This window comes from Falco biarmicus, chromosome 8 (genome assembly GCF_023638135.1).
Source record: "Falco biarmicus isolate bFalBia1 chromosome 8, bFalBia1.pri, whole genome shotgun sequence".
Lineage (NCBI taxonomy): Eukaryota > Metazoa > Chordata > Aves > Falconiformes > Falconidae > Falco > Falco biarmicus.
Genome location: NC_079295.1, coordinates 38,200,664 through 39,354,096, shown reverse-complemented (window position 1 = coordinate 39,354,096; position 1,153,433 = coordinate 38,200,664). Strand labels below are relative to the sequence as shown.

The 1,153,433-nt window shown below is 38.4% G+C and overlaps 2 protein-coding genes and 1 long non-coding RNA gene across 6 annotated transcripts; 2 read left to right on the top strand and 1 right to left on the bottom strand.

Moving 5' to 3' along the window:
* Positions 1–6,867: 6,867 nt before the first annotated feature.
* On the bottom strand, positions 6,868–66,814 carry KYNU (kynureninase). Of its 4 annotated transcripts, XM_056350337.1 has the most exons (15): positions 66,678–66,808; positions 64,128–64,220; positions 61,821–62,010; positions 56,266–56,386; positions 49,287–49,369; positions 43,427–43,488; positions 41,944–42,015; positions 40,460–40,534; positions 38,966–39,112; positions 32,478–32,576; positions 31,625–31,698; positions 13,841–13,893; positions 12,245–12,330; positions 8,710–8,940; positions 6,868–7,193 (listed from the first exon to the last, which is right to left on the bottom strand). In XM_056350337.1, exons 3-15 carry the CDS (start codon positions 61,987–61,989, stop codon positions 7,041–7,043), a joined length of 1,425 nt encoding a protein of 474 aa, XP_056206312.1. In that variant the 5' UTR covers positions 61,990–62,010; positions 64,128–64,220; positions 66,678–66,808; the 3' UTR covers positions 6,868–7,040. The 4 variants fall into 4 exon arrangements, with proteins under 4 accessions (XP_056206312.1, XP_056206309.1, XP_056206311.1 ...); XM_056350334.1 differs by lacking the exon at positions 64,128–64,220 and having other exon boundaries at positions 66,678–66,814; XM_056350336.1 differs by lacking the exons at positions 64,128–64,220; positions 66,678–66,808 and adding an exon at positions 66,493–66,668.
* A 3,304-nt stretch (positions 66,815–70,118) lies between these two features.
* Positions 70,119–73,039, top strand: LOC130154090 (uncharacterized). The gene is made up of 3 exons (XR_008823604.1): positions 70,119–70,271; positions 71,483–71,780; positions 71,881–73,039. It is a non-coding gene; the product is annotated as an uncharacterized LOC130154090 (long non-coding RNA).
* Positions 73,040–583,586: 510,547 nt separating this feature from the next.
* Positions 583,587–1,054,550, top strand: LRP1B (LDL receptor related protein 1B). The gene is made up of 89 exons (XM_056350419.1): positions 583,587–583,716; positions 674,468–674,587; positions 675,967–676,095; positions 683,583–683,840; positions 706,355–706,517; positions 748,265–748,487; positions 751,406–751,577; positions 753,767–753,910; positions 755,363–755,599; positions 763,676–763,856; positions 766,808–767,027; positions 769,940–770,129; positions 775,897–776,019; positions 777,562–777,702; positions 782,049–782,174; positions 784,061–784,177; positions 789,094–789,174; positions 790,454–790,621; positions 792,516–792,698; positions 799,415–799,615; positions 804,147–804,392; positions 811,728–811,925; positions 813,513–813,717; positions 817,330–817,494; positions 818,378–818,622; positions 831,750–831,881; positions 833,097–833,324; positions 836,717–836,891; positions 837,185–837,279; positions 842,654–842,803; positions 853,784–853,924; positions 856,041–856,166; positions 858,054–858,185; positions 866,058–866,192; positions 866,603–866,732; positions 871,651–871,777; positions 871,933–872,084; positions 872,376–872,500; positions 875,523–875,894; positions 891,822–892,011; positions 893,463–893,667; positions 906,116–906,308; positions 906,782–906,907; positions 912,197–912,325; positions 914,979–915,098; positions 916,123–916,236; positions 916,424–916,573; positions 919,643–919,765; positions 921,484–921,603; positions 923,898–924,026; positions 925,003–925,125; positions 929,892–930,032; positions 931,128–931,315; positions 932,721–932,904; positions 934,937–935,022; positions 938,530–938,652; positions 942,211–942,392; positions 945,725–945,924; positions 958,988–959,176; positions 959,986–960,134; positions 963,309–963,402; positions 965,014–965,130; positions 965,303–965,422; positions 967,806–967,925; positions 974,215–974,331; positions 980,715–980,821; positions 981,484–981,613; positions 982,653–982,759; positions 983,674–983,806; positions 986,965–987,087; positions 987,613–987,735; positions 987,988–988,125; positions 988,590–988,724; positions 989,759–989,878; positions 992,093–992,334; positions 998,242–998,465; positions 998,719–998,825; positions 1,002,070–1,002,186; positions 1,004,615–1,004,788; positions 1,005,364–1,005,489; positions 1,013,885–1,014,049; positions 1,024,608–1,024,769; positions 1,029,267–1,029,441; positions 1,029,982–1,030,086; positions 1,043,569–1,043,645; positions 1,046,380–1,046,470; positions 1,048,888–1,049,032; positions 1,050,039–1,050,137; positions 1,052,709–1,054,550. The coding sequence occupies exons 2-89, from the start codon at positions 674,491–674,493 to the stop codon at positions 1,052,847–1,052,849; spliced, it is 13,431 nt and encodes a 4,476-aa protein (XP_056206394.1). The 5' UTR covers positions 583,587–583,716; positions 674,468–674,490; the 3' UTR covers positions 1,052,850–1,054,550.
* The last annotated feature ends 98,883 nt before the right edge of the window (positions 1,054,551–1,153,433 follow it).

Here is a 1,153,433-nt window from a genome sequence, read left to right as displayed (position 1 = left end):
CTATTTTTTAGCATGCCACTATACATGATGTATGCCATTATCTTCATAAGCCATTTTTGCACAACTGTCTATTAAGCAGGATGAGATCTAGGATGGCAGGAAGCATAACCAGACATTAGACTTTAGAAACCGAGTGTGTGAGGTCTCAAAATGCGCTTCACCACAACTTGGGTGAAGCTGAAACACTGGACACAGCAGGATGGTGGATCGAAAAAATGGAGTTGTGCCATGAGGTGGGGAGGAAGGCAGGCTGCACTGCCAGCGGATGGACCTAGGCTTCAGCAGGGCTTTCCACAAGCCCCACGCTGAGCAGTTACCCTAAATTTGGCTGTGAAAAGTGTCTCTAAACTTCTGGCCGATTCCTGCTGGGCTCAATGGTTCTGGTGCACTTGGCAGCACACATCTACCCTGATGCTCTGTGTTACCTGCCCTTCCTCTCTCACCACAGCTGTACACATTCTACACACTTGCAGCTGTTGGTTAGCATCTATTTAGAAAAACGCAAAAACTATGGATGTAGACTGACAAAGGTGTAATATGTACCCCCCCCGCCCCCAGGGTCATGCTCCTACCAGTGAGCTCTTAGTAAGGTTGATGGCTCCATCACACACCTTCCCACTAATATAACTATCATTGCTTTACTTACTGCTGGGTTTTACCCAGTCAGGATGGGCTAGGAGTGTTTTCTTAGTATTTGCTTTGACTGGGCTCCTCAGAAGACCAAACCACATCTTTGGTCCTGGATCATGAAGGGTCAACTCTTCAATCCCCCACTCTAGTGGGTGAAACCTTTCCCAGGCTGTTGCGCTGAAGATTGCCTCTTGTAAAGAAATGTATGTTATTAACCATTATATTTAACGCTCTAGCTTTCAAAACTCAAACTCTTTAAGTGAAGAAACGCAGTAAAGCTTGTGGGGACATTTGGACCCTACAGAAAGACAAAACAAAAGAATAGTAAAGTTTAATCAGAGCTGTGCTTTTAAAGTTATACAGTTTAATGTGAGCAGCACCTGCTGTGGGCAGAGGCTGGAAGGACACTGCTGCCGTTGCTGCAATCGTACCTGACGCACCAGCTGATACAGACCTTTCCTTTCTTAAGCAAAAGGTTTCCTTTCTCTTTCTCTACACATAACCAAAGAGCTTTGCACTCACTGATTCTAAATTTTATAGCTGTCACAACAAAACCATTTTTACAGTCTCAGTGCTACTGAAACGCAGCTGTGGAATCAGGGAAAACAACCTTTCAGAGGCAATTAAGAGAATTCAGAAGCAGATGAATCTGGACTTTCACTCAATTTCTTTAAGGAGACCATCACCCTATTTTTCCCTGTAGGTAACAGCAGTAGAGGAAAGTCTAGAAGCATCCTTAAAAAGAAATGTCCATATATGCACAGGTTACCCAGTTGTAAGGTTTTGTTCTGACTAAGGAGGTAAAAATTGACACAATCTGTTGCCTCTTGAGCGTGATGGTTTAATTAGGTATTGCAAACAAGAGCATCTGAGCACTTTGCTTAAACTTTCTGCTAAGACCTTAAATCTGCTTCTATGTCCTACCTGAAGGATGAATATTTCTGAACATTTCCTTCCACCTCCCAGGTGGAAATTACAATAAAACACTCATTAAAAAGAAACACAGTGTCAGTATGCTTGACATTACAGGCATGTTTCTGCTGCGATTCATTAATGACATTTTAATAGTTCCCAGTTCTTAATACCTTGTGTTCAAGTATCAACATGAGCTTTGCAGACATCAGCTCCCAATTACCCTTGCAACAGCCACCCCACAGCACGATTTCTCCTGGACAGTAAACTGTGGCACCAGGAAAATTTGCAAAGTAGCAAAGCTGCAAGTCAGACCCACGAGGCTCGATCCATACTCTATTACCACAAACATATGGCAACACCTATCACACTAAAGACAGTTCCTCCAGTAGCGGGGAACATGCCTTGTGTTGCAAGAGGTGAGACCCTGAGCCATTCTACAATCTATATGGGTATCTACACAATCTGTGCTCCGTCGGGCGGGTGGCATCCCAGAAGGCACAATTCCTTTCAAGCTGCAGTGATATCTCTAATGCTCAGATGCTTTTTTTCATTCAGAACATGCTTTGTTACAAAAAGAATTGGAAAAGTTTTCATATACCTTCATATTTATACCTGCTACTGTGGTGATAAATGCCATTTGCTTTTATTTCAAGTGAAGGATTTTCAGTGCTGCTGGCCCCCACGCTTATTTCAGAAGCTTGTGTAAATCTTGCCCCACATGGGAGTCATTTTGAACGTATTAAATAATGATATTTCTATGTCTCGCCCACTTTGATGTAGCCTCCTAGGAAAAGGAACTATCCTGGATATGCAACTTGGTCATGTTTTAACAACTTGATGATCTATTCAAAATCCTTCAATAAAATGTAAGTTTAAAAAAAAAAAAAAACTTCTGCACTTAGCTCAGTTGATAAGAGGCCCCGTCCCCCACAAATTATAATGTCGCAACTTTTTGAACATATACTTTAAATTCACAATCCATTTCTTATTTTTAAAGCTATTTTTTATCATTTGATTAATTGCTTAAAACTGTACACAAAGATAAAGGGAACTTTGAAATTCATACCTTGGAGTATTAACATGTACTCAGGACTAGATGTAAATGTCAGAAAGAAAAAAGATCTAATGAACTCTTTATTGGTGAAATACAGTATTGCAGCTGCCTAGAATTGTAAATGGTTTGTAGCTAGCTCCAAAGGAAAGTAACTACGCAAGTTTACTTACAGCGTGGACTCTCATTCAGTGTTTGCAATGTCTTCTTCCAGGGATGATGGAAGCCATTTGTTTTGCTAGAAGTTGCATTTACTTCATTTCGTTGAAGTTTAGTGGAGCCTTTTAACGTTAACAAAATGTCCAGGAAAAAAAAAAAAGAAAAAAAAAAAGTAAGAAAAATACAGAAAGAAAAAAAGTGCAACTGCAGAAGTATTTTTCTGTCTAGAAAATTACACTACCATAAGTTTTCCTTTTCCCTGATGTCTTCTCTGCCATAATAATGGCTTCAGGATTTAAATCCTTTGCTGCTATTGTGACTTCAAAGACTTAAAACTGCAATTGAATGAAGTAGTTCATCTGTCATTATTCAAATATGAAGCAATTATGATGAAATAAAGATAGAATTCCATTGGGAAATACCCCAATCAATTCTCACTTATATTTAACTAGAAACATAAAATGATGCTTAGAAGAGTAAGTTTAGGTAATAAAAACTTGGAATATAAGAAGTATGAATTACTGATCTATAACTTACTCATTTCTAAATAAGCTTTCTAAATGTATTTCACAAATATTGGTAAAAGTTTAAGCTTACTCTCTCAATTGGTCATTGAGAGTGACTAGCTTTTCAGAAACAGGTTTTCATCAGTTTTGGTGCCCAGAGGCTCCTGCTGAGATTTTCAAGGGTCTCTGAGCAGGTCAGCTCCCTCTGAAACATGCTCCATCACAACATGTTAATTACATCTGGAACAAGGAGGTTTTACAAGTGAGTATATGAAATAACATACCTGCCTCAGCCACGTCTTCATTATATTGCTGTCACTGTTTTGATGCTTATGCATCCTGTAAGGCTTTTCCACGGATGTAGCCCTAGATGCTTATTTTCACCTTTGTGAATGCAACCAAGGCTCATCCCTACCCCTGGGGCTAGAATTTCATGGGGAATTCCCACCTGTACCCAGTTGTATTTGGGAACAGGGTCGTAACATAATGTAACATAGGTTAAAAAGTTAATTATTTTATTATCTTCCATCCTTTCTTCCTCGATCTACCCGTATATAATACTCTGCTGATGAAATGGAAAGAAGGTGGGCTCTCCAGCAGTCAGACCAAGGGCTCCCAATGTTCTGTATCTTCAGCTTTTCAGATGGGTCACGCCCTTCCCATCCTCAAGCATGCAACAAGCTCAGATAAGAAAACAAATGTATATCATACCTCTTCCTTCACTCACAGTATACTGTTCTTTTGGAAAACAAAACATCCTCTTCTGCTTATGAAAGAGGACTTTACGTTCTCTTTAGTCATCCCATGGCAAAACAGGGCAAAAAATGCACAAATGGATCCTATAGTCATTTTTGCTCATGTTTTCAACTGTTGCAGTGAGTTGGGAATCTGTACGGTATTAAATTGTGTTGTGCCGAGAAAGATCACACACAACCAGGGATCTACATATTCACATCTATCTTCTTTCATTGCATAGGCATTTTATCACTCTACCTGGGTATCAATTTTCTGTCATCTACAGACACTCATGTCTTGTCGTTTAATCTGAAAAATGTAATTTCTTCAGACAATCCAAGAACTAAATGTTATCACAATTAGAAAGCAGTAGTACTTAATACTGAATTTTAAATCAGAGATGTAACTAGCAAGAAGCATTTGGGGTATATACAATTAATTATTTCACACATAATTATTCCTGATATTACTCTAACAGTGATAACTTAGAGCATTTGAAAAAGCAGACTGTAATATTCCTTTTTTTTTTTTTTTTTCACAGAAGCCCTTTCATTTGATATTCTCTTGCTAAATAATATGTAAAATACTGACACCTAATGTTAACTTTCAGTATTCATTTTGCAAAACTTTTAATACAAGTAGGGAAAGATCATACGAAACTGGTACTTATGCTGCAATTTTGTTTCAGTATAATGCAATATAGCCTTCCCTCACTTTTTGGAAATAATTTTCTGTATTTATATATATATCTATAAAAGCACAAGAGCTTTCATCTTTATCTTCACAGCTCATAGATAAAAAAGGTAAAGAAGAGTAATTTAGAAAAGTTGAAATAAGTGAGTTTTGACACACTGAATTTAATCAAATCATCAAATGGAACGCAAATGCTTATTTATAAGGTCAATATTTGAACCTGTAGCCTGAATTGTTACTAAAAGACAAAACACTACTAAACATGTATTAATAACTTGTTATCTTTCAAAACCTGGACTGTATAGATTCAGTAAGTACTTTACCAAATTGATTTACTTTCTTCACTCAGAGACACAAGAAATTGTTTTCAGAATTTGTGAATTTAACGCAGATGCCAAACTAAAATTCACCATTTATTTCCCTGTAACTTCCAAAATAGCCAATCCAAACCTGACGTCTAGGTGCTATTTAGGAAGAGATTTTAAGGTTCTTACTTTTCCTGGGTTTGTCACACAGTCAAGGTTCAGCTGATATCAAAATAAAGTATTTTACACTATGACCTAGTGTCATATCTGGATTTATATTAAGCTTGCCTAACTTTATAGGGAAGACATAAGTGACCGTTAGCCAGAGCTGTACGAGCAGCACAAGCGCTTCAAAGGCACTGGCAGTGAATTAAAACCCTTTTCAACACTGTGGACAGTCACAGTTTTATATTCAGGGCTTTTTTTCATCTACAGTCACTTTCTGGGAAATGGTCCTTTTTGACGACCGTGTCACTTGACAGATGAAAGTAGCTGTGCTGCAGATGCAAGGATAAAAATAAAACTGGAGGTCCTGGAGTACAGATACCTGGTCTGCAATACAGTAATACGGTCTCAGCTGTATTAAAGAGCAAATGACGTCAGTGTACTCAAAACCTCTTGAGCGAGCCAGAGCTTTCCAAGTGATTAAGAGTCCTGTTCTATTTTTTTAACAATATTCCAGTTTAAGAAGCTGTTCTTACCCTTCACAAGCACTAAAAATACCAACAAATGCTTCATTTGCAGTTCTTTCATCTTCCTCTTACACATTAAAGCAAATGAAATAGGTATTATTGCAGCAAGGATATTAAAACTACCCATCTTTGGGGAATTTTGGAGCATGGGTAGAGGCTCTGAAAGCTCTGGGTGAAGCAGGAGGTGCCCAACGAGTGTGAAAACTCAACCAGCAAAACTGTCCTTGAGCAAAATAGAGTAGTCCGCACTTCTTCCCCCAAATCCTTCCTCACCCTTGAGGTAGAATCAGAAGAAGTAGTATCAGAAGTAACTTTCTACGTGTTTCATACCACAAACCAGACATTTTAAGGATCATCAGAAAGAAAGCTTTAGTTGATCCTTGAAAAAGGGCATGTGCGGAATAGCTACAGACTTAGGAGCTTAGTTGCCAATTATGCCAAGATGTTATTTCTGGCTTCAAACAATACTAGGTGAAGTGTTACCTAAATGTAAGCAGTTTTTCTTCATTGCTTTTAGCTGCCTAGTACAAATCCCTGCAAAAATTTGCACCGCGCTGTAAGTTAACAATGAGGTATTTTGCTGCTGCTTAAACAGTTCAGAGTTCATTTTGCCTAATACCAAATAAGACTTTTAAAAACTGCAGAAACTGCTCCTACACCCCTTCACACTGGCTTACACGAATTTAAAACTGTTCTTAACTTTCTCAAGCATATCATCTCCAAGATGACTACCTAGACAGATAAAATGTTTTGTTTTAGCCAACTGTATCACGCCAAAGAAGGTATCTGCAACATAAATTCATTCTTCAATTAAATCATTAATTAAGCTAGAATTTCAAAATGTTGGGCCCTTTGAAAAATTCAGTATGCAGCAGTTAACAGTTTTGAAACAACTAATTGTTCAACTTTTACTTTTCAAGTACCCCATGTACTTTAAATAGAATTGCTAAATTAAAAATGTAAATTGGACTGTATCTTTTAACAGTTGGTGATTTGTCTATTTTCCACTTTTTATTATGCATCATTTTTATAATAAAGAAGGGATTTTTTTCATTCCTGTTCTAGTTGATAGCAATTCTTCCATGCTTCTCAAAGCTAATGTAATAAAACTACATACAATGTTTAAGAAAAGCCCCATTAAAATATACAAAGCATACTAATTCATGAAGTCAAAGTCAAAGCAGAGTGGAAATATGAGCTTTAATAAAACTATGCCTGTTGTAAATAACTATTCAAGCACAGTCATTTTTTTGCAAATTGCATGGGATATAGCTCAGTCTACTTGAAGCAAAGAATCACTCAGTGGGATAAATGCATCTTAGTCAGAAATAGATTAAAAGATAGAGCTGAGCCATCAATAAGAACCAGATAGCACAGTATTATTTGCTGTTTGTTTTGAAGATGTAATTGCAGATCCCAGGATTTCAATAAATCTGTGCACATCATGGAAAGAATTGTAGAGAGGAACTGGGGCAACACGAAGAGCATTTGGTTCTCGTATGTCACACTGCAAAAGAGAAAGGGAATGATTAGTAAATTCAGGTCACTTCATATTTATCTGTCCAACTGTATTTTTAAATGCCATCCTTGTCATCAAGGAAGAACGACTGGACTGAGGAGACACCTGTAAAAACTTTGGGGCCCCCAAGAAACCATTGTGAGGAGCATCATTGTGAAGAACATAGCAAGAAGAGTAGTGTGTTGCCTAAAATAGGGTGCAAGGCTCAGAATGGGCAGAACTCTAGCAGTGCCACTGAGGGACTCCAAACCAGCTGTGTAACCCCTTAATTTACCTTAGTGCCTATAGCAGTCCATAGTTGACAAGGCACATGGGTGCCAAAGAAGCCACCACGAAACAGAAACATGCTCTTGTACCACAGGTACAAGTCATGTCACAGGGCTTGCAGAATTTTTTCTCTCCACCCCTGCCCCCCCTTAATTTAAACATTTTGCTGAACAGAATAATCTCTCATAGTTTTTGAAGCACGTTATTGCATTGCAAAGACAAGCCAACAGCGTAAGGCCCCGTGCCCTCTTAAAAGCAGCAGTTCCTGGAATTCCCTGGCAGCACCAAAACAGCAGCATATTTAGCCTAGAAGAGTTGCCCTTTGGGGACATAAGTCACCAGCAGAAATAAAAGCCATATATCATTTCTATGGGATTACACTATCAGCCTCACCTCCCAGCACCTCTAAATCACCGAATGTATAGTCTTAAATTCAGCTTTTATCCTTTCTGAGCAGTGCTCACCGGTAACCGTGCCATTACATGGCACTGCCATTTACTGGACGCTTTTTCTGAGTGCTAAAACACATCTCTAAGGAAATGACAGCTTTTTATTTCCTCCACCTCAATGCCTCACAAAGAGCAAGGGTTTGGCCATTTGCAGATCAGGAAAAGGCCTGGCGGAGGCTCAGGGCTCTTTGTCATGGCCGGTCTGTAGGTGTGCAAGCTGTGGGTGAGGCTGGTGGGCACTGCCTGGGTGCTGCTGAGCACCAGCACCCTGCGTGGCTCCCACCTCCTCTCTGTGCTCTGGCTTCATGCCTGGACCCACACAGGGGACCGGGAAGAGCACACTGAACAGGGGAAGCCTGTGCAGGCAGGACACTGCACTGGACAACTCTGACATCTCCTATTTTTCCAGGGATTTTGTGTTTTGAGGGGGTTTATTTTTTCCTGTCTTTCCCATTCAGACCACCAGCTTCAGATCTGTAACGCCTCCCACTATAACGCCCCCCTAAAGCAGTTCTAACTTTAGTAGTGACTCCTGGGTGCTACTCACAGAACTACTGGAAATAAATCAACAGAGAAAGGACAACATACAGACACACTAATATCTTATAAAACAACTTTTCTTATTTGATTATTTGCACAAGTAAAGATTAAGGCTGCCATGTAAGCAATTTTCATAATCCCCAGTGTTTTTTTAGCATTATAAGAGATGATATTTGAATAAAAGCAAAATTATTACTTTGTTATGATATTCACAAAACGGTGCTTAAGATGAAGTTTGATTTACTCACAGCTACTCCTCTCTTCTCCAGCTCTTGAAACACAGATTTGATTGGAAGGGAAAAAGATAGAGTGAGCTGGCATCCTCTTTCCTCAATCTGCGATGGTGTGACTATTTTTATGAAGGGTTTCTCTGGATTTGTCTTATCCTCACTGTAGTAATGTCTGATCAGGTATTCCAAGTAACCCGTGAGTAGAACAGATTTCCTTCTCAATGCTTTCATTGTAGTTTCACCAAAAACCTATAGTGATTTAAAATCATTAGAATGATAATGTGTTGCTATAGAAAATAAAAAGGAAGTGAAGACAACCAAAAGGGTAGCAGATTTCTCTATACATTACCACTGAATTAAGTGGTAGTGTCAGATAGACATTATACATAAACACGGCAGGATTAGGCTTTTGAAAACACAGTATAATGTTATTACTTTAGATATTGAAAGACATTTCTGTCTCCTGTTAACAAGTTTTACGCACATCCATATCCGCATAAATTAACTTGCACACAAAAAGAGTTCACTAAGAGCATTCATTTGCATATCTGAAGAGGATCCATAAATTCTCTATACCTGCAACAGGGCTGCATGAAACTCTAAATCACTTCCAAGTTTTTCCTTGTATGTACCTCAAGTAAAAAAATCCAAGGGCCAAGACTGAAACCTCATGACTGGTCTGCAAATGCTTGTCTTTGAAAACACAAAATTTATACTGACATATTGACTTTACCGGTTTAAGTCCTGTACAGGCCCTGTCTCTGCTAGTCTGCATGAAGAAAAAACTATTCACTTGGTTCTGGTTTCATAGCTCTGTGCTCTAACACAGCTACAAGGACTGCTGAGATGTGGCAACTCAAAACATCACGAGACACACAGAAGGGATTGTTCGAAAATGGCAGTGCTACTTTGCCAGATAAACAAGAACAAGTAATGGGGCAGAAGAGTCTGGGAGAAGGAGAAGGAGAGACAGCTTCTGCCTGTGCTCTGGAAAGGCTCTGTTACCGGGAATAATGGAATACGTGACCCCGGAAACAATTTACCCCTGCCTTCCTCAAACCCTCCCTTTTCTTCTTTCCCACACAAGTGGCTTGAGGGAAAAAATGACAAGATACAGAGACGCAAGTACCCGACTGTCACTTCAGATCACATTCTGTCACATAAATGCCATATCGCTGCTCCTGGGCAATTATTCCTCCACTGATGGCAGCTGCGCAATCAGAGGCAAGGCGGAGGTCCTGTATGAAAACCCATGACCTTTACTCCCAAGAAATCACTGCTCCGCACATGGAGTAACACTTTCAAGATTACTTATATCGTAACCTGGAAGAGTGTACAAAGTATTAATGGAGAAATCCTACTCAGAGTACCACAAAGCCTGGTTTCCAGCTGCACCTGCTAATCACTCCTCTGTAGAATATCCCAAACATCACTCCATGATGTTAGCACAACCCTAGGATGCTGCACAGAGGCAAAAGCCCCTGCATGTGATTTCTGTTAAACAAAATACAGCTGTTGTAAGACAGACTTTGCATGAAGACGGTGCGGTCACGGCAGTGAATGTGATGGGGACCAGAGCCGTCAGCAGCCAGTACTTGCACAGGTCAACAAAAATCTGGAGGTGCTTCCCTGACAGCGCAGGCAGGCAGAGCATTCAGCACATCGCTGGAGGTAAAATGGAGCCTCGCCTCCAACTCCTCCAGGCTTTGCAGCACTATGAGGGATGGATCTCCTTAGGCTGCATGCAAAAATCTGTTTGCTCGAGTTCTGTGGAAGGAATATTTGGCCTCCTGGGTGAAATTTTTTGAAAAAGATCTTTTAAATGTGGCTGTAGAGCATTCCCCTTTTTTCCATAAAAGGGAGCAGCTACTTCCATAACAGTCACTTTAAGCATTATTGAGGAATAACATCCATTAACACTTGCAGTTTTCATTGTTTCCATTGGAAACACTGCCTTCTGCTTAATGTGTCCCAGTGAAGGTGGCATGCAATTTCACTAGCCATCTCTTGCCAGACATGAAAACTATTTTGTTTCCCACTGTATTAGAGCAATTAGCACTGGGAAATCCTGGCTGTGCCAAAAGGTAATGCAGGCACGGAAAGGGGAGGCGATGGAAACTGCTCAGCCCTCATTGTTTGAGGCTCCCTGCAGTGGGCTAAATGACATCAACCCACACAAACTGGAGCACTGACAATCTGGGTCATAGCAGAATAGCTTTCAGCTTATCTCGAAGGTCACATAAAGTTTAAAAAAATATATTGGATGTTTAAGGGCTAACAAAATAAATTGTCAGGCAGAACAAGAAGCATTGCTGTGCCCTTTGCAGTCCTTCAGCATCGCATGCAAGATGAAGAGAGCGCAACCGGCAATTTTCTGACTTTGGCTGCCTAAGATACTGTTTTTTCAGTAAATAAAGAAGAGGGACTATACAGTGCATGGACATTGCTCTTTGTTCCAGCATCAGCGTTGCCATTACACTAGCAGTAATGGAGTGCTAGCAGAAATAAATTTCTCCCATCTATACTGATTGCAAAACCTTGTTAACCAAGGCTGGCTTGAAAAGCAGCTTAGGAAAAATTTTAATATAGTAATACGTAGTAAGGAAATTATGTAAAACCAGCCTTTTTGGCTATGAAGACCTAGAGTCCTGCATTTCAGGGGTGAACCATCACCCATAAGAGAAATGTTGTTACGTTTCATTATGAAACACGGTGCAATAGAAGGTGTGTGGAGAACAGCCACAGGCTTCCAGACGGGGCTGAACTGTGGTCTCCGAGGAGGTCCATGGGGCTTTCATTTCAGCACATAGGGCACACCTTCCTGCAACAGGAGGGATTAGGTCTGTATGACAGGACTGCCCTTTCCACAGCCGTGCTCTCAGCGGTTCGTATAGAGATAGGTCTGAGGTGGGGCTCTGGTCTGGCCACTAACGAAGAGGTGAAAGAAAAACCAGTCTGGAGCTATACCACACTCATGAATTCCCCTTTTAGGAAGCATTCACAGACAGCTTCTGTATTTTCTGTTTGCAATCACAAAGGACTACAGTGGAGGGTAGATTCCCTGAGGCACTGGTTCAACGTTGACTCCAGGACACCCAGTGGCCACATTCATTTTCTTTCATAAAGGAGCTACATCTGTTTTGCTCAGGGAAATACATGTAGAAGCATCATTGGATGCAACTTTTCTGAGTTAAGAGATTCCTCTGTCGGAAGATCTTGCACTGGGGCAAGCTCCGACTGCCTCGATGGGAAAAGCTGCTGTTCAGATGAAGGAAGGGGTTAAAAGCCAGGACAAACATGGTGGCAGCCGTCAGGCTGGGAGGTGCAAACCTCAAGTATACCAGGTCCAACAGCAACGTTTGTGAGAGCAGTAAAGGGATGAGTATATTTATTAAAGTCGTGGGGCTATTTCGTTTGGTTTTCATTCCCCCACCCTTTTGCTTTTCAACTATTCTGCGATATTTTTTTTAAGGGAGACAGTGATAGTAGGCGTAACATTCATTTAACATTTTTATACTTTTAAATTGAGATTCAAAGTAAAGCAATTACTTACCTCTAAACTGGCTTGCAGAGCACAGACCAGTAAAATTGGAGGATTTGATAACCGAAATCCATTAATTCCTTCACTTAGTTGCAATTCTGGAAAATGAATAACTTATATTAGTGTTTTTGATTTCTTCCTTATAATGGATTGGACCTTATCTTGAAGTCCATCCTCATGCAATAACATTTTTCACTAATGTGGCCTGTAGGATTCAGTCATTAAAAGGAAACCGTAATCTATTCACAGCTAATACTTTTAACTTCGAGAGAAGCCCAATTTTATCCAGCAGACGACCTCATTAACAGTTGCATGGGAACTAGAGAGCCGCAATTAATTTGTTTAAATGGTGTGTGTTAAAGCCACCTTTACACTTGACTCTCTTTTAACACCGGCACCTGCCAGAGAAACTCCAAGTCAGCGGAGGCACGCTCGTGTGGAGCCGTGGCGCACGAGCGGTAAATCATGTTCCTTAACTTTATTAAACTGACGAGACACATGGGAGACCGCACACACGGCTAAGTGTAGCTTCAGGCCATGCAGAGAAGTTGCGTAGACTTTAGGCTGTGAAATTTTACAAAATCTATTAAATAAATCTATAAAGCCTGGCTGTAAGGTCTGTGTCACCGTTTATATTTCATGCTCCAGCACCAGAGCAAGAGGACGCTGCGGAGGAAATGCTTTTCGTGCACAGCAGACTGACTAATTTTATAATGATCATTGCCCAACTTCTCCCCTATAAACTGCCCATGGAAATGCATAAACAACGCTTTTCTTGTTCTAACAGTATTTCAAGGCAATTTTTGCCTCCTGCTGGCTTTCCAAAGTGCCGCTCTTACATTTGGTCAGAAAACAAAGAGCAGACTGAGGCTATTAGAGAGGTGTTCTCCAGCCAAAGTCACATCAATAGGCACTGCCACAGAAAATTAAAAATATATTAAAAAGAAAAGAACCAATCAAACCAGAAAGCTCTTTTCTCATCCTGATCCCTCAGGATATTGTCTCTGCCATACTTTAAAAGGGAGCTGAACAGTCTAGCTGTCAGATTTGGACAGGAGTCCTCATTTCACATCGGGACAGTAAATACTTAGCTGTTTCAGAGCAGGTTTGGGTTTGTCTTATAACCCATCCTGTGTGAGTGCTAGGAATTCAGAGATGCTGAAACATTAGTGGTATTTCATGACTTATGTCAGGTTGCCTTACCTTTATTTATAGGATTTCTCATTAATTCCAGTGGAACTAATCCTAAAGCAAGATATTACCCGAGTAAATGATAGCAGATCCTCGCTCCTCAGAGACTTATGAGTTTAATTCACTGAGATACTTTGAAAGTTTCATCCATATTCTTTATCTGCATTTTGAAGGTATTTCAGCAAAAAGTCTGGAAGCACACAGTCAGACCCATATGCCCAGAGACCAAATTTATTCCAACATTTATTTTGCTAACCCCATTGCATTACATATTCGGGATAAGTTTAGCTTAATACCTTCAACTTAAATGAGAAAATGCAAAGTCTATCCTTTCCGCTCAAGCTACTATAAAAGTGAAACGGGTTATATATATACATATATCAAATAAGGTAAAACTGAAAGTGTGAAAGTACATACTGTTTTCCATGAGGAATCGTGTTTTGAAGTCATGACCCCACCAGCCAATCAGCCTAAGATTTTGTAAAGAAAGTAAATCATAAATTAAAAGCAATCTTAGTATACTATCTTTTAATTTAGATTTGAGAGTTAAGAAATGTATAAGAAACATTAAGAAATATATGCACTTCTCATAATACATTGTATTTCTTACAATGACATAAAAATGCAATAAATTCTATAAATAGCTAGCACTAAAAACATAGTATTTGGGAATTTCTCTTTAACTACGAATGATAAAATGTACCACATCTTTCAATTAACTATTGATTTCTAACAATATCCATTTTGTCTGAATTCATTCCACAAAACAAAAAATGAAACAGAAATATATGCACTCTTTTGTTCCAGGGCATTAAATTCACGCACGCACACACACATCCTTAAACTTAGTTTAATTAATATTGAAAGCTAAAAGGTGTTGTAAAATCTGACTTAGTTGCACCAAGAGTTAGTGATGGCAAGTGGGCAGACAGCAGGACCTCAGAAGAACACTGTCTTTTCGTTGATGTGGGACATCAGGGTGAAACCTGAGGAAACTTTTCTTCTCCTGAACAGAACTTATTATTCAAAAAAAAACTTTCTTTCAAACAAAACCCAAACTAGTTTAATCCAAAAATAAATTTTTAAAGTCATACTCATTAAAAAAAATAATTAAGATCAATTACTTTGAAAATCATTTATCCAGGATTGTACATTAGATGACACTTTAACACAGCTATAAACAGTTTTCCAAAGCAGCTGGATCTGCTGGTTCACTTAGTGCCCAAGGCACTGCAGGTAAAGTCAATACTGCAGAATCAGGGAGTCTCTCCCTACCTCCCTTGGGTTTTCTACTTCTTAGTTCAGTACATGGTAATATTGGTGAGTAATAATGTCAGTACTACTTGAAATGCTCCGTGTATCAACGCCAGTACAATACTAGGAATCTTGATTTTTGATTGAACATCATTCTTCCTGACTTAAGGACTCCAGGACTGGACATATTGGAGACCGTTTCCTCCAAGGTTTTGCTCCGTTTTCTCTATGCCAGGTAGCAGAGTGATTAGGAGTGAAGCCTGGCAAGTGTTGGAAATTTGTAACAGTAAAAAAATCTTTAAGTAAAACTCACATGACATCAACCTTCCTGGAAGTAAACAAGGAAAAAGAAAGTTGTTGCTCCTCTCCAAAGCAGGAGAGCTTCTTCACAGTACACTTAACTTAGCTCTGCATAATTGAGACCATGCTTGAGCTAAAAACTTGTTATATGAATACTGCATACTGTAAAATAAAGTAATTCGTATTTCTGTATAACAACATGGGTTTTAAGTTTACTTCTATGAAAGGCTCTGAGCTGCATCCAAACATAGTGTATGCAGAAAAAGCATGTTTTTTTCTTTATTGCTGCATGATGCTTTTATTATTCTAAGACCCATGAAAATTAATAGTGCAATATACATTCATTTCAAATGAGATATTACATTGCCAAAATGAATATACCCCAAATAAAGTATAATACAGCTTCTGCCCAAGTGACTCAGCTACTGATGCTCTGAATCATAAAAGATATTCCAGCTATTTAGTATGAACTGTATGATATATAGAGACAGAACATTTTACTATAAGCCCTTAATATTGTATGTTACTACAACATACTACTAATGTCAATGTTGCACACATACTATGAATTCCGAAAGTTTTAAAGAGAAAAAAAAAAAATCCATGGGAAATATAACATTTGGACTATTACTCTGTATCAAGGAGAAAACAATACTATGTTCTATTTGGACAACATTCTAAAGTCAAAGACAAAACAAACATCAACCAGAATGTTACCCAGATAAAACCTCATGAAAAACACTCTGGTTGCATTTTGAATGTTCAAAACTTGCTAACTTCAAAGCTGGCTTCAAACCAGATCTCTGCTGCAGCACCACATTTGGAACTTGGAAAATGAAATTTCAGAACTTTTCCAAAATGACAGAATGAAGGATTTTTTTTTTTAAGGCAGTTTTAGCTGTCTTGCCCTTTCCTACCATAACCTTGACAATGTGCTTTTTTTTTTTTTTTCTTCTTTTGCTTTTTGGTTGTTTTTTTTTTTCTTCTTGGCTGTTCTAGAACTTCAGAGATGTCACTCCAGGATGTGCACTTTGAGGCAGCTCTGGTCCTACACTCTCATTGATCTAATGGTCCATATGGATGTCACGTTATTTGACATTTAAGTTGACAGGCTTCAAAGTGTGGAAATTAACAAAATCTTTACAAATTAGCAATTTGCTGTTTACAATTTTCTGTGAAAATTTTGAAATGAAGGTTGCCACTGCTATGCCAAATTTCAACCTGTTATGATGGGAAATATCTAAGGTGTTAAACCCCAAACATAAGGCTTTATAAATGCTCGCTAAAAATAATAGGCAATAAAACTGCACATTAAGATACTGCAGTAAAAGTTCTTATTAAACAGTTGTTACTCCGCATGTAAAATGAGTTATTTTGCAATGCAGTCACATTTTGACTATTGCTGCTTCAAAAACAAAGGCACCAAGATCTAAATTGATTTTGAATTCCAAACTATAATCTTTGCAAAACGCATAATGTGGAAGGCTCTGAAAAGCCTTGCATGATGTGCTTGTGCTTAAAAACACCTTAAACTTGGTAGTGATGGGACTCTAGAGTTACATCCTTTTCATTGCAGGCAAAACCCAGTTTGGGAAGTGTGTTAAAAATCAGTGTCTAGGGAGAAAAGGGTCTAATTTTGTCAATCTTCAACTATAAACCTTTGAGAAGAACACTTTTCTGGTCACTGCCCTTTAGATTTACATACTATAAATGTATCTAAATTAAGCACTCCTCTTGTTTTAACACAGCACTAAACAAAACAGTTATCCCAGTGATGGCCAGCTTGTGGGGTGTGCCCAGATGGCATCCCAGTGCCGGCGCTGGGTACCCATAGCCTCCCAAGGCTGCTCAGCAGAGGTGCTCCTGGAGCACCTCCACAGATAACAGCTCCTCATCCAGCAGCAAAAAAAAAAAAAAAAAGTGGCATGATTACAATGGGTTTCATGTACAAAAAGAGTAAATTAGTGCTGAATCAGCTGTGGGGTTTTCTGTGTTATTACAAACCCACTTCTCTAAGAAAACAACTTCTTAAATCATTAACATAATGATTTCAATGCACGGTTCTATTTTATGCCTCAAATAAAACCCATAGCCTCATGGTTTGATAAGACTGAAACTTTCCCAGGGAATTCTGCAGCTTTCCAGTCTATGTAAAGAACTAATTTTTAAATGTGCTGTATAAAATTTAAAGCAAACTGTTACTAGCTCAATTTCATGAAATAAGAGAACATACAATGAAACATTGCTGAAAGATTTTTCAAATTCCTTATTTTTACCCCAAAATGTTCTCTTATTTTACAAATCAATGAACAACAATTTGTTGGGTTGGAAATTGACTCCAGAAAGGAACAGTATCCTCTCATTCAGTCACACTCCCTTTAGGCACATTTACACCAGGGAACAATGCCTTCAATAAGTATTTTTATTTAGCTCATTTTCCTCCTTCCTATCTGTCTGCATTAGACTGAAGGGCTGGTTGTTCATAACTTGAGTCATCTCATTTGTAGTTGCATTAATGATGCAAGAGTGCAGGATATAATGATCATGATGTATGTGCAGTGTAAACATCAAAGAAGATCCAGTTAAAGAACAGAGAAAAAATAAAAAGAAATTCCTTTGACCTTTGCTTCGAAGTTACAGATGATCATGCTACTCATTTATAATTTACAGCCTGAAGCAACATGGGTCTCATTTCCCTTCTTGGCAAGAAAAGAAAAAAGAAACTCTTGAGTAGTGATACAGAAAACAGGGAAACACCATTAAGGTGGCCCAAAGTTTACAGGCCAGTGCAACGCACTGGAAGCATCTTGTCATTATATTGTGTGAGAAATAGTTTCGTGTCCTTGAGAAACCACATTGAAAAGCTACAACAGGAATGCAGTGCGAAATTAGTAATACTTTCTACTGCACTTGCCAGCTTCACTGAGCATGGCACGGTTTGCCTTCTCTCCATTGTCAGGTCACAACGCTATCTAGAAACTTAGATTATATCTATACTAGGAGCACACCCCAGTAATGCATGCTATGTTTATGAACCATGGATTAAGCTAAATCATAAACAGGCAGTCTGGGGGCAGGCTGTGTCCGCAAAGCGGCTGATGTAGCTGCTGGGTGGCAGCTAAGCTCTTCATTCACACTTTACTTGTTTTTTTGCAAAAGCTTCCAGGGGTTGGCAAAGATTTGTTTGAGTTTTCGTGCTACTCTTCTAGCTATAAGTAAGAATCAGCTTCGAGGAGTTAATGAGACATCTCACTGCTCCGAAAGTTTATTACACAAAACCGAGGCAGATAGTATGCTGTGTCTGGCATAAGGCAGCCTTGTACCCGAAAAGGAACGAAAGGACCAGCAATAAATGTTAAGTTCAGTTTCTTGCAGTCTGTAGGTCCATGATACAAGTGGCTGGTTAAAGAGCACATCCACCTCCTGTGCCTATGTCCCATGAGACCCTTCAGACCTACAGCAGGCAACCAAGAGGCACAGTGCAGCGTGATGCCAGTTTAGGAACAAGAGGTTCTCTGGGTCTCCACTATCACTCTGTCAGCGGGAAACGTGATAAATAACCAACCCGTGAGGACTGCGGAATTAGACCACCAAAGATGACAGAAAGCCTGGAGCCAGGCTGAAGTTAGGAACAAACTACACCTGACCTCAGTCACAGTGACCTGACCATGTCTGATCATCACCCTTCTGCCCAGGAGGACATGGCGGTACCACACCGCTGGTGCCACATCCACACTTCGGCTCTGCTCAGCTTTCATGTTTTAAAAGGCAGGTTAAAAAACCAAAATAACCAAACCCAACAAATGGTACAATTAGCTCCCAAAGACCAAAAATATTCCTTAACATGCCTTATGTTCATATATAAATCTCCAGCTCAACCGGAAGGTCTAATTCCAGACCTTGAGGTACATTCCTCCAATGTCCTGGGCTCCATGTAACGCAATACGGGTCAAAAAAGTAGTGAGGACTCAGGTCTTGAGCAGTAGCATCTCCTAACACTTCTGCACTCAAAGGTCAATCCCAGAAACCAAACTCAAATAGAGAGTTGTGTCACCCCCTCAAAGCCACCTTACTGTCACCCAGATTTACAAACAGCTCTCTGCAAACTCTGAGCACAGACCTGATCCTCAGGCTCAACAGCTGGGGCACAATCTTTGCATCCTACTCTGCATTAATTTTATTGCAGTTTTCTAATTGCAATTTTTTTGTATGTTTTTATTTCCTTTTTATTGCATTAATTTTATTGTTAGAGCATAGGCATGATTGTGCTGCTTTGGATTCAATGCCAAAACTCAGAATAAATAGCATGAATGACACCCCACACCCCACCCCTTCAAGAAAACAGAAGAAAATGCTTATTGCTTTACATAGCATATTTTTGGCTCACTGACTAGAGTTTGAGAAGGAGTTTCAATTTGCTTTGCTATCACAGACTTGTCTGATCATGGATGAGTCATTTAGTCTCTCCACGCCTCAAGCCCTCATCTCTAGAAATGCCGCCCAGTACTGCCCTAACTCTCTGGCGAGTGGTGAGAATATTTGTTAAAATGTTTTCACATGCTCTAGTAATGAGGACCATGTAAGAATGGAGAAAAATATTTCCTCTGAGTATCTTAGACTGGATTTTTCAAATCCAGATAGGGAAAGGGGATATGGGGGTAAGCTGCTGGGTTTTTCCCACCCTCTCAGCTGTTCCCCAAATCGTCCTCTCAGGCTCAAGAGTTGTCCCCAGGGTTAGGGTTCTGTGGAGTTCAAAATTTCATATTTTTCTTGATCCATGTCACCCAACTGACACGTCAAGAAAAAAATAATGTAATCAATATTTCTATTGCTTAATTCCACACGGTGTTTTACAGCTGGGCTGACACCAAACTGAAGCCCAAGTGAATGGACAATGTTATTGCACTGCAACTCCATCCTCACCCTGCCGGGCACCACAGCCAGGTCCTGCCCGGAGCCAGGGCTCCCTGCCGACAGCTTGCTGGGACGGAGAAAAACCCTGCAAGCTGTATCTGGTGGGGCGATGAGGGGTCTGCTTAATCAAAACAAGGAATAATTGAAAAGTGACTCTCAGTTTCATCACTGAAATGCAGAATTCAAGGATTTTAACCCTCCGGTGTAGGTGCAATTCTTCATATGCTGTGAAGCTGTCAGTTACGGAGTGTACTTCATAGCAGAGATATATAAACTAGGATTTGCATGGGGGATTAAGGGAGTTAGCAGCTAGCCCCTGCTAGGCTCTAGCAATATTTGGAAACCAAACCCTCACCGTCTCCTTCAGAAAACCTTGCCAAGATGGCCAGATGCTATATTTAAAGCCTTCCCCCCACCCTTATATCTATTTAGATATCCTTTATCCCAAATGGCGAGATTGGATGTCTTTCATTATTCTTTTCTGTGCGATGTCTGTTGTTAATTTTGAGTAGGAACTGTTGTTAGAATTTGGAAAGCTTTTGAAGCCCAGGTAATTATTAGCCTCAGACTTCAGTAGTTTTGGATTTCAGCGTACTCTGATGCTTTCCTTATCCTTTTCAACTCATTACAAATGTTTCCTAATTATTAAGCATATGTGACTTGTGAGCACTGCCATACATTATTAATGGACCAGTCTCTTAGAACTCAGTGGAAAAAATCAAAACTCTTTATGAAAAGTTGCTACTGTGAAAGTAGTAACATTTCATATTTAATATCAATGAGGTTTTACTTTGTCAAAAGACCAAAGTAACATGATTTTATTAGAGGCTAATAGCATGACATTTTTCTTCTGTTAAGTAGCTTGCATTTTCAGTACCATCCAAAGGAAGAAAATTTTTCTTTTCTATTTTGAGGCTTGTCTCGGTTAAAAAAACAGCTAAATTCTCTTTCTGCCTAGCAGCAAGTTTTAATAGCAAAGACCAAAATCCTGAAAAACAGTTTCATAATCTAAACAATGGCCCTTACTTACCTATGCAACTGCAATGGGTGAAATTAAGAAATCTCTAGAGCTGAGTAACGATCCTTTCTCCAAAAGCAGCTGGGCAGCTCCGAGCTCCCCAGGCTTCACGGCTCTCCGAGGTGGGGAGTTTAATGCGACCATTGCCACAATTAGAGAGACTCTTGGGCGAAAAGCCCTGGCTCTTTGGTCAATCAAGTGCAAGGTGATTTACAGCTGATAAGTATTTGAAGATAAAGGGTACACATGCTTTTCCTGAATTGATTTTTTCCTTGTTAGTCTTTTAGACTCAACACAAGTGGGAATACACCAATTTCAGCATGTCCCTCCATATTACCCCTCCAGGTCAAAACAAAAGGAGATTGAGTTCCCTTTGGTAGCAGGAAACAAGAGGCTGTGATCAGGGCATAAGAAAGAGAAATGGCCACAATGCTGTGAATCCAATCAGGGCCCCTTGGAGTCGCGCAGAGCTCTCCACCAAACCTCTAAGGCGCTTGTGATGAGGGATGATAATTTCATTTGCCATGATCCGGCCAAAGAAAGGTATGATCAAGCGGCAGACAGAACGGGAGCCCAAATTAAATCCCAGGAAAAGATCTCACAAAAAAACAACCCCTCTAAGGCTAATGAAGTTGAATTAAAAACTGTTAAATCAGCTTATGAACAACTATTATCACAAAGTGCTCATATATCACTTTCACTAGCCAAATATCAGATATATGAAAAGGGGGAATACCGCCAACAGTATGTTAGCAGATTTAGTGAGGGGAAATCGAATATTCTGCCTAACACCAGAAATTAAAATTCAAGCAGGGAGGCAATTTACTCAGAGATATTAATAAAGTTCTCAGTGATTTTTATAAAGTATTTAATAGTTCCCAATTATATTATGGTGATTAAAAAAAAAAGATTACATTCTCTAAGAATTCAGTAATTTTTTCTAGGCTGTTTCAAATAGATTAAATTAAACAAGAAGCAAAAGCAACAATCCCTCCTAGAGCTACTTTTAAATGTGAATTCTGACTTAAAGGAGACTTGGATAGTTTTGATTACTATGATGCATTTGCTGAACTATACAGCCTCCTCAATACCTTGAATGACTCTTTGACGGAATGATATCTAGATAGATTTCTAAATAATACATGTATCTGACTGAACTATAGCATAAAAATTTTAAGATCTGGGAAGTTGTGCTTCCTCAGGTCTTTGTTATTTTTGAATACAGTATTCACAGTATTAATGCAAGACCTTTATCATACTAGAATCCTTATTAGCTAAAATGTAAGGGTTATCACCTCCACCCTTTGCCTGAAACAAGAAGAAATCAACATTAAAAAAATAATAATAATGAAATCTCATCTAATGTCAGTGGCTGGAACTAATTGAATTAAAAGATTTAAGTGCCAGCAGAGCTGACACAGAATCCAGTAGCTGTGTTACAAAGCATTTACTAACACTAAGTGATGCTCAAGAAGAAAAACTACTCAAATGGAGTTTATTGAGCTGAAGTCTAAGACATGAAATCATAATGAAAGAACAGAAATGGGCATCTTTCAGAGCTCTTTTAGGGAGTCTCTCCTCAAAAAGTTGAAATGTCATCCATCACTAAAGAACATGGAAGAAATGTGACTTAGGGACTTTACAGGGCTGTAGTTCCCCTGATTTTCAGTAGCGCAAACTACCAGTATTTTGGGCCCCAAAATGGGTTTGACAAGAGGTCAAGTGTTTGACATGAGGTCCAAGACTGGTTTCAGGAGCCCCCAAGCTCTTCTCAGTGCAGAAGCAGGTGAGAAGCCAGCAGATAAGGACACTTACATGGACTTATTCTCACATCACAAACTAACTGTATCTGCAACACTGACCACCAAAACACCACACTGACCAAACCACTCCTCACTTGCTTACAATGCGTTGCTAGAAAGTCAAGTCAGAAAACTGTCATTGAAAACAGAGGGATGCTGAAAAACTAGATTAGGTTAAAAAATTAATAAGTTTTTGCTCAGTGAACTTTACACAACTAAAGAAATTAATAATAATTCCTCACTTTGAGGTGCTGTTTCTCCTGCCATGGGGCAGAAAGAACGTACAAGCCTCTCAAAACAGTTGCACCAGTGTGATTAGGTCCCTGATTTGACGCCATGCCAGCTGAGAAACTGGAAGGAAGGAGAAGAGAGAAGGATACAGTCCCCCTCCCAGCATCTCACTGGAAACTGCTCTTCAGACATCCGAGGGAGCACTATGCTGCTGTAACTGCCCTATAGTTTCCACACAGTAGAAGGCAGCAAGAAGCAACCGCCAGCAAGGACTGCCAACAGCTCCAATGACAAATAAGGAGTAGTGACTGTGATAGCAAGAATTTACTGTCAGCAACAAACAGCTGTGAAAATAAATATTTCACAAGTGGGAAGTGAGAGGAAGGGTGGCTTAAAGGAAGGGAAGAAGAAGCACCATACGTCATGAAGGAGATCTCTGACAAGCGCCTGACTCAAAGATGTGTGGAGATGGGCAAGAAGTAAAGGACAGCAGGCTGTGGGCTCACTTGGCTGGACTTACCAAGAAAGGAGCAGGTGTGGGGGCAAAAGAAATGATCTAGCTTGCCCACAACAATGGTGAAGATAAAATATGTTTGACTAAGGGAGCCCAAGGAAAAAGAAAAATATGAATATGTATGTCACAGCACTCTCAAAACTATCAAGCTGCAACAAGGTCTTTCACAACCTCATACCAGCATACTCTTCATGCAGTCCCTCTGCTGCCTTCTCCTCATCCCGCCTCATGCAGGGCATGTGTTCTCTCTTCTCTTGCTTCTTCCTCTCTCCTCTTCTTCCTGCTCCTTACTCATCTTTCTTCCTCGGCTGCTCTCTCTTCCTTGGCTGCCCAGCCCCTTACAAGAACCAGCCCCAGCTGCACCTGATCTACATCAGCCAACCCGCCGCCCCTGAAGCCAGCCCACAGCTGTGTATTATCAATGCTAATTAACCCAGCTTCATCCCTCTATAGATGTATGCCCTGGTGAGACTATCCTCTCCTGGCTGAGTGCTGGAGGGATGAAGGTTCAGCCAGGAGAAAGAGCGGGTATGAGGACCAGAAACCCCACAAAGAAGTGGAAAGAAATTAGCACACATGGAAAACCAAGGAAAAAAAAAAAAAAAAAAAAAAAAAAAAAAAAAAAAAAAGAAAACCCCCACACAGTCCCCCCAGTGAGCACACACACACAGAGAATACCATCTTGGCAAGAAATAAAGAGGCTGAATTATTTCCTTAACCTGGGCAAAGATCTTCCAATTACTGTTAAAAATGCTTATGGTTTGAATCAGGTGCCAGCTGTGATATGAATCACAATGTGAGCCGCACGCCTGAGCTCAGAGCTGCAGCTAAAGCCAGAGAGGTATTCAGCCAGGACAGGAACACGAGTAGCTCTGGGAGACATGCAGAGCAGGAGACCCCATCTGAACCGGTAACTGACGATTACAGGAATATACTCCAGGGGGCATAAATGGAACAAAAAAACCAAACAAACAAAAAAAGTGTAACTGTATTAATGACACAAAAGCATAATGGCTGTTGCTGTTACTTTCAGCTTAGAGAATTTCAAGGCATACCATGATCTTGAAGCACATTCGGGAAGGAAAAATTAAACAATTCCCCACTGTGGGCTAATGAACTAATACAAAAGCATGAGCCAATCTCATTTTTAAATGACATATGTAGTCTACAGCTTTAATTGAGAATCTTAGGAGGAAAGCTTCATAGAAAGTACCATAAGTGGGAATCTGAAGTAGAAAAAGTGAAATATGATAAAATAGTGGAAGTAAGTCAACATCTAGTAGGAAATCCCAAATGCAAAATTGCATTAGTTCCAGCACATTTCCGCATAGAGGTAAGCGAGCTCTTAGTAGAAATAGCAGAAGATTTTCTTGATGTGTTTTGTTGAAAAATAAACTTTTTATTCCCTAAGAGACAGAGGTTCCGTGAGGTGGATACAGAAACATACAGATTAAGAGATAAGCATAAGAGGGGATATGTTTCTCTCTTTGTGACTTATTACAAAGGCAGGCAAAGAATGTTGTCTGTTTAGTTAGAGGTGTGTGACACCACAGTGAGTGCTGCATCTCTGGATGCTCATTCAACAGGAAGAAAACTAACTCACCGCCTTCTCTTCTTGGGAGAAATCAAGACACAGCAAAGTGCTTTCAAAACTACCTGTCTCAAAGTGGAGAACTGAGGCACAAAGAGCAGGCAGCTAACAATATACATCCTTTGAAACAGGGAAGGAAAAATAAAAAATCACAGCAGCCATACAGACTCGGAGGAGAGCTCTAGGATCTCTTCCTTGCTAGTTAGCAGGGATGCAAGAGTTGCCCCCAGGCTACACTCACCTTTCCATCAGGCTTAGCCTGTTGGGTTCCTTTCATGTGTTCAAGCAGTCGTATCTTACACCATGTGATGAGAAAAGCTAGAGGCAGCAGGTGGAAAACAGCATCCACCAGGAATGCGGCCACCTCCCTCTCATTTCCCAGGCTGAGAGAGCGAAAGGGCCATGGCAGAGCAGACTGAGTGGTGTATGTCCCATCAGTGTGGTCCAGAAGGAGAGATACCTGAGAAACTTGGATCTGCTCAGATCTAATATGTAAAGTCACCAGTTTAGCAAGTGATTACTGAAGAATGAATACCATTAAAGACCTATTGCAAGATTTTGACCAGCCTCAGCCTTAAAATAGTGATGATTTTTTTAAAAGGCTGTGACAAGCATCATGCTGTAAATGTTATTTCTTCATACTGTTGGTGGAGTCCTGGACAAAAGAAAGAGCACGTTGCTGGGCAAAGATTTAAATACACATAAAATCCTCAAATCTGCCCCCAGGATACCTGCAGCCCAACGCACCTATGCTATAAATACTATTTTGGAGAAGATATGAGCCATAGAAGCTAAGGACTTTTGTTATCTTGCTTATCTCTAGTTACCCCAACATTCTGATGCCTTGATAGCAGGCATGAAAGGCAGGAACCAGTCCCAGCACTGTGCTTTTCAAAAATGCTACTTTATATTTTTCAGAAATTTCACAGAGGCCATGTCTCTGCATTTCTACATGCTCCATTTTAAGGTCTGAGTTTTCCAAACTAAAAGTACCCGAGTAGCATGAGAAGAGCACGTTACTTCCACACTTGCTCCAGCTGCCCTATAGGTGATGCAGACCTGACGTACAGCACATTTACTCCTACACAGTCCCGTGAATTCACAAGGAGGCATACCGCCCCTCTCTCAAACACCTTCAAACCTAGCCAGGAAAAAGCTGACAAAACAGAGGGGAAGACTGTCAGGGAGGAAAGAATGAGAAGATTATTTATAATGAGAAAAGCAGCAAGATTTGTTGAAGGTACAGCTTAATAACAAGGGAGGATGTGAAGGAAGATGGAGAGAAAATGCTTGACAGAGAACAAGGAGACAATCATGGGAGTCAAATGAAGAAATGAGAATGGGAATAGATGATGTGAGCGCACATTAACCTCTCTCATTTTGTCTCCCAGAGACTCACTCCAAAGTTTAAAAATGCTGTTGGATATTTGCCATTCAGTTGGTGAGCCTGAGAACACACCCCTGCAGGCCCATCATGGGTCTAGATTGGCCTAATAAATCACTTGTCCCAAGACAATGCAATTAAGCCTAATTAGCTGATGCCTTTATTCCTAAAGAGTCTCTTCCCAAGGGAGGTTTTAACTTTTGGTTTCTAAATTAGCTCAAGGATCTAAATTGCTCTCATCTCCTTGGCAAAGAAACAGTTTGTTCCTCCGGTAGTGCAGGATACTTTCTGCACTTGAGGGACAAGTGGTGTGATCCACAGCTAGTTTATCCATACATCAGTCCAGAATTTTTGTCTGCTAGGACCAGTTACAGACCCTTCTGGAAACAGCAGCATGCACCATCAGTGACCACAGCATCCAGCACAGCTGCTGGAAACCTCTACATTGCTTCTCCAGGTCCTCTCCTTGGCCGGCTCAGGGTGCTCTGTGCTGCTAAAGCTTTCCGTAGTGCTGAGTTATGCAGAGCTGATAGACTCCAAAGGCCAGTGAGAGCTGGACCATCTTAGCTTTTTATTCCTAGGAGCATTTTAATCAAGAGTAGCTTTAGTTCTTTCCAATACAGTAGGTATAAAACAGCCTTCCCGATCCTTTATGACTGTCCTTCACTCCCAACTCACGTTGCTCCAAAGCTACATTATTTTCAGCCATTTCACAGAAGCTTTGGCTGTTTAGCTTGGGGACTGTGTGGCTCTAATTCTAAAAAAAAGAATAACGTGGTATATTCTCAGAGATCAAGAAAATAACTAAAGAAACACTCAGCTGGAGCTACCAGGCCTGGAAGGGGTTGAGCAGCCTCTTGCAGAACATGTACTGGGCAGAGAGGGTCTGCACTGGAGACCCAGAGAGACCCAGAGCACCTGGGAAAACTGGGAATGGGGCTAGAATAGTGTGGGCTTGTTTGTCTCATGCCAGGGTAGAAGTTTACTTACCAAAAAGCTGTGTAGGTCTCCGTGAAGAAGTAGCGTGAAGCCATTTGTGCTCTGGCATTTTCATTGGAAACGACACCAAAAAGGAAAGTGATCCAAGAGAAAGGGATCTCACCTCTGTCTGCACAGAAACCATCTGAAGATATCTTGTGTTTCTCAAAGCTAGTATGAAATAGTTACTTTTTTGTTTCTTGTTCTTTGATACTTTTTTTTTTAATCTTATAGTAAAAGCCAACACGCTCTTTGGGCATCAGCTGCTTCCTGCACACACAGCATTTCTTCACATCACACAAACTTTTTATTTTTAAACTCTACCTGCTGCTAGTGTATGCTAAAGTTAAGTCTTGATAATTCCTTTCATTTTAAACGCCAGACTGTGTACAATTTTCATTTAATCCTCTACCAAGGCTTATCTATTATTCTCCTGGCTGCTTTACATACATTTATTTCCCTTTCATCTTTTTAAATTGTGCCTTACTTTTTCTTACAGGGATTTGACTAGGACTTTTTTCTTCCTCTATCTCAGGACTCTGGGAGTTTGTCCCCTCCCATCCCTTATGCCAGCTGACAGCAGAGCTCAACTCACTGCACATTTACAGCTGCAAATACCCTGCTGCAAATACTCAACTTCTCCTGTATCTTCTGCTCCAGGTGCTCACAAACATTCACCTTTCATTACAGCTGACTTGCTTGGCACATTTTAGTTACCCTGCTTTTTGCAAATGGAGAAATTGAGAAACAGGGGGAGAAGGAGAAAGAAAGGGCTGGAGGGAGAAACTTTTCTGGAGCCTGAAAAGCTAGTCAAGCAAAATGTCATATTAGTAGGTCACCTTAGTGCTCTCAGTGTCTTGGAAAGCCCCCCTCCGCCTCATAACCACACTTATGTAGAAACCTGGTGGCACAGAATGAGCCCTGCACTGACCAAACAGTTTCAGCAATAATTCATAGCTCTACTCTGTCCGAGTCTTTTTTTTTTTTTATTTGAAACCTTCCCATGAAGAAATCACTCTAGCACAATTAGCCAAGAATATATTGCATTGTGATATATAGAGCAGGTATTAAAAAAGCTATTTGAGTGTTAAAAGAGACTTCAAAGGAGGTGAGATCATGAGAGAATAGGGATATATTGTACCCATATATGTCAGATTGATTCAGTTTTACTGCTCTAGGAAGAAAGATAGGAGACCAGCAAAGGACTACCCAACTTACTCGGGTACAGGTGTTAATTAGGATGGTTACAACATGTAACTTTGAGACCCATGGCCCTTGCAGTGAATTAGAGAACCATCCCTAGCTAAGCTGGGGAGTGCAGGATGGTGTTTGCAGCAACACAAACCCAGAATGGGATATCCGAGCCTGTACTGTGCTGAGCCTCTAAAGGCCAGCCAACAGACCTAAGGATGAAACCTTGTTCTTCCCGAGTTAGTGAATAACAACTTTTAAAAGTCTTGCGGGAAGCTTGCACATCCATAAAGAAGAGGAGTGGGATTAGTGTTGCCTTTTGTCTGCTGGGCTGTGCCAAGGGATCACCGACTAACGCTGGTTCTGGTTTGCAGTTAGGCTGCCACAGCTGCGGGCTGCAGATCCCAAGCAGAAAGCAGCTTTGGCATGGCCCCAGGTACTGGTGGTAAGGCTATTAAACAAATTAATAACTCTTTCTCAGGTTGCATTTTTAAAGGAAGCAGCAGCCCATCAGCAGTTTGATGTTCATGGAGCAGGCCCTGGATGGAGCAGCGCCGCGGGGAGCTGCTGGAGTGGACCCAGGTTTTGAAACTGGGCATAGCTACAATGAGCGCGGCTGCTTGCACGCACTGCTCTTATTAGCAAGCCTCTGGGGATGGAAAAAAGCACACTCATGAAACTAAGGCAAGTTAAAACAGAATACCTCAATGGATTTGGCCATGGGCGGTAGCTGGGCTTGGGGTTTAAAATTAAAATTTTGCATTGAGCTGTTTAATTTTCAGTAAGTGCCCACGTCCTTTGTGCCCCAGCCTCAGTCAGTAACAGGCAAAGGCACTTGGCAAACATTCTGGGTCTGTCTCTCTGAATTATGGTCAGAACATATTTCGATATAAAAATAACTACTTTGTCAATAGCTTGCGGAAAATATGAAGGATGAGACAAATCAAAGGAATCTATATAGGCGGGTAAAGTGACACACATAATATTGGTCACAAGCTGAAAAAAAAAAAAAAAAAAAAAAAAAAAAAAGGTATTGCAGACAGTTTAAGCGACACAAGGATACCAGCAGGGTTGGAATTTAATCACCCGCTTAGGTGTGGGCTGGGATGCAAAGAAACAAGTGTTTGGTGCTCCTGGTTTTGAATGAAGTTGTCTGGCCACTGGGTGTCATCCTTGATTCAGATGACAGCCAAAGACTTCCCAGCTACAACATAAAACCTGCAACTTCCAGAGCAGTTAAATTCCACTCTATTTGATTGTACAACATACAGCAAATTGCTCTGCATTTAAATCAGCTATAAAATTGAATACTTTGACATGGACAAATTCTCCTTTGTCTCACAGTCTTATTTGGAGACCTGAAATGGCTGGTTGATGCGGAATAGGAAGAAAAGTAATGCAACTGGGGCATATTAACTACAAACCATTTGATGAGTGCCTATCAAATCTCAGGAAATATGAAATAACTACGATTAAGTAATACAAAAGGTCTATGCAGGAAGTTTGGAATCATATCCTTAATTGGGCCCCAAGCTGAAAAAGCTTATATCATATAGATAATTGTATTTAAGGCATCCACTATCCAGATTCAGAGCACAAGGTAATGACTACTTAAGAAGCAGCTGGTTCAGGAAAAACTAATTTAAGCTGTTACCTCCAATACCAAGCTAGTACCCTTACAGAAGGTTCAAAATTTCATCAAGGAGGAAAAAAAAAATCGAAGTCCTTAAGATTTTATTCATTCTTCCTATTGCTATTCTGTGGTTTCTAGCTGACCCACATTTTTTTCACTGGTCTTCAACATCTTTGTGGTTCCTCACAACCAGGATCCAGAGGTGTGGCCATGGGAGCAACACCTGCACCTGGCTAACAGGGAAGAAAAAAACCCAAAAAACCCCCAAAAACTTCCCAGAAGAAATATTAGGATAGTTGGAATATTTTGCCAGCGTTCACATGTGAAGATCAAATCAGCCCACAACTGGTCGTATGTCACCCTAATGAGTTTTCTGTTATGGGTGACTGAGAAGAACTTATCAGCATTATTTTGTTATCTCCTGGGAGTCTAGACAGTCTGAAACCAGCACATAGTGCAGTGAAGCTGCTTATTATAATATTATTTCTCTCTGAAACCTGATTTAGTTTGTCTTCTTCAAGCTAAAATAAAAGTGCCAGCAATTTCTCCAAGCATTTTAGCCAGAAAGAAATCTAGAAATCCTTACATTTGTCATTGCATTAGAAGTATTAATCCTACTGTTCTTAATATATATACATAGAGTACACTTGTATAACATTTTACATAACAGGTTTGTTGGTTTGTGGTGTTTGTTTGTGGTTATTTTTAATGCAGCTAACCTCAGTTGGTAGCACAGCTTTTCATGGATTATACAGTCTTTGAGAACCCAGATCTCCATGTAATACTTCCTAGCTTTACCGGTGGATATAATTTTAATGAAAACATACCAGTATTAAAGACCTATTAGACACAGAGTTGAAATTGTCTTTGATTTAGTTCACCAGCCAAAGACTTCAATGATTTAAAAACATCCATTTTTAAAGGAAGATGTTAAATATTCTCTTTACATTAAACACTCTCATAGGCATGATTTAAGTTACTTGGTTTTAATATTATAAGCATTCTCTTTTATGATTATATTTAGTTTAGAACTGATAGCAGACTTTAAGGAGGAAACACATTTAAGATGTGAGCATGTACATTAACAATTTCAAAATTTACTAAAATTAACATAAAAGAGCTCATCTGAGGTAACAAAGCCAGATAACCAATTTATCTAAACTTGTACTACCCTTTTCATTGGTGCAGTAAGTCAGTAATAGTTATCAGCCCAATGAGGGGTTTTTGAAGCAAGGAATTTCTTCTGCATCTATACATACATAGGTACACATATCTATAGTCTATGACCAGGAATCCATACATTTCTCACTTCCAGATCTCAGCTCAAAGGGAAGATATTTTCCCATTTAAACCTCACAGCATCTTTTATTTGGGTATTGAAATATACTTACGTAGGTTTAATAGTCTGGGAATGCTTCTCATGAATGTAGGCACCAGCAAGGCCTCCTGCTCCAGAATTTAAATACTGCAAAGAGTAAATCAACATGTACACGTCGTGCTCATTATCTGCAAAGTATAGCTCCCCTCCTCTCACCCCACTCTATAAAACAGACCAGCATTAACATTTCTAGTGGTTTCTGACTAGAGATCTTAGAATTTGTCTCAAAGTGCTGATGTATGTAAAAGCAGATATATTTCTTCAGATTAGTTCTAAAAATACCTTTCTCACCTTACAGACGATATTTGAAGACTAACAGACAAAAGGCTAGAAAATTGAAGTATGGCTGAAAACAGCCCCATATCATAACACACACAGCAAAGTCTTCAAACAATTCATCTGACTACAGCTATCGATTCTTCATCTCAAGCAAAGTCAAAGGAATTAAAGATACCTTGTTCTATGATTTGGAATTATTTACGTTTAGGTAACAATATTCTCTTATTTAGGGAACACTTAAGAAAATCCTATAGCCACAAGCCCTTCTTGGTATGGGAAATAAGAGAAGAGCCTCTGATACTGTGACCACAGAGCAGAGCGTGCTTCAGAGCAGGTGTTTAACTGCCACTAGCATCCGTCTCACATCCGCAAGACCTTACAGGTCAGTGCCGCTATTATCTTTTGGAACCTCTGGTAACAAAGCCACCACCAAAGTCAGCGTCCATCTCCTTGTTGTGGCTGGTTCAAAGATTCAGCCATGTCTTGACTGACAGTTCAGGTGCAGTTCTTATTCACCTGACCTGTTTGCTGACCCATCGTATAAGCAACATTATGGAAAATAGTCTCAAACAATGAATTTATCGTACCTTGTAGGAACACCAGCACGCAAAATCTACTCCCCAGTCATGCAAATGAAGCTCTACATTCCCAACAGCGTGAGCCAGGTCAAATCCAACAAAGCAACCCTGCAGGAAAGAGGTAATTAATATACCACTTATCAAGATAATAATCTCTATAAAATTATTTTGAAAAAGCATCTTTAGAGCTTTACTCGCTTTCTCTATAAGCATGCTATCAAGTCCCATCTGTTTTGAGCTATTACGAGAAACACATTTTCTATGCCACAGATACATGTAAAAATCATGAATTATTTTGTGGGCTTGTCTTCAAGGACGTTTGGATATGGTTTGGATTCCTAAGGTTTTTTCCCATGCAGTAAAGTCAAATCACTTTAAAGAAGTATTCAGAGCAAATGCATAATTTAAAACTTGTATGGCATGACAAGCTCTAGGCACAGACAAAATAGTAATGTACATAATGATGCCAGCTACTCATGAACAATTGTATTCCACTATATTCTTCTACTTAAGGTCTCCCTGATATTTAAACTGTGAGGATCCTGCTCTCTGGGAATCCAAAGGGTGAGAGAGCACCCTATGCAACACATTGATCTCTAAGGACTTGGGGACTTGTCCTTGAAAAGTTACAAAAGTGTTCTGTCATTGCTCTGTGAAAAGCGTTGCATTTGTCAGAGCCACAATTTGCAAAGGGCACTGAGGTGGTGCTGCTGGTAGGAAAAAAATTGCAGCACCACAGGTGTGCAGATCAAAAAGCAGCAGTTTTACACACAGGATAACCACTGGATGGCAGCCTTTTTAAACGAAAAGGTTCTTCCAAGCTTTGCTGTTTATTTAAGCGCAGAGAAATAAAAACTGCCTTTCGCGCCCGGACTACAAATTAAACGCTATTTTGCATTTTCCTTTTAAAACACAAGCAGCCTGCTTGCAAGCAGCATGGTAGGAATGAGAGCAAGAGCACAGGCTTCAGAAAAATCAACGTCCAATAATAAAACGAATGGGGGTGTTAAAGAATCTCTTGCTGTTTCTTACACGAAGGGAGCCTGAGCTAAATTATTTAAACAGTAGCTTGGTATATTTAATCTTTTGTATAAACCAGATAACAGTTTGAGTGAAGCAGCATTTTAAGATTATGTGACACGCTAATTCTAACAGAGGTGTTAAAGAAGTTATCAGCTTGGGGAGTTGCTCAGAAAGAATGGGAAGAAAACTCACTACCATAGTATTTGCGTGATCTAAACATTGGGGCCAAAGTTCAGTAACAGCCTAGCCTTCACACCCTCCATGGCTTCTTTTCACAGGGGCACACAGAAGCGAGCTAAGACAAATCTGAAATGATAAAGCAAGTAGGGAGAGGTCGAAGCACACTGCATGCCCAGCACACTGCATGCCCATGGGAATGCTTTCATTCACAGATAAAATGGCCTTGGTTCAGAGAAATAAGCTACAGCAAGCTAGAGCCAATCTGCCAGTGAATGAGGTCTCCGTCGGATTTTAAGGCATTAACTTCAAAACTTCAGTTGACTGGATTTAAACCTTTACAGGTATCCCATCGTACATACATCCCACAATATTTTTGAAGAACAACTATGACATGCATTGGTTGCAATGGAAACCAGGAGTGATACGATACGCTGACAGTCTTGCAGAATGAATGTGTCTGGCAGTACGTTAACAAGATTAAAACAAATAAACCAAAACATGGTAGGTGCATATATTAAAAAAAAAAAAAAAAAACAACAAAAAAACAACAACAACAAAAAACAAACATGTTTTCAAGCAAAAGATGAAAAATTAGGAAAATACAGTAGATGGGAGGTAGGAGAAGAGTCTTTAGGACACCAGCAGGTTGTATGCCCTTGCTGTCGTGGTAGTATGATGAGAGTCCACAGCCATACCTACGTAACGTCAACACACACAGACTTTCCTGGGCACTGATGCCGGCCAGAACAGCCCAGTTTGCACTCGCACCATGAGCTTGTAGCCCTCAGACAGGGTGCCCCCTGACCTTCCACCCATGGGTCATCTTCCTGAACTGCTTTAACTGCTCCCCAAAGCTTTGAAATTGGTTGGTAAATCCTACTGGGAACTATTAAACTTACTAAGGCAGCATAGCCTGAAAATCCGGGTTCAGTGCTGGCAGGTTTACTGCGTCGTCTCGGAAACACCCACTTGTACTATTTTGTTCAAGTTATCCGCAAGATGGGTCGTGCTGGTTTGCTTTCCCTGGGGAGGTGTCTGGCACTTGAGTCACACAAACAGCAAATGTTTAGCCACACAGATTGCAGGGAAAAAGTAAAACAAACTGAAACAGCTCTCCCTGCACAAGCCACGCAGAACAAAGACTGCGTGGGAATGTCGCTTCCCCAGACTACGGGGAAAACGACTCTCCATCTGCTCTGGGCGAAGAAGAGGACGTGTGCTCTCCCCTGCCTCTTCCGTTTTATTCTAACATCTAAAAGTCATTTCTGCAAACTGTCTGGGTAGCTGCTGATAACCAGCAGGTAACAACTCAGCATGGACAGTGACATTTGGAGAGAGGGAGAGAAATGACAGCTTCACACCAGCAAAGCTGGGACATTTCGAAAGAGAGGCAGGAAAAGAAATTAAGATGAAGGATCTTGAAGCTCTTCCTACTGGGACTCAAGAGATTAAAACACTTTACATACAGCATAGAGTCAGTGGAAAGTACAATATAACTTATGAAATGAAAATTGTAGTTGAAAGGTAGAGTCTCCTAAAAGTCAGCCATTTCTTTGCTTGTAGAAGAATAAAATGACTCAGCCCCCTCCATCCTCCAGAGCAAGCTCAAAAGTATGAAACAAGGAAAACTATTACATCCTCTTCAGCCTGCTGATGAGCCTCTTGCATAATACGTAGTAATTTTGATTTATCTGAGAGACCTAAGATGGAAAAATAGCCTGAGGTAATTTTTCAAGCTTAATTTAGTTCATTTAATATTTAATGACTTAATGAAGCTGTCTATGTGCAGAGCTTTCGCTCTGGGAGAAATCTTAACATACGTAGAGAACTTAGGAAATTGGCTTAAAAAATGTAAAAGGAAATCAGTAACTTAATTCATAAATGATTGACCTCAAGAATCCTAGGACATTTTCCAGACCTCCTGAGCTCACAGCTCAAATCTCTAGCCAAGCCCTGACAGGGCACTACACTGCAGGATTTTATTTCAATGGTACATTGAAAGAATTATTAAGACCATCTGTGTAGGACACTTTTCTGGTATATTGGCTGATAAGTTATTTTTTAACTCTTCTCAAATGACATTTCCACCTTGTGTTTTCCTCTTCCGACTTTCTTGCTTGTCAGCTCTCCTCAACCAATTTTCTCTTCAGGAGCATGGGGTCATTCCACAGCCTTCATCACGAGGAAGGGGAGCCTTGCAGTTTTGCTATGAACATGACTTCTTGGGCTTATCCTCTTTTAATATACATTTTAACAGACATCCAGCCTTTCTGTGATAACACGTCATGTATAAGACAAGCCTGGTTTCATCATGTCCAGCAGCTCTTGCGGGAAATATGGTCTTGAAGTCCTTGTACTTACTGTCCTGAAAGCTAGTCAGCCTGGGGACAGGGACTGGTTGGATGCCACCAAACAGAAATATTAAACCCATACTCATTGCATAGATGCTAACGACTCAGGGTCAGCAGCCGGGTATTTTTGTTCTCCTCTAACCCAAAAGATGCTCCTAACATCAGCTCTGACCTAGGAAAAGAGGAAAGGAGCCAATTGCTTTTGAAGATCCAACATATTGGGCTTTTTTGGTAACCAGAAGCCCTGTGACTAAAAGAAGCAGCAGGATACAGGAATATCTCTTACCAGCATTGAGACTGAAAACTTGTCATGAAACCCTGATTTCATAGCTGTTCAAGTAAATATTTGCCATGTGCAGATGTTTAAGTGCAGTGTAACAGTATGTTACATAGTGGGTTTGTATAAACATATAAACATCACTTAACCGGGGGGCAAAATCCGTAAGGAGACATTGAGCTGAGTGTATCTGACAGTAGGGAAGTACAAACAGGCTGGCTCGTGCTCTTCAAGCCTTATGGGTACTCAAGCAGTTCTTCAGGCTGAATTACTTTTTATTTTCAAATACACTAATGACATTTTAGGTCATGAATCTACCTGGATCCCAGTCCTACATGCTTTAACCACAAAGAGGCTGGCAGGCTGGGAGAGCTGGGGCTGTTCAGCCTGGAGAAGAGCAGGCTCTGGGGGGGCCTTAGAGCAGCTCCCAGCGCCTGAAGGGGCCGGCAGGAAAGCTGGGGGGGGGGGCTTCTTACAGGGGCACGTGTGACAGGGCACGGGGGTGGCTTTGAGCGCAGAGAGGGCAGATGCAGGTCAGAGATCAGGAAGAACCTCTCCCCGTGAGGGCGGCGAGGCGGTGGGCCAGGCTGCCCAGAGCAGCTGTGGGTGCCCCATCCCTGGCAGTGCTCCAGGCCAGGCTGGATGGGGCTGGGAGCAGCCTGGGCTGGGGGGGGGTCCCTGCCCAGGGCAGGGGGTGGAACTAGATGGTCTTTAATGTCCCTTCCAACCCAAACCATATCATGACTCCATGAATCCCTGGGGGTTTTTCCCCTCTTTTGAAAAATCTCTGGAGTAAGTGATTCACTTCTACGTTATGGCATCTCTAACAGGCATGCAGGTGGAGACAGGCCTTTGACATCTCTCTGTGCCTGCTGGAGTACTGAGCTGCTGTCAGAAATTGCTCTCCTCTTTACTAACATGGTACAGTCACTGCATAAAGTGTTCAGTGTCCATGCGAAAGCACATATCCCTGAGTTAATACTATTATTTGCACTGCCTTATAGAAATTTTAAGCTCTCTCCACCAAGTCCTGGTTATCTCCTCAGACAACATAAACACGAAATCCGTTTTGACTCCATATAATAAGCTGTCAGTGACTGTTCTTCCCCAGAACACAGGTTCTCAGTCACTTTGGCGTGGTTTCTAGCTTTCAGTGAAGCTGCATCACTCCCACTCACCCAAGCCTGTGCCCCACAGTGCAGAGAGCATCTTTACAGAGGCAGTAAAGTGATAGACTTTCCCCAGGTTGGTCACATTTATGGTAGAGAAGAAACGTTTCTCTCTCAGACACGTTTCAGACACCACAGAGCAGATTTTGGGGAAGAAGCACTGTAGGCACGTAGCCATCGACTGCTGAATGAAAGCTTTGCTGCCACCCAGAGTGGGAGCAAGTATAGAGCAGTGGGTGGCATCGTCCTGTTAATAACCTATGTTTCCTTTCAAATATTTCAGCATAGTCTTTTAATTATTTGTGGTCAGCAAAGTGCTGGAAGACACCATGAAGGTGTTGCTTTCAGAGCTGCACGGAGCTAAGACACAGACCCATTTCCCCACGCAGCTGACTGCCCCCATTTCTTTTTTCCGAGGTGTTTTACATCCATGTCAGAAGTCAGTCTTGTTTTGTACTGTGTTCAGGACCGATTTTGTTGCCAGGTGCTGCTGTGTGAGTACATTCCCTTTTTATATCCCATGGGACCTGCACTAGCTCTCACACCTGCTCTGCTCTCTCAGGGGAGACTTTACCATCACTTTCCAGCAGTATAAATTACTCCCTGACCTCCAGAAAAATTTCCACTGCCAAACGTACAGCAACAGATGATGTACAGCCTGTTGTGAGCCAGGAACCTCTCCAGAGAGTTGAAACATCAAATATAAATAGTTAGCTGGTTTGCCAAAACCCAGTGATATTAAATAAGTTTATCCTTGAGTGGTTTAATCTTACATGAGATAAGGTACATCCAATAAGAGACTGCCCCTACAGAAAGTCTGGTGACCTCCTGTTGCTAAGACGACTTAATTAAAAACTATTTTCTCCTGGATTCCCAAGGCAGTTGAGATGGTTAAAGAAGTTTTACAGCTATGTCCACAGAGCGCACTGTCTGCAAGCTCCAAAGGCTGTCATCACTAAAATACAGTTGTCTTGTGACGCTGATGTGCTCCACAGTGTGCCTGTCTCCAGAAAACTGATCAGCTGAGTCTGAACACCACTGGCTCCATGGGGAGTTCGCCTCCCAGCTCACTGGGGGCAAAAAGTGACACAGTGTGGCAGTGGGAAAGCAGGAAAGTCATGAAAGTCTGCCCCAAAAAGCAGAAACCTAACACAAAGTCACTTTTAAAGAGATTTGGGCTGTGATTACCACCTTCTCCTCCACTGAGCCTCTTGAAATTCTATCTTTCGAGAAAAGCCCTGTAGAAGTTAATAGCCATGAACTATGTCTCCATATAGTTTAAGTCACACGTCCAGGATTCCTCTCACAGGGCTATTTCTCCACGTAGCACACAGCCCCCAAAAGGTCTGAGCACAGAGTGCTTTTGCTTTTTATCAGAGACTCACAGATTTCCACGTGTGCTCTGTTTTGTTCCACAAAAAAGTAGGAATTAAAAATACTTCACAAGAAAATTTATGCAAAATTGATGTGAAAAGGATGAGTCCGGAGCAATCCTACCTTTTCATGGCCAGCCTTTGTTATTCTAGGGATATCAAACAATTGCCCCGTGTAGTACTGCACCCCACTGAACAGAATGACAGCGATCGAGTCCCCTTCCTTCTCAATTACAGCAAGGATATCTTCAATTCTCAAGGTCTCCTCCCCCTAAAACAAAGTTAAAGCACACATTTTACATCAACTCTGGCAGTAATGGAACTGTCATTTCTTATTTCATAATCTATATTTTACCACGAGCCATGCTGCTTGCATAACGAGATCAAAAGCAAATCCTTAGCATGGTAATGATATACAAAGGTAGTGCTATAAAGTAGTCTATGAGTAAGTTACCTCAGTATAAAAAAAAAAAAAAATCATTAGCAAATGTATCTTGAATGTGTCTGTTATGAAGAGTCTATTCACTTCTTATTCTAGCATGTTCATACTCTTTAATATTTCAGACAGTTTTAATTTACAGTAAAAAAATCCCGGTGCAAACAGCATATATAATGATTTTTATGTGGCATCTGAAATTTGTGACACCCATAAGACTTGAAAGTTGCCTATCAGTTTCACTCTGTACTTCCCTGATAAACTTCATATCCCACAGGAAGCTATTATAAACCTGCCATATTTATATTTCAAAAACAGTAAGTCCCACATCATCAGAAGTACAAAAATCCCCAAAACTGGGGTCATTAAATATAGAGGAATTTCAACCAAAAGGAAAAAAAAATATCCTCATTCTTGATTCTTTATAGGAAAATTACTGCCCCATCCTCCTCCTGCCTTCCTAGCAAGGGATCATGTAAAACATACCACCACCTAGGGATCAATTAGGCAGTGAAAACCTAGAATTAAATTAGACTTGTTACTGAAAAGAGCTTGGGCAAGATTGTTGAATTGCAAGTAACTGTTATTATCTCAACAATCTTTGCAAATCTATCAAGCGCTCAGGAATGGGCTCTTTACTCACAAGATGACTCAGATTTCAGAAGCAAAAGGTCACCATCAGTTTGTAGTTAGGTGGCAAAGTTCTTAATACTGCAAAAGTGAAGCAAGACAGGCTTTCAAATCCATCTGCATCCCATAGTACTCCAAGCAGACCTTTCCCCCTGCGCTGATACAGACACAGTAGTGGTTGTGTTGTAGTGATCTTTTAGCTCAGGACATTAAAAAGACGTTGGGGTTTCTCAATGAGCTACTATACTTTGCAGTTGTCTCGGGATGCCGTCAGTTTTTACAAACAGGAAAAATAGGGAAACTAACCTTGGTTTTGTTCTTCAAGGAAAAATAACTAGCTGAATCGGGCAATTATAAAAATGGGTGCTAAAACCCCAAAATATACACAGAAACTGGCTGCACAACTCATAAATTTTCCCTAGAAGTATTTGCGGAAACAGATTGTAACTTCTGCAGGCAGACACTGGAATATTTGAGAATATATGACTGCTCTCATATGAAATATGCTTCCGCCCTTAGAGACAGCAAGCAGGACCGGTATTTCTCACCAACCTCCCGCGGCTGCACCAAAAGCATGCACTGTTCCACATCCAGCCCGTGAAGGCGAAGCTGGGACTCAACAGCGTACTAGGAGAGATTTCCATGCAGAGCACATTAGCACAATTACAAAATAAAACCACTAAAAGAAAAATGGTCAAACACATCAGAACTTCAGAAAAGGCATGCAGATGCCTTGCCTTTCAGTAAAATTAACGCTTGAAAGCCTAATCCAACTCCACTGCAAAACGTATAGATTTCCTTTGGTTTGGAAAAGATCAGAATTTAATTCACATCATTAGCCAGCAAGGGTAAAGCCAAAGTCTAACTCCTACATATAAGTTCACAGAGCAGAACGAGGGTGGAAATGGGCTGGAAGGTGTGCTTTACCAGATGCCAGCAAGTAAAGCATCGATAACAGCCGAGGAGGAGATTGAACACCACCTCGCCAAGGGCCCTGGGCACCCACTTTGCTCAGTAGCATGTGCTGAATCACAGGCTGTCATGTATGCTCTGCTGTCAACACAGGTGGGCTTTGGCCAACACAGACATGCTGTCCCATGCTGTTCTAACCTCTTCCATTTGCAGCACAGCTGGGAGGAAATGGGAGCTCTCAATTCTCAGGCTATCTTAAAAATCCTACCCCGCTGATTTTATCAATAAATAATGATTCCGGAGATGGCATAAAAATCCTTGAATGATAGTATAAAATAGTTGAAAACTACATAACAGGAACTGAAGTGATGGCAGTTGCCCAGGTTATTACTGAAGTGCTGTAGAAATTTAAGAAGACGGAGTCCAAATGTACAAGTGGGCCTGGAACAAACATGAGATTAGTATGAACATTACTTAGAATAAAGGCAATTTGAGGTTTATACATCTTGCCGCCATCTTCATTACAAATAAACCTCTTAGGAGCTCGAGTCATTTTTATCGCACCTCAGAGATCAAATTTGTTATCAATTTCCATGAGTTTACGGCGCTGATGATAAAGTAGCAGTGGGCCACAAACCCAAAGATTAATTTGCTCTAAGCTGTGATGCACAGGCTATTGTCTTCTATTTTATAGCAGACAAATTATGTTTGAACTAGTAATCTAAAGTGCTAAGAACAAACATTTCCATCTCTGTCTGGGGATATATAAGTGTTAATGTTGTGAGTTTGTATTGATTTGGTTTCATAAAGTAAAACAGCAACAAGAATTAATAAAACATTTACAACTTCAGTTGATTTAGGCCAGCAGTTTGCTCAATGTCTTTAAAAAGACTAATAAATCAATGTACTCATTCAATCTTTTCCTCTTGTAACATTTTTTATTTGAACAAAAGGAATAAAGTTACAACCTGTAAAATATGCTGAGCTCAAAAGCTTCTGACAGATTTTTTTTATTGTAATGTTACTTGGACAAGATGAGCTAATAAATATTCAAATCAGGCTACTGATATTCTTTGGGAAAATATGATTAATAATACAAATACGGTGAAATATTAATTTCTTACATGGTCAGAGGGGAAGGCTTTGGCTTCTAGAAGAATTTTATAGCGTCTTGGAGTAGGCTTAAAGAAAGATAACTGTTAAGAAAAAAAAATAAATGTTGAAATGTATCTAAGCAGAGATGAGAGAGATGCTCCCAACATATAACTTAATAAAGATTGTTTCTCATGCAGACTACAGAGAATGCCCCAGAAATTACAAGTATTTCTTTGTCCGTATAACATTTATCGAAGTAGGAAAGCATTATAAAACTGTATTTCATATATCCATAACAAAGGCTACAAAAATCCAGCGGTGATAAGACTTGCACTTGCAGGAATCAATGGCAAAGCTTCAACTGTGGCCAGGGAAGCTGGGATTTCACCGAGCTCCATCCCGCAAGCAAAAACAGCAGCTGAACTGTTGCAAACAGTGCAAAGGAATTGGATTTCTGTTCCTGCCCTAAAACATCAGTTATCAAATCATCACCTCCTCTGAAACAAGCCTGACCAAAGGAGTAAGCTTTCTGCAAAAAACTCATCTCAGCACCTTTATGTGAACAGTCTTTCCTTCTCTGTTTCTTGCATGGAGACTAGCTGGGCTTGCCACCATGCTGAGGACTAGAAGACCTCAAAGACCTCCTGTTCATGCTAGCAGCAGTTGCACAAAGCTCAGCATGGACAGTGTACCCAAGCAGTTTGGCACAAATCTGCCAGCATTGCACCTATTCCAGGGCAGAGTAGCCAGGTAAATCAGCTTGTGCTTGGCCCCATCCTGCCCTGCTTCAGCTTTCTTACTTTAGCAAAGGCTGGAGACATGGTACAGAGGAGCAGATCTAGGTGATAAACCTTTTTGTGTGAACCACAGAAAGTGAACCTTCACGCCTTCAGTTCAACTAAATCTTTGGGAATACTAGAGAAAAAGAGACAGGCTGTATGTAGCCACAGAGACCTGCACATAAGGAAACCCCATTTATGGCCACTATGTCATAAAAATTAAAATCAGATGCTTCACCACATTTTAGGCATATGTAACATAATTCATAATTATGTGAAACAGCATGATTCAAAATGCCATCTCTTGTGTGCAACTGCATTTTAAGCATTACTGAAAATGCAGCCTTGACTTGCTCACAAGTTAAGCTCTTGTTTCTTAAACTTTGAAATTGGGTGTGAAATTCCCATTTGAGAAGCTATTTGTAAAGGTTTCTTAAATAATAAGGTCTCCTCTCTGAGGACTGGCATGCAGCACATGTGAGAACAACTCACACTTCCCCTGCAGAGTCCTTGAAAATATTTCTTTGCCCAGCTTTTCTGCTTAATATTAAGTGGAGCCAAGTCTTGCACAAGCCAAAGCATCATTCAGGATGCAGCTCCCAAGGCTTAAGAAAAGTTGGGGTATCACCCAGTGCTGCCTTTGTGATATGCTCAGGAAACGTTTTGGTTACATTCACAAAGAAAGCAAAAAAAATACTTAACACGACATCAAATATACATTGTAAATACGTACCAACTGGAGGTGCAAGTTAACAGTTAGCCCATTCATTAAGGCTAGTTCCTGTCTTTGGGCCCCTAGAATAACAAAAGGAAAAAAAAAAAAAAAAAAAAAAAACAAAACGAGTTGGGGGTTTTCTTTGTCATTTCAGAGAAATCTAGTACAGCCTTGAGAAAGCAAAAGTATGTTTTCAGTTAATGTCTCTCTAAAGGCTGGAAAGTAAACAAATGTTTGAGGTGTCATCCCAGTGAAGTAAAAAGATTTCTTGTCTGACTCACTACACCACACTGGCAGGAAAGTATTTATTTTTTCAGGTCAGCCACAGAAAACAAAAAACCCCAATGAAGTATTTCCATTTCCTGGCAAACCAATGGTAGATTTATTACCATTAATACCTCAGACAAAAATCAGGTCAGAAGACTATATGTAAAACAAGGCTTGCAGGCTTATTTTTGTCAGAAGTTTAGATGTAAAGCAAGTCCAAAAACACATTGAGGCAATTATCTATTGTAAGTGGTTGCTGTAATGTCAAGCTAGATCTCATTCCTAATAAAAATTAAAATAATTAAAAAAAAACCCACAAGAAAAACTGGCCTATGGAATATAACAAAACATTATTAATGTAGCAACTTAGCAAGAAGCCATACCCACATAGCTCCAAGGAGGCTCATAACAGATGCCTTTTGGCTATAGCTAATCATGGGCAGAGCTAATGGAGTAACAACTAATTGTTATTACAAAGCATTTAGTAACAAATTCTCAAACTCTTATCAACAACTGGTGAAAGGTTTTAGGCAGGATGAGGGACTGGCATTGGGCGGGGCACCACCGAGATAGGGAGAAAATCAATTCCTGTTTGTTTCCATTTTGCCTGATGTCTGTTGTTGAAAAGCAGCAATTCACCCTTGACATAAATCAGTGTTTTGAGAGTCTTCTTCAGCTGGAAGGTGGGCTCGTGTGCCTTGCCCTACTCATTGCCCCAGCAGCAGAGTTTGCCAAAGGTGGAAAGAGGTTTCAGACAGGGAGGGATGGAGGCACGTGTAAGCAGGCAAGGAGGGCAACAGCCACCCTAAAGATCGATAAAGAGGAAAGAAAAGTATGATGTTGGGGTGAAAAGGGTAAGGGGAGCCACAAAAAATGGAGAAGTAGATCCTGGGTTTCTCCTGTCCCTGCCTTGGAAGGCACACAAAGACCCAACCAAGATGGGGGAATGGCAGCAAGAGTACCGAGCCACTCCGACCATATCCCCCAGAGTTTAGGTTCGTGGAGTTACTACTTTGCCAGCCCAAGAAAGTGAGATAGACATGGGCTGAACTCAATACAGGCAAATATAGCCAAGAACATTGAAACCTATGATCAAGAAGGGTTTATTCATAAATCCCTGCCAAGGAGGTCTCAGCTTGTGCCACCACAGAAAAAGCCATTCTGACCAAACTGTTCAAGGGCCTTTACTTGCATTGCCAAAATCTGCAAGTATTGGACAGAAAGACTTGCAAATAGCTGTGACTCCAGAGACATTGCGCAGGGGACAAGCTGGGGGGGGAAAGATGTCACAAAGAAGTTCCCTCCTTCAGACACCAGGAACACCGTCAAGTTTGTGGGAAGGAATATGGGTAGACCTAGTTCTTCATAGGGAAAAATAAGCTCTTTTCCTCACTTAACTCCTCTGCTTTGCTTTCCTTTCTTCCCTCTGATAGCGTTGCATCAGCAGGCTCCATGCTGCTGGAATAGGTCACCTTGTGGCTGTTCTATTGCAGATACACAAGACAGCTAAAGAGAGTGATTGCAGCTCAAAACAGTATTATTTGCAGTCTTAATATTTCTATGGAACTCTTGAGGCTGAAAAAAGGGATAGCATCAAGAAACGATATTGTTCTTATTTCTCCCTCTGCTCCTTCCATGAAATCTCCAGCTTTCACAGCAAATTCTGCACGAGCAATACTCTGCCTGCTGTACCGTTTCCACATAAAACAAATGGTTAATCTGTAGATCACTTTTAGCTGCATGCTAGCATCCCAAATTAAATATGACACTACATTTGTCATGTAAGTCTTGGTCTTCCATAAATTATATATTTATTAAAAGCTTTCTATTATTGAATTTCATGCCCACAAAACCAAACCTCATCCGTGTCATTGGAAAACTGTTATCCTTTATAACCTGCACTGCATTTCGGAAAACAACCTTTCTATGATCCAATTAACCTATTACAATATTCAAAGACCCAGCACACAGGAGACAAAATTATGTTTGCTTTCTTTATTTCCTAACTTTATACCGTATCTCCAAGACAGGCTAAAACCTGTATGTTCTGCTTGATAAATCTCCTCTTTAATAAAAGGAAGCAGCATTTGCAAAGTACAACTTCAGAGACAATTATGATTGCGTTAGGCAGACGCTGCCATCCTTCTCATCCCTGACTGCAGCGGGAGCCTGCTCCTCACCAGAGTAAGTAAAAAGCATGCTGTAAAATGATTGAAAAAGGCGAAGGGCCCCAATTCCGAAAACATTTTGGTTATTTCAAATAATCCTTATCACTCAAAGTCACTACAAATCTGCTCGGCATTCAGTCTTCCCTCAACAGAGACCTGCCCAAGCGCATTGTGGAGCAGCAGCCACACAGTTAATCTTGTTCCATCAGAAGGTGATCCTGCCAAGGTTGTAATGTTTTAATAAGGTCTGGTAGGAGAAGCAGAGATTACCGTCACCACGTTATGCCACTCAGCGTGAGCATAGGAAAAAAGCTGTGGCCTCCATTGACCTTGACTCTGTATTTCACAATGTATTTACTACTGTAACTTTCATTGAACAAGAAAATGTGACTGCATTTAATAAGCAAGGTGTTACAGCACTATAAACCATTAAATGGACAAAGATATTTTACAGTCTTTAGGCTGCTCCTGAATAAATCTCACCAAATAATTTTTACATACTACTGCTACTTAGAGTGAGAAATTACCATTCTTGCTTCTCCTCCATAATATGTTAAATACTGAATAAAAAAAAAAAAAAGACGTAGAATTCTTTTTATGTTCTTACATTAAATTCACTAAAAAAGGAAATTCAGAATTCACTCAACTCACACTTACTCGGTATTGCACCTTGCTGGAAAACAGTACTCAATCGTAAACACCACATTGGAAGAGAGCATTTTAACACAACATTTTTCATGTGTTTATTCTCTTAGCCCTTTCACTATTACCTACAATTTTAAAAATCAGAATCTATTACGATGCATCCATCATTTGGGAAGCATTAATTCATTTGTATTCTAAAAATCAGTCACCTAGGCCTAGGTCCTGAAAAAAACTATAAGGATGTTGTATAAATAAAACCCTGCTGGCATGCAAATCTGAGGGTCACAGCTGAGCCCACACCACATTTTATACTTCAATTAAAGCCCCAAAAATTCGGGAGAACAAAATCCAAACTGATAACATTGACATGCCCTTTACTTTTGAGGAAAACAACAGGACTATGAAACACTTCTTAGTAAAGGATTTTAAAAACAGGGTGGGTGGTTTTCTTTTTTTAAGAAGTAGGTTAATGGTAGGGTGACCTCAGTCATAATTTTTATAGAAATTTTTATAGAAATATAGTCATATTTTTTATAGAAAACTTGAACATATTCATTTAAAATTAACAAAATTTAATAAGCAGTGTCATGGAGTTTGGAAAATAAAATTTAAAAAAGGAGACTGACAAGCTAGCAATTAGATGAAGTTGAAGCAAAGCTCTCGTTTCCCTCTCCTTACACCCAGAATACATCTCTTAGTTAAACAAATACCATGATACACACTGAGCTGGCAGCCTCTACCAGCCAGATGGCTAAGGGAAAAAAAAGCCCCACCTGATTCCCTGCTTTCTGCTGTGACCCCTACCCTAAAGCCTCAGCCAAGCTGACCCCAGCACTGGCAGGGAGTGAGTGCCCAGACCACCCCCCCCACCCACCCCCCCAGCCTGCAGGGGTCCCGGGGACCCACGTTTTGCAAACAGAGCAGTAGCAGGCATTCACAGAAGGCGATGCAGAGAAGTGTGATAACTCACGTTCTTGAAGCTGCTCTTTGGAGGAATCTTGGCTCTCTCCTGGTTCTGTGAAGAGCATCAACAGTCTTACCTTGTTACTTTACTAATTCAGGTGCCTGCAAGTATGTTGTGTGACTGTTCTCTCATTCTCACAAGACATATTCTCCACCCTCCAATTAATTAAATTCAAGATTTCCAATTTTAAAAGCCTCACTATGTACTGGGCTAGCTGTGCAACAAGTCACATTTCTCCACCTGCCTACAGCTTCCAAGTTATACCCTACTAGGATGAGAACATCCACTTGCCAGGAAAGATCGGTCAAACTAGATAGAGAAATTCCTAAATCAGCTGTGCTCAGCACTTCAGCATCCTCCGCCACTTTATATTTTCATGGGTTTATGTTCTATGATAGTTAACAGATGAATATATCGAGCTTGCCCTTGAACATAATGGAAGCAAGAAAAGCAATTTCTTAGCATCCTGAGCAATACCAGGTGCTACGATAGCTACTTCCAAAATCAGAACAACTAATCGGCATTTTGGTTTTGTTTTCATTCTGCAGATAGGATTGCTCTGCACAGCCCAGTGACACCCAGTGTAGCCACACTCATGCGTATGTTATCGTAGTGCTTACATCATGGGTAGACCAACTACAACAATATTTGCTTATATTTGTTCTGCTCTAATAATAATGTCCATTGTCCTACCTATTCAGAAACTTCATGAAGATGTCAGGAAGTGACTTTATTTATAAATATGTCAATGAACTTGTCATGAAACATTCCTTAATGTCTCTCTTTCCAGTTGTTTGGATCCATTTGCTTCTCTTGAAGGAGAAAACCTGTAACTTCCTCATTGAACACTTGTCTATAGCTGGAGGAGAAATGACAGGACAATAGCTAGTGTACAGTCGGTCAACTTAACCGTAACATTTTTCCTTAGTGATGGCACAAATGAAGACATGATAATTCAGTCAGTATTGACAGTTGCCTTCAACAGCTGAATTGAAATACTGGCCAATTCTCACTAAAATCTGCTAATCTAGCCTTGACGACAGCTGTAAGGGCTGGGGAGAAAAAAGGGTCTGTGAGACACCTTGCCAAGACAATTTCACTTCCCCCTTCCCACAGCAACAACTCCAAAGGAAATCCCAGTGAAAGATTATTTCAACAACTACACACAGGTTAGAGTAAGAGGCGATGGAGGAAATTTGCAATCACGCAGACGACTGCTTTCATGGCTGGCAAACTCACCAGAAGTCTCCAGGGCTCCTTCTCAATCTCTGGAACAACCAGAAGCATTTACTGCTAAGGTCCTGCAGCACTGCAGACTCCTCTAAGGGTACAGCAGGGTAATGGGAACTTACAAATAGCAGGTCCTGCCCCAATTATCTGCTTCATTGACATAAGCAGTTCTCAAATATGAGGCTGGATTTAGCGGCAGGGAAAGGAGGAAAAGCAGAAAATGTCTAGATGGAAATAATTTTTCAAAGGGGGAAAGTTCATTGGTTTACTTCTAGGAGAGAGACTGAGAATCTGTAATGCCAGGTGCCCTTTAAAAGGGCTTCACGTGTTAGACCAAGTGGTTTATGATGCTCCAAGAAACCCTTTGCCGCAATTAGTTTCATGATATGCATATGCTCATATATTATCACACACATTCATCTCTTAAATCACTTGAGGTCTTAAAATTAAATGTTAGTCCATGCACAAAGCACTCAGAAAAACTACTATAAAACAAAAGAATGCAAGGAACTAAATTCTGGTCACATAGTTTTAAGACTTTCAGACTTAAAAGAAACTGCTTTTCGTTTCTAGAGAAGGATGTTTCCCCGCAGTTCACACCTACCAACCAGCTCAGCCATCAGGTCTAGGATGCACTCGTCTGCCAAAGCCCATGGGCGCTGACCATTGAAATGGCCATGAACACCTCTGAAAAGGAAAAGACAAACAATGAAAACATCTGCTGTTCCCTTTGGATCGGTCCTAAGAAACATACCCGATTTGGACATCCTACATTTGGAGGAGGGAGGAGGAGAAGACTCACCTAACTGAGCCCAGCACTTTTACCATGCCATTAAAGCTCATAGCAAGTGCAATGCATTTGTTGGTTTCTCACTGGTTTTCAGTTGCTTGAAAACTATTTATTTTGCCACCCCACCCCCCCCACCCCGAAATTATAGACATTAGCTTTTTCACAACTCACCTGGAAATGGCTGCATGGGTACCAGAATCCTCCGGGAACAGGCACAGTGGTGCCCAGTGCAGGATGGCACCCTACTAAGCCCAACCCACACCAACCACGTGGAGAGCAGAGATCACCCTGCAGAGTTACTCCACCTGCATTTCTAGCTGACTGTTGTATGGTGCAGAGGATGGTAGACTTGAACACTGCTTTGCTCCCAGACCAAAATATTACTTGTCAGAAACAATACCTAGCCTCCTGAATGGCCGGTCTGAGCTCGCCCTTCTGCATAAACCAGCAGGTACTTAACGGAGATGCAGGGGAGCACCTGCCCAAACCAAGCTGCTTGCTAATTTTTATTGCTTCTCTTCTCCCTGCCAAATTGTTCTAGATCTAAGTGCACATAAAGCTTTTTGCTTTGACAAAGGTCATTAAAAAAATTTTATTTTGTGCACTGTTCCTGTCTACAGTGGATCACATGGTCACTTTAAACCTGAATGCGTCAATGCTCTGAAGTGACAGATACATACATTCAGTTCTGAATTAAGTGCTCTGAACTAATTTTTGCTTCAAATGTGACACAGAAGTAAACTTCTAAGGTAGCCACCATGCATATATAAATAAAAAGTTGAAAAGTTTCTTAAACAAGCAGGATGTAGCATACAGATTTAAATGCAAATGAAGGCAGATTGAGAAAAGTAATAACAGTGCTAATCCAGGGGAACATTGCTCTGGGCTACCATCTCACACTGCATGATTTTCATATTTGCAGAGCACCATGGGGTACTTGTGGAGTCAGAAATACCAGGCTGCATGGGGCTGAGGCAAAAATGCTCTTTCAAAACAGGGACAAAGTCATTAGAAACAGTGTAGAAAGCAAAAAAGAGCCCATAAAACTATGGTGAGAGAAAGAGGGGTGGAGGGGGGGGAAGGAAGCAGAAAAAAAAAAAAGAAAAAAAGCCACCCAAGTAATAAACCTTTTAAAGAAGCTAATAGCTCCACAATGTTCACTCAAAATCATGAGAGGACATCTGGCAGATCAAGACAGGAGAGAAGAGGGTGGATGACATGCTACCAGCTAGTCCTCCAGGCTTAAGGCTATGTAAAAGATTGGATTTCCCTATCCACCTTGTACTTTCCCTTCTTAGGCAGAATTTCATTCTGTTTCCCACACAAATTACCTGGATATTTTATAGTCAGACCCCTTCTGATTGACTTGGGTCTACTTCACGCCTCCTAGGGATATTTCCAAAAGAACCAACATCTTAAAGAATAGAAAAAACTGCTGCAAAAAGCATTTAATGCCTCTTATCCTTGCAAAACACCAATTACTTTTGGACTACTTTAGGTCAACAGCTAAAGGAGGGCCCAGGTACAAGTGAACATCACTTGCAAATAAAATAACCTACTTACATTCAACAGGTCCAGCCCCACGCAGGCAACAAGGAGGACCCCAACCCCTGTGTTGGATATGGTTGTGTACACTAGCTGACTGCTTTTCCCTGGTTTAGAATTGCTCTCTGATGAGACCTTGATCGCAGAAAGCGGGCAGTGTGAAATAGCACTCATTTACAAGAACATTTTATAGATGAGAAATAAAGGCAGTAGGTGGGTAGGGGTGAAAATGCAATAAGGGGCAGGATTAGCGCTGAAAGTTGCTGCCTTCTATTAGACCGTAATGCAGCTGCATTCCCTGAAGACAGTGGTATGTGTTTCACAAACAGCAAGACATTTATTGCTAATTTCCCTTCTTATTCTTAACTGTAATATAGTGATCAAGGGACTCTGGGGTAATACAGACTGTTAAAAAAAAAACAAAAAAAAAACCAAAAAAAAAACCCACACAAAGATTTTGAGTGGCTCCCAGCCCGAGGGGATCTGTATTTCTGAAAGAGGATAGTGAACATAATAAGATGGGAAAAAGAAGCCCTAACTACCTATGGGATTCTCTTTCATTAGCTTTCTCTGATTTTATAGCCATTAGTGTCCTTCTAATGGGAATTTACTGATGAAAGCACTTTCTACCAGCACACAGGACTAACAAAATTTCAGAATAAATTTCCAAGTTATCATGAAAACAGATATGAGGTTTTGGGCATAGGAATATTTTATTTTGAGAAAAAAACAGGGAAATTTAAGTATATCAAAAGAGGGGAGAGCCAGCATTTATTATTATTCATATTATTATTATTATTACGGCACAGCTTACAGCTTGCCTCCCTCTTGATGGCGAATATAAATGGCAAGAGACAAAAATTATTGCCGCTAAAATGATAGTTAAAGGCATATTCTTGGACCCTTTTTTTATTTTAATCACATGAAACTCTGTAGCCTTTGCTGATGGCACAATACATCCTATTACACTTAGGTTGTAAAATTCTATGCTCTGCCTCAGAGAATTTATATCTCTGTATATTATGCCACCCCTCTCTCAGCTCTGGTAGGCACTGGGGGTAATAATCTTTAAGGACACAACTGCAGTGCTTCTGGCATTCCCCTCAGACACGGAGAGCCTACATCTCATTTTGTTTCTGCTGCACCCTAGGTAGCAAGAGAAATTTAAATTGAGGTACCCAAATTAATGAATACAAAACGTGGCCCATCAAATCATAAAGCATCATACAAACAGAACTATTTCTTAAACTACTGTGAGAGTTTCTCATTGTGCAAATTATTTTTTTGTCGGTTACCGTTTTATTTTCAATTTGGCACGGAATCACAATGCCACATTTTATTCGCTGAGGTCTGGTTGATTTAGAGCTCACTAGGGGAGCTAGAAACACATTTTCTGATATGATCCCAGGGTTTCAAAGGCGGTGAGAAAAGGGATTTAAATTAATTGCCAGCTTCAGGAATCTTCTGTGCTCATCCAAATCTTGTTCAAGTGGAAATTTCCTACTTGCTTCTTTGCCAAAAATGATGCAAGGTATTTAATGAGCCAATGCAGGCTCTTAAGTTTGACCATGGTTCCAAGCAAAGAAACAGCTAAAAGAAAGGAAGACCTATCCAAAGGAAAAGAACCATATGGGGCAGTAGATCGAAGGCCGAAACTAAAAAACCTGGGACATAAAAGCAGGCATTTACAGCTCTAACATACGACCTGCAGAAAGGCACAAGGCAGAGATGACTCCTGCCGGATGGCAGAGGTGGGTCTGCCAAGCAGAACACGATGGAGCCCCCCCAAGCCACAGTCCCGTTGGTGGGGCTGTTAGATCTTGCAGGGTTAGTTCAGCACATGGAAATGAAGGTTCTTCTGACTCACTGAAAATAATCTTCGCTGCTGCGGGTGTTGTTATAAAGCCTTCCACAGACTTAGAGGGTTTGTTTGTTATGTTCACAGCAGAAGCCTGTTGACAGACCACTTCAACGCTTGGAAGGACATATACATATTTTGTTTCCAGCCCAATATATTAATTTCTAGTTTATATTTACTGTGCCAGCATGTTGCTTCAGGTAAGTGGCTCTTTTTTGCCTTGATGCTTTCCCCTTGGTTTACCCAGAGAACAACCATTTTTCCTTGCAGTCTTCATTTTGCCCAGCTAAACGACTCTAATCCTCCAGGGTTCCATAGGTTCTCCACTCCCCTATCACCCTACCAGCCCTTTGCAAAAGCGTAACAACTGGCTACGGCAGCCTCCCTTCTGTTTTAATAGTTCCACTTTAATGAGTTAGTCGGACGCGAGAGACATTGCCCACTGTACTGAGTATGTTCACATGCATTTATGATTCTATAAAATACATTAATTACTTCAACAGCTCTGGTGGAGGGGAAGGGAAAACAAGACACTGCAAAGCACCTATTGGCTTTTCTCCATCCAAACAAGTCACTTGAACTTTGTTAGATTTCAAAAATAAGTGGATTATTGGTTACTCTAGACTAAGTGTTAAAGAGACAACTGTTCGTCCCTTTTTGGCCCTCATTCAATAAATCATGGATTTAGCTAAAATCAAAGCAGAAATAAAGATGGAGTCTCAAAGGCTCTTTTTTAATCCATACTAAGAACACCAGTGGCTTGGATTTGTAGTCTTTATATATTAACATTAAAAAAAAAAAAAAGGAGGAGTGAGGAATGTCGGAGGGAAAGAATACAGAATCAGAAAAGGTATATGGGGAGCAGATGTAAGAGAAGAAAGCTATAACTCACCATTTAATGTCAGAGGGGATAAAAGGGACAGTGTCACTATAAGAGGGAACACAACAAGAAATGCATGAAAAGGCCTCTTTCTCTCCAGGCCTTACTCTAATGAGTTGCCATCAACACACAGAGCTAAAGCTATGAGCTCTCCTGCCCTTGACCACAGCTACTGGGCAATCTTCCTTTTCACTCTTGCCATTAACTTTAAGTAGTGAAAACCATTTAAACAGACAAGTGTAGCAGCTATTTGAGATGAGCCCCAAGACACAGCAAACAGAAAATGCAATAAACCAATTTATAAGAAAGCCAGAATCTATATCATTGCTGACTTGAAGGATGTGCCTAATTTGCATGCCAGGTCTTAGATTGTAAGGTACTTATTTATCCAACCCACAACGACTAAATTCCACGCTGCCAACACACGAGGCATCAAACAGGCTTTGGATGGCAACAGCTTACTACCTTGGCCCAGATTTTACTAAGTTGACCTTGGTGAGTGGAATAAAAGTACCCATTTCAGCATCTCCAACCACCTAGTCCTTTGCAGCCCTCAGCACCCGATCCCACCTATCAGCTTCTTGAAGCATACTCATTGTAGCAAGAACATTGCTCTGGTCAAATGTAGCTTGACCTTACCCTGAATTTCTCACTTGTTTTAGGTACATCTGTGATCGGCAGGATTTTGTTCTGTGTTTCTGTTGATTTTAGTTTGGGGAGGCTTTGGAGTTTGTTTGGGGTTTTTTTCCTCTGTTTGTTTTTGCTTTTTTCAAACCTTTCTGATTTATTCTGGGTAAGGTAATTGGGGCCAAGCTGTATTTTTGGCAAACAGCCTTTCTAGATGCTCCCTCTCTTCTGATGGCTTGAAATCGCGTTCAGCCATATTTCTCACTTAGATACACCTACTGAAGGCATTTTTGATCTTCTGAAGAAACATGCTGCCTATTCTTTTCTTTCAGGTTTTTATAATCAACAAAAAAAAAAGAAAAACAACAACAAAAACATCCTTCACTGTAGAACAGACAAACATAAAACTGGAAGTAAACCAGTGGAAAGGTACAGTGAAGGAGCTGAAATATGTTTGCACTCGCAGTGCATCACTCTAACAGATAAGAGTGCTATCTGACTTTTACCTTTTGAAAGAGCTCAGCTGTTTCCCTGATAAAGTAGGATAATCATACAGAAATGGACAGGGTTGCAATTTTTTCAAATGACTGGAGAAACTGCAGTGCTGTGCTGAATGAATAACCAGGAGGAACGAGTGGTTCCCAAAGTTCACATTCAGTCCCATTCATTCTCAGCCTTCTTCTCTTATAAGGATACAAGCAATAAATAGGAAACAGTAAAACATTTTTATTAACCCACAGCATTCATATATTAACAAGTGAAAGAGCAGCTACAGGGTTTTCACATTTACATTGTGAAGCCTCCATCCAGACTGTTTCCAGTGAAACAAGGCTGCCCAGTTAGCAGAATTAGTTTTTCCCCTCCTGCCGCCCCATATTTCCTCTGCTCTCTCACCATGAAATCACATCTGTTCCACTCATATCCCGCACCCTATAAAAGTGTTCAGCTCTCTCCCAGCTCACTCACTCATCTGGATGTTATTTTCCTTTCCCGTCATCAGCTCCCTGGTTTTTACTTATCTTTTTCCTTACTTGTCCCTGCTCCAGCTGCTCAGGCAGGTGTTGGACACCTCAAAGCACAGACTCTCCATGGAAACAAAGTGAGTTTATATATATAAATAAAATAAAAAAACAACAGAGATTCTCCCCTATATTAAAGTTTCCCATTTGCTATGATGACAATGCCCCTATCCTGCACTGCTGAAACGCGTCCCTCTTTTGTCCTCCTGTCTCCCTCACACCAGATCTCTTCAGCAGAGCTCATTGCAATCCACTCCCAGCTCCTCACTGGGATGCTACTAAGACAGGAATGCTTCTTTCTAAATAAAATGAACTTGTCAGGCAAAGACCTGGTTTAAGAGGAGCCAAAAACCTGCCAGCGCTGGCAGCAGCACCACCTGCGCTCCGTGCTATTTCAAGGGGAACTGCCCATTGCAAGGCCTGCAGGGTGAATCACATGCAGTTAAAAATGCTAATTAGAAAATCACTGGATCTGAAACTGAATCACGTTTACCAGCAAGGAGCAGTAACTAAACGAGATTGCGCATCTTGCGTATAAACACACATAGCAATTGGATGGGGCTGGTGAAACTGCGGGTTGTCCCGATGAGCCAAAGCAGAGCCACCATGCACAGCACAGGGTAGCACAGCTGGAAGTTTCTCTTTGCTTGTTTCACTGCTCATACCTTTAAAGGAGATATAAATAGTGCTAGGGAAACACGGAACATGTTTTACTCCTGGGCTGTAGTGGTTTTAACACACTGTTCTTCTATTCAAGCATTTCCAAGGCAGATCTTGAAATAAAGCAAAGTGCATAATAATAAAGCAAAGTGCATAATAAAGCATCAAAAATAAAGCATCTCGCATACCCTGTGTCATACTCACGTTCGAGCCCACTTGTCCAGTTCTTCATCCAAGTAAGTTTTAACTTTTCTTGGCTGGAGCCCGAGAGAATTCCCAGCAAAGTATATACAGCTCTCCTCTCCGTTCACCAGGCTCAGATCAGCTGCAGAAGGAAACCACAGACACCGCACACATGGGAGTGAGCACAGGGGGGACAGCACTTGTGTACACACACACACGTGTGCTACCACCCGCAGCTCTGCCCATTCTGCATCTCCCTGGGACATCGTGCTCCCCACATGCCAACAGAAGTAGTGCGCCTTGACTTTCCTCCCGGGACACCCCTCAGGCAACCCTGCAAAGAGATCCAAGGAGGAGGAAAACTGGGCAGTTTGCAAGCAGTTATTTCCCTCACTCTTGTAATTTTTGGCTGAGTCCATCTGTACCTATTCTGGACCTAACATGAGTTCATGCAGCGTTAAATCCCTAGGTCTCTGGGGTGTGTGGGAAGCAGCCGCTGGCAGCAATTTTGTCAGGTCTGTAACCAAGGGTGAGTGAATAGGCAGCGGTTTCCTGACCAGGCTATCTACTTTTCTTCCACCATCAATATATTCCTACCTGAGTCGTGAAACTACTTGAATCATGCATTTAATAAAAGTCAAGACTAGGTAAATCTGTGTCCTTCATGTAAGTTCTCCCCGCATGGTTAAATCGCTATTCAGAAAAATGTAGTCACTGCACAGAATATTTTAAGGCAGTCTCCAAAGTTCTTGTCTTGTCAGTATATATTGTGGGCTGCACTTCATGTTATCATCATCATCATCTGAGGAGGCATTCTATGTTGACAAATCCTTTCGATGATTAGAAGAAAAGCAAGGCGGTAGAAATTTATAAATAGCTCTAGTGAGGTTCTGAACAATCTAATTACCCCATGTCATCATCTATCAATCCAAACACTGCATTTTTCTGTTATTTCTCATGTTAGAGATTCTTGGAGGGACAAGTGATGGTGACCTTCCAGAAGTAGTAAGTAATTTGCATTCATCTATACCTATAATTACAATACCCCAAAAGCTAACATTACATTTATTTTTGGTAAACATAGTCAATAAACCTCAGAAGAAAGACTAAATGAATGAATATGTTAAGATACTTGTTCGAAACAATAAGATTGCTTTTCTGTTCTGAAAATTTTACGTTAGGGCTGTAGTGTAGAAAAACAGATTAGATGCCTAGAAAAGGTCTCTTACTACCTTTTGCACTAACAATTACCAAGTTCATTGAACTTCACCAGAAGCACATTTTTCAGAAGTATAGACAACTTAGGTAATTTCTTAATTAAAGCTTTAGAAGCTTTTTTAAAAAAAGCCTGTCAGAGGGCAATTTCAGCCTAATCTGTTTTACAGATACTAGGTCTGGTTTTTGTCTGTTCTAATTTAAATGAAAACAGAGAGGCATAAATATTATCCAAGCTCCTAAATTGATTCTATTAACAGGTTTTTTTCTTATCAAGAAACACAATAATACTATCTCATTCAGAATAGAGAAGGATCTTTGCTCAAGAATTTGGAGCTCAGTCTCATTAATACTCTTTACACTCCAATCAAACATTAAAAAAGGTAAGGAATCACAAGCAAGTTAGCTTTTCTTGCACACAGCCCTTTCTGAATAGAAACACCTCTTGGGTTGGAGAGAGATAGCATTACCTCTTCAATAAAGTGTATTTTTCTACTTTTAAGCCTGTTACTTTGAATAGTTTTGTTGGTTTGGGGTTTTTTTTTTTGGTCATGTTACCACCTCTATTGGACTGTATTCATTTCCTTTTCACAAAAAGTCATTTACTTCCCCCTCTCTGACATCATTAAAGGATTCATTTTGGACCACTTTTTGCTTCCCAATCTAGGCTTGTTTTTTGCAGCACCTTTTCATTTAACAACTTCTTCTGACTTAACACACCATTGTGCTCCAGCATTTCCTTGATCACTGTGATATTCTTTACAGTAAAACATTTGCTTTCTTAAGACTAGTATATGCCTTTCCACAAATTAATCTACCCTCATTTCTCACAGCGAAGGCCCTTTTTATTTCTGCAGGAGCTGTGGCTGACATACAATACATACTGAAATATTCAAATAAGAAATAAGCACAACTGATGAAATAAAGGCTGATGCAAAAAAATCCCAGAAGTTAATTATTGAAATGTGTCCTTAGAGTAGCCTGGAAAAAAAACCAACACATTAAGATCAATTAGAAACTTTCTAAACTATTCTCAAACCTACTTAGATTCATGCAAACTGGTCAGATCTAACAATGTACATTTTATTTGCATACTAAATATACCCATTCATCTACATTAGAAACATATTCTATACCTTTTAAAGATCAAAAAAAGAGCAAGTTTATTTACAGAAATGTTCAGTTCAAACACGAGGGAAAAACACAGTGACTTTATTAACCAGAAAGGAAAGACTAAATCTGCTTGCACATATCTGAGCCCTACCCCTTGTTGAAGGATGGAAGGTCACCTTTCTTACACCTTCCCACACACGTCTCCCAAGCCCTCTAAACAAAAAGCCAGATTTATATGATTAACCACTACCTTTAAGCATCTCCTCAGGGAATTATAGCTCCACACTTTCTCTCTGGGACATCTTTTTATTCCCAAGAAACCCCAGTGATGCTCTGTTCCTTTATAAGATGAAACACAAGCCTTAAACACAGTCTTAATCAGATTAGTGATCTGGTGCCCGAGGGCCAACTGCAACCCAGCCATCCCAACTGCCTTCCCACAGTGCATGAAAAAGCATTACAGGGACCGCTATCAACTCAGAGAAAAGTCAGGAGATCCAAACATTCCTCTAAATCTCCTGCTGGCATCTTCTCCTATTTGCTCACCTGAGCCTCATCCCTCACGCTTGCACTTGAAAACCTCAAAGATTTGCCAGGGAGTTAATCTGCTAGTGGTTTCCATGTGATTGATATAACAAATAAACAGCTGTGGCATTGATTATAAATTGATAACTAAATTAAACTATTATAATGACTTTCTAAATATTTTTTACGTACATCATCTTACAGTTGTCTCCTATGAATGTTCTCATCTGCTTCTTGTAAGGCTTCCTTTTAAAACCTCATTGTAAAGTTTTATGTAAATATATAAAGACTGTTTGATGACTAATATCTGTAATGACATTTATCTTCAGAAGCATGTTATATAGGATCCACTCCTGTCTCAGATAAATGTCAGGGGAGATCTGTCTCTATGGTATAGGCACACAATGTAAATATATATATATATTTACACCCCTGTTGTTTTTCAGCAGGGAAGCTGTTCCTGATGACAGCTGAAGAACAGAAAAGAGAGATGGGGGAAAAGAAGAGGGGAAAAAACCTCAATTTGGGAACATAGGAATGATGGGTTCTGTGCGCTGTTCAACTGGTACTACTTTGTAGGCTGGTTATCTTCACTAAAACATATATATCCACACTCTCAGGACTACATATTATAGTAACCACAGGGGGTGGGGGGAAGAACAAAAGATAAAAACCAACACACACATCAGCTGCCTCTAGGTCTAAATATTACGGTAAGTGACAAAACAAACAATAATGGAGGTTGGAAAGGAAGCAATGAAAACTGTCACAGGGGTATCAAAACTTTTCTGTCCTTCTCAAAAGATTCTTTAATCTGAAGCTGCTGTGACATTGAACTGAAAAATGACCTTTCATACTCCTGAGACGTCTGACACTGCAGTGGAAGGCACAGCTGCAGCCAGGTGCCCTACTGGAGCTGGATTTCCATAGTACAGCCAGATTAAGGGCAGCAGCGTAATGGCCATGTAAGCTGCCTTCCAGCATCTTTCCAGCTTTAGAGAGACATTTTGCAGCCGCATGGTGGAAGCTGAAGTGGCTTTGAGTACAAAATAGTCATACCCAAACAAACAGGTGGGGCTTAGGGAACCCTCTGAAGCAACCGGGGCTGGGGGAATATTACTTCTTGGCAGATGGGCTAACACCTCCTCCATGTGGAGGAAGCACCCAGTTTAAATATTTGTAAAGTATCCAGTTCTGCTCTGAATAATATAAATAGCAAAGCTCAAAGATTTAAATGTGGGGAGAGATAAGCCAATACCACCAGTGCATAGAGAAAGAAGATTTATCATCCTCGTGTCCTAAGGGCAGGAGCGGAATGCATTCCCAACATTCATCACTGCTCAGCAGGAAGATACTGAACGCAAAGATAGTTGAAAACAAAGATGTCCAGGAATCCAGACAACTGATACCATTTGCTATCACGGATTCCTACTGGACATGATTTGGTGAATGTACCTGTAATTTCTCATGTATCATCAGTACTACTTTTTTTCAGAAAAAAAAATCTGCAGAAAATTTTATTTATTGGAAAGGTAATATATTTTGCAATAAATGTCTATGATTTTTTTTCTCTAATAGATGCTTTCTGCCAGAGCAGAAAAGAAGTGTGACTATACTTATATATGTTCACCATAAGGAATATATAGGCCATTTCTTCAGCTCCCAGCATGTGATGACCAGGGCCCATAGAGCAGGCACAGATTTTGCTCCCTATGCATTTGACACATGAGCTGAAAATAAACCCAGACAGGGCTTGGAAAGCAGGAGAAGAGCCCAGGAGAAAGCAGGAGAAGAGACCACTCTGCTTCCATATGTGGGTGCTCCCACAAGATTTCCCTGCATGATTTTGGCCAGATACAGCAGCAGTGGCGAGTACAAAAAAGTGTCATGGAAATGTTTTGTACTTCCATTGGGCTGGCAGTGCTAACCCAAAGCAAGTATTTCCCTCTCAGCTCACCAGCTTCCCCCTCACATGATTCCAGCCTCTGCAGCACCCTGTCCTCTCCATGCCCAGGCATGCCACAGACTCCTTAAAACAACCCACGGACCAGGAATCAGACACAAAAAAAAAATAAAATTGAGAACCATTTTGCATGGCTACATGGAAGCCATGTGCACTTATCTATTTGTAGGCAATTCATGAGGAAAGTAGGAAAGATCTTCAAATAAAAGGTTTCATTATGAATTATTTGCTCAGATCAATTATTTGTTCTAAAGCACAGTCTTCCATTTGGCCTCAGGAAGAAAATAATCTCTTCCACCAGCAGTAAAGCATAAATGTTAATATAATATATGTACCGTCTCTTTCATTAACTAAAATAATTGTAACTAGATAGATAATACCAAACTATATTATACCAAGGAAGCAACTGCTCTGAACTATTGTAAGCGACATTGCCTTTTCAAACCATTAGATAGAAATGCTTCTGCCTATAATTTTCAATCAGTCACTATATTGTTCAAAGCAGCTGACTGACAGCATAAGCACCGTGTAAGTACTGTATCCTAGCATTTTATTCAGGATGGGAATGAAAGCATAAAGCTTTTGGTGCTAGAATAAGTTGATGGATTGATTTAGCAACACCCGGGACATACTGTGCTCGGATATGACTGCAATTGCTCAATTATCTCATAAGTGACAATGATTTCCAAAGATTTGTGATAAACACATGCAGAAGATCTGAAGCCCCACCTTGCCCCCGCACTATAATTATAATTCTCACTTGGAGGCAGATCCTTGACTTTGGGGATACAGAAACATTCACGAAGATGCTTTAATTCATCTTCTTCATCTAAGCGGAAAGCAAGTTTCTTGTCTGTGGGACTGCAGCCCAGCCGCAAGGCAATTTGCTCTAAAACAGTTGCTGGTAACACAGAAGAACATGGATCCATTTTCAGGTCATGCAGTTTCACCTTAAAATGAAAACACCACAGTTTAGCTTCTGCAGTACGCACATCCACAAGCCGCAATAAACAGCCACTGAAGCTGCAGCATTCAAGACCCAAACTCACTTGATTTAAAGCTTTTTAAAAGTATTTGAATGGAATAGTAAAACTGATCAATTCAAGTATTTCTAAGGCAACATATTGCTGTAGCCCCAAAGGCTTCCCCTCCTCACCCCCATCCAATGCTCTTCCCTTTTTAAGCTCTATCAGCAGCTTCTAAGTTCTCCCACCAGAGCGACAGCAGTTACAGATGCTGAAGTGTCATTCACAATTTTGAGATCTTAGGGCCAGAGGCAGCATTATTGTTTCTGCAGCCTGTGCTCCTAAAAATAGCAGGTGCACAGCTACGCTGGCGTTGTTGCCAGGCTGTGCAATGTTCAGCCTCTTTCCGCTTTCCTGCCTTAAAAATAGGAGGGGGTGTTTGTGCACAGCCACGCTCACAAATGAGGGCAGAGCAGGCGGGGGACAGATGGCAGACAAAGGTATTGTTAGAAATGTAGCTTTCAAGACCAGGACCTTGAATTAATATTTTCATCCTGGTGGTTTAGCTCCATTGGTCCTAGGGAAGGAGAGGAGCTCAAGTCAAGCTGCAGAAGTGGCAGACCATAGTTTCTAACAAAATATCCAAAACTGGAAATGCAAAATTTACAAGCTCATTGATTTTGATAAGAAAAATGGTTCTGTAATGGCAGCGCTCAGAGGCACCCTGACACCATTATGTTCAAGATGGCATTTGTGCGCTTGGCTTTACAGATCTATTGGCAAAGACAATTTATGACATGGACTCTGTACTTCAGGGCAAAACTTTGCCGGTGCTCCCTGCTGCGCTCTGTTGCAGAAGGCAGTTGAGGGGCTCGCTGAGGTGCTTGGTGGTTGCCCCAGTTTAGGGAACTGCAGTGTCAGACCACACAATATTCTCTGACCTTTTAACATCCCCAAGAGTTTTTAGTGCAGCAAAAAAACTCTAGGGGATATGCTGAAATAGGACAGATTAGCACTTAATATGCAACATAAAGCCACCAGAAAATATAGCTTTTTCTCTCTGTTTGAGAAAGAAAATTTTATAAATACATATCCTCCACAAGTACCAGCTCCCTTTCCTTAAAACCAATAATAAACTATTCAGTTATCCGGCTACAAGCTGTGGATAGAAAGAACAACAGACAATGATATGGATTGCAGTCAGCTGAGCATTACATTCACTGTCACTTAACCTAGCTTGGGCTTCTGAGACTCAGTGGGATGGTATATTCAAAATTATAGATTTTTTTTTTTTTAATTAGATCCCCAATGATACATTTCTCTTGATTCTTTTCACTACAAATACATAAATGCATATGAGGTATTTTATCAAATGTTTGTGCCAGCCCCTGAACACCATCCAGAAGAACTTTGTCAACACATATGGGAAGGACAACAGTCAGTGTTTAAATATAAACCCCTAAACAGCACAGCCTCATTAGTGCAAATTAATCCAAACCTGCTTATACTCTAGCCAAATGGCCAGCATGATGCTAGTTACCTGGTTTCATCTGCTATCATTTAGTTTATGATAAGAACATTATCTTTTCCCCCCTCCAGACTTGATACCTTACACAGTAGCAATTTTTCCTCTCCCACCAGCATGCAGAGTTAAAAAAGAAAAAACAAAAACAAAACAAACAAACAAAAAACCCCTAAAACAGCAGAGCTCTTTAAGACAGCAGTTTTCATTTAGCTAACATTCACCCTCTCCTGGGAGGTATTGGAGATACCCAGGTTTTGTGCTGTCTCCACACAGATTGTTCACACCTCCTTATTGTCACCAAATTTATCATTCCCACTCATTCATCCTAATGAACCCTTAGCTGGTAAAAAAGAAAATGGTAAAAATGGCTGAAAAAAAGTTGTTTGATCATCTTGGTTCTCAGAGTCCTTTTCAAGGTTAGGAGGCAGAGGGCTACACCTAGGCAAGGAGCTGCACATGATGCTGAAGTGGCTGAGCTGGCTGGATTCAATACCCCCAACCAGCCACCTCCCGAAGAGCTGCCACCCCACTGAAAGCCCTGCAGAAGGTGAGAGCAGGCTCGCTGTTCCCCAAGAACCACTTCTCAGCACCTCCACAGCTGAAGAGCAGATCAAGAGCTCTTCTTTGCCAGCTCCCCTGCTGCAGTGTTGGTAACAACACATGTGCTCTCCTGCAGGTGAGAAGAGTATTGACCTTCTGGACCTTATTCAGCAGACATGAGGGAGGATGGTCTAGAGATTTCCATTTCCTCCAGTAGATGTTAAACATCCACAAAAACAAGCTAGGTTCATGGACACCATGGCCATCACTAATACAGGCACCTCGTTATAACCTAAAGACACTGGAGGGTAACTTAAATTTCACTTCTCCAAATTACAAAAGTTAAGAACCTGTGGGCTGATTTGGTAAATCAGGGTTTATTTTCAAGCAATACTAGGATCAGCTCTTGGAAAGTAAAACTGCTCTTTGTTTGCAAAGGCTTATTTCATTGATTTATAACACTAGCATGGCTGTCTGGATCCCATACTGTTATCAAAGCACGTCCACTCACAAAAATCTAGTCCTCTGTTTTAAATAATGAGTATTTAAAGCAATTTATGGAAACCATCCTTGGAGAAGGGGCTAGGAATCGGGTCTCCCTGGTGTCTTGATCCAGATAAAGGACTCCACAGTAGTCTGTGTAGTCTTTTCTATAGTCTCCTTGCCACTCAAGTTAATGATTGGATTTAATTATTTTTTTTTTTCTTTTGCTCCCCAATGACATAGATCCTGAATTAAGGGAAAGAGCCTTTTAATCTCTCTAAACATGACCTACTTGAGCTAGGGATATTTTTTCAGTGATGCTCAGCTCCCCAGGTCCCTAGGATGGGGACTGTGCAGGGTTGGTATTGCTGTCACCTACGTCCTCTCCTAGATACAGCCTATGAGGAACGTTTGGGAGCCTCTAGTGTTTATCTCCTGGGACCCACACAGGCAATACCATAAATTAAAGGTGAATTTGCTGATCAGGAGATGGATGATAAGGGTGCTTGAAGAACAGTTTGATTTTATACACCAAATCCCCCTCGTCTGGTCTGTAGGTTCTCTGCTTTACACCACGTGAACACAGCACAGCATCCTACCATTTGTCTTACTAGTCACCATTTTTCAGTAAGGAAACACAGTTATTACAGTGGATTAATGGTTATCATATTCCAGGTCATCTGCTGACCTGTCTGGAAAGCATAGGTGGGTTTTGTTTCCATTTGAGGCCTGACCCAAAACTCACTGAAGTCAATAGGTGTCTCTATTACAGAGAAAGATTTCTGGATCAGCCTTTTGGTTTCCTGTCACTGCTGTACTTTGCTGCATCTGATCAATGACTTGCGTTTATTGTGATTCTTATTTATATTAAATTTTGACAGCAAATATGAGATCAAATAGAAAAATCTAAAAGCTAAAAATGATTAAGTGCTCAGAGGTATCTGATTTAATACAAACATTATGAAATAAGATAGAACTACTAAAATAAAATCAATCAAAATCCTATTGAGGAATGAAATCCCAAAGATCCAAATCTAAGACCAGAATAAGAAAGTACTTTTGTCCTTTGAATGGGAATTAGGTTTCATAGAGAGGAATCCCAGAACTGGTTGAATTATTTTTTTCTTTTTACTCTGAGTGACAGTATTACATTTTCTAATTGCTGCAGAATAAAGTCCCATGCAATCATTTAGAATAGTTCACAAGTCATTTGTTGTTTTCTACATGTAGAGCAAATACATTAGTATAAGAACGACACACATTATTCCATGCAATTAACTTAATTTAACCAAAAACTACATTCTCTATCCTTTTCCTCAAATTAAAATTCAGACACATCAGTGCCAAATGTAATTCCCACTTTGATAAATGTTATTCCTTATCAGTTTTTTTTTTTCATACAACATCGAGTTAAAGTAATCAATATTTGAAGAGAAACAACTTGCCTCCACCACCTACGTAGAAAAAATAATTCAGGTGTTTTCTTCTTCCTTTCCTTGAAACTTTATTACAGTTTTTGACTTAAAACATATAGATGACATGAAGTCAGCATATTATTTATTGAATTTTTTTTACTCTTTGCTCTTCTGACTTTTCAACAGAATTTGCCTGTACTGCATACTGATTCAATTTAAAGAACTCACCAATGACCGTTGGCAATCTTTCATTTTCCAAAAGAGCACATGCAACTTAATTTAAGAAAACAGTCCTTATTACATATTTTATCAGCACAGATATTAGTTCCGCTACTTCATCTCCCATTTTACAACTATAAAAGACAATGGATGAGAATTAGTCAGACACAAGTGACGCGAATGTCTGGGTAATTATTTCTGTTTTGTCCTTTATGCATAATTTACTGACTAAATAGAAAAGAAAAAAAAAGAGTGAATATTAGCAAGACATCTTATCAAACTTACACAGGAAGGTCCATTAGGCTTAATTATAAGAATGATAATTGGTCCTATTTTTAGATCTACCTTATGACACTTTTAGAGATCTACCCTCTGTCTACAACTGTATCTTCATGTCTTTATCAAAAGAACTGTAAAGTCCCCTTGCCCCCCTTAAACATTTTGTTTAAGTATTCCAAGATGTTACTCACAGTCTTTCTACCCAGCATAGTGCTGACAGGCATACAATGAATCCCTACTTAAAAAGTTGTATCGATATCCTCAGAGAAAAAGAGTTTATCATGCAAACAGCATGTCCTGCACTTTCTGCCCTCCAATAGCTGTTTACCAGGTTGCTAAACACAGCTCAGCCCACAGACCTTTGACACTTCCAGGTTAGCACCCAAATGAACCCTTTGGAAGAAAAACTGGGGGTGTGCACACATCTAAGCATGCAGCTGTGCAGTATAGGTCCACGCTGTCAAAATACACCCCCTGAAAGCACCAATGGCACTGCAAATTGAAGTTGTTTTAAACCCCAAAGAAACGCTACAGAAATGCACAGAGCGTAAGAGCTGATTCTCCTTCTCATCTATTACACGAAGGAAATTGCTTTTGTGAATACAGTTTTGCAGAAGGAAGTTCCTAAAAAAGCACAGCCCAGAGCAACACACATTCTAGACTTCTTCAGGTTAAATACACTTCAGTGAATTTGTTTAAATTACAGAACCGCAGAGAAGGAAAAATCTAAATATTCATAGCATACCCGACAACAGACACACAGCAGCACACACAACTGTATAATTAAATATGTTACACAGCACACTGCCACAAGCTGCAGCAAGGGAATGCGACAGAGAGGAATTATAATAAACTCGGTTACTTAGAGTAATTTAGGCACATATTGACCTTCGTGTCAAGAAGTGTTACGGTGTTAAAAGTAATTTTACATATCAGACTCATCTTTTCCCCTCCACAGTGAAACCATGTCACCCGGCAGTTGGCAGCCATTCCTGAAAGAGGATGATGAAATTCTTGTGCAAACGCTCAGCGTTGCATGAAGAAACAGCCACAGTCACATGCTTGCTTCCCCAGACTCTGACCTGCACCGCAGCCAAACACACGACCTCTGAGAGTTAACCAAAAAACAGGTGTATATATATTTTTATTTGTTTATTTATCCCTTGTCAACATGGCAAAAATGTAAAGCTCTGATTAAATTAAGGCAGCACCCTTCTCCTACACAGGCACAAGAGCACACACAATTGTAACAAAAATGGTTTTAAACCAAACTCTTTCACTCCAGTGAAGGAGCAGATCACTAGTGCAACAGTGAGGAGTCAGCAATGCTCGCAGCCACGTGGCAGAAGGAGCGGTGGGAATTTACACAGGCTGTGGATTTGCCATGGTGGAAAACAGACAGAGAATTAGAGGTGAAATTAGAGAAGAACAGAGTTGATACTTCTCTTTACCGTAAACTATCTCAAACCAGCCATGTGTTAGCCCAATCCCCTCCATTCGGGTTGGAATGGCACCCATTCCTAACATAGCTGGAATGTAGTCATCTGGAAGCAACAAAAATAGTTTCCCTCTATTTAGCCACTGAAGTTTTGGGGTGGGGGGAGCACAACAACCAACAACAACAGTGAGAAGAGATACAGGGGCAAAGGGGTCAGGGCTGTGGATTAATAGTGTAATTTAGGGATACAACTCCACCCCAGTGTTCTGCACACAAATGCTTGGTTATTATCTGGATTTCCATTTTCAGTAAGCACCAATAATTTTGACGTTCTTGAGTTGTAATATGTCATGTTCCTTGCTAGAAAAAAAAAACAAAACCAAAACAACCACACAAAGCACTTAATAGTGAACTAAAATAAATCTAACCTCTATCCATCAGTTCCTGCAACATTGTTATCCTGTTTTGCACTGGCAATAATTTTTTGGACTTCCCACCAGCAAGACAATGGGGCTGCTGCTCAAGAAACTTTGTACCACCAGTAACTGGGGCCAAGGGAAGCAGGAGTCTGAAGCATGCGAGATCCAATGTCAAACTCACTCCAAAAGGACATCTATTTCTTGTTTGGTTGGCTATTTAGCTCAAACCAAGCTGAAACACGCTGCAGCTTTTCACTTTGCCCCTGGAAATAAAACTGCATGACCAGCAGAGTGAAAATTTTCCCCCTGCCTTTTCCTTTGAAAAAAAATGTCTTGAATTTTACCCTTGATTGTCAATTGTAGCAGGAAAATATGGCAAAGGCCATAATTTTGTAGGCTTTCATGAGAATTAGGAATATTGAACCCTCCTTCCCAGCTACTGTTTTCAACTCTTCAGATGGAACAAAAGCAAAACAAAGACAAAAGCTTTTGCCCTTAAATTCAAGGCTCAAAAGTCAGCAAACACGTCTCCTTGGTACTTTTTTTAAGCTGCAGAACTAATGTAATGGTTTAGTGGTGGTTTGGTTTTTTTTTCTCTCCTGTGATGCTGCAAAGTAACCAGAGAGCAGGAAGAGAAGAAGCCACAGTGAAACCAACGTGCAAGGGAGCAAGGCCATGTGAGATGCCCAAAATCCCAGCTGGCACCGCTGATGTGGCAGAGAAAAGGCAGAAAATGCAACAGAGGACAGCCCTGACATCACCCTCTTAAAGTAGCTGTTAGGAGGGTGATGGGAAGGGAGTGACATTTGACAGACAGATTAAAGAAGGAAAAAGGGGGGGGGGGGGGGGGGGGGGGGGAGGGGGAAAAGGAACTGCAGCTTTGTGGGAAGACAAGCTCTGCATGTCTGTACCTGAGGGCTGTATGGGGTACACAGGGCAGAGAAGGAATTACAGCATGGACAGGCCAACCTGTTTCTCATACTGACAGCTTCCCATCTCATTCAGAGGTGCTTAACCACCTTAAGCCACGTGGTACCAGACACATCCATGAACATGCTCGTACCACTGCATCTCATCCCTCACCCTAACCATTTGCCATAGCCATTTCCCATCAGTCACCAGCAGCCCCAGTCTCACCAGAGCACGTTTGACCCCTTGTCATGGGAGCCTTGTCCCCTCGACTGAAAGAAACCGGGAGCTTTTCCCCAGCCAATAAAACTTGCCATACATTAATCTGACAAAATATATGTCTTCTTCTCAAGACAGGTGACAACAACAAATAACAAAGGTGCCCCAAAGCACAGCCACCTCATGCCAGATGATATCCCAGGACACTTGGTCCCCCAGGTCATGAAAGCTTGCCTTAGCACTGCTAGCCCAGGGCACTCGTGCTGTCAAGAGGGTGAAATGATCCAGCAAACAAAGGATTGTGTTTAACAGACAAGGGGAGGTCTCACCCAGGATGAGATGGCCTGGAGGACCCTCAGGCAGGAAAACACTGTGGCTTCTACAGTTGTAAAAGGAGCAGCGAGGCCATGATGGCGAGGCAGCACACGTTGCCCTGGCAGCGCCAAGCTCTGCTCAGAGAGGCCAAGCTGGCTGTGCTTACAAGGCCAACCCCACAGCTGGTTTGCTAAAGCATGTCACCTGCACCTTCTGACGGCACGATGCACTTCACCTCAGGCCTGACAGCAATGACTTGGTAAACAACCCCAGAAAACCTTTGCTCTTCTCACTGCTGAGCTCCCTACACTGACTTTCTTACCACTTTTGTTTTCTCTCTGCCCCACCAACACCTCTGCTCTGCCTGCAAAGCACACCTTTTACCTCAGGCCACGTCTGATCAGGATGCCCTACACCTGCTTTCATTTACCTTGTTCTCCTCCCTGACGGACTCTAGATCTGAAGTGGTTTGAAGGGGATATCAGGTATTGAATGCATATTTGGAGTAGTAGATTGCTCTGGTTGTGTGATTCTGACTTTTGGTCTTCTGGTTAAGACTGAAAAAACTCAGTCCATTTAGCTTTACCTGATAGAGAGTTAACTATAACTATGATCTAGGGTGGTTTTAAATCCATTTCTTTTTGGAACAGGGAATTAGTAGCTCCTGCTAAATTCTTGGCTGCCTTTTGGGTGGCCAAAGTGGGCTCCTGAAATTTTCCTGCTTGTCTGAAGCACTTTTCCTGGTTTTCTTTTCCACTTGGACTGTTCAGCATACCTCCTTAAACACATACTGATTGTTCCCTGTTATGTGACCTGCTCCTAGTATTGTTTTTCTTCAGGCTCTTCTTCAGTTACAATTTTCATTTCTTTCTGAGTCTTTAAACATAGTATTTGTCCTTTAAAATCTATTCTTAAAGTAGAGTCTTTATGAAAAAAAAATAATAGAAATAAGACATTATTTACTTTTCTGCAGTAACATTTAGGGAGAAATATTCCACCACTGCACTAATAATAGTAATACCCAGAGAGGGGCAATAAGGAAATCAGAATCAAGTGATTTCCACATAAAGGAAAACATGAAAAGTAGCTCCCACCAGCTTTGATAACTCCGTGGCAGCTGCAACACCAAGAAAACACATTTTGAATAGATAAAACTTCCTTGTCTCTCTCCAGATTAGCTGTTACTAATACAAGATGACTGTTCTTCTGATGCCCTCACCTGCGTTTCCAGGCTGAATGCACATACACATATGGTTTAGAAGCCTCTTGCTATGAGAAATGGTTTATTGTTCTTGTTTATCTTAATATTTTGTGAAGGATAAGACCCCACCCACCCTTCTCTGGTAAATTATTTGGTTTTGATGTTTGTCTTGGACAGCAAGGACATTCAAGTCCTCTTTACCAAATGTAAGGACAGGAGGGGGGATGTGTCATCCCTTCCTGAGGGAGCAGTAGTATGACAGCCAAGGGGGCATTTGAGAGACTGCAAGCAAAATGGGGGACCTGGGATCCACTTTTCTCACGGCATCTGCTTGCTATGTTGCATAACCATCTTAAAAATAAATGTGAGTGCTTTGGGAATCAATTCATGGCAAATCTCCCAACAACTCTTTCTCCAAGGTCCTCTCAAAGACAGGTAAAGGTGTTTGTGTGTCAGGTAGAGCCTCATTCTACATAGCCACCATTTCCTCTGCAGGTGCTCACCCCCCGAATGACGAGCTGTGTGCCCAGACTCTCAAAGGACGGACAATTGTCACCTTCTTCATCTACTTGTAGCACATTTCCTGCCTGTGGTCAAAGAACTTGAGAAAGGGGAAATCAGAATCCAGCTATGGGCCAGATGCCGTGAGATAATAATAACAAGACCTTATGGAGAGGCACCCCACAACACCAGAGTCAGGGGTTTTTCATAAATATTTGCGTACCTTGTCTTTCATGATGCACTTCATACTGTTGCAGGCTGACTAATAGCTGACGACATTAACTGACCTCAGGTAGACAAACAATCCCAGTATATTTTCCCTCTTTCCCCTACCCCCTGTTTGCAGCTCCATAAAAGTGAATGCATTTCACACTTTCATTTTTATTTTTAAGCTCTTGCAGCAGTTACCATCTGGAACAAGACTCAGGGAGGGAAGAAGGAAGAAAAGAAAGGTCAGAAAATAACAAGCTGAGCTTGTACTACACATGTGTTGCATCAAAAAAAAAAAAATTACAAAAGAAGAGTGCCCCACACAGCATAGTACTGATTACTGAGAAGCACAACACAGATCTGGACCCTCCAAAAGCTGTAATTGCAAAGACAGGTTATGTCTGATTTAAATAGCATGCTACTGTTCTGGATGGCCTTCAAGCAGCAGAGGAAGCAGGAGTACATAAAGGATCATGACAGGCAACAAAGTGGTGTGTGACACCCGAGGGGACCACCATAAAGAGCCAGTAGTGGCTTAGGAAAGGGATATATTCATACACATTCTGTTGGTAAAACACTCATTCTGCAGTTTCTATTACAGGGAGGTTAACAGCACACATTCCAGCACTGGTGGATCTTTTTGGCAAAGCTGAAATTCCTGGAAAATATTTGAATACCAAATAACACAAGAAAACCAGCAAGCTCCTGCATTAAGGCCACTGCTGCTTGGCATCACTCTTGCAAGGGATCTGAGGCAAGGAGAAAGCCTCTCTTCGTAAACCCAGCAGGTACCATGGGAACAACAAATAAGTACCAAACTCTTTCTAGAAGAACAAATACAGGTTCTTGTGCCACTCAGAGGAGCCTTTTGATATCCATACACTGACTGCTTCCCTCCCCGGCCCCAGATTTGAACCTCCCAGCCTTCCCGAACCAAAGATTTTATCGTTTGATTCACTAAAACATTTATTATGCAGCAAATCAGACCACAGACTGGCCAAGGTCTAAATGAAGCTTTTGCCAATACCTGACTTCCTACTGATATTTATAATTCCCCAATAACCCTTTGCTTGAACCCCCGGCTGCAGGCAGTGACTCAGCAGTCGCAGGGCTCCCATTAGTATTCTCAAAGCGTTTCCAGAGCATTTTACACTGACTGTCTCACTTGTGCTGTGATCAGACCTATCAGTTTGTGCTGAATTGCTCTGAGGAAGGTTACAGGTCTCCATAGGGACTGCACATGATCTTTGAAAAGTGCATTTCCATCTAGCAAGCCATAAATGCTCAGGAGGGTTGCTAAAGATCACTCAAAATACGCTATTGAATACTTTTCATGCTGTACTCTTGTTCTGTGTTATCATATACTTAAAGTATATTAAAAGGCTCCCTAAATACCAAGAGCATTTGCGTGGTATAGATTTGTGTTTGCGAAAGCCAGAAGAAAATAGCTTTGTATTGTTACAGGATATGTAACACTTTTTCTGCAATTCTGCAGAATGGATTATAAGAATTTGATAGTGGCTTTTATTTTTCCCCTTTTATTAATTTCCCCTCCCCCCCCCCCCAACACCAATGACTATAGTGATAGACTTTAGTTAACTTCTTTGGATTGTTTTTTTCCTTGCTAACAGTCCGCAGTCAAAATGAAAAATAAGAACCTTCTGGATCCTGTCTTGATAAGGTCAGATCGTAGAATTCTTCTTTCCAGCAATTTAGCCAGGCTCTCTCCTTCCAGAATACATTTACTCAGTAATAAACATCTCCAGACAGCCGGGCTGTACAGACTGCAAACAATTAAGCCAAAATTGGTGCAAGCAGCACATGAGTAAGTATTCTACTTTAATGAAATTAGACTGAAAAATTCAAGAGTAAAGGAATAAAAGCATTTTCACATTGTATTAATTAGATGTATTTGTAAAAAACTGTGCTCATGCAAGTACCTCACGCATTTTTTAATACCAAACTACGCAGAAAATGTGCTGGGTAATCACAAGCCTTTGGTGCTGTAAAGCTGTGGTCAAGCACCAGGCACAGACCAACATTTGGGACACATAATTTAACATCTAGTGGGAAAAAGAAGAAGTTTAGCCAACTTTCTGTAAGCTGTATAAAAGGAAGCCTGCCAAGCAACAGGTTAAAAGACTTTGACTCACTAAAGTATTCCAGAAATTAGTTAAATTATGCTATGAAGAAGCCTCATCTCTCAATTAGGTAAGCAATTAAGTAAATATGTTCAGCTGTCCCAGCTTGTCAGACATTCAAATAAAATTCCTCTGTAACACCCCAGAGTTTTTCTATCATCAGGAACATTTCACCAGATCCTAAAATCTATACTTCTCCAGTTTTTGCAAGACATCACGCACTTATTGCAAATCCATCACCTGTTTACTCGCAGTAAAAGAACAAAAAGTACCTGTGCCACTATTTTTAATTAGGCTATCCTCCTACACCTCCTCTGTCCAACATCCTCAAATAGTTTATACATAACTTCTGAAATAATTTAAATTCAATAATTACACATCATGTTTGTGACACCTCCTGGTGTGGTTTTCTGAAGACACTCAAAACTAGTACAAAATTAAACTTGGTTTTATAAAGCACTGTTTCAATTTGGAAAGTTCACAGCATTTTCAAGAGGAATTAATGAATGTTGCTAATAGCTGGATCTGAGTTATAAGGCATTAGGAGGACACAATCATGAGGAAAGGCAATATATAACCTTTAGATGGGACAATTAGAGATCAATTATTAGAGCCAGAGAAGAGCATTTGAAAGCAGCTTCTTCATTAATCAAAGATTATATCAAATTAGAATGTTTAATTATTTGCCAAGGTTCTTTGTATATTCTTCTGTACACACACACACACACCAAAAAAAAAAGAAAAAAAAGGAAAAAAAAGTCAAAAAAAGCCAGGGGCTTTTGGAAAAATGTTAGCTTTTTGAACATCTCATTTTAACACTAAAATACCAAATATTTTAAAGGACACATAACACAGTGAAAGTAGCATAACTCAGACAATGACATTAAAGATGCCACAGCTGCTGGTTTTTAATATACTAAGTCTGGTGAGTATTGATACTTATTTGGATGTCCAGCTACATGGAAAAAATGTTTTAATAGAAATGGCAAGAAAGGAAAAGATGTGAATATCATATGTACTGTAATGACTTTGGGCAAGATCATAAGATCTGATGTTCAATAAATTTAGATCAAACTTGTAGGCACCTGAGTTTCAAGTTCCCAAACAACTGGGCATATCCAAGACCTAGAGTGGGAGGCAGCATCCTGAACAGGCACAGGATGGGTGATTAGACCAACGGGGGGGGGGGGGGGGGGGGGGGGGGCGCGGGGTAGAAGATGCTGGGCACCAGTATGTGCTGCCCTGCCACTGCACGGAGAGCACCATCACCCCTGGCAGGGGTTGTCTTCCAAATGCCAACTGCAAAACATGCTGGGGCTTTGCTCAGCGTTACCTTCCCTGGGCCAGCAGCCATCACTGACCACTGAATCACCAGTCTGTTTGTATATCCTGACAGTTTAGATGATAGCTGGGAGGAGATACACCTGAATTGCAGGAGAGGCCTTATGCAAACAGGATTTTTTGACAAACACAGGGGGGAGGAGAGTTTTGCTGAGGCTCCTTTGTAGTTTAGGTAGGTGCAAAGTACATGGCTCAGGAGGAACCATGACTCCTACTCATCCTTGTAAAGAACTGAAGCACTTGGGCAGGTCCCCTCTAAAACGGCCCTGCAAGCTGCTAGCTTCAAGGAGTGCATCGTCACCTGTGACAGCACACACAGGAGCAGGAGGGGCTGAGCACCATGGTCATCCCAGAGCACACCCTTGGGGAAATGCCATCCGCTGGTTGCTCCTGAAGTAGTCTGCTCAACCTGTGCTTGGCACACTCGCCGTTTATCTCCTATGATGAAGATAAATGCTTGGTGGGCACAACACAAGCTGTCCACGGAGCTGTGGGCACCTGAGTACCTGCTCATGGACCTTCTTAGGAAGCAGGTCCCAGGGCGATGCCTGGGCAGTTATTCTTCAGTGACAGCCAGACACAGGTACAGATGTAAGCTGGGGAACCAAGCTGTTCCCATTCTGAGGTACTTTTCTTACTTTTTTTTTTTTTCTCATGGCCAACCTTATATTTAAGCAACAATGAAACTCTTTTATGTCTTTATTCCCCGGTAAGCTGTATCCTGAAAGTGGATACAGATTTTCTTCTTCTCATAGGTGACCTTCTCTCCTTGCAAGGCCCCATCATTTGTCAGCTAGGTCAGGATGACCCTGCGCACATCCAGAGTTGTTTGAACTAGACTTTTGCATATATTGCAATTACAAACCTTTCTGGTATAACTCTGCTTTTAACAGAAATGCCTCCTGAGTAATAATTAACCCTGACACACTCTGATTAAAACTTGTTGCTGTTTGTAAGAAGGTATATTAGCAGCCTGAGATGGACAAACGGTGCTCAGTCTCTTTCACCAAGTCTCTCCCCTACCTTTTGTTAGTTTGCCTGCTGTTATAATGAAGGTTTGTCAAAAGCGCATGCTTTGATGCAGCGATCTACTTAGTCATCAGTAAAAAACACAGCAGTGATACCTGTGGCCCATGACGACTCCTGCTGCTCTAGCGTACCTTGTGTAGTATACACGTGGCAAGGTGTGAGTTCAGGCAATGCAGAAGGTCTTCCTTCCCACAGAGCGCTTAGCACGAGCTCAGAGGGGAGTTCCTCCGCAGGTGGCCACAAGAGAAGGCAGTATAGGGGATGACAGGGTGATAAAGTCAAGGATGCAGGAAAATCCAAACGATACTTTTAAATGGTCTAGAACTTGTCTTTATGGAGACCGGAGTTTAGGGTACTGCAACACCTGTTGGCAGTATCACCAGAAAAAAGTAAAATGTTTGACCCTTCCCACACCAAATTGTGATGGGTGAGAGTTGCCAAGTGTGCCATCACCTTTTTATTTCATCATTACTTTTTTACCACTTCGAATTCTTGACATTGTGCTAAACATAAGGCAAAATGATGGATAGCTAATTATGTTGTGTACTGTTTGCTGCAATTAAAGTCAATTCTTGAAAGTACTTGGTTTGTTTTTTTCTTAGACTCCAGAGAAAAAGTTGGTTTCACACTTCCCACAGTTTGCTTAAATGCTTTAATTTTTACTGGTGTAAGAACTTAACAAAATGAGGTGCTATTTAGAATTACTCAAATGTTCAGCTAATAATAGTACATGATGTAATTACTATATAAACTTTACCAGAGAGGCTGTAGCCAAAACAGCTGTCTGCGGGAACATCATGCAAACGTACGTGCACATCCAATTTAAGTAGAATATAATACAGTTGTTCCCACATTGTTCCTATTTACTGCAGTAGGAAAAGCATCTAGGTCTGAGGAAACAGGACAGTGGCCATGGCATGTCTTACACCTTATTGATTCCTGGCTGCTTCCTCTGCCTTTTGAATCAGTCCCTAATTGCCTTGGTGAAAGCAGATTTCAGGATGCTCAAGGTCATTGCCACTCAACCCAACTATGCCAGACTCTACTCCATTCGTTAATTATTCATGCCTCTTCACGGCATAAGTCACACACACCATGGTGCCCTGCACTTCCCTCGCCGTTCCATAAAGCTTTAGAGGTAAGATGCATCTCTCAGGTTGAAGAAAGGAGCTAAAAGGTTGCAGTTCCACAATCACTTTAAGCTGGTGCAAAGCTTGGCTATGGCTGACAGGTTTGATCTCTTTCTACCTGAACTATGCATCAGTGCTCCCTCTCTTTTTTGCTAGCACTAGCACTTCTATAACCAAATCATGAGCTGCAGCTATATATATTGAATTGCTAGATTATTTTTCAGCCGTATATCTGCAGGGGTGCTAGAACTCACAGGGGGAAAACAGCAAGAATAAATATCTAGTCCAAAGTAGGGTCGCCCAGACTTCAGTTGTTTGTGGCATCGCAGCCTAAATCAACCACTACACTACCTAAGGGGGCGGCTACTGCATTATTCATCTCCATTTCTTCAATGCACAGGGTTTAGCAATGCAACGCTAAGGCATATGTAAATATCTGGCCCAATAAAGAGCAAGCAGATCAGACTAGGATGTCTGCATTATTTGAAAACTGTTAAAACAAACAACTTCATTTTTTTCAAGAAGTAAATTCATGTGGGTTTAGACTAGGGAAACAAAAGCCCAGGCTCCTTCATGGGTCAATCCTGGGCTGTGGCAACTCAGTGGGAGGAGTCCCAAGTGATGGGCCAGATGTAAGGTACACACTGTCCTTTCTATGTGCTTTGTACAGGCAAACTACATTTGTATATATGTTTGTATACACACACATATATATATATGTACTTTCTCAGCATGCTGGACCTTAAAAAAATTAACTTTCACATATAACATAGGAAGAACTTAACATTAATCTATAGAATACTTACAGATGTAACACTTGGTGGGTTACATATAACCTCAATGGAAAGAATATGGGTATAAATTGAATTATGCAGTTATCTCTCTGAAACCTGAGTTTCTGATAGTAGATATCACTCAGTTCACTCATACAGACCTTTTAATTTGTGGCAGAAGAGACACCTTTTAGAGCTGCCCATTGTCTTCAGCCAGAATTTGAGCCAAAACAGTGAGATCCAGTTGCAAGTTTTCCTGTTATACCAGTGCAGGAAAAATGACTTGTCCCACATTTTAAGAAAGCACACAATTTACTTGTAAATTACAAAAAAGTACACCAATTCTACCGTCTATTGGCATGAAAATTGCTTATTGATTCAAGGAAAATGGTAGAAATATTTTACATAACATCACTGTGCTAAAAGTAGAGTTTATAACACTGAGAACTTTTGTGAGGAGTCATTAAAGGGAGGAAATTAGTTTTATGATACAAAAGGTTAAAATAGGTTTTAAAAATGTTTTGCAAAAAAATTAAATGCAGACCTTTGGGGGGTTTTAAAATGAAGCTATTTCTATTTAAGATATACAAATACAAAAAAAAACCCCAACATATATTGTTTCTCCTAGCTCATTTTAATTCATAACAAACTAGTGTTATCTGTATAGAAATTCAGGGGTTTTTCTTCAGAAAGCAGAAACATTTCTAGCAATGTAGTATATCAAATAAAGTTATTAAAACAAACAATTCAGAGCAAAGCATAGATGCACACACTGTGGCTGTGTTGCCGTACCACAGAGGTAGTTCTCAACCTGTTTAAGTCATCTCCATTGTCTGCACCACAGAAATGTATGAGGGAGGCCAAGAGAGACAGAAGAGAGCTGGTACTTGTGCACCAGCACCAGCTTCCCCTTGTCAGTGCTGAACGGAAGCGAGCCCCCTGCCTTGACTTCACAAAGTTATTCTGTAGGATTCTTCACACACTTAGAATGGAACACCCGCTTAAGTGTGGCTAGATCAAAGCCAGAGGTCCGCTCCCAGTAACAACCCTTCCCTGTTCTGCTGGTGGAAAATTTGTATTTCTAATTCAGCACAGCACTTAAGCATGCAGGTTGATTCATCGAAGTCAGCGTACGTCAACATAAATATACACATGCTTACAGTCAAGTATGTGCTGGAACTAGACCTGTATCGACAAGGCAGCTTCTTGCTGCTCTGTTAACCCTGGTTTATCGCACATGAAGCCTTCAGTGCGAACAGCAAGTCCGAGACAGAGAGCAGGACAGGCATCTGCAGACATTGGGGCTTCTGAGGCCAGCCTGTGCCCCCACACCCGCTGAGGTCTTTCTGTCTCCTCGCACTGCAGGTCTAAAGGCACTGGATTACCCGGGATTGCATCTGCCTTTGAAGGGGAACCCAAGGGACAAACCTTGCCAGGAGGATTTATTGTCTCGGGTATTGCGTTCCCACCCAATCTAGCTACGGTGAAGGCACTGCCCGCCATGCAGGTAAATCCACAAGGGGTGATGAACAGGGGTTGGAGGGTCCTCTGCAAAATCATGAGAGTACGCAAACCCCCTTCATTGCCCCCTAGGTTTTGCATCAGAAAGGTTATTCTATAGTCTTATTTTAATGAAGTAAAGGTATAACGTGCTTCCTACCGGCATAAGCTGAATAAGTTTACACCAGCCAGAGATTCTGAGAGACAGAGCCCATAAAAAATTATGTTACTTGACATATGTGCGCAGGCTGCACATTTCTGCCAGAAAGCAAGTTTCACTTGACCTTGGAGAAAAAGTTCCTAGCAATTTAGAACCAAGAGCTCATCCATGCATGTGTTTCCACTGTTTTATCTGTCTGTGAGCTCACTACCATCCTTCTCCCATACAGAGCTGAAAAAATGAGGCCGTGACTTCACAGACAGTTGCAAAACTCAGTTTAAGATAAACTTTTTGCAGCAGGGCACACCTTTTCATTACGGAAGTCCAGAGCCTGCTATAAAAGGATCCCAGTATCTCCCACAACCACTGTGAGCTTTTGCCAAAAAAAAAAAATAAAAATGATTGCATTAATACAGGTGGTAGAGCTCTGGTCAGCATTTCAAATTGCCCCAGTGCGTTAAACGTATTAACCCATCTTTGAAAATAAAATACCTGCCTGGAGCAATTCTCAATGCATTTCCCATTAAAAAAAAAATCCCAGTTCAGCTACTTGAAAATTGGTTGCATACTTGATGAGGTATTCCTACAGTATGCCAGCCTTAACCCCAAAATGTCCCCAGATATTCCTCTACACTCCATTACAAATGCCTGAAAACATAGTTTATTACTGAAATGCTTGATCAAAGCTTTACAAAAGATAACACCATCATTTTGACGTCTCAGGAGCTGATTGGAAAAACACCTCACTGCAAGTTACCACAAATTCTTATTAGTCAATATCTGATTTTGTTGCGTATCACACACACAAAGTATTAGTGTTTTCAAGCCTCTCGGAGCAGTGCTAAGCTGCAGCATCTGCCAGGTAAGGGCCAGTCCTCCCAGCCAAGCTCTCAGCTTCACTGCAGGCTTTTCCTACAGCTCCTGTAGTGCAAAACCTCTATAAATACTACCAATAAAACCTCTTACACGTCTTTCCAGTAGACATCTTAGGGTTTGCACTGCTGCAGCAGTACCCATCCTGCCCCCTAGGGTTGTCTTTAAGGAAAGAAAAAAATAAAATAAAATATGTACAGCTAGAAAACCTCGGTGCCACAGCAAGCACTGCTCACGAAATCAGTCAGAAACTGCCGAGAGCTACAGCAACACCAATTGTGATGGTGCCGGGGGTGAAGGCGCTGCTCGGCACACAGCATAGCAGAGAGAAAGCCAGGGCTTCTTCTCCAGCAAAAGATGTTGCCCGGCGGAGCAGCAGGTTCCCGTCAGGAATCAGCAGGGACCCCCAGCACAAAGCAATTGCATCATGGGGTCCATAGGAAAAGGAGTCCTGAATAAAAATGGTAGTAATCATTAAGGAAAAGAAAGAAGGCTGAGGGAATATTCACGGTGGGAGCAGCCACATGCATGTGCAGGAAAATGGAAGTTTTGATTTAAAAATCGATGTTTTAACACCATGTCTGTGATAAGGGGTGTTCAGTTTTAAAAGTCAAATATCAGATGCTGGGCTAATTAATGGCATGTTGTGAAAATCACATTCTCTACTCTTTCCTCTGACTTTAGAAGGACAAATGTGATTAGCAGAGTATACACCCACCTGCATAAGAACATTTTCTAATTATTCACGTGACTATAAATGACCTCTGGCAGCTCATAATACTATGAAAACTGAAGATGAACAGTACATGCCATTGGGAAACTAGTGCAAATCCTTCTCCATTTTCCTTGAAATGAAATTTTTGGCCACATTATGGCAAAAAAATAAAATTGAACACACAGTTTTAATAAGATTTAAGATCCTGTTTTCTTGGCCACCTACTTCCAGCACCTGTCTGGTGCCAACATTAATAATCATGTTGCTGAGAAATTATTTTCTTTCTTATCCTTTGTTTTTGATTTTTTTCTAGATCTACCTTAATTTTCAGCCCTGTTGGCTCCTGATCCAGCTCACTAGAAGGTCCATCAAAAGTAGGACTGCTGGCTTAAGTGGGAGACGCCAAGGTGTTTTGCACAGACAGAAGAGGGGGTGAAGGGATGATAGGTTCAATGCTAACACCACTTGGACCTGTTCAAACTAGTTGCAGACTTGCAGCCTGATTCATCCTCGTCTGAGGTAGCATAGATGTCCACATTGCACGAAGAACTGCACAATCTTTCATGTTGCGTTTGTAAGTATTAACTGCAGTGCAAACACCGAACAATATAGTAAAACAAATTGGTTCTGTCTGAAAATGGGAGAGGCAAACTTGTTAGGTAAGATGAAAGTCTCTGCATTTCACTCAGAAACAAGCTTTACAGCTTAGTCATAAATACCCCAAAATCTTATTTTCTAATAGAAATGTGATAGCAGTTAATATATTTCATTTCTGGGTGGCACATATAGCACTAGACAATCCAGTGCGTCCCCATGGCAAACCTGCGACTGGGAGGTGCAAGGTTAGTTTTTCGGTACAGCTTAACTACAGGAGCCAAGTTCCATCCAGCCCCAGACAAGAGTTAACTCGGTCACAGTGTTTATTAAGGCAGCTCACAAAAAAAAAAAAAATTATATCATACTAATACTGCCATTACATTTGGATATATATTTTTGAAGTAGCAATGCTAAATAAATATTTATGAATCTCTTACAGTAGTGATCTTTACTAGTGGCTATTTGGCAATTTACTTTATCCAATAACCAGATTAATTTGCAGATGGAAATATTATTTTTTTTTCCCATTACTTCTGTTTTCATAGAAGAATATCCTTATTGTCTTATTCTATTTCAAATAATGATGCTATATTGAGATAGCTTTAACAATTCAGTAGCCATTTAGAAAAAAAATTGCCAAAAATGTGTGCAGTTATTAAAGTAACATTAAGTGATTTAATAATCATTTTTGGTCGGGGCACACATTCTATAAATAAATTCAAAGACTATATTAACCTTAAATTAAAAAATAGAAAAATTGCAGTCAACAAGAAAATTAGATGTCTTAACTGCATTGCAAATTTTAAAGTCCCTGAGAAGATTTTACTGGAAGTGATACTTAACCTTTATATGTCATGATCTTGGAATGGCAAGGTCTACACTTCCATGGCCAGGCCAATTATCTTCAATTAAGCAATAAACGTGCAAGCCTTTTTCAGTGCCAATATAAATTCCCTATCTTTATAGTATACCTTCAGGAATACACTAAGAGTTAAAAAACAGAATCACCTTCCAGTAACATTTTAATGAAACACACCTTTATGTAACTTCACCATTTAATATCTTTCATTTAGATAGTTTTACAGCAGCCTTAAAGAATAAAATTGCTTGGCTACCCTAATTTGGAATAGAAAGCATATTGCTGTAGCAACTTACAGGGTTGTCTCAACTACGCACCAGGTATATTTCTTCTGGACAATGACCACAGAGAAGATTGACATGTCGAGTGTGTTCATTGTAAAACATGAAATTTATGGGTGCAGTTCATTTTTTAAGAATTTACTATAAAAGATTACAATCCCCTACCCTGCAGGAACAACAGCAATATATCTGCAACGCAGCTTACTCACATGTCTCTTTTGTTTTGGTTATCAAAGAGGTATATGAAATAGATCTCACTGAGACACACGCTGAGAATTTTTTCAAGATGCATCAAAAACATTATTTTTCTCAGCAGTAGTATAGGGTAGTATATTCTACTGAAGTGCTTTCATTAAACAAAGGACATTAATTACAAAGGCATGAAATAGGGGCTATACGGCTATTCTGGCATTACCAAGGCACAACAGAAAAGAACCAAAGGGTGGGAGAAAAGTGAGACACAGCATTCTGCCTGATTCTCACTGAGCGTGTATGGGCCACTTACGTCACATTTTGCTTTCTAACACAATCCCAGTGTGCACAGAAGTTTCTGGATTTACAGAAAGACTGTTATGCGTTCCCTGACCCCAAAAAATATCAGAGAATTTTTAGTGTGTAGGGAGAGAAAGCAATCCAGGAAAAATAAAGCACAAATTATTTTATAAAATGCAGTATGGCATTTACTACCATCTGATGTGCCTTTTAAGCACACTTATTCACTTATTCCTCCAATACATGTTTCCCAAATTGAGTCTTGCAAATAATAATTAAATAAAAGATCACAGTAACCATGTCCTTCCTTACTAACTGGTGACACAATCACTTTTTATAACTCTTTTTATGCATAGCCCCTTTTTTTCACCAGTGCTTTCCTTTACAAAATTGCAGGACTAGATCGGTCCTGCTACATCACTGTCACATCCACCAGGGTTCACCTGGGTGATGCTTTCCAGCTTAAAGACACCAAGCTAGATTGCCAAAGGCTTTCAGAGGAGAAGGCTCTGAGGCAGGACAGGGTACAACAGCACAGAGAAAGACACCAAGGACCCCTAGAGAAGCCCAGAAAAGCCATTGTTAGTAAATGGCAAATCTCTCCAACAGCAAGACTGAGGATATACTTGATACAAAGAGAGAAAAAGGACAAGCAAAGCTCTGGCCATGTCCAGCTTCCAAGAAATGTCACCAGCTGTTGACAAGAGGTAGAGAAGAAATGCAAAGCCATGGTGCAGAGGACAACCCACTGCTGCAGGTCACCGCTGGGATTTACCGGGTCACACTCAGAGCAAACTCCTTGGCTACCTGAATTCACAGGGCTGGTGCACTGGCTGAGTCTCACCAAATCCGTGCTGAGAACTCTGCTCTGCCAGGCTTGCAGGAGCCAAGGTTAAAATACCCAAAACATTTAATGTTACTTCTGCATATAAGTCCTCTATTGTGTCATGCAGTTTTCTGTGTTTTGCATTGCTGTCTGTGTCTGAAATAAGGGCACGCTGACTGGCACTGGGAGATCTGGGTTTAATCACTCAAAAAAGGCAGAAAAGACTCCAAAGTGCCAGGCAGCTGGGCAAGGGATAATACAGATTGCTGGATGGACGGCTCACCACGTGTCCCTGCCCTCCGTCTTCCTGGCACAAGGGAACTCACTGGGCTTAACATTAACCAAAAAGAAAAAAACCCAAAACAATAACACCAGCTGTCAGGCAGCCTCAGAGAAAGTACCTCATTATTTACTGCAGCGAAAAAATATTTAATTTGCCCTTAAATGTTTTCAGCTTTTTGGGGATTCATTCTTTAAAATTTGTTAAATTAAGCAGCTACGTTACAAATCTTTGCTGTTCTGTAAATCTTGGCTGACATTACATATATTTTGCTGTGAGCTTCCGAAGCACGTACGCATATTTCACATGTAGTATATTCGTATAGATAAATTATGACCATCTCACATAATCGGTTTTAACATGACCTTAAAAGAGCTTATGTTTTTAAATTGGATTCCCCAGAGCCCAGAAACTCTTGGTTTTCCTCTCAGTCAGAATCCCATTGGCAAAGTAATATCCAAAAGACTCAAAAATATTCAAAAGACGCTGCTGTCGGATCTCTCCCTTTCGGTTGTCTCCTTGGGTGCTGCGAGGAGAATTCACACGCAGAGATGCGCAGGTCATTCCTCACTGGTGAGATGCATGTATCATGATGCAGCCTTCCCAGCAGGCATTTTTCATGGCGGATAATTGGAAAAGGAAGGGCTAACATCTGTGCAACAGCTTTAACACCCGCACTGCCACTCTACTCCCACCTCCGCTCCTCGCCGCTTCAGATGGGGAACCTGCGAGACTGCTCTCCTTAATGGAAACTTTTTGTAGAGTTTCAAAAGCAGTTATTGAGCGCGTCTAATAACCGTACTCTGCTCAGTGTCTTTGAATCCTTCCAACAAATCGCTTTGCCTGGCTCTCAGTAGAGATAAAAAGGATTCAACGAAAAATCTGTGATGACTCACACCTCCTCTTTCTTGTTACCCTCTCTGCCTGTGGACTTCAAAAATGAAGTTGGTTCTGCAGCGCAGAAATGTGATGGAAACGTGGTCCTTTACTTCCGAACGAAGGAAACTGAGGTGCTTCCCTCAGCATAGTTTAAGATCAATCCCAACGGCTAAAAAAGGAATCCGTTTCTCAGATTTGCCCTTGTTCGGCTCTACCCAAATGAATTTGACAGCAATTTAACCTTATAAGGAGACTAAAGAAACGAACACGCAATATTCATACATTGAAATCAGAGCCTTATACGTACTCTGATATATCAGCGGGACATAGGGAAGCAGCTATATTGTTAGTACAGCCTTAATTTCATAGATGGCATTGCCTGATGGTGAGTTATTTTACAATCCAGTGCTTTTATTGCTGTGGCACTGGTAATTATGATTACATTTGTTACTAACTAAATAAAATGTCAGAAATGTGTCTTTTTGAAACTTTGTTGAAAGCCCAATGATAATGTCAGTGAGCCCATCAGGAAGCGGTTGGAGACTTCCCTACGACCTCTTTCTCTGAAAAAATTATCATGTGTAGTGTGAGCATTTCTATACAGTACATGTAATGTAGAGCACTTTTTCCCTGTGCCTGGCCATGACGTACAGCGTAACCTACAGCTGATTCGCATCTACAAATCACAGCAACAGCACTGCTCCATCAGTGTCACGAGGATTTAAGGTGTTGTGAGCGTTGTGTCTCACATGCTTCTGCTTCCTTTCTTAAACCAACAGTAATGCCCATCTGTTTCCAGGATGAGCCAATGGTGAAGAATTACAAAATGACTCACTAGGCAAGAAGAGCATCTGGCTCAGCTCACAAGAGTGCGGCAGCCGCAAGCCCTGGAGCAAACAAAATGCCTCGAGCCTGCACCCTCTTATGTACCCTAGCACAGCCAGCAGCTTTGCTGGGTACACAACTTTTCAAGAAAACAGTGGTGAAAAAGAAAAAAACCCTGACAATTTTGCCTAATTTAATGTTCTTCCCAGAGCAGAACCTGAGCATCCACAGAAGCGCTATAGATCTCAGCACGGTGTTGCTACCTCCCTCCCAGGACTGAGCATATCCTGAGCAGGGGAATACGAAAGCAGAAAGCTGAAAAATCAGACGTAAGAGTATTTCTAAGGAGACATTACCACCACCACTTGAGATGTCGGGATGAAGAAAAACGCTCAGATTTGAAATGTTATTGAGTATGCCTCCCTTTCTTAATCTGAATTAATTTTGAAACGTTAGCTTTTTCTAACGTAGGTTGCACTTCATCAGAAAATAAACTCCTGGCTGTGCTTAGAAGAGCCTTCATACAACTGCAAAGCCCATTTCTGTGAAGAGTGAGAACAGGGACTGCCAAGAGCCCCAGCAGAGCCACCAGGGTCCCAGGCTGTGCCCATGGCCAGGAGGGCACTGCCACAGCCCACGCATGCGCCCCGGCCACTGCCACCACCCCTGCAGCAGCATCAGGGGAGCTGTTATTGGAGGGAGAGGCAAAAGGACGATGGTAAAATCGCAGCCACAGTTGCGCACCCGGCATTTCTTCATTCTGAAGTGTTCACCTTCACAATTAAAATACTGCTTAGCCAATAGGGTTATTTTGTACGTAGCACAGGCTCGATGAAAATATATGGAGCTGCAGGACTAAAATCAATGCAAATATCTCAAAAATACTTACTTTTTTTTTTATTAAATGAAGCCAGTGGACCTTCTAATCTCTCTGTGTAAATCTATCCATTTCAAGTTAATGCCCCCCCCGGTTATTTTTTATTTCTTCGTCCTGCTTTGATCAGGCTCATGACTGATTCCAAATTCTGAAGACACTCCTCACAAAGTGCCTATGATGTGATTTACCAAGTCTATATGTTTGAGAACGTTAACATTAATAAAGATTTGGAGTTTTTTGCAGATATCCAAGGCAATCAAATTAAGATTATTTTCAGCGACTCGAGAACAAATTTTTATTTCTGTGATGAGTATCTATTTTTCTTTCAAGATGAGATTTCTTACAGAATGCCTCCAAGTGTAACAGTTTTTATAGGAATTTGCCATTGATAATATCTATAAATTTCAAGGACGTTTTAGAACTGTCAGCATGAGGCCGCCAGTATTGTGTCACTCAAACTGAAGTCCTTTTGACAACACAGCATTTTCCCCCAATATTACTGACAGATGTCTCAAGAGCAAGTCACCTGTTACATCCAGTGGTCTGTAGCTGACACTTTTTTTTTTATTTTATATGCTAGAACATTACTCCACAATAATTTAAAATTATTTTTCTCCTCAATGGTTTTGAAACAGATAAAGCCATTTGTAACACAAGCCAGACAATTTTTACACTGTGGCAGCACATCACACATCCCACATTTTTCTCTTCTGTAAGGGTTTCACTCACAGCGGGAACAGGACACCTATTTAATACCAGCCAGGGTAAAACTCACAAATTTTTGTGTTCAATTTACCAAGAAATGCAATGAGGTTCTAAGCATTTAAAGTAAAGGCACCCCACGTGGCTCTGTACCTTGCTGAACAGTTTGCCAATTCAAAGCAATGTCAGGAAGAAGCAACATTTAACTAGCTGCGATGCACATTGATTTTATGAGAGATTAAATGTTGCCAAATTGCAAGAATTAAAACTGAGGCTTCAGAAATTTGCTTGACATAGGGGAATGAATGGTGGAGACTCATTAATCAGAGTCTATAAGGACTTTATTAATAACCTCACCTGTTTGTTATAAAAGAAAACAATGATATTTTAAAACACTCAGAACATTTAGGGCACCTGCAGGAATTACCTTTGCTAGAAACTATGTTCATACTTAAGCTCCGCTAATAAGATGAAAATTGCTGATATCAGTTTGAGGAAAATATAAAAGAGTAATTTGGGCAAAGATGTGCTTGCAAGAATGCATAGTTAATGAAAGCATCTGAGAGCAGTTATTTGGAGCTTTCCCTGGGCTATATCTATTGACACAACAGCATCTCAACATATCAGACCATATTAAAAAGCTGTAAAAGTAAAAAAAGGAAAAGAGCTGATGTTCATCTTGCTTGCTGTCTTGATATAGACAGCTGTTTGGGGTTTAGTACATGGGGTGCAGATCAGTTCTTTAGATCTTGCATAGCAAACCCATTAATTTTTGTAATTAGCCAATGAAATGTATGCAGTTAACCTGTCTATCTCATCTGAGCTGACCTTGATAGTAAACCCAAAAATTCTGGGACAATGCCAGGTTTTGTGGTTAAAGATTAATTCAAGTGTAATTCTTCAAGTACCAAAATGTTACTTGGAAAGTGTTTGAAAAAGGTCAATCCCAGCTATAAAAGGATTCAGGGAGAAAAAATTCCAGAAGCAAATACACAACATTTCTAATTAGGTTATTGGAGAATTGAATTAACCAAAGTTTCTGTAGTGGAAGTCTTATCCTGAACTTTGATGACACTATCTAAAATTATTTTCATGTTAAATAAATAAATACGTAAATGAACACAAATTTTTTTATGACTGTTAAACCAAATAGAAAATATATGCTTTGCCAGTTTACATAATCCTTATTTTTCAGCTGTGCAGTCCTATTCCTTTTAAATTTTACTTTAAATCTTCCTCTTTCTTTGCAAGATTATTCCGCACAGCGTGTGGTGAATACCTCTACAAAGCATATTATTTAAAAATAAATATCCTCTATTTCAGTGCTTTTGTTCTGGTCGATTTGTATAGGTATTGTTAACAAAATTATGACTTTTTTTTTTTGCAAGACCCCAACTCAGAACCACTAAATTATCTTTACTGTATTGTAACACACCTCTACAACAGTATTTGGTAAGAGCAATCAGGCCATATTTTCCACTCATGCTTATGTAAATCAAGAATAAATCATTTGAAGCCAGCAGGCGTGACCTGGGGAGAGCAGGTTCCCAGCTGTTAGGTACGGGCTTAGTCTGGAGAGATTTGTTGGATTCTGTGGTTTATGCTAAATGTGAAAAAAGAGCAGATTTATCTTTGCTCCTGGAACATGCCTGGAATTTGGGCTTTTGTAATACATGTTATCACTTTGTTCTTCCCTGAACGTATATAATGTGTTCATTACTGTGAGGAGAAGGGATCCCATTCAAACTCTGATTCAGAGGGTGATGCTCACTGGCAACCTCCTCTCCTGAACAGCCTCTTCCTTACACACACAATAGAGGCAATTTCCCGACAAACTGCACAGCCAGGGAGAGGAATAACGTGTCCCTATCTTACCATTCTTTTGGATTCATTTCTTCAGGGTTTAAGCTAAAATTCCCAACCCTGAGCAGCTTCAAATACCTGATTTTTTGGTATTTCTTTTTTTCCCCAGTGCGTTCATCCTACCACATGCCTCAGAGCTGCCCTTTGCAGGCTGTCCTGTGAAACGGCAGGGCTCAGAGAAAAGCCACCAGACGCCGTGCGACAGGGTTGAAGGGCAGCATCAAAAAACATTTTCTATTTCTTGACATCGTTTTTATCTATTTGTAAAATATGCTAATCCAAGTCTGTCTGATATAACCCTGCTCGCCTCGTGGCTATTCGGAACATAACATTTTCTATGTCTGAGAAGAGACAAATAAGACTGTCTGGTCTGGATAAGTGTATTGTTTATAGAGTTTCCCCACACAGTGACAGATGAATATACATTCACCCTCCTACAGACGGAGCGCATGCAAACATCAGAATCAAATTTAATTTCTTCTCTATCAAATAAGACAGAGCATACTGTATTCTCCAAGCAATCAGTATTATCTACTCGGGCACTGATATTTCTGATCTTCTAAACTCTGTTAGTGTGGCTTTTGGAAGATCTTTCTCCGTGATTAGATAGTGGATATAATGTGATCAAATGAATGGTTGTATCAGTTGGCATACACAGCCACTGATGTCTAGGCACTGATACTGGGAAAACCAGATCCCTTCTGGTCTGCATCCCAAAATCTGGGGAGAAGGTAGCGGTCTGTTAAATAAAGTAACATCAAATTAGAGGGAACAGACTTTGCTTTCCCAGCTCTATATTTACTAAAATTTGTCTAAAATTACTCAGTACAAAAAGACATGCAATATTGAATCCCACATGTAAAAGAAAAGATTCTCCCCAGAACCTGCTGAATCACTGCTTAATAAAATAGGCTGAGTTTAACTAAAGTATGACTTTTTTTTCCTTAGTATATAACTTTCTGGGGAATAACACACAACAGTTGTTTCAAAAACATATCTTCCAAAACTAATATTTCCATTTAATAAAGCAGATGCATTAAGGGACCAAGGCCTTATTTGATCTAAGCATTTAAATTACTTAATGGAATGTAAAACAGAAGCAAAACATAAAACTGATGGCTGTTGGCAGTCCTGAGCTGCCAGGGGCTTAATCAGGTACTTCCTGAACAATATTCATCAGTCAAACCCAGCTTCCAGGGCTCCACACCTGAGCAGCTGATGGCAAAGGCAACGGCCAGGCAGCGCTGGCGTTCGGAGCTGATGGTCCCACACAGATTCAGAGCTCAGCTCCTGCCCGTTCCATGTCTCTTTATAATCTGCCCAGTGGTGATTACACCCGGTACAACTTCATCCGTCCTCATGCTCCCTGTGCTGGATCCCTGTCTCCACAGACACCCCTGAGCAGAGAGGACCATTGCACCAGCCCTCGTGCAGAGCCAGGGCTGGAGTCTTGCTTCCACCAGCGTCAGCCTTTTCCTTTTACAGGTCTGCCTTACTTTAAAATCCACTTAATTAGGGCCTAGTGTCTTCCTTTATGAACAGATATTAGTATCTGTTTGTTTTTTATTATTAAAGAGTTATATCTTCCAGTAAACCATTAATAACTTTTATAGGCTTCTTTCTATGATTAATTCTATTTTTAAACAGACATAACAGCAGCAAGCAATAGTGAGAGAGTTCAGCTCTTCTTGAGTCCTGGAATCAGGAATCATTCAAGCAAGTAAACTTAAAACAGCTGCAGTAATTGGCTGAAATTGCCACTTTTAATGACACAAATTATACCAGAGTGATGTTTAATGAAAGCTACAATTCCCAGGCTCTATACATAAAATTTAAAACACTCTCCTAAATTGTGTTGACCTCTCTTGTTTAATACCCTGCTAATCTTTGGAAATTGGAAACAAATGCTTCAATTAAGAGACAATTAATTGACAATTAATTCAACAATAAGCAGATGGCCAGAAAGAGCATCCTGCTATTAAATGAATCAAATGTGAGAGGGAACATTTGACCTTTCTTATGTAAAGCCCCCACCCCTGGAGAAAAACACTTTTCTTATTAAAAAAAAAGAGCATGCGGGGGGGGGGGTGTCATGCTGTGCAGAGCTGTAACTGAAAAATGAAAATAAAAAGCTTATTTACATCGGTATTTTGGTCTAGGGGATAGGAATTGTGAATCAGGCTAGGAATAAAGAGAAACAGCATGCACAAGTGCAAGAGGATTTACAGTAGCTCTCACACCCCAAGGCCTCATAGAAGAAAATAAAGCCACCATTATCATCAAAACTGCAGATGATCTCATAAAGGGCTTGTCTACACGGGGAGGTCAGCGCAGAACAAGCTCTGTGCTGCATTTCAAGCGTGGCTGCGGCTTCGCCTCGCTCCCCACGCGGGCACCACAGCTGCCACGGAGGAGGCGCACCCAGAGGCTCAGGGTGGAGGTGCCCGCTCTGATCCCTGCATGCATGAACCACAGCTGGAGAAGGCACTGAAAGCACAAAGCACATGGCAAACCTCTGCCTCCCACAGGGTGGACTTGGGCAGATTACTGACCCATGTCATGTCACCCCCTTCTCAGCTGCTCTGCAGCTGGGAAAGGGCCAGTTTGGTGCTCTGGGAGCAAAAACATTCTTTACCTTCATCTTCCTGCTTCTCCTCCAATAACATCCCCATGCAGACTAGCCTAAAGGTTTATTATTCTTGTTATATCTTAATATATATCTAACCATTTTGCAGGGGGGTAGGAAAAGGAGCCTTGAATTCCACAGCAAAACTCCCTCAGCCAAGCCAGGGCTTTGCTCTACATATTGCAAAAGATCAAAGCCAGATTGTCAGTGGCATGGGGGATACTTTCAGATAACTTCAGAAAATCATCCTTCTTCAGCCTTTTGCTTCTTTGAGAAGATAGGTAAAATCCTAATTTTTCTCAGAAAACTGTCATGTATGTAAATATGAATTTATGTTGAATTTGTAACGCAGTGCATAAAACAGAGAAGACGCTCATCCCATGCACAAAAAATTATGTTTATGAAACACTCAGAAATCAGTTATATTAGCAAAGAAATAATTTACTTTGTCTCAAATGAATTACAAAAGATAAATCGATGAAAAAAAAGAGAGACTTAGCCAAGGTGAGAGTTACTGGCAAAGAACTTGACCTACAGATAAGCCAATGTCACTGCTCTCCAAATTTTTATTTAACCTATATGAAAAAAATAATGTGGTTAATGATTACAACATATAAATAAAACATTTCAGTCATCCTACACACAGTGCTGGGGTAGCGTTTACTATGTTTCATTTGTTAGTGTACTTGATGCAGTCTGGCTATGACTTCATTGGTAATTTATACCGCAGAAACCCTGACACCTGGTGTGGCAGAAGCAGTAAGCCTGGCTTTCTAGGGCTTTGGCATAGGCAGAGCAAGCAGGGTAAGCATTGCTTATACCAGGAGCTGTCTGAGTTTTGTTAATATTCATCAGATACTCCTGCCCTTTATTTCGATGTATGTCTCTTAATCCCACCATGAGAACAACCTAATCCAAAAGCCGGAGCAGCAAGACCATTAAGCAAATTCATGAATACTTTCCTCATAATACTCATCTTTCCTATGTCAACACAATAGTGATGTTTTTTCCTTTAATATTAATAATACATTCGTACTTGAAAAAGGTTTTCTTAAATATTCCAGAAGTTAAACAACCAAATAAAAGTTGCTGCATAGTCAGATGACCTCTATGACTTGTGTTTGGACACTGCAGTGTCTCCTGGAAAGTACTTTCTGAATTTGTGAGACTCTAGATAAAACTTGCATGGTTTAGACAAGAAGCGTGTAGACAGAAATAATTAAGCTGGGTTTCTCCAGGCAGCTTCTGGAAAGTGGAAGACATCGGTGGCGCTAGAAATACACACGAACAACGTCAGGGAAATATGTTTGTATCTGTCAGAGATCTGGGAGCTCCAAGTGCACAGTAACACAAGTACAATATAGTCAGACAGAAGCTTCATTAACTATGACAATAGTGAGAGAACTTTGGGGCAGCATCTCCAACTCTGCTGCCCCGATCTTGTCCAAGTAGTTGCAGAGATCCAGCCTATATGCTGGTTTGCAGAAGGGGAAGAAAGAGGAAAACCAGTAATTTCATTAATTTCATGTTAACAAAGCCAGTAACAAAGGCAGGCTCCTTAAGTGCTAACTGCCACAAATCTAAGAAGGAACCAGACCATAAATAACGTGCGCATGCAAAGAGGTGGCTCTGGATGGAGGATACGGGGGTGGCACAGCCAGCACCTTAGCTCAGAGCTCAGGAGTTGGAAACAATCACAGCTTTTAGTTGCAAGGAATGTTCTTACAGTTAGAATAAGCTTCTCAGCCAGACCTCTCAAATATTAAATATTAATGATTTTACCACCACGTATCTTTAATTCCTGTTCAGTTTCCTTGGGCTCAAGTTTAGGACTTGAGACTGAAATATTAATAACAAATTGTAAATAAATTTATGATGGTCAGAGCCAAAAAGGATTTTTTTTTCCTTTATAAAGACTTTTTTACTGTTGATTAGTGATCATTTGACTACCCAAGCTGATATCTCCGTTAGGTTAGTTTTCAAGAAGAAAGGTCTTGTCACAGATTACTCAATTATCTTGCCTGTTGCCAAATCTAGCCATAAATGTTTAGTCAAAGTTCCTGTGTTAGTAAACTCTACAAACTGCTTTAAAATTGTAGCATGGACTTCAGTTTCATTCTTTAATTAAACTTTAAGAGTGCCCCAGCAGTTTTGTGCCTGTGTCATCACTTGAAATATCTCAATCAATCCCCAGTCGCCATGCTGCATGGTGCTGAGTCTGCACACTTGTTAGCAGGTGACATATGGGGGGGGGGGGGGGGACGGGACGGACACAACAGGGAGGGAATACAGAACATTATTCAAGAAAATTAATACATAAAAATGTGCTGACTTTGTCGTCACAGCTCATTGGCATTTGAAAATATTTTTAATTCTTGTCCCGTATGAAAGATGTAGAAGGAAAAACATCTTTTGAAAAGTCAATTTTTAATTAATATCTTGACATAATTTATTTTTAAACTTGAAATAAGGGGAAAGGTACATATTTTTATTTTTCGCGTTCAGTTTTCTATTTCAAAACGCCTTTTCAAACTCTATGTTTTAACAAGAGTCTAAAAAGTAAGAAAAAAGAAAAAAAAACCAACCAAGAAAAAGAATGAAAGACCAAACCCCCCCAAATAAATCAAAAGCATGAAAATAAAAATTTTAGTTTAGTATGAAGTAAGCTTTCTTGGGAAACTTGTTATTTTAAATTTTCATTCCACTAAAACATTAGGAAAAAAATATAGATCAGCAAGAAAGAATAATCACTCACAGTCCAGCTATACAATGTGAATTATAGGTAAACACTATTTAAAAAAATAAAATAAAATCCAATTTTCTGAAGTTCATGAAAACAACTTTTGTTCTGAGTGCTATTATTTTGTCTAATACTGTTGAAATTAAGATGTCCTTTGATTTTCTGAAAACTATATGTTAATAGTTGTATTCATGTGGTAATCAAGATAATTGGAATAAAAGGGGGCTTTATTAGTTCCATGCTGGAATTTTTAAATGTCTGGCAAAGCAGCTGTCATAATCATTAATATTACTTGTATTTTGTAAGTATTCATTATTGTATTAGTTTAATATAGTATTAGAATAATCCAGGGATACTCCAAATGACCGGAAGGAATCTGGACAAAACCACGTTGTCAATATTTTAAGAGATTGCACAAGAGCATCCATGTAATTGTATTCCTTAGCTTTTGGTTCCAGGCTCAACCTACTTGTCTAATGACACCAAAATTGAGGGTTTAACTAATACAATGCCCCATTACTCCACAGCAACCATTACTGTGACCAAACTGATGTGTGCTCCTCAAACCCACACAGAGATCAAATAATTACCTGTGTACGATATTTAAACTGGCAAAGTCAAGTATGGCAAAATCAAGTTGATTTCCTTCGTTAGTGAAAGTATTTAAAATAGTAAAATACATAAATAATGGCATGTTTACTATCCCATCATTAACAATATCTAAAGGAGGTTTATCTTATTTCACTGCAGCTCTTCGAAGAATTTGTATAAAGCCGGTACAACGCAGGGATCAGGCATGGGACCAGAGATCTAAAGGGACACATGCTCAGTGATGGGTTCAGTTCCCCAAATGAAAAAAAAGAAACAAATTAACAGTTTTTCTAGTCGTTTGCCCTCGTTTTCCTTTGTTGCTACTGGAACATAGGCTTAACCGTTTTTTTGTAGCCCCTCATCAAGCCTTGGCAGCTTATCACCAGCTCCAAGGCAGGATCAGGGTTAGCAGAGTATTAGCTCTGTGTCATCTTCACTTGAGACCAAAAAAACAGTCAGTCAGCTAATGAAAGATACGGTAGACCTGGCAGTTTATTATAAATCCTGTGCTCCCATCAATGGCCCCAACATGCAGGTACACTCCTGCAGCTCTCTGTTCTGCAGTTAGGCATTTCAGGCATGTGCAGAGGATAATGTTCCCTTTAGATCCCACTCTGTCCTCTGCTAATCTCCTGTCAGCCAAATTTTCCTTGCCCTCCTCCATTTTACACTACAACCCATTTTAGAAATCCTTAATTAGACATCCAGGCAGGTTACAAAGGCATGACATCACTGATGAGCCAGCATTTCAGCTAACAATTGCCAAAGTTTGGGGAGGTTGTTGGTTTGGTTTTGGGTTTTTTGTTGGTTTTTTTGGGGGGTGGGGGTGGGGTGTGTGTTCTTTTTTTAAGTCCCAAACTCAAAAGGTATCTGGCTGTGCAGCACACTTTCTGAGTCTTTGAAATGCAAATAAGTAAAGTCCAGTACACTGAAACTCAATCTGAATTACTCAGAAATGTCAGAACAAGAAAGGCTTTGCAAGTGCAATACCCTATTTAATAAACCTTTTCAAAAAGATCATGGTGGAATGTGTTGAGTTTGTCATTTGAAAGTCTTTAAAAAGTAGCCTGCCTAATCACAGTCACCAGACCTTTCCCAGCAAGATTTTAAACATAGAAATATAAAAGTGTCCTTAGCTAAAGGACACAGTTTGCATCCAGTTTACCAGAGACCCTCATACTGTTTATATATTATATATAGTGTGGTGTAATTGTGGTGGTGCAAAGGGCAATGAGCTCAACAAATTAAGGGTTAAATTCTCAAAACCTGCTTTAGTCAGCCATGATTTCTGCAATTCACGTTATGCTTCAGTGGTGCACATCTACAGTGACCTTAGTCCCAGCTAAGCTCCACTTTTATGAGGAGAGGTGAGCAAATTCATGAGTACCCCCCTTGACTAGATGCTTTTCTGACAGGCAGGTACCTCCCGTGCAATCATTAGTAGGAGTTAATTCAACAACAACAAATTCTATTTGCTCTCATGAGGCATGGGCCTTAAAAGCCCACACCAACCAAAAATATCCTATGCAGTCATTAACTGTAGGATTCAGCAGATTTAAATGTTATACAAAACTATTGATGTGGACCCTCTTCCCAGACACGGCATCTGATCTCCTTCCTTTCCAGATGTTTAAATACCCCGGTGGAATACCCTTACTCGTCAGGCTGCTGCCTTGTTCCCTCACATGTATGGGGCCACCTCCCCTTTTGCCAGCTCCTCCTGCTCATTCTCCTTCTCCCACTTTCATACTCTGAAGCCTTCATGCGAGTTGTCAGCTCCATCAGTCTACAAATGAAACACATCACAAGGCAGACCCCTTTCCTCAGGGGAGCAGAATAAAGGGCTATACAAGATGCACAGGCAAGTGCTTATAATTTCCTTGCCTTTTAAAAGGTAAATAGCCCAGAGTGTGCTATGAAGGCTTTTCAGAACAGACATCAAGGTTAACCTCCAGGTGAAAGCTTGGCGATAGGACTGTAAAAGTCCATTCGTTTTCTAACCCACAGAATATTTCTGGAAAGTCGGGGTGTCCAACATGGTGGCCACTGCCATCAGGGCTTGGAAGCTGCTTGCTAGAGCTTGGGATGACAGCCACCTCTCCGCCCTCCTGCTCAACCTGGGGAAAGAGTGGTTTGCCTTTCAAGCACAGCCCCTCTGTATTTCCATGTGGATTTATTCACTCAAGAGCTCTCGGTAAGCACTGCCTGGAGGAGAATGGATGCAATCACAAGACCTACAGCAGCTGCTTGCAGAGCTCAGCTGGTGTTGCCCACCAGGCTCTCCTGCCTTGCCTCGCACATATCAGCAAAGGCTGCTGGGTACCACCTAGTTTCTCACCTAATTGTACCCACTTGGGATCTCTAAACACGAGCATTTTTGCTACTAACGCAGCCAGGAACCTATTTTCAGATGACAAGAGCAACTCACTGCTTTATGCTGAGGTGAGGTCTTAGGTCAGTGTTTTGCTGCTCCAAAACACAGATGAGCTCAGCAAAGGTCTTTAAGCAAACAGACCTTCTCAGACCTAATTTCAGCCACCAGTGAGCAGTTTGTGCCATCATTCTTTCTCACCAGTCAATGCTTGTGAGCTCAGCCATTTTGCCTCACCCAGTAAGTTACTTCAGATCAGTGCTGTCAAGAATATAAATAACTTTTTATTTCAGCCATTGCCATTCTTCCTCCTGCAAAAGATCCAGACACCAAGCATCCTGTTGGAACAGCAGACAGAAATTCATCCCCTTGTTTGAGTCCAAACACCTGTGCACCATGTCACTTGCATGATGATTGCTGCATTCACGGTGCAACCACTGCATCTTCCACATTGTTTGGCAATTTATAAACATAGCTAAGAAACCCACGCATGTAAGCTCTGTGGCTGCCTGCTTTACCTCCAGCTTCTGTTTGGCATCTCCCATATATTTGAAGGAGAGGGAAAAAAAAAAATTAAAAAGCACAACCAAAACCCAACAACAAAACAAAAATTATGGGAATAATGAAAGACTATACTATGAGCTACCTGCTCAGAATGGAGTGATTAATTCAAATTAGCATAGGGACTTTAGTGGGCCTCAGGGATACGATGATTAATGTGAAAAATACTTCATGCTAGAATAACAAACTAGACTTTGTTCCATATATTACAGCAATTGGCGGGTAGGGGGGAACTGGACACATACACATCTGTGCAATATTTCCACAGAGACTAAGCTAAAGGTACATCTATATCAGTCCTTAGTGTGCATGTCTTTAGCCCCAAACCTTACCCTCCATGCTTCCAGGCTCATCCTAGTGGGGCCCTGTCACAGCACTCTCAAAACCATCAAGATGCAACAAGGTCTTTTACCACCTCATACCAGCATACTCTTCATATAGTCCCTCTGCTGCCTTCACCTCATCCCACCTCATGCAGGGCATGTGTTCTCTCTTCTCTCACTTCTTCCCCTCTCCTCTTCTTCCTCAGCTGCTCTCCCTTCATTGGCTCTCAACCCCTTACCAGAACCAGCCCCAGCTGCACCTTATCTACATTGGCCAACCCACCGCCCCTGAAGCCAACCCACAGTTGTATATTATCAATGCTAATTAGCCCAGCTTCATTCCACTACACTTCCCCCCCTTTTTTTTTCTTTTTTTGTGTTTTTAACAATCAAAGCCCCTGCCATATCGAGCCCCCGGTGCCCACCCCCATGCCTGCTCCATCCCAGCAGGCACAAGCTAGCCACCCCTCTCTACAAGCAGTGACTTGGCTCTGTCACACCTTAATAAAGGAATATAAAACAACTGCGGAGAAAGGGCAAACAAACAGGAGCTGCCACATACATGTTCTAGAAGAGCTTATTCCTGTGTGGGAAGTGCTACAGTGTGCTAAAGAACTTTTACATCTGTGTAAGTGGAACACCCTGGGATCCTGCCAGGAGTGCCAAAGATGGGAAATTTCACATTCCTGCTTAACCTGTCTGTGAAAACTTTGTGCAGGACAAAATTAGGTTTTATGACCATGGTTCACTGCTCACAGAGTGTGCCGGTGCATAACACTGAGATAGGATGAAGAATGTCCTGCTTCCATCGCTTACACTTACAAACAACTGCAACAGTCTGTGCGTGTGCAGGTTCCATGCCACACGCTCGGAAGGTGACCTTCATGTGTCACACAGGAGTACTCTGACCTGAGGTGTGAGGCTGCTTAGTATCTGCAAAATGAACTAATATTCCGTGAAAACTTCTACCTGCCCTGTGTCTGGAAAGACTGATTTGAAGTACCATGTGCAATCAGGTTTTTGTTGGTTTGTTTGGTTTTGGTTTTTTTTAACCATTCATTTTTAATGAGTGGGGAAATGTTCTGACTAAAACCTAGAAATTTATATTAATAAGGATCGATCAGTAAATAAAAGCATCCAAACGTGATGTTGTCCCCTATGGCCAAAGACAATACCTTTTATTTGCCTTATCACAGTGGAGTAACTGAACTGATAAATAAATAATAACAGCCGGCACAGAAACTACTGTCGATGTTCTGTGCCAAAAGTAACAACACACTACATTTGCCAAGAACAAAGACAAAACCAATACCTTGCATAATATGGTTTGCAAAGTAACATTTAACTATCCTCTGAAGTAATTAGCAAGTACATGAAACGCGTAAACAGAGAAAAAAGGGACATCTCCTGCTTCTGCCTTGCAGACTGTCAGCCACGGATCAGGAGCGTGAACCCGTTTGACAGTGACAAGGCAGCAGCAGAAAGCGCGGCACCGCTCGCTTGGCAGGATTTCATCAAACCACAGCTCTTTCAGAAGGGCAAATTACCTGCTCTTGTTCTTCTTTCTGCCCCTCCTAAAATATGCTGTCTGCGTCCAAATAGAGACACGGGGACACAAGACAGCTGGGCTGTCAGGGATCCTGCTAACCCAGATCTGTCAAGGTGAGCGCGTGAAAGACTTCCATTTTCCGCAGGCCGGCTGGAGGAGGGAGATGATGTGCTGTCCTTACTCAGCTGCTGCCGTTGGGGAGGCTGCAAGCTTTCGGCAGCACTCGCCGCTGTCTGAAGGCATAACATGTTCGACTTTTTATGCCCGGTGGGAGGAGGCCGCCGCTCGCAGTCCACACGCAAGGTTTGGGGGAAAAGGGAAAAACCCTGCTCTGTTGTGCGGAGGGCAGAGCCAGGGCTGTTTCATACTTCGCCCGTTTTTCTTACCTGTGGCCCAGGCACCCACCCTGGTAGCATCAGACCCCCTGAACTGAAAAGGTAGCAGTCCCAGCAGCACTGACAGTTTTTAAACTCTCTGTGGGGAGAGATTACTTTAAGAAACCACTTTAAGGTTGTGTACTATAGGTGCCGGCATCCTTTGGGGTGAAATGTGAAACGTGTGGAGTCATGGCTGTTCTGCCTGGGCATTTAAGAGCTGGTGGCATTTGGGTTACGAGCTGGAGTTCACCAGCCTTCCTGGCTTCTCCCAGAGGTATGACTTCAAATTCTGACAATATTTTCTAAGGGATATCGCTGCAGTCAAAGTTTTGCACCCTCTTCTAAGATTCATGCACAGCCAGAAGTACAGTGGTACATGCACTACTGTAGAATAGATAAGAATTTTAGTAAAATAACAATTAAGGAACATCAAGTGAAGAAAAGGCTACACTGGTAAGTGATATCCTGATGGAATGCTCAGCAATTTTTTCCAGATAAACCTAGTCAATACTAGGATGAGTTAAGAGAAGACTTAGAGAAGGCAATAAGTGTTTTCAGAATGGATGGGCCATTAACAGCACATAATTGAAATCTTGTGGTTAAAAAGTGCCATTGAATTCAATAGAAGCTGCACATGCCTCTGAAGCCAACACCTGCTTTTGACAGACACCAGATAAGGTGATGAGGGAGCAGCACAATTCCGAGCAACAACAACAAGAAGCATTAGTTTACAATAAAAATTGAAAACACAAACTGAGGCTCAAGTATTTTTAGCATGGCCAAACTTTTTCCCAAAGTAATGAAAAGCTTGAGTGGAAATATGTGATTTACTCCCTTTGGTGCTGCTTCATAAATAGAAAAAGTCTTCCTTCCCCCAGGTCTGGTCTGGGGAAAAACAAAGTGCTAGGCTGTTTCACCAGCGATCTGGGCCTTGCAGTTATGTGGATCTGCCATAAATTTACCAAGGAGCGAGAAAACTGCTTTTGCGTAAGGTTTTCCTGCTTGTTCAAGAGTTTTGACATCCTCCAGACCACTAACTGAGGTCTTGTCAAGGATTTCATACAGCTTAATAATCAGCCATAGGGAAATGAGAGAAGTCACGTGATAGAGCCTGACTAAAGGGTTTGCTGGAACTGACACCTGAGGCACAGCTGGCGGGGAGATGAAGATCCCCCTCCAGCTGTATTCACAGCCAGCCACTGTTAAAGGTCCATTTTTGCTGCTTTGAGATCACCTTATTGCACACGAGCAAACTCCAGACAAAGTCTCAATGATATCTAAAAGGCAGTAATTACCCATCTAGCTGTAATGAACCAGTACAGTGATGCGACAGAGTCAACACAGAGCCTATACCAGCTTCTCATAGATTTAAAGGAAAACGCTCAATCTGGTGGGTGCATGTTTGTCCCTGTAAGATCACAGGCAGTAGATAAAGTCAAAAACAAGATTTCATGGACTTCCTTCATGTTGTGAGACTTGAATTCCCTAATACAGAGGTCCCAGAGCTGACCTGAACCCTTTGACTACTTCTCTTTGACCTTACCCCATCTGTTAGCTCTTTGCTACATTGCTAAATGCGTATTAACATCTTCTTATCCTAGCTTTTTTTCCTTTAACTTCAGCTGCCATATATTTGATTATCTCCCTACTTAACAAAAAAAGGCACTCCAAATATTTTTGTTGCCTCTGCTTTTGCTTTGGAATTAATTATGCCCTGTTCTCATCTTTAATTTGGATTATGGCTGTACATTTGCAAAAATGCTTTGCTGGGAATGCATGCAGCATATTTTGGCAGCAACTGTTCTCAAAATGTCTACTGGAGAAGCTCTCATGCCAGAAAAAAATCACAAAGTTTGAAAGAGTTGCACAGAACTTACAAGACTTTCTCCTAATTAAAACTTTATTATTTGGATTAAGCATTTGAAATATGAGGTGAATTTATGCAGCCTCAGGATATTATTTTCCTATAAATTTTGTCAATCTACAAAGGTATTTCTTTGCTATTTCCCAATATTTCTCCAGTATTTCTACATATCCTTGTAGGCTTCTGTTGATTACAGTTGTAAAACACAAGTTAGCTCACAATTCTATTGAAGACAGTGTTAGGACTAAATCTATAATGCTCTTCCCAATACATTTGAAAAAAACAGAAGTGAAGATTTCAGAGATGTAACGCATGCTAATGTCTGTGCTTTGTGATACTTCACAGACATTTTTTCCAAAATAAAAATGATTAATTTAGTCAAACCTTGATTTTTGAATCTGTAATCACTGACAGACAGATGTTCCCCTGATATAAAATGACATTGTTCCACTGACATCGATGCAGAAAAATCAGAAGGCTTTCTATCTCTTATCTTTAAAGTGTGCTTTAACCACTCAGGTTTAAATAACTGCCTTCAAGAGCTAGAATAATAATAAATTGAAGCTGATTTTCAGTACAATTTTTTTTACAAACAAGGAACCTGACATTTTTTGCTAATTCCACTGGTTATGCGTACGGGCTAGAAGGGCAGTCTCCATTACACAAACTATCTCAGAAATTTTACGACTACTTATTTCAAGGCAATGCCGGGATGATGTATCGGTCTCCCAAAGGTAACTAACGGTCGTGTTTTTGTTTACAGATTATCCCTCTATAAACTCTAGATACTGTTTTATTCCTGGTACTGTTCTTTACAATTGAAGATGTTCTATTTTATCACTTAAGAGGTGTTGAACATAAAATTACAACCTGCATGATTCTGCTTTGTGAGCAGTGTATGAGCACCAAAAAATCTCTTTAGCCTGATTAATATCTGTGGAAGGCTCCATTTGTATCAGAAATTAAATAGGCAATGAGGAACATGACCACTTGAAAATAATTTGTGTCTCCCCCCAAGCTTCCACTTAAGTCTTTTATTAAGAAGTATTTAGCTCTTGTGCAAAAATTCTGCACATTAAAAAAAAAAACCCAAAAAACCCAAAACAACAGATTTTTATCCTTGCAGCTGACGAGGAAGAAATGACTGTGAGAAATTATTGTTCTAGAGAACTGGAAACGCCTTGTGCAAAGGTACTGGTGCCGGTGATGTTGCTGATCCTTTTGGGAAGAGTGACTTTTACGAATAGCGTACAGCACTGTCCTTCCTCACGCAATAGCACTGATCTGCAAAGACAGAGAAGAGATGCCCGGAGTCCATAAGCACCTGGGACTAGCTGCTACACAGGCAGGCCATGAATATGAAAATCCAGAGCACTGGGCAGCTCTCTGGCAGACAACGTCACCAAGAGCTATGACCTGCCAGTACAGAGCATATATGTATTTATTTTTATTTTCTTTTTTTCAGTCCATCAGAATTTGTGCTTGTGCTCTGAGAATTCATCAGCCAGCTAGAAAGGCATAACAATAGCTGGTCAAGGACAAGAGCATACAACGCCTTTTCACAAGGGGCAAAGGCAATCAAGAGATTTCACACATATTTGTGCTGCCTGAGAAACATCCTTAATGTGTGGGGACACAGACAAGGGTAAGAGCAAGAAAGATAAATAGTCTTGCTCCTAGCTACAGTCAGCCTGTGGATAGAAGCAGATTGACACAGTTGAGTACAAGTACCATGAGCCAGAGACTGTAAATACCTGTTAGAGTGCAAGCTGGGCTGAGCAAGGAAAAATACCTCTCTCCTTCTTCCTAACCCTTCTGCTCATCTTTATCTGTCTCTCCTGGTAATTTTATCATCCTTCTCAGAGAGCAGGGAGGGGATGGAAAGGGTAAGTGGCATTTCTAACCCCGACCCTAGATATTAAGGGAGAGGTATTTAAATCTGTAAGATAGCTTTAGGAGTCATCAGCCTCCGGAGACGAGCTCTTAGATTAGCAGCTCTAAAAACTCTTCAGGAATTACAGCTAAAGCAACTCATACAAAGCGTCCCAGTAATCCCATTTTTGCACATTTGCAAAAATGGATTGAGGAGGCTGAGAAATATTCAGTCCTTCTGAAAACTGGTAGCTTAAGTGGCTACTGCTGCAGATTTTGGCTAATTACACTACCAGGTGCGAATCCTGCAGAAAGATTTAGACCTGGGAAGAAATACATGAGAAAATGTTGAAAATTTATTTAAATTATTCCTACCTGCCCTCTTCCTAAATCCTTCTGTATTCTGCATATGTTGTAAAACTGCTTCTGCTTTGCAATGGCTGAGACTTTATAGAGAATATGACATACTGGCACAATATCTCATTTGCTGGATTTAGGTCTGGCATTGCACCCACCATTCCTGAGAAGATTAAGATACCAGAAACTGGCCAGATACAGCCAAGAAAACAAGGGCCAGCCTTTAGGTTTCATTGTATCCTTAGCACACCAGTGTCACATAAGCCTTTGCTTTGGATCTGAGCTAGGACGTAGCCCATCATGCCGCTTTCAGAGGATGGTCCTTGCAGATGTCACCCCTTCACAGAGCACAGACAGCTTTAGCTAATGAAAGAACTAACGAAAGGTCGCTACCAAGCTGACAGGGCCGCTGTGCCCTGGCATACCCAAGGATCTGGCTTTCCTTACCATTTACAAACCAGAACGGGACAGCCTTTTACTCCATTCCAAACCGTGTTTGCCAGTTTTCGTTCATGGAAACTAGGTCGGAGGAGGAAAACTGCTAAGTGCCTAAACCTTGTCCTGTCATCGGAATGACACAATTAGGGCATGGAAACCTGGAAACATTTTCACTAATCTATATGTAACTAGAGGTAGGTACAGCTATAGCTGTAACTAACCTAATTAGGGACTGTGCCTGGGAATATCCCAGAGAATCATTCAAGAGAAAGCCTCAGTTCCACAGGCAGACATGGTCCGGAGCTGACTATAAATGCACATAACGGGCAGGAAAAGTGGGAGTTTTGTTGTAAGAGTTGCCGGTCACTTTGTCTTCTAATATTCCTGCCGTAGAAAAGACATGGGAGATCTCTTTGTACTGGGAAACATATCCTGAATTCCTGCCTGTGTCCAAGAACAGCACAGCAATCATCTGGACACATGACCATATGGCAGGTACACGTGCCAGGAACATGTCCCAGGAGAGGAGTCTTTACCTTCAGAACATTACTGCTAATCACTCTCCTCCAGACTGCGACAGGCAAAATGCAGAGGATCCCATCAGACTCATACAGAGGTCTCCAAAAGAATTAACATATTCTGTATACAGCAAATTTAGTACAATATTGAAATATGAATAAAAATTGAATACATTGGATTAACATTATCAATGCATTTTGAAATACAGCAGCAATTCTATTTGATACTCTGCAACTGAATATTCTTGTTTTGTTTCGCTTCAACTTTTGCATTTGGTTTTCTCACTTTGATTTGGAACTTATTTCAAGCACAAAGGATTTACCAGAAAACAGGAAAAAAGTGTTTCTCATCAAAAGTAAACGCTTTCCGTTTAAGATGGAAACACAACTCCTTAGAACAGCATGAATCCCTTATCAAAAGAGAAACGTTATTGGTTTTCAAAATCAAATATTAGTGATTACTGTAAGGATCACTGCAAATACCTCTTACACGAGTGCTCAAGGAGCTCATTGACCTCAGGATCTAGTCACAAAAGCAGCTAGGCTAATAACCATAAATTATACTAGAGTTTACTGAATATTAAGATTGCTGAATATGAAACAAGAAACTTGTAAATTCCAACACAGCTGATCATCCTCTAGAAGAACCAGTGAAAAAAAATCATCCCTGAAGTGTTCAGATTCATGTACTGTTGAATCATATTTTTCATCTCTGATTGAAAAGCAGAATGGCTTTATGTTATCTCCGTTTTATCTCCATGGAGAGCTAAAGACAGCTACTGTCATCTTGTATGCCAGGTCTGTCACACTCGGGATATCTTGCATCGGGAGCCTAAGAGTATTGCATTTTTTAAGTACAGTTTTCTCAAAAGCAAGATACAAGATCTGAAAAATTCTTACCAGAAGAGGAATTAAGAAAATAATTCCTTAAATTGCAAGTCAGATGGAAAGGGACACTTCTTTGCTTGGTCATTTCCAGAAAGAAGAAAAACAACCACCATAGTCAGATGCAACAGTTTGTGATTAAAACCACAATTAAACCAAAACGTCACAAATAACGTCTGCTTGCTGTAGTTAAAACTCAAGGCACAGAACTGACTGCCTTCAAGGCAGTTCACATGGTCTGCTAGAATCCATATGCTCGCTCAGATACCGTGTTGATAACTGCTTAAGAAATGCATATAAAGTTGAAATATCAGTGGGATAACAGTAAAATAGCAACAAAACTGTTTTATTTATGAAAACAGATAAGTTAATGACAATTTTTGTTCATATATATGAAAATATAAATATATATGCCCCCACACAATTTTCATTATTACAGTGAAGTGTGACCTGGATTCAAGGCCCATAAGTAAGATGAAAGGGAAATTGTGTGGTACCTGAAAATGGATCGCACGCCGCTTCTTGTTCTTTTGCTGATCTCTGTGAAAAGAGAGCCCCAACATTCACATTAGGCTTTGGGTGAACAATGGCATCAACTTAGGCGTAACTCCCCAACAACAGGAGCCTTTACAAATTCTCCCAGGGCCAGAGTTCAGCACAGCTGGAAAAGGGCTGTAAGGTGGCTTTTGTATGCCTGATGCCCCAAAACCCCTGTGCATCACCCAGCTAGCAGCCTTGCACAGAGCAGGCTCAGCGGTACTGGATGAGCCCATAAGCAAAAGGATGTGACTAGCAAGATCTTCAATTTTATGTTGGAGGAAGTGTGTCAAAAACAATGCCTTGGCTATTAAAAATTAATTGTCTTCAGCAGTATATGACATTAAAACATAAATTTACAGCTCACTTTTTCAAGGTGCTGAACCGTATGGCTTTAATCCACGGCGGCATTAATGCATGTACTTAAACTTTGTACGTGTGTAGTTTTATTGATGTAAGCGCTTCGCTAAAAGGGGCCAGATTACAAAGCCTCTTTGAGGATCTAGCCCTCATCAGTGAAAAGAAGAAGTTTAGGCCAAAGACATCAGAGTGGGCTAGAGCCCACACGTGTGATTTGCATTTTGAATGAAAGCACTTTAATAATTTAATCACTTTTGAAAACCATTGTACAGAGACGATCCCTAGTCATTTTGAGCAACTAAGTCCTCTTAAATTCTAATTCTTACCCTTCCGCTTATTCACAAAATAGCTTTAAGAAATATCTTGCCATGCCTCAGCTTTTCCATCTCTACAATACTCATCTCAAAGGGCTATTATGCATGTCATTAAATAATGCTGGTAAAGCACTCTGAAGTTCTGCACTGGTATATATATGCTAAGAGAAATCGTTATTGTAGTGTTAGTACTGTATGAAGTTGGATACAAATCCACGAACTATACCATTGGTTACAATTCTTTAAACACAATCTCCAGTATAAAGATATTAAGTGTAAGAAATAGTTGACTACTTTAGAACATAGTTCTCTAAAACCTTTATTCTTATAGCTATATTATATTCAAATGTCAGAGTATATCCAAACCCCTATTTTTATTTTAAGCTTGGCTGATTTATTGATGGCTATGCTTAATTTTTAAAACATTCTCTTCTTTGGAAATTAGTCTTCTGTCAACCTTTCTAATGTACACAGTCTGGAATCACAGCGTTCATCTTAAGCAGCTTAGCATTAATGTTTAATTCTGCAGTCTTTACCCTGGCTGTGCAGAACAGTTTGATAGTTTATGTCTCTTGCAATCACCAGCTAACGCGTATTCCTGTGTTCTCGACTGTACTGGTAGTAAGTTGCCAATCTCTCCCACTCGATTTCCCCTGGTTTTTTCCCCTGTAATTTCTAACTGGTTTAATATCCATGTAATTTTTCAGTAAGGGATGATTTTGAAAGCCAGCAATGGAAATGCTGAAGTACACAGGCTCTCTGGCCTCCCTTTGGATGCTGGAATTCACAGGATGCTTTTAAATCAGATTGCCCAAGCACAGCTTATTGGCTTCTGGGGACTGTCCCTTTGCCCCCTTCGCTTTAGTCACATCAGTCCTTAATGTTATGAGTAGCTCCTTTCCCACGGAGCAGACCTTCACACAAGCATTACTCTTGTCTTAACAAGCAGAAACATCTTAACCTCCTCTCACACTTCATAGAGCACAAAATAAAAACACGGGGTGCCTTATGCTCCCCAGGGGAATGTAAGTTAGCTTAAATGCACTGCTTTTTATCATATCCTCTGTCTATATTTATACATGCCCTACACACACATTTCTTACACACCCCAGGTTTTGCAATCTGCTAGAGTCTACACCCAAGAAAAAAACCCCTTTTTACTCTACAAGAATTTTAAGGCTGCTACTCTTGGAGATTGGGTAGGTCCTCATTCAACAAAGTATACGCTTAACATTAGTCCATGCTTATCTTCCATTAAACCTAATAGGACTAGGCACTTGTTTAATGTTAATTATACCCTTATGTGTTTTATGGATTGGGGCCTGGATTACTTACTTGATTACAATTAGGCCTGTGATTGCATGTTCACTGAGCTGAGACTATTCAGCAATGAGCCTGACTGCTTGCCTGCTCCCCACCCACCCTCATTTTGAGTAACAGAAATTGCTATGTCTGCGGTGCTGAGGGGTTTCTATTAGCCTGGTGGTAATGATGGATTCTGGTCTTTTTACAGATTCAACTACAAAAATAAAAAATACCATCACATAAAAATACCGTCACTCCTCTTCTCAGCACCTTGTGACCACGAATGGAGGCAAAGTTTTCTCCATGAGTTAGCAAACCATCCCCAAACCATAAACCTTTTACGGCTTTAGTACACGAATATACACATACATTACTTTTATCCAGAGAAGCTGTAAACAAGATGAACTCTTCTAACCTCACTCAAAACTGTCAAACTAAAACCAAGAGAAGAAATGCTCTAGGGAAAAAGAAGAGGTAGAGCAGCGTTTAGCAGAGTGATAGGCAATCTCATCCCTTCCACTGTAAAAGCAGAAACTTCAGGGAAGAAACTCCTGTCCTGTTAAACACTAACAGGCTTAGGGCTTAGTGTGACTGCAGCAATTTAGCAGTTGACCTTGCAGAGTCAAAAACAACTGTCAGCTGGAAACAATATTAATTATAATGGTGCAAGAACGATGCATTTAAAAATCATTTTATAAAGGGTAATGATTACAAAGTTTTTAAAATAGTTCATTTCTTTATGCAAAATGTCTTCTCTAGACAAACACATTAAGAAAAGCTGATATCCTCTTCAGAATGGTCTTGTGGTTAAGGTAACAGATTGGGAATCATTTCAGAGGTCTATGTCCTTTTCGTGTCTTATCTTTGAGAGACAGATTGTGAACCAGTTATTTTCATTGATGAGTAGTACTCGCACTAGATGTCCCATACAAAATAATGATACAGCTCATGCAGGCAGTCATCCATCACTGCAAAAAAGGCATTCTCAATGTAACCTTTAGATTGCATGAGATGTGCAGGGAAGCTACTGTCTCCTCCTGCATTTAGCACAAAGGTCTCCCTGCAGCTGGTGTGTCAAAGCATCTGCAGTACAGGTAAAGAGACCCTTAACTGTAGCCAGGCAAGATCTTTCTATAAATATTTCAGCAAAGCTTATTACAGGCAAATTATTAAAGTCTCCATATTTTCCACTGTAAAAATTATAGTCCACATCCCTACATCTATTTGAGGACCCAAGAACAAATTTGAGGATTCTTAAAAGAAAAGGAATAGTTAAATACTGGTTCATATATAAAAGCTTGGTTTGTTTTATGGGTTGTTGTTGTTTTTTTTTTTCATAAATGACAATCATTCAAACTATCAATCATCTGGAGAGGAAGAATCAGCAGGCAATCTAATTCAAGGAATTAGATTGTAATGCCTGATGCAGATCTACCAGTTAATTTAAATAATGAGTCACCTGGTAGGCAATCAAATCTAGGTCAGGACATTTAGCAGGCTGAAAATAATGAGTCTAACAGCAACAGAGCTAACAAAACAATCCAGATAATAATGACAGCACAGAATGACAGTCCTAACATAATCAGACAGCGTGCACAAACTGTAAATAGACAGAGTAAAGAGAATGAACTTACGTAGGGAGACAAAACATATTCTCCAATGAAACTATTATAGAAGAATTATGTTTGGTTAAAAGGAAGCATAGTGGCAATCACAGTGAGGACATACAATATTTATGTGCTCTTACTGCATCTACGATATCTGTGGAAGCACTCTTTTCCAGCTTGTTTTGTTTTGGTTTGTATGCAAAGCAAACAGTAAAATTTGATTGCTATTGGGTTTAGGAAGGGAGGCAGCAAGGCAAAACTTTTCTTAGTGCCTTTTCCTGGCTGCCGCTTGCATTGATCGGTGATCTTTATTCTAGAAATTGCTTCTTGGTTCAAGAAGGTAGGACTAGCAGGGGAGGAAAGAAAGTAAATATTCAAATTCAGCTCCCCCTGCAAGTCCCCTTTGCCTTGGTGTACAAATGGACAGGTACATTAGAAACACTGCTAATACGGCCAGGCACCAGGGACTGGGAAGTTCAGGACTGCAACCCCCTCACTGAATTGCTGTCGTGGAGCCTGCCACCTCGTGCTCTCTCTTGGGCAAGCCAGGGGCTGGAACCAAATCCAGACATTCCTGCTCCTGAAGAGTACAAGCAGACGATTTGTTTAAGCAGAAAACACTAGATGTCAGCAGTCCTCCTCACTCTCGGAAGCTCCAGGAAGGCAGCACTGGTTTGAAATTAATCCGGCTGCTCCTGGCCAGGAGCACAGTTCCCATTTTATGGGGGTTTTACCTCCAGACAGTCCTGCCTGTGCCTGGCTGCCACCAGCTGTTTCATCTCCTGTTTGTGTTCAGTCTTGTTCATCTGCAGCAGCAGAGCCCAGCTCGCTTGGTTGGTGGCGGGGAGCTGGGGTCTGGACATGCTCTGACATCCAGTGCGCTGGGTGAAGGCTGTCACCTGCACTGAGGGAGGCCACCTATACCTTCCTGCCTTCCCCAGCAGTATGCCTCAGCATTTTCAAATGCTTTTTGGTTTGCTTGTTGTTTGTTGGTTTTGTTTTTTGGTTTTTTTGTGTTTGTTTTTGGTTTTGTTTTTGTTTAATGAAGAACATCTTATCTTTGGCTTACCAACAGCATTACTAAGTTATTTGGATAAAGTGTGGAGCAGCAACTGATTCACCTATTGAGATGAATTTTATAGTTCATTACCCATCTGATGCTCTGGGCAACTGGTGCTCTGTTGGCTTGTTACTAATACTGGTCTGTTGAGTTTACTCAGCTTAAACTAATAGGGAAGCACATAGGACATGACTACCAAATAGATAGTCTTCAACTTTGGCACCTCATTATGTCTTAAAATTAATGATGGCTCTTCTTTTCATAACTTCAGGTAGCTAGCTCATGTTGAACAGCCCATTTTTTCCCCTTTGTGAGCTGTTTTTTTAGTTTATAATTACAATTTCAGTCTTAAAAGCATTGTTGAGTCACATCCACAGATCTTAAAAAGGAGAGGGCTTTGTAGCTCAGCTTCGTGTTTCCAAATGTGTCACCGACTTCTTTGCTCCTTCAAGAGAATCTGTGGGAGCTCTGGTGGCTCCTTGCATCACGCTTTCTTTCTTTGAAAAGTCAAAAGGGAATGATCAGACTTTATTCTTACTTAGATCAGTGCAAATTGTGTTTGCCTGCGGACTGTAGCTACTGTGGTGATAAAGCAGTCTTTAGTAGCTACTTGTGGGAGCTCCATCAGTGATGTAGAACAGGTGACACAGTCTGAAGTGGATTTTATAAAGGTTTAAAAATTTCATCTGCTAAGACAATCTTAATAATTGACTGAAGAGTTGGCCATGATATTTCAATTTTGCTTACCTTTTCACTTACTTTCACACACACACAAAACAGTGAAAGCAATTTTGAAAGCAATCAGTGTCACAAGAGCAACAGCTCTGCATTCCTGCAGCAGCACAAGTTGCATCGCGCCTGGATCGTAATATCCCTTGGCAAGGGAGCATGACGTAGTGCTCATGGCAACAGATGCTGAATCAAGAGATTTCGGCTATTCCTCCAGTTCTGCTAATGATCTTCCATCTTTCCTTGCTGAAATCACTGTATATTTTTGTGCTAATTCCTCCCTTACCCTCTGTTTATATGACAGGCTTCATTTAGGACTTCTGAGCTCTACTGCAACACAAGTGGCAAGAGAAACAAAGGATTGCAGAGCCATATTCCTCCATCTCCCCTACCCTGTGCCAAGGTAGGCTAGTCACAGCATTACGAACTCAGATGTCTTCGTTGCTGTTACTTCATTCCATTTTATGTTAATCTGTTTTCTGTGTTCTCAAAGTTAACAAGAACTTCCTAATACATCAGAGCAGCAGAGTTCATTGCACAAAGTGGCTTGTGGAGTGTTTTGAGACCCACCTAAATGGAGGGAGCCTTGTAAATGAGAAATGAGAACCAAAGAGTAGACTGAACGTTTCAGAACACACGAGAAAGCACCAGCCTGTATGGGTACGATAGAAATCACAACCTTGTGCCTACTCCCTGCATTTAATCTGTACGGTCCTTGTTTTGCAAATACGGGAGCCCGTCACAACTAGAATGTTTTTCACAACTTGAGAGCAGCACATTAAAGTTCTAAGTAGTAAAAACATTTGGCTACCTGGCCTGCTAAAATGATAATACTTGAAAAAGTAATTTTCCTCTTTTTACTTATATTTTACAGTTTATAGACGCCTGAAATGGTAATGCCATATGTAATTCTCTTTCTAGCCAAGCCTACTCAAAATGCTCGTTCAAAAGTAATAAGCGTAATATTTTTTCTAATCAGGTCCCCTTGGAATGAAATCATGGGAAAAATGTTCCTGCCAGTTCATGCTGATTACCTGTGTGTCTCATTATTCTAAACCCTATCTGACAGCCGCACAGTCATAACTGCCTTTCAACAAGAACTACCACTGAGTCTTTTAAAAATAATTTTATTTCAATTTCTAGCTAGTTCTAGCTTAAACAGCACATATAATTGCCTAATAAGCAGTTCATAAGAAGAACATAATTTCAAAGTAAAATGTTGGACCTATCCAGTCTTTGACAGTAGCAGAAATTAGAGATGCCTTTTAAGTTCTCCAGTGGAAGTTATTCTGCAACAGAGGAATCAGCAACCTGGAAACTCATTAGAATACTGATGAAACTTTCAAAGTATGCACAGAATTTTAAAAAAAATAAATAATAGTGTTAATGTTAAATAAGTACTGAACTTAAAAGGTAAAACCTGTTAGCTGTTTCAGAAGCAGTAGTAGGCTCTAAAATAATAAAAATCCCAACAGGTTTGGTATGTGGACAGGGAAAACTTTCCACACCATTGCAAACTGCTGTTGTTTTGTTACCACAGAATCCGTACAAATGAACAATGTACCACATGCAGGGTCTAATTTTATCTGAGCTATGTAACAAAGGCCACAGCACTTAATCCATGTATTTTTTCTTTTAGCCCAATTACGTATGCCTGACAAACTTCTAGTTTCAAAAAAAATCACCTGATCTTGAGGAGCCCCAGGAGACGATGGGCTGGACAAAGTTGTGTTATTTCCTTGGGAAATTTCCTAAGGACTTATTGCAGGTTAACTTCAGCCCTGGTGTCAGAATCTCTCACCTCCGTTGCTTTGTCCACATGTGTCCGAGTCTGTGTGCATGTAATGGATCCTCTTGGTCACCTGCCAGCCCAGGTCTGGCAGAGGACAGCCAGGCTGCAAGGGAAAACAGGCGGGGAAGAGGCCAGGAGGGCTGGAGTCCTCCCACATGGAGCTGGGATGTAACTGTAAAATATTTGGGAGATAATCATATCCAAACAAGGCATGGCCACAGATCTAAAGTCCTAATTCACCAGGTTACAGCATAAGTCCTTTGCTCACCTTCTGGGCTTCTGTCATGTCTTGATTCCTCAAATAAATAAACGTTCGAGTCCAAACAAAGCCTGGAACAGAGGTGGTGGCTCAGGAGGCTACCCCTTGCCTTTCCTTTTTGAACGGCACAGCTGCTGCGTGGTCTAGATAATGTGTTGGCTGCCAGCGTGAGCCAGTCTAGGATGAATAAAAACTTTGGGTAAGTACCAAGAAAATCAAAAGTGGCTGGCAGATCAGGTAAACTACCAGCCTGGGCATCTATTTAATATCTAGGAGTGTTTTCTATATCTTATATGGTAAGACAGTAAAGCCTGTTACTACAAGATATACATTATAGGAAGGCAGTAGAATCAGTTGATATTTTTAATGGGAATTCTTTTCCGTTGGAAAAATATTCAGTTCAGGAAATTGATGCATTTTTCCAGAATGCCTTCACTCTGATGAAACCGTGCAAATAAATAACAAAGAAAAGAATTAAACCACAATGATTTTCATAAGGTCAAATGTACTGGAATATCTCCATCCATTACTTTAAATTACTTTTTCTGGTTTTATGATACCAAATTGGATGACTGTGATGTAAAATATTCCAAAATTTCTATATTCTGCTTTTACCTGAATCAAATGGGAGACTTTTGGCCTCATTTTAAAAGAAAATATTGTGTTATTAAGATGCTGCAAATGTCTCCCGAGATTACTTTTAGTTAAAAAAACTCAAGAAACCGTAGCTGTATAGAACAAATATGATTCAAACTGAAATAAAATTGCATAATCAAAAAACAGAAGACATTAGCTAATACAGGAAATACTTCTGAAGAAAAAAAAAATTTCTTCTCATATCAGCTCAAGACAGAATTGTATGGTTTTACTCCCAGAAAATGAGAAAATAATTTTGTCTATGAGCGTAAAAAAACCCTAATAAACTAAAATTGTAAACTATAAAGTCATAAATCAAATGTAAGACAGATTTCAGAAATGATCAAATAATAATCCATTTTCTGCTATAGATCTGTCTGTAAAACCTGTGAAATACCGCTTTAACCTGCTTTTCCCCATGATTTTTTGAAAGTATGGTATATTCAGCTGCTCAACAAAATTCTTATTAGTAAAAGCATTAATCACTCATTAATTGTAATTACTTAGCCTGTGGAAAATTTGGGAATGGAATTAGACTGTGACTACAAGTCAAATAAAGTTTACCTTTACTATTGATTTAAACATTTTTGAGACAGATGTTCGATATGGTTTGCTTAGCTTTTTTTTTTTGGTAATGCTTGGTCAATGTGCTGAATAATAATTGAAGTCAGTCTTTACACAAATTTTTGTATCACATAGAAGTTACCTTGTAATCATAAATTTTCTTAATAATAGAGGACAGCACAATATATTGCTTTTTCAATACACCTGCACAAAATTACAAACCTAGATGTTTTTGAGCTTCTATACATTTGGTTGTCCAATTGCATGTACCTGACAACGTTAAAAATGATGTAAAGCCTGTAGTATGCACTTTGATAACCTTCTTTAAACACTTCTACACATTTTCAGGGTCACAGTCCAACGCCCTTTCCTTAGTCTTGCAAACTTTTAATTATGCTTAGAAGGCCAGATCCTCAACAAGCTGTCAGTGCTGGGATGGGGCTCTGCCTGCACCTGACACTCGATGTTCTTCGGTCAGTCAGGGCAAGACTGTGAAAGTCAAGGTCAAGGGCTTAATTTTTCCGTCATTGAAGCCAGTGTCTTTTTTTTTTTTCCTTATTTTTTTATCAGCTTTAGTGTTGATGACTGCGGCTATAGTAAAAAAAAAAAAATCCCAATTTTTTCACTGGATTTGTTGGAAACTGGATGAGGTTACTTTCAGAGGCAGTCAACACCTTTCCCTCTGTCATTCCGTCTATACCACAGCCCCTCTGTAACGTGGGGCTCCCAACGCTTCCTCTGCCTTGGTAGGTCGTCTGCAATGCAAGAAGTTCACAAGCACCTGAAGAAACAGGTCTGTGCTGTGCAAGGCATTGGCTTTTTAACCAAATCACATCAGTGGTTCATCTTTTTCTGTGCCTGAGTCTGCAAGGGGAGAGCCATCAGGCTGCCTTACGGACACAAACTGGGGCAAGTCACCAGGGAACGCAGGGGGGTAACTGCATGGTGGAGATGATGTCTAATAAGGGGTTTCACTATGTCTTTCTCACTCGTCCACCTATTTCACAAAACCTGCAAGAAGTACGTACTACCCCTGAGGCTCAAACGCCTCTGTTGAAACTGGATGAAGTCAGACCACCGGTCTGAAAGTCCATCCACTTGGGAAAACAAAGCAGCAAATAAGAATTTCAGAATAACTGTTCCTGTAAATGGTATCACCCCAGTTTGAGAGCTTGAGGTGGGTGGTGCAGATGTAAATTTACTAAATGTACCATGATTTGAGCTGGCAAAATGATACACACTTTCCAGGGGAAACTGGAAGCCCAGAAAGGTTAATTGACTTTTAAATTTAGCAGAAAACTGAAATGTATTGATTTTTGAAAGTGAGAATTTTGAGATACTGGTTCTTCTATTTTCTGTTTTATTCCTTCCCCCCCCCCCCCCCTTTTTTTCTTTTTTTAATTACAAAAGGAGGAGGAATAGAAATCAAACTGAGGAAAGAAGAAACTGAAAAAGGAGAGTTAAATCACTGATCAAAAGATTTCGGCCATCATGGTAAAATTTAAAAAAAAATAATAAATTTGCATGACTCTAAAATGACTGCAAAGAAAACCTTCCCTGTCATATTAAAATGTAATGATATAACAATATTTATTTTTACAGCAAATAAATAATTCATTAATATTTAAAGTTACTTCAGAATTTTTTCATGGGCCTCTGAACCAACCACACATTACCACTTTCAGTGGTAGATTATTTCACTTTCTTAAATTCTAATTTTCTAAACTTAAGTCTGAATAATAACAGTGATATTTTCTCTTTTCCACTCAGATTTAAAACATGAAGTTAATGACATTTTATTATGACATATTACTTATTCATTCAGTTTGAATCTCTTGTAAAATACTTCCTTTTAAAAGAGCACCTGAAAATATTCCCAAATGGAGGAAAAAACATTCATTTAGAATAGAGCTGTTTTATTTTGATTTTAATACTGAATTGATGATGCTAATTCAGTTCCCACCATGACCGACCATAAAATGACTCATCTCAGGTAGCTATGTCTATTATTATGCAGCAAACAGGTAGGAGGTATTATTTTTCTCAAACACTTTTAGCTGACTTTCCCCCCATTTCCAGTGAAGGCTAAGGTAATAATTTATTGCTTAGCAGAAAATTACCAGACTTCCACAGTGACTCATCTGTGTTGGTTGGGCTGTATGTGAAGGCAGACATACAGCTCATCTTTTCCCCACTCCTTTTAACCTGTTTTATTCTTGGGTTTAAGATTTGGATAATTTTTGAATACCAAGATGCGTGACAAAAAGGAGAAGATTTTGACATCAAAACTTTTAAGCTCTCCAGCCCATAGCTGGTGCAGCAAGAGCAGACAAACCAGGCTGGCTTCCCAGCTCCACCCTCGGTCCCAGCTTCTCCAGAAACCCAGGCTGGCCATCAAGCTCAAGCTATATTTGTATTCTTTATGCTGAAGAACCAGCATCTACAGCAAGACCACATGTCTGTAGGCTTTTCCTTCTCTTTCATCTTTCTCTTTCAGCTGAGTTGACACAATAAAACCCATTAATGAGGATGCCAAGTCCTTCTGATACTCACAGGATTCCCCAGTTCACAAGAAGGGGCTCGGATGCAAGTCGTGGGCCAAATTTCATCAAGCTGTGCAGGTTTTTATATGAGAAGAAGAACTTTTGTCATGAATAATAAATCAATCAATAAAAATGTGTTGCCTTTCTCAGAACTATTTCTTCCAATGAAGTGTAGTAATCGTGAGTCTGTTCTTACAGACATTTTTACATACACAAAGACAATGATTCAAAGTAAAAACTTGAAGAGAGGATGAATGTAGAGCAGCAGAAGTCAAGAGTTACAGTATGACTTTAAAGGACAATATCAGCAAAACATTGCATTGGCCTCTCTACATTTGGTCATGATATAATTAATCCAGTCCAAATCCTTTTGTAAAAGAAATAACTAGGAAGATAATTTTAATGAGTTTTAAATTGCATGTTGTACTTCACATTCTCTCTAAATTTAAATATTGGCAATAATTCCTCCACCGAAATATTTTTTGTATTGTAATTTCAATAACTACAGTGTATGTAAGCCAAGTTATGCCTTAGCGAAGAAAAGAAACTTTGAATAATATATCATTAACCTTAGGCCATATTTTAATCTTCATTTCTAAAGGTTTCCCTTTCTGTACAGCTTATTCATTACACACGGCCTGCTTACAACAAGCAAATTCAGCAAACATTATTTATCAGAGTTCCTTTGTAGGCTACTGGCTGCCTGGGTTTCCTGTTGTGTTGTGGAGGGCAAACCAAGGAGGCAGATTCAACCGAAAATAAATGGTCGATGCCCACGTTTGCACTCCATTTCCTTAAACATAGTGGAAATGTCCTTAAAAGCTGCAAGGACACATAGCAAAGTGTCCCAAGAGGAGACTAATTCATGCTCTGACCTTTTATACCAGTTTGCTTATAGCACGTATTCAATTACCCAATTAAAAAAAAAAAAAAAAAAAAAAAGAGAGAGGGGGAGGGAGGAAAGCAAGTATAATCCATAGCAATATCACCCTGATGCCTCTGATTCTTGAGCTGAATCATGTCTTACAGGCTACAATGAGGCCCTTAAAAAACTAATAATCAAAGGACAATAATATATTTTGAGAAAATATTCTAAACGGAATTAAACTTTTTTTCATCAGGAGCTCTGTTTATGAAACTGTCAAATTGTTCTGTTGTATAATATCTGCATTTTCTGCCCACTCCTTACTTTGCTGTCTTCACAAACCTGTAAATAAAAAGTATGTCCTCATTTGAAAGAAGGAGGAGATTCTTTACATCGAAGGGTAAACAGTCCATTTCTATCTCAGTAAATGAGGTCACTTTGTTATTACTCCACTCTGCTTTTTTCTTTCTTTCCCTGGATACTGAAGTCTACAACTAAATTATCTGCACTTCCTTTCCTGAGGAACTGAAAAGGCAACTTTTGTGTATAACATCATTTTTTTAATAACCACAAGGATTTAGATTTTGTTGTTTCTAAGTAAATGTAACACTTTATTTTACTTAAGAGACTATATTGTTCTTTTTCTAGTATTTCATTGTGTTATTTAATTGCATTGTACATTCCATTTCATAGCCATGTAAAAGTTGCAAAGCCACATGAATCATAATAAAATTTAATGAGTTTTTTCATACAGCACTCAAGGGAATACTGTCATAAACTTTGGCTATATACTAAAAACAATATTTTCAAAAATATCTACTTTTTTTGGTATATTTGGTCATTGTATGATTACTATAGATTCTGGATCTGTGGAGGATATCCGCTAGTCTTCCTTAAAATTGTAGTTGTTCATCAATTTTCAGAACCCAAACTCCTATATCAGGCTTTTTTCTTGACGTCACTAATGTCAACCTGAGTTCTACTGATGAGTCAATGGTACCCCATTCAAGTCTGTAAAGTCATGTGACATTGGGAAAAGTTTTTGTTTCATCAATACCACCACTCACCAATGCCATATAATAACAAAAAGAGTTTTCAAGTTTTTCTCCAACAAGATTTTGTTACAAAAGAAACACAAAATCATCTTCATTACATCCAAGACTAATGCTAATCCACATTCAATGAGACACCTTACTAGAGTAAGAATTGCTCATATAACTTAAGGAAGTTTGAAGGACTAGCAGCAACGTTTGTTACAATTGTACAAGTACTTTCATAACCTAGAAAACATTGACCAGTTTTCTTTTAAAAGAAATTACTGTACTTTTTTTCCAAAATTCCATCATCAGTCTTTTTAAAGAATGGCTGAAAACTGAATGGAATTACAATATTCTTCTGTCAGGAAAGAAAGATTAGATTACACTTCATATTTTATGTGAAGAAAATTGTGGCTATTTTGGCCATAAATATAGCCTGTAAGGAAAAAAAATACTGAATTTGGAATGCCAGTGCAATGCTATTATGCCAGAGTAATATAATATCCACACAAATATGATAGGTGCTTTCAAAAAAGTACAGATATGTAACATGATGCAGTGCACTCTGTAGATGAAATGTTCTCCCTTAATATATATCCCGCATAACAATTTTGGTATAATAAACGGTGGGTGGATTTCTTATTATTGATTTTACTGTCTCAGATGGTTGGAGGTCAGCATACATTTACCAGGACAAACTACAAATCCCAGTAGTCATAAGTACACTGTCTCAGCCTTTTTTTTTTCTTTTTTTCATATAGTTGGTACAACAGTAAACACAGAGAATAATAATCCTTAGTGCTTAGCAATTTCTTTTATTGTCCTTTATATTATATACAATCTTTTGGTGTGAAAGCCCTTAAGAGAAACAAAATCAATAGGACACTATGAAACTGTAATAGGAGTCTACAGAAATCACTCTAAGAACCATCAGATATAATAGAAAGTGATAATATCTCCACAGGGTTTTTCTTTCTAGGGCAAAGAATCTAATAATTATAAAAAAAGGTAAAAAGCTTATTTGCTTTTTCCTAGTGGATTGTCTTATATTCTGCAAGGGCTGATGGAGGAAAGGTGTCACTAGCCCTGAACATATCCCTGGTGTGTAAATGCAACGGAATAGTTTCGCTGTCAGAGGAGGGCGTTCCTTCCTGAAGGACTCGTAGAAGAAGACTCTTCCATCATGTCCATCATGCTTCAGAAGGGGAAATGGTATAAAGACAATGGGAAGGACTAGAACGTTGAGTGGTTTATTTCTCCAGGTAGTTGGAGATCATCAGGTGCTAAATTTCCAAAGCAATTTCTGAGATCCTGTGCTCCATCAAGCCCTTTCAAAGAATAAGCAGATGATAGAGCTCCCTCACAGAGCCACCAGTGCTTCTCTATTTATTCCTCCCATTGGAAGGAAATCCCAGAGCAAAGTGGTTTAGGTTTTTGCACAACATTTCCTACAGGTTTCTGGTACCCAACTGCCCAGTTCTATCACAGCGAGCCTGGGCTGCGTCAGGCTCCCTCCTGCAGCGGCACGTTCCGACAAGCTGACGGCTCACAAAATCGACGACAGTAACAACACTAAAAGCACCACAAAGTTCTTCTCGTTTCAGTTCTTAAAACCTTTCAAGAAGTCTGAGTGATGACAACAGTGTAGGCCCTGATCCAAACTTACCTACAGTCAGTAAGAACATAGAATTTGATTTATTTAATCCTGATTTAGCTAGATAATAAAGCCCGTGCTGAATTTTAAGTGTACAAATAGTTCTATCAAATCTGATGAGTTTAACATTATGTATACAAATCCCTTTCCAGGTTGGGGTATATGTTAATCTATAAAACACAGATATAACTTCCCCAGTAAGCTTCCTTTTCACAACTGATACATTCACAATGGGAAGACTCAGAAAGAGTACTTCAAAATTATATTCAGCCATAGGTGAAAGCTGAAGTGATCTGCTGGGTTAGAGACCGGGATATTCCCTGTCAGCTATCATACTTCTGAAACCTGTAACCACAGGCTCTTCGTATGGTTTAACTTCTGGCATTTCATAGGCTTTTCTTCATACGGTTTAACTTCTGGTATCACAGGAGTATTTGGAGTCGCTCTCCGCAGATACCTGTCTCTCCTGCGCAGCCTACTTGGGCTCCTAGTTAAGTTAAATATCAAGGTTAAATGCCTAGAGAATCTGAAATAGGTGGGGAACCCATCCTCAGTCAACAACAAAGATTGTGTCAGACCCTGCCCTCTTCCATGTGAGCAGGAATTCACTGAACTGCGTGGAGTTCAGACCCATTGGCATGATGTACGTATTTGGTTCTGTATTAATCCTCAAATAATTTGTGTAGCTGTACAGTAATTGTGGGGATTTTTTTTTTTTTTTGGGGGGGGGGGGGGGGTAAATAACTAAACTGATCCAGACCAAGGGCTGAACTGATTTGTAGCAGCGTAATACCATGCACATCAGTGTTCTATTTTCCCCTCGATATCCCAGCACAGAAACACCACTCAGCCCATATATTCATCAGAGTGTTTTAGTGTACCTTTTAAATTTTCATCATTTTCTTTGCTCCATCAATAGAACTATTTGCATGAAAGAAAGAACAAATTGTCTTCTAACTGGTCTATTACAAGGTACATTAATGAATATAGGGGAACTTTATTAGTAGTTTCACGGTGTACCCGTGCGCTTCAGATTGTCGCTGGTGTTATAACGGGTTGTTTCACTGATGTCTTAAAGTGCTACTAGATACAACAAACAATGTATTAGAAAACACTGGCACTGTTCTTTTTCCTAATAAAACGAGGATTGTCAAAGCAACATTTACCACCAATCATTTGATGGCAACTGGTATTTGGGCACCCTAAATCTGTTTGCCAAGTTAGCTGCTCCAAGTTTCATATGTCTTTGTCCCTCCAAAGTAACTCCATTTTTATAAATAAAAAACAGTTGTAAAATAAATTTTGAAGAGCAGGGTATCAACTTAATGTTTTATCATATTAACTAAATGATGTCCTGTAAAAAAACTTCACTATAAAATACTGCATTAAAGCTAATGCAAGACTGAATATTATACATGTGCACATTTACTACAACTTAGATCCTCACTAGGAGTAAGCTTCTATGGACACCTTTGAAAAATTGGCATGACTAAACATGGTATAATTAAACCTTACATTAAGGAGGAAAATGATCTTCTAAGTCCATTGGTTATATGTAATTTTTTTTCTTTTTTTTTAAGTCTGGCCATTGAATATTGGAAATGAAAAGGCAAATTAAAATGGCTTGTTACTTGTTACAGTTGTTATCCATGGATCAGCAAAGGCTATGGGCCATCACGGGATGGGCTGGACGTAAGTGACATATCCAGAATATAAAAATGTGCTAACTCCATAGGAAATTCTCACTGTCCCAAATCATATCCATCATGATTTGTTTTTATGTTCATGGTTTTGTTTGTTAGAAATATTTTTAGCCATTTTCTGATAAGGACAGTAAATTGTTTGTTCTTTCAATAAAGTATTACATAGAAGGCAAATATTATAAAAAGACAATATATACTTTGCAAATATAAAGAGAAATCTGTATATTTCCATGTCATCAATATGACATATATCTAAATTATACATATAGGTATATGCTACAAAATGGATAAGATTGCAGCCCTTTCATAAACAGTCCAAAATAATGCCAACTGAAGTCCAAAGCTTAAAATAAACTGGTACTGAAGAGAAATATTTTAAGGAGACTTTTACATGTATATATATATATATATATGCATTCTTTGCATTTCACATTTGTGAAATTTCAGTCATTGAAAACAGCACAGTATAACTTTTTAATTATTTAATTTACATTTTTCATTGCCAAAGTAAGCTGAATTTGGGGGGGATTTTTTCTCATAAATCACCACCTAAAATCTGAAATACTTTGTCCTCCTTTTCATTTCTGGAAGAAATAAAGACTTTTCTTTTGAAAAGTAAGGTAAAAAGCCTTTTGCAAGATCATGTCTTGCTCTTTTATCTGGTTTAAAACAAAGAATTGGAAGGTGGGGGCAGGAAGATCTGGAGCCACCTTCTTCATCAGGAGGTACCAGTGACAGTGATGGGATTTTGATAAATATTTACAAATGTGGATGGTACAGATATCTTTGACATGACCTAATTTCACTCCATAGTCATAATCTGTTAATTCATAATCATTTATCAACTTGTGTGTTTTTTTATCAAGTGCTGTTTGTCAAAAAGGCTTTAAGAATACTTAATCTGGCAAAAGGGTTTAAACATCTCAGAGTAGTACAATGAGGTTGAAGCTAGCATTAACGTTTATATTAATGAGAATCGTTATTGTCTGAGAATTTTTATTCTGGCTTTTTTTCCAAGTTGATAACATAGGCTGACGTACCATGATGCATTTTTTATTAAGCGTTTGGTTATTCAGTTTGATTTCCTGAAAGCTTTAGTGTCTAATTTACTGAGGAGGGAGGGGATCAGCTTAAACTTTGCACAGAAAAATGAGAATGACACAATGACACATCTTACGCAGACCCATTACGGTGTGGCATGATTATAGGAGGCCAATAATCATGAGGCTATAGAAATAATCTCAGTTCATGATAAGCACCAGTGTGGCAAAGCATATCAGGTTACTAGGAATATTTAAAAAGGAATACAAACTTTATGTAAAATCCTCAGAATTTAAGAAGTGGGAAAGAAGATATCCTGCCATCAGATTTAACCCCATTTTGGTGCTGATTTTGAGGCAGCTGCATTGCAAAGATTGAAACACCTCACAGCTGTGAATATGTAATTTTTCATTCCAGAATCCAGTGCTATTCTACTGACCTTTTTCCAATCTAGTCAGAGGACTATTAACTAGTCAAATTTTACAACAGGTGAAAATGACCCAGCCTAAACCTTCTCTGAGGCTAATTTTAAAATTAAAAAAAAAAAAAAAGAAGATAAAAGGATTTTCCACATTCTCAAGGTTTATAAAGAGATAATCTAGTTTAAGTGCTGTGTCTAACATTTTACACACTATTGCAATATACAGCATGGCAGGTTGAATGTAATTCACATGTTCCTTAGCATCATATTAGAATTTATATGCCAAAAATATTAGGACGGAATAATAAATGCATTGAAAGCCTCTTCCAGAGTGTAAGAGAAAGACTGTATGCAAGGAAACAGCAGTATCAAACCTTGAGGTTCTGTGATTAAATCTTAACTAACATTCAGGAATGGCAATATTCACTATCAGAAATACAGAAATATCTTCCAACCAATTTATTTTGTATTGTTCGCAGATTGGGTAAAATCCAGCTTATCCAGCTTTGTGTTTGAGGCTGGTAACAGCCTGGAGGAGATGCAGCTAACTGCAGTGTCATTTCTCCTTTGCTTTTTTCTTTTTTATATATATCTCATGTATACTTGCTTTGATAGATATCCTTCTGTTGTTGTTAGAGGTGCTTAGCGTATCAAAGTGAAATGTACATTTCAAGAAGTATATGTGTAAGAAAAAAGTAATGTGATACAAAAAAAACCATACCTGAGAAGAGTAGTAGGCCGGTGGGGGTCGGTCTCTTCTCCCAGATAACAAGTGGCAGGACAAGAGGAAACGGCCCCGGGTTGCACAGGGCAGGTTTAGATTGGATATTGGGAAACATTTCTTCCCAAAGGGTGGTTAAGCGTTGGAACAGGCTGCCCAGGGAAGTGGTGGAATCATCATCCCTGGAAGCATTTAAAAACCATCTAGATGTGGTGCTTGAAGACATGGTTTAGTGGTGGACTCGGGCAGTCCTGGGTTAACAGTTGAACTTGATGGTCTTAAAGGTCTTGCCCAACCTAAATGGCTCTATGGTTCTATGCGTAAAGTAGCCAGAAATGGAGGTAAATTACATCAACCTAGATTTATCTCTGTATTTAGTTCAGTGCTTTGCAATACTGATAAGAAATACTCGCACAGGTTATTTGAAAAAAAACAAAGAGCAAGATAGAAAGACTCAACCAGTTTTTTTCAGTCATTAAGCCTCTGACATTCATAAATCACCAGGAAGGCTGACCAGATATTGTGAAGCCCATCCAATTTATCATTGCTCTGATAGGTTACGCTTTCTAAACTTGCTTGTTCATTCTGATCATTATACTAATTTGAAATGGCAAGATAAATCATAGAATCATAGAATAGCAGGTTGGAATGGACTTCAAGGGTCACCTGATCCAACTTTTCCTGGCAAAAGCATGGTCTAGACAAGATGGTCCAGCATCATGTCCAGCTGAATCTTAAAAGTGTACAATGTTGGGGAATCCACCACTTCCCTGGGGAGATTATTGCAATGCTTCTGCTGATTTCATTAAGGCAGTAATTTTTGCCATTAGAAGCACTGTTTATTTTTTTTTTCCCTTCAAGTTTAGGCACCAGCTGAGGAAAGCTTCTGTGCATAGAGTTAGACATGGACCTACTTTGAGTTTAAGCATCTACTGAAAGCGTTTAAATAATGCACTGAAATGCCATTTTGCATAGAAACCTCCATGTCAGCATTTTTAATAGAAGGCTATTGATTCCAGCTGGCCTTGCTGTCACCTGCAGCTCTCCACTCCCCGGCGCTGGCAAAGCCCGCTCCCTGCTCCCAGCCAGAGTCCACCCTCGCCAGGGTCATGTTCCCCCTTGCATCATGAAAACATGCATAACTTATCAAAAACGTATTTCATTAGCTTCAACATCTTCCTTCATATTACAAGCTGAGTCTAAAATGCACTTGTAAATCCAAAGCTGTATTTTGCAAACCAGAAAAATAATTGGAAACATCTCAAATGCTATGTCAATCAAATGAACATAACTCGTTGCTTTTGTGAATGCCACAGGTTTGCTGCATTTCACATTAAAACAGTTTGCTGCATTTCACACAAAAAACAGAGCCCCTTCCCCAGGTTTAATGGATGGCGTGTACCTCCAGCTATACATTAAATAAATGATGCCCCAAATGTTCTTTGTCCTAATTATACAACTGTTTAAAGAATATATGGCATTTATAGAGTTGCGACTTGCCAAAAGTTAGAAGTGATGCCTCTTGGCAGGCCAGCACGCTCAGATGACATGTCAACCTACAGCATACACCCATCAAAACATTGCCATAAATAGCAGAGGGAAAGGGGAAAACTTTTCTATTTACTAAGGGGTAAAGTTCATTTAAATAATATTCTTGATTCTTGCTGCTGCCTGTTCTCCTTTCTGAGCTCTGTAACTTTTTTTTTTTTCTTTCTTTCCACCTTTCCTCTGGGATTTACAAAGCTAACTGCACTTCATATGAGAAAATTCTCTGAGGAATTTTCTTAAGTGTTAAGGAAAAGGACTGCTCCAAGAGTTCAGCACTAAATTGGTGATAATCCTCATTTCGATGCACAGCTCTTTCTGCTTTCCCTGACGGAGCTCTTGAGTCAACAAAGTCATCACCATATCTTTGCATTAACGTCTCTTCACAGTTTTTCTTCATAGCTGACTATCACTCTTGTCATTAAAATATTAAGGATGAATGCTTAGCATGCATCCAGTAGCGTTTCTAAAAGCCCTACTGCCTTCCATTAGTAATGAGCAGATTGGAGCAACCCTGACTTTAACCATTTGAAGAAAGAACTATAGGAAATCATGTCATAAAAGTGTTTAAAATTGTTTATTTACAACACAGTAGCACACAGGACTATCAGCCAAGATCCGGATTCCATTGTGCTAGGCATTATGCTGACCCAAAATTAACCTACACAGATGTAATAAATGTTTGGAGTGTCTTTAAAGAGTATTTGAGCATTTTTCTGTCAGCTGATGGTTTTTTACTCATTCTGCTTTCCTAGGAAACTTCTTAAACAAAGCTGAATATTAATATATTTGATTTGATTGGACCTAGGCCTGTACTTAATTACTTGAATTAAGGTCCTATTAAATACCTCTATAAATATCGGTAAAGTGTGTGATCTTTCTATGGAAGAATTGTGATCGTGGAAGACACACCAACAGATGAAAGTCAACATTACACTGAAACAAACACATTGGCTGTCCAGGAATCAGTTACTCTCCAAACAGTGGTCCATCTAAAGGAGTCAGGGTTTGAAAGACAGTGTCACTTATTAAGTAAAGAGACAGTCCAAATACATTAATCTCAAAGGATTACAACCAGTACAAATGGAAACAAACTTTCTAGCTCTTTTCTAAATTAAACAATTAACTCTAATATTCACATCCTCAGAGACATTTCAGTTGAGCTAGCATGTCTAATTTATAATCAATGATTAACAGAAGATGCAACTAATTTGTCTTTGTTATTTGATTTTGCCACAGTCAAATTTACTCAGTAAAATGGATTGAAACAATGTTTGAAGGACTGGTAAGCTTTGAATTAGAAATCTGGTATGTGGCTTCTTTGTAGACTAGCATTAAATAGATGTAATACAGGACAATATCTCTTGCTTTAAGTAGTTTTAACAAATTAATTTTGACCCATGAGCTTAATAAAGTCTGTTAAGTAGGCCCAACATCTCTGTTAAGTTAAACAGAGACTGGATATTTAATTATTTTAATTGTCTGATAAATTTGAAATTGAGAAAGTAACAGCCCTGCAAATCTTAAAATACATTTCCAGCCCGATGTGTCATTAAGTATTACTCTAGTGATTTTACTGCATTCAAGAGGTTACAAAGTCAAGCCCAACCACCCCTGATTGAATGAGAATTGCACATTAGTTCAAGAAAAATAGTTTTCCAGAGGTTAAAATACCAGTCCAGAGAAGCCAAGACTCATTTGCAGGAATATTTAGAGTGGCGATTAGGCAGCAGAAGAACTAACAAAGATGGGCAGCCTTAATAATGATCAAATACATTGCGCTGAAGTCAGTTGCAGACATTCCTATAGTAAAGAACATGACATTTTAGTAGTTTATGTATGAAGAACTATTACTTTCATAGTCATCTTCTATGCTAAATAGAGAGACGCAAACATTAAAAGACAAGATATCTGCAGCAGAACTGTACCGTTAGCCATGGGATGGCTGCACGCACCCTCCCAGCTCTCCCAGTTCCCAGCAATACACAATCTCTGCAGGCAAGCAGCAGTCTGCTCCCAGTTCTTTTCCAGGCTTAATAGCTCTTTTATGCAAACTTACCCTGATGCACATCAGTAAGTCACAGTTTCAGGGAAACCTTTCATGCCTGCAACACTCAGTTTAAGCTGCTGCTGCCGTTGAAAGGACTGTCCCCTGCATTCCCCAGCCTTTGGCATCCAATTTGTGACACCAAGGGGTCTGCTGAACTGGGTCAGCATCATACCTGCATTTTCACAAAGCAAGAAGGTGCAGGAAATGGAGAAATATCAGGGGAAGAGGTAAAGATGCAACTACTCCTTCAGATAGCAGTATCTGATTATTCAGCTACAGCTCAAGTACAAAGATTCTGAGCAACCCAATTTCTGAGCAGCACCACTGAAGTCAGTAATAATTGAGACTGTGACATTTCCTAGAAAGAGCTTTCAAAAAAAAAACCAACCAAAAAGTCTTAACAGGGATCATGAATGAACAGAAAAGTGGCTTTGTTATCGAGAAGTATTCCTTTCCTGGGAAACAGCCCATGCAAAAATGTACTTGTAGAGGGGCAGGTTAACAAGACACCAAAGAGCAGAAATGTTGTGATATGCTGGGAGAGACGTGTGTTCATGTTTTACGTGCACATCGGCATATTTACACATGGCAGGAAGACAAGGGTGACAATGTTGCTAATACAGGATTTAATTCACTGCACATAAATAAAAAATTAAATTACTAATATAATAGAATAACTTAAATATTCTTACTGTGGAGCATGCTAATGCGAAATAATTATTTATTCAGTTCATTGGCTCCAGGTATTAGTTTCACCATCAGACTAGTGGCACATTGCTTCTCTTGCGCATCTTTCTCACTTGAGTATCTATGCCACAAGATGATATTTTCCTGCAAGATTTTTTTTCAGAGCTGTTTGAACTTAAATCACCTACAGTTTATGAGCATGCAGTGCAACAGGCCTCTTAGCAAATTCAGTATATATATATATATCTTTTACTTTTTCATAATAATCCAATAAGAACACACAATGACTCAACTGCCGTTATTAGGTCTAATCTATTCAAGTAATTATTTTACTAAGAAAAAAAAAAGTATTTCTGAAAGTGCTCTCTCCAGAGGATGGTTCTGCACTGGACATAGAAGGACAGATACTAATCAGCTGCAGTAAAATAAAAAGGACAAAAAGCAGCTAAAGTCACTGTGCTAAGTCATCCCTGTTAAAATCAATACTGTGATTAATGCTGAAACACAGGAGATCAGAATCCATCATGCAATATTTTTCCTGCCTGTACTGTTATTTTTATTGCTTTAACTTTACTATGCTGATCTGCTTTACTTCTGAATAATTGCTGGAAACCAGCTTCCACCCTTTCTTGAGAAACAAAGGGAGGCTGAGGTGCCCTCAGTTTTAACCGAGAAGAAAGAGAATGAGAAGGAAAACCAAAGTGAAAGTAAATCTGTGTTATTTATATGAACTTCATAGCATAAAATAAACCATACAACCTGGCAGATAATAGCTGCTGAAATTGCTGCAAAATCACACAAGGTTTTCCGAGGTCTCTCCCTGCTGCAGACACCATCGCTCTGGTGACTCCGGACCTCCCTGGTGAAGGGCTGGTGGGTGCAGTATTACTGCCCCTTCCCTGGTGCTCTTCTTTTCTGGAGTCGTTTTCCACTGCAAGAAGAATTGTGTCCTCAATTTCTATCCCCTGAAAAGCAAACACTGCAAAGTAATCATGACGCATCAATACAAAATTCTAAAAGACAGGATCAGGTTCATATAATTAAAAAGTATCTATTCAGAATATTTCAGTCTTACAATTATTTTTTTTTATTCAAAGTCTTTGATTGCTGCAATAAAGAATGACCTTGATACATAATAAATGTGTTGGTTGTCTGGTAGTTTAACAGATAGATTGCAAAGTGGGGTAGACTGCTTTACAGCAAAGTATAAAATTATATTTTCTTGAATTCTTGAAAGAACTAGCCCTGTACCTGCAAAATTTGGTTATTTACTGTGTGGAAACATATGATTGAGCACACCATGAAATAACACAAGTAACTTGTTCTACTCATAAAGCTACAGTTGAGAAAATAATCATTAATTCCAGCTATTTCCCATCCCCCATCTACCTACAGCACCTTAGCATGCCCTGATGTGCCTTGCCAGCACTGTGCTGGGGAGCAGGCTGGTGAGTACCAGCAACTTGATAAAGAAGGAAAACTAACACTGAAGCATCTTAGTTACAGAGTGTTCACTTCAGAAGTCCTGCCCCATACCTGGTTACTCTAAAGACACTAAAAAGGAGTAACACCCATTATCTCTGACAAAAATACCACAGCAGTGTTCTCTTCTATTCAAAAGCTGTGCACAAGCAATTCCACTAAAGCCTACAGAATTGCACTGATAGTAGGTGAATAGTATAAATGAAATAGGATATCGTATTTAGGAAAAGAAAAAAAATAAGGGAAAAAAGAAAAGGAAAAAAAAACCCAAGTAATGCCCATACTTTCCACTTGGTTGGGCTCTCTGCAAATAGACCCCAGAGATATGGGAGTCTAATGCATTGTGTCCTTAATACTGTCCCTCTTCCATAACAATAATAGCCCATAATATTATTGATTTCTAAAAAATTAATTTGCATTTGCCTTATAACTAACACGGGCTGAAGATGTTTCTAAAACCCTTACTTTTTAGCCTAATAACACTAACATAAAAACTGCAGAAGTATTGTGTGTATTTCACAATTGTCCCAAAGATCATTATTTAACGATTACTAATTATAACAATAAATGATTTAGCATTAATTATAAAGTTGTATAGTACAAAAAAGGTACATATATTTTACACACCTAGCAGATTTTATTAGACAGCTATATCGGGCTTTGCTTTTCATCATGTTGCACAAGTTTTTACATCAAAGATTTTACTTTGACACTTGCTTTTTTTCCTTTCCATTTTATAATATTATTGATGTATAATTTAATGATGGAAGATTTTGAATGCGTTTGTTGATAAATAGACAAGAAGCTTTGTTCTCCATAGGATCATTGCTTTTTATCTTTTCTTCATCGAATTGTCAAGACTGCATACTTAATCACAGCTAGATGTTGGGCTTCATCTTGAATGCCATAAAGTCAACGAGAGTTTTGCAACTGATTTTTATTGGAACGGGACTGAGCACACTATTGGTAATATGCAACTTATAAATGCCATTTGCACACATATCAATTTTATTAACTCCCTTAGTATGGAATTTTCAGAATGTAATAGTTTGGCAGGCATTACTTTAGATTTATAGTGCTCCGAGATGACACTATTAAGCCACATTCACACCTCTGAAAATTGCTATAGCAACAGACTAGGACCAGTTCTTCTTCCACACTGGTGGGTGAGAATTAGTTCACCAACCGAAGCTTCTGCTACCACGGTTTGGGGGGTGTTACTTAAGGAAAAGGTGGCTATGTGAGATATATTAACCAATATATACACACAAAAATAGACACAACTAGTATGAGCAGATGGTCACAATCTCTAAGGTAAACTGGAGATAATATGGGAAGGCATGGGATGTGTGGGACTATCTGATTTCTAACTGAAATGCTATGCGGAGTTCCCTTTCCTATCTTTGAGAAGATGCCTTCTGAATCTTTTGTTTCTTACAGACCTGGAAATTTGAGACAAAAACTGGAACGATGGTTTGAGCACTTCCTTGAAAGTACCAGTAATTCCTACAAAAACAGAGAAGGTGACTGGTTAATCTGGCTCTCAGGGCTGTCTCCAAAATCGTGTACAAGCCACAGCTGACCTTGTCAGAGCCCCCTTTCTGCTGTTGCAGGGGAAATACCCACCTGCAGCACCCCTGAAGACATTGCTGGAGAGAAACCCCCACTTACCTTCATGAAACAAGAGGGATAATCCAGGTAAAGACAGAGCCAAGTCACTGGATTGATGTGTCTTGGAGAAGAAATAGAGATTCTCCTTCCATCTGCAAAACAGCTAACCAAAGAAAATCCGGAGGAAAGGCAATTCCCCCTTGCTCTTCCTTACACGTCGAGGTTAGCCTTTACCCTGGCTGGGAAACTAGGGTCTTAAAATGTGAAATATTAAGGGACCACCACCTGTTTACAAGAACACTTTTAACTCTATCTTCATGCTTCTAACTAAATATTTACATTTCCATTTGCCTGGGGAACAAAATGCAGCTCTAACTCCAGTGACACGTCATGGCATTGTACTTCTAAATGGTATTTCAGAATTAATGTACAGGTCCATCTTCTCTGTAATGTAACACATAGTAGATCCCAACTCACTTTTTGGCAATGGTGACACTCCTGACTAACGCTGAATCATGCTGGCAATGTAATTTAATGATTTTCTAGCTACAAACAGTACTTTCACAAACGGTGAACCGAGACTAATTTTCTGAAAGAAAAAAAAAAATTAAACTCATTAGATACTTGTGAGTTTGAGATGCTCTCTAAAGAGTTACCTAATTCTGAATTATTGCCTTCTAAATCATTTCTGACCAATTGCTTTTTGACAAGATTATAGAGATATAGGTACTTAGCAGATAATCTTTTGAAATAAAGGGATTTAAAATCTGGAGAAGTAATCTTCCCAGTGCCCGGAGATGGAGTGTAACCATCCCAAAAATCTTCACTTTTTGTTCTTTGAGGATCAAATTCATGCAATGCAGAGCTGCTGGCAGAAGGCAGAATAAGGAGGCTGTGGCTTCCTCACAGGTCCAGTATTGGTGGGCAGCAAAGCAGTAGGAGCTTCCTTCTTCCACAATAGCTGGTTGGAGGGCAAACATCTGATCACTTCAAACCAGATGCCTGAGCATGGGTGGCCTGCATTCCCTCTGTTTTCTAACCACCGGGCAACAAACTCTCTCTTTCTGCAGTAATATTAATTAGACAATACTCCAGCAGAAGACTCTTGTCCTCCAAGACATACTGAGACAAGAGCTGACGAGGGCATAAATCATATCATCTTAAATCAGCTGTGCTGAATCTGGCTAAAAAATCTTCTGATTGTGCTTAAATGTTTTTACCCAAATGTCAAACCATTGCCATGGCCACTGCCATCAGCTATGTCACCCTTCTGGCTCCAGTGTGATGTCTGACTAGTCACTCTGCTGTGAGCACAGGGTGATGCCAGCCAACACTTCTTGAAGACGGCTTGAGAGAAAGAAGAAAAAAAAAAACATTTCACAATTAGCAAGTGAAATGGTATTGTCCTTGCAAAATATCTACTGTATCAAACCTGAGATGCAGCTGTGTCATCCCCCCTTCACCTCATGTTCCCTTACACCTGTGCATAATATGAGTTCTTCTCTGTGCACTCGTTTGCTGATACGTGGCTGTGCTTTCGATGAGTGAATTTTGAAAAGATGGTTTAGCTCACCAGCTACGGAACTTATTCCTTCCTTTCAAATTGAGCACTTCCTTATAGAGAATACAGTCACCATGCAACTTGCACATACTTACATATGCCTGAAAAATCCACGACATATTGATAATATGATATAATTAGTTCTTATTTGTTGACAGGTCACTAGTTGTCCTGGAGAAGTAAAAGCCCCCACATTAGAAAGAGAAGAAAAAAAAATAATTACTGAAGTTTAAAGATGGAAACTACTTTTGAAGAGTCTTTAAAAAGAACTGAGAATTAATGGGCCAAGATAGGAATCTACCAACACTTTTTCTATGAAATCAATTTTCGAATGCTTGCCATTTGGGGCAATACCCTCCATGCCGGTGGTAGAGAATACATACTCTTTCCATCAACCTCCAGCTCCTACCAGCTCTGTTCTGCCTACCCATCAACTTGCTTTGAGCTTCCTATGGATCAAGGTCTGGAGTGTTATGTGTCAGCTGCTTAAACCATGTATTATAATATGACAAAATTCTGTCAGTACTTTTTCTCATTTACCATTTTCTTTTCTTCTCAGATAGGTTGTTCAGATACACTTTCCCAAATTTCCCCACTGTTTTAGCTAGTCTCTTAAATCTTCTTTCTGTTTCCTGCAGACTGATCTCTGACAAAGCCTTTCCAAGGATTACCAAACTGCAAATCACTATTGAAGAAAAACTAAAGTCTTTCACGCATAAAACTCTCAGTAAGCTAAACATGATTTATCTTTAAAAAGTGAAAAAACAACAGTCTTATGAAAGACATAGAAAACGTTCAGCAAAAAATGCAATCATTCATTTAGGGCAAAGGTACATCCCAATGCAGGTTACAAGCACCGGATAGTTGTACCTGTGTTCTCCCAGGCTGTACTGTTGGTGTTATTCATGTCATGTCTAAACTTAGTCTCAACTCTTTAATGTGTAGACAGACTTGAAAAAATAAGTATTGTTAAACGCTAGTGTCTTTTTAATGACCTCTACAAAAAAACAAACCAATACAAGCAGGACATTTGTTTATAGCTTGATTTTTTTTCTTCTAACATATATCAGCTGATTTTCTCTCTTAACAGAGTGATTAAAGGCTGAATATATGCTATACTATTTTACTCTAAAGTAAGAACCAGTTTCCTGCTTGCTTTTAATCTATCTGTAAACTGTGAAGTCTGCCATCAAGTAGCTACATAATATAATATATGTGTTATAAACTGTCAGTCATGGAAGATTATTTAAATTAGTAGGTTTCTTAGTGATTTTTTCCCAGATATCAAGCTATTTCCTTCTTAAAAAGGATACGATAACTTCAGATACCTATATGAAAAAGCCACATAAAGCTCATGGAACCTGTAGATTTGTTCCCATGTAATTTTTATTTTTAAATTACACATAAAGCCTTCTTTATATGCGCGATTTTAATCTTGGGTGATTAAAACTTCAGGACTACAGCTACAGATTTTCAGGTAGAGAGAGGGGGGCGGGGAAAGTAAACCACTCTAATTAATCCCCATCAACATGTGGGGTATAATCTCTGATATGGGCAAAATAAATTCCCTACTGGGTGAAGACCCTTGATCGAGCTAGACCAGCTGGGACAGCCTGCATGACTTGCAGTAGTCCGCAGTCTCCTCCAACTTCCACATTTCCTGGATTAGGAATATTAATGCAGACATCTCTGCCTGATTCCTTCCACCAGTATATTTTCATGGATTTATTATCCATGGATTTTTCTAATCCCTTTGTGAACAAGCTGATGCTGTCTGTCTCCACAACCTCCTGAGACAGTTAGTTCCAGAACTTCACTTCCACAGTGGAAGAAAAGTACTTCTCTCTTGTGTGTTTTGAATAGATTTTTTTCTATTTCCAATGAGTTTCAGAAGCAGGAGGGGTTTGATATTAAAATGCTCCTTTGGTCTGTCCAAAGGCCAGACCTCAGAGAGCACAAGACGACACACTTCTCTCTTTTCCCGTGGTTTTCCAGCACGCAACCGTGCCTGAGAAATTCACCATCCTGTGTTAGCGAGCATACAGGCTCTTCCAGTCTTTCAGCACTACCACATCACAGCTTACTGAATCCATAGATCTCCCCTTTCAGTTAGTCACTCCACTTCATTTACCTTCAGCTGTAGGGCAAAAAGTCTCCCCGTTGCATCGCCTGCGCTTACTCCTCACAGGGACATCAATGGTGGCTGTGCAGCCTGAATGTGTGGCAGGGACCCGCAAAGCCACGCGTGGTGCAGATCAGAGGTTGGCACTTTGCCCTTGCTTGGATGGCAGCTGGGGACCCCTTCGGTGGCGAAGCATCACAAAAGCCATGGAAAACACAATTTCTGCAGAGACGGTTCCCTGGAAATGCTGATGCCGTGACATGCTGTGCCAATAAGCTCAATTTAACCATTAAAATTAATCTAAGAATAACCATTGGGAATGTAGGAAGTAAAGAGATTTCTCTGAGCACACTGATTTAGATTAAATACCCTTCTTTTGTGGTTTCTTAATAATACATAACAAGTCCCATTAACTAGTACGCATAAGTGACTATAACGGTGTAAGTAATAACAGGGACTGAAAGAAAAAAGAAATGGCAGGATTTGTTTAGCTTGGTTTTGCAAACTAATTCCCTAAGCCTGTTTCGCTCTCTTTTGAAGTGAAATTTAGATAGGTGCCACTTGGAGGCACTCTTATACTATTCTCACTTGAAGTTTCTTACAAGCATTTAGTGCAGGGAAACAGTAATTTTTTTTGATTTCTTTTTTTCTCCTAATAATCATCTAGAAATGGGTAATTAACAATGGTTTGGGTAGTTAAACTTTGACATTGCTCGTATTTATTACCTTGTAATTTTGTCAGAGGTAAACAGTCCCCTATACTTTCAATAAAACTGACTTAATTCCCTTACGCAACGGATGATAAAGCGCTCTCTGTGATGCAATATTGTTTCAAAGCAGCGTTTAGAAAGGATGAGGAACAGCAAACTTACACAAATTATTAACTTTAAAACTGTGTGGGGTCTTATCACTTCAGAATTGAAATTAAAAACCTAGCTTATCATTACATTCTATATACGTTAGATTATATAAAATTATCTTCAAGAAAAGTATTTCTGTTTTATAGGCACATAGAATCTCTCCATTTTGATTACATGTTAGATAGGGAACTTCGGAATACATTTCATTGTATTTGGAGCACTGGATTTCTTACACAGATGCAAACTCAAGTAATTCTTCTCAGTCTAAGCAGAGATGACACTTCGCAAAGCATTTGTGCAGCATAGCAGTATTTTTAAATTTTAAATGCGTGTACATTAATTTCCCATAGTTCACCAAAGAAAAAGTTAATCAGGTTAAAAGAAAGCTTGCCCATCACTTGCAAGGCAACACATTCATTACACACCTGTGAAAGCCTACAAAGAGAAAAGGGTGCTGTCTTTAGTAAGGTGCGTGTAAACGGAATGGGTCTGCTAATAGGGGAGAAACAAAATCATGATTCCTGAAGTCACGGATCGGGTCCTTTCCACTCTAACCCAGGCTGTGCCACCCCACACCTCGGCACTGGGTCAGCCCACCAGGATTTGTAAGGGAATGATGCAGGATCCAATTTCTTGCTCATCCTGCTGAGGATGTGCCACTAACAACAGCACAGAACTTGTACTGAGATGCTGCTGGTAAATCCCACCAGCATGGCCTTATGGCATCTCAGCATCAAGCAAACAGCAATTTTCCAAGGTCCTCTCACTTCAAATGACTGTTTCACACAGCTAAATTGTGCAGTTCAAAACGCGTTTGAACAACACGTGTAATTTGGAGAGATGTACCTCATGTTCTTCTTCCCAAAGAAAAGCTTGCATAGGCTCTAGATAAATATTAGGACTTCCTCAGACTGAAGGAGATTAGCACGAACTATACTTGAGCACAGCATAAGTCTAAATACTGAGTAGTGAGAGATAATACCTGCCTAGGGAGCCATAAGGACAAAAGTGTACTTAAGGAGAATGATAGGTTTCTGCAATGTCATAAAGGCGGCAGCAAGTGGAAGCCACCTTACCAGGAGGAAAGGAAGCAGCTGAAAGCCACGGAAGTCGAATGCCATGAGAAAAGCAAAGGGAACTGGATATTAACCCTTTGGAAGTATTCTGGCTCTGCTTACGCCCTTTTATTTAGGGTCTATAAACTGTCCTTCGCAGCACACACCGATCACGCTTTTCCACCAGCATTGTTTTCTTCCCTGAGCTAGGAGCAGCCCCACAGGGCCAGATCCCACATCCCATCTCCAACAGTGACAAAAAACCAAAGCCTGCCCCTGCCCACCCCACCGCCAATGGCTCAGCACTCACCAGATGTGCTTTCCAAAAGGCAAGTTACCCACAGGGGATTTCTCTTCAATGATTGTGTCTAGCTTCTACCTCAACTTAGTCTCTTTACTATGTCTTTTTATTTTCTTCTGTCTGCTAAAGACCTCCAAGCTAAACAATAACAGCATATGGAAGTAATATTGACTGCAAAAAAGCAATGGAGACAGAGTACAAATGTTCCCAACACCCTGTGGCAGGAGTTTCAGAGCCTACCTCCACACTTTGTAGCTTGTTTGTTTTGAACCTGCTGCCTCCTACTCATCCCTCTGTCTTCAGCCACTTGAAATATTTTTTTTTTGCCCCTTCCCTTTCCCTTGCTATTTTTTAACTGTTTCTCTTTCTCACTTTATCCCTATTCTTTCCTTCTTGTTCTTCTCCCCTGCCTTTATTTTCCCCTCCAGTTTCTACAGCTCTCTCGCTCATGTCAGGCATATCAGTATAAAAATATTATTTGCAAAATTAAGCAGGAATTAGAAAACCACATCCCCAAAGAGGCAGGATTTCTGATAGGCCTTAAGGTATCTTATAGGCATGTTCATAATACATACAGAAGTGTGTTGAGTAAATAACCAAATACACGGGTGTTTAGTGAGCTGAAGTAGTTGGTTTGCAACACCTTCCTCTGCCCCCTTCTCAGCTAAAGAATTTATACACAACAAAAAGGCCTAAACATAACATCACCTAAGCCAAACATTTATTACATGGAAGTCAAATTTCCTGAGAACAAAGTAATGGAGGCAGGCTAAGGGATCTGATACTTGTTAGACTTAAAGAGCTATGCATACTTGATTATAAGATGCTATTCCCCCACTCCAGTCAGTTCATTTAAACATGCCTTTCTGAACAGCCCTCCATTAAGGATGGTCTGGAGGCAAACTCTCAGCAGCAGCTAGATCCTCGGGACATCAGACCCTGGCACTAAGGGCTCACAGATATCCTTTCTTAGCCCTGCCATGATTTCATGGTAGAGCACTAGGCACCTCCATGACTTCATTGTTGAAGGACACACACCCCACACGAAAGAGGCCAGCTCCAACTGGTCAACCTCTCTGCTTGATAAAGTTATTGGAGCGCAGAAAAGACGTTTCTTCAAGTTAAAAGTTTCCTTTTAGCTAATACTTCATCCACCCTCGGGTCACCAAATGATTTATGCTTGTGGTTTTACACCCAAACTGGTCCCTGATGCTAATTTGACAAGCCAACTGGTGAATCCTTAAAACACTTTCCTGTTAAAGTGACTAGGCAGAGTTGAAACTGTGCATTAGGGCGTCAATCACAGAAACCATCTGTTCTAACAGGGCTTTTTGTGCTTTCCAAATTCAAGCTTTCTGAATGAGACGCTGACTGTTTTATAAAATACTGACAAGAATCAGTATACAAGAAATTACCTATTCAGCATCTCTCAGAGATAATTGACAGTAGTCAGTTAACAAGTAAAGATGTTTTGAATGACTAACATTAGGGAGGATGAGTTATAGAGTCTCTTCATTAATTCTGTATTAAATTAACCTTCCTAACACTTACAGTTTGAGAATTGCTTTGCAAAGCGTTGCATACAAGCCTTAAGCGCAAGGCGTTGTTTCCCATGGCTAGTCACAACTGCCATAAAATAAATCTGGGATCTGGATGAGCTTTGCTGTCTTTCTTCAAGACAATATCCTAAGGTAGTTGTATTTTTGGTCATGAATGATTCGCTCTATCACCATCGTCTTCTCATTTATAACACTAATCTTTCAAAACTAAAGGAAAGTGATTTGGAGCAGTTATGAGGAAAACCTTTTTCCCCATGAGGGCAATCAAGCAGGGGAGCAGCTTGCCCAGATGTGTCACACCATCTCCAACCTCATAGGTTTGCCTGACCCAGGTGGGTCAAGCCCTGAGCCAGTAGGTCAGACCTCAGACCTGAACCTGCCGGGGCAGGAGGTCTGACCAGAGACCTTCTGGGGCCTCTTCCCACCTAAATTACTCTACAACCCTCAGATTATAGGCAATTTACACCCAATATTCCACTGTTACAATTTATAGACATTAAATAAAGCGTTAGGTTGACCCTGCCTTGGCTCAGGTACCCCAGCACTCCTCAATCATCCACAAGTTTAAGGTAGAGTCATTATATTGTTTCAATTCCCACAGTGACTACAAACCTGATCTCTGCTCCGTCCCCTTTGACAGAGCTGATGGTGACCCTGCCACGCCAGGCTTTTCTAAAGAGAGAAAATATTGTTTCTGTAGAATTTCTTCTAGATATTCTACAGATATTTTGATTGATAGCATAGCGTCACATGGAGAAATACAAATACCTTTGATACAATTTTTTCCCCAAGTTTTTGCCCTTCAGTATCTAACATGGCATTGCCATCCCAAATCTCTTACAGCAAACTGCATCCAGTCTCTTTTTTGATACCTGCAGGTGCCTGGGGAAACACATTTGTATTCTGAGGACACAATATATAGAGAGAACCACATAATACTGAGAATTCAAAAAGGAAAGTTCATGGTAACATCAGGCCACTGTTAACCTACAATAAAATTAGTCTTCAGTTTATTCTGAAAGTGACAGGCACTAACTTTCTTCATGCTGTATTTCCTATAGATCTTTATCAAGACTTGTAAGACATCTATATCCTCTCTGATATACTCCTTTAATCTTTCATGGTGCCAGAACACTCTACAAACAATACAGTGTTCGCCTGTTCATATGCAGCTGTAGGAGGTACAATTCCTTCCCAGCACACTGCACACAAAAAAATATATGAGGGCCAAAGCATTTCTAAGAGAAAGCAATATATGAACTTTAGGGAAGAAATGTCCACAGGGAGTGGGAAGAACCTCTCCGTTAAGGTCTTCCTTTTGTATGTGGCTATACAAAACAAGAAAATGAGGGAGTGAATGTGACACTAAAATTTCTTTTTCTAAATTACAAAAAGTCAGAGAGAGAGGAGATATATATATATATTACATTACAGCACAGCATTCCTTTCTATCAGCAGCCTGTGAAGCTCACGATGCTCTAGGTGTTCTCGGAAGGGCTGCTGAACAGACTGTGGTGATAGAACAGACCTTCGCTCCGTGAAATCCTGCTGACAGCTAGGAGCTGAATGCTGCAGTTTCTTGTACCCTTAAGATAACACAATTGCTAGGATGCAGCAACATCTTATGCAGTTTATGAGGTAGTGATCAATCTCTGATTGACAATTCTAATTAGCAGCTCTCTTATGTGCAACATTATGGCATTTTATAGCAACTTTCTGCTGCCTATTAAATCTCCGCAGCCATCTTACATGTAATAGAGTACTTTATAGATCATTTGACACCCAACACTGTCAATTATGTTTGTTTATACTGAAAAGCTTTATTGGTATTGCAACATGCTGGTTTTGATATAAAATCTCATATCTATAATACCTAGTGATACCTTCCAAGACCTCAGCATTTCTTCTCTGAAGAGCTGCTGGCATTTGAGGCTGGCACAGGAGGACCACTGTGTCCTGCTATTACTGTTTCCAGAACACAGTGTATTTCAGGTATAAGATTTTGTACATTTAGAGATGAATTTTTTTCCCCTCCCTTCGACGGAGGTGATTCATAATGGAATACAGTAATCATAAGGAAAATGACATCTGTTTAAAAATATGGTTCTCTGTTACAGTCACGATGACATATCACATTTTGCTTGGTAGAAAACACACTAGAAAATGGTGTTCATTTGAGATGTGTTAGGAAATGTCTAAACAGATTTTTCATGGAATAACATCATACCCCAAAGCCCGCCACACACCAGACAATAATTACACAGCAGGGTACCTTAGCATCCCCGTTAGAATTTGGAACTAGTAGACCAAGGTCCATCAGAAATATAGGAAATAAGCTTGTCTTTTGGTCATTGAGTTTCTCACCTCTGTTGAATATGAGTTTGTCTCAGGGTTTTCTTTCCTTCCTGATATTTCTTCTGGAAAACTAGGCTTTCCATCATACAGAAGATGATAAATTACAGAGAAATAAAACGCATCTTTTCTTGTCATGTGCGAATTGTACCCAAGATCTGTTTTCCCTGGCGTTCATGGAGGAAGACAGTATATAAAATAAAGTTTTCCTCCCCAGAAATCCCAGAACAGCAATTTGAACTTAAATGTTACCTAAAGCATACTTTAAATTAACCACCGAACACTTCCAAAACTAAATTTAAAGATGAGTGATCAGCAAAAATTTTGTAACACTACCAAAAAAGAAAAAAAATGATTGTAAAGTAGAGATAAGGAGGCTGATGATATATGCACTTGAAATACTAGGTATCAGCAGACAGAATGCAAAGCACAGCAGGGCAGTTACAACTCAGTGTAATTCATCTTTTAAATGATAAGGCTTTTCTAATTTTATGAAGTATTTGTCATATCAAATGCTTCCTAGTCCCATGAAAAATTTCTTTGATTTCCATCCCTTCAGATTTTGATGTACAGTATGGTGTTGCCTTCATATAAGGATTAATGTCAGAATTATAAGTAAACCACTCAATATTTAGGACTATTGATGGTGGTGACACCCTGAAAGTTGAATTCCCTCATTGCACAGTAACTTTACAGTATCACACAAGACTAGGAGCTGTTCAGGGAAGGCATCCTCTCTTTTATTCAGAAGGGAGAGGGCCTGAAGATGCATTGATTTCCAACTTGTTTTGCAAGTTACCTTTGAAAAAAACATTATAAATCCTGCCTGTAAATTGAGAATTTTTTTTTTCCTTGGGAAATTAGTCTGGAGGCAATATATATGCATACATCTAATACACGGGCACACATAGATACATATAAAATGTTATGGGAGAGGAGAAATTCTATTACATTGCATTAATAAAAGTAAAGATAAAAAAAATCAAATAGGAGCTTCAGCATAACCACCCTCTCTTAGTCATGGTGAGTGTGCAGGAGGGAGTTCATCCATCCAGACACCCTCTGGCTCTCCCTGCCAGGCCTCCCCCTGCGCCTCGGGCACCTCCCGCTTTCTGGCTCAGGGATTTTCCCTTCCACTGCCAGCCCCAATTGCTATTTGCGCTGCCAGATGCTCTGCATATCCTCTGCTAACGAGGCATTTCTTCTGCTCTGCTGAAAAAATTTACCTTTTGCTATTTTGCCAGGCTTCATTCCCTCCCCAGATCTTGCTTTTCATCCTCCTCCCCCTCCTCTCCCACCACAACGCACCCTCCTTGAACACCACGTTTTCTCCAGGTCACTTCCACGATGCCATGGGGTCAGACTGGACAATTCCTGAATTACCCCGGTCCCCAAACATCAGAGAGGACACCTCTCTGCTATGTGCTCAGGGATGGTATGTTTTAGTTTAAATTGAGTCTTCCCGTGACACAAACCAATGCGATAAATGTTTTCACGCCATCTATTAAAGAATGAGAAAACTTGTTCAAATTTGAACAGGACCCTCTCTCTTACACATTAAAAAAACTAGCCAGAGCTGCTTAGTGTGTTCAGTAGCAATAACCAGAAGTGGCAAGGAATGCTAATAATGAATACCATCTGCACTTGGAGAGAGGCAGGGATCAGCATCACCCTGGGGTGAGGGTGGAGGATGGAATCACCATCCTAACATCACTGTTCGATTTGGCATTGCTAACAGTGCCACAGATAAGGACAAATCTTCTCTCTTACCCACGTTCAAGTGCAGTTTAGATCTCTGCTGTATGGTCCGTACTTCTGCTGTTCTCTACTGATTTTTAGTAGAGAGAGATATAAAATATGCAACAGACCTGTGGTGCAAACTGGAGGATGTAAGTTTATTCCTGCTTTGATGAAAGGAAAATACATTTCTCTCATCTATTCCCCTTGGACCACATAGGCAGGAAAACGGAGTTCCATGGTACACCTTTGGAAAAGAGAGTGTCATTAACCAAAATATCTGAACCCAGTAATAAAGTAAAACCATACAAAATAAATAAATAAAGATCACAGTTCTAATAGTTTACTAGAATTGTGTGCCATTCCCTATGTAGCAGAGATACCTCTACAATTTTTAAGCTGTTGAACTCATGGAGTTAGAGTTTACATTTTAATTGTATAATATAGCTCAGATCTCACCTAAGGATCAAATGTAATAAAAATCTATTGGAAAGCCTTAGGTGTATTTTAAACAACATCCATTGTTTTTATCCAGTATCTTGAGATCTATATCCAAAATGAAACTTAAATAATGCAGCATGTAAGCAACACTCATGCTGAGGGTCTTTTACTTTCTTCTAACTGTAGTTTTTTGTACATATATACACACACACCCCCCACAAATCAACTTTTGTTGTATATCTTCATGTTTTTCAGCTTCTGCTCTTCATTTTCTTCCTATTTTGTTTGGGTGGATACCCAAAATAGAAGGATTTACATATAATGAGCAGTCAACTTAAATATAAAACATTAATTTTGCATTTTAATGTTACTTGTCTCAGCTATTTTATGCCACTTTATAAAAGTTAAAGCTACAAACTTTTAATTTGAAAGCTTAACTTATATTGACTTTTGGAGCTAGTCTTATTTAGAATAAGTTTTCAGTATAGTAGACTTTGTAAATTAAAATGATCAATAAAACACATAGACAAGGCATCTTTTGATACGTGTGTCCCCTGTACCAGGTCATTCTACTGACATGCCCTCAAAAATTGGTTTACCATTGGCAAGGAAATTATTTCAAAATGCTCTTTTATATTTCTTTATCATTGTATAGATAGGAAATAGGTAAACAGAAAATTCATTTGCCCAAGATTATCTAGACAATTACTTAGGAACTCAAAGGTAAAGACAGGGATTGAATATGCATCTTCTAGCTCTTCTAACACCCAGGCCTTCCCAACAGGTCATGTTACCTCCTATACCATACCACTTTAAAAAAAAAATATATATATATATATACCCAGAAGATAAATAGTAGACATGTCAGACAGCAGCCCTGACTGCTACTTTCCCTAGTTAGAAATGCAAACAAGAATTGACCTGTACCACTTGTCCTGATCTCAAACCAGTTATCAGAGTGCATCTCCAGAAGCCAGGCCAAGGGAACTCGAGTCAATGACCGTGGATAAAAGCTTTTCCGATAAACTCTCAATTCATTAAATCAAATGGCGACTTTAAATTAATGAAGATTATAATAAATTATTTCTTAATCCTGCTGTCTCAATCTATCATACACGGTACTACAACACAACGAGCAGTAACACTAAAAGCTTTATGGAAGTCATCTCGCCTTCATTCGGAGCTCTGTGGTGGCCAGGGATGGGAGAGGAGTTGCAGTGGAGGATGCAGAGGAGCAGTGGGTCACAACTTCTGCACAAGCGGGAAGAAGAGCTTCACGTAGGCACTGCACTCACCAACCAACACCAGCACTTGCAGTGGCATGTGCATCTTCGGTATCTGCCACTAGCCTCTCCCATACTCTTCCCCTCCCCCTGCAAGGTTTCCAAGCCTGGTGCTTGTAAGGGGCAGCCCAGTGGCGATATGTAAAGAGACAGCAGGTAGACCAGCTGGTCCAGAAGGAGAACAGCTAGGCCAAGCGAAGGATCTCAGATTCACATTAGGTTACTGAGGCTGACCATGCGATAGACAGAACTGATCCATTCTGGTTGCTTTGAGGAGCGTAAGGAAGAGGATATTTCCTCAAATTTAGGAAATATTTACAGTTGTTAGCTATCCCCGTATTATCATTAGTAACAAGATTGTGAAGCAGAAAGCCCCATTAGTCTGCTGCTGACATGCTAGTTATTTTGAAGTCTGCTAGCTTGTGATTATCATATTAATTTAGGAAATTGCAATACTGTTAATTAACTCTTTTTTGAGCATCCTAACAGATATTTTTTAAACAAAACAATCAAAGTAGCAGCTGTTTTCAAAGCTTTTGGTATTAGTAAAAAGAGGAAGAAATAAAAAAAAATATTTATTTTCAAAGAAAACCAGGCTGATCAAAGAAATATACCTTGAAAACATTCAGATATGGTCTGTGTTGACTTACTAGCCTAGAACTTGGCTATTTTGTTACTATTATACCTTTCTGCCTGATGTATTTCTCACTGGTACTTCTGGATTCAGAAGTTTACCTTCAACACCAACTGCTAAAATACAGTGTTGGTTTTGATCCATTAAACCAGATCCTCATTATCTGCGACTGTTTCTTTACTTCACTGGCACAGTGTGATAATGCATCCCAGGAAGGGCCTGAAGTGAGACAGCACAGGGGCTACACGGATGGCACCGTGCAAGGCTGCGCAGCCTTCCCCTTGCTGCCTTCAGTTGGAAATGCTAACATGTGCTCATCAGGGAGGTGGATGAGCAGGACACTTACACCGTGTTGAATTTCAGTAAGCCAGGGGAACTTCCCAATGTTTTGTATCGCTCTAAGGACATATGGTTTTGCAATAGGACATTGAACGTTAGGTGCTTAAAAAGACCAAATGAGTTTTCCTATGATTCTGCAATTTCTGAGGAGTTTGGTCCAACGCGTGCTCAGATTTTTATTTTATAACTTATGCTTCACAGGTCAGCTGAGCTATCTACCCATCATATCTGCTCCGACCTGTAACATCTGAGAGATCTAAAAACCAAAAATGAACCAAGAAACATTTGACAGAGTTGCATTTCACTGCAGACATTTTCTATGCACCACAGCACACGCACAGAAGGCAAACCTGACGGGAATACTGCATGAAAGGGCGTTGTCATAACTTTTTGAGTCCAGTATTGAAGACTCAAGACTTCAGACAAAACTCCAAATTTTTGAAGTTCTCCCTGTAATAATATTTTATACTTACAGAGCCATACAAGCAACTCCAAACATTTTATATTTCTTATAGAAATAAACCTTGCAACATCCCTGTGAGATAGGAACATAGTACAGCCATTTTACAGATGAGGAAACTTAAGCACAGAGCAAAGTACACGACTATCAAATTGACATTTACTTTCAGTGTCTGAAATGGACTCTTAGGCATCTAAATGATGGCTTAAGTATTCACATTCAGAAATGAGCATCTTACTCCAATTCAAAAACAGGAGTTGTCAAATATAAAATATATAAATTACTAAAAACAACCTAGTCAACATCTTTGGTTAATTAAATGACTTATAAGTAGACAACATCTACCTGGTATATAATCAAACAGTAATCCTAGGGAAAAGCAGAGGTCTAAATATTAATATCATTTCTTTTGCCACTGGACCTAGTATATTACTATAAAAAGAAGCAATTATTTTTGGCTTAAGAGTGTGTGGCTGAGATGTTTATTTATCACATTGGTAAATGAAAAAAATTAAATTCACAAATAGAAGCACAGCAGGACAGTTAGAAACTACTACTGCCAAAAGTTGGTCCATCTCAATGGAAAAAAAATAAAAATATCTGTCTCCAAGCTAAATGCGGCTTTTGTAACTTTTTGCAGCAGGACATTCTTCTAGAATTTTTTCTAGGTGAGGCAGCTTTATGTTCTGCCTGAACTGTGAACCCAGGGCATGCATTTAATTTTGAATTTTTGTGTGCCTTCAGAGTCTGGTCATGCCACCTTCACCCACCTGCCACTTCCTAAAACTTTTCTTCTCCATGTGCGCAGAAGATGGTCCAGACAATGCAGAAATCATTCAGGTCACTCTACATCTCCAGCACCCACTCTTGTGCACACACTGCATCTGCTACAGCTTGCGCTGCTTCTATCCCCTGCAATAAATTTTAATCAGGTACTTTGTACCCGGTTGTACTTTTCTCTGAAACCATCCAAAGCGCTGTTGTTGCTAAGGAAACCACTTCCCCGTTATCCTCACACTCTGCTCTGCTCTCTCCCTCTCTCCGTCGCCCCTCCCTTTCCCTCTCTCCATTTTCCCTTGGCTCCAAGGAGGAAACTCCAGCGCTGCGTTATGAGCGCTGAGCCATGCACCCCCTCTTCCCTTGGGGTGCAAACCCGCTTGGAACACACAAGTCACTGCAACCAGAATGCGCGGTTTTTATTGTAGGACCATCCTTGCATAGGCCCATTATGTTTAATTAGTCCCTAGGCAGCGAGAGACAAGCCAATCCCACCGGGCTGCTGGGGCGAGGAGGAGCTCTAACCCACTGTGAGAAAAGGCAAAAACCCAGCGCTAGGCTCTTCTTGCAGGGGCTGAAAGAAGAAATATATGGAAGGAAACGGAGACAGGATGGATATGCGAGTGCTCGAGCACATTTTTCTTCAGCCATAAAGTTCCAGACCCCTTCCCTCCCTTCTGCTGAGCATTCCCCACCATGCCAGCCCCACTACAGGAAGAGTTGTTTACCTCTTTCAGAGAAATAAAGTCCCCTGAGCCATTTGACTGCAGAATTGATTGCTGACCCTTCGCTTCCTTCCAGTCTCCTAACGTTTAAATTATGCAGTTGACAAGCAGCCCACAGAAGCAGCTCGCAGTTCGGGTTATGTTCTCAAAGCGGTGAGCAGTGCATGCAGAGCACAGCTCCATCACCACAACCACATCGGGGGAAATAAAAAAATAATTAAAAAAAAGCTTTTGCCGTGTCCCTCTTGTATGTCCAGGCCCAGAAGGCAAAAATGTAAGCCAAGCAGTTAACTGAAAAAAGGCACGGAGGAAGCACAGTAAAGAAAGAAAGTCAATAAAATTAGAGTCCTTCCTTCAATAGGGGTTGATAAAACAGCATTTGAATAATAAGTCTAGTTTTATTTTCTAGGGGTGGGTTTTTAAGGGAAAAAAGGGATACATTCAACATACACAACTCCCTAACGAAAGGGCTTCTTTAACTATTCATGGGGCTTGACAGCAACGGTAGTTTAGTTTTGACACGTTTCAGCTTTCTCAAGGGTCATTACTCTTCCCCCCCCGCCCCCCACCCTTGCTTTTGGCTTTCATCACATTCACCTTTGCATAATGGAATTCAGAAGAGGCAAAAGGCAAAAATCAGAACTAAAGGGCAGGTAACCTCTAGTATTATAGAAGCTTCTCTGTGCTTTTGCTTTTCCAGACCAAGCCTGGTTGCCATTAGTATTGAGTGTAAGGATCCTGCTGGGTCTGTTGCAGTTGTCCTATTGACTTTCTCTGGATGAATAAGTTCCTGTCAAGAGCAGCACTAAATATCCACTTTAGAAAAGCACTTTTAGCCATAAAGAGCACATTTTCCCTTCCTTTCTAGAGTCGGAGCCAGCACTGCAAAGCAAAATGAAAATGCAGTCTTTGGAGACAGATATAATTATAAGCAAATACTTCATAGGCATTAATTAGCAACATTTTTTCACCTGTGTTTTGTATAGGGAGTCAAACAGCTCTCAATGGAATTTGCTGGTGCTCCTATACTTGCTACTACCACTTTACAAGTAATAATTACACCAAACACTTGTACTGCACCAAGCTTCAGATGCTTGAATAATATGAATTTAAATTCCTTAGTTGTGGATTTTTTTTTTCTAGTTAAAAAAAGCTAAGATCTGACTCAATAGCAGCTTTTTAATGTTCCTTTGGGGTCAGGAACTGAAGCAGGGATAGGCCCATCACATACCACGTCCACAGAATTCCAGAATGTTTATTTGGAACTTCATTATCTGAAAATAATAGAGAGGAATGAAGCATCAGTATCATCTGCATTCAGCATCAGTACCATGAGATGAACGCTAAGGAAAAAACCGTACAGAAACAGAATAGCAAAAGAGAAAAATAAAGGTCACTGTGCTGCTGCTCTTCAGAGCTGTAGAACAGCACAGCAAATGCTCACCCAGGAACATAACCCGTAGGCCTGCATTTGCTAGCAAAGAGAACAGCCAAATTCTTTAGCCTATTTATGTCCGAAGGCTATGCAGTTTTTAATCAAAGGCTACTGCTGTCACTGACACAGAAAACACATTACCAATATTGCACGGTAAAAAAACATAAAGAATTTCTTGAATTATTTTCCATACAAAAAAAAAAAAATTAAGAATTCTTGATTCATTTGTCAGACTTCAGCCCTTTTCTTTAGGCAGAAAGCATGAAAGATGTCCTTCCTTGCTTTGCTGGGGTGAGATTCCGAGTGAGGGCTCCTACACCGAACGCAGAAGAACAGAGATCCCACAGAGAGGCTCACGCATACGTTGCGAAATATTTGCAAAGGTTTTATCCTGGTGAATATTAGCATCAATAAACCTACATGCTATAGAAAATTCAGAGGCGGGTGGAAGAGAAACATTGATGTATTCGTCTGAAAACAAAAATAAACACTAGCAAGACTGGAATTGTTTTGCAGACGTCTTGAAATGCACGACACCAGTTCGTTCCTATCGCTGCTATAGGAAGTGCTGGCTGTGAAGGCAGACTGGTGGAAAAAACACAGCCACTTATAGCTGTGACTCAGCATCACGACTGCCTTCTGACACACAGTCTACTGCTATCATGTACTCAATGGGGCCCTTAACATCAAGTGGCAGAACCTGTATTTTCATTCCTAAATGCCTTTGGGTTTGCTTAACCTGGGGCTTGTAAATGCCTAGTTCACCTCGTCCCTTAGCTGCGCAGAGGGGAACATCCTTACAACTGTCTGCAGATTTTCATCTCAGATGTAGAGTTCACTGTTTGAACATATGAATATGCAGTTAGGAGTCAGAAGCTGTCCAAAAATCATGCAGCTATTCACTGGAACAAACAAGAGAGGAGAAATGTCTTAATATCAGAGCTGACTTGACATTTCCCAGCATAACCAGATCTGGCTGTGGTCTGCAAGAAATCAGTTGACAGAGAAGCCACAAATATCAGCTAATGCCTTGATTCATAAACTTTTACCCATGCTGGTATGAAAGTCCTATTAAAGTAAATAGGAGTATAGCCTCATATATGAGGCTGCAGGACCAGAGCAGGTAAGAAGTCAAGCAGCCTGCTTGGAAGCTCCCTGCGGGCAAGGGCAGGGGTGGTGTTTGGAAACCAGCCCTAAACTTTTTTCCTTCGTACAGACTCACGTTGTCCTCATTTTACTTACCCCAGACAGTCCGAACTAGTGAGATTGCTTAGTGCCTCCGTTTTGGTGAGGAGTATGTAAATACTGATCACTACTGGAAAGGTTCCAAAAACCTTTTAAACTGACACTTTTGTTTTGCACTAATTATTATTCACAAATTTTGGAAAGTAGAGTTTCTGGTTTCACCTACTTGACAAATGCTTTTATTGAGTATTGTGAATAAGAATCTTTTATAGGACAAGGTAAATCCAAAGATTTTTGTTTTAAGGATTACAGTTCACTCCTTTAGATCTGTTGTTTCTGACAAGAGGGAAGAAAGGTTAAAGTACTGTACAGCATAAATAATTTTCAACTAATGACCTAAAACTTCAGGGTCAAATCTTTTATGGGTTTATTATTAATCTCTTGACTTCAACTGACTTACGGTTTCATTTTGGGGAATTGTTTTTAAAGGAAATGATGGTTTCTTTCGTTACTGAAAAATATTGTACGTTTTAGCTATTTTATCAGTTTTTTGTCGGTGGGTGTCTTGACTATGATTTTCCTGAATGCATGGCATGATTCTGATGAAAAGAGGGATCTCAGAGCTATTTAGTTGGTGACACGTTGTTAAGACTAATTGGGGCTACACTGGGAATTTTTCTAACGGTTATTATTACAATGGAAATAGAAATAGCCGAGAAGACAGACACATTAAATATAACTGTGCTTGCAATAACTAATATTTCAGAAACCTATGGAAGTAAATTGGCAGTAAAGAGACAGAATTGCAGCTTGGATTTCCAAGTCTCTGCTCCGAAACTAAGCAAGGTCAAGGGTGGGATTACAGTCTCAGTGGTTGTTTAAGAATTGCACAACCATAAAAAAAATATGACTGATGCATGAGAAGAGTGGAAGAGTATTGTTTATCCTCCAACCAATAAAAATCAAAACCTATTGGAACTTTCTCCAAGGTTATTGGATGAGGTGCAGGATACTGCATTTCCAGGTACTAAGAACAGTTTAAGTGACAGTCCCACAACCCAGTGATGAGGAATGCAAATATACTGGTTACCTGTTACACACAGGTCATCGTTCAATTAAAAATGCAGCACCAAGTGAGTTATCAACGTCCTGACCCAGGATGGGGGTAACACCAAATCCAGGAGAGGTGCCCTCAGGAAAGCATCATTGCTATCCAATTCCTTCTCTAACGCACTGAACAGGGCAGTTCAGCTCTAAGCTTTGGGGTTTTATTTTCTTTATCAGCAGTTGTATGAGCATGGACTGCAGAACCTTACAGCATGATGTTCAACATGCAACATCTAATCACACGGACAGTATTTCTATATACTAATAAAACATACTACACTGAGAGATGAAGCTTGTTGAAAATATACTTTGTCAGGAAGAGGTCTGATTTTCTATCAGGTGCACTTGTAACCCTACTTAGTAAGGAGCAGCGGTGGCTGAGAACAGCAGCAAAGCCCCGGTGTAGAGACAGGGCTGAATCCCCCAGCTCTTGCAAAAGGAGGAGCCCATCTAAGAGGAAGGGACTGACCATGCTAAAGCAGAACCAGCAGTTCTGCAAGGGAAAAGACAAAGTCTCCCCTTCTGCTAGGAAACTAGAACTGAAAAGTTGCATGCACAGAGCTCCAGCTCTTCTAACATCTCTTCTTATACTACCAGAGTCACGAACTTGTAAAATTAATTCCCATTTAGGTCAAAAGCATAAATATCTGCTTTAAGTACACAGTGGGGAAATGGTTATCTTTTAAAAAAAAAATGCGGAGAAGTTAGGCCATCTATATTCTGAAGTTATCCTCTACAGGTTTTGGGAAAGACGCACTTGTGTGACTGATGAAGCAACCATGTGGCTGGCCAAACCGGCCGGGATGTCTCCACACCACTTCTTGCAATGCGAAAGGAGCTGGTTGAACAAAAACCACCTTGTAGGCAGACTTTGCAGCTGATTAGTCAACGACACACTTAAGTCTATTAATATATAGCTCTATTGCCATGGCAGCAGGTTAAAGTTAGAAGTAACTAGCTTTGAATAATTTAAATATGCTAAAAATACCAACTTCTAGGCTTAAGTGGTTCTATTTGTCACTACACTTTGTCATCCAGCATGACAATTACCACCTATGCTAGAAAGTCTTTTAGAAAACTCAGTGGCAGCATATTCACATACTTCTCCTGTCTATATGTATTTGTACTCCAAAATCTACGTCATCATTCCACTTGCAGACACTGAAACCTATAGTTCTGTTTCTTAAATAGAGTGAATACACCCAGTTTGAGTTCCACCATAAACCAATAACCAGATACTGGAAGGAGGTTGAATAGATTTAATTTGATCCAGTATGGCCCAGCCAAGTCAGCCTGCAGACAAATCTGAGTACAATTTCATAATTTTTTTTTTCCTACATGCTTACAGCTACACAAAGACCACTGAAAGCATTTAATAAATCTAGATTTTTAGAAGTGATTTTGCAATGCAAATATATGATTAAAAACCTACAAAAGATGCAGAGAATACCAAGCCATATAGTCCAATCATCTCAAAGCAGTGACTATGGTTAGAAACCACAAAAATTAACACTGGGTTTCAGATAGGTGGTAGCAAAAGGTAGCTCCCCTACATCAGTTTGCCAAAGAGCAAAACCAATGTAGGTTAAAATTTTTCCTGTTCCTAAGAACTCCTGACTGAGCGCTCCAGAACTGCCAAATTAATCCAGTGCCAATCCCAATCAATATGAACCACTCACCTAAGTAAAATCATTCAGGTGCATTAATGGTTCCAGGACTGCCTGTTTGACAGCAATGGGAAAGGGACATGGCTCACTTAAAAAAATTCAAAGTGTTTCTATCCATATTTAGCCCAGGCACAATATTCAAGGTCTTCTTGGCTTGTTGTATTAATTTCTTAATTAAAAAACTAACAGGGAACATTAAACATCTCCCCATTTCATCTTCCAATATGCAAATTATAGATAGAAACCTACTAGTAGCAGCCTACTGAAAGATGTGGCTGTGTGACATACAGGTGCAAGGAAAAAGAAAAAAAGACAATTTTAACACCAAGTGATTACAGCTACAAATCTGTCTATCAGTAACCGAGTTGGGAAACTAGTCTAATGGACACTGGATTGAAGATTTTGAAAGAGGGAAGGGAATGTATTGCATAATAGAGAAGAATACATGGTTAGTTCTATAATTTAATACAATTTGGGAATGGGCAATCTTTTTCACCTTCTAGGGGATAAAACCCTGCTTTTTTTCTTATTTCTGTGCCAAATCTATAGAGATTAAAACATTTTCATTTGCAATTTACAAGCAATTCCCCCCTCCACATCCTGCTGGTTGAACCATAAAGCTATGGATAGATATACCTGCATTTACTTCAGCTGTAAGAACAAATCCAGCTCTTGCACAGTGATTTTCTCCTTGTGCACCAGTAGAAGTAACTGTGCATTTACTGGGACCACATCGGTTCTCAGTCCATGCACGTGAAGGTGCCCTTACACAAGATGGGAAGAAGCTTAGGTGCGCAGAAGTGTGGCAAAATTGCTTTCATCTGCAGCATCTTCTCTTCCATGAGAGTCCAAAGATGATAACAGCCCAAGGTGACTGAAGGGGAAGGTGTGACTTGGTCCCCGCATCTGGCTCCATGGTCACTGCGCTGACCAACAACAGCCACGCAGCCTCAAAGGAGGCTCCCCTCCTCCCTGCACCTCTGTGGTGCCAGTCGAGAAGTCAATGTTTCGTTGATTTTGTTTTTCTGGAGGGAAAAAAAGGAATGAGGCAGCAGTACAGCTTTGATGGAGCAGAGACACCTTCAGCCAAGGGTCAGTACAGATGCAGATGTGTCTACACATCCCTCCCAGATCCCCAGGGCACAGCAATCCCATTTTGGTGGGATAACAAAAGGGACTGAATGGCCTGGGATGAAATGACTGCTTTGCCTCCTCCAGCTGCCCGCATGGTGGGAGGCAGCAGAACTCTGGTCCTAGCAGGCCAAGGAGGCTGCCTGGGCATGGCAAAAGCAGGGCAGCTCGTTCCCAGAGATGGAACAAAAAGTCCTGAATTTCCCTAAAACGATGTCTCTGCGCACAACAGCAACAGGAGGCTAATTGGCAAATAGGTGTGCAGCAAGGAGCTTCTGAGAGGGATTTTCAGACGAGGAGACAGCTAAGCTTACAGAACAGGCTGATACTGATAGCTCTGTGAGATGCAGATACAGGGAGCCAGAAATATTTTAAATTTGAGCTGCTGTTGCAACCCTGGATTTCCAGCGTTGCTTCATTTGCTGCCCCCACCAGACTGCCACTCTAAATTTCCATTAGATTAAACTGTGCTGGGAGATCCTTCTCCTGGGATCATTAGGCATATCTCAATTTAGTTTTCCAAAGAAAATCTAAGAGTTACAATTCAGTGGCACAGCTGTAGTTATTGAAATAGCTGTGGCTTTGCTGGCAGCGGGCTCCGAGGTGGGGAAGGAAGGAGACAGGAACAGCTGCAGCACAAGGGAGCTGGTTGGGGATGGACATAGGAAGGCATGGGAAGGACAAGGAGGCTTCACATCAACAGAAGCATCCAGGAGAAGGGGAGGTGATGCACATCAGCAGAGACTTTGTCTCATTGTGTTCCTACTTCATACTTTAATGAAATAAGAAATCCTGTTCAGACCAGGGCCAAGGCTGACATTTCCCCTCCCTGTGCCATCCTGCTGTTTGACTCCTTCAGTCCTCCCCACATGTGCTGGCTATTACCTGCACGTAACCAACAGCTTGAGTATCTTATAAAAAAAAGTAAAACCAAGACATCTACTCACTGCACAGAGAAATTACATAGCATAGCACCACAGTGAACAGGACGTCATGCTTGCTGAACTCATAGGACAGATTTTCATAAGTTGTATATGCTGACTCAGGTGTCAGTTGTGTTTCTCATGCAGCCAGTTTAAAACACTTAAAATGATGGGGTTTGGCTTATATCAATGGCGAGGTATGACCAAACTGTAGACGCACTTGCCCATCAAAACAGTTCTTGAAGGACACCATTAGCACTCTCTGCTTCCACACTTTGAATTGGCATCCCTAGACTTTTGGCTATATCTTCTCCCAGAGGCAAGAAAATGAAGGAATGAGAATAAGAATCGTTAGCTGAAAATCTGAAAGCAGAAGATTCAAACAGTCACAGAACAAGGGAAATGTACATTAAAAGGAAATGTCAGCAGATTTGGAGGAATAGTCAAGATAGTCCCTGGGGTTAAACAAACCAACCAAAAAAACTCTACAAGTGCAGGACAGCTGGCATTAAAGGACAGCCTGTTAAGGGCATGATATCCAGTAATCCTGATGCAGGGAAAATGGAAGAAAGACTCAGGACATCTTTAACCATCCAGATAATTTAAAAAACAATGTATTTAAAGTGGAATCATGCTGAAAGTGGAAATATAATTAAGGACAGGTGTAAAAGAATAGCACAAGTACGTAGGCATAGAATTGAAAGGCAGAGGCACAAAGCAAGTTATAACCAGCTACTAAAGTAAATGAAAACAAGAAAAAAGTTCTAGAAATGCATCACCCATAACTGGAGATAAAGAACCATTAAGTTCTCTTATTTTACTCAAACAAATAATGGAATGCAGAAAAGCTCAAGTATCCAAAAGCCAGCCTTTCTTCAGTTTTCACTGAAGCCAGATACTTGAACAATTAACTTTAAGTGGGAGATAAAGTCGTAGGAGAGCAATATGAACAGGAAGGTTTAAGAATATTTAAGTTACACACAGTCAGGTTTTAGGGACAAATGAAATGCACTTTCAAGTATCAAGGAATTAACTTAAGCCATCTAAGAACCATTAGCAACTGTCTTTGAGAACTCGGAGGACAGGGAAATCCTGGGGGACCAGGGAAGGGCAAAGAGAACATCAACTCTTCGAATAGAAGACAGAAGGAAGGTCCAAAGATTTAAAGATCAGTCAACCTTGCTTTTATACTTGGAAGTGTATTAGAACAGTGCTTAAAATTATGAGACAAATGTGAACATAGACTGCATGAATGTCTTGAGAACAAATTCACCCAGTCACCAAAAAAAAGGTATTCCTGACACTGATGAGCACGTGGAAATTTGCAGACATACTGCAGTAAGGTTTTTGATAACTAGATTGGCTCTCATGACTTTCATAAGTAAACGCAGGAAATATGGTCTAAATGAGGTTATTACGAGGTGTATAGACAGTTGGTTTAAAAATAGCACTTAAAGCTATTACCTTTGATCATCCAAAAAAATGGGAAGATGCTTCCAGGGACTTTCCCACAGGAGGCCTTTCCTGGACTTTGCTCTGTTTTGTATTTTCATCTGGGGTTGCAGAACTGACTGCACTTCTTCGTAGGTCTGAGAGATAATGCGTCCTTTAGCAAGAGATGCATGTTTTCACAACTACAGCTGTTTGTGTGGTCCCAAAGTAGTAAACAGATAATAGAGTAGCATTTTGCTAGAGGACTGGGAACAGTTATTTTAAGTTGGAGGCATTTCTGTAAAGGTTGTCTTGCATGAAATGCTGTATGTAGTTACTGTGCTCAGCAAGTCTAAGGTTACCCCCTGCTTCTGAGAGAAATTCAGTAGCAGAATCAAGCACTCAAGTGACAGTGCTGAAGACAGATATAAGGAGATGAGGATTTATCAGCTGAGATAAGGGGCTTTGGCTTCCTCATTAGTTACAGTCAGTGCGGTTGAGCAACAGCATAGCCTCCTCCTCTGGACCAGGGGGAACAAAGCTAGCTACAAATTGCTGGGAATGCTGCATTTATCATCAGCTCCAATTCACTTCCAATCTAAGCACTAGCAATGCAGTTGTATTTATACCTCATTCAGGGAGGGGAAAAAAAATTAAGTCATAAAAAACAGGCGTTTTGCAACAGTTTGATCCAAATCGTATTTCAGACTTTGGGAATGCAAGAAGCTTATAGTTCCCACTGTGACTAACCAAATATTGCAACACTACCCATACAGAAATATTTTTTCTTGAGAACCAGCCAGCCGCAAGGACAAGGTAGCCCAGGTGAGAAGCAGGCCATGCTATCTAGGTGGTATGCTCATGTAGTGCAGCAATATTGCTCTCGGTACTCAAAGCACATCTTGCTCAGGACTACAGAAATCAGAAAATACTTCATCCTTTGTTACATTTTCTTCACTATCCCCTATAGAAAAAGATAAGGAACAGGCTCAGATCTCCCTCATGGAATCAAGGTGCCTTTTCAAAATCTTGAAGAAGTCTGAAAGACTACAACAAGTAACAGAAGACCAACTAATTGCAGTAACAGCAAAGAGTACAGCAGACAAGCTCTATAACAGTTTTTCCTTCAGAAAAACCTCTACAGGATTGGCCCTTTTGTAAAAAGAAATAAAAACCACTGATGAACCTTGAATAGCTCAGTATTAGACACGATCTACTACAGAAAGTTTACTTTACTGTACACCTCTTTACCCTTCCACAGGGCTTATATTTGTATGCATAATACGGCTTGATCCAGAAGGATATTAATTCAAGGAATATATGCCTTGACAGCATAACTGAAGATAAAACTAGGCATGATACAGTAAATTTAAGTTGTTGATAGTTGCATATTAATCAAAACAAAAAAGGTTGCTGAGATCTTGCATATTGTGCTAGATCAGATTCCCGTAGAGGGACATGAGTGGGAGTGTGGAAGGAGTTCCTCCTCACCTGTGCTCTTCCACAGGCTTTGGCTCTAAGCCTGAGGACCAGGAGTGAAGCAACAGCATGAACCACCAAAAGCAGAGAATGGATGAGATTCACTGTCCCATCTGCAGACATCTCAGCAAGCCAGCAGGGGTATGAGCACATGGTATTTGGAAAGAGAACAGTAAAGGAGAAAACGGGCTTGCACTTCTTCGCCAGTATTTTCTGCAAGTTCTTTTCTCATGTGGAATTAAGGTTAGTCTTCCCAAGCCTGGCTGAATGACAAGGATATTTAGCATGAATGCTCTTGTCTTGAAAAGACTGGTGGGTTGAGGGGTCAAACTTTAGCAAGCTGTATTTTCTAGAAACTCCTTGGACCTCTGACTCCATAGAAAAGCAATTAAGTTATTTCCCTAAAATGTTCTGGGTTTATGTCATCAGCATTGCTCCCTGTACCAAGGACTTGGTCACTGCAGGATCATTCAACCGTAATGAGACCAGACTTCTAATGTAAAACAGAGTTCTCCCCTACCTCTTCACAAACGTTGCAACTCTAATACAAAGCAGCAAGACAGGTCACCATCCTTTTTTGTCCAAGTAATAAAGTGTTTGAAAGTCATGTCCCCTAGGCATTGTATACAGACACACGTGCACAGATCCTGCTTGTGCACTGAGACTTGAAAGTACAATACAGCATTAAAAGGTATATTTTTCCTTCAAAGTCCATTTATAATTCCCACCAACACTTATGGGAGCTGTGCAAACCCATTAAGAAAGAGATGAATATACTTCCCTCCTGAGCATAGCCTTGAATTACAAACCAAGAATTGCTACAGAGGTCTGACACCTAAAAGAAAACCCTGAAAATCTATATTTCTAATGGAGATGCATCTGCTTCTCACTCCAGCAGTGCTGCAGTACAGTGTGCTACGCTCACCTCCCCTGCTGTCATCACGCAAATATATTCTCTATGGTAAAAGTTAAGAAGTGCTAATGATATTTAAAATCAGTTTCCAAATCAGCCCTTTATGCATCTCCCTCCCCATCTGTATCTGTTTACTCGGCTGAAAATCTGTCTGCAGTACTCTGATATTTTTTTTTTTCTGTAGAAAAGTCATGTAGACGTTTATCCAAGGACCAGAGATCTTCAGCATGTTTTCAAGCTACTTTGGTATTTGTCATCTCCAAAGTGTTTTCTTGTTTTCCATTGTAAACAAGCCATAATGAAACATACTTTGGAAAACAGGAAAATAAAAACCAGCTAATGGCTACTTATTGTCCCCATACAGCTGCCCAGCAGGAGGACAGGAGCTCTCACCAGTAGCTTTTCATAGACTCAAAGCTGTTCTTAATAGCACCTTGTGGTGGCTTTTCTCACCTCCAAAACTACAGATCTCTCATCAAGGCCAGGTTTTGATCTACCTGAAACCTTTAAAGTCCAGTGATGTCAAAAGCCTGCTGAAGCACAAGGGTGGGCATTCAGCTGGGTTGGTGACTTGTCCTTCACAGGTAATAAGAAACACATTGAAATTACTTTATACAGCAGGAGCATATGATTACATTGGGGTTCAATTACATTTGAGTTCAATTATGTTGGAGTTAATATGTCTGAGAAATTAATTTATCAAAACCAGCTCCCTGTTTGCCTTTAAGGATATAATGGACTAATTCCTACCACTGCCACCTCCTGCACAATTTGATTGCATAGACTGGAACAAGCATAGATTGAGGCAAATGTAGAATTAATTGTAATTTGTCTTATTCAAGGAAAAATTATTTCCTGGACTAGCTCTAGAGAAACCCCAGTTCTTTCCCACCTGCGTTACTTACCCACTGACTGACCTGTTCATGTTATTTTGTCTCTGTACCTTATTTCTTTACTTGTAAAGAGGAGGGTAAGAATTTCCAGTTTGAATATTGCTAGATCAGTTTGACTTAAAAACAGTTGTATATACATAACTGCATCAAAATTACCAAAACACTAAAGGCAATCTGGTGCCAATTTTGCGTTGCCCATCACTGAAGCATCCTACTGTACCACTAAGAATCTTCCCCTTCTAATCTGGACTAACAACTAACGCCTAAGAAATTCCTATCACACAGTAACTCCTTTATTTTCAACACTTCCCTGTCATTTACAGGCGACTTCCAACATTAACCCATTGCACAAAGCATGCTGACTTACAGGCAGAAGATCATTTAAAATGCACCAGGTGGTGGTGATGCTCATGCAGTAACCAGAGAGGCTTGTGCCAGTCAAACGACCCCCGGGAGCCCTTTGTTGTACAGGTGCCACCAGGCTGGTGGCTGTTTCTGCCCTTGTGAAATATAGATTCTTTAGGTTCATGTGAGATGTCCTGACAGGGGTGTCTAGAAATCCTTTCCTTGGTCTCCACCATAGACAAATCAACCCCTCAGCACGTGCTTACGGCCACTGAGGAGTGTCCAGCCTACTGCTTTCCTGCCTTTAAATTTGCCAAGACGTAAAAATCAATTTTACAGCCCCAACAGTATAGGATTTATTACAGATTTACACCACAGATGCATTGGGCACAATGCACACTACTCGCCGCACATCTGAGCCAGTGCTTCTGTCCAGAAACTGGAAGGAAGGTAACAGCTTCACCTTCCCATAAATGCATCCCAAGTGCCAGCAGCGCTGACCTGCCCAGATTTCTACAGCCCTGCTCGTCCGGGGAGTCTGCCTCGCTCTTGCCACCAATGGATGCAGCAGCTGCAGCGCTGGTTCATGAGAGTTTTATATTTCATCCTAAATTAGCCCACTGTTCTCAATTGCTAAAGGAAGAAGTGTTATCACAGGTGACTAGATACAGCAAGTTGAATATAAACAGGTGTTCTTTTCCACTGGAAAAAAACCCAACAAACTTCCAGAAAAGGTGCCGTGGCTGGCATTTCAAGCTTTCTCATCAGAATTCAATACAACACCAACACCTCTAGGTAGAACAAACACCACACAGGAAAGCAAGCCTTGGTGAAGAAATGAGTGAAACAAGGTGTTTTAAACGCTGCACTTGCTTCATCCTCCCTTTCTCCTCCGATTTTCTTGCCTTTCACCACTGCCCCCACTCCAGAGGGACTCCTGCTCTGTGGCTCTTGCAGAAGAGGTTAAGCCAAGCCTGTGCCCAGCTGTGGATGTAGGGCACACAGGTCCCACCCTGTATTTACTGGCTTGCAGTATCACAACAAATGGCTTTTTTAGGGGACAGTGGGAAAGGCTGAAGGGTGCTGGAGCCTCAGGGAATCATTCACAATTATTGCAGAGGAGAAACAAAGAGTTTACTGAAACAAATCCTAGTAGCAACAGCAGACTGCCAACCAGCCTGCATGCAACTCTGCTTGGGTTGATGAACCAGAAAAGCCTGTACGTAATGTCAGGAGGGAGCAGGACCCTGCTTTCTAGCCAGCTCTCTTCTGCAATGCAGGAATTCAACTTTCTGATTATTCCTGCTGGTTTAAGAATGAACTTTGTTCTAAACTATTAATCCATGGCAATAGGCTAAGCAGGTGATCCTTCTCATGGAAAATTGATTACACAGCAAAGTTTGGTACAGAACCAAAATAGTATGGATATTAAATGGCTCTTAAGCAAGGAAAAATGATTAGTTATTGAAAGTTTTAACTAAGTTCTGATTTGAAATAAAAGGTCAATTTTTTTTTAAAAAAAGTTTCAGCTTTATTGAAATACTGTTTTTTTCTAACGTCTTTGAGGGTTTGGGATTTTTTAGAACTTTAAAAAACAGAAAGGGAAAATTAGAAATCAAAAGCTTTTAAAAATAAATTTTAATCAAAGTACTGAAAATATAGCTTTCCTATTTTTTATTAAAATTTGGTTCATAGGAATTATGAAACAATTATGTTGAAACGTGCAGGCTGTCAGATCGGCACTTTGTCAAAGATTCCATGGAGAAACCTCCGCACTCCTGCTTTTAATCACTTCATTGGCTTTTACTGTATTTGAAGGGCTTTTTCACCCACCCCACCCCCTCACCTCCCAAACTGAGCCCAACTTCCCAGCAGCATTCAAGGCCAATGCTGAGGTCTATGTGCCTCTGCTCAGAAGGGCCACATTTCTGCTCTGACTTTTATCTTAGATAATTCCACTTTTCCAGGCTGACTCAGACACCTCTCCTCCATTAGCCCTCGGGTAGTTACCTTAACTAAAGCTGGTACTGCTGCCTGTCAGACTCCCCCGACAGCCATTAGCTCAGTTCAGTGAAACACTGCACTGGCTAGATGGAGTTTCCATCCTGGTCAGAGGTGCACAATAAAATTTAAGTTTGCTTCAGGTGCAGAACCTGCTCCACTTAATGGCTGGACAAGAGGAGCTCAGTTCTCATCCATCTTACATCTCACCTGGCCACTTCCAAAAGTGAAAAGCAAAAAAGCCAATACACCTGCCATCTAAGAAATGGGCTATACGTACTGCAAACTTGCTTTGCCCCCATGTAACCATCCAGATTTGCACACTCGGGACTGCTTAATTCATTAGGCTCTCCAGCAGAGCTCAAAGGCAAAGCACACCGCCTAGGGAAGGTGAGGAGAAATTGAAGAACAGGGGGGTAAAAAAATAAGAATAAATGTTGCTGGGTATAATCTGGAAAATGAACAAAACCGAAAAAGGGCTTCTCTCAAATACTCTTTTCATAAACATGACTATCCCAACACACAAACAACACTTAGGCAGTAGCAAATATTTACATCTAATTTAATAAAGATTCATATTGTCCAATGCAGAGGGAACAGCAGACAAGCTCATGATAAACAGATTTCCGTGCTTTTGCTCAAAGAGGTCATAAAATAATAAAACAATATGTACAAGCACATCCACACTCCAGAAGACAGGAGGTGATGAACAGCATGGTAAGGCAACTTCCTGAGCTCAGACCCAGAAATTCAATGCGTTTCATTTACTACAGGTAGCAGAGACCAGCAATGTTATCCAAAATACCACCTCACATCTGATAGTGGTTCGACACGCTAAAGGTATCTAATATTTATCATTAAATTCATTATCTCAGTGGAAGCCAGCTATGCAACTGTTAATAACGTTTGAAGATTACTGCATATGACAGAAATTAAATGTATTTCTCACTAGGAAACAAAGAAAGGGAAACTAAAGAAATTCTGCAATCTATCAGCAGCCAAAAAGAAATCAGCCTCCAAAACTCTCCTCATTAAAAGGGACAGAGAAAGAAGAGCCAAGAGTGGGGCACACCACCAGTCACTGCAGGAAAGCGAGCAAAATAAGTGAGCAAAATCGGTTCATTTGATTAAGAGGCGCTGAAGAATGAGCAACAGCATCCTTAGGAGGCGGCAGACAGAGCTCCCATTTAATTTGAGGTCTGGTCTGGCCAAAGACGGTAACAGGTTAAATGGCTGCATCTACTTTCCATCTGAATAAAGGTACTCTCAAAGGAGTGTCAGCATCTCAGAGGACAAACACAATCAAGTGAATTGCATGCCAAAGGAGTTGAGTGTAAGGGATTCGGCTAATGGTCTGGTAAGTGTTTGAAATGGTGCTCATTGTTATTTTTTTAGTTTGGGTGCAAGAAGAGCAATCAAACACTTTAGCTGGGGCAATTGAGGGGCAAGTGGAACAAACACACTTCATGAATGCTGCTAAAAAAATAAATCTTTCCCAAACAACTGAAAATCCACAGGTATGCAAGAAGTCCGTCTGAGGTTTTTTGCCTTGTTAAGGTGCCACAAACTCTGGTTTTGTACTGAAAAAACCCTGAAACAGGGCCTAGGGAAAGGAGGATAACATGGCCACCACAGCACAGCTTGCAGGCTTGTTCTTAGGGCTCCAAGGCAGCAGTGACCACACAACTTATTACAGATAAATAGGACCTCTGAGGACATCACTTGTTTCTGCAGCTTCAGAGACACACTGCCTAGTAGCTGGCAACATAGGTGAGAATATAGGTGAGAAGCATAGCCTTCTGGGGATGAGAGACCACCCCTGCCCAAGTGCTTTGGCTCTTCTGCCTGCTCTCCCCATGTAAGACACACGTTCCCCCCTGGATGCTGGCTTTGGGAAACAGCCTGAAACGAACACCTTCCACATCCACTCTTTCACCTGAGCTTACTAAATTGTGACTAATGTCTCCAATACCACACCGCGGATCTTCAGCCATGCACAAAATGAGAAAGCCCTCACTTGCCTTGCCCAGCCAATATATCCGAGCCTGGTGCACAATCAGCACTGTGCCTGGCTGCTGCCCAGGAGCCCTCCCAGAGAGGCTGTACATCTCTGAGATCTCCTCTGCAACCACCACTTCGAGTGGGAAGTCTCAAACCGAGAAACAGCCAGTGTGGGTTTTATGATTTTTTTTTTTTTAAAGCATATTTACCTCTTACCATTAAACAGATAATATCTTGGTAAAAATAGACTCAGATTATGGCCAATACTGTTCTTAAGCTTTCAGGAACCTTGCAAAAGTCAAGGGGAGAAACACTTCGTAAAAGGAGAAAGGGTGAGTAGTCACTTTTACATTCTCCCTTGCATATGGGGAAAAATATTATGTATCTTAATTATTGGCACACATATATTTACATTTCCTACTCAGATCTCAAAGCCGCACTGGAGCAGGGAGTCACTTATTTTGAAGGAGAAAATAGATTCTCCTATATCACTTAAGAGAAATTTTCATATTATACTGTATTGTTAGTACCGTACAGTGAGCATTGTCTGCCGCTCCTGTATTGAGATCATACCTGCCAGACTTTGTTAACGACTTTCCACTGAAGCCTCAATACTAAGTGGTCAAAGAACTAGGTTTTTTTTTTATACCACATGTTAAAGGGTCATCATCTACCACACAATATTGGGACAAAAAGAGTGCTTAAAGAAATTAATTTTGCACTCTAAACACGTCTATCATTTTTACCCAACAATAAAAAGGAATCCTAAAGCTAGTCTACTCTTGCCTGCAATTTCCTGAAAATAATGCGAGACAGATACATGCTGCAATTCAACCGCATATGGAGTTTTGGCACCTCACGTCAGTTCTTCAGTAGTGTTTCTGTGGGTCTTGCTCTGTGATGTAGGACATTAACACAGCTCTCAACGTGAAAACATTTAGCCTTTCATACTATTTCACACATATGTAGATTGCCATGTCATGTTATAGCTTGTGTATTCTCTCATTTGGAGGTTACCAGACACAAACATTCCCTGTGGCTAAGTGCTTCTAATTAAATACAGTGCTGAAGAAGCTAATTAAAAAATGTTTTGATGATAGCTGCATAGTGCTTAATAACCTTCATAGTGGAACAGCTGTGCAGAAAATACTCAATTTGTTAACATTTTTAGGAGTGTTACATTAATAGCATGTTTACATGACCGCAAGCACTAAGGACCAGGGGAGACATGCATTAGCTCGGGTGGCTTTTGGGCTAATGACAGGGGCTGGGTGCCATCTAACCTGCCCCCAGGACCTGGGCACAGGGGAACACCACCCTGCACCGCTGCCTGCTGTTAAGTCCAGGTACCCCTGCTGAGACACCATTACAAATGCGCATATACCCCTATGGTAAGCTCAGGTTTGGACATTTGGGGTGCAGAAGTTCTGGAAAAGCAGATAGGCAGGCAAAAATCTGCTTACTGCATCTTGGGAAGTTTCCCTTTCATGACAGGAGTGTTTTGGGGCTGCATGTGTACTGCTCTCTCTCCCCTTTGCTCCATAGGGGAGCTTGATACAAAGTTCAGGGTCTCTAGATCCTGTTCCAGGAGCAGGAACTAGAAGGCAGAGGATACATGACTATTTTCTACCTCCGACTAGCTTGCCTACCCTAGACTTAGGTATTTTGTACCAAATCATCACCCCGCAACAGTCACTGGGCCTCTGAGCTCACTGAAGTGATGAACGGTCTCATGATAAAAATCACTTTTTCCATGCCTCAACAGCACATTCGGTTCTCAAACCACAGAAGTCACAAACAGATCACTGTAAGGGACAGATTGCAAACAAATATTTCAACTTCCTATGGACACGGAAAAAAGGGGACAAAGAAAAATCAATAGCAATATGCTTACTAATATGTGTCTTAGCCACAGGCTGCAGCATGGAATGCAATATACATAAGGTAAACATTTTCAATGCAACACAGTTCAATAAAATGATAGATATTCTAAAAATAAAGTGTCCCTAAAGAAACAGAAAACATATTTACCCTAAAAAAAAAGAAAATCCTTGTAGCCTCAGCGATCAGTATGCAATGATATATGCCTTCAAGGCTAAATTTGTAACAAACAGGCCTTTTTGAAAAAAGTAGTTTCTCATATATTGCAATCCTGCAGATAGACCAGGCAGCCCAGAGCTGCGCACTAGGACATGGTCATCAGCAATGCCCACCTGGACATGTAATCCTGGAAGTGGGCTGCAGCCAGGGCTATTACAGAAGATCAGCAACCTCCCATGGCCATAAGCCACAGGGAGGAGAGGGCTGATGGGAACAGAGTCCTGTGGGCTCCCACATCCTGGCAATGAGCTTTCAAAGTGGAATAACGTTGTCTTCATAGCACAATATCTTCCATGATAACCATGTGAGTGTAAAGCAAAAATTAATGCTTTAAAAAATGAAATTTCCATTTCCAAGAGCTTTGAGAGATCCTTGTTCCTCCTGCACTTCCCACCCCTCTTCACTATCACCGTGGGACTAATTTCATGCAACATTGCCAAGGTTTCATCTGATTGCCATACAGAAAGACAACACAAATCAATCCTCACTGTCTGTTTGGCAATCATCTGATTTTTAAAGCAGTCCCCCAGTGCACGTGATTTGTCAGGGAGAATCTGAATTTGACAGCCGTGTCTCACAATATCGCACATGAATTAAAAACATACCTTGGAGTTCTCAAACAAAATCTTCTAAACACTTAGCTGGACTTGTTGCACCAGAACAGACCAACTCCTTATCAAGTACCTCCCTATCCAAAACTGATCATCGTTATTCCAGCCAGTTGGCAAGAGGCAGGAACTGGGAGGATGACAAAGTAAGGAAGCACTGGTTTATTTAATTTTTGTTGTTTTTACTCAGGAACCTCAAAACATTGAACTGTAGTCCAGTTAAATGCAGGTGCTAAGGGTTTGGGTGTAATTGCTCCATTTTTCCCCTTGCCAGGTTATTTGCTTCAATCCTGTCACCACAGTGACTTCTACAACCTGATTATACCTTCCAGAAACAAATAAAAAAGCTAAAAAAACACGGCCAGGATTTCTCGACCACTGTTTCAAGTGTTTAATAAAACTGAAAAATCCTTTAGGAAAATATTAGTTCTCTAACAAAAGCTGATTCTTCATATAACTATTTTTCAAGAATAAGTATTTTTGTGGCTAAAAGATTTTTATTGCAAAAGAATGTATTTTTGGATGGCAAAAGTTTCTTGAACCTTGAATGACTGACTACCATTTTTCATTATGTTAATTTAAGCGGTAAAAGGGTTTTCTGACTGACACTAATTGATTGTCCCTCCTGGGGCTTAATTGACATGAGTTTGTCTCTATAAACCTGCACTGTTAATCAGCTCCTTACCCACTTTGAAAAAAATTTGCAGCTGAAGTTTTGGTGGGGGTTACAGACAGACAATATTGATTGTAAGTGAGGGTGCTTTTGAGCACTCTAGTAGTGGCATTTCATTAAACTGATATTTTCCTAGTCTCATTCTAAAATAGAAAGATAATGTCTTGGATTCATTTACTGCTGGAATAATTTTTTGGTTTTGTTTTGTAAGCATTTCATTTAGCTGTTAAGTGTTTCCTTTTATCTATTGCAAATCAGTAGGTTTAGATAACTAGATGTTCAACTCTGTTAGAAAACATACACAAATAGCTAAGATATCAAGGCATCCTATTCTTCAAGGAAAGAGTCATCCTTTGATTGCTACACCCACAGTATTCCTGGTACCATATTTAGGTAATACAAGGAAAAAAATAGTGTTGTGTGTTGTTGATCAGACAAAGTACCACACAGAAGCAGCACTGAGTATTTGCTGATGTTTCTGTCAGCTATTAAACTACACCAGTACCGAATTACCCCAGCACCTCTGCCCCTTCAGCTAAGATCTTGTATTTTGATTTAGAAAGTCCTTTCAAAGAACAATGCTTGCTACCCAGACTGGGTTATAGCCATAGTCCTTTCTCCTATACCAGCTTCCAGCGCCATTTCTAACTTCTTATTTCTAGCACGCTTTACTTGCACCAGTTTCCTGATTTCTCATGAAATCCTGTGTACTCCCAATATAAGCCATTACCTATTAATAATGGTACAGTTATTATAAACACCCAAGACAAATCTGAATATCTGAGTTCCTATCTATCATCCATCACGCATCTAAAGGGGCAACTTCATGGCATTGCTTCTCAATAGAAAATAAGCTGCTCAAGGTACTGCTTTATATTTTATTTACTTTGATGACTGTAGTCTTTGTTTACTAACGGTATCAGAAAACTGTTTAAAAACAGTCTTAAAAAGTAGAAAGGGTGATTTATGAAGCATAAGCAATTATTTTACTATGCACTGCAGGTGGCTGGGATGCTGGGCAGAAATTGGAGCTGCTGAGCAATGGCACTGTAGGTGAGAGGTAGAAAGCCTACTCTACATGTTAGGAGGACTCTTTTCGCAGTTTATTCCTAAAAGACGTTTGTGAAGATAAAGCAAAACAGCTATAAATAACCTTAAATTTAAGTTATGCAGAACTAATCCACAGGACAGTTGGGGGAATGCAACTTTTCCTCTTGCCTTAAGGCCATGCTCCCAGCTCTTCAGCCCCAGGTACAGCACCGTTCTCCTGCAGCCCCAGCAAAAGCAATCCTGCTCTAATGATCTACATTCATAGCAATGATGTAAAGAGCATTTTTAGTAACCCATCATGCTGACTACACTGCTCCACTTTATGCATCCCCTCCCTAAAAGCATCAAGTTGTTTATCTACTTTCATAGCCCTTAGCAAAATAACATCTGCTCTAACATCCCTCCTGCCATATCAAGAGCTCAGCTTTTCCCCATTCACTCCGCAACACTGGCTTCCATCACTCAGGTTTTTCAAACAAGCATCTTCATGCGATCTTTTACAGGTATTTCTAAAGTGTTCCTCCCAAGAGTAAAGGTACTTCATTATTCCCCTTCAAAAGTCTTGATAACACATCTGCTGTGAAGCACTTTGGAACAGTAACTACATTTTGGAGGGGGCTTTGCCCTGTGTTTGTACAATGCTTGCTATAAGGTCACAGAAGCTATATACAAGTTGATAATAATGGTAATATTTGGTAGGTTCACAAAACTGCTGAACTACTTCCGATTTTATAATAGCTACCCAAGTGGGAAACACACAGCAGTAAACATGGCTAAATCTATTTTTATAGGCATGTATATAAATTATTGGGATAAACTCATCAAAAGCACAGCAGGTTAATGGCATACCAAGTGAAAAAAATCTGATGATGTCCTAAAAACAGCAATACAAGCATGGCCTTTAAATTGTTAAATTATTTGGACAGGAAAAATTATGTACATAAAGATAAGCATAGGATGCATACTGAATAATTTATTTCATTTCAAGTTTTTGCTCCCTAAGAAGTCAAAGCTTGTGGGTTGCTTTGTATTTACTAGCCATAATGGGCTGACCTAATTTAAACAAGCATATTGCAAGACTCCAGAACCATTTTTCACATCATTCATTTAACATCTTTTTCTTTGATGGCTGTATTGTTTAGCTGGTCATATGTCAAAAGATACCGTATGCTGTCAGGATATTTTCTTAAAGCTACACCAAGGAAAAGATCGAAAAGATATTAAGATGGGCACATGAAAACTTTCAATCATAAGCTGTTCCACAATTCATAAATCATACAATTGTTCAGATACCAGCACTCAGTGCATGATGGTGTACATCTGTTATGAAATAGCTTTGATAGCTGCTTGCCTGTTTCTTCAGTTCTGCTATAGTTGTCTGCTTGATACTCAGCCCAGGGTTGTTTCTCTCTCCTCTTGCATGAAATGCAGTATATGAAATGCATAGATATGGTTCACTGCTACATCAACTCAAATTTGTGTGTTGAAAAACAGACCACTGAGAAAAATAATTATAAAGTGCTCTTAAGTACAAGAACAATGGTTATAAAGCAAGTTCCAGGCTGGATAGTGAGTGATGTGCTTACTCTAGCAAATTATAGTCATATAGTGGAAGCTGCCATCATAAGGTTCAAGTGCGAGTTATCTATCCTTCTTGCTTACAATCCCCCGACACATTTTACTGTGAACATAAACAAGGGGTGTTTTTTTTCTTTCCAAAGCCTTCTCTGACATACTCTGCTCTTACTGCTGTCTCTGAGGTGCTGAATACCAAGAGAATACTAGCCAACATGCACTGCATCTTACAGTGAGTAAATACATTGATAGGCTTCAGCGTAAGAATCTCTTGAGTAGCTCAGGAGGTGACTAGTCCAGCCTTACAGAGTTATTCCTTGGCTGTGTAACCTGAGGTGGAACAGACATATAAAAATCTTTTCATATAAAAATTTTGTAGCAAGCAGAAATGCCTGCAGCAACTGAGAACACGTTATAGCTGAAAACAAAGCTTTACAGTCAACCCTGACAAATTCCTCAAAAAGCTCTTTCTAAGTAAATTACGCAAATTATTTATGGCATGTGTAGAATGTTTGCCGGGAATTAGCTCAAGAATTGAAGGTTTTTGGAAGGCCCTTGGGAAGCTCAGAGCTCAAGCATTTCCCCCGCTACCCTGATGCTGTTGAGTGAGAATGGCTGTACGCCAGGCACCGGGAAGTGCTCCTTCCACTCCCGTCTGTGATACTGGCTCCTGAAGCACCCCCACATTGTGGAGGAGCTCTTACAAACTGGCCTCAGATAATTTGTTCCTTAATAATTAAAATACCCAAAGACTAAAAAATTTGCTCCTACACTAACAAGGTTTAGCTAAAGGAAGACACACCTCACAAAGTCCAAACGAAATCAGAGGCTTAGAAGGATGCAAGTGGGGAATACAGCAAGTCTCATTTAATACACTTACTCCAGTGTTAAGCATAAGAGACCTTTTCTGTTCTGAACTTAGCAGCTAAGCCTTAGACTCCCGTTTCATCTAAGTAGGCAGAAGCTTGGTTTCAATACGCATCCATATCCCCGGGATTGTTTTCACAGGCACAGATTTTGGGTTGTGGAGTACCGACCTCAGGCAGAACTGCTGTTTGCTTGGGGATTCACTTACATTCACTCACAAGGGGATTCTACCCTGGGGCTCATTCAGAAAGGTACTTTCCCTTCAAAATGTCTCCTATTTGGAAATACAAGTTCCTCTTTGGCAGTCCATTATTTTTTATATTTAAGTGGCTAGAAAACTGGAAACTCATTCAGCCATAAAAGACTTTCTCACCTATTATAACCATGCACAAACCTGAATGCTGAATGCTTACAGTCAGCCAGGGATATAGAACATTTGTATGCAAACAAACAGCCATACTTTAGAAGCCTATAAGCTTCAAACCTCTTCTATATAATGATTCTTGATTAATCACTTGGGGGGGTGGGGGAAATGGCTGATGCATAATCCTTGTCTTTGGATGTCTCCAAACCAAAGAACTTAATTCCTGTAAGAAACTTGACAGAACGGTTGTGTTCACTAGTTTACATGCCATGAGCCACCCCAGCAGGCTCTGGGGTTCTTTTTATGCCTATGCATTTGGGGTAGACCAAAATGGGATTCCAGATAGAAGTACACGTTCAGGTCATAATCTGGTAACTGCCTGTAGTAAACACATCAGGGTTAAAACTACAGAGAAGAGGAAGAAAGCCTTAAGCAAACTCTGAGGTGTTATTAAGGTATTTTATACAAACCATTTTATGCATTTGTATACTCATATCACAGATGTATCATGCAGTACTACAGCCTTCAGGCGTGTATACAAGACATCCACTCTTACACAGAATGGACTTACGTAGTAAGACGAGCTTTCCAAACTCAAGTTATCAAAACCAGAAAAATAAATGGCTTAGACTTTAAGCAAGCCATTTCACCCTGTAGCTCTAACATGAAATGTGTGCTTTACGTCAAGGAGAGCGTGTGCATTTCCATCAGTGATTAGCCAGCTATTGTGAGATACATGGCTCTAGATGCTTTTCTAAACATAATTGTTTCTGCTAGAAGAGTTAGTTTATCAACTGGCTGGTCTAATTAAATCACTCTTCCTGCTCAGGTATGGTAGTTGTCCCAGTAATTAGGTGTATACAAACAGGCTTGTTCTAAGTCAGCGTTTTCTGAATCACAAAGAGTTGGTTTGGCTGTCAGAACTTTTTCAAGACGATCAGCACTCATAGCCAAGTTAGTAGTCCAACATCCAGGCTTGGTTCACCGAGCATACTAGTGGCATGTAATTGTAGCCTTGTGGGGGCATTTCAGGCCTACCTTGACATAATCAATAAACTGTTCTCCACAGAGAACAAGTAGAGTATTGGAAATAACCATTGTGTCACCACGGCAGGTCCATGCTTGCTTTTCCATTTGCTGTGCAGCATACATTTTTACAAAGACTTACTGCCCCTGCAGTTATGCTAACAAGAAGCAGATAAACCCTTACCAATCAGCTAACATTACCAGCATGCTCAGAGAGAACTTTGTTCTTCTGTAAAGGTGAAGCTTTTATTAGTCAGAGACTGATAAAGTCAAGGAATAATTTTCCCTGTGCAGTTCCACAGGTGCTCACTCAGGTTGCCCCTGTATCTTTTCTGCAAATTCATCCTCACTGTATTTTCTTAGAGGCAAACTAGATAATACCACTCCTGATAAACTGTTTGATCTTTCAGAGGTAACACCTATCTTCTTGTGCTTCTTTCTAGGAAACTTTTTTTTTTTTTGAGAGAGAGGGGTGGCAATGATACTGCATTACCTGTTTTGGCCACCCTCCTCCCTCCATGGTTTTATCTGTGTTTACACACAGGTAAAGGAATGGGAAACACTTCAATAGATATTGCATAGTTTCTGGTTCAAAAGAAATCCCTTAAAGTTAAAAACCCACAGAGAAAAACTGAGAGCTGTCATTAAGGGCTCTGCACTAAGCTCTCCATACACAATTACTGTGAAGTGTTGCAGGACAAAAGAGCATCCTTGTCAAACACTGCTTTCAAACTGTCTCACCACATTATTATATTGCAGCTTTTAAAATATAAGGAGTAACTCTTAACCCCTTACATTTTTGCCTTTTTCTTACACTTCTGAAAGTGACAGCCGCAATCAATTGTTTTTTCTGATAATATTAGATGTCCGTATAAAATGTTGCCAAGGAAGACTCATATACCTTATGGATTTTTTTATTTATTTTATTAAGAAAGAGGCCCTCCCTTAAGCCTAAGGGAAGCCAGAAACAGGACAACTACTGCAAATGCACTAATAAAAGAAACCAAACATATTGAGGAGTTCAAATTCTGTCTCAGAGGTGAGTGTTTTCAGCAAGAGTAGCTTATGAATCTTGCAAGTTTAGATCAAAGTGCACAGAGTAATTAAGTCTCAGGAAAAAAAAAAGACAGACACATGGAGAAGGATGCATTTCTGACCGTGCCATTTCATGGCTGTGCATGCTAGTCCAACTCTTCCCACCAGATACATACAGTGGTTTCCTTATTCTGGGTTGCTACATAGACAAGATAAATCAGCCGGAAACCAATCCCACAAAACCCAGGTGATATTTCTTTGTATCAGTGACCTAAGGTAGCCTACAGCAGGTACAAGAAAAGAAAATGGAAAGTGGTGGTGGGAGTGCAGGGACCTTTCAGTGGACACACCAGCTGAGGTCAACCCCAGCTCCTCAAGAAGCCACATGTTGGCAAAACCAGGTACAATCATTTTGCAAAGTGGACATGAATAATGAAGCATTTTTTTATTGTCAGCCAATTGACAACCAAGACAGGAAAAAACACCTCTTGCATCCTGCAAGTTCACACAATATTTTGAAACTAGCACGGAGTAACACGTATTTGAACACTTGGCAAAATATACTGTACATCAGCAATCACTCCTGCCATTACACAGGCAGGAATCTCACTCATTAAAACACCACTTCTCTCACTCCTGGAAAACAGAGTATCCTTTTGCTTAAAATCTCTTGGGTTTATGATTCCTCTATCTAAAAAAGAGCCTGTACAGCCTTTTAATATTCACCTAAAGAAACAGAGAAACCACTTGACAAAACACACCAGGCTCACCATTGCCACAGGAGGAGACCTTGGATGCTCTGTTTCAAGCCTAGAATTGATTACTTCTCACACAAAAGGTGGTCACACTGGGGAAAACTACTTTGCTCTAATATCAAGTTCTTGTTGGGCATCTCTGTAAATCTGTTTTGTCTACAGTGCCTCCAATAAATACACTAGAAAGCAGTAACACACTGCCATGCCACACTGTGCCCTCAGAAATACGAGTGGGGGTGAAAGCACCAGGATCTTGGAAACAGGGAAAGCAATGTAAGAAAAGGGGGGTGGAAAAATCTCAACATCTCTACTTTAAGCATGCCAAGGCAATGAAAGGAAATTGCAGAGAGGAAAAAAAATAAAGCAACGTGGATTTAAGAAATGCAAGTAGTTACTATTAGGGACACCCAGGCTGGATGAAGAAACGTACAATTTAAGTGGCTGTTTTCAGCCCCCCTAAGATGCTCTATATCTGGAAAGATATTGAGGAGTCAGAGGAGCTGAAATTAATCAATTGACTTTTAGTCACAAGCAGCCATTGCAATGATGCTACTAAGGAGACATATGACCTGACTCTCTTAATCAAAGCTGGAAAAGTTACTCCTCATGCTGCAGAGGATTACACGTACTCTTCCCGAGACCAACCAGCCTGTTTTCCCACTTCTTTAGTTTATACTGTATTTGTGTGTGTGCTTACAGAGTGAGATTTTTCAAGGCACTAAGCCACCAACGTTGGAGGGAAGAGTTTCTGCCTGTTCATAAACAGCATGCCATAACTAAATAGGTGTCAGGGTTGCAATTCAACCGAGTGTCAATAGCTGACACTGAATTGTGATAGAGGCAGAACTGCATAAAGGAAGTTCTCCTCACTCTTAAATTAGATTATTTCACCTTTGTCTTATTCAAGGATTCTTCTTTACAAAAAGGAAAAGAAAGCTTCAGAGTTCTGACTCATCTGACAAGTGATGAGGAAAATACGAACATGTTGGACTGAGAGAAAGGCGGCTTGTAAGTCTGGCTCTGTCCCAAAAATCTGTACGATCTGGAGCTGCCTCTGCTTTCCCCTTGTGCTTTTAGGGAGCTGATTCCCCTCGCACATGTCCCAAACCAACCAGCCATTCTGTGGCTCTAGATAAAGTAGTCAAGAAAACTTCAGACTCCAAGTCTGTAAATACAGTGTTTGGCAACACAAGTTATCCCACATCATTATATCAACAATAACATCACAGGGAGAGTATGAAAAATAGCAGCACCTATCCTAAACAGGCACCAAATTTCCCAGAATTCCATCCTTGCTGGTATTTTTAACTTCACAACATAAAACTTCTGTACTTTTAACAGGGTGGTTGGTTTTTTTCAGCGATCAGACTTTGGTTCTGCCAGTAACAGCCACAGTAAACTACAACTTCTGAAAAATAGGGAGAGCTTATAATATTTCCGCCTTTTTTTATAGGGTACCCTTGGAAAACACTGCTCAGTAATTATGCTTGTGCTGTTTCATATTTTCTGTGTTGCTCAGCCTCCTTTGTCTGTGCCAGGTGTGTACATGAAGGGAACAGATCTTCAAAAGCAGTTAATACCTCATAGCTTCACTTGATGAAGGCACTAACATCTCTGGAAATCTGGTCTCCTCAGTCTCATGGTGCATTTAATAAGAAACTAATACAAACATAAATAATGCATGCAGTCACAAGCTACTAACACCTGCAGAAGACCTGCCAGCATGGCCAAGGGCATGCTGGAGACTCTCCATTTCTTCACCCCTGCCCCAGGCAGAGTGTCACAGTTTACAAGAACCAGGCAGAGAACTTGGAAAAAATCCTGTACCAAATGCTTTAAGATGCAGCAGGTCTTTCTAAGTGAAGGAACTGTGACCAAATGGACCAGCAAGAAAGCAAGCTGGAAATATTTATGTTTCAGTTGGCAAGTTCTTGCCTGTACACTAAGCAATAAATGTGGAGCCACTTAAAGGATAAAACCACTTTTTTTAAAGAATTAATTGTGAATTTCAAAGGGCTTTTAAAGGGTTTAAGGATTCTTCTACACCACAGGGAAGCCAATAATTAACTTTTCTCAGCCAACCTGTACTTTTGAGCACTGGAAAATTATGAAGTATGTTCCATATACCTACCTCCACAAAAGAGGCAAACTTCATCCTTATCCTTGTGAACGAAGTCCAAGCTCAGCTAGCCAGGTGCAAGTGGCTGTAGACTTCTGCTAATGTTAAGAAAGGCATAGGCATTCATTTGGGGGGAATTAACTGTACAATCTGCAGTCAAACTAAGCAATTCAAACGTAGATACTGTATGGAACAATTAATTCATTCAAACTGCCCTTATTATATCGATCTAGATAAACCACATTTCATAACAAGCAAGCAGCCATAAACAGCCTCTCCTCTAAATATAAACATAACAGAATATGTAGGTGTAGATTTTGAAAGCTTTTTTTTAAAAGCATCTTTACAGGTAACATCAGGATCAGTGGGAGGCAACACAAAGACCAGTGAAGCAGTATCTGCAGAGGTTTGCTTGGGTGAATTCATTATCACTTGGCAAACTGAGCCCTTTCCTCAGGAAAACTTTTGTCCTTTGGAGTTTTTGATTTAAGCATATTTAGTTGATGCAGTATCTTCATAAGTCTCTTTCTTAAAAGCGCCTCTGGCAAAAGAGTAGAGGATAAAGGCACAGCAGAGGCAAGTAACCAAGGATGTACATGCAGCTGATGCCAGCATACAACAGCCCGCTGAGCCCCAGTTGCACCCCCAGGAGCAAGAGCAGGGTAAAGGCAAAGATAACCTTGTCCTTGGGCAGCCACGGTTTGAAGGAGGGCCTGCCTCACAGCAAGGGCAAAAATCACCAGGAGAGCCACATTACCACTTTCCTAGGGTAAAACCAAAATCAGAGCAGCTATTTCAGGGGGCACCAGCACCCCTAACCCAGCCACACACACATACCTGCCTTAGCTGCCAGCCCCAGGCTCACTGCCATCCCTCCTCCCAGCAATCTCCCCTCATGTGTGCTCCCCTGCTTTGAAATGCTCTTTGCAATTAGACATGTAATTCCTCACACCTGTGCTCCAGGGAACCCTGGCTCACCCTGGCCTCTAAAGGCCAGCATCATGAATATACAGCATGCTGCAGAAAGGTGGCATCTCTCTCAGCTGCCACTGCTTGCACGCTGACTACAGGCTGGAAAGGTAAGACAGAGCACACAGAAGCCCTAAATATTTTCAACCATGAGTATCAAATAAGGAATAGAGTCTTGGATCTCTTCTAAGAATAAAGCTTATAGGACAAGAAACAAAATCTGGAAAGTTCTTAACCGTGTTGCAGCCTACTAACCTGATTGTGCTGCAACAAGGCTTTACCCTTAGTCAGATTCTACTGTCTGTGCTAGATCCCCTTCTCCCAGAGGTCAGACCACGTTGCTCCTCCCCCACCCAACCCCCTCTCCCACACTCCTCGGGGCTATTTAACCACTTAGCAGGAACGAGCTACAGCTGCACATCATCCATGTCAATCAACCCACTGCCGCTGAGGCAAGGCCACAGCTGCATGTTGTCAGTGCTGATACCTCACTGCCTGCGTTCCTCTACATTACCTAAGTTGTGCAAACCCATCTAGGTGAAGGAGACGTTCTAGCCTGGACGTTTAGGAGCCAGGGTAGGTATGGAGACTCCAGTGCCTCAGTGGCAGAGGAGACCTGGTTACCAGAGTGCAGTAACTGGATTTATCCCAGCAGCCACGTTGTGGTGTTCACCCAATGCCCTGCAAATCCGCCCAGACCACAGGGCTCCCTGCTCTTTGCCATGCAGCACCTGAGCCTGTGTAGCTTCCCCAGCGGTGCCCATATAGCAGGGGAAACCACAGTGCTGCCAGTGGAGTGTTAGAACTTGGGCTCCCTATGGTGAAGGTCCTCAGGGCTGTCCCTGCTGCCACCTGCCACAACAGCATCTCACAGGCATCTGGAGGAGCAGCCTGTCACCTCCAGTCTCATCAGGGGTGATTCTGAAGTCAGCTGCAAGTTATCAGTGCTATTTACATTGTCAAATCCTGACAAGAGTCCTGAGCTGGGATGCTCCAGTGTGCTCTTGGAGATGAGATAAAAGTTTGCTCTCTGCCAATAGTCATCTGCAAGAGTACCTTGCAAGTCAGAGTCATGGGAAGTCCCTGCTCCTGGCCACTGCCTCCAGCAACAGAGAGCAGGGAACCTCTGCGGAGGGGCCAGGTACCCCATCAAGCAGGGTCTGGGCAGCGGGCTCCGCAGAGCAGAACCATGCAGATCAGGCTCAACAAATAGCAGAGGCAAGAGCAAAAAGGGACAGAGTTTATGTGGCTGAGCAGAATGTGAACACCAGAGAGGTTGAACCTAAATATCAATATAACCTATTTCCATCCAAGAATGTATTTCTTGGCCACCGACTGATCAGTTAATCCTCTTTTTTATTCTCCTCCCTTCAGTAAAACTCCCAAGTTATTACAGGTGATATCCAGGGACACAATATTCATGGTTTCACTGTAGTATGTTTTACTGCTCCCAATAAAATTCGTACAAAGTTTACAGACTGAACTTGAATTGTGCCCTTACTGGAAGCAGCTTGAACCCCTTGGTTCTGCATTTTCATCCCACAAGATGAAGATTGTCCTCAGAACTATCTGTATGATAAGCGAGCCCCTTGCATCATTTCTCTTCCTTCTCCTTTTAGTAATTTCTCTCTTATTTTTCTTTCTCTGTGTCCCGAGCCTCACTCCTTTATGTCTTTCAAAGTTCAGCATATGCATATACCTCAGTATGGACCTATCTTGAATTGCTAATATCATATGCTATACGTGCTTTCCATCTTGCCGGAGCGAATGCGGTAAAAGAACAGAATGCATTTTTCTGAGATGTCATGTAACATAAGATATGCAAATTGTCTCTGATTGGGAAGAAGAGATTATTTTTCCTGTCAAATACATATGCTTTATGTACACTGCTTGTTAGAACAATGTTCAACAAACATTCAGTTTTTTTAAAGGCTAGACTATTCCGAAAATGAGTTTTGCATGTGGTATCTTCATCTATAAGGAGAGAAATGGAAGTACTACACAGTGTATTCTGTTATCAGGACTAAACACGGGTAACAAGAAGGGTCTGAGGGAAAGCAAGCAATGGAGACTGCCAAGTTTGTCTGTACAATATTGGTTTTGTCCTTTTATTTTTATTTTATTGACCTGCGGAGGGGGGGGGTGGGGGTGGGCGCGGGGGGTGGGGGGTGATGTATGGCACTGCTGCCAGCCCTGGTGCCAGCACTAAGAGGAGGGAGCACCCGTTGTCGGGACGCGGTGGCTCGGTGCAAGCTCTGTGATATCCATAGGATTTAGCCAATCTGTTCCTGCAGATGTCAGTTTTATGCATGATTTACCTGGCTTGACGCAGCTCCTGCTCCCGCGCCAGCGCTGCCAGCTCGCAGGTTGGAAAGCCGTGGTGCCCCGCTGCCGCGGCACTGCCAGCGCTGCACAGAGCATGGATTCACCCCCCTGCTGCCCCAGAAAAGGGAGGATAAGGCCTCTGTGATTTTGGTCTGCTTTGTTTCAGGGTTTAACCTCAGCTTTTCTGTATAGCTCTGAATATTTGCAGCAGATTTTTTCCTTTTTTTTCTTTTCTTTTTTCTTTTTTTTTCCCTCAAGACGGGTTTCTACTAAAGATTACAAGTAAACAAAGGAAAACAGACACCAAAAAATGCTTTTTGAGCCAGACACTGGGACAGCACATACACTTGTCATCCCTCCATGAAGTATTGACTATTACAGATTTAATATTTCCACTATATCTAAATTGTAGTATAACAAGGCTGACTCTGAGTGAGTGTATGCAGCTGACCTTCTGTGAGCATTTTCAATACACTTCAAAATATCATATTATTTACCAGTTGTGGGAAAGTGTTCTTTAGTAAGTAGTACAAAGCAATCACAGTGGCTTTGTAGATTTTAAAGATTTCCTGAGGAGCCACTACTGTCTGTAAGATGCCCTTGGGGCTACTGTGGCTACTGTTTTGCACTGTGATTGTGCAGTGTTTTATTTCTGTCATAAAATGCATACAAAGGGAAAAGGAAAGACGTAATCTTCTGCAGCTGGAAATCAAATTACAGGGCTCTTGTATAATAAGGAGAGATTTTCCCCAAAGTGACACAGTGGGACATTAAGGCTTTGAATTTGATCCTACCTAAATGAAGAGGAAAAAAATCCATTGACTTTAATGGTAGAGGATCAAATTCCAAAGGAGCTATTAAAAATGTTACGTAGGTGATTTATGAGCCTGGGTTTATATATGTTCATTAGGGATCTTTTTATCCCCACCCCCTCTGGAAATACTGTAGAAATATTATCAAATTCTGTGATTACAGGTGTGTAGTTATATGGCCATGGTATCTCTGTGAACATTTCTGTGGAGATACTCAGATGGGCTTTATATTAACATGGATTCACAAATAACGATTTGTTATCTCTACTGTTGTCAGTTGTCAGTACGCACTACAACGCTTACAACATTAATATAATCAGCAACAAAAGTACTGCACCTCAGTGCTGACAATGTGTTGGTACATTCAGCATCCAAGCATTATCAGTAATTTGAGTTCCAAAGAGCTTCCTATCTAACCTACCTTTTAGCAGTACTTCCAGAACAGAAAGAATAAAAACAGTGAGAAAGCAGAGTTTCTGACAAAGGCTCTCTGGCATCTTAAACCCTGGAATTCTCTTTGGATAAAAAAGGTATACATCTGTAAATTTAATGTTACATGCATGCTACTATAGTGATTTACAGCTAGGAAATTTGGCTTCTCTGGCCAATTTTACAGAAATCAGTATTTTTTATTCTGCCACTCCGTAGATACTATGTGGAACACCTAGAACTGAGCTCAACTTGAGAAGCAATAGGAATTTTACAATTATTATTTTAGGTATGAAAATGAGTATAGTTTAATATAATGTAATGACAAAACGATTGTAATCCACCTAACTTTATCTTTTTTATTTGCACTAAACTGTGAAGCTGCTTGCAAGCCATCTGCCTCTGGGTTATACTTAGAAGTATATTGGAGGGAAGGAATTACAGTTTATGAGGTCCAGCATTTCAGCCTCATTCCAGTCAAACTGATGTCCTGAAAGGACTTGGATTTGGCTTGATGTTTCCTTAGCAATAGGATAGTTAATGAATTGCCGAAGTAGAGTTCAGCTCATTGCATTATTTGGAAAAGCCACAACTGTTTCGTTGCAAGGCCTGGTCCACAGACTGCTTGGGTCCATCTTCCCATTCTCTACAACAGACTTTAGAAAATGTTTAAGAGTCAGAAAGTGATATGAAAGCAATCCTACATTTAGCTGCTAACTGTTGAAAGAAGAGAGTTAAAACTGAGCTAATGGCTTGCCTCAAGAGATTCTTACAGAATAAGATCATCCTTAAATACAAACTGTCAGGAATAGGTCTTCTGATGTTGTGATAGTCACTCAAGTCAGCAGAGTAGCTTTGCTTATCCCACAGAAAGAACTTTTAGTTTACAAATCTAGGTTATAAAATAGTAATATGAGATCAGTCAGGCAGATTCAGGACAAGGACTGATGAAGATAACTAACCTTTGAAAGAAAAGAAAAGAAAAAAAAATATTGCCTTTTAAAAGTAGCTCCTTGAACATCCAAAGAGGATCATGATTTTGTAATTCATTTTCTTAACAAAATCCTTGCTAATACTTAGATTCCTGTAAGCTCAGAAGTGCCGTTTTCATACAGGCGAGCAAGCCTGGAGTGCCCAAGGCTGAGCTGAGCCCTCCCAAACCATAAGCTTTTCAGTAAAACCCAACAAGATCCCTAATAAAAGTAGCTGCAGCGGCTGCTTGGCCCCGGCAATTACTTTGTCACTCACCCTAACTTTCTGTCACCGCCTTCACGCAGCTGTGTGTGTATCACTGCCGGTTGGTGCTGGGCTCTCCGGTTTTCCTCTCGCTCACTTCCCAGCCTTCTAGCTCAGTGCTTTGAATCACCATTTACGAGGTCCTCTGTTATTTTGAAAAGAAAGTAAGGGCTGTTGCTGCACACAAGCTAACGTGCTATGGTGCTTTGTTGCTCCCAGGTAGGTCTTGTTTCCTCTGTCTTTCCTGGTCCCTCATCTCTCCTGCCAGCTCTGCCCTCCTCTGGCTTGTCTGTGAGCCCAGTCATCTGTATGACCTAGCAGGAACATATCTGTTTGCTGGGTGCCTTTTCCACCAACTTATGTAGCTGAAGTAACTCACGGAGGGGTCTGATGGGCAGCAAAGCTGTTGCAAAATACGCAGCTGGAGCACGTAACAGGGAGCAGAGGATGGGAAGAGTGGGGTCTCCCCTTTCCAGTGGCTTTAAGCTCTTATGTCCCCCAATGCCTCATGGAAATGCACCCACAGGCATCTAGCTGGTGCTGTACTATCAGCCTACTCCTCTCTAAAGCAATGTTTTGTTCGGGTTGAAAACAGCCTGCACAACAGAGCAGGCAAAAATTGATATGCTTAGACAAAAGCTGCCAAGAGGGAGAAGCAGCACATCCTGAAGCACAGCCACTCAGGGCTGCATTCAGCAAGAGCCCCCTGTTTGGTATCATTAATGTCACACTATTCTGCAGATTCCTGAGCCAGATTCCTCAGGGAACACAGCAAAAGCTCAGATTAATTATTTTCGTTAAAACCACAAACTGAGGCTAGAATGACACATCTTCTTAAAGACAGCTGTGGTTACAGCACTTCCCCAAAATGCAGAAGACACATCCCAGTCCTGATGCCATTCCGTCATTTTAATCACCTGCGCGGCAGCATAGAGCCTGGCCTCCACTTGCTGTTACAGCTCTGTGTCCTAGTTCAGTCTTGAGCATGAATCTTTGCTTCGGGGAAATGATTATACAGTTTATATGAAACTCCACTGCATAAATATCTGGTCTTTGAGGCAAGGACTACACTCCAAGGTCCATTGCTCCTTAGCATCCAAACCACAAGGCTACAAAAGCGACTTTCTTGTTTTTTTATCCTTCTCCCAGTAAAGTACTAGATGCAGAGTGAGGCAGCTTGAGAAAGAGAGATGAAGATAGGTGCCTTCAGCCTGCAGAGTCTGCAGGCTGGCAGGTGGTACCCACTGCACAAAGAGCCAGGTTCAGGTCTTACCAGGCAAAGCTGGGAATTCAGCATGTTGCTTGCACCTCAGGCAAGTGCTCACCGCGATACACAATGAATAAGAAGGGATATAACACCACCTACTCTAACAGAAAACAGGGAATGTAGTCAGGTTTCATATGAAGCTCAGTTTTCCACGGAGCATTGCTGGCAACATAAGGGCATAACGGGCATCAGGGAAGTTATAGCTCAGCTGAGACTAGAGAACTTTCTGCTGCCAGTCCTGGTGTGAAAGGAGAAAGGGGAAAGGCTGTAAAGGTTGTACGTCACCACATGGTACGTGGGGGCAAACACCTTGCTGAAGTGGCTGCAGCAACTTCTGGAAAGCTATTGCATTCAGGTACTTTATCATCAACTTCCAGCTTTGATTGATTGATGTTTTCTGTTCATTAATTTGAAGCTGTAAATCACTGTTTAAACCCCTAAAAATGAAGTGATCTTTAAGTAATTAAGAATATATTATTCTCGGTGATATCCGATCCTCTGAGACATTGGAAAAGTAACTTTCTTACACCACATAACACGTCTTTAACTATCTCTGTGGAGATTCAGGAAGGAGTCGATGATTTTTTTAGGCAGATCTTAGATTCTGAATTCCAGCAGTGCAAACAGGAATACTATGTTCACAAGAAGCATGGTGGCCTGAAATCCAAATAGCCTTTACCCGGTTGTTTTGTTGGGTTTTTTTTTAGGAACACAAGCAGTATCAGTGGGAGTTAGCTGAATGGGACCACTGATATTGCCCACAAATGTTTAAACATGCTGCCATTTGAATACATACAGAACAGAAGTAGGAAGAGTAATCAATCAGTCATTAAAATTGGCCTGGACTAAACAGTAGGTTAACCTTTCTGAAAAAGCATTATTTCAGTTTGAGATCTCACTTCTTATCACAGCAGGCCAGGGCTGATCTAAGGTAGATACTGTAAGAGCTAAGTAAAAAATAAAATAAAATAAATAATTTAACCTGAGAACTGAATTTAAAACTCAAGGCAATCAAAACCAGGAGTTTAGATATCTAAAGCCCCTAAGAATAATCTAGAAAACTTTTGCATTGTGCGGGGCATTACTAGGAACTAGCTATTAGGAAATGCTAAACACAACTGTATTGGAAGTCTCAGTCCTCTCTGGAGGTTAAATGCCAGGCTGAATCAGGCTGGAAAAAAGGCACTCCTGTTCCCTCCAGGCTTCCAGTCTGCAATATATTCCCAAGGGTTTAAATCAAAAGTTTAAAAAGTTTAACATTGCAAAAGTCTCAGCTTCAGTGCAAAAGCCTAGCATAAGTATCATGACTCAATTCCCTGCTCTGGGTAAGCAGATAAACCACACATCTTTCACCTCAGAGAACGTTACAGAGGCAGCGCTGGCACAGCTGTGGGGTCGCTGTACAGCACAGGATGCAGGAGTCAGGAGTCAGAAACAATTAGCAAGATGGGATATAAAAGTCAAGCTGTGGCGGACAGTCTGCCTGTCATGGAGCGGGAAACCTGAGTGCAAGTCCATGCTTAGACTGTAGTATGTGCGTTGCTCTTCATTATGGTAATCGGATGCAGAAAAAACATAATGTTGGGGATCGGAGCACAGGACTCATTATTTCCACTGAGCCTTTCAGCCTCTGAACACCTGTTCAGGTCACGCATCACCCTACTCGCTATGGCATCCTGGACTGGGAGCAAGAAGGTGCTTTGATGCACATCAGCCTATAGGTTCATTCCTAGGTTGGTGCTTCAGACATAAGGCACACCTGGGACATGCATTTTGCCTTCTGGAAGGTCTTCTCCAGCTATGGAAAGGGTCGTACCCAGGTGAGCTATGCCCTGGCCGTACTGGGGCCAGAAGACAAATGGTGCTCAGCAGGTCACAGCAGGCCCAGCTAGAAGGAACCTTGGTGGGTGGCTCACCTGGGGTCACAGGGCAGTGCTACACTGCAGCCCCTTTCCCGATCAACCAAATCTCTTCCTTGGCACATGCAAACCTTTCGTATTGCATTTGATTCTACAAGGAAAAAAGGGCCGGGTGGCAGGGTAGGGGGGGAGCGTGGGATTTTGATATGGAAATTATATAAAAGTATAATGGGATGGGGTCTTTTTTCTTCTTTTTTACTTTAGAATGTCTTATTTAACTATATGGCACTTAAATTTTTTTTTCTTTTTGTGAAAGGAGGAGTTTCAGAACTCAGCTGTGCAGCTTTGAAGATTTATCAGAAACCCGAATATTTAGCTGGAAGCTTGTTTTCAGCTGTCCTTCAAAATTTTTAGTAAGGTTCAATTTCATGTATTCATAACAATTTTGTTTCCTATTGAGTGACAAGCTAAAGATAAAAACATCTTTGAAGAACTGGGGGTTTTATTGGATATGAATGTATGTAATTTTTTTTCTTTGGGTTCCTTAGGTAAAGCCTAAAATTCAGACCATTTTAAGGCAAATTTCTAATGGTAGCATGGTAACATTGTGAAAGAACAGCTATTCTTGAGGTAATTTCTGTTATCAATGGCACAGAGTTTTCCAGCAGAAAATGTTCCTCCACTGTGTGCTGCAATTCCTGTGATAGATCTTGGAGCTGCACAAGTGAAAGGCACTGTTTTCAATACATTGAGCATGGATGGTACAGTATTAGACCCTCATTAGGGAAGAATATTTAAAAAATAATTATCCAATGCTGCAAAAAGTAGAAAATAATCAAAATGTAGTTACATTTTCTGTATCTCCTATTGAATCAAACTCTGGTCATGTTAGGCAAGAGAAAAAAAAGCACCTGTCTGATAAGGTGAAATACTTCACCAGGAACAATTCTTTTGGCTTTTTGGAATTGGCATAAGAAGTTTTTTATGCAATGTGTTGCTTAATTTAATTTCTGGCATGATGATCTGTCTCCTTTGGTAGATTTTCAGCTGCTTCAGGGGAAGAAAGATGATGGATTTGATCTATGTGAGAAAATGTTCCTCAATGAAGCAAACTGGGAATTTCATCCAATTCCAACTAGAATGAATGAACACCATAGAGATGTTAAGCAAAACCAAACAAACAAAAATGCTTCAATGGTATTTGAGTCTTGTGCAACTCTCACGGGGAAATAAAATACTTTACTGAAAATGTATTAGCATCACCAGACAGCTTTGTGCCCAGACTAGGGAGGAAATGCTTAGAAAACATTTTATTAGACTGAACCTTTAAGCTTATCCCTGCATATAATTGGACACTGGATGTACAGATGTATAAGTCCTCCTCATTTATGGCTGAAACAATGCGATAATTTTTCTTACAGCACAGTTCCACTAACACCATAGGGGAACTTTAAAATCTACCTTTGAGCCTATTTTGTATTCCTTTTAGTTTCTGCTCAAATCTCTTGGTCCTTCTCCTTCTTTCCACTAGATTTTATCCATGGTTTTCCTTGCATCTGGAGTCAGCAGGTCTGGGCTAGAAAATTCTATTCCTCTCTATGTCTCACAGCTGGCAAATCTTAGTGACTCTGCAGTCATTAATATGCACATAAAAGTTTTGTAACTTAAGAGGTATATGAATAAGGCTTTTCACCTTTGTCATTGGCACAGAAGCTCTTTGGACAAATGGTCAAGCTCAAGATATCCCCTGTTGTCCAGCAAAGCATTAAATCAAACTTTGGGCTGCAGTGACTTAACTGGCTGAAATTTTTGCCTCTTGTCTATAAAGATATGGAAGATTCTGTACAAAAATTATGAATAACATAACATGGGGAGGCATTTATATCATGGAGTAGGATGTACAACGCAGAACAGCAAGTTTTTTCTTCTGTATCCCATTTTATTCAGGGGCAAAATTGCTGCAGCTTATTACGCTTCATTATGTTTTTAGCAAAATCAGCAAACAAGTCCAGTGACTGAATAACTAAAGAGGATCACACACATGTGAAACTGTACAACAGAAGTCAGAAGCGGAGAATTGCAAGAGAAAAATCTTTGTAGGAAGAAGATGCTCTTTCAAGTTCATCTGTGATTCTTGATCATGCAGACATGGTGACCACCTGAGCGAGGGAACTGCTATTCAGTAGAGTAATTGTTTGAGTAATTATGGTAAGAGTTGCCTAGATCTTATGCATGTTCTGCTAAATATAATTGTGTCTTGATAGATGTGCCTCTTGTGAAGCTGAGAGAGCTGTTTCAGCACAAGGCAGGGAGAGTGGCATCTTAGTAGCCTCAATGGTTCCCTTCTGCTTCAATAAACTTTTCGAAGATCATAAAAAGTATACTGAAAACACTAAATTTTAAGAGCAGCCATCTCCCCTTCTTTCAGGGGAATCTCAGAGATCTGAGATCTCTGTTCTGCCTTACACTGGTGACACAAGTGCTGCCCGCCACCCATACTCATCTCCTGTGAGTGCCTGCAGGGTTTTTTTGCTTTTGTTCAAGTCATCCCTTACACAAAGAACAATTTCTCCCTTTTTACAATTTCAGCTGTATCATATATAATTTTAAACATCAGTGTTTCACTCTTTCAAAGACAATATTTAGACATATTTTCCATGGAAAATACTTTCCAGACAAATGCCAAGGACAGGTAAGAAACATCGAAGTTCAGCAGGCTCATCTTTGCTCTAAACTGATCTTTGTTCTATGCTGAATAAAACTTTAGCCAAAATCAAATGCCAAATTCTTTTCTTCCTTCCTCAGCCCCATTATCTGTACAACTGGAATATTAGTCTGCAACTGATGGCTACACTCCTCTTCTAGACTCTTAGGAAATCTTCCAATGTAAATATTAGAAATGTTTGAACAGTACCAATCTATAACAGTTGATGGAAAGTCTTACTGGCTAAGTTGATTCTGCTCCTTAATGGCACCCCCAAGTGCTATCCATCACTCATGAGGATAGGCTGCGATATCCAACACTCCCACACGTCAGAGGCTGAGGTCACTTCAGGAGTGTCCTGCCTCCCTCTGCGCCGCACTGAGGCAGTGTGCAATGCTCCAGGTATCGTGCAATAGTCGGGTACATGCTCCTTTAGACCCTTCTAGCCTCTCTGCTGAACAGCACCTTTCTGCACAGTGATGAGCTTGCAACCTACATCAGCCCCTCTCCTCAAACGATATGACATCAGTGCTCTCCCTAATATGAGCCTTAGCATTAAATGACATCTCAGTGCACAGAGCCAATGAATCTCTACAGCTTTGGAGAAGGAGACCAGCAAGGGGGCCATGTGTCTTTTCTATAAAGTAGGTAAATGCACCTAAACCTGCAGATGGGGCACTGCTGGAACAGCCACAGCACAACAGATACTGGGCAGGATTGCCCCTGGCCTACCACACCTTGATTTGCCCATTTTGTCAGGTATTTTTCAATCACATGTACAGTATGATTTTTGAGAGGTCCTGCCAGTGGATACATGCTCCGTGCTTTTCCCTGGCATTCCCATCAGCAGCAGGAGCACAAGCCATGGTCAGAGCAGTTGCCGCTTGAGGAGCCCCTGTTGCACCGGCTCAGGTGGAGCTAATGCATGCACACAGTATGGTGGTCAGCGTCTTCTATGCCAGGGATAGCCATGCTAGTTGACATCTGCACCAGGCTTTGGTGGAGGAGAGCCCCCCCCCAGCCAGCAATGCACCCCAGCAGCTGGTGTGCAGGTGGGCTCTCATGGGGCCCCTGGCATGGGAAGAGCCACCCAACCCAACATTTGCCTTGCCAGCTACAGAGGCCACACTCCTTCCTGAACTCCAGTCTGCTCTGTTCTGCTGGAGACATCCAAGGCTGATGTGTCTGGTGTGGCCCGAGCAGGCTATGAGTGGTGTTACCTGGGCAGTAACACAAAAAAAGGGAGCAGGCATTCAACAGCTGGATCTGGGGGAGGCGGCCAGGTACTTGCCAGGGCCTTTTCAGAAGATTTCTTGGGAGGTTATCTGGCTGGAAAAGATGGGTCTAGAAAGCCTTACGTCTCCCATGGTATTTTTTGACTGTCTTGAGACACTTCATATGGAGTATTTTAGGAGAACTCAATTGGTACATCTACTGGTATGCCCTCGTGTCCATTCCAGGGGTGCTTCTCTTGGCTAAAATATTCTGTACCAACACCATGGATAGCCTCACAAGTCAGGATAGATACTTCATCTTATGGGTGTTAAAAATCTGTGGTTGTTTAGGACCTGGAGAGGACACATTTGCCTTAGGAAAACCGGTGTATTAATATGCTTTAAAAATGAAAAGCACAGTTTTCACTAAGAATCCACAATGAATCTGTAGAGAATCTGATAATATTCATTATTGCATTATTCTGGGACTATTGCATTGAAAAAGTGCACCTGTTCCCCTCCAATTTATATGTGGTAAATGCTCCTTAAGTTTTCAGAAAGTAGACAGGAATTTCCCATACTGTCTCTCCATTTTCAATGTACCCTGATCCCAGAGTGTTGAGTGTAAGGTAGAAGACGCTTTTTTCTTTTCTCTGCAATACTTTCTAAATTCTCTAGAACTGCTGTATCTCATCTTGCATAACACAGCAGATGGGAGAGAGAACAAAGTGGGGCAGGATCCAGTAACATCCTTTGGATGGTTGGACTGGCAGATTGCAGGGAACTGTGTTGATGGTACCTGCCAAGTCACCAATCAGTCTGAATCAATTAATTGTCAAACTGGCACACAACTCCTAGCAGGAAGCTCCGTGTCTCATTCCGGTTGGTCGTCTTTGTTTTTCTATTTTTATCAATCCAATGCCACATTTATTAAGAAAATATAGCTTCATTCTTTTGTATGAAGGTTCATCTTTTTGTTTACTGACATCTTGAGTACCCATACTTCTTGTAATTCTGTAGATAATGAATCAAAGTCAGTACAGCCTCATTTTGCTAGTGTTTAATGTTTTCTGGATAAAAAATTGTTTTCAGGAATTGAAAATACTATTCAAGGGAAGATATGTTTAAGTTATCAGAAGTGAAAGCATCAGTGACAGTACTGGAAAAGAGAATATATGTTATTTCTTCATTAGCAACATCCTCTAGTCACTACACTCAAAAGTTCTATTTTTTATTTTTGCATGTTGTCTTTCTTCAGTAGTAATATTGCTGTTGGTTTCACATAAATGACCTTGTTTATGTCTTCATATTTATTCATAGCACCAAGCTATGATATACTATACAAATGTAATATACACATTACTAACACCGTTTAAATTAAATATAGCCGGTAGCAGAGGCGGCTCTTTCCTTGGGGATAGTGAGGTCAGTCCCCACCAACCTTATTCCTGTGGGTAAAATCTTTCTGAACCTTATTTCTTTCAGGGCAGAGGATGTGCCAGCCCCATGCTGGCACTGCAGCAGTAGGCACACACAGAGCAGGAGTCGCCCCGTGCAGCTCTCCTGGGCATCCCCACCACCTAGGAGGAACTACAGCTGCTCTTTGTCTATATATTATTTTCTTCTGCCTTGTTTTCACACCAGATCTAGCTCTACTTCATCTGCCTGCCTGCCTAGATGCCTGTAAAGATACGAGCCCCAGCAGCAGCAACGTTTGATAGCACAGCAGGAGCACCCCATGTCTTCATACCTAATCACTGGCACAAAATCTGGGGTAACTAATTAAAGCCGCTGAGGTACAGACAGAAGCTACCTGCCTGGCTGCACCAGCACTCCCAAATCCACTGTGTCCCCACTAGTTTTTGGGTAAAATGCACTGCTCCTTGTAAGTGGGTTGGGAGCTGCAATGTGAGTTCTCTGCAAAGAACTGCTCTTCAATGGACTCTCTCAGCAAAAAAGTGAATTTTTCACAAGTGTAACTTTTTTTAAGATATTTTTTTGTCACCGTGTGGAAGACGCAATACGCCTGTGGAAGTGGGGGCCTGGCCTATAGGAAGCAGGTGTTCCCTTCCAGTCCTGCGTTGCCATCAACGGTCTCAAGACATATGTCCTTGTGCACAGAAAGGTAGTCTGAGCTGGCGCAAAAACGCATATGTAACTAGCTAAGTTTGTATCAAACGAAAAAGAGTTGCAAACGTTTCAGAAAAGAAATGAATGTTAAATACTGCAGCCTGCACAGCATCTAGGAGAATCTTGTAACATTATATGGTCCCAAAGGTCCAATATTAGCTGGCAAGGGCCAGATACACCCCTCCAGTGATGAAGGATTCCGAGTCCTGCCAGGCATAGGTCATCACTATTAAAACCAGCTCTTTACACCACATTTGACCTGGTGTCTCCATTTCCCTCAAAGTAGCCAGTGCACACATTGTTATGCCACTGAAGGAAGGCAGATATGGGAAGTCTCAGCACCCAGTGATGATGAGCATGGCATCTCCTCATCCAAAAATTCCTGAACACACTTGAATCAGCTGAGTGGGTTCAGACCAGGGTAGTGCTCTGTATCATCTGGCCACAGTGGCTCTAACTCGGTGGCAGAAGGCCCAGCATATGATGACTGAGTGGGGATCGTGGGTAGCCTGTGGTCTGTCGTACCCATGGTCTCAGCCTTCTCCTGGACTGCAGTCATTACTCCCATTCATGTCACAACGGAACTGCACTGGGGCAATATTCACCCTGGAAGTAGCAAGCCCAAGCACTAGGCAGATCAAATGGCCAAAACCCCAAGAAAAAGCAATGACACGATTCTCAGAAGTCCAGATCCTCTGAAGACCAAAGTATAAACGCACAAGTGCACCATGGAGGCGAAATCATTGTCTGTACACACAACCGGAGAATTTGCGTGCACAACTTCTCCCAGAGCCAGTCACGTGCCCAAAGACAGAATTGCATATGAAATTTTAGTAATTTTTAATGTATTTTAATCCAGCCCTTAGGGTTTATTTGGATACTTGCCACTCTGTTCCCACATCAGTGCATTATTGAACAAGTTAAACCTATTAAAAAGTTGCTTTGTGTTGGCTGAAGGATAGAGTTTGAATTGCTGTACAAAGGATATTTCCACTGATGAATCTAGCCCATGGTGACTCTCTCTCTAGACTTGTCCAATTAATTTTCTTTCTGAACTTGGAAAAAAAAACCCCTTGTATCAGGATAGTTCTTGTTATACTTCAATGTGATTTTGATTACATTATACTACAGAAGCAGCACTGACCTTTCTTCAAGTCTAGGTGAGAAGCTAATTGGTTTCAAACTGTTTTAAATATGCTGAAGTTATAGTTGTCAATTATTTTTCTGGAACAATAATAATTTCTCAGATTGAACTCTGCTTTGTAAAGAGCTTTAAAAGCTAAAATAATTAAATAACTGGCATTATTTTCCTTGTTTTCTTCTGCTTTCACATTTAGAATCTTTTGTTTCCTGACCTCCAGATCCTGTTAATTTTGATCAGCTTTCATTCTGAATTTAAAGTGCACTGTGTTCTCTTCCTTTAAATTAATATTGTGTTAATATATTTTACATTGCTTAAAGTTACTGTAGGAGATGGTGCCGAAAGAGATGTGGCAATATCATTTAATAAGCTTGCTATTCATGCTTACTTTTAATGTCTTTTTACTGATCTAATCAATAACTCTAAAGCAGGATTGCACCATCTTTGTAGCCATCTCTCATCAAAACGATTATAAATTCTTTTTAATAGATATTGAAGGCTAATGTGCCATTACACAGTTTAACTATAGAAATGCAATAGGGCCGAAAACACACAGAATTGCCTTCAAAATCTCAGTTGAGAGTGACAAAAAATATTATCCGGTTTCCTCAAAGGGAAATGCTTCTACAAACATTGCATTAGATGCATGTTTGTTACAACACTGCGTCCAGAACACGTCTGGTTACTCACAGATACAGCAGTCTTTTAGCATTCCCTGGGTAATATACTGTTGTCACAAAACATTTATCACTTTTGATACATAATTATCTGTAAAACAGGGATTAGGATTTTGTTGTGTAAGGCCCAGCCGTATGTGAAATCAGAACAAGGGTCATTACCTTTAATGCCTTTTTATCTCTTCAGATGCTGGAACAATTACCGTTTGGAAAGAAGGAGAACCAGGAGTAATAATGGGCAGATTCCAAGGTGTTCAAGACATCTGTTTGCCTGGATCGGCATGCAAGAGAAGAAGGAAAATCAAGAGACTCAACCAAAAATTAGCAGCTAATCCTCCTCCAAGGCACACAGCAAAACCCATGGCAGGGAACAGAGGATGTGCTGGAGAGGTCTGGGATGCTGACGGAGCAGTGACTGGATTTCCTGATGGAAGAGGGAGGATTTCCTTGACTGTGTCTGGCTGGAGCCATTTTTCCAGTTTTAGCACTGTTTTCAAAAGCGATTTAGTGTTTAACCAATGGAAATGAATAGATTTGATATTGAAGCCTGGGGAGTTAATTTTAGTTTTGGAGGGTTTATACATGAAAAGCCAATATACATTTTATGCGTATTAGGAACATAGGATTTACTTTGCCAGATCAGATTAATCTAGCGCAAGATCCATCTATCAACAGTGGCCAATATTGATGTCTGATACTGCTCAAACAGTTCTTGGATATATCTATAAAATCTACTCACCCTGACCCTGAACAACCAGATAACTTCTCTCCCGGTGTATGGGGATTTATGACCCTAATATTTTTCTATTCTCTCAGTGTAATTGCAGTCATTTTATTGCGGTATTTTTGTTTTATTTCAAATATTTTTTTCTAATCATTTGAATTTTACTAAGCTTCCCAGTTATTAGCAGTAAGGCTGGGCTGGTGTCACTGCAGCTCAGCATGTTTACCTAAAAGGATGCATTAAAAAAGATGCTTATAAAGCCAGGTGTACTGCTCTGAAAAGCTGGCGCACAGACATCTGGTTTGCTCCCACTGACATCAGGGGGACTGCTGCCAGTGTCGTACATGGGAAGAAGAGGAAATTCTGCAGGTGTGGATTTTTAGGGCTTTATGCTAAGTGTAATAATTGTGATCAAAGACATGTAGTCTGAGGCGTGCACAGCACCTGTGAGCAAGATCTTGGTGCCTGCTGGAGCCTCTCAGAGGCAGTGGGCTGACACACGGTGGGCACAGATGAGAGGAGGGTTTGCTCCACATATCCTTTAAAGAACTGGTTGCTTCTCCAGCCCGCTTGCATTTGGTGCAACATGCTCACCTTCCCACTTACTTGCTACTTAAAGCAAACTGAACCCTGCTCAGCCTGCAGGAGGAGGCTTTCTGGAGCACACAGAGGGAAAAGGGAGCTTCATTTTCTTGTCCCCTGGTGCCTTTATCCATGTAGAGAGACACATGAAGCCATGAAAATGGACTAGATGATCACTGTAGGCCCCCTCCAACTGAAAATCTATTCGGCTCTATTCTAGTCAAGTCTATTCTAGTCGATTCTAATTATCAAACACCCCCAAAACAATGATCTGACAGAAGGTACCTGCTAACATAAGGTGTGCTGCACTTGGGGGCTGGGGCGAAGATAGGTTTGGAATAACTTTTTTTCTGTTCAATTGAAAATGTACGTAGTGACTTCAGAGATCAGGCTGCAAGATCTAGAAAACAATTCTCTCTCCAGATCGAGAGTACAAGCCGCAGCAGCAGGCTCTGCTTGTTCATTCTGCCAACGCGTCCTCGTCTCGATGAGGAGAGGCCACATATTGAGAAGTGCAAGTCATTCATTTTCCACACCAATTCATTTTTTGGCTCCTTCATGAAGATTAATTCTTCTTTGTATTTAATAGCACCTTTAACTAGCACAACAAAAAGAGCTTCATGAATATCAGCAAGCAAATCTCCAACCAGGTTGCCAGCTACTGTGGTGGGTTTGCAGGAAAGACATCTGTCCGACAGCAATTTGACCAGGACCACCGGCAAAGCAGCAGTCACAGTCCCACGTGTGCTGACTTCAAGCTGCTAACCTCCAAGGACTAAATGAAAAGTTGAGATTTCCCCAGATCTGTTACCAGCGCTCTGAAATTTCCTGTCTGTTTCTAAAAAATGCTTTTTATTTCACACTTGGCATAAGACATGCCCCAGAATGCAGCACAAAGCTTTAAAAGCAAAATAGCCTGCTCTTCCTTCCATGGAGTCTACGCACAGGCTTTTCTCCAAGGCCTCATTTTCATTATCCAAATGATACTCAGACAAATTTCAGCCCCCATCATAGTCACAGCCTAAATAAAATTTAAATTTAATTTTTCTGAATCAAATAAAATTCCAGCTAAGTATATCCTGAAACTGGAACCTAGGGCTGAAGTGTAAATTCCTTGGACCAGAACGCAAACCCACTTCTAAGTCCAGACCCACAATGGACCTATTCCTCAGTTAAGGCATGGTTGCATTCACATGAGAAAAGCTATTTTTGTGAAACTCTGGCTTTTGATGGCAGGAATCTTAGATTTAATTTCTACAATTTGAGGGTGAACAGTTATGAAACATATGTTGTGAAATGCAGAACAGAGTATTTGACCCTCCATTCCAGCACTTCCCAGCCTCCTGCTCCCTAGCATCCTTTCTGAGCCCTCGGGTCCCAGTTTGTGCACAAAGCGCCAGCTTTTTCCTCCTTCCTGTGCCAGCCCCAATCTCATGCCTGTTCTAAATACGGTTTTGGCAGTGTTTTAAGCATTTGGTTGAAGCGTGTGTGTGTGTTTTAACCAGTACGCTTTTTCCGCGCAATTCCTTTACAGGAACATGCCAGACTGATTTGAAAGTGCTTGATACAGGAATGGCTTATTTGCCTTTCCACCCAGGAACTGGAACACTCTTAAAAAGCATGGTTACTCTGGACTAACCGGACCTATGCCAATACAGGTAAAGTGGTGCGACCTCCTGGCACTTGCAGTGCTTTTCTCCAGTTCATAGCATTACTCCTCACCATGACCACTCAGACTCTGCTTTTGTCATGTTTGGCATCTCTCAGTCCCCACTCCAGGGTCTCAGGGCAGGGTAGACAGTCCACCATTCCTCTGCTACAATCTCCAGGTCTTTTTAAATGATATGAGTTGATGGTCCAACTCGGGACTTCCAGCATGCCCTGAAGCTGGCTGAGCATATTCTTCCATCTTCAGTTTCTAATATGCCTATGTTTGTCCTCGTTGTACAAGTCGTTCTTGGCTAGACATGACTGTCAACTTTGCTGGAGACACAGTGTAAATATTTTGCGCTTGTACAGCAGTGTACGTACTGAAGGAAATTGTGCTGCATACCAGTCTGTGCTGGGTTAACAGAAAAAGCAAGTTTTCTCATCTCTTTGGAGCAGCTCAATCTGTAGTGTGGTGCATGATTTAGCAGCATTTGTGATGTTTCCCTGATTAATTCTTAAACAGGTTTCCTAGCAACAGACGAAGGGAGAACACAAGTACTTTGCCATAGGAGAAACATCTTTGTATTTTCACGTGGTGTCAAGTATTAGTATTCTTACTTTCCCGTTTATGAATGTGCACAAAGGTCTCTGGCATGCAGTCACTTCTCCACATATTTATTCCTGAGATAAGGCACTGGGTTAGGGAAGCTTCTGTAGGCATGATAGGAAGAAGAAAAGTAAGTAATTTCTTTAAAATCTAGCAACTGGATTTGAAATTCACAGTGATTACTTGGTTAAAATACTTCTTAAAGGATGCCAGGTTCAATTTTAGAGATTTTTAGGATACGTTCTGTACCCTTCTAGGTAATTCACAGCTGAAAAGAGTGAGAAAAGTAAGGTGAGAATTTATATATATATATATATATTTCACGGAACAACTGTATTTGCAATTAATTTCCTCTGTCACAGAAACCACGTGTAAATGTATGTTTGAGCTCCTGCTATGATACTATCAGAACATTCAATATTAGAATGTGACCGTTATACATTTTTTGTATGTGAAACTGAAATAAGATCACAACAGGATAAACACACAGTTTCCATTACTTCTACCTTCCAGCCGATAAAAGCCTATTCCTAAAAATTAGGCACAGTGCCTACGGAAGAAAGTGTCATTAGCAAAAAAGCAGCATGTTTCGACTGAAACACAAAGTATCACTTGAAATCATCTGCGATTTGAATTAAAATTGTCTCAAAAGGCTACAGCACCCGTGCATCCTTCTGGAAAATAAAGGTGGAGCTTCCATGGCAGGTTTGTGTTTGCCCTCAAGGAGACCTCCCCGCGGGCGTGCGGGAAGGCTGCGTCCTCCGCGGGGCAGCCAGGGAGCTGGCGAACTCGGGGCAGGCAGCTGGACCGCCGTCAGCTGGCGAATCCTTAGTTAAAGGGCGGCACACCGGCGTCTCGGCAGGCATACACGGCAGGTACTCGTCCGCTCCCCAGGTCTCCTGAAATCGCTGCTTCAGGGGATCTATTCCCTGGATTCAGGATTAGCGCCTTCCTCAGCTCCCCGCCCCGGGCCGGTGCTGCGGGGCTGCGGGCGCTGCCCCCGGGCGGGACGGAGCCCGGGCCCGCCGGCTCCCAGCCGGGCCCGCCGCTGGCCGCGGCCGAAGCCCCCGGCACGGCAGGGGACAGCGGGAGAAGCCGGCACCGCCCCGGCGGGACGGGAGAGAGGAGCGAGGCCCCGGCAGCGGAGCGGCCCCGCGGCACCCGGGCCGGGGCGGGCGGCGGCGGGGGGGGCTCCCGGCGCCGGAGCGGAGCCGCCCCCGGGCCCGCGGGCAGCCCCCGGCCGGGCGGGCCGTGCCCCGGGGCCCGCGGAGCCCCGCGGGGGAGCGGCCGTGAGGAGCCCTCCCGGGGCGGGGGCCGGGGGGGGACGAGCCCCCCGGGGGGCCGGGGGTGTTCCTGGCCGCCCCGCCGGGCCGGGCCCGGGGCTGGTGGCGGGCGGTGGCCCCGTGTCGGGACCCGGCGAGCGCTGCCCGCGGCCCGGGAGCCCCCCGTGCCCCCGCTCTGCCCGGCCCGGCGGGGGGCAGCGGCCCGGGGCAGCCCACCACAGTGCGGCTCCATGAGCTCGAAGTAAAACCAGCGTCACACCAGACTGCAGGTTCCAAAGGACGAAGGAGTTGAAGTGGGGGGGAACTGGGAAACAGGGACAAGTGCTCAGCTGAGGGGCCCAACATCCTTAGGAAGCGAAATCTAGCAAAGCAGATCTGTTCCCCTGTAAATGATGTCCGGGCCGGCAGGACTTCATGTGAAATTCATCCCAACTTCGTGGCGAACATTCTGCGAGCGGGGATATCGCTTGTGTGCAGAACTGCAAGGCTGCGCTCTCAGCGTTCCCTCCTGGGCCGTTACCTTTAGGTCCAGCCTGGGGAGCTAAGTCCTGCTCCGCGGCCGGCTCTGAGGGCTCCCGGGCCAGCCTGGGGGCGAGGAGGCCGCCGGGCCGAGGCAGGGCTGGGCTCCCCTGCGCCATCCTGCACCCACAGCTCAGCCTCCCGCCGCGGGTGCCTTCAGAAGTGCGAATCCTCCGCTCTCCCACTGCCCCTTCTCCGCTCACGGCACTGCCAGCAGGCAGTTCCCCATGCCGAGAAACAGCTTGGCGACTTAAAGAGGCATATAAGACTATCCATCATTAATATGAAGCCTTGAAAGTATGTTTAATTTTGTTGTCCTCAGGAAACGAGCAGACTAAAATTCCAGCTGCTCAAAATATGTCAGCGTTAACTGCAGCTGCAAGGCTTTGAGTGTAAATTGCGGAAGCCATGTTGATTTACACATCTGCCTGCTTCGGCCGTGCAGAGTTCGGTCTCTTGTCTTTTATCATTGCTTCATTATTGGCGCATCCCACCAGACTGGTTCCATTTTTACTCTCAAATGTCTCGTTCAAAATGCAGGTCCAGTTCCTGAAGAATCTGCCATCTTCAGAAAGGCTGAACCACATCAGCATGATCCAGTTACGATTTTCTCGTCTCATGCTAGTAGGATACCCCTCCAAAGCCACACCGGGTGCAGCGTGTACAGCCAAGCCTTACGGCATTTAACACCCGTTTCTCTCACAGAAAGGTGTTTCAGAAGATAAAGGGTAGCATGGTTTCCATATCCTTTCAGCAGATGGCATCAATTAATCCGTCTTCTAACTCAAAATGTTAATATTTTATAAGAATGAAAGAACATTCACTTATTTTATTCCCCTTCCCGCAGGCATACACTTAAAAAATGTTTCCTAAGTTATCTTAATTCATATCTCCTATTTCATAATTACCATTTTACTATATTTTCTGCCCCTGTCATAGCTTAGTTGTGTTTTTTGAAATTTAATCAAATAATAATTAAATTCTGAGGGTAACACCTCTGGTTATCTCTTCATAATTAAACTTTTCATTTTTCTCCAGAAATATTTGAAAGGAAAAGGCAACTGCTTGTAAGAATGCATGCATATCATTTGTGTGTGTTTGATGACTGGAGTGACTTTGGCAGGGTATTCAGAGATATACCTAATGCATTCAGATACTGTCTTTTTGAAATTTTCCATTTTTCATTTGTGATTGGTTAACTGTTTTCAAGAAGTCCCAAATACATGCCAAACACAAACCCCAAGAGTTCTGTATGCCTTCTATCTTAAACATTGTTTTTGCTGAGCCAGGTAGGCAATACAAATTGTTCTCTTTTTTACCTTCCCTCACAGGCAGACTAAATTACACCACTGTTTAACGTAGCTCAAAATTCTTCCCTGGATGTGTTCAAGAAGGATCTATCAATATTTGAATAATGGGGCATTGGAGTTTCCCTGAAAATCTAGGGCAAAATCCAAATCTCACTGTGCTGAAGAGAAGTGAGATAAGAGTTAGACCGCTGTTAATATGGTGCGAGCCGTGCCCAGGCTACCATTCTGCTTAGGCACCGATCTTTGATCAAGGCAAGGGTTACTTGGCATCTGAGATTCACCATAACCCTCTCAATATTTCAGAGTTTACATTGCAAAATTGTTCTTAATATTTTATTGGACTGTCTTCTCACCAGATGGCTTGAGGGTATTTTCCTCAAAATAAATAATGGTCAAGAAGATCTAAAATAATAGCTTTTTATTCTATGGTTATTTACAGTCCCGTTATTAAGTTATGAAACTGCAGAATACTCAAAAAGGTGATTATAACATTGTCAGCATCAAGCAAGGTGTCTGACAAGTTAGCTGGGCAAGTACATCCCCAGCTGTGACAGATGTGGCAGCAAGTAGAAAGAACATAGCTTTAGTCTATCAGCAATGGAAAGTGAGATTTGAAATGTGCTGTCAGAGATGAGGAGGGAAAATCATCATGACGAAAGAGAAAGTGATGCAAGTTCCCCCAAAGGTGAACGTAGAGCAGAGCAAGGAAAGGGAACAGTAAATAAGAATCAGTGCATATGTTACAGGCAGAATGATATGTTTGTTTTTGGTTACGTGGAGTAATTCTGGAAGTAAAATGGGTTGTTAAGAATTGCACATCAATGTTTCTTACCTTATTAGATTACACGGTTTTACAGCACTCTCTCAGAACCTGATAACAGTTCAGAGTTCCTCTTCTTACACAAACCTTGACAACTATACAACGTTTTAAATTTAATTACTTTAGCTGAAACTGTTCCTTGTACAAAGGTTGTTTTCAAATTAATTAATCTGCTTCCTCCATATGTCACAATTCTCTTTTGTATTCCTCATGATCTTTCAGACATGAACAACACTCATCCGATATCCATATGTCTATATATTTGCTGTTCTGCATTTGTACCTGATTTTTTTTATTTATTTGAACTTTCATTGAAAAGCTACTTTTGAAAATAATAAAAGGCTTCACATAATTGTAAGATACTTTTTTTTTTTTACTATGTGAGACTGTTATCCCCAATGTGAACACTAATCTCATTCATATAACAACCACCTAAGGAAGCTGAAGGGCATTTGCCTTTTAGCACAACCCAAGAACTGGAATAACTTAAGCTCATAGATAACCAGCAGGAACTGCCTAGTTGTCCACAACAACAATATTCTAGAGCAGTTAGCACCTAATCTAATTAGTTTCTTGGCGGGGGGGGGGGGGGGGGGGGGGGGGGGGGGGGGGGGGGAGGGGGGAGAGGGAATAGAGGAATAGAGAGTACTGTCTCTCTGGGTTTATAATGTCTAGTTTTTAATCTTATAATTAGCATCGTAGAGGCTTATCCTGGTAGCATGAGATAGTCAAAGCTATCAGCTTTGGTACACAAATTGGAACTCCTAGCCTCTTCGAGTTCAAACTAAACAATAATAATAATAACAATAATAATAATAACAACAACAATATCAATAATAAAAATAATGACAACAACAGGAATCTCACAGCTGTCTTGTGTCTTCATACAGTACGTTTGCTGACAAAAGTGAGCACCTCCTTATTTTCCAGTGGTTCTCAGAGGCTGGGATGGCCGAGGACAATCCTCTGGCATCCTCACATTTTTCTGTACAAAATCACAGTAAATGTGCTCTGGGTCTCTCGGAAACCTTTGGGCCTCTGGATCAAGGAAGGCCTGCTGCGACCCAGGGAAAGGCGAGTGCTTGAACAACTGCTGCTGCTCCCAGTTGCAATAGCCTCAGCCATTCTGGGAAGGTGTGAAGGTCAGTGCACCAGAAAAATCTTCACTGATAATCATGAGCATTAGAAAACTATGAATAAGTTCTCCCCAGCTCTTTCTAACTATGGGTTTTTTTATCAGAAACCTGAGAGAAAACAGATTATTTTTCCCTACCTACATTTTGATTCTCCTTAGGATAAAAAAAGGGGGTGGGGGTGGGAAGGGGAAATCCATTGCCTAAGTATCAACCTCTGATCCAGAGCCTTACAGAAATTTTTCATAGTCCAAACTTTGGGGGGGGGGGGGGGGGGGGGGGGGGGGGGGGGGGGAAGAAAAAAAAAAGAAAAAAAAAGGCTGGTAACATCAATAGTTTACTATGATGACTGTCTATCAGCATTGGCCTGCCACAAGAAAGCCATGAAATCTTAAATGTTCTGCTGATCTTGTGTCTTCTGTTCATCAATTTCCTTTATTTTGCAATCAACTGCCATTGAATGCAAAGCTGCACTTTGCTTCACCTAGATTTGTTAATATAATGGTGAAAGTCTGGGAGTCTGCTGCAGTTTGAAAGGCTCTAGTCTACAGGAGAAGTTGGCGAGGTAGATAGAAAGGATCTCTGGTTATGACAGCTTTGTTTGGGATCAGTACATCTTTCTGGATCCTGCTTAATCTTTTCCAGATCTTAGCAAAACAGCAGAGCTCCATCTTCAGAGGACGCACTACAGTATGGAAGGAGCAGAGTATATATTAACAGTAACATACCAGGTCTTGGGTTCAGTTACAGTGTTAGGAATCCACTGATTTAAAAAAATAATAATTATAATTTGGTAGATCATAACAACATAGTAAGTGTTACATAAAAAAGCAAAAAATACAGCCAAGGAGGTTTGGTTTTTTCTTCCCTCCCCCTATTAAGGACAGATAGTGAAAAGTACATGGTTTTCACTTCAGATTTTACCATGTAATTCTGAGTACACCTTAAACCATGAAGGATGAGGTGTGGAATACCAAGAATTATCCATGCTGCAGAAAAAAGCAGACGATACCAGCATAGTTTTGTTCACAGCTCTTCTTTACAAACAACAGCAAACACAGAAGAAGATGGTGAAATGAGAAGAAGATGGTTTATTACTGGCAAAAACTCCAAATCAGGGCAGCCTGACACAAGACTCAGAATGTGACAATTTGAATATATGAAATTTCAGAGGATTAGGAACATTATTCTGAACAGCTTATTGAAACACACTACACAATTGTCTGCCACAAAAGTGGAGCCATTTAATTTTAAGGCAATTTTAAAATCAAAGTGAACATATCTTTCATTCAAAGTGGGCGAGACTTGGCAGGTCCTTTACAGACGAGAAGAGTTAAGCCCTGGTGAAAACTGTGAAGTTCTGGTTCACAGAGGCAGAAACTACAGAAGGGGAAAAAAATATGCTTAACAACATCTATGACTGAAGGGAGAAATGTGGCCCTTAAAATCAGAAGAGAAATCAGAAGAGTCATTGGTGTGGGAATTTTTATCTCCAGATCAAAGAGTTTGGAGCAATACAGGCTGTTTATGTGAGAGAAACGTCTTTAGAACAGGGCAAAGAAAAAAGAGAACAAGCACATGGGAGTATTGGCTCTGAGAAGTCAATGAAAAATAAGTATTCATTACTAGAGAAGAAACATCTGCACAGTTCAGCAAACAGCCAATAACCAACAAAGGAAAAGGCAGAAAGCACAAGTTTTGAGCATGATCCTAAGAAATTAGTTTAATAATCTTAAACTCACATATGATTGAATGGATTTGTAACTCAGTTTGGACCATGGATGTGAATGAGACAAATCATTTGATACACAGAAAAAAAACCCAGGCTAAATTCTGCAAAAGTGCTTAGTGATCAAAGCTATTAAGTTATTCAAGTGACTAAACATGTACAGAAGAATCAAAGTGGATTTTTAGAAGCACCTGGATATTTCCAGAAACCCTTGGCCCCAACTCAACTTTTTGACATGACCTAGGGTCAGATTTGTGGCGTTACTCCACAGCCTAAAATATACACATAAATACTAATGGGACCTACATGATTGCTTAACTAATTCAATTGCTTGACTACTATTAAAAATTTCAATTAATACATTCCACTGGGCTTTGAAAAGAAGTTGTAAATGCTGAGAATTTATTCATTAAGTGTTCATTTTTCATAATCTGGTGTGTTAGAATAACAATGTTAAATGCTCTTTGCTGCCATCAGATGTATCTTTTTGCCACCTAAACGCAAGCAGGCTGAAGTTATCTTCTGTACTCTAGACACTGTTCCCTATGACTTTACTGAAGATGGCAAGGGAATTTCACTGTTATTTCTCCTAGCATAGCATTTAAGTTTCATCTTCAGGTGCATCAATGTGATTTTGGCTCCATCTGGACTTACTAAATAAAATTGATTGGAATCACTTTTACCATGATCAAACTAAAAGTAAATAATATTACTGAACTGGAGACATTTATTTCTTTCTGGTTTAGGTAGAGTTAAATCAGAGATTTTTCCTGTTCTTTCCTGGCTGTGGTACTTTTATTATTCACTCTTAAACCCAAAGAAATAGAAGAAATTCAGCATAATACTCTGCTTTTTCTTTTCTCTATTACCAGTTAAAAACACTACCCATGCAGTCCTTTTCATTTTAAAACCCCAAAAGGAGAATTATAGACTCTTCTATTTCTTAAAAAGGATACAATTTTAAAAACGTACAGAGAAAATGATTAATAAAAACCGGAACACCAGCACAGATGGAACATTAGTGTATGTGCTCAACCACTAAGCTGGTCCGTGTAAGATGTTCTTTATACTCTGAACACTGCACATTCAGAATGAGAAAAAAATGAGAACTTCTGAACTGCAGATTAAGTTCTGTCACCCTCCACAGAAAGGGAGAACAATTGTCATCCACTTGCTGCCAACACAATCCAAGGGGGGAACTCTTTGCCCTCTCTTCTTTATGTACATAGAAATGGCATGCAATTTTAATTTGTTTCTTGGTGAAGATCCTGGGACTGTTTTCCTGTATCAGCTCTAACTGTTCGTGTCCACAGACAGGACAGGAAGAGGAATAAATATTAAGTCAAAAAACCTTAAATATATGTCAACATTTAATCTGCAGATCATCTCTGCCTGGAGTGCTGTTACCTAACCTTTGACATCCAACATTAAATTACACTTCTGATGGTTCTCTCTAACCTTGAGTTAAAGGTACATCTCCACCCCTAGTTCTATTAAGCAAATTTTTCATGCTGAACTCTTAAGACAGAACGTAATAGTATTATTTTCCACTTTGATTTTTAAAAGCATTCAATTTCTGAAATGCTTTCAATTAGTATAACATGGCAAAGGGTGTCTAAAACATCTTTCGTTTCTGAAAAGAACACAAGCTTTCATCACTAACTTGTCAATGCAATTAGCCATATTCTTGATCTGATGCATTTCTCCAAAGCACTGCCTTTCTGTTTACTGTCAAGGACTGCATATCTATCGCAAAACTTTCAACATGTGTGAAAAAATTAAAAACATCTCTGAGTTTGTGTTCAAATGTTCTGCACATTCTCAAACGTCCCCCTCCCCAGCTGATTTTCTGAGGTCATGTTTTTCATTCTTACTCTGGTGCTGTGGTTGCTATTCCTTCAGACATCACGATACCATATGAGAAAACCCTAAATAACAATGTGTTGTGAGTGCTGGCTTAGTAACTAACAAAATGAGAGCTTTACTGAACGACACAAAAGGTCCATGTTTCCTTACATTTAACATACTGCTGAGATACCTGTAATTTAGATAGCAGGAACCAGGAAGTTCTGTGCTCTGAGTAGGGAAGAGATAAAGGGTTATAAGGCAGAGGAAGGGAAAAGATAAAGAGCATCGCTGCCAGATCCATTTTTGATACTATCAATTCCTTTTAGCCATCCCTTTTAGCTAAAAGGTTTGTTTACGCTGTCCTGGGGTTTTATTCCAAATGTCAAAATGACAGGAATGATATGAAGAACATAGATTAGAAAGCAATTGCCCAAGTGCAATGTCCTCTGAGGTAGAGAAGAGAGTTGCTTTATGAAGCCTTGGACAGGGGGAACATGATAGTCCTTTCATACTCCAGATTGCAAGCCAGCTGACTACAATACTGCTGAACCCCAGGATCTCCCTAAGTCCCTACTTGCATTAATCAGCAATCGCTGCCTATACTAACTACGCCAGCTGCACTCATTTCTGGAGTTCCCTTCAGTGGAGGAAAGGGAAGGTTGCTTCTGTCTGTCTTGGTAGACCACGTCAAGGAGAGAGCCTTGACCTTCAGGCCAGGGGATGTGGGCTGAAGTAACCTCATCCCACAGTGTGCAGAGCTATTGCAGGAGCGGGCTGGAAACTAGGACCATGCGTGGCAATCAGTCAGCTGAGGGGAATGGGCTCGAGCTTGTCTAGACAACAATTAACATGATGAGACATGTTTACAGAGCACAGGGGAGCAGCAGACGGATGGCGCCAAGGATGGCGCCAAGGAAAGGTAACACCTTGCTGTTAATTGATGGTAGTTAACCACCAATCAGGGATTGCCTAGTATGCAAGGCTTAGCTTCAAGAACCAATCTGTTTAAAATGCGCAGCTTCTGAAAGTGTATAAAAACTCGTGCTTCTGTACAATAAATTGACGTTTGCTTGCATCAAGCTGCGTCCCGTCTCTTCATTCGCCACAAGCTATTGCTCCGTGGAGCAGACTGGCTAGGTCTAAACTGTGGAACACTTGGTCTGCATTCCCATGGGTAGCACGTGTCTCCTGTGGCTGAGCAGGGATCATGGGAAGAAGCTAGGATGTATGCAATGTGGACTGTCCAGAGAGCAGCGCTTTGGAGGAAAGTGGGAAACAAGCCAGTGTAGGCTGGGATCCTTTTTGGAGGAGGGCAATAAAGTAATTGCATAAGCCTTCCATATTGCTGAAACCACCTTTACACCATGGATCAGTGTAAAACTGGATCTGGTATACGGGATCATTACTTATGCAAGGGAATGGGCACTTGGTTCTTGATGTACAATATGTTATGCTACAAAATAATAATAATAAAAAAACCCCACAACCAAACTTTTACAAATTTGTGGGAATTTTGGAGAAAGCGTTAAAAGTGATACTTTGCCTAGCTATATAACATACTTTAAATGCAGGTAAAAACACCAATCAGTCCTTCACAGCACTGTCTCAGTCCTAGATTTTGCAGCAACTGTACCCACAGAGTCTACGCTTTTGGAAACACCAGACAGTGCTGATTGCTTCTCTTTTAGAGGTGCTTTTTGACAACATTGCATTACAAACAGCTTTCACTGAGCTTCAAAAGGAGTTCATGTGTTACAGCAGGACTGTGTCTATGATCCTTGTTTACTTCAGGGAATGATTAAAGTAACCAAAGAGGTTGCATTCATATGGCATTTTAGCCAAGGCATGCCCATGCAAGCATAGCTACCAGGTTTTATTGTGTTCAAGTCAGTACTTGAGCTCACTGTGTGCATGTCCACACAGTTCAAGAAATAACCTAAGCTCCAGAAGAGATCACAGGAGCAAAGCAGCGTGCATGCAGGCTGGGCAATCAAGTGCCCAGGGCTTCACAGTGGATTAGGAAGCAAACAATTTCTAAGCTATCGCTTGTGTGAAAATGAGGACTTTGGGCTGGATTATCAGGAGGCAGGTAATTCAGCTGCTCTGTATGTTCTTGCACGGAGGGGCTAATGACAGCTCTGAGAGCTGTGTCAGTTGGGGCAGTGCCCTGAACTGATTTTTCTAGCTGCAATGCAATGATTGACGGTGTAAGTTATATTAGTTCAGCTCAGTGCAACGGTGAGCAGAGCAGTTTAAACCATTCTTCAGCAGTCATTTAAACTAAACTGGATTGAATTAGGAGCAGCCCTTTACAGTCATACCACCTACAGCCGAGGAGAGCTTTAAAAAGCTGTCCTTGACACCTCTTAGCTTTTAGTTATTCTTATCTCCTTGTTGCTTTATGACTTTGTTATTCAATCCACCATCTAAGCTGCATCTTGCTCAGGAGCAGCTCAGGCCAATTCCCTGGTTTCCAAGGGAAAAAAATATGATAGCTAAAGAACATAGTGTCTGAGAACAGGACCAGGGGACTTGGCAGCAAGGGAGGAGCAGGACCTTGAAAGAGTGGTAAGGTGGCTGGACGTGACTGCAGCTGCTCTTCTTCCTCCTGTCGCTCTGTATGGGTAGGTGAGGTCTGAGCCTGATTCAGGGGTGAAAAATGCCATCTGTTTGGTCACAGACAGACAGAGTATCTCCTGGAGAGGGATAGCAGCTGTGAATAGTCTGGTGTTATGGTGAAAATTATTCAAAACCCTCTTGGTAACAATTATAAGAATTGGATTGACACTTCTAACTTTTGGCTCTTCATCCATTTTTGTATGAACTAAGCATCACACAATGATCTTTTCTGTAAGAAACATCTACAACATTGTGAGTCTATCTGAAATAGACTTAATAATATTTTGCATATATTCTGCCCCAAATTTAGATTCAGAGTTCGATCTTAAATCTGTCTTTAACCCCATATACCCGTAATTGATTTTTCATGAATCATAAATGCTTTCAAAATATTTCACTGCAAATCACATGTGATTCCTTGTTACTACTGTGGTGGACTATAGAAGGGCTTAATCTGCTGGTCCACATGGTCCACATAACTGCGTTCACAGGAGCCGTGCCCCTGCCTGTGGGTCAGGCTGGGTGCTCTCTGTTTTGCTGGTTGCACCCCCTGCATGTATACACTTCACCACCTCAGTGACCCACTCATTTACTCTGCAGTAACGATAGCTAATACAATCTATATAGGTATAATTTTGCCCCCCCACAATATCATGAATGCGTCAACTTTGATCTGGTCTTGCTTCATCTTGGGCTGGCTTGGGTCAACAAGCGCTGTGGTTGGCACAGAAATAACAGGGGAGCAGGGCCGGTGTGATGCCTGCGTTCTTGCTGTTCTTTCTCAAGCAACAGCAAAGTGCCAGGGCAGCACAAATTAGAGCAAGAATCGATGCTCCCATTGCACCCTCACACTGAAATGTTCAAGAAACCAGAGTGGGATCAGTGAAGGCAATGCTCAAACACCCTTTTTAGTCAGGTGTTCCTCTCTAGCTTTCAAATACTGAATAGGGGAATATGTAGAAGCAGCACAAGAGGCACAGCCCAATGTGTGCATATAATTAAAAAACAGTAGCAGCATAATTAACATGATAACAGAGGCAGAAAGGTAACCAGTCTTCAAAGGTGATTTGAGAAAGCAGCAAGGCGAAATGGGATTTTTGCCATTAACTAACAGGCTTTCCCTGCAAATTTAACACCTTCCTGGGTGTCCGACCTAATTTTTGTACTTACTAGGAACTACACAGGTGAAAATAAACTAGATCATTTTCATTGTGTTATACTTCAAAAAAATTGCAGTGGAAAGTTGTCCCCTAGAAAAATATTTTCATTTTAGAGCGTAATATTTATTTGATAGCTCAGTGCGTTATTTCAGCATTTCCTTTTACATGAAATAATATGCATGCAGTATGGTGATACAAAATGGTATTATAAAAAACATTTCACAAAGTTCAATTGCACGTAATGGCTTATATTGCCTATGCATATGTGCATACATAGTATAAGTTTTATTTCAGAAAGAAAAAAAAAAGAAATGGAAATTTGCAGTATTTGTTACACTTATCAGACTAGAACACCTTTAAAAGGTTTCTTTTGAAAGATGTTTCTGTGTGACCAAAAGCAGTTAATAGTAGTTTCTTGTTGAAGACCTCTAGCTATCTTTCTATAAAAGATGGATACTGTGAAGTCCTGCATATCTGTTTCTGCTATGGTCTATGAAAATCCAGTTGCACCACTGCAGGAGTGCTTGTGCAGCTGGTTTTGTTTGGAAGGGCTGTGCTATGCATCCTGTCCGTGTTTTCACAACAATCCAGTATTGCTTAATAACAATCCATAATGTTCTAAAAATAAGAAGCCTAGATGGTCTGGAAAAACAGAAAATGGAAATCCTGTCACATTGTATCCAGAGGGAATTGATACATTTTGTTTTTGCTCTGTTCCCTAAAGGGTACAGCAGATGTACAGGTGCTAGGATAGAAATTGTTATAATTACAAAACCTGTATTCAGTTCCTCAGAGAGCTTTGAAATTTTCAACATAGAGTAGAAACTTGAGCTTTGAAGAGAAAAAAAATCCATATGCCCGAAGAACAATAGAGTACAGGATGATTTGCTGAATTATTTACTGCAGCAAGTCGATCATTAAGAAATACAGCACAACAAACAAAACTCAGAAGAAGCACTGTAAATCTAAACAACATCAAAACCAAAATTGCTAGCCCACAAAGGCTTTTTTTTTATACATCTATACAACTTTTGGTTTACACTTTCAGCACCTACAGAGTGGCTATAGAATAATCTATACAAACTGACATCACTCTGTCCCTCACCTTGTCTCTGTTGCCTGTGAATTGCAGCTGTTTGTTTTCCGTGAGGGGAAAAGTCTTCATTACTGCTAACAAAGGAAAATGAATTGAATTTTCTATGTTCCCATGCAGCTGGGGTGGGGGAGAAAAAAGAAGAAAAAAAGGAGAAAAAAAGAGATGCTTATTCCTTACTCTATATTTGGAAACAGTCTATCATTTTTGATTGCAATAACTGCAAAAAGGTTTTCAGGTCCTTGCTTACAACTGTGTGGTGCTGTTGGGTACCACGCCATTCTCTTACGTCCAAGAAGCCACAGGTCAATCCTCTGGTTTCTTGGGCAGCTCCAAAAGTTACTGACATGATTATGAGGCTCATAGCCTTTCATCAGTACTGCTGGGATGCTCACATGTCCCTTCTAAATCAAGATATATAATTTATGGGTATCTTCTGGAGACTAGAACATTTTATGTAGATCTTTCCCGATTATTTGACAACCTTCATTGTTCAGATTTCAGCCCTTCCTCATATAATTTGAAATTCATATGGAAATTGAAATGTACTGTAAGATGGTTTCGAATTTCTCCTGGGAGTTTAGCAAAAGTGGAGTTTCCTTCTGTTTAGCATTTTAACCCTCTGTTGTATTTACCTGTAGCCACTTTCCTACAGAGGAACACAGCAGCCATCTCATGGATGAAGAAGGAGAAGCTCAGTGTATTTGATGCCTAGAGCGTTGGGTGACTGGCGTAGCACCAAATTATTAATACTGTGAGAATAGCTTTAAATCAGGTCCTGTGATGTACATCCTTTTCCTTTTAATCGCTGAGTGTTTTTCTGCTAGTCGCTGGCACAGGTCTTGTTTAACCTCTAATGTTTAGGAGGTTGTGCTTGGGTAGCAAGTGAGACAGGGGAAAGAAGGGGCAAGCAGCATCGAGGGAGGAGGATGAGGGCAGAAAGCTCAAGGTAACGGCTCAGAATGATTAACTGAGCCCAGCACAGCCATCGTGATGCCCTGAGTGAAGGCATGAACTCCTGCACCAGTGCCTCCAAACAGAATGAAGCAAAAACTGTGATTGCTCTATTTTTTCATTTTGATTTCTAGTCTGTTTTCAGATCATGCATTACGTGCTACTCTTACTTCATATGGTTTACAAATAATAGCCTAATCCCAATCATTACTAAAATTATTTGATAAGTGATCTGTTATGCTAGCAGAACTTCAGTCCCACTGAAAACCTGAAAGCTATTATACAATGGATTTTTGACAGGCTCACTGGAGCCCACTCTGATAAAATCTATAGGGAATTCACTCCCTGCATTGCTGTTCTCATTAAGCAGCTTTTTAGACAATAGGCTCACTATTGCTAAATAGAAAAGCTTTACTGCTTTTCCTCTGTAGAGAGCAACTTTGTTCTTTGCTGTTTTTCACATAAAGAAAACCCAAACACCAACAAATAAAGGAATTACCATTTAGCTTTTGCTGTCACTTCTGAGGGACCTTACAGAGTAGGAACTTTCCATTCAGTCTCTGCAACTGAGAAGGAAAATTGTTTGTTCTTCTGTTCACCCTAAAGACAACATCATGTTCAAATGGACTTCACAAGCTCAGCTCCATCAGCACACACAGAAGGAATGCAATGTCGCAGTTATTTTTGTGTGTGCTTTGAGTTGGTATAGCTATTTCTGTTATGGAAATGTACCTTTCAAGTCTTCAAGATTTGTATTCTCCGATACAGAATAGCATGAATTTAATAGCATTGTCTGCTTCCTGAGATGTCCCAACTCAAGAAACAAAGCAGGAACGTATCTTTTAGACTTCTACATACAAAACGTATGAAATGGGAAACTGAAAATCTCTGTAAGTAGCATCATTCTGTGAGCTTTATAGCGTTCTTAAGTATGTAGTAAATTGTGTTAGCATGCTGTTAAACAGAAGCATTTAAAAGAAGAGTATTTCAGGTTTAAAAAAAAACAACACAACAACCAAACAACTGAAAAATAACCCTCAGAGAATATGCTGGCACTTACATTTCTCACAATTAAGCTCCAAGCAAGGAATTTTTCTCTACCTTGAAGGAAACTTCTATAGTAACCTCTTCATATTTTGAAAAAAAAAAAAAATTAAAAATAAATAAATAAATAAAAGGACTCACTAGAATTGCATCGCATTGTGTTTCACCTGGCACAGCTTTTCAATCTCTTCAATAATTTCTGGTGCTACAAAATGTCTTCATGTAACATAGCAACAGTTTCAGCAACTGTGCAGATTTAGTATCACCAAAAACACTGTAGTTGTGTCTAAATCGCATGGATCCCTTCCCTGTTCTATACGTTGCGTAATGTGTCGGTATGATATTTACAAATAGCTGTCTCCCTTCCCACAGCAAAAGGGAAGAATAATTAAACGTGAATATATACTGTGTCTGATGCTTGAAATCCCTACGGGGCATCTGAGACATCTGGGAAAGGAAAAAATCTCCTGACTTAAGGGGAAGATACCCGTTTTCTTTCTGAATGCATAATAGCAACACATTAACGATCAAAATAACCGGATAGCATTAAATAAAGTGGAAAAGATAAATCAAAGAAAGATCTATTGCCTGTGGAATTTGTGCTTTCTTATGCATGCGCTGAGCTTCAAAATAGCTTTCAAACAGATACTCAGTGTACAACATTATGTTACAACAGGGTATGGATAAAGTGATTGAGTTCAGAGAACATTGTGAAAAGTGCCAGAGCCTGGGACAGACCGATTCATGGGCAGCAGCTTACATATGAATTGCAGTTTAATCACATCAAATAAACACTATAATAAGACTTTAAGTATACTTCTAAGGCTACATATTTAAATAAGAAAATGTGTAGGATTAACTTGCTAAGGGTTTTTTTGAGGGTTTTTTCCTAAAGCTATATTACAGTGCAGTATACTTTCCAAAAAGGAACACTGGAAGTTGTTTAATGTGAGATTTGTTTGTTTGTTTGTTTGTTTGTTTGTTTGTTTTTTAACAAGATTGAATAAAAACTTAAGTTTCCCAGAAAACCAGGAAAATACAGAGTTCTTCCACCAGTCAACATGAAATGGCCTCCACGGTCTGGTAGGACTTTGCCACTGCATACATGTATTCTAATTATCCTGCAGTTTGTTAAAGGATGCTATCATGAGCTATCTTGAATCTGTGGAGCAGTGGTAGCTGACAGTTGGTGAGGGGAGCTAAGTGCTGTAGATAATCATATGTGCATGTAAACACTTGTGTGTGTGTATAAAATACATGTCGGTGATAATAGCTTGAACAGGGCAACTCTACTCTGAAAGGAAACTTCTTTCTCATCATCTTTCTTTAATATGTGCAAGTAGGCTCCAAAACTATGACCGTAGGGAGTTTTTCTTCCTAGCAGAAACTTCACAATCAGAGCAGGGAAAAGGAGCAGCTACATAGTGGAATGGGCCCCTCAGTGGGATGATGCATTAAATGTCTCTTGATCACACTGAGATAAAATCAAGACTTCTAGAACATGAAATGAAGACCACGCTGGTCTGAAAACACTGAAGAATGTTATTAAAGCACAAAAATCCCTCCTGCAGTTGAGTTTACTGGCCTGAAATTTAGAATGAGCATCCTTGCATCCAGATACATTCAATATACAAATAACCTTGCACGTCTAGGTAGGACACTGCACAGAGGTGCCACCAGGCTCTGGTCCCACCCCAGAGAGATGAGCACTGCCTCTGCCCACCTGCTGAGCCGAGGTGCACACCATGACCTTGCGCTCCCCACTGAGGGGTCGTACACCTTGCCAGGGGAGCAGAAGCAGAGGGAGCTGGTGCACTGCACAACCCAGGCTCTGACAATAGTAGTTTTCTTTCTTCACACAGCTACTCTCTCCCTGGAGAAGAGCTGCAGCTAATATGGAAGGTTCAGGTTTTGCATTTCACTGGCCATCGGGATGTTCAGGGCACGAGCTGCTGGTAAGCAGGTGAGCAATTAGCTCATTCTGAATATGCAGTTTAGGGAAAGATCTAATTTTCCCCCTCAGTGTATCCTAGCAAACAATGGTGAACTCGAAGACGCATATGAACGTTACAAGAGTTACATACTAAAAATTCACTAGTGGTGCCTCAGTTCATCTTTGGCAAATGGCATATTGGAAGAGTAGGGAAAAGTAATCTAAAGAATCTCATTTAAAAACAAAAATATGATATTAGGAGAAATCTTGTCATTAATGAAGTCTGTTAGGTCTTGCAATTAATCTCGTTATAAACAGGATTTCATGCAAATAGTTGCTAGCAATATTAATGCTGATAGTAACACTTGCCACAGCTGGAGGTCATGAGAACTTAAGGGCATTTTCCAGCCCTCTTCCCTGAGCACCACTTTTGCAAGGAATAATTATGCAGAGTGAAAGCTGATGGATTGTTCTGATATCAGTGAAGCCTTCATGTCTTTTCACCAGATGTAAAGTGTAATCAGAATTTTACAGAAGTACTTCTGAATGTCATTTTTACAGTTTTCTTGGCAGCTTTTTAGAATCCATTTCCTGTCATACACAGAGGTACAAAAAGGCAGAATTGTAAAAATGCTGCATTTCTTTTCCTCCTTTTTTGTAAGCAGGGGAAAGCTGATGACAAGAAATAGAGGATCGAATCAATATCAGATGTGTAACACTGTGGGAACTTTGGTAGCCCTGTAAGCTGGCTGTGTTTTTTTTTTTTTTTTCCCGTAGTCAGATAGTGCCAGGTTGCCTATTATCTCAACTTTTGTTTTGTAATTAAAATGTCTTTAGTCAGAAGTATCACTATATTGCTATGCTTACTGACTGAAAATTTCAGATCATCAGCATCCCTTGCCAAACGCCTCGTGCACGCTGCGCCTAGCATCTGGAACGTGTGGTTTACAGCAGCTTCCTATACTGCAAAGAGGAAATATTTGGATTGCAATTTGGAACTCGCAATGGCAAAGCAGAGCTGATACCAGAGTGTGGTGGTGAGCTGCTGTTTCAATGGCAACAGCAGATCAGAGCTGGGGAAAAGCTCAGCAGAAGATTGCTCAATTATTTTTATAGACAATCTACCTACCTGGCCAAACCGTGTTGAAGCCTGTGGCCAGTGACCAACTTTCTATCATTACTGGACCTTCAATTAAAGTCTATCACTTCTGATTGCTGATATTGTGTAGTTAATTTAGTGTTGGTAGATCAAGTGTATGGACTGTTGTCATGGGCATTCGTGAGTCCACAGTGCCAGGGCATAAAAACATTGGCAGCGAGCAGCAGTATTGAGAATCCTACACCTGTAAAGCTGTCAAACCATAGATAATGTATGTATTCATTGTCTTACAAAGCAGATAAAGAGAAAGGTTTATCCACAGGAAAGGGTTGTGCCTGGCTGACTGGTCCAGATTGAAAGAAAGTATCCATGTTGGCAAGATCTTTATCAACTTAAGGCTGTGCTCTGGAATCAGCAAGGGTATTTTTCCTCTTCAGATTTCCTTCTGACAGCTATTCTGGGAGATTCAGCTTAGGTTTTGCTTCTCTTCTCTGTTTTGCTTCTTAGTGAGCATTTATACATTGTAAAATAGACCCTTTCCCTTTAGATTGGACACATGCAACAACTGGCAGTTGTTTCAGATCTGAATGCATAGTGAGGAGACAAAACTCAAAAGCTCTTATTGTCTTATTGTGTTGTACAATAATTTAGACTGTAGCCCATGTTTCTGAAAGATCAAGGGTGGAAGTGTTGCCCATAGAATAAAAAGTGCAGGCAGAAGGTGCGATATGTCATGACCAGCTAGCAAAGGTACCTCTGGAAAACATTTTGGTGAAATAAGCTTTATTTGTGTTTTACTTTGATGACATGACTTCAGGAGAAAGGACTATGTTTAGTTTCGATCTTGTTAGGAATCAAATCAATGGGATGGTGACTGACTGCAGGAGCTGTTCTCCCATGAGGTCTTTTAGACAAGAACAAAAAAAAATGTCATATTAAGCATCACATGAGTAAAACCAGAAGCAATGTGAGTCAACATATCGACATAATTGTTGGGTAGGAACAGTCTAAACAGTTTGCCTTTGGTGTGGTTAATTATCCCACTAATGTCTTGCGAAGTTAGAGACTAAATGATGCTTTGCATTTTTTGCGCAATCATCTGCATTATGCGTTGTGCTGGGATATTACGCTTGAGCCTGGAAACAAATGCAGTCTGAAACAGCGGTCTGCCTGTGCATCCTATACATAATGCAAGCTCCATGAGCTCTTTCACATGACTACTCACTTCTATCTGAGGCTGCTAAACTGCCCTTCTTGTTCTTTCTCTCATTCTTATGGGCCTATTTTAAGACAGATTTGCCATTCCCTGAACCTTCTTATTTACCTTGTTTGGCTTTTCTCTCAAAGGCTTGGCAGCTTTCCACAGATAAGATTGGTACTGAAGATACAGTATTTCAGTGCCAATGTAGTCAGAAATGAATTTAACTAATTATTTTCCAAATATTAGTATCCATGCCAACAATGATACTGTTGCTTTTTTGACACATGAAAATGCATTTTCTAAATCTGCTTTCAGATTTTCTTCAGGATGGTGAGATTTTCCTCCGATATGCTCTGCCTTTGTACCAGACCGCTACAGTGGTGGTATATGGCTGATAGGTGAACAGAGAATGAGTATGAACAAGAAAGGTTAATAATTAAGCATAAATTACCGCAAGTTATATTTAATCTGGGAGATGTTATAATCTCTGAGGTAAAGGACATAAGACAGGGGTCTTGCACCAACTGACAGTCAAGATATGCAATGCTGTTACCAGTGCTGTAAGGTTTATTTCTATTTCTGTAGTTTCAAGTAGATCTTAAGTAGTAAGTATCTCTTACATTTGCTATCTGCACAGCTGTGAATTTCATTGAGCTCCGATGTAGTTCTTACTCATTTAAAGAAAGAGCTTCTAAAACAGCGAAGAGTTGGGATGTATCCAGGAATACAGCAAAAAAAACTTCTTTAAGCACCGTGTCTGCTTCTTATGGCTTGGTGTGGCACAGAGCATCATAACCTTCTCCCATACACCCAAAAGGATATTTTGTTTTAAAGGAAGCTTTTAACTTTTCTTTGCCATCCCCAAGGTGCCTAAATAACACAATCAAGTCATCCAGCCTTAAAGTCAACTTATCCGGCCTTGATTTTTGCAGACCCACACACCGATATGAAAAGAAATACTGTCTTAAAGTCAATAGGTTTATCTATGCGTTCAGGAAGATTTAAGTCTTCGTCAAACACAAGTACTTGCTTTCAGGTTTAGCTGACTACAATCAAAACTCTGGTTAGATATAAGTCTTTAATTAGATTTTTTTTCTCCATGCTATCTCTACAGTAACCTGTGAGAACTGGTAATATCATTCTCCTTGCAGACTATTTACACTCCAACAAGCTCCTGTGTTCATAAATGCACCCAGAGACAGAGCGCATCAGTTGCCACCATCCCACTGCCAAGAGCCAAAACAGAAGAGAAGGGCAAAGTTGTTTGTATATTTTTTCAGCTAACTAAAGAAAAAGAGCCAGTCATGCGAGCAAAATGATTGCCAGTCCATGAGCGAGAAGATTGAACACACACGCGCAAGGTTAATAGAAAGCTAAAAAAAGTTCAGCTGTAAGAAGTTACGCCAGCGGGGCTATTATCTCCTCATGTGCCCATGGATGCATTGTAGCTGTGTCATTGTCTATTGAGGAGTTCCTGAAAGTCTGGAAAAAGAAGGGAAATCCCTGTTAATTAAAGCTGAGAATGGTAGAAATGAATCAGTAAGAAGTAAAGAGAGGGAGGTAATCAATGAGGAAGGAGGATTGAATTGAATTGAATGAAAATAAAAAAAAAAAAGCCCACAAACCACCAGCAAGTATTGAGAATCACAGCATCTTTCCATTAGATATTGGGAAAGAGAGAAAAATGGAATAACAAAACTATTGCACTGATGACGATTTGATCTCAACAATTAACTCCAATACACAGAAATAAAAGCTGAATGGTCTAGGATGATCTTACATAGCAAAACCCAGAATAATTGTAGACAAAAGTTTCTCCTTAGCAAGCCTGGTAGTAGCAGGAACTGTTTTTGATAAAAAGGAAAAGAATGAGTAAATATCTAAAATAAAGAAAATCTGGTAAGGAATGGAAAAACACATGAGATTTCCTTTTCTGCAGAAACCACAAGACAGCCCGTAGCTGTCATGGATGTCTCTCTTTGTGGCTGCTGTGGGTGGAGAGCCTTTGAAATGGGATGGACCACTGTAAAAGTCTAGATGAAACCTTTTTTACCCAGATCTCGTCTTATTATATGAGTTCGCATTTTAATATTGAATTCTATTATGGCTCTGGTGGGAGTCAGGACACCACTTGTGATGATGCCTGTTCATTCTTATTAGATGGGGTGGTCTCAAAAGCTCATAACTAATTATCAGTTTAGTTGTTTATTAGCAACTAATCCAAGCCCTATATTCTTTATAGAAAATTGGATTAATCCCGTTTTCAACTTCCATCAGCTCAGTATACCTTCTGGATTATTCTTCACATAGGCTCTGGATTTTTATTTATTATTTTTTTTAATTTTTTTTTTCAAATCCTTCAACACCATATGACAAATGCCCCCAAAAGACAAACCATCAGGGGCACAGGCTGGACTGGGGCAGGATATTACAGAACATAAATAGAAAGAAGAAGCTGTAAATTCCTAATATGCTGACTACCTTCTTTACCTTCACCGCTGGGGCTCTCAGAATATATTGCTGCCATCGAGGAAGTCACCTCTGAAACCGAAATGGAGAAATGGCAAGTGCTGTGTTCTTCCTGCAAGACGTTTTCTCAGACATTTATTTGTTTTCCTTTCTAGCAGGGAAGCCACAGCAGTTCATTCTGCTTTTCTTCTTCTTGAAATTAATGATGTGGGTAAATGAAAAAAGTCACACCTAAAATAATTCCCCATCTGTAAAAATGGGGATAATAACGCCTTCTTCACAGGGGTGTTGTACATCTCCGTTCAGGGTTTGACACCCTCTGAGCCATCTTCTCTCTGTGTGGCTTGCTCAGCCCCCAGCTCCCTCCCTGTGTGTTCACACAGGAGCTGATGCTCAGCAACACCTTAGTTGTCATGATTTTCTTTAAAGTTAGTGGCCTAAAGCTCATGGCTTATCCTCCAAATTTCTAGTCTCTTAACCCTATAGATCTTGAGGTTTCCTCTGATACAGACTTCAGAAGAATCCAGTAAAATACCATCTGTGTTGGATGCCCATTTAAGAGACTTTTTGTAATAATATGCTCTTAACAATGTATAGTCTTTAGGTACTGCTAGATAGAATCCCAGGGCTGGCCAAGGGGGAGGAGGTGGAACCTGCACCCCTGGGGATGAAGGACCCACACCCCGGCGATGCCCTGCGTACTGTGCTGTCTGCAGTATTGCTTTCATAACACAGCCACCCTTCATGCCACTTTATGGAAATTCTTTGAAATATTTTTTTTTTCATTTCCTTCTACTTCCTCTAAGATTCAAGCTGATGTGAATTTGGGTATGTGTTTTTGCAGGTTGGGTTCTTTCCTACATGAAGTATGACAGCTGTTGACAGCTGGGTGATAATTCTTTGACAGGAAAGATGTTTTTGGAGGGAGGAGGAATCAAATTTGGCTACCATGAAACATTTAACAAATTTGCTTTGGTCTCTCTGAGGATCTTGGGCTGAACAAATTTCATAAAAAGCAGTTAGATTTGTGTTGTACTTTGTAAAAATATCACGACTTTTTAGCGAGCACTACTATTGTGCGAAGGAAGTACATATGGCCAAAATATATTTAATGAAAAGACATTTTAAAACCACTAAACCTAGATTTTTTTAAAAAAAACATTGCTTCTCAGAGCACTCATCTCCTTGAAGAAGAATGCTTTCTTAACAAAACTTTAATGTTAAAATATTCTCCACCATCAAGAGCTAGAGTGACCTGCAGCTCAGGCTGAAGACAGCTGTTTTTCTTAAAAAATTAGTGCAAGAGGGGATGACAAGTGGCATCATTTCTCTCTAGTTCACAAGCTCATTGCAGCCTCTCCAGGGCCCCCACGCTGAAGGACAGGAGTGCTCCCTTCTCTGTCTATGCTTTCTGCCCACTGTTGGAAATGGCACCCAGTGCAAGAGGGTAGAGACACAGGTTTCCTATTTTATAAATGTCCTTCTTACTGAGAGATATTGGCTACTGTATCTACTCCGGTAAGATAGGCAGAGATGCTTTGGTGTGAAACCAGCCTAAGGAAGGGAAGAATTAGACCCCTGTCTCTGAGGAGTTCCTGGTAACATGCTTTTGCCTTTGGCGATGGTTTACTTTTGAGGTCACCTTTCTACAAAACGTACTTTCAACAACTTTATGCTGTTTTCTAAGTATTTGGAATATATTTGTAGCAGTTCAGGTGAGTTGGGACTCTGAAAAAGCAAGTGAGACACCCATACCATCTTTGAACATCACAGTTTATATGGGTGTTTTTCTGCCCAATTGCATACGTGCGTGCATTTTAAATGGGATATATTTATCACTGAACTCATACGTCTTTCAAAATTAGACATCAGACTCAGTTTCACAACACACAGTGTGAGCAGTATGAGTGGCAGTGGCATAAGGGCACTTCTCACCAGCCTGCCTTCCCCTTCCAGAGGGTCCCAGCACTGTGCTGAGACCCAGCTGCAGCCCCCCGCACGGCAGCTGCCCTCCTACCGACCGTCGCTCCTGCCAGCCTGTCCTAATCGCTGCTGCCAGCACCTCTTTGCTGCAGGGTTCCTCCTCCTAACAAATGTGAGTGCCTCGGTGAATGTCAGACCAACCCTGTCGGGATGAAAATCCTCAACAAAAAGATGATGATTACAGACTCATTAGGCAAACCTATAGTGAAAGTGCTGTGACCAAATGTTCGGTACTTACAGTGCCATAAATTTTCCTAAATGGTAAAGCCGTGTTTTAAGCAGGCTTGCACTTATTCTGGGTCAGGGTCATTAGGGAAGGATTCTCTCCTGCTTTAACTCATGTGATAGAAACAGAGGTTGTATATTTTGGGGTTGCTTCATTTTTACTTTTAAGAGATGGTCTCAAGCCAAAAGCCTGGATCTGAACTCCAGCTTTGAAGCCAGGCTTGTGCTATAAAAGCATCCCTCTAACAGGCACGAGCAGTGGAACATGGGAAATGTTTCTTTTGGATTTGAATTTCAAACTTGCAGCTGAAAGATCTGGATGCTTTATTTTTGGTCCAGTAAAGCCATACAGTGTCTGTACACAGAAAAACAGTTTTGGTTTGGTCCTCTTTTATATTTGGGGAGCATAGATTGTTTTATAAAGAAAGAGAAGGCCAGTATTTTCACAGAAGCAATTAATATTAAACATGCTGTATATATAATTGATGGTGATGATGACTGAGTAAATGAATGCTGGGGTTTATTTTTCTTGGAGGGGTTTGTGTGTTTCATCCAAAATTGATTAGTAGCTTTGCCTTGAGTTTATCGCACTGTATTGAACTCACTGGCACTGAACCCGCTGCACCTGTGTCTTTGTGGGAATGAGTAATGCAACCTCCACAAAGTGTCATATGAAGGAAATAGCAATCTGGACAGAGAAACAAGAGTTATTGATGTCTGTCCCGCAGTAAGCTAAAATGATGCTTGCTGCACCGACCACTGGGTCCTCCAGTAGTTGAGCGTTGGACATCACTCAGATATTTTTTTGAAGGAATGTCCAAATGGAAATCTTGGCCTCTTACAAAAAACTTTAGGTAATAAAAAAAGGATTAGTCTTTGGGTACAATTCTGCTATGATTAATAGTAGGAATAGTGAAAATATTTTTTATGATTGCCCACAGGGTTGCTAAGGTTGACACAAGTGTACCTGAATGTTGAATCTAGTCAATTTTTTTCCTGTGTACTTCAGTTTCTTGTCAGCTGTGTCAGGAGTTACTGTTTAGCCCTGGTCACCAGAGGGATAGGCAAAACAAGTTGAGCAATAATAGAGACATTTGTGCAATTTCAACCACTCTCGCGTCTGCTTTTTGAGTGACAAGTGGCAGGAAGCCAACTTTTAAGCTAGCGTTTGGAGAGAAGGGACGAGTTCATTGTACTCCTGTTCAAAGTGTGCCCATGGGTAACCGGATGGAACAATCTGCCTCTGCTGAAAGGCTGAGAGGGGACATGATCTCCTTTCTGAATACAGCATGGAACTTAACACTGTGAAGGAAGAAGAGCTGCTCAAATTAAAGACATTATTGGCACAAGAAGAAAACAAAAAGAACAGTATGTTGATTAATAAAGGGTACTGGAAAATGGAAGGTTTTTAACTGTTACCAGAATCAAGTTATGGAAACATCTTTAGACTTAGGTCCACATATTGGCAGAATCTCATTCCTAGAGATGACCCCGCAGTATTTATCCAAGCTTTTTCATTCCCCTCTTTGAAAAAGAAAATGAAAAAATGGCTCATAATAATGCTCTATTGACACGGTGTCAGTCCCATGAGCCTGCCATGTTCTGCAGAGAACTAACTATAGCTCCACACTTATCCACCTGGATTTTCCTGTTAGATTTGCACATTTACTCTCCTTTTTTTTTTTTTTTTCTTTAGTTATATTCCTGTATGCAATATCTTCCAAAGATTAAATAAATTACTATTCAAAAGGCAACATTACAATTCTATTTATACTCCCAGGTTCTTCACTGAAGCTCAGTACTACAATATAGTTGCTAAAAGTGAAAGAATTTGCTTTTTTGTAAAATATGTTAATATAGAAAGGCTTTTGAAGCAGAAGGAACTTGAAAGACTCCGTAATGCTCCATTATTATCTAGTCCATAAAAAGGGTACCACAGTACCTTGCTGACAGTGCATACAACGCCTTCTTTTTTTTTTCCTTTTTCTTTTTTTTTTTTACTTTAGGACATATAGAGGGGAATGAATTAAGCTATCAGTCATTTCACAAAATGGTTCCAGGGAAAGATTAAGCTTCACCTGTGAATTTCCCTGAAGTACACTCATTTGTGTACATTCATGAAGCAAAATGCACTTTACAATATTGGGTTATTATATAGAACTGTTTTCCACTAAATAAATACTCAGCAACGAGGCATTTTTGTACGTTTACTGGTATTTTTGCTTGAAGGATTATCTTAGTTACTCTTCTTAATACCCTGTGAATTATTACTTGACTGAAGGACTTGGGAGTTTCTGTAGGTATTTCAGCTGTGAACGTTAAAAAGGAGTTCAGTGTCTTGCCACTGCATTGCTGTCGCTACCAAGTCTTTTGGGTCTGGTTCAGTGAGCACAGGAGCCCAGAGCAGGATCTTCCCCCTCAGTGGGTGCTGCTGGATTCGTTAGAGCTGTACCGCTCTAGGTGCTGGGCATCTCGGGGGGCTAGAGGAGTACGAGGGGATTGGACTGCAGAGGGATAGTAGTCATAGCCCTCCCATATACCGCCACTGTATTTCCCTCTACCTCTGCCAACAAACATAATATCTCTTACATACTTTAATCACTGGGGATTTTTTCTTTAATGAACCATCATTAAAAAAAACCCCACAAACTAGACTCACACACATACATACATATATATATATACACTGATATTAATCAGGCAAGATATTGTATATGCTCCAAGCCATGGAAACTTCTTAGTCTCCAAAGACAGTTACAGAAGTTGTAATCATTATTAAAGGAGAAAAAAAAAACCACTACCAAAACCCAAACAAAACCCACAATGAAAAAGAAAACAACAAGAACCTCAAACTGTCAAGCCTTCAGAAAGAAGTTTATGAAGATTTCTGTAGGTCTCTAAAAGGCAATGGGGAGCACTGCTTCCGCAGCCTGCTTATCAGAGGAAACCTACAGCACACGATGCCCCACCAGGCAGGTTACTCTGCGCCAGGCTCACGTGGCAGTGAATAGCACCGAGGGACAATAGCTGGCTACATAAACTGTTATTCCACTGAATTTCAACTACTGTTTTGCTTTGAAACAAAGACTGTAAACATAGGTTTAGAAATCTTTTCCACTGCCTTTTCTCTGAAGGTTATAGCACAATGCAGCTCCAGATGGATCCTCTCTCTAGTCTGGCTTTAGTATAGAAGACTGAAAGAAGGCAGAGCTTTGTGCTGCGGGCAGGTGCCCACAGTGCTCCATCCCGGGGCTCAGGGCAGGGCAGAGGATGCACAGAACAAATTGGGGAAAAAAATCACCCCTTTTCAATCCTCTTAACATGCTTTTATTTTACTGTAAGAAAGCTGCATGCTGCCAGAAATCAAGGCATGAGAAACATCTGTGTTTCCTCCTTTTTGTAGAACAGTCATTCTACGAGTAGTCTGATGCACATCCTACAATTATTTTTTTCACATTTTGCACCTTTTAATAAAAATGTTTCTTCTATCATTTTCTTTTAGAGTGCTGTTTACTATTTCTGCCATTGTAAGGTTGTTGAAATTTAGAGGAGGAAAACCATGAGATCTTGAGATGAGTGGGTGAACTAAACCATGGAAAGAGCCTGTAACAAGGTATTACAACAGGGATAAGCATGGCTGTGTCATCCCCGAGAAGCCAGTGAAAGCAGAGAAATGACAGGACAAATTAGGGTCTATAAATTAAAATGTAAAGAAACTCTGACTAAGCATCTTGAATGTCTCATGAAATAAGAAGCACTAAAAGATGGCTCTTGCTTGTGTCAACGGAATGCCTTCAAAAAACAAACACTGTCTTTACTGGTATGACGATGTAGCTGTCCCTCCATTACTAACTTTTTTTTTGCAATTTTGCATCGCATCTCTGTCAAACACTGAACACAGCATCTTTACTCATTACCGTATAAACCTACTGTAGCAACCTAAAACTCATAAAATTGTCAGCATGTATTTATGGAGCAGGTGGATTTTATCAGGGCTTTTTCTTGCATATCTTTTAGTGGTAGTAGACTAATACCTATTGAAATTCAGAAATATTTTGTATAAATAGGTGTTTATTTTGTTGTTATTTAAATATATGAGACTGTACTATATGTGTGGCTGCTGATACTTACATGCAAATTTCTTTTAAAAAGATGACTAAGCCAATTTAAACTGCATGTAAAGAAAACATTTCTTTATCGAGACTTGCATGGCAAATTTCAGCTAGAGAGAATTTTAATACAGAACCTTAGACTTAAAAACCCCTCAGAAACAATATTTATAATGGAAATTTTGACAGCACCTTCAGTACAGCGGTGAAAATAACACCACCATAATGAAAAAGAAATGATGATAAACAGAATATATTATAAAGTAGGGTCTAACAAATTCATAGCCTTTACTTTTGTCAGCAAGCTGGCGACAGGCAGTGAAATACAAAACAAGCCTTAGCTTTTAAATAAGAACAGCCTGAACAACAAAAGGGCTTCTGTGAAATAGATTAAGAAAATATTATACCATCCTTACCGCATAAAGTACTATTTTCATTATAAACCATAATTCACAAATTAACACTAAGAGCACTTAGAACTGAAGAGGTGAAAAACGTAGCTATCTGTCATTTTGGTAGCATATTTTCTTCAAAAAGACATTCTTATTACACTTCCCAGGCAGGTTTGTTAATGCCTTTTGTTTAAATATTCATTTGTGGGCTTTTGAGTTTGACTGCTGTGAAGAGAGACAGAGCCTGGGAGCTCCTGCTAAAGCTGCTCAGAGATGCCATCCATGGCACAGCGGGGTGACAGCCATGGGTGGCTATACTGCCCTCCTTCCCACAGGGTCCTGGTGGCTGCACCAACTCGGAACATACATACCTACCTACATACCTACAGACTACTTGGGAGGCTGGTCTGCACCAGAATTTGCACAAGAAATACTGGGAACAATCCTTTTCCTGTATTTTCTAAGCAGAGTTATGCATTACTGCTTCCAATGAGAGCAGCAGCAAAGAACCGCTTCCAGCAGAGGTATGTCATGGGGCTGGGGAAGATCTTCCCTTGCCTAAAGTGACAACAAACAGACATCTCCACAGGAGGCAAGATGGAAAAAAACATGACTTTTCATCAATTTTTTTTGGCATGAATACAACTATTAGCTTGCACAATGAGCCGGCCTGGGTAAGAATATGTTAAACATGGTATCAGCCATTCTTCTATTGGTGGAAAAAGTGGTATTTAGTGAAAACATAAATCTACAATAGAATTTAAATTTTGTAAAAAGGTAAAAGTTAAAAAATAGAACCCAGACACTACTTGGTTCCCATATTTGATGTCTGGCCCATTTAAAAATTAAAATGTAAGACAAAAATTTCAGAACAACAATGCCCTACCTCTCTGCTTGTTGTGTTTATGTAAACCAGATATGCCTGAGTTTGCAGTGCATTTCGCTTTCCATTGGAGACGAATATCAAGAGTAAACTGCTAGAAATGTATGTTGCTTCAGCTCCCTCACATAACTTCACTGCAAAACATTGCCTTTTGTTGGCTAATGTGAGCTGGGTTCTTTAAAGCAAAGAAATCAGTAACATCCTATATAATTTTGAAATGATCTTTGCAAGAAATGCGGTTCCTTATGTGGGCGTGCTCAGTTACAGAGATGTCTATTCATGCATATCTATTACTGTCCTCCATTCAATACCCCATTTGAGAGGGCAAGGAGTAATTTATCTGCTCTGTACAGAATATCTTTCTTTTTAAAGGTTAGTATGAGCAGAGAAATTGTCCCTATCTCTTTGTTAGTTTGGCCTTGTGTCTCTGAGTATCACTCCTCTCAGGATCTGACCCAGCAGTTATTCTTTTCATGCTGAACGCAGTTACGTAACACGTTGGGAGCTACTTACTGTGTCACCTCACCTCCTAATGGGCATATGAGGATGACAATTACATGATAAACACTACATTAATCCAATTACTTTATCCTGTGCATTACATGATTTGCCACAGTGTAAAAGATTAAACTAGATGGCAGGTTGTTTTCTTCAAGAACTGTCACAGCTGGGCCTCAAGTCTTGACTGAGGTCTTGGAACACTTCACGACCATAAAAAAGTGACAAATACAAATGGTTAATTAAATCTTGGTTTTCTGCTAAGGAAGGATCCTATTTGATGTTCTTCACTTGGAAAATCTTTTGCACAGGTATCCCATGCACACTAGTTTATTAGAAAACAGGATGTGTAACATGAAGTGAGAAATTTTATCACCCATAATTTTTACTTTGAAGAATAACATTCCCTCTTCACTTGAGGGCAGTCTATCTTGCATCTCAATTTCTATAATGCCTGTCTTTAGTGTGTTGGCAGTATATATATAGTAACCAGAGATGCCATCTTTAATCTCTCTATTAATTTACTCCTGAGGAGTGTCCTCTTTGCATTCTGTACTTCAAATTATCTGAATTTCATACATGCTCCATTCTGTGTGGAATATCTATGCACTTGTCCCCTAGCCTGTAAGTCCTTGTAACTTTGGCAAGGTGCTTCCAGCATTTCAAAGTGCTGCATCATCTGTTCTAGCTGTGGATTTAAATACAATCACCTGTATCGCTATTTTTGGCCAAGACAAGACAGCACAGCAGATGAGGCACGGGGGCAGTGATGCTGGGCCAAGGTCACTTCCAGACTCCTGGAGACCACAGCCAGACAGAGGACAATGATGAGACCCTGCCCCTTGGGTTCAGCCCCTCTGACTGCCTGCACAGAGATGATGCCTCCTCCTCTGCCCATGACACTGGGACCAGGTTGGGCCAAGCAGCAACCTCTGCAGAGATCTTACAACAAACCCAGATGATAAGCAGCAAAAACTGGGCCACTAAATGTCACTTTACATGCTAACCCACTCAGCAGCTGACAAACGCATCATCCGTTTCTTAGGGCATGCCTGGGAAAAAAACCCACGCTCTTCTCATTGTGGTTGCTGACAGTTTCCTTTGGCATTAACCACATTGGCCACACATTATGTCCCATCACTAATTTTCTATTACCATGTAACACTTTCTGGCCTCAAGATGACCTAACCTGGACACATGCTTCATTTCAATAAAAACCTTTCTTCTCCATGAGCACTGTGGACAGCACCATCATGCTGTCATTCCATCAGTTCCTAGCTCTTCTCCTGATAAAATCTTGCAGATATTTTCTGCTCAGCACTTCTAGTATGCATAAGTTTTATAAATATCAAAACAGCTAGAAATTAACCCAGGGTCTCTGCATCATGAAATTTAGCTTCTGCAGTGCTCTTCTCTTTGGCATTATCAATACATGCCTGCCTCAAGCAGAATACTCATCTTAACCCTCTGCCTTGCTCATATTACTCCTCCTGCTTCCTCTGCTGTGTCAAACACAAACTTCTTGTTTCCTCCTCCAAAGTCATGTTGTATCCCCATCTCCAACCAGATCATACGGCTAAACTCCATTTTTAAACTGTTCATTTTTCAAGTTGGCACTTTCATGCTTTCTCCCATACTAGCACTCCCTCTTTGCAGGAGCTCCCCATAAACATAAGAAAAAATAACCACTACTCCTCCAGAATGTCCCTCAAACCTCTCTTTTCTTGAAATGACTTTGTTTTTCATTGACTGTGGGCACACTGAGATGTACTACACACCATGTTAATCGATATTGCCTCCTTGCTTTCTCATATTCACCCATTCTTTTATTTATTTCTACATTCTTGCCTGTCTTACTCTGAGATTAGAAAATCATCTTTTAGTCCTGTATGTTCACTTTATTTAGATAGCTGCCCACCCCTATGATGAGGCCTCATAGGTAATATAGTGACACTAAAAATAAGGAGTTATAGGCATATAAAGATGTCTGTGCATCAGAACCATTGTACTAAAGGGATCAGAGTGGAAATTTACTGGTGAACATTAAATCTCAACTGTTCTTTGATTTTAAAAAGACGATGCACCCATACTTGGATGGAGACATACTGGTGAGCAGCATGTGGTTTCTCATGAAGTACAGAGATATACTTTGAGTTATAGCCATGCCTTGGCTCATTTTTTTACAGAATAAAAGTATAAATCCTCAATAGGATTTACCTTTAGGTAAATCTAGGTAAGGATTTACCTCTGTGAGACCGGCCTTTTGCAGTCTTCCCCCAACAAGGGGTCTTACTTTGGTGCTTATTTCTGGAAGCAGACAAGGAAGCAAATTCTGACAATGCTTTGTTTCCCTCTTCTTCAGGGGAGATGTTTCCTGTTCAGTACTGCACATAACGGCACATGTACTTGAATATGCAGGAACAAGCAGTACAAGACTCCCCACCTTTTAGCAGTCACTTTCTGCAAATATTATGATGAAAAATTGTAGTTGTTTTCCCATCTTACACTGTTCTTCATAATAACTAGCATAGGAGGGGTATAACTGGAGACACAGGATGCATCACTATAATACTTTTTAGAGACAAAACTTTACAATAGATTATTGACTAAAATGCTCTTGTTGAAATGGTGGTGATACCACCTCTTTTTTCTCTTAAGGACAAAAAAGCAGTAAGCTCCAATATTTTTTCATACTTCTTCACATGTACAGATGATGGAATGCCAAAGAAAATCATGCAAACAAAACCTTCATCAGCCTGTCCTGGAGGCCAGCCAGAGACTAGATAATTTGGACAAGACCATGAGGGGCCGTATGAATGAGTGGGAATGAGGTACTGCTTCCAGGCTTTGTAAAACTGCTGTAGACAGTCTGTCCCTTTTTAAAATGCGCTTCACTTTTTTTTTCCAGACCAAAACCAAAGCACAACACTTTTGCTTCGTTCATTTGAAAATAAAGCCTTGAAAAGAAGGAGAGGAACCGTGTCTTGCTGTAATGGTGCTATCCTATGCAGTCATAATCTTATAGCACAAAAAGTACACCACTTAAGAATCTGCTTTTTAAGAGCTGCCAGGATTTCTAACCTCTTTTCAAAATACATGAAAGAGCTCTTAAATGTATTGCCTTAGCACATTGCAGATCTATTCATTTAGCAGTTGTATCAGATATATTTCTTTGTCAGCTACCCATTTAAGAAGGGATCATCTTAAAAGGCACTGACATAAATTGTTGTGGAGAAGATCGATTAGTTTAAAAGGTTTTTCCTTTTAACAGATCAGATAGCTATTATATCTCACCATTTGGTATATGGAATTTTCATTGAACAATTTCAGTTTTTAATCACTTCTTTAAACACATATTCATTTTAAATTATTTCACCCAGATTCCATGATCATGAGTTACTTAAATGAGTTTTTCACTTGTGTGTTGTATTGAATGGATGTGACCGAAGGTCCAGGAAATGCTTCAGAAGAAACCGGTTTAATTAGCTAGGAGAGGCTTTTGGTGCAAAGGTAGGCATTATTCCGCTGAGGCAAGTAAAAGCAGCTTTTATGAGGTAGGCCATAAATTATTAGATTTTGCTAAGGATGTGTAATACTCACCTGTAGGCTCCCTTTGTTAGGGAGCATACATACAGGTGAGTATTTCACATCTCTAGCAGTTGTGGCAGGGGCAGTTTGTCGGATCCCACCCTCCCCAGTGTGAATTGCTGAATTCCTACAGTTGTGCAAAGGAATGTACATGAACTGTTGCTATTTACTGTTCTGAAAAATCACACTTTTTGACAGATATGTAATTGCTATTGTTTCTTGAAATTAGTTCATAAGAAAGATGCTGAAAACAGCAATCTGGTAAATAACTTTAAATGAATTCTAAGGGCAAAATTCTGCCAATCATTACTCCCATTGGGTAACGCTTTTCTCTGCAATTAGTCTATCGATTTTGTTGAGATTACTGTTGAGGTTCACATTAGGTACCACACAAAGAAATGACAGAGCAGAACTCCACCTTAGCACTGAAACATGGCAAAGATGTTTCCTTTCTCAGGGTCTTTCTAGCTTGCTTAGGCTGCTGGTCTCCATCCCCTACCCTGGGCCACCAGTGTTTAGTCTAAATCAGAAATTAGACAAGTCAGATGAGGTAGTGCTGAGCATCTGTGCCAGACATTTAGTTTCATTCCTATCTGGAGAGAGCCCGGCAGCTAGTGCAAGAGTCCTTCTCACATTCAGTGGTCATGATCCACTTGTCTCAAAGACAAGCCTACAATGCCCATATAGTCATCCTGTTTTAATATCAGCTTAGATATTATAAATAGTGTATAACAGAAGCATAAAGTTTCAGTGATAGATTTTGGTTAAGCAGTTCCTTCTGTACGAATCCAAACACTTTTTTTTTCCTTGACCTGATAAAATAAATGTTTGACAGCTCCACAAACTTCAGACTCACTGAGAATTAAATAAAATAACGGTGGTAGAACTATGATCTCATCAGCCTCCCACACATTTACTTTTGTGTTGTACTCATTTATATTGCACGCCTAATTAGTCAGGGGACTTGACAATTACAAAACTAAACTACCAATAGATTTTCTTATGTTCTTAAAGCTTTGGAAAAAGAAACAGAATCAAAAAGAAAGGATTATGACTCAGAGACTTGCTGGAAGTGTTATAACCACAATCCTTCATATTTAGAAATCATTCAGCTATCTTTTCAAGCCTGCCAATGACTTTTCAGGCTAAGTCTTACAGCAAGCCCAGATTTATACCACTGCTGAGATATTTTTTTATTATTTATAGTTTGGGGTTTTTGTGAAAGCCATATAGAGGGGGGGAAATAAAGCATTTCCATCTTTATTCCTTTTTTTAGCATACTTCCATAATCTCAATAGGAACAAGAAGATGTCACATTTCAGATGAGTTAATACAGATTCATAGAGTTTTGGAGGCAAGAATATCTCCATATGAATGGCATTTCAAAACCGAATTCAAACATTATGCTGTAATTCCCTCTGAAGATTCTCTTTCACATACTACACATTGAATAATAACCTGAAAGGACTCCATCTTTCCAAAACTAAATTGTTTTTTTTTATTGTGATAACTATTTACAGAGAAGCTGTGCACACCACATACAATACACTGCCTTTCTGATACACCGAACCTCTTTTCTCTGCTAACCTATACTCTTGCTTAAGCTACTTGCTGGCTGATAAAACTTCCTTTTTAATGTTTGCTGTTTGTATTTCACACAAATGTCTGCTAGGGACAGAAGTTGTAAAATTCAATGAAGGCTCATTTTCTAAAGCCACTGACCTCCCAAGTGACAGAAGGGACACTTGTGCCTAAAATTATTAGTTTCTTCCCTCTTGAAAATTCATTTTGGTATCATGAACCTTTTTCAGGTTGCATCATTATGTGCATACAATTGTGTTTGGACTGAATCCATCTGGAGAGTAGGAAGGAACTGGACTCCTTTCATGCTCTTGCTTCTGTTTGCTGGAGTCTCAGCACAGCCCTTCAGAAGTCAGCAGATGTTCTGCATAGGAGATTTCTTTAAGAATTAAAGGAATTTGTTATTATATCCCTATATTCTATTCCGTTCGCCTTACAGTCAGAATGACACTAACTGTAGCTTGAACTACAAAGGAAACAGAAGTCCTCCAAGCACAGAGCTTCTGCAAGAGCTCCTGGACCCCATAAGCATGCATGCTGAAAGAGGTATCTTGAAAGATGCTGTTAGGTGGCTCCATGACTTGAGAAGATCAATATGTCAGAAGTCACAAAGTGCAAATACATTTTTTCCGCATAGGTCAGACAGTCTGTCCACCAAAACTGATAATGAATAGTCATTTCTGTTTGCTTTTTGTTCAGTGATACTGGATGAGTACAAAACCAGCCTACCCACAAAGCTATCTGGTTTGCAATACATTCAATATATGTATTTTGCCTTGCCTTGTAGGTTTCCAGATCACCTGCTGCTGGATTTTACTAGAATTGGTAGAGGTCTATATTTCAGTTGTGTTTCAAGTTGCTCATGGTAGGCTGCTTCAGAGGGCAGTTTGTTGTGTCCAGGAGCCCCTGCCGTAGGTGTGTACTTTCATCAGGCTCAGCAAAGGGGGGCTTCTCTCCGACACTGAGAACTGTCTGGTGTGTTCAATAAACCCCACACCTTACATTGCCCTATTGCCACAGCGTTGCGTAGACTGCTCTTGTGCACCTACCTCAGGCAGATGCACATTCAGATAAGCAGTATATATTACACTTCTTAGATTTTTCTGGGTAGCCTCAATTTTCTCATTAGTCTCAGAATATTTTTACTCCATATGACTACCATTTGGCCATATTTTTTCACATTAATTCTGGAATTATGTTCTTTCTTACTGTCCAGTACAACTGGAATTAAATGATTTGAGAATAAGTAATTGCAAATACTGCTTCTGAATGTCTAGCAGTGTTTTTTCCTACATTGTGCTTTCTACCGATGCCACTTGTTACATTGTTTTTGTCAGGCATTTTTTTTTGTTTTGTGGTTGTTGTTTTTGGGGTTTTTTTGCCTTTCATGTTACTTTACCGAAGGTATATACTTGATATGAGTATCTGTCAGCGTGTTTAGCTCTTCACTGAATATTCTAGCCATGAGCACAGAAACCAACTTTCTGAAGTATTTTCCAAACATTCCCTTTCTGGTTTTCCCTTGAAGTACTACTTACAAAACATTAGAAAGAACTGAAAGCAATCTGTCAGGAAAACGGACCAAATGCACTTGGACAAAAAAACCCCCACCCATGACTGGAAACATTTGTATCAGACTGTTGGGGCTTTAGTTACGTACCTAGGCAGAGTACACGCCTTAATAAAGCAAATAAGGCAGCGATATTTTGAATTGGTTCATTCAGGTAGCAATTTTTATTGGCATGTGCAATAAGTTATGTGGTATTTCTTAAGTGCTAATGATGAACAGCACTATCATGGGCATAAACAAGGTGCTTTTGCAAAACAGACTCATGACACACATTGGGATTTCAGAATATAGCATTACAGTTTCATTTTTAACCACACTAAACGTACACTGTAGGACACTTTTCCAAAATCCACATTAGTAGTACGCCCTATATCCTCTCTATGTACAAGCCCAAAGTAGGCAATAGCTCCCAATCACGTAGAATGAAGAATCTCTTGCATAATCAAAAGAGATTTGTGCCTACTTAGTATTTCAGAGTTGTTTCTAACCTGGGGAGAGCACTGAAAGCCCCTCAGGAAAAGGTGACACACTGTAATACCCAGTCAAGGTAAAGATTCATACCTGGTTTTAAATACATATAAGAACAACTGCAGATAAAATAAGAATTCAAACATTTCATGTATTATGCTTGAGGCATTCAAGCTCCTAGCAGATAGGTATAACGAGAGACTTCCCATTTAGCTATTATATTGTTGTGCTGTATAGGGTTTTTCCACCTTTCTCTGAAGCATCTGGTATGGGTTATTGTCAAAACCCTACTTCGAGCATTGCTTTGGCTTAACATAATGATTTTTATGCTCCTGAAACTGGGACATTCTAATTATCTTTCAACATTACTGTACTGTGCTACTAAAACTACTTTAATCTATAATAATAACAGAAAAAAATCATAAGCCAAAAGACTGTTTACAAGTTGACACAAATGACCTAATCTTTGCAAAGAACGATAGTGGAAAAAGTGTGAAAAATGTACTTCACAGAAGCATCCTTGGCAGAAGAAGTGAATTCAATGAAAAGGTTTAATACATTTTAACGCAAGTCTGAATTGAATGACAGAGCTATAAGTGTACCTTGTACCAAAAGAGTGACCAGAAATGATCTCAGAAAATATTGCACATATCTGCTAAGTCACTGAACTCAGTTTAAAGTAGCAAATACAATAAACAGGTAAATGGCAAGAAAATGTCTAAACACAACAAAGTAACCTCTGCAAGATTCTTTGCAGCTTTATCCCCTTGTATATGACCTGTGATTTGAATGTATATCAATATTCTTCTAGCAGTTGTATGGGTCCATTAGCCAAAAGCTATTCTTCATAACAAACCCATTATAAATATATGGCCTCAAAGTGCTTTTGGCCTGAGCCCAGCTGATCCCATATTTCAGCAAGCCATTTCAATATAGGGAAGAGAAAGAAGAAAGAAAATCTTTTTTTGAACATGTTGCATCTCCAAATCTAATAATGTGCAGTGGGACAGATTGGGCAGGTTTCTGTATTGTCCAAAAGTTACAAGTTAAGGCTGGGAGAGACTGTTTAATGAAGTATGAGTGCTACCTGGCTTCAGCATGATATGAAATGCATGATGTTAACATCAATGCTGCTGTCTCAACAGCATCTAGTTTTCTTTATGGAAAGAGAAGTGAGATTTGAAATTCCATACTCAAAGAAGAAATGCCCTGTAATATTACAAACTAGAAGACAAACAGAAATAATTATTTTATAAAGCTTTATCAATAATATTATTATTTTATTTTTCCTTTATTTAAGAGACGTGAGAAAGATTGTCACATCACCCTGAAGTAAACTGTGCTTACAACAATGCTTAAAGCAAAGCCAACACAATTCACGAATACTTTGTCTCTGAGAACAGATCTTTCTTACCAAAATAAAAGGAAGGGCTGTCTTAGCATCTGTTATGGTGCAAGCATAACAAGTGCTGGAGGGAGAAAAGCTAATGTGAGTAAAGCAAAAGGCCAAGGCCACATTTTCTTGACTATCATTTCTCAGATTTATTGTTGTGCCCTGGCACAGAGTCCTTAATTTTTACTGTCTCAACTTCCACATCTATAAACTAGGCATAATTTTCCTTAGCTCCTGTTGTGTGTCTAGTCAGTCCAATTTATTTTCACTGAGTACCCAGGGTACACATAGATGAGCACTATCAGCAGAAGCATTCTCTGCCTAGCTGATACTGTTATGTCACTCACTATTAATTTTTTTTTCCTCCTTTCCATTGGAACTGCATACCATTGAGCTGCTGAGCAAGCCTTCTCAGAAGTTGATCTACAAGACATGAGCTTCTGCACACAGCAAGCAGCAGTTGACTGCTTCTGGTGGCCTAACAGCAGCCAGACTGTTGGGTATGAAAATCCTCCGCGACTTTTAACAGAAACCTGACTATGAGATCCAGGCTAGGGAAAATATTTATTTTCACATGTTAGCTAACATATGTTAACATTCTATCATAAGCAGAATGTAATCCTAATTGCAAATTTATTAAAGTAAAATGTATTTATATGGTGTTTTGTTTGTTTGGGTTTTTCTTAGAACACAAGGTACAATGTGAAATCAAGTAATTCCAGTAATGTCAATGGGATGATGAACAATTAGCTGATCAACAGTTGGGATTTTCCTCACCCTGAGGGTGTCAGATGTAGCATAGATTCAGGCAGAAAATTGCTAGCAAGATGCAAAGGTTCATGACACCATATAGACACCATGCAATAGAATGATAAACAGATGTAAACAAGCAATTAAAAATATGGGGAGATTAAAAATGAGGCATCCCAACACTTATGCCACTAAAACAAGACTTGTAAAAATAGAGAACAACTTGGAAAGGTCTTGTCTTTTAAACTGCTTAAAAACTCCCTATTTCCTTTTCTCTTTTCCTAGCTCCTATGATTGGTCTCCCTCCAAGAAAGCTAAAAAGAGACCAATGCACTTACAAAAACCCCACCCCAACACAAAAGCAAACAGCACAGATGAAAAAAATAATTTAAGGGATTGAATTTTATCTCACGTAGTTGGAGCAAAGCACAAATTCCATGATTCAGTTCAGCAACCAAAAGTAGGTATCAGCAAGGGCTTAGCTAGCTCCATCCAAGACAAAGACACTTTAGCCAGAGGTCTCAGAATAATAAGAGATTCCACAAAAGCAATCACTGGAAGGAAACAAATATTCGAGCCTGTAGTAAAAGAGACTTTGCATACAAACATGACAAGAAATCCAACGAATAAACAAAATTACATATAAACACTGCAAAAGCCCTCAGCTTTGCAGAAGTTCTGAAGAAATTTGTGGTTGCAAAAACATTTCGAGAGCAGGAGTGATTCAGGGCCAGGTCACCTTTCCCTGTCCCAGTTTGAAAGGTAGCTTGGCACTGGAGAAATAAAGCTCATAGGGTGTTAATCAACCCTAGAGGCTACATGTCAGCTGTCAGCTTGACCACAGGTCTACACCATGGCAAAGCAAAGCCACATAAGCCCTATCTGGAGTGTCAACACAGCAAGAATTCCCTGACACAGGCCCTCCTCTGGCCCAAATATTATGGCACTGGGCTTTATGTAGCGTAGACCTGCTCTTGTCAAAGCTGCCTTCCAGCAAACCAAGCACTGCGGCAAACAGAAAACCCAGGTGTGCTGGCATAAGGGCTCCAAACTGATGAGCACCAAATCCCCACCACGTGCTGAGAGAAAGGGCCAGGGTTTCAGGTAAAAGCCTGTCTCAGCGATCATGTTAGAGTTATGTTAGTGAGGCCCTAACATATGAGGGAGGTGGGAAAAGACTATGCAATCATTTCAGTTTATGATTTTGCAATTTTTAATTTGGTTTTAAAGATTTTTCATCAACAGCATATTTCCTAATTTTTCCACTGTCTGAACCTGTCAGACAGTTTTGAACCAAAGCCAGACCACAGATACTGTCTCAAATTAATGAAAAAGGTGAAATAAGAAAGTTCTATTTCAAGTAAATAAGAAAGCTCTATCGCAAGTTTGTTACCCCCAAAAAAACCCCAACCCCAAGCAAGCTGAATGCATTCTTAACAGTTCTGAGCATCACATATTTTAAAGAAAAGGGTACAGTTTGCAAAAAACCACATTTCAGTCCTATTAAAAAGAAATAAATATTAATGTTTGGGGCCCAAGTCCCATGCTCCGTTGTGGCATTAGATACACGGGGAAATTGTATTCACAACTGTAAGTCCAGCTACGGTGACTCAGCCGTGTTGCACTGAACAAATTGAGCCTTTACGTCAGCCGAAGATAAGGCTCAGTTCAAGAGACATTTTTTTTTTCCTTTAGAAGCTTGTGAAAACATGATGCTTGGATTGAGACACTCATCTTGAGAAACAGATCTTTCTTTTCAGACCTGTAAAATTTATTTGGGTAGCACGTACTTTCTGGTCCTTCATATTTAGTGGCTGCAATACTTCCATTGTATGGTTGTCATTAAACATAACACAGCTGTCTGACCTTTGATTCACCACTAGAAGCCATGACGAACAATTTATACGCCAATCTTGATTCCCAGAGAAGGCTCAGGCACATTTTTTTTGTAGCCTTTCCTTTTGAAATGCCCAGACATGCTTTGTATCAAAATAGAAAGTAATATCTTTGTGAAGCATTTACCATCGATTTCAAACACCTGTTGCAAAATTAAGTTGGTATAAGGGTCTTTTATGCCTAGAAATGTAAAAGAATTGCCAAAAGCTGAAATACATCAGATATTTTAAGTGGGTTTATAATAGAATATGGTATCTTTGGCTTTAGCATATTTTGAGTATAAAGCTAAATTGACAGAATTAAAGCTATTCATATTGCAAAACCCCACAATGTAGTTATCAGACTCCAGGACTAATATGCATAATGAAAGAAGTCTTATGATCAGAAGGGAATTAAAAGAAAAAAGTTTGACAATGAACTCATTAAAGGACTGATCCTCAATGTTGACATGTTATTAGCAAATGTGAGTGCTATGCACCTTTCCAGACCAAAGCCTAAAAGCATTAGATACTTCACATGCCTTTTGTACACAGATAAGGGTATTCGATAGTTCACTATTTTGTATGAACCATTCACTTTATGCAGGGTTTTGATAGTGGGAAGTGTTACGAATTATTTTTAATAATTAACCTTATTTTTAAAGCCTTTAAAGCTCCTTTTGTACCGTTTGCAAAGGGTTTTGTCTTTTTTTAGCATTTCTCCTCCCACGCACCTACCAAACAACTTTTAATCCATTTATTCTAAAGAACTATGTAGTAATATCTTCTGTTTACATGAACAAGCATGGCTCTCTTAAGCATCTTGAGCTCTTGTGCAGACTCCATCTTGTTCACTGAGTTCCAGAAGTGAGATCAGCATTGCTGCATGTACATTAGGTATTACACACTGCTTGCAGGATCCCTTTCAAATTAGGGGACCATGAGAAGGTCCCCATGGACCCATGCTTTGCGACAGCACTGCATATGAGCATGAGAATGAAGTAGTTAGAAGAGCCAAAATGCCACTGTGCCTTGCATATTTTATGTGGTTTAATTGTATTATATTGATTTGAGTCCATTATAGCCTGGTTTGTTACTCTAATAAATTACATTGTTCTTTGAAACAATGATGGCTTAAGATTGAAATATTATATTAAACCTTACATCTGACTGGCATGCTTAAAACTTGATATTTACCACTGGTAATAATCAAACTCGTATAATCCTTGAAAGTTTTGAATAAAAACCCTGAATAAGAACCTACAAGTTTAAAAATGGTTCTCAAGCACTGGTTAGAGTGGGAGAAGAACAGCAGAGGGAACAGCCATTTTCAGGCAGAGATTTACAAACAGAATATGTAAGCAAGAGAAAAGGAGTAACTTCTCATTTAGATCTGAGAAATGTTTTAGCTTTAGTTTTATTATAATAATTGATATCCAATGCTAATGCCTTTTTGTATAGATCTTAAGTTGGGGCTTTGGAAGAGTTAATTACTGAAAGAAAAACTTTTCAAAAAAGTATCTGTATTAAATGTGTCATTTATTATTGATTGTATGTTCTATGTGGTAATTCATATGAAATCTGAAGCTGGAAGAATTTGCATAAGACAGCATATAAAGATGAATGATTTTTACTACTAGGCTTGATTTTTATTAAAAACACAACCAAAAGCAAACATCTTCCAAGTAACTACCAAGACAAGACTAAGAAATTAATTTAAAAAAACAACTGCTAGGCACCATACATTCCACATATTCTGTGTTTTTCTGGAAGTACAAAGTTTTTTTTAGGTGAAGTAAAAGGGAAACGGGATATTGCTGGAGTGGAAACCCATGTAAACAGGAGCTCAGAGTAATTAAAAAAAGAAGTGACAGCGTACACACTTAGATGGTGATGGTAAGTCATCAACATAATGAATACCTTACCTTTTAAACCCTATGGGTTTCCTCTTTGATGAGCAGCAGCATAGTCACTGCGGGTGGGTGTATGTTGAGAGACAAAGTGCTGCATTGCACTAATTCACTCTGTCAGAAATTCCCACCATTAGCACTGAAGTGATATTCTTGTGGGATTTAGCTCCTGGGGTGCAGCAAGTCTGGTGATGGGACCCTACAGAAGCAGATGTTCAGTGGCAGAAGTGGAAGCTGTTACTGAATAAGGAAAGAGTGTCTGTACAGCCCAGAGAAAACACTGAACACTACCCTCAGGCACACATAATCTTAAACTTTACGTAAACTTATTCACAGAAGTGAACTTCATTTAAAATATTGATACACCTCTTTCAAAAATACCATGAAAAGGTGTAACTAACAAACATGGAATTTTTGTAATTTTGCTTAAACCTGTTCATATTTTGGTGCTTGGTTTGAAATATATATATAATCTACTTCATTGATTGCTTACTTTTCCTTCTGATGAGTGACAAATACATGCATCACCTGACAGCAGGTGTAAAGGCAACACTACGTGCTATCTCTGAGTTGGACAAAGTGGGACTGGATTACTCGCTCCGAGTGTCTCCGTTTTGAACTGAAGCAGGACTGAAGCCGAGGAAGCCCGATGCCCTGCGTTACACAGACAAGAGGACCTGATGCCAGTAGTCCCTCCCGGCCCCTCTCCCCCGCTAGGTTTACAGACAATCCAGGGTTTGCTGGGTTGTGCCATTGTTAGAATTACTACTGGGACTGACATTACAGAATTGGTCATTCATCATGTTTGACACTGGGGCTATTTCAGAAAGTACTGCTTTGGCACATTCAGGAACAATTATATCAAAGTTGGTGCTGTGCATTGCTTCAGAGGGAGGTCATGCAGACAATAATAATGCATCACATTTTTTCTGTATTGTAATGCTACCTACACCTTACATATGTCTTCTGCTATTTCTCTGTAACATTCCGGTGCCATGGGCCTGGGCTGCTTGCCTTCAGAGAGAGACTACATGCTCATATTTTACTACATCAGTAAAATAGCAGAGAAAAGTGGAGAGCAATATGGAAGAAAAAAAGAAGCAGGAAAAAAAAACAACAACCAAACCATTTGGAAAAAAGAATTCTTATACAAAATAATATATGTTAAATATAATCAAAAGATTTCCTAAGAAAAGTCAATGTGACTTCCATAAATCTAAAACTTATAGAACAACATGCAAACCTCCATTACACGTTTAAAACAACGTATTAAATTGCATTTATAAAGGCACAGTCAGAAGAATAGACATTACAAAATTATGCGATTTACACAGAAAATACACAAACCAAATTATAAATATAAACAAAAATATTTTAAATGCAATAAAAAGGCATCTCTCTATACCTTTTGTACCAATAGCAACCTTGTGCTTCCAGGAGGCATAAAACTGACTCATAATGGCCTAATCCCACCAATGTTACTTACCTTGGCATAGTCTGACATCAGCCCTATGAATAATTCTACAGGTGTCAGGAAAGATGCAGCTTTTAAAATGACAAGCCAGGCCTGATCATTAGATTAGCCTGAAAACAGTGACTTTAAAAATGGGAGTTCTTATGATTGACTTCTAATGTTAAACCTTTAGGATCACAGAGATAGCTTTCTCAAGCTTTTCTCCAACAAAACTTAAAATTAGGATTTTTTCCCTTTTCTTTTCTCTTTCTCTTCCCTTTTGAAAAGCTTGATTTTCATCAGTAACCATGGCTCATAAGGGAGATTTAAGGGGAATATCAACAGAGACAATTTTTACAGTAAACGGGCAAGAATCAGCAACATGGAGTTTGCCAGATCTCTTCATTTATCAAGTACTGTCTTAAGGAGACACAAACTATTCAGTACCACACAAATAATAATTGATCTTTTCATATTAGCACAAAGTGAATGTCAAGCTCAAGAAATCACACCCATCTAGTTATATTATGTCCTGTTCACAAAGATTATTTACTCGACAGCCAAACCAGCAGCGAGCTGATTGCAGTCCTTGCCTGGATGCAGTACCTCCGTTTTAACAGTCCGTGTGCATCACAAACAGAACACCTTAAACCACAGTTAACTGTATCTACTGCTGAGTGCCTCAGATGATATAAAAACATACATCTGTTTATTAGGAAAGGCATTAGGACTTTGACCTACTGGCAGTTTACACTGAAAATAAAGGATCAAACAGCTCTCCAAACATTTAAGGACCAGTTTTTCTCACGTCAGGTAACAGCAACATTAAAAATGCTGTTTATTATTTATATTTTTACCTTGTTTATCGTGATGATGAAAACAGAACATAATAATAGTTTCAGAACAAAACCCTAAGAAATATCCTTATGTATTCTATTTTTACAGCTGTAGGTAACATATTGAACATTTCAACATCACTGTCCTTGGTTTCTTATAAGCAAAGTACTCCTATGAGTTAAACTGCACACAAAACCCTAACGACTGTACCTGCTTTCACTGCACTGGCAGGAATGCTTTAAGATTTTGTAAAGGATTTTTTTACCCTACAGAGTTATGGCTGAGCACCCCCCACTGCAACATAAAGTGATGTTTTAACATTTTAACCACAACCAAAATACTTCATTTCTGACAGAAGCCACACAAAACTTCCCTGGAAAACACCAAGCACAGCTGATAATGAGAATAATTTTTTGTTTTAGGTACTAGCAGCTCCAAAATAGGAGTCGGGACGTGGTGGGCATTAATGAAAGCAGCAGGCAGAATGGGGAGCAGGAGGAAAGGTAACATCTGAGGCTGAGGAAGGAGGAGCTGATGTGGGAGTGCAGACAAGAACCAACCCTGCTCCTATATGCATGCTCCTCCGGGACCTTACAGACAAAAGGATAATAATTCTGTTTTAATTAAAGAAAATTGCCAAAAAAAACCCCACACAGAGAAAACACGAAAATCAAAGACCCCGGTGAAACTGAGCACAATTTAGTTTTCCAATCAGAAAATGTAGAAAGTCAGAATGATGACTAAACTTGGAGAAAACCATGAAATTTGAAGATATGAAGTTAAGAACAAAACTATCTCTGTACTAATCTTAATCATTAACTGAAAAACAACTTCATCCTTAAAAAGGCACTTCTTCCCTATTTCTGGTGTCAAGAAGCAATATGCCTAACTTGCTATCTGGCTTCACTGCTTCTGACTGCAGTAGTCCGCCGAAGGTGTGCCTGCACCATTCCTGACACTCTGAAGCCCCTGTGTTTGGTTTGACAAAATGAGAGGGTTTTACTTTTTTTTTAAATTATTTTATTTACTATTTCAGTGCAAAATTTGAGGATAATTATCCTCAGATAAAGGAGAGGTGAAATTCAAATCTGTTCTTGTGTTTTGTGACTTAACATATACTCCTGGTTATTACCTGTGGGATCATCTGCGGGGTGGCCTCCATAAAGTACATGACACAATAACTGTTCAGCATAGCAGTGATGACACTTGGCAGGGATCAGATTTCCAGCTGATGTTACACATTCCATAGCTTGTTAGAACCATATAAAGCCAAATCAAACAAAACTGATTAAAGTATTATGTAAAAACCATCCTAAATACTAAAACCCCTCTTAAAATACTAGAAATTACACTATGTAAAATCTTCCTCTAAAGGAAGGGTGATTATACTTTTTGTCTGACCGTAGCAACAAAGATAACCTAAAGCAAGCCCCAGATTTTCATGTTTGAAAATAAGCCCGTATCTTGAATGGAAACTCTGAGGAAAATGTTAATTAATACTTAGCAAGACGAGGAGTCCATTTTAGGTAAATTCTCTTCTTCCCTATAGCTATTAAGAAATGTAAAGGAAAGGTTTTGGAACATAAAGGATACAACCCCCCGTTGCTTAGACTACATGTTTTCTTGGAACAAAAATGAAAGCTTTATGTTTGAAGAGCACGAGAAGCTTCAATTTCTATGTGGTGTAATTCTTTTCAACTCTCATGTCAAAAAAATAGAAAAGAGTAATTCTGGTATAAAAGTCTCCAATAATTTACAGGAACATTTTTAACTTATTCAAGAGGTACCAGCTAGGGAACCAGTGACTTCATTCAAACTGGAAGAAATTAGTACATATATCGAATAGTAATGCAAGAACTTCATTTGGATGAAATGTTAATACTTTGACTAAACATCATGGTATACAAGAAGGAATTTTTACAGATAGATTTGCTGGCTTGTACATTTGCCCAGAGTTATCATAAAGAACCAGCAAAGTTTCATCTGTAGCCTGGAATTACTCTGTTTTGCCCATGATATGACACTCACAAAATTAGAATATAATTTAAGATTTCTTGCCCTTACACTAATTGAACTGACACAGCTCTATTAAAATGCATACAATCTAATAACAGCATTTCAATGGATGGGAAATACATTTGCTTGTTTTTCTTAAAAGACGAGAAGGGGGAAAAAGATATTTTTGGGTTGGCTAAGCAGCTATTCCCAATCCATAATAAGGTTGTCATCAACCAGAAAAGCCTATTAAGCTAGAAAATGAATACTGAAAGCTTTCTAATTAAACACTTTCCATTTACATGATACTGAAAGAATAGAGTGGAAGATGGTGGTACTGATACTGTATTAGTCATTGTGTCACTCATATCATGATGTTGTAATCAGCTTTCGGGATAGTGTACATGAATAGCCCAGGTGCTCAAGCTATGCTGCAATTTGTAATTGGAAATATATTTTGATAATAGGTGTCTTATGAGTTGTTTTCTCTTCCTGTCATATTTTTTTAATGTTATGTGACTTACAGTTGAGGTTTTTATTAACTGCCATGGAACTGTTTTTTAAAACTTCTAAGTCTGGTCCTGCTCTGTGCAGATTTGTCCTGGGCTATAGTGGAGTATCGCCATGGAAATGGTAGGGTATGGGTCCTGTCCCTCTGAAACAGAGGGCAGGATTAGGGCTACAAGCTGTTCATTCTTTGCAGGAAGGGGGGAATATCTTTTTCACATCTGCCCACAAAGATCCCCACAATGGGTTATAAACCCTGATATTTGTATTAGATTATTCCAACAGCAACAAAGGTAAATGAACAGCAGCATCAGCTTCTGCAGATGGATATCTCATATCACTTCTCACCAAAATTGTATGTAGCAGATGATGCAATGAGTTACAAAGATCTCATTACATTGAAAGAGTAATGCAACATTCTGAAATGTTACTAACACTAAAACCTGCTAATAAGTTCATGATTCTAATTATCTGGTTTCTTTAAAATGTAATGACTTGTTGTTATAAGACTTCCAAGAAAGAGGGAGGATTTGGTGCGAAGCCTGATTTGAAGGAAGTTTGAGGAATGCAGAAATTAAATTAGGTCCAAGTGGCAGATTAAAAATCATGCCATCTCAGCTACATGAAAACTGCTGGTATGTTGTAGATTCAAAACAGAGTCACAGTGAAACCCATAATATTCCAATTTACAAAATTTATTACCTTCATATTTTCAAATAGGTATTTCCATAGATGTGCCACTTACTGTTCATGGGCTTTACCAAGACACAGCATAAGTCTATACATCAAATAGTCTTGATCAAAACACAAAACTCATCATTATCTTTACCGTTCTCAAGCGTAAACTGTTTTTAATATCTTTTTCTATGCAGTCTAGTCAAAGGTTCTTAAACTATGCAATAACTAGGGTACTGCAGCTATGCTGGTAATGGCATGTGTGGCATCCTTCCTCAGAGGTAAAGCAGATTAAAAGGTTGGATATAAATATATAGTCAATCTATTAAATATATGAAGCACAGCTCATTTTAAAGGGCTTAACATTTTGTAAGAGAGCACCCCTACCACAGAAGCACATGGCAGCCTGCACGCAGGAGACCGACCCTCCTGCAGCACTGTGGCCGATAAGGAGAGGGTGATTTAGAGAAGTTCCCATACGTTGAGGTTCTTCCAAATCCCTTTCTGGGCGTGACCGTTCTTCAGTTTTAGGAATGTGACTGTACTCGTTGGCTGCTTGATCTCTTGGCTTTCCCCCATGGCCAGTAGTAATTCTTCAAATACACATAGCAAGGATGAACAATATAGTAGGGGCTCCTTTTTGGACTTTGGACATAGAAGAGGAAGCAGAACTGGTTGTGTTAATATTGGATTATGGTGATTGCTGAATTTTTTTTTTAATTTTAGACAGTGGTTTGTTTTTGACCTAGAAGGAACAGTGGCTGTCTGGCAGTGCTGCCCTGCAGAGAAGGCTGTTTGTGTTACCAGCCTTCCTTGGCTGATTAACTACAGGGTGGTATGTAAAAATGTGGTCCAGGTTTTAATTGCATTCTCGTTTGGAGGAGATGACTGTGGACTGTTGAATCCAGCCTCATGGCTTCCTCTCCTGGTTTTGCTGGCCTGGCTCCTTTGCTTCACTCCCTGCTATGTTTGGTTACACACAGAGATACATCTAATACTGCCTTATGCTGTACAGTGGCAGAGGCTGCCCAAAAAATTATCCTCACTAGCCAAACAATTTCTGTGAGGCAGTGTAACTAATTCTTGTTCTAAATTCTACCATCATGACACCCAAGGTCACTCTCTCCATCCCTGTGAATTATCTACAAGATGTGAACCAAAATACATTGTGGTGGCCCAAAATTTTAGATATAAATTGCAAATGTGCAAGGAAAGTACCAGCTCAGTTCTTTAATTGTTGGTAAAATACAGAAACCTAAAATGTTTCCCTTAGATGCAAATTCTGCAGTTTGACAGTGCAAAAACTTCCTTCCCTGGGAGTTTGGGGACTTAGTTAAGCATGCAACCATGTGGTCATTTATTCTAATTAATGGACATACATTTGCATTTGCAGACCTATCAGCTTTTGCAAGCACAGAAACAGCCCACAGTGGTTTTACATGGTTCACACAGATGTGCCGGTGGAGCGCAGGGCACACTGGTCAGTGCAGAACATTGTAGGTACCTAGTGCTGGAGGCCCCAGACCTCCTCATGCTGACTGCAGATCAGCTCAGCTCCATGCCTTAGGTACTATAAAGACAGACACTTTTGAAATGCGTTGTATGTCATCTGGAGAATGTAAAGGTGTTACACACATGTGGACTGCTCATCTGTCTGGCATACCAAGGAGCCTGGTAAATAGAGCTGAGCTGGGCAGTGGCACCTCATCAAAAAACACTCATTGCAGCAGCAAAACTTGGGCCTTTAGTGACAATGAAACTGCTATGTTTCTTTTAACACTTCTTTATAATTTTATTTTTCTTTTATAATTTCATTAATAAATATATATTTTATTTCTGGTCTGTTAAAGGTGAAAAAAAATAAAATTAAACTGACTTGAAGATGAGCTGGAAGACCAACTGATAGACTAGAAGGGTGGTGGAAGTACAAACCAGGTGGTGGATTTGAAGCGTAGGAATTGATAAGAAAGAAGCATTAGTGGACAGAAGCTGTAGCATCAGAAGTTGAAGAGGAAGAATTTGCACACTGGAGAAGGCTGAAATACCCTGTACAAGCAGCAGACAAGAGCAGCTCTATGAACAGTCAGAACAGCTGGTCACCCTTAAAAATCATAAATGAGGACAAACTGGTAGGAGTGGTGGTATCAATTTGGTACAAAAATTAGATGTACTGTTATAATATAATGGGGCTTCCTATGTACTTTCTACATGTTCTGTTCTCAGTAGATGTTTCCCAAAATCTCTGACCTATGAGACTGACCTTACTGTGTAACAGTAGTGGAAACATTTTGTTCTGAAAGAGAAAAATATCAAAAACTTGACTTAATTCCTCACATTTTAAGAAAATAAAAATCAAGCACTGAGATGAGCCTCCTTGAAACTGCATAAACTAGAGCTGCCCAATTCCTTTGTACTTTGTTCCCAATTACTGTTACTTTCTTCTACAGACAGGATTTTATTTTGGAAGTCACAAGTTCTTAGTTAAAAAAGGTTTAACTATTTAGCATCAGATTCACCCACCTACATAAAACTCTCAACTGTTGAAGTTGTTAAAGGGACACTGTCAATTCTAAAACTGCACGTCTGTTTAAAAATTCTTTTTACCTTCTGTTGTTAGGAGTGAGCCCTAAGGTTGTATGCTTGAAAGGCATTAGAGAGACAGTATCTCCTTTGATAGCATTTTGGGTATCATCTTTTCCACTGGTTTTCTTCCTAACTCACCTGGGCCAGATCCTGCGATGACATGCACTGATGTCTCCATGTTGGACTCGGGCTGCAGTGTAACTGCTCTAGTTTTAAATAGATTTTTTTCCCTATGTGATTGCCTGTCAGGGTGATACTCTTCTGTTAGTTCAAATACCGCATAAATTGTAGTGCAGTGTCTGTTGAAAAGATCTGCAGGAAGCAAAGACTTAACTTCAATATTGCACCTCTTGCCTGACATCACATCCTCTCTCAGCCCCATGGCTTGAACCCTACCCTTGCTCAAGAGCTCGACATCTGCTGCTGCTTACCAAGAATTGATACCTCTGAGGACTGACCAGTACGGAGAGAGCGGATTTCGATGGTTTCAGGGATGTGGAAAAAATAGAGAAAAGTAGGGGTGAAAGAACAGGTAAGAAGATTTAAGGACAGGTGAGATAAGGCAAACAGAGAGTAATACTGTGAAAAAGCGAGGCAGAAGTTATGTGGAAAAAGGTATGAAAACCTGTTATTAAAGACAGTATTATATTTCATATGCAGAAGGAGGCTTCGTCTGAAGTGGCATGAGGTAGCATTGGTTTTTATGGCATTTCTAAGCTTCTAAGTGTTTGATTTTGCTAACTTAACATTATTTTAATATTTTTTAAAATGTAATATAGAGACTTGGGATGTTTTATTTTTTTGTGAATGTAATGTATAATTCTGACTGACTCAGCTCTTAATTTCCTTTTCATAGGTCACATTAGAGGACTTAAATGGTGCTGTACAATATGAGTGAACTTCCTATCCTTTAACTGCAAAGGCATAGGAGATTTTGGTAAATATAGCTTTCATACAGCTTTATCTCTGGCAGAATAACTGGAAAGAAGCAGTGAGAAACACTGAGGAGATGCTGGCAGGCAGTCAAGGAGCACCCCACACCACTAGTGCCTCAAGCTTCCCAGGCAGCACAGAGAGAAGCAGCTGCTGGAGAAGCCAAAAGAAACTCCCAGGATAAACTCACTCAACAGCTCATCTCCATATTTTTGCATATTGATGCATGCTAAAGGGCAGAAAAAGTTTTGTTGCTGCCTTGAGAAGTAGAACTGGCTCCCAATGCATTTTAGATGTTGTGTAAATTACCTACATAAAGTCATGTTGTCCTCATGTGATCCTTTGCAAGTTTCTAAATAAGCAAACCAATGTGTCTTAGCAGTTGCATTTTTGGAATGAAGTCTAAGTGGGCACACATCATTGTGCTCTTAATCTGCAAGAGAAAGTAGGATATGTATTCAGAGAAAGAGGGGAAAAGAGCATTTCATTACTTTCTTGTCTTTCTAGAATATTCTGTCTTTCTACTGTTTTATATGTTTAAGCATTGTAAATTATGATAATGAAGACCAACATCCTCTTCCACTTCCTGGTTTTAACTAAAGAAGGTGTGAGTAAACTAATATTGATTCTGATAGACATATGGATATAATAGCTCTTTCTAGACACAAGAGAGAGAAATAGGCGTAAACACAAACTCATATTTTTATGAAGACCCCACTGACAACAACAGTTCACTCTTTGCCAGTAAAACTGCCTGAATAAATGCAAGCATTTAATGGGACTCCTCTTCTGAGTAGAACTATTTTCTCTGTAAATACCTGCAGAACAGGGATATCAGCCACCTGATATTTCTCTTCAGGACCATAGCAAAGGACACTCATACTGATTTACCTATCCCAGTGTACAACATAGTAGAATTTTTATCAATATCATGATGTTTTTCTTAAAGACCGGATTTCAAAAGTGAATAATGCATACTGGAAATGCGGGGAAAAGGAAGGCTGGGTGTCTGTGAAGGACTTTTTCTCATATTCTGACATGAGCAAGAATATTAATAACTTTTCTGAATAAAGGAAAGAAGTTCTATATTAGATGACATTCATTTTTCCATAAGATATAGCTGCTTTACTTAATGCCTGATCTAAAGCCCTGTGAAATTTTACTTACTTCATTGTACTCCCATCTTCTTCGTGGAAGACATACTTGGTCAAACAGTTAACAATTAATTAAGTAAATTAAGTACTTTGGCCCCAACTTCTTTCCAGTAAGACCTGAGTAATAATAATGATATCAGTGTGTGACATATGTGCAATGAAGTCAGCGTTTGACATAATGCTTCTAAAGAAAATTTCAGTGAAGTATGTACCATTAATGATGACAAAGCTAAGAGAATAGGCTTAAAAATCATATTCTCTTAGCAGATCTGATTCTGATAATCACCAGGAGTCTGTTGGAGGTATGTTTGACTCCAGAACATATGTGCCCCACACTTGCTGAAACGCAATAAAGAATTCTTAATGCCTTTTTTTTTTTCTCATAGTATATTTTCTTAGGACTTAGTGAGAGTGAGACAAGTTTATAGGGATCGGGAAGTAAATGAGTTATTATCACTTAAGTATGCTATGTTTTAGTGCAAAGGGAAAACAGAATCAAACAGAAACAAATTCACAGAAGTCTCCAAGCACAACTGGAGTGACAGACGTCTCAGATGAAAGAGAGAGAAGAGATGGAGAAAAGCATTTTCTGAGCTATAATATGAATGAGCAATATTCTAAATAGTCCAGAGAGATTTGGAAAGAATTGTGTTGCTTTTGTTGCTGTTTTCACTCACAGTAAGATTTGTGTATTTGTAAATTAAAATAGATTAAGTTAATTTGAACATTTTTCCCTATTGTAGCTTTATGATGTTAGCTGCTGTAGTGGTGAAAAATCTGAACCTGCTCTGGAGGTTTGCTTAAGACCCATTAGTGTATACAGTAATTTACAGCTACTCAAAACTATGCATTGAGTTACTAATTGATTGCTAATGTTGATGTACATGATTGGATGTCAAGTTAAGTGTAAAATTTATTGAAAACAATTTTGTTTCTTTCCTCTCTCTACAGCTACAGTCATTAAATTGAGATATGCAAGGTAGTTATATCTGTCTCCTCAGGCCTGATCTTTTATAGAACCTCCCACCAGCTAAGACCTTTTCAGACTATACAATCAGGACATCCTGAAACATATTACTAAAAATAAGCAAAATATAATATTCTTGTGCCCTCTTTTCCCCAACTATTTCTCACAAAGACATGAGAAATGTTGCTAGCACCTAGTGCCAGAGGAATTATTCCAACATTTCAAATTATATTCAGTTTAATAAAAGAATAATGAAAAGTCAACAACATCATGAATCATAGCACGACCATTTCAAATTCATTTTTCTTTTGTTTTTCTTCTTGGATTTTAAGTGAAAATAGAGCAAATGTGCCAGACATTTAATCCAAAGGCCTGATGGGCTGGCAGGGATTAATGAAAGGTGTCTAAGGACTCTGAGACAGGAGTTTCTGCAGTAAAAACCCCAGCAAACAGTACAGCTTTTGATTTTCTAAACTTCCATTGACCTGTCTTCAAGCTGCTTCATTACCTGTATGAGCAGGTTTAACCTACTGTGCTTTAAAATCAGCTGGAACATTAACTGTGATACTTCTCCTTCCTCTGTGAGCTGCTCAAAGTCCCCACGGTCTTTTAAACTGGGAGTTACAGGTGCTGAATTACCTATGTGAGATGGAAGAGTGATAGGTCTGAACTCTGTCATCTGCTCGGGAGGCACAGAGTATGGCACCCCGGGGAAAAAAGCAAACCTGAGAAGCAACAGCACTGCGGATGTCACTGTGCGCTACCAGCAGCGCCGTTCACAAGAGGATCTTGCATGATTTTTTTTCATGGGTTTGTATGTGCTTCAGGACATGCTCAGAATGATCAATGAAGCAAAAAAAAAATAATATTCTAATTCCAAAGGAAATTTCAGCTATTAATGCATATATACATATTGTTCTAACAGCTGGAAAGCTAGCTCAGGATCAAAACATACCAGGGTTTACTTGTTCTCTGACAGGTAGCGGGGGGGTGGAGCAGGGAAAGTTATTTTCAAACATTTTAGAACAGTATTAGTTACAATTATTTTGACCATTGAAATAGCAGTACTACTCCTCTAATAAAAGGAGTACTTTAAAAAAAGGCTAGATTCGGTGCTCTCTGGCATGCGTGTCCAGAGTAGGGCAACAGAGCTGGTGAAGGGTCTAGAGCACAGGTCTTACGAGGAGCGGCTGAGGCACCTGGGGGTGTTTGGCCTGGAGAGGAGGGGGCTCAGGGTGACACCTTATTGCTCCCTACAACTCCCTGCAAGGAGCTTGTAGTGAGGTTGGTGTTGATCTCTCCTCCCAAGGAACAAGTGATAGGACAAGAGGAAACTGCCTCAAGTTGTGCCAGGGGAGGCTGAGATTGGATATTAGGAGAAATTCTTCCCAAAAGGGCTGTCAAGCGCTGGAACAGGCTGCCCAGAGAAGTGATTCACTGTTCTAAAATGTTTGAAAATAACTTTCCCTGCTCCACCCCCCCGCTACCTGTCAGAGAACAAGTAAACCCTGGGATGTTTTGATCCTGAGCTAGCTTTCCAGCTTTCCAGCTGTTAGGACAATATGTATATATGCATTAATAGCTGAAATTTCCTTTGGAATTAGAATATTTTTTTTTTGGCTTCATTGATCATTCTGAGCATGTCCTGAAGCATCATCCCTGGAAGCATTTAAAGGACATGTAGATGTGGTGCTTGGGGACACGGTTTAGTGGTGGACCTGGCAGCGTTAGGTTAACGGTTGGACTCAATGATCCTAAAAGTCCTTTCCAACCGAAACGATTCTGATTCTGTTCTATGAAAAGCAAGGAAGGCTGGAGGGGAGATAGGAGGGACTCTTGACAAAGTCGATGCAGAAGCATCAACAGCATTGTTTGCATTCAAGACCTTAGAAATACTTCTGTGTTTGTATGCCACAGAACAGGGTACTTTTTAATCTAGGTACTAATGCAGAGGTACTAGAAAAATTTGAATGTTTGTAATGCCTTTTTCCTTTCCTCTCCAAAGATGAGCTAGACAAAAGGGAACTCATATGAAAAACAAGTTATGAGGGACAAGAAGAGATTTGATCAAAGTCCATTAAAAAAGTGCCTCATTTTGGAGTAGATGTGGGATGATCTAACTGATACTTTCTTTTTAAAGATTAACTGAAAAAATAAATTCTCAATAGCATTAATATCACTAAGCAAACAACAAAACATTTCTTAAAGTCTATGACGTGAAGGTATTAATATTGCTTTCAGGGACCTTTTAAAATGCCCCTCCTGAGAGAGCACCAGGATTGCAGCACACAGTCCCTGATTTCACACTAACTTTACACTTCTACCTGCTGAAGGCCATGCCACAGAAGCTGTGCAGATCCCTCCACAGCAGTGCAGTGTGGCAGAAACTCCACAGGGGAAACACTGCAACACCAACCTGCTTCCCAGGAGATGTCCCCAAGGGAAAGCCAAACTTTCCTGTGAAGCCCAGTTCAAGACTTTCCATGGGTTTAAAATGTGTTTTATTTAAAGGATAAGTGATACACAACTGTATCATAAAAGAGAGAAACTTCACAGAAGTAGGAGCCATGTCTGAAATTCATTCTTTTAAAATAAATGGCAATATTTTATAAGGATATTTTAAATGAAACATTTTAGCAGTTATTGTTGCAGTATTTTGCTGTCTAGACATTCTATTCTGTACTGTCATCATATTAATTTTTTAGCTTTCAGTGCCAAAGATGTGAATAGCAAAGTAGTGGCGTGTCCAGATTACCTTATATAATCATGAGTAGAACATGGTAAATAATTTATATAGGAACCGGGTATCTAGAAAACCTACCTTCATTTTTTTCTATTAAGAGTACATTTGAAAGAAGTTCAGAATTTACATTAATTAATTCACATTCTGGTTTTGTATGGAGAATTTTTAGCTTGCAGTCTCATCTCGAATACCTTTTCCTTAGGTTTTAATAATCCATGTCTGCAAAGAAGGCTGCGCCAGTGCTCTGTGCTGCTGCATGGGAACTGGGAGAGCAGGATCACATCTGGGAGGGGTGTGACTTAATTACTCTGTGCCTCTAATATCCGCCTGAAAGACGATGAGAATATCACAGGCTTTTTCAGAAGCACAGAGGAAGCTTTTTCCCTTGCAAAACAAGGAAAATCCTGTGAAAGTGACAGTCTATGCTTCATATTCTTGGGTACCACCTAGTGGCACCAACTCGGTTAACGATGGATGTAACTAATTTACAGAGCACTCCAGAGTTCGGTCACTGTGATTCTGAGACGAAGTTTGTGTCCTTCACAACTGACCTTTCCAGTATATATAGAAAGTGACCAAAAATAACTGCAGTAGTCTACTGAAAAGAAATAGGGCAGATATTCACAGACATTATATACCAATATTTATTCCAGTGTAATCACAGTAACCCATGTCCATCACTTCGTTATAATGTTGCTATATTAATCTAAGTCTTTTTCCTTAAATTGCAACTAATTTACTAGCAGTTGAATAACTTTAAAATAGTTTGTATCCGTTTGCTATCGCAAGCATATCATTATTTCCATGGAGAATAGCTTCTAACTAAACAGATGAAGCATACTAGACTCTTTCTGTGGGTTTGATGGTATATCCACCAGCAGTATAAACTATTTGCAGACAATGCAAAATGCCTTTATTTTATAGATTCTTTCCCCAGCATCCTGAAGGAAATGCATATCGCTAACCTATTAAGTACAAATCGCTTAAAGATGTAAATTTTTTATGACTTGCTAAATGTTAATGTATGACTTGTAAAATGTTAAAGTAGTAAATAGCTTCTTTGAGCTCATACACACTAAATTTCATTTTGTAGCCCTAAGCATTTAAGGTAACAGTCACAGGGTATTAGTCAGAAAGATTTCCATAATCCTCATTGACTTTAATTTATTATTGTTTAAAAAAAAAAGATAATTAAGAGTTAATGTCAGTGGAATAGAAAAATAGGCCATTGTCAAAGGATAATGGTCTTCTGTTAACAGGAGACTGTTGAGACATTTCGTGAGAATAAATGTTATGAAATATGAAACACATGATACAATACCACAATGTGTAATTATAGCTATTTTATGTCAGCTGTTCTGAATGACTCTAGAAGACGTTATCAAAAACTGATTAATGTTTCCATTTGATACTTCTTGATTTATTGACGTAATAACCAGCTGAGGACTCCTCACAAAACCAATTTATTTAAAGTTTGTCGTAGAAGCTCATATACACCGTGCTTTCCATCTGCTAGAATATTTCCTATATTTAGAATAATACATGTACATAAATGAAAGCCACCAAGTGGATTTTGTTATGGCTGAAAATATCAGAGGCTGATATGGTTATTTGTTGAGAAGAGAACAAGCCAGTTTCCAGAGAATATTGACGAATGGTCTCCAGATACACAGCAAAGAGCTAAATTCAGAGGTGTGAAATTAATGTGACTGCACCTGTGAAAACTAGCTATGAATTTGATCCGAGATGATATATTATGGATATGTGGAGATAGCAAAGATATCCAGGGCCTTGGAACAAATACTGTAGTAAATCATGAAGATTCTAGCGTTAAAAAAAACCAAATACATTTGCTCTTTATCCTCCCTTTGCTTAGCTATTTCACAGTTATGTAGATAGTTAGTACCAAATTTTGATTCTGACATTCATGGAATATTTTAATTTTCAGGGACCTTTTAGGAATTGGCTCTTGCTATCAGTCCAGGTTCTCCCTTTAGGTCCCAAGTGAGTAGATATGCTAAATACTTTCATCTCCTAGAACAAAGATAATTCTATTTCAATTTTCAATAACATTTTGAGATCTAATCCAAACATGATTCATTTAAATAAAAATCAATAGGTTTAGCTGCTTCTTTTGAATCATTTAAGTCAACATTTTTTCATTGGTTCTTCAGCAGGGGCCAAATTGTGATCTGATTTATGCTCTGATTTACAATGCAACTCATTGACTTCAGAGGATTTGCACATTGTGTAAATTAGCACAGATTTTACTCCAGGGATCTTTGGTAAGTGGCATAAATTAAGAACAGGGAAATTCTGCTCTCTTTTAAAACCCCATAAAGGTCAATACAGAATTGGGAACAAGATACAGCCCCAAGTCTCTTAGTTAAAATGTATTAAAGGTTGCATGAAGTCCTTTTATCCTCCTTCCTGCAATCTGCCCTCATTCTCCTGTCCCGTGGTGTCTCATTTCACACCTACCATGCTGGTATGCTGAGAATAATATGAGTTAGATTTGGTCCTCCAGAGAACCATATCTCGCATATTGCGTTGACTTCTAACTTGGATGATAGCACCTGGAATCAGCTTAAGTAAAGGTGACTGTGGCTGAAACAATCTTGTTAATCGGCTGTGATCCCACAGGCTGAAACTTCTATCTGAGGAAAGAATTTCTGCATTTACTAATCTGAGCATTTCATTACAAGTATTAATATTTGAGGACATCTGAGACTTATTCTGGAAGATAACGACATAAAAAATTTAGCAGTACCAAGGAGCCTTATTTCTCCTGGGTTGTATTTTGCAGAGAAACTCCATTCTGGCAAGAGCACCTTTTCTCTTCTGTACTATGCAACATACAGGGAAACAGATATTTGTGGCTGGTGCCTAATGTTGTGCTCTCTCCGGGTAATTAATCACTTCCCCTTGGTCACCAGAACAGTCAGGGCAGATTGCCCACTGCTGATTGTGCTGACAGGGGCATTTTGGCAGAAGTAGGAAAGACACTAAAGAAGGTGAGATGTCCTTTTGAACTACACAGCATATAAGCAGAATGAAAGCTGTGGAGAGCTATGTTGGAATTATTTAGGTTTTCCTTAACAATCACCAGCGCTGTTTCCTTGTAAGATGTTGGGTCTCCTTTACAAGGATCACCAATGGTCAAAGCAATTCTCAGCTGGTCTATCTGCTATTTTTATGAGAAAGACTGGATAAAAGAATCACTCTGCAGCTGTGATACGCAGTAATCCCACACGGCCTGACTCACAATCTTGTGCTAAGTTTATGTACCCTGTGAAAATATGTCCTAGCAGAGGATTTCACATGAAGCTGTAGGTTGCACATTACTTTCTTGTAAAAGAAGCAGTATCTTTCGCCTCTTCTTTCTGACTATGGAAGCAGTGACTGTGGGGTATATCATGAGATCCCATCAACAGAATTAATGGGATGCAGAAAATATTTTGGAAGTATAAACTACGATTCATATAAAACAAGAACTAGGAAACCAGATGTCAAATCTGAAATTAAAATTCAATTTACTTTCAAGGCTGGAGGGAACTAGACTTTCTAATGTGTGAACAAGCACAGCAAATAGTCCTAATGGACCGGGCTCTTTAAAATATTGTGGACAGAGTTAATCATCATAAGCTGAGGATTTTTATGCATTTGATGAATTCAGAGAGTGATGAATTTTTTTAGGTTTGGTAAGGAGAACTTTTCTACAATGTTGACAGAAGCACAGAGCTTATTATTCACATAAGTGATGCAAATTAATGCAAATATTGTGTGTAGGCCATAATAGAGAGAATTTTACCTTTAAAGAGTAAGATAAATTCCCTTTTAATCCCAGACATGCAGCTATGTTTAAGCATCTAAAGCACTCAGTATATCGACAAGCTCACAAATGCAAGACTCTACAACAGTCCATGAAGTTCTCAAAAGCTGTCTCCAGTCGTCCAAGTAATGAAGGTCAATTTTCAAATGGAATTGAGAATTTTTGTCCCTTCCTGAGTCATGCTTAACACTTCATGCTGCCTGGCTTTGCAGGAATTAGCCTTCAAAAATTGTTTCAGTGGGTGCAGAGATCCAGTGATGGCTTCCAGCATTTGATACATTAAGTGCCTGGTTCTTCTGCAGACAGTAGTCAACAGTAAGAAGTGCAAACATCTTGCTGTAATACTTGAGTAGTGCATCTGTCAAAATTGCATATTACATCCACATGTATACCAAATGCATTTATAATGAGTATTGTCGTTGCAGTGAATAGCAAAACAATGAACTGTGATTAACCTCTTCTTGTGAAGTGTTGCCATTAATTTTGGCATTTACTATGGAAATACTTTTGAAATTTTACAGGAGATTTGAATAATGCGATTGATATTTTCATGGGCTATTTCATTACTGAGAACTGAATTATCTGAACATTTTAAAGTCATGAATATACAAGGGATGAGGAAATGTGACAATATCTTCTTCATTAAAAATGACTTTAAGACACAGGACGTAGGGAATTAAAAAGCTGGTCTAGCTAAACTATTTTTAACTATCTGATATTCTTTCAATCACTTTAGCTAACATTAGGCTATTTTGACAAAGACAAAATAAAATCCTCAACACACTTAAATTCACTTACTTCAAAAGCATCAAGGTTTCAGCTATAGTCTGGTATTTTTAAGGAATAAAAATTGAGTGAAGAGTAAATTAATTAATTCAAGTTCAGCTATTCATTTACACAAATACTCATTTTGTTTCAGAGAGTTTCTTGAGCTTTCCATCTGGGTTAATTTTCTGAGGTGAAACTGGACTCAGAGTGGATTTTAGAGGTTCCTCACTGTGGTGAACTTGACACTTGTAGAAATTGGCCAGTGGATGAATGGGATAAGGGTTGGGGCTCATATGTTTACTAAAGTCTGACAGCATTTCTTACTTGCACTTACAGATGGAATTAGGGCAAGAATTAAGTTGATTGCTTCTAATTTGGATCAGCATGAATTTCTAGAAGTTTATTCCTTAGGGATGTATTTCAGAAAAAAACCCAGTAAAAATAATCTTATCTAGAGTATAATTCAAACAAGACAGGGGATTCCAGTTTCAAAGAAGGATTTATGACAACACATAGCATTTTATTCAATTAAGGAAAATGCAGATTTGTTACGCGTACTTATAATCTACGCCTACAAAGTCAAGGTCCTTTTGGCCTCGTGAGTTCATGAGATGGAGGGATGAGGCCTCTACCCTCCTGAGACAAACCACATAAAAAAGACACAAAATAGATCAACTGGGAAGTAAAGAATCAAAAGCAATGAGCAACACCTCTGCAAAAGAAACAAAAATCAGGGAGAAATGCAAAAAGTTTTCTGAACTAATTGCCAACACATTTTACAGTCAACTTACACTCTTCAGAGGCCCAGTGACTACCATAGGTGAACTGAGGGCATGGAGGGGCCAAAGAGCTGGCAGTGGCAGTGATGGGCCACCAGCCACAGTGCTACTGAGTAGGGAATGGGAGAGAGACCATCTTGACCAGCCTTTCAGGGACTCCAGCTTTTAGAGCAGCTCTGCCTCCAGGTTGATAACCCAGAGCAGATCACCCAGGGTAGTGGAAACAGCAGAGTGGGAGCAGTCAGTTAATCTTCACAGATTAATTTCATTTGAGTGTGAGGGTCAGATTACATTTTTATATAAATTAAATGATAATTTAATAGATTAAAGACTTAGGAAGAAGCAACTCCTGACTTTGTCCTAAAGGTCGCTGAGAAATAGGAAGACTAAGCTGTACTAATGTACTAGCAATTCATTGAATTATAACTCATCCTAAATTTTATGCAGTAGTTTTCAAATTAATATATGACATATGGAAAACGTAGACATAGAAAGTTGAGAAAAGCTTTTAAAATGTTGATAAAAGGGGAAGTCAATGGGGTGAAATACTTGCAGTAGGCTGAAAGCATTTGTTATTTAAAAAAAATACCTTGTTTTTTAATTAAAGCAAACTCTCAGCAAAAATATCTTTAGAAAGGTCAAGAAAAAAAATAATGGGACTTAGTTAAAGAACACTGCACAGGAGATAATGAGAAATAATAAGACATCCTTAAAAGAAGTCAAATCCAAATAAGGGAAATAACAGAAAAGAGTATGAGCTTTGTCAATTTAAATGTGAAAGCACGGTCAGGCAAACCTGAGCAAAATGAATGCCTCTGCAAAGAGTACTGAACAGATTTCACAGTGCTGAGTAACAGAGCAATAAAACAGCTAAAGAAATTATAGGTGTAGAAGTGTTACAAAAGTCAGTACTCACTCAAAGTCAGAAAAGCAAACAAAATGCCAGGACGTGTTAGGAAGGCACAGAAAGTGAAACAGCAAAGTCACACAGTGTTGTGTCACTGCACAAATGCATGATACATGCACATGCTGAACAAATACTGTAAAGGCATAGCAGAACGGAAGAGTTTGAAGAAGACAATTAGAGATTTTTTTTCAAAAATGGGATGGCTTCTATGTGAAGATCAACAAAAAGGGATACCACTTGCGGTCTGTCCAAAAAATCCTTTTATTCTGGTCTTCTACTTATGGCAAAGGATGACAGCATGTGTCCCGTCTCATTTGGAGTGTTGGTATTGTTATTTCATAATTTTTGTGTGTGTGTGATGCTAAAACATTTATAACATATAAAGCAGAGGTGATGCATGGGAATTTTGAATACTTTATACCATAGCCTGAGCTGAATATAAATAACTAATTTGATTCATGAGCCTTTACATTATCAGGCAGCCTCTGTGGTCTAAATTTATGTTTTTTTCACATCTGCATCTCAATAATAAACAGTAAGATGTAGATTTCCAACTTCTCTGCCTTGGTCACTTTGAGATTAGATTCCCACAAAGTGCTTCCCATACAAATGCACCTTCAGTCTACTTGGTAACCAACTGAGTTGCAGAAGGCATGTGTGCTCGTAAGTGATACCAGCATATTGTACAAATTTTTCTAATGGCTTCTGGCTTGGATCTGGGGTGGAATTTTATCATCTATTAATTCCTGGATGCCACATGATCTGCCTCTAGGAAAGGCTGCACCTCCTCCAGAGCAGTATCTTCTGGAGGATAGTAACCTCTTCAAAAGTAATTTTATGTGCTCATATTCAAATAAGAACTTCCTAATAATTTCCATGTTTATGAAAATTTAATGTACCCAGATATTATTCTTCACAGGCAATAAAAAGCATGGTCTAACACTGATCCCCTTGATCAGTTAATATTTGCCAAAGTAAGTAATGTTGATACCAGAAAGACATTTCAGTGATGTTTTATTCTATCCTTCTTTGTAAACCAGGATAGCCATGTCTAATGTAAATTAAAGTCCAGGTTACCCTGAAAAGAAGGTAAATAGTCAATAAACTGAACATTTTATTTAACACCATCTATTCACTGAAAGGATAACTTTTTACAGCTGACCTTTAACCTGTCCTTTGATTACACATCCCTAGGTTCCTGTCACACATTAGTGAGAGTTATGTTGCACCATATTTGACCCTTATACACAATACTGATGCACTGTGATTTCTTGTCATTTCAAACACATGAAAGAAAAAGCTCAGTTTTACTCTACCAGTTATTTAATTTGAAAGCAAAAAATTAGTAAACCCATCACTTTCTAAATGACATTAGGTAATCAAACCAGATACAGAAATATAATTTAGTCAGAGGGGGCAACACTTTGCAAGCCGTAAGTTCTCTCTTTTAATAGCTTCTGTAAGGCTTCACTTTAATTTTGTTTCCAAAAAGCAATAAAGCAGAAGTTGTTTTCACAAAGCAGACAGAAAATTGATTCACTAGATGTTGATCATTTTCCAAGGGTAGTTCAGAATTTCTAAACTCTTGCATATTTAATAGTAGATTCATTTTTATTTTAAATAAAAATCTCAGTAAATAGATTAACGGTTAACCTATTTATGATTTACATATTGATATGTGTCATTGTTTCTGGTACAATTATCCATTATGTTCTTCTGTTTACTCATATTTAAAACTCAAACTTGCAACATTTTTGTCCTTTTTTGCATTGATTGCTCTTTTTGCTCACCCCAAGTAAACTACTGTATAGCTGAAAATAAGAATCTGAATATAATAGCATATTGCAAGCAATTTAGTGCTTGTACTGCTCATTTCAACTTTTTTTCAGGTTTTTGACGGGAATGCAATTTGCATTTTCTTATTAATACTGATAAGAGGCCGGACATTACAGTTATTGGAAACACAAGTCAATTTGGTTTGCCCTTCAAACAAAATACTCCTTTGTTACAAGATTTGGCAGCTCTGTGTTAAAAGATTGATAGGTCTGAACGCTGAATTCTTTGTAACTGTTACCAGCAAAGAATGTTTAGACTAAAGCTGAGACAGAATTTGATGCTACCTGAAGGAAAAAAATAAACCCCCAAAATTATTAATATGTGTATTTTAATTCTAAGAATTTCTGAAACAAATGTGAATTTTAACCAGTACACTCAGCATACAGGAGTGTCATCTCAAAGGAGTTATTAGAGAGATGCTGAAATAGAAAGTACAAATGCATGAGCTACAAGAACAACACATAGAAGCTGTTTAAGGGAGGGGGATTTTTTTATGCAGTCCAGATTATAGTTTTTTTATAGCCAAGGTCACATAATTTTATAGATAAAGAAACTAGTGCCAAGCAGATAATAGCCTGCTATGCTCAGAATGTTTGTTTTTCAGAAAAACTTAGAGCATAGTGGTTCCACTTCTCTTGCCAGGAAACTGGTTATTTTATTTAATACATTTTGACAGGAAAAGGCACTTTTTTTTTTTTCATTGGAAGTCTTCTAGATCCATATCTACAGACATAACTTCATTCAGAAGGCTTCTTATAGGTTTGTGTTTTCTTAAACTGAAACCTTAAAAATAGTATTTTTATGTCTAAAATTTTTTTAGAGGGAAGAGGAAAGAATGAAAGACAGCACAAGAGAGAATAAGAGAAAACTGGATCTGACCATTAAAATACTTTTTCTTTGTCCTCTCCTTTTATTTTCATTATTATGAATTCCTCCACCTTAAATTTAGGTTCCTGAAATATTGGAATAATTATTCACCTCAGAATAGATGTCTCTTTGTCCTTTCAAAACAACCCTCTGCTGCCTCATTCTTACTGCATGCTTTCCCTCTGGCTAAAAACCATACCCATTTTAGGTTGGTTGGTTGTTGGGGTTTTTTTCTGCATATAAAGCTGGAGTAATACAAGCAGTAGTCCAAGCCCATTTCCAATAGTAACACTACAAGTTTTGTGGCTGATTTTTTAGGATTTGTGTTTTGCAAGACTGTATGCATGAGTTGTTTTTATCCCAGTTGGAAGTATCACTCAATGTAAGAGTCAGGTGTGACAACTGAATGACTCAGGCTTTGCACTTGCTTACAACTTATGAATAGGTCATTTATTACAGTTTAGTCTGGGCTGTACATCACCATATGGAGAATGTCTTTATTGATAAAGATACTCTTTTTATTTAGATGCATGACCCTGGCGAATGACAAAACAAAAAGAAGAGATGGCACATAGTCCTTTGGTGCTTAAAATAGAGTTTGCTTCTAACTTTATAGAAACACATCAGGGCTTGGGGATCATAGGACACCAATTTGATTTATATAAACTAGCTCCACTGTTTGCCTTTTTAAGTTGTACTAAACTTCAAGGACAGTTTTCATGTTGGAATGACAGAATGGCAGCATTCAAGTAAACAGAACAGTCAGGTGGGTTTTTTTGTCGTTTTTTTGTTTTTTTGTTCTCCTATTTAATATAATTGCTAGTTTTTTCCTCAGAGCAACCCTGAAAGTCACCTCAGTGGTAATGAAATCGAGCTGCATAAAGAAAGCAGTCTGATTTGAAAAAAAAAACAAGGTCCTAGTTTTTCACAGCTAAGGAGCCCTTCACAGACCAACAATTTGTTTTTAAAGTTACCATCTTCAACTGAATATATGCCTTTATCACAAAAAGAACTACTGTTTTCTTGATTAGTGGTTATAGAAGAGAGAAATATGCCTTGATCCACCAAGTTTAGTTAACTTAATACATGCTCTCCAACTTCACCACTCCCCCTCATCCTCCAAGCCAGGCAAGTCAGGGCTGGTCCTATTCACTGATCAGTATAGTGAAGCTCCCACTCCCTCTGTCCATGAGACTTAAAGGACATGTTGGTAGGATTTGAATCTACCATGCTGTACATCCAACACCTATAAGGAACATTAATTGCACATGTTGGACACAATAGGATTTGCCTAGTTCGCTTTCTAGTATGTGCCCATTGACCTAACAATGCTGGGCCTAAGTTTTATTTAGCATGATGGTGATGGGAAGGTGGCTATAGTCTTGCTGGGGTATTGTCACACTGCTCCTTATTTTAATTTTGCCTTTTGTGAAAGAATAAGAAGGCATCATCGATGTCATGCTCTACCTACGATTGTGAAGCATGGAAGTAAGAAAATAGGCAGCTCAGCTCAGGCACTTAGTGCCATGGGATAATCCTTTCATAATGAGAGAGTTCAGAATTCCCAAACAAGGAACACTTGACGTCACTCCGGAAAAGACCTTAAATAAGAACCAACTTGTATGCTAGGTAGGGGAGTGTGGGACTAAGATGACACGAAAGACGCAAGTCACTAAAGAGACCATTTTGATTCAATATCTGAGCAACTAAGTAAAGCTTAAAGCCACCTCACCAAAAAGCCCGAGGCCACATCCAGCACAGGAGCTCCAGGGACTTCTGTGTTCAGTCAGTCACAAACATTATCTTCTAAGAGTCCTGCTTCTGTCTATTGAAGCTGAAGGAGACAAAGTAATTCAATGGTTACCCCAAGTGCTTAAAGTGGTGTGGGGAGCTGGGATAGTGATTCCTGTTTCCCTAGAGTTGGTGCTGTCAGCCCTCTCTTCAGCACGTTTTTAACATGTCCACACTCTGAAGTTGCTTTCCTCAGTGTGTTCCTAGACTGCTTTGAAACATTAGAACATTTTCATATAGATTAATCTGTCATCTCTGAGGAACTGAGCATGTTGTCAAGAACATGAGTATTCATATAATATACCCTACTAGTTCTATAGGATATAAATGGTATAGGCTACTCATTACACCCAATTTCTCCAGCTGTGGAAAGCAGAACCATGCTTTCCCCCTGCTTTGTCGTTGTTATTTCTTTACAACATTTCTGAACTATTCCATATCTATCCTGTCATTCTCATATTTGAAATGTTAACAAACAGAAAGTTTGATGCTCTTCATACTGAAGCCAAAGGATGCTTCACTGAGATCATAAAAATCATCAGTAGGTAAACTTGGCCAATTATTTCTAGATTTTTGTGCCTTGACTCTCTCCTAGCATTGAGTTTTTATTAAGTTTTCTTAATTAAAAGGAGCCAAGTTTAAGTAACAGTTTGCTTTTGGGTGACTTTTCCAAATCCTGACAGTAGGTGCCACACATGCTGTCTCTTCAACACAACACCATATCCACCAGTTACTTCTGTGCTAAATTTCATCCAGCAATGATTTTTTTCAAATAACAATGAGAACCATAAACCACAATGGATAGCTAGAAGTAGGAGTCAAGATTTTGATTGACAGTGAATAGCAAACAATCTTTCCAGCTCAATAAATATCAGTGAGCTTTTGATAAGCAAGATAAACTATAATAATCTCCAGAGTAGAACATAGTACAAGAATATTAAAAAAATAAAATCTAAAAAATCTCATTTAGGTGAAAGAAACAAACCCAGCTATTTGAAACGTTGTGATCATTTCTGCAAAATGTGGTTCACAATTCTGTATGAACAGATGTATTTGGAAAAAGGAAAGGTAAAGGGCTTGTTTTCATTAATTCTGTAGATATAATGAAATGACCTAAAAGAAAGGCAGCAATATAAAGGGAAAAAAGGATCATTCTCAAAAGGTATGCAGACAAAATACAAATAAAAGAAAGAATAGAAAATATTTCAAAACTGATGAAAATCTCCTTCTGTTTGTTTGGTGCGGTTGATTAAGTTTACAGGTGGTTATATTTGGGATCTCTGGACATTCATTTCCATTGTGCATATATTATATGTCTCCAAAACTTTGTTAGAGTTGAGTATTGTCATGTACATAATTTTTCTTTCCTTTTGGGGCGGGGGAGAGGGGAAACTTAGAGCATTGATTTCTTGTGCTTAGAAGTCATCATGTCATTTTCTCATTAATCAGGGATATGCCCAACCCTAGATGAATACAAATTTTGTAGTTCATCCTTATATTTTTAGTCTCTAGAGATCTTTTCAGGGAGCATGGCAAATCAGCAGTCAATACTTGGACTTAGGTAGACCTAGATTAATAAACAGGATATTTCTTTGCTTTCTGAAACCTGTCATGCTGCTCCATAACTTGCTTCAATAATCCAGCACAAAAAATAGAACCACTTCAAAATTTTAAAGCGATTCTAAATCTTCAACTTCTACAAGATTTCCTAAATTTATTTAGTAAATCCTTGATTTAAGTAGTGGATTCACACCTTATTCTTAGCTGAACAACTGTTTATATTTTTGCCCAACATGCCATAAAAGATTTCAGACAGGAAGGTTTTGGAGAATTTTCTGTGCCTATGAGGAGATAGGAGGTAAGGTGTGTTTGATTGACAACTAGTTTTTGATGTATAGATGTTTTGGGGGTAAGAATACATTATTTATTTATCGATATAATTTTTTGCACAGTGTAAACAATATTATGATTTATCTGCCTGATCAAAGTCTAGTGGACATGAAAATCTATAACGAAACAACGTCAATTAGGCTTCTAATGACATATTATTATTTTGGTGAATTCAGAACTGTGATGGATCTGGATCAAGGCTTACAAGAGTGTTCAGTTGTGGAGGTTTTTTTTTTAATTAAATATTTCTTCTTCTGTAGCAAAATGTCAATACTCAGGAAGGAAATTTTTCTGGGAAACCCAGATTTCAGCTATTTAGGAAGCTGAAAACCTTCTGAATTGTGAATATTCTTCTAAAATCTCAGTGGCTGTACATGCTCTTGACCCACATAAGTTGATAATGTGCCACAGAATCACATCAGAGGCTTCTCTGCAGCCTCAGTTGGAGTGTTGCTTTGGTCTGGGCCTTGTTTGTATTTAATCCTTTCAACATCTGTGTGAAACAAAAGTGCATTGAAGCCTTTGTCGAAAACGAGACTACAAAAGAGAACACCTTCAACATTGCGAAGTGTTCACTGATTCCTAGTGTCTCCCTTTTGGGGGTAAAGGGATATGCACTCATCAGAGACATTTAAAATGTCTTCAGAGATGTAAAAATTACTATAATCACCCTATACTCATAATCAGTTTCAGTGAGTAAGTATTCAACTAATCTAAAATTTGATCTCAAGAGTGTCTCTAGCTGCACGTTCAAGTGGGACTCAAAATGAGTGAGCACCCATGGGACTCGGGGTGCACTGGCTGGCCAGGACTGGCCACAGAGGCTTTGGCAGCACTAGGAATCAACCTCTTCTGGTCCAGCTTCATTCTGCACCAAACCCTCCACCTCAATTCAGATTGATTTACATGTGCACCAACTGCTCCGCTATGACCTGCTCCTAGTCATCACTGCAGGCTAAAGCAGATACAGCCACTAAGTGCATGCATAAATTGGGGGGGGGGGGGGGGGGGGGGGGGCGAAGGGGCTGCATTTACAGCTGGGGTTCTGCGCCCAGCACCAGGGATGTTCTTTTTTGTTTGGAGAGAGTAGAATCAACTAGGTGGTCTTTTCCTATAGCCAGATCAAAAGAGATCATGACAGTCTGACAAAAGCTTGATATATCTTTCCCTCCGCTTGTGGAAATGTTACAGTTTTAAGACACATTTTTTACTAACCTAATTACCCTATTTGGTATCTTATCTATTCACTGTCAACAACTTACCTCAAAATAAAATAGACATTTAACAATCAGGATTCAGTGTCTGGGAATGATGTTTCTTTGACTGAGAGCTCTGGAAATGGCATTGTCATTTTACCACAAAGAACAGTAACAATTTGTTCAGTGACACTGAAAGGCCACCCGAACTCTTTTACCTCTCACAACACTGATTTGATGGGATCCATTTCAAAGAGAGGGAAAGTAATTTTAGCTATGAAATTCTTCCCCCTTTCCCTTTCTGCAAGGCTGGCTACCAGTGATTATTTGGTGCAAACATCTCTCCATCATAACACAGGCTGTGAACATCAGTGGAGAGCGTGGTGGATCAGCTGAGATGGGGTAATAACAGTCTCACCTCAGCAACAGAGGTGACCAGGTTTAAACAAGACCTCAAGTGAATTGTACCTATATAAGACTGAACACAGATATCCATTGTGGGCTGCTATTAAGGAAGGGAAGGGAAGGGAAGGGAAGGGAAGGGAAGGGAAGGGAAGGGAAGGGAAGGGAAGGGAAGGGAAGGGAAGGGAAGGGAAGGGAAGGGAAGGGAAGGGAAGGGAAGGGAAGGGAAGGGAAGGGAAGGGAAGGGAAGGGAAGGGAAGGGAAGGGAAGGGAAGGGAAGGGAAGGGAAGGGAAGGGAAGGGAAGGGAAGGGAAGGGAAGGGAAGGGAAGGGAAGGACAACTGCTGGAGCAACCAGAGTTTTGCCTTTCTTCTTGTAAGTCATTCAACTTGAAATTACCTACAGCCTTCCTCTCAGCTATCGGTTTGGCATATTTTTTACATTTTAGGATATAGTCCATTGTAAATAAAAAGATGGGGACATCTGTTACAGATTAAATACTTTTTATCTTGTTTCCTATCCCCTCAATATTAACTGCCTTCCCAGTTCCCTCACAAGTGTCTTATACTTTCCCCTTACCTACTGAATGACAACCCTGCATTGATGGCAAAAAAACTCTCATAATTTAAATCCCTTTCAAGCCTTTCCTCTGTCGTGACAACTTTGGGAAATCATCCAAAAAACAGGAAACGATTTGGATGAGGAGAGGCATGAAAAAATGTATCTTCAAAGATAAAAAGTGTATGTAAGCCCCATGTTCCTCCTCTTTTCCAACCTTATGCTGGTAAGCCAGCAGCAGAACTGCCTCATTTTCAGAAGCCAGTTAGCTCTCTGGCCCCATCCATTGGGAAAAAGGAAGAAATAGGGCTGTGCGGACAATATCACTTACACAGATTTTCTGTCCAAAGCCAGCACCTCCTGCACTGCAGTGCTGCAGTGGTGGCACCACACGCACCCACTCCCAAGCCAGATGTTGCAACATCTGCAGCTCACCGCTGAGCACCGAGCCACTGCAGGCATGGGGAGCTGAGTTCAGCTCATCAGCTGTCCTTTTCCCATTAACCGTTCCCAGGCTCCTGTCAGTCAAAAAGGGCAAGCCAAAAGGCATGCCCAGCCTGAGAGCCCTGAACAAGGACAGCATGGCTACTGACAGCACTACACCACTGAATCTCAGGAGCTGAATTCAAGATGGTGCATCAATTGGACCGAATTAATAATTTCACAGATGCATTTAATGTCATCATTGAATCAATTTGGAGTTTGCTTACATTTTTAATGACTCCTAAGTAATCGCTGAAGTCATCTGCGGATGAAGATTCATGTAAATAATATGGTGCACATACGCTATGGATGGGGATGGAAAGCTTCGCCTTTTCTGGAGTCTCTCACCATATGGAGCTCTGAGAAAACAAAGGGTTTTTTTTGTTGTGGTATTGTGCTGAAAAAGTTGTTTGGGTTCTGCTTGGAGAAAATCAAGTAAACCAGTTTGGGTTTTCTCTTCTTTCGCCTCCTTCATTCTCCATCCCAGAAGATGCTGGAGGCATAGTCTTTTTAATGGAAATGTTTCAGTTCCTTTGATCATAACATGCTTCTCTTGCTTTGTGTGTTGTTGTTCTTAACTGGACCATTAAGTGCTAATATATTTTTCATTTTTTTATTGCATTTTACCACAGTGACTCAAGGAGGAGTCAGGTTCTAGAGGAATTATTTAAAATCTGACTTTAGAGGACCTTGGAAAGTATCCTGAATTTGAAATACATTGTTCTGCCACCTTAGAAACACATTTTTGCACTCCCTGTTTGAAGACACCATAAACGGCATATAAGATCTTTTATTCATAATCTACTCTTGCAGCTGATACAGTTAGATTTAACTATGTTTTTTTCGTCATAGGTAAATGCTTTCTTTAAATGGCTTTGAACCTTTTTAAAGTATGAATGTACCATGCAATATGTTGTGACAACTGGTTAATTAGACACAATTTCTTTTTTTTTTTCTTTTGTAAGTTTTCCTTTCATGTGCATACTAACCCGGGAATTAAGTTTACTTTCCAGTGTCAGTGGTACCAAAAACAAAAAAGCTATTCACAAAATCAGCTACCAAAAGTTGTTGCTGGGCTTTTTTGTTGTTGGGATTTTTTTGGGGTTTGGTTTGGTTTGGTTTTGTTTTATTGGCTTGGCTACAATTTCTGATACATTAAAGAGAGAAATTTGTCACCATGCATATCAAAGACGTTCAACAAAACAGCTAGACTCATGCTGTCACATGTATTTGATCTTCCACATTTTTTTGATCTTTGTTATGCATTATGCAGGAGGTCATATTTTACAGCTTGGCAACGTTGCAGTCAATGTGACACAGGGCTGAGCTGGTCAGCTCAGTGGCCGGCATAACTGCTTGTTACTCCCTGAATTCACTGGTTTTCATGGTCTTCTCCAGCCCCGCCTGCGCACTCCTGCCCTTCCTCAGAACATTTCTGCTGGTCACTGGAAACCATGATAAAGTCTGAGCTAAATTGCTGATTCTAACTGCAGCCACAATAATGTAGACAGACGCTAAGTTATTATGATAACTGTTAACCTTAAAATTTATGAATCTTTGGGAAAATTATGAGTTGTGAAAGCAGCTGCATACATGAATAAGACAATTCATTTGATCAATCCCAATTTTAGTGCTATTGACTGTATATTTCTTTGGAATAAGAAAATCCATATATCAATAGTCATCATCTCCAAAACCCACCAAATTGAATTAGTGTTAATTCACATTTCATTATAATATTATCTTTATCTATCATCTAGAGCTTGTTATGTAACAAAGCCTACAGTGTACAATAGCGAAAGAGTGCCAGGAAATTAAATCAAGAAAAATTTTCAAAATACATTATCTATATTAAGCCTATGATTCTGCAGATACTTAAATTCAGCATAAAATTGATCCACAATATTCCAGAAGGAAGAAGATTGCATTTTGGTCAGAAAAGTACCCAGACTAGTCTCTTCTGTGTTATCATGCCAGCTTTTATCTTCCCCCCTTTGCAGGTGGGAGGCATGAGGGATGACAGTAGATGTATACTCTCCGTATCTTCCCAAGTACTTTTCAAAAGCAGAAGTGCGTTACCCAAAATAATAAGGAATTTCATACATTTTCAGTAATGATGTATTTTGAATAATAATTATATTTCATTAAATCCTGAAGTTTTGTAAGTTTTTTGTCAGTTTATAGCCACACAAACTCACACTCACATAGCTATCCACCAAGCCCATGAACTAGTAGTTCCAATACCTTGCCTTTGACATACAGATCCTAGAAAGGTCAAGTATAATTTCAATTTAAAAAAACCCCCGATTTTCTTCTATGTACAGTGATTGCTATAGCTCAAATTTACCAATTACAGCTAAAATTAGCTCTCAAGTTTCTGAAATTTTGAAAAATACAACCTTACACACCTTACTTTTCTTAGAGTCTATCAGCTATGAGTCATTTCACCCCTGGTAAAACTGGGGCAGACACGAGCCGTCCCCTGTCTCCTGCTATCTTCCTCGCTTCATGAAAAAACATAGCTTGGTAAGATTTCTGAGGGCATGAATTAGAGAGGTGGGTGTTGAACTCAGCCTGAGCTCTTACCTGGGAGGGAGCAGGGTCCTCCCTTCCATATCCTGCATTTATCTGTGTGGCCAGTTGTACAAATTCATTATGCAATTGTGCTTTTGAACTCTCTTTTTTACAATAAAGTTTTCTGTTGGAACACAAGTTCTGTGAATGCATTAGTGGATCTGGGTGCCTTCATGCACCAAGCACCAGCTCTCAGAGGGGATTGCATGGGCTGCCCCAACCTTGCAGAGATGGGCATGTGGCAACTCCGACTACCCACAAAAAGCACCACAGAGAAGGAGGTTGCAAGGACATTTACAAAGAAATGCCTCCTTCTGTTTTCCCAAATATAACTAAATATTCTCATCTTGCTCAAATTATCTTAAAATTTAATCATTTACAGTGCTTTTGTTTTGTACAATGCCATTCACTCAAACCTCTGCTGCATGCACACAAATGCACATGTCCATTGCAAGTATTTTTGCCAAGAACCCCACCAGCTAAAAAGCATTAGAGCAACCGCTGCTGTGCCCATAATCAAACATGTCTGAGTTACAGCAGTTTAACAGATTACACTTATTAGCTGAGTGACTGCAGCTGACTTTGTACATCATTTGGGCTTTTTTTTACAATGACAAGCGTAACACTGTAGCTTAAACCTCTGTGGAGGTGATTTAAGTAAGGTCTACTGCTTTATGATTTCAGCTTTGAAAGTGCCTTTCTGTGGTCTCGGTCAAATAATTTAATTTTACCCCATGATGTTTCAAACACTTTCTTCTAAAACAGGGAGAACACTTGCTTGACGTGAAGGACCATAAAATAATTGAGGCTCTTTTGTTAACTGTTTGTTTAAGATGCTAAAAAGAGATCAATATGACTCTTTGCATGATTAGATATTTCAGAATGTGAGTAAAGTGTTCATGCTTTTTCCTAACTAATTAATACCTGCAGAACACTTAAAAAAATGTCGAACAGTTCGCTGAATATAGGAGTATTCAAGGCCTGAAATTCCCTTCAGTTTATTCAGGCAATTACTGCCAATTTTTTTTTTTTTAAAGGTATAAAAGCTTCATCATGATGGAGTCAATGCAGTTACCAGCCAGGGCAACCTAAAAATTATTCAATAATGGTACTTTGGGTCCAATTTGAAAAGTAGCGTAAGACAGGAAGTAATTTCCTCATCCCATAAAACATTTTCAGATTACAAAAGTCCTATTCTGAGGTGAGGTATAGCCAGGAGGTTTCAGAATTTTTCACCATAAAGCAAAATTATAAAAATCTCATTGCTGGAGGGATTCACCTAAGGTGTGCCCAAGCCAAGTTCGGCTCTTGCCTTGTCTGGTTCAGGGATTTCAGTCTGGGGCTGCTCCTGCAGACTGGTGCCTGCCAGCCTATTACATATTCCTGTGCTGTCCTCCTGGCTGAGTCTACTTTTCACAGATGAAGAATTAAGTTTTGAAAAAATAGAGGGGTAAGGGTGTGGAAAGAAGGCTGACTTAACTACTTGACTGCAGACAATGACATGATCCTTCTCCCAGGTAAGGACCATAACAGATTGTTCAGAAAAACTTTATCACAGTGGTTCCTCTTTGCATAAATGCTATTTAGGAATAGAAAAAAAAGAATGAGACTATACCCCAAAGGGCATACATGCTCATATGATATTTGGGGAAGGTTGGGTTGAAGTTTTTAGTTTGCATCAGATAAAAATGGACACTTATTTCTAGAGGTAGGTTTCTCTCTACATGATCAGAATCAGAATTTTCACCCTCAATTTGTAAAACATTTCAGGCAAAAGTTTCTTAAACCTGGTAGTTTTCCATGAAACACTTCGCTTTACTACAGTGAGTCAGAATTTCCTCATTAAAACATCCTGTTAAAAAAAATGAAACAAAAAATTCCTGCCTGACTATACTGTAATTTTTTTCTTTCATCAGTAATGCTGTTAGTGAAATTTGGTGCATGCCAGAGTCAAGGTTAGAAGACCATTGCCCATATGTAAAATAAGCCATTAAATATCAAGTCTGCTAGATGCTGAGGTCATGGTGGACTGACCTGACTTATCTTCACTGCAGAGAAGCAACAAACTGTTATTTTTCCCAGCTTCTGCTCAGTCAGCCATCTCAGCTCCCATTGATTTCAACAAGAGATTCACTAGCTTTAAGGATTGGTTTGAAAGTTACACATTTTGCATTTGACCTATTACCAAGATACATTTTCACTTATTTTCTTCATTTCTACTTGGGGGCATTTAAAAAAAAACATAATTTTACAGAGGAATGGAACATCTCATTATATACAAAAAAAATATCCTTCCCTATGAAAGCCAAATTAGAAAATACACAACTTTTAACATGTTCATAAACACCCATAATTTTCCTTGTCATATTCATCTTTGATGCATCATGATCAGAAATAGAATGAAAATAATTACCTTTGCCTTCATGACTGAGAAGCATCTTTACAGAATGGGGTAGACTTCTAGTTTTCATCTTCCACTTGTGGCCTGACTTAGGAAATGACTCAGTGTTACTGTGGACAAGATCTAAAAAATATGCAGGTGCCTCAAATGTGTCTTTTTTGCTCAAAATGTCCTTCTGGCTGCTGGGTACCTCCCTGGGCATGTAGGGTTTGGCCTCCTCTGCTGCCCAAAGCCTCTCCCCTCTCGGCAAGGTGATGACTACTTCACCTGTCAGGCTGATCAGGGCTCAGAAATCAGCCTTCTTTTTCCTAAATCTCTAGAGGAATTTGATCTAATAGCTGTTCACAGATCACAGCCAACAAACATGTGAGGAATACAGATGAAGTCACTTTATTTTTAAAACTTGGCCCTTGAGAGCATGATTGGTAGTAGTGCTTATGTGTTATATATGTTAGCTATTTCTTACAGCGTTTGCCCAAGAAATGAAGAATATATATTTAATTTCACCTTCTGCCAGAGAAAGTTCAAGCCCACATTTCCAGCCCCACAGTATAGTCCCTTAACCATTGCACTACAAGCTACTTGTGGGTTTCTGATCTGAGGACCAGAGGTATTTTCCAAAGACAGTTTAATCTAGCAGCAGAGAGTTTAAGGGCTTCTGACTGGGAAGGGAGCTGCACTGCAGGCTTCTGCATCTGCGCAAACGATCAAACCAACTGCGTGTTTCACAGGTGCTGGATGTGACTGCTGGCCCTTCCTAAAACAAACCATGAACCCTGGTTGGTCTGTGAAGGGGTAGCCACAGGTACTACTCCCAGGCTGAGGGTATCAGTTGGACAATTAGCTGTTGCCTCCCCAGCACACAGCCAAGCCTGGATGTGTGTAGGATGGGAAAGCCTTCTTTGTGCTTAGTGTTTGCTACCACTGGGCACTGCATTGGCCTCACCAGGCTCCTTTCCTGAACAGCCTCTTGGAGACTTTCCACGTGTTGTGTTCACCATCCCAAAGATATTTAATGGAAAACAAGTAGCCCTCAACAAACTGCATTTGTTGAAATACTTCTCTCGGTGTTTGTTTTTTTTTTTTCTTAGTTATTTAAATAGTACATTACTATAGCAACTAGTGCCTCACTATCTGTAATGTATTAAACTTCATTATACCATACGAAGAAAGGGAGCATTATTATTTTACTTTACAAAGGTGGGAGCAAGATACAAATACGAGATGGGTGTTTACATAGAAATGCTGTTAGGATTTCTGTAAAGAAGTACCCAGGTCAACTCTAATTTAGAAGTGACTGCTAGTAACAAGAGCAAAGACAAACAATCTAGTGTGGGCTAGTAACTGGGAGCCCAAAACTCCCAGCTCACACTGAAACCCATGTCATCATCTGCCCCCCGCTCCCCTGCTCCAGATTCATGTGTTGAACAGATAAAAATCAGGGGAAACTTGCATTCAGGCACATTTTGCAGCCACATATTATTTTGCCTGGATGATCATGGGGCAGAATCCGATGGGCATGAGGTTTCCTTTCATGAGTCATAATGCAATATTTTGATCCTTACATTTCTGAGTATAGGAACCCAGTTCTGGACAAAGCTGAAGCATCACTCTGCTAAGAGCTGTAGCTCCGGCACCACGCTCCACCCCACTCCTGGGTCAATTCTGTACGGAGTAGGCAAGCACTATATCTCATGGAGTGTTGTGTGTCTGTGTGTATATCACGTATCATACAGTACTATACAATTTAAGACATGTCATTCCTTGAAGTCAACAGTATTTAACTGAGAAAGCATATGAATTGATCGCACTTTATTAGCATTGCTGGCACATCGCCTCTGTAAAGCAGAGTGGCAAATGAGGTCGCTCCCTCATGTGAAGAAATGTGTTGTATTATTCCAATACTCATTTTGATCTTTAATTTATTTGCTTCATTTAAAATAAAATCACTGACAGATATGTTGATTCAGGATGTCTTCTAACACTAGTGCTCTGAGGCTTATCAAAGAAAGACATGTTTGAAAAGTAAGCTGTATTTTGAAAAAGAAAATCACAAGCCAGCTATAACACAAGAGTATTTTTTCTTAAAACCCTGTCTGAAAATTGTCCTCGAGGTTTTAACACCAGCTGTTGCTTCAAATAGATTTTCAATTCCTTTTTTTTTTTTTTTTTACTCTCTCAATTAAGATGCTAGAAGAACTGAGTTTAGATGTAGATTCAACTTAACCAATGAATCAGTAATTATAAACTACTGCATAAGATCAGGGGATCCAGGACAAACTGAGTGAAGTTGGCCACTCATACAGATAGCTAATGTACACAGGCTTGAGATAGGTGCAAAAATCACCTGGAGTCTCCTTAATGACTTTACCAGACTGCAAACAAAAATATTGAATAGAGTATTACAAAGCCTAACTGTACCCTGCACCAGAATTTACAAGCAATACTATTCTTTACTATGAAATCTTCTGGAATCTTAGGTTATGGTTTTTAAATTCTCTGCTGCTAGTCATCACAGTTACAAAGAAGAGCTTTAAAAAGTTAGATGAAGGTAAGACACTACAAGAACATGTCCCTGAGTTTTTGAAGTCTGAAATAGTGTTTGTAAAAAGCAGGAATGCAGCATTCATCTGAAAGGCTTGTTAAAACTCAGATCCTGGGGTAACAGCAGGCAGAGAATTGAATGTGTGGGGACCTAAAGAAACAGTGAATTTTAAATCAATGTAAAAATATATAACACAATTGTTACTGTAACTGAATGTTATTCTTTTTTTTCATTCAAACTCCACTTTCCCTTTGGCCATATTCCTGTTATTAGTACACTAAGCAGCAGAGATTTCATTAATTTCGCTGCCCCAGTAAGTAATCTATAACCTGAACTACCGCCACAAACAAGATCTGGTGTTTAAATATAGGTGCCTTTTACTGGGTTTACAAAAAAAAAATTATTATAATTTGTGCAAGCATTTCTTTCAGCATTGGAAAGGGAAAAAAAAGAAACAATTAATGAAGGAAAGTCGATGCTGATACTAGGGAAAGCCTCAGGATGTTTCTTGCATTGCAGCATGCCACAACATTCAGGGATGTGCTCTCTTTCTAAGGATGCCTGTGTGTGCCTCCCAGAGAGATAAAACTTCCTCCCTTCACAGGTTTCCTCTGCTGATAGTAAGAACATAGGATGGAGTGGATTGCTGTGAGTTGGAGAAATGCAGGGGAGTGTCCCTGCAGCCCAGCTGGGAGGTGAAACAGATAAACTGCTTGTACTGTTTCTCCTAAGGGTAAAACTCAACACTAGTCAGAGGTTATGTGAAAAGACCTTAATGCTCTTCCAAAGCCTGGGAATAATCTTGTGAGATGTCTAGGGGCACCAGAAAGAAGCCTTGCTTGGAGAACAGGCTCCTGAGGTTGCAAAAATTGTTTCAGCTTCCTTTTTATAATTTTAAAGTGTATAAGGTGAGGAGGTCTTATTGGTATGTTGAGGGATTTTTTTGAGTTTTTAACACATTCAGAAGTTGTCTTGAAAATATCAATGGGGTTGAAAAAAACCAATCCGATTGCCAGGTTTGAAGGGGAATTGATGTTGGGAGCATGTCACAGCACAAGCAGAACCTATGGAGCCACCGTCCTTCTTCCTTTATTCACCTTATGACATAACTCAGCAAAGGCCGAGTGCTCGACACTCCTCTCACACTCCTCTTCCTCCTACTCCACTCTGCTCTGGCCTTTTGAAATAATCTGTTTACCTCTGTACACTGCCTGGGTACTCCTTGCCCACTCTATCCATCTTTTGTTGCTTGATATGGAATGTGAACTCTCATAGTTGCTGGCTGAAAAGCCCCACTTTCGGGAATCATGTGAAAAACATTTCCTTTAAAATGAAAAACGTGAACAAAACTTTTTTTTTTCTTTTTAACCATTAAGGCTATAGATAAGAGCATGGAAATACATGAAAGTAACCAGCTTACTGGTGCTGAAGGTGTCTACTTTGAATGGATTAAAAAATCCATCTTCAAATATTTCAAGACACATTTTATAACAGACATTTGACTATTGAAATAAAAGTAAAAATAATGGATTTTTTTTTTCCATCAGGCTCACTTTTCAATCTATAACAATATTCCAGTTAATGACTTGACCTATTATATAGTTCTGTTATATGCTAATAAACTTAATATAGTCCCATTTCAAAAGTGCTTTCCAAGATTATGATGTCAATTATTCTTACTAAAGTCTTCTGATGGTCCTGTGGGGTGGCTTGTGCAAATTCAAGGTATATTGTTATTTTTCCTCTCTAACCCTTTAAAATGCCACGTTTTGAGTGTTCTTACACTGACATGTTGCTTTTGCGTCTTAGCAAACCCTTTCACAATAACACAGTCAAAGCAAAGTAATGCCATGGTTAGCTGTACATTGAGCAAACTAATGGATCTGAAAGAAATCGCAGTGTGGTAAATAATCTTCTGTCTACTATAATTAAGGATGTAGTTGAGAAGAAGAAGATTACTTATCTGCTAGCATGAAAGGAAAAGACCGTGAATGAAAATAAATTATGTGCAGGCCTCTCCAGCAAAGAGGACTGCCCCTTGGCGCTTGCTCTAGGAGATTTATGCATTTCTGCAGATGTTCCTGCATCTGCCCCCCTCTCCTGTGCGGAGCAGGCAGCTGCTCCGGCAACAGCTCCTGCTGGGCATGAGTCCCACAGAGCTGACAAGAGAAGGAGGGGAAACCTGCAACCCCACGGCTGCCACGGCTCCATTTCCCCCTATGGCAGGAAAAGGTAATGTCAACGTCATTGTGGCACCAGACTCCTCGTGCTGCACCAGCGACCTAACACTTCATTACACAACATTAGGAAATTATTCCCCATTCAGATGTTGCTAGTACTGACACGACATTTCTTTGCCTGACGTGACCTGGTATATACCTGGTATATATATCGTGTCATATTGAACCATGGTAACTAAAAGCTTCTGAAAACTGGGAAATGATTCAATAGCAAGTGCTGTTTAACTACATGAACTATCCTCCTCCTCCCTGCCCTGCCTTTTAGAAGTGTTTACAGGATGTTTATTCCCCAGACCCCTGCTTGCAGCACACATTAGGCTTGACAGCAAAACCAGCAGGTAGATAGAGAATAATTTCACCTGGGGATGATTTCACATGAGATTATTTGCAGGGAATATAGCATGATGTATTTTGGAGAGTAGTGAATGACCCATCTGCTTGTGTGCAAGCCAAAGAGACTGTGTAAATACAGTGCCAAGACCAAACGCAAACAAACATTGCATCTTACCTCCTCTTTATTTGTGTGTTTCCTCCCATCTGCAAAGATAATGTCCTGATGACCTCCAGTGAGAGACAGTGCTAGAGAGGAAAAAAGTTGGAAATTTTGTAACAGAAGAACTGAATTCCATGAAACATGAAATAATTCCTACCCACAGGGGTTCAGTGACCAGTACGTGACTGGCTAATTCCCTAAGTGTGAGCATCTTATGAAGTTGTCGCTGTACATTTGATGGTAGATACTCTTACTATCTATACAAACCCTTATTCTTTAGAATCCCAACAGTGACTAACATTGAGCTCCAGAGGTTAATAGTGTGAGAAGAAGGTGGGAGAGAAGATGTATAATTTTATGTTTTCTTACGTGTTTGAAAGGAAAGAGCTTTCAGTTTTATTGAATGTTTTATCTCTCTTACATTAGAAAAGTTTATATGATCTCAGAGTTTACCTCCTGGTAAGTAATATACAGCACTTAGTATGTTATTTACTGTTTTTTTTTTTATCATTTCTGCACAAGTTAAACCATCTTACTATTTTATATCTATCCACATGTAAAACTAAAATTATCTAAAGGTTTTTCTTTTTTACAGTTTGCATCTTTGCCCAGTATATCCCTTTATTAGTGTTACACATTGTATGAAATAACCAAAATTGAAGACATAATTACAGGTGAGGCCATACCATTGAGAAGATTTGTTGATACTGTAACCTCTCCAGTAGTAAAAACTCCAGCAGAAAAATATCCTACCATTTTGCTTGCCTTTCATTCTACCATTATGGCCAGATATAATATTATACATTCCACTACACAACTCAAAAAATCTGAGAATGGATTAAAATAGATATGTTTACTTCTACCAGCAACTGTAATGCTTTTAAGAGGTACTTTCTGGTTAAAAGGTGCGGACTTGCAGATCTTTTTGTTCTTTTGCAATCATAGCATCACCTAAGCTGATAAGCACCCTGACTCTTCACAGACCTTAGGAGTAGAAATATTGGCTCATAATCATTCTGAAAGCTCCTGTGCACTCCAGAGGCCAAACTATGTTAGTCTGCATTGGTATGATACTGCTTCACAGGAGAACCTGAAGAAATGTGGTAATTTGAATGGCTAGGAGTTCAGATGGAGGCTTTCATTGAATCTACTTTATCTGGACAATCCAGCTGTGTACACTGTAAGTTGTGACTGTGAACCAATCTGGGAAACAAACATCCTCTTTAATTACAAAGGATAAATTCCAGCTCAGTTTTCTCAACATTGCCTTTTCCTTTTCTTCTTACAGGTTTCGAGATGTCCTACAGAGTGCCCCCCTTCATCATTGCTTTCTGGAAAAGCAGTGCAACACTAAGAAAAATGAGGCACAAATCCCTTTTCTGCCTCTAACTTCTCCCATTAGTTTGGCCAAGTTGGCCAAAATTTGGATCTCATTTCTTATTTAAGGCTGTGCCAATATTTTTTTCTATTTTATGGAGTCCCATAAGCTCCACACATATTGAGGCGCGCACACACACATACATCTATCTCTGTATCTCTGTATCTATATACCTAGTACCAGGTCCTCTGGTCATGCAGAAGCTACACAAATAGCCCACAGTTTCCCAGGAAGGTGAGTTCTTATTTTATTTGAAGTACCAAACTAAACTTTTTTGTGTTATTTTTCCTCTCAGTCTAATTTATAATTTTGTCTACTTTCTTGATATGACCACTGACATCTGAGAAGAGACTGTTGACTTTAAATATATTTCTCTTTGCCAGAGTCATCCCTGTAATTTGTGCTGACCATGTGAATATCTAGGCAGTTATTACAGCAAAGGAAGGTTTTATTTTTTCAAAGGAGGGAAAAAAGCTCTCTAATGGTGTTGGGTGAAAATATGGAATCTCCTTGAACAATTCAGTTAGAAAAAATGTTGAGTTCAAGTGAAAAATGCTTATTTTCAGTTACTCCAATGTAGATTTGAAATTACTCTATTGAAGTCAGTGAATTTATTTTTGTGTTACCTTGGGCTAAATGTTCAGAATTTAGCCACACTGTACCAGTATGCATTTTTCCGTACTAAAAAGGCAGAATATCATAACTTGCTTTTTAATGGTGAAGAAGGAGGCATTAGCACTGTATTTGAAGTGAAAGTTTTAGCTCCTGTGTCACACAATTGCCAGGGAAATGTCATATATAACCACAGGACTGCAACCTGCCTACCTCAGACAGTAATTACTTTTCTTACGGTAGTTTGCCTGTGGTGTATTACATTTAAAAGAAGGCCTTTTCCATATACATTTGGAAATATATATATATAATATACATATACATACATATATGCATGTATATATTTTGGCAATGGGCAAAAGCAGTGTAGGAAATATACCGCTTAAATGGCATCCCTCTAGTAAGGCCAAGAATGAGAATGAAGACAAGTCTAAGCACATTGAAAAAAAACCCACCCAACCCTGCAAATCATGAGACTTTCAGTGGATGAGTGAATTAGCCTAAAGTCAGCCCAGTTACTGTCTCTCTAGTGTTGATTCTAATTCCTTCTGGATATTTTTATTCATTTCCTTGAGCTTCCCTCAGGCTGATTTCTGACTTTTTAAGCTAATCTTTAGGTTTGGGGTTATTTGTTTTGGAAACTTCAGGATATTTGTAGTTTTCATGTAGCAGATATCATGGCTTAATGGCCTAAGCCCACAGTTCTCTATTTCACACTAAATGAAGGAAAAATAAAAATCTATTAACCACTTGTTTTATAATAACTTATAAATTATATAGATTATATTTTGGAGTAAAAACAGAAAGGCTTTGAAAATCAAAGCTAAGGAAGCAACCTCCGTGTATTCATAATGACTCATAAATCAACTGATTGGTTTGGGTTTGGATTTTTCTTACTGTTGTTAAAATGTTCAAAGACAACATACGTAAAATAACACAGTATTCCATTTCAAACCTGGTGAATTTTACAGATCACTGGATATTGCAAATAAATTTGATGTAACTCTAAATGTCCATTGCAGTGTGAATACAAAATTATTAGCATAGTGAGTAAGATTATTCAGACTTGGAGTTTCCTCTAAAATCACTACAAACAGAAGTAAAAGAAAATATCCTGAAATCTGTGCTTAATAGACAGGAAAAACAAGAGAGGAAGGGGGAAAGAATGAAGGATAGAGTTGATGGTAGATTAAAAACCCTATTGTCCTAACAGTCAACTTTGAAAAAGTTCAAAGAAACATAAAGCTTTTATAAAGAGAGTTTTAAAGAGAAAGGGAATAAAACCGATCATTCTAAAATTGCTAGCATATTCACTTGTGGCTCTATTACTCCAGCAAGACACCCACAGCTTCTCTTCATGCCAAATGGAGTAGCATACATGCATCAGCAGCCTGACAAGAGAAACTAACAACATTTTATGTAGGGAGCTATATTTGACTCAGCTATATCACTCAGTACAGTCTCCTGTAATTCTGTAAAACTACAGTTGTGGTTTTTCAAAATCACCGTTACCAAACCTATTTTCTCCATTTGTGCATACTCATCCTGTCCAGGAAAGTACTAAAAATATGTGCAATGACTGTGGGTCCCTTTTTCCTACTTCTAAATTTAACATCATTCTACCAACAGAATCCCATAGTTTTGGTCTTGTCCTGAAATTCAGACTTACATGAATTTAATGTTACTATTAATGGGTGACATCTATAAGGTCCATAGTAGCAAGACCTTGCATAAATTTAAAATATGTCAATAAAATTGAATCCATGCTAATGAAGCAATAATTTAATAACATTTCCAGGTTCTCTTAATGGGCAGAAGACGAAGTGTAACTTCAATCATGACTGCGTATCGCTATTGCAACATTATTTCATCTTATTCCTTTAAACAAATTTGAGCTACTTGAATCAAGATGAGATTGCATCAGAAATGGGATGGAAGGAGCAGCAGCAGCTATTTTTCTGCAGCATAATCTCTTACAATATTTTCTTCTTGATAACTTTGGGGTGGGTTCTTTTTGTGACGATGCACAGAGTTTAAACTCTCACCTTGAAGTTAATTTTATACTGCAGTAGGCAGAGCAGCCATTATGTAGGAGCAGAATGACATTCAGATAAAATGGTTTCACATGTGAAGGCCTGCCTTCCTGAGATGGTGAGGGAAGATGGCTCAGCAGGAGGATACCCCTCTATGACCTGCAGAAATGCAAATGCATCTCACTAAACAGCCACAAGTCACTTAAGTCTAGAGTTAAAAATGGTCAGAAATAGCAGGACCCAAAGCTCTGGGTATTAGGAACTTGGACTAAAAGTTGAATGCCTCAGAAGTATGAACCAAATAAGCCAATGCACTGAGCAGGGATGTACTCTGATTTGCAACAAGAAATACTGATGACAGAGCTGAGCCTAAAATCGCATTGCTGTCCTGAGCTCAGTGTCCTTAGCTGAGGCTGAAAGCACGGTACCTATGTTGCCTGCAAGGAAGCCCAGAGTCATCTTGTAAAGGTAGCTGCCCATTGCTGTGCTTCCAGGTAGGGCTTTCTCCTTTTAAAACCTAGATGGATGATGAGGTACTACTAACCCATACACAATGTAAGTTGCTGAAGAAAAGAACCATTTCTAGACCCACTCCAAGGAGATGTGAACTCCTCCCGCCTTGTGCCAGGGTGTGCCTGCCCAGAGGGACAGCCTCCAGGTCTCCTATTTCAACATGCCGGGGGACCAGAAGGGGGGAGAACATGTTTTTCTTAGTTTAGTATCTCGGGCTGTTGGCTGGTAGAAAGGAACTCTGGTTCTATGTCTTGCTCCCATAATTCTTATTCTTTATACTGTAAATAGTTATCAGATATACATGGAAATAACTCTGATTAAGTGTTAACAGACATAACAGGGAAGACTACAACCATGAGAGAAAAAATAAACCCCAAACCAAAAGATGTCATTTTGAGATGTTTAAGAATCTTCATGAACACTTGCATACTGAAAGGTAAGTCTATTACTTCTGCACGAATGGGCTAACTGATACCCAAGCACATTCTGCGGCACAGAATAAACTGGACAGAATTGTGAGCAATTCAGATTTGAACGAACAGTCTTTTTTTTCCCTCCTCTCAACTTTTTTGAGAGAACGGGGAGTATTTACAGGAGAGAAACAAGGCTGTGGTGGCTCTAGTTTTTCACCTGGCATTTCTCAGGTGAGAGATAGATGCTGGGAATTAATGAGAACTCCCATGCCACTTTAGATCTAGTAATTCTTGGATTATCAGGTCCAAAGAAACCTATCAAAGCAGTTTTGACATGTATACAAATGCACTCCAGTAGCAGGGTGTGCATTAAAGCCTTATTTGCAGGATTGAAGCATTGACTGTAGAAGCTGTGAATGGGATGTTCTTGGCATTTGTGATGGGCAGAGTAGAAACCAGTATTTATATACAGGTGCCTCCTGACTGTGTTCCCTACTCACAGCCTTTACATAGTTTACAGCTTTTACTGGTATAGGAGCGGAGCAGTACTATGCTGGGTTGCTGCCAAGCTGAGGATGCTATTAAAACTGCATTTTAAGGTTTAGATTTTGAGTGCTCTTTTACACAACTTTAGATTTTGGCTGAAATGTTGTAATGCCAGGGAAATGTCTAAAAATAATACTTTATAATTCCATCACATAAATCTTACATAATGCTGCCTTTCAGCTGAGACAGGTACATTTGCAATGGGAAAATGAAGCCTTTGGTGCTTCTGGCTACAGCAGAGATTCAAATGGCGAGGAAAAAAAGAAGTCTTGTTCTTCCCTGTAGAGTGTTGTTCATTATTACTGACAGTATTCATATCTATTACTACTGGCACCTCAAGACCTGATGCAAACCACGGCACAAACACAGAGTACAAGAATCTACACAAAATCATGGCACACAGGACTGAGTAAGATGGCAGCAAATTTGTTAGGACTGCAATCTTTTTTCTCTAGGCTTGAGTAACAGTTGGTCTAAGTGAGTAATGGGCACAAGCTGGGACAGCGATAGGAAAGTATGAAAATAGGTGCTAAATTGAAAAGGCTGAAAGAAGCTGGCAGGATCCATCCATATTAGGACAGGATCAACAGAGATTTTGCATATCTGAGCTATAAGTAATCAGTGCAAAGCATTGTGCAAGTGGCAGGCTCAAGTTTGGAACTCAGAATTTCCTTTTTCTCATCTTTCTGTTCATACCTTACATTAATTTCTCTGAAATTTAAAATACCATTGCAGGGAATTACAAGTTAACTAATGATCATTAGACCCAAAGTAAATAAGTTTTGTCTGTAAGAAGCACAAAAATAAACCAAGTATATCTCTGAATATACAAGATATTTCAAAACAGAGCTATTACTTAAGTGTCTTTAGACTTTAAGCAGAAACATCTTTCCTGTTTAATTTAGGTGAGCTGTGAGTTTTTATTCTTCTGGATCCACTTTTTTGCATCCATAATGTTTTAGTTTGGTAAATAAACAGCATATAATTGCCATAGGTATGGCTCTATCTTTGCAATTTAAGGATCAGAACGTGCAAATTCTATCTTGAAATTATTGGACATTTTAATCTTCTCATCTAAGGCCTTCAGTATATGATTGTACAGGTGTGTACTGACTTTCTAACAAAGTCCAAAATACAAATCCCTCTCAATAAAATGCTTTTTATTCAGCAAGGAAGTAAAACTACTAATTAAATCAATTTTTTTTCACCATCATTAGGTGGGAGAGGAGAGAATACCGGGCAAGAATAAAACACCTGCTTATTACATTGTAAGGTATTTTCATAACCCCCAGTTGAGCATGTTATGAATAATGGCTTTTGATATATTTCTCCAGCCTTATTCAAGGAAAAATTGTTGTCTTCATCAGCAGAGGCAAAAGAAATCTTTCTCTCTTTTTCCTTTTGCCCAGATCTCATATTTTTGTGGTTGCTATAGAAAGCTATTACTGGAACTCATATTTAATAAGTTTCTTCTCCATCACCAAATAACTCTCTCGATACCCTTCTTAGGTGCTTGGTTTAGATATTGTTCTCTATGATCTCTTTTTCTTTTTCTAACCTGTAAAAGGGTCAAAGTTTTCTTTTCTTTCCAGACACTTTATAAGTTAAAAATTTCTGAATTTAATGCAATTCCTCCATTGTCAAGCAACACCCATCAATATATACAGCAAACCACTCTTGTTTTGCTTTTGCTCTGTTGTGAAGACAGCATTTCAGGTGAGTGCTGAATAGTTCATGGTTTCTGCTTTAGGTGATGAGGACCAGTTTTGGGTGCCTGACATGTTCAGATGGGCTGATTTATGCGGGGTGGCAAGTCTTCAAATCTTTTTTCCATAATAGCAGGGATGTTGCTGGACTGAGAATAGGAAGTGGGGTGGGAAGAGTTTAGAAAAAAACAAGAAAGAAAAAAGCTGGTAAAGCGCAGAACTAATGTTTATCCCATTTTCAGCCAAAACAGCCACGGTAGCAGCCTTGCGTCTGAAAAGCAGCTATAACTTGGGTGACAGGAAAAGGGTGAACTTTAAAGTCTTGAGAGCAGCTCCTGCAAAACACGCAGCACCCGTTTGTACGGGTGACTGGTAAAGATGGAGTTTTGCCTAGGGCAGCAGAGCCCCTCCAGTCTGACCGTGCAAAGGGATTATTCAGGAAAGCTGCTTTTCAGTCAATGTCAGGTATGTGCAGCAGATGATGCATAACTTCATGATGCATCATTTATGCTATTGTCCTATGAGGGTTATGAATTCCAAAATGCAAGAAGTACTGTATGGCACACATCTACTTTTTTCCACTCCCTTTAGTAAAATACAGGAATAAAGAGGTATTAAAAGCAGAAATGTTAGCTTAATTATGCCCTATCACAGGAGTTTTATATATCAAACAAAAAAAGATTCATACTTTTAATTATGCAGAGTGAAATGCAATAGTAAACTCAAAGACTTTTTTCTAATCTTAATGCTTAAATGTTAAGCTAGATATAAAAAGGATGCATAAATAAATGATATATTGTTGATTACTTTGAAAGCTTATTTGAAATGTGTTGCTGGCAGTGAGTGTCCTGAATTGGTCTAAGGGATGCAACTTAATGTAGAAAACACCACGACAGTATGATAGTGAGATGGCGGTTGGGATGGGATTCAAAGTATTGAAGTGATTCTGTGCACATGAAAATAAAGCCATTACATAATCTGTTGCAAGTTTGTGAGATTTCTAACACAGAACCACGAGGGAGAAAATAACTCAAAATTCAGCCATTAAATCTGGCCTGGACTTGAAGAATGCACACAAAAAGTGTATGACCTTGATTTCCCTGTGTTGAGTATTTCAGCGTAGCATAAAACTATGTTTAGCTAGCTCCCCACTCCCTGCCTTCCTTTCTACCAAACATTGCATTTGTACAGATGCATGCTCACACTTCACCATATGTGCATTTATTCTACAGCATGTTTTAAGGTGCCTGAAATTGGTATAGCAAGTGGCAGAGCACGGGTTTAATAGTCTGACTTCAAAATTACACCTATTCACATATTGTGCATTTACCTACTTCAAAAAGGGAGCTAACACCCTTATTCAGTGCTTTTTTTCAGGTTGTCATCATGTCTTCTTCAATCTGTCCTGGTGTTCCTGCTCAGGTGCTGGCATTTATAGGCTTCTGGCAAGCTCTACAAATCCTCCCAGCAGGATGAGCATTGTCTTCAACAGCTGAGGGCAATGCAGACAGGCAGCACAGCCCTTCTTTCTGCAGCCCGTGGATGGGTCAAGCGTTACTGAGAGTTAACACACCAAGAAGTGTAATGAGAAGCTGGCATCTGAGTCTCTGTTTGCTTTACAACTTTCTGCTGTTTGATTAGAAAATCAGGTTTAGTCACTTCCCTTGGGAAACGTCACTCTCCTCCAAGGAAACTGCTGTGCTCTGGAACTCTATGTGAATATTGGCTTATAATGCCCTTCTGGGGATACAGGTGGAAAAGGCTTTTGTGCATTGCATGGAAAAGCCAGAGGAACATAGCATCACAGCCCTTCCCCTCCACAGCTACTTTACAGAGCCATGCAGGCACTGAAATCAGCTGTTCTTTGAAAAAGCTTGGACAAATGGAGAATATTTCATCCAGCAATGCATGCTTTTTCACTGGTTCCCCTCCCAGAGGAACTGGTAAATGAATGGGGCAACCAAAGGCAATGCCTGACAATTTTAGCGCAAAGCCAGCATCCAGTGGAAGAGCAGGATCTTGCCCTGTAGGCATTGCCCTACCCACATTCCCCCTTGAATGACCTTATTGCTGGCAGTCCAGCTCCATCTGTGCTACAGCCTTAGCGGGTTGCGTGTTTCCTACCAGCACTCTGCAAAATTAGGAAGGCAGTTTTACTTGTCTTGAATTGCCGTAATTAAGATGCTTTTTGCAACTGATGCCTCTCTGCGTGCCGAACACAGATCACGTTTCCTGGATTGTCCCTCCACTTCTTCCCATGCCATCCACCACCCACCTCTGCTTCCGCTGGCTGCCTTCTGCACTGCGCAGGGAAGGGCAACATATGCTCTATAATCAGGAGCATCTCCCCTCCAGAATTTGGGATGGATGGGTGGCCAGCTGCAGTATGACAGGCAACAGAGAGAATGCAGCTCATGAGTAGGACCTAAGGGTAGGGAGAGCAATGCATGCCAAAACCTCCAAGGTCTAGGTGTGCTCCTGGTGGATTTTGATGCTGGGCCAGACCTGCTGCCCCAGCTCCTTGGCTGCTCTGTGTGCTCACTCCTCCAGGGAAAAATGTAACGAGGCTGCATCCTTAAGAAACTCAGATGAGCCCCCAAACTGGGGGTTTCACCTTGTGCTGCCTGCCTCCTTGGAGAGGAGCATACGCTTCTTCCTGAGGTGGTAATGAGGAACGTGGGTCCCAGGAAGTGGGATCACAGTGCTGAATGCCAGGGCTGACATCCCACAGCCCTGGGAAGGAGGCCAGTGCGTCTCTCAAATCTGAATTTAAGGCTCTAGGCTGCCAGGATTTTGTTAAATAGATCTCATTCTCTATGCACCGGACCAGATCTTGCACTTTGAACATATCACTCAAGCTGCTGACAACAGAGTTCAGCAAACTGAACCTGCAGGATCAAACTCTGCCTGGTATGTAAGGTCTGAGCTCAGGCAGCAGGCTGGGCTTTAAAGGAAGGAAATCTCATATTTATTCATGATTTAATTAAGAGGGATCAGGCTTTTCAGCCTGTTTTGAATATACATGAAAACAAATATATAGATAAGGCTATCGTCCCTCCTATCAGCCCTATGCTTCTGAAGAAAATGTAGCTGTTCCAAATATTCTGGATAGAGTGATTCAATCCATCACTGGGGTCAGACCCCTCTTTTCCCATATAGGGATTTAGAGCATGGTACTACAGGTTTGAATCCTGAACACTAAACAAAAGACACATGAAAAGCAAGAATCCCTCACTGAATTTTGTTCAAGCCTTGTTTGAACACAAACCTCCCTGTTGTCTGGATTTTATTCATTAAAATAAAGCACACAAAATAACTCTCACCTACTATTATTAATCATAAGGATTTGCTCAGGAAAACAAATATACTTGGGATTTCAGAACAAATCAATTCAGAGAAAGCGAATATTTTGGCTGCCATGGCAGCCCAGAAGAGGGTAAAAACAAACACCTTTGCTGCTGCTAGTTTGCAGCTGACTCCGCAATGGACTGTTGGTGATGTGTGATGCTATTTTTAAACAGCAGTTGTTTAATCACTTCTGTTCCCCTGGGCTGAGACTAAAAATGATGCCTCCAGAGCACTTTGTCTACAAGCAGGTAGAAATAATTTGATCACATCCTTTATGGCTGCAGAGGAGATAAAGCTGAATGAAGTATTGGCAACACATTTCACAAAGAATCTAAATATTGAGCAGAAGTGAGAGTGTGTTGATCATGACATCTAAGCGGCGTAATGTCACCAAGTGATCTGCCATGAAACATATCATCATCTCCAACAGAAAAGTGAATAACTTGCTTAAAACTGTATAGTCTTTTCTGGCTTGCTTTTTTTGCTGCAGAGTTAACTCTTGGGGCTCATGTACCCACTTGACATGAAAGGCATAGATTATTCTGAATGTACATATGTAATTGTGTAAGCATTTCAAGTGTCAGTATTTCAGAAATTATTGGACTTGCTGTTGGCGCGTAATAGTTGACAGCTCTGTTGTGAGCTTCTACTAAGGTAAACAGAATTAAATACAGATAGACTAGCCAGCAAGACACTGTGACAGTGTCTCACCAACAAGATCTGAACCACAGCCTCCTCACAATTCTTTACAAAGAGCAGCCATACCCCTCTATATCTAGACTTCTACAGCATACCTGCATCTGACTTGTAATGCAGAAACAATTCCTATTATTAATGTTAGAAGCAGTGACTCTTGCAGAAAAGCATTCATTTCAGCAAACTGGAGATATTTCCTCGGTTGAACTGTAATGTAACTCTGTGTAAATCAGCAGCATTATGCAAGCGAGAAACTTGACCTAATAGATAGAGCAAACACTTAAACCTCCAGCACACAGAGTAATAGCCTGGCTTCACAGATGTCAATGGGAATTTTACTATTGACTTCCATAGGGCCAGGATCTCACCCATATCTGCATAGATGATTAATAGCTCCCCTGCCTTTCAATATCCTCTCTGGCTAACAATAAATTATCTCTGCCAGTGATTACTTTTAAGATGTAGCTCATAAAAATGCTTGTGAAAAGCAAATAGTTTTGCCTTTGGGACAGACTATATTAAAGTAAGTGTTGGATATTTTGAAATCTTCCCCAGATGGATTGCCATAGGGCACTACAAGATCTTCCTGCCTTCATTTCAAATAATCTCAACCACTTGTCCTGCTACAGTGGTATCCTGGTAGATTTCTTCAGAAAGAATTAAGCTTTCTATCAAAGTGCATTTAATATGAGTGTTTGTTAAATTGTTTTGCCTCCTTCCTTGTTCATGGGTTTGCAGAGATACTTTTGTTTACTTTCAGAAAACACATAAGTACAGTCCCTGGTGTCTGTTATTTTTGGTTTTGTTGGGGTTTTTTGTGGGTTTGGTTTTGGGTTTTTTTGCATACACATGCACCCCTCCAAAACAGTGCTCAGTAAAAGTTGATGGGGGGGAATCTGTTCTTGTAATTGTATTTTCTTTGTCTTAAAGTATTGCTCAAGTGCCAGTTTCAGGATGTACCTTGCTAGAAAAAAAGAGCCTTACTGATAAAGAAGTAAATAAACTCTGATTTTGAAAACTACAGGACCCCTTCATTCAATAATCTTCCTGTGGCTCAACAACTATTTAACACCTTTTTTTGCTTAGATAAGTGACTCCCATTCCTGCACCACCCTTCTTTTTTTTTTTCAAGTGACTCCCATTCCTGCATCCCATTTCCTTTTTTCTTGGTTTGAATAAGCTTTTAAGATCAGCTGGAGAAGGCTTCCACGAGGACCAGTATTCCCAATTGGTCCCGCTGCCAGCGAGTTTCTCTTCTGTTCATTTCTTGGGTTACCCTTTCTGTCTTTTCTTGCTCCCTGAATCATGTACTCACTCTTCTTCAATCTCCTGCATTCTTATTCAGAGGAAGGGCATGGGGTTACTGGTTTACACAAGGCTTCTGCATGCATTAAGGTAGACAAAGTGTAAACCACAATGTAAGTGATGTCTCCTTGGCTTGTATGTGATATTGCAGAAATATTCAGACTCCCAGGGGACCCCAGTAGTGACTTCCACTTTCTCCACTGAGAAAATAATAACAGTTTACTGCTACCTTTTGTTTCTGATCTGTTAGTTAGCTATCCATGGAAGAACTTCCTCTTTCATCCTGTTGCGATTTTTGTTTAAGACTTCTTTGACAGGAATCCTTGAAAGCTCTTTGAAAATGAATACGCAGATGTTGAACCATCCCTCTTACATGGAGAAGAGCAGCACCGCCCTGTTATTCAACATGTGGGGAGAAAAGTTGTCACATTGTCATCAAGGAAAAAGGGCTGGTGAACAACGGGTCCATATTCATATCCTCATGATTAGACGTGAAGTCTAATTTATCCTCATGAACGTGAAGTCTCAGTATCTCAGGCCAGGTTACTCACAACCACAGACATACACAAGTGTTTTGGTATCACTTGCCCTCTTTTTTGCTGTTTCAGTATTGAACAAAATTTTTTAAGCCCTTGAAGTTATTTTGCACGTGCAACTGGCATTGGATACTACCTAATACTGAATGTCCTTTTATTTCTGTATGAGTACACAGCCTGCTGCTGCTTTCTCTTTAGACATGCATGTAGCACACAGCCATGAAAGAGCTTCTCAGGTTATTGAAGTGAGTACCCATATGAACCAGGATCACTGTAGCAAGGGATCAGTTTATCATAATAAATCTCTTCCATCTCTCTACTCTTTTTCTTTTCCTCCACTGCCGCTGCCTGTATCCTTATCCCAGGTAAAGCACATGGCAGAATTTGTACTACCCAGAGGAGGAGGACACCTGTCCTTGAGAGGAGGAAGGGAGAGGGGAAGAGGAGCAAATCAGCATTTTGATTTAGAATCACATTTTTTCAAGAGGAATCTACCTAAAGCCTCAAGCAGTGATTGTAAAACTATAGTCAGTTAAGACTTACCTAGCAACTTGCTTAAGGAAACTTCTTCCAGATCTACTTGATGTACGCTGCAGAGCTTGGGAAGACAAAGAGGCTTCTGAGTGTCCCACTAGATCAGCCATGTCCAAATGAGCAAAAGTCCTCCCTGCAAGGGAAGGTTGACAACAAATGAGCAGGATGTCAAACAGAGGAGAGTCAAAGTCATTCTATGGGAAGAGTCACTCTGCAGTTTTAGGACAGGAATTAAATGTAATGTACAGAGCCATGCCACTCTCTCATTTCTGCACTTGCATAGAGAGCAGATCTACCTGCTTCTGCTACAAAGAGGAAGTTATATAAAGATGAATGTGATCTTTGTTTAGAAGTTGAATTTGAATTTTCAATACTTCGTTGTTCCACTCAGTATCACTCGCGGTATTTTCTCATTTCTACCTCTCCTTCTCCTCCATGTAGCAATTTCTGAGTTTCATTGTTATTCTGTCTACTGACATGAAAGAGTAAATGCTGTGATTCCCTAACAGCATTAGCCAATAAGCCTGGGGGAATTAACCCCTCTGAAGTTTTCTGTTCCATTGTGAAGCATGTTGTAACATGTTTCACAATGACTGCACCTCTTGATTTTTTTTTTTAATATCACAGTTGATGTTTTTTCCCCAGTACTTTCCTTTGTCCCTTCTGCCACCTTCCTTCTCCATGATCCATAAGTGCATTTATGCAGACATAAGATGCTCCAAAGGTAGGGAGGTATTTGACAAGGAGGTATTTGACACCCCAAGGTTATATGGCTATGAAGTGCAATGTTTACCATAAACTAGCAGATAAAAGGACAATATATTTTCATGTCCTGCCAAAGATAAGTGGAAGACAGTTATAGAAAGAGAGAATATTAACATAACTTTAAAATTCCTACTTTTAAACTATACATCACAATTAACACTTTTTTCTTGTCCAATATATTTTATGAATTTATGTCAATTCTCTTATTTTGAGAACTCTATCATTTCAAGTTACAATATCCTTTTGTGATTTCTATTGCTCTAAACCTTTGTTAACCCTGATGGAAAAGTAACTTCTGCTTTTTTGAATATGTTATATCTACAAGGCAAGAAAATGTACTGATTTAAATGGCCACATTTAGGTAAGTTATATTTAGAATTAACTGAAGCCTTAACCCTATTAAACACACACAGCTCACAAAAAGATAATGTGAATTGTGATTGGCATTAGAGTTACGTCAACTACTGTAATTCTTCCTTTGTGAGCTCTATCTTTATTGGGAGGAGCTGCTTGTTTTTAGGGTTTTAGGCTCCTTTTCCCCAAAATCGAAAGCTTTTCGGTTTTATGCCTGGTTGAAAAAAATTATTTGAGCAGTAGCCCATAGGGGGCACTCAAGTACTGCAAACAGATCCTACTCTTTCCAAACTAGTCAGATTATGCTGCGATGGAATGGGGCAGACCCTGGGGCACATTTTCACATTACCTTTTATATAGAGAACAAAAGTGAGTAAAATAAACTAAAACATTTTTTGTCGCAGCCGTACTATTCCCCGATGAAAGACAAAGTGATATTAAGAGGTGCATTTAAATGACATTCAGAGCCTGATTATGCTAAAAGCGTAAAAGCATTGTGTAGACTGTGGAGCTTGTCTGCATTTTTTTTAAATTCTACACAAGGTACCTTGTACATTATGTTTCAGTGGTAGATACAATTATTATTTGCCTAATGAGTTTTGGGGATTGTTTTAAACTTTAAAGACATTCACATGTTGTTCTTGATTTTATGGAGTGAAACAATTATTTATTGAATTATTTTTTTTTGCCATAAAAGAAATTTTTCCTACTGTTGTAGTCATGGCTGTTTGCCATAGTGGTCATTTGGACTGCTACTGTAAAGCCTTTATCTGATGGCAAAAACCTTGTACCAGATGTTCCTTTATTTGATCTGTTTTATGATTAATCAGATTTAGCCCCAAACCAGAATGAAAATCCTGCTATGGCACCTGGCTGCCATCACACAATAATTTGCTTTGAAGTGGGGGGGAAGGCTCATTTAATCTTTAAAATGCTGTGATGTAGACCCATAAGTTTTGATTCTGATAGATTTTAGAGGAAATACTATAAAAGTGAATATAATAGCTGTTGGCAGGATAATTTTCTAAACATCTAAAACTGGTAAATACTACTAATTTCTCCTAATGGAAATGTTAAAAGAAGTTTGGATAGTAAACAGTTATGCACACAAGCTCTCGTGCCTGGCCAGGCAGCACTGATGCCACCATGATGCAATAGGGCTGGGACAGAGGTTGGTACTATGCACCAGTAGCCATAGGGCTAAACCTTTTCTAAGTAATAAAATTTGGCTTCTCTGTAGAATAAAAAGTTGTGCCAGAAGGAAAGTGTTCATACAGGTTTCTTTAGTAATGCATGTGTCCAACATTTATCAAGAAGGGGAAATTTCATGAGGTTCTAACACTGAAGAATCAAGCAATATGAAGGTATCTTTGCAATGGGAAGGCAGCATTTCCCTTAGTTATAATATAACCCCACATGAGGAAATGTGAAGTGGTATCACTACTTTGCTCAAAACTGAGATATTTTTTGCATGTGACGCTAATATACAACAGATAAGAACACCTTTGCTTTTTTAATAACAAATACATTTATTATAATTGATTTTATTGTTGTAAGGAAAAGTGATTTATGTATTTCCAGCCAATGTTAGATTACCACAGGCTTCCTAGGTTTGTCAGTATAGGCACACCTACTTGTATGGTATAGCACCTGTTTCTTCAGGAGATGCTGCATGACTGTGAATACATGATGGATGTATGTCACAATGGGATCCATTTACAACACTTATGAAATGGCATGAATCCTCTCTGACTTCAGTACTGCCAGATATAAGTCTTTTAAAAATATCTTTTTTTAAAAAATATTACTCCTCATTTCTGCACTTCTGGCAAATGGCAAATATACGCTTCTTGAGAGCAGTAAAATATGGAAACCTAATAGTAGATTGTGGAAATGGATAATGACTTCTATCGAATGAGATTATGCATTATGTATTATTATTATTATTTTAATCATTTGCTATCACTGAAGAAAGATCCCACTAGGTTATTCCTGATGCTGTGTTTAGGAAATAAAAGAGGTAGATAAAGCTGTACACTTTACTTCACAACACTTACATGATGAAATTGGAAATGTCATCAATTAGTTGCATTGAGATCTAATAAAAAAAAGATGAGTTCTCTCCTTAGGCAATTTTCCTGTAGATTTCTGAATAGGTGATGCATGAATGTTCTAAATTATGGAATTAATCCACGGTTACTAATAGTAGGAGTGGTTACCTCTGCAACTCCTTGGTAGTACTGCAGAGGTGCTTAGGTATCCAAATCTCCAATCATTTCAGTAACTGGACCTTCAGGACTAATGATGTAGAATAAATTAGTATTTAACTTTAAGGATGTGCTCGTGGGTGTTTGTGAGATGAACTCAAGGTGTCCACCGTCTTGGAAAATCACATTTTATTAAACAAAGGTAATTTTATCAGAGCTACAAGTATATTTATTTTGGGATAAACTGGAGAAAGAAGTACTTTGAACTGGTTAATATGCCACATGGTCTGGACCCAAATTTTACCATGGGAGTTTGAAGCAGATTTAACCAGGTATTTTTCTCTCTTGCATACTTTCCATACCTTTTTTCAACATTGCCCATAAATGTTACTTTTTTTTTGGACAAGGAGTTTCTACTCCACTTACTGGAAATCAATTTGATCACTCCCTGTACATTGGTGCAGCACCTCTGAGTACAGCGGGACGCCAGGTAAGGAAGTTGGCCTGTGTAATATAAGCAACTGCATTTATTGGGTAATAAAATAATCTGAAAGTTTCTTTTGAAAGTGATTCTTCTTTTTTTTTTCCTCAAAATTGTCCTTTAAACAGACTTCAGAGGTGATGAGTTCTTTTCTGTTCTAATAACCTTTATGAGCCTATTTTTATGAGAAACAAACCTTGCAATCAGCGTTAAGATCTCCCATTTATGTCTTCGCTAAAGCGTATCCAGTTAACTGCAAAATGTCACTTGTCCCGAGCAGATGTCCGGGTACCATAAGCTGGCATGTAGCTGCCTTGTCTTTAGCAGACTCGCATCAGTTCACTGTGCTTCACCTGAACTGGTGTACAGTCCAGTGCCACCTCTCAAGCATTTGCAAGCAAAATGATATAACAAAATTTCTTTACGATAGTCAGAAGGTGGAGATTCGGAACAGATCATGATCATGGTTTCCATGTTTAGGACTCCGGATTTTTCATCTCCCATTTATTATAGCACTTGTGAGGCAAGTCTTCACACTGATCCATTTTCATGTGTTTTTTTAATTCCTCCCAATTTATGTATTAAAGCCATGCCAAAACATCTTGAATGCCAGACAGCAATTTCCAGCCATGGCACTTGGTATGCAAATATACACATTACAGCTCACACATGAAGAACTTTTCCAGCAGCTGTTGAAGATGCATATTTAGAAAGTCTTTAATAATGAAACCACTGTTGCACTGCAGTAATGAAAAATTCCTTTAGGGATGTTTCCTCCATGAGGGACAGCTTGTAATGCAAACCCCTGAATTCAGATAGGGTGGGTTTTTTTCTTTTTTTAATCTTTGGTCTTTCTTCCCTTCTCACTCCTCTCAAATACTTTCTTCCTTCTTTCTGCTCCTGTGTTAGCTGCTGCCTGGCAACTTTTCTCTGTCTGGTGGGACAGGGCAGGGCACCCGACCGCCTTCAGACTGGCTGCCAGCACCATCCCCTAGCAACCCAGCTGGGCACCCGTGATGTTCTCCAAAGGGCCGCACACATCGCCAGCAACCTTCCTACCTACCGCCCTGCATCTGCAGCACCCCTTAAGTCACCCCCTGTCACACTGGGCAGTTGGGGAATCATTGACGCAGCCGTCCCTACCTACCAACACACCTACTCGAAGGCCATGGCTGGTATACAATAAATAAGTAGTGGCGTAGCCAAATTTCCAGTGCTGCAATCGAGGTAGTTTCATAGTGAATAACGTCAGAACTACCTTTGGCTCATAATTAATATCCCTGTGTTGTTTTATACCAGCCAGTACAAATGATTGGTTCTACTTTGTTTAATTTATCTCAATAAGAGATTTCATAATATTCTATAGCTTGATGAATTAATTTATTTAACTTGTCAGTGTTAATAACTCTGATTAGGAGGAAGAAGTTATAAAACACCGCAGAAGCAAACAGATCCCTAACAGCAGTTTTAACTTGGGAGTTTTCTGTTCAGCAAGTACTTCACTCTAGCCTCCGATATAATTAACATTTTTTGGCTGTAACAAGGAAAAGACATTTCTACATGCTCAATTCCTTTTTGTCTCTGTCCTCTCGACCTGCTCTCAGTTCAACTCCCCAGTGCTTCTGGTATGGTTCTTTCAAATGGGAGTGGCTGGAGATTTCCATAAATATTTGACAAACCTATCTGGTTCCTGATCTCTGTACCTGACACTAGTCCTGCCTGTCTCGAAGTTCACCCACCATGCAGAAATCTGAATGAAGTTGCATGCATACAAACAACAGCAGGGAGGCTGGAAGCGCAGGAACTGTATCCAGCTAAAATTTCCATTTCCTTTATTTTTTCTGAGGTCTGAGGTATACGGAAACCATGTTATACAGCAGGTGATCGCTTAAAGCATTTGGATTATAATATACGTATAGATACCGGCTTGGATTCTGCCTCTGGTCACTTCAGCAAACATTTGTAGGTTTATTCGTAGCACATATACCTTAAAATTTTAACACAGCCCTTGTTGCTGCCGTTTTTTTTTTTTTTTTTTGGGTGGAAAGCAGATATAATAAAGTTGGTTATTCCTATGTGCTTTTACTGTATTGTTGAAGTTGTTCCATCCCATCATATAGAGTTATCCCATCATCCCATCACTTCATAGCGAGTGATGTTTAATGGAAATGAAGCCAAGGAGAATGATTTATTAAAGGTCAACTACTATTTGTTCAACAGCCTGTATTTTAAAACCAGGCTTCTGTGATAATTATTGCCCCATAGCGCTATTTTAAAGCAAGCTACATTTTTAGGCAGCAATTTGTCAAATGATTACTTACAGGTAATTGTATTTTTAGTCGCAACTCTGACAGCATAGTCTGTATTGACACGTTATGTCCTGTAAACAAGAAGGCCATTGACTTTTATTATGAATATTATTTTAATATTTTAATACGTTTATGTGCATATGTGATCTGCAGTATTGAAAGCAAGATCAATTAATTCTTCAAAGACTCTCATAAATGTTAATGTTTAAAATGGGCAGTAAATTGCAGCGTATCATTAAAGGAAATTATTCAAGAGTAGTGAGGACTGTTGTTAAATAAGTATGGAATAAGACCCAAAAGGAACAAATTAGAAATAAAACATCAGCTGGTTGAAAAGAAGGATTTTAGTTGAGGTGTTTTTGTGAGATAGCACGAAAGGGCAGCATGCCAATTAACAGATGATGTTTGGGGGGAAAGCATGACGACTTGTAACCTTGCAGACCTTGAGAGTTTTGCAGAAGATGCAGGAACTCGAGATGAAGGAAGACTATTCTTTAAGATGGTTCCGTATCCCAAGAATACAGGAACGGCATGTTCAGTTGCAAATATGTGTTTCTTTATATCATGTGACAGTCTTGGCATGTGGGAAATGTCAATGATTTAAGCAGGAGTTCCTCACAACTCGGAATTCCCTGGTTTTCCTTCACACATTTTCTCATTTGGCTCTAGCATCTACATATTTTCATATTTGAAATGTAAAAGGTTACTCAAATAAAATCATAATTAATGCCTATGAGCCATATAGGTGGCTCTGGTGGTTTACAGAAGGATGCAAAGCAATCTCATCGGTAAATGCAGTAGAATAATGTTTCAGTGTGACATTCAGCATGACTTCATTGTGCTTATAAAAACAACTGATTTCCAAGACCATGAGCACTGCCAGATTTTTTCACCTTAATTCAGATCTGCCCGTTTCTGTATTAGCAAAGGTTTTCTATACTGGGATCTATAATTCTGCTCAGTTATGGCTGTATAAATACTAATTGACTGTAGAGGAATTACACAGGCTTTAAAGACAGTAGATAAATGCAGAGCTTGATCCAACTGGATTTTCCCCCTCAGCTGTAGATGGTTTGCAGTAACAAAGCAACCAGCAAGCCCCTGTGAGTCCCTGCCAGGCCCTGACCTCACAGGAGTCCCCAGGGCTTTTCAGTTCTTGGGCAACTTTATCACAGCATCCTTCTTCCATTGCAACAGAAATATTTAAATATGTCCTGTCTCTCCTAGGTTGTGCATTATTCTGTCCTTCAGCATCGCCCGGTCTTTCTGCCCCTGGAAGCCTCTTGGCTGTACCGCTTTGTATAAAAGGTGTTTAGGTTCTCTGATGGGGCACATAAACATGAAGTGAAGAGAAATAGAAACATGAAGTTTAAAGAACTGAGGCTTTACCCTTGAAATGTAAAGGTCCCCACAGTCAATTTTAGCACTTTGCTGTCTTTGGAGAAAACTAAGATATGAGGCTGATGTAAAAGCTTTATCACCTTTCATCTCTTAAAGAGCCTGTCTGTTTATTTGTTTTAAAAAAGTGAAAGTGCAATAAGCAAACCATATTTGTGCTACATGTCAATTTCAAGGTGATCCACTTCTGGAAAGGAAAAGTTACAACTGAGCTGCCCAAAGCAGGGAACAAATCCAAACCGTGAGCTTGCTGCCTGCTTAGACACTTCCAGAAGCACCATTAACCAAAGTCAAGTTTGCCAGAGCTGCTCTGGACATCAACTTTTTGTTTGTGGTTGCCAGAAGCAGTACGGAGCCTTCTCACGGCCCTTCCACCCCCACCACCTACTGAGGTACGAGGGTTTCCTGGGCCTTTCTTACCTTTGTTTCTTTTTGCTGACTCACCCACGGTGCCACCCCAACCTTTCTGAGGTTTGCCTCCGTGAATTTAAAAAAAATTACCTCAAACCTTTAGAAAACAAAAAAAAAAAAAAAAGCGGGAGAGGCGAGGAGGAGGCGCGCTGCACGCCGGCGCTGGCCGGCCACGGCCGGCGGCTCCCGCGTCCGCCGCGCGTGCGGACCGGCTTCGCGCCTGGCGCTCCGCAGGCGCGGGGCGGGGGCGGGGCGAGGCGGCGGCGGCGCGGGGCGGCGCGGGGCGGGGCGGGGGCGGCCGGAGGCGGAGCGCGGCGCTGTGCCGGCCGCCGGCGCCCCGCGCTGCCCGCTTGCTGCGTGAGGCGAGCCCAGCCGCGCTCCGCGTTGAAAAGTGACGGCGCGGCGGCGGCTCCCGCAGAGGCTTCGTGCGCGCATCGCGGCGCTGCCGCTTCGTGTGTGCGGCCAGCCGGCAGGCAGGCAGGCTCGCTCTTCCCTTCGTTCCTGCATTCCTTCCTTCCGCGGCGCGGTCGCCGCGATGTCCGCGCTTCTCCTGGCCCTGGCGACGCTGTGGGGATTACCGCCTGTCGCCGAGGCGCTGGCAGCGGGAGCCCGCGGAGGTAAGGCGCGTCCGCGGCGGGGCGCGGAGCGGGGTGCCGGGGCTCGCCCGTGCGCGCCGGCCGCTGAACTTTCCGCCGGTGCCGGCTTCTCTCCGAGAAGTTTTTCCCGGCGGCGCTTTGCGCGCTTCCCTGCCCCTCCGCGCTGCGCGGGGCGGCCGCGGAGCGCTCGCTGCAAACTTGGGCGCCGGCAGCGCCGTGCTGGCTCTCGGCGGCGGGAGAGCGGGGCGAGCCCTTCCGCGGCCGGAGCTTACGGGGACGGACGGGAGCGACGTGCTCTCCTTGATCTCCCGGCTCCAGCCCACCGGCACCGAGTCGCCGCTCCGCGGGCGGAACGCGGGGCGGGCGGAACGACGGGGGCCCAGCCCGCCCCGGCGGCGGAGCAGCCCCTGCTGCCCGGCGGCGGGGCCGCCTCCCTCGGAGCGGTGCGGCCGGGGCTGCCCGGGGCTGGCGGCGGTGTGCCGCAGAGACGGCCGCTGCCCTCCGCTTCCCCGAGTACTGCAAAAGTTCCTTCGTTTAATTGTGCTGAGTTGCCGCCTGAAGGTGGCTTTAGGTGCCGGGTGGTGGCTGAGCTCGGCAGAGGCGGCGGGGGAGAAGGAGCTCAGGACCCCTTCGCGGAGGTGTGGGAGGCTCAGAAGTTTCAGCTCCTTTCTGCTCAGAAGTCTCTGAGCTCAGAGGCTGGCAGCCCTCCGGCCGGAGTTCGTCTCAGGGTTTCTTGTCGCGTTCTGTACTGTCACCACGCCTCTCTTATTTTCCTGGGAGAGGTTTAAATGGATTTCTCGAAGCCCAGACCGAGCCCCCCTGCTCCGCTCAGGTGCGGGGATGGCAGCGTGCTGCTCGGACTCGGGGTTTCGTAGCGCCGGAGAAAACGCTGCTGATCAGAAAATAGTCTGTCGGCTTGTTTGTAGCCCTGTAGCTTCAGAACTACGTGGTCTCCTGGATGAGGCTGCTCTGAGTGGTGGTGTACCCAACCTGCGAGGGTTTAGCTAGATTTCGGCAGAAATAGAACTCCCCAAAGCATTGAAATGTCGTTAGGCATCCGGCACCTCTCCATCACATCCGCGCTACCTACCAAATTGTTTACTAACTGCTTACAACTCGTTTGGGTGAGTACGGATGCCTCTAGATAGTCAGTTTAGGGTATAGATTTCTCCTTCAGTCGAACTACCAAACCTCTCCTGTCTCTTTCCCACCTAGTATCAAAATCACATAGGTGATTTGTGCCATAAAAATGAGAAATAACTACCTATCGAAGGGAAAAGTATTCCTGCAGCATGACAAACTTGCATGTTTAAACCACTGCACCATTAGGTGCAAGGCTACTGCAGGGAAATGAAAGTAGTATTTAATAGAATGGCACCTGGAGAGCCAGACAGGAAGGGTTCTTAGAAAATCTTAAACAGTTTTATGAAGGGTACGTATGCTTTTACTTTCATGTGTAAAGATTTGTGGTCATGATAGTGTTTGTTTGATGGAAAATATTTCAAGAACTTTCCATGGTATTCGCAAAACAGTCAGATTACGTTTCAGCAGCTGTAGTGTGCATCTGATCTTATGAATAAAAATCAAACTTCCAAATATTTTGTGGAATTGTTCTGGCAACTGATTTGTCACTGTCTTTCTCGATGGAGATAAGCAGGTGCCAGTTAATCATGAATATTAATTTCTGGTGTTTAAACTGTGCCTCATTTTCCCTTGGTTTTGTTTTCATAGTTACCTTGCTCTGATTTACTGTTTCACACACAAAAAAGTGCTGTCAGCTTACATTAAAATCAATCCCACCTTAAAAGGCAGCACCCTTTAAATCATACCAGCCCAAAAAGTGGGATGAATCAAATTTACTTAGAATCAAGTAACTCATCATATCATAATGTCATGTCTTATCAACACTGAGTGCAGTACAAATTAGTACTTAAAAGGCATTTTGTTTAAAAAATGTCAAGTGGTCTCTACCTAAAAGATTTGGGATGAGGCATCCAGAAAGAGAATTTACATTTGCACATCAGATAAACTTTACGATACACTGCAAAAAATTACTGACCATGCCAAGCTCATTTTCCTTTTCAGGAGGAAATTCTGAGTCACTGGAGCATGCTAAGCTTAATGTATATGAAAGGCACTGAAATTTGGAATGCATTGAGGCTCATCATTGATAATGAAAGAACTGGGAAAATGTCATGGGTTGTGTTAATAGCAGTGTTGTGGTAGCCATGGTAATACAAAATATTAGTGAGGTGCTGTAGAGAGAGGTAACATCTTTTATTAGACCAGTGGATAACATCAGCGATAAAAAAAGAGGTGGCGGAGGGGCAGTCTTTCGAAAGTTTGAATTATCTAAACCTTTTCTCTGGGTTTGAAATACAAGAAAATTCTTAGTCTATCAAGTCTGTCCTCAGCTAGGTTACAACTCCTCTAATTTTGTGTGTGTATATATATAGATATAAATTGGGAAGAGAAAATAGTATAGAGAAGTGTAGCTGGAAATGAGATGGAAAAAGCAAGTGAGAAGTGAATCCAGTAAGGAGGGTGATAGGATAAGGGAGAAGTCCTGCAGTTGAGGTTGTGTCATTTAAGCCATGAAGAGGTATGATTTCCTTCTCTTGTGCTTCGGTTGGTCTCTTCCTGGGGGAGCTCATGGACAAAGATTCCCTTGCAGTTGCCTGGTGAAGGAGTTGCAATGTTGGCAATAAATGGATTTCAGAAGCCTGAGGGAAACATTGCTACGGGCTTAGGAAGCTGAAAAGACTGCATTTGTTACCAGCTCTCCCTGGAGAGGTGCAGGGCAGGTTCACAGGTCCCATCTCCTGAGCACTTCAGCTGAAGGTGCTCTGCAGGTTTGGTGGGCGTATTTCCTCCCCACAGCTCTCTCCGGCCTTGGAGCTTCACCTTGGCTCTTCATGCGCGAGCACCTAGAACCCCCTTTTTTTGTCATACTCTTCGGGTTTTGTGTCTGCTCTGTGGAATGGCATTACATGAATCCACTGTACTAATTGGCATGATTACCTAAAGGTTATCCAAAGTACATAGATGACCCAGATAAGAGTATCCAAATCAAGCTCCTCTTAACAAATGTGTGATGTTGTCAGTAAAATGTGTATCCACAGTAGTATTGAGTGCATCACTTGTTATTATTTCACTTGGTGTCTGTGGTGAAGCTGCAGGTTTATTTGTGTTTGGTTTGGGTGGCAGATAGCTTCTGTCGGCAGTGCTGAAGTGCTGCCTTGCTCAGGACTCTTTCGTATGAGGTTTTGGTGTTTCAGATCTGTCTTTCAAGTGTTGGTGTGATGAAACAGCTTGTTGGCAGTCTTGCAAGAGGCCTTCCTGTAAAGGTAGACTTAGACTGAATGGGAAAATGTTGTCAGGTAACCGAAAACTTAAGTTCCCACAGCAGTGGCATATTACACATTCAATTCTTTCTTTTTTTTGGTAATTTTTAAGCTGTTTTAAAGAAGGAAAAACAAGTTTTCTTGAGCATTACTCCTCTCTAGAGTCACAAACACTTAGAAAACTTCAGTCTTTATTCCACTTAGCAGGGAATTTATTGTTTTCACAGTGTCCTTTGACTATATTTAAGTGAAGGCTGGAGACAAATTACTTCGAAATGGAATTTTCAGGTTTAAGGTTTAGGTGATGTGAGTTTGGATTACTCACCCTAGTAGCAGAAACACAAACCAGGTGAAATAAATCTGTCTCCTTGTGATGACTGCTGATGGCCTTCATTCCCTGGTAAGGTGTCACAGCAGGCAACAGTGACTACATCAGGAGGCTTTACAATGATCTCGTTATTAGTAGCTTAATGTTTGAAACCGGGTGTACCAAGCACTGCTGTACTTCACCAGACTGAGCTCCAGCTTGGCCATCTGTTGGAAAGTATTCTTTTAAGTGTAAAAAAAAAAACAAACAAAAAAAACCCCACAAAAAAACCCAAACCAACCAAAACTGTTTCCATGCTGTATTACAAAGGTGTATGTCTCATACTTAAGTTTTTTGTCTTGAACATATGTAATAATAAGTAGTATCTTACATGCAAAACAGATACTTCCAAGGTCACATTGACATTGCCATTTATTTATTACAAAGTACAATATTTCAGAACTTACCTTTTGTTGGAGAGCCCAAATTACAGAGGAGGGTGAAAATTCAAGGCTGCACCATGAATACTGTGTTCAGTTTTGGGCCCCTCAGGTGCTGCAATGTGTCCAGAGACAGGCAGTGGAGCTGGTGAAGGGGCTGGAGCACAAGTCTGATGAGGAGCAGCTGAGGGAACTGGGAGTGTTTAACCTGGAGGAAGGGAGGACCAGGGGACACCTTATTGCTCTGTACAGCTCCCTGAAAGGAGCTCGTAGTAAGGTTGGTGTTGGTCTCTCCTCCCAAGTAACAAGACAAGAGGAAACTGCCTCAAGTTGTGCCGGGGAGGCTGAGATTGGATATTGGGAGAAATTTCTTCCCCCAGAGGGTTGTCGAACACTGAAGCAGGCAGCCCAGGGAAGTGGTTCAGTCACCATCCCTGGAAGTATTTGAAGGATGTGTAGATGTGGTACTTGGAGACACGGTTTGGGGGTGGACTCGGTAGTACAAGGCCAGCACTTGGACTCGATGATTCTAAAGGTCTTTTCCAACCTAAATGATGCTATGAAAAGTATATTGAGGAAGTTAGAAGGATGTGTGATAAGAAGTAATTAAAAAAAGAAATTGTGGGAGATGTCCACAAGTGCCACTTTGGTTGCTGGTTTTACAGGCAATCAGTGATGTGTGTGTGTCCTCAGTTGAGTACATGATTATACGCACAAAACCTTGACAGCTCTTGAGCCTGAGCAAACCCTGTGTGTGGGTTTCTGTAACTGACATGCCTGTTCTTTCTCACCTGGTTTTTTATTTTAAGTTCAGTTGTTTTGGAAAGCTTTAGTATAACAACAAGTGGTAGAAACACACAAGCTATTTAAAAGGGTGAAATGAATTTTAAAATTCAAAACTAGGTGCTTGATGTGGAAAGACTATATGTAAACTTCTTTTTGCTGCGGAAGTTAGCTAATTTATCATAGTTTCTGCCAATACTCCTGCAGGTTGAAGTAGCTTTCCTCTAAAGACTTAACACTTCAAAAGAACCACCATGTGAAGTAAAAGCTATGTGACTGCTGCTATGTAAATTTGAGCATATGGCATACCTTTAAGGTGCATATGGACACCAGTCTTTCTGCGTTGTAAGAAAGTGGTAAAACTCAACATTAACTTCAGCCTGCAGCTTGGAAGTGTGTGTTCCACTCATGCCTTGTTACAGGTCTTTTTACCTGTTTTTTGCTGTTAAAAGGTTTCTCTTTATTGTGTGGACTATAAAGGATGTGTAATCTTAATTTTTGAGTTTAGAATTATGGGTATCAGTAGAAATGCTAGTAATTTGGACAGTAGAACATTTTTTTTGTTACAGCAGCATACTTTGAATCCTAGGATGTTGTTGCCTTTTCCTGTTTTTTATGCATTAATCTGATGCCTAATAGTCTTATTCCTTCAAGTGCAAGTAAAAAAAATTTGCTTATAGAACTCATTTTAATTGCACTTACCAAAAATGTTCTTAATGATGAACAGTGAAGATGAACATATCAAAACTTGGCTATTTCATGCAAATCATACTGACTATTGAGTCTGTATTTATGTGAGTTTGGGCTAAATGTAGACATTGCAGAAATAGGTCCTAAATTTGTAAGTGCAATTAGGAACTAATTGGATTTTTTTATTATAATTACTCAAATAATGACTATGCACCTTCTGTCCAACCCACTAGTTTGTTTTTTAATTAAACAACTTGATTTTTTTGCCCTTAAATTCCATCTATTGGAGAGATGAAAATATTTGTAAATGTAGTTATATTGCAGCCAGATAGTCAGTTGTTGACTGTAATGTGAAAAAATTACCAAGATGTTTCAAAACTTCCTAGTACTGGAAAGCAGAATCTTCCTTTTTAGGCAGCAGGTAAAGTGAAATAACCAGAACTCGTTACTGTAAAATCAGCCACCAACCCCAGCTGTGATCGTGCTGACAGGGCACCTTATCTTCGTGTATGTGAGGATGCTCCAGAGCCCCTGCAGGCTGGGGAAGGGCTGTTTCCCGTGGTGCTGGGCCATGTGCGAGCAGGATTGGACCTTGGTAATGGAATTCCAATAAAACTCTTGTCAGTGCCTTTTAATTAGATTTAATGGGAGCTGGGAAGGATCATTAGAGACAAACACATGCTTTTGCCAGTAATATGTTCACTGTATTATTAATCTGATTTAATTTGTACGATCCTCATAGCAGGAATAAGGTCTTTCTGTGTACCTGGAAAGTATTATATGGGTCCATTAAATTTTGTTGTTATATATGTTACTGCTTTCCAAGCAGTATGTAAATACAGAATTGGAATTGGACTGTATGTGTGGTGTTCATGAATGCTACCACTCTGAGGACAGAGTTGGATGCTGGAAAGAAGCTGTATGTCTCTTTAGCAATCACATTTTTATTGACCATTTTGTAATAAATTGCAATGGTGTATTAATAACAAAACACTGCAATACGTAGAGTGTGCTACTAAGTAATAGAGCTTTTTAAAGGTGATGTAATGCCAGTGTGGAAGTGAGGTACACTTTATGATTTTTATGTCTATTCTGTTAGAAATACAGTCTAATCCCCTGAGGTGGAAAAATAGATTGCAGTATTAGGAATTCTAGATATGGTCTGCTGAATCCTGAAATGCGCTTTCAACACCCGCCGGATGTTCCTAAATGCCTCATGTGCTGCTTCCTGCTGAATGATGTGGCTTTCCAGAGGAGCCAAACTGTTGAAACTCATCCTCACTTCAGAAATAAAAAACCCCAAATAGCCACGTTCTTAATAATACTAATTTGTTTTGGACTGTCTATTGCTGGACTGTCAAGTAGGATGTCCCTTGGTAACTTTTGTGTGACGCTATTGTATGACTTACAGGGTAAGTGCTGCAAGATAAAAGTTAAGCTTTCAGAATAAGGAGAATTTGTATAATTCCTCAATGCTTTCACTACTGTAGGGGTTTTTTTAATAGCAGTTCATAAACCTCACTGTTGTTCTTCCTCAAATGAGCAAAGAAAATGCGGAGAATGAAAAAGAGCAGTTTTTTTAAAATGATATATTGGAGTGGGGATAGACCTTGTGCAAAGCAAATACTGGTGCAGTGCTTAGTGGACACAGTATTTTGCATGTGACGTGTTCTGTCAAGGAGAAAGACGCTGCTGTTAACACGTACGTACTCTCCCACAAAAAGACCAATGCAACTTTCATATAATGCTATATGCTTTTAATTTACCTACCTGTAAACTAGCAAAAATATTCTTGTCAGTGATTTTTTTTTTTAATAAAACTCTGATAATGACAACTACTTTGGGCTTCTACTTAGACTGTTCTCGGAAGCTGTGATATGATGAAGGGCACTTGGGTTTTCACATCCTTCAACATGCAGGAAAGCATTTTTCCTCGAAGGTAGTTCTGAATAACCCTAAGGAACTGGAAGTACCACAATGCTCCTATTTCTGATACATCTTTGTTCAAATGTATCTTTTTGAGAAATGCTGTTTTGTGGTCCTACAAATACAAGCTAAAAAAGCTACACTAATACAAGAAGATAAAGAAAAATCATGGTAATTTTCTAGTTGATACAGGTTTCCCCAAAACACCTGCCTTTTTTTTTTTTCCCTTGCAAATACCATGGAGATGAAAGAGAGAGCAAAGTAAGATTGTAGCTACTTGGATGCTCTTATGCATATGCAAACACACACTGATTTACCCAAAGTATATTTGTATTTGTGTAAAACTGTGTTTATGAAATGAAAGTATGTCATTTGCCAATGAGACTCTTTTTCTGGAGAAAACCAGTTTTTATTTATGTTTTACTGTGCTAACAAATAGATTGCAGACCTGAATCAGCACCACTGAAGTCAATGGATTCTTTGTGTTGCCCTTGGTGGCTGTAGGATTAAGCTGCATGTAAGTATAGGGGAACTTTGGACTAATTTAATAAAAATTCACTGAAAAGTCTAAGTTAGAGGACCTTTAGTTGTGTATATTGTTCCGTGGCTTTTATGCAAGAAACGATATTCCATGCAATATTTTTATTGTAAAGTTTGATGCAGTTTTGCCTGGGTTCCTTAAACTGAACCCATTTGTGTTTTTCCCACATCTGATTTTGAAATACTTGGCTCAGTCACAATTACTTTGCTCAATTTGTAACAATCCTCTAGAAGATGAGTTGTCACAAGCTATTTATTTTTAATAAATGTTAAATAGATCATTTCTAGCTTAAAAAAATCAGTTTTTGCAAAGAGACAGCCTTCTCATGAGGTAGAAGAAAGATGAAATTGCAGACAGCTCAATACACTGGGATGTGTATGGGCTTCTACTTGGAAGTTTTAGGTTGGTTAAACCTAGTTCTGTGTAATACAGATGAAGCTGCTAGTTTTCTAGATCAAGCACTACACTTCTTGTGGGGAAAAAACCCCCTGTCTCTCTTCCAGTGTGTTTTGGTGATCTGGAAGGAATGTAAAGGTAGTACCTTCTCATGCAGCATGTTGGTTCCTTGCAAATCTTCGCAGACTTACCCAGGGCTGAGCACACTGGGCTTCTTTTGAGACCTGTCTTAAAGTAACCATTTCCCCAGCAATATTTCATAAAGCATAATTAGGGATGGGTCAAGCCTGTGTGTTCTTCAGAGCTGATGCTCATGTACTGCCTGGAGGGAAACTGGCCTGACTCTTCCAAGTTAATCGGAAACACTTGGTTTAAAATAAGCATATTTTGTGTAACTGTATTGAAGCTGTTTTTTGAGGGACATTTGCTGGCAGTGTGAGTTGAGGACTGGAGGCAAGGGGAGAAGGCTGCAAAACTGAATCCATTCATCTTGGGTCACACATTCTAAGCAGAATGGTTTATTCTTATATTCAGATTACAGAAAGAACGGTGAACAGCGAATGGTTTCTTCATAGTAGTGTCTTATAGTAGTCTTAGGCAAAACACTTGAGGCTGCAGTATTAAATCATATGCAAGGGAGGTGAAGCAAGTCAAGACTACAAAAGTGTGAAAACTAAACCACTGTCCCATGCCTGCAGCTTGTCGGGTTGAATTGCTTTTATGCTTTTGATAAGAACAAGGCAAGGCTGAGCTGGAGCAAGAAGGTATTTTGCAAGCTGTGTCTTGAAGGCTAACCTGAGCTGCATCACTTAATGGCATAGGGCTTCTGTAAGCCACTTCCATGGGAATGTATTGCACATAAATACATGTGTATGTAAAACATTGGATACATGGAAAGCACAATGAAAGGTACTATTGACAAGTATGGCAAAGCCTGTGCAAGGGGTGTTTTGAGCAGACAAAATCTTTTGCCCGGACCCAAGTGGCCCATGATCACAGTTCTTCAAATTGGAGCAAGCTCTACAGGTCAGTGTGTATGTATAGACCCATCTGAACAAATTTCTCAGCTTGCACTTGCTATGTTACATTTCTTTCTCCGGGTTTCGAATGGCGGTGACTTGAACAGAGTTGACAGTACACAATATTACCCATTTACTCTGTAGATTATACTGCTCTGGAGAATTGGTGTCAGCTAATCTGCCACTTCTACGTTTTCAGAGACCTGCGAACTGCATCTCCAGTAATATCACAGGAGAGTGTCAAATCTAGGTTTCTGTAATTTTCTTATTTATTTCCCACAGAACTCTAGGCATGTATGTCCAGGTCTCCAGCCTTTGTCACTTTTTCCTGTGAATAGTTCCCTTTCTGTGCAGAAATTCTCTCTGTCAATACCCAATTTTGGCCACTCTTAGGACGGTAAGAAGTTTGGAGCAGATGGTTGTCAACAGATGATGACAAAATTCTGAAATACTGCTGCAGTACAAACTGTGAGGCTCAGTATTTAAAGCACACTCAAGCATGTAAAACCTGCTTATATTTCTAATGTCATTACTTTGCTGTGGGATATTCTTGGTACAATTCATACGTTTCCGTGATAACAAATGGTTTTTTTTACTGAAAACAGCAGAACTCCTCTAACCAATTAGCAGTCTTCAGTGATGAGTAAAACACCATGAACCATGTTATGATTTTGTCAGCTAGAATAGTTAAATGCTCCTCCACGAAACTGCACCGATTTACATTAATTGGTGGCTTGCCTTCTCACAATAGGTTAACTCTGTCAAAAAAAACCCAACCCAACACAACTCTGTAAAAAGTTGCAATACAACTAAACTCTCAGTGATTGTGATTACTGTTATGTTGTTGGCTGGTGCTGTGAAGGTGACCAGTAAAAGACTTCAAAATTCTGGAGAACTGAATATGTGGCTGTGAGTCTTAGGAGTATAACTAAAAGCATTAGCATAAAATGAGTGCTAAAGAGCTAGTAGGTATGACACAACTCGGGTTCTGCTTCTGCATAGCATTTGCTAATCCAGCAGCTCAAAGTAATTTAAGTGCATTATAAAAAGCTGTTTATGTGTCTGCGAAAAGCATGATGCAAATATGCAAATCTAAGAGAGTGTCTTCTACAAGTTTATATATCTTAATGAAAAATGTTAGACCATAATAGATCAACAGTCTGTTTAGCCCCCGGTAGCCTGTTCTTTTCTAAAGATGGCACAGCATGTCCTTGGTGGTCCTAGGAGTAAATAAAAACTGCAGAGTGCTTGCTTTTGAAGCCAGTTGATGACTTTGTTTTTTAGGGAGGAAATACCTGTATGTTGGGGATGGTCATCTTGAAGTGGTCACCACTGCCTGATCATGCATACGTATAAGTAATTTCCCCTGACTAGTTTTGTTTTATTCCATTTGCTGCCCTCTCCTTCACTGAGTGGAAAACTTGCCCCACCTAAGTGGAAATCTTTGAATGTTTGTATTTCACGTGACACCTGAGAAGTATATGCTGGTTGTGGGCTTTGTGTTCATACTGTGGGCAAGAAGAGTGGTAATTCTACTTGTTTGCATCTGATTTCCCAGAGGCACCTCAAGTAGGACTTTTTTTTTTTAATAACAAATTTACAAAATTTCATGCCTGGGAAAATCTCTTAAAACTTCAGGTGACCAGGTGCTGCAGAGCTTATCAGAGAGTAACAGCTTTTAACAATACAGGTGCCTGTTGAATGCCGCTTTCATTTGGGATTGCAGCCTCAGGGAAACATAAAAAGTAGAAGTCGATAATGGAAACAGAGACATGGAGGGTTACTGGTTAAATTACAGGATTATTGTGGTGGTAGGAAGCAAGAAAGGCCGTGTCCAGTACAAAGAAACCGTAACAGCTTCCACAGTGCTTCTGAACCAAAAAGAGATTGTGTTTCTGAATAGGTGAAGAGATAAGCAGCAACATTTGGCATGTGCAAGTATTGTCTCTTATAAGCCATGGGGAAATCAACCTCCTTTCTTTCTTCCCTGAAAATACAAGAGTCGTCTTGAAGCACTTGCTTTTGGGAATGAATGTATTACTGAGGAATTCATGGGTGATCTGGATCTAATTTTTATAGAAATGAGTGCTAACACGCTGTGGGACTTCAGGTCTGCATGGATGTGTTTTACCTTCACCTGCCTTATTCTAGACTTAAAGATTATTTTTTTTCCCCACTGATAAATAGCTGAGGGTTTAAAGCAGTTCATAGCAATAGAAGTTGCTACCACTGTAAAGACAGGAGGGAAAGAAGTATCAGCCTTAGCGCAGTGATGCTTTAATAACGCAAAGCAATCCCCCTGTACTTCAGTAATAAAGTTGCATGGACTACAGTTAGCTTTCTTGTTGGCATCTTTCTATTGACACCTTTCTGTCAAAAAGATGAAGTGGAGAGTAAAACCTAACTCTGTTTTCTCTTATGTTAAATGTATTCTGCAAAGCTTTTGTGAAATACAAAGCATATGGACTTTGCAGATAGTGTTTGCATTTGGGACTTGTGGGGAAATTTATGTGAACTGTGCTGTGGAAGGTGTTGCCCTTTAAAGCTATTGGTTGTATTTAGCATAAGCATATCCCTCAAAACTGTATTTTGTGGAGTACTCTAATCTTTAGAGCCCCTTTGTTTTTAGGGGCAGAAGCATATACTGGTATAAATGCAATCAAACGGGCCAATTTTTAAAACTCCATAGATAGACCTACCATTTTTTCTGTGAAATGTTACTGTTTAAAACCAACAGACAGAAACAGAACCCTGGCAAACTAAGCCAAAATTCTTTGCAGTTGTGGGCTGAAACTGTCTAATAACATAGTCCAAAAGCTCATTAATATTGATCTTAATTCTTTCAATAACCTGAACATTGGTTCTAATTACAAGACTAATAAAAAGCAGACTAGTAATACATTCTTAGATGTCAAAATCTGTTGGACCACAAAACATACAAAAGGATATCCTTCAAAAGAAGTAAGTAGGAGGTATGTGTATGAATTTCATTAACGAGTAACAATATGCATACCCATACTTTGGGGAAAAACACCACTATCAATGTGTACTTTCTGCTAGACCAGCAGGGCTCATATACTTACCAAGGTTAGACCTTCTGCCTTCCCTTTGCAGGCATTTCTGTGGAAGTGGCTGGGGCAAGCCTTTCCAGAACCAGAGAATTAAATATAATTTTTAAAGGAAGATACCTGAACAGCTGGGACTAGGTGAAAGACTGCGGGAAAGACTGGAGTTGGGCTCCTGCTTCGCCTGTGCTGGTGTTGGAGCAGGGTGGCTTATGGGTGCGTTCAAGTTGATTGCATGAGTGAGGCAGGGATCAGTAATAGGGTTAGCTCTTTGAGCACAGTTAAATACATGTTTGAATGTGTTCTGCTTAAGAAAAATGGAAGCATTTATATTTTTCAGGGCAGTGATAAGGGTTACAGAGTAGGGAAGAAAGTCTGTCTCCTTTTTCCTTCCCTCTTGGCCCTTAGGAACCCTTTAATTGCCAGATAAATTGACGGGAGAGACAGAAATGCTTCCAGTGCTGGAGATGCTGTATCTGGAGTGCAGGGTCAGGGGTGCACCTCGCTGACCTGCCTGCCTGGGCTGTATCCCGGCTCTCACCCAGGGGAGGGTGTTCACTCCTCAGACCTCTTTTCCCTGTCAAGGCCAGGTGACAATGTTCAATTTGTGTTGGCTTTGACCCAAATAATGAGTGAAACAGGGAGGGGAGACCTGAGCGGACCCTGGGCATGGCAACATAGCTCTTGGGGCTGAGGTTGCTCTTCTCTGCATGCTCTCTTCAAGTGGGTTATGCTAAAGCTTGAGATTGCTCTTTATGTTCCAGTGGCACAGATTTGGAGAAGACTGAGTAATAATGGTCCAGGGAGGAGAAATGGTGTCCCAGGAAAGGCCAAGGTGCTGCTGAAGATGGAATAACCCAGTGATTTCTTTCTCTGAGCACTCACAGCTGGGCTGTGCCTGGTATGGAGGAGAAAACGAAAGCGCTCCATCAATCTCCCTCTTATTAAATTGTCACAGCTAATATATTGTGCTAAAATGTGTTCATCGTGCTATTTAAAACAACCAGGTTAGAAATCTGCGTACAGTAATTGAAGATTTATTGTTTTCAGTGTCATTGGGACACCTAATACAGGTTTGGAATACTAACTGGAATTTGTGAAAGGAGAAAAAAATGTCCCAGTGCCATTTAATTAACTATCTAGCCAATATTTCTCCCTTTTTATTGAAAAATCTGTAAGTTGCAACTGGCTTCAAGCACACTTGCACAATTATGCCAACAGTTAGCAAATAAACACGTTAAAATATAGAAAGCCTTGTACCAGGTAAAATCTTACCTTGAACTGTGCATTTGGTTTGTTGTAACAAACCAGAATATAATAATTGGATTTTTAATTAAAAACAAATGATTAGAGTAAAACTAGTATTTATTTTTGTAAGTATAGCAGGAATATCTCTTGGTAAGAGTGTGTCTGTGGTATAACTAGGAGATCAGTGCAAATATGGAGTGTTTTCGTTTTAACTTAAGACACAGTGGTAGCTGGATGTAAGTAATTCCCTGTGTTAAGCAAGTCATGCTGCACAGTCACTGTTACTACTTATTCTATTATATTGTTATTCTAAATTATACCATAAGCTGTGATCAAAATACAGGAGCTGCAAGTCTTAACATTTCTACAAGAGTCTGAATAAAGTTTGTGGATTAATGCCTTACACTCTACTATTTTTCCCAATTAAATTTTGTATTGTCTTTTTAGAGAGTTGATTATTTAAATATTCGTATAATCTGTTCAAGCAATCTTGAGTGAAAAAGAACAGTATGAATTGTGAGCCCAAACTATTCCTGGGATACCCTAGAAGTTTTAACTGGAAGTTTCTGTCCTTTGCTGGTTGTAGGCCCTCTTCTGCCTTCTTTGGGAGCGCTACCCCACGGGCTCCTGGGCTGCTGCAGCTCCCTAACCCTTGCAGAGATTGCACCTGCTGTTTGGGGAATTGCTAGCATAAAAAAAAATCTAGATTTGTCACTCAAGGTCAAACCACTGGCATCAAACGAATAGTTTGTGTTTTAGCTTAAAGTGCTGCAGGCAGCGTTTTATGGGCACAGAATATGTAAAGCTCACCTTTTCCTGTAAGCTCTACCAAAGGGGGGGGGGGGGGGAAATCTAAACCTGCCTGGTGACACATTAATGCTGGGTCAAGTGACTATGTTTTGGAGAGATGGAGACCAGGTTTGGAAGAGTTTAAAAGACAACTCAAAGAAATCTAAAACTACTGAATTAACTTTATTGTATCTCTTATGGCTGCTGGACCTATTGCAGTCCCTCTGGTTGGGCTTCCAGCAGTAGCTCTCATGCAGAAAGGTTGATGACTCATTTACTAAGCAATGCAGTTTTTCTTTAATTTTTTCATTTACAGTTATCTCTACTGCTTTAAAAACTGAAAGGCCCTTCCAAAAAAATATTGTACTTATGCATTATTTTTGTCAAAGTTATTAAATTGTAGATCTTTAAGGGTGAAACGCAAATACGTGTGGATAGTCAGTTGCTGTACAGCCACTCCATTATAGAAGTGATGAGTATTGTGTTGAAGCAGCTCTGGACATCAGCAGATTTTTTTTGTAAGCATTAAAATGTGCATTTACGGGAAAGATGGGTGCCGAAGGAAGAGCCTTGAGGTTGGTGGAGTGGGGGAGCAGAACAGATCCAGCTGCATTATTGGCTGTGGGTTGTGACTAGCTTAGTGTAAGACCTGCAGAAAATTAGGGTGAATAGATGAGATGGTGATGCCTTCAGCCACGTCCTGAGCCCTGGTTAGAGGGGTGCAGAGGAGGAAAGAGGAATTGCCATAACTTGCAATTGCAAATTATAGACCTAAAAGACTGAAATACTGGTGGCAATCTCAGGGTATGGAAGGTGATGAGGGCAAAAGCCAATTTTTTTACAGCTGTTTGATATGGTGTTCGTGCTCCTTCGTGAATTCCTTAAATGAGCAACTTCACTTTTCTGCAGGTCTACTGTACTTTGACTCTTGACTGAATTAAGTCCCATTATAAATAACATCTTTCCAACAGTCAGAATACAGGTTAGCACTCCCAAGAGGGATGCTTTAATGAGGTTGTTGCTATGACAGCTCAGCTTCAGGCAGCACACGTGCCACTTCGAAATACCCTCTCAAATGTTACAGCAACTTCTGTGAGCGCGTTTTAAAGCTTCCCTTTTAGTAGAATTTATGACCAGCACTTTGTATTTCTATTCTCGCAATAATGCAGCTGAGGTTTTGACAGTCCACACTACTTGTTTCTGCTTTTATTTCTGAAATGTTAAAAGCAATGCATGATTTGACAGGTTAAGGAAACAAGGTGTTAACTCTATGGTGATTTCAAAGGATGCTCTAAGGACGAAGTCAAAAGATTTACAGAAAGAACAGGTAAATACACCACAGTGTTTACAGTGGAAACGTATGGGCCTGTGATTCTTAAATTCACATCAGAACTTATTTATTATGTACTACAGCAGCTGGTAGGAATACAAGCATTCCCATTACGATGCAGCCATGTAGGTGGGCGCAATGATTAGCCTCTTCAGAAGAACTGGCTGTAGTCTAGAGCTGTGCTGTGTATAGTAGCTCTCAATATCTCAAAAATGTTAAATCATGCAGATAGATTGAAAGACTGTCTGAAAAAATATGAGTCTTAAGAGGTTACTAATACAGAGGCAAAAGCTGGTGTAGAAGCCAGCAGGCAGGGGCTCTTTCTGTTGCCTGCAATGCCTGGACAGGCAGTGAGGTTGTATTTGCTTTGCTGCTGCTGCCTGCCAGAGTGATGGAGGCTCCCTCAGTAGGAGAAAAGGAACCCTGTACCCACAAAGCCAATTTTTCCCATCCCTACTTTTTTCCACTGGCTCTGCTGTGGTTTAATACCAACTTTTGCACAGTTAAATGTGGGTGAGGTGGTGCCAAGGCTTTGAACCTCCGTAGGGTCCAGAATAATGTTGATGACAGTATCTTTAAAAACCCTCAAAGTAAGTAGCAAAAGACTGAACCACTAATCAACAGTGTTATTCCATGACAATGTTGGGCCAGCCTTTAGGAAGGATGGTGACAGAGTAAGTAGTCTGTATTGTGGATACTTCTCAGTTGTTGCTCACCTATGAAATGGCAAAATGTCATGTTTAAACTCAAACGAGCAGCTCTAAAATGTATTTCTGCTGCCTCAGTGTTTTCCAGTTGTTTTGTAGACATGGGTAGCTTCATTGTTCAGTCTCCTCTTCCTTCCAAGCTTTGAAAGTGATTTTTTTTTTTAAATGTGTGACTTTGACACATAGAGAAGAGTCATACTCGAATCTGACATGACCTATATAAATACTGCCTTTAACATTGGCCTGGATGAAAAAAGGCTTACTCTTTCCATAAGTGTTCTGTTTTCTTGTCTGCTTAGCTGTGATTTGTTGTAGTTGCTTATCTGACATATGCCTCTACCCACCAGTGGGTGCTCTGCCACTTTACTACCTGTTGGAAACAAACATCTTTATCATTACTCATCTCAGTGAAATTAAAACCAGGGAGATGCTCAGGAACTATGTATACAACTCCAGAAAGCTTTGCCTTTTTGAAGTTAATTGGGTTAAAGGTTTTTTTTGTTTGCTGCAGCTTTAGAATTGGTGTACTATAAAGATCTGAATTTATTTATTTATTTACAGTATTTTATTGTAAACTAAAATACCTTGGTACTAAAAGAGTAAAAAGGCTGGGTATATAAATCAGTGCTTCATTGTATTTATTATGCTATTTACTAGGCCTCCAAGTATACTACATTTTTATAAATGCAAAATCATTCAGCTGTGTCCAAATTGGCTCAAAAGATGCTGATGAGAACATTGAAGGTTTTTGCAGGTTCTGATAATGCTTTTTGCCGTAAGTGTGCTTGTCCCAGTTTCTATGACTGAACTGAAAGTGCAATTGCTGTATAATTTTAATGTACGGTAAATAGGTTCACATATTCCACACACTACATTCTTTTTGCTGTTCTGTGTTTGGCTTGTTTAGTCATTACGGCCACTTATTCCCTGATCATAATTTTGTCCTCTTTGGAAGGAAGGTGAGATGGAGGTTTGCAGGTGTTATCCCCCCAGTCCTGTCCCTGTCCCCCTGTCTGCCCCCCCCCGCCCCCCCCCCCCCCCAACCAAACCAAACCAAACAACCCACAACCCAAACCCAAACCAAAACAAGCCAGCAATACCCACCCCTCCCCCCAAACCCCCAAATAAACCAACCCAAACACAACAGGAAAAGCAAGCCCAGCACCCAGGATGCCTTGACAAAAGGAGACCAGATGCTGAGTGAAAGGCACGTGGTACGGATTCTAGCTTTTCCCTACAAAGATTGCTACAAGAACAGAAAACACGCTGTGATTTATTCTCGTTGCAAAAAAACTGCAAATGGAACAAGAAGTACAGAAATCTCAATATGTTGTTGCTAATACAATTTACATTTAGAACAGTGTGTCCTCCTTCGCCATTATGCTCTGTTTAAACATAACTACATTAAACTAGTCTATAGGCAGAGCTTATTGAACTGCAGTTAGAACTTTCACTAAATGAACATCTAACAATTTAATGGTAATTATAGAGCTTCTAAAATAATATTTCCCCCATGTATTATATTTGTTCACTAGTTATCTCCATGTATAATAATATCAAATGATTATGTTGTCTCTCAAAGTCGTAAATCATATCATTTTTACACAGACCAGAAAATTATTTGCATTTAAAGATATGTTTATCTATATATATGGTGGATTTAAAATTGAGCAGTTCCAGACATAATTTTCCTAATAATATTGGTTAATCCATCTTTAATTAAAATGTTAATTGCTAATCCCAATACTACACATAGAAAAAACAGCCCACAGTAAACTGTGCCTTATTTGCACAAGGACAAAAAATGTGCAATTACATGGCAATCTGCTCTTTGGAACTGCAGTCTAGTAATCTTTCATCTGCGATAACCAACTAAAAACATACTGCTGAGTTACTGTACTAATTGTTTACCCCCCAAAATGGAAGAGAAGGTGTTGAGAAGTTAATTTAGCACTAGTTAAAATTCCCACTTGGGTCAGAGTAGAGCCTGAAATGCTCTTTTAGGGGAATGGTTGCACAGAGTGGGTTATGCCAGTGCTGCTGCAGCTGAAGTTGCCCCTGACAGTTCCTCGGCTAAAAACCACTGCTGAAATCATGTCTCCTGCATAGTCCAAAACAAAACTCCCTCTGTGCCTGAGCAGTGTATTTCAGAAGTCAGACCCAGTCAATCTTGTTTTCCAGCCAAGGGTTGTGGAAGGTAAAGTTAGCTAGACGAAGGTTGTGCTGGTCATGTGAAAAGTGCATTAAGACTGCTAACTTGCTTCGGAGAGCTGCAGTGAGGAAGACTCGCTTTTGCTTTTTGTTGCTGAGAAAGGCTGCTGATTGTTGTTGTTGTGTGGTTTTTTTTTTTTGTTTAATACTCCATACAGAGCATTAAGCAAGTGGAGTTGCAGCATTTCACACTTAACAAGTAGTAATTCTGTGATTCCCTGTGCAAGCTTGCACATGTAACTGTGACCAGGAAGTCTTGGGAGGGGGGCTTGAATTAAACTATCTTTTTAACAGAAGATAATTACAGTCCTAGTGGCTGAAACCTTGTTGTTATTATTGTGAAATATTATGAAATACTTAATTACTGGATGGAATGGCATACAGTGCTGTCTACCTCTGAAATCAGTTCATTCGGATCTTTTGGCTTGTGCATTTCTTTCACCTGTCATTAGTGGCGTTGTAAGGGACAATACAATTTTAAGGTTTCACACAACTTTGAGTAGTCATTTTCAAATCAAACTCTTCAAATCACACAAGATTTTTCAGTTAAAGCCATATATTAAATGAAGAAAATAGAGACTTGCCCATAGAGTGCCATCTGTGGATTTCTATTTAATTAGAAAATAATTTTCATAAATCTCACTTATACAAAGTATATACTAATACAAGCTTTTTAAAAAAGAAATCCTTGGGTTTTTTTCCTAAAATCTGAAAGGAAAAACATTCCCCCAAAATGCATATTAACTATCACTAAACAAATCTTAACAAAAATGTCTCTTGATTCCAGAAATGTTAACAATCTGTTCCTGTTTGGGGTTTGTCTGAATACCGTTGGAAAGGCTTGAGCTTTTGGGTTCTGGATGTGCTTTTTCTTCGTATTTTTTTAACCTGTTCAGTTTTTTCATCAAAGAAGGTCACCTCTTCACCTTTCTTTTAATCTTTCCTCCCTTTCATTCCCCTTGTTCTAGTGTTCTTTCCAACTTGTGAAAGTCACTTAATCTCTGTTTGAAACTGTACCTGATTTGCTCCAGCAGCACGGCTTCTTTTAGCAAGTTCATACAAATGGATAAAGAGGAAGACGCCTTTGACATTTTTGCTGTACCAGGAGGATGCAGCCTCTCCTTGGCTAAGAGCTACAAAAAAGAGGTTATTTTAGGAATAGTATGGATATGTATGTATCACTGTGGCTTGGTTTACAGTCACTCTGTCTTTAAGACATGTTTGAATATCTGCTATTCATGCATGAATAATGCTATTTATAACTTGTTTTCAGGCAAGAAAACTGGCCAGTGCCACCAGGAGAGGCAGTCTGCCTGCATGGAAATTGTGTTTGTTTCGGTTCCTTACAAGGCCAGAATAAATCTAAAAAAAGTTCAAGTTCCACTGCTTTTGCAGGCTGAGGTGGTGTTTTTGAGCTCTGTTGCTTAACCGGGCAGAGCCCTTTCCAGAACATCCTGAACCAGCTGACCTGTCCAGGCAAGCCCAAAGCCAGGCTCCTGGGGGAGCTCTTGTCTTTCCCTTTGAGTCCTTCAACCATCTCTAGTAATAAATGTGAAGTTGTGTTATCTGGTGAAAACATGCCATCCTACCACCTGGTATCCTTATTTCTGCATGCAACCTGCTTGAAAACTGATCTTTCCTCTGGTCAGCTAATGTCTGCTCTGCTTAACACAGGTGGGTAGCTGGGGTTCTAGAACAAGTTCATTTGTGCCTCAGTTGTATTATTTCCTTTTGTGCTTAGCTAGGCAGAGCAGATTAAGAATTACCTCCTTTTCCTCTTGCGTTGCAGCCTAGGACTAACAAAAACTGAAGACGAGAGCTGTGATAGTAAATTTCTCTATGAGAGAATGTGGTGAGTGATAAGGTTCAGGATTGGCGACTAATGCACATGTAAAATTTATCTTCACAAGATATTCCCAAAGTCGTTATTCAGTGAATTTTATAAATGAGGGGGTTGTATAACAATTGCATTCTCAATAATAATACATTTTTCACTTAATTTGCCTTGGCAAGCTGACTTTTCTTCAACCTGCAAATCGATTTCCTTCTTCAGTAAAGGATCAGTTACCAAAAAGCTGTGAAACACATATTGGATGGGTGCTGAGTCAGGCGTTATCTGGTGTAGGAAAAAGGGTGTGTTTAGGAAGAGAGCATACATGTAAACCAAAGTTTCTCTTCAAAACAGATCAGGACACCCACTCCATGAATGTGAGGGTCCATCAGGCTTCAAATGCCACCTGTTAACTGATGATTAAGTGGAAAGTGGGATGCAAAGGTTAACCTGCTGGAAAACAGTTTGAATAGGTTGTTTTTCTCTTAAAAAAAGAGCTGTTGGCATGATAGAAGGGAAGGATGGGAGTTTTGACTCCGCTTTTAATAGGTAAAGTGGTCAGAAGAATCCTTAAGTTTTCAAACGGGCAAAACAAAAAGATAGGATGAGATACGTAGTTTCTGGGGAAGAACAGGGCAAATGAAAAGTGAGAGATGCCCTTAATTTCATGAGAATGTTTTTTCATTCCTTGTTCCACATAAGCAGACTCACTCTGGGTCTGTAAAGCTCTCAGATTTATCTTGGAATAACCATCCCCAGAGCTTCAGCCATTTTAGTAAGCTACTTTTAAAAATGCTAAGTGAAAGTTTAACAACCCCTCTCCTCCAATAAAGATTGTTCAATAAAATCATAACCGTGCATTTCTTGGCTGAAATCCGTGTATCTGATTCTGCATGGATGCAGGGCAAAACCTGCTGAAAGACAAGGAGGACATCCACCAGATCTATGCTATTTGTTTTTTCTTATCTCTGCCTGCTCCCTACCTGCCTCACACTTTTCCTTTGTATGCTTCTGATGCAGCAGTAGTTTGAGACAGTATTGGTGTCTGGTGTGAGAGTCCTATCTTCGTATCTTCTTGTTGTATGTATTTTAAACCAGTTTTAAAAAGGAACCCTTTTTTATATAACACCTGTAGTTATATGATTGGAAAGCTCTGTGTGAACAAATGCCTTTTACCTATTTACTGTGGCGCAGTGGCTCCTGGGCTGGTGTGGCATTGGTCTGGGCTGATGCACCCCCCCCGTCCCCTCTGGCTCTCTGTGGGTAGCCGTTTATTTCCCATTACAGTCTTTAAAATCCTACTAGCTTTGTATTTAATATGCTGTGCTTGTCATCAGCCTAGAATTTCCTTGCAGAGTAAGCACAACCCTTGTTTTGCTCAGGCAATACCTAAGACCGAAAACTGTGAGTTCAGTTGTAGAAAATAATACAGGAAAAAAATCTCCCTTTAAAAATTACATCTAATAACTGTGTTTGTATTTCTTCAGTGGTACGGCAATAACTTCTGAGTGCCTTCCCACTGTGGGGATTTCTAGTTCACTTTCAAAAATCCAGCTTATTGAAAATGTTGCTATTAATAGTCTTCTGGTGGTACAAGAAGAGATAATTCAACAGGATATCCCAGTTAAACAGGGTGCCTTGTTTATGTTGGGTTTCTGCCCAGCAGCTGCTTATGCTAAAGTTCGACAAATAACACAGGAATTAATCAAGGTGTAACCATGGGGACAATGCAAGTGTAGTCACCATAGTGTGACCTGTAAAGACAAATTATAGAATTCATCTACAGTTTGGTATGATCATAGGTAATAAGCTACTAATTCCTTGAATGTGTTGGTGATATGGTAAAGCTGTTGCTGATGCTTCCCAGAAGAGCTGAAGAAAATGTAAAACTAGTATGTATTGAACTTAAGCTCTTGTTTTTCTCAAAAGGTATGAAATTAGGTTCAGAAGATGTATATATATACAGCAGTATGAGCTTGTTTCTGGGTGCAAATTACAAGATAGCTTGTGCATGTTTTCTGACGAGAAGGTGCAAGGAAAAACAACTGGTCAGTATTGGTGAAAATAGTCATTTAATTGGAATTTTAATATTTATTTTTAGTTTGCAAGAATAGTTGTCTCATTATGGGTGGTAGACTCTGATTTTCATTATAGCGATGTTTATTGCAACTACATGCAGTTCCTGGAAAGGTGTAACTAGTCACAAAAGCTCTTTGGATGCTCAGAACTGGCTATTAAGAAAGGAATAGTTAAAATATATAAAGGTGGGATATCTAGTGAAACAGCCATTTGTTTTTTGGGGGTGGGGCGGGTGGGTGGGTGATGGCCAAGGATCATTATGTTGTTATGTTAAATTAATAGTACTATTTCAGTTAACTTGCTCCTATGTTTAGAGCTCATCAAGACACCCATGGGAATATATGAATTAGTTTAATTGCATTATTTAATTTGGTTGTTTAAATTGCCTTTCTCTTTTTATATGCAACCATTTTTTGGGCAAAAACACTTTCTGATTTGGATTTGCGTGTGTGCTTGTTGTGTATGTTCAATACTATTGTTCCACCCAAGATCTTTTCTTTTTCTTCAGAAAAATAGTGAGAATTAATGTGTTGGCAAAATCCAGCCATGACTTCAGAGAGAGCTGTGAATAATGAATGCAGAATCTTTCTCTTTCGCTGCAATGGCAGTAAAACATTAGCCAGCTTTTTATTAAAAATGCTGCATTTGTAATTATGCCCCAGAAAAGAACAATTCTAGTGTAGAAAAACCTCTTTACCTTGATCTGCCAACATATCCTGTGCAAGCATGCAGATGGGCCTGACTTGATGTGAACAGAGTTTTGCACTGCTTCAAGCAGCTCTGTGTACGTGCTGGATCCAGGTTTTAATGCTTCTGGAGAAGAAACAGCTTTCAATCAGGATTAGCTAAAAGGTAAATGTGGGGGACCACATGGAGAAAGCTTTCTGACTGGATGTTTCCTAGTCTCACAGCATGATGTTATGTAATTCTTGGTGCTCTTCTATGTCAGTCTATAAAACAAAACTTACCAGATGTGGCTAATTGTTCAAACATGATTCTGGCAAAACCAGGCAAGAGTTTGGTTTGTGCAGCCTAAGGGAGTTGTCCTAAACCATCCTCTTGAAGTTAATGGCAGCTTTGTCATTGACTTAAAGATTAAAGGGTTCAGTAAGGTGAATTGACTTAAATCAAAGTGGTTTAGCTCTGATTTAAACAAACAAGCAGAAAACTTTGATTTAAATAATTGATTTTAATCTTATTGTGAATTTATAGTGTTAGCCGTTTTCTTAGAGACAAACGACTTGAATGGTTTAAATGTGCTGATTTGTGACCAAAAAGAAGTTTAGCAGAAAGATTTTTGGCCAAACAGTGAAACACTCCTCTCTTCCCAATTACGTGGGTCTTTTCCTGACCAGGTCTGTATCCAGCCTTAACTCTTCATAAATTTTTAGCTTCTGTTTGAAATGTGAATGGCTGAGATTTAAGTCAGTGTCTATTAATTCTCAAGCCATGTATTAGGTTTTTATGTGCCTTTATTTTACAACTGTATATGACTTAGCTCTCATTCCATGCATTTTATTCACCATTTGGAGTGTATTTTTGCGGACACTAGAGGGAGTACATATTGTTTCAGGAACTTTAGAAATTTTAGTCCTGTCAAACCAGGATGATCTAATCGGGCAACAATATATAGCTCTCCCTCTATAGATATTAGTAGTCAAGTTTGTATATCTCAGATCACTTGTCAAGGGGAAAACATGCAAAAGATAATGGACTTTTTTTTTAGACACTCTCTTAAAGCCCCCTATTTCTCAGATTTTCTGGGATGTAGAAGTGGCACCTTGTATTTTAAAATATGCTGGAGAATGCAAATTGGGCACAAAGTGGCAAGGCAGTGTTGGCCGATTTCAGGTATATACTGCTTTGCAGTCTGAACTACATGGTTGGATGTGAGAGGCAGGTACCAGCAACATTTGCCTGCTCTTCTGCTGAGCTGTGTTTTCCCCACAGGGCTCAGTATTTTCCTTGCCTAGTCACAGAAACCTCACCAAAAAAAATAGCAGCCAGGTAATGCAGTTATGAATTGGAAACTTTTTATTAATGAAATTCCTAAAATACACAGGTTAATAAAAAGAAATAGAAAAAAAAGGAGGGGGGGGGGGAAGAGAAGGTAGTAGTACAATACTTTCTATTCTTTATCCTTCTTTTTATCTTAAGGAGAACTTGCTTGACTAAAATGAGATTGCTATGATCTAATATATTTTTGGGCAGGGATGTGGCATTTTTGATGCTGCATTAAATCGTACAAGATGAATGAGGTTAGACTGGTGATGAAGAAAAATAACATGTTTTCTGATACATAGTAAGGATTGGAGCACTGGCGGTGATTTTGTTGTGTGTCTTTTCCTTTCTTTAGCTTTTTCACCAGTTCTAAATTGGAGTTCCAGTGACTCCCAGGTTGGTTTCAGTTATGTTACATACTTTCCGGGGGAAATGTATTGGTTATAATAAAAATATTTTGTCTCGGATATAATTTTATTGGCTTGTGTTAAAATGCATTGATTTTTTTTTTTTGGCTGAAAATTTTGGGCTTCAGGGTAGATGCATTTGTTCTGGTTAGGAGTGCATTGGAATCAGTAGAGCTCTTGGGTTTCAGCAAATGGATTTCTATTTAAAAGAAAATTTAAAATTTGAAAAGATTAAATGGACGTTAATCAGCCAGGCATCATATTTCCAAACATGCCATTCTTTTAAACATTTAAAACATGATGCTTAAAAGAATGCTTTCTAATCTTACTCTATTAATCATTTTTAATGTATGTAATTGTAAGTCTATTGAGCAGTATGGTGTTTGCATTACTAAAATATGTGTTTATATTAGTGATTTCTGTGTTTCTTTCTTAACTCTGAGATAATAAGGTTGGCTGTGTAATGCCTATTTAATTTTTCTTACCTCTGCAATGTAATTGAAGTGAGATGTGAACGCAATGTCTTTAACCTATCATCAAACAAAGTCTTCAAGTTCCTGGTCTGAAGCAGTGCTGTCAACATCATCTGTGATAGCAGGTAATCAGTTGCACCTATTGATTTGACACTGATTTCCATCACTTCTGCCAAGTATGCTGTAACCCCTGCAAAGTCTCTGCTAGCCTACAGTTAGTTTTCTTTTCTCCTTTTGTGCATTTAAAATGGGAATAGTTTCCTGTCTTGCATGGTAAAGAATAAATAGTAATGTTTTAAAAGCATTATAAAGTTCTGGAGCCTTCTGGTACTGTTGGCATCCAAAGCTTTGTCATTAGCACAGACTGAAGTTCATTGGTGCCAGTAATGGAAATCAGTACCCCTTGCATAAGGAATGGCCACCTTTGAACCAGAATTGAGACCCAGCATTGAAGCTCACACCAATGACTGTGTGGCTTTCTTCCAACAAATTACTGTTCCGTGTGTACAGTTATTATGCAAACTCTTTGTGGTCCTTAGTTAATACATGTTAAATGCATACATAGACCCCTATTTTCCCTTCCTACATTGAAATCCATGGAAAAGGCCTTGATAGAGGAAATCTGCAATTGTTTTGCGGGGAGTACCACTCCACTCCATATTTTTTTTTTTTTTGGGGGTGTGTGTATGTGTGTGTAATTCTCCACCAGTCATCTCCCATAAGGAAAAGTTGGTCTTACTCCCTTCTCTGTGACTAGTCACTAGCTCAGACTTTTGACAGGTCTCTGCCAAAGATGAAAGATCTATGGAAATTATGGATGTGATAATTCTGGATGGGCTTTGGCAGCATTTGTTGACCATGTCAGCAGATGGAGCTCCGATGGACTTCAGTTCCATTGCCAACACTGAAATTGCCTCACTGGCTGGGCAGCGCAGTTGTTGCTCGACGCCTGGCAGTCTGCTCCTGGGTTCATAAATAAAATGCTTTATTTGTGTTTTTTGTGGTGTTCTTGTCCACAGTGGACATGACCAGCTATAACACAGATGGAGCAAGCGGGGTATGGTGGAAGTGGCTTATAAAGCGATTACTTCTGTAACAGAAATATACCTGTGATGTGGCCGTAAACTGCTGTGGTCTCTGCTGTTTGGCCATATTAGGGAGGGTGGAGAAGTTGTCTTCTTGCTCTGTTCCTCCTGCCAAGTATGCTTCCCCTTGCTAAATCTGTGTCCAGGGTATGAGGAGAAGGGCATGAGTTTCAACAACTGCTTAATAACTGCCTCATTAAGCCAGGCATAACATTTTTAGGAAAGTATTTGTCTAATATTAAGGTTGAAGACTTGTGAATAAGATATGCAATACATACCTGATATGGAAATGTTGGTTTACATATGTATGTATGGCCTTTTGGGGAATGTAACTGTTCTTCCCACATTTGCCTGCTCAGCTGTCCCTAGATCTCATGCAAGTGGTAGGTTAATACTCAAATTCTGTTACAGCTGCCTTTAATTCATGTAAGTGTAGGAATATTTTTTTTTTTCGGTACTGAAAGAGTCTAGCTACATACGACCACTAGCATTAATAGGACTTCTGTTACTCCAGGTTAAACAAAGGCGAATAGACTTCTGTGTATTTAAATCCAACTAGTATGGTTATCAACAAATTAATGTCTCAGAAGACCAAAAGCAATTCTGCTGTATTTAATACTCGGCAACTGCAAGCCAGTGTATTATATGCATTAATCAATTTGTCATAAATGAACCCCTATTTTGTATACAAGCAAATAAAATAGACATGCCATGCCATATTTTATTCATAAAGCAATAGTAACAAACAAATGGACCTAGATTTAATGTCTCACTTTTCAAATAAGATATGCTTACATCAATCTGCTTGTTATACAAATTTATATAGCTGATACGAATCAGTTGTGATATATATAACCTACATCTAACTCTGACATGTTTGGTACTTAATAATTACCTCAATTTAATAAAAAGTTCCTAGTTTTAAGACAGTCCTAGAAGCAACTCAGATTTTAATTAAAAGTTTTACCTTGGTTTTAAAAAGGTCATTTTAGCCAAGGGGAGATAATGTCCTTTTATAGTAGCACATCTTGCTTCTCTTCCTAATTGATGTTATTTGCTGGCTGCTGAAATAAAATTCATGCTGCTGTTAAGAAGGAAGAAAAAAATATTGTAGTGGTGCTACAATTTTTTTTTTTCAGAATGTTCATGGGTTTTTTTTTTGCCCTAGTAAGTAAATAGTGTTTAAAAAAAGAAATGCATAACAATGTTCTTAATTGCTAGAAAAAATGTGATATTTTACTAACAAAGTCAGTGACTACTAGGATGTGTTTACTGATGAGACAGTGTGTGCTGTGGCCCGCTAGAAGATTGTATGTTGAAGTAGGTACCTGCCCTTTAGCTTCCAACCCAGTCCTGGCATTTATGTAGTTTCTTTTAATTTGGTTGGGAAGTGTACTGTCTGTGATGCTCACTGCAGAGTTTGCTGCAGCACTGTGAGTGTATGATGACAGAAAGAGTCCTAGGTATCTTTAAAAAAACCTTCCAGATTAAAACTAAAAAAAGAACAAAAGGAAAGAAGGAAACAATATATACAGTTCAAAGAGAATACATAAAGCAAGAGCTGAACATTACTCAAAAATCAAAATAGCCAGTCTTGAAATCCAACCAAATTTTTATGAAAAAATGTCCCCTCTGATGCAAGATACTTCCTTTAGAAGACTTAAAAACTAAAGGAGTATGTGATGGGAGGCGAATCAAACAAAGGGGAAGACAAATAATACGTTGACAAAAGCAATTGAGGGAACAGAGCGGAAAAAATGAGAAAAATAAGGGTAGTACTTGAATATCTTGATCTTAAGAAAAGCTCTTCCCAGTCATCCTGGTGTCTGTACGAGTGGTCCTGCACCCCTTGGAATAACAAGAACTGGAAGAAAAAAGGTGATCCTGCTGATACACATCTCGACGAGCCGTATCAGAGCCAACAAGGACAAAGAGGAGCCCTTTTTGAGAGGTGGTTTTTCCTTTGCATGTGCGTGGCAATGTGATGCTCAGCCCAAAGGCACAGAAGAATATTTCAGTATCAGTCAAACTCATGTAGACGGCTGAATTTATTTATTTACTCAGTTGCTGCTTCATTACAAATAACCCTTGTGTTTAAGCTACTTCCTGGTCCTAAAATGATAAAAATAAAATTCTTTTCCTATTTATTGAAGAAATTGGGTGACTGTGTAGCTGTTATTTTCATAAAACTGCAGTCACAAGGATTGAGCACTACTGTGACAGATATACATGTAACTGTTAAATTTTGGAAAGATAAATTTACTAAGGAAGAGCTTAAACACCTTTTGTTAAGGCACTTACCATTTAAAAGACAGATTTACAAATACTTGCTGTTGGCTTGTTCCGAGATTCAAGGATTCTGCTGAACACTAAGAATTATTGAAAATCAATGAATTCTTAGTATGCAGAAGGTCAGATGTGTTTCTGAAATACAGAGATGTACAATTAAAGTATTACAGTGCATATGTGCCTCATTTAAAAGATCTCTTTATGACAGATTGTTATTCCCCTCAATCTATCAAGTTGTTAATTTTGGAATCTACGGAAACATATCTCTATATGTATGTTACTCTGGAAAGTTGTTATGTTGCTTTGAGCATAATAACATATCTTTAATGTCGTTTGTGCTTCTGTTTTCATGTCAAATAGCTTTCAGAGCCATTGTTGTCTTTTATGCTAGTTACAAAGTTATCCCCTTTGCTGTTTTATAGTATGTCTCACGCAGTTTTACATTTCAGCCTTTTTTTTCTCTTTCTTTTTTCCCCCCCTAGACAGCGCAGTACTGTCTCTACACCCCAAGCCAGCCTGACTGTTCCTGCATTAACCTAGATTACTCTATTTACTTCCTGATTCAGTTGATCTGGAGCCTGGATTTTCAGAAATCAATTCTAAAGCTTGGCATATGAATTCATGCTTAGGTACCAGAATATGTAATTTGAGCATCCAAATTGCAGAGTTCCCTGTACTTGCCACAAAGTGAGGCAAGAGCTGCTTGCTGTTCAGAGGGGTTGAAATCAGTGGGCTGGGGGCAGTTCTGGTTTTAAAATCTTGGTCCAGGCTCTCACTCTTTCTTAGCCAGTAGACTTAGGTTGTCTGCCTGTCTTGGAAAGGTACCTGCAATGTATTGGGTGATGTTGCAGTGTTTGATCATGGATTTTCAGTGTATTGAGGGACTGATGGCTGGCACTAGAAATCCTGCAGAGTCTGTTGTTTTATGCTGGCAGTATTAACAGTCATTCTACCACTGTGTGTCAACACTCCTCAGATTAAGGTAAATTCTGAATAATCAGTGTAATACTTAACTAAAAAGCTTTTTTTTTTAAAAAAAAATTGAGTTAGGGGCTTTCCCAGGCTGCCTCAAAGATAGCAACAGAGCAGAGATGGCTCATCCCAAAGTTGGTATCACCAGAGTGTGGTTGGTAACCTGTGCCTGATCTTATTGTAAAAAAAAAAAACAAAAAAACAAACCAACAACGCAAAAACAAAAAACAAACAACCCAGCCCCAAAACCCCCTCAAGAAGGCAACAAGCATGTGTTGATCCCCTTATATGTAATGTGCATGTTCATCTGAATAATGAAGTTCAGTGGTTTGAATGAATGCAGGCTCTGAGCTGCTAGGGTCTGCATAGAGAGCAGTAGTGTTTCTACCCAGTGGGTGGGAGAAGGCTGTCTCCGCTTTTGGTGGCGCACAGTGAAATGACAGTTGGAAATGGTCGTGTATTGCAGCAAGGGGAGCTCCAGCTAGACTGAACAAAATAGTACTGTTGAGAGGACATTTGGAGATGGTACTGATGCTTAGAGGGGCTGTGATATCGCCATCCTTAGAAAATAATTCACCAGTACGTTTGAGAAACTCCAGCGCAAGCTGATCTAACTCTGAATTTAATTCCCCTTTGAGCAGTGGAATTGGACAAGGACCTTTAGAGGTCAACTCCAAGTCACTGTAGTGTATGATTTCCAAAACAAGAGGGTCCAAACAGTGTTAGAATCTTCGAAGATTTTGAACTGCTTTCCCAGTTAAGTATTTAAAAAGTAAAAGGTACATTTGTCAGCCATTGAGAAACGCAGGGGCTGCAAAAGAAGCCTTCAAATCTTACCTGAAAATTGTACCGAAATAGTAGGCTCCTTGAAGAGGCAGTCCCATGGTTGAGGCCAGATTTACATGTATTTCCAGTTGGCTTAAATCATGGTTTACTTCAAAAAGATTTGTGAAAGCTATGGTATTTGAGCAAACCATTATTGTTAGATAATGTGAAATATCAAAAGTTCAGGAAGGAGCCACTATGTAAATTTGCAAAGGCAAATTCGGAATATAAAAAGCTTTTCTTTAGGGAAGCTGTTTTGTCTGTGAAAGTGCTTCTAACCAGTGCAATAACTACTACAGCAAATACACAGGGTAGCTGATAATGTAGTGATGGCATTGTAATATAATGTCAACCTCAGGGGCGGAACAGTAACAGTCCCAGAGACCTCTCCTGCACTAGCAGTCATTCTTTTATGTGTTTTTCTTGCTCTGTGAAGTGCAAACTTTTTTGGGAGAAACCTTTTGAAGTGGTAGTATGTGTTCATGAAGCTAGCTGGGACAACAGAACACATCACTGGTGATACTGCAGACCATATGTATCAACACAGTGGTAAAATATTGTTTCTAGAAGTTAGGCGTAAGCACAGCTGAGAGGTGTCACAACTCTACACTGATTCAGGACTGAAATTCATGCAGGATGTCGTGGTGAGAAGTAGAAATCGCTGTGCAGATGCACCAAAGGTGCTAGGATTGGCCAAGTTACTCATGGGTTACTTCCGACTTTAATTTTCAAAACTAGAAACACTGTGGGACAGAGGTAGTAGCCTGCGAGGAGGCAAGAGTCCTAGTGAAACCAAGACTGAAGTCACCACCGCAAAAGCTCAGTGTGAGAGACTTGACGAGTGAAGACTGAGAGGTGTGAATTACGGTGTTTCAACACAGCGATGAAGCCAGCGGCCATGGAGGGGTCTAATAGGTGCCCTGCCCAGATCCAAATGACTCGTTGCAAAGGTTACTGACAAATCATGCCTGTTCAGGAGGAAATCTATTTTATGCGTGAAGGACAAAGCTGTTTTATTTACTCTAGGAATAATCAAGAAATTGGTCAAAAAATGCGTTGGAGCTGTACAACTACACCTAGGCTATATTGCTGGCAGAGCAAATTACAGGAGTAACATGGAAAAATACAGAAAAAATTAACTGTATATTGAGAAGGTAGGAGTGGAAGGAAAAATTAAAGGGTCTCCAACTTTCTAGTTGGACTAGTGGTATTAATTGAGGTTTAATGAGGGGAAAATAAAAACAGAAATTTGAGATTAAAACCAATCTATTCTGAAACAGTGCTTGGCAGGGTCAACGAATTGCTGTAAGCTACTGAAAAGCTGATAGATGACAATTCTGCTTAGTTGCAGGGGCTGCTTTAGGGACCATGAGGTTTGAGAGGAGGAAATGCTTATCTGGGAATGGACAGCAATGTGGAAAAATGTATGTAAATGGTGACACTCCTCCCAGATAACACTCCCAGTGAGAGGGGCGAGTCTTAAAAAATGTTTCTCTGCAAGTCTGTAGAGGTTAAGAAATAATCAGCTTTATGTTCTTCTGGAGTAGTCTGGCTTTAGCAGCGACCTTGTTTTGACTTCTTGCTTCCTTTATGTTAAAAAGAAGTTGGAAATAATCTCATAATATGTCTAATGACAGAATTTATTTGTTTGAAAGTTGTGTTCTGTTGTTTAGACATCTCTATCATAGTTTATTATTATAATAGTCATGGAAAAATATTAAAATATAACTGGTAAAAATAAATCTTTGTAGTGTCTCTGATAATCCAAAATAATTGCAAAAAAATGTGCTGTTTAATGAGTGATGGCCTTACCCCACCCGTGCGGAAACTGCTGTTCCTCTGGCTCCCTCGTTTTGGACCTGTAATCTCCTATGAACATGTTTTATTTTCTTTTTGGTTGTGAATGCGATAGGGAAGTTCAGAGGAATGCCACTTTTCATTAGATTGGTATGTTCATCTGAAAGATCAAAGAAGTTCAGGTTTTAAGTTTGACAGCACTTTGGGTCAATTCCTGTTTTTAGCTAAATTGGTTCAGTCTTCCCAAACTACACTGATATGAATTCCTGCACATATAAAAAAACCTTGTGAAGCATAACATGTCTACGGACTTTGCTATAAATGTAGCAAGGAAAATCAGGCAAGATGGGTACATCAAGGGGAAAAATCCTGGCTGAGCAGTCATCTTGCAATAAAACGAAGAAATGGCTGTGTAAATTAATTGCTGAAGTAGCACAGTATCCTGTTGGAAGGTGTAGAGGAGAAGTGTGAAGGGCAAGAGTGACTCAGCTGAGATTTTAAAAATCATAAATTTTAGGCATTTGGTTTCTTTTTAGATTCTGATGTCTATAGTAATCCCAACCAAACCACTGTTCGTTCAATATTCATGAATGAAAAGACATTTTGTTCTTTAAGTGTGCTTCAAAGAAAGTGTTGCCAGTACCGAGATCAGCCTTTGGAACTTGAAAATTTTAGATAAACAGGTGACTTTTGAGAGTTGGTAAAATAATGGAAAAATGAATAAATGTCAACCTCAAATAGAACTGAAGTGGTTTCCATAGGAACACAGATGTGTGGCTCCTGTGTATGTCGTATTTAGCAATTTGATTGTATGTTTGTTCTGACCTTACAATTGAAAAAGACCATTTGAGAGTTCTGGCATTTGAGGATCCTAACAAGGGATCGTTAAGCTAATAGTTTCTGAAATACCCCTAAATTCCTATGTTAAAGTTCATAGCTGTAAATGGCGCACAAGGAATCTGAAGCATAAATCATTAAATGACTGAGTTCCACTTTACCATCAGCAAAGTACTCTACTGACTGTTAACACAAAGGAAATGTGCATGGAAATGTTCTTTAATGTATGTCATGGTGATCTTGAAAGCCTAGGCAGAAGTAACATTGAGCAGTAACCTTTATTCAGTAAGTACCCTAACGGCAACCTACGAACATATGGTAAATGTAGCCTAACGCTCATTTTGTGGTAGCCCACCTGCAGTTGCACAGAGCCCTTCTTGGGGTCTGCAGCCCCTCCTGCCTCTGACACTCCTCTCCTTACCAAACTGTATATTAAAGAAAGAAAAAGTATCTCCAGGCAAAAGCTACATCTGCAGAGGTGTAACTCCGCAGAGCTCTTTGGAAAAATAATTGATTACATCTAACTTCTTGATTAATGTAAAACATTTCAGTATCTAATAACTTAGCTGTTTAGGCTAAGCTTTGTAGAGCTTGCAAAATAAGTTGAGTCTACGTGAAGCTTTCTAATCAGCATAAAGGTAGACCAGTCAGTAATTTTAGCTTCTACGGATTTGAACAAATTGGAATGTTCCTCTTGATGAAAAAGCTTTCATATGGCTTTACGCTTTTGTTATTTGATGTGCAGGTTCAAAGTCACAACCTGAGCAGTGGCCCCTCTGTTGCAACACTGTGCCTCAGCGGGTGCTGGTGGCTCTCAGTTGCCTTGAAGGCACCGCACCATCACTTCCTCGCTGTGAAACTGTCTTATTTCTGCTGTTGTTATAAGGGGTATCTAAATTGGAACATAAATTGTCTCTAGTTAATTATTCCATTAAATGAGCAATGGGGACTGCTCAGCATTATTATTCCCATTTTATAATTGAAGAAATGAAGTTAGTGATGTTTTAGTGATATGGATGTATTTAGTTGCATATCTGGACTCTCATGAGTATCATAAATAAGACTAAAATCTGGCGTGTTTCGACTGTTCTAGTCACTGAAAACAGAGCGATAATGAAGATAAATTGGTGCATATGTTATACTTGTTCTGAATGCACAAGTTTCTGCAAGAATCAAAGGCGGGGTCTGAACTCTGGCTACTGAATGCTCCAGGATAATCAGCAAGCCCAAAAAATGATTCTCAAAATGGGATATGGTAATACCGCTGATCTCGTTGTTGTAGCAAACTCAGGTGCTCAAACAGAGGTCTCTACATACAGATCCTCTCTTTGATCTGGCATAGGAGTTTTCTGGAGATAAAGATACACATGACAACATTGTGGTATTTTTCAAGGATTTCTCTATATTTTTTTTCTTTTTTTTTACTGAAACAATAGCTGCTTCTGTGGCAGATCACTTCTTTTAGCAAGATGCATGTTACGTTTCAGAACAGTGGGAGTACGTGGCCAGACTGAGTGCTTGTGAGGGTCTCCTTACATTCACAGACATTTTCTTATGAAGCCATGACAATATAAGGGTTTTAGCACTTCAGTTAATCACAGGTGTCTGAATGGAGCATCAAGGACACTTAGCTCTCAGGTGGGTCTGTGACTGCTCTTGGAATACTTGACTTGTGAAAGAAAGAAATGGATTTCACCAACATGAGAAAACTTTTAAAAATACTTTATTTTGGCTCATAAAACCACCTTGCAGTGCAAAACCAGAATGTAAATTACTGGTGCAAAATGAGACTGCTGTCAGCTCTTTTTTTTCCTTTCTGGTATGCAGTGTTTTTCTAAATCCAAATTTTCTTTTAGGCGTGCCAGGCTCAGGTGGAGTGGTATTGTCGAAATACCTACGTGGGTTGTGCTTGTCATTTCCTCCTCTGGTACGGATGTAGCAAACACAGGGTCTCATATAGATTCAGACGAAGATTTTCTATTAAGCGTCATTGTCCATATAATGTGATATTATTATTCATTGCACTAGATGATTATGTTGTTAAAATACTCAAGGAGTAGAGTATTCATGCAGAGCTTTTAGACACACATACGTTTTAGTGTTATAATTAGGTAGTTGAGGGTTTCTTCATGTGACCTACCACCAGTGCTGGGGCACTTGGAGGACCTTGTAGGCAAATGTAAATGGTGTCGATTTGTGGAGAGCAGAGTTCCTTGGCGAGATGTATTTGTGAGATGCTGCGGGGAGCCGAGGAAATCTCAGTTTCAAATACACTGTGCCCTGCAGAGAGAGCTTTCACGTTGGCACTTGCTGCAGATCTCGGAGAAAATGCTGAACTTCTAAGTGCTCACCAGTGTGTGTCTCATCCAGCCCAAGGGAAATAATTGGAAAGTGTTTATAAAATACAGCCTTGCCATCAGCATTCAGGAGGGGGTAGGAGAAAATGGGTTCCTGTGTTCGTGGCAACCGTACTCAATACTGTAATGAAACAACTAAAGAAAAAGTATTTCTGTGATACGTTGTAACTAGCAAGAAAAACAGGAGCTGCCACATCTGCAGGTTTATTGTGGCATGAACAAGGAAAATTTTTATTTCTTATTTTATCATTTTGCCAATCCTTAAAAAACATTCCTGAAGAAGAGTGGCTCAGCATTAGGAAGCCTTACAACTTTTCTGCAGTTAGTTTAGTGTGAATATGGATGTTTTTCATGTTACTGAAACATTTGTTGTTTTACCTTCAAATCAGACATACCATGTATATATTTCTGCCTGTTAACATACGACTTACAAAATGGCATATAAAATGTGGTGGTTATTTTTAATAGTGAGGGTCACATTTGGTTACAAAATTCTGTTAGTACTTTGTGACCAGCTTAAGATGTTTCTCCTTTACGGCTGTTGTGTTGCGTGGAGCTGATAGGAATGAAAGGTCTCATTTAACTTATTTCCAGGCACTGAATAAAGATTCAAGCTCAAACTTTCAGCCTGGAGAGTGGGAGCAGGTAGCTGGAGGGTACAGGCTTTGACCTGTGCCATGTTGTAGGGTGGGGTGTTAGTGCCAGGGGTAGTATGGATTTATGTTCTTCTATTTCACATGTGAGAGCCAGGACAGTTTCTACAGTGAATCCTGCTTCTTCAGTTTCCCATGTGTAAATCGGGGGTAGCTCAAGGAAATGGCAGGGTTTCACTGATGCAAAATGAATGCTTCTTTCCCTGAAATCTTCAGAGTTCACAACTTTGGTAAATTTTTTCATGTAGTATCACATTCCTGAAATAGAAATTGTCACAGTGTGGTGCCCTTAGACCAAGCCTGCTGACCATGCTGGGTGGTTATGTTAATCACCATGGGAAAGATGCATTTCATGGGAGAACAGGAGAAAAAAAGATCTTGCCATTTTTAGAAAGCCTTTCAAGAAAGGCTTCTTCCTTTCAAATGTCTGTACTCTGTAATCTTGGATATTGTTCAATGTCAGATGGATCCAAGAAGGGGTGCGAGTGCTACCAAGAGTAGCTGCACCCTCTGAATATCTGGGAGGCTTCTGTATCTGAAATGTGCAGATCTCCACCCTGCCAGCCAGTCTGTGCTGTAGAAGCACAATTTCTGCTGCAAAGTAAAACAAACTCAGAGGAGAAAAGTTATACAGCTTTCTACTTTCATCCTTGCATCATGTTTTTAGCCTGAATAAGACAGCTATGATTAAGTATATGCAGATGAATGGTGGGGTTTTATTCTTCGGGTATTTGCTTCATCTACAGCATTTATGGCCCAAACAAAAAAATATTTGACAATAAAAACATCCAAATGTATTCATGCAGGCTCCCATGTATTGAGTTTAGAGGCCAGTTTGGTTAAATAGCATGACCGAAACAGCAGTGGCTTAAAGCAAAGGAAATTAGATGGGAAAAAGCAATTTCTAAATTATTTTCCACACCCTCATACATTTGGAGTTTGGTATAATGATCAAAATGGTCTTTCCAAGGAAGCTGAACTTGCCCCTGGGACAGTCGACAGAGAAAGGGGTTGTGGCTGGTGCAAATGACGTGAAGCATCTTTGGATTTGCCAGGGCCACAGAGACCCTCTTGCTTCTTCCTCAGTACTATGCTTGCTTCACTGTCAAGCTTTGTGTGAATAATGTTTGAAAGTATTGACATCTAATAGAGAGAGGACTATGATGTATGACAGGCAGCATTTTGCAAACTTGGGAAGATAAATTTTACTACTTAATCATTGCTTCAAAATCACAGATGGAAATGCGTCTATATTTTTCCCATCTTTGTATACAATTTTGATAAACCAGAATTTCTTCACAAGGTATTGTATGAGATTCTGGAAAAGGAGGCAAAAGGGATTGTTTTGCAGCTCCATCGAAGTGTTTAAAGAGTGTAGATTTGGCTTTTATTGATCCAGTCCTTATTTTGGAATTGTTACTATCACCCAGGTCTGGGTTTGAAGATGAAATCGGAAGGTCAGGGTTTCACAGACATTTCTCTCCATGGACCTCTTCTGTGCATGTGAGTTTTTTGATTCAAAGGTAGGTGGCTGGATTTTGAAAACTGTTTAGTGCATAGTAACTATGAATGATCTCAAGAAGAATATTTTTAAACTTCCAGACAGGCACAGAGCGGCAGTACCCTTTAGCAACTTTAGGAAAGTTCATAAAGCGAATGGGAATGAGTCCGCTCAGGTAACTGCTGCCCTGGGTAGATGCCTGGCGGTTGGCTAATGTGTTTTTAAATGTTGTGGCCAGAGTAATACTTTTGAAGTTAGTGAGACTCTGCTTTGAGTATATTTGGAATTGCAAGCATGTGATCATTGAGAACATTTGTTTGTGTCATAGAAAGAAAAACCCACCTTCTTCAGAGAGGACAGGGCACAGATTAAAAAAAAAACCCACTACCACTCTTTTCTGAGATCACTTATAGGTGCATCATCATGGTGCTGCTATTCTTTATCCAACTCTACATCCAATTAAAATAAAGCTATTTTAACTGTTTCATTGTATTTCATTATCAATTTTTGTAGAATAGGTTTTTTAGACTATTTACACTTCTGTTTTTTCTTCAATCTCTTGGTGAATGCAGTAGCAATAATTTTTATATTAATAGTGTGGCGTTAATTTGGCATAGCATAAACCAATGCTGATTTATTTATTACCCTCTTATGCAAAGTACTGCATGTTCTCGGAGGCTTGGTTTGTACATCTAAAAAAAGTACATGTTATGCTACAATATCAACTGATATTTGGCTTTAAAGGGTGCTCCTTTTGTCTCAAATAAAATACCGCTCCTTTTGCAGTACAAAATGATGATGAACTTTTCCTACAGTCCCTTCCCATAGCATGGGAATGTAAAACTCACTATCAGCTAATGTACAAAGCAGCTGGCACTGAACAGAAAAGACACAAAAGATTGACCAGAATTCAAGCTACCACAAAATGAAATGAAAATAATCTCCTATCTGAAGCATCTCAGAAGTATAGTTTCTTTTGAACAATCAAAACTAGCATTTCAATTACATAACAGAACTGAACAGAACCACGGAGCATAAGAGGGAAATATATAACATTTAGGTCAGCTGAGCTCCTCTGAGCTTTTCTTGTGTAAAAGGAAAGGCAATGGTGGATGAATGCACTCAAATGCTGTAAAAATAATAATGCTTTCTGGTATTAAATGCCTTTCACTGGAAGATCTCCAGATGTTTTTCTTTGAAGAAAATTACACATTGCAACTAATTTTAATATCCTATTAAGGGAGGTTTGATTATATCCCTTTATAAGTGCTAGGAACAGGGTTCTATCCTCATTTATCCCAGGTTAGAAGTGTAGTGAATGGTAAATCTAGGAAGAAAATCAAGTTACTGTAAGTAGAGCAATTGAATGTTCTCACTCTGGTATGTGAACACAGGAGAAATTAATTTTCTTTCCCTTCAGTTTGAAACAGTACAAATATCGCAGGCTGTCTGATCTTGGACTACCTCGTCATTTCCCGGGAGGGCTGTTTCCCTGGCTGGTGGGTGAGTGCCTGCAGTGGGCTGTGCTTCTGCCCAATCCTGCCTGGGCTGGGGTCTTCATTTTGCCGAAGCCTGCATCTCCCAAAGGAAAGTTGTACGTAAATTCACCTGAATATATAAATGAGTTTAAAAAATGGCCACTCTCTGGGTACCTGGTACCCTTTTAAATCATTAAACCATCTAATAGGCAAAAGGAAATAAGAGCAGAATGAATTGGAAGTGAGGAAACTAGGTGGTTTTTTCACCTCCTGATTTTTAACAGGTGAATTTAATGGAAGATCAATAATGCTGGCTAGGGTCAGCTTTCCTTTAGAAAGGGAATATGCGCCGCTCTCAACATGGTCTTCTACAGCATCTCAACCATGACCATCAGTACCCTTTGATTCCAGTAGTGCATTCGTTTGAAGCAAAAATGCCAATCATGCCGTCTTGTGCATTGATGTATGAAAAAATCAATAATAATGGAATTTAGTCATCAAAGCATGTTACAAGGTAGTGTAGAAACATTAATTAACCTTTAAAAATATGTCTGAAAGAAGTAATATTGTTCCAGTTTCAGAGCTTGCGATAACTGGAATATAGGAAGATAAGCATGGCTGGTCTTTTTTAAAAATGCAAGGGTCTATTTGCAGATGAAGGGAGGGGAAGCCCTCCAATCCTGGGATGCAGTTTTGTGTGTGAGACGTTGCTAGAAAACCTCAAGTCACCTGTAAAGACATCTAGCTTTCCTTACGCGACGCAGCAGCTCCAGTGCAGCAGCGCAGGTCGCAGTGGGTGTAGGGACGGTGCTCTGGCTTCCCCGTGTCTGGTGCAAGAGCAGGTCGGAGCTAGCGGGCTGTACTCGTGGCAGTGCCTTGTCAAGGAGGTTTTGCTGGTCCTCGGACGGAGCTTTAGGTCATTTTGCATATGTGTTAACAGTATGGATTTGTGCTGGTGCCCAGTGTGAAAACGTGGAGATACAAATCCTGGAAGAGAAGCCTTGCGTGCCCCATTACAGTGTATTTCTTTAAATTGTGGTTGCGGGTGCAACTCTGCATGCCTGTGGCAGCATCTCCTCTGGAACTGTGTGAACTCTTCTTTTTTCCTAGTGTATAATATAGTATGTCCTTGTGACTTATTACAGTTTATTTCATTAGATTTAATTTCTTTTCATGTTTATTTTATTGCACTGACTTAAGAAAAATAAGATACCATGCTTGTTATTGCCTTAGGGTTTTTTTCTATATAAATATTATCTTTTTGATGATTCTGAGAATTCTGAGAAAAAAAAAATATTGATTTCTCCATGTCAAAAGGCTCTTCTATAGCTCATAAATATTCCTTTTGTCAAAATTTAATAATTCGTTGTCCAAGCCAGTGCTTAAGTGGAATAGATTTATGTTAATACAAACTTTCTTTGGTATTAAGATGATCAATTTTTCAAGTGAGGAAAAAAGGGAAGGTGTCAGGAGCAACAAATGATCATATGTACTATGGTTTACTTGTAACCTCGGGTTCAAACCAGATGATTTTGAGGAAGAGTTCATTGGGTAGATGTTAAAATGCGTGCAGGGAAAGAGGTACTTTTTGCGTAGTTACCTGTAGGGGAAATACTAATGCTCCTCCAAGTCAACAGCTGTTGAATCAAAAGGTTTGTAAGATGGTTTTCTACACTTGTCCTGGATAGTGTCCGGGAACGTGAGAATTGTTCAATATTCAGATTTCAATTAAGCCTGAAAAACCCAGTCCAGTGTGCTTAAAAAGCAGTGGGATGGTTTTTCACGTTTGCTGGGCTCTTAGCCAGGCTGCAGCCAGGCACCTGCAAGGCAGGGAGAGGCTTTCCGTGGGCTTCAAGTCCCCATAACAAGGCAAAAGCAGCCCATCTCCTTACTAGAGGTAAGAGTAATTAGGTTTTAAAGTACTTCATGTATTAATGAAACCACCATGATTCCAGTTAGACTAGATGAAAATGAGACAAGATACTAAATTTTACTAAGTGTGATAAAAGCTGGTTTGGGACTGAGGGGATAAAGATGACTGGTATAGTATTAATCTTTCTAGGCTATTTGTATCTATTAAAGAAAAGTACTTGATAAACTGTGACAAAATGCATATGGTAGTTAAGATGAACCCTCCATCTTGTGTAAGGAAGTTGGAGAAAAAAAAAAAAAGTGCAGTGCTGGGTCTATTACCTGCCTTAACTGGCCTGGTTTTCCTTACGTTTTTTTAGGCAGTCTCTCTACATGTAGGCTGAGTATTGTTACTGACAGTCTAACCATGAGGAATACAATTTAGAAATAAATCAGTTTCTAATTTAATTACCTGGGCTTTGTTTTTAATTATATGCTTCTACTCATCGAACAGCAAATTATGTAAAATTGGGAATGGAAGAATAAATTTGCAGGATATTCTTCTTTGGGGTTCTGGTGAGTCATTATGTTATGAAATCCTACTTTATCTGCAAACTGAGTTCGGAAGGCAAACTGGAACACGTAGATATTTTGTTCCATGTGTATTGAAGTTTTGTATTTTAATATGGCTCAAAGTTTGACTTGCTACCTGCAGCAAAGTTTCAGACCAGTGAGCCTTCTGGCAGGGTGATCAAAGTTGAATTTCAGCAATGGCTGTACAGATTGCCATATTATATTGTATATAATTAGCATATGTTGCTCAGAATTCTTCTTGGTTATACCACTGAGAAGCCAGAAGTACTCTCCTGAGATCAATGCATTTCTTCTGTTATTTACACTGCTGAAATCACAGTTTAGCTCATTGTGTGTTTTTATAATAAGTTGTACACAACTGTGAATACATATTTGATTGTAATAGAAATGTGATTAAATTTCAGCTTTGTTCACTTCACCTGCTTTTGCTCACTATATCTCTACTGAGATTTATTCCATCGTTCAAAACTCTTCAACTGCTTCAGATAGCTGCCAGAAAAATGAAAACGGCAAACAACAAACAAACAAAATCCCTTCTGCCAAGACCTTGATTCCTTTTTTCTACTACAAACACAGGTTTCATCTCTGCCACTGTGGCAAATTTATACATTGGACATTTCCATTCTCTGTAACAACAGAAATGCAGGCTTGCAGCCAAACTGTAAGAAACAAACAGGTCTTCAAATACTAACTTTGAAATAGTGGTCTTTTTATGATATGTATATATCATATATATATATATAGGATGAATTGTGGTAAGTATAATTTCCTGTACTTTATGCACAGTGGCTTGTTTTCCAAGAGGTAAATTTGAAATCATTCTGATAATTTTAGTAACATCACAGTTTCTCGACATTCTGTAGCATGTGTGGTAGTATTGAGTGCCTTATCGACTGCACATGGGCTACCTGGCATGAATCTCAGCTTTGTCATCTTTGAGTACCTCCGCAATACCAAACAACAGGTATCTCTAAAATGATAAATAAAATCTTGCCAGCATTGTTGTCCTGTCTTTACACATGAGAGGCAACCTCTTAGGGTAAATCAGCACTGTTGCTTTAATGTCTGTCAATGTAAGCCAAGTTCTCTTGCCGCATTTTTTCCTTTACTATCACATCCAGTTTTATGAAGTAAGCCTGCATTTATTATCTTCTCACCTTGTATTTTTCTGCTTCAAACAGGGAATCTTTTCTGAAGAAGGGCAGATATGGTCATGGAACTTGCTCCTTTGTAGTGCCCTGTATTTGCATGACAGTTTTCCTTTTTGTTGGAAACAATGTGCCAGCCACTGACTGGATCAATAAAAATTGATTTCTGAATAGCGAGTAGAAGTAAACAATTGCATAAGAGGGGAAATAATCTTATGCTGAAAGCAATTGGATAATATACATTTTACCAGTAACTGATGGGTGTGCAGAGATAAAAAATAAAGAAGGGCATTTATGACCTGGGGGGGTGGAAAAAGTTAAATGAGGCTTTAAATCTGATTTGTGATATTTTTATGACTGATACAGAACAAAGTATCTAATTTTATTCTGAGCAGGGTGGTTCTGTGGTTTCATTTTGGTTTTTTGTTTGGTGGTTTTTGGGTTTTGCTTTTTTTTTTTTTTTTTACCTTTGCTGGCATATTTCTGTTTAATTGTGAGAAATGTGCTAAATAGACCCAGAAGGGCTTTCAAAGGATAGATTGCTCTTGCTTTTGGTTGTACAAAAGGGTTAATTATGGAGGTTGGTAAAATGTTGTTGCTTTAATGATAAGGGACTACTATACAGAAATGACTAACTGAGCTAGTTTTCAGGGTCATCTTAATTTTAAAATAAATGACAAAACATCAGGCTCCTTGATCATTCTGAGCATTAAAAATGAAAGGTCCGACATGCATGAGAAATACCTAATGACCACAAAATCTGGGATAGGTAACAGAAGAGGAGATCAACCAAAAAATAATTCATTAGAATTTCTATGTAACACAATCTTTCTAAAAGCTAATTAAAAAAATGTACAAAACTAATGTTGTGGAATTTTTGCCAGAGTTTATACACTGTTAAATAAAATAAAATTATAATAAACTAATTTAAACCCATATTTTTACACTTCTCTTCATGGGTCTTATCCTGCTGTTCAAGTCAATTAGGTGCTGCAGGTATTTGAGAGAGAGGAATTTGGATTTTATTGTTTGACATACTAAAGTTGATGTATTATCACCATTTTTGCTTTAGTGCTGGTCTTGTAATACAAGTTTTCAAACAAGATATGTATTTCCCCCTGTTTTTGCACTAAGCGACTGGAAAATGAAAAGGTCTGTTAAAGGTTTGTGCAACATTCCTTTGCCAGGAATATGAAGATCTGTAAATTACAGCATTTAATAGAAAATAAAAGAAAGGCCATACCTGTCAAACTAAAGCATGATTTCATGCTTGAAAAGTGTTGACCCATGGTGGCTAAACGGCTATAGGTACCAGAAAGTCACATTCTGCTTAAATAAGTGTTCTTACATGAATTCATCGAGTCCGATGAAAATTGCTCTAGGCTAGCGAACCTCTAAGAAATCTTGCAATAACCAGCTGTCTTCTGAGATTCTCAGCCAGGTGCCCTTGAGGATCACCTCTGTGAGCAACACTAAATACGGGTTGTTGGGATCCAGGGCTGTTCTGCATGTGGAATGGTTGGTGCTCTGCTGCCGAGCCAGTCCTGGCAGAATTTCACAGCAGACGGAAATCCTCCAGGGCTTAGATGCAATTTATTTTTTAATACCTTCTGTATCTATTACCTTACGGCTTTTGACTACTGTCATTATTTTAAGTCGTCTGTTAGACTGAGTTATGTTTGAGGACCAAGCTAGTGCAGGCCAAGCTACAAGGAGTTTGAGCTTTCATGTTCCAGTCTGCCTTTGGAGTTGCAAGAATTTGCATTGAATTTTGAAAATAAATGTGTTTTAGTCCTATTCCACCCTACACTTTACTGACTTGAATGAATTCAAAAGCATTCTCCATCTGCTTTCTATGCAAACAGAGTATCTGTAGGAAGTGACCAAGCAACAGTCTCATCAGTATGCCCAAGATACTTAATTTGGTTTTAATTCCTCAAAATCCAACTGTTGCTGTTGCAGTCAATGAAAAAATACATTTAAGTAATGCAGAACTGCTAATACAGTAGAAATTAGCAAAGGTGGATGTTTGGAAGTTATTGCATTAATTTATAATTCATAAAATTAATGTGTTTTTTATAAAAGTTAATATCATGAAATACTTAGAATGAAAACAGTTATTAAAAATGTTATTAACATTGAAATTAAGAAACACTTTGCTTTTCATATTAATTTTTTGAGCATGTCCTTTGCAATTTTGAAATAACTTACAAACTGCGATGATGCAGGAACAATATTTGTGGAAGTTTAGTGGTATCGGGGCAGTGGTGAAATATGGGATCTCAGTGAAGCATTACCTATGTGAATTAGTGATATTTGCATATTTGACTTCTCTTTGTGCCTTTATTGGTTCTTTAATATAAGTGAAAAAAGTAGTATTTTTCCAGTGTTTGAGAACAGGACTGGCCCTCACTTGGGGTGTGTTTGTGGTAGGTTTTAGTTCAGGTCAGCAGTGGCACTTGCGCCATGGCATCACACTGCAGTGCAAGCACAGACTGAGCTTTAAACTAGAGCAGATACCAGGAGGTTATAGCTATTCCTTAAAATTGCATCTGTATTAAATAAATATGTATATGTGTGAGCTTTTCTGCTTCTGTGGTTTCATATCCTGTCTTCTTGGTAAGAGTTACAAGATGTCCTCCCAAAATTAGATAGAACATTGGCTACCACGATCTACAATGGAAGAGCAAAACTGGTGGCAGAGAGAAAATTTTGGGTTGATGTGGAGTTACAGAAAATACTGGTGAAATGATGTAGGAAGGCTGGTCATAGAAGCTGATGCTCATATTAATGAGAGTAGGAGCTGTAGCTGCAGGAAGGGACTGGTTGACAGATAGAAGAGCCCATTGTGAAATAAAATAGGTGGCCTTGCAGACTAAGGTAGGTGACTGCAAGCAAGCCAGAGACCTGGAGAAGAAAGAAAAGCATTTCGTAGGAGAACGCTGTGCTAAGCAATGGGTTTGGTAACTTGTGAGTTTGTGGTTTGTCCAAGAGAATCTTGGATGCTGAGAGCATGGAAACTTAGAATTGTGCATACAGAGAGTCTAGAACATTATGGGGATGAAAAAGACTGAAAGGACGGTTTGAGAGGAATAGCAGTTTGGTGTGACTGTGTTTGCAGTGACTAGGTCAAGCTAACGCATTGACGAAGACTCACCAGTGCTTGAGGTTTACTTGGAGGAGTAAACGTAGAACACCTCTGTGCTCTAGAGGTCTCTTGGGTATTAAGGACGCCTGGTTTAGGCTGGCAATTAGCTCATTACTGGTAGACTACATGTCATGTAATTTGTAAATCTGACACATATAAAAAAAGGTATAGTAGCATATATACAAATAGCGTGTCTTTTATTGAAATACCTCCCCCAGTGAGTCTGTAAGTGGTTGACTTTGTTTATTCTGAAACATGTAGTTTTGTGACAACAAATGGCTCCACTTGCTTTTGTTTCACATAAACACAGGGGAAAATTTTAATTTACTGTAGTTATTCCCGATTAGTCTATGTTAGTTTGCAGCATAAGCAGCATGTATAGATTTAAGAGTTAACCAGGACTTATGTGTAATTCCTTTTGAGCATTTAGCTGTTAACTTCATGCAAGTAAAACCATTGAGTTGCTTATTTAATGACTTACTTGTTTATGTGGAAAATCAATTAGCATGGCTTCTGGTGTTTTCTTACCTTTTCTCTTCAAGGATTCTCACCAGGAGATGTACTGGCACAGCATGCTTTTGGCACCCATGAAGTCCCGCTGCTCGTGGGGGCTCCTGCGGTGCAGGGACATGCCAAGTCAGTGCATCAGGGCAGGGTGGTAGCTGGGGAGTGAGGCTTCCGGGCCTTTAAACTTGCTCTTAAGGCTAGGATTAATAAATACCAGCCTTGGGTATTGATGGGGAAGATAATGCTAATGGGAATGTTAATTGTTTTATTCAAATAACTGGTGGCTCCAAAAGGCTCTGTTCCAGCCTGTGCTGTGTGAGCACTTGTAACTGCTTTTTATGTGGGTTGGGTTTTTTTTGTTGTTGTTCTGTTCCCCACCCCCCCTTAAGAGATGGATGTCCTTTAGGACACTTAAGTCGTGTATGTGCTGGAATAGCACTGTACATGTGCAGGGATGGAGGCGAGAGGCACTGGGCACATCTCTCTCATTTGCTGCCAATGCAGCTGGTTCTGGGCCATGGTGGTTCCAGGTCTGGGTCTCCTTGGAGCAGGAGCAGCCAAGTACCAGTGCTTCCAAACTGTTTCCTGGGCCTTTTTGTCCTTGCTTTGAAGCAGGCATATATCCTCTCAGGAGTCTATCTTGAAACCTCCGGCATTTTTTGTGGTGGTGACTATGCATAAATTGGCCCTCTTTTACAAAGCAGTCTGTATATGCTTGTTACACTGAGATAAATCAAGCCTTTTTTCAGTGGAAAGTCATTTGTATCCCATTTACCTGCCTGCATATGGTTATTGATAGCAACCCTTCCAGTCCAGGAAAGCACAAAGCAAAACGCAAGCGATGGGCAGTGAATCTCTCACCTTACTTCTGGCATTAAAATACTGACTTGGCACCAGCATGCACCAAGATAGCATCAGAGATTGGGGCTGGTGACAGCAACACGTGCTCGTAGCTACTGAATTCCAAACTGAAAACAAATGGCAGCGACAGCACGAGAGAAGTGTGCTATTAATAACATTATCTTGATACAGCATGCAAAGCAGTGACACAGGAGCTGGGTGAGTAACACACAGCCAAAGCACCCGCAGGGGCAGCCTTTGTCTGCTACAGCAAGCCCTCTTGGCCACCTCACTCTGTTTTCAGCAGACATTCACAAATAACTGATTTTTTAATTCCAGATTGCCCTAAACAGGCACTGCAAATAATAAAGGAAACTTTGTAAATAAAACAGCAATACCTGATCCTTTTTTTTTAATTATTTATTTTTAATCATTGGTATCATGGAACTTCCTAAAGACCAGGAGATATTTTGATGGTTCTATTTAGCTTATCTGGAGTCTAAATCTTTTTTTTTCCCAATTGTAGAAATGGAGACAGAATATTTATTTTTTGAGGTGGCAGCTGTTGAAACAGTGTGCTTTAGATAGTTTCTGATGAGTTTGATGTCTTAGAAGGGAACTGAAAATAAGAAATATTTAAACCTAGTTGGAAATACTGTGTCTCCAAATGAATATTGATTTATTTAAATAATTGTGCTCAAATTTGAAACTAAAAATTTTACAAGGCAAAGAGATTATTATTCACAGAAAGCATATCATGAATCATTTCACAGTTTATTAACCCATGGAGCTCAGCAGAGGAAAGGTGGAGGAAATGCTGGGTCCCCACTGAGTAGAGTTTGATCATTGTATTGGGTGTTGATGAACTGAAACAATGACATTCAGCAAACAGGTTTTAAGGCTTTTGTGGCAGGTATGAAATGGAAAGTAAATATTCTTAGTGGACTGTATGAGCTTTTACCATCAGCATCTCTGGCCTCAGTCAATCAATGCGCCCCACCCCCCAAGGTAGCACTAGAATTGGCCTTGTGTTACGCAGGCTCATTGACTTCTATTGTGTAATTTATTTAATCCACTGCAGGAAGAAGACAGTGGGGCAAACATAGTCTTTGCAGTCAACTTGTTCTTAATTGCAAGGAAGGGAGTTTGTTGGAAAGGAAATCAGGACAGCTGCTTGCTCTTGGTAGAGGAGATGCTCTGACTATTTTAGGAGGCATCACCAGTCTGATACCCAATGAATTATTTATATTTTTGCAATGCTGCACACATACTTTCAGGTGTTCTATCTGTGCCCAGGGTGTCAACAATGTCTTTTTTTCTACTTCTTTCAATTTTCACCTCTGCAGCTCCATGAGAACCTGACATACAAAGGGCAACCAGACCGAGGCTTTATTCTGTAGTCTGCCTCTGCTGGGAATATGTGCACAGTACCCATTAAAGCGAAGGGATTTCAGCATAGGAGCAGTGGTCTGCTTGAACACAGCTGTAAAAACTGGAGCTTAAATATATTATTTCAGGATAGCAACTGTGAAGCTGGTGACTCACTGCAAAGAGTGCTGACAATATTTTACTATGCATGTATTTGCAACATACACAGTAATGCATGTATAAAATATAGTTAAAAATACAGAGTATTGGATTACCATTAAAAGAAAGTTCCATAATTCTGGAGCACGAAATTTCTCTAGGAAAAATTCAGGTTCTTAGATGTCCCAGGAGACAAAGTAAGTAGGTTACATCACTAATTCTTGTTTAAGCTGTGGAGATTTTGGGGTTGGAAATGGCTGCAGAAAGGTGGAAAAAAATGAGAAATTTTGGATGTACTTGAAAGGGAGAGATTGGAATAAATGCTGCGATTCAGAATGAGTCATTTTGAGTACAAGACCAAGGGAAGCTGGTGAGCAGGGTTAGAGGAGAATCATTTGGGAGGAAGCTCTTTTCAAAGTGCTCTGTAAGAAGATACTTTCTTTGTGGTGTTTATAACAGAAAAGGGATGATATGTCCATAAATGATTATTTTTCACAATGAAAATACCTAATTCTGTGTTTTCAGCCTCTATACCAAACAGGAGATAGACCTGAGAGGCCTGCTGGCACAAGGATAACACATTTCCATTTAATGGAAATCAAATGATGTCACATGTAAGCACTTGGGTGCGGTTGGCCAAAAAAAGTAGAAGTAAAAGATTATTTATCATTTAAGGCCATAAATCACTGTAGTCAGATCTCTTTAGAGGAGAACAGTGCCTCAGCTGGTTGGATGGCATCCCTGGTGAGCAGTAACTGTGGAGTGGCATTCCTGTTAGGGCAGATTGAACCCCGGGATAATGCTTTAAGTGTTCCCAGTTAATTAAGATATTACCAGTTCAGCAATAATAATAATAACAAAAAAAATTTAAAAATGGGATTAAGGTAGATACAATTAGCATGTTTTAATGGATTCATTCTTAGATCATTTATCTCCTGGTCAGCATTAGTTTAAAATACAATAAAGTAACTGGAAGCAGCATGGTTGTGAACTTCTCTAGGAGAGGTGCAGTGCTAACACTTTTGATGGCCACTCACACCTACACACTGACACTGCAGCTGGTAGGGCTTGCAATTAAACAATGCACCCAGGTGCCTGTTGGTGTCAAGGAAAAGAGAAAGAGATGTATTTTCAAAACATCTGTAAACAATATGACACCTCTGGCAGCAGGTGGAAAGACTTGCTACTTGACTTACAGGAAGAAAATCTTATTTATATTAGCTCTCTTACCTTTCAGGTGCTTTTAGAAAGGCTGAAATGTATAGCTCAATGAAAAAATATTCTGCCTGAAGCTAGGAAGAAGTCATCAGGCCTGTTCCTCTTTTATCTTGCTACAATTAGAATACAACTGTAAACCATGTATTTCAAAAAATGTTTATGGAGTCACAGGTCTGAACTGAATAACCATAAAATTTTAAAAATTAAAATCCCTTTAGGAAATAGTGACCTTGCAGAGCTTATATTACTTACAAAATTCAGAAAGCTGAATTAGTTAGGAATAGTGATGAGCTAGATAAAAACTAAGTAAAAAAAAATAATAAATACAAGCTGTTCCTCCCCGTCTGTCTAAAGGGCTTGAAGAAAAACCTGACTTCTCACTGAACTGTGTATGCTGTTTCTTCCAGTTTGCTGCTTATCATATTTATGATCAGACCCCAGCAGTTACTCGCACAGTAGCTCAGCTTGGAGTGATGGACTAAGTGTCTCGTGCGACTGCAATCAATGCTGTCGGTGGGATGGACCTGCACGTGCAGGTGGGGAAGGATGAATGTAAAGCGCTGCTTACAGAACAGCAGCATTGCTTGCAGATCGTGGGTCAAAACCGGGCTACAGAAGTGGATCCATCCTGTTGAGCCCTGGAGAGGTGCTCATGTTAGGGTTCATTGATATTTACTTGTTTTCTATATAGAACTCAAGTCTAGATAAGAGGAGATGCTGGATGTTAAGTCTTGCAAACTTGCCTCTCCCCAGCAGAACTTGGGTAGTATTAAACCTACTCGTCTGCATGCTGTAGATCCTACACTGTTAGTAGTAATAGAGCTGTTGTCTTACCTCTGCTGCGGTGAGAAAGGTCTTGCCCTGTGTCTTCTCCTCTACCTGTGCATCAAAGGTGATGCCCCTGAGGAGCGTTTTGGTGGCAGTGGGAAAGTTCCCAGTGGCCTCTGATGGCTGAATATTGTAGACATTTTATTAAATGGTAAATAAGAGATGCTATGGAAAGAAAGCCATAAAGTGAGAGATCTTGGCCAAAATACCACGTTGCAAAATGGTCTATAAATTAACATGCTAGTTTAACTCGACCACCAGAAGAAGCAAAGAAGCTTATATCGGCCGTTATGGGGCACTTAGGGGTTTTCACAGCAGGCTGAACTTTCTGCCAGTTAATTTTTATGTTGTTTTTAAACTTGATCATTTTCACTACTGTTGTCCAAATGCCATTAATATAAAGAACTGTCAATCAAAGCAGATTATTAGTATGCAAGGGTTGTGGTAAGCTGCGTGTATAGCAGAATTCATTGAAAGCTGAAATGCTTTAGTCCATTTTGCTTGTGTACGGGAGGGAGATCAAGTATGACAGTGGCTATTAACAAAATGATGAAGAATCTTACAAAGTGCACAATGTATTTTAAACAGGACTTTGATGCTGGAGTTTTAAAATTCCATTATTTAAAGTTTAAACATAAAAAGAACCAACCCAAACCAACTACCTTTCTAAAGACTAGGTAGCAGTGTCATGATGTAGTCAAGCTTTTAAGAGTTTTTCTTTCAGATACAAACCAGAAGTTGCTGAATTAAGACCTTAAATCTGAAATGGACAGAATTGTTGTTCCAGTGCTGCAAAAACAAGATACCTGTAAGAATGAGCATTGCTGTAAATAAGGAGTAAAATGCTCTGTAGAAAACCCCAAGTATAAGAGTATTCTGCTAGTTGAAAACTTTTACTTGCTTTATCAGAGCTTGATCTGATAAATGGCTGAGGCATGCTGGTTACAAGTTAGGTCTGTTGACTTTCTGCTCTTCATTGTAGGTAGCGTCAGATTTGTACCTAAAACAGAGCAAGAAACAGTAATAAAACTCGGGTATAACCAGCACAAAATCTCAATAGTGTACAAAATGTCACTTAGGAAACTCTTTGATGTTTGTGGAAACACAGGGTATTAGCTTTATTTGTCAGTTATTTGCATTTGCATTTCTGTGCTCTTTGCTTTCTGAGGAGATCTTTTTCCGTTTAATTAGAAAGAAAAGCTAAGATACATACTTGTTAACAGGCTTAATTTGTAGTGCTATGGCAAAGGTTCTTAGCAAGTCTTTGTAGGAGTGTGGGAAGAAAAGAGAGTTTCATATTGTTCCTACTAAGCCCTTAACAGTGATGGTTATTGCTGCTTTCATATTGCTCTCTCCATTTTATCTGCTGCTGACTTTTACACTTTTTGCTCTTAATCAAATTGTAAAAAGACCCTATCTCACTTGCCTCACCACCTCATGAACCCACAGATACGCATGTAACACGTCTAGGTGGTGTTAAACCCGTGGCTTTCAAAATCTGAAAAATTCAGCCTGGTACATACCAGACTTTTATGTTATATGATATTATCAGAATTCAGGACATAATCTCATAAAAGCCAAGTTTTTAAAAATTTTCTAAAATTTTAAGCACACTGAAGATTATGGTCATCTGTTGTGTTTGTTAATTTTTAGAGCCATGTAAAAAAAAGGGGGGGGGTGAAATATGATAAGGTATTAACTTTTTGTACACAAAAATACATATAATAGAAATGTTCTAATGTGCAATTTTACAAACTTTCCTTTGTGTGTGGATTTCGTATATCAAAACATACCATGTTTGCAGCATGATTTTCCATGCAGAGTAACTTTTTGACAGTTCACATGTCCAGTTACATACTTTCCTTTTTTATACAGATAGGTTGTTTACTGATATTTTGCAAATAATGGTAAAATCATTTGATACATCAAGGAGGATTAGGGAAGCTAGAGATTAACAGTGACACAGGCAAAATTACATTCTCCTTTGAAAAAGAATTTGTGAACCAAATTCAGTCTTGGACTTAAGTCAGCTTGTTGATTAGTTCTCCAGAAAATACCAAATCTTTGGCTGATGTAGTATGTTGATATCTATGGACAAATTCCATATTGCAATATAAGTGCAGAATGTCTCAGCCTGAGAATGCTGCCCCGTGTAATTCACAGTATTCCACCTAAGGAAGGACTAGCTCTGAAATTAAAACAAAAATCTCTGCTATGACAACCTTGATGGCCAGCACTCGTTATTCTTAATGCCAAACACATTTGTTACTTTAATTACTATTCTAAACCAACAGCAGTGTAATCCCAAAAGGTAAATTCCAAATCGTACAGATTTCTAAGTGCTAGCAAAACGCAGCTGGGAATTTACTCACTTCACGTGTTTTGTAATAGCTGAAAGTGACAGAATTGTCAGAATGGAAATGTTTAGCAGCAATAATTTGATTTCAACAAAATGGAGATGGAATTGAGGCAGAATTGATTGTTTTCTGCCGGTTTGCTCACAGATTTCGTTGCAGGTCAGCAGAAAAGCTGCTGGCTACTGGGGGCCTGGGCATCACCCTTGCTTCTCTGTCTGCCGTGTCCTCTGCAGAGGTGCTTAGGGGAGGGAATCATTCTTCCAATATGGACAACAGGCTAATTAAATACCATAGTGTGTCTTCCAGCAGAAATTAATGGCTTGGCAACCTGTCTGTGAGTTTTCCTAAGACTTCTTTGTAATTGCCACACTAAAGGTTTGCAGAATAGCCCCTTACAGGTGTGAGGACTGAGGCAGGCAGCCTGCGGGTGGCTTGCTGTAGCAGCATCTAGCCTGGCTCCTCCGGACAGCACTTCCAGGTAGAACTAGTGTGCAGATGTAAATAAAGATTAACGCCTTTATATTTTGTGTATTCCCTGGCATTTTCAACACAGTGGATACTTGGTGCTATTTAGATTATATGTAGACACTTGGAATCAATTTAACTCTTTAATTACACATTTTATGTAGCAGCAAGTTACTACAGTATACATAAGTAATTTAAACATTGAGCGGTATATTGTCCTCATCTTTTGTTCTTTTTAATTCCCTTCTTAAAAACATCTGCAAAAAACTTCTTTATAGGCAAAATCCTTCTGTTTTCCAGTATTTGTTGCAAAATAAAATTTAGCTATTTTACTGTATCCATTTAGTGTGTTGCCACCTTTTCATACTCTTAAAACAGTGATTTACATTGCAGTGCCTGAGAGATATTTCACAGTGATCCACTGTACCCCCATTACCACTGAAATTCCTTGCATTTGGTGCGGGTAAGGGGGTCTCTGCCTCTGGAAACAGCTGCAAGACAGGAGGCTTGGATTTTCTAATCTTCAAAACATCAGGTAATGGTTTGTATTTTGAAGCACAATGTACTTTTATAGTACTGTTTGCATGGTAAAGAACTTAACATCCACACTGAATGCCCTGGAATATGTTAAAGGAGAAAAGTTAGTAAGGATAAGAACTGTAAAAAAAATAAACTAATTGTATCTCAAATAATTGGTATAATTAATTCCATTTAATTTCACTCCGCTGTTGAGAGCTACTCCAAAAGCAGGTTTTAGGGATACTAGGAGTGGAATAGTTGAACTTAACTTCTGTGAGGCCCCTTGCACCACGCACTGAAGCAGCTGAGGCTCATATTTTGGAGATCTACGATTTGTGCTCGATCCTTGGTCCTCTGCCTGCACAGCAGCTCAGGTTCAGTATCTCTCTGTCTAAAACTGAACACCTGCAAACTTTTGCAATTTCTTCAGCAAAGACTTGGGAGTTCGGTTCCACCATTGGAGTATTTTTCCTCAGTCGATTTTGAATAAAAACCTGTTGGTAGGCACGATTGGCAGATGGCCATGCAAGGTGTTATTAGTTAGATTTGCAGAGACTTGTGGCACTCGATTCAGTCCTCTTGGGTAGCCTCAGGAAGACTTTAGGAAAGATGCTTGCACGTCGTTAACATGCTGGTTGCTACAGAAAGAGGTTTAGGAGGCTATTTCACAGCCTGAAGGGGTTGTCGTGTGTTCCACAGAAAAAGCTAATGTAGCATTCTTTTAGAAATAAACAGCTGGAAATCACGCTGCAGCACATAGGGCAAGCTGTACTTGAACTGGTTTCACAGTGCCCAAAGAGAAATAAGCAGAGCAGCTATGCTGAGACCTGGGGCTCCAGCTCCAGGAGAGAGGAGTGCAGGGCTCGAGTCTGTGGGATGCCAGACTGTGCAGGGAGAAGCAGAAATGCGAAGGGGCCACCCATGTCCCAGCCCACCAGGGACTGTGCAGAGAAGCCACCAAATAACCTTTACCACATCCAGTTGCTGACATCCGTGCTGGCTCGGTTGACCTGTGTGAATTTATCCTGTGTTGGGATGCTGTTTCAGAGGGAGGTCCTGGAAAGTTTATCCTACAAGGCAGTGCTGAAATATCCCATTTGTTAATTTTTTCTGCTTTTTTCTGGATTTCAATTTGAATTTATACTTGTTAAGTCATTTATTTTGTATTTACAAGATTATATAAAACAAGGACAGCCCTTATTTAAGATAAATTATTTCGATCCAGTTAACATTTTTTCTTTTAGAATGTTCATTTATGCACATTTTGAAGATTTAGGGCTTGTCCAGAATTGGAACAAAAATAAGACTTCAAGGATCTATGTTATATAGGGAATTAGTTCTGCACTCCATATCTGATTCGACTAAAATTATACTATGCTGAATCTAAATGATACCATGCCTCCCCCAGCCAAGCAAGCTAATAGAACTATTTCAGCATTATATATTTGTAACATATTACTGAATACACTATGTAAATTGCGTTTTTTGGATTAAGAAGAGAAATTATTGGTCATGTCTGACTTGCATCTATGCTCATTGTAGTATTTAGAGTGAATTGCTACTTAATTGAAAAAGCAAAAGTATAATCAGAACCTTCCTATATTTGCAGAGAGAGTCAATTGTCTGCTTTATCAGGCAGTATAGGGTTGTAATTCCTACCATTCTTCCAACTCCTGTTGTCACAATTTAATCATGATTTATGTGTGGAACTACATGATGAGTCTTTACCAGTGGCATTCTATCCTGTTTTGTATAATATTTATACACTATAAAAAACCGTAACCCAAAATGCATACATATATGTACAAATGCACAGTTATAGCCCTATATACATAAGGGCATACCAACTCCACTCCATCTGGAAAAAGATGACCTTCTGCAGCGTCAGATGAATTACAGGATCTTTTCTAGCTACTACAAGTGCATAGATCATATTCTTAGAGCACCCATAAAAGTCATAGTTACTGTCAATTTGAGAAATTTTAGCTCAGTACTCCTGTTTCTCTTTTGCTGTCACGGGAGAGAAGAAATCCTTCTTATTAGAAGGACAAGATGTACTACTGGATTGTACCTAGACAAATGACCTTTTCTTGGCTTTAATAGCTCCAGGAAGGGTATCCTTGAAAACAAGCGGGTGTTTACATTTGCCATTTGAATGGTGGAGCATTGTGTGTGTTGGGTAACGTGGGTGAAAACTGCTTTTTGATGTATTTATTCTATGTATTTCTCTTGTGCTAAGGAGCAGCCTGAAATCTGCTGCTTTTGTTTTACTAAAATCTTGAGTTTCATAAAAATAGATACTGAGTATCTTGAGAAAAGATTCATGCAGTATTGCTTGCTGTAATATTGCATTGCTGCATTAAGTGGAAAAAAGGCATTATTGCAACTTTTCACTAAGGAAGGACAAAATACATCCTCCCTTATTCATTAGACCCTTTCAGGCTGTGAGCGTTCTGTCACAGCTGAGATGATAGGAGGCCATTCTTCACAGCGATGAACATGTCAGCCCATCCTCTTCTCAGCTGTCACCGTATCATTATGCATATGGCAGGGGTGGGGGGGGGGAAGGGTGCAGTTTGATTTGTGCAGACATAAGAATCGTGGCTCAACAGATGTGATCCTTACATTTGAAATAAGAATGAAAATACAAATCAGCCTTTATTAAAGTTTGCACAGCTGCCTCATTACTGATGTTGGGTGAGAGGGCTTCTGTTTCTTCAGCTTTCCTGTGAAAAACGCTTGGTTTCTGATGCCATTCGCTATTTGGTCACCCATAAAACAGGCTTTTTCATTTTTGATAAGACTACAACTGTCTCTTGGAGTTTTTTTATAATAACATACAGCTCCTAGTCCTAACCTTCACAAATTCAAGAAGGAACACCTAGTAAAGACTTCACTGGGTAGCTTGTTGCCTGTCGGAACCTTTAGAAAGCAAAGCTTTAAGTCAGTGATGGTGGGAGGAAGAGTCGTGCTCCACGGGGAAGGCTGTGCTGGAGCAGAATGTATAGCTTGCAGCAGGACCTTGAGTAAACGGCTGAATCTTAAGAATCTTTTAATAAGCATAGCTCAGAAAATGCAAAATTATTTTTTTTGTGTAAATAGCACAAAGCAGCTATACAAATACCTTAAATTAAAATCACTATTGCAGTTTGAAATTCGTATTATTCTTACAATGCACTACATACTACTTTGACCCAGACTATTTATGTGGGTTTTAGCTTATTAAGTATACAGCTGTCTAGAGAGAATAAGAAAATCCTATGCAGATTTCACAACTGCCTGGTGTCAGAAGTGACATTGAAAGCCATTATGTTTGAAGTCTCTTTTAGAAGGGTTTTTTTGTTGCAGCAACATCATACATTGAATATACTGTCATTAAGTTATTTGAAAACATGATGATAATGTGACTGAAAAAAATGAATGTAAAAATCTTGACCTGTGTAGAAAATAAACTGTTGAAGGGAAGTAAATCAGATGTGATGCCTGTGATGACCACATCAAAACATCTGACTGTGATATATGAAGAGGAAACAATATGTAGAGGAAAGACAGAGGAAAGGAGGATCAGGAATGATTTTAGAAAATATTTATAACTCTGGATTTATGCCTCTAGATGAGGCTGGTTAAGGAAAAACAAAAGTAAACCCAGACTCATCGCTCCTGAAATTCACATAATGCATCTAGTCTGTTTTGAGATTCAAAGCTTGCTAGAAAATTCAAAGGCTACCTGAGAAGAAGAAAAACACGTGATTGAGTGTCCTGGCCTAAACTTGATCTCATTTACTGTAGTTACTCTAAATTAGCAGAAGCTAATTTAAGCCTGCCTTACTGCAGAGGTCTGCTCTGTCCTACAGAGTCAGGAGGCAAATGTGATCTCCAGGATCAGCCATCTGTACAGTGTGTTTTGTTGAGGCCCTGAAAAAAACCCCATACTCAGTACTTTTTTAACTTACATAACTTGTTTTGGTCCCAATTGCTCTATCTATCTATTAACCTATATACGTCTATACTGGGAAAAAGAGTACAAATCTAAGTTGCCATTTGCTATTTCAGTCTGTCCTTGAAACTTCACATAAATCAGACAGGATAAGACCACGCTGATTTCCACCAGCAGCACACGTAGTAGGGTTTCGCAGGGTGTGAGTAGTAGCAGGGCTCTCACTGCAGTAACCAGTGTGGCTGCAGTGTATTTACAGAGGGTTTTTTATTATTTTCAGGTTAAAACGTAGCATCAGTGGTAACACACGTCCTTCTAACCACACTCTAGAGAATAGCACATTTTTTTGTAAGTATGATCAGTATGGTATGCAAAGCTTCCTTTTTTTAGAAATAGAAATCCTGAATATTTTTAACTATGACATGCTTTTAAAATACCACCCTCCGCTGTCACTAGGCTTTAATAAGGGCAAACATCACACAATAAAATAAAAGGTCATTTATGACAAGAATGTAAATATATGGTAAATCCTTAGTAAAGATATGCCTTGAAGTTTGTTGGGGGAGTTTGTTCCAGTCTAGCTTTCATAAGGGTAGAGTACCTTCAATATTTGTTTGTCAACAAATATTGCTCTTCATAAATGTCACACTACACATAAGTCTTTCATACCTGTTTGATTTGCCTGCAAAAACACATTGAGTCTGTGGCTTCTCTAAGCTGATCCTGTGCAACCCCTAGCATAACGGGAGCTGGTCCAGATAGGTATTGTTTTTTTAGGGGGAGGTTGGGGGTTTTAAATTTTTAATTTTTTTTTTCCAGGAGCACTACTTAACTCGGTAAGCCAATATGAGGTGTATTGGGGAAAAAAAAGACAAAATTAAGAGAAAAAACAGTAGAACTTAACCTGATGCATAGAGGTTTTGCTAGCAGAGCTGCATGAGTGTAATTGCTGCTGACAGGACTCCGTGGTGTAGAGCTGGCCCAGTTCAGGAGCAAGGTGGGGAGCAGGAGCTGGCAGCGTCGCTGGGAAGCCCAGAAAACTTGCCTGTAGGTCCCTTCCACCCGCTAGTCTCAGGTACTTCGTGGTACCCTAGGGATTAATTACATGGATTGACAATTAATATGACAAAACTAGAGTCAGCTGCACTATTTCAGATTTAAGATTGCCTCTCATTACCTTGAAATGATGTATTTTCTCAAAGGCTTGGAAATTCATCTGAGTCTGAGCTAGAGGGGTCTGTAGTCTAAGAGATGGGACTAAGAAAAGCATAAAGCAGAAGAAAGAAAACCCTTGGCCTAAATCTCACCATTCAAAGGTTTACTTTGTGTTTGGTTTCATTGACTTCCTATGTCCCCTGACAGAGGACTTCGTTTTCTCTGTGCATATTAATAACATCATGCAGGGAGACCAGTAAGATGCAGTGAATGTTTGGGGGAGCAGGTAGAGTTAGTCTTGTAATTCATTTCCACAGCAAGTTCTGGTTCTATTTGCAGACATTTCTTTTAAAGGCACTTACATCCAGGTCTTATTTTTCAGTTTTCTGCCATTTTTTTTGAATAATAGAGGTGTTTATTTAAGGATGAGTAAGAGGTGCTGGGAGGGACAGGCATCATGATTGAACTGCAGGCTCCAAATTTAAGAGACTTTTAAAGTTGGGTATTATTAAGAACTCATTTAATCAGGGAAAGTGACAAACAATTTGTTGTAAGACGCATAAATACTAGTGGGAAACTAATTTCAGTGGCATAAAAAACAATCAACTCTTGCATATAAAGTAAATGGAAAAAGTGTACCCCTGCACATTATTGCTCCTGCTGCGTAGCACATCCATTTACAGCAATTACTTTTTTCTCTTTGACCAAAACAGCTTTTTTTTTTTTTTATCCACAGAGTAAAGCAAGGGTAAAAAAAATAATATTCAGAAAGCACAGTAATACACAAAACCAGCTGTGGGATTTTCCTTTTTTGTTCTTATTTGGTTGTATTTAATAATCATCAACTGCCTTGTTGCTTAAGTTCCTGACCTTCTCTGTTAGCAAAGCTCGCACCTAAAAATCCTGCAAAGTTTCAATTTCTAAATGTCACAAAATATCAAATGGGTGCAGAAGATAAGAAGTGAGTCAATAAATGTTTGTATTCTTCTCTTGATGCTCTTTTGTATTTCATTTTATATGGAAAAAAAAATTAACCCAAAGTTTAATCTCTCCTTCAAATAAAAGAAGGAAAGAGACGAGAGCCTGGGGTAACAGTCAGTTAAAATATTGATTACAGTGCATAGCAATTTACTGAAAAATAAGTAAATAAACCCCAAATGCCTTCAAACTATTTAGGAGAAAGCATACTGTTTCCTATGGTGGGAAGAAGTATAATTAAAAAGCTATCAACAGTCTGGGATTGTCAAAAGTACTTTGTCACCTGAAGCACATTCCTTGTAATTATCTTTTGGGCTTTAAGCTAGATCACCATTAACCTCCAAAGAAGAAGGGTTACTATGCTTTCTGGTGTGAGAAATTGTATCATCATGTAAATTAAACCCTGTTAGGTAGTCAAATTGGATTTGGGAAACGATTGAGTATTAAACCTAGTCATGTATATTATCAAATGACACAAAGCATGAAAAGCTAAGAGGGAAAGAAACAGAAATATTTTTTTTCCCCCTTCCTTATAAATGTCAATATTCTTGTACAAAAAATACTTCATTTTGGGAAAGGTAAAAAGAAGACAAGGAAGTAATATGTATATACTTTTTAATTATTACTTTTTTCTTTAAAATTTCCAGAGAATAGAAAATGAGACAACCCAGTGCTAGCTGATAATAATGTAGCAGTATGTGAAGTCACACTTGGGTGTTACTCCTGATCTCTTGCCATGACGCATAATTACTAGGGTTGATCGGCAATGGCTCCTTCTACCCGTATGAGTCCAGTTTCCCAAATTTCCTGCAGTAATAGTGGCTGGATAGAGGTTGACTCTCTTCATCTCTGCAACTTAGTCTTCCTGGTGTTACGGAACACGTGGAAAAGTTCTAACCAAATACGAAAAAAATTAATACTATTATTTAGAACAGAGAAGATATTATTTAGGAAAAGAGAGTAAAAAAATGAATGAGTTTTCTTTTTACTGTAGTCAGTATATGCTTGAAGGATTTGTGTCTTGGATCCAAGGAGAATAAGTGCCTTTTAAGTATTTTTTTAATCTTGTTAGCTTTTCTGTCCATGTTTACAAAGGTGCAGTGTTTCAATGACCAGCATAAATTAGAGTGGTTTCACTCTGATAACAAGTTGGTACTTGGCAGTGCTAGAGGTGAGCCTGTAAAAACTCCAAGTCTGCGGATAGTTGTAACAATGGCATGTTCCTGCAGGTGTTTTATATGACTCGGGTTGAGGTGTATTACCAAAATTTCAGGATTTCTTGTATTGGCAGACTTGTTTGCTGTCCTGTTTCATGCCACCCCCATGTTTGGTGGCTGCTCACTGAAGTACCATAAGCTCTTCCTGACATCTCAAGCTCGCAACAGCTGTCTCCGTATACCCAGCCCAAACGTGGCCATACGAGCTTGACGTGTCCATCGCATCTGCCGGGATTATCCGCACCCAACACAGCGTGCTCAGCAAAGCGCCGCTCAGCCATGCTTAACAAGGCTTGACATAGGCTGTGCGATGTGTAAAAGAAAATACTTTCCCCTTTGCAAAACGTGGTGCGCAGGAAGGAGAACACTGAACTTCTTAGTGACGAGGGAAGAGTGGTTAATACATTTTTTTCTCAGAACGGGTGAAAACCAGAGCTTTTCAATTTGTTAACATGCAGTTCCATCATCAAGGAGTACACGCTTCTTTGCAGTTTGTAAATATAAAAAATAATTTGTCAACAATCTTGAAAGCTTTCTGGGAGTTTCAATTTTTTTTTTTAAAATTTTGAAGACAACTTTTTTTTTAATTTTGCTGCCAAATTACCGCATGTTGACAATGGGCTGTATCCAGCATTTATAGTCTTTCTGCTTTCAACTTGTGGAAAGTGGGTAATTGAAGTGGTGTGCACAATAAATGAGAACATCCATTGGTTCCATATAAACCTTTTAAAAGCCTCGGAACGGAAAGTAAGGCAGGCTAATATGAATTGCAAAAGGACACAATTAATTTGTACATGAAAGAAGATTTTTAGTATGCCATTAGCCTCTGTAACAGCCAAAAATAAAAAGGCAATCGTGTATAACCTTGCCAAAAGTAAGACAAACTGCTTGTCATGGAAAAGTTTTGTATTTTAAGCAAATGCATAATGTTTTTATAAAAATTATTCCGTTAACTCTTACTTGCTGCCAATGAATTTAGGTTTTAAAAAAGATAATAAAAAGTACAATCATTTTGGAGTAGTGAAAAAAAAAAATCAAGAGCATCTGCTAAAGCAAGTGGAAGTGCTGTTGCTGTTTAAAAGACTTTTGAATTTTCAGCAAAGCAACTTTGTATCATTTCCTTTGTGTCCCTACTTCCATTAAGAAGGCATATGAAAAGGAGCATCAGTTAAAAAACAGGTCATGAAGAAGCTGTGAGTCTCTGTTCTATGTCCCATATCTTTAAGAAGCTAATTTTTCACCTTTTTTTTTTTTAAAAAAAAAAAAAATTAAAGTATTTTTTATTCCCCTCTCTTCTCCCTAAGTTATCTCATCTTTTCCAGCACAGGTTATCTGCATATTATATAGCATATATCCTATTTTTAGAAAAAGTATGTAAATTCTAACAAATTATTAAGTGGTTTTATTTCTAGATATAGCTACTGAAGGTCATAGACTGCTCTTGAAGATTCCTGCTAACAATGAAAGTTAAATTACGCTACAGATATTAAAAAGACAAGATTATGCGACTGATATTTTCTGCATACCATGAAAAAAATGAATTATGGGGTTTCAGTAGCCTGATTTAATCAATAACTCTGTAATTCCCAGTCTGTCATAGCTTATTTTATCCATCGTTACAATGGTGCAATAATTATCAGTCCTCAATGAAAGTATCTGACATCATTAAATAATATGGGTAGAATAGGAGCACTCATGAAACAACAAGGAGCTGGTGTCTTGTCATTGATTGTGGACAACTGTCATTTGTGTTAATAACATTTAAAATATTACAGTTGCTGGAAGATAGACCCCTGAATCTTACAGAAATTATAGGGATTACAAATTGTATCTACTGGAAGTAAGGTGGGGGTTATTTGTTGGGAAAATGTATTTCTGAAATATTGCATGGTTTGCAATGTTTAGTATGTATTTATTTGAAAAAAAATCATTATGATAATTTATGGTACAATAAACTGCTGTATGAGTGAATTTTATAAGCCTTTCTCATGTGCCCGCTAAGGAAGAGTCTTATCGATTATCAGTCTCATTTTTTCATCAGTGCAGCTCATTTGTAAATCCATTCAGAATCATTTGGTAGAAGGAGAAGGGACAGCTTCTCAATGCCTATGGCAGTCAAGACAATTTATCTCTAGACAGAAATCTCTGAGTTGTAGTGCTGTGGTGGCAGCTCCGTAGCTTCTGTGCAAAGTCCTGGCCGATCTGAGTCTGGTTCCCTCCTTGCTAGTTACTGACCTTCATCATTTTCCTATGTAAAGGTTTTTATATTTCTTTTGATACCTGTTTGGTTGTGCACAAATGCTTTCTTAAAAAGGTCCAGTTGGGTCTCTTTGTGGCGGGTAGATTTATGATTGCCTGTGATATCACTTGTAGTCTGGCATATGTCGCCATATACAGATATATATTTAGAGTAATCATATTAATTATGTTCTGAGTTTCCTTTGTCTCTTTTCTTCTTTGATGTTGTAAATCTGTAGAAAACAGGACTGATGAGAAACTTGCACACTGTGTAGCAAAGAATCTGTTTCTCTGCATTACACACATGTTTTTCTTCTTCCTCTGTGATCCTTCTTTGCCATTTCTGACAAATTTCTCCACTCTGCTGTGTTTTATTTCTCTCATTTTTCCTTCCTTCACTGGATAAATGCTGCCTTCTTCAGCCTCTCATATTTTCTGCACTTGTGTACCACTCAAGGCTGTGCTCAGCCTCGGGCAGTATTTCTTTTATCCTGCTTTCCACTACGGTCCGTTCTCATTGCAGCCATAGCACAGATTTTGCGTTTCAGCGGTGCAATAACTCACATTTTCTGCAACATTTCCAGCTGTGGAAAATACCCTATTTGATCAGCTGGCTGTTGCAATTAATGAGAATTACAACCCCGTGAAGTATTCCTCCTATACGTTGGTTACCTGTAGTGCTAACCCCAGATTGGGATTGAATGGTGGGGACAAAGATCTACAACCTGATCTAACACTGAAGTCAGAGCTTGTATGGGCAGGGGGTTGGATCTTCTGATGTCCATACAGCCTGAATTATTGTATGGTTCCAAATACAGCCTTTTTTTTCAAAACAATTCTTTAAATACACACGTAAGACTTCCTATGGATGCTTGAAGCATCTCCTCTTCCCCATCTGGATTTCTGCACTTCATTTGTCTCCCAAAGAATCCACACTTGAAAGCACAGCCGGAGTATTAGGCTTCTTTCCAAAGGAGTTAAAGAAATCTCAAATTCCAATTAGTCTTAAACTTCTTCATTTCTTTTCTGCTTTACATTCTGAGATAGGGAAAATTATTAATGATTCTCCCATATAGAAAACTGGGAATGACTTACAAAATTCTGGATTTTACTTGAATGATTCTTTCCAGGCCACTTAAATTTTCTTGGTTAATTTATGGTGAAAAAAACAATTAGGTGAAGGATTGCACCATTTGCACTATAACTTTTGGGAAGAAATGTGGAAAGGCAAAGAGTCAGGCTCACCCTGGCATAATTTGATCAGTTTCATTAAAGTTACATCAGGGACTAATTTGGCCCGAGAAGTTGGTAATCATGTACCACAGATGTTACAGTATTTGAAGGCAATGGTCCATAATAGTAGAAGGAACAATATTATGCCCCAAAGGACCTATCAAGTGAATGAGATGTTAGAGAGGTTTTTTACACAAACACTGAATCAATACTGGTTGCAAGATTCAAGTGTGCCTAAGAAAATGAAAGACACTACTGGATCTTAACATTTTAGATTAAACCTACTGATGTCTCTTTTAGAGCAACCAGAGGGTGTTTTAATACCATCCCCTAACTGCCTATATAGAAATGGAAGTTCAGTATGTGAATGACTTCTGTTTCTTTGAAGGAATGTCTTCAGGTGTAGCTCAAAATCTTGCAAAATTTCAGAAAATTCAGAAATGCTGAATGTAAATTCTGAAAATATATTCTACATCTAATGACATCTGTGTATTTTGAAAATCAGTTACATAGCTTATAATCTGGAGGATAGAGGTCAGAGACATATGAGAAATAGAACAATTATGGTTTGTACTCTGTGATTAAATATCAGAAGCATTAACAAGCCACAGCATTACAGTCATAATATTAGAATAAAAATGACAGTTGCTCTTGTAAAGGGCTAATGAGGTTGTATGTGTATAAAAGCTCTTCTGTAATTTAAGATGAGATATAGACCTGCAGAAACTGATTCATTCCTCTTGCTCAAAAAAAGAGGACATTTCCCAAATCTTTCGTGTGCCCCCAGGTAAACATGGAGTGCTTTGCTATAATCTAGCCAAACTGGATCACTGTAGTTCATTCCCAGCAAACCAGCTAGTTAAGATAGTCAACTCAACAGCTCTGTCCCTTTTGGGTTTACTTCGCTGGGCAAGTTGCAAGGGATGAAGATGCTGGCCCTTAAAAGAAGCTTTGGTTTCCTTGCTACTTCTTTAAATGATAGTGGGAACAACTTTCTGGGCAGCTAGAGGTATCTGGTAGAGTCCATTTATTTCTGGTGCTCTATATTCTGAGAAAACGTCTTACTCGTGTTCTCATTTCTTGGCAAGTTGTCGTTTGTTTTTTCTGGTGTTTTTGTTTTTTCAGCATTGTTCTTAAAAAGTCATGTGAGTCTCAAATTCTGCTCATCTTGGCATCAACTGCAGACTTCTCTGTTGTTGTTGGTTTGCTATGCAAGTGTTTTATTTAGATTAAAAGGCAAACTACATTCATTCAAGGCTTAGGCAATTTAGCATAATTAATTGTACAATACAAATAATATTAATTAAGTTTTAAAATCGCTAAATTAAAGTCCTCAGGAAGCACATGTACTGTTTTTATACTGCCAGACATGTACTCTCTGTCTTCACTGGAGAATATTTTTTTCAGCATACTCGGCACAAGAAAGTGCCAGGGAATAGGAATAGTCCAGAAAGAACCATAAGCCCCAGTGAGGGTCCTTTGCACTTGTAAGAAGGGAGTTGAGTGCTCTTACTGTAAGATGAGTGATTCCCCTTAGCTGTTGGATAGCCATCACATTGAAAAGGCTGAAATGATTCATGTCTGCCTGCCCCTTCAATCCCCCTCCTTGAAAGGCTGCCCTTGCCCCGTATAACAACGTATGTTGTAATATTGTGGTGCATTTCACACGTATGTCCTATAGAAAATGGATTTAATGTGTCTGCCAGCCCCATGCGGTCTCTCGACAACTATGATTTCTTCATTACTCTTTCCATGATTTGATGTCAATTAGTGACTTAAAAATGAAGTCTTCATCAAGTTAGCAATCCCTTGGGCTCATGAGTCTCCCAACACCTCAACCATTTTATCTAATTTATTATACAGATAGAAATGAAGTACTGCTGGCAGGTTGCACAGGGGAGAGGGAGCAGATGAGCTCCTGTGTGCTTTGAGGTCTTGGAGACCCGACTTCCATCCAGAGGGACCGCAGCGCATCCTCGAGAGGCTCGTCGTAAGGCCATCTCGCTCCTTTTGGCTCAGTGACTGTTCTCACCTCCATAATAAAAGCACTTCTAGGTAGGTCTAGCACTGTGTTATTTCTGCCTTTATCCTACTTGAGGAAAAGGTAGGTATGAAAATACCTGCCAGGAAAGGTCTTTTCAAGTGATTTCTCATGATAGGGTCCAGCTGAAAGATTCTGTATTGACAGCTGGTGAAACATTCATAGCAATGACATCTGCCCATTGAAAACATCCCTCTTACTTTTCCTTGTCCTTGGGGATATCCAGACTGCAAATCATTTTCATGAGAGATATAACCTTAGATCAAGTTATGTAAAAATATATCACTTCCATCAAGTGAAATAATCACGGTATGATACAGGAATCTTAAACAACTGCCTTCCCGCATGGTATGCACAGGAATTTTTTGAGTTTTCCTCTTAGTGTCTTCAATTGTTACTTCGTATTGTGACACCTGTAATTGTATATAGCAATCTAGATTTTAAAATCCTGACAAGGCTGCTGTGGGTTCCGCAGCATACATAAATCCATCACGGCATACGAGATAGATTTTAAATTGATGGTACCACACCAAGCACTGAAATAAAAGCACCAGCAGCACTTATCCTTGTAGACTAATAGCTGCAAATGATTTTATGAATCATTAGTTCAGATCCTATAGTCCTACCCATTTTAAACCATTTCTAGATTAATGCGTTTTAGTCTGTGATACGATATTAATAGCCTACTGAAAAGCAGGCAGTTTCTAGCGGTGTGTCAGAGCGATGCTTTAGTGATGGAAGGGAGTTTGTAGTATTGCAATAACTGATTAATTGCTCTGATTCAGGTAGCAGGCGCGATATACTGTCTTCCCAGAGCTTGTGTGCCATGAACAGATCTGACTCCGGAGCATGGATTACCTGCTACTGAGTAGTTACACTTGGATAACATGGGACAAAGCCCCCTCACATTTTATACCCCAGAAGTGCTTCCCTAAAGAGCAATCTGGCAGGAACCAGCAAAGGGTGTTTCAGTGTTCAGTTCAGTTATTGCATAGTCTGTTGTTGCTCCTCTCCCTCCTTATCTTCAAGGCAATCAAGACAGGTTACAGCAAACGCAGTGCCACTAGAGCTGTGCTTTGCTTGTCTGATAGGTGGGAGCTGGTGGAGCTGGCATGCGGGCAGGTGTTGCTGCAGCAGGTCCCTGCGTTTTGCTCCTCTCCAGAATGGAGTCATTCCCTTCTGACCACATTCAGGACTTTGTGTATGTGCCACAACAGAGAAGTGCTGAGAGATGTTTTCTTCTTCAGTAAGTAAGACCATGAATTCTTAGTGTGGTGGGTGAAGCATCATCTCAGGGCACTACAATTAAGTCTGCAGAAAAGATGAAAGTGGATATTTTTTTTCCTGTATGGTGGCTGTGCATTTAACCAGACATTTTCTTGTTCGATTCAATTAATTTTTTTTCAGTATTTGTCTAAACATCATGTGGTAAGTGGCATCTGCAGTTTGCAGGAGTTAGCTGTGTAGCTCTCGCTAACGTGAGTTGCATTGATGAATCCTGATACTGCTTTAAGTATTGAGCTGCTGTTTTCTACTTACTTATCAATCAAAATGTGGTGGAATGTGCTTGCTCTGAGTAGGTTTTTTCATAACTGGTGCTTACTGTTGGTGACAAGGACATGCTCCCTATGTGATGCATAAGGATAAAGTCAGCACAAGGGGCTTTGCATTCAGATGCTGGAGGTTCATTGCCCAGCTTTGGAAACTGAGGGTGCGTTTGCTTCCAGGGGTTTAGTTGCAACATAAAGGGTGACAATGTAGAAAATCAACGTTTATCACACTTGTACTGTACTTTTTCCTGCAGCTGAAGAGGATAGCTGGGCGTCTTCCAGTACTACTCCTGCCCTCCATATGACGTCCTTTCCTTGCTGAGTGGCTGTGCCCTGGCAATGACTGTCCTGGCCAGAGCTGTACGGGCTTATCTGCCTCCCGTTATCAGGGACAACGACCACAGGCCTTTAACTTACAGACTGTGGAAAGGCCTTGCGTCCTACTGCATGCCCAGGGCTTTGTGTAGGCTTCAGAATCACAACAGTTTCTAATACAGCTCCATAAGAGTAATTTATAATTGCATAGACTGTGGAAAACTATTTAAATGGTTATTTTAAGGTAAATGAGTCCCAACTCCTCCTTTTTGGCTTAATAGGTATTTAATATTAATGGTACTAAAAAGGTGAAATAGAATCGGGTGGAAAAATAAAACCCAGTGTGTCTGCTCCTACTCGGGCAGGCTGACCAACACTCGTATTTTCCATCTCCCTGGGGCAAGTGCCCTTTGGAGGAACCTGTCGGCTCTCTGTTAAGTATACAGAGCCAAGGAGATCTAGGCTTTTCATCTTACATATTTAGACAAGATAATATGATGTCACGTCTTTAACACGATGGCAGAAAAATATGGATCCATTGTTACTTAATTGGCTTGCTTTATTGTGCTGTTGAATCCAGAAGGATCAGAGGTTAGTAATAACAACGTGATATAAGGACCTGGAGTGCTGGAGGCCTGACGCTTGAAAGGGATGCACTTTCTGTAATGGTAAGTTCTTAGAAACTGTTGCAGTTTTAATGTTGTTACTGCTGCATTTAATTTGCTTCTGCTTCTACAGTGGGTAGTAAACGATGTTGAGTGTCTTTTCTTCTGTATCCCAGATGAGAGACTGACATCCATCTGTACCTCATTTGAAGTGAAAGTTGGAACCATAACTTTCTTTTTCCTTCTCTTCTACTCTATTCTAAATTCATAGGTTATAGTATCTGGTTTACAGTACTAAAAATAATAGAAGTCTGTGCATATTCCAGATGTCTGTAAATAAAATATGTACATGTGCCTACATTTTGAAATCACAGCATATAATGTTATCATATATTAATATGATAGTCAAAGCAAAAGTCAGATTCTGCTATCGACATGTTAACACTTAACTTTTTAGGTAGATAGATCACATTATTCAATCACTGCACCACAGACCTTGAACAGACACAGGCTGACATTGATAGCTGCTGAATGTGCTGTGGAGGTTACAGAGAGTTATCTCTATCATTATGCGCCTCCGCGTTTTTTAAATAAGATGAAGGAATAAAAGAGGGAAGAAATGCAGAACAAGATTTCTAGAAGATGACTGTGTAAACCAGGGAAGATGGATGGGTGTTATGTCCAGCACTCATGCTCACGTAGGAGGCTCCTTCAGACCAATGTGACCCACGTTGTTGCTGGAGGAGAGGGAAACAGTACAAAGTCAATGCTGTTCCTCCTTTTACTAAGATTTTTTTTGTTCCCCATTCAGTGTTAGTCATGGAGGGATCTCATGTCACATATATTAGAATAACCCGTCAACTTCAGTTGCACTACCAGGATTTCCACCAGATGAGGACCAGTCCTCAAGCCCTTCCAGATGTTAGCAGGGTATTGCATACCTGAGTCAGCCTTCTCTGTCTAGTTGCCTTAATCAATTCCTGAATGCTGTGCTCAAACATACCTTGATATTCATCAATTCCCCTCTCCAAATAAGCAAGAAAAATTCCAGGAAGGTTTTTCTGTCATTACTGATGTTTATAATGTAGCGAGATTGATGGATTGCACTAAAATCCTCACTGTGGCAACAGCCCATTTTGAAATGCGTTGGGAAAGAAAACAGCTTTAGTGCAGATGCATGCAAGAATATTTAAAGGTGTTTTGGTGAAATGTGCTGGATTTAGAAGGGATATGGGAATATTAGGAAGAAGCATTAAGTTTAAACAAATGTGTAAATCATGAGATGAAGACTTGTTACTGAGCTTCACAAAATGCATTTTTGCAAACACATCCCTTCTGTACTTTAATTGTTGTAATTTCTAATAAAAAATGTAGTGTGTTGTGGGCAGTCTTTGGGAAAACATTAGTGGTTCCCTAACACACAAAAGCCTTTACAGGAGGTAGTTAAAGAGCTTGTCAGTAAATCTAAAAAATGAGGTTGTTTAGAAGTACTTGTAGTGAACATCATACATGCAGACATTTTTTGTAGAAGGAAAATTGGTTTTCGTATATAATTTGTATGTAAAAGTGAGATGGGAGCAAAGCACAAGATCAAAGTAAATGAGCTTTTAGATCATGCAGGGTGTTGGTGGCAAATGTAACATTTGCCAGTATTATTCAGCTCCATATAGTAATTAACATGTTTGTGGAAAATGTGCATGTAACTGTAAAAAAAAAATCTCTACATTTGATCTGGAAATGACCACTACACGACTGTCTAGTTTGCCTTTATTTATCACTAAAAGCAGAATCCTTGTAGGGTAGTCTTGTCTTTACAAAGATAGAAGGCACAGATACTAAATCCCAGCAAACATCACGCCCAGAACTAACCTGTCACTTTCATCTGAGAAACAGCATTTCACCTTGAAAATTATTTCTTGATCTTGAGCATTTGACACTTAGTCCAGCTGTATGGTCAACAAGATCAGAGTATCGGGGACTTCTACGTAAAAGGTCACACATGGCTATCAAGTCTGTTTTAGCCAAATCTGAACAATCATAGCAAATCAAACTCCTGAAACCTGCATTGAAAACTTTAATTTCTGCCTCCAAGATCATATCTACTCTATCTTATTTTTTCCAGGAAAGTATCAAGCTTCCTTTCAAATCAATTTGCCTATACTGGCTTCTTTGGGAGGTCTGCAAATTGTCAGAAATCTCCTAAATTCCAGTCTAAATTTATTCATGAAGAATTTATAGCCCCTTGGACTTGTATGAGTATCAGCCTTTAAAGTTAAATAATTCTCCTTCCTCCCTGATGTTTGCTTCCAAATGTACCTATAAAGAATAATTGTATCCCCTCTCAGACTTCATTTTGCTAGGCTAAACAGACCAAGCTCTTTTTAATTTCCTCCTCCTTAATCATCCTACCAGGACTTAGCTGTACTTTTTCAAATCAAGGTCTGTAGAATGATTCACAGTATTCTGCACTGCATCCTGCTAATGCTTCATGTGGCATCTGGTCTGTGTTTAAAACTTACCTTTGTGAGTTACCTGTTGCTAAATTCTGCAAACAAGAGAATGTACTTGCAAGTTAATTTAAAAAAAAACTTACTTTTTATCAGCATCAGGAATTATCCATTTGATGGCAGTGCTTGCTACTGCCTTGTTGCTTGGATTTGACTCAGGCCTTTGCATTGAAACATGCAAAAGCTTCAGAGAACCCCAATTTCTCTAACTGGTTTTATTCATTGTTCAAGAAAGAGGCATCTTCATGGTAGAGGTTCAGTCTTTAGGTAGAATTGTAACTGCTCTAAAGGCATCCTAAGCAAGCTTCCACTTGCTGTAAACAGAAGAAAAACTCATGTGCTGTCCTCCCTAATTTCATCAACTGTGGCATAGCACAGGTTCTTCAGCATGTGCTAACATCCATAAACGCCCAGTTTCACCTCCGTGTTGCTCACTTTGCAGTTTAACCTTCTTTTGACACCTTGAATGCTTCATCAAATTAAACAAATTTTTTTGCTAATTGGGTGATTAGCCAACATTTGCTGTATTCCTTCGTTTGTCCTCTGGGATTTTCAACCAATGCAAGGAGACTCATCGTTTATGTTGTTCCAGAATATATAAGTATTTGTGAATGAGTGTTAAAATCTCGGCTGTCAAGTATGGTTATAATATCAGAAATTTTTAAAAAAAAAACCTCATAAATCTCCTTCTGTGATCTCATTTTGTGATCATTAGGTGACTCTCCAGCCAGCTATATGGCCATTCAGTGATCTTACAATTTTCTGTCTGCTTCTGAAAGACCAAACGCCTAAGAGGCAAGTCTGTCTTGCGGCAGCGTGGGCTCTATTCCCCCGGTCTGCCTGCCATGACCTCCCAGACTCTGGCACCGTAGCTACACATATGGTAAATTACAGTTATCTGTCCCCTGGCAGGGACTGAGGACCATGGGTATTCAGAATTACAAAGAGTAGAGAAATATTACAGGCGGTCAGTAGAGGAGTTGAGATGATAAGTCATGGTCTGTTTGCCTGGACCTCGGTGCTCTTTGTGCCAAAATCAGGGTGTTGTGGAGAGTGGCTCTTGGACCAAACACGTGGCATTTTATTAGTTTCTGCAGAAGCGTGTTGCAGAGCTACAGAATTCATGGCGCTCCCCCAAGCCATGTGGCAGGTCTATATATAAGTGTCTTCAGGCTTCCAGCCCTGTGCTTTCACCTCTGGCCGTGCATCTCCTTGGGGCTCCGTTCTGGCTAAGATGAGGGCTCAAACGAGTGACCTCTGGGATGAAAGGAGTGGGTCAGTGCCTCTGCTGCAGCAGGTCGGGCTCAGCGTTGGGGGGGACGGGTATGCCTGCCTGCCCCTACGTGCCAGGCTGGGGAGATGTTGGAACACAGGGTGGGAGGGAACCTGGCTGTGGGCAGCCACAAGGTCACCTGAGAGCTGGTGATAGGAGGTGGCTGAGTAAAGAGGTGGTGCAGAAACACGCTGTTATCCTGCTGAGTGAGTAAGGTTCTTCTTTTTCTGTGTTAGAGGTGGGCACTATGTGAAGTGCTCCTTTGCATTTTCTAGATACAAAAGACTCATGAAATTGTATCTGTGTTCTCAAAAGCTAAATGCTGATTCATCAGAAATAAAGTCTAAACCCTTAGCATTTCATAATGGACCAATACATCCCAATTAATATCGATACAGTATTGTACCAGTGAGAGGCCACAGGAGATTTTTCTCCCAAAGTGTCTGCTTTTGGGAGCAGAGACATTCTAACATCAAACCAGGGTTCCCTCTGCCTGGCTCGGGCATCATCATTATGGTGAGTGGCCACTTCTGTGTCTTCTTCCCCCTTCTTTCTGCTGTGCCCAGCTTTGGTGGAAGGATGCTCACTGATTTCAGTAGGTTTCAACTCTTGTCATAAATGATCTGAAAGCAGCCACTTGACTGTAACTCTTTTGTAGATGTTGTAAAATAAATTAATCCACTCTCGATTATGAAATTTCCCCCTTAGTCACAATTCACTAGCTGAACAGAAGGTGGAAGTGAGGGTGCTTTCTAAACAGTGGGTTTCTATTTTGATGGAGTTAATTGTGCAGTACATGCCTCATAAATCCCCAGACCAGACATGTAGAAGTGTGAACTTTCTACAGGGTAATCAAACTGGTTTTGGGAGTGCACACCTCAGTGGAATCCCACCTGAAGAGAGCTGGTAGATTTTTAAGATTGGAAATAGTATTTCCTCTGCCATCATGCAGATATTGACAGAGCGGTTCTGCTGTTGGGACATTCCTTGTGCTTTTAATGATGTGGTGCTGGAGAGGCTGTGGGTGTCCGTGGAGATCAGTATGGTTTGTCCACCTCTCATCAAACTGCATGTTGAACTTCTTCCCCAAGGTCTGTGAGAAGTTACGTGTGCAGAGGTATCTGCTTTTCCATAACATGCAGAAAACGTGACATTTGAAGACATTAGGTGCCATCATTTTTGCTATAAATGCATGTTAGAAGGGTGTAAGAGAAACGTGCAGAGGATTAGGTGTCTGTTGAACAAAGGCAATTAGAAAGCTCGCTCCCTGTAAGAGCAGATATGTGGAGTGAGATATGTAAGAGATGGAAAGCGCCTTCTTCCAGACTAGCCCCAGGGGCTACCCAACTTGATTCACTTGGTGGGTGGTTCTGTTTTCTGCAGTGTATATGACAATTTTATGTGTGCCGGGTAAAAGAATGGCTGTTCAGTAAAGATTATGTCATTTATTTAAAAACAGTAGAATGTGAATTTCCCCCCATCCAGATCATATTTGCAGTCCCTTCCAAAAGGCAAGCTGGAATCAACTCCCTACAGATGCATGTAGATGATTGTGTGATTTATACATCTGAAGGCTGCATTGTGGAACGACAATTGGAAAAAATCTACAGAAAAGTATATATGCGTTAAAAGCCTGAAGGCTGAAAGCAGCCTTTGGAAACACTTTTCTGAAAGATTGTATTGACAGCCTGAGTTCGGAGTACAGTTACACTGATTATACGGAAGTATAGTCTCCTTTGGACTGAAATGCTCTGCTGTTACATGGATTTTTAGTCAGGTGTTATGAGTCTCAAAGAATAACAACCAATATACTAGAGCAGTTAGTTTTTCTTTTCTATTATTAGTGGGAACGTCCTCCTAAATTATTGAAAAAAATGTGCATTTTCCATTGAAAACCTCATGGATAAAAGACATCAGATAGCAGGGGCTGGTGTGTCTGCCAGAAGACATCCTGGCAGCAGAGGAAAATGGGGTCACCAAATACCAACTATTCATCTTCAGGGGGTTTTCCTACCACCCCTGTGCGCTCATTGTCTCTCTGTTGCCACCACCTATGTCTTTGGTTATATATCATTGCCTGCAAGGCTTACTCAATTTTTCTTAAAGCAATTTTCTTAAAGAAAATTTTCTTTTTTCTTGGGTGCTCTGTATTGTTCCTGCCACATTAGACATTCACAGTCAGGTCCTTTCCTCACAGATGCTTCAGGTGTGGCATTTACAGCATCCTGAATAACAGCCGTGCATTTGCATTTGCGTGCAGTAGACGCTGAGTGTGGCAGTGATCATCAGCGTTTCACTGTCATGGTGTGCAGCTTTAACCGTTTGTTGTACCCATCATTTGTCTTTGCCTCACTTTATGCTTTGGTTATGACATTGTTGTGGGGATTGTCTGTCTGGGATTGCTGTTTGTACAACACGTAGCATACTCGTCTTAATCCCAAACCAGAGCTTTTAATTGTTGCTGCAATACAAATACATTGACAAGGTCAGGCCAGCTGTTAGAAAAATCAAAGCTGCCTTTTGACTGTTTTCCCCTGTGCCAGTGCCTTTCACTTACAGAAAGAAACACTATTTATGTGCCCTCAGTTGCCCTCCATGTATCTCCAGTGCTTCAGCTCTGTGAGCTTTTACTCACTTCTCTCTCCCATTTAGGTTTTCCCTGTAGTTTATTGCTGGTAGCATACATTGTGCAATGATGTGATGTCTCCAAGCCAGCGAGCGTGGCTGAGATGCGGGGTGGTTCCTGCACACCTCAAGAGACTCCTTGGGTACCGCTTCGGGGTCCTTGTCCTGACTCTTGCCCACCTTGGGCAAGCCCCATGGAGATGTTGTGGATAGGCATGGCTGTGATGATGGATAGACCTCATACCAGCAGTCAGAGTAAAGGATTCCTTTCTCTTTGTGCATCTGTGAGTGCCTAGCAACTGTTTTCCCCTGGGTTTTGAAGCATATTTCACAGGCTACCATAATTTAAAAGGTTAGGTGAAATGGCTGGTGAATTTAAAACTGATAGCGTTGTCTGATGTAATTTCTTTGTGCTTGTTAATGAGCCTTCATCTCCTTCTGTTCTGTACTGTAAAGTAGTAGTGGAAGTTGAGATACATAGAAAGGCTTTGACAAAAGCCGGTCTTCCATGAAATAGAATCTCAACTTTAAGGGAAAAATGACCCACTAATAAATTGCATTCCAAAATGTGTCTTCAAATAATGCATGAAGTCTGATTTACATAAAAACATGTCTGGGAGCCCTTAAGCTCTCGTTGTTCTGCAGCAAGCCAGGATCCCTTTCAGAAAGACAAATGAGAAGTGTCCCCACTTGCAATCTTAGCGTAGAAAAGTGATCGTTTTCCTGTGTCCCCTGTTCCGATGAAATTGTTTTTCTAACCTTAGTCTGTTCACAGACCAGTGCAGAGGATGCTGGGGAATACTGGAGACCAGATATACTCTATATACATCCCCCCAGTACTGTAGAAAATCCCATGCACCTTTTGACGTGTGTGGTCGCTGGCAGGGACCACACATGCATGTTTGAACCCTCAGAGAAAAGGACAGGAGCCTTTTTTCCCTGGAGGAATATCATAGACAGCAGAAGTAAGTAATGATGCCAGCTAATGCCAATTGTGATTAGGGTTTGTAGAAGAGCCCCTGTTAAAGGATTAATCACGCTTTTCCTCTGTGCTGTGAAGAGCTCTGCCTGCCTGAAACTCGATGGGTTTTCTCTCAGCATATGCCTGGGGTGTGAGAACTGCACCAGGGCTGTGCACGCAGGTTAGCTCTGGGGAGCTCCTAAGGCCTCCAACGGGCAGAACAGTCCATTTTTAGAAAGGTGTTGACTTCGAGGATCTACAAGCAATCCTGCTGAAGAGCAGCCGACTACACGCCATTGCAGGTGTGATGCAAGGTCGTTGTGTCCCACTTCCAGAGGGGCTGTTGTTGGGCTTGGTGCTCAGCAGGGTCTCTCCCCATGGGCTCTGTAATGTGCAAACGGCACCAGTTCCCTCACATCTTCCCTCCTAGCCAGGTTCCCATCAAGTCTGTATTTGTTGATTAGGCTCTTTCTCTAGAAAACAGCCATTACGGGAATACTGTAAACCTATAATGTATGTTAGTTATAGAGAGATCAAGAAATCAACCAAAAGAAATTATTGCCTTTATTTTTCTTCGTGATTGTGCTTTCTCTGGGTAAGATGCTTTCAGAAAGAGGAGGGATCACAGCTTAAGCAGAGAAATTCAGATGAAGCCTTAAATGAATTAGTATTCAGTCTTGGTATCAGGGATCTTTTAATCCTTCCTTAGCCTAACATCTCCCCAAAACAATCTTATGAGAAAAGCAGACCAGGAAAAAAGGAGCTTATAATAGCAACTTACAGGTTTTCTCGAAGGTTAATTAATTGCAATTAATCGTGAAGTACTGTAGCAGTGAACAGTAGCTTAGAATTTGATAATGAAAACCAAAAATAATAATAATAAAAAGAAAGAAACAAGGAAAAACCCATATGGAACAATCCTGAGCTTGCCAGATGTGGTTTTTTCCTCCCCTCTCAGTAGGTTCGGTTTGCAAACTTCAGTCAGACAATTTACAAATGTAATTACAATGGTGAATTAATTTAGGGCCTGTGCAGCGTGGTGGAAAGAACAAAATGTTTTCATTAGGAAAGTTGAGACCAGCAATTCTGTAAAGGACTCGGTGAGCAAGACCATACCCATATGCTTCACAAAAAAAAAGGGTAACTTTAAATGAGTGCGTCCCCTCATTTTGGGTCATTTCTATTTAGATGAAAATAGATATTGCATCGTTAGTAAAAAGAATGAAAAGCTATTTTTTTTGCCTTTGGTTGCTCTAGAAAAAGAGCGTCCTCAGCAGATGAGCTGCGGGTTTGGGTGGTTCCCCAAGTTTTGTGTTGTGGGGTACAGAATCAGGATGGGGGTGCTCACTGGGAGGGAATGGGGTCGCTTTTTCCATCTCCTCTTTCTCTTTCCAGTTCAATGCTCTGAAGGGACTGTTGTTTAATAACATTAATGTGGCTCTGAAGGGACTGTTGTTTAATAGCATTAAAGTGAAGCTCCAGCCAGAACTGTTGTGGGCCGGTTTCTAACCCAGACAGCTCAGCCGTGTGCAAGGTAGGGGAGAGAGTCAGTAGAAGATGGATTTCTCCAAGGCCAAAGTCAGTGGCAGAATTAATACCAAACGCAGAACCCACTCCCTTCGTACTGGAGTGCCGTTCCCTCTCTCATCTCTCTCTCTGCCTCTTGCCTACCATGATCACAGCGTTTAAACCAGCGGTTCCGCTGAAAGCTGCTGCCTTGTAGCCTGGAAGTATGTGGCCAGGAGTGCTGCGTTGCTGTCACACTCGGGGATGCCGCAGAGCCCGCGGTGCGCGCGCTCCGGCATTGATGAGCCAGAGGAATTCACGACATGGCCTCCCTGCTTACCTTGGCCTGAAACAAGAGTCTCACCGTGCAGGGGAATTAATTTTACTCGCTTTCTCGTCTTCTGAAGTAATAGGGTCAGATCAGTGGGGAAAGCAAAAATTACTTTCAAGTTTCCCGACTCCCTAAGAAGGCTGCTCTCTGTATATGATGTGGTTACAGCTCCCAAACTGAATGTATTTATTTTACAGCCCTAGCTCTGAGTGTGCAGAGCAGGGTTACACAACAAGAAAAGTTTAAAAAACGTGATATTTACCTAGAAAACCTAAAGCTAAAATAACGGGGTGCACGTACACTCGGACATACGTGACATATAGCTGGTAATGTTTGTTCATAACAGATTCATCCTGTCATAATAAAGGATCCCTTGAGCCATCTCAAAGTCTTATTTCAAAATTTATTATACTATTTAGCATATACAAGGTTAAGAAAATCAGCACCATAGACAGATGGCTGGGGAATTGTATCATCCTGTTGCTCTCTTCCCTACTGCCAATAAATTTGGTGGCCAAGGCAGGGCACCAGATGTGGGATGCTGCCAACTGGGCCAGCTGTGGGAGTGAGTGTCTGGAGCTCCTCTGGTCTGCTGCTGGTCCCTGGGGACTGCCTCAGGGGTCTGCCTGGGTGGGCTCAATCACCTACACAGTTACTGCTGCAGGAGGAGAGCGCGGCATGGATGGGGTGGGAGAAATCGCACTTTATCCACCCATTAAGGAGCAGAAATATTACCAGTGCCACAAGGTTGTTAGGAAATTAATTAGGTAACGAAGAAAAATCATATTCAATTAAATCATGCCCTTTTTCTCTTCTAGACAATGTGACACTGAGGCTATGCTTCATAGTTTATAGATTTGTGTAGGAATTGGTGCTAATAGTTCAATTTTGTGTAATTATTGTGCTAGTAACATTGAAAATGAAGAATCTGGGTAGAGAGAGGAGGAGACAATACTTCTATAAATAGTTAATATCCAGAGGAGGTAGATGGGGTAAAATTATATTTAGAGATTAAACTGGCAGCAGAGAACCTCTGCGAGCTAATTCTAGCTCTGACCTGGAGTTTCTGTCCATCATGACATGTCACTAATGCTCACCAGGTTTAGGTTATCTATATATATGTGTATATATACATTTTTTTTTATACTTTTACATGAAGATAATACCTTGCTATCTCACTGGGGCTTTGTGACAATTCATGTCTGTATAGTGCTTTGAAGCAGAGCTTGTAAAGTGCTAAGTATTATTAAGATGAGATGAGGAGAATCTCTTATCTCAAACATCAAGTTCTTCAGGGATGGGGAAGGCGGCAGTGATCTATTATCTATAATACTTCTCTTTAGGCTAAGTTTGATCAGCCTTAGTGTGATTCAACAAAACCCTGTTCAACTGTGGACAAATGGACATCTCTATTATAAGTGATGAAATGGAAAGCTGTGTAAAGGGAGAAATTGCCCGATGCTGTCTTTGATCATAATCTATCTGTGCCTCAAAGGAGAACATAATAATACAAACATATTTGCAGGACCAAGCCAAAAATAACTCCTACTGCTGTTCAGCCTGCATGAAGCCATCGGGAATGTGCACAGACAGTTGTTGTTGTTGTTGTCGTTGTGTCAGCATTTTGTGGTGTTGCCGTGCCAGTTAAGAGGCTGCCACGTAGCTCACGATGGGGGCTGTATTCCAGCGATGCGATCCCTATTCACGAAATTTGTAAAGCACTTAAGCGTCTTTCAAAAAGGAGTGAAGAATTGTGATAAACTGTCACTCGGTAATGGTAAACACCCGGCAGACTACCTCTGGGTTAATTTAAAAAAAATAAAGCAAGCCATCTTTTCAGGCAAAAGCATATTGCAGAGGAAAAGGTGGGACAGAAGCGGCTGTGGGGGCAGATGATAGCAGGATGGATGTCGGTGAATTTTAAGCAGTAGCACAGATTCTCATCAAGTCTTTGAGGAAGAGCAGGAAGGAGTAATTTGGTATGTAAAAATGCTCTTATCTGTCAACAACCATGTTATGAAGCAGCCCAGAGACACACTCTAACATTCAGGGGCTATACTTTGATCTTTCAGCAGTTTGAGCTTTCTGGACATTATTTCAAGGTCATACATCAATGTCGCCTCTGTTGTCAATCAAGTAAGCAGCATCTTGCTCACTTCTCCTCACTTTTTCTGCCTGACGCTCTATTCATCATCCCCATGCGCAGGGTCAGCCTTTGCAGCCTTAGTGTCTTTTACTTAAAGGATACAGTGGTTCAAAAAATAAATAAGACTTTGAATTCTACCAATTTGCAAACCTCTGAGTATTATGCTTTCCTTTTAGAAAGAGTTTTCTTTAAGTGAAAGAGTGGGGAATAAATACAGATTGCTAAACTGGCTGTTACTCATTTGTTTTCTGTGTGGATCTACAGCACCTTTCCGTGAGATGTGACATTTGATGAATATTGACACAGAAATAATGACTGCCCAGTGCTACAGTGTCACTGCGTTATCTGTGGAACCCATGCCTTCATTACTTAACAAAAATAAACTAATAAAATGTATTATAGGCATTTGCAAGGTGACCTATAAATTATACCATAAATTCTTATCTTAAATAATCATGTACTTCAAAGAATGAGTGTGGTGATTGGAATAGAGTTTTTAGAGTATTTGTACTCCCTGAAGGACATATTTCAAGCAATTTTCATTAATGATTAATCATGACATACTGGTTTCACAAGGTTAACAAGAGCATAACAAGTGTAATACTCCCAGAATTACAAGCTTTGGGTGATGCTGGCATGATATGTTGACATCTTTTGATGTTTTTATCTGCTGTGGCCACTATTTGGGATGGGGATGAACACCGGGTAAGTGTTTGTTCTCTGTCCTTTTCTGCTGTGTCTCTTTCTTTCCAAAGATATTTTTTCATGTCACTAATGATGGACTCAGGGACATGTTCACTTGTGAATCTCTACTTTATATGTAGGGATATACATATAGGAAATACATATGTGAAAAACTACTAGAAGCATCTCTGAGGTTTTACCTTTAAAGGGTACATCTGCTCTCTTCAGAATCATCCATCTCTGGGAGACATGGCATTTCTGCTGTATTTCCTACCAGCATAGTAATCCAGGATTGTCCTAATTGCATGCATCAGGTTTTGCCATGCAGCCTGTGAGCTCCTCCATGCTCACTAAATAATCCTTTCAGGATAGCTAAGATGTTCCTTGTTATTGATGTATTGTTTTTTCAATATGCACTTTGGAAATTTCAACATACTAGAAGGTAAAATTGCATACCATGGAAGCTCTTAAAAGTCAGATTTTGCCAACCACAAACTTGTCAAAGGCAAGTATATAAGGCTAATGAAGGAAGAGTAATGGTATCTCGAATCTCACAGTGCTTTATTTTAATTGCTCACAAATGCTGACTGCTGGCAGCTGTTCCACAGCGAAAGCATAATGGACTTGAGAGGCCAAACTTGCATTCCTGCCGTGTAGCTATTTTTTATAATGCAGTCAAAATAATTGCAGAGGACATCTAAGTGTCTCTGCCTGCCCGGTGTGGTTTGGGAGGTCTGCAGGAAGAGCACTCTGCATCTGAGGGCAAGAGAGGAGCAGGAGAGGCATAGCAGTTCCTCTGCAGGTCTCCTTTGGTGGTCTTCAAAACCAGCACTGGGTTACTTTGTAGCTGGAGAAATGATGGGTTCCGCGCTGGGGTCAAAGGCTTCGTTTTCTCCTAGTCCTCACCTTGTAGCGGGTATTTTATACGTGTAAGGGTGTAACCTGGCCACACCAGACATCTCTCATGTTTGGTGCTGGGCAGTCGTTAACACCTACACGTGCAGGTTTTAAAGATGTGAATTCCCATGATGGCACATGGTAGGGAGAAAAAGCATTAAATTCTTGTGACGGTTTTAGTGTTTGAAATGCCGAGCTGCCACAGTTCAGGTGAAGGAGAAGGTACACTGATGCTTTTTGCCTGACAGATAGACTAAGGAAAAACAGATCCAGCTGTTACAGTATTATCCTGCAATTTTGAGACTTAAAACTAAGCATTCATGCATATTGTCATACAACAACTGAAAGCAGTTCCAATAGGTAAAACAAATACAGTCCATGTTTTACATTTTTTGGAGGGTAAGAGGGTTCATATTAAGAACATTTTTATTCCATTAAAATTAAAGCCTGTGTAACTTTTATACAAACAAAAGATCATACAAGTGCTACTTTGTCAAATGTTAAAAAAAAAAAAACCAAACACAAGTGCTTTTGATTTAGTAGTAATAATAAAATAATTGTATAAAATATATATAAAACTTACCTAGCATGTTATGTACACTTAAATTAGCTTTTACCACATTTTCAGATGAACTCTGCAGAGATGCAGGATATGGGAAAAGGTCCAATATCCCAGCCCTTCTGTTGGCTGTTACAGTAATTTGTCTCAATTTATCAGCATGTTCATAGATAATACAGAAAATATATTAGTTCAAAAACTAGAGCACATGAATGGAGTTAAAAATCTAGACTTTACCGACTCAAAATATATTGTCTGTCTTTTTCAGAAGAAAAAGTAAAAGATATATTAAAGACAGGGAAACATTGCTTATCTGGTCTGACACATTAAAAAAATGCTGGGAGGTGAGGCAGAGAAAGGCATGCCTAGCGCAGGGAGTCTGTGAGAACAACTGTTTGGCTTCATTTGCCTCCTTTTTATAAGATAGTTTCCAAGTTTTTGACAGTCTTCATTAAACTAAGGTGTCTTATCTTGCTTTGTACATCTCAGCCTATTTTTATTCTTTCTTGCGCTTTCCTTTTACCCTGAAATGTATGTTCTACCTATATGAATGAAGTGAATAAGCAGAAATTGAAAGGATAGGCTGGCACATGTGTCTCTTTTGCCTTCCTGAATTCTTCCCAGCTCAAAATGTTCTAACATTTTGTCTGGAGAGGCGTGTTTGCAGGGTTTTTGCATATAAAGCTTCAGGGTTTTTTAAGAGCTGCTAATGGACAGGTTAAAGCTAAACCAGCAACCGTTAAGACTTTGGGGAATATTCTGTTAATGAAATGTGTTTCCATCATTTCCCTTCATTCACGGCCAAGTGTTAGGACACTGCATGTATGCGTTCCAAAAAGCTGATACTTACTTGTAGCCCTCTGTTGTGGAAATAAGAATCAAAATTCCATTTTCCAGCATGTGTCATTAGCAATGGAAAATAAAGGAGGTATTCATAATCCCAATACATAGCATTAAAACCTTGCTTCTCCCTTAGTTATCAGCTTGCTGTAACTGGGTGAATTAGTTACTTGACTTAGTTACTAAAATGACTCGCCGTGTTTTTGGGGTGCCAGCAACGGGAGACTGAGCTGGTCACCGGAGAGCCACTGTGAATTGTTGGGGGTTTAGCTGTGGTGTCCCCAGCACAGCTCAGTGACAGTTTTTCCAGTTTGACCAGCGACGCATTTGTCTGAAGCTGATCCCTGTTTGACAGATGTCCTCTGCTGCCAGATTGCTCTTGTGCAATGTGAGCATTTAATAACGCTGCACCAAGACTTTGGGAAGACGTAAAGGCTTGGAGGTTGCTTGTGCAACATTGCTTGTGGCAGACCTTCAACCATAAAAATCACTCCATTGACATTGGAAGGGATGTCTGTGTTAATAAGCTCATGTTCATCGTTATGAACAAGCTTGACATAGTTGCAGGCTGAAGATTTGAGGCAAGACTTCAATCAGAGTATAGACCACAGTCATTTTTGTGGGTAGATCTGCACTCTGTGCTGTGACAGAGGAGCTGTCTCTACCTGTGGCATGGAGCATTCATTCATAAAAGACCCGAAAAGCATCTTGCAGGCCAAAGCAGACTGAGTTGTGGCACCTGCAGAACTAGCCAAAAGGCATATTGGGGTAGTCTTGTGCTTGTCACCATGCCCTGTGTACCCAGACCATTGCACTTAAGCAAGCTTGGTGAGCCCCAGGCTTACCTGAAATTTAGGTATCCCTGTAAATAACAGAAGCCTATTACAATAATTCTTTTTCTAAACGTTGGAGATTTGTTTTGTCTCCAAAAGCACTTAAAGGTTTTCTTATAAGTTACTAGGTGCATGTAGTTATTTTTGCTTATACTAACAGTAGGTAAGCTCATACGCAATTTAACTTCAACAGGATCTTGGCTTTCCTAGAATGGTTTATGTTATTTTACCTAAAATGCATATGTGAAAACAAGAGTAAATGTTCATTCCTTTTGTATGTAGACAGAAATCAGGTAGGTTTCCACATTAGGCAGCAAAAATTATAACCCTAGCAGAGCGACGGAGATAAGCTCATTCAACCCAACTAAAATCTTGTCATTTCCAATAACTTTTCATATTCTGCATGAAGAAAATTATGTTGAAGTCTCAAAAAATTAAGCAAAATTACAGTTGCATAATGAAGCTAAGCTCTTTATGGCTGGTAATAGAGTAGCAAGAATTTGGAGTTTAGTAAATTCATAGTGGTTTGGAAACGTTGTGACAGAAAGAGGGCAATGCAGATACAATAACAGAACTTTCCATCCTATGAATTCATGCTTCCTATGAGCAGATTTTAAGTTCTAGCACAATCTGTAGCAAAAAATCCATGTATTTTTCATTTTGTAATTATCAGAAAGATCAGTGGTTCCTATTTTTGTACATTTTGCTGGAGGAATTTGGCTGAGTTGTTAAGAATCTAATCCCTAAATGTTTTTATAAATTGTATGCTCATACACACATGCTCATTGTGTCAGCCCTTTGCTCAGTGAGCAGCCTCATCCCGATTCCCAGTGACAGAAGGACCTTCTCCACCAAGCAGGGCCAGCAAAGCATAGCTCAAAGCATGTTCATGGCTCACCCCAAGTTTCTTTACAAGTCTTTGATTTCTCTCTGTCTCTGCCATCTAACTCACCTGCCTCCTACACGTGCTGCAGCCTCATCCAGCTGCAGCCTGCAATACTGTGCAGTGAGACTCATGCAGTCATTTCATCCCTTCAGGTTCAAAATTGGGCTGGAAGGCATAAATAAAGAGACTAACGTTAATGGAGCTTTTCTGAACAGCGGTATATATCTAAGTTTGATTCTGGCAGAGATTGTGGTCCGTGAGGTACAGTTTGCCACACTCATTTATTTGTTTTGATTTGCGTATGCATAGTCTTCTCAAAGTGGTTTCCTGCTCTCTATAAGGCTGCTGTATGAATGGGATCTTCAAAGTCAAGGGTACACAAAGTCAAACGTGACTTGGTGGATACCATCTATAAGCAATAGCTCTTTCACACACAAAGGAGAATATGACACACAAAGAATGAAAACATCCTTCAAAGATGGTTTCTTCTGCATAAAGATCACTGGCTGTGTGATGCAAGGGGGGATTTCTGAGGTACATTCACAGAGAACAGTGAGAGCTTTGATACAGAACGTGTGCAGGCTACGGAGACTTTAACACTGCAAGTGCGGAGGAAGCCATATACTTGGGTTGTTCTGTGGCTTTTTAAAAGTAAGACTTCGTTATACTAATAAGCAAAGCAAATGCACGGGAAAAGGTGCCCTATAATGAATGTAGAAGGCTCTGTTACACATAACTTAACAGAGCATTTGAAATGCTCTTTGGCTTTCCCTTTGTGGATGCTCAGCTGCTTAATGTCAGGCTTTTTTGGACTCGCAAAACGAAGCGAGCTCTTCTGTAGTGCCTATTGCCTTGGTGTTTAAGAGACATGCAACATGACAGCAGGTTTCATATTTCTTAATTTGTCTTAGCCTGTTCCTAGATGAACCGTGGTCATCACGACTTGGGGACCGCTCTGATTTGCGTTGAGTATGATCAGTGCCCCCTGCATCTGCTGAGTGGGTACCAGCCACTCCATCTCTCTCCATCCTTTTTTCTACAAGCTCTACAGAGATCAGACAGCAGCTCCCGTATCCTCCCTCTGAGCAGACAGAACAATGGGTTGCCGTAAGCATAAAGAGCACAGATGGTTTAGTTCTTAACATCTTGTGAGCTTTTATTTTTCATTTCATTTGGGCTAATGACAGAAAAGACAATCAACCTTTCATCATGAAAAGAGTTTCCCTAAACAGCTGCGCTACCGATGAAGTTCAGGACAAGTAGGAAGAGGAAATCTGCTTCACCTCTTTTGGGCCAAAAAGCATATTTTGCTCAATTGCGGTATTTTTTGATGTGCCCAGGCCTCTAGGTGGACGTAAGTTGTGGGAAGGTGATGGAGTTTATATTGTTCAAAGGCACAGAGCATCTGCATGCAGCCTGTATTAAGGAGGCGATATCATCTTTAGTTACTTATCACCCCAGATTGATATCTGATATATCCCCAGACTGAAGTTCTGAAATAGAGTGTTGTTGATAGTCATTTCTCTTTTACTTTCTTAGTGCAGGTTCAAACAGTATTTCCTGCTTTTCTAAAACAAGGTGCTTGTAGGAAATAGAAACCTCTGCTATGTTTTCTGCAGAGCATGAAACAATATCTGCAACAAACTTCTTCAACGTTACCGGCCTGAAAGCCTGGAAACAAGTCAGCCCTGAGGTTAACAATACAATCTCTTGCTGTTCCTCCCGCCTGAACATTTCTGTGTCTCTCTTCCTTCGGACTGGGCTGTGGTAGAGCTGCTCCCAAGGATAGCTTTTCAGGTTAATTTTCAGCTCATGTTGGCTGGCGGCTTCCTAAGGAAGAGCACAGGTGTTCAGGGAGCAAAGACTTAACCCCAAACATGCAGGTAACCAGACAGAGCAAAATGGGAGACGATGGCACGAGGTGATCTTCCTCGTCCAAAGTATTCACCGTGCTATGTCTGACAGTCCTTTTCCTAAAGCAAAGCCAATGCTGCCTTGTGTCCTGGCTCGCAGGACCTGCGGGAGCCCTCTGCTGCTGCCCCTGCTGGAGGTTGGCTGTGGTACCAACCTCTCTTGTTGCCCATCAAAAGTGAATGATATTTAAGAGAGAAAAGTGGGAATGCTGTTATAAATATGAATGCTAAACACAACGAGATATTTAAGAAATACATTACTTGTGAGTGTGCAGCCCTGCATGATGCAGATTAGAGTTGGTACTAGCGCCAAGCTCAGCTCAGAGCTTGTGACTTGTGAAAAAGTTTTGTCTAATGGGGAAAAAAGCTGAAGCAATCAGTGCTGTAAAGTGCTGACTGGAAGAATAAACATTAAAGAGATAAAGCAGACCAGAAGGCAAAAGCAATCAGATTTGTAAAAGAGAGCAGATTCTGATTTTATCTTATGGAAATAAATGCAATAAAAGCTTTCTAACTGGAGTTGTATAGAGTTGCAAATTTTTTATGCAATAGGAAAAAAAATTGATGCCCGGTGGTTGTTTTAATATTTTATGGAAATGCTTCAGCAAATAAGTTGAAGTGTTTTTTATTTGCAAACAGAAGGTAAATGAGAGAACTGAAGCTTTTTGCTAAATATATTTTTTTCTATTAGATGACTTCACCCTATGGTTGGGTAGCTTTTGCAAATAGTTTTTAGGTACCATTGAAACATGATGAACTGAACGTCCAGGACTGAAAGTGTTAGGGGCTAGAAATGCATCCCTCCCGTTTACCATCAGCGCTGGACTAACCACGAAAACCCGTAGCAGGGGTTCAGAGGAAGAGCAGTGCCAGAGGGGTCAGGTGTTTTGCATGTTGGCATGAGCTGTCGTGCAGTCACATTGGCACCCCGCTGACTTCAGAGCCTGCCTGAGCACGCTGTGTGTGGACCATCAATCTGACCTAATGGCCAGCGTTCAGATCCTGTCTTCATGTTGCTAATGTAAAGCCTGTAGTGTCATAAAAGTGATGGCAAAACTGCAGCACATACTGACATATATGGCTTTTCCTTTGAAAAGTAAGAGAGCCAGCACGAGGCATTAAAGCAGTCATTTCCTTTTCTTTTAATCTGATGTGGGGGGGGTGTGTGTGTGTGAAATTAACCCAACTAAAAATAGTCAGGGCATTTTGCCCTATGGTCTCTCTTCATCCTGTGGATCAATATGTCCTGAGCTTGCATCCCACACATAAATAGCTTTCATGGGTGAGATGACCTTGCTATGGAATAGATGGATCTTTAATCAACAGACCCGTGGTACAGTAGTGTGATTGGGGTGGAGGCTAACAGAGTTTATAAATAACTGAATTCAATTAAATTCAAACCAAGATAAATCAGAAAATCCTTCCCCAAACCCACAAGACCTAATGGTCGTGGAGACATCTTAATGCCATGGGGAAGCCTTTTTGGTAGTAGCAGCACATTACCAAAGCCAGGCAGTTCTTCAGTTCAGTGACTATTGGGTTTTTAGAGGGGGGGCATAAAAATAGACCCTCCTTCCCTATTTTGCCTCTGACAGGTGAAAGTGTAGGGGCAGGAGGAGTGCACAGCATGCCAGGATCGTGATGAAATAAGATACTTGGGGTTGGTTGTGAAACGAGTCATCACACTAAATACCTTTGTTATTTTAATGAGGAAGGAAGGTTTGAATGGTTTTTATGCCTAAAATCAGCAGTAATTGAGAATATCTCTTTCTTTTTGGAAAGTTGTGGTTCTTTCATCAGTAGAGTGCTGGGCATAGTGTCCCAGACGAGTCATCAGAAGAACAATGAGACTGACCTGCATGATTTTGTACTTTGGTGATTTGGTCTTATGCTAGGAGATTTGGATTTATTTTTAAAGTTAAGAAAATCATATAGTTCGTGATTCTGTTACTAAGATGCAGACTAAGCCCTAAATTAACAGAAAGAATAACCGTTAATTTATTTAATTTCTGTTATTTCCTTGTGAGTTTTCTTCTATCATCATTCAGAAATAATTTTCTTCAGTAACATAATTCAAGAAGTTCATGGGAGCTGTAGAGTTCTCTGTTTAAGAAACACAGAGGGCAGGCAGGATCAGCATGCTTGTACATGTGTGCAACCTGTGAGGGTCTGTACGGGGTGCCTGCAGGAAAAAAGCCCTTCCTGCATTTTTCCTTCCTCTCTGCAAGTTCGCACCAAGTTAACACAGCCAGCAGCGAGGCAAGCAAAAAGCATTTGAAGTGGGGAAAACCTGAGCGTAATAAATACAAAAACTCTGCAGCAAGTAATGTCAGACGTGTTCAGTTCTAAATTGCATCTAGAGTATGCCAGGGCTGCTTTGTGAAAAAATATAACTGGTTGAAAGATGATCATATACTTCACACACTGAGGCTGCACCAAAGTGTGCTCCGGAAATGGTCCAAGGGTCTGCAGTTGCGCTGATGCTACAGCATTCAGCGCCGTGTTGAATTTTTGTGATTTCTGTGCTGTTGGCGAGTCACAACTCTTTGAGATTCTCAGTGCATGCGCCAGCCTGCCTGGGGAAAGGGAGACCGATAATTAACCCCGGCCATTAGGGCAGCCAGATTCTCAGTCCAGTCTGAAGGGTGTTCTGTCACACTTGATTTATTTAATTTCTGCCTTGATTATGATCAACTTTTATTAAAACTTCAATTTACAATTTTCATACCAATTTTAAGCAATGTTCAAGTAAAAGATGTAAAGAATTAGAATTGGGTGAAGTGCTTTGTGTTTTGATTTGATTTCTGCCAACAGGAGAGTTGCAAAGGAGAAGAAACATCCATGGAAGTACAGAATGCAGGTTGCTCAGCACGCAGTGAGTCCTGAAACAAGCTGGGTGTTAATTTATTTAAAGCTCATGATATTGTAATGAAGTTAGAGTTTACTTGGCTTTGAGGGAGAAATTGTGCCTATGGCGGGTAGCAGTAGGATATAATGTTCTTCTGGTTAGTCTGGCCTCTGTTCTTGTTGATGAAGCCTGTGCTGCTTCCTCCTTCACCCTTTGAAAGCAGCAGCACAGCTCCTCAGGAGCAGGATCAAATCCTTGTAAAACTGATCCCTGCAAGGATGGGAAGTGGTCCGTTACGTAGGTGAAACAACATCGTTTCAGTGTCGAGCATACCATGTCTTTTTGTTCAGGTGAATCGCAAACTCGGAGGAGGAAAGGCTGAGCCGTTTAAATTTTATAGCCATATAAATTATAGATAGAAATCATTTCTGGAATACGGTGAATTACAATTGCCATGTTCAAACCAACCATTCAAATGGCAGCTGATTGTTAAGTTTTGCGAGATGGTGATAACTGGTAATAGTCACTAGTAATAATTTTATTTAAAATTCAGCAGTGTCCAGAGACTTCAATTGAACTCAGAGGCACCGTGGAAGTCTTTGCACAAACACCTGACAAGAGGCCTTCACAGCATTTTAGAGTAGGAGATAAGAATTGTTATTATTCTCATTTTAGAGATTTAGAGAGATCGAGCAATTTGGGAAATGGCTCCTGGGAAGTCTAAGCCAGAGCATTGCGCTGCTGTTAGTAAGCAAAGAAGAAATCCAGTTGATACTTTGTTGGCTGCAATTTAACTATTATGCTTTTTTAAGCCATGCCATTTCTGCCTTTGCTTTTCAGAAACATTTGGTGTTACAGTTCAAGAAAAACTTCAGTTTCAGTCCATTGACAATTTTTTTTCTCAGTGTTGCAAAATTCCATATATATTAGCCCATAACCAGTGTTCAAAGACAACCATCTCTTAACTTAATATGCCTGTATTATGGCTTTTGTTCTAGTGCTGTCTTTGAGTTCAGTACATAAATTTTGAAGTTTTCTACCCCAAGACCATATAAAGCAGAACAGGAGAATAATAAATATAACGTTAAATTATGCATGGCACAATAACGTGTTAACCGCTTTCATGTTCACCAAGTAAAATGGAGAAAACCAATTTGTGTATAAACAAGGGCAGCATTTTTACATTGTGGAGGTCACTGGAACACATTGTACTCATTAGATACACAGCAACCTCGGTAAGAAGTTGAATCCTAGATAAGCACAAGCAAGCCTCTAATGGATAGTCTGCAAATATATCAGCTGATTTGTAAAATGTAAATGTTTTATGAGTAATAGGGTTTTAAAGCTGATTTTGATTAATGAAATGCAATCTACTTATTCCTTCAGCAGTCAGCCTACAAGCATCTAACCAACTAATTAGTCTGTTTAGGTAAAGTATTAAAGCTGCCTTTTGTTTAAAAATAGGAAAAACAAAACCAGACCTGTTCTGGAAGGTACATGCAGTAAGGAAAAAAGTTCACTGATGTGAGCGACCTAATTAGAAAAGTACAATGATTGTATAAAACCTTGCAAGGCTTTGTAATTTTAAACATAATGACTATTTCAATCTCAGAACTGAAATTACTAAGTGGAAAAAATGGGGGGAAACAAAAATTACATCTTCATGTTTTGCAGACTTTTGCAGACTAAGGCAATTTTGTGAAATTGAGTGAGGTCACGAACCTTACGGTGAGATTAGTGGTCATTAAGGTGGGCAAGTTCAGGAAGCCCAAGGAGTCTTTGCTCGTTTATTCTTTCAATTTGCCTCTGTTCCTCGGATACCTCAGTGTGGTCAGTTATGAGCACTGCACACCACGGCATTTGTGGATCGGATTCCTTCGATGCTGTGCTGGAGAAAACACTTCCAACTAGAACTTGCTGAAAGCCGTTGACACAGCTGTTATGCATGTGGTACCACTGGTTTTGATGTTCATGACATTCTACATGGGAGGCATTAAAACGGATTTGGCAGATTTTGTTTGTTGTAGTTTTACCATTCTGCCTATTTTTGTTTTATCCTGGCTGTCCCATTAAAGCAACATTAGGTCTGAACATGCTCAGTTCCAGCGTATTCCTCTCACAGGGATACGGTCAGAAAGACGGAAAACTGCAGGTGATTAGCACCGATGCCTGAATCAACCACCTACCCTGGGGTTATATTGTTTATATGCATTAAAAAACCTCAAACAACCAACAGAAACAGCCTGAGAAAGAAAGGTAACACCAGACCTTCATGCTATACCAGTGTCCATCAAATATGGCAACTGGAGAGCAAAGACATAGTAAAAGGCAGCAAGGTGATACCTGTGCAGGGTTAAGAGAAGGGAGAGTGGCAGTCGGGAGGAGGCAAATGGAGGCTCACCTCATTCCCAAGAACTCTTTAGTTTTCTGAAGTTGGGCTGTTCCTTGGCAATTCATAACGATGTCCTCTCAACCAGAGCTTGTAATGGGGCCTGAAGTCAGGTGAGGCCTGACACGTGTGTATTGGTGTTAATAGGATTGCTTCCCAACATCGTTGGAGCTATTAAAACACTTCAGAAAGATCGTATTTCATCTCATTCTTGTTTGGCCACTGATGATAAGTAATTGTTCTCCTACTTCACGGCACTCTTGGTCTTTGCATAATTATTCTGTTACATTTATGTTTCCTTACTGTACTGGCTACTGCTAGGGAGAGATGGTAATTTTCACAAGACGCTGTCTGGCCTGATAGCAATATTTTACTAAACCTCAGTGAAATTGTGCCTTTGCAGTTAACTAAAGTCTTGTTTGGGCACAGCTTGAACAAATATAAAAGCTCTTGTTTGTCTTTAGTCTGTTAAGTTTTTCTGTCTGAGTGACAGCTCTGCTGCTGCAGAAGGAAGGTTCAGTCCTTCATCAGGCGTAGACTTTTCCTGTTGAGAAATTTCTCTGATTCCCTTTCACATCATGTCAAAAATAATGATATTTTTGTAATAGAATATCTATTTCTTTGTTAGTATTTCCTTTCTTTCATATATAATTCGGATACATCTCTTTTCCTCTGCCCTCCCATTTCCCATTAATTCTCACAATAATTTGCCTGGATTGTTCTTTACTGGCAGTGCAAAGATCACCCTGGCAGTGCCTCAGCCATTTCCCTTAGCACATGCATGCCTTCTTCCAGGAAGAGAGAAAAGTAGGAAAAAAAAAATTATTTCCATTCTATTTCTAAAACAATATAAATTATCTGCTTCAGTACATGTGTAGACATTACAGCAGAACAGTTTCAGAATTTTTCCATTATTGCACGTCTCAATCATTTCTTTAAGTGAGGAATCTTCTGCGAAAAACACCACACAGAATCCCTGTATTTCTCCATTTTGTGTGATTGGAAAGATTTGATACCTAAACACCATTTCATCCTGAAACTGTACTAATCCACATATTATGAATTTAAGTGTTTCCTCAATCCTACTTAGGATGACTTTGGTAAAGATCCTCTGGCTGTTATTCAACACGCTTATTCTGCTAATATTTTCATGATTATCCCATTCTCTCTCTTTTGGATGAGAATTAGGATTTATTCTTCCACTACTCTGGAACCTTCTCACCCTTTCAAATATCCCAGGGGGATCTTTCATAATTCAGTTACTGTTCCTCTGCAGCTCTAGCTGTGAAAGCTCAAGCAAAGCTGCTTAGCAAGTAAGTGAGCTCACTTAAAAAAAAAAATAATTGCTGGATTCACCAGGCTTTTATGTTTGACATATCAGTGCCACATGTCTTTTTATTGGGGTTACCAATTCCATTGCTTCCTTGTAGTGACTGCGTCAGCAAAAATGGGTTGTCAACCAAAAAGTGACATAAGCTACGTATCTTGCCCTTTGCTTTCTATCGATATATTTGTAAAATCTTTTAGCGCATTTCTGTTTTATTTCCTGCAAGATGGTTTTAGCACTTACCCTGTTTAATACCCTCTGAGCATTCAGAAGACAACAACTCTACATCAGAAAAGGTTTATAAGTAAGTCCAAGAAGTGAAATGTTGCCATCTTTCCACAGCAGAGCGGCAAATCCTCAGACCAGGACAATGCCTGGAAGTCGTTACTTGGGATGGAATTGGGAGAACTGCTGCTTTTATTCCAAGCTTTCTGCTACAATGATACTATAAAGCCTCTGACCATTGCCCCAACAACCTACAGCGTTTTGGCACACACTTTTTATCTTCAAACAGTGCAATTGATGCTGCCCATAGAAGCAGTCTTTTTCTCTGCAAATGCAGAAGTAAAGGAATCCCAGGAATATCCATGGAAACACAGAACAGTTAAGGTCCATATGAAAACTGAATTCTGTCCAGCTCACCTCGGTTGGTGAGAAGTCCATCTGGGATGTAGGGATGAAAAAGCACTAAAAAGCTTTAGTTACTTCATGTGGCTGGTTCATCACTAGAATTACTAAACACATTCGTCATTGGGATACACTTACTTTAAAAAATGGACAAATGCTTTTTGGTGTGATGCTGTTGGACCATTTACAAAAGTCAAAATGGTTGTACATTCTGTTAATGTGTTACTGGAATAAAATCATGCTGCGCATTTAGTGCTGGATTATGTGGAGAGCAGCCAATACTTGTAGCATTGATTACAAGGTCTATGCCTAAGTAGTTTTCTTTCTGATTTATGAGCAATGCATTATCATTCATTGAATGACAGAGCAAGCTACTAGATTTGTTAATTGGGCAGTAAACCACACTTTCATTCTCATGTTCCAGTGTTTTTCATTAAAAAGAGACATATCTAACATTTAATGAAATGCTTAAATAAATAAATGGATTCAGCGGTGTTGAATATAGACGTTCAGCAGAAAGGGGTAGTGTACAATGTATTTTATTAATTAGTCTGGCAAAACATAATTAGAGGGCTGTAAGCTGTGAGGAAGTTAACCAGCCTTGTAATAAATACCAATTTATAGGTACAGTAGGTCAGCTGGTATTAAGTAAAGAGGTAACCTGCATAGAAACTAATTTTTAGCACAGAGACAATATGAATGTTACCATCATGAAAAATACAGCTGACCTTGCAGATTCAGAGGCAGCAGATTGCAATGTTTTCACAAGTTCGTGTAGTTTTTTTATCTCCTAGCAACTGTATGCCATTTACATTTTTTACTACATTGAACATGTTAGAGATTTTCTGATGACCGTTGTCAGAAAAGAATTATTGTGGTGTAGTTCCTGGAAGGCTGTTGTTTTTTATAACTGTGCTTAGCGTCTTTATGGGAAGCTCTGAAGCTACGTATAAGGTTTTGGTGTAGGAATTTGACATTACAAGAACTTTTCAGTTATTTTGTGGCGTTGACGAAAACACTGGGGTCTGAGTTCAGGAGCTGGCACGGCTCCTGCTGACGTTAGTCTGACATGCACCAATACAAAGTATACGTACACATAGTATATATTAAAGTCTGTATATATATAAAATCATATATGCACTTTGTGTGTGTGTATATATATATATATATATATATATATATATATATATATATATATATATATATATAAAAATATATATTTTCTTCATTTTCATCAGCAGCATTCTGCTCATTCATGGCGTTATGGCTTCTGCAGTTGTGGAGCTTGCCTTACCACGGCGGGCTCCCGGCAGGGGCAGGGGCTGTGGTCTGACGCGCGTAGCAGTATTTCTGTCTGAAAGGGTGGGCATGAATTAGACTGTACACTTTTATTTGTGTAGGAAAGCTTTTGTTCTTGTGGAACTAATGGTAATAGATGGTGAAAATTCAGAAGACCATGTAAAAAGCTTGTTCTTTTCCACACTGATGCCAGGAAAATACTGGATCTAGATGCAGCCTTCGTTCAAAATACATGAGAACTGAAAGTTTGTTGCTGCATCGTCCATCCAGTCTGCTCTCTCCTGTAGCTGAGAATCAGAAGGACTCCTTTTGGGACTTGACCTGCTGTGTTGAAACAAAGGCAGGATAGATCTTCTCTCACCGTGGTGTATGGAAAATCATTTGAGCTCATTTGAGCCTCATCACCTGAGTCCGTGAAATCACAAGCACCTGGCTCAGTCAGAGATAAATCTGATGAGAGCAGAACTCAGTGGCTAAAAATGTCATTCGCTTACAGAGAGAAATGTTAGGGAACTTCAAAGCAGACCTTGTGTTTGCAGAGGTTTGCCTGGTGACTGAGGGCTGTATCTCCTGGGTGAAGTGAACAGGGGAGTGAAGATTCCCATAGTGAAGTTGGTTTTGGGCTGGCATCACATGCAGAGAGCCAGGGAAACAACTCGGGATGCAGCTTCACGGAACGAAACACAGGTGCTTAAACACCCACTCTGGCTTTTCCTTGCGATATGCACTGGAAAGCTGTGCCATCCCACTGGAAGTTACCTCAGGCTGATCCGCTGCCAGAGTCTATCCAGAATACTACTTACGTGGTCTGTAACTTGACAATGAGCCTAAGATGTGAGTATTGTACCTGTCCCTGCCATTAGGAGTTTAGTTGTGGTTGCTATAAATCGCTTTTTGGTCCCAGCAATTTTCTATCTATGTAATTGATACTGTGCTCGTTTCTCTATCCTGGCAATTTTGAATAATCAATTATAGCACCCCAGTCAGAGCAGTTGCTTTGTGAAATTCCTGAGATGACACAGACTTCATGCAAGCTGTACAAAATTACCAATTATGGAACTACACAATCTTTTCTAGGATGCCATAAAGCGTCGTTATTTACCCTAGAAAGAGAATGTCTAAACAGATCGGTTTCTCATCAGATGCCATTGCTCAGGGATCGGAAAAATATGGAAATGCTTGAGTTTAAATCATCCGTATGCCCGAAACAGCAGAAGAAATTAGTTTCTTGAGCTATTTTTATGTTTTTGTAGCTTACAGCTAAATCATGTATTATGGTGAATCATTAACTGCTGACTTTTATAGCTAATCCTTGTATAGCCCATTTTTAGCTTCGATGGTATTTTTGAAATACAAGGTTTTATAGACTACAAATATGCATCAGACAATGCAATTAAAGTTTTCGACATGTCTTCAAGTTTAGTCTTTCTCAGGAGAAAATATATAGAGAGGCTGACCTTTATTTATATAGTGTGCTTTATACTGTACTTTGATTCCTTCTACAGCCTCACCTTCATGGGGAGTGATTTTCCCATCATTTGGGAGAGATGCACAATTCAATTCCTGCTGCACATAAAATCCCTGCCGATTTGCCGCACGGACTGAAATAGCCTGCGTCTGCAATACCAAGCGCTCTGCATTCTGTCCCTGTCACCAGGGAGGGGACAAATCAGTTCAAACTGATTCCTGTCAGGATAAGATTGGAAGGACCTATCTGTTTGCTTGTTACATTTCAATTGAGAACAAGTCAGGCCTTTAAACTGGAATGCAAGTTCTCCTGTAATTTCTTTGTACGGAAATGCGAATAATCAAATCTTTTTCTTGCCAGAGACAATGCAATTTTATGCTTTGATTTATTCTGAAGCATTCGATTTGTAGTTCTCCCTAGTCCCAAAGAGTCCGGTTGGAATTGAATAAAGCAGTGGATAACATCCCAATGAGAGTTTTCTGCAGGGAAATAAAATAAATAAAGGGAACGCTGCCAGAAAGAGATCCTCGATGAAACCTGGGGCTCGTAGGTGTTTTGGCACATGTAACTGTTGGTGACACTGACAAAATACAGATAAAACCGAGGATGTAAATAGACAAGTATGTGGGTTTAGCTCCATATGTGATTAAGCTCAAACTATGGAGAGATGCAGGAGCCTTGTTTGGGTCTGTATGAGGTCCGCGGGGTGTGGGGTCTCATGCTGCCAGCAGCAAAAGCCTGGCATGGCCACAGGTTGAAGACTGGGTCTCACTCCTGAGAGCTGTTCATTGCATAGCATACCGAAACAATTAGTGAAATAAAATAGGTCAGGAGTGTGGGAGAGCAGGAGTGAGAACGATGGTGCAGGTAGCGCCGTCACGCCTGGATGTGGGGAGGAAGGAGAGCAGGGGTGCAGACTGGTCTGGTACTCTCAGACCTCAGATTGCACTGGGAACTGCCAGAGCTGCAGGAGACTCTTCGTGTAACAAGAAAAATAGTAATAAGATGCTTTGGGGAAAAAGGTTCATACTAAAAAAGGACAACGTAGTGGCCCTGCAGCAGGGCACGGCAGCAGCGTGGCAGGGAGCGAAAGCTGGCAGGGCCATTGGTACTTTGCAAGATACAGACATCAGGGGGTCCAAGGGGACTTTAAAGAATTAATTCTGGTCTGGCACATGTCGGACAGGTATCCAGATCCTGCTGACATGTCTTTTTTGAATCTACCTGCCAGACAGAAAAGTAAAAGGACCAGTAAAAGTGTGCTGAAAAATACAGCTGTGTTCTTGATTGCTCCCTTCTCAAGAACCTCTCAGCATTACTCACAAATCAGTTCATTCTTTTTGTTACATTTAGAAATGCTTCACAATATTTTATTTGTTAATGGAAATGAGAAAAATCTGTGTCGGTTCAGACAGGTATACAGTAATATTGAATGATTTGATTTAGACTGCCAAATTGAGATGCTTTAGGTAAACTTCAGCTATCTAAACCTAAATTTTTTGTTTCAATTTTTTAAGGAAAAAATGGCAGAAATGAAACTCTTTGTAAACTTTGTTTACCTGGTAACTTTGCAAGTAGCTCTGCTTTCAGCTGAGTTTCTGGGGTTCATGTCTCGGGTTTGGTCAGGATTAACCTAAGTCTGTTCATAGGTGATGCCCTCGTACCTCCTTCTCTGTGCGAATACCACTGTAGGCTGCTGCATGGTAGCCAGGGAACTGAGGAATTCGTCTGTTTGAATCCATTTTAAAAAAAAATAATATAGAGAATGAATATTAAAAAAAAAAAAAAAATTTCAGCTGGGACAGCTGCTGGATGTGGCTGGTTGCAGGGGATGGGATTCTGGAGCTGGAGGCGGGGGCAGGGCAGGGTCGCTGCAGCCGCTGCAGGGATCCAGGTTGGCCTGGGATGAAGGTTAAACTCTGTCCTCAGGCTGGGAATGGGATGGAGGACACAGGAGCTGAGCGAGAGGTGGTGGGTTCCTATCACTTGTGGTATGTGATGGTAAAGAGATGCCAACTCACCTGTGTGTCGGTGCCCGGGTCTTGTTCGGTCAGTTCTCAATAATGGAATAACGACCCAGCACAGTGAAAAAATGACTCATGCTGAAACAGAAGTTTTAATCTTTTGGAGATGGTGGATGTAGAACTAATAAAAAAGGAGAGTTCTGAGCTTAATTTAAAGATAAGCCTCATCATAAGCACTTGTCCTGCCTCATAAAGGTAAGGCAGGCAATTCATTCTCCTATGCGGATGCACCAGCAAGGCTGGGAGTATTATGCAGTAGATGGTGGGTAATGATGCTTTAAGGGAGAGAATATAACATTTCTGAATTTTTCACAGCTTTCCTTTTGTTCTTTGTGGCTAAGAAAACAATTAGACCTGTAAAGCTCTGTGATGAGGGACTAGGATGGGCAGCTACATACCGAATGCCTTTTCTCATGGGAAGGTTAAAGCATTGTGGGTAAACTTTTAAATACACAGAAGATTTATTCACAGAAGTGGTGTGCCTTCCTTCCAAACTGAAGGCATCCTTTTAATAAAAATTATCCAGTTCCCCCTTCCCTTGCGGCTTCTGAGGGTGTGCGTCCACGGGGCGAGCGTGGGGAGCGCATTCCTGCTGCCTTTGGATGCCTCACAAGTCTTTCTGTGTGTGCCTTAATAGCCTTCCGAGGGAACTGAAGTCTCATTTTGTGCGACTCTGAATTTAAATCCAGGTCACAGAGATGTTAAATAGCAAATGACACATTTACTGTGCCACCCAGCTGCCTTCTGTAATGCAGCAGGAATGCTTTCTGAGCAGGGACAGTATGCCAATATTAACTTACATACAGGTTGTTTTGTTGTGGATGCTAATGTTAAAAAATAAGGACAAAAAAACCCAGAAAGGGAAGCTGCTCTCATTTAAATAGCTACTTATTTCCCCTTGCACCTTCTCTCCTGAAGTGCTAATGCTCTTTCCTGGCTGAAAAATTCCTAAAACATTAGTTGTTTTCGATTCAGACCTTTACTTTTATGTTTATGATACAACAAAACGATTCCGGTTTCCAGGTCACCAGAAATCTAGATGATACTGTCAATATGCTATTGTAACTCCTGTGCTTAGTTAAAAACCCAAATTCCCTCTTCAGTTTATGATACAGTCTGTAATAGTCTCCTTTTGTAAAGGCACACACTTTATTTCTCAGGGAGGAAAGCACTTTGTCAGAGGCTGCTGCATTATTGCAGCCTTGCAAGCAAATAATGAAGTCGGACACCTGCATTCTGTACAAAAAGGCTTTTATCAGGCAGATGGAGAATGTGTTTCAGGGCATCAAAAAGGCTCATCACAAGATAGAAAAGATGGGGATATTGGGGTATTTGCTACACAGATGTCCTTTCTGGAATAGTGTTACAAAATACATACCCAAACAGCAGCAAAATTAACTTTTGACCAATAGATGGAGACAAAAAATGTTTTTCTTCATTAACCTGCCTGGTTCCTTCCTACTGAGCAGGTCAGTTCACCTGCAGTTCCTTCCCTGGTAGCAAGATTGTTCAAAGCATGTGGGTTTCTCCCTGCACCCACCCCCCCACCCACCCAATAAATCAGATGAGAAAATTTAGTGCCATTGAGGGCCTTCTCAAGGGCTGCAGTTTATTTTCTGTGGTTTCATGATGCTGTTGTGATGCTTTAGAAATTGGGTTTTTAACTTCATACAGATACTTACTGAACTTCATGTATGGCAGTTGCCATCTCGCTAAACATTAGAAATTTTATTTTGCAGGAGCCAGAGCATGTGTCTCCTCAACACAGGGGACCTTTCAGCCCCTGGGTCCTGCAGCTGGCTGGCAGCATGCTCTGGAGCCCACCAGGGTCACCATCACCCACCCCAGTGGCATGTCTAAAGCTCTTCACTGAGGGCTTAGGAGATGAATGGAAGGCCATAATGACCTGGTACAGGCTGCTGGAGCAAACAGCACCCAGCTTCAGCCTTCAGTTTCTTAAGCGCGTCTGGTTTATGGCACCATGTATTTGCTATGAATTTCACAGGTGCTTATTCCTAAATATGTAACAACTCGGCCACTGAATGCGAGAACATGCTTTACTTTATGGCTTAAAGTATTTCACAGATCCACAGAATCACAGAAGGTGGGGTTGGCAGGGCCTCTGGAGGTCAGCCAGCCCTTCCCCCGGCCGGAGCAGGTTCCCTGGAGCAGGCTGCACAGGGTCACGTCCAGGCGGGTCTGCAACGTCTCCGGAGAAGGAGACCCCGCAGGCTCCCTGGGCAGCCTGTGCCAGGGCTCCGGCACACTCCAGGTAAGGACGTTTTTCCTCCTGTTCAGGGGGAAGTTGCTGTGTTGCAGTTTGTGCCTGTCGCCCCTTGTCCTGTCGCTGGGCACCGTCCCCTGGACAGCTGCCCTTAAGGGGTTTGCAGCCATCGATGAGATCCCGTCTCCGTCGTCTTCTTCCCGTTGACTGCAGCGGTGTATTGTGTACGAGTAGCTGAACGCAGGGATGTGTATGTGTATAGGGGTGTGTGCATGTGTATGTGTGTGTAAGTGTGAGACTCCAGCTAACTGTGAAACAGGGATGAAGGTAGAAAATCTACTGGGTGCTAATCCAGCAGGATCACAGGCTAGACTGGAGATGTGCTCCCACGTACACCTGGAGCAGGACTAGTGTAGCCTTGGTGTAGAGAGTTTTCTCCTAGAGATCATTTCATTGTACGCTTCTGCTTTATTTCCCTGAGTTAGGGAACTGTGGCCAATAATTAGGCTTGGCTTCAGGTTTTTTCTCTGCTCATGTGCCAGTGTTTTTTAATTTGGAAGTCAATCTGATACTGCAATTTACCCTTTTCTGAATCTCTCTGCCTTCTAGGACTGAGTTACCCCAACACCTAAGATAGCAGTTTCTTCCAGTCACCAGGTGCATGGGTTAACCTCTTTCTTCTTTCTTACGTGTTCTGATTGCCACATTTTAAAAATGCACATTTATTCCTCCATCCTTGTTTAGCTTTGACATTGTTGTCTTATGAAGCTAATGTAGATAAATGTGTGCTAAGAAAAAAAAACAACACAGAAAACCCTCAAACCCCAGTAGTGTTCTGCCATCTGTCGATTATGTTTTGATATGCTGTAGTGAATCAGTACGTATTCCTGATCTGTGATTCTAAACATAATTTCAGTTTAGGTCTGATTTCCTCAAACCACAAACCACTGTGTTAATTTATAAATTGCTTCTTATATATTCTTCTCATGGCTGGTGAATATAATTAACATTTTCTTGCAAAAAACCTTGAACCTATAAATATCAAGGCTGTGACACACATTATTAATTAAAAAAAAAAGAAAGAGGGGGGTTGTTGGTTTTACAAATATATAAATAGCTTTCAAAAAATGTGTAATAAATGATCACATCCCCTTTCTAATAAGTATAAATTTATTTTTTTTATGCTTATTCGGAAGGGGATGGGAAAATACTGTAGTCGCTTTTAAGTACTGTAGCAGGATCACATTAATGAGACCTCATACATATATATATGAGCTTATATGTATCAGCATACAGCTGATTTCAGTCCTGAAGGAGATGTGTAAGAAGTTTGCATTAAATTATGGTTTCTAACTTGGTATGAAGTCAATCTGACATCTCTGTCCTTTCACTATTGTTTACTTTCCCTTTCAAAAAGTAAAAATACAACAAAAAAAACCACCCACCACAAAAACCTCCATTGTCCTTGAAATAATGTTTATGTTTGGTGCCATTAGAAATATTATTTAACAGTTAATTGGTTTAAAATTTTGTTGGGAGTTTTGAATCTTTTGAATGACGGTCAAGTGAAAATCCTCAGCATTGGTCTGTCTTAGACCAACCATCAGAAGATGAACTTTGATTAAAACCATACAAACCAGAGTTTGAATTTCAGTGCAATATTCTGTCTGTTCACAGATTGGAAAGTAAACCAACTTACTTCAATAAATTTGAGAAAGGAAAGCCAGAAATAATCTCTGCGAAATGGGTTATAAGCTGGACCCTTTGAGTGAATTTGTGAAAAATTCTCCACAGCTGTGGTGCAGGTCAGCTGTTAGCGCTGCTCCTCTCTTCTGGCTGCTCCTGGTTCCTTGGATATTTTTTTTGTAGGATTGTCTTCTTGCCCTTTTTTCCAGGCTTTGGTCCCTGTATCTGTAGGAATTCCTTGAGCAGCTGATATGGGAAGTTCACCTCTTGCTGCTCGTATTTCCATAATTAAACACACGAGATTTGAACGCAAGAGCCCCAATTTTGAAAATTTATATGCAAACAAGTGGCAAAAGTCCCTTGAACACAACTGTGTTTTTAATTACCCACTTACTGTTGATCTTCTCAGGGTCTGGTGGTGCAGCAGCAGCAGCATGCTCTTCTGCCCGGTGAGGATGTAAGTTTGGGAAGATGAAGCAGTTTCAAGTGTCTGACTCTTGCCGTTGGAGCTGCATTTTCCTCTCTTCTCCCTGGCACGGAGTTCAAATAGATTTTCTTCTTTTCTTAGCTGTGTGGCAGTTGCTTGAGAGCTTTATTTTCTGGCATGCACAAACAAGGCTTTTCTTCAGCATGAAATATTTATAGAATAAAACACTTACAAAGATGTTAAAGGACGTACAGCATTTAGTCCTGGTCCTAACCCTTCCACCAATTCATTTAACCCCATAAAGGTGAAATTCTGTTGGGAGTTCGCATAGAGCTATGCCTCAGAAATAAGGTAAAGAAAACATGCTAAGTAGGAAGTTGCTTATAATTTAGCCCTAAATACATAAGAGGGTTATTTAAAAATGACATTTTACTGCATGTAAACATGGTACTGGGCTGGAGCAATGCAAAGTTTTAGCTCGTTTTCTAATGTATCGTGCACCCAATTTTTTATGTGTTATTGTGCCAAACTAAATTTGTCCATCAACAAGCCCAGATCAACTGGGGGTTCAGTTAGGACAAGAAAATTAATCTTTATTGGGAATTAGGGTTTATTTGAACCCACTAAAGAGAGGGTAGCCCTATATTTCACTTTGATTAAAGAAAAAAAAAAGAAAAAAGAAAAAAGAAGTCGGTATTCTACAATTACACCAAAAGTGACATTATGATTTATTGTGTCAAACCTTTCCTTCTTCTTACAGCACCACAAAGGTCAGTTAAAAAGCAAGTCTGCTGCGTAAAATCAAGAAAGAAACTGGTAGTGTGAATAAAAGCCAGGAATGATTTTTTTTTTATTTTCAGTGTCCCTGCTTATGGTGGTGAGTCAGACCATAACATTTCACTTGCTTTTACAAAAAATTATATCCAGCAGTATTTTCAAAGGAATCCAGTTGAACTACCTGGAGAACTGGGGTCAGGGCTAGAGGTATGGTTAGGGGGATGTTAGAAAAAAATGCTGGCAAGCTGTTTTTTTTGTGACATAACCTGCTCTGATGGGATTCCAAGTGATTTATTTATTTATTATGCAGTTTTATGGCAATAAAGGGAAAGAGATTGCTTAGAAAACTTTGTAGTGGTACATGTTGGCATTGCCTTGTTAGGTCACGGAAATTGTTTCTAATTCTTCCAACTCGTCATGCAGTTATCGAGCAGAAAGAACACCAACCACCGGAGTCAATAAACTTTATAAATTAATATTATTTATAAATTAAGAGTATAAATAGTGGAGGAAATAAGTGGCAGTCATCCAGAAGTCTAAGATATTTGTGTGTGCAGTGTATGATGCTGAGTTTCTTCTGAACTGAATTGCTCAGTTCTTAAGACTATTAACATGATTTTAATACCATCGTAGTGACACTTTACAAAGTTCCTGAAGACTTTTGATCATTAAATAAGTGACTGACTGTGATTACTTTTGTCCACCTCTAATGGTAAATATGATTATCTCTAATGTGAGCATGCTGTCTTTGTGATGGAGAGCAGCTCAATTCTCATACCTCTCTTTTTAATCTTCCAAAGTGTTTTATAAAGTGTCATCTTTATGTGTCGGACACTGGAGTTCAGTAAGCACATATGCAAAAGATCACTGAGATTAATAGTGATTTTTCAGCTGACTGCAGTGATCTGTTATGTGGTTGGCAATATTTAACTAGGTTGTCAAATGCTGTTGTTCCTGCAGGTTAAGTTCAGAAGCCGCAATGCAGAAAGTCTGAGACTAGTCAAATAAACTGATTGTTCTATAAAAACAAGCAATCAGCAAAGTGCTAGAAAATCCCATTTTGGCAAGAAAACACTCCAGCTTTGTTCTTATGGTGTTATGATGTTATGAAGAGCCCTCAGTGGAACTATAAATTTGTGTTACATGATGTTTGTCTCCGGACCTCTGTGCGTGCAGCGTATTATTTGAAACGCTATCTGTGCTCTTTGCTTACGCATTGGTTGCTTTGCCTCTCCTGGTCTTGTTTTTTACAGGCGGTCTCCATTTCATACAGGCTTAGGTGATACAGATAAATTAAAACAAACGTCTCTACAGACAGCGTTATTTCAGTTTATATGACATATTCCACTTCACTGCAGATCGCCTGTGGTGCAGAAATCTGTTACTCGTGGTAATGAGTTCCCATGTCCAAGACTTTAATCTGTTTTTTTTTTTTTTTTTAAATTGATTTAAACCACGGTAAAAATGGTTTATGAGGTTTAGAAAGTCTTTTCACTAGTTTAGCTAGATTAATTTAAAATCATGCTAAGTCAAATAACAACTTGGGGTAGATAAGCCCTTACTCTTTTCCTATCTTTCTCTTTCACATGTCCCTTGTTCTTGTATATTACATGACACGCTTTGATATAATTTAACAACAAGAACTTTTGAGCTCTTTCCCTGGCAGCTGCGGGAGATGGCCAGGTTTTTGAAAGAAGATAGTTGCAGCTCGCTGTTGCAAAAACAGTACTTACGTAGTACCTAAAGTTCATGGAAACCACACGCCCCATCAGCTACATGGCTAGGAAATGTCTCAGTCTTTGAAATCCAAACCACAGTGCTCTAAACATTGTTCTGGTTTTGGTAGCTGGGTGAACTTGATTGGTTTCAGTAATACCACATTTGGGAATGAAAATAGGTTGGCTCCATAATAGTATTGCTGCATGACTCCATGATCTGTGGACAGAAACTTGATATGCAAAATTCACATTTCTGGGGATATTTGCACATTATTTTATCAAGTAAATGCATGTGTGATGGGAGAAATGTGGCCGTTGTGCAGATAATTATTAAATTGCTTATATAGTAAAAATAAATGGAGGGATACAAAAACATTGGGAATTGATCCTAGCCGATTTCTAGTTAGACATATTAAAAAGAAGTAATTTTGGAAGAAATCTTAACTTCAGGCATTGCATATAGTGGTATCAGTGCTGAAAAGAGCTGATCACACCGTGCCGTCCTCAGAAAAGAGGCTTTCATTTCGCTCAGCCAGAGGTGCCAAGGACAGGGTCTGCCTCCCAGCAGCACGCAAGTCCAGCCGTGATACCCACCAGCGGGGGTTCACATTGCAGGGGGTACCTGAGAGGGGCTTCGTGGGTTTGAGATATGTGCTGTGTAGTATGTGGGAACGGTGGAGTGGAAGTAGGCAGTAGTATGGATTGTGAAGGGAAAGAGCGGGAAAATTGTCATAGAAGGCTGAATAGGTAAGTCTGGTGATCCTGCATTACATTAATTGTGTGGTACAGGTGAGTGGGATGGATTAGCATCGCTGTCTTTTTTTCAAGCTTCTAAATCCAGACACTGATGCCCCTAGCTAAAATGAGTACAGTGGTGGTACCCAAACACTCCTCCTGGATTCCAACTCTATTCAAGTAAATACTGAGGAAAAAGAAGTGCAGAAAGTCTTAGTGAAAAGAGTAGACTCCTTTCCAGAAAAAAAACCCACCAGCTTTTCAAAACTTCTTAAGTAGTGACTCAACTCCAGGCTCTATTGGTGGGATTCAATACGAGACTAACTTAAATGTCAGTATCTACATGCAGCCAACGTGTCTCATCTGCTGTGCCAGTGGAGACTGAATCGATAAAGCCGATGAACCCTGGGGAGTGGCTGGGCTCTGGCTTCCCATCACGTTGCTCTGCAAATTCCTCTGCTTGCACCCACTGGATCTCCAGTGGTGACGGGGTTTTAGGTGTCTGGCTCATCTATAGGCATATGCAGACTGGGATGGCAATTTATTCTTGTGCTGTGGCTTTCTTGCCATGACCTCAGCCAGTCGTGCTATTTTTGAGCTTATAAACTTCTAAATCCATCTTAATGAAGTTGAGCTAGTAGATGGTCCCATATAAATAATTTAATAATATGTCTGAGTGAAATGACTGCTATCTAACTAGTAGAAATAACAGAAGTGATTAAATTAAATTCAATATACACATTAGCCACTGAACTACATAGCCATAAAAGAAAGAAGAGTGTGGTCTGAAGAGTTGTCTCTTTTCCTCCCACAGCTTTATAATTATATCTTCAGGGAAATGCCACAGCTCAGCATTTAACGATCTGCCATCAGAGACATTTATGAGGAGATTTTCAGGGAAGGAGAGAGTTGACGGTCTCTTTTGTTCAAAAAAAGCAGTCATTGAGTAGTCTGGCAATTGTCTGCTGAGAGGAGCATTGATCTATATATTTACATATCATGTGAAGTTAATAATTCTGTTTTTCCCCCAAGAAAATCCACAACAAGGTTGTGATCTCTCAGGAAGTGTTTGGAAAATAGAGCATAAATCTTGGACAATGTCAATCTGTCACTGCCCTACAGCAGATTTTTATGGTTTGAAAGAGCACAGCTGGTCAATTCAGTGACTTTGAATGTTTTCCATGAGGGATGGCTCTGGCAAAACCCAGCCCCTTTGTAACACTAAACCACAGGGTATACTGCAAAAAGGGGAGACATTTACAATGTAGGGAACAGTGGAATGAAGTATTCACGCAGAATTAACAGATGGTACAGAGTAAACAAAATGGAAAAATTAGCAAAATACTTTTCCAAGTGCCAGACTGTAAATCAAATTGAAATACCCTTCGTAGCTGTAGCTGGTACGTATCTGCAGATATTACCCTTACTTTGGAGGTGAAGACTATTAAGGGCTCAGCATGCGTAACTTCCAACTTAAATGCATATGTCATTTCCAAAATGGACAAGAAAAGGAAGTCAGGCAACAAAATCTTACCTGTGCAGGCAAAAACGCCAGGAGACCTGCATGGATAATCGAGGAGCTCCTGGACAAACTCTAAAGACAAAAGGAAGCCTACAGAGGGTGGAAGCAAGGGCAGGCAGCCTGGGAGGAATGCAGAGAAATTGTCCGAGCAGCCAGGGATCAGGAAAGCTAAAGCCCTGATAGAATTAAATTTGGCCAAGGATGTCAAGGGCAACAAGAAAAGCTTCTGTAAATATGTTGGTGATAAAAGGAAAACTAGGGAAAATGTGGACCCGTTCCGGAAGGAAACAGGAGATGTGATTACCTGAGATATGGAGAAAGCTGAGGTACTGGGCAGCTTTTTTGCCTCGGTCTTCACCAGCAAGTGCTCCGGCTACACCGCCCATGTTGCGGAAGACAAAGGCAGGGACGGGGAGAATGAAGAATTAAGAGAAGATCAGGTTCGAGACCATCTAAGGAACATGAAGGTGCACAAGTCCATGAGATCTGATTAGATGCATCCACGGGTCATGAGGGAACTGGTAGATAAAGTGGCTAAGCCATTATCCATTGTATCTGAGAAGTTGTGGCACTCCAGTGAAGTTCCCGCTGACTGGAGAAGGGGAACCATGACGCCCATTTTTAAAAAGGGGAAAAAGGAAGAGCTGGGGAACTACCAGCCAGTCAGCCTCACCCCTGTGCCCAGCGAGTCCATGGAGCCAGTCCTCCTGGGGACTGTGCTTAGCCACATGGAGATCAAGAGAGGTGGCTGGTGACAGCCAGCACGGCTTCACTTAGGGCAAATCGTGCCTGACAAATTGGTGGCCTTCTACAGTGGGCTTACACTGGAGGTGGAACAGGGGAGAGCAACTGATGTCATCTACCTGGACTTGTGCAAAGCATTTGACACTGAACCTCGTGACACCCTTTAAACTAGAGAGACATGGATTTGATGCAAGGATCACCTGGTGGATAAGGAATTGGCTGGACGGTCACACTCGAAGAGTTGTGGCCAACAGCTCAATGTCCAAGTGGAGACTAGTGACAACTGGCATTCCTCAGGGGTCAGTATTGGGACGGGCGTTGTTCAGGATCTTTTTTGGTGATGTGGACACTGGGATGGAGTGCACCCTCAACAAGTTTGCTGATGACAGCAAGCTGTGTGGTGCGGTCAACATGCTGGAGGAAGGGATGCCATCCACAGGGACCTTGACAGGCTTGAGAGGTGGGCCTGTGGGAACCTCATGAAGTTCAACAAGGCCAAGTGAAAGGCCCTGCACATGGGTCAGGGCAATCGCAAGAGAAATGCCGGCTGGGTGGAGGGCGGACTGAGAGCAGCCCTGAGGAGAAGGACCTGGGGGGTGTCAGTGAATAAGAAGCTCAGCATGACCCAGCAATGCGCACTTGCAGCCCAGAAAGCCAATTGTACCCTGGGCTGGATCAAAAGAAGTGAGGCCAGCAGGGTGAGGGAAGTGATCCTCCCTCTGTTCTGCTCTCATGAGAAACCAGCTGGAGTGCTGCGTTCACTTTGGAGCCCCCAACATAATAAGGACATGGACCTACTGGAGTGAGTCCAGAGGAGGCCACGAAGATGATCAGGGGGCTGGAGCAGCTCTCCTGGGAAGACAGGCTGAGAGAGCTTGGGTTTATTCCACCTGGAGAAGCAAAGGCTCCGGGGAGACTTGATAGTGGCCTTCCAGTACCTGAAGGGGACCTAGAAGAAAGCTGGAGAGGCACCTTTTGCAAGGGGTTTAGTGACAGGATAAAGGGAAGTGGTTTTAACTTAAAGAGGGCAGATTTAGATTAGATCCAAGGAAGAAATTCTTCACTATAAGGGCGGTGAGGCGGTGGGCCAGGCTGCCCAGAGCAGCTGTGGGTGCCCCATCCCTGGCAGTGCTCCAGGCCAGGCTGGATGGGGCTGGGAGCAGCCTGGGCTGGGGGGGGTCCCTGCCCGGGGCAGGGGGGGGAACTAGATGGTTTTTAAGGTCCCTGCCGACCCAAAGTGTTGCATGATTCTGTGGTTCTATGAAAAAAATCTGGGTTGTGGCTGTTAGTTGTTTCTTAGACATTTCAAAACGTGGTTTGCGTAACTGCACATCTCTCTGAGCAGATTAGATTGTGCACGTGGTTTCTGAGATGCATGAGAAGATCAAGTACTACTCCTCAAGAAGAAAAAGACAAACTTAAACAGATCTATGAGTGCATTTATTTGTCTGACTGAAACACTCAATAAAGTTGAAGAAGCCTCTTTAATTAAGTTACTTATGCTCCTAATCTAGTGAGAAGTGGATTTCCAAGATGATATTGTCAGATTCCAAGTGAGGTGGTAACATTTACTGCTTTTGTCATTCATAGTGACCATTTATCACTTGCATTTGTCCCACCATAGATGGTCAGATAAATCACAGCCACTTCTACTTACAGCAAAAATCAAAATATTGTATACTTTTATATTTTATCCATTTTTAAAATAATAGCTCCTGCCGACCTTATTCATGGGCTTGAACCTTGCAGAGTAGTTCAGCCATGTATGTGAGAGCGACGATAGTTTGCTTTTTTCTTTTGGACATCCTCTGCTGCAGCCAGTGAACAGGATTGCTCGTCATCACTGTTGGGATTTTGCAAAGCAGGAAGTAACCAAAAAAGCTGGTTTAATTTCAAGCTCCATTAGACACAGTGTTTGCCAAGTGGAAGATGACCAAATTGGTTCAAAATCTTGTCCTGAGACCTCTATGTTGGTATTAAAAATCATAAAGAGTAGGCAATAATAAACAGAAATCACATAATATATCATCTGAATCACTTACTTTGAAATCACTTTGAGTCTTTTAATATTGCTTTTTTTTTTCCTAGTAGAAATGTAAAGTAATTACTCTGGGACTGTTGATTACAGAACTGTAGTATCAGCCTGGGTTTTCCAGTACTAGGTTGTTGAGATCAGTATTTGAATGACTTAAAGGTAATTAGAGTCTCTCTGTGTGTGTGTGTGTATATATATATACATCTACACACACACACAGAGAAACTTTCTTTTCTTTATCTTTTAAAAATGTTGCAAATGCATGCACAGCACTATAGGATATGAACACTGTAATTAGAGGAAGAAAGTAGTGTAATTAATAAAGAGTAAAGTGGATTTTAATCCAATCTATTATTTTTACCATGATGATTAGTTTGAGTGGCAAGATTTATTCCTTGCTCTGCATACTGAAGTGCTTGTTTTTACGTAGAACTTCTCCCCCAGGAAGCTATATGTTGAAGTCTCATCAGATGTAGCGCTGCGACACTGATGTTTCATTTTGGCTGCAAACGTTGTGTTATCAGAGGTGCTGGAGGTGGTGGGCTCCTGCCCGTGAATGGAGAGGCAGGTCCTGTTGAGTAGGTTGAATGATACGTTTTGGATTTTCACGCCTACGTTTAAATGGTGAAGTCATGCTCAAGTTTTTAAGGTCAGAAGTCACCGGAGTACCCCGAAATGACACGCAGGAAAACGTAAGCCACGGAAAGTCATTTGCTTGTTTGTACCCAGCTCAACCATTTGTAGGGGAAGTTCCATAATTAATGCAAGAAATAGCTCGCTGACCCTAGTAAGAAGTGGGTCAGGCCTCTGCTCTGATGTATCAGTTCAATCGATTCGGCAGCCAGAATGATCGATACGAAGGTGTTCCAGCCCAGTCCTGCCGTTCGGGCTGATGGTCCTGAGCTGCGCGCGGGGGCCCTGGCATGTCATTTGTAGGACTGCCAAGCCCCGGCGTAGCTGTCGGGCATGTTAGCTCTATGGCTCTATTCTCCATTTTTAAAATTCTCCCCTCGAGAGCTATTACCAGAGTTGCCAGCAAAAGGTATTGTGAAATATTACAACTATCCAAACTTTGGGAAATGAGGACCCCCGGAAGGCCGTGGCGATGCAGGGAGAGGGGGCTCAGGCTGGAGGTGTTGCCACAGGTGAGGCAGAAGGGACAAGCGGGACTGTTAAATTGATTCGAAGGAACTGATTTATGTGGAATCAAATGTAAAAGGGATATATATTTGTGTGCTTGTTTGTTAGGAGAGATGGAATCGGTTCTCAAAGCCTCCCTCGGGGGCTGCGCCTGCCGCCTGCGCGCGGTGTTGATATGCAGTGCCAGCAGCAGGCTTCTGCGTCCCAGAGTGCTGGAGAGTGAATGTCAGCTCATTTAATCTTTGTCAGCGTGGTCCTCCCTCACTTCATCCCTTGAAAAGAAAGTTTAAAAGGATGCATTTAAAGAAATGTTTTCAAGATTCGCTCTAGGAAGTGCACTCCTTGGTATTGCCTGGCGTTAGTTTAACCTGTTACTCTGCAGGCAAGTGATTTCCGAGTCGCCTCCAACGCCAGAGCTGGCGTATTTAGTTCTTGTTGAAGCTCGTAATGCAGTGATTGCTCTGTAATTCAGGAGGGAAATAGCTCGGTGTGTGATGGGCACTGTTTACAAAGCCAGTGTTTACCAGGAGGTGGGAAATCCTAGGGCTTGCTGTAGTTGGAGCCAGACCCATCCTTGTCTCTTACCCAAATTTTGTATATATGTTTGTGTGCATCTGTGTGTGTGTGTATATATATATATACACACCAGTATATCTGTCTACTTATCTATCTGTGTATGTATCATAGAAAGATGTGTATCTATGTATGTATCACAGGTAGGCACGCATAGATATATGTACACTCTACATGTGTATCAGGGTTGGTAAGGCAAGAAATGGGTATGGTCCCATATAAAGAACTTTAAATGTTTACACATCCAAGTTTAGCATGAAGCAAGCAACTCTCAACACTTCAGTGCTTAAATGTTTTCAGATCTGATGGGTCGTTTTGAGAACGTGCTGAATGTATTGGCGCGTTTGCGTTTGTCAAAGCCTTTGGATGCTCTTTGTCGCTGTGGGAGGACAGGAGACTTTTACACCCGGGAAGAGCAGCTCGTATAGTCTTTCCTACAGAAGCCTCCTCTCCCATAGCAGAGATTTCTAGTTCCCAGGGAGCGGAAGACGGCACACACTGCTCGGCTTTATTGCAAGGCATTGCACCAGCTGAAGAAATGGATCCACTCATTCAGGACAAGTAAGCAAATTCAGCTGGCCGATGAAAGGAAGCCTAGACAACGGTGTTCAAACACTCGCTCCCATTTCCTCCCACCTCCCCCCCCCCCCGCCCCCCCCTTGCCCCTCCCCCCAGATGTCTGGTTTCAGTTTTAAAAGATAATAACATTTCATTCAGGAGCCATAGCAACCCTTCACTAATTTGTGAAGAGTACATCGTGAGCTACATTCTGTACTTATCAACATTTGAGCACTTTAGATCTTGTTTCATCTCATTAGTGGATGTTTATGGGACCTGAGGGTTTCAGCAGTCTCTGACTCATTAGTCAGCTGGTGGTGGTGCAGGTTATAGACTACAGGAAATGAATTCCCCAGCCTTTAAATGCTCGGACAACCTTCAACAGAAGTTCAGTGGGAAATGTTTTCTCACATTAAACAGTCGGTCAGAAAGGAATGTGCAATAGAGTGTTGTTTGTCTTTAAAAAACACCACTTAGTGTAACACCGTGTATATCAAAGTCATATTGTGCTCCGTCGCAGACAGCTGCACCATCGAAGAGATGTAATTTCAAAGGGCTGGATATTTAAATCGCTGGCTCTGGAAATTTAGCCACAGGATGGCATTTATAGGAAACAGCAAATCAGAAAAATGTGTCGTGTTGGAAGTTGCTTGGTGTTAACATCAGAAAGAGTCAGGATCCTGTTTTCCCACTCATTTACTGGACCAAAGCCTTTTCCCCCCCTAGACGCTGCATTTAACATGGGTTCATGCATGATCTAATTTATATGAAAATAAATGTTCTTTTTCCTCTACTAAATGTATTAAGCAGTGCAACATTTAGTAAACTGTCAGTAGCATCTGTTGAAGAAAAGCAAACAAAATACTGATGCAGGAGGAGATAGTTTGTCCAGATTACCAGCATGTAGTTTCACATACTGTGAAAAAATTCCCCGGGTGCATAATTTAATAGGAAATAATCCACCAATCTGCTTTTTGTGCCTTTGTTTCAAATATTGCTTTTCTTCCCCATCAGGATGTAGAGTTTTCTCGGAAATGCACTAACAAATAGGAAAAACAAACACAAGTCTGAATTAACAGTGTGATGTGAATGACGGAGCAGGAAATGGCATCTTAAATTTGTTTACAATATGCTGCAAGTCAAAGCATAGGAAACTGCTTTATTAATGAGCAGTTGATAGTCATGTTAATTAGGAAATCACAGAAAAAAATGTGCTGCTTGTGTGATAATTGCCTTATTAACACTGCATAGGCTGTATCCATTTTTTCAAGGATTAATGTGGAAGTCAGATTCACATGTTGTGCAAAGATAGTAGGGATTTGCTTCATTGTAGGTGGAGCTCTGGTACTGTAATTGGGAGAAGATAACTGGTAGGGTCCGTAAAAATCTCTGCCAAAATGGAAATGCGATGAAGATCAGTATCAAATCTTACCTGAAAAAAATATTTTTGAATTTTACAGTTGCTACATGGCAAACTGTGCCTATGGAATAATAACTTTACAAATTGGAAATCTCTAGCCTCATTCATCAAGTATACCTACACAAGTGTCGCATGAGTTTGCTACCGATCTTTTATGCATGAGTCACTGCACATCGTGGTTTTGATGGGAAATGAAAAACTGAGGGCCCATTGAGGGGACTTGAATTTGAAAGAAAAAGGCAATATTTTATTTCAATAGGCTGAAATACAGATAGAAGCCACACCAATACTTTTCTTTTATGCCAATAACGTGGCTGAGCAGTTTGTAGAACAAGTTATTAAGTTCCAGCACGTTGTCCTCCAAGAGCCTGGTGCTGTTGAAGTTGTCAGAGGACACAGCAGCGGGGCCACAGGGGCCGTTTGTGTGAGGCAGAGACTCGGGGATGCTGCAGGAGGACGTGCTGCAGCTCCAGCATCAGGGCAGGGTGCTGGGGCAGCACCGGCGCTTGTGACCCTGCAGCTTTCCTGTCCCTTGTGGGAATCCAAACTCATCTGCAGGCGCCGGGTGGTTGGCAAGAGGGTGAGGACGCTGAATGTGTTATACCGTTATACGTGTTATGCTGTGTTATGCTGTTTTCAGCAATTAGTTCGAGATGATGCTGGTAGTTGTGACATGAGGACCTTGCGAACAGAAAAAAGCCCACCTCAGTACCTGTGCGCCGGCGGGAGTGGCTGTGTTTAGAACCAAGTGGCACTTGAGAACATCTTCAAGCTCTAGGGCTTATTCCATGATGCATTTCTGCTGCTGCAGAGGTTCCTGCACTTACAGAAAAGGTAAAAGTTGTGTTCATAGAGCTGTCCGGCAGCACAGCTTTTTTTTTTTTTTTTTTTTTAATGTTACTTGGAAGCAAAGTGCTTTTTTTTGGGATGTCTGTAGCAGGGTGGCAGCATCGGCAAACACCTGTGCATGTGCCTTTGCTCTGTCACCCTTGTAGCAGTAGCCAGGCAGTGGGCTTCAGAACAGTTTGAGATACCCATGAGGAGCTTTCTCAAATGGAAGCTGAAGGATGAAGTCCTCTGGCAGGATTTGGGATTCGTATGATTTTTTTCATGGTCAAGATGTAAGCTTGATGGGAACAATTGTAGCTCTGCCTGGAAGCAAAGTGTCCCCTCTTGGTGGGCTTGCAGCTCAGTGGAGGGTCATGCAGCAAATGAGGAAATAATGGGGGAAAGGGCTGACAGGTTAGGGAAGGTTTGGGCACTGCTTTATCTTTAAACCTTTGCCCTGGGTTGCCTCAGATTGTCATGCAGTGTTTTCTTCCAGAAGAGGACGATTCTGTCGCTCTGACTTCATGGCCTGATGTACATCTAGTTTAGGTGGTCAGCCCTGAAGCGCCAAGGGAGGGTGCGCTTCTCTGGAGTGCTTAGGGGCAAGAGCATTTGCTGCAAGAGCATGGAGGACTTCAGGGAACCAACATTAAATGCTGCCTTAAGCTTGGGCATCTCTTGTTAAGCTTCTTTCTCTGGGTCCTGGTGATATAGTCCTGGGTGGCTGTTGGGTATATCCAGTAATCGAGGACAAGTCACTAGTGTTACTTCAGCTCTTTGCTCTCTGTAACTTCTGGAGGAGAAGAGAGCATCAGGGCCCTGGAACTGCTGCTTTTAGAGGCTGTTCTAAGGAGTTATCTTTGCCCAGTTCACTGTGAGTGGAGTGTTTAGTCCTGAGCACCAGCCACTGATTTTTGCTCTTCATGTTTCTGTGACACCTGATGACTCAACAGGGATATTCTCTGTTTGTGCTGGTTTCCTTCTCTCCTCAAAATCATAATGTCCTCCCCACCATTCCTTTTCTGCATTATTTTCCTTCTCTGTCCTTGGTTTGTATGCTCTGGAGTCCAGGATGGGTCTGCAGTGCTCTCCAGCAAGGGCCAAGGAGATGATGCTGACAGATGCCTGGAGGACCATAGCAGGAATGTGCAAGACATGCTCCAGGTCTGGCATGCTGGTGGCTGTTGGGAGGACAAGGGTTAGTTAGGTCAAGGTGACATTGAGGTGAATCGGAGTGAAGGTGAAATTGAGAAGCCAATGGAATGTGCTGGGCCATGCTGGCAGTCAGCAATATATCCCCTCCACAGAGAATCCTGCTGCTGTGGCCTTCTGCTAGGAAGGATTCACAACTGCTTCAAAAACAAAACCCCAAAACCCCCAAAACCTTATAAAAAATAACTCTGTAGGTAAATTTACCATGGATTTCCAGAATTAAAGCATAACTTCTTATCTAAAATCAAATTTCATTGTGCTTTTGCAAAGTCTACCTTCTTACGAAGCATTTGTCCTTGGCCTATGGTCCATCCAATGTAGCATCCTGGCTGTGGCCTCAAATTTGATTAAGTAGATTACATGCATTTCCTTAACTATATAGTGATACATCTGGACCACAGCTTGGCAGACGCTGAATGGTTTTATTAAAGTCAGAGACATGTAAAAATGTATTGCTGAGCTGCTGTAGACAAAGTTCTTTGGTGAACTGGAAAATGAAGGAGTTGCCGCAGGGGTCTGATTCACTGCGCCACTATGATTCAGTTTAATTACTGGAGTCACAGAGATGTCAGACTGGGGTGGCACGGTGCTGAAACTGGTCCCTTGCTTTGCACTTAGAAACAGGCTCTGCATTTTCCAGTAGCTTTATGATTTTACCACGTCAGTGCTGAGCAAGGGGAGCGGGCGCAGATCTCATTTCCTGTTGTTATCAATAACGGTGGCAGTTCATAACTCCCCGGTGATCTAGATAATATTTTTGTTCATTTTTTACTTTTATATAAATGAACAAAGAGAACTAGCAATAAGCACACGGTAGTCAAGAGCATCCTGATGCTCACCATGTGCAAAATTTAGACAGTGATCACGGTAGTAAAAACAAGTGAATACTTCCAATTTAAATCCACTCTTTACTTTGATCTGGCTCACCTACATGGCAAAAAATACTTCTGCTAGCTGGGAGAGAAATGACACTTTTTGTAAAGACACAAGGAAAGCTAGTAATTGTTCCAGTCAGCGATGACATTTGTCATACCTTGTTTAGTGAACTCAGTGTCTTTGCTGGTCCACAGTGTTGTTTGTGAAATCCTTGATGTCTGACACATTGATTTGTCCGTGTAAAAAGCAGAAATACCTATCATTTACCAAAGAACAAAGTTTCCCTGCAGGTGTCCAAGCTGGAGGTCCTTCTGGGCTACACGATGAGAGTTTCTTTAGCTGCAGCCTTGAGGATGCGTAGCGGGGGATAGGGGAGGCTGCAGTTTAGCCTCATCCTGCCACGTTCATCCCAGGACCTCTGAGCTGCTACCAGGTTCCCACGTCTAAGCAAAGCTTCAGAGATTACATCTGCTGTTTGCAACATCAGCTCCCATGGTCCCTTACTTATGGAGCACATTGTTTATATAAAGCGCTGTCTCTCAGGTTAAAGAAAAAAAAAGCTAATATATAAATGTTGTGATTTTGATTTAATAACATAACTGGCACATTTGCTGTTTAATATCCTATTCAATGTTCAACAAAGTGCCCAGGCTTATCGTGTGCTGTTTATCTAAATTAATAGCAAAATACATTCTTTTCTGTTTTAAAGGTCTATAAAGCAGATATTAGCTGATTTTAAAAATACATGTACTTGATGCTCTTGTGTAAAGAAATCATAGTCTTCCCAGTTCTGTTCGATCGCAGTTCTATGGAACAATGTTTCTTTTGCTCAGATAATTTTTGTTCCTGTGAATGTTTCATCTGGGGATGTGATTTGACTTCTTTCACCGTTTAGGGCACTGGTACAAGTCATGCTGTGCAATGTACATTTTACATGGTATTCTGCTTTTACAAAAAGCTAATGAACTCGAGCATTTGGGATTCATTGGAAATGGTCTACTTAATGTGATGCTTCTGTAGCAGATACAGTACTTTCAGAAAGTTACTGCTTCTCCAGTCCTTGCAGCTATTCCGATCAGATACACAGGGGAGCACTGGGAAGGACATGTAGCGCACTAGCTTTTTTAGTGCCATAATGACTCTAATCGATCCTAATTCTTATTTATTCTTTGCACTAACATTCAGCAAGGAGATGAGCTCCAAACTCTTGACTTGTGGCATTGTCTTCATTAAGGTATGGATGAGGAATACAGAGAACTTCAGTGCTTGGGACACTTCTTAACAGACGTTCCTGAGTATTTCCACGTCAGCAGGAGTCTAACTCTGATCTTATTCTTTCTGGACCCCATGATGATTCTCCTATTAAATGCACTGACTCAGCATTGGATGGTAATAAAGACAGAGGGCAATTGTCCTTAGCACTAAACCTTTCAACCCAGATCACTGTAAAAGTGGTGTTAGTGTGATTAAGAAGGTCTGGGCCAAGACTATTTAACCGCTTCATCTTAGAAATGAGATAGCACAGATTGCAGTGCAAATGCCTGGGCTGCAAGATCAGCACAAGACATGCTTTTTAAAAAATATATATGTGAAATTGTCTTGTATGTCCATGAAAACACTGGATTTACATATTTGTCCCCCCTTTGCTGTGAAGGCAGCAAGAATGAGGGAGGCCCTGCCATCATGCTGTGCAGAGAGACCCAACCGTCCCCTGCCGGGAGGTTTTGTGGGCCCCTCTCAAAAGGGATGTGGGAGACAGAGGTGGAACTCAGCAGTTATGTAGCTGCTGTGCCATATGACGGGAGCAGACCACAGCCATTCCTCTGCCCTCTTGAACTAACCATTTGTGGAACCAGTTCAGTTTTAGTTTAGAGGCTCTATTTACCCAGTCCCCAGTTCAATCCACTTCAGATACCAGGGCTGCGTGCTGCCAGCTCCCTAGTGGATCCCTCACTCTTTAATGTATCAATCTTGATAATTCCTCTGTGAAGTTAGGAAAAGCACGGAAATTTTAATTGTGGTGTTAAAAGCCACCTAGATTCTTGTAATGAAATCCAAAGGAGCCTGTGAGATTTCTAAAAAATCTTGTCTCGGGAAATCTGACAGGGAACCGAGTCTGCATCCTTTTCATTACAGACTATGGCTGTAATGATTCAAGCATCTCTTCTTCATCAGGGACGGCATATTTACCGTGCTATCCATTTGGGAGATAATTGCTCCTGGAAGATATGCCAAAATACCACTTTTTTGATGTGTGAATGTTCACAGTCACCTGTATAAATAGCAGTGGGCTGCCAGAGAAAACTGTATTGATGCTTTTGCCTTTGCTTCTGGGATTTGTTTTGTTTGCCTTTCATGATCAGCGAGAATTCTGTAGAACTGCTTCCCCAGAACGATGCCTGTAAGGAACAGGGGTGCAGTGGGTGAGCGCTGTGGTCCTGGGGGGCTGAGCTGTCAGTCAGAGCTGGTATCTTTCCGCAACTGTGAGCTTAAATTAAGAAATATTTGGCATCTGCAAGAGGGTTTATTTCTAGACCCATGCTTTGGAGATGGAGGAGGGTGAGGGCTCTGGGAGGCGTTCTCTGTTGTTGCCCCACAGGCTGCTGCACTGAAGGAGCAATAGATGCCAATAGGTATACGGCAGATAATGCAACGGTAACTCTCTTCTAAGCACTGAAGCTTGGGAGCCTTTGAAAGAAAGAGGTTAAGAGACAAGTAAGTAGGACTGGAGTGCTATTATTACAGCTATTTTTCTTTACTTCTAATACATGTCATCCTCTTTTATTAGGAGCTGACTGTTGAACCACAAAAACCGACACCACAGTATAAAAATGATACATAGGCAAGGAAGTATCATTGATAAGTGATCTGAATGGTACTGACCTTTCAGAAAAATTGAATAAAAATATATATATGCCTTGAGACTTTCAAAAGTGAAAGATCACCTGCATCCTCTCGTTGTGCACAGATAGCATGAGTACTAGCGATGAGAAGGAAAACAAAAGCCACCGCGATCTCCACCTTAACCTCGCAGCTGCAGGAACTAGTGTATCAGGCATTGTATATCGCTAAAATCACAGCTCTCACCGCACCGGGGAGCTGGAAAGACAACTGAGAATACCAGAGATGTCAAATTTGAGTGAATGCTCCCCGAATCCCACTTGTACAACTGTTACACTCTCAGTATGCTATTCAAACATCAATTAATTAATGTTTGCTATTGTGTGTGATTTAACCATATATTCAGGGCTTCTTTGTTCACTTAGCAGCAGTAAGATGTCACTGCAAGATCTACAGAGAGACTGGGGAGGAAAGTCAATTTTTAAGTGTAGCCTTGTGAGCTTTCAGTGATTTCCTATAAAGTTGTACTGGCGCTCTCCCAAATTCACACCCTTGTCTTTCGAGGTTCCCCATACCCATCAGCACCCAGCCTTCATGTATGAGGCCACAGCGTTTGTCTTGCACATTAATTTTTCGGAGGTTAGATTTGGTAAATACGTCGTGTTATCTACCAGTCTGTTGATACGCGTTTGATGTGAAACTCGCCTGCTTTCCTCTTCATCTCTGTAAACAAGGTTTGTGCATCCTGCTCTGCAGAGGCTGTTACTCTCAGCCTTCCAGGGCTCTGAACGGGGAGTTTTTGGCCGACGTGGTTTTTGTGAGCTTCTGCTTGGCTGCAACAAGGAGGTCTGGGGAAAAGACATTAGGCAGCTAACAGCGGCTTCTTACATCTCAGCTTTCTGGTACCTTATGAAAGAATTCTGTTTAAAATTTACAGCCGTGGAGGCATCCTACACCAGCTGAATATAGCTGGAACAGGGGAGGTTTCAGTCATGTCCTGTTCTTTTAAGATACCCTAAACGTGTATCTAGAGAAAGAAAATATAGACAATGAGGCTGGGGATGAGTAAAAGAAAGCTGCTTAAACTTCTTTGTGTGGCCATTATGTGAGTAGACACTGATATGTGTATCTATAGGCACTTAGTTAAGCTTTCCATTAAGGCATATATCTAGGGAGATTGGTCAAATATGGTCCTTCAACACCCCCCCCCCCTCGTCTGAAGACAGCTGGTTGCTCTCTGCCTGTCTGTTGGCACAGGATTCCTGCCCGTACGTTGGCAGGAGGCTCGGGGGAGCCTGTGGGTAGCTGGATGCTGCTGGGGGGCTCCCTGCGGCGCGGGAGGTGGAGAAGAATGTTTTACACAGGAAATGGCATCCCTCAAGAGACATACAGAAAGAACAAAATCAAAATTAAAGAGCTATAAATCATCCCAACATGGATTTTCTTCCTCTCATGCTCAGTACCACCACAGGACTTCAGAAGTTCCAGAGGGCGTGCAGTGTAGTGTGCTGGCAGGTGACTTGGAGTTGCCTTAGTTCCCCTTGCCATTTTCTTAATTTTTACACACATCATCCAAACAAAGGCTGAGAAACTGGGAACGAGGAGAGAAAGAAATAGCCCCAGTGTCACTTCTGAATTTGGCTATGCTATGGGCTTTGTGTTTCGCTGATAAAAAAAAAAAAAAGAATCGACCAACTGAAGCATGAAAAGATGGATTTCCTTTTAAATTAATTAGGTTGGATTTAGCTTGATGTTCCACATCAAAGAACTGTCAGTCTTTCTTCTGGAACCTGGAAGCTGTTGGTCATATGGAAGTGAAGGTGATGTGCCTGCAAGGGCAGTGGAGTTTTTTTCCTTTTGACCTTCAGCAGTTGTCCTCCGGCTATCACAGACCAGAACTGCTGAGGGCTTGGCGGTGGCCGAGGGCTTTGTCTCTGCTGGGATCTCTCAAATGGGGACAGGAACCCTGGTTTAGGGGTGTGCCTTTCTCTGGGCAGGGGAAGAAAGCTAGCAAGGAGACTGGGAGGTTAAAGGGGGAGCAGGGAATGAAAGGAGAGCCAAGAGGGCTGCCATCACCTCAGGCTTGACTGTCGCGTTGACTTGGCTTGTTGGAGGCGGTGTGTGAGTGTTGGCCGAGGAACAGATGGAGATCGCATTGGAAATCGCTTGACGCTTTGGCCTGCTGTGTATAGGGCATGCTGTCATTTTCTTGGAAAAAGAATTCCTTCACTTCCAGACTGCTAGTGTGAGAAAAAATAAAATAAAATAACATAACATATATCTATATATCTATATATCTTTTCCTACCCAAACCTTTCTTATTGGGATACCGGGTTGGTGAAAATTACCTGGAAGCAAAGGTCTGGTGTAATGACATTTCGTAAGGCATTGGCTTTTTAATAAAGTGGGATTAAAAGCTGATTTTTAGGGATTGAATACCTACAGAGCAGCAGCAGAAGGTATTGACACCTACATGTGTGATCCCTTCCCAAGCTCCTCGTACAGAGGTCAGGGAGCACCCTCGCCGCTGCCTTACTCCAGGTGTGAATGCAGGTGTTTTAACGGCATGCTAAAACGTACGGAGAGGGAGAAATGGCCAAAAACCCAATTGTGTTTCTGGACACAGGTGGTATTCTCAGGAATGCAGAAGAAGTTAGTCAATATATATCAGTTCTGCTGCTCTAGAGGAGACCGTACGACAGGTGCTGCAAGGCAGCACAGGGTCTGGCCATTGAGGTTCTCACCTCTCCTCCTGAGGAGCACAAAAACTGGTAATTTACTTCAGAGATTGTAGCATAAAAGTAAGGGAGAAATCCAAGCCTTTAGGCCAAGTATTTTAATCTTTGGGTTCAGTTTAAATGGTTGCTTAAAGTATATGCCGAAATAATGTTGCAGGAGTAATTAGGAAATTAATAGCTCACCATGTTGTGCAGAAATGTCAGCCCCTAGAAATGTCGTTGCTATTTCTTTACTAGCTTAACTTCTCATTTTTAGACCAGTATTTCTGTTGGCATTGAGAATGTGCTGTCTTGCTGCTTGATAATGGAACAGTGTTTATAAGAAGGCTAGAATTTCAGCATTTTGAAGACGGCTTAATCGACATTGATTGACACTTAAATTGCCTGTAGACATACAGTTTTTTGGGAAGGTGATGTTCTTCAGCCTGCTGGAAGCAGGAGAGAGCTTTCGGTCCTGTCTCCTACTGCCACAGCTCCCAGATGAAACAGAAGATCCTGGAGGCTTTGATGCTTCAGTTGTCCTACGGATCTGAAGCACCCAGAGACGTGACAGGCACGTTGTGGGGGGACCCGCTATCGGCCATCAGCCACGTCTGGGGCTGCAGCAAGAGCAGGCTGCTCGCAGCCGTGGCCTTTATTCAGAGAGCTCAAACGCGGCACGTTCCCTGAGGTGACAAGGGTCCACCCATTTATTACACACTGGCATTTTTTTCCTTTTTTTTTTTTTTTTTCCTTTAGCTATTCTCAGACAGCCCCTTTAAAACTAATGAGCGGGGCGCAGAAGCACAGATCTGGTGGCATCTGTGAGGGATGCAGCGCTTTGTGCTTTACGTGGCCCTGTGCTGCCAGCTAAGTGGCACTCATACAGCCCCGTGGATTGTGGCTTCTGTTTCGGCAGAAATCTACTTTAGTTCCCTTGCAAAAGGCATACCGGAATCTGGTAATTCAGCAAGGAATTCCACACTACTACAAAGTGCACAGCATTAAAAAAAAAAGCAAATGGATCAATGAAAATAGTGTATTGCGTTGCATTATGCCTACCAGAAAAAAAAAAAAAATGCAAAATGAGGCATGATTTTCTATCCTGGTACCTGCCATTTAAAAGTAGTTACCCGCCAGTTAGCATTCGTTTTTGTTTGGCTGGATATTTAGATAGCTATTTTGTCTTGTTAGAGCAAGTGCAACAAATGGATCACATTATTTTCAAAATGCTTTGTTTTCTTAAAAGCAGTTGAAAAGCTGGGACCAGAAAACCGCCATCAATACCCATATTTATCTAATTTAAAGTTTTATAGAAACTTTCAGGGGAGGAAATCTATATTAAGATGACTTTTTGATGGTGATGAAAGTAAAACTGGAGTTTTCTTTTCAGTGTTTTTTGAAAGCTAAACCTCTTTGTTACATGCTCTCCTGTAAGAAGTATTTACGCATTACTATGAGATAAACACAAATGGCTGGTTTTCAGTTGTTTTATCCTAATTAAAATCCAGAATGTTGTTTACTGCATAATATTTATTTAATTGAGGTTTGGAAACCCCAAGTAACAATTTACTTTTATTGTTTCAGCAGTTCAGCTTAGTTTCATTTTGATCGCAGAAGAGCTACCAAATAAACAGTTCATCAGCATACCATAGATTCTGTTTTTCCTCCTGGTGGGAATTTTTCCTAGCAGTTTAACTCTTTCAACAGTGACTTTGACATTACTGTAATTACACCTCATATATAACCTATCACATCAGTAGGAGGAAAAAATTAAGAAAAACAGCCGTTAATTTTGTTCATTCAAATTGTGTTTGCTCGCAAGAAGACAGGCTATTATTTCTTCTTACAAAAACCATAATGAGAAATTTTCTGAGCTGATTGTTCGGATCAAGCAAAGGGCAATGTGTATTTGATTAAAGTCCACCTGAAGCCTTGAGCCCAGGCGTATTGAATGGGGAAGCAAACTTGGATACTGAATCTTAGAATGGTTAGATAGACCCCAGGCCCATGTCAGCTGGGATTTTTTATGAGGAAAAAAAGTATGTGTAGAGCTAGATTGGGTGGAAAGGTTAAAGCTAAGTGAGGAAAAAACCAACAGAAAAAGAAACTCCAGAATATCTGTTGTGGGGACTTCATACTTTGAAATGCACTGTCGATAAGACCTAGATAAAATCTTTCCTTGCCTAGGGTAAATGCCACAATTTTTGCAAGCTGATTTTATATTCACTACTTAGAGATTATTTCCCTCCTGCGTTGTTGGTACCTCTGTTTCCCCACATGCAGCACCAGGAAAATAACAAGCAATATGAAATTTGTAAAAGCACCAGTCAGTCTGATGCCCCTCACTTGATTATATACATAATCTCCCTGGGTAGACATGCCATTTCACAGGATCCGATCAATAAGGCGGCAGCAGCAGTCTCCGAGCTCCGGCAGTGTGTTAATAAATCCCACTTTTCCGTTGAGCTATATGTGAACTCGTGTTGAAGTCACTTGGAGTTTGGTGAGCTGATCAATGGCAGGATTGGCCTCAAAAGGCTGCTGAAAAGAGAGAAAAAATACTCTGCCCTTCCAGGTATCATTGCCACGAGGAATATGAGTCCTGTGTATCCCATGACTTGCTGCACAGAGGAAAGCTTTCAGGTGTCAACATTCACATTTTACCAGTGCTGAAGACTGTGATGTTTACAGAGAATAAATTAAGGTGTCATACATCAATCCCAAATATTTACTGCCGTTTCCATTTTCAGAGAAAAGGGGGAACGTATTTCATGTGGCAGCGCACTCAGAGGCACTGCTCACCCCTGCTGGGTGCCTGGCCTTTGCCCATCGGCACTACCCGCGTCCCCGTAAGAAATTTCTCCTGCATGATCAGTTAAAAGGAGCAGGTGGCAACCTTAGGTGTTCTCAAGTGTATTTTTCCATCATGTTGCATGGAAGGGTGAATTGAGACAGGATGGCTCTTCAAGCCTAGCTTAGCAAGCACTCGTGTGGGCTTGCCGTGGAGTACCCTCCCTGCCCATCAAGTAGGGCTGTTGGGTAACACGTGGGACCAAACCCTAACCCTAACCAAGAGGTAAACTGGTAACAGTGGGATCATAAGCACAATTAGTTTAGCAATGGACTTGGCAGTCCTGGGTTAATGGGTGGACTTGATGATCTCAAAGGTCTTTTCGAACTTACATGACTCTATGACTCTGATTCTGTGATTTGTCATCCCAGTACCCATCTATTTATTTTGCTATCTTTACTTTTTCTTATATACCTCAATTAAATCTACAAAGATTAACCGATGTCTTGGTGAAAAGCAGTGTTGAAACTTACAGTAAGTGTGCTGTATGTGCTTTCTAAAGGGAAAATAAAAAAAGAGAAAGAAAAACATTGCAAGCAAGCTACATTACGAGAGAGAGGAATGAAGAGATTGCTGCCTCTTGAGTGAGAAACTTTCCAGTCTATGAAAGGGCTCAGAGGGCAGCACACGGTTCAGGCTTTCTGGTTAAAAAGGACTTGTCATTGTACTTTCAGTATAGGAAAAGTGGATCAGCAGAAAAAGCAGCTGCTGTAGCATTCTACTTCACCAGAGAGTTCTTTGGGTGTATTTTGCACTGGTTACAGTACGTGCAGCCTGCACCGTGGATCTGCATCGGCACGCTGGTGGCAGGACAGAGTTTTGCAAGGATGCATGTGAGCCCTGTTGGAGGTAAACCAGGACCCCCACTGTATTTCCTACACTCCAGAGCACCGTCTCGGGTAGTTCACAACTCCACAGTCTCTGTTTAAAAGCTGATGCCTCATATTAGACGATGCAGTGGTGCCGAGGCTCAGGATGGAGATACTGTGTTTAAAAAGGAGCGATGGAAAGGCTTCCTCGGAGGGACTGTCCTTGCAAAAGGAGATGGGAGTGGAGAAGGGCTCATCCGAGAGGGCTTGCTTGGTGGTGGTAGTTACACAACGTGATCAACCTTGTTTTGGGGCTGTTCTGTATCCTGGTGCAAAAGTATATTCTTTTCAACTTGACCTGCCTGCCACCATGATATTTTGCTTTGCTGGTGTCTGGTTGTGGTTTCAGCTTACAGCTTTGTCTCAAAGCTGTTACAGCATTTGTCGCTGACCTGGGGATTACCTTGTACACTAACAGAAAAGATGAGAATATATATGTGTAAGTGCAACATCTTTAATTACTTCCCTATGAGTTTTCTCATTAGTATTCATTCCTCTATAGTCTTTTCCCAGGGGTTTCTTTCCCAAAGACAAAATAGTAAGTTGGTTTTGTAGGCTGATATTTGGAACACGAGCAGCTTTACTTGGATGCACCGGATCACGCAGTATCTTTTATTCTCCGGTTAGGTTTTCTGCTCTCGTGCCCAGTGAAGTCAAAGAAAGAACTTCTATTGATCTGTCAGGGTTTATTAATAGGATGAGATTATTATCAGGAGGTAGATGACTGAAAAGAATTAATAACAATTTTTGCATAAACATGCTTGTAATTTAAAATGCATGTCCTAATTATATTCTATTCATATTTGGTGATATTAATTTTAAATTCACCGCTTCAGTGATTAATCTTGCCTTAAACAAATTTGCTAGAATATTTAACCCAGGGAACACAAAAGGACAGGAACGGAGTCCCAAGAAATTCTTTTAATAGTCTGGATATGTGTAAAATGGTTACTGTTCTGGTATGTACCTAGCACTAGGTTTTTTTTCTTTCTAAGTTTTTGTTTTGCTTTGTTTTTAAACTTGCTGGTTGACTCGTAAGTGAAGGCAATGGGAGTTTTTCCATGAACTTCATTGAACTGTGAAACAGGCGCCTCCTGTCATTGCATACATCAACCCATCAGTTTAGTCTTAGTGTCTTACTTTGTTGAATGAAAAAAAAAAAACACAACTCTGTGGGGCAGCTGATCACCTTATTATTTTCCATAAATCTACAATACTGTCACACACAAGAACTGCCTCTCTGCCAGAGAAGAGATTCGATTAAAAGGCTGCCAGAACAAATGTACCTGCCCTGCATCCCAAAGTCAGACGCATTTGGTTCCAGCAAAATACAAGAGCAGCTTTCTCAGATTAAGTCCCTCCCCTTGAAATGTCTTGCCACCATTTTTACCGAGTTTGCTTGAGGAATCAACAGCTGAAGTGTCTTTTTACTGCCCTGATGGATCATAGCTCACTTTTTCTCTATCTAGACAGGGAGTATATCATCATAGGATAGAGCTTTTCACTGCAGATGATAATGGAGTTTTTGCTTTGCGAACTTTTTACAAAAAAAGTATTTAAATGTCTCACCTCTTCTAGTGTAGGAGCTTTTTAGTCCTTCATTATAAAATACCTCATTGCTAGGTGGGATCATGGTAGAAGACTGTAGTAATCCAAAAAAATACAAAAAGTAAGTTTTTTTTTCCGGAGCCACCACTAGATAGAGAAGATTTGTTCAGGTGCCCTGTGCTTCCAGCAAGGATCCATTTCTAACCTTTTTCTGGTCTTGGAAATAAAAGCAAACAAACAGAACACCTGAATCCAAAGTTTTCCTTAAGCGTTCCCCATATTCATGATCGGGGATTATACTTACAGAACATTGTGCATTGTAATTAGCTGCTGGCAGTAAAATAAAACTGTATTGAAGCCACATCTTTCAGAGCTTGTATAAAAATAATTTCAACTTTCTAATCATGTATATGAGAGTTAAGATATTGCACCTTAAATCAAAACTTAGAAGACTGATCCAGGATCTGGTTTTTTTTTTTTTTTTTTTTTTTTGGTAGTGTTACTTATTACCTCTGCTTGTTACCCAGTTGGCTTTTCCAGGGTTACAGACGTTGGTCTTTTAGTAGCCTTTTGTTTCCTGTGTGCAGTATCTAAAGGTCGCATAAATGCTCATTGGAATCTCACCTTTAGCTTATCACTTTGCTGGTTTTAGTAGGCTTTTCACACTTTGCTCTATTTTGTTGCCGTACAGCAACACAAAAGTCATCTGTCACCTACTTTTTCCACACTAAGAGCTCTCATATTTCTTGATTCTGTAGCTTCTTAGCTATGTGCATACACATTTTCGGCTGACATTTCTGTGATGCTGTTAGTGACCAGCTTCACCCAGGTGGAGCATTAGTATTCCCTCATGCTTTCTTCTGGTGTTAGTTTATTACTGATGTAGATTTGCTTGTTTTTAAAGTTGATGGTGGCATTGTAGAAGTAGTCTGCTTTCCTTCTGTTACAATTCCTTGTACTTCTCATACTTCCCTGACTTTTAGTGAATTTTTTGGGAGAAGGGCCCTCACCTTTCGCCAGTGTGCTAGAAGATGTGGTCAGTAAGGAAATCGCATGCTGCTGTACCCTCCAGGTCATCAAATAAAGCTGCTGTTTGGTAAGAAAATCTGTCTTTGCAGATTCATAACCAGTTCGTATCAGTGCAGAGCTCATTCTGCACCCATAATTGGTGCTGGTGTCTGAGTTAAAAAAATGCTGGGGGTTGGGGGCAGTTGTACAGCTGAAGTGGAAAGAGAAACTGCAGGGTTTTTTCGGGTTGTTTGCTTTTTTTTGTTTTTGGTTGTTTTTTTGGTTTTTTTTTTTAATAATAAGAATACTTGCATGAGATGCATCTAGAATCAGGGTATTTAATGGGAAAGTGTAGTGTTTTGCCATAAGGAAAACTTAAGAAAATCCTTCTGCTGCAATGAACGTCAGCATACAGCCGAGTTTAATGTCAAGAGATGCCGGTAATTGTAACATTACCTGCGAGGTGTGACACACGGGCCTGATCCCTGAAAGACTCTTCCTCCTAGGAGTAATTAAGCGCAGGGAGGGGTAGGGAGGTGTACAGACCTTTGTGTCCCCTTGGCCACCGCGATGCGCCTCCTGCACGAGCACCTCCCGTGCAGAGCGTGTGTGCGCAGCATGGGAACGATTCTGCGCTGATCAACATACGGTGCCGAAGGGAGCCTGGGGGCGGGGGGCTCTAGCGCTGAGGTTGGCATCAAGCCTTCCAGAAAGCCTGTGGACACAGCAGGTCTTTTATAACGTTTGCCAGCTATCTCATTTCCAAAGCTGCAGCAGAATTGGAGACACAGTTTAGGTAAAATCAGTTTGGTCCCAACAAGCCAATTTAAAATAATTTGAAGGGTAAAAAGCAGCAAAGAGCCTGTGTTGATTCTGTTGTAAAAGGCATATATGTCATACCTGCCACAAGCTCTGCTAAGTTTTCGTTTCAACTTTTGGAAGGAAGTGTTATTACAGATACAATAAAAGAACAGAAAGGCTCTCATAAAGCAATGTGTACATATTTTTTATCCCAGCAACTTGCTAACAATACGAGGATTTATTTGATGACGTGAAAGATGTATTTAAAACTGCTCCATCCTTTGGTAGCCCATCTAATGAACACAATACTGGTAGAGTTAAAGTACATTTGAAGTATTTTATTTTTTTTTTTCCTCCTAAAGTGCCATTGCAGAGTGTGTGCATGAATTTGTAGTGCTGCAACAAGATGTATGTGCTGGACCTCAGCTACTTGTAAAGCAGAGGAGATGGTAGCAACTGGGATGTAGTCCGCGAGTAAGTACTCCAAGTTCTCGACTATTTTTTACGCCTTCCTAAAATGATACAAAAACCAGGACAGTATTATTTCAGAGCAACAGCACTTAGCAAACCTTCAAGAATGAATACGCTAGGGCCTCTTTAGAGGATGATCCCTTTTACCCCTCTCTCTGCAAGAAGACTGTGGCAAACAAGAGTTCTGCATGAGCTTTGCCTCCATCTGAAATCCCATCTTCTGCTCTGGGGTTTCTCTGCCAGCGAGCTGCGACTCTGCCAACTGTTACAGAAACAAAAGCTCTTTGCAGTTCACTTCACCCAGAAATAGCCTGCTGTCTGTCTTCTTTCCTAGCCCAGCTCTCTGCTCTCTATTTTAACATCCCGCCCCGCAATTCTCTGGGGAGGGTCCTAAACCTGCACGGTATTTTTTCCTGCAGGTCTGGCCTGGGGCACCCTGCGGGATGCTGGGCTGGGCTGCGGGATGCTGTGCCACGGCCGCCTTTCAAGGCAGAGGGCACAGAGGCTGCTGCAGAGAGAGGTCAGAGGACTTTGTGGCAAGAGATCCAAGGGAAATGCAGCTTCATACGCTCTCAAATACAAAAATCTTGCAGAAGCTATCAAGGCATCGGATATGTAATATCTCAATTCTATTTTAAAGCTGCCAGACAATAAAATAACACCGAATCCCTGGCCTGATAATCACATTCCAACCAGAAGGAGAGAGACGAAAAATACTTGTATTTCTGAGGAAAAAAGTCTGATTATGCTGGTGGTACGCTGACATCCAGAAATCCTCAAAGAGCAGGCAATAGACACTAGAGAACAAGATGTGAGAGCACCTCTTTAGTTTACAGATAGCTGGATTTAAAACAAATGGTTATATGAAATTTTACACAGTGGTGTATGCACCACACAGTGTACTGACAGGCTTCCTAAAGTCTGTTCTGCAACAAATCTTCGTGTGTATCATCTTGGTGCTGTAGACAGAACGGGGTGTCCAGATCGTCTGTCGCTCCTGGGTCTGGCTCAGTGAAGTAGATGCAAGAATTTTATGGGATCAGACCCAACCACATTGCTGGTGTAGTCACTATTAACTGCTTAAATAAGAATCCCCATAGCAGGTAACGTAACATAATGAGTTGATAGGAAAAATAGGTGAATCAGTGAAAACTACTTGAAAGTTTGAAACATTGGTTTTTTTCAGCCTCCTCTGACCAGAAACAGGGCTTTTAGGGGATTTTCCAATGCATTTTCAAATACACCTTTAGATCTTTCCCATTTAGTTTTAGCAGCTAAATACATCGGTTCCACCAGAACAGAATATATCTATCAGAACCCCTGAAGTCCCCTCCCTCCTACATCACTGGGAGACTTTGTGTTGGAAACTTGGAGATCACATATGACACTATTCCAGCTACCTACATAAAAATTCCTTGATTGCTTTACAGACTTGGCTTACTTTGCAAATCCTGCAAGTACATTTCAATCAAGCTTGAATTTGACTTAAAAATAAAAATATTTCATCCAAGAAATTGGATTTTGCAATTTATTATAACTTTAAAAAAGATTCAGGCTAGTGTGGATGACCCAATATAGAATGGCTATGATGTTTTAAAAATCATCAAAGCAATTCTTTCTTATCATGTGAATTTGCTTGCGAGTTTGACCTTACTTGCTACATTTTCTACATGTACCGCAGTGCTTTAACCATGTGATTCCCAGTAATCTTTTGTGGCTACGGCTCTGCTTAGAAAATCAGATGCCTAATAGCATTTCAGTGATGCCACTTTTCTTCAAATCCACTGAATCTGATAATTAAATATATTGAAATTACAGGGAAATTGAGGGTAAAGCAGAAGAACTTTTTTCTTATGGAAATTATTTAAGTTTATTATATACGTCTCACAAACCTTCTAAATGGTGCAGTAGACAGAATGGTGTTCCTTCTCTTCATCTGTGAAATTCAAGAAACTGTAAATGAGTTATTTGTGTAACCTCCGTATTTGAGCAAGACTCAGAAGAGAACTGAACTTTTTAAGACTGTGAATCAAGTTAGAAGGGCTTGTGATTCCACCAACATACGAAGTGGTTTCGGAGGTCTCTAGGAAATATTTATCTCTAGTTACTGATCAAAGCTCCAAAAAAAAAGTAGAAAAAATAATGTCCTCTTTTTTGCAAGTATTGTGATTCTTTATTTGTAAAATTATTCTTCGTATGCTCCAGGCATTGTGTAGGACCCCAGCACCGGTGGTGAAAGTCCTGCACTAATCAAGGATCTTGCTTTTCAAAGTGAGTGTGGCATCAGAAATTCACATGAACACAGCCTCGATCACCTCCTCAGATACTCTTCTGTCTTTTCCTGTGTGTTACTGGCATGATGGGCTGAAAAATAACAGTCTTTTTATAAAAGTCATATGCAAAGTACTGTGATAAGTGCCGAATGTTAGGAATTGGGAAGCTTAAAACCATGAGCTCTAGCAAATAATCTGCTTTCCGTCCAGTATTTAATACTTGCTGGTTTTATTTAATGCATGGTTTTGGTCTTCTGAATAGTTTTAAGTGTTATAATTACACCTCTGCTGAGGGCATTGTGCTTAAGGCCACAGCCCTTGAGCCATGCTACCTATGAACCTGACGTTTGCAGAGGTTTTGACCCCATTAGTTGGGCAAACCTGAGTGCATTTGAGTCACAGTCATGCTTTGGGGAAATCGTCATCTTATTCCAGTATAATTACAGAAGTTCAGGCCACAGTGGTTCAGAATAGAGTGTTTTATGCTCGCTCAAGTAGCATTACAGGGGACTGCTGAAGAGGTGTATTAAAATCTCCAGGATTGTAACCTGTGACTTCGGTTGCCAAGCACAACACTGAGAGTTGTTTATGTCGTGATTGTTGCATTTTTCCACTTGTAAAGACTATATTGTCAAACACAATGATTTACACTTATGTAAGAACAAGTTCTGTAAATACAGTTTGTGTATAATACACCACACCTGCCTCTACTGCATTGTCTTGTCAGTATGGCTGGTGCTGCAGGGACAGACCAGTGTGACCTGGGATGCGAACGGGCAGCCTGTGCATCGTGGCTGGGAGCACACACTGGGCGCTGGTCTCGCAGGATGGGGAGGCAATCCACACCACGAGCTGGAGTCTCTAGACTTTGGATCTTTGTGCAGCAAGAGAAAAGAGAAATTTTGCATCATTTGCCTGTCTCAAAGGACAGAATTGAAATTCCCACTAGAACGAGGTCAGAATGATAAAAGTGACATGAAAGGGCGTCTTTTTAGAAGGGTGTCATTGAAAAACTTGGGCTTTAGAAGGAAAAAAAAAAATATGTCCCAGGGACTTGGTAATGGGATACGGATTATATTCCCTATAGGTCACTGTCTCTGTTGCTTTACAGATCAGTAGTGGTGGCTGAACATCATAACTAAGCTAACAGCCGAGTTCGGCAGGCGATGTGAATGTACTGACTGTTTCAGTCTATTTTCTGGTGTGATTATTCACATCTCAAAAATGCCATCCTGACTCTGAGTAACTGCTGTCCCCATTAGCACTGTAAACAAGGAGGTCAAGGACCAAACTGGAACAAAGGCTGAGCTATTGCCTCCTTTCAGGCTAGATTGAGCCTGGAGGCTCACAGGGAGGATGCAGTCACTCTGTAGCGAGATTTCCATCTGCAAGAGACTCTTCTTAGAGGGCAAAAATGTCCAGCTATATTTATACCCTGATATAAGGACTGATTAGAAATTAAAATAATGTGATTAATAGCTTAAAAGAAAAAAGAGTAGTTCAAACTCACACTTCGTACCTAAGACAGAAGAATTGCAGCATTGAGGTTGCTTTTCTGTCTTAGTCTTGTAAGTAGCCTTTAAAAATCACAATCATATGTACATTTCTAATTTTACACATATCTAAACCCATAGATTTCTACTCCCATGCATTTCAATGGACATTACGCACTGAAATATATTTAATCACATTCCCTGCTTCCCAAACAGCATCTAAGCTTCAGGGCCCCGTGATTCCCCGATGGAGAATTGACCAACACTTTAAAGTGAGAACCATCAGGAATTTTCCAGTCTCTAAAGCAGCGTTTCATTACCACAGAAATGTAACAATCAAGAGGTAAACTCTGATTTGCTGGGTGAGACAAATTAATGACATGTTAAAATTTTGAAAAAATAAAAATAAAAATTGGTGGGAACACCATCCCTTTCATTTCCACCCTAGTGATGTTATTAGCCCTCCAACAGCACATAGTGAGTAACAAGTAACGAGTAAGAAATAACAAGCGCCTCCTTTTTTCTACTTGCACCCTTTTACTGGAACAAGAACAAATGTTGCTTATCCACACAGCTCAGAGGAAGCAATTTAAATGCTTCTACCTCCTGTTCTCAACGGTAATATTATTTATCTCGCAGGGATGCCGATGAAGACATTGAACGCTGCTATGGACTAGCTCTTAGGTCTTTGGAAAGGACCTGAGTGCTGTACAGCTCAGCGCCGCGGTAGAAAAGCACCCCACCATCTTTTAGTGTCCACAGTCGCAGGGAAACTCTTGCTGTCCTTATTGATTGCCCAAGGAGAGTTAAGTGCTGGAAATGCAGTCGGCAGTGCTCCTGCCTGCAGCGAGGGGCTGCGTGGCTCCCCTGGCCACGCAATAAAGTGGTGTGTGAAGGCAAAGTTGTCAGCAGGACCCTGCCACTTTGCAGATGTTATACAGTTACACAGGGCTTGGGGATTGAGTGCGGGGATCCCCACCTTGCTCGGTAATGAACTCTGTGATCACAATTAGCTTCTTGTCTTCTTTATTGCAGATAGCGCTACTTTTCTCAGCTCTCTTCTCTGTAGGTTCCAGATGTGCGCTCAAAAGGCATGACAGGTCTACCTCTGGAGACAAGAATATAAATTCTTTTAATGCATGGAGCTATTTCTGATCGTTTCTCTACCTACATGGTTGTAGATATTTTGGGCCGTTTTATATGGGACATAAAACGTGGTTTTAGGATTTGTTTGGACCCGTTTGTGGCTCTCGTTCACAGCTTGTGTGGTGATGGATGAAGCCAAGGCGGGCTGTAGGGCAGGGGAGATCGTCCTGGATTGTGGCATGAGCACATAATCTCTTTTATTAATTAATCAAACTCCATTTTAAGCTGATTGAATTGATGATGTATTTTTGTCTCTTCTGTCCTTCCTGGGAGGCTGTCCAAGAAGATGGTGTGTTATAAGGAGCTGTCAACTTCTTAAGCTTTGCTGTTGCTATAAAAATATATATATATTAACTTATTCCTTGGTAATGTCATCCTTAAACTGGAATACTTCTTTCCTCCTGATGTCCACTTCTGTTTGTCCCCGTCCCATCCAGTCTTACCTTGGTGTTTCAAGACATATGACAGAAACCTGATTTCTTGGTTTCAGAATAATTAGTAATATATTTGGCCTAATTGTTTTTAAAGGAAACCTTAGGCAAGAAGTATAATATCAACATAAAGTCTAATTTTTATGTCACTGTTACTTTGGAGTGATTCAGTATATGAGTCTGCAATGTGACTAGAAGGTTGATAAAGTAATTACCGTTTATGAATCTTGGAGTTATTATTCCCTTAGTACAAGCCCTTGTAACTTGTCAGCTTCAGGGGGAACATTCATCACAATTTTTTTTATGGTGACATGATATGAAAATAGCTTATGCAAGAAAATTCAGCTTACATGTTCTAATAACTGCTTTCAATTTGTTCTTCCCATCAGCACCATTAATATGCAAATACGATACAAAATTATGATGTCACATTATAGATCTATTCACTGGATTCTACTTTGTATATGATACTTGCTGTTCTTCGGGAAAAATACAAAGTACATACAAAAAAATAATGATGGCCCTAATCATTGTTCACCATAACCGTGAGAAAAGAAAGGTAGAAAAGGGAAAATGAATGTTGGAAAAAAGAATTAGACCAGTGCATCGGCCACTGGAAGGAGTTCTTTTCAGACAACTGAAATGTATCAATGATGTCCCTGGAAAGCATTAATTTATTATATATTAGTTTTCTGTTACATGAGTCAGAAGATCATATTGACACTCAGATTTGTGATTTTGTCTGATTTGCTCCGTTGTACTATTTTACAATATATTTAAATGAAATTAATTTAAAAAATAATACTCCTGTCTGGCTGCAGGAGTAATACATAAATAGGCTGTTATGATATTTGTCTTTATTTCTAAACTTGAACTTCTCAATAAGTATGGAGGTTTTGAAGTGTACAGAGCAATGTTATTTAGTATCCATCTTTAATCAATTAAAAGCAATTTCAAGAAAACTGTAGAGGGTGTGCACAGAATGAATGCAAGCACCACAGAACTAGCGTGAGTAAAAAACCAGAAAAATACAAAAAGATGAAAACAGTGTTTCCGACTGCTAATACGAGATGTCTGTCCCTCGCATCTGTCAATTCACAGGCTGTGGTGTGAAAAAAATAATTTGTTGGGAATATCAATAGCCAGTAAGAAAAAATGATGTCAGAACTAGTAGTGGAAAACCAACCTTTAACCATGGATTCTAGCAACCTGCTGCTTTTTAAATTTTCAGAACTACGATACCCCATCCTGATGATGTGTAACATTGACCTGTTACTTAAAAACATTTTTCTGGGGGTATGAAAAACGATGTAAGAAAGGCAGTGCATTAGCTAATACTACAGGAAAGTTGTGTGAACTTAGAATCAGTTTCATTTCAAACCCGTATATTAATATAATTTCCGGTTCTGTTTGTTTTGTTCTTTAATAGCCCCACTGGCAGGTGGGCCTGAACATATCTATCATTTTTGTCCAAGCTTCATCGGATGACAGTGATTATATCTTTATAAACTCCATCTCTGGATCCTCCCTGCAAGACCGAGACACTTACGTGAGATTTATGAAGTACTTAAGTACTCGGTCTAGAACTGAGATCCAGCAACCACTCCTCATCTGCTGAGTTTTTGGCTGAAGGTTACCCAGACATCTAATGATCTGCAGCAACCCCACCATTCTTGGAAGAGGTACCTGGCTCACAGGGGATGTAAGCCTCCCCCAGCGTTAATAAAAAAAGTGGGTTCTGGGATCACACCATTAAGAAACGGATATGTACTGGGATCATGCCAGTAACAGGTTTCTTTGCCCCTTCTCCTGCCAGAAAGCCCTAAGCACCTGGCTGGGGTGCTGGGGGGAAGGGAGCAGGGTGAGGAGACCCTGTGTATTCTGAGCAAAACTCTGAAAAGTAGGGGCTTCCTCTAACAGTCCCATCATCTAGAAACACATACCACTGCAATGGGGTGAGCTGGTTTGATTTTTTTTTTTTTTTATTTCAGTTGTATTTACATTCTATCATACAGTTTTTAGAAGACAGTGGATAAAGTTACATCCTGCAAGATTTCAACATTTTTAAAGAGGGTAATAGTTCATGTCAGGTGTGATTAAAGAGAAGATGAGTTCAGGTTAGCTGTTATTAATCAGTTGCCTCCTCGTTGGATTTGGTGGAAAACACCTGAACCTTGTAAGGGTTCAGGAGGCAAGGCTGGAGAGATAAAAGCAGCAGCTTTGGTGGTGTTGTAAGAGAGAGCAGTTCCTGGGATTTAATGTGGGAAGAATGAATAATTGGAGATCCTGAGCTGTGCAGAATGAACAGGGAGAGTGGTAGAAGCTTAATGATGTTTAGATAAATTTACAGGTTTGGGGGTGAAGGGACAGAGAGCTATCTTAACTGAAGAGTGGCTTAGGGTCTGGAAAATGTGTTGGTTTCTTATGTTTAGTGGGGGTGAGACTGGTAAGGCTCTGGAAAGTGAAATGGGAAAGGATGTTTCCTTACAGAACCTTTAGGGAGTCATTACACTGAATAGCAAATTTTGTGAAGATAAGAAAGACAACGTGTAGGGGATGCTGTTTCTAGGGTAGGTCTCCAACGTTCATGCCCCAGGACCAAAAACTGAGGGGGTTCCAGTGATCTCTGGTGTGAGAGCTGCTCTGCTGAGAGTGTAATGAGCTGATACTGCCTGTGTTACAAACTATTCTTGATAATAGGTCTCAGGTTGAGCTTGGGGGATGAGCAAAGGTTATTTTCAGTGTTCAGAAAAAGTAATTTGTTTAGTCTACTGGTAGGAGAAATTTGCTGCTTGCTTACTTTGGGTTGGAAGAGAGAAATTCTGGGGGATGAGATAGGGTGAGTATACAAGGGGATGGTTTATTTTTAGGGAATACTTACATGTGCAAACAAATTTAAATTCTAAACAGAAGAAGCATTCAAATTGTGTGTTATTGGCTGTAGTTGAACTGTGATTTTTTTTTTTTAAGTGCTGTATGGAAGCAGCAGCACAACAGGGCTGTAACAACTGGAGACACCTGTGTTCAAAATGGCAAACACCCAAACCTGTCCAGGTGTCACTGGGGAAACTTGTGCTGGAGCTGGTGTTAACCCTGGCTTATGTCAGTGGCTTACAAAGCCTTGCAGAGCTGATTAGGTTTGCAACCTTAGAAATGCTTCTTGGTAGTTTCTTTGAAGTCGACTGTTAAAGCATGGTGTATTTTGCATGACATGGAACAGGCTCTGAAGTTTACTTGTGTATGGAAAAGGCTGCTTATTGGGGGAAAAAAACCCAACCACATAAATGATAGAAAGAAAGTATTTAGCATAAACAGGATCAAGCTGACATAACTTAGAGCAATTTGGTTTGAAAAAGACCTGTGTATGTTGCTCTGCTCTGTCAGAGTGCTTTTGCCAGGCCAGACTGTATCCCTGGTCAAAGTGGTGGTGAATCGTTTAGGTTCCTGGTTATAAATGGATACAGAAATGGGATTGACTTGTCTCCTTGAAAGCGATTTGTGTGCCTGGGTTGTATCAATTCTCCATTTCCTGAGGCTCCATGCAGCCGCTTTGAAAAGCAAAGATAGCATGTTTCTTAGCCCCAGGCACAGTATGCGGTATCCATGCACCTAGATAATAACTATACATATTTCTAGCAAGGATCTTGCGTGTATTTCCTTTTATTTGGGGGAAGAGGGGAAAGCGGAAGGCAAAGAGGATGCCGAAACTGCAAAATCTAGTCCATCTGGAACATACTTGGGGCCTGACCTGAAATGTGGTTAGATAAGGGCAAATCATGGTGACTCCCATAGCTGAATACTTTGGGTGGACAGGTGACCTGCTTTCGTTTCCCTGTACTTCAGTATATATCCCTGCATACCCAGCCTATCTGTTGCATAATTACTTCTTTTTTCAAGGTCAAACTTAAGTTTGCCTCACTGCTTAATCCATTATACTATAACAAATGTTACTGGCAATGTCAGCAAAATGTACCAATGTAATCAGCATCTCACAGTGGATCCCTTCTTAATGTGAATTGAGAAGTACTATCTGGTGTTTGAGGCTGACTGGCAGCCACAGTGCTACTGTGCAATTTAAAATCCCAGGGTTATGTCTCGGGATGTTGTAGTGTTCCCTTGAGTCCCAGAACAATGTAAATTGCTCCCTGCCCCGCCGCCCCCCCCCCCCCCGCTATTCAGCACTGAGCTTTGTAGACTGGGGCTAATCAAAAATGTTTGTATCAAGTAGTTCTTTCTTTTAAAGTAGTTGAACTGATCTATGACACACACTTAAAAGTAGCGGGGGAATTCCTTCACCAAAATATCTGAGAATGTCGAAGAAGTTCCTGTTTAGCGCACTATTGTCAAAAGAGCATCCTTCAGATGCAGTCATATCTATAGTTACTTGAAAAATGGAAGTTTATCAAACTTTCAAAACCCAGTTTTCAGTAAATGGAAGGGTAAATATTATTTAAATGTGAAGAAAACCTTAACCTCTTCAATATACTTCAAATTGAAGTAACTTGCTCTTTTAGGCAGTTTCTGACCTTTGCGGTTTCAATTAATGCAAATAGTGTACTCGCAAAACCCAAGGTGGAGCATTGAAAGTGAAGAAGGATCACTCCAATTTGTGCAATCCAGTTCTTTTTTAAAAGATGTGATAACCACCTTAGAGACATCTAGAGATTATTGGGAGTCTCTGAGAGGAGGCCTTTGTCTCTAATTAGATGTTAATTAAAAACCTGATTATCTGGCCTGTATCCAGTGGTGTTTCCAAACAAGATGATAACATGATGCCTGTGTAGTTCTGTTCTGTCAGAAAACTTTTAAGTAGATTTCCTACCAGCTGCTGTCAGATAGCTAAACTGCTAAAACTTGTTTTCATTTTCTAAAACATAAGTATGAAAATGCATGTACATTTTTTTTTTTTAAAAAAACCAAACTGCATGGGTGAAATAGCCTCAGATCATCGTAGCAGTTTTTCATTGGTCTCATCTTGGAGTTTTGTCCTTGCATGTTGCTGTCATTTGAGTTTGTTAAGAGCCTGTTAGCAAGTGAGAAATGCCGAAGTTTCAAATGCTGAGGCTGCAGTGGCGGAGTTGATGTAACAAGAGGCTGGCAGTAGGGCATGGTCCAGACTCCCTGTGTATTGACTCGGTGATACCATTGTATCTTAAGATTCTGTTTACCACTTCAAAAACCTGGTTGCAGAGTTAATGTGAAAGCTGCTTTAATGCAGCTTGTGTAATTCACTGAGCTTTTCCCCTTTCAGCAGCTGCCAGCATCTTTCATCATCTGGTCCCTGGGGAACATAACATAGTGTGGGGGATGTTTCAGTTTGCTTGTTACAGCAGTCCTGATGTTACTGCGTAATCTGGACGTTGTTTGAAGTGTTAACATGTTGCATGTGGTTCTCAGTGATCCTGAACTGTAGGAGACAGCCGTGTGCTGCTGTAACATGTGGGAGATCATTTGCTTACACAATTTGTTTCCTTACTTAATTGGAAAGTGACTTTTAGTAATGAGCAGAATAACTTCATGGAACTGTGAACTTGGTGGTGACTTACCACCAGCTATTTTTAAGCCTCATAACTTGTTGGTGTTTTCATTGTAAGAACTACCATGAGTGAATTTTTTTTAAAAAAAACAAGCAAGCATGTGTGTACTGTACTTGTTGAGTTTTATTTCATTACCATTAGACACTGCTGTTGTTTTTAGTGATTTTTTTAATGTCTGAACAGACTACTCACAATTGTTTGTGGTTTTTTTTTTTTTTTTGCAAAAAGTCCATAAATTCCATGCCCAAGTGGTTTGTTCCCTTCCATCTTTATACAGAAGATGACTTTCTTTGGCAATTAATACTTATTGATTTCTCAAGATAGATTTCACAGGTTTATTTAACTTTTCTCAGGGAGTTTTCAGCATCTTTCTGGAAAGATGAAAGAGGTTTAATTGGAAAACATGTTAGATTTTTCAGGATAATAGTTGAGTTGTCCTTATTGTTGTTCAGTAACTGTTCAATGCAAAATTGGCTGAGCCCTGCTAGAAATGGAGACTAGAGCCCAGTCCTGACACACTGATGGGCTTCTTGGTGCAAATGTTCTTCCATCTGGGGAAGCTTGCGTTACCAGCTGTGTGGTGACGTAGTTTCTGAGGACGAGTGTGGCAACGCTAGCCCAAAGACCCTAGTGTTCCATCTCCCAGGGGAGCAGCCAGCTGTGGGTGAGCTGTCCTCCTTAGCTGAGGAGTCTGAAGTTTCTGTCAACTGACTTGACTTGCACACACTAACTGTTTGACTACAACGGAAATGGCCCTCCAGTGCTGTTTGGAAGGAAATCAGTAAGACATTTGTTGTTATTTATCTAATGGGTGCTGATACCAGCCTTGAGGAGAAGGCTCCAGTCTGTGACACTCCAGTGGATGGAGGTACGCTCCAATGTATTAAATGAGAAGTACCTGTTCCAGAAGGAGCCATACTTCAAGCCCATACATGTGCGTGGCGTTTTTCATAACTTTAATCCTAGCCTAGCCTTTCTACAGCGTGCATCCTGTGGAGCCCCCAGCATTGGGGTTGTTCGGGTGTCCCTGAACAGGGACCTGCTCCCTTAGCTGGGGTTTTCTGTCTTCACTGCTGTGGAGCCTTTTTGTGGCATCCCTGGTATCACTAGCAGAGACTGAGACTGTGTAATGAAGCATCTTCTGGCTCTGGGCACAGCATTGTTACTGCTTCAGCATGTTGTTGTTACTGTACGAGAGCGTGAGCAGCGTTGGCAGCATGAATCAGACGCTACTACGCTTGATTGAACAGGAGTGCATGTGCCCTGCTCACATCACTGGTTTCAAAAAGCTTGTAACAAATAGTCTGAATGGCCAGATCTCCTCCCCCACCCCCTTTTGGTGGCTGATTTCTTTAGCATACCGATACTGTTAATCCTGGATCTTAATTTAGAAAGCTTAAGATATTTACATTTCATCTCCCTCTTTTTAACGTATTTTGGTAAAGCTACTACAATGAAAGAGGAAAGTTGGTTTGCTTTTTCACGTATTGGTAATGATAAAGTGCCATTCTGTTAACGAGGTCGGTGGTGATGTGAGGGGCTCCGTAAGCATGCGCGGTGAGGGACAGATCGATCTGCTCTGTTCGCTGGTTTTCTCAGGCACATTCTAGTACACATTTATAAATAAACTGACCAGAAACAGGACTGCTGCTGCTGCACTGAAAGCTGGAAAGTGTTAATGTCAACTTGAGCAAAGCCCTTTGCTTATTTACAGTAATCTTAAGAAAGTTTTAGAGAAGTAACAACTCAGCAATTCTGAGAATTTTGTTATTAATTTTGCTTAGGGGAAGATCCCAGCTCTCTTGAAGTTGGTGGCCAGATGCCGTTGACTCATTCAGCCTTTCAATCTTACATATATCAACAAGACTGTACAAGTAAATAAACTTTTTCTGTGACTTTGACTAAACCTCATTATGCACACACAAAGTTTTTCAGAATGTTAAAACCAGGGAAAATGCAGCACATGTACAATTTATACACTGAAGAATTCCAATTTTCTTCAAAGCCAGATCTTCTGCAGTATCATACAATTACTTTCACCTGCATATATGCTTTTACTTCCAGGACTTGCCTTAAATGTGTTTAAAAGATAGGAAGGAATTTCTACCAGCAGATAGCATGAAAGATCAAATGTTTTCTCTGCCTTCATTTTCTTTATCTCTTTAGAAGGCTTAGAGACAGCAGCAGGTAATTTGGGGTCTACATTTTTTAAGAACTTCAGCCCCTAGCTGTTCCCATTACCTAACTAAGCCTTCAGAAAAACGTGGTCACTTCATAAGGATGTTTAACAAGACCTGTCTACTCTGGAAAGAAAAAAAAAAAAAAAGCTGTTCATCCTTGGCTTCTATTGAAATTATAATTGAAATAACCTATAAATGAGGAAAAGCCAAAAAGGGAATAATATTCAGCAAACATGACATATATAAGGGATGTAGCCCCTCCGGTAGGATTATAAAAGAGAGGAAAACACGTTTTTGCCTGGCTTTGTGTGTCCTTGAGTAATTAAAGAGAGGCAGCAGGCTCAGGTTTGGTAAATGGGATAAGCCTATTTTTAGAGTTCATAAAAGTCCTTTCCTGTGTCTAGTTTGAGAAAACATTACACGATCCCTTTAGTGGCTTGTGATGAATAGCTGCAATCGCAAGCAGGTCATCAAGTTTTTTAAAAACAAGGCATGAAGTTTGTGTGGGGCAAAAATAGCGAGTGTCTGCTGGGTTGTGAAAGTTGGGATTGGAGGGAAGTGAGGTTTTTCACTCTGAATGTGTTCTCACGCTGAATTTATCACATACCACATTTCTCCTCTTCATCCTCCCCTTCATCTCTTCTCTCAATGATGCTAAACAAAACACCATCAACAGTTCTTCGTACTAAAAATGTTTGCTACCACTCTGGCATTTTACTTAAGCAAGAAATGGGGTTTAGTTTTCCTTAGATGTTTCCTTGCGTGTGGCTCCTTCAATTTTCCTGTATTATCAAAAGGCTATTAAACCATAAGCAGGCCCTTCGCGAAGGCAAGTGAGATTTTTGTAGTTCTGTTCCCCAAATCCACCCTCTTTGCTCCACAGCTCCCAGCTTTGTGCTGATGGCATCCATCGCCGCTCAGCGCTGCTGACCCTGGCTGTCTTAGCAGCCGAGGGGCTGCTCGGATGGTTCTGCAAGTCCCAGCCTGGGTAACTGTCTAAATTCAGAGAGGCAGGGTGATAAACTGGCTTAATTCTATTTGTTTGAGCTTCATTTGTGTCTCTTTTTCCCACATTTCTTGGCATAATATCTGCCCTGTAAAGTGCAGTCCAACAAAGCCGTTAAATTTGCTTGTATTCACTGTGGATACTAAATGTGTAAGTTTGAAGCTGGTGGGAGGAAGAGCGAGTGAGGTCCAATTTTTCTCCCATTTCCCTTCAGAGGTGGCACTGCTTAAAACTTCCAGAAGGCCTAAGGAAGAAGCTAATATTTTAATTCCCTTGTATTTTTCCTGCTGAGATTAATAGCATAGTCAGTACGTGAGATGACACGAAGCCGAAATACATGCAGGAAAATGCATGGCAAGAAATACAAAGCCTCAGTGATTCGCTCTGCAGGGCCAAATCCTGCTCCTTGAGCCCCTCGCTGGCTGTGCGTTACGGAGATTGAAGGCACCTGGTCATGGCTATGTCATGCTGCAGCTGGATTAGATGATGGCTGTAGGTCTCTTCCAAATGAACTATTCTGTTAACTGCCCTCAGCTGTAGTTCGTATGTGTGTACATACATCTATGTAAGAACCTACTCAGGAATTCCTATGGGGAAAATCCAGCCCTTCTGTCGAAGGGGAACAGATTTATAACTGGGTCCATGTGCCTAAGCCCTGGGGAAGGGCTGTTGGAGCTGAGTAGCTGGGGCTTTATGGTGGGTGGGGTGGGTCAGGAATGTCAGCTGGCGTTATTTGCAACACTACTTCTAATTCTGTTCCTTATACTGAATGGTCCCCCCTTCCAATTACTGTGTTGCCAGTGTGGATGTGCATTATTGCTTATGTTACAGACCTGAAGGACATCACAATTAAGTGGGAAGACATGCTGCTCTTGGCTTCTGGGGTTTTTACCACTCTAAAATGGGTAAAAATTCTTCATTTTGACCCTTTAGCATATATTGGGAATAAAATAAAATCCCAAACCCTCTCCCCTCTTATTGTAGGGAATATATAATATATAATAACAGAAAGAAACATCAGAATTTGCTATTTGGTGTTTGCTCCTGTGAGTGTTTTTAAGGTTGTCAGCTGGCAGGGGGTATTCAGCCCAAACAGATGTCCCCTTTTCTCAACTGGAGACCTAAAGCAGAGGGACAAACTGGATTTTTTTCATTGCTTATATTTCTCATGAGAGAGGGACTGATGTGAAACTTAGTTTCTACATTACCAGGGAGAAAACAGCTGTTTCTGTGAGCTTCAACTACAGCTTTCCAGTAATCTTCCTGCTTAGCACTGCTCTGAAATGCCTTGCTGCCAGCAAATGCTGGTGCTTCGTACAGCGCGTGGTACGTGCAGAAGGACACGGCAGAAGATGGGGAGAGCTGGCATTTGTGGGTGCCTTGCATCCTCAGTACAGGGTATTCCATTTATCTGAGTAGCTAATGGATTCCGTAAATCAAACCTACACTCAGGTATGCACATCTTGAAGCCTTTAGCAAATATGTGTAAGAGGGTTGGGGGTTTTAATGATACATGCAACTGATTTGTCTCTCATTCAGAGGACTAAGCTGGTGTAAGGTATGGTACAAACATTTCCTATACTTGCTCTTGGAAATAATAAAACATAGCTCTTTTCCTTCTTTGTTCCAACAGATCTTTTGACAATTTCAAAGTAGCCTATGTTTGTATTTTCTTTGTCATTTTAAGAGATGAAAGGGTGAATCTGTAGAATAATGTACGCTATTGTGAAGTCCTAGTGAGTCTCCTGTTCTGCTGCAGAAGAATAGATGGATGTGAGCTTAGTCTCCTGGTTTTATTTACCCTGGTTGAATCATGACTGGAATCCTTCTCACTAATGAGATCAAAGCACAGGGTTCCCCTTGCACTAACATGCTACCTCGAAGACATTAATTGCTTCTCCAAAATATATATGTTGGCAAACGCACAGAACTTCATTTTGTTTTTGCAGGTGCTTAACCAACCTTTGAGCTTGGAAAAAAAAAATAATGTATTTTATTGCACTTTATGCCAAATGAATCGATGAGAAATTACTCTCCAGCTTAGCTGATGTGAAAGCAAACCCTGGCAGGTAGCAGGGCTCTGCAAGTGTAGCCAAAGGTCGTTCCCAGGCTGGATGTGGGAGCTGATGTAGGACGTCTTGATAGAGGTAAGGGTGATGAACTTTTATTTTCTAGCTTGAGGAATTAATAGGGTAGTAGTGTAATGCATTTCTAAATGGGCTTAAAGAAGATTGGCACTGAAGAGGTGTTGGCAAATCATCCCATGTTCATTTCTACCTTTGAATTGTATTCCAGTTCACTTAAACAGGTTTTTTACTACTACCATGAATCCAAAATGTTGACCTGTAGGCAATTCTTTAACGTGAACAGTCCACATTGTGGACAATGTTGTGCTTAAAATACTAAAAAAAAACCAAACCAAAACAAACAAACCACCCACCCAAACAAAACTGGTCCAGTTGTTTCATAATACAAGTTAAATTCCAGCAGATGCGCACTGCAGGTGTAGATGATCGATGCTTTATGACAATCCTGTTTGTAATTTTCCTCTAATTTCCGTGATTGCTTATGAGTTAATTGTGTGTGTAGTGATAGAAAGACTTCAGAATGCTGCTTCATCAGTTAATTAAGAATAAATCAACACATTTTGAAAAGTAATAACATAGTTTGAGACTTTCATTTATATTTTGTGGAGTGGTAACTGCTTTTTTTGAATTTCTCTTTCTTCTGAACTCAGTGCTCTGCAAACCTGACATGTAATTGGTGATTGGCTACTGATTTGGAAGTTAACTGATATTTAAACAATGGTTAGCATGCTGATTAAGAGATGCCTTTATGTTTCTAAATCTCAGGAACACCTTTGTACTGCTTGTATAAAGAATACTGGGACTGAGTGGTGCTTTGGTTTTAGTTCACTAAGGAGTTTACATGAGTATAAATATAATTGCACCTCTTTTTGCCAATTGATTTTATTATAGTGCTTAATGGTTTGTTGAATAGTTTATAGGATAATGAATGTCATTTCCTTGTATTATACTATAAATAACTTGGCAAATTTTTAATTAGGATAATCATGGTAGCTTTCTCTACTGCTGTAATCAAGCTTTGCTTCTTGCATCCAAGGACTAATGTACAACTATATCAAGTTAGACCAATTATGTTTTTCTAGAATGTACAAGACTTTGCTGATTGTATGTTTGGGTTTTTTAATAGCACTTTCTTCTTGAATCTTGGCTCTGCTTCTGTTGAAAATGATAATCTGATCCATTGGATGAGTTTTAATTACTTTAATATTCCGATTAGGAGAATGCGCAGGACAGTTTTGTTCTATGTAAGATTTTGAAGTTTGGCTTTCTGTAGCATTTGAAGAGAATCAGATGTTTCCTAGCGTGGTGCATAAAGAAATTTTTTTTTTTTAAAACCTAACCACTAGTGAAGTAAAACACTTGCTTTGGTTTCAGTTCTAATCTTAAAGCCCATTAACAGTTTTTAAAATAAAAAAATACTGGAAAAGAGAAGCAATTCAAGCAAATTTTGCAAGTGCTCCAATACTGCATGAAATGATCTCCTGTATAGGAGAACCTGATGAGCAAGCCTGCATATCCAGCAAAACTCGGAGATGACAAAGGGTCCCCAGCTCCTAAGGACTGGCAGGATGCATGCTATGCCCACAGACCCACCCCATGCCATTGTCCTGACTTTGGAAAGCTTTTCCATGCCCACAGCACTGCCTGTTGTAAGGGAGTAGTTTCAATCTGCTTCTCTGGCCACCTCCACGTTGTTTATTGCCTGTATAGTGCTTACTCCTGATGTGGTTTAGAAGTGTAGGACTAGCCTTTACAAAAAGGTTTGGTACCACAGTAGTGCTGTGGATCTTACACTGATGAAAAGAGTCACCCCGATGGGAGTTGTGGCCAAGTAAATGCTACAGATTTATACAGGTGCTTCATTTTAATGTGAGATTGTGCACTGTTCAGTTCAGTGAGCTGATGCTGCTTTCAGGCCAGGGTACCACTGGTGCAGCACAGGGCAGATCTGAACCATGCTGCTATACAGGTGAGTGGGTGAAGCCTTGAAGAGGGTGAGAGGCAATGTGCAGCTGCAGTAGCGGGTGTCAGTCAGTCTCTATTTTGGTTACTTTCTTCTGCTTTCATAGTTGGGAGATAAACCTGAAAAGGGTGAAGTACTCGGGGCTTCTTCCATGCCCTGAATATATTGCAGTTACATGCTCAGCTAAGATTGCCAAGAGTAGAATGCCTTAAAAAGCTGTGTTGTGATTCAAGAGTGGAATATTTCCCTACATCTGATGACTTGTTATCTTCTGGAGCAATGATCTGAGTCACACATGAGACAGTAGGACAGATACTTGCAGTTATTATTAAGCCCCCCATGCCCGTCTCATGCTGCTGTGTCTTGAGTGTGTTCTCATTTGAGTGTTTTAGAAGTTGCTGGCTGGAAACTTTTTCAATTAAGTAGGCAATCAGAAAAAAGGCTGTTTTTCAAAATATGAAACAACTTGCGTGCCTGTGGAAAGCATACTGCTTCTAGTGGAACTTTTAATGAAGAAGGGGGTCCTTGGGTTTGTGAAGGGATTCTTGATGTGAAAAGGAATCTAACTATAATTTTACTCTTTTAAACAAGAAACTGTTTTCTACCACCTACAACTTCATAAAACATTCATGAAGTTTCTGTCATACCATATTGCTGTATTGTAAATGATGATAGATTTACAGAAAGGCCAACTCTTCTTCTCCACAGAAACCAGAAACTTGTACAGATTAAAATTTACAGTTTCCTCTATTACTCTAGTAAAATTAACAAGGGGACCTAGTTTATATTAAGGGCTGCTTGATTTCATACTGCTACTATAGCTGACAATATAAACACCCATTTCATTGCTAAGATTTGGAAGTTGTTAATGTGGCTTTCACTGCATTGCAGAAGGTTTCTTCAGCTCTGTGGCCACATCACAGCTAACGTGCAGAGCCCTAGCTGCTTGCTCGCTGCAGTTTTGCAATTATGTCATCAAATAAAAATCTAAACATATGGTCAGTTCTATAAAATACAGAGCTTGAGAAAACTGGGGAGAGCAATGATGAGTCGGAAAAAAATCCAGTGGAAATACAGAGTTAAATGTCAATGTCTGCATTGTGCCTAGTTAATATTTCACAGGAATGCCGTTGACTTGTTATAGAGCCCAAAGGATTTATACATTTTTCTGACAGATGATCATGATTCCCATCAGTACACTTAATGCCAACATCTGTAGGGTTCCACCCAATTTGGGAAACAAATATATTCTGTCCTCGTCAAAAAAAGAATACTTCATATGTTCCAGGAAATGCTTATTACTTTAGAGTTGTTGCAATTAAGTGGAGGACAGATTTTTTTAAAAGGGTACAGCATAGTAATATTATATTTTCCTTTTGGCAGCTGTTTTTAAAGGCAAGTTGGCTGATGCCAGCTTCTGATCTTTGTAACACAGTGGAAAAAATGCTATTGATAATAATGCTGAGTAAACACATTAAAGTATAAACGTGCCCATTAGGATGGACTATGAAAATGTTTGGTCATACTGTCTGTACTTTATGGAACAAGAATGCTGGGAATGCATTATATGAAACAGCTTTATATCCCACTTAAAACTTTCTTTAAGCTCTGCTGTAATTAATTTTTTTATTATTTTATGCCTTTATTGGTCATTAGGGAAAGTCTCTCAAAGTCTAGCTTAGCTAACCTTCTTTAGTATCTAGACCAGCCATGATTTAATGTAATATGCAAGGACACCTGTATAAATATTCCTTTCCTGTGTCTCTTCTAATATCTATATAGATGATGAAGATATTCCCTTCAGCCTTCATTTTGTTCTGCTAAATAAATAAATTTTACTTGATCTCTTCTCTTGGTGATCTGTATTCCCCAGATCATATTTCAGCAAGCTGGAGTTCTTAATAATTTATGTGAGTGTGCTAATACCCAAGGAAGAAGTCATACCTCGTGTTGTGCATGAATTAGTTTTGTATATACAAATATAGGTGGATGATAGCAAAGTAGCGTTACTGCAGGGAGGTTAGTGGTCTTACGTCCTTCTGTGGAAAATACACCAGAAAATTCAGGGAAGGTGTGTTTGTCTGGGTTAATGCTGCTAGTGTGTTCCTAGAGGAGGAAAAGCCTGGCCCAAAATTATAAGAAGTGGTAACAGAATTTTACTAGAACTATTTGAAAAATAATAAAAATGTAGAAAGTGGGAAATGTTGGCTTGTATCCAGTAAGGCGAGAAAGGGGAGTGCAACTTGAGTTTATCCAAAGAGGTCATTAGTTTGAGAACTCATAAAATGACTTTCCCATAGTCTGTGTAGTTCTGCATATTTTTGTTATTCATGGCTTACAAGTTATGTAAGGCACCTATCTAGGTTAGATTTTAATTTATGCACAGCTTAAAGCAGTTACCTTACGGGTTAAGGGGAAAAATAAGAATTTTTCATGAATTGGTGTCTTTTATATTGGTGGTGTTTGGTCAAACCATGATCAGAAAAACTTAGGAGGGCTTTTTACCTGCCACAGGATGCTATTCGGGTTATTTTTGAAATAAAATATTTGCTTTTGAATGATAAATGTACTATTATGAACTGAAATGTCAGCTTTGAGATTGTCTTGGTCCTGTGTTCTTTCAACAAGACGAGGAAGCACAAGGGTGTCTATCAGTGAATCTGATCAGAATAAAAATGAACTGGTAAGCCAATAAAGTGAGTCCAAACCCTTTATTAGAAGCAGCATTGAGTTAAACAGGAATCATACTGCATTTGGTTTTGAATGATGAATAGGACTTCAGTTTCAAAGGTTATTTTCTCTGTCTACTTGATGCAGACTTAGAGTAGCACTGAAAAGGTTCCTTCTGGCTCACCTGGTTCCTCTGTGGATTTCACATGCGCAGAGGTCCAGTGTCTAAGTGTCTAAAGTTGTCTTACATAAGCTAGTAATTCCTTAGGCTACTCTGTTCTGCCTTCATCCTGGTAATTTTTAATATTTTTTAGTTATCCCTATTTTCATCTTTTTTTGTCTGTCTTATCTCCAGCATGATTTTTTGTTGCTTTTGTTTCCTTAACAACAATCCCATGGTACTGCTGGCCTTTTCCCTCTTCAGATGAGAGAGACTACTTCCTTCCCGGCAACTCTTCTGGGGCATCATTAAGTAATGTTAGTGATGTTGGAAATAGGGAGATGGTGGCCAGTGACGTGTTTGGGCCAGGTCTGAAAACCATAAGGACCAAACAATGTCTTTGTTGTCCTTGCTGAGGTCAGGCACAGCAGGAGAGTGAAACCATAAAAAGCAGTTCTTGTGCAAGTGTTGGAACAAAAACCTTAAAGGCCTGATCTTTCTGGTTTAAAATCAGTGGAGTTTGGAACAGTTTGGAAACATGGATCTGTAATTTGTGCATCTTTGTAAAGCGTGAGACATACTTTTCCTCCCTTGTGCACAGAAATACACGACCTTCTGCTGCAGAAGGTAAAATTCATTTGGAACAGCCGATAAATCTCTGTGGGAGGTTAAACCAGTCACATGTCTGACAAAACAAGGAAACCGTGGACCCAGCTCCACATCCTTGCTCTTCAGACTGCATTGTGTCATGCCCCTTTTAGCTAAAATGGATTCACAGTGTGATATTTCTGATTGAACAAAGGCAAGTGTAAGTGCTGCCTGAGGTCTGGGCTGGGGTAAAATGCTGTTCTGACGTGGATCTTCATCAACGCAGCAGGAGGTGGAAAGAGGAAAAGTGATCCAACTGGCAAATGTAAGCCAGTGGCCAGGACTGTTTACGGATTGTTTCTTTTGTGAAGCGTAACATGGATAGTTTGCGTGTTTATGCCTCAGCCCGTGGGGATGACGGGAATGGTGTGCAGAGATCTCAACAGAGCCTTGAACCTCCAGCTACTCGGGACATGAGATACAGCTGACCCGGCATGTCCTCAGGAGGCCTCGCTCTGCCCCTTCCAGCGACTGCCTAAACAACATTGGTGTTCCTGGCTGGAGATCTTGGGAAAATCCTGACCGCCTGTTGTGGCTTGCCACCTTCTCAGTCTAATTCTAGTAAGAAGACAAAGTCCTTGGTCCATTCAGCAGAGCAATGAACAAAATATTGTTGGACTAGACCATCTTATCCTATTTTTATCCTGCACTTCAAAACTCTGAAAGTTTTGATCAACTGTTGGCAGTATTACAATGTCATGTTCTATTTCCTCAAAAGGCAGATTTCCAAAATACTCTCAAATATCCAGTCATTTTAATGCATGTCTCAAGGGGTCATCAAACTATCTTTATACAGGTGATGTGAGTTTAAAAAAAGTCTTCCCCTGTGTATTCAGCTGCATTCATCACCATAGGTCTTCCTCTATATTCATGTCTTCCACCTAGAATATTATTTTTGTCCTCAGTGGTAACATGTGTTTTTCTTCAAAATCAAACATAAGGATTATTTTTCTTGTGAAATTGCCCTTAAAATCTCTTGGAAGATACAAATACCCGTAAAAGTCTGGGATTTGAACAGTTGTTGATGCCTAAACTTTCTTTATATTTAAGAAATATAGGTATGAGTAGTACAGGGTAGCAAATAATGGAAAAATATTTTCTTTGTTTAGGTGCACAAAGTAAATTTCAAAACATCCTGTGCATGTTTCCGGAGCTTTGCCTAGTGTTTCTTCCTAACCCATTGTAAGTTACTGTAGTCCCACAATGCAGTCATTGGAAATATTTTGGGAACCATTGAGGTATTTTTTTTTTTTTTTTTAGTGCCACTGCAGAAAAGGAATCTAAGAAAAAGCTATTTCAAAATGTCTTTGAAACAGAGCAGGATTGGATGTGGGGGAAAAAAGTCCTGTATGTTATCATTTATGTGTAAGGTTAATGATGAAAAATTAGCTGAGGCTTAGGGATTACTAAATGAATAATCTGGTTCAATAGGTATCAGTCTTACGATGTCAACTTGCTTGTTTAGAGTTTAGAGAAACTTGTTGCAAGGTGAGAAGTGTTCTTTATACTAATCAGCTCACAATGTCTTAATGAGAAATATCTTTCATGTAACTTAAAACAGTCAACGGAACAAAAGTCAAAAGCTGTGTGAGGGGAAGCATGGACTTCTCTTAAGGTGAGAAGATTAATTTTGCTGCTGCTCTCATACCTTAGGTAACTGAGAGGCAAGGCAGGGATGGCGACGGAGGGGTTTCTCCCAGCCGTGATGTGCACTCAGCAGTGAAGTCGCACAATGTGCTTAATGCCAGTTTGACAGGACTTCACAGGCTGATTTAATTGCAGTCCATAGGTGACAGTGTAATAGTATCTCAATTCAATTAAGGAACAATGTTTTTACCATGCTGCTTAAGTGGAAGTAAATACACAGGTCTTTGGAGCTATCTTGGGAATTAGTGTGCCTTGGTTACCTGTGCTTGAACACATTTGAGCCATATCTGTATTTTTTTTAATTATACTTTTTTAGATAAAAAAAGAATAGGTGCTACCATTCTGCTACAGGTGTGCTTTCTGTGAGATGGCACTTTAAATCTACTTGAGCATCATTATTGAAGAGACTTGAACAGTTTAGATCTTAATTTATATTAATAGATATAACCCTCGATGACATGAACTTGGCAAGCCAGGAATTGCAGCTGTTCTCAGCAGTAGTGGCAATAACAAAGATAATTAATTGTTTTTCCCTGGGAGATATATTTAGATTGTACAATCTAAATATTCCATTCCCTGAGCCCTAATTCAGGCTTGTATTTGTTCTGCAAATATGTAAAGTGAAACTGAAATTAATATTTTTTTGACTGTCACACCATAATATAAGCTATTGCAAATATTTTTAAGAAATAAAATATTTTAAGTAGTTATACAAGTCTTCAAATGATGACTTCAGCACTTAATACTGTACATAATTTTGCTAGCATAAAATAAGTACTAATCAGATTATTTTCCTTTTAAAAAAAAGGCTTTGTAAGAGTTGGTTCATAAGAGCTGGTACTTGAACTGGCCCCAGTAACGTACAACAAAGGGTATCTTACTGAATATAGCAGAGCATATGTTCCTGGCCGAGTTTTAGACAAAAAGTATTCTTGAGTGAGCATAGCTTCATTTCCTAAGAATTTAGTCAGCAGTATAATCCTCCTAGATTATTAAAGAATGTATCAAAGTTCTGTGTTGAAGTGCACAAAGATGTGGTAATGGCACTGCATAATGTTAAGACACATCATGCAGGAGACCTCCGCCTGGGTTAGTAATTGCCACGTGCTAAATTCTTTACATTTTGCTTAAAACATTGTTCTGAGTGGTAAGGAATCTTCAGGGGTACTTCCCCTGAAGATAAGCCCAAATTGCAATGACCACTGAAGTGCTCAGGACTGCACGCCATGGCACCTGGGAGGGAGCGAGACACCTCCTGCATCCCCTCATTCCTGGGTGTTATATCATACATGGGCTGCACACGTGGAGAGTACTTACTTCTGGTCCTGATTCGTGAAGCTGTAATAGATACCCCCACAAGAGTCTATATTTGTATTCTTTAAGTGTGTGAGTTTTATTAACACTTATTTTAATGGGGGTTGTAAAACTCATGCATTTAAATGCTGTTCTATAAAGCGATGTCATTCTGAGCAAGGGTTTCTTTCACCGGCCATTTATTTCTACAATACCTAGTCTCTAGTGTAGATATAACTTTGTCTGTGCTGATAACATCCAGCCTGAAAACACAACACGCATGGGATGCTCTGTTGCTTGCTACAATAGTAATTTCCTATCACAGGCTTAAAATCTGTGGCACCTTAAAAACCAGAGGGCAGCCTTGGTTTTTATCTTAAAAAACAGGGGCTGCCTCTGCCTGTACTGGGCTGGTGATGGAGGCAGTGGTGGGGGCTCTTCCTGAGCAGAGCAGGTGCCCTACAGCATCTCCACAAATGCTCAGCGTAAGAGGCTTTACTTCCCCCTAAACTAATAAGGCACTAAACCACCAAACTAAACATTTACCTTTGTGATGTAAATATTTCCTAAGCTGAGCTTGTATCAAATCATGCAGTTATTAGCACTGCTTGGTGAGAGGTGTGGGCTTTGCAGGAGGAAAATCTGTCATTTATGGATGGGATGAAGCTCTTTTTTTTTTTTTTTTTTTTTTTTCTTTCTCCCCGCCCCCCCCCCCTTGCATCTTAAATCTAAATTATACATCATGCCTTGCATATAGCAGAAGTAACAGTTGTAATGAAAAAATGATGGCATGTAATCAGTAGTAGTAATTTGAATGTTTTGCCTTGTATTTTTCCTTCAGCCTACTGTACAGAAAAACTACTTTATTAATGTATTGAAATAAATTGAGTTCATAATCTGATTCATTTCAAAACCCGATTTCTCTGGATCTCCCCTTGTTATTTTGACCATTATGCAGCTAGAGTATCAGTTGCTTAGGATGCATATTAAAAAATAATCCACAATAGGCTGACATTCAGGTCTGTATTTTTTCAACAACACTGGATTTAAGAGGTAAAACTACTTTTGCCTGTGTCCTAATGTGCAGCAGACTGCTCCTAATGAATCTCCAGCTGTGGGGAGGTTTAGAAATACAGTGCCATTAAAAAAAACAACAGAAAACCAACCAAAAAATCCCACAAAGTAAAAGGTATTATTGTTACTGTGATCACAGATCAGACCAAACGATCTTCATCTGACGTGTGCATACACATACGTATGGTTCCAAGGAATCATAAGGATTGCGTCTGCTTCAGTGATTTACCCACGTTGCTGAGATTCTGTAGAGCAGCTGCAAAGAATAACTAGCACAGCACTGAAGAAACAGTCTTCTCAGTAATTCCCTGACTTGAAATCACTCGCAAGTGAAATTGTTCTGCTGCAGAGCTCCAAAGCCATGTCTGTTTGCTGGGGAGAATTGCCTGGTTGTATGGCTCTGCATCTCTTTATTCCTGCTGCTAGAATATAATTAAAATTGCTAAATACATGCTTCCTAATATTGTTTTTTCTGTGTAGGAATCTGCTATTCTAATATCAAGGGAGGAGATGGTATAAAGATGAATGCCACTTAACTCTATTAAGTGATCCATACTACATAGAGATACAAGCTCCTTAGTTATTGCCTCATCCAAAGTACCGTGAAGTCTTTATATTAAATTTTATATTAAATGTTTTTCAGAAGAACCCATTGCCTCTGTTAATTTTACAAAAATATTTTTACCCGTCAAGAGAGGAGAGTTCTATAACTGTGAACTACCAGTTACATGCTGTCCTGTGAGAATTTAAGTTTTAAGTGCGAAAGAAATTAGTAGAACAAATGGGGGCATAATTACTGTGTTTTTGCAATACTGACATCATACCTAATTGTGGCTTAATGTACAGAACATACTGTTTGTTTAATAAGTCCCAGCAGACACAGTTCAAGCGTATGTTTTCACATCACCTGGGGGTAGCTGGGAATGACTGTGGCAACGCTGTCTGGAAGGTGACAGTTTACAAAACTTTGTTTTTTACAGTATACAGTGTGGTTCACCTTCAATATGCATGAAATCACTTAAAAGTAAGCAGTAATAAGCATTTAGAGCCAAAGCAGCTCAATGGAAAGAGAATCTTTGTTCCCCTTTATGTGTGGTAAGCCAAGGCACAATTTTCTTAGCACAAGCTCAGCAGCTAGCAAAGCTGGCAATAAAATCCTCAGCACACTCCCTGCTGAAGTGAGGTCTGGTTATTGCTAACAAAGATTAAATATCAATCATCCTTTTGACCTGCTAAATTGATGATATCTGCAGGTTTTATCCTGAGCTTGCTACCGATGTCTTCAGCTTTTATTTAGAGCTGGCCAATTTTTCTGAATATGGAGCTCCTGATTTCCTCTCCTGCCTCCTCAGCCATCATTTGAATTTTAATTATGGTTCCTCACATGTGGAAAGTCTCAAATGTAACTTTAAGAGTTTTGGACTGAAGATAGTGAGGACAAAGAGGAGCCTGAGTTTGCGTTTGTGATTGTTTTGCTCCAGCCTGTTTTGTTGTGAGACTGTCCTCTGCAAAAGCAATGGTGTGTTGTAATTATTAAGATGTCCACCAGCTCCTTACTCAGCACATCAGGTTTATAAGGCTTATTTCTGTGTCTGCAGTGGAATTTCTTAAGATTGCCTTGGCTACCCTTCAATCCTCAGATACCAGGAAAGTTTGAAGAAAGCAGTTATGTTAGAAATTGAAATTAGTTCACCCTTGATTTTCATACAGCTAAAACCTTTAACATGTGTGGAGCTGTGCATACCATCACATGGATTCTTTTCTTGACTTTCTTTAGTTTTCCAATCAATTGTTTCCATCCTCTTGGCCATCCTGTGTGACACAAATAGCCCTAGGGACTGCAGGGATCTGGGAAAGCAACAGCAGATGCAAACCTTCCCCCAGGAATGCTGCCTTTGAATTAAATCTCCCCTCCTTAAGGATGTGGGGCTCTTCTTGTCTGTCAGGTGTCCATAGGTGTCAGAATAAACTTTTTAATTGTTTCTACAAAGCTGTCTGATACAATGTTATCAGAATTTTTCTTTTCCCTTATATCTGTTTTGATATGTCTCTCTACTGTATTTTTTAAAAAATACAAGTTAACATTTTTTGAGGGATAATACAGATTCACCTTAATAAGCCAAAGAAATAATAATTTAAACTGATAGTTCTTTGCCTTTGAATATTTCAATACTTTAACATCTTTTTTTAAAAAACCCAAACATCATTGAATGTTTTGAAGCATTATATATAGACTTTCATTATTTTTCTTTTGGTGTAACATCAGATAATTGATAGTGATGGTACTTGGTTTTTGTTGCACGATGAACCGGCAATGATGCTAGAGTGCAACCTAAGATGATCTCCTTTCTGCAAGAAAGCTCTCATCAGAAATGGTTGATCCTTAGCTTTCTTTAAGAATTAATCCTGGGTGTCGTTACTCAAGGCTCACATAATTCACCCAGTGCTATTCCCACTGTCCTGTGTGGGATTATAAATCCAAGCAGGGGAAGTTTCAGAATTTGTTTGTAGGTAGCTGGGTGACACTGTGCTGTTCTAGGTAATGCAATATGCATATATGTGGCTATATTTTTACATAGCAGAAAGGTACTTCAGTTACGAAGTCCATCAATTATTTTGATATCTTTCTCCTTTGTAACATTTGCTGTTTTAGACAGAATAGAAGCTGCCTTTGTAAATACAGTTCAAGATATTCCAGTAGTAACTTTTTACTGAATATTACATCTTCCTACCTCTAAATAATATGTTTGGCTACTCAGATATTCACATTCAAGGCATACTGAGAGCAGCAGCTAAAATCACAATACAGCTTTCTCCTGTGGTGTGAAAGTTATTACTCAATGAATACATTTCTAAATTACACCTTAAATTATCAGTATTGGATCATGCTATCAAAAAAAAAAAGTCAGACTTGAGCTGCAGAAGATCACAATTTCAACTACTTTCCTGACTGTTAAATTTCAATCAAGCCTATATTAGGCAGCCCTTTGGTGTGCCATTGACTTAATTCTTACAGTTTAACTTAGAACTGTTGATTTGAATTACTTGAAGTAATGGGTATGACTTCAGTAAGGCCCAGTGTAAACATGGAGCCATTTGTAGGATTGGAGTCCATTTTAAAATGAACTATATGAAAACATTTTTTTTTCAAGATTCTAATGTTACTACACATTTTTAGTATTTGTTCTGAGCTTTTTTGATGTTAGTTAGGCGGGACCTAATGTGAATTGAATACTTAACCCTGGTAGTAAGACTCTCCTAGCTGTTTATGTAGACTGTATTTAGAAAGGAGTTTTGGGTTGGTTTTTCCTAGTTTTTTCATGCTTCTGGTGGCTGAGTTTAGTATAAGGAAATCATACAGTCTTTAACCCCATTTCCCTGTAGATTAATTATTCCAATATAAAATGAACATGTATTCAACATATGTAGTTGCTTACGGTGGCAGATTTGGCTGTTTCATTTCATATAAATCTCTTGTTGCACAGAACAGAACCTCTGTATTTAAGACTTCTCTGGTCATTAAAACTGAATTATGTAGTAGGCTTCCATCTGCTATCGAAACCTGTTCATCGCTATTTCATGTCATTGTAAGTGGGATCATTCTGAGATACGCTTAGTGACAGCCGGCTTGCCACCGCTGACTGTAAGACTGTGGTGGGACAGGGCATCCTTCCTAGCTGCAAAAATACCTATTTTCTATCGTCTATTGTTAAGGTGTTCTCCAAAACTTTGGTTTTCTCTTCTTCTGCCTTGCCGTCTTGTGTGTCATTATGTATTATATTAACGTACTTAAACTGCGTGCAAGTCACAAGTTCTTCCATACATCTCCCCTAGCCTGTAACATTAATCGCTGTGGGATAAAACCCAGCTTTGCTATCCATCAAGCTCGGCCGCTATCTCTGTGACACTGATCATGGTTAGCAGAGCAGTTAGTATTAAATGATTGGCAATGGAATGACAAAAGAGCAGGTAGAAAAGATGGATAGCCCCGTGTTACTGCGCTGAAGTGTGGGCTGTAAGCGGCAGTTCGGAGCTGGGTAAATAGTGTCTGATGGCTGTAATGACAGCCAGGCTGCCCGTGATGGCAGATGCTCTCCGGGAGAGTAGCCGAGTACTGCAATAGATAATCTAAGGAGGGCAGAAATTTCACTCCAGGATTTAAGAACTGTACTCACAACTGTATGCTAGATAAGGCCTTAGAAAACTAGAGGTTTACCTTGAAGGAGCTGGACTGGGTAACCTCATGAGGTCACTGGTGGTCCCGTGTGTTTTGAGGTTTTCCTGAAGTCACTGATGACACCCTGTTGTTCCTGAAGCACATGGGGTGGGAGGGAAGGGAGAAGGGTCCACTGAATCAAAAAAAATAAAGCATATGAGCTCTTTGGTTTTTTTCTTGAACAAATCATTTAGTTGCTGGAAGTCTGTAAAACTTCAGGATTAAGCTATCAAGTACAATAGTGAAAAATGTAATTTTTTGCAAAAGGAACAAAATTTGTCCTTGAGCCCTAAAACAAAGCAAACAAGCAAATCAACCACCAATGATAACATATCCTCAACATCCACCTCCAGGGAAATAAAAGAGAAAGCAAAGAAGACAGTTCAATTCAGTCCGCATACTTTATAGTTTCTTCCACAATGCTTTGCATTTTTTTCTTGTCCTTTAACAGAACTTGCTGGTTTCAGAGTTGTTTTCTGTTTAAGTATAACTTTGTTTTCCTATTTCAGTCATCTGAATTGCCTGCATTTTACCTATCCTTCCTTCATGAAGTCATTTACACTTTAAATGTAAACTTGAAAATTTACTTTTGTTCAAAGTGATGATAAATGGAGCAGAATTATTTTATTCCCACAGTGTTCTTAGTACTGTCAAATATTGCAACAGTTTAGCATGTGCTTTTCTTTCCTTGCTTGGCCAGATGTCATTCTATTTGAAAAATTCAAAGGAAATAGTTTTGTTATGTTTTACATGGTAATAAAACTACTGAATTAAAACAATGACATCATTGATTACCCTTTGATAGGCAAAACTTATCTAAATGAATTATCTTTCAGTATTTGCTAAAAATGTTGGCATGTGAAAATACACAATGATAGAACATCTGCTCAACAGAGGACTTATCAAAGGTATTGTAATAAGCTATGTAATGAATGTTTTCAGCTTTCAAAAGAGAAAATATTGTGTATGGCATTTATTTAAATAACTTGTCTCAAGTTCAGATTTCCATCCTCCTTAAGAAAAACAAATTTTGCCATGAAAACTTTACAATTAAATTTGGAAGCTTTACAACTAGTGAAGTTAGAAGTGTAACTTGGACATATCTGAGTTAAAACAGCTAACAGATAGTAGATGAAAAAGATTCATTTGAAGTCCTGCTTAGAGGCACAGTGAGTGGTAAACTGCATCAAATTGGGTTTGAAATTGGCTCAGGGTGACTTGTTCTCAGTCCCAGTCCTTCTGCTCGTTTCTCCTGCTTTTCAGGAGTTTCTTTGTCAGACCCTTTTGAGATTTGATACTGGGAATAACTAAAAGCCTTAGTCTTCCCCACGCCCCCTTAAGCTTCTTGAAGAAGCAGCAAGTATGTATGTATACAGAAATTGTATTACACACGTCATCTGTCCTAGAATTTTTTGCATGTGAAAATTTGTGTTGCTTATCAAGGTATGCATTTGGACAAGGAAGCACATAGCGTCCTCATGTGTGTCCTGTGAAGGATCCTGCCAAGATCCTCATAATTCCTTATAAAGACTAATTTTTAATGTGTGGGGGGGTTTTTTGTCTTCTGTGGCAACAGTTACCTCCTGATGAGGAAGCTTACACCACAGCAAATGTAATGATAATATCATGAACACACTATGGTAATACAGACTAAGGGGGAGAGGCTCTGAGGCTTTCACATTCTATATAAATAGTTTCTTCAAAGACATTTTGTTCTGTGACGTGGAAAATAGAGAGACTTGTTTCAGTTGAAACCTTTGAGGGCTTTCCACAAACCAGAACATTTTTGCTCATGTTCACCCTGGTACTGTCTAGCTGTCAGCAGCTGAAAGGGCACGTTGTCGACTCTGTTACGGGGCTTGTCATTCTCCTTACATAGAAGAATAAGTGATGGTCACTTTGACCCTCCATCCTACGCATTACCAGTCAGTCTAAGTCTGGCTGTTTGGAAAGAAGGACAGCTTCGCTCAGGGGAATGTGTTTGCATGTTTCCTCTGGTTTTCAAGAAGGTAAAAAATAATCATGAATAACTGGTTTGTAGTGAGCTTGTCGGGACTTCAACCGCCTTTCTATATAGAGATACTTACAGTAGGGATTGGCAAATGAACAAGATTATAGGTAATGTTTTTTTATTAGTATACCATTATTGTATTAAAGAAGGCGTCTGGCTGTTCTGTAGTATTTTTGTGTCATTAGAGAACATCACTCATGTCATTTCGTAGTTTGCTGAGATACGTGTTAGTGTGTGACCTTATCCTGATAAGGTAAAAATAGTCTTATGAATACTTGGGCCTTTCTAATCATCCGAATATGTCTTAGGTTTCTCTGTCCATATAGTATGCCAAATTAAGGCTGAATAACAACCTTCTCTGGTTCAAATCCACAAGAGGGGACTCATGGTCAGCCACCTTAATGGAGATAAGTTTTTGTCAAAGGAAGAGCAAAAATAAGAGGAGCAAGGCTGCCCCTAGACTTATCTGCCCACCTCCAAATATACTTTAGGATTTGCATGAAAAAGTGGATGTTTTTAGTCTTCTGGTTAATACTGATCTCTAACAGTGTTTGCTTAGCCTGATCCATAGTTTTAGTTACACTGAGCGGGTCTGAAAAATATGAGTAATTACTGTAGCTGTGGTTGTGTGATGTAAATAAGGAATTTGAGCTTCAGTATTCATGGACTAATGTATGGGTTGAGAATTAGGATGTCTGATGTCAATGAAAAGACTGACCAGACTCTAAAACAAGATGCCTGTGACCTTGTTGGGGGGAAGATGCGCAGGCTGAGAAAAGTTTATATGTGGCATAAACTGAAGATGTGGCGCTTTTAGTGGCTGGTACCTGTGCATGCATTTTGCCTATGGATAAAGCAATTGGTTGATTAGTGTATGAAAAGTAAGTGATAACTATTATGCCAGGAACTGCATAAATACATGTAAAACATGTATATATTCCTTTTTAGGAATGCTATATATATACACACACATATGTGACCATATTCAAAGGTGGTTAAGCCCTTTTGCATCACAGAAACACAAATTGTGTTCTAGTAGGTCTTGAGAGAGAGTTTTGGATCCTGGGCATAAAACTGTGCTCTCTGACTTGGAACGCAGCATTGTACCAAACTCTGTAGGACAGAAATAAATTGTAACATTTTTTTATACTTTGAATGTAAAACTGTTTATTGTTTTGCGAGAGTATTCCAAGGATTTTGTCTGAAGTTTAGTGTGGCTGAAACATAAACATTTTACTGTGTGTTTGGCTCTAAAAAAGTAGATTTAACTCGAAGTATAAAAGGTTCGAAAATTATTATATGAAAGTCTGAAAAGTCATAAGTAGGAAGTGCTGTGCATGCTCTTTCTTCCCATCTCCCTTTCAGTTACAGTAATTTAGGTTTTAGCATATGATGAATTCTATCATAAATTACTACTGGAATATACTTTTCAACTTTTGAGTAAATTTTGCAGAAATTAATCTGCAAACCCTTCCATGTTTTATGAGAGATCAAAGAAAATCCCAAATGGAAAACATGCTTTTAGGAAGGGGGGTAAAAAAAAAAAAAAAAAAAAAAAAAAAGAGGTTGGAGTTCTTAAGCTCTTGTAATGAAGATAACTTAATTAAAATCAAAGCAAAACTAATTAAGAACTTTAAAGTGCAAGTTTTTAGTTGCATAATATCCTTGAAATGTGGCAGAATGGGTTTATTATCATCAGTAGAAGTTCCTGGTCATGTGGACAGGTGATGCAGTCACCAGGGGATCTGAATGGAAATGCACAGCTGGATTACATTTTTCTGAACCACCCTTATTAGCCTTTCCATTCTTTCTTAGTCTTTCTGCTCTTTTGCCTCTGAAAAAAATTGCTATTTTGGCAGGCAATTTAATTAACTTCCTTATGAGTGTTTTCTGGGTGTGCAGTTGGGCACAAACTAGCTAAGCACTTGTGTTTATCTTTTTTATTCGTGATTTTCATGTTTCTTTCCTTGATCTTGCCATTCCAAAGCTGAAGAGGAAATAATGTTTACATGCTTCTACATGTTTATGTCCCCCTATTCTATGTGCACCTTTCTTGAAAAAGGAGAGGATATTGAAAGTGCCGAAGTTTTTCTCAATTCAGCCATGGAAAAAAATATGTATTTTTTGACTGTGAAATTTAATGAAATTTAATTAATATTCTTATTCAAGTTAATCTTAAGCTATTTCAATAAAAGCTTTTAAAAATTGCTATGGTGATCTTTTATCCCTAAACATTCATTCATATTGTGTTACAATCATATCATTCAAAATATTCTATTTGAGTGTATTTTTTGGATTAGATTGCATGTGTGCTTTTAGTGAATGTTTGGTGAAAGCCTAATGAGCAGAGTCTCTGGTATAACAGAACAAGACTTTATTAGGCTGAGTTTTCTTCACTTTGGAAAGTGTTAACATATGGGAGACTTGTTTTTTAGGGCTCTCAGGTGCTTTTAGCAGATGGAGATTGAAGTGTTCTGAAGACAACACACCGAGCAACTGCCATCTAAGCGGGGCGGTGGGGTCACCTAGGCCATAGCAGAAGCCTGGCAGATCTGTAGAGTGCCCAAGCAATGGACTTCCGGAAGTGAGGACAGTGCTGACACCTGCAGAGAAAAACAGTTCTAGAAATCAAAAGCTCCTCTGCACGTCTGGTTCCTTGATGAAGGCAGGTATTAATTAGATTCACAGCAAATCATTTGCATTCTCATGATAGAACCGAAGAAGCGTTCAACTGTACAAATGTTTTGTCCTGTATAGTTCTGCTCAAGAATGCTGTTGAGCAGCTGTTCATAATTGCATTCCCTCAAATAAAAGGATCCAGATACCTTTGACCTCTAGCAGTGAGCATGATCCTGCAGTGATCTGTAGCCCTCAGCATTTAGGAGCTGCATGCCTATTCACAGAGGCAACCGCCCTAGTAAACTAGGGATAATCTTGGTGTATGCAGACATTGGTCACTGTCTTGTGCGCTGCGTTTTTTGTTTGTGTTTGACTTTTTTTTTTCCATCTCCTTTGTGTATTAACAGCATAATGGAATTTTGGTTTTCAAACTTTAGTGTAATTCCATAAATTATAATTGTAATTACTTTTCTAATGGAAGATTTTAGCTTTCTCCTCTTAGAAATATGCCTGTCTTTAAAAAACAAACAAAACCGAAACCAAAAACAACTGCAAACACATACACATATTTTTGGCTCTAGAAACATTGACTTTAAAACAAAGGCACCAGCTTTCTCTCTCTCTCTCTCTCTTTTTTTTTTTTTTTTTTTTTTTTTTTTTTTTTTTTTTTTTGGAACTTTCATTCTATGAGGCATTGCCAGGTGTTTACAATATAGGATAGGAGTACTATCCTTAGGGAGGCAAAGCTTTCATTTACCCATAGAGAGACAATTTCTAACCATCTGCTCTGTATCTCAAAGATTTGGTATGATAAAAACGTGAATTTTCTCATCTGCTGGGAGCCTGCCTGTGCAGCTCACAGAATATAGAAGGAGACAGCGTGCGGAGAGGTGTCACTGGAAAGAACTTTCTTCTTAACTTACAAGGCCATCTTAAATGACCATTTTTCAGAAAGTGTTTCTTTTTTTTTTTTTTAAAAAAAAGCCCACTAATTAGTGCATGTTCATGATTAACTGGCCCAATTAATTTTGTAAAGATAACAGCTGAAAATAAAGATAATTCTATAGATATGCAAAAGAAAACAGTTTGAAACCGCACTTGCAGAGCCAATAAAACCTTAAGCTAATAATAAGCTGCTTCTAAACAAGAACTATTTTTCAAAGTGTTCTAAAGTTAGTGGTTTTTTTCACTCTGGTCTGTTTTTCTTGAGATGGAGAACATAAAAAGCTTAGATCTCCGTAATTACTGTACTGTTGCATAAAATACAAACCAAGAATTTAATTGATTGAAAAAGCTAAATTATTTCATTTTTTAAAAAAATTTGGAAACAAAGCATTTTTTCCAAGCACACATACTTGAAATCGAGCTATATAGGAAATGGCTTTTTAGAACTTATTTATGTCCAGGTAGTTAGGCTATTTTCTTTTGCCAAAATAAGAAGAAATGCAAGATTTATTTCTGCAGACATATGTGACCATCTGCAATATTTAAACAACTTGGTGCACTAACGGGTAAGAAATAATCACCTGCAACAGTTCTTACTGACTGCTGTATCCATGGTCCTCCAAACAAACAAAAATCTTAGTATCTTCTTTCCCTCCAGGTTTTCTGTCAGAGTTTCATTCCTCTTGAAGTGTGGTGATGGGATACTTCCCTGTACCATATCACTCCTAGTTTGGGTGCCTTTTACTCAAGTGTTTGTGGTGTCATTCAGAGGTTTCTGTTGGATTCCTGCTTGTTACAGCTGGGGGAAGCACTGTTTGGATGTGTTTTGACTGGCATTTGACACAAAGTAGCAAAAAGACATCTTATTATGCATTAAAGTATAAAACATGGGGGAGTGTTGCAGAGGAGAAAGCCTTTAAATTAACGGTAGTGTAGTTCTATTTGTTTTCTTTTGCTCTGCTTTAAATTTTGCATTTCCAAGGGAGCGATGGTAAGGACTATGCAGGACAGGGAACAGCTCCTTTCGTACCATTGTTGTTCCTTACTGCTGGCATTTCTTCAGTGACAGCCACAGGACTTATGCACAGGGTTTACAGTAGACATTGCACTGAAAAACTAGAAAAGTGCAGTTCTGCACACTTCACAGTTATTTCATTGGCATTGCTTGTACAGTTTGTTTACAAACTTGAATGACTAGACTGAAATTCCTCATCAGCTTTGATGTGGCTTTCTTAACACTGGGCTCTGCTTGCTGTGATCTATAATTAGACCTGGAATATTACTTTTTGGCATAAATGACAGCATTGGTTTCTCCAATTACCCAATTATTGTCAGGACTTCTTGGGATTTTTTTCCCCTACTGGTATTGTGCATGTTGGTAATTGAGTAGGTTCATGTAGAGCCAGTCACTTGTGTAAACTTTACTGTGCAAAACCTCTACATTTTATACACTTTTTTCATTTAGCTGTCAGTTCAGAAATCTATAACAAATAACATTTAGAAAAATATAATCCAAAACAATTTGATCTTGGGAATCTTATTTCATGAAGTTAGTACTCTGCACTATTTTTTGCTCTTAAAGAATTGTTCTTGAGTGGTATAAATAAGCCGACATGGTAGGTAACTGGTTTTGTGTTTTAATATTCCCAGGTCTGTTACAAACATGTAATACACAGAAAACGATTGTTCAGCGTAATACGAGGTTTCCATAAAGAAACAGAAATCTATTGTGGATTTCAAGGATGTTATAAACCCAAATAATAAACAGTTCTTCATGCAGGTTTTGCTCATACTACTGAATGTCTTTAAAATGCTGAAACTTGCCAAACTCCCTCCCCTCTTGCTGACTTCCAAGATGTTTTTTCAAGCAGGAACTTCAATCATCTCCCTCAAAGATTTAAGCAAAACCTCTTCCGTGTGTGAAGTTATGCATTTAATTATACAGTCACTCAATTTTTTCAGAGAAGATAAACAATTTAAATGACTGAGCAATGTTTGCTGTTGAGGTAAAGGCAAGGATAAAAATACAAGAAAAATGCTTTGATTTCTGTGGAGTTACAGAAGCCACGATGTAGCTAGTTTAAGCAATATGAACCGCATCTAGGTAACAGTTGAAACTTTGACTTGTTTGAAACTGTAGCCATCAATAGTTTTAGAGATTGACCTTGCAAATGAGGTCTGCGCATACAAAACGCTAGGTTAATTTTAATGAAGTGTTCCCATTGTTATTCCCTAGCGTAATAATACATAAATGTCCCAAACACTGTGCTGTAAGAGTTTTCCTTTGAAGCTCAGTTAGCTTTACAAGCGTGTTTAGAAATACATCTTACAGTGTTTAGGTAAAAAGGATATATATAGTGTCTGCAAAATAGATATTTTGTTTAGAAGGCCAGTTGAGTTGTTCTGAGGAACAGTGGCTCGTTGTTATCATGCTAATTGCTAGTTGACATAGTAGAGTAGGGAATTAATATCATAATGCTTCTTAAAAGTCGAAGCACTTTATCACAAGTTGCAGCAACAAAAGTCTGTCAAGAGAGCAGCTGGGTCCAGCAGGCATGAGCTGGCGGTGTACAGCACTGACTCACAGCGTGCTAAGGGTGTTAAGAAAAAAGGTAACTGTATATGTTGGCTTTTGGTATGAACTAAACTGATGAAAAGATGTATAGGTGAAGTTGAGGTTAATTGTCTCCTTATTTATACCTGGGTTTATATCCTTGTAATAATATCAACTCCAGTGAAGTTATTTCTAACTTATGTTGACGTAAGAATGATCAAGAAGCCTTTCCCCAGCAATCTGCAATGTAACCTTGTGAGAGACACTGCTGTAATTTGTATATTGGTAAAGTGAATATATGGCACAGAGGCTTTGTGAGCTTTAATGTTAAAATAGTTTTACATTAATGATGGAATAGTATTGAGTTAGCTAACTCTAGGTCTCGAGGACATCACACTTTGGTGGTTGAATCCACCAGATAGTTTGGGTGTGCCATGCTTCCAAAATCGCCCTCTTTCAAAGGCTGTTGTTTTCAAGTTGCCTCAGTGTTGACCTTAAATAACTAAATCCTTTGTTTGCAAATTATGTCACATGAAATTAGAATAGTTTTTATGCAAAACTGCAATAGGTTTCTGCAATTAAAATATGTACCTAAAGAAGCAGTAATATATATGTTTATTTTAAAAGATTTTTGATTGCTTTCAAAAATATATCCATGAAAATCTGATTACTTGAAACAATTTGAAAATATTTTCTGGGGCAGGAGAGGAGTATGGGGTACATCCCTGCTGATAATATGAAATATATTATCTAGTGAACGAATTTACTTCATTGTGAAATAGGTAGAGAAAACCAGGACTTCATAAAATTCTACATCATAGAGGCAGTTTATGCTAATGTTGGTTGGAACAGTTTATAGGATGCTCCTGCTGAAACATTACATCTGAATGTTAAGGTGAGTTATGGCATTAGATATCATTAAGTTATGACTTCACATTGCTCCTGTTGTTTGTTTTGATGTCTGTTTTCAGAATCACTTTGGTTTTGGTTCTCATTTTCATTGTCACTTAATTTTCCTTTATTTTAATTGCTGCATTCTAAAACATTCTAATTTTCAGAAGAACATAGATAATGTGACATAAGAGAGTTTCTGTGTCGTGTTTGTGTGACTTGTCTCTCAACACTGGCTGTGTGATGGAGAGCCTGATTGTCCTATTGATTCAGATGAGTCTTTAGACACATTTAAGTAACGAAGATGCTCTTATCTTCCTTTTAATGGTAACATTTATAGTTACTATAACTATACAATTGAATGGATAGATTCAGTTTTTTTTAATAAATCCTGAACAAATCTTCATATCAAAGGGAACAGGTTACACTTGCTATGTAGGTGAGACACAAAAGAAATGGAAGAGATGGAAGGTGTTTTTTCACGTACCACTTTGTAATGAGTGCTGTCACCAGAGCATATGTTCCCTGTGCTCTCACTGAGCTGTAGATGAGCTGTAGAGGGCAGAGTCAAAGTCAGACACGGGAAAAGTGTTTTCCTTTAAATACATTTAGGGGGAGCTGGGGTAGAAATGCATAGTGCAAATGATAGTGTTTTCAATAAAAGTATGAAACACATGCAGACATCAAAGGGAGGCATGAAAGAAGACGTAAAAACTAGGAAAGGAAAGTGAGGGAAAGTTTTAATAAACCGTGTTTAATTATAGTAAGAGACCTGTTTGGTTTTTGGTTTTTTTTTCAATGTGGCTAAGAGCTTCTGAAGACCAGAGTAGCAACCTTACAGAATTTTTTTCTTATCAGCCTTGTAGACTACTGATGAGGTAATATTAAATCTTTAAGTTCCCTTGTTTCCTTAATTCTGAGGAAAATGATGGAATTTCCTGATTTTATCCCAAGGATAATCAATGCAAGAGAAGAAACATGTATTTTGTATCAAAGCCTTCCTGATTGCAAGTATTGCTAGAAATGTGGTTTGCTGCTAAAAGAAAATATCAAACATCAGACAGTATTTAGGAGTCTGATCTTTAAAATGAGGGACATGAATTCAAGATGTCTGGAAACCATTTCTGTCTGGACAAATGTTGCACCAATGATTACAACCCTTCCTGCTCTGCCATTTGTTCTCTGGAACAGATAGGAAAATTGCCTACAGGGCTGTGGTGAGGGTGCTCTGATTAACCACCTTTTGAAACACTTTGGAATACTCAAAATCAAAATACTGTAGTCAGAAGCATTAGGTACAGTTAGATTTTTGACTGCACTGATGACTGATTACTGCCTTCTGTAATATAATATTTCCAAGCATAGGGTTAGTATCTGCAGTTAAAAGTGTTTCTGCTGACTAATGAGTATTGTGATAAGAGCACAAAAAGATGGTCACAGAGTTTTTAATTTGCCTCCTGATATTTTGCATGTATTCCCAAATCCCCAGCAGCATGCTGGATGCCTAGATATTTTTCTCTCAAGAACTCTGCATGTTTGTTGTACTGGACCATGTGATTTGTGTTTAGTAATGCTGTTCAAAGTCCAGGCATATTGAAAACATAAGCTTTGAAGTATATTGATGGCTTGAAGAAAGGGAGAAAGCAAGCCTATGCTCTTCCTGACATCAGTCATCCTGGTCCTTTTGGAAACACCTTCCCCTTTGCAAATGCTAATAGTTCCTGTAGGATGCATCACTTAGGCTGTCCTAGACACAGGCGGGAGTTAGCATCATTGCTTTTCTGATTGTAGAGCAGGAAAATGTTTGAATCCTTATGCATGCACAGCTTATGTAGCCCTTTGCTGACAAGCTGCTGGTTGTCGAGGTGCCTGGGCAACACTTGGCAGTGTGGGCAGCGGTGGTAATCCTGTCAGGTCTGGTGCCCTGTCTCACCCTTCCAGTTTAGCTCAGCCAACGACTCCGTGTGAGAACCGAGGGACGGCACTGGGATGCTGAGTGAAACTGTCCTACATATTTGCTCATAATTATGTTTTGGTCTGGATGGTTTGATATTTGTGTAGTCAGCGTAATTTGCTGTCAAATGTAGTATTTCTTGAAATATATGTATGTACTTTAGTTTCATAAGGTACGTTGTTTCTCATTAGAGATTAATATGATGTTCCTGAACTTTCCTGCTGATACTTCACAGTATCTGTAAGGATTTATAAATTAAATTTAAAATATTAGTATGAAATATTTGAGGACTCTGGTGTTAATGCCAGGGATGCAGCACCTTCCAGTTTTTGTGCACTGAGTCATGTGTCTGTTTATAGTTGAACGCAGCCTCTATTTGTCAGCTGTGACGTACGTGCGATGAATTATGTGGTGCAGCCTGACAGATTTGGCTAGTTGTTCCTATAGCCATAAACAAATGGAGTTTGATTGATTTTCTGTGGATTTGTGCCTAGTAATAGGGGTTTCTGCTTTCTAATAATGTGCAAGCATTGATCAAAGCTTTTCCTGCAAGTGGAAGTTCTTAACTTCTCTCTTGTGGGGATTTCAAGGTGTATAGAAGGAGAGAAATTCTCATGAGGCAGCTTTTCCCATGGTGAGAATATGAAAAGTCTTATTAGTCTCATCATTAAACCATCTATTTACAGAAAAGTTCTAGGAACTAAATATCTTTGTGGCCTCTCTCCTAGTGGCATTTTAACCAGGTTTTGCAATAGAACCTGGAAGTTACCAGGCTGTACAAGCACCTGTGCTATGGCTGTATAGATTTCGTCAGGGATTCACCTGAAATCATACTGTCTAGTCCCTTTATTAGCATTAGTAAAGAGACCTAGGATTGGACAAAAAAGAGAAGCAGGTGGCAATCTTACAACTTACTGGATTCAGCCACTGTGTTGGCAAAGGTTGGAGCAGGGCTTTATGCAGACACCGCTTCCATGGGCTTTCGGTGAGTGTGGAGGTGGTGTCCTGTCACTGCCTGTGTTCTTTTGAGTCAGTAGACAGCTGCTGCTGTTACCTACTCTGTTCCCCTTCTACTTCCCATCTTCCACTGAATGGTCTCAAAAATAGCTTTGTAAAACCAGAAGTGAATTCCTGTGGCACCTATACTTGTGGCCTCCGTTTCTTAGCAGCTGTAATTCTTTCTTAGTGAAACTGCTGCTTTTTATAGTGCCAAAGAACCTGGTTCAGTAATTCATAATGAGTAATTTAGTGAACTGGTTTTGTTGCTTTTCTGTTTGTGAGTTATTCATGATAAAAAATTGTTTATTTGTTTTTTAAATTGTATTAATATAACTCTTGACCCGAGTAATTTATACCCTTTCTTGAGTGGTAAGGCTCTAAGTTGTTCATAAGGTTTTTGCAAATAGTCAGGACTGAATAATCAATTTACTTCACCTAATGGGATGATGCTAGGTTCTTCAGTAAGCTAAATCAGCAAGCTCACTTGAAATCAATGAGAGTCTATCAGATGCCCCAGAATCTGGCCAGACATGTTTGACTTTTACAGATAGCTGTTTGTCTGGAGGTTGATGCAAATGTTTAGAGGACTTCCTTACAGTAAAAAGTGAGGAAAAAAATTTAAAAATGCTATCTGTAGAGTCATATGCTGGAGTGTTTTGGTGGGAAAATTACAAAAGTCAGATATACTGTTGAAACACATAAAAAATGAAAAACAAATAGCGATAACCTTCTGTATCAGAGTGTCTTGTTCACTGTTGCCTGCTTTAGGCATTCAGTAGTTGGAAACTCCCATTTAATACTCTTATTCTTGGGGGGTATGGGGGGTGTGTGTGTTCTGCTTTGGGTTTTTTTGCTTATTTTACCATTCTTGCCGGTACTATTGGTCTTAGGCTGTGATCACTTGCATCTCAGCAACTTTTATAGGGGCTTAAGTAGCGAATTTCACTAACTGTATCTCAGAGATCCAATTTACAATATTGTCATTTTGGGGTACTGGTGTGTGTTGCTTTCTGCAGTTGTACCTCTGAATAACATAATCATCTTTAAGCAAGCTGTGCAGTTGCCCAAGGAATATCAGTGGCTTCTGAAATCCAGACTTGTGCTTTGATGGTTTTCTCCACAACCTCCTGCTAATAGCTTTGAGATCTGAAAGGTATGTTGGCAAATGACTCCATCCATTTAGTACTTCAGGATTTGTTTTTTGTTTGCAGCTTTAGAATTTTTCTGGCTTGCATATTGTTTTCTAATCTCTTCACAAACTCCTCTCTGTTGGAATGCTTTGTGCTATGGGAAGGTGAGACAAAGGCACAGGAAACTAAATTGCTTATTTTTTGTAGCTTCTCCCTGGAACTGTACACATGGCGTTTGGTTTTTGTAATGCTTTGTGCAGAAGCAGTTACAGCAAGTGCTGGTTTATTGTCTCTTAGCTACCAAGTAGAGGAAGTAGCTGTAACACAGCCTGATACCTGCCCTGTGAAGCGAGACTTGAGGTCTGGCACCAGTATACTCTGAGATCTTTTCATATTGTTCTGTGGCACGCTGCCCGCAGCTTTACTTTGGTACGGCGCAGTTGCCCATTAGAACCATCCATGACCTCAAGTACTGCATGAAGGTCATGAATATCTTGTGGGAGGGGAAAAAAACACAATACGAGGAGATCTAGTACTACCAAGACGTGGAAGTACTTGACACTCAGTTACTTTAGCAGTGTCAAAATTTGTGAAAACAATTTGCTTTGCACTGCCAGACTGCAGCTCAGTTTCTTGTATTGTCTGCAACTGCACTTTGTTATCCTGGCACTGTGCTGATATTTGAGCTTTTCTAAATGGCATTCAAATGACTGTTTGCATACAGACCACCCACACATTTTATTTGTAGCTGACTGGTTATGAATTGAAAGAACCCCAGTTTACATTATCAAATCCTCAAATCTGAATGGTCTCTGTCTCTAGATGTTTGACTAGATGTAGTCTTATCATAATATGTTGAAATTATTTTTGATAATAATATTTCTCTGTGACTTTGAGAGAGTATAATCTTCTATAATCATGATTAAACTGAAGTTGGCGAAGCAAAAGAAAGGCAGCAACCAGAAACACCTTGTTTAAAACCTTGAGTCTCACTTTGTTTGCTAAAATAGCTTCTTTCATTCTCTGGATGCTAATTATGTGAGACTAGTTTCACAAGCTTAAAAATTGTTAATTGGGTACTTCAGTTGTAGTTCTTTTACCAGAAAAGGGTAAGATAATTGGATGCTATGTTGCTCCTGTAGCATGAAACAATAAAGATAAAATTTCCTAAAGCCACTAATTCTTTTTTGAGTAGAATCATTGAAATTCAATGAAAAGCTGAAAGCCAGGGTCCCAAACCACTCTTAAGTAGCTTTGGAAGATCCCAGATCAATAAATAACTTGCATACATTAAAGATGAGCTGCCATGAGGCTGTTGAATGTAAATGAAGAAAAAGCTGGACATGAGGGAAAAATGTGTTCTTGTGTTTCTACTTTTGACAGTTTTGCTGTATGTAGTTACTGTTGAACAAGGAATCTGCTACATAAATTAGCTGCTTACGACTGTTCTTTAGTAAGATACTCAATTGTGGAACTAGTCATATTTAAACTGCTTTGTGGTGATGAATGTGTACTCTCTTTTTCTCTCTGAATCAATATCTTTCATATCAGTAGTGTGAAACATAACTTCTAAAGCCCTTGTAGGAAATGAACCTACATTTCCTTGTAGGAAATGGCAAATGTCAACAAATTTGATAAAACTGGTGCTAGTTTAGGTAAAATTCAGTTAAATGCTTAATGCAGCAATACAATGTTGCCATGCTTTTATGTTGGCTAGTGAAAAGAAGTGCTTCTGACAGAACAAGGTGAATGTTATGAAGTAAGATTAACTTCTCTGATACCATTTGAACAGACCTGAAAGAAAGCACGCTTCCCACTGAAGGTCTCCTTGCAGTTTACCTTGGCAAAGCTACCGTGGTTGGTAACCACTGTTAAAGAAAAGATGCATAAAGATTTTGGCATCCTACTTTCTGGCATATTGGCTCTCAGGTCTGCTGTGCTTGATCCTATTCAGATAGTTTGCTGTTGTCTGCCTCCTTTCATTTTGATAGACACTTGTGTGATTGTTGCCTGGGCTTCAGCTGCTGACCTCTTCTTTCCCCTTACTCCATCATTTGGGAAAACTACTGTGCTTGGCCCCTCCAGGAAAGGTGATTTTGCTGGTGTGATAGGATGGCTGATATTCTGGTAGTTAACAGAATATGAGAGCAAACGGTCTGGAAAGGATGAATGTTGATGGTGCTCCTATCCTCCCAAGCCTTTTGGAAATGTTATAGAGAAGCACCCCAGTGAGATAAATCCTGCATGATACTTGGTCTGGAGGAGTTCAGGCTGTTCCACTGTGGTGGTTGGGACCGGCATTGATGAGACCCAGTTGTCTTCCTGAGGAGTTTTGTGCTTTGGCAGTGTTCCTGCGTTTCTCACCACTAATTCTGGTGCTTTTTCCCTCTGGGCCACTCTGCCTTTGGGTGCAGGGGAGCACCCATCTGAGGTTGGGAATAACCTTTATGGTTTTGCACTTATTTTGTCAGTCATAAGCAACGGTATTGAGGCCCTAGAGAACGTTTAGAGGCAGTTCCTTTTGATAATTTCCCAACAGGCTGTGATACTACTTCTGAGACAAGCACATTGTTGAATGACTTGAATATGTGTTACCCTTCTCTGAATAAAGCTAGTTTATTCATTTTGTGCGAGCAACTTAGTGTGATTAAATGAACGATTGTGGCCCTACTATGGAAGTTATTGTTTTTTTGGGGGCTTCTACTGGGTGTGTGTGGGTGTTGGCAGCCGGGGCTGGGGGAGCTGCTGAGGAGAGGCCGGTGCTGCCTGGTGCCGGGCACAGCTGGCTGCAGCCTCCATGGCGGGGCCTGTCAGCAGTGCTGGTGCCACTGTTGGGGAAAATGTATTTAAGAAAAGGCAAAATGCTGCCGGGTGCTGAGGAGTGAGGAAGGAGAGAGCCCTGTGAACACCCAGGTTAGAAGGGATGGAGGCTCTGCGGGTGCCAGAGCAGAGATGCCCCCACAGCCCCTGGGGAGACCATGGAGGAGCAGGCGGACATTTCCTGAGGAAAATGTGGCCTGTGGAGAGGGGCCCACGCTGTAGCAAGTTCTCCTGACAGGGACCGTAGTCGGGCTCTGAAGTAATTGTCCCAAACTAGAGTTTCGCCTGTGACAGTAACTGGTGAGTGATCTCCTTGTTATATCAACCTATGAGCTTTGCCATCTATATATTCTCCCGCATGCTATTAAGGAGGGGGAGTGACTGGGGGTCTGGGAGCTGGCAATAGTCAACCCACCACAGGGCTATCTCTATCTGATCCCAGTATTATATGGGCTGTATCTATACAGCCAATGTACAGATCTAAATGTGCAGCAAGTGTAAAGCTGAGGAAATGTGCTGGTGTGGTGCTGAACACAAGCTGATGAGCCCCGCAGAGGGGGGTTGTGTGGCCTTTGCCTGCAGCTGTGTTGCATTCTGCCCTCTGAAGTATGGAATGACTAAGCTTGTGCCTGCCTCTAAATTTATTTTTCTTATACATATATATTTTTTAATAAAGGCTGGCTCTGTGTGTCTGTGATAACTATGGGTACTGGAATAAGGTAGGAAGATCAGATCCACAGGACTGAATGTCTGAAAAGATAGGTGATGGAATGCTCAAGGAATGTCGTGGTAGGCTGAACACCTATTGTGTGTATCATATACCCTGTCAGCCAGGTAACACTGTGGAAACTGAAACTTAGGCCATAAGGAACACAAGGACCTTGCAAGAGCAAGGTATAAGTCTGTCCATCTGGTATCAGAGATATAGTGAGTCTTGCTCCTGGTGACTTGTCAGACACTGCTGCTGTGAAGGTAAAGGGTTAGCACCAGGGGCTTTGTTTCCAGCAGTGTTCATTTTGTAGGAATGTTTTTGTGAGTAAAAAAAAAAAATATTTTCTTAAATAGTAGTTTTAAAAGTGACATGCTATATTCGGGTAAAAGAACTTCATAGAAAGTAGAATTACTTGCTTCTGCTATTTCTTTCAAATTTTAAAGAATAAAAGCATTAAATAACTTTTTCTATATATATTATTTTCTATTCTGTGTATTAATTTCTACTCTGCTTTCCATTCTGAATGTTCTTCAGCATTGTCCTTTATACAGTCCATACACCTAATCCTGTTTCAGCCAAAGGTTGCCTTAAAAGGTAGTTAAGACGCTGTAATAGATTTTGATTATCATTCTGACATTACTGTGTTATATATGCAGATATGTAAACAATTACAGCTTACCAATATAAATAATTACATTACCTTTTATTATAGACCAATAGTTTTTTGTAAGGCTGGGTTGTTTCTGGGTTGCTACTAATGATTTGTGCCTTGCAAATGTGTAGCATAAGATCTGTGTAGTGTACAAAAAGTTTAAGAAAGAATAATTCCTTTCTTAAATGCTTTGAACTCATAATATGAAATGACTTTTACACAAGGTTTTTCCTTATGCTCAGGAAAGTGCTAGAGTTTGTGACCATCTCAGTACATAAAATGCGGCAGTAGATGTAATTTTGCCTTTCCACATGGGGCAAGTTTTTCAAAATGTTTGTTTATGAATTTGGAGGTCTGGTCTGCGTGAAAGATAAGAACTACACAAGGGATCATTGTGTCAGTATTGCACGGAAACTCACCATCCCAATGAAGAGGTCCAGGTTAAAACAGGTGTAACTTCTGTGGCTGCATATTTTCTTTTGAATGAAGTATGCAACAAGAAGTTCAGTACTGAAGGACTTAAAGGTCATTGTATCTGTCAGTGACATAGTCATTAGAAACACTACCTTTTTTTTTCTTTACCCCCTCTATGGCTGATTACCTTGTGCATGATTTTCCAAAAGTGCTTCATGGGGAATTCAATTAAATGATTGCTGACAAGATGAGCCTTTTTTAAGGTCTGTGGAAACATGTAGGCATAATACAGTATCAGGATAGAGCCTTTGAAGGATGGTGCCCAATACCTAGAACTCTGAAACACCTCATTTATGGATTAATTGCTTGCTAAAATTGCACTTCCTACACAGAAGCAGATCTAATAGGATATATACTCATAAGACAAGAAAATGAAAAGATCAATCTTCTGAAAAACCTATAAAAGTAATTCATACTTTGACCAATACTTTGTTTTCAAGTTTTTAAAGCAAAGCAATTTTATTTTCATAGCTAAGCTGTAAACTGCACCCTAACAAAGTGCATATATGGCAAGAAGAGATGGTAAGACTTGGCACAGCTTCTATTTCATGAATTTGTGCTAGCTGTTAAACCTAGTTTAATGACTTTCCCTAGCCTCACACCCCTTCAGCATTGACCTTCTTGACAGTATTTGGCCACAAATAAGACACGTTGCAGTGTTAATCAGAGTGTGGGCTTGGGCTGTTCTTCAGGTACAGATGCAGTCCTCTGGTTTCACAGGAGGGATGAGTCTACTGCACTGTCAACAGGAGATCCCAGAGAGGAGCTAAGCAGTAGCACTGTGGTTGAAAGAAACTATGCCAGCAAGGCCCTAAAACATACTGGGGAAAAAAATGTTGTCGTTCTGAAAAAGTGAGGCAGTAACTGATTGTTAGGCATGTGGTGGAGAGAAGAGATGTAAGGTTGCGGCTTGGGGTTTTTGTTTGGATTTTTTAGGAATTCTGTATTTAGTTTGATATGTACTTTTGTACTTTTAGTTTGATGTGTACTGATTTGAGCTTTTTTCCATGATACTTTTGTCCTTATTTCCATGCACATTTATTTGTAATCCATTTAATTTTTGTTCTGTTTTACAAATTAACAATTTTATTGCTCATTTTCTTTTCTTCTCTTTCCTTTCATGCTTATGTCCTTGTAACTCTTCCAGGGTCCCCTGTGCTTCAGTTACCCTCTCACTCCAGCTCTGCATTTTTGCACATTTTTTTTTTTTTGTTTATCCCTAATCCTTGCTGTTGCTTCATTATTTTCCCACTTTTCTAGTTTATTTCTCAGTTCTGCTGAGAAAACTACTAAAAGTACTATGAAAACCATTTTTATCCTCCTCGTTCCTGTATTTTTCCTCTGTCATCTTCCTAAACAGTTTCCCTTTCTGCTTTCATAGGTCTCATCCTTTTTTCTTCACTGATTTTGTAATTCATATTCCTTCATTTTCTCTTAGTTTTTATCTTCCCATTAACAGCCCTTTGTCTCTTGCTGTCTTGCTACACTACTGCTGTTCAATAGTCAGCATCAGGAAAATAGGATACTTTGGGAAATGGGGAATGCACCTTATGTACGATAATTCAGCCAAATATCTAGATGATTGTGAGTGTTGATTGTTAGGCTGTCATTGCACTCTGCCAGGAATAGCTTTGGTAAAAGTGAGGTAGAGAAATTGCTGTATCACAGCATTGTCTATTGATTAGGCATTGATAAAACTTTAAAACATTTAGAAAAAAAAAGTACATGGCATCATCAAAAGCCTTTTGGGTTTTGCTGGTATAAAAAGGTAATTTTTGATAATGCAGGGATTTATAAATTGCAGCAATCTTATGTATGAAACTTCTTGTTGAAAGATTTTTATCTGAGGTGATGCTACTTCACTGTGGGCCCCAATTGCACTGAGACTCATTACAAATGTTTATAATGATATATGTGGCCTGTAGATCCTGTACTGGGAGAAATGCGTATTTTAGTAGTGGGCTGCATGGTATTCTTTATTTGTCACAGAAAAAGTGTTAAAGTGTAATAACCATTTTTCTTCTCAAAATTACTGATGGAAACAACTCTCATTAGCAAGCAGATGACTTCCTAGAAGAAAAGTAAAATTGCTCTTTTTGAAAATGGGGCCGTGATTTAAAATAAGAAATTAGATGTGTTATTAACGATAAAATGCACAGTAGTTTTAGCCAGCAAAGAGGGCACTTTGCTATGGACAAAGAAATAATGCAGGACAAAAGCCTCTGCTCACAAAGAATAATGTATGACTATGACTGTGCTACCTGTTAGCCTTTTAATAAAGCAGAAACGATGGAAAAGATATTCTTCAGGATTTAGTTCTTTATATTAACAGATGTATAGATCTAATCCAGAAAATCCACATCTTAGCAGCTCTTACTCATGCCCTGGCAACTTAACAGTGCCAAATGAAACATTTTAATGTCTGCATTGCTTAACACCATCTTACGTTCTTCAAAGATGCATCAACATCCACGTGTGTGTACTTTGTAAGACTGTGAGCTTTCCCTCAGAAATAAGTCTTACATTGTATGTAAAATTTAGATATGCCCAATATGAAATAATTCAGGGTTCTACTCTGGAGAACAGACATTGATAGCATTGGATCCAAGTTTGTAAATGTATTTCTTCACGGAGAATGCTAAATTAATTTTTACCATCTGACATTTATAACCTCATTAAAGGCCCAGCTTCTTAGAAGGTATAGCTGTTAATGGTGTATTTGAAATAGCAGGAGTTACTTCAAAGTAAATATGTGGCTAAATTAATAATTAAGTAATTAATAAATTATTAATAAAAGTACCTCCAAAGTGTCTTCTCTTTGCTTCACTTCTTAAGCATTCATAAGTATGCCAAGACTGCGAGGTGTCTCTTACTGCCTTTACGCTCATGCTGTTGAGAATATTGAGATAGCATTTTCCTAACTCATTCTGACTTTCTGGTCTACTTCTGTAATGGGCTATTTGATATTTTAGGCAATTTTTTTAAACTAATTAATCAAAAGCTGTTTAAGATAGATCTGTAATGTGCTGTCATCTTTGGTTGTCTAGCTTCTTGTTGCAAGAGATTATTTTAGGTTACAAGTGTGCTCTATAACCTGAAGACGGTGGTAAGTTCAAGTACAAAATCCAGGTACAAATAACAGATAGTATAAATAATAGATACCTGCTCTACTATTAAGGGAGAAGTTAATCAGTACAATAATAATAATCAGTACAAGAATAATAAAACCACATTATTCTTACTGAAATCTATCTTCTCTGACTGTATTTTCAGTAAAATAAATAGCACCTGTTGTTGTCTTGCCTTTCAATGGATTTGTCTCCGGTCTCTCCACCCTCTTCAATCCAGAGGGTTGCTGGTGACCATTACTCTGCTTTCAGTTCCTGGGAAGTCACATACAGGAGAACAGGCAGTGAGCTGGGATCGCAGGGGCAGCATGCACTTTGTCCGGCGTATAAAATTAATAAGAGAACCTACTCAGATGTTTGCATTTCCATAATAAATGCTTTGTTTCATTGATTTGTAATTCGCTGTTCAAAATGAGAATTCAGTTTAATAGCGAACTTATTTTCACAGTTGGTTTTTTTATTTATTAATGTAGTATTTATCTCTCTGAGACGGAGAATATTCTTTTTTTCTCTTCATGTTACCCAAAACTGGATTTTTCATTTTTATTTATTTCTGTGCATGCATATGTAAGTCTACTGAAGGCTGACGGTTTTACTCATTAGGCTTTATAATGCCAAATCTCATTTCACTTCGGCTGTGCTGGAGATGTCTCTGAGGTCAGCCAGGTCAAAGCTACAGTCGCTGCAAGTAACTATATAATTTCTTTCCTGCTAACAATCCTGGGGATTTGAATGCATCTGATGAATAAGGTCAGTTGAACTGAACTATTTTTGTATTTACAAAATTATTTAATTTGCCTTGTTCTTATCTTGATCGCAGTGACTTTGGCCTGGCCTTCCACCCTAGTCACTTCTTGATATGTAATGGATTTAATGCATATCCTGACTATGTGACTCTGTAACAGGAGGAGGAAATTACAAGAAGATCATTACAGTGTGAAATTAAATTTTTAAAGATGAAACATCTAAAATAGCTAAAACATTACCCCCAAAACAAACAGTGCAATTGATCCTACTTAATTACATGCTTAATAATTTTATACCAATGTAAAGCACACTGACGATGTACTAATCCATTTCATATTCACTGCCACCACAGATTTTCTTCTTCTTATTTGCTTTGAATCTCATCATTATCATGCACATAAAAGTAGTATTCTTAGAATTTTTATAGTATTATTTCCATATAAAATGAGGAAAAGTCTAATATATGAATACTAAACAGCTCATTAACATCGTTTGTAATATATATTCATGATAAAAGCAGCTGAGAAATGCTGATACAAAATAGTACTTCAGTCCAGAGTATGTCTAAGATTAGAAGAATCATGCCTTGGATAATAAATACTTCTGGGAAAACAGGAAATCTTAAATACAAATAACATCAAATAAAGAACTTTGTATGCTTAATTAAACACATTAACAGATGCATTTATTTCAGTTAAATAATTAATATATTACTAGTACTGGCAGCAAGATTTTTTTGTGATTAAAAAAAAACAAACCTGGAAAGGTTTTAATTTCAGGAGAAAAAGTGCTGCCTTTAAAAGACACTAAGGATGTTTTTATCTGGAACTGGCACAAAGATGGTTAATGATGGAATTACACAGCAAGCAAAATGTGTGTAAGAGGAGCCTAATTCTACTATGTCAAGAACCCTGATCTTTAAATTTGCTCTATATAGGCAAGTCACAGTCTCCAGCCTAAGAAACAGGATTGCCTTTGAAACAGTTAAGGTGATGAACAGTTTCTTCTCTGTCCACGTGCATTAAGGTTTGGTCCTTGAAGTTAGTCTCAGGCATTTTAGTTGTGCTTTCTGTGTCCAGGCCACAGGAACAGGCTGTTGTGAATTGCCTGTCAAAAATTTCCATAGGTTGTGTGACAGAAAAATTCTGCATTCGTGGTAAGTGTTATTGATTGGAGCAGAAATGTAGGGAGATTTAATGTAGGATTAAATGATGTACTTGGGATTTAAGTTATCATCAAATTATATTTTGGTATAAGTTTAGCTATGTGCTTTTGCCCTTTCTGTGGGGAAAAAAAAAAAGGTTTCTTTTTGTACCAACCTAAACCATAGTCTTCCGTTACTGTTTAGTTGCAGTAGTGCCATAACAATTCAGCTTAACTTTCATATTCAGCCACAAAATTCTAACCTATGAGGGAGCATTGCTAGTAGCTTTATAAAGCGTTCAGGTCTGGTCCTGAACCTGTTCTTAGCTACCAAACTATATAAAATGTAATTAAATCAAGGTAGAACAGTTGTTTGGTCATCTGAAATGTCAATAATACATCTCACAAAGTATTTCTACTAGAAATGCATCTGCTATTGTTGACAGAAAAGGTAATGTAATATGCTTTCTGCACTTCTGAGTATTGACCCCAAACTGGAAACCCTACACTGTTGGGGTTGTTTTGGGGGTTGGTTTTTTGGGTGGTGATGGTGGGTTTTTTTCAGATGAATGCGAATTTATCCCTCAGTTTTCAGGTTGATGTATCAGGGACAATTCCCAAAGCAGGAAAAATGCAGGAATTCTTAGAGGGAGAATGAATTCATGTGTAAGCAAGGTAGAATGCATACTTGTGCAGGAGTAAAAGTATGAGGACCTTTCATAATATCCCTTTTTTTCCCTCTTGTGAATTAGAACACAATCCTGGTGCTGAGTTTAGGTGTAGGGCTGCCCTCCAAGTGTCACTTTCGTTGTTTGTGAGCAGTGTTCACAACAATGGTACAGATGGCATGGATATAAAAAGAAACCATTTCATAGCACTGATCTTTGTTCTGCCACAGGAGAGGATGCTGGAAGGAGGAGGGACTTGGCTAATTTTCAGTTTTTATGAAGTATGGTAGTATTTAGTTAAAATATGTACATAGTTTTAAAACATTTCATTTATTATTTAACATTCTGTTGTATTTCCCTAGAAGTACTGGAAAAATCTGAAATAAATAAATGTTTCCTAACAAGGTAGAGCAAGGTTAACTTTGACTAAGGTAAAGCAAAGAAAAAGAGGTTTGGTGGTTGACTTTTTTTTGAGCTGATGATAGGTTGAAATGATGCATATAATATTCCTTGCCCTTTAAGACCTGGTCTCTTTGTTTTATGGCTTGATGCTGCCAGAAATAGTACTCAGAAAGATGAGAGTACACAGTAGCCATACAGCCAGCATCTATAATGCAGCCACAGCTCAGTTAATGCTGGTGTGATGATCTGCTGCAGCTGCCCATTTGAAAAGCCTTGGAAGGCTGTGTGGGACAAATGGCTGAGGAAGAGCCCTTGGCCTTGTGAGGGGAAAGCTGTAGATGGAGGAGCAACAGGATCTAATCAGTTCACAAGTCTTCTAACAGCCTACACAGGTCAATGCAAACCGTGTAACCCTTACACCTCAACCCAGATTACGAATGGCTGCTGTCAAAGAGAGACACCTGCAGTCTCAGAATAGTGAGTCACCTGCCCCTACCTGATCTGCCAGACACTTAGTCACAGAGTATTGTTGAGCGCTTTTCAGCTCCTTTTCTTATAGTTAAACAGCTTTATCTTGTGATCCTGTCTGCAGTGTATAATCTTTTTAAAAAAGGAATTGGTTTTCAAAGTAATTGAAATACTTTGCTCTAATTGGGAATGATCCAAGCCTAGCAAGACAGACAGAATTGCAGTGATCCAGGCAGCTCAATTGCTTTTCTGTGGTAAATCATAAAACCATAAATCATGGTATGCTTATTCTGTTTTTGCATGACTTGGCTGTATTTGTGGCCACATTTTAGCTGCCAGCAAGCTTACAGTTTTGAATGCATAAAAAAATACTGGGAGAATCCTTAAGAGAATTTTACTTTTTTCAATCGGATTTTTCTATGACATTAAATAGCTGAGAAACCTCATGCACAGTCAAGGGGAATGTTCCTTTACCGTTATGGTGAAGAATGCCAAGATGTATAAAATTGCAACTGAGGATTCAATTGTGTAGAAAAAGCAATGAAGCAGCACTCACTCAACATTACCCCAAACTTTTGGGTTTTGAATGTAGATTTGGACTCCTTGCATGTGTGACTCTCCTTGGAGATGGTGGTGGCTGGAAAAAAGGATTCCTAATGCTTGGAAAATGGATGTGAAAAAATACTGGAAGTAGAAGCAGGTGTTGGACTGAAGGTGCTTTTATATGGCTGTCTCTGCTGAGGAGCTCTGTTTTGCCACTGAGCTGTCTTTTCCATCTTTCTGACCGTGCAGGGGAGCACTACATCAGAAGCACTTTTATTTATGTTTGAATTTAAAGATTTTTTTCTATTCTGAGTGCTGCAGAAGAACCTTCTCATAAATATGTCTCTGTGTGGGTGTATGTTTCTATAACAATCCTTTTTTTAATTGTATAAAGCATGTAAGGAGCTCCATACTTGTAAATGCACGGGGAAGTGCACACATTCAGTTTAATCCTGAAAGCAGGTCTTGTGCTGCTCTGTTGCAATGCTGGACTGAGACAGAATCCCCTCTCTCAGGAAGTGCATTGTACTACCTTGATTAAAGCTATATATGTACGTGAACCATCTGTAGCACTGCAGGTCAGTAGAGTAGCACTAAGTTGGTATTACTCTGGTATGGTACTGTACTTGTAAAGGCTGAGATCAGAGAGTTTGCCTGGGGTAATGCTGTTTCAGTGCACAGGGGTAGGCAGGACTACTCAGGCATGGGCTTATTAGTGGTACAATTTAATGATACTGGGATGCTGAAGGGATTTTGTCTTACACCAAATATATATGCATAAAGTTGACAGTAAGATCTCTTTTAGTAACTGAAATTGGCGGAATAAAAAGTATATGCAAAACCCCCAACCGTTATCAGCACAGAAACATGGCAAGTACCAAAGCTAATTCCTACCACCATGTGATGGCCTTGGTAAATGTATTACACCGCGTGCCCACTTTACTGTCACTTATTTATAATGACAGATTCATTTTAGCAAGATGTTTTTAGCTTGTTAAAACTGCATTAGTTAGTCGGCAGCTAGCAGTAATATTTAGACAGTGATCCATGCCTGCCCTGTAAAACTGCTCACGAGGCAGTGATCTTTGGTGTAGACCTCTGTGCATGGTTGTGCTGAGCTCATTAAGATGTCTTATCCTCATAGAAGGTATCAGCTATATTAAGTACAGAGTTCTGGCAATAAAAACAAATGCAGCATGGCATGGAAATACATTAACATCCCCTGGTTCACTGTAGCATCGTGTTTTCAGGGAAACAAAGGCGATACAATAAACTGAGCTGGCATCAGCCCAGTTACTCACGGCAAGTGGTAATGGCTTTCACAGGGTTCAGGATTGGGTCTTGTGTATCATTAATATTCCTCTAAAGGCATGCAGGATCTCTTGTTGAAATAAGGAGTGAATAAGATAAAAATCAGAAATCCTTGAGGGCTGTACTGGACTTTGCACTGGTGTATTACTACAATATATTGAACAAAATAAAAAGCTCAGAAGTAATGTAGGTTGTTTTTCCGGTAGCCGTGAGGGCCTCCTCCAGCCACCCATAGCACAGCCAGTCACTGATGCCACTGCCGTGCTGCCACTTCTTACTTTTAACTACTCCCACATTAGCTAAAAGCAGTCTCTTGCACATCGGCTTTGTTCAGTGCCTAAGCTCTGAGTGCTCGGTGTGACTTGCTAATAATCTGTATAACACCAGTTGTACATGGCCAAAACATCTCAAAATAAGTCCTGACTCATATTTGGCCAGAAAAATGTAATGGTGTATGGGCAAATCGGGGGGAGTGTGGCTTGTGCAAACTGATGATTTCTCACTAATGTATGTGGCACCCTCCATTGCTACCCTTGGTAGCAGCTTTCATCCTCTGCAGCAGCTCTGGCCATCGCTGGCTGCATTTTAGCTCGTGTTGTTTTGTGTTATGAAAAGGTTTTACATATATGCAGAGTCTGTTTCTAGTTTGGGCTTCATGAATCCTTTGTCTGCAGAGCTCAAGTACTCAATTCAGTGGTTTTGAAGTTCAGTTTGTAAATCCTCTACTGGTAACTGGAGTGTTTTTCTTGGGGTTTTTTCCCCCCCTTCTCTCCTCCTCCAGAGTGGGTTTTGCAAGGCTGTTTCAGCCAGAATGGATATGAGGCTGATTGTGAAGTGTAGCTAATTCTGGCATCTTGTAACTATCAAAACAACACATTTTGTTTTTACACTAATATGCTAAGGTCAAAATTGCCTTTCTATTTGAATAGATAAGCCTTTCATCTTTGTTAGTATCTACAACTCAAAAGCTGCAGGAAGAAAACATGAGTTTTTAATACTGACATGTTGACGTTTCAGCTTACTCTCTGAGGAAAACTTCTAAAGACAAAAATATAAAGTGATGGTATATCATTCTGGTGTATATCAGCTCATTTTGGGCGCTGTGTATGGAGGTATGTATGCTGCTTTCTGGCCACGATACTGTATAAGGCCTCATCGGTGCTTTTCCTGGAAGTGTTCTTAGCTCTGTGCTTACTGTTGTTCCAGGATTGTTCCCTTTTAATCAAATCCCTTAACTGTCCAAACTGTCTTTTGAGATTGGAGTCTGATAACTGTTGGATGTTGCAAAACAGTAGCTTTTCCATATAGCTGACTTGGTTGGTGTACTTTCCCCAGTATCATTGTATCTTTCTTACTTTGTGTGCATCTATTTATGTCTCATGCTCCCTCAGGGCATACAAGATCACTAATCTAAGTCCTCAGTTCTAGCTCACTATTTTCTTATTCTTGCAGTGTAAGTATCATTGTTGCTTGAGCACTAATGTACAATTTCAAAACAATAAATAGCCCATTTGCTGAAGGCTAACAGTCTTATTTTTGTGCTGTAATACCACCTGTTGCTTCTATGAAGAATTTGTCTTCTGAGGAAGTGATTCTGTGATCTTGGATGTACTATGCAAACTCTTGCAAAGTGATGGGATTTCATTTTTTCCTGTTTTTTTTTTTTTTTTTTGGCAAATGCCAGACACAGCCTCAACTGTCTGCTGGATTTGGCCTGACTGCCATGGTGCCTCTGCATGCCAGGGCAACTGCTCACCCCAGGGTGATGCTTTGCATGGTAGAAACATGGTAAAACCTGACTGTGGCTCTAGAGGAATTGGCACTAGTGGTGCCTGCACCCCTGCTCAAGCAGAGGATGTTTTCTTGGGAATAAGGGTAACTGTATCCCTTGGTTATATCCTCAGTTACGAAGCTGGGGACGCACAGGCTTTGCCTTATACTCAGAATGGCTTGACTTACGTTACCTCCTCCAATACGTTAATCGATGCTGTCCATCCATGGGAAGGGTCTGAAGAAAGGATGATTAGGTGTGGCTATAAAAATGTGACCACTGTATTGTAATACTAGCTTTGGCATAAAGTAACAACCACTTCCAGCATCTTCCCAGAGACTTTCAAATACACAGGTTCTTGCTGACAGAGGCCAGTCTAAGAAGTTCTAGAAGTTGAGAGAGAGTAAAAAAATGTTTTAGCCCTATCTTTTATAAGGATTTTCAGTTTCAGTCTTTGAAGGATGTTGTAATGTGAGTAGATAATAAAAAATGTAAATAGGTGCAATACAACGACCTTTGCTTGATCTGGAAATGTGAAGTGGAACGTAAAGAATATAGGTCTATCTAGAAGAGGAATTTTAAAGGGAAAAAACATTTTATCTCCAGTATTGTCTTTGTGCGATAGTAAGGAAAAAGTGGGTTTTTTTTTTACTTTTTGTTTTTTAAACAATAAGGTAAAATAATATCACCAGCTGTTGTGGTGAATAGTGGTATAATCACTTTATCAGCACTTGATAAATACCTACTGGAGAAGATCTACATATATCAAAAATCTCACATTAAATAAAAACATATCTGTGTAACCTCTGTACAGTTCTGTCAGTAGATGTCACAGATATCACATGGTAGATGTAGCTTAAAGGAAACTTAAATTAGAGCTGATAATTCAGGTAAAGATCAGTATATATCATATGTGTACAGCGTCATACATGCATATAAAGTATCTTGTGGTGGTAGTTTTTTCTGAAGAAGGTTTATAATAGTACCAAAAGTGAAGTGCATAGTGAATATTGTGGGTACAGAAGCAAATGCTTTGAGTGGTGTGTTAGCATGGTTCTAATAGAACACAAACAAGAAGAACATGGTGTGAGACCAGTGATGTTGCTGTATAGGCGAGTTAGAGAGGCAGAGCTATCACTAAAGTTAAAACAGTTTCTGAGCTTGAATCAGGAGACTAATAGGTTTGAGAATGGCTGTATCTTTTGGTGACTAGTTATTTTTTAAGTCAGTCACAACACTTAATCTTTTTAAACAAAATATTAGGGGATTTAAAAAATGGTAATATTGGATTGTCCATACACATAGCCTGAGTCAGCAGTGTAAGTATCAAGAGTACTGAAGTCTATGAACCAAGACAAGGAAAAGCAGCAGTGAAAATGTGCGCTTAGCTGGATGAGTGGGAGCTGTTTCCATTCTTTGCTCAAGGTACTCATACAAATGTACCTTGCTCCTATATTGTTGCTGTAAGCTGTAGCACTCTTTAAGGCAGAGGGGTTTTTACCTGAGAATTTAATAAAACAGAATCAGTAAAACAGTTGACTAGTGTTTTTCCAGTAAGTATTTTTTTCACACTTAAAATTTAAGGGTTACAGTTACACTTACCTTATAAAATGGTCTATAAAACAGTATTCAGAATGTTCAGACACGTATAGGACAAGAACAAAGTATACTGAATGTCAGAAATAGTGGGCAGAAGTACAGCCTATGGTGACTTCATATTTGGCAGGTATCTATCCCATCTATATTTATTTATAGGTTTACATAAACATGTTTGGTTTCTGTCTTTGGATTTTAAATCTTTTTTGATTCTGGAACAGCAGTTTGTTGGATGATGGCTTCGTAACAACTGCCAGGCTTCTGTCATGTTGATGATAGAATGATATGATAATTAATCTGTTGATCATCCTTTCCTCTCTTGTAATCATTATGTACTTCAAGATTCATGTGACCTTTTTTGGGATACAGGGTTGTTAAAACTGTCAGCTAAGAACCACTACTTTAATGAGACAGTTGGAAAACAGTTGCAGTTTGTAACAGGTAAGAAGTAAATTAATCGGCTAGCGAATTTGGTCAGCTCTTTGCTGTATGTATCAGGCAAAAGGTGCCTCACAACATGAGCTGCCCTATGTGGTATATTGTGCACAATATACAGACAGAGTTTAAAAAAAAAATCATCATGATCATTGATTAACGTGGTATAGAGGATGAGGATAAGGACCATTTAATGATAATAATTACTGATAATGATTTAATGATCATGGTTATTACAAGTGAACATAAATTGCTAATGAACCAGAAGGCACACTCTTAAGCTCTCCTAAGCTTTTTTAGAAAGTCTTCTATGTATAAGGTAGCAGATACAGGTACATGCATTTCTTTCACTGATCAGAGCAGCATAAAATTATTAAAAGAAGCTGTTGCCATGTGTGGTGGCTTGCAGGGAAACTGATTCAGAAAGATGCAAGACTCATGCCGTAGTGATTTGCCAAAAGAGGAAAATGTGAAGATGAGGTCCCAGTTTGATGCCTGTGTAAGGAAAGTATGTGATGAATTCGAGCTTAGGAAGGGAAAGGGAAGAGGAGAACAAAGCTTTAATCTGACTGCGGGAGTATTTGTGTTTGTCTGAGTGTTAGGAGTGCTGGAGCAGTGTTGTGCACAGCATATTGAATTGGCTTATTGGTACAGTTGTATATTTATCTTAATGTTTTCTTACATATGACAGTGGAGGACTTTTTTCCACGGTGTACCAGATTGAGAGAGTAGTGTATTTACACATGTGATTCTCAGGTAGACAGAATCTATACAAACATGTTTCAGGAAGAAAGCAAGGAGATTGCAGTTATTCATGGCATTGCTCAGTGATCATAACAACATTGAGCTTTCTTTAAAGACTTATCTAAAGCCTTAGATATTTTCAATGTAGAATGTACTTTTGCTGTTTGTTTACCTTTTTAATTGTATTTTCCACACTTAAGTGCCCGTTTCAGCTTTCTACTGTAAAGTAGCACAAATAAAGTTGAAGACTTAATCAACATATCCCTTTGTCATTTCTGTAATAAGAAGATGAGCAAAAGGTAGTCAAAGCTATTTATCACAGCATACTTGGCAAGTCTGGGATTTGTTAAGTTAGATAAATTGACAACTACTTGTTCTCTGTTCTTTATCCTATACAACAGAACTAAAACCAAATGAAGCATAGAGCCTTTAGGAAGATACTGGAGGTTGCTACTGTATTTTTTTATTTATTAAAATCAGAAACTGTTAAAGGGAACTTAGGACACTGTGGACACTGTGTCTTTGCTTCTGTGAAAAATTATCTGCTGTATAGTACCTCCTATGTAAGAAGCATAATTTGTCTTTCAGAGTGGTATTTTTTTTTTCATACGTCTGTCAGGAAATTATTACATGTACCTGGTTATTTCAACCACTTACAGTGCATGCTAAGTACATTCAATAAGCGTTTCATTTAGCATTAATGGGATAATTATTGTATGTGAAATACTGATTTATGATAAAAGACACATTTACTAGGAACTGACATTTGTTCAATTCATTACTCATGTTAGATAGCAATTAAACTTTACAAGGTTATTTTTAATTGATCGGTACAGAATTTTTGTAACAATAGTTACTACAGTACAGTGCACTGATACATCAGCTACAGCTACAGTGCTATGTTAACCAAACATTAATTTTAACTAGTGTCTGGACATTCAGCTGCTAATTATACCTACTCATTGTTTACAATATGTTGTAGCATAGAAGGCAGAACATTGTTAGTAGGTATAATGAATATTTTGTGCAAGAATGGTTTTGTACTAAATTGTATTGAAACCAGCGACATGGTGCTTTTGCATCTCTTAATTATGTAGCAAATTGCACGCAAAAGCTATGTAGTAGAATGGAAAATAAATCAGAATTTTTTTCTTTCCTCTGAACAACTGTTCAGAAAGACATAAAGCCTGCTTGTTTTCTTGAAAGGCACTTTTAGCTCTTACAGCTTTAGTCTCCTGTTTCCTTAATCTGTACGTTTTGGAAGGGCCTGGGGGAGTTACTGGTTCATTCTAAAATTCCTATTAAATAATGTATAAAATCCCTGCCCATCCCATGTAAAGTCAAAGTGAACACTAAGTTTCATTTCAAGAATAAAGGTGTGTTAGACAAGGAGCTGACCTTTGTGTTGATCACTGCCTTTGAACAGCGAAAGTTCTCAGCATTCCTGTAGAGAAGGGTAATACTGCACTAGGAGAGGGATATTGAGCTCAGACAAGGGAGGCAAATGAGTGATTGTGCAGCTTGTATGGGACTCTGAGCTGCCTTTATAGCTTCTGCCAAGATTTCTTGTTGGCGAGCTCCCTGTGGTTGGTGAACATCTCCAAGGGAATGGGCAGCTTCAGGCTCCCTGTAGCCACTGTCTGCCCCAGGAAATTCTTGCTTTTCCAGCCAACGTTGACAACAGTTGGTCCTGAGTAGCTGGGGAGCCAAATATGAAAACTCTTTCACTTCTGACTTGTTGCTTGCTATTTCTTTTCTTTCATGTGCTTAGTATCTGTAGAAATTCCACTGCTCTGTAGATACTTTTTCTTTTTTTTTCCTCTTCCAAAAAAGTAAAAGTAAGGTATAAAAACAGGTTGCTGAAATGGGAGAATACTCCAGAGACTAGAAAAGAGAAAAAAGTAACCTGGCTTTGGAGGAAGTTGAAAAAAAAAAAAAAAAAAAAAAAAAATATCAGTCCAGCATTGTTAGGGCTGTGAATTCAGGAAACTGGTATTTCCAACCCTTTTAAGTTTATTTCCTACCAAAGATCCCTTCGCTCTTCTCTAAGAACATTGCTCTATATTAGAGAGAAAAAGCACAAGAAGGATTCACAATATTTGGTTGAGGATCCAAAAATATATTTTTGTGGGAAATGGTGTGGATAATGTTGAGTTAGCTGACAGTGCTGGTATCTAAAGGAAATCACTTTTACATACAGATTTTTAAGTTGTTATTATGACTGATAAATAGCAATGGCATGAGGCTACAAATTGTTGAAGACTTATGGTAAATATTTAGGAAAATAATACCAGCTAGCTAACTGTAGTTGGCAGGTTTTTCTAATTTTTTTTTTAAAATAAATGGTTTTTCTTAATTAAATAAAAAACCCACAAAAAACAAAAAAAACCCCAAAAACTTAAAGAGGGTGGAAAACCCCAAACTTTTTGGGGACAGTGAATTGGAGGAAGATGCTCACCCATTAGCCCTATGTATATAGAGAACAGCAGAGTGCAGCAAGTTTGCAGGAAGTGAGTCTGGTAGAGCCTTTTTATGTAAAGCACCAAAATTAATTCTGTATGTGAAAAGGGAGCACTGGGAGGGAGAGTGATTGCCATCAGAAAACTTGGATTTTGAGGTCAATTCCTTTGATTGTAATGCATTTTCAGTTTTCCTGTTAAAATAATTTACAAAATACATGGAACCAGATTGTTCAATATAGTACAAACTCTTGACAGTTACTGTGGCTGACCCTTCATATTGCTGTGGCTTTTTAGTAACATTTGCCATAACACTTGCTTGTAATGTTGTTGTAATCGTGATGGTATCTAATAGCTGATAGGAAAGCAAGCCACAAAAAAGATAAAGTGCGTTTAACTATGTACTATACTTGCAGTGAAACTTACAGTGCAAATATGTACAAATTCTAGGTGTTTGAAGCGTTTGGGTTTTTTAAGTGATTATTTTCTTGATGCTGTGGAAGACTGTATGCCCATGGTTTAGTGTGCGGTTGTATGCTGACTTTCTGATATTGTTAGAAGTTACTTTTCTTCTAAAACTTGCCAGGATAAAAAAAAATAAATAATAATTGTCAAAGTGAGATGGATTCTCAAAACTTTATGTATTAGAAAGTCTACCTTTTTAAGCCCTTGGAAACTGGAAAAGACTTTTGTAGAAAACTCTAATCTCTTGCTCTGATTTATGTAACACATGAAATGTATCCATTCTTTTTAAACTTCCAATTAAATACATTCTCACTCATTGTTACTCCTTTTCAAGGAGGGAGAAAAAATGAAATCATATGGAAAAAGAATAAAACCTCTTTTAAAAGAGAGATTTCTTACTGCTCTTAGAATTGGCAAATTGGATTCTATGTAACAGCCGGTGACTGAAACATCAGATCAGAAATTAAAACTCCTCTGTGGTTTTGAAATGTGTTAACTTCCCCATCACTGTTGACTTAATGTTCTTGTAATTCCAGAAATAAATTAATTTTTTTTTTCCACAATAAGATTATTGTAAATAATTTTATTCTTGTTTTTTTTCTCTGATGAAAACAGAAAACCTAAATCACTTGTGTTGATTAAAAAAACCCTGATGTCAGCTCTTTTGGTCCTTTCTTTTTTTAATGGTTAATGCAGAAAAATGCTTAATATGACTTAAAAGTATAAAGTCAACACTTTGCCTACAGCAAGATAAAACATCTCAGGTTTTTGGGGCCTGCCCACCTTCAACTTGTGCATCGGATTCTACCTGGTGTTAACTGCAGGCTGTGATTTTCCTGTGTTCTTTTCCAAATATTTTCCCTGAAACTACTTTCACTTATCGAAATATAACTTGTTCTTATCATTATTTTTATCCCAGCAGTATAGTCCTCATAAGAGCAAGTAAGTATTTGCAGGTTTGTCTGCTGTAAGATTGGAAATAATTCCCGGCCCTATGGCACAAAACCTAAAAATGAGTTATGTGGTCAGTATCCTGAGCCAACATGGTATTACAGGAGTAGATATCCTTAATATAAAACCAAAACTAATTATGAGTAGGTTTGATAAACTAAAATGAAAACACAGAACTGAAAAACCAAAGTAAAAAAGGACAGGTATGTGCTTTTGGGGTTTTTTTTGTCAGGTTTTCAGTACTTTGAGTAACTCTACGTATATAGCATGTTGCAGTAGAATTGTAAGCCACATTTCCTCCCTTATTTTCATATTTTTACCTTATAAATTGTAATTCATGTCTATAGAACTTTCTAATGTGGTATACTAGGATGAATTTCTGTTAGCAATAGCATATTTGATTGCATAGGTACTTCTTGAATAATTAGACTCTTCAAGCAATTGAAAAAATGAAGTATTAGTTAAATTAAAGAGACATAATTCTGATTTTCTATTAGTCAAATCATTTGTTTAACTAAGCAGAAGTAAAATGCCCTAAAGTATTATCTGTTACAGTGGATTACTCCCACAGTGTTATTTAATTTTGTCTGTTTGTATGTATCCTGCTGAAATTGCCTGTAATCTTTGTGTTTCTCTTTATTCCTGTTTCCACATAAATAATCTTATTAGCTCATCAGTAATTTGCAATCTAAATTCCCTTGAGGGACTGTGTTTATTCCAGCACTTTTTATGCAGATCTCCCAGGTGTCAGTGTTCAAAGTACAATGAAGAAACCTCAGGCTTGCAAAAGAAAGTCTCCTATATCATCAAGGAACTCATTCTTTCTGTACTGAAGAAATGCAAAGGCTAATGTAATTTAAAATAAAGTTATTGCAGAAATTGCTTTCTCTAACAAACTGGTGTCCTGGTTCCAGAAGTAATAGTAGGTTGAAATGGGGAAAGCTCAGTTTTGCTTGCATTACTAGAACATAGTGGGTCTAAGTGTCTTTACAGGTTTGCATCTGTAACTTTTCCTTCACATATTTAGCACCTCTCTCTTTCTTATGCTGTGTTAGTACGTTCCTTATGTCATTAGTTACAAATTGGGAGCAGTGCAGAGAGCATTACCTCCAGTGAATAGTTTGCTTTTTCTCCTACCGGAGTTACTTGAGCTGTTCGTCTGCTTCTAGTAGAGACTGTCGTACATCCCAAGGCAAGGCACTTACCCAGGTGTCCAAGAGTCACTTTTTATGTTGTGTACAGGTTAACAACTCAAACCAGCAGTGCAATTCTTGCTCTCTCATGTTTGATGTGCTGTGCTTCGCAATATCATCTATAGCACAGACTCCTCCATGTATGGCTTGGTGTTCGGTGGGAATATGCTGTGGTTGAGCAGGACACTTACATAGCAGTTTTCTTGCTATACACCAGAACAGTTAAAGGCTACATCCACAGAGTTAAGACAGATGCCTGTCACTTAACAAGTGTAAGTCCAGGCTTTAGAACTTCAACAAGCAGCTCAGCTGCCACTCAAACTGGCAGTTTCCACCAGCCGGTGAAGCTTTCCAAGGAATTGTGCTCTGCGATGCAGAGTGTGTGGCTGGTTGGGTTATGTAGGAAATGCTTAATCTACAGCTTCCACCACTATTTGGCGTTCATTGGAGTGGGACTGCAAGTGAGGCAGTTGTCATTAGCTGAATGTCCTGATTGGTTCTTAAATTTGATTTTTGACTCGAAATGCTCTTTTGACACTGACCCAATGAATATTATATCTATGTAAAATGGAGCAGTGCCAGCAAGCAAAATGAGATTGCCTGCTGCACTTAGCTCAAAGATGCTGTGCAGGGCAGTGTGCGTAGTAGAAGTGGGGGATGCATGCTTAGACCCTTCTGATGCGGCCTCGGACAGTTTTGAAAGACAGGCTCTTGTGGAGATGTGGTGTTTGAGCACTGAATTGTGAATGAATGCAGTAACTTGCTTTCATCTTAATCCCACAAAGTGGAGGACTGTATCTCATATCTGGGTTTTTTGTGTTTTAATTGAAGTTATGGAAAGATTAAAAATACAAGATCTTATTAATCATAAATAGCCTTTCACCTGCTTTAGCATTTCAGTTCATTTACTGCTATTCATCTTTTAGGCTATGACAGACTTGGCATCTTTTAACTTAAACCAAGGTACCTCTTATCCTGCTTTCCCCTTCATCCTGCTCTGCCAGGGTAAGGGGATGGGAATGGACCGAAGGGAGGCTTGAAATTGTTTCCCAAGAACAGTTTGGGCAGCCAAGCCACTGCTTGGGCTGGTGAGGCAGCCCATGGAGGCTGCTGTGCCGCGCAGACCCAGATGACATCTCTGCTAGGAGGAATTACTGATGGTCACCATTTCCCAGCAGCTGCCATGCCTGCAGCCTCTGAGACTGAAACCCCAAGTCCCAATCTTCTAATGACTGTGGGTGATACAGCTTGTGTGTGTGTGGGGGGGGAAAAAGGACAATCCTTAGCTGTTTGAAAAAAACCTCACAGCTTTTCGTGCAACGAGGGAACAAAAAAGTTAGGTTGTAAAATGCAAGCTTAGCTGTAGTAATTTCAGCTTGTGGCTTTTCCCTTCCTGTATCTTTTCTGTGTATTTGTTTTCTGTATTACAGTAACTGTGTCAGAGATTAAATTTTTGAAAAGGAATTGGACCTACTAAAGTGAACGATATTAAGAATCATAGTACGCTTCTTAATACCATAGGGTCTCTGCAGTAAAATGTTTTTTAAAATTAAGAAGTTACGTATTTTTTGTAACTATATGAGGTTTAATGGAGTGGGAATGTGGCTGATGGATGAATTCCTTTTATGGAATAGCTTTAAAAATCCTTTAAAGCAGAATAGTACTCAAGTATGTATTTTGCAGTTTAGGAAATCTGTCTCAGTGGATATTGTGCTAGATTCAGAGAAAACTTAGTATTCCATCGCAACTTGTGTATTTCATTTTTAAAGTCATAGCTTGAATGCTTTATCTGTGGAATAACAATACCTTGAGTGGCTTTGTTATACTCCTATCACTTACAGCTATCGTGTAGTAAAAGGAAAAGGACATTGCTTTAAATAAAAGAAAAAACCTGTGTGGGAGTAGATCCGATGGTTTGTTCCAAAACAATGTCTGGTAGCTCTCCAAAACAAATTGGTCCAATTTATGTATTGCTGTTGCTTGAAGGTTGTGGAGAAGAAAACAAAAGTAGTTTCAGTTATCCGCAAGAACAGAAAGGGCACACAATTTCCGTTAACATATGGGACCTGAACATAGGCCTGAACACTGTTGTGCGTAAAAAAAAAAAACAACAAAAAAACACCCAACCCCCCCCCCCCCCCCCCCCAAAAATGAACTCCTGCAAAAATAAGTTTCAGCAGTCGATCTGGTGCATAAAACTGAAAAAGTATACCCTCAAATGAAGAACAGGATGGAGATAAAGTATAGCAGGTTCTGCTCCCTGTTCTTCTTAGCTGCTGTCTGCAGAGCCTGGTAAAGCTTTAATGCTACTTGAAAATAGTGGCTGTTAAAAGGCAAAGTAAACCAAGGAAAACTGGAATAGCAGTAGGAAGGCTGAGGCAGCTTTCAAATACAGAGACTTGGTACACTGGGCATTAGGAACAGCCATCCTCATGTTGTAACGTACTCCGAATTTGTGGTTCAGTGGGTAGGAAGACCTTGGAGATGGTGGTGGAAATATGAAGAAGGGAGTGAAATCTTCAGTGTTTTTTTTCTGTTGTTGTTTCCAGAGAAACGTTTGCCCCTTTGCAGCAGGGGTGAGGAAGGCAGAATGGAGAGTGCTGCGTTGGTGAGGGTTAGCAATGTGCCAGTTTGGTCAAGAGCCTTCCCAGCCTCGTGCCAGTTGGCAAACTAAACTGGTGTTCAAGCATCAGTCAAGAGATTATGGGATGAAATTGTTTTGCAAACAGTGCCGCTCCATGTGATTTTAATGATAAATCTACAACATCTGGCTGTGGTTTTGGAACTGGATCTCATACGTTTGAATGCACTAGTCCCTTCGGAAATTATTTCCCTGTTGGAGGGTGAACAGTGGACTCTGTATAAACACTATATTCATGGTTTGTAATACCTCCTCTTTTGATTGTTTCTTAGTGGCCCAAAGTAGGTATTTTGAAATTGCTTAGGAACATGTTTATTTTAAAAGAATTTACTGAAAATTTCTCTATTTAATTATTCCTGAGGCTGGGTATTTTCTTCTTGTTTTCCAGTTCTCTTGTAAGTTTTGTACTGCTGTTTCAGCCAATTCTGTTCCACCAGAACATGGGGCACTGCAGCCTTTTCTGTGCGAACCTGAGATGTCGAGGACCGTGCTATATAGAGCTTATAGAAACATGGACACAAAGTTTGCATCTTCTATATGCTAGCTCCAGAACTACTAATTCTGATGGAATTGAGATGTTTCTGTCTAAAAGACTTAGAATGTACATTCTCATTGTCAGGTTGAATTAGTAGTAAAATCTGAATATGCTTATTAATATATATTTTTTGTTGTAACTTTTTGGAGCTGATTTCAGTATCTCAGTGGCACCATTAAGGGTAGTAACTGGAAAGTGAGAGTAGAAGTAGTTGTAATTGCCCAAGAAACAACAGAGGCAGGAAAAAAAAAGAAGCAAATAAAGAAATAGATTTTAAAACATTAAGGTATTTTAAGTAAAGAGCAGTAAAGCTAACTGATTCAGTGGAAGATCTGGCAAGTGCCAGTGTCTTGGAGGATGGGAGGGGGTAGAACCCTGAGGCCAGAGCAGCAGAGGGAGATGATGGGCAGCAAGGGGCTGGCATCCTCCTGGTAGCACTGAGCCGTGTCCACTGAAAAAGCAGGCTGTGACCTTACCCTCTTGAACTCAGTGTCCATGCTATGGGAACAGAGCCCACAAACTGGCTTTGTTTCCTTTATCGTGAGAGCGAAAGAGATGGGAGTGTGAATGGAGAAGGATTTGTGATTTCTGTAGGGAGCCAGCTCCCACCAGTGTGCACAGACTGTCGTGGTGGGCATAGCACTGTGAATGCAGCTCTTCTGCTCCGTGCAGGATCTGAGGTGACAGGTCTCTGCGTGGTGATCTGCTCGGTGCGGCTATACCGGCAGAGTCTCTGGTAGCTTAGATCTCCTTGCGGAGGATTGCACTTTTGGAAAGAGGCAGGAGACTCCATACAGGTGGGAATAGGTCAGCTTGGGATGGCTCTTGTGCAGTGCTGGAGTTCTATTGTCTGTTTCTTTTTTATTGAAATTACACTTTTCCCTCTTCTGAGTTTGGATCTGAAATAGCCTTTATTGTAACTTCTTTTTGCAGTGACAGAAAATCAGAAACAGATAAACCACAATGAGACATTAAAAATAATCACCGTTGATAGATGAGGCACTAATAGATACAGAACACTTCTTTAACAACCAACCATTTCCAGTGTCACTGAATGCAATGTAAAATATGTTTATTGTCCAATACAGTGTTAACTTTATTGTCAGGGGGCAGTTCCTAAAAGTCTGTGCTCAGTTTTGTTTCCCTTGGGACATTGAAAGCTGGAGGTGTTCTTCTTTTGAAGTGTAGTGGCTGACAGTCCTGCTGTGACAGCTCAGTACACCTCCTGCTGCACCATAAATTGTCACCAGGAATGAAGTAAGAGAATAAAGTGGACTCACTGAGATGGACAACAAAAGTAACAAACTCATCCGTACAACGTCATTTCATTTCAGTGGCAACCATGTGCACAGGAAAGAACTGCCTTGGGGTCACAGTCAAATCAACACTTGTAAAAGGAGGAGCAAGAACTGAATTGTATTGTAATTATACAGGGGAAAAAAGTGATACGGTTCTGATAGTAGGGCTAGAAGTGACTAATGGTTTCTTTGGGCAATTCTAAACCAAGTCTTTGAAGAGCATGCTGATGTATGGGAGAATAAAAGTATATGATTGAAAAGGCATTTCTTGTAATGGCCCATCTTGCATCAAAGATAACTGATTTTTTTATTTTGTGTATCAGACCAATGATTTTTTCCTCATTTACTGTATCACCTCATTTTCTTTTTATTTATGTTAGCATATACAGATGTTATTTTTCTATTCTATAGGTTTTTAACTTAAAACTCCAACATAAATGTCATATCATAGGTTTGACAGGAAGTTTGCAGCTCGTAGTTCTGTGATTTTACAAAGTCAAAACTACCCAGTATAAAGGACTATTTAGTGTGATACACGATGAGCATGTTATTTATGGTTGTCTGTCTACCACTGCCATCAGTCATTGCTTCAGCTGCTTAAGACGCAGCTGTTGCAGGCCTGTGAGGTTTGGTGTGTGCCCTGAGAGCAGAAGCTACAGTGGATGCTTTTTGCAGTTTGCTGTCACTGAAGTCAATGGTAAATGGTTCGTTGATTCCAGTGGACCAGGATCAATTAGTCTTCAATTAGAACATGACCTTCATACGCTTTCTCTAATCAGCATTTCCCTATTACATGAGTACTGCTTGGCACTGTCCTAGCTCCAGTCTGTGTAATCTTTGCTTCTATGGATCTACATTACTGCTTTTAGTTTGAATTAAAGTAAATTGAAGTAAATTTCTTCTTTGCTTTATGCCTTGTACGAATACCAATCTTTTACTTAATGAAAACTGTTACTTGTCTCTGTCTCATCTATTATCTTCTTTTTTTTTTAATTTAGAAGCTCTACATTTTCTTCAGTAGTCTGTCTTCTGCTATAGATCTTTTATTAATTATTAAAAAAAGAAAAAAGTAACATAAAATGTACACAGGCAAATATACCAGTTGTTAATCACATTAAATTTATTTATTACTGCTGAAGAAACAGAACTGCACCTTTCCATAAACTCTTTAAATATGCTAGTTAATTGGGATGTGATCTTTCCTAAATGTGCCAGATTGCTTCAGCCTCAGTGCCATTCAGTGTTGTAAATTTTGTTTTCTGACTTCTAATCGTTAATGGTTATTCCCCTGATGATCTTATTAGCCTTGAGTACAAATACTTCATATATCCCACTGAATAACTAAGTCTGTGAAAATCCTTAAATATGCATGGATATCCAAAGATCTATTTAGTCTTTATTTTTTCTTCACAGCAAATAAAATCAAGTAGTGCTGTCACTATATAACATAACTTTCACTAATTTTACTATTGTAAGGCTGAAGATGGTCATATTTTGTAGGGGTAGGCAATGTCTATAGTTTGATGTAGATGGAAAATACAAGCAAGCACTGCACATACAAGCTGTCTGAAAAAGCTCTAGATCTTGATTGTTTGTTGGGGGTTTTCTTCCAAAAATTAACTAGTTCAATAAAAGATAGTGCATTTCTGTACAGATTTTATCTCTTGCAAATATTTAGACTGTAACATACTGTACTACTTTCAGTACTATTCTCGCAAGGGCTGACTGTGTGTGGTCCAAGAACACTTTTTCTTTATAAATCTGTGATGCTTGGTAATAATACATAGCTATGTATTATATAAAAATTATAAATTAGAATCTACAAGTATTACTTTGATGATGGTACTTCTATATAGAGACTGTCATTTGAAAACTGAGGTGAATAGCCAGAGTTTTGATAGCACATTTTATATTTTCCTGCTTACTCTCAAATCTTCATCACTTCTTTTTGTGTAGTCTGTGTGCGAGAATGGTTTCATCCTCTTAATGATGTTTCTTTGCAGATTTTTAATCCTGGTATCCTAGACTCTGCATTTACAGGGACACTGTGAGTTACTAGGATTGTGATGGTAATTACAGATGTTACCTCTCCGTAAAGTTTGAGAGAAAAGTTGACATTTATTTGGCATTTATTTCTTTGCTCTTTTTTTTTTTTTTTTTTTCCTTCTTCTTTTTTTTTTTTTTTTCCTCCTTTCTTTTCTGGATTAGAATTATATCACAAGGTGATTATAAACTCTGGAACAGCTGCTGGTTCTGATGGCTTGTGTCATCCTATACAGATTGAATGCTTTTCTGGCTTTGGTCTTGTGTTGTTGATGGTGGTGTGTTGCTTTGGGGTTTTTTTTTGGTTCTCTTTTTGTTTTTGTGGTGAGTGTTTTTTCATAGTTTTTTTGATCAGTTGGTTTGGTTTAGTGTTTTTTTCTGGGTTCCCCAGCAGTCAAAGACCCTGGTGGTGTAGTTCACAAGTAAGGGTAAGGTTGGCTTCAACATAACTAAGTATAGCTGCAAGTATTCTGGTCACAGGGAGGATAATTCTGAGTTTTCATTGTCAGGGTAAACATAGTTTTGTGTTTTATTGCTTTATAACAGAGCAGAAAAATTACTGAATCTATGACCAGTTTGAACCAGTCTGCTTCTAATGGGACATGGGACAGAATGGAAGAGCTGGGACCTGAACCAAAAAAATAGTGTTAGGGTTTTTATTGAAAGATTTAAGTGTAAGGTCACATCAGGGAGGGTGCAGGTTCTTGAGCTGTTTGTTTTATCTGATCACCAGTTGCTTTTTCTCTAGGTTTCTGAGGATTTCTGGACACTGAAGTTTCCTAGCATACTTCAAAATTTATTAAACACTACCCATGCCTTTTCAGATGATACACTGAGGCACAAACAGGTTATGTGGTATCTCCAGTGAAAATGAGAATAATGGAGCATCAGAATCCTGTTTGTTAGCGCTAAATATATGTACAATGTGTGTGTGTCTGTAGTGCATGTATATATGCAGTGCTAGAAGGATATATGTTATATATATTGCTTTTCTTAAACTGTCTTTTTCTGTTGTTCATAGGTTTAAGTTGATTTTTTTTAACTTAAAATGTAGTCTTTCTTGAAATATTGCCAAATACTGTGAAGCATGTGTAGCTGTCCCTAATTCTGGCTCATAAACAATGCTAGAAATTCCTCCTTCAATTGACAGCTTTCTTTGCCAGATTATAATATTCCCAGCTGATTATTTATCTTAACCACAGGGTTTTTTTTCTGAAAAGTACAATTAGCGGAATTTGTTTCAAGCTCTTACTAGCAGTTTGCTGTAGAATGTAATTTCTTTAATGTTTTCTGAGCAAAGAATGCTATTTATGTATTTTTGAAAAATTTCTTGCTAAGAGTACATTTTCATCCCTTTTCTTTTTTCCTTGCCCAATGCCAAGAAATAAAAATTAAAAGTTGTGATTAAATCTGGAACTAAGAACAGCAGTGGCATTTAAGTATGTGGGATTCTGAATATGCAGCAGTGTTTAGTTAAAATACGACTATATTTGAAAATAACACTGTGTGGAGAGGTAGCTGGGAGGAGAAGGGGGAAAGCAGGAGGATTAGGAGCTTTCAGGAGAGCAGAGTTGGGCATTTTCATACCTCTGAGCAGGATGTGCTCCACTGGACTGATTTGGAACGGATTTCACCTCAGCTGAAATTAGGGCGAGTCAAAATTAAGGTTGTGCCCTTTGCCAGCAGAGTAGTTTCATTTTCCCTCATTAGAAAGCACAGAAACTCTAAGCTATAAAGTGGAAGGCAGTTGCTTTATATCTCTTTATTTATCAGCACTGTTTGAAAATGTAGACAGCAATCTTGTATGTAGCTTTTATAGAACTTTATAAAGACAAAACCCCCATAATATATCCTTCACTTCTAATACAGCGGCTGATGCTCGCTGAATGTCTGCTGAAGTGTGATTTAATTTTTTTTTGGGGGAAAAAAGTTACTGCAGGGAGCTGTTAAAAAGCATTAGAAATAAATGCTGAAGACTGGATGTGTCTTTGTTGTGGGCACAACACTGTGGTGAAAGGTAACACAGCAGATCTAAGTGGAAGAGGGAGGATGCAAGAAGAGAATAGAGCTAGTCCCAAATTTCACATTGTCATGGTCTGCCTGTTTTGCAAAGGTTTTTTTGGAAGTTGAACAAAAATTTGAAGTGCTATAAATAAAACGGTTTCTCAATGTGCATTAAATACATCCCATGTGCTTATAATGTAGAGCCATGGACTACTGTGTTAAAAGAGATGTGGATAGGCTTTCTGTTGCTTGAATTTAGGAAGTCATAAAGTGTTTATACATAATTGTTCCAATTTCATATGTCATTCAAACAGTGAGGAGGCTGAAATGCTACACAGGCAATTTGGAAAATGGCGTAGGTGCTCTTTTAGCTGCATCAAAAATCTAGATTGTTTCTAATTTTTTAAAAAATATCTGTTAATAAATTTAAAAGGTCTAAATGTACTCATTGCAAATTTTCCATTTAAAAAAAATCTTCCACAGATTAATTGACTTTAAAGGTATTGCAGTAGACATCAAATGAGAAGCTGGGTTGAGTATTTATAAGGCATAGGTAGAATTTTGATGGAATAGGGAAATGCCAGTTGTACACATTGGACCATTAATAATAGTTTTCACATTTACTAGTTAGTGGAAAACAGTATAGCTGTTTAAACTCGGGATAATATTTATTTTAAGTTGACTGTTTATTTTCAAACTGAAGTCATGGGAGATTGCAGCAAGCTTCTGTCTTTTTTTCTTTCTTGCCTTCCTTTTTGTTTGCTTTTAAAAAGAAATAAGACTGAAGAGATTTACATTGGCCAGAGTTTAATTTGTATTGACATTTATATCTTACCTCTGAGGTTTAGTAAAAAATGGAATCGAATTAGGTCAGACACATACAAATGAGAAGATATTGCTTAGAGCTGCGTGAGCAATGAAACACCTAAATCCAACTTAAACAAAAGTGAGCTGGAAACTCAACCCAGCATGTGAGACATGGACTGGAGAGCTGCAGAAATCTGTTTGTTTTACTGAGTATTTCTTGAAGACACAAAACTTTGGGTTGAAGGGAAGAAATCCAGAATACCAAATTTATTTAAATAATGATCTTAGCAAGAGTATTTGTATGGGAGGAAAATACCAGTTTATCTGACATCCTATAGATGATAACGTACGAACTGAACTAGCTTGCAATAGTAATACTGCAGGTCTTGGCAATCCCACAGAATTCAGCGCAGCATGTAATCACAGCGTTTTACATTACAAAATAAACTTGGCTTTAGGGGGGGTTATAACTTGTATATAGGAAAAACTTATCATATAAGGAAGTCATAAGGTCATACACTGAGTTGTTTTCCTGTTCTAAACTTTTCCTAAAATAGATACATAAATATTCCAAGGTTTCCTTCACTATCACCCTACTGTCTACCAAGTTGTGGTGCACATTCAGTGTTCTGAAAAGGGCTTTTTATGAACTTGCTTTATGATTTGTGTGTTGAGTACAGAAATGTCTTTTTCAGCAGTGTATGTGTAACGTGGACCAAAGGGAGTATCAGTTGAATTTAAAGCTCTAGAGAGACATTTAATAACTCTGCTTTCTGTTAACTATAAATTTCTACCTGGTCTTTTATTCCCAAAAACTTTGTGTTCATCTAAAGTGAGATCTGTGCTTTGCTCTTTACATGTTAATAGTTACGTGATACGTGGTGCTAAATAAAAAAAAACCACAAGAAACTTGTATTTTACATATTCTATTATAATGTTTCTGATCATGTAATTATTACTGTAACTTTTGACCAGCCAGCTATTGCATCGATGCTACATGGAGCAGGGAGGTCATTTCTAGCCAGGGAAGGGTAAGGCCTTAGTCAAAGGAGATACTGTTGAAATCATCAATGTCAATGAAATGGGTGCTCTGGACGTTATCTGGTGACTGATGGCTGATGATATTTTAAAATCACTAATAAAAAGCTCGTTGTGTTTATAGGAGTTCTAGGCCAACGGAGAGTTACCTGACCCTTTTAGGTAAGCTGTGTTGCCTCTGTATATGGGCATCTGTAAAATGCACTGCTGGAAAACTGTGAAGTTAGGCATGTTGTGGAGATTTTTGTGACATGAAAGTGATGCCTAAAGGAATCTATTTAAATGACTGAGGTTTCTTTAATAGGATGTAGCTTGAATAAAATTCCTTACGTTTCAGTATTAATGACCCTAAAAGTAAAATTACTTTTTTTATGAGCATTTATATCAATATAATTGAGAGTTTATCCAAAACCGTACAGCTTTGCAGTTTCCTGCACAACCAGGGAAACAACCTCAATGTAAAGTATTATAATGCGTGAGCATTTGTCCTCTCCTCTCACTGATGTTTGAGCATAATAAAATGTGGCAGTATGACAGATACCATTTGGGAGCACTTGGTGCTTAAAATGGACTCTCTGTATTGCAATACTAAATTGTAGAGTTACTAGCATAAACCACCCCAAATAGATTTACATGTAAATTGTAACAGAACAAGAGAGGAAATGTCACAAAGAGGCAACAAAATGGGAAAGCAAATCCCAATATAGATCAGCTTCTTATTTCAGTCTCCAGTTAGGAACTTAATTTTCAGTCACACCTTGCCAAGAAATAAATACATTAAACTGTTCCTTTGCTGTTCAGCCTCTTGGGTAAGTTCCCCCCAATGACAGCATGGACTAGGGTAGGAGGTTAGGGCAGATCATAGCTGGCTCAATGGAGTAACAGTCCCTGTGTCACAAAGCTCTTCCTTCCCTTGTCTGTTTTTATCTCCACATGGTATAGAGTTTTCAGGTTTTGTATTATTTGTTTAAGGATTTTTTTTTTATGCTATGGTGTTATTTTCCCCCCCTCTCTTTTACTTTTTAATCTGTGGCCTTTACACTTTCTCTCTTGGAATGTAATTTTTTTCAGATTTTATGAATAATCGAAGTGCAGCGTGGCTTCCTTGAGACTGTGAGGATATTAGTGTAAAAGTGGTGTGTAAACAACTGGCTCTTGAGAATATGAGGTAGAATATATCTAATTTGTCCTCTGATCCATAGAACCACAGAGGATTAATTAAACTTCTAATAGTGAATGGAATGATAGTGTTTTTTCTGCATCCTATTGTTGCAACATGGAATAAATATTTAGAAATATCAGTGGAGCCTGTTTTTTTGTTCTAGTTCTGCTTAGATAATTAACTTGATGGGGTTTGATGGGGGTTTGACTCAGAAGTTTGCTTTATGAGGGGGCGTCTTCTCTTGATTCTTGAACAACTTGTACATTAGTCAAACTTGTGCAGTTAAATTCTGATTTAGAAAAAGTGTGGCCTTTCTGCACTTGGAAAGTTGAGTTTTCCATTGCCTGAATCTCTGGGTTTTCCCAAAATCTAGTTAATTCCCTCAGAAAAAAATCCAGGTATCTTGTGATTTATGAATGGACTGAATTGTGCTTTTAATAGAAGGGCATTTTTAATAAGAAGAAACTAAAACACATTTAGGAGGGGACTAGCCGTAATAGTATTTTCTGACTTACATAAAACGTATTTGTCTTAATAATAACATTGATTTTTATAGCTCTTATAACTACAAAAATTATACAAGCATGTCACTGAGCTGAAGAGGGATGTTTCCTATTCACTCAAGAGTCAAGTTAAATTATAAATGCAATAAGGAAAAAAAATGCCCTAAAACCTGATGTGTACATATTTGTACCACAGTGAACAGATAGCAATTAGTGATAAGTGATTTGCCTCAAAGTTGCTTTGAATAGCACATGTCACAAAGCTCAATACATATCAAATAAGCTTAGACTCGCTGGAGAGAAGACAGAGAAGTTAATCTTTCCTCCAGGGCAATAATGTTCCAGGTGATATATTTACAATGGATTTTGTCACATTGTGTTTTAATGCTCCTAAACAATGCATTTCCACTTTTTTTCCTTAGGAGTTTTTCACAAATTATCTATTTAGCAAGGCTTAGACTTCTCTTGGAAGCTTTTGTCTTTCCAAAGGAGTCAATAGCATCAATTAGGTTTGATTAGTTAAGGTCAAACATGGTACTGCACCAGAAAGAAACATAACCAGAGGTGGTCATGGCATGAGCATACAGCATTTACTCATTACACTGTAGTAGTCCATGGAGCGTGTGTTGTATCAACAACAGCATGGCCAGCAGGACTAGGGAAGTGATCATCCCCCTTGGGCTTGGTGCTGGTGAGGTCACACCTCGACTCCTGTGTCAGGTGTGGGCCCCTCGCTTCAGGAGGGATGTGGAGGTGCTGGAGCATGTCCGGAGATTGGCAATGAAGCTAGCAAAGGGTCTGGAGCACAAGTCCTGTGAGGAGCAGCTGAGGGAACTGCGGGTATTTATCCTGGAGAAAATAAGACTTTGGGGGGACCTTTATCACTCCCTACAACTACCTGCAATGAAGTTGTAGCGAGGTGGAGGTTGGCCTCTACTACCAAGCAACAAGCAGTAGGATAAGATGGAATGACCTCACGTTGCACCAGGTGAGGTTTAGATTGGGTATTGGGAAATTTTTTTTCACCAAAACTATTTTAACAGGCCATTCAGGGAAGTGGTTGAGTCCCCGTCCCTGGAGGTATTTAAAAGATGTGTAGATGTGGCACTTCAGGACGTGGTTTAGTGGTGGACTTGGCAGTGGTAGGTTAACAGTTGGACGTGATGATCTTAAAGGTCTCTTCCATCCTAAATGATTTTATTATTCTGTGAGAAATAAAAGCAATTGCTGCATCTGGAGACAATGGAAATACACATTACACAGAAAATGTGTGAAAAAGCCAGTAACTGACCCAGAATTCAGCCAATCTGAATTGGAGACTCATAAGAAAGAGTGGTCTCTTGATAACTTTTGATGAAAAATACAGTTTTCTAATTAACAGTTGAAGAACATTACAACGGATGTAATGAAGTCTCAGGTATTTTGCTTCTACCAATGTGTACAAATAACTGAAGTTGTTTAATGATCATAGGTGGGTTTTTACATTGTTCTGTCAAATTTGCCACCATTAGTGATCACAGTTTTGAAATCTTTTAGGGATTCATATAGATGTTTAAAATATACTGTATTTTATTGAGCAACCTATCTCTGTTTTGTGGCAAGGAATTATTTCATGTTTATGGTTTTTTTCATTGATCATGTTTGAATCTATTGTGTTCTATTCTTCAGCTATGTGATTCTTGGTTTTGGTTTTGATTTTGACGACTTGGTTTGCTTCCTGAAAAATATGTACTAAATGAGCCAGCAGAAATACGTTTGAAGGCAGATAATTTTTTTCCCCTGCATTCTAGTTTGGCAGGACTACTGTATGTCTGTGTTGCCCTGAATGTGTTTATTTTCCTGATGAATATCTTTTCTGGCTGAGCTGGAACACTTCAGACCAGACATCCTGTAGTGTTGTCACAGCCAGTGCTTTGGTTAGACTGGAAAAATTAAAGTCTGCTCTTGAACCACAGCAGGTTAACAAATCAGAACTTGTGCTCCACAGTAAGCCCAAACAACTAGGATACACTGAATAGAAGGTATGCAGGTCTGTATGTCTTTCTGTCTAGGTAATCCAGGACAGGAATATCCAAGTCTTAATGCCATGGTAAAAATAATTATCTGGACAACCTAAAGGATAATTTCTGCCATGTCTCTCCTCAGAAGCAACTTTTATTCACCACATTATTTATATGATTGGTGGAGATTTTTGGCAAGGCACATAAAATGTGGGAAATATGGGTAATTCTGGTGTGTAACATTAAATTGCTGGGTGCCTCCCAGGGGGGCAGACGCTTCCCTCTTCCCACTGGCAGGTACTGGCTCTGCAGACAGTCCTGTCTTTTCTGATCAGCAGCCTGCTTTATCGATCCACCTGAAATCAATGGTGCAGTGTTGTGCATGAATAAAATTAATGGCAAGCTTAGGTCTTAACACTGAATGGTGAATGTCAAAGAAACTTTAAAAAAGGCAAAAAATCAAAGTATGGCTTTATTCCAGTATACATCTTATTACAGAAAGTCTTATAGGAAGCTGAAGTAGTCACTTATGCAGCCAGTGCCAGCTGATTTGCAAAATGCCATGGCAAGTTTGAGCAAATTGTAACCCCCCCACCCAACCCCTTTGGAGTCTACCAAGGGTATTTGCTGAATGCTAGATACAGACTGTTTCATTCAAACAGGAATTACTTGCATTGATTCTGATGATGTTGGGCTTCATTTCAAAAGCTTGAGATCTTGCTCCAGTGTGCAAGTTGAATATAAGGACTTCAAAATTAAAAAGTAAAATCCCAGTAAAATTCAGGAGTAAGCTGGCAATCAGAAAAGTACTGGCACCTTTCCATGATCTGTAGTCTTATTGAAATAAATGCAAATCATCTTTGGGCTGAAAGTTGCACATGTGAAAGCTTTTAATTTTGTTGAAATGAATTACCTATAATTATCTTGTTGTTAATACATAGCAGTAGACTACTAAAAGACATTGAATATTCGCAGTAATTTACCATTAATCAAGGAAAAAAAACGCTCGAAAGACAGGTTAAAATTGCATTACTGCAAAAACAGCTTACATCTTATGTTAGTAATTTGCTGTGTAAAATTCAAAACAGAAATAACAGCAGGGTGAGACTATTGATGAGGTTTGCGTGCAGGTGTTTCCTACAGAAGTAAGAGGTCAGATAGATACTTTGCAAGCGAACAAAAGGCAAAAGAATTAGCTGTCCCCAAATGCCCATCATTCAAAAGGCATGTGTGAAAAATGGTTTTGCTGAGAGTTGTACCCACTCCTGGGGCTGCTTGTGTTTCCCAAGTCTGCTTTTCCAGCAAGTTGATATCAAGTATTTAGAGGTGCTGTGGCAACATGCATGGGGGGCATGCATCCATCTTCCCTCACTTTCTTGTGTCCCTTCCAAAGAAAGGGAGAGGAAAGAGCAATTACTGCTGTGCACATTAAGGGTGAACACAGATTGTACCTCTCTGCATGGTCATACAAAAGCAAAGGGGTGGTATATCTTTAGCATGCATTGCAGTATTGTGGCCATCCCAATCTTTCATTATAGGTTTAGTTCACACATTGCTTTTATTTACATTTCCTCCTTCCTTTACCAATGGATAGTCTAGGCTTGCTCCGTGCTTGTTCCGGAGCTGTCCGCTAGGAGCAATGTGGTGATGATGCTTAAAATCTTATGTTTGCATATCATCATGCTAACCTTGTTTTTTGAGGTATAATTATTACACAAAAAGGTGAAATTTTGCAAGGAAAGGTGACTTCATTATAACGGGCACACTTCTGTAAATATTCTCATTCTGTTTAGTCTCATGTTTGTGATTTATTAACAAACAAGACAAAGAGCAACCTTGGTAACTCCTACACTTAAAATAAACAGCAAACAAGTTTCTTTGAAGAGCCAAAACTTCAGCTTTTCTATGTTTTCTAACTGTGGAAATCTTTCCAACGGATGTTTTGAAAAAACCTGTCATTGCCTGCCTCTTTACATCTGTTACTGCAAATGATGGTTGATACTTACCATAACAGTAATCCCTTGGAAGTTACTCAGCGAACACACGTACTTAAAGTTTGTCATATGGCAAAGTAGGTTTTTTCAATCCGGTTTTAAGTAGGTAAAAGGTGCAAATTCCTTAAAGTCTTGTAAGCAAAACAACATGATGTTTGCTGCTGCAAGAACATGACTACATACCACTAAAGGGATAGTGTTCTGAAAGCACCTGAGTGCTGAAAACCTGAAGACTTGTGTTATTAAAAAGCAAAGGTGTAAGCTTCTATGTCATTCTGGTGCTCCTATAGGTATTGCTGTATAAGCTACTGGAGCTTCAGATAGCCCCCTATAATTTTCCTCAACTTTGTGTTGCTGTGAAGCTTTAATCTTTGTACAAAGCTGACAAGTGGTAAGGCTTCTGGAGTCATGGTCTTATTAATTTATAGTTTGTCTTGTCAAGTTAGCAGCAAAAGAACAAATATTCTGCTTGGTCAGATGTATTTTGCAGGTATGAATCAGTTACTGTAGCAAATAGTGTTCTGTGCTTTCAGCTATGCAGTTTCTCAAGTTATTCAATGTTTCTCATTGAAGTGTTTTAAAAAACATGTTTCTGCTTTTGTGTTTTTATCTGGTAATGTGCAGGAATGTTTCATAAATTATATATGAATGTCAGTGATATATGAATGTGCATGCTAAACTGATACAAGATCTTGAAATATGCTACATGTTAGCATATAACATTTTTCAGTTCTCGTTAGATTTTCAGATTTAGGTAATCACTTACAGTAGTACTTCACAACTTATTTTAAAGTATTGTCATTAAGATAACTTATTATTTCATATGCTGTCAGTATATGGGAGCTGCCAAGTACCTATACCCTAATATATATGGGATTTCAGAGGCTGGCCTACAGTTCTTTTATCTGAAGTCTTTAATAAATTTTCGTGTCAAACTCCATTAGGTCAGTGCTGAGAGTTTATAAAAAATCTTTAGAATTTTCTGTGTAACTAAAGGTAGACCATTGAAATAATAGCTGATGGCATCTCTTTGGAACGTGTTTTATCACTGTTAACACGCCATTGAATCAGGGAGGGGCAGTATATATTAATTGACATACAGGCAAACATAGAGGTTATATCCTGAACACATTTATCGGAGTGGTAATGGAAAGCATCTTGTCAGCTCAATAACATGTTCAAGTTTCTTCTCTTGCACAGCTTTGTATTAGCTTTTCTGTCCATCAAAATGAAATATTTTGAGATTTGAGGATTTTATTAAGTAAGCTCATTCAAATAAGTTTAATTACTTGAAAATCTCTCTCAAGACATATGTATCCATATCATCTCACTGTTTTTAACCAGAAAGGAAGAACCTAGATGAAAACAAAAAGTGTAACTCCTAAGTCTTGCTAATCCTTCTCGTCAATGATAAGAATAGAAACCTAAGTTTCTGTCTCTGGTCACTGAAGGTTGTGCAGCCTAACAGGTAACATGCTTCACAGTCAAAGGAACAGAAGGGTTTTTTTAGTTATTTATGCTTATTTTCCTACTGCTTTCACCCTTCCAGTGGTTATTTTTCCCCTCAGCTTAACATATTTCTCCTTATAAAAATACACTAAAAACATACAGGTTACTTGTACCACAGCATGGCCTGGGAAGGTTCAAAAAGACATAATTAATTGGAATTCATGCAAACAGCATGTGGCCCAGCCACAGTAAAATTCAAAATAATAATTTTCTCCTATTTTCTTTGAACTGTTTTAAGAGATAAAGTTCATTTTTAGGGCAGCTGGACCTTGAACTTTTGCCCTTGAAGCATTTTTTAGGATTTATTGTGGAAAATGAAGGAATGAAAATACAAATCAGTTATGTAGTTTAGTCTCAGGGGAATACATCAAGACTAGAAAGCAGTCACTGGTATTGCACTTACATATTCTGACTATTTACTGGCAAGCATTGGCTTGTGTTGCTTATGCAGCTGACAGTTTTATACAAACCCACAGATCAAAAGTACTATAAACAACTTTATAAATATTTTATTATTTTTTGTGCCACATCGATGTTTCATTTAAAATTTGTTTCAATTAGGCTTTGTATTTAAACAGAGAAGAGTCCACACTCACATACTGAAATTTTGTTGTAGCTTTTAAAATGGATTAGTGTGGTGGTGTCCATTTTATGCTAGCATTAAATGTTTAGGAGTATCAGTACTGTGTATCAGTTGGAGTGGTTGTGAAGCATTTTCACTGTCTGTTCACAAATGCAATTAATATTAAACTACTTCCTCCTTTCTGTTGGACTCTTAAGATGTTTGTGTGAATTAATGAATCAGTTCTTCCATTTTTTGTAATGTTTACTAGACAGTCATTATTAGAATAATTCCTGAAATTTCGGTCCAAATTAGGTATATTGTAGTAACGTAGATTTCCCCTGCTTGCAAATACTGTTTCTTCTCTCTTTTACTGATCCATCTTTAGTGCTGCAATTATCTGATATAAGACATGGCTGTACGGGTGTTTTTCATTCTTTTCACCATTCTTTTTGGGTTTGTTCTTTACTGTTGATGTTGATAATAATGTATCATTTTGTCCAAACTGGAAGAGTTACTCTCTTCAAAGCACTGCACCTGCAGGTTCGCTTCACTGAAAGGCATTTTTAGATGTAGACTGTAAAACTTAACGATTCTTTTGTTAGATTTTTATATGGAATACCGTTACAAAGAAAAGACAAACAACAACAGAGAGTAAGAAGAGGAACCCGGGAAGAGTATTTTTTCATAGGCTTTGTCCTGCTTTTAAAGACTGACCTGTATTGAAAGTAGAAAGACATTACTTTTTAGATCTTTTAGGCTGCTTATCACAACTATTTTGTTCACAGCACTTGATAGCTTGCAGGAAATAGAAAGGAAATCTTTTAACGTTTAAAAGGATGAGTATTCTAAGTATCTGGAGAGCATTCCCTGATCACCCAGAAATGTTTTCAGTATGGGAATGTTTTTGTGTGGTATAAATCCAATTCCTACACCATTCTCACCAAACCTAATGGGAATACGGTTGAATTTCACGTGGAGATATGGTGTTTTACGCCAATTCTTTACTTCATTGGGTCTGCAGCCTTCCCTAACATCTACACTGACTAAATAAAAGGGTGCAAGTAAGCTTGTACCAATTTTTTTTTTTTTTTTTTTTAGTTGTAAGCAATGTCAGGAATTTTAAGTGATGCCATGATCCGTTTCTGCCATGATAATGGTGACTCAGTGAGTACTTAAAATTAAGCTTGTAAAACTGGCCTTTAAATCAGGAGCCAGCCAGCTAGTATGAGAAAACGTGGCCCTAGGGTGACCTGCTACCAAGACTATGGAACTTCAGCTGTCATAACTGTATTTATAGTTATCAGTAACTTAATATAGGAAGTGATTCACCTATTAAATCTATTAAGTCATTTTTTGTGAGCTACTGGCTAGCAAAGTTGTTGGCAGTAAAAGGTGTCTGTTCCCTTTCCTTAGTAATGTAAGTAAAAAGGAGTCTGCCAAAACCCAATTTCTTTATCCTTTGTCAGCGTATTTCCCTGGAGTCTTTATTCCTTCTCAGAGTAGATGTTCCTGTACAACCCTGAGCCCTTCAAGGGGGAGGTCTCTCCCTGTCTCTGATCCTTAGAGGCTTGGGTATTTTAGGACTTGTACGTGCTGTAGCAAAGTGCACCAAAGAGTCTTTAGGACTTCGTAAGTTTTGTAGACCCTTTTTTCGTATGACTGGTTTCTTGACTTTGGCTGTAACTCTGCCAAATGGCTTTAGAAACAGTGTTTATTGTGTCAGCAACTTTCCTACCTCAGTTCACCACAAATGCTGCCTTTATTGCCTGGGAGAAAACCATGCTATTAATGAACACCCACCTGCTTACCTTTCAAAGCCAAAACAGGACACAGTCTTTACTCTTCAGTTCCGTGAGCTTCCACGTAAATCCACCAGACAGAAGCTTTTAGTTACTCAGACCCCACTGTGATTCCTTTGGACTAAAATCTCCTTCTCAAAGCAAAGATTGGCCTACCCAGGACCATTCCAACCTTATCTGTTGTTCCTAAAGCTGAGTTTGTCCCTGCCTTCTCAGAAAAGCTCTGGGATGTAGTGACTCAAAGTAGCTGTGGAGGAGGCTGACTGCATCCTTTTACGGAACAGTAACTCTCATCCCTGTTCATTAAAGAAAAGGGTTTGCTGAAAAGAAGGATCATCAAATAGAATGCCTTATGCCTGGTGCTCTTTGCCAGTGTTCTTCCTGAGACAGCTAAGCATCAGCAAAGGAGACCTTGCAGGGAAAAAAAAAGAATTGATGGGTATCTCAATTATTTTAATCTGCACTTTGTCTTCTGGCTGTAGGTAGAAGGATGCCAGGTTGTTGGGTGTTTTATGGCCTCTTGTGACGGACCCTCTTCCCCTACTGTTGCCCCCATGAGGTGCTACACTTGTCCATGCAACCAGCCCTACTGCTGTGCGATTCTGGCTTCGTATGTTGGGTAGGGTTATCCTGCTGTCCTCAATTATAGTTGCTGAGGACCTGCCTCCAGCTGCTCGTTTGTGGGTGCTGCTTGTAATCAGCTACGATAGAAATTAGTATTTGGACAGTCACTCAAAGGGCAGCAGTGGCTGCTTGATTGTACTCCAGGTGGAAGGTACAGGACACATTACTGCTTTCCTTAATCTCCGTGGCTCCCCTAGAGGAAAATTTAATTAGAGGACTAAATGGACATTGTGCCTTTATCACCTGATCTGTGACAAGTTTGGGAGAGTTTTGGCATATGCTGTCAAATAAAAGTACCGCATAGTACCTGCATAACACTTTTCAAAGCAGCACAATTATAAGTAAATAGCAAAGCTTTCTGTACAGCTAAGTTATTTTTGGAAAGGTAAATGTTACGACCTGTTAAGTAGCAACTATTGTTAGTAGCTGAGAATTTAATTTATCAGCTAAGGCACAATAATGGGCTGTGGCAGAAATGATTGAACCTCCCACTTGAATTTCATTATACCCAGTTGAAATGACGAAAGGGTTTATAATTAGCATCCCAAATCCATGGTTAGGAAAATGTCTACCTTTCTGTTTATGCCTATGAAACAGGTTCTTGGAAACGCGAACTCCAGGTATGACTGGCAATTAATGAAAAGTCTCGGTTGGAGTGCACCCGTATGAGCTGTCTTGCTGACAAGTAGTAGAGGAGGGCTATGGGGTGAAGGAGGGATCTGTCCATTTAACTTTGTGCCAGGATGCTTAATCACTGGGTCAAAAGCTTACAGCTCAGGCCAGGCCCCTTGCAAGGCTAACTGATGTCACTTAGCTGTGCCTTTTCCTGCCAGCCGTCTCACAGAGCGCAGGATGCATAGAAGGTCTTCTGGTTTGCTACGTTATCCGTGGAGGCCTGTGGGTTAAGGGGGGCAGGGGAGCTCAGGTGTTGAGAGTTGGTGCTTGCTTGCTGCTCCTCTCTGCATTTTACTCTTGATGAGTGGGTATACAAGACTCCGTTAAATAGTTTGTATATGCATGTGAACCAACAAGTGAATTATCAAGAACAATCAGTAGGGGAGGAAAGAAGTCAAGTGTCTTATCTTTCTTGGAGCCATATGCTATGACCAGATAAGCTGTTCATCTTCCCCTTCCGAGGTATGTTCCATTAAGTATATTATCCAATCAGCTAGAATATATAAGACATATTGCAACTCTAATCTCCTCAGGCAAGTAGTATTCAATTATACTTACCATTTTGAAAAGAGAAATATCCTGCACATTTAGAGTGCTTGCGTTTTTGGCACTTAGTCTTGTTATGTGAAGGCTAATACAGAATATTCCAACTAAGAAGGCATAGGGCAGGCAGATGAAATATTGAAAAAATAATATTGTGTAAGTCCTGAAGTGGATATGTTCACCATTCCTCAAAATGGTTTCCTGACATCTTATCTAATGTTTTGAAATTAAGGCAAGGATGGAGAACGAGGGAGAATTGCCATCCATTTCTATGCCTATAGTGCATGTTTGTATATATAGTTAAAATTAAAATAGACATGCTGCTGAATAATTTGTTTGTAAGTGCCCTTTCTGTTTTAAAAGTGCATTCAAGGATGTATTTTGTTTTTGTTATGTAAATAGCCTTTTGGATTGAATACTTTTCAGAGAGACCAATTTTCCTGTTACTCTTCTAAGCAAATATTAGAGATGTCAGTAGTCTGTCACAGCTCCTGCAAGCTCTCTTGAGATGTCTGCTCTACCACATAAGATGTAGCAAATCAGTAGATAAATTCAGTCACAGACAGGTTCATAGTTTGGTAGGAGACTACTACTTCTGTTTGCTTGACTTGAAAAGAATCTAACATAATATCTTTGGAGGGTTATAGGAAAAATTCTGCTTAGTATCTGTTACTGGAAGAACTTGCAGAAGAGGTTACTGTTGTGATTGTTTACCATTTTCCTGTATCTAGCCTCACTTTCAGTTGTTCCTCTTCTGCTAAGCTTTAAATATATTGTCAGAAATTTTAGTGTCAGTTATACGAACTAAGCTAAATGCTAGGGCATTTCAGTCTACGAAACTTGTCCAGTATTTAAGAGTAAAAGAGATCAAGGGAAAAGTGATTGTTTGGTTGAGTATTAAATCTAAAAGGTACAGCCTTTCATGGTGATGCCCTAAAGATTTAAAGAAGCAAGGAAGCATTTCCCAAATTCCTTTATCCCTCCATCCCTTTGCAAAGTAACCTATGACTTTCTTCATTCAAACCGCGATGAAAAAATGTTTTAGAAAGTATACATATTCTATTACTTCTTATGCCTGTGAAATTCACCAGTATCTTTATTCTTTATACCCATATTTGGCCGTGTTGTATACATAAAAATACATGCAACTTTCCTAGGTGTATTCTTACATTTTAGCATCTACTTTATATTGAAGTTCCTATGCTTTTGGTACAGAGCATGTTCCATGCGCCCATGCAAATGATTAGACAAGCAATGTTATTTCCCCTCCTGGTTCCCTTTGGTTCTCCATTGTTCTACCAGCACGGAACAGATGTCATCTCTTGGCTGAAAAGAATGAGTGAACCCTGTGCTTTTTCTTTCTCTGCTTGCATTGTAGATGCAGCCCAAAAGGTGAGGCTGCTTGCAGCCAAACAGATTGCCCCATACGTCCCCTCCTTTAAAGCCCTCCTTTTGCTCCTTTCTGGTGATCTGAGTCAAGGAAAGTAGTTTGTTTTCTGGTTCAGTAGCAGAGAGATGAGACCCAGTGCAGGAAAGGAATGTATAAGAGCATAGTCTTGCGTGTCATCCCAGGGAAGATTACCTGGTAGAACGGGATCCTGCATCAAAATTGATATGCATTAATCTGCTTATTAGATAGGTGGATTCTGCTGATGGATGTGTAGTCTTCACGTAGCTTTTCAATGTCACTACTCAGAGCTGAAACCTTGCAAAAGTAACAGACCTTTAATTAGCCCTGTGTGATCTTGAAGTGAGCAGTGCAGAGTATGCAAAACGTTAATCGCACAAGAATTTCAATGTTTGCAAGCACAGAGAGAAACTGGGATCTGAGGATATGTTCCAGAGAAAGTTTGGCCGAATTTAGTCTTACATGCTCTTGAGAAACGTGGTATAACATTCATGACTAAACTAAACTTGTTAAGGGAAGTAAAAAAGTTAGTAAAAAGTTATGTAAGTATCTATAGGAAGAAATATGTGTACTTGAGCTGAAATTGGAAGCTGACAACAGAGGCATTATATTCCCATCCCTTTACCTTTCCATACCCCATATAATTGTTTTCTCTCCATTTATATTTCTCTCAGAGCAGTTCTAACAATCAAATAGGATTTTTTTGTTGTGTCACCCACCCTACCCCACAAACCCCACAGCTAAAGCACAAACTTACTTATAAACTAAGGTTTTTGGAGACTGGGTTTTTTCCCCCCTGGCTTCCAGTTTTTCAACACCAATCCAAAACGAAATAAAAACACTAATGTGGTAAATAGGGCTTATTACTTAGTGATGCCACCTTTGGTTTCTAAACTTGTGTTCCTGGTGGGTCCATACACTTACCTCGCCAATAACTTTCCGAATGAACAGTTCATCTTTCAAAGAAACGTTTTTTCAAAAGATAAGCAATGTAAGGCAGCATCAATAAAACCCTTTTTTGCAACACTTACCTTCTGGTGGCCACTTGGGAAATGCTGCCACCTTTTCACATGACTTTCCTGTATTACACGGGAAAGAAACTTATTTGTCTGGTTGTCCCTATAGCTCTTCTAGTTGAAACTGGGCCAGTCACAGATACTTAGATCATGCTACAGGTTTCCTCCTGATTTCCAGTCTTTAGAAAAGTTCAAGACTCAAGTGGGTCAAAGTAATCGAGGAGTGAACTCTGATCAGTTTCTTGATCTTCCTAATTCCTTAGTCTTTATTTCTTTTGTTCTCTGTGAATAGTTTAAAGCAATTCAAATGTTTGGAATTTCAAATAGGCTATATTACTTATATTGGTATATATATAGGTGTATGTATATAGATAAATGCCCTATACTACCAAAACAATGCTATGCAAGAATTATTTCACTTTTTGTGAAATGTGTTAGACCCATAAAAATGGCATTCATGTTTAAATCTCTAATTCCTCTTTGAATTTTAGTGGAAGAGTCTGTTAAATTACTTGCAACGTGGCTGCTGTTATTCAAGCACAAGAACTAGTGAAGGAGCAGTGAGATTATTTGAAGTAAATGCATCTGAAGGGGTTCTGTCACAAAGCCAAAAACTTTCGTTAAGCTTTAAAAAGTAGATTTCATTCTTTACTCACAGAGTAATAGCTGTAGATGGATCTGTAGGGGGGAAACATTATAGAAAAATGAAGGAAACTTTATCTTAGTTTTTTCTCCCTAGATGACTATTATATTTTCACCATAAGCATAGAATATATACTGTATTGCATTGTTTACCCTATGGCTTTACTGACCAGAAAACAGTTTCATATGACCTATTTATAGTGTCTCCTGTTTTAAGTAGCAGGTTTTACATTTGGTAAACAATTCCTGGTACAGAACTTAAAGTCCAGCTATTAATAAGATATTAGAATTTGACTGAATTCTCACTTTCTACTGAAATCCATGTATTCAACAGTTCTGTACGTTCTAGTGTGTGAGGAATACTACTGTCAGGAAGAATAAGCTAGAAATAGCTAATAATAGCCAACACAAGCTTGCAGCTGAAGGAAACCATACCCTCTGCTATGAGACTTGGTTTCTTTATGAGGAAGTACGTGCCTGTCACTATCTCAGCTAATTACCACGGTTGCAACTCAAGAAATTGGTATATTGCAAATAATAATATTCCTTGATCATCTGCAGCACAGGTCTGGGGTTGTCTTTTACTGCCTGTGTAAAACCTCAGTATAATTGGTTGTGACTAAATCTCCCATGACAAAATTTTGAGATTATTTTTCATCTTTCCGTTTCAGATGCATACAGTGCGTGCCAAATTTTCAAGCATTAGTCCAAAAATTGTCTGAGGATAACGTATAGGGTTACCAATGTACCTGAATGACATTATTAGAAATTTCATGAAAGATAAAAAATATCTGGGCCTAATGAATATTTAACTAGAACTATGTTAATACTTTTTATTGTTCATCAGAGTTCATTGTTCATCATTAAAGTAGTTTATAAAATTAAATTTTATGTGGAATGTACTATGCTGAACTACAGAGACTTTTTTATTCCATCATAGAATTTAGGAAATATTCACAGGTACCTCTGTAGGGGACTTACTGGGCTTTTTTATTATTTATTGCCACTTTTGACCTAAATCTCTAGACTTTGAGTCAAAGGTAAAGTGTGTATGATCTCGCATATTACTTTTGTTTGTTTCCATGTTGCCTTAGCTAAGTAGCATCAATGTATGCCCTCAGCCTACCATTCAGTATTTTAAGGTCATGGAAGAAAATCAGTGCTAAGTAGCAGTTCCTTCAAGTCTTGTCACTATTCATAATACAAGTATTTACTCATTAAAGGTAACGATAATGAGGATGTGCTATTGCTCAATATTTTAAGAATAAAGTGATAGTAGGGATAGTTTCATGATGATCATCGCTACCAGCATTTCCCTCATCTTAATGAAATCACTTTTTAAGGACTGTTGTTCATTTTCAGTCATATCTTACAGACTCCTGAAAGGAAGGGAACAATATAGTACTTTCTTTCTCTAAAGAACTTCATACCAACAGCTTTCTCTTTCAGTTTCTATTGCATAAAACTCAGATGAATCTAATCCAGGATAAATATATTTAATAGAAAAGAAAGAAAAACCCCAGAGGAGTCAAAAGTAACATATGCAAAGGCATTTACTCGATATGGATTTTGCATAGGTGCTCAGCAAGTGGAGGCTCTTTAACTTTCTGATTATGTTTCTCAGGTTAATGAAATATATGCTGTTTTAAATAGTAACGAAGAATACTGAGAAACAAAATTTGTTCTTTTCTCCTTTCCTCTTTCAACAGCAGTTTTAATGATATATAAAATCAGTAAGCCTTTAGAAAACCTTTTTTTTTTTTTTCCTTCCCTTCTGTTTTGAGAAATAGGAATTATTAACCTAAAGATTTCTGTGGAAATATTGCCTGGGGATATAAAATTTATTCTGAATTCTAATGAAATCACAAATGAGTCAATTTAAAACTACTATACCATAAACCATGTTTCCTTCCTGTGTCTGTTCATAAACATAGAAGGATGCATACCTAAGGGAAACTTCATTTCTCTTACATGCAAGGAGAAGAAATTCTAACTAGGAATACATTTTTTTTCCTCATTCCCTGTGGGTAAACATCACAGAAGAAAACCTAGTTATGTTTCATCTCTTAAGAGACAAAGCTTCTTGTCAATCATCAGTGTTAATAAGGTTTGGTGGAGACAGAAGCGTGTCACTATGTATCTCTGTGTAGTCTTGCAGTTTGCATTGAGTCAGTCGAGCGTAACACTTGGCTAACAAACCAATCAACCTATAATATGAAAACGTAAGACTAAGAAAAGTCTTACTAACAGCTTGTTTTGCAGAAAGTTTCCTGGATTCTATAGCAAACAGCAACTCAGTCTTTAGAGAAACCTTGAAAAGACCAAAAGGAAACGTGCTTTGAAGGTGTATAGTAATCACATGTAATTGAAATAAATATGTATAATCTCTAGGTCTTCTAAATGGACATTTTTAGAAGTTAGAACTGACATGTGAAGGGAGATTATAAATGAACCCTTGTGTAGTTGTTTCTGTTTTTTTTTTTTTCAAAACTGGATCCCCAAAGTCTGCTGAATTGCATTATGTATATAAGTATTTCTGAAATAGTATTAATGAAATTGACATAATTGGGCATCCATGGTTACAACTGAAATCTTGGCTGTCATCAAGTCACACAATGGCATGACATACTGTTTAGGTTGACTGTCTATTTTGTTTAAAGTGAGTGGGGACATTAACAGGGTAATTCTCATTTGCCAAAACTTGGGTCCTAAATCCTTGTCTCTATTGACAGCAATGACTGATTATAGCCAAATTTAGTGAATGGAAAGTATATTTTGGCCGTTGTTAATATACTTCTTTTGTGACTCTGAGTATTATTATTCTTATTTTTCTCCTTAACCAAACATCCATATGGCTTCAGAGAATTAGAATTCACGGCAAGAAATGCAAGTTTTTCAGTCAGGTTAAGCAGTCACACTGGTGACTGTCAAGGTAAATGGAACTGTAGTTGTGCTTTATAGATATGTGTAGGATTACCTACACTCAAAATAGAAATGTTATTTGAAAATGTTACATTTATTCTCATTGATTCAAAACTGTTGGTTCATTGTAAAATTAGGGGATTTCCTGGCTTTTTGTACTGTGCAGGTCAGCATAGCGTGTCGTGTGTGGGCTTCATATACTCAAATTGTGTAAAGACTGTGCTTCATGAACCTAGCAGCAAAGAAAATACACAATGAAGTTTACATTGCAATAGAAATTACTCAGTTGGGTAATCAATCCTTGAATTATTTTTTCTTCCTGAAATGCTCAGCGGAGTATAATTGTCTGAAACTTGGAAGGAAGGTCCAGAGTTAAGTGTATGAAAGTGAACTTTAGTGATTACTGCATTAATTATGGAAGTATCTCGTCCCCAAAAGTATATATGGACTTAATTGCCCCATGAAGATACTAGTACATTTCTTGTTGCTGTAAGTAGCAGTAGGGAAACTAAGAGATCTGCCATCTGAAGTGCTGATCCACCATCATCACTGTGTGATCTCAAGAAGGTGTTTTATAAACATTACCATATAGTGGGAATGCTACAGTACTCTAATTCCTGTAAATTAATATTTTCTTAGCATCTCATAATTTCTTTACTGAGTCAGTTAGAAATGGTCACAATATTTTAACAGCTTTTCTTCTTCTGATATGACACTTCTGTTTAAGGTGAAAGTTGTGCTCTCCTCCATCTCTAATTAATTGTGCCAGCAGCCATAACATTTTATTATGTGATTCATACAGCTTTTATTTGGCATGAAATAGAAGAGAGCTAGCTTTGGGGTATGAGCTGTTCCAAGAGCAGAGCCTTATATTTAATTCTCCTTACCATCACCTTAGAAGATATTTAAAGATTCCTTTTAGTCTTACTTAGGTATTTTTAGGGACCTTGGTTGCTGTTCTTTTCAGAAGTTGTTAGCTGACAGTTAAAAAATCATCCATCCTGGTGATAGCCCTTTTCTTCTGCATATACTGTGCATCTCCAGCCTTGCAGTATGGTTTTGCCAGTTGGTATCTGATCTCTGCTCGCTGCTGTGTGATGACAATGCCTGTCAAAAGAGAGGATAAAACTAAGCTTAAGCCATAAACCAGCTAGTTGTCATTCACTGTTTGTCTTTTCTCAGCTCTAGGTATATTAATGTGTTGCAGTGACATCAGTTGTTTTCAAAATGCTTATCAAGGAAAATAAACAGTAGAAAAAGAATAGCAGAGCAGGATTTATAAATCAGGTCCTTTCTCTTTAGCTTTCATACAGGGTATTGGCTCAGACCACAGTGTCATAGTGTGTATGCCTCTGTGGAGGCATCAAAGGGAAAGGTATGTTCCAATTACAGGGAGGTAAAGAACTTAGGGTTACAGTCTGTCTTCTCTCTACTGGTAGCAGCACTATCATTAGTCAGACATAGTTGCACAACGCCTTAAATACTGGTTTTAATTCCTATTGAGATCACTGTGGTTTGTAATAATCTCATTATCTAAGATATTTCTATCCAAGATCAGAATAAATCTAGTGTAATGTTTTCCATGGTAGCAGCCTTTAAATTATCGAGGCAGCTATATTAGATGAACATGGTGAAGACTTCTTGGTTCTAGTTGTTGATGGCTAAAGGCTGGAGCTATTTGGTTTAAACATACTATGAAGCCGAATGAAGGGGAGGAATAAATATAACGGAATCATTTCACATAAGCTTTCTTAACTCTGCACCTTTTAACTAACATAATGTTAGCTCAATATTAAAGAAACTAAAAGGTTTACAAAGGAGATGGTGTTTAGTTTATTGTAGTTGCTGAAACAAATGGACAAAAGTGGTATAGCGATGCAGCATTTTAACATCCAGTAACGCTGAGATCTTATTTCTGGTTTGTGGCAGGACAACACAAACTCAAATCAGGGAGAACCTGGGAGTCTGGGTTGGCAGTTTTAAGAACTCATCTATCCTATCCGTGTGCTTCTGTAGCAACCAAAGGGAAAGATTAATCTTTGGCTCCTGTGATATTGTCACATATATTAAAAAAAATAAAAAAAAAATATCATTGGAGAATACTTACTATTCACCCCTGTGGCCATTACATGAATATTTAGCATAAGATCAAAGTGCTATAACCATGTTCTTGCTTCTGACTCAAAACACACTATCAGGAGTGATTTGCTGTTAGTATCAGAGAGCCTTTAGGTGACAACTGTCTTTCAGAAACTGCATTCATAAAATGGCATTCTAATGCTGTCTGATTTGCAAATGGGCAATCCTCCAGTGCTTTCTATACAATAACCTCAGATACTAAAGTACAGTATTGTCTTCCCAGAAGTGGCTTTGGGAGGTTCTGTGCTTGAAGTTAGTTTTATTCATGTTTGGTGACTTACTGATATAATTCTTCAGAGCAAATTCCTTAGAACTCTTCCATTTTTAAGATATATCGATTTACCAAGAAATAACTTAAGAAAAAAAAGCCCGAACAAATGGTCTGAAGTATTAAAAACTGGGTGGAGATGGAAGAACAAGTCTGGTACATGTGCTTTGATTTACAGTATCGCTTACAAACTGAAGAGCTTTGAGCCAAGCATAATCTACCTTGTGTGTTTAGTTTCTGATTCTTGTCTCTCTAGAAAATTAAGTTTAAAAAAAACACAAAAAACAACCCAACAAAAAAACCCAAAAAACGAAGAAGCAACAAACAAAAATACAAACTTCTCAGAAATCTTTGTCCTTCAGCATATTCCAAAAAGTCAAAACTGTCATTCCGATATTTAGGGGCTAGCATTAATAACTGTAAGGTGGATCTTATGCTTGTTTTTCTCTCTTTTGTGTACTTTCTCTTAATGGTTGCTACTTATGGGAAGAATTTAGACTAATAGGATAACATCACTTCAACGTTCGTGTCTTTGGTGGAGGGCAGTAAATCTTTTTTTCTAGTCCAAACTATTTATATCTGTACCACTCACACAAACGAATGAAGCAGAGTGTGTCTTACAAGTTGCCTATATATTTTGCTTCAGGTTTTACAGAGCCAAGAGGGTGAGTGACAAATGCATTTAACCGTTAAATGTTTAACCATATTCCAGTGAGGATTGCGTAGTGGAATAGATTGTAAAAGAGGAAAACTGCAACATTCTCAGTCAGTAGAGAATACCTGATTCTTTCTTCTGCGCGCTTTCCTGTCGTGTAACTTTGAATATAGCAAAATTATTAATTCCTGAGAGAAGAGTTTATAACATTGAACAGGAAGAACATTATTTTACAGGCATGGCAATGATTTAAGGATTTTGTAAGCAATTTCCTTGCTTTTAAGCAAAACTGATGATAATACACATTGCGGTTTCTAAAACGTCTGTGTGCTTTCAGGTTTATGCTGAAATTTGTAAGTGCTTTGCTGGATGGGGGTCAGTGGCCTATGCTGAGTAGAGGAGAACTTGAGCACATCCTTAAATGTAAGCGTACACAGTTATGTGCTTTGCTGATTTGCCCTAAATGCACGACATTGTTAAATATTACTTACAACTAAGGAAGAATTGCTAGGATAATGAACCATAAATGGTGCCTTTCCCAAGGACATAATGCCCTGTATAAGGTCTTTGAGTGCATCCGTGTTAAGACACACAGCTTTTTGCTTGTTAGAGTACACTTACCTTTGCCTCTGACTTGAATGGAACACGTACCTAAAGATGCAGTGTATTTACAGGGAAGTAAACTAAGGGAGAATATGTCAAGAATTCCTGTAGATCGTTAAACAAACATATAATGACTTCTAAAGTTTGTGGGCTGTATAGAGGAATGTGTAAACGCAAAAAAGAAAATCAGTTATTCACACAACAAAGTATGATTTGTTATTCCAAATGAGAAGTCCCACACTAACTATCAGTTTACAAGCTTTAACAGGAAAAGTAAGTTTGTTTGCTATATCTCCCAAATCAGAAAATTCATACGGTTGGATATTACTTTTAGAAGGAGGGTGATCTTTCTTTGTAAGCATCACTGACATATTTGCTGAGGGTTTGCCCTGTGCCTGTCACTGTTTAAGGGGCATTTGGACTATGCCCTTAATATGCTTTAACTTTTCCTATCCCTGAAGTGGTCATGCATTTGGACTTGATGATCGTTGTAGTCCCCTTCCAACTGAATTATACTAAACTTTATTATTTCTATTCTAAAAAATAAAAATCACCCCAGAAAGAAACAAGAAGATTAGAGATACATGATATAGCTATAGTGAAATGTTGGAGAACATTTACAAAACCTTCAGTTCAAGCTGGAAATTGGATTTGGTCAAAGACTCACAATGAATTTTCTTGTCATACAAATATTTTCTTATTAATAAAAAGAAAGTTTCTAACCAGCATAGGAGTTAGGTTCTTGAAATGCCTTTGATAGGAACAAAGGTTAAAAATATTAACTGTAAGGTAGATCCATCTTCATAAACTTATTAATCTGATTATAAAACTTGGTCTCAATAGCAGAAACTGGCCATATGACAGAGCTTTCCCTTGAAGTGTTGAGTACCTATACTAGAGCTATTTGGGTATAAGTAACCATTTCAAGTATACTAAAACTTCTACATGTCCACCTGTGATGTACAGTCAGCATTATCAGGCTGACGTTGTAGCAGTAATATGAACAAAGCTTCTCCACTGTTACCCTGTGCCTCCTGGCACCATGAGCAGCAGAGATGCTCTCTATTCTCTTCCTGGAGCTGCTTTATGATCTATCTGAAATGCAGAAATACCTTGGTATTAAAGGTTTCTGGTTTATGTCCACTTCTCTGTCCTGTCTGTGCCTTCAAAGTGAAGATACTTGATTAGTTCTTTTCTATCCCTTGTAGAAAGTCTCCTAACTATGGGGTTTCTCAGGAACAATATTCCAAAGGATTTATATCGGGTGAGGCCAGACTGTCTATTAAACCACTGTGCCACATCAGGTCTTGAGGTTTTCAATCCTCAGATGCAACTTTACCCTTTTAAGAACGAGTGGAGGAGAGGATGCTCTCTGGTGCATCCTCCCCTAACACCCTCCAGCTAGGAGGAACTGTAGAGACTGGGAGCGCCAGTATCAGTCTTGCATCTGGGTCCCGTGACAGTGAGCTGTGACCCTAAGGTCACATCTCACTTTACGTTCTTTTTTCTTAGTAAAAGTAGTTCACAGTTGAATTTAGTACTTCTCTCCAGAGTGCAATCTCCCGTAACTTTGGAATGCCATTATTTTTGTTATGAAATGGTTTTACAGCTAAATGTATTAAAATTTTAACTAGACCCTGACCTCCTTTTGTAAATAAAGGAAAAACAGATGACTGGAGTTAAAAATAATCCTTTTACTTAAAAAACAAACAAACAAACAACCTCCATTATCTTCACCCCTGTTTAGTTCTCTTGCTATCACAAATTATGCATACATGCATATAAATATAGATAAAATATATATGAATAAATTGTACTAACCTATGCATACAGAAGAAAAATAAAACCATATAGCTGTACTGTTTGCTGTTTCAATCTGGCCATTTGTCTTGGCATTTCCAGCCACAGGTGTGCAAAGGCAGGATCTAGTGTCTCATACCTTATGAGAAACAGGCAGGGTAGGCTGTTGCTGGTACTAGCTTGCTTAATTTGTTTAAAAATAGTTTTATTCACTAATATTTGCACGCACATGTTTAGGGTCAGTCTGTTCACATAAAACCAAACATTTTAAAATACTTCCATAGTAAGAAAAAACAAGATGTGGGCTCCCATTTTTCTCTCTTCTATTCCTTGGTATGAAATATCTCTGTCTTTGCTTTTGCTGAGTATCAAGGCCTTTTTTGATTATATACATGGGCAGATGACCTGCAGTCCTTTGTCGTAAAAAAGCCCCGAAACGTATTAGTTTATTTAGCGGATTTTTTTTATTCTAAGTAATAATTTATTTGCAATTAATGTTTTAGTAAGAACACATTACATTTCTCACTGACAATTGGAAATAAGATTATTTTCTAGTTGTACCTAGTAAAATCATTTTGCTTTAATATCCTTTAGCTTCCAAAACAGAACTGGATTACTTCCTCAGGAGAAAACAAAAAAGAGGAAAAAGCATAATCTTTCCTGATTTATTGTGATTAGAAAAGGCAACCCATTTGCATTTACATTCATATACAACTCGGTCCCCCTCAAGTAGAAGAGCTTAAAATAGTCCTTCATGTTGCCTTCACAGGCACGCGGTGACCTGGTTCAGGAACGGCACGGCGGCCGACCCCTGGCCGCACGGTCTATTAGCTCACAGACACCAATGTGGTGGATGGCAAATGGCGTTTATTGCTGAACGACGTGACACTATATAGCCTAGGTTTACAATGTCACTTCCGTCTGCTTACATCATAAACTAAAAGCTGTTGCCTACCTGGAGGGGGGCCCTATGTTTCCGTACAGCGTGAGATCTTCCGGCCGCCAGGCCCTACCTAGCAACACCTTCATATGTATTAGGTTATTTTTAAATTACTATATTTGTTTCCAAATGTGCTTCAAATCTAGTGTGTTACTTGTTGAAGTACATACATGAAAATCTCAAAGTATATCATTAAAACAATTTGTGAAGGATGACTAAAAGATTCTGTCATGTGAAGTATGATCAGTATTCTTGACAGTCCCTGGATTATAAGTGAAGCCAGCAGAGCAGGAGCACTAGCACAGAGGGACATTTAGGGGTATGCAAGTCAAAATTATTTGTTGATACATTTTGCTAGTGAAAAAATACGGAACTAGAATTTCAGTGAAATATGAGCTTAAGAGATAAGGAATTCAGACATTAAGGAATTAATTTACTTATATACTGGATCCATAAATAATTCGTAATAGAAAATTAAACTTTTTTTCTAGCTGGATTTGAAAGGACATATGAGAGGACAATGGCTTGCAGTAGAGCACATCCAGAGGTGACCCTTGTCACTTCTGTTATGCCTACAATTACACTTACCTATTGCAGCTGCTTCTCCTACTTTTCAGTAATTCTTGACTGAACAGCGATTACCTTCAGGCAGGACAGCAAGGGGCGTACAATGAAAGAAAAAGCAGTTTATGCTTCTTGTGTAGTTTGCGTATTTTTCCTTTTATTTCACTGGACAGGAAGAAGCACAGAAGATAAAACTGGCAGGTTTCTTTTTAACGTCCTGAGACACTAACATCGTTCAGGCTGCAATATTCAGATTTTGAACACTTCCATTTCAAGTGTCATTTCTTATCATTATGATAAAAAGACATTGCAACTGAGAGACAGAAGATAGGTATCTGTGTATATTTTCAGACCCTCTTTCCAGTGGATATTTTCAAACACAAGATCCTGTTGTATTTGAAGTGCACAGAGGTTGATTCATGCTGTAATTGATTTAAAGCTGATTTCTCTTAGAACTGTCCCTGGAAGCCCAGAGGTAATAGAGCTTTCATGATGAACAATGCATATGGTTTACTGGTAAGGAAGTTGGAGAGGAAGTAATGGGTTTTTAAAAAATCAGGATGGATATAAGAGAAGACGTAAGGAAGGGAAAAGCTGTGACATTGTTAACGTTTCTCCTAGCTCCAAACCTGCACAAAGTCCTGCATCGGGGCCAAAAGGATGCATGCAAATCGAAGAACTGGAACACAGATCAAAGCATAATAAAAGAAGTTTTCAAACTAGCAGTGCTTATTTAAGAAAAAATGCATACAGAAACCCCCAAGGTGGTGATAAATTATTACAAGACTGGGTTAGTCTTTAAAATACTGTGACAAATTTCTCTAATATTACTGTCTAATTTATCTTCTGCAGTCATTTTAGCCTGGTTTACTTGAAACTCTGACATACAGATTTATAAATACTTGTATGTGATTATGCAATTTAAAAGGTATATTATTTTCAACTTTGCTTTCTATTTTTGATGGGTCTTCAGGTGCCTGAAAATGTCAGTTTTCTATGATTTTCTAATTCTCTTGGTTTAGGAAATTGTTCAAGTTCATTCACACCTTGAGAACAGCTTGAAAAATTCTTACCAGTCTGTTCCAGAAATGTTTCTGATACCCAAAATGGGAAAATGCAGTAAAACTTAAAGCTACGTTCAGAAATATCAAGCTGATACATCCTATTATGAGCTAAGTGCAAAAATCATAATATTAAACACTGTGTTCATACATTGTGTAAATTTAATTTTATGATCTTTATGTTGAAGGTGAATAGCCCTCCCGAGATTTATGCCTTGATTCACATACGTGTCCTAAAAACTGGGATTTTAAGTATGGAATCTCCTTCCGAAGTGCAGTTGCACATATGTAGTACCAGCAGGGGCTATTCTGCCTCCAAGGTTTTGATTCTTTTTAGGTTTGCCAACACTTTGGAACTCATATATAGAAATACCTAAAGTAAGCAAATGTTATTTATAGCGTTTAATATGTGTGCTGGTTTTTTCTTACATTTTTCTGGTGGTGATATCTCCTTGTTCTTCTTTGGCTATAAAATGAAAGAACAGTGAGGATTAAGTGTATTTTATGCAAATTTAGGTGATGATATATTAACCCCGGGTATCAAAGCAATTTTCACATTCATCATTCAGTGACCTTCTAATATGGGGAATATAAATACAATTCCATTCTATTCTGTTGAACAACTTCATTTTCTAACAGGATAATAAGCTTTTAGTAAACCAATCAAATTTTGAAATCTAGATGAGGAATGAGGATTTAATGTTGGACATACACCACCTCCTTCCCCCCAAAAAACTCCCCAAACGAAAAGCCTATGACTTTAAAAGTGAAGTGTTTTACTTTTGGTTTTCTGTAACAGTAATAGAAAAGCTTTTGTTAGTGCATAGTATTAACAGATAATGAAATCAGACTCTTTTTTTTAACATTTTTGTACCCATATGCATATCTTTAGAGTACTTGTGACTGGAAAAGGTACCTGTATCTTCTGTTTTATCCATATGGCCCTATAGTAACAGATGCCTGAAATGGCTTAGGAAAGGTGTGACTCATACTATCTGCTGGATTTTTCCTGGCATTTTTTCCCTTGATTTGTCAAAATATTGCACAAAAGAATGTTCATTTATAGGATTACAGACTAAAGCCTGCATTTAGAAATGCTGTCATAAATGCCTGCATGCAGTCTGGCTGTCTTTCCTGCCAAGGACTGTTAATGCTTAAATTAGCCACCTGATGGTCTGGTGCCTTGTTGTTCACAAATGTCAACTGCTCATGAAAGAAATAACAGGTTTTTTTCCATCAATCCAAAGAATAAAATTCTGAGTAAGCTCATAAACCCCACTAATTGCAGGCTAAAATTTGCATGTACTCTGTTTTGCATTGTGTTCATCCTCCACTGTAGGTTAAATGGCAGCATGTACACTGCCATCGAGACTGCAAGTAGGACTCTTCAAACTTTGCCTCTTTGAAAGAAAAGTGGCTGAGACAAGAAGGCAGAAAACTTGATCGCAATCTTGTTTCTGGTTGTAATTATATATAATTATTAGGTAAAGAAATCAAATTACAGGTTTTTCCTCTATACAGGGCTTTTTCAGATAAAAGGCCTACTAATTTTAATTTTTTTTTTTCACTGAAATATACTTAGTGTTTAAAATGGTTCATTTCTTTTTTGTCTTCTCCATCTCCTCTTTGCCCTCTTCCTTCCAGCTCTGAATTGGCCAAATTACAGAACCTGTATCAAAGTCCAAATGATTATTTGAAACAATAATAAATAAATACAATCACTGATTCTGATTTGGGAAGCAGTAGGTAAGAAATTTCATCTTCTAAAAACTTTTTTCTTGAGTTGTCAAAAAAAGCCCAGAATCACACTGTGACATGTTTCCTATAATGCTATTTAATGTCTATAATCCCATTACCAAAATAACTACTTAATTTGTACTTTTCAGTAACTTTAAACTAGTCCTTTACTGTAAACATAGGAACTGTTCCTTAGAACGCATATTACTTCGGTTGTACAACTGCCCCTTGCAGCTCAGATGTCAGTCTGATTGAAAATGTGATTTTTGCAGCTCTCTACCAAACTATTCTGAGAACCAGTTAAATCAGTTTGGGGTAGCTACAAATACCTGGAATCCCCATAGCTTACCAGCAGTTTATTTGACAGTAAGCAGATGGAAATATTTTCAATGAAATAGAGGTTTTAGTGGATGGACTGAGAAAACAAGAGTGCCCAGACAGAATATTTAATGTGTTTGTAGCAAGCATGAAGGTTGCAGAGGTTTGTCTCTGTAGATGTCCAACAGCAGAGCCTTCAGAGATGTTCTTTAAAGCTCTGCCTCCTCTCTACCTGTTCCAAAAAGGCTAGTCAGCGTATTGAAATCAGAATATTCTGAACAGTAGTTTAACAGTTTCATGGATGCAAACTTACAAATAATCACAACATGGTGAGAATATATGCCTAAATATAGAGGCAGCTGGCTGAGATGGAAGTGCTGACAGGAGAGAGTCACCTTGGAGGTAGGAAATGACAGCAATCCTTTGAGCCCTGCCTTGTTTGCAGTGGGATTATGTTTCCCAGAGCACCCTCTCACATGGGAAGTAAAAGGGAAATTTTCCTTACATATCTACCTTCTTGAACATTTTTATATTTCCAAAATTCGCAGCAAATTACACAAATCCCCTTTCTGGTTTTTCCTCTCAGAGCGCCATCCCTAGCTTTGGTTTTGTTCTGTTCTATTTCTTACAAGGACAGGTCACCTGAAAAGGGAAAACGACCAAGTGTGGCTATTCCCAAGGTGCGTAATGTACCTGGGACAATCTGTGAGGATTATTGCAATGCAGTGTGTTATTTGAGAAAGAAGGTTTTAGTTTGGTTTTTGTTTTCCTGACATTGAAGGAGCATTTAAAGCAGTTGTTACAGTGACACAAACTGAAGTTGACAATATTGGGACACACTTTTTTAAAACCAGTAGGGTTAGCCAAAGACAGCAATTAACTAGTCTGTTTTACTTTTTGCATGTTATCTCTGTGTGTGGGATGGTAAAGTATCTGGCTTTCAGAATCTGAGTGAATGTGAGCCAGCAGCATTTGAAAATGAAGATGGGGGCACAAAGATATCTGGTATTCACAGCAGGACCTTCAAACCTCATGTGTGGCATGCACTACTTACTTTCAATAGCTCGTTTTGAAAATCTGTTAAAAACTCATTATGCTAGTTAAAACCAGGCAATGATGAGTCCACAAGTAACTGTTTGCTTTGGACCATAATGGAATACGGCAGTTTTCTGACTAGGCTCAACCTGATGAAAATGTTCAAATATAAACGCTACGAACACAGTAGGGAACAGCTAAGGGTTGGCAATATAAACTATTCACCTGATATGAACAGTGTATAAAATGGTTGGATCGAAACATAACAGACTTGAGAGTTTTGCAGCGTATTGAATCAGCGTTCAAGCTTTTCTTCTTAAGCCATACAGATTCCCTAAGCTTGTTAAAAGTTGTAACTGATCAGAATTAGCAAGCTTTTAGGCTACTGTTGTAATAACAGAGTACTTTTTTTTTTTTTTTTTTTTTAAAGGCTACAGGACTTTGTATAGAAATTATACATAGGATTGGGTAGAGTAGGCCTGGGTAGCTTTGAGCTGCGCCAATGGAAAAAAGAAATGGTTTAGACCTTTTTTGGTCTTACATTGGTTGGCTAAGAGATTCCCAAGGCTTTCTGGAATAAATAGTTCTCTACTTTTTTCTCCCTCTTTCCTTGCCTGTACTTATTTCTTGCTAAAAATCAGTTTAAGAGAAGACTCCTTTTGGTTGTGTGTATGGGTTTTATTTGTGTGGTGTGTGTGTTTTGTGGTTTTTTTTTTTGTTGTTGGGGGTTTTTTTGGGTTTTTTTGTGGTTTAGTTCCCCTTTCCACTCTTATTTTATAATATTTTTAAATTATGTACTCTTTTTTTTTATTGTTGGTTAGTTGTTGGGGGTTTTTTTGTCATTTGAGAAAGTAGTGTGACCTAGACATGACTTCAACTGCTATTTTGGTTTGGAGGAAAGATGGAGTTGCTCAAATTCAGTAACCATTTCTAGTTGTTTGGTATCACTCAAAAATAGCTAGTCAGCTCCATCATGACTTGTGAAAATCAGCCTGCTTCTGCTACAGGACATCACTTTCACTCTATATAGGTCAGCTGCTATGCCCCAGCAAAGTACTCAGTGAGAAACTAGCCATTTCACTGTGCATTAAGAATTAATAGAAAAAACTAGTTAACATAAGGTTTCCCTGGAGAATCTTGATATTGTGATCTTTTGGTATGCATTATTTATGTATATAAAATGGATAACCATTTGGTGTTTTAACACTGTATAGAGCACACTAGAAAAGAATTCACAGGTATTGAAATTTCCTCTATGACAGATACTCACTGAAATGCAAACAGTTCATTGTCATTGTTATATAGGGTGAATAAAAGGGTTGGAGACAATGCAAAAAATTCCTTTTTGGTAGGCTACAGAGCGTTTCTTAGAAAACAGAGTTCTGTTACTTTGAGAGACATGTCGGGGAGACTTTCACCTCACCTGGTTTCTCTGAGATTTTCTGTGGCAGAGCTGGAAAAAGAAGTACAAGTTTCAAAGATGCTGTGTTCTTTGTGTCAATGCAGATCATTATTTGATGTAGTTGAGCATTATTATACACTTTTTATGCTGTTTTCAGTGAACTGTCAATAAAAGAAATAATAAAAAGTTTAGACATGGATTAGCAGTAACTAAGAATATGGTTACACTTAGTGGAGGGGTTAGAAAGGCGGTGAACAGAAATTGCTCCTCTGGGTATTGTGTACTTTGGTTTACCAGCATTGCTGTTTCAAAAGCTTTGTAAAGAGAAAAAGGAAATCTGGTGGGCGCTATACTGTTGAATGTCATAAGGAAGTGATATGTTTTGAAAAAAACAGCTGATAAAAGAATGTTTGTAATAATGTAACTGATATTAACATTTTAGGGAAAACAGGTAAGTAATTTGCAGTGATTCAAAATACTATTTTTTTGTAGAAGACAGTTTACCTCCCAGAAGTACTTTTTTGGAAGAAAAAAAAGCAAAGAAAAAGGAAAAAAACCCACCCATGAGTAGTAAAGAATGGTTTTTACCAGAGTACAAACTTTTCTCAAGGTCTAAAAGTGGTACTAGCTCCCATCTGTATCACTGCTGTCTTCAGTTACAGTAGGTTTACATAAGCTCCTCATGTTGTTTTGACAGTGTCAAAACTTCTCATCTTAACATCTGCAACATTTAACTTTTGCTTCATAATTCTGATTAATTTATCTAAATATATAAACTGTGCTAAATCTATATTTAATTGCATCCTTATTGTTAATATGATACATGGGTGTTTAATCTGTTACATAATGCAGTATAATATTCAAGAGTTGAAAAAAATGAAAGGACGTTTGATTTGTTTTAGAACCTCCAATACAGTTCATGTTTTATAGGGATATCTATTTTTATTTCTGAAGTCTTTATTTTAAAATAGAAATACATGTATATGGTTGTGTATGAATACATAGATACATGAATATATATATGTGTGTGTGTGTGTGTGTGTGTGTGAATATAGCTATGCAAACACAGTTTAAGAAATTTCCTTCCTGATGTTTCTGTTAATAGCTTTCTCTTACGACCTACTCGGCAATAATTTTTGCTAATATCCAACACTGTGTTTTTCAATCAGTTGGCTACATTGCTCTTTAAAATCCTTTTCTCAACCACTAACCCTCTGGCCAGAGCATACCAGCAAAATACTGACTGGTGGTAGAAGCAGAGCCCGGAGATGTAGCTCTTCACCCACACTGCAGATTCAGATTTACTTTTCCCTCTTTTTTAGCTCTGTGCCTACCTACATAATCCATATAAAATGTGATAGCAGAAACAGATGGAGTTGAATAATATCCGACAGCATAACAGTTGGGAACCCTCCAAGGAGGTGTGAAATAGGGATTAAAGTCTCCTCAGCTGGAGGAGGATATGGACCGGGATCTCCCCTGGTGAATGTTTTGTCAGCAGGATAGGCAGAAGGGCACTATTTTTCTCGTTTTTCTGAAATAATCAGAGCTCGTCTACGTGATGTGCCCGACAAATGAAAAAGCTGAATATAGTCTCGTCCTGATGGGTTCTGACCATAAACTTGAACATTTTCAGACCTCGTTTTTGTGCTTGCTCTGTAAGGGGAGCTCTGTGTGCCTATAAGCACTAGAAAGTCAGGTGTAAGGTTTTAATGCATATGGATTTAGATGTCTACGTCTTCTTGAAAATATATTCTAGAGTTTTATATCAAAAATGTCAAATTAAAGTTACTTCAGCAATGGCATTTTTGTTGGTTCTATAGAACTATTCTTTGTAATAACTAAAATATTTCATCTTGGGGAGGTACAGATGCCAGACAGAAGGATAATGTTGTGCCAATATTTAAAAAGAGTAAATGCAATGGTGCTGGTGATTGCTGGCCTGTTAGCCTGGTATTGATCCGGAGCAAAATAGTGTAGTGGTTAATACAAGGCTTGCTTAATAAAAATGTAAGGAAGGTAATGTAATTAATGCCTAACATCATTGGCTGAGAGAAAATAGATCCTACCAAGCTACCTTGATATTGGTTTTGATGAGATTACAAGCTTGATTGATAAAACAAAGATGTTGACATTTGTCATATGCCTTGGAAAAATCATCTGTAGTACATGATACTTTAAAAAGAACAGCAAAACAACACAGTGCAGTAGATTAAAAATAAATGTCTGGTATATTATAAAACAATTTTGTTTAAAACAGTTTTGGCATCAGAGTAGATAGACTTTGAGGTTTTTTTCTGTACTATTTAATCTGTTTTTTCACATGAAATATTAAACGAGTTTTCATTAAATTTTCAGATTATGTAGGGGTTGGGGATGCAGTTATTGGTGATAGTGATTGATCAGATTTAAGAGTGGCTGGAATTTCTTGTGTTTAAGCAAGCAGCATGCAAAAATGCCTGTTCCTTTAATCACGCTTTCAGAAGGGAAGATGATACCTTTGTTGGTTTTTTTTTTGTTGACCAAGAGCAAGTCATTACTCTTGCAGGCTGTTATTTTGATGGAAATGAATTAAATATGTATTTTTAGTCCTAGCCCCTCATACTTGTACAGAAGGTGTATTGGGTAGGAATGGAAAAATGGTCCCTCTGATTTGATCGTTTATAAACAGTCAGAAAGTCACCTAGCTCTGTCCACAATTCAAGGCATGTGTTGACAATATTCCTAAAAGACTGCTTTCCATATATCTGATCCCTGTAATGGAAAACTGGAAGAAACTAAAACATCTTAATTTGTCCAAATGATACAAGTGAAAATTAAAGTCTGACTTTATTTTTGCATGGGGAAGAGTAATTTGGTGGAAAGTAGGATTGGGAAAGGGATACTTTCCTCACAAACAAAAATAGTAGCTAAAGGCTGAAACCATAGGTATATGGTTTTGGCTGAATTTCTAAATAATGGAAAATTATTCTTTTTAGTCTTAGTTACAGAGCTGGATGAACTATCTCACTCCAGGGATCCTTTCCATTTTACAGTGAAGGATTATCATTGTTTTGGTGAAAGTGGTGTATTTGTGTGGCCAGCTGACCCATTCTCCAGCAAAACATGCTGAAGTCATGGAGCCTGGAGCTTTGCTCAGTGAGGGCATCAAAACATGTTCCAATAAAAAATTCAAAACATGGTAGTGTGAAGTAAATATGCAACTTTCTATTATAACATTTCTGTCCTAATAGTAACAAAATAGAAATTTCTGATAGCTAGTGACATATTACAAAATCTCATGCACAAACTAAAAAGTGGGTAAATTTTGCCTGTGCTAGTGCTGCTCTCTATAAGATTAGGAAAAATCCCCATCAAGCTAAGGAGTCGGCAATTATCTAGAAAAAGCAATACATACCTTTACTGGTGTATATTATTTTGAGAAGCTTCAAGACAGAAGTGACAGCAAATGGATTTTTAGAAGGTGAGAAAGAATAGAAGATAGACAGAACAAGCCCCATACCCAAGCTATGCAAGACAAATTCCCAATTGTATTTTTAGCAAGATAGAACAGTCGTAGAGAATAGAGCAATATTCTATAAATGAAGAGTGCTGACAAAGCGTATTTTGTTAAAAACTGAGGAAGGATAATGAAATAGGACAGAGAAGGCTGAAATTTTGTCAGCATTCCATAATGCAAATGGAAAGAAGCCATTACAGTTGATCTTCCTTAAGGCTGTGGTCTATGTATATTCATGTTTTAAATCAAAAAAGAGATTAAATGCTTCAATAAAATTCTGAATTTTCAACTTCAGTTTATTGTAAATATTCTCATAGAACTAGTTTAAGAATTCTAAAACTAGAACAGATGAAATGAAGAATGTTTCTCTCTTTTTTTTTTTTTGTTTAATTATTATTGTTATCTGGTATTAAATTTGGTGTAGAATTATAAGAGGTCCTTTTTGGGAAAGGGAAGAAGTAGCAGCTGGTCATGTAGGGAAAAGAGGAGAAACTGGCATTAGGAAAGTAAGTACTGATTTTGAATATAGAATTGACTTAGAATTTCTATGCCAAATTCGTTTTTAAGGGTTTAATTTACTAATGTATGTCTTTGAAAGGATCCTAGACTGTTATTTGTCTAGTTTTTCAGCACACTTAGAATTTTTTTTCCCCTGCCATTACCTTTGTGAGCACATAAAAATGAACAGAGCTCACGTACTGTTCATATTCTTGAATACCTTTTATAATTCTGTGTTCATGAAAATGCCTTGTGTATAGTGTACATCCTGAAGATACTCATGCTTTTGATACCGATTTATTTAATTATCTTAATGTTCAGTGTGTGAATTACTGTATCAAGCTAGATAAATTCTGGTTGTCTTGAGAGTTGAAAGGATAATAGAATATTAGTAAACTCCGGACTACAATTTCAGGTAAGCAAATGTGGTTAACTGTTCCTAAATACCCATATGCTTAAAATAGCAATAATGTATTTTGATGTTACAGACCTATGTACTTCTGGTGCATGACCTGGTTTTGAGATGAGGGGGAAATTACTGCAAATAACGTAAGGCAAGCTTTTCCTTCAACTGTGCTTAGAAGTATGAGGAATGCTATAAATCCTTCATTGTAGGCAGCCTTTTGAGTTTCCAAATCTTCTGTCTTAATAGGAGATTCTGTGGAACATCTGAAAAACCAAGGACCTCCTCATAACTGAGCCTCAGGCTTAATTAACTTGGTCTCTTACTGGTATTGAAGAAATATTTTGTTGAAAGTGCATGTATTTTTCAATTTATTGCCATTATTACTAAAATAGATTAAAGAGTACAGAAAGTTCCTGATGATGTCATATGGCCCCTATATTAATCTGTGTTTTCCATCCTTGTGGTGTAATTTTTCATCCCTATGGTTTAAACATGAACACATACTCATCCAGCCTGGGCCTGGAATCCCTGTAAGCCCCAGATCCAGGCTGGCCAGCTGAACAAAAGGAAGCATTAATTAAATTATTACATCAATTCCCTTTGGTGAAGATGAATAAAATTCACTAGAGGTAGAATATCCAGTTTTGAGTAGATGTGAAAAGAAATCTGGAAGCCTAGTTAACTGGCAAAGAAATCCCTAATCTAAGCTATTGAAATGTGATGCTTCGGGAAATGATTATTTTTGAAAGAATTGCACCCCCTTTTGAAGCATCTCAGCCTAGCTGAGCTAGTATCTGTGAGGTTTGTTTGGACTTGATTAAATACCCTATACTATAAACTGATGGTGCCAGAGAGGGGACCATCTAGGTTTGCTGCCACATTGCTGTGCAGTATACACACTTGTCAGAAGAGAAACTGAGGAGGACTTCCCAAATATGTGTTGGTAAGAACTGTGCTGAAAAACACCTAAAGTAAGTGTTTGAGTGCCCTGAGTGAGGTGTGGGAGAGATGGAGAGCAGAACCCGGAGCACGGGCTGTGGTGGGCTGCATGTTCCTCCCAAATACCATCTTACACCCATGTACAGTTTGTGAAACCAAAGGCTGCAAGTTTAAGAAAATATTTCAGCCTGTCAGTCCTGGGTAACAATTCAGGACTCTCTTTTTATTTTTCTCTATTTAGAACAACTATAGGTTTTGAAATATGAAAACAGCTGCAATAGAGTATTGCCACAGCCTTGCAAGGGTTTGAATGCCTTCCTGCGTTTGTGGCTTTCTGTCTAACAGTAACTGTTAAGTGAACAGATTTAGGACATTATTGTTAACTGTGGTATCTTATGGCTTGTCGTGAGTTTTGATGGAAGAGTCATCTCTTCTATTTCAGGATGGAGCTGTGTAACTCAAATTGCTGTTGGAGTCTGAATCATATCCCACAAAACCTTACCGAAGACAACATGCATGAGGACCAACAGTGTTACATCATATTTAGCTGTTGCTTTATATTCAGCTGCCTGACAGCTGGGATGTTCTTTAACAAGATGTAGCCTGGTAATAATAGTAACAGTACAAAATCTGACATGATACTTTAACAAGTGTATGTTCTTTTGGATCTTCTGTGCCCTCTTAATGCCACTGTTGCAAGGAGCAGAGGTAATTGCTCATTGACTAATCCCATTCTATGTATGTAGTTGGACATGTTGCTAATGCCGATCAGTTAGGATCTCCTTGTACTGTTGGGGTGTCTTTATCTATGGGACTGAAAGCATTTTAAATGCTTAGAAAAAAATATCTCTCAAGAGAGAAGTAAATAGTCATCTGAAAAGATGAGGAAAACTTCTTTTTCCTCATTACTAAGGACTTTTTTTCATGCAACTAAGATGTTAGGGAAGTACAGGCGTGTGTTTGTACACTAATCAATAATGATGATAAAAGAAAGAGTGAATCAAGCTATTTGCATGTGGTTCCTATAGCAGCAGTGTTACTATTGTTTCCTCCTTCACTGTCACTTAAAATCTGTTCATCTGCAGAGTGAGCCGTGTTGGGAGCCACTCTGCCTGCAGACTGTTTTTGTATCATTAGGGTTAGGTTTTGCACATTCAAGCTTTTTAAGCATGCTTGGATTGTGCAAATGCTGGTGTTGGCATACAGGACAAGGACAGCCATGACTGGGTTACAGAGGAAAACAGATATTTTAAACTGCCATGGGACTGCAGTCCTGGTGTGTTGTCTGACTGATGTGTCTTGCATGGGAGGAGCATAGCAATTTGCTGGGTAAGTTGTGGGTTTAGAGAAAATTACTGGATAATGCTGTCCAATGGCTCAGGCAGAATCTTTTTCTGTTGATTTCAGTCCTTGACCTTTACCATTAAATTGTCTTTCAGTTTTTGCAGTGCAGCATATTTTCAACAGATTTTCAGCTTGCAGTTAGCTAATAGTTCTGCATGAGTACATTCACACTGGTTTAACTGTCTTTCACTGTTGACCTTGCACAGGGTGCACCCTCCCCCATCCCACCCCGGCCCTTTGCACAGATAAAATCTTTGACGGTGGGGTGAATTGCACATTCCTTCTGTCACATCATGTAAAATTGAGTTTAAATAACATTTTCAGAAAGCTATGAGAATGCAAAATCAAAAAAAGGAAAAAGAAAGGGAACGAGAGACAATGTTTGATTTGAGAAATCACTCTTACCTTCTAATTGTTTCAACTAGATAAGATAACTCTTATCCAATAATTGATAAAATAGTTGCTAAACCAGTGTTCAGTCAGATTAGGTATACAGTCATAGTAAATAAGCTTAAGGATACAGAGGCATAAAAACAATAAGCTGGTGATAGCAATAGTCTAAAAAATTCAAAAAAGTGTTTTGGCAAGTGGCCACTAGGGAAATATAAAAGATCCAGGACAAATGGAGACCCACCCAGCCTTGGGATACCTCACAGGTATTATCTGATGACTTAAAGGAGAAAAGAGGACACTTCTTAGCTGGAATTTGTAACTGTGCCATCATAACTGATTGGCAATGACAGACTCTGCCCCTGACCTGTTTTGGAACCCATTGACGTCTTTCAAACCCTACAACCGTGGGTCACAAAACTGTTGTTTTAAATGATGGTTTTTATTAATATTTCTTTTTTAATTTTTTTCTCCTGCTTTTGTATGAAACACATGAAATAATAATCTTGGGTTTTTTTCAGCTTCACCGTATGATTCATTATTTTATATACTCTGGTCTTGTTCCTGTTTCTTTATCAGACTGAAAAAATTTGCTCTAGTTGTGGGTTGTGTGGTTTTGTGGCTTTTTTCTTTATTATCTTTTTTCTATTTAGAAACTTCTATACAATGTATTTTATTTTTTTTATACTTTTCCATAATTGTGCTCTAAGTCATTCTGAGGTGAGATGTCTAGAATTGCATGGAAAATCCCAGATGTGGTACATCATGAACTTCCACAATGGCATAATGATGTTTTTGAGATATTCTGGATAGTTTTCGGTTTGCCTTTTTGAGGGCTACTGAGCATTAAGCTGACACTGTTAGAGAACTGTCTGACATGACACCAGATATCTTGTATGCATAGCAATGTATTATCTAGGGGCTATTATTGTGCTAGGAAGGGTGATTTTTAACTGTGCAGCTCGTTGCATTGAGCTGTATCTACCATTTTTTCACCAGACATTCAGTATTGTCTGTGCCTTTTCAGTCAAACGTATATACAAATGTCCAAACTTGCCACATGATTTACTTAAATTTTGAATATCACTGATCTAAGCACTGATCCTTGAAATAACCTACATCACCTGTTATGAAAAAAAAAGTGATTCTATCCTATCCTTTTTATTTTTTATGGAATCTTTAATTCGCAAGATGGCCCTCTCTTTTATTTCTTGATGATACAGCTATTTGAAGATATTTATGTAAGGGACATTAGTAAAAAAGGTTTTCATATAGGCTTAGCTTATATTAATTATTCTTTCCAGAAGTTTCTTGACTTTTCAATGAGCTTTTGTAGATATGAGAGTAATTTAAGCACTATTTTAACTATTTCTCTATGTATTCTATTAATACTCTTACCTTAGATATGTTAGTTCTTGTTCTAATGCAATTTTCACCTGTTTTCTAAGATTGGAATTCTCATTTTGTATCAATACCAACTTCTGTATTATGTAGATATGAATAACATACTAATTGCTCTAATACTGTACCTACTAGTAATGCTTCAAGGGATGAGAGTATGATCTGTCACATGTAAGTTGTTCATTAGTCCTGGAACTGAGTGAAATACTGTCTTGTAGCACGTTGGTTTTGCTTTGCGGGATGTAATTTGCTAAGAGATGGAGGGCTATATATTTGTGTTTACCTAAGCACAGAGCTATGCATTTCCACTGGAGAGAGCCAGGGTCAACCAAAACCTTATACCTCGATGGTTAACAATGCTTCACTCTGCTGAAAGGGACACTGGAGACTACTCTTCCCTTGAATGCTCACCCAACAATTTCTGATCCGGGTTAGACTCAGTTCTGTTGTTGACACAAAATTCTCAGAATGGAAGCCACCCGAGATTTTGGAATACAGGCACACAAGCATATTAAATGATTGTTAAGGACAGATTAATAGTAGTATGGAATGGGAATAACTGAACAGTTTTACTTGCTTTTTTTAAATGATAATGACCAAGGTGATAATTCCTTTTAAGCAGAAAAATCAGACATTGATCTTGTCTGAGCAGATACTGCAGGAATCTATGTACAAACCTGAAATTTTTTTATGATTATGGTTATTTACATGAAGCAGGCGGGGAGAGAAAGGTTCCCTTAGCAATTTTTTTTAATCTGGGTTTTTGCTAAATTCACAATATGAAAATTACTTGCCTCTGAATAATTGTTCTATATAAATATAGCGTGCAAGATTAAATTTAGCAATATAGAGACACAGAATTTTAACTCATTTAGAAAACCTCAATCCATCTCTTAATGAAGTTTCCATAATCAACTTATATGAGGGGAAAGATAATTAAGAAAAATCGATATTTAACAGTTAAAATGTGACTCTGTGCAGACCCCAAGACACTAGGAAGAAGAAAATTCCGTAAAGCTTTCCTTTAAAGAAAACTTTCCACTGTTATCTAGAAGCTAGTATTCAAAGTTCATTGTCACCAGTGGAGTAGTATTGGTTTTAATAGCAAAATTTGATTTTTTTTAATTATTGCTAGAAAAAATTACTTGGTTTAAGCTAAAGAAAAGTGTTTTGATACATTTTTTTTTTTTCCTGAAATAAGTTCCCAGTGGTAAGAAATTACAGATCAGTGTGAAATGTTGATTCTCTGTCACTGAAATATGTTCCGATACAGCAGCTCTCTCGACACAGAGCTGTCTGGAATGGTACTATGAAGTGCCCCCAAGGCAGTGCATATTCTTGAGTTGTTCATGGGCAGATGTGAGGAGGGGTAATTAATAACCTGCATTGCACTTGAAAAGATGTGATTTCCCATCCCACCCCCCCACCCCCCCCATCCCCCCCGTCCCATTTTCCCCTGTATAAGTTCTGCAGTAAAGCCAAAAAAAAAATTAAAAAAGAGATTTGGTATTAATAATGTTTCTAACCTTCTGAATGATTAATATTTAGATGATCACTTAGTACGAATGAGATTATGCAGTTCTGCTGATTATAAGACTTAATGGTGATAATGAACTCAAGGTTAAATAATGCCTATATGGCACCCTTCAGTGAGGGAGTTCAGATGTTATATACACATAATTAATTATGTTTGACAAGGCTAGTATTATAAGCATGAAAGTAATATGAAGGAAAAGCAAAATTTAGCAAAACCAGCATTTTGTCCCGAATTCAAATTGTGAGGAAGGCAGAAATGGGAGCAGAACCAAGCAGTCCTGAACTTCAGGTGCTCTCTTAATCACTGGACAGAAATACTTTATTAAACCAAGACAAACCACATTAAAAATAGAGAAATAGCTAACTCTGTACTCAAATTGCTATTCTCTTAACTTCAATTAGCTAAATGTGGGGGCGGAGTGAGTAAACATGAGTAAAACTTTGGGGGAGGCAGATTTCTTTTTTTTACCTGAATGTCACTTCAGTGACAGTGTTGAGGTATGTGTGGTGGACATGAAGAGACTCAGCAGCAGAGCACGTTCATGCGCCTTACAGAACTGCCCCTCGGATGGCAAAGGGTGCCTGCTGGGGAGACACAGACCTTGCTCCAACGTTGCTGTTCCGCTGCGTGAACAGGTTTCTGGCTCATGTTTCTTTGCTGACTTTGTGGTCAGCCAGCCTTTAAATGTGAACAGAGAGAGGCAGGGATTGTGGTCTTCTCATTTTGTTTTGGTTTATTTTGTTTTTTATTTGATTTCCTCAGAGCTTTATTAATGAATAGGATTTTAATTAGTCAAACTAGAAATACATATAGAAGTACAGTTCACTGCATGGATGCTGATTCCCAAAAGCAAAAATAAATGTGAATCATAAAATATTTTTAATTCCTTCTCTTCTTGTAGTATATGTAAAACCTTTTGATTTGAATGTATACTTTTTTGCTATTGTTACAAGAAGTGGAGAAGTCAAGGGGCAGGCAAGGAAGATATTTGTAACATGGAAGTAGAGATATGGCACTGCCCAGAATAATGGAGAATGAGGTCCCACTAAAGGGTGTTTTTACAAGACTCAATGCTAAAAAATGTTGCCTTGCACCATTTCCCCCCAGAACAAGCTGTGAGGTGAGAAGTCAGCCATTGCCCACTCAGTCCTGTGATGGGGATCTGGAAATCCTTCAGGCTGAGGGTTTTACACCTCTGAGGTATGGGAATCCCTTGCTCATATTTTCATGAACGCTTGATCTGAAGTGTATTCCTGCCAGTGGAAAACTGGGGAGTACAGTTAATCTGGATTAACACAGTCATGTCACCGTGTATTTACTGCTGGAGTCCAGCAGCTTGTCTCCTCTGGCCCTCGTCCCCCATGGGTCCCCAGGGGAGGGAGGAGGGCTCTCTGCACTCCTTAGTTAGCTGAGAAGCAGAATACATTCAGCTCTGGCAGTTCAGAAAGAGTGCAAATTAAGGTAAATTAGAAAATCATGAACTATTTAATACTCCTATTTCCACATTATTTATTCAGAAGAAATTTCAATTAACAGTGCTTTGGACTCACAAAGCAATTAACACCATCCCTTTCACGGCTCCCTCTACAGATACAGTGACATGCTCTGCAGAACAAAGGATTTGATCTTATGGGACTGAGATGCTGGTTGTGGTTTTGGTTCCCCCACCGCATTTACTTATCATTGTGTTAACATGTGGGGGGAAAATAGTTATAGTGCTGCATTCTGGGAAGATGTAGAAGGTCACAAAAATATATATAGATCTACATCCACTTCTGAAATATTTTCCATTGCTAACATTCAAACCATCCAAAATGATTGTCTCTTCTTTCCTCAAGGCTGTTTTGCCCTTGTCTCCCAGAGAAATAACAGCTGAGTACGCAGCTTCTGATTTCTACGTTTAGTTTGGTGCCAAATGGATCTACAAAACACAGATAATGGTTCCTCTGAAAGAGGACAAGTGTTCTTAGATCAACTATCAAGTATTTCATTGACGGAAAGATGCATTCTTTCTCAGTTCCATGGGGTTCAGGAGTCAGTTCTGGGATGGTGGATGCCTTTGTGCAAGACAGTTTGTTTTCTACATAGCTCTAATAAATACTGTAATGCTGAAGTAAATGCACACTTTAATTCTTCTAAAATATAATTTATACATTAGTTTCCATAGTAACTTGTCACTGCTGTGGCATGGTTGGAGCTAGTGACATTTGTGAATATAGACAGTCAATTTGCACAATGATTTACAATGTGGCATTTGATTTCTCACTTAAATACTGTTTTTGTTGGTTATGGCCAGCTACCTTTATATTGAAATTGTTATATATTCCATAGGTATAAACTAGATGGGAAAATTAGTCAATGAGGTCGCTATATTTTAAAGCAGTAAGAACTGTAATCAAAATCTGTTTCTGCAGAAGGCTATATTGTCAAAATATACTACTTCGTCACATGGGAATGTTGTTTCTTCAGGGCTTGCTCCACTATTAAATAAAGATTTAAGTGTTTAGTTCTGAAGGAATCATCGCTTTAAACCAGGGACAATTCTCTGTGCCAATAAAAAGGTTGTGTACAATTTAGAAAGAACAAGAAAACAATGTTCTTGGCTCTAATTAGTTTTCTTGATATATAAGGTAATATATGTCTCAAAAGGATATAAATGATACTAAAACTTCTATTTTGACATAATAAACCTTCTAAAGAATTACTGAGTTTAAATGAGAAATACATACAGTACTTGCAACCCTGTTTTCCACTGTTACGCTTGCAACTATTGTTGCATGTATCAGTACATGGAAGAAACTCTCATGGATTAAACCATGGGGTATTGGTGCTGCAAAGGTAACTTTTTTAATAGGCATCTTTATTAGGTCATGGAAATCTGCAGCAGTAGAACACTTTGGAGAAGAGCTAGTTAATCCCAGCATGTGTTTGCTGTTGTGGAAGGGAACTAACATAAAACTTGTCTAGTTCATCGAATCTGATAGCTGCAAAGTCATGATTTACCCAAGAATGATTTGACAAAGACATCCCAGTCCATGCTAATAAGGTTAGAATGGCGATTACCCATGATTTGATGCAGATTTGTCTGTGATTAGTTGACATTATTGTGAATATAAATTAAGCTTCTGTATACTGATCTCAAAGTCAGGGTACCGAATGGTAGTAAGTTTCATTTTTCAAAGCTTCAAAACTTTCTTTTGCTCATAGGTTTACTAGATTATCTGCTGGTACATGGGATAAAACCTGGATATATTGGAACAGTAGCTTCGTATATGATTTTTTATTATAATATCAGTTTTTAGAATGTAAGTGACTAGTTATTCAGTTTGAGGAAGAAGTACAGAACAAGGAATAAACACCACTGTGACTTAAAAGGATTTAAATTAAGGCAATACAAACTAAGGAGGGTAGGGAATATTTGTGCTGTGCATGTGTCCTGGTGAAAAAGGCCTCTATGGAGTTACCAGGATTCTGACAGTAATACAGACGGCAATACCAGCGTGCTCAGGTAAAGGCTTTTGTGTGCCTTCACTGTCGTGTAGCTACAGGCCTTGCATTTGCAGTTTTCCAGCCTGCCTTTTGTTTTCGGCTGTGTAACCTCATGTGTAGCTGCTGCAGCTGTGTTTGCCACGGGGGCCCTGGAACTGATGCACCTTGCTGTTGTCACGCCATCATTTCATGCCATCATTCCTGTAGTGCAAACCCGTGTGGGTTCTCATGGGAAACAACTGCTGCTAGGGTGAGAATTGCCGCACTCCTCCCCCCTCCTTTCCTAACTGTTTCCTATGCCTTAGTTTCTGCTTTCTGTTTTTCATTAGTGGAAAACAAAACTTTGCGTGTAATGAAGCAGACAGGACTCCTTTGAATAGCTGATAAGTAATACATGTCCACAAAGGTGTAGGCACTAATCCCAACACCACAGTTGCACCTGATCAAGCACTTTGCAGTCAGCAGTAACAGCATCAGAAGTGATAACTACTGCTAGGGAGTTTGAGCCACATCTAGTGAAAAGTGTATCAAACTGGGAGGAAGCATAGAAAAAAGTTCCTGCTGGCATCGCTACCTGCTGCATTGCAGAAGCCTGTTTCAGCATCCTCTCTGCAATAGCTTAATACCAGCTTATCGTTAAATTGCTATCTGAATTACAGAGCTAAGTATTGCAATTGTAACTGTGCCCAAATCACAGATAGCTGTTGCATTGCAAAGGGATGGAGGGATGGATCAGAGCAGGTTAGCTGAAAATATATGTTCTCCTCTCCTGCCTGCCTGAAAACTGTTCATTGTCCGTTGCATCTATTGTTTTTGTTCTCCATTTCATTCTCATTTGATGATGGAAGAATAAGAAATAATTTGTTCTTATGAGGTCAATTGGAACGCCGATGGAGAAATAGACTGGGATTTTGTTTTGGAGGAAATTTTCTAAGGCGTTCAAATGTGATCTTCCTCTTTCATTCTTCCCTCACCTCCACCTCCACCCCCCAATTGTCAGAAATAACTGGCCAGTGGAAATTACAGTGAGATTGCTGGACTTCCAGCAGCTGTACATTCATTTGTATTTTTACTTTACCCATTCTGAATGTTTACAGCTCCTGATGTCTGAAGGTTTAGCATGCTGTTACAAAAATCTGCCCTGAAAAAGAATTTGGGTTGAGGGGGGTTAAAATGTTGAATAAAAATTGAAAACAATAAAAAGTCACATCAATGAAGCTTCCCCTAGTACCTGACATGCTCGATTTTACTAGAGTTTCTTCATAATTTTATTTCTTACAAAAGATCTGCATGTACCTATATTGCAACTGTTGTGGTACTAAAAAGATCTTAAAAATTAACTTGAAAAAGGCGAAGTATGGAAGACTACTGAAGACTGGCTGTATCTTTAAGGAAGTGTGGAAAAAACAAGGGCAGATTAGAAATGAAGAGTCAATTTTTTATCTGTCATCCTTTTGCTATTTTACTATAACATCTCAGTTATTTGTAAAAAGAGGATAATGGGATGTCTGTTGGGTGGACTGGTTAGAATACGGTCATGTACACAAATTGCAGTGGTTCAGGAAGCTACTGTTTGTCAAATGAGTAGCAAAAAATGTTATGACTATTCCATCTTGTTTCAAAGCAAAATTAGATTGCTTAACCCCCCACGTGTGTTATACTTGGAAAATGGAGTGTATTTTACATGGACACGCATATTCCCAAACACAGAGTTAATGACTGTGACTTGAGAGATAAACTATAATGTCATCATATGAACATGGCCAATGATTTGTATGCAGAACTGTAACGCTCCTGAGCAGCTCTGTAATTCCTGTTTTCTAAATATACAGGCATACACCATGTGAGGATGCTTTTATGTCATAGGAGAACGTTGAGGCTAGAGTACACATATGCCGTTGCTAGCTACTAGCTTTTATGCACATTTTTTATGCAATATTAGTAATGCTGCTGTTGGAATTGCAAGTATGTATCAAAGTGACTGTTTTCAGTGTGGCCAGTTGCTCGAGAAATTTTACTCCTTTAGTTTGCTTTTGTTAACAGTGAACCTAAAGGAATCTAAAAATTTTTCTACTATTCTGTCAATAGTGCTAAAATATTCTGGTAAATTTGTGCAACGTATTTTTCCATATTTGACAGTAAATTCATGTTTAGGAGTCAGAAGTTTCGGTTGCAGGTATTTGAAGCACTAGGAGAAAAGTTGTCTTGTTTCTGAAGTAAAGCAAATGCCCTGAGTAGCTTGCTTCTGTGCGGGATTCCGTCCACCCTCGTTCAGGGCTAACTGATGCTTGGAGGTTCTGGAAACTTTCTGGACAGTTCTCTTTAACAGGAAGGTATACCAGGCTTTGTTCTAATGTGCATCCAAAACTCACTTTAGCTAGAGAAATTAGGAACAAACTCTCATTTAAGCTTGCCAGATGTAATCCACAAGAAAGAGATAATGATAACTAAGTAATCCATAAGAAAGAGATAATGATAACTAAAACTTCATGGACACTTATTAACTAGGTGCTTGAGGCACGAGAACTCATGGTGTTCCTGCTATCCCACTCAGCTATAATGGTTTAGCGGTCAGAGCACTCTGTTCCCATTTTTTTCTGAAGGATTCATACCCATGTCTACCTTCCAGTCAGTGGACTAGGGAATTCAGTTTTTTATCAGTCTTAGTTTTGAAGTGAAAATACCTAATAGGTAGCCAATGCTTCCCCGAGCCTCTTTGCTCTATGTACATGTGTTCAGAAGATACTTTGGGAGTATCACATTTTGTATGATGGAGAGGCTGCAGTGCCTAATTCTTGGTTGTGGATACTACACTGCTGTTAGACCTAGGATTTGTTAGAAGTAAAAGGAAACTAAGGGAGGAAAAAATGCAGCAGTGGTTAAGCACAGCTTTAATGAGAGAGAAACAGCCAGCACGACCTGGCTCTTCGGGTATTGTCTCCTCTTCGTCTCACAATCAGCAGGGGAAACAGTCAATTTTATTAGTTTTTCATCATTTCTCATCCATGGTTGCAATATTCTTACTTGGGTCAGGGTTGGATTCTGAATTGTTTAGATTTGGACTACTTAAAGCCTGGGTTAGATTTTCATTTCTGTGAACTGCATTGATATGCGTTTCCGTTACTGTACATTTCTGCCGTGTACCTTGTCCCCACGTCTATATAAACAAGATGTTCTTCAGTGAATATCTGAAGCTGTTATCTAAAGGATCTATTTGGTGATTGAAAGACTTCTGTATTTTAGACCTATTTCAAGAGATTAATGAAATACAGCACGTGAAATGCTGCACTATATAATATTCATCGATCACTGGACACCATACAGAAATGTGTAAAATATCACAATTTCAGGTAATTAGTGTTGTGAGTTATCTGAAAAAAAATTAAAATAATGAAAGAGATTTAGTTTAGCAAAGTATTTATTGCAGTGTGATCAATAAGATGAAAATAAGTTTAGTGTTCAGATTTCCATTGAAAAACTGATGCAGCTTTGAAATCCATGCACCACGAAAATTAGTAGGTCTTCATTCTTTTAAATGGTATGTATACACATTAAAAACATATGTATTAGTGAAAATATATCAGTTTTCACTACGTATGTTTTTATACTGCCATGCCTTGGTGGTTGCTGCATCATTATTTTTTTTTTTTTTACTACAGAATGTGGCATATGTAATTATAAGGGAAGGCACAATTACAAATTGCATGCAATTACATCCAAACAAGTAAACAAAATAAAACTACATTCAGCAAGCTAAGGAATAGCTGAAAGCCTTTTAATGGAGGTGCCAAAGATAAGCTTTTGCAGCTCTACAATTTGCCAGTCAAATTGTTGTCATTTAGAACTTCTCCACAGAAGCTCAGACTGGAGCAAATGATTGGCAAATGGTCTTTCTGAATTATTGTACGCTGTTCTGATTTGTTTTCCTGTTTTATTCTTTACAAGATCTTAATATTTTCAAAGTTGAGAACTTGTGTATTTTTCTTTAAACATCCTTATTCTGCACATTTCGTGAAGACAGACACATTCAGTGTGAGGGGGCACATCTTGGGAAATCAGTAATATTTTGAAGGTGTGATTGTAATAAAACAGCTTTATGAGTTTTTAAATAGATTGCATGAAAGAGGGTAAATACAGCATTTATATTGTTCAGAAGTTTATAACTGAAATAGTTCTATCTTTTGGATCTAAATCAATGGGAGAAGTAAACAAAGCTGCAGAGATAGTCATGTTCTCAGGTATGGACAGATCCTATTCTAAAGAAATGAAATTTTGGTTTTAACACTGTGGAGGATTTCTTTGCTGTCTCGTATGCAGTTAGTGTAGCTGCAGTGTAATGATCGCTGGCTAGCACTCCGGGACACGCAGATCAAACAGATGTGTTCTCTTACCTGTTCTACCGTGATATGCAGCTGTCTTTCCCATAGAGCTACAACTGCCCTAATCGAATTTCTGATGGTTTCTTGTGAAGAGGAACAGATTCCCACACAGGATGCTTTTTGGTTTATCGTTTTATAAAGGATTAAAAGTTACTGGGGGGTGGGGTGGTAAAAAGGGAGGGCTGGTGTAGGGATTCTTCCACATCCCTTTACCAAAAAAGAATAGTAAAGTTTTTCTAGCCTATCCAGACACAGTCAGAATATTTTATGATACCATGGAATGCATTCCACAGCTGCATCCTCTCGACAAATAATCCTCCCTCTCCACCAGCAGCATACTTCAAGATAATTGGCTGAAATTTTCTTAGCAAATAAGTATTTGACCAATTAAAGCTGTTAGACTGCATAGTAATGAACTGTGAATAGATTTTTAATTCCTGTGCCCTCCTGCATGTTTACACATGGAGGGAAGATAAAGAACATCTTAAACTTGTTGAACAAATAATTTCTTTAGAAAGCACTGAAAAGATGCAGAAGTTTTTCGTTCTGCAAACACTTATGGAAAGAAAATGCTATTTAGATTGATGCTTAAGGGAGAAAAGGAGTAAAATGAGGCGAATACTGACATAACAGATTTATAGATTTTCTTTTAGACAAGGAGGTTTTTGAATTTTTTTATTTTTTTATTTTTTTTTTTTTTTAGTTTATTTACTCAGTCATGTAGTAAAAGATTTTCTGTAGAAGTCAAGACCTACAAGTAAGCGCCTACCCTGTTCTGGGAAGAACTTCTATGTAGCTCTCACTATGTTCAAGCTACTGTAACATACTATTCAATTAAATTATACATAAAATAGTAAGTACATATGGCATATTTCTCCTGCACCTGTGTAGAAAATAATCACATAGTTTATATCAATATTAGATTAACAGTATTTTGTTCAAGCTGTGGAGCGTGTCACCAAGTCTCTGCTTTGTTAACTCTGAAGAAACCAGCAATGGAGTTCCTTCAAGTTAGAGCATCTTTAAAAGGACATACTAATTAGGCAGTAATAATCTCATACTTGAAATATTTTCGTTGATGACATTTAAGATGAGTGGGCAAGCTGCTGCAATGATTTATGAGTGCTGTTGGAATCTGGGGGGGGTGGGGGGGGTGGGGGGTGGGGGGAAGAACCAACCAGGAACTATAGGGAGAAAACCTGCTTGCTTATACATTAAAGAAGTAAGTAGATAACTAATAATGGAGGTAGAAAAACACATCAAATCTAAGAATAGATGACCAATACAGGAATATCTGCAAAATAAACAAGATAGTGGGCAAAGAAGTATTAGCAAAAGCAGCAGAAGCTAAAGACAAATGCCAAAATATTTCTAGTGCAAGAGTGGAAAAAGTAGCTGAAAGCATAGGATTTATCAGACTGAAACAATTGCACTTTGCTGCATCATGCTCTGCAGTAATTTGCCTGTAGGACAGAAAAATATCTAGTTTTGAAATCAGATGGAAATTAAAATGTCGCACTGTCTCCTATGTTCTTGTTTTGGGTAAGTTTTTTGACAGCTGCCAATGTTAGGAAAAGCTTCCTATCATAGTGCCTGTAATTTGAGTTAAGAAAAATAAATGAGAAGTAAGACTTCAAATCTTGTTTCAGGTTATACATGGTTGTAGATTTATCTATTTTTTTCTGAATAGTTTGCAGAGAAGTTGCTTGGACTTCAGTAGTACGAACTTAAACTAAAGGTCATTAAAAATTTAAATACATGAGAGAGTACAGATTTAAGATCAATGCACTTTAAAATACTGTTAAGAATCTCATCACTTTTCCTTAGTATCACATAAAAAATTGTGCTTAAAATTAAAAAAAAAAAAAAAAAAAAAAAAAGGGTCTACATTTGATTTCTGCATAACTCACTGATACCTCAAATTAGGTGTTCAGTAAAACGTCCCCAAAGGCCATCTAGCTGATTCCTAGTGTTGGTTCTCCCAGGCTTTGAATTTGCACACTTCTGAAGTATTCTGCAGTGTTTGCTCTGAATGCAAACTCTTCGGCCACTGATATGATGAACCACCATGTGACATGTCATATGGACAAGTTCAGTTAAGATTTTAGCTTATCCAATGTGGTACTGATTTCCCTTAAATACCCCATCGTCTCCATCCTTGCGCTGACATTAGCTCTCACTTGACCTCCCTGGGAGCTGACAGGTCTTGCTCTTGTTAGCAAGTGTTGATCTTTACTGATGTTATTTTCCCTGTATTAATTTTCTTCCCACTTTGCTCAGATTCTGCCTGCTACAAGGCTGTATCGATGTTCAGCCCATGGATGTGCCCTTAAGTGAATAAAGGGAGCTCTAGATCTCTGAACAAACTTCATAGAATAAATATTAGCAATTTTTCAAAACTAGCTTTTACTATTCTGTCAAATTGTTATCCGCCCCACATGCGTCTGTTTAAATACAGAGAGACTGTGTTGAAATGGTGCAAATTTTTTTAGTTCTGTAAGTTAATGATATTTTGTGATTATCATATATATTAGGTTTTACAAAATTTGGGAGGATGGAATGGAAGCAGGGGTGCGAGGAGGATGGGGGGCTGTTTTTTTTTGTTTTGGGAATTTATTTCACCCCTTTTTCTTTCATCTCTTGTTACTCTGAATAGTAGAATCTTTCATCAGTCTCACACTCAATGTTTTGATCAAGTTTAATGCTGAAACTGATTAATCCTGTTGTGGAACTACAAAATTAAGAATAAACAAACAGCACAGAAGTTTTAAAAGCTGATTCACTCAGCAGTGCAATCTTTCTTTCACCTACTCAGTACTCGTGGGTTTTTTCCTGCTATAGAGGTAACTACTGTTCTTCATCCTTTCTGCTATTGCTGTTTCTCATCTTCTTAAAATGATTTCACATACGTAATTTTGTATGTTTTTACTGACATTTGCCTTTTTCTTTTTGAAGTCTCTCTCCGTTACTGTACAGTAGTGGCTTTGCATGCTTTCTCCATGCCTCATCTAATGCAGAAAGAGAAAATTCAATGATGGGCGGACTTCTCTATTCACTCTGTACTCTCCCTTTCATAATGTTGATTCTTCTGCCATAAAATCAGATAATGTAACCAATAAGCAAAATAACCCATCTGTATACCTACCTGCCTACCAATCTGCCCATCTATTTATTTTCCTACATACCAGAATGGACAAGATTCTTTCCATGTCCTGAAGACCAATGTGACATCTTGCCCTTCACTTATAACTTGTAGTTTGCAAGGATTAACATTTGCCTTGCTCATTTTCTAGGGGAGAGAGAGAGGTTTTGATAAAATTAGGATAATTAACCCAATAAGAATCAAATTATGTAGTGTAGTTCTAGAATTTGGGATGATTTTGACTTACTGGAATGTTTGATAAAATGCAGCTTATTTATAGAGGTTAATTTCGGGGTTGTTTTTCGGACAGGCTCGTGTCTACTGAGGGAGTAGATTTTACATTGGAGAGGGGTAGGTAATTTTTTCCCCCCTTTTTTTTTTTAAGGTTTTTGTGTTAAGCACCAAAACAGGGTCAGTGCTCGACCGCTACACTGGCCTAAATAATAAATGTCAGGGAGCTCATGTGCACTGAGGGACTTGTTCTCCTGAGATTAGATCTCTGTTCAGCAGCTCACTGAAGCTATACAAAAGACCGATTACAGTCAGATCTGACAATCATTTGAATCTCTGTGCATGTCAACAACTGTCCTCAGATCAAGAGTGACAGATCTCTAGCTGTATGAAAGCAGATGTCAAGTCACTCAAGCAGTCTTGCCAGTTGTTGAACATAGATAAGTTGTAAACCACTTTAGGTCAAGGGGAAAAAAACCCCACTCTTGCGAGAAGGCACAGGGAGAGCTAGGTGAAAAAGTGAGATAACAGCTGGAAAAGAAGCTTGTAAAAAAATCTATTCTTTCAAAGCATCAATAAGTATAAAGGTGTTTTGATTTTCTACTTTAATTAATGCAGCTGCTTGTGATAATGCAGCCGTCAAACGAGCAGTCTGGCATAAAAATTGTCATCTAAGGGACTGAATTAGTGGCTACAGCATTGCTACCGGAAAAAAAGATACAGGTTTGAAGGATGGCATGCTTGGCTGAATAGAAGATGCTTGCAAGAATCAAACGTGATAATCCGTTTCTATGACATGCAGTGCACCGTTGCATTCCAGGATGAACATGCTCAAGGGATGTCTGAGATTACGCTGACTTCCCAGCATCACCACACTATTGGATTTTGCTCCTGTCTGGTTTGTGTAAAATGAAACAGAGCAGTAGTCATAGTGCCTGCAAAATTGCATAGAGGAGGCAGAAGAGGTTTAATTACCTACAGCTTTGTACTAGGAAGCTGTTAGAAGACATACCAAGAATTAAGGGTTTGCCAGCTCTGTGAGTGTATACATGTGACTGTGCCTCTGACTTTCAAACAGTCTTTGATAGGGAGATCTATACTTCCATAAAACCCGGAGGGAGGGAAAAAAAAAAAAAAATTGTTTTATGTCATTTTCAAAACTTGGAAGAAAAAATGGGGGGGGGGGGGGGGGGAAGTACTCCTTTGTTTATGAGGCAGTTTTGCCAAGTTCAGTGAAGGCATAAAATCGATTTCTCTCCGTTGAAAACTGCTTTTCATTTCACTGAGTTGTAACATGTGCATGATGGGCTGGGGGGTGGAGTTGTCTGTCAAGGATGAAATAACTCTTGCTGCCTCACTTGTTCTTGCTTTAAAAGTTGCCTACCTGATGACACTATCACAGCTCATATGGGAAGCAATGGGAGGTAGCAGAAGGTTCCAAGCCCTTATGAAAATTGTTTTCTTCAGTTCACATGCATGCTGTATATAAAAAAAATGTATGTAGTCTGTTGAAATGGGATGATATCCTGCAAATTAAGGTAAATAGGGTTATAAACCAGGAAAGACTTGCAGTGTAAAAAAAAAACAACAACCACCCGAAAAACAACCAAACAAAAAACAGAGCCAAAGAATGAATGTGGCAACAACCAAGTCTCTTTCTGTAAGTATTTATCCTATGGCATGTGTCCAGCACAAAGCAGATGGTATCTGAAATGCTGAACAATTTAAGCTACAGGCTGAAGAAGTCTCGGTTTGCCCATTAAAACAAAGCAAAACAAAATTATTTTACTTATTAATCTTACTGATGTTGTCTAAGAGCCACACTAAGGGACAATGCAGATACTTAGGATGTAATCTCAAAAAGATGAGCTGGTGCAAGACAGAGTTACATTGCTATGTTAAGAATTGTGTGATTATCTTGGAATATGTGGAGGTTGTTGGTGAATGGGAGATGCTGAATGTTGAAACAGACACATGGCATGGACAGTATCAGTTTTAATTAAATATTAGTGAGAAAAGTGCAACATCAAAGAGCACAGAATGATCCAGTGGCTAGAGTTTTCATCAAAGATGTGGAAAATTCAATTTCATGTGTTTCTTCTGCTCTAGCTGACAAATCTCACCTAGATTACAACATTCTGGTGACCATTTTCACAATTGATAAACTTTTTTATTCTTCCTACTTCATTTCTATTTGGAAATGAGAAAGTAAGCTTGTAGTATTACTAATGAAGATTAGCAACAGAAAATGGAAACATCTCAAAAAAAAAAAAAAAGGCATAAACCTGTATAAATGAGAAAAAATAATTCAAAAGTCTGCCTGTATCTTGTTACAAAAATCTTATTTGTTTTTACTGACATCTGTTGGGAAATCTACTTCTCCAGAAGATGAAAGATGCTAAAATGCACAGTCTGCTGGAATTGCTGTGGCACAGGGACTAACTGAAGCTGATGCAAAGAAAGATGCAGGAGTGTTCAGAAAAATGAAATCTTGGTGGTAAATAGTTCTAGAAATGAGATAAAATAGGCAGTCTAAAGGAGAAAAAATTATAGCACGTGGTTGGTGCACTGATACACCATTGTGAATACACATCAAGAGGGAAAACCGGTATCTAATTAATATTTAGATTTCTTCCTTCAGCTATAAAAGGACAGTATTTGTATAATTTGCAGTTCATGTTCAGAAAGGAAGAGTTCTTCTGTGAACTGAAAGTCATCCTATGAAATACCTGTGCAGCAGCAAACCTGGCAGTTCTGCACAACAGACCAAGCATGAATTCCATTACCCCTACAACATGGCTGTGCTGAAAGCAAAGCTTGCTTATGCTGCCCAAAAACTGTGTAAAAGTCAAACTGTATAACATGAAAGAGGATGTTCAGTACAGCAATTAGTCATCAAATAATGTAACACCTCAATAAGAAGCTGAATGAATAACAAAATGCTGTGCTTGTCTTGAAATCCACTTGTTAAACCACTTAAGGTCCTGGTAGTGGAAGCAGAGTATTTCAGTAGTGTGATAAACAGACGTTGTGGTAACATGTGAGTCATGGAGAATATAGGGGTTTTGGAAACTCAAAATGTCTCAGATTGAAGTATCTAAAACATAGGTTTGTGCTTTTAGGCACCTAAGTCTGTGGACTTGATTGTTTCAAAATCATGGCATGTTCTCCAAGAGCTTAATTGGGAGCTAAGGAAGGTAACTTAGATCTCTGATTGAAAATCTTTCAGGTGATCGTTGCACACGTCTGCACACCATTAAATATATCAGGGAAATAACGTGAGTACCAGTGAGGTTTTGGAACTTTTATGGAGCTCTACAAGTCTTCCTCTTGTTTGTCTTTCTGCATATAAAGGTGCCTCATGGCATCAAATAATGTATCTGTATGTAAGACCTTTTCAACAGATTTAAGGAAGAAGCTGTTTCTTATTCATCAATCAAATCCTTTCAGCAAATGTAAGTCTTTAAGAAAAGTAGTGCACAAAAATGTTATGGCAAATGTAGATCTTGAGGTTTGGGTCGTGTCGGTTTTTTTCTTCCCCCATTAGCTGCTTGCGTCTGTTACCTACTCTACAGTCTGTCATGCTGGCTTATACTTCCAGTGTTACTTTGACTATGCAGATAAGTTTGTGCTAGTACCACTTTTTTTTTATTTTATTTTATCTTTGATATCTATACTTACTGATGGATCCTGTAGCTACTCTGTAGGCACTGTGATGGGGGGAAACTTTTAAAACTAATATTCATGTGACATGCTGCCTGGAGGAAAGAGCCTCACAACTGTTGTTTTATGAATGTAAATGGGAGAAGCACTTCTTTTTAACTGTAGAATAAAGTCCTTGTAATTTATTTGGATACTGGTTCATAGGCTGGGAGGTTTACTTGTTACTGTTCTGATAAAAGAGGATTACCTTTGAGTAAACCTGATACAAGCAAAGTTGAGGAATAATGAAATCTGAAAATGAGGGAATATATTTGCAAGTTAAAATGGGGCCAATATTTTTGTGCTGTGATTTCAGCTTTAATAACTTTCTTCTAATGTGTAAAGTAAATGCACCAGGGTAAAACCAGTGGAAGGCAAAGAGAGGAATGTGAACAGCAGAAAATGAGTCAGGACTAAAAAAGGACTTAAAAGTAACGGAGTTTTTGAAATAAAAACTCAAAAAACAAAGACCACCAGGAGGCAGAGATAACAAAAGATGGGAGGAAGGTCCCCCAAACAGCATACTGAACTTTTTTTTTTTTTTTTTTTTTTCCATAAAAGCATCCACAGTACAATAGCAGAGAGAAACGGAAACATCACTCTTCAAGTATTTGTTGTAGTTAAGAGGTCCAGAGGCTGAGACCATTCTTCATGGTGTGGGCTTCTCTTTTTTAATAATCTCTAGCATAGGGAAAAAGCTAAAAGCTTCTGTGGGAAAGAACAAGAATAAAAGTTACATTTAAACCACTTCCTCCAACTCCATTGTTTACTTATACTCTTTATAATTGAGACATGTATGTCAAAGATCAGGAAAAAAGAAATTTCCAACATTCTTTTTAAACGGAAACAAATTTCAGTAGCACAAGAATGAAACATCGTTTTTGAAACAGCCAAATGGGGATAAAAAGTCATCCCAGCTACTGATCTCCTTAACTGATCTTTCTGAATTTAGAAGGGCATAAAAACATTCACAGGCCAAATGGGGCAATCAACTGCCACAAATTGATAGTGAAACAAATACTGTCAGGTTTGAGGTCTGTTTTTAGTCAGAGAATAAATGCAGGTTTCACTAGGGAGAAGTTTGATGATTATTTTTTTTTTCTTTATGCAAGACTAACAAGGCAAAAATGGGTACTTTGCCACAACATTAAGATCCCTACAGGCTTTGTACTAAAATAATACGCACGTTCAAACAGCATACTGCTGTGGAGTATTTGCGCAGTGAATAGCTCTCAAAAAGGAGACTGTAGTCATGTACCTACCCCTGTCTTTTTCCAGTAAAAGTAAAAAAAAAAAAAAAAAAAAAAAAAAAAAAGACAATACAAATTCTTCACACTATTAGCAATTTCCATTCTTCTTCACATGCAACTCAGTTAATTGTCTAGGAAATAAGAAAATATATTCAGTTTTCTCCTTGCCTTAGGGCTGTAAGAATCAGCATTTGTATAGCTGCAGCACTGAAAGCCCAGGTTGATCCCAGCTGGAGTTAATGATCAAAACCTAATTTTAATTAATATAAAGTTTGTTTGTGGCAGCTGAGCTATCATGTCTACCATGTAGTGTCGTAAGCACACACCTCTGTTTTGAGCCCTCTCAGGTATTTCTACACAGTTCTGCTTGAAAGTGAAAATGAATGTCACGCTTATAGGACTTTTCCGGACTCAATATTGAATTTAGTTGTCTAAATTTCACCTACTTTCACTCCACATGCCTTATGTGCTCTGCATCAATACCCAGAACTTTTTAAGGTGTGGGAAGCTGTGAACAGACACAAAAATAAATGTTTGCAAAATGTCTGTAAAGCTAAATATCTGTTGATGCTATTGATTGGTTTACATAGGAAGGAAATAAGAGACATTGATGTGTCAGAAACTGACCATTAAAAAAATATGAGTATGCGATAACTAAAGTCACATCCTGCTCTTGTGGAAGTTGGTTAAGGTTAATAGGAGTTGAGCATGGATTAAAGCTAAGCAATGCTAAGAGAAGGAACACAATTATGTTACTTTTTAGGTCCTAACCCAGGAATATTTGGTACAAAGGCAAACTGTTGAGATTAATAGGATAATATTGTCAAAGCAGCAGCCTTTAAATGGAATCCTTTAAATATATATGTCCTAAAAGTCCTTAGGAATATATTCAGGTAAAATATAAATATTACAATCTTTTCATTCTGTGGTGTTTTCATCAGAATAAATTGACTTTTGTGCTTCACCAAATGCCAAGAGCAAAGCAGATAGGTTCAATAACCACAAAAAATGTCTTGAAATTATATTCAAATAAATGAACTACTTCTATAATCTGACTGTAAAAGAGTGTAAATAATTCTGACAGCTTTCAGCCTCATCTATTTATCTTCTGTAGTTATCAGATACATAATTTCTGTCATTATTTACTCAACCATTGTAGACGTTAAAAGAACCCATACAACCAACCAAACAAAAAAACAACCAACAACAAAAGCAACAGTGGTACCCTAACAGTGTCTGTTATGTACTGTCACTTTCCTGGAGAAGTTCTTTTTATTTAAAGTGAACAATAAATGTCCCTACTCAAAAGGTACTAAAATTGCAGCACTTATTCTGAGCTGCAGCAAACCTATCCATTTTATAGGTATTGCTCATTATCAGCAAGAATTAATGAACGTGGAATGACTAGTACTATTTAGGAACCACATCTTAAAGTTTTTGTTGGGTTTGGATTTTTTTAATAGAAAAATGGTCAGTTTGATGTTGCTAGTGTCAGCACTGTTATTGAAGGCCAGGTTTCTGTAACCATAAAGGCAAAACTCTGTATAGGAGTGGAAAGTACCAAGCTCATAACACAGAATTCATGCATACCAAAATGGCCTAGGTCTGTATTGCTACAGGTAAATTAATGGAAAGAATAATGTTTCTTTACTTAATGCTTGGTAAAGGTGTTGGTTTTGGTTTTTTTTTCATATCATCATGAAATTAGAGGGACATTTGTATGATTTTCCTGTCTAAATCTTAAGAGATTTGGTTTTAGATCTCTACAAGAACTTGACATGTCCAGTGATAAATAATGGGGTTTTATGCTGAATTTTCCTGTAACTGTTGAGTCACAATATATTAGGACAAGACAGTAAGAAAGCTCTAGACAGAAATTCCATTTATATATTAAAGACAGAGTAGCATCTTATATAAGTAGTAGTCTATACAAATATATTATTTTAAAGAAATATTATATATAGAACCAGCATACTACAGATCTTGTTTATGAACGATTTTGACATTTTCTTGTCTCTGATGTTTGAAAGCATTACAGTTATTCACCTGAATGTATTTCTAAATTTTGATTCTCAACATTTAAAGCCTAATATTGGGGTAAATGGTCTTAACATCTATCATCAGTCTGGCTCAGCATGCTCTGTTTTAGTTAACTGGAAATCTCTTCACTACTAGTCCTACTGTGAAAGAGCTGCTGAAATGCTTTTAATAAACTGGTTTTACGACTGTTAAAAATACAAGCATATCTTCATTTCTGTCTTCAACACACTAATTTACCTAATTACCATAAACTTCTATTACACATACATAAAATCTTTCTAAAAATAGTATGACCAGATCTTAAGACAAACTGTGTTCTGTGTCCATTTTACTATGGTTTTTTTTTTTGCCATTTCATATAGATTTACATGGAACAGGTTTGAATCAGTTTCATAATTTCATAACAAGAAGCTAGTTTGAGGGCTGTTATGTTTTATTTTTTGGGGGGGTTGGGGGGTGTTTAATTCTGGGTAAGTTGTAAAGCTAGAATTTTAATAATGGTTTGGATCCATTGAAATATGATGTTATATAAAGCTTTTTTCCATCATTTTGGAGTATAATTTTTAAAGACATGAAACACACCTCTGCTAGAAGTTGACGACTACCAGTAAAGGTTGTATTATTTAGTAAGTACTGTTTCAAGCCCCCCCTTGATGGAAGTGATTTCCCTAGTCACAAATTATGAATTTTGTGGCTTAACAACACTACTTTATTGAAGAAAGAGAAGGATTGAAAAGATCATAGAATAGTTTGAGTTGAAAGGGAGTGATCTCTGCAGTGATACATCTTCAGCTAGGCCAGGTTGCTCAGAGCCCCGTCCAACGTTACCTTTAATGTTTCCAGGAACGGGGCATCAACCATTATGGTGTAGAAGGTGAAGTACAAAACCCAACTACTTACCTTTTTTCAGTTAAGCTCCTTCTTGAGAGTAGGTTGCTTTCTTCTCTCTCTACAATACCTCCTGACAGCATTCCTTGGCAGGTAGAAAAGCCTCGAGTAAGTCACACCTCAGACTTGCACAAGTTGCTTTTACTCACGTTGTAGTGATCCGTTGCATTCAGGCATAACGGGCTTTGGTCAGGCAGCTCAGGTTGCAACTGAATAATTTCCTTAGGTTTATGGTATTCTTGCTTTTAAAAGCAATGCTGCCAGCTACGGTGAAAGATGGAAAGCTGAACAAGTTTGGGGTGATTGTGTTCCTGTGCTCGGTAGGGATTAGCATTCGGGTGTTACCCTTGACTTCGCTGTGCCTCTTCCCAAGTCCCTCTGCTTCTGAACTCCCTTTCATCTTGAGCCCTCTGAAGTGTTTAGCTCTTCTAAGATGTGGTTCAAAGTTTAAAATACATTAGACACAATGAAAATTCAAGGTGTTCTGTTCTGGAAAACAGTGTTATTGGCTGATGAGGGAGAAAAAGTCTCTGTAGTCTCCTTGGAGGCAGAACTCAGCAGGCAACTGAACCCCAATCCCCCCACCCTGCCACTGTTTTTCCTCTATGTTTCTTATTGAATTGTTCTTGCGCTCCTTCGAACTGACCAGACTGTAATGCTGTCCCCTTCACTTTGTGAGTATTCTGTTACAAGCCAGGCATGCACTGTGTTTGGACTGGTTATTATAGTGGCAAACTACCAGTTTTGTTTCAAACAACATTATTATATGGAATTACTTCGAAACCCATGTTTTGAAGCATTACTTCTGATAAACCAGGGGCACCACCCCTTTGCAATTTTGTCTGTGTGCGAGCAGAAGCCTCCAGGAGTTGCTGAGCAGGTGGATAAGGATCTTGGCTCTAGGTGTTTTATTATTCAATCATATCTGAGGTGGCTTGGCCTTGAATACAGCAAGATCTTGCTTTACAAGGCATGGAGCTGAATGAGCTGCAACTTTCCCATGAATTTCATTAATACATAGCCAATAATGGGGGAAGATATGGCTTGAAAGGGCTAGAGACTGTTGACTTGTTCACTGAGATTTACTGTGTTTGCTTCTAACATGAGTTCTTTGTCTGCTTCCACTGTGCTGTTATCTAAAGGCACTTTGGGTTTTGTGTTCTAAAAAAGATTACATCCAAGGCTGAATCATGTTAAATAATGCCTCTATAGAATTATTCTAGGAGTACAAAATCGGGGAGGGAAGCTTATTTTATTTTGCAGCTGGTAAACATATGAAACTAATTTTCTCTCTTAATTGTAGTACCTATCACACTGCAAAGCCTTTTAGAAGTCTCTGAGAACTACTAATTTAACATTTCCTACAAGTAATACAGGATTTTTTTACCAGCTCTTCAAATTTTTTTGTCCATATGAGTTTTGGTTCACATATATTTGTGTCTAAGGAAGCAAGGATGTGGATATGTTGTGAGAGATGGAAACTTTACTCTGATATGCACTACAACATATATTACTTTTTGTTTGAAATTAAAATCATTCCAGGTTCCAGGTCAGTTTATAGTTATTAGCAAATACTGAATCAAAATAGGACCCTCAATATCTATACAGTATGAAGCCCTGTAATTTTTATCTTTTTGACACAGTGTATACTCCAACAAGCCTGATTAAATCTTTTATAGTGTTAAATTTTATACTTAGAACAATTAAAAGTGGTTCTCATCATTTCAGTGCATGACTGCAGAAGAAGAAACGAGTCACACAATTTATTTTAATTAGATGTAATTTACATTTATGTGTCTGTGTACAAAATAAAAATGAATAAATTTATGATTGCGAGCTACCTAGATAATTTTAAAAATGCATGAGATATATTTCTAAGTTACTGCAGTAAAGCTGAATTAAACATATAAAATAATCTTTAAAATGAATAAGTAATGGAAATTTAATAACTTTTTTTTGGGGAAAAAAAAGGCACCAAAAAACTCAAATACTTAGAAAATGTTGGCCCTCTAAGCTAAATTTCCATGTTGTTATAGAACAGTTATGCATTTTAATGGTAAATTTCTACCCCAAAATCATAAATAAAACATGCATGTCTATACTAACACCATCTATTAAAAAGTCTTAACATATTGCAAACTAGGTGGAAATTTTTTCATCTTTGAAAATAGAAGTTTAGGTATCGGTGTATGTTCTAGTCCTTGTTTTTAAAACACTTGTGTTTTATGGTCTACATCTCATCAAACCTATGAAATGTCATGTTATTTGGGAATTGAGAATTTCTGGGTTTGATTTCAAGTTCTAGTGATGCAAACACAAACTTAGTAAATTCTGTTTGAATCCATGTTAATTTCTGAGGTGTTGCGTGGGTGCATAAATGGTCATAGGATGTGAGACAAGGAAGGATTTCCATAAAAATTTTTAGAGATACGATCCAGTAAACAACTCCTCCTATTACCTTATTTTAATAGAATTTCTGCAGTCTAATGAAGAGCTGAGCTGGAACACGATAGAATGTAATGTATAGAGATGGAAGATATGTGTAAATATAGTCAAAGACAGTTTTTCTAATGTCTAATAGAGCTCGTATACTGCAGAGATTCAGATACTCTATTCGATGTTGTATCCATGTGTTCTATTACACCACTGTATTGTTCTATAAAGAACATCTACATGTGTATTTCCACGGACATTTATACACTTTGGATATGTAAATACAACGTAAGTGTTGTTGTGTTACAGTATTGCTGGTATTAGGTACTTTAGTTGTGTAATTAACACTTGTTTTGTTCAGCTCATTACCATTTTTATCAAACTGAGACTCTATTAGCAGCCCATTCTGTATTGCACATAGACATCGAGTCATTACAACAGTTGACACAAGACAGCCTTGAGATGTGTGACACTAATTAACTAAAAATCTCCTAAGTAAAAATAGGTTCCTTATAACTAATGAGGAATGACGGTGTACAGGAAACAATATTCAGTTTTTACTTCATTGATCATAAAGTATTACTGTAGTGTATTGTAGTAAATCACACACACACACACACAAAAATCTGTTAACAAAGCTTTTTAGAAGTACAAAGAATATGTTTTTTGCTTCCTGAAAACAGAACTTTTTTTCCCTCCTTTTCCTGAAATCTTCATAGACTAATGTTTGTGAATCCATTCTTCAAAAATAACCAGGGCATATAAAATTTCAGTGGTTTTGCTTATGTATAGGATGTACAAGGACCTTCCATTTAATCTGATACACCCTAGGCACAAGAGCTTAGTAAAAGTGTCTTTTAGCTTTTTAATTTTTAGTGACTGTAGCGAAGGCCATAAATTCTTTCTCATTTGTTGTCTGTATGGTAAGTTTTACTGCACAAGTTGAAGCTGCGGTCATTGAGCAAGTATATAAAAGTACTAAAATTCATTGATGCATAACTATATAATGCTGGGCAGTTGTGATGGAAGATTATAATAGTTAGAATTGTTTTATTGTTGTTTTTAATAAAATACCACTAAAACACTGAGGTTTGCAAGACAAGATAGAGACCTGATTCTTTTAATAATAGTTTATGCTACATGTGTCATCTTGTGGGTTCTTCATTTTCCTTGCTTCCAAACAGCAACCTGTTTTCTCTACAGCTAGATACTTTTATTAGTATTTTCTGACTGCAGAGAGGGCTTTTTATTGATAGTTCATGTGATATAATGCATTTTCTTCCATACTATGTAATTTTGCAAGGTTACTTTTTTCCATTTGTGACATTCAAATGATAATTTTAAGGGTGAAATTTAGGAATATTTATGAAAAATCAGAGGTTTAAAAACAGTGTGATACCAACTTATACTAATTATATTCACAACTCAAGGATATTAAACGTTGAGGAATGGGAAAGTGTGATATACCATATTAACATGGTAGTGGGTCATACATACTTTTTAAAGGAAGTATGTTTATCTATGTATGCATGTATTTATATAGTCAGTAAAATGTTGATAGCTCTTAAGTCTGGGACAATGAAAGGCTGATAAAATTTACAGAAAAAATGTGTTTACCAGCATCTTATGAAGCAGTAGGGAGAATAAAAGGTTTTTATCTAAGCGATAGGCAAAACTTAAGATATTTAGATTAATTTTAATAAAGGCCGGAATTTTATAATCTGTTGTATAGGGGTGGAAATGTTTTAGAAATGTGTGATATGCAAAGTACACTCAGTTGACTTATTGTGAAAAGATGCAGTCCTGCTGGCAATATCAATAAAGATACCTTTCCTGACACCTGAAAAAACGCAAGCACAGAGAAAAAAATCACATTAAAACATATTTCTCTTTTGGACTTTAAGTCCTTTTCAGTTTCTCTGTGAAGTATAGTTATGTGTCTGCCTGACTCTCTCCCCTTAACTAATTTTCATTCTGATACAGAGTGGCAGTCTTTAAGCGCTATATATTTAACTGATTTATTACATTAATCTTCTGGCACAGTGGGAAGGAATATTGGAACACTCCAGGCAACTCTAGTCTTGTTTCCTCTCCCCTTCTCTTTGCCTCTGCCATTGTTTGTTCTTTGTTGGTTTTTTTTTCTTTTTTTCTGTAACTAGAGGGGCTGCAGAAAAGTTGGTGTGTAGGTAAGGTTTGGTCTTCCCTCTGTGGCAATTGATTTCTCTGACCACCCTTAACCTTGAGAGATATATATATATATATATATATGTATATATATATATATGTATATATATTTATATAGTTTTAAAAAAGTAATCACATTATCATGCTCTTAAATCCTGATTTTTTTTTAATATAGAGCTGTTAATTGAAAAATCACTTGTCTTGTAGAACCTTTATATTGTATGGGTTTTTGGCAGAGGAGGAGGTGGTCTTTTCTCCCTTTGGCCAGATGATTTTTTTATTTGAGGTAATATTTGGATCCAAAATATCCAACTGCATTTAGGAAACTAAGTGGATTTTGCTTGTTAGGAGCAGATTTTACTATTACCAGTCTAATTACCTTCGTGGCTTTAACACCCTTATGTTAGGTAAAAAACCATCTTTAAACATCTTGGGTCCCACTTCTGGTGGCTGCTGTGGGCTCAATCACCCAAAGAGCTGTATTCTGACTCCAGCCCTGTCCCAGCCCATGCATGCCCGGGTGGATTTTTGAATAACGATCCAACGCTGAGCTGTTTTGGAAAGATTTCCTCTACCACTTTTTCCCTATTTGTCAGCCTTTGTGCAACCTTCAACAGTTTTTCTACTCTCCAGTGGCTATCAGCTACATTACGTTAGAGAAGATGAGTCCTGTGGCTCCATTAATTATTTACATCTGCGTAGCAAAGATGAGCTCAAGTGTCTGACTCACAGAAAGCAGCCATCAGGAAAAAGATAGCCAAAGGGAAAGTGTTTGCTGTAGAGCCATCTCTAACAGAGCTCCTGGCTGAGTCGTTACAATGGCAGTATGCAGACAGTGTTCATGGTTTTAAACAAAAATAAGTATTTAAACAGTTAAAGCTATTACATAATATTAGATTTAGGCTGCTGTTTGCTTTTATCTAGTACTTACAAAAGCACACAAAGAGGAGAAGGCAAGCAACTGTGGAGCATCATAAACACAGTATCCATTTGCTCTGTTTTGCACCTGCAAATTCATTTCTATATAATAGTAGTGCCAATGCTAAATGCCTCTCACAGGAGTGTAGAAATTGGAGTTTTGTGTGCTGCTGTGAGGCTTGTTAAGCGTTAGAACCTTTTGAACTATTTTATTTACAGTAAGACACAAATTTGTAAACCATCCTTTGGAAGTGAATTGCAGTGTTTTTAGGGATTATTTTTCTTTTTAATTATGAGTTTTTGACAGACTAAATTATATATCATAGAATCATTTAGGTTTGGAAAGACCTTTAAGACCATCAAATCCAAACATTAATCTAGCACTGCCAAATCCACCACTAAACCAGGTCTCCAAGCACCACATCTACAGGTCTTGTGAATACCTCCAGGGATGGTGACTCACCACTTCCCTGGGCAGCCTATTCCAATCCTTGACAGCCCTCTGGGGGAAGAACTTATTTCCTACCATCCAGTCTAAACCTCCCATAGCACACCTTGAAACCATTTCCTCTTGCCCTGTGGCTCATTCCCTGGGAGAAGAGCCCGACCCCCCCTGCCCACAGCCCCTGCCGGGCAGTCGAGGGGGCGATAAGGTCTCCCCTCAGCCTCCCCCTCTCCGGGCCAAACCCCCCCGGCTCCCCCAGCCGCTCCTCACAGCCTCGTGCCCCAGCCCCTTCCCCAGCCCCCTGCCCGGCTCTGGGCACGCTCCAGCCCCCCACGTCCCCCCCGCGCTGAGGGGCCCGCACCTGGCACAGGGGCCGAGGGGCGGCCGCGCCGGGGGATGGTACCTGCCCCTGGCCCTGCTGGCCACACTGCTTCGGGTACCAGCCAGGGTGCTGCTGGCCTCCTTGGGCACACAGGCACACTGCCAGCTCATTTTCAGTGGCCATCAACCCCAGGTCCTTTTCTGCCAGACAGATTTTCAGCTGCTCTGCCCCATGCTTGTGGCATTGTGTAGGGCTGTTGTGACCCAGGTGCAGGACCTGGGACCGAGCCCTGTTGAACCTGAAACAACTGGCCTCAGCCCATTGATGCACCCTGCCCAGATAGCTCTGGACAGTCCCAAAGCCTTCCTACCCTCAAGCAGATCAATGCTCCCACCCAACTTGAAGTCGTTAGTAAGCACAGGCTAAGGTCAGTGAAAGGTCTTGATTGGATTTGGGAAGCTGTGGTTTTGATGGCTGTGGTGGTTCTTCCTGTAGAAAGCACAACGAGCATAAGCCTGTTCTTGAAATGGGAGGTAGATAGATACCAGAGGGCTGATTGCGTCAACACTTCTCCATTTATAAAGAGATAGGAGAGGTTAGATGCTTGGCACTAGATGCCTAAGTGCTGTGAATCAGAGCAGATGACTGACTGATTGCAAGACTGATGACCCAAAAGACATGATTTCTAAGGTCTTAATTTTCTCTTTTGATTCTGTTAATTTCACTATTGCTTTCTACAGTCTTTAGCTCATCTATTAAGTTTGGGTAGAAGTTGTCAGGGCATACTGCAACTGTATGCATTCATTTGTACACTCACAAACTTACTGGCTGCCGTTGGTTTTAGTCCTTCCGTTGGTTTTAGTCCTTCTTGTGAAGTTTTATATTGGAGACAAAATGCTGTGTCTGTGAGGTAGAGATTGTACCTATTTTTCTGCTGCAAACAGCACAATACTTTGCCTGCTTTCTTCTTGTTTCCAGTTGTCCACATACTACCATAAGTGTTTATTATTCTCCTTCTTTCGTGGACAGCTGAATACTTGATTTAATTGAAGGTGACTTCAAATTTATATTCATTATCAGTATATGTGGTTAAAAAAAAGCGTATGGATAAAAGTAGTACAGTTAGTTATGATATGTAAATCCTTATTAAATATGATATCATTTCTTTGCATATGTAAGATACCAAATAGTAAATATTTTAAGCAATTTCCATATATTTATCCCAGTGTTATGAAGTAATGATATTAAAAAATATGCATCTAATCTGAGTGGAAAATTACTACTTAGAGTAATTATGATACCATGGAATATCCTTTGTTTACACTTTATATATTGACATGTAACCACAGAAATTAGCATGTAGTATTCAACCTCTTGGAAGTTTTCGAACATTTAACATGAATAATCATGGAACTATAGTCTCTTTTTCCTCATTAATCTCTAATTTTCCAACAAAACAAACCTCTTCAAATGGTCATAATAAAGCCCTAAACCTTCACTATCTTCAAGTTACAGAGTGTGTTGCTGTGGCAGGGTCAGAAACGTTACTTTAACAAGTTGTGTTTTAAAACTTTTTGAAAGATAGACATTTTTAAAATCCCTGGTTATTGATGATGAACTGGATAAAAAATAAAAAGTGCCTCTGAGGATGACTTCACACAGTTTTAAAACTATATCAGATATTTTATGTTACTTAGGCTGCATGTGGCAAGTTGTTTCTTTTTTTCAATGAGCTATGCTAAAATAGCTTGTATTAATAACCAAGTATAAATATTAGGGTTTTTAATTATTTGTGCAATCTTAAATATCCTGAGTCCACAGTAGAAACGGGTTACCAGCAATGCTATGGAGGTGAGTTAACAGGGAAAAAGAGGTCTTTCAATCTCATATATGTGTTTGACAAGCCACATACTGTATTGTACCATAGTGGAGTATTTTAATTTATCCAGAACAATCCTAAAAGTTGTTAGATTACTCTTTCTTAAACTTTGGGCTATTTTGACTTAATCACAGTCATTAATCAATTTCATTTGATAATGCCACAGAGAAGACCTAGGTAGTTACTATACCAAAACTTCTCTGGAATAGTGTGTGCTGCAGTCGGAACAGTAAAAGATACTTTTTGACAGCTCAGTTATTTGCATCAAAAGTGTAAGTTTTGTGTTTGGGTCAGATTCCATCCACTGCGTGTTATTACTTTTGTACCTGAAGAGGTATAAAGTACCTTTTCCAGGGTTTCCATCTACTCATGGAATCAGAGCTGAATTCAAAGGCCGTTGAACCAGTGGAGTAAGGTTTTGTTCAGGATAACTACTCACTGTGGAGAAAGTTCACTCCATAAAGACGCTTAGGAGAGCAGGATGGATCTCTGAGTCACTGATGTACAGCACAAATGGGAATTTTGGACGCACCCCACAGTTTGGTATAATTGGTTCTTGTGGCTGAGGACAGTTTAAGATTAGAGCTGCTAGGAAGTTGCTGGCCCTCAAGTAATTTTGATGCAGTGATGTAAAAGAGATGCATCACATTTGGCTGCTTGGTCTCTTCTTTAAGAGTCTAACTACCTACAAGAGATGCTGAAAGAAAAAAAATAAAACACTTTGTCAAATCTTAGCTGAGAAAGAGAAAGGTGAAAAAATACACTCAGAAATAGAGTTTTGATGCTTTCTTAGTAATGGTTGTGAAATAAGAGCATCTTTAAATCAATATGCAAGAGGTGTGTGTGTGTTTTACTGTAGTTTGATAACTTTTTGTGGACCTTGAATTTAGCTGTGTACCCTAGCAAGTCTCCCTTTGTCTGAATCTACAATCTTTGTGATTATCTTTTATTCATACTTAGTGTAACTCCATAGAAAACTTGGCACACAAAGTTGTACTTTAAATTAGGGGGAATGTTTCTAGAAGAAGGAAACATATGGAATGAAATAATGTTCATCCATAATTTTTGCTAGTAAACATTTGTATATTGCTTATAATAACAAAAACTAGTGGAAATAATCAGCTTATATATTCTCAGTTGCCTCCTCTAGTTTGAAGTTTATTGTAGCCTGAGCCTGAAGTGAGGCAGGTTGCACCTCTGGTTAAGAACAAATTCAAGACAAGTACCATGTAAAAAGCACCTGTGAAATGTCTCTACTGAATCTAACAGCAGCCTTTAATACTTTCTCATGATGCTTCATTAGCAGAAAACGAGAGATTATGTTTGATCAATTCCATCATCTCCGGCTGGAGGACATCCCAAGGACTCTCTTATCTCTTTCTCTGCCCCCAGGGAAGTAAGAGCATTTTTGTTGGAAGGGACCTCAGGTAGATTCCGTCTATGCTGCCCAGGTATTGCCAAAATACAGTGCAGTTTTCTCCCATGCTTTCTCACGTGCTGGGAAAGTGCAGTGAGCCTTGGCACACTGTCACCAGATTATAAATGGCCAGTCACTTTAAGCCAAAGAAATCTGGATCTGAAATGAATCGCTGTCCTGTTTTCAGCCTGTCTGCTCCTGGGCACAGTCTGCCTTCTGGAGGATTCAGGGACAGCAGCAGTGATCTGTCCACCTGGCCATGCCTGGTCCTCCCATGACTGCATCTAATCTTGGTACCCCCACCAGGCCTGATCCTGACCCCCCCCCATGGGCAGGCATCGGGGCTCATCCTTACAGAGGTGCCTGGTGCCCCTTCTGGTGGGGGCTGCCCCAGCCGCCTGCCAGTTGGGGTGTACAGCCCTGCCCGGGGGATCCCACATGGCCCTGGCTCAGTTTCTGCAGCTCAGCTTTTTTACCTTTTGTCCTTTAGCCATCTGTTAGGGGACACTTACATATTCTGCTTCCTGAGCCAGAGACTCTGGAGCTGCGCAGCACTGCACGAATGGCACTGCTTCCCTCCTCTGTGCCTCTAAGCACTGTCCGGGTGTGAATGTCTGAGCCATTGAGATGGTGTATTACCATAATTGCAGCCAGTAGTTTTGACTATTTTCCCACCAACTGGCAAGGGTAGGAATTATTGCATCTTTTAAAGAGAAGAAAAGACACCATCTGTCTTTTATATTCTTAGCATTCTTGCACTGATGTAAAATACACTTAGATTATTTTGAAGAAGAACACTTTTAAATTCCTTTTCCCAGAGTTCACTTGATAATGCTGCCAGAAGTGGCTGTCTGTTAAAGGAAGAAGGAAGAGGAATAAACAAGATAAAAAGCTACTCATCTTTATTTGCATTAGATATCTCAGAAAGTGCAGTAGCTGGGTAGGAGCAGTGGGGAAAGCCTGTGCTGCTTGAAAGGTATTGCAATAAGCAGCTTTGTTTAGCCTAATTTTTGGGGTTTTTTTTTTTGGATGAAGGTGGTAGGAGTTATGGGCAGGGAGGCTTTGGGAGATGCTGGCTTGTTCCGCCGGTGCTGTTGGATGATTGAGACCTGTTAACATTTCAGAGTCATTTTGTAGACAAAATAGGTCACAAGTCTTCTGTAAAACAGGGCTTTCTTGGACTGAAGTTCCTATTCATTTGTAAGTCAAGCTGACTTCCAAAGCATCAAGCTAGTAAGGAAACAGAAAGTACATGAATTAATCACATGAAGTTGTTAATCTCTTCTAATCTTAACCTTTCTGTTTTCACAAGTGGTGCACAAAATTTCTTTTGAAAACAAAACAATGTGAGTAATAATTCTTGGAGCATTTTTCAGTTTCCTCTCAAAGTAAACTAATTTAGGAAACTCCCCTAGTAGTATTTAAAAGTAGATAATATATTTAAATCTGTGGGAAGTTTCTGTCCTGAAAGAATCTTGGTATTTTTAAAGCAAAAGGCATCACATCAAAATTAAATCCCAAAATTTTTAGACAGGAACATATTGGACTAGTCCTATTGAGATTTTAAATGTTAATTAAGAGATTCATTCTTTTCACTCATTAAATATATAAGATAAATAGATAAGCTTATATATTTTTGGTCACAGATCTCAGTTTTTTGTTTGATAAGGTATGAATGTTGAAAGTCCTCTAGCTTTGCTGGGTTTATATGTAGATAATGTAAGTACCATGGCTTACATGCTTCACAGATCTAATTTCTTTTAATTAACATTCTCTATTTTAGAAGAAAAGATCTTTTCACTCCTCACACTCTATTCACAGTCAGTCTAATGCAATGAATAAACAAGCAATAAATGGCAAATCACAGAGTTAGTTTGGTTATGTTAGATGAGAGATGCCTTCAATTCCTTATGCAATGGAAATGAGAATCAAATTAAAACTTTGTTTTATATGACCGACCTGACACAGAGCACTTGGCTATCCTAAGCTTCTTTATTTACATTCTTTTAAAGTTCTGTGGTTACCATCCTGGAGGAACACTGAGTACTACCACAGGATGTAGGTACTGCAGTGAGCTTTATGCACAGCTATGATGGGATGAAGTATTCCACTTGCAAGTAAAAAAAACATATATATATATATATATATATAAAAGAGTAACCTGCCTGATGCCCAAGCAATAAACCCCCTCAACCCTCTAGCCAGTGGCTTTGCTGCCTGTGAAGGGTGTGGCGCCTCATTGCCCCCACCCCTTGTTTTCTTGCGTGGTGGCAAGGTCTCTGCCAGCACCAGGAGGTCACACTTCTCTGGCTTTTATTTGCAAGCTTGTGAAATCCTGACATCTTTGGTAAATTGTAATCACCTCTTAACTTCTTGTTGTTAATTACCTCCTATATTTTGCTGGAAAATGTAGGAAAAATATATTCTTTGTGAAGTGTTTTAATACCTCTACGTTTGTTTAGCACTTATTAACCTAGAGCATAATGAGAACAGTTCTTTTATTTGAGTTGAGAAGGTATTAAGACCCCTTATCATTAGCTTAGGAATGCAGTTTTCTTAAAATGAAATTAATGTTGCATATGACCATAATAAAAAATAAGGTGTTTTTTCATCCTGGAAGCACACAAATTGAGATGGAGTACATCCCCATATACGTTCCCTTTTTATCCCTTGTACCAGTTATTTCTGTTAATTGATGGTGCATCAAGGATGTAACTGACGTCACTCCATCGGTGCAAGGTGTGGAGCTGGTCTGAGGAGGGAAGCAGGATCCTCTGCATCATGCCTTCCTGCACCGTGGATATGTATTTTAGGGACACATGCTCAGCTTGGGGAAGGGGGGCACCTGACCCATGCTGGTGGGAGCTGTGTCAAAGAATAACAGCAAAAACATTGTAAACCACAGATAACTGGTATTTGTTGTGGCCACTCTAAATTGCGGACTGCTTCCTGAAGTGTAGCATTGCAGTGAGAATTTTTAGTTAAAGTTTTCTAATTGGGACAAGTTTCGTAAGTTAGGATTCTTATTAAATGGGCCATGCTAAGAGCTACCTGGACTTGTTATAGAAATCGTAAATTGCCCCCAGAGCTCTCCTTTGCTTTGCCATGCTGACTTCAAGAGACACGATCTGCCAAGGCTGAGATTTTCCCACTTGTAAGGGAGCTTTCAGCCACTCGGTGTGATTTCTGCCCTTTGTCTCAGAGGTAGCGCCTGGGAGAAGGTGGAAGCCTGTTGCACTTGAGCATGGTGCATCCTGGGATGTACTTTCCTTGAGGGCTGTTACAAGCTCTCAGAGTTCAGCACAGACCCAAGGCTCTAACACAATCGATCCAGGAGCTTGAAGATGTTCCCTGAAAAATTTCCACACCTTCAGTCTCTCTGTAGCTAATCATGTACTGTGTATAAACGGTGATTCATTCTCTAAGTGAGCTAAACCCTTCAGACTTCTAAATGTCTCAGCAGAGTGTTAAAAATCTTGAAGTCTTTATCATGCGAAATTATGTTTGTGGGGTTTTTTATCAGTCAGAACCTTTTGTAAGAGATAAAAGCCATCCTCAAATCTCCCTGAACTTCCTCAAAAATCCCTTTACTTAACACTTCATAGATAAGGGGACATAGAGTGATTGCAGCTGGGGTGGGATCCCAAAGGGAGCAATCACAGCATCCTTATCCTCTCCCTACCATCTTGTACCCTGCAGTTTCCAGAGTCAGACTCTGGGGCTGAAGGAACAGTTTCTCTGATCTAATGCAGCAATAAATACGTAACATTTATGTAAAATTTCATAAATGTCTACAATTATCTATATAACACAATGATGAACATAAATACTGATACCTATTACTCTTGATATGGGTCTTGATATGATAATCTCATGGCAATTGAAAATCTTATGATACTTTTTAATCTTTGCAAAGCCTAATTTTAGTATCTGTAAAACGTGTGTTTTGGGAAGTAATCCTCAGACCCATTGATTTCTTTTTGATTGCAGTAGTCATTTCCTGATTTTAATTATCCTAAATAGAGTGATAATAATGCACTATAATCTGCAAAATGGACTAATACATGGAGTGTTGCCCATAGCTTTGAAATGAAAATGCAATATTGAACTTTCTTTGCCTTGTTGTAGATATAAAAATATATATAAGAGATTTTCTCTTTGTTTTTTAGGTCCTGAGGAAGCAGATTTCAGGTGCACCCCAAATTATGTTAGATGCATCGGTACAAACAAATGCATTCACTTGTCTCAGCTCTGCAACGGTGTTTATGACTGTTCTGATGGGTATGACGAAGGAGTACATTGCCGGGGTAAGTAAATTTGCTGAGGAAAAACATGCTTTAACCCAAAATCTTCTACTGTATTTTCTTTTTGAGTTCAAGGAGAACCAGAACTTTCTTCTTCTTGGGAATATGTACGCATATATATACACACAGAAGTGAATGGATAGAGGCATATTTTGTTATATGTTTCAAGTTAATTTTGTGTGAAGAAAATGCAACTAAAACACACATACAGGTTTTCAGACTTTAATAATTACTAAGCCTGTATGATCAAAATGGATATAGCAAAAGAAAGATGACAAAGCTCTTTTCTAGGGAGCAAAGGCTGGGCAGTGCAGTTAGCCAGATAGTTTTTTTTTTTTTTCCTTATAACTTTTGTTTAAACAAAAAGAGCTAGGGAAAAACACTGGCAAATACATCAGATTTGGTATGAGCATTTTTCTGCATGGAAGGCTTGCTTTTGTAGAGATTTTATTCTAATAATCTATTGTTTAAAAGTGTAGTAACCAAATTTCTGACAATGAGAAATCTTAAATAGAAATTGGTGGAGGTCCACTTTTTTAATCTCAGCTCTACTCTGTGTGTGTGTGTCTCAGCTCTACTTAAGCTGTGCCTTGTGGATGGTTATAGGGCTGTCATACTGGGCTCAAATTGTGGATACCATGAGTCATTAACATGTCAGTTATTTTCACTCAGTAGTATTTTCACTTTACTGCTAGGCAAGTAATTGTTCGTGATCCTCAACAGATCTCATGTTCAAAACCAGAAGCTCAGGGACAGGTCCTTGGACTTCTGCTACAATCCGATGTGACAATATACAATAAAAGATACAGTTAATGGTATAGTTCAGAGAGTTCAGTTAGAATTTAGAAGTTCATCTGGACAGATTTTGAGAACTGTCATTGTAAAATCTAACCTTGCACCAAAAATAAGCCAGCTGGATAAAGAAAAAAGAAAAAAAGAAAAAAAAAAATGCCAGCAGAAATTAATCAGTGTAATACTGCTGACTTCCCAAAACTACAAATAGTTATTTTTATATAATCAGGTGAGGATACAGCCTGTCATAAAGTATATGATAGATAGTTCTTATTCACAGTGATGGGAATAATTTCTTTTCTTGAAGGCTCTAATTTTGTGTAGTCCTTTTCAATGAGCATTACACAAAATCAAAATTTGTGTCAGCTTATTGATTTTAGCACTGGTCCCTGTATCCGAAAAACCCTAGAAGTTCAATTGGTCAAAGCAGTATTTGACCCATACTGAAGCTTTCTGATGTGTTGCAGGTGTTTATCAGAGAGCAGTATTGATCAGTTATGCACAACTTAAATATATATTCCTCGATAAGTCATATATTTTTATAAATTATTCTGGACTAAATGGCAGAGGATTAAAAATTTCCAGTGCTGAATAATAGCTGTTTTATAAGTCTCTTCCATTTTTATTGTATTTTAACTCTTCAAAGTAGGAGATAATTTGAATCAGAAAATACATAGGCTAAAAATAAAATCCTATTTTAGTGTAAATTAAATATGGGATATTTTTCATATGTAGCATTTTGTATATGTAGCCTGTACTTTGAAATGTCATAGCACTTAAAATACCTAATCTTTATTCGTGCCCTTTCAATTTATGCTCAAATATACCTTGTAAGGTTCATGTTGATTCCCACAGCTTTCATTATTATCATATGTGTATATGAATACTTTCCAATGGTAAAATTAATGTCTGCTTTCATAAACTACCTTACAATTTAGTAAAATCTACTAAACAAATTTTTGGTCTGAACACCCCAGAACATGAAGTTGTATTATGTTGTATTTTATTAAGAATTTAAAGTTGCCTCCCAGTTTCTGACCTAGTAAATGGTTAACAGCTCGTTAATACTGCTTTTTTGTAGCCATTACATATTTTGACTTGCTTATTAGAGGGAGTTCTTCTTAATTATTTGTGGTCACATACCTATTAACAAAGCCAAAGCATATAGAAACTAAAAATTTTACATGATGATCATGGAGTTTGATACTAACAGGTACCACTAATGTGTCGTTAAGATACATTCCTATATATTTGATATCTGGTATGAATGCAGTATGGTTGTAATTAGTCTCTGTCTCTCTCTGTTTATGTATCAGAGCAATGCATGGGTAACCATTGAGTCATGCTGTTGTACTTTCTAAGTCCTGAATATTCAAGTCATAAGTTTAGATCATCTGCGTGGCCAAAAGCTTAAAGGTGCTTAAGAAACCTAGCCAAATAGTTAGCTTTTTCTTTATATTATTAACAAAAAAGGGCATTCTAAGTATGTTCCTCTTTAATTGATGTTACTCATATGTAATTGTTGATTGAGGAAAATAAAAGCAGTTTTAAATACTTCAGTGCAGGCAACTCAGCTGGTCACAGAGCTGAGTGTTAAAATAAATAATGTATTGCTAGTGACACTGGTAGTGTTGTGAAAAGAAGTCACGCTCTGCACCAGGAAGATAAGTTATGATATGGAATGGGGGGGGGGGGGTGGGGTGGGTGTGTGGGGGTTGGGGGTGGTGCAGTGACCATGTCAAAAACCATTTCAGTGTACAGGTCACAAGTCCACCACAGTGAAAACTTCTGTTAAGGCTGAAGTAGTAATGGAGTATAAGAATTCAGTAACTGGAACTATTCTAATTTCTTTCTCTAAATTTAACATTCTTATGTTAATTCATTATATTATGATCTATTGGAGATATAGTCAGGCCTGCACCTTTCCCTGGCAAGTAAAAATATGATCGTATCTGCAGTGTGAAATGGTAATGTGTGTGAAATTTCAAGGAAATAGGAGTAAACACAATGACATTCCTGCCTCATCATCTTTTATTTCAGGCACATATGCATTTTTGCTGGTGAATGTAATGCATAAATTCAGGAGGGGTTGTGGCAATATGAAATAAAACATGTTTTATTATGTATGGTTGTTTCACATTATGTGTTTCAATGTCCTTCAGAGGAGAAGGGGCACATAGTTAACTGGAACTCACATCCTATTATAGTGATGAGACTTTTGTATTTGGTCCTTTTGGATTCTTTGCTATTTTTTGACTAATTAAAGAATGTTTTAATGAGGCTGAATAAGCAAGGGATCGAAGTATATACCAACCCCTCCTATTCAGCTGATAGTTTCACCATGATCCAGTCCTGCTGAATGGGGGAATTTGAGCCCATCAGCTATTTGGAGTTTTGATAAGGCTCAGATAAAATTAACTGATGCCAAAACTAGACCCAAGCTTGAGTAGGCCTTGTAGAAGACTGATCCAGAGCTGGCTTTGACAATTAAGCTTCTTTAACACAGTTATTCAGGTTTCTTCTGGGAGCCAGGCCTTTGTTTCACTTGCATTTTTAACCACTTTTAAAGCTCAGCCACGCGATGAACTGAGAAGTCTTTTGCCACGAGGGAGGAACTGAACTATGCCAAGCTGAGCTGTGTAGCTCCAAGTCTTGCCTTCCCACAGCTCACCCCAGTACCATACCGGCGAGCCCTTGGTGGGCTGGTCGGTGGCATAGACAGTATTGAACTGGGACCACCTGTGGTCAGTTTAAGCAGATGCCATGTAGCTACAGCTTGCACCAGCCTCTGATTTTGTGGTCTGTTGAAGGTTAAAATTCCTCCCCCCCCCTCCACCACCGTTTTTGTTTTTTTAATTAAGGCTTTAGGAACAGCTTTGATAAATATCTGTCACAGATTAGGTGGAGTAGCCTGGCCTTAAGTAGGTAGAGAATTAGATATATCCTGAAGATAATTTTGAAGGAATTACAATCAGATTCCCGTGAATCTTAGAAAAGTTTTTTTGTAGGGCTGCAGATAAGATCTGTACAGTTTTATAAATCAGTACTTTATATACAGCAAAAAATTTAAGGTGATAGGCCAAAATTAGTTTGTGGTCTGTCTTTTGAGTTAGAGCTATAGAAAAATAAAGCTTTTACGGAATACAGAGATGTCCTTTTTCACTTAACAAACTTAAGGAATATATTGTTATTAATAGATTCAGGAGTAGTTAGGCTAAAATTTGGATATTCCAGATATACTAGAGGAATACTGAAAAAAACCTAGAGCAAATATTCTGCATGTCTTGGCTTAAAATTGAAATTGTGACTGAACATAAAAGATCTCACAGAATCCTTCTAAAAGTTCAGATTGTTTGGGTCTTTGTTAGCTGTGATCTGAAAGATAACTTCTAGTCAATAAAATATACAAAGGCAAACTCTGGATCATTTAGTATTAAGCAACTGCAGAACACACATACAGAAGATTTGGCCAAATAATTGTTATGCTTGTAGAAGCCTATAATCAGAGTATTATTTTTCTGTTTAGGCTTTTTGAATGAGTTGTTATCATAAGACAAAGATAAATGCTGATATTACGGAATCATGCTTTTGGTTTGTACCTTTTACAGCTGGAACACTGGGAAATTTTAAGTAGTGTTTTCCATAGTGAATAAAGCAAACCTCAGAGTTTTTGGAATGCCCAGGCCTTTCAAGAGTGATGCAAAATTATAAAACTGAAAGATACGAAGCTACATTTAGATCCTAGTGTTAATTTTTTTTTCTTATTAAGTTGTTTAACAAGGTTATTAAGAAAACCATAGATAGTCTAGAATTACAAATTTTCCCACCATTTCCTCATGAGACCTTTTGTAGAAGTAGTGCACACCTGCAAAAGAAATCCTTGTAAACTCACTTGGTTTATTCTGAGAAGCTTTAAATCAGTCATCCATTAAGACTGTGATGTACAAAATGTCACATCAGGTTACTGAATCTTTGAAGCCCCAGGAAATCTCACAGTGCTCCTGACATACCAGTGAGGCTGCTGAAACCATCAGGTAACATTCAAAATTATTCCCTCTGCAACTGCTCTGCGTTTGCATCAAGCTTTTTACTTGTGGTTATAAGACAGAAAAGAGAAAAAGGTGTAGGCAGTAAAATAGGACAATCATAGGTATTTTTGCTTCGGAACAGAGCTGCTAGAAAGTAACTAAATTTGTATGGGCAAAAGCCTATTTTGGCTTGTTTGGTTTTATTGTATCTCCTCATTTCACCATCCAAATATCCCTTTTCTTGTATGTTATTCTCATTCTCATCTTTTTGGCTTAATAGTGGGTGATGTGGCTTGCTGAAATTAGCCAAGGTCATTTAGTCCGTTCTGCTGTCAAGACAAAGAAGTCATGGCCTTGGTGATTTAATAAGTTTCTATCATCAAATCCTATTGCAGCAAAGAAGATTAAAGGTGGCTGGCAGGGGGATAGAGCAGGGAAAGACATTTGAGTGATGTGATTTCAACCCGTATTTTATGGGCTGTTGCTAAAGATATTTTTCAAGTCCAGAATACACAAATGAAGACCATTGTTACAGTATCAACATTGTCTATGTGGCAAATTAAGTGTAGAATTGAAATATTTGATCATATATTATAATAATATATGACAACAGGTCATTGCGTAGTACATGGTTTGTATAGAGTGTTGTAGTCCTGTCTATTGAAGGAGCTTATTTTCCTGAAAAAAAGGTGTTGGATCGTGTTCCTTACTTGCAAAATCAAGTGTTGGTCAGTTATGGTCTCTCTGAATACAAATACTGATTAGTTTTCCATTTTAGTACACATGGTAAATACATACGCTTTTTTAAAGATCATGGAAACCATCTTTCCAATAGGAAGTGCAGTGCTGAATGGTTGTACCATGGAGTTCTTTTAAATCTTCCTCATGAAAGTGTGTAGCTTATAACTGCAATATTTCAGTTTATCTATGATCGTGTTGGCTTTGAAATTCCACAAAGTGTAGTAGACATGTTAATACGTCTTATTTTAAACAAGAACCTGGTAGGTAATTAGACATTATGGTAGTTAACTGGCTTCTGTTCAGGGCTGCACAAAGCTGATGAAAACAGCTACAGAGTCAGAGAGGGTGAGATGGAATGAGACGAGAAAACTTTGGTTTATTTTCCATGGATTTAAGTTAAATGGTATTTATTGCTGCTTGCTGTTGTTGTTGCCTGCTGTTACTGTTTTGAGGCTGCGCTCTATCGAGAAAAGATAACAAACATTTGAACTCTTGCTACGAACATCCTCTTTTCAGTTTTATTAATCAGTTTTTATTATCTTTCTGTTGATTGGTGTGTATAGTTACCTGGTTATTCTTCCCTGTTACAGCTAATAAAACTCTTTAAGGAATCATCTTATGTAAGGAATGTTAGATGCTGTTTGTACAAAGAGTTTTCAAAACACTTAAATGAAGATAAATACTCCGGGCATAATCTCTGTGTCAGTAGTTGCAGATATATTCACATGGCAAAAAATGTGACACTCATAGATTCACCCTGCAAACAGGAGCTGAGCTGCTGCCTGGCTCCCATTAGTTCATCACAGAGGATATTTAAATGCATTTTCAATGTATAGGCATTGGAGACAGCTTTTTGGTGAGGAGAAACTCAGGCCTGACACCAAATGCTTATGAAATACTAGTAAACTTGAGGTGTAAGCGATAGTGCAATGTTTATCTTCAGTTATTGTCACCAATATTCAGGGTGCGAGGGATAGCTTAGACAGACTGAAATCCTATTTAGAAGTAAGGGTTTGTTTCAGTTCCTTCCAATATTTTTTTCTTTTGCAGAATATACAGGAACCTTTAAATTTATACCTATAACATAAGCATTAAATTATTATTTCTTACATTAACTAGTAGTACAACTATATCTGATCAGAAAAAAAAAAATACCTGAGGCACCTGTCCATCAATAAAAGACATGATTATTAAATTTCCTCCTATTCCAATGATATTATTTGCCTATTCATTGCTCATATCAAAAGTTTTAAAATGATCGGCCAACATGGTATTTGAAGTGAGGGAGAAAATTAAGTGAAAGGCACATGTTCTGAAAAATGTGTTTTTGGTCTTACTAAGGCTATTCATAAAGTCACCCTAAATTTACAGAATGGTATGAAATTGAAGTCAGAAAAGAAGAAGGAAAAGATCTAATTCTGGGCCTGGCATCACATAATTTGTCAGAAGTGTAGTTGTCAGTTTTCTGCCTCAGGAGTCCTCAACCAAGTCAAATTATGAGACTCTGTTTCAAGTTCTTTGACTCCCTGCTTGAGGGGATTTGACTTCCCAGCTCCTTATCTCTCCAAAGTGAATAAACAAATGAGCAAACTACAAGATGTTCTGTTCTGCGTGAGGGGTGCTTTTGCTCCTCATGGTGCTCTTCTCTGTGGAATAAACAGTTGAACATTTATTACAAAAATGACTTGAAGCTCCAGGAATGTTTAATTGAATTCTGATGGCAAAGAGTCAGTTCTGGTCTGCCACTTGTTCCCATGTCAGCCATCAGGTGTGTGCTGTTAACCAAAGTGGGTGAGTTATGGGAGCTGGGGTAGGTGTACTCCCACTTGGAATACGTATGCCTCTGCACAACATCCACCTGTCTGGGGATGTATATGTGGTATACACCGTATTCTGCCTTTTCACACAGTACGATTTATAGCTGAAAAGAAGAGAACTCATAAATTTTTCTTTCATAGGACTTTAATTTCTCACCGAGTTCCACGTCTTGCATTTTGCTGTTGTAAGCTCGTGAAACTGTATAACAAAAAAGTCTAAATCATTTTCAAATTGTGTAATATAGTCTAAAAATTAAAAGTTACCATCATTTCTTAGACTATGATAAACAAGTCAAGGTGTCACCAGCAATTTTAAGTGAGATTGATAATATTCAGTGGTGTGAAGAAATTTGCTTTGACACTGAGAAATAACTCTTGGTCTTCCACTGAGAAGCAAGAACATGCACAGAGCATACAAAAACTGATGTTCAGAATTCATTATGTCCTCTCTGGAAGATTTCAGTCATCTTTTTTCCACCAAAATCTGTGTCAAGAAAGTGTAAGTTAATCTTTAACTCACAGGAGTAATGTCTATAATTTGAGTTATCTGTGAAATGTGCAGATGAAAATACTGTGGGATGAGATGGAAAGAGGTAAAAATTGTGGAAGAAAGAAAAGAAAAAGAAGTGGTACCACGAGAAAATAAAGACAGTAAATGGCAAGTAAAAGGAATCACTGGAAACAATCAAGTAAAGACTAAACATGGGAAAATACAGAGACCAGTCAATAACATGGTTCAGTATAATCCTTTATATGAGGGTTGGTAAAGCAGACCTTTTTCAGGCCAGTGCCCTCTGTTTGGTAATATGTGTGTCGAATAGTAGTAAGTGTTCCCACTGCACTGGTTAGTATAAGAAAACAAGAGTTTTCTGGGAGAGTCTGTAATCTAAAAATATTTAGTCTCTTGTGAAAACAGGTGTATTGAAAGCATCAATGGCGTGCATATGCAATAGTATCAGTCTGTACGGCTCATCAGCATTTTTTGTGGTAGTTACCTTTGTGTCTCTGGTTATCGGTACCGGTCCTTTAGAACATTGTAGGTCTTACCACAGTTGCTCCACTCATCACTTGTCGTACCAGTATGCAAGATAGTATGCAGCATGTATTTTAAATGGTCAGAAGTTATGATTTGTCATCACATTCTTATAGATTTTCAATTGAAAATACTGCCTACTTGCATACTATATACTACAAACTTCCATTCCCTGAAATTTGGAGAAAGCACCAAAATTCACCTGAAACTGTGAATTTCATAAAATTTTCTGGTCCTACAAAATGATACTGATATGTGCTTCTCACTGAATAAATGCAATAGATTTGTAATGCTTATGAGTCTCTGCTGTTAGCATATAGCAAAATAGATTACATCTATTAATATTGTTTTTTAAACCAAGCACATTATGCCAAGAAAGTATAGACCTAATTTACTGTTTTCCATGTAGGTAATGTTCTCTCAAGTTTTCATTAATGTGCTTAAGTGTGAAGACAAGTGTTAAAAAAATTTAAAATGTGCAGTGTGCAAGAAGGAAAAAAATAGCTAGCATGAGCAGGAATTAATGGCAGTATTTCCATGATTCTAGGCTTCTGGTCTGCGTATATCCAAATAAAAAAAATGTGCTGCTTAGTTTTTAATTACTTGTATTCGGATGCTATGTAAGCATTTACACATGCAAAAGGATTTGGTTTTGGTTTTGGTTTTGTTTTTTTGGGCGGGATGGTGTTTTGTTTTTAAGAAACTCTAGGAAATAGATAGATAAAGTCTATTTAAAGTTCAGGATGTGACCATGATCTACTCTGTACAAAACAATAACCTTTTCTGGTGTGTGGCTGTTGAAATAAGGCTGCTATAGTTTCATTGGCTGCTCTCTGAGTGTCTCCTTTTAACTGTGGGGTATCGTGGTGGAACATTTCCTGTGAGATCAAATTTTTCCATCAATATTTACCATCTTTCTAAAATAATTCTTGTCTATCCAATCATTTTTAAAATCCATTTACATATAGCAAAGTATTAAAAAAGCTGTTTGGAAGACTAGGTATCTTATACGTGGCTTGGATTAATGGAACAGTGGAGCATTGTCAGCCTTCCCATTTTCTCAAAGGATGTGATGGCCATTAAGATTAAAAAAGAGGAGGAATTAGTAGCAGACCAGATTATGATCCCAAAAATAGCTTTATACAATGCACAGTGACATTTTTCTGACCCCTTCATGATGCAGCTTGGTTTCTACAGGCATGTGTGGTTCCAGAAAAGCTGATGTCATATTCCCAGAGCCAGATCAGCCAGAGAAAAAATGTCTGTGTTTTACAATAAAAGACTCATTTATCGTAATTTAAGCCCCAAACACATCTCTTCACCCTGCTATAGAAGGTCAAAATCCTCACTCATTAAAAACTGTATCTGGTCTTTTAAACAAACGTATAAACATACTTTTTTAATTACCAGAAGGCAATTCAGCACAATTTGTTGCTATCTTTTTATTTTCTAATGCTCTAGCCTATTTGATTTCCTCTTTCAAAATTATGCATCAGATGTAGGACCTGCCAATTGTTTAACTGACTTCTTCCCTCTTTTAATTACATGCATCTCCTATAATTTCAGCACAAGTGAATCCAGCTACATATGGTAAAGGGACGTGTTTGTATCAGTTACGTACACTTGTCACACTACTGTAAAGTGTGGGGGGTGCCCCAGCCAAAGCCTGCTGACCCCCAGAGAATCTTTTTGGAGTAGAGACACTGGGGCTATGGCCTATGTCTTTCTCCAAGTGGCTATGTAAGAGAGGAAATGTCCTCTGCTGAAGGACACGAGCCGTTAGTTGCTGGGACTGTGGAACACATTCTGCCTATTCAGAAACTGTTCCTTGTGGGGCACTTTTTCATGTTTTTATGGTAAAGCTCTGGTAATTGAATGAACAATCTCATTCTGTTTATTAATTTCAAATGGGATAATAAGGTACCACCATGGCATGCTGCCTGAGTGATATTCTAAGATGATTTCAGCAATTAACCCAAAATAATAGCTTGTGGCCTGGAATGGTCGTGTCATCATCTTTGTAATCATTTTTCAGTTGCATTCTTTGTTGTTGACTGTTATAAATTTATTAAAAACCGGCAACTTCATTTAATGAGCGTTCAGATCTTGATTTACTTGCTAAACTAAATTCTTAAAGAAAAATTAAACCAAAGTGAAGTCATGTATTCTGCTCTATTTTAAAATGGTTATGGTAGAACAGTTCCATCTGGGATCAAGGCATTATTACAGAAAGTAACACAGAGTTATAGGTTGGAGAAAGGATAGTTCACAATTTTGAAGTAGCAAAACAATTGTCTTTTAGTGAATTTCATCCTTTTTACTTAATTGAAAAACAATGAAGTGATAGAAGAGTTGCATGGCACATTTATATACAGGGAATTTTTAGGTTTCTGCAGGAAAACCATGAATATAGTTTTAAAATCTCAAACTAATGGCTCTCTGTGGCATCAAGAGGATAAAACAGGACAGGAATAAGGTCTGTTGTGCAAATGGTTACATAAAATGTGCACAATTACAGAAAAACCAAACCTGTTCAGACATCCAGAGTGCTTGCATTTAAGGTACGTTGTAAATACTACTATTGTGAAGTGCAACTTGTTCTACTTTCTGCCATGAACTGACATTTATAATTTATGTTAAAAAACAGTGTGAGAATTGCTTACAAATGTAAGTGGTCACAGTGTGGGGCCCATGCTCCTGCTTTCTGGTAAACCTGAATGTCTTATGATGCATAAAAATGTAAAGGGCTGACCTAGGCCTTCAGGAGAACCTGGGCTTGCCTTCTGCCCTTAAAATGGGAGCTGTACGCTTTAATTTTTAGGGGAGAAAATCCAAACCCAAACCAAATCTCGTGTTGATCATAATGTCTGGTATTAGAGGAAAGGATAAAAACCAGTCATCTTCAAACTGTAATTTCCCTACTTGAGCTTCACAGAAAAATGCTTTAAATAGTAACACAGCCTTTAGTGACATGTTGTAGGTTACTGTTCAGGTGAATTAAAATGGGGATCATGGATGCTTCCTCTCCTGCTGAAAAGGTTACTCGTTTCTGCTTGTGTCCTATTTGGATTTACAAAGGAGAGCTAAATGAAAGATAAAAAATGCCCTTACATGATGCCCACAGAAAATCCAGGCTTTCTGCTATTCAGAAACTTTTTATTTTACAGTCCACCGGTATGTGCCAGGTTTCTTGGTGTTGTCTAGAAACTGTTGTAAAGACAGGGACAATTACTGTGCTAAACCCACTAAATTTAGTTTGTGGGATGTAAGAACTAACAAACATTTCCTGTTAAATGCCAAGATTTGCAATCTTATCATTTACATCCATGAAAAAGTCCATACGTTACATCTAATAAAAAATAATTCTGCCAGTCCAGGAAATTTTTCCCTCCTGAATAACAAAGGGTTCTACAGCGGAAGGACTCCAATTGCACAATGCCTCAGATTTTCTAACACTAGTCAGAAAGAACCCTTGCTGCATACTTAAGGATTTACATATGATATGTACCTAAGGATGTACATCCAACGTGCAAGTGCCTAGCATGCAGCAGGAGAGAGAAGCTGGGTCTAAAGTAAATTAAAATAGAGCTGCCCAGAAACTGGGCTGTTTTGTACCCCAGCTCTGTAGACCAACCTCTGTGTCCCCCCTAACATACTTTACAAGAGGAACCATAGTGCTTTCCAAGTATGTAGCCCTCCAGTACTTGCATGAGAAAAGTCTGTACGCTGGTCTTAATAAAGCTGCTATCAGTGTTCACCGAAGGATCCAGGAAGCTCTTTTCAATATATGGTCTGTAAATAAGAGTAGAAATTGCTGTTGGCTGATGTTAGCATGACTTACAGTCATCTTCCAAGTAAAAAGTAATGTGAATGACAGACAGTTCTTGTTAACCGATACATCTGCAGGCCTTCACTGCTGACTTCAGCTGTGAAAGTGATTCTCGCATCGTTCTTTTTCCCTTAATGAAGGCTGTGCATTTAGGGACTTGACACAGTGTGAATAGGAATTCTAGACTTCCAAATTTATTTATCTGCCTTCAAAAAGAGTTGGTGTTAGCAACTAATTCCTGATGAAATTGGTTGTTGTCTCCTGTTGTGGACATTTTTGGTGTTAGAAGCATGGAAAAGCTGTAGCAGTTTAGTAAATCTTTGCATCTTCCAGAATTTCTGTGGTGTTTCAGTTGTGATTTTGAGGTCTGGATGAACAAGTCTCAGACTCTATAAAATCTGAAAACGCTTAGATCAAATAGAAATTACTGGGGATGTATCTGGTTTTGGTTAGTTGTTCTTTTGGGGGTTTTCTTTGTGGTGTTTTTTTTTCTCTCTTTCTTTTGTTTGTCATTTATTGTTCACTGCCACAAGTTTTACTGGTTTTGGATTGCCATTACTGCCTCCTGTGGGACACATTTTTGGGGCTAGCTGGATGACTGCTGGGAGTGAGAGATCTAAATAAGAAAACAAGAACAGCTTTTAACCATGCTTGTACACATACCCGCTGGAGTTTCCTCACAGTCGTACATTACTTTTGAATAGTAGAAAAGGTGAGTAGGCAGCCACAGACCTACTCACTCCCTTATCAGTTCTCATCCTTGGTAGGAGTGCTTGTCTAACGGAGAGGGGAACTCTGCTCAGACATCCCATGCCAATTACGTGCAGAGAAGTTACTGTGCTGTGATCTTTAGCTGTAATACACGTACTTTCCTGAATTTCTGTTGAAGAGCTTGCCTCCCTGTGTGAAAGGATTATTAATATAGATGAGAAGTCTGTTTGGGCTATGTCAGTTTTCCAAGCAGCTGGTAATGCTGATGCGCAGTACTGTGAGCTCTGCTGGCAAGTAGCTTGGAAATGTTGATTGTAGTGCTAAACATACATCAAGAATGTATTTCATGCTGTAGGTGTAACTAAAATAACCTGTGTTATAGAAAATGTAGTTTTAATTTTAAAAAAGCTACTAATCATTGCCTGTCCCTCTGGGAAGTCCTGCCATACCTGAAAGCGTGACCATAATTAAAGCTTGCATATTTGTAATTCCAGTATTTAGGAAACTATACTCAGAACAAACTTTAGAATTACTAGTATGCAAATAATTAGAATGTTATAGATTGTACTGCAGTTGTACTATATGTATTTATAAAGACCTGATAGTTTGTGGACATTGTGCAAGCAGATGCTGGGATGCAGCTGTTGGCCCAAGGCACAGCCTCAGAACTTACTCCTTTTTTCCATAGATTTTTCTCAGGTGATGTGCCAGGGAGCGAGACTCTTACATAGGTAGTTGTGGCACAGTAAGTGGCTTTCTTGAGCATAGCCAATTTGGATTTTTTTTTTATTTGTGGCATTTAATTGCTAACTTTGCAAGGGAAAGCACTTGCATCTGAATGGTAAAAATTACATTTTTGAGGAAGAAAAAGTGTGTGTTTCTGTGTGTGAAAGAATAAAATGATAATTGATTTTGTTTTTTCTTAATAGACATTAGTTGATGAACTTGGGAAAAGGTAACAGTTGATCAACTACATGCTGGCCATGGAGGGTATGAAAGTGGGGCTGAGATGCAGGAGACCTGTGGGTCCAGGCAGGCAGAAGATGCCCAAGGGAGGAGGAGAGAACTGTGCTTCCTGAAATCACGGTGTTCAAATCGGCAATTTTCTTCCTGATGCATCATTATTCTTCCTGGGGTGTCCTCCCCTCGTTGGGTCTGGACAGACAGTTCCACGGGCAGGAAATAACCACTGATGCTTATATATGATTGTGACTGGTAGCAGCCTTTGAAAGCACAGCTTAATGTTACCTGCAATAAATAGCTATGCCATTGTAACAAATATTACTATTTCTTTTTACACCAATCCATATGTGCTGTTTTCAAGGAGATGTGTCACGAGCTGCATTGTAATTTACTTTTAGAATATAGTGCTAAAACTTCTCTGTTCTCCTCAGAGAGTCATCTAAAGGTGGAAGTTTTCAGGGAAAAGAGATACATAATGCAAAACACTGCACAATAAAGCTTTTAATACTGTTTTGAAGTTAATTAGAATTCAGAATATTAATTCATCTTTCTTGTCAAAAAAATATTAAAAAAATCCTGTGTTAGAAATTGTGGGTACTTGATATCTTTAAGAAAATCGAGAGGTGTATTGATGTTCTGGAAAGACACGAAAGGGTCTAATTGGTCTGTATGAAATGGAGTCCGTGGCACTGTAGGCAACTGCCTGTCATACTGGGTATCATATTTGCTATCATTCCTTATTTGCCTTCCTATTTCTTTGCATAGCTGGTTTGTCAATGAAAGTTTTCTGTCACAGAAAACTCAGATTTGATACAGGGAGTCTGGTCTGTGGCTTGAACTTCTTGTACTAAGGTAATAATTATTACCTTATAATTATTGCACCTAGTCACTCTAGAGACAATTACCACATGCATAAGCATTCATATAAGGGAAAAACAGTAGGTTATTACATGGAGTCAGGATCAATGAGCCTGTAGGTGGTGTAATATAAAATACAAACAGTGTGACTGCTATGTTCAGAACACTCAACAGGCCCTCCTAATGAAAAAAATATACTAACAAGACTAGAGAAAATGTTTCCTGCTGTGCCTCAGTGAAAAAAACAAACAAGTGTCTATCAAATCAGATTGATTTGCAAACTGAAAGAAAGTTCAAGGGGGAAAACATAGTAGAGACTCTCCATAAAATTGCTAACGGTGCTCAGAGTTTAAGTAAGAAGAATCGCAAGTTTAGGAAGAGATTTTAAACAAATAGTGTAAATGTTTGCTTTTTCTCCTTCCCTTAACAGTTCATGTAGTAAAAATCAATGGCTATTTGCCTTTTAAGTTCCTGTAATCTCTCGATGGAATGGAAATTTCAGACTATGTTCCCTGGCACAGTCAAATGCTTTGTGGGTTTATATTGATGAAGATCTGTAGCCTATTTGTAGCAGTGATACGTGCTCCTTTTAATCCATCCATCTTTCAACAATGACAAAAGGTGGCTGTTCTCTTTATAGTCATAAAGTTAACTTCAAGAAAGAGATGTCAGTAAGTAAAAGAAAGTGATCTTCATCTTTTAATATCACCACAAACCCATTATTTATTGATAGATGCCAAGAAAGGTTGCAGTCATTTTGCATGGCTTTAAAGCAGTGATAGCTTTACTTTGAACATATTAAATCTGCACTGGTGACTTAAAGAAGGCAGCAATTACCACATGGCTGTTGTTACTCAGAGAGAGAAAATGAAGAAGTTCATAAGTACAAGAGTTAGATATTTTAATCATTGACAGGAATACTTAAATCTATTAATCATTTTGTTTGTGTTTGAGTGATGTTCTATTGTGGGGCTTGATTTGCCAATGCATTCATTTGTTGCTTGTTATTTTGTCACTGAATTATAATTTCATTATTCTCTGACCTTGTTTGTCCTTTGCTGATGCAGTTGCAATGGAAGGGTGGTTGAAACCATTTGGATAAAAGAAAAAAAAACAACAATCCAAACTTTTGTTTTGCAATGAAACTGCATTGAAGCATATATCCTAGCTGGGTTTGGCAGATTTTCTTCTGTGGTTGCAGCTGTGACTGCTGCAGAGGACCAAACCATGAGACTGTCCAACCTGGAGAGCTACCCATGTAGGTGATGAGTATGGTGAAATAGACATCTCCAAAATGTCGAATGGTCCGCCATAAACTCACATAAACTGCAGTTTAGGGACTGTTGAAATTGTGTTTTGATTTATTTTAAAACTGATAAGCCAGATATTTTTTATATATGTATATTTTTTAAATTTCTATTGTTGCTTCAGAAGTTATTTGCAGAAAAATGAATTGCTTTTGTTTAACTGCCAAATCTATGCAATACTCTTCCTCTTCTAATTTGGCACTGTAGACCAGAAGTACAAGATTACTTTTATTTTATAGTACTCCATGCACTAAAAACCTAATATAAAGTACTTACTTGTGGCAGAAGGGGAACATTTCTATGCCCTAGATTCCACTACGTAGGGAAAAGCTGGTGTAACATCTTGAAAACAAACATTTGGTGCACTCCAAAATATTTGAATTCTAACTGTCCCCAGAGTTCAAGGTTGCCCTTGTACATTGCTATAATTTTCAGCCACTATCCGTATTTTCAAGTAGCATGGAACCAGAAGTGCTGGAAAGCCTGTCTCAGAGGACATCATCTTAGGTCGCAATTTAGTTTTCCTAATCATTAATATATTAGCATGCCTATCTAAACCCAGACCAAACTAATCAGTCTTCCTACCTGTAACTAACATTACAGTAACAGTAATTATTAAGATAATGGATCTAACATTTTTGTGATAAACTTTTCTTTGGGATAATGAGACTGTGTAGAAAACAGAAATAACAAAGCTTTTAACTTTGAAGGGATTTTTGTAGAATTTAAATTGGAATCGCATGAGAGATTAGGAGATGAGAGAGTCTGTCCTTCCCTGCTCTGATAGCCTCTGAGATAACACATTTTTATGATTGCAGAATTCACCTGTTCATCAAGGTTAATAGCTGTGTGAAACAGTAGCTTCTCTTTGCTTTGTATCCTGTACTGTGGCAGGCGTGTTAATAAATGGTTCTGTCTGATAGCTGTATCTGGTCTTAAAGGATTAAAGAGAAGAGTCCATCCAGAGCCGAAACAGTGAGTTTGTGCCTTTCTCACGTTGTGTGCTGGTGTCTCACTATGGATCAGGGCACTGCCTCCATGCCTCAAAATCTCCCGCAGCTCCTCACCTTAGATTTGGATTCAGCTCTAAGCCTGTCATGGAGGGTGATTATTATTGTTGCTAGTTAACTGCCTTCTCCATCTGTGCATCAATTGAGGGGATATCCTCCCAAATGAAAACAAATCTGGCGGCTGCCTGGAAATTTCAAGCAGCTGTGTCCTATATAGGTACAGTTTTATGTGTGCTACTGCTGAGAGATCTGCAAAATACACCACCGCTGAGACTATTGCCTTGTTTAGGGTGGATTGGGAATGTGATCTGTTAAAGAGGAAATTAACAGCACAATGAAAGAAGAATGTTTGCTTTTAACAGCTCTTCTTTTATCTTCTTTTCAGAGCTTGTTTGTGCTTTATCTGTTTCATGTTATGGCAGAAGTTATGAATGTTGATGAGCCAATGCAGATTGTTCAGTACTTAGTCTAGGAACCCCTCACCTATTCATACAATGAGAGCTTGAGTAGATTCAGTCCATTTTTACAAAATTTATTTCCTAAAAGCTGTATACAGTGTTTTGTGTAGCACAGAAGGCAATTTGTCTTGAACAGGGCACGCGTGTTCCAGGTGTAGTCTATGTGTAACTTGCATCGACATCCTTGGTTGTAGAAAGGGCACCATAACTCACGTGTTCCTGAATGCCAACAGGGTAAAGGTGAAAATGCAGGGCACTGGGTAGGTGGGTGAAAACAGAGAAGGATGGTTATGCTAATGGCCTCAGGAATGACCAAGTGTGATGGGGATGGGTCTGGCACTGGTCCCCCTGCCTCCCAAGTTCTCTGCTTGTGTCAAAACCAGAACTAGACCTCCATGTCACAGGTTAAGGAAGCACTTGGTATCTGTGGTATTTTATTCCAAAGTCCAGATGTGCGGCATTAATTGTCTCAAGTATATGTGTTCTGTGACATCCATATAGACTTAAGTTTCACTAGATGCTGTATTTTATTTTATCCTGAGTTACCAATATGAGAAGGACTAGGGCTGCAGTATCAAATTCCCTACTTTCCATCCCAGACATGGATACAATTCAGTTTGACGCTGACTGTTAGATGGCTTGCAATTACTTTCTGAGCCTTTTGCAGGGAAGATTATTACTGTTCATCGCTAACCTGAATATTTTTCTTATGTGTTAATTCAAGTGCTTGGCCCTTTGAAGCAAAATTGAGGAATAACTGCATAACCTCCCACAACAAAGAGCTGTGGTATGAAGTGGTTATAAGGACCAGTTATGAAATTCTAATGTCCTGCTCATACTTTCGATTTTTTGGGAGTCTGATGTACTGCTCTTGTGGCCAGCCATAGGGTTTGTGTGACATGGAAGCTGCTGTTCTCCTCCTGGCAGCCCTTGGCATGCTTAGGAGCAGGGAAGACTCAGCACGCAGCTCTGTGAGGTTGCTGCGCCTTTACTTCAATGGCTTCTTAACAACAGTGTTTGTTTGGTCCTTGTGCTTTTTTCCTAAACACCTTTAAATCTTCTGAATGGAAATCAAATAGAAAATAAATTACTTTCAATCTGTTGGTTTTATTTGTTTTCGGACTTAGTCTAATGCACAGTATTATTCTTGCTAAAATAAATTACACATTAGAAGCAGTACAAAAAAAAGGTACGTACTGCTGCAATGGAAATAAGCTGGTATCGGCAGAAGTGCATAAATATGAGAGAAGTCCAACTGTGCATGTTAAGAAGACAATAAATGAATGTAGGCTATTTTTACACAATTTTTAAGCAAAACGTTGCTCATTACTTCATTGTCTATACTTTAGTCCCTTCTGTGTTTTCCACCTCCTCCATGGAATTGACTTCTGGGAGAAGAATAATATTATATGGGAGAGGAATTTGTAATTTGTGATTACAATTCACATGCTTCTCTTAAGAACACTGCACCCTGCTAGAGTTATGCCACCCTGGTCTAGAGCTGGAAGCAGACTTTCTTGATCTTGCACCCCATTGAGCTGAGTAATGAAAGTAGTGGAGAGCGGCCAAGGCATGAAAAGCAGTCACCATCCACTCTGCTGTCAGATTTCCTGATTTTTTTTTTCTATTCCTTTTTAACACAATACTCAGAAATAATCAAATGTATTGTTGTAAATATCAGCATGTTATTGCTGTGGATAAGTTGTGCTGTGAAAGTCTATATTTCATGGAGTCTAAATTGTTCTGAATATCCAGAGGTATTCACTAGCTACTTCTACTGCTCCTGCTGGCTTATTATGTACTTCAGGGAAGTCATTTATGATGCTTGAGGCACCAAATTTGAAGGTGACGTGACAACCCATAAAAGCATTTCAGTCTCCCAGAGACATATGCCATAAGAGAAGCAGACAACTGAGAATCTGGATGTTAATTTTGCCAGTCTTCCTTACTGTATCCTTTCAAACGTGGAGTCCCATTTCAGTATTTCACACTGCCCAACCCCTCCTTGGCCCTGAACGACCACCAGAATTGTGCCCTTTGCTCCGGCGCAGTGACACCAGCAGGCAGGCACCGTCTGTCCTGCGCAGGAGTGTTAACCTTGTGAGTGACCCCTCTGGAACGAAGGCAAGAACAAATGCAGAATGTGCTGGTCTAATATTCTATACTGCACAAAAATAGAATCTATTTTAATGATGTTCCGTTTTTCTCATGTCCACCCCAACACTTACTCATATCAGATGTACTTTCTTTAAGGACAAGCTGCATGGTCTTTTCTGTTACAAATTCTAACAGGTTTTTCTACAAAGCTGGAACTTTAGAAGGAAAATAAAAACTGTTCTGCTAGTGATTTTCCTCCTACATGGGAAGAATTGCAATCTGCTACTCACACAAAGGGAAACTCATGGGAGCAAGGGCACAGGATAAAAGTACACTATTGAGAGCACTCGTTGGAGTATGCCTGTCATCTTGAAGAGAGAACTATTATGTTACTAGGGTATATATGCTGGGTTTGTTTTCCAAAAAGAAGAGTTTTTTCCAGCCCAGGATCTCTAGTCTCAAACTGGATGTGATTCCAGGTGTTACTTCCAGGCAGTGCCTAGTGGGTGCTAACCGGCCAGCAGTTGTGATTGGAAGTTTCTTGCCATCCTTCCAAACCACGGTGAATAATACATTTCTTCATGGTCAAAAAACTTTGTAATACATAGTATTGTGAGTTTTCCATTTGGTTACAAAGCAAATTTGTGTACTTAAATCACAAGCAAATGCCCATCTCTCTTCTAGCTGTGAGTTTGATCTGTGCTTTCTTGCCATGCTCAGAAGTGACTTGCTTTAACCAGGTAGTGCATGTGCATGTGTGGAATTACATACAACAACCTGTAAGTGGAGCTGCTTTGAAGTGGGTGTTGTAGCAATTTCCACAGCACTACCTAGCACCACTTATGCATGTATACTACCCTGAAATATATGACTGCTTTCCTGCTAGCTTTAACACATAATTTGTATTTTCAGTTAAATTCGAGTCCACGTAACAGACTCTTGATATTCCCCTCAATCTCTGCAACCATTGAACTCCAAAGTGGATTTGACTAAACAGAGCCCGTCTACATAGATACTCTCATTTAATCCTGACTGCATTGTATATAAAGTCTGCCCAGTTCTCTTTATCTCTAACATCATCTTCATAGCACTTCAAGACATGTGAAGTATACTTCAGTGCTATAGTCACTGTGTTGTAGTCACCAGGACTGTATATGGTCACAGTTACCTCTTTTACTATTAATCCCTAGCCTGTTACTACATTTCCTTTAATATCTGCTTTACCTCCTAGGAAAGTTCAAGTTTCTGATTTTTCTTTTTATTTTCTAACCCCTTACTGCAGTATCCTAACACCCTGAGTATTCTTTTTGACCTCTCCCAAATGCATACATAGTTCGGGTTAGTTCCTTTATGCATTGTATCACCTATACAATTCCTGCTTCTGTAATCAGTCCTACCACAAGTACTTCACCTCTCCTTGTTGCTTCTAGTGGTACTCTTTGCTATTGATCTTACATAAACTATGTCCCTCACAATGTGTCCAGTCTAGGACTGAAAATGAATTGTCATGTTTTCTAGAGAATGTCCCAATTTAAATATCTGCAAACCTGATTTGTTTACTTTCTTATCTTTGAAGTGGATCATCCTCTTACCACATTTCAAGTTGCCCTGTCTCTTTCCTGATGAGCTTCAGTGTTTCATAGTTCATTAGCTTTCATACTGTAATCTGCTAAAGGTTAATTTATATACATCTCTCTCCATGTCATCACCTTCAGAGTCTTTCTTCTTCTTAGATCATTCCTATTAGTGTGTCATTAACTATCAATGAAATGGCAAAATTCCTCCGATAAACAACCCTTTCACTTTAAGGTAATTTCTAAGTCTTTTGCCTTTGTCCGCTCTGCTCCATTCTCTAAAATTATCAGCGATTATAAGCAAACTTCCAGTCATACATGGGACTTGCTGAGTGATGGTGTAAAGGCAGGGTTGAGAATCTTCTTATATTTTTCTGTCGTATCTCCTGGCCCCATCCAACGGTCTGTATGCAAGTGGCTTTTATGGGTTGAGTGACTTAGGGGGATGGAGATAGATAAGCATGAGACAAGGTCTTTGCAGCAGTGCGTTTCTTCTGGTCTTGTCACACATGTGACAACAGGTCACTTCACATTAGTTTGTTGTGATAAACATAGAAGGATTCAAACACGTAGCGGCACACAGGTAAGTTTCTCCTTAGATCTTAAGCCTTGAGATGATCACAGTCAGTGGGATATCTGCTGGCTTACATGAGCACCAATTTTCTGTAGTTTCTCGTAACCTAGATCTGCTCCAATAACTTTTAGTCTTTCTGCTTGGTAGATCTGATGGACCTGAAAAAAAAAAAAAAAAAAAAAAAAAAAAAAAAAAAAAAAAAAAAAAAGGCTGTGGTTGTCTGCTGCGGAGGTGTTGTGTCACACCAAAATACTTGGTCTAAAAAAGCTGCTGAGTTACTGCTACACGATGCTCTCTTTAGTTGGGGGTAGGGGGGTGGATGTGCTGCTCACTTTCCTAGTTAGATTAAGTTACATTTTCAAATTCAGCACAAAATTTGAAAAGTAGAACTAATTTTTGCTGGTGATCTTGTGTGTGTGTGTGTGTGTGTGTGTGTGTGTGTGTGTGTGTGTATAAAGGTATGCGTAATGGTGGCTTGGTTAATAACCACCACTTCGGAGATTTTTTCCTACTGTTTTTCTAAATCAAGTCCATTAAGTGAGAAGGCAATTTATACGTTTTTTCTTGAAGATTTGCCGTTTCACTTTCATTCCAGTGCCATTTTGTTCTTCTGTCTTTCCTCCTGATATATTTAAAATTTTGTTTTGCTCAGCTTTGCTTCATGTTCCAGAATTTTTCTTGCCCATGCTAATTGATTTCAGACCCTGCAAGCTGATAAGAGCCAGCGATAGTGGTAAAGTCATTAAGGGGAGGACAGCAAATAGGTGTTTCATGCAAATATTGATGTTAAAAATCAGGTTGAGTTTTGAAAGTTCAGTTGTGGACTAAGGACTGAGACATCTACAAAAATCTCCATTGAATTTATCTTTTCATTTCCGCTAGTGTGTAATGTATACTTACCACACAAGATAGTAAAGAGACTGATCAAACAAGGGGAGGGGGTGGAATCCTGCATAGAAATTTTTTATTTTAGCTTCTCAGTTTTGGGGCTTGGGGAGAGGGAGTTTTGGGGTGGGTGGTTACTTCCCCCTCCCCCAAATGCCATTTACAGGTATATAAACTAAATTTAGTTCGTTTCCATAGCTTTGAGAGATGTTGCCCTTTTGACAAGTATACTCCAGCCAAAAGTGTTTGCATTTATTTTAATGTCACTTAACTGTTTAAAGATGCAAAGGAAAACAATACAACATCTCCTTTGAATCAATAGATTAAAATAACATTTGGTCTTTTTTTTTTTTAGGTTTTATAGTTTAGCCACACACAGAGGGAGATTCTATGGGATAAAAATAAAATCTGTAGTGGTCTCAAAGATTCTTATATTTTGTCAGAATTTAAATTCAAATTCCTGGCAACTTTGTATCGCTGTGAATCTATTGATTTCAGTGAGATTATTTGAATTATAGTTGTCAGAACTGGTTTCTGTGCCTATCCGGGCAAGTCTGTCTTTCCTAGATGAGTTATCCAGTACAATGCAACCAAATTATACAAAGTTGGGTCCTAGTTCATGCCAAGCGAGATTAGACAGACGGCTTCTACCATGTGTTCAACAGTAAGAAATAGAGTAGTTCTAAGTACTTGGAAAATAAATGTAAATGAAAATAAATGTAAATATTTCAGACTGACAGCAGAGCCTCTGAACACCTGCAATTTTACTTAAAGGAAGTGGACTTACGTGCTGTTTTTTCTGAACTGATTTCTGGAGTTTTATTACATGATAAAATACACTGTAATATTCGGTTGATTCTATTTGCCATTTTTCTTTAAATTCTTGATTGAATTCCAGATGAAGGTAGACTAATTGTTGTAGCAAATTTAAGGTTACATTAAAGAAAATACTTCCCCCCCCCCCCCCCCCCCCCGGAGCATATCTCTATTTAATATAAAAGGAGACAATAAGTTATATAATATGGAAGCTATTAAGATAATATTATTTATTTACTGATTACATATTCAAGAGACATCTACAGTGCAAAAGGTCATGTTCACGTTCTGGTACTACTTTTTGAGATTTCTAAAAGGTTTCTGCTTTACATTAGGATAGTTTCAAGACTCAGTTTTTCCTTCACACAAAACACAGGAAAATAGTGAAAGCCTAAAATACCCAAATGCCTGAATTAATCATTGTCACTTGTATTGTCATTTGCTGGAATAAGATTATAGTCAGATAGCTTCCAAGACAGCTAAAAATGTGTCAGACAATATTGTTATTCCTGTTTAATAGATAAAGGGGAAAACCAAGAGTTTAAGTGACTTATCAGGAAGTCTGTTGCCTCACCAGGAAATAAAACAAAATTTCAGAGCACCTAAAACATGTGGTTATAGGTGCTCCCTGTATGTTTATGGTGCTGTAAAAGTAGTGTATTTGCTGACGTTCTTTCCAGTTGGTGCCAATGAAATTAATCACTTGGTTAATTCTAAATACAGTTTTGCTGACTGTCCCAAACTACGCTGTCATACATTAATATAAAAATTTATACATGCTGACAGTTTTATACTTTTGTGGATGACGTGTTAAAAATACAGTATTATTTATACTAACTTGTTAAGTGACAAGAAAATTCACTAAGTATAAAAGCATGGTCTGAAATTCTTCAGAGCTTTCCCTGCCTGAGTGACCAGCTAGTGAGATTTTATGTATAGTTTCAGGTCCAGTTAGACAACTTGTCTTCATAAATCTCTTCAGCATCTAGCCAGGTGATAAAATTCATGTCAAACATGACTATGCTGTTTATCATTTTAATGTGCAAGTTTGTACACATTCCCACTCCTTCCACTACTGTTAGATTTAAGTAGACAAATATAATATAGATATATATAACTCCCAGGGAAGGGTCCTGATCAATATATCTTCCAGTGCTGGAAAATAAAGAGTTCAGATTAACAAACTGATGGAACTCCACTGATCTTTGGGAAGAAGAAATCTTTGTTGTTATGTAGGTGGTGAATTTCCCATGACAATAGAGTAAAACTGAGAGAATATCAGTACGTTTTTTTCCTAGACCATAAACTATCAATTAGTATAAAGCATTTCCAAGAAGTTTCTGTCAAAGTATGTTCTTCTGTTATTAGAAAAGCTTCCCTGAACACTCCAGAAGAAATATGGGTACTTGTAAATATGGAGAAAACTAGAAGGAAATATTTATTAAGGAATAGGGGCACCTTCCCCATCTCCCTTTTCCAATGTGAATAATAATTTCCCTCTTCTTGAGAAATGGTACTGTATATCCAAATTTTGTGGCTTGCTTCCATATGAAAAAAATGAGTACTACATAACCAGAGCTTTATGCTCTCTGTGTAATGAGTATATTTTGCACTACATATGTTGGTCTTTGAAACAAAGAAGCCAGAAGCAGCCCGCATGGGTAATTGCCTCTCATTGGAGAGCTTAAACCAGAGATCTCAGGAGATCACTCATCTGTTATTGATTCTAGTTAGAGAAATCAAGATAGCCAGAAAGCTTCGTAATTGTGAGAGACCTTCCTCAAAGATTCTCTGTCCAAAAAAGCAACTCAATAGTATTTTCTTTCAAGACTAAAATCTTGCTCATCTAAAAAAATAAATCTTTATCAGTTAAATCTTTAAATGTTTAACAGTGCCATCTGGTGACCTTTGCCATAACAACAGCAGTGTATTTCACAGCATCTTTCTTTTGAGGATCTGAAAGGACTGCACAAACTGTGCATTATCAATTGATAACCCTACGGAGCGAAAACCTGAGGCATTCTTTGTTTCCATTTGTCTTCCTTTACAGCTTCCAAAACTGAGATAAGCTGACTCATTCACGTTTTCTTCTTAGTAATAACACAAATAAAATACTGTCCATGTAATATTTTATGGTTATAAAGCTACCCGTATAAAGGCACACACAAATATGGCTGGGTAACCAGACATCAGCACAATTAATAGTCACTTATTGAAAGATTCCTATGGACTTTGGTAGGGCTGCAGCCAGTGTCTGACAACAAATCATGTCAGTCATTGATGAGGACCCCATATCCAGTGATGAACCTTGACTGTGACAGTTTCCCTTCTTTTCTCATCCAAATTGAAATTTGTAATATTATGTTGTATTGTAAATCTATTAAACTTCCAATGCCATTTTTTCTCTCAGTGGCATCTGTTCGGAATCCTTGCCTGTTTTGTGCATTGAGATTTGAAACGTTGCAGAACAGGGACTGTCTAATTGTGGGTTGTGGGAATCTCACTATAGAAGTCTGGAAACTACTAACAGTAAAACAAACTGTTAGAAATATATTTGTTTTATTTTAAAAATTGAATTTGCATAGTTTAGGAAAAGCAGTAATTAAAAATGCCATTGAATATTGTCCTTCCTTCATAATTATAAAATTAGTGCAAGAATATTTCTCCCTTCAGGAAAGGAAAGACGATAATGAAGTAGTTTAAGTGGTTTAGAGTTGTCCTCAAGCATCTTGCCTTGGTTTTGGCTGGCATAGGGTTCATTTTCTTCTTATTAGGTGGCACCATGCTGTGTTTTGGTATTAACATGAGGATTATGTTGATAACATGCTGATGCATTAGTTGTGGCTAAGCAGTGCTTACCCTAAGGTAAGGGTAAGCACAAGTTTCCTGTGCTCTGCCAAAGGGGAGGGACACAAGAAGCCAGGAGGGAGCAGAGGCAGGACAGCTTAGCTGAACTAGCCAGGGGGGATGTTCCATATCACAGAATGTCATGCTCAGCATATAAACTGGGGGGGCTGGCCGGGGGCTGCCTGTCACTGCTTGGGGACTGGCTGGGCATCGGTCAGTGGGCGGTGAGCAATTCTGTTGTGCATCGCTTGGTTTTTTCCTTTGGCCTTTATTCCTTTCAATCCTTCTCCTCTTCATTATAGTAGTAGATGGTTTTGTTACAATTATTATGATGACGATGTTACTTTATTTAGAATATTACACTGTTCTTACCTTGATCCGCAAGTTTTACCTTTTTCCGACTCTCCTCTCCATCCTGCTGCGGGAGGAGGTGAGCAAGCAGCTGCATGGTACTTAGTTGCTGGCTGAAGTTAAACGATGACACCTCCACTAAACATGACATAAGGAAGCTGTGCATTGACTGATGAGATGGTGGGAATACCTTTCCCAGGCAAACATGGAACACCTGCTGAGCTCGGAGACTTCCAGCATTCATTTGCATGCAGCATGCTTTGACATGTAGAATAGGCACAGGTGAATGAACAGAAATAGAAAACCTATACACAACTTAAAAGTTACATATATATATGTATATATGCCTTCTACCTCACAAAACTGCAGTTGTCAGTTTGCTATTAGCCTAATTAGAGGAAAAGGGGAAAAATGCAAACAAGACCTATGCAATGGGAGGTAGCGCAATGTGTGCTTGCCTCCATGCAAACCCATTCTTTCACATCTCTTCTAGTGATAATATTTCTTCATTTTCTTATTTCGATTGACTTGTCATTAAATAATTATTGCATATCCTGCTCACTTCATCCATCAGTTCTTTGTCATACATTAGTCAAAACTCGACTTTGACATTTTATTCCCTTTCTGAAATTCAGATTTAATGTGTTGTTCAGGTCTAGAGATTGTGGGAGTGTGTTTGTTTGCATACTACACTTGGCTGCTGCCTTGCAAAATACGTTGTGTGAAAACATTATGTTCCTGCGTGTGAAGAGAAATGCTGCATGTTACTGAGTTTTATAAAGTTCTAAAGCATTGAAGGGATTTCATCAACTGGGGTGATAAGAATTTTAAAAAATCATGCTTTTCCCTGAAAAACAAAGGTTGGTAATAGACTAGTGTTGGTGATGCTTTAATTGAAATTTCAGTTTTTGCTGAACAACATGAAAATGATGGTGAATTTTAATCTTATTTTCAGAACACATTATCCTGAGATATAGAGAATTTTTGGAGAAGAAGAGCCCTTGCTTTAGTTTAAATCTGTGCTTAAATAATTTTATCAGGAAGCAAGAGACAATTTCTGACTCTGTCTGCTTGGGTCGACGTGAACTTCTCCCTGCCTTGCTTAACATGGTTTGCCAGGTCATCATGCTGCAAGGTATTTTGAGTGGGCAGCACTTAACCTCTGTTGACACTGATTTCTCATTAAATTACGGAGGTATCTTCTAGTGAAAAAATGGAGCCTATATAGGCTTATATTTCTGGAGTCTGAGGACTGAGTTCTAGAGTAATTATCTTACAACTTTTTATTAAAATATATATTTAACTTCTCAAATTGGAACATCCTAACCAAGATTTTTCATGGGAAGACATAATTTCAAGTCAGGTAAGTGGGATCTCTGTTTCAGTCTCCCACAAAGTGGGTATCAATGAGATCAGTTAAGGAATGAAAGACAGCTTCTTCCTGTATGTTTTGATAATAAATGTCTAAATTTGTCCTCAAATTTAGTGTTATTGGCTAACTTTATTAAAAATGGCTATGATGGAAATAAAATACTTTGTAGAACTGGGGAGAAATCGTGACTGGCAACACGTTTTTTGAAGAAGGATGATGGAGTGAAGGGGTTTTTTAGGAATAATGGGGCAAGCTAAAACTCTTAGCTTAATCCTCAGAAATGGTTTTCCATGTTGGAATATTTTAGGGGTCTATAAAGGCATGAGCGATCTGGATAGGGATTGTAGTTCAGTATCTCTCCTATAAGAAAAATTACAGGGCATCAGACAAAAAGGATGGGTGGCAGGTTTCAGAATGATCAGTAGAATGTGTTTCTTCAAAATGTTGGGTAAGCAGCCTGTGAAATTCCTCACCAAACAATGTTGTAAATGTGTGAGTTTACATGGGTGCAAGGGCAAACCTGATGAGTGTATGGGAGAAAAAATCGCTGAAGGGTATTGAATACGTAGCAGATCCAGCTCCCTTAGAAAAATCATGGATGTGAATATTTAGAGTCTGAGAGACTACCAAGGGGGAGGTGTCACATACGTGCCCTGTTTTTACTTTTTGGGGACATTAAATATGGTCCTTGTTAGAAACAGGGATGAATCCACCATTGTCCAAATGCCTTATTAATTCTGGTTTAGAAAACAGCTGGGGGAAAGGTGGTTCTGGCAAAATAATAATAATAATAATCAATCAAGTCTTTGAGCATATACATTTTTGACTGACCCAGACATGTTTTCCATTACTGGTTTTCAGTTTGCTCAAGGGATTTGGTGGACGAAGTAGAATTTACACGATATAGTCACAGTTGCCTCATTTATACTTATATACAATCTTACTGGTTCTACATGCAGATATGTATTCATGAATAAATAAGACATTATTAACAAGAAAGATACATAATTTGATATGTATTTCCTTTTAAGAGTGGTCAGATCTAGACCTCATTCCATCTACTATGTTTCTGTTTTGTTTTGGGTTTTTTTTCTTTTTGCTATCATCCTTATTTTATCCTTGGATTAGTAATAAATCTCATTTCTACAAAGAAAATAGTTTATACTCTACCATATATCATTCCTAAACCTCAAAGTGAAAAGATCTCTCATCTTTGAAACTCATAAACTCATGCAGTGGAGAAAGAGTTTGATACATACCAGTAGGAGCAATTATCTGTGTCCCAGAGGATCCTTCAGTCTGTGCTAACACTGATACCTTATTTTGTACACAGGTCATGAATGCTCTAATGATCACAATTCATGTTGCCATTTAGAGACCAGGAGAGCACACTGTGGCCCCCCCTTGCTTTTACAAGGCTAACTGACACAAACAATTGGGCCAAAATCACAGGATGTATGAGGTTGCTTTTATCCTATCAGCACAACTAGCAATGCAACAATTAAATGTGTGTAAGCATTTTCTTTGTAAATGCAATGCTTGGCATTTAAGATCTCATCTGTTAAAAATCCCAGTAGATAAATCACAGCGGTTTTCAGCTTATTTAAAAAAAAAAAATATGTATCAGCATATGTTAAAATAAAATAGTTTGTTTGTCAAACTGTATTTTAAAAGGCATAATGACAATTTTAAAATGTGCTAGGCCACCTGGTCAATGATTTTAAATGGTGACACCCCTTTATATTGTGTAGTAAGTTACCTTCAAACATAAAAGCAAACTTGAGGAATCAGTTCAGCTTATGCCAGGAAGGTTGTAGCAGTGTGCATTGCACGTTGTTTTGCCTGCAGAGTTGCTCAGCAAGTGTGTGCAGGACAGGAGCGTGCATAAGGGCAGGAGCCTCCCGCTGTACGTTTCAGGGGTCACTCTGCTCCCGTGTTGGGGACAGACTCATTTGTGCATAGCCATGTAATCTCTTTCCCAGGACTCCTCGGGAAATGTCGGTGGGTTCATGTCTGCGTGGGTATGTCCAGGCTCACCTGGGCAGCTGCGCGGGGCTTGCTGGTTGTCTCATCGTTCTGATTCCCATTAGAGAAGCTCTTAGACATATCAAACATCATACGTGGCAGTAGTTGTATGCGTCAATTTATGCCTTGCTCTCTTTTATCTTCTATATTTCCAGGAATTACAGTGGTGTTTACAAAATCAGTGCTGAACTTGATAGCTGTTTTAAATTTTCTCATTATAATATTGTGCTGTATTTTACCCCAAACTAGAGCTCTGGGAGCATAATTTTAGCAATATACATTCTTCCGTCTTGTCCAGTCAAGCAGGAGCCCATCTTTGCTGAGTGTGTCGTTGTGTTAATTACTGAGTGGATTAGATGCAACTTTTTCTAACAAGTTAGAAAGCAGCACATATGAAAGAGGTATGTGAGGCGGTCAGCATAAAATGTGTTTCCAGGCAGTACTATATATGTAAATGTACTTGCCTTATCTGAGCTTTGGAAAACTTTAATAATGTATAATGCCAAACACTAATTGGTAAATGTATCAAGAGTAGAACTGGGATGGACATCAGGGAATAAGGTTATTGATGATAGATGGGTCTTTTGAGGCAAGATAGTAACTGAAGGGGTGTCTTCAGGCAATGCAGTTTTCTTTCTTCTCTGCAGTTCATTTCTAAAGAGAACAATAGAAAGAGATGCTAAAGTTTGCTAATGGCATGAAACAGTTGGGAGAAGTCAGTTCAAAGGAAATGGTGATGTTCCAACTTGCACAGCAAGATTAGGGCAATAAACAAGGAGGTAATCAAGATACCGAAGAAAATTAAATCTGAAAATAAAGCAATAGTCAAGCAATAGCAAGGGTGTAAAAGTCATCCCGTAAATATCTACATTCTATATCATCAGATTTGTGGGCCTGAACAATTACTTGGCTTCTTTCTTCTTTCCCACACTCCTTTTGAAATTTAATAATCTTAGGTATTTAAAATAACGAGACAGAGAGGCCCAGGTCTGGGACCTTGCAACTGCTTCTGCAGATCTAAAAGTTTTGCTCTAAAAATGTTCCTTTGAGCCAGGAGTGTTGGTTCCTTTGCTCTTTTGAGCTACATCTGAAGTATATAATCAGCATCAGTTTGAGTATCAACCCAAACCCATCTTGGGTATCAGCTCCAGTGATGGAAATGACAGTGTAGGAACAGAGTCATCAGTGCTAGGGAACTGAATAAAAATAAAAGCTCTGTGTCAAGGCATGAGCTATGAAGGAATGTAAATCACAGGCAATTTTTTTCTGTTTAGCTATTTGTTTATCCCTGTGCAAGATTAGCATATTCTAGCTAGCATATTCTAGCATAGGATTTTTAAAGCATTAGAAAAAATGGTAAGAAATGCACAGTTTATAGTACACAGAGAGTTGATAAGACATCTACAAAATTAGTTTGTTTCCTTTTATTTACTTTGCTTTTGATCATGAAAGATCTTTACCATATCTTACATACTTATTAAATTTAATCAGATATATTTTTTTTTATTTTATGAAAATTCAGATATCAGATTAAAACTAATTCCACTAAAATACTTTGCCTGTTGCTTTGTCTGAATTGCAATGAAAAAATAATTTCTATTTTTGCAGTGTAGATTTTCATCTATGACGTTGCCTTTTTATTAAAGTTATGCAAAATTGGAGTGCAAGACCACTTTATGAAATGCAAAACTCTGTATCATTTTACATGTACACACTGTATACATTCTGTAGGCTGTGAGAAAATCTGTACACCGATAAGAAAAAGGTTCAAGGACTAAACATAAGTGTCTGATACCTTTTGCATGCTGTAGGATACCCACTCTTGAGCTGTTACTCCACATAGGCAGAAGTCTTTCACAGATTCTTTGTCAGGTATGCTCACCCTATGCAAGGGGCTGTAAGTTGTTTTGGAGATATGTTTTTATTACACAAATCATTTACGGTAAGGACTTGAGAAGCTTTATCTCTGTTATCTGTAGCTAGTCTCCATGAGATACTGATGTCCCTTCATCCACAGATTAGTCTGTGTAGCTCATGTCTTTGACAGAATATTTTTATATTTGTAATATTACATGATTTATGAAAGATTAAACATCTCCAATTAAATATATACATGCTATTCCTGTTCTTAAAAAGGAATGAACCTAAAAAAATTAATACCTGGTGCTGGTGCAGGCTGTTTGAATGGCTTGAACATATATGCCTTGGCTGGCTTCTGATTTTGGCAGGTAAAGAATGAAAATTTCTTGTATTGGTAGTCCTCCTTGCTCCACCCTAAAAAATGCAAAACATTTAAAATAAAGGAAGCCACTCCTATATATGTCACATCAAGAAAGTTAAGTGGGAACAAGTTGTCCTGTATCTTTTCCCCCACATGTTCATTGTTTTTGTAAATACTAAAATAGGAGAAATGTTTTGCTCTGTGGTATTCTTTAAAACATTTAACAAAAGTTTTGGTCTGTTGTGACTGTACCTATTACACATTATTGTTGCATCAATTTTTTGTGACAGTGCATGACACACGTGCATCATAGATTACACAATTGATATATGCTCCCATTCATCTGTTGCACCACATAAATCACTTCAGATAGTGATATAATATTGTAAAGACTTTGACAGAAGCAGTTCAGCCGGATTTCTTTTTCTTTTCTCTTGCTGAGGTGATTCAGTGGAAATAAGAGTTTTAAGACTGTTGGTAGATCAAAATTTATGGCTCTAAAGAGAGGAGAAAGGTGCAAGTAAGCAGTGACCCTGCACGTAATTGACCTTGACGTTAAAATCATTGTACATAAATAATCTATCAATAAGAGCAATACAGATAGACATGTTCATCGTGCTGGAACAGAGAAACTATGCTTAACCTAAGACGTCTCTTGGCAAACAAAATTAAGAATCAAATATACTGCATTCTAGAGAGCATAGTATGACTAAGCTGAACAGTACATACTACCAGTCTGAGGATATCTGAGATATCCTATGAAATACCCCAAAAAACCTTTGAACAGACATTGAATAAGAATTCTTCAGAAAGCTTTTCTCTCTAACTCTGAATGCAGAAATTTTCCAGGCTAATGATTTGACCTTTATTTTGTAAGAGAAGCACATAATTTTTCAGGAGTGCACAATACAAATGAAATGTGATATCCTTTACAAAGTAATGTTTAGTCACCAGAACTTTCTGGAGAGCATTGCTGTATTAAATACATATTATAGACCAGATACAGCTATATTTTGGGAGTGGATGTGTATGTGGTTAAACATTTTGTTTCCTTTATGCCAAAGGAACATAGAACATCTGAGGTTAATGCTTTCAACAGTTAGGACTTGACTTGTTGAGTTAAATACACATTGCAAGTACTCACTGGCTTCCAGTCCTTACAGGCTTCATTGTGTTCTTGAAGGCACAAGAGTATTGTTTTTACCAGTAAGACATTTCCATCAGTACTGTTTTTTATTAAGTTTTCTTTTCTCCTTTTATTTGCCTTTCAAGTATACTACACCTTCACCTATTTTGTTTTAGTATCCCAGACTTTCTTAGTTGATCTTTCAAAAAACTCTCCCCGTGAGGGTGGCGAGGCGGTGGGCCAGGCTGCCCAGAGCAGCTGTGGGTGCCCCATCCCTGGCAGTGCTCCAGGCCAGGCTGGATGGGGCTGGGAGCAGCCTGGGCTGGGGGGGGGTCCCTGCCCCCGGGGCAGGGGGGTGGAACTAGATGGTCCTGAAGGTGCCTTCCAACACAAACTGTTCTATGATTCTATGACCTTTTCGTCATGTTTGGATTTGGAGGTGAGATGCTGCTCATCCTCCTAGTAGTGCCGACAATTTCTGTGCATTCACTCGTTGCTATATGTTTCATACAATTATGGCCTTTTAGGAAGAAAAAGTTGGGAGTTTATAACCTTGATGAATAACTCATGAAAACAGTTGTAATAAACACTGTGTATTACTAAGCAGATGTGAAACACGTGAAGATGAGCTTTCCTGGCATTAGGGATCTATACAAGTCTTACAGATCCTCTACCGATGGTCTCAGCTGGCCCATACAGAGCATTTTGATGGGGCCCAGGATCCCAGAAGAGTTTCCCAAGGTGCACAGGAGCCGTACTGCCCTGCCTGCAAGCCACACCTGAGAACAGCATTGATTCCCAATGCAGTTTTATAATAGATATTCAAAAGTTGAGATTATGAGGTGATAATCAGATTTTAGCTAAAAGCTGTAATTCAGATGACTTTATCTTTCACTTATGGAGGTCTTAACTGTGGGGTTTTAAAAATTCACAAATCACTTTGCAAACTTTAAAATGCAATTACTTCCAGCATACATAATATATATGTTATCTTAAGAAGTCAATAAATTAACATCTTCCTTTTTTAAAAAAAGGCAGAGTCAACACTCCACAGCTGAATGTCTGGCCATAGACAGTTCTACAGTGTCTATGTTTTCATTTAACGAGCAGAAATTCTTGCTCGTGGCTTATGTTCACACTGTAGTTTGTTTTTTTTTCAAAATTATTCACACATCTTTCATAAATTTCAAAGGTTTTAGCGTGCAACAGATAATAATCTCTGCGTAATATAACAAACAAACTCATGAAGCAGGTCAGGCACTGTCATCACCATTAGCCTCTTCAATACAGCTGGGATCAAAAGCCACGACTTTAAATTACAGCAGGCCTTGGCTTGCTCTGCAAGCAATCTCTCCCTGTCCTTTGGAGCCAATTCCAGTTGCCAATACCTTCCTGTTCTGTGGTGTGGAAAAACGATTGAACTTTCTGTGGCATCTTGGATGTTTATGGATAAGAACCTTTTAAAATGGTGGTGACCCTATAGAGATTTTTAACTGCAGAAGTTCAAGTACAGCACTTTAGATGCTCACGAGGCTTAGTTAATTAGACATTTCCCTGCCTGACCTAAGTGGATCGAACTGTGGGAATGCTGATATATCAAGTTACTGTGTGATCCAGGAAAGTTACTTAAATTGGTTGGGAAATAAAACAAATGTATGAAAATATTTTGGTTAGTAAAACAGGAAGGATTGATACTGATTTGCATATATAACAATGAGTCACTCATATACCAAATAAAAATAAGACATCAGTAATTGCAGGTAAGAAGTATTTGGATACACGTAATACGTGCTTCCTTGGAGTGTACTCTGATTGTAGTTTGGAAGGTGTTTTTTTTTTAATTAGGTGAAAACTTACAAAATGGCCCAAGGCTCAGTTATACCTTTGATAAATGACCAAACAGCCTGGAAAGATTCTCCCTTCCTTACCCAACAGTCAAGTAGAGCCTCATAGAAATATTTCTTTATAACATTTTCCAAATTGTGTGTTTTTGCTGGACCAGTCAAGTCTGTCTTTATTGCATAGTGGAAGTGCTGTCCCGAACTGGAAAGTGTCTTAAAAACGGGTTTGCCCATTTGAAGGGAAGTGCCACCTTCTAGTGATTTTTTCTATCTCACTACTTACTAAGGCTCCTACTTCAGGTTTGTACCAGTGTTTCCTTCTTTACCATTTTCTGACAGTCGAAACGTTCAGCAGACAAGGATAGGTATGCCATTTCTCCTCCAGATCCACAAGAACTTTAGCAGCTAATATTCCTCCAGGCTGTCTCAGCATGTCTGATCTGATAACTATCAAGTTTCAGCAAATATCTACTATTTCTGTACATAATTGCATTAGTAACGTTATTATTACTTCACAGTAAGCAAAGAAAAACAGAGGTCCAGTGGTATACACCACCTACAGACTGGTGTCTCCAAATTGTGTGGCCTCTCTTTCTTGCAATAGGAACATGACATTAAAGTAATGTTTGTTTTATGTTTGGTGCTTGGTCTACAGTATACTAGGACTTCTTAATAGCTTTGGTGCAGTGGGGTTTGTGGCCATTCTCATCACAACTTTTTTACTCTGCACATAGTTACATTATCCCTAAGATTAAACCCCCGCAAAAATCTAGAAAACAGATTAGTCACATTCCTGGTAGTAACATTGATCAGTAGTTGGTATATCTGATACAGCCATCAGTCTGAGATGTTCAGTGGCCACTGGCTGTCAGTACCTGGGAAGATAAACCAGAGGAAAGATGAGTCTGCACATATCTTTTTGGTAGTATATTTCCCTACGCATTTGCTTCTGGCAATTTTCAGAAACAGAACACTGAGCTGATGGATTTTGTGCCTGAGCCAATATGGTATTACATCTATCTCCCTGAGATACTTGCCTCAGTTTTTTCACTACTTTTTTTATTTCTTATTTTACAGTCTGTTCATATTTATTCAGGAATGTCATGGGGCAGATGAGAACCCTCTGTCCCATGGACATCTTAGACATCTGGATGTATTGGGGACTGTTGCAAACAGCTTGCTTTCCCTGCCCTGGTAGATGCTTCCTCTCCTGGAAGTGCCATGACAAATTTCATAGGAGCTATAAAATGGGTCATTTCTGGTTTATCCTAGAAACAATTAATCTATTATCCCAAAAAAGCAAGTCTCCCAAAATCCTTTATCAGCTTAGATAGAGTTTCATCTTTGTATATCCTTATAGCTTTTAACTGTGCCTTACTCATCTCTGACAAATGGCTGGAACAAAGCCATGTGTAAAGACAGACACTAACCTGGGATAACCAAGTCACATTAAGGATAGAAGTTCTAAGTTCTTTAGAACCAGTGGTTGGTTCCTGGAAATAGTGTTGGGGTTTTTTCTGTCAATATTCCAGTTATTGCCAAATACCTCTCTTCAATCTTTCCAGTCCTCTCGCAGGTGCCTAAGTCCTTTATGTGGTTCTTTTCTGTAAGAAATTGCAAGTTTCCTTTAGCTTCTCTACCCTTTTACCATGAAAAATATTTTTGTCAGTAGTAATTGCATTACTAGTCACTTCATCCTGATTTGTCTTACCATTGCAAGACAAATGGACTTCATAATCTGTCTAGGCGGTCTGGTTGTTACTTTAACAGATGTTTGATCTCCAGAAGCAAGGCATCCCTCAGCTGTTTTCTAGAAACCTTTCAGACACTGTTTTAATTCATCTTTATGTGTTCAGCCCTTGTTTTAAATCATATTTTTCATTTTCTTAGACATCTATGAGCTATGAAAGTACCTACACTGTTTGTTCCAATGTGGATTATCAGGAGGACCAGTTCCTAGATACTTCCCTTGGGTACTGAAACCCGTATAGAACATGAACATTGCACCTTTTTCTGTTAAGCAGTAAACAAAAATCAGGCTCTTGGAGTTTGTTTCAGGTAGGAAAAAGATAATGATGCTGTCAGTAACGAGGTTTTCTGTTTTTTTTTACATGATCCTATTTAGTCACAAAAAACATCCAAAGCATTTTTCCCTGGGCCAGGAATTTGACACAGGTGATGTCTTCTGCTGTCCGTCATTCAGGCCAGGAGCTTCCCTTCCTGTTTTTTTTTTCCTTTATTATTTATTTATTTTTTTATTTATTTTATTTTATTTAAGGACAGATTTTCCAGAACCTCTTTGGCTGTGCCCCAAGCTTATTTTCAGCTTTTTTCTCTGCTTCACTGGTCTTCCTACTTCTCTGGCATTAATAGAAAGCCAGTCCCAAAATAATATGCAGTGAAACTGCTGTTCCCAAATGTCCTGTGCATATCCTATCAAGCTGAATAGTGAGGATTGCCAAAGTTTTATAGAAGTCTCAAATTGATTTTAGCTACCTGGTTCCACAAAGGAGCTTACCAGCTTTTTACCAGTATCTTTAATGAATGCAAACAGGCAGCTAGATCTAAGACCTTTCATGCACTCAAGAAGCAGAACATATCAAGTTTATAATCAAAGCAGGTCACTTCTGGATTATTGAGTATTTAACTCCAGTACAAACAGGCTTCAGACAAAGAATTGTTCAAAGAAATTAGAGAATGATTTAAAACAAGAGATAGTTATTTTGGAATGTTGAGAAACCAGAAGAAATTTTGAGCTTCATGTATGTTTACCACAGATATATTTTTTTTTTTTTCTGTCTCTAATTTTAGCTATGCAAATGGGGGTTGGGGGGAACTTGTCTTTAAGAAAGGAGTTTTTGCTGAGGCTTCTTTTCTTAACACTGTTTATTCTTCAGAAATATTCCACTGTTTTTTCTTTGATGTGTTAGTATGTCTTTATATTTCTTGGTATTTTTTCTCTATGAAAAAAATATATGCCTCTACATTTCATTAACACAAACTGTGTACGTGAATATTTTCCTAATTCTTTTACTAAGCGATTACTTTTACACAATTTCAGTTATCTAGCAATATTCATAACATGTTCTGTTAGTAGATAAATATTTTTTTAGTAGTATTTGTATAAGTTTGATATTTTGGAATTTGTAATTAGACAGTTTGGAAAGGATAGTCTCCAGACAGCTATTATTTATAATGCTATAGTTGTGGTGTTTTAATAATTAAATATAGAATTCATTAAGCATGGGTTAAATTCATTCATTGATAGTTCTTGCTTTCCAGGTTGAAAGTTCTCTGAGTGTATATATATGCATATTTTCTAAGATATACATGCCTGCATATCCAGATCTTTATTTCCTTTTTATTTTCCTTGGGTTTCAGGACAGGTAAAACTTACAAAATATATTAAACCCAGGAAGAATAATATCTGAAACAGAGAGGTGCATGTTTTATTCATGTAGAGAACTGTTTAGGTCCTGGAACTAAACTATTAAATATTCTATATGTTGTTATCAGAGGATACTTGCTTTCATTCCTTGTCAGTTCCATCTCTTTCTGTTCTTAACGTAGTTCCTTGTCACTCCCTACCGATCCCAGCTCTGGTTACTTGCCTATTGAGATTTTTCCCTTTTTACTTTCATTCAGACTCCAGATCTGAGACTGGTGTTTGACTCTCTTGCCCCTGAGGCTGGAAGAGTACCAGAACAGAAGCAACCCTCAGTGAATGCAATGATATATCTATTTCATATCTTACTCTCCAATAATGTTGCAAAAAGATGGCAAACCACTGTTACATACGTAATTGTAGTAGTTCAAATGAACGTGCTTTTTGGTATATTCAAACCATCTAGTGGTTTTAGTGACAAGAATGCTTATCGAAATGTAGGTTTTAAACTAGTATTTCAGAAAATTTTGCTTTAGATACAGAAATTTAATATTCACATCAGAAAGTAATTATAGTTATTGCAGCCATCCAACTACATGACAGAAACATAATATGTGATCTGTGGTTTCAGACAATAATCTCAGGCTGTGAAGTGCTGAGTAACAAATGGCCCAGAGAAACCTTAACACAACTAGAAACTACAGACCAATAATTAATTACACAAAAAGTTCTCAGGGATTTTCCAAAGGCAATAATAAAAATATTTGCAAAAAAAATGGTAATCTTCTTAGAAGTAAAAATTGGATTTTAAGTTATCCAGTACATCACTAATTATTTTTCCATCTCTGCTTGGGAGTTCAAGTAAGTATAATTGGTTGGTCCCTAATGAGAAGTGGTGAAGATTCAAATTTTCCCTGTTGAGTTGATAAAAATCAAATTAGAAGAACCTCTGAATATGTCTGTCAATGTATATTGTGTATGCAGATAGGCTAATTTTAGCTGTGCTGGGGAAAGGTCTGTAAGAGCAGCAGGAGAGGAAAAGAAGGTTGGGAGGAGGAGGTGCTAAACTGCTGGTGGTGGTCTTGTCTTTTTCTATTCTGATAGAAATGCAAATTGGATTCTTACTATCTTAATTAATAGCTACTCTCCAAACACACAAACTGCCATTGATGTGTGCTATTCAGTTTTCCAAAGTATCTAGTAAGAAAACAAACATACATGAAACCCCAACAAAACAAGATTTAATAATCTCTGGAATTGGGAATACAAAAAAGCATTACTACAGAAAAATAAAATGCAGCATAAGATGGGAGCCGTAGTCTGAAGTAATGTGGAAGTATTCGGTATTATATTGGGACATGATTTTGCTGAGTTTGCTGTGCTTTAAGCCAGTGTAAATTATCTGCATGTCGTACTATGGGGGGAGGGGGGGGGGGGGAGACGACGGGGGACGGGACGGCGGTAGACACCAAACCAAACAAATAACCAAGCAAACAACTACTAAGGTCTGAAGTGCCTCAAAAAAAAATTGGGGTTTTATTGCATTTGTGTGATTTTTGTTTTAACAAAATAGTGCTTTTTAATGAGTATTAAACCCAAAAACATTAAGGGTCTCATGTCCTTACTCTTTTGCACTGTATACCTCACAAGTGAAATTTGACAGGGGATTGTTACCTCTGTGCCACCTTTACATCCTTTCATTGCTTTCCTTGTCTTTAGCTGTTACAGCTCATATTCCAATGGCCATTGCAGCCACAGTGACTGTAGTATTTACTAATACTTTCCTATTTTAATTCTGTGCAATAAACATGTTTATTTCGAATGGGGATTATGATAAGATGTTCCTGCAACCCAACAAATGTCAGATACATCTTTCTAAAAAGGCGTTGCTGAAATGCACAGTATTCAGGTTGTGCTGTGTCAGTTTAATCCCCCAAACTGGACTGGGGAGGAATGGCTGGCCATGCCCTTCAAACATCTTGGAAAAAGACAGTTACAAAACCCAGCAGATGTGCTTAATGACTTCTGGTGAACCAAGAGGTGAAGTCTTTCTGTTGTTTGATCTACTTGCTGATTACACAGGGCTGTCCTCCACGTTCTGGCCATCTACTGATCACCTGGGCTTACCTTCCTACCAGCCTGCCCATCTGCTGCCGGTGTGCTGCTGCCCGCCTGCTGTTAGGTGTCCTCTGCACCTGATGGTGTATGGGGTTCAGTCACCTCATTGAAAGTCCTGGGTTTGGAACAGGGAGTAGTGCCTTCCTGCACCTTGAGCTGCATTGAAAGTAGAGTCCATAGGAGCAGTGTGTCTTTTCTTCTTTGCCCCAGCAATAGCAGTCTTCAGCAATTTTTCAAAAAACCTAATATAATAATAATAAAAACCGTTTCAACGTTTTTTAATATGATGACTTTAATTGTATGGCGTTGTGTGAATTGTCTGGTCTAAACACCTAGACATAGTATTTCAAGGGTGCATGCAAATCTTACCCCAGAGATTTCATTTGCGATGGGAACCGCCAGATGTAAGAAATTAAAAGACCTCTTATGACACAGTCAAGAGCCAGACTGTTGGCTATGGAAGACATGTGCACAAAGTGCTTCCTGCTTGGGTAGCTGACACACCTGGGAGCAGCTCCGGCGGAGGGCTGAGCAATACTGGGTTGTTACGAGCACATTCAGCTAAAAATCCGAGTGCTGCATACGGTTGCCTAAGCTATTTTTGTTACAGATCTATAAGCTGTACTTAACAATTCCGTTTTCAAAAGACATTTTGAAGCATTGAGCAACAAACAATGAGGACCTTGATTTCCTTATTGTTTCATGGAAATGTTTTGCTTTGGAGATGTATGTGGAAATGCTTAGTTTGGTGTTAAAAAATACAAATGACATGTAGAATATTTTGACATGTACAATGGAGTCCAAATTAACTCAATTCAAGAAACACAGTATCAAAATATAAAGCATAAAACCAATTAATTTTTTTTCTGTATTATGGTATAAATCCAAAGAATTAATCCTGATTTATATCAATGTAAATTAATACAATTTGACCCAAAGTCACTGTCTTAATACAGTATTTTTTATTTTCTCCTTGATAAAAGAATTAGAAGATATTTTTCATTATGAAAGCTCTACTATCATTAGTCTCAAATCCAAGTGAGTAAAAGATTATAGTTAACTGACAATAATGAGATTTGTTTAGTTTTCTGTGGCCTGAAATTAAAGCTTTATCAGCTACATGGCCTTGTAGAAACATAGCCATCAGGTCTGCTGCCTCTAAGGAACATCGCCGTCTACCTCACACATTTCTTTTGACAAATACATAAAAAACAGTTTTCAGAAAAAAAATAATATTGGATATACATATATGGAGCACTTACCACAAAATTTTATTCTTAACACAAATAGTTGTCTACTGAAGGTAAGAACAGAGAGAGCAAATGGTTATGTTCCCTACTACAGCTTCTCCTAAAACAAGCTCTTTTTCTGACATTATTGTTAAATGTCAAAATTACTGTCATTTGTTTCTGCTTTGTGCAGTTTAGTTAAGTACGTTTTAGGCTAGGAAAACAGGTTATATTTAGAAAGTTGTTAACATGTGCAATTAAATTCTGGATACCTATTCAATGGATCGAAGTCCCAATGCAAGTAAGGTTGGTGGGTTGGATTTTCTTTGCACTTCATGTTTCATAGCATCTTTTTGTGAAGTTGTCTGCTATTGTATTATTTATTGTAGCATCAAAACTGATGGAAAACTGAGGCTTCAAAAGCTTTTAGGGACAAATTTGTGGTAATTGCCTCAAGTATTGCAGGTCAGAGTGGGTAAAATCCTGCACAATAGTGGTTGTAACTTCCACTGAAAGCAAATGGAAGGGGAAAGGGGAACTCTGGTGATTTTTAAGGGTGTGCTGCCAAGGCCTCTCAAATGAGCTCTGATAGAGTAAAGCCATCTGGATGAGGTGATCTTGAATAAGAAATAGTTAGAACATCACTTTCTCTTCTAAAGTCAGCGAAGTTCCACTTTTTCCCACCTGCATTCCAGAGAAATCCCCTCATTCTACCAACCAGTGTAAAGAAACATATCACTTTGGTCTTTCCCTCTTTTTAAGTGCTAGCAGTCTAATAAAAATCAGATGGAGGATCCCTCTTTTTCAGAATTTCCTTTAATTTTAGGAAAAAATCCTTCTCAGTTTTACTTTTTTTTTTTCTGCAAGATGACTGTGCAGTTTTAGTAGTGTGTAAGATGCCAGATTTTAAATTAGTAGTGAAAGCTATTGTCTGAATTTACCCTGTGACTGCAAGTGCCGCTGCCTATAACCTTTTCCTTCTTTGTTAAAGCCAATCGTATATTGATATCTTTATTCCTTACTTTACTTTGGCAGTAAGGCATTTTCCTCAGCTGCTTGAAAGGGTACTAATAGTAGAGTCAAACTAATTTTAATGAAATTATGGAATTTTGGAAATACTGCTCAATAGTTCATCCAATAATAGTTCATCCAAATGAAAAATGAATCTTGACCTTGCTCTGTATCAGAGATAGTAGATACTTAATGCTGCACTGTGTAACTGAGAGCTACAGATGGGAACATTATTTCCTCACTCCTGTAACCCCCAATTAGATGCTTGGCTACAATCCTTTCAGCTGCAAGAGACACCAGGCTACTGTCCGTCTGTCAAGGCAGAGACGTATTTAACTCAAAATGTGTAAGATCTGAGCAACCAAATCATAATTACTCAAATGACTTCTCTGTCTATTAGCCCTTTCTTTGATCAGCTGGCCACTGCAGACCCGGCTGAGCAGCGCTTCTCTCCCTGCAGCAGCCTTTCCACTGCAATGCAGAGAACCCAAAGACCCTGTGTTCCTCTTCCTCGTGTACAAACCTTCGTGCCTCATTGGATGCATGGGATGATCTCTTTCACCTACTTGATTGCTAACTTTGTTTGCTAATTTTGCTAAATATATGCTCGTACATAAGCTGTAGCAGCTTGATTGCTAAACTCAAACAAAACAAAAAGCTTATTATCCCATTCCTTGATTAACATAGTAGAGGACGTAAGCAGCACCTTAACATGCCTATTTCTTCTCTATAAGCTTTTTCAGTTTCCATGGCTAAGATGTAAGCCTGTACATCAGGTAGACAAAGATCAGGCCTCTGTTTAATGTCTACAAAACATCTCTCTTGGACATAAAATTCACCCTTTTCTTGATTCAATTCAGCATGTTTCTGCTGATCTGCATTCTGATATCAACTAAGGAACAAGGCTGAAATCTGTAATTGTCCTGTGTGCATCAGATGGGCAAGTACACTGTTTTTTAGATGTTTATGGAATATCAGAGATGCATGTACATGGAGATGGGAGATTTGATTGGGTGGTGCCATTAGTATGTATCTAATGTCTTGTTATAGAGAGTTTGCTACTCTGCTGTTACATCTTTTTACTGTGGGTGTTTGAACCATCATGAAAAGACAATTAAATTGGCCAGAATGCTATATTGTGTAGGTTTACCTGACATGAGAGGAATACCTTAAGTTTAAGGCTCCGTGAAATAATTAAATATTAATTATCAAATGGGAAACCGCTGCAGAGACACAACACTACAACTATATATTCTTCATTGCTTAAACCCCTGGAATGCCACCAACCTTAAAACCAGAACTGTTTAAATGAGAATTGGACTAACAATACACACGCCGTTTGAATGGATGGGGCAAGGGGATGATTTTGCTTAGTGATGAAAATACGAGATGTCTTTGCTTAATGTGGTTGTGGACACTCAGAACAGATCAGAAATTGTCAGCTCTGAGGGAAGGTGCTGTGTTATGAAAAGCTCCTCAGAGATGAGAGATACTGTTTCTTATGGATGGCGATGCTGAAGCTAGATGGCCACCAAGACAGGTTTTATATATTATCACATCTAAGTTTACGAGGTGATGGTACTTTGTCTTAATACATCAGCATTCTAACAAGACCTCACCATATGAAACAACAATGTTCATAGCACACTATAAATCATTCTTAGCAGTACAATAAATTTTTGTAAGGTGTCCTGATGGGTTTCAGATCTTAGCAGAATACTTCATACATCTGAAAGAGAAAGACTTGACTGCCAGATTTCTTGTTTTCTGTTTATGTGAAATGATAAACAAAATGTAATATCGTTTGTGACCAGCTTATGTCACACAGAATTCACAAACTAAGTTTCAGCTTAAAGGCCTAGAATTTGCATTTTAATTGTAAACAGTATTTTTACTTTGTAGTAGTTTCTAAGTCTTTATTTTTTTTCTCCGTGAAAGATATTGATATGATTCTGTCTACACATTTACTGGTTGTTTTTTTTCTTTTAATTAGGGTTTGGGTTTCTGCAATGCAACATAAGAGAGAGATAAGAATTAACAGTTGTAAATAGGGAAAACCAGAACCATATACTAACAAGATTCTGCTAAAAGGGAGCTGGTAAATGAGTAATAGGCTATCACAAACAAGAAGTGGTTGTAACTCTTTTATAAAAAGAGAAAAATATATTAAAAAATTGGAGAAGTATGAATAGCTAAAACCCAGGATTTTAGCAGAATTCCCACGGATTTCATTATAGCAACATTGATTCTTAGAGTTTAATTTTCAAACATTTTAAAAATATGAACTGAGCTTCACAACATCCTGTGTTTCTGCAAGTTAATAGCTTGCTTGAACAGATACTGCAGGACCACAGTTTAAACTCTGAGATTCCCGAGCTCATTTTGGACTAGGAGAACAGACTTTCCCCTTCAACGCTTGTATCTTCCCCTGAAGCACAGAGGCATTACCCTTCTACAAACTTTTCCTCACCTGTGTGGTTTGTTCAGTTTGATTTGTAGTTAATCTTTCCACTCTGCTTCTCATGCTCATCGTAGGCATGGCATGCTACTCGAGGCAACTGTGTAAGGTCTGTGCAGCTCTGCATCTTGACATTTGTAATGCAAACACAACAGTCACACTGTAATAGCACCCAGTCTGTGACTACAATTGCAGATGATCCTTTTCATAAACCAAGCTGATTTTCTTTATATACTCATAGTTAATACTGAGATGTATGTGCTGTCAGTTGAAATGTGACTAATAATTTTAATGCTTCTTAGGTCTTTATCATGCCACAACAGTCTATGACCAGGGACATATAGATCCCTAAACAAAGACAGCTATCGGAGACATCAAATACACATTTAACTTTTGGTATAGAAGAGAAATAAATTATTCCAAGCCATTTATACTGAAGGAATTTATATTTACTTTAACTCCTCAAGAAGTTTGTAAAAGCAGTTGAACAACTGCTGCCGGGTATTCAAGATGTTTGATGACTGGTAAAGTCCTAGAGGTGGCTGTAAACTGTTATTAGACGAAAAGACCAGGGGCACCGTGTTGGTCCTGTCTTTCCTTTCATGCTATCGAAAAGAAGGATAGAAAATTAGATGGAGGGGGGAAGGCAGGAAAACTGTTGCATGCACTTAGCAGTAGATAGCAAAACATCTGGGATGGGTATTGTAGGAGGATGTTGGACTAGGACTTTGAAAAAGAGAAAGAGGAATATAAGATGTGAAGCAAAGCACTGCAGGCAGATCGGAGGGATTACAGACAGGAGTAGGCAAGAAGAGCTGCTGCTGTTGAATTCTTAAAGTAAGGCAAGAATGCAGCAGTCTACTGGAAATAGTGCAAAGACCAAGAAAGCAGTGAGTCTGAAAGTGAAAAGATCCTTATTCACCAAGGACCAAGAGAAAGAGAAGTGTTGTACAAGCATAAATTATATAAAAAAATTGAATACTATTTTGCATCTTCATCCTTCCCCCCCAAGAAATGCCAGGTTGCTGTAATCTTTCCTGAAACCCCTTAGTGTACCGTTCCTCTTCTGTGCTAACCCAAGCCTTCCTTCCAGACCTGCATCTGTTGCCATCCCTCCCACCACAACCTGCGTTTCCCATACCTGCTCCTCTGCAGCATCCTGCCTCCCTGCAGCGCTCCCCGAAGCCCTGCTTGTCCCCGGGCTGTCTGGGCGTGTGGGAGCCCTGCGGCCACTTCCTCCGGGCTGCCCCTCTGGCCATCACCAAGGCAGAGTACCTGATGATGGCCGAGCTCACAGGGACCAACCAGGAAAGTTTTTTTTTCTCCCAGCTACCTTTTTAGTGGAGGTAGGGAAATAAATTTCTCACCTGCTAAGCGATTGATCGTCATAAATCTTGTCAGAATTTAATACCTTTAAAATTCCCAACCTTCAGTTTGGTTGAAATAGGCCAACAGCTTAAAAAATTGTGAACTGACTGGTCAAGTGGAGAAACACTTAAAAGCTGTAGCTCTGTTTTGAAAAGGAATGCTATTCTTTTTTTAAACATTATTCCTAAATTCTTAATTATTGTGAGTGCGTAACTGCACATACAATGTGTTCCTTTCGGGTTGAATTCCCACTCTGATTTATGCGTGCAAAAAAATGTCTGATGGTTTTTCCATGAAAGATGTCATGTCAAGTCCCAGTATTTCTCTTGCATATATTTATATATGCCTTCTGATTTTGGAGATCATGAGACACACCATATTTGCTCTGGTATCTTTATTATTAGAGAAAACAAGACCATCTTTGCCAAACTCAGAGACAGGAGGTTGACCAGAACACGTGGATGCAGACAAAGCTGACTTTATATCCAATAGAGATCAGTGCAAAATATGTAACATACTCTTCTATATACACCTATGTGTATTTATATGTGTATATGAATATATATTGGTTCAGTACCACATAAAAGCCTGCCCAGCTGAACAGCACAACTGGAGTTGATAAGCAAGTTGAAGTCTGCACAGACTTTCTGTCTATTGACAGATTATTTTTAAACCAACCCCGTATTCCCACAGTGCAGTTCAGTTTCATGGATACTTACTGCACCTGCTAACAGACACAGAGGAGATGGATGCCAGTTGTTTTCCTGCTCCTCCTCTTAAGCACCACACATAATTATCTGTGTGGCTCCTGCATCCTTTATCAGTGCTGCTGCTGCTTTCTCCTACGTGTCAGTGCCACCTGGTCCCATGGTGAGGTGATAGACAGTAACAGCCTGCCTAAGAGGAAAGGCAGAAAAGGGAAGGTGAATGTGAAAAAATAATAATAATAATAAAAAAAGCATAGAGAAAGATAGTCATGCATATATTTACAGTGTTACTGAGCTTTTTTGCATTAAGCCCAAAGTAACTACCTCCTCTCTTCTGTTGCTACTTACTTCTCATGCAGTTTCCTCCATGTCTTTCAAACCTGCTAAGAAGGACAGGGAACAAGGTCGCTTTTTCCTTGGCCAAGGGAAAAGCTGATGCACAGAGCTTCTGTCTCTCTCTTGCCTGCAGACAGAATACTCTAAATCTGCAATGCATGCTGTTTCCCTAGGGAAGGGAAACTTAACAACTGTTTTGCATTTGCAATCTATAATACAAGGCTTTAGCGAGATACACTGAATGTGAGAATTCCAGAGCCCTGAATCAGACAAAGGAGTCTCATGTCTATGCTCAGATCTATGTGTAGATGGATTTATATACTGAGTTATTGCTGGCTACCTGTTTCCTAACAGAATCACGGGAGGGTGGGGGTGGGGAATTAAATAAGTGCTGGAGTACTGCTGCTTTATCTCAGAAAACATTTTAAAACCTATTACTTTAAGTAGTCATTCCCATTCAGCTGTTACAGAAAATGGATGGGCCTGGGGTTCCCTACTGAAGGCATTATTCCCTTGGGGGCAGATGTGGATAATATACTCTATTTTCTTTGTACTGGAAGAAAATAACCTCCAGCACCCAGATTGATTCTAAATTTTCAATATGCAGAATAAAAATATTAAAATCTGAGTAATTGTTGTACACAAAAATGTAAACCTTGTGCTGATAATGTCCTTGTGGCCCTTCTGATCACAAAGGCTCAGTGGTAATGGCTTCAGTCAAGGTTTTGGTTGATTCTTTGCTTTTGAAGAGCATAATCTTTAGCATCCATACAGGACCAAAGCTAAGTGGGAAAATGGAGACTTAATAGTGACATTACTGCTCTGTGAAGTTTTAGGATGTTTGTGTATCAAGTGTCCCAGATAATCTTCTGTTGTTACCAAAATAAATAATGGAATTTTAAAAACATACTGAAAGGCATGTTGTATTTCAATATAGGGAAATGGAGTTTAGCTTTCGTTGAGGACAGCATAGGTAGCGTTTGCTGCACTTGAGCATCCACGATTAATGAATGGAAGAGGCTTATTTCTCAACTCAGTGGTCCTGCAGTTCATATTGCTATAGTCTATTGCTACACAATAGGGTTTTGTTTATTAAGAATCAAGTGACATTACTGTTATGTTCCTTCTAATTGCAATCCACAGCTATTTATGTCTTTATGTTCTTTTTTGCTTGTATTCAGTCTAAGAACAAGCTTAATTATTCCTATAAGGACATACACATAAAAAGCAGTTTGCAAATATTAAACACGTACCTATGGTAATTGCTGTCATTCCATTTCAATCCTTTGGCACTGTGAATTTCCACCAGCACAATCTGTAGTGATATTGCTGTGAATTAGGTTTGTATTACTCACCAGATTATTAGCAAAAATAGTGTTAGATTAGGCCCTTTGAGCTCTATGTAGTATGATTATATGGTAGAATTTGAGGATCCAAAGTCAGGATAATTTTGGCTGGCTGATAAGCTATTTTAAGGGATGGTGGCAACACAGGGATAGCATGTTTGTTAGAATACAAATTGCAGCTTGCTGAATGACTTTTCCAAATTATCAATAAAATATTGCACTTTCTCTCTGCTTCTCTGTCACACAAATATAAGTTATCTTGGTCTTTATAAGCCACCTGGGAGAATTGCTTTTAGATGATAGAATTAAAATATACCTAATTTGTTAAGGTTTATAAGCCACAGTGCTCTTGTTAGAAAATGTACTACTGTGCAACAGTAGTTGTGTAGCCCTGTGCAGAAAGAACTGTATTTTCAAATCAGGCTGTAGACTTGCACAGGGAGCAGGCGTAGTAACCATTTGTCAGTCATCTGTCAATCGGTTGTCTTCCCCATCATTTAAATTCTGCCCACATTCTTCTTCTACCTACACTGTAAGGACACATTAGGGAAGTGCATGCACCAACTTGGCCTACTAGTGCAAAGTATTTGGTGCGGGATGGCTGTCTTCAAATATCAACTGTGACAACTGAGGCACGTCAAATGAATATAAGAATCAGATTAGAAGACTAAGAGAAAGACATATTTATTGATAAAAAACAAAAAGCTTTCTATGTTCTTGATTCTCTGAAAAATCCTGCACAAAAGTTTCAGTGATTTTAGGTTGTTGGTTTGGGGTTTTTTTTCTAATAAATCAATTTGATTATGAATAAATTAATCTCTTAGGTTGAGAACTTCAGAAGCATTTTAGTACCATAATCACATATTGCAAGTATCCATTTTTGCTGAGTGAAGTATTACTTTTTTTTTTTTAAGCTGATATGGTTGGCTTTCTTTAATCTAGCTACATCTGTTACTTTTTATAAATAAGCCTTTTCTCCCCCTAAGAATCAAGCAGAACTTCTTCCAAGCCTTCTATTCTCTAGTGTACCTTCAGAAGTGCAGAAATAATAGCTTTAATACTTGGCCTTTATTGGCTCATTCAGTAGCTTTATGTACTGTAACGGAGAAAGGTAAATGTAAAGGGGATTATAAGGCAAAGGGAGAAACTTTTTCTTGTAATTCTGACCCCAGAAGAACTTCTCTGCAAAGGTCCATCTGGCCACAGATCTGGCCTCTGCCAGGAGCCAGCAGTTGGTGCTTGAGAAAAATATTAGAAATAGGGCTGGTGGAGAGACTAGGGGTGTGCGGCCTCTGTTTTTGAAAGTATTAGCATCTTGCAGAGTCACATTTGTGTGTCCGGATCACCATTTTCTGCCTAATGTTATGAATTTATTTCACCCATTTTGCATAATTTTATACTTTTTAGTCCATAACAGTATGGCCATAATCTTGACTATTAGCTAAGAGCTTTTAGAAAATACAATTAATGCCTATAACAAGAACAGGTATAGAGAGCTGTATTAAATGGCTTAAACTTCCTCACAGCTGAAGAATCTACAACCTCCATCAGGCCTCATGTGGTTAAGGTATGAAACCACTCAACCTGATAGATGGAGTTTGATGAGCAAGGGAGATGAAGCCTCGTGCTCTGCGCTGGTGTCATTCCCGAGGTCGGGAAGGATTTGTCGAAGGCCCCAGAGGAGCTGGCAGCAGCTCGCTCGGAGTCGGAGTGAAAATCCTCCTCCTCCTCCATTTGCCTTCTCTTGGTATCGCTCGTGAAGGAGTGGATTTTAGCAACCCTCAGAAGGATTGTGATCATAACTTGTTACTGCTGTCTAATTCAGGGACTGATACAGCGTAGATCAGACTTTTTCCAATGAAGTAAGCAATAGCTGACAGCTGTTTTGACAAACAGTCATATATTTTGCTATATTCTTTGAGATTCTTAGCAATAAGCAAAGCCTTCCTATGATTAGCAATAGTTTCTTATATGGAAAAATACATAGCTTATGAGTTTTAATTTTCTACTTACTAATTACTTCAGAAGGCTGTAAATTTGGCTTATTTAGTGGCACACATCTGGAGTGTTTCTCCAGATACATCTGGAGTATCTAAGTGGATAGCAGCTTAAGTTCACTAAGGTAACGTTGTAATAAATCCTTCAGGAATTAATGGTGGTTATTAGCAGTGACCTGAATTCTATTATGATTTCAAAATAAAAGTGCAATCTCACAAAACAGTAATGTCCTAATAAATGCCAATGTATCCACATACGCTTCTTTCTTCAACAAGCACATTTACTCTTACTTAGTGCTGTTTATGACATCTCTGCAATGTAAAAGGTTTACAGTGAGGTCAGCAAAATCCATCCATCACATTCATGTCTTATTAACACAACATTCTGAAACATGCAAGTTTTATTAGTGGTTGTCAAAACCATTTTTCTCTGACTTCAGATAAAGTAGTTTATTGAATTAAATGGTATAAGTCAGTTTTGAAAAAATCTCTTAGGTTTATGGTGCTGTAATATATTTACAAGCTATTTTTGATTTCAAATTGCAAATATCTTTCTTTTGAAAAATAAGAATAAATCAATGAGAAAAACATTCTAAGGAGACGTAGTATCCCACTCACTTTCAACTGTTTTTTTTCCTCAGCTTCTGTCAAATGTGTCAGCTACTCATGTGAATAATGTAATCCCAGATTTCCTTCAAGGTGGTGTGAGGTGATGCTGATGTCGAATGAGCATGAGCTTTTGCAAGAGTGACTGTTTTCTTTTTACCCAATAGAAACTTATGTAATCAGAGCAATGAAGGTGGCTGCTAAACGAGAGTGATTGTGAAAAATATAGTTATACAGATAGATCTCTCTTCACTGTATGCTTGTGTGTGTAAGAAGTCTCATATCAATATGGAAAATGATAATTCTAACACCTGTGCATGCATTCTAAAGATAAATCCACAGAATGGGAGGCTTTTCCAAATCTCGTGATACACAAAGCTAGAGTAAAAATCACATAGGAATAGACTTTGGAGGGTAAATTCACAAAATGATTTGATTTTTATTACATCAGTCCAAAGAGCATCCATCATTAACTGCTAGTGAAAACTGTGTGTTATATTTTCTGGTGAATTATACAGGAGAAGGAAAATGTAAGTTGTTATTGTACATGAAAACAGATCTGTAAGGCTTTTAATTTATGATGATATGTATATTGAGCTAAGGAATTTCAAATAGCTATCTTCCCTAAGTAAACAACAACTTTGATCTTCATAGGTTCAGAAAAGTTGGGCTTTATTGAGCTTGTCTTTCATATTCAAAGTGAGTTCAAAAGGTTTCTTTTTATTAGAAGTAGTAGGTCCTGTGCTTTGAAACTACAAATGTATACTAAGCAAGAGAAATTGCTATACATTAATGTTTGCATGCTGTATTTGCTGTAGCTTGATGGAATTTCAGAGTGCCAAAATAAAAATGGAGAATTAATATGCATAGAAGTTGTAAATTTAATTACCCGGTACTATCAATTAGGCACATTCAGTGGAACTCCAGTGAGTTTCTATTTAGTGTATCTGCTGAAGAGTTGGACAAAATGCACTTTAAATTAAAAAATGAAATTGATCAAATATTGAGTTTTTTCATCCAGTAATCTACTAGAACCAGTAAAGAGGTAAATATTTATTCACTGGAACACTCAAAAGTTCTAAGGATAATTTTTGAACAAGTAGGGTGTGATCCTCGTTCTTCCTACTAAGTGCTAGTAAGTGTAAAACAGTTTATAAGTCTGATTTAAGGGTGCAGAATTTTGGACTACTATTATGAGCACAGTGCTACTGAGCATTCTATTTCTCATTTATAAAGCACTCTTTTAACAATTACTGTGGTCGACTCACAGAGTTATTTATCGATGAATCTGAGAAATTAAAGATGAAATATTTATATCTTCTGGACATTCCTGGTTTAGTTCAGGTTTGCTCCCTGTAGTATAATTATGATGAGCCTTCCACCATTTCCCTTTGAAAATGAAGTAACCAGTAATGGAAAATATATTAAGAAAACCAACCAAAGGGAAACAAAATAAACCCACTGCTTTTAATTTAGATTGTAAAATATGGGCAGGAATTTTAGTAGTTGGAAAATCAAACTTGCTGAAGTGGTTTCAATTTTGACTGCTTATTATGGGCCAAAGGAGAAAACAATATGATATAGACATTTCTTTAATCTTTAGCAAAGTGTTTTGTGGGGTTATTTTGGTTGTTGTTTTTTAAAATATAAGACCTTCCTAAAGAGTGCCATTAGACAGTCCTCTTCCAGTACAAGGAAATGAAATTGAAATGCAGTGCATTTGCTCATTTGTCCCAGCTTTAGATAGTCTCATTACTCAGAAATAGTAAGTACCCTTTTCTTTGTTGTTGTGGTTGCATTTTATGTTGCAATGGTTTTTTTGCCTGAATGGGGTGAAGGAAGAAAAGAGGCAAAATATGCACCTTGTCTCCTTTCTTGATAGGTTTTCTTCTGGTTGTTTTTCTACCTGTTGTACTCGTTAATCTTTAGCCCTAAGAATTTGGGGCTTTGGCCAAAGTTCTCAGTTTCCAGGGTCCAAATATCAAACTAGAAAGGAGCTTTTAATGTAAGAAAAGATGTTTTCTCACTGGATGTAAGCTACTAATTAAAGTCATATCAGATGTCTTGGCAAGAAGGGCAGTACTGAAGTGTAGCTCTATTCTATGTAACACTCTCAAGCATGATTCAAAGCCATTTGGGAAGTCATTTTCTTTATCACTAAGCCTCTAGAGTATTTATATTTCATTAACATCACCTTTGTTAATTAACACTTTATACTTCAATTAGTGGTAGATCCAATATGTATCATCAGATAGTGCCAATTTAAAAAGAGACTTGGTTCTGAATTGAAAGTCTGTAAATGTGCAATATGATTACATGTTAAATCTGCCCCCTACCTGCATTCAGTACAGTCAAGAAAAAATACCTGCTGGTTTGTTTTTTTTAAGAGGCATATCTACTATTTTTTTGTGTGTGTGAGACGGAAAATCTGAGCTATTCATGCATAACCAAGAATATGGATAAAATACAGCTGTAGCGAATTCTCTCCTGTGTTACTGGCACAAAATAATAATTTCTATAATAAGGTTATATTTATGTTGAGTAGCTGCAGGGTAGCACCCATTACATATTTAAAAATATTTACTCAACAGATTTAATTTTTGAAAGTGTCCATTGGTGTTCAAGCACAAACTTAAAATTTAGAGAAAGGTAGATAACAAAATAAAATATTATTTTGTAGGAAAGTATTTTTTGTACTGCTGAGGTTCCTACACTAAACACCTCAATACCTGAGAACTCAGTGCAAGGATCTTAAACTATGTGACCAGCATATCTCACATTTTAATAAATACTGAATCTCAAACAAAAATACCATCTGATAACAAAATATAGTTTTTGTCTTAAAATTTAATTATTCTAGTGACACTAGCAGAGAAGATATTTTACCAAAAGAAAAAATATAAGCAAAGTATTTTATAGTAAAGAGTTCTAACTTGATATGGTAGTGTTTTAAAAGAACGTTTCTGAAGCTCAAATGCCAGTTTAACACATGGCATTTATAAAGCATGTATAAAGCATCTATCAAAATCAATTATCATTAAAAAAATATATTGGTAATAGCATTTAGTGATTTATCCGTCTTTGGAATCCATTAAGAAAAAGCAACCAGTATATGTAGCAGCTTTTTACAGTAAACCTTGGGTCTGAGCACGCATCTGTTTGCCTGTGCTTGAGTTGGTTCTACCTCATTTTAGCAATTGCACAAGCAAATATTACCTGACTTGGCTTCACATTAAATTACCCCATTATTGGTGAGGGTTTTCGGTGTTAATTACATGATTTGAACTAGTAGCCTTTTATTCTATAGACAAGATTTATACTAACAAAAAATTCTTGGCTCCATGTATATGGTGCGATCCCTTCTGCTCAGAACAAGACTTTGAGCGTGACCTTGCAAACCGTGATGTCTCATTCCTGTGGGCAAGTCCACAGCCCATCCTGATCCGCTGGCTCAAGGACAGCTGGTAGAAGTAATGTGCAAGCCTAATGTCAGCGATGTGCAGTAGACAACATTGTGATTTACTGCTCTTAAATCTTACAAACTCATTTCAAAATCCTTCAAATTGTAGAAACAGAAATAAATAATCTGGGAAGATATTTCCTAGTTTTGCTCTCCTCTAATTTACTATAGCGTTTCATAATGTGACTTGAAAGGAACTCACTGGATCAAAGCATAAATTCTGAGCAACTTGGAAATAGTTGATGTGGTCAACATGGGGCTACCTGCTGCTTCTTGCATAGAGTAAGTACTTTCATTTGTTTCAGGATTTCATGTATGAAGTGTGAAACTTGAATCTTCATATTTAAAGAAATCTTATTTGCATAAAGGGCATCTAAGCAACACCAAGCAAGTTGTTAGAAAAACAAAGCATGAGGCTAGGCCAGAGCCAATTGGATAAATGAAGAAACAATGAAATGTGCAGAAAAAGACAGTTAGGATAAGATCCGTAGAAGAGAAGCTAGGCAGTAAAAGACTTGGCATTCAGCATGCCTGAAATACACAGGGAAAAAACAGTAACAGCTTGCAACGAGGAGCATAACAGTTCTCATCAAGATGAGTGACAATCATCAGCAAGTTACAGAGAAGAGCCACTGAAGAAATGGTGGGGTTTGGTTTAATTTGCACTATGCAACTTCTGTGGCTTTGCAGGTGGGCTCAGCACCAGCTCCTGTCCGTGCCAGTTGCTGCTCTCTCAAGGTTTTCCTTTTGCACAGCTCCCAGAGGATCAAAGCTGTCATACAGAGCACTTCTACTGCCCCACACCTGAAAAACCATAAGAATGGAGAGTCCTATTAGGATTCTTGATATTCTTTATGATATTCTTACATCATCAAGAGACACTCTGGCAAGTATCAGTATACCATAAGGTATACACACGTTCCATGTATATATAAAATGTGTCCTTTGCCGGTTGAATTTGTTTCTGACTATTTAAGTTGTACTTTCTATCCTCTAAATCTTTTTCCCTCCACGTCCTCATCCACCTCAGCCTCTTTATGTCCACGCATTTTCCATAGGCTTGTCCCCTTCTCATTTTTGGGGGATTTAACACTATTCCAGTGGCCACGTGCTGCTGGATGCTGTTTTTCCACTCTGGCCATGAAGGGTGGGGTATTCCAATAGAGAAAAAAAAGCATATTGCAATCTTATTCCTAATCTCATGGCATGATATTGACATCGCAGCTGTATTGAAAAATACACGAGCTGTCTGCCTTGGCTCATGAGACAGCTTACAATGCAGAACCTTCAACATCTCTGGTGGTACAGTAAAAGCTCAGGTGGCGGCAAACTTCCTAAAAGAGGGAGGGTGTTGGATATGAAATCATACTTATTATACTTCTGATTTAAAAACTCATTTGTAGAGGGAGTTGTAGAGTTTATATGTATAAATATATGTATTTATTTATAATATTTACATATATATAGAGAAGTAGGTTTATATGAATAATAAACACTGATTCAACAGAAAAGTTGGCTGAGGAGATGCTGAAACAGTAGCGTTCACACTAGAACTGAAATTGTGTACTAGCTATGCCCAGAGACCAATCCCTTTCTTTCTTCATTTCTCATCCAGTGCCAGGAACACTATTGTATCTTAAGCAGTAATTATTATTCTGTTGTGTTTGATAGCTCTCATAATGTGATCTTAGATTTCAATAAGTGATAATTAACCAAGCGAAGGGCAGTCGAAAGAAAAATGTGGAAGATCAAAACATGAAGGATGGTGAGCACACAATCCAGCATACGTGCACAGATTACTATATATGTGGGGCGTGATTTTAATTTTGACAGGACAGATTTTGAATACGTGGCTACGGGGAGAAACACAGAGGTGAAACAACTCTGATGGGGTAAGATGCTATCGCTGTCTACCAGCTGGCTTTGCTCTGGAGCAGATGAGCAGTGCTTACGCATTTGATTGACTCCACAGAGAGCAATAACAAATAAGTGAAATAATGATGGCCATACATTATTTCTCTGGTAGCTATTTGCTGTGTGAATGTGCTTCCACACTCCAAAGAATCTGGAGGTCTCCTCCTGCAGAGTCTTACATGATTAAGTTGAGGGCAGTTGGTCATTATTGGACATATTTTGACTTTAATAAGTGAGCTGAACAAATATATTCAAATTACTTAGACATTTTCTCTGATTTAGAAGCTTTTTTTACCAGATGCAGACATAGTCTCCATCTTTAAAAAGTACAATGAAACCTAGATATCAGAACATACATTATTTCTGCAATTACTTTTGTCCTTAACATTGGTTTTCTGTATAATTTTTTTTCTGATTTTCTTTGCTACTCTCATGAAATTGTATTGTGTGGTTTGCAGCATGAATCAGATATAAGAAAGCAAACATTCTTATAAAGTTGAAATCTATGGTTATGTGAAGAGTTTCTTAGAGTTATCCACTAGTCTAAAATTTTTTACCTATTTATATCTTTTTTAGAAATGAGTTTTAAAAGTTGCAGCCTGCTAGTATATGATTTGAGGGTTTTTTTCCACCCCTCTAGTTAACTCTAAATAGTTTAGAGTTAGCAATTAAATATTAAAGCATAGTGTGGATGAGGTGAGGGGCTTTGGTTTTTTTTTCTTCAGGAATGAAATAAGATTTGTGGCAGTTCTGATATGGAAGTGTTGGATTGAGAAAAAGGTGGCTGCATCTTATCCATGCCTGGATGCTATAACCCCATTTTAAACTTTTAGCACCAGCCACTCAGGGATTCAATCTAATCATATAATTTTAATATAAAACATCACTTTTATCAAAAAGAATTATTTTACACTTACAGCTTGCATAATCATGTAGAAATATCCATAAAATAATATCCAACATTCCGTAGATGAAACAGTGACTATCACAGAACTGCGGGACTGTATCAGGTAGCCTGGTAAGTTGATGGTCTGAAGGCTCTGTTCAGTCAGATGCCCTGAAGACTTCACAGTACATTTTAGAAGTATCACCATTTACATAGAAGGCAAGACATTAAAATCGATGATAACTGGGTTGGAGCAGGAAAAAAGAATGCATAGATTATTACCCACAAAAAATTATCGTGAAAAAGCAGAGGATGTTAAAGGAAAGGGTGCGCACAGCAAACAGCAGAAAATAATTCATGATACTGAAAAGAATAGTAGAGCATAAAACCGGTTTTTACCACTTTTTTTCTGTCCTGAGTCCGTCATTCAGGAAGCCTCTAAACCTTTCAAGCTCTTTGTGTGCTTTCTGTCTCAGATCTTACTAAGTCTGATATCATTCACTCATGTTTGTTCTCTCCAATAGCTTTTCTTTTTATCCATGTTCAGTGGTGTTTTCCACTCAGTCTCATAGTTGTAATATCTAGTTTTAATATTGGGGTCTTACCTAAGTGGATTTTCTTCATATAACACTGTTGTGGAATTCTCTACATTAATTCTTCTTTCATTTAGTTCCAATCAAAACTAAAAGCAGATTAAATCTGTAATTGTTACAGTTCCTATTTGCTTGATGTTGTTTTTTGGTAGCGTTTGCTCTGGGATGCACAGAACACTGAGTTGTAGATTTGACCAGTGCAGCATATTCAGTTAAAGGAATGATTTATCAAAAAGCCAATTAGAAATTCTTTAAAAACTCAGAAGATACGGTAGTCAAAATGACTCTACAATAAAATACTCATAGAAAGTCAAAATAACAAGAGGACCTAGAAGTTATATTAGTAAGTACAAATCACTGAAGGGTAAAAGGAAAATAAGGTCATTTACTGTAAGACAAAATTACAAAAGAAAGAAATACTGAATTACAAAAATGGAGAGAGAGGCTATATAAACTGTCCATAGATATATATATATATATATATATTTTTATTAAATTAGAGGTGAGGAAAAAAAAAAAGAAAAGAAATGTTGGTTTAATAATTAGAAAGTCAGGATTCTGGACATAATTTTTTCTTTTGTTTGGGTGTGTTTTCTCTTTCTTTTCTGATGGAGCAGCCTGAGTAGTAAATAACTCCTGGTGCCTCTCATGTTCAATGTGTGTAGGAATGGCGAGGAAACAACAGGGCAGATGAAACCTGAAGACGTTGTTCAGTTCAAGAAGAGCAGGATGTCAAAAGACATGGCAGAAGATGTTCAGAGATTGAAGAACGTGTCACAGAGGGAAGTGAGTGGGAGATGTATTGGCAAGAGATAAAGGCTCAGAGATTTGAGACAGAACTTTCCTTGGTGACATTGAAAACACTCTGTTAGGCATTTGGAATAAATTTGCTGTATTGATTCTGTGTTCAGTGTGGAAATGATTATTGTGTTTGTGGAGCAGCTAGTAAACATGCTAAGCTATTTTATCAGCATCTTCTGGTTTTAATATTCTGAACGATAGCCTTCAGCCACTGTGGTCCCATGCAGAGAAAGGAATTCTAATCCCTCCTTGTACCTGATTTGATTTTATTAACACATTTGCTCTCTCACTGACAGGCTCCATTCATTACAATATGAAATCCAAATTAACCCCAGTCTCTGTGTTGTGTTATTCCTTGTCAGGGTCAAGGAAAACTAGCCCAATTAATGTCATTGGCTCCCCGCCCCCCCCCCCCCCCCCCCTTTTTTTTTTTTTTTTTGTTCCTTTGGAGATCATAGTATTTAAAATAATGATTGAACTGGATTGGATTAAATCTCTCATTGTTCTGAAATACTTAAGTGGTTCATTACAAACAGCTTTAAGCAGATCAAAATTCAGAATTATTAATACTGTCTGTAGAATTAGGAATACTGGCCAGTTTGAGGTGAGCCCGTGGATATCCACATGTTTGTTTCCTGCAGAAGAGGTACTGAGTTCTCCTTTTATACAATAAAACCAATATGGCTACGAAGAACTTCTGCAGCATTAGTCAGACAGTTTTGCAGCCTTTTCATTTCATGAGGGGGGAAAAAAAAGCATCCCCCTTCTAAATTCTCTAAATGAGGTCTACCTCCCTTTCTTTAAAAGAAAATAGAAAGCTTGTTGCCTGGTAGAGCTCAGCTGGGACCTGTTACCTGAGAGTGATTAGGAGAACATGCTTTCTGCCCACTCTTTTCTCAGTCAGGGAGCACTTCTCTCTTTTGGAAAAAAAAGATGGGACAAAGCTATTGTTGCTGACCAGTATTTTTCAATCAGGTCATCTTCTCTCTTTTTTAAAAAATCTAAAGAAGAATATTGCAACTGCTGCCAGTTGTTCTTCTTGAAGGGCTTTTTGAATGTCATTTCATTAAGGAAAAAAAAAAAAGATTTTATCTAGGGATATAGTCACTCTTATAAGAGATTTGAGATCATGAAAATACATTAGCTTTTTATTTCTCAGCTGCAATTGTCATCTTACTGTGTCTCTTAACTTGGGATTTTTTTGTGTTCTACTAATAATTTTTTCCCCATTTCTCAACTGCTTTTCCACAGATTGTTATTGATAGCCGCCGTTTATATTTGCTGTCTCCATCTTTGAAGAATGAAATTATATAATTTAATCGGAATTTAAATTTATTTAAATCAGTTAAATATGGAAATAAATAGTCAATGTAGCTAATGAATACTTGCTTATCAGTGTACACAGCATGTGTGCAGGTAATTGTGGCAAACACAACCAAAGGTGAAGTGCTTGCCAGAACTCTGGGGGACATCAGTATGTTAAGAATGGACTTAATGCATTTCTAGATTAATTATTTTTTCTGATTTTATTCACATTTTGAGTATAAATAGCCACATTTTTATAGTCCATGTGGTCCACTAGGCCATTCTATGAGTGCGTTGACTTGCCTGACACAGCAATACTTGGGCTGTTGTGCCTCCTGTTTTACCCTTTCTGTGCAAATAGGAATATTGCGTTCAGCATAGCATTTCCCATATGATTATGCCTCCTTTGGTTAATTTACTTTGTGCATGCTGATTCTCAGTTCAGTCAGTTGTTTTTGCTTTCTGGGAGTCCTGCATTCCAACACTGAGCACTAATGTATTAGTGTCACTTGGAAGAAAGTCTTTATGTGATCTGTTTTATACAGAAAGTTGATAGTGAGTTCCTTGAAATTTTCAGAAATGTTTTCAAGAGTGACTATAATTTTTTCATATGTAGAAGATAAAATACACAGCAGACAACCTTTCTGTAACAAATGGTACCATCTGAAAGTGTGAAGTTATGCTTGTTGTATTTTAAACTGCATGAGTTGATGCTGAGATGGAAGCTGCACAAATCGTGTGGATACGAGTGCATGCCATAGCTCAGGTTACTCACGGAAAGCAGTGACACTTCGCTCTGAAAGTTCCTTTAAGTCATCTTCCTGTTACATTGCAGTGGCTGTGGGAAGTTGTAATATACTGCTGCTGCAGCTACCTGGGTGGAGCACATGAGCGTTCATTTTTTTGTTTTGTTTTTGTTTTTGTTTTTTTTTGTTTTAATAGCAGCAGTTCCTTATGCTGGAGCTCTGTTCTGCTAATGCGAAAGACAGGTCATTTGCATAGTCACGATTTTCAAAACAAACTTGCTACTGACTTTGCCAGTGTGCCTAGTGCTACATGGACTCTGTGACCTTTCTGCGCTGCGTTCTTGATGTTTGACAATGCAGATCTGAGTTCGTCAGTCTGCCTGAATTGTGGAGCAGCAGTAGCAAAAGAGCAACTTGACGCAGCGGTATCAGCCTCATTAGCAGCAATAATGGGCTCTTAGTGCAGTCTTGATTCTTGTATGATTTTAATGGCACAGCTTTCTCTGTAATTTTTTTGTATGGAGAAAGCATGAAGTCAGAGAACTTTTGTAGCCAATAAAATATGGAGGGTTGCAGATACACATTTATTATTCTCAAGGTGTAGCTCTTTGTTCTGAAGAGCAGACCATTGTCAATAAAAAAGTGTTTGATGGGAGATTTTCATTAGGAAACCCTGAATTTGAAATATTCAGGTCAGGAAGAGCACACTGTGATAGTCAGCATTTGGTTTGAACTTCTGAACATTGGAAGGGTTTTTGGAGGTACTGCTTAAAAGATAGTAAATCTCTGATCTGGGTTGGTCTCTCAATTTGTTAAAAGCCTAAACGCACTAATAAAGGCACTTCAGAGAACATTATACATTGTAAAAAGTTACTAAAAATAATACTGGTGCCATGAAAGTTCTCCATACAACTTTCAGGAAATAGTTTTGGATCTAGTTGTATTTTTTCTGATAGTTAAGCCTGGTAGGCAGCTGGAGTCTGCAGAACAATGGGATTTCTTACTGGTTGACATGTTGCTAGATTTTGCTGGTATAATTTTAATTGGGAGTCTTGTTACTAGTCCTTACATCCATGTATAATCCCAGTTTTGTTCTCATTTGTATTGAAATAAAGATCTGGTTTTGCCTTTAAAACGTGAAGTCTGAATTTTGGCACAGCTCTGCTTGATAATTTGCCTCATTCTCACAAAGGAAATTAACTTTCCTTTCCAATGTATTCTTACTCCTGGAGACAATATTATTATAATGATTAGCAATTTGTTTAAATATATTAGACAGAACCCTAGAGGCCAACCAAGATCTCCTCCCTTATCAACCGAGCCAGAATAGCACAGTAACAAATGGTGGTAGGGACGTAATTCCTCACTATCCCAGTTTTTGTGCCTATGTAGTTATCATGCAACTTGCTGTGCTGATTAGAGACAGGAAGAGCTCTACCAAAAGAAAAGAACTGTAGGAATATGTGCCTCTTCCTAAGGATGGTGGAAGTCCAAACCTTACATGCCCCTTACCTGTCCTTCAGTAGAAGTGGTAGTCTGCTCCTGTATATATTTTGAGACAGACAGGAACTAACAACATCGCGTCCCCAGGTATATATAGCACATAAATTGTTGCAGTCTAACCTCAGAGTGAACAATTTAATACTTTAGCATATCAGCAGAGTATAATGATATATTAATTTAACAAGATGACCTTAATTTAGCATCACTTCTAGGTCCCACAACAACTTTTATGTCACCTGAATAATGAATATTATTATCTATGTAAATATTCGGTAAGATTTTACTTTATTACCAAGAGCCAGATATGATACCTCATAATGTGGAACAGGTCTGGAGCCTTGTTGTACTAAGAAATTTGCAAGTCAGTGCAGCGACATATGGTCTCTGTTCTGAAAAACCTGTTTTCAGGAGATACTGCAATAAAGCCTTGTGATGGGGTTGAGGCTTTTAAAGTGTGTCTAAGACACCTTCAGATTATCTCACTAATATTTTGATATCTATGTGCCTGGGCCATAAGAAGGTCTTTAGAAGCCGGGACCTGTCACTCCCATGTTTTTCTGGATAGGTTTTGGTGCTGTCATGAGCTGCCATGCTCTGCGCAGCCGTACAAGCCACATTAGAGATAGGTATTGCCTGCGATAACCAGCCCAGGCAGCCTCCAGGCAACCTTCTAAAGGATTTAATCTAGTCTGTGTTCACCATCTCCTCTGTTTCAGTCAGTGCATGGAAGGTTTGGGGGAAGGCAGGCAGCTGGTGAGAAATCATTTCTACAATGTCCACAGACATATGTGCATAAGGATATGTGTAAATATTTGTACATATTGGTGTCCTGTAAAAACATACACAGAGATGAAAGGCTGTGCGTGAGTGGATGTGCTAACATCTGTTTATTACCTGCTTCATATGAAGCTATATGGGAAATGGTTCTAGTTTTGCTTCTTTTATTAAATGATATTTTTTGTTGGAATACTTACTTTCTTTGACTTGTAATATTTTATCTTGTGTGGTAACAGTATGGTGTACAACACCAGTCTCTGGATTTTTGATTTCCAGATTCCTTTCTTTGAACAAAACCACTGTTTTGTAGATATATTTCACATTCCCATAATAATGAGATTTTTCAAACAAGCCTCATGCATAACTGCATGTACTTTAAAATATTCTCCAAAACAAAAAAATATTCATGTAAAATAGGAAAAGGAATATATGACGTAAATGTGCAATTTGTAGTAGCACTGTTAATATGGCTTATATAGTCACACGGCTCTTGCTGCAACTTGTGACATCTTTCATAGAAGTGTCACTTTTAGGAGGCTATTTTTGGCAATGATGTTTCAGCATGGGATTTTAAGGGTAACAGTGGTTATATTGGATATATTCTCAAGAGATCACCTTCACAGTCCCTCAAATATTTCTAGGCGTATTACAAAACTGAGTAGTATATATTGCTGAATAGCTCTTCACACTTGTTTTATTGTTTCTCACAAGACCAGAATAAGTAAAAACTATGCTAATGTTATGTTAACGCTATACTTTTTGACAGGATTCAAAGCCATTACTTTCTTTGGATAAACAGCAGTCATTACAAAACTTAAATGTACATGCAGGAAAATACTCAGGCTCTGTAACATTTGTTGCTTGCACAACAGCTAAAGCAGCAGAGATACACAGCCTGTGGTAGAAAACGTGTTAACCTTTATACCCAGAGTTTGGAATTAGCAACCCTTTCACTTTCTTTAGCCACAAATAGGCAGAAGAGGAAACATGTATGAAACTTAACTGGCTCTTAGTTTTTCTTCTTTCTTCAAAAAGTATGAAACTGTTATGTTTTAGGCACCTGCAGGTTCCTAAGGGCTTCCTGCGTATGAGCTGTGTAAGGGAGCTCTGCAAACTCCGCTAGCAGAGGCTTTGACATTTTCATGGCTTCTAAAGAAGTCAGTCATTCCAGAGGGCATGCGAAATTATGGAAGCAATTTTTTTCTTTCAGTTCTTTGCTACTGTGGCTTTCTATAAACTTCGAGGACATTTGAGGAAAAGCCATTTATGTACTTGGTTGGCCGAGTGGCTCCCTCAGTTACTTTCAGCCATTCATTCCTTGGCTGTTCATAGATTTCTTGTGTTGGCCTGCATCCTTTTTGGCCACACCAGTGGGTAGGCTGATCTCCAGCTGCTTTTACAGCCAGTTTTAGGAGGCTGCAGAGAATAGAAGCCTTCTTTTGCCTTTCCTCACACCAAATCCATTCTGAGAATTCCTTACAGAGTTCTGCTTCTGTCTTTGCAGTGCTTTCTGTATACAGCCTCCAGTCACAGATCAGATGAAAAAAGGCAGAGAGAGAGAAAGAATTTTTTTTAAAAAGGGAGGCAAATAGTGTGGCTTTCTGCTTGGCTGCTTCATTGGTATGTTCACTGTCAGAATTTGACTTAGTAAATAACTCTTTAAGTCTATATTTAGGATAGGAAGTATTTTAGTGAGAAATCAGACTCAGCAGAACTGAATCTATTTAAATGCTGCATAATTGAAATGTCAACATAGTCATGAAATGCCTCAAGGTGTTTCTTTAGCTGGATATGATATAAAATAGATGTCTGAATATTGTGGTACAGAAGAAGCCTTTGTGTACTCCTCAAATCTAATCTTGCACTCACCTTACTGAATGTTTGAAAAGACTTGGGTGAAGCCTGACTGCCACTATGGTCCCTGCTCTTCCCTTCATACAGGGGATCTGACAGTTCAGAGAAGGTTTTGATCTTGGAGGAGAGAGAAGTTCAACAGCTCTCTGTGCTTGCAAGCAGGGACCCTTTACTGCAGGGATGCCTGGCCTTAGCTTGGGTCTCCTGCCCCACGTGGCAGTACAGGTCTTACACCTTCCCAATGAGTGCCAGCAGGCATGCTTTGCTTGGGAAGTGTGTAGGAAATCTTGTTTTTCTCAAAGTGATGGTTGAGTTTCCATTCATCTGCTGTTGGAGTGGCTTGAAAGAAGCCACTTGTGTGTACCATTTCACACAAGCTGCTATCCTCCCCTTTTGGGAATGTCCAGTAGCCCACTAAGAATGGAAGGCAGGAAGTGCGTGTGTAAAGGGTCTTTTCATCTTTCATACTTTTGAAAATTGAACAGTTACCATGTAGTACTCTTTTCTCAGGAAAGTCCTCTGCTTGGCAACCCGTAACATACCCCTTGAGGTATGCTCCCCTGGTAGATTTATCAAAATAAATCTCTTTGGAGATGGAAATAAACCCTCCCAGATTAATGGTAGTCAGAAGAAGAAGTGGTGCCCTCACCACGCTCCATCAGCCTCCTGGCTGTTGCTGCTGGAGAAGGATGGGACGTGGTCACGGGACCTTTTGTGGTTATAATTATACCAAGTTTCATTTACTTGTCCCTCCTTGGCAGCACTCTGGCTGTAGATTTCAGTCTGCCTGTGGCACACATCTTTTTTTAATGGTTGATATGCAGAGAAGACTAATCCATCCGAATCTTGCTTGATGAGGCAATACGGATTTTTTTAAAGAGGTTAAGTTCAGCTAGTTCTTTATCAGCAAACTGTGATTCTGGAAGGAAAATGAACTTGACAACTGTTTTAACAACCTGAATGTTTATGTATGTCTTTGGTTAATGCCTAAAGTCAATATTTGTTAAGTCTGATTGATAAAAATATGTGCCTTTCATCAAGGTCAAATGAATTTGTGGAAATCTGCTTTTACTTTTCATGTTGCTTTTGCACAGAATCCATTTCAGACTTTGCTAAAACTATGCAAGCATTTTCTCATGTAAATTATTATTATCTTCACTGGTAACTTCTCTGTGAACACTACCTCATTTGAATGTGTTGTTTGTGTTTTGTTGTTTCGTTTTTTTTTTTCAAAGGTTGTCTCAGGTTGGATTCCAATTCAGGCAGGTGATGAATTACATGACTTGACCTATTTAATTAATTGTAATGGTATTTGAGGTCTTTATTTTAGTCAGGGATCCTCTGATAGACCCATCTTACAGACATCTTTATAATAATGTCCATTCATCAGCTACTTAAAGGACATAACTTTAAACTAGTTGTGACTGCTAGGTTGCACACTGTCTACTTGCTTGAGTTGTGTTTTTGCTTAGGTTTTCAATGGGCGTTGTAGGTTACATCAGGCGAGTGTAAGGCTGACTTTACATTAGATAGTAAGGCTTGGAAAGGAGTACTGAAATTGTGTGTTCAGTATATATGGGTGAATTTATGTATATTCAGATGTTCATATAATTAAACACTGTTAAAACTGCTGTTTTCACACAGTAAAACCACACCATATGTTGTACCATGGTTTTTAAGTTACACTATGTAGTATGGTATCGGGCTAAGTAAATCATACAGTTTTGTAACTGAGGTCATTGCAGTATAGCTTTGTGGTGTAAAGAGATGGAGTTTTTTTTCCTGATATTTTAAAGTATTATTATATGGATATAAAAGCCAAAAGAAAAAAACCTATGAAACAAGCCTCTATTGCCTACTTCTTAATGCAGTAGATCTTGTGGTGTACTGTATGCTCTTAAAGTTTGTGTATGTTAATGGTTGATTGCCATCTTATTTTTCTGTAAATGGTGCATGCCTGGAATATAGGATACAATTTATGCGTGTTTCTACATAATTAACATGGGGCAGGGGGAACAACACCAGGAAGGAAGGATGGGTTTCGAGAAGGGAGATATGACAAAGCCGAAAAAACAGGTAGCACCAGAACTGAAGTAGGAAAGTAGCCATTTTTGGTTGTATTCCACAGAACAAATGTTCTCACATTAAAAAAAAAGATAAATACAACAAATAATAATGCTACACCTAAGAAACCATCAACGCTGGTTGTCAACTGGAGATTAACCACTGAAGGCTGCTGGATTTGCCTTCTCCTTCTGATTTTGGTGAGTGACGGAGAGATGTGTGGAAGTATACTGAAAGAGCTGCTGCAGGAGATGGTAGTGACTGTCTCCTCATCGCTCGGAACTGGTGCTGTCACTGGCGTGTAGGGAAAAAAATATTAAATTAATAAAAACTCTGTGCATTTGCAATGCTGCAGACGATAGCAGGATGGAACCCCTTGGTGGTAACCTGCCTTGAGGGGAGGTGGTCTCCTTAGCTGCTAGAGGGAGGCCAGCGGCAGGTATGGTTGGCGATAAGGAAGTTCACTCACAGTAGTCACTAAATCATGAACCAAAAAAATGCATTATCGAATTAATGCGTATTAAATAGCTTCAACTAATAGTACAGTTGTAGTCATGTAACAGAGAGGAGATTTCAATAATAAATTTTCTATTCTGATTTGACCTACAACCTCAGTAACAGAAAAGAAAAAGAAACAGTGCTGCATAATAATAATTTTTGCCTTCCTATACCTCCCTTTTTTTAAATAGGATAGTAAAATTATTTTTCACAATTGTGAATGTATTGCATATTTGTTTGTTTAGTTGGAGAGACTGTGTCTTTTAGAGGCGATTGGAAAGAGAAGTCTTGTTTCAAGTGTCCTTTGTTCTGTATGCTGAGCTGAGGACAGGTAAACAGTTTGGAAGATGTAGAAAATGGTGCTTTTTGGAGAATAAATGTGTTCAGAATGGAGAACACTTGGTACTGTGCTGGAGGGAGAGAAAATGAGGAGCATGCAGCAAAACTAAAAACTTGGGAGACATCAAAAAGAGCCAGGCTTGCTTAGTGCAAGGACAAGACCCAGAAACTTGGAAGGAAAGGAAGAAAACCTCCCCTAGACTGAAATTTTGGGTTTTCTTCAAACTAAATGCCATTGCAAGTTTATGGGGCTGCAAAAGAACACTGAATAAACAGGCACTTTTCTTGTTTCAGCAAGCCTTATTTTTTGTTTGTAGAGATGGTAGCTAAATTAATCATTTAAATTCAGGTTTAGATGCAGAAATTAGATGTTTTCCTGAGATAAGGTGAGGGTGAGCAGCTATAGTTCGCATTGAGTCAGCTTCTACCAGCTGGACTTAAAAGATGCTCAGTGCTTCTGAAATTCAACTTCTTATTTTAGGAACTAGATCGAATGAAGGCTCCAGTTAGAAAATAAGAATTACTGGTTTCAAAAATTCAACCCCCTCAGTCCTGTTGCTGATTTGTCTCTTGTCTGACAACTAACAGGTTGTTGCTGAAAACAAGTAATAGCTGACTGTAGTAGAAGTTGCATTCATAATTTTTTAGACTCCCATCTCCAATCCTGGACTGAAAACAAGGATTGTCTGTTGAAACGTAATCAGAAAAAGAGAGGTCCAGGTAATGTTCTCTAAGATCAATATAGAAATACATTATATGTTACATGTAACATCTTACATATAATATTATAATTTTCATAAAATATTGTGTTATCATGTGTATATAATGAAAATATATCAATGTATTCAAGCCATAATAAATCAGTTACCAGTATTTCTTCAGCAGCTGCCGTGGCTAAATGTAGATAAACCTGACATTCAGCCAAAAGAAAGTGTGAGCAAATGAATCCAGGAGATACAAAGGTGCAGCAGGAATAATGAGTTCAAGGAGTAGAGTTGCAACGCAAACTGCTTAATCATAGTGTCATAGAATCTTTCAGATTGGAAAAAACCTTTAAGGTCATCAAGTCCATCAGTTAACCCACTGAATACAATGAAGACTCAGTCTTCTACTGAGAAGCAGTATTACAGATTAAGTTGCCTAGAAATAATAAACATCACTTTATCCAAAGAATTTTGTGTGTGTTTTGGGCTGCTTTGCTACGAAAGAAGGAAAGTGCAGCCGTGGTGCCTCGCTGTTGGCATAGACCATTTCCTTCACTTACATGGCAGCAATGATGGACCATCAACTGTAATACTTCCTATATAGTCTCAAGGTAGCCCAGCACTTTGGAACATGATTAAAAAAATAAATAAATAATTTTTAAAAATCATTTTGTGCTGATAGGCTTTACAAAATTAAGCAAGGCTTTTTTTCTAAAATTAAAGTTTTATTTTCTTCTGGTTATTAGAAAATGTGAAGGTGAACTGTACACACTTATATTTAACCTCTGCTGAAAATGCTTTCCAGATTTAATTTTCAATTCCTGTTTTCTTCATGAAAAATTTAATTATACTGCAACTATTTAAATCACTCCTTCTTTAATTGCCTTTTTATTTTCACAGTGATCATCAATTCAGATTTTCTACTATGCAGATTGTAGTGAAATTGATGTATTAATGGCTTTTATTAAAAGCCACTCAATAAAAAAGGATGGGTGGTGGTGGTGGTGGTTTTTTTTTTCCTCAACTACTCCAATCTCGTCTTCAACTTTGTGTATTTCTAAGCATTTCAACTATGCTTGGAAAGAGGTAATAGCAAGAAGATAATTAAGAGCCATGTATCAAGATTGTTTCAGTGACGTTTTATAAGTGCCTTTGTGCATGTCTCTTCATATGAGTGCACACGGACATAGCTATTGCCAGTATGTAAACAATATAATTTTTCAGGCACAAGTCCAGTAGTAATAATACAGATTTACTGTAGGCAAGATGCTTCTATCCTGTTTTTACTTTAATCTTACTTTGGGAGGGAAAAGAAGAGGTTATTTTATAACTGTGAATTTCTTCTAATTGCTGTTCACACTCCTAGCATCATCAAATTTTGTAGAAATGGTGGGAGTACTTATCTCAAAAAGTCTCTTTGAAGTCTGAGCATCCTCTAAGAAGTTCCACTACTTAGTCAAGCAAAAAGGACATCTAATCCCAGCTAAAGCTGTTCTGTATTTGTAAAAGGCTTTCTTCATTCCAAAAGCTCTTCCACAAAGAATTTTGTTACTCTTGATGGTGATAAAAGCTACTGTAGATTTCTTTGACTGTATATCTAGTAACCTATCAACAAACAAACACGGCTCAGGAGAAAGGTTTGATTCTTGTTCTTCAATCTGGTGAAGCCTACAGAAACTAAATGAATAATGAGATATTTAGTCCAATTTCAAAACCATGTTTGATGAGGGCAAAACACAGCTTTTATGAAAGTGTTCAAATGACATGCAGAATTTACAACATGCTTAAAACAGTCTCCTGTAAGAAGCATTTGTAGAGAAATAAGTTATTCTAATCTTCATTTTTCCAATTGATAATCTCTCTACTTTCTGATGTGTACCTTCTGATGAAATTACTGAATAGGAGAAACCTGTAACTGAGGTCTTAAAAAAATAGTTAACTATATATGATGCAGTATTCATTCTGTATTTCATATATAGAATATAATTAGGATGTATGCATAATGAACAGTATTTCAACAATATTTTTATATGAACAATTTGTTATAAATAATTAGAACTATTAACTATAAATGCAATTTTTACCTATATACGATACAGAGATAAGTCTTGCAATAATGCTGATGATATTTTGAATAGTTTTATTTCTGAGTAATATTTTCTTGCAAAAAACCTTTCTTGTGATGCTGAGATGCAAAAAAATAGCTACAAATACAAACTAAGTTGATGTATTTGTTTATTAAATTCCTATTTTGGATGTAGGTGGCTCTGCTTACTGAGTCCTACGTAGCTGGAGCATAAGAGTTCTTTAAGGAGAAAATCATCAGGTTCTCTGCCAATGGAATGAGTTAAGAGCAGCTTAGAGTTACATCCATCTCCTGTGTTTCTACTGAAGAAGTTTTGAAAATCTACACTGAGAGAATCTAAAATTCTGCAAAAGTTTGTGGAGACAAGACACTAAAATTGATTTTGAGAGAAGCAGCAATCCCTACCAAACCTGTGCGATATTCATTGTCTTAAGCCAAGTACTTGGCACAGTTGAACTGTTCTCTAAAAAAATCAGAAGCTTTAGAGAAGGAAGCTTGAGGGGGGAAACAAAAAACAAAAAAAACCCCAGATGCTTTTCTCTTTTCCTTTTGCTTTTTTTCTCCCTCCAGAAGCCAGGGAAGAGCCAGATTAACTTGTAATGTGCCAGAATGTAGTAGCCAAATGATAAGCAATACATAAAACCGTCATGTAAGTATCATGGCAATTCCTTAATTATTCTCATCAGGTAGAAATGGGGCTGATTTTTGTAGTGCAGTGTAAAGTACATCTAAAGCACAAATAAGTTGCTCATTTTTGGTGTTACCCTTTGCAACTGTGCCTCAAACAATCTCAGGCTCTAGCATGCTGAAATTGGCATCGAGAATTTTTATATCACATTTTATTAACTGATTTATCAGCCTTTTCCGCTTATGCCCTGGAGAATGAAGCTAAAGGGGCAGGATACGGGGATGACATTGATTTACACTATCCCCACTAATAAAATGAGTCAGTGAAAAGTCCAGTGAGAAACTGAATTTTTTCTTCTCCTGTACATGCAAACATACGTAAATCTACAAAAAAAACCCAAAAATGAAAAAACCCAAACCAACACACACCTCCCCCCAAAAAACCAAAAACAAAACCAAAACACAATCAAAGAAACCAACAATAAAACCCCCAAACGTTACCTAGCCATAAAAACTACACATGGCTGAAAAGATTCATCAGAAACTACTTAGCAGTTGTTTGATTTATAGCTTGGACTAAGGGAGGGGTTTGGTTTTGGGCTCTAGGGGCTTTAAGTGGTTTGAAAAAAATGTTCTGAAACAACAGCTGGGGAAGTCACAATGAAAAATAACAGGTGTAATTGCCCTATGGAAAATATTCAGTAAAAATTGAGCTTTCCTTTGTTTTATTTGTGCTGGTGACAATAGCAGGTATGGGCAGTGTTTTGGGCAGTTGGAGCTTTGGCACTGGGTAGCTCACAGACTTAGAACTAAATGAAACAATGAATGAAAAGCAGGTTTTGTGCTTCCGTTGCTTTCAAACTCAGCAACACAGAATCAATTACACATTGCCAAAGGCTAAAGTCTCGTTAGTTGGGTAAAATATAAGAAAAGCATTGAGGAAAGATGAGTCATTGTTAAAAGGCAGCAAATGTTACCATACTTTACAGTGTTATTGCTGATCATGTTTTCAGCTGGTGCTCTAAGTATATTTAGTTCTTGCAGAACAGGTAGTGCTAAACCATCCTAGCTGGATGCAAGGTGAGGTGACAACAAATTCTCAAATGTACGATTGTGCGTCACCTCCCAGACATCAGGAGGGTACGTTTGAATCACAGTAATTTTCTAGGCTTTGCAAGTTGAAGGTTCATATTTTCTGGCTTCTCTGAACGTCTGCATTTATGCACACCAACATACACGTATGAGACAGCACTGATATTCTTAACAGGCCAATAACTCAGCTGTTAAGAAAACCACATTCATCAATATTTTGAGTTTTGGCAATTGTGAGTCCTTCCAGACCCAACAGCAATATACAACTCTAAGTGGAATTTGCTACGAATTGTGCACCTCCAATGGGACACATGCACTCCAGAAGCCAACCTGCCATCCAGTCCTTATTGCTGCAGGGGAAAATTGAAATGTTTAGCTTCTTTAGCTGGCAGACACTGTAAATGCTGCTTGTGGAAAAAAAAAAAAAAAAAAAAAAAGTATCACTTATCTTAGCCCTTGCCACGGTTCAGAAGTATATATCTCTGTCTCTCAGGGAAAAAAACCCAACAACAATTTCATAAGAATTTTATTTCTCCAGAATAATTGTTCCTTGCTGCCAGTTTTTAATTGTCTTCTAGCTTAAAGTCCTTTCTCATATCTGTCACTGGTTTTTAGTTGTGTGCATTAAAAAAATTCAGTTACTGAATCATACATTCAGTTCTCTGGGATCCATTGTTATTCAATCCCTTTATGTAATTGATTCCAAGTCCTTGGCTGAGTTTCGAGGGAAGCACTGCCTTATGAGCCAGAGGTTTCTGCTTGGCAATTTTTTGAGGATTTTATCTGTCAAGTGAAGTTGTATTCATGAGAGAAGCAATTTCTGAGGTACTACTTCCATGAAGAGGCATGAAATTGGACGTTGGAAAAAGCTATTATAGGTGTATTTTATGATTTCAAAATGATTTAAATATGCCTTTCCACATAACTGAGAACTGAGCAAAGTAAATATAGATGCAAGGTTTTTTTGTTGTTGTTGTTGGTTTTTTTTTTTTTTTACCCCCCTGTATCAGGAAAAGAAAAATAATAATCATGTGGCCTTTCTTTAATGTTTTAAAACTTCCACAACCTTCCCAGTTCTATTGCACCATTATATCTGCAGCACTTGTTGAGGCAACCGAACAAAGACAGAAGCTAAACTTGTCACTTATCTCTGCAATCTGTCATTTCAGAGGAGGACCAAGGCATCTTGCTGTACCTCTTGACATGAACATGGCATTGAAGCTGCCAGGCTGCATCTGCTGGAGGCACAACAGAGATTATCAGCTGAACTTACTGTGCCATTGGCCTGGACATTTGGCATTTATCAATATATGAAAACACACAAATTCCTTACTTTGCGTGGTCACATTGGGTAGGGGCTTCTACACATAACAGCTCCTACACTGCACAGAGCACTTGTGGCCATGCACAATGCTCCCCAACATTACTTAAGTTTGTGTGAAATGCCCTTTGGATCCTGCTGTGCTTATGTAAAAGTCAGTCTGGCAGCACTGCCACCCCATTTGCTTGCAGTAATGAATTAGAGTGCCAGATAATAGCTCTATAACTCTTGCATGCACCTTCTTCCAAATCTAGGACTCTTAGTAAGAGGGAGCGCTTGTAAATACCACCATTTCGTAGCAGTCTGTTCTGTAACAGTTCTATTTATTTTTGATAGAGGCTTGATATTTTAAAGTACTTCGATTCCAATTCATAATATAATGACAGATTAAGCATTAATTTACTGTGGAGACAGAACGGAGATGTAGGAGTTGAGAGCAGAGTATTTCCTCCTGTCCAAACTGATGTAATGCATGATAAAACGTGAACTGAACATCCGTTTCTGATACCTGATCCCAGAGCTCTTGGGCTCCACAGTTCAAAGGTACATGCATGCAGAATAACCTGGGATATTATCAGTCCTGAGCAGTGGTATTTATTGCATTTCTGATTTATCTTTGAAAAAACAACTATGTTGAGATTTTTGCTAACCTATGCTGCTGACTTGCAGGACGTTGCATTTCCAACAAAGTCTATTTGCTAATGAAACTTGCTTTACTTAGAAGCCAGTACACTGTAGTTAGATAATAGGAAAAGTAATTCTTCTTAACACTGATTGCTTAATGGATAGTTAATATTTTTTCTTAAGCTAAGTACCCTGTGGAACAAGCAAACTAATTGCCCCACAGCATAAACATGTAACACAATCTTCAAGACACATCATTGTTACCCATACAGCTTACACTTTTGTTAATTGTGTCCCAGTAAAATAATGGCTGTATTAATTTACTACTGCCTGGTGATCAAAAATTGGTCAGTGATGGTCAAAAGGCTAAAAGGGTGTCGAGGAGTGTCAGGCCACCGAGTCTGACTGATTTGGGGGAGAATTGATAGCCAACCATGACCATAATAATGCCTCTATAATGTGGGCAAAGGTGAGCCAGTCGAAACCTAAGATTTACGTCACTTACAAAGTCCTCATATGGGGCTCCAAAGTTGTAGAAAACGTAAAAACATGTAACTTTAATTGAACTGGCTGGGTAGTTAAGTGTAAATTCCTGTAGAGATGGTGTAAGGTCCCAGCCTAGCAGCCACTAGGCCTACAGGGGTTTTGGTGTAACAGAACCTGGCGCTCAGTCAGCCATGATGGGCAGTAGGGTACACCAACGTGGTGCACAGCCATGTTCCCGAAGCTCTGGGGCAGGCCTAAGAGCCGCCGGGAGCCCGCAGCTCACCCAGCATCAGCTAATGGGACTCAGGTGGAGCCAGAAACAATGGCAGCCAAGCCCCGCACCAAAAAAACCAACCAGAGAAAGCCTTATGGAGCAGTAGCAACCAGGAGTGTCGCCAGTGGGTGGGCAAACAGGGCCCGGTGTGTCAGCAAGGGCATGGCACGGCAGGTGACATGAAGGAGCATGTAGGAAGGGTGTTGAAGCCCCGCCAGCTTAACCAGGGAGCAACGGTAGACCCCTGGCAGAAAGCCACTGACTCACGAAGCTCTGCACCTGCCATGATTGACACGTGTTGCCAGACGGCGCTGGTGGGAAGACGCAGCCGCGCGGGTGCCAGGCTGCAGGCCGTGCCCTGCTGTTACACCAGCAGGGGTGGGCAGCGGTGGACACCCCTGCGGGAGTGTGTGTTTGGTCATGGGTCACTTCATGTGGCACCAGGCCTGCTGGCAACAGCGCGCGTGCGCCTGCCTCGGAGGGGGGAAGGATCTTTGCACAGGAGTTAGCAGGGCTTGTTGAAAGAGCTTTAAACTAGGTTGGAAGGAGGCGAGGGATAAAACCAGGCTTGCTAGAGATAAACCTGCAGGTGGGCAGCACGCCAGTGACTGAGGGATGGTGTGGTAGCGAGGACCTTCATTCTGCTGTCTCAGTGGAGGTAGGAGATGGAGATCCATGCGGCAACAAAGACAAAAGTACTATAGATGTGTTAGAAACCACAGATGAACCTGAGAATTAATTCGTGTGTGAATTAGGGCTTCTCCCTCTTGGTAAGTCGTGGGATCGCTGGCACAACTGAAGTGCATCTACACCCATGCGCGCAGCATGAGCAGAAACCCTGGAGCTGGAAGCCACTGTGCAGCAGGAAACCTATGGCATAGGGGCTGTCACAGAAACATGGTGGGATGACTCGCACACCTGGAGTGCTGCAATGGGTGGAATGACATTTTCAGAAGGAATAGGCAAGGAAGAAGAGGCAGTGGGGCAGCCCCGTATGTTAGTTAGGGAGTGTTTTGATTTTCTAGAGCTTAGTGATGGTGACAATAGGGTTGAGTGTTTATGGGTAAGAATCAGAGGGAAGGCCAACAAGGCAGACATCATGGTGGGAGTCTGTTATAGACCACCCAGTTAGGATGAAGGGGCAAATAAAATATTTTATAAGCAGCTAGGAGAAATGTGATAATCACTAGCCCTTGTTCTTGGGGGGGAAACTTCGACTTAGCAGATGTCTGCTGGAAATACAACACAGCAGAGAGAAAACAGTCTCGGAGGTTCCTGGAGTATGTGGAAGAACGTCTTGACACAGCTGGTGGGCAAGCCAGCTAGGGAGGGTCCCCCACTGGACCTGCTCTTTGTGAACAAGGATGGACTTGTGGGTGATGTGGTGGTTGGAGTCTCTTTTGGGCACAGGGATCACAAAATAATAAAGACTTTTCAAATCTCAGAGAAGTAAGGAGTGGGGTCAGCAGAACTGCTGCCTTGGACTTCCAGAGGGCAGGCTGTGGCCTGTCTAGGATCCTGGTTGACAGAGTCCCTTGGGAGGCAGCCCTGAAGGGCAAAGGAGTCCAGGAGGGCTGGATGTTCTTCGTGAAGAAAATCATAAAGGCACAGGAGCAGACTGTCCCTGTTCATTTGAAGCTGAGCTTTCCATAAAAAAAGGAGAGTTTATGACCTTTGGAAGAAGGGCAGGCAACTCAGTAGGTCTAAAAAAAGATGTTTTGTAGGTATACATGGAGAAAATTAGAAGGGCCAAAACCCATATAGAACTTAATCTGTATGCTTCCATAAAAGAAAAAAAAAAAAAAAACAAAAAGAAGGCTAAGCAGAATCTCCATCCAACATAGTGACAAAGTATGAGGAAAAAGCTGAGGTTCTCAATTCCTCCTTTGCCTCAGTCTTTTAACAGTAAGACCAGTTGTTCTCCAGGTACCCAGCCCCCTGAGCTGGAAGACAGGGATGGGCAGTAGAATGAAGACCCCATAATTCAAGGGGAAATAGTCAGTGACCTGCTACACCACTTAAACACACACACAAGTCTATGGGGCTGGATGAGATCCACCCAAAGGCGCTGATGGAGCTGGTGGAATTGCTCACTGAGCCACTTTCAACCATTGATCAGCAGCCCTGGCTCACCAGGGAGGTCCCAGCAGCTGGCTGGAGGTCAGCCGGTGTGACGTCCATCTACAAGAAAGGCAGGAAGGAGGATCCGGGGAGCTCCAGGCCTGTCAGCCTGACCTGGGTACCAGGGAATATTATGGAGCAGATCACCCTGAGTGCCATCACGTGGCTTATACAGGAGACCCAGGTGATCAGGCCCAGTCAGCATGGGTTTATGAAAGGCATTTTGGGTTGACTAACCTGATGTCCTTCTATAATTAGGTGGCCTGCCTTGTGGATAAGGGAAGAGCTGTGGATGTTGTCTACCTAGACTTTGGTAAAGCCTTTGACACCGTTTCCCACTGCTTGTCCTGGGGAAACTGGCTTCTCGTGGCTTCAATGGGTGTACTGTTTGCTGGGTAAAAAACTGGCTGGGTGGGCAAACCCAAAGAGTGGTAGTGAATGGAGTTACATCCCAGTGGTGACCAGTCACAAGTGGTGTTCCCCAGGGCACAGTATTGGGGCCAGTCCTGTTTATCAATGAACTGGACACAGGGCTTGAGTGCTGCATCCTAATTAAGTTTGCTAACAACAAAAAGTTGAGGGTAAGTATTGACCTGCTGGTTGGTAGGAAGGCTCTGCAGAGGGATCTGGACAGGCTGGACCGATGTCCCAAGGGCAACTGTATGGTGTTCAACAAGGAGTAGTGCTGGGTCCTGCACTTGGGTCACAAACACCCCACACAATATGACAGGCTTGGGGCAGAGCGGCTGGAAATCTGCCCAGCAGAAAAGGACCTGGGTGTGCTGGCTGGCAGCTGGCTGAACATGAGCCAGCAGTTTGCCCAGATGGCCAGGAGGCCAACAGCATCCAGGCTTGTATCAGAAACAGTGTGGCCAGCAGATCTAGGGAAGTGACCTTCCCCCTGTACTCAGCACTGGTGAGGCTGCAGCATAAATCCTGTGTTCAGGTTTGGGCCCCTCACTGCAAGACGGACATTGAGGTGCTTGAGTATGTCCAGAGAAGGGCAGTGGAGCTGGTAAAGGCTCTAGAGCAGCTGAGGGAACTGGGGGTGTTTAGCTGGGAGAAAAGGAAGATCAGGGTACAGCTTACTGCTCTGTACAACTCCCTGGAAGGAGTCTGTAGCGAGGTGGGGGTTGGTCTCTTCCCCCAAGCAACAAGTGATAGAACTGGGTGAAATGGCCTCCAGTTGCACCAGGGGAGGCTGAGATTGAATATTGGGAGAAAATTCTTCCCTGACAGGGTTGTTCAGCATTGGAACAAGCTGCCCAGGGATGTGATTGAGTCAGCATTCCTGCAGGTGTTTAAAAGATGTGTGGATGCACTGCTTATAGACTTGGTTTAGTGGTGAACTTGGTAGTCCTGGGTTAATGGTTGGATCTGGTGATCTTAAACAAGTCTGATTCTGTGATTCTACTGTCTGTTGATTTCACTGGATATAGATAGCAGTAATGAAAACTGCAGTATTAACAACTTCAAGTGAATCATTTCATACAAGAAAATTGACTTGAGGTGGGTTAACTGAGAACTGTTCCATTGTCTTCCCCTGGACACTGGATCTCCATCAGTTTTGGCCCAGTGCAAGTGCTACACTTCACACCAAGTTACTCAGAGCTGCTGCAGAGGTCACTGCTTTCTGAAACAGGTGGGGGTGTTGCTCTGTAGCTGCTGCTTTGGATTCCTGTGGCAGGGAGAAAGGTTACTGTCATGGAGGACCTCCCATAATATCATTGTAATTAAAAAATCAGTTATAACTCTTCAGAGTCATATTCAGGTCTATTTAATTATAAAATTCTGATTACTGTAACATGGCAACAGATACTATTTTGGAACAATGGTGTCAGTCAGGAGTCTTCATTGATGAGCTGTTATAAAGTTTTAGTTTAGAGCCTTAATATAAAGATTTTCATTCTGTGAGGTGGCCTCTCAATCAATAATAATTCAAAACATAAAAAATTTCCTCAATTTTATAGAAAACTCAGAATTGCTTTCTGCACTATGTAGTATTACTTTGTTACTGAGGTACATTTTAACAAAGGAGATACTCCTTTGCTCATGTGTTACATGATGCCATACAACAAATTCATATGAACTTTGTATTGCTTGTTATAGATGGACTTCAATACAGTTGTTTTTGAATGAGAATATCCGCATGTGGAAGTTCGATGTTTCAGTCATCTACGAGAGACTGTTTGAAGAGAGATGTTGAACAGTGATGATGACATACTGGGAGCTGGCTTCCCGTTAAATAGAGCTTGAAAATATGTATAAAACTGTAGTAACAGTCACACTTCCACTTAGAAGTCCTTGTTAGCCAGTGGCTAGATGATCTAAGTGGAATTGTATATATAGGACTGTGCATCACTGGTGAACTTACACTTATTAGGTAGTGGGTAGCTATTACAACAGAATGCTATGGGGCTTCAGTTATTAAATAGTGTTTCCAGAATACTCTGAGACTCACTCAGCAGTTTTTAGTTGGAGGTTGTATAAAAAAATGCACTTCTAGGATGATTTCTTAAAACGCATTCAGTAAATATTTGTACTGACACGTAGGTATGTGTGCATATATGTGTATATTTTTATAAACAAAAAAGCAAAAGTATAAAGCATAATTAAAGAATGAATGTTACAAAGATTAAATAGTGGTATGTTTGAGCACATTAAAAATTATCATCACCAGATGGTGAAATAAGGCTGAGTATATAAACATGAGACTGACCAAGATCATCAAAATACTTGATGGTCAAAATAAGTGATGTTTAAGAAGATGAAGTGGAAAATGTTTCATCAGCGAGAAAGATTATGTACCTCTTCTATAGTTTATAGCTTTAAATTTTCTGATGGAAGTATCTGTGACTTAATTTGGTCGATCTCACACTAAAGCACATGAGGAACACTTGTACATCCCATTATGATGTCCAGACCTTCCAATTGCTTTCACTTTTAAAAAATATCCAATGCAAGGGCTGTTAGAGTGTGCCATATCAGTCCTCAGTATTTCTTCTTCACAAATACTTGCTACTTTTCACATCAAAAGGTTACAGAGTCTTACAAGAACATGTGTACAATAGAACTGCATCATATGGGAGTCTACATTTGTGTCTGTCAATTAGGAAATTTCAATCCCTTTTTTCCTTCATTTGCTGAATATATCACGCATTTTCTATTCCCTAAGAACTGACTTTGCTTTTTGTTGAATTAAGATGCAAAAGCTTGTTCTATTTATCGCCTAAGTAGATAGCTGACAAGAGCAAAAGTCTCGAAGGTAATGTGCTGTGTGCTGTGTCTGAAGAAATGGAGATTTACTGTGCAAGGATGAACAGCCTCCTGTGTCCTGCCAGCTCTGTGCAGCTGTCACTGCTGGAGGGACATTAGGGGCTAGAAGAGCCGTGTGAGAGGGAGGTGATAGCAGCTTCTACAGGGAGCAATCACTGCCCAGTCTGCCTTCCCACCACCATCTTGGCTGCAGGAGAAGGGAGAGGAAGAGAAAGCTCTTCCACAGCTCTGCATCTTGACCTTATTCTCTTCCCATTGCCACATGCCCTCTGCAGATGGTTTTTAATTGTGCCCTTTCCCTGTTGTACGTTTCAGGCTGCTGCAGGATGAAGTGATGGTAGCAGGTTTTTGCAAGGAAGAGACAACCTGTACCGTCCCACAGATTCCCCGAGGTTAGCAAAGACCTCTGGAGAACATCTAGCTGACGAATGCTTTGCTGAAAGCAGGGTCACCTTAATCAAGTTGCTCAGCACAATGTCCCATCGGATTTTGAAAATCTCCAAGCATGGAGGTTCCATAACCTCTCTGGGAAACTTGTTCCCGTTTTCAACCGCCCTCACAGTGAAAAAAAATGCTCAGATGGAAATCCCAGAAAGACGTTTTGGTGGGTGGAGAATAGGCTTGCTGCCTCTGGAATGTGAATAACAAAGGACATATTTAAGACAACAAAATAAGGGTTGTCTTAGTGAAGGGACAACCCAGGAGGGGGGACCTGTCTAATCAGCGACAGACTCCTCAACCTTATTTAGATCTCCAGAGCTCCCCTTGAGAGGCATCCTAACATCGTTATCGTCCCCAAAACATTACTGGATTGTTTTTAACACAAGGCCCTGCTCTGCTTCTGCCACTAAGTTACATTTTTTCTCTCGAAGCATTCCTTCAGTCACTGAAATGCAATTTACTTATAAGGCTGAGAAATTGTGGGCTAACTCTGTAAATGCATTGTATATGACTAGGCCCAGACTCCTAAGAAGCCTGGGTGGTCTGATCATGGTGACTGCCAGCCCTCGCTGTGGTTCGTCTATTCTGTTAGTCTTTATCACAATTCACAAACGCTATTAGTCACTACATTAATTTCTGGATTTTTAATGGACATGTTGAGTATTGTCAGGCTTCATATCTCATTAGGCACTATCTAATGATGATTCTGCATAACTCAGTGGACCTGCTTCAGTATGTATTCAATACTGTGAAAACCGCTAAAACTATGAACTGGTTTATCTAAACTTAAATACACCTGTATTCTTCTCATGTGAAGGATATGTATTCTTTTAAATCTGTATCTTGTATCCGAGTTAATAACCAGATAAATGACTTTCTTCACTTTAGTCATGAGATCACTCAGTTTAAATTTTCCCATGTGAACTTATCTTTAGCTTCTGCTTATGCTTGTGTATGGCAGCCAAGGTAGAACTAAAACATCAAAAGGTCAAAATAATGAGCCATTTCCACTGGTGAAGCTAATATTTTACTACATGCCTACTACCCACTGATCTTACCTTTGAAAGTGTTTTGTGATGCTATGGTTGAAGAACACCACATAAAACAAATTGTTTTGAAGCTCAGCCAAATATTGTAGGTCAAGATCTAGTCAGGAATAAATTTCAATAGTACATCCTTGAAAAATAAATTTATCCATGAACGTAGTCGGGAGAGACTATCAGGTAGTATTTTGAAGATGAATATATTCACATCTGAGTGATGACTGGGGTATGAATTTGGTAGATTTGATTTGCTTATTTAAGCTTTGTTCTTCCTGCAACAGTCCTTCTTTCTGACTTCATTAAGTTGGAAATGCCAAAAAAAAAAAAAAAAAAAAAAAAAAAAAAAAAAAAAAAAAAAGGAATTCTGTCTTTTTAATATCTTGTTGCTTACAACCACCCTGAATTACTCAGCAAGAGATGCTAACTTTCACTGAACAGTGATCACTAGTAAGACACTTCTGATTTTTAGAAAAATGACAGGTGCATTAAACGAGATGTGTAATTTTCTTTTAATCACACAATAGATGAATACATTGTTATGTCTATTTAAAATAATATATTAAGTTGTTCAACAACTGATTGCCAACACATAGACAGTGATGTGTACAGAGATGCAATAGAGGGTTTAGGTACATCAGATACAATTTATGAAGTAGAGCCCATGTGCCACCATGTGCAGAAGTTCTTACCCTGAACGAACACTTTCCCTATTTCAAGTAAAATTTTCTGCCACAGTTGGTGTTAGGGACCAAAGTTTCCCAATGTGGAGACATCTACTGATGAGGATGAGCTCTGATAAAGTATAGTTCACATAACTTTTTCTTATAAATGGTAATTACTATGACAAAAGCCGGTCTTCGGCTTTTAGATGATGTCATTGTCCTTAACAGCACTTGCTTAGGAGATGGGACCCACGCTTGCCCAGGTGTGCCATCAGCCTCAGAGGTATTCACACCTCAGCAGGCCATCAACCATTCTCCCATAGGATGCACCAGTCACTGAGTCCTACGCAATGTAAGGTGTTATGCTAAATCAATATTGTTAGGAAAAAGGGAGTTTGGTGAGCTCAGAGATTACACATTAGGCTATGACTGTTGCCTGATGATTATAGTGATGGCAAAAGGTGGAAATAGAGCAATCTGTTAATATGTGTTATTCAGTAAGTATTTTATGGAAAATTCAGGAGCAGACCGGTACCCAGGACAAAGCACCATTTTCAAGCATCATTTCTCTGGTTATGTCCTAGAAATACTACTGCAACACTCCAGCCTTAGGAAAAAATTCTGCACTCTGGAGTTTAAGCAAGTGGAGTTATCTAACAGAAGTCCAGGCTTAGACATCTAAGCTCTGTGAAGGAATAGGAGTGCAGTTATACCCAGGAAGTACTATTTACTTTAACTTGCTATGGGCAGTCCAGGATGCAGGGGTTTTCAGCTGTCATTCTGGGTTACTGTTACCTGGCCTGTGCATGATACAGAAATCCTGTACTGCCTAATGGATCTCTGGGGCGAGGCAGCTAGAGGCTGGCTCGCACACCCTAACTGTTCTTTATTGAATCTGAATTTTAGCTAATTTTTCTGAATGGATGGTTTATTTTAAGAGCTGATCAAAAACATTGTTAGTCATTTTTTTTTTCCCAAGGCTCCTGGTTGTGAGTCAGGAAGCAGCAGTGACTTGGATAGTGCCCAGATGCCAAGGATGCAGCTCGAGCTTGTCCAGCCATGGGAAGCACAAAATAGGTGGAGGACATGTTCATCTAGGCACTTGTCTAAGGGCAAACAGGAATCTTTTTCCTAGCCTGAGGTGTTGTTCCCCTTGTCTCTCCCTAACTGGAGTATAACGGGGCATATCTGCCATATCTTGGATGTTTTTTGAAAAGTGACGACTCCTGCTTCTCATTCTAAACCTTGACTATGGTTACCTATAGCAGGTCTATAAAGTTATGGATCTTATCTCTGATTTCCGCAGCTCTTTTTTAATGGTATATGTACCATAACAGAGTTACGGGCTGAAGTATGTGACGAAGGTTATTATATTTTTGTCTTTTTTTTTTTTTTTTTTTTTTTGTATGATAGTCAAAACTAATAAAATGATCAACAAATGTAAGATAAAAACATGCAGCATTATTTTGATCCAGCTATTTAATTCTATCAATCAAGCTACTCTTTCTGCTGGAGAAGCAAACTGTAGAGCTTTATATTGCATATATAACATCAACAATAACAAACAAAAAACTTGGGTAGATTACATTAAAGAGTCTAATCTGTAAAAGAATTGTACTTCAAAAACTTGGTAAATGAAATAGAAAAGTAAGGCTCCCAGCGTATGTGTGATAAGAATAGTCTAGACATCAATGTATGAATATTGAATCACAAAACCTGAATGAATAACACAGTGATACGATCAAATAAATTCATGAAATATAAAGCTGCCAGAAAGAATACAAATATTTAATAGGAAAAAGAATATGTATGGAGTACAATTAGAGACTAGTTCAGTAAAAAGCTCCCCTAAGTTTTCCTTTAGGTGTGTTCCAGAGACAGCAAGAAAAGGGTTAGTCTTATTCCCATAGTGAAAAATGATGTTTTAGCGTAAGAGAGAGTGTTGCTTGAGGAATATAGTACTAGAAGCAACTTTCTGGGTCATGAGAACAGTTTCTGGCATTTCAGGGGCCTTTCCATATGCTGTCTTTCATGAATCTATCATGATCCATGTCAAAAACATTTATTTATTTTCTGTCCCTGCTGTTCACATTCAAAGAGGAGTTCCAGAACCTGATTACGGTAATACCTTCTCATTTTCAGTCAGAATTTATTAATGGGCAATTTATACTCATTTGTACTTTTGCCAATAGCCCTTTAGCTTAAATTGTCTCTTTCCCTGCTGTTGATCCTCTGATACAGTCACAGACAGCAGTCATAATTCCCCTTTGTTTTCATCTCCTGGCACTAATCACTACAAAAACTTGCAGTCTCCCCTCAGACTGCAGCTCTCCGTTCCCCTGCTAATCCCTGAGACCATTCTCTGATCCTGCCGAAATGTCAGTTTATTGCCCAGCTATCCATCGGGGTGGCCACAGCCACAGATAGCTGCCTCCTGGAAGTAAGGGACTCACGAGCATCCCGGGCCTGGATACCAACGCTTTCTTGATGGGAGATACTTATCCCAATGCTCTCAGCAATGCATTTCCTTTTTTCCCAGGCAACAATTCACTGGTAGCTCATAGTCATTCTCTGATGAACTATTTGACAAGGATCCTTTGTTGTTTCCAACTGTGAAGTCCCAAACTGACAGCAGAAGCTCCACCATTATTCCCTGGGCATATTATCTGCCACTTCGAACTAGTAAACTTCAGCCAATTTCTTTTATTTACTCCAGCTCTGGATCATTGACGATTATGAACATTGTATAATGAATAAATTTTATTTTACGGAGTACTGTAGAATTGTCTATACTCTCTGGTATATATTGTCATTACAAAAGGCACAGTACAGGATTCTTATATCATTAATGTACTTATGAAACATATTTTTTTTTGGTACGATAGTCAAAAATAATTAAACGACCATCAGATGTAAGATAAAAACATGCTGCATTATTTCAATCCAGCTATTGGATTGGCCCTATTATCATCCAGGGGGCTCAGAGATAATGGCATTTAAATGCATTTTTCTGGGTGTGAATCTAGTTCTCTTTCACCCTCTCAGGAAAGTCAAAGCTAAATGAGATATCTTCGTAAATCCACTGTATTTCTCAACAAGAGCCAAAATTAAGGAAACTGCAAGCTGAACTGCTTTTCTTGTTAATAGAAACAGCCGAGACATCTAAGCTTGAGAACCTGGTGTGAACCTATTGTGAATCTCATGTCAGCTCAGGAGGAACTGACAGAAAGGATAGTCAGATCAATTGGTTAATCCTTTCATTAAAAAGCCATTCAAGAGAAGATAGTTCCCTCTATCACTCATCTTGGATGAACTATGATAAGCAGTGTGTTTCCTTGAACACGGAATAAATGAAGCCAGGATTTTATTACTATGAAGTCCTGTGGGAGCAGTTTGTCCAAGTAGCTTAGAGCTCCTCTGAGTCATTGTCAAAGGTATATCACTTTAGGGGAGATGAGATCAGCAGCATCCTTGCCTGATTGACTGCCCTGTTATGGGACTAGATACCTGGGAATTAGAGGCATATGAAAGTCAGGAAGCACAAGATTGACATGAGTGGCTTTGAGAGAACAGGGTGGCTTTTCTGGTAGACCTGGGGCACAGCTTTAGAGAGGCACCTTCACCGGTATGTAAGAAGAAAAAAAAAAACGCTGCCCTTCATGTCTCCTGTGGAAGAAACAAAACATTGAACAAAATGACCTAAATCAGAGCTAGATAAATTTTCAGTACTCCCTGGGCTTGGAGAAAATAGATCATCCCAAAGGCGCTCACAACTGCTTCTGCTGCCCTGTATTTCTGCAAACCTCACGGCTTGCTTGGCAGCTCATTGTCTTGAACTGTGGGTCTTCTTGCAAGCTAAAAAGCTCTGTCCTCTTGCGTTCTCCCTGTGCAGCTTCTTTCTTTAATTCTTGCCGCAGACATACCAAGCTTTTACAAATTCAAAGGTTTCTGTAGCTGTGATAAAAGTGAAAAGCCCAGTGATGTTCATTCTTCGCTGCCTGTGTAGTTGGTAAACCAATTCACGTTGAGAAAAGATACCCAAGTGGGTGCATAATTTTACCCTGATCCAAAAGCAAAGTAGGAAGGGCAAGAAATGAAGTTCCCTGGGTTTTATCTCTTTACATTTCCTGTCTGGAGTAATAAAAATATCAGTGTTCTGCTTCTTGAATTTTCTTTGCCTCCTCACCTCTTTCCAAGAAGGCTGTTGCAAAACTAAGCAAACCAGAAATGTATTTGCTGTCTTCCATAGCATGCCCTTCAGTACTTCTAACCTTTCCAGAGGCAAGCAAACTTCATTGCCTTCCAAAGGTTTTCAAGACCAGTTACTTAAAATAAAGAAAACAAAGTAGCTAGTAAAATAAATAAATAAATAGAATCTATTTTTATAGTTATTGTTTTGTTTTTTCTATTTAAGAGCATCTGACGATGCCCTTCACAACATGTTTTAACTGCTGCTCAGCCCTGCAGTAGTCCGGCACTTGGACGAGGTGATCATTGTTGATCCCTTCAGACTGAAATGACCCTTTCCCTTTCCCTTTCCCTTTCCCTTTCCCTTTCCCTTTCCCTTTCCCTTTCCCTTTCCCTTTCCCTTTCCCTTTCCCTTTCCCTTTCCCTTTCCCTTTCCCTTTCCCTTTCCCTTTCCCTTTCCCTTTCCCTTTCCCTTTCCCTTTCCCCTTTCCCCTTTCCCCTTTCCCCTTTCCCATTTCATTCTATTCCATTCCATGTTAGCTTTCCCTCAGCATTGTTGTTGCATTTTGTGCTTTTCCACTTACGGACTCCCCTGGCAGGTTGAGCAGACCAGCAGCAGAGCAAAAATGTTGTCAGGCAGGAAGGTGTCTGTCACACAGGCAGTGAGAAAGCTCTTCACTGGAGCTGTGAATGGAGGCAAATTACAGTTGTAATAATCGGATGGATCATTTAATGGTGGGAAATGTTAGTTTGAAGTCTGAAACATATGGCAGTGAACTGTGCTTCTTAAATGGATTTGTGGGAAAGTCTGGTTTCTATGAAGAATTCCCAGCTGGCTGCCATCACCCTCCAGGTAAAAGTAGTTTTAGTGTAAAACTTGAGGCAAGTGATAGCATGCTGCTTTTCCTAGCTGGCTAAAATGAGAGAAGGTACTTTGTTTTTCTCACTGGTCCAGTTTTACCTGAAACAGTTATTGACAGTGGACCATGAAAAATGGCTTTTGAGAAAACAGATTTGAAATTAATTGATTAATTGATCCCTGTCATTAGATATTATTCACAATAAATTGATTTTAAGGGCTTGCATAAGAGAAGGAAGGATAAGCAGACTACCTTCACAGAGCAGCCCTTTCTAAAAGCATAGCAGATGGGATGAGGACACCAACAAAGTTGTGAGAGACAGTGTGAAAAATGAGAAAGCGCGGAAAGAATGAAGGTTGAGAAGTGTGACAAGAAATGCTTTTGGCAGGAATGGTCTATTCACAGCACTATACTTATACCTGCTGTAGGGAAAATGCAACTCTTTTGTATTAAAAGCCACGCACTGCAATGATCTAAAATCAATGAAATGCAACAGTTTTTGTCGAAAATATGAACAGATAAACTGTTCGTATTAATTTTCCCTTAATGGACCTCACGTTCCAATGTATTGCTGCCGTTCTGGTTTGTGCTGCGGGCTGGCTGCATCCAGGATGGAAACGTGCAAACAAACCATGTCCCGTTTGTGACTCAAATAGTTATCATCCAGGAAAAGCTCCTGGCCGTATAGCATCAGACAAATATTTGAAGAAGGAAATTATAGGTTGTAAAGGATGGTTGATCCCTATTTGCTTAGTAAATGAAATCTATATGTTGGTTTTGTTCAGATAGAAAAATAAACAGACACCACCTCATCAGGCTCGGTTCCAGCTCCACACCTTGGCGTGCAGCCAGGTTACCTTTGGGGAAGTTTCCCGCTTTACATTCTAGGTGGGACTTGTTATTGGAAAGGTGTAATAGATCTAAGGACTGGGCTAGGGACAAGAAACCGACAAAGCAAGCAACACATCAAAAACGTATTATCTTCCTATTCAAAAAGGCACAAAAGGCAGAGAAATAACACAACACCTGGAGAACGGGCATTTTTAGACAGCAAATGGTTTATCAGCCTCTAAATTGTGAGGATTACAGAATTCTAGGGAATGCCCTGAGATAATTGTGTGGAAATTCTTTGGTGTTGAATAGTTGCATTATAGTAAGTAGTAACTTTGGGTGCCAGCCACATCCACTTTTCTCCAAAAATTTCAGCTTTATTTTGACACTGACAGACGTTCCAGAATTGAAGCCCCAGGGCTCAGATGGTTATGCAGACTCTTCTTATTATTCATTTTCATTCTGCTCCCAAGTTGAACCTGATGAATAATGATCAGACAGATTAAAACTGCCCACATATTAAAATACAGATTTCTCTTTCTCATTAGGACAGACCCAGTTACTTAAAGCCTGCCCTGTAACATAACCTTTCTTTCTCCATTTGCCAGTTATTTTCTGTTCAGTCTGCATATAGTATTGAAAAATATCTTCAGATCAACTCCCTAAGCTGTTTTTCTCAATCCTTTTCTTATTTCCCTGGAGGAAATAATGTTGTTGTTGATTAAAATACTAATTTTTGATCAGCAAAATTATCGATACAAGGCATACTGCTTGGGGCTCTGTGGTGTTTGAGGTTCTTTTGTTGGTTTTCATGCTGTTTCATGCCTGAAAACATTACAGTGTATATTTCTACAATATTTATTCTGGTTGTTAGCATCATGCCTTGTGCTGATAGTATGTATTTAAGCAATAGATTCTATGAAGGACTTCCGTAGTAATGACATCTATAATGTCTACTGCTCATCCAGCATTATGTGTCCAACATTAAATTATTGAGCCAGAATGTATTCCCATTGATTGCTGTGAAGGTTATATGTGTATCAGTAAATCAAAACAAGCTTTAAAATGATAGAAAATCAATTGATATGAGAAATAGGAAAGACATTGATGTTGAAACCTTTCTTATAAACTTGGCTGGTTTTTTATAACTATAATATAACTGTTTGAGCTTTGGTGTTTGGGTTGTTTTTTTTTTTTTTTCAAATCACTGCTTTGACTGAAAATGACTGATGTGCAAAAAATCAGTGTCTAAGCAGGGAAACAGTACACCTCAATAATAAACATGAGCCACTTTTGATAGAAATAAAATGCTGATTTCTATTTATCAGCTTGCTGAAATGCAATTTTTAAAGCAGTCATTTTGCAATGTGTGTGTCATATTTCCAAAGCCAGCTAACATAAATGGTGGTGGTATTTGTTCCTGAGACTTACACTTTTTTTTATATATATATATATATATGTAATTGTCTTAACTTTGCAGTTTAGGAACGTCAAAAATATTTAGTAACATTTGCTCTAATTTTATTTTTTTTTATTTTCAGAATTGCTACCCAAATGCCAACAGATGAATTGCCAGTACAAATGTGCCATTACCAGGAATGGCACCAGGTGTTACTGTGGTGAAGGATATGAAGCAAGCAGTGATGGAAGGAGCTGCACAGGTAAAGAAGAACCATGCTATAACGTTAACCCCCGGGTATCCAGAAGGTTTCATGAGGGCTCTCAGGTGCAGCAGACTGGGGGTGGGCTGCCAGCTGTGGCCAGCAGCAGGCTGGCCAGCACAGCTGCTTCCCCACCCATCTTCTGAGGTGTTCCTCAGGAATCAGGGTTAGTTTGATGGGCAGACGGGGAAATGTGTCTCTCCAAAATGAGAGTCAGGGCCCCCCAGCTGAATCCAGGTGCTCCTGTGCCTGTGCCCCAGCAGTAATTCTTCTTAAATTATTGGAAGGAAAACAGCCTCAGACAGACTGGAGGAGGTGGGGAGTGTTTCCCCGTCCTCAGACTTGCTTACAGCTCATTTGTGCAAGCCACTTTCCAGACCTCGCAGGAGACACTGTAAAACTTGTAGTAATTCACCTCATGCCCATAAAGTCACACCTAGATTAGAATTTGATAAATGCACGCTCTGAGATCATACAGCTTCGCTGGGAATGTTATTTAGGTGTAATGAATTGTAGACTGAAATTGGTGTTCTTTTCCATTTTTGAAATATATGACTTCTTAATTCTCTATCCAGGTATTTGTTTCTTGTTTTATTTTTTCTCTTTTCATAATACTATCAGAGTTCTGTTGCCTTATGTATCTGCTTACTACCAATCACTCCTCCCTCCAAGTAGTAGTGCTAAGCCTGATTCTTCATAAATGTAATTTATTATAAGTTCTTTTGCTCTATGGTTGTCATGTTTTATGATTAAAATATCTATCCAAGGAAATAACATCAACAGCAGTTTTTTAAAATGTCAATTTATTACTTAAACCCTCAACCACTCTTAAACAACATATCTTGCTTTTACAGTATTATACCTATATACCCTAGTTGAGAAAATTGTTCTTTATTAGAGAAATATATAGGTTTTGATGTAGTGGATGATGGTTTAATGTGGAAGTTGTGACAGTTCATTTAAGGAACTATAAGACATTGACAGCATAAATAGGTTTGGGAAGGATAATCAATTATTTCCTCTCTTGAAATGTTCCTTCATTCATCAGCCCTGATAACTAGTGGTCTCTAGTACTAACAAGAAGCCAGATGTCTCTCTAACATGGTGTAGACATTAGATAGTACTTGGAAAAAATGAAGGTTTTATCTTTTAAAAATAATCTCTATTACACTTGAGAACTCCTAGCTTTCTGTTTGGTTACTGGAGTAATTTCAACAGCCAAAATCAGTGATAAAGTTACGGCTTGAGAAGGGGAAAACACAAAACATCAGACCATAATGACTTAATGGATTATACTTTTCTCTTCAGTTTATGACATTTTGTTGAATTTGGTTTTTTTTTCCTAATTCTTAAACAAGATCTTGTTAATGTCCCTTTAGATTTGAATGAATGTAATATATATGGGAGCTGTAGCCAGATGTGTGTAAATACAGATGGATCGTACACTTGCAGCTGTGTGGAAGGTTATGTACTTCAGCCTGATAACAAATCCTGCAAGGCCAAAAATAGTAAGTTTTAACATCTTTTTACCTATAATGAAAATATATTGTGTTTTGGTCCTATTTAGAGGATACATATACAAAGGTAGACAGAGATGAACACAGAACAGATGGATCTCCCTTCACTCTACTACAAAGAACCACACAATAAACCTAGAAAAGCTATTCACATATTACAACAATGCTCCAAGGGAAGTATTAGAAGTTAGTATATGGTTATTACTAATTAAAGTGAAATACTCAAATCACCCAAGATTACAACAGTTCCCAGTTTCCCTATTCATAAATAAATCAAAGATTTTCCTCACGCAAACAAAATAAGCTGTTTACTCTGGGAAGACAACAGAGATATTGAGAAGACAAAGAAAATGATCATGAGGTAATTGTGCCCTTAGGATAAAAAAAGAGATGAGATTTCTTTGTCCTTGCAATATCCCAAGAGATTAATTTCATGATACATGTATTCAGACTAGGCTTTTTGTTGCTTAGTTCATGTTTTCATTAGTAATTGTGCTTTGGGTATTTGAGGAAATTAGTGAATTGTGTTTAATGAAGTGATACTATACATAGTATTTTTCTTACTCAGCATATTGATTTAACAATGCTTTTAAAACCCCCAAAAGTTCCTTAAGAAATTATTCAACATCCACATTGATTCAACACTCAAGTACAAAGCCAGGTTTGTTATATATTTTTTGAGTTTCCTTTTTGTGTTTGTTTTGCCATCAGAAAATAGGAAGGTGTACTGGGTCTTTTTGAGGCTTCCTCACGTAAAGAGCATTGCTAAATATGTTCTGACTGAGCACTAGTAAGAGTTACAGAGTTTTTTTACTGCTTGTACCAAGTTTTGTATTGATCCACACAAATAGTAGAGCAGTATTTTAAAAAAATCCACAGCAAAGTATTGTGAGATAACAAAGTCCATACAAAGTAAAAATATTTTAATATTCTTCTCCCTCCACTACATGAAAATCAATAATGCAATTCTAGATCACGAAGTGCTCAAAGGTGCCAGTACTGAGCTAGAGATGAGCCTTTTTTCTTCTTAGATCCAGCAGACTGTGTGACAACGGAACGTTAGAGTAAGCTGCCAGTGTCTTGAGGGTCTTGATTAAATTGTTGAGGTTAACAGAGAAGAATTACTCCCCTGTATTTCTTACTACTTCATCATGTTTATTTTACAGTAGTTTTCACATTTTCTGTTATTTTTTGAAAGGAAGCGCTACTCATTACGCTGAGAAGTCATTGCAGGACAGTGTAAATCAAGCTCATGGTGCGGCAAAGGAATGAGTGTTGGAGTTTTTTGCATAAACACATATTTTCCTTGACTTAACACTGGATTCATTTATAAATATGCTGACTACTTCAGTCAAAATCTTAGGGCGCAGAGGTCAAAAAGATGCCTGACACAGTAATGAAGGTGCTTCTATTGCAAAGCTCTGTAGGAGCTGCAATGACTTGTAACGCTGCTTCACTGGGCTTGGCTTACAGTGTGGAAAATAGTGATGCTGCCGTGTACCAGCAGCACACTTTCCTGCACCCATACCATTACATTCTTAGCTTCACCGAGCATACAAGCTGCTTTTCTCAAGTGTCTGCCTTGTAGGATAAGGATCGATCAGGGGCTAAAGGACAGTGTGGCCTTGCACAAATACACTGGTGAAAAGTATCTCAAATGTGTGATAGATTACAAGTCCGGAAAGAGTCCGTGTCATCTTGCAGCACAGGGGGAGAGGTACGTCACTGGTATGTATAAGTAGAATTATTACTTTCAAGACATCCAGAGTAATGCTGCTAATTCATCAATGCAGGGACATCTTCAGCTGGGATATGACATACAGTGAGGGGCATCACACAAGGCAGCAGTGGATCAGCAGAACAGAATCCAGGAAAAATAGGTGTCTGAGGCGAAAAAAAAAAAAGGCACTTACTTATATATTTTATCAACTGTTTTTTTCTCCTTAAAAAGCCTATGGAAAGTAAGGACAGAATGAGCAAGCGCTCTGTTTTGTCTACATTTGCCAGTTGTGGTTGTCAAATAGATGAAGAGCTAAGGAATATCCTGCTCTGTGTGTAAAAGCTATGAATGCTAAGAAGCAGCAGTACAAGTTTAGATGGAGTTAGGCATTATGTAAAACTTCCAATGTTAATAACAGCAGATCTCCTAAGAATACGAATTGCCGTCCACCTCGAGATCCTAGATACGGCACAACACACGACACCAAACTGACAGCCCTTGGCCACATCTTAGTTGTCTCTATAAATTGAGTAGGCGGTTTCTGGGTGTTTAATGGAGCGGAGGAGGTGCTGGAGGCCCCAGTTACAGAAGGTGTGAGATGTCCCCATGTGTGTGTGACCACGGGTCTGGAGGAACCCTTCCCTGGTGCAGGGGGTGAGTAGTGGCTGCTGGAGGTGCCCAGTGCTCCTGCCCAGTCCGGCAGCCCATCGCCACAGCCATCCTTCCACAAGAGGGATGGGACCAGTAGCTACGAAGTTCACAGAAGCTCCTTTTTTTCCTGCCCTTCAGGTAGCCAAACGGTGGGCTGTGAAGGTGGTAAGGTTTATCCCTCATTAAATTCTGCATATTTTTTTCCTCAGCTCATTTAAAGAACTTTGGAGCCGGAAACTTTTAGCTGCACAGTGCCTTTTGGAAGGATGTTAAAATAGGTATCAAAACAGCTGAGGGCACACCCTGTTTTTTCCCAGATTTTTTAAACACATTTTTTTTCCACGAATAAATAAGCAGTTAATGACTTTTTCTGAAGTGAAAATGAAACAAAATTTAGCTTTGCTGAACAGTGTTTTAGAACTTTATTTGTCAAGTTTTTATGCCTTTATTTCAAGGCCTGTCTTTGATGAAAACAATATTTAAGGAAACAAAATGACAGAATTGGAAATATTTGGCCCATCGGAAAAAAATAAAAAATACCTGTCTTCCAAAAGTTGCTATTATGTTTTATATCTATATAACTTTTCTAGAGAGAAATGCCATAGGATAAGAAACATTTGTCATATAAATAAGGTGGGATGAATTGATAATGATCAAAGTAAAAAGCTTTTTCTGATACTTATAAAAGATTCATCACTCTTTCACAACACAGTTTTCTTGTAAAATGTCACAGAACTAAATTATGAGGCTTTAGAAATAAAGCAGCCCATTTTTGGGGTGTATTGTGGATAAACATTTAATTTCCAAATACAATTGGACTGCATTTTATTCAACACTACTAAATTTTTCTGCAGGTTTTATACAAGACATGTATTGGTAAGACCAAAGTACTTATGATTTACAATGCATACTTCAGGAGAAGGTTTTTAGGCTGCTTGCAAACACTGAAATCTGGGGTTTATCCTTTTCATATCACTGTAGTGGGGAAAAAAAAATGTGCTGGTATTTATGAAGCTTTTTTCCAGAGTAAAAGTAGGACTGTTGGCAGAGCAAAACACCTTAGTTTCTGATTTGTTGTGACATTACTTATTGATCTGTATTTTAGACAAGATCAGGAATGGGGGAAATGCAAGTCTTTCATCTTTTCCACTACTCTATCTTAAACATAATTCAAAGGAAGATGCTTTCATTTTAGTGAAGAGGGATGAATCATAAAACTTTCCTGGATTAGAGAGCTATTCACTTATCTTTCCTATAAAATGGGAAAAAAAAAAAACCACCAAAAAACAAACAAAAAAAATCTACACACCACACAAAAAAACAAAAAAACAAAAAACAAAAAAAAAGCCAACTTTAAAATAACACACATGAAGTCCAGTTATTTGAAAAGCTGCTGTCAGGTCACTGTAACTCGTCCTAGATCTGTCCACTAAACTTTTCAGCTTTGTAGATTTTGTTCATGAGATACTGACAACCAGGTTTTGTGAGGGAGAAACCATGATTTTTTAATTAATCTTCTTTTTAGTTTTTCATCTGCATTATACAATATCTCTAATATATTTTTTTGGGGGGGCGACATATTATTTTTTGTATAGTTCTATCGTTACATTAATTTTACTCTTTTTTAAAAAATAATTAATTATGACATTAGTCTTTAGCTGAGCAGCACTGAAATAACCTACCCTACTGTAAAAAAAACATGATTAACTGATTCAATCCCTTGAATTATTGTATGTATGGGCTGCTTGAAAAATATAATTTCAGGCTCAATAATTTAGTTTGTAGCTGAGTTCTGCCGGAATGCAGATTTCTGTTTAATGTGTAATAGTGCCTGCTGAGCAGAACCTCTCAGCAGTGCCACGCGTCCTTTCGATCCCTTTGTCTGCAGCCAGGTTTCATCACAACTGTTGCTCAGGAGGTTTGACACTAAATCTTTTCCAGAAATCCCTTATATCTTTGACATAACTACTAAAATAGAATCTTTCTCCAGAGTTTAGTCAGGTATTTAATCCTCTTTACAAATTTCGATAGGTCAGTTTAAAAACAGTGCAATAAAGGATAGAGTTCTCCTTTGCAATCTTGGACAATGGAACAACTATGTGCTGTTGTAACTGCAAACAGCTCCTCAGTAGCTGCCTTCTCTTGGAGGCTTTATAGATTGCAGGGAGTGGAAATATCTTACTTAACACAAAGTATTAAGAGCAGTAATAATAATAATAATAATAGTCATATAAAAGGATTTTTCACACTGCTGCTGGTTGGGAAAGCCGTGACTGAATTCAGATAGAGGCAGTGGTATTATTTTGTGGGAAGGGAGAAGTTAGATGTAAAAAATAAACGAAAACGTAGCAGGATGTAGATGGAACACACCTTTTGGTACCAGTCTGGAAGATCTCTGGAGTGAGTGGGTGATAGAGACAGTAGCTCTTAAGTCTGGTTCTCTTCTTGTGATGGGTAGCAGAAGTCGGTAAGGAAGAGGGATATACATACACCAGCCACCTGTTAACAGCAAAGGGACTTACCTGGCAAATTTCCAATAAAACTGGTTAATAAAAACCCTACTACCTTCTCTTTTGGAAAAAAGCAAGACTATGGAGCTTCACCTGTGGCTGTCACCGTAAGTGGTTGCATCACAAATAAGTTCAATCCCTTCAGTTGTTAGAGATCTTCTGAAAAAAAAAAATAAAATGATGCATTCATATGACTGATGTATAGATGGAAGTGAATGTAAGGCAAATGAGGACAGTAAGTTTGTAAAGTAATGCTACATAAGTGTGGGTTTGAAGATGTCAGTGTGGGATTTACTGGGGAGGGAAAAAGTATGTTACAAGGAAGAAAATATATTATGGAATGAGAAACAATAGGAAGAGAATAAATGAAATCCACTTTAGAAGTAATACATGCTGATCCCTTATAGAAAAGTTTTTTACATGACACAAAGAAACCCCACAAACAAACAAACAAAAACCCACCAGGAAAATAGATGCTGAAATAAGAGTAGATAGAACCAAACAACAGATTTTCAAACCTACTTTTGTGGATTTGAGTGAGAAGACCACTGAGCACTGTATTACCAGAAGCATTTTTCTATCTTTAGTCAGACCTGATGATAAAGTATTGTTTGTCAAATCCTTTTATTTATGCAATTTTTTTCTCCATTTAAACAGCTGGAATTTCATAGTAGATTCTGGAAAACTTCATTAGGTTGAACATTGCTTGAAAGCACAGAATGTTAATACAGCATTTAAACATTGTTCAGTTCCTCTGAATACGAGCAGTTTTCTTTGGGGTGAGAGCTCTTGACTTGGCAACACAATTGTTTTTCATGTATGCTTGCAACTGCAGTATGACTTTCTATTTTTTACAGGGTTGGTTTTTTTTTAATCCAACATCCCAATTTGTGCCGGCTTAACAGTAGTTTTACAAATGAATGGGACAAATACATGTTGTAGTGGTGTTAACCATGTTGCAAAAGACAACTTTCCATTAAGTCATTCACATGAACAGACCTTACTGTTCTTACAGTTAAACCTGAAGTAATTTTTAGGGTCACCGTGTCTTCTGCTCTGTGGGAATCTTCTCATAATGTCCTGTGTCAGTGCAGTCTCAGCTGGAGCAGGACTCTGAATGCTGAACACCTAATATGAGGGGGATTTTTCAGGAAGCAGTTTCTCTAGCTTATACATCTATACATCTGTCTGATGGGTTTTTGCAGGCAAAAAAAAAAAAAGACATAATATTTTATGTCAACAGCAGTTATGCTTTATAAATTGAAGCAAAGCAATGTTACCCTACTGCTTCTAATGAAGTTCTTCCTATTGGGGGGGGGGGGGGGGGGGGGGGCGGAAACAACAAACCAACAACAACAACAAGAAAAAAAAAACAACCACCACAAAACCTCACAAACCCAAACTGCTAGGATACGGTTTTGGTATAGAAGTCTCCCTGACAATTCTGGGTTAACTGAGACCTTATTTCAGTTTAAAGTACTAGCCTAGATCTAGAGCAAGAAGTGACTCATATTCTGCAGTGGCACCATGTGTAACAGTGTCCGTATCTTACAGAGACTAATTCTCATTTGCAGTCGAATAAATCAGATGCATAATTTAAAATCAGCCCTGGATGTTTGAGACAGTAATGCAATTAAAGATACACCTAAAGGAAGAATAGCTGCTTTTGTGCCCCATAGCACTCAGCATAATGCAACAAATACCTTGTCTCCATGAGAATTGTTTGTTCCTCTGTGTGGGTAATGCAACTTTTCGAAGTTTTAACTGCAACTGGAACATTTTCTATTTTAAGATACATATTTTTCACTATTGGGCTATTATTGTTTCCTTCATTATTCACACATTGCTCAAGTATTTTTTTAACTTACTGGCAGGGTTTCTAGTCAGGGTGATTCAGGCAAAGGTGACACTTTAGGTTGCATGTCACGTTATTAGATTTACAATTGCTTCTTCATATTTCTTGTTTGTTTGTTTCTTGTGATATTAATGGTGCTGCAATGGAAATGAGGCTTCCTCTGTTCCCTTTCTGCTGTCAGGAAACTGCATTGCATGATGCTTTGTCCCTTGTAAAGCATGGTGGTTGACCCACCTGCATGACGTACCAGGTTTCAATGCATTGGCTTTTTTGTTAGGTTGGTTCTATATTTTTTTAACAGCATCCGCTCCTCTTTTTTTTTTTCCAGACTCCAATATGAAAAGTACTTTACCAATTCATGTGCACTCATAAGTTCTGTGGGTTTTCCTGGCATTCATTCTTTTGGAAATGCCAGTAATCTGGATAGAAATAATTTGCATAAGTTGTATTTCATTTTATGACTTAGGCATGAAAAATGTTGCAATAATGATACTTGGAATGAAACAGAAGCTGTGGGGCTAGGGTAATTAATTTTCTTTAATGATGTGAACCATTAGAACAGCAGGATAAAATAGACTTGTAATTTGAAATATATGATAGTTACGAAAATAAAAACAAAACCAATTTATTATATCTTTTAAAACACGCAGGTAAGAACATTGAAAACTACATTAAAAATAAAAAGATCAATATGGTATACACAGTCTGTTAACCCTTTAAATTCTTATCACTTTGTTTTTAGAGCCTAATGATAGACCTCCTCTTCTTCTGATTGCGAGCTCTGAAACAGTTGAGGTATTGCATCTTAATGGAAGCAAAGTGTCTGCTGGAGCTCCTGTTAAAGGATCTGCAATTTTGACACTAGACTATAGCTACAAAGAGGACACAATCTGTTGGATTGAATCAAGAGATCTCTCAAGTCAGCTGAAGTGTACTAAGATAACGAAAGCTGGGAAGTTAACAGATGAGTGGATAATAAGCATTGCTCAGTATCTTCACAGTAAGTATTTGACAGTGTTGTAGCAATACAATAGTGTCTGGTAGTGTCTGTCTTGCCAAATTGTTGCAGGAGCCTTCAGATTTATTTTGGGGGCTCGCTTTTGAAAATAGTCTTAAGACATTAAATATTGCAACTCACACTTGAAGCACTTTAAATGTTTCTCACTCCTATACATATATATATATATATATACACACATTCAGGATGAGTTGCAATACTATATCTATGCAAAGTTTTTGAAGATGTGCATTTTTATAGGCCACATATAAGGTGTGGAAGTTATGAAAATGGCAGTGCAATAGAAGAAGAAATGTAAAATATTTCCTTTTTTTTGACAAAGTACTGCTACATGGAGTTTGAAAATGATTTTTTCCTACTGGGAAACTATTAACAGTGAGTAAAAGAGACACATGCTTATCAAGTTTGCTTTCAACTGTCACAGGTATGTTGGTTCTTGAAAAAACCAAAATATTTACTGCCTTGCTGGAAATAAATGTATGTCCTCTTTTGCATTTAAAAGAACTAAACTCACCATACAGATTTAGTCTTGGCATTATAGCATTATTTCTCAATCAATTTTTAAAATTGTGGAACATTGATACCTTCTGAAGGAGGTGTTCGTCCACTTACACATTGCAGAACAGACTGCAAAATCATATCCCATCACAAAAATTAAAAAAAAAAAAAAAAAAGTAAGTTTTCTTCAGCTTAAACAGAAGAGATCTCCACAGATCAGCTTACAAACCACAGCACTGAGGAATGCAATGGTGGTGTCAATAACAGGGTTCTAAAAACTCCAGATTGGAACAAAAGATTGCACATAAGACATTGAAAAATCCTTTTAAGGAGAGATGGGTGACAAGGAATAGCTCTGAATGGACTGCAAATTCTCTGACCATCCAGTTAAGGAACATTCAAATAACAAATTTAATGATAACTCTTAAGGGTGCTTGTCAAAGTGATCAATTCCTCATAGAGATTGTGCATTAGACTATTGAGATAGCTGTTGTTAAATTTGGACATTTCTGCAGAGTAAGGGGCCAAGGGGGCATGTTTAACGTATTTTCATAATTATACATTTACTAGAATAGAAAAAGAAATTTAAAAAATAAATTAAAGAAATAAATAGGCTTTGGGTTTCTCTTTTTCTTTTCCCACCCCCACCATTTATTGTGACTATTCTACTTGTAACGACCTCTCTTATCATAGATGAAAAGTGTAGAGTATAGCTGAGTTTAGTTATCTTTCTGCGTTCTTATTTTCTTCAGTTTATTTGTTTGGGGTTTTTTTTTTTAATGTTATATTTTAGTGACTTTTTGATACTTTAGTCATTTAAGAGCCCCAAATTTCTTGGAGGTAGTATTTGATCATGCTTTTTTAATTCACTCTGTTATTGATATTTTATTTTCTTTTCCTTTTAGTAAGAACAATCAGATTAACTGCAGTCCTTAGCAAAACTGGTTTTGTATTGAACAGTATGTGTGTCGGTTCTGGCACTTACCTTCATCATCACGGTGGACCTTAGCGCTATATTTCGTAGTTCACCAGTTCTCTCCCACGTTCCTCTCCCTCTGTTCTTGGCATGTGAAGGGAATTGGTAATCCCTGTGGTGTTCAGATCTGCATTACCACATCTGTTTGCAAAATTAAGGCTGTATGATGGGTTTGAAATGAATACAGTGCCTGGAATTAATGAGCTAATAATTTTTCATAGCGCTAGTACACATCAACCTGTGGTCTCTAATATTTTTCTGAAACCTCAAGTCTTCTTTAAATTAAGATTCGAAATTCCCAAGGACATGAATTGACTATAGATGCTTGTTCCAACTTCTTGTTTAGTTTTGATTTGGAAAATAGTATTTGGAGACTTAAAGAACTGTTGCTTGGGGTCAGGTTTAGAGCTCTGCCTGACAATATCTAGCAGATTCAGCTGCAATGGTGTTTTTCTCAGGCACACACATCCACAGATGCTTTTCTTGGGTTGCAGCAGCAGAGCAGTGGTAATCCCCATGGTCTGGGCGTACCTTCTCAGAGGGACAAGTAGTGCAAAATCGGCTTTTGTCCCACGCCTGCTCACAGCTCTGCAATGAATGATCTCAACAGACCAGTTCACTGGGGCTTTTGAGGCATGAGACAGCACAGACAACATCCTGCTCCTTATGGGAATAATAACTTCCCAATGTTCAACCAGAACTCATATGTTGCAGATTTGTTGGTTGGCTTTTTCCACCAGTACTTACTGCAGAAATTATCCACCTGATTAATGTTGTCTCTCTCAGACATGTATTTGGGGTTATGCCTGCAAGGGCATGACAGGAGTCTTGTGTTACTGTATCTATTACATGTTTCTGCACATGTGTGTAGGTCACTTTGTGGCTACTGCAAAATTTTTATTTTTACATTTGTCCTTTTCTTCCCTCCACTTCATGTTACCCATCAGGTGACTTCTGTTATTTCTCTTCATCATGCAGCATTACTTCTGATAGGGCAAATTAACTCATTTTAATTCTTTGTCAAGAATTTCAGCCTAAGCATTTTCAAGTCTTAACTGCGTTCTCTGGCAGCTCAAGCCAAATCAATGGTCATGCCCATGCAGTTATTCACATATAAAATGGAAGGTCTGTTCTTTATAGGAAACATTTTTGGGGGGTGTTGTAAGAGGAAAGAGGATATTCCTAAAAGGGGGGGAAAGAAAAAAACAGTGTTCTTATCTATCTTTCTGGAAATTGGATTTATTTCTTTTTTTTTAATCCCAGTCTCCTAATCTGTTATTTTTGTTACTGGAAGAAAACATTTTACCTGCATATGACACAAAAAGTGGTGGAGAAGTCAGTTATACAAAGTGATTGTAACTGCTGTAAGTGGACTTATTCAAAGTGTTTGTTTTAGTGAAGACAAATAAGTCTCTTAGTATGAAACAAAAAATATAGCTCATATTGTAAGATAAAAGACTACATTTAGGAAAGCAGGGAATATGACAGTTACATAAGTACCAGCTCCAGGTAGCAAGCATAAGCTTTGGATTCATAGAAGAAAAGAAGTTACTGTCCTTTCGTATCTAGCATTCTCCCTCAAAAGACAGTCCAATGTGACTTCTTTTTGGTGTGTATGTGTCCCACACGGATACAATCAGATTCCTCTGAAGAGCAGTGTTACCTTGCTTTGCAACTGTACCTTACTCTGCGTAAGGGTAAAGACAGTGGAGAGGCCGAGAATGGGCTGCAACTCCAGTGTTGGCATTCCTTGTGCTTAGCTTTTGAGCTAGTTTCAGGCTTGTAAGATTTATTACATCATGGATAGGTTTTGTTTGATAAGTTTATCTTTTTAAATAATGATAGGTTTCTGCAGACATGGTAATATCAGCACAGGCATTCTTGTCTTAGCCAAGGGCAGGCATTGGCATGTTGTTTCATCTTTCTTTTTAAGACATAGAAGTTTTTGGAAGAGAAGCTGGAGAATTTCCTCTTGGAAAGATTTACGCACAGTGTCGTAGCCAAACAGGCTTTCAGAGAAGATTTTCCTATAAGGGAAGCTTTTGCAACCACCATCCATAATAACGGGCCTGTTCCTTGACGCTTTACATCAGCTCACAGACCAGTTCCAGTTAGTACAGCAAGACTTTCAGGAGCAATTATTTATGTTAAGTGCTACCTGTAGGACCAAAGTAGCAAAAATTCTTCTTAATGTCATAAATGTATCAAATCTCTCACAATTTTTGGCCCTTCCAAAGCCATGTTGTGCAATGTTTTACCAATGCTTTTGTGTGTTTGGGGTGGGGGGGATTGGGCAGCAAGAGCAGCATCTTCTTGAAGACAAGAGTATCCTTCCTCATTTTAGTAGGCATTTTGCATTTTCATCATTACAAGTGCTAAGCACCCTACATGCTCTCCAAACAAGCACCAGGCAGCACCGTCTGGGGTTTACCCACTATTTTTCCTGCAGAATATAACAAAATCTCATCTGGGATAATGCTTCAGAGCATGGTATTTTCTGCTTGACTGATACTTGATTCAGGTTTTCTTGGCATTCAGTTATCACAGCACACAGTACAAATCCTGCAGTGCCTGTGTTTAGCTTTGCCACCTTGTGGTGTTTTATACTTCCAGGCAGTCAATCATACCTCGCCTTGGAAGGCACACAGGCTTTTCTGTTGGCAGATGTGCTTGTATGGGACTGATCTGGATGGAAAGAAACATCTTGGTTCTTCCATACTAATTCAGTTTTCCTCTCGTTGTCTTCCCTAGCCTGCCCTACCACAGCACAGGGGAAGAGTCACTCCAAGGTTGGAAACAGGTGATGGGCATGAAGGGTTGGTAGTCTGCGGTGTAAAGAAGTATTCACCTCTCTTGCTTGTGGAACGCAGAACCTTCTACTTGCACTTGTGGTCACAAGCCAAAGCTGGCTTTTTGACTCTCTCTCTGTTTGGATGGGGTTGCTGTAAAGAGCATCAGAGGGGGAGCCCAGATGATCTGAGTAGGATCCAACAGTGTCTCTTTGGTTATATTCCTGTTTTCTTCCTTGGTTTTGGTCCCCCAAATTCAGTCTTCCCTAATTCCCCCCAGCTCACCCCCCCCAACAAGAAACACTTCCTAGCAGTGATTATCCACAGCTACTAGTGCTGTGTTCAGAATAGCTGCAGTCATTTGCCTTGGCACTGGTGAGGCTCAATCACTGAAGGAAACACCAAGTGCTAGAGATGGTGCTTCTGTCAGCAACCTGCCTGTGAAGTTCTGTGAATATTCATGAGAAATCAAAGCAAAGTCTGGCTTCTCAGGAGGAGGACAACTGTGAAGATCTGGGGGGAGATGTTTATTCCCAAGCTTGTCTCCAGACGGGCATTATAAGCTGCCGTATCATTGTAGAATGTGATGTTTCTTTTTCTCCTATGATAGCCCATGCTCACAGACCTCCTAGAAGATGAACAGAACTGAGAAGGCTTCATGTCAAAGGCCATTTACACCTCACAGGGTGCTTTAGTAGTGTTCAGAGCATCTGATACAGTAATGGGAGCCAGAATGCAATGTGAGTACCCTGAAGAAATACCACAGCATACCTGTCCTGTATATAGCACCACTTGGCACTCCCTAGGGTCCTGGCTGCTCTTACATTGCTGTTATTGCATTTCTGGGAAGACTGGACAAATTCAGTTTCGGGGATAGAGACCTTTCACTACTTGTCCAAAGTTTTAGGGGGGGGTTTTGGTTTGTTTTTTTTGTTTGGGGTTTGTTTTTTTTTTTTTTTTTTGGTTTGGTTTGGTTTGGTTTTTTTTTTTGGGTTTTTTTTTTTGTTTTTTTGTGAAAAAATCTCAATAAGAGCTCTAAACTGGGCCATCAGTTATTATACAAAACTAGGATACTTTTCTCATGTTTTTAATGTTTATTCTGCGTGAATTTCCCATCTCCTTTTACTGTCCACTCAGTCTCCTGAGGTCCTGCACCTCTTCAAAACCAACCCTTCTCTTTACTGTTCTGGAAACTTATTTTTATTGCTGGACTTTTTCACCTTGTTATTCATGATGTCTTCCAGGTGAGTTGTGAATGTTATCTCACACAGGTTCTAGCACAGACCACTGCTGTGGAACTTGGTGATGCTTATCAGGGAAACAGGTTTGGCCCCCTTCTTATGTAGTTACATGGTGGGTCCAGCAGTGGCACATGTGTGTCATGGTTTAACCCCAGCCGGCGACTAAATACCACACAGCAGCTTGCTACACTGCTCCCCTGTTGGCATGGGGGCGGGAATCACAAAAATGGGGTAAAACCTGTGGTTTAGGAACAACTTCAACTTAATAATTGAAATAAAATGTAATGGTAATAATTATGACGATGATGATAATAATAGTAATAATGATGGTGATGGTGATGTAACGCAAAGGTAGACCACAAAAAGAGAGAAATAAAAGTCTAGACATACAAGTGATGCACAACACAATTGCTCACCACCCACTGACCAATGCCCAGCCAGTCCCTGAGCAGCTATCGGTGGCCCCCATCCAACTCCCCCCCATTTATATATACTGAGCTTGATTTTCTGTGATATGGAATATCCTTCCGGCTAGTTTGGCTCCACTGCCCTGGCTCTGCTCCCTCCTGGCTTCTTGTGCACCTCCTCATTGGCAGAGCATGGGAAACTTGACCTAGGGTAAGGACCACTTAGCGACAACTAACACATCAGTGTGTTATCAGCTTTATTCTCATACTAAACACAGCACCGTGCCAGCTACTAGGAAGAAAATGAACTCTATGCCATCCAAAACCAGAACAAGATGCTTGAGGACAACTCTAAACCACTTAAACTACTTAATTTTCTTGTTTGCTGTGTAAGATGTGTAAAACTACACACCTTTCCTGTGATGTGTAAGGCTACATCTTTCATGAGTCTCCCCTCATTTCTTCCTCAGTGTCCTGAAATTTTCATACATTTCCATGTTTACATTTTGGTTTAGTTTCCATGTGCTTTTAGCTATTTCTCTTCAGAGCAGCCACAAGTCCAAATCTTTAGCTTGTTGTCCGTAGTCCGTGGCCTGATAAGGGAAATGCTTTCTTTGCATCATGTTACCATTTGTCCATACTTCCATTCTTCATTTTTGTGTGCCTGGACTTATAGAACTTTTGATCCAGTATTTGATACAGTCTTAGTGAGGTGCTTTCCTGGTACGGTATGAACTTTTATTTAGTGTAGGAAACAATGCTGTCTTACAGTTGTCCTTTATATACAGTTTGTCTGTCCCCTGTAATGACAGGAGTCCTTCGGATACTTAGGCCTTTACAGAAATGTCCTTTTATCAGTGTGCTCCTGCCTTTAGCTTCTGGCTAGTCTTTTCTGGTTGTTGGTTATACATAGCCTTTTGTATGATCAAGAGGTTTACTAGAAGAATAAGGGTACTTCATATCTTTCCATTCAAGCTTTCTGTGCCAACAAGCACAATCAGTTGGATCTTGTCCTTTGACTGTGGTGGGTCAAATCCAGTATCTTTTTTAATGAATAGTATTCATATATTCAGCTGTATATATCTCGATGCTTGTTGGTGTTTGCACAAAAAATTAAGATATGATCTGTATGTCAGAGATCCTAAGACAGAATAGCATCTATTAGGAGCTTCTACGTGTTAGTTTGGAAGGCTCTGTCTGCTTTTGGTGATTATTTTGGATACAGTCCTTCCAATTTGACTTGGGGATTGTGCTTACCGGCTTGATTAGTGTCCCTGTAACATTGCACTACGTTATTTTGAGGCACAAGCTTCCACAGCAGATGCCCCAAATTGGTGGCATTTCCCTCAAAAGTTATATTACTTGCGTTTCATCCTTTCTGACACAGGATCTACTTATTAACTGTATGTTAATTGCCATGAGTGGATTTTTTCAGTAATTCAGATACAATACTGTCTTCAAGCTTTGTTACTTAGCCAGTTTCCACAACTAATCTCTCATTGACATCTCTCAAAACTCTTCTGCTCTTAGTGAAGCTGACGTGCTGTTTTCTTTTTATATACTTTTTGGTAGTCGTGACCTGGGCAGTTAGTTCTCACACTGAGTATAGAATAGAAAATGTCTTCTCTCAATGGTATTTCTCGGTGCATATTTTGGATTGCTTCCCCCCTGCCCCTTCTCTAAACTCCTATGCTCTGCCTGGGGCAGTGTCCTGAATTCTGTCTCTGCAAAGCCTGCGCCTCTCCATGTCATATATTCTCAGTGCTGAATTGTCAGATTCCCTTCTCCCTGATTTGTCAGCTTCCTAGCTGACCATTTTTGGCCTTCCATCTTAATTAGCTTCATTACTGTCCTAACAGTGGGACATGACTGTTACTTTTGTGTCTGCCTTACATCCCACCCTCTCCTTGGCAGAAAAGCTAATGCACCAGGGAGGAAATTCAAGAGCCAGCAAGCGTCTCCCACAGGGGCAGAAGTATTCTGTAAATAAAACCTGGACATTGTGTCGTTGTATCAGTAACCATGTAGATTTATCTTTATCAAGCATAATGCTGAGGGACTTGTTCCTCTCCTTCAAAATGAATTATTATACTGCTGGCAAAACAGAAATATTTGTATTTTGTTAACAAGGTTTTGAAGATTGAATACAGTAATTGTGGGGAATATAAAGATCTAATGTATAGATAGCTAGGTTGCTGCAAATATAACATGCACAGTTTTGTGGTGAATATTTTATAAACACATTTATATCCTCAGATACAAGAATAATGAAATATCAGTAAAAAAACCCCAAAACCCACAAGTATTTTTTTTTCTTTTTGCCTGAAATGTGGAATTACATTATGTATGTTTTAAGGGATTAGACACACATTTTCCCCTAAGTCTTTGACATCTATATGCACCATGTTGCCATCACTTTGTTTTTTACTTGGTAGACACTGAACCTTTTTTTGTAATATAATTTTCACAAAAATTAACCTTGTTGTCCTTCTGTAAATCCACTGTGGACTTCACTAATGGGCAAATATCCAGGAAGACACAGAAATTTGCCTAGCCCAGCCTTCTCAGAGATCAGGAAAGATGCTTATTCGTTCTTCTGATTCCAACACTGGTCCGTTAGGGTTTTTTGTCTGTCTGCTGAAACCAGAAGGTCTTTTTTTTTTTTTTTTTTTTTCAACTTAAACTTCTACCCTTTTCTAGTCCCACGCAGGATCTAAGCAACTGTCTAGCTACAGCTATTGTTAAAAGTCCTCTATTGTTTGTGCTACAGCTTTCAGGCTCTTGACACGTCCTTAGTATGCACAGAGTGTGTCTTCTGCCTATCTTCTAATGAGGATGCATATAGGAGATATATAGGAGACATATAATTGTAACCTGCCTGTTTCAGTAAAGTTGGTTATGAACTTGATGCTTCAGGTTACACACACTCTTAGAAACTCTCTTCAATAGCAGTAAAATATCTGATTAATATTTTAGTATTAGATACCATCAACTAATTATATATGTAGGAACTTTTTTTCATTTTCTACTGGCACTTTATGATTTTATTTATAAATTTCACATTTTTAATGATATAATTAGTGGGTTTGTTCTTCAGTTTAAATATTTCGTTATAAATTAATGTCACATAGTTTGCTCTAATTAGACTAATTGACAGGAAATATGCCGTATTTTCAGATATTACTTTGTTAATGCAAATAGTTCATTCAGTCTTCATTAAAAAAAACCACTAAAGTCAACTGAAGTCTAGAAAACTTTCTTTTTACTTAATGCACTTCGGATCAGGTCATTAAAATTAGTTCTTCTGCCTCCTAAAGACTTCTCTCAAGACACAGGTCATAGAATGCAAGTTGTACCAGCCTTGCAATGACATTAAAAAAGAAAAGTCTGTGGCTTCTTCAAAAGTACTTTTATCTTTATAGGAAAGAAAGGGACATAAGGAAAACTGGAAACCCAAAATATTGTTTGTCTAACATCATAACTGGTACCATATTTCGATAGCAAAAATTAATCAGTTGAGCAATTACAGACCAAAATCCATCCCAGATAGATTTATCCAGTAGCTAAAAACATAGGGAAACAGTATGTTTTCAGCTAAAATCTGGAGAAGTTCTATGAATGCTCTGTGCCGTTCCTGCTGCATACAGAGCTCCGTCTCCAGATGATAAGGGAGGTGACCGACAGGGAGCTGGCACAACCCCTGGTAGTATTTGCAGGGGCTTCATCACATGTACTATGACTTTGCCCTTCTATATCAGATGCATAGTAATACCAAAAATACCTTCCTGCTGTATGTTTTGGGAAGGAGTAGGAAGAAAAAAAAATCTGCCTACATATCTTATGCAATGAAATGAGTATTAGTATAAAAACAATGATTGTGAGTTGTGATCTAGCTGGTGGCCTCTACTGACTGTGCTTTGCAACTCGTACTTTGATGTGATGCTTTCATACAGGAAAAAGAGTTAATAAAGATCTTACTTTTCATAATTGAATAAGAAATTGCATTAATCCCAGTAAATCTGAAATCAGAAGTTACATATCAGATAATATAAAAACCCAGTTGCAGCATCTTTGACACTGCTTTGTCACTGAAGCTGTATCGCTTCAGGCTCTTGGCTGGTCTGTTTTCTGTGCTCTCTGTAGCCTGGGTATTTCTGTGCTATACTATAGTTTATGATGGAGACAAACCAAAGAGTTTGTACGTGGTAGAGTAAAATAAAGAGTTTGCTCTTTACTTAGCACTTTATCAGGAGCTCTTACATAAAGAAGAATTGCATGTTTGCAAAAGTTGTTAAAACTGTGATGATTATTTACACTGTGGTGGACATGACAAATTAAAACCACCATCTAATTTGGGGGTTTAATGTATGGTTGGTTTTTTTGTGTTTTTAACTTCTTTGCACAACAGAAGCAATGACTAGCTTAAAACCTGTTATCTCCAGTTCATAGAAATATTTTTATCTTCTCAATCCACAAAATGTACATTGTGGATTGCTACTTAGAATGAAGCATATTTGATTTAAAACTTTCCTTTGACTTTTAGCTTTGGAGTAGAATTTGAAATGCTGAAAACCATGTCAGCATTATGAAATAAAATGGAAGAACAGATCCTGTCCCTCCCACTGTTTGTCAGTTAGGTTGGAGAAAATAAAATCTTGGTTTTGCTTTATATTTTTTAATGGGAGTTTTAGTGAAGCAAATTTTCTGAAAATTAAAAATTACATGTAACAAATCTTTTAAGTGGAGTAAACACTTTTGCTAAAGTCAGGATTAAGCTGTATCAATTTCTTAGTCCTGGAAAGAAGCGGTTTAATCATTGTAAAGTAATGAAATGGGAAGAGAACAGAATCTGTGGAGGGGTTGGTATGTTTGCGCAAAGCTGAAGCCCTGTGTTTTATCAACATGTCACAAAACAGCTGCAGTTTGATATGTTCACTTAGGCATTCACAATGACAGTTCTGAGGCTGCTGATAAAGTTTGGGTAGTCTTTGCATGTGTAATTGTGTAAAATCTCTGTCACACTATATAAGCAAAAATAATGAGCTAATTGAGGAGTGTGTGAGGATACCTGCCACAAATGGCAGTTCCAGCGACTCTCCCTCATTTGGCATGGTTAGACTAGCTTACATGTCATTTGTTGCTATTTTACTAAAGTATATAATGCCATTTTTTAATATGAGGGAGTATTTTTATATTTCTACATAAGGAGATAAATATAATGTATTTTAAAATTTCGGTGGTCTTTCTCTTGTAGTTACGCATATAGTGAAAACATCTATTTTCATTTTATAACTCCTTGGAGGATATATTGGTTAGTCATTGAGTCTGTTCAAGTAAATACTCATAGCCACTGTATCAGCATCAGAAATGAACCCATTGGGAAAAGGCAGCTCAAGTTGGATGAATTAGTGGGAAAACATGTATTTTACAACAGTGAATGAGCTGTAATCCATTTTCTGTGTCTTCCAACATAATTGGTTACGATATGAGTTTTTGGAGTTTTTCCTTTGGCAAACATATATTGGGACAGACAATTATTCTTTTATGAAGTAGATGAAGCAAAAAACTATTTCAAGATAGCTGTTGTGAAAATAATTTAAAATACACTGCTGTCAAATTATCTGGAGAGCCTGGTGCAAGGCAGAGCCAGCTGCTGGCTGGAAGGATGCCGGGCAAGGTGAAGGCAGAGCCTGGCCAGCGCCCAGTGCTGTGCTCCTGCTCGCCCTTAAACACAGAGAGCATTAGCAACATGTGTCTTGCTGCCTTCATTGCAGAAGGGATTTAACATTAGGGTAGGCCAAAAATACTACTAAAAGAAGACAAGAGCATGCCTTGCAGAGGGGATCCGGAGGAGGTACACAACGCATACTCATGTTTCTCCTCTGTGTTTCATTGCAAGTGTTGGGACAAATTGTTTTCACCATTTACATGAAAGGAGGAGTGCTTTAGGAAGAAGGGCAATGTGCTGGTAGTCAGGAGACCACTGTTTTCCCCAAGACTTACAGCATGACATTTAGCAAGTAATCTTGTCTTTTCCCCTCTAAATGTAAAATGAGGATAACAGTATTTCCATGTGGCATAGTGATGCTGTGAGGTTTAAAAATTGAAATGCTAAAATGATAGGGGATGCACAAGGTAAGAGTAGTTAGCACAAAGTACACAAGGCTTCTGTGGTTGAGAAGAAGTGGGATTATGGCCTCATATCTCTCTAAAGTGGCCAGTTTTGGAAAGGGCTCAAAGCTTTCTGAAAGCAAAGTTCAAGTTCTGTAAATATAAGAACCTTGAGTTTCAGTCATATTACTGGAAACAACAGCTACTTCAGCGGTTTATGAGACTTTTAAATGGAATTTATGTAGTATTCCATTTTAAGGTAACACTCAGGTAAACCAATAGCGGGATCCCAGCACTACAGTTGTCGCAGCACTCTCCAAACTACCAAGCTGCAACAAGGTCTTTTACCATCTCATACCAACACACTCTTCGTGCCAGTCCCTCTGCTGCCTTCTCCTCATCTCCCCTCATCCAGGGTCCACTCTCTCTTCTCTTGCTGCTTCTTCCTCGGCTGCTCTCTCTTCCTTGGCTGCCCAGCCCCTTACCAGAACCAGCCCCAGCTGCACCTGATCTACATCAGCCAACCCGCCGCCCCTGCAGCCAGCCCACAGCAGTGCATTATCAATGCTAATTAACCCAGCTTCATCCCTCTACATATAGTGATGATGATACAAATAAACCAAAAAAAGAAAAAAAACCAGTGGCCTGATGTCTGGTAAGAACAGATAGGAAAATAGTTAATTCATAATGCTAAACGCACATTTTGTTTTGGTTTGGTTTTTTCCTTGCATTACTGGAGATAAATTAGCAAGGAAAAAGAAAAAAACTTTTCTTTTTTTTTTTTTAATTACGTCAACAATCCCATTATTTTAGGTCTTTATTTATTTATAAATATTTATAAATAATAGCAATTCTTTAGGGAAGTTGTCTGATTTGTTGGTCAAATCACAGTTAATCATTGTCCTCAAAGGTTACTATTTTGATATTGAAAAGATGTAGTAAATGGATGAAGACAAGGACAAATACGAATAAAGGGAGGATGAGGTGATGACTGCATGAGAATGCATTTGTTATAGTTGGTGGGCAGTCAGTGTTCACAGGCATCTTGTTTGTTTTGCTCAAACTATAATATGAAGCAGGTGAAATCAGTGGGTGCTGCATGGAGGTTTTGAGTATTTTGCACAAGTACAAGCATGCTGATGGCATCAGATGGTGACTGATTCTTCTGTTAGAGGGAGAGAAAAGGAGGAGGAAAACATCTTAACACCGTTTGATATAAGAATTTATTTTTTTCTTTCCTTATTCACTCAAAAAAGAGGCTATCTCATCTATTAAGGTATATGATGTGGGTTTGTTTCAGTATTTGCTAACGATGCAGGTTATATTTTTGTATAATTGTAGATATTTTAAAAATTCTTAACTTTAAGTCATAATTCTCAAGCAGGATTTAAATTTGATTCTGTATGCAGATTTTAATTATAATATAAACAAGGTCTGTAATAAAATTTATTTTAGCAAAAATTTTTTTGAACGCATAATGTCTTCTTCTAATATGTTTGAGGTGAAGATAAAGACTTTTGTGCACAATGTGAATATGTCTATATATCAGCATTAAATAATCTATGGTCAGTTTTACCTTCTGATTAAAATTAAATGTAATAGTGCCCTTTGGGGAAAACAAACAGATTAATCTATAGCAGTAGGTAACATCATGTACTGCATATTCATATTGTCTAGACCTTATATTGCTAATAGCAACTGCAGTTGCCTCAAAATGAAATTATCCTACAAAGCTAGAACGTCTGTTTTACCTGCAGGAAATGTACAGCGTACTCCAGATCCTGTGAACTGGATCTGTTGTCTGATGAATGTTACCTTCTACTAAAAATTTACAGTGCAAGTTTCCTTTGTTCTGAACCCTTTAAGAGCTGATGAAATTTATTTACATCTACATTATCCCTCCAAAAGTGATCCTTAAAGCACCATCGTCTACCACTGCTATTAAACTGTTCAAACTTTCTCCGGCAGTCTTTTCCCTTAAATGTTTTGTATTGCTAAAGTAACTCCACATTTTATTGACATATCTTTAAAATTGTAATACTCTACTGCTTAGCGTCTTTATGTGAAAATGTTTAAGTGACCTTTATGTTTTGTGTGACAATGGTTTATGAAGTTCATAATCCGTGCAGCAGGCAGTCTGAGGAAGGTGGAAGGTTGTACACTTTTGCCTTTGATGGAAGTTGGTTCAACAAGGCAAGTGTTGGAGCCTAATGCAGCCACGTCGTTTTCCCTGCAGCAGTTCTTAGTCCACATGCTTGATGGGATGCCTATTGCGGCTGAATTATGCTTTAATTTTAACAGTGGATGACTTAACTGCTTTGAAGTAAATAACTGGGTTTGATTTACAGTCTCAGCAGATTTATAAGAAGCTTTTGAATGTGCAGTTGTTTGTTGTTTTTTTTTTTTTTTTTTAAAAAAAAAGACACTTATAGCTATGTACCTCTATAAATCTGTCTTTATTGTTCAGCGTGTATGCAGGCTACTGGGACCCCATTACAAGTTTACAATCACTGGGCAATGTGTTTGAAACTCAGTAATGCAGAAATTAGAAACGTTATGGTCTTCAACTATTCTGACGTGAGATTGATGTCAGAAAAATTGTTCCTTATAAAAATCTTAACACTCAGGATTAAAAGATAGGACCATTCATAAAGCCCTTATTTCGTTTTTTTCACTTTTTCCTTACTCGTTTAATCTGTTGGCATCACAGCCAGCTCAGTGACTCAAGACTCAAGACAGTAATAGAAAATTTCACTCATTTTACGCATTCCAGAAACTTGATGCATTCCGTGGTAGAACCGTTCTGTAACATGAGTAAAAGAAGAAATACGCTAAAGAATTTAGGACCAGGCTTTGCTACCCTGCTTTAAAATTCCTAGCAAAGGCACCCCAGCATACCCAGGGTCCACCATCATCACATTTCCTCTGAAAGCTCTGCAAACAGAGGGATTTGCTAGAAGAGCAAGATGTGATATATTTTTTTTTAATTGCTATTTTTCTGTAGATCCCAGGGTTCCCAGTGGGAGGAAGAAGCTTATCATTAAACCTGAATTTCTCTTCCAGTACCTGCTCGACGTTCAAGCTCAGCCAACATACTATATAGCATGTTTGTCATTAACAGTCTGTTACCCAACTTCCATCTGTAGTAACGTGTCTCGTAGCAGCCTAAGGAATTAACCCATCAAAAACCTTAAAACATCTAGGTGGTGTAAAAACTGAAGTGTAGAAGAGGACTGTAGCGGGGCAAGGTGTGGGTAGGACAGGGCCACCAGCCAGGCTGTTTCTGTTTTGAGCTGAGTGGCAAACAGACACAGCTGTACTGCTTCAGGTGGCCCCAAGCTGGCTGGTTTCTCTGGCCATATCTTGTCACCACTGCCCTGACACTAACTCATAGGTGTGAGGACTAGAAGGGATTTTGTAGGCCAGGCTGTCTCACAGTCTTCATGGAGGCCTTTGAAAGCTATGGAACTGCTAATTTTAAAAACTCCTAAATTATGCAAAGTTGCAGGCGTTGGATCTTTTCTTGGTAAGTCAGCTACGTCAGTCAAAGAAAAGAGAAATGCCCATATGGAATAAGTGCCTAAATGTGTTCTCTGTGTAGTTGGAAGCTGGATGCCTGAGTGACTGGATATGACTACGTCTCTGAGAGAGACTAGGTGTCTTCGTGAGTGATCACGATGCTTTCATTAAGTATTCATAATATTTATATTAGGTTCATATTTTTGAAAATTGTTCAGCTTGGGGAAACTGTTGTTGTCTAAATGTTCACATTTATAGGGGTTTTTTTTAAGCAATATCTTCTAATATCCTGTAGGGTTGGAATAATACCAACTGTATTTTCTACATTAACCCAATTTATTAAACTTTAAATTACATTAGTCAGCAAACAAGGAAAGGCTTTCTTTTCTTTTGAGAAACTTGAAGTCTGGGTGCTTTAAACTGCTTATTTAAATTCAGTATCTTTAAGGTTTTGCATTGTACTCTTTACAAATAGTATATGAGAAGGCTGATTTTATTTCAAAGGAATTAGATATTTGAGGATGAGTCATTTGAAAAAAAATAGATGGATATTTTTCATTTGATTTTTCATTTTTTAACATGTTATAATCACTAAGGACATGGATGTTAAAAGTTTAGACACCAGTGTGCCTAAGTTATTAAATGGTGACATTTTTAATAAAAGTCATATTTTGTAAATGACATTGCAGACATAATTATGGCAAAGTGCTGTCAGTATAAGGGGCACAGAAAAATCTATGCCAGTCTAACTTTCCCAAGCCACAGTGTCAGTAGGAGGTAGTCTGGGCTGCTAATTAGGAACGTGACTCTCAGAAGGGAGGCACAGCAAAGCCAGTGCTGCTGCAAGATTTCACCGCCTGTCATTTATGTATATTTTAACTACTGTTTACCTGGTCGCACCATTACTGGCTATTTTAGAAAAAGAAAGTCTTGCTACTGTTTTTCTTGTTATTCAAAACTTGTCTTTTTACTCAGGTGGAAAAAAAAAAAAAAAAGCCAATCTGCAACTTGCTTGCTACTGTTCTTTAGAATAAAATTTGTTTGTTCCTTTATAAATCCATCCTTTTTTTTTTTTTTTTTTTTTTTTTTTTTTTTTTTTTTTTTTTTTTTTTCCCCTAATAGATAGTAAATGAAGCTAAGCAAGTCAAGCCATGCCTGGCACTTCTATTATTTTGCTACTCTGCACAGTTCATAAAGCCTCACCTGCTAAAATATCAAGTTTCAGTTAAAAAAATTGAAGCACCTTTCTAGTTGTGGATGTATAGCGGTTAGTATAATGCATATATGTGGGAAAAAATAGACCCTGAGGACTAAAAAAGGAAATGGCAAAATGTCTCAGAACATGTTGTCCCATTTACTTTTTTTTAATGTTATCTTGTTTTTCATGATTTTGGCTTCCAGATTAATCTTTTTTCTTCTTCCTTTTTTTTTTTTTTTTTTTTTTTTTACCTTCGTTTCTGTCTCACCTCTTTTGGCTCAGCGGGAAGCAGGAGAATCTTCATTAGTCAAAATACAGGGAAACAAACTCTTTGTTTCTCCGGGCTGGTTTATGAAAGTGAGCCCTGGAGGCAAACAGTTACTGACATAACAGGTTGTAGAGTAAGCGGGTGTGAACATGCCTGGGAGATCTGCAGATCTGTTGTCCTGGCCTTTGGGGGAAGGGGGACCAGAAGGTGACTCTTTCTGGCACGAGGCACTTGAGCAGCACCACCCTTGCACTCCAATATTGCACTACCGTTGGGGACTGTGCTGACATCTTCCGTGTGTTAGGATGCTCATTACAGAAATGCTAAGCTCCTGAAAGTTTTATTACAACCATCCTTTCTTGCTTCTCCGACACATTTATTCCCCTAGCATATGGCCAGACATCCCAACAAGTGTTGCACAATCCTCAAAACCACCGTGCTTGTATAAAAGAATAAATTAAACCAGTGACTCTTAGCAAACCTGGCTACCTGTGACAACATCGAGCTGTTCTATGCAAAGTGGAAAGATTTCCGAAAAATAAGCACTTGATGCGTTGGTGCAGTAAAGGTATCAGACACTTCCCTCTCCCAGCTGTGGCTTGAGCTTGCACTAACAGGGAGTCAGGGAACTGCTCACCCATGCTCTTTTGCTGAAGATAGAACCACCGCTTTTTAAACCACTTCCCCTTCTCTCATCTCCCTCAAGCAAACCCAGAACACAGCATGAAATACCCGTATGGAAGTTTGGATGTTACATTCATCCAGAAGAGATGTATGTGGATTATGGAAGAAAATTTAGTTCCTTTCAATTTTTATTTATTTTTTTTAAGCTTTTTGGGTAAATCAAAAGATTTCTTCCTTTAAGATCAACTTTTGGGAAAAAAAAAAGTGACAAATATAAAGGTTATTTTTAAGCACTTTCCTATATATACGTTATTTTTTTTTAAAGGCCAGCAAGAAATCCATAATGAATTTATACATACATACATACATGAATGTATAAATGTACAAAACCATGCCCAAAGAGAAAGAACAAATCATGGTGGTAACTTCCCATAGTAACTGTCATTAAAAATGTTAAACCTGGAGTCTTGAGTAGATTTCCAAGTTCCTTTAGGCACTCCTTATTGCAGTCATTTGCAGAGCAATAAAGATTTTCAGTGTATAAGGCACAGAAGCTAACTTCTTTCCCTTAAAATACAGTTTGTCTCTCTCTTCTGTTATTGACCAGAAACATACTGAAGGTGCAATGAGCATTTTTTATTCTTATTATATTTCATCCACCCAGTTCAGTGAGTACTTTCTAAAAAAGACTCCCAACTCCAACTCCTATGAGTTCCTCAAAGCAGTGTGATTAGATCGTTTCTCACATTAAAAACACAGGATGCTTTTACTGAAGTGCATCAATGGAGAAAACTTACTAATTTTTCCTTTTCCAGTCTTTCTTCAAAATCTGGAAAAAAAATTGCTGAATCTTTGGTTGTAACAGTAGCTCAAGTACAAGAATATGGCACTGCTTTTCCCTCTGTTCTGTTAACTGAACTGTTGGGCAAGTCTTGATTTGGAATTGAAATACATGTAGTAAAGCATACAGTACAAGGTATATGTTTGAAATATAAGTGAAAGAAGAGAATCATTCAATGTGGCTAAGATTTTCACAAACTATATTTTGGCCATAAAACATACATTTCCAGTACCCTTTGAGGATTTATCCACCCTCATATAAAATTACTGTTTTCTCTAAAGATATAATAATATTTGTATGTTAAGAAAAATAGAAAAAGTATACTTCTAGACACGCTTTTGCTAGTACCCATGGTCTAGATAATGTCGTTAAATAGAGTAAAATTTAGACTATATGATGTCTTAACCATTCTTTATGAAGTTCTTAAGAGGAAATCATAGTTTTTAGAAAGTAATAAAGGAAGGATGATCACATTTGGCAGAAATGCTCCAAGGAGACTGTTATTAATATAGGGAAAACCCTCAAAGGTATATACAAGATTGCTTAGAATAAATATGTATGTTTTCAGGAGGAGATGTTTCTTTTCAGAGACTGCTGAAACTGTGTGAATGAAAGAATAAGAGATTAATTAATTTAAAGATGTGAGTGAACTAGACATCTGTACATACTGGGTTTTAATATATGAGTGCAGAAATAGGCATTAAATGAATTAGTAACTTCTTGAGTACAAGAGGTTATAAATATTTTAAAAGTCCCCAGTGCAACCAAAACCTTATCTCTGTGGTATACAGTGAATTTTACTTGAGTGATAACAGGAGAGCGATTCAAAGCAGCTTATTGCGTAGCTGCTAGCAAACCCTTAAAGATTAAAAGTTTGATTCATAAAAACTGTTATCTGCTCACTACATGGATTTTTCATGTAGAGTATAATTTTATGGGGGACTGTACGTGGACAGTTCTTTACAAACTCCTTCTCTTGTGAGAAATTGGATGTGTGCAATTTGCCGCAGAGCGCATGGTACAATGAAGACAAAACCCAAACCAGATCGATCAGTGGTATCTACAATATACAGCATATTTGTAACTTTAAAATGCAGATGCCACTGTGCATTGACCTCCAAGGTTAATAAGTAGATTACAGTTACGTACTGCCCCGGCAGGTCTGGTTTTTAGAGAAGTGTTCTTTGCTTAGTGGGAGATCTGTCCTCCATTTTGTGGAGCAGACTTCGGAATAAAAATGTAAATTAATGAGCCACTCTTTCAGGAAACTTATGATGAATTCTTTAAGCATAGCATGCTTTGTAATGCAGAGCTTTTCAAGAACTGCAGCTGTAATGAGCGTAAGTCTCCCAAATGGTCTGTGCTGCTGGTACCTCCATGCCCCTCTCAAAGACAACCTGCTGGGGAAGGGAAATCAAGTAAATAGGTGTTAAGAGCTACCAATGCTTTTTGAAGTCTTTGACACAAAGGTTGTGGTGTGAAGTTGCTTCTGGATGTCTCACTTTCCTGGATTGCTGAGCAACCTCAGCTTTAACCATTTGATGAAAATGGTTATCCCTAATATGACCTTCAATTAATTATCCTTGTTTTCCGTATTGGAAACCTGTTTAGTGCCATTTCCTGTGATATGTTAATGAATAACAAAGGAAAGAATAGAGCCAACATTGTATAAATGTGAGTATTGTTACCGTAACAGATCTAATAATCTGTGTGCGACATGCCTTTCAGGTATATGTCAGATTTATTTAAACAGTTATTTTTCCTACTTGTTAAGAAGAAAAGTGTACCCTCCTCCAGCGGGCTGATACTTAATCTGTTCCTATCCATGCATTTCCCAATGCATGGCGATCTTCCAGAGCTCTCATGGCAGGAATTTAATTACTAATTTTATTTCTACAAATATTTACAATTGATTCCCTTTTTGTAACTTTTCATCCTTTATAAATAGTACTTTCAGAAATGCTTCTGTTACATGGAAGCCTATCTTCAATTTTCAAAACTCTCATTGAATCAGTGAGCCATAAGCCTTTAATTCCATTAATCCAACTTCTGGAAACAGAAAGCAAACATATTGAAAATACTTTTACCTGTTACTGATTTCCAGAGGGACAGAGTTTTTTGCTGACCTTTTGAAACACATGTCCGGTATTAAATTTGGACAGGGAAAAACTTTTCCTTCCTATTGTCTAAAATATATTAGTGCTCATGTACATCTCATGGTTCATTTGAACATTGGCCTCCTCTGGGGGCTGGATACTGGACTAAATGGAGCATCTTTTCTGGCTCAGCATATCTTTGTAGTAAAAGCTTTCAGAGGGGAAGAGGCATAATACTTGCTTTGAATTAAAAGGAAAATGAATAGCGGAAGGGGAGAAAACTGAGATAGGAGAGACAGCACTGAACTGCATAATGGGATGGCTGAGATGGAATACAGCTGGTAGCTCTTCTTGATATTTTCTTGAGAAAATCGTGTTTATGTTACTTGGACTTTGAAGGGCAATGCATGAGTCTCCATGTCTCTTTAAGTACTTAGCAAATGCATGATTCCTAAGCTCTCAGTTATTGACAATTTTTTTTTTTTTTTTCCCTGAAACAAGTTCACTTTGTATTCTCCAGTGCATCGTGTATGTGATGGTAGCAACAGTTTCTTGGAGTGTTGAAAAAAATTTCTAAATATTCAACTTCAGAAGGATGATAGAAATATAGAAAACTGACAGTTACAAAAAAAAAAACCACAACCCCAAAACCCAACTATGGTGTTAATTGGTATTTTATCACATCTGGCTTCTCTCATCATGAAAGAATTGAGACTTATGTTAGAAGTATTTTGAAATCACTGCATTATAATGAATATATATGTGAAAATATAAACTCACTATTATTTAAAATTTAAAACACTGGACAGGAAACATTGTTATAGTAATTGATTTATTCTTAATTTAAGAATAACTAGTTCTGTCTTACAGGGTTTTATCAGTATAGTGCTGTAAACAAGAATAAAAAGTAAAGAAATCCTAGTTAATTGAATTTGATAAATTTATATTCTTTGAGCTTCTTATACTTTTGCTTACACTAACAGTAAGATTATGTATGGACAGGTAGGTTGACTTAGAAGAAAAATGCAGGATACAGAAGACATTAACAAAAAGTAGTTCCAGGATCCCACAAGAAAAAAGAACTCCTTGTTTTAAAACAGTTATGTTAGATATTTGTGGAGCAATCCTTGCCTCCCAAGAAAGAAAATTCTCAGCATTGCTGTCAAGGAATGTCTCTCCATAAGTATTACACAGACATTTAAGTTAATGCTCCTTATTGTGGCAGTTGAATCAGAAATCTGGCTTCATCAAGGTTTCCCAGAACGACAAAAAAAAGTTATTTAAATGAAAACAGATCCTTGTACACACATCTGCTGTTCCACTCAGTGGTTTTGGACATGCATATCTACCCACAGTTTCTTTGAATTTCCGTGAAGTATTCATTACCTGGGTTTAGTCCCCTTTAAACATAATTAATAAACTCCTATAAGCTTTATCAGTGTAGCATCCCTGTGCTGTAACAGACATCCTAGGACATGACCTTCAGAACTTGAGTGGTTTCAGATGCTGCCTTTCCTCTGCAACCTGCTGCCACCAGCATTTTGGACCCTTTTCATAATGCAACATCATTCAGCGATGTTCATTCTGAATATACCATAAAAAACTTTGCAATGACAAGCTTTAAAATATTTCAGTTAACAAAAAGTGTATCTTTCATGCCCTTGAAGTTGCAATCAGATTTTTGAAGTTAAAATGAAAATTATCTCTGCAACCAATATTTGTGTGTTGAGAATTGGGTTCCTTATTATATACTAAGTAATGCTTGTAAAAGCAGATGAAGCTGTTTAACTGAGTAGAGCACCTGTCTGGTGAAGCAGCTAGCAGTTTTGTTACTTGCATTACAACTGCACTTCTGAGATTTTTTTTTTGTTTGTTTGTGGTTTTTTTGTTGTTGTTGTTGTTGGTTTGTTTGTTTTTTTTTTTGTCAGATGTACACCAAATAGCAATTGACTGGATCACTGGAAATTTTTACTTTGTGGATCACGTCAGTGACAGGATCTTTGCTTGCAACCAGAACGGATCAGTGTGCGTTACCCTCATTGAGCTGGATCTTAACAACCCTAAGGCCATAGCTGTTGATCCAACATCAGGGTAAGATTACTTATCTGCATTAGAATTTATTTTAGAAGATGCATGTTTGTATGTGACTGCATACAGTATATTATTTCATTCAGGTGTTTTAAAAACTTCTTTTGGTGCTGTATTGAGCTACTTGAATAGTTGCTATAACGAAACAGTAACATGTAATGAACTTGTAGCAAGTAGTTAACACTATTAATTGCAATATGTGCCTTCTAACTTCTCAAAATGGAACAGAAAATGAAAAACAATGTTATACCTACTGGACATGAGATTTTCTTTTGCTCCTGTTTTACTGTAAATTGTGTTTCTAAATTGAGTATGTGGAAAAGGAACTTTTGAGACTTTTTATACTCTATCCTGTCAGCTGCAGAAATATTACAAATAGCTTTAACAAATGTAAATACATGAAAAAGTGGAATATTAACATGAAAAGAGAATTTACTCTGCTTTAGAGGATCAGCTACTATGGTAAATTTACATTGTATTTGCATTTTCTCTTCGATGGAAACATTCAGCATCACTTGGTAGTAAAGACTTTCTTAAAAAATACAGGTTACTAAAAGCCTTGCATTCTGGAATGGCCACCAGCTGGGAAAAGTTTTTAATTGTATGATGAAGTAAGAGCATAACTAAATAGGAATAGGATTAGGATAAAGCTATTTTCAAAACTAAGTTTTGGTGAGGATTTCAGAACAGGGTTTTCGTCTTGTTTTTATTAGTCTGTAAGTAGTTTAGACTGAAATGCCTGGTGGAATATGTCCTAAACTGCCATAAACCCCTTCTCAATAAATACAAAAATATTTACTGTAGAACAGCTTGTCATCCATATGTGGACTTTTGTCACTCTTTATTTAAAGCCTGATTGATTATTAAGATGTGTTAGCACAATTACTTTAATTCTGACAAGAACAGCTTGCTTATAAACTTTACAAAGAAGTTTTATAATGTAATTCTTGAATGTAGCTGTATTTCTATCTGTAGCAGATGGTGAGCTTGACTTCATCTGACTGTGGAGTTGTTATAAAAGAAAAATAAAAATTCATATATAAATTGATTTTCTGCACGTTCTGATCTGAAAGAACTTGAAGCTTTCAAGTTTGCCAGCAGCAGCCTTTTTTCTATAAGTTTACTTCTATATTCTTTGCTGGATTTACTAGGTGAATCCAAAGCTTGTCATTAGCTAATTTTATCTGTCAGGGATGTAAGAACTGTGTCCAGCCCTTTGGTTCTGTGAGGAGGGGTGGAGTGGCAAAAGACAGACTGTTGTTCCTTCGTTTGTTATCTGCTAGCTGCAAACCCTTTTCATTCAGCTCTTTGCCTTAGCAAAGACCAGAAATGATTATAGTATTTCACCGTGCGTTTCTTTATACAGCAACACCCATTTATTTCATGATGGAAACATTGGGTGGGTATTTTTCTCTGAAGATGTTTTGCATTTCAGGTGTTATTTCTTTACTGTTGTTATTGGCAGTGTTATTAATTATCTGACATACACTGTTTTGTTAATTAGGTATCTAATATGCGTTTATACTGATAAGCCCCAGCTTAATATATTCTTTTTGTTTGTGGCTTGGTTTTGGTACATGCAAACAGGTAATCGTTCTGGCTACTTAACAATGTTTTATTCCCTTTTTTTGCTTTCTTTTTACTTCTCGTGCTGATAATAGTTGAGACATATTTCTGTGTTGAATTATTACCATGTTATTGCTGTCTAGGTAACTTGCTGGGTTTATTTTATTTAAAGAATCATAGAAACATCCATCCTAAAACAAATGTTGCTGGTTGAGCACTTTATGAGTGAGCTGCATCCAAGTGTGAGTGCAATAGCTTCTTAAGGCAGTTATGTTTATACACTCTAAACATATGTTTATAAATTACATTTAGTTGTTCTTTTTTTTTTTTTTTTTTTTAATTTTTTTTTTTTTTTTTTTTTTTTTAATTTAAATATGAAGCCCAGGCTGTTCTGGGAGGTTTTCTCTCTGTAAGATTTACATATTAAGGTATTAAATGTAAATACATTGTAAGGTATGCTCTGTAACATGGATTGCTGCCGTGGCATGTTAATTGGCCCTACCATTCTTCTGCAAGCAGAAGGCACACTTGCACAGGGAAGATAATTTCCTATACTAAGGAACTCGGAGCTTGATCACAAGCCTTTATGTCTGTGATAAACTCCTGTAGATAAACTGTGTAGTAGGACAGGGTCAAGCGCTGCTCTTCTTGCACGTTCTCACCTATGCTGTAATGCATTTAGTTGTTTCATGAACCAGAAGTTCTGCATTTATCATTAAAAGAACTAAAGCACCCGTGGAAGATTTCTTAATCCTGAACAGATCCCCTCACTGCACTCAGGAATATATTTAGAGTGTGACCAATTTTACACTCCTGTGCCTGCAAACTTTTTTAGATATTTAGTAGTGATGTTTTTATGTATTCTTCTGTGAGCTTACAATGCAGCTTGAGCTACTAAGCTTATTTCATATCATAAAATGAAGGAAGGAACTTTTGTTATTCTTCTGAACCTGACTTTAAGTTGAGAGAAGAAAGATTCTATTACTCAAAAAGCCGGTGAATGAACAAGTTGGTTACGTTACTAGTGTAGGCATGTTTCTTTTAGGATTTCAGCACTTACATCAATCTTAACTGTTTCAGGTTTTGGTTATTCCAAGTTATGTCTAATGGATGCCTACCTGAAAACTTCCACCCCCACTCCCCCAAAAAACCCACAACCCCCCCAAAAAAAACAAAAAGAAAAAACAAACCACACCACCACAACCTGGTATTTTACCAGCTAGAGGTTTTGCAGCACTAATACTCATTTCTCCTGTAAACTACTTTCCACTTCTGAGCAGCACAGCCATCGCCCAAGTAATGGCTGCGTCTCCACTGATCAGTGCGAGTGCTGCCGAGTCCAGACTTGTCAGGGGAACATGGACTGAAAAAAAAGTTAGAAGGCAGCTAGTAGGAATTAAAGTGGAAGTCAGAAACAGAGAGGGAGAGTAAATTGGTTTGCAATAATATATTATCTATAAAATGCCTTTGAAGGAACTTGTCTGACTCCCTATGTTTGCAGTCCATAGTTTTGATACATTTTAATATGGGATTTCTTTTCTTTAGCGATCGAGAAACCGAGGCTATTACTTTTACTAGTCCTTGACATTACTGTAAAATTGATGATGGCGCTGATGATTGTCACGTGAAACAAATATAAGCTGACTTAGAATGATTTTATTCCTAGCTAAGGTCTTCGGTGTAGGTCTGCTATACTCGTGAGGAATTACTTTTTAAAGGATTCCAGATAGTTTGGCAATCAGCGTGCATATTCATGAGACTTTGATCACCATACCTATATGATAGGGAAGGTAATACATTTACAACTCCCAAGAGGCTAGATCAGATTGAGGTTCTCTCCCAGCTCTGCCACAAACCAGTTAGATGTCTATAGGCAAAGCATTTATTTTTTTTTTTATGTCTCTGCATCCCATTGTTTTTAATAGGGAGCATAAAATGCATGTTGTTTAACTTATCTGATGTTTGGATGCATTCAGGAACATTAGGAATTAATATTGTAGAATGCACTGCTAACTTTCTAGATCTACATAGTTATACTGTAAATATGTGCACTTAATTACCTTCAGTGTTCAAAGTAGATTGTTGCCTTCCACTGCTCCACTGGAGCAGGGACATCCTGCAGTGCCCTCCCAACAGGAGCACTTGGAATGTTCAGTCCTGATCACACTGCTTAGACGTCTACCATACGTGAAGTTATTTGAATATCAGAGTGTCTTAATTTCTCTTCAGACACATTTTCTGGTTTCTTTGGGAATGCCAGGAAACGGGGAATGGCAGGAAGAGCAGATAGAGCTGTTGCCTCAGGACTACTCCTGGTTCCAGGAGTGTGCAACTTGTAATGATGACTGATGCTGTTCGGGATGGCGATCTTAATTTTCTATTATATTTCACAGGCTTTTGGATAAAGATATTTTTTTTGAAAAGCATTTGAAATGCAGAGGGTATTGATGTGGCACCCACTTTCAAAACAGTTCCAAACGTAAGGAGGTGTGTAGGGAAAGGGTACATAGGGTGAGAGTGCAAAGGGGATGTGCAGAGCACAGCTGGCACGTAGGAGGATGTTGGGAGCAGTGTCGAGAGGTCCTGGGGGTGATGAGGTAGGCTGGATGGCTCCAACACGGGTCACTACAAAGGCAAGGTGTGCTGGGGCTGAGGGGGGGAACAGGAGGAGAGAGGGAATTGGAGAGGATGCCTAATTAACGGTTGAACTCATTGAAACTTGTAACTACCATTTAAAAGTTATATTATTAACACGGTGGAGAAAAGACTTACTGCTAAAGAGATTTGTAAAAGGAGCAAGCTCACGCTTTAAATACTGCAACAATGCGTCTTGTGTAAATATTTGAATAAATCTTTTAATCGGCTTTTCTTTCTGCTGTATTGTAGAAATAAGAAAGCCACAAGCTCTGCTTATTTATTTCACATATTTCTAAATGCATAGAGGAAGAGATTGTGATATGATGACGTTAGAAGAACAACATCTATTAATGTGTTATGGTGTTATGTACCATTTCTTGGTAATGTTAGTAAGCTGGAAAAAAGCAACAACTGTACAACAGCAAAAAAACCTTATTCTGTTGCATTTAAAGTCTGCAATATAATCATTTGATACCTTTCTGATCCAGAAAGGTGAACAAGGGAAACGAGGGATGAATCCTCTCAGAATTTTGTTCTGAGGAAAAAATATTAAAATACTATTTCATCACCTTCCTCTTTGATTCTAAGGATTCTAAGCACAGGGGTTTTTTTCTGTGGCTGAAATCAAAGCCACAGTATGAAAATAATACTAATCATTAAAAATACATGATGATATTTTTGTAACAGTAGGGAAATTTGCCTTAGTCTAAAAATTCAGAAAGTAGGAGAAAGCAAAGGGTAAGACGACATTTTGCAATGCAGCCTCTTGTATAAGGACATCGAGCAGCATCTGTAAAATACTGTGTTTGAGAGAAGATCTAGAAATATCACAAGAAACAATAGGTTTTGCCTTTTAAAGTTTTTATTTTTGCTTGCAAATTTATTCTATGTCCGAAGTAATTCTAGTACGCTTAAGAGGAAGAAGTTGGAGGTTGGTGATGTAAACCCCATTATCATCCAGAGTGATTAGCTGCTGTTGCGTATATTCTTACTCAAGCTGTGTATGTTTATTCTCCTGCGATGTTTGTGTTTATTGGACAAATCAAAATATAATGTAAGGTCCACTGAGCAGTTCACAATAAAAAGCCAAGGGAATGGGAAAGGTTTTACACGTCACTGAATCTAAACTTCTCCTTGCTAGAGAGCTGAGCACAGGAGATAGTGCCTGGAGTATGGAAATTCCATCACAGAAAGTGGAAAAAAACCCTTAAGAAGCCAAAGAGATATTTTTTTTCCTTTTCGGGGGTTTTGTGTTTGGGTTGTTTTTTTTCCTTTTCCCCTGTGGAGACACAAATAGAATGAGTTTTGGGCTGAGAATTCAACCTTTTTGGCAGCATGGGAAGTTTTGTAAGCCAGTAAGAGCTATCCTGCTTGGTGGGATCTTTGAAAAAAGTTGAGAGAAACTTTTGCATGGTTAAAGTCTTTGATGGAGCATCTGACTGGACAGAGCCTGAGGCCAGCCCAGAAATCATGCGTTGTGACACTGGCAATAGCCAGAAAAGAACCAGGTGGCTGCTGAGGAGCTGGAGAGAGACCTTTCCCGATCAACTTTACTGACAGTAATTATATTTTTCTTCTTTCTTCACCAATATCTTTAAAATAAAACATAATCCTAAATGCGCTATCCTTTAGACATGATGAACAGAGTTTACATTTACCTTAAGCATGACATCAGGTCAGTGGCTGGGGAACAGAACTCTTGCAGAGCACAGCAGGGTGCTGGGCTGCACCAGGAGGCATTTCGGATTTCTGGCAGCTGCCCCTGCCTTCAGGGGTAAGGAGAGCAGCGAGGAAGGGAGCTGGCACCTGAGTGCTGGGGTGCTGGGTGCCACTGCTGCCACTGTGGCGTGTGGCCACAGGCTGGGCTGTGCACTTGAGCTTTTGAACCTTAGTGAGAGCATTACAAGTGCCTTTATATTAAATTCCTACTTTTTGAAAATTTTTATTACACCCCCCCCCTTTTTTTTTTTTTTAAATACTTGAGAAATTATTTTATTTGCTTCATTTCTCCTGTGTAGCCTGGCTGGTGAAGGGGGGTCCCATGTCCAGGCTGCGGAGGGGCATGGCCTTTTTCTTTGCTGCTGTTCTTAGTGGCTGGAGGCAGCATGATGCCCCAGGGGTTGCTCTGGTAGGCAGAGAGAAAGAAAAAATCATCAGCCTGACCTAGCAGAATGCCCTGACAGTGCAATAAATGGCAATTGGATTTTGAGTGATTTCTCGAACAAGGAAAAGGGAGAGAAAGTCAAGGGATTTGTTATCAATGAGAAGATCAAGTTTCTTACAGGGGAGGAAGAGAGTAGAACTCCAAAAAGCAGGGGAGGTCAAACCAGTATATATTTTTCTTTATTTGTTTCATCGCTATTTAGACAGGGGAGTCTTTCAGGATAAAAATAAAACTTCTACACTTACTGTCTGCTGCCTTTTTTATTCTCTTTTTACTCCCTTGTCTCTGAGTTTTATAGCTGCCACAAGTCATGGGAGAGATCTCTGAGTCTTAAAACTTTTTTTTTTTCCCCCTCTCAGATTAGCCACCATTTTCTGCTGATCAAAGAGCAGTGTTACAATCATTAAAGCTCACTTTTAAACAGCAAAGTCATTAGTATTTTAATAACATGCCATTATTAAAAGAGCTGGGTTCCTTTTCTTGTCACAAAGCAGTTTCAAAGAGCTGTAAGATACATATAAGACACACTAACTTTTACAGAGTGTAAAAGGTGACCTGAAAAATAATCTCCTTCAAAATAGAAAAGAAGAATGAAAAAAAAAAAAAAAAGGCAACACCAGAAATTTGTAATTACTAATCCTAATATAATTTTTTTCATTAAGAATTCAGATTTTGTTATTCAGCCTCCACCTCCACGATCTCTTTCAGGCTGTGGACAGTTGGAAATGGTATAATAATGGAGCCAAACCAATGGAGAGGAGAAAAGATAATTAATCTGGCCAAAATCAGTCTTTTTAAAATTATGTTTATTTTTGTTGTCTCCTGTTGAACTCAAATACTTGATAAACATCTAGGAAGAGGAATTTTATTGGTCGGTTTTTAGAAAACTGCTTCCAGTTCTGTGCTGTTCTATCTTTAAATTTTAATTGTTGCTAACTAAACTGAGCCATAAAACTCTGCCACCTTAACATTTCCCCCTGGGATTAATCTCTTTTGAAACTGTTTCTTGTGCAGCAGTACAGACCTTGCTGCTGCTCTTAACAACAAAAAGGAACTAAAGGGATCGCTTCATCTGCTCTCTTTCCCAAAATAACATGATAGAGTTTGCATGCATGTGCAAACAAAAATTGATGGGGTTTTTTTCAATGAAAAAAACCAAATACATTAAATTTATGAACATAGAAAAATACAAGTTTGTCTTAGTCAGCTAATACTCTTGAAAAGTATTAACAGTCACAGACAAAACTGAAGGAATCAAAACATCAAGCCCCTTACATAACTGCAGTACAAAGGAACTCATTAACAACATCAGATTTAACTAATAAAGTCGCTACTATAATCAAGACAATAAAAATCAAACAAACTTGAACAGGTTTGGTACATGCATGTTTTCAAATACTTGTGTGAGTGCATTTGCTATTGTGCATACCTTTTTATTAATCAAATATTACTGAAATGAATAACTGATGTCTACAATTAATAGCCAATCTTTTGCATGTACTTGAAGATGTACTGTCCTCAGTACCCAAACCACACTGTAATCACAGTACAAACAGGTCCTAATATGTGAGTGATAACGGATATATTTTTCCAGTGATCATAAAACTCTGAATGACTGAGTTGGCAAAGTGAACACTGATGGTGTTACTGGAATAGCTTACTGGTGTTCTGGGCGACGGTATGGTCTATATAATCAGTATGGCTTTCTGGAGAATAAGAAGGTAACTGCTGTAATACTGATGAAACATCCGTTGCAACATGAACTGACGTAAGCTTATTACTTATACAGCATCTGCCCGGTAACGGATTTCATAGTTCTATTGCTACCAGTAGTAACAATATTTGAGTAGTGTCAATATTTATGGAAAAAAATCAGGCGGAATACAAGACCACTGATGTAATCACAAAATAGGCGTAGTTGGTAAAAATATTGCAAAAACTGAAATAGTTTATAAGTCAGTAAAACTTTTTTTTTTTTTTTTTTTTTTTTTTTTTGGCTTATCAAAGGTTGCCTTTCAGGTAGTTGGTCCAGAGAACCTTAAATGCAGCATCAAAACTCTCTCTGTCTCAGCTCAGGTTCTCCTGAACCACCTGAAAAAGTCAACTGACATCTGACTACAGCATCTCCATGACCCAAACCTGCCTTTTGAGGGGGTGTCCCTGGTGCTTGGGGTTCCTAACCATTAAGCCGTTTCAACAAACCAGCCTGAACACATGAACAGCAACACTAATTAAACTCCATGAGTTTGATTGCTTGGGGCAATTCACAGCTGATGCAACACATGTCCTTTCGCTTTTGTTTAAAACTGTCTCTGTGTAATTAATGTAGTTACTCTTATGCTTCTTCTCAGATCCCTGTCCTTCAGTCCTTAGCTAATTAAGCCTCTGATCGAAACACTCGTTTTTTACTGAAATTACCATGAATCTGCGAATTAGAACTTGTTATTTGTGAAGGAGATAGAAAATGGGCATTTATTCTGCCTAGCATAGAAGTCTTGAAGTACTTTTTTTATTATTATTTTTTAATGACTGAAATGTCGAGGCAAAAGCTACATGATCTAAATCACCCTATCCATGATCTTCTGCAAGTTGAAAGCAATTAAGCTAGAGAGAACTGAGGCCACTTTGTTTCTGAATGAGCATATAAATGGGAGTTTAAGGCTTTATAATGCATGTACTTTATGTTCATGTCCATTTGAATTCTCCTTTTATTTTTTTATTTATTACTTGATTGTCTTATTATCTAACCAGCTTCTGTAAGGTCATTTATATCGGGAAGAGGTTCTAATATGAGAGCAGTGCATGAGTGGAAGCACAGAAAAATATCTTGCAAAATAACTGTTAAGGACCTGTCTTTTTTGAAGATGTACTTGCATTACCATGGACAAAAGGGTATGTGTGTGTATTGACAGAGACATTTTTTTCTTATATAAAATGAACAAAATGTAAATAGTAACAAGTTCTTAACACTCATTGTATTATGATGCTATAAAATTTCCCAAATCTTTTTTGCTAGTAATGACCACACATTTCTTGGGGTCTTACATCACTCTTCCTATTGTAGCAATACAAAATTGTGTAACCACAGGTTTAATAAGCTATTGTCATGCCATGCATTTCCTGCTTTGCCATGATAAATGCCCACCTGTGTAAATGCAGGGTTTTAAGTATAAAACCACTGCCATTACTCTTGTTCTGAATTAACCAGAACCACCCACATTTGCAAAAATGATGAAACCCTTTTAGTTAATTCATCAGCTGTACAATGATATCATCCTAATTGAAACTTCTGTTCTCACAGGCCTGGTTATATGTGAAGTTAGTTTTTCATATTTTTATTCCAAATTTTGTTTACCTGGGGTTTCTAGCCTGTCCGTGCCCTTGTTGCTGTGCTAAGCAGCGTGAACATGCCTTGCTAAAGTTCAGCTACAATTTGACCCTTTTGGTGGAAGATACAGAAAAGCTGAAGGAAATCTGGAGATAATAGTAAGAAATAAAAGATGGGGGGGAAAAAAAAAACAAAAAACAAAACAAAAACGTATTTTCCAAGAGCCATGGTAATCTAATCTAGAAAAAAAAACGTTGAAAACATCCATTACTTTTCTATAAATAACTGGTTAAATAGAAAGGGTGGTTTATTATTCTCCTAGTTAAAGAAAGGACATTAAAAAAAATAAAAATAAAAAATTAATTAGCAGAGACTTTGATAGATACAGGAAAAATTTCCAAGGATGAGGAGACATTAGCATATGACTCATGTAAAAGTTGTAATCTCATTAGGGACACTTAGGACTATGTCTGTGTGGCAGGGATATTCTAGCCTTGTGTTACACTTCCTCAGTAGGGTAGGCTGGGTATGTCTATAAGCTTTTAATGTCAAAGAATGGAATACTAGACAAATACATGTGAATAAATGCATTTACGAACATTTCACTGTGGCTATTTAAAAAGTACAGCTGAAACATTACCAAAATAATTATTTGTTTTGGTTTTTCTCTTGAGGGATTTTAAGGGAAAATTGTGAAAAAATAATATTTTTTTAATTTTATTTTAGAGGTTGAAGGATTTACTTCAAATGGAACTGAAAACTTTTAAAATTTGTTAAAATTGTTAAAATTATTCTGATACCAAAATAAAAGATGTACATGAAATATCTGCAAAAATTCCTGTCCACTTTCCTTTCCTTTTAAGAATTGTCTTGATTTTACAGAGAGTGCAATTGAATTATAAATTTAAAATTCACATTTAATTTTGCATCCCTAAAGCAGTGTGAGCAGCTCCCTCCTGGCGTGGTTGAGAAGGCCAATTGCTGTGTTGGGTAGAGGTTGTGGACATTGTGGGTGATTAGGAGCTTTTCATTAAAGACAATTGGAGTTACTGACAAAATTTCTTTTTCTCCTGTTTTGACAGTTAGGTAGCTGTTAAAAAACTTGCCTAAAATTATTTATAGAAATACACAACTATGTCAATGCACGGTGAAAGGAGAATCAACTGTTGCTTTACCATACTGAAATTTATAGCAAAATAGCTGAAAGTGGGGGAGCACTTGTTTTCTTTGGTTATCAAAATGAATATGCTCTACTGCTAGAAATGGTTTTGGTTTGGTTTTTTTTAATTTTTGTTTCCTCACGACCAGTTAGCTTGAGCTAGTTAATTCATTTTCAGAGATAACACAACACACACACACAATTTTGTCCAAGTCTGCAGTTCACCGCAGGCTTAGCATTTCTAAGCTGTAGAACTTAGGAGTTTGGACAGTGTCCAGACTGACCCTTGAAAACTTGTTTACCTGGAGTCAATGGGTAATTAGCTCACTGAGGTTGCAAACTCTTAAAATAGAGAAGTCTAGATGGTGGCCATCAAGAAAAACAGTGGTTTCATTCACTCTGCTTCAGCTTGATGTAGATCATATTTATTCACTAGGATTGGACAGCAAATCTACAAACCCCAAACCAAAATACCAAAGGGGTTATATTTAACAGTTTTTAAATGAGAACATCATATTAATAGTAGGATATTTCAAACTCACTGCCTATTTTACCTGCTGAAAAATAACCACTTACAAATTTAGGATTGTGTTTTACAAACATACGATTTTGCTTGTAGACTTCTTTAGACACAGGAATAGTACAGCAGCACGCCTTGGCTGATCTTATGCAGCAGAATGAAAATAGATGGTACTTTCTGCTAGCACGGCTCATTTGTTTAAGCATACGGAAAGGAGAATAGGCAAACTGCTTTTCCAACTGGGATTACAGTGCCTTCAACAGAAAATTATACCTCTAACCATAATATTTAGATTGGAACAGAAACGGGTTGACTACAGCAAGCCAAGCTCTTGTTTGTATTCCTGAGAGTTCGATGTTGTTTACTGATGTGAGTGTGTTACATCTTCTGAAAGTTCAAGGATTTGTTTGATTGTTTTTTATGTATCACTCTCCATTAAAGTACTGTTTTGTTATTTGTCACAAACAGTTTTCTGAACATTGTAATATTTTAGTATATTATGATACTTAAGTGCAGGCAGCTCACATTTTAAAAATGGATACATATTCTAACATTTTCAAAAGCAAAATCTTAATACTGGCACTTAAACGCATTTTTAAACATCCAATACACGGTTTATTTTATATAAATATATATTATACTATATATATTTTATATTATTAGAAATATAGCTTTATTTTTAAAGATTGGAATGCCTGCAGGTCATACCCAATTCAGTTAACAGCTTAGACCAAGAGTTGTTTAAGTTAGGCTGCTTATATATATAGTGTGTGTGTGTGTGTCTGTTTATGATGTACACGTAAAACACACATGCGCAGACATCCATTTCTCTTACCACAGCTGGCATGTACGTTGTAGACCACAGTGACTCTGAGGCTCAGTGAACCTTTTGTCCGGTACAAAGGACATGCATGAGATAGGATGGTGTAAATAGTACATATTTTTTTTAGTTGGGAAGGAAAACTGATATTTATTTAGGGTTTTGCCCACGATTTTAGGAGAGGATTCCTGACTGTTGCTGGTAATTTAATTTTATTCATATGTTCTACAAGACACTACTGTTTTTGTATTTTTATTTTATTTGAACAGCCAGCAAGAGCCGCCTGTATTTTTCCTATGCAGAAGGTTTGACTGTGTTCAGCTGCCTATGATTTGGAATAATGTTTTAAAAATACAGTGTCTCAATGTCAAAGGCAAAATCAGGCTGTGCAATATCAGGTTTAACGTATTTTAAGTTGAGCAGTCATAATTGGTCAGTAGGCTTGAAATTCTGGTTTTAGGTTCTATGGGAGATTACTTCATTAAAGCTTGGGAGGATTTGTGAAGAATAATTCATTAATACATGGGAAATGGTGCAAACACCACTAGAGTTCCCATTCAGGAATGAACAGCTCTGTATTCAGAGCAGGATTTGAACAAAATGCACTTCTGTTGAAGGGCACGAGGCATCAGGTAATGTAAGAAAGCAACAGTCACTCTTCAAGGCATGAGGCAGGGTGTTTTGAAATAATAATAAGCATGGATGTAATCAGATATTTTTGATTGATGTATCATAGGATAATTTAAGACAACAGGAATGTGAATACTTGCAAGCATTTGAATGCTTGAATTTGCACTTGTAACATTTTTGATGCAAGTTTTTATTTTGTGCTTATCTCATGGTGTGGAGGTAAGTTACATAAACCCACACCTGCTCTACCTTTTCTTGTTTATGTGGAAAAAGAGTCAAGGTTAGAGTTAGAGGTTGAGAGATCACCCATTTTATCACCTTGCTTGAAGGCAGAACAAACAACATTCCTCAAGGAGGTTTTGTCTAACAGATCCATAATATTCAGAAATATTCCAGGAACCTATACATTTCTTGCCCCTTACAACTTATGATTATTGCCTTTAATTATACTGCAACCTGACATGAGGAACAGTTTATTTCTCATTTCTTGTAGTGACTTTTTAGATACTTTAGGACAACTAACAGACCTTCTTTTAATTTAGACAAAAAAACCTCACTTCTTGCAACATTTTCCTGTATATTCTTCCCCAGCAGCAGCTCTTTCATCCAAACGTCTGTTTATTTAGTTGCTGCACTCTGTATAGTCTCCGTTTGGTCTCCACTTTCCTGGGAAGCTAAGCAAAGTAGGAAAGTTTGTTTCCTGTTGTAAACACTTCAGTATTATACTTGCTATTTTTCTGGATTTTTTCATTAGCACTGTGATATAACTGACTTGGGGCTAGACTCTGGGGTAGGTGTTACCTGGGCAAAAGTGACTTAGTTATTCTGATTTCCCTCTTCCGTTCAGCTCTTACTTCTTTTTTCCATCCCCTTCCTGCTGTCACTCCCGCAACTGAGGGAAGTCAACTGAAAGCAGTTTTTATTGCCCCACCGTAAACCAGACCTGTAAAAGAATCCAAGATAAACAAAGAAAAAGTGTTAAAATCATGCTTGAAGCTGGTCACAGCAGGAAGGGACTTAGCAAAACCAGAGCAGGTAAGCGTCTGCCAGAGAAGATGCGATGCACTCAGTGTGAGCAAGACCAACTCAAGCTCTATCTGCCGCTGGCACGGGAAGACTAACGGGACTGGAGTCTTGATGTTTGCTTTGAGATCCTCCCACACTTTGGGTCCTTTCCTGAAGACCTCTTGCTGAGCCAGGTGCTCTTTATCTTGTAGCTGTTTAGATGATACACTAATTGGAAGGAGAGTCAGGGGGATTTTGCACAGAGGTGAGCCGATGGGTTGGTTCAGCTTCTGTTGAAACTAAAGTGGACATCCAGCTTTTCCTGTGCATCCTCACTCAACTGTACCCTGTTTCAGTTGAAACAGTACGATGCATCGATTCTCTTCTTTGTATTCTTTGTCATCCCTTATGTTTTGGTGCTGTTTTTCAAAGCAAGATGTGTTCTACATTCTGTTATCCATTGTTCATTATTCTGAAAGATAGTTTTCCTCTGCCCAGCAGAGCTTCCAAAGATTATTTCTACAGTCTTTCCACTTCCATTTTTTTAAGTGACATTGGAAGGTACAGAGAGGCACAGCTGCCGGTGTGGGGAGTGCAAACTCCTGCTTGTTATCACCGTCATGTTACACTACTTACAGGAGAGTGAAGTTGGCAGCGGTTGCCTGTCAGCACGGTAGTGTTTAAGCTGGCTTTTGACCCTTCTATAAAAAGGAGAAAAAATAAACGCATACAGGATAATACTGGGTTTAGTAGGTGTACAGATGCTGAGAGCTACAATGCAAAAGCTTTCTGACAAGGGATCATACGGACGGGAAATATTACTGGGCTAAATTCTGTTCATAGTTTTCAGAAACATTAGTTTCAGAAACATTTCCATTTAGTCTGTAGCTAGTTAATCAAGTCTATGTTCATCTGTCCATACAAGCTATAAAGTTCTGCCATGAACATCTAATTGTTATTAACATCATTGACCAGTTACAAGGCGTAAGCAGTAACGTTTCCATGAGTGAGTGCTCTGTGTTTGCTGACAATACAAGTTGCACCAGATGGGGCCCTTGGTGCCTTGTATGCCCCACGGCACTTTCTACGCTAAGTCAGATGGTGCTTTTGCTTTCTGTGAAATCATTATTACAAAATGTTTTGGGTTTATTATTGTCCAAAGACCAACTACCTCTATCACCTTGAAGTCAGCAGCTTTAACAGATGCAGGCAGCAGGTGATACTGCGTATGAAATGTTAATAGTATAATGTGACGTTTTGCTTGCATTCTAGGAGAGGAAGAATACAATTAAAAATGGCAACAGCTAAGTGACTGTGTCCTCATGCAGGCACTCACAGGCAAGCTCCAGTCAACTGCTCATAAATACATTGTTTTCTTCATTTCCTTGTAAAACTATATTACTAACACTCGCTTTAAATATGGAGAGAATACATGGTGTATTATTCTGTTTAAGATGTATTGTTTAGCCCTAACAAATTAATTAGTTAATAGGATTGCAGGAGAGTATTAAGACCTGAAGTCAGAGGCTGAAGTACCACAGCTGCATTCAAGTCACTGATGCCAAGGCAGTGAGCGGTCTTGTGGGGCAAGCATTGTCATGGAGACCACGAATATGTCTTCTGGACAAAATAGTGTTCTGTTTTGGCTGCCTGAATTTATACATACATCACACCCCAATAAGCAGTGTGCATTCTGCTCCAGTTTTGCAGCAGTGTGCATTTTGCATTCTGCTCCAGTTTTGCAGCAATTGGTCTGACCTTTTTGGGCTCCTGCAAAGCAGAGCTCTGAATTTCCCAAAGTCTCGGCAGCCTCAGCACAAGCAAGCGGTATGATCCCAGAAACTGGGACCTCAGGAAGCTGACAGTTTTCTTTCACACTTGTTAGAGAAATGCAATACGGACGTGTATATTGATGCTTCTTTTCCTTTTGCCTCAGCTGACTCCATCAGCTAGCTACAGTATTGCACGCAAACAAGTTTGGGCATTTGCATTCAAGTAAATGTATGGATAAAGGGGCTGTAGTACTGACTGTAATGCATAATAAGCTACATAAAGCGAAACAGAGAAACAGCTGCACTCAAAATCTCCAGAAAATTCTGCTATCAGCTTTTGCAACCGATTAAGAAAATTGCAGAATAAATGTTCCTGGATTTTAATGTTCCAAGTAGCACAACTAAACAAATACAGCATGGATTATCCTCTAATATATTAAATGGCAAACATTATCTTGCAGAAAGATAAATAAGTTTGGGTATCCTACAGAGAAAGGTTGGAATCCCAGGCAGAAATACTGACTGACTTTCTTACACATACAAAAGATAGTATACCTTTGCAGCTGTTCAGCATCTGTCCCCTGAAAATAATGACATAAACACATGACAATCCACACATAAATATCTCGCAGTCAGTATACCTAGAATCATAAGTGGGAAGGGAAAAAATCTGCAATCAAGTTTACTGGAGCTGGACAACAAATATATGATAATATAAAGGTCCAAAAATTACTCCAAAATTATAAAAGTATTACAAACACATGTGTTTATTCTGAGTCAGTTCCTAAACTGTGGGGTTTCTGTTTCTTGCACTGGCTTTTAACCAGAGATCTGCAAAAAAAGTAATGCATCTGAGGATTTTTAAAAGTTGAATGAGAAAAGCAAGGTCATACATAGACTATTGTACTGTACAGAGATGAGATTTCACAAAATAGCTGCCTTAGAGGTCCAGTTTTCTACTGGGAGAAAAAAAAAAAAAGTAATGCACATACAAATAAAACCCTAGGGGTGCTATATTTAGTACCTTTCATAATAATACAAACACCCCCCCTAACTCTCTTTCTTTCTTTGTATTAGACCTCATTTTAATAATCCTGAGGCCTGGAATAGCACATTTTGATTGCATTTTCTATAACTCCTTTCTATTTATCATTTGCATATTTAAATGCACCTTAAATGCTCATCTGAATAAATACAGTGCAGATTACCACTTAATATATTGAATGCCAAATACTATCTGGTGGATAAAGTGGCTTAAGCATTTATCCATCAGATTTGAGAAGTTGTGGCACTCCAGTGAAGTTCCCGCTGACTGGAGAAGGGGAACCATGACGCCCATTTTTAAAAAGGGGAAAAAGGAAGAGCTGGGGAACTACCAGCCAGTCAGCCTCACCCCTGTGCCCAGCGAGACCATGGAGCCAGTCCTCCTGGGGACTGTGCTTAGCCACATGGAGATCAAGAGAGGTGGCTGGTGACAGCCAGCACGGCTTCACTGAGGGCAAATCGTGCCTGACAAATTGGTGGCCTTCTACAGTGGGCTTACACTGGAGGTGGAACAGGGGAGAGCAACTGATGTCATCTACCTGGACTTGTGCAAAGCATTTGACACTGAACCTCGTGACACCCTTTAAACTAGAGAGACATGGATTTGATGCAAGGATCACCTGGTGGATAAGGAATTGGCTGGACGGTCACACTCGAAGAGTTGTGGCCAACAGCTCAATGTCCAAGTGGAGACTAGTGACAACTGGCATTCCTCAGGGGTCAGTATTGGGACGGGCGTTGTTCAGGATCTTTTTTGGTGACGTGGATACTGGGATGGAGTGCACCCTCAACAAGTTTGCTGATGACAGCAAGCTGTGTGGTGCGGTCAACATGCTGGAGGAAGGGATGCCATCCACAGGGATCTTGACAGGCTTGAGAGGTGGGCCTGTGGGAACCTCATGAAGTTCAACAAGGCCAAGTGAAAGGCCCTGCACATGGGTCAGGGCAATCGCAAGAGAAATGCCGGCTGGGTGGAGGGTGGACTGAGAGCAGCCCTGAGGAGAAGGACCTGGGGGGTGTCAGTGAATAAGAAGCTCAGCATGACCCAGCAATGTGCACTTGCAGCCCAGATCCAAGGCTGGATCTAAAGCAGTGAGGTCAGCAGGGCAAGGGAGGTGATTCCACCCTCTGTTCTGCTCTCGTGAGACACCAGCTGGAGTGCTGCGTTCAGCTTGCGGCCTGCAATATAAAGACATGGACCTACTGGGGTGAGTCCAGAGGAGGCCACGAAGATGATCAGGGGGCTGGAGCAGCTCTCCTGGGAAGACAGGCTGAGAGAGTTGGGGCTGTTCAGCCTGGAGAAGAGCAGGCTCCGGGAGGGAGCTTAGAGCAGCCTTCCAACACCTAAAGAGGCTGTCAGGAAAGGTGGAGAGGCACGTTTTACAGGACATGTAGTGACAGGACAAGGGCTAATGGTTTTAAGCTGAAAGAGGGCAGATTTAGATTAGATGTAAAGAAGAACCTTTCCCCGTGAGGGCGGCGAGGCGGTGGGCCAGGCTGCCCAGAGCAGCTGTGGGTGCCCCATCCCTGGCAGTGCTCCAGGCCAGGCTGGATGGGGCTGGGAGCAGCCTGGGCTGGGGGGGGTCCCTGCCCGGGGCAGGGGCTGGAACTAGATGGTCTTTAAGGTCCCTTCCAACCCAAACATTCTATGATTCTATATTTCTGTCTTGCAAAAAGCTAAATGAGCGGTCTGTTTCTGCTTTGGCTTACCTCCATATTCACACATACTGGGGCTTAATGTCAGAGACTTCATTCTATCATGTTATTTCTTTGCAGCGATGTTTCAAGGGAAAAAAGACTGATAAAGATGTGTACTTCACAATCATGGAGTCGTCTTCTGTGGTCAAGCTTAAATGTATGGGTTGTAGTGTCTCTAAGCTATCACTTCTTCAGTTTTGAAACGTTACTTTGGTAAGGGCCATTTCTGTTCTGTTATCATGTATTGTAGAAAAAAAAAAGTAAATTTTAGTGCTTAAAATGAGTACGGACAGATGTGGAAAAGACAGTATGAAATGTCATGTTATAGATAGTGCTGTAAAAATAGTCTGAGACCAGACAAGCAGATAGAAGTGTAAAGGCAAAAGGGAAAAATTAGATGAGATGGAACAAAAGTATGTGATGAGTGGAGAACTTTATTTGGAGAAGAAAATAAGGACAACAGTCAAGGGAAAGAAAGTGTGATAAGCCTCAGGATGAAGACTGATACTAGGGTGTCACATATGGAGATGACATGGATGGGTATTAAAAAGAAGAAGAAAAGACATGATCCCACACACTCGTAAAAAATCATGCAATTTGTGGATTGTTTCCAAGGCACAGGTTTTGTTTTGATTTACGGTTTTTAAGATGAGCTGGACACAGTTTGAACCCAGAATGTCCGCTGTGGAGAATCGTGTTCTCATGATGGCCAGCCAGACACCTCCCAGGGTGTGCAATTTCATTTCTCTGTGCTTTCTTTACTTGGATTTTACTCCTTACCAGCAAAGTACCACTGTAAAATCAGATAATGAAGTCTTACAGGCCTCTTAGAATAAAAAAAAAATATGACAGCTAGTAATAACCAGGGACACCTGGGCTGCATTTTCTCCTCAGCGTGGGGTGGATTTGACAGCTCCTATTAACTGTTTGCTATGGGTGAACAAGGTAATTTAGCCATTTTCTATCTGCAGAAAGAATATATGGTCGATAGAAAAGCTATGACTAGCTTTCATATGTTTATGAAGTTGTAGGTTCTGTCGTACTGTCACGTAAATAATTATATGCAGTTATAAAATGTGCATGCATTTAATAATACTTGGAAACATTTTCAGTCTTCCAAGCAGCTAGAAAGCAGCTATGATCCTATGTAAATGGCATGCTTATTCAGTGTCTCCCTAGATACAGTCATGTAGACTGTTTATGTTCCTAAACGTGTGTCTTTCTGAACACCCAATGGAAAATAAAGAGGATATATTCCTGTGGTCGAAAAATATCTTCTCCAGTGCTGCGACATAAATCGCCATTTGTTAATCGTCTTTGGTTGAACTACGTATCAATTTAAGTAACCTGCTTTTGTTTAGGTAAAGAGAAAAGAAGAGCAATGAATGGGCCACTTCATTTAAAACAGAATTAAAAAAAAAAAAAATATTGTAGTAGCTTCAATTTTCCCTTACCCTTGGATGGGACCCAAATCTTTCTTGACAAGCCAAATCCTAGCTTTTTCGCATCTGGTGTCCTGCTGGTATTTTGTTTTGCTGTTGGGATACTGCAGAGAAACAGAGCTGCTAATTTGCAATTTGCAATCCCCAGGTGTTGCTAGGAAGCTTTTGCCACTGCAGTATAGTGTAGATTTCTATGACTGGTAAGGAAACCTCAAGATGAAGATTGCATAGACTTCCTTTTCTAAGTGGAGATCTTAGGGGTTTTGGAGATGACATGGTGTTTTGGCATTAAGAATAATGACTGTCACTGTCAGTGCCAAATGTCTGGGGAAAGATGTTTCTGTTCGGGCCGGGAAAGACTGGGGAGAAAAGAAAGTATACATAACACTTCTCAGTCACTACTTGTTTACAACCAAAATGAATAAAATGAGAGCTGCTGAAGCACTTTTTTGCAACAATAAAATGCTTTACCTGATTCCTTTCAGGAACCGGTGCCATCATGGAATAGATATTTTTCTGAGAAGCCGTAAGCGGGGTAATGCCAGCTGCGTGAATTATGGAAGAGCAGGAAAAGTAAATGAGCTCTTTACGGAGTTCACCAGCCCCTTCAGCCTGGGTAGCACTGGCACTCGGTGTAGCTCTTCACGGCATTATGTATACATCACTGAGCTCCAACCGGTAGTTTCCATACTTTGTTTACCTCTCTGTGAAAGTAAATAGTATCATTTTAAACCCAGTACCGTCAAGTCCAATCTATTGAAGTGCTAAACAGACCAGCACTGTGGATGTTTAGAGCTAACCCTCAAGCTTCAAGGGATATTGATGGGCGGTATTTTCTGCTTCCTCCATTTCCCTAATCTAATTGTCAGGCAGACTGTACTTCAAATTTCAGATTCTCGGCAGGATTATGTGTTCTTGGAAGCTACTTTGACAAGAATTATGGAATAAAACCAGGGAAAAAAGGCAAGATGCTAGAATTTTATCTGGGAGGTGGTTCTTACTAACCATTCTGGTTTCGTGCAGATACATATTTTATCTTGTCTGTGGCAACAAATTATTTTCCTAACTAGGAAATCTGCTGAAACTTGAAACATCTATTGCATAGCCCTGTTACTTCGTTCATTTATAGCCAAAAAGTAGACTTAAAAAAACCCTAGAAAGTTCCCTGTGGAGAACCCTTCCTGTGTTGCTGCTGGGTCTAGACATGGCAAAGAGGTTGTTCTAGTTCTGATTTATGTGAATTTTTACTCCTATATTCTGTTTCTAACATCATTTTTACAAATAATATATATAAAGCCAAGGTCAGACTGCAGCTCTGCTAGCACCAGGAATGTTTTACAGTGTGCTTCTCAAAGGTCATTGGCTGACCGCATCCTGGCCTCTATACGTGAAATCATCAATGTAGCATGTGTATTTCCATATAGTACAATTTTGTTAAAAAAATTCATACACGCAATTTGTTATTGAATTCTTCTCTAATTGTATTTTAAATTGTAAGATTGGTGACATTTACCTTATATCATGTCATTTTATTTTTCATTTTGTGCTTTACGCCAGTGTTTCCCAAACTCTGTGCTGTTTAAAAATGCTTAATCAAATTAAAATGCTTATTTGCCATCAGTGCATTTATAGCTACAGTCATGATATATTAAGGAAAAAAAAATATCTTTGTGACAGAAATGAAGAAATATTCCTCATCATTATATGTGTTTTAAAATTCACTGTGTGTTTTGAATACAGTGACTATCTATGTGCAACATGAGTTCTTTTCAAGAATATGCAATTACTCTATATGCAATGCCACACTCAAAATCTCAAAAACAAGCAGAAAGACTTGAGTGTTTTATCTCCCAAATGGAGCCAGCTGAGACTGCTTAACCTTTGTGGCTTTCAGTCACGGGGCAGTGCTTTAAAATAGTGAGGTGAGTGACTTGGGTAAGGATAAACATCCAGTTAAGGAACTAAGTAACTCAGTGTGAAAAAGTAGATGGATAGAGACACCTGTAAAGAGGCAGGAATTTCAGCCAAATAAAAAATAGAGCAGGTCTTATTTTACACTGGTAGTAGCTATAAAGAAAGAATATAAAGAAGCTCTAGGGTTTCAAAAATAAACCTCAGGTAGGTGGTACGATCTCCATCTTAACTTAATCCTACAAGTGTTCAGCACTCCTGGGGGATGCTGCAGTACACCTGGATATTTAGATCAGCATATTTATTGTAGCCAGCGACGTGACAGTGGACCCGTGGAAGCACCCGTAGAAGGTATGTGCATCTTTCTGGTTTGTCAAGAGCATGTCCTTGAAAATTGAACTAAGAACCAGCATGCAAAAAGCAACTGGATCTCAGTAAAAACCAGACTAAGGGCTGTAATTGCAGAATCCAAATCCCGTATGTGAATCCTCTGCACAGAAATATGCCTGGGATGTTTATCAGAGAAAGATGGGAAAACAAAGAACATACATGCACAGTGTTGCTATAATAAAGCATCTTGTCTTAATTAGAGCGGCTGCCACTGTGGCTGTGCAGTATTGCCTGTGGCAGAGGCTTAAAACCTTTACCAAAAAGGCAGAGAAGGTCCTAATGAATCCTTACCAAAACCCGTTTGTTACCAAGTTTTGTAGCTGTGTGTTCAGGAGAAGGCAGAACTGAGCACTTAGTTGATGTATATAACATTTTGGTGTGTGTCACGGCCATGTAGGTCCTTATTCTGTAGCACTTCAAATTAATTTTGCATAAGCTAAATTATACAATTGAGAGGGTTTATACTCATTAGATTTATAAATTATTTTAAATCAGTGCAGGGCTTGGGAAATGAAAGCAAACATTTGCTATACCTAGCAAACAAGGTAATGTGACTACATCTCTATCACTTGATGGTGTATTGAAGCTCTAGGCATGCTGCCTGATTGCTATTTACTAAAGACCAACTACAAACAGATGGATAAAGCACAGGTGTAAGAGCTAAAAGGCCCTGAGTTTTTTTTTCCTGTTTTATTACTTACCAATTGTGTGAGCTCACTGCTCTGCGTTGTAACCTTGCCACCTCTAAAAATACCTTACTTTGCCTGGGTGCTTTGAGAAGGATGAAAATTAATGAGTGTTTGTCATGAATGACTGATTAGTGACAGTATTTTTATTAGGAAAACTTGAAAAGAGGCTTAATAAATATCAGTCTTTTCAGTCCTTTTACCCTGTGATTTTCTTAGCTTTCTTGGATCACTGACTTCATTATGTGACATTAGAAAATGCATTCTAAAAACAATGGCTAATAAAACACATGTGTATTCTGCTCCTATTGCTTCCATTTCTGTACTTCAAACAGAATGCATTCCCATTCAATTTGAAACAAAGATTAATGAGTAGATCAGTAATGTCCAGTGATCTGTTATGAGCACCGAACAGCTTTATGTCCAATTATTTTTTTCTATAAATAGCTAGTGTTTTCATAAATATGTGATGATGATGTGCAGTTTAAAAAATATTGAGCATTGATTTGAAGCAGTTTATCTGTTCCTGAATATGAGAATAGCTGGATATCCAGCAATAGATACCCAGACATTGAGGTGCTGGAGGGTGACCAGAGAAGGGTGATGGAGCTGGGGAAGGGGCTGGAGCACAAATCTCTACGAGGAGCGGCTGAGGGAACTGGGGGTGTTCAGCCTGCAGAAAAGGAGGCTCAGGGGGACGTTATCGCACTCAAACACCCTGAAAGGAGGCTGTAGTGAGGTGAGGTTGGTCTCTTCCCCCAAACAACAAGCAATGGGACATGGGCAAATGGCCTCCAGTTGTACCAGGGGTGGCTGAGATTGGATATTAGGAGAAATTTCTTCCCTGAAACGGTTGTCAAGCGCTGGAACAGGCTGCTTAGGGAGGTGGTGGGATTGCCATCCCTGGAAGTGTTTACAAACCACGCAGATGCAAAGTTTAGGGACATGATTTGGTGGTGGACTTGGCAGTCCTGGGTTAACAGTTGGATCTGATGATTGTAAAAGTCTTTTCCAACCTAAATGATTCTATTGTTCTATGATTATTAACAGGTTAGGGAAACACAAAATGTGTCAAAGAGCACACCTACTGCCCTTCTGAGCTGCTTCCTTCTTGTAAGTACGATCCATGGAGAGCATTTCAGAATAAGGAATAACTTGATATCTAGGATTTCCAGCATCAAAATGGGTTGAACTTCTTTTGTTTGTGAAGAAGGTCTAATAATTTTAATGTTTTAGTGTTTCAAAAGTAGAGCTGCTGTGGAAAACATTTTCTGTCCTGCAAAAGCTTTTGTCCTCTGTATTGAGGTGAACCTGGGAACCTTCAAAGTTACGATGAAAATCTTGTGAAAGCCATGGCCACAGGAAATCCTCATATAATGTCTGGGACTTCTAGGTTTGGTTACCTCCACTCCTCTATACACCAGACAACTGTTTAGCCACCAGATTTAGCCACCTCTCATTGAGGCTTTTTATCAATGTATAAATAAATATTTTTCATCAGAGCAGCGATGATTTTTTTTGGTTTTTGTTTTTTTTTTGTTTCTCGTGCATGGTCTTATTGCCTTTGTTCCGTATTTTTAATTAGTAATAGAAAGCAAAAAAGTTTCAAAAGGAAATATTGGGACAAGTTCTTTGATACTGACATAGGTGCTTAGAGATTTAAAAAAATCATCTAGTCAGCGACTGATTTAACTCAGTCAGTGGGGTATCTGTTCCACTATGCTGCCCTTTTAACAGAAGATTTTGTGTAATGCCAAAATCACTGCTTGTGATTGATAAAACATTCTACTAGAATTCCTGAAGAGGAATAATGTAACCAATAAACAGAAGAAAAGCTGTGCCTTCCCCGATATACACTTCCTTTTGATTGAATTTTTCCTCACCTTTTGAGTTGTCCTTAGGTTTTCAGTTACTTAGAAACTGAGATGAGTGCTGCCTTTTCCAAGACATATTTAATAGCATGATGCTCAGATGGTAATTTATTTCCTGTTTATAGCTGTCTGATACTGGCAGATTAGATATTCCAGCCTGGACTTTGAATGGCAGTGTTTCAAGAGCATGTTTTGAACATAACCTGACATATCTAATTGAGGACAGCCTCAATTACTAGTTTAATTAAACAAAAAAAAAAAAAAAACCAAAAAACCCCAACAATAACAGAAAGGATGTAGTTGTGCATTATAATTGAATGCTGCTACTGTGCAGTGTAGTTCAAAGTGCTTTGCTGCCAGTACTCGGTGAGCAGGGACTTGGTGGTTTGTAACTTGTGATTTCTTGTTTGCATCTGACTTCCCAGGGATGAAGACTAGATTTCAGTGATGTTTAGAGATGGGGAAAAAAGCAATGCGGATTCTCAAAAGCATCTGCACAACTAATTCCCAGGGGTTTATCCTTTATATTGCTGTGGGTTTCACTGGGATTTGGGCACCAGATGATCTGCTGTGTTGATTGTCACCACTGCTGTCTCTCCATTACGCTTTGACAAGCACATCCCTTGCCAGGGACCATCAAGAAACAGGCTACATCAGGCAGTTACTGGTGGCTGAACACAGGAGCACCTTTAAAGAATATAAAGTAGGATCTATACCGATCTTGTCATTTCCCTCTTTTTGAATAAATAGTGAAAAGACCAGGAACACATCTTTTAATGAGGTAAGGAAGGAAATTACTCTTCTGCATCAGGTGATGTCTTGTGCATCCCAACCCAGGCTATCTTCCACCTTGTCATGGAGAGCAGTGAGGAATTTGAGTGATTAAAATAGCGCTGGAGACTGTAAGATTATTCACTGGGGTTATGTCAGAGGAGGACAATTATGTTGAAACAAAGTAGGGGTGAAAATGCCTAGAGGTAATCTGTGCTCCCTTCACCTCAGGCTGATTAGAGTAAATTAACTGCTATTCCAAGTAATATGCAAAGTTGATATTCATTATTTTTCTGACAGCAAATATAATAATGTATAAATATAACAAAAATAGACTTGAAATATATTTTGTTAATTATGCCTGTAGACTATTGCTTTCTTTTTGAAAGGCAAGCAAGGAAACAAGCAATCAGCCCCCTGCCCCCATCTCCAAAACCCACAAGGCTGTTTTTCTGATCCACTTCTCCACTCATGTATTAATTTTGTTTTAAAATACAGAAGTTAAACCTTCCTGACACGTAGGCACACCATGATACGCTTTCAGAATTGAAGGTTTGCCTACTGGAAAGGAAATCTTCACTTCAAACTGTGTTAGTTGCTTTAAAAAAAGATATGTCTATTGATGAATCTTGGTCTGGTAGGTGTAGCTTCCTGCTCTGCACGGTGTTAGATCTTCATCTCCTTTTCTGCTAACACCACAGCACATGTGATATCATGTACTTAGCATTATTATTGGGCTGTATATTCTTTTTTACCTAAAATTAAAGTTACTTAGTTAATAAAAGTAATTAATTAATCAGCTGTAAATTGCAACTGTATGAATTGCTGCATGCCTGGTGGCCTGGACAAGGGGAGCAGTATTAATTGGAGCAGGGGAAGACTGACTTAATGACCATTTACACAGATTTGTCTTATGAATGTGTAACTGGGTGGTGTGCATCATAAATACATTGGAATTGTATTTTTCATATAATTTCAATTATGTGATCCATAACTGTAACTTCTTTCAGTGTGAAAATTGTCTTAGAATCAGTATTACAATTTGTGAGATGGCTTAGAGAGCTCAGCTATCAATGCATCGTGAGGCTCATGCTGGCATAATCTAATTACTTTGTACATTAGGGTAGTCCTGTACTTTAACAGAAAAACATTTTCATTGTATTTTTCTGCAAATCTTTATTCATTTTTTCAAGTTTAGTCATTTTCAGAAATTGTCCTTCTATCTATTTCTATGTAGGGTAGGTTAGTATGTGAGTGTCGCCGGCATTTCCCCCTCCCCTGGAAACCAGCTACCTTTCTCTCCTCGTTGTGCTCCGCAGTCAGTGCTGCTAATGCATCTCTACGTTTTCGGTGTTTCAGAAGAGAAACTGGGAAGTAGATTTGTGTGCTTGTTTCGGCACTGCCCGTAATTTCTTACTTGAGCTGGTAATCCAGGTATGGGCTCACTGTAGATTACAAGCTGAAATGTGACCTGAGGTGGTCCCGTGTGCTCCCATGCCGCAGGCAGGGGCACAGCCTGGTGCAGACCCACTCAGGTGGAGGATTTTACCCAGTGGCTGTGTGTTAGAGCTGCTCCCCAGATGGAGGTGCCTTCCCTGGGGCAGGTCCTCCCTTCTCCATGAGGCTGCCTGGGTGTGGGTGGGCGCCAGCCCCATGAGTGGAGTATGGCAGGAAAGGAAGGGAACTTGTAAAGCGACCTTTAGTTTTGTTTTAGTAATTCAGTAACGGTTTGAGACTTTGTGGAGTTCTTTCCATGCTGAACTGGCTATCGTATCGCACCATGCCTTTCCTCTGGAGAATAAGCAGGTGTGCAGCAGGAGTCAAAATCTCATAGTTGAAGGTGTCTGCCAGATACAAATATTTATAAAAAATTATCCAGTATTCCCCTGAAATAGTCTGATGTTGTTGTTGTTGTTACATAAGTTGATGAAATTTTCCCATGGCTGCTTGTTTTGTGCGTTCTTTGCAGGAGAGAGAGAGGGCTGGGTTTTGCTTTTGGGTTGGGTTTTTTTGTGTGGCTTTTTTTGTTTGTTTGTTTTTTGTTTGGTTGTTTTTTTTCCCAGCTGATCCCTTCAATAATTTCTTTAAACAAAGATAATACATAATTTTGTGCTAATATATTTTACGGCCATCTTAAAAAAAATTAAATTGAATTACATGTTTGGAGTAAAAGTGGATGCTATGCCTATGGATCACCTGACAGCCTCTTTAATCCTGTGATTCCCAGTATGCTTCCTGCAGTCTTTTTTTTCATTCATTACTTATGTTCAAAATTCTCTAACAAGTATGGGAAGTGTATTACAACTGCAGCTTTTCTATAAAATACTTTGTCATGCCAGCACAGGTTTTCAAAATTCTTGAAATGAGACAAACTTCATGTGGAAAATAGTGGCAGATGATTCAGTAAATTAAGATTAGAAAGATCCACTCCAATGATATGCAAAATTTCATGCCAATAACTCAAATAAATAAATGCAAAAGTTCAGACATCTTTCAGATCTTTTAAATTCTAGATGTGACCTGCACTTGTGGTAATTAACGGCTTCCGAAAAAATCTTGACACAAATTCACCAGTTCTGAGCACTAACCATTTCTCAAGCCAAATTTAGAAGAACAAAGGTAGCGTTTATAGTTCTTAGCAAAGGTGAGAGATCACAGGATTGGAAGTTGTCTGTCAGTACAACATGAACAGAAGCCTCCAATCTGCTTGCTGACATTTTAGAACCACAATACGTAATTGTTAGCAATATCTTAGGTCACATGGTTTTGGTTGAGAATACATTTCAAAAAATATTTTAGAGTAACCACTAGGACTGAATATTTCAAGACTATTTAAGCTGGAAGTACAGTTATAGACCTTTGTAAAACATTAATCTTTGGAACAGTTGCAGATTTTTTTGAATAAATAGGAGATAGGAAGGGCCACTAAAAGATTTAAACTAGGTTAATCCCTATTGTCATGAACAGTGACAATTCTTTATCAGTTTTCAAACTGTTCAAAGAATATGATTTGATTGTCCACATGCCATTCATTGAACAGCTGAGAACACCAAGAAAAATATTTTAGAAAAAATTTAAGTTGACTGTCAGGTTCTGTGCTTTTGGTTTGTAGATATTGGACCTTAATCAGCATTGTAATAAGAAAAATCTGATTTTGTTTTCATCCAGAGAGGAAATTTCCTTATTAAGCTTTTCATCTTTTCAGTTGATCATCTGGGTGAATGAAATTTAACTCTGAGTAGTTGACATGAATTCCAGTCCTGTGATAAGGTATAATTTTGGATAAGGATTTAATACCTCTGAGCATTTTTTACTTCTAAATAAATAAAGTCTTATAAATGGAGGATAATAAATGTTTGCCATTCTTCCTGCGGAATAATAAGAATTCTGCAGTACTGGAACTCTCCGACACTGATGTAAACACCATAGCTTAGTATTTACAAATATATGAATGAAACATTAATATTGTGATCTTTGTCTGTCAGATCATAGGATGAAAATCAGTTCCTTAATATGGCCCATCCATGTAAGAGGTCACTAGGGAATAAGTCGCCCTAGAGTCATTCAATAGCTCATATTGGAATACAGTTTATCTGGTCGGTACCAATATTCTTGTTTTCAGAATATTAGACTTAAGAAATACTAATCAAATATCAGTTAATCTCCACTGAAAATTATCAGGCAAGACAAGACAGTAAGCTGTTCAAAGCAAACTATCTGTGACTGTAGACACTCAGGGAAAAAATATTTTTTAACAGCTACTGTCACACGCAATAACGTTGTTTTTAGTGAGAAGATAATGCAGCTTTCGGAAGTTATGTGTATTTAGCCATTGCCATGAATTTCAAAGTATCAAAAAGCCTCAGGACCTAAAAATAAAATCTTAAAAATAACCTCTTATCATAGCTTGGTTGAGCAAAATAAAACTGACTACTGCAAATTCCAAGCAGCTGCATGAACCGAGTTATACCTTAAATTTATCATTATGTGATGGTAAACAGAAAGATGTGGAAATATGCCTAAGTCCCACTTAGAAGTACTGTAACTGTTTCCTTTATGATGCCCTGAGCAGGGGAATCCACCTTTGTGCCAGTGCTCAGCTGGGGGTTGCTATTCTCAGCTTGGTAGGAGGCATGAATTTGTTTTGGCCGTACTCACAACACATGAGGGACTGTTTGGTTGGACCACAGTGTGTGGCTGTGAAAAGCATTTGCTGCCTCTTGTTTTCCTTATCTGCTGATTTCACTTGCAACAGCTCTGACCCTTTCCTGCCTCGGTATTTGAGCTTCTGATTGTCATATCTATCTCTCAGCACAACAAAGTGGATAACAGAATGACTCCATACGCAGGATTCCTTAACACAAAATGGTTTATTAAACATCTTGTCACTTGCCATAAAATATGAGAGTACTGTAACTGTTCATCCTTTCACCAGTGTAGGTACAAGAGTGCACCATGTGCAATACCACGTTTCCATGCCCCAGCTCAATTAAAATCACTTTGAACAGCAAAATACACAACCTGCATTAACTTACTGTTGCAGTCCCAGCAGTATCTGTGTATTAGCTACCGCCATGTATAGAAAATTTTTCTTTGTATTCATTGTAGCATTCAGAGAAACTTTGAGTAAAGTTGATGAAAATATTTACTAACCAGAGAAGCATGCATGAACATCTCTGGACAATTATTATTTGTAGAACTTGTCTGCCACAGTGTAAATATAACAAGTAGTGTCACAGGTCATCGATGGGCTGTCAGTTGTGGCAGCCTTTGGAAGTCAAAATTGACATCCTTGTGTTGTTTATGTATTTGTGTTTCAAATCAGCATTCATTGGCTTTAAATCCTGCATATATACACAGTTTTCTAGCAGTTTCATATTAGTTCTAGTGATTAGGCACTAATTATCAGTAGTATTATGAATAATTCTCCTTTCCCATTAGGACTAGCTGCTGCAAATTAAAGGTTAAGGGATCAAGAATAGAGTAACAGCAAAAACACTAGAGCCTTCTCCATGGTAGAATACCACCAATTTCTTTGTCGCTTAACTAAAATTGATTTTTGGTTTGTAATGCCTTGAGAAAAATTATCAGGAAGATTTTTAAAGAGTCTTTGATCTCAGAAGACATAAAATAATGGACATACAATACTTCCAATCTAATTTCAAATGTTATGATTCTTTATAAGTCACGCTTTGCTTTTTCTTTCTATTAACTTGATAACGTCTTGTCTATGATCTAAATTTCAGACAAACTTTGGTTTAGAGTTTTTGTTTGATGTTTGTTTTTTTCATTTTAACTTGCTAGAACAATTTTGGAGAGAAAATTACTTGTTTAGTTGGCAGTTAACGGGGAGGCAGAACTGCCTATTTTTATTTACTTTCTGTTAAATACCAAGTTGAGGCATGGCACCAAGCAATCCAGTTGTTGCTGGCATTATATAATGCTCCAGCCAGGAATCTGCAGTGGGGAGATTATGGGTACTGCAGACCTGCATAAAGATGTGCTGTTAAGAAGCCTTGTGTCAAACAGCAGTGTCCAAACCAATCTCTCCAGCAGAAGATATTTGATCAGAAACTCAAGATATAGGGCAAGTTCTAATATTCACTTCAGCACTTATTACCTTCCAAAAAACGTTAAAGAAGGAAGATTTCTAAATGTCTTGGTGAGCCCTGAGTACCTCCTCATTACTGTTCACAACCAGAATCATCATTAGATTGGAGTAATTCCATAACCTGCCAAGATTACTGTTTCATCTGAAAGGAAAGCAGCATGTTGAGATAAAGATCAGCTCTGTCCATTGCTGTCAAATACAGGCTATTTTCTATTCTACACTGTACTAAGTAGCCATATGCACAATTTAAACTAGCTTAAGAATTCTAGTGTTAGCAGCATTTCCTTGTGTAGATCAAATACGAGATGTATGTACTCCCCTTTGGCATAAGGTGAAATTATTAGCATGTCTAAAGATCACTTTAAAGTATATTTTTATATAAATTAATATTGCAGATATATATTAAAATATAAATTAAAAGTGTGATTTCTGTCAAATTAGTTATTCTACAGCACAGCCTATGCTGAAGATGATCCAAGATCATCTTCAGCTTTGATGTCATTGATTGTATTTAATGACTTAAATCTAAACCAAGAGCTTTGAGAACAGTGGTACTGAAGAACATACTAGCACAGTCACTTGAAAACCATCCTAGGTGTGACTTTTCTTAGCTGTAGCAAAATGAAATGCTTAGATGAGAAAGTAAAAATAAAACAAGCATACAATAGTAGTTCCCAGAGCAAATCTGTCAGCTTCCAGTGGTGTACAATATTGTGATTTTCAAAGTTGGAAACTTCATTGCATTTAATTGTCACTGATATATTCTTCTTCCATGAGTTTGTTCGAAAGAGGAAATCTCCATCCTTGCTGTTAACTGCTATATTCATCATGACTTTAAATCATTACTTTTCAAAACTGGGGTCTGATTCATTTGGGATATAAAGAGAGTACCTCTAAATATAATGCTAGCCTTTCTTCAGGTCTGCCTGTGAAGGAGGAGCTCTGAGAATCCTAAAGCATGCAAACTGTGGATTTTTGATTAATTTAATATAATCCTATATAATGATGCTTATTGTAGCATTTTCTGTACAAGATGGATGAGACAGGTTCTCAAATGCCAGCTATTACTGACATTTAATCTGGCATAGGTCATAAAATACCAAGGTGGAAGCAGTGTTTTAATTCATTTTTTCACATTAATAATAAATTTTAAATAAATTAATACTGCAAAAAAAGTCTGTCTTTTTCCATTCTCTGCAACTGAATAAAAAAGTTCGTTGACAGAAATTGCGTAGTTCAAGACAAAGCATTCTTATTTTAAAATAGACATCTGTACTGTGATAAGATGTAAGGGATGTGGAAAACATGATTTTAAATCTCTGACAAACTGAATGGGTAGGTACATTTTTTGCATTTCATAGTGCCGAACAGTTCATATAACTATCATTTCTCAAACTGGGTTGAAAGGGCCATGTCTCAAATTCTGGGAAAGAAAAGCTGCTGGAGAATTAAGATTGTGTTTGGGAAGTAGTAGCCTCCTGTGTCTAGACAGTTGTTTTTAAAATGCGTGTTACTGCTAATGCTGTCCTGATTTGCTCCGCAGCAGTACCTAGCTCTAGGACAAATGCTGAACCTACCAAACTCCAGACTGCTTTCCCCTTAGCCTGAGTTTCATCAGGCTGCAGTCTCCTTTTTCTATTTTTTTTTTCCTTACAAATACTGAACAAGGAATGAAAACTTCCCCACACCCAAAAAATGAATCTTATTTTTAAAAAGTAAATTTTAAAATTTACTATTTTCAGCTAAATTAAAAGGTCATTTATTAAGTAGAAGAAACAAAACAGCCTGACTGCATGTTATAATATATGGCAAAAATTAAGTAGCTCTAGGACAAGTACTGCCTTTATTTTTTCAGTGAAAGAGCTTCAGTATAATGTTAATTCTTTGAAAATTATTCTTTCAATACGTGTATCCTGCTATGTACTTGGGTTCATGCAAATAGTATAAAAGGTCAAGTGGCACCATTTTGTTGCTCCAGAAATAATTCAACGCAGAATAACAAATACTACATTAAAAATAAGTATCTCTACTAGAGTTTGAAGGATGGCGTATATGTCAGAGCCCGAGTTTCTAGTGAAGCAACAGATTTTTAATTTCCTAGAGCAAAATTATTTCACTGAATCTCGTATATCTGATAAAATAGACACCATTTGAAACTAACCACCTATTCCTCAGAAATGATTACTGGGGATAATCCAAGAACTATATTCATCATCATGTTCTCTCCGATCTTTGAATTAAAGATTTAAGTATATCTAACAGCAGGTGTGCACATTTTGGACGTAAAGACACATTTTATAACTATACAAAAGTCTATGAAACAGTTTTGGGTTTATATATAACATTTCTAAAGACTACTTGGTACTATTTGGCTGTCAAGGTGAAAGTCTGCTTAAGTGATGGTATGAAACCGTGTTACATGACAGTAAAATGAATTTTCTCAGTGGATCAACACAGCAATTTGGCACAGCTGGTTTGTGATAAACTGGGAATAATCAATGTTTCTTCATTCTTATTCTAATTGATGAGCTTTTAGTAACTCATGGGGAAGAACATGTACAGTCTGAAAGGACTCTATTCCCAGATTTCTGCATCTATTATAAATCTTAACCCATACATTTTCAGGTGAATGGCAGTAACTTGACAAATTAAATACTAATGCTCAGGGTCTTTAATAAATCCATGAATACATCTGCAATGTGTCTTTCAATGAAAAATAAGAGTTATTAATACTTTGCATACATTTATGGAAAAATGACATAAAAGGTAAAATCTGATTGAGTTCCTAAAATTTTATATCGATAATAAACTTTTAAAATTCAGACAACCCTTTTGTTCAGAAGAATGCCAAATACAGTGAAAATGCACCACTGCTGCACAAAATTACTTAAGGCAATTACATGCCTTTAATGAAAGGATATTGGATGGTATTTAGACAGAAAGCAGATTAAGCAAGTATAAATTTGAGAGATGCTAAGAGATGCAGTTTTTCAAGAATACATCTCCTAGCTGTAATCTCATTGTTGATGTGGGGGGAAAAAACACACTTAAGTATTATGATGAGAATGTGTGTAAGGCAAACTTTCTTTCTGTTTTTATCCTCTAGCAAAATCTGTCGATTTAATTTTCATTTCTGTGAATGTTTGCCTTTGATTTACTAGGGTTATATTCCAGTCGTGCATTTTTTTAGCACGTACAGAAACTCACACCTATTTATAAGTGGAGCAAGAAAGAGAATACAGTAGGATTGGCATGAGTTTGCTCCGTATTTACTCTGAGTGTGAAGAAGTATAGCTTGTGAGAGAAAACTGAAACTTTGGATACCAGAAGAGAGAAAGTTAGCTGTACATCTTACTGTCGTATACTATTCCTGCTGCACCCAGAGATGGTAGATGGGTGCACTGGAGAGCTGTTTGCAGTTCCCCCCCTGCAGAGAAACTTATTTGGGTTGAATAGAAAGACAAAACTTTTAAAGTGTTATTATGACGTTTGAACAACTTTGGTTTATGTTTATTTGATTGTCATTCCTAAGACAAAAGAAATAGAAGGCTTTTATCCCCTCAAAGGTGGAAAGAATCAAACTTGAAAAATTCTATGCAGGATTTTGTTTTGATAAGCTAAAACAATAGCAGAACATAGTCATAACTCTGTAAGAAATCACAGTCCTGAATTATCATATTACATTCACTTCGTAACATCTCTGAAAATGTGTAAGGAAAATATTGGGTGGGAGGGGGATTTCCTGTTGATGGCCACCCAGTTTGCCTTTATATGAAGCATATTTCTATAGATGGACAGTTTCAGTGGGAAAAATAAAAAAGAAGAAAGAAAAAATAGTTGCAAGAATTTTTTCTCTCCGCCCCCCCCCCCCCCCCTTGATGTGCTGCTCTGTTTAATAAGAACTCCACAGATAATGACAATTTGTAGCTACTGTGCAGGTGAAGCAGTTTTTTCTTTTTTTTAATCCATCCCCAAATTCACAGCTACTTACTGTGTTTGCTGCTCAGACTGCCATCCTTCTTACTGCAAATAAGAAAACCTTTGTTTGAACTGGTGGTTTCCATGTAAAGAGAAAGGTATTTCATTATAAATGTCCCCCCTAAGGCATTTGGGTTGAGCTTTTGCTGATTGTGCCTATGTTCTGTTGTGCAACAAACAGTGTTGGCGCTTGGCTCTGTGGGGCGAGGATGCATCGTCTCACTGGGGTTTACTTTTATCTGCAGCTCAGCTCTGTGCTGCTTCCTGCCTGGCGCTAAACCTGCAGCTCTCTATGAAAGGAAACCATTATTATTTTACTCTTAGGCACTCATTGCTATGATTCCAAAATACTAGGAACATTGGGAACACGTGTGCTCCCTTAGATTGCAGAAATCACAGAGAAGCTTTAATAGATTTTCACTTCAGAAAATATCCAGCCATTATTTCTTTCCAAAATCAATTACAAAAATTAAGACATGTTGCCGGAGAGCCTGCTAGTTTCTAAACCACCGTAGAACAGTACGGATTTGCAAGAGGAAATTATCCTCAAGGCGATGGATGCTGCCTTGTGCTAGAAAGAGAGGGAAGGAAGAGGATCCCAAATGCCGACATCCAATGGCTTTTACATTCCTTCCCTGCGAGAAAATTTGCCTTTGCCCCAAACCTGGCAATTGCTTTAAATATGAGTGTGATAGCAAGTAGTACTCTTCAGTCACCTAGGATATGTCTGGTACACTAAGGGCAGTGGCACATTTAATACCATCAATGGGCTAAATATGAGCGTGGCTGATTTCTTTTGCTTCAGATGCAGACGGAAAAGAAAACTACTGAACCCAGAAATCAACTTCAACGTCAACAGAGGGGAAAATGTTCCTGGACCGTGATGGAAAGCATAGTATTAATTAAATGCAATGCAAATGAAATCAAATCACATTCCTTTTGCTGAAATGCAGTAGAAACCAGATACAGGACTGCATGGCAGTCCTTTTATGAGAAGCCAGTAAATAGATCACCTGATACTGTAAGCTTTAATTTACAAGCAGAGAATCCGACGGATGTTTTCACACAGTCCTTTTAATTCGGTATTTTGATCACCTCCTCTGAAGAAGGTTCCCTGTTCACCAGAGTCCCCATAATTTTAGTTGTCCTACAGCATTTCTTTCATGTTTGTCCTGCACTTGTATCTGGCTGGTACCACTCAATGCCAGTGGTCTTCTCATTAGTTTTTAAACTGATTAACTTGCACCCCATTTCTGTTACTCCAATTTTTTTTTCCCATACTGTAATCCATCTTCTAAATTAGAAAAAAAAAAAACAAACCACCCTCTAAGTTGTCACTCATTCATTTTCCCAAGATCAATAGAATATCTTTAGAAGCTTTCTTCTTGATAATGATCCTTTCAATGTAATTTCTTAAAATTAAATACCGCTCTTTCTGCTCTTAGCTCCTGTTGAGGTATGCTATCAACTATTTTACTTTAATCTAGACAGCTCTGGTCCACCACAGTAACTTTGTCTAAAGAAGGAAGCCGTCTTTCTATACATACCATAATAATTTACCTCGGATAACATTGCATTGCAGTTGGCTCTCTGCTGTGGCCTGCCAAGCTCTCTGTCATTCTTCCCTTCAAAATCTGCCCCAGCAATCCTCACCTTCTTGAGACTGTAATTACTTCAGAACAGCCTTTCTTGTCTTCACCTTAAATAGAAGGTGCTACCCTTTAAACGTGTGGGCATTTGTAACCTTTATCCTTTTCCTACCAAGTAGTGCTTACACAAACACATCTCAGGTAAGAGGAGGCCAGAGGAAGAGAGAAACAGATGGAGAAGCACAATCTGTATTTTCCCTGGCATTGCCGTTTGCCTGCCATGTGGCAGCTGGCAATGGTGGGTCATGTTGACAGTAAGTGTTAATGTATGAGCTACAGGTAACACTGCAGGACACATGTCTTCCCTCCTGCATAACAGGGAGGGTGTGTAATTGGGATACATCTGTGACTGAAGCGTTTTGGTACTTGAGTCCATTTAGCTTCCACTCTTGCATCTGCTTGCGAACCACACCATACTATCAGATATATGATGGTTTCTTTGCTGTACCGCTGCCCTTTTTGAGCGTGCCTGAAACTCTGTTTTGCTCCTCCTCACGAGGGATTGAAGTTACTGTGCAATAACACATTCTTTTTCCATAGGTTCACTGAAGGAGCACTTGAGGTTTAAAAGCTGTCCTGGGAATTAAAGGGGCAATAACGATTGGGAATAGGCTGGCTTGTGAGTTACACAGGGAACAGGTAAAGTCTGAGGCCTGCCAGCTGAATAGATGAGCTTCTGGACAGGGTGACAAGTATACCTCTTCTCTGTTACAAGAGTAATGAGAGGCTGAGGAGTATAATAAAGAATAAATAAAAATAATGACAACTGAACACACTCAACTGTGAAGAACAGTTGTTTGTATCAGGAAAAAAAAAAATAAAAGTATTTCATGACACCTTATAATATTGTTCCATACGTGGGTGATGGGTTATTTTTGGTAAAATGTTGCAGGACTGTGAAACTTTGCCCCCCAAAGTCTGATGGAGCTGTACACCATTTGGCTTCTTAGGTGCATCAGAAATTAAGAGTTTTCAGTCATCCAAATGCCCAAATGTAGCTTTACAGGGAAAAGAGACCTCTTTCTTACCTAATTAAATAGGTGGATTATGAATGCAGTGACTGAAGGCTTGGAAAACAAAAAGAAGTCAGAGAAGTTGGAGATAAACCCACTGGTGACAAGGGAGGCACATAACATTTGGCAGCTGAGCTCAGTAACTACCTGGGTCTGAAAGGAAATTTCTATTGAGGACAGATATCTTTGTCAGGAAAGAACAGCAGGCCTTTTGAGGCCCTCCTTACATTTTTTTGGGGGACTGGTAATGAAGGGAAGATGAATCTGTGACCACGAGTATGAGAACAGGGACTGGGATGTTCACTGTCGGTTCTTGTCTTCTCCTCTGGACTTGGTTTTATTTGGTAAAATGACTTTATTGCTGTTTGTGATCAGTGGGTTTGTCAGTGAGGATATTTTAAAATGTTACAGAGATTTCATTGCTCAGATATGGGGGGAATATTCCCTGTATTTTCCTCATTGAAACCAAACTCTTGTTGGAAAAAGTCCAACCATAACTTTTAAAGACTAAGTTGTTAAGTTATGAAACGGGTTGTATTTCATAGACTGGAGAAAGTCAGCTAAACCCTGGGAAATCGGCAGGAGGAGCGTGTATGTAGTAACCGGTGAGAAGATGACTGTAAGTCAGCAGTGTAATAGAGCTGTGAAAATAGCAAATATCATCCAGTGATGGCGATGTAGGGGAGTTACAGTGCTATTGTACAGATACCGGCGAACTCCTCTCTGGAACAGTGCACCTAGTGCTGACCGTGCTTGTTCAATAACATGACCTGAAATTGGAGTAACTGCACAGAAGGGCAACATAAAGAGCCTGTCTTATAAGATGAGAAAGACTGACACTCTTTATCTCTAGCGGCCAGGTAGAGTGAAAGAATTTTATAGCCATCTAGAAATACTTTTGGAGGAGAAGACAGGTGACAAGTCTGTTTAAGCCAAATTAAGTATGCTGCAAAAATCAGTAGGTATCATTTAGCATTGAAGATATTGTCATTAGTTATTAGATGTAGATTTCTAAGTGCTGAAACAACACTGAAACCATTCTGGAAGTGCTTCCTGATGGAACACTGGGTCAAAACAACCAAGTCCTTTAGTGAGTTTAAGAAGTTTGAAAAAAAAGTATTATAGGATGCTTGCAAAGCACCTGGACTTGGTGAGGAACGTGGCCCTTCTTGTTCTTGATTAACAATGGGCAGAACATGGGTTTTGTACAGTTTAAAAGAACTAGGAGAATATTCAGAATTTCTGTGCATGAAGAAGACTATAGCTTTCAAAAGATTACATGCCTTAATAAAATTCTATTTAGTGCCAAAATTTTCTCTATTTTGTACTAGCCTCAATTAGCACCCTTGTTAGTAGTCTCGGGAAACAAAGGCGGCAGTGAACCCAGCCCTCTCCCTGTCCCTATCAGAGCTGCTCCCTCAAGGTTGGTTCTGATGCGTAGTGCTGGGGCTGTACAGGGGAATGCACACAGACAGTATCCCTGCTGAACTTGCTCTGTGAATAGATAAAAGATTTCACCACCCTCTGCTGAAAATGGATAGGCAAATCCAGCATCATTTGTGAGCAGAAAGATTAGTCTTGAGCTGAAAGAAATGCTACTACAGTGTATCCTTGAGAACTCCCAAGGCAAAGGAAATACAGTGTAATTTTGAGTCAGCTTCATGTGTTACAAATGCAGTCTGATTTAAACCTCATTCTAAAAATTATGCATTGGTCTTTAAATATAGAATTGCATTTCAAGATTACATGCTAAAGCATTTAATTTTTTTAATTTAATTTTCAGACCGCTTTGATCATAAGGCAGCAGCTATGCAACCACTTTCTTGTCCTGTCTTTTACCTTTGTGTTAAAAGATAAAGTTTTGCTATTGTCAGGCTCCTGAATAAGAGTAATAATTTCTAAAATTAAAAGACTGTCAGTTACACATGAAGTCATGCTAGCTTCCTTAGCACAAATTATGTTAATATAAAACAGATATTTAGAAAACAAAGAAATTACCCCCCCATCCCAGAAAGCCGGAGGAGCATCTTAAACTACATACCCTTTTCTGTATCTGTTTGTATTGATGAACAAAAACATTTTATTTCTTGACTGATCTAAAAAAAAAATATTGTTGTAAAAGGCAAATAATTATTATTTCTATCCTGTATCTTAGCCTATGGTATCATATAGGAATATTAAGTCTTGTATAAGAATACTCTGCAGTAAGCAATCAAGTAAAGAGTTAGTCTGAAGTCAAGCTTCAGGTTTTTGGAGTTCTGTGTATATGTATTTATACAGAAACGTGTGTGTGTGTGTGCACGCACGTCTGATCACAGCAAAGCCATCTGGTTCTATGATTACAAAATGAGCTTTGAATTATTGAATCCTATGATACACCTTTCCATTACATAACCTAAATCAAATCCCCAGATGTACAGATTGTAGACTAGAGTACATGTGATATTTTAACAACTTCTCTTAATTGTAATAGGTGTTGGCCTTGTTATTGCTGATGAAAAACATATACACATACATATGTTTGTGTGCATATACTTCCACATTCTATACACACAGTTATTTGGCTATTTTTGTTCCAAATTAAACATTTGCTTTGCAGACATAATTTTTACTTTGCACGTATTCTTTAGCATGCACGTTTTGATTTATATGGACCTGAATGTTAAGTACATGTTTGTTAAAGTGTTTTTAAAGTACAGCTGGGATACAGAATTACAATGAAGGATAAGACAGGAATTCATATTTATTTTGATAAATAGAAAACCCTCTCAGGAATGGAGTTGTCCCTCAGGAATGTTATAGGTAAAGTTTATTCTGCCTTATGGCCTGGTGATGGACTACATGACCTTTCAAATTCTCCTCAAGCCCTATTTTATGATTCTGTGATCAATCAATTTTGGCATTTGACAGTTGCTATACATATCTACAGCTAAATCTACTGCCTTTAATATTTAGAATAATTTTTAATTTACATATTTCACACATTAAACACTTTTAACTGCATTTCAAATGTATTCTGAATTATTTGGTAATAAGAAAGGATATAGGTCTCATTTGGTTATTTAGCAAACGTATTTTTTCCAGCCTAAAACATACTACAATGCCAAATTTCTATGAGACATTGCAAGGCTATACATTAATACTCTTTAATATACAGATCTCTAAGGGTCTATATGCTGTTGATCCAATGTTATTCCCATTAGTGGTAATAACTAGGAGATAATTCACTTCATTTGGAAAATGAAATCCTGATTCTCAAAGTAGTTTCAGTAACATTCAATCTGGAATCAGATTATTCTTTATAGCATGTTAAAGTCATGGCAAGGTGGTCTTCATCTTGCCAGTGTAATTTAGTCTCACAAATAAGTAATCTTGTTAAAATATCGTGAGGTTAATAAAAATTGATTTGTGTGTACTAAACCCAGTGAATGCTAATGAAGGATTGGGTTAGGAAACCTTAGTACCAATTTTAAGTCTTTGATGGCTCCCCATTATTCTAGGATGGAATGACTCACTGGATTTGTGGAAACGTTTTAAAGCCTGAACATCCTTCTAAGACTGGATGAAAATGCACTGGAGACTAATGTATCTTCTTTAGAAATCTAATTTTAAACACCTGACAGTGTGGATCACTGTACTTGTTTTACCTCACATGCAGTGAATTGTTCTCCAAACCATGTAAATGCTTTGTGGTTCTGCCACTCTCTGTTATTTGTAACTATCTTGCCATATTGTATAAACCGTGGTTAAAGAGGTATTGTAAAGATTGTAATGTAGTCTCTGTACACGTTAATACCACCCGTTTAAATGACAGATATTACATGGTGTATCTGTGGTGTAAGGAAATGCATTTAGAACTTCTGTATGTTCTATCTGAAATAAAAGTCTGTGTAATTTTTAATTTTTTAGAAGATAGGTGATTTTTTGAGGGTAATTATATGATTATCAATAAGAGTTATATGGGTTATTGACAGCTAAACCCCCTGAAATGATGAAGAACAAAAACTTACTTTGCAGAGCCACCAGAAGCTTTGCACTCTGCTCACACCCTTTGAAACTTACAACATGTTATTTTCTTTCAACAGAAAGCTTTTCTTTACAGACTACGGGAATGCTGCCAAGGTTGAGAGATGTGACATGGATGGAATGAACAGGACATGGATAGTAGACTCTAAAATTGAACAGCCAACTGCTCTTGCACTAGACCTCATCAATAAATATGTGTACTGGGTTGACGTATATCTGGATAGTGTGGAAGTTGTTGACTACCAAGGGAGAAAGAGGCATACAATAATTAAAGGCAGACAAGTAGGTATTTATTTGCAAATTAGTAAAAAGTAGTGATATCAGTAAATGATCATATATAATGCTAGCATTTACAGTAATTTCAGGGTTTTTTTTCACTTTTTTATTTCAAATGTGTTTGACAAAAGATCCAGCTGCATATTTTCTTTTTTATTTGCAATTTAGTCCATTTTGCAACCTACGGACAAGCTTCCATGCAGTGTCTCATTAACAATGCACCATGTAAGTCACACTCCCCATTGAAAAAGACTTCAGGAGGGAAAATATGTAGTGATGGAAAAATACTGGGGAATAAATTATTAAAAATATGTAAACATTCCGTTTCAATTCAGGAAGGAGAGACAGGTACAAGAATGTGAAAGAAACAGAATAGCAAAAGCTATTCACCTGTTCAGACCAATCTAGATGCACTTAAATCATATTTTGTTGATGGCAGTGACGCTTTTCATGGTTGGTCCAGATGCTGAGTCATAAATACAAGAGCTGAGACTGTATGAGTCTGAGCAGTGGTATATCAATCTGTTATTATGGGAGTGAGGTAGCAGGTAGCAGGGAGAGGAAGGGTTCAGTGGCAGTTTGAAGGCTTATGTAAAACAAGGGAAAATTAGCAGAGACCAAACTGTTCCTGGATGCTACTTGAACTCCCAGAGCTGGTGTGGGTACCATGTTTACATCTGCTTTAGCCTGAGGTTAAACCGAATATGTAAAGATGTGCAGATAGAATAAACATTTTGCCTATTCTCCTGTCATTCTTTCCTTGCTTCCAAGTAATCACTGTTTACAAGGAGACAATTGGTTAGCATAACCACCATGTGAAAATGGCCAGGAAATGTGACAAAATGCAGTCTAGGTCACCTGGCTAAATAGCAAACACTTTCCTATTTTTTACCAAATTATTCCCAGTCTTTAGCCAGTTGTCCTGGAATAACAGGTCTTGTCAACATTTTTTTTAAGAGAACATTTTGAAATAGATACTTAAAGAAAGCCTTTTTCTTAAGCAACTAAGAAATACTTTTACAGCCTTATAACTGACTTGTACTAGTGTCATAGGAGAGGTGCTTGTTCTTTCTCTTCTCTCTGAAATTTAGATGCAAAAAAGGATTTTTTTATCAAGTTCAGAGAGATTCTTTCTTCTATAAATTAGCTAGGAAAGACTGATATCTGTTTCTTTCAATATGGGTGAATGATGTTAAAAAATTTTGTCACCCAATTAATCACTGCTGTCACAGAAGGAGAAGCATATTTGTTGTCTTTCCACTCAAATGAAAAACTTCACGAGTTTTTTTGCCAGTATTTGCCAGGATTTAGAATGACTGTTATTCCAAGTTACTCCTCATTAGTCCAAGGAAACAGCAGACCAGAAAACTATTCTCAAGAAATTTTAGGGATTAAAGTTTATTTTGCAAGTACAAGCGTATCAAAAGGCAAGCTTTGTGAATGATATGGGCTTTTATGATTGATAGCCTGGGTGGCTTTCAAAGGGCTATTTTCCGTAGCAAGCAACATTCCCATTCATGCATAAGATAGCTGGAAAACTGCATGAGATGTAAAACACAAGAAATGCATTAATTAAATACAAATAATTAAGTTATTATAAAATGCATTGTCAAAACAGTCAAATAATGTTAATAGTGTAAATATAGAAAAGTTCTCATGTGTATTAAATAATAAAGCTTTACACTGAGTGCAAATGAACATAGGGAAGAAAGGATTGTAATGCAGAGATTTCAACAATTTGGTACAGGTGCGTCATTGTTCTCAAGGCTGTTTTCCATCTTACTATAATTTGATTGAATTTCTATTGGATCTTAATCAAACACTTCCATTGATCTCAATTATTTATTTTATTTTATTTTTATTTTGGGTAATAACAGAATACGATGGCAAGATTTGGCCAACTGGGGGTAATTTCCAGAAAGGACTGAATCATTTGATGCTTGATAGCAGGTTTATCTTTGGTTTGGGTTTTTGATTGGGGTGGGGTTTTTTTCGGTTTTTGGTTTGGTTTGAAGATTTTTGGTGAAATACATCTTAATTTGTGAAGTAAATGATCTAAGTAAATACTTTGTCGTGAACAATTTATTAAACTAATAAGTTATTCAGCCTGTAAATATCTGAACATCCACCAACAAATTCTCTTTAATTTGTTCAGCTTCCAAAATTGCCAATTAGATCTTTTACATGTTCTACATCTATAAATGAAGCACAACGGTTAGATTATTGAACACTTCATGTTCGAACTGTCATTGGCTAGCTAACTAACATCAGGTAATTTTTAATCAATGTACCCAGATACATCACAGATTAATACAATTTTCAAATTCACTTTTTGATAAGCAAGCAGTACCACATGGCCACAAGCATAATCAAAGACACCAACAAAAAAGGAACACAATCATAGTTGATATAATTTATTTACTTAAGAAAATATTCAGTGGGTATATCTAGCCATACTTGCTTTGTTTTTATTATAACATAATTAAAAAATACATCAATTCAACCTATAAATGGTGTTTTACATATCTATATTTACTATGTTTATTAGTTAATGCTAGTTAATTTATCTTAGTTTGCATTAGTTAATACTAAATAAACTCGTGCACTTTAACAATGAAGGAGTTTTTAATTTAAAAGAGAAAAACTGGGAAATTCAGAGGGTAAATAAATTTGGATTGCTAAATATTTTGAAATTTCTGCCTTTTTTCTACAAAGCTCTTCTAATTATAAACATCAGACTACAAGAATGTGAACTATACTTGTGGATTAGTTTGTGATTATTATTTTGAAATGTTTATCGACATATTCAGAAATCCTCTCATACAGTTTCACATGTACAATTGATAGTAATGTTTATGCTTACAAGTCATATTTATACCTAAAATATTCAGCTAAAATAATGATATAATTTTTTTCTTTTGCAGATTAGGCATCTTTGTGGTTTGGCAGTTTTTGAAAACTATTTATATACAGTCAATTCAGATAACCTCAACATTTTACGAATAAACAGATATAATGGCTCCGATGTTCAGTCCCTTGCTAGACTTGACAATGCTAAAGAGATCCGTGTATACCAGAAAAGAACTCAAACAGCAGGTAAGATCAAAATTCCTGCTTCTAGGAAACATAAAATGAAATGTTAGGTGTATGTGTGTTTAAAAAGGTTCTTCCAGAAGAATGTATCGGAAGATACAGTGAGAACCTGTCACTGTGCAAGACTTTGTTCCTTCTTCATCTGCACAGCTTTCTGTATCTCTGAGCTCCTAACGCAACTGCTTCCTCAGCATTCAGCTTGGAGAACTACTCAAAGAACCCGAGTCTGCAAGTTTTCTGGCTCCACACGCTCAGTGCTTTAAGAATTTAACAGCTCCACAATTTTTAGAGGTCTAATACCATCCACATGCTTCAGTCTTGGGCTTTAGAGATTCCTGGTTTCTCTGGGCCTGCTTTTCAGACAGACTTATATAACCTCAAGAGTGGTCCCATCTTCAGGTTTGCCAAAAAAGCCCAGAGATGTGGGCAGCTAGCTTGCCAAACTGCCAGCAAAATTGGTGAGAGAGGAAACTGCTGTTAAGTTCTCCTTGGTTTGTATAAATATCATCTTTGCCGTCTCTGAAAGGAATCTTCATTTTCATTTAGAATGAAAAGCTTTTTATAGTCTTAGAATTTTTTATAAAATAGCAAGGGTCAGGCACTGGCACAGGCTGCCCAGGGAGGCAGTGGAATCATCATCCCCAGAGGTATTTACAAACCGCATAGAAGTGGTGCGTAGTGTCGTGGTTTAGTGATGGCCTTGCCAGTCCTGGGTTAAGGGTTGGACTTGGATGATCTCAAAGGTCTTTTCCAACCTTCATGATTCTATGAATCTGAGGTCCACAATCATCTTGTGACTAATCATGTCTCTGATTGCATACTTTCTGCGTTCAGAACAGCAGTGTTATTTGTGGGAACTTTGTGCAAAGATAGCAATATCTGAAATGTTTACAGCAATACTTTGTGGGGACTTTTTTGATACTTCTGAGCAATAAATTGTTACCATGACTGCTTAGACAGAAAAGCTAATGCATCTATTCTGGTGATCGACGTCAATGTTATTAAACAGACTGACTGCTTTTAGAGAAGTTTCTGAAGTGGGAGCGAACTCTACATTGATGAAGCCTGGGTGAACTAATTTTCACCTTATAGCTGAGGGCATTGATTTGCAGATGTCAGTTCCTGAAGGACGCTGCAAAGACTCTTTTCCCCCTCTTGTAACCCTGAGGGAGTCAGAGAGGTTGAGTAGAGGAGAGACATGAGCACAGTGTAATCTTTTATTACATCCTGTGATTACTCTGCTCCTCTTGCCCTTTTTCACTCTGCTACTTCTTTTGTTTTGAATGGACACGTTTGTTGCTTGTCAAGGTTCACTGTAAAAGCTGTCTTGAGTTTGGTAGAGTTTCTGTATTCCTTTAACAGTATCAACCTTAAACCACTTCATTACTTTTTTTTTTTAAAAAAAAAAACAAACCAAACTAAAAAAAAACTAAAAAAAAAAGCTTGAGGCAAGGGAGAAAGAAGAGGAAACCATTTTTTCTGAGCTAAAATACTGTTGGCCTGTTGTAAGCAAGCTTAGTAAATTTAGGATAGCCAGGTAGATTTTGTTTTCTCATCAGGTTTACATTGAAGAGTTTAAAAAATGATTTTGATATATTAATCTGCTAATTTAGAAGCACACATTTCAAAATATGAAAAAAAAATGAAAAAAATTCGAAAACGAAAGGAATTATTTGGTTTCTTCAGCTGGATTTATCTCCCAGCTGTACAAATACAGAAAAATGCGGCAAGGCTCATTCTGTTCTTCAGTTTCTGCACAGGTATCTGCCCCAGAAACGTGCTGTCTAATGGAGCTGAATGAATAGCAAACTGTGTTGGCATGGGATTCACTCTGTTCTCAAAAAACCCAACCAATCAACCAAATGAATCAAAGCAACAAATAAAAAAAGGGCAAAAGTGTCAGCTACCCCAGGGAAGTGGTGCCTGGCTAATGCTGTGCAGAACTTTATTCAAAAAGGGGTGATCGCACACAATGATGGGTATGGCTTGATAGCCACAAGATGGCCCTTTAGATTCCTTGTCTGTTTTGGCTACAATTTTAATAAAACACCTTCCTTTGTAATTATATTCTGCCGAAAGATTTATTGTGACACATGTTCCCTTTCTTTCCTATCTAAACTTTCTACATGCTGATGCATATAATTATCTTGCTTTAAATGGATTTGAATTGTACTGGTTTTCATCCACCCTAGTCAGAAGCCATGCATGTGAAGTGGACCCATATGGAATGCCGGGGGGATGTTCCCACATCTGTCTGCTCAGCAGCAACTACAAAGCACGGACTTGTCGCTGCAGGACTGGCTTCATCTTGGGGAGTGATGGCAGGTCATGCAAAAGTATGTTATTTAAATCAAAGGGTTTGTTAGCTACTAATATTCCAGGGCATAGTTCTGGGTTTTATTTAACATGTTTATTGATATCAATAAAAATCACATGGGCTGCTTTTGGGTAAAATTGGTTTGCAACACGTACCTGACACTTTGTTCATGTACTCCTTTCATTCTCTTAAAATGATTTGATTTGGCTTAGTTCATAGAAGTGACAAATTACAGCTGGGATGCTCTTTAAAGAATTCTTAAAATTATCACAAGTTTTATGTTAATTACTCTTACGTCTTTCTTTATATACTGTGCATTCTTACAGCACATAGGTACTGAAATGCTGTTAAATACTTTGTTACATCCCATTTCTACCCATACAATCAACTTGTAACTCAGAAGCAGAACATTCACGTAAATAACTCAAGCAAGGTTTTTTCTCATAGTACTTTGTGTAAGCAATTTTCATTTGTATTACTACGGTTATTCCGAGCATTAGATATACACAATCTATTGGTCACCTACAGCGAACCAGACAGTTCTGAAGGTTTTAGGGAACACCTATCTATGTCTGGTGTCTTGATCAAATAGCATTGGTTTAGTTCAGACAAAAAGCATGCAATTAGATACTTTGATGGATGCTGGTAGATGGATAGATTTGACTTCAGTCAAACCTCATATGGTCTTCACTAACAATGCCAACAAAAAATCCAGAGAGGCAATAGCAGAAGTATATATTTTAGAGAATTTTAAGAGGTATATTGATACTATTAAGTATCTAAGGTTATTTATAAGTATCTTAAATGAAAGAAAATCACTTTACTAAGTTTCAGTTATTTTTCAGTAATTCAGTTATTATTCAGTAATTAACCTACCTAATTAAAATGTAAAAATATCCTGAGAAATAGGAAATATCGGTATGTATGTTTTGTATCTCAGTCTGAAAGAATAGTGTGCGTTGTTGTATTCCTTCCCATTTGAATGAAATGTACAGTAATCTTTTGTCTTGGTTGTTTCTGAGAATCTTCAGGTGAAAAATATGGTGGTTCATATTTGCTGGAGTTTATGGTCTTGTTAAATTTAATGATTACTAAAGTCATGGTCTCCATTACCCTGATAGATCCTAATGAATTGTAAAACTGCGTGTCTACAAAGATATATATGTCCACATCACAGTAGATGCAAAGTTATTCTGTGATCTACCATTGCTTTTCAGTGTGAACTTTTACACAGAAAAATATTTAGATATAAGCAGTTCACTAAAGTAATTTGTATTTTAATTAAGGTAATGCAATTAGCTAGATTTCTTGAGTTTAGATACCTTCAGAATATATGAAAGTTTAATTTTTGGTATTGAATAATATTCCTGCTCCCCCACTGATTGTGCCAGTTAATTAAACAGTGACATTATGTACTGTAAAGAAGATTAGGCAGCATCAGTTGTTTATGTTTGTAATCTTTCTTTTGCAGGACCAAAGAATGAATTGTTTCTTTTTTATGGGAAGGGACGCCCAGGAATAATACGGGGAATGGACCTGAATACCAAAGTATCTGATGAATACATGATCCCTATAGAAAACTTGGTCAATCCTCGTGCTCTGGACTTCCATGCCGAAACCAATTACATTTACTTTGCTGATACTACTAGTTTCCTCATTGGGCGACAGAAGATTGATGGCACAGAGCGAGAAACAATCCTCAAAGATGGTAGGCAATGCTAACTGGTAGCGACATTCAGAGTATTTTACTAAGGAGAAGCTGAATTGACATTTACAGATAATTTAAAGCCTTATTTGTAATCTCTCATGGAAAACAGACCCAAACTAGACCTTGAACAAAGTTGGAGATGTTTCTTTTTTTACAACTTACTGTTTATTCTTCCTGAGTACAGAAATGTAGTTTGGTCAAGTTGCTCTGTGGAGAATTATTATCTTGTCCATTTAAGCTTATATCCCCCCAGTGAGTTCCTACGTCTCCACTATTCTTTCAGTAGTTAGATACAATAGATCAATAATGTAGCTCTTTGTAGTCATTTGCTGAGCCATCCTGTGTGGTTGTGGACTTCTTAAAACTTCTTTCACTCCAACCTGCATCACAATGTGGGTTCTGGAGCTTATGCAACTATTTTGGCAGAGTGAGACTTCCTTAGTAGTTGCAAACTCATTAGAAAAAAAGTATTGTCTTTCCTGATGCATTTTCCATGGTATATGTGGAAGAAACAGGAAGACCTAAACATATTTTAGAACCTTAATTTAGATGTTTGTACTATTTATTATACCAATGAGAGAAAATACCAGCAGTTCTCTAGTTTCCACCTCTCCCACCACACTTCAGAGAGTCTCTCAGTTCTAGAATCTTATCTTGCCATACTAAATGCTATTTCAGTGATAAAACTTCCAATCTGTCAACCCGTATTTCTTTCTCTTTTATGGACTCTTTTCATGACAGGCTGCTTCAGCAGGAGGTAACTACTTCAGCTGAAATCCATTCTGCAGTAATTGTTTTCTAGTCCTCAAGAAAATAAGTAGTATGAATATTCATCTTGTCCTTCGGAGAGCTTAATAACTGTACTTGTGAACCCAAGCTCGAGACAGTGAAAGTAACTAAAATACCTTTGATTTAGCACAGGGATTTTCATTCCCTGACATTCATAACCTATGTTTTAATTCAGTTGCCGCAGAGAAGTTATCTCTAGTTTGCAGCGATATGGTGGTGTTCTCATATAAGGTCTCTCTGCAGACTTCAGCGTCTGCACAAATCCCTTCAGCAGTAGTTGCAAGCAATAGATGGCTCTTTACCCTGTTTTGGTGATTACTTAATAAAAGGCAGCTGTCTGGGTAAATAATGAATACCCAGCTGTCAATCTGGTAATTCTTCATTTCACTGCAAATATGGAAATGGATAATATACATCACAGAACTTCCAATGCTAACTTTCTTTTACTGAACAACACACATTTCATTTTTCAACAAAGTAATCCAAATGTGAAGTAGAGAAAGGAGCAGACAGTATGTTGATTTAAACATTATAAATAAACCAAGGAGCATCCTTGCTGAAAGGTGTTGATCAGGTTAGGGTTAGACTAAGCAAACATGTCAACACAAACAAACTTTGTATACCAAACCAGCAAATGGAAGGCACTCTTTTAAAAAATGTTTAACTGGAATTTATACTCTTTATAAGTACAACATAGCAAATTATCAGTGCAATACCAAAAGAGTTACGGATTATCCGATGATGTATTATTGGTGGTCCTAATACTTACAAAGACCAAAAAAATTTCACTTTCATTCTCTACCCACTCCTTTCCCAGGAGCTTACATTGTTAGTTAGAACTTGGTGTAGTTTCATAACTTTAAAGTGTGTTTAAAGAACACTTGTTAATCTATTTTTCATGGTTTCAAAAATTAATATGTCCTCCAGCCATACCACCTCAGCTTTCATTCTTGTCAACTCTCAAGAACTCAGCAGGGACAGATTAAATGGTTCCTTGGTGGATGGCTACTAGAGAAAATCAGGTGTGTCAGGAGGAGGTTTAATATTCGCTCTGAACAGCATGCTGCTAAGGAACTCTATCTGTGGTAGGTGTCAGGTCTCAGACTAGAAGTTGTCATTTTTTTGACTATCCAGTTTTACAAGAAGATATGCTAGCTCAAAACAACAGCGTAACTCAGATAATTACGGTTTGCCTACATGAGAGCCTGATCCTACAAGCTGTTGACTGGGAATTGAGAACGCTGAGCACCTAACACTGCTGGAGTTTGATTTCCCATATAGTTTCAGCTGTGATTTCTTATTCTTCACTTCAGGAAACAAACTGCTGTGTAGTATTGATAACTATTTGACAGCCCACAGCATGGCCCAGCCTACAGTTGGTGGCACAACTGCAATAGTGTATTTTCACCAGCAACAGAAATTGCTATAATTAAGGTTTCAAACTTGCAGCTGAATTCAGTTTTTTAAATAAAAAAATGGAACAATCCAGACATTTTTAAAGAGATTTAGATATCATTCAGTTGGAGTAGAATGAATTCTGTGGGGTTTTTTTGCTTGTCTTTAGCCCCCTTACGTGGTTTGGGGTTGCTAAGAGCCTTAAAATGTTCTATTATTCACTTGTAAATATTAGCAGACATGGTCACGGGCTAACGTTTTGCTTAAATACGGTCAAAGTAAGTCTGTAAATATCTTTGGAAGCTGTTTAGCAGGTTGGTATATTGAATAATTATTTTTTCCCCTGTTCTCATGTTAATCCAGTATTTTAGGCTCTGTTAGTGCACTTGATCTAACTGACATTAATGAGCTAGGCCCCTCTTTACCAAATTATACGTTGTGCTTATAATCTCTTGCATACTTATAACCAATGTGGCAAATTGTTGACTCAAGAAATATGAGTTTTTAAAAACCTTGTATCTATATTCAGTATATTTGGAGCCCACATAACACTACTGTTGATTTTAAAATTCTGGTAGTATTTCCAGTTTACAGTTCCTGTTTACTACTTGATGTGAGGCCCACCTAAAGAGTAAGGAAGGCATTTAAAGCTTTTAGATAGTTAAATAAAAGTGAACTTTAAACCATAACTTCACAAAAAGATTGTAAAATGTCTTTGTATGGTTTTGCTGTACAATCCTCCTTTATTTTAAAACGTTCTGATATATTTAATATATAATTACCATGAGTCCTTTTTTTTTTTTTTTTTTTTAATTAGACTGTATTTGGTTTAGAAACAGGTGCTCTGAAATTGCTGCAGAAGGCATGGTAGCTCAGCTACAGTAGCTATTAGGCTAAACTAAACAGATTTGGAGCAATATGCTTGTATATTTTAGGCAGTATCTAGCATTCTAGTGTAATAGTTTTGCAAATGATATGAAGATAGTCCATATTTTGACTGTTTCATCTCCCAAGGCAAAGATAAAAAACAACAAACATTTTCATTAAAAAGCTGGTCTTACTGCTATAAAAACTGTGTTTAACTCTAAATGTCTTGGTCAGACAGGTTAAAAATAAAATTGTTTTTTTGGACAAATCACTCGTTGTCCTCAAGCTTGATTTTAGTCATGTCAGTGTTTTCCTGAGTTGAGCAAAATCTGCTGAGATTCCTCTGAGCCCTAAAGGGCCCTTTCACTCCTGAAACTTGTCTTTATTGCCTGTTCTGTTGAACAGTCTTCCTTTGTGAAGCCTGGGCTCCCAGATCCTTGGTGAGATGCTCTCTTCTTTTCCCTACCATATTTTGCGCTTCTCTTCTCCACATAACCTGATCATTCCAGGACCAAAAGCCACTCTCCCACTTTCAGAGAGTTCCAGCTGACTCTGACATTGCCTTTGTAAAGGAATGAGCAAAGACACTGAGAGACAACAAATAAAACTGACAGTATCCATCAGCCTGGGGAACCTGGCTGAGCTGCTGGCACTGATCTCACCCACTCTGACTAATACACAGCTGTTTTGTACTTTGGATGATTCGTGTCAGACTAAGTAGCTGCTGGGTTAGGTACTTCATCATACTGTTGTTTCATATCCTCCCATCTGGAGAGTGATTTTTTGACACCATTGCTTCCTTCAGGCTTTTTAGATCACAGGGAAAAATATTTCCCCAAAAATATAGTGATGTTTAGGTGTATCTGAAATAGCATAAAAATTTTAAAACCATTTTGGAAACCTCTCAGCATATGCCACTTGTTTTTTTCCATAACCTTCTCACGCTGTTTCTTACAGGATGTTGTATCATGTCTACACCTATGACTATTTACTAAATTTAGACCTAGTTTCCTACGTGAACAAGGTTTAGTTGATACTTTGGTGGGTTTCTTTGTCTCTCTCTGTAGTATCATTGGGACCTTCAGTATGATTTCAAGGTAATTTGATATACAGGGCAGAGGTCCAAGTATAATCAAATGCCTAAAGTTTTGTAAAAATAGGGACATGAGATATCAAGGACTGTTGACTTGCAAGTTCACTCTTATTTTATTGATTTCTGCAGCTGGACATAGCAACATGAACACAGAAATTGTGAAATGGAGTTGTAATGGGAAAAAAAAAATCACTATTCCTCAGCTAAGTAGTTAAAACCCAAGAACACACAGATACAGAGATAGTCAGGCTTTAATTGCTCCCATGTTCAAAGAACTACATGTTTAAAAATGGCAGCTGGAGATGTTATGTACCTTTAATTTTTGTTACTGTTCATGTCACTGCAGGTGGTTGATTGCACTTTGCAGTTCAAGGGTTAAGGAAAAAAAAAGCCAAACAAATCCTAGGAAGTGTAAAATACATCACAGTTTTATATATATACATATATACTATATACATACATCTCCATTAGTGTTTAATTTAACACAAGCAATATGGATAGGGTAGAACGATTAAAAACTTGGCATGATACACAGCATTAAAGCTAGAAAGAATCCTGAACTAATCTATACCTTGTCAATTTCTTCAAGTCAAGTAAACTCATTTCTCAATTACCCTCTATGTTATTGTCAAGCATGTCTTTCCTTTTATGTTGAAAAAAATCTCATTTGCATGTTTATCTTTATTCATCTGTGTTGTTTGTCTGTTGCTGTCCTGCAGACAGAGGATACTGATAACGGAAAAAACAGTTTAAAAATTACTACATGGCTGTCATGCTATGAATTTCAGAAGCCACCAACTTCTCATAATTTGCTGTTTTTAAACATTGAAAGCATTATACCTGAAGTATCACTCTTAATAAGGGGATACTTTTAATTTTTAAATTTTAATATACAGTGTGAGTTCATATCATAATCAATATACTTCACTATTGTATTTTAAAGCATTTTGCTTTTTTTAAAAAGGATATCTATACAAAATTAACAAAAAACCACATTTTGCAAGTACAAGGTATTTGAAAACATTTTAGCTCTGTTAACTTGATAGGGAATATGGTGGTATTACAATCACTAAAAAACATTGTTCAACAATAACACTATGAAGTAATTTATCATGTTACAATGCTATTGAGATTGTAATGGCACCTTTTATAGATGCTGTTATTGCATCCAAGTGTATAAAAAGCGCAGTATTTCATTTATTGGGTAAAACTATCATATTTTATCTTAGTGTACTGTTGATGACATACCATATGTTATCTGCAGGTTATAGTAAGCAGCAAGTTTTCTGTACAGCATTGTTATGTAGGCTGTGACTCAGTAAATGAGCTTTGCATTCCTGTCTCACAAAAAAAAAAAATTCATTTATTGTAGGGAATGAGATAGTTTATTAGAGTGATAGTCAGTAAATGTGTTTGGGATGTAAAAAATATTACTGGTGAAGAGTTTGTCCCAAGGAAAATATGTGTAACATGTTGCAAAAGAAAAATAAATGTGCCGAAGTTAACAAATGTTCCTAAGACCTTTCTGATAGTACTTACTGACTGCATCACGGGGAGGCACCTTGGTGGCCAAATCTGAGGGAAGGTTTAGATTATGGCAACACAGCACCACTACACAATGCTGTTACAGTAAAAATGACTCTGATAACAACCTGAAATGTCCCAAACCAGCACTTCAGGACTTCATGGGAAATTGTCTGGAAAGGTGAGGGTTACATCTGAGATGTCTGGCAGCACAGTTCAAATAGTAAACAGCTGTGTTGGGTTTAGCAGATTTTCACAAGTGTAGCTGGTGTAAGCAGGATTGAAGTAGGATCAGTGATTTTGTCACATCAGCACTTCTTAAAAAATGGTAATATGTGAATTTTTGATGTGCATTGCAATGAAAATGTCTCTGCATATTTGTTTTGATAAAATCTCTCAAAAAACTTCCAGTGTTGATCAGAAAGTGATGTAAAGCACTGGTGGAAGAATGAATCTGCAGAAAGCTTGTGTCTAGATGGCATTATTGGCATTAATGTGAACAGGAAGTGTTTAACAAAAACAAGAAAAAAAATTACACAAAATTTCCTTTTTTCAAGCCTCAACGATTCCTGCCATTGAAACTGTGCTGTAGGATTGTGTATCCAAGTATAACAAACAAGTAATACACCACATATTGTCAAGAAGCATTGCAGTAAAAAGGGTTGGGTTTTTAGTGTGCTTTTATTTTTTGAGTTTGGGGGGGTGTTAAATCTTTTCAGCTATACCAGCCTTCATTTTTAACACAACAAAGCGAGGCACCACTTCGGTGCCACGAGTTCTCAAGCCGAGTGGCAGCGCTGGAGTCACAGCTGTTAGGCTGTCACTAAATATCTGTAAAACTGATATTTTTAGTCTAGATGACCAGCTCGCAAACCAGTTAACAGTAAAGCGAGCCATGCCAAGTTTGACCTCGGCAAGGACACTAAAGCAAGCAGCCGCGGCTCCCTCAGCCCTGCGCGAGAGGCAGCTGCACTGCCTGTGAGTGGCCCCATCCACCCTGAGGCGGCAGACTGGGAAAGGGCAGGCACTTGTGAGGCACTGGGGAGCAGAGCCCTGCTTGAGGGGCTGGGCCTGCCCAGCTCAGCCGGGGGTTTAGCCGCAGTGATAGGCCGCTAACAGGGCTGTTAGTGAGTGCTCTGAGCCAGACACAAGCCCTTGCCTGGACTTAAAAAACGGCCCCTTCACAGGGTGTGAGCAGAGCTGGGGAGTTCGGGCCAGTGCTGTGCTCTCTGTGTTGGCTGCTGGAGGGGTGCATAGAGCAGGGGCTCCGTCCTGCTTAATGAAGTACATCATGCAGAGAATGGGGAAATGCAGGTAACAAGTGCTTGTGCTGCCAGGGCCTGTTTAAAGGTGGGGAGGGGGGGCAGCAAAGTGGCGGTCACAGCTGTTAAGTCCCCTCGGCATCACCCCGGCCCGCTCTCACCTGATGAGGGGTGGGAGCGCCCTGCAGCTGAGGCGCTGCCGCCTGGATCACCTGGGTGCCTGGGGCTGCCTCAATCTTTGCACCGCCACAAGGGCCGGCAGAAACTGACTGGAAATTCACCATTATTGCACCCTATGCACTTGGACTTTGAGGTCTTTCTGAAAGAAAAGGTATGATGAAAAAGTACGGAAAACCTTTTAGAGACCATATGCTGTCACTTAAGGAGTTGGGACCGTGTGGGAGAGGGCAGCACTCAGGTAATGTCACTGGGCATTGGGTAATCTTGAGGGAAAACGTGTTGCTCTGGGACCTGTTTTACAACTTCTCAAAGTGGGAAATCTCCGCACTCTGTGTAATGAACAGCGTTGACTCATTTTGGTTCTGGATGGAGCCCTACCGCTTTCAGCCTCATGAGCCCTTGGTACGTTCAGGGGTAGCGTTGCCCTTTGCCTGTCTATTGCTCGCTGTGTCTATACTCTGCACATGTACTTAGCTGTGGAGAATAACTCTTGTAGCGTTCTTGCTTACGTTTTGCAAGGTCAAGGGGACAATGGAACAAATGGAAATTAAATGCCTTTTTTTGGGTATTTTTATTAAGAGTGAAACTTTGGTTTTTTGGTGAAAAACAAGATAATTTAGAGCACTAGAGCTGATACCAGAAGCTCTTCTTGATTTGAGTGATGCTGCTATTTAGGGTTTAAATTAAGTAGGGTTTTGTTAAATAGTGATTTTTTCCTGGGCCAGCTGTGGTTAACATATGAAAGCTTGTGGCTTAATACACAACGAAGTTTTAGGACCAGTCTTTGTCTTTTCTAGGGTGTCTTCAGCAAAGACTAATTCTGACAGACGCAGCAAATACAATTCAGCTTCAAGGAAGTAATCTAGTTTAGCTATATGGGCTATATATTATCCATTGTTTATGTTCTAACATTATCCATTAGTATAAATGTATAATACTAATGTCTTATCTTCTCTCTCTCAACAGATCTTGATAATGTAGAAGGCATAGCAGTGGACTGGATTGGAAATAATCTTTATTGGACAAACGATGGCCACAGGAAAACAATTGCTGTAGCCAGACTGGAAAAAGCTGCTCAAAGTAGAAAAACTTTGTTGGAGGGTGATATGTCACACCCTAGAGGAATTGTTGTTGATCCTGTCAATGGGTATGGAGTAGATTAATTTATGTGGTTTAATGATTGTCTTCATAGTATAAATATGGGATTGAGTTTTGCTTAGGATGGGGTTTTTAGACTCCTGTAGTAGTCTGTAATTCTACAGTAGTCTGTAATATCTGTAATTTCTGTCCAGCGTTCTTGCCTGAAGCCCTTGTGTATGCCCAGACATACTGTCCAGTTAATCTGAATGTGATTCATCTTTTTCTCAAACGAATTGTCAGACCTGTATGTGTTTTTAATACTAAGTGAACTTTATGATGCTGTCCTTTATTCTTTTTAAGTCTCAATTTCTGAAGGTAGTTATAACCATATTCTTGTACACATTGGTTTAGAAAACTAAATGAGACAGGTACTTTTCATTACTTACTAGCATAATTAATTGTGATAGCCTGCATAATAAAAAGAACATTGTATTAGTGTGGTGTAGTGATGGTTTACCTAAAAATTCACCGTTACATTTATTCAGGGAATTGTCACTGGAGAGTGATGTAGGCAGGTAATTCTAGTGTGGCTGGATTGATTGCCATTTTCCTAGTATTGGAATGTATGTACGCTATCAGGTTTTCACTTTTGGTTTGTCCTTTGAGGAATGGAAGTGACTATGGAAAGGCTACAATTAATAAAGGTCAGGTAGTAAGGTTGTAAAATCAGACCACAAACCATAGCCATACCTACAATTACTTTGTTAAATTTTCCAGCTCAGTAAATGCATGGCACAGGAAATAGTGTATAAAGATGTATTGTCTGAGAAGGGCTATTATATAAAACACTTTTCTAATAAAATAATGTGCCTTTCATGATTATACTTCTCATGGAAGCTTTTCCTGAGGGATAGCATTTATTATGGGATTTCAATTACATTTAAAAAATATTAGTCTTGATTTAGCCAATGTAGAAGCATTACCTGCGTATTCAGATGCAATTAAAGCGCATCAATGTAAATGTTTGGTACTGTAAGCATGTTTCGGCTTTTGATATGATAACTAGAGTAAGTACAGACAAAAAGTTAATGGAGAAAAGCTCAGTAATTGCTGTTGAGCAGTCATGTAAATATTTGTAAAACATATTTTGTCTTCCAATAGAATAAATACCACACTGACCTGCATCTCTGCCCAAGCTTTAGGGCGCACGCAGGTTTTTTAGTTCTGTGATTAAACCTGGTGTTGTTTGAGTCAAACATACAATGAAGTTCGTAAGCCTCATGGATCAAAAATTGGTTGATGTTCTTAGCACATATTTACAAAGATATTAAAAGAAAATGAAACAACCTTCTGGTGGGTGACTTGGAAGAAACAGGAAAAAAAAACAAAAAAGGTGAATTTGCATAATCTGTAAACCTGTGTAACGATGGTGCAATTTTTTCTTTGTCTTTTCAGATTTCTTAGATGAGAAGCAAATTGATCAGATTATGCTTGTGCATAAAAGTATATTTGAATAAGATTTTGGACAGCTAAAGTTGGCATCATTTACACAGATTTCACAAAAAAACCTGTTTTTCACTTCATATTTTCATTCCTTTGTAAATTCAGATTTTAAATGCCAGGACTTTATTCTTCAAGGTATAGACAGATTAAGTGGGTTAGGATCAATGTATTTCAGAAGCACAAATCTGGTGAAATTAAAGATGAGGCAGGTAAACAATAATTATGTCGTGACAATTTTAACAAGTATGATACATTTAAGAAGTGTGATGTTTTTCCTTTAGTTAATGCTTAACAATTGAAATTCTAGATCTGACTTCAAAAGTAAATGTCTACTATTGAGTGAATGTTTTCAGCATATTGATGTTACTGTGGGTCATGTGATGTGAAATGCTGTTTAGACACCATAGGTTACATACAGGTTTCTATGTGTTTCTTCCCATGAACCTGTTTTTCCTTTGGGGGTGGGGAGGTGGGGGAGGGCTGCGGGAAAGAGTACGGTGTTTCTTAGAATATTTGCTACCCTCTGTTCTGTATATGTTCAAGTTGTGTATTTTGATTTGTTTAAATCAGTCTTCACCAGCAAATTCTGTAACAAAACGTGATAATCAGATTAATTCAATAAGGGGTGGGGTGGGTGTGTGGAGAAATATAGGGGTGTTTTCTGTAATGTCCAGTAGAGATTGGCCCAAAGAACTCATCTGAACTAAAACTTTTAGATTACTTACTACAATGCTTGTTTAAATTTTTTGAAGTAGCAAAGGTAACTACTTTTTATAGTTGTTTTGCTTATCTGCATTGCTGCACTATAAGCCATGAAACTATGCTTAAATTGCCTACTGGCTATTTTTCAAATAATGTTTATAGCTGATCTTTCTAAATGTTTTTGTGAGGGACAGAGTGCTCATAATAGTTCTTTTGAGTAATTTAGTTGCTTTCATGTGGGATCTGAAGTTCAGAGAATGCCAAGGTTATCCTGTAGCTAATAAAACAGAATGCAATTAATTCATGAATTGCAGCCGTTTTTGATTGTATAAAGCATAATAAAAAGCAGATTTGCATCATAAAGGCAAATTAGACTTGGCAAAACAAACAAAAAAACCCCAAACAAACCACCAAACAAAGATGAAAAAAAAACAAAAAAACCAACCCAACACCACAGTTAAAAGTTTGAATTTAGACAAAGTCAATAAAATTGCTGGTTTAAAAAAAAAAAAATCATAATTCCGGTATGATTAAATAAGTTTTTAATTCTTTCCCTTCCCATTAGTTAACCCATTTGGTATTTATGTAATTTATTACAATATGAGCAAAACAACAGAAGTGTCATTTCAGCAGCATCCAGTACACAGGAAAAGTAAATATAGTTGTATTAATGAAATAGCAGTGGTAAGAAATATGCAAAAGTAAAAATCACTCTGTCTTGTGGTTATACTGTTGTGAACTGCTGCTACAAGTCTACAATGTAATTCACATGATTAAAATGGTATCTGAATGTTCATTTTTATAATTTCATAGCTGGATGTATTGGACAGACTGGGAAGAAGATGAAATAGATGACAGTGTGGGAAGAATTGAGAAGGCATGGATGGATGGCTACAGTCGGCAGATTTTTGTAACATCAAAGATGCTATGGCCAAATGGGTTAACTCTGGACTATCATGCCAATGTACTATACTGGTGTGATGCCTATTATGATCACATTGAAAGAATATTTTTGAATGGAACCGACAGAAAGGTAAAAGAAAAATACTGCTGTTTTGCCAGAGGCATGCTCATTCTCTGGATTTTATTGTGTTATGTTAAAAATACTTTTCAAGCTTTTTCAAGTCTGCGTAACCCTTCAGCATGTCCAGTGTCATCTGTACTGAAACAAGCGATGTTGGCAGTCTCCTGTAGGAGCCTATAATACAGCTTAAAATTTTCATCTTTAGAAACTGACACAAAAGTTTATTATTTTTTTAAACTGTTTTTTAATCTTTTTTTTCTCATGTCACAATGAGTTATATTTTGATTGGGCCATGAAGCTGCAAAGCGCTTTTCAGTAGGAAAAAAACTTCTTTTGGTTCTGCCAGAGAAAGGCTTTTGTTTAACCTCACTGGATAAGCTGCTTTTGATGAATCTCAGTGCCCGGTTTGAGAATTTGTTGTGGTATACAGAGGGGATGTGCTCAGTAAGTGCAGTCAAAGATGGAGAGAGATTGTTCTAATTGTTACTAATTGCTATACTAGCTAGATGCAAGTCTTTCTAGAAATTCTGTTTGTGGATGCAACAAGCACAGAACTGACATCTGGAAAATGGTTAAACTTTAGACTCGAGCCTGATAGTTTGGGGAAGGTTTCCCATGTGCTTTGTAAAATTAGTACCCTGACAACTGAAACCAGTGTTAATTGAGAATGGCAGGCATTAATTCTGTGGGAGGACTTTTTCACAAAATGTACATGTCTTGTGACTTCTCATTTATGCTTCACTCATGATTCCTCTGTATAATGGCATTGACAGGACAAGACACAGATCTCTAGTGCTGAAAGTAGTAATTGTAGACACAGTCCTGTGTGGAACTAATCCTGTGCAAGCTCATATAGCTTTAATACTGCTTTTAAAATCCTTTATATTGAGTGATCTGTTGTTAAGCCTGTGCTAATGCCAAAGTGTTGCTGTTTGGCATAAAGGCAAGGTTAGGATTTACATCTAGTGCTTCTACTTTTGCTCAAAATCCATTATGGTCCTGTGATGGAGCAGGGAGAGGACTAAGAGCATTGTCAGACTTTTTTTTTTTTTTTAACTGGAGATCCTTGTCTACTACCAATGCTAGACTTCTAGAAGAGTTCTGGACAGGACAGGTCTGGGAAGGTTAAATGAAGCTGCTGTGGATTGCACATGGGTTACTGGTGAGAACTTATTTTGCTGCTCTTGCCTCCTGCTATAATAATAAGTAGCACCTGTCTTTATAGGTTATATTTTGAAGTGTGACACAGAATATTTTGGGGGGTTTATTTTAAAGTGTTTTTTTTCTAATCCTGTGATTTAAATAAAATGCATAACTACTTGAAAAAAAATATATGTAGCCAAAAATAACCAGATTCATAGAATGGTTTGGGTTGGAAGGAATCTTAAAAATCATCTAGTTCCAACTCCCTGCTGTGGTCAGGGACACCTTCCACTAGACCAGGTTGCTCCCAGCCCCATCCAGCCTGGCCTTGAACACTTCTGAGGATGGGGCATCCACAGCTTCTCTGGGCAGCCTGTGCCACTGCCTCATCACCCTCACAGAAAATGCATGAAGATACTTGGTTTTGATGCTTAATCATTTGTTCTTCATTATAGGATATTTTGGTCAAAATGTAACTGAGTCAATAGCATCATTAAATTCTATCAGTATAGTGAAGATTTTAGGGTGTCCTGAAGTCCTACAAGAATTCCACCAGTAGCTGGTGGATAGCTGACTGATGGATTAATTTTGATCAAAAGCAGTTAACTGAGATGAGGTATTTTGGACCGAAAGAATTCTAAAACCAAAGAGAGAATTTGAAGAGCAAAGGGGGACAATTGTTGTCACTCCAAAGTAGTTGTGTTTTAGTTGGCTTTATCTCCTTGTTCTCTTGGGTTTGTGTCTCTGAATAGAGGGTAGGACACCTGATGAACTGTGTCCTTTCTGGAGGTGAGCTAGAAATAAGCTGTTGGACATTAGTTCAAGCCAGGACCCCAGCCAGCAGAGGAAGACTGGAACTCAGTCATGCCAAATGGCAGGTGCAATGATGAGGTAAAAAGGCAGGGCTCCCAAAAGTAGATCATTTACTGTTCTGCAGTTCTGTGTCTTTTTAAAGTAAATCATTCTGATTACAGTAATTTACTTGCTGGTAAGTTTAGAGTCTGAAGTTTTGTTTTTGTTCTATAGGAATTAAAAATATTTTTAAACTGCTCGTAATCAGACAGCTCTTGTGTTGTGGTAGTTGCAGTTCTTGTGAAGGATTCCTGAGACTTGAGTTACAGTTAATGACATTGTTTTAGAACATTTCTATGGCCAATAAAATAAAGACAAGATTTGGGGTGTAATTTGTATTTTTATATATGAGTTAATAAACCAGAAGCAGAAGGTACATGGAAGAAAGTTTGTCTTATTTTGGGTATGAGCTCTGGCAATTTTTTTCATTGTTTACGTTCCCCCCTCCCCCTCCCCAAGTTATCATGACCCAAACTAGAGATGGAGTTCACAGAAATAAATAAGCAGTTTCTGTACTTCACCTTTCAACAACAAAAAAAACCAAAACAACTTGTACAAACTTCTTTGCTTTAAAAGAAGCAGATATCTGATATATTTCACAGATGCTGAGTTGTATGAAGAACCATGCTTCCTTGCTAGGGAAGATGGTAGATATTAACTGAATATAATGATTGCATGGTTACCTATATTCCTCTGTTATCTGACAGGGGACAGTTAATGTATATGAAGTTTTGAAGTTAGATATTGATACTGGTGCATAGAACAGCTTTACAGTTTTTATGTGATTTTATTCCATTAAGTTGTTATGTTTGGGCACAGTACTTCAGTTTTCTTATTTCCTATTTATGTTCTCAGCAGAGTATGCTATGAAAAAATAGTAATTATTTTAACCTTGCTAATGCTCACCTACCACTAATTAATTGCAGGTAGTCTACAATGGAAGAGATTTGAATCATCCTTTTGGATTATCACATCATGGAAATTATATTTACTGGACAGATTATATGAATGGGTCAATTTTCCAGTTGGACCTGGTTACAAGGAATGTGACACTTTTAAGAAGTGAGAGACCACCTTTGTTTGGGCTCCAAATTTATGATCCACGTAAACAGCAAGGTATTTATAACATACAGTTTCTCCCAAGGTCTGCTATAAAAGGATTTTTTTTCTCTTACAGTCTTCTAGTATTGTGACATGACTAGATGGACAATAACAGAAAAAAGAATGTGACTTGTGGCATGTTTCCAATGTTTCAGTCTATTGATGTTGAAATTGATCATCTCATACTTACTAAAAAGTGAAACATAATATTATACTTGTCTGAATTTCTTCTGTGTATTTACACTGCCATTATTGCCATTTTTCTTGTGTACCAAAGACATTGTGAAAGTATAGAATGGAACAGATAACATATACGTGTTTTTTCATAGACATAAAATAAAATATTGTATTTACTTTTTGTTAAATAAGATCCTAGATCCTGTCTGTCTTGTCCTTTTTGTAATTTTCTCCCCATCTTGGTCTACATCAATTACATATTATTTAATCCCCTGAAAGTACGTGGTACTGTTATACAGAAGAAATCTTTGAAATCAATTTACTGTAGACAGTGATCAGATGAGTTGTTGAATATTTGCTGTCTGTAATAAAAACAAATTTCAGATTAATGTCTGGTTAATGCCTGCTGCCAAACATAAAACAGAGCATCAGGAATTAGTATAAATAAAGTACTGTTTAAAAGATGACTGTATTAACTATTGATGTCTATATCTCTATATATCATCATTTTTGACATGTAGAATGGTTCCAGTTCAACAGTTCCTATAGACAATCAGAGACACTAAGGTGTTGGCAGTCCTGCTACATTTGATCATGTACATGAACGAGAAAAGTAATAAAATGTAAATACCACCATTTATCTGAATGCTACTTAGTATACAATGTTAAAATAGTGATATTATTTTTTTTTAAATTACTTATTTTTATTTTAACGTTTACAGGACCTATTTAGAATGCTTTGTCCCCGTGCATAAAGCCCAAATTTATTTTCACATATCATCACCTTCAGATCTTGATGTGGGTACAGTGCCTTGTTCATGTCTATTCTTAGCACTTGGACGATCTGTCTCTGTTGTTTTTAGTTAATGAATGGTTTAGACACAACTGATAAAACTAGTACAGAGTGGATAGAATCAAAACATTAGGAAAAATATTTAGCGCTTATAGATGCAGAGACAACATTTAACCTTTGTATTTCCTATTGTCATATATCTACATGCTGAGTGTGTGTATATATTTCAGGTGTGTATACAAAAATGACACAAATATATGTGAAATTACAATGTAGTGATTATTTTCCTTATATATATTGGCTAAATATTTTGCATAGGCTTATTTCAGAGGTTTGAGTAATAAATATTAATTTATTTTTATTTTTTTTTGTTCTGTCTACTCTTATCTTTTTTTGTTTCCATTCAGCACAAAAAAAAATGGTGATTTACAAAGGGAAGAAACAGTTAATTCTCAAAATTATGCAAAAGTATAAAACTCAAAGTGCATATGTGCACCAGCAAAATACTTGGCATGTAGTATCTACATGTATGGGGTTTAATTTTATATTTCATTTTAATATTTACTGTATATGAAGACTTATATATGTAGTTAATACTGTTTGGAGAAGACAAAGACTTTTTCTCTATCTAAAAGTATATCTTCTAGTTTGTAAAAATACTACTTTTTTTACAATGTCTCACTTAACTGTCTGAGGCCCTACTGAAAAGCTTAGTGATTTTCTTTACAACAGGTTATTATTCAGCAGGAAAGGAAGACTTCATATTATTTTTATAAGTCCAGCTAGGCTTTCTTAGGGAAAGTCACTGAGATTAGTACTTCATTATGGAGTGCTGAGGTTCAGACAGCCAACTTGTTATTGGTTTTATGAGCATGGAGGCAATGCTAAAGGTTTCTCCTTTCTGATGTTGTAACATCTAGATTTTCTGTACCTAAAGCAAACTGTAGTATGTGTAGTACTGTGCTATGTCAAGGTCATTGTAGCAGTGCATCTCGTATCACAGATGCTTTTCAGGGACTCTCTCTTGCTTCCAAAATCATGTAAAAAAATGGTGTGTTTGGGATGGTTGTCTGTTGTTGTTGGGTTTGGGTGTTTTGGGGGTTTTTCTAAGGTAAAATCTCCCACCAAATCTACCCTCAAGTTGGCCATATTTCAGGATACTTTGAACTGTGCCTGCTAAGGGAGGATGTGGTGATTGCTTTAAATAGTTGGTACTTCTGCTGCTTTATCAGGTACTCAGAAAGTTTCTTTGGTTTTAGACATAAGGGAAATTTTAAAAAGAATGCAGTTGCTATTAGCTTCCAAATAAGCTGACAACAGAGGTAAAAGACTGAAGCATTACCTTCTTTCGAGATTTTTAGCTGAATGAGCTTAAATGTTGAGATGGAGTATTTGGCTCATTAATGTATTCTTTTTTTGAAATTGTAATTGGAATTTTGTAAGCTAGCTGCCTCCTTTAGGATCTTCCCCTTTAGGATCTTCCCTTTTTGTCATGCTTAGTGAGGCTGATCTTGCATTGTTCCCAAAGGAGCATAAGCATTTATTTTACATAAAGTGAAGTGTGGTTTTTGTTTTTGTTATTTTTATGTTTCTTCTAAAAGATCAAAATCAAGACTGAATCATATGTTACAGAGAAGACCATAGTAGTTAATTTTATGGTATATTCTATAGCTTATGTGGATGTATTTGGAAACATGTGGCTCTGGATATTTTGAGGTTACTGTTTTGATGATGCTGTTACTGTAACTGTCTACACAAACAGAAACCACGTCAATTAATTTTGGCATAGTTGAACTGAGACTGGCATTTCTATTAGGAGTTCTTTACAGGATAGTTGGCTGTGCCTATCCTGCGTTGCTTTGTGCTATGGGTAGCGACATCAGGCTTTGTTTCGGTATGTCCTTAAGAGATGTGTTTCACTGTCTTTGTATCTCATGAGGCATGATCTTCTTGTAGAGGATCTTGGTTTTTTCTTGCTTTCAGAGACTAGAATTCATCTTATTTTCTGAGGCTTAGTCTTTGGGTCTCTACGTGTCAGGAATACTTTAAAAAATGGGAAGATGGCAGGAAGCATAGTAATCATAGGAGCTGGAATTACAGGCAGTGTATGAACCTGCCAAGGCCTGCTGGTATTTCCACTGCTATGAGAGAGGGCGTTGCTATTCATATGTAAGTAATTCTTGTGCAAGTCCATTTACAGCAGTTAAAATAACCTCTTTTGAAATCAGCTGGTATTTTAACTTTTCAGGTTGCAAAGAAGAGCTGTTTGAGCCCCAGACTGCTGCTCTTTCTGTCAGTAGTAGTACTTTAGGTTAGATTTATGGGAAGGTACAAACATATATTAATATTCATGAAAACCTAGAAGTACAGTGATTGCTAAGCAGCAATTAATGCTTCGTTGTATCCTTTAAATTAGAAGATTAAACAAATGGATACGGTTGTCAATTTTTTTCTGAGAATGGTGACTGAGATGCAAGTTATGTTTTAGCTCTGGCCTAATTTTTTAGCAACTTAAAATGGATCCAGCCTAATTGAATCATATGCAAGTGGCAGGGCAGCAGCTGTTTTAAAAGCTGGCAAAATATAAAAGATATGATGATAGCTTTGCAAGTAACTTTACAATTTTGGGAATATTTTAAGAGCACCCATATAAATATATATTTCAAAGAGCAGTCAAGGAAATTTAATTTCATCAGTACTTGGTAGCTAAATAGGTTCTGTAGCTTACTCAATAAAGAGACTTAACCTGTCTGTTGTACAGCATTTCAGGAGACATTTTAGCCTGGGAGTCTCTACAGGAAGACTGATGGGACTGAAGGTCTCATTGCACCTTCAAGGTGAAGTCTTCCTTAAAGCTCATTTTGTAGACTTTTTTGTCTAGTATCTTGTTGCTTTAACTTTTGGTACTTGTATTTTGCTTGTCATCATCCTGTCTTTTATCACTTACTTAGCAAGTAACCTAGTGTGCTGTAGTTTGTCATCCTAATTATGAGGTTAAGTAGGAACTTTTAATCTTCAAGGTGGAGCAGCTGACTTTGATCTGGTGTTTTAATTTTGATGTTATTTATTTTAAGCTTGCATTGGACTTCAGAATCATTGTGGGTTTTCAAAGTATTTTCTATAATAGCTTTAAATACTCTTTTACTCTATAGCATTCTTTCTTAGTGATCTGACAAACTCATGTATATTCTTTAATTAAATCACTGCAGTTTTCATTGACTTGTGCTGTATAATTCTGGATTTACTTTTGAGGATTATATTTTTGTTTGTTTCGGTAGCTTGTGGTATCTTCTTAAATCATTGTGTTAGACATTCTTTGATTTGTGTAATGGATGGACTTGTAAAGATGTAGAGTTTCAAGGCTACTTTTTCTGAGGTGTTGCACCTGAGGTTTTCCAAGATTGAGATGCAAATATATCCCTTAATTTTTTTGATGTTTTGTTAATAATATATTTGCATTTTGGTGAGCGTAGCCATAATAAAGTAGTCCATTTTTTTACAATCATAGTCTAAAACATGAAATCAAGATCCAATTAAGTCTTTAAAGTGCCTAATCTTAAATTGGAGCTACTATATCTATAAATTGTGGTCCGTCTCTCACTTCATAATACTTAAGAGTTTTCCTTATTTAAATGACTGTGTTCTTGCCGTCTCTCTCACACCTTCCCCAATACAAGTATCACTAGCGGCTTGGCATAGCATTATGTATTAATTATTTTACACAAATTTATCTGAAATTTCATTGGGGTTTTAATGGACTGTAGACACATTTACTTCTAAGAAATTATTTATGGTGGGTCAGAAGAAAGCCTAGGAATAGATTATTGTGAAATGCTCGAGGTCTGTATTGTAAGACATGTGGTGAGGGGCATCTTAATGTTTGACAAATTTCAAAATCTTAGATAATTTGAAAATGTTTCCCTGCATGTGCAGATATGGCACTGACAGGACAGTTTAATATGTGTGTTTGCAGCTACCTCTATGAGGAATGAATATTATATTTTCTGTCAAGTAGTAGTGTTTTGAGAAGAGGGAATTTTGTGGAGTCTGTTTTAATCAGGAAGTTGATGAATGTTTTGTACACCTAAAAAGAAGGACCAGAGGAGGGAAGACCTGCTTTTTACTAGGATGGGAAGATGGAAAAAGGGAGTTCTAATTCAAAAAGGGAGTTCTAATTCAAAGTTTTGGCAGACATGAAATTTTACAGCTTGCCTTATCATAGTTATCACCAACACCTGGAATTAACAAAACTTTGATCATGAAAAGTTGAATGTCTTCAGCAGTGCATATCTAAGCAATTAGGTCATGACCAAGCATGCAATTTTCTGTTACAGAAATCATTACGCTTATTTCAGCGGGCTTTGGTTTTAAGTCTGCTTGCCTGAAGAACGAGGTATAGTAAGGGTGCAGCAGTCCTTGATCAATGATTAAAACACCTGGCAGCTGTCAGTATCTTCATATGAATAGCATACAGCTTTTGGGAAGAAATGATAACACAGAAAAAGAAGACAGAGAAATAGCAGGTGTATTCAGAAAAGAGCAGTGGAACATCCACCTTGTATTCTGTCAGCCATAGATTTCATTGTACTTCTATTTCCTTTTTTTTTCTTCTTTCTCTCAGTCTGCATTTGCAGTCACATTGTTTTAACATGTGCAGATGCCAATATACTTCATAAAATCCATTTACTGAAAATAATTGTAAATAATCTTTATGTGCTTACATTCTAAAAAAACCACAACCTTCTAGTTCCAGCAAGGCTGTTAGTTTTAAAGTTGTTTTTCTTTTGTTTTGTTTTTATTTTATTTTCACAGGTGATAATGCATGTCGTGTTAATAATGGAGGCTGCAGCACTCTTTGTTTAGCAATTCCTGGAGGCAGAGTTTGTGCCTGTGCTGATAATCAGCTTTTGGAGGAAAACAGTACAACCTGCATGAGTAAGATCTTTTTGAAGACTATCTAAGTTGGTAATACTGTTAAGGAATAAAGTCAAATCTGAAAATAAAACAAGAAAGTATGTCTAATTGAAAACAGTTTATTAAATATTTTTTTTCAAAGACAAAATTTTAAAGACACAATATTTGAGAGTAAAATGCATTGGAAAATATTTCAGAATATCTGATATGATAAAACACAAATATTTCAGAATGTTAAAGTATATTAGAAATTAATCTATATAATTATTCTATTAGATCTATATAAACTGGTTTCAAATTATTATATGGACTAAGTATTTTAAATTAGATGTGACATAGAAAATATTCATGCTGAAACTGTTCATAAAACATATCAAGCAGATATATTTGTATAAAATAGATCCTGAAACAGACTACTTAAACTTCACTTTCTTTTTTTGTATCTTCCTTGGATGTCTTCATTGAAATTCAGATTTTTAAAAATTATGTTGTTAATGAAGAGTGGGGTTTTCAATAAAAATAATTTATCAAATATTGCAGGTAATTTTAGTAAAGTTTAGACCTGATATTTGGAACTTACTCAAAATTCTTTTTTTTTTAAAAAAAAAAATCTTATTGATTTATTTCTTGAAATGTAGTGTGTAAAACTTTACACAGGTCTCCAGCAATAAGCCTAGTAGGGATGAGTAAATCATAAGGATTATTTCATAACATGATGAACATTACTGAGCTTGCAATTACCTTGCAATTGACCCAAATGCATGGCTAGCAGAGCCATCACTGTTGCTAAAGAAAACTGTTTTTCTTTTTAGCAGAAAATACTGGAAGGTGGACTTCTCACTGGTAAGATGGAATATAAGCATTAGGAGGAGAGATTAGCCACTTTCAGATCTCAATGAAGCAGGTTTCCTGCTTTTTCCTGAACACACTTCATTGCCAAGCTCTTTCCAAGGAATTTGGTGTTCCTTATAGGGTCATGGAGTGATGCGTGGAATTTACATATTAAGCATTCTAAACCCGATGTTGAGAAATGTATCTGTCTGGATTTATCAATAAGCCTGTAGCTTGCTACTTAATTCTACTGGAGCAGAATTTTATCCTTTCTTCTTTTCTAAGTCTGTACCAGTGCATAATGCAGGTGTTTGACTTGTTGCTTGGATACAAGAATCAGTTTTTCACTAATCATTTTCTAGCCTTTTAATGTGCACCAGAATTTGGTCTGTGTCTGTAAGAATATTTTCTTTTCACTGCTGATGAGGCATTGCAATATTCTTAACTGATATTTTTACACTATCATCTAAGCACCAATTTAAAAACCGGTTTGAATGCCATTCTGTTCTGAGTTCTTCCATTTATTAAAAATATATTACCTCAACCATACACTCAGATATGCATGCTGCTACAGGCTTCAGGTGGAATTACCTCAAATACGCAAAGTTTATTAAAATTTTTTGAAAAGTGATAAGAAGAATGTATATCTATTTATGTAGAGATATTTGTATTTGATTCTGTATGTATATCAAGCTGATTAAATAGGTGAGCTTCTTGGATATTTTTTCCTAGTTAAACATGGAGAAGTGCTACCACAGTTGTGCAAAGCTGAACAGTTTCAGTGTAACAATAAACGCTGTATCCAGGATCGCTGGCGCTGTGATGGGGATGATGACTGTCTGGATGGCAGTGATGAGCATTCTGAAATTTGCTGTATGTATGCTTTTACATTTTAACTCACAATTCATACTTCATTTTAAAAATTGGAAAAAGAGTAATGTCAGCCTGAAAACTTTGAAACAAAAGTGCTAATCCATAAATCATTCATGTAAACCTTTCATTTTCTGTGTTTCCTGCATGTAGTAATAGTAGTTCTTTCAAATGACATTCATACAGTAGAAACGTAGCCATCTTTTGGTTTTGACATTGTCATTTCTGATTCCGTAAGTATTAGAGTTTTTTGCTTTGTTTCCAGCTATTGCACTTCTTTACATGGGTCACAGGATAACTGGGGGGGGGGGGGGGGGGGGGGGGGGGGCGGCAGGGTCCTCAAAATATCTGTAGTCCAACCTTCACAAACCAGGGCTTGCCTCACCTCAACCTCTAGGAAAGTGATAGAGCAATTAGTCCTGGAAACCATTTTCAAAGACATGAAAGAAAGACAGTGATTGGAAGGAGTCAGCATTGGTTTATGAAGGGGAAGTCATGCTCAGCCAACCTCATAGCCTTCCGCAATAATGTGATTAGCTTGATGGATGAAGGAAAAACAGCGGATATTGTTTACCTCAACTTTAGTAAGGCCATAACATCATCATAAACAGGCTGAAAAAGGATGGGTTAGGTATGTGAACAGTGAGATGGATTGGAAACTGAATGACCAGGCCTTGGGGCTTATGATCAGTGGCAAAATATCCAGCTGGAGTTAAGTTACTAGTAGTTGATGCTGGAATCAATAACCTCTTCATTAATGACAGGTGCATGGGTACTCTGCAAGTTTGCAGGTGATTCAAAGCTGAGAAGAGTGGCTCATTCAACAGATGACTGTGCTGTCATTCAGAGGAACCTTGACAGGCTGGAGAATTGGACAGAGAGGTATATGGTGAAAATCAGGGTAATAAGGAGAAATGCATCCAGGGAGGAATAATTACAGTATATGGCTGGGGACGATTTGGCTAGCAAGCAGCTTTGCAGACAAGGACCTTGGGGTCCTGGTGGGCAACAAGCTGACCATTAGCCAGCAATACATCTCACGACAAAGAGAAGACCAGGAGCATCCTGGCCTGCTTTAGGAAGAGCATCACCATCAGGTTGAGAGAAGTGATCCTTCCCCTCTACTCAGCCCCTATGTGGTCACATCTGGAGGGCTGTGTCTAGTTCTGACCTCCCCAGTATGAGATAAGGCCTTACTGGAGCAAGACCTGGAAAAGACCGCTGAGATGATTAAAGGAGCTGGCACATCTGTTCCAGAGAACTGGAATTGTTCAGTCTGGCAGGAAGGGAAGGGTCAGGGAGGATCTTAACTGATGTTTATAAATACTTATTGTGAGGGAATAAAGAGCAGGGAGCCAGGCTCTCCTTAGTAGTGCCCACTAGCAGGACAGGAGGTAATGGACACGAACTGAAAAGCACAAGATTTTATTTGAACTCAAGAAAACACTTTTTCTTGAGCATAGTCAAACACTGGAATAGGTCACTGAGAGATGTAGTGGAGTTTCTGTCTATAGAGATACTCACAACTTGTATGGACGTAGGCCTGGGAAACCTACTCTACGTGGCCCAGCTGGTATCAACAGCTCTCTTCCAACCATAAACATTTCTGTGATTCTGAATGTATTTCTTAAAAAAATACAACAAGCAAACAAACAAACAAAAAAACCCCCACACCATAAAAACACCATGAAAAACCCCAAACCAAAATCAACAACAATAAAAACATGCTTCCCTTCGAGTTTAAAATTATATGTACTTTAAAAATACAGTTTTACTAGAGCTGTATTTTTTTTGCTGTAGAACAACTCCTGCTGTTTAAATGAAAAATAGTAGAAAACATATCAATTATGTATCTGTGTCATTCCTGGAAGATACTTAGGTAGCCTGCTATAAAATTAGAGTTGCAGCAGTGAAAATTTCTTTCCTTACTCAGTTTGTTGCAATGCTTCCTATTCTGATCACTTCTGTAAACCAGATCTCCTTTACTGAAAGTACATTTTTATTTTTCCCTATCAATCATAGGAATGAAGAACTGATGCACTCTTCTACTATGCAGCATTGTTCTGTGTGTCTGAAAACTTGTATCATAGTCTCCCTTATCTCTTAGAGACAACTCTAATCTGTTCTCTTTTTTTGTCTTTTTTTTTTTTTTTTTTTTTCAGTAGATTATTGGGTTTTTTTCTAGACTTCATTGCTCCTCTCTGAACTTTGCCAAGTACTCCTAGGGGTTGGATGTATGTTCTTCTGCTGAGTCTTTTGTGAATTTCATTAGGTTGAGAGACCGAGCACTGGAACAGGCTGCCCAGAGAGGCTTGTGGGGTCTCCTTCTCTGGAGATACTCAGAACCCACCTGGACACAATCCTGTGCAGCCTGCTCCAGGAGAACCTGCTCTAGCAGGGTGTTGGACTAGATGATCGCCAGAGGTCCCTTCCAACCCCAACCATTCTGTGATTCTGTGAGAAAAATGTGTTTGTGAGGGCTGATAGTCCTGTTCATACATCTTTGGAAAAATTTGGCCTGCTTCACATTGGCCTCATGTTGCTGATAACATACTGAGCATGTGATCCTTTGTAATAGCTAGGTCTTTTTCAAAGTGGCTGTTGTGGAGCCATTTTGGCTTTTTTTCATGCAGTTATGTATTTTGATAGCTCCATGTAGTAGGCATTACTAATATCAGTCCTAATTCTTTTCAAAACATTTGTCCAGTTCGGAATTGTAGTGCTGACTAACATTTTGTTGTATTACCAGGGGTTTTTACGCTTAAATACAGAGTTCAACTAGTAAAGACAGAGAGAAGAGAAATCTTTGGGCAGAGTTGACTTGATTCTCATTTGAATAAGTGTAATAGAGACCAATTAATTGATCGAAGCTTGTGATTTTCAGAGGATTTAAACAGATATAAACGAAATCATCATCTGGTCCCAATTCTGTACGCGATATATAGTTTAGGCAGCCAGTATGATAACATTAATCTCTTTTCAGCAATTGCTATAGTAACTTCAGTAGTTCTTTTTTAGTCTGAAGTATTTGCAATTATGAGTAGAATACACACATGTTAATAAATATACGTGATTACAAGCCTAACAATAAGGTTAATAATATTTAAAACAATATTTTTCTACTATTAAAGTCAGATTAAAAAAAAAGATTCTTCAGGTTTTAATTTTATTTCACGAATGATTTTTGTTCTCTAGTCACATTGCAAACCAGGTTGCAGGTGTTATGAGTCTTGGAATACCTTTCTACTCAGATTATTAATGAATCTTTGCTTCTGGTGTTCTTTCACCCTCCAAAGAAAACACTCATGAAGAGTTCATGTGCTATTGATATCACAATCCCTCTGTGTCATTTTGAATAGGAAGAATAGGTAGAAAGGTCAAAGATGAAAGCTACTGAAATGTCAAGGATAAGCCTGCAAGACATGGTTTCATTTTAAAGATTGTTTATTTCCTGATATATGTTAAACTTTAAAAAAGAGACTGTGGATGGCTGGAGTAGGTGGTAAATAGCTTGAGATTATTTTTAACCCAGCATTTGCAACTGTGTATGATTTACTGCTCTTGTGTAGATCAAGATAAGCAAGATCTTCTAATAATAGATCTTGTTATCATAAAAGAAGTGGAACATACATACTTACTACAGCTGCAAAAGCAGACCAGTAGTATTTACATATTTTTGTGCATTCAGTCTTCATCATCTCCATGATATTTGGTAGCTAGCAAAAACATGTTTGTGAGATAACCTGTTTGCTCTTGAATACCAGATTTTTTGTCAGTTTTACACTGTCTTGCATATTTCACTGTTTGACACCTACAATTTCATGGTAACTAAACAGCAGATCAGTATGTGGCCATTGACAGTAATGTGGATCATTTTAGAAGCATTTTATAACCTGCTCAAATCTCTGCTTGCTGTGGTATAATATTTTGGATATGCACTTTACAACTTGCATCGTTTCCCTTTGGTGTTTTCCTCTGTTTATGTGCACTTCAGTTTGCAAACTTCATCATATTGATAAAATGGGATGGAGGACATTTTTCTTTAAGGAAACATTGTAAAATGCTGCTACCTTTTATTATTTAGTAGCTAATAGAGGAGGATCTCCATATTGACACTAGTCTAGTAGGAGAATTTTTACTATGTATTGTTTAATTTCTCATCGCAGTACTGCAATGTTTTTTAATTGACTGGTTCCCTGAACAATCTTTATATCAGGGAAATTATATGTACAAGAAAACCATACTGACTGCATCACCAGGGAAAATGTTTAATGTATTATTTTTAGCTGGGTTTCTCTGATTATTTTCTTAAGAAAACAACTTTTTTTTTTTTTTTTTTCTCTCCCCAGTCAACCATAGTTGTCCTGATGATCAGTTTAAGTGCCAAAATAATCGCTGTATTCCCAAAAGGTGGCTTTGTGATGGAGCTAATGATTGTGGTAATAATGAAGATGAATCAAATAAAACCTGTGCAGGTAAAAATTTTACTTGGTTTTGCTTACAAGTTCTTTCACTCCCATTCCATCAACAGTTCAAGACTGCTCTGAACTGGTTTGCTACCAGTAATTTGATTATTGACATTTAAAATTATTTCAGATTTTTATTCCGCTAAGGCTAGAATACAAATTATATTTTACTTAATCCTTATGCTTGACTGTGCATTGCAGAGTAATTCAGCACTTAATCTATCCATATGGGTTGACTGTCAAAGCACTGCTTAGGTACAAACTTGTCCCTGCTAAATCTTTTGGCAGCTAGAATTTTGTTTGTTAACATGCTGTGATGAGTGCCATGTCACTAGTAAATTATATTTTATGCTGGCAAAAGCATAATTAGTTATTCAGTTTTCCCCTTGGTACCTTGAAATTGTTTTCATTTGTAAGTTATTAACTGTGTAGTGGACTTTTAAAGAAAAACCAAGATGAAGATTGTTTACAGATTCTAGTGACATAAATCATGGAGTTCCAAATGTGTCCGTTGCTTATATGGAAGTGGTTTAGTGAGTGTTGGTAGAGTACACAAAACAGTCATTAAGTATCTGAAATACAAAATATCAGGCATCAATCAGCTGATGACTATTTAAAACTGAAATGCAGTGGTAGACAGCTTATAGTGTTTATTAAAATATTCCCCAAACTCTTTTTTCCTTTACTTAATTTTGTTACATATATAGTAAGTGGTTCTGATTTTTACTTGTGTGATTTGGCTAAAAGCATTTTAGCACAGATGCAGACCTGTGGTGTCCATATCACCTGTGCCATATTGTTGTGGATTGTAATACATCTTGATATGCTTTGATATGTGACTGTTTGCTTGTAGGGTAAAAGTCTGATTTGAAGACCTTGTTTTTCATCCTTATGTTAGTTAGCTGTGGGTTGAGTTTTGTATTCTTGTTTTTCCTCTTCTGCCTTCAGTGGCAAACACTGTTTCTGTTTTAGAAAATACTTATTTGAAATATTTAAAACTTATATTCTTTTATTGCATTTTGGTATTTTCTATGAAGAAAGAGGAAGATGGTAATTGAGAATACCAAATGCAGAAATACTTTTGATTTTGGGGGTTTCTGATGTATCAGCAATTTTGTTTAAAAGTGTGGAATCACATATAGATGAATTCTAAAAGCTTAAATTTGGAATCCAAATCTGTGTCACTATCACTGGCATTGAAGTTCTGGCTTCACATTTTGAATAAGCAAAACTGTAAGTAATGGCAGTTTTATGTGGTAGATTTTTATTGAAGTTTTAGTGCTCATCAGCTTTCAAAGTAATGTATATAGTTACACAGCATGATTTTTTTTTTATAGTGATCTTTATTTCTTCAGAAGACAGACATACATAATTTCCTTTAATGGATCAATATAGTTGTGTATTTGCAAAGACAAAGATTCTAAGATCACTGAGGCCAGGCACATCACCCCCATGCTTATTACCATTTTTCTGTGTAGACAGGAGTTTCACTAGATCATTGTTTATGTTATGAAATACAATTTGTTAATATTCTAGTTTTAAGTTAGACATTTCTATGCCTTGTGTTTTGTTTACTTCAAGTACAGTTATTTTTTCAAACATTAATGCTCTTCTACCACTAAAATCAGTTTTGTATAATTACATATAAAATTTCATATTCTCATATGTTGATGAAACCACTTAGAATTCTACATAACTGAGGTAGAACACAGTCCTGCATCTCAGTTTTGTCTGAAATCAAGGGAGGTGAATGATGTTTAATCAGCTCAGGTAAAATGTGCAGCCAGCTAGGAGATGCCCTCCAGACTTGCAACTTCTACGTATAGACATGTACCGAGTGACCTTACAGATTTAGTCCATTTCCCTTGCATTTTTGGAGTGTTTTGTCTTGACAGCAAGAACGTGTCAGGTTGACCAGTTTTCTTGTGGGAATGGACGCTGTATTCCAACGTCATGGCTTTGTGACAGGGAGGATGACTGTGGAGATGAAACTGATGAAATGACATCCTGTGGTAAGTTTTCTTTTGGGGAAAAAAGTTAAATTATTCTATAAAAACTTAAACATGTAAGGATTTCTTTTCACATGAACTGACAGAAAATGTATGAGTATCTTTTTTGTTGTTGTATGAGCTGATAGTACTTGTTGTGAAATGGCTAATACAAACTCTTTGATGTAAATAAACCCAAAGCAAAGGCTTCCTTTTCTGTTAACGAGTTTTAAAATACAATACCAAATATGCAGATCAATCAACACTGTTATAATTTACAGCCTGTTATCAAATACTGTCACCTTCAAAAATTGATTTTTATCTCAACCTCGTACCTGTTTACGTGGGCCCCCTCAGCATATCGTAGATGTCAGTAAAATCAGACTGTTTCAAGTCTGAATAGAAAGTTATTTTGACACTATTTTGCAGAAGAGAATTAGCATGTCTTGGTTATATTGTGAGAGACTATCAGCAGCTCTGCTGATTGCTGTTTTGCTGAGATACTGCAAAGAGAGGTGGATTCTAATCAGCTGCTTCCAAACAATTAAGGTTTTTATAAGTCAGCATGACTGCCTTCATCTGTTTGGCAGGTCACAGGTAACTGCTGTGAGTCTGAGAGCAAAAGGGTCAGTGAGCTGTCTGCAAAACATTTTATCAGGGAGTTCCCTGTTTAGAATATTTGTGATAATATTTGACTTGCTAATATGAATTAATGTGTCATAATATAATAGGGTATGTATCTGAAATGACTTTTCAAGAGTTTTGAAGAAAGAATTCTGACTGTTTTACTAGCATCAGCCATGTAAACATGAAGTGACAGGTTGTGCATAAAACAATTAAAATCTAAAGTGTACTTGTTAGGATACTTAGTAGTTAGACCTGTATTTTTCTCAGATGTAGCTGATATTCTAGTTTGATTCACTGTTGTAAAAATACAGTGTTTCTCAATCACAATCAAACTATGACAGCAATGTAGTTGATAAAACATTACTTTTTTTTTGGTCTTCTTTTTAGAAACTTCTTACTGCTGTAAACCTTTTCAATAGACTTATTAACAGTGCTCTTACTGACAAGTTTTTCTGCAAAAATCTTGATACCTTTGAAGCATTACAGTGGAGTGTGAGGGAAAAAAATAGAAAGTAAATGCATAAATAAAAGTCATAGGCTGTTGCAATGGTGCCCTGTGTTCCGTAAACGTAGATCTCCAGGACCCAGATTACCAGAGAATCTATGGAAGGCAACATGTAGGATCCAATCAGTTAATTCTGTTCATCCATAATCCTTTAAGTTTGTTTATTTATTTGTGACTGGCAACTAGCTAATATTCGTAGTCAAATTTACGTTGTTAATGTTTAAGTCCGTATATAATTCTCAGCATCTTTTTCTTCAATAACTGTATTCAAGATTTTTCAGGATTTTTACACATAAATAGTTGTTATGTTCACCTGCTTTGTCTTGCCTTATTACTTCCTTCATTTTTCTTCCTTTAATAGTGATATAAAATAGTGATAGAAAACAAAAAAACCCCTGATTTTATATTGACATTAAGTGATATCTGATGAGTTACTTCAAAATATGTGACATATTTTCATTAATTTTTTATCAAATAATTATGTGAGTAAAAGTGAGAATGTTGTTAAGGTAGATTTCTAAATGCCATGCTTCAAATCAAATTCTGTTGTGTAGATAGGTAAAATAGGTGCAGCCCGTGGAGTCATATTTTGCAATCTCTTAAAATTATAGCATTCTTTGCAACAGTACAGCGTGGCACTTGGCACTTTAAAAGTTTTTCTTGACTAGCTGTACCTTTGTTCGCAGACACCTTATCAATACACAGATGTTAATGTAATCTTTGTAATTTCTAACCATGTGTTTTGTTTGGTATCCTGTCAGCTGATCTGGAATATTTCTTCAGATCATCTAATCAGCATTTATTTCACCTGCTGTTTTTCAATTTGGCCAGACTTTACATATGTTTCATGGTTTTGAATCCTGCTTCTTTATCTTCACGCACTGTGGTTGTGCAAATGTGTCAAATACTTCATTTTTCAGTCTGCCTCATATTATGATAGCTAATGGGCATGCTAATGGCATATTTTTAACTATGAGTAGTATATATTTTCTTATATGAAACAGTTTAAAATTCTTGTATGCACAAGTTTTATCTTAACAGTATAATCATGGTTTGCTTTGTTACCATTACAAATCATTGATTTTTAACTGCACCATTCTTCAGCTATGATTAACTTTTGGCTCTTATTGATTCAATTATTTAGGCATACTTATATTGGCATATAGCTGCAGTGAACAGAACTGCAATGATGATACTGGTATCATAATGCATACGCTTTTTCTAAAGTTACGGCAAGGTTTATTAAGAAGCATGACATCCCTGAAGAAAATTTGGAAAGAGACCCTCCTCAGTTTTTCCACTGCTTTCCTAAGGGAAACAAAGCTTGTGGTCATTTTTTTTCTGTCCATCTGTTTATCAGTTTGTTGTCATACCATTTGCACTCAATAACAGAAGGGTGAAAGAAGTGGCAAGGTAGCAGAGAGAAAGGAGATTGGTGTCTGTGTTGTGGAGAGACTTTGCTGTGAATTAAACGGGTGCTGCAGGTCAGTCAGCTCAGGGATGGCTGTGGATGAGCTACTACTGCATGTGCATCTCTCTGCTATGAAATAGGAAAGGAGTACTGGGGATGCCATAGGGACAATGAGGGCAAGTATAGGAAAAGTGAGATTATTATTATTATTTTTCCTTTAAACCTTTTCTAAAGATTGGACCAGGTGATATTTTGAGGTCCTTTCCAACCTGGGCTGTTCTGTGATTCTATTGTGCCTCTCCTCTAGGATCTGAAAGGGAACTGTGGGTGATGGTGGAGCCTGGGGCTATGAGAAGCAAACACTGGAGATACTGCAAAACATCATTGGAAAGGCTGTGGTGGGCTCAGAATCATAGGATGGATGTTGGTTGTGATGAGGATAATCACAATTCATTTTAATTAGTTTCTGTTTCTTTAGACAGGTCTTGGATAGACAGATAAATATAAAACAAAGTCATGGAGGCATTCATGTGTGGAAAAGGGGAAAATTATGTTTAATATGTGAGTTAAAATTGTGGGGAAATTATTGAACAGCTAATAAGCAAAATTAAAAACTGTTCTCAGCTTTGCTGGAAGCACATAAGACATATATTGTAGCTAAGTACCATCATAGTGGCACATGCCGGTTTTCTTGAAACAGACTTTTTGTTCTCACTGTAATGTGTCCCCCTAGAAAAACAGCCTTTTAAAAATTTAACAAAAAAACCCAAAACAAAACAAAACCCCAAATTCCTAGGAGTAATTGGCAAAGTGTTGTCATCAGTCTCAACATTTCTTCCCACCCTTTTCTGTGTTGAAGCAGAATAATCACTTCAGTCTTATGGTATACCTGATAATCTCCTTATTTGCCTATTGAATGCAACTGGTTTGGTTTGGTGCTCCATGTGTTACTTTTTTTAAGCCCAAACTTGCCCTGAGCTTCACTAAAAAACAAAAAAACAACCAAAAAAAAAAAAAAAGACAAAAAATAAAGAAAAAAAAAAGACAAAAAAAGAAGTTTTAGAATTCACTAAAACATTTTCTGCACTGAAGACAGCAAGAGACAACAAACCCAAGTCAGAAATTTATTTACTTCAAGGACTATTTCAGTTCTTGTCCTAAGGAAATTTTACATTCATGTAGCACATTTTAAGTGTCTAGAACTCCAGTACTAATTACGTGGCCTAGTTCTCAAAAACTCTGTGATGTTTAGGTTTGCTGTCTCAGTTTTAACAGCACTAAAACAATGCAACGTAGCTAGAGCAACCTAACAACAAACTCACTCGCAGATTTGTTCTGATCTATGGCAGTTTGAGTACGGCTGGTGGACTAGACACCATTTTAGATATTTCTGTTGCATTTCAGATGTACTTTGTAGTGTCTTTAACCTGAAATTCTTCAGTGAAGGACAAACTTGCCTTTAAGTAGCAGTTCAGGCAGGTTGTGTTGCCATCTTTGGTTTGCACTCAGTATCCGTTGCTTGTCTTCTCTTGATGGTCTGCCATAGAGAATTTAGGCTCCTTCTTACTCTTTTTGACTCGAGTTAGACTTTCAGATTGTTTCCTACAAATTGCCAGGTTTTGTCAAGTATATCTGGAATTTTACAAATGTAATGGGTACAAGCGTTGTTTAACTTCTTAGTGGTATGAATGCATGTACCTAGTTATGTCATTGTTTTTAGAAGACAGTCTCAAAAAAGTCAAGTTATTCTGTGCAGAAGCATATTGAACAATTACAAAAACAAATCTCTGTGTAATACACATCAGTATCCGTGAATTACATTGTCTGCATTTTCTACTGATTTTACTGGAATGCTCAGAGAAAATGATTGTAAATACTGATACTGTAATTTTAGGATTTTATTGTGTTGGTGTACAGTAATATTTTTTCTTGGCTGTTCTTTTGCTTGGAACTTAACCTTCTCATTTTGTAGTCTACCTGTCTTTTACTGGCAATGCTACTTCAATTGGAGAACTTTTTTTATATAAACACATTGAAAATATGTTTTGTATCAGGCATCAAGCCTGATAGCTGTATATATTAGCATGCTTAGTAGCAAAACCAGCCCTGATCTGATGGAAGTATAGGACCATGTTGTATGACACAGAACAATGCATTTCAGTGGTCCATGTTGAGGAAGGTATAGGGTTTGGACTATTATTTACAGTTTAAAGCCTTTTTTTTATCCCCTCTCTTTTTAGTGTCTCACCTATTTCTTCTCTCCTGATTAAGTATCTGGCAGCTGCAAATGCTTGATCCAATACACTTGTGTAACTTATGCCTATAGGAAGGTGGAAGATTATTACTAAAGAGGATATATATTAAAAAGTTTTTATTTCTTTTTGAACACTTTCACAGAATTCCCAACATGTGAACCACTAACTCAATTTATATGCAAAAATGGAAGATGCATTAGTAGCAAATGGCTCTGTGATTCAGGCAAGTATCAAATGTTCTATATTTGACACAAGTATGGTAGATATTACATAAATACTGCTTTGATAGTCGTGCTTTTCCTCTGAGACTGATATTGCTGGTTTGGCTTGTAAGTGGTCAGAAAATAAATACGCTATTTTAAAATTACTGACCTGACCTAGAAAGCAGTAATATTTTAGCTTCATATAATGAATGATGCAGTGGATGTGGTAGTAGTTACAAATGGTATATTCTGTAGAATGAAGTGTGATGTACACTTTCATTATTAAAAAAAAAAAAACTAAGCTATTGCTTGTGGAAGTATTTTCTACTTTTAGAAAAAAAAATAGTTCCAGTGACCGAAATATCCGATTTATTGTTGTTTGTGGTCAAGTTCAATTTAATAAATAGCATCTCTCAAGAGGTAAGGCTAGCAAGACTTTACAATTTAGTTATTTCTTTTGTCTGAAAGATTATATCTTTGAATGACAGCTGTTCAAATGAATATTCTCTCAGATCTTTTGATGTGGGAGTGATGTCATGCCAGTCCTAATAACATTGGGTTGGTCCTTCATTCACCATAGCATTTGCTGTTACTATAATTTTGTGAGACTGACAGGAATTCATGTCTGTAAATGGACAGACTCGCCACTTTATCGCAGCGCACTGAAATTCTGTCCAAGTAGATCCTTTAGCGTTTACCTAACACATGTATCTTTTCCATCCCTTGATGATCACCATCAAATTACGGGAATTGCGCTAAGATTGTTGTAATGACTACAACATTAGAGTAATGAGAAACTACATTCCACCCTTATTTATGTGCTGCTGTCTTTCTCCACCTTGCGCTGTTTCAAGTACATGGAAGCAACATTTGTAGTACTATTGAAAAGAAATTCTGACATCAGGTTTTCATGTTTTATATGAAGCTCTTTGTGGCTGTGCTTAACTATGTAAGCTAACTTAATGATTCGCGGAGAAGTAAACCCACTGTGTTTGGAAGCCTGTGTAGTTACACACAACTAAAGAAATAAAGAAAATCTACAGCCTTCTGATGCTTGCTGGTGTCTGTGATGGGGTTAAACTGTCCAAAATGACAGAGTCCAGTATTGTTGATAAAATAGACCTAAGGAATTACTTGCATTAGAAATAATTTTACTATATGCCTTATGACAGTAAGCATACTATTTTATTTACTGCATGTGATTTTTCTCTTCCCTTTTTGGCAATATAGTTTTCACCTCACATCTTTTATCGATATGTTTTATCTTTTAAAATATTTTTTTAAAATTGGTATTTGCAGATGATGACTGTGGTGATGGAAGTGATGAACTAGGGTGTATTCACTCGTGTTCTGCTGATCAGTTTAGATGTTATAATGGTAGATGTATCCCAAGTCATTGGGCATGTGATGGTGATAATGACTGTGGAGATTTCAGTGATGAAACCAAAACAAACTGCAGCAAGGCAGGTTAGTTGTTTTCCTTTTTCCTTCTTCCCACATTTTAAAACTCAAAGACTATTGTAAATACACAGGGCCCATATTCAGTCAATAGAAAAAGAGAAAATGCTTTTAACCTTGCTAAAGGTTGGAATGGAAAATATGTCAAGTGTAATATGATAATACAGAAGTGTATTACAGAAGAAGAATACAGTTGAAAACCAAATGGGTATTATACTGAGATAAGTTTTGTAGTTTTAGTTTACTGAATTATGCTAAATGGGATGTTTGTCCTTTAACAGATATACATGCTGCCTAGATAAAGAGACAGTAAGTAGCATTCTTGAAGTTAGTGTTTATATTTTCTGGACTTTTTTAATGCAATAATACATTCATTTTTGTATGATCCAAGATTTTGGCTTGTTTCTGCCCCACCCACCCCCCCCGTACTGTTACCAAAGTACAACAGTGTTTTAACAAACTACTTTCTGTATTAAATGCCATACATTGTGTTTATTTGGCTGGGGAGAGATGGGGAAGATGCTTGTAGCAAAGGATACAGAAGAATCAGATAAGAATAAGGGCGCTTTTTTCCTCATATTTTTCTCATAGTGATTTTTCCACAACAAAGTAGTTGTACATGATTTTATACCTTTTTTAAATGAGTTTTTATTCTAAATCTAGTTGCAGACCTCATACAAATATATGAATTAGTAGAATGCTGTGCCTGAGTAGTATAAAGTCCTTGGGTTTTTTGTCTTTACAAAAATTATTATTTGTCTGTATAAGAATAATTGGTCTGGAATTATCACTTTCCCACTCTTCACATCCATTATGGACCTTTAAGTCCTGTTTTACCTTTTTGTTTACAATACCATGTTACACTGGGATTTGCGTTGCTGTCTCTGAAATAGCCCTGTTTTACATAGCTATTGTCAGTTCATACATCTTCTGTCTCCTGCTCTGCTATGTGATGCACACTTTCCAGCAACTTCTTTTTGTTTTATGATGGAATGCATCAATGCAGGTTATTTGGGGGGGGGGAATAAAAACAAAACCAACAACAAAAAAAGCAAACAAAACCAAGGCTGTTTTAAATAAAATAAACTCTGTATTTATGGACCGTGCTATAAGAATTTATTCAAATAACACTGTTTGGTACGGACAGTAATGCGTAAGTTTATCATTACTTAAAAGTATATGTTATTGCCATTAGTATGTTATTAAATATTCACGGTGGTCATAGTTTGAGAAAGGAAAGGCAAGGATAAAATTGAAAAGATCGTCATCTAGAAAACACTTGGAGAATTAAGTATGTGATGAATAATTAAAATCATATCATTACTGTGCTTTGAAACATTCAAGACTGATTCCCATAGCTGCGCTGAACTGAAGTTCATTGCTGTGGAATATGGAAAAGCTACAACTAACCTTCTGGTGCTGTAATAGCACAAGCCAGGCAGGTGTCAGAGCAGCAGTGTGACCTTTCATGTTTTGTGAAGTAGGAAATGGACCTTGTTGGAAAAAAGAGGAGACTAAAGGAGGAGGGAATGTAGTTTGTGGGTGAGAGGTGGGGTTAACAAAGCACCATGAAAACTTTGTCAGCCTTGGTCTTCCTTACATCACCAAATTCATTCCTACCTGACAGCTGTGGGGAAAAAAAAGTAATAATAAAAATTGGTACTTACCTTGAGCCTGTGATGGAAGGGGGAGTGAAGGGAATGAGTACGATAAGAAAGAGCTTGTTTGATGCCTGCATTGAAGTCATGAGTAAGGAAGGAATAGTGAGTTTTGACTGTTATACTTGGGAACTCTGGTTTTGGCTTCGGTTGGGAAGGGGGATTGTCATTGTAGGCTTGGCATGGAAAAAACTCACGTGAGCAAATTATTCAGTGTAATTTTTTTGTTGTTGTTTTTTCCTAAGAAACTTCCTCTCTGGGAAGATGCAATGGGAAGGAATTTCAGTGCAGTCCTGATGGGAACTGTGTTCCCGAGTTGTGGCGCTGTGATGGAGAAAAGGACTGTGAAGATGGTAGTGACGAAAAAGGTTGTAATGGAACTATACGTCTATGTGATGAAAAAACAAAGTTCTCTTGCAAGAGTACAGGTATATACTTGCCGGATAGGTTTTGTTCTCGTTTACTTGTGTTGTGTGCCTATGTGATTTGATCACATGTATACTACTTGAATACTGCTTTTAATGTTTAATACTACTGAAATGATCTTACTTATTGTACTTGTACCAGGAAAAAAATATTAATATACTTCCCCTAACCTCTTTTCTGATTTACAATATAAAATGGATGGGTTTTGAGATTGCTTAAAGCTGAAACTGTTCTATATGACAGTATATCAAACCAAATACTTAGATGTAGCACTTAATAGTACTTCAGAGTCTCAGTACTGTCTTCTGTTTTCCATCATTGGCCCTAGAAGTAAGTTGATTGAAATAGTGTAAGGTAATTAGCTAGAAGACTTCAAAGAATTAGAACTACATCAGTGGAAACTGAGCCGCAATATTGGAAGAAAAATGCATTCTTTGAAAATGTTTAAAATCAAATTTTGCTATGTATACTTCATTTAAAGATGTAAAAAGAATGTGGCAATCTTTACATGAGGACGTTTTGCAAAATGATGCTTATATGGAACTTTTTCTTAAGGCACAGTCCACTTAAGGAAGAAATAATATATGTCAGCACTGTTTTAATCTTTATACAATTTCTTTTAAAGCTTATTGAAATAGTAGGGGTAAAATAATATTCAAAGCAAAATTTAATTCGGGAAATAGTAAGTAGTAATATTGTTGCTATTAGTCAACTTTAATTATTACAGGAAAGGAGAACCCATTCTAGTGCCTGTGTTATAGCTAAGCACGGTAAGTGTTGCAGTGTAGTTATGTGAGCTCTGTCCAAAAGTATTTGTGAATATGTATGGATACAGTAAGACACTTTATTCAAATCTACAGTGTAAACGGTGTGATTTTTATTACATGATCTACTTTAGAATGTCTTAGTAATGCTTGGAGGTCTGTTGTTACTGGGGTTTTAAAGTTATAGAAATCATATCAACCCTAGCTGAAATTCAGTATTCCATATTTATTTATAAACAAAATATTACCTTTTTTGTTCTTACAGTTTCCAGAAAGATTTGTAGAACAAGTAGCTGTTAAATGAAATAGCTTCAATACGTAGAAAGGGATTATTCACTTTTAGTATAATGGTCTGTTTCCTGACATAGACTGACAGAAACCCTGACACAGGAAATACACTTCAGCTTCATACTGCCTTTTTCCTAGTGCTGAAATGTGGAAAAGGTCTCATACTGCTCATACTATGCTGCCTCATTATGCACTTACCTGTGTTTACAGTCATGCGCAAGGAGGGCAATGTCTCAGTCTACAGGACCAAGGATGAAACGCAACTTCTCTTCCTGTCACATATAAATACAGCAAAAAAAATATGTTCCTTAAACATTTGCTGAATTCAAGGGTATATGACTTTGATTTAGAGGAAAACGCAGTCATGCTTGTTGGTTGTGTGAAGACGTCGCTTCAGGATGTGGCAGTTTAATCCATTTTTTTTTTTCTTTTCCTATTTTACTTCCATCAGTCCTAGAAGGAGCAAGACTGCTGTTCTGGAGAAGGTGTGTTAGTAATGCATTGGAACAGAAAACAGCAAAAGCACATTTTTTTTCAGCTACTTTTCAGTTTAATTCCATATGGTGGGACAAATGAGTAATAATTTATGCCAAATGAAATTGTTTCTGTCATGATCCTTTGAGATTTCAGAATAAATAACATTTTCTCTGTGTATTATTCTAAAGAATTAATACTCTCTGGCTTACACATTCATGAGAGTGTTTCAGATAAGGACAAAATGGGTAATTCTCCCCTTATAGATTGCTAGGTGGTGGCATATAGGTGCATTTCTAACACCGAATATGTAGGAGCGTGTGTATTGGGGGAAGTGAAACCTTCAGTAAGTTTTGAGGGAAATGACAGTTGGTGAGAACAGTAATAGTGAAATGTTACTGCCCACTTTTTTTTGCTTGCTTTTTTGTTCTGTGGCTATAAATAGTAGCTGGAGAGTCTTTCCTTCCTGTAGTTTTTGTTGGCTCTGGTTTATCTGTCATAATGCCAAAGGGCTGAGTGTCATATTACAATTACAGCATTTGTCAGCCTTCAGCCAAACGTGATTTTTCTGGTTAGATTAATGGTGATCTCAAGAACCAGTCTTATCCAGTGCCTTTTCTGATACGCACTTAAGAAGATCCAGCAGAGAGGGTGTTCTGTAATTTACATAGATAGCTTTTAGTAATTTGCCTCCAATAGTTGAACACTTCTTCCTAGTAAGTCATCTGAATCTTTGCTGGAAGCTTAGTTGATTGTCTTCATCTTTTCACCAGTATAAAAATCCTTCAAATATGGAAAGACTTCTGTCATACGTCTCCTTAGCCACATAATTTTTTGAATAAACAAGTACATTTTTTTTCCCCTTGCATGTATTCTTTTTTTTTTATTTTATTTTTTTAAACCTTTAGTATTTTTGTTGGTCTTGCTGGAACTGTCGGACCTGTGCAGTTCTTGAGTTATGGTATCCAAAGTCAGCCAAAATGCTGGAGGGCAGTCGACTTAACATATTTAAGAATGAAGTTTCTAATTTTTTCAAGAACATCACATGGTTGTTTGTGCTCACGTGTCATGAAAAATATATTAGTTTGCTCAGCAGTAAGATACGAGATGCAGTAACTGCCTGATTGAGATGGACTACTGTTGAGCTTCTTCTAGCCAGTTATTTTCTGCTTTTGAATTAAATTACACTTCTTTTAAATTAGACTAGGCTAAATTAGATTAGTGATAGATCCAGCTTCCTATTTTAAATTATGATTCTGTCTTCCAAAAATTATTACAGGCACGTACTTCAACTCACTTTTATGTACTATATAAATCTATCCTTTTTTTTCCATCTCCCTACTTTGCAATTAGTAGTACTGGACCAGGAGCAGAATCTGTGCGATCTCACTTAAAAAGTCATACAGTTACTGCAATGATCATAATCAAGTACTTCTGTGAAGACAAATGCAAAAGAGCCATGAATACTTTAGTTTAGTAAGCAGTAGATCTGAATTGTAATGTGTATTTCTCATACTGCTTATATTGCTTTCAAGAAGCAGTTAATGTTGTATTTTGCTATTTTTAATGCTACCCTGTGGACTGTTATTTTATACTTCTTTTTTCTCACATGTATATATATTGGAAGGGGAAAAAATGAGGGAAGAAGTAGGTTTTCTTTGGATTGGAGAATATGGAAAGTACATGGGAAATGAAGTCACGCGGTCATCACAGTGATACAGGAGGAGAGCGAGGGCGTATAAGAGTCAAGATGTAGGTATGTGACACGTAGAGAACAATGGAGAGAAGTGAATGCTGAGGAAGGCTGAGAAGGAAGCATTTCTGAGAAAGATGATGAGGAGGAAATTGGTAGGGCTGCCCTAGAGATAGATTCTGTAAGGGCTCATCAGGAAGAAAGGGTTACTGTGGAGATACGACTTCAGAGGAGTTTTGAAAGAGGCTAAGATTTAGTAAAAACATAAGAATGAGACACATGGAGAATTTCAAAGGTTGGGTGGAAAAGGTATTGGTCATAAGGTGGGTTCACCAGTGTTACTTCCACTTTCCCTGCCTGCTCTGTCTCATCTCTCACTTTTAGATCTTTAGAGCTGCACATCTTGTACAACTACTTTAATAACCTTTTTGAACATAATGATGGTTCAGAATGATGAAATTTCTGATTGGAGCGGGTGGATTCAGTTAACATTAAAAATTCAAATAAAAAACTGCCACAGCAAGTAAATGAGAAAATTATATATGTTGTTTTAATACTAGTTTTATCCTCAGTTCATGGTATGAGCACATTCATTGTGTTCTGTGGTAACAGCTGTCTTCTTTAGGCCCTGAAATATTTTTCTTCTGTGTCATCCAGGAGACATTTATAAATATCTGCTTTCTCATAAAAGGTTTTCAGTGCCAGAAATTACTGTGCTCTTGAAACAGTGTAGTTTGGTTTAAGTCTCAGGTATATTCTGCAGGACAAGCAAGATCATTGACCATCACAACATTTTGTTAAATGTGTCAGATTTGAACATTCTTTTGTTTTGATGGTAATTAGTTTGAGTCCATTCTATAGAAGGCATGACAGCTTTAGGCAGTAAGAATTAACTGTAAGAGGAAACAATGCAATTATTGCTCCACCAGTACAGTTTTCCTACAGTTGAATATATAATCAGTTAAGAGACTTCCTGGACTCAGCATCCCAACAAAGACTGAACCGTATGTAAAAAGTTGATTCTGTTGTACTTCCTAATATTTTTAGGAAATGTTAGAGCAGCATTTACATCAGGCTTTCACATGTACTTACTGCTTTAGAACTTCTGATTCACTACTTTACATGTCTTTTCTGTTAAAAAAAAAAAAAAAAGGCTATGGAAAAGAACAGATATATCCATTGAGGCAATTGATTTATGATGGAATTTCATTTAAAAAGTTCCTGGAAACAAAAAATTTGGGTTTCAATAAGGGGCAATAAAGCAAAAATACTTCAGTGAATTTTACGTAATGATTTCAAGACAGTTAATAATACTTCATTAAGTCAATTTCTTTAGAACTTTGGCAAAGATTAATTCTTTGCAAGTATATTCAGTTCAAGATCGTGTCATAGCTATTGTAGTGGAAGATGAATCTTTTATTATAAAACTTATCTTCATTAATGTAAGAGAAAGACAGGAAAACTGGTTTTCTCTGTAAACATTTGTATGTATAAAAGATTAAGAACCAGATTAGTAGCTCTGCTGGAAGCAACATCAATTTACTTTAGGATCTTGTTAGTTTGCTTGACACTGGTGTTTTCCATTAGCTTTCCTTCTACTGCTGTGTTATAATATGTAAAATCAATGATCATTTCAAGATAATAAAGAATATGGACACTTTTTAAAAAACACTTATGATCGCATGTAATGAAAAAAACTGCATACGTGTCATGCATACAACTTTGTTTCCTCGTGTCTGTGCAATTCTGTTTTTTCAGTGTAGGATACTTGGGACTTTTCCCAGTATATAAAATAGTGAATGCTTTTAATTCTAATTTACCCCACTCCCTGTTTTAAGTTTTCCGGGTGATTTTGCACTGGTAAAATTATATTCTGTTCTTTGAAATGACAGTCACTGTACTGTAATCCTGAAGTTTCACTTCTTGCTTTTTCCCTTGTGAGTGCTGCAGAAACATTTTTTTTTTCATTGTTCTTCTGTGAAGATGTCGGCACCAGGCACTGTTACCATTAAAAGAGGACTTTAATATTAAATAAAAATCATTATGCTAATCTTAATGAAATACTTCTTTTAAAGGAAATTGAAATCTGCTATTGTATTATGACAAACAGTGGAGTTACAGTTAGGAACAGTTGTTACTCTGTGTGAACAACAGTACAGAATCTCTTTTGAGGTGATTTTATATTGAAACATGTCATAGTTGGTGCAGAATAAAAGACAGGTTGTTGCAGGTTTGACACTGAGGTGTATTAAAGAACCAGCAGTATTAGAGTTTTACCCTGGTTGATTATTTCACACACTCACTCGCTTGCCTCCCCCACAAAGTTGTAATCGATCTCAGTTTCCTGCTGGGAAGATCACTGCTAAACTAGGAAGGGTGGGCAGTAAGTCGTGTCAGTTTGTGCTGTACAACAGTTTGCAGTTAGTAGTCTCAGGCATCACCAGTCAGTCCCTGGGAGTCCACCAGCATTGCTGTCAATGGATTCAGACATTTCTAGTATCTTCTTTTTTCCCATCCCAGCCTGATTTTCTTTACCAAAGTAGTTTATAGGCAGAAGCACAGTCCTAGCCAATGATTCTTCCTGTTATTTCTTTGTTAATTGGAGAACAAAGTACATGCCGCTTCTGTTCAGTCTAGGTGTTGCCAAAATTTTCAACTAACCCCTACTGGTTGTAGCTAGCAACTAATAACTTTGTGCTTGAGAATTGGAAAAAAGTTTGGGACAGGAACACAAACACACATACTTGTAAGTGGTAGCATTCACAATCCTGGTTATTTTTCACCTATTAAAACACCTGGCTTGGGTGATTCTAACTTAATGCCAGTATGCTTCCTAAAGACCAAAGCCCCTTTCTCAATCAGGAGACTGTCTTGTGTCTCTAAACAGTAATGGTCAGCACAAAAGTGGAAAATTTTTTGCCTCCTTTTGAGGAGTGAAGGAAATTATCTGAGTGCTGGTTTGATAAAACTGAAGTTAAGTAAGGAATTTGATCTGTTGTAGTTACTTGTCTAAAAGATGATCATTCATCTGACAATCTGGGAAGGTATTGTGTATAATTCCTAGAAAGATTATTTTTTTTTTTCTCAAATGCATGCTAATAGAAAGTCATACATTGAAACATTGCTCCTGTGGAAGGCTGTTGGAGTAGAAGGTAAAGGTTAAGAGAGATGAAGAAAAGCAGAATTAAAAAAAAAAATAAATTTAAACATCTTAGTGTAATTTGGTATATTGAACATATTATGAGGCTGTATGCTGCATGTATGCACTTCTGTTTAGCATCAAAATGATTAGGATTGATGTTGTTTGGAAAATTAGACTGTCAGCATTGATGTGGATGATACTTCAGAGTACAAGTTGGTATCTTTCTGCTCACGTAAGCGGAAGGTACTATTAATAGAGAAACATAATAAGAAAAATGTATCTGTGTAATGTTACTGAAGGTTTTTTCTAAAGTTTGCTTCCAGTCTGATTTCCTGTTTATTGTCTCTTTTCTCCAAGGGAGATGCATTAGCAAAGCGTGGCTATGTGATGGCGATATTGATTGTGAGGATCAGTCTGATGAGGATAATTGCGAGGGCTATATGTGTGGACCACCAAAATACCCTTGTGCTAATGATACCTCCATCTGCCTACAGCCTGAGAAGCTCTGCAATGGGAGAAGAGATTGTCCTGATGGATCTGATGAAGGCGATCTTTGTGGTACTTTTTAGACACATTTTCCTGATCATTTTGTATATTGTCTGCAGCAATACTTTTTTGTTAAAAGACAGTTGTCAGGTTAATCTTACTGAAATTTTATCACAATAGCCTATGTGAGGATTTTTATTTAATGTAAAATATACTGGGTTTGTGCTTAAAATATTAGTTTACTTCAGATAGGGGAAAACATAGTTCCTTAGATAAGTATTTCATTTACTAACCTTCTTACATACCCCTCGAGATAAACAATTTAATATGTCTTTGGTATACATGAAAGGATTTAAGCTAACTTGCAGTTCTGTCCAACTACAAAAACATGAGTTCATGTCATAGAACGGTCGGGTTTTAAGGGACCTTAAAGACCATCTAGTTCCAACCCCCTGCCATGGGCAGGGACCCCCCCCAGCCCAGGTTGCTCAAAGCCTCTTCCCAGCCTGGCCTTGAGAACTTGCAGGGATGGGGCATCCACGGATTATCTGGGCAACCTGTTCCGTTGCTTCACCACCTTCCCAATAAAGAATTTCTTCCCTTATGTCTAATATAAATCTAACTTTTTCCTCTTTAGAACCATTCTTCCTTGTCCTATCGCAACATGCCCTTGTATAAAGTCCCTCTCCAGCTTTCTTGTAGGCCCCTTTAGGTATTTTATGGCCTCCTCTGGACTCACTCCGGAAGGTCCATGTCTTTCTTATGTTGGGGGCGCCAGAGCTGAATGCAGTATTCCACGTAGGGTCTCACAGGAGAAGAGAGGGAGGATCACCTCCCTCACCCTGCTGGCCTCACTTCTATCCAGCCCAGGGTACAGTTGGCTTTCTGGGCTGAAAATGCATGTTGCTGGGTCATACTGAGCTTCTTATTCACTGACAACCCCCCGGGTCCTTCTCCTCAGGGCTGCTCTCAGTCCATCTTCCCACCCAGCCGGCATTTCTGCTTGGGATTGCCCTGACCCATATGCAGGACCTTTCACTTGGCCTTGTTGAACTTCATGAGGTTCCCACAGGCCCACCTCTCAAGCCTGTCAAGATCCCTGTGGATGGCATCCCTTCCTCCAGCATGTTGACCACACCACACAGCTTGCTGTCATCAGCAAACTTGTTGAGGGTGCACTCCATCCCAGTGTCCACATCACCAAAAAAGATCCTGAACAACGCCCGTCCCAATACTGACCCCTGAGGAATGCCAGTTGTCACTAGTCTCCACTTGGACATCAAGCCATTTGTTGGCATGCATTGCTCTGGAGTTTGGAGGAGGTGATCCTTGACTATTAACCAGTTTCTTGGGCCCCCTCCAGGGCTCTATGCCATGGTGCTCTACCAAGCAGATCCTTGGAAGCCAAAGCCTGCTCTCCTGAAGTCCAGGATAGTGACCTTCTGTGCACCCTCCTCGCTGCCCTATGGCTCTTGAATTCCATCATTTCATGGTCACTGTGGCCAAGGCTGCCCTTGAGCTTTTCATTCCCCACCAGGCTCTCTTTTGGTGAGAACAAGGTCCAGCATAGCCCCTCTCCCTGTTGGCTTCTCTGTTACTTGGAGGAGCTACCATCAATGCATTCTGAGAACCTCCTGGATTGCTTCTGCGCTGCAGTGTTATCCCGTCCAACAGATATCTGTGTGGTTGAAATCCACCATGAGGACCAGGGCTTGTGATGTGAGGCTTCTCCTATCTGCCTATAGAGGACCTAATCTTCTTGGCTGGGTAGCCTGTAGTAGACCCTCATTATAATCTCACCTCTTCCTGCTCTCCTGAATCCTGACCCATAAGTTCTCGGTTGGCTCCTCGTCCATCCCCAGGTGGAGCTCTGTGCACTCCAGCTGGTCACTGACATAGAGGGTGACACCCTTCCTCATCTCCATGGCCTGTCCTTCCTAAAGACCCTGGATCCTTCCATTCCAACACTTCAGTCACAGGAGCTGTCCCACCACCTCTCCGTGATGCCAGTGAGTTGATAGAATGCTGTGTCAAGAGTTCATGAAAAAGTGCATTGGGATGACTGGGGGAGTGATGTGTCAGTGTTTGGTAGTGTTGAAAAGATTTCATGGCCTATCAGACAACGTGGGTTATCTCAGCAAAACTGTGTTCAGTAAAAATATGAAAATGATTTTCTAAATCTGACAGAAGTATAAGAGATAACCTAATTGAATTATTATAAAATATCTGTAAAGCTAAAATGACTACATTTCAAAAGAACTTACAATACTATAGCAATAGTATTGTACTATATTGATAGTTTAAGGAATAAGAAGTTGTCGTGGTTTAACCCCAGCTGGTAATTAAGTACCACGCAGCCACTCGCTCACTGCCCTCTCACCCAGAGTGATGGGGAGGAGAGTTGTAAAGGAACTTAAAACTTGAGGATTGAGATAAGAAAAATGTAATAGTTGAAATAGAATAAAAATGAAAGAACAATAACAACAATGTTGACAGTAACAGTTATAATGAAAAGGGGAGGGCAAAGAATAACATCCAGAGGGAAAGGAAGAAAGGAACACGTGGTGCACAATGCAATTGCTCACCGCCCTCCACCGATACCCAGCCAGTCCCCAAGCAATGATCTGCCTGCCCCAGCCAGCTCCCCCAGGTATATATACGAGGCGTGATCTCCCATGGTATGGAATACCCCTTTGGCTGTTTAGGGGCAGCTGCCCTGGCTTTGTCCCCCCTAATTCCTTGTGCGTCTCCAGCCTTTTTGCTAGCAAGGCCTGAGGAACTGAAAAGGCTTACATCAAAGCCAAAACACAGCACTGTACTAGCTCCTAAGAAGATAATTAATTCCATCTCAGCTGAAACCAGGACAGAAGTGAAACATGATTTGTAGGAAAAATTTAGACAATAATATAATTCTTTTGTAGTGTATCAACAACTTGCCTTCCCCTCACTGACCTTGCATAAAATGTTTTACAATCTCCAGCATCCTGTTACAAAGCATTTGGAGATGTTTACAAGCATTTTCATCCTCTAGGATCTATCTTTATTAGGAGATCCTGCACTGGGCTAGTGCAGTTGCTTAGCATAGAAGGTAGATTTCACTGGCTGGGCAACAGCTGCTGCAGAATATTGCAGAGAGATTTTTAATCTCTGCTGGTCTGCACACTGTACTGTAAGAGGATCTTAAATTCAGTGTTCTTCTGGAATATGGTAAGATTATGTTGTAGACCTAAATCTTCTGAGAGCTGCTTATGAATCCTGTGCTCTCTAGACTCCAGGTGAAAGAAATTATAACATAAGTTAGCTTATATTATTTCTGTACTGTGTCTGTTTGGACAATTATCTTCCTACAAGTAGTAGCCCATTATGACACCTGTATCCTGTTGGCTACTATTATATAGAGTGAAGCTTGGTTTTTAACGGTTATTGCAACTTTTAGACAGTGTGTTATCAGTCAGCAGGTATTTCAGCAGTTGTTATTTTTTTTAGTTTTCAAACGTACCTGTGCATTAACTGAAGGACAAATATGGGTTGTTGGGCAACACGTTTGCATGATGGATTGTAGAGCTTGATTCTTTTTTTGCCATGATTAAAGAAAAGCCACAAAATAACAGACTTGAAATCTGGATAAAGGACTGTTACAAGAAGGACTCTAATTTTGTTTTAATTGGGAAGGAAGTAATTATTCTTCAGTTCATCCTTCTGCAATAGTAGAAAACTTGTGTTTTATACATCTTATCAGAAGTGAGCAAAACTTTCAGAGAGTTGATAGAACCAAACAAAATAACTAAAAGACACGAACAGACACAAAAAAAAAAAAAAAGTTAAGCCGGCGTTCCAGGGCAACAATGGACCAGTCTGGCTTTGTCATTGATTCCCTGGATATCGGTAGTACTACGAGGTAAGGAGCAGTTCTGTGCTTTTTTGCTCCAGAGGTCACAGAATTTCTCACAGACACAATTTATCATGCTTTTAATTCAGATGCTTTAGAGGTTCACAAATCACCTTGAATTCATTTAGCAAGCTTTGCAAATCACATTACCTGCAGAATATAATGTAAGACCACTGACACAAAGAACGCAGCAGTAGTATTGTCTAGTAGCTCTTATTGGACAAAACCTGATTTGTACTTCTTATTTGTACATGTTTCTTAAAGAAGTTGCTTTGATACAGATACATAGGACTAACACTTGAAGCCTTCTCCCTGAAAGCTTAAGCATCTGTAGGCAAGGGAAGTATTTGGGAAAGTATGCTTATTTTTCACTACATCAGCTTTTGGTCACTATCAAAGATGATGGAGCTATAAAGGTCTTTGGACCATGTATGGACGCTCTAATTATTAATGAATTAAATAATATGCATCAAAGACTGAAAATGTACATAGGTTGTACATTTGCCATGCTAAGATCTTGAAAAGTTGCAGTACGCTGCCATGGTGAATACTTAAAATTAGAGAATTTTAAAAATAAATCTAGAGCACTGTTTAACAAATGTGAAAAACAGTTTGCCTTTTATGTTTTAGTTGACCTGGTGGCTTTAAGAATATACAATATAACTGATAGCTCTCACAGCCTTTGATGTTGGGGTTTTTTTCATGTTATTTCAGATGAATGTTCCCTTAACAATGGTGGATGTAGCCATCAATGTTCTGTGGTTCCTGGAGAAAGAATTGTGTGCTCCTGCCCTTCAGGATTCAGTCTTAGTATAGACAACAAAACTTGTGAGATTATGGATTACTGTACCAAGCACCTTAAGTGTAGTCAAGTGTGTGAACAGCATAAAAATACTGTCAAATGCTCATGTTACGAAGGCTGGAAGCTCAGTAAGGATGGAGAAAATTGTGTTAGTACTGGTAAGTTGAAGTTCAATGCATTTTCAATATGCCAGATGTTAATAGTTGTTATTTTCATTTACCGATAAGTTATTTCCCTTTTTTTTAATAAGAAATATAGGCTTGGATTATCCATATGTGGGGCTGATAGCAATATGAGGAATGCATTAACGATGTCCCTATTCTTGATAAAGGATGAAGAGCTGTTGCAATATTCACTGCTTATTAGACTTTCTGAGAATGTTGAGACAAAATAATTTATAAGTTGTTTGAAGTTCTATACAGATTTCCACGCATATTTAATATGCAGGGGATATATGTGTGTGTGTGTGTGTGTGTGAAATATGGGAGGTTTACCATGTATTTTGAAGAAATGGATCAATCTGTGACATCATGATTGATCAGTATTACTTGAGGATTCAGAAGTTTAATTTTGAACGTGCATGCACACACATATAGTCAATTACCTGCTCCCTGTTTGCATTCACAATTTAAGCTATTTTTTCACCTACGACATTCTGGTACTTGTTTTTTGACATCAATAAGCCTGTTCAGCTCACTAATCAAGAAGAAAATCAACATAAGCCAAAATGGGAGAGGGGAATGCATTCCCCTAATTGTCCACTATTGATATTTACTGAAGCATGATTTGGAAACTATTATGAGGGGTGTCTTTCTCAAGTACAGTCTTGTGCATAAAATACAAACACATCTGCACAACACAAACTGTCATTGTATCTTCTCCCCCCTGTAGGGAGCTGAAAATAGAATTGGTTTTGCTGTCTAGATTTTAAAAATTTCAGTTTAGGATTCTTTGAATTTTTTATTCTTTATTATCTTTATTGTTTGATAGTATCTTACAAATTCTGAGCAGAGATATCTCTCAAATTGTCTATCACTTATTTGGATATTTCATAATTCAATAGCTATCATGATTAAGGTAATCTTAATTTTTTTCCAGATACTCAGCATTTCATCAGATGATTCACCTGAAAAAAATCTTGATCAGTAAGGTAGAAATAAAAGCCCAAGTTTCCTATTGGTAGTCACCTGAGATAATAATTTTGTAGTTAGCAGCCAACTTAATGGTCCATATTTCAGAAAAGGCAAATTCTTTTCTTTCTGTTTTGACAACGTTTGGCTAATTTACACAACACTTTAGAACTTTGTTACACCAGTAATGAAGTCTATAATTTACTTCTGGACAAAATATCTGTTGGATGTAAGAAAAATAATGTTTCTCTTTGTAAAACAATGAATAATTAAAATTGAGCTATATTTCTTGAATGTTCTCTTAAAGAGCTTTTAGAAAAGCTCATGAATTAAAAGTCTTGCTTTTGAGCTATTTTTTTAATTAATTAATAATTGGTTTACATGCATCAGGCTGGTATCACTGTTATGATTTCAGGAATGATCTCCAAATTGATTCTTTGTGTCTCCATAATTGCCGCTATCATATGTAAATAGTCACTACCACAATATGAGATCAGCAATGTATGCTGTTCAGATGTTCCTGAGCTATGCTGATAGTAAACTCAAATCATGCTTAACTGGCATACTACTGCGGGGTCTGTATATCTGAGCTTTATTTCATTGCTGTTAAAAGTTCTTATTTTATGACACTGCTCTAGTTTTATTCTCACTGACTTTTGATCAGTCTGATATTTTTTTTTTTTAATTACTGGAAACATTCATAATAAGTGCATTTGTACTGGTTTACAGAAATGAAAGGATTAAAAGCATTTAAGATTGTGTTAATAATTTGGTGGAGGAAAGCTTGATGCACACTTCAAATTAAAACAAATAGAAATGGCCAGTATTTGGAAACTATGGGGAAGAAAACCCCTAGGTGAAATATGCTTACTTGTGCTGAAATGTAAGAAAGTGAGAATGCAGTTTCTCAGTTTTTAGGCCTATGAGATATTTCGGCTTAATGTCTACTGCTGTTGGTGAGAATCTGAAGTTACAAATTGATTTTTACATATTTTCTCAAAAAATGTAATATTAAATATATGATCTGAGACTAGCGATGTCAGCTGGTATAAAGATGAATGTTACCTTTCTTTGAAAACCATAAAGATACTATCCTAATGCCATCAAAGCTGCAACAAAATTATTCCATACTAAATATGACATAGGCTTTTGCAGTCACTAATAAACCTGGCCCCTTTCAGTTTATTTCATTTGAAAGGTGTGGTAAATACCTGAAGGACAGTGTTTTCTGATACTTCAGTTGTTGACTGTGTGTATAGCATTTTAGTGAAGTGAGCACAATTTTGGTCTCATTTGTGAATCTCTTAGCCTCAAAACGTCCTTAACATTTATGTCTCTGTGCATGAGATATTAAATGAACATAAAATAAAAAAGCTTTTATATAATCCTGTTAAAAGTGGAGTTCAAAGTGATCTTGTGATAGTAAACCTCACAATGTCAAACTACCTCAATAATACTAGTTGGCATAAACTAATTTTTAGAATAGCCATAGTGATTTAAAATGCCTTGAACCATGAGTAGCTGTATATTATATTAGAACAGTAACTAATAGTCTGTTTTCCAGGAGAAAAAAAATCACTCAGAGGAAAATTATTACCTTGCCCTTAGATTTTTTTTTTTTTTTCCCCGTCTAAAAGAGCACTTTCCTATATACAGTCAAACACATCACAGAGCAATGACATGTAAAGTTAGTATGGAGGAGTATTTTGAAAAAGTGAGAATATTTACTTGAGTGGCATTCAGATATCTAATGGGAATGTGAATGCTGAAACTACAGTAACGTATGTGACTTTTTTTGGATGACATATAATCAAATAGTGTGTCACAGGAATGCAATGAATTTCCTTCTAAATATACTTCTAATAACATATACTTTAATGAGAGGTATAATGAGTTATGGAATAATAAGTATATAGAAAGAAATTGCTTGATAAGAGTACTTCTTTATAGTTTCACTTCAAATGTCATTCTCTCAGTTTCCTGTTTTCCCTTATTTCAGCTTATGTTCTGTTCATTTCTTGAGGGTTTTAAGTGTTCATGTGTTTTTATCCTTCAGAGTTATTTCACTTTCCATACGTCTTGTTTTTCATCTAGTTTACTTTTTGTTGTTCTGGCATGTGTATTGTTACATTACTGACTTCCCAAAGACTAAATGTTTCATCCATGTTTAAATTTGTATTGATTGAACTAAGAGTATGCTACACAGCTCCATTATTCAGATAAAAAAATCAATATAAATTATATATTTTCCTACTCCTCTTCTAGTTTCTCTTGGAACACATTTCAAAATAAGTTGTGCTGATGTACTGCATTTGAATTCTTTTAGATGATAATAAGCATACAAAAAACCACACCCTAACTCTTGAAAGGTATTTAAATTAAAAAAAAAAAAAAAACTTTTCTTGAAAGCTATTTAAATTTCATGTTTACATTCAGCCTTTCAGAATTTGGTCTAATAAAAGTTAGATGAACTCGGAAACACTTAGCTTAGTATAGATTTAGTTTAAAAATGGCTGTCAACCTTTTCTAAGCTGTGGAAACCCCATCACTATATATATATATATATATTTATGTCTGGAAAAGAGCAAAAAGAGCATGATCTGTGTTTGATCTGGTTTAGCTGCTTTTAGGTTCAATTTTGTTAAAATTTCCAGATAGCTTTTGGTATTAAAAGGGAGGGGGGGGCTGGGGCAGGCGCGGAGGGAGGGAAGAAGGAAGGATAGTCCAGTCCTCTCTGAAGTAATGTCAAACTTTTAATGAAGCTTATTTTCAGAACTCTTTACAAAGTTATGATTTTCCTTTGAGGCAAATTTCATAAAAGCACAATGTAGGTTGCTTGCTGTGCTGCTGTTCTTACAGTAAGCTTCAATGAAACAATAAGCTTTAGTTAGCATTTTTCCCAAAAAAGAATTTTAAATTAAAACCGCTGGAAAAGGTGAAGCATTCTTTCTATACAATTTTCTTTATTATGTTGTTTAGACAGTTTTTTTCTGTCAGAATTGTTTCTGACAGCTTGTTCTTACAACTGTTAATGTAGTTTCATGTATTGTATCTATTCTTACTAATATATGACACAATTTTCATATAATTGTCATGTTTTATACATGTACCTACATGGTAAAAGAACCTTGGTGCAGTCATGAAATCAGAAGGTTCAGAAATGTATGATTTTTCTCTAATAAATTGTTTCAATTACTTTTCTTATAAAACAAACAAAAAAGCTTTAAAGAATGGAATAAATAACCATTACACTGAATTGAGGTAAGGTGAGATTTTATGAAAAGAATCTTAATCAACTGGTAAAATCAAGAGGATATGCTTGCAATTTCCAGAAGAAGAATCAAGTGGGATTATAACATCAATTTTTTGTTGTCTAGGGTGATAGAAGCAGAACCTTAAATAAAATTGATTTGATTCAGTCTGAAAATTCTAATTCACTATAATATAGCTTATTTTATAGAGTCATTGAATGATAAGGTTGGAAGGAAGATCAAAGCCTATCTGCTGTTTATCTGCTTTCAAAGTCATTCAAGACACCTTCAGTTGTGAACTCCAGGTTTCCCAAGAGTGAGATGTTTCAGTGTCTCACTTGCCTTAAGATTGCATTTTTTTCAAGTCTGAGTCTTCCTGCTCCAGTTTAAGCCTTTAATCCTTTGCATACTTATTTATATTTCGAAAACAAGATTTCTGCCCCCCCGCCCCCCCCCCATTTTCAATTCATCAGCTTTTTAAGTCTTTGGAGAATTTTATGTGCTTCCACTCATCATCTTAGTCCATTGGTTTTTAGACTGAGTGATTCCAGACTGTTCCTTGTTTTCCTTGCAGGACATGCTCATTAGACCTTTTACAAAACTAGCAGATTTCCTCTTGCATTCCTGTAGTTGATCCACATTCGTTATGAGCCATGCTCAGAACAGGGTACAGTATTGTAGACTGTTTTCACCAAAGCTTAGGGGGGAGGGAGTGGAAGGGTTGTGTCATATTTATTTCAAGTACAAACCTTGAATTGACCTTATTTAGTGTCATGCCATTGTTGATGAAATTTTCTAGATTCTTTCTTAGAGATCTGGTATCCTATGACTTATATACTCAATTTTATGCAGCTTATTATACTTGAAATGTGATACTTACTACATATACAATAATAGGGGAGGTCAGAAAGTATCAAGTAAAATTCTAGGCTCCAGTCATCCAGGCTATAATGATTGATTGCTACATTATGTAAAGCAGAGTGGCAGCTGGACTCTGGCTTGCAGCTCACCAGCCAGGCACTAATTACTGCTATCCATTTGGCTATATATGAGTAGCTTTATCATAGACGAACCTATGTCAAACTGGTTTCTGTCTGCTTTCAGGATTCTTTCCAGAGATTTTGCACTGCAATGCAGTGTCACAATGTCAGATGTTCTTTTATGTGGTATCACATCTGTGACTTGACTGTATACCAGCCACAGTAACATAGGATCTTAATTTACATCTTTGCATTGTTATGGGAAGGTTAAGAAAGATGAGGAGAAGAAAAAGCAGCATATGATGTGCTCATTTAAACCAAAATGTCCAAATAAACAAAATGGTCATTTTTTTGTACCATTTCTTGTTGTTGATTTATATTCTTGAGTATTGTACCCTAAATTTGTCAAGATCCCATTGAACTTAAATCGTTTTCATCAGTGTACTTGATAATTTGCACCGCAGGTTACGTGTAGCTTAAGCTAGACTTCCTCTACTTTGAATGAAAAAATATCCCATCCAACATAGCACAGATTGATTAGGTTTCCTTTTTTCCATTATGTTGTTAATTACTGAGAAACATAAAAGAAGCTACTGCTGATGTCCATCATGTGCATTCTTATGCATTGGAGTTGCCTAAAAAAGCTATGCCAGTAGCCTGTGGTCTCCTTCCTGCATAATAGCTGACAATTTATCAGAAATTGGGAAGTGCTATTAAAGTGTTTCTCCGGTTCAGATAACTGGTACTTGTGAAGTAGCTACTAATGTCAGTGATCCTGTTCTTCATTAAATAATTTAACTACTGCAGAGCTTTGAAAAATTGGCTTTACAGAAAGTCATTCATTGCTTTAACAAATAGGAGGATCATTTGGAAAGTCCAAGCCAGATTATGAACAAGTACTTCAAGAGGAGAAACATAGCTCTACTGAGGTACCTGATTAATTTCAAACATAATAGATAATTTAATCTGTATGTGCAGTGGTTATCAAGGGAAGAATGCAAAATTAATCTTTTTGAAAAGAGGTATATAAACATCTATTTGGTGAAAAGTTGTGCAACTTTTTTTTTTTTAATACTTTAGAAGAACAATGCAATATTGCTTATTGCCATAAAGCGCCAATAATCTGTTTTTAATACAAAATGGAGGTTTAATCATATGGAAAATCAAAACCTAAGTATCATTTGTGTTTCCCTCCAGGAGAAAGAACAGGGGGGGAGGGGGGGGGAAGCAAGCTACTTTCTGACAGGGAAGGATTGATTTGAAAAACTTTCTTATTAAAGTGGATATACCAAGCTGATTCAACAGTTTACAGAAACCAGTTTTTGTCTTTCGTGTTCGTTTTATTAACACAGCTGCTTTTTTGAAAAAGCTTTCCGTAATCTAACTTATGTAAGAACTATAATAAAAAATCAATTTTATAGTATGGTTGACCTATGCAGAGAGCATTTACAGACACTTATATATAATCTTTATATAAGCTCATGGGCTCAAATAATTTAGAATTAATTGAATAACAGAGGAAGAAGAACTTTAATGGTAATTTGAATTACATATATATATATATATATAAAATTATATATAATTCAAAACCAAAAAATGTTCATTTCCATGCTTGATAGTTTGAGGTGAGGATTTTTTGTTTTGAAGCAGTTCAATTGAAAACACAAGGTACATTATATATGTTGGAAAGGAAGATTGTATCTATTCTAGTAAATTGTTTCAGCTGTTCTTTCAGCTAACTGGCATTTGAAAATTTGTATAATTTAATGGATTAATTTTTCTGGAACTTTTGAGAAAACAGATTTTTTGTTTTGATAACATGACTTTTAAAACCTCTAATTATGGACTCCTTGTAGTAGGGCTACAAAATATTGTTCAGTAGTTGAGTTTGATATTCCCAAATTTAGCATTTAATATCTGTAGTTGTGATCAAAGATAATGCTGGAAGGGAGTGAGAAGTCTGTGGAACTGAAAATGTATTTGAAAGACTCCTTCTCAGAAGACGAATTGTTTTAATCATCTGTTTCTCCTGATAAAGTATTCTGTTGTTCTTATTCCACTTGTCATTTATATCGATATGTATCAGTGTCTTCTTTATTACTCTTTTGACATGTATAATCTTCTGCTTCCAGATCCATTTGAGGCTTTCATAATTTTTTCTATTCGACATGAGATCAGAAAAATTGATCTTCACAAACGTGACTACAGCCTCTTAGTTCCTGGTTTGAGAAATACAATAGCACTTGATTTTCATTTCAGTCAGAGTTTACTGTACTGGACAGATGTGGTAGAGGACAAAATATACAGAGGCAAGCTCTCTGATACTGGAGGTATGAATTTAATCTTTTAATTTCTTAATAGTAAGAACAACTGCAGTTACAGGATGGTAGACCTGATAAATCGTAACTTAGCTACCATTCACAGAAACAGAATTTATGATGTCATTCTGCCTTTAAAAATGTGTATATCTAGATTGTACTTGACGTAAAGCTAGAAAAAGACTTTATTAAAAGTTTCATTTCTCAATTGGCTATAGTGGGATGAAAATGACAAATGCAAAGGGCTGATATTTCTTCCTGGTTTGCTGAGTGTGCTATTGATTTTTTCTTTTTTTTTTTTGTAATTTACCTTCACCTTATTAAAAAAAGTATAAGAGATTTTTAGATGTCTGATAAATTATCTGCTCTCACTACATGAAAGATTTTGCTTCATAATTTTATGGCATTCAGAAAGACTTTTCTTTGCCTTGATAACATATTTATGGCCTACAACTCAATGTAATCTTATATTTACGAAAGTGTTTCTACAGCAAGGTCTTTGTTGAAGTGTATTTTCAGGCACTTTCATTCCAGCATGAGCCTCTGTTTAACTTGCTTCTGTAGAAGTTCACATTCTCTGACACACTTGGGGTTTGTTTTCTGTAGTTTTTTTCTTCTCCTTAGTAGGTGGTATTTTGGGATATTTTTGTATCTGCAGATCTAGACCAGGAAAGAAATATCCTACACTGCTAAGTATGTAAAGACAGCCAAAGACTTGCTACTTTTCATTAGCGGTTTTGGGGTTTGTATGAAAGCTGTAAGATAGTCTGTTGTCATCATGCTGTGTTATAACCGCACTATACCGGAATCCAAATTATTTCTCTACTATTTTTTTTTTTAATACAGCAATTTACCTCCTCAGTCTTGCAGTTGTCAAGAACTGACTTGCACCTGCAAAAAAGCACTGTGCCTTCGTGGAAGTCCTGAGGGCTAACAGAGTGCTTCTGTAGTTGCCCTTGGTGTGAAAAATTTTGAGACCCTCCAGAGGAAATATTTAGTAGGGACGAGCTGTTGGTAGACAGCATGATGTTGTGCTGAATTGTGCCAAGTGAATTCAAAGGGACAAAGGCTATTTACTGTAGAGTTGTTCAAAATGTGTAGTTCAAACAGAGTTCTCCCTGCCATTTCTGTCTCCATTACAATCTTTCAGTTTTCTCTTTTTCTGATTGAGAAAAAACGGAAATAGAGATGCATGAGTTTGTCTAATATATCTAGTCAGTGGGCAACGAAGCATGAGCATCTCCTTCACAGGTGCTGCAAAAGAATATGCTGGTAATAATGCACATGTGTGTCTCCTATATTACTCTGCATGTGATCTCTGACCTTTATTGAGAGTTTACTTACTAAGGCATCAGAATACTAAAAATCTCTATTACTGTCGAATGAAGTTTATTTGTGTACTGCCAAAAGTGTACTTATTTACGTATTTGTAAAGGAAATTGTCAGGTGGAACAAAGTATTATCATTCATCAGATTAATCAAGAATTCACTCCAAGAGCATATGATAGACTTATATGTCCATGTTCATTATATCAGACTATATTAATTCTTTAAGACTTTTCCTTTTTTTCCTTCCCCCCACCCCTTTCTTTTTTTAAGGTGTTAGTGCCATTGAGGTGGTAGTACAACATGGCCTGGCCACACCTGAAGGTCTTACTGTAGATTGGATTGCAGGAAACATATACTGGATAGACAGCAATTTGGATCAAATTGAAGTAGCAAAACTAGATGGCAGTTTGAGAACAACATTAATAGCAGGAGCTATGGAACATCCAAGGGCTATTGCTTTGGATCCCAGATACGGGTAATTATAAAAAGATTACTTTTTCATGTTGTGAGGTATTGTAAAGATAGATGTGTAAATGTGAGACTGTTTGATTTCCTTTTTTGCTATGAGTTATATAGTTCCTAACTTATCTTTAATAGTTCTTGGAAGGTATATTCTCAGTGAGATACAATCCTTTATTAATGTGTTGTTCCCTGATAAAAAGGGTTAAGAAAAGGTAAGTCAGGAGATGCAGAGATCTATTTGTTGGAAAATTACTTCCCTTGCTATGTGATTGTTTCATCTAATTTTTTAATGTGGATGGCAGCAACTGGAGTCTTTGGTCTAACCTTCCTTTGTCGTTAACAGACAGATTTAGGTGTTGCCAAGGTGATTTCCCTTATGTAGAGATTGATTTTTTGGTGGGACTTTAAAAGTATAGCTTAAATGTTACTGGAAAACTAAAAGTTGAGTGAGGTAAATACCACCTTTTGTCTTTGGTTATCCATCTCTAAAGTGGAAATAATGCTTGCCAACATTGTCAGTATTTTTATTACCTATTCATAAGGGTTGTTCTATAAACTGGAATCTTAGTAATAACAAGCAACTGAGTGTAGTAGATTTAGCCTGCTACTATAAACATCTGTTTTATCTAATGCCTGTTAGAATTTTTTCATAATATCAAACAGAATATTAAGTAAAACAAGCTGAAGTTGGGTGTTTAAAACCAGTATGTTTAAATTAAAATATAGCTGATTTGGGTAATATTCTAACACAATAAAAACTGTTTTGACATAATATGTAGTTTTAGCAGTCCCCAAACATATAAATGTATTTCACAGTTCCATTTCAAATTCTTTATATTAAAAAAGAAAAACAATACACCAACACTAAAACTTTACTTAGGATATTTTTGCTTTCTTTTAATATTAACCTCTCATTTCTTAGCAGAGCAAAAATTACCTAAACATGCCATTTATATTAAAAATTAAGTCAATAGACTTAAGTAGTGGAAGGGAAGTAAAACTGTTTGTGGAACCCTTAACTTGTTGAGCCAGGTGTCATTTTTGATTCTGTATTGAAATTAAGTCTACTGCTACAAAAAATTTCATGATTCTTGGAGTTAGAGCAGTGTTTTGAGACTTTTTGAAATTGCAAACTCATTACAGAAACCTCATTACCAACATTACATTGTGTCTAGCTGGATTCTCTTAGAGAGGCCAAGAAGTAATGGTCAATAGCTACATTCTCCTCTCATAATTACTATTCTTTCAGAGCAGGGAAAAAAACCACCAACACAAACCCAGAAATTAAATGTGGCCAAAAATAATACAAATTAAAATGACTTTGCAGAGTCATGATATTTAGGTTTTTTTAGGAGTCTGCTATGTTTTGTCATGTGTCTTCACTGAATATTTATTTCAGAAACACAGCTGGGACATAAAAATAGAAGTAGATAAAGGTCCCATATTCTGGGACCTGAGGTCCCTCTGGGATCTAAATTCTGAATTAGGAAGTACGTGCTTTAATGAGTATGGATGCTGCCCTCTCAACTGACATGCTAGAAAGCTTATTTACAGAGTGCATCGCTTATCAATAAAGATCTTTAAAAAGAGGCATCCTGTTGGCAGAGGAATTGGCAGATAAGTTTTTCAAATGAAATGGGGGGGGGGCGGAATCAAATCACCACTCTTCCTGAAACTGAAGGCTTAATCTGCCTTTTGAACAGCTAGAAGCAATTGTATGCTACATTTTGTCAGAAGTGAGGAAAAATATAATTTTTGAACACAGATGGATACAGCTTCTTAATCTTTTCACAAATATGAATAAACAAACACTGATGATTCAAAGTAGATGGTTGTGTCAGGATTGCGCAAATCCTGTATCCCAGTGGTGGGGGCATGGCTGCCATAACTGCATTCCAACATGCAGTGAGGCTGAGTTTGAATTCTTAATCCACATACCCACAGGTGCACTATATAAATAGATGTATATACATAAACACACGTGGCCCCATAGGTCTACACAGGCAGAATCTCTCAGCACTGAGACAATCAAACAGCGCCAATGGTCTCATCTGTTAACTTCCCTGACTGCTAAGGATGAAGGTCTTTTGGTGGATGTATGTGTAATGTGGATTCCTCAGTAGCTGATTTTAGAGGTCAGGCCTACCCAGTGGCTGGCCCTGGCATTGCTGGGCTGCACAGCTGGCTGCAGGATGTGAGCCCCTGAGGCTGCAGCCCCACAGCAGCTGCTGGTAAGGATTCCATAGCAGGCACTGCTGTAGCCTGGCATAGGCACCCAGTCCCACCCAGTCCATCCCTTAACTAGCCCTGGATGCTGGCTGTCCCCAGCTGCCTCTCACAAATAGGCACACACAAACGTGGGTGGCTCAGTCAGGCTCCAGACCTCACAGTCCCTCTGCTCATTGCCTGGCTGCCCTGGTCCCTCTGGTAGCCAACTCCCCCAGCTGCCTTGTTCCCAGAGGTGCACGCACACATTAGTCTGGCTTCACCTTTGCCAGCAATCACACAGAGAAATGCACACCCTCACTCTCTGTAGTTGCTGGCACCCCAGATGTACAGCCCCTGTGACCTGTAGTCTGGCTCTAGCTGCTGGCATGCAGCTGTCTCTGTGCACAGCACGCACGTGGAACAGAGACCCTCACCACCCACGGAGAGAGAAATGGAATTTGGTAGGAAGACAGGCCTTTTTATATCCTTATCCCTTATTATTTGAATATGACATGTACTACTGTTCACAGGTGCTAAATGGAGAGGCCTTATTAGAATATATGTTCAGGACTGAAGCTGGCTGATGTTACTTGTTGGAAGTTTTGCCATAGTCTGACTTTCTGCAATTGGCTTTTTACAAATAATTAAAAGTTTTCATATCAAAGGTATTCTTTAACAATGGAAAGTTTGTGTGTTATTGAAAATTTAATAAGCTAACAACAGTTAAGAGTTTGGTTTTGGCCTTTTGGTGACACTGCTTCTGTTAAATATAACAAGAAACTTTGGTCATGCAGATGAAAGCTCTCCGTATTTGAAAAAAAATTGGAGATAGTACATGACTGAAAGAGTCTACCATACAACACATCTTTTCAGTTTTCTTAGCAAGACTAACGTGTAGAAAAGTTGTTAGTGACATACTGAAATCTAGCGGTCTTCACTGGAACACTCTTAATATTAGATGAAAAACTCTAGTTTAGCTTGTTCCTTAATCCCTGTTACCTCAAATCACCTTTCTTCCCTTTCTCCCCTCCCCATGCTCCCCATCTGTGGATTGCTTTCAAAGGCTGTCATTATAATTTTTTTTTTTTAATGAGCTGCATTTCTAACTATAGAAGGAAGACAGGACAAGCTGTTACTTGTATTAATGAACATGAAAATGGGAACACTATTAAACTTCTAGTTTTTAAAAAAACTTTTTAAGTTTTATGATTGCTCTAATACTAATAAATATTGCCTCCATGTTACCCTGTTATTTCAAGGATTTTTTTATTGTTGCCCAGATTAGTGTATGCTTATTCCTTTCATTTAACATATGAACGCTTGAACTTTTCCCCAATTGTTTTCTTATTGAATCATTTCAGATTATTCTTGATGCTTCAATATTTTCTTGTATCTCTCTTCGTTTTCCTCTCACCAGAATTCTGTTTTGGACAGACTGGGATGCAAACTTTCCTCGCATTGAGTCTGCTTCCATGAGTGGAGCGGAAAGAAAGATCATATATAAAGATATGGATACTGGAGCTTGGCCTAATGGCCTTACTGTAGATCACTTTGAAAAAAGAATAGTGTGGACAGATGCCAGGTAAAGTGATAACACTATTCTTATTGTCTGTCTATGAATCCTTATTCTTATATACAGAAATGTGAACTACATTGTAAGTGGAATGTAGTTGCGCATGCAAATGTGTAGTATGTACATTTCTTTAATTGCATTACTATTATATGTAATTTCTTCATGGTCTGCACCAGGCTCTGACCAGGCTTCTTGGGCACCTTCCTCCACACACCCTGCCCATAGTCCCAGGAGCCCATTTCAGCTCAGCCCTGGGGCTCATCCCCTTGCCCGAATGACACCACTGGAGCACCAGTCTCCAGCCCAACCACAGCACTGCCAGGTAGTGGGCCTTGGTGGCCTGGATCCCAGCCCACTGGGTGGCTTCCTGGCCTGACTCCTGTCACCCCAAACTGTTCTGGTGATTTGGACTCTTGGTTGAATTTGGCTGCCACCCCTGCGATCTGCTCTGCTTGCCTCACTGCGACAGTGGGATGTGGCCCTGGACAGTGAAGTCTCTGGCCTGCCAGCTGTGGTATTGTCCATGGCTCCTGGCTCCCTGTGCCTTTGAGAGCAGTTTCCCATTTCTCCTCGCTGAGATTTATTATATGGAAGACCCAAGCTATTTTACTATTTCTCCTGTAAGTTCACCTGAATGGAAACTGGTTTTCCTGCTGTGTTTTCACAGCATGGAGATAAATATAAAAACAATATGCAAGAAGTATTTCATATTTCTTGTTAAAATAATAATATGAACTAATTCATCTCTAAAGTTAATGATTGCACCGTAAACATTCTTTGGTCTTACCAGTATGTAAGAGTAAGTTTTTTATACATTTTGCACCAATGTAATAATGATTGTCTAATTTTTATTTTATTTTTTTATAATACTAAATTTGGGGTTATTTTGTAGATCGGATGCCATTTATTCTGCATTATATGATGGAACCAGCATGATAGAGATTATACGGGGTCATGAATATCTTTCTCACCCTTTTGCTGTTTCTTTGTATGGGAGTGAAGTATATTGGACAGATTGGCGGACCAATACACTTGCAAAAGCCAACAAATGGACTGGCCAAAATGTCAGTGTTATTCAAAAAACAAGTGCTCAACCATTTGATCTTCAGATATATCATCCAAGTCGTCAACCACAAGGTGACTATTTATAGAATAATTATTATTCCGGGGGGGGGGGGTATTCTTTTTATATAAATATCTGTCTTTTTATATAAATATCTGGATATGAATTTGCCTTGAACTGACAGTTCTTAATTAAATGTTGTATTCAGCACTGGTGTTTCTTGGGTAGTAATAGATTATATATTCAAACCAAAAGCTTCATGGGATCAGTGTCTGTGAGTATTGCCCATTTGGACTCTTGTTCTAGATCTGTGTTCTGGTTTTGGCTGGGATGAAGTTAATTTTCTTCCTGGTAGCTGGCACAGCGCTGTGTTTTGGATTTAGGATAAGAGTAATGTTGATAACACACTGATGTTTTAGTTGTTGCTAAGTAGTGCTTACCCAAGTGAAGGACTTGTCAGCTTCTCATGCCCTGCCAGTGAGAAGGCTGTAGGGGCACAAGAAGTTGGGAGGGGACACAGCCAAGTTGGCTGTCCTGAACTAGCCAATGGGATATTCCATACCATATGATGTCATGCAAAGTATATAAATTGGGGGAGGAGTTAGCTGCAGGGGGTGGGGAGGGGATTGCTGCTTGGGGACTGGCTGGGCATTGGGTGGTGAGCAAATGTATTGCTCATCACTTGTTTTGGCTTTTTTCCCCTTGAGTTTTTTCTCTTGCTTTTTTTTTTTAATCTCCCTTGCTGTTACAATTATTGTTAGTAGTCTTAGTATTACATGTTACTTTATTTCAGTTATTAAACTGTTCTTATCTCAACCCAAGGGCTTTAGCTTTTTTTCTGTTTCTCCTCACCAACCCACCAATGAGGGGAAGGAGCAAGCAAGTGGCTGTGTGTTTCTTAGTTGCTGGCTGGGGTTAGACAAAAACAATCTGTTACAAATATAGTGCAGAACTACACTTACTTAAAAGTCTTCCAACTTTTTTTAACTGGAGTAACTAGTTCGACAAAAGTAAATGTAAGTGTTGGCTGTCTTTCCCTTGCTTCTCTCCAAAGGAGGATAAACTTTTCTGTGAAATAAACTGTGTATAAAATTCTTAGTTGTAAATACTCACTTTGTGCTATAATTTGCCTTAATTTACTCATTCACTTGTCTGTCTCTATTTGCTTCTCAATCTTGTTCACTCTTAAGACTATATAACTTAGGTTCCACCACTGCAGACTGCTACTTTTGTACCTAAATAGCCCCATTTGGGTGTTGTCCATAAACTGATGCTTTTCCAAAGCATATCCTATTCACGTAACAGTTTTTATCTTAAAATAACATTTACAATTTTCTATTTCAAATTAACACAGTATGTCTTTCATGGTAGAATGAACTCAAACTGCTGGAGGTATGAGTTTGGAGTTTAAAACTTCAAGAAGCATCAAAACTTATTTTTTCTGATTAACAATCAAAACTGAAAGGAAGTTCACAGTGTATGCATTCATTAAATAATAGGAAATACTTAAATTATTTCTTGATACATTGTTTTGTAAGTTTTAACTTCCCATTTTCCTCTGTATGCAGCTTACCTCTTCATGTGTATGTTTCTATTACAATTTTTTACCAGCTTTTATAGTGATACCATCTATTTATACCAGAACACTGCTGTACAATTGAAGTAAGTGCATAGGCTTTGTCATTAGGTAGAGTCCAACAGTAGTGTTGTGTATTTAGTAATCTTCAGGTACTATAATTTAAAATAAAACTATTAGTCTTGAAAATGAAAAATGACCAGATTCTATCTATCTGGTTTAATGAAATATTCCATTTAACTCCTAATGAATAATGCAGGAACCTGCTAAAACTTAGCTCCTTGGGACTGATTTACAGTGTCTGTCGCATAGGTAAAAAGACTAATGATTTTCCTGTAATTTCAGCTGAAGCTTTAAATGATTTTATCACTGAATGGTGAATTTCTCACTCAGACGGTAAATATTTAGTTGTTTAGTCGAGAAATTTAAGTTATTGATTTCAGTGGTCATACGTTTGAAGGTTCAGGACCAATACAGAAATCAGAGTAGCCCATTAGTTGCACATGTAGTATTTTTCTAGAGTATAAGTGTATTTGTTGCTTCTCTGAGGATTATGAAGATTACAGATACAGAGATTTTATTTAACTGGTGTAAAATTATTTTCCAGTCTAAATTTTCTGACTTCAGTCGTGGTAATACATAGGCAGTACCTAAGCATGTTGCTAATAACGTAAGCAATAATTAAATTCAAATTAGTTATAGAGGGACTTGGCACTGGACATTTTGCTGTGATTTTGTCCTGATACCTACCTGTTGTTTGCACTATCTGCTATGGGTCTGAATGTGCTTACCTGCCTTCCCTCCTACTTCTTTTTTCTCCCAACTGCTCTCCAGCTAAGAATAGGTAAATTCAAGGTGCTTAGTACAATGCTGACAACTGGCAATATTCTTCTTCTTCCTAACAGTTATCTTTTCTACAACTGTAAAAAATATTATCTTGCTTGGGCTTTATGGTTCCTCCATCTCTGACTTTTCAAACATTGAGTCCCTATATCCCTGGCCTGGGAATCATAAATGAGAATGGGAATAATTAGTAAGTGTTGTTGCATATCCACTTAGTAGGAGTCCATGGACTTCTCAATCAGATGCTTGACTTCAGTCAGTGTGAAATAATAAGGATGAGGTGGTTAGATGAAGTAGTAATGAAAGGATATGATTGCATGCTGAGCAGAAGGTAATGGTCCTGATTAAACTTCTTCAGATACTTTGTTGGAGGAGATCCTTGGAGATCAGTTCTCTCAGTGGATCCCCATGTAAAATGAAGAACTAAATGAAGTGACATTTTTCTATACAACTGTCGCTACATGGTTGTTTAAAATAAATTTAAAGTTACAAACCAATTCTAGGACAGGAAGATGTGATTATTGTATTGCTGACAATTTCAAAATTCATTCTTTGAAAGAGATGCATTACCGTATTGATCAAAAAGAGACCAGAGCTCAGAACCTCTCAACCACAGCTGGAATACCAGCTTTCTTGATAGTTCAATTTCTCAGTATAGCTTTGCTATACACATGTATCATTTTTTAAATTGGTTGTATCAGCCATTGGAGGGAAGAATTAAGTCTTTTTAGACACTTTTATATTTTTATATCAGTAACTCATGGGTTATTTGCGGGCAACAAACCAGATCATCCAGAACAGAACAAGTCGTGATCAGTGAATGAAGTGAGTTGCCCTCCTGTTGTTTATACATAAATTTAAGTTTACTCCAGTAACTCTTCTGCAGAGGTCTTACTGTCTCCTATCTCCTATAAGCTATTCATTCTTCCTTAGTAATTTTTCCATCTCTAATTCTCCATCACCTGTCTTTGATTTATTGTAGGTTATTTAGTGTAAATAGGCTGAAGTATACAGATTATTTAGGATGTGAATAATACATAATTTATAGATGTCACATCTATATTAACACATAGTTAATATGTGAATATGTAGTCAAACATATACATGTATATGTATATGTACTTCACTTATGAAAACGTATGTGAACATTTTCCCCTTTATAGTTTTGAGTTCAATGTTACAATCAGATGTGATTGAGGTAATACCAGGTGCATTTGCTAACAGTAAATGAAGTTCAGTTGTTTCAGGACTGTCCTGGTTTTGGCTGGGATAGAATTAATTTTCTTCCTAGTAGCTGGTACAGTGCTGTGTTTTGGATGTAGGATGAGAATAATGTTGATAACACACTGATGTCTTAGGTGTTGCCGAGCAATATTACACCAAGTCAAGGACTTTTCAGCTTCTCACCCCACCCCACCTGTGAGAAGGCTGCAGGGCTATGGGAAACTGGGAGGAGACATGGCCAGGACCGCTGACCCCAACTGGCCAAAGGAATATTCCTTACCATGTGATGGTCATGCTCAGTATATAAACTAGGGGGAAAGCTGGCGAGGGGCTGCTGCTCAGGAACTGGCTGGGCATCAGTATCAGTCAGTGAGTGGTAAGCAATTGCATTTTGCATCACTCGTTTCATATATACTAATTTGTTTCTCAATATTGTCATGGTTATTATTATTCTCCCTTCTTTTTCTGTCCTATTAAAATGTCTTTTATCTCAACCCGTGAATTTTACTTTCTTTCCCAGTTGTCTCCCCCATCTCAGTGGGAGAGGGGGAGCGAACAAGTGACTGTGTGGTGTTTAGCACCAGGTTAAAACCATGGCAGTCCTTTTTGGTAGAACCCAGGTCAGCTCCTTGGGGATCTGCCAATCGGCCCTGCCCGATCAAAACTTTAACGTACTTTAGAAGGTGATAAAGTCCCTGTAGTGCACATGAAAAATATGCTGCAGAAAAAGAATCTGGGTCATTCCTTCCTCAGGCAAAGGCAGACCCATTTGCAGGATTGCTTTTGCTCAAGGACCTGGATGCAGTTGGTGGGTAATGTGGGAGGATGGGGAAGTCTGATGTATGCCTCAAAAGGGCTTTGATTCTGAGTGAGAACAGCCAATAATTTGTGCAGCGATGATAGAACTGGACAAGCACAGTGGTGATAGAACCAGAACTGGCTTCAGCATGTAACAATTCAACACCACATACCATCTCTCCTACCCTGAAGGACTGCTACAACAGGTGGAACCCAAAGTCATGGACTAAATGAACTCAACAGATAATGGCCATTGACTAAGGGAATGATATCTATACTTATATATCAAATGACAGGAAAGGTTGTAATTGGGATGTATCGAGAGGTGTGGAACCTGGGTATGATGTAAATGGTATAGAATAAAGGGTGATTATCTAATTCCATCTTCCCCTTTCCTCCAGTTTATTTAAAATAATTCTTGAGAATTTAGAATATCCTCAGGATGTTCAAACCATCATGTTCCTATTGCTGTATCTCCTGAGTGCGTTTCAGGTCTTGTTTAACCCTAAACAACTATTGAAGAACACTACCCAGAAATTTGCCCCAGGGCTGGACAGTTACAACTGGCAGGATGTGTGGGATAGTAAGGACAAGTGCCTAGGACAGTGGTCACCTCCAGCATTTTGGAACAGAATCCTGAAAAACTAGTGAAATATTTGGAAAAAGCATGCTGTCACCCCGGCAATTTGAGAGAGACACAAGTCACCACAATGTGCTGTGGCCAGGCCCACACCTACCAAGCCACGTTCAGCACGATTCACTACTCTCAAGGGGAAAAGGAGGTCTCTGGGTCTGGAGACAAAACAACAGGCACTGCAACTGACCCAGAGAACCAGCCCGTGCTGGTATCAGTCACCCCTATACTCAAGAACAAATATGGGAAGCAGAATTCAGCTTGTTTAGTAAGGGGTGAAAGAGCTTCAAAGATGGAGCAGGAGGAAGAACTGGACAAGGCAGACTACTCTGAAACAGGGCCATCACGAGGAGGAGGAAAAGAGGCAGCCACTGCTTGAGGAGGAGGAAGAGGAAGAACTCATAAACGATGCAGTAACCACACGATCCCTATCCCTGAGTGAGCTATGAGATATGCGAAAACATTTCAGCCATAGTCCAGGTGAGCACGTTGTTACCTGGCTGATCCAGTGTTGAAATAACGGGGCTAGTAGCCAAACAGCAGGGATCGCTTTCTATGGAAGGGGACATTGACTAAGCAATTGGAAAAGGGCCACAAGTCCACAGCCTCTGGAGGCAGCTCCTGTCAGGCATGAGGGAAAGGTATCCCTTCACGGAAGATGTTATATGTCACCCAGCCAAGTCGGTCACCATGGAGAAAGGTATTCAGTACCTGAGGGAATTAGCCATGCTGGAGGTGGTTTATGATGGCCTGGAAGACAAGCAGTTATCCAAAGACCCAGATGAAGTCAGGTGCACGCTACCCATGTGGTGAGAGTTTGTATGGAGTGCGCTATGCCAGCTGCTAGGAAGACAATTTATTTATCCCAGAAACCAGGACAAGGACACACCTGGGCCGTATACAGCTATAGCTTCTAGCTCTAGAAGCTCTTGGGATATGCCCTGCAAAACACCAATTCTGAAAGAAGAACTGAATATGTGTTTTTATTGTGAGATATAACAAAAGATAGTGACTTAATTTGTATGTAAATGTAGGAGAGTAAAAAGTACCACTGGAGGATAACCACCAATTAGTTATAGAATGTTCCATGATCTCCAGATAAATTTCACCTCTTCTGCCAAAAAGCTGATGGTAATAGAAACTACTTAAAAATTCCTATCATGTATACTTGAGGTTTTTAAATATTGAGAAATGATACTTTGTTTGTCTTCTCACACAGGGTTTGTATTGCTCAGTAACCTATTCAGACTTTTATGTTAGTAGGTTCTGAGCAATCTTTCTTTGAAAACATTAAATCCTCACAGTTTTGTATGGCTTTGTAAATGTCTTAGAACCCAGTTCTGCATTAGTTACACATAGAAGACTATGGATATAGCTCTAATGTAAATGACTACTAGCAAGTAAAATTCTCCCTGCACACTGGTAGTCAAAAGATTTGAAGAATGCTAATAGTGTGCACTGAAACAGGGCGAGCAGTGAATACAACTTACTGTTTGTGAGTTGTATTCATGCATGATGACAACTGTGATAAGGACTCACAGTGAACAACTTGTAATCCACCTTGCGATATGTGACATATGCTGTCAGGATACATTTTTCTGATTATTTAATTTTAAAATAATAATGAACTTACTTTAAAGAAGAATGTTACTGGTTTTCAGTGGATGTCAAGTTCCTTGGGATTTATTGCTTTTTAAAATAAACCTCTTAGAAGAATTTAATTTTTAGACTGGGGTATAGTTCTAACAAAGCTGCCTGACTTCTGGGCAAAAGAGTATGTATGCTTAGGATCTTAAAATATTGGTGGAGTAAATATGCATCTCTGCACATCCCTTTCAAGCAATGGGTTTTGTTGGTTTTTTGTGTTTTTTTAATAATTAGTCACTTCTTGAACTTTGGTATTTGAGGAAGTGTTCTGTATGTGGTGTTTTCACAGCAGCATTAACCATTTCTTGCTGTCAGAATAAAACAACTGTTTTCTGTTTGGACTGGGGCCAGGCAATGTCTTTAGAGAGAGACCATAGCCTAGGGAAACATCAGTCAGTATTCTAGAGTCACAGATACCTTGGCCTCAAGGCAAGGTATAAGCTGTAGAAGAGTTTTCAGTTGCTATTTGCCAGAATCAAGAAGTTCAAATATGAAGTTGTGTAATTGCAGCTTTTATTTTATGATGTAGTAAACACCAGATTCTGATTTATGATTGACCTTCTGGGTTTGCGCTAAATTGTTCTCTTTCAATGGAACCAATTTCTTTCTACAAATCTCCAGTACATAGCTTTATTGGAACTAGAGAAAAATGGTGACACTATGTGATTATGTCTTAATTTTTCTCTTGAATTTGTAGCAATTTTGCAGTAAATTAAACAAGATAGCATGCAATTTAGAATCCCAAAATAAAATAAACAGTAGATTTACATTGCAAAATGGCAGTGTATATATATGGTACTGAAGGACAAACATTTTGTAGTCACAGTTCCATAGGTATACATCTGGGTCACCTATGTAGGTGAAAGCTTATTAGCTTTTAAAATATATCATGCAACTTAATTTGATTTAAATAAGGTAGAGCAGTGCTAAATAAATTCCTGTAGCCTAAAGCAACACTATTTCAGTTTAATCTAGGACAGATGATAATTTAAGGTAGTGATGCTGTAGTGAGGTACTTTGTACAGACGATAGGTTCATCTGTCAGTAAACCACAGGGGATTGTGGAAGGTTCCATGATCTAATGCAGAATGATGTCACATCTTGGGAACGTGAGCTTGAGACCTATTCATCTTCAAGGAATCAAAGCTGTGTGTCAGGAATGCTATCAGCATAGCAAACAGGTTTTCTAGGAAGAATATTTTCTCAACTACCATTATATTTAAAAAATCCACTTTCTGCAAAGAACAAGGGCTTCTATTAGGCACAAGCAGTTGCACTTGTACCATGAGTTGTAATACTGAGGATAGCGATGAGATGAGTAAATATAGTGCATTGGAGTGATCACAGCTTGAAAACAGCTAGAAAGCCATGAATTTCTCACACATTCCCCAGGTTTTTGCATTTCTCAAGAGTATTTGAATAAAAAACCAAAACAAAACAAAAAACCCACCATGGCCATGGCATTATTTTTCTTTTTGCAGATTGAGTTTTTCTAGACTAAATATCAGGACCAGCAGTAGAATAACTGTTGAATATAAAGTATGTTGGTACCACTGAACTCTTTTGTAATTAAAACATGCTAAACATTTAACTTCATAGCACTGCTTTGTTGCAGTGTGCTGTTGAGGCCTGGATTGCCAGCTGTTTTACAGAAATGTATCTTAAGATGCACGAGAATGAAGCTCTGGCTATTTTATTGGGGGGTGGGCAGGGGTTAAACATTCTATTAGTGTGAGATTTTATTACAGCCTTCTTGTGTATGTTCTTTTTACTTCAAAACCAGCAGCAAGATTGGCATAAGGATTACAAATCAAGCAAAATATGTAAATTCTTCTGAACTTTAAAATTGATTCCTCTGTGCTTTATGAAAGTTCTGTTGTTCAGCGTGGTTTGGTTTGTTTGTTGTTGGTTTTTTTTTTAATATACAAGCAGTGTCTTCTGCCTTTGTCTTAACTCAGCAGCCTGTCTTTGACAATGACTGATCAGTGGCTACAGGAGACTATGGACCTGGGGGGAGATAACAGCCATGCTCCTCCCCTACAGCCTGTCAACTTCCAGTAACCTTTAACTCGGTGATTTTTGAACCTAAAATGGTGTCTTTGTGAGTCAAAGGCTTTAAAGCCTTTGATTCTTCTTGCATGACCTTTTCTAGTTGACTTTTGAACTTGATGTCTACAGCTTTTTGGACAGATGGCTGTGGTGCATAACTATGCACTGTGTGAGGGAGGACCTTGTCTTGTCTGTTTTGGTCCTAATACCTGATAATTCTGTTCACTGTGTCCTAGCTCTTGTAGTAAGAGGGGTATTGGACAGCCATTTCATAAGGATAAATCTGTTGCTTCAGAAAAGGATCTTGCAGATATAGATGCTATTTCACTGCCCGTTCTCATGTATGTAACTTGAGATTGTTTTTTTCTTGGTATATTATTATACATATATTGAATTCTATCAAGCATTTTATTTCTTAGTCACTCTGTCATGTAACTCTTGTGTTTCTTTTCACACTTGGATCTAATTTAATCCTTTGCCACTGCTTTTTTATTATGTACTTTAACAGGAAATTTCTGATTTTTTAGAAAGTTTCTGATAAGGCATAGTACCTGCTCTTAAAAGTACTATTGCCTTTGGTCTTTCCACTTGGCAATACTCTAGCGTTACCACATTTGTTACTCTTTTACACCTGCGTTTCTTACCTGCCTAGTATGTCAGTATGCTTTTTTAAAGTCTATCATTCCAGGCACTCATTTATTAGTTATGGACTTATATAATTAATTACATATTTCACTGTTTATTTTGCAGCACCCTTTTATCTCAAACTGTACAGTGGGGGTGCAATGGGAATCAGAGATTCATTAAATAAATTAATTCAGATTACCATAAAGATATCATACCATACGCAAAAGAGTATCATGAAGAACTGTGCCAACTTTGAGATAATATTCTTGGTTATTTTGTTTTAACGGTGAATATAATTTTTTTGTTAGATGGTATGCTGACTAATTCTTCAAGTGAATGATTAAAAACTGAAATAGTGAATATAGGAAATAAATACTAACTTTAGAACTAATGCATTGTCTGTTCATTCCTAACTTGCAAGTGCAAATTATTAATGCTAAAATAGTCGGATATAATAAGGCAGTGTAAAGATTTTAACTTGACTGTCGAGTACAGCAGAAGGATCTTTGGCCCTATGAAAAGCAATACTACAGAAAGCATTGATGGTGAGCAAAGAATTAGATCTATAACTGGTTTTAAATATGAGTGGGAATAGATTGTCAGCAATTTAAAAGTATCCTTTTGATGTAACTGTAGTGCATATATTTGAAAGTGTAAGCAGAATTTGAATGATATCATGCACCATTAAAGTATGAGATTAAAATTTTGCGTAGCTAAAATCGGATGTGAAGAAGATACAGGTTCAATACGAATTTAATATGGAGGATAAGTTGGTCCCTAGTGAATGGATATTCAGAGGTTGTCAGAGTAACTGCTCATTTGTCAACTGGTGATTGAATGTCTGAGGTTTTTTTTTTCCAGGTTACTGGTCAAGAAAAATAAACATTTGGTTTACATAATGTTTTAGAGAGCAGTCAAGAAGAAATATGATGACAAAGAGTGACATATGTGTGTCTGTGTACAGGACTGTAAAAGAAATAGATTGACAAGCAATCAGCAGTGGCAATCAGTCAAATAATGCAAAAGGCTGGCCAGCTGGTGAAAATACCAGTTCTGTGGGTTGCCATGATAAAAAGGAAAATAGATGGGTGGAAATGATTAGGAAGAGAATAAAGTACCACAGATAGTGAACTGTAATGCTGTATATATATCCACATCACTCCCCTATCTTGAATACTGTGTACAGATTATATAAAAGATAGTGAGAAAGCTTAACAGGCTCGTTGAGAGTATGGGAAAAGTTTTTGTATGAGGACAGGTAAGCTTGTGCTTCTTGAAATGCAGCTTATAGATAGGCTTCTGTATGATGGCAGTTGTTGAAATCGTAACTGGCATGGGGAAGGTGAATAAGGAATGGTTATGTGGTTATTCACAATAGAAACAGAAGCAAGTGTTAGAGCTAGCACAAGGAAATAATAGCCAAACTTTTGAGTCAAAGCAATAGCATACCTATTCGGTGAAAGCAGTATGAATATGAAAGGAATATATACCTATGTGCTGGTTTAAGTAATTTTTAGATTATGGTAGTTTACTCTTCCAGTTGCACAAGCACATGGAAACAAATACATCTGCTTTGTAACACTTATTCTTCCACTAATTTTGTATTCTATGATAAGTGAATTGTGATGTGGACAGACAGCACATAAATTGTACTGTCCCCTCTTTGTTGGTGCTTGTAGCGTACTTTAATCATGACCCTTTCTTTAACATGATCATTAACCAGCATGCCTTTTATTTTCTCTTCTGTATGTTCTTTTGTTTGAATTCCATGCTCAAATAGCAACTTTTGTACAGAAGAATGCAATGCACTACTTGCACAGAAAAACAATATGGGGATGATTATTCTTAGGCCCTAAGTAGATCCTCACCACAGGCAGTTGTATGCATATAAAGAGGTTCAGGTTCCACTGAAATTACTGCTTTGTATTGGCAAATAAATTAAAGGAGATGCTGTTTTACAAAACATATGACTAAATTTTAAATCTCGCAGCAGCAGTGTTAAGAATGCCAAAAAATTCAGGAGGTTGAATCATTAGATTATCTCCACAGATCCCTTACAACCTAAATTATCTCCTTCACAGTATTGTCAAAATATGACATTATGTTTCATTTTTTATGTGTAGTTCATAGGGATAGATGACTTTTATTTGTTCATTTTAACAGTCCATTAATGATTGATTCTTATCCTGAAGGGCTCCTGGAACCTTCTTAACTTAGTCTGTTTTCCTCAGCTTCATATTTTTTGTCAGCCACACAAAGCTGTGAACTTACTAAAAGAAAGCACCCCAGATTTTTGCACATTGTTACTTACCCCAGATACAAGAAAAGTGAAGATGTTTAATAAATATTTATCTATTGTAATTTTGGGGAAAAGCAGAATCAAATATAGTCGTTGAGTAAAAATAATAAGGTATTTACAGTCCATTAGCAGTCAAAGAAGATACTAAGTCATTAACCAAGAATAAATATTTTTAACCTTATTGGCCCAGCTGACTTTCTGTCAGAGGTTTAGAAGAGCTGACAGAATGGAAATGGGATGCTTCTTTTTAGTAAACCTTGGGATAACAGGAGACACTGCAAAGGCAGGTTGGGTGCTGAGTGGCCTCCAGTGCTGCCTGCCAGTGTTTGAAAGGGGCAAATTAGATCATTTTACAGAAAACTGTAAAACTCTGTAATTTTTAAATAGAATGATGGAAGATGCTGGATTTCATTAATCTATTTATCCAGGGTTTTGAAAGTTTTGTTCTTCCTGTAGCACTGGTCAGACAAGTAAGTAGTTAAAGGTTTTAAGAGTTGGTAGAAAAAATTAAGGAAGCATGAGCTGATGAAATAGAAATGGTGCAATGAAGTGTGTCTTCAAATTATAGTGCTTGAGTCTGAGCTAAATTTATTTTGCAAAGAAATTCATACATCAGATTTGTCTACTTATCTAATTACTTATATTGCAGGCTAGTACAGCGTTGGAGGAATATATTCTAAACTAATTGATTTTGTTAATTATAAGTTTGTCTTTATGACTCAGTCATTCCCGCTTCCCTTTTCATCATAGTTAATTTTCTAAGGTTCCTTCAGTAAACGGAAAAATCAACATTACTTTCTTTTTATGCTTGGAATGTCTCTTCAGGAGTGCTCTGGAACTGTGTGTGTATAATAACTGATGAAAATAATAAGAATAAATTCTAGATTTTGTAAGACTAAGAAGTCTTCTCCGGTCAGCTTTTTTCTGCTCTTTAAAGCAATTTTAGCACATCTTGTGCAATCAGTGAACTATAGGAAGATACTTGAAAAAGTCTGCACTTAAGAGAGGTTTTTCTCTGAGGAAAGTAGAAATACTTTGGTGTGTTTTTTGTTGGTTTTTTTTCAAATTATTATTGCATGTTATATTTCTAAGTAAGATTCCAGTAGGTAGATCAAATTGAGAGGAGACATTGGCATTGCCAAAATTCATTGCATAATCTAAGGTTTGGCTCTTCACAAAATGAAATTTGCTGTTCAGGTCCTCATCATGTTAATTTTTTTATTTATTTTTTTTTTTTATCCCATGTGTCCTGATTAGGAGTGTAAAATACTTTCCATGTTTAAAAAAACCCAAACAAACAAACAAATACACCATTATATGCTTGGACGAGATTTGAATATTAACCTAGAAGAGTTGATTCGAGTAAAAGCTTAATCAATGAGGCCAGCTTTGTATTCAAACAGAATTTTCACCCCTTTCTCACCAGTGTAGCTTATGCTAGTTTGACAAACATTAGTCCCAAAAAGTGTTCTTATATTTTGTGTATTTCATTATTCAATTTTAGCTTCCAATCCATGTGCTGCTAATGAGGGCAGAGGTCCATGTTCTCACATGTGTCTGATAAATCACAACAGAAGTGCGGCATGTGCCTGTCCACATCTGATGAAACTGTCTTTAGACAAGAAAACATGTTACGGTAAGTTTTCCTCCGAAATTCTGACAATTGTATTTATTTTAGAATTTTGAACTGGACAAATTAAAACACAATCTTAAAAAAAATCTTTACAGTACATTTTGATGGTATATTTTAAAGCGATATCTACTTTTTGAGAATTGATAACTCTAATATATGAGGTGTGTGTAGCTTTGATGTTTAATACCATAGCCATTTTTTCCTGTTCCTTGTGTATATGTTAGTAAAAGTTATCTCTACAAAACAGAAAGATGTATACTGTAAAATGTGTCACCGAAAAATGGAGTCAGGTAAGCTGAATGACAGAAATGTGCTTCATGTTTAAATCTCTACCTGTTCTTCTAAAGTAGTCTTCATTTTCTTAATCCTTGAAAATGAAACTAAGAGTAAATATTAGACATGCAGCCTTGCAGGGGAGTTTTATAAAGAATTGCAGTAAAGACTTTTAAGTTATAAAAGCTGTTTAAATGTCAAATAATTGTGTCTTTTATCAGTTAAACCTTGTACTATAGTATTCTTTTCAGTGTGCATTAATAATGTTTAGGAAATACAGAAAAATACTTCATTGTATCAAGGGTATTGCGGTGAAGAAAGTTACCTTAACTGTTTGGAGCAGACATTTGCTCCAATAATTTAGATTGTTGAGATTAGAAAAACAGAAGTCTGTTTTGCCTTTAAGGTATTACCCTTTTTCATTAGGGAATGTCTAAATTAAAACAATCAATGTTTGTTGGTGGTTTTTTTTTTCCATCTGTTTTCACTGCTTACACGTACATTGTGGAATTCCTACTGAGTTTCATTTTTTGGGAAACTTCCCTGTTACGGTGATACTCTGTTGCCCTGATATACCAAATTTTATTATCTGTTAGGATATGTTGGCAAATGAAATCATATTTTTGTGATTGGGATAAGTGGAGTAAAAATTTTAAAATAACATTTTTAACATTCTCTCTTACACATTCATGAGACCATACAGCTTTAGGTTGCAGTAACATCATGTCCAGCATCCAGAATTAATATATTTTTCCTGTGACGTTTTTGTGCTTTTCTGTCATAGTTTATTTCTCAATTGTCACTAAGCTGCAGGATTTCTGGATGTTAAATCACTCATGTAAACTTTATTTACACATTTGTAAAGTGATCTTAAATGAATGACTTGAACTTCTGTTAGCGATGTTGTGCAGAGGATGAGGAGTGATGTTTTCTTTTTTCTAACAGAAAGGAAGAAGTTTCTTCTTTATGCAAGGCATTCAGAAATAAGAGGGGTGGACATAGAAAACCCATACTTCAACTTCATCACAGCCTTCACTGTTCCTGACATTGATGATGTGACAGTCATCGATTTTGATGCTGCGGAGGAGCGCTTATACTGGACTGATGTGAAAACACAGACCATCAAGCGTGCCTTCATTAATGGCACTGGCTTAGAAACCATTATTTCAAGAGGTAAATACCATAACATTGAAGTAATAATAATTCATTGTACTTATAAGCATGCTAAAATATGTACCAAAGTTCTTGTTGAGTGTACCTTCCACTGGTATTGGATAATTGATCTAAACAATAAGAAAGCATAATTTTGTTTTGGATTCCGCTTCATTTTATTGATTCACAATTCATTTTTATTTAACTAAATTGTGGTGTTATTTTAACATTGCTTTTATATGAGATTGGAAATATTGTAAACAATGGAAATAATGTCTTCTGGGGAAGGTAGAAGTAATAAAATGAAAAGCAGAAAAACAACAGTATTCTGACATAGCGCTGACCTACCGAAGAAATTAGCAGCATCAGAGTTATTTTTTTCTTTCCAGTTTATGTAGATCTTTCAGCTTTGGCACCATTCATGAAACACATGGTGTGGTAGCTCTGTAATTTTGGTAATACTGGTGTTATGGATTTACCTGTTGTCTTCTTCCAGCATGTGTCTTGTTCAAACTGATTGCCATCAGGCTGTTTGCAGTACTTGAATGCTGTGAGGAAGTGGTCTTGAGTCTGTGTCTTTCAATCCTGTAAACTTTTGTTCCATCAGTGCTGCTTCAGTTACTTATAACAGTAGATTTCGGATTTTCCTTTTTACTGAGCTTTTTCCTTACAGGTAGATTGCTTACAGCGATACAAGGAAACCTAAAATATTGCAAATGGAAAATCATAGCTGGCTTGTTTTTTTCTGTAGTTAACACTTCCATTGTTCCGGCACTTTTGCTTTGTACTTTGAGTACAGAAACCTAATGGATTGTAAAGTCTGTTCATGATTGCTTCAACCCTATGGCAGTAGCTTCAGTATTAAAGTGATACCGGTTTTTTTCCTTGCCTAGTGCTGGGGTTTGTTTGTTTGTTCATGTCCAACCACTATCAGTTCCTCTCCTAGCACCACACAATGTTCTTCTATTTCGTAATATAACTATCTGCTTGAACATAGAAAACTGTTCTGACAGTAATTATCTCAAGGCAAATTCTGTAAACTCTGGTTCCTCAACTGTTAAATATGTGTTTGAAGGGGAAGAGATGAAAAGAAAAAAATCACTTCTGCAAGATCAGACCTTTTCTGATTTTGAAAACAAATAAAAAAAACCAGACCTCTTTAGTTTTTTGATTAATTTTTTGATGATTTCCCCAAATAAAGTTCTGCCCCTGGTGTCACTCCAGAAGAATTTTGTTCTGAATTAGCATATTTGGGGAAATCATTGGACAAATGTGGCAATATTAATTCTTGGCTGTGTAGGTTGATGAACCTGTTTATTTTGTGTAAGTATCTTGGTTTTTTCACCTGCTATCTCAGAGACGACTTTATTGATAATTGGAGATTTTTTTTCAGTACCAGTAATGAAAGCAAAGTTCAGAATGCCTCTTAGAGCTAGTCTTTACATCATTGAGGTGCCCAGAAGAGGAAGAGTTCTTGTGTTTTTAAATGGTAGTATTCCAAAAAAACATTGTTTACTATATAAAATATATAGTGAAAAATCACAAAACTTGTCAACTTAATGAAACTTAAAGAAACGTACTGTGTGTAAGTGTTTCTGTTTATCAGCATTCTTTTTATTGTGGTAGCTTCTGTGCTGGAGGTTTTCTGGGCTGTTCTTTTTTTCTGTGCCAGATGTAACTCATTATATATAAAATATGCAAATTTACCATGTTCTGGCACATCAAAACATTATAAAGACTACTTACTATGTGGAAATGATCTCATTTACTTACAGTTGTATTTTTGTACTTCTTATGAGAGCATAAGAAGCTTTGTAAGCACATACTAGTGGGATTCTTGCAGGATGAAGTCTTATGTTAATGTCACAAAGATGCCAAAGTCATAGTTTAATCTTTTTAAAAGTATGAAATGCTTGTTTTCTAGTTCCTCCAACAAACAAACAAACAAACAAAAACCCACCCACAACCAAAAAGGCAGGGGATCAGTTTAAAATGGGTCAAGGCTCTGAATTCAGTGGCCCTTGTTGCATTCTCTAAAATTGGCAGACTTCCTAATGCCCAATCACTGTTTGACCTTAGGTATAGGCAAGTCAGTCCACAGCCACATCCATGTTAGTTTGTCAATGATAATAATTCTGTCAGTGGAAGTAATCATGTGAAGTTGACAAAGAGAGAGTGTATAAACTATGAACTATAATGAAATCATGAAATCGCCCTTAGCCTGCTTCCTCATCTTCAAAGGTGCTGTACAGTATGAACCATTGCTATGCCAAAGCAGAGCAGCTTGTTGATATCTAAATGATGAGCAGTGATTTTGTATGCAGCATTTAAGGCAGATATCAATATATTTAAAAAAAAAAAATCAGTGTCTTGCTAAGGAAGACTATCTCATACAAAGACACTTGTGAAGGTACTAAATTGATCATATTATATTCGTTTGTCACTACTGCAGGTAATGCTGCTGTGGTTTAACCCCAGAAATCAGCTAAGCCCCACACAGCTGCTTGCTCACTCCATGTGAGTGGGCTGGGGAAGAGCGTTAGAAGGATGAAAGTGAGAAAACTCATGGGTTGAAATCAAGACAGTTTAATAAGAAAACCAAAAGCTGTGTGCACAAGCAAAGCAAAAAAAAATTCCTTCACTACTTTCCATTGGCTGACAGATGTTTAGCTACTTCCAGGAAAGCAGGGGAGTAAGATGGAGTCTTCAAAAGCCTTCAGAAATAAAACCAAAACTTCTTTAGTCATGTAGCTACTTACCTACTAACATGCTGTAGAAGTGTGCTATAAACCAGTGGTTTTAATTCAGATACTCCATACTGAGTCTTCCTGGTGCTAAAGAGGGAAGTAGGCTTTTAAACTTCAGCATAGTTGTGCCTTAGAAAGCCACTTAATGTTCTCTATGTAAAGTGGAACTCGCAACTAAAGAAGTATGAGCCTTCCTCTTACATCATGAATAATATTTATGTTTAGTAATTGTGAGTGTTGAACTTTCCAGTGGAGGGTAATTCATTCTACATCATCATCCATTAAAAAAAACCACCACAAACCACACTTCTTAATACTGCATTGAGTAGTAAATGCATTTGTAAGTAGAAAAATACACTCAGAAAATTCACCGTCTGTCTGATTATTATTTTTGGACAATATGTTTTTTGCTAACTTTAAAAGAAGTATTTATGGAGGATTTCCTAAATCTTCAGTGCAGTTTTGATGTTCTTATTGCAAGTATATCAGGCCCAAGAAGAAAAATAATGATTATTAATTCTTGGCAACCAGTTTGTACAGACATCTGAGTAGCATATTGCACAATATTGTTAACAAGCTGTAGAAGATATTGTTGGGATTTTTTCTCTAAGTCTGAGAATAATCCAGACAGAAAATAAAGAGAATAACTACTTTCACTTTTTGCAGATATCCAGAGTATCAGAGGTCTTGCAGTGGATTGGATATCACGTAATTTATATTGGATTAGCTCAGAATTTGATGAAACACAAATTAATGTGGCACATTTAGATGGTTCCTTGAAAACCTCAATCATCCATGGAATCGATAAACCCCAGTGTCTTGCAGTTCACCCAGTAAAAGGGTAAGATATCTGTGGTTTTAACAAATGAACTGTGGTAAAGCTTGTCAGAAGCTGAGTTTTCAGATTTTGAGTTGCCCTTTCTGTTTTGTTTCAAACTTAAGGTAAATGCATATGTTTCAAAGATTTTGCTGAGATTTCTGAGTACTGCTTCCCTACCAAAGCTTACTGTTGATTAAATCATGTAATCATTAGTTGTATATTTTGCCTGCTTCTAGGAATGTTTTCCCTATTGATGCATTAAAAATACTGTGTAAACAAAGCAACATTTGAAATATGTTCATCTTCTTCTTCAGTAAGCTCTACTGGACGGATGGTAACACAATTAACATGGCAAACATGGATGGCAGCAACAGCAAAATACTCTTTCAGAATCAAAAAGATCCTGTTGGTAAATACCTTTTTTCCTGTTGTGTTTTTATTCGATAGTGCTTTATTACAGACATTATCTTGAAATGCTGTTTAAGTATACAATGATGTTTTTCATGTACTGTATAACAGAGATAAGAACAGACATAAAGACATGAAAAGCACTGATGTACCCCTGTGTTTTGCAATTTAAGATATTTTTGGCCCATTCTAATTGAAATCTATTCTAGTGGGCTACATACATTGTTATTAACCTCTAGGATTACCGTAGACCGAAGGTGAATGAGAAGCCATCTGTATTTCTCAGTCTTTTGGTCATGGGGAAAAAAAGCGTAGAGAGAATGCTTTTAATTTATGAATGTATGTGAGAGGATACTCTGACTGCAAATGTAGAACCTTCCTCACCAGAATCCCAGCTGCATTTATTTTTGGTTCAGGTATCTTTTCTTCTTGTAACTTCATTTTTTTTTTTTTAGAGTTAAAGTGGTTACAACAATTGTTGTTGCCTTATTAATGACCTATAAATAAAGTGATTACATATTAAGGCATCTATGGGTTTTCATAACTGAATGCTTTAAGCAGGCTGAAGTAAATATGACAAATAATTGAATAAATTTGACAACAAAGCAACACAGAATGCATTTTAGACCCTAATTTCAAATAATTTTGTAGAAATTATTTGGTGTCTTTTATTGTCGATTTGATTTTCTGTCTATCCACTTGAAGAGACAGTTATTTATTGGGAGGAAAAGGAGTGGTAAACCCACTAATTTTAAGGTGAAGTATAAACCATAAACACATTTAATAATATTATGACAATATTAGGAAATAAGCCTGTGTGCAACATTTTGCACTGAATATCCTGTGATCATAGGTCCTAAATTGCAGTCCTTATGGTTTCTGTCATTGAGTTTGTTCTGAGTAGCAGTAAAGCCACTGAACCAAATACATGGTAGAATGGTAAGTACTCCTTTTTTTTTTCTTTTCCTTTTTGTTTTTTTCCCCCCTCCCCTCCCTTGTAAGTATATCAGTTCTGTCAAAGGCTGCATGTGCAAATCCACGTGGGTTTTCTGATGTTTTTCTTCATGGACATGTAAAGTCTCACTGGTATCGGATGGACTGTTCGTGCAGTTAAACGTACCTGTAAGCTTGGAGGAATGATGATTGCAACATTACTTTTTTACTTCACCACGGAGCTGCAAGTGAAACAATGTTTTTTCTTTCTATAGTGTTGGATTAATTTTTAACACCTTTGAGATCTGATAAGAATTACTTCAAATAGGTTATATTCCAGATGAAAGGATCTTACTGCATAGTAATGATACCTATCGCATAATAAGGAAACCGTAGAGATTTAACCGTTTTTCCCTTCTTGGCTCTCTGAAAGCATGCTAAATTGTAAAGTATGTAAAGCATAGAATATGTAGTATGCAAAGTGTGTAGAGTAAAGTATGTATGTAAAGGGAAAGTAAAGCTTGCACTTGTCTATTTCTGAAAAACTTTCTAATCGGTAGATGTCTTGGCTCAGTTTTGTCTGTTGATGGATATGAAAACAAATTCTGTTGCATGTCTGAGAAAAATTATCAGATACACTATAGATAAAATAAGTACTAAATTTCCAATATCGAACTCTAAATAGAAATATATGCAAAATGCCTTTTTTAATGGTTTAAATTACCCTTACCATTAGCATAAAGCTAATTAACATCTTGGCACTCTCATGCTAAGAACAAGAAAACATTGCTGAAGAGCCAGAGAGTAGCAGTCTTAAAACTATGATTTAGCATCTAATTTCTAACTGAGAAGCTGTCTTTTTCTACAAGTGAAAATCTAGTTCATGCAGTGCTGATATTGAATATTTGGGGAGCGAGGTGAATGATCTAATAAGTGAGTTCACAGGTGGATTACTGGAAAGCAAATATATGGCTTATAAGAGTTGGATGTCCTGATAAGTCATAGGGTTTTTTGTTTTCTTAAGGCATAATTTCAAAATTTTAAGAATGAGGGAAAATTTTCCAATCTGTGACCTGAAGTATGCTGATGATTTTTTTTCTCAATTTGAGTTCTATTAAAAGGAGGAGACTATTTCAATTAAAATATTTCTTATCAACATCAGGAGTATGTAGTTTGGAGATTTTGGAAACTGATAATCTTGGAACAACTACACATTGTGTCTCATTTTTATCTGCAGTTCTATAAAGGCTGAAATACTGACACATACAGATTTGTTAAAAAAGGGAACTAATCACTGAGGTTCCATTAAACTGCAGTCATGGGGGTTCAGAATTAGTGCTTAATTTTGTACTTTGTGATGCAGATCATTTGATCATTGGTGTCTTGAACTTTAAGCAGTTAACTTGAACTGTTAAGCAGTTGTTTGTTATAAAACCCTAAAAGTACAAACTGTGCATTCATTGGACTGTTGTTAAGGAAATGGCTATTACTAAACTGTCAAGTTTGTATTGTTAGTAAGTTTTGAAATAACTGGGTTAAATAACCTTTAAAAACATACTGGATTCTCTCTCAGCTAACTTCAAAGGACTCCATAATTACAGGTTGAGGGAGAGGTGTTTGTTTTTTGAAATAGAGTTCAATCCTTTCTTCTGAACAAATTTGGAGTTTCCGTTTTGCTCATGATGATATCACAGCTCTGATTGCTGTTCTAGCTGTTCTTGTTTCATTTTCTTGGCTGACTCTCCAGTTGAATATTCCTTGCTTTCTTTTTTTATATAACATGGTTTACAAAAACTACATTGTTGCAGGTGTTAACCAAAAATGTTCTTGAGATTAGCTTTTGAAATTTTCATCCTAAATTTATTTTGTTTGTTTAAAAAAAGTTATTTCTTAAGTATGCGTTTATGTTTAGCAGAGAAACAAGCCTAAGGACGTCCTAATTTTAAGCACTCATTTTTCACCTGAAATGTAATTAGCCATAAACAGTTAAAAAAAACCTTTCTTAAGTCTCTAAAGTGGGAAATGTGAACAAAAATTGTAAATTCTGTTCCTATACTTCATCTAATTTGTAATTAGCAGTGTCCAACATTCAATTGATTTAGATAGTAAGAATGAACCCCAACTTGAAAGTTCTTGGAACACAGTTTCCATAAGCTTCCACTGCTTGTTACAGAACATTTCCACAGGTAAACATAAAGTTAGAGGAAAATACATAATTTTAAAAGTAAGTGTGTGAAAAGTGCTATCAAGAGTCATTTCTTTGTACTTCAGGGTGCTCCAAATTAAAATTTCAAACTTGATTTTCTGGTAGTGAAAGCTAAATATCTCATTATATATGTGGTTTTAAGACTGGAACCTCTGTGTATGAATTGCTGGAATAGCCATTATGATATGCTTTTTAAATAGTAGCATATTTCTGGAAATTTCAGTAAGGAAACTAAAAAATGCTTGTGAAAACAGTGATGGCCTAAGTCATGGAAATATTAAAAAACAAAAAACAAACAAACAAAAAAAAAACAAACACGACAGAATTCTCTGACACCAGTATTTTGCAATCCACATATTTAGGTTGACTTTGGCAGCTGGGACATAAGGTGTAAGCCAGTCACCCACACAGAATGCATCATGAGTGTCTGTGATCCTTATGGCTAGTGAGTCACCTATTTTCACTGGAAAAAACGGGACAGTTCCTTAAAAAATCTAAACAAACAGAAATAATATGTTTTCACAAAGGTTGGTAATAGGTGAATAACACAACAGCAAAATACTTTGGGAAGAAAAATGTGGTAGGCTTGGGTAGAAGGAGATAGGAATGTTATTTCTTGTCAATTGGTGCTGGGTGATTGAAATACTCGTATATGGAAGCACCAGTTTAATATCTGAAGAAGTAGGAAACCTGACAAGATAACATTTTAATAGCTGTGTAGATTGCATTCACAACAATCCCATAAATAGATTTTTCTAGGTGAAATCAGTGAGTAGCTCGCTGGTAGCAGTAAAGAGTTACAGAGGATGGCAAATGCTATCCATCTCAGAGTAAGGAAACTTTTGTACTTGCATATTACCATTGTAATCCATAGCAAGGTTCATTCCTATTCCCAGGAAAGTTTCCTGTGCTAGGTCTAAATACTGCACATGCCGCTTGCCTCCAAGGTGTGTGGCACTGTCTTTTCACTGTGAGCAATGCTGGTTGTACAGGCAGGACAACATGTATGTGCAGAGAGATGCTGCAAGATCAATCTCTCCTGAAGGCGCTACTTGGTATCCTTATCTTCTCTTGAGGGTGGATTGTTTTGTTCTGGCTGATACACTTACAGAGAGGGGAGAAAATAGCAGTAACTGTAAAGGACTGGAAAGCTGTTTTTCAAAAGCTTAGAAAGTGGACACTTTTTGGCCTACTATGTCAAATACATGTAAAGAAATAGTGGCATGATGGTAGCTGAAAGTACCGCAGCATGCAGCACTCCTTCCTTCCATCAGGATTTTGAAAATAGATCTGGCTTTCCATAGAGAAGCAGTTTCCATGATGGAAGAAGTGTACTGTACAGTATCTAGAGGTTGACCTATGGAGTGAAATATAGTATTTTTTGGCAACTGTCTGCTGGGTGCCTAACATGAGTTCTGGGAAAAGTGTAGCACCAAAACAAATTATTATGGCATGTATTGTCACCATGCCAAGCACATTTCACCATGGAAGATCTCCTGCTACAGTTACTTGAATGTTTTTCAAGGATTATAGAAGTCTGAAACACTTTATCTCTGCATTCTTTGCTTTTACTTGCAGTAAATTGTATGCTTTGTTCATTTAGTAGGTTATTTTGCAACTGTTTTATTTCTGTGGTTCCCTTTCTTCTAACTCCAAAGAACTGATCATGAGGTCAGTTCACTATGAAGCAAAAGTAAAATGAATACTGTAAACTTAGTGAGAATTAGTATTAGGTTTTGGTATTTTAGCATTCTAAGCGAAGGGCTGCACATGTAGGCAGAGAGCAGACTTTTCATGGTTCTGAATCACAAAAAATAGCTTTTTTCCTAATTTTTTAAGTATTCATTATTATAGAATACAAATGACGGTTTCTAGTTTGCATTAACTAGTAGTTAATGACCTCACTTAAGACCTCAGTTTGTTCAAGTAATTTTTCTTTGCCAGATAATGCTATTTCATCAGTCAGTCACTGATTGATTTGTGTAGACTTTGGGAGAAATAAAAGGCAGAAATCTTTTTTTTTAAAAAGGCGTGCTTTTTTTCAGTATAAATGGGCAGTTTGGTTTGTTTCTCTCTCTGTCTTTTTTTTAGGTTTGACTAGATGAATGGATAAATAACAGGGTTTTGTGTGTGTATATATATATTTCATAACTACACTTTTATTATGAAAACAGTTTAACACTAAATGTTTATTATCAACTCAAGCCACAGTTAAACCTGTATATATTAATTACAGGTTTATCAATAGATTATGGGGAAAACAAACTTTACTGGATCAGTTCAGGAAATGGAACCATAAATAGATGCAACTTGGATGGTGGTAATCTTGAAATAATAGAATCAATGAAAGAAGACTTAACAAAAGCCACAGCTTTAACCATTATGGGTAAGTCCAGTGATAATAACTTAGCTTTTAAATGATTGGAAGCTAATTAATAATGAAAAATAAACATCTTGAAGAAGCTATTGTTGTTTATATGTAAATTACACAGTACAGACTGGTTTGTTTGTGATTTTTTTTAATATATATGTTTCATTGAACAGACAGTTTACAATCTGTATGACAAGTTTATGTTTATAAATATAATCTTGCATTTGTATACAGGATGCAGGTAACAGGTTGATGATGGCTTACATTTACTATAGTAAAGCATTTCAGAAGGGGATATGTTATGCTCTTTCTTACAGATAATTATGACTTGTTTCTTCTGCTGCTCTCTTGTTTCCACTCTTAGTTCAGAGTGGCCCTGGTTTGTTTGATTGGCTTGTGCTTTGAAAACTTCTTTGGGTTATGAACTGATGACTGATTATTTTGATAAATGCATTGTTTGGATTTTCAGATGTCTGCTAATATTCTGTGTATTAAATTCATTGGGGGAAAAAGTTCGGTTTGTTATACTTTGTGCATTAGAGAAGTTTAGAATGTTCAAACACATCTAAGTTACTAAAAAAATAATCAGAAGAATGGTCACATAAGAAAAAAATAAAAAAAAAAATCAAGAAGTCTTTAAGTTGCAGATTGCTGAACAAGAGTATTGCTTCAAATTCGTTGTTTCTCATATGCATCTTCAGTCCTTGAACCTCGCTGGAGTTAGGATACAGTGTGTTAAGAAAATTCAGTCTGACTCAGAACTGGTATTTATTATTCTAGAGATAACTTTAGAGCTGTCCAGAGCTGTCCATATTTCCTCCAAATGCTTTGCTGACCTCTGTTCTGGTTCAATTAAAAATTATTTACATTTATCTTTCATGTTAAAAAAAAGGTGCAGTTGATAAGTAGACGTTTGTTGGGGTAGTTGACTCATCAGCTGTCAGTCTTTTAATAAAGTATTTTGATTCATCAATTATATAACGTATGCGTAGGTGGTGTGCTTGTGAAAGTTATGCTAAATGAACTCCAAAGACTAAATGCATAAGTTGGAAATTAAGTCATATTTTAAAGTAGTAACGACTAAAGTAGCTTTATTATACACATATTTGACCAGTATTGAACTCTAAATACTGCTAAAATCTGTTGGAGAGGGGATGCTTTTATATATGCATTCATAAACAAAAGCAAGTTCTGTGTCACGAGGAGTCATGAATATTAATATAGACAACTTGTCTTTTGTTCATTTGATTATGACTAGAAATAGATGACCTCTTCCTTAGGGAGCTATGGGAAGTCTTTAATATGAGGTGGTGTAAAGAGTATTCCTTCATACTGAGATGTCAAGTCTCATCTTGAATCTGTGCTTCACAGAATCTGCAACAGTGATGATCTACCTGGAATACCGAATAAAGAGTTAATAGCTGTCATTTAAAGAAGAGTGTTTCATGCTTCTTTGCCTCAAAGTAGTTGAATTTTTCTGGTGTGGAGATGAGAGAATGTGTGCTGTGTAGTTTTTAAACATATATCTATCTAATATTACTAGTTTGGGATACTCTGGATTTATGATTAATGACAATTCTTCCTACTCTAAATGGGTAAACAAATCCTACAACGTGTTTGGGGTTTTCTGTTTGTTCTGCTTTTGGGTTTTGCCTTTCTTTTTAAGCCATAGTTATGATAAACTGCAATATGACATTGCAGTATGATTCAGTATAAATATCTGGTGGATAAAAGTGCAGACAAAGACAATTTTGTAAACAGTACTGTAGGTGCTGATTGAAAAACATGAGAAATTTCTGTTTTCATTTCTCCTGTATGTTTTTGTGTTATGGAACATAGCAGCATAAATGCCAGCTGTTTTCCTGAAGTGCTGGTGACTTTACATAGCTTCTTACGGTCAGGCTTTCATGCATGTAAAATGGATCAGAACTGAAAATTCAATGTGATATGAAGAAATACAAGAGATCTGTCATTCATAAATGATCGTAACTAATAATATGTAAATAAATAAGAATGAATAATTTTTCTGATGTAAGATTTAACATGATAGTGTGGGAAAATATAGTACCTCTGTCGATCTGTTTGCCTACAAGTTCAATAGGAAGTTATAGCAGCTGAATCACAGTCATTATGATGTTTATTGCATCATTTTTTGTCCAGTTCATAAAGTTTCTTGACTGCTTGTATCTAAAATCATGGTAAACACATAAAATAGAACATGAGTTGGAATGTTTCTTCTATATATATTGTAAGCAAACTTTTTTTACCATTTGAATTCATCAGTGACTTAAAAGAAAACAGGTCCATGATGAAGTCATACATCCTTTTCTACTCTTTCCATTTTTTTTATTTTTTTTTCAAATACACATTCGCTGTGAAATGTCAGTGCATGCAACATCAGCCATTTTTAGTTAACTTACCATTCAAAAATGCATGTGAATGCTTTAGTAGTGTCTCCCACTGTTTATTATCTTGCATTTGGTCAATAGTAATCTGCTTCTGCTACTTAGTTCAAAAACCTCTATAGTTTCTCCTGGTCTTTTAGAAGTTTATCTAATTCACAGCACCCTATCCTCCCATAATTTTCAACACCTACTACAGACAACACAAGTTGATAACAAGTACTGTTCTGGAAACTCAGGATTTGCCATGTGAGAGAATCTCAGATTTTCTTACACAGTACAGTGATATTCTGTTCAACATTCAGAAAATGGTTCCTATACTTGTTTTAATGTTTGAATTGGATATATTCAGTGTCTGATTTTAACAGTTTTCCTGGTAGCCAGTGTCTGAGTGTGATCTAATTATATAGATCTATTTGGCATTCTGCTTGAAGTCTCATTTCCTGCCTTCCAAGTTACTTAATGAAAAGGGTTCCTTAACTGAAACTGGTTGGAAATTTACCTTTGTGGTGAGAACTATATGTATTTCCCGGATTGGTGAGCAGAGTTGTCATATCACAGGATTTGAATTAGAAAGGAACTTGGAGCAATATCTGATGAATTTCCAAACTACTGTATTCTTTCTTGAATGATACAGTGCTCTGAACCATAAGCAGCATTGCTAGAAAAGTATTGATTAGTTACTGTAATTTTTTAGCTGGGAAGAAAAAGTTACTGAAGGCTTTTGTCAGCAGTTTTGTTGGATTTTGTAGCAGAGCCTCACAGAAATACAGTTTACCCAAAACCACAAAGTTCAGCTCATTTAGTTACAGAATAGGAATATGATTTAAGGTGTGTAGATTTTATAATGAGAATGTAATTTGTTGTTTAAAATTACTTTTAAAAACATAAAAGAAAATATTTCATGATACTAAGTAGTAGCCTTTTTCTAGTTGTTGTTTACTAGTATAAAATAAAGTAACGTCATGTAGTGAATGAGTCTACCTATAAGTGCTAGTTCTGTTGAAAATCATGTAAAATAATTTTCAACCAGCAATACAATGAAATCAGACATGTGTCATAGCTCTTCAGTGGAAGCATACATATTAGAACAATGTATTTGAACACAAACTTTATATAATACAGCCATGAAATTCTGCTATTAAACAATCAAACCAGACAGAAACAATTACAATATTTCATTTCAGACAGAAAATGTGTGTTCATATTACCAAAATATCTTCATGCCACCATTTTACTTCAATCATGTAGTTAAATGATATATTGGTTATTTGATTTTGGGTTTATCCTAAATAAAGTTTCAAATATGACACCAAAATGCATTTCTAGTAACTCAAATGGTGGGAGATGTGACTTTGCTGGACATAATTGCAAAGTGAGAGGGGCTGCTTAGATCAGGAAACTTCAGATACATACACCTTAATTTTCCAAGTCATCAGTCTTCTAATTGCCATAACACCATTCATTACATTAGCATTAATATATGAAATATATCTAGGCAATTTGCCCAGTTTTAAGTACAGTACATAGTTGTCTTCCATAAATACTCAAACCACCATTAATGAAAACTAATGGCCCATCAAAATTTGCATTCAGAGTGCCGCTTCAAATCTCCAAAGGACTGTCCACAATGCTAGTGTAGCAATTTTTGGCATTTCAAATTGCTGTTCGCCAATATGTTGCTGCACTTAATGCTAATTACCCAACAGAATGGATAAATACAACAATTTTAATCTATATTATAACCCAGGTTCAGCAACAAGATTGTAATTAGTGACTGAATAACACTCTTGTTAGCATCATCAAGCAACTAAATCATTTAACTTCCATTTGATATTTAAAGGTTTCAAATTCTTCCGTGGTTTGTGAAAGCAAGTTGTCTTTATGCTAAAGTAAACTGGTTTTGTGAAATCATATGCTGTATTTTAAAATTAATATGGAAATAAGTCATCCTGATACTAGAAATCATATGAGTTACCTGCTGCAAGAATATATTAGTAGCACAGAGAGAAATAGTCCAAAATTCTACTTAGAATTTTGCTCAAAAATAGGTGTATAACATATAGCTGTTTTTTTATTTTTGGGGGGTTTTTTGGTTTTGTGTTTTGTTTTTTTTTATGAGACACTGTTGTGGCATATATTGGCCATCTAGCAGTTTATGAAGAATTAAAACCTGTATTGTTTAGGTCTTGGGGCATAACTGGTCAGCTGTGACCAGTTTGTTGTTTTTTGGGCAGGTAGTCGGAAGTGTTTAACCTCAAGATTGCACTTCAGGATTTGTGGGTTGGTTTTTTTGGTTTCCTTTTGTGTTTGGTTTTGTTTGTTTTTTGTTAATATATCAGAAATGTCAGGATTTTCTTGAACTTCCTCATTTAACTCCCTATACTCTATCCATATGTCTTTCTAAAACTTGAAGTGCACCATATAAAGCCTCCATGTAAAAGAATAAATACTAGTTCAGTAAGATTTTATAAGTTATATTTTTAATGATGTGTTAATATAGTTGTCATGCTAGCAAGGATGGAAGAGGAAGATAAAAGAATAATTTTGAAGTGTATTTTGAGTATTCACTTGTGATTTGTTGTGATTTACCCTTTTTAACAGTACAGGCGATGTAGGAGACTACTCAGCCTCTGTGTTCACACTCAAATACTTCAAGGATTAGTAATGAGTTTATGCTGTAATGATTTTTGTTTTTTCTGTCATGAAGGGAGAAGAACTCTGTGATTTGACATCTCCAACACCACTGAAGGAAATTGGCTAGATACTGTTAACTGTATATGAAAGCTTCAAGTCTCATTTAATAGCTTAGTAAGCAAAAGAGGTACATGATGGAACGTAGTGAAGTAGAAATGGTTTGGCTCCATACTAATACAAAAAGGGAGAAATTAATAAAATGGTGTAGAAAATTATTAGTAATTTAACTTTTTGATAAAGTAAATGGCATGCCTTCATCTCATTGTAAAAGAATATGCAAAGTTGGTTGCTTGGTTATTTGGGGGTTTTGTAACCAACCAACCAACAGAAAAACCCAAACCCCAAAAAAACAAAAACAAAACCAAAGCCATTTTGTGGATGGGTATGGATGTGTAAATCAGTAAGTTCTTGTATTCCATGTGTAAGACAGCAGTCATTACAAAAATTATTTAATGGGCCATTCAGATCTGAGGATAAATGTCCTTAATTTGATTTTATATCCTTCAAATAGAGAATTTGAAGGCTGTAATCACTTCTTCACATACAGTCATTTAATTGAAAATGTTAGCCTAAACTTCTAGGATAGGTAATTCATTATTGTGGGTCATAATCTCACAGAAAAAAAAAAAAAAAAGTCACATTCCCATGATTTCCCTTATGGTTTATATCGCATAGTCACTCACATGTGAGATAAGAATATCTGTTTTACTGTAATCACAACACCAAAGCTGAGCACAGGAACTCCTTGTTCTAAGGGTTGTCTGATGAAAGAACCATCAGATGTAAGCTACTACTCATTTAACAGATTGATATCACAGGGTGACCTTCTCTTTCAGTCAATTCTAGTATTTTTGCATGCATAAGATGGTAGATTTCCTTTATGTTTTTACCTAGGTTTCCCTTGAGAGTTCCATTTATGTCTCTAAGTCTTCATATTCAGAATATTTGTCTTCTGTAGGTGGTTGTCCTATCATATACCTGTGAAGACTGCTCAGTAAATGCTTTTTTTCCTTGATACTTTCAGAGTTTGTTTTCTTTCGTGCAGTAACTTTTTACAGTTAATGCAATGGAAATGATTTTTCAGATCTACAGTTTTCATCATGGAAAACTCAACTGTCTGGCTCTATAAAGTATCAAACCTGCAGTATAGGCAATACCTCATTTAACTGAAAAGGAAATGAAGTTAAAATGAAGTTAATACACAATATTTGCTGGAAATGCAGTGTTCCTGAAATTTAGAAGTTTTCTCAGTCTATGGTTTTACTGTTGGTTCATCCACAGTAATAATTATTTCTGTCTAAAATGAAAATGCTGATGATGTAAAACTCGCAATTATACAGACTTGCTCCACTTAATTATTTCATTTAGGATGTGTAAAAGATACAGAAGTATTTGGAGGAAAAAAAAGAGAGGTGTTAGTACTTTTTCTTCATGTAGAACATTGCTGCAAGATTGTATTTCACAGTAATTAATACTTTAAATGTAGTCATGAGTGAATGAGTAACTCACTGGAAAGCAGTAGTTTGTTAGTAACCTAAGCATGTCGTACTGTCCATATACTGCCATTTACATTTTTCTGGTTTAAAAATGTATGTGACAAACAGAAGATAGAGTTGAATTCAGATGACTGCTATTTTCCTTTTTCTGTTGTTTTCCCTTTCATGGTTGCACTTAACACTCACGCAAAAACTATGTTGTGTTGCCTTTGAGACTGTTGGTCAAATCTAGGTCTGAGGTAATATGGTATTAAAATGTTAGCTAGTTCAGTTTGTTTAAAATAGTTACTTTTCCAAAAGGCTGAGAGCAGATGGGGGAGTTGCTTGCACTTGAGTTCATACCATTTTGTTAACTCAGAGAATATAACAGAAATGGGCCACTGAAAGCTTCTTTCTTTACAGAGGCTTCCTAGAAGGCTAGTACCAGAACTGCATTTTATTTCATTAATTAAATTTTCCTGACAAAATAGCTTAAGCTTCTTGAGGTAGGAATATAGGAAAAATAGTAGTTGTGGATCCTCAGAATTATAATTTTAAATCCAGAACATAAGACTCCGTAACTTCCTTTCTGAAATGGTTAGCTACAGAGTGTTAAGACAGTCACTAAGCTGAATGACTTGACTAATTCAAGAGAAACGATAGCCCCCAGTGAGCTGGAAGGAGGTCATCATACTGCTTAAGGCTTGTGACCGGAGTAAAGACTCAGGCAGGGGTTTCTGGCATTCAAAGAAAATGTGAAACAGACACCGTGAAACGTATTATGGACTCTGTTAACTTGGCAACCAAGAACATTCATGCCACCTCATACGTCTGTGCATACTCGAGATTGTGAGGGCTAATGTGTTAAGGACTTGAAATCAGAAGACTGACTATGGTTCCTGTGTCAGCTTTTGGCCATTAGTTTACTAAAGTTTGTTTGCTGTCAAAGCTGTTTAATAATTATATTCTGATGAATTGGGAGGTAAAGTCTGCTTTTGGTTTTGGTTTTTTTTTTTCAAGATTTCATAGTTATTGATTGTAATTTGCTTTTAATGAAAAATGTGGTTTATCATTACAAGCAATTATGTTGACATGTGAAAATTAATTTCTTCCCTAGAGTAAAGTCAGTAGAATTTCCATATAAAGCTAGACATTCTAATTTACATCTTTCTGTGGAAGTAGCCTCAAATCAGCAGTTGTTGCAGCAAAAGTGTTAAGTGGTAAAGACTGCTTTCATGTCTCCTGAATCTTAATAACACGGTACCATCAGCTTTCCTCTATAACCTTCTTTCCGTAATACCTCCAGTGCAGTACCTCATGTCTTTCGCCCCAAGACCTCACCCCAGTTTCTCTCTTGCTCTTCTGCACAACAGATGTCTGTACATGCAACCACTTGTGGAGCCTGCACCCATTCCCAGTTCCACAATCTGCTGTCACGCTACCCCATTTTCTTCATGTAGTCCTTAAATTTCTCCTCTCTTTTCTCTCCATTCCATTCCCCATATTTTTTGTGTCAAAACAAAATGCAGGCTGTTGCCACTGTGGAGCTACACATGAAGTGACGTGCTGGCCAGCACATGTGCTGCATGGCCATCTGGCTGCCAGCAAACTGAAGGGATTCAACTAGTCAATCATTCCGCTCTTTTGCAGGATGCAGGGCTCGGTCAGACAAGATTTTGTATAGGGTGGCTTTTGGGTTCATCAGGGAAGGATGGCATATGTGTGTTCTTAGTTTCACTTCGAAAGTAAATCTGTATTTTGACAAAGGTTGCATTAGCTCTGTGCATTGATTTTTCTTACGGTTCAAAAAAAAATATCAAAAGCTAGCAGCAGTATCTCGTGCTTTTACTGTGAAAAATAGAATATGGGTGGTTGTTGTTCCCGTTACGCTCGATAGAAATAGCTGGCAGTGCTTTGCATTGCGTTTGTTTATCTACAGCTAGAAACATTAGGAAGTTCTCCACTGAAGTAATGCTTTTATGCAATGTCTGAAGGATGACATTAAGAGTTAGCGTTGCCTAAGTGTTTTCTGTATGTTCGGTATGCTCTGTGTTTCAGTCTCACCCAGACAGGAAAGGACTGATTTGCTTTGCTTCCAGCAACCATTGACATTGATGAATAATGGGAACAAGCTGGCTGAAATTAATTATGATAAAAATGAACAGATTATGTTATAAGGGAAACAGCTGAAGGACTTGGCATTGGTTAGGTAAGGAGCTCTTCACTGTGAACGTTCAGTTGCTATGAGTTAGCTGAGTCCCTGTTTTGGAAGTGAGTTTAAGTTCTCAAGTGTTTAGTCTGTTAAAATTAGACAGTAAGCATCCTTACTATGTTTATTATACTTTTGGATCTGACAAAAGTTTGCTTGCCTTTCAGAAATACACTTCCACTATTTCAGTGCATTCTTTAGTTTTCTCTGAACTGAACCATTGCCATGGACGTCATGGAATACATATATGTAGAATATATTAGTTTGTGTTAAACAAATTATTCCACCTTGACTAGGCAATGCTGGTGACTGCATATGTGAAATTTAAAGTTTGGGGGGGGGGTTTCTCTCTTGGCACATGGCAAGTCATAAAAGTACATCTTGGCTGTCAGTACCCTAATACTCAAGTTGTGATAGTCTCAGGTGTGAGATAAGGGTGAACAGTCTGGGGGCACCCCTGATGTAGGACATTTGACTGTAGTCCGTGACAGTATGGCTGTTAAAAGTAGCAGTGCCATACTAAAGAGCTTTTCCATCATCAGCTCAGCATCTTCAGTGAAACACTGACAGGACATAGCTGTGGTAGAAAGCAGTTCTATGATCTTGATGTCATCCTTCAGAGCTACACTAAAGCTATTAACTGTGGCCTTTTATATGTGTAGTATTATAACGAAATACCAAGAAGGTAAAGAATATCTCTAGTGTTCTTTTCATATCCCCTCATTTTAACCTACTCTGTCTCCCAAACTTTCGCAATATGGAATTTAAATTTTTTATGACAGCTGCTAGGAAGGTTTTCAAACTGTGTATTTCATATTCTTTTCTTCTATTTGCAACATTTCTTCCTGCTGTGTTTCCTGATAGGTGGTCTTTGCTTTTTTCTTTCTGCTTTGTGAATGCTATGACTTATTTTATACCCCATTTATACAATATGGAGTGATGGCATGAAACATGAGATATTCAAAACTTGGTGGGAATACTACCCTAATACTGAATTGAGGAAAACTAGTAAAGATTATTACCTTAAATTTATAAGTCATTAACACTGAGGCATCTTACTAGCTTTCGCTAGATGAATGAAAGACTTGCAAACTCTTTAATTGGAGAGGCTTTCACTAGTTCTAGCGGGTTATGAGTCAAAGTCTCAAAATGACAGACTGATAAGACTGGTAAGTGTTGTATATTTCTGAACAAAACTGAAGTAATCCCTAGTGTTGACATTTAAATTATGTTAATGTGGCTTAAAAAAGAACATTTTCCTGAAGTGATGTAAGTGAAATGAAGGAGACAGTATACATCTCATGTATACCTTTCAGTTTCTTGAGATTTCTTTTAAACTTCTTGCCTTCGTACACTCTTATTTAAATTCTTGTGAAGATTATCTTAACATGAATACTGATGTTTGTATCTTTATTTCTTTTTTAATTAAATTTTACATTCCACATTAACCAATATGTCCACAGCAATATGATCAAACTCAGTTATTCTATCCTGTCACTTAGTATCCTCTCTGCATTTAAGTGAAATCTTCATGACTGAAGTCACCTGAAATCCTACACTTGAAAAATGCATTGCATGTACTGTAGATGTGCATCAAGTGAGAATTCTGTCATAAATTTTTGACAAGTCATTCCTACTATAATTCAAGTATTCTGCATGTGTGGATCGATGAAGGATGTTTTGATGTTTTATGCTAGTATGTACATAGCATGTCTCATTTTTTCTATTATTTTAAAATGTTGTGTAAATTATGATGAAAAAGTTGCTATCAATGTAAGTTGGTAATTTCAATAATTTATTTAAGACCATAACTTCTTAATTATTTTTATGGTAATTGTCATGCTTCTTCATTTGAATACTCCAGACAAGTAATGTAAACCTGGAACGAGAGTTCCTGTCATCTCTGTGTACATAATGAATGAATATAACAAAGTTTGAGAATAAACCCTTTGTTGTAGTAGTACATGATCTGTGAATAAAGTTCTCTAACTTTCAGTTAATTTGAGCATAATACAGTTTTTACACCTAAGAAGAAAAACTACAAATCCAAAATTTCTGGTTTTAAAATAAAGGAACTGACTTTATTCTTTGAGCAGTTTTCCTTAAAATTGATCTGAGAATTAACCTCAAAAGCTTTTTCCCCACCTTGGGTTTCAATTCTATATAATTTTTTAATGATCCTCTTAATTTTTGAAAATTGAAAATTTTACAGATAAAAAGCTTTGGTGGGCGGACCAGAATTTAGCTCAGATTGGTACCTGTAGCAAAAAAGATGGAAGAAACCCAACTGTCCTGCGAAACAAGACTTCAGGTGTTGTACATATGAAAGTGTATGATAAAGCAGCCCAGCAAGGTATGTTAAAGTTTAAGCATGTTTAACCAGCTCTTAGACTGCATCTATTTAATTGTAATTCAGTGTAAAATACTATAAAATATTTTATTATTGAATATATTACGGTATAGAGTAGGATAATTGATCTGGCATATCTGCTGGATGTATTTTAATTTATCAGGTGTTCTCTGAAGTTTACAGTATTGTGAAGTTTGAAGTTCTTTCAGAGAATCTAAGTTTAAAATTTTCAATTAAAAAATATCAGTTAGTGTGCACTTGCTCTCTAATTAGTGAAATTTTTAGTATTATGAGAGAATTCATTAGTAGTTTTCATTATCAATTTGTTTTAAGACAGTTTAATTCATCAAAATTGACAGAGTGACAGCAGTATGAATCAAAAGTGAGACAACAGGAAGAGGCAGGAATATTGCTAATACTGCTACAACTTAGTTAACAAAGTGGGAGCTAAGATAATATGAAAAAGTGTAATATGGGGTCATGCACACAGTTTTACAAATTTGGAGATCAGAGATGGAAACATTTGAGAGATTACTTCTGATTCCATCTGCTGAAAGTGTTAAGGATTTTATCTACATGAAACAAATTATTTCATTTTGTGGAGAAGTTACCAAAAGAGCACGGGATTGTTTAATACAATAAGTAGTCTTTGCATAGAATACATTAATTCAGTTCCATATTGAGCACTTCTGGGAACACTTGCCATGTTACCTAATCTAGGAAACACCAAAGGTGCTTCTCCAGCCTGGTGCTTAGTTTTAAATGTGGTGGAACAGTAAGTAATAAAAATTAAGGCCTTCAGTACTGTTTCTATCATCTTAAACTGCTTGAACTCCCTACTACGGAGACATACAGTTAGCTTCATGAGTACCCAAATGGTAGCAGTGTCTGGTGTCTGTGGCACTAATATGCATCTTACATTGCACAAAAGTAAAAAAATAAAAAAAATAAAGAAAATGTTCTTTTTCTACTACTGAACTTTAACTGTAATTTCAGTGTGTCGTGAAACGTCACCTTAGTGATCTGTATTTTTACAGAGAACAATGTTGAGGTTTGGGATATAAGACTGAAACACTGTAGATGGAATTCAGCTTTACGCTTGCAGGGGTTTTTTAATGAATCTTTGCATATTTTGTGTGCTTCTTGCATTTCATTAAATGAAGGTGACGTGAGAGCAGACATGATGTGAGGACAATTACAAATTTTACTGTATCCAAACCTGGTGTCCTAGATTTTTTATTTTTTTAACTATACAGTTTGTCTGCTTGTCTGAGGATACCTAAGAATTTGAAACCTCATCTGTCTTTTCCATTTGTGTGGTTGGATCGTTAGAAAACATATATGAGTTCAGATGGAAAAAATACTTTCTACTTCAAAATTAGGAATGCAGAGATAAATGTGACTAGTGCTCTGATTCATATGGGCTTGGTAACTTGTAATCAGCTCATTCCTCTCATGCCTTAGTAGACTTAGGTGTTTCTTCATGAAGCTTCAAATTTCTGAGCTGCGTTTATTGTACTGTGTATAATTTGTGGTTTAAATGTCATTAAAAATGTTCATCTATTATTTAAAAGTAAATATTATTGTAATTAAGAAGGAGGATCATAGATCTGTGAGATCACGTTGGAGTGTATCTTAAATATACTAAAACAAACGGTCCATGAAGATAATGAGGTTAATACAACATTTGATGAATGGATACAATATAATCAGTGATTTGCTCATGGTCTAGATTGAGGTACACCTTCTAGGCTAATGTCAGTAAGATTTCATCATCATTACTCCAGATTTAATATACTATTTTCAGTTTTATCATATGATTTTACTTTAAAATAAGCAAATTCTTCTTCAAAAAATAGAGTTATTTTAAAAAATAGAGTAAAAAACACCACTATTCTGAGCGTGCAGATAAAATACTGTAAGAGTGAAGCATGGAAGAATATATGCATAGTAGCATAGCCTGAAATATTTGATGCATATCTCAATTTTTCAGAGAAGTTATCTGAAAAAAATTTGGGTTTGGTAATACTAAAAAAAAATGATGCAAACACTCAGTTTTAGTCAGGATTTCACTGTTCAATTTTTTTTTTCCTCTGCCTCTTTTCTTATCATGTAATAGGTAGCAATTCCTGTCAGTTAAACAATGGTGGATGCTCCCAGCTTTGTTTACCAACATCAGAAACCACCAGGACTTGTATGTGTACAGTAGGCTACAACCTTCAAAAAAACCGCATGGCATGCAAAGGTAAAATGGCTTTCAGGATTTATTCTAACTTCAATTTTATGGGAAGACCATAATGAGTAAATAAACTTTATTAATTTCAAATTGAGTAACTATACTTAATATGCTTGATCAAAGCAGTAACAGTGAAATGTCTGTTGTGGTTAGGACAGCATTTAAATTTAGCTTTTAATTTCTTTCTTTTGTTCTGCGTAGATCTTTCTGGAAACTGATAAATACTTTTTAATTTCTTCTAAAAATGTAGGCAGAAAATCAGACCATCTGAGCCATCATCAAGAGCAGTACATATTTGTTCAAGGTCATGGAGCTTATTTTTAAACTAAATTATAGGCTACAGTATCTGTAAGGTTGGGTATCTCATCCTATTGCATTGCTCTTAATATAAAGTAAGACCTGAGTATTTATTTATTTATTTATATATATATAAATCTTTTGCCTATTTGAGGAGGAGAAAGTCAAAACATAGCTTACACCCAGTGTCTTACATTTTGCTCGAATAATACAAAACAGCCTTATGGTCAACATGCCTTACTGTTCTATATATTTAGTGTTATTTATTCCTATGAAGGATTGCTACCTCATCTAGTTAATAGTAGTGTATACATGGAGGCAGCATTAAGCAACGTAAAAGTGGCTTTTCTACTTCTTTACTGCTTTTCCTATGTGACAATAACATGATCGTAACGTTTTTTTATTCATTTTTAAAGTAGTATTTTTACTTTTACAATTTTTCGTAACATTCACTTGTGGGTAATGTTAAAACTGGTGCGTGCTTTTTATTTGAAGTGTATTCCTCCTTTACGTCTAGATATGCTGCTTTCTAGATCGTAACATCTTTTTATGATTAAATTTCACTTCAATTAAGAAGAGGTCGTGAGTCAAAAACATTTTTATTCTGTCTTGAAAATTCATGGATTAAAAACTGACAAGCACTGTCCTGTACATATGTACTTGTTCAGTATTCTTCTTTTTTATTTGCTAGCTAATTTCTTCTTCCTGTGAAAAAAAAATTGTGATTCTCTACCTGAAACTTTTTAGTCCACATTCTTATTGTCTTCTACTGGCTGGCTTTTTACACAGAAATAAATTTTCAAAGAATTGGCGTGAAGAGAAAGGAACTAATTTATGTATGGTAGTTAAAATTCTTTAATAATATGAGTTATGTATCATAATGCTGCATAATTTCCTTTTAACTTAAGAATGTTCTGATACATGAACAGATAAGGGCAACGAAGTATTTATTCCAATTTTGGTTGTCAACAACTAGGTGTGATTCATCTGAACTTGGAATGACTACGTAACAAGACCTCTGCGCAGCAGAATTTCTTCCTACTTAACAGAAATAGGTGCACGTGGAGTGTGATTAATCCAACATGAAAACAGACACTTAAAATGCAGCAACTGCATTGCTCACTAAAACTATGTATTTCTGTCTGTTTTCTGTAATGGAAGTGTTCATGACTAAATGATGTGAGATGAATCCCATGCCTCAAAAGACAGTTTACAGTCTTGAGTCCTCTTTCTACACAAGTTCTTTCAAATTGCCTCTTGCTGAACATGTACAGGAGTTGCAGATGTAAATAGAGAATATTCTTAAATTTCTCATAATTCAAAAACATTTTCTACTCGTTTTATTTTCATTATTCCTAATTACACTAAGTATAAGGTGATGCTTGAAATGGACAGTGTTTCCCTTCTCTTTATAAGCCTGCATTTATTATTTAATTAGAAATACACCATAATAATATATGGATGTTTTTTCAAAGAGATGGAGTTTTCATTGCTGAAAACTATGGCGCAGTTTTGGAGAGCTATGTCTAGTGCTTGTTACTTCCTCAAGTCTTGTTAATCAGGAAGGTGCTCTAATTGGTTATTTTATTTTTCCTATAGGTATTGAATCATTTCTTATGTATTCTGTTCATGAAGGAGTCAGAGGGATTCCTCTTGATCCAAATGATAAAATGGATGCTTTAATGCCTGTATCTGGAACTTCATTTGCTGTGGGCATAGATTTCCATGCAGGTAAGTATTATGTATAGTTTATTGTATGTATCGTAAATATTGTATACTATTCTTGCAAATGAAATCAACCCCCAGTTTTCAAACCTTCTGCGTAATTAAAACTATATTTAAAGAAATTAAAGTTGATTGGTTGTTACAGTGTTAACCACTAGCTATTATTATTTACAGAAAATAGAAAGCCATCTATTATGTACATGTAGTTTTTCAGAGGAGGCATCATGGAGAACTTGAACAGGAAACTGGTGGTTTTACAGAAACTGATCATAAATCTGTAGGAGAGCAGGTTTCATTAGTTCCTCTTTCATAGAAAAAAAAGTTTGTTCCTGTCATGACACTTTTTCTACTGAATTTTTTGTCCTATGTATAGTACCTAGCAGGTGGTTTTGACAGCTGAGTGGGATAGTTTTCTTTCTGTCCAGTAAACCTCAGCCACTTCACTGCAGGATACAAGTCAACTGTGTCTGTTTCTTCTTTTTAGAAGTGGATGCTCTAACAGCCTGCAAGAACAGGCATTTCTATCTTGAGTACACTCCATTCCTTTCCACTGCAGTGTATAAATAGGAATCAGATTTTTGTTTGGCCTCACAAATTTCATATGAAATTAGGAGGTTTCTGTTTTGCATGCATGTGAAAAACAGGACAAACCCTAATGATTAGATCCTGTGTGGTGGGTTGACCTAGGCTGGATGCCAGGTTCCCACCAAGCCTCTCTATCATTTACCTTCTCAGCAGAACAGGGAGGGGAGAAGATGGAAAACCCCCATAACTTGTGGGTCTAGGTAAAGGCAGTTTAATGAAGCAACAGAAAAAGCCATGTGCATGGAAGTGAAGGAAAACAAAAGATGTTATTCTCTACTTTGCATCAGCAGACAATATTCGGCCACTTCCCAGGAAGCAGGGCTCTGGAAGACAAATGTAAATAACAAATGCTCCCACGTTCCTCCTTTCTCTTAGCTTTCAGAACTGAGAAGACATCATGTGGTATGGAATATCCCGGTGGTCACTTTGGGTCAGCTGTCCTGGCTATGTCCCCTCCCAAGATCTTGCCCACCCCCAGCCTGCTGGTGGGGGCAGGGGGGCATATTTGAGAGAGCCTTGGTGCTGTGCGAGCACTGCTCAGCAGCACTCAAACCCTGCTGGGTATCGCCACCTTTCTAGCTGCCAGTATAAGTAGAGCACTGTGAGGGCTGCTATGGGGCTCAGCCAGAGCCAATACATCCAGAAAAGTAACTGGATACATCTGCCACTGGTACTAAAAGGTGTCTGAGTATCTTCGGGGTCATTTGGAATTTTTTGGTTAGTTTAAAGAAAGAAATCTGTGACCAATAGTGACCTGAAAACATGTTGTTATCTCTATATTTTTAACCCATTGTCTCTTTGACCAGCCTTCCTTCTAAACTGATATTCTTATAAGCTTTTCTGTTACCCATTTGGTTTACAAATGAGCAGTTTAGAAATAAAATTTTAAGTTACCTATGTTATATACATACAGACATTGGCTTTCTGAAGCATACAATTATTTTGTCATACTCCATTGTCTGTCATTTTGAAACAAATTCTGCCTGTAATTCAGCATTGGAGATCTTAAGTTTTTGCTTAAGTGTATGTTTATATATGCCTTCATATTAAAAACAGACCTTTTTCTGCTAGTTCTGTTTGACTTCATCACACAGACATCACTAATCTTTTGTTAAGAGGTTAGGAGTTACATTAGTTAACATCTTCTCTCCTTTTGGCCTGCCTTCTCCACTGATGCTCTTGTACCTTGTCGTGGTTTAACCCCAGCTAGCAGCTAGGTACCACACAGCTGCTCGCTCAGTCACTGTGTCCCCCACACCGAGTGATGGGGAAGAGAATTGGGAAGGAATGTAAAACTCAAGAGTGGAGATAAGAACAATTTAATAATTAAAATAAAATAAAATTGGAAAAAAAGATAATAGTAATAATAATGGTAAGAACAACTATAATGAAAAGGAGGGGGAAGGGGAGATGAATGCAATCCAAAGGGAAGTGAGAAAAGAAAACAAGTGATGCATAATATAATTGCTGGCCACCCACTGACTGACGGGACACCTGAGCAGTGACCAGCAGGCCCCGACCAACTACCCCCAGCTTACATACTCAGCATGATGTTCAATGGTAATGAATATCCCTCTGGCTAGTTCATGTCACCTGTCCTGGCTGTGTCCTCTCCCAATTTCTTGTGCCCCTCCAGCCTTCTCCCTGGCAGGGCCCGAGAAGGGAAACGTCCTCGACTGAGTATAAACATTGCCTAGGAACAACTAAAAAGATCCGTTACCGACATTGTTTTCACACCAAATCCAAAACACAGCACTGCACCAACTAAGAAGAAAATTAACTCTATCCCAGCTGAAACCAGGACATGTGTCTGCTCTGCCTTGCAAAATTCTGAGTTCACGCAACATTTTACAGTGCCCTCATACTTGCATGTTTTCGCAGTGACAGCTTATATATATTTGTAGTGACAGCTAATGTTCAGAGCTTTCGTTATATCATAGGTATAGTTCAGTCACAGTCTACTGAGATAAAAAATCACTTAAAAGCGAGTGCCTTTGTACACATATCTTAGGTGAGAAAGACAATGATACAGCTGATTTCGCCTATTCCTGGAAACACATAGGATGACAGAGAAGTGGTGGCTGCACGTGTTTGTGACAGAGTACTAAGACAACGCAGTTGGTTTTCCAGGGATTGTATTTTTTATTATGGTATACTTAACCTTAAAAAAATATAATTTATGATATGTAATACAGAAATCTGAAATTTGACCTTTGCATTCTAAAATACTGATACTAGGATTTTGTTAGGGATTTTTCATCTAGTGTTTTCTTTGGGTTTGGGATTTTTGTTTTTTGTTGTTTTTTTTTTTAGCAGAGCCTACTTATAGGATATGCTAGCTCCTTCTTTAAAGACGTTTGGTTTTAGTGTGACTTCACTAGTCAATATCAAATTAATATTTTGGAAGAATAAGATGCATGTACTAATTTTTACCTTTTTGGAAAAATGAGATTTGAGGAAGGATGAAATTGAGGTTTGCCAGCTTGCGTGATAATCAGTTACAGCACAAGAAACATGAGTAGGATTGACAATGACAAATGCATTGCTAAACATGAATGTAAATCATCTCTAGCAGTGAAATCACAAGGGGATACTGTGTTATAAAAAGTTACGATACAGCTTTCAACTACATTTCAGCTTAAGCAATTGTTTTTTCTCAATTTTATACCCTACCTTGAATTTTCTGAATTCATTCCTAAAACCTTTGCTCATCAAATAAGATTCAGAGGGGAAAATGGAGGTACTTTTCAGTTTTTATTTTGAGTTTTTTTAATTATTGACTATTGCTTGCATTTCATTCTTAATTGTGAAACTTTCCCAAATTTTGATCTACTGTCAGTAATGTTTAGGTATGCAAAGTGGCTAAATTACAGTATAGTGCATTATAGTTAAAAGACTTAGGCAATATTTTTTGCAGACATGAAAGACCTAAGATAAATACACCTTTTATCTCCCTGAGTCTTGGTACTTCAAACTTTTCATTAAAGAACAAGTGTAATTTTGTCCTTTAGAATTTTTCAGAAGTCATTGGGAAGTGGGGTTGCCAGTGTTGTTTAAGATACAGGTTTATAACATTGAGTGTGATCCTAGTAGCCTTTCATTTTGGTATTGTTAAAGGTAATCACATTGATTCTGAAGCTGCAGAAGACTTTTTGATAGTATGTCAGTCAAATACTCACTGTTTTTTTCCTCTTAAAATTGTTCCAGGAAGCTCACCATTCTTTTTACCTTAATATCTGGTTTGCATTTGTTGAAGTCATTATTTCAAATGGTGGGAGGTACTGTGTGCTTAAGTGTGGTCTGGTTGGAGGAGAATCTGCGTGGCAGAGAAACACTACTGTATTTGAGGCGTTAAGGGCATTTTAAGTATTGAAGAAACGAGAACATTGTGTTTAGTGTCAGAATGATGGTCTTCAAACTGATGGGTAGAACTATGTCTGTAAGAAAGAGATTATGTTCATCAGGAGACACTACCTTAACTCCTGCTGACTTGGAGGGCACAAACTACTTAATGAGGAGTAACATTTCTGTCTAAAGTACAATACAGAGCAGTAACATTAATGTTTTCATTAATAACAAAAAGCCTCCATAAAGGTGGGCTGATAGTTAAAATTGTTGATATTTTTGAAATAATAAAGTGTTATTGCTGAGCTCCTTTCAGTTCTGCAGCAGTTAATCTCAGAAACAGTTTAAGATTTGCAAGATTTTGTCTCAGTGAAAAGCAGAGTCTTCCCAGTCCCTCACTGAGTTTTGCTGAACTTAATGGGAGCTGGGAACCCAGAGGTGTTCTGTCACATTTTTCCACGCTTCCGTCTCAATTGTCTGTCCCACTCATGCTATCATTATTCCTCCAGGTGTTTGTATCTGTGGTGTACGTAAAGGTATGTATAGGTGGGAGGAGAATAGATTTTACTCTCTTTGTCAAAATAAGCATTTTGAACATTTACAGACTAAGAGTTAATATTCAGCAAATACTTCATATGTTGAATTTTGAGTTACAGGATTTTACTGGCAAAATACTAATGCATTAAATTGCATTAATTTTCAGGGATAAGCTGCCTGCAGACTGTAGGCATCAATGTGAGGCCATGTTTACTAATACTTGCCACTTATTAAAATGTTTGCAGAAGCTGCATGAAGCTGCAGACAGTTGTTTCTCATTTTGTGGTGACTGTTGTGTCCAGGTAGTAGTTCTCTTCGGATTCCAGCAATAGAATAGCTACTGAAAGCACCAAATTGAGTATAGGCCTTCTTTCCATCTATTTGAAGCCAGAACTGACTTCAGGAACCAGATGCTGAAGGGAGTTTCCATCTCCGTGTCATTTTCAGAAGTAATTAGGAAAGCAAAACAGGTTTGTGCGATTACAGTATTAATAGTGCTACCTGACAGAGACAGCACTGACACACAGATCTGTGAAAATGTCACCCACTTTTTTAAGTGAACAGACTACAACAAAATAAAGGCCAGTTGCTTAATCTGAATTCGTGTTGGCTTCTTCTGCATGGCATGCATCTTCAGTGGTTGAGTCTTACTGAGAATGTTACTCCATGTTTTATTGAGATACAGAGAACTTTGTTTATTAATAGAAAGGAACCCATAAAAATTGCCGTATCCATAAAGTCAAGGGTGTTTGTCGTTTGGATCATAGCATCTGTATCCAAGTGCGAACCAAAATTCAGCAAATTTGTATTTGAAACCCAGAGGGATCTTTATTAGTTTGTTGACAACAAATTCCTTGGCTACTTTCACACAGTACAGGAAAAGAGTATAGTATGCTCTCTCTGTATATAGCTGTGTTTAATGAAGATTTAATTCAGGATACAAAATTTTGGCAAGTAAGACAGAAGACTGTAAAAGAATATCATTTTAAGGAAGTGATGTGTTAGCTGAGGTTTAGTATCAGCGTATGGTTGGGTAATTATTATCTTTGCATACTCAAGCTGTTATCATTTACTATTAAGGATACTTTCTAGAAGCGGTGAACTGCATGTACTTTGTGGACCTCCTCCAATACAGAAAATATTACTTGAGTTTCCCTGGTTAGTTCCAGTCTCAAAACTACTTACATAATTTTTGTTTGTAGAACCAATATATTCTGCTTTAAAATGCTGATCATTTTACAGGAACACTACCAATTAAATAAAAATCCAATCTGGCAGATGTTAAAACCACACTTCCTGTAATATTTATCTTGGAAATGTGTTTTCCTTGATTATTGGGAAGTATTTTTGTATCTCTTGAAGTTATATCTGCGCATCTCCATGATTTTCTATGTCCTCACCATTCATGTTTGTACATGTATGTAACTATTAGTTACTTTCTACCTATTTACATTCAGGTCAGATATATTGTGTATTAAGGAAATGTTGATCATTAGCAAAACAAAGCCGTTTCATAAAATACTGCATTTTACAGGAAGTAAATAAGTAATTTAGATAGACTTTTAATGGCTGTTTTGTGTAATTATATATTTTAAAGAGAGAGACAGGGGTGTTTTTTTTTAAAAAATGGTTTTATCTCTTTAATATGTGACTATCTGGAAGCAAATCCAGGTAATTCAGTTGTTTGAATTTTTTGATTACTGAAAACTACTACTTTCAGATGACAAGACTACCAAATCATTTCTGCTATATACATTAAGATTCAGTCATGGAAGTTAAACCACAGAGATCTCTTGTTTCTTACAACAGTTTCTAAGCTGTTATGTGGATTCTTGCTCACATGGCTGACTTAAATACTCATAGCATGAATACAAAATGGTTTATTTTTATGGAGATGAATTAGAGTGGAATATGAAATACATAAAATTCACTTATAGAATGTCTTATCCAGTTGGTAAACATAATAGATATTTTCAGATGAGACTTTTTAGTAATTTTGTATATCTTGTATTCCACTGAAGGGTGTTCAGCATACACTTGCACACAATTGTAGATCAGTATCTTATTGTTGAATGTATATGCAGCTAGTATTAATATCCATCTAGTTCTTGTACTTATTTGAAATAAGTAGCACAATACATGGCTCCCATATGTGATAATCAATCTATATATTAGAGGTACTTGAAGTAAGAATTTGTCATTTGGCTAGGGTTCTTGAGCATACAAAACTGGTTTGGTCTATAAATTGAGTTGTCTGCGTAAGTTTTGTTTTTTCTTTTATACATACATACATATATATATATTTACACACACACACACTTCTATGTGTATATATATGTATATATATATATTTATATATCTATGAATATGTATAGTATATAAATAAGCAACACACACTCTTTCAGAATTTGAAGCAGATATATAAAGTGTGGGAAAAAAAAGAAGGAACAAATATAGTTTATCTCCAAGCAATGTCTTTCCCAGGCAAAACAGCCCACTGGGGAGGTCCCCAGCAGATGACTTTGAAACCAGAATGTGGGTTGCAGAATATCTGCATTGTTAACTCAGAGCTCTGTCAATGGAAATACTTATAATTCTGCTTGAGGGTCAACAGTTTGTTTGCCCCATCTCCTTATTAAGGGTACTTTGTAGCAACAGAAAGAAATGCATGTCTGAGCTTTGGCCACTCCACATTGTCAGCCTGGCTGACAAGTTTAAGTGGTCAGTGAAAACAGGTTTGTACTCTTAAGACTACATAATGGTCCCTCTCTTACACCTTATATGCAGAATGGCAGGGAAGACAGCTGAAATGCCTTAAAGCACCAAAAAAGACTCACTGAAAGCTGTCAGGACATTTAAAATAAAAGATTAATTGTGGTTACAGTAAATTCTTTATTTTCAGTGTATCATTCTCAAATGCAACATTTTTTTTTCTAGTTAATATTGTATACTGCCAAAAATCAATCTGTATGATTACTGAAGGAAAAGACTGTAAAGGCAGTTTTACACTGCGTTTTTTCAGACTCCCGAGTATTTTGGAATGGGGGGTTAATAAACAAAATGATATGTTTTTCAAACATTATCCTATTAGAAAAAAAAAGAAAAAAGACAGCATATTTATTGTGAGTTTTAACAATGGTAGTAGCTTCCACCTGTTGTTATATCCCTGTTCTGTTCTATGTGCAGTACTAAACAACCAGCAGAAAACCTGGAATTCTGATATAATCATTTTAAATAAAATTTAAAAAGGAAAAAGAATGAGTAATTAAAGATGATAGTTTTGATACCATTCTTTTGTTTAATCTAAGGTTATTAATAAAATTATAATTGACAGTTTTTACAGTTACTGATGTGGATACTTGGACTGAAGTAACTGAATTAGTCTCAGAATCCTTGCTATGTATTTTATAGGAAATGATACAATCTATTGGACAGACATGGGTTTCAACAAAATTAGCAGATCTAAACGAGACCAAACATGGAAAGAAGACATTGTTACAAATGGTTTGGGAAGAGTTGAAGGCATTGCAGTGGACTGGATAGCAGGTAGGTCTTCACCTACTTCAGGACTTGTCATGATTTCTCCCAGTACACTCTTGTATCTTCAGCTCAAGATTAACTTGATTTGCTTTCATCGCTAATTTCTAATATTCTAAATGTCTGGATATTTTTCTTTGAAGATACAACCACTTGTTTTTGTAGTGTTACTACAGACAGAAAAAATACTTAAATATCTTGGATGCTATTTATTAGATGAGCAGTCTCAACTGGGACAACCACAAATACAAGTGTATACTTTAAAATGAAAGGCTGAGTAAGCCTTAAAATTGCAAATAAAAGACACATATAATTAAAATAAAGCAGTTAGTTTCTGGTCCTAACTTAAGCACTTAAGATTTAAACACTTTTCAAGTAGTCTTTTCTTTTTCCAGTAACTTAAATGTATTTTTTCCTAGGTAACATATATTGGACGGATCATGGCTTCAACTTAATAGAAGTTGCCAGGCTCAATGGCTCATTCCGATATGTTATTATATCCCAGGGTTTGGACCAGCCAAGATCTATTGCGGTACACCCAGAAAAAGGGTAACATGTCCATGGCTACTTGCATTTCTTTTAAAGTTTGCATGCTAGCATTGAAGCTCTTAGATAGGTCAATCAAGGCCATTGTTCTAATGGATAAGCAGTTAAAACCAAAATGTATCGTATTGGAAACTATTGTACTGTCACTAAGCACGGGTGGAAAGAAGTGTTGTTCTTGTCATATGTTGAGTTTTTTCATTGGTCTCTGTATGCATGACATACCGTACTTTCTTTGCAAAACAGTTTTCATTTTCTAAGGCATCGTTTCAACCAAAATTTAGACATTGCTTGGAAGCATGCTTAAATCTGTTCTTAAATTTCCAGCAGATCCGAGGAAGTGACATTAGCTAATGAAGACCTCAATGTCATGATGAAATTGTAGAAAACTGTGATCCTTGGTAGTTATAAAACCTAGTATCGTGTAATATCCCACTACAACAACCAAGGAGATTGCCCAAGGTAGCTGAAAGTAATGTGAGATGAAGCGTGTGGGGAAGAGGAAGGGTTGTCAAAAATAACATCTGTATTTGTTCAACTGTTTGTTGAGAGTAGGGACTACACTGCAGCATTAACAGAAAGAGAGAATGTTGTCACTTTCCAGCTCCAAAATGATTATTAGCAGCGCTACATGTAAAACTGAAGCAGTAAATTGTGCGAGGAATTCCCATCTTTTTTTATCCATGGGAACAGGAAATATACTTTCTCAGGAAAAAGCATATATTCAAGACTTAGTTGATTTAACTGCTACACTTGCCCTGCTAAAACTGAAGCAGTAAACAGTGTGTATCAAAATCTTGATGAAGAATGCGAGCAACTAACTGCCCCCAAACCCAGAGATGACACTGTAGCTCATTTTGCCCAGATTCAATCAAATCAGCAGCTCAGTATTTTCAGGAAAGCAGTCTCTACCCAGAGGAGTTTGCAGCCATAGTGATGAAGATTTCTGACTTCTCACTGAGGCCAGATTGATACAGTGGTGCAAAGTGTCGTTTTGGATCTTTGCCATGATTTGTTCTAGGAGGATTTAGACTTGGATATCTGTGTATTTTGCAGACCAGAGCATTGCAACAATGTATCGAAGAATGAAGGTGAATGCAGTAACTGGTTTTATTTTCCACATAATGTGATAGCTTTTGCCACAAATCATTACAGCTGTGTTCATATAGCACCACTGGTTGCTTGGCAGTATCTGCTCATAGTTTAGGATTAATACTGTTCTTCAGAGTAGGATCTTCTTCAGATCCTAGTCAGGTTCTGGCTGAACTAGTAATTATATTTTTGTCTTTAATGTACCAGAATAGCATTTTGTTAGAAAAAAATTAAAAATAACAAAAAACTTTTAAAGGTAAGTACACAAAAGCCTAATAAAGTTCTTCTGGCCAGAAGGGTAGACCAAGTTTCTTCCAAATGATGGTTAATTTGCAGTGTAATTTTCCTCAACATGCATGCAGTGTGTTTGGTGTACACATACACAAATAGGTTTTCACCCCTTACGTGAAAGGAAGGGAAAAGCTCCCGTGCAGTCCATGAGGACTAGGTGCAGCAGATGGAGTTTCTCTGGACAATACTTAAATATTAAAATGATATGGATTATATAAATAAAATCCATTGTTTTCAACTAGAAATGGTAAAAAGTATAGTGAACACTTCTGCAGTATTTGGAGAGGAAGATGGGTTGTAGCTGAGATCCAGCATTTAACAGTTGCTATAGGGAAAAGTAAATGCAGAACCCTTGACAGAATATTTCCTATTGATAGGAAAGTTGTTTTTTTACTAAAGTGTGCGTTTTATTATTTTAATGACAATATTATCACACCATGCTTTCTCACTCAACGGTTCGTAGTTTTACTTTACCAAAATGTTAAGTATGCACATATTCAGATGAAGTAATAGCCAGTAATACTAACAAAATTATTTAAAAAGAAACAGTTCCTGTTTTTAAGTTAATGGATATTTAGAGATGTGATGGAACCATCATCTTAGACCTTAGAATAGGATAGGTTAATGCCACCAAAAAGCAGTAATTAATACCATGTAGGTAAAATGTAATTTGGAGGTTAAATTATTGCAGTTGAAACAATAAAACAGTAAAGAAAAGAAATAATAACTGTAGAAATGAACTCGCTTGTGAAACATTCCTTAGATGTCTTAATCTTGTTGAGTTTTATAGTTAGTTTTGGATGCATTTAGAATGCTTAAGAAAACATAGGAGCTTGAGAGGACCACAAATTAGTAATTGAATAGAGTGGTGTATCTTCTGTGAAGGTAGGTTAGCATCACATATCTCTCTAATATTGTGCCGCAAAATGATATCTTGAAGTGTCTCCAGTCCAAGTTACTTCAGAAGGATAGCGATGTTTTGCTAGTGAAGTACATGGTATACCTTTCTACGGGAAGATTAAGACTTTTTCACCCTCTGTGTTATTGCCGTATCTCTTTCCCTTTATGAGGCAAAACTTTCAAAGGTATTCCTCCCCCCCCCTTCCCCTGACTTCACATTCATTTCTCTTGGAGCTTGAGTTGACAGCTATAAGAATAGAGATGAAAATAGCAGTTATTAGATCTCGTTGAATCTGCCAGTTATACCAAGATGAGTAGCAGCCAGCATTCAGCTGGCTGGTAACATAATTTATTGTTACTAAGGCAAAAGTTAAGAATGTGTAGTCATACAGAGAAGTGCCTTTGTCCCTCATCAGGTATACTTACTCATAAAACATACACTTGGCTGACTTTGTTCCCCACCTCCCCAATGAAATAATAGTTTTCTGATCATGCTCAGAATTGTGATTGAAATATGGAGTTAAGCTCATACTGAAATAATTCTTAGACTTTGAAGATACCTTATTAAAAAAACTTTGCGAATTTAATTTGTGTTTGGGGGGGTTGGGGGTATGGAGTTTAAACTCTGATTTAATTTTTTCCAAAGACATTTTTGTGAGGATTTTAGGCCGGCATCAAATTTCCATTACTTGCATCTCTATGTCAGCTATGTAAATTATATGTTGGATAGTTCTGAAAGAAGTTGATGTAGTTATTCTAGCATTGCAGTATACACACCAAATCTTGTCAGTAGCATATTGCTACCTAAAAAGGTCCAGGAATCAAGTATTTTAGGTGGTAGTTCCCAGACCTTTTAAGAAGATATAGGAAGATCAAGTTTTTCTATACTAGTTAATGGCTCTTTTAATTTATAGATCAATATATTTATAATCATTAATCCTTTAAGGGAGCTTTAATTTGCTTTACATTTTTGGCAGCTATTCAGGGTTTTCTTTGGAGGATTCTGGATTCATTTAACCTGCTAATTATATTTTTTAAGTGTTGGTTTTGGTTTGGTTTTGTTCTTTTTTTTCTTAGAGTAACTGGTCTAAGGAAAGAGCATGAAATGTTTAATTCAAGTATATTGAATGCCTGCCTTTCTGTAGTAATTATTTAGTTGATGTCCTGTGTTAAGAAAGTACCTCTGACTAGACACCTGAAAGCAAGTTCAGTTCTGTTTAGAGGTGCTGTTAGTAATCTGGTCAAAGCTGTATTAAACTTAAGCAGTGATTTTGGATATCCAGCTAGCTAATACCATCTAGTTTTACATTTTCAAAACATATTTTATATTTAGCTAATGTAGCAGTTCAATTTCCTAATGTATATATAGTTAGTATTCATATTAATGTTTATGTCAAGAAGTACAAAAACAAATTCATTTTCATTATAGCCTGAACGCCCTACAGTTAGAGCCAAAGTAAGGCAGACATTGTTTCAGAAGCTAAATTTTATGAGCTCATTATAAGATCCATGTTTGTTCTCCTGTGTCCCATTTTTATCCCTCTTTATTTCATGTATCTGCAGTCATGCAATCACATACAGCTATTTAACAACTTTTTGGTATAATAATACTACCCGACTCCGGGGTGGAACTGGTTAGTAAGGCACAGCAGATTTCTGTAACCTTTCAAACCAGACTCAAACATACATTCCACACAGATAAAACAACAGAGAATGGTTTTATATGTTCTGTTCCCTTTGTGTACAGCATATTACTAAACAATGTTTTAGTGTGCTCTTATGAATATTAGCTATGAAAATTATTCAGGCGATGAGTAATATGCTGGGTCTCTACATTATCTTAGAAAGAAATTTCTTTCTCAGAATACATATATATATATTTTGTGTGTATGTTATAATGCATTTTAACACAAATATATATACATGCATATATATGTTTGTAGACACATAGACCTTTACTTAAAGCTATTCTGTAGGTTTCTGTTCAGTAAAGGAAGTGCTCTGTATAGATTAACCGGCCTCATTTTGCTATACCTAAAGCAGTAGATTGAGAAGTAGGTCAAGGCAGAAGATCGACCTAGCATCTTATCCCAAAATAATGATGTTACTGTGCCAGTAAGTACACAGTAACATAAAGCTAGAGAAGTAAGATGTAGATTCTTCCCACGAGCATTAGGGAGAGTAGGAAAAATATTTTCTTCCCAATTAAAATCCTTTTGCTCTACCATTTCCCATAATGCTCCTTACTGCTACATATTTAAAACATTTTTAAGTTAGATATCTTGTATTATCACATTTGTTAGTAATTAGATGCCATTTTTTTCTTAATGTGCTTTTATTTTTCGAAGCACAAAGCTGAATTCTTTAAGGAATAGAATTGCATATTGACTGCTCAAATACAGTTTTCAGAATTACTTTATATATATCATTAGCAAAAAATCTCTCAACAAAGTGTTCCATGAAACAGTTATAATACATTTATTTGCTTAAAGTTGTTTAGAGACATGACCTTTACCATGTTTTTCTAAATACGTATTTATTGGTAGTGGTGCATTTTATTTGCAATTGAATTATAGTATTGCATACTTTCAATACTTACTTTGAGGCTAAATTTTAATTGGTAATTTCTACAACATTGCAGATATTTATTTTGGACAGAGTGGGGACAAACTCCTTGCATAGGCAAGGCACACTTAGATGGGTCTGAGAAGGTGGTTCTTGTGAGCCTGGGGATTGCGTGGCCTAACGGGATTTCCATCGATTTTGAGGTTAGTTCCTCTGTCTTCCCATATATGTTAAAGTGTACAGTACTTGTTATGTTTCATTAAAGCCAGTTGGTCTTCCACTTTTAATGTAATCTTAATAACTCTCAATTAAATACTTGGACAAGACTGTTGATATTTCCTTTAAAATTAATCTTTAGGAAAATAGATTATATTGGTGTGATGCTCGTACCGACAAGATAGAAAGAATTGACCTTGAGAGTGGAGGGAATCGGGAGATTGTGCTGTCAGGGAGCAATGTGGATATGTTTTCAGTCGCGGTGTTTGGAGCTTACATCTACTGGTCTGACAGGTAATTTATTTTTCATAAGTATTTGAGTCTCAAAATGTTATTTCAGTGCCAGGTGCTTCACCTTTGTAGGATTAGCCATTCCTTAGCAAGGTCACAGAATGGATCACAGAAACCTATGCAGTTCCCAAAGAAAGGGTATTTCTGATGCTGGAAGCTAAAGCATATCAGTGTCATAGATGAGAACAGGTTTCTTCACCTTCTCTGAGGTGAACTCTCCACTGCCCTGCAGTCATTTGTTTGGTGTGAATTAGTTGAGGATTGTTGATGAGACATCTTCAACTTTTTTGGCAGAGCACATGCAAATGGCTCTATTAGAAGAGGCCACAAGAATGAGGCCACGGATGCTGTGACCATGAGGACTGGCCTTGGAATAAACCTGAAGGAAGTGAAAGTCTTTAATAGAGCACGAGAGAAAGGTTGGCTGTTCTTAAGGATGCTATTAATTGTTTTAATATCACCTGCTACTTTTTATGTATATTAAAGCATACCAAAAGTTCAGTAATCACTGATCTTATCTCCACTTTTTACTCTTGAAGTATTTTTTTATTCTAAAATTAATGTACTAAAGAAAACATATAGTAAAAAAATTCTACTGAAATTCTTCTGTGAGTTTTAAGGAGAAAATCTAAACCCAAACCACTTCCTATCATTCCAGATGTGGTGGGCTTTATTTTGTTAAAAAAAAAAAAAAACAAAAGAAGGTAAAAGTCTTAGGAATGATAGGGACCTTGAACTGTGCTTTAAAGAGCAGTAAACTCTGGCAGTCTCATATTTCTGTTGGAAAGCAAACCAGAATTTTTATTCACAGCTAGAAATTCCAATCTTCTGTGTTTCAAATATATATTTCCTGTAATTACTTGGTTTTCAGTCCTGGTATTTTTGCATGGGAAGAAACTTTGTAAATAATCAGATTTCCTTTATATTCAAATTGTTTAGCAAATTCAAGAGAGAAAAATTATCATTTAATTCCTTTGATTTGTAGTATTGATGGTTAAATTTTATTCTCCACTACCTTTGACCAAGAATACTGTTGCTTTTAGCTGTCTTTTTCCTCCTAAAATTCTGGTTTTGAAGATACTCTGAAAAACTTATTTTAGTGAGCAAAGGTGGTTAGACGTCTACAACAATTAATGATGACTTCCTCAGAACAAACTGCTACCAGGTTATCCAGACAAAATTTTCCATAAATAAATTCAAAAAGAGAGGGAAAAAAAAAGTTGCTGTAACACAAGATAAACTTTTTCATACAAATATTTCTCTGGTGTTGGTAGCGCTCAAAAGTTGATTTAATCACAGCATTACATACTCAAAGATCATGTAAAATAAATCTGCATTTTGAAAGAAAACATATTTAATAAAAAGAAAAACTGTCTTTTTGGGGGTTTTTAATGGGGAATTTTAAATAGTTCTGAAAATTACTTTGCAAAAATATGCATATTAATTTTACTAAGGATTTCTGCATGTAATTTTGGAGGACTGGGGGCATCATATTTTGTGGATAAAAATAAAATCCACACAAAAATCTGTTGTTTCTTTTAACTAGGCTAGAAATAGTTAATGTCTGGTTGCTTGGAAGGGTATTGTATTGTAGAATCAGGAAAACAGAACAGTGGGATAAAACAATGCTTCTTTACATGTAATGATTTCTATTGATAGCTTTAAAGACTTGGTCACATTAGGAGTAGAAGAAACGGTTACTGAGGCTAAAAATCTTTTGATGTTAGTTTGAAAAACATAACTGAATGATTTTTTAATACATTTTTCAAATTTTACTAGGGTACAAATGGTTAATGTCTTTAGGAGGGGATGTCAGTGAGCCAGAAGGACAAAAGGGAAAAAAACAGGTGAAAAATGTTTTTGGAATGTTTTTCTATATCACACTATTATATATTTTTTTTTAAGTTCATTGAACTAGAAGTAGTTAACACTGTTTTAAAAAAAATACGCAATTAGCTAGCTTCCTGACCTTCCATTATTAAAACAAACCAATCAACAAATGACCCAAACAAAAAACCAACAACCTGTTCTCATTCTGTTTAATGCTTTTTTTTCAAGCACCTGTTTTACCCTTTGTGATGAGTCAGTCCTGCAGTGCTATTTGCAAGTGGATTCCTATCCTTCAGTGCTATTTTACATCTGTGCAAGGATATGTCCTAACTACACTGGTTTCAGAATTGGCCTTTTTTAAAGATATTTCCAGCTGGTGTACTGTGGAAGCATTGAAATTTTTGAAGAGAGATTTTAGAATCTTCAGAATATTTTTTTGTATTTTCCTTTCTCTTCTCAACCTCTCATCCTTCCAAACAGATATTAACTTTTCTAGCCTAATAAAACTATAAACAATCTTTAAAACAAACCAAATGTAAAAATATATACAGCTAAATCTCCAAATGTTTTTTATATAAGTGTAGAGGAACATGTCTCATGTAGTTTTGCCTAGGAACACAAAATTCAGTGTTTCTAATTTCAAGAGCAGGTTAGCTCTCATCCCCCATTGTTCTTTCCTGAAAATATCTTCAGCTTGAAATGCAGCAGTTAGAAAACGCAAACAGCACCTTCAGACCCTACGTATTTCCCAAAAATTGTTATGGTTTTCTACCTGAAAAAAATCCATTTAAAATGTTTTCTTCTCCTTTTTATGTGGAAAACCTTCAGAAATGGGAAAATTACTCTATTGAAAGAGCTGAGTTGTTATATGGAAAGTGCTGTCAGACACGGAAATTAAATTATCTAAACTAACTGTAATAGTAATTCATACATAGTCCAAAAAAGACTAAGTAAAATAACTCTGAATTATTGACAATTACTGCAATTTTAAATATTGCTTGTAACAAGTGTAGTTAAAGTAATTGAAGTTACTAATTAGACAATGATTTCTTAATGGTATGCATTTGTCAGGGAGTAAGTTTTTAAACCCAGGACTTAACGTAAATTAGAACAAAACATTAGGAAATGTCTTTATTAAAAATAGGGAACATGATTGACACAGCTTTGTACCTGTCAATATGTACGTTTTCATTTTGATAGAAATTGTCTTAAAACAGTACTGTATGCTGATGGTATCTACATTTGACTGTTTGCCAGTAACAGGTGTTTTAAAAAAAATAAATTTTCAAAGCACTTGAAACAGTCTCTAAGTCTTCAGCTGATTATCGAGGAATAACCCATTTTATAATTTGCTATTAGTAAAATGTGTACTCTTGTGAATTGGAATGGAGGCCTATTTTCTCAGTAATTGTATTCTTTACAATTGTCTTTAGGTTGTGGTTCAAGTTAAATTCTTTACTATTTTAGCCTTTGTTTTACTTGTGAGTATTGTAGAAGGAGTTTAAGGAGAAAGATTCGTAGAACAAATAAAATTACGTTTTTATTTAAGCTAGCTAAGTGTAGTATTATAAAAGATAGATATTTTTAATTTATTTTTTTTTTTTATTACAGGTACTAATGTTTGTGCCAAGAATAATGGTGGATGTCATCAGCTTTGCCTTTATCGGGGAAATGCACGGAGAACATGTGCTTGTGCACATGGGTATCTTGCCGAAGATGGAATTACTTGCCTGAGACATGAAGGTTACCTGTTGTACTCCGGAAGGACAATTTTAAAAAGTATACATCTTTCAGATGAAACCAACTTGAATTCACCAGTAAGGCCATATGAAAATCCAGAGTACTTTAAAAATGTGATAGCTCTTGCTTTTGACTACAGTCTGAAAGGAAGAGGTACAAATCGCATATTCTTCAGTGATGCGCACTTCGGAAATATACAAGTTATTAAAGACAACTGGGCTGGCAGAAAAGTACTAATTGAAAGTAAGTAAAAAAATATTTTAAAAATACATATTTTATTTAAATAAACTTTAAATGAAAAGTTGATAATCACTTGATTTTATAGAGTAAAAAATGTCAATAAAGTTTTACCATACTTAAGCATATAGCATAATTGTTGTATTTTATCCCTATAAGATACATTTAAACATTTTCTTTGAAATTACCAAGTCAAAAGTATTTTATAACAATCCTACGATGGTGTGAAGCATGTTACTAGAAAACAGAAGTGATAATGACACTGCTTAATTTGTATTACCAAGTTTTAAGGAACTTCACTGTTGAAACACCTTGTTGTGTGCAGTGCTTCAAACTGAAAGAAGTCCCCTTACCCCACAAACCTATTGGTTGGTTGTTTTTCTATTTAGTGGGACCAAAGTACTGGAAGATGCCTCTGCTGACATAACAATAGTATAAAATATTAGGACCCTGGTCAGTGTGTGCAGTTGAGTCACCCTTTGTGTAGTGAGCCCAAGAAAAGTGACTTGTGCTCAGTGATAATCAGAGGCAAATTCCAGCTTACAAAATTGTGCAGTTTTACTAGAGACTTATTCAGTAGCTTTGCATGTTTACTATGCCTTCATTCACCACACTAGTGTGTGGTGTTGCATATGAAACTTGACGTGTTTTTAGCCTCTGCATACTTGAAACTCGGCACTGTTACCATGGAATTGCCACCTTTATCATCACCAAAATCTGCAGGACAAAACACAGAACCTATTTTGCAGCTGAGGTCTCAGTGTAATCTTCCAAGGATCTCACACTGATCTTTACCAATGAAGTCTAACACAGCATGTAAAAGGTTATCATGGTTTATCATGGTGAAATTAGAATTCAAGGAAAATCTGATTGTGAACTTGTGAGAAATACATCCTTAATGCTAAGCATGCAAAAATCTGTGCTACAAAAATCTAAATTCTAAAAACTTCTGTGGTCTTTCATTTCTGTTCCAATTAAGTTGTTCTAAAACATAGAGTAAACCTCATTCATCTGTAGTCAGTTTTCAGAAGCATATATGTACTGTGTTTCTTCTCTTTTCTTTTTTGAGTACTGATGGGTTTTTTTGGAGGCTGTAACTCATTTCAGTAACTGTTTTCCAAAATATCTCAAGTGCTGTATATTTTGCTCCTTATGTTGTGAATAATTCTCACTGAATTTCTGATGGTTTATGTTGTGTTGCCCATGGCATTGCTACATTTAGCTATTTGTTTGGGTCGGTTTAATAAACAGACCAAGGACAGTGATTAGGAAAAATAGAAACACGTTTGATGTGGAAAGTATCACCCTTTGCTGTTGCATGTTAATGGAAATATTTTTAGAAAAGAAGTTAAACAGCTGAAAACTGACAAAGTATTATATTACAACTGACATTGGATAATTGTATCATTATGTGCCTGTGCACTGTGGTTCTGGGAAAGTATTTGTGGTCATGAAAACTGTTGACACTAATGAATGGAAGAGCATTTCTCAAATGTGTTACAAAACCTCTTTTTTTACTTTGAGTTTTTATGTATGCATATTTTAGAGGAATTAATGATATCTGTAGTAAGATACGGTAAATAGAAACTAAGCAATGTTGTCAGAATGTTCTCATTACTCGCAGGAAAGCATTAAAACCTAGGGATTCAGACTTGAGTGTAGCTGTTGGAAAGGGACAAACAGCCTACAGAAACGTGCAGTGATGACATACAAGCACTAGGGTAACTCTGGTGTTCTCTCTCTGAAAGAGATTAACTAAGTACGACATGGAAAACCACTAGAAATTTTTACATTTTAAACAGACAAAGAGAAAGGAATACTGGTGAAGCACCAGTGCAGATACAAATTGGTTTTTTAAAAGAACAATAAAGTATTCCTCATTACTTTATAATAGGTTGTTGTACAAGAGCTAAAGACATTCCATAAAGCGTACTTGAGAATTATAGTTTTAAGAAATTGTTAGGAAGTGTTTCTACTTGTAATCTTAATATGCCAAATTTCTTTTTTCATTAGCAGAGTCAGCACTCTGAATAATTGAATGTCAGATGAAATTTTGTATCCTTGCAAAAAGCGTACTGTATATGCTTGAGATGTATTTGTGAACTGTGGTGTTTGTTTTCTAGAAATGCTTAAGTTGTTTTTTTCATTGTAAATGAGAAGGGATTTCACATCCCCATATATGTTAGTGTATTGTTCTCCTTCATGTGTTTTAAACCCCTTTTCTTCATGTTGAGGCATTCATTTTAAGCTGGTATTTTTGTACTACATATCCTTCCTTTTCCCCAGTCTGCATGTGGTTTTCTCTCACTGGAAACAGGAGTCAGTTCATGAGGCTGCTTGATATAGTGGAAGTATTTGACTGACAGTGATACCTATAACAGAGAAAGCAGCGGTAAGACAGGTTGACACCAATGATTCCATTCACAGGAAGATATGAAATTCTAAAATTCTTTGATTCTCATTTTAATATAACTATATGCAATTATATAGAAATTATTAAATGGAATCCAGCTGAGAGATTTTAGTAATAATATTTCATTGCAGGATTAAAAAAAATCTTTGACAATAATTTTGCTATCTTTTTCCTCCAAAATTATTGGTATGCATCTGTACCAAGTTTTACTTTATTAGGGAGAGACTCAAAACCACACTGGAAATTTCTAGTGTGGTTTTAACAATTCTACAAGCCCTTTATACCTCATTAATTTGAAGTCTACAAATCGTGCAAACCTTTACTCAATATTTGACTCAAATAAAGAAAATAGAGTACGTTATATACAAGGTAACTATTGTTCCAGATTTTTAGTTCATTGAATGTAGATCTGCTCATAAACAATCCATTAGCTGATGGATTCCTGCCTCACTGAAATCAGATATGCCGCTCAAATCTAACACATTCGTGAACTTTTCTGCACACTAAAACCAGAGTTAAGATATATAGAGCCCTTTGTTAAACAGGTTTCCACTTCACTAAAAAAAGATTTACAACTCGCGAGCAACCCATTATCTAACATGTTTTTAGCTCACTGAGAACAGATTTACTACCCAGAAACAACCCATTATCTAACATGTTTCCAGTTCACTGGAAACAGATTTACAACTCATACGCAAGCTATTATCTAACATAGTTCCGACTCACTGAATATTGATTTAGAATTCATAAACAACCCATTATCTGACAAATTTGCACCTCACTGAACAGATTTGCAACTCATAAACAACCCATTAGCTTACACATTTTCGGCTCAGGGAAAGTAGATTTACAGCATATAAACAACTTTATCTAACTTGTTCCAGTTCACTAAGAGCCGATTCAAAACTCAGCAAGAATCCGGTACCTGATAGGGTTCTGTCTTCAGCAGGAAGAAATGATAACAACGACAGAAAAGCAGTGTAGCATGTGCACAGTATGCCATACCCTAACACCAGGGTGGGGTTTTCTTTGGGGTTTTTTTGGTTTGGTTTTTGGTGGGGGTTTTTTTGTGCAGCATAGGTTTTTGGAGTGAATTCTTTCTTTATCTCTGAACTCCACTGATGAAATGAGCATTACTTCCTTTGCCCGCTCAGTAGTGACTTTTTCTTTTTTACTTTTGTAAGTAACTTTATGGGATTAATGTTTCTTGAATGCCAGTTTAAGAAACAATGGCCATGTTCTTGGCTGTGATTTCTCACAAATATTCTTTTGGGTGATGAATTATCTAGCCACTCAGTATCACTTATGATCTTACGGCAGTAGTATCATGTTTAACCCCACCTGCAGACATTTTTAAAATCAACTTATTGACGTAGCAATACCTATTGTTGTGACATGGCTACCATCTATATGATGTGTTTTGAGATCAGTCTTTCAAAAAAGTGTCTAAGACGTTGTATTTGAATTTCTTTCTCGCTTTAAGTACACACTTTGAGAAGTATTAGACTATGAAGGATTAAGTAGGTACTTACTGTGGGGTCCCACCCACCTGCTAATTACTTTATAACCTTCTGCTTTTTAGGTGTAAAGGTCAGCCTTGAAGTTCACTTTGCAAAGGCTGGACTGCTTCTGCTTCTAACCTGTGACCTAAGCTGGCTATACATTTGTGTCCTCTTATGTTGTAAAAGCTTTCTGAACCTGTTAAGGCAAAATGTTTGAGGGTCTTCATGATGTTCCTAGTTTTCATTGTCAATGGTAGTCCTTTGTAAAACAAAACACATTCACAGGGATTCTATTTGGAAAATTCATGCTGTATATATATTTCTTTGTTCTTTCAGTTTGAGGAGTATTTTAGGATTCACTGGGCAAAAAGGAGTATTTTTTTCATTTCATGTAAGCTTTCCAGAGCTTTTGATTGTGAGAAGCAGTGCCTTGACAAATTAAATCCTAATTCATTTGGTAGTCTAGAGGAGATCCAGGGAGATTGCATACACTTTGAAAGATATTTTTCATTTAATTTTAGCCACCAATGGACTGTAGGCTTTGCAGAAATTTAAAAGAAGGCATTATATACAAAAAGAGGAACAAAAGGTAAGCAATTCACATGGAAGTGGAACAGTTTAAATCAATATATTGGGGTGGCCCTCTTTCTATTATCTTTACAATTTCTGTTCATCCCTGCTAGAACTAGGCCTTCTAACTGTTGCCAGTCTCGCTGGGAGAATTTGTTACTGAAAACAGGCTAAAATTTGAGCAGTATACAGAAAAAAAGCACAGAAATTAGTAGCAGTTAAAGGTACAGAGTTACGTTAGGACGTATATTGAAATCTGACTTGTTCAAAACTGGTACAGGTTATCAGTATGCATTTGGAACAGTACGATCTATTCTTCTCTCAAAGGGAGGCTGGGGGAGAATTGTAAAAAACTCTTTATTTTCTTTAATCACTTCTAGACAGATCAACACTATTTCAAACTTCAGAACCAGTTTCTGTAGCATTTAAACAGGAAGCCATTTCAAAGGCACTGTAATAAACATATGAAGTACTTTAAGTCTTGATAGATTTAAATGGACCTATCTTCCATCTGCAAGTAATTTTAAAGTAGATTGAAAATGAAAATGTTCAAGAGAAGCAAGCATGTATTTGATATATGAGATTTTTAATAGTGTATGCTTATCTGCTCTCATACCACATCTCCCATTGACTGTTGTTTTGTCAGCTGATAAATGGCAAGTTAACTTTACTTTTAATGATATGATGATCTGAATAAAGACTTCTACACAGAATTAGAAGTTGTCATTTGACTCTTAAAGTCCGTAAAAGGTAGTATATTATCCACAAAGTAGATTCTTTGTAGGTTTGATAAAGCAAAAAACTAATGGGAAACTTAATTGAATTAGTATCTTGAAGACCAGTATGCTAAACTTTTGATTACACATGATTACCACTGTGTATTGACTCATTAAGCCAAAAATACATTATATTGGATGGGATAAACATATGGGTTTTTTTCTTCTGTAATATCCAAGATTAAGCACTAATTCGCAAACCATCTGCTGAAGTTCTTCTCTTTACTTCGACATCCTTTCTTCTCTGCCTGCCTAGAAGCAGAGTGCCAGGGGAATGTCTGTTTTCATTCATCCTCCCCTGGTGAACATGACATTGTGTATCAGCAGCACAGAAGAAGTCTAACATTTCTATTGACTGAGAATGTAGAGAAGACCATCTTGAACCATCTCTCTGATAAACCATCTGTGTAAGCTATCTTCCATCCCAGAAAAAATGCAAATTAAGGTTAGCTTAGTGGGTGACATGCTAGTTGATGACTAATTTGCAATAGGAAACAAGAAGCTGCCTCATAGCATTTCTGTAGATTGCTTTTGGTTGTCCTAAGCTATTTCAAAGCTTACATTTATACCAGGAAGGCTTTTTTTTTTTTTTTTTTTTTTTTTTTTTAACTGTCTCAGTTTCTAAGCTAGTAGTGCAATCTCCTTTTATTTTTATAGGTAGATATTCGAGACAATATATTAGCCAAAGCCTACCACAGTACATCTGTAGAAAAACAGTGTAGTTTCCAAGTAGGTTTAAAGTACAGCACGAGACAGAGGATCAATGAGGAAGTTAGAAACTAGAGGAGAGAAAAAAAGGAGGAGGAAAGGCAAAGGAAAGCAAATGAGAAAGAGGAAAAAGGATTAAGATGAGATAATCTCAATGAGCTGATTTTTTTCCCCAAGCTCTATGTAAGCAATGGCACTGAGACATTCTGCCAGTGTAACGTCTTTCACAGCACAAAAGGAAGTGTTATGTGAAAAAGTGCTCCTTCTGTTTTGAACTTTAGGCACTACTGTCTGTAGAAGGCAAAAATCTTTTCACTGCTAACATAAAGTGTCAGATCCTATGATGTATTGTAAGGCTTTTTTCAGTCTGAATCTTTTAAAGGTGTTCCAGTGTGTGCTACTATTCTTTCTAACTAAATGGGTCCAATTTAACTGTCAAAATGGCGTTTATGTTCCCATTTCTCTTACAGAGCATTAAATTTGGTACGTTGTGTGAGATCCCTTTAGTTTTGGAGCTTTCTTCTTCAGGAAATAAATTTTTAATCTGTTAAAAATAAATATTGTTGCTTTTAATTTCATAAATTAAATGATTCATTATAATTGTATGTATTGAAATATGGGTCCAGTGATTTTTCAGTTTTTAAAGGAGGGAAAGTAAGAGGCTTTTGTTAAGTCTAGAACATTGAAGTGATAAAAACTAAAATTTATTATTACAACTGCAGTCTTGTTCTTGTTAGCGAAAAGCGAAGTCTCTGGTTTATCACTACACTTTGTTTCTGGTTGTGGCTGCATATTGTGAGCAGTGGGTAAAATTCATGAGCTGTTGCTATAGATGGGTGAAGTTTACTAGCTTTATATTAAGCAGTTGTTATTCCAGAAATATGTGATTCTGCACATTTCATGCTTTGTTTAGCTGTTCCTAGTTTGGGGCTCTGAAATATATTCATGACAGGACCTGACACACACTGATCTTTTAGTTCAGTATGTCCTGACTATTCCCAACCTCAGTATTCAGGAAAGGTGCTTCTGCCTATTAAATTTGAGATTATTCATGAAGAATTAATACTGTTTGTGACTGCTTCAGCTTTCCACACTGCCCCTAAATTTTTAGTGATGTAAATATTTGCTGATGTAAATTTTTACATCAGCAGCTGTTCCTTGGTTGCATGGAATGCAAAACTATCTTTTGTAAATTGTCCATAAAAAGGTATACAGAGGAATCACTTAAGATTTTTCCTTTGTTTTATTGCATAATGTGATCCAGCAAATGTTGCTAGGTTATGAGCCTATTGTGTCATTAATTTTCTAATATCTCATTATTGTTTGATTTTTACTTCAACAGTAACAATAAGAATGCATGACTATATGTATTTATTAGAAGGCTTGTTAGTCTTAGGTTGGTCACTGTTAATAGTATTGATTTAAAGGTAGTAAGGCTCAATAGTAATTATTTTTTTTTTTTGAGTCTAGATGTAATGCATAAACGGATAGTGGGCTCTTGTAATTAGGAAAAAAGTTCTTCCATGACAGTTTTGAGGTTTGTTTTTTTAAAAAAAAACCTAATAAAACACTTCCATCTCTACATGTTAGCTTTCCATTCTAAAAGTCTGCCTGATTTTAAAGCTTATTTTACATGGATACTTTAACTGTATTGAAATTATGATATTATAACACTTTTTAAATAGTAATGATATATTGAACTATACGGGGAGGGTAACGATTTACAGTTATACAAAATACTACTGTATTTCTAAATTGTTGAGTTCCCTAGATTTCCTTAACTATGTGATATATCATTATTACTTTGCTACATTATTCCCTGCTGACCCTATAACAGTCCCTAAACCTAATCAAGGAGTAAGTTATATCTAGGATAATAGAGGACAGAATATTGCAGGTTTACATCTGTGTTGATGTTATTTTCTTCAGTGAGGTGTCAGGGAAGAACTATGGAAGGGCTATATCCATTGCTGGGAAAAAAAGTAATTAAAGGTAGATACAGATTTCATCATAAAACACTGTAGGTTATTTTTCCCCCGTGATAAAAGGCCTAAATCATTCTTTGAAGAAGTGTATTATGGTCCACAAGAATATAGACATAGAATTAAATACATAATTGTTGTATTTAGTAACATAAACCAAACTTGATTTTTTAACAGCTGATTATCATCGCAAATTATGATGATAGTGTCTGCTGTGGCTTGAATAATGTGGTTTCTAAATGCTGTTAACTGGGAGCCAAAAAGAAACCCAGTGTTTTGGCATATATAAGCATCATTCTAGATCAAGCTTACCATTTTCAAAGTCATTTTTTTCCTTATTTTAAAGAGTTGATTACTTGTTCCATTTTGAGTTTCTGAGCTCATCTGTTTGATGCAGAAGCAAGCTAAACTGTATAGTGAAATGTAGAAAAACCGCTAGTGCCGGGGTGGGGGGTTAAAAAACAATTCAAATTGGCTAAAATTGATATGCTGCTATGAATTATCTATTTCTTGGCATACAACCTTTACAGAGCTCTTCCTGAATAACTGAAAATGTTTGTATGAGTGAATAGCATACTTCTGTCAGTCTCCATAATGAAATTAAAACCAAACAAATTGTTCCAGAAACACCATACAACTTGCTGGTTGATCCTTCAGGATCAGCTTTTCCTTCTGGTATCTGTCCTGTTTACATACATCATCACCACTCCTTAAGTTATAATGCCATATTAGTGAGCATGCAGGTATTCACAGGGTGTTCGTAGGTCTCCTGCTCTCAAATGTACAGCTTTGCCCCAAAGTGCAGACCTGCCTTGTCTAGCTCCCAACGGGGCTTTACCAATGATGTGCCACAGGAACATTGAATCAATATCTAATGCACTTCGTTAGTGCTTCTAATTTCATTGCACAGAAATATCATCCATCTGTTCTATACTATTCAGTTGGTTGGCTGGTTCATAAAAGTCTAATGATGTCATCAACTTCAGGTTAGGTTCATGGTATATTTCATGCTAAATTTTGATATTTCCTACTTGGGATACTTTTAACAGGTATTTTGTATAGACCCCTGTAAGTTCGCTGACGGATTATGAATATCCTACTACTTAGGCATCTGCCTGTCTTTCACACTGTACTTATTTCACAGATACACTCACTAATTACATAAGTACATGTCTTCACTCGATAAACTAAAGCAATGTTATAAATCCACAAAGATATTTACCTGCTAGTTTGTTTGGGGTTTTTTTCGGGATGTGTGTGAAGTGTTTCTTGAGCAGTTACCCAGTATTTGTATGTTCATTTTTATTTGCATGTAGACTCAAATTTTAATTGTCATTAGGAAGACACCAAACATTTTGTTAGATGTGAGATTTTAGTATACACGTTCTACAAAAACAAAGGGTCTTTTTTTCTGGATTCAAAAATAATATATATTTTTTTCTTTAGATAGTTCTCAACAAATGCTAATTCTTTCCAACTCTGGCTGCTGCAATAAGGTTGAAGGAGTAATAAGGTTAATATCCGTGGAGATGTTTATAGTGGCTTGAACTTCAGCTAGTTGTTGCTTTGAGCAACCCAAAACTTTTGTTTATAGTATCTTACAGCATTTAATAATTTTTAATATGTAATAGTGTGTAGCATGGTTATATATTTTGGTGATACAGAAAAATGGTACCAATGTTTGCTGATTTATGGTATAATTCTAGCAAACTTTATGTATGTTCTGAAACAAAATAATATTCTTAGGCTAAATAGGATAATGAAATAGTTGGTTATTACAGTTCAGAGTTGTTTGTGTCATATATGATATTTAAAATCTCTGTTATGATAGAAGATACAATGGCCTTGTTTTACATGTGGCTGACAGAAGCAATTAAGAAACTAAATCACCTTCTACTTTTGGGACAAATGGAACTGATCTTGCTTTCTCTTTTTATTACTACTTAATATTTTCTTAGAATTTTTGGTTAGCAAAAGGCCTCCTGCTTTATGGTACTCGAAGAGCAAACTAGAAGGGTGAAGAAAGTTCTAATTGTGCAGTCAAATATGTGAACATAAACCTCTTACTTCAGGTGCTTTTTTTCTTGTGAGGCATTCTTTTCACCTCAGATGAAATGTGGCCACCTGTTACCTGTCACCCTAGCCGTACACAGACAGGTTGACAGAAAGCAGTGTCATCTCCCGTGGCCAGTCTGGTGTAACAGTTGACAGGCTGTGTTCTGAAAGGTAAATTGTGAAAGCCAATTCAGAGAATGAATAAAGATCAAGCAGGTGTTTAATGTTAAGTACTGAACATTAAAGCCTTCTCCAAAGTTCTGATATCAAAGTGCTGTTTATGCTCAATTTTATTACTTTGATGGCTTTTTAGTATTAAAAAAATTATGATGTTGACAGTTGTTCTTGCTTTACAGCTTTGCTAAAGAAAAGTAGTTGATAAAAATAGGAGATTAAAGGAAAAAGGTAATTGAACTGGTGCATCTGGAAAAGTTTAGTCTGTAAACTTCTTAGAGAATTTTAGAACTAGAAGGTAGGAACCTGAGAAATAGTACATACATTACCAAAAGTCAGAGGCAACAACTATTGGATAATTTATGTCATTTAGTATTTTTATTTTCTGTTTGCAATAATGAGGGAGCTTATTCTGAGTTCTTCAGTTACTGATTTGTTGCTTGTCTGTTCCCTGGGAAAGTCAGATGAAGATCAGCATGACAATATTTATAGGCTGCATCTCATCTGTGGGATGCAATCCATCTTCGTTAAGTTCAGTAAAAGTGATAGATAGCATTTGGCAACGTAATGGTGTGATCACTCTACCATTGCCTTTGTAAATCATAAGCTGTTGCATTCTCTTGTGTAGATATTTAATCAGTTATACACCCCATTACTGATTTAATTCAGAATGTCAGTGGCAGGTGAATAATGTGAGTATTTGTATATTAATATCATATTGTATTAATGTTCCTTTCATTTAAGTATGCTATTCATGTGAAAATCATAAACTGTTGCTTCATGGCTAGAATAAATTTAATCAGTGCCATAGGCATCTAATGCCATCAGTGTTTTAATTCAATATGTCAGTGAAACAAATGTGTTTCTTTTCATTTCCAGTTTCTTTATGCTTTACTAATTCAGAATATTATATGATGCTGTGAAAATATGAAGCTGAGAGTAAACAAATTGCTAATTTTTATCCCATCAATGGATTTGGGGACTGAATTCCCAAAACATAGCACCAGATAGGATGAGTACATAGTACATATTTCTGATGTGTTTTAAAGTAACTGAGTATCTAATGATAAATTAACTTTTTTACAAAAAGCAGGACAAAACAAAACCCCAAAACAAAATGAAAACCACCCAGGGCTCTAGATTACTTTTAAAGGAAGTGTAAAATAAGTAAATATAAAACAATATAAATGCAAACTAATAATGATATAATACTAGAATGCATTTGTTTTGGAATCTTCTCCAGTGGCCTGTCTTTGGCAATATGAAGTTGCTAGAAGGTTTTTGTTTTAAAGAACTGCCTTGAAAGTGGTTAGGGGACCATTTCTAGGACCATTTCTGCCCTCAGTTGGCATGTATTGTCATCCATAAAAAATTTATAGGAGTTTTGGGATTCCTCACTAACCTCTTAAAATGTTTATTTTAACCTAGAAACAATGTAAACCAAAAAAAATATTATCTTAGCACTGATAACTTATTCAACTGAAGGTTTGCCTGATTAGTGAGTGTACTGCTGGTACTTCATCCATCTCGTACTGCACTCTAATAAGAACCAAGTTTCTTGTATTTTGTATTGTAAGAATTTATCTAAATCTTGGGTCACTTTAGCACCTACTCTCCAAGTCTTATGCTGTTGACTTTAAAACCACATTACATACAGATTTCTAAAAGCATTAAATTCTTTTCTTCTGTGTTGGTGGGATTCTGAATTTGATAAGTAAGGAACATGATAAAACTGTAGTTTTATTGGCAAATAAAAGAGAGTGCTTAGTATAAATCTTCAGAATTTATACTTTTGGTGGAGCTATGCAAATGCATTTAGTATGTTTGCAGCAGATAGTTTTATATTTAATTAGTTTGTGTTCTTCCTTGTCTTACATAAAGGCAAATGAATTCCTATGATTTTAATTTTTAAAGAAGAGCATATTTTTTTGCTCTGAATTTTTGTGTTTGTGGTGTTTATGAAACCATTATCATACGCAGGCTTGTCACCTGAATGTTTTGATAGTTTCAGGTTTAATTTGCTGAAAGATGTGATCATCTAATTCTATCTTCTTCCTTAAAAAGCATATATAAATCAAGCAGTTCCTGAAGTTTTATTTGTGATAAAACATTTTCTTAATTGGATATCAGCTATTTCATTTCAGGCAGCTTTTACAGCCTGATTCTGTTGCTCGGTTATTGTCTGATTTTTATTTTTTTCCTTTCAGTCACAGTCTTAATCATTGAAATCCCTATTAATACAGAGATTTCTTGTTGGTTTTTTATTAAAATCTTAGCTTCCTAATTTTCTTTTAAAGTTATTGCTGCTGTTCTCTTTCAAATAATATGGTTTATTTATTGCTCCTGTTTTAGTTCTGCTCCACTCGGAACAAATGTATATATATAAAGTTTTTTTCAGAACTGCACATTTTAGGTATTTTTTTAAAACAAGAGGAAGATGCATTTTTTGTCTGTATACTAAATGTTTGCTTGTCTCCATATACAGCATAACCTTCCATGACACTGTTTTCTAAAAATTTAGAAATTACCATTTTATAAACAGTAATCTTGAATTAACCTCCTATGACCATTTACAGACCTTACTATGAAGTTGCAGTGTAATGTGTTGGTCCAGTTTAAGAATGTGAAACTATAGTTTCTTATACCTGTAGAATGGAATTCTTGTCTAAAGTATAGAAATTGCAAATAAACCTGCACATGTTGTATTTGAAGACTACTTTCACCATTCTAGTTGCATTCATCACAGCAGGAACAATATCATTATTTTTCTCTTCTGCAGAGGAGTTTTATGCTATGTTGTATAAACAATTCATTTTCAAATTCCTTGACAGATGCAGACAAGAAACAAAGCTAAATTTCATAGAAATTCAAAAGGTTGCACAAGGGGAATAATGATTCCCCCCACCCCCGATAGTCGTCTTTCAAATGAAGAGCGTGATTTGCAACAAATCTTAGTTAAATCCTTTCTTCCTAAGGGCTGTGTCTTTAACCACAAGGTGAAGACTTGATTTTATTTTTCTAAAAACTTCCATAACAAAGATGAAGAAATGCTCAACATTTACAGATATGAAAGGTAAAATAATGCAGTAAAATGCTCTGATTTGTTCATAACAAAGTTCAGAATTTGTCAGAAAACTTCAATACATCTTCTGTCATTTGTTAATAGAATCACAGAATGTCCTGAGTTGGAAGGAACCTGAGTTGTTGGATCATCAAGACCAACTCCTGACTCCACACAGGGAAACCTAAGAGTTAAACCATATATCTAAAAGCATTGTCCAGATTATATCTAAAAGTATTGGTTTTAGTTTAGAGAATTGTAAGCAGTGGTTAATTGGGATTCAGTTTATAATTTCAATGCAAATTAGTAGATCAAGTTAAAATTGTATTCCTGACTCTTCATTTTCACATTCATCAGACTTACTAAGTTTTCTTTAAAATTCATGGCTAGTGGAGGATTTGCAAGAAGTGACCAAGAATTGTATCAGAGGCCATATCTAAACAGTACGGAGTTCTGGGCCAAGCCAGGGAGCACAGCGCTCAGTGTGCCTGATGTGTGCAGTGCTTGGCCTGCTGCGCGCAGTGCTTGGCCTGCTGCTTCTGGGACGATGTGGGCAGGCCAGGTTCCCTTTGGATCCTGTGTTGTGCTTCTCTGGCGCTGAGAAATTACTATTATATTTAGGTTTTCTTCTGGCTTACGCTGCTGACAGTTATGTGCTGGCCCTATGTCAGTCCTAAGAGCAGGATTTTGATTTTATGATATCAAGGATATTTTTTGCATGTCCTGAAGCATGGTTTGAGAAAGTTAAATTGTGTGTGAGATGCGGAGATTTCAGTGGTGTGGAGCTCTCTGTGGGAACAAAACCTGATGTGGTCTTGTTTATACTCCCAAAAGAGATTTGGATTTGGTTGGTTGGTGGGTTTTTTTGGTTTGGTTTTGATTTGTTTTGTTTTTTCAGAAAGAGCAGGTTTTTTGCCAGAATAATACACGGGTTACAACTCAGAAGAAATTAGTTATTTTGTTCCAGAAGGTTGCCCTGGTATGAAGTAACACGCACGTGTTGTGTGTGCTCAGGGTTGCAAGACCCAAGAATGAAGCAACTGACTTTTTTAGTTCATAGGATAGACAGACATACCCAGAAACTACATTAAACTGTAGCTGATAATAAGACTGCATTCAGGCCTATTCTAAATAGTTTTAAAATACTTCAGAAGTAGTTTGCACATCTCTGTCACTATGTTTGAAAGAACTGATTGTCTTTGACTTCAGTTGGTGATTTCAGAAACAAGAAATAAAGCCTTCACTATATCTTTGCTATAGATGTTTTTGATGCTTAAAATTCAAAATAAATTAATAAAGCAACTAAATATTACATTCAAAGAAAGAACACATGTAACCCATTCCTCTTTTTGAAAACCAGAATTCCTATCAAAAGGGTCATCTTTGCAGTGCTCAGAAGATTGTTTTGTAATTTTCAAGTTGCCCTCAATGCCATTTTTAACGTTAACCTCAGTCACTTTTTTGAGTTACTTGTGAGTTAGGTATCTTTTATTATTAAATCTCCTTCATAACTAGGAAATCCCTTTTTACATATATTCACCTCCCTTTAGGGAGTGTCATCTAATTTATTTTTTCTATTCTTTCTTCTTTAAGACAAGTCACTGAGACTTTTCTACAAATATAGGTAGATGTCCAAACGCTTCAGAAAGAGAACTAGAAAAAATTTATAATTACTCGCCTCATAGGTTTGATTTATTTATGTCTTAGTTTTGATTAAATGTTAGCACTTTCAGTGTGACCAAACTTTTTGGGGACTTTCCGTTCTGTGTATATGAATTGCATGGTAAAGATTACATCTTCCAGCAAGCCAAATGTAAATTGTAACAACCAGTGTAATGTAATCCTTATTAAATTTCTAGATTTTCAGCTTCTGTAGCTCATTAATAAGCTGTGTGAAACTTCTGGCTATTTTTTTTTTTTTTTTGAACAAAATAATAAGTGAAGTAATCAACTTACATTTCTGTAGTAATTTAAAAATAATGGTAGGAAATAATTACTCCTATTTCTCACAGTCTGTCACTTTTATATATTGGAATCAGATACAATTTATCTTTTCTGGATGTTAAATATATGTTTTAGCTGCTTATTAATATTTGCTTTGGTTTCCAGCTCACAGTTTTTTATGTAGAATGAATGAGTGTGGTATTGTGGCTCATTAAAATTATGTGTTAGTGCTGAGACCTTCAGAGTTGGTCTTTTCAGTATTTTTCAGAGGTTTAAAAAAGGCCTATACAGTTAATAACAAGACACTTTGATCCCTATTAATGTCTATCTGTGTTAGAAAATACATCGAAAGATAATGCTAAATGATACAAGTAATTGGTGAAAACATGCCCAAGACTTGGCTTAAGTGATATTTGAAGTTGTGACTGAATTATTGCTGTCTTGAATAGATGCTTATGATTTGTAATGTTATTATGTGAGTACACTGTAGTGCAAATATAGTACAGGGATATTAATAGTGATTTTGCTCTCTTTTTTGTTTTTTTTTTAATTTAAATTTATGAAGAAGTAATAAGAGTTTGAGTCCAATTAAAAAACAAACAGGTGAAATGGTAAAAAATTTGACAGAGTCAATAGGCTGAAATGGCTAAACTTAGTGATTCTGCAGGATCAACTTCAAGGAAAAAGAAAACCAAAATGTCTTGTTAGCAGGAGTTTTATTAGCTCTGTCTGTAACAATGTCTTCCAGATGTTGGATCAGTGGAGGGCCTTGCTTATCATAGAGCTTGGGACACTCTCTATTGGACCAGTTCAACCACATCTTCGATCACAAGGCACACTGTTGACCAGAGGCGTCGAGGAGCTTTCAACCGAGAAGCAGTAATAACAATGTCTGAAGATGATCATCCACATGTGTTAGCTCTAGACGAATGTCAGAAGTATGTATTACATCTTTCTTTACCAGATTTGAGTTTTTGCCTAACATCAAGGACACGGCAACATTTCTTTATTTCACCATCAACTAATACTCTTGAACCCTATGGAAGTTAAGTAGATTTCTTCATTTAGGAGACAAATGTTGGTATCCATTTTTTAAAGCAATTGCAAAATTAAGATACAACATTTTATATGGGCTATGTTGCAGATCAAATAATCATTACATTTTTATGGAATGTTAAAAGTTTGACCTGATTTTTAGAAAAGTGAGCTAAATGCAAATTATCAAGAGTGATTATTTTATTGATTTCTTTTGCCACTCATTCTCACTGCTTAAATAAATACAAAATTCATATAAGGATTTACAAAGAGCAATCTGACTTTCATGTGTGGCAAATTGATAGGCCCGTGTGTTTATCACAAAAATAAGTGTTGTATAATATTATATAACAAGAGATGTACATCTATGGTGCTTCTAGACAACATCCTGGGGAAAAAGGTTTTCGTTTAGTTCCCTTCCTGCCCCTCTCAGAAGACTGTGTTTCTGAGTAAGATAATAGGAGGTTTATATTTCTACTTCAGCCTCTTGCTTATAAATGTCTTACAAATTCGATTTACTTTCATCTTCTTTCTTAATTCTGGAAGAAAGGCAACCTGCTTTTTCTGCTTCTCTTAACTCTCCTTTGGGTAGGCTAGGCTGCCTTTCTGTCTTAAGTTCTGTTTTTAACTGGTGGTAGCTGAACATAAAACATTGCATGGGCAGTCAAGGAGGTTATTTCCACGTGTGGTTTCACATACATTTTATGCAAGTTAACAGTTTATGCTATATTGTAAAATATGATTTATCCTGGTATCATAAACAAACCAACTAAATAGTTGTGGAGATTGCAATGAGAGGATGGGCGGGTTATGATCAATGTATAAATTGCATCCACAGCTCATTCCATAACATTTTTTCCACCATTATTTAGCAGCAGCAAGGAGCTGATTGAGCCTCCTGTAGAGCATGTTAAGATCACTTGATTCCCCATTATCAACCTTCTGCATACCAGTCCTTTGCTCTGTATCACAGTTCTGATATGGGAAAAGCTGCAGATTAATTTCACTGTTAGAAATTACTAATATAAACTTAATTCTGCTAATGTGTATTTGGTTACACAGCTTATATCTTTCTGTAATGGTATATTAGTATAGAGACATGATCGGACTTGATCACAGCTGTGAAAAGAAAAAAATATTTACTTGTATACAAGTTAATGAACTAGGAAACTGCTATAATTTATAGGATATTTGCTATTACATTCTCTTATTTACCACTGATTATCACACTTACATATAGACGCCATTCATAATTGTCTGTGAAGGCATATGTTTTCTCTGTTGTTCATTTCATAGAGAATTAAATTATAAAATGTATCTTATGGGTTTTTCTGCTATTTTGATTTTAATACAGCTTGATGTTTTGGACTAACTGGAATGAGCAGCTCCCAAGCATCATGAGATCTACCCTCTCAGGCAAAAATGCACAGGTTATCATTAGTACAGATATTCTGACACCAAATGGACTTACCATTGATCATAGGGCAGAGAAACTTTACTTTTCAGATGGCAGCTTGGGAAAAATTGAGAGGTGTGAATATGATGGATCACAAAGATACGTAAGTAAAACAAAAATCCCAAACATATTGATTGTAAATTTCTTTGTTTGCATTTGTTAGCATCGTTAAAATGAAAATATCACAGAAAGATCATTTGTTGCCTAAGTTTCTCCTAATATTTAGCTGTATATTAGATTTAAAACTGGAAAAAAAACCCTCTGAACTACAAGTAATGCTGTTTACTCAACATGTTCTAGTTTTTTGAATGACCTGCTGGAGATGCAGACCCTTACCATGCAAGCTGTTTGCATTAGTATTGAGCCTGAAGCATCACTGTCCTAAATGATTTATATCCACTTGAAAAAAATGCAGCGCTAAGTTTGGTGGAAGAGATAGAGAAATGTTCTGCTTCATATAGGAGGATTGTAATTTTCCTTTCAGTGCCAAACTTTTCTGAATACACTAGGATTTCTTTTCTGTAGTGCTTGAGTGTTACTCTATAAAACTTGTATTTTTCTAACTATACATTTTCAGATGTATTCAACCGTACTCCATTACCTTTTTTATCATAACACACTTTGAACCTTGAGTGCTCTATGAGTTTTAGCTGAAGTACACCTTTTGCTTTAAATATGCTGAAGGCAGTTGATCTGTGCTCACAATTTTGTTGCATGTTTAGCTCTACATTCTTGTATAATGAAGTCTTCCTTTGGGGATTTTTGTACCTCCAAAAGTGCATGACAAAATGAATGAGGGGCATGTTCTGGCTTGTATTTTCAGTTCGCACCTCTAGAAGATAATATTTGGTACATGAGCTCACTTTCATATATGTTTATGTAAAAAAAATAAATAATATCCTTCACGTACTGTATAAAAACTTTGAAATCTTTTACCATCTTAAATTGAAATTACATATTTTCCTGGAATCTTACCCATGAGAAGTTTCACATACTTTTTTTAGACAAAATTTCCTTATCAGTGCAAAAGAAGAGAGCCAATCTTTAACAGCAGATGTAAAATCAGCGTGACTAGGTATATAGTTTTGCATCATTTCCTTTCTCCTTTTGTTTTCATTTGTATAAATTAACCACAGCTTGCTAATGTTTTCACATGCAGCAGATATATCAGAAACTGGACAAACCAAATGTATTCCAAAGTATACAATCTCTGATTACATATTTACTGTGGAAATTGATTAACATTCTGGGTTTTTTGCTCAGTGAATCCACCTGCATATCTGAGAATAACATACAGAAGGCAGTTTGGTGGCTTTCTTTGGGATTTTGCTTTGTTTTTTCATTTGGAAGAGAAAAATTGAATTACTGTCTTTCCATTTTTCATATTAATCCTTGGGTTTTGTTATATCTTCATTCTAAATGTTATTCAGAATTCTTCCTTACTTTTTATTTACATTCAGGTCATACTTTCAAAGATGATTCATATCATATAAATCTATATGTCCTGCTGTTACTGCTGCATCTTTTGTCAGATAATGAAACAGAACAGCACATGGTGTTCCAGATGTACATGTAACAGATATATATTGAACCATATAACAGCACAGTAGTATTTGCAGAATTCTTTATTATTCTCTGTCTTATGTTGCTAAATATTAGTGAAACGTATTGACTGGGTTGTGTGCAATCATCTCAAGAGTTCCTACTCAAATTACAAAATGATGTAACAAGTTCAAATGATCTATGCTTAATTTCTGCCATTTGATGTTTTTTCTTAAGTCCTGCTTCATCAGTTCTTCTAAAATATATCCAGTCTTATCTGCCTTTATTCCTGACTAATTTCAATGATTATGTATCTGGACAGTACCTCAGTTTGCTATCTACCACATTACAGTATTTTTCAACTGGAATCTTGAGGAACTTGTTGCCATCTTAAAATCTAAGTATAGGAAATACAGGTAGAGGAAATTACCCATTTCTCTCATACTTGTCAGCTTTCTCAAGTGTTTTCTTTGTAAGACTTTGATCACAGTTTGAAAGTTCTAATATGTTACATCCTCGTCCTCTTGACTTCCTGTCCTTTATCTTCTATTTTGTGTTATTTTTGAAGACTGAGTATCTTAGAGGATTTTTTTTATATTATTCCATCACATGATGTATTATTGTGCATTATTATAATTGTAAATTACAAAGTTCTGTTCTTGAAGTAAGGTTCATTGGTCAACTAAACATGCCTGTTTAAAAGACTGTCATGGTTTAACCCCGACTGGCAACCCAGCCCCACACAGCCGCTTGCTCACTCCGTCCACAGTGGGATGGGGAGAGAATCAGAAGAGTAAATGTGACAAAACTCATGGGCTGAGATAAAAACAGTTTAATAGGTAGAGCAAAAGCCACACACACAAGCAAAACAAAACAAGGGATTAATTCACTGCTGCCCATGGGCAGGCAGGTGTTCGGCCATCCCCAGGGAAGCAGGGCTCCATCAGGCAGAACGGTAACTCCATAACCCTGGGTGTGCCCCCTTCCTTCCTCTTCCCCCAGTTGATATACTCAGCATGGTGTCATATGGTAATGAATATCCCTCTGACTAGTTCAGGGAAGCTGTCCTGGCCGTGTCCCCTCCCAGTTTCCCGTGCCCCCCCCAGCCCTCTCGCTGGCAGGGCCTGAGAAACTGAAAAGTCCTTGACTGAGTATAAACATCACCCAGCAACAACCGAAACCATCAGCATGCCATCAGCATTGCTCTTTCTTCAAATCCAAACCACAGCACTGCACCAGCTACTAAAATTAACACTATCCCAGCTGAAACCAGGACAAAGACACATGCAACTTTTATCCCCTTCACAACCAGGAACTTGTGCTAATACTTCATTGTGTTTGTCTGCAAATTTATTGTCAATTCAGAGACATTCTTAAGTTTCTGGAGCTTGAGGAGGTATGGGAGCAGTTATATACATGCTATTTTATTCCAGTGATTTGCTTTGCTCAAGTACATCACCATCTCTGTCTATGAAGTTATTTGTTTATGTCACTACTATTTTGGTCACATTTATTAGGGAAAAGAGACAAATATCTCATTTAGATCATAAATGTAAATACATTTATAAATAATTGTCTTTATCCTCTATGCTTTCTTCAATGTGTTTTTTCTGAAAATGCCGCTTCTAAATTGGATATTTTCTGTTCCTCTTCTAGTTTAAGAGGGATTCTTAAACTATTTTTTTACAGTTATTTTTCAGTTAGAATTAACATTTTATTTATTTATTTATATTTCATTTTGGCTGCATCTCTACTTTGATGTATACATTTGTCTTGTACTGCTGTTCCTTTTCCATTTTGCTTTCATGTGCAGTTTCACTTTCCTGATCGTGTTTTACTTAAGGTTTTTGAATATGCTGTCAGTCAAGTATAAGGTAATTAATAGGCTGTGCGGAAATGGTTTTAAATTGTCTATGCACAGTGTATAACAAAATATGCATCATGAACTGGGATGTACATGCACATGAAATGGGATATAATGCAACTTAGTTGCAGAAACTATTACTAAAATCCCACCCTTTTATCAGATCTCTGGCTTTCAGTCTGTATCAGCAAGACAAACTGGTCATTCAGTTTTCTCAGTCATTGAACATTGAAACTTCTAATTTTCCTAGTGTTACCCCTTGATTTGACTTTCTGGCGTTTTAACTCTTCCTCCCCGTTACAGCAAACCAAAGAGCCCTGAAAGCAGTAAGCTGGGTGCAGCACGCTCTTCTGAAGGCCTTTTGTGAGCTCTAGTGTTACCTATACAAAGCTGTACTGCTGTTGTTGTCCTACACCAATACCTGTTTTGGGAGAATGAACAAACTCTTGTTGTTGTGAAAAATACTGATCCAAGTTCTCATGTGCTATGAGTTTTGAAACAGAGTTTTGTGTGTGTCCTCAGTTCTGAAGGCACTTTTCCTGCATTAGTTAGGTGAGGATTGTCAAGAAAAAAAAAACCAAACACTGGTGCCCTTTATTCAAATCTGCGTAGGAGCTCTACTGGCCTCACCAGCAGTGCTTCAGCAGAGTTGCTCATCACCATGTAGATGCATTCATACTGATACAAGAGTGCCAGAATCCAGACAGGAAACTATGTTATTGATCTAGTGAAATAATATTTCCAGGGGAGTTGTGGGGTTTTTTTATTTATACAGTGTCCAACTTGGCAACATCTATGATTTCTGTAGCATTACAATAATGTAAGTGATAATCATTCCACCGTTCTGGTGACCTGAGGTATTCTTTAGGGTGTTTCAGCAAGGTTCTGCCACCATCCACCCCTCAGAAATAGTTTAAACAGATTACCCTTTTCCTCACTATCTCTGCTTCATTGCTTTCTAGTTTCAGCTAGGTTAACAAAGGTATAAATTGTATATAGTAGAACATGAAGTGCTAATGGTAAAGTAATGAATTTTCTTCCAGATAGCAGCTTCTTTCTTCATTCTATTCACCACAATAATCTAGTGCAATGAATGGGTAGAAAATAATTTAGCGGTATTGAATTGACTCTTAAGTGGATTGTAAGAGTTTATTGATTTTCTGTTAAGCTGATATTTTAATACTAGTATTTGGTTGCTGGAGTACTCTTTCAAGTTTGGAAGAATTCTTTTTATTACTTTTGTTCATTTTTATTACTTGGAAGATATGTGGTTGTTTTCATTTTGTTTTAACCTTACTTGTTCTGCTCTGTTAGATCTTCCCGTTTAAAAAACAAAAGTGGCAAATATTTTATTTTTTTTTCACAATCCTTTCCCCTTTTTCATCCATTTCTGCTCCTGCCCTTGGTTGGATTTAGTATTTTGGCCACAGCTGGTTTTAGCTGCTTGGTGCTTTATTTATAGCATTTTATTCATGAACACAGAGACTGAGCCAACAGCAAATAAAGCTGATTCTATGTTTTGAGCTTCTTTTTCCAATAGATCATGAGCTATTTTGATTTTTTTCTTTCTTCAGTTTTGATTATTCTATAATATTTAATGTATCAAGAACCTTGAAATATAGTTAATTTCCTATAAACAGATGTCTGGTTATTTTCTAACATCCGAGCTGGAATGTTTTGGTCTCAGTTACGGTTATATAGGCCTTAAAGCTGTGATTATTAAAATCAAGATAATTTTAATCTGGATATCATTATCTAGAATATATGTGTTTATTGTATTGGAATACTGTATTTAAGGAATTAAACAAGTTCCAAAGTTGGTATTCAACTTATTTTATCTTGCATAACATTTTACCAGATCTGCTCTTCAAACTACTAAATGCCGAAATGGATGTTAATGGTTTGGCTGTGCATTTGTGAAAAACTTGACTTTATGATTGACATCTGAAATTATTCTTCAGACATGTAATTATATTTATTTGTAGTACAAGTATGATTGAGGACAGCAGAGTAATTGTGGCGAGTTCTTGGAAGGTATTCATGATGACATCAACATGACCTTGAGAAGCAGCCCAATAATTCACTAAGAAAGGATAAAAGTGAGATCAGCCAAGGTAGCCAGAACAGAAAGAAACCATGCAAAATATGAACCATTAGAAATGTAGAATGTCTAACCCCATTAAAATCAGAATGTGCTTAAAAGTCTTGCAAAAGACTCCCACCAAGATCTGAACATGACAGTTACAAAAAGATGCAGCTCCTGAATGTGATTCTGAGTTCAAGAATTGCATTGCTGTGTTCTCTATATACTAATAAATAATCAGATATAAAAACTAACCCAAAGGAAAATAATATCAACTGGAAGACAGATATTTTAGTAAGTTTGGATGGTTGTCTAGAAAAATAAAAAAATTGAGCCTACTTTCAGTAGAGAAATTATTTAATCAGTTATATTGCTTCCTTGTGATTTTGTTAAACAGCACAAGAAGCAATAATAGTAGAGAAACAAGAAATAAGAGTAAAAACTGATATTGTATAGCACAAGATGCACAATTTACCACCTAGACATTTAAGTTCACCATGTTTTGCCTCTCCTATTCCCCCTGTTATGGTAGTTTATTGTTAGGTTCTGGGCTTTTTCATCAATTCATTATTTCTGTGTTTGAAAGGCAGCTAGAATGGCGTGGATAATCTTGGAAAGTAATGGTAGAAGTAGTGGATTTTTGAATTTTCTCTGTCTAGCAATATAAAAGTATTAGTTGTAGTGGGAATGTTCAATTGTTGATTTTTTTTTTTTTTCTCTTGCAAATCTGATCAAAATGTGTCTTTTTTTCTCAGCTTTCCAAATGTCCGTATTTCCCTTTAACATTTGTCCTAAGAACTCCAGAACCAATAAAAGAATGAAATACCACCCTGTGAGTTAGTTGTTTTTCTGGGGAGTTCACTTCATTTACATTTATGAGTTGTTTTCTTTGAGTATTTCTGAAAAGTGGTGCTGAGATAGAACCTAATGGAAGTGATTCCCTAACCAATGGCAATAAAGTTTGTCTAATCCTTGTGAGCTATGTTGGTGGCTAACAGAGATCCAACACTGTTAGTTTGGGACTGCCGAAATATATTGATGTCCACTGTTGGTAGCCTGGTAGAAATTAACTGAAAGAAGGAATTAAATGAAAAGATAAAAATAAACTCTTAAGTCTATGGAGAATAAGATTATTTATAATACCTCAGGTTCCCACAAAATTCTAGAAGATTGGGATAAATGTAACATTAGATAAAGTTTGTCATTGTCATTTATGATGTTGAAAATAAGTGGTATGTAATTAATACGCATGTAGTTGCAAAGAATCTGGTTAATATAGTCATCATTTAAAGAGATGTATACTTTCCATTTGAATTACACTGAAAATTACAGGCCTGCTATGAACAGTTGCTTAATAGATCATTCAGCTGAACTGCAAACTAAGTAACAGCTGGAACACTTCAAATTTATCATTGCAGTTTGGGTTTTTATGTCTTAAGTGTTCGTTTCTTGCATGGAGAAACAAAAATTAATTATTGGAGAGGAAGCACTTCTGATTTTGATATAACACACTTGGACAATTCTATGGAAACAGGATCTTTCTGTTCTTGGTAAACATGGTATCCTACTATGTTCATTGTATCCTTTGCTATGTAATTGCAATTCCAGTTATTATGAAGGTATTTTTGAAAGATACAGTAAGTGAAAAGAAAACCCATGTGTTAAAGATGTGACAATAATGAAAAGACAGTCTTTATTCAAACCAATCAACAAAAAGCATTGATTATTTTTAGTACAGTATAGCAGTGATTGGCAGTGTTCTTCCACAGAACCCCACATAAAACTAGACTAGAAATTCTTCGGATTTCTTTTGTGACAACAGGAATGAGGAATTGCTAAACTCACAATTGTTCTCATCAGTACTAGATTTCTTTCTTCTGTCTTTAACCTCCCCTTCCACCTCACCACTCCACACTTTTGTTTTGTTTTTTTTCTGGTTAACATCAGATTTTTGTCCTAATAACATCACGGTGTTTGTAGGGCAGAATTTGGATACTCCAGATCGAGGCTGATAGATCTGTTTACCTAGCAAGAGGTGGAATTTTTGCTGCTTATTAAAGCAACCACAGCAGTAACAAGCAAAACAAAGAGCCTAATCTAAATGTATCTTTTTAGTTGACTAAATCATAATGTTGAAGTTATGACTTAAATTATTTTATTTTATTCCCTGGCTGTCCAGCTGGTTTCCCTGTCTCATATATTTATTTTCTTAGATTCCTTGCCTAGAATATTTTAAAGACAGTACTCATAACTGAATAATACATATGGCATACTATTTTGTGTCTTACATTTGAAAGAATGAAATACATTAGCTAATTTTGATCAATGTGGTGTTCTGTGTAAGTTGGTTCTGTCAGACTGAGTTTTCTGATATTCATCTAAAATGTTATTTATTTTTAGATTACTGATATATATTTATTTGTGGTATTGTGTAATGATTATTATTAAGCAATTTGATTTAACTTGTCATTGATTTTAACTGTTTGAAGTGTGGTTTTCCGTACTAGATTTGTCATTCTGTTACAGACCTCTAAGTAAATTTGGGTATCTTTAGAAGAGTAAAGAGCCCTTAAAAAACATTTAAAAGCTTTATTAACTGGCACTGCCCTTTTCTTAAGCAGTTTGAAAGAGATCTATTATCAATAAGCCATTCATTACAGATATAATACTTAAATGAAACTCATACTTTAAACTGATGCATTAACTTTATGCACTCATCTTTAAAAAACCCTTTGTCTTTATATAAAGTTATGCATTGTCTTGGTAAGAATTATTGTAAATCTAATTCTTACTGACAATCTTAAGAAGATTTTTATATAAAACATTCAAATTATAGTATTCTACGTGACTGGATCCTCCCCTTTTTCAATCATGTTTTTCTGGAGAAACTTCCTCGCATTAAATTTAGAGCAGGTACACGTTAAAAAAAAGCTGTCTGGAGAACTTAAAAGAGAAAGGATCATAGTTAAAATTAAATTGCCCAGCTACTTGTGACGTTCCTTCCCCAGTCTCCTTATCTCTTTACAGCAAGCAGAAAAACATTTTCATGCGTTATTCAGAGCTCGAAGTACATGCTGTAGGTGAATGTCGCTATCATTCAGTATTAAAACACACGATATGCTATTGGATCTGACTTCCACTGGTTCAGGTGGAAGGGATGGTAGAGTTGCCTTAATGTTTTAAAATTGTACATGTATTTTACAATTTCGGTATCAATTTAGAACTTGCAATAAAATGTCAAGACAGGGTCTTTATTTAATTGATTTTGGTTTATATTGTTAAAAAAACTGTTTAAAAACATGTTACCAAAAAAAAAAAAAAATCAGTTCAAATCTTTGTAATGCAGAATGGCAATGCATTACTTTTTTTCAGAGTGTGCATGTTGATTCAGTAGCACATTTCTCTCTTGTGTGACCAAAACCATTGCTGATGACCGCAATTATTTTTGCTTTCTGCCTGTGTCATAGTGTGCTTTTTGGCAGTTTTTGTCCTTTCTGGAAAATGTGTGAAGTATTTGTACGGTACTGCTGTACTTTGTGGGACTGCATGAATGTAGCCTTTCTGAATTAAATTTCTCTTATGTTGTGGTCTATATCACACAACTAAATTTGATGGTTGAGATTGTACCCTTCTAGTTGTCTTTACCTGAAAATTGTCTGCAGAGGTTCAAAAGTTACTTCATGTAACTCTTGTTCTGTGCAATATAGATGCTCCACTTCTTATGGAATTTTATCCTTCTTCCTTCTGGCTCCGTGTATACAATGGCTTTCTGATTCCAGCACAGTTTATCACCTTTAATTGAACAACAGGCAGCATATACTGCAGTTGTACAATTGTGGGTTAACTGGGCATTATGCTTGTGTTGATAATGTGCTTCCAAAAGGGATATGTAAAAAGGTTTTTCCCCGTATTCTTATAAATGGGAGCACTGCTTTGGGTCATTTCTTTCTACCTAGCCACCAGTTTATATAAAACTTTCTATAAGTTAATTGTCTGGGAGTTTCTACAATTCTAAAACATGTTTTTTCTTGTGATGGAATGGTGCTCACTGATTCTGCATTGGCTTTCTTCTCAGTGTCATGTATTTGGGTACATGCATTGCCTGAATGTCTGCAGTAGTTGCCTTGTGTCTAGGTCCAAAACTTACCCCAGGTTACTATTGAGAACTCGGAGGCATAAATTTCCAAAGTCCTTGTATTGGCTTCCATCATTATTTTTGTTAAAGACAAGCAATCAGCAAGAAAAAAGGAAGCAGGGAGCACTGGGCAGACCCTTCTGTGCTTCCTGCCCCTCCTGGACCAGCCAGATGGTGCCACCCAAGAAAGATTTCGATATGGTCACAGTGTAAGAACCTGAATTTTCATTACACAGTCCTGCTGGTGAATCTACAAGTGACTTTGTCCAGAGCTGCAGGCAGTGCTGGGAAAACAGACACACAAGCTGTACAGAATACAAGGTGTAGAAACATGAATTACAACAGGTTTGATACACAGCAAATTTGGTTGACACTGAATCCTCAGGACTTAAACATGATTTGGTAGGTAACCAAAGGATGAACAGATTTCTGAAGAAACTGACATCCACTTTCATTGAATCCAGGAGTGCTACGAAGATTTTTTAAAAAAAATCAGTAATTTTCAGCATATTTGATAAACTGGAATGTTAAAAGTGCTGTGAAGTTGGCCAAGAGCTATTAGAAATAGGAACTTTCTTTTGGATGCTTGAATAAAACCAGTATCTTCTGGTAGTGTTGTGACATAGTAGAGGAGACTTCAGTAAATGACCTGCCATGGGCATCAGCGAACAAATGTTCCTGGATTTTGTGATCCTTTATTTGTATCTCAAAACTCCCAGTGCCGAACAAAGATGATCAGTTCTGTAATGAACTTACAATCTTTTGCTACAGTTTGAGAAAAATTACAACAGGTGCTACAAAACACAGAAAACTGAACAGTGGTACCTTTAGCATTGGTTTTGACAATAAAATCCTTCAAACTGGAACAGTTTCACATTATCGTGGAGAACTAATACTGGGTTGCAAAATCTGCATGGCCAGATTTTGTACAGCTTTTTCAGAAATATGCAGAGTTTTTTTCTTTCTGAAATATGTCTGAATATGAATAGTATAGTCTTTTAAGAATGTGTTACAAAAAGTGTCTTACAGTAAATGTGGGCTGTTACAGAAGAGGTCTTTTTCCCATCATTACATTCCCATTTATCTTTTAATACTTTTAATTTTTTTTTTAAATGGTTAGAGAAAAGTTGACTCCTTGGAGCACTTATTTCCAAATTCTTTGTTGGAAGAAAAGATTTCCTGGTCAAACCTTCTTTTAAATATGCAGAAATATGTAACTTGCCCAGTGATGCAGATTCTTTTATAATTGTCTGATTAATATAAGTAATTTTGAGAGTCCGTCTATATGAGTGAAATGTAACACGGGCAAGAATGTTCCTGTGCACTGGACTACAACTATTTATGTTAGCAAATCATTGAAATACCCTGGGCGTTGAACTGGCATAGGTGTGAACAAACTGCCACTGAAGCATAACTTGGTATTGAATACTAGAGAGTTAGGGCACCTTCTTAATCTCCAAGGCATAACTGTAGAAGGAGAAATTGAGGGCTTTCATTGCACAAAATGGAATTTGGTTGTCCTATATATTAGGTGAAGTCTTTATATGAAGAGAAAGACATTGGTTTCCCCCTCCTTTGTTGTTTGTTTTTCTATTTATTTAATTTGCTATGGGATTGACCATTACTATTTCTTTCTCATTCCATTATTTTTAAGAAGTGGTACATAGCATCCACTTCCAAGAAGGCTAAACAGCGTATCAGTTGGCTCCGCACACAGTGCAGCTTATGTGTATACATGCAGTCTGCATGAATAGCTCAAATTTGTTAGAGGTGCTGTGTTTATGCAGATAATTAACCCTTATATTTCAAGTTGATTTCCATGAACTCATCATTATTATACAGGTACTCTGGGAAAGAGGACATACAGCAGATGGAAAACCATAGTGACCTAAGTAGAGATGTAGATTGAACATCTATGTTTATAGAAAAAGAGTGATTTCTGTTGGGTTGCAGTAAGAAAGATATTCTTTTACTGGATTTATCCCAAACTCCCTGTCATAAGTAGCAGCTAGATACACAGATACAGGGAGTTTTGCCAGCCTCTGTCAAAAGAACTGTTCCCACCTTATACATATACGTAAGTTACTAATTTTCCCAGAGAAACATGGAAGAGAACAATGCAGTAAACATGTTCATAGTATTATTTATTTTCAGTATCTAATGGGGAAATAATAACCCCCTCCCAATAATTCTGTACAGCCAAGGATAAATTTTCAACTAGAGAAGTGATTACAGATTTGTTCTATGCTTTCAGAACAGAAAGATGTTAATTTTTTTATTCTGATATATTGAAAGAAAGAACATAAATTAAAATATTTTACAGGACCTATGATTTAGACTGGGATTAAATTAGTTGTATTTCTACAGTTTTCTTTCAAACCCTACTATATACTGAAATGCAACTCATTTTTTTTTTTCTAGGTGTTAAACTGACTGAGGAGCTTTGGTGGTTTTTTGGTGTTTTGTTGTTTGTTTTTTTAATTGGAATACATTTATTATTTTGGGTTCAAGTTTCTCATGTGATCATATGGTAAACTCTCTTCAGTTCTGAAACATGTTTCTGACTTCAATTTTTAAAGACTCAGTCTTTTTGGACTTCCAGCCGTGCTACAGTACCTCTTGTTCTCTTTTTGTTCGGACTATTAAGCAAGTAGTGTGTTGTGTAGGTATTTTTAGAGGCACATTTAGATAAACTGTGACTTTTTAATTAAGGAACAGATGCCTGGATTTCTGAAATATGGACCCTTGTAGCAACATTTTAACACATTTTAAGTGCTGTTACCTCATTTTTCCAGGTAATCTAAGTATAGAAGAATTGTTTTGTCTGAAACTATAAAGTGGTATGAGTCACAGTTGGCACTTTTAAAACTTCTAAATTGGCAACAACTGTTCTTCTCATATTTCTCTTCTGGACTTATGTGTTTTAGGTAATTGTCAAATCTGGACCGGGTACCTTTCTCAGTCTGGCTGTATATGATGATTATATCTTCTGGTCGGATGGAGTGAGGAGAGCTATTCTGCGTTCCAGTAAATACACAGGGGGAGATACAAAAGTTCTTCGTTCTGATATCCCACATCAGCCAATGGGCATTATTGCTGTTGCCAATGATACTAACAGTTGTAAGTTACAAAGCAAGATACACTATTTTGTTACTTCCAGTATCATTCATTTCAAGATTTTTTTCTTAGTTTTGCAACGTTTTAACTTGGTTAAAAGGTTGGCTTTTTTCATTCTTTGTTGTAGCAATTGTTAGCAAAAGATGGGATATAACCCCTTTCCCAGTAAATAAATACTCTGGAATGACCATTTTCTGCTATGGACATTGTGCTTGTTTGGCAAAAATTAAATCCTTTCTGTCAAATATCAGCAGTTTTAAATGTGGGTTTTAAAAATTATCATATTCAAGCTAACCGCATTTTGTTTATCTTTAGTATGCTAGCATCTGAGGCATGCTGACATTTTCATCTGACTGATAAAACTTGAATCAATTGCCCATGAATCTGAGATGTGGTGATCTTTGCTCTCTCAAAGACATTGGCCGTTGAAGCAAATTTAATAAAACACAGTTCATCTTTTGTCCTTTGTTTTTCAGGTGAGTTATCTCCTTGTGCACAAATGAATGGAGGTTGTCATGATTTATGCCTTCTAACTCCTGATGGAAGAGTGAACTGCTCATGTAGAGGGGATAGAATACTGGTAGATGATAACAGATGTGTGAGTAAGTAATACTAGCTGACACAATGCTTTTCTATGGTGTGATGCTAGTTGGCTATCATAAGCAAAGACAGTTGGCCCAAGCTAATTTCAGTGCTTCTAAATACTGTAAAAATTGATCAGGCAATTCGGCATGGACTGGGCTTTTAACTACTTTATGTCTTCTAAGGCTTTGTGGGGGTTTAAAAAGCATTAATACTTACACTCTCCTTAAATTCCAGTTTTAGTAGTTGTGTTTTACTCAACATTTTCCATTTGCAATTTGTTTCTGTTGAGTACAAATATTTTCATTTCATGTCCTTTGACGTATAAAATAATTGTAACTTATTAACCATCTGTTGTATTTAATCATGCAGGATTGGTGTTTTAGTAATTGGGAAATGTTATCACCCTAAGTTGGCAGACTCCTTGGAGACTGGTTTTATTGGAGAATATTCTGCATTACACTGTTCTCAATTCTCACACCTTCCCATGCTTCCTCTGAACCAATATGTCTTAGTACATGGTAAAGAAATATGGGATAACTGTTTTTTTCATAGTTCACAGGTGGTTCAGAATATGTGGTCATTCATTGCAGCTTCTTTAGATCCCACTGTTGCTGTGCAGAATTGATGTTCTTTAACATGAAGTATATGCAGGTCATTCGTAAGGATGCGATAAACATACACACTGTGAACTCTTCCAGCGTTTCTAAATCTGCCACTTTGCTAATGCTGTGCCTTAGCAGGAGTGAATTAGCTGGAAAGCTGTGGTCTGTTTCCCCAGGGATGACCCACACCCATAATATGGAACATGACTTTGCTTCTCCCTTCAACAGCTCTGGCTGGCTGGATTTTAAATTGGGGGAAAGGTGGGGGGGAAGTGTGCAGTTCCTTGTGTCTTTGTTACTGTCACTGTATTACAGCTCTTCTGCCACAGTTAGAGACACCTTCCAAATTCCAGTGGTTTATTGGACCTTTACCTTTGTAGGACAGAAATTCTAACTCTTAGATCAAGTTCTCAACTTCCATATGTATCTGCCAAATATGCCTTTTCTGCTGCTTTAGTTTTATAGCTTTGACCCACCTGATTTCTCTAAACATTTTTTTTATCATAACAGTAGAGACACTATAACATTCAAGAAAAAATATATTAATGTTTTGTATATGATTTAGCAAGATTTACCATCCTGCTAGAAGCTTAGACAGTTAACCTGCTTCAGACTCTTCTGTGGTAGTCTGTTGCTCCTGAACAGCGTAACAAGTAGCTTTTCCTCTACCGCTACAGAGTCTCTCAATAAATGCTGGTTTGTATGTACAGGGCTTTGTTGGTGGTAGATGGGAAGTGATGTAGTCCTTCACTGACATACCTGTACCGGTTGTTTTGCAAACCTACTTGTTTGCTAATAGAGTTTAATTTGATCATGGCGCTGATACTTTTCATGCTGGAATGATGTTAGGCTCTCCTGGTACATCTGAATCAATAGTATTTTAATATCAGTAACCTCATAACAGGAAAGAATACTTTGGTATATGTTGGTTAATGATCAATTGAAGAAGAGCAAGAAGTGTGCTTCTGTAAGGACAGTCTTAGTCTCCCTCCCACCATCAGCAGTCACAGTTGTGTAACTGAATGATGACTTATCTGACTTGCTTGACAGTGAATTAGGTTTTTCTAGTTTTAGACCTAGTTTTGGCTGGATCAGTGAGCAGAGCTCATTCAACTTCACACTGCAAGATCACTAGAGCCAGTTAAAGAGAGCTAGTGAGAACAGAAGGCTTTCTACATGTAAAGGGTAGAATGACCCTTTTAAGTGTTGATGTATTTTAAATTGGCTCAAGGCATCCTTAGGGCTAGACCCCAGTCCTTTAGAATCAGATTCTTAGGCTTGGCAGCTCAGCTGCACAGCTTTGTGAGGAGCCTGTAATTAGTTTTATACTATATACCAAGCTAATTGCTTTGTCATTGTATCTAAGATTCTCATCCTAAGATTTCTTTTGCTATGTTAATTTTGGATCAATAGCTTTGTCTTTTGCTTCATTTCTTAATGTATTGCTTTTAAATGAAACCAGATGTGTTCATTAATTATGCATATAATCGGTATCATCATACGGTAGCTACCAACATGTCCCAAACAAATATCTGAGTTGCTACAGCTTTATTCTGGGCTTTCACACGCTTCATAGTTCACCTTCCACCTTTACCTTTGGCTCACATACATGTCATTGTTAGTTGTTAACTAAGTATTTACATATTGCATTATAAGGTCACTAAGATTTCACAGAAATACTTGGTTCTGTAATTAAATATATGGAAGTATGAGGGTTAAAACTCATCCTTCATGACAATAAATATACAGCTGATCTAGAGACAAGATTCGCTAAAAAAGTAGTGTACAAATAACAGTGTTTCACTCTCCCACACTGTCAGGTTTTATTGATTGATCAAGAGACCTCTTGGAGCTGGAAAATTCCATTGCCTACCAGTCTGCACTTGGTCTTTTAGGTCAGATCCTTAACTTGCTCAGCTAGCATTCCCATCCCTTTACTCATGGAATAAAGTACAGGAATTGCCGAAGGCTTGGCAAGAGCTGCCACTGTCTTCTCTGAATCTGGCAAGGAGCTTTTCCTTCATTGCTAGGCTGGCAAGAGCCTAGTAGGTTGTTTTGCTTTCTCACAGCAGGGCAGAAACCTCATTGCCTGGTAAAGTCGACAAGACAAATTGTAGCAGGTTTCATGGTTTTCACTGCTTGGTTAAGGTATTTATATCATAAATGTTTCCGTTTCCTAGATTAATTAGAATCAGAAAAAATACAAAGAAGAATTGGAATTCTTAACGTCTGGAGCAGTAAAGAGACAAATCTCTCAGTGATCCTCATTTTACCTTCATTAAATGTAATGGATGTCATATATTTCATCTAATAATTTAAACTTGTTGCATGAGTGCAATAAAAGTCTTGGTTTGTTTGGAGCTGGGAGAAAAAGTTGGCAGCTGGCATCCCATAGAAGTTGAAAAAAACACAACCAAGATGAAAAATGTCACTGCTATTATGGTAGTAGGATACTATCTTAGTAATAGTTATGATTTTTACATAGCTATCGTAATTACTACAGGGATAGGCAAAAATATCTGCATGCATCCATCAGGTCTGTCTAGGGCTATATCAGATTAGTTACTGAAGTTGAACCTTAATAAAAGTACTTTTTCTCAACTGTTTCTTTACCTTGTTGAGGCAGTGATCAGCAGTGGAAGTGAAAGAGGTTATGCAGATAAAATCATAGGTCTGATAAGTTACAATATTATATGATATTTATATTTTCCATAAGTATTACAACTCTTAAAATTGCTATTAGGTAAAACCCTGTTTAAATACTCATGTAGCCCATGGTGTTCTCCTTCATCGTTCCATATTCTAAATTATTTTGTAGAATGTTTGCAGGAAATGTTGATCTGAGTTATTAGTTTAAGGAAAAAAAAAAAAAAAAAAAAGACTTAGACATTAACCATTGAGCTGACTAGCACATTCACAGGATGAATACAATAGACTATAGCTGTGAGATCAAAAGTTTCTTTCTTCATAACACAGTTGAAAGAGATACTCAATAAAATTGAAAGTTAGCAGTTCCAGCTGAGAAGAGGAATTAACTGTCTTTTCAAAGTGTAATTGGACTATATAACTTACTGTCAGTCAAGATTCTTGAGACAAAGCCTCAGTAAAATTCAAAGAGGGATCGGATGATTATACATAGGTAATAAGACTACCCAGGCTACTTAATTCTCATCAAACAAACAGTTTTGAAAGTCTAAAATGCTTTGTTTCTGAAAGTTGGGGTTCGAAGCAATCTCTACTACGATTTCCAGTTAGAATTTAAGTGAGTGCAGATTACACTATACATGTATTTTGATTTTTTTAAATTCCCATCTTTCTCTAAAGATTGCAGTCTAAGGTACTGAACTAGATGAACTACAGCTGTAGTGGAGAATGACTTTTCCTAAGACCTGAATTCTTATAACGCTAAAAAATGGAGGGATAAGAGAACAAAAATTGCTGAGATAAACTTGATTAAAATTCAAAAGACTGTATAAATCATATTCAAGATCAGATCTCACCTTGTCCAGAATCTGTTTTTTCAGCACATCTTTTATATTTTTCTTCGTGTTTGAATCAAATCAAGAAGTATTTTCAATTTATATTGGCTTGACTTTTGCATGTAGCGGACATTGGTTCTTCCTGAATTTGTGCTGATATAATTATAACGGAAACAAGAAAAAAGCATAATAATAAGATATCATGTCCCTGTTCTTCCTCTTGAGTTGTCCTGTATACTTCTCTTTTCTCTCAAGTTTTGTATTTTTTCAGAACCATACACATTAAGCAAATGTACATATTATCATGAAATTAAGGACCAAATTGTTCTGTGTCAATTTGTGATATTTTTTGGTTTCTAACTGAACTAATAAAAAAAAATCTATATGCAAGAGAAAGCAGGAGGAAAAATTTTAAATGTGTATCTGGGTCTCTTCTAAAATAATAGATAAAACCTCCACTCTGGGAAGGCGAGAACACAAATGTTACATGTCTACTGATGATTTTTTTTGTGGATAAAAAGAAATAAGTAAAGTAGAAATAGCATGTTTTCTTCATTGGGTGTTAGGCTGTATCTTCAACATTGGATGTAGTACATTAATGCTGGTACCTGCGTACACACTGAGCAGCTACACAGTGCCACAAAACCGAGTTGAGAGTTCAAATTAACTGCTAGGCAGTGGTAAGTGTTGGTAACTTCTTGCTTTTGGATGTGCTATGTTGAAGAGATTTTTAGAAAAAACAAAAACAAAAAACCCAGCTATTAAGAGACAGTTGCAGACAAGCCGAGGGCTGTGGAGTGGCATGTGTGGGTAGCGTATAGCCAAGCACAGTAGTTACAAAGGCATCATCTTACTAGAATCACTGCCTTTAAATTGCTTCACTGTGTGTTCCTTCGTGGGTATTTGGCTATGTGTATTTCTTTTACAGACTCTCTTACCTTGGTTTAGAATTCACCCAAACTTAAAATTTATGAAAATTGTTTGCTATTTAGATATCTGTCCTCAGTCCTGCATAATATCAACAGATTTACAGAGAATTATAGCAGCCTTGCAGCTGCTTTCTACTCTGTAGAAGCTTCAGTTCTGATGCCATGGTGGGATACTTTTTTGTACTTAGGTCTTCATCAACTGTGTAGGAGGTATTTTGAATGCAGCCAACATTTTACTCGTGTTCACTAAGTGTAAAAGCTATTAAAAATTATGTGGTAATATCTTCTCCTTTTAGCTAAAAATTCTACTTGCAACATTTATTCAGAGTTTGAATGTGGAAATGGTGAATGCATTGATTATCAGCTGACTTGTGATGGCATTGCTCACTGTAAGGACAAGTCTGATGAGAAACTTTTCTACTGTGGTAAGTATTTCCAGATGTTTCACTTTCACGTTCTTATTTTGGTGATACATGCTTTTATTGGTTCTTCTGTGACTTTTCTACTTAATCATACCAACTGCTTACAAAGATGGACAAGAAGAGGATGCCAACTCGCACATTAAAAAAACCCGCCTGATATTATATGGATAGAATTACTTATACCTGAACATATTTTGCTTCCAAACTTCATATATTACCTGAATTACTTTTAATAAAAAGCATCTCAAATGTTTTCATATTTCTGTCTCTAAAACAAAAATAAGGAAAACTACAGCTACCTGCTTTTTTCAAAGATGAGAAATTGAGTATTTTCAGCTTTAATTTAGCAATTTTGATTTCATTTTCCACATGTAATAAGATTTTCTCTCATTGTGAATAGAAAACACTAAAATAGAAGTATTATACAAAAATGGCTGTGTAATAGATACCTTTCCACTCAATTTTCTTTTTAAGTTTATAATATCATTATTCTTCACACCGATCAGTCTGCATCTTGCAAAAAGATGCAAGGGTGTCTACTTATTAGTTTCATAATTTTCCCAAGTGGTTCTATCCTTATTTGGTTTTATTTGCCCTAATAATTAGTAACTGGATCACTTCCAGGTGTTTTGTCTCCAACTGATTTTGCCTGCTGCAGTGTCTAAAACAGTACTGCTCAAATGATTTTCATAAATCACTGAGGTGCCTTACTGAATTCATATATCCTGCATGTTAAGTGCAATCTCTTTGTTACCTGCGTGCCTGTAACTCTTGGTATATCTTCTGGTTCCCATATGAACAATTTCATATCATTTCAAACCCACCCATTATGTTTATACCAGACACTGATACAGTTTTATTAAAATGTCTTCTGTAGTTCCTGGAGTTGACTTCTGCCATTTTAATAGCCAAGGTTAATATCGGGAAAAAGAAATGGAATAAATTTCTGGTGTTGTTCCCCCCGGCGCCCCCCCCCCAAAAAAAAAAAAAAAAAAAAATTAACACCAACAATGTGGGTATGGCAGCTGATACCAGGTCATCTTTTTCTTCTTCTTCAATTGGTGTCCCATAGCTTTCAGACATCTATGTGATAATTGCTTTGTTTGTGTCACGTACAACTAACAGTATAGTCCATCAGATCATCTACATGTAGGTGACTAAGGAGGTGGGTTTGTTTAAATCTGAAAAAAGATAACACATCAGACCAAGAAATAAGAATCTGGATTATACAAAGCACTGCTAGTTACCAGGGGAGAAAGGCCCTTGAATTACGAGTGACAGCCTCAAAGCACTGAAAAGTAAATAACTTCTGTCTGTGAATTCCTTCTTAGGTTTCCTTACTAAGTGTGCATTCATATATTTGTAATTAATGTATGCATATTGCTTAGACATAGGAAGTAATTTAAAAAAAAAACAAACACAGAAACAAAACACAAAACACAAAACCCTACACCACCACCACCAAAAAACCCAGTCAGCTATATCTTAATATGGATTAAACCTTTTTGTCTCTACTATTTATTTCAGTCATTTGTTTCATTCACAGTTCATGGAAGAAAGATTAAGGTTCCATACAGTTTCTTTTACTTTGTTAGGAGAGTAGGTTGAAGGAATAAAGTCATCTGGGAACAAATAAGAAAGTTGTAGCTGGTGAGGAATCTCAGTATACTCTTTCTTGACATTCCAGATAAGTTGTCCTGTGTCTATTTCAGTAAGTTTTTTTTAGGTTTACTGAGCTGCTAAAACTATTTTGCCCTTTATTCTACAATACTGAAAAAAATATAAATGCAAGATCCAACAATTTGTGTTTCCATGGTTTGTCCACAATTTTTTGAAAGACATTATATTAGTTTGTAGTGTGACAGTGCACATTTTGCCTGATTAAAATGAACTTTGCTGATTTTTTTGCTACACATCGGAAAAAGCAGGGAGAACTGTGGTTCTGTCATGCACTAGGTCATATACAGCATATTGTTTTCTAAATCTGATAAAGTACAGGATGCTGAACTCTATTATTGATTAACTAATCCAATGTACATGATTTATTTATTTTTGTGGCATGACTTCTACAATGGTTAGGGCTTTAGTAAATCATTCCTGAATTTTCAAACATAGCAACATATGTAAAATTCATACACTCTTCGGTAGTGTACCTACTTGAGCAGAACACTTGCAGTATTGGTATTAGAAATCCAGAAACTTTTCTGCTAATGTTTTCTGTATTTTCCTCTCCGTTTATTCCTAATTTGTTTTAGAGTAAGTTTGTATGTTTGATTCTATATGATAGAATTCCTGATGCTATATGCAAACATTGTCATGTGCCTGACAAAAGTGTGTCAAAACAAATGCATTTAAAGCACATGGACTTTTTATACCACACAAAAATTAAAACTGGGAATTAGGCTTTCCTTTTTCATTTTTTTGGTCATTCTTTCATTCTTTCTCATTGTACTTCCATTTATCATTCTTTATCTGTTCGTCAAGTTCTTCTGCTGGACATCAAATGACAAACTTCTGAAGTTTTTCTTGTAGCTTCAAAAGCATTTTCATTTAAATTGTTTTTTTCTGAGATGTTTGTCTGCTTTAAATGTAAGGAGGCTATTTTTATCATGTATCATATCTAAATGAAATAATATGCTTGTACTTAACTCTTCAGAAAACAGAGGCTGTCGGAAGGGTTTCAAGCCATGTTATAATCGCCGCTGTGTTTCAAGTAACAAAGTGTGTGATGGTGCAAATGACTGTGGTGACAACTCTGATGAACTTGACTGTAAAGGTAAATGACAATTACTTCCAGGGTGAATTCAGAATATTGCTCTGTAAATACTTAGTATGTAAATGGAAGAAGCTAGAAAACGCATATAACTATTGAAATTATAGGTGCTGGGATTTGGGGTTTTAGAATTGAAAAATAAGTAGGTACATGCTGGTATGTTTGAGAAAGCATATGTGGGCATCGATATGAAGACAGATTTTGGTTTACACCTACAACTCTGTAGAAGTAGAATGGTTTTGGCTGTGGAAAAATCAGAAAATACAATTGCCACTTCTTCTGTGAAGTAATAAATGAGAGAGTAGCTTTACTTCAAATGGAAGGGTTGAAAGATGGGTGATTTCTTCTCTGCATCTGCTGCACTGTTTCTTTGAAGTGGCTCGTGTTCTGTTTCTTTGCTTCTCAAATGCATAGCAATGTCTGTGTCCTTTGCAATACTTACTAGAATTTTTCTTCCTTTTTATATCGGAATTGCTTTCCTTTTGTCTTAAAACACGAATATTTAGACCTGGGTATCACCAATGAATAAAGACCAGCTAGTAGACAGCACACATCCTTAGTTACAATTCAGAAAGACTGGAATGGAAATTATTCCACAACATATATAGCTAAACCTGTGTAGCTGTGGTAACTAGCATTTTGTTGAAAGCACTGCATGGTTTTTAATTCTTTAGCTGAATATGAGTAGTATGAGTAAAGCACACAGGCAAAACCACCAGCCTGGTGTTACATGAGAAAAATCTGAGAGATTCATAGACACTACATGAATGTGCTTCCTTCCTCACATGGTGATTATCTCAAATTGAGTTGACATCTGGAGAGAGGCTCAGAAAATAAATTAAAAAATTAGAAACTTTTGCTTTAAAGTGTATTAGACCTTTTTATTTCTTCTTAATTTTTAGCTATGGAAAGTACAGTGTGCTATGAATACCTCATTCTAAAAGGCAGAAGGTTTAAACATAATACAATATGCATCTGAAGACTCTTTAGTACACAAATTTCCATCTTTTATAACCCTATATTATAGATTCAACGTGTGCTTCAACAGAATTCCATTGTGCAGATGGGGTCTGCATTGGAAAATCAGCACAGTGCAACCAGATCATTGATTGTGCAGATGCTTCAGATGAAAAGAACTGTAGTAAGTTTGTGTTTGTGCTTCATCGTAGCATCTGTTCCGTGATTATTCTTTGTTATATATTATTTAATACATAGTCATTACTAGTTGGATGACAGCAGCTGCATGGTCTGTGCAAACTCAAGCTAAACCTGAAAACCATACTATTCTGCATTAGGTATGATACAGTAATTTGCCGTCTCTTTTACAGATAATACAAACTGTGCTTACTTCTACAAACTTGGAATAAAATCTTCTGGGTTTATTAGCTGTAATTCAACTTCACTTTGTATACTGCCAGAATGGATATGTGATGGATCTAATGACTGTGGAGATTATACGGATGAATTAAAATGCTCAGGTAACGTGAAAAAGAAAAAAAAAAAAAAAAAAAGGAAAAAAATAATTTACTTTTTTTGAAAAATATATTTCTATATTTCTCATTCTTTTTTCTAATTGTGTTGCAAAATGTTTATTCAGCCAGTAGTGTTTTGTTTATTACAGATATTAATATAATGCTGAATGCTGGTGTTTTTTCACCAATTTGTGTTTCATTAGATTTTACAAATTACCGCTGCATTTTTCTGAAGGAAACTGTAATGTCTAGCTTCCTATTTCCTCCAGGTTAGGTCTGTCATTAATCATTTTTATTTAAGTAAAACATTAGTCATTAAAATGTCAAGCTCATCAAGCATCAGCACAATCACTCAGGAACTTTTATTAGCTGCTGCTTTAGTGGATGGTATTTCTTGCTTACTTTTGTTACTTTCTCTTTTATTTTCTTGGGGTACTTGGGATAGGCTGTCAGGGTAGAATCCAGGGTTATTGCTTTTGTGATTGTTCTGGTCTTCAGCCAGTAAAAAGCAATCATGGTATGCTTAAGTCCTAGTCCCAGGGCTGAGATTGTTTATATTATATTGAATATTAACCAATGAATTATTAACAATATTGAATTCTTACCTAATGAAGGATGGCATTTATGTGTTTGCTCCTTTATTATCTAAACCCCCTCATTTAAGTTTGAGAATATTAAGTTCAACATGTAAGCTTATCTATGAATAAAGAAGTGATAAACTGTATTTAGAATGAGAACGCTTTAATGAACGCAAGTATATTGACACGTATTTGTAGAATTAGGCCCATCCTATGAAATTCTTATCAAACTGTAGACAGCGCACTAGTAAAGAAAGTCTGGGGACAGCAAGCCTTTATCTCCTCTCTTGCACCTTGAGCTTTTATACAAAAATCTATAAAACAAAAAATTAGTAGTATTTCTTACTTATAGTATTCCTGTTACTACCATGTTCCAGAACTTCATTCATTCTTTTAATTTCTAGTCCACATGTATTCCAGTTTATACCTGTTCTTAGGCTGAGAAGGACCTTGTGGTCCTTCAGTGATCATTTACAATGGCAAATAAGCCAAGGCATTTCAGAATCCCTGCTTTCAAGGTAGGGATATCTGTGTCATCTTAGATATCTCAACCTACATCTCTCTTGAATATACCAGTACCAGTAGCCAGTGCAGCAGATGAAATCTTACTTTTGCCTTGTATCAGTGCAAGTATGTTTTAATTTTTTATATTTGTTTTCATAACTGACGCTTGCTAGATTATAATTGTCCTGTGACAAATACCTTTCTTTCTTCTAAGAATTAGTATTTAGTGAGAATAAATATTTACTAATTGATAAGTGTTATTCATAGGTAAAAATAAATCTTTTAATTTTATGTTGTTAAATACTGTCCATTTTTTGCCTAGTAATTTACGTAATCTGATTATTTCCATTTAGTATTCTGTTCTTCTGTGTCATAAATCCCATTGTCTCACCAGAAGCTTCCATTAGAATTCTCATATGTTTTGTGCCAACTTTACTGATGAAAATGTTACCAGGATCCAGAAGGAACCTAGAACTTCAGCACTCATGTCAATCAACCTGACGTTCAGAACTTTGAACCTTCCTATAAGCAGATGCATATTAAGTTATAGTTCCCATTCTAATCTCCATATTCTCCAGATTATCTATTAAATCTTTAGAATTTCCAGTATATAACACTTCATGGATCTTAAAATAGCTGAGATTTATTTTATTTTCTTGGACTATAGTGGGGTTTTTTCCATACCAAAGAAGATTTTCAGGGCAGTGTGCTATAGCTTCAGTAAACTAATGTTGCATAAGTAGACTAATGTTGCATTTTATTCCATTGTCCATTTATTTGTATTACTTTATTCTGTCTTTCAAGTGTGTTCAAAAATGTTCCATCATCTTAATGTCTGACTAATTGCCTGGATCATTCCTTCCTTTACTTCGAAGCAATGCCATTCCGATTCAACCTACATGTGATTTCATTTGCCATTTCATTCAAAACCGATCAACTTTGGCACATTAAGTTTTTGAGTGTTGTTTCTGTTATGAATATGAAAATTCCCATTAACAGACTTTGTTCAGTGTCATTGTTCTTACAGAAAATTAAGGCAAAATACTCATTTAGTGGTGGCTATACTTAGACAATGTTTAATATCTACGCAGTCATCATAGACATCCCACTTCTTTCTTCCTTTTTTTTCTTTTTTTTTTTTTTATTCATACAGCTGTAGAAGCCATAAAAATTATAACTTTAACTTTCTTTTTCGGGGGTGGGGAACAAAATCAGTGTCAATAGCCCCCAGTATGTTAAGGGAATAATAGAAACCTTGGCAGAGAGCTTCAGTGACCTCCAGTGCTTGGAACTAGTGTGTATTGTGGGGCTTTTCCCAGGCAAAGACCTTGCTTGAGATTTTAAAAATAACCTGTGCCACTCACTAGACTAATACTTGTGCTTACGTCATGAAACTAAATATATGGTATGTTTTCTTTCCTCACATCAGTTTTCTAAGCATTCATAAAAGTAAAATCTTAAATTACTCTCAAGAAAAAAGGCAAGGAAGAAGAACTTTTTAATTTGTGAGTCTGAATCTCTGGCTCCAACATCAGTGACATAGCTCCCCTTAGTCAGTGCATGCAGCAGATTCGTAGCTTATCCCAGTGAATGTGATAAAAATACTGCCACACTTAGTTTATCTTGTATATGATGGCAGATAAATCAGAAGGGCAATTTCTTCAGCTGGTGTAAGACAGCAAGCAATGTTCACCTGCCTGAGCTCAAAAACCTGTAAACTGAACTACTTTCCTCTGTAGGTCCTGTTAATTTAGTTTGTAGCTGTGCTATGATTCTTCTCCAAAGAAATAAAGTCTTTCAGCTCCCTACACTACTTAGCTGTCAGTATTTGCCAATTTGTATGAACACAATTAAATAAGTAGTATTTTTTTCCCAGTTTTTAGACATAAACACTTTGTTGTCCATTAGTATTCAGAAAATCAGCAGAAATGTATTAGGCTCCTAATCATACTAGTAGAGACCATTTTACATTACATTCTTTATTTTGTCACAGTTCAAAACAAACCCACATGTGAAGAAAATTATTTTGGTTGTCCTAGTGGAAGATGTATTCTGACCACCTGGCTTTGTGATGGGCAGAAAGACTGTGAGGATGGAGTAGATGAATTGCACTGTGGTGAGCATTTTATCTTACTTGTATTTCTGTAATTACTAATGAACTTCAAAAACAGAAAGAAGCGTGAAGTTTTATCTCTGAGATTGAATTTTAGAGCTATATAAAAAGGTCTTTAATACTGTATTTTCAGATTCAAGTCTCTAATGCGTCATGCTACCAACATTTTAAACACTGTCTCATGCCAGAATGAAAGCCCTATCATTGTGTTAGTATTTAACAATTTCACTAATTCTTCATAATTCCTCATTAGGAAAGTTTTATAGATATGATCAGTTTATGTCAGTATCTTGATGCCAACAGGAAGTAACCAAAATATAACTGACATAAAAATAGACATTTCTTTGCATCAGAGGCCATATAGGTATAATTATTTAAAGTAACAGCAAAAGTGATGTGAATAAAACAGCATAAAATGTGAAGAGGTTAAATGTCCATTTTGCCTCAGATCTTTTAAGATTCTTCAATTCTGCTTAACTGAGGAGTGATGCAGGTTTATTTTATTCAGAGCAAGCTGGTCTTTTAACTTGATCTGTTCAGTTAATCCATACAAATTTATTTCTATAATTAAATTGTAGCAGAACAGCAAACAGCAATATCAAGTTTTCCTATTCCCTATTTAAATAAAACCTGAAATTTGTATATTACTTTTTTTTTTCTTTACCACTTAACATGACTGAAATGTTACTCTTTTCATGACCCAGTTTCCATTAGCATGCTTCCATGTTTGGTTTGCAGTTTACATTGTATATATACATCTTAGAACTTCAAAGTTAGGAACTGTGGTGCAACTATGAAAATCAGTTTTTCTGTAGACCACATACATCAAGTGTCACTTGATGTTTACATCTGCAGGTTTTATTACACATGCATACTTCTAGGCAATGTTGTAAAACCTATCAGCCATTTTTTGTGGGAGACAGAGAAGGGGGTTTATTAAATTCTTTTTTCCCTACTTACAGCTCTTACCTATTTTGAGGTACTCGTTACAATACTGTACTTTTAAATTCAGATTGCATTACCTAAAATTCTTTTTATTGTTAATATTATTATTTTTTTTCATAAGTTAAAATAAAATTTATTCTTAAAGAAGTCTGTGAAAACTGGACAATGTGAAGGTTTCAGCAAAGGTCATAACAACAGCAGGTTTTAGAACAGTTGTGCAGACCGACTTTGAAATGCATAAGCATGCTGTTATTTTCAATGTATACAAAAGTGTAAATGGGATAACAGAATGAAAACACAGCATTTTTTCTTGTGAGAGAAAAGAATATGAAATCTTTTAAATCTGGAGCTAAATACAGCAATACCAAAAGGAAGGCTTTGTTGGAAAATTTGGATAGTGCCATCTCTGCCCTGCTACCAAAATAAAGCAGTTCACTACAGTTAAAATATCCATGTGAAATACAAAAACGAGACTTAAGTTTTTAAAGTGTTTCTTCTCATCCCACTAGCAAAATGTTTAAAAATATCAGAATGTAAAGTTTTTTTTAATGTTTTACTGTTTATTTATATGACTGTATGGGTAAATGTAAACTCTTGACCAACTGGTAACACCCTGAATACCAAGATTAGCAATATACTATGTTTGAGTGTTTTAGTACATTAAAACTGGGAGGACAGAAAGGAGCTGTGTGGAGATTTCTAAACTACACCAGAAAAACACATGGATGCAGTAGTGTTGCAAACCTAACAAATGCAGTGGCTGATGTCATTCCTAGATTCGTCTTGCTCGTGGAATCAGTTTGCTTGCTCTGCTAACAAATGCATCTCTAAGCAATGGACTTGTGATGGTGAGGACGACTGTGGAGATGGCTTAGACGAGAGTGATGCTATTTGTGGTAAGTACAATAATTTCAGTTCTGTATTGTATCAAACCATACATACTGAAAGAGCCCAAGTGATCCAAGAAGGTGGTGGAAAGAGAGTAAGTACAGCATCTCCAAAGACCATGTGCTTTAAGGAGAGGGTGTTAGAGGGTATCATCCCCCAGCCCTCTTCAAGCAGCACTAGATACGCTTTCGTGGGCACTGTATGCCAGTGTATGTGTGTGCTCTGTCAGTGAAGACATAAATGGCACACCGGCACAGGCAAAAGGAGATCCAAACTATTCTCCAGTTCCCATCCTTGAAGGTAACATCCCTGTATTGCTGTTTGAGTTTTACATTTCAGTGATAGGTGCTTGAAACTCTAAATTTGTTGGGTTTTTTACCTAGCTCTTTCTCCTATTTCCTTTAATTTTTCGTATATACAGTCATAAGCATTATTGCATAATATTCCTTTCAAATTCCCGAACCCTTCAAATTGCATAAGGAATTGAAAATTTTACTTTCATTCTGGGGCTCAGTTGACTAGAAATGCGTTTGTAATTTCTTTTCCAAAGATCACATTGTGTCAAGTCAGACTGTCACAATTTCGTTACATTTTATGTATTGGTTCCATCCTTCTCTGTGCTGTATTTCAAGAATTTCTTTTTAAAATATCACGTTCTATATATTTTTTTCCTTTTCAAAAATCCTGTTACCTAAAATCCATTCAACAAAGAGTATTTTATTCCGTTTTATCATTTGTGATACCACAGTAAAAATATTGTTGATAACTACTGTAAGTGTTAAGCAGACAAAGAAGAAATCTCTTCAGCTTATGTTCAGAGTTGTGGTTTGTTGAAGTAGTTCCCTAATCAAACACAGATATAGAAATGCCAACAAATGAAAGCGCTGAAGGTGGAAATTTTACTGTTCTAATATGGCAAAATATGAATTAATTACGTAACTTCAAGCTGACATCTATCTACAATACATTTTTTTCATGGTATTCAGGTTATGCCCAGGACTGGGGAGTTTAAGGCGATGTCTGTTTGAAATGGAAGTTTTGTCTCTGCCTCTCTCCCCTAGGAAGAGGAGAAGGTGTGAAATGGGAAGACAAACACTTCACCTGGAACTACTGTTGAGCAATGTGAAACTCTTAAGAAACATCCAGGCCTGAAGCTTAATAGCAAATTTAGAGTAGCAAATAGAAAAAAGGAGAGGAAAACAAAGGCCACCAAATCACAAAGTGCCACTACAACATAACAATTTTTTTTTCTCCATTTAAGGTTGTTCAGAATTACTTCTTTTGCTATCTTGACTTGCAATACATTGTAGATCTGTTATTAGAAGACAGTCCACCAATAATATTGTAGGCAATCTCTTGAAGAGGGAAAACCGCGCTCGTTATGAAAAGGGGAGAGTTAAGGCTGTATTTCTCCTTGGAAACGGGGAAGATCAGAGTTGCAAGAGGAAAAGAGAATCAAAATTGCTTCAGATTTTTCGGTCTTAAAAATTCAATATTTATTTAACATGAAGTTTAACTTCAGAAGTATAAAAAAAGTGGCAAATGAGTATAAGGAAACAGAAGTTGTCTGTCTTGCAGAAATAATACAACCCCCCCAGATTTTGAATTTGTTTTACTATTATATTGATTTCTAATTAGAATTAGTAGAAAATACACTGACTTCTTTTTAGTGAAGTATATTTCACTTATCCAAGAGAAAACATTAAATCATAGATTGCATGAAGGTTTACTTCCAAACAGAGCACATTGAATCCTAGGATATAATATTCTTATCTGGAGAAAAGGCTTTTTTTAAAAAATATGAGTCAATTAGACAATATGTTGAGTTATTTGCATTAGAACTGTCAGATATTTTCTTACTACCACAACTGTTATACTTGGTACACACTGTTCTCATCTACATGGGGTGGCTCACACAAGTTCTCCATACCTTTAGCCTCCCAGCATGGAGCCTGGCGATGTGGGGGTTTCGCAATTTACATTATTAGTTCCTTTGTTCAGTCAGTCCAGCCATGCAGTCAAACATAAAGAACAAAATTGGTTTGGAAAGTTATTCTGCTGGATAGTTTTTGCAAAGTATGGTAAATTAGATTTCCTTGCAGATAAGATCCTAAATAAACAAATGGAAGAAATAGTAGATTGTCGAAATCTTACTGTAAAATACAGTCTTAGCCAGAATGTTTATCATACTGTGTAGAACAAAATCTTTTTTCAGTTTTATTTTAAAATGAGAAACTCTTACTCAGTCCCTTAAAAAAATCAGTTAGGACATGTGCAGGACTCACATTCCGTGTTTTTTCAGGCTCAGTGACCTGTGCAGCAGATACGTTCAGTTGCTTAGGCTCCCATGCCTGCGTTCCCCAGCACTGGCTTTGCGACGGTGAAAGAGACTGCCCTGACGGGAGCGATGAGCTGTCGCCAGCAGGCTGTGGTATGTTTGCTTGCATGTTCAAAACATACAGTATTTCTTTTCTTGACACTTTTGTCTTTACAGTATCCAGATGCTTTTTGTGTCTGTTGCGTCATGCCCTTATACTGTCAATGTTATTAGTAAAGATTGATGGACCACACATGAGCCATACATACCAGGATCCTTCAACGTTATTATCAGCCTAACATCTTCAGGTTCTGGTAATATATGCAAGGCACACCAGCTGAAGATCTGTGTGACTGTCACGTCATAGACATTATACAGCACGTTTACTAATGAAAATTAGCACATTATTGACTATGCAGTTTTATTACTCTTCCTGAAGAAAATAATGCTGCGTGTCAGGGAGCTTGTGCATTGAAAAGGGAGATACAGTTCTGTCTCCAATTTTTTTCTGGCTAATTGTTCAGATCTCGATGTCCCTTGCCCTATAAATTATTACTTCTAGTCTTCTGAGAAATATTTTCATTAAAAGCATCAGGAGTTCAGTAATAGTTTCATCAGGAGGTTTGTTTTATTAATGTATATAAAGATGGTGTAGGTTAAAAACATTGAAATACATTCTGTTCACTAAATGCATGTTCCATCACTTATCATTTCTCGGCTGAGTTATATTTTGAGTGTTTATTGATTTTTTTAAAAAAACTCGTGTTCAGAAGCAGAGAAACATAGGAAGGACGTCTGTACTTCCCAAATGTTCTCAGAGGCAGACCTTAGGTTAGTTGTAGATAGCAGCAACTTCTTAAGGTTTTCTGTCTTGCAGTACATGAGATTTTAGCTATCCTTACTACTTTAGCTGTCGATGAGTAGCTCTTTCTGCTATGGAATTGTGTGGTGCTCTTTGTGTGTGACTCAAAAGTTAGGGTATTTCCATTGAATCCACTCAGACTGACTATGTCTTATTTCATCTTTCTGTAAGAAAATGGCTGTATATCTTACTGTTCTCAATTTCATTTATTTACTGTATTTTCCTTAGCTCCTAATAACACTTGTGACGAGAATGCTTTCATGTGCCATAACAAAGTCTGCATTCCCAAACAGTTTGTGTGTGACCATGATGATGACTGTGGAGATGGATCGGATGAATCTCTGGAATGTGGCAAGTATAACAACATTAGAGTACATAGAAAAAATTCAGACTGGTAACTGTAAGGCCTTCTGCAAGATGTGTTACTTTAGATCACTATTGAAAAATAAAGCTCTTAGCTTTTTAAAGTTGTTTTGATGTTAACATTTAAATTATGCAGTAATGAATTCAATTGGGTATTAACTTGGAGCTGGAGCTAGAGTGACAAATAATTTGCTGTAGTTGTGACTTACAGTTGATGGCTAATAACATTTAACAGAATTAAAAATGTATAGTGTATAATTTGTTTATGATGTATGTATTTTTTGTCTTTGTCTCTATACACATTTTTTCTAATAAATTATGAAACATCTCTGTCATGATTATCACTGCAGTTAAATTATGCCATCTAAAGCCATAATTGAGTGTTTTAATTGTCACCAATTATATGAATTCAGGGTTTCTTATATTTTGTGAATATTTGCACAGCATATCTAGGCCATACTCTATATAAATAATATTTATGGAAAATACAGAGCAACTATTGTGTCCAAAAAGACATATTATCGATTATCATGCCAGATTTTGTGCAGTTAAAACCTATATTGCATGTTTACTCTATTAAAATTGTCCAAGAGATAAGAACCACAGCAGAAGGTAGCTAGCTAGTGATGTATTTTAGGCATTTCTGCTGTGCACACCACCTGAAGAGTGTGTGTGCATAACTGGAGTAAGTAGACATCTGAAGATTGTAAGGAAAAGCATGTTTGGTGTTTGCATTTAGTAAACTTTTTCATGTAAAGTTTGAGTCAAATGTGCAGTGGAATATTTTATGAAAATAATATAAGGTAGCAAATAAGCATTTATTTGTTTGCTGATCATACAAAACCAGATTTAATCAACATCACTTAGAACTGCATATGTCGTGGAAAAAATCTGCTCCTGTGATGAACTGGGCAGTCACCAAATTGTCCTTTTTCTGTGCTTACCAGAAGTAGGCTGGTACTTACAAGGCAACGGCCATTTCTGCCTCATCAACATTAGGCAGGTCAGATCAGGAGATCACCTTTGAAACAGACCTCCCACTCACCCCCACGTACTGTGTTTTGGCTCACATGGAGCAGTGTCGAAGCACATGAACTGATGGGAAAAACCCACAAAACCCCTCTGAAGCCAAGCCGGTTGCTACACCTCAGCCACTAGCAGGCATGAAGTCCACAGGAGCAGAAGAGAGCTAGCATGAAGTAAAATCCTGAAACGCATCTAGTGTGGATATTGGGCTCTCATTACCAGCTGTTTCATTTTGCTGTTCTTTCCCTTACTGAGCCACACCACTTGCCAGCGTAGACTTCTGGATCTTTGAAGAAAAAAGGGAACTAATGCGCTGTTCCTAGAAAACACCTTTTGCTTTTCACTTACGTCACCTACATAGGGTTTTGAAAGGAGCAGTTTGTGACGATAAGCTGTTGCAGGGAAAAATGGATCGGTTCATGTAGTTTAAACCAAATCAGGATCAAAGCAGGTTATTGGTTTATTAATGGCAGATAAATAATTGGAAAATGGTGAAGTCTACAGTCATTATCAATAGCAGTGATGCAGTAGATAAATCACACCTGCAAAATGTTGATAGAATTTACATATTTTTAAATATTTTTTTATAATTGGTCCCCCGAAATTCTGAGCACACAGATACGCACAGAGCAGTTACACATGTCTTCTGCCCCGGCCCAGGGCACAAGGTTACTAGCACCATGCCTGCTGCTACAGAGGTCTCCTTGGAGCGCTCCTGGAGGGCAGCCAGGCAGCCACTTGGTGCACCCACCCGACCAGGTTCCAAGCACACGCTGTTGTAGTGGCATCGCTATGTGCTTACACAGAGGCGGTTAGCTAGGGTCTGTGGCCAAAAGGTGAGAATCAATCCACACAGTACTGAAACTAAATTATTTCCTCTGTTAGTAATAGTGTATGGGTGCCAGAACCCTTTACAGAAAGTGACTTGTTGTGGGTTTGTTCCTCCAATTAGCACTGTATGATCAATGGTGGCTGGAGTAGGAGAACATTTCTGATCAGATTTTACGTGGAAGCAGTCTTCGATTCTTAAATAAGTATTTAGAACTAAACAGCCACAAACTTGGGAAATAAGTGCTTTTTTTGTTTGTTTTTTTTTTTTCTTCTGCGTGCTTATAATTTCTTGCTGGTGTATTTTGTTTGTTCTATAGCATCATATACATCCACAGCCCCTTAAAATACTGACAAATAAATAGTGATAGTTTGACAGACTTTTGGAGAGAGACAGAAGGATGAAACAGCAACAGAAGCAGAGGATGTACAAACTTCTAATCTAATTGCAGTGTGGACCTGCCTTCGGGCACTGGCTTTATTTAATTTCTACCGAGTAAGCTGAAATCTACAGCAACATTTGTTATGTCTTGCACTGATGCAATGCAATTTTCTGTTTGCTGGTAATCAAATACGCACCTTAGTGTGTGACTAGTATGGTAAACTTGTTATACTGTAATTTTAGGAAAGGTTTACATTCCTTTATGAGAAAGGGAACTTACTCTTACAGAGTAAGAATCAAATTCCAAACCGCACTTTTAAAGGTGTTGTGAGGATGTAAAAAAACCCTGCCTAATTCACCAAGATTTTAAATTTATCATTTCTGATTTGACTGCAAACTAGGGAGACTGATTATAGCTCTGTTAGATTTTAGAGCTAGACCTTTTGCACCTTGAGAAAGAGAAAAAAAAAAAAAAAGACACTCTTCAGCAACCAGTCTACTGAATGGAATGGAATTTGGATTGGTATATATTCCTAAAAACTGAATTGAGGGGATCCCTTTAAAAATCTAGGGTTTGGTGTTTTCTACATCTGTATCATTGATTAGTATATTTTCTTGTTTTTTCCAGAGTATTAGTCATATATAATATAAAAATGGGACTGGTGACTGGGGTAACCAGTTTTTCCTTGTATCAGAACTGACATCTAAACAGATTTTAGAAGTTCACAATCATTCTAATCCTTCACGATTTCTTTGATGCAAGTTTTTATTCCATTATATAATCCTGAAAATAAACAATTAGCAATTCTAATCAAGAATATGAAAATTCATCAAGAAGATCAAAAACTTTGTTCATGTGGCTAAACAAAAGTCAAATAAAGGAATAGGAAGGATTTTCTTGTTTCAGTTTCCAGGTTTTGTCCTGTCATCCAGAGCAGAGGCAATACTAAGTAGAAGCCCTTGTTCTCCACATTTGTAATAACCTTTCTGATGATGCCGTAAAATGCCGTAGACATGTGGTAAAGCTGTTGGTCTGTAAAATTTTGCACTTTGAGTTGTCTCAGACAACCAAAAAGCTTCACCTTTTTTTCCATATCAAACCAGCCTATCTTCTCTCAAGCATGATCTATGTAAAAAAAGAGAGAAAAAAAATATCTTCAGGACACCACAGAATTATTTGAATTCCAAGTAATGTTTGTAATCGATGTAATAACATACTGCATTTTCAAAATAGTATGTTAACATATTTCTGAAGGACAGCTAAAGATATAAAAGAGGTTTAAAGCTCTTGATGTAGACTTGTACCTCATCCCACATGGTCAAATGTTATGTCTCCATCTGCTATGAGAAAAAAAGCTCTACTAGACAGCAAGAAAGACAGTAATTACAAAAAAGACCAATATTAGCATTCTGCTTTTAGAGTGTTGAAATTTAGCAGTGCTCGTTTCATGTGTTCAGAGCTTCACAGTGGAATCAAAGCTAGGTACTATGATTTGGAAATACTTCTTGGAAGCATCAAATCTTTTGATCTTAAAATCTGCGGGGTTTTTTCTAAGAGGAAAGAATGCTAAACTTAATCCAGCATAATTTGGATTTTTTCAAAAAAGTTGCAAAATCATTCTTCATAATCAGAACAAGTGTTGCTACATAATTTTTACTTTTTAACCATATTCATATTTTTAATTGATTTTTAAACTAAATCAAGGCTTGCTTTCAAGGCTTTTCTAAATGACTACAGATTGAGGCAGAATTTATACACGTAGAGTACAGGAGAAGTTAGACTTTTCTTTCCCAGACAGGAACGTAATTTTTTTAATAGTTGGTTTAATGTTTTAGGTTTCTATAAATAGAAAGTGATTTCCCCTGTAGGAGTTTTTCATCTTTCATGTTCCAAAATTTAATAGAGAAAGCTAATTTTGTGCTGGCTTTTCTACATTTTTCTACTGCTTCTTGTTTTTGAACTCTAGGTTAAACAGCTGTCCTCTAAGAAGCAACTGTATGTGGTTTCCTTATTTCATGATATTTTATAATTTTCTGTTAGAAATCCACTTTAACTTTGAAAATTTAAAAATTTTAAATATATATATTTTGTAGCTATCTTAGAAAGTGCATGTTTAGTGTGGTTAAAATAATTAATGTTCTGCATGTTTTAAAGGGAAAGCATATAGTCATAAGCATATCGCAAAAGTATTTGCTGGATATGGTAATTTCTAAAATATCTGTTAGAAGGCTATTTACTAATAATAGCAAAAAGTGAAATTAAACCTAGAAAGATTTATTTATGATTGAATGTGGCATAAGTGTTTTAGTTATGTGGGAATTGTTTCATGACTATACTGTACTGTGTAAGAGACATTTGATTTCTGTCTTTGTTGGTAGATGCTCATCTATAAGCATGTAATGCTTTGTATCTCTTTATGGAACAAAAGATGCTTTTACTTATATTGCCTTGTATATGCAAAATTTTACGTTGAAAATATGAAGCAAAGTATGAAATGATTGATTGCTCTGTTTCTAGGGTATCGTCGCTGTCGTCCTGGGGAGTTCACTTGTGCTGATGGAAGATGCCTGTTAAATTCCCAGTGGCAGTGTGACGGTGATTTTGACTGCCCAGACCATTCTGATGAAGCACCTATAAACATAAAATGCAAAAGTTCAGGTTTGTATTGAATTTTTTGAATAACATGTGTGACCTTTCTTTTTGGAAAGCGATGGCTTAGAATCATGGTAAGGCAAACATAAAAGATTGTAGTTTAAATCTCCAGTGCTTTCATGGTGATATTCCTTATGTATTGCAAGGAGAATATATCAGCAGTCTTGTGCACCCAAAACCTCAGTTCACACAGTTGGAGTCACCAGTTCCTATGGCATAAGATGGCTACTAGTTCCTTAATGCATGAATTTGTTAGGACTGCAATAAGGTTATATTAATGTAATAACTCTCTAGCTTGCCCTGAAAATGTTTAATACACTCATTACACAGAAGTAGATCGTACAAAAGGGGGCATAAAGTTGTTCTTCCTACACATAATAAACACAGGTTTATTTTTATTAGTAAATTACTGAACAAATGAGATTGTTTTTATTGATATATTGTGCTACATGGACAAGTTTGCCAAGGTCTGACTGGGTTTTGAGAGGTAGGTGAATCCTGATGTGCATGTGATACTCTGTTCTCTGCCTTTCTGGAACACCAAATGGGATCTAGATTCTGACTAGATCTTAGAACTTTATTGCACAGTAGCCCAGTCCTTTATACAAGTTTTGATGAAAATCACACATCTGCTTTGAGGTAAGGCAACGTACCTGCCTTACATTTAAGTGTTCTGATTCTGATTTGAAGAACCTGGAATGAACATTTATGTGTGTCCTCAGACAAAGGCTGCATCAGAATTCAGTCAGTCATGTTACTGAACACCTCAGCATCCACAGGGGAGAGAAGCCATGCTTTTTAAGGTTTGTAAACTGTAGAACTAACAATATTTTGTGCAGAGGTAGAGGATTCTCAATTATATCAAAACAAATGCGTAGAAAGGAGTAATAACTTGAAGTATCCACACGTTTTCCAGAACAGGAATACATTTTGAAGATGCTGAGAAGTAAAAAGGATTGCAATCCTTTCAGTAAGAAATGAATGTTCAATTTTTACACAATTGTTTCATCTCACGTGCACACATTGCAGCTGATTGATGAGTAGGTGCATCCCAAATACTAATAGACCACACCAAGCAGTGTTCTCTTTTTTGTTTTCCAGAGCAGTCATGTAACAGCTCTTTTTTTATGTGCAAAAATGGTGAGTGTATTCCTCAAAGTGATGTTTGTGATAAGAAAGAAGACTGTAGTGATGGATCTGATGAGAAAAGCTGCCACGTTAATGAATGTCTCAGTAAGAAAGTTAGCGGCTGTTCTCAAGACTGTCAGGATCTTCCTGTTGGATACAAGGTGAATAATTACAAAATGTGGTGTACTATAATGCAAATTCTTAATTGTTTCTTAACTACTGCATGATTATAATAAAACTCCACTGTGTTGTACTTCCTTGTAATGTAGTAGCTTACCTGCCATAGAATATTCAAATTTTTATTTCCAGTAAGCAAATAATTGCCAATTATGTAAAAAAAAAAACCTGGTATAATGGAGACTTCAAGTCTATGGAAAGGCACATACAATGATTTAAACACAAGAAATCATACTGCTGTATGCAGACTGCTGAAAATCAGTTGTGAAAAAGGAAAACTTGTAGGAGTGAATAACAGGAGTAGCTGTTTTCTCCGATTTTTCTTCCAAGTCAGAGAGACTTACAGAAATATTTAAATGAAGTATAATTGTCTTTGTTGCAAAATGAAACTGCTGTCTGAATGTGGTAGTGTTTCCTGAATGACCTGAATCTTCTCTTTGGCCTTGAGTCATCGAGAGGAATGCTTTTTGGGTATTATGGAAACCCTAGCCTCTGACCTGTAAATAGAAGCTGAGAATAGAAGAGATTTTTTTTTTTTTTTTTTGGGGGGGGGGTGTTTTAGCCCTAAAGTAACCCTGACTGCACCCCCATACACTTAATTTTTTTTAATATGATATTGACCTGCTGAGAACTGTGTAATATCTGTCCAACATAGCTTAGCTCTAAAGGTGTCCTAGTCAGGAGGCCACTGACTAGAGAGCTGGAGACAAGGTTGGGTGCAGCAAAAACCTTGCTGAAGCAGCATCACTGTAGAAAAAGCACGTCATAGGCTTCTGCAGAGAGTAATACAGAGACTAAAGGAGGGAACATGGCACACAGTTTTCCACTGGTGAAACTATGCTCCTGTTTCAAAATTCTACCCAGCTGTATTTTGCATCATTCACGTTGCATATGATAGGCTTGCCACAGTGATCATCAGACCTCAATAAAAATCAGCTTCAAGAATTCTCATTCACATTACTGTGTTACACAGAACACTATATGTTACGCTTCAAGAAAAAAACCCTAACAACTGTATATCTTTACCAAAAAAGCAGCTGAAAATAAAGGACTCCGAAGAGTCCATCCATCATTATTTTCATGCAAGAATCCTTTCCATATATTTGAAAAGGTGTGGTTTTCTTCAGTTAAAGAAGAAAGAACAATTACTCATCCTACAGGGTTATTTGGGAGGGATTGGTGCTTAGGATCACACCAGCAATAGCCGAAAAGAAATGTACATATGTCTGCCTGTAAACAGTATAAAGAACAATGTAATTATAACGTTGCTTGAAAAAACTGAGACTGCATCGAAAAGTTTGTCACTGACGTATTCAGAAGAAAGTATGTAAGATAAGAAATAGAATCAATAAGTAATTCAAAATGAATGTGTTTGTTTTTCTTTCCCAGTGCAAATGCTGGCCTGGATTCCTGCTGAAGGATGATGGCAAAACATGTATAGATATTGATGAATGTACGTCTGGGTTTCCCTGTAGCCAGCAATGCATCAATACATACGGAACCTACAAGTGCTTGTGTGCAGATGGGTATGAGATACAGCCTGATAACCTAAATGGCTGCAAATCCCTTTCAGGTGTGACTTTCTTTGTTGTTTTAATCCACAGTTTTATCCAAAATAACTATATCCAAAATAATACTGTGAAATACCTTAGCCCCATGGTCTGTGTTACCCTTTTGTGCAAGATAAACAAGAATGACTTTGAAGCACACTACCTCAATAAGCAATAGGAATGTGATTCAATGACTGAATGTAATAAGTTTTATTTTTAGTATGTATTGTGCTCAAATAATTTTTAATGAATGGTTACTGGATTATGAAAGTTTGAATTAGTAACTATTAGAAAATATATTAGGAAAGTTAAAATACATCATTTAATTCTGCTTCTGAGTCACATTGTAATATAATGCTTATGATAAGTGTTTCATCAACTTTAGAATATGAGAATGTACTTATAAACTTCCTGGTATGAAAAAGAGGAACAGGAAAAAATAATAGAAATTGCAAAATCTATTATTCCTATAGCATATGGAATCCTCCAGTCTTATATGTAATACACAGATACATATATATATATATATATATATCAAGATATATAAGAAATGTGGTTATTTCCTCACCCTTCTGCCTGTGCCACTGATGTTTTTATGTGCTTCAGTGAGTGGGATTCACTGGATCAGTGAAAGGAAGAGCAAAATGTCAACAGGCAAGAAACAAAACCCCATTACTGTGTTCTGCTGGATCTCCTTCATAGTGCAGGCAATCTTTGGCTTGAGCAGACTCCTCCCTTTTTCCAGTCTTACACAACGTTTGATTGTGTTTTGTTTTGAAATATCAAGAAACTTCTGTTTTCTTTCTAAATGATAAAAAGACTGGATCCTCTGGCTGCCTCATATTCCTGTTTCAGGCCCTTCCCTGAGGAATCAGCGGAAACACAGGAGGGGGCAGAAAAAACAGAATCTGTTTTTTTGCTTTACTACTAAAGCCCCTCATACATTTAGAAGCCATAGATCACTCAGAGGAGAAGGGGAGCTGGAACACATCGTAGTACAGTTTTTCAGAGTTGTAATACATCAAACTTCAAAAGTGATCTTGACAAAGCTGTTTGTGCTGTGGCAAGGATGGTTGTGCTGCAAGGAGGTGCCAGCATGTGAATGTTTGGCCAGATGCTGATTTCTTGCATAAATTGCCTTGAACTCTGTACAACTGAGCAGAGAGCTACAGCCCGTCTCCACAGACCACTAACAGTGCTGAGGGGGATGCCTCGGAGCATTAAAAACTGGAGAATGTCTTGAGAGTTGAAGATAAAATGCAAGCAAGGTGGTGCAGTGTATTCAGTACAAGAGCAGAGTAGGCTGGACACCACATTACATGCCAGAATGTGTGAGCAGTACATACAAGCCTTTAATACATTTTTAATTATTGCTAGTGGGTTGCTTTTTTTATTATTTTAGCTGAGGTCTCTATTAATAGAGCTAAAATTATTTATTTGGGTTTTTTTTTACTATTATGTATGTCAGTGTCAGAGATGTTTTAAAGTGATTCTATAATTGAGCATCATCTGAAGGATTTTTTTTTTTTATAAACTGAAAGAACAGGTGTAAAAAAAGCTGAATCTAGCTTCACTTCAGAACTAGCAATCAAGGTTTGTCCAGATAGCTGTTTCTTTATGTCTTTACTGTTCTGAGTACTGAAATCTCAAAAAGCAATGGTCAAAACATGCTTCATTTGCCACCGTAACAAATTACAGTCTTGGTGATAACGTGAAAGTGAATGTTGAAATTAAAACAAGTGGTATGAAATATATTTCAAATTTAATCTCTGACATTAAATTAGGAAAAAAGTACAGAATGGTTCCCATATTACAAAGGCAAAAAAATTAAATTACATTGAAAGATATACTAATTGATTGCTTTGTTCATTTTTATACTGCATCATTGATCTTTCTTGGAACATTTGAATGTTTTAAATATTTCTTTCATCCATAACATTGATCAGAGCATGTAACATTTATTTTTCAAACCATCTGTATTTCAGCATTGTATTCCTGATTTTCCATAAATTAACGTAAAAGCTAGTCTAATATATTCTTTCTCCCGGGGTTTAGATGAGGAACCTTTCTTAATTCTGGCTGATCATCATGAAATAAGAAAAATTAGCACTGATGGATCCAACTACACTTTGTTGAAACAGGTATAACCATAGTACCATGCTCTAAGTTTATCTCAATACTTTTATTCTTTTCAAAGTGTGCAGCTGACAGAAACATCATCCTACAATTGGCATTGTATGCACCATAGAACAACTGCAGTATCTTCAGAGTTTTTATAATATTTTAAATTTACTATTTTACCTGAATTTGACATGATTAAAGCTCAGGCAGTTGTTTCGTCAGTCATTCTGATGTACTAAAAAAATTATGTTATTTGTGATCTTCTTCCATTGCAACATGTTTTGCACAATTTCAGCTTTCAAAAGAAAACTCAAAAAATCTGTTTGGCCGTGTATTATTTGGGCTACTTACTGTCATAATCCAAATCTATTTTTTATATTTAGACAGACGATTCCAAGATTTATGGTATTACAGTACATGAAGTTCTATCATTGGCTAAATCTATTTTTTTAAAGAATTACTCTAAATTACCATAAAAGGAGAAAAATAACTTATGTGAAAAAAACTACAGAAAGAGAAAGTCACCCAGTAAATACAGAGCTGTCATTTTTAGTGGTTTCTGCTCTGCTTCTATGCTTCACCTAAGTGTAGTTACTTACCACAGATTAGAGTTCCAAAATATGTTTTCATAAAAACATTATTTCCTTGGGTACTAATTAATCAATTGTAGAAAGACTAGAAAATCAGTTACTGGCTGTCAATACTGTCAGGCTTTTTGTGACTTCTTGTGTCAGTAAGCTGTGCATCTTAATGTCACAAGAGAGGTGCTCAGGTCTTCACAGCAGTAATTACAAAATTAACCATCTTGCATTAAACATTGGCTTTATTTAAGCATAGCAAGCATTATGTTAAAGTCTGTTCTTTGAAATTCTTCTGACTACCTCTCATTTACATTTCACTGCCTCTCTCCTCTTTTGCTGGTATATCTATTAATAGCAGCCTGTGAAAAGGGGGGAGCAACAGTAAATTTTCTTTATGGTTGGTGCTGACAGATTGTCTCAGAGCTTCATCAATCTTGGATTTAATGGACTTCTCTTCAGTAAGTTACAGACCGTGTAGCTCCAGCCACTGAAGAGAATCTGTGTTTTCCCTATCACATTAATTCACTAGTCTAATAAATACCTCTGCTATTGAACCTATTGGCCTTTGACCCTACTAATATGACGTTTTTAAAAGCATCCAGATTTGAAAGCAGGAGAGGGAGCCATACCAGCAGAACAGGTGGGCTGTCTTCCTCATAAGGACATCTTTTTGTCCTTGTAATGTTACAATGGATCAGCTCGCTCTTAGACATCTACCAGGTGAAGGCAGATACCAGAGCTGTTCTGGCAAAGAAGCTAACCCACCCTTCTTTGTTTATTTGATCTGTGCTTTGCCATTTTAACAGCTGTTCATATAAACTCGGAGTAAAGGAGCTGAAAGTAGGAGCTCGTTCAATCTCTTGAGTTGTTACACGCCAGCTTCTTCCCCTGGTGGTGCTTTTTTTTTTTTTTTTTTCTTCGCATATACATAACCAGTACAACTGTTTGAATTCTCATGTACATTCTTTGCCTTCCATTTCCTTCAGTCCGAGTCATCAAAATCCTTTGGGTTTCCACAGACAGAGTAGGTAGAGGGAATCCTCCTCATTATCTGTGATATCTACCTACTTTAGTTTTTTAATTGGAGTACCTAGGCTACAGTGTGCCATGTCTAACAGGAAGAAACAAAACTGCAGGTTTGAGATGACGGACTAATGCAGTTGATGCTGTTTCAAGGTTTCCCTAATTCCTTCTGAAAGCAGATTACATGAGAAAAGACAAAGAATTATGCTAGGAGGACTCAAAAGTGACTTGTAAATTGTGAAGAGGAGATCTAGTGCCTGGACCTAGACCTTGTTGCAGGGGTACAGAGATAATTTTCCCTGCACTTCATGTTCTGATAAATACTGGAACTGACCCAAAATAAGACACTTAAAACCAGACAGTCAGTCCTCTTTATTAGTCTGAATACTTAAGAAACTTTTACAGCATTGCAGAATATGGATATAAGGCTGATTTTTCACAAATTACTGACTTTGATTTCTGGAATGATATAAATTTGTGATAGCCTTTTCTATTCGATAACCTGTTATCTCCTTTGTTAAGAATTTGGGTTGGGGTTTTATCTGTAGATGCGTTATACTAGTAGTAGAAAGAGGCAGGAGAAGCGTTTTGCAGCACAGTTACAACTGGCAGAGCTGCAGTAGGTTTTGTTAAAACACTGTGTGCGTGGGTATGTGATATTTGAAAATCAGAGTGGTCCTCTAACACTGTATTGGTTTGGGCTTTCCTTAATGATGGTTTGTGCAGCCTAATCACTCTTTTCCTCTACATTTTTGTCAAAAGATAATTTGCAGTATTACAGTGTAGTAGTTGGCAGATAAGCCGAGCATCACTTTCTGTACAATTAAATATTGTTGTTGTTAGTTTGTTTTAGAGTTGACTAGTCCAGTACATCCCCTCTACAACTGTGAATTACATTAATGAGGGAGGTTGCTGATCTACCTGAGAGTAGAATGTCATTGGGCTGATAAGGGACTTAACTGCTCTTGCGGTTTGAAAAGGAGTACAGACTGCGGCTGTTCTTTTTACCATTTCTGCTCCATCTTTGATTGATAACAACATTCTTGTATATTAAGAATAATTGTGATTTCGCTACATATCAGAATGCTAAGCAGATTATGGGGCAAGGCTTTCTTAGTCTCAGATAAGGAAAATAAGAGTCATCATCTGAATGCAATACCCTTTCTTTCTTATCTGCCATTTGGAATTAAAAGCTGTTATTATATGACTGCTCTTTCCAGCCTGTAGGAATACCACAGATATCATCACCACTCTTGCTTATAATGTATTGGCCTAGTAATTAGAGCCGTAGGAATCTTCCAGATGCCTGCTGGATCTCTAACTTTCACACTTGATGTATATACTACCTCTGTGTGTGTATGCACATATCTATCTGTACACAGTGCCTATGACATAGCATCTAAGAATTTAAAACCTCCTTATTCGGGAATTAAAATTAATGCTTTTTAGAACATCTAGGTTTTGAATTCCTGAGTAAATAATAATGAAATGTTTTCATTAAATAAAGATAAGAAATGTTATGCGATTTCTGAGTTTATTGTTATAAAGTCAATGTCATCTCATTTGCCAAAGTAATTTCAAAGATAGTGATTAACAGAGAAACTGAGTAAAATTTAAAGTATTTAGTGCTAAAGTTCTTTTTAATAATCGGAAGGAAAAATGCAGAAGCTTCATTTAGTTTCATATGCCATCTGCATTTTTGAAGTGAGACAGTTCTTTGTCACCATATTTTTCTGTTACAATTTTTATCTTCTGATTGTTTACAAGTAACGTATGGGAAAATGAGAGTATTTCAAAAATATTCACTCAGTAAATAAAGCATTTTGAATATTATATGCCATGTAGTTTGCATTCTGAATGCTATCCAACAGTTTGTATTATAACATTTGAATAAACAGACTTTTTTTTTCCTTCTGTTTTTAGGGGTTGAACAATGTGATTGCAATAGACTTTGACTATAGAGAAGAGTTCATCTATTGGATTGATTCCAGCAGACCAAATGGCAGTCGCATAAACAGAATGTGTTTAAACGGAAGCGACATCAAGGTATTTGGGGATTAATAATGTCACTACTAGAACTACATTTTTTGAGTGTTGGGAAATGCTTCTTCATGCTTTTAACCCAGATTGTGAATTTTTAGTATATGCATGCAAACACATCATGAGCTAGCAAGCCCTAGTAATATTTCATTGCATTTTTATCATATTTGAAGTAGAGATAGGGGCTAGAAGGACTGTATTTATGATCTAAATTCCTTATGACTTAATTGACAATTGAGTGAATTTGTAGTTCAGTGTGGTTTACAGGACACCAAATTAAAAAGAGGTATAATTAAGTGTAAGCTGTGTAAATACACTGACATATTATTTCTTCCTATAAAATTTTTGTGAATAAGTTAAAAAATCCACTATTAAGCACATTTGTTGACTTCTGTGAACACTTTTCCAGAATGCATGCTAAGCCGTAAGGAATTCTTCTTTGCTTATTCTCTTCCATCTGACCTTTTTAAACATGGAGAAAATAGGTGGTAACAGCCTGTGAATTTTGTTCCCTCATGTTACACCAGTAAATTATGCAGAGAGAAAATTTTTCTATTATTTCATTTGCGGTTTACTACATGGACTGACATATCCTTAGTGCACACCGACTTTAGTCTTTTAGAAGGTTAAGGTTTGAAACTGACTGGCATCAGTGAACTTTATTCATATCCTTCGCATGAAAATAATAGTTCTTAGAACATAAAAAAAAAAGTCGGCGAGCATAAGTTGTAGTATTCTGTTTCCACTGGGGTAAAACTAAAATCCAGCATGTACTCAAAAATTCTAGTGAGTCCCTGTGAAGACTTTTCCTGCAAAAAATAGGAAACAGGCAAGTGTGGGGTTCAAAAATTCATTAAACCCTTGAATCATAATTATTGCCTTTAAATATTTTATAAAGCATCCTGTTCAGCATCTTGTTCATTCTAGATTAATCTGTATTTTGTTATTTTAAGAGATGTTTCCAGGACTGGGGATGACCCCAGACTTTTTCTTTCTAATCCTAACTATTTCAAGAAAAAAAAAAAAAAAAGAATTTTTAACAGTCAAAAAGCTGTAATTGCCAAGAGGACGGAGGGTACCAAAAACTCCTATTACTTTCTAATGATGTAACAATAATTTTATTTTTTAAGGAAAGGTTTCAGAAGCTTGAACTAGGATGAGAAGAAAATTAGGTTGGAAGATATTTCTTTTTTCCTTCATTAATATTTTGCAATTTACAGAATGACTGCCATCTTGATGATGATTTTATTCAAATGGGATGCCAAATTCAAATACAAATTGTGAAAATAAGTGCATTGAATTTTTATAAGACGATCTGGGTTTTTTTTCACTGAAAAACTTGGCCAAGATTTGGCCTCTGCAAGCTAAAAATATGTGCAAAAATTTATCAGGAATTACATATTGTAGCTGTCTGATATTCTATCAGTAATCTTTTATCCAGTGCCAAATGAAAACTTTCTCTCTTTAACGTAGATTTTAATAGATTACCACAGCACATATATAATAATTGAGGTTAAAAATAATTAATTTCCCAGCAAACCTCTTTAAATATTTTAAATTTTTTTTGTCATGAAGGAGAGGTTTTTTGGTAGTGAGCCTTTTCCCTTGAATTATGAATTTCTTATTTTATTTCCATCATACTTCTTGTTTTACTCTTTACTACAAATAAATATACTATTAGCGTAAATAATATTGTTTGATGTATTACTCTAGGATTTCCCTTTTAGAAGATACCATCTTTTCAGCACAACAGTTTTAGCTTTCTTGCTCTGGGAAACCTGATGGCATCTCATTTTTCTTCTGCATCTGATCATGGAGGAGATATTTATACAATTGAAGCAACTTTTTCACATAAATATGTTCAAACATTAACACAGTGTTTTATGTGTAGTATTGTAGATTAGAATGAGATATGTTACTGGAAAATGCTGTAGTAAGCTAGAACGGGTACATTAAATGTCACACTGGTGATCTCACTGACTGGAATAAGCTTGAAGTGACTCTCCACAGTAAAAGTCGTCAGAAAAGAGACTAATTATTTTGGTTGATGCTTCTAGGTAGTGTAGCTAAACCACTAAGTTTGCAGAGCTGTCCATTTCTACAGAAATGTCCCGTTAAAGTGCAGTGGTTGCTGCAATTACCCATTTATAAAATAGTAAAGCTGGTTGTGCTAAGGTATTAGAAAATGAAGTATTTTATTCATATTAAAAAAATCTGTGCATGCCTGGATTTAATTTTAAAAAGATTTTATAAGATGATAAATAATGTAATAACCTGAAAGGGTGCTTTTACATATTCATAACTATAAAATTGGTTTAAAGTATCTCACAGTATCCCTTCTTATCTTGAAGGCTTTTTGGTGTCTTCAAATGGTAAATAAAATTAAAACTAACACATTCAGTTATACATAATCAGGTTTACGTGTAAAGTTTATACTCTATTGCACGCGTTTTTAGTGGTGAAGATGACAATGAATTAGAATGTACACTTCAATAATAAACCCGTTATTAGTACTTAGGAAATCTCAAATATTTTCAAGTATTCCAAGCTCTGATTTTTTTTTCTTAAGTTCTAGTTGCACAGACCTAATCAGGAATAGAATTTTTAAGCCTAAAAGAAGCTGGACTCTAATGATTGGGAACATTCAAATGTCACTCAACACTTAATGCGAAGTACTCCCAGCCAAGCAAGACTGAGATACAATCATGATGAGATTTGTAAGCATGTATATCTGAAGGCATTTGTTCAAGTCTCAGAATTACTCAAGTCATCAAGAACCTTGAGAATAACACAATCCTGTCAGTAGAGCGTAGGCTTTCCCATAGGTTACTAAATTGCTTCTGTCTCTTGATTCCTTATTAATGTAGTCCTTTTGAAATTGAACTAATTCTTAGAAAGTTCCTCTTTCTTCTGCCACACAAGTGTTGGAAAAAAAAGTACAGTATTTACTTTCCAACTAGGTAATCTTTTTCTCTTTGCCTGAGTCGAGTGCCCTTATGGTCTTATCTGTCATGATGACATACAGTACTAGTGTGATATTAAAAGGAAATATATGCTGATGTAGGCTGGGAAGAGAAATGGTGAGCTAATAAGCAGATGTGTGTTCGAAGGCACGCTATGAGAAGAGAAGCCTCATCTCCATTTGGCTCTGTGAGAAATAAATAAAACAGTAAAGAGAAGAAAGTTTTTCTTTTTTCGTGGTTTTTTATTATTATTATTATTAAGACAATAGGAAAATTAGAAACTTCAGATGAAAAATGAAAGAGAAAATCCTTAAAGTTAGTGCATAGTGCAGGACAGTTGGAAATTTGATATTTACTACATCGTGTTATTCTCCATTCTCCCGTACTATAAGGAAAGTGTCTCATTGCCTCAGTTACTTAAGAATTGTCATGACTTTCAGAAGTGTCAGTGCTTAACAGGGAATAATATCTATATTTCACTTGCTATATGTCACTGTATCACATATTCAACCTCTCAATATTCTGGTAGTAGTAAATCTTGAATTGTTGTTCCTTTTCCCAGTATTTAGATGAGTAATTTATATTATTTCTGCTTTTGTAGGTAGTCCACAATACAGCTGTTCCCAATGCACTGGCTGTGGATTGGATTGGGAAGAATCTCTATTGGTCTGATACTGAAAAGAGAATTATTGAGGTGTCAAAACTCAATGGTTTATACCCTACCGTCCTTGTGAGCCAAAGAGTGAAGTTTCCTAGAGATCTGTCCTTAGATCCTCAAGCTGGGTATGAAGCAGCCATTTTGCATTAATTCATGTTTAGTGCTAATTTTATAGTCAAATATTTTTTTTATAAAAATAGAAGATAGGACGTACGAATTAGCTTTTTATTATTTGACTTTCAGCAACGCTGGTTATCAGTAGTCTAAAATGCATTACCAATGCTTACTATATCATCATTTCATACAAAATTGGTATAATAGAAAGATGAATGCAGGTACTAAACCATGTTTTGTTATATTTGCTACTCTGTAGATATTTTCTGTTGGTAGGAGGAAAGCAGATATTTCAAGAAACATCCCTATCTTTTTTTTTAAGAAATGTGTTACTACATAACAAATTTCATGTTGTGTAGAAGACAATTCTTATGTTTTGTTTCAGTTATTCAAGGAAGCAATCTGTCTCGTTAGAGCTCTATTCTGTGTTTCATAGTATCCAGAATCATTTAGGCTATTCATCTACCACGTTTTTGAAGACTTTTTACTGATACTTTGTGTATGTGAATCAAAGAGTGAAAATGTTTAGTCCCCCATAATTGGAAGAAAGCAATTACCTGATTTACTCTTTAAAATTAAAGTTTTAATTTTCACACAAGTCTAATAACTGGAGTGATTAATTATTAGGATAGAAGAGATCTATTTTAGGAGACTTAGTTTCTAGCTTTAGTTTTCAGATATTTGAAATTATCAATATTCTTAAAAAAAATAATTGCAACAATGATAAGAAGTGAGAACTGCCTAGTTAAAGTATCTTGTTAACTGGTACCTTTAATTGATAATTTTATTAATCGTTGCATGGCATATTAATTAATATAAATCTGTGCTGGTATTCTGAGTGCAGTTTTGAGCACCACCGCCATTTTTGATTTCTTGATTGGTGTGAGAGCTGTAGGAACCATGAACAATTTTTGTCACAGTTTTATAATACTTACAAAATATTATAATTTTTCCCATAAAATTGATGTCCTTGAGAAATTCAACCTAATACTATGAATTTTAAAAAGAAAGACAGAAAAGAAATAATATTTCCATTAACAAATTTATTTGATGATTTTTTTCACTGAATCACATAATGGTTGAGGTTGGAGTGGACCACTGAAGGTCATTTCGTCCAACCCCAACCGATATAAGCCTTTTCAACTTTTTTCTGTTTCTCTGTTTGTTTTTAAACAGAAGGTTTCTAGCCATTTCTATTTGATCAAAACCCAATTGGCATGAGAAACTCAAATTATTTCATGCCAGCATCTGAATCTGGTGATAGAAAAAAGAAAGAAAATTTTATATTCCTAAAACAGAAAATGTATAAAAACATTGAGTTATTTCCTCTTTATATGACAGTACGTGTAATGCCACAACCGTTGGTCGCTGGGTCTGTACGTCTCAATATGCAGTTAATGCCTCTCAATTCGCCAGTAAACCATCATCTACATTAACACTATCCACTAAAACATCGGTGTACGTTTAATTGAAAGTCATTAAAACCTGGTGATTTTCTAACTAAATGTATTCTCTTAAATAATTATGTATGTAGCATATAATCTTTAAGAAAAATGATACTTCTGAATACTAATACTTAAGTTATTATCTAGTCCCTGAATAAATAAAATATAACTACAGGAATTTTGCCATATGTCTTTTCAGATCTAAATTCCATATATTATGCTTTCTGTTTTGTGGAACATTAGGGTACAACTGCGTAAATTTGATGAATAAAACTAACGTAGTGTCTTACAACATCCCTGTAATATCATGGCCAATTAATCATTCTTCTCCATCTCTAAATCCTAAGGCTCAAGTAATCATTTGAAGGTTCAGTGACGAGAGAAAATGGTTGAGTTGCTCTGGATTCTACCAAAACAAAGAAAAGCAGGATATTTCCTAGCTAAGAAATGGCACTTGTCTGTCTAACTATTTTTAAGAGAAAAAACATTTTCTACCAGTTCTTAGAACTAACATTGAATTTGCCTGTAACTGTGCCCTTATTGGACAGAGAGGATGTAGACGTTTGTTAAAGGTGTTGAAGATACCACCACATGGTATCTCTGTCTGGTTGCCTGGACATCCAGGACATGTTCCCTGCATATGCAGAAATCAACTCTATAAAGTTTGTACGAAGAGCCTCAGTCTTCCAGGAAGGTTTAGATATACACAGGCGTAATAAACTACTTGTGCCCCTGCTCAGTGCACAGTATGTGTACAGATGAAGCTTTTTGAGGCCAAGGCATGTGTTTGTTTGCTTTAAAATATTTTTTTTATTTGTTTGTTTATTTTAATACGGAAAGCTGCTGGAAATAAAAACTGTGTTTGCATTTGAAATTGCTTGAAATATTATTAACTATATATCTGGTTTTTTTCTCATAAATGAGAAATGCTAAATGAGCTATATTGCTGATGCCATACAATAGTAACGATATATTTCCAAAGAAGTTTTCTGTTAGTTGATGGAGAAATTTTGCTTTCTCTGCTGCTTATGTGGAGCAGGTTCAGTGTCAAGAACAGTGTGTTTTGTGGGATACCGGTAGCTGTCCTTGGGGCCACCATTTTCTCCCGCACACAAATAGTCTTCCAGGTGGCTTTTTAAGAATATGAGCTGCATCTGGTTTTTTGAGAGCCTGTCCAAAAAAAGCAGCATATCAGCCTCCCAGCTGGAAAGATCTGTGCTCAGGTTCGAAGTAATGACATACAATAGTAGCAATACGCATCCATGTACCAAATAATAGGACTATAAAAAAAAACAAAAAACCAACAAACAAAAAAAAACCCAAAAACAAACCACATGCTCTGTATTGTGGCTAAGTAACATTTGAAGGAGAAAATTTCTGCTCAGCTTTCCGACAGTTTTTCTCAGTCTTTGCCTGTTTTTAAGGCTTCAATGTGAGAAAACTTTGGTTTTGAAACTGGTACTTATTGAAGTCATATAATTAGCATTATATTACTGTTAACAGCAAAATAGGGTTTTGTAATATGTGTAAAAAACAGGGTGACTAATACAATAGTTGTGATAATTTTAGTAGTAATGCCACTTTTGAAGGATGTGAGATTCGCTAAGTCGAGTCTTGTGGTACTTAAAACTCTAAGGTGTCAAGACTAAGCAATTTAAATGCATTTTTTACTAGTTCATAATAAATATGATGAAGTCACATCTAACATAAGGACTCTCCTCTTCAAACCCTTTATATTTACCACACTTTAAAGACAGGTCTAGAAAAAAACCCCAAAATTGAAACTTTATAGAATAATTACTGGTTTATTCTTATGATCAGCTAAATAAAGTAATTATTTATTGTGATTATTTTTGCATCTCTAAACAAGCAGCTTTTGTTTGTTTTTATTTTTATAGATACTTATACTGGATTGATTGCTGTGAGTATCCGCACATTGGCCGTGTTGGTATGGATGGCTCCAGTCAAACAGTTGTCATAGAAACACAGATATCTAGACCTATGGCTCTTACAATAGATTATGTCAACCACAGACTGTATTGGGCTGATGAAAATCATATTGAGTTTTCTGACATGGATGGATCTCATAGACATAAAGGTTGGTCAACAGCTTTTTTTTTTTTTTTTACTTTGTTTTCTCTTTTTGCTAGTTTTAAATTAAAGGCACTTTGCATGTTATGTGTAATGATGTAAAAACTGTACGTTAAAACATTTTTGCAACCTTTACTGTTTCCTTTTATCAATATTTTAAAAGTTGCTTTTTATATTCCTTCCCTGTTAGGACTGTGAGTAATTTTTAAACATGCAGTAAAATACATGTCCATGGGAAAAACGTCAAATGAAAACAAACGCTGGGAACAGGCTCAGCAGTCAAAGGCTGCCTTATTGATTCTTAATATATTTTTGCATTACACGTTCCCAACCAAAGCCAGTGAAACGTGGCTGTTAAAAGTGGAAGGGATATGTCCTGTGTGCCACGTGCCAGAATGTGGCTCAAAGCAGCTCTTCCTCTGGCCGGAGAAAGCCTGGAAATGCCTATTAATCTGCTCAGCATGAGTCAATAAAGAGACAAGTACTGCAAATGTAATTTGGGGCTTTCCTGGTAGATGGGTAAAATAATAACTTTTGAAATACTTAAGCAATGAAATAATCTTTATCCTTGTTTCTGCTCCTCACAAGACAGGTAATTAAAAAGCTAGGATCTATAAAATGTTTAAAAAGTAAATAAAGTTTTACACTATGATGAATAGTTCTCATATTCCAAATGGTATAATTAAAGATCTTTCCGTTTAATTGAAATATACAAAATACTTAGTATTGCTATGCTGGGTTGTTTTGTGTTTGTTTATTTTTTTTTTTTAATAAAACCATTAGCTGAGGTCGCTTCCACAAACTTTACCCAAACCTCAGAACTGCTGCTATCCTGGTAAAACTTCATGCCTTTGGGATTTTGTAGGCTTTTATCTCATACTGGGTGCCTCCAGGTTTTCTCCAAACTAGAGTTCATGAACTACTTTATTTTCAGATTGAAGCTTCTTCATTGTGAAATAAAACACCACCTCCCAAAAAAGTTTTCTAGCTTTTGTTTTCACAAATAGTAAGTTATAAATAAATAGGTCACAATTCAATTACAGTTGAGGTGGTAGATCGAAGAGCTGTAAACATTCCCATTAATCTCAGTATTAACTTTGGTATTTTTTATAACGAACATGGGACAGTCATAACCGGCTCACCTAAGCAGTACTTGCCCAGACGTACCCCCGAGTGCCAGCTGGATTCCTGCTGACAGTCTATTTTTCTGACACATGAAGAAAAGCTCCATACTCCTCTTGATGTTATTCCCTGTGCTGCTGTCCAGCTATTTTGTTCTCATACAATTATTCTCTTACTCGTCTTTCTGGATCTTTCAAAGGAAAGGAGTAAACAATAGCCAGTGTGTCTTTCTTAACCATAACCTGACTGCCATGGTCAAACCTTTCTCAATTTTCTCTTACAAGCTGAAAATTTCATGATTTTTCTTTCTCAGAAAATGGCCTTTTATCCCTATATTTCAGAAGGCATCTGCAAAATTCCAGTGATGCTGTCTTTGGTGTCCATTGCCGTGGTCTCCAGCTTGGGGATTTCTCTTGCCCAAGTGGGTAAAATCAGCTTCAAATGCTTTTATACTCACGGAGTTAATGTCTCCCCCTGAGGACATGTGAACCGAGATAAGAAGGAAATTTGTCACAAAGCTACAGCTGGTACCAGTGAAGAGCAATGTTTCATACAACAAATTCTCTTTCTCATTCAACAAAGCACTACCACTGCTAGTTTTAGACAGCTGAACGTGTGCATGACTGTTTAAGGAGCTTGTCTTACTCCCCTGCTATTACAGTGAAAGCGTTTGAAGTCAAGTATTACTGGAAGTTCTGCAAGATTTCATGCCTGATCATTTTACCATTTCCATTTGTGAATGAAAATTTATAAAAATTTGCTACCAGTTAAATATCTGAGGCGAGCTCTAAAAGTCACATTGACTTTGTGTAAACCTGGTATCATCCTGCTTTTGACGATATGTCTGTTTTAAGTACAGATGATAAGTAAATATTCATGCAATAAGAAACATGCTTTGGGAGAAAGATCCTGAGGTGTTTAAATTATGTGGGAGGAAGATGTTTTTCCTTAGCTAATGCTGTCTGTCACTTTCTGTTGTTAGGATCTCCACTCAAGGTGGTTATCAAATCAAAATCAAGTTCTGGAAAAGTTTCTATGCATTTAACAAAGCAGCAATAGATTTATTGGTATCTGAAACCGATGAAAGATGCCTGCAGGTGCTCCAAAGGGTGCTGAGAATTATGAAAAGCTCCTACGTAATGATCAATTTGTCTTTAATCGGAATCTTTTCCGTGCCTCCCCTCTTCTCCTGGAACAAACTTCCAAATAGATTTTACATGCCTTCATGTTTCAGCACAAGACTAGGAATATTTCTGGAAGATAAGACAACTGATTTGAAATGGTTAAATTTTAATAAGGGAAACTCGAAGAAGTTCAGTGGTGGGATTTTAGAAGAGGTGAAACCGTGATCTATTCTAGATTTCTGGTATGAGAAACTGTAATCCATGTTGATAAGCACTTGAGGAAGATCAGGTTTATATCTTGTGATAACTGTTTCTTGAAGACATATTATTCACATGGATTTCATGGTCCATTTTCCTTTGTCATTTTGGGACCACTGTGTTGTCTAAGTTAAAAGGACGGTTGAGTTTATTCTATCCTTTGTGTTTCCAAATGGAGAAGGATGAAGGCACACATATGATGACCATAAAATACATACTTATGGAGCAGAGAGAGAAGTATAAATGGGAATCATGTGAGTGATGCAGTCTGACTTGCTAGTTTTTGTAAGCAAAGTATTTTTTTGCCTGTTTATCTGACCTTTAAGGATAAGGGTAGCTTGCTGTGCATTTTTCTGAAAATACATCTTTGGGATCTTAAATTATGTGTTAGAAAATGTATCAAAAAATGCCATGGAGATTTCACAAGACCCAGTAAATAAGTATCTTGTCAGAATTGGTGAATCTTTTATTATAAGTGGATATTATATGAGATGGACTGCAGTGTTCTGTGCTCTGCACTAGATGCTTCTTGAAGACAAACAGAACAACCTTTGGCTGATCACTGACATGCTGTATGTTAAATCAAGGAGTGTTTATTCCATGCAATGGGAGTTTACATGTATTTAGAATTTAGTTTTAACAATTTTTGCAACAAGGGTTTAGTGTTTTGTTTTGTGGGTTTTTTTTCTTTCTTACGAATTATGAAGATTTCTCAGGAAAAGAGACCATCTGCTGCTTTTTTCTTGTAAAGTTCCTCTGCATTTCAATAGAGTAACGGGCTTTTATAATTATCAAGAGAGTCCTAGTAAGAACTTTGAAAACATGCTAACTAGGCAAGAAATCTTACAGTACTTGGGAGCTCTTCTTGGCACTAGGGGCAGCAATGACCTTGCTTATCTATTTGAAGTTTAATGCTTGATTATGTAAACTGTCTTTAGAGCTTAGCCAATTTAGCACTGCGGCATTCACAAATGTTATGCACGCTAAATGATTAAGCAAGTATTGAAGCACTAATCTGGCTAAGCACTAAGCTGGTTTACTTCTGTGAGCCTTAAAAAAACAACAACAAAAAAACCCAACCACATTTAAGAATTTGTCAGACTTAACAGCTGCTTTTGGCTCCCACTGCCCAGAAGAGATGCAGGCTTCACAGTTCCCTAGGTATCTGATTGCCTTCATGCAGGTTTTCCTATCCTTCAGAGCTCTTAAACCTGAAGGTGCCTACCATTTTCCCATTTCACTCTTTGAAGATGAGAATTTCAGTATAATGAAACTATAAAAGTGGAATCTGATAGTCCAGTTTAGGAGCTGTACAGAAGCTTTCCTGAGCTGAGATTAGTCCTTAACTGTGTCAAGTTCTTTGATGTCTTATACTGTAAAAACACAAGTTGAGCACTTTATTTCTTCATCTTACAGAGGCATGAAAATTAAGCAATGAAAAAATGTTGAACCTTAAATGAATTAAGCATTTGTGAATTACTACTTTAGCTGTAATATAATTAACAGAAACTTTCCTATAGTATCTCAACTTGAAAAAAAAACCACTTCTCTTCAGAATTGGCTTCTGCCTGAGTGTTTACAAACCTCAGAACTGGTGTACATATATACAAGTTTTAAAGTATCAAGTATAAGGTTTTGGTGGATTATAACCTGTTTTCGTTTTTATCACCTGTCATTTCAGCAACTGCTAGTTGGAAGGGCTTTGTAGGTAGAAAGTATTTGTATTTAATTCTGATCTCTGCCTCCACAGTTTTATCAAAGAGTAAATCTAGTTATTTATGAAATTGTCCTAATGTAAAAGTAATCTAGGAAATTACAGAAACCAATTGCTTCCAGATTTATGCTGCAGTTTTTATAGCTCAGAAATTAGAAAAGTCTAAAAAGAGCCTTTCTCACAGCAGATGAGAAATAAACAGTAGTTCCGATACTGCAACAGTTTTTCCCCATCTTTTGAGGAGTCTATAGATTCACTCATTATAGCCCCATCTGATAGCACAAACTGATAATTGCTTCACCTCCACTATTGCATTCTAGATTCAGTTTTCATGATTGTTCAGATAAAATTCTCCAATTCATATGTCTTCCTAAATCTGATTATTTTATTTTATTGTATTCTATCTCTTTTAGAGGATAATATTCAGGAAAATACACAGATTGACCTATATTAAAGGCAGTTCACACAGTTACATTACTCTAAAGTTCCACAGTCTCCAGTTTATGGAGCCCAGTTTATGAAGATTGCCAACAGGTTGGTTTCTGTATCTTCCACTGTTCTTGTGATAATATACCCAAATTTGATTAGATTGTGAACTTTTTTCTACATACTCATTAAAAACATAGTGGACATTCACTGTATATTTCTGTATGAGCTGGACATGCGCCATCACAAGTTATAAAGGATGGGCATAACTTCCCATGCAGTTATTCTGTCGGAAAGCAACCGGAACAGAGAACATAAAAGACATTTTTTTTCTTGTGTCACAAGGTCTCCTCCCCATGGTCATATCAACACAATCAGAAACGGGAGGGTTTTGATGCAGAAAGTTGCAAAGTTTTGAACGGCATCTGTAGTTGTAGAAGGTAAATCAGATAAACCAAAGGGGCTTAGCAGTCCGTATGCTCACAGGTAGGTGATGGCAAGAGACAGTCCGGGCAGGAGATGGAGAGGCGAAGATGAAGGAAGGAACAACTTGGGGGGCAGAGTGGGGATGAACATTGATGTATTGCTACTGGTTTCAATCTAAGGTGTAGGGGCTGGTAGGCATGTAAATGGTCTCTGTAAATCTGAAAAATAATTCAAGAATCTTTGACACCCGTTACCATGCTATCAGTCGTTTTACTCAAATAGTGACTTGTATATATTTGAGAATAATTTAACCACTGCTGTGACAGCATGCTAGTCTGTATTGCCATGGGGCAACTGGCATATAAACAACTGCTCACAGTGAAATTAAAAAGGCAATAAAACTTCTTAAAGTAGGACAATAAAATATTTCAGTCCTAGATTTGATCAATGAATTTTTGTAAGCAGATTTTTGAAAATTTGTTCATCTCTTCTCGTGGTATCATTATAAGTCTATGCATAACAGTCTGCTTTAACACCACAGATGCATTTGTGCCTTTTTGTGTTTAGATTTAAATCTAAATTTCCTGCTGCCTTTGTGATAGTAGTTGTGGGATGTGTAACAGTTTTTATGCAAGATATTACATGGAAATGTTCTCAGTTTTCACTATTTCAATTACATTTTTTGACAGGCAAAATGTCCTGCCACTTTAATACTAGGGCTTTTATCTTCCATACTTCCCCAATGTGGATGTGTGATGTGTATATCACATGTGCAGAAAGAAATACCTATGCATGCACATGTTGTTATTAAAAATATCAGTGATACCATCCTAAAGGTGTATTTTTTTTCTCCTGTGAAACATAGCTTCAATTACTGGAATTAATGTATATATTCTATGAATAATGTTTTTTTCCTGTTCATTCAGTTTGACAGGTTTGTTTTTTTAAAGTGTCAGTTTAATAAAAGTAATAGTGATTATAAAGCATCTCATCCTTAAAAAAAAATAGTGGTTTAATGGAACATACTTCATTACATCTGTCAAAAATACATACTTTTTCACAAGCTTAATAGACATAATCTTATTGCCATTATTCATTATTAATTTCATTGTCTAAGCACTTAAGATTCTTTATCAAAAGGAGCAAGAATCAGCAATAAGTACTATACAGAAATAAAAATTATTCACTGTGTCTCAAAGAGGTTACAAGTTGAATGTGAAATGAGACAAAAATGTCTCCAAGGGACTGCAGGTGGAAAGAGGACAGTATGGGCCACTGTTGCAGCACCAGAGATCATTGATTGCAGAGTTTATTTGTTTTTGTAGGTATAATGGCTGTTTCCTTATTAACTGTTGCTCTTCCTTGATGCAGTTTGTCTTTGGAGGAGTCTTAATTTTTCCTAAGGGTTTACCACTGGTTCCATTTGGATCAAGATGTCAGTAGGCTTTTTATTTTTATTCTACTGCCATTCAGAAGCTGAAGAGTTACAGAAAGCGGAATGCACTAACTTCTAAGGTTTGATCAGCATTGTAAATTTTCTGTCTTTGGGTGCCAAAATTCTTAAACAGAAACTGCTCTAATGCCATGGTGGGAGAAGAAGGTCGTTTATAATGTTTTTTAACAACCGTTACTGCCTTTAGCTGTTACTTACCAGCACTGGAACTCTGTCTGGGTGAAAGCATTTTTGGGAGGAGCGTGACAGCAATCTTTGACCCCTTCGCTTCTTGTAGACTTTGCATGAGGGCATGGCAAGGTTGCAGTCCCTTCTTTTTGCAAAGGGGAGGGACAGATCACTTTCTAGGCCAGAAGTGAGGGGATCAACAAGCTTCAGCTTGAACAGGAGCCGAGCACCAAAGAAAATGTAACCTTGGTGGACATGACGAAGCACAGATATTTTTTGTCGTGTTTACTGATTAGAGGAAGGCAGCATTTGTCCTTTTGAGGGAACGTTTTCTTGGCACATGGATTTTACCAGATGACAATGAGATTATTTTTTTGTTGTTGTTCGTATTAGTTACAGTATTTGGTTTTACTTTTGAAATATTTGTGTTTCAATAAGAGCTGAGTGAGTTTGGGTTTCACTTCTTCTGTAGGGCTTCTTCAGGAAGCATATTTTGTAGTTAGGAAATCCTACATGGCATGATTTTCACCCCTGGAATCAAATGAACATATTTTTTTTTGCTTAGGTAGAGGTACTCAGAAAATATAAGGGAAACAGAGTTCACACAAGAGAAGAGTAGACGTTTTAATCACAGATATGACTTACAGCATATGAATTTATATTCTTGGATCAAAATCAGTACAAAATGTACGGGAGAGATGTACATTTTAAGTCTGTGCGTGCTTCTCATATGCCTACATGATCGTTTCCAGTTTATGGAGATATGTGGCTCTTCTTCCCCTAAGTTCATGCAGCACTTTATCTCCCTTTACTGTGTTTATGTATTGTCATTTTCGTTTGTGTTCAAGTACCTAATAATTTGTATTTGCTACTGCTTCTGGTCTGTTGCAAGCCTCCCCTTTTTTTCCTTTTACTACCCACCTGTATTTCTTCCTCCTATTTTCTGCAGCTTTCGGATAGGCTTGGGCATTCTTTCCCTTTTCTACCTTCTCTTTCTTACCACATTTCTTGTCTTCTTGTTGCTTTATCAAGCACTGTTTGGGATAGCATTCAGTGTAACAGAACCCGTGATTTATGTATACAATGAAACCTATTATGGCAGTAGAAGACCTGTTAAAGAGGAGGGTTGCAAGCGGCTCGCCCATCCCTTGTAAGAGGAGGCTGTGGTAGGAAAAGGAATCACAGAAGCAATTGTCAGGTGCAAATATTCCTCAGAAATTCCTTAGAGTGGTGATTTTGTATTCCATGGCTTTTGTCCTTCATAATTGTGGAGTAAGTTGTGGAATATGCCCCTGTAACGCATTTTATTAAATAATATGAGGGTCATGAAAAATCAAAGTATCGGTTTGAATTAATAAGATCCCATTGCTGGCACAAAGTATAGCATTTTTTACTCATATGTGATACATAGTGTGCGTTGCAGCATATGAAAGCTGGCATATATTTTCTGAGATGTGCTATATGGTAGGCTGTAAGAAACTTGAATCACTGAAATATTATTTGGGACTCGGTGGAAGTAGACAGCTGAGTAATACTACTCAGGCAAGGAGGTATGAAAAGGCTAAAGGCACTTCTCTCTCTTCCCTCATGCTGTAGCAGCTGTCTGATGTGCCCCGTCCGTGATGGTGGGGTCTGGCAGCTGGGCAGTTACCCTTTTTCTGATTGAACAGCGCTGCAGTTACACTTGCTGAGATTTCTTCATCCAAGAGAAAAGTATTATGCACATGTTACAAGGGATTATTTAAGGATTTGATACTCTAACAATGAGGGGGACGTCTAGTAAGTACTGGTATAGTAAAATACTTACTGCTAGAGCTGTATCCAGTGATTATTGGTCTGCAGGTGGGTGTTTTATTAGGGTTTTTGCTGAGTGTTTTGAAGTATGGATTGGGCTTCAGCTTACTTAACCCAATTTTGGAAGCATTCATAGAGGCCATGGGGTGATGTTGTTATGAGAAACCTTAAAAGGAAAAAAATGAGATCTATTGAATACATCAGTCATTCTAGAAAGTAAGTAACACTAAGTGAGTGTAGTTCTCATGACTCTGTGTTAAAATACGACTGTTTAAATTCTCCATGACTTTCCTGGTCGATTTGACCGTTGGTGTTGGTGTAATGTAAGTTTTGTGTTTAACAGAATATATTACTTTCTTACTAATGGATTGTCAACGAGACATCTTGATGGAATGTTTTCAGACAGGTGATGGAGGGGAAGCAGAGGTACTTACCAGTCATAACTAACGTGGCTTTACTTCACATTTACTTGCAGAAAGTAGGCGAAAGAAAGGAGAAAGTTAGTCTTGCTTTCCTGTGTAAAACTGATTCACACTGCAATGGGTGCCGTGAGGTTGGCAACTAGTGTTGCAACATAGAACTAATGTGTGTCATTTATAAAGAGGTAGATTAATGCAGCTTAGGTTATCTTGAAGTTAAAGGAATGACAAGAGAGAAAGTGGGTGCCTCTTCTACTATGTATATTTATGATAAATCAGTAGCTGTCCACCACCTGAAATTTTGGAAAGCTTGAAACACTGGTGTCCTCAAAGGCAAAGAATAGAGAGCATGAGAGACATAACTTAATGAGAAGTTGGCTTTAATGCAGAAACCCATTGAACTTATAAAGTTACTCAAAATAAGAACTAGTGGCAGGACAAACTAATCTGCGAGTGTTTAAATCATTGACAGTTTTAACTTTGACCAATGTATGTGGTAATACTGGAAAACCTAGGTTTTAGAAACAGATATACTCTGATGTACTTCTTTTAAAGAACATAAAAAAGAGCGTATAATATTTGTAACATTGTGTTTGATATTGTGGATTTGTTTTTAAGATAGCTGGAAGATTCAAGCTTTTAAACCTGGTGCTTACATAGTCGGCTTTAAAAAACATAAAAACATACTTGGGTCAATGAACACTTCTCTGAACTGCAGTGCTCTAAGTGTAGTATTTAATGTTTTATGCCACACATTTAACTTAGCTTCCCTATTAATAAGGTGTAATGAGACAATTAAAACAGTATGTGTTACTGTCCTGAGTTGTCTTTAGTTCAGGAATACAAAGGATCATCTGGATTCTGATGTATGTATAATCCATATTGAAGCTAGGATAAATTGTATGGCAACCCACAAACATACACAGCATTTACTTATACATCTATATTCAGGATATGGTGTTTACTTGTAATTCCTGGATGGCCAAGAGGATGACTGCCAGATACATTTTTCCTTGTTGAGGAACAATAAAGATGACAAAATCAAAATAGTTTTCCAATGTAAATTCTCTTCATGTGCATTAAGGCTTTTATATGGCCATTTATTCTGATTTTAATCTTAGCTGTGATCAGAATAAGATAAAACAGACAAAAACCCCCACATTCGTTTTATTTAGAAAGACTGGAGTGGTACCATTGAAATCTTTAATTTGATGTCAAAAGTAGCAACAAGTGTTTTTCCTGAACTCAAGCAAAAATAAAATAGCTTTGTGGATATCTTTGGGGTTTCACTCAGAGTTAACAGTTCCTGCTGTTCCTTCCTGCTTCTTCTGTCAGCCTGGTTTGTATTTCTCATTAGAAACTGCCCTTTAAGATCAGTAGGGAATTTCCTGCATTTTTGCAGATATACCTAAAATTCCTGCTTGTCTTTTAATTTTTGTACTGCGGCATAATCGTATGACTTAGAAGTTACAAGAAAACTAACAAATGTTTCTAATCTACCTAAAATAAAAAGTGCTGAGTTTAATATACTTAAGTGTCTGTGTATCAAGACATCACGATGGATTATGTTGTGCCCAGATGTACTTAAAATCCTATGGTAAATATGGCACAATAAAGCAACTGAGTCACTTAGATTCAATGAAGTAACTTACTATAACGAGTGGCAACAGAGGAAGCCTGAGAGACTCCAGTTTCTCAATGATTTACTGTGATACTGGATAGTGATTCAAACCAAAAGGGGTTTCTTTTACAGAGCGTGCATGTACACAGATTTCGATGAACTGATAATTCTGTAAGAGTTTAGAATTATAATTTCCTTTTTCTGAATGACATGAATGTGCAAATTCTCTGCTGGTTTAATTAATTGCAGGAATTCTTCACTATGAGAATGACGAGGCGGTGGGCCAGGCTGCCCAGAGCAGCTGTGGGTGCCCCATCCCTGGCAGTGCTCCAGGCCAGGCTGGATGGGACTGGGAGCAGCCTGGGCTGGGGAGGGTTGTCCCTGCCCGGGCAGGGATGGAACTGGGTGGGCTTTGAGGTCCCTTCCAACCCAAACCATTCTCTGGTTCTATGAACCTGCTAGTAAGCATATGATATGATAATTAGCATTTTCAATTAATAATTATACTAAAACATTTTAAAGGTCATTCAATTTTTAAGATTACAATTACAGATGCATGTCTTTTCTGAACAGTATTAAGTAGAATTCAACATTATCAAAGATGTATGCAGAGGCATCTCAAGGCATCTCAAGATGATTCAAGGAAAATCACTCATGTTAAGCAAAAGAACATTAAAAACACTGGGAAATGACTGGGATTGGGGTGCTTAGGCTCCGTCGTGTCTAGACATGGGGTTCATTTTGCTGCCTGCAGTTACTAGAGATGCCCACACACTCCCTGCTACCTCTAGGGTGAAGCTGGTACTATTGTCTAGTCTACAGCTTCTTTTCCCCACCAAGGGAATTATTTAATTCACTCCAGAGCAGAGTGGGGATAAAATTAACATGCGAGTAATTGAACTAATTAGTTGATAATACATATAGGTCTTCCAGTGGTCAGACAAACCCTGCTCTAGCCTTTTGGTGTTTTCCTGAATCTAGCAGATTTTTCTTGCAATTTATTCTGATAAATCCAGTGGTGAGAAAATAAGAGGGGGGAAAAAAAGGAAAGAGGTAGAAGAATCAATATAACAGAAGTATCTGTACTTATAGTTTCTGTCTTGTTTTGTTGTACTTGATGTGTTACTTTGGCAACAAAACTTAAAGTAATGGTACTTCAAGAATTCTTCCTCAGTTATGAACAAGACAGCAGCAATCACCATAGGAGTGATTTACTTCTAGATTACAGACCCCTTTTTTACAGTGATTCTGCAAAGAAGGGAAATTATAAGAGCTTTTCTTGGGGTTACTATACTATCTAAGGAACTATTCCAAATTTGCCTATAAGTGCCATAATTAAGATTTCTTTGCACTGTGATTTCTTATCATTATGAAGCTCTTTAAAACAATATCATGCTGTTATTGCAGTATGATGGCTATGGTATGTGTAAACATACATGAAGGAAAAATTATTTTAGGTCTAGGAAGCAATGTTTCCTTGACCAGAAGGCAACACACCCTTCACTGGAATTCGCCATCAGCAAGACTATTGTATGGAAGATCGAATTTGCTACGTTGTCATTCCATATACTCAGTATCAGTCATAAGTTATCAGTGAACTATGAAATGTTCCAACTGGAATTTGAGATTTTCCAACTCTAAGCACATTCCAGGTTAAAAGATGAAGCTATTTTCAGCTACGAAAACAGGGTAGAGGTGTTAAGGATATGCTGGTTAAAAATGGCAGACTCAGGTGCTCCGGTTTTAATTTACAAATTGACCATTGTGCTCAGATATTCTCCTGTGACATTTATGATTACAACTAAATACATTAAAAGAAAAAAAAAAAAAGTGGTGTTCAGTTTACATTTACTAAGTACAAGTAGTTCAAGATTAAAGAGTATGCAGTAGGATAAAGAACGCTCCAAAGCTTTTTCTGCCTTTTGTTCTTCCATCCCGTTTGAAATTATGTTGGTTTATAATTGTTTGATATTGTAACAATGGGGTACTATCATCACTTTCTTATTTTAAATTATAAGGTTGGTTATGCTAGGAATAAGCAATAAGCCTTCTTACTGCTATGTTTATTTTAATGCAAAACTTACCCTCCCCCGCCCCCCCTTTCTCTTATCATTATATTTTGCCAAAATAAAATACTACTGATTGTCTTAGAGCATGTTAAACACAGTGCCTATGTTTTCTAATAACTTTTATTCCCCTAAAACAGCAAATGAATATTGGCCTTCTGTAAAGAGTAGGCTGTCGTATTTATGTTATGTACTACTTTAAATCTTAACGTCATTGCTTTAAATCTGGAGGTAATTTATGTTAACTGAAATTATTTCTTTACCACTGATTGGGCCAACTAATTCTAAGCAAGCAGAGCTCGTACCCCATCCATCTTTATCGTAATGGGTAATAAAAACCCTCTAGACCTGACATATTGTCATGACAATTATTCTCAAGACATTATATAGCGGTTGTATCTGTCAGCCCATGCAGTATGGAATATTTTAACTGGCAGTCTTCCAAGAGTGAACATTAATCTTAGTATCTCTTCTTACAGTTCCTAATCAAGATATTCCAGGGGTGATTGCACTAACATTGTTTGAAGACTACATCTACTGGACAGATGGGAAAACCAAGTCACTCAGCCGTGCCCACAAAACTTCTGGATCAGACAGATTATCGCTGATTAACTCATGGCATGCCATTACAGACATCCAGGTGTATCATTCTTATAGGCAACCTGATGGTAATTATTCTATCTATGCTTTCCATACAGCACATTGAAATATTTCACTTAATAGCCAGTTGCTGAATTAATGAAAGCTCATTCATCTCCCGTGATTTATTCTTATTTCTGTTTTGTTTCAACTTGTGGAAGTTTTCAAATTAGCATTTTTAATCAGAAATCTGTGGTTAATGGTGTAAGGATAACTGGTATTAAGTAAATGTAATATATCATGTTCAGTGGTGAGATATCAATGTGGGTGCTGGAAAATTAACCCAGATACTGACTGGAAGTACAGAACTGTAAAGTTGCATTACAGTGTGAGCTACCAGTTATCAAGATGGAAACAAAGTGTTATGAAAACATTTAACCTTATTATTTGAAAAGTGAGAGAGTGTTAATAATACAGAAGAATACTGATATTTAGAAACTTGTTGGCCTGAGGGAACATCAGAGAACGTAGGCGTTACAATTGTGTCTGATCTCTGGTGTGCCTATATTTGAGCTGTAACTGAATACTATTTGGCACCTGACCTAGATAAGCTAATTTTTTGTCTCATTATATAAAAAGACACCAAACCCACCTAGTGTCATTTTCTTCCTCACTTTCTTTCGCTATTGAACGTACATTCACAGTAATAATTAATTTTTGTGTACAACAGAGAATAGCTTAAAGGGAAAAGGAAAAGGTTGCCTCCTATGGGTTTTGATTTGAGACATTCCATTGTAAAAATATTATGTGTAATACATTTTTCTTCCTCTACAAAGCAGATACCCTGAAGTATACTGAAATAATAGAGTCTGATTCACTTTTCCTATTCTGCCCACAGTGTCTAAACATCTGTGTACACTAAACAATGGTGGTTGCAGTCATTTATGCCTTCTAGCCCCTGACAAGATGTATACTTGTGCCTGTCCCACTAACTTTTACCTTGCTGCGGATAACAAGACGTGCTTATCCAACTGCACGGCCAGTCAAGTAAGAGCAGAGCTGGGGGGGAAGGGGGAACAGGGATTATATTTCACTGTGTTTCCACCTGCTTTTAAATAATGAATGCTGGTGCCCATGAAATGTGGAAGCATCAGTCAAAGGAGCTGAAGACTGGGTAACTCTGGTGCCTGGGTAACTGGGTGCATTTACAGTGTTTCATCTTCAAGGCTATTAGTCAAAAATCGACTTGCAAATGCCTTTTTTTTCCAGAGAATGCAGAACTTGTTCCCTTTCAAATGTGGATGTTTCTGCCAGTCACTAGAACAAATACAGCTACTAAACCCTTAAAAATGGCTTTGAAAAAACATTTGTATAAAATATGAAAATACAAAACATATATAACAGTGATACAGGGTGTATGTAACATGTAACAGTGATTTGGGTGTATTCATGCATGAATGAACTTTACATTAATACAAGAACACAAGTTCAGCCCAGTTTGCTAGGTAGGTAAGTGACAGGGTTACATTAAAAACAACCCAGTAGCTGAAACGGAGATGGTAGAATATGCGATTAATTTACAATTACATCAATTAAAACATTTAATTCTTTATGGGAGGTGGATTCCCTGCTACTTGAAGTAAGTATTTGGTGATTCTTTTAATTTTTTTTTTTCTTAAAATATAAGGCAGATTAAGTAGAATATACTGATTTCTTATAAGGGAGCCACTTTGCTAAAAGTCTTTGGACTGTTCTACCCAGTTGATTGTAATAGTACATATGGCCTTTAAACTATTTCCAGTAGTCCAGCTTTTCTAGTAGCCCACTTTTATTATATGTATGCTGATGACCTCTTAAAATGTTCTAAATCATGATACATTTTGTTCATACTCATTAAGGAAAGGGCTTTTCCGTGAAATTTTTAGGGAACCATAGTCATCTTAATAATGATGTACAGTTTCATTCAAGTAATATTGTTATATAAGAGACCTTCCCACTGTCTTCCTTTGTTCCCTAAGGTAGTGTTTTGTGTAATTTTATTATGTTCATTTAGATCTTTTCTGTTTTGACTGTCTGCCTGTTACTTGCCGTTAAGTGATGAAGAAAAATAAAGTGTAAAACACTTGTAAAATGAGGAATTTCTTACCTATTTCCCCCCCATATCTAGCTTCAAAAAATTTGTTCGGTTAAAAACAAAAAAAAAAAAAACAAAAAACAATCTTTTTCTTTTTTTTACATTTTTATTAAATGGCACCAGAAGCTTATTCCACAGTGAATTTATATGCTAACAGTTGATTGAATTGCTTTTCTCCTTTCTAAATGATTCATTGTTAGGGTGATTTAAAGGATAGCATCACATCTTGGATCCTCCAGGAAAAATATTTTATCACTTGTGGATTCCATAAGAAGAAGAGCAGGTTTAAATAGAAGCAGCTGCTTCAGACAGTTACAAGCTGATGTTGATTATTAGTCATTTTCTTCCAATTTTGGAATGAGTTTACTGTTTGATAATTCGTCAGTCTGATGGGGTCAGATACAGAGATCAGTAGGAAAAATATTCTTTGCTACTGATGATTTTCAGATGACGCTGTAAAATCATAGCTGTTCCTATGATATAGTTGCTTTTGACAGCACACCCACTGCTAGCTATGTCTGATGAAAAGGAGTCGGATGGCTGATACGCTCGTCTTGCACGTCTGCAGACTTTTAGCTATCTTTCGATGGCTAATCTGACATGAGAAATCGTTTAGTGTAAAACACACCAGGCTGTAGAATACCAAAACTCAGGCCGTTCCAGGCACACTCCTATGAGTGACCCCTGATTTTTCAAGGTGCCTGGCTCCCCAGTTTAGGAGGGAATGCAAATGTTTTCTTACAGAACACAATAGCAGCTAAGAGTTAGTGCTTGTTTCCTGGAATTATATTCATAACGTCATTTTAACAGCCTAAATTCCCTGTGGTGAGCCATGTGAGGCTGGCACCTTCAAACAATTAAGCAGCAGGAAGTCTATGCTGCCAAGTGGGAAATAGTAAGAATGAGGATCGTCTGAGTTTCTGTTTGTCTCCTCCATTTGGAGGCCGCCTGCTCAGCTCCTCCAAGGTGCATACCTTTCTGGAACAGTTCTAACAGTTTCCTCCAAGGTGCATATCTTTCAGGAATGGTTCCAGCAGTTTAGAGTAGCTGCCGTTCAAACCCAGCCTGTTACACAGCATGTGCCTCCATGTGCTACAAGAATGAGGTAGCGCCAGTGTAAGCCCTACTACATAAATGGCCATGAAACCCTACCTTTTCTCGGTGGAAAAGATAAAACTGACCTAATGCACCGAATTCAATGCATCTTTTAAATACTTTAGTAAGCTTTATTGAATAATCAATGATTTCATAAATATAAGCAAAGGAAATAATCATGCCTAGTCACAGAAAATAAAATACCTTGCGCTTCTAAAGCTGTTAGATTCCTTCCTTTCTGTGCTTATACAGCCACCGGGTAGGAAATGCAACATTCCTTAAAAGTTGCTGATAATCTATCCAGATTTTTTCTCCCTTGCATTAGCCACATAATGAACTCTGAATTTAGGTTTTGCCCTGGAAGATTGCACGAAGTAATTTCTACTCTTCATTTTGTTTGTATTCATCTTTCAGTCAGAACAAAGGTATAGTGTTGCCTGAGCTCAGAGTGAAGGCGCCGCCAAGGTCTTACAAAGGATTTTTCTTTTTTGTACAAATATTTTATTCCTTTGGAAGATTGAAAGGCCCAGCTTCATTTTTTCTCATTTAATTCAGACAATATAAGCAAAACTGTATACAGTACAGCACTGTACATTCAGGCCCTTTCCTGTAACTATGAGTGTTTTGGTTTATCTGGAAAAATGATACTGTCTGCTTCAGCAGCCTACAGAGACTGTTAAAAAATGGAAGTGGCTGTTTTGTATAATATATTAGTCAAATCATACAATGCAGCAAAGTGGTTTATGTCAGGGGCACTGTAAGTCAGTGTAGCAATGTCATTGAAACTGCAGTGATTTGTGTCAGTGGAATTCTCAGTGCAAAACATCTCCAAAAAAAGAATATTTAAAAAATAACTTTTATAAAATTAACAGCCAGAGTTGATTAAGGGAACAATGACTTTAGCAGTGAATCTAATTTTTATAAATTGTACTGTTTCTCTTTAAAAATAAATAAATACTCATATCAAAGTTTTTCTTTCCTTCCTTTTACAGTTCCGTTGCAAAACAGACAAATGCATTCCGTTTTGGTGGAAATGTGACACTGTGGATGACTGTGGAGATGGCTCTGATGAGCCTGAGGAATGCCGTAAGTGCATTCTGAATTTGGAACCCGGTTTTGTCAATGGGGTCTAAATCAAATGCAATGCTTTATAGGTGTTAGGAAGAGGATTCTTTCTTAATGCTTTTCCTCACAGCGCTGTTTCTGTTCCTTGATCTCTGTCAAATTTACAAAGGGTGCAGGCTCTTGTTTCTCAGCCTCTAAAAGATTTTCATTGACTTGTGTCTACTGAGGGTCATGTAAGGTCTTTGGAAAATCATAAGAGCATGTTTTTGATGTTTCAAACCTCTATGTCATCCCAGTTATGGTTTTGCTGAAAATTTTTAATTTGAAGCTATGTTCTAGAGGTTGCTGACTTTTTTAATATAAAAACAATATTCTGCCAGTTTTATTTGGTTTATTTTTGTGTATAATAGAAATGTGGAATTCTGATCTTTGCTGTGTTTCATTGCAGTTATACATGTTTAGCTAGACATTAAGTGCAGTTTTGTGAACGACAGTGTTCTCTATGTGATTCCTTCTAAGGTTCTGTGTATTTTTCACTATATGTTTTCTATAAATATTTTCATGTTAGCATTTTATAAATACAGTCAAAGACAAGTGTGGAGAGATATTTCTCACCCCTCCAGTATGATCAGTTTTATGCAGTGAACATTTTTTATGCATCCTGTGTAACTTTGACACACTGTCCTGAATGTAGTGCAGGTGCAGCACATTTCTTGATAGCCTTCCATATTCCAAATAGTAGGTTACTGTAGTATTCTCCTTGGATTGTAGACAACTGGAAGTCAATTATGATAATATTTCAGCATCCCAAAGGATGGTTGCTGTGATGGTAGCTGACTGCAAGTTCACTTGTTAGGAAAGTACTCTTTCAGTGTACTGGATTTATAAACATCTGTCGATGATGCTATTTTTCAGTCCCAGTCACTGACTACTTTAATACTGTTATGTTCATCCACATAAATCAAAAGATTCTTGCCTTCTTCCCTTAAGCTTAATATACACAAAATGCTGTACTGTGTTCTACAATCATCCAGTTAATTAACAGTTAATTTAATTTTTTTTGTATTGAAATCTCTCACCCATATTTTTACAATTTTGTAATTACTTTATCTGCTGCAGAGGGCCTTGAAGCAAGCTTTAACATTTGTAATTATTCTACATATGATTATATTTTAAGCTACACTATGTTTACATAAAATATTATTATAGAGGTGCCTAATTGCTCATCCACTGCAGTGGCAGTGGCTGAGAAGAAATGTTAGACCTTTCATGGGAAATAGAATTAAGAGTGGGACAGTGAGTTTCTTAAACGTAGACTAACTCAAATGTTTAAGTCCTAAATTGCTAAGTCTTTGTTGAGCTAATAGTAGGCATCGACCTGTAGAGGGTTGCTCTCTGTATCATTAGTAATGTGTAGCTATAGTTATGCAAATTTTAAATTTCAGACTTTGAAGTTAATTTTGCAATAGTACGTGTACATTTTAGTTACTAATATCTGTTCAGATTGAGATTATATAGGCAAATACAAAGGTTTATAAATTCTTTTGATTAGTCCATAGAGGAGGGACAAGACTATTGATACTTTAACCATTCCTCTGATAGTATTCATAAGCAGTTTTCTTTTTTTCTCAGCTGAGTTCAGATGTCAGCCAGGACGTTTTCAGTGCGGAACCGGACTTTGCGCTCTTCCAGCCTTTATCTGTGATGGAGAGAATGATTGTGGGGACAATTCTGATGAACTGAACTGTGGTAGGTGATTATATCCATTGTAGACTTCAGAAACATGCTAAAGTGATTTAAATGCCATTCTCCAAACTTTCTCAAGAAACTGTATTTTTATTCTTTTCCCTTTTAATTTTTAAATCTTTTGTTCTTTAGCTTCTGATTTTTTTAACTTGATATTTTTATTCTTTTAACTTAGACACACACGTATGTCTGTCAGGTCAGTTCAAGTGCACAAAGAATCAGAAGTGTATTCCAATAAATCTGAGATGCAATGGACAGGATGACTGTGGTGATGAAGAAGATGAGAGAGATTGTCGTAAGTTATGTTTAGAGAATTTTGCTCTGGCAGCTGTGGCTGATTTTAAAGAAGGAACCAAAGTAAAATATGTAAAATACTGTAAATATCCTCTATGTAAATAATTCGAGGAACATGAAAACCAGATAGTGCACAGGACTGACTAAAACACAATGTTTCATGTACAAGAGAACAAACTAAAATGCCATTTAGTCACTTCATTTTTTAAAGCCACTGCAAAGAAGAGGGGTGTGTAAACAATTAATTTGAAGCATTTAATTGGGTTTCTGACTTAGGCTGAAACCTGTATTTTACTCTTAACCACCTCAGAAATGAGTCATCTTTTGGAAGCTTTCATCTGCCATGCCTTGCAGCAATCCATTTCAATGGAAAAAGATATTTTTCTGTGCCTTTTATTGGAAAAGATGTAGATCTGTAGCTCCTTATACATCTTTTTTCTTTGATGGAGTTTTCTACCTTTTGTATTCCCTTTCTTCTGGAGACTTTTTCATTAATTTACCTATGTAACTTCATTTCCATTTACTCAGCTTTGAATGCATCTTATTTTTTATGAGATCATTTTCACTCTCTTTCTTAGATATAAGTAGAGAAAATATTTTCAGATTTAGAATGGAAATGTATTGAATAGCTTGTGTCTTTGATCATTTTGTAATTACAATGATGTTGCTGTCTTGAAATGCATCGCTGTCCTTCACTCCATCTGTTACTCAGATCTACTGCTGAACTAAGGCACTTATTCCTATTTTCTGAATTAGCTTTCTCAAGGTTTGCATATGCTGCGTTTGTACAAAGAACGTGGCCTTCTCCAAGGAAAAGATTGCTTAGGATACAAAGGATTTGTTGATGATCGTGATTATCTGCCATCTTCCCAATGGCTCAGCAGAGCTGTACTGTCTGACAGACAGTATTACATGTTGGTTTGCATGTTACATCTCTTTAAAAACTGATCAAGGGAGGTCAGGGGAACTCCTGTGGAAGATAGGGAGGCTGCTTTTTTCATTATAAAGAACTGCACATGGTATATGGAAGGTTCCCAAAACATTGAGGTGTAGCTGACAGAAATTAAGTCAGAGCAGCAGAGTCTGCAGCACAGCAGTGCTCAGGGGGTGGGAGGGGTACAGTCAGGATCAGCGGTGCTGGAGTTCAAGAATTCATAGGGATCAGCAGGGGTGGGACAGTCTGCTGTGACATAAAGCAAGCTTTAGAATTGTCTGAAACACAGCCATCAACCCACCTGAAAAGACACAGTGGGGAGGGGGGGAGGTTAATTATATACATTTTTTATTTCTGTTCTGTCTTATCTAGACTTTATTAGCATCTTAAGAAAGTTAAGTGTGCTAGTTTACATTTTCAGAAGCCATGAGTGAGGTTTTATAAAAACTTGAATTGCCTTTGGGGAGATGACAGAAAGGGTTTTAAGTAGGTCTGCCACAAAGTTCATATTGACTTGGACTCTTGTCACAAGACAGATAACAGAAGAGATTATCTATTTTGTTTTAATTCCACTGGACTGGGATTCATAAGATACAGACCCTTTTTTCACCCCTATGACTCTTCCGTTTTATATATCAAGCGACCTTGAAAAAGTCATATTTCATACTTCAGGCTTTTCATATGTAAAGTGGAGGTAATTATGCTGATCTTCCTTGTAAAGTGCTTTGAAATCCCCTGGTGAGGTGTCCTAGCTGAGAATCAGTATTCTCTTTATAAGTATAGTTAGCAGTATAGCCAAGTCTAAATGTTTTTTAATTCCAGCGTTGTACATTTTTTGTTGTCAACTGGCTGTTCTAAAGGTAGCGCAGTTAAGCTTTAACTGAAAGCATCCTGAAAGAATAGGATAATTAGCTGCATCTTTACTTTGCTGTAGGATTCAAAAAATTTTTTCTGCTAAACTGGTTAAAGTGTGATAAACCCATTATTTACCCGTGGCTTCTTTTAACAGAGCACAGAATTTCACAAATTTGTATATAATTTTAATTACCTATTCGATCCAAACATTGAGAACTGCCTTGTTGCTTCAAAGTGACTTTCAGGATTGGTAACCAGTGTTTTATGAAGTTTGAAAAATAAAAATAAAAATCTGACTGCTTTTTTTAAAGTGGTTTGATTATATCAATGCTAAGTCTTTGTTGTTAAGAGTATCACAACAGACACTTCATTACATTTGTTTAACCTTACTGTTATACATAAAATAATAAATAAACAGAAGACAAAACTATAAACAATGTAAAACTGAATGCTCTTTTCTTACAGATGTTGTGTAAGTGATGCTAGAGATACCCAATTTCTGAATTTTGAACCTTGAGATTTTTTCTTTAAAACAAATATTTTTAATATTAGCAGAAATTTCTAGTTTTAATTTGGAGTCTTTTTTTATTTAAAGCTGAAAACAGTTGTTCTCCAGACCATTTCCAGTGTAAAACAACAAAACACTGCATTTCCAAACTGTGGGTATGTGATGAAGACCCAGATTGTGCTGATGGATCAGATGAAGCTAACTGTGGTAAGTATGCCAGCGGTTTTGGATATACAACTGTAGCTTGAAATTTTTCAAAAGAAGTAGAAGGAAGAAATCGTCCCACTTAATATGTCCTCTTTCCATGTATGACACCTTTCTGATATGGTAGCTGTATCTGGCTCGTGCTTGTTGCATGGTAATCTTTATATGAGTAGTCTATCAACTTCATATTATACTACTATTTTATTGGCAGAAGCTGTGAATTAATATCTGATTTGGAACATCGGGACATTCTTGATTTTTTTCTCACAGTATTATCTAATTTCTGTCAATTTATTCTGCATGCTTTTCTGCTGCTGGAGTTCATAAATAGTGAAAAATCTAATAATTTGCAAATTGTGTGAAGACTGCCTGTGCAGAGGTCCAGAGCAGTTTCTAACTTGCCAGGACCAACTTTGCTTCGATCTGTGAGCTCCAGGGAGTTATGTGCCTGGACACACCACTCCACAAACTTTGCATCCCCACAGGACTTCTCCAGGAATCCCTGATGCTTGTGAAACTTCTGTAATTAAATTTGATAGCTTGAGGAGGCAGATCTTGTACAGACACCAAGGACAGAATTGCACCGTTACCAAACCAAGCCCTAATTCCTATCAGATTTTACACAATGCCCAGAACTATTGCTACTGAGGCAGGTTGGGTTTTTTTCAGAACAGAAGTACTAGCTTTGAATCCAATAACTTCTTTCATTGCTTTTTTGAAGATTCATTGTTGGATCACAGATGTAGCTCTACGGTTTTTAGCATGTTTCTCGTTGATAGAATGGGTGAATTGATTATATTCCTGCAGAAACAGTTAAAATTATTTTATTAAGACAATACTCACAGAAAGTTGAAAATCTAAGCAGTTGTCACATTGTGATATGTATGTGATATTTTACTGTATATACCTAGTATGCTATTCATCATCACCTGGAGAAAAAAACAGATCACACTGTATAGTAGTAGTAGTAGTAGTAGTAGCTGTCCTCAGTCTTTGCTAGCATTGTTGGAAAGTATTTAGTCAGCTCTTTTTTGGTAAATGAAAGAAAATAATAAATATAAATAATCTGCCTGGGAAGTGGATTACAGGTAATCAGAGTCAGAATAAGTGGATCAGTATTGTTGGAAAATCACTCCCATGGATGTCAATGCAAGACGCATCCTCACCAAGTGCAGAAAACCTTGTAGAAATTTCAACACAGGTCTATAAAGAAAAAGATGGAAAAATGTTTTGAGATGGAAAAGAACAAGTACGGTTGTACAGAACATTCAAAAATTTAACTCTTATTCATCCACGCATCAAAAAATAGTTTGATGAAACACATGAGTCTGGACAAGTTTATGCTTCCTCTGGGACAAGAGTAACGAAATTACAGACCGTAATCAAGAACAAAGCACTGAGAGACAGCCAAATTTCCATGGATATGTTTTAGGCAAGTGACACAAGCACATCTATGAAAATGTCAGTTGGTAAATAGTCCTAGGAAACTGAACTCTTCCTCAACACTGAAAATCCATGACCATTTTTTGAATTTTCAGGAAGGGGAAACAAATTTATCATAGCAACTGGAGAGAAGTTACAGTTCAAGAAATCATTTGACTTGAAAAAACAGTGAATACAAAGGAGATGAATCTTTGCCATAGTCTTTATATCCTCTTCTGGGATACTATAGAACTACCCCCATACTGCTCACCACCTGATCCACTTCACAGGTGCTTTCTCTTACACTGCCCCCCATCACCTGGCTTTCTAATATGCCATTTCTGTCCAATTCGGACAGCATTCCAAGCTTCCAAACAGTGGATTCATATTTTGAGCAAATCACCCAAGCCCAACTGATGTAGCACAAAGGGTCTTAAAATAATTAATCTAATAATATCCACAAGACACAAAGTTTAAAAGAAGAGAGGAAGAAGCCCCAAAACTAATGCTGAACAGGAAAAACTGTATTTCTATAAGGTACTACACAGTGTTTCATCACTTTAGCCAATATAGAAGAATAATGTTCAAGTTAACTCGAACGATTAAGCAGTATAGAGGTGCAATGCATGCAATCCCCACTTTTTGAAACTTTATGAACTTTTATTTTTTTAACTTTATTTTGAACTTTATAAAAAAATAGGTTTTTTCAATCACAGTAAATACAACTGGTTATGATGGTTTGTAGCTAAGCTTCATCTTGCCTTTTACTCTGTCTCTGGCAGTGACTGAAAGCTAGTACCTAGGCAAGAATTTGCAAGCAAAGCAGGACTGTAATGAAACTTCCCCGGGACACTCTTCCAGCCTCTAACAATCTGAGAATCAAGAGATATTGTGAGTCAATTGTAGCTCTGTATATGGTAACACTTGATGGATTTCAGGTCTTAACCTTTGTAAAGTTTTTCACAACCTGCTGCAACAAGGAGTTCCACAGCTTAATTACACACCTCCCTGAAAAACCACCTACATTTTTCATTTATATCTGTTAGTTGCATATAATGCTTTTAGTTTTTGTATTGGAGGAGACAGAACAAATTATCTGTGTTTACAATCTCTATGCTACGTATGGTTATGTACATATACAACAACTAAGCCTTGACAAGAGCAGGGTGGGTTCAGTCACATTTTACAGCTTTCCATAATTTTAGCATATAAACTATGTTTAAATGACCTTATTATAGTTTTAACACAGTTTGGTCTTCCATGTTTTGGAGTTTTTTTTAAGTTTAAAGATGGTTATTTTTATGAACAAAGTTTGATAGAATTAAATTCTAGAGCTGGAACTGATTATAATAAAGATCTGCATATGTTGATGTTAATACTAACTTGTTTTCATTTCCAAAGTGTTTACAAAGCAAAACTTATATAAAGGGTGTTCTCTTTTCTGCTGAAGTGCTGCATAGTCCTATGTGTTTTGCTTAGTCAACATCTGCTGCTGTGTGTTATTGGAGATACGATATCAAGTAAATTTGTTGAAAGTAGTCTGAATTTATTTAGTCTTCTGCGGTTACTTTCCAACTCAGACAATTGGAGTAGAATTAGGAAACGTATGTTTATTAAAGAGTGCACAGTGTTTTCCAAAGAGGAATAGGTAGGGTTAATTCATGCTTTCTGTCCAGGTAAAAAAAAGAAGCCATTAGATTGTCATAATCCTTGCTCACAACTTGAATACTTTACCTGAAGTAAGGCCCTGTTTCAGTCAGAATCTGAATAAAGCTCTGTGGTCTTGGAAAGTGATTCTAGTCAGCTTTAAAGGTGACAGGTATTTCAGGTCTTTATTAGCGTAATGTGTCAACATTACTATGACTGCTTTCTGCTTCCTCACTTTTTTAATATTAATTTTATTTTTGGCCTAAAGACTCAAAGTATTTTTTTTTTCCTGATGATGAAAACTATGTTATTTGAGACATTTGAAAGATGTATTATATAAACTTTAAACTTCCTTCAACGGGCTTATATCCTGTTCCCAGCATCAGTGGCAGCCTGCCAAGTTCTAGAGCAGCTAGATGATCCTCGATCAAAAGCGAGTTTCTTTTAATTTCTCACTTTATCCCTCTCAGAGAGGCACATGCATGCACACACACACTCACCACGTGCATGCTATTAAAATCACCAAATGGCAATGTGGTGCAATTAGGGACAAATTAGTGTTTTAGTGCATAGGGATTGATGTTTGAATCAAAATGCTTTTAGGGTGCATATGTAATACTTCGGGGTTTGTTCTGTTTTGTTTTCCATTGAAGCTTTCATCCTATTTTCTTTATGCACATTTAGAATTATTTCTAAAATAAAATCCTAGTTTGGTATGTACAAAAGATGAACCCGAACCAAGCAGCAGCTCCCTCGAGCAGTCACACAGATTTCAGAGAAGGAGCCTTTGCCTGTTACAGTAGATCAATGAGTCTCTTAATAACAATATGAAGAGAAAAAAATTAAAATTTAATTATGAGTACTTCTTTGCCTTTCTACCATTCCTATCTGAACTTTCATGTTTTAAGGTGGTCTCATTTTAAGAAAAACAGAAAGCAATTTAGTATTGAAGACAGCAATGACAAAGTATCTGTCGGCCCATGTGTTCTCTTCAGGGTTCCACAATTTTAAAAAATAGTCTTGCGCTATTTCCTTTGAGTAAATCAGTCTTTCTCAAAGATCAGATATTTGTTATGCAACTTGCCCAAATTTTTCCCTTTGTTACGTCTTAGTACTACTATCCTAGTGTTTGCCTCAGTTCTCAGTAATGTGAAGACAGAAATACAAGACAAGCAAATCTGGTTTGTAAGACATCATCAAGTGTAAGCTGCTACGGGCGATTAGTTGTCCCATAGGAAGAACGAAGCTTTCAGATTTGTGAAGCGAGGAAGGAGAGCCTTACAAACATATGAACTATTTTGTATTTTTAAAAAATAATTAAATTTTCCTTTGTGGGTGATAAAAATAGAGTAAGAAGAGAAACATTAGTATTCAAGTAGTAATCATAAGGTTAGACTACACTCATAAATTTAAAAAAGAATAAAAATACAGCCTTCACAAGTGTAAAGACACCATGCTAGAAAATGGATTTAGCACCCTTGAGAACTAGGTAATTCTTAATGAAGAGCAGGAAAAGATATATTGCATGTTCTCTTCATCCTAGCAGGTAGCTGAAATGAAAGGATGTCATCTGTGGTTCCTGTGTCACTGATTAAATCTTTATATTTCTGTTGAATGTGGAAGGGTAAATAGAACATAATATGTCATTAGTCTGTGGGCTCATTTTGTGGGTAGTTCTGTTAACTGGAGATTGTATACCTTACTAGAAATACTTCAATAAATACAGGATGGATTTCTACTTTGAAATTTGATCTTTTGCAAAGCTACAGAAACAAATTACAAGAGTATCTTGGGTTTGGGTGGTGGTGGTGTTTTTGTGTTTTGTAAAGTTAAATATTTTTTAAGTGCCTGCCAATGCAAATATTTGAAGTGTCGTGATTGAAATGTCATGGACTGTCACCTTGAGAAACATAATAGGAAAAAGTATTTTGTGAGAAAATTACTTACAGTCATGATTATTGGCAGAGAATAAGGAACAAATGCAAAAGGTAGTATTGTAATTATCAAATTCTTGAGCGTACATAACTGAGCTGCAACACCATGTACTTCCACCTTCTCGATAGCCATATGCAGGTTTGATTTATCACTCTAGTTGCAGAACTACACCTAAAACAAAGCACACAAGGCAGCCGTTTGGGCTGTCACATCAAATGCAATACCCCTAGTTTGTGGTAGTTTCCATTTAACAGATGGAGAAAGCAGGTTGATTTAAGCTACTGTTTCAGTCCTCCTTCATTCTGTCAGTTGTTAGAACTCATTGAGTTGTCATGATAGCACTATGAAGTTTGAACTGACGTGCTATGAAATAGCCTAATGGAAATTTAAAAAAATTTCTATTGAAATATCCCCACAGTGACATGTAATTTTAAATATGTCATTGAGGTTTTTACAGAGCACATGATTTTTTTCAAAGAAAATGTCACTGATAACTTTTTAATTTATTTCATTTCCTCTCTATCCTTAGAACCTGAAAAAATTACTCCAGAAATAAAAAGTATAAATAAAATACAGAGGCAGCTCCCTCCTGCTTCAGGAGTTCAGGATGTTTATGCATCTCCCAGAGGCTTTGCCTACAATGCTACTCTGTAAACAGAAAAACTCATTAAAAATTTACTGCATGAAGAAAATTAATCTCAGTTTAGTGTTATATGTTCTAGTGTTTTACTTTGTATAAATGGGCTTCCAATCTAAGACATCAGAATGTGAAAATGTAAATCAAAATGCAGAGTTTTCTGTCGGGTAAGATTAGTCTTAAATCATTATATATGCAAACAGAAGTTTTGAGACATGTATATTTTATACATTTTCAAATAAATATTATTGTGGTTTACCGTGATCTGATCTTTTGTAAAGCAGTCTTACAGATAAATCCAAGTAGAAGTCAATGCAGGCTTTTTAAGACTCAGTGCAATTACACCCTCTCTTCAAACTATTTTCTGATCACTTCTGAATTTCATAATTTTTACTTTAAATGGCAGTGTAAATGGTCTATATTTTAATTTTATTATCAAATTTATGCACATATCTCTCTTGGTGTGAATGAATAAATAGGATCTTAAAGTATGTAGTATAATAAATTATTTCTGAAAGTAACATACCAAGTGTTATGGTTGCTTCTTCTTAAACCTGTCTAGCAGTATTGTCCTTTCACTGTTTAGTAACAGTCTTCCCCATTTTGACTCTTTGCCTGCAATGATGTAAATGATATTCATCTTAATTACAGATAAAAAAACTTGTGGGCCTCACGAATTCCAGTGCAAAAACAACAACTGTATTCCAGATCACTGGAGATGTGACAGCCAAAACGATTGTGGTGATAATTCTGATGAAGACAATTGCAGTAAGTAACTTTCACCTAAGTGCAAGTTGTAAGGAGTGGAGTCAGTTTTGCAACATGTAAGAGGAACCTTTTTGGTTTTGATAAACTGCACATTTATGTTTTTATATAATGCCATCTGAGCTGCTAAAAATCAGTTGACCAGAATTGAAAATGGCCTTTGCTGAAATTTTTCAATTTTTTTCATTCTTATAAAGAGCTGTAATTCTGTATCAGCAATGCAAAAATGCCTGACCTATGACTTTTCAACCTGATGAATTCAAAATAAATATTGCATTTAATTTACCTTTGTCAATAAGTTACATATCACCTTTCTTGTCTCTATATAAGAATCATAAAATCTGCTCAGTGGTAAAGTGATAAACATTCGTTAACAATAGGATTTGATCAAATGATACTTGCCCATTACATTAGTTATCTTCCAGAGATGATTTGCCTTGCTTGTACCGTGAGAAGTCCATTTCTATAATACTTGATCAGATTAAGAAGTAAATGTTGTTATTCAAAGTAACTCAGGTAGCCTAGTTCTCTCTTACCTCTGAGGAACCTGAATGCCTAATAAATCTCTGTAATACCACTTTCAGTGAGTTAATTTAGATCTGGTTCTCAAGAAGAAATGACAAATTCTTAAGGGTTTTATCTCATAATCATTGTCTTTAAGAAATATTTTAAGAGGTAAGTTCCACAAATAGTTCTTGTGTCTTCTCTTCAGCTGACAATTTCTGTTCTTTTATTTTGTGCTTGGAAATCCAAGAAATTAATATCTTGGTGTATAGATAATCTTGAGTGCATACTCGTGATTGTATATCATGAATGTATATTTAGTATCTCAAAGGTAATGACCTAGAAAGCTTAATAAATCAGGCATTCTAATGCTGATATGTGCTGTCAGCCCATTTCTCCAAGTCGAGACGTGGTGGCCATAGGTACAGGATGTCTGAAGACTGGCTCATTCTGCTTAAAAGGTTGAAGTGGTTTTGTCAGCCTTTTAATTACTATCTACATTTGAAAATGTTGTGTTACTGCAAACAATAGTGCTTTAGTTTTCATATGCAAGTGTTCTATCTAAAGGGGGCAATATCATGTAGTTCAGTAATCGCTCAGAGACGTTTATTTTTATACCCTGGGGCAGCGTTAACACACAAAATTTTTCCTAACTTTGCAGAAGATTTTACATAGGAATTGGCTATTGGTGCCAGTGGAATTTTTCCATTTTCATTTATATTATAAATACCAAGAAATTATTTGATATTCTTTTATGCTGATAGAAAACTCAAATAAAGAGACATAGTTTTGGTATAGCAGCATTAAATCCTACGTGACTAGATAATCTCTGGAAAAGTTAGAAAAAATAATTTCTATAAGACATTATTGCTGTTTGCAAAGTAAATGTCAAGCACCTTATTTGAAATTTGCTATACGTGAAGTGTGATTTATTTATCACCCAGTATTAATTGTTTTCTTCCTTAAATCTTAGACTATCATACTAGAAAGTGATTAAAATAACATTTCATATTATGAGGGAGCAACCAATTAAGTTATATATTCAGTTCTTGGCTGTTCTCTAGAGCTGCAGATAAAGAAATCTGTAGTTTTAAGGATGGAATTAATGAGTTGAGTGTGCCCAGACCAGCTGATGGACCAAACTAAAGACTGGAGTGGTAAACTGTAGTTTGCGTTAGGGTTTTGGTTTTTTTTTTTCATTTTCTTTTGCTTGTCGAGTGCATTCTTCAGTTCTAACTGTTGAATCCCATATTCTTCTGTTTAGATTAAATACAGTAGGCTGACATAGTTGTAAGCTTCAAGATCTTGGAAGCGCTGGGGAAATACATAATGCTGTTCAGTTGTTTGAAATTGATGTATAAAATCCTTTGTAGGCTGTCAAGCCACTTATAGAATACAGTGTAATGAAACAAATATATACAAAATTAGAACTTCAAAAGCATTTGACAGTATATTACATTGTGCATTATAAGTTGTTCATAGCATACATGAATATACAAAGGGCTTGTCAGGCAACTATATCAGAAAATGAGTCGTTTCTCAAGAATGCATTCATTGAATTATAGATGTTCAGCTCAGATATTTACATTTCTCTGTATAGTTTCTTCACGTGCACACACAGCATCCTGGTGAAGTTATCAGAAGTGAAACAAAATATATGTCAAAAAAATATCACATACGGGTGTGAAAAATTAATAGTGTTACAATGCAAATAGCTGTGCCCATTATGACTTCATTTAACTGTATTTGCCTTACAGTCTATTGGTCTTTATATGTGGACCTTCCCGAATAAGTAAGAGTTATTAGGAAGGTTCTAGGTCCATACTGAGTTAGCACTAAGCAAACTTTGACTCTTTTGACTTAATATCTTTTTGGAGGGGGGTATTTCTTTTCAGAGTTTATTTGGATTTCTAAAGACAAATTAGAGCAAAAGTAGTATTTTCTCTTTCCGGGAACGTCAAAAAATGAAAATTTCATAATAATGACCGTCTTATTTCTGCTGAAAAGGAGGAACTAGTAATCTTTTAATGAATGTAATTAAAGAAAATATAATACACTGTAAACAATGAAGCAAATCAAATGTAATAATGCTGTAGAAAGATATTAATTCAATCAGTTTAAAAATACTGCTGTTGCTAGAGAATCTTCTCAGTGCTCAGTTTTGTTGCTCCTACCAGTTGTCAAGAAAATAAATTAGTTAATTTTGGTCTGGGCTGAGTTTGTATCCCAGTCAGAATGAGAATTAGCAATTATTTAACGTTTAAGTAAAAACGTAAACCAGCATATTGGAAGACACTGAGCTACAGTGTCTTATAATGTGATAACCTCATTAGTAAATTTTGAGTGGGCAGTGTGGTAAATTCACATTGTTTACATTGCTGAAGGCTCAGCTGGCTTGGTGCAAGTCAGACAGTGGCTAGTGTCAGTTTGCTATAGAGCATCTAGGTGTCAATGCTGGCCAAAGGCAACTGTGCTACTTTAGGATGGTAAAATGATGTATACCAAAGGTTTCTCCTTTAACGTATACCTATCAGTTTTGTGCCTGGGTTAAAAAAGAACAAGTGTCTTTGTTTTGGTGAAATACAGTGCTAAGTTCTTGAAAATAAGTAAAGGAAATCTACATTTAATGCCACATTAAATATATGAAAATACCGCACCTGTGACCACTCTTAATTATCTTGTGTTTACAAATGTTCATTCTGCAGGATGGTCTGCGTTACTGTTTTTAGCAGTATTGTAATGGAGAATTATAAGGAAGGGTGGTTTTGTTTCTGCCTCCTCTACCATATTGTCATGTGTACTGGTTTGGGCTGGGATAGATTTAATTTTCTTCATAGTAGCTCCTATGGTGCAGTGTTTTGGGTTTGTGACCAAAACACAGTTGGGGTATCTACTTTTACTACATGCAAGTTCTATCTTTCCCATTATACAATTAGTTTCTCTAACAGATGTTACAAGACCTAGAATTCTCACAAGGGGCAAACAAACATGTCCTGTACAAATACAGGTAAAACATACACTGTACTTTAAACTTCATGTCGTATTTTAAGAAAGAAAGGGTCCCCGTTCCATCCCATCATTCCCCCCCCCCCCCCCCCCCCGACTTAGATATTAGTACATTAGCCTCCTTAAAAATCCTTTCCATTCATTACTTATTGCAATATCTATGCTATTAAATGCAAAATGGAACCCCAAATGTGGAATAATTATAACTGTTTCTCAGGGGATCCTTTTCTTGTTACCCTCTGTTGGCTCTACAGATTATTTTCAGACTTCAAAATGTGAAAGAGGTAGATCATCTTATGCGCTGTGTTTCAAATGAAACTATTTCTAATAATTCAAAAATGCCTTTCTCGGGAAGGAGTTTCAGTGTTCTTGTAAAGCAAAAGCTGAAAGATGCTGTCTTTCACTGGTTGCACAGAAGTCTATTAATACTTACTCCTTTCACCAACAGTCTGAGCACTGATGGGAAAGTACTCTGCGATGTTCATATGTAAATCACAGAGATGTATTCCAGCAGCCGAAGAAATATTTCTTGCAAACAGAGAATTGAGAAGTTAGCTCATTGTGTACATTTTCCAGAATCAAATCTCTGTTTATAAATAATTCATGACCAGTATAGAAAATGTATTTGCTTATATTTTGCAAATCAATATAGAAACATGACAAATGCTTATTTGCATGTGAATTGCTTTTTCCACAAATTATTTCCTTTACATAATTTATCGTACCCTGAACTTCCTTCTCCTGGCCCACTGACAACAAAAAGAATCAAATGTCAGTGATTTGCTAAGGTTTATACCATAAGCTTTTGCTTTGAAAAAAAAATTTGAAGTAATACGTGTATAATCTAAGCAGCCATATAAATGCTAACCTTTGATTTGCCTAAATAAAACATTGTTGGAGAACTGATGCAATTGCTGTAGATCTGCTTTTACAATGACTTTCCTACCACTTCAAAATGAAAAGTTATGCCTACCTGAAAACTGAAATTTCCCTTAAAATATTTCAAACAGGGTCATTTGGCTTTTTTTATGAAATGCAGGGGAAAAAAAAGTAACTGAAAGGTTCATTAAAACTATTTCTTTCTTGAAACAGTTCTTGATTTTTAGAAATAAAAAAAAAAAAAAACAACAAAACCAACCCTAAGTTTAACTTTACCTTTAGATCTACACAACTCATGTCTAGCATATTCTCATGCTGGTATAACCAAATTCTTCTCAGTTGGAAGCTTCTCACTTTGTGTTTTCTTTCCTTGATCATTATGGTGTTTTTCAAAAGCGTTCATGCTTCCACCTGCCATAACTAGCTAAAGGACGCTTTAGCCTTACCCAGTCCGTTACTGCCCATTGCTGCTGTTCGCTCTCAGATTCTACTTTCTTTTTTACCCTTCCTCCATTGATTTAGTTACTGTCATTTACCATTTGCCTGAAGTTTTTTCACATCTCTCTGTTGGAAAGGTCTTACTAATTAATCCTTATTCTTGATTTTTGCATTATTTAGATAATGCAGTGTTTACTGTGATGGAAATAATCCCACAAATAATCCTTATTTGCTTTTTCAGCCCTGCTTTCCCAAAGCTCTCAGAGTGGCAAAGTCCAAATTGCATGTAAAGACTTGCTTAAATTCTCCTCCATCCCCACCGCTTTTCTACCTTTATTTAATCTAATGGCCTGGAGTCCAGAGATTAACTTAATTTTTTTCCAATGTCTTTTGTAATGGTCCTCCTTTTCAGGAGGAAAGCACACAATATTCTGCGAGGGGAACCTTCCACGCTGCTCCCCTTGCCAGTGTTTCCGTGTCAGCAGCAGCGAAAATGCAAAGCTGTGCAGCCAGCCAGCCTCACCTGCTCGGGGTTACTCCATCACTCCATGCAGCCTGCTTCTGTGTTTGCTTTGCCTGTACCTTGAATTAATACTGTGCCTTCTCTTCCCCTTTATTGTGTCCACCTTTTATAATGACGTCAGACTTCCCTGTGTTTTGTTTCTTCCCAGGGAGTAGAACAACCCGTTTATCATAAAATATCCTACTTCTCTTTCAACCTTTCCTGTCTTCAATCCATCTCTAAGCTCCTTAGATTCTTTATCTAACATCTTCCTTTGGTTTCCCTAAAATTACTTGAAAATTCCATCGTTATCCTTACTTTTTTTTTTTCTTTTTCTGTTTTTTCTTTCTTTTTTTTTTTTTTTTTTTTTTAACAAATTGGCAGTAGTGTTTGGGTTTTTTTGAAAGACTACTGTCCAGTGACTTTTGCAACTTACTGTATTCTTATTCTGTTAAAACTCTGTAATGATTTCATCAGTATTTAAGTCAGTGGATTATTCATTCCATAATTCATTCCATTCAATCCAAGAAAGTAGATTTTACTTGAAGCCTCAAACTGTACCTTTTTAGGCATTCCATATACCATTTCCATTGAATGCTTACCCCAGAGGAAGCTGACTCTTGGCACACACACGTATGTTAAACGATATTTGATTAAATGGTGTGTTACTGTGTGGTGGAAAGACAAAGGTCTGGGGAATTCTAATTATAGTGGATTTTAACAGGTGTAAAATGAGTTTCTAATCTGTGATGCATCTCTCACAAAACCTGTAGTAACATACATGCATTGAAATAAGTAATACTCACATGGTCAGCATCGCATATTTTTTCAAATAGATTTGATAGAACTCAAAAGTATTTTCATTACTATGTTACTATATGTAAATGAAATTTAGTTGTTATAAGTTATGAAACAAAACCCTGCAGGGAGGAAATCCTTATAGTTTGCACATTAGTGGTTTTGACTGTTGTAGTCATTGATTGCTTGGTGGGGCTTATGTATAAAATATTTTGTTGAAATTCTAATAAACCTAGGGTTGCTATTTTTCTTTATTCAGAGCCTCAAACGTGCACTTTGAAAGACTTTCTTTGCGCAAATGGAGACTGTGTTTCAGCAAGATTCTGGTGCGATGGAGACTATGACTGTGCAGATGGCTCAGATGAGGTAGGCTTCTTCCAGGACAAAAATATTCTTTAGAAAATCAGTAGTTTTCTTCGTTGGATAATGGATTCCCATATATGAATATTTCAAAAAACATCAATGAGAATTCTACACATGAGTCCATATATACAAATGTCTTTACTAAATTAAAACTAAATGTATTGAAATAGTTGTCCTAATAATAAGACATGCAAATAAATTCAAGTCATGTTTAACAACACTCTACAGTATTGCTTTTGTTCCAGCAATGTCCTGGACCTCTTTCCATCCTGGAAATATTTTGTGTCCTGGTTGGGAAACCACTCTTTCTACACACAGCAGTGGTTTGATTTGGCTTGTGGGGGGGGGGTTTGAGAAAACAATGCACACTTTGTTGTGTAGCAGAAGTTCATGGTATAATGCTTTGCTGGGTTTCTGATCTTTCATGTCCCTTTTGTCCCTTGTCCTTTCCCATCACTGTGGGACCTCAGCTGCTTCCCACCTACTCAGAGGTTGAAGCCACCTTTCATAAATCATATCTACAAATATATTTTATCTCAAAAGACTTTACTGTATATCATGGTATGAAGTATAGGCTGTAATTTCTGTGATTAGCTGTATATTTCCCAGTGTTTATATTAAACTCTGAATCTTGTATATACTTTTTTTTTTTTTAATTGTATCAGAGGTATTGTGAAACAGGCTGTTCAAGAGATCAGTTCCAGTGTTCCAATGGTCAGTGCATATCGGCAAAATGGAAATGTGATGGTCATGAAGACTGCAAACTTGGGGATGACGAGAAAAATTGTGAACCAGGTATTGTTTTAAATAATGCTGAGAAATAAAGTGAAGCAAGTAATAAATCAGAATGAAACGAGAAGAAAATAAATCAAAAAATCAAGATTGCTTGGTCACTAGGAGTAGCAAGGAGTGTGAAGAAATCTGAAATACTTTTATCTTTAGAATGTCTATCATTTTGTGTTCCTACTCGTGCTTTGAAAACCTTACTTATGTACAGCTATGCAATATGAAACTTGTTGGGGGAATGGCATTTAATTATATTGAAATTTAATTTGATAATGTATACTCGATGTATAAACTTCTGCTCTGAAAACAGCAGTAATTCTTGGCATGTTACTAAAGTTTCTCTGGGGATTTTTTGCTTCGTGGTTCTCATTCAAAATGTACTACTCTTTATGCAAAGGTTTTCTCTAGCAAGTTATTATTTTTGTTGTTATTGTTTTATTTCCTTTTTATATCCTTGGAAAATGCAGTTGTTTATTTTTGCAGGAATTTTCCTAAATTTTTGTAAGCTTCATCTTGGTGGGTGCAACTCATAGAAGCCTGTGACAAAACTCCCCTGATTTACAGTGCAACAAAAATATCTGCCTATATTTTACATAAAACTGATTAGTTTGTATTTATTTTAATTGTAATGATCTATACTTTCTAAAACCATATAAACCATATTTCTTATAAATTTATCCTATATAATTTTAAGCATTTACATTACTTAAGGTGAACTCTAAGCCCATTTTAAAGAATACAGGTTTTTTAGTATACTTCTTCTATGAATGTGTGTGTGTGCAGTTACCATTGTTACCAAGCATCAGGAAAACACAAAAAGAAATTTCTCAGTGCTAAAACACAAATATCCTTTCACTATCATTATACAACTTACTTAGGATGCAACAATTCAGTTTTGTCAATTATTTCATTGTAGCTTACAAACGTTTGGAAAAGCTTTGATGAGCTAAAAATACATCTGCTTACTGTGTCGACCAGATGAAAATTTTAAAGCAGCTTATTTAGAAATTGTCTTTTTCTTATTGCTGAAACATGTGTTTGTAACCAGCATCTCCAACCTGCTCTTCAAGTGAGTACGTGTGTGCAAACGGAGGCTGTATTTCGGCATCTTTGAAATGTAATGGAGACTATGACTGTGCTGATGGATCTGATGAGGTAGATGACAAATTTCTGTTGATCACACCCCTCCACCCACCACCCCCACCCTCCCCCCACTGTCTGACATGAAATTTGTTAACAGTTCTAGATCTGAAGATAAATACAAGGGCCAATGGGGTTTTTTTTGCATTCATTGAACTCTGTCAGATAACTTAGCCCCATGATTTTGGTTCCCTGGTAGTTACACTGCATTGTGTTTGTTTGCTCTGAGGACACCTTTTGGAGTAGACAAATTTGTTTCCCCCAAGTCAAAACGTGAGCATGGTTCTGGGTGAGTTTGCTTCAGGGACTGCTCCGTACTCACAGTGTGGACTAGTTTGTGTCACGTTTGGCTCCCTCTGTCCTCTAGATTAATTGAACACAATCCTAACAGGCACCTCAGCCTCCATGGGCCTTCTTGCCATGCTCTTTCTACGTGTTGCACTGTTGATATTTTCTAACAAAAATTACTACCTGCATGAACAATTTGAAGAAAAAAAGACCAAAAAGAGTTGTTACTTCTCAGAGCCATAAAGGTGCTAGTTAGGAGTATGAAGGGTGCCTGAACCGAATGCTACACATCCTCATCAATGTGGTTATGAGCCAGTTCACTCTAACTGGTCTCATGTCTAGGGTCATTCCTTGTAGGGTGGTTGGCTTCAGAAATGTAAATGTAGCCATTGTTTCCATTGCTAATACTGAGCAACATAAAGTAATAATATCAGAACTATCAGAACTTATATAATGTGTGGTTACAATTTCACTTGGACTTCAATAACTGTTGAAATTGCACAGTGTGTCATCAGGGACAACTTTATTGTATTAAATCCATAGGACAATGAAAAACAGTGTTGGCAAATTTTATTAGGTTTGTCTTTAGTATGTTGTTGCTCTCATTCATTAATACTTAGTTCATTTCTGTATTCATACAGATAGATTGTGTAACAGAATGTAAAGACCACCAGTTTCGATGCAAAAATAAAGCCTACTGTATCCCTGTCAGATGGCTTTGTGATGGGATCCATGACTGTGTGGATGGCAGTGATGAAGAAAACTGTGACCAAGGTGAGAAACACTTTTTTTAAAAGTCTTACTTTTTTAAATTATTATTTTATTTATTTTATTTAGTAATACAGGTTGTAAGTTAGTGGTACCCTGGCCATTCTCAGTGATAAAATGAAAGCTCTGTGACCTTCTTCAACAAAGACAGTATAGCAGCTTCACAAGCAATTTACAAGAGGAAACAAAACTTACGTTTTTTATGACTCCCGGCTTGTTGTTCCTTTGCATTTCCTTCCTCAAGGACCAAAAGGTTGTGTTATTACTGGAAGCATTCTGTCTCATCAGGGAAATCTGTAATAAGTCCAGTTAATTTACAGTTTTATAGGCAACAATAAATTAAAAACCCATGCAATATAATGAAAAATTGCTAAATAAGTAATCCTAAGACCCCAGTTTTTTTATTTTCTTCTGTGGAGATGAAATGTTGCAACTAACCAGAACCCATAAAACCACATTTTGAATTCTCAGTCTCCTTAGAGAAAAGAAATACGCACATAAGTTGATTCACATGAAGCTAAACACTATGCTCAGACTGTCATGCTCATGATTAACCTTCCAAATAGGTTTCTGTGAACTACATCTGTTAAACTAATTCTCATGGTTGCTGATGATATTTTTTTTAACTGAACCTTCCTTCAGCTACCAGGCAGTAGCAGTGTAACTCTGCCCAAAATTCTTGGTAAGTGTAGTAAATCATTAATTGTTGCAAATGCAGAAATTCTTACTCAAATTAGAGAATTCTTCTCAAAAGCAAAACTTTACTCAGCATTTTGTCAGCTTCTTAATTTTTCCAGATTTTCCTTCTTTTCTTTTCTTCAAAGTGAGTAGTTCTGTGTTAGTCATCTACAGTCACATAGTGTGTGTAACTTCAAAAGCATAATGCAGCACAATAATAAGTAATAATAATCAGAGATGAAGCAAGCAATTATTATAGAGTAAAATAGCCTTCCCTTATTTTGTTGAAAGTCTATTAAGCAGCACCACTAAAAAAAAGAAGTTATATGGGAACTCAAGATTAAACTTGAATGAGAGACCAGAAAATGAAGAAAAGGGGAAGAACGTTCCAAAGATGTGTAGATGCAAAGAGAAAAACATCCCATTTGGAAGTGTTGAAGTGAATTGTTCTAAGAAGACTAAGATAACAAAGTTTTAAAAAACTTCTAGTCCATTTTAAAACTGCTTTTAAAATATCTGGACTTTATCTCTTTAAAAAGCAATGAAGTGTAAGTAAATAGCAACACACTTATTTTCTCTGAAGCCCACATTATTCTTTGGCTAGCATAATGGACCTTCTGTGAACTGCAAATTGCTTATAATGCAATAAGAAGCCTTTTGCCTAGTTGGTTATTGCTGCAATACTTTGTATTTATGTCACAATTATGATTTCTGTTATAGAAATCTATCCTATAAAGGAATTATGACAGGCAGAGCAATCATATGAAACAAATGCCAGTTTATCTCACTGATAACTAATTTTTTCCTCTTTGGAAAGGCGGCAGACGTGAATGGAGTTTTATTCTACAGCATTCTAAAACAATCTCCGTAATATTTATTTGTAGCCCACTGTGCATATTTATAAATATAGTACCTTTCAATCTTACTATACAACTAGAATTATGGTTATACTGTGATTACGCACACAATTATTTATATTCATGTCTTTCATCATGAATCATACTTGAATTTTATATATTTTTTCCTTGGATAATATTAAAAAATATTTCTGTTAATGTTTGTAAAGTATATTTGCAAAAGGCAGTGAATTGTATTTGGTAACATGGTGTGAGAGTTCCCAACATCCTCTTACATGGGTATTTCATGCAAATTAATTTCCTAAAAAAAAATTTAAACCATTCTGAACCCTTCAGAGCAAAAGAAAGATTTCTGTTGATTTTAATGGGCTGTGAACAGGGCACTGGATGAATAAGTAAAAAGCCGCTGGAGCTTGATCTAACTATATAGGGTAGCTATAATGCATTGAGGTAAGCCACAGTGAGAGTTTTGGTGTTACCGTAAAGTGTTTCATTGGTTCCTCCTCTGCAGGTATACAGCTTTATTTCTTTTATACTCTGCTCCTCTCAGGAAACTGACAATTCGGTTACCATAAAAAAATGTGACATAGAAAATTGATTTCAAGAAGTTTCCGTAACTTCATTGATTGCTAGGGGTAAAATTTAGTCATAATTTTGAAACAAAAATTTACTGCTACACATATTAAAACTAAATCCAACTTGAACTAGTTTATAAAGCTTGAGCATTCCAGCTTAAAAATAAATTATCTCACCCTCTGTTCCATTTTGTTAGATGATTCAGAGTTCAATCAATACTGAAGTTACATGGAAGAATTTCTTCTTGCTCCATTCTGTGTTCAGTAAATATCCTAATGAGAAATTTCAGAAGTTACAAAGAGGAAGAGACTGTTGGAGGTCACCTAGTCTTATCCACTTTGTGCCTGCATGACTAGATCTTCCCCGATTACAGAGTTTATACTTGATGGGGCTGTTACAAGCCTGGCCAAGCCTGTTACTTCTCAGGAGAAGACAAAGGTGCTGCTTCGTGGCTAAGGACTGCAATCACTTTGTCTCTTCTGAACATGACGCGTGGCTCAGAGGGTGGGAGTAGGAATAGGCAGGGAATCAGACATTCATGTGAAACAAACCGGCACTGAAGTGGCCTTTCACAAATTTGCCTGTATTTCTGTGTTCTGGTTTGTACCATTCTCTGACGCACAGATGTACTGATGCACTCGGCCAGGTCTGCTCTGAAAGGGGCATCACCAAAGGCAGTTACGGACAGGAATAGCGCAGGCATCCCTTGGCTAAATGCAAGGGCAGCGTGCCTAGCTGGTGGGCTGGCAGCGTCGGTCTAATAACTGCCCTTTCTAGACAGGGCAAAGAGGTAATTCCTAGCTAACAGTCATGAGAAGGAAGTGAAAAAAGTGTGTGGTCGAGGAATAGATTGTTAAATGAGTATTACTCTCTGCCTCTCCAACCCTTTTATTTGGGATCTGTTCATTTAGTTATAGTACATGTGTCGTTCTCTGCAGGTAGTGAGTGATAAGCTGTTGTCCTGGTTTTATCAAGTATTTATGTTCTTTCTTTTGTCTTTCTGTTTTTCTGTTGTTGGGTTTTTTTTTCCCTGTCATCTTTTCAACGTCCCAGGGGGAAATATATGTAGAGCTGATGAATTCTTGTGCAACAATTCCCTCTGCAAACTACATTTTTGGGTTTGTGATGGTGAGGATGACTGTGGAGATAACTCCGATGAAGTTACTGAAATGTGTGGTATGGCATTACATTTTTCAGTGCTTTTCATATAGTAAAGCAAGAAATTGCATGTAACATACATAAATATATAAGGACATATGCATCTAAGTTTTCTTTATTGTACTTTTAGAACAGTAGCTTCACATGTGGGATACAGCTTTCTGTTCATGGTATTCATGTAATTTCAGATAAGATTTTAATCTTTTTGTAGGAAATGCACAGATGGGAAAAAAATTACTTCTACATTGAAATATTGGTCACCCTACTTCCTTTGTTATTTTTCTGTCATGTTTACTGATTCTCAAAAAGAAGCATAATTACCCTTATCACATAAAATAATTTCATTCCCTAAATGAAGAACGTATATCCTAAACACTGTTGAAGTGTTATTCCATTAGGTACCAGAAGTTAAAATCAAGTACCATTCATATGCCAAGTACAGCTGTGTTCCTATGCCTGCTTATTGATTTAATAATGAGACATTAAAGAAGGTTCAAGAATACTAGCTGGGTAATAGCTGGTTCCTTTTTTTTTAATATACAGTAAAATTTCCATGCCCTCCAACCAGACCGTACAGATGTAGAAACAACAGGGTTTGTCTACGACTTGAGCAGATTTGCAATGATGTTGATGACTGTGGTGATAACTCGGATGAAGATCACTGTGGTAGGTGGTATTACCTTTCAAGGTATTCAGATCAAAGAAAACAACTTGAAGGCAAGCTTTGTTACAGAGATCTGCTTGTCCTTCAGTAAAGCTTAACTGGAGGTTAGTAGATCAGAATTCGAAAGAAATTAAGCCTGAAATCATTTTCAGTTGCTTAAATGTTTCACGGTGATTCCCATTTGTGTGTGTCTAAAATAATCTAAGATTCATAAATACTGATTTATTTTTCTCTTATTAATTTACAATATATAGATAAAATGACATATAAAGCAAGACCGTGTAAAAAAGATGAGTTTGCTTGTAATGATAAGAAATGTATTCCAATGGAGCTGCAGTGCGATTGGTTTGATGACTGTGGAGATGGTTCAGATGAGCAAGACTGCAAAATAAGTGAGTTTGGTTGACAAGATATGTTTTTGTGACTGTAGTAGAAAAGAAATAATTAACAGAAATTTTCATCCATGCAAAACCTACTCAACAACACAGAAATTAATTAAATTTAAAGCTTTTTTTTTAGTTAAAAAAGAGGTAATTCTATACAAATTTTATAGCAATTCAGGTTGTAGTGGTTTTTAGAGTAGTTCTTGAGGTTTTGAAGTACTTTGTTTGATGTTTACAACAAGATAAATTTTAGTATTAAATTCTTGATGTGAAATAAATTATCTCAATTAAATGCTGTCAATTTATATGCATATGTAGGTAAATACTGTAATGTCATGCATTTGTTTAAAATTTACCTGATACTTTTTTAACAGAAAGATAAATTTGTTATTTGTTTTTGTTATTTAAGATCTCATTTTTAACAGTTTTAACACATATATCAGCGGGTTTTTAGACATTTTGTTTATGTTTAGGTGTCGCTGAATATACATGTGAAGGCAATGTGAATCCTTGCGGAGATGATGCATACTGTAGTCAAACAAAAACATCCCTATTGTGTCAGTGTAAACCTGGGTTTCAGAGAAACAGGAAGAATAGGCAATGTGAAGGTACAGATCTTTTCCATCATCCCTCACTGTAGAGTATTAAAAGTCAACTGCACAGTCAACTTTCTATGCTAGAGAAGGAGATACGTATCACATACTTTTTTTCAGCAAGTAAAAACTTTTTCATAGCTATGGATTAAGAAATCAGGAAAAGAAACTTAAAGGATTTACTAGATGTAGGCTTATGCATTTTATGTGGAAACAGTATCAAAGATTAAGATTGGTTGTGAATGTCAAAAGTTTCAGGTCAGACCACTAAATGATTTAATAATTTAAGGGATAAGTTGGTGATTTAAGGTCTATTATATTATTTAAGTGAGCAGTTGGGACTGGTATTAAAGTTGGTATACGAGAATATTTTGAGATGATTGAAATAATGAAGATGTGTGAAACAGAACTGAAATGAAAACAAACAGATTTAAAGTGAAATTTCTTAGAAAATGTAGTCTTAATATATATGATGCCACACTGGTCAGGAAAAAAGGCATAGTTGTTATAATGAAAAAGTTGATCAGAAAGATAAGATGAATGTACCTTCCCAAAGAAAAGGTTGTGAATTAATTTTCTTACTGATGAGCAGTAACTTAAAGAAAAAGTGGGAGATCACTTCAGTGGGATTATCAAAGTGAAATACATACTTGCATACAAAAACTTCATTGTTTGTCTTTTAAGAAAAATTATACACAGGGGCTTTTCCATCAAGGGATAATCACATAATTTTGACTGTACCAGAAGCAGATATGTTGAAGATAATTGTAACAGACATTTTCATTCTCAAAGTTGATTTCAAGCTCTAATGAAAATAGATTGATATAGGAAGGGTGGAGAAATAATACAAGAAAATCTTTCTGAGATATGTTGGTTGCAGCAGAAATAACATTAGTGATGATTGCAGAAGACTTCTTTTACTCTTGCAAGATAACACCAATGTTTATGAGTTCCTTTTGTTCATCTGCTTTGTTCCATGATTTTCCAAACATCTTAAATAATAGTGTATTAAGCTATAAGTGTATAAATTACAATTGTTTTCCTTGTAGATATCAACGAGTGTATGGTATTTGGTACCTGCTCCCAACACTGCAACAATATTAAGGGGTCATATAAATGTGCATGTGAGAAAAACTATAAGGAGAGGAATAACAGCTGCATAGCAAAAGGTAAGGCTAGACAAATCAAAATCAAGAGTAGTAAATAATTTGTTATGTACGTGGCTGGTAACACTAATGTGTTGCATATACAGTTTGGTTTTACATTAGTATTTCTTGCATAGTGCACAGAAATAATTCTCAAAACCACTCAGATTTTTACCTGTCATTGTGGTAAGCAGTATATTCTTATCGCTCCCATGTAAATGTACATACTTAATATGAAAGTCTATTTCCAACTTCGGCTTTCTCTATTTACAAAAATATATACACAAATAAGAAAAAAAGAGGTTATATAATAGCAAGCTTGTAAGTATTCTGTTGAAGATTTAGAAGCTGGAGAGAAGAATCATTTTTTTCATAGAAACATGTTTTAGGACTTTAGGAATAAAATAGTATTTGGAGTTACCATGTTTTGCTTTGTCTTCTTGAGAAATCTTATAGAAGTCATTTAAGTCGACTTTTTCTAAGTACAGTCACCTAAGAATGTAATCCTATAAATCAGCTGCCTAGTTCATGGTCCAGTGAATGTAAAGAAATGTACACACATCGATGCTATTTCTGTCTTTCATAAGGCATCGCACAAAATGGAGGTAAAACTGGGTATGTAGCTTTTAAATCATTTTAGAAATGGAACAAGCAATAACCCACCTGCCTGAGTAAAGTTAACATAACATTTATGGATCTCTACCTGAATAACTGAAAGTATGGTCATACCATTTCACCTGCAATTTAGTGAAATTTTGGTGTGAATTTGACTTGCAACTCCACTTGGAGTCTTCACTGCCGAATGAGTGTCGTAGTTTCAAGGTGCGGCCCCATACACATCTCTGTGGTGCACAGCTATCAGCTGTACCTGATTTGGACCTCATGGCCAGTAACCACATGTTGTGGCCATACGTCTAGAACCTTAACAGCTGGTATAATGTTAATTCCAGTCCTTCCTTCTTTGTAGCACACCCGTTAGTAATGTAGGTTCACCATGCTGGGTAGTTAGATAGTGATGGTCAGATTTTTTACATGCTCTGCTCATGTTTTCGTGAAGCAAACTTACCATGGGAAGATTCTACTAATGAATCATTAGTAGTTTCCTCTATACGTAACGTGGACTCTGTCAGGATTTAGCATCATTGCCTATCACTGAAGAAGCAGTCAAATTATGACATGGGAACAAGCAAGGTTACTAGTTGGGGGTGGTGGCTTGTTATTGTAGAAGCACAGACATTATTCTGAGGGCTTATAATTTAAAACTCTGGGAATCATTATCCTACCTCTGAATTCTTCGCAAGCTTCGTTTCTATTGTAATACAGTTAATGTGTATGTCTTTCCCACATTGATACTTACTTTAATGGAAATCCTTTTTCTTCTCGTACTTAGCAGGAGCAAGGGAACTTTTTTTTTTGTTGTTGTATTTCATACTGACAAGGAGGAAATGTGTTGGACAGACATTATTATAAGTTGAGTCTCAGTGGATAAATGTGATACAAATTGGAAAACTAAAAAATTGCAAATACATTCTAATATATCCAGCAGATTTCAAACTTTCTCAAAATTTAATGAATAGATACCAGAGAGCATTTTCTTGTGAATAACGTACTTTGCAACATATGAATCAAAATTATAACTAGCTATTCGTAAATACCTCTCATCCACAGGTACCTATAAATGTTCACTATCTGAAATGAGGAGATAGAAGACACAGCCGCACATATTCTGTAGCAGCTTTGGTCCAGTTTGCTTGTGTTGCAATCCATTTCAAAACTTTGCTTCCTTCACTAAAGATAGGATGTTTCCATTTCTAATTTCCGATTGAGCAGTTTAAAACAATTCTTATTGTCAACTTTGTGTTCCTTTAATATATACATTTATGATCATCTAGATACAACATCCATATAAAAAAAGATGTAGCAATTCATATGGGCTTAATACATAATATCCCCTATTTTTTTTTATGTTTAAAGTGTTCAAATTCTTATATTACATACTCCTTAAAATATAGTTTTAGGTGTCACAGTGTGAGCTTCGACTCATTGAAACAATATACTGGTGTCAGAGTATGAAGAGTTGCATTTACTACCCAGTATGTGTGAGTGTTTTTGCAGTCAGAAAGTAATTTTAACATAGGAATTTACCAGACAAACACCAAGAAGCTACTTGAGTGAAAAGCACTGATTTTGCATTAGTTGACATTTACCTTATTTTTGTTTCATTATAATAATCCCTAGGCTCTGAAGATCAAGTTCTCTATGTTGCTAATGACACTGACATCCTGGGTTTTGCATATCCATTCAACTACAGTGATGTTCATCAGCAAATATCACATATTGAACATAATTCAAGGATAACTGGAATGGATGCATATTTTCAAGGGGACATGATTGTTTGGAGTACTCAATTTAATCCAGGAGGGATTTTCTACAGAAAACTTCACGATAGAGAGAGAAGGCAAAGTAACAGTGGCTTAATAGTAAGTGATCAAAATCAAAGATTACATGATGCAAATTTATTTTGATATACCTTTCTGTTCTGATTATCTATAATAACATGTGCTGATTTAATAAATTAAGATGTCTATGTGTGAATGATTTTATTCAAGTTGTATATATGTCTACTAATGCCTTTCCATTCAAGACTGACAGACGTGGTCACACAACTGTAGTATTTTAAAGTTTTCCACAGGGAAATAACCAGTGTGTTACAATCTTTCCAAGCTTCTATAGCATCAAGATTTTGTATTTTAAGGGAGACAAGACAGAATATAATAGACCTATATATGCAACGTGGTTTAAAGAAAAGCATGAATTTCAAATCCTTGGAAGGCAGAACATGTATATAGGTCAAAGACAAGCTTCATTTCTATAGTGACCATATAAACCATAATATCGGTAAAGCTATGACAAATATTTAAAAGTCAGAACAATAAACATTTCTATGTTGAACTGAATATAATTTGCATATCCAAAATCTTCTTTTGAATAAGCATAAATGTAATTTTGCACTTCACAGCAGAAAAGTGGATTTTTATAACCTACGGTAATTTAAAGTGGGCTTTACCTGAAAATAAAATAAATGCTGATTGATACTCATTTTGCCTAATATATTTCTACAAAATTCTCAAGGAAGTGTTAGTGCTGAATTGAAGATAAATATGTGATCCTTACATTGGTGTTTCTATAATGCCGTAAATTTAGAAGTTAGTTATTTATTTTACTTTTTATTAAATGTGATGGCAAAGGAGAATTTTTAATTTTTTCTTGGGCAATAATAAATCAGCTTAGAAAAAACACCTGTGTGGCTGTTTCCTTAAATGTAGGAGAGGTGACAGTGATGACTGTATGTTCACATGAATGTAGGAATCGCCAGCAGTGGTGACAGTAGGCTAATCTCTCAGGTATCATTCAGTTCTTACACCGAATCTGAAATCACTTCTCAGTACCTTTTATTCAAGGGTATCTCCTTTGCAAATGAACAACATTCCTGACTTTTGATGCCAGCAGGGCAAAAATCCTGGGGATGCAGACAGCAATGGGCACTGACGATACCTGGTGTCTGTGTTGGCATATATATGGACAGAGTGGTTAAAAACCCACGCTTCCACCTGCCCAGAAAAACAGGGGTCTAGATTTTGGTGACAGAAAGTGTATGTAAAGTAGATCTAAAGCAGAAGATTATTCCTAGCATTTCTAGTAGGTCAGGTGTGCCATTTGTGTTTTGGGAAAAGATGTTTGGATAACCTCTGTACTGAAGATACGGAGTAATTCTACTGTGATCTGTTTTTCTCATTTAAATGTTGCAGATACCTGTACCTAAGAAATCCTGACAGACATATCTCTGTATGGAGTTCATTATTAGAAAAGAACTTGTAAAATCTTGTGAAATTAAAGTTTTTGAGGGGTTGTTGTTGCTTATTTTATTTCTTCTTGGTTAATATGCAGGTGTCTTTTGCAAGGATAAGGGTAGTCTGCTGACCAACAGCCTCTCTAATGGATCTACACCTGCTTACAGGTCCATAAAATTGAACATAACCTTCCTGGAGACTTCTTCAGGGATTGAATTTTTCATGGCTGATTTGACATTGTCTCCCTATTTAAATTAATAAAGATAAAGTGTTCTTAGAATTACGATTATTTTTCTGAAGTACGGAAATACTTTTTGCTTTTTGTGTCTGTTTACCATTACATTACTATACAAAGTACACTTTCTAGTCAGTTCCTCTTAATTCAAAACTATTGGGAAAATTACGTTTTGCTTTATGCATCATTTTCCCCTGCCTCTTCAGTAGAGGCAGATGCTCATGAAGATTCTTGGTCCAAGCCATCCAAAGCTTCTTACCAAAAAATAGGTGGAAAATGCACAGACTGTATCTGAATATATCTTGAACACATTTCATTTATATTTGTAAAACATTTACTTCGCATTGTGCTAAACTATTCAGAATATTTTCTCAGCGTTATCTTATGAATACTCAAATATTATTGCCTTATATATAACTGATCAGTAGGTTAATTGGTTTTATAGCATTGCTGTAATGTTGTCACTTAAATTCGGTGTTGAAAAGCTTGAGAATTCCTTAATTTAGCCCAAGTTTTTTGATGGAGAAGTTTTCAAAGGTTACATTATAACTTTTATATCTAGACTTTGATATGTAAATCAGGACAGTAAACTTGAACAAAGTCACCTGCATTTTCAGGTAATTGCATTAATGCAAAAATCCATCTCAACTGAAATTGCTCCGTGGAATTAGCATATCAAGAGTCTTCCTCAGAGAATACCTTTAAGTACCTCTTGTATTTTTCTGCGAAAAAGGGTTTAAGCTTGGTACAAACTGAAGCGTTAAAGGAAATAGTATGTATCAACTCTTCAGAGTTTATTGGCGGGTGCAGAGAAGAGTTGCATTCCAATTGAATTAAGACTGTATAAATGAATTGGTGATAACATGTGCAGCTGTTTACTGACATAATCCTTGGGGAGAGATGTATTAGTTATGTGAATGACTATTCGACACACAGTAACTTGACACTTGAACTCAGGTGATGTTTTTCATGGAAGAGGACACAAAGCTGAACACTGAAATAATTGTATGGCATAACAGGAAGAAAAGCGTAGGATTTGTAGTGTATCCAGTCAGTATATTAGCAGCTCGCTCCAGCCTCAGTGTTCTGAGAGCTTAACGAGACCCTTAACCGCTCTTGCAAGATATCCAATATATCCCAGTGTTTGCCCCAGGCCGCTGTGAAATTCAGCATATCACTGTGAACGGAAACAATTTCTAGACTGTTTTCTCTAAATAGCGTTAATTTATTGTTTTACCTTAAAGCTATAGCTCTATATGGGTGAAGTTTATGTACTTAGGAGAGACCCTCTCTTTCTGGAATCAACTGGTTGGGATTTTTAAATGATCCTACTTATGTAACAGAAATAGTGCTTAGGTGAACCGGGCTGCTGGTCTGTCGAGGAAAATTCTCTGTGTCTGCACGTGAAAGTCTAAAAGTTTTCTAGTCTTATTGTTTCTCAGTTATTTTTACTGTTCCAAATAGATTAGATAATGTTTTATTTTTAATGAAGATATTTTAAGCAACAAGAAATCATTGGTTTACTTTATTCCACACCAATGTCGTACCAAGTTTCTCTGAAGTAGAGAAAATATCACTTCACATGTGCTAATGGTATAAATTAGATTTGTAATTTAGTCTTTCTGTGGTAAAATGCTAAGCATTGCAAGGTCACGGATGGGTTCCTGCTGCACGTGTACATGTTTTCTGCTGTCAAACTCAACTTCAGGGGTTGAAAATTTTTCTGTAACCTAACATTATATCAAAATGGTTTCCAGGTCCAAGCTTTTATGACTGCAGCTCTTTTTTTTTTTTTTTTTTTTTTTTTTTTTTTTTTCAGTTCCTTACCTTTAAAACAGGTTTTATGGTAGGCAGCAGTTCTGATCAGAAGTCACCAAGCTGACAGGGTCTGTAGTTGTGCAGAGATTACCATGCTATAAAAGGTGTTTAAGCTTCAAACCCCAATTTTTCTAATAAGTTGTAGTATGTTATATTTAGCACCAAAGTGGGCTAAAATAACTGTAGAAAATACTAATGTGATTTTGTATTTCCATCCTTATTCTCTATGCAAAATCGTTCTTCAAAATTAACATAATCCAAATAAGCTATTAGATAAAAGCTCATTTACAGTAAGTAATTTTCCTAGACAGTATGAGAAGATGCATAAGACATCCGAAATATGATGTAGCTGGGCTGAAACTTAATGAACACAACTGAGAATTACACAGCCATGGCATTAGCTAGTAGGTTTTATTCTCTTTTTTTTTTTTTTTTTTTAAATCTCTTAACAGCAGATGGCTCCTTTCCATTTCTTCTGATTGTCTCCTCGTTCATTTGATCTTTAATATGCACCCCAGTGTTACTGAAATTTCACTTCTCTTGTGCTGTTGACAAGAATGAGAAAAAGTCAGTGTTAGTAAGCAACCCAACCTTGCTCCAGGATCTTTTTAGGATGTCCCTTTGCCTCATCTGCTTCTACTACCAGTTTTTTGGGAGCTGTCTCTCACTCTACGTGCTAACTCCCATCACGTGCTTACCAGGCTCCAAAAAAACCCAGTCTTACTGTCCACAGTGGTTCTTGAACAGTCCAAAGGCAGGCAAGGGGCTGTGCTGCCCATGACAGCTGCCCTCCCTTTAAAAGAATATTTGTTTCAGCATTGTAAACCAGTACCATTAACCCTTGCAGTCTCCCAAGTAGTAACTGGAGATCTGCAGGTATGAGGGGCTTCTTGACACAGTTGCCTGAATATTGCCCAGAATTAAAAGGAGTTGTGATTAAAAATACAATAATGCTTAACTAAAAATACCTACATTTTTGGGTATCTTGTCCTTTACAGGAATGTTGCTTGGATAATGTAACAAAGAAAAAAGTTATTGCATGCAAATGCTACATTTATTAAAAAATAAAATAAAATAAAAATTTTGGTATTTCTGGCAGCATATGCCACCAGTATCATAATTTCATAACAAGGAATTACGATACATTATTTTGTTTAACTTTAATAAATATCACTGTGGCCCTGTTTTTAAAGAAATATTGTTTGTAAATGCAGTGATTGATTTTGCTGCTTTAATACTCATCTAAATAGAAAGTCAGGGTTCTGAATATCTCTAGAACATGCATTCTGTGACATTTTTGCAGAACTAAATGTTTATGAACAATGATCTAAATTCACCCTTGCAGTCCTATTATTTTACCTAGAGAATGAAATGACCTTTATTTTATGATGAAACTAGTGTACAAATGTCTTTGTGGTATTAGGGAACTCTGACACCTGAAGAAAACAAGGATTTTCTTTCCTGATTTTTCAGTTATGTAGCTTAGTAGCATTCCATTACTGCATTTGTCAAGGATTAGACATTTTTTTTTCATAATTTAAGTTGGTGTCATTATAGGTAAACAGGCAAACAATTGCATATGTATTTAGCTCATGCAGGTCTTTGATTTTTTTTCTTTTCTCTTTTATGGTATGCTGCATTCATGTTAGAAATGATTGGCTAGACCTGTTTTACAGATTTTTACTATTTGAGGGAATGCTAGTAAACTTTAGAGAAACTTGTTCATTGGTAACTCCTATTTGCTTTACGAACTTCTGTCCTTACAACCGTTTTCGGGGATCTAGGCCTTAACGATAACTGAAATCATGACAGGGATACTACATTTTAGAATTGTGAAGTTATAATCAGTCACATTATAATACATGAAGCTGAATATTGCAGTAACTCTGCTTCTAATTGGTGGTGGAACACGGAAGCAGTTACCAGGAAGGGAAGAGAAACACTTAAAGAATTCCTTGCAATTGCGTGCTAGTATGGGTCAGAATGCAGAATTAACTTTATGCAGCGGTTTTATTTATCCTTGGCAGACGGCTGAGCAGCCACACCTCAGGATGGTCTCGAGCACTGTTTTCACTGAGGGATGGGGTGGGACATCACACCATAGTTCTGCACGGACTGTAGTAGCTGTATATATAATCTTAATTCTTCCTTTTCCTTTGCTTTTGAATTACAGTAAGTAACAGCTAGTTGCTTCAGTATCAGTAGTTCAAGAAGTTCATGCCCAAGAGTCTTTTTGTTATTGTAGGTAGCATTAGGCTTGAGAAAACAGGTTTGAACTGTTCTGCATTGAACAGAACTGTCAGCAGATCACTTAGAGCTTATCTCCTACAGGTGGAATTGGTGTCTTTCCAATACAGTGTCTTAAAATATTTTGCCATGTTAATGGTAAAATTTACTTAACTGCCAAACATTGCATAAATCCTTGACAATACAGCTGCTGTATTCATTTCCATAAATCTGACTTTGACATCTGTTCCTTTTAGTGTCCAGAATTCAAAAGACCTAGGGGCATTGCTGTTGACTGGGTTGCTGGAAATGTTTACTGGACTGATCATTCCAGAATGCATTGGTTCAGCTACTACACAACGCACTGGACTAGTCTGAGATACTCCATCAATGTAGGTCAATTGAACGGACCTAACTGTACCAGGCTCCTTACAAGCATGGCGGGAGAACCATATGCAATTGCTGTAAATCCCAAAAAGGGGTATGTATGTTGCAACATTACTCTGTTTTAGTAATTCAAACAAAAATGCAAAATAGAGAAATAAAATTATGTTTACAAATGTCTAAACTTTTTCAAGTCATTTACTTAACTGTCCTTCCCAATTTACCTGTGTGTAAATCAGGATCTTTCATCTTTCAGTTAGGTTGAAAGGCTCATAATCATTTAATGTCAGTGAAGTGTTTTGAGGTTCTGTATAGGCATCCAGCTTATTTTTTATGTTTAATACTTCTAGGATGATGTATTGGACAGTTATTGGGGATCGCTCTCACATAGAGGAATCATCTATGGATGGTACTCTGAGAAGGATATTGGTTCAAAAGAATTTACAAAGACCTACAGGTATATAGCTTATCCATTTTTCCTAATTATATGACACTTGCTAACTCAATGTATATTTCTTGGCTGAATTCCAGTTTCTCAGTTTGCAGATAAAAGCTTCTTAAAATATTCATTCTGATTATTCATATGCCGTTGCTAATAAAATTCTTAGTTTTGTTTTCAAATGATACATCTTAATATGACTTAAACTTTTGTAACAAAGCTTAACATGATAATTTCACAAAGCAGTATCAAAGGACTATATATAATCGGTTAAAATATGATTTGTTCAATAACACTGAACAAGCCAAATCAATTAAGCGAACACCAGTTAGTTTTGAGACACATTTTTTAAGAACACGTTTGAAATCTCACTGAGTATTCTAGTTACATTCCTGAATACGCTGCGGAATAGTATAAAACAAGATTTAGGTATTCAAAGAAGCAACAACTCAATTATCTCAGTATTTTACAGGTCTATTTTGAAGTTTGACAGTACATGCTGAGATCTTGTGAATTACCATTAAGACTCCATTGGCAGGTTAAAAGTAATTTTTATGACAAAGGAAATAATAAATCCAGAATAAAATTTGTCTCTCTTAAATAGCAGCATTCTGTCTTGAAACCACAAATGATTTGTTCGTGATCCATTTTCTCATGAGATCTTTGATGTTTCTCCAGGTTTACAATGATAATTTGTTATTATTGCATTGTAAATTAGAGTTTGTCCAACTTTAGTACGCATATCTATTGAAATGTAGGCTTCTTTCAGGAGGATGCTGTCTGAATATTTAATCATCTCAGGAGCTGCCACTATCACAGCAACAAGTAATAATATTTTCACAGACTGTTAAGTCCCGTGCTAAGGTGGGCTTATGGTGATGTGTATGCAGATCATACTCATCCCTTAAAGGAAACACTCTTTATTGACATTGATTAGATTGAAATGTAGCAACTTCAGAAATTACATGTATGATAAGGAAAGCTTTGAGGAGAGGAAGCTCATGCTCCTTAGGCAAGTAAAAAGCAAGATGGTGATAACAATAACAATTACCATCAGTAGTAAATTCAGGAAGAATCTTCTGATTATTCAGACAGAAAGACAACAGAATTCTATGTTGATCAGAGTTGTTATGTATTCTTTACTGAACTTATATAAAACGTTGTGAACATATCAGATATACAAATCATTAGATTTAGTTCTAGATGCTGGAATCGTGCTTAGGCTCTTATTATCAGTCTGGTTGATTTACAAAGTTATGTCCTACAGAGCCAGTCACCACTTCCTTGATCATTAAAGGGTATTTACACACACTTTTTTTGGTCATAAGGTTTAGATTAGTGAATTTATTGAATTTTGTAGGTAGCAATGGTATAAAGATTATCTGAAAATGCAAGTATTTACTTCTTTCCTGACCAGAAGCAGAACTGCAAGAGCTTTTCTTCATAAAATTTCCCTTGTTATATTTTATATAGAAAAGTTTCATATAAACATTTAACCAGACTTCTGTCTCCTTATAAGGATAAATAAAAAGAAAATTAAAAAATTAGCAGAGTTACCAAAAATAAGCAGACTTTGCAAAGAGGGAATTTCACAAATGCCTTGCCATGCTACAGATTTTCTGTACTTACTGCCTTGAAAACACTTTTGTGGCATCCTTCTATGCTTTGCTTTCTTCACTTCATGGTAGAAAGCAGATGTTTATGGAATCTTAATTTTTGTCAGGTATTTCACACAGATCCGTGTCTTCATAGAGGGAATGCAAAGTAAGAGTCCAAGCCTTTAATTTTTTCTCCAAAATGAGACTTTTACTGCTATTGTTTAGATTAAGTTTAACATTTTACTAAAGATTTGTACTCCACTGCTCTTTAAATCTATTACTAAATACAATACCTTTACTATTTAAAGTAGAAGAGGTGAGCGTTTGACAATTTTGGTTAGACTTCACGTGATTTACATAAAAATGACTATCATAGAAATGCTGTATGTATAAACCAAAGATAAATACTGTTTTACATTGTTATCTCTGGTACTGTGAAATATAAACAAAGGATTTTATTTACTATTTGCTATTTAAGTATTCTTATTAAAATGAAAAGAATAATTTAAAGCTGAAGATGGGGACTGCTTCTAAAATATTCCCCCTTACAGGTACCATGTATCACACAGAGCTGACACATTGTGATTATCTTTTACCAGAAATTATTCTCTTTACCTGTATGCCTGAATACCAATGTTTCTTTTAAAAAGGTTTTTTTAAATGGGGTTGCAAATGTAAACATACTTCACTGCAGACTTCCTCCATTTCTTCTCATCTATCTGTAGCTGATTAATTTATGACCTTAAGATAAGTATTTTTGCTGTTATGTATAATTTCTTTTGATGTATTTTTTCTGACTTACCTACTTACATAAATAGGAAGAAAAATACTTTTCCCCATTATTATTAAAAATACACTACAACTTCAAAAGCTCAGAATTAAATTACTTTATGGTTCCAAGATTTCTTTTCGGTCTGAAGCTTTTGACATGACCTAAAATGCCATATTAATCATTTAATCATCCTCTATGAAACATGGACTGCTTGATTTAACTATGTAGTTATTGCCTGGAGGCTGGGTAGTCACAATGTTATCTATCTTTTATTCTTATTTGTGCCCTCAGTTAGTCACTTTTGTGCTTTCTTTTCATATATACGTGAATGTATATGTCTGTCTATATTGCTGTTGTAAGTCTTGCAGCACTAATGTAATTAAAATAATCTGAATTTTAATTCTGTAGTAATTACTGCATGTGAAGCATTGGTGATAAAACCCCTGCGGTGATATACTTGTAGAAACAGGAGAGGTTCGGAAGACCCTGTGAGATCTGAATGCCTCGTTTTTAACGTGTGGTCACACTGATGCTTCTGCTTAGAAATATATTGACATAATAGATTTTTAGTTGTTAGAGCAAATTACAGGATTAGATTCTATATTTAATTCCCACCTGTTATATATCCCTACCTGCTGAGGATAATGGGTTTGAAAAGGTACTGACCTCGGAAGAGTAAGTTAAAGAAAGCAAAAAACCATGGTTGCCTCAAGGGGAAGGTTTAAGCAGAAGGTGTTATATTTTATTCTCCTTGGTTTCCAGTCATGTTTTTTCGTTGTCACCATATTTTGTGTTCACAAGGATGTGAATGATATAATAATGTACAGTTACACAAAAATATTATTTTTTTTCCAAAATCTATATATCTACTTGACCTTTATTTTCTTTGTAGGTCTTGCGGTTGATCAGTTCAGTCAGCGTTTGTTCTGGGCTGATTTTGAATTGTCTGTTATTGGCAGCGTTCTTTTTGATGGGTCAGATTCAGTTGTGTCTGTGAGCACTAAACAAGGTACGGAGAGCTTTCATGTGGCATTTCTGTTTCATTTGGCTGAAGTTTCGCTATTCAGAGAAACTATGTAGGCAGTGATTATTAAGTAATATTTGTTGCTTTTGTTAGGTAATACTTCAGATATTATTGGAACAGATATTTAAGATAAGATAATTCTAGCTTTAGGATGATCTGACGAAGTTACTTTAAGGGAAAAAAGATATGTGCAAATGTCCATGTTTGTTATAAAATTTTTAACTTGAGTATTAATAAATAACACTGTGATTAATATTTACACTTGGCCTCCCTTGGACTTACATAGCAACAGGATCACCAGTTAGAAATTAGAGCTGTCTGCACTGCACAGGAATTGTATAGGTGGTAGAACAGTTGACCTGAATCCATTCTGGGAAAAATAATGTGTTTGGCTTTCAGGTCAGTAAGTAATCACACATTTCTACTAACAGAATGTGAATGAGGGAAGTTCCTTTCAAAAGAAAACAGATTCTGGTTAAGCAAACTTTGTCTTTATAGAATTGCGTGTTGGCTTTTTAACAATTATATTTGATAATATGTGTAACCATTGTTTTTATAGAATTGTGTGTTGGCTTTTTAACAATTTGATAATATGTGTAACCATTTATGAAATTTGAGTAGACAAGAGAGAAACACATTAAAAAAATTAAAAATTTGGAAGTTGCTTTTTGGGAGGATTTACTAGTGGCCAGTTGGCACTGGAGTTTCATCGGGATCATGTTATATCCAGTGCTACTGGGTGCTTGAACTAATGATCTGGAATGCACCAGAGGGTTCTGAAAGATACTAAAAAAACCTCTCCCATAATCCAAATTGAGGAGGACCAGATTTAAATGAACTTATTCTGGTTTAATAACATTTAATTTCACAATTGGGTCAGTATGCATCGAAATAGTCGTTTGAAGAAGGATCACTTTGAGTGCAGGGATCTGACTACAACCTTCTGTAACCCTGAACCGTTCTGTGCAGATACCCGATGAGATTTTGGAAGGCAGTGACGACTCCTCATAAATTTTCTCGCACCTCCTTTGGTTATACTATTTCATGGTGGCCAGGCTGTAATCTATCGCAAAATACGTATTTTGCTTATGCCGTGCTCAGTGTTGTGGCTGGTACGAAGACTGACAGAGAGCCTAGATTGTGTTTTAACGTGTCTGAATAGTCATTCATATTTTAAGAATAAACATGAGGTTATACTTCAAGGGGAGAAAAAAAAAAAAAAAGACACAACAGTGCTACAGGATAGAACATGTGTAAACTGTTGACTTTCAAAATAATTTATAGCCTGAAAGGAATATACTACACTGTGCCAAATGTAGCAGATTTGGGGTTTATAAAGGAGAAAATGGAGCACAGGAACTTTTTTGCTTCCATACGTAGCATTTAATACTGAAATACAAGATCACTAAAGCAATGTCACCTTTTATCTCCCATTGACATTTGTAGTAACTATGGAAAAATTAAGAGAGATAGAAAAAGGAAAATTGGGGAAATTTAGAAATTGCTTGGCAATGAGATTAAAGACTTCAACTCATGTAATTAAGCAAGCATAAAATAATGAATTAAAAGTATTTTTATTGAAATAAAATGGTGGAATAACATAGTCAGTTCTAAGTATTGATAGAGTGGAAAACCATAGGAACAAACAAAGGCTGATAATTGAAACTAAATACACATGAAATATAAAACCATTTTTACAGTAAATGGGGATAATAGTAGGAACAAGGTATCATAAGGAATGATAAATTCTATTTCTTCATGGCTTCGAGAGGAGATGCATCTCTGGGAAAGAAGGTTTAGTCAGAAGCTATTGCCTTCTTACGTGGGTAAATGAGTGAAATTCTACAGCCAGGTGTGCACAGGAAATCCAGCTGTGCATACGAAATCCAACTGTGTGGTCTGATTGGCCCTTGTAGCTCTTAAAAATAATGAATTTATACAGTTTTAACATTTTATTTTGCATTCATTTGCTATAATTATGAATTAAAATGAGTGTAGTATGAAAGCTACATTCCAAGTATGTTGAGGAGATGAAGAAATGCTTTATCAGAATTTATTTTTTTATGTACAGCAAAATAATCTGTTTCTTCCTTGTCCCATACTTCTAGTTAGTATGTTCCAATTAGCGAGTTGTTACTGTAGGGTTTCCCTACTGTTTAATAATCAATCAGTTTCTGAGGCTGCGTTGTGTGGAAAGCTGACATGAAACTTCAGGTTTTACTTGCTTGTAGTATGGGAAAAGATCATTTTAAGAAGATTGCTTTTATAAAGGCAATCTTTGTGGGTGCAAACCAACCTTTCTGAATAAGAATGTCTTTAGGTAGTAATTGCAGTAACGCAGCTGAATTTGTTATTAAAACAGTTGGTTATAATTTGAATATGAATATGTATTTATTCTTCATTTTTATTTAAGGTTTACTGCATCCACACAGAATTGACATTTTTGAGGATTACATATATGGAGCAGGTCCTAAAAATGGTGCATTTAGAGTACACAAATTTGGCAGGAGCCTTGTGGAATATCTAAGCGTGGATGTTGATAAAGCAAAAAGTGCCTTGATTTTTCACCGCTACAAACAAATGGACTGTGAGTAAGCATAATTACTTCAAACTGAATATTGAGCAAGGGGGGAATTTTTCCACCTCAGGGGGGGAAAATAAGGGAATCAAGTTTTATAAATATAAAACGGAGCCTGATTTTACAAACTGAAAATATATCCAGTCATATTTCTTTATGTAAGTTTGATTTAGATTTGGTGATGCATTTTCTCTCATTTGAAAGGACATTGGGCAAACGCTTGCCTTGTGTACCTGCACTGTAAATGAGGTTTAAAAGAGAACTGAATACAAATACCTCTAGCCACAACCAGATGAGGTGTTACCAAGACGATTTTTGTTAGTGGAATAAATTCTATCCTGGTGTGAGTCTTATACTGCCATTTGAGTTGATGTGTTCACTGACTTCAGGCTGTTGATATCCTGGAAACTGGAAGTGTATCAGAATTTTTGTATCTGATTATTTATTTTTTCCTAGTTCTAGAACATGGTGTAATTCTTAAAAAAAAAAAAAAAAAAATCACCACCACCACGAAAACCAAAAACCAACAACAACAAAACAACAAAACACCCCACATATTTTTAATATTTTCTCTTTTTAAACAGTGCCTAATCCATGCTTGGACCTGACATGTGAATTCATCTGCTTACTCAACCCTTCTGGTGCAACATGTGCTTGTCCAGAAGGAAAATCATTGGTGAATGGAACGTGCATTGATCAGAGCCTCTTAGGTAGGTATTGAAAACCTCACGAGAACCAGAAAATAAACAGCTGTCCAGTTTCTGTCATTGCAAAGGCTAGGTTGTCTGCAAGTGAAGAATTTTGTGATGTTATTCAATATACGTATTGCTTATCTGAAATGGAAATGAAATATGAAGCAGCAGAATCCCTGATTCAAAACAACTGTTTTAGTCATCAGAATGAAAAATGAGCTTTCAGCTGAACTGATAAAAGATGATATTTAAAAGTGAATGTGTATATATCTCAACCAAAAGAAGTTTGAAAAAGCTCAGAAGCATTTTGGATTCCAAATTAAACATTAGCCATTCAGGAGAAAAAACTAACCTTAAAGACCATCAAGAAACACTTCTGCTTAGACTGCAGCAATAGTCAAAAGGCAGTAAGAGCAACATAGTGAATAATAATGACTTTGAACAGGCGAAAAAAGAAAAAAAACCACCCTGAAATATTTTTATCTCTAACTATCTTTAGTAACATCTATAATGACTAATATCAAGACACAGGGAACCAGACTGCATGATAAAAGAGCTACTAAGTGCTTGCTATATTTAAGGGGGGAGGAAATCTTCTTTTCCATAGAAGATGATTATTAAGTACTCTAAAACTATTCCCACTCTAACTGAGGCCAAACCTAAGGTGGTCAGAATGCTGGAATGAATTCCGAGCCAGCTTCAATGTTAAAAAGTTCTAGAAATCATAGGAGTTCTTATGTGTATCAGAAGCCAGAATGTATTGGGATGTTTTTGTAATGGTTTATTCTAGGCTCAGAAGTGTGAGACCCTCAGTACTTAAAATGCTGAATACAGCGATTAATTTACTTGAAATGTCATCACTCTTTGGAGAAAATCTCACCTATTTATACTGCCTAGTCTTTAAACGTGGATTTAACACAACTGTGTTTTAGTGGGTTATGATTTGTTGTTAATAAAGCTACCCTGTCTAGCAGCATTTCTCTTTCTGTATCAAGAAATTTAAGAATAATTTAGAGAGCTAAACAATATTAGGAAACTTGTAGTAGATAACAAACCCGTTCATGTTTTTTTTCTTACGTAGCAGTACATTGTATGCAACGCATTTACAGCATCAACTTTTATGTACTACATGGTGCCTTTGCAAAAATACAGTAAATGAATGTTTTATTACTGTACAGCCTTGACTGAATACCTCTTCACGTGTCTTTATGTAATAGTTTCAGAACTCTCAAGTAGTTTACGGCTGTTTTACAACAATTTCCACTGTTAGGGGAGAAGTGATGTCACTGAAGTAGATGTAATACAAAGCATTAGTATACTGTACAAGTTTTTTAAATCTTGAGACAAATCAGTCTAAACACCCTTTGTTTGCAGAGAGCTTCCACCCTCCCTGCCCTTCCAGGTGCCAGCTCTTCGTTCATCTGGGATGGACACTTGTCAAGACTTTCTGCTGATACAGTACCACTTAAAAATTATTTCCAATGGCCCATAGTTACTGCTTAGGTGTTGAAGAAAGGAAAAATAAAAGAATATTGTTTTTCACTGGTGATTGGTAGTAATTTGAATCCATAATTTCAGGAATGCTACAGTTTTACTAGTGGGGCAAAGGATTACACTGTGGTAGGTTTTTCAGGAAGGTATGTTTTTATTAGAGAAAGATCTGAAGAAGCTTTAAAATTATTTCACTGCCAGCTGTAAATTTATATGGATAGATAGAAAATACCTAGAGAAGCATTTTTAATATATTGATAATTTTCAGTATCTTCCCACAACTGCAGTATCTGTTATACCTTTTTAAAGGGCTGTTGAATAAGTGTTTCTTAGTTTTCTGATTGCAATTACATTTCAAGTAATGTCTGGCTAGGCTTTTTTGCACATTTTTTTTCTTTTATGTTATTTTTGTAATAGTAGATTGCCGGGTTTGTAGCTTCACAGTTTATAAATTATGAATTTAAACGAACCTTAGTGTCATAGCACACTAACAAGTGTATGGCTTTGCACCATTTTGACTTTTTTTAAAAACTATGATGTGGATGTAAATGTTTGTCTCATGCTGACAGTACACTTAGGCTTCCAAGGATCAGGAGAGACTCCTGGAAGGATCAGAGCTGCCCTCAAGATCAGCACTGTGAATTAATACAGGTTTGAAATTAATGGCTGGCTTAAAACCCACTTGCCGTTAATAGGTCATGAACAGCCTGCAAACAAAAGACAATTTCTAAACCAGCTTCTTATATAACTTTATAAAGTTATAACTATAACTTTACAACTTTACTTTATAACTATAACTTTACAAAGTTATACAGCATGGAATAAAGAAATAAGAGCTGTAGTCTTCCTTTCCTTTTCTGATGAAGAGCTAGAAAATGTGTATGAAATATTCCAAACCGCATACATTCAGCTTGTTTAAATCTGGTGTTATATTGTCTTTGTTGTCTCAGAGCATTTTTTGCACAGTTGTGGATGTCAGTAACCCAAACCAGCAATTCCTGCCTTACATGGCTGTCAAAACCTGTTGTTGAAGAGTGATATGACGTTAATCTAAAGCAAGGTTATATAGTCATAATTTTTTTCTTGGTCTGCAGTAAAACCTTGATTCAAAGTCCATTGAAATATTCCTGTTGATTTTGGTGGTCTTCTGGTTTGTCCCTAAAAGAATGAAATCCAGAAGATTTTATTTTGAGTAATGAATGCCTGTGAAACATTTATTAACTGATGTATTCATTTGAGTTTGTTACTGGCTTGATCACAATGCAGGAGCTGTACAGTGGGTAGGTTACAATAATTTACATACATTATACTTCATGTGTTCAAAAATACATTGCCACTGATTTACAGATCTGAAAACTGAACTTTTAAAGTCTCTTTTAGTGGATGTCATTCATGTAGCAATAGAAGAGTGAGGTGTGCTGGTTGTTTTGTACTTGCATGGTAGCTATTTCAAGTCATCTAAGAAGTCTTTTAGTTTTGCATGTTAGTAGTAATTGTGGACAGCAGGAGCTGGTGTGTTGAACTGTACTTTTTGAATAACACATAATTCAAGTTGCAGTAGTAAACAGGAGTATATCAAACATTCATAGTACTTTTTAGTGTCTTTAAGTGTTTTGGGTCTCTTAAAATGTAGTTAGGAAGCTAGTAGTAGTTTTCTGTGACTTGGCAGAGTCAAAATGAGACAGCCATCTCCAGTTCCCATCTGTCTTGAATAGTGTCCCCAGGAGAGTCCGTGTTTGAAGGTTCTGTTTTGACAGTGCATCTGTCTCTGTCCTTGTGAAAAATGCCTTCCAACAGAAAATGGTTATCTGAAATATTATTATGCCATTCCTCATTTTGGTAGGCTTTGGTATGACTGTTGTAAGGATGCCTTGCATGCTTTGTACAATTTTTGGTTAGCCTGTGTACCTTATGGCTGGCGACTGGGAGGTAATCTCAGTCTTGCTCTGCTTCTTGTGACTATATCCAGAAAACTGACTCAGGTTCTCATTCACTGGATTGTTGGGGAATTCTGCATGATATTACTACTGGCTTGATCCATTGAGTTGATTTTTTTCGTAAGTCCTACGTGAGGAATTCTAAATACTGAATCCTCTGTGACTTTCTGTAAGACTGAACCCAGGTTGCTTCAGACAGCTGTTTCACCAGCATCTCGCACAACTGATGAGAAACAACTTTTAGGTTCGATTTGGCTTTCTCAAGCCAGAGTTATTACAACATATATGTATTGTATCAATCAGAATGGTTTTATAACAAAATGAAAGTGAGTTCCTGTGTGTTCTTAGATAAGCTTCCGTTTCATTTCTCCCTAGGTAGTTATGATTGACAGGGCACAGTTCTTTTGTGGTTTGGTTATTGACTATAGCAGACCTGACTTTTTCAGCTTAGAAGCTGCTCTTTTAGTTTTCTAACGGGTAGAGTACCACTTCATTTTACTAAAAGAGACCGTCAGATTTGCATCCATTAGGTTTATTGTATCTAATTGCCTGTAGCACTATGAAGCTAACAACATACCGAGAGGATGAAAATACAGAGACTTACACTGAAGGAAAAGAGTGTGTAGCACAGCTGAATAAGCAAGAGCAATGAACACTTCCAAGAGTTCCGTGTGCTGGGGCTGCATGTTTATCACTTTCATTTTAGGAAGGGAATATTTGTGCTTTCTTGGCTGAATGAAAAGCCTGAGAAAAGTTAACAAAGACTCAGATCTGACATTGCTTCTGAATTGAGATGAAACATTTGATTTGTAGTCACAGTGTTTCCTTCAGCACATTCCTGTGAGGACTTGCCCGCTGCACGCATAGGTAGCAGGCAGAACAAGTGCTTTGGCTGGTGATGTAGGGGTTAATCCCTCTATACCTCCCTTCTCACCCACAAAGTCTGCCTCTGGGAGCTGTACTGTCACAGAAATCTGTTTCTGGTTAGAAAAAAAATACTCTTTTGTTTACAGCCCTATCTTTTGTATTTACAAAGGGGTTACTGCAGGGACTGTATTTCCCAGGCCAGAAGAAAATGGGTTACATTACAGCAAGTGTCGGTTAGGTTTTTCTCATTGTACATCCTTTTCTTAGCCCTTCTCTAACATTTAAAATTGTAAAGCAAACAGAATTTTAAAAGAAGAAATTAAAAAAAAAAAAAAAGGAGGATCTAGCTTACAGCATTCAGTGGGGATTTAAACTTGTCCTGATAAATTTCAGCATAGGGGAAACTGGCAGAGGGTAAGAGCCTCATATGGAGGGACAGGAAGATTTATGCAACCCTACCATAACATTAAAACTTTGCACTCTGTCTTCAATAGGTGCATTCAGCTCATTGAGGCATGAGCTACACCCTTGTCTGAAGGGTAGGCAAGGACAAATAACTTTATGGCCCATGAGAGGAGTATTTTCTACCTGGGCGGGGAAACAGTTCTTCTCCTGAAGAGTGTAGTTCATGAACCTTGTGCTCTGTAGCATCATCTCTCCATTTCACTGCCTGGTCCAGAAATCAGTGGATATTTTAAAGGGAAAAAAAATAGAAAAAAGGAAGAAGTGCTTTTCTGAGGAATGAAAAGGTCATTACAGAAGTGGCAATAAAAGAGGAAGGGGTGTGTATGTGATTGAGGGAGAGGGGTGGAATATCAAAAAATTGATTCAGTGAAGGAAAAAATACCAGTAGAGTTCCCAAAACTTTGTTGTGCTGCTTTATCAGCATGACTTTTGTGTAAGATTTTCCTTTTACTTTTAGTTAAAGGGAAGAGTCAAAGATTAAGCAAATAAGCCATAAGTCCATTAATGTTTGCGTCAAACAGTCACAGCAGGAAGAAAAACATAAGAGAAAAGCAAATCAAAGTTATTTGATTCTTTATTAAAGATATATTAAGATTGAAATAGGCAGATTAAGGCAGCAGAATATTAAATAACCAGACTAGGAGAGCATATATAAAATTACTTTACCTGTAACCCTTTCCATTAGAGAGATCCAGTAACTACACTGGGAGTAGGATATCAAGTGAAATTATTTACTTCTGTCATTTCCGAAGTGAAAAGAGCAGTTGAGATGTTTTTGAGTCCAAGTTCCAGCAAGCTTAGAGCAGTACTGAATTGACTCCAGACAGAAACTTTTCCAATTTTTTTTTCCTTTTTTTTTTTCTTGGTAAACTTTGTTCCAAGAGTGGGTACTTACTAGAGCTGTTGCTAGCTTTTCTTTCAGATGTCTTTATTCAGTATTTCAAATTAAGACTATTCAGCTTCTTATAACAATTCTTCTGTGTTTCTCTCTGGTATTCTTTTTCTTCCTGTCTCCTACAGGACCATTCTGCTCCTGTCTCCCACACAAAGGCACCTGATCCCCTTTTCTATTCAGTTGATGTGAATCAGCAAGAGTAATTTGATTCTTGTATTTACCTTCAGACAACAAAGTAGCAGAATTAAATCCCCCATATTGTTAAAGTCTAACATAGTATTATAAAACTGGCTTATCCATTACATCTTTCAATTCTGTTTCTTAGCTTATTTAAATTCCAGAATTGTTGTAGTAACGTTTCTGTTTCATATTAGACTTGTGTTGAAACTCTTGAATTTACAGTGTTTTATAGAGGATAAAATCAGTAGTGTATTTTAATAATCCTATGTTGATACAAAGCATTACAAACTTTTGTTTTTTCTGGAAAACTTCTAGTTGACCATTGCATAAAGTTATAATATATATTGCATTTTAATACTCTAAGACGTGAGTGTCCCAATCTTTGAAAGTCAGTTGGATTAGAAAATTACTACTGTTGGCAATTTTTGGCTCTGTATGTTTTCCTGACAATATTGAAGGCATGTGTTTCTTGGTGTGGTTAGGGTACCTTTCAAGTCTGTAGTTCATGTTTTACAGTTTGAAGTATGCCGTTTGATACTCTGTTTTTCTTTTAATTCAGTCTCTTAATTTCCCTATTTTTTGCCAAATGTTATGTCTTAATTCTGCAGAATTGCTCTAGAAAAGAATGTTTTTAATGTGCTATCAGAAAGGTTTGTAGAAATGAGCACTTCCCTGTACTTCAGTATTATTTATTCTGTTTTTACCAAGTTCTGCTCTATAAACTTATGACTAATGATAAGTAAAACAGATAAGGTAAGCGAAACAAAAATAGACCTTCTCTCCAATAAGATATGCTACATTATACATTTAAACAACTTCTCTAATGAGTAACTGAAGAATGGTTCATGGAACATCAAAGGATTTAATGAACCGCCCAAATAAAGAAAACACCGACGCATCCACAAACTCCCAAATACAAAGTAGCTTTGTTACAGCAGATGTATATATGCAGGGTGGATACAAAAAAAATGAAGTGCATATGGTATTCCATATTTTCTGTTGTAAAACACCTGAAGTAGCGATGTGCCAGCCGGTCCCCCACGATAACTTTTAGATTTGTTTTCTTGTTTCAGCTTAATTTGAGAGGTGCAGTTGTCTGAAAGATGATCAGTTCCCAGATGTTTTGTTGAATTAGGTTCGATCCCAGGTTACATATCTGTGCCATCTCAGCACTGGCCATGAACTCGGTCAGAGCCTGCTGAGGAGGGCTGTACACAGGCAGGACAACGTTATAACTATAAATTAGTGCAACTATAAGTACAGGATCTGCTGAGTCTGTGCTGGAGTGAACTGTTCCACTACAGGATATGTGACATTCTTAAATTCTGCACTTACAATATTGTTGCTTTCAACATCAAAAAAATGAGTTGGTGTGCCTATATCAGTCAACGTCAGACCTCAGCAAATATGGGACAAATGTGAGCCTTGCCTCTTTTTCATTAGTCTTTAACTACAACAAATTAATTCAGCAAAACATCTGGAGCTGGTGGATGTATTACTGAAAAGTTCTGTGGTATCCCTCTTGTTAAGAGCCATGTGTGCTTAAATGCTGGATTAGTTAGGAAGCACTCTGGCTTCACAGGTGTTGTTCTGTTGTGCAAGAAATGAAAAGTCTTATTGCTGAAAGCATGGTTTGGGCTGGAAAGGCGCTTGTCTGTTTCTCTAGGATTACAGTTATTGGGATGTTTGAGCATTGTATGCATGCTAGTCTATAATTAATTTCTTGGTGTCGTTGAATGATTTTATATCTTGTTCGCTGAAAGAAATAAAGATTTATTTTTCAAAGTGTTTCCAAGACAGGCACAACTCTAATTGCAAAACAGCTTTATAGACAGGTTGAATCTGGCCTAATCAGAATTTGTGTCACCTTGTACCTCACAGCCAAGACAGTGGCACTGCTGCCATAAGCACTTGGTGAAAGCAGAGCAGCAGGCAGTATCTCTTCCCAGTAATTTTACAGATGGAGCAGATAAGAAAAAGAATAAATCAAAAAATATGGTTTAGGAGCAACAAGTTAGTATGCAAATACCAATTTTTGAGAAGGATTTAAAAGCTGAATTTTTTTTTCAAATATTTTGGGTAGGGTTTAGGTAAGAAGGGTGTTACTTAATAAAAAGAGTGGCACAGAGATCCCAAAAAGCAAATAGGAAAAGGCCGAGGTCACCGGAAAATGACTGGGAAGTTTTCCGAGATGCCCCAGGTAAAACCAGGATTCAGTTTTTCATTTCTTGAACTAGGAAGGATACTTTCAAAACTGGATTCGTAGCCATTACTAATTTAGATCCTAAGGAGTCTTAACTTCCTGGTGGTGCCCTTGTGATGAAGCCCAAATTCCGCAGGCGGTCTCCTGCTCGGCAGGGCGCGGGTTCCCAGGGGTGATGCTCTCCCAGGTGGATCTTTTTTTCTAGCACTGGAAACAGAAGTGAAGAAGTGATAGCTTACTTTCTCCATTTTGAGAAGTGATCCCACCCTCAACCGACAGAGATCTGGAGCTCAATCTAAGGCACAAGGTTCTGTTTTGCCAGTTGCACAAAGTAGGATTGTTGAAAACAACTCTGTGTGTGTGCTCTTGCTGCAGATGATACCTGTAAATTAAGCTGTGAAAATGGAGGGAAGTGCATTATAAATGAGAAGGGGGAGCCCCGATGTCACTGCTGGCCAAGTTACTCCGGTGAAAGGTGTGAAACTAACCATTGCTACAATTACTGCCAGAACGGAGGAACCTGTGGAGCCTCTCTCCTTGGTAAGTATTTCTGAGCTACTGTGTCTACTGTTACACCTGCCTTAATTCAAAGGTTTGAATTTGCTCCTCATTTGTGATGTTTTTTCTCTTTATTTGCTTTGTCTGTACTTAAACAATGTGAGAAATAGCAGTATATACCATACATAATGTTTATAATCAATAGTGCTTTTGATTCACGTACCTTGGTGTTTTAGCAGATTTAAGCTGCATCCCAGAAAAGGGGATAAATAAGTATTGAATATAAAGACACACACGTTGGAAATGGAATTGTAAAATGTAAGGTCCAGTCAAACTACATCTGGAGCAACTCCACATATCTTGCTCTCTCTTTAGCTCAATTCTCCCTCAACTTTTGTGTGCATACACAGAGATACTGCCTTAAACTGCAGAGTTTTGTGATCTCTATCTTTTCTCTTTGTCTTACCGGAATTCACAAAATAGGCATTTTATTCATCTAATTCTCAGGAAGATTTGGGTGATCAGAACTCAGATCCTTGGTTTTCCTGAAGGAATTTGAAATTACATCTCTTATCTTCAGGGAGATTATCGTAACTGTCAAAAAGCAGGTATATGACAGTTGAGCTTTGTCCCTAACACATAAGATGTTGTAGCTTGAACAGTGCTGTTAGTGTTTGGGCTGGAGAGGGAAAGCATGATGAGTACTCTAAGATTTAGTAATTCTGTGAGGAAGGAGAAGTTGAGTTCTATTTTCTGCTCCAACAAATATTTGAATATTTGATTCAAAGTAGACCAGCCAGAGAAGAGTTTGCTCTCTAGTTTCTTTTTTCTCAAAAGGCTATCAGCTGCTGAAGATGGTGTGAATAATTTTCCCCTGTAAGATGAAGTGACCAACATCCTAATATCTGAAGGAAAATTACAGGCACCTGATGCTTAGGAGAGGAGTTTGTGACCGTTTAGCCCCGAGGGAGCTCACTGTAACAGAGTTATGTATCTTAGACCCTGTGACAGAGGCAGCTTAGATCATAATGTTTTCCTCAGCATTTCTTACTAAGTAAGTGTAGTTTGTGTTGTTTAGTAATTTAGATTCACTTGCTGGCTCCTCTGGAGCCTCATCTTATTTACTGATCCGTGGTGGCAAAAATCCAAGTGAATGCAAATCTAGTAATCTGTTGTATGCCAGACAGAGGATTTTTCAGTTCTGAGTATTTGAGGGTTAATAATGTCATTCATAGTTAACATCACTAACAATGACTAAACATTAGAAAATGAGAATTACTTGAAGTTGATTAATTATACTTGAAACTGCTTCTAACAGCTGATGGAACTACTGACATCAATAAGCGGAGGTTTTTATCAATGTGGTGAGATCAATACATGCTTAGTGAGGACCTGCAAGTGAAGGAAAGTCAGTCATGGGTGATTGAAATGACGTGCAGAACTTCCCTGTCATCACCAGAGAGGATGTTTACTCCCACATCTTTACATGTCTGGCATTTAATTGATTCTTTGGCATTAACGGGCTTCATAAAATTAATAACTTAGCACCTAGAATTCTGCTCAGTTCCGAATCCTGCAGAGACCCCAGGGTCTTATTTAATCCTTTTCTTTTGGCAGTAGCCATAGGGCTTACTCGCCTCCAGCAGCTCATTTTGCCTTTAGCAGGCAGCTAACACTTGCTGTGCTTACACAGCTATGCTATCGCCTGGGCATTTTTATTTTATTTTCCTGCTAAATCCAGCCTTAGAAATCTCTCAGCCTTGCTGAAGTAGGTTTTATTGTACCAGGTTTTGTCACCAGTGAGTAAAGGAGAGATATGAACAGGTTCTACAATATACTTCTGCTAAATTGTTAATCATGGGCCAGCTGCTGCAGGGAGCCTGGAGATGCAGGCGTTGCCCTTACTGCTGCTTGATCTGACACAGGGTGATGTGCCTGCACTGAAAATGCATCAGGAGAGCCAGTGTGGATGTCACCACAGTCCAAGTTTCATTGTTCAATTGCCTGACTTTGGGGAATCAGAACTGCGCCGCTTTTTTTTTTTTTTTTTTTACTGTTTACTGTACCACACATGGCCAAAGCGTGCCATGCCTTTACGAGCCCAGGCCAACACAGCGCTGGTTCTGATGACTCTTACTGGGCACACCTGCTGTTGGGAATATTCTTCTGCTGTGCTGTGTCCACTTTCCCAGTTTCATCAAATTTTTAATAATCATATTTCAAGTTAACTGGATTTCCTATCAGCTATTTCCAATTCGTGAGGGCAGCCATGCCTCAAAGCTCGTGCCATAACTTTCATGTGCTGGACATGTGGAAAAAAGACCATATGGACAATAGACTGTATATCTTTCTAAATCAAAGTGACTCCATCCAGCATTCCAGATAAAATTTTCAAATTGATCCACATCTCATCTTCCTTGCATGCCCTTGCATGGACCCCATATAAATTCTATTAAGGAGAAATCTCTATTTCTTATCAGACTGTATTTTCTTATCTATATCAGACCATAAATTGTGTGTTACTGAAACAAACTAGCACGTCAGCGAGATGTCCCCTTATCCCAGTTTAATCTAATCCATAATATACTAAGGCTGTTTTGTATTTTACAGAGGCAAGCTAAACTGGACTCCCTAAAAGCACTGAAAACTAATTAAGTCAGCAAAGCCAAAGTCCTCAAGTGTTTTTTGCAACAACCATTTCCTCTTTCCATGCCCAGATAGCACTGTGCAAAGCACGTCCATCTGGCGTTGCATGCAAGGAGTGTGTTCAGCTGCAGGAACCGTCTACAGGTGGGACAGAGATGGGATCCCACCCAGGGCAGCATTTGTTCGCTCCCTTTGCACTGCCTCGTCCCTCAAGGCAGCGTTGATCTGCTTTGTCAGGGTCATAGGAGTCATTAATATATATGTTACTTCATTCCTGGACGTTGCTACATGTAGGAATAAAAAGGTTCTTTATTACCAGTAATTGCTCAGTTTTTCCTTAATGATTGTAGAACTTAAGTATTATATTGTGTCAAGGCTTATAAATATGCCCTACCAGGCTGACCTGTCTGCTGCAAATAGGTACATTGCATGCTGGGTTTTTGTTGGGTTTTTTTTTTTCTTTTAGAGAATTGCCTTACAATTCTGTAAAGTATAGGATCACTATTTTAAAATCAAGTCAGCTCAAGATAATTTTATTTTGACAGGCTGAGAGAGTTGGGGCTGTTCAGCCTGGAGAAGAGCAGGCTCCGGGGAGACCTTACAGCAGCTTCTAGTGCCTACAGGGGCCAACAAGAAAGCTGGAGAGGGGCTTCTTACAACACTTGGAGTGATGGGACGAGGGGGAATGGAAGAAATTCTTTACTGTGAGGGCGGCGAGGCGGTGGGCCAGGCTGCCCAGAGCAGCTGTGGGTGCCCCATCCCTGGCACTGCTCAAGGCTAGTTTGGATGGAGCTTGAGGAACCTGATCTGGTGGGGGGTGTCCCTGCCCAGGGCAGGGGGTGGGAACAAGGTGGTCTTTAAGGTCCCTTCCAACCCAAACCATATCGTGATTCTACAGTGCTATGGCTATCTGTGTATCACCTGCTGTAATACAATGCTCACAGCCAGTTCCTCAAAAAGCAGCAGTTATGCTTTTGATCCATTATACAATTGTCTCATCAAACTGTCCTGCTGAACGGATGCAATCAAGTTGCGCATATTTTCCAAATCTTGTCTCTTTAAAAAAAAAAAAAAAATTGTTCAAAACAAGGAAGCTTTTTCCTATGGAAATTGCAGAAGCCATATGTGAGTGAGTGCCAATCCAAACCCTATCTGCATCATAGAAATGACCTGTCATTATTTCAGCTTGCTTGATTGATTCTTTCTTAGAAGCTCTGGTTGCCCTGAACAAACCCCCTATATTGTCCAGCTCCAGCAGCTTTGATGCAGTGATCTAACAAGTGTCATTCTACGTGCACACCCTTTGGAAAGCTTAGGGACTGCCAGAAAATTTAGCCACACAGGGACATGAGCACCTGCAGGGTCCCTGCTGCTGGGAGTCTTCCCTAAAAGTCAGGGAATTTCCTTACTCTTGGCTTCTGGCTCAGAAACCAAGGAAGAGAGATCCTGAAAACAAACCTTGCATCATATTCTGATCTAAATAAAGTGATGCTGCATATGAAATACTCTTCTAGTGAATGTGTGTGTTCTAGTGAATGTGTAAATCTTGTTCTTTTTCACCACCTAATATATAATAGTAATGTGTTAACTAATTAAGTAAATTGCAGAGTATTAATCATTTTTTAAAACATGATTGTGCTAAACCTTTGCTGGATGTGTTAAGTTGTAGAACCTCATTATCTGCACACAAATGTTAATTTGTTAAACAAATCCCACTGGCAATTCAGGGATTATTCACTGTTGGTTTACTTACTGCTAAGCCTTTTGGAAAATTCCTATGTGAACATTGTATAGCTAGAGATTGGGGCAGCTTTAATTAAAATTTATAAGTTTATGACAGTTGTATTGAACTACAATAATGGAACAAAGAAAATGTCATCAGTTAATTAAAAGTACACATCTGAGATGTGTAATTAAAAGTTTGGGTATGATAATGAACACTTTCCAGTAAGTGAAATTAACAAGAATTGGAAAAAAATTTAAGTGTTGCCATAAAAATGCACTTCCTTTCCTCTTACAGTTTAAAGTAAAAATATTGGAGCAATAATTTACTAAACATCTTGAAACATTAACTAGATCTAACTAGTTCACAAAATTAGATAAATACGTATTTGTACTATACTAGCAGTACAGAGTGTGTCTAACCATACCGAATTGTGATGTTTGTATCAAAATGAGTAAAAACTGTTAGGTCTTTTTTGCTAAAGGAAAATTGATGAAATATTCTCTAAAAATAATTCTATTTAGAGATTATTTTGTATTCTATTTTATAAGCAAAGCAAGTTGATTCGGGGCTGTGATGGTGCGTACTGAAAACACTGGCAGTGAAGAACCTGTTCACTTTGCTAACACCGTATCAGTGCCAGGAGTCTCAGAGGGGGATGGATGCAGCATTGTCACCAGGACAGGACTGTGGGAAGGGGGGAGGGGTGCTATTTGAACTGGATGTTGAGGCTGTCTGGTCTGGTGCCTGGCTGACCTGAGGCACCCAACAGAACCACCACAACCAGCCTTGGTAAGAGCAGTCTGTGAGACTACTCTAATATATTTAGAGATTTTTCTTTTGTCCTTTTCTTTGACAACATGGAGAGAATGAATATTTGTTGGGATTGGTCCCAGTCAGCTCACCTACTAATTACACATAGTAGTACAGCTTCTATCCACTACTATTGAACCATATTTAGCTTTATTGAACCATCAGCCACATAGAAATGAATTTTTGTGATGCCCACAGACTGCTGATAGCTACTCCAGAAGACATGACAGTAGTTAAAGTAAGCTGATACAGTGCCACATTGCTTTTCTTAACAGTGACAGCAAGTGAAATACACAAATTAAATGTGCATATAACATTTATGTTATATGCTTATTTTGCATATTTTCTTACATGTTATAGACCACCAAATAAAAAAAAAAATCACACATAACAACTTAAATTCACTATGCATTGCTGGTAGCGAATTTACCATTGACTGGAAGAAATAATCTATGTCTTGGTGCAGGCATTCATCTAGGTGATCTCATTTTTCAAAACTCAGAAAGTTTCCAAAAATAGTGCTATTTCTCTAATTTTCTGTAATTACTTTTTGTTTGTTTGTTTGTTTTTAATTATGAAATACCTTATGTGGTCAAACAAAATACAATACATACTCTGTTGTTTAGGCAATAGTATGAATCAAAGTTGATCTCCTTACAGTTCTTTTCATTACAAAATAAATGTAAATAGAAGCTTAAGATATATGATTAGATTCCCAAAAGAAATCACCTAGATAGTACAGAGGCAGTGCACTACAATATGTATTAGCTGGTTTTGAGGGTAATTTGAAAAATTATTTGCTATTATATGGCAAATTAAATTAGCGAACTGGGAGTAACTGCAGCCTCTGTAATCAAAACCTAATTGAAAATTGTAGCATTTTGATCCTATCATCCTCTTATGGATGATTTTTCTTTGTAAGAAAGGGTGAAACTTTATTTCATCTTCATGCCAAAAACTTCATGTATTTTGTTCATGTCCTACTGCCAAAATAGCTTCCTGTGTCCAAGGGTCACCATAAGGTATTCTTTAGTTTACTAAATTCTGTGCAAAATACTTGGGGGGAGTGGGGGGGGAAATTAATACTTCTATAAGTTTGTTTCGAGTTTTATGAGCTCTAGAATGAAGATTAAAAATTCTGTAAAAACTTATTTTTATTTTTTTAAGAGAGAGATACTACATAGAGAATATTCAGATAACGGTGACTTTCAAGTACATTGTTTCCCCTGAGAATTTTCCTTACAATTTTTGTTACTTGCTTTATACATCTTACCAGGCACTATTTAATGTATTCTCTGAAATTCATTTCTTTAGAATCGTTAATGCAAAATACTCTCATCAGTATAGAGACTACATGAATTATATTTCCACATGCCTATACATATAGTGAGAAACGCAATGTATCCAAGAATTGGCTTAGAGAGAGTAAATAGCAAAGTGCGTGCACATTCATTGTAAATCATGGAGTGGAGATACCCTGAATAAAAAAAAGGTATGCTTCTTGCTCTCTAGATATTATTACTGTGGTTTTGAAATTGGAACATTTACGTATCAGATGATGAGAATATGGTGCCACCTTGTCCTCCCTGACACTTTGACAAACAACATTTTTCAACATAGGTATTTGAAACAAGAAATTTTTCTTGGAATTATTATCTCGGGGAAGAGACTAAAGAAAAGTATAGGTGAAAGCAAGGGTGCTAATCTGTCATAGGCAGAGGAAAACAGGGCAGTATTCTCATACAGCAAATCTAGTTGAGGGTTGCACCGAAGAAGGAAGAGCTCAAAATGAAAGGGGTTTTGTGTTTTCTTTCAGAAAATGATTTTTTGCTCATTTTTGCATAATATACACCAAAAGACGTTCAGCTGAATTTGAAGCAGTTTAGCATTCCCAAAACCACTTTCCTATTAATATTTCCCTCTCCTGTAATGTGTTGTGGACATTTTTGTAGTGGTGAAGGTCAGGAATTAAGAGGCAATTTTGCTCCTGTGTTTGTACAGCTCTAATCCTGAACCTTTGTGACCAGTGTAAATGCTGAAGTTCTATGTGCATGAGATCGCCATGCAATGGTTGGTAGTTAGGATATGTGTCAACTCGGATTATACAACTGTTTCCATTGCAAACATAAATCTCTGTTCTGATTCTGTGATACAAAACCTTATGGCATTGTTTGTCACTGTTTTATTAAACTGTCCTTGGAACCATTTTGTAACAGAAATTATTTATGAGAATAAGGCAGATTAAAATGTCATTATTAGTATTATTTTAGATGCCAACAGGCTGTATAAATAGGCAGCGAACTATTAACATTACTAAAAGTCATGTTAAATTGAGTGACAAAAATGGGGTTTAGGCTATACTGTATTAAATTTTCATGTAACTGTCAGCAGTTTGGCATATTTATAAGCCTACATTAGCAAAGAATAAAATAATCTTTTCTACAAACCAGGAAAATATCATTGCCTCATCACTTTAAAAAATAGAGGAGTATTAATAATAAAAACTGATTTCAGACCTCCAGATCTATGTTCTATCACTATTTTATTTTATCTTTTTCATTGAAGCAGTGATTCAGATGAGGGATTATGTGAAACCCCCTGGCTTGGGGGCAGAAATTTAAATACAAGTGTATACATGGGGAGAAACAAAAAGAGTCTGTGCTAACATCTGAGTTCAACATCTTTGATTTAATGTTTAGATCACAGGGGACAGATATGAATAACCAGGCTGATGCATATTAAAATAGTTGGAGCTATTTTTAGTCAATGGTTTTGTTTCTACTGTACTCATTAGAGGAAGAGACTAACTGATCTCATGGCCTTTAGGATGATTTGCAAAACATTTTAAATTAGCATAGCTTAAAAATAGGAAATACAGAAAATAATTATCTGAAGGGTTTAATGTAAGAAAAGTAAGAGGTAAGTGAAAGAAAAAATAAATAAACTCTTCTGTATGAATCAGAGGGAGTAGAAAAAATGAAGATGCTTCATTTGCATTGAAGAATTCTCCAACAAATATGATATTAAATGATTACTTAGTATTAAAGCAAAGGCAGACCAGAAGAAAATTAGAATTGTGGGGTTTATGGCATGTTTAGTTTAATCTACGCTACTTTAATGAGGCAGCCAACTAAATAGAGAAGAAACAAAAATAATGGCAAGGATTGCAACATTTCAGAGTTTTAGATGCAGCTGTGATAAAAGACATCAGGAGGCAAACGTGACAGTAGTTGTGGATACCCACATCAGACCTTGTATTAAAATGAGGAAACGATGGATGAGACAAAAGACAACAAAGAAGGGACTTAGTCATAACGCATCAGTAAATCCAGCCATGGTAAGGATTTCCTGGTAGATCAGTATGAAGATGAGAGAGAATTATTGTGGAAAAGTAACTCTTAAATGTTATTTCATTCAATGATTAAGGATTTTGGCTCTTCTGTACATTTTAAACCAAGTCAGGCCCAAGTCAAGCATAGCTTCTCTTGAGTGCTCGCTAGCTCCGTGAAGTAGCATTGTTTATATGCAAGAGGTTTGTTCCTGCCATGTGGCATGTGTGAATTTTGCCAGCTGTAAGTACAGGGATAACTGGAGCCTGTCATCCTGGACATATTCCTGACTCTCTGATGTCTTTCAGATTCTACAGTTTTACAGTGGCTATTTTTTCTGTTTATGCCTGCAAATCCGGTCCAAAGGGCCTCTGTGTTACACATACACTACGTTATATAGGTACCTTGCTAATCTGATTGACTTTAACACTTCTTACGGGGGAGCTCTACTCTGTCACCAGCAAAGACTAGATATCAAAGGAATTTGTATTAGTTTTACAACAGCCCATTAGTTGCCTTCCTTTCCAAAATTCGCTATGGCCAATGATATTGATGCTGCCATTCCAGACTAGACATTTTGGTTTCCCATCTTGATTCCTAAACTTTACTGTTTACGTAAAGTACATGTGTTACTGTTTTGGTTTCCTGTAGTCTACCTGCAAGGCATTCCTTTTGTTCTGCTGATACGCGTTTACCACTTGACTGTTGCTAGCATGCCCGTGGCCCTTGACACTCGGACACATGGTATGGCTGTGACTTCACTCAAAGGGACATGTCTTTCCCTGCCAGCTGTCCCTTGCTCTGCAGTGACCCAGTTAAGCTCTTGGTTGTACTTGCCAGCAGGTTGAGTTCCTTACGATCCAAATGAAGATTGTCTTGTCTGCCATTATTTCAAAAGTCTCCTCAGGTCCTGATTAATCTTCATCTCTTTCCTTACCAGGAAGCCAGGAAGAAGAAAAGTGTTTAACTCAAGCCTGTTTTCTTTAACTTTAAGAAAACCCTAAAGGCTAAATGAAAGCAAAGGGCAGGAGGATGGGGGAAGAATAATGCTTTGTAAGAGATGAACGAGAATGAGCATAGATCAGGAAGGGAGAAGGGAGCTGGCTAGTTCGACACATCAGGTCATTGACTTGAAGAGAAGATTACAAATGAGATACAAAGCAAAGTCAGGAGATGGAAAAACATTTATGGGATCTAGAACTTTGTTTTAAAGAAGGTAAACCTTAAGAAAGATGTCAGGGAAAATAGGGAGTTTGAAAAAAAACAGTGAAATTCTAACAAAGATATAATTCCTTTAGACATGAGTTTTAGATAAGGGGGGGGAAATGGGAAAATTATGATGGGGATGAATCATAGAAGGAAAATGCATCGGGTTTTAAACACCATTTTAAAACTCTGTAAAAATAAACTATAGACTAGGAGTTCATTTTGTGCAAATGTTCATCCCTGGGTGTTCACTCCTTCTCAGGCATTGAATATTGGTGTTATAGGCATCTTTGGTCTGATGCAGCAGCAATTTTTATGTTACAGTATTCTGTGAGAGGGGTAGGATAACAAACCAGGCACAGGTATTTGTGGTTTAGTCGAAACTGTGATGTAAAGTTAGCTATTAGCACATTAGTAAATACTTGTATATTCATGTGATTATATATAAAAATTTGTAGGTTTGAGGAGAATGGAGTACTTTCTGAAGAGGCATTGATGTTGGTTATAAAAACATTTATCCTCTGCAAGTGGAGGAGCACAGCCTGGCAGGATGATTTGAAGATATCTTAAATTCCTGCTGAAGACCATCTTTTAAAATAATTCCCAAATAGATTCAATAACTATACATGCACAAGTGTAAAATGCATAGATGCAGGTTTTGACACATCCACATCTTGCAGTGCTGACTTTATTTTTTGTAACAGTTCTGAATTCAAACGATGTTTGCAAGGGCACGCTTTAATAGAATCTGGAGAAATGTGGTTGGGCTCATACATTAAAACTTGCTATTGTTATGATACATTTATTTATCTGTGAAGTGCTGCTTATTGTTACGGTGTTTTATTTATTTTTATCATAAAATAGTTTTCTTTGATTTGAATAGGGAGGCCTACGTGCAACTGTGCGCTGGGTTTTACAGGACCAAACTGCAACCAGACGGTCTGTGATCGTTTCTGCCAGAACGAAGGAACCTGCAGCGTCACTGCTGGGAATCAACCCTTTTGCAACTGCTTGCCTGAGTATACAGGAGACAGATGTCAGTATTGTAAGTAATCTCCACAAAGTATGAAATCTTGATTTATAAGAAAAGTTCTACAAAATGGAATTTTGATACGAGTTGAGTGATTATTTTTTTACAGCATGTGTCGGTAAACGTAGCTCCAAAATTATTGATCCTGCTAAGGGGATGTAATCTGATGCATTCAAGTGATCTTTGAACATATTTCTGCAATATCCATCTATATGTGTACGTGAAGAAGGGTTTTTTTTAGCATTTATGTACCTTTTATTTTCATGAATTAATGTGTACAATGGAGCTGTACAAGACAGCTGACTTTGTCAGTAGAAATTAGATAAATGTGTTAAAAGTTTCCACTCCGACTTCTCATATTTGCTATCCTATGCTGGTGGAATACCTAAACAGTGAATTGATGTAGCTGGTTAAAGAATTTCTCTGATATCCCTTATCTTTGCAGATCAGCACATGTCTTGAACTGCAACCTTGCCTTTCGTTCTTATTTCTAACCCAAATAAGCAGTATATTGACAAGTGCTTGGAGTTTTACACCTCTGTGTTCCTTCATCTTGCTCAGGCTGTGGTCACCTTGAGTACGGTTTCTGTCCCCTCCTGGTACTGAAAATCAGGATTTCTAGGTATTACTCTTGTTTAATTGCCAGGACATAGAATCTATCCTGTGCATCTGAAGTTCCCCCTGGTTTTTCAGCCCACTGACCCATCAGTCTCCTGTCATCCAAAGGTTTCCATGCCTTTAGAAAGGCTCTTCTCAGCTTTTAGAACGTTCTAATTTTTTACTTCTTGTATAGAGGATGGGGGAAGGAAGATTATCAATCAATAAGCCTTCTGTTCTTACTCTATTTATCTATCTTTTCTCTCCATGCTTTCTCTTAGCGTAGATCACTATTATCTGTTTTCTCTAACTCAAGACCTTCAAATATAAAGTTGAATTTCTTCTTTTGGTCACTCATTTCAAAATTACAGTTTGTCTTCCTCATGTCTCTTCAACATGATGACTCGCTAGCAACCCTAACCCAAGATTGATTATTTTTCTGAAATCAGAATATTTTTTTTTAATCTTATTTTTCTACTTCTGCTTTGCTTTGACTATAATACTCTAAAATAAAGGACTGTCATAGTGCTTGTTACAGAATAGAACATTAAATGCAAAAGCCATCATCTCTTTTGTACATAATTCAGTGAATTTGCTGAGGAAGGCTAGATTTAAACAAAATGAGAGGGCAGTTATCTGTTACAAAGGTCTGGTTTAGAATTGTCTACGGGATACAAGAAGTATTTATTTTTAGTGAAAGGTCTGTCAAACAAGGAAAGGGTTAGTGTGTATTTTATATAGGATTTGTACTGGAGTGAACTGAATGTATTTCCAGTTGGGAGACTATGAAATGAATTTAAACCTTTGAATGGAAAACCAGCATAATTGTGATTCTCTCCCACTTGGTATTAAACAAACTGCATGGATCCACAAATAACTATCTGCAAACACAACTGGGTATTTGAAAATGGTATAGTACATAAATCATGCACAGACAGACACACCGATTAAGAAAAAATATTTACTTGAGGCTTACCCAAAACCAAACAAATTGTTTCTAGTTGAATGCTTCTGCAAATATTTTTTTTTCTTTTCTTTTTCTTTAAGAATTAATGTAAATGTAAATGTAGGGGTACTTTTTAAACATCAGTTATTATCAGATTTGGGTTGTCTGCTAACACTTTGAAAAAATGCCACAGTATAGAGACTCGAGCACTATATAAAACACAAAATAAAATTAAGCTTTTGTTTATGTAAAATTTAAAGCTTTAAAGGGAAAAAAAGGTGTCTTACAATCTTTTGGTGTTTTGGGGTTTTTTGTTGTTTTGGTTTTTGGTGGTTTTTTCTGTGGCCAATAACATTTCTGTGAAATTGTACAGGTTTACAGTTAAGAGAGTGTATATAAATTCACATCTTAGGTGTCTTGCTGTATTCACACACGTGTATGTTTTACTTTATTAATCACTTAAAGTGAAATGTGCATGTTGGAATGTATTAATACAGCACTATTGCAAAGATTGGTTGCCTCTAAGATAATCTTTTTCAGTCTTTCTGTGATGTGCCTGAAACTAGTTCATATGCAAAGGATGATACATGAATGTGCATAGGTATCGTACTCATGCTCCCAAGCTGAAAATATTATTAGTGTTTTTTACAGCAGGGAGAAGACATTTACTTGTGGTATTGCCAGATTGCAAAGACCTTATTTTCCTCTTATCGTCTCCAATTACCCAATGCAGAGTTTCTCCTGTGATTAGTTCACATAAGGGCTAATAACCAAAATGTGTGCTCCGTGTCAAGGCACTGACGCTGCTGAAATAAATTTAAGTGAATGAATTTACATAGAATTCTACTAACATTGTGCATGTTATTATATACACATGAATTTGATGTATTTGAGTATAACTCCCTATTTTAAATTCCTGAAATAAGACAGACGGAGTAGTTCAAGTTCATTTCTTGTATCATTTAAGGCCCAGACAACCTAAAAAATAGAAAGTGTTTCCACGCAGTTGCAATCACTCAGAGTGGGTATAGTGATCTGACAAGCTGTTACTTTCCCTGAAACTGTAATCTCTTTCTTTGGGGGGGTTAGGGGAGGATGAAAAAATTTGTGTCATTTCAGTTCAAATGTCACAGACGCTTTTTAGATAGAGCAGAAGATTAAAGGTGCTTGTGGCTACAATCAATACTAAAAATAGTAATTGTTTAGGCTATGAACTTCATATTCCTAGGTTTTGGGTTGGTTTTCTTTTTTTTTCTTTTTTTGGTCCTAATGTACATGGAAATATTTCTCCCTTGCAATGCTTTTTTTTTGGTGCTTTTTTTTTTTTTTTTTTTTTTTTTTGTAAAACATCTCTCAGTATTGGCCTTCAAACTGCGGTAGGTTTTGTTCAAAAAGTAGACCCCTGGTGCGAGTTAGCATTCTGTACCTTGAACTGGGGGATGGCAAACAATGAGCTACTCCATTTAGTGTCTGTTAAGTATCTCTTGTTGCTCAGTAGTGATTCCATAAGCAGATGAGCCTACAACCTGCATAGACAGGTGGAGACCTACAAGGAATAAGCACACAGAAGTGATGCCCCCAGGAGTCATCTTCGTGCAGCAGAACAACTCCAGCGTGGTCGGCCCCAGTGCCATGGCAGTCAGTACATCTGGGAGAGGGGGACACGGAGCACAGAGTCACTTAAGCAAAATGGGTTCCTTACTTTAGGAGATACCCTCAGACATCCCTTCCTGAAGGTATTTGGTGCAAGATGCCAACTTTGGTAGCCTCCAGTTTGCCGCTTACAAAGTGCCCCCGCTCAAACGGCAGCTGGAGTTGACACCTCCACACAAGGCTGAGGTTGCCACTTGGCCAAGGTTTTGTTCCCTGGTGAACAGCTTGGTTGTGCCTTACTGCTGGCTGCTGCTGCCTCACCCGTAGCCATGACCTGAGCTTCAAAGGGCTTTTTGAAAATTATTTTAGTTTTGTCAGAAAGGTTATATTTTGTTAATATGGAGCAGGTTAACTCTAAGCTAATCCAGATGCATAGTTCAGAACTGATACTTCTTATGTATCAATCACTTCGTCTGTCCATCAGGAACAGCACCAAAAGCTCGACACAATGTTAACCATACAGAATGGGAGAAGGTATTAGAAACAGAGAGAAAGAAGGACTTTGAATTATTTGGCCCTATTAAAGAGCTTAAGTGACAACTTAAAAAAAAAAAAAAGAAGTTACAACTACCACATAAATAAAAATGAACCAAAAATGTTAAGATAACAGTATTTTGTAGCTCTGGAAGCTCCTTTGGTCAGGCCACTTGTGTCTTTAAAGGGATATGATAAAAGTGAGACAGTTACTAGTGCTTCTAAAGAGTTAAAGAGTTCACGAGTTGAAATTACAGTCTTTCTTGCATTTAAGCAGTTAAATAAGATAATGGGGTCCTGCACAGTCCATAAAGATAAGCATGTATGTAGTTCTTTGTAGAACTTATGGATTATGGCTTTGTATATTATTATTAGAACTTCATGAAATTTTAATATGTGGATAAATGAAAATAAAACTTAATTATTTCAAAATACTGTTTCCATTTCAGTTTAGCATAATGCTGTTAATGGTAATGGGAATGTAGCAGAAGATTTTTATTCAGCCAATGTCCCATTAAATACATTAACATTGCTCTTCTTTTCTCATCAGTAGTCTTTATATTATGTGGGATGATGCCATAAACGGTTAGACATCTAGAAGGGAAAAAAAAACCCTCTTATGAGTTTATCCTTCTATTTCACTTCTTGATGCTCTATCATTAATATATTATGTATCTGTTTATGTGGTATTCTTTGTTCTTGTAGTTGCCAGTGAGCCACCAGCTTCATTTATTGTTTTGTTTTTATTATAGTATCTTTTAAAACATAGAAAAATAAGATACTATTTTTTTCTACGAGGGTCCTGTATTTCTTTTAATAATTAGCTTTTATGTTGCTTGCAGACATTTGCCACCATTATTGTGTGAATTCTGAATCATGTACTATTTCTGATGATGGAAGTGTAGAATGTGTCTGTCCGGTACGATTTGAAGGTCCAAAATGTGAAGTGGACAAGTGTATCAGGTGCCATGGGGGACACTGCATGGTAAACAAGGACAGTAATGACATAGTGTGCAAGTAAGTGGGTGTAGCGCGGGGGGTGGTTGTGTGCAAAAACGTACCGTTAACAGCGATTATACTGCATTATCCTTCAAATCCCATATGCTGTGGCTAGCCCCTGAACCGGTCTCATCAGAACAGTCCCGCTGCCTGGCTGCTGCCTTTTTAAAGCAGCTTTTGGAGCACTCCTCACTGCTGGAAGCAGCTATGGAGCAGGAGACTGAATGGGTCTTCACTTGGAAAAATAGGAATATTTAATAAAGTGAACAGTTGAGTTTTATTACACTGTTGAAATGTGTTCTTTCTGCAGTATTGTTGCTGAGTTACCGTTTTGTATAATAGTTTATTTTCATAAACAAAAATATTAAAATTATTTTGTGTAATAAGCTCACTACCTGTGCTAGAATTTCTAGGTGGAAACCTAGAATTCTTGCAATCAGTAGATCTGCTACGTGTCATAAAATCAATCTTTTAATATAGAGATATTTATAAGAGAATTCACCAGATTTAATACAATACTGATTGCTATTTGTTTGGTTTTTTTTTTAACCATGACAGTTGCTCTAATGGAAAGATTGCCTCTACCTGTCAGTTGTGTGATGGCTACTGTTACAACGGTGGTACGTGTCAGCTGGACCCAGAGACAAATATACCTGTCTGTCTGTGAGTATCTTGCGATGTGTAGATCATTGAAATACCCGTGTGCCAACAAATAATACAATTATTAAGCTTGTGTCTGTATTTCTTTAATCTCTCTAGGATGTATAATGTGCTGGTTGCAGGTGTAGCTTCCAGTACATTTTCTAGCTATTTCTGTAACCCAATACTTTGTCTACCCTTTTGCAATATATGTATTGAAATATTTAAATAAGGTATATATTGTGAACGCATGTAGATACAGTGATATATCTTTTGAGACTTCTAATAATTTCAGGCCAGATCTAAAGCCTGTTTAGGCGTTTGTTCTGGAATGGAATCCAGAGGTACAGGATGGTTGCCCACCCTGCTTCTCAAAGGTGGATAAAGTCTTTTCTCCTACAAAGATGGTCAGAGGTGGGGGTGATACACTCCTGATGGCTAGAGAACAGGATCAATGGTGTCAGTGTTTATTTCCTTTATGGCTCTGAGGATATGCTCATGTGTCTCTTGCTTCTACCCCAACCTTCACCTTCACGCTACCCACAGTAGCGTGGCTGTTCTGTGGTGAGATTGCTCTCTTCCTCCTGCACCATGGCTGAGAGAATAATACCGGGTGCTTTCCTTAAGCCCAGACATCAAATACCAAAGGAAATGTGATTCTGCAGTCTAGATGGTGAAGTACTGTCTTAAGAGGTATAAAAGCCAACATTCTAGTCTGTCCTTCGGAGCTACGGTGTATCTTCTTCTCCAGCTGCTAAATATAAAATGCAGAAGTAGTCACTGCAGCAAGAAACTAATTTTCCTGCTCTCAGTTACACCGAGCCACTTAGTCATACTCCTTGGGTTTTTACTTTTGCCTAATAAACAATCTGGTCTTTTCTGCACTGCTGGAAAGCTTCACTGTGGAATAGTCTTCCACTTCTCAGAACCATGTGGAGGTGAGAGCACCCTCCAGGAACACACAAGGTGTCGAAAGAGAGAATTAGGCTCAAGTGTTTCATTTCCAGGGTGAAATAAGTAAGCTGTTGTCCAAAGGGATCTGGCATTTCAACTTTGTAAATACAGATACGGCCATCCCTTCGTTTGGTTGATGTGTATGAATGAGGCAGGTGGAGAGAGAGCTCCTGTTGTAGCAGGCTCGCAAGGAGGTTTAGACATAAGAGAAATGCCCGGATCTCGTAGTCTGATCAGTGTAAGAGATGGACCGGCCATTCCTCCCTGTGAGGGCTGGAGCGCTTCTGAATGGGCAAAGGGGCAGAACTGTAGCTGGACCATTGAGAAGGAGTTGTCAATAGGAGTTTGCAGCTTTGGGGTTAGAAGCAGTGGAATGCAGTGCTGCATGGTAGTCCTTACTCAGCTGAAAATGCTTTAAGTGTCCATGTATCTTTTTCATTATTATTTGGATCTGGCCCTTTTGACCTGCTATTTGTATCTCCTCAAATGTCTTTAGTTGAAAAGTAGAGATACTCATAAATCCCAGAAAAAGGAGAGTATCACAGCTATAACATGTAAGGCCCAAATATGATGACCAAGTCGAGATTCATTTGCTTGAATACCTAGAATGGCTATTTTGGAATTTTTTTATTTTTCCCTTCTTTTTCCCTGTAAAACTGGCTTATCTTTTTTTTATTATTATTTTCAAATTTATATGGAACACCATTACATCTCAAGGAAAAAAAGGTTCCATACCTTAGTTTCTGTATGGATTTACAATGCATAAATGCTGCATCATACGCCAATGCTGTTTACAATGGTAAGATAATGGTCCTGAACACTTTTCAGGCCATTGCAGTCTGCATCAATCAATACAGCTGTATAGTACATGTGACAGTAATGCTTTGTTAAGAATGTTAGATTCCTGAACTCATCAGTTAGTATAGGCTCATTGTTTTAAAAGTCTTTGATCGATGCTGATGAGCAAACTTTTCAGTATTGTCAGACTGGACCTTCCATGAAAAAAAGAGTATGAACTTTGTTATCTGTGGGTGTGTGCCTGTGTATGTGTGCGTGTCTTGCCATCGTAATATATAATGCGTTTAAAATCTGTTCAGCAAAAGGCAGAATATTTATATAGGTCTATTTTACTGAAATTCTGCAGATGCTCTGTGGGGTTTAAAAGTCAGCGCTGTGACCAGAAAGTGAACCCTTGTGATTACTACTGTCAGAATGAGGGAATTTGCACTTTAACTGCGTTTAATGAACCGAGATGCAAGTAGGTTTAACCTTCCACTTAATGCTGCACATTCTGTGACATCATTTCAGGCCACAGTTCATTGGTTCAAGTCATGCACATTCACATACATTTCACAATATATAGTTAATCTGGGGGCTCCTTTCTATAATACACACTTTCCCTTCGATAGTTGCACTGATGAGTGTATTTAAACATACTTTTGGAGTATCTGTATCATTGGAAGAAGAAATAAAAAGCTTGATTTTTAGTAAGTGAATTGAAAATACTGAAAATGCCACTTGGCTTTTGTTGTTCACATTTTGAGATATCTCACCAAGTTAATCCTACACAGCTGTCCTGGTTTCGGCCAGGATAGAGTTAATTTTCTTCCCAGTGGCTGGCACAGGCTGTGTTTGGGTTTGGGATGGGGATAACACCACGCTGGGTTGTAGCTGTTGCTGAGCGGTGCTCACCCTGAGTCAAGGACTTTCAGTGTCCCACCTCTGCCAGCCAGGAGGGGCATGAGAAGCCGGGAGGGAGCGTGGCCAGGACAGCTGCCCCGACCCAGCCAGAGGGATGTTCCATCCCACAGACCGTCATGGCCAGGGTATGAACTGGGGGGGTTGGCCGGGGGCTGCCAGCTCGGGGACCGGCTGGGCATCGGTCAGCGGGCAGTGAGCAACTGCACTGTGCATCACTTGTGGTTTTTTCCTTGGGGTTTTATTCCTCTCTCTCTCTCCTCTCTTCATGACAATTATTACTGTTGTTGTTATTATTGTTTGGTTGTTTGTGTTGGGTTTTTTTAACTTCATTTCAATTACTAAGCTGTTCTTATCTCAACCCACGGGTTTTGTCTTTTTCCCAACACTCCTCCCAATCCCACCAGGGGAGAGGCAGGCAAGGCAGTGAGCGGCTGTGTGGTACTTAGTTGCAGGCTGGGGCTGAAGCACAACAACAGCATCAAGTGCAGCAAGCAGTGACATTGTACGTGTTCTGTAGTGCAGACCTGGCTTCCTATTTCTTATCTGTATAGGGAAAGAAACAGAACAGCTGTTTAGGTACCACTTCAGGAGTTAAGCTTGTATTCCTAAGTCTGTTAACTACAGAAATGATGCTGCAAAATAGAAACTTTTTTACAAAATGGTGAGCTACATCAGAACTTCGACTTCTCACCTGATAAAAATAAATGTATAAAATAGATGCATTCATATGCTGTGTTTCTCTAAAGGATTGTAGTCTATTTCTTAAAGAGAAAATTCTAATCCTCAACAGGGAAGGAAACAACCTTATTCTTTGAAACTGCATTACGGCAGACATACAGAGAGATAAGAAAGACCAGGCAGATGAACATACCTTTACTCAACAGTTGTGATGCAAAAGTCAGAAGTGAAATCATGAGCCAAAGACCTAGTCTTGGGATAAAATATGAAACTCAAACAGCTTTAATCTTATCTCCTCTAATTGTGTGTTTTATGAAAACATAAAATGCTGTGGGGATGTGGTGTGGTTGTCTGGTGGGTAGCAATGACAGTGATTATGTATGGTGAATAATCTCGTTAGGGGTGTTTTTGAAAATATGATCACAATTTGTCAGCGTTCTCAAGCAATGAAACTTAGGACTTGAGCCATCATAAATCCATTGGAAACTATAGATGTTAGTGTTCTGGCTAGCACTTTTTAAACTTTGAAGAGTATGAAGTGGGTCATTGATCAGCATTTGTATGGGGCATGTTGCTTGGAACAGTTTGTTTCCCCATGTTTCACACTTAGGTTTTCAGAATAATGCTTGTTGCTGCCTGTGAGGTTATGTATTGCAAGTACCTTTCCTCCTTTTTCTGTAAAAGGCTCTCAAGAAGGTACAAAATTTCTTGTAAAACATTCTAATAGGTAAAATAGTCTAAAATACAGCATTACGAATCACTTCTGAAGTTTACATACTCTTTTTCCCAATTCTTAAGAATGTGTTGACCATTTAAACTGTAAAAGTTTGTTGGATTTTTTTACTTCATGATGAATTCTTACAAGAAAATATGTATAATAATTGTGTGGAGTGATTTTTATATGAAATATTATTGCCTGTTTTCATGATCTTTTGATTTGGTTTAACTGTGTTTACTGTCAAAATGAAGAAAAAAAAAAAAAGTATTACACCCAAGGATTTAAAATCATGTTTGAATCTCTTACTTACTCTTTGCATTGATGACATGAATTTTAACGTCTCGGGACTTTGAGGCCAGATGCCAACAGTGGCAGGAATTCATACCAGCCAAAAAAAAAAAAAGGTGTCGCAGGACCTACAGACCCAGCAATCTTTTGTTTTGACTTTTATCTGCATAATGGAAAGAAGCGGGGAGATGGATTGCTAGCGTAGGAACTATGCTGAAAAGCTGTGCTGCCAAACACTGCTTCCAGATAGATGAAGATGTCTTTTTTCTGAGACTGGCAAGTAGGAGATGTCAGGAAGGAGTGCAGTAATCCCGTGCTTCGCTGGAGTCACTGCATCAGGGAACAGGAGGCCCAAAAGATTTTCTACGTTCTGCTCCGTTGTGAGGGAGGATGGGTCACCCCTCCAGCCTCAGGCGTGCCCACGCGATGTATGACATCTGTCTGGGCTCTGAGAGACACTCACCGACGGGCTAACGCTTTTCTTAACCAAATTCTAAGTCACGGATGGGTGATTTTTAGAAGAAATAAGAAATGGCCGGGATTATTGTCGTTCAACAGGAACTCTTCTCTCTCTTTCTCTCTCGCAACCAGATCAGTTGAGAATGCAAACTTTATACATAATCAAGCCCTTATCATCATTCAGTAGAGACAACAGAGGATAAGATTCATTTCTTTTAAAGAGCAATCCTAAAGCTGTCATTATACAGAGGATCTATAAGCCTCTAAGAACATACTCTCCTGTTACCAACATGTGCTGTTCAGTTACATTTTATCTTCCTATCTTAATCCTTTTTTAAAACCTGAATGCACTAAATATTAGGTCATCATTGGAAACAGACGTTCTGCTCTTTACCTAACCAGTTTAGGAATGAATTAAGGCCTGTCTGTGGCTGTAAGCCACCAAAAAAGGAAGGTTTTCTGAAGTTGGTCTCCAGTTTCAGTGAATGCTCTATCAGGTTTAAAAGGACACAGAACAGACTGTGATTTCGTTTTCGATATGAGGTCCTGTGCAATCTAGATTATTAATTCTTAGCATTATTTTTAAGGGGATAAAGAACATTTGTCCCCCCTACCCTATTATTGTCTGTCTTGCTAAATAACAAAGGTTGCAAGAGAATTTAATATCAGAATGTTAAAATTTGAGGTACTGACCTTTTCTGGAAAATGTACTGCTCGGGGTGCCTTTCACCTTACATACAGTTACTGGCTCTTTTAGTGTTCACATAATAAATTTTTTAAGGATGTCTTTAGTACTGCTCGCTGCAGGGTTGGGGAGTGTGTGATGTTTGTTACACTGGCAGCCTATGAGATGTCTGAATTGCTCCAGTAACTTCACACACCCATTGAAAGCAGAATGAACAGGAGATCAGACTCAGATGGGAAATAAATGCTTTTTCTGTTTATTTCACAAACTGTCAGTTCCATCTGTTCTGTCAGTCTGTCTTGTGTTTTAGTAATTACCTTTATTTGCCCCTCTGTTTCCTTCTCACTAATTATCTCCCTGCACATACATTCATGCGAGAGAAGCAGGGTTTAGGGGGAGATTATACCTTGTGTGATACCAGTGAAGGGAGTTTAAAAACACTGAAACTGTCAAGTACAGCCAGTGATGATCTTGTGTTACATAGGCAGTGTTGTATCAGTGTATTTAGTACAGAGGATTACCCACTCTCACCCTTGCTTCTTTTACACCTTCACCATAACATTAGGAAGCTATAATTCCAAGCTTTTTATTTGTATTACTAATATGATTTGCATCTGCACATAGATGTGGTCTATTCTTATCATTATTAGTATAATTATTGCTATTATTAGTATTTGCAAATAAAAGTGATCAAATCATAATGCCCTCACACTGGGCATAATATAAATATAATGGAGGATAGTTTCTGTTACAAGTTTATAACCAAAACCAGTAGAAGATATAAATCCTATTGATCCTAATCTAAAGCTAACTAAATTTAAAGAGAGCTTTAAAATGCTGTAATGAGCTTTTGAGGAATGCTGCATGACAGTGGCTGAGGACTTTAAGGTGAAACAAGTAAGACCATATTATGCTGGCTAATTAAGAGGATAGTACTTTATTCCTTCTTAGGTTACTTTCTGCACGAGGTGTGGGCAGGTCTGTGTGTCTACAGTGTAGAGCCTCTGTTTCTTAGGTGTCATCAGAAACGGAGAAATTCAGAGGGCAATGCACAGCATTAAATTAGTTGCCTGTGACTAGATATGTTGATTGTTCAGAGGGCTTCACATTCTGGCTGTTGTGTTTCTACATCAGAACGAACATCACCTTTTCTATAATGAAGAATAAGTCATCCTGGGTAGTTTAATTGCTTGCAGTAAGCAGACGCATGACTTCGAGAGCAAATTAGCTAGAGAAATCAGTGGTCTTTCAGATTAATTAAAAGGCATACACTGTACAGGAACTTGAAAGAAGGTATGAGTTGGTAACAGAGGAAACTGAAAAGTGTATGGTGGAGAAATAATAAACTAATTCATTTTTAAACTGAGAATTTTTGTGAAGTAATAGGTTAAAGGCAATAGTGAACAAAGGGGGAGAGAACAAGTTGTGGAATGGTTTAAAAATCCTAACAAGAAGCTTGAACTCGAAAGTGGAGATGTAGATAAATTAGAAAAAATAATTCCTGCAAGAGTGAAATAAACAAGAGGGATGCTCTTGCTGGCTTTATTTCCAGTAGGTTGGAGAGAGACACTGTGTGTGTGCTGTGTGTGGGTACAGGCACACGTGTGCATGTGTTTGTGCCGTGGAAATCGGAGAGGAAAGAGTGAAATCCTCTTGATGGAGCAGCTTCCTTCCAGCTTATACTCCTGTGATGGCTGCGCCTTCTTCCTGACGTTCCTTTTGTAAAAATCTTCAGATAGATAGGAACAGTTATTATATAAGTACATGTACAAACGTTGTAAGTACGTGCAAGTTCGTAAGTAGATGTACAGCTCCTAACTGTGGCAAACCTCTCTTCAAACAAAAGGTTAAGGTGTGTCCATAGTGTGGTTGTGGACAAGAAAGGGGCTGTACCGTGCAGTCCCCTGACTGTCAATGTCTAAGGTTTGAGTCGAAAAAGCTACTGCAGCGTAGAACAATTGCAGCGCCAAGGAGACTGCTGAAGAGCAGAGGCAATTGTCACTCTGACAGGTGGTGTAAGTCAGAGAACAGAACATTTTATCAAGTATCTTACAATAAATGTTTGCCATATGATTTCCTGGGGTGTATTTAATGAGCTCCCCAATTACAATTACAATAGGATTTTCACAGTATCATGCTAGTTCTTTGAGAGCTTTCTTTTTCAACTAAAGATAACTTTTATTATAAATGTGTTGAATTTGAACATCAGCAGCAGGTTATAACTTTGTTATGGAAGATCTTCCGTTCGGTTTGTATTGCAAACTAGTATTAGTTCAAGAATTAAATGCAAACAGGTGTTTGAAGAATGGTTGTCAAAGGAAGAAATGAGAAGACCTTGGAAAAGAGGAGTATGCATATTTTTCATTGAACATCTACTAGCTAGGCTGTAATGCAGAATTTCCTTTTTCCATGAGTTTATGATTTTTTGAATAAAGCTTGCATAGTAGCTGCTGCTGTACATCACTGCTTGCTTTGCCTCTGTGAGAAGGAGAGAACAACATGGTTTGTCATATGCCTATTGATCCAGTCATTTCTCATTTTTCTTTTACCATTTTGATCTCTTCCTTTTGCTTTGTTGCTCAGTGTAATTCCAGCTACAGTAGTAGTCATCTAGACATGCTTAAGTTTTATATATTTACTGTGTTAATATTTATATTTGTATAGCATATATAGTGTACACATTCCTAATAGCATGGTGTTTAATGACCCTCAATTATTCTTTTTCTTAATTTGGGATGATAGAGGCTGAGTTGCACCTGAAGGCTTGTTCCTTTGCAGTGAACACCATGCAGCAGGTGTGAATGAGGACATGTATAGTGTCATGCTCATATTAAAATTCATGTTTAAAGTAATATTTTGTTTTTATGTGTTGTTATTAAATTTGAGTTTCTTTGGGTTCCTTAAAAGTAATTTTCTGTTGTTTTGCCTGCTTTTGGATTATGCAGTTTTCTCATTCTTAATTTCTTGTGTTGCAAGGTAATCCGTATTTCATTTTCAAGTAGAGCCATAATGTTTCTATCCTTTGGCTTCTACAGTGAATTCCTTCACTTTGTTTTCCTTCTGAAGATACCAAGTGGTGCTCGTTAGTCAAAAATGCTAAAATGTGGTCTGTTCATGTATAAAATAATTAGGGAAAAGTTCTTATTTGAAAATAATTAAACTCTACAATATAGGAGAAGGTACAAGATATGCTATTGATCAAAGTTGGGGTTGGATTTTTGCTCTTTCACTGTTATGAAAGTTCTTTTTATCTTTGAGATACATATCTGTCTGTGGGTATAATGCTATAATATCAGCTTCCTGTATGAAAAAAGCACGCTGCCAGAAGTGTTGCTGAATTTCTTACAAAGAATAGTTTAATTATTTGGTTTAATACAAGGATTTTGTCATCCTACAGATGCCAGGGGAGAGAGGGGATTATTTTGGTTTCCATCTTTCAATGCCACTTAATACGGATAGTAAATAACTCTAATCCCAATATTCTTTTCTCACATCTTAGAAATAGTCTTAACATTGTTATAAGATGTGTTCCAGTGAAATTTTAATGTAAGTGTTCTTAAAATAGTGAGGCTGGATACTTTCATTAGGACATTTTACTACACTATTATTATTTACATAAAAAATCATCTATGTTGTGACTTAAAAGAAAAGCAAAGTTAGAAAACTACTTTGTATAATGAAGAAATATCATTTATAGGTAAGGAACATTTTCAATTCCCCTTCCACCTTTATTTTGTAGTGACTCACAGATTCTGTAGTACACACAGAACAATCTTTCAATGCTGCTTTCTGTCATTTTTTTGACACAGACTGGTATATGGAATTTGTAAGCAGTTGTCTACAAAAGAGCTTTTAAGTGTGTATTATGCCTGCTATATTATATTTCTATAACAATGCCTGTGGCTAAAAAAAAAAATAAAAATAAAAAAAGAAAGAGAAACAAAACCAAAAAAAATTGCACATTGCCACCAAATTAGCCTTTTTATTAGTTTTTTTTCTTTTTGTTCAGACATTTCATAGTCAAATGGTTCCTTTTGGTCAAGTGCCCATATAATTAGATTTAGGGTGTTTCAGTGCACTGACCTGTAAGGGTTAGACAAAAATAGAGGAGAGAGACATTTTCTTTCATGAATAGGCCCTGTAACAACAGCACTGATCAGTCTCAACCTTAATTCTAAATATTCCTCATTACAAGTGGCACACCTTTGTAATTTCAGTTTAAAGATTTTAAAACATCTCTGTTTGTACTACTATTTCCTCAAAATAATAATTCCTACATCTTAGGCATTCTGTGTATCAGAACTTTTTTCTCAAGCACTCATCTCTTTCTAAATGTAGAAGTCAATTGTAACAGAGAGCACTGTAGCATGGTTTTATTAATGACCTTGGCAGCAGACCATGTACAACCTTTATTTATTACATTCACTCTCAGTTTTTATATTGGCATTGTCTGTGATATTGTTGCTCTTCGATCTGCTCACCAATCCTGTTGGGAACGGAGGTTTGCACCTGGAGATGTTCACTGCAGCACCTTGCACCACTCGGCTGACTCTAGCCTGTGCTTCACTGTAGGGCTCCCCATCTGTTTCCATCTCTGTGTGTTTGTGTAGCTCAGATGAGGCGTTATCACTGTTGTTTCTTCACCATTCTTGGTAATATGAATGTCTTCCATGAAACCCCTGACTTTACATAGTTCTGTTTCGTTAATGCTTTGTAGTTTGCCCTTACTGCAAATGCCCTGTCTCTGACCATACAAGTATTGGCAGTGCTACAGAACAAAGGCTCCTGGTACCAAACGATTTGGCAAGGTACAAACACTGTGCATGAAATTGAGCTAGGAGTTGGTTCTTATTCTAGCTGCTGAGCAGTCTGAGTTTAAATGTCTGAAAATGTTATTGAAAACAATGTCTGTCTACAGTGTCTAAAAATAATTGAAAATGGTTAAGACCTGCTCATTTCCCATGTTTTGGCATGAACAGTTGTCCATGTCTGAACCCCATCGTTCTTCATGTGCCTGCTCATGGCTAATTTTCTGTCAAATCCCCTTGCAGACAGCATACCTTCCCCCTGGGCTTTATTTCTTTTTCTGTTGTATCTGCCCAAGTCTTCCTAGCTTGCTGGACCATCAAGGGGCAATCGTTTTGTCTCTGAGTATAGAGGGAAATGATGGCGATCCCGTCAGCTTCAGTCCCTTTGAAGCTGGAGACAGCAAGCGTTTGGAAAAAAATAAAATGAAGTGGTAACTCTTAATCATGTCTTTTATGAGACTTTTATCAAATGCCTCAGAAATGTTTCAGTATTGCTGCCACTTACAATTAAAATGCCTAAATAGGTAAAGAACTGCTAATACTCTTTAATTTGTTCTTGTTTACTACATAGATAGCTGTAGGTTTTCTTTCTTCACCATCTATTGTAGTGTCATATCTGCTGTAAGATTTTGAAGAGCATAATTGTACATCAGACACTATTTTCTAATAAGCTTATACTTGCATGCTTCATTGTGATTCTTATGCTAGTCTCAGTATCTATATTATAGTTTTTAAACTGTTTTAAGACAGATTTATGGTTATGATTCTCTTGTACAGCAGGAGTATTTGAAACCTTCAATATAAAGATTTAGGTACAAAGTTAAGATATGTCTTAACTGAAAGAAATCTTTCCATTTTGATAGTGTAGTATTAAATGAAAATTGCCTCTCATAACAAGCTTTAACCACATAAGCTGAATCCCCAACAGCAACGATGCAAAACTTCCAGTAAAGAAATCTAAGGACTTTATTTCATGGTTGTCACATGCCAGCAGTTTGAATCCCAGTGGAATATTCTAAGTAGAAAGATTTATGGTGTTTCTCTACAAGAATGGAGATACTTATTTTGCAGCTGTATGTTGAGTAGTGATCTTCTGAAAAAACAAGTTCCTTGAATAGTATCTTAGTAAGATAGGCTGTCAGTGTAATCTTTTCCATTTGATAGAATTGTTAAAAAGAGATCTGTAAAAAAAAAAAAAATGGAACAGATGCATCTTTTGAAAAATTAAATGTGCTAAAGAATGTGCTGAAGCGGTGGTAAGCAGGAGTGGAAATGTCAGCTGGGTTCAGTTATAAAATATGTCATTGTGAACCGTAATGTGTGAAATTAATTAGTAACTGGGGTGTTCCTTTTGCAGTGAGGAAATATAAGTATTTTCCATGTTTATTTAAGTAAACAAACATTTCAATAAACTTGAAGAACTTCTAAATTATACTTCAATCAGCTATCAATTAACAAACATGTTTTTAAAGGCTATCTGTGCCTTACCTCTGTAGAGCTAAGCACCTTCATAACATATCCTACCAAAAATTAAATTACTTCCCTGAAAAAAGTTCAAACTTGGTATGAAACCCAGTAAAGAGAGTTATCTGAATGTTGGATTGTGCTGGAATAGGCTTAGGAGCAAAGAGAGAAACAAGCCATTCTTCTGCAGAGATCTGCAATGACAAAAGCCAGACAAAAGCATCATCAACAAAGCTGGCTAGAGCTCTCCTGTAAGAATTCCACAGTTTTTGTCTGGAATATTTTCTATCTTTCCAAACCTTTTTGCATTACAGAATGATGTCAGTCGTTAAGCATGTCCACCTCTAAACTCTGCGATTTGCTAAATCTTTAGAAAGGCATCAGATAACAGGATGTCTTAGAACTGCGTGCTTGGTAATGCTTATGCATTTTCCTAAAGGTAACCCACATTGAAATTCATAAATAATTCAAAAATATTTAGAAAAATATGTATTTCAGTGCACAATACACAACAGAGGCAGATGAAAAGTGACTGCTTCCTGCCGTCACAGATTTCCACAAGGAGAGCTTGAGCTTCTATAGTAAACTTAATCATGTTTACAGCAGGATGAATAAGCAATTGAATTTCATTCAGGTATTTGTTTCCATTTTTGATGCATTTGCTGAGCCTGCATAGCTGGACTCCTTGTGTTTGCTTGTATGGCTGGAGAGCATTCTGAATCCCAACTGAAGAAATATTTGCATAGTGATATTCATACAAGGAAATTATAGCAGAATAACTGTACGCATCCAGGCACCTGGCTCGTGAAGAGTGTATTTTGAACACAAACAGTATTCAGGGCCCTCTGAAGCCAGTAAATACTCTTGTCCCTTTAGGACAGCTCTTCATGCTTTAACTCTCACACCTCCTTGCACACACACATGTATCTATTTCTGCAAATAAGTATCTAGTTTTATAGTTAAAAATTAAAAGATAAAACCCTTAAATTCTACAATTTTCAGGGCAATGATTAAATCTGAAAGCAAAGAAAAAAGGGGACTTCAGTTAATTTGTGAATATTATTCAGGTCCTAATTGTTCAAGTAAATTATTACAACCAGGTCTGTAAGAACGGTTCTGCAGTAAACTGCATTACCCAGAGCACTGGGAAATGGCAGAACGGTGGAAGCAGCCAGCTGGGATGGATACTGCAGGATACTGGATGCATGTTGTAGTTTATGTTCAGTCAGATACACTTTGTGCAGTACTGACGGGGCTGTTCGAGCGTCTAGATCAAAGCTGACCCTAAAATAATATGGTGCAAATAAAGTGCCTTAGCAAATAAGTCCTGCTGGACTAAGCTGGCTATGCGTGCGTGGATCCAGCTCCTATGCGTGGATCCAGCTCAAGCATTCCTTCATTAGTGCATTGTAGGCGGTAGTTGGTTTAATAGGATGTTAATATACTGCTGATTATGCCTGTTGTTTTATTATTCAAGAATTTTAGAAAAGGACTCTGGAATGAAGATTGCAGTGATAGTAACAGGAATTGAAGAAGCAAATCTGTAGTTTTAAACTAAAAACATACTTTAAATGTTTTAAGTGCCATGGTAGAATACTGCTGACTCCTTCCATGAAGCTTATTGTTTCTTTTGTAGAATCACTGTTTGTCATTTGTGTAGCTCTTGAGAAGATGCTGGTGGTCTCTTTAATAGGTTACTGTGTTAATAGCTGACATCTATTAACTTTACCGTCTTAATTGGATACTTTTAGATGTTCAGCCAACTGGTCAGGCACACAGTGTGAGAGGCCAGCTCCCAAAAGCAGCAAGTCTGACAATATCAGTACAAGTAAGTATTTCAAATAACTTCTCTCACTTGTCAAATTTGGCTCAGTTTTGAGAAATTTTTACCTGGGGATATTTTAGAATGTGAGTTTGTGTCATGAAGCGTGCTGGTTGCCTGTATTTAAAAGAAAACCCAAACCACAAATATAGATATCTCAGCATTTTGATTGACATTCGATGTCTCGTGAGGCGGTTTGGATGGGAGCCATATGTGCTCACTGCTTGAAGGGCTAGCCTGCCCTTTTCTTACACAAAGCCTATCAAGTGGCTAGTGCTTGGTGATACTGCTGTGCAGAGAACTAGTATGAGACCTTCTGACCATTTAAGTCCTACTGAAAGCATAAAAAATGGAGTTGTAAGTAGTCCATCACTCTTGCATTGGCTGTCTGTAGAGGTTTGAATTTTACCTGCTGTGAAAACCACCCTGAAAGTAAGAATAGTTTCTCTCATACTTTTTTAAAAAACATCTGTAAGCATAAAAGGATGGTGTTGCTAAACTATTAGCAGTTAAACCGGACAAGGTTCCCTGCAGTGCATGGAGTATGCTGATGGTACCCTGCTGTACGTCTCTTGGTCACATTTAACCCAACTGAAGCAGGCAAATGAATTGCCCACCGTTCGGATCAGCTTGATGCTTAGATGAATTTTTTCTAGTGATCCAGACAAGTGAAATAACATTTACAAGCTGGAAATGGGTGAAAAATCAGCCAGAACCTAGATCAGTATTTCATGTTTTCATAGGACAAGGGGATTGGTTTTAAGCTGAAAGGAAGTAGATTGAGATTAGATATCAGGAAGAACCTCTCCCCGTGAGGGCGGCGAGGCGGTGGGCCAGGCTGCCCAGAGCAGCTGTGGGTGCCCCATCCCTGGCAGTGCTCCAGGCCAGGCTGGATGGGGCTGGGAGCAGCCTGGGCTGGGGGGGGGGTGTCCCTGCCCGGGGCAGGGGGTGGGAACTGGGTGGGCTTTGAGGTCCCTTCCAAACCAGACCCTTCTCTGGTTCTATGATTTAAACAACAGGTGCATCTGAAAACCACCAACCCAGATGAAGACTCAGTTGTACTAGGCGCTATAAAAAACAAACAGTAATCCTCCTGAAAGCTCTTGAAGTAAGGGACTGATAGTTTAGTTCTCCTAGGAAGACTAGTCACAGTGAATCTGTAAACTATATTTCTGTGCAGAGCAGAGAAAGCTGTTGGGCTTTCATTCTTGTGGGGTTTTTTTCTTTTTTTTCCCCCCATTCATTTCAATTTTAATGTCAAGCCTATGGCAGGGGCTAGGAGCTAGATGACCTTTAGGATTCCTTCCAACCCAGACCATTCTCTGCATCTGTGTTGAGGGGATACCTGCTAAAATTTGGGAAATGGATATTCATCTTGTGCATGCTTCTAGACCCCAGGCTGCACCAGGGTCACCAGATGGGAATTAATGCCTGTTGGGCTGTTTTTCAGGTTTGGATTAGGTTTGGGGTTTTTTTGTTTGTTTGTTTTTAGTATTTACCTGCCAAGGCAAAATGAACCTTTTTTTTTTTTTTTTCCTAAATTGAACTTCATCCAGTTAATTGTCAAATGTTCTCTTCAAATAGTGTACTTGTTTACATCCTGAATCTTCATAAACCGTAATGAACTCAGGATGACTCAAGTCTTTATTCAGTTGTACTTCATTTCAGGCCTCTGACAACCTGACTTGGCTTTCAGTAAGACTTCAGGCAGAATTCATGGCATCTTTTTCAGTTCTGTATTTTGACTGTGTTTAATGTAGAGCAGAGATTGCCAACAGCTTATTCCTTTAATAGAACAATAATTGTAACCAATGAAACAACCAGCAATATTTTTGTTTTCCACCAGTTAAGGGCTGTGATAATAAAGTAAATGCATGTCATTCCACATTTGCATTATATTGGAGTCCTGCGCTTTATAAGGGCCAGCGTTTTATAACATAAAATTATTTGTTGCATGTATTTCTTTATTGTCAGATACTTACATTAAAGCTGAGAAATTCTTAGAAGGGTACAATTGCTGACCTTCTTTTTACAGGTAGTCTCATTTCAGTGAACCTATCTGCCAAAATAATGTTAAGCTTGTTTTCTTTTTCCCTGTTCCCTCCTCTCCTTTAACATCACTGTCTGATCTGTGCACTGCTTTTCTGCTACATTAAGCATTATTGTAGTTTCCTTGATTGCCTATATCAACATAAGAAAATTACTGGTTCTCGAGTACAATGCAGTAAAATACAGGAATGCACCAACCAGCTAGAAATTAATATTGCTTTCCACTTTTAATTTTCCCTCAAATAAAAGTAATACATACACGGAAGTGCTAATAATGGAATTCTTCAATCAGGGCCATGCCTACTGAATATTTTAAATTAATAGTTGCATGACTCAGACTACTGAAGATGATGGTGGCAGTTAAACGCAGTGGCCATGCCACTGCAGTCCAGATTGTTCAGCAATTCCACACACCTACGTACAGTATTGCTGCAAGTGCGGGCAGGGTATCAGTCCAAAGCATAGTTGTATCCAGAAAGCGGAAACTCCTGGCTTGTTGATAAAAGCACTTGTGTATACACCGTTATGTGTAAAGATATTTTATTGTATTGATCAACATTAAAATGTCAGATCAGTGAAGGTCATCACATGAAATTGCATTTGTTGCTGAGGGAATTTCTGTTTTACAGCTGTGAAGTAATTACTAGACGTAGCTGTGAGTATTCAGTGATATTTCCTTTCCCTGTTTTAGGAAGCATTGCAATCATTGTTCCGCTTGTGTTACTGGTGACTTTGATCACTACTCTGGTAATTGGACTGTTTCTTTGCAAAAGGAAACGAAGGTAAGTAATTTTATATTGATGTATGAAGCAAAAAGATGAATCTTTAAATTATGTGTATCTTTTTGATATAAAATAATCCACTTTATATATGTTGAGCAGATATTAAAAAAAAAAAAGCCCCAAACACAACAAACAACCCAAAATTTGTTTCTGGATGTGCTGAGTTATGTTTTGGTTCTTGCTGGAGCAATCGTGTCTGTTGTTTATACTCACATTTCACATCCACTAGATCAGAAAATTTAGTTCTTTACTTACCCCATTTGCTCAATACTGCCAAGTGTGTCAATAATTCTGTCCAGAGACTTGGTGAACTTAATAAAGAGAATTAATGTGTTTCACTGGAACCATGTAATTAATATTGCTCATGTCTAGAAGTACTTTCAGATGGAGCCTGTGCAGAATTTCTAGTTTCTAGTTACAATTCACTTCAATTTACTTACTTTGATTAGTTCATTTTGATTTTATAGAAGTTATAGTGACAGTGGAAACAATGTTCAGCATACCTACTGCAGAGTCCCAAGACTTGTCATCGTTGTATTTTAGTACCTTGCATAGGAAGCCAAAGTCCAGCACTGAACAGTGAGTCTTTTGTTCTCTGGAGTGGAGGTACCTTAAGGCTGATAATGAACTTGGGGAGTGAGGTGGACATTTTGACTGTGACTGTTTTTTCGAAGTCCATGCTGGGTGGCAGGGGAAGCGTTTCTACCGTGTGCAGGCACCTGAGAGAGCTGCAAACTGTCTTCTGTTCAGAGAAACGAGAAACTGATGTTAGTGGTGGTACAGATTTAAGAAGGAAAGATTCCTAATAATAAGAAGGTGGCCAACTAAGGAAGACCTGGGGTGGGGGTCAGACAGTGAACCATTCGCTTCAGGCCTGTAGCTGGCCTGCTGCCTGGCCTTGAGCAGCTGTCGACCTTTCTGCTGGGGCTTTGTTACCCCACCTCTGAAAGCAAGACAAATGTCATCTTTTGTAAAGTTCTTCTGAAATCTGTGATGAATCTTCTCTTTCTGCAAATGTGACCATTTATGAGACTGTTTCAGTCCTCCAGACTAAAAGAATCTTTGAAGTTACTATCATCTAACATCATACATAGCATCTCCCCTGCAAACTCTGGTGCTAACTAGTAAGCATTAATGTTTAAATCCTTTTCGAAAAGCCAGTGAAATACATTCCCTGACCATATTGTTAGCAATGCTGGCCCTGCCAGGCTGCATGGATGTCATTACATACTGCTGTACCTAAACCACAAATTTTGTGATGGACAGATCCTGAAAACCAGTTGCTGGTCTGTAAATTTTTTTAAGTTACTGAGAATAACATGTTAAATAATAAATCTTCAGTAGAAAAATAAAACTAACCTCAATGAAGAACTTTTTTCCCCCTTAAAATTATATTTGAAATTGTATTTTAGGGGGGGGGTACCTCTTCAAAGATGACTGTCAAGTGCTAAACTTGATGTAGATGTTGAACACTTGTACGCTACAGATAAGTGCTTATTTTAGGAAATATTTTGTCTATGTCATTTCTGAAAAATGCAGATCCTTTAATGCATTGGATTTCAGACACTGACTGCATCATTCTCAACCAAACAAGAGAACTCGACTGTTACCATCCCAACTGTGAGCTCCCTATTATTCCCTTGTAATTCTAGAGAAAGTATTGCATTGGGAAAAATTACCCTCTTGAGCTTATTTCAATTGCTCAGACTAAAACCACCTCCTTAGCTAGAAGAAATGAATTCAGCAACTAAAACAATTCAATTCAATCACTTATCTTTACTGATATCTAATTCAAGGTTAAAAATAAGACTCTGTCTTTTATTAAAGTTTGTAAAAATTGAAGTTGAACTTCAACTTTCCAATAACCACTGGCAGGGAATACAAACTGGAACTACGAGAAGTTCATACATTTTTAATGCGTCATAATGAAACCATTTGCTTGTCCTCAGATTGCAACTGACTTTGGGCAACTGATTTCAAATGGAAGTGAAATGAATGAGCAAGGGAACATGACTCATATTCGCTCCATTACTGCAGGGAATCTGCAATGAATTTGCAAGGCTTTCCTTCGGAAGTGAGGGAAATCTGGAAATAAAAGGAGGAAGTCAAGGTTATAGACAACGAGTTAGCACTTTGTATGAATTCATACCACTCCAGCTAAACTGAGAAAAACAATAAAAAGCTACTTCCAGCTTATGTAAGATCTACACATACACTCAAATTGCTACTTTGTTTGAAAAATTGAAAGATTTTCTGATTGTCTCTGCAGGAAACACTTTTTCATCCTTTTGGTCTTAATGATTAAAGAGAAATAAAACAAAATTTTTACTGTTTTAGGATGAAGCATCCAAGAAATTACCTGAAAAGTCTCTAGCTGCTGCTTTTTTTTTTTTTGTGTCTGTGCTTATGCATTGTAGGACAAAAACTATCAGAAGACAACCCATTATAAATGGAGGAATCAACGTAGAAATTGGCAATCCATCATACAACATGTATGAGGTGGGCCATGATCACAGTGAAGGTGGTCTTTTAGCCTCAGATTTTACTGTAAATGCAGAAAAGGTAATTTTTATCTTCTTCTACTTATTTTATGTCTTACAAATGTTTTGGCTTTAAATGTAATTAATAGAAACATAAACCAATGACATTTAGCTTTAGTTAATGAATATAAAGTCAAGTTAGATTTAATTAGAATGTCATGTATATATTAACAGCTGTCTTGCAGTCTGATGCTTGCTGATTGACATTTTTTCCTAGTGCCTGCATTTTACCAAAATATAATTGCAACCAAACTATGAAATGAGGGGGTGTTTGTTACAGACACATCTGCCCCATATTGCCAAGTTGCAACCTATCTTTTTTAGTCTAGTCTCAGATCCTGAATGGAAATATATTATGGTACAGCCTACCCTCTGAAGCGTGAAAGTGTATACACATACCTATGAGACTAACTTATTTCATATATGAAAACTTCCAAAGGCATAAAGTCCTGGCTGGATAGATTAAATGTTTACACAAAGCTAGTAAGTATTATCGTTTTCTTGTAAAAGATGCTGTCACTTCTGCAGCACCACTCTTCGGTGATTGAACTCCCCGAGCGATGTGACATGGGATGAACGGGGTAATGCTGCGATATCTTTCCTAGAGCTCCGTAATCAGACATACACCAAAGGGCAGCCATCATTCTGTGGCATTTCTGACAAAGCAATAACCGGATTACTGATAGCTCTAGGAATGTCATCGCTGAATCACATAGACAGTGTGCTGAATGCAAGAGGTAAGCTGAAAATGGAGTTACTCGCTGGAGGAAGAGTAACTGAGCCAGTGCTTATGGTGGAGGCTGGCTCTAATCCCGAATGAAAAAAGATTTTAAAATGCTGGATTTTATTCTCTTGTCGAATGCAAGAATTTTTCATGATGAAGAATACCTGTAAGTAGACTTTTTTTTTTAATTGTAATCACTCTAAAATAATGTTTTTAATCAGTGCACTGTTTATTTAACAGTGTTGATAAGTACACATGCAAAATGCTCTATTAGCACAGAAACTAAAATTTTCTGTTTATACAGGCCAGATACATAGGGGGAGGGCCCACTGCATTCAAGCTTCCCCACACAGCTCCATCAATCTACCTAAACTCTGACTTGAAAGGACCACTATCAACAGGGGTGAGAAATGATAATTCAAATCCATTTCATTCCACCACAGCCCCTTTCTAAAGAAATGTTGTCTTTTTTTTTTTAATAGAGGCATTTTCTGTTTGTTTTTTAATTTTGGTTTTCTTCTTGTAATGGAAAGAAGGTTGACAGTAAATAATACATTTTCTACTTGAGATAAAGGGTCCCTCTCTGCATACAAAATTTCATCTGTACCCATCATTGTAATGTGATCTAAAAACACAAATGTGTCTTTGCAAGGAATAAAAAAGCAGTAAGCAATGTGATCATAGGATAACATAACGTAACATAAGTTTAGCACAGCATTCACAGCCATGTATCTTGATATATTTGCAATTTATAGGTAAATACAGGCATTTATCAAAGTGTATCAAACCGAAAGAAGTTCCAAAATAAAAGAAAACAAGTCCTTTTATTTTAGAGGAATGTAATACATACTAAAATAAACAATTTCCTTTAATATTTGAAATACATTTCTTAATTTTTCAGCTTTCAATTTTTATTATAAATTAGCCACTTCTAAAACATTGGTTTTTGACTACAATTTAGCATGATATTTACAACCATTGAAATTTAAAATATTAGAAAGGGACATCAATATGATATTCATTTTCATGTGCCTCAGTATATATATTCATCTTTTGTGCCATTTGCATTCTTGCATGATTGTAATATGTTGTATTTGGAAGTTTAACAATTTGTACAGGGTATGATATTTCTGATGGAGCACAAAACCATGGATGATGAAAGCTAGAATATATGCCCATCTCTAACATTAACTCTTTCTGTTATTCAAGTCACTCCAGTTACTTTCTATACCTCACTGTACTGCATTATGGTATCAGTATCCACTCCAAAGAGGTATCATGACACAGAGCTGTATACTTCTAATATATATATAAAAGTTCTGTATACTTTTAATAATCTATAAGGTACTATATAAATTCCAAGTGTCTCAGTTCTGTTGTGGGTATCATCTGTAATAATGATTGCCAATGAAATAAAAAGGCCTGTCAATTGAAATAAAACTAAATCTCTGTTTTCCTAAATTACTGATTATAACCATCATGACAAATGTTAAGATCTCTAACGCAATGGGGACAGACAGGTATAACTGAGTTTGCTCTCATAAATTACTACAGCAGTTGATTACATATTTATGTTCCATCACTATGGAAGAGTATCTTCTTTGTTATGATTCTTTTTTAAAATAAATGTGGCTCACCTTTTTCTGCCTCCATTCCAGGAAGACTGAGACACCAGGCAATCACTTTGTCATCTGTAATAGGTGGATCAGGCAGCTCCTGACTAGCTGCACGAGTGGCAGCCGTGTCTGAATAAGGAGTGTCTGAATCCTGGGCTCAGAAATGGTCTTGGTCAACAGGGAAAGGAGGAACTAAGGTTCTAGGCATCTTTTCTTCCTTGTTACCCAGGGTGTACTCAGGATATTTGCAAGTCAAGAAAACCTACCCACTGCTGTTTGGGTAATTTAACTTTTTGCCACTTCATATGTACACCAACCAAATTTATTTACCTACTCTATAGTTTAGTGGTGTTCCAGTCAGTATTTGGGTAAGCAAAGCTGGGCTGTTTCATTAGGTATAAGGAAGAGGAAGATTTGCACCACAAAGTACCCTGTCCAGTTATTGTAGGTAAAAAGCTGAACATCTAGTGGCGCAGCAAAGGTCTTTTAAGAGGCAAAAAAGGCACCAAGTATGAAGGAATTAGTGGAGACATTTACACGGTAAACCTTGGATAGTGCTTTCCCCTTAGCACAATTGATAGGAGAGTAAGTTTTCATCCATGTTATGTATCCTTCTGTGCTGTCAGACTCGGGAGATTTCTTATATACTGCAGTGCTTTGCAAAATTAAAAATGGACTTGTCCTATACTGAACCACCACTCATTTCAATAGATTTTTTTGTTACAGTCCAAACTACCAAAACTGTTGAGAAAATACTTCTCAATCTGTATCTACTATGATATATGAACAGTTATGCTGGTTTATTATTAAAGTTTAATTTACATTACGAAAGTATTGAATTTTTGGTCAAATCATGTTGTATATTTGGGCCACAGAATTCGAAAACTTGGTCAGCTATTGATGGGATGCTGATGTCTTAGAACAGGTAATACATCTGGAAACTGTTGGTTGCAGTTTTCTACTGTTAAACTTGTCACATGGTCTCACAGTGCACCTTCTCTATAAACTCCTTCATATCTCTTCTGAAATCTTCCAGTGTAATAAGGTGGACAAGTCAACCTCAGAGACATTTTTCAAGGTTTTTGTTTTAATTTGTGTCATTGTTTTTATTGTTTTACTATCATCAGATGCTGCATGTCATGTCATTGGTTATTTTAATAGCATGTCTCATCATGAATTTAGTTGTTAACTAAATAATTAACTCATTATCAGGTTTGCAGAAGTCCAGGTATCTATTAAATATGTCCAGTTATATTTTATGTGTACTTGTTCTTGCTTTAACAAAACCATTTCCATTTCCATAAACATTTATTTTGGTTTAATCCGACTGATCTAATGTGTGATTAATTTCTCCACAGCCAACAAATTACGCCAATCCAGTATACGCAAAGTTATACATGGATGGACAAAACTGTCGAAACTCCTTAGCAAGTGTTGATGAAAGAAGAGAACTCCTTCCAAAGAAAATAGATATTGGGATAAGGGAGACTGTGGCATAATCTGCTGTTACCTTTTATACTCTGTATAAATGTATAAAATATAAGGATTACTTTTCTATGTACCAACAGTATTATAATTGTTTTGGCATCAGCATTACCTCTGTTTTTTGTTTGATTGATTGTTTTCTGGGTTTTTCTTTTGCTGATGACTTTTGACTGACCATTTGTAAGGTATTTTTATGAAAAAGAAACTGCACTACGGTACAATTTACAACAATGCTGCTGAAATAACACACCTTTAAATTTGTTAAAATTGCAAACAACATATTAGTTTGTAGTGTGAAAATGAGCAATCTATTTTCTATGAACTTTTTTTGGTTCTACTTAATCGATGAAGATGGTATCTGCACTTTTTCATTATGTAGTCTGGAAGCTGTAGTACAGTGTGTAATTTTGTTTATTTTAAATGGTGAAAGAATGATTGAATGGTCTACTCTCTTCTTTGTGCCCATTAGAATTTCTCTTCAGATCCTGATAAAGCTAGATAACTTCTCACAAACAAACAAACTTGCTTTTAAATTAGCTTTAGGTTGCCAAGAAGTAAATGGGACTATAGAAATGAAACATCTAATGGTCTGCATGAACACAATGATTATGTTTCAGAAATTCAGTGACTGTACATGATATACTAAACATATATACCATGTAAACAAGCTTTGTATTTATTAAAACCTTATAGAACATAGTAACGATATATCTTGGAAGCTGAAACGTTACTTGCTGTGGGACGAAGCATATGAACTCCAACAGTCCTGTAGGACAGTAGCCACCCTAGAGCACAAGAGGGCATTGCCTACACATGCATTATATGTTTATTCATTTAATCACATGCATTACTTATGGATTAGTAAGTCCCCAACACATACCAAGCAGTAGGAAAAAAACCCAAACCCCAAACCTTAAGCACACACGGATGATCACAGCATTCAATTCTGACAATCACAAAGAAGTCGTACCTCTTTAGAGATATTAAAGAATACAAAACACAGCAGTTTCTTTAAATGAAGATAAACTACGATATTGCGGAGGTAAAACGTAACTAGGTTGCCTAGTAGTGAAACCTTACCTAAGCCCAAGTTTCAATAGTCTGGATTAAATACAAAAACACAGTTATCAAAAGTGAAAAGCATCAGTATCAGTTTCCAGCACTTGCTCTGACCTGGTCTGCTTTCTGTTGTTGCTAAGAGGGAAAATCTAACTTATCTTTTTTTAATTTTGATGGAAATAAAGAATACAATTTCTTTCAGGTTTGAACTGAATCGAAATATTTTATACATAACTTTAAAGGCACAAAAGACTTATTCACACATATACTGTGGAGGACTCTTCCTTCCTCTGCTAGACATGACTGACTTTTAGCTATCATAATATATTAACCTAACAGATTAAATATGTTTGTGGTTGCTCTTTATTCCCTTTGTACAAGCATTACAAAAATAACTGCTGTTTTATAAAAGATTTTTGTTGTACTATTGTGCATGCATACTACCTATTTCTAAACTTTGCCATATTGGGGCCTTTATAAAACTCTTGATTTATGTAATACTAGTGCAATTTTGCTTGAACAATGTTACGCATATCATAGACTTTTTCAGGTTCTTGTTTAAGTACATTTTTTTAAATTGAACAGTATTTTTCATTTTGGTTATAATAGTCATTTTGCCTATGTTTCTACAATGAAGTGTTAAATACTTTATAAAAGAATTGTTGACTGATTTATTTAAATGAAAAACTACATACTTAATTCAGTGTGTTGACTAATTTTTAAATTTAACTGATAAAATGAAAACTAAAGGAGAGCAAATTGAAGGGAAAGAATGTTTCTTTGTACAAGTGGCTAAATTCCTTTTCTTAATGACAATTTTTGCTTTTTATACAACTTCTATTTAAATGTTTTCGCAGCTCTGCACATGTTTGGGTAACTTAGGTGTATAGCTGTTTATTGTGTCAATAGAACTTTAAAACTATTTCATTTTCTTTAAAAATACTGTATTAAATAGTTTCATACCATACAGCTATGATTCCACAGGTTCTGCTTTTATTCCACTGACATCATCAGAGATGGATTTGGCCCTCAGTTTTTGCATAATTACAGTTGTTATGAGGCGTGAGTAGTTGATCTTTTTGAGAGACGTTACTGTTTATTTTTTGGCAGAGAATGTTGTATCTTTAATAATTAGGTAGAACTAAATTCTAACTAGTGGGTGTACAAGTAACATGAGTTTGAAATCATTGACTCTTACACAGACCTGATGAAATTTATTTCTTGTGATGCCTGATGTTTCTTTTCAGTGAGACATTTTTATTTACTTTACACTGGCTTAAGTGTAAATGGCTTCTTTAAAAAAATTAAATGTATTTATTTTCATATTTTTTCCTATGAAATATTATTTTTATATTTTCTATGAAAAGTATATTTTCATAGAAGTACATAGAAAAGTCGATGTCAGTGGAGCTATTTCGGTATTGGATAGAATTTTGTCTTGAGTTTATTGGCAGAATTTTGATGGAGATATTGAGCTCCACCACCACCGTGCCTTCAGGATCTTTAAATTACACATAGGTGTAATAATCTCCAATAGATTTTTTGTTTGTTTGTTTTTTACTTTACCAAGGTTTTCCATAGGAACTGTTCCTCACAATCCTTTAACAGCCCCAGAATCCCCAGGCTCTGTAGCTGTGCCAAACACATAAGGAGCTGGAGAGTGAAAGATTGAGAACCTCATCAATAACCTATATGTGCATCCTCATAAGTTCAGTAAAATAATTTGGGGCAGGAAATAATATAAACTTTTACAAGGAACAGCAAAAATTTTTATTTTTTTCATTTCCACAGCCTTCTTGCTGTTATTAATGCCACAGATTCATGTATGTTTTAAGCTGACATAAGCTTAGAAGAAAAAAATTTGGATAAATGTGCTTGTATCACTGATGAAAACATCTGTCTCTTCAGGTTGTAGTTGCAAGGATTTTTGTGGTTGCTTTCCTGAAAATACTAATGACATTTCATGTGAAATGCTATTTCACTGAATTCATCAGGGTAAAATTTTTCTTCCACAGTACTAATAATTTTTCTTGGCAATGTGAAACAGTTTTTGGATTCCATAAATATCAGGTATTAAAATTATTCAGGGAAATGAAACTGCTGATAAATCTAACCCTGAAATACACTGTTTGTTTACTTTTTACTGTTAGGCTAAGCAACGGTTCCAGGTTCCTGGGTGACCATGATACAGCTCTATGTCTCTTGTTGCTTTCATTACCCACATTTTCATTCAACAGAAAAAACCCATACATGTGAACTTGAAGGGTGGCATGGTGTGCTCCTTCACAAATTAGGTTTTTAAATTCTTTGGTGAATGGAGAAGGGTGATGAAGGGCTACACAAAACATACTTATTTTTATATATATATATATAATATGTAAAATGCCAAACTTCATCTAATTGTGTCTAATGGATCTTTTTCTTTCCACAGAGGTTTTGCTAGTATATTTATAAGTAACAACAGCGCAGTGGAGTCTCTGCCTTGTGGTAGATCTCTTGTCCAATGTGACAGTTTGCAAAAACAGTAGATCATGACAACAAAAGCTCAAAGCAACAAATTGAGATAGGTGATGCTCTTGAGCCTTTGATAAGTCATCCCATACAACTAAGATTGTCAACATGAATACAGTCCTGTTCATAAACACGCTAGGAAGCACATTTGAGAATATTTTTTTTCTGCGTTTTAATTGGTCTAACATTTCCAAGAAAACCATGGGATTTGATGTTTGCAAAAGGGAAAGCTATATAGTGGAATACCCTTAAAACTTCTACCTAAGTTTATTATCTGTCAGTGAGATTGTGAAGAAGGTCCTAATGTAACAGCAATTATTTTATTTTTATCAAGCTCTTAGTGACCAGAATCAGTGTGATCACGTATGTAATAAAATTTTGTGCAAACACATTTCAGAAAATTTGTTGCACATAGAAGTGCATAATGTATCAGAATGAAACAGTGTTTCTTCTCTTGTATCCCACTTTTTGGAGGGTGATGAGAAGATAAAGGAAAGAAATGTCAGTGATAATAAAAGGTCCTCAAGGTATTCAGTCTTAAAAATAAAGACATTTTTCATGTGAAACAAGCAGACCAACAGTGAATCTTGTCTGTCTAGCCCTGAGCATCTCTGCAAATATATTGAGGCATTTGGATTTTTTCAAGTCTTAGATGGGCAGAAGTATGGCTGATGGTGGGAATGATAATTTATCATCCTACTTCTCTAATTTATTGAGCTTACCATCTCCACATGAGTGAAATACAGATCTGATGAAAATAAAGGTTTCTAATTTAGTGCCTGTATTGTAAGATGACAAAAAGGAGGAAAGAAGCATAAAGCATCTTTTTGCTTCTCTATGCCAGCTGCACATCACTTAGCACGTGTTGTGACTCCCATGACCTCTGACAGTGGTCTTCAAAGTAGTGCTTGAATAGAGGGAACTGTCTGCTGGCCTCAAGAGGGTGCTGAATGAGTTTTTCCTGGAAAGAAGATAATGATACTACTGCCTCCACTACTGCTACTAAACCTAATAGTGATCCTTTTTTGTCAAAAAAAAAAAAAACAAAAAAACCCCCACAAGATATGTGCATGTACAAAATATGTATAGTATCAGAACTGATATGTAGTTACTCCAGTAAAACCTCATTTTCACAGGTGAGTAGAAAGGAAGGCCTGAAACTGCCATGGAAACTCAATGGATATATTAATTTAGGATTACCATTAAGCTCTTTTAAAGTGAGTGTTCAATCGGGGGGGGGGGGGGGGGGGGGAGAGAGATTATATAAGTTGGTCAGTGATTTTTTTTTTTTTTTTCTGAATCTTAAATAAACAATTTTGAATGTTACAAGAGCTGGCATCTGGCATCTCAAAAGTTCCAGAAAAGCTGTGCAGCGAAACAGATTCTCACTTGGGTTTAATGTCGGTAACGCACAAACAGCAATTTTGTGTCACATAAGTAGGTGTTTGATGATTCATTAGTGATAAATAGAGTAAGATAAGCACATGTAGATTCACAACAGCACTTGCTGAAGAGATGATGTGCTCAACAGGTCGGTGTTCAGCCACATGAATAGCTGAAGAGGTGGGGAGGGGGTTGCACCTGAGCATTGGGGGAAGGGGATTCCACCTGCATCGACATGGCAGGGTGTGCTGATGCATGAATCTGGTGACCTCATGTGTGAGCTGCTCCCTGGGCTGTGTAACAGCCCAGAACCTCAGTTGGACCCTGAGCATCAACCATTTTGCTCTGTCCAAAGAGCAGTAGGTGATGTTAAGGTACACCGTTTCAATTCCATCGATGACTGTAAAGTCTGGGCATTACCCACGTGGCTAATAGGGTATCCCAGTCTAAGGGTGGTGGCATCCTCGTGTATTGGGCAGGAATGAACCTTTGAAGGGCACACCATTGCTGGGTGGGAGAGCAGCCACATCTGATGGGAAAGTGGTAGCAGGAAGCATGTCAGGTGCCAGCCCTCATGTCCTACTGGTGGACATTGTCATGCACTGCCTTTTGCGGTGTTTAGAAAGCGTAACCAAGTGTCTGTACCTCTGGCTGAGAGGCTCTGGGTGCGCTGTCAGCCCAGAGATGCTTCCCCTGTGTAACTGACTGTGTCTGGGCTTGTGTGTCAGGCCCGAGTGAAACGTGTCTCCTCCCATGACAGAGCAGCCACTTGGAGCTCCGTTGGCGCTTGTAACATGTCTTACTCCAACCAGGAGGCTGCTCTTCCCATTTGTTTAGGTCAGAGGCCAGCACCTTCCCCTGAGAAACTGATGCCGGTATGGATAAACTTTCGGGGGGTTCTCTGGGGTGCGTTGGCAACGTGTAACCCACAGCCCATCCTGCTCTGTTTCACTGCCAAGAAATGGGGTACGGAGAAAATTGTGACTTTATTTGGGAGTAAAAGAGAAGGAGGTTTACACCCCTTTCCCTTTCATGAAATCTAAAAAAAATACAGTGAAAGCTTAGACGTGGCCTTATGGATACTGTGCCGCAGTGCTGGCGTAGAGACGTGCTTCCAGCGTGCGGGTACCTATAGGCAAAAGCCCTTAAAGAGGAGCTATGCCAGGTGGGGGGGGTGGGGGGATGGGTGGGGGTCTGTGTGTGTGTCTGTCTGTAATTCCTGGTGATTCGCATCAGTTCTGGATTTCAGACAGTAGTTCCCAATATTAGTAAGGGTGAAGCACAGCAAATGGACCTTTGCTGGAGTTATACACTGCCACTGTGAACTTAAAATAGAAAGAAAAAAACCCAGGATTTTTATCTGTTGATTCTGAAGCTCAGATCTTGTTAAGAGCTTTGGTGTTATTCGCACAGCTGGCATCCTTGTCCGGAGCTTGCTGCCATATCGTTGGCAGACCTCATCTCCTGTGAGAGCTAGCTCCCATAGCCTACGGGAATTTGATGAATGCCTTATTCTGGATGCCTTGAAAAAGGTTGGAAGGAGGAACTTTGTGTCATGTCAGTTTGGGAGTTGCCCAATAGAAATTCTGCACACTTGGTAAAATATGATGTTAAAACAAGTATTTTGTAGATCAGGAACTTCAAACTTACAGGAGTGCAAGTACTGCAGCGAGAGTCATGTTCTTATTATGAGCTGATAGAGGTCCATAACTGATTTTCTTTTTGAAAGGAAAAGGAAGCAATGCTCAAGAAACGTTCCCGCATACTGGGAGGGGGTCTGCCACACCTTATAACAACATGTCAGAAGAGATGCCCTTGAGGAAGAATAGGCTGGTGAGAGTGAGGTGGGAAGGGGTGTCTGCCTTGTGTATCAGGTAAAGGTTGCCCTTCTCAAAGCACGTCTGTAGATGCTAAAATCTCTTTTCTCCCACCCCACCCAAAAATATAATGTGAGCACTTATAGGTGCTCATAAATGCTCTACTTTAAAAGTCTGATCTATTTGCGGCTTTTCATAGTAGGAGGTGTGTAGCATCCAGGTAGTTTTAAGACAGCCAGTGCATCCTCCACTGATCAGAGCCCATTTATTGACACAGCATAAGGTATGAAAGTATGCAGTGCTGCACTGCTGTCCTTAGTGCAGGAGCCACAATCTTCAAATTATAGTCCGTTGATAGTCATTTGAACTTCTTGTATGTGGTGGGACGATACCAGGACGCTTTGTCCAGCACAATCAGAGTGGCTGTGCAGTAAAAGCACAAAGTACTTTTTACAAAAGTAAAATTGCATGTGAGTGCCCAGGGCTGGTGTGCAGCCTGTGCTTCCCCAGGCTGAAGATCCCATGGTCTTTTAGTGGCCTTCCAACTCACTGTGGTGAGCCACCCTGGTTCAAAACCACACATCAACCCTGTAAGGTTCTGTGGTTCAATAGGCAGTCTGAAAATACAGTAACCTTCTCCAGGTTTTGCCTGTGTGTGTGTGATTGGGTTCATACATCGTACTGCCCCGATGTGTCTTATCTGACACTTTTCAGAAGATGTTAAGCCTTTGTGAAAGATGTGTGATGATTTTCTGCATATATTTAGCTATTCTAATCACCTCGAAATTCCTGAAGTCTTAATAGTTCATTGTCCCGAACAGTATTTTAATGTAGATTATTCTACAATTGTAGCTTTAATTCATTTTTTTCTGTTTATTTCCTATATTGCAGGATCAGTATCTTTTCTCCCTATTCTTAATGAACATGAATAAAATAAAACGTAAAAAAATGGCTAATTTGAGATTGCTATTATATATAGTAGCAAAGTTGCGCCTGAAAGTCTTAGGTTGTCCTTTTTTCTGGTTAAAATTAAAACATTAATGTAGCTTTCAGTGATAGGTACTAAAACATCTTTATAAATATTTGAAAAGACGCTGTTCAATGAACTGTGCAAGACAGGAGCCTGACCTCGCACAACTAATTAATTATCGCAATCAGAGGAACTCCAGACAAAGTACCCTCTCCAGCAATTTGAAAGCTAATTAACATTCATGTCTTGTAAAAGTCACTTGACTTCCAATTATGATTAAATATGCAAGGTCACTGGGACACAGCAAGTGGAAGAGCTGACAGTAATCCCCTAATACTGTGGCAACAGTTTAAAAGTAATGTCATGCACTGAAGGACTGTGCAAGAAATGGTGGTTGCATATCGTTGTGTCCCACTGTGCTACATGAAGGACCAATGGGCACACCACCACCACCACCAGTGGTTTTTGTCCTGCTTCTGTAGACCAACAAAATGCTTAACTTGTGATTTCCAAAACTGAATCACGCGGGGCAGTTAGAGTTGTCCACAGGCCTAATCAAAGCATTGGCTACCCAATTTTAAGAATATCTGTCAAGCTCTATGACTGCTGTCATCATGCATGTTAATACAGAAGCATTAAAGGATTGAGCAGCATCTCTTGTCACTGGAAAGTTCTGATTAATCACATCTGACTGCACAGCAGTGTTCTTTGTTGAGGAGCATCAAAACTGAAACAATATTACATTACTTTTAAGGGACTATGATTAGGAGGGCAAACCCTTTTTTTATACTAAGAATTTCAACTATATTAGCATTTGTGCCTATTGCTACAAGTATTTTAAAATGTAAATAGCGTATTTCAATATTTGAAAATAACTGAAAATATTTTTTGCATATCTTCTCTCATATCTTATCAAATAGACCTTTAAATAATTTTTGAAAATTAGTATTTTGATGGAGGAATAAAATAATTTAGGTTAACAGGCACATTAATGGTAAATGAAATAGCAAAATGTTGACCACAATGACAACATAATCAAAAGGCAGCAATTATATTGTCTGTTTAAATAGCCACGTCCAATAAATACAGTATGACAGCCTGAATCTTGTCACATATTACTGTATCACATCCTATTTTTGTGGACATCGTTATTACCAGAACAATGCTGCAGTCCACCAAGGAGAAAAATGTTGAGGTCAGTCACCCCATGCTCGTTGTCACCCCGCTGTGGTTCACTGCTGTCACATCAGCTGGGATCAAGCCATAACCTGTGAACACTGAAGCTCCATGTTGATGCTGCGTCAAGTGTGTTTATTTGTACAGCATGATGTAAAATATGAAAGTTCACTGAAGATGACACTTCACGCTGAGATGTGCCCGGTGACTCCCCAAAGGGGTGGGGGGAGGAAGCATTACCCTTCACTGGGACAAGGAGCAGTTAATTAGTCCATCAGGAAAGAAGATGGCTCTTGTCCTAATAAAAGCAACAGTTACATCTCAGAGGAAGAGAAACGATGCACTTCTTAATTAAGAACACTACCTACACAATGTTATAACAGCAAGTTTTGGAGAGCAAGATTAAATCTGGGACAAGCCTTTGGGGGACTTGCAAAATATGCTTGGCTATAGGAGCAAGTGTTGGGTACTGAGAAGGGACTGTCCCCAAAGGTGCCACTTCAGAGGTTTGCAAAAGGATGGAGACTCCAGGAGGTGTGTGGAAAGCTATGGGCGAGTTACCTAAAATTAAAAAAAAAGAGGAGAAAGAATGAGACTATGATTTTGGGGTTTTGTTAGTTTGCAACTACATGGTCTATTTGGAATGTTAGCATTATGAAGAAACACTTCTGTTTAGATTTTCCCTCAGCTGACTGGAGCTTTGAGGAAGCTCAAGGTACAAGATAACAATCAGGCATTCCATGCAGGAAGGTATGACAAACCATAAATCAGATGATTAATACCTCCTAACAGTTGCCTTGGCTTCACAGAGCACCCTAGAGAGGCTCCACAGAGCACCCCAATAAACATCCACTATGATGTGTAAGCCCTGTAAGAGACTCAACGCACGCATCGAGAGAGGACTCAGTCTCCTCCCCTCCTCTGGCAATCTTGAAGGTTCCACCAGCAGGCTGAACTATCCCAGAGACCACACTTGAACCCTGAATACCTCCAGGCACTCTTGTTACAATGATTTTGTGATGTGTCACTTTCTGTGCAAGGGTGACAATCGGAAAGAATAGTGGCAGGATGTGCAAGGGCAACTCAGTTCATAATTAGGTGTCCCAGATTCTGCTGCTTGCAGATGAAAAGTACCAACGGCTTTCCAGTGTGGCAAGGTGAAACAGAGCCATACCCCAGTACCTGCCTATTTACAAGTCAGTTTTGGCTAACGGGGTATTCTGTTTCAAGGTACTTGGACTATTTAAACAAGAAAAGTAGGTTAGCCAGGAAATCACATGATGGAGTTTATATAGTAAAAGAATTAGACAGGTTTCTTTTAGTTCTTGTTTTCACCCATTTTAGAGAGTATCTGTGTTTATCCAAAGTCTGTAGGACTCAGTTGCCAGCAGCATCTTATTTGTTGAACTGTTTTCATCCCTTTCCTTATTCCTATTCCAAAGTACTCAAATGCATTTCTATTTCTTTAATGTTTTTGTAGTGTTTTTTTACTTCCTACTCTCTATGAAGCAGTTCACTGGCAGGTTGAAAAAAATCAGGGAAATTAACTGGTTTTCCATGGATACAGGTAATATGTAATAGAGTTCTTTGTACACAAATGTTCTTTTTATTTTTACTTATTATATTTTTAGAGTTTGAGTTACAATTTAAAAATGTGTGATGTTTTTGCAAGGTTTGAATGACAGAAAAACAGATTCATGCTCATTACAGATGACAGAAACCCTGTAGACAGTGCTGAGGGAAGGAACTATTTAATTAAGAATAACAAATACAGAATCACAGGGCTTGACAGGACCTCAGGGGGCCTTCTTGCCCTCCATGCTTCCCAAACAGCATCAGCTATAGCTAAGGCAGCCTCTATAAGCATTTCTTCAGCATTTTTGAAGAGTGACAAAGATGTCCTTAAACAACCAATTTCAGCACTTGCTGTCCTGCGGTTTGGGTTTTTTTTGTTTCTTTTCCAGTCATGCATATGTGTCTGTTTCCATTACTGAAGTTTTAAGCTGCTTGTCCTGTCCATCGTGGACAAACCATATGTCTTCCTACAGCCTTTAAGAAAACGAAGAGTTAAAATGAAGCAAGGAAGTTGAACCCATTGTGGTGTGCACATCTTGGTCCTGCTCCACATCTCAAGAGCGTGGAGAAGCATCTCTATCCAAAGTATGGGTGGCAGCACAATGACCAAAGGTGTTGTGTTGTCCTCTTTCACTGCAGCTCTGGACCTTGCCTGGTATCTGAAGATGTCAGTGGGTGACATGGGACTCATGGAGCTGCTTTCTTTTCTGTCTCCTCCTTACAGCAGTCCAAACGAACACAGAACTCTAAATGGTCACTTCTTTGCTTGTACATCTTACTCTGTAAATGAGGACATGCATTAATCCCTTGCTGATGCTAGGCACAATCTGTAAGAAACTAATTCTCAAGCTGAAATGACACTGGAGCAAATATCTTCATGTTTCAGCAGAAAAACCCCAAGGGTATATCCATACCAAAAAAAGGCAAAAGGTAATTTTTCTGCAAATCTCAGGACATCAGAGAATCACGTAGACAGTATCTAATACAGCCAATGTACCTAATATAATTGCATCTATACCTGTAAGAACAAGACTTGGTCCTACAAAGAATTAGTAATAATTTCTGCCAGAGAAAGCTCTGAGCTTTGTTGGTTTGAAGGAAGGTCTCTGCTGCCTTGCCTGTCCTGCCTCATTCATCTGTTGAAGCACCAGGTAAGTAATGCAGGTAATGAATCAGGAACAGCAATAGTGCAGCAAGACGAAGTGTCAGAAACTGAAATACTAACTATGACATTTAGAGTGTCTTGAACAGGGTTGCTGAAGGAAGGGCATAGCTAAGCTGTGGGGCTGGAACGGGTCAGTGATTAAAAAAACAACAGCTACGGCTTTGCAAACTTCTCACCACAAAGAACAGCTTGAAGGGTCTGCAGAGCCCTTCATCAGAAAGGACAGAGGCGTGCAGGTGAGTCTGGAGTCCATGGGATTCATTTAGAATCAGGTAAGTGACATTTGGTGACGTTCAGGGTAGAAGTATGTTTTTGTTTAGTTCTGAGGCTTTGTTTTTGATCAGTTGGGATAGATATTTACCACACAAATTACCAAGGGTCGTTGTTGCAGTCTCCATCACTGGAAATCTTTACATCAAACCTAAATGTTTTTCTAAGCAGATAACAGTGTAATTCAGCCAAGGATTAATCCAAGTGTTTCTTACATTATACAAGGGCTCACTTTAGAAGTTCAGGATGTTCAGGCCATGGTGACTATGATTCTGTGGGCTCGTTACAAAAACAATTCATAAGTGGTTGAAAACCTTCCGAGAGGTACAGCATTCACCATGCGACCTGCCAACCCAACACCAGAAACATTTGGGTTTGTGTTTCATTTCAAACCAGTACCATTTCATTTTCTCGCATAAAAGTCAAGGTGATAAGCTGCAAGTCACATACTTTACCCATGGAACAGGCTACATTTAATGGGCACGACATTATTCAACTGTATTTTGAATGCAGAGCCACAGGAACGCATGTGATTAAGTTGTCTGATGATACTCGTAACATCAGCCAGAAAGCAATGATGTGCTCCATTTGTAGTTCCGGAGATGAGTGAGCCCATTAACACTTTAGCACCAACGACTGATGGTAAGTACAAGTGCAGATCCTCTGGCTGCAGAAAAGAAGCCTGAGGAAGAGCAATCTGTAGTATTTACTGAGTGCACTGGGGCTGCTGGTGGTAGAAAGCCAACAAATACCCCAGGACTTTGGTGCACCACTGAACTCTGCTTGGTGTGTTATATTTAAGAATTGGCTGTTAACCTTCAGGAAAACAAATAGCATTGTGTTTGTCCAATTAGGGGAAAAAAAAAAAAACCCCAAAACATTTGTATTACTTTTCCTATGTAACTGATACTAACTGAATTTTTCATTGGGTTCAGAGACTCAGGCCGTAAGGCAGCTGGAATAAAGCTGAGGCTTTCTCTGGGATGGTGGCTCAAAATAGCTGCTGGCCTGTCATGTTCCCAGGTCATCTAGTGAGGTGGGTGGGGTTTTTGTTTGGAGTTCCCCTCACCCCCACCCCCTCCCCCAGCAGTCAAGCCCGCTCGCTCCGTGCTAAAAAGCGGATTTCAGAGCTCAGAAAAGAAGGCAAGATGGGTGAATCTGGGTACACAGAGCAACCCCAGGAAGGCCCCACCCACACATTTCCTTCAGGAACGGGGGAAAACATCCTTCTGTGTCTATGCTGTAGGTGTATAACGCATTAGATCTGTTCTGTGTAACCACAAGGATCACACCCTTTGTCTCTTCAGCTGGTTTCGACAGCCCTTAACTTACACTCCAGTCCCCCCCCTCTCAGCCTTCACTCTGGCCACCACTCTCCCTGTCTCCTGGCCCCGAGGAACTGAAATTCTGCTGTTTCTCCTAGTTAAGGCTTTTGCGTCCGTACTGGCTCCCACCGCACGCTGACCTCTGCTGGGATCAGTCGCGGGAGCTACTGGGGACGGCTGGCTCGCTCCCCTCGTAAGGAACAGGCTGCTTATGGTTTGCGTGCAGAGATACGTATTTTCTCCAAGGCAATCAGGGGATCATGGTAACCTTACAAATTAATTGAGTTCCTGAAGTGGTATTTTGAAAGAATACACAGGGAAATGGAAGTTTACGTTAACAACCACATGTTGCATTTTGGTTTTCATTGCTATGACTTCATAGGAATTGTTCCCATTGAAAACGCTCTCTGACCTAACCTACAGCTGCCTTACAAAGTGCCCCATGATCCTACCTTTTCTCCTGTCATTTCAGTTTTGAATGCTTTTAAGTGTTTTCCACACCCATTCTGCATGCCAAGCTGGGGGGAACTTGGCAGCAATCACCACAGAGTTGGACCTGCTTTACTTGACATTGCTCATGGTGCTACTTGGTTTCGTGTTTGAGTATCAAAACACACTTATGTAGGTATTTCTTGTGTCGGTACAAGGTAAGGTGACACTCATCTTTTTAAGAATTTTTAGGAATTTCAGAATATTTGGGGTTATCATGCCACAGAAACACATGGGTGACTTCTGAAATCCAGGCATGTAGGCAGGAAACAAAATTTCTGGGTTTTCATAGCCTGGTCCCACATAATTAAATTTTTAATAGGAAATGGACATGTACATAACCTGCTCTTTAAGAATGCCCTGAATTTCGAGTTTGCCAGGAACTAAGCAGTTGTCATGGTATAAGTAACATGGATTCAGAGTACACAACACCGTTGTTTGTGGTGCTTTCCTTAGGCTATGCCAAAGAAAAATGCCACCCATACGACTAAACAGTCTTGCTCATAAAACATAACAAGTGTCCAATTTTAATCTAATCTGCTTAACTATTTTATCAACATGCTTTGAGCTGATTAAATCAGTTTCTTTATGCTCTAGGATTTAAAATCCCATCTCTGAACGTTTTGTGTGTGAGATTGGAGTTCACCACCCAGCATGTGTGAGAATGTACAGTGGAAATTATATACTGATCAAAATTCTGTGTAGCAAACCTACTTCTTAATGATAGATTTTTTTTTAGGTTCACTGTGCAGTCAGGGCACATGAGATTTTTTTTTTCCTGAACCAAGTTTCCTGCTGAAGGTAGCAGTGTAGTTTGCACTAAAGCATAAATCTGCAGTCTGAAACCCTTGTAAGAACACACAATATGGCTATTGAGAGTACTGAAGTGAAAAAACTGAAAAATTATGTTTTAAAGTGCTTGTAAAACCCCGTTGCCCTATGGTTTGCTGATGTGTACATGTATCATCTTGTTTACTTTCAATTTTTCAACAACAATAATAATAATGTCAATGTAATGAACATTATTTGGACACTGCTGATGGGCATCTGGATGTGAAATAATACCCACAGGCCAAAGGCCAAAAAGTAAGGAAGTCTATCACCCTCTCAGAGCGGCACCATCTTCTCCACAAAGCCTTGAGAAAAAATTATTTTTCCCACATACACCCCGGGACTCCCTGTAATTTAATGCTGCAAGTAAACAGGCTCTTTTGTGCACTGATGGAGCTTTTTGCTATCCCATAATTAGTACTGCCCGAAAGGGAGAGATTGGCAATACCCAGACTCCTGGAGCACAGGCTGGTCTTGGCGAGGAGCACTCCTATACAGACACTAAAATTTCACAGAAAAGAATTTCAAACTAATTCCACATACTTTCCACTTTCCCATCTTCCTCATTCTTGATAGCTTTTGCTGATGAGAATATTTTATACAATTGAAGTGTATTCAGAATAGTTTCGCGAGGAAAACACGTTGATTTAAAGTGGATGTTTAGATTTAACCGGGATGACAAGATATAATCTGCTGAAAAAAGGAAAAACCTAGTTCTTGGGAGACAGAGAGAATTTAATTAACTTGAGTTACATCACTTACCACTGTATTCATGGATCCTGATTCAATTCTCTTTGACATACCTTTTAAAAAATCCATTGTTATGGAAAGTGCAGCTTCATTACTAAAAGTCGTTCTGAGTTGCTGCTTTTCTCTGCTACTTTTAAGTTCAGTACAGATGTGACAGGGAGCCCTGCTCCGTTCCTGAGCCCAGGGAACCTGGGTTGTCAGCTGAAAGCAGCACGAGGTCGTTAAACCTGTGTCCCTTCTTTTACACCCATTCCGCCTCCTGGCATAACCAAATGGCTTTTATCCTCCTTCAGCAATCCAGATCCTATACAAATGATAATGTTTTATATATATTATCCATTCATGAAGGATAATTAGTTTTGCCAATGAGCTCCTGTGTTCAGCAACTCTTCTTGTCCTTGCTGTCAATCCTTTGACACCAGTGTGCAGCTTGCATTGCATTACATTATATTATATGATGTTATATGATGTTACATTATATCATATAGTGTTATATTACATTATATTATATTGCATTATATTATATTGCATTATATTATATTGCATTATATTATATTGCATTATATTATATTGCATTATATTATATTGCATTATATTATATTGCATTATATTATATTACATTATAATATCTTGCAGTTCTTAGCTGATATTTTGAGTAGGTTTCCTCTGATTTAATTTCCTACGCTGTTTACCATGTAGATACAGCTGGGAAACATGGTGTCATCACTTAATAGGGAAAGACAATGCATAACAAAAATTTTGCCTTACCACCTTACCCTTTTTTCCGTTGGACTGTATATGTCCTACCCATGGAACTACTTTCCATGAATAATATGAACTATGGTCACAAATCCTGGCCTGCCGGTACCACTGCTGGTTGTGGCATAGCAGACGATAGAGCAATGTAAAGACACAGCTGGTGGCACTCTCACATAGAGAGTTAATTATACCTAATGAACCCAGTGAGGTGGAAAGCAAAAATCCACCCACTCCCCAGTTTAGTTCTCCGTGGCCCCGGTAAATTGTTCAGTAAAACTATTAACTGAGGAATAAAGGCTGCAGGAGGCCGCTGTTAATGGCAGGGCATTGTGAAATGCATATAACGCTCCTCTTGCTTTGCTATTGTTCTTTCTTTGTCTACAAAAGTAAGTTGGGGTGAGGCAATTCTTGCTTTTGTGTCTGTGAACCCTGACTGTCCTACGGCACGTCTGGCTGCTGCTGAGCGATGGCTGAAAGCTATGAGCGATGGAACCCAGGCGCTCTAAGAATGAGCCTCCCTGCCCCCAGAGCCATCTCCAACCCTGGCACATTTTTTCTCTGTCTAAAACCCAACAGGAGCGTTCGTGAAATGGAAGAGGAAAAGCCAAACCACGGCAATGAAGCAAGTGCCGGTTTTCAAATGCTTTTAGCAACTTTTGGAGGCCTGGCTCGTCTGTGCCCCATGCACCAGCTACCTCCCAGCCTCACCTGTGACCGTGGCCACCATCGCCGAGGTGACAATTCATGTGCCTGTGCCCGCTGCTGGTGCGGGAAGGTAAGCTGAACAAACCTTCCTGTTTGGAGCAATAATGCTTGTGACTCTGAGGCATACTTACAGCAAACATCTCCTGTGCCAATTCAAAAGTGCCAGTCTTCGCTGTTTAATGAACTGAAAAAGCTGTTTATTGCTTTCTATACATGAGTGTCTCAACGCCGTGCTTTAATTAACTGTGTCGGGCTTGGCTGTCATTCGACACAGGTTTTATTGGAATAGATGTTAAATCCCGTCTTTCATAACTGTGTCTTAAATGCACCTGTACTGAACTCTTTTAAGTAATAATTAGTTTCCATTAGCTGTCTTTTATTCATTTCCCATTTGCTCATGGGCAGCCCCACTGAAGTCCAACAAAGCTTTCTTACACAATGACTTCTCCCATCTCCTTGGCTGGGGCGAGGGATGCTCTGGCCCAAACTTGTTTGCTCCTCTCCTGGGAAGCACGCCCAGGGCTGATCTGCACAAATCCAGTTGTCTTCTGGGGTTACTGCAGCTCCCTCAAAGTCATCTTATGCCGGGGAGACCTCCCCAGTGACTCCCATGGCAGCAGTGCGATGTCAACCCTGGGTGCACCTGAGGGCTTGCAAGCTCTTGCAAGGGTGTCTCAGTCTTGCAAAGCCACTTTTTCCTCCTTGCCATGTCTGGAGGTCTATAGCTGTCTCCTCTGCATCTTCCTCTGTTCCCTCCATGCATGACCAAGCGCGGGTGCATTGCCCAAGCATGCAGCTGCTGCAGCATCCCAGGCGAGCAGTGGGTTTTGCCTCCCAGCCACTTCAGGGCCCCATGCTTTTCCCCGCCACTGGTGTGTCCTCCTGGCTGTACTTCATCACATGGGATGTCATTTTTCTGGATTGCCAGCCTGATTTAGTCAAATGTTTACCCACCACCGTAATATTTTATATTCCTCTTTATAAATGTCAGGTTAGAGCTTTCTAATTTTACTGTTGTAGATCCTTGGAGAGTTTTTGGAAGGGGAAAGGATATGTTTCTCCATGGCTTTAGCTGCTGGAGGTGGCACGTCTGAGCTGCTGCCCTCTCCCCGAGCCTCGTCCTGAGGACAGGCAGTGCTCTCTGAGGAGCTCCCAAAATACCATGCTCTTCACAACCCACGGTACAGTCCCCTGCAGGGCTCCGGTCCCACCTTCCACACAGAGCAAGGATGCTTGTTTATCCACTAATAGAGATGCTGAGATGCCTTCTTACTTCCGTGTTTGTTTGTCTTTATTTTTCCCTTCCTGTTAGCATTTTAGACACTTACTGTTATTTGTCAGCTAATACAGCTCGGCTTTTTATAGGTTAAGCAAGGTGGCCAATTTCCTCTTCATGTCTCTTTGTTAAATATTTAAGAGCACTTAGAATCCAGCCCGATGCTCTCCTGTACGTGCACTAGATCACTCCCAAATATGTATTGTCTTCTGTAGGACACAGGCTGGAACACCTGCCCTCCTGAGACCCCAGCATCCCAGCCCACCACTGCCTGCTCTTGGGTAGGAAGGTGCTCAGATAACAAGGTAGGAGGATACTGAAGGGGAAATCTTCTCCCTACCCCACCAAAAAAAAAAAAAAAAAAAAAAAAAGGCAAAAAAGCACATTATGTCTGACCAAATGACCAAAACCTGCTGCAGATTCTGGTTTTTTTCATTTAATGGTGACATGAGTCAATGCACACACCTACAAATGTCCTCAAGGGCTTTCGTCTCAGTATGAATTCATGGTTTAGGGGGTCTACCTACATTAACATTACAGCTCTCTAAATAGAGGATTAGAAATTATCAGAATAAATTTGCCCTCGCAGGGGAGACCCAGATGGTAGGTTGTAAGGAGAATATTTAATGTGCAGCAATGTACATTCCAATGCACCATGATACTGTCACTATTGTAATTGTACTTGAAGTTTTCCCATCATTTTTAAGTTCTTTTGGGAGATGCTATGAGACTCATCTTTCTGTATAATGATATTTATTGATGGAGATAGTTTGAACTACTTTGAAAGTGCCGTGCATTTATATTTACCATTTAATTATTGCTACTTTCTCATGCCTTTGGGGAATGATCTATTTCAGTATTCTTATGATGTCTACTGTGAACTTAGTTATTATTACTCATAATAGAAAAAACAACAAAAGAAATTTAGTTGTTCCTTTTTGTCTTTATTATTCTAGAAGTGACCAAATGCGCACAGCTGGTGGCTGTTTATGCTGAGGAGCCATAACACAGACTGCCTCCAAGATCTCACCTAGAAAGATGGTTGAGAAGCTGTCAAAATGGTTCATTTAGTGAGGAGATGAACTACTTGTGGGAAAACCTTGCCGCTGAATGGTTTCCTGTAAAATCCTAACGGCAGATGTGTGGATGTTTGGCCCTAGTCCAAAGGGCACACATCCTAGAGTCGGGACCAGGCGTATTTTGACACAACACATTAATGCTAATGGGAGGGTAGGGATGGTACATTTTATACACTTTCTGAAAAAAAAAGTAATAATTCTCTGGCCCAGGTGCAGGTGACTTAAGAAAAGAGAAATTATTCTTCTTTAAATTTATGTAGGAAGTCTGTCCCCTGTTCCAGTGAAAGTGGAGCACAATTTGCAGGTACCGGCTGTAACATCCTCGTGAAGGGGCAGCCAGCACCGCTGCCTGCCATCACATTGCACGGTCTTTGCTAGGACAGGTGTGGACCAAGGAAAAGTAATAGCTCTGAACACCACCCTCTCTCTCACAGCTGAAATACATGGGGTTTGTGAGCTCTTCCTCCCTTGCCAGCATACATCATGTTTTCTTCCCCCACGCTTACACTTCAGTAATGCTTTCAATATCATCCTCCTCTTCCATATATTACTTGTTTTCATTTCTCTTGCTGCGTTCCTGGTATAAAATGACCAACACTTGCTCAGTATTCACCTACCTCCACCCCCACCTTCCTTCTTTGGCCCCCAAGCACACTGTAAAACCTGTATAACCAGTACCTCCCCACTGTATTCCCAAATGCGCCTGGGACCTAAGGGTGCTCCATAGTGCTGCCCTGGGGGGTGGCTGTTCCCTGAATGCTGCCTGCACCCTGCTTCTCCCCAGCCCTCCCCTGCACCCTCTGCGGGGACTGCGCAGCGGCGGAAGCTCAGTGAGGATGGGGGGCTTTCTCCTCCCCCAGCCATGGCATCCCTTTGCTTGCCCACGCTGGTCTGCATCCAACAGTAGGAAGCTCTTAAAGCACAATATGTCTCCATTGAAAAAAGGGCAGTTTGGTTGTTAACAAAGAAGCTAATCTTTCCACCAGTGGGAAAGTGCATGGATGGGTAGTGGCTCTTCTTGAAGATAAAGGTGGAGAAAAAGCATTGCTGCTTCTCCATACAACTGTGCCTGCATCCCAGCTGCAGGAGAAGGGATTTGTCACGCACGTCCCCCAGCAGTGGCCACTGGAGTACAGGCTGTGCTGCCATCACAGCTGTATGGGTGCCCATCGTGTGATTCCTCAAAGCCACCCTTGCCCTGCTGCCTGGACTCTTACCCTCATTCCTGCCTCCCTTGCAGCTCCTAGCCCAGGTGGAAAGCCAGCTGCCAGGCCAGCGCTGGCTGGTTTGATCTATTTTCAGCAACTCCCGTGTAAGGTGTAAATGCCCTTTTGTCACACAATGCAGTATATTAAGCAGCACCAAGCACTGCAAAAGCTCAAGATGCATTTTGATCTAATCCCTCAACAGGAGTACAAAAGTCGGTGCCTACCTGCGTGCATAACGCTCTCTTTGATCCTGCATGAGGCCAGAGCCTGGCTCTATCCTGCCTCTCGCAGCAGAGCCAGAGATGAGGTGCTCCACTCCAAGCCTCCTTGCCCGCCTTGGGCAAACCAAACCATGGAGCAGGTTATTCATTTCTCAGCTGGATGGAGCACAGAGCTCTCAGGAAACCATTTGCTGCTGTTTGGGGTGAGCCCATTTCTCCTCTTCCAGGGGCCGCTGCAGGGCTGGCCCACGCCTTGGCTCAGCCTCTCCCTGCTGCTGCCACAACGCTGTTTCGGGGGGTGTGTGTGTGTGTGTGTTTATTTGATTTCTTTTTCTGCAGCAGCCCAGCTGGAGACATAAGATAATATCCAATATAATTAAGTACTGCTCACAATACAGCCCCTGCTCTGAGACATCTTCAAGGGGAGGTGCGCGAATGGGAGACCTGAATGTCAGAAAGCTGACAGCTGAGGCGGACATGGGAAGAATTATAGGCATTCAACAAACATTAAAAGGACAATAACATACTGGCTTATGGCTATTTATTTTTTATGAGCGACTTTGGCAGTATTTTGTTTGAAGTTTTGATGGCCATATGTTTTCCAGGGAGGCACAGCGCTTTCCTCTGTTTGTAAACTGTGCTATAATTGAAATTGAATTTTTATGAAATCTATGTGAAATATGATAACACATTAAAATACTCTCCTTTGGAGAGTTTCCTCATTGATTTTTGTTGCATTAAATTTGTTTACACATCAAAGGAAAATATTGCATTCTGCCTGTCTTCATTTCAGTCACACCCTTCCTTTTGTTTCCCAGAGACTACACATGGCAAAGCAAAATCCCCTCTGTTCAGAGCTCTTCCAGAACTTGCACTTCTTGTAGCGAAATGATGCTTTACGCTATAATTGGCCTTCTTTCTCCCATCTGCTTAGCAAACCAGGAACTTTACGTTATCTTTTTCTTCCTTCATCTTTTCAGCAATTCAACTATATTTATACACCGGGACCAATCCCACCCTACTAAAAATATACGGGATTTGACGGCTGACTTTGCTAGGATGGGGATCAGCCTGCAGAAGTATCTGCTATGGACAAACTGTGTAGCTGGAGTAGACACAGTCATGGCTTGGTTCACTTTAGAGGAGCTGTGCTGATTTATCTCAGCATCTGTCCCTGGAAAAGCTTTTTGTTATGGCAGAAATCATTCTAAATTTAACCAGCATATTTTATCTTGGGCTTCTCAGATGTTGCTGTAAAGAACTGAGATTTCTTTATTTTTTGGGTGTGAAAATGCCATGTTGTATATATGTGTGTGGAACCACTTTTTATGCTATTGAAAAGTGTATGCAAAGAACAGGAACGGTGTGGGTGACAGGAAAGCATTAGCTTATTTTTAGCTCGTTACTAAGGAAAGTCTTGCAGAGTGAATCCATCTTAATGACCAAACTAAATGGAAAGTATTCTTAGGACTGATAACTAGATTTATGATGATAAACCATTCCTTGCTTTGCTCACAAAGCTCCTTGTCAGAGCATCAGCGCTGTGATAAGGCTGGTTGTATTCTCCAGCCCAGGCTGTGTGTGCGGCACTAGGACAAAGGCCCATTTCAGACACAAAGGAAATGATCTATTTTGATGTTTTTCTCTGTCAGGGTAGGGATAATAGCTAAGTGCTATCACTAGCGCCTGTTGGATTTGCCTCTGAGTTAAAGCTGATCTCTAGCCAAATCTTAGTTTGGCTTCTCCCCTGCTAGTTGCAAAATTGTCCTCTTTTTAATTCTTCTCCTTGTGTTTGACTTTCTTTTTCCTCTGTTTTCAGAACACAAGATGTGCTGTACTTGGCTAGACCCTGGGATCCACCCAAGCTGACCCAGCGCCCTACCCGCAAAGCCTCCCACCACTTTCAGACGTCCTCCCTGGCAGAGGTCCACAGGGTGGTGGGAGGCACCCACAGCTGTCTGTGATGCCTGGAGCATGGGGCTGCATTGCCTTCGCTAGCTTTGCTTCCATGGTGGGGCTACAAATGCTTTTACCGATGACAAAAATTATCTGACTGCTGTTAAAATGCAGCAGTAGCCATGATGTCAGCAGGCTACTTCACACATTTTCTCTTCGCTTTTCTTTGCTGTGGTTTTCCTGTGGTTAATTTTTTCCATAAAAAAAAAAAAAATAATAGAATAGATTAAGACAAAGGGCATCCAGAGAAGAAGTGGCTGAGGTATATCTATGGGACCACCTTCTCTGACTGAGATGAACATCAGCTTGTGATGCAGTGATGATGGCTTGTAAGGATAGAATGTGAATTACATAAAACCATGTGGTTTCATCACTTGGATGCTGAGGTCACCACTGAAATGGCTGTCAGACACTGAGAGGAAACAGTTCCCATTTTAAGGTAAGTTATATTTGCAATAAGAATGAGCTTCCAAAATGTCCCTAACATTTACTGCTGTGAAAGTCCCTTTAAGGAATGGCAAAGGTAACACAGACACATGTTTAATTGATTTATTAATTGCTACTTATCTATTATTTTAATTAATGTGCTACAAAAAGCTTGTAAGGAGGCAAGGTAAATTGATACTAATTTTCTAATCACTGTGTCTTCAAAGCCTAAATTTGAACCCAGTGCCCTCCATGAATGCCATGGTTCACTGGTCCCAGTAGTGTCTTCTTCGTCTCTCCTCCTGCTTGTGTGTGGCAATGTGCCTAAGGAGAGAAAATTCAAGATCTGGGGGTGCCAGATATGAAATTTATTGCAAAGCCTGATACAGACTGTGGTAACAGTAGCCAACCTCTTTTTCCATCCACAGGCTGCTGGTCTAAAGGAGGAAACTTTGCTGCACATCTGTGGGGAAAGATGCATGGATGATTGTCCCACATGTTATGAAGAAAAGGTGAGGTCTGCTGCTCCAGACTGACTGCTTGGAAGGGTGGAAATAGAAGTGGGAACTGTATTTTAAAGCTAAGCCGTGGCTTTCACTGAATACAAGGTGTGACACAGTGCCCCAGCAGGTGTCCGAATATGTGAAAGTTCGAGGAATTTATATTCCTAACCCTTAGAGTCATTATTAAAAAAAAAAAAAAAAAAAAAAGGAGAGCGAGAGAGAGACAGAGAGAAATTTGAAATTATTTTCTGATCTGACAAAACTGGATTCTTTCACTGCCATGCATGCTAACCAGAGCACCAGCTCTGCTCATACCTATCTCTGTCTCCCAGGGCAGATGTGGTGGGACCCCAAACCAGCTCAGGCTGGGATGAGTCTGCACTTGTCTCTTCCTAAGCTTGCAAGAAAGAGCAGAGTGCTTTAAATTTTTTTAAAAAAGCACAAAAATTCTTTTTCCCCCCCCCCTAAAGTTCAAATTTGTCTAGTTACCTTCTAAACCAAGAACAGAACCTCAAAGAAATGAGCTGAGACAGAACAATAAAAAAGTGTTTCTGAGCATCTCCTGCCTCCCCTGGCATGCGCTTGCAGGTCCATGCTGGCTTGTGGGATTTGCTTTGGTTAAATCTGAGTTTCTGAGCTGCAGCAAAATGAGCGGTCCTCTCTCTCATCCCCAGGCAGGTTTATTTGCTCATCTCCTCTGAGGCCAGGCTGCTGGCTGCTTTACTGCAGCTTCTCATTGCACCAGGCTCCCTGCCTGAAATTTCCCCCTTCCATGCCCCTCCATGCAGGTGACTCCAACATGCCACCCCTTGCGCTGCCTCCCCACCTCTGTACACGTGGGCCTGCTGGCTCTGCTCTCTCCTCTACTGGCTTCCAAATAATATGGAATAGAAACAAATTGAAACCACAACCTGACAAAGTAAAAGGAAATACCGTGAGTTAAAGCTAACACAGTGTTGTAAGCAAAAGGAAAAGAGAAAAAAAAAAAAAAAAAAAAGATAAAGAAAAATTGGCAAGAGAAAGTGGAGAAAAAGAGCCAAGAAAAATCCATAAAACAATGGCTAGGCATGTTTGGAAGATGTCGTGGTGCCCTGGCTGTTGTGAGACCAGGTAGATGGGCAGGTTGCAACAAGGAGGAAACCACCATTTGTGTGTGTGCAAGCAGAACTCTGAAACAGCTCATCGTAGCACCTCCTCCTGTGACTAATTATTAAATAAACCAAAAAGAATTGCTGAGTATAACAGAGCACTGCTTCACCCTTCCGTGTGTTAAAGCCCACGGGTGCCGGGCTGTTAAACCACACAGAGCCCTTGGCGTGGTGACGCCTGCGAAAGCTGGGATCCCCCTCACACAGACACCCCCGTGCCAGGTGGCACTGCAAACGCCTCTCCTCTTTCTTCCACAAATTGTGACCATGCCATGAAGATAAAAGAATAATCTGTATTTTGGATGTGGGAGGGGGTGGGGGAGCAGAGGTTGGAAGTTTTCCTTCCATACAGATTGTGTGTGTGTGTGCACGCGCACATGTACATAGCTGCGTGTGCACGTGCAAGTATGTGTGTTATGCATATCAATATTAAAAATGTATAGATATGAGTCAGTACATGGATTAACTGTATTAAATGTAAAGATAGACCTTCCATTTACCAAAAATGATGCCTATTTTTTCAGGGTCACCTCCATAGCACTCGTTCCCATTCAGGAGGAGGTGGCAGCCGCAGGAAGGACTTGTCCTGAGCGTTTTTATGGGGTCCCCAGTGGTTTCCAGCACACCACCCTGGATGCTCTGCCTGCCCCATGCCTTTCTGGAAGCCAGGTGAACCCTCAAGAGTCCCTTCTGGGTTATTGAACATCCGCTGTATTAGATGCATAAAGTATTTTCTTCATGCTTAAGTGAAAAACCTCATTTGGTGGAGTTTGGGCACCTAATTCTTACGAACCTCAGTGAAATGAGTGGCTCTGAGCCACAGACGTGTCGTACTGTGCTTCAGATACCACAGGAGAGTCTGCCACGGCATTGTAAATATTCATTTTGAAAAGTAATAATTTGCTTATCCAATGACAGCTGTTCTAGGGGTATTCCACTACTTCTGGTGATATGCTTAGATTGCAGTTTGAGCTCCCAGCACCCATGGGTGGGCATGTGGGCAACTGGGGCAGGCGTTTGGATGGGAACAGGAGCCCAACCTGTGGGTCAGTATGGATGTTAAAGCAGGATCAGTGCCGAGCACCAGGATGATCAGAAACCAGCATGTTCCCTGCAGGAAACTTGGCATCCATTAATTACAAAGTAATGTTAGACTGAAGAGCCATATAACAAAAATAGCAATAGCATACAATTTAGGAAACAGTATTTCACAAGTGGATTAATTAGCTAGTTACATTGTGGATGATAGGAAATATATGGCTGGTTAGTTTTAGCATAATACAAAGTAAATGTAGACGCTAATAAATAGTTATGCATTTCTGCCAAAACATTGATGTTAATTGTAGATTATGTGATATACTTGTTAAAATGAAATCTATAATGCATGAGCTGTTTTTCTGTTAATTAAACATATTGCACAAAGTATTTATTATGTTAGGTCTCTATTTATAAAGAGAATAAAATGCAATAGCTGACCAAAATTTTCCCATGATTTAAGTGAAGACAGAAACACTGCACTATACTATGAATACATTGTTGAAATTATTTTTTTTTATTTGTTCCTGTTTTGTTTCTAGGTGTCTCTTAAGCTTTAAAACCTCTCTAGAACTATGTTTAAAATAATATTTAGCATAGAGAAAAACACTAAATATTTCATGGTATAATTAAATCTTATTAATGTAATTGTCTGTATAGTTCATATTAAAAATTTACAAGGATCCTTTCCCTTTTCATTAGAAGTTATATTTTCTTACTTCCACAAAGGTTTTGAGCTTAATCCTCAGCTGTGGGAAGCATCAGAAAGTTTCTCATGAGTTGATGTTGTATCTAAGTTGCTTTACTAATATTTTTCTTTTAGCCCAGCCAGAGACACACTGTCATGGAACTAGTACTCATGTAATTCAGGTACAAAAGATTAAGCATTTGCTTTAGCAGTTGTGGATCTAGACTTTGGCATTTAATGTTTTCTAACTTCTAGCATTCTATTTATTGTTTTTCTTGAGCAGACATTTTAAGGACTGGATGCTTAATTTCTTATATTTCTGCACTGTGCTATGTGCAAGGTATGTACAGAACTATGTACAATTTTAACTTTAAAACAAATTTCTCTACAAAACCAACAATATTTTATAACCTGAGCAATTCCATGGAATTCCGTGTTACTTCTGACTTGTTACATCAAAGAAAATGCCTGGCAGTCTATGGACACAGAGGAGTAGCATGTAGTTACCATCCACCACAATGCATTGCTTTCCCTACTAATAGTTTGGAAAATTTCCTCCCCTACCTCAAGCCCCCTGCCCTAGATGTCCCTTCTGCTGCAGTCAGAATCAATATTTCGGCCCTTTCCTGAAGACTGACATTTCTATTGATACAGAAACTGGATACTCACTATTCCTCATCTTAAAACATTTCATATCGCGGGATTGAAAATGCCCACCACAATTCCCTTTAAGCAGCATGGAGAGAATGTGTTTCCGTCTTTCTCTAATTTCCAAGACCTTTTTAATGAAATTGAAATCCTTATGAAGTTGTCCTGAATCCATCAAACATTCGTCCAAATGGTTCTGTTTATTGGCATCTCCACGTTAGCATATTGGTCTGTTAAAATTCATGTAACCATCCATCTGCCTGGTGGCTCCACATCTAAGTAGACTTCTACTCAGCCGCTAGTACCATTAAAATCAGCTTTTTCACTTGAACTTGCTTTCATTTAGGCTACTGCTAACATAGAAAGGAGCTCATTTAGTGATGCTTTTTCACCTTTATGTTAACTCTGAATGCATCATTAACAGAAAGATGTTGACTAATTTGGAGGGAGTTTAGAGAAAAGCTATAAAAATGGTTAGTGGGTCAGCAAAGCATGCACTGTACAGAAAGATAAAATGAGCTATCGATGTCTAGACTGGCTGGAAAACCATGATTAGAAATTTTTAAAGGCTTTAAACATGGATAGTGGAAGAATTCTGTGTGTTAGAACTATAATGAAGAGCTGGCACAGGTGGTATGGAGACAAAGCAGAAAATCTTTCTTTCGATGTTGACAGTGGCCAGTTGGGGGTGGTCAGGACACCACAGTGCCAAGGGACAGACCAAAGGATCTCAGGAGCTCTTGCCTAGTGCATAAGTGTGTGTTTTCATAGTTAAAGAGGGGAAAATGCCACCAAAAAGTGAGAGAAAATGCATGAATATATATGAATATACAAGAAGGAGAGAGTCATCATTTTTTCATGGCAGTGTTTTTTCTGGCAGGACATATTGAGCTGTGGAAGTGTCACTTCTGAACTATTGTGGAGTTTAGCCTGCAGGGCTTTTGAAATCACAAAACAGTATTATGAAAGAGGGAACAATCCAGCATTTCCAGAGGTTTTTGACCCAGATCCCCACAGTGGGCCAGCTCTAACAGTAACTGCCACCACCTGACAGTATTACCCCAGCATCACTCCATCTGAGGGGCTCCGGGTGGTCTGAGACGGTATCCACTGGCAATTTGTTGCCTCTTTGTATTTGACTCCCAGATGTGCAAGCTGGAGACTGAATCTGCAATTTCAGTATCACTGCCAAGTGATGTACAACTTCACCTTGCACATCAGGCAGGGTTTGGAATGCGTCCACCTTGCTTCACCTGGCCTTCATTCTCATAGGGAGCCAGTTATATAGCAGGGCCAAAATGGTGTGGTGGAATCCCATACAGGAATGACTTTACACAGTTGCAAAATACTATTTAATTTGTGGGTAGACTGCACGAACACTGGATGATGGAGTTTAAAAAGGAAATTAGGTTGGGAAGAATTCAAATAAAATATCTTCGTCAGAGAGTAAACTCATTTGTAGTCCAAAATGCAATTACAAAGTGGCCTCAGGAAACTCTGTACTCCTTCTGGTCAGCAGCACTGGCAGATCTCTGCCCAAGATCATGGATAGGTTTAATTTCCAAAGAAGAAACTCACCAAGAGGAACACGGAAACCATTGCAAAGTAAACATTTTATAAGCCAACTGACAACCACACTAGAAATATTAAACAAGCTTAGAAAATGTTACTGAGTTTGCCTACGAATTGTAATGTGCTTGGAGAGAAAAATGTTAGCTGACTGCTTCACAGGATCCAGTGATTAGGAACCGAATGAGACCTAAAGACCATATATTTCAGTAATCTGTCTCTGTCAGCAGTGAGATGCCTGAAAAAAACTAATGAAGCTCTTTCCCTAAACTTCAGATACAAAGATACAAAATAAAATCCAGCCCACTAATACCTGAAACATAAATGTTTGAATTTCCTTCCAGCTTCTTTGGAGCTACTAGGTATGTATCTAAATACCTTGGGTGTCCATAGGATTATCTAGCCCCTTGGGAAATTCTTGTCCTGTGGCAAATTCAATCTACAAGTAAAGCTGTAATGTAGAGAGCACCCCTACAAATGCATTCAGTTCTTCATTGACTTCAGGTACGGGTGTATTTTAAACATGTCTGCTCATTTGCTTATAATTAGTTTCTGTGTAAGCTTACACAACCTAGACCGATGGGCAAAACTTCAAACAATCTTTACTAAAAAAAAACCAACAAAACAACAACAACAACAAAAAAAAATAAACCCAAACCCAACCAAAACCAGAGATGAGAAGAAACTTTGCTGTGCTGTACTTACAGCCTTGGAAGCTGGACACCCGTACCTCGTCGCTTTGTGGGAAGGAGTGGAGGAGAGGGGTGGCTTGCTGCCCTGCCTACAGGATGGATCAGGAGACTAAATTATAGCCATTACTTACAGCAGGTGTTCATGCAACGTGTGCTGCCAGGATTAGTGTTTGGCTGTAGCTTTCCATTGCCAATACGTTACATGACAGAGGAAAGAATCTGTTGAGTCTGGCTTGATCTCAGTGTCCAGCCAGCCCAAAGCAAAACCAGGCACTTCCATTCAGGGGATATTTAAAAAGTAAGTGGAGCAGCTTTGTCCACTCCAGTGGTTGTCTATGTGTCAGTCTGTGCTTTATTGCCTTTTATTTCTGTAACCACTGACCACTGTATTCCTAAGGAAAACTTCCATGACACAGTGGAATTTGCAGTAAAACCATAATGCGCACTACTGTTCCAACGGATATTGCAAGCGACATTTGATCCAAAGGCCAAAGTTTCCCTTATTAAACAGCAGAAAGGAGCATATACTTTCAAGGGAGGGATGTTTGCAGGGTAAAAAGCATAATGTAATATCCTCTCCTGCAAGTTGGATTGACTCTGCTGTGAGATGGCAACCCTGAGATTGCTTGTTGTGCTTAAAAAACTGGTGAAGCATGAGTTTAGCTTGAGGGAAATGCTGATGCAAAGGATACTCCAGGAGAAAAATGATGGGTAGAAACTGTAATTTATCTTGATCTTCTATCCTAATAGTTGCAATGCAAAAAAAACCCAACAAGACCCCCCTTCAACCCTCTGGAAAACCTCCAAGAAAACAGCCACTGAAGCAAAACAAAAGTAAAAATATGTAAGGAAAAGGAAATACCTACTAAATGGCAATAAGTAGCTCATTGTTTTTTAAATACTAAGGACAGCAGAAATAGCAAAATTTCAGGGGCAAAATTTTTATTGCATTAAAAAGTTGTTGATATTTTATAGCAATATTCTCACAAAAAAATCTCATGCTATATATGGTCTTGATGAAACCCAGGGGTTTCTTACTACTAACCTTCCCCTCACCAGCCCCGCCCCCCCACCCCCCCCCTTACTTTGGAAATAATGCACTTTGAAGTCAAAACAGTCCACAACATGGTCTGTCTATAAAAGACTTCAATGTTTTCTCGAAGATGGGTGGTAAAGTGAGATTTACCGAAAAGTACTGAAAATTAGTCTGTCTCTCTTCATTACACCAAAGTGCAGCAAAATCCAATGGATGAACAAGCTATGCCAAAGGTAAGAAATGTTATTTCACCATTAAAAGCCTGAAGTACTATCACTCACAAAGGTGAAAAGATAAGAAGTGTTTATTCTTTCCAGTGCTTATAGCTCTCTGCATTCAGCAACACGTATTACCATAATTAGCTTTTATATAAAGTGCAATGTAAGCGTGTCCTTGCAAGCAAATTTAAGCACATGTGTTAAAATCTGCTTGATATTTCTTGGCTGGAAATCAACCGAAATTCATTGCAAACATTTGCTCTACACCTGTATAAGATCTACCTTGAACCGAGTGGATCACAAAGCAGCATCCCCCCTTTCAGCGCCGGGTCCACTCCTGTGCTTATCCCTATCTCTTGTTTGCGTTTCAGATAACACCAGCAATGAGCAATTTCACAGCCCCAATTAGTGAATTTCCTGACAGCTCATGGTAAGAGGAGGAACACAAGCATTCTTCTCTTTCTCTAAGCAGGCTGTTTAAACTTGCCAGTGCTGGTACCTAAACACATCCTGTAGCTTCCCTGAGCGCTTCAGAAATGAGACATTCAGTGTGTAGCTTTGTTTCATCTTTACATCCAAAGTGCTTTATAGGAGCTCATGTCACCTCCTGTTGATGTGTATCCAGGGATCTAACAGTAATAACGCAGGTCATGGACAAGAAAAGAGGAAAAGAAAGCAACCTTAGTTTTCTGAAAGCAGTGAGGGATGTACATTATGTCTACTTGCTGGGAATTGCCTGTGCCAGCTACAAGTGGAAAAGCTTTATTTCAGAGCTTGGCTTGGATTAGCCAACATGCCTGAGAAGTGGGGAAAGTTGGGAGGAGCCGAGTGCTGCCATGCCATGACCGCGGAGCTCCTGCTATCTGCCGTAGCTCATGTTGTCATGCTGTTATAATATTAAAGCTGATGGTACTGTAAGCAGGCCTCTTTTCCTTCCAGGGAAGATGGCTTTATTTAGGCACTCCAGCATCACAGTATTGCTAATGTAAACATGTAAATGAGATGGGATCAGCATCTGTTTTTCAAAGATTAGCAGCATATGATTTAGGAACCGAACGATTAAGAACTGGGATGAAAAACTCATTTGAACAACAGACATGCAAAATCCCTTCTTCAAGAATCATGCATTGCACTGAAGCGGTGGTGACTCGGAGGAAGAGCATCTGGCCTCCAGGACCGTGTGTCACAGACATCTTCCATCCCGTGTGCTGCTGCTCCCAAAGTAAAATCTCTGCTGAGTTAAGAACTCAACACATTATCATGTAACACTTATGAGCTGCTAATATTATTAATAAGGATATTGTGACTTTTGGCAAACCTAAAACAAAATATCAATGAACCCAACCGATGCTTGAAACCAAATATAGTTCACGTTAAACTTTAAAGCTTTGAATTACATCAAGAGCTTCACAAGTTCTAGTTCAATAGACAGTAATTGCAATTTGCCTTCAGCTACTGTGTCTCTGCGTTATTTTTCTTTGTTGGTGTGGGAGATAACAAATGTGTGAATGACATTTCAGCCTGGTAATTGGGCCATTTATAGTTCCTTGTTAGTTCTTGCAGGATAAGGGTTGTGGTGCTGATTTTACATAAAGGATCAAGCACCTCATTAAAACCCCAGTGCTGAAAGTGTGCCTGTGATACCTGACTGCAAGACAAATGTTGCCATGTAATACATGAAAAATAAGTGACTTTGTACTTGCCGTTTTCATTAAAAGCTGGCATTTTTGACAACTAAGGCAACACCTTAGTCTTTTTCTGTATTGACCTCTCCCTTTGGGAAGGCTTTGCTGGCTCAGGTGGTGTTACTCCCTCCTTGTCCTGGCTTTGATTTGGCAGGAGCTGGGCCAGGGTGAGCAGCTCCCCAGCTCACAGCCCCTCACCAGCCCTGCTCCTTGCTAGTTTGGTGGTCAAGGCTGGTGCAAGGTGCCGGGAGATGTCAATGGCTCCTCAGTGCAAAGCCCTGACTGCATCCAGTTCAGCCTGGGTCTGCACCTTGGCGCAGAGATTGCACAGTGCAACATCTTCCTTGGGTTTTTTTTTCAGCATCTCCTGTGTTATGATTTATTCCAATTTGTGTGTCACTTATCTTCGTAGGTAGGTAAGCCAGGACACAGAACTGCAATCCTGTTTTCCTCCCCATCTTTTTGGGACAATTTTCATCCCAAAGACTGTGGAGAGGCTTTGCTTGTTGCTTCAGAGTGAGATTGTTATTGTCCATCTGTGGCAGCACCAGAGATAGTGAGGGTTAGAGGATTCCCCAGCATAGTTGGTGTGAATTAATTATGAGCAGTTATAGGAAGACAACCAATTGCTTCAGTAGGAAAAAAAAAAAAAACCACAAAAAACCCCCCACAAAAACCCAACAACCCAACTAACAGATATTTTCAGGCACAAAATTTTTACCATGGGCACAGAGTTCTTCCAGCTATGCCAACTGGTTTAATAAAAGGTATTACCTCTCCCCCTGAAACCCTTGTCTTTCTTATATTGTAAGACCATCACAGCTATTATAATGCTGCTATCATAATATTAGCAGGAAAATGTTATCAGGATATATTCAGCTACAAGCCATTCCATGACACCATTAGGTAACACTGTTTTTTGTTTTGCTTGGATATATAAAAGCAGGATGTGCAAGTTATAAATACAGCTTTTGTAGAAAAAGTCATTTCCCCACAACTCTCCGCTGATGATTTGTAGCACTTTTTATGTTTGGTTTTGGCTGCATTGTTTCATTGTGGTAGCTGCTGGAAGTGTTCAGTAGCATAGCAGAGTGGGAGGAATTCAGTGAACATGTGGGAGAAAGTCTGTCTAGACTTGTCGAGATTGTCACTTAGGAAAAAAAATTAGAAGAAATACAGGTTGCATTTAGCACTTTGCTACCAGTGACTCAAAACCCTTTTCATCATTAAATTCAGGGTGTTCACAGTCTCAAAAGCGAGTGCAAAACGTGCCCGACTCCTCTAATGGATTTTGGAATCAGAAAAATATGTAAATGCCTGAAGATGTTTCTAGTGATGTTGTCATCATCTATCTGCATTACATTTTTGCCTTGAACTAGACGATTCCTTCATGGTGAATAGGATGCTGAAAGGGGAGGCTTCTAGTGCTTCTTTTTATTGATTATTAATGAAATCACAGTGCTCTCAGTCTGTTAAGGCTGCAGCCCTAAAATAAGGCTTGGCGGTGATAATTACTCCTCTTAAACCATGAATATATTAAGAAAGGGAGATTTTCTGGAATAATTTATGATTTATGAAAATTGTATGATAATCATGCCTGATTTCCTGGGAATTTGGAGAAGTATTTGAAGCTTCTTAGGAGAATCAAGCAGATCTCATGTTTCTTGAATTTCCAGGCATTGGGTCAGGAGCAGTAGCTGAAAAAACCCCAAAAGATAATGATGAAAAATGTGACTACACTGAAGACTCTTAGTAAAAAGACACTGTAGAAAGGCATTGTCTGGCTTAGCATCTAAGAAAGCAGAGTGGAAGTGATTATAATGAAATCATACTTGTGTTTTTACTGTTTTTCAAAGACTGGTGATGTGCCAAGTAGCAAATAAATTTGCTACATGAAACTTGAAGACATCGAGAAGAAATACATGCCCAGGCTGTGAAAGCAGAGGGGGGCACAGCCCCTACAGCTGTCCTTTCACGTGTCCTCAGAGTTGAAGAGCACCATCTGCGTAGCTGTGCCAAAGTACGTCGTGTGCAATGGGTGCCTTGATCTCTGCACATTTTAGTAACCAACGTTCGTGTGCAGGTTGCCTGCATTGGGTATCTCCACTGTCACACTCTGAGCAACTTCTTTTATCCTGCACCGAGAGAAGCCCCTGGCTTGCACTGAACTCGGTGTGCAGCCATATCTGTGAGCTCGTCCCATGGGCACACAAAGCTGATGTGCTCTGCAGGGCATGTTCCAGCAAAGCCAAATCTCCCTGGGCAGGTTAACACTGCAAAGCCTGAAGTGTTTACAGTGAGTTCCATATGAATTATGAAATGCTATCCATGGCCTTTTCATTACTTTGGTCAACTCATGAAAGCGGTCATGCCACTGTATTGGAGCAACGTACAAGTGGTGTGGTCGATCTCATTTTAGTGCTCACTTCATCGTAAGTTCAGGAATGTGCCTTAGTCACTCACGCTTCTTTGCTCTTTCTTAGCATAAGCCATCTATTTACATCAATATTTTCTTTCAATTGGAAAGAAAAAAGAAGCAAAGCAGACATTACACCAGTTACTACCTCTTTCGTAAGAATCTTAGTGCACAGCTTTTGACAAAGATAGCAGATTCCTTAGTGGATCTGTGCTTGGCCAGGCCTGTGTCCTCAGACACAATGCCAAAATGCCTCATGGCCCAGAGTGTCTTGTCCTGATGTTACAGAGAAAACTGAAGTTGCTTATAAAGGTATAGAATAATTTCATGTAAAGGTACAGGAGCTATGCTTGTTATAGTAAACCATTTTAAGTGAACAATTTTAGAATTTGTCAAAGCTGAATACTCAACGAAGTCTTGTGGGATCAAAGGAAATAATGAAAATAATTATTCAGGAGTTACTAGAGGAAGTGTTTTAGAACAACCAAATGCATTAAAATTTAAAATTTAAATTTGCAAATGGCATAATATTGTTTCTTAACATTTATCAAGGTTAACTGTCACCTCCTTCCTATTTGTGTAATCCCACTTCAAGTAGACAAGAGAAGTGTACGGTAGAGAAGCTGATGATATTTTGTCTTAGATCATCCCCAATTATTTCATAAAATCATTACAAACCACATTCAAATGTCATTCTTTGGCAGAGCTTTGGTCCACCCAGCCCAAACCAGTGAAAATGCAGCTGAAACAGCAGGGAGGTTTGGGCAAGGCTGTGTCCCAGCATCTCTTCTGCTGGGAAGCCAGGGCTGGGACAGGACCGACTGCGCTCCTCACTTATCTGCGGAGGCTTGTGCCTGGCATCACCACATATCACACAGCATGAGACACCACCTCTGCCAGGCACTGGCTGATAAAAATCTTCATTCCTTTCATTTTTGTCATTTCCCCAGTGTTTCCATAGCATTACCATGCCAGCAGGATCAGGTCATGACTAGTTAATATGCTGCAACACGTGCGGCTGGGTTATAATTTTTACTGAGCTTGGTGGCTGCGTGTTCTCTGCCTGGGCAGAAATTACTTTATATTATAAAAGTTTCTATTTTATTTTTTCTTGCAGGACATTTCTCGAGCTACACCTTTAAGTTTCTGAGGGTTTGAAAAGGAGCTGAAATGCTCTTTCAGGTCAGTTCATTCTTATTTGAACAAAGAAAGACTTCCAGCTTTAAGCATGTCTTCTTAAATTCAGTTCTCACAAAGGCTTTGCATGGAGTGATCACCAAAGCAGGTATTGTCTCTTTTTAAGTATCTTTGTAGGGATATTTCTTTCTAGTTTTGGCAAGGAAATTGCTTAAGAATTGCCAGATAATGACTGCATAAAGTATATTAATATTTTTTAGCTTTTTGATTCTAAAGTCAGTTGAAGGAAGATTGGAATGACAGAAAAATATGATTTTCAGAGCTCTCTTCTTAAAAAGTTTTGTAATTTTGACTGCAGCAAAACACAAAACATCTGAAAACAGACACGCGAGAAGAACATATCATTTCGGGGCTGTGAAGAAACGTATGTAATTTTTCACCTTTAAGCAGGCAGATGGATTTGCAGAAAGAAACTTTTTCTACTAACATTTCTCAGCAGTAAATGTTCTTAACATTTGAGGAATTAGGAGTTTAGAATGCTTATGAAAAGGATTAATTTTATTTAGAATCATTCAAGCCCACACAAAGGCTTCTAGAAGTGAGATTTTTTTCCTGCAAATGGAGGTGAGGAAAGAGCTGTGGACCTGCCACGCTGGGGGTTTGCTGTCCTCCTGCTGTCGGAGCAGGAAGGGCATCGCGGTCTCCCTGCCACAGGCTGCCCATGGCTGTACTGTGAGGGCATGAGAAGACGCAGAAATAAGGCCTGGGTAACTGAGGAGCTGCAAAAGGACATCTGCTTTGAACAACACAGTTAAGGCTCCCAGAGTCTGATTTTTCATGATGCGCAGTGGAATAATAAGGTATGCGAATGGGAGCTCACCTCGCTATGCAAGCTCACATCTGCTCTTCCCCGAGATAGCAGCACCATCATTAGCATACTCAGCCAGGGGGAGAAGCTCAGCGTATCTCATGCAGTGCTACTTAGATTTTACTCTCAAGTTCTTAAGCAGGTTTTATTTGCAATATCTTGTTTTTGTTATTTTCTTGTGGTTTTTTTTTTTTTTAAAACCATTTCTCACAAAGCTTTCCCCTTTCTCACGCAGGAGACCAAGTCTGTCAAGTGAAGAATTATTTTACAGATCCATTTTACACCCAAACCCAATGGAAAGGCCATGTGCCCACTCATCTAGATGGCAGAAATAAAAGCAAAAGGAAAACCAGTCCCCAAAACCATACCTAGTTATTTTTCCTGCTTTGACTTTCAGATGAAGAGCACCCGTTTGTCTCCTGCCAGCTCTCACAGACAACATCTTGATCTTCTCCCATCTCCTCACCCCCAAAACCACCTCTCAGAATTTCTCACTATGCCCTTGCTGTATTAGAAGTCCCGGACTGACAGGGGGTAACTGCCCAGGCCAGGCTTTGGTCTTTCCCCTTCTTTCTTGTCCTTTTCTCTCCCTCTTCTCATCAGTAGTGCTGGATGGGTCTAACCACCCTCTCCTCTCCTCTGGTCTTTCTCTGTCCCAGGCCAGGGCACTTCTGGGTGGCCCCCCAGGGTAAAGAGGAGAGAAAGCAGGAAGAAATGTGGGTGCTTAAGTCCCTCTCACACTATGAGGACACAGGTGAAGAGCCTACTCTCTCAGTTCATTTTTACAGTTCTTATCTTTAAAGGTCACCTTGAGCTTTTTCTGGATAAGTGAGCCTTTCCAGAAAGTGGGGTAGAATTTTACATATAAGCTGTGAAAGATTTATGGCTTTGCTGTGTTCGCAGTTTTTTATAACTTGGAGTTTATTAAGTTGCTATCAAATGTAGTATTCCAAGGGTATCATGTTGCAATATTTGTTTTGCATATGTAATGCATGTAATACTTCTTTTCATTGATTTTTTTCCAAAGATATGTAAAGTTAGATATCCTTATAGAAAATTATAATCTCCTTGTGTGTTTTTTCAGGATTGCTATCATTTAAGTACATAAGGTTCTTTTTCTAAAGAAAAAACAGATTGTCTAATTGATAAAAGGGATGTATACATCCATGCATTCTCTCTAATTTACAGTAACTTTCAGCAATGGTCTTCAAACTCAAGTAGTTATTATAATGAAATATTTAAAAAGTACTATAGATGTCTGAGTCATACAGACTGTGACTTCATAAGTTATTCAGGTTCCCAGCTCCTCTAAGCTATAGTTCTCGGAGAACCAAATCCTTCAGGTTCCCTTGAAAATTTCTGGCCTTAAAACTTCGAATGAGTTTTTGTCAGAGCGAAGTTAATGCTTCATCTTTTCTAGGTTATTAAGTTTTAGTCTTACACTACCCGTAAGAACAGCGATAGGTACATAGAGAGGGCAATTGACTGTCTCAAAAGGTTAACAGTCTTCTGGCTGAAAATGAGTACAATTACTCACCGAAAAGCAAATGACTAAACCCCTCATCTGAGGGGTTTTCAAATGCAACTGCAATGGACACTGTTCAGTCAAGGAAGGATGGAATTTATAGAAAGAAATAAAAAATTTCTCAAGAAAGGAAAGCTTAAAGTGATTCATGGTAGTGTTCCAAAACAAATGTAGATTATTTTGGCTTTTGGAAGTGAATACACCATTTACTTTCTGAACTTGGTTGCTTTGAAGTGGTATTAAATTGTTTGGCTGCATGGTGGAAGTGAAGGGAACGAGAGAAGGACACAGGTCAGCGCCTGGATCAGTTCATCCCTGTTTGCGGTACCGTGAGAACAGATTATTTACCAAATTGAACAGACGATTAGATATTGCTCTTTTTGGGCCAAGCCTGGCTCTGTTAAAATGATTGAAAGGTTTGCTATATACTTCCATGAAAGCGGTATCAGGACATAACCATGGGTCTGGTGGCAGTAGGAGATGCAAAAACTGTCAGCTAACCCCGGTGAGCTGCAGGGGGGAGCCACAGCTGGAGCACTGAGTGGTTTTAAACCAATAAAAGAAAACCCATAAATGAATGAGAAAAATTAGTAGTGCACTCTTAAGAGAGTTTGTTTTGTTGTTGTTTCCCCTCTCCTTCTCTCTTTCATTTCTTTCCTCCAGCTAAAGAGGAGTTCAGCATTTCATCCTGCTCTAACAGTCCAGGCCAACCCCACCGGAGCACAAGTGATGATGATTTCAGAAGTGGATGAGTTTTCTGGCTTTCTGGGATGATCTAACAATGGGGAGATGACAAGTAAAGTCTGAATAGAATAAAATAGTAACAAAATGGAAACACAACATAATTTGGACAATCAAGAGTGTTTAACTCGGCCTAATGTGGTAAGTCTTATAGCATTTTCAAGTTATGATTTTTTTACCCTTTTGGTCATTTTCTTGATTGGAAAGAAATATATGCTTTTGTCCAAAACTTTTCTTTCTAAAATATTGAAATGAAATATTTTCAAAATAATCCATTAGATTAAAAAAAAAAGGCAAAAAAAAAAAAAAAAGCCAAACCCCAGCTAATTAAATGAGTAAAAATTACACAGGAATTTTCTGCCCCACCTTCTGTGACTCTGTGCCCCAAAATCTCCAAACCCATCATGTATGAAAACCTACTTTTCTTCACTTTCTTTTCATTACACCCAAGTCTTATTTAGACATATCTCATGTTCTTAATTGTGGGGAAATTTTGCAACACTAGTGCTTGTCCTACAGCCCTTCAATTTTAGTGCTTAAAAGCAAAGAAAACAGAGAAAAAAAATCAGGTAGCTTTGCTGTCTTTTTGCTAGACAAAGACAGAAGTTTACCCCAAAATATTTGTCAGTATGGCAGTTGTGGCCCTACTCATTAGCAACATTTTCTGGGTATGTAATGCAACACCCTCATGTACAATCTGTAGAAATGCTGAGCGCCTGCAGAAGCAGCTGACAGCGATAGGAGGGGCGCGTTGCGTGTACCTAATGTCACATAGTGCTGAACACTCTGAACAAATTCAGATCCCTGAAGTCCCAGACTGGACATCCAAAATTAGGAAACTGTTTTGACCTTCATCTGTTAGTGCTTCATTTTTCTACAACCAAATTAGCAGGTTACCCTTCTGTCGTCGTGATGTTGATGGCAAGATCAAACGATCGCTCCACGCAAAACAGGGGGAATAATGAATGTGGTTTGAAAGTCAGCGAGGAGTTTAGCAGGTCGGTCCTCAGCACAATGTTTAAACAATGCTGGTATATGTGATACAAACACACAATTAACAGCGGGGCTGAAATAAAATATTGACTAGCTGTACTCATTAAAGGAGCCCCGGTTGATCCACGCACCAAATGAGTCATGGGTCCTACGGAAATAATAGCATGTCACGGTGTAATTACAGATCGCATCAATATAGTCCATGAGAGAGCAAAAAAGAAGGTTGCCCAGACAACCTCACTTACGAATGCTTGACTTTGCAATATTAATGATAAATGTTAATAAATTATTAACATTTATATTTTGTGTGTGGTGGGTATGAAATGTAACAGAAAGCTTATCTGAATTTTTTGTCAGGGTTGGTTTTGGCAAGACACAGACCTGGTTCAACAGCCGAGACACATGCAAGCAGCATTCACCCAGGCTTTGCTGGGACTCCAAACTACCTCACCTGAGCTCCTGCTGGGAACAGGTGTTTTTTCTCCAACCACAGAAAACAAGCTGAGGAGTTTAAATCATAGGAAGCTTTGTAACTGGGGAAAAGGAAATCTGGAGAAATTGTAAGTTTTGGAAAAAAAAACCCTAACTAAGAAGTTGACAGTAGATAAACCTACCCTTCCCTCCGGGGCCTGGGTACCAATCCTGAATGCTGTGCTCCTCCTCATCAGGGGCTGTGAAAGAAGTCCCCTGTCTAAGTTGCTGCCCCTGGTTCCCTCAGACTTGTAGTTAATAAAATTGCCAGTAATGGCTTATAGAAAGTCAAGAAAATTAAATGCTAACATAATTAAAAATTGGAAGATTATGTCAGGCTATTGAAGGACAATAGGATACATGGCTTCATCTTATGAATGCATGCTACCGCTCTGGGTCGTTCTCCAGAAATGCATTTTTGCAGGACTACACCACTTCCTCAGCCTGAAAACTAAGCAGAGAAGTTTTTTTCAAATTCCCTATAAATGCAAGTGCAACAGAAAACCATGATTTTTGCAGTGACACAGCTCTCAGGAATTGGAAGCCAGATAACCGCGTTGCTTGCAAAGCCCCCTGCACTGTCAAGAGAGGATGCATCATGACAGCAGTGGGTAGCACTGACAATTTGGACAATCCACGCCGTAGCAAGGTACCGTGCTCCGAGAGGTAGGGAACTGCTCATCCAGCTGGCTAGCATGAAATTAAAAGGGCCTAAGATCAGTTTTCATACTGTAAGAGTGTTTTCCAGTGAGCAGTAAATAACTGAAATTTCACCATGGAAAATATGCTTCCAAGGTTGCACTGAGAAGAGGCATAGGCTGTTCGTTTCCAAACAAAAATCTGATTTTTTAGTGCTGTTATCTTAAGCAACAATTGACTGTCGGTACGATATCCATCGATTTTTGCTGCCTTTATTTAATTTCATTTGTTTAGGCACAAACCATGGCAGTTAGCTCTGGTATGGACCTGCCAGCTTCAGTTCCCTTCCTCTGGGATGCAGGCAGCCTATGCTGTCCACCACAGCCAGTGGTGGGTAGCATCTGGATAAACAAAGATTGCAGCTGATTTGGAGCTATGCCTTTATATACTCTGCCTTTTAGTAACAACAACAACAAAAAAAAGTTACAGCTTTTTCCTTTCTTTTTCCTTTCTTTTTCCTTTCTACTTTTGATTGATCTTAACTGACCTACAGCATTTCATACGAAATGCAAGCTTTTTCCTATAGCCCTTCTGAGCATATGCCTTGTTGTCTCCTAAACTCGTTAAGAGCTCCATCTGTTTCGCAGTCTTCATTTCAAACATCATAAGATATTCAGGAATAGTAAAAGGTCATTTAGGCCTTACAGCTTTGTTCTCTCTGTCTCTGGGAATTTTGTACCCAGCCATTTTACATTCTGTCTGGTCTCTTGGGCAATATATTTTAATAAGCCTCTAATGCAGAACTTAATTATGTGAATCTGAAAATCGAAGCTCCTAAGCATCCTTTTCCTCCTCTTCTTCAGAGAGCTTCAGAAATACAGAGAAGTACAGAATTTTCTTAATTACAGTTTGTTTTCTTTTGGCTATTAGCTGAACTTCAGTAATGTGTTTAAAAGCAACTCATTTTATAGTTTACGTGACCAGGATTAATTATTGCTAGGCAGTTGCTGCCTGCTCAGCACCGCACCCTGGGACTTTCCCTGCTGGGAGGTAAGTGCCCTCTCCTGCCAGGGGCTCTGGAGCTGCCAGGGTTGGACCTTACTGCCGGGAGACCTCTGCATACAGGGAAACCTCAGAAAATAAAATATAAAACCGACTGTGCTGGACTAGGCTGTAAAGCTATCCAGTTCAGTGTTTCATTTCTGGCCGTGGCTATTAGCAAATACTAAGGAATGAGGGTACACCTGCTTGCACTTCTGCTCTCACCCGGTTGTAGCTGTGTCTTATGTAGATTAGCCCCAGAAGTGCATTTCTTGCCTATATTAGTTTAATTGCTTTTGAACCTTTTTATGATTTTAGCATCTGTAGTACCCTGTAATAATCAGTTCCACAGTTTAATCGTGAAGTTGAGAAAAAGCATGCTGCCCTTTGCCTGTTCTTAAATTACATAAATTAATTTAGTGCACCATCTCAAACTCTTCTGTGATAAGAAATAGCAAATAATTGCTCCCTATTAACTTTTTCTATGTTGTTCATAACTTTCTCCAGTGACATCCCACCTCAACCATCTCTTTCCCAAACAGATTACATACCAACCTATTTAATCTCTCCCCACATGGAGGCTGCTCCCTATGTCTAATAGTCCTTACCTTTCTTCTACATGTCTTTCCTACCACTACGATGTATCCCACATTAAATAACTACCTACCTGGTTTCTAGTCTGAGTCCTATCACGTGAATTGTATAAAGTCAACCCTGCGTAACACATGTAAGAAAAACCGTTCTAAAATCACACTTTGATGTTACTTCAGATATAACTTTAGACTAGAGATCAAACTAAAGCACTAAATAGGGTCCAAGTGTGAATACATACATTCCCATGAAGCAGTACTTAGGTTTCTTTTACAGAAGACAGTTCCCCAATTCCCGTTTCAAATAAATACAAGACGTGCAAGGTGTGAGAGAAATGAGAGCAGGACCCTTGAATCCTGTATTTATTCCCTTTATATGAGAAGATACAGTCCTTTCCCGCACCCACTGCTCCTTACTATAGGTTGGGCAACGGGTTTTGCTGTTGCAAGAGCAGGATCCACATAACCGGGAGCAAGCCAAAGGATCGTCCGTGAATCAGGGAGCGGGAGTGACTTGTAAGTTGCTTTTACAGAAGCTAATTTTTGAGGAAGGCTTTTGAGGATTTGTGCTAATTATATTTGAAACGTTTACTTATGCTTGAAGATAGTTCAGAATCTGGTCTTATAAACCAGTCATCCCTTGGCGCCCAGATTTTGATGTAAAGTGGGTTGTACCTCCTAGGCAGCCCGCAGAGAAGATGCTCTCAGGCTGTTTCCCTGGCACTCTGTGAGAAATGCTGCTCGCAGGCACGAGTGGCGTGCTTGCAGACCACACTTAGGAAGCTGGTGGTTTTGTTAGGGTGTCTGGTTAAAGGCTCAGCCACAAACACACTTGAAGGGGCCCACGGCACAACAGCACAAGGGGTATGGTGGAACACTGAGGCTCTGGAGGGTGGGTCTGTGCAAGGGCTGCTGAAAGGACAGGGGTCCACAGTGGCTGCAGGGATGATTGTAAGGTCTGGAGGTTGGGTGGGAGACCTGTTTGTATGCATGTGTGCATGTCTGCTTGCGAGGCAGGGTGAGATAGGACACCAGGGGCTAGGTACTGAGTGGACTCGGTGTCCTAAGTCAGCTGGCGGGGGGATCCACTCCACATCTGTATCTTTACTTCCCACAAATCGACCTTCATCCAGATCAGGGTTGAGGCCATTGGTACCATTGGTGTTAATACAAGCGTTACTGTCTGTGTCAGCCTGTATGTATGCTGTACATGTGTGTTTGTGGTGTGTCTGTTGGGAATACAACTCACATTGGGAATACAGCCTCGCTGCTGGGTGGGTCTCAGCGCATGTTGCTGCAGCAGCTTCACCTCGACTGGGCTGCTTGGCTTGGGAAACTTGTAAGATTTTTAAAGGTGAATTAGGAAAAATAGCTTGTAAACAGAAAATTGCTAATTGGCCCAATGAGTATTCCTTTCTTCTGTGTGTGTATTCTGCTTTTAGCTATTGGAATTTGCCCCCTTAAATCAAAGCATCTAGCTAATGCAGGTTCTTCAAGAGAGTGCTGATGTCTCCAGCTTCAGGTTTCTGGTGCATTTATTCAAGATTAAAGAAAATTCAGTCATTTACTGAAGATGCCTTAGAAGTTAGGTCAGGCCTACTGAATTTATATGGCTTTGATGGAATTGCCTGTGATGTATCAGTTGGCCCAGATACTAAAAATATTTTTTTTAAAATGCAAGCATGGAATTTTTCTTTGGTTGTTCTTGTAGCCCACAGCTGTATATTTAAATGTACAAACCAGTATCTCCCCTAACCTCTCTCTGCATGTTCCCAGCTAACATGCTTTAAGGGAACAATCAAGCTTGCTGTGATTATGTCAGAGATATGATAAGTAAATTACAGGCTGTATGTTACTTCTTATTTTTACCAAATAAGAAACCCACAATGAAGTGGTAATTACCACACTATTTCTACATTTTTGCTGCCTTGAAAGTGGTAAAATAATATGTTGTATTTTCTTGTGAATAATAATAACAACATACTGTACAATATTGGTCCTTCACCTGAAGATCTGTCTCAGGGGAATCACTAGCCAAAGCCATACTTTACGGTGAAGGTCTGGCTGTGTGGGACATCAGCCACCCGTGCTAATAGTTCTCTGCCGAGAAAATTACTCTGAAAATGTAAATGCAAAAGATGCAGTTTGGATAATCTTAGGAAATGAAGGAGGAGTAAACAAGCCAGCTGGGACTGAGTAGCATTTTCTGATTTGTGTAGGTCCTGTTCCCCTCTTGTTACCAGCATGTGTGCAAACAGTGGCCATGCATTTTGTACTGATTAGCCTGACGGTTTGAAAGATTAGCTTGGTTTGACGTGTAACAGTGAATGCAATTAGGAAAATAGGACCATATGTTATAAGGACCTTAGCTGGATAATGAGAATGGAGAGAGATGAAAAGTGTGTTCCAAAGTCTCAGTGAAGTGATACGTTTAGCAAACAGAGGCTGTCAAATCTCAACTGACTAGACAGAAGGGCTGTTGCATGTAGTTATTACTGCAGAGGATTTACGGAACATGATGAGTAAATGGCAGATAATTTCACAAAGCAAAGACAAATAAGTTAACAAAGACAAAGTCATCAAGAGTCTACTTGAACCGAAAACAACATTGTCACAGGCACTAACTCTCTTTAGCTACAACATTTAAAGTTCCAAATAACAGATTTAAAGAGAGAGACAACCTGCAAGATGATGGTAATATATAAATTGTTTTGAAAATGAGGATCAAACCCATCTGAACTTTGCACACAAATTTTTCTATGGTGGGTTAAGTTTTTCTCATTCATGATATGTGATCTCTGCTTCTCAGAGAAGGATTCTTCCCTTTTCCTTTGCTTGACACTGAGAAGGATTCTTCCCTTTCCTTTGCTTGACAACTTTTTTTGAGAAGTGCAAAAGCTGCAAAGAAACCCAACACCAACCTGGCCAGGTACAGTTAGGAAGCTTGTCCTCAGAATTAGGCGGATCTCAGACATTTTTGCCTTTGTCTTTATGAAATCACTGTCTGTACCACCTTGTCATTTAGTGCCATGCCTCTGCTTGCCCCAAACTCAAGGCTGGTAGCTGTACTGTGAGTTGCACATTTTGTAAACCTCTGGTCGTGCTTTCTGCCCTTCTAAGCCACTGCTGGTTGAGCTCCACATCTTTTTCTGATTTACAACACCTCTAACTAGGCACTCTTCATCATCCTGTATCTGTGCAGCTGGTTGTTCCTGTTTAAACTTGAAACTTGTTCCTATTGAATAGTGCCTTTATTTTTCTTTCCAGATCAACTCTACAATTCATCAAGACCATTTTGAATTTTCTTTTTTTTTTTTTTAATTTATTTTCATGTTTCAGTGTGCTTGCAATTCCCTTCTGGTTACTGCTGAAACATGGATTTGCAGGGTGCTGAGGATCCAGGTCCTCACCCTCTGACACTCAGGTCCCTGCTGCCTTCCTCCTCAGTGTGGATTTGCTGACATTTTTTCACTGTCCACCCTAGTGAGCTCATCTAAGCCATGTTAGCAGAACAAAACGTCATGTAAGTAGCACAAGTCTCTTGCTTTCTTTTAGAAGAAAATTGTCAACACAATTCTTGATGAGGAATCTTGTCATAATAACGCCACAGTTCTTGATGAACTTGTGTTGGCTGTTACCCCTTTCCCTCCTATCTTCTGGGTATTTGCAGTTAGTTAATTTAAGCATTTGATCCATTATTTTTCTGGTAAGAGAGGTTAAATAGACTGGTTTGTAAGTCTCTGGCTCTTTTGTTGTTTTGTTTTCTTTCCCAAGGGTTTGGAGCTTTTTGTGTTTTAAAGATCTTTGACATTTTCCAGTCTTCCTTTTCCTCACCTATTTTCAATGCATTCTAGCTGACACATTCGAAGTCAGACAGAGCCACCCATCATAAAAGATTACGTTGTAAAACATTTTCTGAAAGTGCACCATATATTCACAAATGTTATTCAAAAATCCACATGCTTCATTTTTCAAAACATCAACAAAAAACCCCTCTGGGAGCAGAGACATGCAAACACTGAGGGAACAGATGAAACCCACAGAAAATACTGCTGTGTTACAGTATTAACCTGGTGATCTTACGAAACATTATCAAACATTTTAAAGAGACCTTTTTCCTACTCTGAGTGATTGTACTTTTTCTCCTGTGATGCTCTCATTCCTCTGACGTACAGAGAAGACAGCATTTTTTCTAATCTTTGCCTAATTAAAAACAAAAAAATGTATCTCTAATAAAATAATGACTATTACTTGGAGCCATCAGCTCTCCCAGCTAGTCATTAATCCCAAGGAAATGAGCCAGGCTTGATTGTTATTACTAAAATATATTGCTAATGTAATTTAGAGTTTCCTAGAAACAGATTTCTTAAATATATTCTAGTCCTTCTGGTCCACCAAAGATAGTGTGCATGAATTTATTTATATACAAATTAAAATATGATTGCAATAAAGGTTTTGCAAACAAAAAAATTAGGGTGTTACTCTGAAAAGTAAGGTAGTTAGAATTTAAAACAGCGATGTAAATGACAAATTTAATTTTAACATCTTTATATCAAGGTTGAATGCCTTTCTGGAAGACAGGTGTTCGATAGACGTTATGGAAAGTCAGATACATTGATCCAGAGTCCCTTCTGATCTCAAAGTAAGAAAAAAAAAAAAAGCAAGCAGTCATTAGGGAGTAGCGGTGTATGCAAAAGGAGGCTGCAGCACGATCAGTGTGAAGGGTGCAATTATTTTGGTAACACTTGGAAGGAGAAGAAGGAAACCAGAGAAAACAAGCGCGAGGTGATTTAGAGGTGACTAAGAGACGAATAACATGGAATTATTATCCCAGGGATTTAAAAGGCACATTTTTATAAACACCTGCCCATATGAGGCATTTTGCTTCATTTTGGGGGACAAGCCATGTGCTCAGGGATGATCAGGGTGTTATCTCAGGTGATGACCTTGCTGGGATGAACACGTGTCAGGGTGACACGACCCCTCGCAGCGGCACGGCACTCAGAGGTGCATGCGGGATACAAACCTCCCCGCAAACGTGAGCGGAGCTGCCGCCTGCTCCTGCACTTTTGGTGTCGCAGGGTAACCAGCACCTCTGGCTCCACTCGAGGGGTAGCCGGGGCCGTAACAAGGGTCATTCCAACCAGCACGGGTCTCCGGAGGAGGGGGACCACTCATATTTGACACTTGAAAGAACCACACTGAAGACTTCTGCCTGTGCTACTTCCAGCTTCCATGTTTTCTCCATGTCTCTGAAAGTTTGTGAGCAGTTTTTCCCCCATTTTTTTTCATTATGTGGATCTTAATTGGTAAATCATATTAATGTAGCTGGCTAAACAAAATCTAGTTATATAATGATATTGAAGATAGCTAATTACATAATCAATTTGAAACATTTATCCATTATTACCAAGAGATGCAGAAAGAAGTCCATCACAATTGATGAGTCTTCTCATATGTGAATTGAACTTGGAGAGTTCAGTCTAAGATGAAATAAGAATTAAAAAATGTATATACCCCAACAAATTCAGAAATTTTGTCCATGCTTTAGGGGTCATGCAGGCTTCTAAATATTCTCCCATTTGCAGAGGATAATATGAATAGTGTTCTGGAAAGACAGGAACACCAAAACTGCCTCTTTGTAGTAACACGAACACAGATTCAACATTGAAGTATCGGAGGCTTAAGTTCTTTAGTTCGAAACTGTAAAAAGAAAGGCAGCCAACACTGTCTCTGGTCTCAGTTTAAATAGTGGAAGTGCAGAACTCAATGAGTGAGACTTCAATATGTTGTACAAATGGCAAAAAAGATACAGCAGACCATGATGGGGAAATATTTTATTTCAGTCTTCCCAGTGAGTAGAAGTTGCCTCTGTCTTAGAGCTTTATTTTGTCAAGCTGGAAATAGGTCTAAAGAGGTCCAGATTTAACAGATGAGTTGTGAAATTGATAATGTATGTACTGTACCTCCGGCGGACTCTTATACCCGTTCTTTCATGATTGTCACCTCCTAAATACATATGACAGCAGTAACCCTGAGTCTGGCCTGTGTTTCACAGCTGGAAGTGCTGTGCTAAGAACAAGCTTCACAGCTGAGTGGAACCCCCGACCTCACTGTCATCCATGGTTGTGTGCTCAGTGGCTTCACCAGCTCTCACCCTTAGACAGATGAAAAAAAACAGCAAATGACTGAGAACCCCTCAGAACTCTTCTTGGTCTCTGGACAGTAATTTCCAATGCGTGGTTTATGTACTCAAGAGATAACTCTAGTTCCCTGGTGTTCTTGTACTGGCACCCCAGTATGGGGATGTTCTGCCCACCTCAGCCCCGGCCCTCCAGGTAGGATGCTGAGGTTTCAGTGGGACACACAGGTGCCTGTGCTGGGCCAGCAACATGACACGACTGTCCTGCAGGGCTCCCCAGACCCCTGTGCTTTCCAGGTTAGCCAGGGTAAAGGTATGTCCTCCATCTGGTTACCTTGTAAGGTTGCACTTTTATATCAGCAGTATGTTTATACCGGTGTAATTGCCTCCATAAACAACAGTGCTGTGTTGACAAGGTCCAGGGATTCCCACAAAAATTGGTTTTCCTGTATCCTTGATGCATTTCATATGCTGTAGTTCTTTTGTTATTTTTCTTCTCTTCAGAATGATAGCTTTCAGGTTGTTATGATACATATTTGATGATGTTAGCTGATTAGTTTGAACTTCTGTTGCCAGTGTTCCCATGGATGTGCAATGGAGCTGATGATGCCTCCCCTGTGCTCTGCCTCTGGCAAACAGCAAGGATATTGACTAGCAAGTCACCAAATGATGAATGTAAAGTGTCAGCCAGGAAAAGCCTAATATTATAACAGGAAGACCGTGACTCTAAGATCGCAGTTACCTTAGGTTGGATGGAACAGTCTGGCTGGGGATTAGCAATCAGGAAATAAGGAAAATACCTATTTCTGGGCTAAAACCCAACTGCCTCTGAGTTGTCATCTATAAGAAATGCACAAATTATCCTTGCTGTGCTGTCTTAAATCAGTATTTCTTGTCTATTTTACAGAAGTAACTTTTGAAAGTGTTGCTGTAGCTATGTTTTGGATGCAGAGGAAGGCAGGGTGGAGGGCATGCTCCCCTGGTGTGAACCCCCCTGCTGTGGGACTCCCAATTCTGTTTGCTGGGAGCTCCGCTGCAAACCTCTGACCCAAACCACTGAAGTTAAAGGAAACTCTTCTATGGGCTTCACTTAACTTTGTCCCTGACCCTAGCAGAAAAAGGAGAGTTTGCTGTTGAGGAAGGATGCCTTTTAGTTGGTGCATTAAAGCATGCTTCATTACTTTTCATTTATTTATTTTTGTGGCTTGGAATATAAAGTTAGAAACTGTTAAGTCATGTTGTCTGCAGGGCCCCAATGAAAAGATAACACCTTAGAGAAATTTTGATTTGATGGATGGAGTAATTGCTGGATGCTTCAGGCTACTGATGTACCCAGCACCTAGATCATATGCAAGATGAGGGATCCTCATACAGCGCAGTTCCGTTTGTAATTAGTGATGGGGTATTGTTTTCCGCCTTTCTGGTATGTACAGAGTGATTCCTGCCTCGTTGATGACTGTAAACATCGTTCTAAGTATTATTTTATGATCCCTGTGGGAATAACAATGTAAACAGCATAATTATGTTCACCTTTGAGGCATATCTGGAAACTTTGTTCTTCCAGAAGAGTGATAACAGAGATGAATGCTGCTGACAAGGTAACCAGGGAGAACCACAACCTGCCCGTGAGAGAGAGCGGATGCTGGAGGGAGTGGCGCCTTCAACACCATAAAAAACTGCATTACATATTTATCTTGTGCACATGTGGAGATCGATTACTACATGGGAAAATTATTAAAAGCAGCACATTTTGAGATCTTCTGAAGAAAGCGTGAGGACTTACTCTTAGTAAACCTTATTTCTGTTGTTATTATGGGTACCGTAGATCGCATACCTATTTGTGTCTATTTTTGCCCACACTTTTACAATACTAACAGGGTTCTTCCAGGGCAGATCTGTGTCTGGGAGGCACACACTGGCTTCAAACTTCAGCTTTTCTTTGTCTAAACAGAGTATAGCAAAGCATCCTACTTTAGACTCTCAGGGTTTTAGCTCTTCACAGCAAGGAAACCTCAGGAATATTTCCTATCCCTTGGACTTCTTGGTGTAACACAAATAGACCCTTTTTCACAACTGCAGGTATTTTCAAGGGGTTTTGATACTTAAGATAAATACATGGATACGGTTAGGGGTTATAGGTCATAATTTAACCAATTGCTTTAGATTTACCTACCATAAAACTGAGATAGGGGGTTGGGGGTGGGGGGGAGTGGGGGCAAGGGGGGGACATGTCTATATACAATTCTGAGAAAATTCTCTACCATTTTCTCAGTTTCTGTATCAAGACTGAAAGTCTTTTGGCTTCTGGCTGGAGACACTGAAAGGCTCTTGGGTCCTGGCGTATAATTTCTGTGCCATTGCTTGGAATTTCCCTCCGCTGCAGCTCAGAGCTCAGCTGAACAGTGAAGACCGTACGGCAAAAGTAAGCTCCTTCCTCCAGCCCAAGCCTCCTGCAAGTTTAGGTGGGTCAGGGTTTTTTTTGTTGGTTTTTTTGTTGGAGTATTTTTAAGCTGTCCTTTTCTCTGGCTTTTGGGAGAAGGGCTAACATCTGTCTTCTCTTTCACATATGAGTCTGTTCCACTCTGTAAACATGAGTGCTTTGAAAAATAAATTGGGTTGGATTGGTTTCTCAATATTTTACACCAAGGTGCAAGGTCCTGATTTGAATTGGAATCCTAATATCTTCCTGACCCTCCATTATTATAATAATTTGAGTTAATTGCAGAGGTGACATGTTCCTGTTGACAGACCTGAGAACAAATGTTGGATGCTAAATACACAGAGGCATTCATGATATGGTAGTTTCCTACCACTGCAGACAGTTTCATAGTATAAGACAAATTCTACAAATAGATGCACCTGCTTATCTGCAGATGGAGAATATGAAGTGCGTTATTACTGTGGAACTTCTGAATACAATTTATGTATTTGGCTTAGTCATAAATTATAGACACAGTTTTAGAATAAACATCTTCAGCTTCCCACTGCAGAGAGAATTATTTCCAGCTTTTAAATACTGCTTTTCAGCAGATTAGTCCTGGTTGTAAGATATCGTAAGGTAATAAAGGTACATTTTTCCACCTAACTGCATTTGGGAATGGAAAGTACCTAACGATAACAATAACAACAATTCTTGACATTACTATAGCAACTTTCACCCAAAGATCTCCAAATGCTTTACAATAAGTTATTCATTAGGCCTCACAGCGCCCTGGAGAGTTAATTACAAATTATCAAGCATAATCTCAAACTGTTTCCACTATTCTTGTATGCTTTCCAGAGGAAAGGAAAATATGCTGGCTATAATACTATGACCTTTCTCTCCCCTGCTTCATTTTGAAAACATAATTAGATGAAAATTTGAATGTATCCAGTTTTAGGGAAAGCTAATATAATTACTGCCTGACCACAAAACTCATTGCAATTTTCAGTTTCATCAGTGAGAGGCTATTTTTTAATCTCGCTCTGTTTAATAAAACAACAACAGTGACAACAAAAGAAAAACCGCCATGTATTTCAGTGGAATTCCAGAGAGTTTAAATTGTGGATGTCCATCTGTTCTTCTGTCACAACGGTGTGTGGTTTTGAAGATGTTTGGTACAAACTTTCGTTCTGACACAGCGAGAAGAGGAGGACATGTCTGTGCTGCCTCCACACTGAGTGCTCCTCCTGGGCCGTAGCCATCTCTCCCAATCCAAGCGGCATCATTTGGGCTGGAGAAGGTAGGTGTCAGGGAGTGTCGTGTCCCAGGGAATATCAGAAGAGAACAACAGTGTTTCATCTCACATTTTCAAAGTGGCCCAGACTATAAGAACTCAAACACATGTGTAGAGTGAGCTGCTCTAAGATGGCCTTCTAAAGAAATTAGATTCTGACTCGGTGAAATAGAAATAAAAAATGGGAGGAGGCAGAGAAAAGGAAGGAAAAGAATGACATCTAAACCAATACCCAAAATAGCATAATTAGAAACATCCTGGCTTTCCACAGACAAGAAGTAGAAGATGCGGTATAACTCCTGCCCATCAGAGACCTGAAGCTGTAATTTTACCTTCATCTCATATAATCATAGGAATAATTAAAACCCCTTTTATTTATGCTAGGTTATGTCTTTTGCTGCAACATAGTTACTGGCTTGCTTTTGATACAAGATGAAACTAGTTTACCAGGGTAATTATCTGAGGGCAGAGATTTCTCTCTTTTCATATACTAATTTTGTAAAAAGAAAAAAAAAAGGAAAATAATGATGCTTTTGTTTGCAAGGATAAAGCTTGTGGACAATTTGCCATCTGAAAGAGTTCCAATATTTTAGCATTGAAAATATAGTAGACATCCATGTTCATAGCAAATATGTACAAAAATCATACAGATATTTAAACAACTTTTATGCTTACTATGTGAAATTAACAGTGAAGACTGCTTTTTTTGCCTCTAACATAGACATCTAAAAGCAGAGATGAGAAAAAATCTGGTGCTGTGGGAGCTAATTGTACGTTTTGCTTTGCTATTTGCTCTAAGCGGTGAGATACATATGTGTAAGCAGTAAATATTTAAACACACATATGACATACTATAGTACAAAGTTCATGAGGTACCTTCCCCTTTTTTAAATTGTAGAGGGAAGTTGTTAACAAGAAAATTAAAGGTTTATGAAATTTCATAAGAACTACCAGAGGGAATTACCATCCCAGTAAATTTACAGACAAATAAAAATAACCTTTGGGAAAATAATTGAGAGTTATGAGTTGTAAATACATGTTTACAGTTGCTTTTGTGCCACTGCTGTACCCCATCAGAAAGGAGAGCTAATTTTCTGAAAACTTTATTTTATTATGCATCCGTTGGTCTCATTGTATCTTATTTCCATATCTGCACATGCAATCCCAGCGAGGCCGACAGTTTCATCCAGGTGTGAAAGATAATTTGATCCCAGAAGTGATTCCGAAGTATAATAGAAATGAATGTTATTTGTCTCTGCAGTTTTTTAAAGTGTAACCCAACTAATGAGAAAAGGTGCGGAGTCTGAAGTCAGTTTGATTAAAGCTCTGAACATTGATTAGGCCAAGAAGATAATTTAGAGGCACACACAGAGAAGTTTAGTGCTGGTAAAGGCATGATGAGAAGGAGAAGAAAGCCCTAGGAAAAAGCTGAAATGATATAATTACAGAAGGGAGCAGGGTTGTTAGTGTGTGCTGTAAAATGTCCATATGCAAATGAGCATATTAACTGCTCAGGCATTCTGTTTTTCAAACAAAAAGAGAGGTATGGTAAAGAAACAAGAATTTGTAATTGCACTGTGGGACAGAAGTGAACTGAAGGATTTTCTTATAAACACTTTCAAGAAACCATGGCCTCAAGCCATCCTTACTAGCACAGACCCATCCATCTCCTGAAAGTGAACACTTGATTGGCAGTCCGTCCTATTGAAATATCGAGCGAATAAAATCTATCCGCTCAGCTGTATGTACAAGTCAGCAAAAGCCACACGGGGAGAACAGGGTGACTTCATCCATGGTTCCGGGAGACAGCAGTTCTGTGTTTATTTTCGATGGATCAAGCCAATTAGAGCATCTTGAGCAAAGTTTTCTCTGGTTTATGTTTATTATTACTTTTAATAAGAGTAGCAGTATTTTTCTATATCAGAGACAGGCTAATGCTTGATATTTAAGACAAACTTAGATACTAATCCCCCTTTAATGCTAGTCTTGAAAAGAACACTAAAGTGGGTCAATACAGTGTTAATCTTTTGCCAGCAAAGCTCTTAATTTCTTTATACAATTTAAGCCCCTCTTCTTCCTTTTCCTGGAAGTTATCAGATAAAAATGGGTAATTATTAATAATACAATGCAGATTCAATACAAAACAAAATATCCTCTATGGGAGTTCGGAAAGGAAGCTGAAATCTTATATGTGCACTTTCATGCAATCTAATAAGACTAAACAATTACACATCCTGTCAAGATAAAATTAAAATAATAGTCCCCAAGGATCACCTAGTTTATTTATATACATATCTATATCTATATATATCTATCTATATCTCAGCAGCATAAATTTATGCGATGCTATTTAGGCTCTACCCATCATCAAAAGGCTGAACTGTGGCTGTGTCTCAAGCACGTTAAGTCCAAGTGGGGGCCACCCCTCTTTTAGGTGCCCCAGAAAGAAACGTGCACAGCTCATTCAGAGCACACAGGCGGCTGGCGAGGGTGGCACGGGGCACTCTGGGCAGGTCCCCAAGGGGGGAACACCCAAAGGACAGAGGGATCTGCGGGCTGGCTGGGGCAAGGGCCCCCATTCCCAAAGGAGAGTTCCGAACCATCTTTCTTGGGGTGATGGACACAAAGGATGTGTCTGTAGTGACCCAGAGCAATTAGGAGTACAAGCTGGTGACTTGTTGCAACTAGGTTCACAGTAATTTTAATTTCGGATATTTTAATAATTTAACAATGAAAATACAGGTCCACAGAAAACACGTTTCTGTTGCCAAGTCAATCTAGGTTTCCTCTGCGCTCTTGTTTTTTTCCTTTTCTTTTTTTTTTTTTTTTTTTGGGGGGGGGAGAGGTGAGGCAGACAGGGGAAGGAATCAAGGGGTGACCAAGGAAGCTTTTGCAGGTACACTGTGAATGTTAGCGTGGCAAGGTGCCTTGTGCATGTTAAGGCTTTATTTGCTTCAGGAATGATGCTATCAAGGAAGGAGATTGGCCTAGTGACATTTTCCAAAACATGACTCTTCCTGGGAAAGGTGGTGGTGACATTCAGTCAAGTTTTACTCTGTGTAAACCCCTTGACATCAGTGAAAAGGCTAAATAGATCAGTCTAGGTGTACTTCTGTGTTCATGTCAGTGCTATATTTTCTCCCTGTGGACCTGTCCTCATGGGAACCCCAAACCACATTAAAGCAGCTTTCAAAATTCTGTTCCATTTAAAAATAATAGAATGAACTTATTAAAATGTTAACCCAGAGAATGTAGACTATGAATTATTTTTAAATGGAAGAAAGTTGAATGATAGTAGCTATAACAGAAAAAGATGCTTCAGGTATGTAAGAGACATGGCAGAGTCTTTCCTTGAGGATGGCCATGAGCAGGCAGAGGCAGAAGTGTGTAACCAAGAGCAGAATTTAGCTCCACTGGGCCTGAGTGACAGCAGACGCGATGTCTTTCTTTTACTTCTCCTTTCTGTGGGGATGGAAATATGGGGCATTTCTGAACATAGTGTTTGACAGTGGTAATTGAAACCTGAATAATGTGAAATATTGCTCTTTTTCCCCCCCATGAGTCTTTCCTGAAATATTTCACATGGTCAAAGACACAGAGAAAGGAAGTTGACTTTGCTGTTAATGTAATTATATGAGAAGAAAGGTAATCAGATGTTTTCATGCAATCTGATAACGAACTACAAGCTGTGCGAATCTGCTTGCATAGTAATAAGAAAGATGCACAATAAGTACTGAGTGTGATTAATTATCTGAGTACATTTGTATCCAATTTAGCATCAAAGAGTGACACGATCAGAATATTTGGTCCAGAGACCGGAACAGAAGTATGAATGAAAGAAACTCAAGTGCATTCAGGAAAATGCTGCACTTGATGTATTTGGTTTAGAATGTAAAGCCTCGGAGGTAATTAGTAAACGTAGTCCTGATAGCAGTTTGTGCATGACTCCCATTATTATTAGTGGCGAACATGTGCTTAACACCCTGAGCTCTCTACCAAAACTTTATTGAAACAGTTTCAAAAGATGTCCAAAATACCGCAGAGCCTGAAGTAAAACAGACAGCTAATGCCAACTAATGTGTGCACTAAAATCCATGGCGAGAGAGCACACTGATTAGGTGAGGTGTTTCAGGTTCTTATCAAACGCTTACTAATCTTGAAAACTCAGTCACCAGACACTAGGCTATATAGAGCACATGCTGCTTTGTGATGTAACTAAATAAATCTAAAGTGCCTTCATACAACTCAGATGTCTACAACCATAAAACTGGTGAGAGAACAGTCATTTCTCTGACCAGCAGCATATTGACATGTTCTTGTCTCTCTAATCTGCATGTGGTCAAAGTTTAAAATTCATCATCCTGTGATTTCTGCTTAGTGCGATGGACAAATATTTTTAAAATCCAATGCATATTGATAAAGAAGAGCAAAGTTAAGAAATGGCAGAGCTCAGAGTGAAAATTTTGAACTCGAGGGGGAAGAAGGTCAAAGGTTTTGCGGTAATAACTACCACCAACTGCAAGGTGAGACATAGCGCATACCGACCTGTTAATTTGCCTGGCTTTCCAAGGGCAGGTTTTCTTTAAGGCTTCTGATGTCATATCGGTTTGAAAAATACATTATGATTTCCATGGCTTACAAAGTGGCAATTACCCTCTAATTTATTCTGCTCCCTTAGAAGACCCCAGGCTGCTTCCCTGTCCTGGTAGGGGCTCGCTCCTTCAGCCCACGTCTTTGCAGTCCGAAGCTTGGTCAGCGGGCAGCTCTCAGAAACATGATGTGGTAACCATGGTGAACAGGCACCCAGGGGAGGGTACAACCATTATTCTGTATCTTTGAAAACAAAGCCCCACAGAAACTATTTTTCAGGTTTTACTGAAAATGGCAAGCAGCAGAAGGAAGTTAGGATAAGAGAGGAATTATAACCAGAGTGGCTTTCATAATGGAGCATTTGATACTTGGAAGCATGGGTAAAAAAAACCCTCTCTGCTGTTCCTATTTATTTGCTCAGAACCTACTCTTTCAGAGTTATTCCTTGAGATCAATACTAACTTAAAGAACCCACAGAGTAAATCCAGATGACTGGTGCTCAAAGTCTTGTTAAATGGTTGCTAATTTTTCCCTGAAACTGGCTCTTCCTCAGCTTGCAAGCCAGGCTTTGCAGAAGCTGCAGCATGAAGAGGAGTGATGCGCGCAGGGAACAACGGGGGCTCTGCACGCTCTTGAGCAGGCGGAGAACAAACGGAAAGAGCAAAGAGAGGAAATTGCTTGTGCACGGGGGTAATGAATATGTGGCACAAAAAGGTAATTAAATGAGGAATGGTTAAGCGAAGGAATAAATGTATGGTATATATCTTCATGGAATAAACAGGCAGGGGGGTTGTGTAAAGTTCACATCCCTGTGCGCATCTACTTGCTACTTCTATGTAAATAGGAGCACTCGAGTGAAATAGCAAATACTAGAAGCATGGTTTGTGAGTGCTCTCAGCTGTGGCCTCTGTGTTTTTGAAAACATACTGTCGTGGAATAGCCTGCATGTTCACACCACATGAGACTACCTAAAAGCTGCCTGAAGTAGATAATATGGCAGAATAAAACTATTTCCAGGTTATAAAGCTGAAGTTTGTTGTAAACGCTGAGTCACAGTTGATTAAGGAAACGGCAGTCACTCTGTGTGCAAGAGGAAAGAAATAGTCTGGAGCGAAGACAAAGCTCTGCAAGATGCTTAACAAACGTTCGTTATCATTACAGGTGATGTGCAGATAGGAATGTGAATGCTACCGGTAAACATTGATCTGAAGTATTCACACACACACAAAATACACACAGATCAGGCTCATAAAGCAAAATATTTACCGAAAGTGCAAAGAGACTTTACAACTCAGATGAGTTTCAGCATATTAACATTCAAAGAAAAGGTGTTTATTTTAGTTGCAAGGATGAGTATTTTAACAGTGATGATTTACCCAATACTTATGCAACACTTCTGTGTCTGTATCTTATTATGAATGGTTTATTAAACTGGTTAAAATGGTCAACAGGCACTGCAAATGCGTTTCACTTTAATATTGCATTTTGCATTAGAAATGGCTGGATAAACATATCTAAGACATTTAGCAGTGTGAAGTGCAAACCTAAAATTCAAGTAAATGTGTTTTTAATAGTGGTTGATGTGTTAGGACTATGCTGTGCCATAGATGTTATGCATACTATTCTTGAGGTATTCACACATTGCTAGATTCCATCTATGGTACTCCTGTGTTTATTAAATTATATCAACAAACATTAAAATAAGTGTAACAGTCAAGCGTAAAGTCCCCTCTCAGAGCCGCACAGCAGATACCAGTTTGGATATTCCAGTGTTGTTAAGCGTTCAGGATGTTCACTGAAAGCAGGAAGAGCAAAACTACGGTTCAGAGGAGAATAGTTGGCATGCTGATCTGAGATCTGTTGGTACGGAGATCAGGAATGGCAGGTTTCCTTGTTTCTGTGCATTCTCAGTGAAATCAGCCAGCACAGCACTTACGATGCTAAGGCCTGTTCATGAGGACGGCAGAACAGCTCATGCCTGAGCATTTCATTAGGTCTAGACTTCTTTCTAAGCAGTATGGGAAGCATACCTCCAGTGAGAAATATGGTATGTTTAAGGTTGCCTAACAGTTCCCATAATCAACCTTTAATAATCATTTGCTTATAACTGCCTCCTCACTTATGTTTGCTTTTGGCTATGTAATTTAAGCCCCATTTTTTTTTATTTCAACTCCAGCTATATCGACAAGAACATTTTATCTGACAGCAGTCCTCTTCTATCAGAGATGCTTTGGGCTGACTGTTGATCAAAACTTCCCCAGAGGGTGCATCTTTGCAAACCTCAGCCCCCCAGCCTGGCAGAGAGCTGCTGCAGAGCTGTACGTTTGGCGTGCACGGTCCGTGCTCTCCCCGCTCCCACCGGGGGGTGACTCAGCCTGCTCATGCTGGGTCTCCAGCTGCTGGAGCAGTCGTATCCTTTCGCACGTTGGGGGTTTCTGTCACAACAAGGCTTAAACTGACAACAAAATTCTCTCTTGCCTTTGCTTTTAGCTGTGCTGGTGCCAGAGGCAGGTAGGGGATAAGAAAAATTATCTCACTCAAACGATGACAGGTAAGGACTGAGATGAATGAAAAGGAAGGAAACAAAGGAGGGGGAGCAAAGGAGGTCATAGGAAATGGATGGGATATGAGGCGAAAGTAAAAATGAGAAAGTAGATGAGAGTATTAGGAGCCATAGAGAAGGAGTGATGACGATAATAAAGGAGGGCTTGAATCAATGCAAGGACACTAGTTTGAGCAGAAGTGGGGCAGGAGGTAGGAAAAATAGCAGCAAGCAGAAGGAGCTAGGGGAAAGGGAATTGGAAACGAGAAGCGAGCAGACCCACATAAGAACATAAGCCAGCTGACAATTGATGTACCTGACTCAGCTGTGTTTGTTGAATGGGTCATTTACTACCCGATGCACTGCTAGTAAGGGCCCTCCTGGTAAAATGTGGTCCTGTACCTATATATTGTGTACAGCTATGCACTGTGTTGTAAAGCAAGTGCACAAAGAGGACATCACAGTTCATAACTCCTTTAGTGTTAGACAGTCAATCTAAACATGCTCTTGAGACGCAGAAACACACTTCTGAAGAAGGTCGGTCACAAGATGTCCCTCTTAGATGTGTCCCAGTGGCTGTATGCCTATGCTTTTATGTGTCTGCAGTGAAGAAGATGAATCTGGGTAATTCAGTTCTGGAATGGATGTGTCAGGGAAAGGTCTCTCTCTGTGCTATGCAGAGAAGCCTGCAGCGAGCCTTGAAAGGATGCCACCGATGGGGATGAAGGAAAGGACCCACCAGGTATCATCCAGGGGGCAACAAGACCTCTGTTATCCTTCTGCTTGTCTGTGTGTGGGGGAGGGGTGTTGGTGGAGGGGCAGTGTTTAGAAGCTCCCCCCTTTCTCATTCCCATCTTTTCAGGGATAGAGAAATGCTGAAGTCACCCAACCTGCAGCCTGCGCACAAGGCAGCAGCGTGCCGCGCATCGGGTGGCTGAGGCAGGGTGAGCCTGTGGCTGGGAGCACCCACAACTCTCTGTTGCGTAAATAAGAAAACAGATCTTGTCTGTACAAAGTGTGATCATCTTCATGGTTTTACGTACCACAAGAGCTCTCACTGCGTTGCCTACAGTCTGACTTGCCTTAAATGAGACTTTTATCTCAGCAGCTTGTGATACTTCCAAGCTGGGAGGAGACCCACTGAAGAAATGAATATTAGGGCATTTCAGCACTGTCCACAGCTCTATTTAGCTCTAAATTATACAATTCTTGAATTAGCTACTGTCTGTTTTCAGTATTTTCCATTACAAGGGGTCAGGCACCAGAGGAAATAGTTTTCTAAACCAGAAAGGAATATTAAATGACACAGCTGATAAGTATGAACAGTGGTGCAGAAGATTTATTGAGTAATGTGTTAGGTTGATAAATGATAACATTTATTTGCAATTTGAGGATGTGACCCAAATGACACTCATTAGCTCAGCTTGTGTAGAACCGATTAGTTTTGTAAATTTATTATTTGTCTGGTGCTATTGGAAGGAGAGTCTGTTTTAATTGATTGGAAATCTGTTTTATTTCAGTGAATATTATGTATTCTGTTTTTAATTGTATTCTGTTGTTTCCTCCTGAATGTCAGGGTTATTATAGTCTATTACTTGAGCAGGGGAGTGCTTGGCATCCTGCTAAAAGGCTGTAGCGAATGCATTAATCCATACATGGAGGGGTGGTAATAAAACAAGATTTTTATTTCCCACTGGGCTTCTTAGGAGTATACTAGGAAGCAAGCAAGGAAGCAACTGGCCCACGGACAAGCTGCCCTCCTTCTGTTGGTGGAGCTTGAACAACACCCTGTCAGTTTCCGAAAAAGGTCCATGGATTGAAGAGCAGGTTTCCAACTACACTGAGCTTTTTGCCCATGCCCATCACCAGTGCCACATGAGGAACTGAGGCAATATCTCTGGCTCTCTTCTGGAGCCCCTGCAGTCAAGTGCAGGGGTTTGGGGAACCTGAGAAAAATCTTGTGTTTGGGGCTTTGCTGCAAAACTCCAGTGAATGTTAAACAACTACAATTTTCCATAGGTCTTTTTCTATTCCAGAAATTAATAATAATAAATAAATAACAAATATATAAAGAATATATATTCCTTTTTCTATAAAATGTATTACGATAATATGTTATTAAATATCAATATATGAAAAATATTAATAATAAATAAATAATGATGATGACGAGAAATAAAAATAAAAAGGATATTCCAGAATACGGAATAGAAAATTGTACCTTTGTTTTAGGAGGGTTCAAAAAGCCTAAAGCAAGCAAGAGGGGTTCTGGGAGCTGACATCTGTGCAACAGTGTGAATTAGGCAAGAACCTTGAAAGGTGTTTTAAGGAGAAACACTGGCCTGTTGAAATACTTCTTTCTGCAAAGATATTGATGTAAAACTCTTCAGAAAGGAAGGCTTGCATGTTATTGAAGTGCTCCATTGCAAACTTTCCTAAAATACATTTAGCTATTTTCTGAAGGCTGGAAATGAGTTTTGTTTTGATGCATTGTTATCTTCTTACTGAAGTGTAAACATCAGAAGATCAAAACTGAAATGAAACTTGAAGAAAAATAAGAAAATTTTACTAGACCCATGAGAACTCCCTCAGTCTCAAAGCCTTCTTATAACGGGGGGCGAGACCTTGCCCCCCACCCACACCTGGCAGCAACAAATGTCCAAGACAGAAAAAATTCTGGTGAGACCAGAAAACTATTTCTTGCCTGGTTGTTACAAAGGTTGAGGTGATCATGGATAGTGGTTTCATTTAGTTTCACCTAATTCCTGCTTTCTGCAAGTACGCTGTAACATGTTGGAGAGAAGAGACAAAAAAAAAAAAACAAAAAAAAAACCCAACCCAAACCAAAAAACCAAAAAACCAAGCTGTGCTTTGCTTTTGTTTCTATAGTTGCTTTATTTATTATATCATTAGGACATAGGGCAATGTTTCCTGAACCTCAAAAAAACCCAAACCAAAAACCAAAACAAAACCCTAAACCCTAACCACCTGGTGGATTTTTTGTTGTTTTTGTTTTTTCTTGGTGCCCAGGTTTTCTAGGACAACACAGACTAACTTCAGAGTGAGGAGACCCTGTGAATGGCATGGCACAAGGAATTAAGTCATCAGATTCAAGGGCTCCCAAGAAGAAGTTCTGCTGAAAGGCTGCGATGCGAGGCTGGATGCCTGTTGTTCTAAGAACACACAAAGGAACAAGCATTTCCTTCCTAAAAAGAAGCATTTTCCTCATGAGAATCACAGATGGTGGGGTCGGCAGGGCCTCTGGAGGTCAGCCAGCCCTTCCCCCGGCCGGAGCAGGTTCCCTGGAGCAGGCTGCACAGGGTCACGTCCAGGCGGGTCTGCAATGTCTCCGGAGAAGGAGACCCCGCAGGCTCCCTGGGCAGCCTGTGCCAGGGCTCCGGCACACTCCAGGTAAGGACGTTTTTCCTCCTGTTCAGGGGGAAGTTGCTGTGTTGCAGTTTGTGCCCGTCGCCCCTTGTCCTGTCGCTGGGCACCCCTGGAAAGAGCCTGGCCCCGTCCCCTGGACAGAATTTGTCCTTCCTGGGAAATATTGAGATTTAAATAATGTTCCTGGGGAAAGCTGCCACCCAGTGTTTGGCAGCACGGGACATGACCCACTTGCACTGCAATTCCTCCATCTCCCACGAGCAAGCCCTCACCATGGTGTTATTTACTGTTGGGCAGAAAGGGGCTTTTAGTCTCCTGTGTTTGAGCCGTACAAGTGTACTCATTGGGAAAGGGACCTTTTCTGCACGTCCCCATTGTCTGTCCTGGGTACCAGTTTGCTGGCTACTTCAGGGGATGTTTTTCATCCCGAAAAGTACTTGCAGCTAAAAAGTATTTCCTGACAAAAGGGTTTGCTCAGCCAGGGTTTTTCTACCAAAAAAACAGTTCAGCTATGATAAATTATTCTTCACTGATGGCAATTCATTTTGTCAAAAAAATTCCCAAATGTGGTGGGCACTGACACAGCCTCCTTGCGTGTTTGTGCAGTCGGTGCTCAGGGCTGGGTGGTGGCAACCTGCTCCGTCTCGAGGCGGGACAGTACCGTTCCCACCGCGTTACAGGGGAGCCTCTGCATGCACAGGGCACATACATTACTCTAACATGTAACAAATATACCAGCACTCTGCTTTTTCACGCAAACAGCTACACAAAACTGCATTGTCACTTTCTTCGCTTACCTGGGTTTCAGAGCCCTCTTAGGGTGAGATGCTAACGTTTTCCTGGCTCTTCATTTTCTCACATTATTCTCAGAGCTATTTCTCATCTCCCACTCCTGGGTGAGGCTTTTATTTCCTTCAAAAATCACGTCTGTCTTCATGTGGTTATGAGCCCCTAAACCATGGAGCTCACCGACAGACCGATGCTATTGCACGTGCTGCAAAAGGCAGCTGCGTGGAGCCCTGAGAGCTTTCCATACTTAGTGATATAAATCCCGGCATCGGGGTTTGTGCCAAAGTTTTGTTCGTGTAAAGCACACAAAGTGAAAATACACATAATCTCAGGAAATCTGGCCAGCGCTGCCATCTCCAGGGTGGGCTGTTTGAATTACATCTCTTGCCATGTTGACTCCTGGAGCAGAGACAGATAAGGCTTAAAGTCCACCTCTGCCCTAGCTATTTTCTTGGGTGTGGGAGATCTGCATTAAAAGCACAGCACAAGATGATACTTAAATGATGTTTTATTAATTAGCATAGAACTGTGTTTAATCCAGATTTAAACTTCCTGAAACACTTTTTTTTTTTTTTTTTTGTCTGCCATTTTAAGCAAACACATCATGCAGGCAAATCTTTGGAGCAGAAAATGCTGTATGGCTTTGAATGAAAACATAAACCTGCTCATAACTACAGAGCTGCTACTTGCACCTCCATAATGACATTATCCCTTTTGTTGTTCACACATTATCATTTGCGATGCAAAATAAATATACATGATAAAACTGTTAATGAAGAGCACTTGGATGCAATTTCAGGAATAGATCTTAGGCATGCTTTGGAGGATGTGAGAAAGTGTAGCTGTAGGCTTATATGCTCAGCCAGACTTCAGCAAATCAAGCCAATGACAGCATTTTTTTCGTGATAACTATCATCTTTGGCTAGTTCCAGCCTGCCAATATTAAAAACCCCAATTGCTTATGGTGCTTTATCTATTACGTGATCCTTTTCTGCTGAGAAAATTTTCCTGTTTATAAATACATCAAAGAAGAACATACAGCAGCCAAGCAAAGCAGCTGCAGCTCATACATGAAATTACAGCTAGGAACAAATATTTTGAAGTGCTACATGGTGCACATCTATTGTGCTAGCCTTACAGCAAATGATAGTGATATGGACAATAGCCCACTACCTTTTTGCACTTGCATGACCTTGTCCTTGTCATGGCTGATGCCTGTCCTAGCTACTGAGCATCAGCTCCAACACTTTTATGTAGCTGGTAATTCCTATCACATCTACCTCCAAAATCAACATCAAAATGTTCTTATTTATACAAGTACAGTAAATAGCACCGCCACCTCCAATTGTATTTTTTCCTTCTTTGCAAGTAGAACAATTATCTTTCCTTGGTACCAACCATGCCAGCCCCATGAGACTGTAGATAGTACTGAAAAATAAATGCAGCATTTCCTCTGGGTTCTCTGCTTATGCTTTCCACATAACTCAGGGACACAGGAATTAATATTGCTAAACACTGGGAAGAAGGACATAGTCATTGCATTATTAGCCCACAGATAACACTAGAAGAACTGGTTATTTTATTTAATGCTGCAGCACAATCCATGGGTTCAGTGTTTTGCAGTTTCTTCTCACTAATAATTCTATAACAAAAAAATACCTTTATAAGAGAGCATTATGTGTGTTCCACACCAGACTTTGGGTTGTTTTGCTGGGGATTTACTCCATTTCCTACCAAAGCTCTGTGGTCTGCATGATTTATAACAAAGGAGCAGGAATGCCTTGACCCTTTATCCTTCTTTCTATCTAGTGGGCTGGATGCTGATGACGATAACCAGCAGGTCCCAGTATAACCAGCCAGAATAGCCAACATGTAGGCATTAGCAGTCAGCCTCTATTTTTTGGTTGTGGATGGTTTGTTTTGTTTTGTTTTGGGTTTGGTTTTTTTTTGGCTGCTCCCAAATGGCAGCTTCTGCAACACTCAGCAGTGTCATGGAAGCAGATCTTTCTGCTTAAGAAAAGTGTAAGGACTGTACCTAAGCTGGACCCACCATATGTTTAAAATTATCTATTAACTCAAAAGTACAAAGATTGAAATGCCACCCACAGCTTTGACAGTTTTTAGAGTTAGCACAGGAAAGGTAAGGAGTTAAATTTATGCCATAGATGAGAAAAAGACTCAAAAAGTGTAGCATATTTAGCCTGAAAGAAAAAGCAGACTGGATGATGATCTCATTACAGTGTCTAAATATATAAAAAGATTATAGAAGAATCTGGTCATGACCTACCTGGCTGGACTCTGTGAAAATTAAGGGAAGATATATTGACCATGACGGACAATGAAATCTGCACAGAAATGAAATTGGGAAAGTCTTAATAATGCCTTTTGAGCTGGACTGGAGCACAAAGTCTTGAAATAGAAAATGCATATAAGAGTTTTGTGGATAACCCAAGCTGAAGTGGGGAAAGCAGAGGTATATGTGTGACCATAGTATTCTCATTACTGTTTCTTGAAGTTTATTAAGCTTCTAAGCATTGCAAAAAATTATCAAGACAGCCTGGAGGAAAGTTTTTGTGGAGGTTGTGTTCTCAGCTTTTGATGGTTGACACAGTAGAGGAGGTTGGTTTAAAATATACAATCCATAGAAAATGGGAAAAGACTAGTATGTTGGGAAGAAACTTGCCAAAGCTAGCAACTTAGCGCTGGGCTGGGTTTATCTGGCCCAAGCTCAACCCTGGTAATGAGTCCCTGCTATATGTATAGTATACATATGTACTGTGAAAAAGTAAGGTTTCTTAAAACTTTTTTGAAATTTACAGCTGGCATAAAAATGTGAAAAAGGCTGCCCACAGGTCTTTCAGTAAATGAACTGCTATTTAAAAAGATTTAAAAAAAAGAAACAACTTCTTTTTTTTTTTTTTAGCTACTGAGAAAAAATAAACATCCATATACATAATGTTCATATTGGTGAGGAAGATGGGCAGAGAAGACAGCCACACAACCTCAAAATTAGGAAATTAAGACCAATGAGGGAATGCACTCCGGCAGGGCTTTTTACTCAGGGTGGAAAACACAAAGAGTAAGTTATCAAGTAAGGTCATAAAAGGCAATGGCATAAATGAATTTAAGAGACAGCTAGACATTTTTATGGAGAGAAGGGATTGAAGAATTCAGAGCCAGTGACAAATCAGGGAGATGGGGTTGAGATAAAATTAACGAGGATAGACTTACTTGTGGCCAGAGGCATTTTACTGTCCAGCAATACCTTATGTCCCCTGTCATCACATCCTAACCTGATGCTGACATCTGAAGGTGGCATGAAATCTTTCACACCTCTTAGTATATTAAAAAGGAAAAAGTGCTTTCAGACTTTTTCCCCAAAGGGGAAAATGTAATGTTGCTTATTCACTTTTCAACACATGCACGTGTTTGCAGCGGATGCTGAAAGGACTCAGCACAAGGTGGCCTGCTTATAAACTCAGAGTATGGTCCCTTGGGTGCTTTAAAACTCTCCATAGAGGGGTTTCAATCATATCTCCTTCCATTTTTAAGCAAAATTTTATTTTTCTGTAGTTATTTCTTTAGGTCATGAAGAGCAACCAGAGTTTCCCACAGCAGTGTCCTGCTGCTCTGGTGCTGGGGTGGCTCATCCTTCTGTCCCACCAGCTCTGCTTGTTGATGCATTGCCAAGTGCTGACAAGGCTGTGGCAGACTTTGACAAGGTCCCTGGTCCACCAGCAGCCAGGCACTGCATCCAGAGGTCTGATGACTTTTTTAGTCCCCAGACTACAAGGGCTTGTTGCAAAAATCTGACCTTGAATAAAGGGAAGAGCTCATACTGTTAATTTTATCTGGAATTGGAAGAGGGAGTTGTGTGCCAGTCAGGAAACCGTATGTATCTCACACAATGTTTAGAAGATAATGCTCATGATAGGAAGATTGAAGGAAATGGGCCTTGACATTTTGGAGGACATAGATTTACATTAGTTCAGGCTTAAAATTACAGAGTGCAAGTTGAAGGCATGGACAAGGACGCCCAGGATAATAGGGTGTCTTCACAGACTGACACAAGCAGCAAAGCTGTTGCCAGCAGGACATGGGGTAGAAGGACTTTTCCAGGCAGTAGATAAACTTCAGGTAACTCAGAAACCTTTCTGAGAGCCTGCTGGCCACCTCTAGGCCACCAGATCTGCCTGGCAGCCCAAACCTGTCCCTCGATCCAGCAGAGCTTTTCAAGACCAAAGAGATCAAGCACCAAATAATGTGTATGCCATCCTCAAAAATTCATGCAGGTCTCCTGTAGATGTACTTTGAGGGAAATATGTGTGTCTGTATTTCCACTGTCTCCTTTCAGCTGCTTCTTTGAAGGAAGGGCAGGAAAATGAGCCCAGCTCTCCCAGGGTGACCAAGCTGAGAGGAGCACGCAGGGGTAAGGGGCGTTGCTTCTGGATATGACAGGCACTGAGCCCAGAAAGGGCTAGGGAAACTGCAGGGGTGGTGAGCTTTGCAATACGCATATTCTGAAGCAAAAAGCTACAAAACATTTCTATCATGCTGACAAAATGCAGTGATTCTCCCTTATTGGCAGAATCTTTTTCCTTCCTGCTAATAGCTTCATCTTATTAATTTAAATTAAATTCACACAAAAGCACGTGTGTAGGGTTTTTTCCTAACCCTTTTCATGGATCTCTAGAAATATTATGACCCTTAGGCCCCTTTGTAGAGAAGCTTAAGAGGTTTTTACAGTGTGGCATTTAAAACAAAGTGCATCCTGATTTGCATAGGGTTTACTGTAACCGCCTGCTTAATCTAAACCGCACTAATGAAGGCTAAACACAAATAATGCTCATTTGAAAAAAATGCCTGATGCGATTAGTCATTCGTTGAACACAATGGCAAGACTAGAATATATTTTCCTTCCGTTTTAGCTACTTCTGCTATAATCTGAATATCAAGGTCTTAAATCCATCAGGAGCCCAGCAGGCAGCCCACCTTTATGAAGAACTTTACCCTTAAAGACAGAATGAAAACGGCTGTTATGAGCCATCAGGGGATGGGCAGCCCTGCGGGCTCCGTGTGTTTAGCTAATGTGGAACAGGAGGAGGTGGAAGTTCTTGGATCTGTTTTTGTTTTAAACGGCCCTTCTGCTTCCCAAGGAGCTGTATTGATGGACTCTGAAAGAAAGCTGAGGTCAACTCTTTGTCTTGATGAGTTAGTGAAGAAATATTTAACTGGGGCCTTATGAAAACTACTTAGCTGTAATAATATCAAATCGCTGTTAAATGTGTTTCAGGAACTGTCATTAGCAACATAGCTATACTACCTAATTCTATTTGTTTAAATAAAGATCTCCTGAGGTCACATTATTCTCGTATAAATTTGAAAAGCTCAGCTGCTGAAAACAGAGAACTGGAAACAGAAAGCAGGGATTTGGATGATATCCAAGCTTTGCGATATCCATTCTTTAGCATGGGCACATGGGGACAGAGATCTTGCTGGGGCTTTATGAGCTCTATAAGCAGGAACACCGTACAATTCCTTTTTGTGATTCAGTGATACAGCTGCAAAATGAAATCACCAGCTCCATCTTATCATGGGCGTCCTGGCAGGAAATATTTATGACGGCTCAGGGGAAACTGTCAGTTTCTCTCTTCTTCCCTGGTGATCAGAGAATCATTCTGCAGTGAAGATGGGAAACTTCAAAAAGCTGTTGGCCAAAGATAGGATGGGGAGCTACTCGTGCAAATGATGCTTAAGACCGAAACCATTAAAAAGGATAGAAAAGGGAATAATGTGCAAGGGACCTGCAATGATCAAGTCCAACTGAAAGAAAAAACCATATTTTTTTTAAAAAAGCAAATTTTGGTTATTTGCTTCCTAGTCTTTCTCTAAAGTGGATGTAAAACTGTACAAGGAGACATCCTCAACAACACAATTAAGGAGAGACCCGCTTAAAAGAAATAAGTGCAAGACATAAAAAGAGGAAAGTCCTTTACATGCTGTCCCCACTGCAGCACAGGTTTCTTACTTGGGACTTTGAAGATGTGCTACCATCCACATGTGTCTCACTTGAAAGTCTTGAATGAAGCGAGGTGTCTGTGTGCTTTCTTTTGAAATGTAGAAGAGAGGTACTTTTGCACTTTATTAGTAGACTGAGGTTAGACTAGTAGCTTTGGGATGGGGCTGAAAGATCTCCTCAGCCAGAGGTGGGATCAAATTAATGTCTCTTTCTCAGCAGCTTTTGGTGAGGATGCAGGCACCCCCCCAACCACCCCCAACTGTATTCCACATTTCAGCAGTAATACAAGATCCATTATTCCAGGAAAATTGAAAATGCAGCCCAAAAAACCAAGGCCAGCTGCAAAAGAATCATTGTAAAGAGGGTGCAGGAGAGACACTTCATAAAGAAATGTAATTAAGGCTAATGTAGATGGACTGATTTAAAATGAGTATACAAAAATGTAGTTGTTAACAAGGGAAAAAAAACAGGTCCAAAGTGTCTTAAGCACCCACTTCCAGCTAACACTGGCTGGAGTGCCCCTCAGTGCTCTCAGAAGCCCTGCAAAGAAACATTTTAGACCAATATATGCAAAAAACACTTTCATAGAACCACTGAGAGAGGGAGATAAAAATGGTAAATACTGTAGCTATTATCTGGAATAATATACTTGAAGTGGAGAGATGAAAACCCAAAGGATCTTGAATGAACTGTCAGGATCCAAATGAAATGCTTAGCTAGGAAAATATTTCTTTTCAGTCTGGAAATTATATTAGCCAGCTATGCCTCTCTTTCTGTGGGTGAAACTGAAAAAGGGCATTCTTAGGATAGGTTAAAAACATTTTAATTTGTGGATTATTGCTTCGAGTAAATTTCTTTAGCTAGCCAATATTACATTACTTTACCTAGTTTCCAAATTCTCTCACTCTGCACTCAGAATGAGAGCGTGCTGCAGGTGACTGATGGTCCCTGAGTCTCCATTCAAAGCAAGATTGACCCATGTGAACAGTTCCCTGAGCAGAGAAGGAGACGTTGTCCAAAAAACTGCCAGAGCGGGATGTGGGCAAGATCTGTTTCCAGTCAAACCGGTCCTAAAGTAAAAGATATTACCGTGGCTTTATCTGAAAGCAGAATTTGGTCTAAAATCTTCATTACATGTGAATTCCACCAGGATATTGCATAGTTAAGGTCTCTGAACACATTTTAAATAATCCTCTTTTGCTCTATGTAATGAATAGAATAGATGGAATTGCTTTCCCAGACTTTCTGAGGAAATTGAAGTGATGTGTAAAAGATTTAACAGCTTTTATTTCTCTTTTCAGATCTTAACCCAATATCAAATATTAAAGTACTAATATATTTAAGGAAACCAGAAGCTGCTGTTATAATTAATTTCCTTTCTGAGAAAAAAACATTGTCGACTTCTTTTGGAAAGAATGTGAGTAATCCTTCAAAAGAAAACCAGAGCAAATGTGTGTGCATGCCTGTATGAAAGCCTTTTTCTTCTTTTCCCTAAATATCAACTATAAAGGTACATTGTTTATGTTGTACATCAAGGCAAAGACACATAACCTGAAATGAGCACATCATTTCACGTCAGTAACATAAAAGTGAAAAATGCATTTAAAATATAAAAAATTCAGATCCTGCAAGACAGATGGCCTCTAGCTCTGCTGGAAAACAGGCAGAGGAGTAAAAACTGAGCAACCCTGAGCCCGCTGAAATTTCTAGCAGTTCTCCACCTTCCTAAATAAGAGAATAATTTCAGTACAGGTAACTAAGGGTTATAAAATGAACTTAAAATGAGCAATGGGGTGGGAAGTATAAAGAATAGGAGCAAAAGCTGGCACCGAAAGGTCCAACCATTTCATTTTTCTTTCAAGTGCAGTGTTAAAGTTACAGGCTTGCAGTAATCCCCTCGAAGAGCATGGAAAGGCTTCATGAGGCAGTGCTAGTGGTAGTCCATGTGTACGCCTTCATTACCCTTACAAACATGCCAAACGGTTTCTGTTTTCTTTCTGGCTGGCGATAAAGCGAAACGAGTCTTGCCAAGTGTCTAAAATAGCTTTTGTTTGTTTAAACTTAAATTTTCTAAACAGCCACTGGTTCATTTTATAAGTTTACTTATGGACTACTCAATAAAAGACTAATCATACATATTAAAAAATTTCTGGTAGCTGCTGCTGATGGGAAGATCTGTACAACTACACTGGTTACCTCAGAAACGCTCATGTAAAACCTGGAAACAAGGAAGGAAGAGGAAAAGGAAAATTTCCGAGGTGGGCAACAGAAACATTTTAAAACAACTGGTTTTCCACACTGTTCTTCTTGTCACCAGGAGGGCTGCCATGTGAAAACAGGGTTCATCTCCTTACAGATACCCCTGGAAAAATGGACACCATATTTGGCACATGGCTCAGCATCCCACTGGAGAAAGAGGTGAAGCAGGGTGAGCTCTGCATGCCTGTTCAGGCTCCTTGGGGCAATAAGTCCCTCTCTGAAGTATGGGCTGGAGAAATCCCTTGTGTGGTGTCAACAGCACAAATTCAGTGTGTGAGGTCCTGGCTGAAGATTGTGGCTTGGGGCAGGCTGATAGACCCACTTCAGCACCCACCAGCCTTGCTTTCCTTGGCACACATAGAAACCCGGCAGGCTGGAGAGGGAATGCATTGGCTTCTCCCCTGAGTAAGTAACCTTTGGTTCAGTGGATCCACACTTGTCAGCCAGAGGAAGGTATTGCTTTGGGCACGGGTTGTTTTGTTTTGATGGGTTGGGGTGGTGTTTGTTTTTTTATTTTTCACAGTATAATATTTTGGAGTAAAAACTAAATACCAAAGAACAGGAACATTCTTTATGTGTGCAATATATGAAGGGGTTTAAAATTATTATTATTTTCTAGTTTGTTTGTTCATTCAAAAAGTCAATGGAGACATCTGGTGCTTTTGCAACCAGATGAGCATGCCAAAAATACAGTAATAAGAAAAAAACCCTGAACAAAAACTTCCTCAGGGCCACAGCTGGAAGGAAAATGATGTCTCACATAAAAGTGACTAACTGTGTCACCTGTTTTCATTTACCCTTTGGTATGCTGCAAAATAAGTATGTGACAAGCTAAACCCATCCAGTAAAAAGCAATGTATCTGGAATATATTGGTTAACTTTTCCCGCTCCCCCCCCCCCCCGCCCTTCTCTCTTGTTCAACTTCATCAAAGATTCATTTAAAATACTAATGTTCTTCAGTCTATTATTTGAAGCTAAAAGAGGCATATGGTGCTTTGCGACAAAAGATAATTAGATTTCTTGTCTGCCTTCAGTATTATAGTTCATTAATGCACTTTAATGGAGTTTACAAACAGAATAAGCAGAATAAATGATTGAATTGATTAAGAGGTTTAAAATTGTAAGGTTTTAATTTCTGGGTTAGTTTCTTGGAATATCACAACTGTCCTGTGGTCCATCCACTGCAGCATCCTTTGCTCCTTTAGGCATTGCTTGATGTTTCAGAAGAAAGTACAGTAATCCTGTTGGTGATGGAGAGACCAGGTCATAACAGTATCTGCCTCCTAAGCACTGCAGTTAACTGTTATGGTCTGAAGCACAAGGGCTCGTAGCCCTTTCGTTATGTCCTTGATGTTCAGTCAACATTCACTCCATCCATACCAATGGCTAATCATTCATTTGAAGCCTTCTAAACTCCTTCCCTGGATGATATCTGATGGCATTGAGTTCAACAAATTGCATATGCATGGTCTAAAGTCCAGTCCTTTCATTAGCCTGATTTTAGCTTGCATTTTTCATGCTCAAAGTGATGCCAACCATGTAAGTAAATAATAAATTAAAGTCTTAAGAATCTTAAACAGTCTTATCTATTGACATGCAACTTCACACAAACGTTGTCTAGACATTCAGAGGTAGCCTTTTCAACTCGCAGAAGTTGGCCTTGAGAAAAAACAGTTTGAGACAAGATGTGAAACCACTGCTGTACCTCTTCTAGGCTCACCTCCATCTGTATTTGGAATGAAAAAAAATGCATATGAGGAAATAGAGTAAAATGCTCCATAAATTCACTAGATATATAAATCATCATAATTTTTTTAGACATTGCATAGTTGGGGGGGGAGAGGAAAAGGTAAAGACAATGGATATCTTGGGGTTTTGCTTTCAGCAAAACATCTTGTTTGGTACAATATGGAAAATTGTTCGTTCAGGTAGAGAACATGGTGAAGTCATCTTTTTGACACATATAAAAATACAACATAGTATTCAGCTGCATGCTGCATATGAGTTGCTCTGTAAGCCTGCAACTGCAACCTCTTTCCAGTGAAGTGTCGTCAAGGACAAGGGCTTCCTCAAGTACATCAGTAGGAAAGGGGTGACTAGGGACAATGTGGGCCCACTGCTGAATGAGGTGGGTGCCCTGGTGATGAAGGGTACAGAGAAGGCGGAGTTACTGAATGCCTTCTTTGTTTCAGTCTTTACTGCCAAGGCTGGCTCTCAGGAATCCCAAACCCTGGAGGCAAGAGACTTTCCCTTGGTCAAGGAAGATCAGGTTAGAGATCATTTAGGCAAAATTGCCACCCACAAATCCATGGGCCCCAATGGAATGCACCCCCAAGTGCTGAGGGATCTGGCTTCATCATCTTTGAAAGGTCATGGAGGACAGAAGAGATGCCTGAGGACAGAAGGAAAGCCAATGATACTCCAATCTTCAACAAGCAGAAGAAGGAGGGCCCAGGTAACTACAGGCCAGTCAGCCTTCACCTGCATCACTGGAAAGGTGATGGAACGGCTCATCCTGGATGACATCGCGAAGCATGTGGAGGAAGAGAAGGTCATCAGTAGTAACATAGATTCACCAAGGGGAAATCATACCTGACCAACCTAATAGCCTTCTATGATGGAATGACTGGCTGAGTAGAGGAGAGGACAGCATTGGATGTTGTCTACCTTGAGTTCAGCAAGGCTTTTCACACTGTCTTCTATAACATCCTCATAGAGAAGCTCAGAAAGTGTGGGTAGGGTGAGTGGACAGTGAGGTGGGCTGGGAACTGGCTGAATGGTGGAGCTCAGAGGGTTGTGATCAGCGGTGCAGAGTCAAGCTGGAGGCCTGTAGCTAACGATGTGCCCCAGGGGTCAGTGCTGGCTCCAGCCCTGTTCAGCTTGCTCATCAGTGACCTGGATGAAGGGACAGAGTGTGCCCTCAGCAAGTTTGCTGATGATACCAAATTGGGAGGAGCGGCTGATGCCCCAGCAGGCTGCCCTGCTGTTCAGTGAGACCTGGGCAGGCTGGAGACCTGGGCATAGAAGGACCTAACAAAGTTCAACAAAGGCCAGTGTAGTGTCCTGCACGTGGGGAGGAACAGCCCCACACACCAGCACAGGCTGGGGCTGGCCTGCCAGAAGGCAGATCTGCGCAGGAGGACCTGGGAGTTCTGGTAGACAGAAAGTTGCCCATGGGCCAGCAGCGTGCCGTGGTGGCCAAGCGGCCAGTGGGGTCCTGGGGGGCATTAGGAGGAACGTGGCCAGCAGGTCAAGGGAGCTGATCCCCCTCCTTCTGCTCTGCCCTGGTGAGGTCACATCTGGAGTGCTGTTTCCAGTGCTGGGCTCCCAGTCCAAGAGAGACAGGGAACTGCTGGAGAGGGGCCAGCGCGGGCTACGAAGGTGAAGAGGGGACTGGAGCATCCCCCGGCTGGGGAAAGGCTGAGGGAGCTGGGTCCTTTGGCCTGGAGCAGAGGAGGCTGAGAGGGGATCTCATCGATGGCTGCAAACCCCTTAAGGGCGGCCGTCCAGGGGACGGGGCCAGGCTCTTTCCAGGGGTGCCCAGCGACAGGACAAGGGGCGACGGGCACAAACTGCAACACAGCAACTTCCCCCTGAACAGGAGGAAAAACGTCCTTACCTGGAGTGTGCCGGAGCCCTGGCACAGGCTGCCCAGGGAGCCTGCGGGGTCTCCTTCTCCAGAGACATTGCAGACCCGCCTGGACGTGACCCTGTGCAGCCTGCTCCAGGGAACCTGCTCCGGCCGGGGGAAGGGCTGGCTGACCTCCAGAGGCCCTGCCAACCCCACCTTCTCTGACTCTGTGATAACAAAATATTTAGGTTACTGAATAAGACTCTGAAGTGAGTTGCTGCATACTTTACCTGTGGAGAAGTTGAATCCAGACTGGAGTAGGTACAGAGAAGGGTAAGGGATCAGCAGATGAGGAGAGCTTGTTTACAAACTCAGACTTGTTTCTGCTAAAACATTGAATGGGGGAGATATGATTGACCTTGATTTGCTGAGGTGACTAGCGGTATGGCCTTTTGAAATAATCCAAACTCAAGAATACATGGGTCATAGTGGCAAGATTTGCATTCAAGAGGGACAGTTTTCATTTCCTACTAACATGACAGTTAAAAAAAATTCCTGTGTCACACACATTGCTAAGGTGTTGGAGTCAAACAAACTCCAGTCTTCTCTATAGGAAAGGAAAATATTGCCCTGCCTGTATAATGTCTTCCCTCAATACAGCATGACCCCAGACTAAATGGATTTGATCATTGAAATAGTATTGTATCATTTCCCTTATTTCTTGTCTAATTTCATTTTATGCTAAGGTTTTTGCATGTAATCATTATTTTTGCATCAGCATACTTTTCAAAGACAGTTTGGTTTATTTCTTTAAATAAATTTAGAAGATAAAACATTAGACCTCTGGCCTCCTTGGCTAACCAGACATAGGCAAAGTAATTTTTTATGCTTATGTGGTAATTTAGAATATTAAAAAGACATTGGCTGTAAAGTTTTATGTATCTTCTTATTTTTATGCAGACCCACAGCTGATACATTTACATTGCAGCACACTCTGGGTTATTTCATGTTATTATTCTTCTGTACTATAATATGAAAGATACATACGACTTCTTTTACTCACTAAGCTTTACAGAAATGCTTGCTACTGGGTCTCTGACTTTTAGTCATTAATGAATCCCAAGGTCTAGTTATGAGGCAGTATAAGTAAACAGCTACTCATAAATGATAAAACTGCAGGATTTCATCCTTTCCTTGGAGAATATAGCATAATTTCAAGGCTATCTGTGACCCATCTTGTCCATCTGGTTTTCCTCATTTAGGATGGAAAATAACAGGATTGCTCTAAAAAAACTTCAGAAATGAGTAAAGTGAGAAGCAAACTGAGAAGCAACTAATAATAACACAGCAGTTAAGCTTTAAACTAGTACAAGCATCAACAGAAGTAGCTGCTGCATTCGGTGAGTTCTGAACTATGTTTCTGAAGATGAGCTTTCCAGAACAGATGCAAGGATACATCTATATAATATTGTTCTCCTATGCAATGGTAGTAAAAATAAATAGGATTTTCATTTCCTGGTGTTTATAAGTATACTTGCATTGAGTACTTTAACTGGTTCCCTAAGTTTTAAGTCCTTTGTAGACATTGACCTTCCAGCAGAAGGGGAGACGTGAGCACAGGGAAAGCAACTGTCCAGTCTCCTGCAGAGTGAAGCCCTCAAATTCCCCCTCAGAAAACAAAGAAGAAAATAGTAGATGGTAGGGGAAAACAAAACAAAACAAAACAAAAAAAACCCACCAACCAAAAAACCCCAAACCCATGGCTTAAAATGGCTGCTGTTGAAACCTGGCAACAAGGATCTTGATTTAAAAAAGGAGAAAAATGTAACCGTCTCTAGCCAGCTCAGCAGCATGGAGGCCAGATTTGTTTAAGCTGAGGAATGGGCATGTTTGCCTTCAACTCTTTTGAAACAGGTGACAGATATTGTGCCAGAAATAATTTACTGACACAATTATTGTTTCTCAGAGTCAATGTTTGACCTAGACCTAGGGCTAAGTGTGTTTACTCTCCTAACATAATTTCAAGCCATTTTTTTTCCCAAAGGTGAGGAAGTTTACAATGAGAAAAAGAATGAATGTGCACAGGCACACTGAAAGTTTACAAGTTGGTGACAATCCAAAGCTAAAAATATTTTAAACACTTAGCAAGCACATGCACATTACTACTTGAGAGTCAGAGCATATTTGCACAGCCAAAAACTTGTGTCCTAGCAATCTAGTCTAGAAAAATCCTTCCTTCTGCTTCAGCTCCTTTCCAGCTGAGAAGCTGCATATAAATGTACCACAACTGTCAAAACAGATCAGGGTCTTTGACAACAATTAACATTAAGAAAATAGGTAATGAGGATTTTTTTTTAATATCTTTTGAAATTGTGGAAGGAGGACATGTAAATCTATATGAAAGCACAGACTCATTTCAGGATTTGACCAAATTGCAAATATACCTTTCCTCTGAAAAAAAGCCTTTTATGTAGGTCTTTAACTTCTTTTCAAACAATTTTTGTATTTGCAGGAGAAGCTAATAATAACCCAGTCTGACTCTTTTTACTAGTTGATCATCTTTCTCGCTGTCTGCTCCTTTTTTTGCTAATTGTCCCTTCCTTTCCTATGTTCTTATTAAACCTCTGACCTTCTTTCATCCACCCATCTAGAAAAACGTGAAGTTAGAAAAGCATACGGAATCCTTTAAATTTGGTAACAGATATGAATGGTACATGTTCTCCAGGGGAAGGGACAGTACAGTTCTTGACAATTTCCTAATTCAGTGTGTAATGCTAAATCTTCTCGCCATATGTCTTGCATGATTTCACTTTGTATTAATAATTTCAGGTCTAATTTACAGCTCTGTTTGTGTTGGTTTACTTCTTATTAAACTCTTTCATCCAAATGCCCTGGTTCTCCTTTGTACTAATACCATTGCTCTCCTCTCCATTTGCCCCCTCTCCTGGCTCTTTTCCCTCTCCTGTATATCAAAAAGGATAGACTTAAGTATCCTCTTAGAAGACAGTCTTTATGCTGCAAATAACTATTCATTATACACGTTTCTGATGTCAAAGAAGAACTATAGTATATTTTACTGTAATTGTTTTTGGCCTCTGCAAAGAATCTTTCTTCCTGTAATAGAAGCAGGAGCTTCAGTTCAGTTAGATCAAAATTTACTCCAACAATTTCCCCATGTCTGCTTCTTTCTTTCCAACAGAGCTCTTGGGAGAATTACAGGAGTCCGCTGGATAACTGGAGTGGCTGCAATTATATGTACTTCTCTGGATACTCTGAAGTGTGCTGGAATATTTAGACCTTTGGTCAGAAACACATTTACATTATGGCTCAACCTTCCGGCAATTGCTCCATTAGTAGATATTTTAAAAGAGAGAATAAAGAGTCCCATCTGACCCACTCATTTACATTCCTCTGAAGAAGTGAGGTGAAAATGTGCAGTGCTCTTGCATCAGAAAATATTTAATTATTTGGTGCACATGGTTAAATTCTCAGCCATGCACAGATTCCTCTACCATTAAGGTGTGTCGACCCTCGCTGAAATTGTTGCAGTAAAATGCAAACGAAAACAAATTTAAAATTTTAGAGTTTTCTTTCAAGGAAGTCAGGAAAACCTGAGTCCAAAATAATGAAAAAAATGATTAAAACTTAGTGAGGAGCCCTATGACCAACAGATTTTTCTGTCAAGATGCAATGAAAGATGAGGTGAAACTTTCTACTGTAGCTGGTTCTCTCATGTAGGTAGGAAGCACCTTTCTTGGGAGAAAGCACTGTACCAAGCTGAACACAGGAGTAAACTCCAGGAGAGAAAAGCAATAACTAAATAAACCACGACTTTGCAAGGGGAAAATGAACTGTTTCAACCTGGTTGTCTCAAATACAAATGCAGGCATACATGAAAAATATGTGGCTTAATGCAATGGTATGAAGCCTATACAGAACAGGTGGACAACTCCATGCAGCAGCTGAGGTCATTGACAATGAATGGAGGAGAAAAAGAGAAGAAATAGGAAGGTGTTTAGAAGTCTATACAATCCTTTAGAAGACCTTCCAACAAGAGGTATATGGCACCAAGGATTCATAATGACTTACAAAGCGTTTCTTGTACTATCTGAAGTGGTCAGTCATAGTGATGGGCCTGTCTAGTGGGGGATTTGCTTTACAAACCTACCTCTCACTGGGCACCAGGACCTTGCTTTTTGTGCAGTACTGGGCTCTGCTGTCACAGATGCATCAGGAGCCTGGGTAACATTTAACAGCTACATGAAGCAAACCTATGAAACTTTTCAAAAATGTGACTGTCAAGGGCAGCCAGCTGATTTTGCAGTGGGCAGGTCCGAATAGCAAACCCCAGCTTGTCTCAGAAGAGCAATTATGATTCATTGATACAAGCATGTATGAGGAGCTCAGTCATAAATCCTAGCTGTAGTCAATGGTAGCGAGCCTAGATTTACTGTTTGACTTCTGGGTTATCAGGGTGAATAATCTGAGGGCCTGAGTTCATGGCAGTCACCTCAACTGGACCATCTTGATGTGATGGAGAACTGAATGTAGATTTAAGACGTGCATACATTCAGTGTTTTCCACAAGGTAAGGATGGGGAGTATTTTATGGGTTCAAACTGCAGATCTGTGAATACAAGAGCTGTGGGACAGGGAAACTTTCAGAAAACAAAAATTGGAGGTGCAATCTTACACATGTGAGATCTGCCAGCTACAGAAGTAATGCAAAAAGATGCAGAGATGTTTTTGAGACCTGGATGGAATGGGAACATTTTTTTCTTCTGTTAAAATGTCCAATGTTAAACAGGAAACAAAAGAGAGGATTCGCATTACAATAAGGCATATTGAGCCTGTGCCAAGGTAGGATCAAACGAAGCAGTATATTATCTTGGAAAGCTTTAGGTCTGGCAGTTGAATAAAATGGATATTCTTCAAATCATTTCTTGGGAAAAAAATTAAAAATGCAGAATTTGAGCTTTATGTCATATGTGACCCAAGAATCTAGGTCTTTTACTTCTTATTTTAGTTTAAGTACTGTTACATGACTGCTTTCTGAAGGATTTAATTGCTCTGAGGATTGATGCTTATACAGCATTCTTCATCTCTTAAAATCACCACAAGTCCTAGTTTAGCAGCGTTACCCTTTGATGGGAATATTTCCTGTGTAGAGTGGGTTAGGACTTTGCTCGTTCCCTTGTCAACGCATATGAATCCTGGCCAAAATAAATGTCCTGTCATGTTGACAGGGACTGCTAAAAAAAATCTTAGCCTTATTAAGGGGATTGCAAATGAAGGGCTTTTCTAGCTCCAGCAATGTTGGTTTGTTGGTTTTTGGTTGTTTTTTTTTTTTTTTTTTCCAGACTGGAATATTTTGGAGCAAAATGTGGAGATGATGACAACAGTTACTGGCTGCTGCTGCCTGTATTATGTCTATTTTGTGGGTAAGTAACAGCTCCAAAGCTCTGCTTTGCAACTGAGAAGGTAAATGCTGTCTTCTGTGTTGGTGGACGGTTCAGAGAATAGAGCCAGAAATGTGTTTGTAATTTCCATGAAAAATAAGCTGAAGGTTTCTGAGGGCTCACAGAGTTAATAATAAGAACACAGGACAAAAGAAAAAGTGTTTTCACTTTTCAAGGCCTTCATTTTCAGTACCACATTTTTCACAAAGTGCTTGATTTTACTCCAGCGAGGGATTTTTGGTGTTGACTATAGACTTCAGTGGAGCTCAGAGCACATTACAAAAGCTGACAATGTAGTGGCAAACAGAAAAGCAGGAATTGACATGGATTTCTTGCACTATTACTAAATATTTTTAAAGTGAAAAAAAATATTTTGCTTAGGTTTACTCTAAATATTTATTGCTTCTCTGTTCTGCTTTGGTTAACAAATGGTTCCACTTGCAGATCGGCCTGAAATGGATGAAATAAATGTGAGCATAAAATTTTATAAATTAACATTTTGAAAAGATTCCACACTACTTCTCAGTAAAGTTTGAATACATTATTTATTTTATTTTGTAAGACAGAGGTTATTTGTTATTTTCTGTGAATTTATTTTCTGTTGAGTGGATTCAGATAGTTCTAGCTCAAACTGCCATTGAAATAAAGATTCTGTCATTACAATATCCATATTCTCAATATAATAATCCATGAAGCAAATGAAGAACAAACAAAATTGGAAAAACACAAAGAATTCTTTCTCTGGATATCAAGCTTTACAGAAAAGGTCCCTTTTTTTCCCCATGAAAAAAAGATGCATTTGCACTTACATAGAAGTAACTGTCTGATTCATGGAAATATATCTTGACGTCATTTTGATATTGTCAGGGTGCAATGACAGAGCTTTTGTAATATTTCTGAATCAGTGACTGTACAGACCAGCACTTTGTGCTGATTAATTGTATTAGACAATGATGTGAATAGGGGCAAGAAGATGGGTGCCAGGGAAAACACAAGATAGCAATGAGAAATACAGAAATAGTAAATACCTAAGGATGCACTGATGAACCTAAAATCATGTAGATGCCAATATAGTTAATAACACTGAAGCCAATTTGAATGAGAAAGCATCAAAGAAGATAGCGTGACTTTATGTATAATAATTTGTGTAGGTGAGAAAATCAAGATATTTTCTTGGTTTACAGAAGCTGAATGCAAAACCTCTCCCTGTAAAAGTGATACGAAGATCATAAAGGAAGGACAAAATTTGTCTAGATTCAAACTTTCAAAGGATATAAAATATAAAATAACTCAAATATAAAATAAAATATACAGTAGAGATTTCTTCCAGTACAATTGTTTTTTGTCTAGGAACTGACTCCAAAACCCTCTCAAAGTCAAGTTAATTGCAGAGCAGGGCCTGAAATTTTCTGTGTGGACAGTGGGCTGCTGCAAATAGGGAAATTAAGTGTTTTACTGCTGCTCATTGTCAATATGCTTAAAGGTTTTGAACATCTTAGGCCAAATTCTGTCTTCAGACAATGATGTACTAAATCCAATTTTTACTTTGAAGATTTATTTCAGTGTTACTAAAGATATAATGTCATCTGCTACTTTATTTGTTTATTTTACTTACATAAGCACTTATACTTACCCACATATATTCACAGGTGACTTAGCAGGGATGGCTCAGGGATGGCTCAGGGAATATGTTTATGCAGAATTTATGAATTCTGGGTAAAGGTCTAAAACTGTACCTTAATCGAATGCTTTGACATACACTGAGTCCCTTGTAATCTGCCATCGGCATAATTTTGTCTAGAAAAAATAGAAAGCAGTTAAAGCCTGATGACCGCTGAGGCACGAGGACCACCATCAGACCTGAGCCAAAGCCAGCGTTTTGGGACAAAACCACAGTCGAACAGGTAAGTCCCCTGCTGAGACTGATCTGGGAGTTGTTTTTAAATGGGCCTTGAAGTTATAAAAGGGAAGATCCCTGTGTGAGGCATTTAAAAAAAAAAAGCTTTAGATGGGAGAAGAAAAAAAGGAGGGATTTTTAATAAAAGATAGCTCCTGTTCAGCTGTGAGACCAGAAAAAGAAGAGGAAAACTCACAGGTCAGATGAGATAGCAGATCCTTGCTTAGTGGAAGGGAAACGGGGAACAGGAAGGACTGTTAGGGTCAAGGTCTATGTGTAAAAGTAATGGGGAAAATTAAAAAAAAGAAATATCTACAGGGTTTTATTATTAAATCCAGATGGATGTCTTCGTTACCCCAGCCAAAGCAAAGAATGACTAACGAGCATTTAAAGCCAGATGTCTGCCTCTTTTGAAGTGCTGTGGGTCCATCTGCAGCCAGTCATTTTAGAGGACTTACTTTACTTTGAAAAAATGTGCTTTAAACGTCCATCTTAAAGAAAGATATGAATGTAAAAAGGGTTCCTGGGTCTGGGTCCTAGGAAAGATGCTTTTACAGGAAGCCCTGCAAGAGCCCATGTTGCATACTGGTTTCCAAGGACAAGGGACCGACAACAAGTGCCCAGCAAGGAAACCTGGTTCAGAGCAAAAGGGAGTTGCTCACCCACCTCATTTTGATATAGAGAAGCTTGGAAACGTTCATATTTGGTGGGGGGAGACCCAAACGCTGCAGCTTGGTGACTGTCGATCTGGTTGATTCCTAGCAGTGCAATTTGATGTCCAAAATTGGCAGGAAGATTTCTTCTGGGAAGGACAAGAGGGGAAATGGTCTCACAAGCTTCCTGCTAATATTTTGTCCATTATTGTTATTATCACCATTGTTGGCATTATTAAACAGAGCTTTAAACTACATAGACTCTCATAACAATAAATGACACTTTTGGTATATTACCTGTTTAATGCTACAGTAATTGCTTGTGATTAGATATAACTAATAAAAAGACTTCTTGCCAACATGATCTTTTTAATTAAGCATTTCGTAGCTTCCAGTAAAAGTAAAATATGTTCTGAGTTAGTGTTATATTAGCTTGGGACACCAGCCCTAATGATGTGTTTTTTCCTACTTTTCTCAAAAGTTATCTATTCCTTTTGTTCCTCACAAGAACTAAAGGCTACTGATGTCACTTTCCCAGAAGAATTGTACTGACTCCCTTTTATTATAAATATGATCATTCAGATTTTGATGCTTTGCTTGTTCCCCTTCCCGTTCCTTCTAAGGGTGTTCCCAAAGGAGCTTAGGATTCAACCAAGTGACTCCCCCCAGTTTCATGAGCAGTAGTGTCAGACTTGCTGTTCTTCCAAACTGTTCAGGAGATGAGTTGGAAGAGTTTTGAGAAGTCCAGTGTTTTTCCACTTCTGAATTACATTCTACAACTACTAACATACACGTTCGATATTAAATGGATTAAGACACACCACACCAGGGCTCCGACTGGATTATTGACTTGTTTAGAGGTTAAGGACATAGACGGAAAGCCCAGCGTTCCTGCCCAGCCTCCACCGTTCTCTGATACACGTCAGCTTTTACAGGAACTGTCATAGTTTCCTTATCAAAAAAACCCAAGTTTCTTGTGTCTATCCCGTTTACCCCAAATCAGATCTTTATCAAATATGAATACCTACTTTGATAAGGTTGTATTTACTAACTTTCCTGACATCTAGGGGGAGAATTTTCAAGAGATGTGGTTTCCACTTCTGCTTCATTTCAGCACGGACGGTTTTTATTCCCTCAGTCTGTCTTTGCTCTCCCTGCTGACGGCTTTTAGGGCCTAAACAACCAACAACTTTGTGTACTGCCCATTTGGAGCCTCCTTTCTCCAGCACAACCCACCTTAATCCAGAGATGTGATCCTGCTTCCAGCAACAAAACCAGCTCTAAACAACATAGCCCAGCCTGTGTCTCTGAGAATCTATTAATTCCTTGTATGTATTAGTATGTCCCAGAGCTGGCATGGGGAATTACGATCTTTTGTTTTTTAAGGAAAAGGGTTAAGGACAGCAGCCTACCAAGAACCAGCCATAGACTGAAAATGCTCAAGAAGATGTCAGCAGCAGGAGATGCTCCCTAGCTACCTCATTACAGTACCTGGTCTAATCAGCCACCAGAATTAATCTTTCACTTGGGTGCTTGATTAAAAGCACGGGTGTCCAGTACTTGCAAAGGAACCGCAGGTTGAGTTTAAGCCCTTTCTTATATTTGATTTTGCTGACTTTTCCCAGCTAAGACAAAAGAAACAAGCGTATCTTTCCCCATCTGTAGTGGCAGAAAGAAAACACTTCAAGTACACACGTATCTTCTAAAAACTGCTTTTTTTTATTTTTTATTTTTTTTCACAGCTCCGAGGCCACAGCTTTCAGTTCCTCAATTGACTTATTTCAAAGTTATGTTGACACAGAAAGCTGAGAAGATATTGTTTGCAGAAGGGAAAGAACAACCTTAATAGAAATGCTTGATTTTTCCAGGGTCACTTTATACACTTTTACAGTAGGGTTTCAGCTTCCTGCTGGCCAGCAGAGACTCCTTCAGGGAGCTATTTGGGATATTTGCAGATTATATGAGAGAAAAGAGGCAAAATATGTAATAGAAGAACTCTTGCAATTAGGCTATTTATTTTTTTTAGCTGTAGATTGGTAGTAAATATGAGTTTTCTGGGACTGCTCCTGGCAAACAAACTAAGTATAGAAATGCAAAGTTGTGGAATTTCCATTTCATTTCTTGCCTCATTAATTTCATTAACTTATAAATAGATGAATACATAAAATTAAAAAGTAATTTCCTTTTAATATTTTTAAATTACTCTCACCAAGTAGTCAAACCTTTTAATCTGTTCTTTTAAAGTCTCCATCTAATTGCCTTTACAGAGGCATAATTGAGCTTTTGTGAATCAGATATCAGTGTGATTGATTGTAAGAAAGCTAATCAGAGGGTGCCATTCGCAAGATAGATGCAATTGTTTCTAAAATTTTTGCTTGCTGTCTGTGGCATTTCACTAACTTGGCAGCATGTATGAAATGATGTGTGGGTGGGGTGTGTGAAAGGTGTGGATTTATGTGGGGAAATCAAATCTAGCCATGGAGGAAAGGCTATTTCTTCTTTTTTTTTCTTATACAAGGACAAATTGCATGGGAATTATAGTGTTTCCCATTTAATAGAAGTAGCCTTCATTTTGATGTTTTTCACAACAGTGACAAATGGCAGCTAAAAAGAAAGGGGGAGAATGTAATCAATCTTTATACCTTTAAAAATAGTTGAAAACTAAGATGAAAACTAAACCATTCCAGGAAAAAAAATAAATAGTTTGAAACAAACAATTATCTGGAAGATAAGGAAGGTGCAGAAGATGATTTGGGGCTAAATACTAGGTCTTGGAGGAGGCAAAAACTGATGTTGTGTTTTTCTTGCCTGTTTGGGACTCCAGTTTCCATGGACACAGCACTGCAACATGTATGTCCAGAAAGGAGAGTATTTCCCCAACAGGCCACAGAGTGAGCCTGGGAGCAGCAAATGTGTAAGGGAGAAATTAGTAAGAAAAATTGAACTCTTCCAAGTATTCCCAGGCGTCGATGGCTGTTACGTAGCAACAGTGCCAAAGGCTGCAAGTGTAGTTCAGCCTAGAAAGCATCTAGCTTTTTAACATTTATTTAACGTTAATATTTTAATTATGCATTAAGATAATGTTAATATTTATTAATATTACTGGAAAAGGCATAAAAATAAAATTTCATCTGGTGATATTGGAGTGAGATTTCATAGATATTGGAATAGGCTAAAAAACACATAATGCAAATCTTTCTGCCATATCCTCAGGAATCCATCCTAAAAGCTCATACCATAAAGAAAAGATTAAAATAGGGAGCATCGAACATTTTGCTAAACTCAGTGGAAATCCACTTGTGGGAGGATTAGGTCAGACACTGCTAGGTACACTTTTGATGATGGGAGATTTGGAAGAGAAAACTTGGCACTTCTCAAATTATGTGAGTTAAGAAACAAACTGGTCAGAGTCAGAAGATGGTCACTTATTTATTATGCTTTTCAAATGACCCTCATACAGTTGTGGGCCTCAGCTGGATTTGCAGGCTTTATGTTAAGGCATTCTTCATCGGGCTTGTTTTTGTGCCTGCAGAAAATGCCAACCAAATGTTTTCCCAGTGACAGCTGAGGGTAGAAATTCTGTTATTGCAATGCATGGTTATTGGAAAACAGACGTGTACAGATGCTGACACCTCTAGAGTTTTACAAAACTCACCGTTCTCCCTTTTTAAATCAAATATTGATTTGGCCTGGGTTCAATGTGTGCTTTAAACCAATGCACTGTAATGGAGAGTCATGGCAAAATTACTTAGGGGTAAGTTTTTTAGATTTAGCTGAACTGCACTGTTTTCATAATTTTAATGAAGACACTTAGGACCTTATTTTTCATGTAATGTCTGGCAGGAATCCAATGTGATTCCCATTAATACCACCTGGTCAGAAATTTAAGGCCCTGGTGCTTGAAAACTGTGATTTCCTAGTAAAAAAATATTTTTTTCTTAAATGAAATTTTAAAACTCCAGATATATTATTTATGGATTTTTATTTATTATATAAAAATCAAATGTCATTCTTTAAACAGGTGGTAGAAGAGGATAACACAAGTTTATTTTTAATTTTTACTGTAGGTGCAAAGGACACGTTGGAACTGAAATTTTTCAATAGTTGCATGAAGAAGATAGAACAGATAAGTATACATTGATTTTAAGAAACCCGTTTTTGTAATATGGTGAACAGTTGTTTCCTTCGTATTTTTCACAGCCAAGCTTTCCTGCACATCCAGACAATTATTGATTATGTATACCTCACTTTTCATAAAAATCTCAAGATACACTTTTTAGCCATTTCCTAAGATCCTTTTATGATGGCAACCTGATCTACCTGTCTAACCAAGGCTGCAGCTTCCCCACCTGGAGTTTATAAGGTTTTGTCTTATATTTTTTTCTTGGATAGGGGATGAAGATCTAGTTGTACCACACCTGAGTTGCCTCCTTTGTTTCTGACTTTGCCTCTGAACTTGCCTACCAGACTTGAAAAAATCAGCAGTAGCATTTTCAGGAGAGCTAAGCCACTAACAGATACTTGTATTTATTGCCTTTATCATTGTTCCTTTGCAGATGGTGGGAACGTGACATGGTCTGGCACAGATTTGTCTTTCTGCTGTCCCAGTGCCCTGTGGAAGGCAAGTTCTCTTTATTTTCCCTTTGGGGAGTATGTGTGAGCTGCTCTTGTTTCGGCTCCTGGTATCTAGTTTTCTCTCTTTGAGGCATTGGTAACCTATCAATGTCTTTCCACCCTCACTAACTTCTAAATATAGAAGTTCTAAATATAGAAGGCCCAGCTTGGACCACTCTTTTTGTGATGTCCTCCAGCAGCTTTCTTTCCTGCATTTCAAGCATTACACTTGTCTAACACAGCCTTCATAAACTCATCATGCTCCATTGCTCTGACATGTCAACATACTGCTCCACCTCTTTTCTCTACTTTTCACTCTACTTTTCCCATGTTCTTGTACAGACTATTCAAAAGGAGACAAAATCTAGAGTTGCTGATGTTGGTGTTTCTTCTACTGGTCCTTTTCCCAGCACATCCTTCATAGGTTGATTGCCTCAAAGCACTGTTTTGTACCTGCCAGTCCCTGAACAGAGGGTAAGGTGGTCAGTAATGGTGGTCCAGATTTCAAGGGACCATTCCTTTGAAACAGAGTGGAAATGCCTTCAAAAATCTGGCTTGCTCCTGGAGAACTCAGGACCTCAGGTGGTGCCTGAGAAAATACAAGCGGAGAGACAATGCCCAAAGCAAAATTTAAAGGCTGGATGTTTCCCTTTCTGCTCCCTGATCTGCCACTTTGAGATAAGAAAAGCAGTGAGCAACATGCACCTGGAGAGCACAAGGTGACACTGGCAGCCAGAAAACATCTGCAAGTGAGACAAAAACTCAGTTTACTGGGAGCATCTTTGTCAACACAACATCAAGACTCCCAAAATAAAGCTAGAGGTCAGTGAAGGTCAGGCAGAAAAAATAGTAAAATGCCAGCAAAACTGGGAAATGCTGTCAAGGCATCTGACAAGATCAGCAAATACCAGAATTGCCTCCCCAGTGAAGTTTTAATTAAGAAGTCTATTGTTTCCATTATTACTTAATGATTCCTCCAAAAGTAGAGCAAAAGTTTATTTTAGAGGTTAATTATTCCCAGATGTTTTAAAGGGTTATGAGAGTATTTTCCTTTATCTCATCTGGCAACTCGACCATTAAGGAGACTGAAGCAAATTGTTGTGTAAGAGTTGGTGAAAACAGTTTAATTCACAGAAGAAAGCATACCATGTCAGATGTCATGGTGCTGTTGCATGAAAACCAGTCTACTAGCAAATTAAATTAACTTTCTGTGCTGGGAGAAACTTGTCAATGACTTTTCCGCATTTGCTCCTGAATTCTAACAGAAACTCAGCGTGAGAAAATGGTGCAGTAGGTTTTGCATGCAGACAAGAAAATGCATTCATCAGGGCACAACACTCACCGCACTGCCTAGAAAGCTTGGTTCTGCTTCCTCATACTTGTGAATGCTCGTTATCCTGCTGGGTTTTGCCAGCCATCCAATAAGCCATGCATCAAAACTCAAGATTCAACATTAAAATCTCATTCTAATGGAAAAAAGAGGTATAAATTAATATTTTTCAACATGGTGAATAGTGGAATAGATTACTGCATGCGGGGAACACGTATTATTTAACATTAGGAAAAGAAAAAAGCTGGGTAGGTATTGTTACGCACAGGTCCCTATGTCAGCTTAATTTTCTACCAACTTCATGTCTTCCAGAAGGACATTAACCAGTTAACTAACATCTGACGTGAAGTTTATTCTTTCTCATTCGTCTTCCAAACAATTAAGTGGCAACATTTATAAATGCCATAAAAGGCAGAATTTCCAAAAGCACCAAAACAAAAGTCAGTAGGGTTCCTGCTTCCCAGTCATGTAGACTCAGCTATTTAAGTATAATTAGTCACTTTATTTCTTTCTTAAGATATGTGCCATGACCTGTGCCACTCACACTGGCGCAGTTTATAGACGTCACCCAGGTTATGCGAGCCTAGAACACACTGAATATTTCTCTGAGATAATAAAGATGCTTCCATAATACTTTTACTAAAAGGCAGTCACAGCGGTACAGAAAATGTAGCAGCCCCAGTCTTTTGAAAAGACAATATTATAACCTACTGCACAAGTAAAGATATTTTGAATGCTGCAGATAGTGTTAACACTGAATGGGTAGCAGAGAAAGAGCCTGAAAAGCACGATATTTTAATTCCTGGGATTTCCTGTAAAGAAAGCATTCTGAGGGGGTACCTGTGCAGGTTTTTTTTTCATGCATATTCTCAGTGGTGTATCCGAAAGGCTTTAATATTTCTCAGACTAATACTTTTCCTAGACAGTCTCTAGTAGTCTACTCCAGCCTCAGTGCCAAGGGGGTTTGGATGTTTCAGCGAGGGTGCTCAAGTGTGAGGAGCAATTGATGTGCTGGCCGGGTGACCTTGCAGTATATATTATTTTTATATCTTTGATTTACATCTACTGCTCCCCTCTCTATTCAATTCTCAGGTCATCTTCTGAAGTATGCATCGGTATCACATCTTATTTTTATTTATTATTAGCCGCACTTTCTACATATTATTGTTACTCTGAGCAGTATTCATTTTCCCACTCAGCTTCTGTCTCCCTTATTTTCTGTGATAATGTGGCCATATTTATCAGTAGAAGTGGTTACCTGAGAATATGAGAAATGTATTAACTCTCTTTTACTGTAGTTTTAAAAGGATATTCTTGATGTTTCATTGACATTTTAACCAGGTACTCTTAGGTATTGCGGCTTATTTATCTTTTCTTTTTTAAGTACACAGAGAGGACAGGGAAACTCTTTTAAAGCCTTGGTCTCTCAGTAACTTCAATCCTTTAACCTTTCTTGTTCTTGCAGTTTTTGAATGGGTTTGAACCAACGACCTGGTGGTGAGAGATCATTTTCCATCAGGAACATTTGTCTTTCTGATATTGCCTTTACGGCTTTGCTCTACATGGCATTTTCTTTTGCTCAGGCCCATCTGTGTATGTGTGAAGGTTAACTGTAGGAATCACTCACTGGCTTCTTTCCTCTTGTTAGTGTGAACTACTGGTATCCAACAATGATTTTTGACACAGCAGTGTCTTCATTCGTTCATTTACTGGCATCGAGGAAATTGATCTCCTTGGGAGAAGACAATGGCATCTGACCTGCTAGAAAAGCGGAGATTTAATGTTCTGGGACAGGAATGAGAGCGGAGAGCCTGGGAGCTGCGCACAATTTGGTGCACCCCTTGCAATGACCTGTCAAAACCAATCATATCTTTCCTAAACCAGTAAAATTGTCAGTATTGATAACGGAGTGAAAATGGTTCCTGGGTGAAAAATAGAGGCAACTCGTACTTAAAGCATAGTCCACAGAAGCTGAAAGAAAATGGCTTCTATTTTTTTTGTGTTGTAACTGATTCTCTTTTGGGGGCTTTATATATCATAAAAGAACTGGAAAAGAGGAGGCCTCCTGAGGAAATACTGAAGCAATATAATAATTATTTTTTAAAGTCTTTCCCCAGATACAGACCAATGCTTTTGTAGTAAAAATGTATTATACCAAGTATCTTGCTGAAAAAAAAAACCCCAAAACATTTAAGCTCTGTTTTAAATTAATTCTACAGGATTTTTTTTCCCAATGAATGGATTTATTTTCTTTCTGGTTAAATCCTGAATTACTAGAAGCAATAGAACTAGTAATAAAAGAAACACTTTTGTAGGTGAGCCTGAAAATCCCAATAATTTAGTTTACTCAGGCACTCACATTTGGTTTATTATTTGCAATCTAACAATCTTCATGCTCAATCTAAAACATTTAATTTTCTCTCTAATGCATATCTCCATGAAAATGAACAGCTCGGAAGACTTAGCTACAGACAGGACAGAGTACAATTAGTCCTCAGAAGTGTTTTTTTTAAAAGCTCAGTGTATCAGCCTTTTAAAATATTACTAAAGTTTCACTTGAAAAGAAAATTATGTCAATGGGCATTAATAAATTTGGAGGCTTCAGATTGTTAACGAGATTAGTAGTGTTCTTAGGAACTACTGTGTCTATCAAAAAGCTCATCTGCCCTGGCAATAGCAGAAAACAGGAACTGTTTTCAGGTAAGGACGTTGCAGTGTCCCAGGTTGTCTTCTATAGAAAATCTGGTTGGTATCATGACATATGGGTCTCGCAAGATGTTTTATTTCGCAAATGATGGTATTGGATGGAAAAGAGAGAAAAGTGAAATATGTCTGTGTTTCATTATCCTGTAAATTGCACAACAGCAGGTTTTCTGCTTCCATCCACTTTTCTTGTGTTTGTGCTTTGCTTAACCAAATCGGGCAGTGATAAACATTTTTATAAAAGTTCCTTGTGTTTTTATGATTTTAGTGTTCTAACTAAGTTTGGGGGACCAAAGAAATCAATGATTTCTGCCTTATTTGCCCTTTTTTTTCTTTTTTTTTTTTTTTTTCCCTTTTCTTCTGATGTAGGCATTTCATTCCCAACTGTTTATAATGATAAATTATGTAAACCTTTTTTTTTTTTAAAAAAAAAGAGAGATAATGACAGTGACCAAGCAACAAACTAAAACACTCTAAGGAATAACGATTTAAAGCTACCCAGACTTTTTCTGTAGGGCTATACACTCTGTGTGTGATGTTGAAACAATTGGTTGTGATCGTTGTTGCCAAGTGGTTGGATATGGGCTTATTTATATTATTAGACATCTCCTATATAATGGCATTGCTGTCGAGGGTGATGCAAACGTAGACCCTGTTTGAGAGTGTGCAGTCCCAGCACATGGAGCCCAGCTACAAATAGCTGATTTTTCACCTACATAATTTCCTATTTTGTCTTGTCACCAGAACTCTGATGTCAAAGCCCTTTGGTACCAAAGCCCTCTGCAAGACATCCTTGTGTCTACAAAATACAGTTTAGGTAAGAAAGCACACTGTTTCATTGCGGTGATGTTACCTAATCAGTCCCTAAATAGAATTATTCACAGTCAAAACTCAAAACACACTTTTAGAAAGTTGTTGTGTTACAGACTTTAAGGAATCAACAAGAAGAGTGCTTTTTTGCATGTTTTCAGTATGTCATCTTCCACTTCAAACATTTGTTAAAGTTTTCTAGAAATAACTTACTAAAAAAAAAAAGAACAAGCACTGGAAAAGTTATTAAAAAAAGATAATGTGTATATGCAAGAGAGAAGAAACCAAGTAAGACAGAAGAAAGAAAGAAAGGAAGAAAGAAAGAAAGAAAGAAAGATAAAAAACAAAAGAAAGGAAAGGAAAGAAAGAAAAAAGCAAACTCACATACGGTATTTGATAGTTGTAATTGCTGTGCTTTGCATAAAGGCTTTGTTTTTTGATTAGAGACTTGAAGATAGTTACTACTGAAAACTGTATTTAAAAATCATTCTTTTCCTCCTTTTTCTTTCTTCGTTATGTAAAACATGTACTCCAGGGCTCTTGAAATGTTTTGTTCTCTTCATTAAATTGCTCCATTTCTACTTTAATGCCCTTGTACTCTGGATATTCTCTCAAAATGCCTGCCTATCTGCTAAGAACAAATGTTCTTTCAGAACCTGTTTCCCATTTCCTTTTTAAAATTCCTTTTCTAAATGAAAATGCAGTTTTGTTTGTCTGCTTGTCTCTTTTCAACACCTGCCTAGTTTTGTTTCTTAAGCAGATTTCTTACACTGGTGCAGTGCGCATTAGTCACATGCATGCTCACTTTACTCACACCAATACTGGCCCAAGGCGAGGGCAGTATGCAATTACTAGCCAATTGTAGTTGCAAAGTTGAATAATCATGGGGTTTGTTTAATAAATATTTTGTATGTCCTTGCCTAAAGATTTCCTTTAATCTTTAGCATTTTAGGAACTGAAAACCTGAGCATTTACAAGAATGATTCTAAGGTGAACTTCAGTCCTGTTGGTATTTTGGAATGCCAGATTGCTTCGTCAGGCTGCCACGAGGGTACAAGTGCCCGTGTCAATTTAGCAAATGTCTCCCACGATTGGGGTGAGAAAAGCAAGCCAGAGAAGCAGCTCAGACCACTGAAACTTGTGCCTTTCTGCTCCTTTCTGCTCCCCAAAGTGTGCTGAGCAAATGGCTATTTAGTTAGACAAGTTCTTTTGATATAGGCTTATAGGTCTTCACTTAAGGAAACATTTTTATTGAGGAAGAAAAGCCTCATGATGGTACTTGTTGTTACTGTGGGTTTCAGCATTGCAAGAGTTATGGACATCATCTAACCAGCACTAATGTGCAGAGGCAGTATCAGGCTGATATACTGAGCATCATTACTTACTGTGGACTTTTTAAGAAGTTAGAAATTGAAGGCTGAAATCTCAAGACAGTCCTCTCAGCAGCCCAAGGACTTGGGTTTAGAGTTATCTATAAATTTTGTTTATGTTTACCCTATAAGAACTTAGTGAATGCTGCAAAGAATCATTTACTTAAACATAAATGGGAATTAATTAGTCTATCATATAAAAGCAAAGGAAATTCTGAGCCAGAGATGCACTCATAGTCTCAGTAACACATCATCTCTTTGCTTGATGAGCCTAAAATCTTTTTTAAGGGTGGCTGCCAAATAATCTTGTTTCTTTTGTTTATTAGCTAATTTATGCAAACATCTCACTTGAAATGGGAAAACTTCCAGCTTTTTCTATGTTACCTATGACGGCCATTTTAGTGGCTGATTTCTTGTTGGAAAATATTCCTCTGAAAAGTACATTTTGCTGTTTATTGATTAATGATGGTTTTCACTGGAGCTGTTTTGAAAAGATTCAGTATCAGGTGCATTTCTAACCTCCCAGCCCCCTATTCAGCACATCAATCGGTGCACTCATCGGTTTGCCAGTCCTGCACTAAAAGAAATTAATGGGCTATCCTACTCCATTTCATGGCATCCGGCTGATGGAGTGCAGAAGTGGCTATAAATGCTGGGGTTCAGCGGGACTGCTGGCGTGAACAAGGTGTACAGCATTTGGCCCACATTTTGCATCATCGTTGACCGGGCAGAGTTAAAATTATCACAGCAGCCTGCCTTGAGTGAAGCAGAAAGGGTGGTGCAGGCTGGTGCAACCTCCTGGCTATTAAACTGGCCCATTCTCTCTTTTATTTTTTTCTTAACTTAATTCCATGCTATACTGAAATAAATGAGACTACTTACATTGTAGGAGGAAGGACTGGTTAATCTGGCTAATGTAGCATATTTAAATTATATGTACTCCGCAGTTTATGATCAAATATGATGTTCTTCTTGAAAGAAGCACTATCTGGCTGTAGTGATAATCACTAATGGGTCAACTGGGTATCAGAGCACTGTAAATGCAGATGATGACTATGTGGGGATGCTGTAGATATTTTTTTTGTTTTATGTTATTTAGATAGAGAAAAGAGTCAGGCAAATAAGGGAAAATTTTCTCTAACATATAGCAATAAAAATGCATTTAATTATATTGTATAAATCTCATGCTACTTAATGTTTCCTTAAAGCTTCAGCACTTAGAATCGTGATCTTTATAGAGAGATTCCCCTGAATGGGAAAAATGGCATTCTTCATAGATGGGAAGAAAATCTTGAAAACGACACTTGAAGCTGAAAAAGCAGATGGAAAACACAAATGAAAGGAAATCTTTTGCTGTTGAAGCCTGGCTCATGGATTCAGAACACAAAGGTTAGTACTGCTGTTATATATTTCCCGTACCCCAGCGAGGCTCCTCAGCATCCTCATAGCCACGAGGAACAGGAGGACAGGCTGGAAACAAGCATTCTCTGAATGACAGCGATATTTTCAGGGATATTGGGTGCTCGCAGGGTACTTAGTTACAAGCCTAAGGATAGACATAAATACTTTTTTTCTGCCCTTTCAGATGAAGCAAATGCAGCAGATCGAAGAATTTTGCACTGCAGAGAGTGATGCAGCATTATGACTTATTTATAGTCCGCACCTTGTAAAAAAGAAAAACAGAGGGACAGGGATGAAATCACAGACTGAGCGAGGTCGATGGAATAATGTCTTAGAGCGGGGCTTCCTGCCAAAATTCGGCAGCAGACAGATTTCCAAGATTTCCTGAGTTCTTGATTATCGATAGCTTTTGTTAATTCAGTAGGAATTACAGGTGGGCATTCAGTATTTTGAAATTCTCATGGCACAATCAGTACTTTGAAACTCCCTTGGTGTGTTTTCCTTCCTGTTCTATTTCTGTCTGTTTTTTATTCCTCTATTGATTTTAATGGACTTCAATTAAGGTCTCTTGTCTCTGAATCTTTAGAGCTTTATTTAGAACACAGACTACTACATCACTAGTCTCGTTTTTTTCCCCTCCAGACTGCTTAAAGCACTGTTTTTTACACTGGTCTATTATTTTAATTGGGCTAAATTTAGAAACGTTTAGATACCTTTCAAACCATCTGCAGTTTCACTGCTGTTTAATGACTCTGTCTTTATGGATATATTGCGATAATTGACAATTACATCTTATTGCGTGCCATCCAACTCTGATGTTCTAAAAGCTCAGAATTGGTTAAATCTGTATTTTAGTCACAAAGTAAATTCACAAACCATTCTGTCATTAGCTACAGCAACTGGTAAGAGAGTTTTAGAGCGGGAGAACATTATTCTCTATTCATAAATTTAAATCACTTCTTCATCCTCATATTTCATGTTTACGGGTACGTAGCTTGCATTTTAAGTTTAGCAGCTCTGCCTACTGAAGTATGAACTGTGAGCTCCTCCTCTCATCTTTCCAACCACTGTAAATCTTCTGTACCTGCTGCCAATGAGACACAATAATAATTATGTACAAATAAATCCATGCAAACCCACTGCACGATTTCCTTCTCAGGGTATGATAAAGCAAGAGCGAACACAATCAGTGCCAGTAACCAAAAATCTTCAGAAGTGGAGATTTAAATTCAGATTTATGCTTTCACTAATTGGCCAGATTTTCAATGTCATTCTAATAAGTTATGTACATCTGAGGGCTGGAATTGCCCTTAGAGGCTCCAAGAGTAGCTCTCGGGGAGGAGAAATCAGTGAAGCAGAGTCTGACTATAGTCTGAGTTTAACTTACTTTGTACATATACACATAAATCTGGTAATAGGAAAAAGTCATATGCAGGCAATCCATAATCCATTCTTCTGAAAACTTTAACCCATGTACCACGGTTCAGTTCCCAGAAAGCTATGCCATCCTGGGAACTGCTTTGAAAGATGGAGAATAAAATGAAAGGACAAATTCTCCACTATCTGACAATTCCTCTCAAAGGACAGCTCTTTAGGAGAACAAAGAACAATTTTTGTCTGTTTTTTGCAGGCAAAAATTCTGCTCTGCCTTCTCTCAGAAAAAAAAAAACCAAACCAAACCAAACCAAACACAACCTTTAAGACTGTCATTAACAAAATTGCCTGGTGACTCCTGCCACAACATCGTTCATCAGTGGTGCTTTTCACAAAAATGACGGTGAGAACCCCAGTGTCTATAACCAAATTTCTGCATAGTAATTAAAATCTACTCTCTGACATGCATATCCAGTTAAAACTGGATGTCCTGTTCTTCAGTATATCCCAAATGACTGAAGTGGTTCGACATACACAGACAATTTCTCTTCTATCAGGGAAGTGAATTTCCTCTTGGCAAACTTCCTACCCCAAATAAATTTTCATCGTGTGCTCCTCAGTTTGGAAACTTACCCAGCAAAACCCATGCCGCAGTGCAATGTCAACCTGTGATTAAACATCAGCTTCCTTAATCTGTCCTCATCTAAAGGCTGGGGAAAATTTTAACCTGAGACTCAGGTATGCTATAAAGGACCTGAAAGCAAAATTTTCTAGTCCGAGGCAATGTCCCCCATTTCTTAGCCAGTGCCACTCAGTGCTGGCACTTCCAGAGAGAGGGTGAGGAGTGAGATTGCCTTTGGCCCTGATCTTACATCCTTAATTGCGTTCACTCATCCCCTGCTCCTTGTTAAGTGAAGCATGCCTGGCTGAAGCCAGCTCCACACCAGCAACCCAAGGGACACAGCAGACCTGCTCAGACACCAGTGCCAGCTCGTGCACCTTTTAGAGAGGCTGTTTGCTTTTTGGAAGTTCACTGTAGTGGCTCCCTTTGACAACAGCAGAAGCAGAAGCTGTTTGAGTCAGCCTGCCTCAGCACCACCTCTTCCCTTCCAGCAAGGCAAAGGTAGCTTTAAACAACGCAGCCTTTTAGCAGCATAATGTATTTTCAGGACCAATACCACACATCTTTATTCATGATGTGAATGATGATCCAAGTAGTAATAATGAAACAGGGTCATAAATGTTTTCCATTGTGAACTAGTATTAATCTAATTTCCTACAGGATGTTTATCTAAGTCAGAAAAAAGCAAGCAGTTCAAAATGCTTTGGCAAGTCTCTGATGAAAAGAAGCCTGGGAAGTGCTAAGGATGGCTGGGGAATGCTAAATTGCATTCACTCCACTCCGCTGAGAAGGCTGAGCTGATCCTGGCAGGGATTTGCTAGGATCTATCCAGTGCAAATTGGCTTCTTATTTTTAAATCATCAACATTTTAAAAAAATAATAAAAATCCAGCAACAAGCATTCAGGACTCTGATCCATGAATAACGACAATTTTACCATACTGCAAATTTTGCATAAATATTGCAAGTTCTGTGGGGCTTTTTAAAATTAAATGATAAAATGTAGCATTAATGGAGGTACTTTGCAGCTTTGTATGTCCAGCAAAGCTCTGTGTTTATTTTTAACCCCAAACCATTCCCAAGGTACCAAAAGGCAGGGGTTACCCACTCTCCCATTAACTTACTTCTAAGCTGCCAGCAAAGCAGGTTTTTATGCAGCCCTGTTTCTGTTTGCATGCAGTTTCCCTGCCTTACCAGTATAAAACACAAACGCTGCTGGCACAGGCTGGCAGTAAAGGTTTGGACACTTTTGGAGATGGGGTTGTCCAGCATCTCACTAGTGCCACTTCCCTACAGGTAGACTTGAGTCTTCCCAAGAGAAAGACAAATCCGTACCCCTCTCATTTCTACTCCTAGCAAATTTTTTGGCTATCTTCCCTGCTGAGATTGCTTACCTTCTTGGATGTGATCCAATGCTAATGAAGTTATTTCAGGTTTTTAATAGCAATGGTAGAGCAGACCCCTGCCAGAGCTTGCCTCCCTGATGCTACACACATGTCGATGGGATCTAGGCTCAGTTGGCTGTCCCGGCTCCTGGCTGTAGCCCTGGCAGATGTGCTTTAGATGCCTTTGTTGCACCTCTCTTGCCATGAGCCATTCCCCAAGGACAGGCTCACAGGAAGGATGCTTTGCTGTCCTGAGAGCAGGACTTTGTGTTTGGTGCAGCCTGAGGTGGTCCTGGTGCTGGCACGCCTGTAGGGACAGCCCGTCTGCACCTGCCTGGGCACAGGGCCCCCCAGCAAAGCCCTTGGCTCCGTTCTTTGCAGGTAAAAGCAGAGGTGACCCCTGCCCAGTAAGCAGAGCCAGACTTTGCTGTTCCAGCATAGGTGTGGCTGGAGAGCCTCTAGGAATTGGAGCTTCTGTCTGAGAAGCAGTTCCCTAAATCATGGCATGGGAATGTCTTACATGATGTGTAAAATGGCTTGGGTGAATTAGCATATCTGACAGGCAAGGAATTTAACTAGCATTCAACCTCATACTTAATGAATAGTCCATACGTCCAGAGAAGCAGGTAATTTATAGTCTAACATTTTCTTTTGATCTGTCATTTGCTCTTTCTCTTTAGAATTAAATCACTTCAAAATGCACAAGGGAAGAAGGCAAAGGGAAGAAGTCTTTTTATTTTTAATTAGAATGTGCTAAATGGTAATAAAGTAATGTGAATACAGTGGAGACCTCTTAAATCCATAACAGTAAATCTGTTGCTGCAACAGGTCTATCCTTTTATCTGGTGTTCATTTAAGAAAGTTTCACCTGAAGTGTTACAGTGACACAAACCGATGCTAATAGAGTAATATAGTTAAAGAATTCAATAAAGCATTCGCTGTAGTTTGCGATATGTCTTGTAATTTTATTGACAGAGGTTTGGTTTTGTCCTAAGACATATAAAATGCTTGTTTAAATGGTTTGATTGTGTAGTACTTTTTAAAAGTATGCACTCAACCAATGTCTTGTACTGTGCAGCTTGTCAGTGATTAGCCAAGGTGGTTTTTAAAATACAGATGATGGGATAGGCTCTTAAAAATTAGAATTTCACTCACTCGGGAAGGAATTCTAATGTGTGTGGCAGAAGCAGTAATTTGAAAATTATACCCTTTGTATGCAAGTGTTAAGGTATTAGGTAAAACAATCTAATTTAGGTATTAGGTAAAACAACAAAGGATGGTTTAAAGCCATGTATGTAGAAGCGGAAAGAGATAATTTCTGAAATACAAATGCAACCAAAAAGTTATTGTTTTCTTCTTTATTAGTTAAGGAA

Coding starts and splice junctions, on each gene's coding strand:
- LRP1B (XM_056350419.1), top strand. CDS start 674,491: ATGAATTGCCAGTACAAATGTGCCATTACCAGGAATGGCACCAGGTGT. Junction 837,280..842,653: donor GAATCAAAAAGATCCTGTTG/GTAAATACCTTT, acceptor TATTAATTACAG/GTTTATCAATAGATTATGGG. Junction 942,393..945,724: donor TCCTTAGATCCTCAAGCTGG/GTATGAAGCAGC, acceptor TTATTTTTATAG/ATACTTATACTGGATTGATT.
- KYNU (XM_056350334.1), bottom strand. CDS start 66,710: ATGCCTGTCAGCACTATGCTGGGTAGAAAGACT. Junction 49,370..56,265: donor CTGGACAAGTGGGCTCGAAC/GTGAGTATGACA, acceptor TTTCCTTTTCAG/AGGTGTTCATGGCCATTTCA. Junction 42,016..43,426: donor TTAACTTGCACCTCCAGTTG/GTACGTATTTAC, acceptor TTTTCTTAACAG/TTATCTTTCTTTAAGCCTAC.